Raw genomic sequence first — 975,175 nt, forward strand, 5'->3', positions numbered from 1 at the left:
CCCTGAGACCCTGTAACCAAAAATAAAACCACCCAGCCCCTTCCACACAGCCCCTGCTACCCGTGTAACCGCTTCCTGTGTGTAGTCGACTCCTGACTTACTAAGCGGAACCCGGGAACCCACTACCCGACGGTGCCTACACGGTCACAGAATCGCCTGAGTCTCTGGTTCAGACCCTCCACTCGGCTTTGCACGAAAGGACTACAGTGGGTTTTCTATCGACGATGCTGCAGATGGTGAGCTCTGCCTTAATCTCGCAAGCAAGACTTGCAGTCAGCTAAGCATTGAATCTCTTCATGTTCATGTAAGCTTACTGGTACTATCCTATCGGATGTGGATACGTTTCACGTCCTAAATTGTTTGATGGTGTTGGTTAATACTTCGAGTTGATCTGTTACTTTGCCCAAAATATTCTTTTGCTAATTTTCATACTCCCACATCCTATTTCTGATTGTTTCAATGTTTTATGCATTGGTATCAATGTTCTGTGGGTTGGTGTCAACAGTTTTCTTTAATCCGTCTGTTGTACTTTTTGTATTCTGTGTCATCTTATCCACCTTCATATACGAGCGTACAAGTCTTGTGCCCTCTCATCTATTTTCGTCTTGAGCTGTTTTTGTGTTTCCAAAACCTGATCATCAAGCTTATTTCCTAACAATTTAATCTGTTCTTCGCGTTTATTTACATGATCGTAGAGTTTCTTATGTACTCGTACAACCTAGTATTCTATCTTTTCATTTAGCTGCTTTTGAGTCGACCTTCTAGTTTTTAGATTTGTATTTCCCTCTTTTCGTTTTTTTTACTTAAATGTTTTCTCATTTATCCTGAATAAATTTTAGGTTTCTTCGAATTATTCTTCCATTTTCTTGAATTGTGCGACATTTTTCTCCTTGTTTTACTTTAATACTAACTCATTTTTATTGGGAAAATTTTCTTTTTTCTTGAATTGTTCAGTCAGAAAAATCTGCAGATCGAATGCTGCCAGTTGTTGAAGTGTAGGCTCAAGAGTGGTATCAATCTGTGTTGCACTTTCGTGTCCAGATATTCACTTCACGTGAATTGTCCCTATCATATTCTCTCCTAAATTCAGATTCTGACATTTTCCCGTTAATCTGCACCTGACCGTTCTCCATCTCCATAACATTTTGTGATGCTTCATCCCGTGGACCTCTGATGAATATTCTCCTGCTGGACGTTCATATTTGAACCTCTGTCTGCTGTTGCTGAACGAACTGAATGTTCTTTCCCCACCTCACCCAGTCTAAACCTCTTAGATAATAATTTCAGCATTCCCAGATAGACTCATTAAACTTCAACACATCTGATGTTTGAGCATTTTATTGCAGATTAACAAATTTTATTAAAATACCACAGACACACTCCCATTCAATGCCCTCCAAACACAGAGCATACAAAGTACCCAGAAAAAAAATTCCCTTCCAAAAGTTTAACAATGATCTTCAGCTGGACAACGATGAGCGTGTACTAACATCGCCTTACTGAAATAAAACACATGAAATGGTTAGGTGTCAGCGACTTAAAGTAATTTATTTTCGTTAATTTAATGTTTATTGAGATGAGAAACGCAAATCCTTCTTCAGAAACTATATTCAAATTCGAAAACATTTTTACAGATCTGAGGCTTCAGGTGTTCGCAAGTAAACGTACCCTGAGTAGAATTGCCAATTTAAGTTGCCAGGTTGTATGAGACACAGTGTTTGGGTGCTTTAATTAAATCTTTAACTGAGTATTTTAATACATCTGACACAAACAAATCATTACCCACCAAAAGAACGGTAAGGGAATACATGTGACTTAATTTAGACAAGGATCTCAATTAACTCGGTATAGAAGACGTAAATTCCAAAGAGATGGTTTAATAATCATTGAAAATCATAAGCTAATGCCGTGCAAAATCTGGACAAGGGTTATGGAATGTGATTCAGATGAATCTGGACAAAACATTCATATTCATGTAAGTTGTATTATGGTTGCCGAAGGTTACAGGGTAGAGGCAGAAAAGACTACAGAAGCATATGTATGTGCATCTATTGCCAGAGTCGAAAGCATGGTGAACCTCTACGTGCAAATGGATCTTCAGAATGAAGGTCGAAGTTACCGAATATCGTTAAAAATTATTCCACTTTCCGTACAGTTTGCCTCGGTATTGCTGCAGGTGGCAGCTGGTGTAGCTGCAGAATCACTCATTGGGTCTGCACTGACAACTTGGGTCTAAAGTTCAGCTCAGCCGGATGAGAGCCCCTCAACACAGACGAGCTCGGAGAAGTCGCCAAGAAGTTAAGTCCGTGCATGGTGACGCTAAAGAACGAACGGACTCTCTGCAGTTCTCTTCCGACAAGGAAGGCCTTGTTCCTTGCGTTCTTCTGGCGTTCAGTAATTTTGATTGGTTGAATGATAAAAACTGAGTGCTAACCAGTAAGAAATCGTCTTACAAGACGCTGGCCTCCCTCCCTGCCTCGCATTTCAGATGGTTAACCAGTTAAAAATTCGTTAGACTTGGCGCTCCAAAAAGTGTCCTCATCTCCTCTTTCTGTCTACGTTCCTGTGCCGGCCAATATGAACAGCCAAATTTCTTACTTTCACTTCTCAACTATTTATGTGAATCAATGGTAGCCGTTCTTACATTTCCTTAAACGTTCGGTTTTGGCAGGATCTGACGCGGTGTCGGTGTCTCACTATCCTCAAAGTAGTAGTTCTTTCAGGACTCTGCCAAAAACTGCACACATCAAATGGTTCAAATGGCTCTGAGCACTAAGGGACTTAACTGCTGAGGTCATCATTCCCCTAGAACTTAGAACTACTTAAACCTAACTAACCTAAGGACATCACATACATCCATGCCCGAGGCAGGATTCGAACCTTCGACTGTAGCGGTCGCACGGTTCCAGACTGCAGCGCCCAGAACCGCTCGGCCACTCCGGCCGGCTTGCACACATCTTCCGACCACTCACAGTTCAGTAAAAACAATCTGTGTTGGCCTCACACATCCTGAATATACACTCCTGGAAATTGAAATAAGAACACCGTGAATTCATTGTCCCAGGAAGGGGAAACTTTATTGACACATTCCTGGGGTCAGATACATCACATGATCACACTGACAGAACCACAGGCACATAGACACAGGCAACAGAGCATGCACAATGTCGGCACTAGTACAGTGTATATCCACCTTTCGCAGCAATGCAGGCTGCTATTCTCCCATGGAGACGATCGTAGAGATGCTGGATGTAGTCCTGTGGAACGGCTTGCCATGCCATTTCCACCTGGCGCCTCAGTTGGACCAGCGTTCGTGCTGGACGTGCAGACCGTGTGAGACGACGCTTCATCCAGTCCCAAACATGCTCAATGGGGGACAGATCCGGAGATCTTGCTGGCCAGGGTAGTTGACTTACACCTTCCAGAGCACGTTGGGTGGCACGGGATACATGCGGACGTGCATTGTCCTGTTGGAACAGCAAGTTCCCTTGCCGGTCTAGGAATGGTAGAACGATGGGTTCGATGACGGTTTGGATGTACCGTGCACTATTCAGTGTCCCCTCGACGATCACCAGTGGTGTACGGCCAGTGTAGGAGATCGCTCCCCAGACCATGATGCCGGGTGTTGGCCCTGTGTGCCTCGGTCGTATGCAGTCCTGATTGTGGCGCTCCCGCTCACCTGCACGGCGCCAAACACGCATACGACCATCATTGGCACCAAGGCAGAAGCGACTCTCATCCATTCGTCCCTCCATTCACGCCTGTCGCGACACCACTGGAGGCGGGCTGCACGATGTTGGGGCGTGAACGGAAGACGGCCTAACGGTGTGCGGGACAGTAGCCCAGCTTCATGGAGACGGTTGCAAATGGTCCTCGCCGATACCCCAGGAGCAACAGTGTCCCTAATTTGCTGGGAAGTGGCGGTGCGGTCCCCTACGGCACTGCGTAGGATCCTACGGTCTTGGCGTGCATCCGTGCGTCGCTGCGGTCCGGTCCCAGGTCGACGGGCACGTGCATCTTCCGCCGACCACTGGCGACAACATCGATGTACTGTGGAGACCTCACGCCCCAAGTGTTGAGCAATTCGGCGGTACTTCCACCCGGCCTCCCGCATGCCCACTATACGCCCTCGCTCAAAGTCCGTCAACTGCACATACGGTTCACGTCCACGCTGTCGCGGCATGCTACCAGTGTTAAAGACTGCGATGGTGCTCCGTATGCCACGGCAAACTGGCTGACAGTGACGGCGGCGGTGCACAAATGCTGCGCAGCTAGCGCCATTCGACGGCCAACACCGCGGTTCCTGGTGTGTCCGCTGTGCTGTGCGTGTGATCATTGCTTGTACAGCCCTCTCGCAGTGTCCGGAGCAAGTATGGTGGGTCTGACACACCGGTGTCAATGTGTTCTTTTTTCCATTTCCAGGAGTGTATAATCTACATTGTGACTGTGGTCGGCCAGGGGAAGGCGTCCTTCCATCATAGAACTGAGCAGTCCAACTTTCTATCATGGTCCCTTGCACGTCTGCTGGAGGCACTTCCACTAATATTGCTTGGGACTGGAATCCTGCCAGTGGTTTTGCTCTACAGTGTATCCTCTTTTCCACAGCCAAATGCAATTCACTTTCACAGTGGCTTGGTATTTAGGTGTACATACACTTCAAAATAGGAAATTATAATCTTAAGTAGTTAAATAATGAGGGGACTGACGACCTCAGATGTTGAGTCCCATAGTGCTCACAGCCAAGCTAAATATTGGTAGTCACTGACAATGATTCTTATTTCATTTGCCAGTGCAGATTAATTTATTCTGACTGCTTTTGACTCTTACGTTTGATATTTACAGAAGTTACAGGAAAGTTTGGAAAAAACAGCAGCATAACTCCAGCAGCGGCCAGTCCTACAGTAACGAAATTACAGACTCCCTTCCACACTCGACACCAGCGCGCCAAGGTGGGCTGTAGACAGTCGATTCTCATTGGGGCTATTTCCACATATGAGGCATTATTAACATTCCATCATCCTGACATATTTTTGCGTAGCAAGACCTGCATAGCAGACGTTTTTACGTCAACTGTATTACATACTAAACCTCATCATTCTGTCGGCAGACTCACTGCGGGCAGTCACCTGCCATACAGCGTACACAGTCTCACACCTTTTGCATTTCCGCACATTGTTTAAACAAAGTAGGGTTTATGCCACTTGATATTACAACTAGAGCTCCCATCTCGTTTCTTAATGTACACACGCATAAAGATTTCCTTTTCGGCTTATTAGGGTTTATATATTTCCTCAAAATGCTTTCCAGTGCTTCCCAGAATTCATTTCGCTCTCACATTGTGCTTTTCATTTAGGAGAAAATGTATTTTTACCGTGACCTCGTGTTGCGCAGAGATGAACATGGATATCTAACCCACTGGCCCTAGTCCAACAACTGCACTTGACTCTAGGAACTGACGTTCCAATTATAGCAGATGGGTTTCCTCGTTTAAGTCCCACATGCTACCACTATTGTAGTGATTAGAGATACAGACTATCCACCCTAAGAGTATTCAAATGCATACTCTCCGAAGTTTTTCTGCAGATATTTGCAATTTGTAACTTGACTCGATGCAAAGATATGCTGCTTCTCACGTCTTTCATGCAATGCCCAAGGCCGATAGAAAGCATAGGCATGTTTCCTGTTACGAACAAATTATTTTAAAGCCTAATTTTCACGTACTCTTTCGATAGAAGGATCCAAAATAAGTCTTGTGAGCTATTCGTTTAACGGCTATGTACAGGGGTGTGGTGGTAAGTAATGCCTCCGAATTTTTTATTCTGTTGTCAGTATCGGTAGAGTTATCGTATATCATGCATATTGCTCAGTCGACCTTCCCACTACGATGACGCAAGTTGTAACCCTGTGCCTCTAGAGGTCTCCGAATTGTAGCGCGTAACATGGCAGTGTGTAACGTAACTATGACGGCGCGAGACAAAAAGCGTGCTGTAATCGAGTTAGTAAACGCAGAAAACGTGCCTCCAATTGAAATCCATAGAAGAAAGGTAACTGTGTACAGTTATGATGGTTTTGACATCAGTAATGTGTGACATTTGGTTGTTCATACTCGTAATGAAGAAACCGTGGTGCTAACCTCATCGTGTGTAAAAGAACTGGGAGTGGACGATTACGTACGGCAACCAATGAGACTCATCAGAATCGGGATGATGAACTGATCATAGAAAATTGTGAGATAACACATTCTTCTGGGCTGTCCAAGGTTGTGGTGAATATGGAATTAATGCCTAAAGGTACCACTATAAATTCTGCAAGGAATTGTGAGAACGTCAAAAAATTGAAAGTGTGAATTCGAATAGTTTGTCCGCGCGTGGAGCAGCCCTCCCTTTAACATGACAACGCCAGGCCTCACACGTACGAGTATTTAGACACCTGCAACAATCCAACGCCTTGGGTTCACTGTCATCGATCATCCTCCATACCGTATCGACTTGTTCCAGTCCTAGGACGTCACTTCGACAGTGATGAAGCAGTGCAAGCAGAAGTGAGATTTTGGCTCTGTCAGTCAAACTTTCTACAGTGACGCTATCAACAAACCAGTCTCTCGTTGGGAGAAATGTATTTATTGCCGTGGTGACTATGCTGAGAAATAAATTGTAGACATGAAGAATAAAGATGTAGATTGTTAATGATGTTTGTTTATTTAAAAAGCTTTAAAGGTTTTCGCAAAAAGAATATAGAGGCATTACTTTTCAGCACGCCCTCGTATTAACGTGGGCATTAGAATATGAAGAATCGCCAGTAGTCCAGCAGAGCGAAGCGCAGTACATAAGCTTAGATATTAATACCTCACACCACTAACCCATTCTTCCAAATGACATTGGGGGTGTAATATAGACGTTATCCAATCCATTAACAGCATATACAGGGTGTTTCAAAAATGACCGGTATATTTGAAACGGCAATAAAAACTAAACGAGCAGCGATAGAAATACACCGTTTGTTGCAATATGCTTGGGACAACAGTACATTTTCAGGCAGACAAACTTTCGAAATTACAGTAGTTACAATTTTCAACAACAGATGGCGCTGCGGTCTGGGAAACTCTATAGTACGATATTTTCCACATATCCACCATGCGTAGCAATAATATGGCGTAGTCTCTGAATGAAATTACCCGAAACCTTTGACAACGTGTCTGGCGGAATGGCTTCACATGCAGATGAGATGTACTGCTTCAGCATGACACGTCCCCTTAGAACAATTTATACAAGACTGTGCTTAAACTGACACACAATATTTTTTAGCGCAACGCAATCTGACTTTCAGAAATCCCTACAAAGGAATGGCCCTGACTAACATTAACCTGTACCTTTCACAAATCACTTACCTCACCAAAAATCTTCGTTACTCGAACTACTGCAATACAGCGAGCGCCACTACTGCCAGCTAAATAAAAGATTCAAACTACGGAAGTCACTAACTACTGATAGGGATAGTTAGCAAATGAAAGATTTTAATAGAGAACAAACAATGTATTTACCTTAATAGTCATAATATATATAGCAGTTCATGACATCAATTTTTACAAATTTCAAACTCCGCCATCTCTCTCCTCACATCCACCACTGCTGGCGGCTCACCTCCAACTGCGCAACGCTACGCGCTGTTCACATCCAGCTGCCGCTGCCCAACACTACAATGGCAGACAACAATGCAAACTAGCCACAGACTGCACACAGCACAGCCAGTGATTTTCATACAGAGAGTGCTACGTGGCGGCGGCGTTACCAATATAAGAACCTAAACAGCCTACTTACATAAAGAAAACATAAACAGCCTTCTTACAAGCTGTTCAATTGTTTCTGGATTCTGGCGGTACACCTGGTCTTTCAAGTGTCCCCACAGAAAGAAGTCACAGGGGTTCATGTCTGGCGAATAGGGAGGCCAATCCAAGCCGCCTCCTGTATGTTTCGGATAGCCCAAAGCAATCACACGATCATCGAAATATTCATTCAGGAAATTAAAGACGTCGGCCGTGCGATGTGGCCGGGCACTATTTTGCGTAAACCACGAGGTCTTCGCAGTGTCGTCTAAGGCAGTTTGTACCGCCACAAATTCACGAAGAATGTCCAGATAGCGTGATGCAGTAATCGTTTCGGATCTGAAAAATGGGCCAATGATTCCTTTGGAAGAAATGGCGGCCCAGACCAGTACTTTTTGAGGATGCAGGGACGATGGGACTGCAACATGGGGCTTTTCGGTTCCCCATATGCGCCAGTTCTGTTTATTGACGAAGCCGTCCAGGTAAAAATAAGCTTTGTCAGTAAACCAAATGCTGCCCACATGCATGTCGCCGTCATCAATCCTGTGCACTATATCGTTAGCGAATGTCTCTCGTGCAGCAATGGTAGCGGCGCTGAGGGGTTGCCGCGTTTGAATTTTGTATGGATAGAGGTGTAAACTCTGGCGCATGAGACGATACGTGGACGTTGGCGTCATTTGGACCGCAGCTGCAACACGGCGAACGGAAACCCGAGGCCGCTGTTGGATCACCTGCTGCACTAGCTGCGCGTTGCCCTCTGTGGTTGCCGTACGCGGTCGCCCTACCTTTCCAGCACGTTCATCCGTCACGTTCCCAGTCCGTTGAAATTTTTCAAACAGATCCTTTATTGTATCGCTTTTCGGTCCTTTGGTTACATTAAACCTCCGTTGAAAACTTCGTCTTGTTGCAACAACACTGTGTTCTAGGCGGTGGAATTCCAACACCAGAAAAATCCTCTGTTCTAAGGAATAAACCATGTTGTCTACAGCACACTTGCACGTTGTGAACAGCACACGCTTACAGCAGAAAGACGACGTACAGAATGGCGCACCCACAGACTGTGTTGTCATCTATATCTTTCACATCACTTGCAGCGCCATCTGTTGTTGAAAATTGTAACTACTGTAATTTCGAAAGTTTGTCTGCCTGAAAATGTACTGTTGTCCCAAGCATATTGCAACAAACGGTGTATTTCTATCACTGCTCGTTTAGTTTTTATTGCCGTTTCAAATATACCGGTCATTTTTGAAACACCCTGTATCTTCCATACATTTGCGTATTTTATAGTATAACTCATCTTCGAGTGCTGCTGACGGTACTGCCTTTCCTATATTCTTGCCATTAACAAATATTCCATTCAAATTACAATCTTCACAATATACAGTATCCTCAACATATGTCTTCCTGATTTTGAAATGTAGTTCGCTTACTGACGCCAGCACTTATCGTTTTGTAATTGCTACACAACAAATAGACAGTCACCTAACACCGTACTCATACATTGTTCTTTTTTTATCATGGTACACTCATGTTACAGCTATGAAATTGATGGGTTCCTATTACTTATGGATGACAGTGAAGAACAGCTGTTGCTGTTTTTGCTGTTGTGATCTTTATTCAAAAGACTGGCTTGATGCTGCTATTAATGCTATTCTATCCTGTGTGAGCCTCTTCACCTGAATCTGCTTACTGTCTTCTTCATATCTTGATCTCCATGTACGATTTTTACCCTCCCCCCCCCCCACTCACACACTCTCTCACTCTTCCTCCAACATTAAATTGGGGACCCCCTGGTGTCTCGGAACGTGCTTTCTAAACCGATCCCCTGATCCCTCCTTTGTGTCACAAATGTCTTGTCTCCCCAATTGTGTTCAGTACCTTCCCTCTTAGTTATATCATATACCCACATAAACTTCAGCATTCATCTATAGCACCACATTGCAAAAGCTTCTAGTCTCTTCTTGTCTAAACTGTTTATCGTCGATGTTTCACTTTCATACATTTCTACACTCAAGACAAATACCTTCAGAGAAGACTTCTTAACAGTTACGTCTATATTCGCAGTTAACAAATTTCCCTTTATAAACGGTTTTCTTGCCATTGCCAGGCTATATTTTCTATCCTCTCTACTAGTACTTCGGCCATCAGTTATTTTGCTGCCCAAATAGCAAACCTATCTACTGCTTTAAGTGTCTCGTTTCCTAATCTAACTCTCCATCATCATGTGATTTAATTCGACTACATTCCATTATCCTTGACTTGATTTTGTTGATGTTCATCTTATATCCTTTCTGTACCTGTGCATTCCGTTCAGCTGCTCTTCCTAGTCTTTTACGGTCTTTTACGTCATCGGTAAACCTCAAAGTTTTTATTCCTTCTCCCTGAACTTTCTACTCCAGATTTTCTTTTGGTTTTCTTTACTGCTTGCTAAGTGTACAGATTCAATAACATAGAGGGTAGGCTACAACCTTTTCTCACTCCCTTTCAATTGTGGGGCGGCGGGTGGAAATTATTTGGTTTTTATCCTGTTATTTAAATGTAGAGTGTAATGTAGAAAAGATGCATTTCCCGGCGGATTCACCATATGTGGGGCGGCGGGTGGAATTAATTGTTGTTAAATGTTCCTATTATTTATGCAGTCTTTTGCCGTTCTCAACACTGGCTCTCTAACTACAATATTGGCAACCAGAAAGTGATTAACAAAACGTGAAGCCTGTAATTAGAATTCCTAGTGCCCACTTCATCTGAGAAATACATTTATAGCTACACCTTATAGCTCTGAGGAATTAGGAGATTGTCTGGGATTCATAATATATAAAAAAAAAAAGAAAACGATTCTCTCTAAAATGTTCACTATATTCTGAAAGTCAACAGAGCAAAAAGAATCCACATAATCCAACTACCAAAGCAGTTCAGAGTCTAATGCGCTGATGCAACTATAACTGTTCAAACCAAATGTTTAAGTGAATGCTCGCGATAATTTGATGATAATGTTCATCAAACGCCACGCTAAATAATGGTAGAACGTCTGTCCCTCGACGGCACGTGAAAATACGACATACGCAAATTGAAAATAGACCATTAAAGTCATCCCCGAATTAACACTTCACTCGAAAACGATTTCATGGTTACGCGTATCCCAAGTAACTTATTACGGCATCCGAGGCTGTTTATAGCAATAATACCGACGCGACTCCCGGCACAGGTGGTGTGCTAGTCAGCGTCTAGAGAGAACTGGGGCCTTCCTTCTCTCGCGCAGCGTTCTTATATATAAAGCCGCGGTGCGGACGGCTAAGGGAACGCCTGATCAATTCCGCTCTGCCGACTAGCCGCTGGACTAGTAATGCACCACTTTAAGTTATTGAATAAATCATCGCTTCCTTTGCTGATGGCCGATGAAACTCTCAATTTAAATGTGCATTCAGCACACAGGTAAGTAATCATAATAAAAGTCTGACGTGGCTAAGTCAAATATTTTGGGCGAGAGAATTAATTTAATTACACTACACGCAGTAGACGAGCTCTGAACTTGCTCTTTGGAGATACGCTATAGCTATAGTTTTATAGTTGTTCTGTTGAAACTTCTCACATCTTTATGATTATAGCGGATCTCCCTTCTACTTAAATTTAAACATCCTAGCCTTATTTATTAGCCTACTTAACCTATCTTGCTTCCTTAATTTCTAAGACAAAACCCAGAAAATCATGAATTTCAACAAAAATTTTAATTTATGAGATCCAGAATACTGTTTCTACTAAATTATTATGCAAAAGGAATCTAAATACAAATTTTTAAGTTTCTAGCTCTTTTCTGTTGCGCCAATGATTTTTACAGAAAAACGTCCAAATTTCGAAAATGGTTAAAGTTATTGAACTGATATTCAACACACATTGATTTAATATTACTCCTGACATGCTAGAAACGTTTCAGGTTATTTACTTGATTTTTAAGGTATTGCGCAACATTTATGACGTCAGAGCTAGTTACAGCGGACTAGGCTGGCACACAATGGAAAGACTGATGTGAATTTTATACGGCGTGAGTAGGCTGCTTCCCTACACAATCACTGCTTCCTTTTCACTCCCATCGACTCTTATAACTGCCATCTGGTTTCTGTACAAGTTGTAAACAGCCTTTCGCTCTCTGTATTGTACCCCTGCTACCTTCATAATTTCAGAGTATTCTAGTCAACACTGTCAAAAGCTTTCTTTGATTCTACAAATGCAGGTCTGTCTTTGCTTAACCTATCTTCTAAGATAAGTCGTATAGATAGTATTGCCTCGCGTGTGCCCACATTTCTCCTAAATCCAAACGGATCCTCCCCGAGGTCGGCTTCTGCCAGTTTTTTTATTCTTCTGTAAGCAATTCTTGTTAGAAGTTTGCTGTCATAAATTATTAAACTGATAGTTTGGTAATTTTCACACCTGTCAGCACCTACTTTCTTTCGAATTGGAATTACTACATTCTTATTTAAGTCTGACGGTATTTCGCCTGTCTCATACATGTTCCATATAAGATGGAAGAGCTTTGTCATGCTTAGCTTTCTCCAGGCTGACAGTAGCTCTGACGGAATGTCATCTACTCTAGGGACCTTGTTTCGGCTTAGATCTTTCAGTGCTCTGCCAAATTCTTCTCGCAGTGTCGTATCTCCGCTCTCTTATTCGTCTACGTCCTTTCCTATTTCTATAATATTGTCTTAAAGTTCATCTCCCTTGTTTAGACCCTATATATACTCCTTCCACCTTTCAGCTTTCCTTTCGTTGCTTAGTACTAGTTTTCCGTCTGAGCTCATAATATTCCTACAGCTGCTTCTCTTGTCTCCAATGGTTTCTTTAATTTCACTGTAGGCGGTATCTATTTTTCCCCTGGTGAAATATGCTTCTAAATCCTTAAATTTGTCCTCTAGCCTTCCTTCTTAACCATTTTGCGCCTCCTGTCAATCGCAGTTTTTAGGCTTTTGTATTCCTTTTCGCCTTGCATTTTTATATCCTCCTTTCACCAATTAAAATTAGTCGCTTGTGTTATCCAAGAATTTCTACTAGACCTTATCTTTCTATCTGATTCTCTGCTGCATTCACTCTTTCAACCATTCGTCTTCTACTGAATTCCTTTCCTCTGTTCTAGTCAACTGATGTCTAATGTTCCCTCCGAACTCTCAGTAATCTCCGGTTCCTTCAACTTATCCTGAGCCCATCCGCTTGGTTGCTTAGCTCTTTGAAATTTCTTCAGTTTTAATCTACAGTTCATAACCTATAAACTGTGGGAAGAGTAAACATCTGCTCCTGAAAACGTCTTACAATTTAAAATCTAGTTCGTAAAATCTCCATCTTACCATCATATAATCAATCGGAAACCTTCCAGTGTCTACAGGTCTCTTCCACGTATACAACCTTCTTTCACCGTTCATAAAAAAGTGTCAGCTATGATTAAATTGTGCTCCATGCAAAATTCTGTTAGGCGGCTTCCTTTACATTCCTTTCCCCCAGTCCATATTCACCTACTATTTTTCCTTTCCTACTATCGAAGAAGAACCACTAAGTATTATAAATGTTCATTTGCACTCGATAGTAGCCCCCAAGTTAAAGACCTTGTTTATGTTCTACATCTACATGGTTACTCCGCAAATCACTCTTAAGTGTTTGGCAGAGGGTTCATTGAACAATCTTCACAATAATTTTCCACTATTCCATTTTCCAAAAGCGCGTGGAGAAAACGAACACCTATATCTTTCCGTGCGAGCTCTGATTTCCCTTAACACTTACTCGACCGACATGTTTAACGATTATTGCTCGTTATCCCGTGAACTTGTTTGGTTTCCAAAATGTTAACAATATTGTAGTAATTAGAGATTTATGATCACACTAGTATTATGGCAAGCAAATAATAAAAATTAATAATAAATTATTAAACTATAATCAGATCCAACTAACAGGTTCCAAACGAAGTTGAGAAGCACTTTGAAAGACATTGAACATACAACAGAAAACAATGAAAAAAGAAAACTGCTACAAACAAATTCCAGTGCATCTCCCCACCAATGCCAACCAAAGCTACACAAGAAAGATCTCCCTGTCATAGGTATTGAGAATTACAGAAACCCTCCTACTTACCCACCTGCAAGATACATGTTGAAAATCTTACCAGCAAACTACAAATTACAAGAGGACAGAACTATAAGGAACACCACACAATTGATTCAGTACATATAAGACATACAAGTTCCAGTAATAGCCACCCTCCTCTCATTTGATATAGAGGATATGTATTCCAATATATCAATAACTGAAACAATGAACTTTATAGAACAAAATCTTAAGGAACACAGTACACTCCTGCATAAATACATCAAAGAAACAGTCAGCATTCTGCAGCTAATAACAAAACAGAACTATTTTCAGTCCAATACTGAATTCTACTCACAAAGTCAAGGATTGCCAATGGGATCCGTAGTGTCTGGAACCATAGCAAATATATTTATGAAACATGTAGTACAGATTATACTTAACAAACTAGTGTGAGATAGGTACAACACCCTGTACTGGATTAGATATATGTATGACATCTTGTGCCTGATAGATGAGCCGAGCCATAAAATTCACCAGTTACACACAGACATAAATTCTGTTTATGATAAGATGCATTTTACAATAGAGGAGGAGGAAAATGGACAGTTAAATTTGTTGGACATCACCATAAAGATTCAAAACAACCAACACACATTTGACATAGACCGAAAACCGGCAACAACTGACAAAATTATACACGAGACATCACACTCTAGTTCTCAAAAGCAGACATGCTCCACAGACTAAACACCCCCCCCCCCCCCCAGGGGGTCCACAACTCTTTTGTGGATACGTGCCTAGTGAGCACGTGACCCCGAGCTAATGTGGCCCTCCTTCCTTTCCGGGCTGCATACCTTCCTTTTCCGCATCCTTCCCCATCCCCCATCTCCCCCCCCCCCTCACCACCGCCTTTTTCTTCCCTTTCTCCCCCTCTGGGAGTATGTTTTGTGCCTGTGACCCGAGACGGACACTCGAAAATGTAACACATTCTTCGCTTTCTCTGCTTGCAAGTCTTTGTCCTTCCTTTGTCCTTCTCTTTTCCTTATCTCTTCTCTTTACCTTTTTCTCCACTGCGGCGTTTGAGACCCCTCTTCTTTCCTTTCCCTTTCTTTGTTTTTCCCTTTCTCGTTTTTCCTCCCTGTGTGTGTCTGAAGGCCGAACCACGCATTTTCATGCATAGCCGGTGACGGGGTAACACGTAATTCCCCGCCCCGGTTAGACAGGTAGGACACGTACGTACCCCCTGGTAATGTCCAGGCCCAGGGAGGGGTGATTACCCGAGCTGATACCTTCCGAAAGTGCCGATTGGTCCCTCCGTCCATTTCTCAGGAGGTGTGACCTGAGGTGTGAACAATCACCTAAGGTGGGAGTGCCCTTAGAAAGGGCCCCCACAAGGGAGGAGCGCGCCATTGGAGACGCCGGTAATCATGGGGGATACTTCCACAATGGTTTCCTCATCTTCTACTATGTCTGCTCACAAGCGTAAGTTCAATGAGTCTCAGCCACAGACAGTTCATCCATCGTTGCCACAGTTCCTTGTTGTTTCTCGGTCTGACGAAGGTCACGACTTCTCCACGGTCAACCCTTTCATTATTCAGAAAGGTGTCGACGCAATTGCAGGTCCTGTAAAGTCTTGTTCCAGATTACGAAATGGCACCTTGTTGTTAGAAAAGCTCATTCAGGAAATCAGAGTGAAGGAAAAAGTGTCGACCTTTGCTGCTCGAAAATTATTCGCCAGTTGAATGCCCACTGTGCCTCAGACAGGTAAATACAGCACTGTCCTTGCCTCTCCTCGGCCAACAAATGGGGCAGCCATGCAGACTTGTGATCTCATCTTTAGTGCCACGGTCGTCAGGTCGGCCAGCGCAAAGATCGCCCGTTCAGCCTTCCCACTTTCGCCTGCTCACTCTAGGGCACACCCTTCATCGGGTTCTGCTAAATCTCGAGCCCAAAAGTCAGAAACCCGGACTTCCAAAAAAGAGCCTACTCATGAAGATTACGTACCCCAACTTCACAACCATCGGTTCCTCCTTCATCTAAACATCCTGCTTCCAAGAAGGCGAGTAAGAAACCCAGTTCCTCTCCTTCTCTGCCACGGCATGTCTCATCTACAGCACCACCTGGCGGTAGCCGCCCTCGGCCGTCTTCTGTGTCGCCGAGGCGCACTGCTGGCGGCCGATCAACCGGCCAATCGCTGGTGGCAGCAGCTGCTCCTGAACAACCTATGGATCAGGATCTTCTGCCTTCGGCTGAATTCTGTTCCACGCTGTCGGTTGCAAGCTCTGAGCAGTCGTTGAGTTGACGGCAAACTTGGTCACACTCTTCCATTTTCTGTCCACCCTATGTCCATTATCCATTGGAATATCCGCGGCATTCGAGCCCATCGGGATGAATTGTCCATCCTCTTACGATCCTACTCGCCGGTCATCTTCTGTCTTCAGGAAACAAAGCTGCGTCCCCACGACCGCTTTGTTTTTCCCCATTTTCAGTCAGTCCGATTTGATCTCCCCTCTGTTGAAGGCACTCCAGCACATGGAAGACTCATGATTCTTCTCCATGATACTCTCCATTGTCACCCAATCCCCTTAAACACTTCCTTCCAAGCAGTCGCTGTCCGTCTTTCCCTTTCTGGATACACCTTCTCTCTTTGTACTGTATACATTCCATCGTCCACACCAATGGCACGAGCTGATCTCCTTCATCTTCTTGGTCAGCTTCCGCTCCCCTATTTGCTGGTTGGGAACTTCAATGCCCACCACCCGCTTTGGGGACCTCCACATCCTTGTCCGTGTGGCTCACTATTGATAGACGTCTTCCACCAAGCGGATCTTGTTTGCCTCAACACTGGGGACCCTACATTTTTGTCTGCCTCCACGACAAATTTCTCTCATTTGGACCTTTCGGTCGGTACTGTTCCGTTAGCTCGACGCTTCGAATGGTTCGCCCTTGCTGATACACACTCGAGTGACCACTTTCCATGTGTCCTTCGATTGCAGCCACAACTGTCATATATGCGCCCGCGACACTGGAAGTTTGCCCAAGCCGATTGGAGCTGCGAAACGTTCAATACCTCGCACCTCCGAATTGCCCTGGCGCCCCCCCCCCCCCCAGTTCCTTGGTGGAACGAGGCATGCCGTGACGCAATACGTGAGCGGCGACGTGCTCTTCGCGTTTTCAGACACCATCCTACTTTGGCCACCAGTATCCGCTATAAGCAGTTCCGTGCGCGATGCCGTCGCGTCTTATGTTTGACAGAAAACTGTGCTGGTCCTCCCACGTTTCCTATCTTTCGGCTCGCTGTCTGCGATCCCTCAACGCCCTCCGTGTGCTGAATGGTACCTCCTGGGGAGCGGACCGAGTGGTCCTTCTCCGCCTCTATCGCGCCTTAATGCGCTCGAAATTGGACTATGGAAGCATAGTTTACTCCTCTGCTCGGCCGTTTACTCTTCGGCGTGTCGACTCTATCCACCACCGTGGATTACGTTTAGTGTCTGGAGCTTTTTACACCAGCCCTGTGGAAAACCTTTGTGCTGAGACTGCTGAACCTCCGCTGTCCAATCGGCAAGCTGTCCTTCTGAGTCGTTATGCTAGTCATCTGTCTTCCATGCCTGCTAATGCGGCCCATGACATTTTTTTCGACGCCTCCTTGGATTTAGGGTATGCAGGCCGCCCTTCCTCCCTGCTACCACTGGGAGTCCGCTTCCGTCAACTGCTCCATTCTCTTTCCTTCCGCTTTCCTAAAACTTTCTTGACAACTTGGGTACAGCACCGCCTTGGCTCCGTCCCCGGACTTGCCTGCTCCGTGACCTTTGTCAGTTTCCCAAGGATGGTACCCATTCACTTGTTTATCGTCGGGCATTTGCTGCTCTATGTGCACAAATGAAAGAAGCCACATTTATTTACACTGATGGCTCAAAAACATCGTTTGGTGTAGGGAGTGCCTATATTGTTGACGACACCCCAGCTCGATTTCGGCTTCCCGACCAGTGTTCGGTTTATACTGCGGAGCGTTACGCTGTTCTCCAGGCTGTCCAATACATCCGTCGCCATCAGCGGATACAGTATGTTATCTGTTCAGATTCTCTCAGCTCTCTCCTCAGTCTCCAAGCTCTGTACCCTGTCCACCCTCTGGTCCACCGGATTCAGGACTGCCTACACTTGCTCCACTTGGGGGGCGTCTCTGTGGCGTTCCTCTGGATCCCAGGACACGTTGGTATCTGTGGAAATGAGGCGGCCGATTAGTGGCCAAGGCTGCGGTCTTTCTTCTTCGGCCAGCTATTCGCACGATTCCCTTCGCCGATCTACGGAGTGTTTTATGTCGTCGTGTTGTTCTTTTATGGCATGCACATTGGTCGACACTTCCCAATAATAAATTGCGGGACGTGAAAGTTCTTCCCTGTGCTTGGACCTCTTCTTCCCGAACTCGTCGTCGGGCGGAGGTAATTTTAACTAGACTCCGGATAGGGCACTGTCTTTTTAGCCATCGACACCTTTTAGGTGACGATCCTCCCCCACTCTGTCCCCATTGCTCTCAACTGTGGACGGTAAGACACCTTTTACCTGAGTGCCCCTATTTTACTCCGTTACGCGCCCGTCTACAGCTGTCGCCTGATATATCTTCCATTTTAGCAGATGACACGCGCTCAACCGATCGTGTTCTCGAGTTTATTAGTGCCAGTAAGATGACGTCAGTCATTTGAAGCTCTTTTTGGGGACAACCAACCCCCTTCTATAGTGTTTTTTTAAGCTTTCCTTCTGTTTTTAGTTTCTCCAATTTTTTGATTTTCGTTTCCATTGCTGCTGGTTTCCAGTTTCGTTTTTTTACCTTTTCCTAAGTCACAGACCGGGCGCTAATGACCGTAGCAGTTTTGCGCCCTAAAACAAAACAAAAAAACTCTTTAAACTGACTGATCACTTAATATAATATTAAATAAACACACAAAACCACAGGCTCCATTTACCACTACCATCTCCTCCCTGATTCTGTCTTATAATCACTGTCTAATCCCATCCCCGCTTCCGCCTCAACAAAAAATTGTCAACCCACCTCCACTCCTCTCACGTCTCTACCTAACATACACAATTCCACAAATTAACACGCACACGCACGCACCCACAAAGTAGTTTCTCAGGTTGGCAACACTCACAACGTGAACTAAAACAAAGGAACAGACGTAAACACTGTTACTGTGCGGAATGAGAAACAGTTTACGAAAGTGAATTGTAAATAATGCAGCGCAAGAACTACACCAGAATGGCAAAACCTGCCAAGTGCAAATGTGAATCTCAGCCTTTCGACGTCAGCAGCTGCTAGCAAGGAGGGAAGGAGCAGAATATGTAAAGAAACACAGTAAGTAACTTGCACACCAACTTTATAAACAGAACGCTGTTTTTAACCTAAAACGACCATAAATCTACAAACGTATGTATACAATTTGCAGAATAATCGTGGTAGATGCTTTATAAATAAAATCGAAATGCGTCTGGCGAAATTCTTTTTAATTAAACTGCAGTAAGCTCAAGACATAGCCAATAGTAACAGAACTGTATTTCTTCTCTTTTGTATGGACATTGTTACATTTATTTACATATAGTCTCTGTACAAATCTTTGATCCTAAGCAATTCACCAAAGTCTACCGATACTGCTATCTTCTTCTTATAGAAAAACTCATCATCTAGAACCAGTCTTTGCATATTGTGATAACCAGCATGCATGTGTTTTGTACACATCTCGTTATGCTCTGCCCCAAAAGCGGGAGAGTTGCTTCCGAGACGGCGAGGTGAGCGGAGCAGTGCTGCCCGCCGCCCCCTGACGAACACCGACACGCGATGCCGCATAACAGCGCATAAAGCTTCACTCAGAACTGCAGAAGTCTCATCTGTTACACCCTTTGCTGGGCAGCGGCAGCTGGATGTGAACAGCGCGTAGCGTTGCGCAGTTGGAGGTGAGCTGCCAGCAGTGGTGGATGTGGGGAGAGAGATGGCGGAGTTTTGTAATTTGTCATGAACTGCTATATATGTTATGACTATTAAGGTAAATACATTGTTTGTTCTCTATTAATATCTTTCATTTGCTAACTATCCCTATCAGTAGTTAGTGCCTTCTGTAGTTTGAATCTTTTATTTAGCTGGCAGTAGTGGCGCTCGCTGTATTGCAGTAGTTCGAGTAATGAAGATTTTTGTGAGGTAAGTGATTTCTGAAAGGTGTAGTTTAATGTTACTCAGGGCCATTCTTTTGCAGAGATCTTTGATAGTCAGATTGCGTTGCGCTAAAAATATTGTGTGTCACTTTAGTGAATGTTTGAGTACGTTCAGTTTTCCTCAGCTGTTTGAAAAGCAAATAGTGTAAGAGGTTTATCAGCACAGTCGTGTATAAATTGTTCTAAGGGGACGTTGCACATTTATAGAGACGTAAAATGTTAATTTAGAATTAGGAATCAATATAATTATGTTACAGATGGTTTGTGTTATATTGGAACCGAATATTCTCCCGTGCAATACACACCGATACAGCACTGAAAGGCTGCTAGCTTAGTGGAATCTAAAAGTTGGCTGTGGTGTGCTATTCTCACATCGCAATCATTACGATGTCTTTCAGAATATGTTAGCATTGCCGGTAGACTATAGCGAATTACATAGGATTGAGGATTGGTACAGAGACTGTATGTACATATATGTAACACGGCAATAGTAACTACCGTAAAAGTATGTATGATCAAGTGGATAGTACCAGAAGCTCCATGATGTCTACTAGAATTGCATTGCATTGGTATACCCAGCTCGATAAAATGCAGTGGAAAAGGTTGGAAAAAAGACGACGCAATTCACACGAAATGCTTCTGGATAATTTTACGCACAGTGCTTTCAATGAAGCAACCGCCATCGTATATCTGACGTAATGATAGTGAGATTAAGGCATGTACAGAGGGATACAGATATCTATGTTTTCCTCTGTCAGTATGTGAGCAAAAATAGATGATACTGTCACCATATCCTTTCCGCCATACACTCTACATTGCTTTGCAGAGTATATGTTTAGATGTAGATGTAAGTAGTTATCGGAGGATGTCATTGTCTATAAGAATACTGTAGCGAATTGAAAGGTTCTACGATTGGTAGAGAAACTGCATGTAAGTAAATATAGTGTACTGCACATCCATAGGTGAAGAAATCCTGTACTGAGCAACTATACTAACGGCGAAACCAGCCACATAATTCCTAGGAGCAGCCGTCCATTGCGACCTAAAGCGGAATGACTACATAAAGAAAAAGTGGATGCCAGCCTGAGGGAAAACTTATCCATGAAAGAAGCAATTTTCATAACCCCTACTCCACCGACGTTTTTTGCGATTGTTGCTCGCTAGCCCGAGAACTTCATCACGCCTAATTAATAAAAGATCCAATGAAGAGCAGCACTTGAGCGATCATTTACTTGGTACGACTCCTGCTGTAGATGTTGCAACGAAGGTGGTGTGCATCACGTACACATTTTACTGTTGCAAATCCGAGACAGCACCTTCGTACAAATTATTACTTCCCCTATGTATGGCTCGCTAAACAGTCAAAAAATTACATTGCATACTGAAAAGTTGTATTCCGGTGTTACGCATCTGATTTTGTGTGCAGGCACAACAAACAGCTCAGAAAGCTGCTGTCTTTCCTTAATGGAATCCCATTTAAGTTCGTACAAAGCACATGTAGGTTACTTCTCGCAGTACACTAGTGTGACTATAAATCTGTATTATTACAACAGTGTCAGCGTTTTGGAACTTTAACAAGAGAGAGACTAAGATCCTACTGCAGGTCTCTAACCTTAAGAACAGCTATTGAATCTTTTACGGACAATTGCTAAATTATGTAATAATTGCAGAACGCGAAAAGCTGATGACAATAACCAAATTGCATTTCAAAAGCAGGCAGACGAGAGTTGAGAATGCAGTTTATTATGAAGACTGTAGTTTGAACGGAATATTTGTTAATGGTAACAATACAGGGAAAGGCAGTAACAAGCCGCAATAAAAATGGTTCAAATGGCTCTGAGCACTATGGGACTCAACTGCTGAGGTCATTAGTCCCCTAGAACTTAGAACTAGTTAAGCCTAACTAACCTAAGGACATCACAAACATCCATGCTCGAGGCAGCATTCGAACCTGCGACCGTAGCGGTCTTGCGGTTCCAGACTGCAGCGCCTTTAACCGCACGGCCACTTCGGCCGCAAGCCGCAATACTCTATCTTAAGTTCTACAATCTGCAAATGACTAGAGAATGAACTGTTGATTGGATGACATCTGTAGTACACACACAATCTCAGTTGGCTGGATAGATTAGTGGCGTGCAGTGTTAATATCCAAGTTTGTGTACTGCGTTTTTCTTTGCTGGAGTTCTGGCTATTGTTCATATTTTAATGTCCACGTTAATAAATATCGATTAAATATGTCAATAGACCAATTTGGCATCTCTCTGTCGAATGCGTATCTAAAAATTCCACTTTAATATCATTTTGTTCACAGCATGAAACAAACTTATGCATTCCGATGACACTGAGCTTCGCATGAAAAACGTGATGAACAGTATTTCTTTGAAAAACTAAATTACAAATATCTGCAGAAACACCAGAGAATATGCACCTGATGACTCTTAGGACGGATAGTCTATTGCTAATCGCTGCAATGGTGATATCAATATGGAGCTTAAGCGAGGAAAGCCATCTGACATTAACTGGAACGTTAGTTCCTTCATTCAGGTACAGTTCTTTGACTAGAGACTGTGGGTTGGATGTGTACGTCCATCTCTGTGAAATATGATGTCATTAAAAATACAATTTCTCCTACATGAGAAGGACAGTTTGACTATGAGAGAAATACTGGGTAGCACTGGAAAGCACTGAAAAGCATTCTGAGGATATAAAAAAAACCTATTGTAGCCTAAAAAGAAATCCTTATGTATCTCTGCATTAAAAACAGAGGTGGGGGCGCTAGTTGTAATATTTAAGCTTGTGCGTCAAGTGCCATAAACTCTATTGTGTTTAAACAATGTGTAGAGATGCACATAGTATGTGCTAGAGTACACTACACGGCACGTGACTGTCCAGTCAGTATGCGGTCAGAGAATGATAGGTTTTCGTATGTAGTATCGCTGACGTAAAAATGGTTACTGTACAGGTCTTGCTACGGAAAAATATGTCAGGATGATGGAGTGTTAATAATGCCTCGTTGCTGGAAATGCAAGCAATAAAATTATTATAGTGTGTTTAAGACCTATGGGAGCTTCATAGTGCTTGCTATTGGGAAATGGGCAAGACCCTGTGGACAATGACACACAGGGACTCCTAGCATTCTTTGCTTGTAATAAAGATTTTATTGTTCCTGTCCTATCCCGGTGGTGCCGGCACGGTAGCTCAGCGTGTTCGGTCAGAGCGCTGGTTCACCTCTGTAACAAAAAAACTTGAGTGGAAGGATCAACAAACGAACTTGAACGGATGTCATATGACGTCCGCAACGACCAAACACAACGATCAAAAAAAAAAAAAAAAAAGTGGTGGTGTTGGCAGCAGCCCAAGTCTGGAAAATTGTTTTTAAACGTTGTATATTGGCGTCATTTAACGATGTTTTGCGTGACCTGCAATGTGTGCTTTTTAACATACAAACATGCCTGTGAAACCATTCCATCTTGGATGTTTTTAAATTTCCCACCCCTGTTACAAGTCAAAAAAAAAATGGCTCTGAGCACTATGGGATTTAACAGCTGAGGTCATCAGTCCACTAGAACTTAGAACTACTTAAACCTAACTTACCTAAGGACATTACACACATCCATGCTCCAGGCAGGATTCGAACCTGGGACCGTAGCGATCGCGTGGTACCTAACTAAAGCGCCTAGAATCACTCGGCCACTCAGGCCGGCGTTACAAGTCAGATATAACCTTATAACAGAAGACTCCACAAAGGCAACCATGTTTTGGCAGCAGTGTCATAATGTGTCATAAATTATGCTAATTAAGATAAGGGTGAAACAAATTGTTAAATATGTCTTAGTATAGTGCTACAGTATGCCTGTAGAAACACCCCTACATATCACATGGAGAATGTGGAAACTCTTTGGCGGCAATTATGTCATAATGGGTAATAAATTATGCTAGTGAAATATATGCAATAACTAATTTTTGGGTCATAAGTTATAGTAATTAAGAGAATTCTGCCAATAGGATTATGTCCCTTTGAATTTCCCTCCATTTTCATAGATCCATCGTAATATCAAAGTGTTTGGGTAGCCATGAAGTCATTGTTAGTCATAAATTTTAGTAACTACGATTATTCAGTTTGACTCACCATTTATGCATCACTCAGTTGGCCTAGAGGAGATGGGGAGGGGGATGCGAACGTGCCGATTTTGTGGGTCATAATTTACAGGAATTAAGATAAGGCTAAATATACAGGATGGAATAATAGTAGGTCATAGATTATAGCCATTACGATAACTGTGTCATAAACTACACTTACATAAACATGACATTAATGATCAAGATTGCATAAGTAACCCAGCCAAGTGGTCAGTTTGTTTACATAAGGAGAACAATAGGCCCATTGTGCTCATGTCTATCTTTCCCACCTACTGTACTTCCTACATCTCTCGCAAGGTTATAGAACCCCCCAAGGAAATTAAGGTGGGGAGCAAATTCAGGGCAGGGAACGGATTTAGGGTACTGCACCTTACCTACAGTGGTCAGTCCTGAACAATAACAATATAGAGCATACTCGTAGCAGTCTTTCTACATCTACCCTTGTTTTGGGGTCCGTCAAACCCAATGACTGACATTCATCAGCAGACATCAGTGATGTGCACTGGCGCAATCTACATATAACAATATACAAAGGCGAGGCGAATTATTGAAGTGTGATAAAAAAGCACTATTTGAGAAGGAATAAGTTACTTAGCGCGTCTCTTCTGTTTAGTCGTCTCGAACTTCTTTGTTGGCTTGGAGAGATCCCGGTTCTTCCAGTTCACCTATTAATTTTTAGAAATGGAATATTGCAAAGCTTTGTTGATCTTCATTAGTTACATAATTAATATCTTTCATAACAAATCACACAACTGCTGGGAGACACACTTTCTCAGATCTTAGACTTTGGCAAGCAACAGCTTCCAACGTAGAATAACGCAGAAATAATAACATAGAATAGAACTTCTAGAACACATTTCCATTAATATGCGCCAAAACGTAAGACCACAGAGACCAGTGATGTTGATCTCACAGTCCAAAGACATTACAACATACCGATCTGTGCTTCCAAAGGTAAATTCATAAGTAATTAACTGCACAAATGTTTCCAAATTATCATTCAGAAGTTATAGAAATACCTAATAATAATTTCAAATGTCTTTCCAAAAATAAAATAAAAATACTTTGTACAAATCTTTTGTTTCTCAGTTTAAAATAACTACTTATTGCATGTTCGTGTAACTGAACATAACTTAACTAATTCTTACTGTAAGTTTACTCTTAAATAAAAATCCAAAACTTTGCAATCTGTACCGAATGTCAGTGATTTAACTTGAATGTATGAGAATCATATTAAATAAATGTGTCATTGACGAGTTCCATTACCTCTTCTTCGAATTACGCTGTATCTTGACGCTGGTAGGATAGCTTCGGTACGTCCGACTGGAACACTAAAATAAACCAGATGCACAGTTATCACTAGGTCTGAAAGGAAATGGCAAAAATTAATTTTCTCAAACGCCATGTTGCAAATTGCTGTAACTGTTTTTATATTATTTTTCATTTTGAAAGCGCCTTCTTAATGATTTCCTGTACAGAAAATATCCACAAGGTTTAAGAGGTTTGACCCCATCACGAGAGACTGCCCCTCCTATGCAGTACTATTTATTTTCCTACTTTTACTGCAAGAGAATTTATTCTCGCCTTGAAATATTACATTCACTTTCAGTTCATCCTTTTTTCTTATCTGGCCGTCTAATTCGCTCTCTGAAAGTAGTTTATTCTGTCTTACACTTGTATTTGGCCCTTCTTGATGAGGCAAAAGTATAAATTGTGGAGTCTCTGACCTTTCTGAGTAAGAATTGACTCGAGTCTAGCAGGAACAGCTACTATAGGGGTAAGCTGCAGTAGATGAATGGCACAATATAACCAGTCTTCCAATGGGAATTGAATTCTCTGTTCTTCCGTGTTTGCCACGGAGGTAATTAATACACGTAAATCTGCGATAGAAACTAGTTATATTGTTAATGAGCTAAAGCTGTCATTTTTCTTCCACAGATTTAATTTCGCAGTCACAGAATGTTTCATTTATCTGATGCTTTTTATCTGTTATTCTGTTATCGCTTTACTTTGTTTGCGGGAAGTTATTTTACGAAAACTACATTGCATTTACTTTATCATTACACTGTAGTGAAGTCCTTACCTTTTTTAGTATCATAGGTGTAAACAAGCTGAATTTAAAAGAAAAGGATGATAAACAATTAAAATAAATTTGGCATACGATGGAAAAAATCAATATCCGGCCGACGTTGAAATAAACATCCACACCGCCTTTATGTACCACATTTAACTAAAAAATAATAATGCTAAGAAGACGTAAATATTGTTAATGGCTTTAGTCTAAGGTGAATTTCCTTTGAATTCTCTGCTTTAATGGGAACATTCGCTGTACCTGGCCACACACTGCGCTCTTGTGGTGAGCGCAAAAATAGTTCCTTCGAAAACATAGACATCAGTCTGTTTCCTTCCGGTATTTTTAAGTTGTCAGTCTTTCGAGTGGTTTGATACCACCCTCCACACTTTCGTCTTTTGAGCCATCTCTTCATTCTGCTTATATGGTTTATACAATATCGATAATCTATTTTACGTAGTGTGCTCTGTGTCCACCCTGAAAACGTGACTCATCATCATTCCTGTTTTCTTATATTCTCACACAGACTTGGTAATGAGTCGAAAGAGTGTGCATGTCAATGCGTGGCGTTCATGCCACATTTCAACACAGGTTTTAGCATGTTCTGGCATACATAGTATATGAAAACTCACGCTGCTGTAAGTTAGGGGGCAGGCAACATCCGTAGATCTACCCATCCCACAAAGTGGCAGATGATCTGATGTATGGGAACGGTGGTGTGACTAAAAGCAGTATCGTGCAGGGGCATATATAGAGAGCAATGATTTATCTATTTGGCTTGGCGCCTAGAACATAATTTGATTATTTATACATACATCAAAAAAAGGTCTGCATCACCCCGGATCCCAGAACTCCTGAAGACAGACGTTGACCGTGGATATTGTATCACAGACAGTCCTTTCTTCCAGGGGTGCTAGTTCTGCAAGGTTCGCAGGAGAGCTTCTGTGAAGTTTGTAAGGTAGGAGACGAGATACTGGCGGAATTAAAGCTGTGAGGTCGGGGCGTGAGTTGTGCTTGGGTAGCTCAGTTGGTATAGCACTTGCCCGCGAAAGGCAAAGGTCCCGAGCTCGAGTCTCGGCCCGGCACGCAGTTTTAATCTGACAGGAAGTTTCATATCAGCGAACACTCCGCTGTAGAGTGAAAGTTTCATTCTACAGACACAGTTCCTTTGACTGTTCAGAGATGTCACTAAACCCGCCCAAAGATGTAAACAACCATGCATGAGCAGCGCCTATTAGACAGAGGGGGTCCGTCCGTTCCAGTCATTCCATCAAGAAGGAGGTACAGGGCTCGTGTTGTCTGTAGTTCAACCATGCCTTGACGGTGAATTCCGCGGTTCGATAGCGTTCGCATTGCTACTTTGTGCCAGGAAGGGCTCTCAACAAGGGAAGTGTCCAGGCGTCTCAGAGTGAACCAAAGTGATGTTGTTCGGACATGGAGGAGATACGGAGAGACAGGAACTGTCGATGATATGCCTCGCTCAGTCCACCCAAGGGCTACTACTGCAGTGGATGACGGCTACCTACCGATTATGGCTCGGAGGAACCCTGACAGCAACGCCACCATGTTGAATAATGCTTTTCGTGCAGCCACAGGACGTTGTGTTACGACTCATACTGTGCGCAGTAGGCTGCATGATGCGCAACTTCACTTCCGACGTCCATGGCGAGATCACTCCTTGCAACCACAGCAGCATGCAGCGCGGTAGAGATGGGCCCAACAACATGCCGAATGGAACTCAGGTTTGGCATCACGTTCTCTTCACCGATGACAGTCGCATTTGCTTTCAACCTGACAATCGTCGGAGACGTGGTTGGAGACACTCCGGCCGGGCTGAACGCCTTAGACACAGTGTCCAGCGAGTGCAGCAAGGTAGAGGTTCCCTGCTGTTTTGGGGTGGCATTATGTGGGGCCGACGTACTCCGCTGGTGGTCATGGAAGGTGCCGTAGCAGCTGTACGATACATGAATGCCATCCTCCGACCGATTGTGCAACCATATCGGCAGCATATTGGCGAGGCATTCGTCTTCATGGACGACAATTCGGGCCCCCATTGTGCACATCTTGTGAATGACTTCCTTCAGGATAACGACATCGCTCGACTATAGTGGTCAGCATATTCTCCAGACATGAACCCTGTCGAAAATTCCTGAGATAGATTGAAAAGAGGTGTTTATGGACGACGGGACCCACCAACCACTCAGAGGGATCTACGCCGAATCGCCGTCGAGGAGTGGGACAATATAAATCAACATTGCCTTGATGAACTTTTAGATACTATGCCACGACGAGAACAGGCATTGATCAATGCAAGAGGACGTGCTACTGGGTATTAGAGATACCGGTGTGTACAACAATCTGGACCACCACCTCTGAAAGTCTCACTGTATGGTTGTAAAACATGCAATGTATGGTTTTCATGAGCAATAAAAAGGGTGGAACTGATGTTTATGTTTATCTCTATTCCAATTTTCTGTACAGGTTCCGGAACTCTCGGAACCGAGGCAATTCAAAACTTTTTTTGATGTGGATATTTACTACCGCAACGTCCATACATGCCACCTGCTATCCACAGAGACAACTTTCCATTTATACTTGCAATAACTCTAAATTCACACTCAAAGCTTAATTAAAGATTTCAGTTAATGTTGTAAATAACTGGTAAACTGAATTGGCCAGTCACATGCGCACCCTGGGGAGGCAATGGCGAAATAGATAGCTTACTAAGCAGTGTGTAACAAACTTACTTGTAGACACTATGTACTTCTTGCGAGTGAATATTGTGTATTATTCAAATTAAGTAAAAGTATTATTATTCAGCCTCTGGAAACGATTCTAAAGAGACAGTCTAGAACTACGTTTCGCACCGGCACCATGTAGTTACCGTCAGTGAATACTTTGTGTAGTTCAGATTAAGTGAAAGTTTTATTCAGCTTCGAAAAAGTTTGTGTATGGTCTCCTACAGATATCAATGGCATGTAGAGATATTTTTGTAATCTTTCGTTGGACTGAGATAACAGTCGTGTGGAGATGGTTTTGTGAACTTTCATGGTGTTCAATAAGTGATTATTATTCAGCCTCTGGAAACGATTCTAAAAAGACAGTCTAGAACTACGTTTCGCACCGGCACCATGTAGTTACCGTCAGTGAATACTTTGTGATGTTCAGATTAAGTGAAAGTTTTATTCAGCTTCGAAAAGTTTGTGTATGGTCTCCTACAGATATCAATGGCATGTAGAGATATTTTTGTAATCTAACGTTGGACTGAGATAACAGTCGTGTGGAGATGGTTTTGTGAACTTTCATGGTGTTCAATAAGTGATTATTATTCAGCCTCTGGAAACGATTCTAAAAAGACAGTCTAGAACTACGTTTCGCACCGGCACCATGTAGTTACCGTCAGTGAATACTTTGTGATGTTCAGATTAAGTGAAAGTTTTATTCAGCTTCGAAAAGTTTGTGTATGGTCTCCTACAGATATCAATGGCATGTAGAGATATTTTTGTAATCTTTCGTTGGACTGAGATAACAGTCGTGTGGAGATGGTTTTGTGAACTTTCATGGTGTTCAATAAGTGATAATTAGAGTTCTCGATCTTTGATGCATACATTACTGTTAGACTGGTTCTCAAGTGGCTTATTATTATAACGATCTATTTTCCTTATTTTTATATTGAGTCATCTGGCATCGCTCTGTTTTGAGATCTCCTACATCTACATCTACATCTTCATTTATACTCCGCAAGCCACCCAACGGTGTGTGGCGGAGGGCACTTTACGTGCCACTGTCGTTATCTCTCTTTCCTGTTCCAGTCGCGTATGGTTCGCGGGAAGAACGACTGTCTGAAAGCCTCCGTGCGCGCTCTAATCTCTTTAATTTTACATTCGTGATCTCCTCGGGAGGTATAAGTAGGGGGAAGCAATATATTCGATACCTCATCCAGAAACGCACCCTCTCGAAACCTGGCGAGCAAGCTACACCGCGATGCAGAGCGCCTCTCTTGCAGAGTCTGCCACTTGAGTTTGTTAAACATCTCCGTAACGCTATCACGGTTACCAAATAACCCTGTGACGAAACGCGCCGCTCTTCTTTGGATCTTCTCTATCTCCTCCGTCAACCCGATCTGGTACGGATCCCACACTGATGAGCAATAGTGGCATTGAGTGTGGAGTCATCGTAAGACACCATCTGTGCACTGGCCATCGAAAGCCCACCAGCGCGAACGTCAGTACCTGTGAACTCCAAAAGGTGGCGCCAGCGTGGCTGCGTATGCACATCGGCGCCGCACCCCTGTATCCAGAAAAACTACACGACACCAGCGCCCTCTCCGGCACTGTCATAAAGGACGTCGACGACAGTGCATGGGGGCCAGATTGTCAGCACAGATCGTCTCCTCAGTTCGACAGCTTGGCTCCACAGGACAGCGACTGCCGACGTCGTAGTTGATAGGAAATCAATTATGCAAATTAATTAATTGATCAATTCATCATCCCATTCCTTGATGATTCCCCATGTGGCACGTGGTTCCCATCTGATTCCCCTCCCCTCACGTCCCCCTCACCTCCCCTACCCCTGGCAATGATGGGAAATTGAAATTTTCCCAGGAAATACAAAAATGGTGGTAAATTCAAATCTGTTGGTGGGAATATCAAGTTTTGTGTGCTCACCTTCAGGTTCGGAGACCAACTCACCTAGTTCACAACACCATCACCAGAGGGCGCTGCTGCCCCCCCCCCCCCTCCACTCCCCACCCCAACCACCAGCCTTCCACCATTACCCCACATCCCCTCCCCTCTTCCTCTTGTGAGAGAGTGGCAATCTGTACTGAGCCGCTGGAAGGGATTGATATAAGTCATTACTCTGTACTATGTGTGGACCAGATGTTTGTGTGGTTGAAGGAGGACTTTAACGGTTATATTAGCTGTAATCATGTATTTACTATTAAAAACAGTCTTGATCACAATTTATTTATTACGGTTACCGGTTTCGACCACTGCTGTGGTCATCTTCAGCCCTACAAGTCGTATACAAAGCATTAATTAGAGGGCTACATACATTAAAGAAAATACATAAAGTTATAAAGCTATAAAACGATGAATTACCAATGAGTAAGAACCTCCTTCTGTTGGAGAATCACTGCTGGAGAAGCCAGTGCACGTCTTACTATATATAATGGAGGCTCCGCCCACTTCTGACGGTATGATGTCATTACTAACCAATGAATGATAAGTCGAATAACAATGTAAAATTTCAATCATTGCATTTCTAACGATTTGAAAATATTACATACTGTGCCAAAACGACTACTGCTAAATACTTTAAAAGAAATTGAAATATTTTCACTTCACAAAAGTAATCTGCTATGTTTTAAACGAACAACTTCAGTTCAAAGACAAACATTTCTTTGAGCTTTTCGATGATCTTCTTTAGAATATTCACTCTTCTTTCTTCGTTTTTAAAATTAAGACTTTTAGGAAATATTTTATCTTTACTTTGTAATTTTATTTCACCAAACATTATTTTATGACTGACTGTCCGTTTTTAGAATGTTTGCTTATATGCTTTTAGACTGAATATTGCTAATTCACATCCTTTTGACACTATGGCTCGTAGTATTATAATTTTAAATTCCTTCCATTTTCATTATTTTTATTTGTTTATAAGACTGGCATGCAAAATAAGTAATAGCAATGCCTTTTAAAATTCACATGTAATTTTTTTTAAAAATGGAATCTACATTCGAACTTCATAGACAATATTTTATAAATTTGCACAACTACTTCGAATAGTATCTGTGCAGCATATACTATACATGTCAGCTAAGGATTATTGCAGCCCACTCATTGAAAATCGTTTCAATAAAGACATGTTGCTGCTCAATAGTACGTCGTCTGACTTGACAGTCTTTGCCATCCCACTTTCGCAACAACTTCGTTAGAAAGAAACCTGCTGCCACATCTTTGCACTGGCATTTATCCTCACCATGGCAACCAGTGGTTCCAAATGGTTCACTAACAGGCCTTGAGAGGGCAACCCATTTACTGTCAAAATGAAGTTCACTTATCCTAAATGTTTAAATATTTTTAACGCTTCTTAATTGACAATAGCTGTTAAAAAAGCTAACTTTAGTGTGTGTTCATTTTTATATCTTGACAATGTTCTTTTAACTAAGAAATTTTACATTGTTGTTCGACTTATAACTCATTGGTTAGTAATGACATCATACCGTCAGAAGTGGGCGGAGCCTCCATTATATATAGTAAGACGTGCACTGGCTTCTCCAGCAGTGATTCTCCAGCAGAAGGAGGTTCTTACTCATTGGTAATTCATCGTTTTATAGCTTTATAACTTTATGTATTTTCTTTAATGTATGTAGCCCTCTAATTAATGCTTCGTATACGACTTGTAAGGCTGAAGATGACCACAGCAGTGGTCGAAACCGGTAACCGTAATAAATAAATTGTGATCAAGACTGTTTTTAATAGTAAATACATGATTACAGCTAATATAACCGTTAAAGTCCTCCTTCAACCACACAAACATCTGGTCCACACATAGTACAGAGTAATGACTTATATCAATCCCTTCCAGTGGCTCAGTACAGATTGCCACTCCCTCACAAGTGGAAGAGGGGAGGGGATGTGGGGTAATGGTGGAAGGCTGGTGGTTGGGGTGGGGAGTGGGGGGGGGGGGGGGCAGCAGCGCCCTCTGGTGTTGTGAACTAGGTGAGTTGGTCTCCGAACCTGAAGGTGAGCACACAAAACTTGATATTCCCACCATTAGATTTGAATTTACCACCATTTTTGAATTTCCTGGGAAAATTTCATTTTCTCATCATTGCCAGGGGTAGGGGACGTGAGGGGGACGTGAGGGGAGGGGAATCAGATGGGAACCACGTGCCACATGGGGAATCATCAAGAAATGGGATGATGAATTGATCAATTAATTAATTTGCATAATTGATTTCCTATCAACTACGACGTCGGCAGTCGCTGTCCTGTGGAGCCAAGCTGTCGAACTGAGGACACGATCTGTGCTGACAATCTGGCCCTCATGCACTGTCGTCGACGTCCTTTATGACAGTGCCGGAGAGGGCGCTGGTGTCGTGTAGTTTTCCTGTATACAGGGGTGTTTTTGGTAGTAAATATTTGTAACACATTGATCACTGTCACTCCCATAATGTATTCAAAAGTATGGAATCATGTAGTTGAGGACTGTACCCGTAGCTCCCTACATGCTGCTTCAAAAGCAATGACACTGAACGAGCGTATCAAGAACATGAATACACTTCATCAAATAATGAAGATGCAGCAGGATGGGGTTAACTTGCACTTCATAACTCATGTGGATAAATGTCTGTGGTGTAACTGTAAATCATTCGAGAAAATCCCACTCAGTCTTCTGAAGTGCAAGAGGTAAGACATTCACCCACACTGGCACAAGCATCCATGTGTGTGCAATGAATTCAATTGAAGAGATGCTGGTTATGAACAGAGGAGTTTAATAAGTGAACTACATGTAAGCAAGCAACTGAGGACTGATCCCACAGCCTCCTGCATGAATACTGAAAAGAAAAGATAATGGATGAGCTTAGGGCGAATACTTTTCGATAAATAATGGTGATACAGCGAGATGGGGTGAAGACGCATTTCAGAACTGATGCAGATAATGTTTATGTTAGAAGTGGCTACCTTTTCTGAAACTGCCAGAGGTGGGTCTCAAATGAGTTAGTTCATAACATCATGACGTGAGAGCACTGTTGCCCACCCCTAAGGATCCAGTAGGAGGACAGGAGTGCTATATCCGATCACATGATCGTGATGTAGAGGATACAAGGTGAACGTGACAGATCGCTAGTCTGTCAACCTCTGGAAGAGGAAGAACCACCATTAAGAGTCGCCAGTAACAGCACACCACAGAAGCAGAATAGGAAGAAACGTAAAAGTATATATATTCACTGCAATTCCATTTTTTCCCTTCGTTCAACTCCATTTTCTTGCTCTTTGTGGATCCTTATTGCTGCTTCTTCTCTGTTCAGCGGTGATCTCCAAAGTGTCCAGACCAGCAGCAGCAACGATCTCTGATTTGTCAGGGCCTGCAGTGACCTCCAACATGTCAGGACAAGAATCAGCATTGGCACTGTGGGATCCTGTAGCGCAGCTGGTCAGCATGCTGGAGCAGAACAGTGATGTGCTGTTCTTTATACCACTCAGTGATGAATACACCCAGCCTGTCCCTGAGTCGCAGAAGTGTGCAGGTGCTTCTATCCTGCACAGTACATGTCGGAACTGGCTGCCAACATATGAGCTGTCGCAGAAGATTCCAATGCCACTGCAAGAAGAACGAGGTGTAGATATTGTAGATGAGAAGCTGTCAGTTCTACCTAGCACTCTAATGCTTTTCGTTTCATCATACCATTTAACATCTACAGGTTCAAAACGTTTAAATATCGGTATAATGGCAGCTGTAGAAGCCAATGACCGGAGTGTATTGTTAGAAATTGAAAATGTATCTAAAAACGTAAAAGTGCAGTTTACTGAGCACGAATGAGATGAAATGAAACATGCTGAAGCCTATATTAACCAGCAGATGACCACCGAGTGTTATACAACTCGTACCCCACCAGATATTAACTGTGGTGCTCTAACTCTCTCAATTGTAACAGTGCATGGTGACTCAGCACTCCGTGTGAAATCGGGGACACATTCGTTTACCTATAACAAACATGTTTGGTGTAGGGATGGCATTATCCTGTGTGTTGGAAAGACTGAGCAGACGGCTGCACTGTGTTAAAAGTGTATATAAAGACATTGTAGACTATCTCCGAGTGAACAGTGTGCATGCTGACGATTTACACTTATGTATCAATACAGTGCCAAAAGAAACTAAAGCACAACCAATAAGTTTGAGACAAAGTCAAGCTGAATTCCATGCATACAAGAAACCATTATTTGGCAAATTCTGTATCGGAGTGAAGGTGAAGAAAGAACTTGTTGATTTTTTATATTATTACATCCAGTGTATAATTTTTGAATTATATATCGCAAATCCTGTGTGTTATTTCTTACTACTTTACCCAGTCATCACGAGATAGCAGTGGTAGCTCAGTCAGTAAAATGACAGTACTCTAGCAGCTACATTATTATTACATGCATTCATTTTTCTATAAAGGGCCATTCCACATCATGACCTAATGTGTTTGGTATCATGGCAGGGTGGGTGAAGCATCAGGACTTTGTTGTAAGTGAGTGGTCCTATGATGGTATGGAAGAAGACCAGAAGAAGACGAAGATTGGGATACACCTTCCTGATAACATAAATGCTGTAAATGTGGGTCCATCCAACTGCCATAAGTCAAACATTCTCATGTCACTACTAACACAGCCGGATGGGATCTACTTTTTGCATGTATGTGTATCTTCAAAAAAGCTGCTTCAATCCAAGTACCAGCTACTGCAAGATATACTGCAGGGTGTAGATGGTGTAATATACACAACATGCAGTCAAAGGAGTCAAATACCCCCGCCAGAAAAGGTAAAGCCAAACACAATGTTCATATTTGATGATATCACTGTGGAAATCCAAGATCAAAATCTACGATATTTCTGTTTTGTTCATCATATGGATACTGACATATTTCATTTGAGTCAGACGTATTCCAGAATCCAGAAACCAGTTGGCGAGGAATAATGCAAATCTCATTATAGCTTTCAAACAAGACAATTTGAATCTAAAACATATTTACCAGGCACAGAGTTTCTATGTACATAGCTATGAAAAAAGTGACGAGTATGTTAGTATACTCATACCATGGACAAGATCGTACGTATGTCAGGCACTCAGCCTGAGATCGTAGGTGTGCATAAATAGAGAATGTGTTTGTATATGGAAGGAAAATTTAAGTCTCTCGAATGTAAAGTTAAGGAGTTAGAGACGTATGACCAAACCCTTCTGAGACTAATCAACGAATTAGATGCCAGGGTTAAGGTACATCCATGTCATTCTGAGAAAGAAAGTAGACGGCCTAGCTGTAAGGCTTGATATAATTGAAAAGAAAGTACATGACTTAACTGTAAAGGTTGAGCGAAATGTATATAACGTGCAGCTTGTGAAGCAGCCCACTTGGTACATTGCAAGATGTCAATGAAACATAAGGTCATCACTGCATAGAAGGCTGTTCAAGAGAAGTTACTGTTGATAAGGTTAGGGCATTTGGAATGATAGCAGACACTGTGAGAAACGTTTAAACCAGCTACTGAAACTCTCGATGGACTCTCAGTGAAATTACACGACGACGATGATAATGCTATTGCTGGTTTCATTAACAATCACAGGGATGCTAAGATAGACACAATATTCAGTTTAAGTGGTGAAAAACCATACATGTTGGGCGCACAGCCTATAACTTTAAATGAAAAAACAAAACAGATAGGGGTTACAGAATTTCACTGAACACCATGTCCACCGAACCTCATTTTCCTAAAACACTTCAAAAACAGTAAAATTTTCACCAAAAGATCTGGAGATATATAGTGAAATATTACTACTGAGCGGTGTACGCAGGAAAGCAGGAAACCAATGCAGTGCAAAATACAGAGACATTATAAAACCATTATTATTAGTCAGTATAGCAGTGGTGATGGAATTAACATTCAGCATAAGAGTCAGCAGTCAGCCCCCTCAGTACATTCACTACAACAACCCCATTGAGATAGTAGATCGAGTATAACTGCTCATGGAATCAGCTGCTGCATGCAATACCGCTCATTCAAATGAAGTTGTTTCGATAATTTCAGAGCATAGAGAGAGAGAGAGAGAGGGGGGGGGGGTATAATCGAATGAGTATGGAGATGGTAGTTCGAGAACTGCGCAAACCAGAACGCAAAACATACCCTTGTAGGCATGTTACGACTAAAGGTTTGGATGACTTATGGCAGGCTGATCTTGCAGATATGAGAGAATATTCGCATTAGAATAATGGATTCAAATATTTTTAACGGTTATTGCTACAAACTCCAAATCAGCTTGACCATTATTTGTCAAAACAAAAATTGGGAAAAATGTCGGGGATGTGTTTGAGCATTTGTTGTAGAAAGGGGTGAATCGATGTCCGGACAATCTCCAAACCGATTACAGTATTTCAGGGCCGTGATGCAGCGGTATGGAATACATCACTACTCAACATTCACCTACCTGAAGGCAAGTATCGTGGAACGTCTGAACAAAACAATGAACGGAGAAATGTGGATGTGTTTTAATCTTCGTGGTTCATATAAATGGACAGATATAATCCCAGAAATAACTGCACAGTACAATCGAACCAAACATAGCACAATAAAAATTAGACCAATCGATGTTTGTGATATTGAACTTATGAGTACAGTGTACTATCGCATTAAAATGCTCGATCCACGTAAACAGAAATTTAATGTGAATGATTTGGTACATATCTCAAAACACAATGCAGCAAACTTGTCGAGTGAGATATTCAGTTTCCAAAGTGCAGAGAAATAATTCCAGAACTTACATCTTCAAGGATAGCAGTGGCACTGAAATTTCCGGATGTTTTTACACTAAGGAAAATCAGAAGAGCTCAGAACCGCACGACCTTCTCATAGAGAGTGTCATAAAAATTGTTTGGAATACAACAATCCAGAAGTAAAACATGGTCTCTCAGGAGTCACACTTCAGGTTGAATTTTAGCCGATAAAGTCAAGGCAATACGTGCGAGAAAGGATACTGGTGTATGACAACGAATTGCAGCATTTGGAGATGATAAAACAATGCGTGGTAACATTAAGTTGGGTTTGGATGTGAATTTCATGCAAGCTATGAACACAGCGCGTCGTGCACTGACGAAGAAGACAACGACGACGACGACGACGACGACGAAGAAGAAGAAGAAGAAGGTGTTCAAAAAACTGTATCCTGACAGCGATGTATGCAGCTAAAAGGGCCCTGAAGCGTAAAGGACCGGTTAAAGTACCAATGGGTCTGCCGAAACCCAAGACGTCAGGTGGAATTACCGCCTTTCTCATTCCTGCCCTCGCAGGTCACTCAGAGATCGGTTCACTGGCTGGTGGTGCTGCGCATATAGCCAGGACAATGTAGAACGCACAGAACTCCCAGGAGCAGTTAGAGAAAGCAAAAAGACATAACTGCATGATAGAAGCAGCTGCCATCGGAAACGGACTATACGTGAAGGCATACAAGAAAGGACTGTCTGTTCATCAATTTAAAAAAATCCCGTTTGTTATCCTACCAGATAAACTACTTACAAATACAGATCTGCTCAACTTTGTCTGGAAAAATTCTACATCCCAAGATTCAGTGGTGTGTTTATGTGAGATACATTGTCGAAGACTGGAGAACGTGGAACTGAGAATTTAGATGTTGGTGAGGGGCTAGGAACACACTGGGTGGCGTATGTGAAGAAAAATACAAATAACGTCAACTATTTCGACTCATCTCGAGACTTGCAGCAGCCAGAAGAGTTACAACGATACTTCACAGACAGAAGGCGTGTGATCAACAATTTTCATTGCTACCAGGACTTTAATACCTACTTACGCGGGCATCTGTGCATCATGTTCCTCCTAAAGTTTACGAAGAAGCATCTATATCAGAAAGTGCATTAAGCTTCCACTCGTCAGTTGAGGTTCAGATGCAATGTCGTACACTCTGACTTAAAAAGGTCGATCGTCAGTAATATCTCGTATTACTTCCCACCAACTGATTTCAAGAATGGTGAGTGCAGTATTGTGCTAATTGGACCAGAGACTTACAACAACATACGAAATATCAGAGCGCCTAACAATAAACCTCATCTGGAAATTTATTGTGGAAAAGAAATTGTGGAAATAGAACCCTTTGCATACGATAGTGACAACTCAAACGAAGTTTTAAAACGGTTTCGAAAAGGGATTGAGCTACTTGCAAATATCTATACACTTCATTCTGAACTAATGTGTTACACAAAGGTGCAGGTTCTGAAAAAAGATCCTAACAAATTCTACAGATCCAATCAGTAAATCGATGTAATTCCTGTCAGTAGTGGGACAAATTATGTGTCAACCCACTATCCATTGTTGCCAGATTTATTCAAGATGGTGGATCAAAGATGGCGGCGATAGATATGGCAATGTCGCAATGTTGTCATGGAGGGAAATTCTAATTTTGATGGGAAGATAGGTCAATTGGGCTACCTCCACTAACCTAACCCCCTCAACTCCACTCCCCCAGAAAATGGTGGGAAGTTCAAATTCCATCAAGACACTGCAACACACCAAGGCTACCTCTTCTAACCGAAGAAAATGGCAGAAAAAGGGCACTTTGGCTACCTCCACTAACATAAGTCATCCGACTACCTTCCTAGGAATTGGCAGGAAAAGGACTCAGCCTGTGCTGGATAGGATGGACATGTGTCTTTATTGAAACAGTCTTTATTTAAACAATTTGAGGCAGTACCACCACCAACTGTGTTCACTATTTGGTCTGGATTCCAACTGACCTAGTAAACAGTACCGCCACCAGAGGGCACTGTTGCCACGTCCGTGACTTCATCCAAGATGGCGGTCTGGGGGGGAAAACGGCGGAAAAAGGATGCAGTCTGTTCTGGGGAACAATTTATTTAGGAACGGATTTGACCTAGTATATTTACTACACTGATACAAAACACTCGCTCTGATGTGCTTGGGGTCACATTACACAGTTTACAGACCTGCAAACCATTCGTAAATAATGCAGTACACTGATGTAAGGACACAAAGAAACTTGTAAATTACTGAAATAATGCAGTACACAACATACAGACATGTAAACACCTCCCAAATTGCCAAAATAATACATGTATAATGCTCTGCAAAAACGCTTGCTAATTGCAAACTGTCGAAATAATGCATTGCACGCAAACTACACATAACTCACCGAAATAATGCAGTACACTGATGTACAGACACGAAAACAACTCCTAAACTGCCGGAATAATGCATACAATTTATTTCGGGACGGATTTCACGTAGTGTATCTATTACATTGATATAAATAAATATGTGTTCACCTAGGCATCATTTCTGATGCGATGACACATCTGCAGAGCAGATCCAGCGCCACAAGTGATATTTGCATAGCAGCTAAAAGGTTCGCAATGTTATACTGATGTCACATGTCTATCTACACTACTGGTCATTAAAATTGCTACACCAAGAAGAAATGCAGATGATAAACAGTTACTCACTGGACAGATATATTATACTAGAACTGACATCTGATTACATTTTCACGCAATTTGGGTGCATAGATCTTGAGAAATCAGTACCCAGAACAACCACCTCTGGCCGTAATAACGGCCTTGATACGCCTGGGCATTGAGTCAGAGCTTTGATGTCATGTACAGGTACAGCTGCCCATACAGCTTCAACACGATACCACAGTTCATCAAGAGTAGTGACTGGCGTATTGTGACGAGCCAGTTGCGCAGCCACCATTGACCAGACGATTTCAGTTGGTGAAAGACCTGGAGAATGTGCTGGCCAGAGCAGCAGTCGAACATTTTCTGTATCCAGAACGGCCTGTACAGGACCTGCAACATGCGGTCGGGCATTATCCTGCTGAAATGTAGGGTTTCGCAGGGATCGAATGAAGGGTAGAGCCACGGGTCGTAACACATCTGAAATGTAACGTCCACTGTTCAAAGTGCCGTCAATGCGAACAAGCGGTGACCGAGACGTGTAATCAATGGCACCCCATACCAACACGTCGGGTGATATGCCAGTGGAGCGATCACGAATACACGCTTCCAATCTGCGTTCACTGCGATGTCGCCAAACACGGATGCGACCTTCATGATGCTGTAAACAGAACCTGGATTCATCCAAAAAAATGTTTTGCCACTCGTGCACCCAGGTTCGTTGTTGAGTACACCATCGCAGGCGCTCCCATCTGTGATGCATTTCTCCTCCTCACACGAGGCATCACAACAACGTTTCACCAGGCAATCCCGGTCAACTGGTGTTTGTGTATGAGAAATCGGTTGGAAACTTTCCTCATGACAGCACGTTGTAGGTGTCGCCGCCGGCGCCAACGTTGTGTGAATGCTCTGAAAAGATAATCATTGGCATATCACAGCATCTTCTTCCTGTCGGTTAAATTTCGCGTTTGTAGACCGTCATCTTCGTGGTGTGGCAATTTTAATGGCCAGTAGTGTATGTAAGCGACGACTCACCCTCTGGGCCACTGGCACGAAACCTCTCGACCTACGGATTCGGAGATTCAGCTGCGGATCGCGGGCGCTTGTTGTCGCCGCGTGCTAAGCCATGTCGGCAAGGGAACATGGCGCGGACCATCTTGCAGTTGTCAGAGGGTGCTCAGCAGCTCCTCTTGGCAGTGCTGATGCAATGAGGACGGAGGCAGCTGTGTCAACAGCCGGCGCATCCTGGCGCCATCGGAATTCCACAGCTGGCCAAGGCTGACTCGACACAGCATTGCATTGCACGGGCCGCTGGGGTGCTTCCTCAGCATTGCAGAGCCCTGTGACACAGACGAGGTGTACGAGGGCACTGTAGCTGGAAAGAATAAATCACTTGGAAAGCTCAGACGAGTCTTAATATTGTGTCTTCTACCTCTTCCCGCTACATTTGGTCGTCCTGATACATTCGGTGGCAGTAGTACGCACTACATTTGATGTCCGAATAGTGGACGTCGTCTGTCGAGTACGACGTTCATGCCCACCTCCCGCATTACATTCACAAGATGTGGTGAGTTTTTACCAGTTTTCTTTTGAGTATTGACTGAAAACAGAAGCAACACAATGGCAGAGTCAGGGACGCGAGTTGTGTCGGAACCACAAGCGGTACGGATTTTGTTGGAAAAAGTAGCACAATTGACAGCAGACAATACTCAGTTGAGAAATGAATTAACATCTAGAAGTGAGCAGGAAACCGCATCTGATCAGTGGTTGTTGCCTAGGGTGCAGGAGACTGATCCAGCTGCTGCGAGTTTGAGTATTCCGTTTTCTGGCAAGGCATCTGAGTATGTGCATTCGTTTTTGGAGGACTTTGAGACTTCAGCAGTGATGAATGGTTGGTCTGATGAGCAGTTGTTACATATAGCCAAGATTAGATTAACGGGTGAAGGAAAAACATATGTAGGGTGTTCTGAGATCTTACGAAAGGCAGGACAGTTTAAGCAATTAAAGGAAGGGCTTTTACAAAGGTACAATAAACAGATCAGCCCTTGGTACCTTAGAGACAGGTTAAGTAGAATGCCAAAGAGACAGGGGGAGACGATGGAGAAATTTGCGGACAGGATACGGGAAATTAATGAGTATACTTACAAGTTGGGTCAGAGCGATGAAGCGAAAAGTGTTCTGTTCCAGGAGGCCGAGGAAAGGGCACTAGATGCATTTTTGAGAGGGTTACCGGCGCATATGTCACGGAAAGTGTGTGAAGGGACTCCGAAACATTTCTATTCAGCCATTCAGTTGGCAACTCAATGTGAGGAAATAGACGTGGCAACAGGGGTACACGAGAGGCAAGCAGTGTTTACAGCGGGTGTGAAATGTTTTGAGTGTGGTCGTATGGGACATGTTCAGAGGCAATGTACCCAGTCACTGAGGAATAGAGGAAGGGGTGGAAATCGGCAGCGGGGAGGATGGAGAAGTGGATATAGGAGAGGTGGACAAGCGTTAAACGGCAGAGGGGGCCCAAGACCCACCTACGGGAGCTCCCATTCAATTTCAATGCTACGAATACGTATGCAAAGGTGGAATGTTCAGCGGTAGGATCCATAGGAACTAAAAAGTTTAAGATTTTGTTGGACACAGGGGTGCAACTGTCAGTGGCTACTAGAAATATAATTGGACGAAGGAAGCTAGACCCACCACGTTATAGGTAGGGGGGGGGGGGGGGGTAAGGAGGTCACGCCTTTGGGGTCGGTGACAGTTGACTTTCGAACAAAGAAAGTCCGATTTAATGCATGTATGGAAACAGTACCATGGGTAAGTGAGGGCTACGATATGATCCTAGGAGTACATTTCTTGTATCAACATCATGCTAAAATTGACCTTTGACAACGAACTGTGGAACTTGGTGGAATGTTATTTCAGCTAGGTGAAACTGTTGTCAATGCAGAGCTGTCGTGAGGGGCGTTCAATGTAACGAACAAACCAATTGAACCTCGTACATTAGCATTAAGGCTTCAATCACATGAGTGTGTGTGTGTCTAGAGGCACCGGGAAGTCACTTTCGGTAAGTGTGGAGTCAAGTCTACATGTGGGTACAGTATGTGTTATTGAACCACTGGAGGATAATGAAATTTTGGGTCTATTGGGCTGTTTTGTGAAACGTAGTTTGTACGCGTACAGGAGGGGAACGACGGGCGAGTAGTTCCCGTGAACGTGGATAATTTTAGCTCTGTAGACGCGAATTTGAGGAAAGGAGTTTCAGTAGCAAATCTGGATGTGCCAGATGACGAAGACTGGTGTTCAAGAGGTAGGCGAACCGATAAACCAGTAACTGCCGCTAGAACTGCATTGCCTGACAAAAATAAGCATTTGAAAGGAGGAGAAAGAGAGCATATGAAAGAATTATTGTGGGAATTTAAGGATTTGTTTTTTCCAAGAGGGCCGTTACCAGAAACTCCATTAGTTCAACATAGGATACCAACAGGGAATGAAGCACCTGTTCACCGTAAACCATACAGAATACCGAGGTATCTGCAGCCGATTGTGGAGGATGTCACTGATGAGCAGCTTGTGGACGGTATTGTAGAGCATAGTAATAGTTGCTGAGGAGCGGACATTGTCATTGTGCCTAAAATGTCTATGGATGGAACTAAGAAATACATGTTCTGTTGTGATTACCGATACCTCATTAACGGACGCATACCCCATTCCAAACATGTCGGAGACTTTGGATTATTTAGGACAGTTCCAATACTTTTCTACAATGGATTTGACAAGTGGCTATCATTAGTTAGAGGTGGCTCCAGAGAAACGTCCAAAAACTGCTTTCTCTACTCCTGGAGGCCATTACCAGTACATTAGAATGCCATTCTGTTTGAAAAACGCTCCGGCAACGTTTCAGAGGTTGCTAGACAGTGTGTTGAGGGGTTTGAAATCAAGGCCGTGTCTGGTCTATTTGGATGACATATAGTGTTTTCAAGTAGTATGGAGCAACATAGGCAGCGGTTAAGGGAAGTCTTTATGAGGTTAAGAGCAGCTTGTTTGACGTTGATCCTGGAGAAGTGTAATTTTGCATTAGAAGAAGTGAAATATTTGGGTCATATTACCAGTAAGGACGGAGCGCGAACAGATCCGAGGTTGGTACAGGCTGTAAGGGATTTTCGGGAACTGAGAACAGTTAAGGAGGTGCAGTCATTCATCGCAATTTGCAATTTCTATCGAAAGTTCGTGAAGGGTTTTGTAGATTTAGCACAGCCGTTGACGCGATTGTCACGGAAGGGTGTGAAATTTGAGTGAACAGAAGAGTGTCAGAAAGCGTTTGACAAAGTGAAAGAACTGTTAACATCACGTCCGGTTTTTGTGTTTCCAGATTTTGAAATGGAGTTCATACTAGCATGCGATGCATCGAATCAAGTATTAGGGTGTGTTCTTAGTCAGGAAATTGATGGGATAGAACATCCTGTAGTATATGCGTCTAGGCAGTTGAATGCAGCAGAGAGGGATTACTCAACAACTGAGAGGGAGATGCTTTGCGTAATCTATGGAATCACGTATTTTAAATGTTATTTATATGGGAGAAGATTTAGGGTAGTGACAGATCAATGCTGCATTGAAGTTGTTGTTGGGGTTGAAGGATCCATCCACTAGATGGACTGTGAGACTTAGTGAATTCGACTACGAGGTGGTTTACAAGCCTAGGAAGAAGCACGGTAATGCGGATGCACTAAGTAGGAAGGTGGCAAAAGTAGAAGTCATAGGTTATGACCTAGCAGTATGGTAAGAATTACAGGACGCGGACAACGATTGTAGATTGTATCAGACGCAGCCACAATTTAATATGTACGACGGTCTTCTGTGCAGGGAAACGAAGTTAGGGCCAAGAGTAGTAGTGCCAGCGAAGTTGAAGGAAGAGGTTTTAAAGGAAGCACATGATCACGTGTTATCTGGTCATGGAGGGTGTAGAGCGACGAATAGGAGAGTGGCGGAGAGGCATTGGTGGAGAGGTAGGAAAGTAGATGTGGATCAGTATGTCAAGAATTGCATACCATGTGCTAAGAGAGCAGATTTGAGTCAGAGACAGATAGAGCTGCAACGATTACCGAAAGCGACCTGTCCATTTTCTTTGTTGGGGATTGACGTCTTAGGACCGTTTAGGCGAACACCATAGGGGAACAAATTCGTTCTCACAATAATAGATCATTTTTCGAGGTATGTGGATATGGTGGCTATGCCAAATCACAGGCAACAATGGTCGCACAAGCGTTAGTAAACAACTGGATTCTGAAGTTTGGTGTACCGGAGACAATAATTCCTGACCAAGGGACCAACTTCATGTCGGATTTAATGAAGGAACTGTGTAAATTGCTGTACGTAAAGAAGTTGAGGACGAGCGTGTTGCATCCACAGGCCAACGGAAGGACAGAACGAGTACACAGAACAATCGGGAAGATGCTGAGTTTTCTCATCACCATCAGTGGGACGAGTATTTGAAGCATTTTGAATGCGCATACAATGCAAAAGTCTATACAAATACCGGTTCGTCTTCATATGAGGTAGTGTACGGGCGAAAAATGCCGTCACCGTTTGATTTAGTTAAGCTACAGAAAGGAAGGACCAGTGAATCTGTACGTCAATTGGCAAGGACAAATCGGGATGTTTGGAAACGGGTACAAAAGGCGAATACAAAGGCTTTGGAAAGGCAGGAAGACGCAGTAAAGCGGAAAGGAAGTTTACCGCAGTATAGAGTGGGGCAATGGGTAATGCTGTCCAGCCCCTATACGCAAAAAGAGAGAACGAAGAAGTTCCTCACGAGGTATCAGGGGTCATACCAAGTTGTTGGAAACACATCCCCCGTTAATGTTAAGCTTCAGCTGCCAACTAGAACAACGATAGCACACATTAGGCGGTTATGGCCATTTAAGGGTTGTCAGATGCGAATCCAGGTGTGTCACAGGAAGCGAAGAGGAAGAAAGAGAGAGTGAAGAAAGCTGCTAAGCACAGAGAAGACCAGGAAGATAGAGTACAGCAGGAAGTACCATATGCTTTGCGATACAGAGAGTAGTAGAGTATTTGTAGCTTTTTGTTTTCGTCTCATGTATCATTGGGTTTGCATAGAGTAATTAGGCATTGTATTTTCATATGTCGTATGTATTTTCGAATATAGACTGCTGCGGACAGCAGTCCTTTTGAAGACGGAGGAAGGGTGATGGTGATCCCTGTCTTCAGGTCACTGAAAAAGGGAAGTGTAGCGTCTGACGTATGTGGAGTGTTGTTGGAGGAGGAACCAAATGCAGTTCTGGAGAAATAAATGCGTCGGAGCAAATTTTGCGGCAAAGCCGTAATCAATATGTGTTGAACGATGTCAGAGTCGTACGATTCCCTTTTTGAAGTTTTAGATACCGACAGCGCTGGGTCAGGAAAGTCGTGTTTATTGCACCAGTTCATATAATGTAAATTTAGGGATGAAATTAGTCATACAATCGGTGTTGAGTTTGGATCAAAAATAGTGAATGTTGGAGGAAAATCTGTGAAGCTACAAATATGGGATACGTGCACGGTGCAGTTATTTTTAGCCAGGTGGAAAGGGATAGATTGTCCAAGGGACATCGTGGAGCCAAAATTGAGCTTGCAACTGGTCGGGATGCATTGGATCTTCTCCACCAACAAGAATTTGGTAGTAGTAGCAAGCTGTTCTGAGCGGGGAGTATCTGCAGAAGCGAAACGCATAGAGCTCGAGGGCAGCGGAATTTTAATCAATGGAACTAAGTGTAACATAATAGGACCAACCTTCCAACTGCCAGCTTCAATTTCAGGAGTCACGCAATTGGATTTTATGCAGCCACAGCTGTACTGGCCAGAAGCCACTTTAGAGTTTTTTCCAAGGCAGAATCTGACACTGTTAAATCAAACTATAGAGCCAGGTCTGTTGAGATCCGTAAACCAGTTCATTTTAGACCAAGAGGGGCGCATATGAGCTGAACAGCTTGTGCAACATGTCGCTCAGTATAGGGAAAGGCAACGGCAAATAACGATCATTTTGAGCACCTCTGTGCCAAGTGTCATCGCAGCCTTAACTTTATGTGTTGTTTTCTTTCAGATCAGGCGGAGAGCTAATTCCAAGAGGGAACCAAGGGTAGTCCAAGTCCCAGTGGATTGGATACTGAGGGCGTGAGATGAGTAGGTAAGGGATTGATCAAGCAGTAGTCGTCCAGTAAGGGATTTTTACGTTTTGTTTCAAGTCATGGTTTTAAGGGGCACTAGACCACATTTAAGTTTTCTAATAGTAAGGAAATATGCCATAGGTGCCGACCCAAACAGGTTAAGAGCTAGTTAAAGGTCGACCTGGGGACCAAGTCTTTCCGAAGAGGGGAATAATGTAGCGGCACCACCGTTTAGGACAGGGAAAGTTAGTTTTGTGCAATATTCTGAGCACAAGATACAGCCAGTTGCGGGCCAGATTGCAGTGTGTTACGCATACCAACGGTTGCGAAGTAGAATAGAAGCCACAGGGCCATCAAATTGCTGAAAGAGTATACATAGTGGTTTTGCATGTTTCAAATCACAGGCAGAAGCGGCCCACTGGCCAACCTAGCGTGTTATGAGTACGTGTCGTGAAGTGGCGTGTATGGCAAAACAGAGGTGCACAGCCGTATATAAATAGGTGCGGATTTCTAACAAGATTCATTCAAATGTGACAGCTCTCCTGGATAGTGGGGCATGTCACACCACCAGATACACACAGCAGTAGATGGGGCGGCAGTGTTCCAGTCCACAGGGGGTCGCTGGTTTGACCATCTGAAGCCCACGTGGGGTCTGTAGCCCACCAGCAGTGGACCACTCCACGGCTCGCTACTGCAGGCAGTCGTCCTAGCTTCCAACACACACCAGTGATATCTGGGGCGAGGGTCGCAGACTCGGCTGCAGATCTCGGGCGCTTCTTGTCGCCGCATCCCAAGCCACACTGGCGAGGGAACACGGCGTGGACCATCTTGCAGTTGTCAGCGGGCCACTCAGCAGCTCCTCGGGGCAGCGCTGAGACGAGGACGGGGACAGCTGTGTCAGCAGCTGGCGCATCCTGAAACCATCGGAACTCCACAGCTGGCCAAGACCAACTCGACACAGCATTGCTTTGCACAGGCCGCTGGGGTGCTCCCTCAGCATTGCAGGGCCCAGTGACACAGACGAGGTGTACGAGGACACTGTAGTTGGAAAGAATAAATCACTTGGAAAGCTCGGACAAGTCTTAATATGGTGCCTTCTACTTCTTTCCGCTACATTTGGTCATCCTGATACATTCGGTGGCAGAAGTTACCACTACAACAGTGAAATATGACGACAGTGTTATGCGCCATGAATACTTCTTGTGAAAACCTTATACATCAACCACATTTAACAAGAACGATGAAAGTAGGATTTTCATTCAACACCAAGACACTTTAACCTTCCCATGCAGGAGTTTCATATATCTTGATGGATCTTTTACGGAAAGGGATGGTACTGCTACAGTGACATCGTACCTTACACGTAATTCCTTAGTGTTCCTGTTCCATGAGATATGATATGAACTTAATGGTGTCGAAATTGACCGTACACACTATATATGCATAACATCAACTCCTAAAACCTATCCCTCTGCTTCTCCCTCGGACCTGAACGATTCAAAAATGGTGGATGGTTCATAGATGAGCCATTGGATAGAGCAGTGGAAGAGTACAAGGGATTTACTGCATGTACATCTTTAAAATTGCTTATGGGATAATCTGAAGACATGGGGCGAATTTTTCTGTATGCTATATAGGAAATTATTCTGATACAGAGTACAACTCACATTCAAGGAGCACAAGAGGAGAACGAGACCACCATCAATAAAATAATATGGAAAATTCCACACATCACTTTACCGAATTAGCAGCGTTTGAAGCTTTTAAAAATTCTGAATGCCGGTGTATTTATAACGTTATCTTTCCGTTCATGGGAGGTTTTCGTGTACCCAGTGCTACTGACTGCAAGCCGACAGATGTGGTCTATTAAAACATCCCCTGAACTGGAGACGCCCAGGTTCATCATACCTGCGTTCCAGACAAATAGAAGAGGGAATGTAGCAAATAATTCCACCAAACTTTACAACTGCAAGTTAACTAATGCCAGAGTCTACCTCAACTGCGAATTCTACCCATATGATACGAGGGTTGTCCATAAAGTAAGTTCCAATCGGTCGCGAATTGGAAACGACTGGGAAAATCCAATAAAGCTTTGCACAGATATGTTGGGCTGTGTCTCTAGTATGCCCATCGATCATGCTGCGTCGCTCTTTTCAGTTTTGAGTGAACAGTGAGCATGTTAAGATGCGAAGAATGAGGGCTCGGCCGCACACTGCAGGGACAATTAAGACGCTCCTGCAGCATTTCCAATGAGAAGTGTTTGATCACCCACAATACAGTCTGTAATGGGCTCCCCCTGAGTCTTATCTCTGCTCACAACAACCGCTAGCTATGAAGACAAAATTTTTCCACAGATCACGAGCTGCAGACCAGTGGAGATAACTGGCCAAAAGCATAGGCGAATGCTTTCTATGACGAGGATATTGCAAAGTTGATAGAACACTACGGCAAAACTCGAAGTTGGAGTGGCGACTATGTAGAGAAGTAGGTGGAAGGTGTACCTAACCGTTACAAATTAAACGTTCCTGGTTTTCAATGTGGTATCCATTTTGTGACCAATCGGAACTTACTTTCTGGACAACCCTCGTAATTTACACCTGCAGTGGGATGAAAATATATACAGTCCAGCGTATGACATGTATGTGAGGTTCCGTGCTTCATACTATGAAGAGGAAGGAGATCTACTCGCTCCACGAAAAATTCAAGGAGCTGGCGCCAATCATCGTAATAGCTGCTCAAAACAGAACAAGATAGTTGAATCTGGACCTATAGATGTATGAATTGAATCTGAATCTTCAACAAAGTTCCCAGAACACACTGCAGTGTACGCTCTAGTTCTACATGACCGTGTGATAAACTAATGTCCGCTCATCGGTGTTGAGCATCGAGCTGTATAAATGAACAGGTGCTGCATTATACCCATAGCACTGCACAATGGTACCTCAAGGTATGAACATCATTGCAGACGCTCAGGGTATCTAAAAATGGTTCAAATGGCTCTAAGCACTATGGGACTTAACATCTGAGGTCATCAGTCCCCTAGACTTAGAACTACTTACACTTAACTAACTTAAGGACATCACACACATCCATGTCCGAGGCAGGATTCGAACCTGCGACCGTAGAAGCAGCGAGGCTCCGGACTGAAGCGCCTAGAACCGCTTGGCCACAACGCCCGGCGCTCAGGGTTCAAATGGTTCAAATGGCTCTGAGCACTATGAGACTCAACATCTTAGGTCATAAGTCCCCTAGAACTTAGAACTACTTAAACCTAACTAACCTAAGGACATATACACACACCCATGCCCGAGACAGGATTCGAACCTGCGACCGTAGCAGTCCCGCGGTTCCGGAGGCGCTCAGGGTTTCTACGATGATGAGCGTAGACAGTTCATATTTAAAGATGTTGCATTCATAGCATATACAGAAGAAGCAGGTGTAGCAGAGACATTTTCAGCAAACATGGCATTACTGAGGTCTTCCAAGGAAGTCTACTAAAACACGGAGAAGTGCAAAGTGGTTAATACATTTCTACAATGGAATTCATTGGGATGATACTGGAATACCCTATAATGATATGGTGATGTCGCTTCGATTATTTGATGACAGGGATATAATGATCTACATGCAGGGGAAGGAAAAGATTTGCACGGATGTGACAAATCTTCAAGTTTGTTGCTATTTGGAAATTTGTGTTACGTTCCTATGAGGTCAAACTGCTGAGGTCATCGATTCCTAGGCTTACACACTACTTACTCTAACTTAAACTAACTTATGCTGACGACAACACACACACACACACACACACACACACACACACACACACACGCACGCACGCACGCACGACTCGATCCTCCAACGAGGAGAGCCGCGCGAACCATAGCAGATACCCCGCGCGGCCTACTGCTATAAAAGACCTGGAATCCTATGGGTCTCCTGCTCTCCATCGACTCAGGACAAAGAAGAAGATGCATAGAAACAGTGTCATGTCTGCTTATGAAAATGTACAATTACAGTTGTCATAATCAGTAATAACACAATAAATGTATCACCGTTGTACGCTTTATTGACACAGTACTAATACAAATAATTCTGTTACCAAGCGCCAAGTTGTAAATTAACACTTTACTCAAAATTATATAAATTGATGGTGGCTATACCAATGTCCAGCAAGTGCAAGTCAAATGCAGACTTCTACATCTACATTTATTCTCCGCAAGCCACCCAACGGTGTGTGGCGGAGGGCACTTTACGTGCCACTGTCATTACCTCCCTTTCCTGTTCCAGTCGCGTATGGTTCGCGGGAAGAACGACTGTCTGAAAGCCTCTGTGCGCGCTCTAATCTCTCTAATTTTACATTCGTGATCTCCTCGGGAGGTATAAGTAGGGGGAAGCAATATATTCGATACCTCATCCAGAAACGCACCCTCTCGAAACTTGGCGAGCAAGCTACACCGCGATGCAGAGCGCCTCTCTTGCAGAGTCTGCCACTTAAGTTTGTTAAACATCTCCGTAACGCTTGTAAGCCACCTCCTTTGTTGATGGACTACATTTTCTAAGGACTCTCCCAATGAATCTCAACCTGGTACCCGCCTTACCAACAATTAATTTTATATGATCATTCCACTTCAAATCGTTCCGCACGCATACTCCCAGATATTTTACACAAGTAACTGCTACCAGTGTTTGTTCCGCTATCATATAATCATACAATAAAGGATCCTTTTTTCTATGTATTCGCAATACATTACATTTGTCTATGTTAAGGGTCAGTTGCCACTCCCTGCACCAAGTGCCTATCCGCTGCAGATTTTCCTGCATTTCGCTACAATTTTCTAATGCTGCAACTTCTCTGTATACTACAGCATCATCCGCGAAAAGCCGCATGGAACTTCCGACACTATCTACTAGGTCATTTATATATATTGTGAAAAGCAATGGTCCCATAACACTCCCCTGTGGCACGCCAGGAAGTTACTTTAACGTCTGTAGACGTCTCTCCATTGATAACAACATGCTGTGTTCTGTTTGCTAAAAACTCTTCAATCCAACCACACAGCTGGTCTGATATTCCGTAGGCTCTTACTTTGTTTATCAGGCGACAGTGCGGAACTGTATCGAACGCCTTCCGGAAGTCAAGAAAAATAGCATCTACCTGGGAGCCTGTATCTAATATTTTCTGGGTCTCATGAACAAATAGAGCGAGTTGGGTTTCACACGATCGCTGTTTCCGGAATCCATGTTGATTCCTACATAGTAGATTCTGAGTTTCCAAAAACGACATGATACTCGAGCAAAAAACATGTTTTAAAATTCTACAACAGATCGACGTCAGAGATATAGGTCTATAGTTTTACGCATCTGCTCGACGACCCTTCTTGAAGACTGGGACTACCTGTGCTCTTTTCCAATCATTTGGAACCTTCCGTTCCTCTAGAGACTTGCGGTACACGGCTGTTAGAAGGGGGGCAAGTTCTTTCGCGTACTCTGTGTAGAATCGAATTGGTATCCCGTCAGGTCCAGTGTTGAGTGATTCCAGTTGCTTTTCTATTCCTTGGACACTTATTTCGATGTCAGCCATTTTTTCGTTTGTGCGAGGATTTAGAGAAGGAACTCCAGTGCGGTCTTCCTCTGTGAAACAGCTTTGGAAAAAGGTGTTTAGTATTTCAGCTTTACGCTTGTCATCCTCTGTTTCAATGCCATCATCATCCCGGAGTGTCTGGACATGCTGTTTCGAGCCACTTACTGATTTAACGTAAGACCAGAACTTCCTAGGATTTTCTGTCAAGTCGGTACCTAGTATTTTACTTTCGAATTCACTAAACGCTTCACGCATAGCCCTCCTTACGCTAACTTTGACATCGTTTAGCTTCTGTTTGTCTGAGAGGTTTTGGCTGCGTTTAAATTTGGAGTGAAGCTCTCTTTGCTTTCGCAGTAATTTCCTAACTTTGTTGTTGTACCACGGTGGGTTTTTCCCGTCCCTCACACTTTTACTCGGCACGTACCTGTCTAAAACGCATTTTACGATTGCCTTGAACTTTTTCCATAAACACTCAACATTGTCAGTGTCGGAACAGAAATTTTCGTTTTGATCTGTTAGGTAGCCTGAAATCTGCCTTCTATTACTCTTGCTAAACAGATAAACCTTCCTCCCTTTTTTTATATTCCTATTAACTTCCATATTCAGGGATGCTGCAACGGCCTTATGATCACTGATTCCCTGTTCTGCGCTTACAGAGTCGAAAAGTTCGGGTCTGTTTGTTATTAGTAGGTCCAAGATGTTATCTCCACGAGTCGGTTCTCTGTTTAATTGCTCGAGGTAATTTTCAGATAGTGCACTCAGTATAATGTCACTCGACGCTCTGTCCCTACTACCCGTCCTAAACATCTGAGTGTCCCAGTCTATATCTGGTAAATTGAAATCTCCACCTAAGACTATAACATGCTGAGAAAATTTATGTGAAATGTATTCCAAATTTTCTCTCAGCTGTTCTGCCACTAAAGCTGCTGAGTCGGGGGGTCGGTAAAAGGAGCCAATTATTAACCTAGCTCGGTTGTTGAGTGTAACCTCCACCCATAATAATTCACAGGAACTATCCACTTCTACTTCACTACAGGATAAACTACTACTAACAGCGACGAACACTCCACCACCGGTTGCGTGCAATCTATCCTTTCAAAACACTGTCTGTACGTTTGTAAAAATTTCGGCAGAATTTATCTCTGGCTCCAGCCAGCTTTCTGTACCTATAACGATTTCAGTTTCGGTGCTTTCTATCAGCGCTTGAAGTTCCGGTACTTTACCAACGCAGCTTCGACAGTTTACAATTACAATACCGATTGCTGCTTGGTCCCCGCATGTCCTGACTTTGCCCCGCACCCGTTGAGGCTGTTGCCCTTTCTGTACTTGTCCGAGGCCATCTAACCTAAAAAAACCGCCCAGCCCACGCCACACAACTCCTGCTACCCGTGTAGCCGCTTGTTGCGTGTAGTGGACTCCTGACCTATCCAGCGGAACCCGAAACCCCACCACCCTATGGCGCAAGTCGAGGAATCTGCAGCCCACATGGTCGCAGAACCGTCTCAGCCTCTGATTCAGACCCTCCACACGGCTCTGTACCAAAGGTCCACAGTCAGTCCTGTCGACGATGCTGCAGATGGTGAGCTCTGCTTTCATCCCGCTAGCGAGACTGGCAGTCTTCACCAAATCAGATAGCCGCTGGAAGCCAGGGAGGATTTCCTCCGATCCATAGCGACACACATCATTGGTGCCGACATGAGCGACCACCTGCAGATGGGTGCACCCTGTACCCTTCATGGCATCCGGAAGGACCCTTTCCACATCTGGAATGACTCCCCCCGGTATTCACACGGAGTGCACTTTGGTTTTCTTCCCCTCCCTTGCTGCCATATCCCTAAGGGGCCCCATTACGCGCCTGACGTTGGAGCTCCCAACTACCAGTAAGCCCACCCTCTGCGACCGCCCGGATCTTGCAGACTGAGGGGCAACCTCTGGAACAGGACAAGCAGCCATGTCAGGCCGAAGATCAGTATCAGCCTGAGACAGAGCCTGAAACCGGTTCGTCAGACAAACTGGAGAGGCCTTCCGCTCAGCCCTCCAGAATGTCTTTCGCCCCCTGCCACACCTTGAGACGACCTCCCACTCTACCACAGGTGAGGGATCAGCCTCAATGCGGGCAGTATCCCGGGCAACCACAGTCGTAGTCCGATCGGGGGATGCGTGGGACGAGCTGGCCGTCCCCGACAAACCGCCATCCGGATCCCCACAGTGATGACCATTGGCAACAGCCTCATGCTGTGTGACCGAAGCCAACACTGCCTGAAGCTGGGAGCGAAGGGATGCCAACTCAGCCTGCATCCGAACACAGCAGTTGCAGTCCCTATCCATGCTAAAAACTGTTGTGCAAAGAACGTCTGAACTAATTTACAGAGAGCGCAAACAAATCGACGCAAAATTTAAACGGTTATTAAAATACAAGATTGCCTAGTAAATGCAGTAATGCTGCCACTTGTGCACTGCTGACACACTGCTCGGCGGCGGAAGGAGACTACGCGATTTTACACTATTCAGGTACTAAAACGCGATGCTACAACTCTCAAATACTATAATACGCACGAAATTTATGAATTACACGATGCAAGTACCAAAAACACGCAAAGAAATTAAGAATTAAACTATGTAACAAATGAGTGAGCTAGGAGTATACGACTTGCTGCTGCAGCTGCTTATCCAACGGCGGCAGGGAGCACACTGACTGACCAACCGACACTGGCCGTTCAAAACAAAAACAGAAGACAGACGACTACGCGAATTTACACTATTCAGGTACTAAAACGCGATGCTGCAACTCTCAAATACTATAATACGCCCGAAATTTATGAATTAAACAATGCAAGTACCAAAAACACGCAAAGAAATTAAGAATTAAACTATGGCGGAAATCACAAGTCTGCCGACATACTAAGCCTAGTGAACGTTGAAGTCAAAGTTCCAGTATAGCATTCGGATTCTAAGTCCAGGACTGCAGCTAAATCAACATCAAACAGCAGGTCCACTGCAGCATAACACTTCCGAGATGTGGAGCAGTACATAGCATGATGAGAACTAACTTGTAGACTATACAGACTTGTAATAAATAAAGTTCCATAGTTACTGGAGCCGGCGGCTGGGGTCGCTGTATGTTCTGGATGGCCAATCGCCGTGGTTTGAAGCGCGAGCGCGCGAAGGCGTCCTCCAGTGTTAGACAGCGGGCAGCGCACAGAAAAGTGCGGCTGACGATGCGTTGCTCGGCCGCGCGTAATGGTGCGCGCCGCTGCTCTGTACGGGGATTTAATAGTGGTGGATACCGCAGATTTTAAGTTAGATGAGACATAAATTAATTTTTACCTCATATGTATGTACTTTCTATACTGTTTGCACACTGATCCATGTAGTTTAGCCTAGATGCTGCACCTGTGATTTTCGTGAAGCACTGACGATGTTTGCTATTCTTTTTTGGAAACGGACACGGTCGAGTGCCACCTGCTCCCATAACCCAATATGGGCAGCACACTAGGCAAAATCCTATGTCACCATTTCATGTACGGTATTTGGTTTTTCTCCATCTCAAAAGTCACCTACCTCATGCTTCAAACTAACATCTTGTGTGTCTTGCACAGGCTTTATATACGTTTGGGAGGGCAAGGATTTGCGAAATAACAACGAAGACGTGTAGTAACGAATTCACTTTTAATCAGAAAGATTTATGTTATGTGAAATATTTTACAGAGTTCTTTTGGTTCATATCGCAGCTGTTTGAAATATTTTACGGGGAAAGTGCTTTTGGTACACATTACAGAATCAAAGTATCACTGATTGAAATATTTTGGATCACATCACAGATTCAATGTAGCAATGTCTGAAATATTTTAACGAGTTATTTTGGTACACATAACATATTCAAAGTAACACTGTTTGAAATATTTTTACTCGTATCTCAGATTAAAAGTGGTACTATTCGAAATATTTTCGATCGCATCTCAGATACTAAGGACTATAACTAATGTAAAGGTACTTTTTCCTCTTTCACTAATACTAATAATAAAGAAATTCCACCCAAAGAGACGAAATAATTTGCAATGAACTGGGTGGGTCTACATGTTCATCCCAAACAGACGAAAACATTTACAATGAAATGGGTGGATCTATATATATATAAGGGGCGTTCAAAAAGAAGCGAGCCGGAGACGTAGTTACAGAAACCAGTACCTATATGTTAGAAGTATTGACCCTGGTTGTTGAGTCACTTTACCCACTGTGACACAAGGCGGTGAATGGCTGTCTCATAAAATTCGCAGGGCTGCGATATTAGCTAGTTCCGCACGTACATCTGGACATCGTCGTGCGAGGTGAATAGATTGGCCCTCAGAGCCTTTTTAATGGGACTTTGACTTCCACTGTCACTGTCACTCATCAGTCCTGGGTAATGAGTGCACCCACCAGCTGGACGACGTCATCGGTAATGCACTGTGGTGCTCCAGACTGTGCATCATCGGCTAACAACACCCATCCCTCCCTGAAGCGCTTGTGCACGCCTTGACCCTCGCAAGAGCCATGCAGTGTTCGTCGAACACTTGTGACATTCGTCGATGAATGTCCGTTCCTCCTACTCCTTCCGCTGTCAGAAAACGAAAAACACCTCTTTGTTCTTGTTTTGACGCCTCCATGTCACTGTTTGCAATGCGACTGGCAGCACTGGACGATTGATGCATGCTGCTGCTAGCTCTGTATAGTCACGTGACATGCACGCGTGCCCTCTAGCGACGGGCTGTGAACTTCCACACTTTGATCGGAACCACACCTCATTACACATTCCACGATATTACCCTCTTGTCACCGGTTTGCACATTCCAGACTCCCACTCGTTTCTTTTTGAACGCCCCTTATACATCTACAATTAAAAACTATAAAAACTAATCGGACTGGATGGATAGTGGTAGGTGAAACTTAAAAACTATTTTTTTTACATGACGCACACGGTGCGCAGATATACACTGAAGAGCCAAAGCCACTGGTTCACCTGCCTAATATTGCGTAAGACCCCCACGAGCACGCAGAAGTGCCACATAGGCTCGACTAATGTCTGAAGTAGTGCTGGAGGCAATTGGCACCGTGAATCCTGCAGGGCTGGCCATAAATCCGTAAGAGTACGAGGGAGTGGAGATCTCTTCTGAACAGCACGTTGCAAGGCATCCCAGATATGCTCAATAATGTTCCTGTCAGGGGAGTTTCGTGGCCAGCGCAAGTGTTTAAACTCAGAAGAGTGTTCCTGGAGCCACTCCGTAGCAATTCTGGATATGGGGAGTTGCATTATCCTGCTAGAATTTCCCAAGTCCGTTGGAATGCACAATGGACATGAATGGATGCAGGTGAAAAGACAGGATGCTTATTACGTATCACTTGTCAGAGCCGTATCTAGATGTATCAGGGGTCCCATATCACTTCAACTGCACACGCTCCACACAATTACAGAACCTCCACCAGGATAAACTGTCCCCTGCTGGCATGCAGTGTCCATGGATTCATGAGGTTTTCTCCATACCCGTAGACGACCATCCGCTCGATACAATTTAAAAGGAGACTCGTCCGACCAGGCAACATGTTTCCAGTCATCAACAGTCCAATGTCGGTTTTGTCGAGCACAGGGAGGCATAAAACTTTGTGTTGTGCAGTCATCAAGGGTACACGACTGGGCCTTCGGCTCCGAAAGCCCATATCAATGATGGTCGGTTGAATTGTTCGCAAGCTGACAATTGTTGATGACCCAAAATTGAAACCTGCAGCAATTTGCGGAAGGGTTGCACTTCTGTCACGTTGAACGATTCTCTTCAGTCGTCGTTAGTCCCATTGTTACAGGGTCTTTTTCCGGCCGCAGCGTTATTGCAGATTTGATGTTTTACCGGATTCCTGATATTAACGGTACACTCGTGAAAGGGTCGTACAGGAAAATCCCCACTTCATCGCTACCTCGGAGATGCTGTGTCCCATCGCTAGGGCGCCGACTGTAACACCACGTTCAAAGTCACTTAAATCCTGATAACGTCTCATTGTAGCAGCAGTAACACATCTAACAACTGCAGTTGGTGAACAGTGGCCAGCTGTCTGTCTACGGCGTCTAGTGCCTCTAGAACTGTTGCTGTAACAAGACAAAACATTTTTTTTAATTACACAGCCTCTACTACTACATAGACTTTTTTTCTGTACTTACGTCACGGTTGCTGCTGTGATTTCTCTGCTGGAGCTTGTTCCAGAACAATTTGGTGGTTTATTTTTTAGCCCTCCAGCATCACCACAAAATTGGCTTCCATTTCAGCCATGTAAGCTATAACAAGAACGAGAAATAAACCATCGATACAATGCAAGAATGTATTATACTACTACCATGAAGAGCTTTGTTTTTAACATTCACATGGCAGTTCTGGTTGTGGACTTCCCACAGGAAGAGTTCGCTCCTCCTCCCACCGACTTCCCTCGCATTCCAGGAAAAAATTTGGAGCTGCGCTATAACAACGGAAAAGAAACAGAATTACTGACGAGAATTTTGTATCATATGAATTTTTTACACGATTTCTACACCATAACCACATATGTACAAAAACAAATTGTTATTTAGATAAATGGCAGTTCGTATTCTTCAATTCTACGTCTCTTGCCGCTGACGCTGATGCTACTGTTGGTTCTTCATTTTTTTCGAAAAAGAACTGACACAAACACACAGGCGAATTGACGATGGCAGAATGAGAGCGACTGCACCACGAGAAGGGTTTATATAACCTCTTCCCCGTCCACCGAACATTTCCCCAGCGAACCAAAAGGGGCGTGGCATTGCTCCCTACCTGCTGATGAATGCTGGTCTGAGCACACAGGACAAATTGGTGCTGGTCTGTCGACCATGGATTTCGCCCAATTCGTTCTGGTGCACCCCACGAAATATAGTCTATGCCATAGTGTTGTACAGGATTTTCGCAACAAGTAAAGATACTTTAGCGATGTGACGACGCGAGTATGGTCTGATTTTTTTCTGTTTTCGAAAATAACTCGTATAAAAGAGCGAAATCCAAATTTCATGTGAGAAATTCGATGTTTATTGACAAAACAACATCCCAGTTTCGGAGTTGTTAAACTGAGGAGTCCAAGTCGCACCACATTGTGCCACGGTCAGGGGCAGTAGTGGTCATGAGGAGCTGGGCGACAGGAAGTCGAGGCTTCTGGTCGTATTGAGTGACAGCTCACTGACTGGCCGGCTTTTCAGATACACAACACACTCCGTAGATGGCGCTGGACTAGACTGCAGGTGACTAGTCAAATGGCTCTGTGCACTATGGGACATTAACATCGGAGGTCATCAGTCCCCTAGAACTTAGAACTACTTAAACCTAACTAATCTAAGGACACCACACACATCCATGCCCGAGGCAGGATTCGTACCTGCGACCGTAGCGGTCGCGCGGTTCCAGACTGAAGCGCCTAGAACCGCTTGGCCACAACGGCCGGCGGTGACTAGTCACTTTTCTTTTTCGTCTTGAGACGCTGTGTTCAGGGAAGACAATGGGCACTACATTCGTAAAAAGTATTGTACAATATATTTCCCATGTTTCTTTGGGCTAGGATGCGACTTGCGTCTCATAAATAGGTATAAGTGTGTTTCATTCCCAAATGATGTTGCTACAGGAATCTTGTAAATAGTGATAGGGTGTTACAGATGTACTGCCTCCCGAAACTCATGTCTGGCCAGACATGAGGATTGTACCCTTCCATTAGCCTTCATACCTACAAATCTTTGATCCATCCCATCCTTTATTATGCCAGTGTTGCTTGGACCTCTGCCCCAGCTAAATTCTATAAAGACCTCCAAATCCTTAAACGCCATGCACTCCACCTCACTTTCCGTATCCGCCTACTGTCCCCTCTATGGCCCATCCCCTTCCCACATCTCCTTTTCCTTGAACACATCTGTATCCTCTACACCAACTGCCGCCTTGATCCCCCTCACCCCCTGCCTCCTTTCCTCGCTACTCCCCGCCTACTGCCACACCTTTACCGATGTGTCCCACCCTCTCTCCATCTCCACACCCTCCACTTCCTCTCCCAAAGGAAGCTGCTATGTCTCCCCATCCCAGATGATGTGCTTCGCCCCAGTATTTATCCATCCTTCCAACTCTGACCCTCTTCTTCCCCTCCCCTCTATCCTTGAGATCCCTCCCCTTCCCCTACCCCCCTCTGCTGTTTCCTCCCTCCTCCTCCTCCTCCTCACCACCCCTGTCCTTCTCACTTCTCCTGACCCAGTCCTTGTGCTCCCTCCCCACCTCCTGCCACTTTGCCACTTGATGTTCTGCCGACTGCACCCCCCCCCTTCCTTCCTCCTTCCTCCATCAACCCCACATCTCTCTTTCGTCTCTCCCTTTTCTCTGACCTCCTGCTGCTTGGCAGGCCCTCCAAATTTTAATTCAGTTGCTTCATCGTGGTTTGGCGCTTGCCGTGTGTGTAACGTAAGTGCTTTTGTGTGTTCAGTGTTGTTGTCCCATACTGTGAACACAATTTTTAATTGTGCTATTTGTGCCGCCAGTGTTTATGTGCTATGTCTTCATCGAGTGCCATTTTAACTTAATGTGGATTTTATGTAAACATGCCTCATCAGACTACCCCTTTTTTGTATATTTATTTTCTCTCCAGTTGTTTCCACTGTCCCCATGGGGCAGGAAAATGAAATGACAATCAAGGGAAAAAAACAGGTACACTGGGACAGAGGATCACTGTTCTAATATTATTACCCATCCTTACGTTCCTCCCAGCAGGAACTACTCACTTATAAATCGGTAGGAGGCTACTCCCCTGTACTTCAGTCATAACCTGCTGTCCTACCATTACCACTCATCCTCCCCAAATAGGATTATTGGACAGACTAGCTGAAGCAACATCCTAATCAGTGATAGCTTACTGTCCTATTACTACTACTACTACTACTACTACTACTACACTACCATCACCCATCCTTCCCATATAGGGCTAGACTAATAGTGAAAATATCCACACCACATCCTGCAGTTATTGATGAAACTGGATGGAGCTGCTGCCTAGAGCTTGATCAATGGCAGCTATCCCTAACCAACTCAGATCGTTTAAATAAACAATATTCCGTACTGCATACAGAATATTTACATCTGTCCTATCCGCCAATTTCCAGATGGGAAGGGGAATGGGATGCCGGGAGTGTAGAGTGGTCAGTGTGGAGTGTGGGAGGGCCAGCAGCACTCTCTAGTGGTGTTGTTATGAACTAGATCAGATAGTCTCTGAACCTGAAGGTGAACACACAAATTTGATATACTCACCAATAAATCTGAATTTCCTGTTATTTCCAGGAGTGTGTGGTGGGGAGGGGAGAGCAGGGGAGGGGAAGGAAAGGGGAAGGGACCCACATGCTGGCTGGGGAAAGCCTATGATGCCATCAGTGAACGGGGATAATTAATTTATGAATTACTTAACTTTCATGATTAATTTGATATCAAAAATGGTGTAGAACTGGCTTTGGCCTATTACTCATAATTAGTTAGGTCTGCGAGAACAAGCGCATCTAGAAAGATAGCTTACTGTTGAGTTAACAAAACGCTTTATTCAGAGATTGAAATTGCAAGTCATGTTCTACACAACTGCTTCTCAAAGAATAAGCAAATGTCTTTGATTATTCAATAATAGCGTTGTCTATTGATATTCTGTAGCGTGTCTAGCTACCAAGTTCCGCTCCTGCTTCCTAGTCTACTAATTACTGTTGTGACTACCCGAGATACAACACTGAGATATTCCCACTTGCCATTCCATTATTTTGTTCGTTATTCGCACATTCTGTGGCCCACAGAGAAGGTTGGTTCAAATGGCTCTAAGCACTATGGGACTTCACATCTGAGGTCATCAGTCCCCTAGACTTAGAACTACTTGAACCTAACTAACCTAAGGACATCACACAAATCCATGCCCGAGGCAGGATTCGAACCTGCCATCGCAGCAGCTGAGCGCGGAGAAGGAAGCCAATGGGAAAATCGAGACAACTTAGAAGAAACGTGGTGAGCATAACTCTCCTTTTGTGAAGCCAGGGAAGAAGTAAAATTGTTAGACATCTTCATCGTGAATTAGTCAACGTAATCGCCGGCCGCGGTGGTCTAGCGGTTCTAGGCGCTCAGTCCGGAACCGCGCGACTGCTACGGTCGCAGGTTCGAATCCTGCCTCGAGCATGGATGTGTGTGATGTCCTTAGGTTAGTTAGGTTTAAGTAGTTCTAAGTTCTAGGGGACTGATTACCACAGATGTTAAGTCCCATAGTGCTCAGAGCCATTTGAGTCAACGTAATCCGCGAGGTGCAACAATTCGCAAAGAACAACTTGCATGTTAACATGTGCGACATGGTTATGTGTCAAGTCAGGAACATTCTGTATCTTACCATAATTAGTGACTAGTTAGGAAGGGTTAAGGAACCACTACAAACGTAACTGTTGGACATTCTCTAAACAGAGATTATATATTGTCACTGATAACCAATCAGCTGAGTTCGGAGATAACTTCATAGGACCTTTTAGCTCATCTCTGACCTGTAATTCATATGCGAGGACGACACGTGGAACACTTCCTTTAACAGGCAGGAGCATACAGTCAACCGTGAGCGCTAGCCTCGAATGGCTGTAGAGGAACTTACAAAGTTATCGTGAGAGAGACTATGGTCGTACTCGACGCGCGTTGTATAAAACTTAACTTTCGTGTGTTCATTTGACAATTACTCCGTGCCTAGTTGGCGAGTTGTATGCTGCCGGCATTCAAAATCCGCATGGCGAGAGGAGCGATAAACTTTCCACATGCAAGCGAACTAAACTGTCTTTAACTAGACCGGGCAATGTTTAATAGAGGCAGAATGTGTAATTAATTGAATTGTAAATAGGATTTTGATTCTTATCTGTGCCAGGTGCAGGGAAAAGAAATCAATTACACGGAATGTTTATGCTTTGTGCGTGTGCTACAAAGGAGATTTTAATGGCTCTGAGCAGTATGGGACTTAACATCTGAGGTCATCAGTCCCCCAGAACGTAGAACTACTTAAACCTAACTAACCTAAGGACATCACACACATCCATGCCCGAGGCAGGATTCGAACCTGCGACCGTAGTAGTCCCGCGGTTCCGTACCGAAGCGCCTAGAACCGCACGGCCACCGCGGCCGGCTGGAGATTTTAATATATGCATCCTTCTTCTTGGAACGTTGCTTCAATAATTTCACCGCACAGTGTCAAGTAAGAGTTTTATTTCAGTGATGGAGTTCTAGAAATGGGAGAAAGTGGGATGCACATTACTGGTAACTCTTTTTCGACAATTTTCAGGTTACCAACCTTAGTAGTTTAGAGGCTGTTGTTGAGTAGTGGACAATATGTTATAGGACAAAATTGAAACACAGAAATAGATACAATCCCCTGCCTAGCCGCCCCCCCCCCCCCCCACTCCCCACCACCGCCATCACCACCACAGACTCACACACGCCACTATAGATATTTATCGCACAAACATTCACAACTGTAACATTCTACTGCAGTTATTTTCGCGATAAAAGACAACAATAATATATAAATTACTTTGTTTGACCTGTATATTTTTCAGGGGATGGAGAGTACTGGCATTCGTGTTTCGCGCTATGTCGTACGAATTAGCCTGCTAAAGGGTTGCTAATTGTTTTCGATGTATTCTAACTGCATGTTGCGACCGAGCCAGGTTATGATCCAGCGCAACTTCACACTGCAAGAACTGTTTATATTTTACTCCATTTCGAGTGAGGGCAATAGTACGAAGCACAACGCAGCGTTTTATATGACTTCAGCATGCACGAAGGAGACATTAAAATGTGACGGAAAATCGTTCCTTAATATTCTAAATGTACCTTCAATCTGACGTCTTGCTTCAGACAATAATTAAGATTCATCTTTCCAGAGACGCAGCTCTTTCACAAGGACACGTAATATTCGTGGGGGCGACGCGGAGGCTGCACCCACACTGCTTGCGATTTAACATAATGAAAACGTTCATCGACATCGTAGACCACAATCTTTCGACTGGAGCTCACATATTACTCAAGTATTATTAAAACTGCCTCGTGTTTAGCAGACGACAATTCTCTTTTTCTTAGATGAAGGCTGAAACGGCGGAAAAAGAGGGAGGAATGGGTGAAAGTTCTGTATAAAAGCAGAGAACGACTTGCTAAATTTCACCACTGAGAGACGATTTAAATAATTAACGTTATCGGCTTCGCGGTTAGTTTGGAATACCTTCAAGAAAAAAGAGAAGAGGCGGAATATTTTCTCACTCTACTATATCACGGCTGTTAAATAGCAGCGCTCTAAATGTGACTGCGGAGAAATTTTTACCAGGTGGTGAATTAGATTTGCCTCGTACGCTTCTTGAGGACAAAAGGAATCCTTTAAGACCTCGCTTGTTGTGTTCTTATCCACAATGGAGTTTAAGACCTAAGAAAGATGTATTCAACGAGCTTTTGACTAAGACTAGGCAAGTTACAGAGTTTGTATTTGCCATCAGGTCTACCAACTGACATGTAGTATTTGTACGTTTGTTTCTTAAAGTAATAATTGGTAGAGAACGTGTTGCAGGCAGCGACTGTAGTATATCAAAGATAGATCGAGCCCATGTACCGATTTTATCTCAAGATCACGGCCACACCTCTGGAGACTTGCGTGTGGTTCATTCACGGTCACGTTGTAACCTGACATCCGTCATGTGTCCTCCCACGTCTCTCGGGCAATTGGTGAGACACAGAATGTCACCTAGCCATTGTGGACATTCTAGCTCCCAAATAAAGATCAACTGCTCCCCCTTCTCGCCTTAGGACAATGGGGTGACTTAAATCGAGTCCTCCCTACGCATCACCCATATTTATTACTACTGCAATTGTGTGTGTGTCGTCATTCGAGGACCTAAGCTATAGTGAACGTGCCACTAGAAGCGGGAAAGCCCTACTTAAAAAAATTGTGGTAAATATTACCACAATTTATGACGTAAGAAACTTTGACATTAGAGTGTGTGAATGGTGCCGTGATACTTCCTGTAAGTACTCCAACGTATGAGCAACTCCCATTGCTATTTACAATTTTAGGGTAATTTTTTATAATGCTGTAGATTTTGTTCCAAATACCCACTTGAGTCAGGTTTAAAAATACGTCACTTACCCTCTTTTAACACACACCATTAAAAACAAGTGGTTTTCTCACGTCCCACTAATCATTTCTGGGACATATTTTCCTCAGAGTGAAGGTGACGAACCCTTCTCCACTTTGGACGAAAATCCATTTATCAGCTGCCTTTACTAATCTCATTCGAATTGACAGCGCGTCTCTTTTTCGTCTTGAGAGTTGTAATAACATATAAAAGTTGACACTGGGTAAGTCAACAAAAAAGTAAATAGTCTGCGTCATCCTTTGATCAAATGCCTGCCAAACGTATATCTCCGTCAAGGCTTGTCAAAACGGTCTATTCTACCCATAGTACAATTATAAACATGTACTAGTTTAGGACATGAAATGCTAACTGTGGATCTGTCCCTCAACTTTCTTCTAGCGAATACAACATCTTTCGGATTATGTGCAGTGGAAAGGATGCAGACTGCTTTGCTGTCCTGCCACTTAACAGAGCGACATCAGATTTGGCAGCAAATGTGAACTAGCCACTGTTTAGCATAGGTAATTTACTCGCAAAAATTCAGGTAGCCCTCTGGCAGTACTGCAGTTATAGAGCTCTTGTTTCCTCAGTTCTTTCATTAGTCTTTATGTTCTAAGAAATTGTCAGAAACGACAGTTCTCTTCGAATTAAAAAATTTTGTACTGAGTTCCAGCACTACTCTTTCGCACATTTGGAAGTATTTGAATTCCCCTTTAGTGGCAGGAGATTTACCTGTGTATACTTGAGAATTTGATATGAAACCTGTGTTTGAATGAGCAAACCACTAAATATTGTAACCTCTTAGGTTTCATGGACATGTACTGTTTAAGACTTGCTCTACCTTTGAATGCTGCCACTGACTCTTCAACAGCATGTGAAGTAGAAGGGTGATAGACTTTGAAAATGTCTTTATTTAGTGTCAAGGTAAGTGGTCTGATTTTATGCAGCTTGTCATAACCTCGATCGTTGTTGCTGACTAAAACAAATTATCACTGCAACGAAGGTTCAGTATTATATCAGTATAGCAAGTAAGTGCCATCACATTGGATATTGCACTAGATATAGGTCTGAGCTCCAGTAATTGTCCGCTTCCGGTAATTGATGATTACCATTACTATTATCATGTCCAGAGAATCTTTTAGTTTCTGAACTGTGAGTTCTCTATACTGTGCACTGTTCTCCTGTTTGACATACAAATTCATTTGATAGCAAATATGTTGCATCACAGAATAATCAAATAAGTTTTCAAAATATACAAATTTATTGTCTATCAAAGTGAAGTTTATTTTTGGTTTTGATTCAGTCACTGAAGGCAAATTTAGCGCTTCAAAATGTGTTATATCACCATACCAATCAGATTCTGCAGAACCAGTAGTTTCATCATTTTGTTCATAAATCACTTCTGTTTCCCACGCATCACTGTTGTTTTCATCTATCAAAGGATGAAGATGTACATTGCTGTTGCCAATCTGTTCTGTAAAATTGTTTGTCCACGTTTCTCATTGGGTGCTTGGAGCAGACAAATCACAGTCGAATTAACCTCTTCCTGAACATCACCATCATCAGTTTCGACGTCTGAGTCTTCTACGTTATCTGGCAGTGAAAACGAAAAATCCAGAATTTTACTGTCTCTCAAGTTCCCAAATGAAAATTACAGATATTGGCTGTAAACCACATACTGTGCCTTTATTAGCACGAAAGGTTACAGAAAAAAATCTCTGTTTCTCTGAAATAGAAGTACTATAATACTGTAACACATATGTATCACTACTTTAACTTTCACTTCATCTTCTGGGGGGCATTTTCTGTCTGCCTATAGTTTTAATTATACCCCTAAGAGCTAGGAGGACATTTTTAACAAATATGACTTAGGTATCATAAATACATGCCATATTTACGATGGAAAACATATTTTTCTTCATTCAAGATCTTTTTACACTGATGCAACACGCATAGAGATGACTAATACATAAAATGAACCAAAGTGTTGTGCAGCCTTAAACCATTCCCCATTAAACATTTCGAAAATAAGGCATATACAGGATGCTCCAAAATTCCCCTTACAAACATTTAGGACCTGTAGAGCGGCTGAGTAGATAACATCTTGAATTGTAACACACGCCTGGAAAAGTACCGTTTCTGTGCTAACACTAATTGAAAATATGTTGGTAACGTGACCACAGATAATTTATTAGGCGTGATCCAGCACATCAGTAATTTTTCAATTCACTCATTAATAACTAAAGAAAATAATAAACTTAATCAATTTTCACAGACACTATTATTTGCAGTTAAACTTAAACCATTTTTGTCCTATTCAAAGGAGCGTTAGTTAAGGTCATTGATTTGTGTCAGGAAATTTAAAGTTTGTAATGTATGGAAAAAACTAAATAATGTTTAAAATAATGAAATTTTATAATATATGTATGTTTATAAAGAAAACATTGTATACTGGAAGCTGGTTCATGCTTAGGACACTTGTATTGTATAAAATAAAAGATGTAGGGAAGTCCCTTCGCAAGGGAAGTGCCTTGGCGCGATGTAAAAGGTGGTTTTGGCGGTCGAACTTTTTGTATCCCGCCTGGAAGGTGGCGCGTGGGTCGCTCCTGTAAACTGAAGGGTAGGCCGAGTGTAGGAAGCTAGGAGGAGCAGGAGAGGTAGAACACTCGGTACTGCAGTGTGAATTTAAATCACCCTTTCTTTAGCAAGAAGATGAATACATAACTTTGCACTGAGGAGCACGTAGGTGCGAAGCCGGACGTCTCAAGCTCACAGAAGTTACACAGGCAAAATCTGTAGCGGCTCGCCCACTATGAAATAGAGACAATGTTGCTCGGTCGTCTGCTTGGCATCGAATGGGCTGAATCTGGAGCGGCGCCCGTAGAGCTGCACAGAGCCGGCTAGAGGGCGCTGTCGTCTGTGTCGGTGTCGTAGTGCCAACCTACGAACTTGCACCTACGCCGTGGCATCATAGCTATCCATACCACATCCCTCCCCCCTGAGTAGGGCTTCCGACGGTGGGTGGACGGACCCAGGGGCGGCGCAACTGAGGGGGTGGACAGCGGAACTGCCGGGGCGCGCTGTCCACCCATGTTCCCGAATTGCTCGCGAGGGGGCTAGGAAAACGCCCCGTGGAAAACCTGCCCCGGCCGCGCACTGCCACTGGGTATGCTCGGATGAGGAGGTGACGACCTCCATGGGCGACGGCGGCGGCGGCAGCGGTGGCGTGACTGCAGCCTCAGCCTCCATCAGTTCCGGCACCACGGAATAGAGATGGGGGATCCGCTCCTGAACTGATTCATAGAGTTGAATCTTTCAAAGGAGTGAACAATCAGTGATTCAGAAAAAAAGAACGGTAGCTCCAAATGTTTCCTACAGCAGGGAGAGAGAGAGAGAGAGAGAGAGAGAGAGAGAGAGAGTCGGAGCAGATGAGCGGGGCCTCTGCTGGTCAGAGCACACTGCACGCCGCACAACACAGCCAGTGCCGGCCTCTGCCCTGCTTCTGCCTTGGCTGCCTGCATTGTGCAGTGCCCCATTGGATTTTGTTTCACATAAGCCCTGCCGTCTCTGTGCTTCCTCTGCCGCGTGCAGTGTCTGGCGCACCTTAACTTAGCATCGTACTCCGTCGGCGATCGTTTCGGTCGCACATCCTGCTCTCTGGGCAGTTGATGCGAGCAACAGGACAGAGAACCTCCTAGCGGAGAACATAAGAACCACTTGCAACAACCTGCTCGCAAGAGAACGGACGATTTGTCTCGGAGCGGGTGACTGGTGGCCGTTCACCGCTCCCCCCACCCTCAGAACTCGCCCGCTCAACGCTCACCCCACCGTTCTTGACTCTAGCCAGAGCGATGAGCAAAGCAACTCAGGTGTCACTCTGGTCTCTGCGGTCTTAGCTCACGCAGTAATACAGCTCGTGACTTGACCTGCTTGACTCAGGGCCTCTGCATCAGAGTTCGTCTCTACTGGATATTGTTCTTCGTAGTAATACCGGTATATATATTACATAATTATGTTATGTATACATCATTTGTTTTTATTTTATTTTTATTTGTTTAAAGTGATCAGATTAGGTTTCTCACAACTCCTCCTACTATAGGATTTTTTATTATGGACATTCGAATGTACGCTTTGATTATGAGCGAACTGATAAACGTATCGCAAAATCACCTTTGAGCATGATAATGGCTACAAAGCCAAAACCACGATAGTGCAAAATAAATCAATAATCAAAAACTTTGTCATATCGTGGAAATTTCAATAAACAATACAAAATTCTTACTTATTATCTGTGTTACTTCAAAATAGGATCAAATAAGATCAAAATACAGGTATAGTACTGGAATAAACCAAGTTTAAAGGGCAATGTGCCTTCCATTTATTTTCTATTGTTAATGAGTGGTGAGTCATGAAAAAGAGCTAGTTCATTTCAGGGAGTGAACAGTTCTGATCCGATCTCTGAAAAGAACAGTTTTGCCCATCTCTACTGCGGAGGAACACGGTGGCGGCGGCGGCGGCGACGGCGGCGGCGGCGGCCGGAGGTGGGGCCGTTGCGGCGGCGAGAGGCGCCCGTCCGGTGCAGGTGACCGGACCGGCAGCGGCGGCGTCGGCAGGTGCGCCCGCGGCGGAGGCGCCGTCTGTGGAGTCGTGGGCTGAGGCGGCGAAAGTAGCAAAGCCAAAACAACCAGCGGCAGAAAACCGAGGACGGCACAAACGGATGTGGTTCCGGTGTTGCTTGACAGTGCCAGAGGGACCAGAAATGACAAATAAAGTCCGGCCAAAGCTGGCGAAGAATGCGCCCCTGCTCCCAGCGCTGCCTGCCAGAGAAAACGCGATAAAACACCGAATCGTGCGGCGCCAAGCCAGAACGAGGCGAAGCAGCGGGAGCAATAGCTGCAGGAGTGACCGATGGGCACGGCCGTGTAGCAATTCCGCTGGGGAACGGGTGCCGCTCGGCTGGGAGCGATATGAAGCAAGGAAAGTCCCGAGCGCGCGCTCGCGAGAGTGCATGGCGCGCAACTTTCTCATCTGCGTACAAAGCGTTCAGCCTCGCCGCTCGACTGGGGGTGGGATGGGGCTGAGGTCAGATGGCGAATGCCATTAGCAGTACCGAACGCTTCAAACTCTGAGGACACGAATTGGGGGCCATTGTCAGAGACAGTAACTTCATGAAGGCCCTCAGCATCAAAAACAGACGTCAAAGCCCGAATAGTACTGGCAGATGTAGTAGAAAGCATAGGTACAACAAAAGGAAAGTCGCTGTACGTGCCAATGACCATCAACCAGCGGGTGTCCCAGAAAGGACCCCCAAAATCAATATGAACACGCTGCCAAGGCGCAGTAGGAGTCGGCCACGCAAAAAAGCGCTGGCGGGGAGCAGATTGATGCTCCACGCAAGAGCGACAATTAGCAAGCAAATTCTCAATTTGTTTATCAATGCCGACCCAAGTGCAGTGACGACGCGCTAATTGCTTCGTCCGCACTACACCCCGATGACCAGCGTGCAGTAATCGGAGGATTTCCGGCTGCAACGAACGAGGTAAAACCAGACGAGACTGGTCATTGTCAGATCCTAACAAGATAACAGCGTGGTGTACAGACAAGTTGTGACGTTGCGTAAAGTAACGTCGAACAAGTGGATCACGAATCTACGTAGCAGATGGAGGCCATTGAGTACGAATATACTGCAAAAGAATCTGTAAAGAAGCATCGGCGGCCGTCGCGGAAACCTTGAGACGAAAATCCACCGGAAAATCATCAGCTAATTCCTTATCTTGTGAATCAATAAACATGCAAGACAATTCGGAAGAATCGAACACTTCGTCAGGACTGATAGGTAGACGAGACAAAGCATCAGCATTGCCATGCTGGGCCGTAGGCTGAAATAAGATTTCGTAATTGTAGTTAGACGAAAACAAAGGCCAACGTTGCAACTTTTGTGCAGTACGGGCCGGAACTGGCTTTGACAGGTGGAACAACGACGTCAAAGGCTTATGGTCGGTGACCAAATAGAACTTGCGACCGTACAAAAAATCATGAAAAACTTCGTTCTCGATTTGAGAATAGTTTTTCTGGGAAGAATTGAGCAACTTAGACGTAAAAGCGATCAGGCGATCGACAGAATTAATGCGGTGTGAGAGAACTGCTCCGTTGCCGTGAGAAGATGCATCGACATTCAAATCAACTGGTTTGGGGGGATCGAAAGGAATCAAACAGCGATCACTCAACAAAGCAGACTTGAGCTTGTGGGAAGCAGCGTCACATTCCAAAGACCAAACAAAAGGAACGTTCTTACGCCGAAGGCGATGCAAAGGCGCTGCAATCTGCGCTGCATTTAGTATAAACCGAAAGTAATACGTAATTTTGCCCAACACAGACTGAAGTTCTTTCAAGTTCCTGGGTGCTGGCAAGTCTCTAATGGCACTGAGATGTGATGGCGAGGGATAGATACCCTGTCCGTTAATCATATGTCCTAAATACTGAATCTCAGTTTGAAAAAATTTGCACTTGTCTCTGTTAGACTTGAGTCCTGCGTGAAAAAGTACAGTAAATAAGGAACGCAAATTCTGCAAATGTTCGTCAGGGGCTCGACCCGACACAACTATATCGTCCAGATAATTGGACCTGGGACAGTGGCACACAACTGCTGCAAGTAAGACTGAAAAATAGTAGGAGCCGAAGCACAACCGAACGGAAGGTGGCGAAACTTCAACAATCCAAGGTGGCTGTTGACCACAAAATAGCGCTGCGACTGTTCGTCGAGCGTAATCTGAAAGTATGCGTCACTCAAGTCGATTGTGGAAAAGAATTTTCCCGTACCAAACTTATGAAAAATGTCTTCAGGACGCGGTAAGGGAAACGTAGCTGCCACTGTCTGGGGATTTGCTGTAGACAAAGTCACCACAAATACGGAGATGACCGTTTGGATTCTCCACACTCACTATAGGCGAAGCCCATGGCGAATCAGAAACAGGTTCAATGACACCACTGTCTTGCAGATGCTTAAGTTCAGTAGCTACGGCGTCGCGCAGTGCGTGCGGTACCGGGTTTGCGCGCCGGTAAACAGGCATGGCATTGTCTTTAACTACAACAGGCGCTGCATAGTCCGTCGCACAACCAAGGCCATCAGAAAAGAGTTCAGCAAAATCATAACATAGTACGGCAACACTGTCTGCATGGTCACTAGCGATGATGCAAAGTACATTGTCCTGAATTGCGAGGACAAAAAGTTCAAATATGTCCATCCCAAAAACGTTCGTAGCATGGCTACAGCGGAGCACACGGAAAGACACTGTACGTGTCGTTGCACCATAACGTGGCTTGCAAACTACACACGCCGAGCACTGAGATTTCCTGTCCAGTAAATGCAGTCGTCGTGGAATGCGAACGACGAAGCGGGGGCGAACCAAGCAAGTCATAAATTGATTTGTTCAGTAAAGAAACTGACGCGCCAGTGTCCAGCTGCATGCGAACAGAACGTCTACAAATGTTCAAAGTCACAAAAAGTTTCCTCGCATCGCGCCGAATGCGAGAGGAAGTGTCTACAGTTCTACAGACTAGGGCAGTTCCATTTTCTGAAGCCGTCCATCTGATTGGCTACAGCTTATTCTACATTATTTTCCATTTTAACATATTTAAATACTCAATGCTTGACCACTTTCACATTCTAAATGAAGTAACAGTGAAACGTCCCCTTAGAACATTTATACAAGTCTGAGCTTAACCTGACACACAATATTTTTAGCGCAACGCAATCTGACTATCAAAAATCCCTACAAAGGAATGGCCCTGACTAACATTAATCTATACCTTTCACAAATAACTTACCTCACAAAAATCTTCATTACTCGAACTACTGCAATACAGCGAGCACCACTATTGCCAGCTAAATAAAAGATTCAAACTACGGAAGTCACTAACTACTGATGGGGATAGTTAGCACATGAAAGATATTAATAGAGAACAAACAATGTATTTACCTTAATATCATCACAAGTCATAATATATGTAATTTCAAAACTCCGCCATCTCTCTCCTCACATCCACCACTGCTGGCGGCTCACCTCCAACTGCCCAACGCTATGCGCTGTTAACATCCAGCTGCCCAACAATACAATGGCAGACAACAATGCAAACTAGCCACAGACTGCACACAGCACAGCCAGTGATCCTCATACAGAGCGCCACGTGGCATCACCAATACAAATATCTAAACAGCCTACTTACATAAAGAAAACATAAACAGCCTACTTACATAAAGAAAACATAAACAGCCTACTTACATAACCCCCATGCTCCCCACAAAAAATTTTACAAATTTTTTTGGCCAGTGGCCAATACAGATTTGAAAATTTTTTTCATAATTACAGTAAGAAAGATATCAAATGCACACACTGATTAATACAATGTTGGTCAAAAGCTAAAATTTTCTCACAGTCCATAAAGACAGTCCAGATTGTTCATCACAATAGTAATTACAGTTTTTTTTTCACAAAGTCTCATTAGTAAAAAAAATTGCAAACAGAAGTAGTGGATTTCCATGCAGCCTTGAAGAAGTAGTGTTGTCCTTCCAACGGAAAGACAGTGCTGACTCTTGACATGCAGACAGGTAATGGGCCACAACAGAGCAAACCCACAGCAGAGTCATTCGACGTTTTGAAGAAGATTGGTAGGTAGGTCATCACAGAGTAGACCCACTGTAGTCCTGGTAGAGATTGTGGTATTGGTTGGTCATCAGAGATGCAGACCCACTGTAGTCCTTGTAGAAATTGTGGACAGGCCCACTGTAGTCCTGGTAGAGGTGACGGTATTGGCAGGCCACCAGAGGTGTAGACCCACTGTAGTCCTTGTAGAGATGGCCAGCAGCCATCTGTTGTGACTGTGCGGGTGCACAATCACCATTGAAGAGTCTTGCAGTTAATATAGCAAGTCCATAACCACCACTTGTGCACTCACAAAGTTTTTGGAATTGTCCTTAAAACCAGGAATGCTGTTATCCAGTCCCTTGCTGAATTAGTAACACACGTGCAAACACTAACAGTCCCAACTTCTCACATAGTGTCCATATAGTATGACCAACAGAAAAGTGTGCAGTGAAATGAATGCTTACAAGTTAATAATATGATGTACTGGTGTCAATTACAATTTTATGACGTAAGAATACAATTACAAAGGTACAAAATACATCATTAAAAACATAACAATACAGATAACATTTTGTAGTACAGGCTTTACAAAAGAATTGAACTAACATATACATCAGTGTTACAGGAATTATGACGTAAGTAAATACAGTACATAAAAGTTCGGAAGAACGTTTGAAACATCACCTTCACATGTGGGCAACCAAACAGTATAAATAATGTCTAAACATCTTTACAAAGTAAATAACAGAGTATTAGAAAATGTCTACAACATAGCTCTCATCAGCTAAACACATAAAGACAGGAAAAACACAAATACACAAGGGTACACAAACATATAGAGGGATGACACAAAAGGAAAGGACAGGGTTTGTTTTACTGCAGTATTTTGCATGGAGATCTCCCTTCATTCATCATTATCCCCAAAAAGTCCTATCTATACCTCCTTCCTGTATTCTATTCATATTTCTTTCAAAATAATTATTTCTGATTGTACAATACTCATTTGGGCCCAAATCTTTTTCATATAACTTCGCAATGCATTCTTTACCTATTCTCCATAGTCAGTTTCTTATATAGTCTACCCCCTCTTAAGCTAACTTAAATCTACTGAGCTCAGATGCTAAACTAAGGGACGAGGCAATGCAGCAGTACAAAATAATTAACACAAACATCAATGACAAAAAATTCAAATTGGTGAAGTGATTGCAATATTACAACTAATATAAGGCACTGTGCAGGAAACAAGAAAAACTAGCTTAGAAGAGTAACACAAAGTCAAATTCAGTAACACTATGCCTGGCAAACAGCAGCAGCAAATATAAAAAATATAAAAAATATAAAACTTATATCTATACATGACAAAGCTCAAGCAGAAAAAATATTACACTAAAATGGCCATGTCTTATACCTATGACACATCTTAACACTAGAGTGATGCATCACGAGAACTTACACTAGCAGATAAGTTACCAAATCGTAAAGAAATTATTTATGCAATTCCTGTGAAGGGAAATGTCTATTTATGTGCCCTCGTTTTCTTGGAAGTAGATCATAAATTTCTTATTGACTGGATCTGTAGGCATAAAATAACTATATTAGTACATATATTAAATTTTATTTTAACCAATGCTGCAGTGCAGCTAGAAACTTGATATTAAACAAAATGTGTAAATAAATACATAAAGCAAGCCATATGGCATTTTTCTCAACTAGCAAGACAATAGCCGTGAAATGTTTCTCATCGTTTCATTAGGCATTTCAGTAAATATCATAAATTACGAGCTCCACAGTATGCTTTCAACAAGGAAATGTCAGTAGCGCCGACAATGGCCTCCCCTTTCTTTTTTTCTACCTGTGCTTCTGACGAGGCACTCACACTAATGGCTTGTTCTCCAGGCGTCTGACACAGCTGTGTGCCGACGACGCACGTGCAGGTGGTCACTTAACTTTCTTACGGAAATATTTACGACACCAGTCTCCGCTACAGTGACAGTCTCATATAAAAATTTCACAGGTCGAGAATTTACGTTGCAAATGTGTAGAAACAAAATCCTATGAATATAACAGTGTCCAAAAAAATTTTCGCCGGCATTGTGATACATTCACGCATTTACACACATTTCATAACTCTTAAAGTACGATTCTTGGTTTCCAACAACCTTTTTCACAAACCAGAGTCCCTAACCACTACTCCTTATTCCTTACCTTACTACACATATACATATTCGTCAACACTTCTTCAATATTTCATCTTAATAAATATGTAGCATAATCAAATTCCTCATATAACATCGGCTTATTGATCATAAACATACCTCAACAGCATAATACACATCGTCGTCATAAAAATAACATCATAACACCTCAGTCAAATCTCAAAAAGTCGTAGCTTTCTGCATTAATTTGAAACCATAAAAAATATTCTCTGCTCATTTCAATAGTGTCATCTGCCTCAAACGTACTTTAAAAATCATGATCTCATACCAAATACATCATTCAAAGCTCTCATAATATCACAATGGGTCCGAAAAAATATGAACAGTTCACAAAGTACAGACAAAATACAATTTCGTAAGTGTGAAGTTATCCAACGGTGTAATCACGTAGACATCTGTCACTGACAAAGTACAGACAAAATACAATTTCGTAAGTGTGAAGTTATCCAACGGTGTAATCACGTAGACATCTGTCACTGACGTAATAAACAAGTTTGTCTCTCTCAGTTAAATGATCAGATAGCTGTGTAATTTATGTTTTAGAGAAATATGGTACCGATGTGTAAATTTGTATAAGCAAATACCATATTAGCTAGGGCTCCTTGTGCTTGCCACACACATGGTACACAAAGTAGGCGTGTACCCCCCTGAGGTTTATTGTAATTATACCCTCAGGTGTTACAGATTACAAGAATGGAACGAAATGTATTACGGAAAACCTTTGTATCATAGTATTTCAAATATCTTTGAAAATAAATGTTTTTAGTACAAAATTAATCACTCAAATACGTGTCCTGTAGCGCTAAATATGCGTCTTGCTGTAAGATAATCTCTGTGGAAGTGTCGTAGTTATCGTCCTCCGAAAGCTAAGTTCTGCAGAAGTCAATGTACTTACCTCATGATAAACAAAAGTGAAATGCATTGCGTATAGATATCTTAGTTATTACGCTTATTGTTGTGATGAAGAAATTACTGTGCTGTAATGCATTGTTGTGCTACGGAAAAGGCTTTCTCATTGTAGCTATACCACAAAAGTTACTAATAAAACATGTTTTGCTTTCCAGAAGAATTCAGAAAAACTGTGCAGATATAAAACAGATACACCGCAAAAGCAACAATGTAAATTGTCACTCATTAGTAGCGTCGTGATAAAATCGTGTAGCTGTCACATAAACTAACCACTGTCTCATCTGGTATCTCACTGAAAGTACCTTAAATCCAGAATCCACTATCAAGCAAACCAAAATGTTTCATGAAAATTTCATTACCAGTGCCGGTATATGTTCCAAGTATGTGAGACTTATAGTCGTTACGTAATCGTGCAACTAACAAGCAAGAATACACACACACAATAACACTGTGACGTCTGTTCACAATAACAATGCATTCGTAATTTCTGTTTAAATAAGTTCTCTTGGTTCTTGACTGGATATTTAACTTCAAACATTGTTGCATGGTAACAGTTTCTAAAGCATACTAGTAACGTGAAGTGAAACGTTTTATGGCAAAGACAAAGTTAAAAAGCAGATTATCTTTCAATAAACGGTTTTACATGTGAAATGTGCTGCAATCTTTTACCCTTTATAGCGCGCAGAGTTTCAACTTCAAAGCAATTATCATGTTGTATACGTCGGTAAATAATACTGGAATTTTTCTCAAGGTTAGCGTCAATGTTATTTTTCTCTGAGCCAGCCGGCGCACGCGGGTGCCTGCGGTGCGAGTCATTGTCTGCTACCTCTTTGTTGGCGCGCGCCGTTATTGGGATTTGGAGACCTGGGCCCTGCCCTGTTTAAATCCCGCCAGTTCTGATGAAATTCACGTCTGTCGTTACGATCACATCGTCTGTCGTCATGTCGGTAGATTCCATAGTTTCTTTCTTGTCGGTCATGTGGTGGAGAATTTCTCCCTGAGTCGTAACTGCGCGCTGGACCGTTGTGTCTAAAGTTATTCTGTCTCCATTGATAATAATTATTTTGGTTCCCATATTGTCTGTTTCTCTGATTGTCTCTGTGATAGTCATTACTGCGGAGAGGTGATCTTTCCCTGTAATTATGACTACTCTGCCAACGGTTGTCATACGGGTGGTGTCTATTTTGGTCACGATTTGTGTGGTGAGAATAGCCTTGTCGCGTCCAGTTATCATTTCTGTCGTCACGGAATTGTGACGGATGTGACCTGTAGTGATTGTTTTCCTGTTTTCGCATCCCGCGACTGTCTGTGTCAATTTCTAATTCTTGTAACAGTCCCTGAAAAGCTTCAATGTCGTCTTTGCAACGTCCTGCTAAAATAATATGTCGTAAATGTTCAGGCAGTTTGATTAAGTAAATGCGGATGAGTTCTGAGGGGCTGTATGGGTTTGACAGGTATTGATTCTTGTGCAACATGTCTTCAAAATATTTCACAAGACTGGAAAATTCAGATTGTTCAAAGTGTTTCATCATTATGATGCTATGTTTTACTCGGTCTTGTGTAGCTTGAGACCAATATGCTGAGAGGAAGGCACGATAAAATTCTCCTTCACTGTGACAATCGTGAATGACTGATCGCATTCTTACACCTGGTTCATTCTCTAAGTAGCCACACATAAATTCTAACCTGTGTTCCAATGACCAGTTGGGAGGGAAATAATGAGAGAATTGATGGAGCCACGCTTGTGGATGAATGTCGTTGGCAGAATTCTTAAACGTTTTGAATTTACGTGTAGTAATGAACAGCTTATAGTCAAAATCATCGTGTCGCCGAGTAGCATGTCGGTCATTGTTACGTCGTGTCGGCGGTTCCATCTCAAAATTCGGTGCACATTGCCAATTTCTTTCATAACTTCCGAAATGCCCTGTGTTATTATTTTGTGACTGTTCCGTATTTCTATGTCCCTCTTCCCGTATTGGAGCGCGAGTGTCCTCTGAAATACGTAATTCTTGTATTACCTGTGTCAGCTGATCTTGTACTTCCCAGATTTCTCTTTGGTGTTGCGTATTAATTTGATTCAGATTTTGTTTCAGTTTCCTAATTTGTTCGCACTCTTCTGTGTCATTAAAGACTACCGGTTTTGTGTCATTCAGATTATCATCTACCTTCGTAGATAAGTTAGTGACCTGATCCGAACGTTCGGCTACTTTCTCTAATAATGAACTAATTTCCTCCATGTGTCTTTCTGAACCAATTTTCAGAGTATCTACTGTGTCCTTTAAGTTTTCCTGAGTTTTTGCAAGTTGCATAACCGAATCGGTAGATGCAACTAAGTCCATTTTAGCTTGCAAGGTCTCATGATTTTTATGAACAATAGTTTGCAGTTCTTTTATGGCTGCTTCATGATTCTGTAATGCATTTTCATGACGCGAAAAAATAGGTTGGAAATGCTCACAAATTTGTGTTTTTACGTCATTACAGACTTTTTGACATTTCGATTCAATGTTATGTAACTCAGTAGTTAAATCTTCACGTGTTTGTTCAAGGGTGGTGTCTAACTTTTGAAGCTTTTGCTGTGTTTGTCTCTGATTTTGTTCCATTGTGTGTAACTGTTGCTGTGTTTGTTTCTGGTGTTGTTCCATTGTGTCTAACTTTTGAAGATTTTGTTCCATTGTGTCTAACTGTTGCTGTGTTTGTTTCTGATTTTGTTCCTTTGTTGCATTAGTTGTAATAACAATGCATTAGTGTCTGGAATCTGTTCCTCTACTCTTTTCGGCAGTGCATTTGCACCGGCAACATTCACATTTTGACAAGCTGAAAATGTGGCTTGACTTATTTGAGAAAACGGTGAGTACGCAAAACCTGAATCTACAGTATTTGTAAAATTGTGTCCTGTCATTTCGGATTCCTGAGGCGAGCTGTTGCCGACCGATCGATCGATAATGCTTCCCTGTTCACAACCTGTTTCACTGTCTACACCATTATTTGCCGCCCGCTCCATCTCCCTATGCACAATTACCAAATTACTACTTCGAATGTCTGTTAATTCACTACCCAGTGGTGCTGATAAGCTACGCTCGTCGTCACTATTATTTCTCAGTTTACTTTGGAGCCGAGTGTTACGTTTTTCACACGCCATTATTGTGACAATATTTCACACGATAACACAGAAAAACACAATTTGAAGAGCAAAAATAAGAGAACACATTAATATAGCACTGAAAATAATATCTAGTTAATTGCAGCTGCGAAATACTTGGTGCAAATCTACATGCATGCCACAACTGTTTTACAGTACAACAATGAAAGGCTGCAACTACAAAGGAGATTCTCTCTACAATTACGCACTAGCAATAAACAAAAGCTACACTAAATACACAAACTACAAGAAAAAATCAGAAGATTCCAGTGAGGTATCCTGGCAGGGTCGCCATATGAAACATCCCCTTAGAACATTTATACAAGGCTGAGCTTAACCTGACACACAATATTTTTAGTGCAACGCAATCTGACTATCAAAAATCCCTACAAAGGAATGGCCCTGACTAACATTAATCTATACCTTTCACAAATAACTTACCTCACAAAAATCTTCATTACTCGAACTACTGCAATACAGCGAGCACCACTATTGCCAGCTAAATAAAAGATTCAAACTACGGAAGTCACTAACTACTGATGGGGATAGTTAGCAAATGAAAGATATTAATAGAGAACAAACAATGTATTTACCTTAATATCATCACAAGTCATAATATATGTAATTTCAAAACTCCGCCATCTCTCTCCTCACATCCACCACTGCTGGCGGCTCACCTCCAACTGCCCAACGCTATGCGCTGTTAACATCCAGCTGCCCAACAATACAATGGCAGACAACAATGCAAACTAGCCACAGACTGCACACAGCACAGCCAGTGATCCTCATACAGAGCGCCACGTGGCATCACCAATACAAAAATCTAAACAGCCTACTTACATAAAGAAAACATAAACAGCCTACTTACAACAGTAATATCCATTACATAATAAACGTTAAATTCTTTAGCATAAAACCAATACAATTTCCTTCTTAGCTTTGAAAGCCACGGCCAGTAGCTTTGCACACATGTGCTTTCTGATAAATAAATAAAGAACAAAAGAAACTATTATGCATTAAACTTTGCAACAAATATTCTATTACCCAATGATTCAATAACGTGTCATGCTGTCATCGTTCAATGTGTTTTGTGTGGAGGAAATGATGATCTCATGCATAACTGAAACTACTCATAATTTAAATTTACTATATCTTTTAAACAAAGATAGTTACAGAGTTGATATTCACAATGTTTGTCATTTTAATGATGCGCTTCTATACGAAATGTCGATCGCTATGATCGACCAAAGCGTTCAGATTTTAGCATTCAAGTTTTTGTTACAAAACTTGTTAATTTCACTTTAACAGTAAATCCTAAACTATTATAGATATGATCAATATTCCACTTTTATTCGGATCAATATGAAAATTATGGAGGATGGTAGATTAAAATTACTGTGGCTTCATTCCCTGTATTAGTGCAGAATTAAATAGTTTCCATAAATGCTTCCCTTTATGGCCGATCTTAGGTCCGCCATATTTATCCACAAACAGCTTCTATGTGGTTTCCCTATGACGTAGATTCTCGTCTCACTCGCACACTACAGCGCTTACGCCTCATTCAGCACAATAGACAGTTTCCTCATCTCGCGGCGAATCTGCGCCCTTTGTAGCACACGGTCCTGGACGACTGGGTTGGTTCACAACTCCTGAAGGCTGACTCTTTCGGTCATATACTTAAATCAGAGCGAAATGCTCTTTAACTCACACTACGAATGATGTTGTGGTACATGCCCTGTGTCACACGTGCTGTCTCTGCAGCGACCGCAACCCGTGTCACCAGATCTTTTGCAAACGTCTACTTAACCACATTGCTCTCACAGAAACCTGATTGGTGAGCCTCCAGACAGGTCAGAGAGGTAGGATGGACGTCAGATAACGTCATCAGATCCGAAGTAAGCTGCCTCCACCAATACTACCCTGTTTCACACCTTGAAAACATGTTTTCAAACGACTGTAGCAAGGAAATGGCAGGTTTCGGGACATGGGTTCCAATTCAAAATCTTGTCTGCTCAGCCCCTCCACAAGTGCTAGAAGTTTGCAAGGGGGCTTTCAGAGCACCCTGTATGTAGCATTACTGTCGTTCTATAAGTTATAAGAACGAACGAAAACTCTTTGGTGTCAAAGTACACCTTCATGACACTAAAGTCTATAGTTCTAATATATACCTTTAATACCAGGGAAGATTGTTAAAATGGTATAATTATTGTACAGAAGTTGTGTTATATACACTACTGGCCATTAAAATTGCTACACCACGAAGATGACGTGCCACGGACGCGAAATTTAATCGACAGGAAGAAGATGCTGTGATATGCAAATGATTAGCTTTTCAGAGCATTCACACAAGGTTGGCGCCGGTGGCGACACCTACAACATGCTGACCTGAGGAAACTTTCCAACCGATTTCTCGTACACAAACAGCAGCTGACCGGCGTTGCCTGGTGAAACGTTGTTGTGATGCCTCGTGTAAGGAGTAGAAATGCGTACCATCACGTTTCCGACTTTGATAAAGCTCGGAATGTAGCCTTTCGCGATCGCGGTTTGTCGTATCGCGACATTGCTGCTCGCGTTGGTCAAGATCCAATGACTGTTAGCAGAATATGCAATCGGTGGATTCAGGAGGGTAATACGGAACGCCGTGCTGGATCCCAACGGCCTCGTATCACTAGCAGTCGAGATGACAGGCATTTTATCCACATGGCTGTAACGGATCGTGCAGCCACGTCTCGATCCCTGAGTACACAGATGGGGACGTTTGCAAGACAACAACCATCTGCACGAACAGTTCGACGACGTTTGCAGCAGCATAGACTATCAGCTCGGAGATCATGGCTGCAGTTATCCTTGACGCTGCATCACAGACAGTAGCGCCTGCGATGGTGTACTCAACGACGAACCTGGGTGCACGAATGGCACAACGTCAATTTTTCGTATGAATCCAGGTTCTGTTTACAGCATCATGATGGTCGCATCCGTGTTTGGCGACATCGCGGTGACTGCACATTGGAAGCGTGTATACGTCATCACCATACTGGCGTGATGGGACCATTGCTTTTCACAATATATATAAATGACCTAGTAGATAGTGTCGGAAGTTCCATGCGGCTTTTCGCGGATGATGCTGTAGTATACAGAGAAGTTGCAGCATTAGAAAATTGTAGCGAAATGCAGGAAGATCTGCAGCGGATAGGCACTTGGTGCAGGGAGTGGCAACTGACCCTTAACATAGACAAATGTAATGTATTGCGAATACATAGAAAGAAGGATCCTTTATTGTATGATTATATGATAGCGGAACAAACACTGGTAGCAGTTACTTCTGTCAAATATCTGGGAGTATGCGTGCGGAACGATTTGAAGTGGAATGATCATACAAAATTAATTGTTGGTAAGGCGGGTACCAGGTTGAGATTCATTGGGAGAGTCCTCAGAAAATGTAGTCCATCAACAAAGGAGGTGGCTTACAAAACACTCGTTCGACCTATACTTGAGTATTGCTCATCAGTGTGGGATCCCTACCAGATCGGGTTGACGGAGGAGATAGAGAAGATCCAAGGAAGAGGGGCGCGTTTCGTCACAGGGTTATTTGGTAACTGTGATAGCGTTACGGAGATGTTTAACAAACTCAAGTGGCAGACTCTGCAAGAGAGGCGCTCTGCATCGCGGTGTAGCTTGCTCGTCAGGTTTCGAGAGGGTGCGTTTCTGGATGAGGTATCGAATATATTGCTTTCCCCTACTTATAACTCCCGAGGAGATCACGAATGTAAAATTAGAGAGATTAGAGCGCGCACGGAGGCTTTCAGACAGTCGTTCTTCCCGCGAACCATACGCGACTGGAACAGGAAAGGGAGGTAATGACAGTGGCACGTAAAGTGCTCTCCGCCACACACCGTTGGGTGGCTTGCGGAGTATAAATGTAGATGTAGATGTAGATGGTATGGGGTGCCATTGGTTACACGTCTCGGTCACCTCTTGTTCGCACTGACGGCACTTTGAACAGTGGACGTTGCATTTCAGATGTGTTACGACCCGTGGCTCTACCCTTCATTCGCCAGCCGGAGTGGCCGTGCGGTTCTAGGCGTTACAGTCTGGAACCACGCGACCGCTACGGTCTCAGGTTCTAATCCTGCCTCGGGCGTGGATGTGTGTGATGTCCTTAGGTTAGTTAGGTTTAAGTAGTTCTAAGTTCTAGGGGACTGATGACCACAGCAGATAAGTCCCATAGTTCTCAGAGCCATTTGAACCATTCTACCCTTCATTCGATCCCTGCGAAACCGTACATTTCAGCAGGATAATGCACGACCGCATGTTGCAGGTCCTGTACGGGCCTTTCTGGGTACAGAACACGTTCGACCGCTGCCCTGGCTAGCACATTCTCCAGATCTCTCACCAACTGAAAACGTCTGGTCAGTGGTGGCCGAGCAACTGGCTCGTCACTATACGCCAGTCACTACTCTTGATGAACTGTAGTATCGTGTTGAAGCAGCATGGGCAGTTGTACCTGTACACGCCATCCAAGCTCTGTTTGACTCAATGCCCAGGCATATCAAGGCCGTTATTACGGCCAGAGGTGGTTGTTGTGGGTACTGATTTCTCAGGATCTATGCACCCAAATTGCGTGAAAATTTAATCAAATGTCAGTTCTAATATAATATATTTGTCCAATGATTACCCGTTTATCATCTGTATTTCTTCTTGGTGTAGCAGTTTTAATGGCCAGTAGTGTATTTTTTTCATATTATCTAGCAGTATGTACAATACGTTCCAAGCTATATTTTTCTGTTGTGGTGTAGACTGACAAGCATCCACTTTGTTTTCTAAAGTTCTATTAATGTCTTTAATATGGACCGGCTTAAGTCTATTCAACACAGTGTATCGTTTTCTTAAGACTCGTTGAGTAACAGTAGTATTTTATGATGCTTTTTTCTTAAGACGTGAGGAATAATGAGATGCATATTTAAGTACAACGTACATCGCTACAGCCTATTACAGTTGCATCCTACCTATAGAGAGAACGGTCAGCATCTAAATACGTATTCCGCAAGCCACTGTACATCGTAACGGTATTATCGATTTCCCTGCTATTCCACTCTTAGGCACTGATCGATTAAGAACTACCAAACCATCAGTTTAATAAGTCACGGTTGCAAAATACTAACACGAATTCTTTACAGACGAATGGAAAAACTGGTCGAAGCCGACCTCGGGGAAGATCAGTTTGGATTTCGTAGAAATGTCGGAACACGGGGGGCAATATTGACCCTACGACTTATCTTAGAAGATAGCTTAAGGAAAGGCAAATCTACGTTTCTAGTATTTCTAGACTTAGAGAAAGATTTCTACATTGTTGACCAGAATAGTCTCTTTCATATTCTGAGGGTGCCAGGGGTAAAATACAGGGAGCGAAAGACTATTTGCAATTTGTACAGAAACCAGATGACAGTTATAAGAGTCGAGGGGCACGAAAGGTAAGCAGTGGTTGGGAATGGAGTGGGACAAGGTTGTAGCCTATCTCCGATCTTATTGAATCTGTATATTGACCAAGCAGTAAAGGAAACAAAAGAAAAATTTGGAATAGGAATTAAAATCCACGGAGAAAAAATAAAAGCTTTAAGGTTTCCTTATGACAATGTAATTCTCTCAGAGACAGCAAAGGACCTGAAAGACATCTACATCTACATCTACATCCATACTCCGGAAGCCACCTGACGGTGTTCGGCGGAGGGTACCTTCAGTACCTCTATCGGTTCTCCCTTCTATTCCAGTCTCGTATTGTTCGTGGAAAGAAGGATTGTCGGTATGCCTCTGTGTGGGCTCTAATTTCTCTGATTTTATCCTCATGGTCTCTTCGCGAGATATACGTAGGAGGGAGCAATATACTGCTTGACTCTTCGGTGAAGGTATGTTCTCGAAACTTTGACAAAAGCCCGTACCGAGCTACTGAGCGTCTCTCCTGCAGAGTCTTCCACTTGAGTTTATCTATCATCTCCGTAACGCTTTCGCGGTTACTAAATGATCCTGTAACGAAGCGCGCTGCTCTCCGTTGGATCTTCTCTATGTCTTGTATCAACCCTGTCTGGTACGGATCCCACACTGCTGAGCAGTATTCAAGCAGTGGGCGAACAAGCGTACTGTAACCTACTTCCTTTGTTTTCGGATTGCATTTCCTTAGGATTCTTCCAATGAATCTCAGTCTGGCATCTGCTTTACCGACAATCTGCATTATATGATCATTCCATTTTAAATCACTCCTAATGCGTACTCCCAGATAATTTATGGTATTAACTGCTTCCAGTTGCTGACCTGCTATTTTGTAGCTAAATGATAAAGGATCTATCTTTCTGTGCATTCGCAGCCCATTACACTTGTCTACATTGAGATTCAGTTGCCATTCCCTGCACCATGCGTCAATTCGCTGCAGATCCTCCTGCATTTCAGTACAATTTTCCATTGTTACAACCTCTCGATACACCACAGCATCATCTACAAAAAGCCTCAGTGAACTTCCGATGTCATCCACCAGGTCATTTATGTATATTGTGAAAGCAACGGTCCTATGACACTCCCCTGCGGCACACCTGAAGTTACTCTTACTTTGGAAGACTTCTCTCCATTGAGAATAACATGCTGCGTCCTGTTATCTAGGAACTCCTCAATCCAATCACACAATTGGTCTGGTAGTCCATATGCTCTTACTTTGTTCATTAAACGACTGTGGGGAACTGTATCGAACGCCTTGCGGAAGTCAAGAAACACGGCATCTACCTGTGAACCCGTGTCTATGGCCCTCTGAGTCTCGTGGACGAATAGCGCGAGCTGGGTTTCACATGACCGTTTTTTTCGAAACCCATGCTGATTCCTACAGAGTAGATTTCTAGTCTCCAAAAAAGTCATTATACTCGAACACAATACGTGTTCCAAAATTCTACAACTGATCGACGTTAGAGATATAGGTCTATAGTTCTGCACATCTGTTCGACGTCCCTTCTTGAAAACGGGGATGACCTGTGCCCTTTTCCAATCCTTTGGAACGCTACGCTCTTCTAGAGACCTACGGTACACCGCTGCAAGAAGGGGGGCAAGTTCCTTCGCGTACTCTGTGTAAAATTGAACTGGTATCCCATCAGGTCCAGAGGCCTTTCCTCTTTTGAGCGATTTTAATTGTTTCTCTATCCCTCTGTCGTCTATTTCGATATCTACCATTTTGTCATCTGTGCGACAATCTAGAGAAGGAACTACAGTGCAATCTTCCTCTGTGAAACAACCTTGGAAAAAGACATTTAGTATTTCGGCCTTTAGTCTGTCATCCTCTGTTTCAGTACCATTTTGGTCACAGAGTGTCTGGACATTTTGTTTTGATCCACCTACCACTTTGACATATGACCAAAATTTCTTAGGATTTTCTGCCAAGTCAGTACATAGAACTTTACTTTCGAATTCATTGAACGCCTCTCGCATAGCTCTCTTCACACTACATTTCGCTTCGCGTAATTTTTGTTTGTCTGCAAGGCTTTGGCTATGTTTATGTTTGCTGTGAAGTTCCCTTTGTTCCCGCAACAATTTTCTAACTCGGTTGTTGTACCACGGTGGCTCTTTTCCATCTCTTACGATCTTGCTTGGCACATACTCATCTAACGCATATTGTACGATGGTTTTGAATTTTGTCCACTGATCCTCAACACTATCTGTACTTGAGACAAAACTTTTGTGTTGAGCCAACAGGTACTCTGAAATCTGATTTTTGTCACTTTTTCTAAACAGAAAAATCTTCCTACCCTTTTTAATATTCCTATTTACGGCTGAAATCATCGATGCCGTAACCGCTTTATGATCGCTGATTCCCTGTTCTGCGTTAACTTTTTCAAATAGTTCGGGTCTGTTTGTCACCAGAAGGTCTAATATGTTATCGCCACGAGTCGGTTCTCTGTTTAACTGCTCAAGGTAGTTTCCAGATAAAGCACTTAAAAAAATTTCACTGGATTCTTTGTCCCTGCCACCCGTTATGAACGTCTGAGTCTCCCAGTCTATATCCGGCAAATTAAAATCTCCACCCAGAACTATAACATGGTGGGGAAATCTACTCGAAATATTTTCCAAATTATCCTTCAGGTGCTCAGCCACAACAGCTGCTGAGCCAGGGGGCCTATAGAGACATCCAATTACCATGTCTGAGCCTGCTTTAACCGCGACCTTCACCCAAATCATTTCACATTTCGGATCTCCGTCAATTTCCTTCGATACTATTGCACTTCTTATCGCTATAAACACGCCTCCCCCTTCACTGTTCAGCCTGTCTCTACGGTATACATTCCAATCTGAGTTTAGGATTTCGTTACTGTTTACGTCTGGTTGCAGCCAACTTTCTGTCCCTAGTACTATATGGGCGTTGTGATCGTTTATTAATGAGAGCAGTTCTGGGACCTTTCTATAGACGCTCCTGCAGTTTACTATTAGCACATTAATATTGTTATTCCCTGTTGCATTTTGCCTACTCTTATCTTGCCGCGTCTCAGGAGGCGTCTTGTCGGGCCTAGGGAGGGGATTCTCTAACCTAAAAAACCCCCATGTGCACTCCACACGTACTCCGCTACCCTTGTAGCCGCTTCCGGCGTGTAGTGCACGCCTGACCTATTCAGGGGGACCCTACATTTCTCCACCCGATAGCGGAGGTCGAGAAATTTGCACCCCAGATCTCCGCAGAATCGTCTGAGCCTCCGGTTTAAGCCTTCCACTCGGCTCCAAACCAGAGAACCGCGATCGGTTCTGGTAACGATACTACAAATAGTTAGCTCTGATTCCACCCCGCGAGCGAGGCTTTCCGCCTTCACCAATTCCGCCAACCGCCTGTACGAACTGAGGATGACCTCTGAACCCAGACGGCAGGAGTCATTGGTGCCGACATGAGCAACAATTTGCAGTCGGGTGCACCCAGTGCTCTCTATCGCCGCCGGTAGGGCCTCCTCCACATCTCGGATGAGACCCCCCGGCAAGCAGACAGAGTGAACACTGGCCTTCTTCCCCGACCTTCTCGCTATTTCCCTAAGGGGCTCCATCACCCGCCTAACGTTGGAGCTCCCAATAACTAATAAACCCCTCCCCCCGTGTGCCTGCTCGGACCTTGCTGAAGGAGCAGCCACATGTCCCCTCACAGGCAGAGCGGGCGATGCCACACGGCCAGCCTCCACATTGACCTTCCGCCTCGTGCGCCGCGAACGCCGCTGAACCCGCCACTCCCCTTGGGGAGAGGGTGGCCCAACCGCGCCCGGTACCCGCGAAGATGTCTCGACAGCAGGGACAGTGGGTGAAGCATGTAACACCTGGGGTGTACCATGCGACGCACCAGACTCCCCACTGCCGCTACACTCCGAGGCAGCAGCCTGAAGACGGCTGACCGCGGCCATCAACACGCTCAGCTGTTCGCGAACAGTGGCCAGCTCCTCCTGCGTCCGTACACAGCAGTCACACATCCTATCCATCCTAAGGAAACAATTTACTGAAGAGAGTTAATCAACCTTTAACTAGACTGCTAATTCACTAAAGGCGGCTGCTTATTCACTAAACTGTGGTTGCTAGCCACTTCTTGTAGAAAACAATGAAAATTGCACTACCTGTCTCTGGACTGTATTGAAAACAAACACTAGCACTACTGGCACTATGGTTGACTACAGGGACTCTCTCTGACTGTATTCAAAACAAACACTAAATCTATGGAACACTATCACTAGCACTCGCAAATTAAAGCTTCCTAAAAGCAAATACACACGGAAGAAGAAGTGACAAGTAAGAAAAATACAGTTAATACTTAAATTAAGGTAGCTCGCTGCACAGCAGACGTGAAGCAGACGGCAGTTACGACGACACTGACACTGACTATGGCTGACTAAAGGGACTCTCTCTGACTGTATTCAAAACAAACACGAAATCTATGGAACACTATCACTAGCACTCGAAAATTAAAGCTTCCTAAAAGCAAATACACACAGAAGAAGAAGTGACAAGTAAGAAAAATACAGTTAATACTTAAATTAAGATAGCTCGCTGCACAGCAGACGTGAAGCAGACGGCAGTTACGACGACATGGACAGTGTCTTGAAAGGCGGATATAAGATGAACATCAACAAAAGCAAACGAGGATAATGGAATGTAGTCTAACTAAATCAGGAGATGCTGAGGGAGTGAGTTTTGCTGTTTGGGAAGCAAAATAACTGTCGAAGTTGGGAGGATATAAAAGCTAGATTGGCTATGGCAACGGAAGTGTTTCTGAAGAAGAGAAATTTGTTAATATCGAGTATAGATTGTCAGGAAGTCCTTTCTGAAAGTATTTGTATGGAGTGTAGCCATGTATGGAAGTGAAACATGGACGATAACTAGTTTAGACAAAAAGAGAATAGAAGCTTTCGAAACGTGGTGCTACAGAAGAATGCTGAAGATGAAATGGGTAGATCACGTAACTAATGAGAAGGTACAAAATAGAATTGAGGAGAAGGGGTATGTGTGGCACAACTTGACTAGAAGAAGGGATCGGTTGGTAGGACACGTTCTGAGGCATCGAGGATCACCAATTTAGTATTGGAGGGAAGCGTGGTGGATAAAAATAATAGAGAGAGACCAAGAGATGAATACACTAAGCAGATTAAGAAGGATGTGTGTTGCAGCAGTCACTCGGAATTGAAGAGGCTTGCACAGTATAGAGTAGCACGGAGAGCTGCATCCAACCAGTCTCTGGACTGAAGACCACACAACAACATCCCAGAAATAGCTTTTTAATGGCGAAAGTACAGGCAGAGGTAAATTTATAGTTCTCCAGAGCCATGATCCTCAAAATCTTGATACCGCCCCGAGACATTCCGATGGTAACAGGGGTGATATGTTACTGAAGCAATAGTTTGTTTCTTCTGTAAAGTTGGCTACAATGGTTATACTTGTGTAATGTCTTTCTGTTCCTTTACCATTCTTGCGTAAATGAATTACTGGTCAGTTGTGTTGTTAATCAGTTGCCCTGAACCGCTGCTTGCAACAGAATTATTCTTGGAGTTATGAGTCACCCCTATTACCGATTACGTAGATGAAATTTGTTTGCTACCTTTCATAAGTTTTTCAGGTGTTTCGTTTGTAAATGTGAATGATTCAAGGTTTGAGGGTTTTATGAGAAGGCGACGATGACAGAAGCGAACTTGACACCTTTTCAAGCAAGGAAGATAGTTTAGAAATAAAATCTGAACATAATTCTGCGATTGAAGCTGATGACGCTAACGAGGAGGAAGATGAGGAGGTGGTGGAGGCATAATTAATAAAAACAATCAAAGGTAAGAGTGGGTATTTATAACCCAAAGTACCGCTTAAGGAAAGCAAAACCCAGAGTCGAAACATAGTCAAAATTCTGAAGCTGCTAACTCTAAATCAAAGATATATGTTCTCAAAATACACTGGAGTGTGAAAAGTCATGGGATACTTTTTAATGTCGTGTCGGATTTCCTTTTACCCGGCGTATTGCCGCAACTCGATGTGTCACGGACTCTACAAGTCGTTGGAAGAAATACTGAGGCATGCTGGCTCTGTGGCCGTCCACAATTGCGAAAGTGTTGCTGGTGCAGGATTTTGTGCACGAACTGACCTCTCGATTATGTCCCATATATGTGCTATGGGATTCGTTTCGGGCGATCTGGGTGGCCAAATTTTCGCTTGAATTGTACAGTACAATTGTGGCCCGGCGACATGGCGCACTGTCATCGATACAAATTCCATCGCTGAAGGCTGCAAGTCTTCATCTACATTTACATCTATCTGGATACTCTGCAAATCACATTTCAGTGCCTGGCAGAGGGTTCTCCAAGTCGCCGAACATAAACATTTCCGCTCAACATTTCTATGTAAACACATCCTACACCTTTATGGAGCCACCAACAGCTTGCACAGTGCCTTGTTGACAATCTGGATCCATGGCTTCGTGGGGTCTGCGCCACGCTCGAACCCCACCACCAGCTATTACCAACTGATATCGGGACTCTTCTGACCAGGCCACGGTTTTCCAGTAGTCTAGGATCCAACCGATGCCTCAGAACGTGTCCTACCAACCGATCGCTTCTTCTAGTCAAGTTGTGCCACACATACCCCTTCTCCTCAGTTCTATTTTGTACCTTCTCATTAGTTACGTGATCTACCCATTTCATCTTCAGCATTCTTCTGTAGCACCACGTACTGTCCAAACGGCTACGTTCGTCGTACGTCCCACAATGATTTCTGCGGTTATTTCACTCAGTTTTGCTTGTCTGTTAGCAGTAACAATTCTGCGCAAACGCCACTGCTCTCGCTCGTTAACTGAAGGCCGTCGGCCACTGCGTTGTCCGTGGTAAAAGGTGGAAATGGAAATGAAGTCCCATGCTTCTTGACAGAGCGTAGGGGAACAATGCGGGAGACCCGCACCGTCGTACTAGGCAAGGTCCTAATGGAGGTGGTTTGCCGTTGCCTTCCTCCGACCGTAATGGGGGTGAATGATAATGATGAAGACGACACAACAACACCCAGTCATCTCGGGTAAGGTGAAAATCCCTGACCCCGCCGAGAATCGAACCCCGAATCCCATTCTCGGGAAACGAGAACGCTACCGTGAGACCACGAGCTGCGGACGTGGTGAGAGGTAATGCCTGAAATTTGGTATTTTTAGCCAACTCTTGTCACTGTGGATCTCTGAATATTGAGTTTCCTAACGATTTTAGAAATTGAATGTCCCATGTTTCTAGCCTCAACTACACCCCCTGCGGTCCCAGGGTAAGAATAGGCCCAAGGTATACCTGCCTGTCGTAAGAGGCGACTAAAAGGAGTTTCAACCATTTCGGCCTTCAATGTGATGGTCCCCATTGGGGTTTTTGACCTCCATTTTTCAAAATTCTACAGAAGTACGAGCCTTTTGGGGAAGGACACCTTACGTGGTGTATCACTGGTCCTCAGTGCACTTGGCACTCATCATCGTAACGGTGTCGTAACTGCACCCACTGTTCATCAATTTGGGCCTAAACACCTGATGGGTTGCACAAGTTACGGCCATAGTGCGTCCCCATCTGCACCTACGATCATGATGGACTTTCCATGGCACCCGAAATCCAGCATGGTAGCCAGCCCGTTGTGGTGGGGTCGTCATGTACCCTCTAGGTTGTAGCCCCCTGACAACACAGGGATCGTACTGCCGATACCTGAGCTGCACCCTCCCCACGTAAGCCAAGGAGTAGATGCCCGTCTACTTGTGGCATCAGGACTCCTGGCAACGGTCATCCTGCCACGTGGCCCTTGCTGAGGCTGGGTGGCGCCTGTGGAGAGAGCCCCTGGATGGAGTGGGTGGTATCAGGGCGGACGTTTCGCAGATGAAACGTCAACATGCATCAGGTCGCCCTGCGGCCGCGTCTTCTAAGAGGAAAGGTTCTGTCTCTGTCTCTGGTTCTGGTACTTCTGCCTTTCCCCCCTTGGCCACTCCCTGGGAGGAAGGACAGGCCCGCCGGCTTGGGGCGAAATACTTCCTCCACTATATAGTCTGTTCTCGGACCGATGGGGCGACGTTCGCCACCTCCAAGTCCATGTTCTTTGTATAGCATATCGAGGATATCTTCGGAGAAATCGAGGCTCTTAGTAAAATGCGTTCGGAGTCCATTCTCATAAAGACCACCTTCACTACACAGTCGGCGGCGCACCAGGCATGCGACCGACTAGGGGACATCCCAGTGTCCATTGTCCCACATCTAACGCTCAATACGACGCAGGGGATTATTTTCCATCGGGACCTCCTGCTGCAATCTGATGAGGAGCTCAGGGCCAACCTGGAGCGCCGTGGTGTGCATTTCGTCCGGCGAGTCCAGCGCGGCCCCAAAGATCGTCGCATCGACACTGGGGCCTTTATCCTCGCCTTCGAGGGGGATGTTTTCCCAGGGAAGGTAAAGGTGATGTGCTACCAGTGCGACGTGCGACCTTATGTCCCGCCTCCTATGCAATGCTTTCGATGTGGCGATTGTGGACGTCCTTTTCGTGAGGGACATACATGCACCCCACCACCTCGGTGTGTCAATTTTCCTGACCTCCACTCGCCTAGATCTTTCGACTGCCCCGCGGATCAGAAGGAGAAGAAGATACAAGAATTGAAAACCTTGGACCGTCTGTCTTATTCTGAGGCCAGGAAGAAATATGACCGCCTCGATCCCGTGATGTTGACAACGTCGTTTGCTTCGGTCGTGTCCACTCCTACCGCAGTATCCTCACCCCTATCCTGTCCCCCCTCCACCTCCTCACCCCATCCGGGGTCTATGCCTCCGCCTCCCAAATCCCTCCCTTCCATGTCCGTCTCCCTCGTGGCCCCTGGCCCCTCTGCCCCAGGAGCCACCCTTCCTCCTCCTCCTCCTCCTCCTCCGCCGCCTGAGAAGCGATCCTCTTCTCAGGCGTCCATCGGGAAACGTTACGGACCCCAGCTTCCGAGGTCCGGTGTTCAAAAAGGGACCCTGAGCGTGAGAACTTTCTTCGGGTACAGCCCCCACAGCCCACCATCCCTGTGATTCATCGGTCTTCCAAGAAGGCCTCAAAGAAGAAGTCTTTATCCCCCTCTCCACCCCGGCGCGTTTTGTCTGATACTCCATCCGACAGTCGCTGCTCCCGGCCGTCCTCAGTTTCGCTGGGACGCTCTGCTGCCAGGTGCTCAGCTGGCCTGTCGTCGGCGGACGATGCTGCCCCTCCTGCACAACCCAGGAATGTGGCCGCACCTGGCGACGACTCGATGGAACAGGATCCGCCTCCCTACAGTTGTAGCGATGTTCCCTCGAAACCTGGCCCTCCGCGGCTGTCGAGGTGACCAGCTCTTCACCCGTTTCGTTCCCCCTTTCTCTGATTCGTGATGGCTCTGTTCCATTGGAATATAAGAGGTATTTGATCTAATTGGAAACATAAGAGGTATTAGATCTAATCGGGAGGAATTACAACTGCTCCTCTGCCTGCACTGTCCGCTCGTCATTGGTCTTCAGGAAACGAAGTTACGCCCAACTGACTGTATTGGTTTTACCCACTATACCTCTGAGTGATCTGACCTAACCCCTGTGAACGGTATTTCAGCTCATGGTGGGGTCATGTTGCTCGTTCGGGACGATGTCTATTACCATCCCATCCCATTGACGACCCCACTCCAAGCAATAGCTGCCCGTATTGCTCTTTCTGCCTTTACTTTTTCTGTTTGTACTGTCTACACTCCATCGTCATCCGCAGTTAGTCGGGCTGACATGATGCACCTGATTGCTCAGCTTCCTCCGCCGTTTTTATTGTTTGGCGACTTCAGTGCCCATCATCCCCTTTGGGGTTCTCTTGCATCCTGTCAGAGAGGCTCCCTCTTGGTGGATGTTTTCAACCATCTCAATCTTGTCTGCCTCAATGCTAGCGCCCCCACTTTCCTCTCGGACTCTACTCATACCTACTTCCACTTGGACCTCTCGATCTGTTCTACCACTGTTGCCCATCGGTTCGAGTGGTATGTCCTTTCTGACAGCTATTCGAGCGACCATTTCCCCTGTGTTTCCGGACCAAGATTTTCTCAGCTGTGACAGTCAGGTCGAATACCTCATGGCTGTTACCATCAATGCTGCCGAACGTTCCATTCTTTGTCCTACCTCTTCTTCACGTTGCGTTTCAGTCCCCTGGTGGAATGAGGCTTGCAGAGACGCTGTCCGTGCTCGACGACGTGCTTTACGCATCTTTCGCTGCCATCCTACGCTGGCGAATTGTGTTAATTACAGACGGCTACGAGCGCAATGTCGTCGGGTCATCAAAGACAGCAAAAAGGCTTGTTGGACCTCTTTCACAAGCTTCTTTAACAGTTTTACTCTCTCTTCTGTCGTCTGGGGTGGCCTGCGCCGGCTGTCGGGCATTAAGGTCCACTCCTCGATACCTGGCCAGACTTCAGGTAATGAGGTACTTGTGGACCCTGTGGATGTCTCCAACGCCTTCGGCCGCTTTTTCGCGGAGCTTTCAAGCCCCGCCCATTGCCACCCTGCCTTCCTCCCCAGAAAAGAGGCAGAAGAGGCTCGGCGACCTTCCTTCCACTCGCTGAATCTGGAAGATTATAATGCCCCCTTTACCATGCGGGAACTCGAACGTGCACTTGCACTGTCCTGGTCCTGTGCTCCGGAGCCAGATGCCATTCACGTTCAGATGCTGACACACCTTTCTCTGGCAGGCAAATGCTTTCTTCTTCGTACCTATAATCGCGTCTGGACCGAAGGTCAAGTCCCCATGCATTGGCGTGAGGCCGTCGTTGTTCCCATACCCAAACCCGGGAAGGATAGACACCTTCCTTCTAGTTACCGCCCCATTTCTCTTACAAGCTGTCTCTGTAAGGTGATAGAGCGCATGATTAACGCTCGGTTCGTTTGGATTCTTGAATCTCGACGGCTACTTACCAATGTTCAATGCGGCTTTCGTCGACGCCGGTCCACTGTTGACCACCTTGTAACCTTGTCAATGTTCATCATGAAAAAGTTTTTGCGAAAGCGCCAAACGGTAGCTGTGTTCTTCGATTTGGAGAAGGCTTACGATACCTGTTGGAGAGGAGGTATCCTCCGCACTATGCAGTGGTGGGGCCTACGTGGTCGCCTGCCCCTTTTTATTGATTCATTTTTAACAGATCGAATGTTTAGGGTACGTGTGGGTTCCGTATTGGCCGACATCTTCCTTCAGGAGAACGGAGTGCCTCAGGGCTCCTTTTTGAGCGTAGCCCTTTATGCCATAGCGATCAATCCAATTATGAATTGCATTCCACCTAATGTCTCCGGCTCTCTTTTCGTCGATGACATCGCGATCTACTGCAGTGCCCAGAGAACATGCCTTCTGGAGCGCTGCCTTCAGCGTTGTCTTGACAGCCTATACTCATGGAGTGTGCCTCATGGCTTCCGGTTCTCTGAAGAGAAGGTTTGCATCAACTTTTGGCGATATAAAGCATTCCTTCCACCATCCTTACGTCTCGGTCCCGTTGTTCTCCCATTCGTGGAGACAACGAAGTTTTTAGGGCTCACACTGGACAGGAAACTTTGTTGGTCTCCGCATGTCTCTTATTTGGCTGCCCGTTGTACAAGTTCCAATAATGTCCTCCGTGTTCTTAGTGGTTCATCTTGGGGAGCGGATCGCACTGTCCTGCTTCGCTTATATCGGTCCATAGTCCGATCAAAGCTGGATTATGGGAGCCTCGTCTACTCGTCTGCTCGGCCATCCCTCTTACGCTGTCTCAACTCCACTCATCATCGGGGGCTACGTCTTCCGACCGGAGCATTCTATACTAGTCCCGTCGAGAGTCTTAATGCCGAAGCTGCCGAATTACCATTGACCTACCGGCGCGACGTACTGCTTTGTCGGTATACCTGCCGGCTGTTGTCAATGCCCGACCACCCCTCTTATCAGTCCTTCTTCAACGATTCTCTCGACCGTCAATATGGGTTGTATGTGTCTGACCTGCTGCCCCCTGGAGTCCGCTTTCGTCGCCTGCTTCGACAATTGGATTTTGCTCTCCCTACCACCTTCAGAGAGAGTGAGAGTCCGACACCACCTTGGCTCCAGACTCCGGTTCACATTCATCTTGACCTCAGCTCGCTCCAGAAGGAGGGTACTCTGGATGCAGTGTATTGCTCACGGCTAGTCGAACTTCGTGCGCGACACGCCAGTAACATTGTCGTCGGGGACGTCACCTTTAAATACCGGCTCCTCGACCAGTGTTCCAGCTTTACGGCCGAGCTTTTTGCTCTCTGTCAGGCCGTTCAGTATGTCCGCCGCCACCGCCATTCTGCGTATGTACTCTGCTCTGATTCACTCAGTGCTCTTCAGAGCCTTGGAGCTCCATATCCGCCCCATCTCTTGGTGCAACGGATCCAGCAATCCCTCCATTCTTTTGCTGATGATGGCTCTCCTGTTAGCTTTATGTGGGTTCCAGGCCATGTAGGAGTGCCAGGGAATGAGGCTGCTGATGGTGCGGCCAAAGCTGCAGTCCTCCTGCCTCGTCCCGTCTCCCTTTGTGTCCCATCGACTGACATTAGTGGGGTTTTTTTGTAAGAGGTTTGTGTCATTATGGTGGGATACTTGGTCGTCACTTCAAGAAAATAAGCTCCGGGCCATAAAACCGTTCCCAACAGCTTGGACAACCTCCTCCCGACCATCTCGGAGAGAGGAGGTCTTTTTGGCCAGGTTGCGGATTGGGCATTGCCGGTTTAGCCACCGCTACCTGCTATACGGTGACCCCGCCCCGCAGTGCCCTTGTGGTAAATCTCGTGTTGTCCTGTCTCTGCCATGTACCTTACAGGAAATTTTAGCTGATGACGCTCGAGCAGCTGCTCGTTTTCTTCGTCTTATTACTTTGACGGACTTGTCTAAAGACATCTAACTGTTTTAATTATTTTATCTGCGTCTTTGTAAGAACTTTCCAGTGTTCTCCCCCCCTTGAGTTTTACCAGATTATATGTGCACTTACATTCGTGACTGGGCGCTAATGACCTTAGTAGTTGAGCGCCCCAAAAACCCCACAAAAAGAGCCTCAACTACCATCCGCGTTCAAAGTGTGTTAATTCCCGTCGTGCGGCCATAACCACGTCCGAAACCTTTTCACATGAATCACATGAGTACAAATGACAGCCCCGCCAACTGTCTGCCCTTTTATACCTTGTGTACGCGATATTACCGCCATCTGTATACGTGCATATCGATATCCTGTGTCTTTGTCACCTCAGTGTATTGTTACATACAGGTATAGTTAAGATGATTGTAGCTCACACAAATGATGAAATCCAAAGAAAAAGCTGCACATACACTAACCAAAGGTTTCTTGATGATTTTTTTTTTGTCATCAGTCTACTGACTGGTCTGATGCGGCCCGCCACGAATTCCTTTCCTGTGCTAACCTCTTCATCTCAGAGTAGCACTTGCAACCAACGTCCTCAATTATTTGCTTGGCGTTTTCCAATCTCTGTCTTCCTTTACAGTTTTTGCCCTCTACAGCTCCCTCTAGTACCATGGAAGTCATTCCCTCATGTCTTAGCAGATGTCCTATCATCCTGTCCCTTCTCCTTATCAGTGTTTTCCACATATTCCTTTCCTCTCCGATTCTGCGTAGAACCTCCTCATTCCTTACCTTATCAGTCCACCTAATTTTCAACATTCGTCTATAGCACCACATCTCAAATGCTTCGATTCTCTTCTGTTCCAGTTTTCCCACAGTCCATGTTTCACTACCATTCAATGCTGTACTCCAGATGTACATCCTCAGAAATTTCTTCCTCAAGTTAAGGCCGGTATTTGATATTAGTAGACTTCTCTTGGCCAGAAATGCCTTTTTTGCCATAGCGAGTCTGCTTTTGATGTTCTCCTTGCTCCGTCCGTCATTGGTTATTTTACTGCCTAGGTAGCAGAATTCCATAACTTCATTGACTTCGTGACTATCAATCCTGATGTTAAGTTTCTCGCTGTTCTCATTTCTACTACTTCTCATTACCTTCGTCTTTCTCCGATTTACTCTCAAACCATACTGTGTACTCATTAGACTGTTCATTCCGTTCAGCAGATCATTTAATTCTTCTTCACTTTCACTCAGGATAGCAATGTCATCAGCGAGTCGTATCATTGATATTCTTTCACCTTGTTTTTTAATTCCACTCCTGAACCTTTCTTTTATTTCCATCATTGCTTCCTCGATGTACAGATTGAAGAGTAGGGGCGAAAGGCTACAGCCTTGTCTTACACCCTTCTTAATACGAGCACTTCGTTCTTGATCGTCCACTCTTATTATTCCCTCTTGGTTGTTGTACATATTGTATATGATCCGTCTCTCCCTATAGCTTACCCCTACTTTTTTCAGAATCTCGAACAGCTTGCACCATTTTATATTGTCGAACGCTTTTTCCAGGTCGATAAATCCTATGAAAGTGTCTTGATTTTTCTTTAGCCTTGCTTCCATTATTAGCCGTAACATCAGAATTGCCTCTCTCGTCCCTTTACTTTTCCTAAAGCCAAACTGATCGTCACCTAGCGCATTCTCAATTTTCTTTTCCATTCTTCTGTATATTATTCTTGTAAGCAGCTTCGATGCATGAGCTGTTAAGCTGATTGTGCGATAATTCTCGCACTTGTCAGCTCTTGCCGTCTTCGGAATTGTGTGGATGATGCTTTTCCGAAAGTCAGATGGTATATCGCCAGACTCATATATTCTACACACCAACTTGAATAGTCGTTTTGTTGTCACTTACCCCAATGATTTTAGAAATTCTGATGAAATTTTATCTATTCCTTCTGCCTTATTTGACCGTAAGTCCTCCAAAGCTCTTTTAAATTCCGATTCTAATACTGGATCCCCTATCTCTTCTAAATCGACTCCTGTTTCTTCTTCTATCACATCAGACAAATCTTCACCCTCATAGAGGCTTTCAATGTATTCTTTCCACCTATCTGCTCTCTCCTCTGCATTTAACAGTGGAATTTCCGTTGCACTCTTAATGTTACCACCGTTGCTTTTAATATCACCAAAGGTTGTTTTGACTTTCCTGTATGCTGAGTCTGTCCTTCCGACAATCATATCTTTCTCGATGTCTTCACATTTTTCCTTCAGCCATTTCGTCTTAGCTTCCCTGCACTTCCTATTTATTTCATTCCTCAGCGACTTGTATTTCTGTATTCCTGATTTTCCCGGAACATGTTTGTACTTCCTCCTTTCATCAATCAACTGAAGTATTTCTTCTGTTACCCGTGGTTTCTTCGCAGCTACCTTCTTTGTACCTATGTTTTCCTTCCCAACTTCTGTGATGGCCCTTTTTAGAGATGTCCATTCCTCTTCAACTGTACTGCCTACTGCGCTATTCCTTATTGCTGTATCTATAGCGTTAGAGGACTTCAAACGTATCTCGTCATTCCTTAGTACTTCCGTATCCCACTTCTTTGCGTATTGATTCTTCCTGACTAATGTCTTGAACTTCAGCCTACTCTTCATCACTACTATATTGTGATCTGAGTCTATATCTGCTCCTGGGTACGCCTTACAATCCATATATGATTTCGGAATCTCTGTCTGACCATGATGTAATCTAATTGAAATCTTCCCGTATCTCCCGGCCTTTTCCAAGTATACCTCAAATGGTTCAAATGGCTCTGAGCACTATGGGACTCAACTGCTGTGGTCATAAGTCCTCTAGAACTTAGAACTACTTAAACCTAACTAACCTAAGGACATCACACACATCCATGCTCGAGGCAGGATTCGAACCTGCGACCGTAGCAGTCGTGCGGTTCCAGACTGTAGCGCGTTTAACCGCTCGGTCACCCCGGCCGGCAAGTATACCTCCTCCTGTTGTGATTCTTGAACGGGGTATTCGCTATTAATAGCTGAAACTTGTTACAGAACTCAGTTAGCCTTTCTCCTCTTTCTTTGCTTGTCCCAAGCCCATATTCTCCTGTAACCTTTTCTTCTACTCCTTCCCCTACAACTGCATTCCGGTCGCCCATGACTATTAGATTTTCGTCCCCCTTTACATACTGCATTATCCTTTCAATATCCTCATACACTTTCTCTATCTGTTTATCTTCAGCTTGCGACGTCGGCATGTATACCTGAACTATCGCTGTCGGTGTTGGTCTGCTGTCGATTCTGATTAGAACAACCCGGTCACTGAACTGTTCACAGTAACACATCCTCTGCCCTACCTTCCTATTCATAACGAATCCTACACCTGTTATACCATTTTCTGCTGCTGTTGGTATTACCCGATACTCATCTGACCAGAAATCCTTGTCTTCCTTCCACTTCACTTCACTGACCCCTACTATATCTAGATTGAGCCTTTGCATTTCCATTTTCGGATTTTCTAGTTTCCCTACCACGTTCAAGCTTCTGACATTCCACGCCCCGACTCGTAGAACGTTATCCTTTCGTAGATTATTCAATCTTTTTCTCAATGTAACCTCCCCCTTGGCAGTCCCCTCCCGGATATCCGAATGGGGGACTATTCCGGAATCTTTTGCCAATGGAGAGATCATCATGACACTTCTTCAATTACAGGCCACATGTCCTGTGGATACACGTTACGTGTCTTTAATGCAGTGATTTCCATTGCCTTCTGCATCCTCATGTCGTTGATCATTGCTGATTCTTCTGCCTTTAGGGGCAATTTCCCACCCCTAGGACAAGAGAGTGCCCTGAACCTCTATCCGCTCCTCCGCCCTCCTTGACAAGGCCGTTGGCAGAATGATGGCGACTTCTTATGCCGGAAGTCTTCGGCCACCAATGCTGATTATTTATCAAAATTTAGGCACTGGCGGGGATCGAACCCGGGACCGAAGGCGTTTTCATTATGAATCAAAGACACTACACCTAGACCACGGGTACCGTCTTGATGTTAAGGACGCGTAATGAGATATGCGCGCTATTGAGATTACTTTATATGTCAGGTAGCAGACGTTATTAAGTTGCTCTAAAGTGTTTATTAGTTATTACTAAAATTAAATCCTTCAATTGACCAATTTTCATAAATTACAAAATAAAACATTGGAGTGATGAGTCACCCCTGTTACCACTGAATGCTCTACTATTAATTTTACCAGAGGTGGGTAATTACACTGTGCTTAGTATGGTATCTGCATGTTATTAGATTTCGACTATGGCAGAATATACGCCCCCCCCCCCCCCCAAAAAAAAATGGACCCTGCGCGAATTCGTCCCGTTTAGTTCCCTAATTTTGATCATGCGCTGTGTGATCTACATAATTATGCTCTTTACGATCTTAAACAGCTTTCAAAGTCCAACAACTCTGTGAGACGATCCTAGCGTCTATACGGGGACTGCACAGAGAAATCAGATTTTTAACACCCGCACACCACCTTACGGTTTGTGGTGGAGAGGACCTTAACAACCATCTTACTCCATTCATGTGGAAAGAATGCTATCGGTAAACAGCTGTGATTTCTTGTTGTAGTCATTTCGCCAGATGTATGTGCGAGGAACTAATATATCGCTCACATCATACTTTCCTGGATTTTTTCTCAACAGTAAATACATCTCCATGGTGCTTAATGCCTCTCTCATAGCATCTACCGCAAAAGATCGTTGTTGTTGACCATCCCTATAACGTGCTCGGCGTCCTACAACAAAAAGTTCAGCTCTTTTATTACTTCAACGTGGTAACAGTCTCAGACCTATATGCAAATACAGGGCTATTACAAATGATTGAAGCGATTTCATAAATTCACTGTAGCTCCATTCATTGACATATGGTCACGACACACTACAGATACGTAGAAAAACTCATAAAATTTTGTTCAGCTGAAGCCGCACTTTAAGTTTCTGCCGCCAGAGCGCTCGAGAGCGCAGTGAGACAAAATGGCGACAGGAGCCGAGAAAGCGTATGTCGTGCTTGAAATGCACTCACATCAGTCAGTCATAACAGTGCAACGACACTTCAGGACGAAGTTCAACAAAGATCCACCAACTGCTAACTCCATTCGGCGATGATATGCGCAGTTTAAAGCTTCTGATGCCTCTGTAAGGGGAAATCAACGGGTCGGCCTGCAGTGAGCGAAGAAACGGTTGAACGCGTGCGGGCAAGTTTCACGCGTAGCCCGCGGAAGTCGATGAATAAAGCAAGCAGGGAACTAAACGTACCACAGCCGACGGTTTGGAAAATCTTACGGAAAAGGCATTTCTTAAACAGGAGATTGGAAAACCGATGGATCGGTCGTGGTGGAGATCATGATCAGCAATTCATGTCATGGCCTCCACGCTCTCCCGACTTAACCCCATGCGATTTCTTTCTGTGGGGTTATGTGAAAGATTCAGTGTTTAAACCTCCTCTACCAAGAAACGTGCCAGAACTGCGAGCTCGCGCCAACGATGCTTTCGAACTCATTGATGGGGACATGCTGCGCCGAGTGTGGGAGGAACTTGATTATCGGCTTGATGTCTGCCGAATCACTAAAGGGGGACATATCGAACATTTGTGAATGCCTAAAAAAACTTTTTGAGTTTTTGTATGTGTGTGCAAAGCATTGTGAAAATATCTCAAATAATAAAGTTATTGTAGAGCTGTGAAATCGCTTCAATCATTTGTAATAACCCTGTACTTGTAAGAAAGATCCAATGGGTGTTTTGTAGCTTACTTATTTCGTGGATGATGAAATACATTTCCTTAAGATTCCTGCAAACGAATCTGAATCCAACATACGCTTTAGTTCACTTCAGATGCTTACTCTTAGGTATTTTACGGTTTATAATGTTTCCAGCAAAAAGCGCAATTGTACAGTAGAAGATTTCTAGGCCTATTTGTGTGCAACAGTTACGTTTATTAGTGTTCAGGTCAACTACACCAGCAATCGAAGATCCTCCACCGGTATTGTTGGAATTCTCTGCTGCCTTTTTATCGAAAACATGATCACCTGTGTACATCCTATAACTAGACAAATGGATATGAGCGTATTCGGGGAAGTTCAGCCGCCAAGTGCATGTCTTATTTCATTCGACGCCACATTAGGTGACCTGCGCGCCGGTGAAGAGGATGGAATGATGATGAGGACAACACAACACCCAGTCCCCGAGCGGAGAAAATCCCCAACCCGGCCGGGAATAGAGCTCGGGCCCGCTTGCATGGGAGGCGAGCACGTTACCACCCAACTAAGCAGGTGGACTATAACTAGACAAATACCTAGCTGTACAAAGCATGGTGAAGGGTACATGGTAGGGTGTGAAGGATTCCCCTTCCATTCCACTCTCACATGCTGATCGAGTAATTATCTTTATACCTCCATACATGTCCTAATCTCCCTTATTTTCGCGAGAAATATGTCGTCTTTCCCCAAGCTTATTTTCTGTTATATTTTCAATGGAGTACACGATCCTAACATCCACATGATATGCCTGCTTCGCAGGTCAGACACAATCAATCACGTACCTTTTTTTACAACATCTTTCAGGGGTGATTTGAATTTCTCTCATCCCGACTTCTCGGTACTCCTACAAGTTTATCGTAGTTACAGTTTCCAGTGATAGTGTAAAAGATCAGCACTGTATTTCATCTTTCCCTATGTATGCAAAATATGCAAAATCCATTGTCAACTCTAGGTGAAAATAATAGCAACCCAACCAGTTTCGCAGTTGCAGAATGAGTTCAACACAACAGGAAAATAGTGAAGGAATAGTACTCTGTTGGATGAGTGATACTTGTGATGTAATTGTTTTAACGATTCTTTACTGCAAGTACCCCCGGGAATTAGAAAGACGTGCAATAAAAAAAAAGTATTACACTGGCTTCATTCTGTGTCCGCGAGCTGTTGGCTGCTTCTGATAGCATACTGGTCTAATCTCAGTAGCGCAGGCGTTCAGCCATTGCCTGTATCAGATGCGTTTGACAGTGCGACAAAAGAGGCTATTCCACATCTGTCTCTCTCTCTCTCTCTCTCATGCAAACTTTGATCTCCCAACCAGAAAAAAATAGTACACCTGGAACAACGACGTCGACTTTGATCCGGTGACGGCATGTGCCACCTGGGGGATAGTACATGTACTGATAATGGTTTCAAATTCATCCGCCAACAGATAGCACAATGGCATAGTTACCCCAGCGCCATCTGTGTCTTTAATAGGAAATGCTGAAGGCCAGAAGGCTCCAGGTGGTTCAGACGTGTGAATCAAGCAGGCAACCATGCCGTACTTGTGCTTCCTACAGCCACTTAAGCAAGTTTGAAACGGTTCGATATGTGGCCTTCCGAGTGGTGGGATAGTTGGCATACAAGTTGGACATGTGTCAGTTGTGCAACAATGGTGATATCAGTGGGCACACGAACATTCTCACACCAGCAGACTAGGTTCTGGACATCCATGCAGTACAAACGCCCGCCAGGTTGGTGGTACTGTAAGTGCAGCAGTGGCAGGTCGTGCAGCTACCACAGTCCAGATAAGAGGGCTTTTGAGCCCAGACGTGTCAATACGGACTGTTGCAGCGGGCGTACATGCTGTCGCACCTCAAGCCCGTATTCCCCCTCACGCTACAGCACTGACGTGCAAAGCTCGACTTGTGTCGTCAAAGGAAGACGGAATGGTGCGCCGTGGTCTTCAGCGATGAAAGCATTTCCTGCCTGCATGCAAGTGATGGTAGTCTGCGCTTACGATGTAAACCTGGTGAGCACGGCCTAGTAGACAGTGCCTGGACCGCGCGAAGTGGCCGCGCGGTTTAAGGCGCCATGTCACGGATTGCGTTGCCCCTCCCGCCAGAGGTTCAAGTCCTCCCTCGGGCATGGGTGTGTGTGTTGTTCTTAGCATACGTTAGGTTAAGTAGTGTGTAAGTCTAGGGACCGATGACCTCAGCAGTTTGGTCCCTTAGGAATTCACACATTACAGTGCCTAGGGTACGATAAGCTGCAACTCTCGTTCACCTTTGTTGTTTCTGGAGAGGACGCTAACGAGTGCTCTGTACTTGCAGAATGGTGTTAGACCTGTTCGTTTGACGTTCTTGCAACAGGAAGGTGATGCATTGTTCCAACAGGATAATGCTCGCCCACACAGTGCCCGTGAAACTCAACGTGCTCGCCAAGAAGTACAGCAACTTCCCTGGCCAGTACGATATCCTAACATGTCTCCAATCAAACACATGTCGGATATTATGGGACGCAATGTGACCTGTGAGAATCGCCAACCAACAACTCTTACAGAACTACGTAACTGGTCGAGCAGGCATGGCTGAGAGTATGCCAGGACTGTGTTCCCCATCTATTTGTTTAAAGTGGGGTGCCAGTGTATTTGTTAAAAATTGTACTGCGCTAGCTGTTTAACATTTACAGTCTTCTATTTACATGCGTTTTTGAGAAGTGGATATTTAAAAGAATTGACATAATTATGACAAATTAGTCTAAAATTGCAAATAGCAGTTGGGCGTGCTCATACGTTAGAGCGGTTAAGACAGTCGTGATATCATTAATTAACAGTAATTCAGCAATGCCTCAGTCACACACACGCACACACACAAACACACACAGTAATTTCAAAGTACCGGGTGATGAAAAAGTCAGTATAGATTTGAAAACTTAATAAACCACGGAATAATGTAGACACAGAGATAAAAATTGACACACATGCTTGGAATGACAAGGGGTTTTATTAGAACCAAAAAAAAGTTCACAAAATGTACGACAGATGGCGCTGGACAGCAAAACGTCAGTGACTGCGCATGACAATCGTGTATAAAAGGAGCTGTAATGAGAGAGAGAATCAGATGCGCCAGCAGTCGCAGCATGTTGACGTTACCTGAAAAGGCGCTTTTAGTGATGCTGTATTATCACAATGTGGAATGTGCTACTTCAGCGTTACGATCCTATCGCCATAGGAAGGGGATTCGAACGGGTAAAGTTCCGTTGACAAATGCAGCTGTGTCGAGAATGATTTAGAAGTTTGAAGCCACGGGTTGTTTAGACGATAGACCCCGTAGTGGCCGACCGAACACAAGGCGTAATGCTGCTGAGACAGTTCAGGAAGAAATGGAGACCGTAGCGGGTTCGTCTATGCACGGGGAAGTCAGCACTCGTGCAGTCGCACGTCGCACCGGCATTCCATACACTACTGTTTGGTTGGCACTTAGGCGTACCCTCCGATGCTATCCGTACAAAATCCATCGGCATCATGAAGTGTTACCTGGCGATTTAGTGAAGCGAAGGGCATTTGCGGTGTGGGCGTTTTAAAAGATGGCGGAAGATGACGATTGGTTGAGTAACGTGTTGTGGACCGACGAAGCTCATTTCACGCTCCGAGTGTCTGTCAACGCCCAAAACTGCAGAATTTGGGGTGCCGAAAACCCTAGAACTGTCGTGAAAACTCCATTGCACGACGAGAAAGTCACGGTATGGGTTGGATTTACCACATCTACCGTTATCGGGCCTTTTTTCTTCGAGGAAATGCGTGATTCTGGTTTTGTAACTGCTACCGTGACGGGTGAGAGGTACGCCGATATGTTAGAGAATCGCATCATCCCCAGCCTGGCTGATAAACACCTGCTGGAACGTACGATGTTTATGCAGGATGGCGCTCCACCCCATATTGCTAGACGCGTGAAAGATCTCTTGCGCGCGTCGTTTGGTGATGATCGTGTGCTCAGCCGCCACTTTCGTCATGCTTGGCCTTCCAGGTCCCCAGACCTAAGTCCCTGCGATTATTAGCTTTGGGGTTTCCTGACGTCGCAAGTGCACCGTGATCGACCGACATCTCTATGGATGCTGAAAGACAATATCCGACGCCAATGCCTCACCGTAACTCCGGACATGCTTTACAGTGCTGTTCACAACATTATTCCTCGACTGCAGCTATTGTTGAGGAATGATGGTGGACATATTGAGCATTTCCTGTAAAGAACATCATTTTTGCTTTGTCTTAATTTGTTAATTATTGCTATTCTGATCAGATGAAGCGCCATCTGTCGGAAATTTTTTGAACTTTTGTATTTTTTTGGTTCTAATAAAACCCCATGTCATTCTAAGCATGTATGCCAATTTTTACCTCTCTACCTACATTATTCCGTGATTTATTCAGTTTTCAAATTTATACTGACTTTTTGATCGCCCGGTATCTTACACCATAAATCATGTTACTATTTTCCGCCCGTTTTGCAGACTATGCCATGGTGCCATTAAATTATAGTAATTCAGCTGCCCCACAGTCACGCATTATTGAGCCAAAGGGTCTTACCGCATAAATTATGGTAACATTTACCATCGTTTTTTAAGTACGAACACTCTGCTGCTGATAGTTCTTTCACTACAGCGTACAGACCTCGATTGACGAAACTCACACAATTTTAATAGTAATAAAAATGCGGAAGGGATGAAGGGGACTCGATTTAACTCACCCTCTTGCCCAAAATGAAAAGGGAGAGGGGGTGACCTTGATTTTGGAGCCAGAATGCCCGCAGTGGATGCGTGACCTTCTGTATCCCGCCATTTTTAGTCACACAGTTGCCTGCCAGTCGTGGGAGGACACGTGAAAGATGTCGAGCTAGATTGTCACCACGAATGTGCTACATGCAAGTGCCCCAGAGGCGTGGGCGTGACGTTGCGATAAGATCGTTATGTGGGGTCGTTCCCTCTTATGTTGTCACAAGGCTACATAATTTATTGTAAAAAAAAAGGTATTAACAGAGCATATTTTGTTAGAGATAAGTTGAAGAATTACTTCTTTTCCATGATAATTGACGCAAGACTACGACAGAGCTGAAATGTAAGGACACTTTCTGTACATAAATGTCTTCATTATCACCTACATTGCCTCTAATTTAAAAATGGGAGTTTAAAAGTTTTCCAAAAGTGGCATGACAGAGTAATAAAGATATACCTTTGTGATGTGTTGCGATAAATCTTCTGTGCTGTTGATACGCTACAAAACATCCACAACTCCATTTACACATTTATAACTCCGTATTTACAATTTGATTCCAGGTATTAGATCTCACGTTTAAAGTATCCCTTCATTGTTGGTTATGTCAATAACATGTTAGGTCAGTAATACAAACTAGATCCGAAATCTCCGTTTAGTCACCAGTGATATTTTGAATCACTCTGGTCTGACTTTGTAAATCAAGCTAATGGACTATTCCCGGTTGTACTACATGCAGCTGATAGATAAACACGACTATATGTGCATATCCCAACAGAATGGATCGGATCATACGTCGCATGTATACACACGTAGTCATACGACAGATTTTTTATGTAGTGGGGTCGTTCCCATCGCTACATTCGTGCTCGAATCGGTGACACCATGTTGTGTAACTTTTTGACTAAAAATCATTCGACTCCAAACCTAGTGTGCACACAACCAGTGCATCATATACTGCAAACAAAACTAGCATATCTGGCCCAATGGCCTCGGAGAATGAGTGTCGGTTAGGTGGATCATATATTTTACCCGAAAGTCGGGTTTATGAAAAGAGAACAGAGAGAAACTTCTGTATACTCATATGACTATGACGTTGAAGCTGTAGTTATGGTCGCCAGCAGCTAATTATAACAGAGGGTGGCTCTGTATGTGCATCTGAAAGCAGGCGGAACCATGGCACTCAGGTTCATAGACAGAATTTTAGGAACACATAGTCACGCGTGCAGTTTGACCTTTAGGACAGCCATTCCCAAAGATTTGCATGCAAGTAATGAAAATCACCCACGAGGAACCGAGAATGTGTAGCGTATGAAATATTATCAATTGCAAAATTTAGCATGGAGTTTACGTTAGTTGCAGCCATGTTGCATGTGAAAACGAATCGAACACTTCATATTGTCGCCACTACAGGAGCAGGTACTAGAGCTATCAAAATGAACATAAAAGGACGCGTGGTATTTATGTGGAGTATTTCAAATACCATCACAATCGTACTCTGTTGATACAAGAACTGCAAGTTAATTACCTATATATGACTATCAGAACTGTTTCCCGTACTGGAGTATGCATAATGAATGTTCGAGTGCAGGCTGTAGACAAGTGTCTGACGACATATGCAAGTTTGGGTGTGGCCGTGGAACGTACTCGAATAGCCTGTGTAAGGAGTGTGTTAGAACTCTCCATTACATTGATTAAATATTACAGTGTGTATCGAAAACAACATAGCCAACTTAATGCTCTTCTATGCATTGTGTAAGATTCTGCGATTCTCTATGGAAATAAATAAGCACTCAGATATCGGTAGTAACAATCTGGGGGCGAAACATGGGAGCGCGATTCTAAGCATTGTTGTGAGACGAGGTCTGTCTGCGAGAGTAAAATTTCAGCAGTGTTGGTCGAGAGCTCGGAGACAGAAGACGTGTCACGCTGCCCTCACGTCGGTGATGGCAGATCTTACCACATTCAAGGCATGATTTCATTTATATGGTCAGGAGAGATTTAGATGGCTTAACTACGCTTGAAGATGGAAATCAAGGTAAAATTTGCAAGCATAGCGTAAACCACAATTGCAGGGTTAGGCTCGTCGTTGTTAGTCCGAGTTTGCAATAATCCCATGTTTTGCTTGTCTGTTAAAGAAGCCTCCTTATCCACAAAATAATAATTATTATTCTCCACATCTAATTCATAAATATGCTATGGTTATTAAATGCTAATGTAACTCTGAAACTGAAATAATTTGTTAATTTGGCACTCAGCCATTGTCGACACTTGTAAGGTCATTGTCATGCATTTCACCATTATTAATACTTGTAATGACGATTTCTGAAGTTTAAACAGACTTAATTTATGAAATCTCTTCTTACATGTTATTTAGTTGTTAACAGGACCCAAACAAACTTCTTTTTATTAAATTCATTCGTAGTAACAATAAGCTGCTGCTGCTGCGAATTGCTATAAACCACTTGGAAAAAGGCAGTCATCTAAAGAGGTGACTGCAAAACTTAGGGCCAAAGCAGAAACACTTACATGCCATGCTAATCTAATCCAGTAAATTCCGTTGCACAAGCCAGATTCTGTATCACTTGTAAATTCTTATTCAAATATGCAATCAGACAGCTTAGGTGTTCATTCTAATAGGTTCATTTGTTACCGCAGTTTTTTATATTTAATTATGCAGTCAGATAGCTCATCCAATGGTTAGTATTAAGTTTTTCATGTAACGATCTGTTGACGGCTTAAATGATAGTGAAACTGAGTGTCATACAACACATGAAGGTTAGATTCCGATTACTGATAGCTCAAGTTGCCTATCGAGTCAATTTTCACAAAAGAACATAGGCTTTATTGGTGCTGGGTATGTTACACCTAATGGTAAGGCGACCGCTCGCGATAAACGGCAAATCCGTGTTCCAGTCCCACCCGTCACAAATGTTCATTGTCGACATTCTGTTATACAGGTGATGGTTGTCCGTATTCGCAAATGTGAATACATTTCGTGTATCAGTCTATTTCTTCCAGCTGGTTTAAAATTCAAAAACCTGCTCCCGTGCTAACGCTCGCCTGTATGGTGGCGCTCGACTCGGAGGTAAACCGGTTCGAATTCTGGTGGTGGATGACATTTTCGCTGCCAGTATGTGTCCGGTAATCTTTGCGTCAATGTCCAAACCTCTCCCGCAGTGTCTCATGAAGCGATAGCACGTGACACTGTTGATATGTGTCGGCACCGAATTTCACCCTCTTCCTTCTCTCGTCAGCATCATAAAAAAAATTACACTAACTGTAAAGGCATGCGAGTCCACCACAGACTGATCTATATCCTACAAATACATGTACGACACAACTCTCACATATCCACAAGGAAAGGGCCAATGTGCGCTTAGGAACAACATGCTTTCCGAAAGGCGGCTGAACCCACACCTTGCTAACTATGCCGTACGTCATTTACATTTTAATATTCCAATTCGGTCTCTTACTTCCGGTATATTTTCGTGAAACGTTTTTCCCGTTGCCATGGGATGGACAAATCATAAGTTGCTAGTCTTCCCTTCAGTGAACAACAATATAAGGAGCTAGATCTGTCATTCTGAACAGCCGTTTTTTGTTGTCTTTACTCATTTAGGATTCTGCATAATCATTCCCTGTTCCGCGCTACTGCGGGTTTGTCTACCTGAGATATGCCTGACTGATTCACGTGTGTAACGTCTTGCATTTCCTGACCTGTCACATCGTCACCTAATGCCATTCGTTTATTAGCTCCACATTTTCCTTGCAGACATGCTGCACATTTCCTACCACTACACGTATCCGCATTACTACAGTCTAAATCCATGTCTAAGCTCACTTTTGGGTGTATTAAGCTGTTTACAGCCTCAGCAACTGTTAATAACATCAATGCGTCGTCGGTCGGAGCAAGCCGGCCGGTGTCAAGGACTGCCCCCTCCTTCGCCGTGGAGCCCACCAAACATCACTCTGTCACTATTTCAAACCGCTACTGTATATCGCTTAACTGTGTATTCTGTTAGTCAATACTCACTTTACGAGATACTGCACGCGGAAGAAATGGACTTGATTTCGCAGAGCGCTCGCGCACGATGTTTAATTGACCACAGCTTCGGTAAGACTAGAGTTAGATTATGTGAAATGACAAGGGGTTATAGCTGTAGCACAGGTGTGCCCTAAACATATGAATTAAATGTCAACTTAATACTAGCTCATTCCATTTAAAAATTAAAATCTGTAATAACGCGTCTGTTTGCTCACAGGTAACTGAAACTCACCAGCTGGAGCCCCCTATATTGTGACTTCCCATGAATTTCTACTACTACAGCACAACTACCGCAAAATTTACAAGTATCAGTGTTTCTGAACTTGTACACCTACTTAATATCAGTGGCAACTCCACTTTCAGTTTCACGTTTCCGAGTATTTGCTGTTTCCTGAATATCTATAAATTCTAACTTAGTCCACACTCCATGTGGGCATAGAAAAACAACACAAAACTACATAACTACGCTTAATAAGTAGACAAACGAGCCGCATGTATGCAGCTATAGCGCGACACATCGCATGCGATTCATCGGATTGCTTGGGAATTACGAGCGATCAGCGATCGATCGCTGCGATTGATAGTAAGTCCACACATGCGAGATCTGCGTACAGATCGTGCGACCTTCTTTCTGCATGTTCTCCGTTGTTTATTATAGTCGACACCACTGTGGGTTAGAATCAGAACGGCGATCAAAACAAAGCTTGGTTCGACTTCACGATTAACAGCTTCGCGTAAGTGTGGAAACGCAGCACAAAGTGACATATAACACGAGGATCGACACATTGATAATGAGCTTCGTTTCCGCAGGCTTTTTAATTCTAGTGCACAGTGGTGTTGATTAAGATAAATAACATGTTACTAGCGTTCTTCGCGATATTGCAAACAGCGGACAACAAAAATCCACATAACCACAGCAATGGAAGATATAACGCCACAAGAAGACAGCCGTTTCTAATGAACAAATTGATTAATTATTTACGTTTGTGTCACCAGCGGACCAGCAAAGTAAACGATTTCTCAGACATGTTTACGTTTTTTTTCCCGAGGTTATCCACAACACATATTGAGGTGGAAAACTACTACATCTGAGTGTTCCGTTTTAAATGTTTTTGCGTGAGCGAAATATGCTGCAGTATTAAATAATGTGAGCAAGTTAACGCACGATTTGTGATTGGTAGCGGTCTCTGAAAAACCTATTTATAAATTTCAATAAACTTTCACTGTTGAATACATGCGAATATAGCTTTCCGTTTGTAGAATACGCCATAAAGATGACGAGGTACTTCGCCGAAATATTGTACCAGTTAGCTACTATCATCCGTGTAGAATTCGTATTGGAGTATACTTTTGCACAGTTGTTCGTGTACTCTCCTATGAAGAGGAATAACCTGCTTTTTTCCTCCAGCTGCTTCGGACTATTCACTGAGCGAGAGATTCGTAATAAATGTTAGTTATAAATGTGGTTAAGAGCGCAGCTTACGCAATGTAACACACGGCAGTACTTCTGTCAGAGCCTGGATTGTAGTAACGTGTCTCGACGTGTTTTTGGACTACTGAAAGAGCACTTGCCGCAGTTCTTTGGTTCACACGTTGAATGCGAGAAAGGACGTTGCTGACACCTGACCATCTGCTGTTTACCAGCTGCTCTTGCTAACTGAGTCGTTGCCAATTTACAGTTTTACTTACCTTCTCACACAGCGACAGCCACAACTTTCTTTTCTCGTAACCCACCGGATATAATCTGCTAAATGAATTAGTACTGCACAGTCTCTTCCTGAAGTAAATACGTTAGTGTTGAATATGTTCATATCGGATTTGCAATTAGAGTGAGAACAACTTGTGAGGCATAATGCAGCACGCGCCCCTGAACTGACACTTATCTATAGACACAGCCAATGAATTACTTTCTGATGTCACCTAGTGAAGTGTGATAATTATGATCTTGACTTAGCAAATACTACTAGTTTGCAGCTTAAGACTTTATTTAAGGTTAAAAATTCACGAAACATATAATTGTAGTAGCTTTCGACAACTAGATTAACGAGTCACAACTGAAAACGGTCATTTCGCACAAATGTGTGGCCATAACAATGCTTGCGTATGTCTTCTAAGTGGGAATGTAAAAGAACGAAATCATTCCTATTTACGAAAAGGGTAAAATAATACACTACTGCCCATTAAAATTGCTGCACCAAGAAGAAATGCAGATGATAAACGGGTACTCATTGGAAAATTATATTATACTAGAACTGACATGTGATTACATTTGCACGCAATTTGGGTGGATAGACCCTGAGAAATCAGTACCCAGAACAACCACCTCTGGCTGTAATAACGGCCTTGATACGCCTGGCCATTGAGTCAAACAGAGCTTGGATGGCGCGTACAGGTACAGCTGCCCATGCAGCTTCAACACGATACCACAGTTCATCAAGAGTAGTGACTGGCGCACTGTGACGAGCCAGTTGCTCGGCCACCGTTGACCAGACGTTTTCAATTGGTGAGAGATCTGGAGAATGTGCTGACCAGGGCAGCAGTCGAACATTTTCTGTGTCCAGAAAGGCCCGTACAGGACCTGCAACATGCGGTCGTGCATTATCCTGCTGAAATGTAGGGTTTCGTAGGGATCGAATGAAGGGTAGAGCCACGGGTCGCAACACATCTGAAATGTAACGTCCACTGTTCAAAGTGCCGTCAACGCGAACAAGACGAGGCCGAGACGTGTAACCAATGGCATCCCATACCATCACGCCGGGTGATACGCCAGTATGGCGATGACGTATACACGCTTCCAATGTGCGTTCACCGCGATGTCGCCAAACACGGATGCGACCACCATGATGCTGTAAACAGAACTTGGATTCATCGGAAAAAATGACGTTTTGCCATTTGTGCACCCAGGTTCGTCGTTGAGTACACCATCGCAGGCGCTCCTGTCTGTGATGCAGCGTCAAGGGTAACCGCAGCCACTGTCTCCGAGCTGATAGTCCATGCTGCTGCAAACGTCGTCAAAGTGTCCGTGCAGATGATTGTTGTCTTGCAAACGTCGCCATCTGTTGACTCAGGCCGGCCGAAGTGGCCGAGCGGTTCTAGGCGCTACAGTCTGGAACCGCGCGACCGCTACGGTCGCAGGTTCGAATCCTGCCTCGGGCATGGATGTGTGTGATGTCCTTAGGTTAGTTAGGTTTAAGTAGTTCTAAGTTCTAGGGGGCTGATGACCTCAGATGTTAAGTCCCATAGTGCTCAGAGCCATTTGTTGACTCAGGGATCGAGACATGGCTGCACGATCCGTTACAGGCATGCGGCTAAGAAGCCTGTCATCTCGACTGCTAGTGATACGAGGCTGTTAGGATCCAGCACGGCGTTCCTTATTACCCTCCTGAATCCACCTATTCCATATTCTGCTAAGAGTCATTCGATCTCGACCAACGCGAGCAGCAATGTCGCCATACGATAAACCGCAATCGCGATAAGCTACAATCCGACGTTTATCAAAGTCAGAAACGTGATGATACGCATTTCTCCTCCTTACACGAGGCATCACAACAACATTTCTCCAGGCAACGCCGGTCAACTGCTGTTTGTGTATGAGAAATCGGTTGGAAACTTTCCTCATGTCAGCACGTTGTAGGTGTCGCCACCGGCGTCAACCTTGTGTGAATACTCTGAAAAGCTAATCATTTGCATATCACAGCGTCTTCTCCCTGTCGGTTAAATTTCGCGTCTGTAGCACGTCATCTTCGCGGTGTAGCAATTTTAATGACCAGTAGTGTATATTCGTGGTCTCATTTCGATAACGTCCATAAGCGATATCTTGCAAATTTGTGACTGTCTGATCCCAGTATAAGATTCTAGACGACGAATGTTCAATAAAAACGAAATCAAAATCGTGCCAGCCCCAACAAATCAAAATAGTGCCACTAATGCTCTTTATACACACGAGTCATTTGCCAGATCGGATGAGAATCACTGTCGGATTCTTCGCTGGCGATGCACTGTATACCGCAGGGCTTCGCAGCATATAGTGGTGGGCAGGAAATCGCGTATCTGTTAGAAATCACAGTGACTGAGAAGTCACAGATATCACAGTAGCAACTTTACAGAATCTAACTGCGATTTCAGTCACAGTTAGCAGTCGCAAGTAGTATTTCATATTCAAAGACGTGAGCCATCTATTGGTCGAATTTAGCACTGCTTTCTGCGATTTCAGTGACAAGTCGCAACTAAGAGTCGCAAGTAGCAACTAAAAAGCGCGGTTAACAGTGGCATCTGTTGGCCAAAGTTCGTACTACGTCCATCTCTGCGGTACGCTATGGAGTCCAACTGCGATTTCCGTGACAAGTCGCAACTAAGAGTCGCAAGTAGCAACTAGAAAGCGCGGTTAACAGTGCCATCTGTTGGCCAAAGTTCGTACTACGTCCATCTCTGCGATACGGTATCGAGTCTAACTGCGATTTCCGTGACAAGTCGCAACTAAGAGTCGCAAGTAGCAACTAAAAAGCGCAGTTAGCACTGCCATCTGTTGAGCAAAGTTCATACTACGCTATTCGCTACCGAGTCAAACTGCGATTTCTGTGACAAATCGCAACTAAGAGTCGCAAGTAGCAACTAAAAAGCGCAGTTAACATACTTTTCCTAGTGTCATCTGTTGACCGACGTACGTACTTCGTTATGAGAGCCTTGTGCCTCACGAGATCGATGTGCTGTGTGTGCATATGAAGGGCTTATTTCAATAGTGGTACAAGTCCATTTTTGTTCATTTTGAGATACAGAGTCGTAAAGTTAAATGAGCGCTGACAAATCTGCATTTGAGATACCAGAAATATTCAAGCATATGGCTTCTTGCTAGAGATGAACCTTTATTTATGTTTGTTTGGATCACTAATTTCAGAAGCATTATAGACAGAAAAGTGGAGGTAATGGACTTGTACCACTATTGAAATAAGCCCTTCATATTATATGACGACATGCACATTCAGCATCAGTTATGGTTGGTCAAATACTGCTGTGACTCTGAATGTATTATATTAATAAGAAGCAACATTGCCTTTTTCTCCTGAAAATATCAAGTAACGTAACAAATGTGTTTGATTCTGCTTCCAGTATGACAGTTTTGGTTAATACTCCACATGCCTACAGGACTTTGCAATGTTAACACAGCAGAACTCAGACATCTGTATAAGTGTAGAGAAATGAAAACAGTCATATGAATGCCTCACTTTTGTTCCGACACAGTTCAAGACTCGGGAGAAAAGTTTTACACCTGGTGTTCTACATGGCAACTTCACACACAAGAACTTTTTGCCGACACTACTACCACCTACATAAGTAAGCTTTTCCTGTGTTACTTTCAAGTAATGCACTTAAGCTATTCCTGATTTAACTGGAAGATCTATACTTCCCACTTTCATATCAACAGCCTTAAAATGCATATTGTAGACTTCAGGATAAGTTACAGGTCAGTGTCACACCAAGATTGTGGAGAAAGGGGGGGGGGGGCGGCATGTCACTCTCCAACAAGTGTTTACCAATAAGTAAGTGGCGGAAAATTATGGGTATAGGACGGCTTAAACATGTGGAAAATGAGATTTTTATTATTCACTCACTGTATTTGACATTTATTATTCCTTTTAAATCGCACAACAACTTCAATAAAACACAGTTTAATCATTCACACACTTATTTCACAATTATTTCACTTTTAAACTGCAAATCCTCTAAGAGCTGTCTTGAATCTTCACGAGTCTCTCTCAAAACAGCCTTGATGTGGATAGATACGTACAGCAACCAGTAATCAGAGTCAGTCAGAACTGTGTCTGCAAAAACACAAGGATTATTAAACAATTTTTGCTGTCATTAATTACTAGCAATATAATTGACAGAGTAGATTGCTAATATTTGCTATAATGAATATCACATTTGCAAGAACGATCTCACTGAAGTAATTAAGTCCATCGAAACGCTTAGAAACTAACCTCTCGTCTGACGAAAACGGTCTAAAGACGCAGTGGCAATTTCTTCAGATCTGTTGACACTGATATTTTGAGTTATCACTTTACTGAGTGACTGAAATGTAGTTCAGGTACCTGTGAACATAACAATATGTTAGAATTCATTTTCTAAATACGAACTATTACGGTACTGTACGGCTACTTACATATTAATTACACTATTAATATTTTCACAGTTGTTTCTTTAATACAAAATTAAAGCCAACGGAAGAAAAAACGTAAAACATACTTGCCAATGACAGGTTTGTTGAGATGCAATTTTCTGTGTTGCCAGATGTAACTTTTTCATACGGTGGTAAGTCGCAGAAATCGCAGGAATCACAGAAATCGCAGAAGTAGCAGAAGTCACAGAAATCGCAGAAGTGGCAGAAATCGCAGAAGTCACAGAAATCGCAGAAGTAGCAGAAATCGCGGAAGTAGCAGAAATCGCAGAAATAGCAGTGGCGGAGGGATACACGACCTATGTTCCTTAACTGCGACTCTTAACTGCGACAAATCACAGTTAAGAATAACAGATACTGAAAAGTAGCATTCACAGAAATCACTGATATCGGAAAATCGCAGTTTAGCCCATCACTAGTAGCATACGTGCTCGTGGAACAAGCTGTGAACAGCAGGGCGACAGCACGGAGTACCCCCACTACTGCACAAGTGGAGGAGGGTGGAGCCGAATGTATAGAGTCGAATGGGGGACGGAACAGTTGCGCAACATGTTCGTCAATCAATTTAAATCAGCTACCCGCTGCTTAGGAATCATCGTATGAGACATAATTGCTGCGAATGAAACAAATAACATACATGTACACGTGCAAAGTAATTTTATTAACGCATAGTTCCACTTTTTCTTAATTTACTTTGTGAGCTGTTACACAAAAATGAAGTTATTAATCCTGGAATGCTACACTTATTTTCATTGAAGGATCTGCTACACTGGAATACAGGTGTACCTCAAAGAAAACAGACTTTTAAAATGTTTAATTTTTTTTATTTCAAAATAATACAATAAAAACTTAAACTTAAGAAAATAGAAAACATGCTGACAAAGAAAAAAATACACTACTGAAGACATGAAGCATACACTTTTCGTTGATGGTTCAAACAAATAATTTTTTTACAAATAGCATATTTAACTCTGTATTTTCAGTCACGTGCTCTAGGGCAGAGAATACACCGCCCTGTGGTGGATTCTAGAACCCCTTGGGCTTCTTCCTTTGGTAGATCTATAATACTACTTATGGTCTGAAGCAGTTCTCTTCTTAAAGTTGGGTTTTCCAAACGCCTTAACATGTCTGGTCGCATCATATCTACAGCCAATCTCTTTAAGTAAGATCGACTGTTCTGAAATATTTCCTTATCACCTGCAGAGCTCTGTCTCAACAGTAACATAAAGCTGTGTCCAGTAATGTTTAATAAGTTATAGAATAGGAAGAGAGGCCACCCATAGGTTTTCCTAGCACAAGGATACGAAAGACATAACTGATCTAGCATGTCAACACCTCGTTTGGTAGAGTTATAAAACTGAATAATTTCCAGGAGTTCTACTGTATTTGGTTCATCCCCTGTTCGATGCGTAGTTGATAGCATAAGAACATTCTGTTTCTTCTGTTTAGGAGGCCAGTATCATAACAGGGTAAGGTTACACAGAAACAGAACATGGTAGAATTTACCTCTCTCCCCTTGATGCTGAGGAAAAATCTCTTTTATTTCTTTATTTAGCGTACCAACTATGCTCCGAGATGACTGGGTGCTGTTGTGTCGTCTTTATCATCATCGTTCATCCCCATTACGGTCGGAGGAAGGCAAAGGCAAACTACCTCCATAAGGACCTTGCCTAGTACGGCAGTGCGGGTCTCCCGCATCGTTTCCCTACGCTCTGTCAAGAAGGACGCGACTTCATTTCCATTTCCATTCTGAATCATCATTCATCATCATCATTTAAGACTGATTATGCCTTTCAGCGTTCAGTCTGGAGCATAGCCCCCCTTATACAGTTCCTCCATGATCCCCTATTCAGTGCTAACTTTGGTGCCTCTTCTGATGTTAAACCTATTACTTCAAAATCATTCTTAACCGAATCCAGGCACCTTCTCCTCGGTCTGCCCCGAGTCCTCCTACCCTCTACTGCTGAATCCATGAGTCTCTTGGGTAACCTTGCTTCTCCCATGCGTGTAACATGACCCCACCATCTAAGCCTGTTTGCCCTGACTGCTACATCTATAGAGTTCATTCCCAGTTTTCCTTTGATTTCCTCATTGTGCACACCTTCCTGCCATTGTTCCCATCTACTAGTACCTGCAATCATCCTAGCTACTTTCATATCCGTAACCTCAACCTTGTTGATAAGGTAGCCCGAATCCACCCAGCTCTCGCTCCCATACAACAAAGTTGGTCGAAAGATTGAACGGTGCACAGATAACTTAGTCTTGGTACTGACTTCCTTCTTGCAGAAGAGAGTAGATCGTAGCTGAGCGCTCACTGCATTAGCTTTGCTACACCTCGCTTCCAGTTCTTTCACTATGTTGCCATCCTGTGAGAATATGCATCCTAAGTACTTGAAACCGTCCACCTGTTCTAACTTTGTTCCTCCTATTTGGCACTCAATCCGTTTATATTTCTTTCCCACTGACATTACTTTCGTTTTGGAAATGCTAATCTTCATACCATAGTCCTTACATTTCTGATCTAGCTCTGAAATATTACTTTGCAAACTTTCAATCGAATCTGCCATCACAACTAAGTCATCCGCATATGCAAGACTGCTTATTTTGTGTTCAAATATCTTAATCTCACCCAGCCAGTCTATTGTTTTCAACATATGATCCATAAATAATATGAACAACAGTGGAGACAGGTTGCAGCCTTGTCTTACCCCTGAAACTACTCTGAACCATGAACTCAATTTACCGTCAACTCTAACTGCTGCCTGTCTATCCATGTAAAGACCTTTAATTGCTTGCAAAAGTTTGCCTCCTATTCCATAATCTTGTAGAACAGACAATAACTTCCTCCTAGGGACCCGGTCATATGCCTTTTCTAGATCTATAAAGCATAGATACAATTCCCTGTTCCACTCATAACACTTCTCCATTATTTGACGTAAGCTAAAGATCTGGTCCTGGCAACCTCTAAGAGGCCTAAACCCACACTGATTTTCATCCAATTGGTCCTCAACTAATACTCGCACTTTCCTTTCAACAATACCTGAGAAGATTTTACCCACAACGCTGATTAAAGAGATACCTCTGTAGTTGTTACAATCTTTTCTGTTTCCATGTTTAAAGATTGGTGTGATTACTGCTTTTGTCCAGTCTGATGGAACCTGTCCCGACTCCCAGGCCATTTCAATTATCCTGTGTAGCCATTTAAGACCGGACATTCCACTGTATTTGAAGAGTTCCGACTTAATTTCATCCCCCCCAGCCGCCTTATTGCACTGCAATCTGTTGACCATTTTTTCCACGTCCTCAAATGTGATCCTACTTCCATCATCATTCCTATCCCATTCTACCTCGAAATCTGAAACATTACTGATCGCATTTTCACCTACATTGAGCAACTCTTCAAAAAATCTGCCCAAGGCATCCACAGGATTCACCAGCAGTTTTCCTGACCTGTCCAAAATACTTGTCATTTCCTTCTTACCTCCCTTTCGAAGACTGCTAATTACACTCCAGAATGGTTTTCCAGCAGCTTGACCCATAGTCTCCAACCTGTCTCCAAAGTCTTCCCACGATTTCTTCTTGGATGCTGCAATTATCTGTTTGGCTTTGTTTCTTTCTTCAACATAACTTTCTCTGTCTACCTGGGTTCTGGTATGTAGCCATTTTTGATACGCCTTCTTTTTCCTTTTACAGGCCTTGACTGTATCATTCCACCAAGCTGTTTGCTTCATCCTACTTTTACACACTGCTGTTCCAAGACATTCTTTAGCCACTTCTAGTACTGTGTCCCTGTACCTTGTCCATTCCTTTTCCAATGACTGTAATTGACTACATTCAACTAACTGGTACCTTTCTGAGATCGCTGTTATGTACTTGTGCCTGATTTCCTTATCCTGAAGTTTCTCCACTCTTATCCTCCTACATATGGACCTGACCTCCTGCACTTTCGGCCTCACAATCCCAATTTCACTGCAGATTAAATAATGATCAGTGTCATCAAAGAATCCCCTGAATACACGTGTGTCCCTCACAGCCTTCCTGAATTCCTGATCTGTTATTATATAGTCAATGACAGATCTGGTTCCCCTGCCTTCGCAAGTATACCGGTGAATGTTCTTATGTTTAAAAAAGGAGTTTGTGATTACTAAGCCCATACTGGCACAGAAATCCAAGAGTTGTTTCCCGTTCCTGTTGGCCTCCATATCCTCTCCAAATTTACCCATAACCTTTTCATACCCTTCTGTTCGATTTCCAATCCTGGCGTTAAAATCACCCATGAGCAGAACACTGTCCTTGTCCTTTACTCTAACAACTACATCACTGAGTGCCTCATAAAAACTATCCATCTTATCTTGATCTGTCCCTTCACAATGCGAATATACTGACACAATCCTAATTTTCTTACTAGCCACTGTCAAATCTATCCACATCAGTCGTTCGTTTACATACCTTATTGCAACTACGCTGGGTTCCATTTCTTTCCTTATGTAAAGCCCTACACCCCATTGTGCTATTCCTGCTTTGACTCCTGACAGGTAGACCTTGTATTCTCCCACTTCCTCTTCTTTCTCACCCCTTACCCGAATGTCACTAACAGCTAAAACGTCAAGCCCCATCTTACTAGCAGGCTCTGCCAGCTCTACCTTCTTCCCAGAGTAGCCCCCATTGATATTAATAGCTCCCCATCTCATTACCATTTGTTTGCCAAGTCGTATCCATTCTGAAGTCAAATCTAAATTTTCTTTTGTAAAGCACAGCTGACAAACATCCATAGCGCTCTTTACATGTCTTGCTTCGTTTTTGTTCCCTGGTAACCGCACTACAAGATTCCTTTTAGGGGTGTGATGAACAAAATCTCAGGGTCTGAAATCACGTGGGCTCTGTGCACCAAGGTACGAAGTATCCCTCCATACCGAACCGGATGGTGACAACTATCAGTATGTAGATACAATTCAGGGTGAGTAGGCTTCCTGTAAACAGCCTGTCCCAACATACCATCAACCTTCCTCCTGACCAATCATCAAGAATGGGAAAACAGTCATTCTTTCCCATCACCCGTCGTGAAACGAATACTTTTACATTATGGCACTGTCCATCTTGTCTCACAGTGGGATAAATGTATTGACAGTTATTGCTATTACTTTGAAGTGATAAACAGTTTACTTACTTTTTTCCATCTGCCTCTTTTTCATCTGACTGCTCCTTATATTGCTAATGTAAGAAATACTCTTCTACCTTGTATGCTGGCTTAATGAGTGTATGTGAAGATGTAGAAATGAATGCAACAATTACTTGGCTCACTTGTACACAAGATGTAACTAAATTCCTTTTGCAAACTTTGAGGACGGGTTCCTTACACCAAAACAAAAAAAAGCCTAGTAAACATGGGCTCTACCTTAAGAGTTATGAGCACTTGTTCATGTTCGATACTGTGAAACACCCTCTATTCTATTGAACAAGACCTTAAGGTATTCATTTTTGAGCCCATGTTTACTGAACATTTTTCCTTCTTTTGGTCCACACTACTTCATTTTTGAGCCCATGTTTACTGAACATTTTTCCTTCGTTTGGTCCACACTACTTCCTCCCCAAATAGGGAAAGCTGTCAGTAGAGGAGATGTGTTTCACAGTATCGAAGATGAACTATTGCTCATAACTCTTAAGGTATCCATTTTAGAGCGTATTATTACTAGTCATTTTTTCTTGTTTTGGTGTAAGGAACCTGTCCTCAAATTCGGCAAAGGGAAATTAGTTACACCTTGTATAAATCAAATGGTAGGTTTCGATTCTCAGTTTGATACTGGTTAACCATATTTATATTAAGAAAAATATGGCTTACAAAACTCTTGTACTCGTCAAGCGTGTAGGGTCCGTATCATACAGACCTAGAAATGGACATTGAGCATATAGGGCAGCATTAATGTTCGTTGGCTTCATTTACTCCCAGGAGACTGAAACTGAAACGCGTTAAAATCGGAACTATATGACACTCAAAGAAAGACAACTAATAGTTCAATAAAATTTGTTTAGAGAATTCACGGTGTAATGTACGAATATTCTTAAGCCACTTCCATATATCGTGAAGATAAAATCAGGATAGTAAGCTTTAACGCAAGTCCATCCTTAAGACCCACTTGACACAACAAATAATACACTGTCCAAAAGAATTAAGAGAACACGTCTATCAGTGTCCGGTACGTTAAATCTATCTTGATACAGGCGGTAGCTGTGGTCTCATTGCATAGCTTGAGATCTTCGCTTACGGTGTATGCAACAACTAAAGTTATTCGCCATCTGTCCTCTGTGTTACGCGTTACAATATCAGGTGATCCCCTCAATAAGTAAGTGGGAACCGGTGTCCCAGTGTTCTCTGGCGAGGTACACAGACAGCAGTTATCATTTCTGGACGATGTATTCCACTGAGAGCATGCAATGCGACCTCTTACTGTAGTGCGAGTTGAAAGGACAGCCTGTTTGATCCATGAAGGATGGACTTTCTGTCGTGTTGCTGTTGATGCTAATGTCCCTCCATCTGTGAACCATAGATTGTGGACTCGTTACAGGCAGACTTGTCAATATACAAGGCGATTTGGAAACTGTCGCCGATGCATCACAACCCGACGTGAAGACCGGTATCTGGCCATCTCTGCGTTGCAGCGTCGCATGGATACCACCAAAGCACGGTAAGACATCTCAGAAGGGCCGCTGGAGCCGCTGTGTACGATAAGGCTGTAATGAACAGGTCAAGAGAAAGGATCGTGCGACCCAGACGCCCTTTTCGAGTAATCAGCTTGACACAACAATATCTCACAGCTCGCCTTCGATACTGCCATTCCCATGTCAACTGGTAACTTCATCACTAGCGAAATGTGTTATTCACAGACGAGTCCAGATTTCCTCAGACGCAAGATGATGGCGGTGTTCGTGTGTGGAGATGCAGTGGTGACCGGTACCCGTAAAACTTTGTCCAGGAAATCGACATATTCGGTCAAGGTTCTGGGATCGCGTGGGTAAGCATCAGTGTCGACAACCGTACGGATCTTGTCGTTGTCCGTGGTCGCCCGACTCTCCGAGAACTCCCAAGGGCCCTCATTGAAGAAAGGGAACTCATACTACAGGATAATCTCCGTATATTTATTCAGAGCATGCCACGTAGGTGCGAGGCGGTGATAAACGCTCACAGAGGACTTACGCGTTATTAAACATCCCACCGTCCAATGAAAAGCACCCACTTCGTTTTTCGCATCTGCCGGCCGTTTCAGTTTTTATTATGTAAATGAACGAGAATGTTCTGTCATGTACTTAATTTGTGACAAATGTAGGTATAAATTGGTAATATACCCAGTTCTCAATTGTTGCTCGGTGGAATATGGCAGACACCAAAAGTCACGTTCCCCTAATTCTTTTGAGCTGTGTACTTTTTGCCACACAGTTTAGAGGCATTTCGAAAGTATAGTAGTAAAATACAAGTAAGTTGTACTGTCCTTCATTAAGTGCCACACTAATGTTTTATCAACTAAAGTATGATCATGTGGGGCATCAAACGAAATCTGTGACTAGATTGAGGATTTCTTGGTAACGAAGTCGTGGCATATTATCCTGGATGAAGACTCAACAAGAGAAACAAGTAACTTCAGAGAGCCCCCAGCGAAAAGTATCGACACGCTGCTGTTCGTTTTGTTTATAAATGACCTAGTGAACAATATTAATAGCAACCTCAAATTGTTTGGGGATGATGCAGTTGTCTATATGGAAGTCTTTTTTTAAGGAAAAAAAAAAAACAGCACAAATATCTGGTCAGACTTTATAAGATATTAAGTTGTAAGTAATAGATTTCAGCTATCAGTCGTCCTTTTGATTTTTTTTTTTTTTGCAGTTCTAGATTTCAGCTAGAAACTAGCCATTCTCAATGCACTATCATTTTTGATCAATGCATGTAATGCCTGTTGGTCGGGCTTCATCCACAGCTCATTGAATACTCAACTGTGAATAGTCATACTGAATATTCAATGAACTGTGGATGAAGCCAGACCAACAGGCATTACAGGATTTGGTTAAAAATGATAGTGCAGTGAGAATGGCTAGTTTCTAGCTTAAATCCAGATCTGCCAATAAAAAAAAATTTAAAAAATTCATAAGGTCGACTGATAGCTGAAATCTATTATTTACAAGTCAATATTAACAGTCGCTGCGGGCAACAACCTTCTGAATGGAAGGTAATCTGATGAAGATATGAAGTGGTGCAAAGATTGGCGACTGGCTTTGAACATACGGAAGGTGTGCACTTCACAAAACGCAGAAAAATAGTGTCCTGTGACTGCAACATCAGTGAGTCAGAACTGGAATTATTCAACTGTTATAAATATCCAGGTATTGGTACCAATACGACCGCATAGGCTCCAACTATATAAAACAGCTGGCAGACTTCAGTTCATTGGTAGCACACTGCACTCGTCTGTCCCATTTGAGAATATTGTTCAATAAGGATTAGATGTACTACACAGAGTTTAAGGAATCAGTATTGAATAAAGAACCTAGCCTCAGGTGGGCCAATCGGAACCGGCCGCTGCGTCAGTCTTTGTCAGTGGCGTCATCTGAATGCGGTATGGCGGTACGTGGGGTCAGTACACCGCTCTCTCCGTCATTGTCGGCTTTGCACGCGTTGGTGCCGCTACTTCTCAATCAAGAAGCTTAACAAGTAACAACACGAGGCTGAGTCAATCCCGTTCCAGTCCTCCTACCAAGGAACGCTCCCTGACAGTACCGGGAATTTTACCCGAGTCCTTCACGTGGCAACAGCTACCCTGACCACTCACAGTAGCTACTGAAGCGTGTAATATACTATTGCCCTCCGACACATTGTCCCCGTAGGGATCGCGAGACAAGAGTACATTGTTTACAGCCCGCACAGAGACATTTAAAATGCCATTCTCCTGCTCTCCAGACGCGAATAGGAGGGGAGGAAACACTGAAATGTGCTACAATTTGAAATACTTTCTGCTGTGCATTTTACAGTGTCTTGCTGTCTGTGGCTGTAAATGTTGACGGCTGGAAAGCGTGTGTAATGCAGTCGAAGGTTCACAAATTTCTTGTACTTTACTTAATTTCTTGCTGCTTCTATCAAAAATGGTTCAAATGGCTCTGAGCACTATGGGACTTAACATCTATGGTCATCAGTCCCCTAGAACTTAGAACTACTTAAACCTAACAAACCTAAGGACAGCACACAACACCCAGCCATCACGAGGCAGAGAAAATCCCTGACCCTTCCGGGAATCGAACCCGGGAACCCGGGCGTGGGAAGCAAGAACGCTACCGCACGACCACGAGATGCGGGCCTACTTCTATCCTTTCCTTTCTGTGTCGAACCTCCCAGTCATTATTCAAGACGAAGTTTAATTAAACTCCACGCCGTGTGTCCAGCTGTATATGAGACCGATGACTTGAGTGTCTGGCGCTATACGACCGTGCGCCATCGCGTTAATTGTGTAATCGTGCGGTCAGAGAGTCCAGACGTGGTGTGTAGCGAGTGATGTCAAAGGCCGGTAGTGGGGCGCGGGCTGCGATGTTGGGGGTAGCGGCGATAAGCGGTCGCAGGTCAGCTCGAATCAGTAGCTAGGCAGCATGCGTGGGAGGCGGTTGTCACGACTGCCGCTTCTGCTGGCCCTGCTGGCGGCTGCGTCTGCAAGTAAGTCCTGGTCCCTGTACAGCTGTCTGCGCTACCTCCGTCGTGTCGGCCGTCAGCGAGTGATTCTTTTAATCTTTATTGCCTCCAACTGTGGCACTGGGTCTGTAGACCCACAGGTGACATCTGTAATGAGAGGAAAGAACACCAATTACGTCTTCAAACGTAACTTTCGAGCACTCTTCAGTTCTTGACCTTTTTTTCCCACCAACGGTCAGCGAAAATTGTTCATACATTGGAGTGTTGTGGATAATATTGCAAAGAGAGCAGTTTCCTGAAATCATTTCGTTAAAATCGTGACAGCTGGATTAGGTTATTATTGTCGTGCGAGTCGTGTGCACAACAGTGACACCTGTACCAAGACAAAGGGATACCGTCACGTCTTCAGGGCGTGTTCGCACGTAACTATCGAGTGCTCTGTAGTTCTTGATTTTTTTCTTCCCACAAAGGTCAACGAAAGTGTTCATATATTGGAGTGTTATGGATAATGTTGCTAAGAGAACGAATTTGTGGGACCATTTTGTTAAATTCGTGACAGGTGGATTAGGGTATCATCTTCGCGACGACCGAAAGCGGCGCAAAACGCCACATTGACATTTGTAACAAGACAAAGGAAATCCACCACGTCTTTCGGGCGTGTTCTTACGTAACTACCGTGTGCTCTTTAGTTCTTGACCTTTTTTCCCCAGCAACACTTGGCGAAATTTCTTCATATATTGGAGTGTTGCGAATAATGTTGCAAAGAGCGCGGTTTCGTGGGACCATTTCGTTAAAATCGGGCGCAATGGACACAGAAATTATAGCGGGGCACATACATTTTGCAAATAAATGGTGCGACCGAATGTAATGAATTATTGAAGCGACCGCCTTTCAAACGTTAAGAGGAAGAGAGGAAGTCCCAGCTCCGGGTGCTAGTGTTTGCCACGTCACGTTTCTGCTTTGTGATGAGACATGTTTGACACTTCTGCGCCTGGTTGGGCTTTCTGTGGAAAATAATTTGTTTAATTAGTGAGTGCTGTTTGCGGCAAAAGGACATCTTAAGTTTATAATCTGCTGTTCGGATGAGTAATCTGCTGCGAAGAAGACTTTGCTGGCAATTCCCCAGCGAACAACGTGCGTAAGCATTGAGATTAAATTCTGCTTACAGAAGGCAAGCAGGATTGTTTCTGTTACAGGCGCTGTTGTATCGTTGCAACGACACAAAAATCTGCACAATTATCGTCAAGTGAACTTCGTATAGACGTTGCTGAAGATGCAACTTTTCTTGTCTGAACTGATAGATTCTCAACGAATATTCAGTTAGTTTGTTCTTTGTGGATTTACTCATTCATTTACTACATATATCTGAATGCTTCACACCGCAGTTCGTCGTTCAGAACGAATTTTCTACCCTTCTTGTTCCGTTCTCAGATTATATCCGAGGCCGGTTTTTGACAACCGCCAGTGTAAGTCCGAATTTCACCAATTTAGTCATGGGAAATTATACTAGGTGTATACAGACTAATCGGTAGAGTAGCCCGAGGTTGCGAAGTTAACGAATCAAAACTCCAGATAATGACAGAGGTATCAAACTGGTGTTTTCGTTCGCCCCATTTTTAAACGTACTTTGCCATATTTAACGCACTTTTTATAACAATAAAATTACAAGGTAAATTCAGACGACGCATATCAGATAATGGACCAGTCTCCGACGAATATTTTGACGCGTGTTATGTGCAAATATCGTACAGAAATTACGAAAAATGCAAGGGGGGATGGGGAAGGAGATGCACAACGTATCTTTCACCCTCTTTCTTTGCAAAGATATGCAACTGAGTAAACTTTCTTTCTTTGATATTTGTAGTAAAACTAAAATAGTAGTCTACATTTTACTGAGTACTTATTTAGTATTTTGAACAACAGCATGATGCTGTTGATGGCACCAGTCCTAACACAAAAATTGTTAAAGGAAATATTTGAAGAGTGTGGTCTTCGGTCCTCGTGAAACACATACTAAATGATAACACCAATTATTTCTATGTTAACAAACGCCAGTTTTAAACGCTGACAGTGATTGACCACGGTATGTCTGTATATAAAGCTCGTGCAGTCTCAGTTTCTAATGCCCCATTGTCCTGCCATTAAAACTCCATCGATGCCTTAGAGAAGCATAGAAACATATAAAGTAACTTTTTTTTGTAAGAAAGATTGGGAGGGGGAGGCTGATGACGTTGTGTATTGCGTGTGGTGGTGGAAAAATAATTTTCTTTAGAATAGTAAAAACGCTTGTCACAACTCATGTGTATTCTCACCACAGTTACCAGCAAGTGATATTAAGAAAGCTTTCTTCGAGATGAGGAATGTTCAAAATGTTGGTTTAATAGTTTTGCACTCGCTATCATCCACGCTACTCCTTTTCTCTAGATGTGAATATGGTGGGAGCCAACAGGAGAGTTGACTAAAACTGTCGCTGTCCTGAATGTTCCAGTAAATCTCTAAACCATGTTTCTTCAGCAACTGACCTGCTATTTCCGCTGAGCAGACGTTCTGTTAGATGGTTGTTGCGGGTCGCCAATGAAACAAACTGGGCTTACACTGACCGCTATCGTTGGCAACCCTAATTGTAGATTAGAAGATAACTTTTATGAGAAATATTGAGGTCAGTTATTATCAGACCACAATGTTTCCTACGGAAATTCTATAAAGACTGCACTAGCGATAAACAATCAGGCTATTCTTGGGTTTAGAGCCAGATAAATCATTTATCGGGAAGTAACGGTGCAGTGATCTCAGAAAAATAATTTATTTCACGTTTTGTGAAGTTGACAGATCCATGAAAAGTTGACATTTGTTTATTATCATGTAGATAATACACAGCTATGTCGTTTTGGGGAATAATAAAAATATATTTACTCATTACAGTTTCCAATGATCCAAATTGCAATTGTAGATGTCAGAGTAACAGAAATGGACGCGCTGTTTGAGCCGTAAATGATCTGTTCACTAAGCCTGAGAAGCATTCTAGTCTCGGTTAGGAAGACGCTGCTGAATATGTTCAGCAAGACTTTCTTTGCCGATAGAAGCGCATTTGGCCTGCAGTCTGTGCTCGAGGCCCAGTTGTAGCCTGCCGCAAAGTTCTGCTTACAAGCGTATTTAATGTTTTACGATAGCAATTACATGTCCTTGCTCATCATTTGTTGCTGAAGTACATGTTTCGGCTCACAGTTCTTATAGCGGATCCATGTAATATGTGTATATTTTCGACAAAACCAGTTCTTTCAAAGTGACGTACCCCGACTCGCGTGCCTATCTCCAGGATAACGTAACCTGTAATTAAATAAGTGGATTGTAAATGGTGCTTTTATAGAACACGTGTGGTCTGTGTTATTACGCAATCGCAAATCGTACGTACTTTTGTGAGTTAGAATTTTCAATGACTGCTAATTTCACGCACTACCTGTGGCCAAAAATTAATTTTTCTTCAACGTTTGAAGATCCCTTAGCAAAGCTGTTGTATACACTTGCAGATGCATAAATAACTTTTATTCTTGTTTTACTTTCTTAAATTGTCATTGTTATCTGGACTCTAATCATGTAGGGCCTACGCCACTTTAATTCAGACTGCATTATTTTATCTTATACTAGTCCAACAAACGTCTCCCAATCCGTTATATATCGTTTTGTAAAAAAATGTCGGCAAGAATTTGTTTCTTGAGAGAAAATGTATTGTCAGTACTATGATGCTTGTTCGAACTGGTGATTTAGCTGAACCGCTGCGTTCCGTTCAGTTTTCGTCGTAAATACAGATATTTGAAAAGCGTATATGCAGACCTTACAACTAAAGTTTTCATTCTCTGGACAACAGTGAAACATGGCAGGCAGAAACTGTGCTGTTGCTTTTGTTCTGGAATTCACTTTATCACTATAAGAGGAAAAAATATTTGCTCTCGCTCTCTTACTGAGCTCGTAAATAGAGCAAAGCGGCTATTGCGTTTGGGAATAAAAGCTTTGTAAAATCACAGCAGAAACATTCCATCTCGTGTGTATCTGAAACAGAAAGTGCACTGTAAACAAACTTTTGTTCGCACTGATAATTTTGTGAAACCATTGAAAATATATCGTACTGGGTTTTCTATCTTGCCCCTCCTTCTTCATTTCAGTACATGCATGGTAGCCAATATTTTCTGCCCGTTGTACTGTGTTCCATTCCACCGCTTGGCTTGCAATTTTTAGTCACTAGTGTACATTCCAGTGCACGCTTGAAGAAAGAGATCTGCACAGTTTTTCGTATCCTGGTATTGTTTAGTGAATACTATATGTGGCCACTTGATACTGGTACATACTTCATACAACTCCTAAAGCCTGTATATCAAACTTCCACTTCCCACATTTTTTTCCACTTTATTCTATTCTCACGAGACAACCGTCGAATCTACGCACGCATTTTTATTTTATATACTTCTACAATTAATTTTTTCCCCTATTGCTACTAAAATTACCTTGTCTTCCGTAACATTCATGTGTCGTTGCGGTCTTAAGTCCGAAGACTGGTTTGATGCAGCGCTCCACGCTACTCAGTCCTGTGCAAGTCTCTTCCATCTCCGAATAACTACTGCAAGTATAGCTCTTAAAATTTCAGTAGCATGTGAGAAAATTTTGTTTACAGTTTTTCTGCTGCTTAAACGTCTGACAGCGTACGTTTCGAAATTAAATGGCATTTGTTTTTCTTCGTGGAGCATTTGCACAAGAATGAAATATTGCTCTTTTTATCTCTTTAGACTTTCCTGCTGAACATTCTGCCTAATTGAGTTTCAGTATTTCAGTGCTTCTTGGTCTCTATAATATAGAAGAAACTTTCATCATATGTGTTAGTATTAAGTAGTTAAGAAATTATAGTCGAATTCGGAAGAAATGGGATGCAAGACAGGCACGTTTATCATACATTTAACCTCTGCAAGTTTCACCTACGGATTAATCGCTTGTTGGTTGTCTTCATCGTTGCCGTTTCTTTTATAAACAAATCTGAAATCTGAAAGTTCCTTAATACGTTTCTGTCGTTTTTTCCTCATTTCACTAGGAACAATTACCTTTTAGAACTGTGTTCTTGAACTCGTTTCTACATTTTTAACTGGGCTTGGCGCAGCAGACTTCTTCTCACATCTGCAGATGAATGCTTCTTTTTGTTTCATTCTTTTGACCCAGCCTACATTTCACTGTTTTATACTGTAACTGCTTTTTTCCAGAACAAAAAAATAAATCAGTTTTCTAATTATTCTCCCGTTTACAGTCTTCGATACTTATTTTTCCCCAACATACACTGCAGAGTTATAGACTCTTGCATTAATTTCATAGCCAATCGAGACAACATCGAAATTTAACCTGAGTTGCGTAAACGTTGTTTTTGTTCGGCTCACTCTAAGCAAGTTTTTGTTCGGCTCACTCTAAGCAACATTTTTTCTGCTCATCCCTCTCTAAGCAACCTTGTTTTACTTCCTTCTTCAATTGGAGTAACTCGATACGTGAACACAGTAAATGGTAATCTAATTGTTCTGCTGTCTACGGAACACACCCTGTAGCACGACTTTCATAAGGCTTCTCAAAACCATAAGCAACTTACGACATTGGCGGTACAACAGTTATAGACATTTAATTCAGCGAAAGCGATTTGGAGAATTAGACGATTTCTTCGGCTTTCACATTCATTTCAGTTTCGTGTGGACTGATGGACACTCGTATCAAAGCGTCTTTTTATGTACATGTTAAATGAAAGCTGCTTATAATCCTGTGTTGACTAGTACATTACATGGGAGCACTAGTCACCTCATATGAAGGACCTCCACATGTGCATGAAATCTAATACTTTGACATTCATGTGATGAGGTATACAGCAAAGGAAAATTTTCTTTGCTAAAAATAATATTCTATTTTGCTGTAAGGAATCGCTTTCAGGTAGATACAAAATTTATGTTATTTTGTCTCCTTTTACTAATAAAGATGAGTTTTTGTCACAAATGTGCTGTCTTTTGTTGGTACATTATTTATTTACGAAAAAATACATAACTGATACGAGCAAGAATTTGTTGCGTTGTGCTCGTACAAGCGTGTCTATTGTTCTGTCGCCACGTACATTAAATGTATGGTCTTAACGTCGTTAAGTTTCGCGGTTACCAAGTGGCGTGGACTCTGGTCTATACTGTTTCCATGATGACGCAGAATCAGGACTGGTTTTTTAAACCAGAGCACAAGTTTTGCAAATTGTTTCGGTATAATTGTACTTGGGATTTTTTTATCATGATCTTCCCTCAGTGTATTGCAAGTGTTTTCCTGCAACAACTATTTTCTTACAGCTTTTCTCGCTTCATTGTGAAATTGTAATCGTCAGTATAAATTAATGAACGGTTTTGAATATCAGTATCGTATAAAAGAAAAATTGCTAAGCTTTTGTGTTATTCATTTCATATACCGAATCAATAAAAAAATATACGTGTGGTTTCAAACTTTATGAATATTACAATTTTGTGATTGAAGTTATTCCATCAACTCTTAAGGTCTGAAGTAAATTCTGAAATCTGCGTTTCCGAGAACTACAACATGAGTGATAAAGCATGACGTACTGCACTTCTTCATAAGATATGTCGTAATATTTGAGACAAGTACCTGTCATATCACATCCAGTTTAGTAATTTCATGTCACCCGCAGGTACACCATAATCGGAATCTACAGTGATACTGTGAAATATATTTCTTGGGAGATACATTACATTACTGTGTATCAGTCACTATGTGATTTTTTTCGGAATGATCGTTATAGTTAGGTGTGTTCAGCGGATCACGCTCAAAAGTGCACCAAAATCATCGACCTTGGGGTCTTTTCAATTTCAGTTACTCACTAAAATCCTCGTGTGGCTGTGGCTCACATAATGCCCTCCGTATTCTACCTCGCCACAATTTGAGAATGACATACTTACTGAGTCCAATACTTAGTATTTACGAGTAGATACTAAATGTCCACTGAAATTAATGCATTAAGAAATAACTGCTGTCACATCATGTGTTTGAATTCCATTTGCATCGTCTTTTGATTTACCGTAGTATTTAGAATTAGAGACTACATATCTACTGAAAGTAATGCAGTAAGAACTATCTGCTGTCCACCATATGTTTGAATTCCATTTGCATCTTATTTGATTTACATGAACCACATGCGAAAGACACGCAATCAAACTGTATTTATCTAAATACCAATTTCCTTCTTTTTCTGTGTGTCTGCCTTTCACTGTCTGTTGACTTTAATTTTCGAATGAAAGAAGTCAGTTGTTTTCGTCACAGGTGGAATACTTTAAGTCACAAATGAAACATGAGAGGATTTGAAAAAGTTAAGTTACGCAATATTACGCCAAGTAATTCTTATTGAATGCTGCACTACAGTTCAACCTGATACAGCTGCGTGAAACTATGCTTCAACACTCACCAAATCTCAGGAACCAATACTACGAAAGTTCTACCAATCGTTCAATTCTTCGACGACAGAAATCCGTTTCCTGCGGAGCCATTCGAGAACCGCTGCGTGTACGCCCCCATGGTTGGAAAATCTCCTCCCCCCCCCCCCCAGATTTCTTCCTCGATTGCCTGGACATTGTCCTCTAATTGTGCTTTATGGTCGACGTCGATGTTCTTGCTTCCAGATCACCACCACCCACCTCTGCTGAGCCTTTGTCAAATTATAGGGATCATTTCACTATAGCCGCACACGACACTGGATTTGTTCGATGCACCGCCTTTAACGGTGAACCTGTGTGCAGTTTAGACGTCAATTAGTTCCTTGTTCCATGGATAAACTTCACAATAAACGTCATGATGTAGCTCGCTGAACGTCTTCCTGTTTTGGATGTTCTTGATTACGGAAAGATGTTATCGCATTTCTTTCACTTTTCTTACATTCACTGTTCATAGCGATTTGAGTCCGCCATATGAAACTCTGTACAAGTTTCGTCAAGTATGCATACTTAACAGTTTAACGTGTGATTTAACCTGTTTCGTTTTAATATTTTTGCTTTCTTGAAGTATAGTTTTTATGATATGTTCCACAATAGTGATGAGTTTTCGCTCTAGCTGTGCAAATCTTGGCTTTATTGCGTCTATTTCACTCACATTCCAGAGCACTCTTGTTCAACTGTTAATGATTGGAGAGAGTTGGATGTTCTGTAGTTGACTCTGTTCTAGTTCGAACCGGGAGTACCATACATAAAGTAAATAAAATCTCTCTAGGATCGCTATTGAGGTGTTCTATATCCTTGGGAACTACGTTGCATACTTAGCGTTTGTTGCCTTCAACCGTCCTAAAATATAAAATCCGCTACCAATTGCAGCTGAAGATTGTTTATTTAAATCAGAAAACCGTTTCGAGCATATGCCCAGCTTCACGTGATTATACTTTCAACTTCATGTTTCCACATTTAATGTTGGAGTTCACGGTTCATCCTAAAAGACAAATTACATGACGTAAGGCTGGCACCTCTCCTGCATATGTACCGATCTTATTATTAATTGACAACCCACATAAATTAGTATGTTATGAGCCCCCAGTAGATTAGCAATAATAAGGGCGGGATAAGTTAGCCACCGGCCCCACAAGTACTGATCGTTTAAAGTCGGAGCTATTCGGAACGCTTCGTGTCGAGTGTTCCCTGTTACAGTTTGCTATTACCCTCAGCTACCCGAAAATTGTGATATCGATTAATAACTGTAATTATATTGATATTATCTGTTACGGTGTCGTAATAGGAAGAGAGGTGCACTCCTACGTGGCGAGCGTCCCAGGTGGCATATGGGGTTCCTCATCAGCTTTACTGGCCCACTTGAGCGAAATAAAATAGTTCTCGCGGGCCAAACACACATCCCATCAGTCTCATTTTTCATCATACCAATGTTTCATCCATCACCTTTCCACATCACATCTGGAAGTGTAAACCCTGACCTTTGTCAGACACTTGATCAGTGATCAGACAATCAAACAAATATGAGAAGTCTTCTATCGAAAGAATCTACCAGTTTGGACAGTCACAACAATATTATCCAGGCGAAGACACCATGCGGATACGGTGAGGTCTCACACAGAGGACAAACGCGAGTCGGAGCGACTAGCAACGCACTGAACAAGCAAACAAATATGCAACATATTCCACGCAATAATAGGCTAAAATTTAACAAACGAGAAAGTTTTTCGTATTTTTCAATAGTAGATATCAACTCTTTAAGGAAAGTCGGTAAGTTGAAACATCTAACACCTACTTATCATAGCTCTTGAGCTAGGAGGATATCGGCTTAATAAAGGACCACCAGCAGAATGGGCAATAGAAAATGTTCCCCAGTTCAGGGTGGGTTTCTTGTTACACAATAGAATATTGCATACTCCTGAGGCTTTTTCATCTAATTCCGAACGAGTGGCATTGTTAACAATTAAGGTGGAAAAACAAAATCTACAGACTGATAAATGTTCATGCTACAACCAATGTTAAAAATAGAACTTATAAGGATGGAACAGTAAAATTTTGGGATGAACTTAACCAGCTGGTAAGACCATACAGGATACTAATGAAATGGAAATGTCCCAGCGTCGAGCTAGGAGAGTTTCAGATAGATCATGTGGTAATAGATAGGAAATTTCATAAAAATCCTCCGTGGCGTCGATATTGATTCAGATAACTATATGTCAAAAATTAAAATCAAACTGACACCTAAAAAGAAAAATAAATCTCAAAAGTTAGGTAGAAAGAGAACTTACGATCCTAGTTACATTATTAATAGCCGGCCGCTACGGTCGCAGGTTCGAATCCTGCCTCGGGCATGGATGTGTGTGATGTCGTTAGGTTTAAGTAGTTCTAAGTTCTAGGGGACTGATGACCTCAGATGTTAAGTCCCATAGTGCTCAGAACCATTTGAACATTATTAATAATCAGATTTATTACGAGAAGTGTACAACACCTTTAAGTGACAGTCTAGCAACAATTATCAATGGATGAAAAGCCTTGGCTGAAGAAGTTGCTCCATTAACCGAAACGGAAGAAACATACTTGGTGGAATGAGGAATGCGATACGACAATCGTGCGCAGGCATAATGCTTTGTTAAGTGATCAACAATAGAAAACTGACAGTTCCAGGGAAGAATTAATCAATGCTAGACGATCCATGGCTAAAGAAATTAGAAGGGTCAAGAGGAAATTTCATCAGGACTCACTAAAATCTATCGAGGAGGCTTTCAGTCACCATAAGACGAGAGATTACTATCAGACATTTAAAGAGTACCAACCGAAATACACTCCATCTACTTTTATGATGAAGGCTATGAACGGAAAGGTAGCGCATAACAATTACGACAATTCAATGGTTTGGGCTGAATACTTCAAACAGTTATTAAATAGGGCAGGACTTGAAAATTATTTGGAATTTGAAACTTATCGAAGAAATAAAACAGGTCCAGAAAAAGTTACACCACCACATCCTGATGAAGTACAGAGATTAATTCACTTCGGAATTATAAGGGAGCAGGTGAGAATCAACTAGTGGCAGAACTTTATAAGTATGCAAATGTAAAAACTATTCTGAATTTACACAAGCATCTTATAGAGATTTGGGATACTGAGAAATTGCCAGAAGAATGGAATGTACGTTAAAGGAAATAGATTAGATCCAAATAATTGTAGGGTTATATGTTTACTGGAGACCACTTACAAAATTTTCTCTAAGGTTTTGTGTTTCAGAATTCATGAACAGTTTGACGGTGAATTACGTGAATATCAAGGAGGTTTTCGTGTAGGACGAAGCTGTAATGATCAAGGTATTAGTCTTAAATGCATAATGAAACACCAGAGGATCAGGAGCAGGAAGCTAGTGATCACCTTCGCCGTTGTTAAAGAAAGCCTATGACAGTATCCATCGTGAATCTCCGTTTATCCTTACAGAATTTGGTTTACATCAGAAACTTGTCAACATTGCGGTCAAGCTTCTAAATACTAAATCTAGAGTAAGATTCAGAAATGAGTTCTCTGAACCTTTTGAGATTCGAACTGACCTTCGACAAGGTGGTGGACTGTCTCCATTACTGTTTAATTGTGTGCTGGAGAAAGTCGTGTACGAATGGAACAAGATATGTTCACCATCTGTTAAGATTGGAAGAAAGATTCTACTCAACTTTCTCGCATTTGCAGACGATTCGGCGTTGTTAGCAAACAGTATCGATGAAGCAAAGTTTTAGAATGAAGAACTAGAACGATCAACGGCAAAAACGGGCTTGCAAATTTCATTTGAGGAAACAGAAATGATGCCCATCTTCCCAATTAACACGTCCCATATTATACTTCACAATGCTCAAAAGATTAAGGTGGTAAAAACGTTTAAATATCTTGGTGAGATTATTATTTGGAATGCCAATGGAAGACAATCACTAGACAGTAGAACATCAAAACTACAACGAGCACAGAGAACTACGTAGCCAACTTACAAAAAACGATTTCTTTCAGTAAATGCTAAACGTCGGCATTATTCTTCCGTTGTTAAACCGTAGGCAACGTGTGCAAGTGAAACATCATTTAAACTAAACACTCAAGCAACAACTCATAAATGCAGAAAGGTGTTGAAGAATACGCCGAACGATTATCAGTAAAATAAACACCAAGTTAATGGTGGGTGGAAACTCTTGTCCAATTCAGTGGTTTACCAAGAAAGTGAATAAACTGCAGATACAATGCGAAAAAGAAAGGTTGCATTTTTGGGCCACATTTGCCGCTTACCTAATACTAGACTTCTGAAACAACTATTTGACTACTTTTGGAACAGTAAGACAAAAAAACAACCGGTTTAAAGAAGTACGAATGGATCTAAATGAAATGAACATTCACAAACATCGTATTGAACATAGAGAAGAGAAGCTGCTGCTGAAGAACAAATACATACGACTGACACTCAAAACGCTACAACGGGTGAAGTACGTCATATCTGCAGAAACTCGAGCCACCAGATGACTTCGAATTGAAAAGTTTTGGGAAAGGAAGAAATTGTTGCCTGCTAAGATGTAAGCCGGCCGGAGTGGCCGTGCGGTTCTAGGCGCTACAGTCTGGAGCCGAGCTACCGCTCCGGTCGCAGGTTCGAATCCTGCCTCGGGCATGGATGTGGGTGATGTCCTTAGGTTAGTTAGGTTTAATTAGTTCTAAGTTCTAGGCGACTGATGACCTCAGATGTTAAGTCCCATAGTGCTCAGAGCCACTTGAACCATTTTTTGCTAAGATGTAAACTTATTCACTGTTGACTATGTTGTATAATGATTGGTTTTATGCTCCAATCTGAGGGTAAACTATGTAAACAAATAAATAAATATACTGATATTTTACTTGATTATGCAATATGAGACACGGTCATAAATGTTCAGTGAATGTTCCGAATGTCAATTTTCTTCTACCAATTGCGTTGTATTACAGGCGCCGTAATTTCATTTAATATTCCTACCATAGCAGCTGGCTGGTATGAGTCACGCATGCCTGCCAGTTATTTGTACTGGAAAACAAACAATAAAACATTCCCCCTCTCATATCCCGTAACACCACAGGTGGCTGCCACACAGGTAAGAGGCCAGCTTCACATAGCTGACGGTGAAATTTACCAACGTCAATTAAAATGAAGCACATCGTAAACTATTACTATCCCTGGAAGTATTTTTTATGTTATTTACTGAGCAGGAAAGTTGCATTTTTAAGAAGTTCCTAAGGTTTTTGAATTCGGCTGTTAGTTGCTAAATTAGTAATATTACAAAAATAACACGTATACTGAGATTTTGCACACATGAAAGCATAACAGATATTAATATGTTCCGAAATCAGTAATGTGATAGTCGAACCACAATGCAAGATTACAGTATGTGAAATAGTTACTGTCAAATAATAATGAGTTACATATTCTTTGTCAAACATAATATCTGACTTCTTATTTATTTTACGTTACATATGCTCTTATTAGCAATAGTTTTGAACAGTTAAGTTTCTTTTGTTTCAATGGGATGAATGTTTGGCACGTAACTGACTACATAAAACAAATTAAAAATGCGTACTTAAATGGGACAGCGAGCGTAAAGTAATCAATATTCGTAGGTTAGACTTTTATAAGGTTTCAACAAATCAAGTACAATAATTTAGATGATATTACTTTATGTGTTAAGGAGTGTAATAATACAAAATTTTATGATTGGTGGTAGTGTGGCATCATCTTTTGGCTAAAGATCTTCAGTTGTCTCTGCAGTCCACCTATCTAGATTTTCCTCCGCTCCTCTTGTAACAACTTTCTTCATAGAACACAGTTTCGTCTCACGCTTCTCATTGTTTTCTGTTAGCTTTCCAGCAACTTTTATTATGTGGAATAATTTAATTCTTTCTCCCTTATCTAATTTCTCATTATCACGTTCTACGCTCTCCAGAGGATTGTATAGTTTTTGACACTCAACTCCCTCTCACCCAAGACACTTGAATCTTCATCTCTTTCCTCAAATAACTGTATTTCAGATTCCTCCGTATCAGACTCACTCCTAGCATTGCTATCTTTATTGCTATCACCTTCACTAGATTCCCTACTCTTCCTTTCATTTTCATCTTACCCCTTTTCATCACGCTCTCTCATCTATTGCTCAGCTTCATATACTGTCAACCCTTTACACATCTGATACATTTCATCAACATATTGCTCTCTCATCTCTTTCCTATATTGTGCATCATTACTTACCAGCGGTTTGCACATTGAGCCTTGAACGTCACAAACATACACTCTATCTTCAACAACATTCTTATTACAATTGTGAGCTAGATAATTCGTCCTTTCGTTCTCAGACCATTCACAGGTTGCATCTTTTGTTACCATACACCTTGCCTTTTCCAGATAAAACAGTGTAGGTGTGTGGGGGCTCATTATGACACTTCCAGCAGTAGGCTCGTCTTATCCGCTAACCCGCGACAGATCAGACCTTCACTGCTGCGGAATGGTGTTTCCCATTTGGGACTGTGATCTTCTATGGTTATAGTAATCTACACATTCTCTAAAGTTCCGTCACCCTCTTCCTCCTCTCATACATCTAGGACTCATATCATTCAGAGATCTTCTCTCCTCCGGCAAACCTTCATTATGTCTGGCATTGTAATTCCCTTGCCATTTAGCGATTTCCCCTACTCTTTCCAAAAATTCTGGTATATTATGGCTATTACCTATCAGTCTTACTCTCTTACTGTAGCGTACTTCTTTTATTAACTTTATCAACACATGAAGCACTCTCAGTGCCAGACCACATACGAGAGCTGCGACGTCTGCAACCATACGACGGCTCTGGTTTCTGTCATCGATCATCCTCCATACAATCAAGACTTGACCCCATACGATTTTCATCTGTTTCCAAAACTTCGAGCACTTCACTTCGATAATGATAAAGAGGTGTAAGTAGAGATGAGGTTATGACTTCGTCAACAAAGTCAAAGAGTCTACAATGACGGTATCAAAAAACTGGTCTCACGTTGGGAGAATGTATTTGGCTCCAGGGTGACTATGCTGAGAAATAAATATGTAGACATGAAGAATAAAGAAGTAGAATCATAATACAGTTTGTTTTGAGTTTTCACATAAAATTTAGGAGGTATTACTTTTCAGTAAGCAATGATAGTTTATAGTTTAAATAACCACCATAAATAACCACCACACATAGCAATGTCAGTATGCAACTCCATTTTATAACGCAGATTCTATCACAAAGCAGCGACTTACATCGATGTCAGTGTGAACACATGCCATTCATATGTCTGCGCACACTCTACTTTCAAAATAGATAATCAGTATTATGCCGTCTGCTTAAGCGCAATGCAGGGGCAGATGGTATCTTAAATTCACTAAAACAGTTTCTAAGTGCAATGCAGTATAATTTCAGTATTTGCTTTTAGACCCATAACTACAAGAAAAACTTTTAAAATGTGTTTTAAGCTCTTATTTACTGAAATAATAATGGGTGATGCCTATGCTGCAGGTCAGAGGTATAGTTACTGATTCCACACTAACAGAAAAACAGACTTGAAGTTCATTTTTAAGTAACTGTATTGCCCTTGAAGAAGTGTAAGAATTTACTGAGTGGTGGTTTACAGTCCAAATGGCGCGTAACTGTAGCATAGTAGTTCACAGAACGTTACCGTAGTCGTTGATACTTGGTAAGATGTTTCCAGAGTCTGCAGTTTCATGAACGCTCCAGCCCAGCTTTGATTAAACACACTGCGCGTCGGTGAATAATGGCACGGCGGTGTATTTCACAGATAACCTCTTCAATATGGAATAATAGATCATTCAGCAAAACGAGTAGCAAACACAGTCATCTACATCCACCAAACACAAAGCTCGTCACCAACATTGTACCCGTGCTGCCTAGGTCTCAGATGTGCCACACAGTTACTTCCAAAGAAGTTGTTATATCCTACCGACCACTTACAAAAGTATGTGTTATTTACTAAAGATTTTTACAAAAAAAATGGTTCAAATGGATCTGAGCACTATGGGACTTAACATCTGAGGTCATCAGTCCCCTAGAACTAAGAACTACTTAAACCTAACCAACCTAGGGACATCACACACATCCATGCCCGAGGCAGGATTCGAACCTGCGACCATAGCGGTCATTTTTACAAATACTTACATTGTATTATAATGTATCAGTCACAAAAGTATGTGTTATTTACAGAAGATTTTAATAAATACTTGCATTGTGTTGTAAAATTTCAGTTAGACTACTCATGATTTGAAAAAAATAAATATAAACATTAAATGAAATAGGAAACTTGACAACATGTGCTGCAGGTATCACTGATCAATTCGCATTCATAGACAGCGACTGTAGCAGTTCAAATTAGTTATGCACCCAACAGATTGATGCTCGGATTAGTCAGTGAGCGTTTTCTCACAGCCAGACTCTATGCTTCAAGTGCTTTCTGTTAATAGTAACGCGTGTCGTGCGGTTAGCGCATCTTCTGATTATCTTTAATTATTAATGACACTCTTGCTACATAACACTTTACTCTTATTGGCTTACAAATGTTAAGGCAGTTCTATTTTTTGATGACAGTTTCTCGATTCGAAGTAGGAAAGTGCTCGTTGCTAGACTTCGAGGCAAAACATTCCCACTTTCTTATACTTTAGCTTCAATCTATGTGAAGAGTTTATATACTAGCGCACACATCGATGAAACCATTCGCATCGTTACCGCCAACATGACTAAAAGAAATTCACTGATCCAACACAAAACTGATGAGCGGGTACCAATCCTCAGAATTATTTCTTCATGTAACTTCTTTTCCTTTAACTACCAGATACACAAACAACATGATGGGCTAGCAGTGGGGAATTGTCTAGCTGTTTGTTCTTTGTTAACAGCCTAGAGAATAAATACTTTAAGCAACAATGTCATCTTAGCACGAAAATACTTTCCTAATATAGATACGCTATGTGATCAAAAGTATCCGGACACCCCCAAAAACATGAGTTTTTCATATTAGGTGCATTCTGCTGCCACCTACTGCCAGGTACTCCATATCATCGACCTCAGTAGTCATTAGACATCGTGAGAGGGCAGAATGGGGCACTCTGAGGAACTCAAGGACTTCGGTTAAAAAAAAAAAAGACTCTAAGCACTATGGGACTTAACATCTGAGGTCATCAGTCCCCTAGACTTAGAACTACTTAAACCCAACTAACCTAAGGGCATTACATACATCCATGCCCGAGGCAGAATTCGAACCTGCGACCGCAGCAGCCGCGTAGTTCCAGACTGAAGCGCCTGGAACCGCTCGGTCACCGCGGCCGGCTTCGAACGTGGTCAGGTGATTGAGCGTCACTTGTGGCATTCGTTTGTACGCGAGATTTCCACATTCCTAAACATCCCTAGGTCCACTGTTTCCGATGTGATAGTGAAGTGGAAACGTGAAGGGACACGTATAGCACAAAAGCGCACAGGCCGACCTCGTCTGTTGACTGACAGAGACAGTTGAAGAGGGCCGTAATGTGTAATAGGCAGACATCTATCCAGACCATCGCACAGGGATTCCAAACTGCATCAGGATCCACTGTAAGTACTATGACAGTTAGGCGGGAGGTGAGAAAACTTGGATTTCATGGTCGAGCGGCTACTTATAAGCCACACATCACACCGGTAAGTGGCAAACGACGCCTCCCCTGGTGTAAAGAGGGTAAACATTGGACGATTGAACAGTGGAAAAACGTTGTGTGGTGTGACGAATCACGGTACACAACGTGGCGATCCGATGGCGGGGTGTGGGTATGGCGAATGCCCGGTGAACGTTATCTGCCAGCGTGTGTAGCGCCAAGAGTAAAATTCGGAGGTGGTAGTGTTATGGTGTAGTCGTGTTTTTCATGAAGGGGGCTTGCACCCCTTGTTATTTTGCGTGGCACTATCACAACACAGGCCTACGTTGATGTTTTAAGCACCTTCTTGCTTCCCACGTTGAAGAGCAATTCGGGGATGGCGATTGCATCTTTCAACACGTTCGAGCACCTGTTCATAATGCACGGCCTGTGGCAGAGTGGTTGCATGACAATAACATCCCTGTAATGGACTGGCCTGCACAGAGTCCTGACGTGAATCCTAAATAAAGGCTTTGGGATGTTTCGGAACGCCGACATCGTGCCAGGCCTCACCGACCGACATCGATACCTCTCCTCACTGCAGCACCCCGTGAAGAATGGGCTGCCATTCCCCAAGAAACCTTCCAGCACCTGAGTGAATGAATGTCAGAGAGAGTGGAAGCTGTCACCGAGGCTAAGGGAGGCCAACACCATATTAAATTCCAGCATTACCGATGGAGGACGCCACGAACTTGTAAGTCATTTCATTTACAGCCAGGTATCCGGATACTTTTGATCACATAGTGTACGTCGATGACATTTTCGTTATTGTTGACGGCTCAGCTGAATACGTAAGCCCACTTGCGGAAGAGTTTCATAGTCTGCATCTCAAACTGACTTTTATGCACGAAGTTATGGCGTCTGATCATGCACTCATTGACCTTGATTTAAACCTTCGGATGGTAGAGGTGCACATTATGCACAACGTCTTCCGAAAACCTACAACCATCGTCGCCTTTATACACACGGCTTCCTGTCACCCATTATGCATAAACATAGTTTCTTTCTTATCTATGATTAATCGGGTACTCAATGTCCCTTTAAGCCCATCGTACAATCCAGTGGTTACAGTCCCAATTTAGTAGATAACTTATTCGTTTGAAATCACACAATATGAAGAACACGGCTGATACTCGGAGTACTGCTTTTGAGTTCACGTTTTATCACCTTTTGTTGGTGACATATAACACGCCAACATCCTCGAAGGCAATGGTGTTAAAATTCCCTGGGAGAATCCAGTACTAGCTGATTCTCAATGAACTAAAAATCAAAGATTCCTTTTCCAACTCAGGAGTCAATAGATTCGCTTGTTCGCAGCTCCCTCTTGCATATATTGGACAAACAGGTCTTGAGGTCAAAATACAGTTTCGGGAGATCCTTCTCAGTAAAAAGGGCACTGTAAAGAATAACTCGTCTTTCGCCGAACATCGTAGGGCTAGTGGCCAATGTGATCCGACACTCGAGTCTCTCCAGATCCTACATGTAGCAACTACACGGAAAAAATGAACCATTTTTGAAGCGTTCGAGATAACCAGATTTTTAGATGAGTGGGAAAACTTAAGCCTCAGTGATCAATTGGTCACTATAAACCAGATTTTCAGTGACACCACGTTGTCACCTTTGTCAAAATTTAGGAAGTTTCTACCTTCCTTTTTGTGACTGTTGGATTTGCTCCTCACTTTTTCTACCTTTGTCTCCTACCACTGTGGCTTCGGGTTCGATTTCCCTCCCTCCCCTCCCCTCCACATGATCACCGTCTCCTATCCTTTCCCCTCTCACAAGCCCTTCACCTCCCCTCATCCACCCTATTCTTTATTTTATTCTATTCCACCATTTTAATTGGTTCTGTTCATTCTTTACTGTATTTCAACCCCTGTTTACTATCAGCGCTGCCACTTGGCACTTTCACTAAGCTGCGTTCTCAAACCAATCTGCTGTGCGGCGCAGTCACTTAAGCAACATATACTTTGTCTGGAGTAGTATTTGTTTACTACTGCGATTCATGACTGTGATCGCTAACCTATCTTCACACTGCGTATGTCGATGGTTTGGGGAGTTCCTTTCGGCTCGCAATCCTGTCCTCACGCAGATTTTTTTTCTTATTAATGTTGCAATTTTACGCTTTTAACACAGAGGTTTTTATGTAAATTGAAAGTGGAGGGGAGAGAAAGGAAAGGAAAGGGAAGGAACTGATGATATCAGCTGCATCGGGATTTGAAACGGAATCGGCAGCGACGAGTGAAAATGTATGCTGTACCTGGAGTTGAACTAGGGATCTCCGGCTTACTAGGCAATCGTGTTGAACACTGCGCCATGCGGACACTGTTTTTCCACATGCACTGACTATCTCAGCACGCTCACCGGCTGACCCACATTCCCACCTAGCACCACCTGTCCGCAGTTTCCGTCCCGATATTCGATAAAAATTGTCACGCTTCGCCTCGTAACGCGCAATCAATTCCGCGCAGGTGGTCCTCCGTTGCTCCTCATGGTCTACTGTTAGGCGCCGAGGAACGCAGCGGGTACACACGTGTGAGTACCCTGATTGATGGACGGGTGTGTCAGCGCTACCAACAGAGACGCTTCTGGTAGTGCTGTGCGGTTGTGATCCGTCGATCACCTCGAGTGAGAGTGTCCGCACGTCCAGCATTGCAGGAGTCACAGCTGTGTGCGGCCGGCCGGCACGCGGGATATCGAACATGTTTTCGCGACCTTGTTGCGACGATGGCAGACACCTCGCCCAACGACTTACCGTGCTTTTGCTCACTGCCAGGTCTACGTAGAAATTCTGCAAGCGCCTATGAATATCTAGAATGCCATGGTTTTCCGCCAAAAGAAACTCAGTGACAACTCTCTGCTTGGATATTTAGAAATGTGTCATAAGACCTTATGGGACCAAACTGCTGAGGTCATCGGTCCCTATCTTACACACTACTTAACCTAACTTAAACTAACTTACACAAAGGACAACACACAGACACACCCATGCCCGAGGGAGGGCTCGAACCTCCGACGGGGGAAGCATCGCGAACTGTGACAAGACGCCTGAGACTGCTCGGCGCTCTGGTTGGAATGCACCCCAGTTACAGACACCATTTTGAAGGGTACGTATAGTGCCACTACCAATCGGAACTTTATCAAACTATAGGAGCTAAAGCGAGATTATTCCACGATGTCCTATAACAGATTCCGCATTTTTTCAACCGAAACTGACCGAAAGAAAAGTGTGTTGCGTAACTTACTGAACGCCTCTCGTATGTAACAGTTCGGAGCGATACTATGGTTCTGCACTGTTGGCTGGCCGGACGGAGTGGCCGTGCGGTTCTAGGCGCTACAGTCTGGAACCGCGTGACCGCTACGGTCGCAGGTTCGAATCCTGCCTCGGGCACGGATGTGTGTGATGTCCTTAGGTTAGTTAGGTTTACGTAGTTCTAAGTTCTAGGGGACTGATGACCACAGCAGTTAAGTCCCATAGTGCTCAGAGCCATTTGAACTGTTGGCTGCTATCAGGAAGTGATGCCAGGTCTCCGCCTTATTGGCTGCGTGGGGTGATACATCTTCAGATGACTGACTGCACGTGACAAGTAGTGTGCAACATAGTCCCTTGCCGTAAGCAACCTCTGCAGAGGCCTGCCGAAATACGATCGTCCTAGCTCCGCCTCGTGCATATGCAGTGCCGGTCGCTGACAGGCGGGTTGTACACTAGGGCTTGAGACACGGGCGTATCTGTATACCTTCCTGCAACAGTGGAAAGTTGTTCAGTACAGTGCAGTAAACTGTAAACGTTTGCCTCTTTCAAGTAACATCACCATTTTTGTCTTTCATTATTTTTGTTAACTTACGTAAACGTTTGAAATTGCTGCGACGAATCGTTCGTTGAATGCTGTACTGCTAACGAATAAAGTCATACCACGTTGTAGTAAAAGAAATTAAAAATCTTATCGCATACGGGCGTAACTTGCCCGCACCAGCGTAACCATAATCAATTTGGTATCCAGTGCCGGATAGAGGCGTGCTTGGTCATACCTTATCTTTTGCAAAACTAGCCAGTCCATCAGCCACCCATTTGCCTACCTCCACCTCATTTTCATTGCAATCGCGAATACGCCTTCCACTCCAGTTTTCCCCTGTCTCCCTTGGTAGTTGCCAACGTGCATCTACCTGATGCTCTGTGAGGAGCCTTCAGTTATGATAAGTTTTTACATTAAAAATTGTTGTCTCACTGGCTTAATCTCGATCTGGTAGCACACATTTATTACAGACTTCCCATTTAAACTCATTGACAGCTTTGTTTGAAAACTCTTTCGTTTATTAAAAGCGTTAGAAACGAGTTTTAGTCATGCTGTTTATTTCTTTTGCCATCCATTCATTCTTCGTCTTCAGATGCAGTAGATGCGCAGCGACTTAATAACATAAATTATGCATGTTATGTCACGCTAAGACCATTGGGCAACAGGAGTGGCGCATTGTCAGAAGACAGCATATGTTACGTACTCCCTTTAGACACAGCTTTGCTGCGGTACAGGTGGAATGAAATCGGTGGCTATGGCCTCCCGTCGGGTAGACCGGTTGCTTGGTGCAAGTGTTTTTAATTGACGCCACTTCGGCGACTTGCGTGTCGATGAGGATGGTTTGATGATGAGGACAACACACCACCCAGTCCACAGGCCGAGAAAATCTGACCCAGCTGGGAGTCGAACGCCGGGCCCCCTGCATGGCATTCTGCCGCGTTGAGTGCTCAGCTACCGAGGCGGACGCTCTATACGTAACAGGTGCATCACATGGTGACAGTGAAATGGCGCGGCAACTAGGAACGTATTCCGATGCTGAAGTGCGCGGGACAGTACGGTCGTTAGGTGAGAAACATGTTCACTGCGGAATTCTGGCGATATATGGACCAAATGCAGTATCGCATCCAGTACTCGTGAACTGATGCCAACAATTTCACTGATGTCGCAGACATGTGTGATGCTGAGCGGATTTCCATCGTCGAGGAACTGAACGATTGGTGCAGTGTTCCGACTGTTGTTTATAGAAAACTTGGGTGACTGTGTTTAAAAATAGTGTCATTTCTCTGTGTCCTTTGAATAGCAGTGCAGCATTCAGTAGAATGGCTTGCCATAATAATGTGTAACTTACATTTTGAAGGGCCCTCGTGCAATAACTCAAGGGTTTCTATGACTTAATATGTAATTTGTACAATGTTCCTTGTTGTGTGTAGGCTACATATTATAAGAGCCTTTGTAACTGTGTTTCAGGGCTTCTGTCAAATTTTCTGTGCTTAAAGATAAAAATGAGATTCTGACAAAGCGTGGTAAACGATTGGTGAGTGCGTCTACGTAGATTCCAGTAGACATTCTGTATACACAACCCCGCAGGCGCCGTCTAGCGGCTGTAGTGTAGCCCGTTGTTTGTTGTTTAAACAGCGATAGTGCACGATTAGTCGAGCAGCTTCACCAGTCCCCACAGTAAACACTGAACGTACAGAGCAGACTTTGAACGGTTTGGCATGCTATCAGTTGGTCATCTCACATCCACAGATCGTTGCTCATCAGAGAATGTGCATCGTAGTAACCAGCAGATTCTTACTCAACGTAACCAACACACTAAACGGGGCTGCAAATTTTCAGACGTAATATTTACAATTGGCATTTACTAATGGTCTTCAAGAAATAGTAATCTTGACCGATCATGTCGAAAACACTAAGGGTTAAGCAAGGAGGGAGTCTGAAAGAGTTTAAACTCCTGCCGAGGGGGAAGTCACTAGAGACAAAATAGTTGGTCGAGGCCGAGGAAGAGAATGGACTGTGATTTTACTTAACGACCCATCCAGGGACCCGCCTCATGTGATTTAGGGAAACCAGTAAATTAAGACTGCCTCCAGGGTCTGCAGCTTTTCTCAAGAGAGGTCACAGCGTACACTTGCAACGTTTTCGATTGTTGTCATTTGTGAGACCCCTGTTGTTGAAAAGTGTGACTTTCGCTCGTTTTCGGTCTCGGAGGACTTCTTTTTGCTCTTATCGTCCAATCGTACACACAGATGAAGTTGAATGACTGAGCTTGGTATTTGAGTCTGCGATACTCCTTAATACGTTGACACGATTATTGCTCCTACGACTTTTTATTAATTCTGCGAATCGATACATAAACGTAACACAGAAAACATATTTACGCAAGGTACATTGAAGAAATCTTAAACAATGACTTTAATCTTCACACGGAAAGGATGAAAAACAGAAACCAGATACGGTAGTAAATATGGATAGTTCTTCCGAAATTGAAGAATTTCAATAGAACTAAGGATGAATTTTCACTGTTTTCCTGTGACATATCCTGCCTGTTTCCTAAGTGTTATTTCTAAAATCTGCAGGAAAATTCATAACTTATAATTTTAATCTTTAGGTTACGTAGAAAGCCAGATGTGGGTAACCGCTTCTACTATCCAACTGACTTTAGAGAGAGAAAATAAAATAATTTCTAAATTACAGAATTGTTGAGGCTTTCGTTGTTATTGGATGTTTTGCCTATTGGCTTCTGTCCTGGGATCTTCGACCGATGTTTTTAATAGTTTTACTTGCGTTTCGCCAACACGAGTGGCTGGTATTGTTAAAGGTCCACCCTTCATTGTTCGTGGCACGCAGGAGTCGAGGTCGCGACAGAGTATTATATATACCTGTCGCGCCTTCTGCGGACTTTTCGGCTCATTACTGCTGTGGTTCTCCCCTTGCCACCTGCAACAATCGTTCGCTGCATCACGCGAATCCAGGCTCCGTGTACCTTGTAGCTTTCTTCTTTCTTTTTGAAACTGTTCTCATGTTTGTGAATTTCTATAGCTTCCCTGAACAAGCGGGCGTGGCAGCTTTTCTCCACGGCGAGAAACTCCGTGTCGCCAGATTTTAGTATGTGGTGCGTCTCACACAGTGCGTGATCCGCCACGGCCGATTTCTCCACCTTTCCCAACCATCAATACCGTTTGTGTTCGGTGATTCTGCTATTGGTGGATCCTTTAGTCATTCCAACATAGACTTTTCTACGTGGACAGTATGTGGTGCATTACCGAGGTAGCAAGCTGCTACGTTGTGCCCTGGTATACTTCGGAAAGAAAGAAATCAATCTGTTGGAGTACTTAGCACAAGTGAAAAGTAGAATCCCTAGTATAACTTTTTAAAATGCATGTTATTCTCCTCTCTGGAGAACCAAACACGAGAGAGGGAAACAAACAAAGTAAACAGGGTTTAACTCAATACTAAAAGTTGAAAATTCGTCATTGGCCTTCGAGCTCTTCGTGCTATACGTCTGCATTGAGCTTGTGGAGTGCAGATCACGCTGGTGGTGGTATTATCGTATGCGGACTGTTGATGTGGGGTGAAATAGGATCTCTGGTATGTCTATCATCGCCTCTCACAAGCAAACGTTACAATGATCTTCTGGCAGATTATTTTCCTGCTTATTCGCATAAAGTAATTGTCTAAAGGCTTGATATTTCATGAAGGTATTTCACACTGCTGTGCTTTGTAATAGGCCACGAAACGAAGTTATTGCCTGCAAGAAATCCGGGTTCGTGTTAGGGTCTGGCCCAGAGTTTCATTAGTTATCTCATAGTCATTACTTTGGAGTTCAGCATTCCTGATCGTTGCTTCATCGATTTCATTGCCACGTCACTGCATCTTCATTGATTTTATTCCCATTATTTTCATTAATTTCCTGTCAGTAAAATTAATTAAGTTGATATCCTTGGCTTTCGGGTTGTGGCAGTCTTTCGATGAACACTTGATGGGTATGAAGGTACTTCGCTGACAATACCCATGCTCCAATGAGTTCCTTATTGCCGCCGGTTGAGCTGTCATGCTTACAGAATGCTTCCGGGTGTCCCGTGCCCCGACATGTCGCTGTCATCGACTTGGTGAAGCGGCATGCTTCATGCTTTGAGGATCTACCTCTGATTCAAAATCTTACCGACACACATAGCAGCTTATAACATTATTTGTCTGTACCCTGATTCTCACACTTGGGGTATAAGGTTATCGTAAACTTACTGAATTAACTGTATTCCATAATACAGCACAAGGAAATTGAATTAATTCACTCAATTATAGACCCATATCATGAACATCGATTTACAGTAGTATTTTGTATTATATGCTGTGTTCGAACATTATGAAATACCTCGACAAAGACGAAGTATTGACACGTAGCGAGCACGGATTCAGGAAAGATCGTTCGTGTGAAACGTAAGTGCCTCTTTATTCACACAGAGAAGTGAGTGTTATGGACAGAGGATATCAAGTTCATTCCACGTTGCTATAATCTCCAGAAGTCTTTTGACTCCGTCCCACACAAGCAACTTATAATCGCATAGTTTGCCTATGAAGTATCGTCACAGTTGTGGAACTGGATTCGTGATCACCTGTCAGAAAGATCACAGTTCGTAGTAATTGGCAGGAAGTCATCGAGTGAAATGGAAGTGTTATCTGTTAAAGGTGCAGGCCCTTGCTGTTAATGTTCTCACTACCACAGCTAACCGTTGTTGCATTTAATTGGTCCTTTCTGTTGACTTCGCTTCGTCTGAACAGTATTCTCCGGCGTTCGTCACCGAAAGAAATGAAGGAAAATAATTTTTATACGTACAGAAAGAGGGCGTTTCAATTCCGGTTCAGACACTTGCTCAGAATAGATGAGCCTGGAACGATGCATTAAACGATCTCGGAATGACGAGCACAACAGCAACTTCGCCTGGGGCGATTTAAAATTGTATGACAATACAAAACTAGTAGCAGGACGGGTAAATGTCATATTCGTTTAAAAGATCGTTAAGAAATGTAACCAACCAACTAAAGAAGTAGTTAACAGAACCTTCGTTCTGCCGATTCGCGAGCATTGCTACCCTCTTTGGGATTAATAGAGGATTAATAGAAAAGACAGAGAAGACGAAAAGGAAGTCAGCGTCTTTCAACACCTGTTAACATAATCGTTAGAGCATCATGAAAATAATCATACAATTCCAGTGGCAGACGCTACAGGAGAGGCATTGTGCATCACACGTACTTATAGCCTTAAAATTCTCAGAGAATACATTTTAATTAAAATCTCGTGACATGACTGTGAAGACGAAGTCGGAGGAATTCGAGCATATATAGGGGATTACCCCTAGAACTGTTCTTCTCTGATACCATTCGACAATGCTGAAGGAAAAGGGAAGGAAAAGGAATGGTAGTTGTACATAAAGCACCCTCCACTAATAACCATAAGCTAGCTTGCGGTACCGGTTAATTCGACAGGTAAAACACTACCTGAGAAAGGCACAGACCCTCGTCCTACACGGCTCAGCATCTAGGCTTCATGTGAAGCATCGAGGGTTAATGTGAGACAAAGATCCATTTCAGAAACGCTCCAAGTAACGGTGACTATATGATGTCATCGAACAGTCCACGGGTGTATTGTCGGTTCGTAGTGTCCAAAAGACACAATATTTCGGCAATCAGACATGTCGCCATCGTCAGGTGCGCTAACGATAGCGACTTGTCTGATGACCGAAATATTGTGCCCGTTGGATATTAGAAGCCGGCAGTACACCCGTGGAGTGTTCGATCAACAAATACGCCGGGAGAAACTGTAGAATCACTATTGGAAGTGTTTGTTCAAGGCGGTGTCTATGATTCCAGGTCGGCTCAGCTCCTGTTTCAATGTGCTGCCGTAGTATTGTCAATTGTTTCGAACTTATCTCGCTATCACTCCAGAGATCGATAAGAATGATCGAAGATGGCCATCGAGTGAGGTGGCGCAGCACTAACACAATGGCCTCGCATTTGTGAGAAAGGCGGTTCATATCCCCGTTCGGCCATCTAGGTTTAGATTACCGTAAATCGCTTAAGGCATATGAGAGGATAGGTCTCTAGAAAAGGATACGGCCGCTTTCTTTCTCCATCCATCCTCAGTCCGAGCTTGTGCTCCGTCTCTTAGCAAGGGAATTGTAAAGTCCCGGGGAAAATCATGGAAAAACTATGCTTTCGTCCCATATTTCTGGAACTTTAGTGCTTAGCTTTAACAATCACGCACTTTTGTAGTGTAATAGAGATCACACGTAAAAGACGCTAAAATGTTGGCATTGCGCTATTAGTGGCGATGTTAGAAACAGAGCTCGCATTACATGGTTCGCTAAAGCAGGTTTGGCCGAGTAGCGGACGGAAATATTAGAGGAGGTTGTATACACATAAGGGAGTTACATGGGCCGGCCGGTGTGGCCAAGTGGTTCTAGGCGCTTCATTCTGGAACCGCGCGACCGCTACGGTCGCAGGTTCGAATCCTGCCTCGGGCATGGATGTTTGTGATGTCCTTAGGTTAGTTAGGTTTAAGTAGTTCTAAGTTCTAGGGGACTGATGACCTCAGATGTTAAGTCCCATAGTGCTCAGAGCCATTTGGAGTTACACGTGTGTTAATATGGCTAGTATATTGTCCCACTGAATATTCATTTGTCTAATAGTAAGACATAAGGAACTACACTTCCCATATCATCAAATGGAAGATAAAATTTATTAAACACCAGTTCACAAACACTCTTCCAAAAAGTGTGTAAATTTTGTTGGTAAAATTTGGAAATTTGTGGTAAGTTACTATGGGACCAAACTGCTGAGGTCATCGGTCCCTAGGCTTACACACTACTCAATCTAACTTACGCTAAGGACAACACATAACGCATGCCCAAGGGAGGACTCGAACCTCCGACGGGGGCGAGCCGCGCGAATCGTGGCAAGGCGCCTCAGAATTTTGTATTTGCATTAAAACTTAAGTATTTTGCTACTATTTTTTATTTACGTAGTAGGTCATTAGTTAAAATTTATATGTGATCATTACCTGCCTATTTGCACACAACGAATAAATGTGCTGTTTTCAATTTTTATCACAATTTTTGATGGTCAGATCAGTTAATTTCATCTTATTTTAATGATGTATTTAAAATGTATGCGCTTTATACCTGGGATATTTCTTGTCTGATATGTTGTGCTTGCGTAAAACTTGGTGAGGGATAACGTGTGTAACTTAATTTCTGAAGTCCCTATGTACCTATAATTTTATATTTTGCACTTGTTTTCATTCTGTAATGTGATGCAGCTTCTTTAATCCAACTAATGTAGCTCTAGAGGTCTTACGCCCGTTGAAGCCAGCGACTCATTTAATGTCGTTATCCCAAGTGTCGAGAGGTCTCGCTAGAGGACGGTTGTCTCTAGCAGGGCCCACTTGTGGACTGTCTTCGTGCAACTGCCGTCGTTTCTCCATGTCACATAGTCTGTTCATTTATATTTCAATTGCTGAATCCGTTGTAATACATCACTGACTTTTGTCACTGCACGGGTATCTTTGGTGAGCCTTCCCAGTTACACCAAGCATCGATCTTTCTACGTCTCTCTACGCAGTTTTCAATGTCACTTTCGCCGTTTCACTTTGTATCAGGGTTCTCAGGCGTAGGTTAAAATAGAAAGAAAAACTAGTCCAAAATTTTTCTTTTCAAATCTTATAGATTTTTTCTCCCGCTCTAGTTTTATACGGCGAAAGTTCTGTGTTAATGGCACCTGTATTGTTTCAATAACTGACCAAGGCATACAGACTTATTAACTGTCTGTAGCATGTTTAACCTAATCATTACTTTTGCGTTCACTGTCGTCTTATTAAACATAGTTTTCGTCTTCCAGGTGTTTGCCTCAAATCCACCTTCTCCGTATCTCCTATAAGGAGGGATACCAAAGATTTCAGTTCTCCTTAGATTTTTTCTAGTGGTATAATATCATCTGCACACCGTAAGGTATTATAGCTGCTTTCTATTAATTCTGATCCTCTTTCCTTGACCTTGATCTAGGTCACTGACATTTCCACCACAGCTATAAACAGTTTTGGCGATATTGGGTCTCCTTGCTTTATGCTTCTTTCTACGAAAATTTCCTTGGTGAACTTCCAAACTGTGATGAATGCTGTTTATGTCCTACAGATGTCCTGGATCATCTGAACATAGGCTTGTTCTATTCCCTTTTGTGTTAGGACCCTTGTGACTGTTGTGTGGCTGGTTTGTTATACTCTTTGTTCCACTGGAACCTTAATGATGAATGTTTACCTGGGTGAGTCAAATGATTTTTTGAACTCTATGAAGGCCAAACAACGTGACATTTTATAGTCATTGGTTCGTATGATAACTTTCCGTAGATAGTGGCTGTCATCTATTGTGCTGAAGCCTGGTCGAAGACTTACATTTTGGTATAGTTATCAGTAATTGGTCTATAAAAATCTGTAACAGGATGTCTGGGCTAAAATTTTCAAGTGCTACAGCCTCATTTTGAAGGAGTGTGTCAACTCCAGAAACGACCGTAGAAGTTTCCACGAGTCTTCTTCGATTCAGTATAGCTTTTCCTCCTGTTACTTGGTTTGCTGCAGACGGGCAATCGTCCATCCAGTTTTTAGCAGTTATTATTTTCTGTCGGCATACGCTTTCTGTCGCCATAATTGTCATTTGCAAGGGAACTTTTCCAAGTGTACGTAAACGATCTTGATTGAAATTGGCTGGTGTGTAAAGGGGCCAAAATAATACAATATATATATTTTTGTTTGTTTGTGCCAAATTACGCCTTTAAGTTATAAACACATTCCGAAATGCAATTTGGCATATCAGGAAAAGAACGAATATCATCGAAACGATGATATATAAAAAATTTTCTTCATTTATAATTTGAAATACATGAAAAAACGTAAATTAGTTACAAACTATGGCATGCACACACTTTATTAAACATGTAAACGTCACTACAGATATTCGGATTTAGGTTATGACATGTTCGATATGGCTTACATCATTGACGATGATGTGGCCAGACGAATAGCGAAATTTTGCATGAGCCGCTGAAGTATCGGATCATCGATGCTGTCGATGATCTCCTGAATGGCTGTTTTTAGCTCAGCAATGGTTTTGGAGTTATTGCTGTACACCTTATATAGCCCCACAAACAGGAGGCGCATGTGTTCAGATCCGGAGAATATGGCGGCCAGTCGAGGCTCATGCCAGTGGCCTCTGGGTACCCCAGAGCCAGAACGCGGTCTCCAAATTGCTCCTCCAGGACATCAAACACTCCTGCTTCGATGGGGTCAAGCTCCGTCTTGGATGAATCACATCGTGTCTAAATCAGGATCACTTTGTTAATGGGGATGAAATCATCTTCCAGAATATTCACGTACCGTTCGGTAGTCACCGTGCCATCAAGGAATATCGCACTGAGTATTTCGTGACTGGACATTGCGTACCACACAATCGCCCGTTGAGGCTGAAGAGACTTTTAGATCGCTAAATGCGAATGCTCAGTCCCCCAAATGTGCCAGTTTTGTTTATATACGTCCCATGGCTGACCCTTTGACTTCAGGTCCTTTGGGATCGCCGGATGAACAAGTTGTTTGCCCTCAGGTACTTTCTCTAAACGATTCTTTCGCATTGTCCACTCCAAGAATCTAACAATAATACAGATTTTTCTCACTCACTAAGAAAGAAAACATCTTTCAAATACCTTTTGACGTGGTCAGAAGTGAGTTTACAACATTTCTGTGGTGTCACAAGGACATTTGTGGCTTCAAGAAGATATTTTAAAATTCTCCATCCAGACTGTGAAAAGAAAAAAAGTTAAAAGCGTCGTACCCGAGCACAAGAAAGTTGTTCATCTGGTTATTCCAAAGGGCTCAACAGCACAGGTGCAGGCACGGATACGGCTTTCGATTTTGGAATAACTTTGTAAGAAGATTTTCAGATCTCGTTCTCTAGAATGATTATGATGTCAGTCTCCGCTTGAGGAACGATATAATCAAGCTGTAGTCACTAGTTCATAATCAGTTCTCTCAGCCAAGATTTACCAAAGTACTGGTATAGATATGTGTACATACAGATGAAATGGTTCAAATGGCTCTGAGGACTATGGGACTTAACATCTGAGGTCATCAGTCCCCTAGACTTAGAACTACTTAATCCTAACTAATCTAAGGACAGGACACACATCCATGCCTGAGACAGGATTCGAACCTGCGACCGTAGCAGCAGAGCGGTTCCGGACTGAAGCGCGTAAAACCGCTCGGCCACAACGGCCGGCGTCGTACAGATGACGGCAGTATCGAATACACAAGGTATAAAAGGACGGTGGATTTGCGGAGCTGCCATACGATTCATGTTAAAAGTTTCCGACGTGGTTACGGCGGCAAGACAGGAATTAACAGACTTTGACTTTGATCGCGGAGTGTGTAGTTGGAGCTAGACGCACGGGGACATTCCATTTCGACCGTAACGGAACTCAATACTCCGAGATCCACAGTGCCAAGAGTGCTCCGAGAACGCCAGATTTAAGCCATTACCTCTCAACACTGACAATTCAGTGGCCGACGACCTCATTTTACGAATAATAGTAGCGGCGTTTGTGTCAGCCAAGCAGCACTACGTGAAATAGTCGCAGAAATCAATGTGAGACGTACGACGACCGTGTGGCGAAATTTGGCGTTAATAGGCTATGGCAGCAGACGACCGACGAGATTCCCTTTGCTAATAACACGACATAGCCTCCAGAGCCTCTCTTACACAGACACCGCGAAGGTATGGACCCAAGTTGTCACCGAGGCACTGTGCAAGATGACGGTGGTTGCATCATAGTGTGGGCTGTGTTTACATGGAATGGACTGGGGCTCTGGTCCAGCTGAACCGATCATTGACTGCAAATGATTATGTCCGGCTACTTGGAGACCATTTGCAGCCGCTCACAGACTTCATATTCCCAAACACGTCACCAGGCCACAATTGTACGCGATTGGCTTGAAGAACATTCTGGACAAATCGAGCAAATGATTCGGCCACCTGATCACCTGACATGAATCTCACCGAACATTTATGGGGCATAATCTAGACCTCAGTTGGTGCACAAAATCCTGCACCGGCAACAGTTTCACAACGATGGACGGCTTCAGAGGCAGCATGGCTCAGCATTTCTTCAGGGATCTTCCCCTCGACTTGTTGAGTCCGTGCCACGTCGAGTTGTCACACTACGCCCTGAGAAAGGAGGTTGCACACGCTACTTGGAGTTATCACATGACTTTTGTCCCGTCAGTGTATCTTGATACAAATCAGAATATTTAGAGGACCACCCGCAACACTTTGAAATCCTGTTGAATTTTGTTTTATATTGAGTTCTCCGTCGTGTATATTACACGAAGAAATTTCGTTCATTTAATATGCATAGTGTAGAAAACGTTATATTTTAAGCATTTCTTTACAGATTACCATTCTTGTAATGATTCTGTATCATAGTTATGAGTTACTTACTATCATCAATTAAAAAAATGCAGGTATGTAAACGATAACCTAAAAGAAAATAATGTAAATCGTAAAGTAATAATTGAAAACGTAAAACAAATGTAAGCAAAATAAATAATGAGAATAATAATGTATGGCTAGATATTGTAATTAGGTGTGGTGAAAATATTCCGATAACACATTGTCGTTCAAATGGCTCTGAGCACTATGGCACTTAACTTCTGAGGTCATCAGTCCCCTAGAACGTAGAACTACTTAAACCTAACTAACCTAAGGACATCACAAATATCCATGCCGAGGCAGGATTCGAACCTGCGGCCGTAGCGATCGCGCGGTTCCAGACTGTAGCGCCTAGAACCGCTCGGCCACCCCGGTCGGCAACACATTGTGTGCAGCTTATTTTCCTACAATGATATTACAGAAACCAGCTTTATAACACATCGATGTATGAGGCTTGCAAGCTCTTTAATTTATATATTAATAAAAGTTTTCATTTTACAGAATTAATTATTGGAGGTGGAGTATTTAGTAAAATTTCAAATTATTATGAAGATTGATTATGCAGTTTTCAAGAACGTTAAGTACATATCTACTTTTACATGAAAAACATTTTTATATATTATCTTTTCGGCGACATTCGCTCTAAACCTGATATGCCAGATTACCTTTCGGGGTGTCCAAATGGTTTAAATGGCTCTGAGAGCTATGGGAATTTACTGCTGAGGTCATCAGTCTCTTAGAACTTAGAACTACTTAAACCTAACTAACCTAAGAACATCACACACACATCCATGCCCGAGGCAGGATTCGAACTTGCGACCGTAGCGGTCGCGCGGTTCCAGACTTAGCGCCTAGAACCGCTTGGCCACTCTGGCCGGCTTTCGGGGTGTGTTTGACCCCTTAAAAGTGGAATTAGGCACAAACAAAAAAATACAAAAAAATGGTTCAAATGGCTCTGAGCACTATGGGACTCAACTGCCGTGGTCATAAGTCCCCTAGAACTTAGAACTACTTAAACCTAACTAACCTAAGGACATCACACACATCCATGCCCGAGGCAGGATTCGAACCTGCGACCGTAGCGGTCGTGCCGTTCCAGACTGTAGCGCCTTTAACCGCTCGGCCACCCCGGCCGGCTAAAAAAAATACATATTGCGTTATTTTGCTCCCTCTACACACCCGCCAAGTTTCATCAAGATCGTTTGCTTACACTCGGTAATGTTCCCTTGTTAGTGTGAATGAAGAAGTCGCGTGCGTCATCGGTCTTCTGACAGACCTTTGTGTACATTCTCGTTTTAACTGTTAGCGTCATCTGTTTATGAGGCTTATATGCGGAACGAGCACAGCATTTATCTAGATAAGTGTGGCAAACCCGAAAATCACAGCATGACAAATGTACCGGGACGACCGTTGATCTAGTCTCGCAGGCCGGCACACTGTATGTTCAACAATATCTTCCCACGGAAATCTGTGTCAGAGATATTGTTTGCTTGTTGATGTTTTGTACGGAGGAATGAGTCATTAGTGACAGGATAGTAATTCGACTGGAGTAGGACGAGGAATGGATGCGGTCGTGGTCTGTACCAATCCTCCCGGGAAATAAGTGAATCTTAAACAGTGGTATCGAGAGGGGTATTTGGAGCCTGCTTCTACCGAATAGGAGTCCAGCATCTTATCCAATGAGCCACCCTCTTCCGTGGGTCTCGTTGTAAGGGCGAAGAGCTTTTGAAATACTTCAAATGTGCAGTGGATGTGCACAGTATCGTGACGTTCATGTACACGTCACTTTACTTTTTGAATATTCAAGGTGGTATCCTCGTATTGCTTCACACACTTGCTCTCGAACAAGCGAAGTGGTGCTATGGTAATACACTGGACAGCCTTCGGGTGGAGCGGGGTTCAAACCTTCGCCTTTGCGGTCGTGATTAGGTTTACCATATTTTTTCGAAGTAGGGTAAGGTGTGCCGAGATGGTTCCTTTGAAAGAGTGACCTACTTCCTTTCCCTATCCGACCTTGTACTCCGTCGCTAATAATCTCACCGTCGTCGCGACGTGGGCTTCGTTGCTTCTTCCCTCTCAGTTACGAATATACGCAAACACTCGACACGGAGAATTCTGTTTCACACTAGCGCGGGACTTCTGTAAAGCGTTGCAACGCTACACAATGCTCAAAGAGATGAGAGGCAGCCAACTGGCAGTGTAGGGCAGGAGAGGATGTGCGCATTATGGATGAGGTGGAGGGGAGCGGAATGACGGCACACGGGGCGCAAGCAGCTTAACGTGGCCGGCCTGACGGCGGCGCCACACGCTGCAATTTCACAACTTTTACTTTTTGCTGTGTGGCCCGCACTATCACAACACAACCACTTTTGATTCCTAGCGCAGATGTCGTTTGCAATTAGATTACGTACACAGTAAGAAACTGCGCACTGCTTAGCGGAGAATGCTTCGTAACTGGCGGAGAATGCTTTGTAACTGTGTTGCTCACCTTCTTTCCTGTTCTATTCGCTCTCGGAGCAAGCGCAAAATACCTTTCTAAATGCTTTCGTGCACACTACAAAAAGTCTTATCTTCTCCTTCCTGATCTTTCACAAAGTATTAAACAGAACTATTATCCATTACGAGTGTGATACACTGCGACTGTGACGAATAAAAATGTTCAAAAATAATTGAAACCAGTCACCATTTGTGATAGTACAATTTTTATTTTACCACGCCGGTTTTAAGTCAAGGAAATATCAACAAACGGTAATAAATAAGTTTTTTTGTTAGAATACACATCGACACATAAAGAGCCATCAAGACACAGTTTAAGCCAAGGACTTTATGTTCGAAGGTGGAACATGTTTCAAGTCTACAAAACACGCATTTTGTTGGGGTGCCCATTTTTCAAAGCAGTTATATACACTGAATGTTCATTCATTAAAGAAAGATAGTTTTGTTTATTACAAAAGCATACATCTTTCACATACCGCTGAGGAATATGGCAGCTCGACTTACTTTTGGGTTAAAAGTAAACTGCATTGCAGCACTCATAACGTTTATATGATTCGCACATATTATATATGTGCCAGTGTGATGTTGTACGAATAATGACAATACGGAGTGTAATATCGCATTTACAGAGATATGTGATTCTCTTAGTAATAGTTTTTGTTAGAACCTTACGAAGTAGATATAATTTTTTTTATCAAGTTCCTCTTAGCTTGGTAACGATGTAAGGAGTAGGTCTGTGAACAGGAATACACTCTTCGCAGCTTTCCAAACGTGCTCCATGTGACTGAAGTTGCAAAATTGAGTTAAATCCTCATCATACGCTGAGCTGTCTGCTACTGAAGATAACCGTTCAAGAGATGGGCAATGAGCGACAGATTGTAGTTGTTCTGTAGGATGAAATCAGCTCGCTTTGGAAGGGAACAGGGATGCGCATTTACAGCAAGAATGCCATGACTGAAGAAAATTTGGAAATTTCTGGTAAGGACTATGGGACAAAACTGCTGAGGTCATCAGTCCCTAGGCTTAAGCACTACTTAATCTAACTTAAACTAACTTACGCTAAGGACAACACACACACTCATGCAGAGGGAGGACTCGAACAAACATGAAATGTCAGCCCGCCTCGAGATATGCGTCTCGATACACAAAAACTGTATTTTTGCCGATGATCGTAGTGAGGGCAGACGTCGTTTTGGATGTGGCTGCTGTCGTGCGCAGACCGAGCTAGGTGACGAACTGAACTCACATCCAGGAAGACCGAGGTTCAGACATTTACAGTTAGGTTTCCCGTCTTTTACCGACATTTATTAAGCTACATTTGGCGGGCTATTGGCTATTACTTTCCTCATCCTTCACCGATTCAAGTTTGTGCTCCGTCTCTAATGATCTCGTCATTGGCGGGACTCTAAACCGTAATCTTGCTCTCCATCCTTTGTGACTCTCGCACATCACTTGTCGACCTTTTGAACCGTCTGGGTACTGAAGACGATGATTTTTATTGCATGTGGTTTATTGAAACACACCATTCAAATATAAAAATTAAAATGAAATAATATTAGTGGAAAAAAACGGCTATAGAGACCAGAACGCGTCCAGCACAATATAAATTACATGTACTCGGTTGTATACAGACATGTCACAACTGATTTAGGACAACCAAAGGAAAACTGGAATGGTCGGTAGAGGATTTTTCCCGCAACTTTCTCGAATGCAAGCCCAGGGTGCTAACAGCTGACCTGGAGAACTGAATCAAAATATATAGAATCGACCGATGAGCCTATGCTCGTAGAGTTGGTTTCGCGAATTGTGTTCTACGTTTCGGAATTGCAGAACTGCGCTAACTGAAACTTCCTGTCAGTTTAAAATAGTCATTTCTTTTCTCTTTCGCAGGTACAATCCGATACTAACTAATGATTACAATTTCAGAAAAAATGAATGTTTTATTCAAGAGAAACAGCTTCAAAAATTGAACAAGTCACTAACTCATTGGTCCACGTCTGGCCCTTCTGCAAACAATTATTCGGCTTGGCATTGATTGATGCAGCTGTTCAACGGGCTTTCTGAAGGATAACACGTCAAATTCTGTAAAACTGCCGCGTTATATCGTCAGAATCCGGAAATGGTTCCGGGGCCCTGCCCATAATAATCCAAACATTCTATTCTCAACTGATGAGACATCCGGTGACCTTGCTGGCCAAGATAAAGGTTTGCAAGCACGAAAACAAGCCAATGAAACTCTTTGCCGTGCGCTGGCAGATACTATCTTCCTGAACTATAAGCCCAGGATGGCTTACCATGAAGGCCAACAAAACAGGGCGAGAATATCGTGGAGTACCGCTATGCTGTAAGGTTGCCGCGGATGCGAGTTCAAATGGTTCAAATGGCTCTGAGCACTATGGGACTTAACAGCTGTCGTCATCAGTCCCCTAGAACTCAGAACTACTTAAACCTAACTAACCTAAGGACACCACACAACACCCAGTCATCACGAGGCAGAGAAAATCCCTGACCCCGCCGGGAATCGAACACGGGAACCCGGGCGCGGGAAGCGAGAACGCTACCCCACGACCACGAGCTGCGGACGGATGCGAGTCAAACGAGTGCTGCACGCCAGACCGTCACCCCTGGTTGTTGGGCCTTATGGCGGGTGACGGTCAGGTTAGTATCCCACCGCTGTCCAGGGCATCTCGAGACGCATATTCGCTAGTCATCGGGGCTGAATTCGAATCGAGAGTCATCAATGAAGACAGTTCTACTCCAGTCAATGAAATCCCAGAATGAAGACGAGCTAGAGACGCTCCGGGCAACGGTGGGATACCAACCACACTGTCGCCCGTCATACAACCCGACGTTTCCACTTCCGTTTCTTTTTATAACAGGACCACTTTGGTTGCCATCCGCAGCACCTTATAGCATGGCGGTACGCCGACGGAATTCTACACCACATTCTTTTGCCCTTCATGACAAGCTATCCTCGGCTTACATTTCAGCAAGATAATGCCCGCTCGTGAGAATTCCTACGGCTTGTCTTTGCGCTTGAGAAACCCTACCTTGCCCAACAAGGACGTCGTATCTCTTCCCAATAGAGAACGTTTGGAGTGCCCTCCAATCAGCTGGGGGATTTGTCGATGTAACGCACCACGTGGACAGAATTTGGCACGATACCCCTCAGGATGACATCCAACAACTCTGCCAATCAGTTTTAAGCCGAATAACTGCTTGCATAAGGGACAGAGGTGGACTAAGGCGTTATTGAGTTGCCCAATTTGTGACGCTCTTTCTCTTGAATAAATCACCAATTTTTCTGAAATGGTAATCATTTGTCTCTACATGTACATCACATCTGCCGATTTCCGTACCATTTTTCAAGGGTATTTTAGAAATAAGGGAAGAGATGCTGACAGATTGAAACTTTGAAGTTAGTTCAAATGGCTCTCAGCACTATGAGACTTAACTTCTGAGGTCATCAGTCCCCTAGAACTTAGAACTACTTAAATCTAACTAACCTAAGGACACCACACACATCCATGCCCGATGCAGGATTCGAACCCGTGACCGTAGCGGTCGCGCGGTTCCAGACTGTAGCGCCTAGAAACGCTCGGTCACGCCGGCCGGCCCTTTGAAGTTGGCCGAGATACTTGAGTGTAAAGTTCAGTGAGCATGCGTTGTGCCTGGATCAACACACACTTGTAATCAATCGGGAAGCTTCATCACAAAGACGGCTCCGCTGCAGAATGAGTGTATCTTGACGAGACCTATATTTTTTACATTGAACATAACTTAAATAATTTTTATGTTATATGAAATCACCCTCTGTGTTTCGAGTCTGAAAATGTATGTCGTTACATAGAAACTGAAAACAATTTCGTTGTTTGAGCTCGAGTTTTGTGAATCGGACAGTCAAAACACTTTTAGCCCTGTTGCTGCAGCGAAGGCAGCTTGACATTTGGCTATAAACGGCAACCAGACAAATGTCATTTTCTATTGTTTTGTTTATTATGTCGCGAACCTATGTTTGTCATCTATCAGAAAAGTTCTGTTACAATAAATACGCCTCATGGAAAACAAAGCTCGCTTGGTAATTATGATTTGCCACGGTCGCACCAAAGCCTCGTTGTTCAATTTACGTCTTCACCTGTACTGCGCCAGTCACTGTACGATATGCGGCGAAACGCGTACGGCATAATAAAATAAGTTTTCCGTCTTTCATTCTCCTGTTGTCTGTACACTCCGTATAATACCCAATCTCTGTAATTTTATTGTGATAGTCATTACTTGAAATTTATGGAGGCCAAGTAATATGTTCCTTATTCCTCGCGGAACCTCCTTTCTTCGAATTTTAGAAGTAAACTTTTCAATTATATGCAATGCCCTGCTTGTATCGACTTGCGGTTGATTTTGTTGGGCACTCGGCAACACTTTCCGGCCGTTTCTGGAAATTCGGAAATGAAGGGCGCAGGTCATCTTTGAATCTCTTCTATTCCGGTAATCCAACTCTGGAAGAGTCCCACACTGATCAATAATAGTCAAGAAATCCATCGGATGAATGTTGTAAGCTACCTCATTTTTGGGATTTCATTTCCATAATATTCCACAAACGAATCTGCCTCGTGTACAGTAAGATTTATGCGGCGATTCCAACTTTAATCGTTTGCTATGTATAACGCAGCTATGAAAGCGAAAGAGGACGAGGTGTCACAGTGGTGTAATACTAAACTCGCATTCGGGAGGGCGACGGTTCAAATCTCCGTCCGGCCTTAATGATTTCTATTCCCCGTGGTTTCCTAAGGCAATTTAGGCCATTGCCGGGATGGTTCCTCTCAAAACGACGCGGTCGACTTCCTTCCCTGTTACTCATAAAACTGAGTTTGTGCTCCATGTCTAAGGATCTCGTCGTCGATGGCATGCTGAACCCTAATTTTCCTGCCTTTGACTCAGATGATTAGTCAGTAAGTGTGTAATCGAACACTAAAGGGTCTCTTCTTCCGATTAGGAACTATTTACTTACGTTGAGGATCAAGTGTCGATCTTATTTTTGGACTTTGAATAAAGTTCATGCCTTGGATTTGAATGTGCTTTGAATATAAAATATTCAGATTCTTTTTGATTCTTCGCGCCCTCAACGACACACCATTATTAGAACGATAGTCAAACTGTCCTTATGCCAGGACCAAAATTGAGCGCGACTCGTACTACCGTAAAAAACATGCACTAATCACACGTAATACGTTCGGTGCTTGGTTAGTTAGTTAGTTACGTGTTCCATTAATCAATAGCACGGAAAACCGTTATGATGTGTCAAATGCACAAGAAATGTGCACAGGAAACAAGTTTTTTATTTACATTATAGTGTTATACCTAAATATTTCTATTATCTATCCCATTCCCTTAAATGGCACAAAATGCAGATATAATTTCTACAGATTTATTTACTCATATTCGTATTCAAGAATTCATCTATGGTATAGAACGAGTTGTCAAGGAGGTATGATTTCAATTTGTTTTTGAAACTATTACTGCTGTCTGTTAGACATTTTATTTCATCCCGTAATTTATGAAAAAGTTTTATAGCAGCATATTTTACTCCTTTCTGTACCAAAGATAGGTTAAGCAAAGGATAGTGTAGGTCTTTCTTTTTTCTGGTATTGTAATCATGAATGTCGCTGTTGATTTTAAACTGGTCCATGTTTTTGAGAAAAAATTTCATTACTGAGTAAATGTACTGTGAAGCAGTTTTAAGAATTCCTAACCTTTTAAACAGATGCCTACAAGATGTGCGACTATGAACCCCACACATTAGTCAGTGAATACCTTTTGCCTAAGTGTTGAGTTGCCCCAGAATATTATTCCGTATGACATCAGAGAGTAGAAGTATGCAAAGTATGTTAGCTTACTAATTTCTACATCCTCAAAATTGGCAATTATCCTGATTGCGAAAGTTGCTGAACCTAGTCGCTTTACTCCAAAATATGAATTTTCCAATTGAGATTCTCATATATATGTATACCCAAAAACTTAGTATGCTGTACCCTGGCTACTGACTTCTTTTGATGTGTGTTATGTTTATTGAAGGAATTATACTTTTTGCAGCAGAAAATTGGATGTACTGTGTTTTTCTAAAGTTCAGAGCAAGCCCATTCGCAGAAAACCAAATTAATAACTTTTCCAAAGACCTTATTTGTATCATTTTCTATTGGACTTTCTTTTACTGGATTAATAATTACGCTTGTATCATCAGCAAACAGTGTAAGTTCAGCATCTTATTTCACATAAGAAGGGAGGTCATTCACATATATCAAGAACAGGAGGGAACCCATGATCGAACCTTGTGGATCACCTAATGTAATTTCACCCCAGTTAGATGAAGTGGCAAACTCCTTTGAATCACTTCAAGCATATAAAGAGACTTTTTGCTTCCTGTTCTGTAGATATGACTTAAATCACTCATATGCTATTCCATTTATACCATAGAATTGTAATTTCTCTAACATAATATCATGGCTCACACAATCAGATGCTTTGGATAAGTCACAGAACATTGCTATTGGTGACATTATACTATTTAAAGATTCTATTATGTGGACAGTGAAATTTTATATTGCTGTCTCAGTGGGACAACATTTCTGAAATCCGAACTGTGATTTACTAAGTATCCCATTACTGTTGAGATAGCTAACCACTCTTGAGTGCATTAATTTCTCAAAGTTTTTTGAAAATGCTGTAAGCAAGGGTACTGGCCGGTAATTATTGACATCTGTGGTTTCCCCCTTTTTGTTGAGAGGCCTGGCAATGGCATGTTTTAATCTCTCTGGAAAAATATCCTGAGTCAGTGAGGCATTACATATGCGACTCAAAACATCAGCTGTAATTGCTCCACATTGTTTTAATAACTTGTTAGAGATATCATCTACTCCAAGAGAACATTTATTTTTCAAAGATTTAATAATTTTCCTTATTTCACAAGAGGTTGTTAGATGAAACTTAATCTGACTAAAATTTTTCAAAACTGACTCTTCCATGTACTGCCTGGCTTTTTCTTTTGAACTATTCTCACCAATTTTTTCTCCTACATTTAAGAAGTGATTGTTAAATACATTGGCAACGTGTGTACTGTTGCTTAAGATGGTCTCATTCTCTTTAACAGTAATACTACTACCCCAGTGGCTACTTTTCCCGTCTCCCGTGATTTGATTTTATTGCTGGAGTTATTAATTTCTTCTGTAACATACATATTTCTTGATTTCCTTACAACTTTTCTCAGTATGTTACAATAATCTTTATAGTGTAAAACTACTTCAGGATCTTTACTAGTTCTTGCTGACTCATATACTTTTCTTTTTCTTTCTGGAGACACTTTAATACCTGTAGTAATCCAAGGTTTCCTTTAAAAGTTTGTGGTGTTACATTTAGTAATTTTCTTTGGAAAACAATGTTCAAAAAGGGATATAAATGTATCAAGAAATATGCTGCATTTATCATTAGCATTAGGCTCATTATATACATCTTCCCAGTTTACATTTCCAAAACTTTCTCTGAAGTGATCCATAGATACCGGGTTGAGCACCCTGACACTTTTACTTAATGGTTTCTGAAGTGTACACCCTGTGAGGTTTTGTAAGTTAATCAGTTGTCCATCATGGTCGGATAATTCATTTACCACAGGAAAAGCATGTGTTTGTTCTACATCCTCTTGCTGTACAAATGCATTATCTGTTAGAGTGCTACTGTCCTGAGCTATACGTGTAGGGAAATTGATCACTGATTCTAAGTTATATACTGTTGACAACACTTCTAGTTCACTTTTCCTATCAGAATTGCTTATAAAGTTAACATTGAAATCACCACAGATTGATAACTTCTTCTTTTTACCTGACAGGAAGCATAATAGGGAGTCAAACTTTTTTTTGAATAGTTCCCAATCTCCTAGTGGAGACCTGTATACTGTTGCTAATAACGACACAACATTATCTAGCTGAAGTTCACATGCACAAACCTCAAAGTTCTGATCAACACAAAATTTGCTTACTTCAACAGTTCTGTATTTATACCCATGTTTTATGAAAATGGCAACTCCTCCTTTATCCATACTAGATCTACAAGTGTAAGATGCTAAATTATACTCATTTATACTGACATTTTCCATCCCCACAGTTACGTGGTGCTCAGACAGGCAAAGTGTATCAATCTCATTCGTATTTTTGAGATCATCTAAACACATTATCAGCTCATCTACTTTATTTTTTATTCACCTGATATTTTGGTGAAGTAAGTTGATACCATCCTTAGCTTTATCCCTATTTGCTGTGCATGAAGTTTCTTTTCTTATATTTTCCTTGGTTGTTGTCTGTCTGGAATTTAGCTTTAACCTAAAAAACCTGTCGGCCTGGTCCCAATAACCACAGGGATCACCCCTTGTGTGACTGTGACCCCCCTTACAGTATCTGCTAATAGAGAAGCTAACTTATCTTTTCTCCTTCCTATTAAGGTGGAGGCCATGTGCAGTGTAACCCCACCTACCAATAGCATCAACTGGAACAACACTCATGTGAGATTGTGTCGGTATCTGTAGCAACCCGTTCAGGGCTCGGTGTTAACATGCCTTACAGCAGTGTTTACCCAGCGCTGATCATGACGCTGAAAGACCTCCACAACCCCCACATTCGTGTGCCCAGTTTCTGCTCCTATATTATTCAGGTCACTCCTAATACTATAACGTGGATTCATAGCCAGGCTGTTTCCTGCTCCCCCAACTATAATTACCTGATCTTCCTTCTCAAAGTCCTTGCAAAGCTGGCCTAAGTTTTCTGTAACCTGGCTAAGACTAGCACTTGGTTTCACAAAACTTGTGACCTGGTACTCTGTCCCTAATTTCTCCTGAAGCTGTTGGCCCACACCCCTCCCATGACTGCTACCTATAAGCAGAATTCTTCTTTTCCTATTCTGATCTGATCCCGACCTGTCTTTTTTCTTTAAGCTAGTATTCTGCTTCAACCGACATTCAACTACATCTGAATGAGGCCCTTCCTCCACTACTTCAGACAGCAAGCCAAACTCATTTGCTAACTTAATTTCAGAAGTTTTATCAATTGTTTCCCGCTTTCACCCTTTTCTTGTTACCTTTTTCCAGCGCCCAGAGTTCTTTTCCTCCCTTAGCTTATATAATTCCAAATTCGCGATTTCTAATTCAGCCTTAAGGGCACAAAACTTTGCCTCCTGTTCCGCGATTTTTCTGTCCTTTCTACATAACCTACACTGCCATAGAAGAGCCTCATTATCTACCCTCATTTACTCTCCGCTGCACTTGTCCCAATGAAACCTCGACCTACAGTCTATACAGAACACCCCCTCTTTCAAATTTCTACGGCAACCACCACACTTGTCACACATGGTTTGATAGTAAAACGTAACAAAAAAGCAGAAAATTACTTCAACAACACAATAGTTTCGTAACCTGTACTAATATGTAACTAAACACTAATTAAACACACTTATGAACTTGCTTCAGAAACTTCTAATTAACCACACAAATTCTGGATGAGAGACACAAATTAATTTAACTTTGAAGCGCTAAGTCTAGTCATAACCAAATGTCTACGCTCGTACGAAATTTACGCCTAAGTATGTAAACAAACTCGCGACTACCGGACTTTACGAAATACTTCCTTTTAGATGTAATTACGTTTAGAAAAGCGAAACCTTCAATAGACAGATTAGATAAGAAGTAAAAGCACTAGTCCAAAATATAATATTAACTAAATTAGCTCTTATTTTAACATTAATCGCTTAACTTAGTGAGAGCGTCCGCCTGGCTGCAGAGCTGCCAACCCAGCAGCAATGATTGAGTTAGAACTGGAGCAAGGACTGTGCTTTCCGTACTCGCTGCTCATTATATCACACACTGCCGTGTTTGAAAGGAAACACTTCAAGTAGAAGGATTACATCAGCCTGTGAAATGCCAAACTTCCGTCTGCATCTGCTGTCGGTAAAACCTATGACAAGATGAAGAAGTGTCCTCCGGGAGACGGCGATAAAGAATTATTCTAACTATGTACAGGGTGAAATTCCCGTTACAAACTTGTAGAATTTGTAGCGGGGAGTGAGTACATAAGATTTTGATGAGGGAACCCAAGTCTGGAAACGTCATCCAACGAGGCTACTGATCGTCAATGTGATAGACGCCGGCGCTTGTAAACGGATGTAGATATATGGTGTTCCGTGACGATTTTTTAGGATCTGGAGAAGGGTAAGGTATAAATTTGAGAGGAGGGTTGCTGTACCGGAAACGAACTAGTCGTACGTTATAAGCGAAAACGGTTCTGATACCACTGACAGGGCAAGAAACTTTCAGAGGTGGTAATATGGACCAAAACAAGGAAAAAACGTCCAGCAAACATGGGTTCTGAAATGCATAACTGAGGAGCTATAAGCACTTGTTCATATTCGCTACTGTGAAAAACATCTCCTCTACTGAATAAGTGCTTATAGCTCTTATTATATGCATTTTAGAACCCACGCTTACTAGACAGTTTTTCTTCTTTTGGTTCATATTACCACCTCTTATAGTTGCCTACCCTAGAATCTTAGCAACAACAGTACCAGTACATGTGTTCCACTGTCAGAGGTATCAGAAAGGTTTTCACTTCGACTCGTTAGTTTCTGGTGCAGGAACCCTTACCTGAAATAGATATATTTATCCCTGTCCATATCCTATAACTTTGATGCTCCGTGGCGCCGTTGGATGACGTTTCCGGACATAGGTTCCTATTCAAAATATTATGTACTCACTTCTCTTTACAAGCCTTAGAATTTTGTACTGGGAATTTCGGAACAGCGTGTACGGGTTATAGCTGAGCAAGAGTGCTGTTCTTCATTGGCAAAGGTACTCATATATATGTTAACATGTAAAATGCCATTGAAAGAAGAGACACTCTTCCTTTACGGGGGGGGGGGGGGGGGTAGTTATCGGTAATCCATCATCAGATCAGTCCTTCTGATAGTAGCAGATCTATTCTTGCAGTTTGTCTTCATAGTATGTGTGCGCTTTCAGATGATGACATAAAATGATTTTATTGTACTAGATAGTGCATGAATACTCAAAAATAGATAAAAAAATAGAAGAAAATTACAATAAAAACTAACGGTTGGGAGTTTATTTAGTTGCTAAGCTACCTGTCAGCTACAGTTAAGGGCGAATTCTGACGGTATCGTAAGTTACGACTCAATATAAGTGCCTTGTAAAATGAGCGGAAATTGTTTTCCATCATCATGAAGATAGATATCAGAGTACTTTTGTGTGTAACTCTCTCGACGTGCTGCAGAATTTAACGAGATTTTTCAGAATAAACATTCGAATTTCGCAACGCGCTTACAAAGACATCGGCATTGTACAGCAGAGCAGCGTAAGCTACGGAGTTCTAGAAGCCTCACACACTGCAGTGTGACCGATGTATTTCAACATTATGAGAATGCCAAGGAGCTGGTCTCCCAGTACGCAACTGGCTGTCATGGCACATAAGGCGAAGAAACTAAACAGGGACAACAAAGTGGGAACAAGCTTTAATGTTGCTCATGTTTTGTCGCACCCTAATAAGACATGTGAGTTTTTTCTCAGGGATTATTTTTTTTAGCTACTTACATGCAGTGATTATTTGAGATACTGACTGTTGATATCGTAGGGGCAGATCTGACAGATTTATAGCCGGCCGTTGTGACCGAGCCATTCTAGATGCTACAGTGCGGAACCGCCCTGCTACTACGGTCGCAGGTTCGAATCCTGCCTCGGGTATGGCTGTGTGTGATGTCCTTAGGTTAGTTAGGTTTAAGTAGTTCTAAGTTCTAGGGGACTGATGACCTCAGATGTTAAGTCCCATAGTGCTCAGAGCCATTTGAACCATTTGAACAGAGTTGTAGCTCTGACGCGTATTGGTCAGCGGACTTCGGAACAAAATTATAATCAGTTGATAATATTTAGGATGGCAAGCTACATTTTTCCATTCTTCTCACATGTGTGTGTATGGTGAGCTGATGGTTTCTGAAGCATTATCTCACAAGAATTTGGCTCACAAAATCGCACAGTTGCGAACCATTGTTGACACTGACGTAGTAATAGTAATGATGGACCTCAAAACAAGAATGGAGTAAAATCAACGTGAGTGAACATTAGAGGACTCTGTCAGTTTCCCTCACACTTTACACAACTATCTTACATCTCTCTCTCTCTCTCTCTCTCTCAATATCTCTCACTATCAATAGCCTTCTCGACAGCTTGGAGTAAGTCCATACCTGCCGTAGTCCCTTTCAAAGGCACTAAGTCTAAAACGTCCTCTGTTATACACAGAGCGTCATCGACACTTCGTATGTATATCACTACCTGAGCAGTAGCTGTAAAATCTCTTGTTTTATTAAACGCAACAGACAGAGCAACAAAGTCCTTAGCCCTATTTATTAACTGCCGGCCATGACACTTATACGTCTTGAAACCTACTAACGTTCTTGGGACACAAAAGTTCTGCAGCATCAATGAGACAGTCTTTTACAAACTTCCCTTCGGAAAATGGTTTCTCGGCTCGTGCTATGGTCAATGTAGTTTTGAAACTTGCTCGCAGGGCAGATGTGCTGAGACTGTCGTTCTGGAGAATTTAGAACAGTACGTATTACAGTAAAATAGATACGAATGTAACACAACAAACGAAGATTTCAAGAGGTATCAAATACACTACTGGCCATTAAAATTGCTACACCAAGAAGAAATGCAGATGATAAACGGGTATTCATTGGACAAATATATTATACTAGAACTGACATGTGATTACATTTTCACGTAATTTAGGTGCATAGATCCTGAGAAATCAATACACAGAACAACCACCTCTGGCCGTAATAACGGCGGCCTTGATACGCCTGGGCATTGAGTCAAACAGAGCTTCGATGGCTTGTGCAGATACAGCTGCCCATGCAGCTTCAACACGATACCACAGTTCATCAAGAGTAGTGACTGGCGTATTGTGACAAGCCAGGTGATCGGCCACCATTGACCAGACGTTTTCAATTGGTGAGAGATCTGGAGAATGTGCTGGCCAGGGCAGCAGTCGAACATTTTCTCTATCCAGAAAGGCCTGTACAGGGCCTGCAACATGCGGTCGTGCATTATCCTGCTGAAATGTAGGGTTTCCCAGGGATCGAATGAAGGGTAGAGCCACGGGTCGTAACACATCTAAATTGTAACATCCACTGTTGAAAGTGCTGTTAGTGCGAGCAAGAGGTGACCGAGACGTGTAACCAATGCCATCCCATACCATCACGCCGGGTGATAAGCCAGTATAGCGATGACGAATACGCGCTTCCAAAGTGCGTTCACTGCGATGTCGCCAAACACGGATGCGACCATCTTGATGCTGTAAACAGAACCTGGATTCATCCGAAAAAATGACATTTTGCCATTCGTGCACCCAGGTTCGTCGTTGAGTACACCATCACAGGCGCTCCTGTCTGTGATGCAGCGTCAAGGGTAACCGCAGCCATGGTCTCCGAGCTGATAGTCCATGCTGCTGCAAACGTCGTCGAACAGTTCGAGCAGATGGTTGTTGTCTTGCAAACGTCCCCATATATTGACTCAGGGATCGAGACGTGACTGCACGATCCGTTACAGGCATGCGGATAAGATGCCTGTCATCTCGACTGCTAGTGATACGAGGCCGTTGGGATCCAGCACGGCGTTCCGTATTACCCTCCTAAACCCACCGATTCCATATTTTGCTAACATTCATTGGATCTGGACCAACGCGAGCAGCAATGTCGCCATACGATAAACCGCAATCGCGATAGGCTACAATCCGACCTTTATCAAAGTCGGAAACATGATGGTACGCATTTCTCCTCCTTACACGAGGCATCACAACAACGTTTCACCAGGCAACGCCGGTCAACTGCTGTTTGTGTATGAGAAATCGGTTGGAAACTTTCCTCATGTCAGTACGTTGTAGGTGTAGCCTCCGGCGCCAACGTTGTGTGATTGCTCTGAAAAGCTAATCATTTGCATATCACAGCATCTTCTTCCTGTCGGTTAAATTTCGTATCTGTAGCACGTCATCTTCGTGGTGTAGCAATTTTAATGGCGAGTAGTGTAGTATGACTACTGATTTACCTCATAAAATTTCCCAAACGCGCTTAATTTGGCTTGCCGTTCTTCACTGTTCAGTACACTATACTCGTAAGTATGAAGTGAGTTGTAGTGTCTTTTTTTCGCGGACTTGTGCTGGCCCCTTATTATTATGTGGCACGGCAATCACTGAGTTTTCACCTACTGCTGTAAAGAAGAATTGCAGTTCTCACTCTTATATGACTGAGGACACAGATCTCCCGTTCTTTGCGTTTTTGCTATATTCACCATTTACTATATTCGCCATTTCTCAGTACGTCTCACGTAATACTGCAGTCGTCAGAGGGAGGCAAGACGGTCGCCGCTCATTTGGTATACGTGTCTAGTTACAGATTCCGCTGTTCCGCTTTGCCTGCTGGCTGACAAGCGAAACTCCTATGGCACCGCCTTCAGATTTAATGGTAAGAAGGTCTTCGGGATAGCTTGTCAAAAAATTAACAGAGATCAAGCATGAACATAGGAAGATGGTACGCTGAACTATGGAAAAGAGAAGCAAAATAGAAACAGTGAATGCTGCATGTGCAACATCGACAAATTTCGAACTCGCGGGCCGTCGTGGTCATGTGGTCACATTGTAGGACTGCCTAGGGGAGATCCGTGTTCAGTCTCCCTCAGGACGCCTCTTTTTTTTTTGTTTTGCACAAAACTATGAACTGTCCGTCCGGTCATTGGCGTGCCTGTTCGCTATATTCAAATTTTTGTCTCTATCGTGTTGTAAAGTCCCTTTGCAACAGCGACGTGTAACGAAGGGACCTCCAGACGTACGTACCTCCAATTTGTTCTACACAAGTATCACATGTTATGCCTTTTGCGTTCCGTTTTGAAGTTTTGACTTTTCAATTCCGTCGTTGTAACATAGTTCACACCCGTTTATTTGTTGTTTTCATCCCTAAGAGGCCGCGCGGTTAGAACCGCCATGTCACGGATTGCGCGGCCCCTCCCGCCGGAGGTTCGAGTCCTCCCTCTGGCATGGGTGTGTGTGGTGTCCTTGGCGTGAGTTAGTTTAAGTAGTGTGTAAATCTAAGGACCGATGACCTCAGCAGTTTGGCCCCTTAGGAATTCGCACACACACGTACACACACACTCACACACATTCCTGTGAGAGGTCTATGAGGCATCTCGCCTGCTCTCACTATTCATCACATTTACTTGCGACGGTAATATATTCTTACCACATGATTTAAATTCTGTTATCAATGTATAGATGACAGTAGGGTATTTGACTACTTTCTGGAAATTGTCTTCAATGATTAATTATGTCATTTTAGGCTCCTAACATGCTTTTCTTCCACTTGACTATCTGTACTCTTCTGTAAAAATTGAACTGAAATTCATATAATCTGAACGCCAGCTAAAACGCCGCATTCGAGCCATGTGGTGCCTGTGACGTCACTGGCTAGCGCTCCGCTCCTACTGTCATAATGCTAATTGATAGTGGTCTTGTTTTGGAATTTACGTTTCGGAAAATGGGTTACAAATGCAATGTAATACCACACTATACAATTACATCTACAAAAACTCCAGAAAAGTTTTTTCCAGAGAATGAGAAGATGGGTAAAATGTGGTTGCGCTATACCGGCAAATTGCCACCACGTCGATGCACAAGTTTACTAACTTAATTAAAAATGTGTCGTACTGTGAAGTTAACATTAATTTACCTTCGAGATATGCTCTCCCACTGTTACAACGGAAGGGTGGCGTCATTCAGCGAAATTAAACTGATGAAAAATATTTTCGTTTTACCCGACTACACGGCAGTTATTCGGGAGCCCAGTTATTAGAAAAGAAGACCGTCGAAATTTACAAGACAATGTCCATAGATCGATGGTTCGAATCTACCCTCAAAGAACATTTTAACTTATTTGTGAAACGACTCGACAGTCCACTCATATGAAAACCAAATCGCAATTGCAGAATTTCCATCACACTGATCAGAAACAGAATATTATTGTTTCCCATGCTGTTTACATGCACTTACTTTTGCAATCGCTATTCACACGCGTCACGTCCAAAGTTCTAGTTAATGTGACCACACACTTTATACTTCGTTAAAAACAATGTTTTTGTATTCGTACTGTCCAGCGAGGCTCCTTTTGTTGTTATTTTTGCATTTTTATCATCTTATATAGAGAGGAAGTAAGCCTGCCTCAGACGCTAACGGTAGTTCACACTCACAAACATCGCAGGGCTTGCGTTTGGGTCGCCTGCATATTGTACATGCTTTATATCTTCCGGCATAACCTCATCGTCGTACACTTCGTTGTAATGCGGGCGTATGGTGTATATTCAGTACTAGCAATGCTTACCAAAAAAATGAATTGTTTGTTTGCAAAGTAAATGCATTTATCCTGTGTTGTCCGTTTCTCAGACTAAGAGTAATGTGAAGCTATAAATAATACAACCCACAATCGAAACAACTGCGACAATCACTTCTGGCTAACCCTACTTTTTGTATTTCGTGTAAAAGTTTTAAAAATGTATTACCCTGCCAGAATTCGAACAACGACTTTTTCCTCTGCCGTTGGATGCGCTATCCGTTACGTCACGGCACTGCTGCTTGATGATGTGTTATCTTCTACTGATGAAATCAGTACTAAGATATTGCCAAGAATAATTTTATTGTGCTTTGGGTCTTAGCTCATGATTGATAGTCGACAATCTAGTTATAATATACGGACTCATTTGCAAAAGTGCTACAATTCCTTAGTTTTGCGCGAGTTTAACGATGTTGCAGGGAGGAGGGTAAAGAATGTCCGTCGTTGCACATATCGCCGCTCTAAATGGGGTAGCATAAACGCATCAGCCTTCGCAAGTCTTCTGCTATCAGCGTTCACAAAATCCCTTTCTATTGTTACTTAAAAGTTGTAACTGCGTTTTCCATCACTAAAATGGTAAATTGCTTGCTCAAAAAGCGCGTAAAAATCTCATGACTTCGGCTAACGCTCCTATAACACACGTATAGCTTCGTCGTACTCCTAGTCTGTAACGTCACCAGAGCATTGGCCACTAGCAGAGTGTTTTCGATCACGTGACCATATTTTTACATTTAATGATTTTTAAGCTTTAATTACATAAAAATAACAGATATTTCGTGAAAATATTGACCGTAAATGCTGTTTACATGTTGTAATCAATCAGAATACGAGGAACAGCAAACGGGACCATATTTTCAAAACAGGAAAATAGCCTAATGCCAAGACTACAGAAGGGAATAGACACGTCAGTGACCGAATGGATAGTTTACAAATACACTCCTGGAAATTGAAATAAGAACACCGTGAATTCATTGTCCCAGGAAGGGGAAACTTTATTGACACATTCCTGGGGTCAGATACATCACATGATCACACTGACAGAACCACAGGCACATAGACACAGGCAACAGAGCATGCACAATGTCGGCACTAGTACAGTGTATATCCACCTTTCGCAGTAATGCAGGCTGCTATTCTCCTATGGAGACGATCGTAGAGATGCTGGATGTAGTCCTGTGGAACGGCTTGCCATGCCATTTCCACCTGGCGCCTCAGTTGGACCAGCGTTCGTCCTGGACGTGCAGACCGCGTGAGACGACGCTTCATCCAGTCCCAAACATGCTCAATGGGGGACAGATCCGGAGATCTTGCTGGCCAGGGTAGTTGACTTACACCTTCTAGAGCACGTTGGGTGGCACGGGATACATGCGGACGTGCATTGTCCTGTTGGAACAGCATGTCCCCTTGCCGGTCTAGGAATGGTAGAACGATGGGTTCGATGACGGTTTGGATGTACCGTGCCCTATTCAGTGTCCCCTCGACGATCACCAGTGGTGTACGGCCAGTGTAGGAGATCGCTCCCCACACCATGATGCCGGGTGTTGGCCCTGTGTGCCTGGGTCGTATGCAGTCCTGATTGTGGCGCTCACCTGCACGGCGCCAAACACGCATACGACCATCATTGGCACCAAGGCAGAAGCGACTCTCATCGCTGAAGACGACACGTCTCCATTCGTCCCTCCATTCACGCCTGTCGCGACACCACTGGAGGCGGGCTGCACGATGTTGGGGCGTGAGCGGAAGACGGCCTAACGGTGTGCGGGACCGTAGCCCAGCTTCATGGAGACGGTTGCGAATGGTCCTCGCCGATACCCCAGGAGCAACAGTGTCCCTAATTTGCTGGGAAGTGGCGGTGCGGTCCCCTACGGCACTGCGTAGGATCCTACGGTCTTGGCGTGCATCCGTGCGTCGCTGCGGTCCGGTCCCAGGTCGACGGGCACGTGCACCTTCCGCCGACCACTGGCGACAACATCGATGTACTGTGGAGACCTCACGCCCCACGTGTTGAGCAATTCGGCGGTACGTCCACCCGGCCTCCCGCATGCCCACTATACGCCCTCGCTCAAAGTCCGTCAACTGCACATACGGTTCACGTCCACGCTGTCGCGGCATGCTACCAGTGTTAAAGACTGCGATGGAGCTCCGTATGCCACGGCAAACTGGCTGACACTGACGGCGGCGGTGCACAAATGCTGCGCAGCTAGCGCCATTCGACGGCCAACACCGCGGTTCCTGGTGTGTCCGCTGTGCCGTGCGTGTGATCATTGCTTGTACAGCCCTCTCGCAGTGTCCGGAGCAAGTATGGTGGGTCTGACACACCGGTGTCAATGTGTTCTTTTTTCCATTTCCAGGAGTGTAGTTATAATATACGGACTCATTTGCAAAAGTGCTACAATTCCTTAGTTTTGCGCGAGTTTAACGATGTTGCAGGGAGGAGGGTAAAGAATGTCCGTCGTTGCACATATCGCCGCTCTAAATGGGGTAGCATAAATGCATCAGCCTTCGCAAGTCTTCTGCTATCAGCGTTCACAAAATCCCTTTCTATTGTTACTTAAAAGTTGTAACTGCGTTTTCCATCACTAAAATGGTAAATTGCTTGCTGAAAAAGCGCGTAAAAACCTCATGATTTCGGCTAACGCTCCTATAACACACGTATAGCTTCGTCGTACTCCTAGTCTGTAACGTCACCAGAGCATTGGCCACTAGCAGAGTGTTCTCGATCACGTGACCATATTTTTACATTTAATGATTTTTAAGCTTTAATTACATAAAAATAACAGATATTTCGTGAAAATATTGACCGTAAATGCTGTTTACATGTTGTAATCAATCAGAATACGAGGAACAGCAAACGGGACCATATTTTCAAAACAGGAAAATTGCCTAATGCCAAGACTACAGAAGGGAATAGACACGTCAGTGACCGAACGGATAGTTCACAAATATGTGGCAAAAAGAAATGGAGCACGAGGGAGGTCTGAACACGGATTTCCCGTTATGTAGTCCAACATCGCGACCACACAACCACGACGGCGTGCTTCTCGCGAGTAGCTCGATGTTGTACATCTTGGATCGTTCATCGTTTCTATTTTGCTACTTTTTTAACAGTTCAGTACACCTTCTTTTTGTTTTCATGCTTCATCTGCGTTCAGTTTTTGAAGGAGTATCTACTGAGCCATTTTACCACTAAATCTGAGAGGGGTGCGTTGGGGAGTTCCCTTGTGAGATGTGCGCATCCGTGCCGCACTTTCGCGCCTTTTCACAGTGTCCTGCATTTGGTCGGCTCAGGTTAAACATATGGCAGGGAATGGCTTAACCATAATCTAGTTCTAGGTTCCGCTCCGCAGCTGAGTATATGTGGAAGCAAACTTATCCGTCAGAATTAATCTGTCAGCTGGAGTGTGACACTAAAACAAATCTTTGCTGTTCCAATTTAATCATGGAGCGCGTCTCAGAGCTCTATTCAAAGCCACATTCTTTTCACATTTGCAACTACCATACATTCTCCTATACACCTTGATGGAGAAGAACAAGTGTAAATTAATCAACGCACGCTGCGCTATGAACCAACTTCTAGGATGAGGCTAGATCATTCTCTCCGATTCACTCTGGTGTATAAGCGCATCTAAGTATCTAAGAAAGCTTCTGTAGATTTCTGAACGCAGCCTCAGAGCTGGTACAGCCTCAGAGCTTCATTCTGCTGATGAGTAGAATCTATCAGGAAGTTTCATGAAACAGAAATGTTATTCCAGATTTCCAGTTCTCCCATACGACTGAATTATCCCAGCTCGAAAGGCTAAAACTCGATAAAAATGATTTTAAAATACGAAGATGTGTGTGTTCTACAATCGGTCAAGGTCGTGTACCTGTAAAACTTTGCATTTGTATACCTACGATAATGGTTATAAAGAAACTAAAGACCAGAGAAACACCAGTTGCGGAAGAAACAGTACTACGTAACAGACAGTTATGATCAGCAGATTCACAACAGTCACAAATGTGGTATTATTTGGAAAAAAGTTAAACATTTGCGTGGAACGATAATGGTTAACACATACATTACTTACTGAGTAATGTTTCCCAAAATAGAAACTGCTGAATCTTACGTTCTTCCACTATTCGTCATCGATCTGCAAATGTGGAGTTTCTTTGCAGTGATTAAAACACAATGAAATGGAACAGTATGTGTACGTGAAAAGGGGAACATGGTGACACACGCCACCATTTTCGATGTAGCCACACAGCTGTATTTCAGTAAAAAAGGCTCAGTACTCATATTATCAAATTATGCAACACAAGTGGTTTGTTGGTAAGGCGGGTGCCAGGTTGAGATTCATTGGGAGAGTCCTTAGAAAATGTAGTCCATCAACAAAGGAGGTGGCTTACAAAACACTCGTTCGACCTATATTTGAGTATTGCTCATCAGTGTGGGATCCGTACCAGGTCGGGTTGACAGAGGAGATAGAGAAGATCCAAAGAAGAGCGGCGCGTTTCGTCACAGGGTTATTTGGTAAGCGTGATAGCGTTACGGAGATATTTAGCAAACTCAAGTGGCAGACTCTGCAAGAGAGGCGCTCTGCATCGCGGTGTAGCTTGCTGTCCAGGTTTCGAGAGGGTGCGTTTCTGGATTAGGTATCGAATATATTGCTTCCCCCTACTTATACCTCCCGAGGAGATCACGAATGTAAAATTAGAGAAATTCGAGCACGCACGGAGGCTTTCCGGCAGTCGTTCTTCCCGCGAACCATACGCGACTGGAACAGGAAAGGGAGGTAATGACAGTGGCACGTAAAGTGCCCTCCGCCACACACCGTTGGGTGGCTTGCGGAGTATAAATGTAGATGTAGATGTGGTGTCAATTTCTTAACGTGCTCTTTGTAAGCGTTATGTTGACATAGCTCTGTATCCTGGCACAGAAAGGTAAAACAAATGGTCCGCATCTTTACAGAAAAATATCCTTAACATTCATTTTTTGCAGAATTCTTGAAAACATTCTGAGCTAGAAAATAATAAATTTCCTTGAGACAGAAAATATACTGTGCACAAATGAGCACGTGTTTAGACAGCGTCGCTCGTCCGAAACTCAGCATGCCCTTTTCTCACATGATATCCTACAAACCATGAATGTAGGACAATAGGCGTTTGACACGGAATTCCACTGGAGCATACAGATTGGGTTCCAAGAAACGTCTCTCGAAGACTTTTTAAACAACTGAATCCAGTACATTGTCCTTGACGGCGAGTATTAATCAGAAGCTAGGATATCGTCTGGAGTACCCCAGGGAAGTGTGATAGGACCGCCCTTATTCTCTATATACATAAACAATCTGGCGGACGGCGTGAATGGAATTTACGGCTGTTTCCTGATGACGCTGAGATTGTATGGGAAGGTGATTGTCCTTGAGTGACGGTAGGCAGATACAAGATGACTTAGAATTCCTAGTTGATGTGATGAATGGCAGTTTGTTCTAAATGTAGAAAAATGTTAGTGCGGATGAGTAGGAAAAACAATTCTGTAACGTTCGAGAACAGCATTTAGTAAAGCGCTACTTGACACAGCCGCATCGATTGGGAGAATTTTGGGAAAGTATAGCTCGTCTATAAAGGAGACGAGATATAGAACGCTAGTGCGACCCATTCTTGAGTACTTCTCGAGTGTTTGGGATCCCCACCAGGTCGGATTAAAGGAAAACATCGAAGATCGAAGCAGTTCAGACGCGTGATGCTAGATTTGTTACCGTTAGGTTCGATCAGCACGCAAGGATACGGAAATACTTTGTGAATTCAAAACGGGAATCCCTCGAGGGAAGACGACACTTCTTCTGCGGCACTGTCGCTGAAATTTAGAAAACCAGTATTTTAGGCAGGCTGAAGATCGATTCTACTGTAACTTAACATTTCGCGTAAGGATCACGAAGCTAAGATGAGAGAAATTATGGCTCCTTCAGAGGCATATAGACAGTCGTTTCTCCTTCGGTCTATTTGCGAGTGTAACAGGAAAGGATGATGATGATGTGTGGTCTGTGGGGCTCTCAACTGCGCGGTTATCAGCGCCCGTACAAATTCCAAACCTTTCCTCAGTCAGGTCTCGCCACTTTTACGAATGATGATGAAATGATGTGGACAACACGAACACACAGTCATCTCGAGGCAGGTGAAAATCCCTGACCCCGCCGGGAATCGAACACGGGACCCCGTGCTCGGGAAGCGAGAACGCGACCGCGAGACCACGAGCTGCGGACAAGACAGAAAAGGAAATGGCTTGTAGTAATATGTGGCACCCTCGGCCATGCATCGTAGGGTGGCTTATTGATTATGATGTAGATGTATAGGTTGTACATGACAGAGCATAAACAGATTATGGAATATCACCCATGCGACATGACCTGCAGTTCGTTAGTTTTAATGCAAGGGTAAAAATGTGACACGCTGCCTGCTGTCTGACATAGACTCTGCACTGGCCAAAAAAATTTGCGCTTCTTTAGTCCGTTGAGTCGTTCTGTTGTTCTTAGATTCGTTACAAATGGTTCAAATGACTCTGAGCACTATCGGACTTAACTTCTGAGGCCATCAGTTCCCTAGAACTTAGAAATACTTAAACCCAACTAACCTAAGGACATCACACACATCCATGCCCGCAGCAGGATTCGAACCTGCGATCGTAACGGTCGCGCGGTTCCAGACTGTAGCGCGTAGAACCGCTCGGCCACCCCGGCCGGCAGATTCGTTGCACATCACATATTTATTGTACACAAATACAGATCTTCGCAGATAAATCAGCATGATGAGTTGCGGAACGTACTTCTCCGTATTTCAAAATTATTTTTGTTTGGTTCTAGTAGTTCCAGTTCCACTACTTTCCTTGTTAGAAATATCACGAGCATAGATTGATTTAACTTAAAGTAACTTCATAAATACAGGGTGTTTCATTTACCTGATTACTACTCCACACACTGCGCAGTAGATGGCGGGAAGCGAGTACCCGTTAGCCGGCGAATCAGATGCCATGTCGCCCGTCTACAGCTGCAGAACTAAATTTCAGGAATATGCAAATAAATTTTATACTCACCCATGTCCTGCAGAGTGATGCTGGAACTGCCTGCCATTGTTGTCAACGCATTTCTGAAGTCGACCCAAGAAATTATTCATCGCAGGATGTAATTCTCCTGCGTGACCGAGCGGTTCTAGGAGCTACAGTCTGGAACCGCGAGACGGCTACGGTCGCAGGTTCGAATCCTGCCTCGGACATGGATGTGTGTGTTGTCCTTAGGTTAGTTAGGTTTAAGTAGTTCTAAGTTCTAGGGGACTAATGACCTCAGAAGTTAAGTCCCATAGTACTCAGAACCATTTGAATGTAATTCTCTGTGAGAAACTGCACTGACTCGCTGATAGCATATTATCCTTGAGTTCTTGTAACGTGTGCAGATTTGTAGTGTATACTTCATCCTTTATTGCTCCCCACAAATAGAAATCACTCGGTTGGCGGTGAATTCGAGCGCGCCAGATATTGCTGATGACTCTGTCATGGAACACATCGTGAATTACGCGAAAAGAAACATTCGCCGTATGCGCCCTTTTCGAATATTGTTACAAAAACGCGAACCTTCGTTCTCTTTCACTCAGTTCGTTAAAAAACGTTTGCAAATATGTTAGCACGTGTTTCACTGTTAACTGTGTTACGAAAAAACATTGTTCCCATTATTCTGGCACTAACTGCGCACCACACTCCAGTTTTCTGATCGTGAAGTGATTCCTAACAGCGCATCACACTCCTATTTTGTGATCGTGCAGGGATTCCTCATATAGCAGAATAGTCCTATCGGTGCTCCAACGTTGGCAGTTTTCGGAGTTGACTTACCCATGTAAACTGAACCAAGCTTCGTCTGAAAACAGAATGAGATAAGGACCCATTTCACCGTCATGCACTTGTTTCAAAAGTCATTCGCAAAACCAAACCCAGTGCGCGCTATCACCAAGTTTAAGTTCTTGCACTACTATTACGTTATAGTGCCTTAGCCCAAATAAGTTACAAACTCTTTGCACAGAGCTGCAAGAAATTTGCTTTTACTGTGAAAGAAGCTTAGGAGGCCTTTATGAGAATTTTGCAAGCGGTATGCAGTGTCATGCAGATGAGCTTTTGTGAGCACTGTACGTCGTCGTTTACGCTTCTTGTCATGAACACTTCCAGTTGACGAAATTTATTCGCTGATTTGTGAATTATATCACGATTAGGAATGTGAACACCTGGAAACCTCTGTTCAAACAATCTCCGGATAATATGGTTCAAATGGCTCTGAGCACTATGGGACTTAACATCTATGGTCATCAGTCCCCTAGAACTCAGAACTACTTAAACCTAACTAACCTAAGGACAGCACACAACACCCAGCCATCACGAGGCAGAGAAAATCCCTGACCCCGCCGGGAATCGAACCCAGGAACCCGGGCGTGGGAAGCGAGAACGCTACCGCACGACCACGAGATGCGGGCTCTCCGGATAATACGAATGTACTCTACGCACATACGAATTGTAAATAACCAGTCGTTGTGGAATGGAATAAATCTGTCTTGCCGTTGTTGCGTTCGCAGACTTTAGTGTTACACTTGTGATGTTTGTTTCAACTTTTAAATGCCACTAGCCGAAAAGGTGCACAGTGCGGCATTAACAGGCAGGCGCAGGAACCGCTCCATTCGACCGGTCTGCGCGGCTCCTGTGGCCGGAAACACAACCCCACTCGTGCGGCCATCAGATAAGTGGAACACCCTGTACTTGCAGTTATTTTCTTTCGTTTCTAACGATCGAGGCGATTAAGGCGATGAACACAGTGGACTTGCATTCGTGGGGGAGAGGGCGGGGGGTTTCAAATCCCCCTACCGTCATCCAGATTTAGGTTTCCCTAAATCGGTAAGGGTTGAAGGTGAGATGGTTCTTTTAAAAGGCCACGGATTTCCTTCCCCATCCTCCGAAAAGGGCCTGTGCCCCATTTCTAGCGACGCTGCCGAAGGGAGGTTAAACCCTAATCTTACTTCCCTCATTTCACTGCGCATCAATACGTTTCTTCCTCCAGCATCTTTCGAAATTTTTTTGCTAGTCACAAACGTCAACAACGAGTGGCTGACCCTTGCTCAGTTATTCGACTCTGTATGAATGGAGAGCCTCGGGGCTTACATGAGTCCGTAAAACGTACGGTTTGTACTTTCGACGGGTGGTGTGCCTTTCTTAGTTTTATTTGCTATCAGATGAATGCTGCCAGATGTGCTAGAGTACATACCGTAACTACGACGAACGCATCACGTGTAAGTTGTGCCCTATTTTTTTATGAATGGGGGAGTATCTCACTCGCGTCGGTCATCTGCTGCCATAGCCCATTAACGCCAAATTTCGCATCACTGTCGTAACGGATACATTCATGGTACGTCCCTTATTAATTTCTGCTGCTACTACAATGTTGCTTGTCTGTTAGCAGTGGCAACTCCACGCAAAATTCGCTGCTCTCAGTTGTTAAGTGAAGACCGTCGGCCACAGCGTTGTCAGCGGTGAGAGGTAATAGCCGAAATTTGGTATTCTCTGCACTGTGAATCTCGGAATAGGGAACTCCGTAATGATTTCCGAAATGCCTCATGCATCTAAAGGGTGTTTCAAAAATCACCAGTATATTTGAAACGGCAATAAAAACTAAACGAGCAGCGATAGAAATACACCGTTTGTTGCAATATGCTTGGGACAACAGTACATTTTCAGGCGGACAAACTTTCGAAATTACAGTAGTTACAATTTTCAACAACAGATGGCGCTGCAAGTGATGTGAAAGATATAGAAGACAACGCAGTCTGTGGGTGCGCCATTCTGTACGTCGTCTTTCTGCTGTAAGCGTGTGCTGTTCACAACGTGCAAGTGTGCTGTAGACAACATGGTTTATTCCTTAGAACAGAGGATTTTTCTGGTGTTGGAATTCCACCGCCTAGAACACAGTGTTGTTGCAACAAGACGAAGTTTTCAACAGAGGTTTAATGTAACCAAAGGACCGAAAAGCGATACAATAAAGGATCTGTTTGAAAAATTTCAACGGACTGGGAACGTAACGGATGAACGTGCTGGAAAGGTAGGGCGACCGCGTACGGCAACCACAGAGGGCAACGCGCAGCTAGTGCAGCAGGTGATCCGACAGCGGCCTCGGGTTTCCGTTCGCCGTGTTGCAGCTGCGGTCCAAATGACTCCAACGTCCACGTATCGTCTCATGCGCCAGAGTTTACACCTCTATCCATACAAAATTCAAACGTGGCAACACCTCAGCGCCGCTACCATTGCTGCACGAGACACATTCGCTAACGATATAGTGCACAGGATTGATGACGGCGATATGCACGTGGGCAGCATTTGGTTTACTGACGAAGCTTATTTTTACCTGGACGGCTTCGTCAATAAACAGAACTGGCGCATATGGGGAACCGAAAAGCCCCATGTTGCAGTCCCATCGTCCCTGCATCCTCAAAAAGTACTGGTCTGGGCCGCCATTTCTTCCAAAGGAATCATTGGCCCATTTTTCAGATCCGAAACGATTACTGCATCACGCTATCTGGACATTCTTCGTGAATTTGTGGCGGTACAAACTGCCTTAGACGACACTGCGAACACCTCGTGGTTTATGCAAGATGGTGCCCGGCCACATCGCACGGCCGACGTCTTTAATTTCCTGAATGAATATTTCGATGATCGTGTGATTGCTTTGGGCTATCCGAAACATACAGGAGGCGGCGTGGATTGGCCTCCCTATTCGCCAGACATGAACCCCAGTGACTTCTTTCTGTGGGGACACTTGAAAGACCAGGTGTACCGCCAGAATCCAGAAACAATTGAACAGCTGAAGCAGTACATCTCATCTGCATGTGAAGCCATTCCGTCAGACACGTTGTGAAAGGTTTCGGGTAATTTCATTCAGAGACTACGCCATATTATTGCTACGCATGGTGGATATGTGGAAAATATCGTACTATAGAATTTCCCAGACCGCAGCGCCATCTGTTGTTGAAAATTGTAACTACTGTAATTTCGAAAGTTTGTCTGCTTGAAAATGTACTGTTGTCCCAAGCATATTGCAACAAACGGTGTATTTCTATGGCTGCTCGTTTAGTTTTTATTGCCGTTTCAAATATACCGGTCATTTTTGAAACACCCTGTAGCTCCAAATACAATTCCGCGGTCGCGCGGGGTAGCCGTGCGGTCTTGGGCGCCTTGCCATAGTTCGCGCGGCTGCCCCCGCCGGAGGTTCGAGTCCTCTCTGGGGCACGGGTGTGTGTGTTGTCGTTAGTGTAAGTTAGTTTAAGTTAGATTAAGTAGTATGTAAGCCTAGGGACAGATGAAAAGAATGGTTCAAATGGCTCTGAGCACTGTGGGACTTAACTGCTGACGTCATCAGTCCCTTAGAACTTAGAACTACTTAAACGTAACTAACCTAAGGATATCACACACATCCATGCCCGAGGCAGGATTCGAACCTGCGACCGCAGCGGTCCCGCGGTTCCAGACTGTAGCGCCTAGAACCGCTCGGCCACTCCGGCCGGCAGGGACAGATGATCTTAGCAGTTTGGTCCCATAGGAACTTAACACAAATTTCCAAAATTCCGCGTTCAAACTCCATTAAATCGCGTAGTACAACCATAATCACGTCGGAAACCCTTTCACTTGAATGACCTGAATGCAAATGACAACTCCGCCAATGCACTGCCCTTTTATACCTTCTGTACGCGATACTACTGTCATTTGTATATGTGCATATCGCTATCTCACGACTTTTGTCAGCTCAGTAACTGAATTCGATAAACACTATTAAATGCAGTAACAGGCCATTGTTTTTTTTCTTCTGTGTTTATTGTTAACCGGATGCACAGTTGTAGCGGCACAACGATAAAAAATAATCCATAACTGTGGACGTAATAATGCTATATCCTGAAATCTTCCTCTTTTTGATGTATGATTCAGCAATATTGATAATGAGAAAGACTTTCCCATGAGTTTGTATCTTTTCTTTTCCCCACATTTTATCACGCCATGTTGATTTGTTCTTTTCGTAGTCGTAAATTGTATTTACTAACAAAAATGGGCGCTAGCGAAATTCAGTAATGGAAAATTTCTTCAGTAATCGAGTATATCTGTTCAAAATATAAACTGCTCGATAAATTTCTAAGAAACGGGAATGCTTGTGCCATGTAGATAAAGGTGTGTCCACAATGCCAGGAGTACTAAGTGGAGGCAGAGTGCGATGGAAATGCAGCTAGTCGATTCGACCAGGAAGTATACGTGTCTGAGCAAGCAACAACTTGCCTCTTAGTCACGTCTTCTGTTCAGGCTTAACGTTAGTGGCCGGAGATGTTCTGTCAGTTGGAGAACTCACCTGTGGCGCTTTTCCCTGCCATTCACACAATTCTTTCATCTCTTTCTACACGGCTATCTACTACGTATTAATTTCATAGAGCCGTCAAGTCGTGCTTTCTTTTGGGGCAGACGACCGTAGTTTGTTGTTCTAAGAATATCTGCCCTTTTCGCTTCATGAAGTACTTATCTCCTGAGGTGGTATGCTGGCGACAGCCAAGTGCTCGGCATACACGCATAGACTTTCAGTGGAAAGAGCCTGACATTTACAGTGGGTTTGGCGCGGCTGCTTCGCCCATCTTTCTCATCCAAAAATGTAATGCTATTTTTAAGACTCCCTATGGCAACGCCTCAGGGTTTTCACAGCTCTATAGACGACGACTGTTTTCGCTTGCAGCTGTTATGGCTTCGCAGTTGAAAGTTGACAGCACCACTGCCAGCCGTCTGGGATCTTTAAAAAAAAATGGTTCAAATGGCTCTGAGCACTATGGGACTCAACTGCTGTGGTCATAAGTCCCGTAGAACTTAGAACTACTTAAACCTAACTAACCTAAGGACATCACACACATCCATGCCCGAGGCAGGATTCGAACCTGCGACCGTAGCGGTCGTGCGGTTCCAGACTGTAGCGCCTTTAACCGCTCGGCCACTCCGGCCGGCCTGGGATCTTTCACCGACGCCACTATAGCATTTGAAGAATTAACTCCGGAACTCAGCTGTTGAACACCAACAAGCTAAGAAAGTTTGCATGTCGTATTTTTAATTTCTCCACTTTTCCCTTCCATTTTAATTTTTTTTCTGATTTTCCCCCTTCCTTTTTTTCCCGTTTTTCCTGTAGGGAGGGGGGGGGGGAGCATAACCAAGTTTCCCCCAGCCTAGTTACGCCCCTGACTAATGTCCTCCGTTAGGAATCGCAAAGAAAGTTTCCTCGTGAGCGAGTATGTATGCTGCAGAAATACTAGCAGTAATGTTTGATACAAACTATTGTAGTAAAATTCAAGTTTTGACTACAACTGGAACATATTAAAAGGAGCTTGTGCACGTACATGTATATTTTTGACGTGACTGAAGCACTCCTGTCAGATAGAAATGAAGATTAAACGTTCCTTTGGTGTGAATAAGACGTCGTTCTGACATAAGTCGCAATGAGAAATTGACTAATGAGCAAAAGAGAATTCTACAAGATACGAGACTATTGATACAGCTTCTACGCACAAATTTCTTGCATAAAGTAAACGAAGACATCGAAGAAAATGGTCTATACAGTGAAACGCATCACAAGGCGAAAGAATGTCATTCAACATTGGACACCTTGAAAGCTGGTACAGTCACACTAAGCGTAGAATGAGACACCCAGTTACCATTATCAGTATTTTATTAGGTCACTTATGTCGCCAACTCCGTGTATACAACCAAAGTTGTCGACTTACCCAGCTGTTAATGCCATCTGGAAGCAGACCTAAACCATATTATTCTGGGCTGTACGAATTATCCAGTCTAAAACCATCATCATCTTACTGGATACATACCATCAAGGATTTTACTGCGCAACAGCCGTATACACCGTCCGTCCAGAAATTCCGAGACTGGTTATATTCCTGGCGTATAGGCGACGTCAGCTCAGTAACTGCTGTGGCAGCTTGACTAACAATTTTAGACAATCGATGTGCATTCTGCTAGTCAGTTGACAGTACGCAGTGTTAAGTAGTCCACGTACAAACATAGTGTCAAAGTTGTTGTTACAAATCTCAGTGGAGCAACATTCGCTAGAATGTTTTGAAGAAGAGAAAAGTGTGTGCAGACTTTTCTGTTTTTTATTTATATACACGTGAAGTCCTGTAGGACCAAATTGAGGAGCAGATCTCCAAGGTCATGGAACGTGTCAGCACATGAAATTACAAGGTAAAAGCAATAACAAATAAAAATAAAATGTTTATGAACCAGAAAAAAGTCAATCCACAAGCTTAAGTAAACGCAGTCAACAATACATCAACAATAAGCTTAATTTTTCAAGGAACTCTTCGACAGGGAGTGACCCATGAGGAAACTCTTCAGTTTCGATTTGAAAGAGCGTGGATTACTGCTAAGATTTTTGAGTTCGAGTGGTAGCTTATTGAAAATGGATGCAGCAGTATACTGCACTCCTTTCTGCACAGGAGTTACGGAAGTCCGATCGAATTGTAGGTTTGATTTCTGCCGAGTATTAACTGAGTGAAAGCTGTTTATTCTTTGGAATAAGCTAATATTTTTAACAAGAAATGACAGTAAGGAACGTATGTGTTGAGAGGCCAATGTCAAAGTACCCAGACTCGTGAACATGGGTCGACAAGAGGTTTGTGAGCTAACACCACTTATTGCCCGAACCGCCCGTTTCTGAGCCAAAAATATCCTTTTACAATGGGAAGGGTTACCCCAAAATATAATACCATACGACATAAGCGAATGAAAATAAGCAAAGTAGACTAATTTTCGTGTCGAACGATCACTCACTTCAGATACCGTTCGAATAGTAAAAATGGCAGCATTAAGTCTTTGAACAAGATTCTGAACGTGGGCTTTCCACGACAGTTTTCTATCTGAACATCTAGAAATTTGAGCTGTTCAGTTTCACTAATCACATGACCATTCTGTGAAATTAAAACGTCAGGTTTTGTTGAATTGTGTGTTAGAAACTGTAAAAAGTGAGACTGTGATTTAGCGTTAATTTATTTTCTACGAGCCATGATCTTATGTCATGAACTGCATTATTTGCAACCGACCCAACGTTGCACACAACATCCTTTTCTACCATGCTAGTATCATCAGCAAACAGAAATATTTTAGAGTTACCCATAATATTAGAGGGCATATCATTTATATAAATAAGGAACAGGCGTGACCCCAACACTGAACCATGCCCCCCACCCACTTGACCGTACGTCACTCTGACCACGCCACATCACAGACATTCTCAACATTGTGAATAATGACCTTTTGCTGTCTGTTACTAAAGTAAGAGGTGAACCAGTTGTGAGCTACTCCCCGTATTCTGTAATTATCCAGCTTCCGGACCAATATTTTGTGATCAACACAATCAAACGCCTTAGTTGAATCAAAAAATATGCCTAGCGTCCGAACCCTTTTGTTTAACCCACCCAGTGCCTCACAGAGAAAATACAATATAGCACTCTCAGTTATTAAACGACTGCTAAAGCCGAACTGTACATTTGATAGCAAATCGTGTGATATAAAATGATCAATTTTTCTTACATACACAGCCTTTTCAATAACTTTAGCAAACACTGATGGCATAGAAATAGGTCTAAATTATCTACATTCTCCATTTCTCCCTTTTTATAAATCGGCTTTACTACTGAGTATTTTAATCGTTCAGGAAACTGACCATTCCTAAAGGAAAAATTACACATATGGCTAAATACAGGGGTAACATGTGCAGCACAGTAGTTTAATATTCTGCTAGACACTCCATCATAACCATGAGAGTCCTTAGTCTTCAGTGATTTAATTATTGACTCAATCTCCCTCTTGTATGTATCACACAGAAGTATTTCAGACATCAATCTCGGAAAGGCATTTGCCAAGAAAGTTACATGATTTCCTGTAGAAACTAAATTTGTATTTAATTCACCAGCAATGCTCAGAAAATGATTGTTAAATACTGTAAATATATTTGATTTATCAGTAGAAGATATATTTTTACTACGAACTGACTTTATATCGTCGACCTCGTGCTGCTAACCAGACACTTCCTTCACAACTTAAAATATGGTTTTAATTTTATCCTGTGAATTAGCTATTGTATTTTCATATCACATACTCTTTGCTTTCCTAATAACATTTTTAAGCACCTCACAATACTGTTTGTAATGGGCTACTGTAGCTTGATTGTGACTACTTCTAACATTTTGATATAATTCCCACCTTGTTCTACATTATATCCTTATCCCACTAGTCAGACACGCGGGCTGCGTATTACTGCTAGTACCCCATTTAGAACGTTCTAATGGAAAGCAACTCTCAAAGAGCATGGGAAATGTGTTAAGGAAAGCATTTTATTTATCATCTATGCTATCGGCACATTAAACATCCTGCCACTCTTGGTACTTGACAAGTTTTAAAAAACTCTCTATTGCTGTTGGATTAACTTTCCTACATAGTTTGTAATTATATGTGACATTTGTTTGGGTACAAAAGCCTTTTAGTGTTAAAATTTGTTCATCATGGTCTGAAAGGCCATTCACCCTTTTAGTAACAGAATGCCCTTCTAGTAATGAAGAATGAATAAAAATATTGTTTATGGCAGCGCTACTGTTCCCCCTGCACCCTAGTTGGAAAAAACACAGTCTGCATCAGATCATATGAATTTAAGAGATCTACCAACATCCTTTTTCTTGCACCTTCAAATACAAAATTTATATTGAAGTCACCACATATAACTAATTTCTGGTACTTTCTCCAAAATGAATCAAGAACCTTTTCTAGCTTGAGCAGAAATGCTCTGAAGTCAGAGTTAGGGGACCTACGTATAAACAACAACAATTAGAAGTTTAGTTTCACTAAATTCAACTGCCCCTGCACAACATTCAAATATCTGTTCAGTGCAGTGCTGTGATACATGTATGGACTCAAATGGAATACTGTTTTTTTTACGTACATAACCACTCCCCCACCCCGCAAGGAACTCCTTGAAAAACAGCCAGCTAATCTGTATTCTGCTAGAGGAAGCCTCTGAATTGTCAAATTATTTAGGTGGTGCTCCGACACACCAATAATTTTATAGTCAACATCTACAAGTAGTTCACTAACTTTATCTCGAATACCTCTTATATTTTGATGAAATATGCTAATTCGTTCTGTACTTGGAAACTTGGGGTCACCTCAAGGTGAGCCCTTAGTTAGAGGGACTTTCTTTAAGCAGGTATATCTATCAGCTAACTAAAAGGTGCAGCTCTAACACCAACTACTACAGGAATTTTTCCATGAGTGATCCCACCACCACCCACTACACTGTCATCTATGAGCTTTGCCACCTATTTAGGTGCAAGCCATGCCTAGTGAAACCCGATCTACTGATAACCCCTACTGGCACCACTGAAATGTGACCCATACCCCCTGCCATCAGCGCCCTCCCCAGCCCGATGTTAACGCGCCTAACAGCCGCATTAAGATGAGGCCGATCATGACGCTGAAACAGTTGCATGAAATGCACGTTAGTGCCAGCAGTGTGAGTTGCTATCTTTACCAGGTCACCACCTACGTCACATTCCCCATCCCTGTCAAGACTGTTCCCTGCTCCGCCTAATATCACTACCTGATCCTCCTTTGTAAAATTCCTACATATCTCCCCTATGTTGTCAGTCACCTGAGCCAAGCCTGCAAACATCTTGACTCCCAAACAGAAAACAAAGCTTGGTTGACTGCTGTGACTTCATTGAGATGTTAAGCATGGATAATCTTTTTCTGGAAATAAATCATCACGGATGACGAAATTTTGGAGTTTTGTGGTAGGTTAGCATTGATAACAGCAAGTGCAGAAATTTACATGAAGGGTCAACGCTTTGACGATGTAACCGACATTCAAGCCAATGTGACGTGCATGTTGAACAACATCCCAAAAAAGGACATTTCTTAAAAGTTTCACATGGTTGCATAACTGTACTGAAGCGAAAGGGGGAAGTGGGGGAAGTGGTGAGACGACCATGTAGAACACCAGAAGCGTTAAAACCAACATCTTCCTCTGTTTATTATTAATCCAGCCCCTAAACTTTTTTTTAGTTGACAGGATACGTGAGAGATGTGTGTATGTACGCTAGACTCAAAAGTGCAACTTTAAACCAAGGGTTCAAATTCACTCAGAACACACTTTTAAGTTTCACAAGGCTTAAAAGCTGTGTAATAATAATTTTTATCGCATTTATTGTAATAACATCATTTCTGTCACACACATTAAATGAAAAGGTTTAAATTGATAAAGAAATTAGTTGTGTATCATGAAATTTTTGAACAATTTTTTGTAATAAACCGTCTTCACTCTATGGTCACCATTACATTCATTATATCCCAAGTTTCCTTTTTTTTTTCTTTTGCTTACATATCTGTGCTCGTTATGATCATTCCCTAAGTTTTTGGTTTCATCATTTGGTCGACTGTTTTACCAACAGGAACGTATACGATTCATAGTCTGTATTTTCTTTAAGAATGCACATTATTCTCAGTATCTAGATACAATCAGGACAAAAACAGAATAAAAAAGTCAAAACAGCTATCGTTAAGCAATGACAGGGTTGCAAGTACAAAAAATTGTATGACGAGTGGTAAAGCAAAGATTTAACACTAAACATTTCACTTGTCATTATGAACGCGTACTGAAGCAGAAGAAACATAACATTTAATTTAAATAATTAATAACTTAGTATATACAGTAATTTTGTAAGAGCTTGTAGTTGTGTAGATCTATGGGTGCTGGGAAGAAGCGTATTTGAGATAATGTTAAACATCATTACACATATCAACATGAAAATAACAGAATTCTTGCAAATATCTATAACACAAGTAAATTCACGCAAATTTCAGCACTACTGTCATGATCACAGAGCTGCAAAACATTCTTTTAACAAGATGAAATTAAGTTCATACATAATTTATTATTTTCACCAAAATAAAAATCAGTCATCAGCTACACAGAATGTTTTAATTCCGCGTTACTGGTTTCAACAGATTAATTTGTCATCTTCAGAAGTTTAAGATGGCAGATTAATCTGTGGAACCTGGTAAATAAAATTAAAAATTATGTGCAGTTGAAGACTGACTTTTATTTTGGTGAAAAGAGGAGGAGGAGGAGGAGGAGGAGGAGGAGGAGGAGATTAGTGTTTATCGTCTAGTCGACAACGTGGTCATTAGAGACGGAGCACAAGCTCAGATTAGGAAAAGATGGAGAAAGAAAGGGGCCGTGTCCTTTCGAAGGAACCATCCCGGCATTTGCCTTAAGCGATTTAGGGAAATCAGGGAAAACCTAAATCAGGATGACCGGACACGGGTTTCAACCGACGTCCTCCTGAATGCGAGTCCAGTGTGCTAACCACTGCGCTATCCCGCCCGGCGATTTTAATCAAAAGAATACACGTAAGAATAAATGCAGGGTGATTATCTGCTGATGTCACAAACTCTCAGTTATGATGGAGAAGGGTAAATGTATCAGTCTGAGGTAAGGGGCCCTAGTCCGGAAACGACTGAGTCAAAAGTTATAAACTGAAATCTACTCAAGTTCTATATTAGTCGTGCGCAGCGCTCAAACTAAGAGCCCCAACTTCCACACCCTGATCATGGCGTGCGTAATTGCAAGTGAATACTGCTCAATGTCCTCAGATAATTTTCTCTGTTGCTGGACTATACTCCGTTCATCATAAGAATAAACCTGATGTAAACAAACAGAACCGGGATGATTGGTCAGAAGCCGTAGCACACCTACACTGGTGTTGTTAGACTCTTGGAAGCAGGTCCTCCTTATGTATTAGATATATTACAACTAAGTTACATTAAATGAAGCTTTTAGATATTCAAATGTATCAACAACCATTAACGTTTTTCTTGATCGCGCTTTAGCTACGTAGTTTTTATTTCTAAAATCGTGTACAGTCACAGCTCTGCACTGTTGTACTCTGATTGTCGCGCTGTTAATACTGCTGTATTAAAATGGCCGAGGCTGCTTACTGTTCCGTAGTGAAACACGCGTGTGGAACATCGTTAAAAAGTGTCTACAAATAGGTTGTTCGTGATTTTTGTCATAAATTTACAGAGACAATCGGCATTGGGTTTTTCCAAGAGGCTGTATCAGATATAGTTATTCAGAGCTGCACATTACATTTGTAGCGGAGTCGATAACGTTGTAGTTTGTGCATTACATGGTTCACTGTTTCAAGCTTCGCCTGTTTCAAAACGAGCAAGCACTGCATCATCGAAGTCGGGGGTCTGTGAAGTTCTTCGTCCTCTTCGGTCGTTATACTGTGAGGCAAATTGTCCAGTTTCACTGAACTGTTGGAACAATCTTGGAAACATGGTGGAGTCAGATGTCCTCTACGCGAATATTTGGTTGTGTGCAACCTTTCTGCTTCTCTACTGCTTCCATTTGTTTGATCAGCCACGAAAAATCATATCTCCAAGTTCTGTCAGCTGGTACAACTCAACTTTGATGGGGTTGATCGTCGTTAGTACTTCGACTTGTAAACGCAGCCTGCAGTCAACTACAGTACAGGCATTATACATCAAGACTACTCACGTCAACATACAGTACGGTGTCTGCATTGGATTAGTTGAGATATTATTCCAACTTCTACAGCTAAGAGCACATCGGGATTGCCTACACTACAATCTTAGCAACAGCATTATCGATACATGTATTCCCCTATAAGAGGTATCTGAACGATTTTCTCTTATAACTGTCGACTCGGTCGTTCCCAGACCAGGATCCCTTATCCCAAACTGATACATTTACCCTTCTCCATCATCGCTGAAAGTTTGTAACATCAATCGTCCTGTATAAGATTTACAACGTGAATTTTAAAACAACGATAAAAGTTTTCTGGCAGTAAAATTCGGTTAAGACAAAGTTTTGCATGACATTAATATGTTTGTGAATGTTCGTTGCTTGTACAAATGATATGTCACATTGGGTAGCATAATGGTGTGTGAAATTCAGCTAGAGACTTAATTATACCATTTTCTTCTGCACTAGTAGAGAACCAATACAGAAGGAGATTTTGATGTGCTAAGAAAGACATCATATAACAACAATAAATTTCAGCTTTCATTTGGCTTTTAAATAATGTATAATAACTATTGACAGAACAAGCATAAAATGGTACAGAGTTGGAGTACAAAGTCGTGACCTGGCTTTACTGAATATCATTATGAGATACGAATTTAGCATACCACAAGAACAACTAATATTAGCAGGTGATGCGTTATTACATACAGTATGTGTATTACATACAGCTTTATACATGACTTGAAATCAGTAGGCAAATGTATTTGAGAAGGACTGTACAATTGAGTAAGATTAGTCATAAACAGTATATTATTATTGGAATATGTAGCTAAACTAGCAAAACTCGTAACAGTAATGGTGCATATGCACTGTAACTGAACAGGTGTGACCGACAACCAGAGAATGCCATTAGTATTTATGCATTAGATGAGCTGATGAGTGCCGTCTCGTAGAGTGCATTCGTCCAAGATACACTGGACCCACCCACGCCTTATGGTCTGGTGTGCGATAAGCTATAACTCTCGTTCACCTTTGGTGTTTCTGGATGGGACGCTCTCCAGCGCTCGGTGCGTGCAGAATGTTGTTAGACCTGTTCTTTCGCCGTTATTGCAACAGGAAGGCAATGTGTTGCTCCAACAGGATAACGCTCGCCCACACACTACCCGTGAAACTCAACATGCTCTGCAAGACGTGCAGCAGTTGCCCTTGCCAGCTCGATCTCCGAACTTGTCTCCAATCGAGCACGTGTGGCGTATGATGGGACGAAAAGTGACTTACGTTACTCGTCAACCAATAACTTTACAGGACTACGTGAAAAGGTTGAGCAGGCGTGGAATAACGTATCCCAAGACAATACTCGCAATCTGTACGGTCGACTGGATGCCAGAGTCACTGCCAGCATTGCCGCCCGTGGAGGCTACGCCATTTACTAATTTGGGTGTTTCAGCATGGGCCAGAACCTGGTACCTCAGAACCGCTTGTGCTGTTGGTTTGTAAATGTAATCATTTCATGTACTCCGTATGCACTGTTGCAACAATACATCCTGAGTGAATTGGAAAAATCTCAAAGATTGTACTATTTTTCTTCCGGCACTGTATATGTGTAGCAATTAAACTACTGGCCATTAAAATTGCTACACCACGAAGATGATGTGCTATAGACGCGAAATGTAACCGACAGGAAGAAGATGCTGTCATATGCAAATGATTAGCTTTTCAGAGTATTCACACAAGGATGACGCCGTTGGCGACACCTATAACGTGCTGACATGAGGAAAGTTTCCAACCGATTTCTCATAAACAAACAGCAGTTGACCGGCGTTGCCTGGTGAAATGTTGTTGTGATGCCTCGTGTAAGGAGGAGAAATGCGTACTATCACGTTTCCGACTTTGATAAAGGTCGGATTGTAGCCTATCGCAATTGCGGTTTATCGTATCGTGACACTGCTGCTCGCGTTGGTCGAGATCCAATGAATGTTAGCAGAATATGGAATTGGTGGGTTCAGGAGGGTAATACGGAACGCCGTGCTGGATCCCAACGGCCTCGTATCACTAGCAGTCGAGATGACAGGCATCTTATCCGCATGGCTGTAACGGATCGTGCAGCCACGTCTCGGTCCCTGAGTCAACAGATTGGGACTTTTGCAAGACAATAACCATCTGCACTATCAGCTGGGAGACCCTGGCTGCGGTTACCCTTGACGCTGCATCACAGACAGGAGCGCCTGCGATGGTGTACTCAACAACGAACCTGGGTGCACGAGAGGCAAAACGTCATTTTTTTCGGATGAATCCAGGTTCTGTTTACAGCATCATGATGGTCGCATCCGTGTTTGGCGACATCGCGGTGAACGCACTTTGGAAGCGTATATTCGTCATCGCCATACTGGCGTACTACCCGGCGTGATGGTATGGGGTGCCATTGGTTACACGTCTCGTTCACCTCTTGTTCGCATTGACGGCACTTTGAACAGTGGACGTTACATTTCAGATATGTTACGATCCCTGGCTCTACCCTTCATTGGATCCCTGCGAAACCCTACATTTCAGCAGGATAATGCACGACCGCATGTTGTAGGTCCTGTACAGGCCTTTCTGGATACAGAATATGTTCGACTGCTGCCCTGGCCAGCGCATTCTCCAGATCTCTCACCAATTGAAAACGTCTGGTCAATGGTGGCCGAGCAACTGGCTCATCACAATACGCCAGTCACTACTCTTGATTAACTGTGCTATCGTGTTGAAGCTGCATGGGCAGCTGTACCTGTACACACAATCCAAGCTCTGTTTGAGTCAATGGCCAGGCGCATCAAGGCCGTTATTACGGCCAGAGGTGGTTGTTCTGTGTACTGATTTCTCAGGATCTATGCACCCAAATTGCGTGCAAATGTAATCACATGTCAGTTCTAGTGTAATATATTTGTCCAATGAATACCCGTTTATCATCTGCATTTTTTCTTGGTGTAGCAATTTTAATGGCCAGTAGTGTAGAAATAAATAATAAAACTTTACTAAAAGGTACAAGACATACAGTAATTTCTTTCAAACAGATTGAAAGAGTACGTGACAGTTTAAATAATGCATGGCTCGACTAAAGATTTAATTCTTACACAATTATGTCAGCATCTGAACATCATTTCGTAACACATCGATACTAACGGGCATGAAACAATTAAAGTTTATGTAATTAGTTCGTCTTAAGTCAAAAGAGAAAGCGAAACTGCAACAGAACAGAATTATTGACAATAGCATACAGAGATCATTAAAAGCCGTTGGATCACGGAAGTTAAGGTATAAATTACTGAAGGCGAAATAAAATAAATAAATAAATAAAAGGGATAAGCTCAAAAGGTGGGAGCAGTAAGATCGTTACGAGTCTCGGCAAGTGCCCAAATAAGTTTGTACACATCAGATGTTTTCTCAGGACATGATAATTAAACATCCCAAAGATTAAGGTCACTGATTTTGTTACTTTCTACATTTTAGATGTGTAAATAGTGACGTTTATCACACAAGAGATTAATATAAAGTCAGGTGAAGTAAGGGATGAGAGGGGTATATGTTGACATGTTCTATATGACTTTAATTCAGTTGTAGCGTAATGTCAAAACGAAAGATCGGGTACACACCTCGCATTTTAAGTGGACTTGACTGCGCACTGCACACAGTAGGACGTCGCAGGATGGGAAACTACTTATTTCTAATTTGATGTGGATGCATTTAAAAAGATAAGGCACAAATTCTGACAAACACTGTCCAGTTCCCTAAGCTCAACGGCGTTACAGAAAACGTCACCTCTGAAGAATTCGTTGTGGCCTTGAAAAAATTATAAGGCGTATTTTGTGCACGTTTTGAGGAGACTGCCAATCTTACATCTGTTTTCGAGACCATTTGCCGTTACAGTTGAAAGCGCCCCTGTGTCCTTGTGCAAATTTAATTGACTGATCTGCAGTTTAATTCTCCATTTAAAGACAAATCCTTTTATGTTAAAACTGTCCATGACGTCTACACTGGTTTTTCTCAGTTAGTTTCCATTCTCCATAATGAGGTTGCAAAAGTGCTACACTCTTTCAATCAGCGTGTGTGTGTGTGAAAGACCTTTTTTCCATTATGAAACCAAATACGTCTCAATTACGTGGCAATCTGAGTGCGAAAATCTGTGAAGCTGTACTCGTCTGTCCTTATGCCGACAGCTTGTACCAGATAAAAATTGTCTTCAGTGCGCCAAAAATAAAGAATATTGAATACTTGTTTTTTGTTATCTGTGTTGTTGAGAAGTGTGAAATATGAAACTAAGTCGTATGTAGTGCGACTGCATTGCCATTTAAATGCGGTGCTTTTGCAGTTTCCCCCTCTTCCCTCTGCTCGCGCTCAGGTAGCGTATAACATGCTGTGGCAGTGAGGGAGATAGGCAGCCAGGCTGAGCTCTATCGCAGCCTTTTTCCCCATTACTATAAAAGAATGTTTAGTAGCTCAAGCTGTGATTGAAGAGGAACCCGCTCGAGACACACCGCATTTTTGTGTTTTCATAACTTAGGACTACTGTCGACGTGAGCAGCCGCACGCTGTGTGGCTGACGGCACCTGAACCTTTTCCTAAATGATAAGCAGTAGCATTTTTAATGTAACAGTACTTTTAATATGTTACCGCAGTTTCGTTTATTTAGAAAATACAAGCAGCAGAGTGTTTGTCATATTTACAATCGTATTTTACTTTAGAAGCCAGTTGGGATTCAACTGATTTGATGGAATATATCGTTGCTAGTAGGCGTTCTTGTACTGCACTGTTACTGAGTATAGTAACAGCCACTGCTAGCAAGTGAACAGACCTCGAGTATTTCCAAGAAACTCGCGTAAACAGTGGGCTGGTGGCGGCAATATGTAGGTTAGTTGCTTCTTCTTTTGTTTACTATTCGTAGCGTAGTTCCTTTTGCATTATGAAATTTCATTTTTAGGGTCAGATTTCTTATTATTTTTATCATTCCTTAGTATTATTCTTCGTTTTTTTATTTTATAGTTGCTGGTGGCTACAAATATTTCAAATACACTGTATGTAATGAAACTCCATTTCACATAAAAGCTAACGTATTTAATAAATACCGAAATAAATAAATAAATCCAATACTATTGTAACTGATAGTGTGTGGTGAGAAAACCAATGAATTGTAGAAGTGGTTCTCGGACAAGAGCCGGATGTTGTTATGCTATTCCCACAATATTTCATCGCCGCTCGGGATCGACATCTTCAGATGTGACGAGCATACTGCTGACGAGGCGCGAATGTGGCCAGCAGCGAAGATTTTCTTATCCGTAGCGGAAAATACAGCTACGCCACCTGTCGGACGATGAACTACGACCCCAGGGGAGGCGCCGGAGGCGATGTCGTGCTTTTAGCAAAGGCCGTCTCCTGCCATAGCCTATTAACGCCAAATTTCGCTTCACTGTCGTAACGGATACGTTCGTCGTACGACCCGCATTGAGTTCTGCGGTTATTTCACGCAGTGTTGCTTGTGTGTTAGCACTGACAACTCTAGGCGAACGCCGTTGCTCTCGGTCTTTAGTGAAGGCTGTTGGCCACTGCGTTATGCGTGGTGACAGGTAATGCCTGAAATTTGGTATTCTCTGCACACTCCTGACACTGTAAATCTCGGAATGTTGCATTCTCTAACGATTTCCGAAATGGAATGTCCCATGCCCGTAGCTCCAACTACTATTCAAATTCTGCTAACTCTCATCGTGCGGCCTTAAATCACGTGGGAAACGTTTTCTCGTCGGTCACTTGAGTACCAATGACAGCTCAGCTTTTTTCTTTTTTTCTTTATTCTGGTATCAATACCCGTATAATAACCGGTAGGCTGGCAGCAGCACAATACGCCGCTCTTCAGCCAAAGATAGTACAATGATAAAACAGAGAAAACACATGAGTTGGAACAAAACGGAGGGGAAAAAATAGGAGACACATGAACATAAAAAACATGAAGCCGTTCACACTCGATGACAATCCACACTACAAACTGTTGACACGACGCACAAACACTGAAGATGTCGATGGCACTGGTGAACGATGGAGTGTGACGGTGAACACTGAACACTAAACACGACGACACACACGAGACAATAATGGCGATGATCTCCGGCGCGCGAATGTCCACGTAGCGTGTGCGAGTCCGGGGACCTGCCAAGAGGGGAAGAAGGGTGAGGGGGTGGGAGAGGGGAGAACAAAGATGCCAATGGCTGAGGAGATGGGAGGAGGAGTAGAGGGACAGGGGAGGGGAAGCCAGGGGGAGGAGTGGGGAGAAATGTAGGAGGGAGGGAAGGGGGAGAGAAGGGAGGGAGGGTGCACAAAGCAGCAAACACAGAAAGAGAGAGGGAGGATCAAAGTTGGTAGGAGGGGTAGTGGAGGGGAGGAGGACATCATCAGGGAGGGGGAGCTGGCGGAAGCAACCTTGGGAGAGGGTAAGGAGGGTGGAGAGATGGAGACTTGGTGGGACGTGGGAATACAGGCGCGGCAGCGGGCGGGGGTGGGAGAGGATGGGGGAGACAAGCGGGTGAGGAGGATCGAGTTTTCGGGAGGTGTACAGGATCCGTATCCGTTCGAGGAAAAGGAGGAGGTGGGAGAACGGAATGAGGTCGTACAGAATCTGCATGGGGGAGGGGAGACGGATGCGATAGGCGAGGTGGAGACCATGGCGTTCAAGGATCTGAAGGGATTTGTAAAAGGTAGGGGGGACGAAGATCCAGGCAGGATGGGCGTAACAGAGGATAGGGCGGATGAGGGATTTATAGGTGTGGAGGATGGTGGAGGGGTCCAGGCCCCACGTACCGCCAGAAAGGAGCTTGAGGAGACGGAGTCGGGAACGTGCCTCGGCTCGGATTGTCCGGAGATGGGGGATCCAGGAGAGGCGATGGTCGAGGGTGACGGGAAGGTACTTAAGGGTGGGGGTGAGGGTGATAGGACGACCATAGATGGTGAAATAGAAATCTAGGAGGCGGAAGGAAGGGGTGGTTTTGCCTACAATGATCGCCTGGGTTTTGGAGGGATTGACCTTGAGCAACCACTGGTTGCACCAAGTGGTGAACCGGTCAAGATGGGATTGGAGAAGGTGTTGTGAACGCTGCAGGGTGGGGGCGAGGGCAAGGAAGGCGGTGTCATCGGCAAACTGGAGAAGGTGGACGGGGGGTGACGGTGGCGGCATGTCCGCCGTATACAAAAGGTACAGAAGGGGGGATAGGATGGAGCCTTGGGGCACACCGGTGGAGGGGAAAAAGACATAGGAATCCGTGTTATGGATGGTGACGTAGGAAGGACGGTTGGAGAGAAAGGAGCCGATCAGACGGACGTAGTTAATGGGAAGGGCGAAGGTTTGGAGCTTGAAGAGGAGACTGGAATGCCATACGCGGTCATAGGCACGTTCGAGGTCCAGGGAGAGGAAGATTGCGGAGCAACGGGATTTTAGCTGTTCGGAAAGGAGATGAGTGAGGTGGAGGAGAAGGTCATCGGAAGAGCAGGACGGTCGAAAGCCACACTGGGTAACGGGACGTAGGCGGTGCTGGCGGAGATGTTGGTGGATGCGTCGGGTGAGGATGGATTCCAGGACCTTGCTGAAGACCGAGGTATGGCTGATGGGACGATAGGAGGAGACGGCGGACGGCGGTTTACATCAGGATACGGGAGGTTTTCCACAGGTCGGGGTAGTAACGGTGGACACGACTACATTGTAGAGCCTGGTCAGGGTGGAGAGGGAAGAGACAGGAGCTTCACGAAGGTGGCGGTAGGTGACACTATCGTGACCAGGAGCGGTGTTGCGCTTGGTTGCTTGGTTCGTGGGGTTGAAGGACCAGACTGCAGAGGTCATCGGTCTAGAGCGGTGCTGCGTTTTGTGCGGAGTGTAGCAATGAGATCCTGTGTAGTGATGGGGGCATTGAGTTCCGTGTGTGCAATGTTGTCCAAGTACTGGAAACCAGGTTCGAGGGGAGGGACAGAGGTGTCAGTTCGATCGCGGACATCCGGGAAGAGGGAGTAATCGAACTGGGATCGTCACAGCTCAGCCAGTGCACCGCCCTTTTATACCTCGTGTACGCAACAGTACCGCCATCTGTGTGTGTGCATATCGCTATCACATTGCTTTTTGTCACTTCAGTGAAAGAGGAAGAAATGGAATCAAACAGATATGACCAAAGTGATTCGTGCAGTCAGAGGTAAAACTATGGGGACAGTGAAGGCCGCTGAAGTATTTAATGTGCCACGATCGACATTATACGCATTTTGCAAGGCTGAAGTTCTCCTTCAAAATTAATTTCTCAGAAAACTGAAGACTCTGTATTAGGCGCAGGACTGGAAAAGGCGCTAGGGTCTTAGCTACTTCACGTAAAAAAGATGGATCATGGCTTCACACTTGGTAACCTAAGGCTTACCATTCAGCGACAGGGAATGGTCTAAAACATCCATTTAAGAATGCAGAGGCAGGAAGAGCTTGGGTGGATCTATTTTTGCTATGTAATAATAAGACTGTCTCATTACGTAAGCCCTGTAGAACTTTATTTTCTCGTGTTATAGGATTTAATAAAGTAAATGTTGAAATTTTCTGTAATGTATTTTAGGAGGCTTACCTAAAACACAATTTTCCGGCTGACCGGATCTACAGTGTAGATGAGACGGGATTAACAGTTGTACAAAGTGAAAATCCTCTTATTACTGGACGGAAGCAAAAGCGACAGATTGCTGCCCTTACTTCTGCTGAGCGAGGTGCAATTACGGTGACTGCATGTATGAGTGGTTCTGAACACTATGCCCTTCCTTGACCATATTCCCACGTAAGAACATGAACAACTAGCTAATGAGAGGGGCTCCTCCATCGACAATTGGTGTTTCACATCCGTCAGACTGGGAGCAGACCAACATCTTCCGTACATATCTGAACAATTTTGTAGAAAAAGTATATTCCCGTACAGGAGACACATTTCACTTGAAAGTCGCTTACCTGGTGTCGGCAGATAAATATGATACTGCAGAGCATGTGAAATTCCGATACAAAGTTCCTTCGGATGTGCATGCATGTACGAGTGCAGGTTGTAGACACATGGCTGACGGCATGTAGAACCGTGCTCGCATAGTCAAATGGTAACGCGACCGCTAGCGAAAGCGGAAAATCTGGCTTCGAATCCCGGTTCGGCACAAATTTGCATTGTCGTCATTCCATTATGCAGAAGATGGTTGTCCATATTCGCAACTGCGAATACATTTCATGAATTTCATAACGGCTGCAGTCGCCGCAGTACCTGTTCCTGCGGACATGGATGCACCTCTGAAGGAAGCTCGCATCGTAATTCGGAATAACACAGGCATTGTAAGATCGGAAGTGATTACGTTCGGCTACTTAGAGAGCATATGCAGCCATTCATGGACATCATATTCCCAAACAACGATGAAATTTTTATGGATGACGGTGCGCCATGTCACCGGGACGCAATTGTTCAAGATTGATTTGAAGAACATTCTGGACAATTCGAGCGAAAGATTCGGCCATCCAGGTCGCCCGACATGAATCGCATCGAACATTTATGGGACATAACCGAGAGGTCAGTTCGTGCACAAAATCTTACACCGGCAACGCTATAGCAATTACGTACGACTACTGAGGCAACATGGCGCAGTATTTCTGCAGGGCACATCCAACGACTTGCTGAGTCCGTGCCACGTCAACTTGCTGCACTGCGCCAGGAAAAAGGCGGTCCCACACGATATTAAGAGGTTTCCCACGACTTTTGTCACCTCAATGTAATTTACTGTTGACGTGAGTTCAGTTTTTAATAGATTTATTTATATCATGCGAAATAGACTTGGCCACTGTTTCTATGTTTCGATACAATGTATCGATACGTGGAACTGTTTCAGTGTTTCGGAACTGTTGTGGTTCACTGTTTCGAAACAGTGGTGTTTCATTCTGCCCCTGTCTTGGACCAGATTCGATCTCGAGCCAGACACAGAAACTGTATCGTTGTTTCAAAATAAGGCTGTTTCAGTCCACCTGTGCTTGGAACGGACTAATTGTATCGAAACAGTGATGTTTCATTCCGCTCTGTGTCGGACGAGATTCGGGCTCGGCACAGGTACTGAAACACAACATACTACTTCGTGAAACTCTTTCAAGAGTGTCGAAATCTTTTTGACAAGCAATAGCATGAAGCTTAAGATATCCGAAAATAAAGCTTCGTTTCTAGCTGACTGTCCTGTTTCGAAATGGCGTAACATCTGCTTTATAAACACTAACCAAACAATAAAACAACGCATACTATTCACATTCAAAATAATAAATATTTGAAAATCATTAAGTTAAATTACACTTTTTTTATAACATACGCTTCTCTGTTCAGGTACAGTAATCATATTAAGAAACGCAAGTAAGCCTACAACATTTTGAATAAAAAAGGCGTAGAGTGACAGTTATTAGACATATACATAAATTTGATGTAGGTATAATTGCAAACAATCAGTTTGACAAATTACTGATAGTGTAATGGTGTACGGGAAGGGCTGGGAAGCATCGTGAATTTATAGTAACGGTTCGAAACACCTTGAAAAAGAAAAAAAATTCTGTTATATTTTCTTATTTATTCGAATTATTTGGCGTTATTTGTGAGTCTATAGTCACTGTGCCTATTATCCACAATGATTCCATTTGTGTAGATGGAAATTAGCAGGATGGGTATATTACCCATACTAACGGAATGTGTGTTTCTGCAGTTTGCTCCCACCTCCAGTTCCGTTCGTGGTGGTCCTTCTGTCTTCAGCTATGGCTGTCCTCAGCCAATTGAAAAGTATGAAAGTCACGCGACACGAAAGCAGCGCATTTGCTGCAGGAAATACGAAACTGTCAAGACGCCTAAGTGATAGTTTCATACTTTCTGCGTCATGATTAGCGCTCTCGCACCTCATTTGTGTTTATATGGACATACTTATACAGTAGACATTCAAGATGATAAAATGTGTAGGTTTATTAGAATACAAAACACAAACTGTTTCACTGTTTCGAAACAACGTATCGGAACATTACATTGTAGTGTTTCATTTGTTTCGAAACAATTACGTGTTTCAGTTTGCCCATCTCTAATGCGAAAGTTCGTCTGCTGGCCATTGTGGCCGAGCGGTTCAAGGCGGTTCAGTCTGGAACCGCGCGACCGCTACGGTCGCAGGTTCGAATCGTGCCTCGGACAAGGATGTGTGTGATGTCCTTAGGCTAGTTAGGTTTAAGTAGTTCTAAGTTCTAGGGGACTGGTGACCTCAGAAGTTAAGTCCCATAGTGCTCAGAGCCATTTGATAGTTCGTCTGAAACGGATTGCGTCATTTTTTATCAACTTTGAGGGTTTGTATACTACCTTCAGATTCGCAATAGAGCATAATCGTAAAAGTTAGCTTTAATGGTTTGTAAGTCATTTATGTTTAGTTTGAGTAAAAGCAGCCTGTGCACGCTTTCTTGCGTTACGTGACTTTGCTAAGGTCATCAGTCCCTAAGCTTACACACTACTTAACCTAAACTATCCTAAGGACAAACACACACACCTCCGCCGGGACCAGCCGCACAGTCCATGACTGCAGCGCCCTTAGACCGCTCGGCTAATCCCGCGCGGCTATCTTTCAATGCTTTATAGCAATTTACACTATCATTATTCTTAATTAACTCCAGAAATAAGTTCAAGGTAAAGTTAAGTTTCAAGTAGATTCAAAATTGTGTGCCTCTTTCATTACTTGTGAAGCAAGCGATTTTAATTAACAACATTTATGCCCTTTAGCACTAATACTTTTGCACATTCAAAGTAGAAACAATGCAAAGCAAAATAAAGTTTTTTTGTAAGTTCCAAATTACGTGCCTCTCTCTTTACCTGTGAAATAAGTAATTTAACTAGCAACATTTATATGCTTTAACACTGAAACTTAAGCACATTCAAATAGAAACAAGTTAGTGGGTCGTCATAAACAGGACGCTCGGTCTTTAGCACGTTTAGGATAGGACCCTGTATGGTTTCATGAACAGGACAGTTTCAATGTTCAAACACGAATTTTTATAACTGAAAAATATTATTGAAAAACACTCACACACAAGCATACTGTTATACATATCTGATTTCCAAAGTTGATGAAGCAGTGCCGCAGTAGTGGTGGCAAGCACGTGGCGGCTAACTGGACTCGCCTCTGGCGGTTTAATGCCCTATTCAAATCATCTAGGCGACGTATTAATCATTTTAGAGCCATTCCAAAATGCGAGAGCACCATTTTACAGCCGAAACCACATCCGAGGCCATTCCATCATAAATCGGTTTCCGAATTCCTCACTTGGCACCCGCGGTGTTGACTGAACAACTGCTGGCCACTGACTGCCTAGTGTGCTCTCTCTCTTGCCGCCCAGATTGACCGCCACTCCCACCTTTTCCCGCGCCAATCCACTTTCGTAGCGGAGGGGGTTCCCTACACCTCTTTTCCTTACTTATAATACAACTTCCCTAAGTATCAACCAGATTTCTATATAGAATTTGTCTTTTATAAACAGGCATATTTTATAAAGTTTCACTATTTAAACACACTGTTAATTTAAAAAAAAAATATCCATCACAAACTTTCACTTCCCTCTGGCAATTCAAAGACATTAATCATTAAAGACCAAACATTTCATAGTTACATACACATAATTACATTGTATAACCTACACGGAGCTTTTCTTGCTCTTCGCGAAGGAAGTATTTCATCTTTCTCCTTATTTACGAAATGCACTAACTCCACGATCCCAACCTGAGGATACGCGATGTGACCAGCCGCTCAGCCATCATGTGTGAGTGGCGTCATTCGGGTGAGCATGGGCTCCGCACGTCGCTCTCGCAACTGTTGCTAGCTATTTTTCATTGGAGTAGCTCCTCATCTTGCATCGTTAACTGAGTATACCACGTTCCAGTCCTGTCACCGAACGAAAATTCTTGACACCAACGTGAACTCAACACGGACGGGTCTTCCACATGGGATTCAGACACGGTGCCCAATCTTCTACTGAGGCGGACATTTAGAAATCCACGGAAAATCTCTATTAAAATGGCCTGACGAGAATCTGAATCCCGGTCCTCCAGCAAACTACTACACGACTTCGGTCTCTGGACGTGCCGAGTAACGGAAGTTTACTCTTTCCACGATCCGTAAAAGATTTTGTTCCGAAGGAGGTATTTAACCGCAACGAAAGTCAACACATTTGAATGTTAAATGCATTAAAAATACACTGAAAAGCTTATGTAAGCGATAAGGATCTGTTATTTTTACACGTCGTCCATGAGACCTATTTTATCAGCGGAACTGTATTCCAATTTCGTGGTATGTAGGCCACAGCCGATCCCTTCCTCCACGTTTCTGTACCCTAGCCAGTGTTCCGTCCAATAAATTCCGTGTAGACGGGACGTTAAACTCCGGCCTCCTTTTCTCTTCTAGCCGCAAGGGACACGCCGCCGCTTCGGCAGTCAAGGACAAACGGCAGCTAGAACGGAACGGCGCCTTGTATTATGTATTCAGTATAGAACGTAAGGAGAGATCGATCGTGACCGCGTGTTGCTGTATGTATCAGTCTTAATGGCTTTTCGATACGGCTAACGCTTATCTCTACATCTTCCACGTTTGAATCTGCGCGACGCTCTATCAGAGGACCTGTCCCTCTACCTCTACGACGTAGTTTCTGAAAACAATGTTCAAAATCCCGCCCTTTAGTTTACCTTCTGTTTCGAAAAACATTAGATTTCTCTATCCGTAATGTGATTTATACATGCGAATGGAACCCATTGTTGTTTTATGAAAATTCGTTGTATAGAATTCGGCAAAGTTGTTGACAGAAAGCTTTAATTATAGCTCGTCAGCATTGGTACGAATCTTCCATTACGTATTTTTTTAGTTTAATACCGGGCGGTTATAAAGTGCAGCTACTCACAAAGGTGTAGTGTGGGCTATAATTATCGTACGGTTGCGAAACTTGGTAAATATGCTATTTCGTTAATGCGGGACATATTTACGTTGAAAAAAATTGTTACAACTTTGGCCACCAGTTCCAAATCTGGCACTGTACAGTATCTCTTTGGAGTCTCTGGCGTTCATATTGAACCAATTGTGTAAGCGGCGGTTAATAATAAAATCAATATTATGCCTTTCTCACTTCTTTGACCTTTTCTACGCACGTCCCGTTTCTGATTCATTACATATTGGAACATTTCTATACACCTTTCTTGCATTCACAGTGCCAGATTTGCACCTGGCGGCCAAAATTGGAACAATTTCTTTTTGAGCGCAAATCGATTCCGCATTAACGCATTGCAATATCTAACAGCCCACACTGGACCTCTGTGAGGAGCCGAACTTTCATTATTACCACCCGGTATGTGTACCCAGAGACAAGACATAGTAAACGCGGTTTGCTATTTGGACAGCAACATCTGATGGTGACAGAACTAAAGAAAATGTAAATTGGGAATTTGCAATATCAAGAGAACCTTTTCTGAGAATGAGAAACATATTAACATCTGCAATATAACTTTAAATGTTGAGAAGTCTTTCTTAAAGGTATTTACCTTTAGTGCAGCCTTGTGTGCAACCGAAACGTAGACGATAAACATTTCTGACAAGAAAAGAATAGAACCTTTTGATGTAGTGTTGCAGAAGAATACTAAAGATCTGTTTGATGGACCAGGTAACTAAGGAGGTATCAATTCGAACTGAGAAGGAAAAAAGTAGCATAACTTGACTAAAAGAAGGGAATCGATTGATAGGACACATCTTGAGTCATAAGTGATTTGCCTGTTTGGTAATGGAGGTAAGCATGATTTGCTTTAAACTACTGTCTGTTCTTTGTCCTCTTCACCTTCAATATATGGGTGCCTGGAATGAAATAACAGTTCGAATGGTGTTGAACTTTCTAAGTAATTGTACATTCTTTGATAGTAGGAGACTATCAATTTCTGAAACACATATTTATATCTCAAAACATTTGTTTTATATGTTTACATCGTAGCATAAAATGTCTTTACTTTAAACTACTCCCTGCTAATATGAATTTAAAATGTTAACATAAAAAGGCGTTTAAAAATTTACTGAAAAGTTTTTAACCCTGCTGTTCTGTTCGGGTCTATATGACCCGAAACGAATATGAACGTTATTTTACATTATGTAAATACCAATATATATTTATGAAACTTTGTGACTTTGTCTGAAAATGGATGAGCAGCATGTGTTTTAAAAGGTTTTAAAAAAGTTTAAGAAGTTTGGGCTTCAACTGTAATAGTTGCATATGTAATGTTCGGGTCATAATGACCCGACACAAATATGTTTAGTGTAACTCGTATTTATTTCTAAAATCTGGAAATGGCGAAAATTATTTTTGTTGTGTTGTGTGGGAATAGTGACTGCATCATTCCAACTTACTCTCAACAATCACCTAAAGCTCCATGCGTTCACAACAATGGGCTTGTTTGTTGCTTTCCCCAGGAAATAATAATTGGCAGTTCTCAATAATTGGAATGCTTTGTTTCTGCCCAGTTTGACTTGTGACACCATGGCGATGAGACCATTGAATGATCGTGAGTTGGAAGAAATAGTAAATGCCTCACCAGATGAAGGATCACTTTCTGAGTTTGAAGATCACATCAGCAATGCATCTGAAAGCGAGTGTTCCGATGACAGTTACGACAGTCCACAGCCCATACAAAATAGTGTAGAGACTTTTCTTTCTAAAAATGGGAATATAGAATGGCAGTTGCATCCACCAGCACAACATGGTCGCCTACCAGCTTCGAACATCATCAAGAGTACCCCAGGAGTTACCAGGTATGCAGTCAGCAGAATATCTGATGTAAAATGTTCATTTGAAGCAGTATTTCACACAGCGCTTCAAAATGAAATAATAGAGATGACAAATATTGAAGGGCAGCGAGTTTATGGTGAACAGTGGACAGATATTGATGGTTCTGTTTTCCATGCATACTTAGGACTCTTACTCCTAGCGGGTGTATATCGATCTCATGGGGAGTCTACAAAAAGTTTGTGGGATAAAGATACTGGGCGAAACATATTTCGAGCAACCATGTCTCATGAAACATTCTGTAAGATATCACGTGTCCTGCGATTTGACAAGAAATCTACTAGAGAGGAAAGACGACGTACTGACAAACTTGCCGCAATTCGTAGTATTTGGGAGAAGTGGGTAGAGGTCCTTCCTCAACTGTATAATCCAGGAGAAAATGTTACTGTTGACGAGCAGTTAGTAGCATTTAGAGGTCGCTGTCCATTCAAGCAGTATATCCCAAGTAAACCGGCAAAATATGGGATCAAAATATGGACCATGTGTGACAGCAAAACTTCATACGTACTGAAAGCCCAAATTTATACAGGAAAGGTGAGTGGAGCGGCACCAGAAAGAAATCAGGGAATGAGGGTGGTATCTGATCTCACTTCTGAGTTACGTGGTCAGAATATCACGTGTGACAACTTTTTTACGTCGTACAATTTGGGGCAGCTGCTTCTGAAAAGGAAATTGACTATGTTGGGAACTATACGGAAAAATAAGCCGGAGCTTCCACACAAAATGACCAACAAGGAGGTACACAGCTCTTCATTTTACTTCACAAATGACACTACTGTGGTTAATTATATTCCTAAGAGACACAAGAATGTTGTACTTATGAGCACTCTCCACCATGATGCGGAAATCAGTGACAGGGCTGATAAGAAGCCAAAAATGATTTTGGACTATAATTCAACCAAAGGTGCTGTAGACACGCTTGATCAGTTATTAGGTACATATACATGCAAACGAAAAAGTAATAGGTGGCCAATGATAGTTTTCTACAATATTCTTGATGTTTCTGCTTATAATGCATACGTTTTGTGGATTTCGGTTGACCCTAATTGGAATGCAAGCAAATTGACTAGAAGGAGAATATTCTTGGAGGAACTTGGAAAGTCACTGATAAAAGAACATATTGCATCAAGAACGCATTTCCCAAGAACAGAAGATTCTTTGAGAATGGTCACAAGCATCCAAAACCCGAATGATGTGGGTGGTGTGTCAGAATCGGTAACAACAAGAAAATCTACAAAACGTGCACGCTGTAAGTTCTGTCCATCAAGTAATGACAATAAAACAAACATGGTGTGTGGAAAATGTAGTAAACATATTTGCAAGAAACATGTAACCTACTTGTGTCCACAGTGCAAGCAGTAAGAAAAGAACTGTAGTATTTTATAAGATGATTGTATTGAAAATTCTGTTGTTTCAAATTTATGTGAATACTTGTGCCTAAACTACAATCAGTAAGAAGAGAGGATTCTAAAGTTGTAGTGCTTTCTATGTTGGAATGTAATAAAAAAACTGTAGTGTGTTCTGTACTGTAGTGTGCTCTAAGATGAATATCTGTAATGACAACTGTCTGTTGTTAGAAAATGTCAATACTTACGTCTAAACTGTCAACAATAAGAATAGAAGTATGGAAAAACTGTAGTGCTTTCTAAGTTGAATGCCTGTAATGGAAACTGTCTGTTGTTTCAAATTTATGTGCATATTTAAATGAAAAATATCCCTCAATAAAGTTGTATGCATTGTTATTATTATTATTATTACCATTATTATTATTATTATTATTATTATTATTATTACTAACAAGGTACTGGAATAGAACAACAATGTCGATAGCTAAAACTGTACCAAAATTTATGTTTCTAAAGCATTTTGATATGTCGGGTCATATTGACCCGAACAGTATATATGTCAAGTAAAAGTGAACAGAACAGCAGGGTTAAATACATTATTCGGCAAAATAACTTAAACTTAGGATACTTTAGGAGAAAATCTTTTATACTTTCAGTTACTTCTTTGTTATGTCATCCTTTTTTTTGGATAACGGCATTTATTCGAGCTATTATGGCCATTGTAGGAGTTTCGTGATTATTTTTTCAGAAATTTGACTGGGTATTACTCGTCCAATTTTAACATTGTTTTTAGCTATCACCCGAAACACTTCGCTGACTCAACTGTAGCCACATGGTGTTATTAGTATATTCACAACAGCTTGCTGTTGTTTCTGTCTATTTTACAATCTGATGGGATGAAAGTTCAGCTCAGTTTTGATGTCACGTGTCTTTGAACATTCAATAATCTGTTAATTAACTACCGCGACAGTTACGCGGCATGACAGATTCACTTTATAATAATTAACTTTATTTATGTGTATTTTATATCTAGATTGTTTTAGTTTTTTGTTTAGTCAGAAAGCAGTTGTCGATGAACGTACGGTACTACTTTTGTGGATGAATAAACAATTTTAAAAAAAAAATCAAGGGCTACAGCTTTTTATTTACTTTTTGTATTCATTTGTCTTTCCCGCAAAATAATTTCTAGTTACAATCAATAGCATTTTATTACCATTACTAATGTACGATTTTTTTGTTTCAGATCCCCTCAAGGACCCGAAAGTGTGTGGAAGGCCGACATGTACAGGTAACGTAAACCCGTCCTCCCGCAGATAATACATTTCTGCTTATGTACTAAAACATTATCTCGTGCTCTGAAATCGCGTTAATCTTCCACAAGGAGGCAAGAGCTTTTTCGCCATATTTACTCGAAACTCAATGATTCAACGTACGTCCTCACGTATGACGGTCTGTCTCACGAGTGAATGACAGTTTATCTACTGTAACCAAATTATACGTCTTTCTTCATTCTGCATTCTGTATCAGTTATTCTGGCCGATATTTGTAGTTTTTGCTTTTAACGGGTGTTCATTCACTTCACAATCCTGTCGTCTGTGTTTCACGTTTACTTCTACGCTAGTGTTCTGCAAGAAACTGCTTAATGAAGAAGGCCATATCACAGGGCTTAAACTGTCCTCTTCTGTCACTGTTTATGAAAAGAGGCCGTTGAGAGTGAGCATGGATATACAGGGTGGTGTATTGATCGTGACAGGGCCAAATATGTCACGAAATAAGCGTCTAACGAAAAAACTACAAAGAACGAAACTTGTCTAGCTTGAAGGGGGAAACCAGATGGCGCTATGGTTGGCCCGCTAGATGGCGCTGCCGTAGATCAAACGGAAAGCAACTGCGTTTTTTTAAAATAGGAACCCCCATTTTTTATTACATATTCGTGTAGTACGTAAAGAAATATGAATGTTTTAGTTGGACCACGTTTTTTCACTTTGTGACAGATGGCACTGTAATAGTCACAAACATATGGCTCACAATTTTAGACGAACAGTTGGTAACAGGTAGGTTTTTTAAATTAAAATACAGAACGTAAGTACGTTTGAACGTTTTATTTCGGTTGTTCCCGTGTGATACATGTACCTTTGTGAACTTATCATTTCTGAGGACGCATGCTGTTACAGCGTGATTACTTGTAAATACCACATTAATGCAATAAATGCTTAAAGTGATGACCGTCAACCTCAATGCATTTGGCAATACGTGTAACGATATTCCTCTCAACAGCGAGTAGTTCGCCTTTCGTATTGTTCGCACATGCATTGACAACGCGCTGACGCATGTTGTCAGGCGTTGTCGGTGGATCACGATGGCAAATATCCTTCAACTTTCCCCACAGAAAGAAATCCGGGGACGTCAGATCCGGTGAACGTGCGGGCCATGGTGTGGTGCTTCGACGACCAATTCACCTGTCATGAAATATGCTTCTCAATACCGCTTCAACCGCACGCGAGCTATGTGCCGGACATCCATCACTTTGGAAGTACATCGCCATTCTGTCATGCAGTGAAACACGTTGTAGTAACATCGGTAGAACATTACGTAGGAAATCAGCACACATTTGCACCATTTAGATTGCCATCGATAAAATGGGGGTCAATTATCCTTCCTCCAATAATGCCGCACTATACATTAACCCGCCAAGGTCACTGATGTTCCACTTGTCGCAGCCATCGTGGATTTTCTGTTGCCCAATAGTGCATATTATGCCGGTTTACGTTACCGCTGTTGGTGAATGACGCTTCGTCGCTAAATAGAACGTGTGGAAAAAATCTGTTGTCGTCCCGTAATTTCTCTTGTGCCCAGCGGCAGAACTGTACACGACGTTCAAAGTCGTCGCTATGTAATTCGTGGTGCATAGAAATATGGTACGGGTGCAATCGATGTTGATGTAGTATTCTCAACACCGACGTTTTTGAGATTCCCGATTCTCGCGCAATTTGTCTGCTACTGATGTGCGGATTAGCCGTGACAGCAGCTAAAACACCTACTTGGGCATCATCATTTGTTTCAGGTCGTGGTTGACGTTTCACATGTGGCTGAACACTTCCTGTTTCCTTAAATAACGTAACTATCCGGCGAACGGTCCGGACACTTGGACGAAGTCGTCCAGGATACCGAGCAGCATACATAGCACACGCCCGTTGGGTATTTTGATCACAATAGCCACACATCAACACGATATCGACCTTTTCCGCAATTGTTAAACGGTCCATTTTAACACGGGTAATGTATCACGAAGCAAATACCGTCATCCCTGGCGGAATGTTACGTGATACGACGTACTTATACGTTTGTGACTATTGCAGGTCCATCTATCACAAGGCGAAAAAAGTGGTCCAACTAAAACATTCGTATTTCTTTACGTACTACACTAATACGTAATAAAAACGGGGGTTTCTATTTTTAAAAAAACGCAGTTGATATCCGTTTGACCTATAGTAGCGCCATCTAACGGGCCAACCATAGCGCCATCTGGTTTCCCCCTTCAAGCTAGACAAGTTTCGTTCTTTGTAGTTTTTTCGTTTGATGCTTATTTCGTGAGCTATTTGGCGCGGTCACTATCAATGGACCACCCTGTAAACACCTTTGGGCGCGCCACAGTTCTGGCACAACGTCCACGTTAGGGAGCGTAGTGTTCGACCACTAGGTTTGTAGTACGTGCAGAGTCTGAGAGATGTGTAAATGTCAGTGGAGGCCGAAACGAGAGAAGATAGTAATGGACGCTGGGGTCTGGAGCAAAGTCGACGTTCTGACTCATCCCAAAGGTGTTCCAGTGTGTTCAGGTCGGAACTCTGGGCAGATTACTCCATTTCAGGAACTTTTTGTCAACAAATCATTGTCTCACAGATTCTCATTTATGATAAGATGCACTGTTGTGCTGATGCAAACAGTCATCGTCTCCGACCTGTTTCTCTACTGCATGCAGTACACAATGCTGTAAAACTGGTTCATATCCGTCCGCATTTAGCGTTTTCTCAGGCTTAATAAGATGACCACACCCACATACCGTTATACCACACATGCTGGTGGGTAACGTTCTCAAGGCAGTCGCCAAAATCATATCCTTCCATCGTGCCACAGAGTATAGCGTGGGTCATCACTCGTTTCCGCGTCGCTCTTTACACGACACCGAGCGTCGCTTAGCAGCGACTAGAGAAACACGTGGCTCGTAAGGAGCTGCCCGACCGCTGTACCTCACTTTTTTAAATTCCCGACTCACAGGTATTATAACTGGGCTGTTGGTAACTTGGGTTGGGTTGGGGTTGGGTTGTTTTGGGGAAGGAGACCAGACAGCGATGTCATCGGTCTCATCGGATTAGGGAAGGACGGGGAAGGAAGTCGGCCGTGCCCTTTGAAAGGAACTATCCCGGCATTTGCCTGGAACGATTTAGGGAAATCACGGAAAACCTAAATCAGGATGGCCGGACGCGGGATTGAACCGTCGTCCTCCAGAATGCGAGTCCAGTGTCTAACCACTGCGCCACCTCGCTCGGTATGTTGGTAACTCTTTTGAAGTCGTAAATGATTCCTTCATTTGATTTCGTGCTACCGTGTACAACCAACCTCCGCGATGCCCGACACTCCCTGTCCATCGGTAGGTGAGGCCTGCCTGGTCTCCGTCTCGCTTTATTCTTCCATCGCCAACAGTCGACTGGAGCAGCTTTAGATGGATCGAAATGTCACTGAGAGATTTCTCATTCAAGTGACCTGCAGTGACTAGTTCACGTTCGAAATCAATGGGCTCTCCTGACCGACCTATCTAGTGGACCAGTACGCATTACATAGGGGAGTCCAAATATGTTTGATCAGCTAGCGTATTCTCGGGAGACCACATGCCCGACATTTGTTTAGAAAAATTGAACGTTTGCTGCTGTAATAATACTACAATCATCGCCAATGCCGTAGGTGCGGCTGGTCCCGGCGGAGGTTCAAGTCCTCCCTCGGGCATGAGTGTGTGTGTTTGTCCTTAGGACAATTTAGGTTAAGTAGTGTGTAAGCTTAGGGACTGATAACCTTAGCAGTTAAGTCCCATAAGATTTCACACATTCCACATTACCTGTGCTCCGATAAGCGCGTTATATTACATTTCGAAACTAAAAATTACTATAGTACAAATAAAAATAACGCACACACACACACACACACACGCATAGTTTATATTCCTACATACACTGAAGACATGCAGGGTCGATGGATTCATGGGGTTGTCTCCTTAGCCGTACATGCCCATCCGCTCGACACACTTTGAAATGAGACTCGTCCGACCGGGCAACATGTTGCCAATCATCAACAGTCCAATGTCAGTGTTGACGGGCCCAGGCGAGGCGTAAAGCTTTGTGTCGTGCAGTCATCAAGGGTGCACGAGTGGACCTTCGGCTCCAAAAGCCCATATCGATGATGTTCCGTTGACTGCTTCGCACGCAGACATTTGGTGATGGCCATGTTTTACCGGATTCCTGATATTCACGATACACTCGTGAATGGTCGTACAGGAGGATCCCCCTTTCGTCGCTACCTCTGAGATGCTGTGTTCCATCGCTCGTGCCCCGACTATAACATCACGTTCAAACTCCCTTAAGTCTTGATAACCTGCCATTGTAGCAGCAGTAACCGATCTAACAGCTGCGCCAGACGCTTGTTGTCTTTTATAGGCGTTGCTGGCGGCAGCGCCGTACTCTGCCTGTTTGCATATCTCTGTATTTGAAAACGCATGGCTATACCAGTTTCTTTGGCTCTTCAGTGTACAATAATTAGCAGTTACGGAAAGACAGGTTTTAATTGTGAGAACTAGCAACAACGGGCATGGGAGAAAGGGTCTGAACAGGGAGAAAAAAAGGAACGTGGTAACTGGCAGGAAGTTAGGGAAAAGAAAGAAGTGTAACTGGAAGATACGAGCATTAGCTTTACTGTTTGACAGGGGGAAACTTGGACATACACGCTAATTTTTGGATAAACGTTTTGAGGATGACAGAAAAAAGAGCTTTAGGTTCTCATTAAAAGCAACAGGAAATAGAACTGTGCGCAGAGCGGCCTGTTTCAGAGGCGGGCAGCAGCAACATGGAATAATTTCGCGAACATTTTGTTTCATGAACAGGCACAGATAACACACTAGATAAGTGTCGATTACGATGAAATGAGGTATTAAATCTCCGATGCGAGATACTGTGACTTTTTTCGCACTAATTCCCTAGTTTTTCGCCCATGTTACCACCGAACAGTCATCTTCATTCATCTGGACTATCCCAATAGTGATATCTTAAGGTCTGTCACTTAGGTAAAGCGTGAAGTTGTCGGTATAAAAATGTTGTTTACATGAGGATAGAACCGACGAAATATCATTGACATACAATGAAAGCAAAAGTTAGCCTAGGACCGACCCATATGGCGTCCTTCAGAGAATATGCGTCTAGGATAATTTCTAATGCCCAAAGTGAACAAATTGCTGCCTATTTTGCAAGTAGCTTTCTAACCAATTCCACGCACTTTCTGACAAATTTAACTGCCGCATTTTTCTTGGTGGTTCATGGTGTGGGTTCCTGTAGTCATGTCCTAGTTCATGAACCACGGGCAACGTATGAGTGGCCAAGTAAGTGGTCCCGACAGTCGGGATACCAGTTACTTTGGAATAAGGCTGGGCATCTCGGACATATTCTGAGTCGTGGTCACCTTTGTGCTCATACGGCAAAGACTACCAAATCCACCGGTTAGTCCCTCAGCCGTTAGGGGTAAAACCCAATGGGACTCGGGGCAAGTAAGACTAGCAACCTGCTTCCCTGGTACTTTAAACATGATGCTGGCAACAATCAGAGCAAAATGCCTCGGACCTTTGGAGGTGACGGAGTCCAACCTCTAACTGACAAACCAGGGACTCCTAAGATACGACTTGGCAAACAAATGGTAATGAGATGGGGAGCTATTAATATCAATGGGGGCTACACTGGGAAGAAGGTAGAGCTGGCAGAGGCTGCAAGTAAGATGGGGCTGGACGTTTTAGATGTTAGTGACATTCGGGTAAGGGGTGAGAAAGAAGAGGAAGTGGGAGAATACAAGGCCTACCTGTCAGGAGTCAAAGCAGGAATAGCACAATGGGGTGTAGGGCTTTACATCAGGAAAGAAATGGAACCCAGCGTAGTTGCAATAAGGTATGTAAACGAACGACTGATGTGGATAGATTTGACAGTGTCTAGCAAGAAAATTAGGATTGTGTCAGTATATTCGCATTGTGAAGGGACAGATCAAGATAAGATGGATAGTTTTTATGAGGCACTCAGTGATGTAGTTGTTAGAGTAAAGGACAGGGACAGTGTTCTGCTCATGGGTGATTTTAACGCCAGGATTGGAAATCGAACAGAAGGGTATGAAAAGGTTATAGGTAAATTTGGAGAGGATATGGAGGCCAACAGGAACGGGAAACAACTCTTGGATTTCTGTGCCAGTATGGGCTTAGTAATCACAAACTCCTTTTTTAAACATAAGAACATTCACCGGTATACTTGGGAAGGCAGGGGAACCAGATCTGTCATTGACTATATAATAACAGATCAGGAATTCAGGAAGGCTGTGAGGGACACTCGTGTATTCAGGGGATTCTTTGATGACACTGATCATTATTTAATCTGCAGTGAAATTGGGATTGTGAGGCCGAAAGTGCAGGAGGTCAGGTCCATATGTAGGAGGATAAGAGTGGAGAAACTTCAGGATAAGGAAATCAGGCACAAGTACATAACAGCGATCTCAGAAAGGTACCAGTTAGTTGAATGTAGTCAATTACAGTCATTGGAAAAGGAATGGACAAGGTACAGGGACACAGTACTAGAAGTGGCTAAAGAATGTCTTGGAACAGTAGTGTGTAAAAGTAGGATGAAGCAAACAGCTTGGTGGAATGATATAGTCAAAGCAGCCTGTGAAAGGAAAAAGAAGGCGTATCAAAAATGGCTACATACCAGAACCCAGGTAGACAGAGAAAGTTATGTTGAAGAAAGAAACAAAGCCAAACAGATAATTGCAGCATCCAAGAAGAAATCGTGGGAAGACTTTGGAAACAGGTTGGAGAGTATGGGTCAAGCTGCTGGAAAACCATTCTGGAGTGTAATTAGCAGTCTTCGAAAGGGAGGTAAGAAGGAAATGACAAGTATTTTGGACAGGTCAGGAAAACTGCTGGTGAATCCTGTGGATGCCTTGGGAAGATGGAGGGAATATTTTGAAGAGTTGCTCAATGTAGGTGAAAATGCGATCAATAATGTTTCAGATTTCGAGGTAGAATGGGATAGGGGTGATGATGGAAATAGGATCACATTTGAGGAAGTGGAAAAAATGGTCAATAGATTGCAGTCCAATAAAGCGGCTGGGGTGGATGAAATTAAGTCGGAACTCATCAAATACAGTGGAATGTCAGGTCTTAAATGGCTACACAGGATAATTGAAATGGCCTGGGAGTCGGGACAGGTTCCATCAGACTGGACAAAAGCAGTAATCACACCAATCTTTAAACATGGAAACAGAAAAGATTGTAACAGCTACAGAGGTATCTCTTTAATCAGCGTTGTGGGTAAAATCTTCTCAGGTATTGTTGAGAGGAAAGTGCGAGTATTAGTTGAGGACCAATTGGATGAAAATCAGTGTGGGTTTAGGCCTCTTAGAGGTTGTCAGGACCAGATCTTTAGCTTACGGCAAATAATGGAGAAGTGTTATGAGTGGAACAGGGAACTGTATCTATGCTTTATAGATCTAGAAAAGGCATATGACCGGGTTCCTAGGAGGAAGTTATTGTCTGTTCTACAAGATTATGGAATAGGAGGCAAACTTTTGCAAGCAATTAAAGGTCTTTACATGTATAGTCAGGCAGCAGTTAGAGTTGACGGTAAATTGAATTCAAGGTTCAGAGTAGTTTCAGGGTTAAGACAAGGCTGCAACCTGTCTCCACTGTTGTTCATATTATTTATGGATCATATGTTGAAAACAATAGACTGGCTGGGTGGGATTAAGATATGTGAACACAAAATAAGCAGTCTTGCATATGCGGATGACTTAGTTGTGATGGCAGATTCGATTGAAAGTTTGCAAAGTAATATTTAAGAGCTAGATCAGAAATGTATGGACTATGGTATGAAGATTAGCATCTCCAAAACGAAAGTAATGTCAGTGGGAAAGAAATATAAACGGATTGAGTGCCAAATAGGAGGAACAAAGTTAGAACAGGTGGACGGTTTCAAGTACTTAGGATGCATATTCTCACAGGATGGCAACGTAGTGAAAGAACTGGAAGCGAGGTGTAGCAAAGCTAATGCCGTGAGCACTCAGCTACGATCTACTCTCTTCTGCAAGAAGGAAGTCAGTACCAAGACTAAGTTATCTGTGCACCGTTCAATCTTTCGACCAACTTTGTTGTATGGGAGCGAAAGCTGGGTGGATTCAGGTTACCTTATCAACAAGGTTGAGGTTACGGATATGGAAGTAACTAGGATGATTGCAGGTACTAGTAGATGGGAACAATGGCAGGAGGGTGTCCACAATGAGGAAATCAAAGAAAAACTGGGAATGAACTCTATAGATGTAGCAGTCAGGGCGAACAGGCTTAGATGGTGGGGTCATGTTACACGCATGGGAGAAGCAAGGTTACCCAAGAGACTCATGGATTCAGCAGTAGAGGGTAGGAGGAGTCGGGGCAGACCGAGGAGAAGGTACCTGGATTCGGTTAAGAATGATTTTGAAGTAATAGGTTTAACATCAGACGAGGCACCAATGTTAGCACTGAATAGGGGATCATGGAGGAACTGTATAAGGGGGGCTATGCTCCAGACTGAACGCTGAAAGGCATAATCAGTCTTAAATGATGATGATGATGATGATTTTTTTAGCAGTATGACAAAGTTGACAATTCCATAAACTTTGCTAAAGCCTTGTATTGTCGAAACTGTGGCCTCACTGTTGTCCATGGCACATTTCAGGTCATGCTTATCTTAAATAGTGCAGTGTGTGTGCTATGGTGTTTACGAATCAAGATTGATATTTGTCATATAAATTGAATTCGCGTAAATATTCAGTAATTTGGTCATGACCGATATATTCCGAACCTTTGGATGCAGTAGATAATATGCTGATTGGTCGGTAATCACAAGGCGATTGCGGATTTTCGGTGTTATGGATGAGTCGGACTAGTCTTTTTTTTTCCACAGAGTGGGATATGTTTCATTCACTAGAGAAAAATGAAGTACGTCTGTTCAGATACTAAACTGTCGGGAGCGTTATTGATCATGGTTATACTGATACCGTCGCTCCATGTTGCATCAGAAGAGATTTTCTTGTTGTATTTCTTGTTACGTGTTTCAGGTGGAAAGCGCCGTGGTTAGTTATTTCGGCTGGAGATTCTCGTGGGCGATTGTTTTTTTCCACATGGTGGTTGACTCGCGTTGAGAAAAACTCATTCACTTCATCGGCCGAGACCTGAAAGGCAATTTCTGAATGCATACAAAGGAATGGCCGTGCCTGATTCTAGCTTTCCGAACGCAGCTTTCTGTGTTCTTCGTAACGTTCAGATTTCGGTTTTGCCTTGAGACGCATATGACGAACATCTGCATTGTTCGTAGTTTGATGTACGGTAATTCAGTTGTCGGTCAACAAGCAGGCGGTTTTCTTATACGGAGTGTACGAAGAGTATCGTGTTTGTCGTAGACAGCAGTGAGTATATTAGTAAATTCATTTATTTTGCCATCAGTTGTGGGCTTTCTGATTACTTTTTGCCATGAGGTTTCTGGGCAATCAGCTGGTAGAGCGTCACAATCTACAGGGGGTGGACTGAAATATGGAAACACCGCAACCACAACAAATTGCCATGCCTCATACGGCGCAGAAAAGTTGTTGGCATTCGAAACAGCTTCCAGCGGTCTAGGAATAGATAAACACAGGTCCGGCATCGTTTACAATGGAATCTTATAGCATTACTCCTGCAAAATAGTAGCAAGCTCAGGTAACGATGATTGAGGTGGAGAGCGATCACGCACCATTTTCTCCAAAGTAGACCACAAACGCTCAATAATATTGAGATCTGGTGAATGTAGTGGCCAGGGAAGATGCGACAATTGAACCTCGTGCTCACAAAATAGCCCTGGAGAGTGAGAGCTATGTGAACAGGGTCCCAGTCGTCTTCGAACACAGCATCACCGTTGGGGAGATGTCTTCCACCGGAACCGAATTTGAGCCAGTAAGACTCGTTTCATCTGTTGTGAAACCTACTGTATCCTGTGTCAAGGTGCATCATCTGCAGTTCAAACATACATCCAATAATGGTACCTCTAGGGAAATGGCAGCAAGGGAGAGGAAACGAACTCCAGGTGCACTCAGTGAGTCTGTCTGGAGGCCTCATTCGGCGTGTTAAAGAGACTGTTCCGGTAGCTGTTGAGGAAACAAGGTGCAACCAACTACAGAGATTGTGACTAACGTTGGAAGAAACGATGCCTGTCGTCTGGGCTCCAAGGTCGTACCTGGACCATTCCAGCGACTAGCAGAGAATGTTGAGGATACCAGCCTTGCACATGGAGTTTCAGCGAAGCTCATAATCTGCAGGTTTGTTCCTAGCACAGATCGTGGCCCCCCGGTTCTGAGTCTAGTGAAAGGCTTGAACCAGAGACTCCGACGGTTCTGTGACGAGCTAGGGTGAGACTTCTTAGACTTGCACCATAGGGCTGAGACTTGTAGGTTCTGAGCACTATAGGACTTAACTTCTGAGGTCATCAGTTCTCTAGAACTTAGAACTACTTAAACCTAACTAACCTAAGTACATCACACACATCCATGCCCGAGGCAGGATTGGAACCTGCGACCGCAGCGGTCGCGCGGTTCCAGACTGTAGCGCCTAGAACCGCTCGGCCACCCGCCCGGCAGACTTGTAGTGTTCCCTTAAATAGGTCAGGTGTGCACTACACATCAGAGGCAGTTACCCAGGTACAGTAGTTGCCTGTGTGTGTGTGGAGTGCACACAAGCTTTATATAAATGAAGCGCTCCTAAAGAGCACTGAAACTCACATAACACAAGGCACAGAAAGCTGGTTAAAACCTTAAGTGGGCAGTAGTGAGATCTTTGGGGAAAATCCAAGCGTATACTGAAAGGAAAGGGAAATGGGAAATGGAGGTGGTGTATTTTTCGCAGTAGACAAGAAACTCAAATCCACCGAGATAGAAATTGAAGCTGTGTGTGATATTGTTTGGGCAAGACTCAGTATGAAGGGTGAGCATAAAATTGCAATATGATCCTTCCATAGACCACCAGACTCACCTCCTGATGTAACCGAAAACTTCCGAGAAAACCTGAGTTCGCTTGTACGTAAGTTTCACAATCATATTGTAACTGTTGAAGGAGACTTTAATCATCCAACATCAATTGGCACAATTATAGTTTTGTTCATGTTGGGCGCGACAAGAGATCCTGTGAAACACTACTCTTCCCTGTTTTAGAAAAATACCTAGAAACATATATCCTTTCTTTCAGGAGTGCTAGTTCTGCAAGGTTCGCAGGAGAGTTTCTGTAAAGTTTGGAAGGTAGGAGACGAGATACTGGCAGAAGTAAAGCTGTGAGTACCGGGCGTGAGTCGTGCTTCGGTAGCTCAGATGGTAGAGCACTTGCCCGCGAAAGGCAAAGGTCCCGAGTTCGAGTCTCGGTCGGGCACACAGTTTTAATCTGCCAGGAAGTTTCAACAACAATTTGCTCACGTTCGAATGAACGTGGTTCCGACATAATGCGCTCACAGCTACACAAATCTCTGTTCCGACCTTGACTGGCACCTGCGACATTGCACAGACGGGTGGTCGCGGCAGCGGCGTCCCGTCGTATTTTTTGTGTACCTCTTGGTTGGTGCACGACATATACCTGTTGCATATACATATGTATCCCTGTTGTGTGCACTAATTCGCAAGGCAATTTCCCGCGCTGCCGTAAAGTGATCACGGGTGGACCGTTTAAGCTCAAAATGATCTTCGAGATATGTTGACCGGCTGATCAGTTTTCTCAAGCCACATTGTCCCGTTCACAGTTAGACACTCAGCACTCTCCACTGAACTACGCTTAGAACGCAGATTTACTTTTAATCCGATTACACAGGTGGCTGTGTATAGTGATTCAAAATACACTGCCCAACAAAATTAAAGGATCACTTTTTCGGAACCCCGTAACTGCCTCCCATTGCAACACGAAGTTTGAAATATGGCTCAAAGGTGCCCACAACCTTCCTCGGTAATCGTGCAAAAGCATGGCGCTCTGCGACGCTTCAGACAGCAAGGTGTCGACACATGGGAAGAAAGGCTACACCTCAGACGTCCGTATGAGTTTTAGGGTGGGTTAATGATGTCACATTGCCAACAGAGCTTCACCATAATTATGCTTAACTCCACGATGGGAAGGTCGCCTCACTTCGTCTTACCCACATTTCACCACTTTGTTTGACGCCTCTGGGATGAGGTCAGAACCACGACACCCTGCGTTGAAATCGCGTGTTTTCCTTTTGGGTGGCCGAGGAAAACATTTCAGTCACACCGGCGCTCAGAATCGACGGAAAAGGCTTCATGGAGTGGCATAAAGGGCGTCAACGAAAGCACCCTTTCTTTGGCGTGTTGATTCCCACACACATATATTCGCTGTCGAAAACGACAGTTCGCAGTAAGATGGGAAATAGGGCGACGTTCTTGAGAAATTTGACCACTGCTGTTACTTCCTGTGCATTTAAACCCTACTATTTCGACATTGTGAGGCTGGAACTCCACTGAACGTTATCTCAGCTATTGCGAATGTAGCGGAACAGCAATTTTTGCTGTGCCATACACGGTGGAACAACTAGGGAATCTTCAAAAAATTCGACGAAATTTGAACGCAATCTGAGATTGGAAAATGTTTTTATACTTTTTCAACCCTTCTTTTTCGCACCCTTCTGTGGCTTAATCACAGGAGGGTTCGACATTGACACATGCGTGAATAAAATGGCAAAGAGTCCCTCTAAGACCACCCAGACCGACAACCCCGTCTGTGCCACCCACGGACCTTTCATGAGCACGCTAAAAATGTGCCTGGCAGAAACTTCGACACCAACTCGGCCTTACTGCTGCTCTAGCGCCTGAGGGATAGACAACCCCTTTGACACCTTTAGATTACGTTTGCCTACCATCAGGCGCTACAGGAAGAGGAAAAGAGATATCTGAAAGAGAAAAAAATGAATGGTCACTGTAAATTACCGCTATGTTTTACCCTAAATCTTGAATTGATCAGTCTCTATAAAATAAGCAGTGGGGAGGGGGGCGGCATACTTGAGGGAGCTCAGTCTAAACTGCAGAGTTTGGTTTTGCCGAACCCGGGAGTCCGGAACTGCGGCTGATAAACACCTCTAGGCCTCTGTAGCTGTAAGCTCTCGACATGCTTCAGCGACGATCCTTAGGCCTGACTGTGGAACGTGGTGGACATCGGCTTAATAGCCCGTTTCGAGCTGGACTACGTGCTACGATGCTGTGGATAGTCGTCAACTGGTAGCGTCTACATCTACATCTACATCCATACTCCGCAAGCCACCTGACGGTGTGTGGCGGAGGGTACCTTGAGTACCTCTATCGGTTCTCCCTTCTATTCCAGTCTCGTATTGTTCGTGGAAAGAAGGATTGTCGGTATGCCTCTGTGTGGGCTCTAATCTCTCTGATTTTATCCTCATGGTCTCTTCGCGAGATATACGTGGGAGGGAGCAATATACTGCTTGACTCTTCGGTGAAGGTATGTTCTCGAAACTTTGACAAAAGCCCGTACCGAGCTACTGAGCATCTCTCCTGCAGAGTGTTCCACTGGAGTTTATCTATCATCTCCGTAACGCTTTCGCGATTACTGAATGATCCTGTAACGAAGCGCGCTGCTCTCCGTTGGATCTTCTCTATATCTTCTATCAACCCTATCTGGTACGGATCCCACACTGCTGAGCAGTATTCAAGCAGTGGGCGAACAAGCGTACTGTAACCTACTTCCTTTGTTTTCGGATTGCATTTCCTTAGGATTCTTCCAATGAATCTCAGTCTGGCATCTGCTTTACCGACGCTCAACATTATATGATCATTCCATTTTAAATCACTCCTAATGCGTACTCCCAGATAATTTATGGTATTAACTGCTTCCAGTTGCTGACCTGCTATTTTGTAGCTAAATGATAAAGGATCTATCTTTCTGTGTATTCGCAGCACATTACACTTGTCTACATTGAGATTCAATTGCCATTCCCTGCACCATGCGTCAATTCGTTGCAGGTCCTCCTGCATTTCAGTACAATTTTCCATTGTTACAACCTCTCGGTACACCACAGCATCATCTGCAAAAAGCCTCAGTGAACTTCCGATGTCATCCACCAGGTCATTTATGTATATTGTGAATAGCAACGGTCCTATGACACTCCCCTGCGGCACACCTGAAATCACTCTTACTTCGGAGGACTTCTCTCCATTGAGAATGACATGCTGCGTCCTGTATCTAGGAACTCCTCAATCCAATCACACAATTGGTCTGATAGTCCATATGCTCTTACTTTGTTCATTAAACGACTGTGGGGAACTGTATCGAACGCCTTGCGGAAGTCAAGAAACACGGCATCTACCTGTGAACCCGTGTCTATGGCCCTCTGAGTCTCGTGGACGAATAGCGCGAGCTGGGTTTCACATGACCGTCTTTTTCGAAACCCATGCTGATTCCTACAGAGTAGATTTCTAGTCTCCAGAAAAGTCATTATACTCGAACACAATACGTGTTCCAAAATTCTACAACTCTGGGAACCCCTGCCCAAGTATGTGGGAGAACCGACAGCGCACGGGATGTTGAAGCGATGTTTCCGGCGTTATGCCGGAACCGGTAGCGGGGAAGTGGGCTTCGTTCACGTGCGATAGCTGGTGTATCGGTTGTGACCAAATTTGCCTCGATAAGAGCGACCTCGGAAAGAAGTTCGACGAACATTGAGTGCTATTTAGCAAAAATTTTGGAAATTTGTGGTAAGGCGTTAAGGGGCCAAACTGCTGAGGTCATCGGTCCCTAAGCTTACACACCACTTAAACTACCTTATACTAAGGACGACATACACACCCATGCCCGAGGGAGGACTCGAACCTCGGGAGGGGGGGGGGGGGCATTTAGTACTTCAGTCTGATGTGTCACAAAGCTGTGCACACACTCAAACAGAAACCTATCAAAATAACGGCAGTGCATCGAATGACTAATTCAGATGCTGTTGGTCGATTTTAGTACTGCAACTGGCTGTTGTAAATAACTTGTCGCCGGCCGAGGTGGCCGAGCGGTTCTAGGCGCTTCATTCCGAAACCGCGCGACTGCTACGGTCGCAGGTTCGCATCCTGCCTCGAGCATGAATGTGTGTGACGTTTAACTAGTTCTAAGTTCTAGGGGACTGATGACCTCAGATGTTAAGTCCCATAGTGCTCAGAGCCATTTGAACAATTTTTGAGCTAACTTGTCAACAAAAACACCTCGTAATGCTGTCGCAGACCATTTGACGCTGGTTGTTCTCGCGATTTCTGCACGAAATAACCGTATGTATTTTCGTTAGTTGTTACTTCTCCGAAAGATAGGTTACAGAATATTGTTTACATGTGTATAAGATATTTTAGTATACGTATAATATTTTATAGTTTTATGGAAAAAGATCGAACTAATAATATGTGTAGCACAAAGTGCACACCGTATTCCTCTTGGTGCTGATTGAGTGTTTAAGGAGACCAAACAGCGAAAGTCATCAATCTCCTATTCACCCCCCAGGACCGAACCAGTGTACCCGTTCTGTCTGCGCAGAGAGTAAACTCTGTGTGCAAGTGTGAGAAAGTGTTCTAAATGCTTTAGTAGCTCGTATCTGAGGCGGAACATGGAAACTAGCCTCGTTTTCACCTCGTGGGTTGTGGGAAACCACCTAAAAACCGTATCTAGGCTGACCGGCACACTGATACATCGTCGTTAATCCGCCGGGCGGATTCGATCCGGTGCTGGCGTATCTACCTGTCCCAGCAGCGGTCGCGATAACAATCGCATCTTTTCGGGTAGATCGATGTGACCGATAAAGATTTGCAGCACTCGGGCGTCAACTGTTCTGCAGGTTCTCGTAGCCCTATAAACGCAGCTATGCTTAATCGGAAAAGTGGAGCATTAGAGGATCGACTTCTCCATCGTGCACAGATTGCAACTGATAGTTGCAGTAACCACCTGCCACAGTCTGAGGAACCATCCAGAGCGTACCCGGTGATCGGAGCCTGCCATGCGAGGTTCTCGTGCAACACTGGACACGGCGGTTGCGTCGTTCCTGAAATATCCTGTATTTTTCGCCTGTTGGGACAGAAATTAAATTCGTAAGTTCAAATAATGCCATTGACTGCAAAAGACTTAGAAATGTTCGGAAAGTAACCATATGTACAAATTAACTAGCGATGTGAATGTAAAATGACTCATCCCACATCATTACGATCTATCATGCAGAATGATCCATGGAACATGTAACTAGCTAATTAACACACTATTGCAATAAATGCGTCATGAAAAGGCGTGACGAAAGCTCAGTCGATGAGGAATAAGGAAATGTTAATGTAAGTGATGTAGAACATATAATGTAGAGTGTGAACGAAGAAATAACAACAGCCACCTTAACACTCACGTTCATTTCGCTAGTGTTACTGAGAACGCATAAAGGCAGGATTTGTTCCAGTTAACCTACGTCCTTAAATTCTTGAGCAGAGTCACCGACGTAGTGGCGCGCAAAAGTCACTCTCGTACTGATGACGGCAACGATAGGTCGTGGCAATGACTACACTAGACACTGAAATCGCTGCATAGATGTCCTTGTCCATGGCTTCTCAACCCACAACTCGAGGTGAAGGGTCGCAGCTAGATCCAAGGCAAGCATATCTCGCTCGGTGATATCGCAGCCGTGCTCTGTACGATCGGCATGAGGTGAACTGGGGACCACACTAGCACCGCAGTGTCCGTGGACTAGTCCTAAAACCGTTCTGGATCGAGGCAGTTGAGCATTGTCTTGATAGAGAATGGTGTATGCCAACAAATGGACGCACACGAGCTGGAACTGAGTTTCTGCTTGACGAAGAGCAACGATGGCAGTCGTATAAGTGGCCTTATTTTACCCCCTGCTAACGCTTCCCCGAGCGATGCCTTTCGTCTTTTCCTGTGGACTCAGACGTACTTGTACGCTGCCTCCATCGTGTACCATGGCTCATCAGTCCGGGCAATCTTCATGCGTGCTTAGAATGTTCAGTGATGTGTTCCTACCGTCATGCTAATCTCTGTGCTGCCCTGTAGCATATAGTCAGATGAGATAGACGCAATTGCTGTATCCCATAGCGGATTGGTGACACAGGACGCTACGTCTGATCACAGAATGTAACTGGCGTGTGCTTACTTGGGCAGTGGCCCGTATATCCGCTCCGCCTTTACAGTGAACGATAAGCAGTAACCTCAGTCATCAACACGTCGCTGTACACGGCCATTGTCTTTGGAAGGACGGTTTCCTACGAGTAGAAACAAGTTTTACATCTGTTCTCAAGAGGCATAAGGCACTTTCGGCTCAAATATTACAAAGAAACGTGAAACAACCTGCCCACGAAACTTTTCATGTGGAGGCAAGCGAAAGTGGAAAAATGACTAAAGAACACAAGAAACGTTTTATAACTTCAGTCTTTGACGAACATGTAACAAGTGAAAAGAGCCTAATGCTGTGTGGTTCCTGGTCAGGTCATACAGATCGTTCCCTTCTATATGCAAGTTTTCCAAACAAAGTTGTTAAGCGGAAGATATTGCCAACTAAAACATCAAAATATTGACAAACCGATGATGTTTGCTTTTTTCAGCAGTATAAGCTCTCTATATCAGAAGGATTGCTGTTTTTGTAAGACTACAATATGCCAAACCGCAAGTGAAGATACATGGTTGTTATGTCATCTTCAAACTTCACTCTGCTATTTACAATCAGTTTTCTGCACCAAAGTATACACCAATGTTGCAGTATGCTTGAAAGGCAGGTAATGACATTGATATATCCATATCATCATTTGAGAATGTATTTAGTGTCGTTTTTGATATTGTACTGCGTGGATGCGAAAGTGATTTTGAATGTAAATACGTGGCTGTAGTGAAGTGTGCACAGTGTTCTCCTCCTGTCTGTTTTAACACTTCATCGAAATCCCTGCACTGCGAGGACTAACATGGGCACTATCAGGTGTGTAGGATATGTGTGTTTTACGGTATTATAATCACTTTAAGCAGAGGGTTTTTGTCACTGTTGATTGAAAATGTAATGATACATTGACGTCATTGAATTACGTATAATTTTCCTCCTATGCTATTGATATCTTGGTACTTTGTGCCTCTGTATTGAAATGTCACTTCTGGTGGATTGCAACGTTTTACACGGAAATGACACAGGTCACTGTTGTTTTTGTGATAGGTTGTTATTCTGAGCTTGGTTCTGTGCGGTTCCAAGTGTTCGAAGTCAAAGCTGTCCCTTGTGAGACACGACCACTGGACTGGAATTTGTTCACCATTAACAGCCCATACAGCGCCGCTATCTGGCCCCTAGCATGTCCTGTCCATAATCTCCCCTCAGCGAAACAACAATCCAGTTCAACTTCAATTAAAGGAAAAAGTCTCACAGAAACAGTGCACTCAAATTTACAAGGCAACAAATGACATCTATTGGCATGAAATAACCCTAGCCAGGACGTCACTTTTATTTAACACCACCTCCAGCTAGCTAAAGCTCTGATGCCTCTTTTGACCGAACTAACGTTCACTAACCACAAAACTCTCTAAGAGCAAGAGGAAAATACATAAGCAGAATTCGACACCCGCGCATGGGAACGCACTTCCAAATGCGTAGTAAAGTTTCTGTACCGGAAGTAATGTCGTCGATGGCCGGCCGGAGTAGCCGAGCGGTTCTAGGCGCTACAGTCTGGAACCGCGTGACCGCTACGGTCGCAGGTTCGAATCCTGCCTCGGCCATGGATGTGTGTGATGTCCTTAGGTTAGTTAGGTTTAAGTAGTTCTATGTTCTAGGGGACTGATGACCTCAGAAGTTAAGTCCTATAGTGCTCAGAGCCATTTGAACCATTTGAACCAATGTCGTCGATCACGGAGGGCGACTAACTCCACAACACCAGCCGCCCAGAGGGCACACGACTGGATGCTTCAACCCCACCACGGCTCCCGGTCGAGCTCCAAACCGCTACATGAAATTATTTAACATTCAGAGCTTTCAGACTCAGTGGCTGCATCCATGTAGTTTCACTGGTCATTTCTTTGTCGAGGTAATAACGCTTCCTCCTAGGGCTTTTGGAACTTTCCCTGCGAACTTGGGAGAACACAAGCCATCGCGGAAACCGTCCTTGCTAGGAGCCTAATCCTCCGTGACTCCCACTCGTTTAGGAGAATTAGGTAAAACCCCCTTTCCCCCTGCACCGACTACAAAAGCGAACAGGGCCGAGAAATGACAAGTTACAAACATTGTCATTGAAGTGCGCCCTTATCTAGGAAGAGCATTGCTAATGGACTAAACCTATACTATCGATAATACTGCTTTACAAAAATGTATTGATTCTCCTCAGAGTTGAGAAGCTTCTCTCACTCTCTGCAGTATTTTTAGGTATAGTGCACAAGGCAGAGTTTTAAGAACCTAATTTAATTCGCAAACAGGGAGAAGCGCCAACACGAGCTGCTAACCTAAGCAAGATGATTATCGTGCGAACTGTTGTCATAAGTCTCCATGTTTCGGAAAACGTTGTTTCCTATCGTTTTTAATTAAGACTTTACCAAGTGTGGTCGCATCACTCATGATTCGAAAATCTTGTCATCTGTAGATAACTCCTAGTTGTATTTAGACGTTCCTTCTCATAAAATGTGTATGTTTTTATTGTCTGTGCGATCAGTTGAACAATTAGTTGTCTTTCGAATGGTATTTCGGAACGCTGCCACTCAACATGAAAAAGGATACCGCGTAGTTGAAATTTATAATTTTTTTTCTGTACTTGATATGCTAGTGTATCGCATACTTGTTTCGCTGCGCCAGCTAACCGGTAGAGCCTGTAGTTGTTCCAGTTCCAAAACACCACCAGACATTATAATTAACACTAACACAATTTCTGAACATAGCAGTTGATAAAATATATTACAAATAACATCGCTTCTAAGACACGAACTGCATTAACACAACACCTACTTTACCAGTTGCCTCCTTAGCGAAGTGGTCAGCTCGATTGACTGCCATGTGGATGACCAGAAATGAAATGATCGTATGGCATTGTTAGCCGGGAGACCCCATGCGGGGTTGTTCGGCCGCCAATACGGCAAGTCCTTTTTAGCTGACGCCACTTCGGCGACTTGCGAGTCAATGATGATGAAAGACACACAACACCCAGTCATCTCGAGGCAGAGAAAATACCTGAACCCGCCGGGAAACGATCCCGGGACCCCGTGCGCTGGAAGCGAGAACGCTACCGCAAGACCACGAGCTGCGGACGGATTACCAGATATATGCTTAAAATAAAATAAAGTTCGATTCCCGTTACTGCCAGGGATTTTTCGTGGGTGGGAGGGCTGGTATGGGTTGCACTCAGCAAACTGAGGAGGTAGTCGACCGATTAGTGGCGGGTTCACTGGGCATCTAACAACTGCCTTTGCACTCCGTTCGTCCGCAGGCCGTTCATCCATCCCTGCATACACCACCATTTCTAGAAAACATCGGGTGTGTGCATCTGATAACATCCTAATCAATATACCATACTTCCCAGGCTTGTCTTTCATAAAGACCTGAAAAGGACATCTTCCTCGAAATAGGGAGAGCATTTCATCGATCGTTGGATCTGCACTTGGTATGTAGTATTTCACAAACATTTCGTCAATTTTGTCGAAAACTTCACGAAGGGGACAAAACTTATCCTGCTTTCGTCTTTCGGTTCTTGTTTCTTTACCGTCAAATCTAATCAGAGACAGAAGTTCTCTACATCTAATACGACTCATTGTAGCTTTGTAGACATTCTCTCCCAGTACTTTCCCTCATAAGTCCTCAAGAGGCAGTCTAGTGCCATAATTTGTATCAAAATACCAATAAAGCGTACATTTCTTCTATGGTTGTGAGTTTTAAGTTCTTATTACGAGCTTCTTGGTTTGTACAATTCGCGATAATCTTCATTATTTCGGGAGTTACAAACTTTTTGCAAGATTCTGACACACAAGAGGTCAAGCCTTCATGAGTCAAACCTTCACGAAAATTCACTATATTTTGTACTGACCTGCTTACTTGCCTAGGAGGCGCAGTAATATATTCCCTACCGCTTTTTGCTGTATCATTGATGCTGGAAGCACCTGCATGCTGTTCATCAGGGGATGAACTCCGTGAACTTGACTCATTTTCAATTGCTGTGTTACTATCGTATGTCACAACTGTATCATCTTCTTCTGGATCACTTTCATCACCTTCACTTGCTTCATTTATTATAGCTGATACGTCTTCATCTGTGAGGAACCTCTGATACTGACGAGACATTTTATTAGAACTGCGAGTAATGTACAACTGCTCGATTTATTTCAAAACAACAATGGCAACACAATACAGCGGTACAACAGTCAGAAACAGCATTTCTTTCTGCCATATTGAGAGAATTATTTTAATGAGAAAGGTTGTCTCACCGATGTCTAACGGGGCGGGGGGGGGGGGGGCAAAAATGCCCGCACTTGAATTAAATTTAAATATAATAGGCAGAGTTAGATAATTCACAAAAATTATAAAAACATGAGAGCACATACTCCAGATATTTTCTACAACTATCTAAATTCTTGCTTTTTCATTCCAACAAATAGATATATTACACAAATAAAACAAATACTGCGGGCAATTCCCCCCTTAGTGGTGCGAGGGTTAAACGTCGCACAATGGAGACGTCTTACTGAATCATAATTAATAGAAGTGGCAAAATCAAGCATGATAATACGGATACCAAACCACGAACATACTGTAGATATATTAATGAGAGAAAAAATCATCTAATCTACGAGGTGCATTCAAGTTCTAAGGCCTCCGATTTTTTCTCTAATTAACTACTCACCCGAAATCGATGAAACTGGCGTTACTTCTCGACGTAATCGTCCTGCAGACGTACACATTTTTCACAACGCTGACGCCATGATTCCATGGCAGCAGCGAAGGCTTCTTTAGGAGTCTGTTTTGACCACTGGAAAATCGCTGAGGCAATAGCAGCACGGCTGGTGAATGTGCGGCCACGGAGAGTGACTTTCATTGTTGAAAAAAGCCAAACGTCACTAGGAGCCAGGTCGGGTGAGTAGGGAGCATGAGGAATCACTTCAAAGTTGTTATCACGAAGAAACTGTTGCGTAACGTTAGCTCGATGTGCGGGTGCGTTGTCTCGGTGAAACAGCACACGCGCAGCCCTTCCCGGACATTTTTGTTGCAGTGCAGGAAGGAATTTGTTCTTCAAAACATTTTCGTAGGATGCATCTGTTACCGTAGTGCCCTTTGGAACGCAATGGGTAAGGACTACGCCCTCGCTGTCCCAGAACATGGACGCCATCATTTTTTCAGCACTGGCGGTTACCCGAAATTTTTTTGGTGGCGGTGAATCTGTGTGCTTCCATTGAGCTGACTGGCGCTTTGTTTCTGGATTGAAAAATGGCATTCACATGTCATCCATTGTCACAACCGACGAGAAGAAAGTCCCATTCATGCTGTCATTGCGTGTCAACATTGCTTGGCGACATGCCACACAGGCAGCCGTGTGGTCGTCCGTCAGCATTCGTGGTACCCACCTGGATGACACTTTTCGCATTTTCAGGTCGTCCTGCAGGATTGTGTGCACAGAACCCACAGAAATGCCAACTCTGGAGGCGATCTGTTCAACAGTCATTCGGCGATCCCCCAAAACAATTTTCTCCACTTTCTCGATCATGTCGTCAGGCTGGCTTGTGCGAGCCCGAGGTTGTTTCGGTTTGTTGTCACATGATGTTCTGCCTTCATTAAACTGTCGCACCCACGAACGCGCTTTCGACACATCCATAACTCCATCACCACATGTCTCCTTCAACTGTCGATGAATTTCAATTGGTTTCACACCACGCAAATTCAGAAAACGAATGATTGCACGCTGTTCAAGTAAGGAAAACGTCGCCCTTTTAAGTATTTAAAACAGTTCTCATTCTCGCCGCTGGCAGTAAAATTCCATCTGCCGTACGGTGCTGCCATCTCTGGGACGTATTGACAATGAACGCAGCCTCATTTTAAAACAATGCACATGTTTCTATCTCTTTACAGTCTGGAGAAAAAAAAATCGGAGGCCTTAGAACTTGAATGCACCTTGTATAACAGAAACAAGAGTTCACTATAACAACGATATTTGTTATCGAAAATCAGATCACATGAGTTACCCAATGGGACAAACAACTGAACTTTTAATACTTGGATAAAGGAATTCTAATGTACTCTAACCATGGCACAAATGGGTGGGCATGATTAAAGCAAAGTAATGCCAGTGGCACATGAATACGACCAGTGAGTGTAAGCATGGTTAGTAAATTAAAGGAAGGACATGGAGAAATAGGTTCGAACACCAGTAAGATCGCGAAAATGCCCGCACTTAAATTAAATTTAAATATAATAGGCAGATTTAGATAATTCACAAAAATTGTGAAAACATGAGAGCACATACTCTAGATATTTTCTACAACTTCCTAAATTCTTGCTTTTTCGTTGCAACAAATAGATATATTACACAAATAAAACAAATACTGTGGGCAATTTCCCCCTTGGTGGTGCTAGGGTTAAACGTCGCATAACAGAAACGTCTTACTGAATCATAATTAATTGAAGTGGCCCAATCAAGCATGATAATACGGATACCAAACCGCGAACATAGATATATTAATGAGACAAAAAATCCTCTAATCTATAACAGAAACAAGTGTTCACTATAACAAAGAGGTTGTTATCGAAAATCAAAATACATGAGTTTCCCAATGAGACAAACAACTGAACTTTTAATACTTGGATAAAGGAATTCTAATGTACTCTAACCATGGCACAAATGGGTGAGCATGATAAAAGTAAAGTAATGCCAGTGGCACATGAATACGACCAGTGAATGTAAGCATGGTTAGTTAATTAAAGGAAGAACATGGAGAAATAGGTTCGAACACCAGTAAGATCACGAAAATGCATATCGAAAGCAAATAGATGGCTGCAAAGCATTAAAACGGAATAAATAGCTAGTGAAGGGATTGAACTAATGCTGTGTCCTCATTGAATCAGTGATCGCAGTGCTGGCCCATTTTACCCAAACTTCGGTGTCATATTTCCTCCATCATTTACTAGCAGCATCTGCCTTTACTCTTCTCTCTCCTAGCAGCAAGTGTAGGCCTACTCATGCGGGGCGCCCTGAAACTTTACTGCCTGGAACTGGAAACTGACCGGCCAATCGTGGCAGACATTGCGAGTTCCTCCCAGTAAGACTCAACTAATTTTTTTTCTTTATTGTTATTTTGAAACCTGTGTACAGGCAGGCCAGCAGCAGCATACTACGCCGCTCTTGGGCCTCAGAGAAACACATAAAATACAAATGAAGACATTGAGAGAAAAAAATACGGTGGACATATAAACGGAGACAAACACTTCTTAAAATACATGGAGCCGTTCACGGGCGTAGAGTCCAAGAGAAAATTTGTTCAGACACTTCGACACATACATAGACGAAAATTGTCACACGTGAACGTAGGTGCACAAAACGAATAACACTGAACCACCTAAGCACAAAACGGCGGCACACACAGAACACGATGCGTTGATCTCCGGCGCGCGAATGTTCACTAACAGTGTACGAGTCCAGGGCCTGCCAAGGAGGGGGGTGGGAGAGGGCGAAGGGAGAGCAGATGCCACGGGCAGGGGAGATAGGGGGAACTCAACTAAAGATGCTAAACAAGATTTACGCTACGTTTAACCAATACAGTCATGGGGTACGAAGGCAGGCAGAAAATCATTCTCACTCTATGGTACAATTTCTAAACAGACCTAACCACACGGCCAACACGTGCCATCAACGAGAAATTGTATGCTCCACAGAAAATAACAGTAACAACCAACTGGAAGGCTGGATACTGAAATTTAAATCTAACATAACGTTATTTTGTGACATCGCACCTGAGGTAACGGAAATTCACACGCTAGCCTAGGGAGAGCGACACCTGGCTAGTTTATTTATCTCCCTAAAAGGCTTCTTTGAACAATTCTGTTTTTTTTGCTCTGCGAGATAGCAGTTCAGTCCACCACCTGGAGTGCGGTGGTAGCTGAAATGAATGCCGCTCTGGTCGCCTGAGATGAGACCAAGCTTTGTACTCTGCACATTTTGTAGTAGCCAGCTCCTTTTAAACCCCTTGTCTTTTGCTAACTAGTTCCCGACTCCGTCTCCTCAAGCTCCTTTCTGGCCGTACGTGGGGTCTGGACCTCTCCACAATCCTCCACACCTATAAATCCCTCATCCGCCCTATCCTTTGTTATGCCCATCCAGCCTGGATCTCCGCCCCCCCCCCCCCCTACCTTTTATAAATCCCTCCAAATCCTTGAACGTCATGCTCTCCGCCTTGCCTATCGCATCCGTCTGCCCTCCCCCACGCGGATCCTGTATGATCTCATCCCCTTCCCCCACCTCCTCCTTTTCCTTGAAAGGATACCAATCCTGTACACCTCCCGTAAACTTGATCCTCCTCACCCGCTCGTATCCCCGATCCTCTCCCACCCCCGCCCGCTGCCGCGCCTGTATTCCCACGTCCCACCCGGTCTCCATCTCTCCACTCTCCTTACTCTCTCTCAAGGTGGCTTCCGCCAGCTCCCCCTCCCTGATGATGTCCTCCTCCCCTCCATCTACCCCTCCTATCAACTTTGACCTTCCCCCCCACCTCCTGTGTCCTTTCCTTTAGGCACCCTCCCTCCCTCCCTTCCCTTCCCTTCTCTTTCCTCTCCCCCCTTCCTCCTCCCCTCTTCCCCCGGGCTTCCCCTCCCCCTTCCTCCCTCCCCCTCTCTCCTCCACCCATGGCATCTCCTCTCTCCCCTCTCCCATTCCCCTCCTCCCCCTCCTCCACTCTTGGCAGGTCCCCGGACTCGTACACGCTCAGTGGACTTTCGCGCGCCGGAGATCATCGCCATCTGTGTGTCGTGTGTGTGCCTCGATTTGTGTTTAGTGTTTTGTCCCCGTCACGCATCAACTGTTCACGTGTGCCGTCGCCGTCATCCGTGTTGTGTGCGCCGTGTCACCGAGTGTTTACTGTTTTTTCACGTCCAGCGTGAACGTTTACTGTTTTTTCACGTCCAGCGTGAACGGCTTCATGTTTATTGTTTTTTGTATCTCCATTTTTTTGCCCGCCGTTTTTACTGTATTATCTGTATCACCTATATGTCTTGTTATTGTTCTACTTAAGGCTGAAGAGCAGCGTACTATGCTGCTGACAGCCCGCCTGTATGAGGTGATGAAAATTACAATAAAGGAAAAAAAAAAATGCTAACTAGCTGATAAGCTCTCAACTGTGCAGTCGCTTCACTGTACTAAAAATAGAAGCGGGTCTAAGGCAATGAAAGTGACAGCTGAATGTTGATTGCAATTTCACGCAGCGTCAGGAGTCGACTACATTGATCGAGGGAAGGAGCACAGCATATTGTGAAATATGTTGCGTGACAGTTTCAGAGAAAAACTGACCACATAACACTTCAATAGAATGTTCATTGCAGCTAAGGCTGTGAAAAAAAAGAAACAAAAACAGGTTTTTCATAGTAGGTACTTCTAACTCTTAACGTTTAACAGTCTCAGGACCACCTTGCCTCAATGACATAAAAGAAAGTCTGCACGTACATATCAGTCCATATTCTGCAAATCTCTGTTAAGTGTATGGCGGAGAGTACATCCCATTGTACCAGTTATTACGGCTTTTTCCCGCTTCATTCTCATCTAGAGCACGGGAATAATGATTTCTTAAGTGGATGTGTGTACATTCTAATTAGTTTAATATCATCTTCGTGATCCCTATGGGTGAAATATGTAGGAAGTTGTAATATATTCATAGATTCATCAGTTAAAGTTGGTTCCAGAAATTGGCGACAAAGCTTGGTTGTTTCCTCATCCAGTTTCTCAACAATCTGACGTCGACGTACTTTTTATTCAATGACAAATATTTTGAACAGACTGACAAAGTGGCTATGGGGAGCCCATTGTCCCCAATAGTCCCCAATCTTTTTACGGAGGATTTTGAGGACATGGCGCTGAAGACGGCGTCTTTAAAACCAACCTGTTTCTGGAGGTACGTGGACGATACGTTTATGGTGTGGGCTCACGGGAGAGAAGCTCTTGGCCGCCTCCTAGATCATTTTAATTCCCCGCATCCTAGCATCAAGTTTACCATGGAGGTGGAAAGTGATGGAAAGCTTCCATTTCTGGATGTTCTGGTGTACAGAAAGGATGATGGGACGCTGGGACACAGTGTTTATCGTTACCTGAACGCTTCTAGCTGTCATCCATCGTTCCAACGTACGGGGGTCCTGCGGACTTATGCCATTTCAAATGGAGAAAGCTTGACACAAGAATTGGACCATCTTAAGGTTGTGTTCAAGCAGAGTGGCTATACAGATAAGCAGATCCGTCGTGCTTTCCAGTCTGGACCTTCGCCTGAACCACCAGAAGATACCTGCAAATCGGTGGCTTTTCTACCTTTTGCTGGGAGCATTTCCTCGAAAATAGGAAGAATTCTAAAAAGATATCATATCAAAAGTATTTTTCGTCCGCCAGCCAAGATTAGAGCGCTTCTTGGCTCCGCTAAGGATGACTTGGGTTTGAGGAAGCCCAGTGTGTATAGGATCCCTTGCCACTGTGGGAAGGCTTATATTGGTCAGACAATCTGGACCATTCAGGACCGATTTCTTGAGCACCAGCGGCACACACTGTTGCATAAGCGTAAGAAATCTGCAGTGGTGGAGCACTGTCTCACCGAGGGACATAGAATGCTGTATGACGAGAGACAAATGCTTGTCCCTGCATCCCGCTATTGGGACTGTGTTTTAAAAGAATCAATAGATATTCCATTATCTCATAATCTTATTAATAGAGACAAGGGTTACCTTTTAAGTAAGACTTGGAACCCAGTGTTATCAGACATTAAAAAACAACGGTCTCTGTTTCGATCGTCGGAAAAAATTTTAATTTTTGAAAGCGATATCTCGATTTTTCCTGTTTCTACCACTGGGGCGCTGTATGTTTACTTGCGCTAGAGGTCAGTTATGGCACCTTTTCGCGCACGCCTTGTGGGCCTTCTGCGGCCTGTTTAGGGGCCTCCGCTTGCGCTGAGAAGTCAAGTTCCAAACCTTCGACCTTCCTATTAACTACGTCCGTCTGATCTCCTTTCTTTCCCACCGTCCTTCGTATGTCACCATCCAAACACGGATTCCTACACCTTCTACCCCTCCACTGGTGTGCTCCAAGGTTCCGTCCCCCACCCCTCTTTTCTACCTTCTGTACACAGCAGACATGCCGTCGCCTTCGCCCCCCTTACACCTTCTCCAGTACGCCCATGACATCACCTTCCTTGCCCTCGTCCCCACCCTGCAACGCTCCCAGCACCTTCTCCAATTCCATCTTGACCAGTTCACCAGTTGATGTAACCAGTGGCTGCTCAAGGTCAGTCCTTCCAAGACCTAGGCGATCATTGTAGGCAACCCCCCCCCCCTTCCTTCCGCCTCCTTCATTTTTATGTCACCATCTATGGCCGTCCTATCAACCTCATCCCCACCCTCAAGTACCTTGGAGTCACCGTTGACCGTCGCCTCTCCTGGACCCCTCATCTCTGGACGATCCAAGCCAAGACATGTTCCCGACTCCGCCTCCTCAAACTCCTCTCTGGCCTCACATGGGGTCTGGACCCCTACACCATCCACCACACTTATAAATCCCTCATCCGCCCCGTCCTCTGCTTTGACCATCCAGCCTGGATCTCTGCCCCTCCCACCTACTATAAGTTCCTCCAAATCGTTGAATGCCATGTGCTCTGCCTCGCCTATCGCATCCATCTCCCATCCCCCATGCGGATCCTATACGACTTGATTTCCTTCCCGCACCTTCTCCTTTTCCTCGAATGGATACGGATCCTTTACACCTACCGCAGGCTCGATCCCCCACACCTGCTTGTCTCTCCCATCCTCGCCCATCCCAGCCCACTGCCATGCCTGTATTCTTGCATCTCACCTGCTCTCCATCTTCACACCCTCCATACCCTCTCCCAAGGTGGCTTCTGCCAACTCCCCCTACCTGATGATGTCCTTGTCCCGTCCATATACCCCTCCTACCAGCTCTGACTCTCCCTTCCCTTTCCCCCCCTTTCCCCCAGGACTCTCTCCCTCCTCACCTTCCTTTTTCCCTCCTCTCTCCCACATCTCCCACTTCCACCCCCTCCCCGAGCTTCCAAGCTCTCCCCTCTCCTCCCCCTTCCTTCTCCCACTGGCTCCACCCCCACCCCCTCCTTCCCACCCCCCTACCTCTACCTTTGACATGGAAGTAGCCCCCCACCCCCCTCCCCTTCATCAGTGTGAGTGCTTCGCCGATGATCGTCGCCAGTGTTTCCGTGCGTCAGTGTCTCTCCGTTTGTGTACAGTGTTTTCATCAGTGTTCTACTACATTTGTATCTCCACGTGGATGATGTCTTCATCTGTTCAGCTGATACCACCCTTTATGTACAGTGCCTTCCGTTGAACGAATTCTAATTTATTGTGCAGTATTCGTCATTTGTTTACTATGTTTTTTATGTTTTCTCTGTCTTTTGTGTCTATGTGTTATGTCTCTTGGCCGAAAAGCACTGAGAAGTCAGTTCTGGCGAGATCGTGTACCAGCACTCTCACCTGAAGATGGCGGCCAGGTGGACTGCTGAAATATTGTGTCAAGATGACGTTATGATCTGGCTGCACACCCAGGAAGAATATTATCAATCATTATGCTGGGAAAGCCTTCATAGTCACATCATTTTGTGTCTATCTTCAAACATCTGTCAGTTCAGTTCTTACAGCATCTTCGTGACACTTTTCCATGGGTATGGTCAAACAAACACATGACCATTCTTGCTGCCCATCTTTGTAACCATTAGGTATCCCCTGCTACTCCTCTTTGCCATGTGTCCTACACACTTGATCAATCTTATAACATGTATCACATAAATGTTCTGTATGCAGTCTCCTTTGTAGACTGATCACATTTCGCTAGTACTCTACCAGTTAGTTCCATACTGCCACCTCCTTTAACTGCGACTGAGGCTATGTGATTGTTCCATTTCATATCTCTATTAATTGTTACACTTAGGTTTTTTAATGAGTTTATTTCATTTATTTATTTAATTTTGGCCCTATGACATCTTGTACAGGTATAGATATACCAAACTTGCCCGAAGCAGTCAGTTGTGATAAATTCTATGTACCAGAACTTTCAAGTGAATGCAAATGGCTATTTTAATACAATATCACACATACAATTAGTGTGATTTATCACACACATGACTGCTACATTACATTTGATAATTTCACATTATAAGATTCCACTTCAGTTGGTGAAGAATTCATTTACATAGTGGAATCTGTGACCCATCAGAAATGACTTAAGCTTTTTTTTTTTTTTTTTTTTTTTTTTTTTAATGAGCTTTCTCCCTTTAATAATTTGATGTTGCTAGAAACGTAATTATACAATTGCATACCTATATGAAGAACACTTTTCTGATAGGTTGATGTCCTGGCATAGGGGAATGGATGTCGATAACATTTCTTGTTCCACAGCTGTGTGCAGAGCTGTTTTGCTGATATGAACTAGAGGTTCCTAAATATTCTCTTGTAATGGCTAACATTTCAAATATGTACAAGCATCGAATGTTCAGTATCTTCAATGTCAGGAAAAGAGGGTGACACAACTCTTGTTTCTTTACCTTCCGTTTGATCCTGATAGCCCGTTTTTGGGTTTTGAATATGCATTGACTACAAGGTGCATTCCCCCAGAATATTATTTCATACCTGATTGCTGACTGGAAATGTGCATGATATGCCTGTTACTGTTTCTCTGTTACAGCTTAAGTATCCGTAGCATATAACAGATTGATGACAGTTTAGCTGTAAGAACTTTAATATGGTTGTTCCACTTTAGATTGCTGTGGAGATATATTCCTAAGAATTTTACATCAGCAACCAATTTATTTTCAGTGAGTTGTTATTTTGTTGCTTAGGGTCAGATATGTGAAAGTTCATGACTAAAATTTTATCAGTGTTTATGATAAGTTTATTTTTTTCAGACCAGTGTGTTAGCTTCAGAAATGATGTGTCTGTAGATGTGAGAAGGTGTTTTTGGTTTAACCCTGTAATCAAAATGCTGATATCATCAGCAAATAAAGTTTTCTGTTTGGCGCGGACAGTTTCATTTAGTTCAGCTAAATATAAAAGAAAGATGATTGGACCTAATGTCAACCCTTGTGGCACACCATATTGCATCCTAGCTTTTTCTCATATGTATGTAGTTCTTATAATGTTTCCAGTGATTTTATCCTGTTTAAGAACAATGTTGTGTTGTTGATTAGTAATGTATGACGTAATGCACTCACTTGGAATACCTCTAATTCCCATTCTTTCCCATTTATGTAATAGAATAGTGTGATGTATAATATAAAATGCTTTGGATAGGTCCAAGAAGATTCCAGTAGCCATTTCCTGTTCATCTATAGCTTTTAGGATAGCATGCAGGAATTCATAGACTGCTGTGGTTGTGGATCTCGACTGCCTGAAACAGTACTGATGATTTGACAGCAAAGAGTTTTTGTTAATAAACTCTAGCAATCTATTGTAAAAGAGCTTCTCAAAGATCTTCGAGAAGCCACTAAGCTGAACTACAGGCCTGTAATTGTTAACATTGACTGTGGCTCCATTTTTGTGCAAGGGGGTTACCTTCGCAAGTTTATGGGGACTTGGAAATGTATCGATGGAGAAGGAGTGATTAATAATATGGTTTAGAAGTTCTACAATTTAATATCCTGTTTGGCTTTTTACATAGTCCAGAATATCATCAAAGCTACATGAAGGTTTCTTTAATTATCTAACTGCCAGCGTGAGCTCTTTGTGTGTAACCTGTTTGAGAATCATAGACCCACTGTGGGTTTTTGGTTTTCAGTGTGGTGCATATTAAGAGTTTGGAAGTTACGTTGGATGAGATCATTTGCTATTTTGCTAAAGTATTCATTGAAGGTATTAGCTACTGCAGTGGCATCAGATACTGTGGGTTTTTGGTTTTCAGTGTGGTGCATATTAAGAGTTTGGAAGTTACTTTGGATGAGATCATTTGCTATTTTGCTAAAGTATTGATTGAAGGTATTAGCTACTGCAGTGGCATCAGATACTTGTCCATTTTCCAGACTTAGGCTAACACTCGTTGCCCCTGGCTTTGTGCTTGTTTCAGAATGGATGATGTTCCATGTGCGCCATGTCTTGTGTTTTGATTTGCAGATGTATTCATCATGACCCTTTTTTTGCACCTTTAATAACTTTGTCTTACTGTTGGTATAATTTTGAATCTCTAATGATACATTATTTTGTTTTTTGTATGTCTTCAGAATCTTTTCTTTGCACTGCAGTGATCCAATTTTTTGTTTCTAGTGGGCTTTAATTTATGTCACTTACGTGGGAAGGCTGTGTCAAAGTAATGTGAAATGTTCCGTGAAAGTTATTAAACATTCAATTTACATCTGTTTCATTGAACAATTCATCTCATGTTTCATGGCTTAATAGGTGGCAAAAGTTTACTATATTAACATCACTGAGATCCCTACACTCAATCATTTTAATGAGTGATACTTTCTCTATACAAAACTCCAGTGTTAGCAACAGAATCTCATGATCACTGCAGCCCATATTTACTGCTTTATTGTTGTATGGATAGTGGGTGACTCACTGATGTCGTACTCATAGGTTGCTAAGTTACTTCGTTTTGTGAGGTGGACAATTTACATTTCTGTACATTTAAAGAAAATTGCTACTCTTTGCATCATTTTGAAATCTTATCAAAGTATGACTGAATATTTGTTCAGTTTTGTTCAGACTGATGTGTTGTAGATAACTGCATCATCTGCAAAATTCTGAGGTTACTGGTAACATTTTCAGCAAGAACGTTGATTTACAGTAGGATCAGCAAGGGACCCAACACACTTCCATGGGGCAATACATCTGACACTCCATTCAAGATGACTTGCTGCATCCTACCTACCAAAAAATACTCAACCCAGTCACAAATTTCCCTTGATAATCTATTTTTGATAATAAGTTTTGATGTGGTACTAAGTCAAATTCTTTTCAGAAATGGAGAAATACTGCATCTATCTGACTACCTCGATTCATGGCTTTCTGTATGTCATGTTAGGAAACTGGCAAGTTGATTTCACATGACTGGTGTTACCAGAATCCATGCTGTTTGGCATGAATGAGATCATGCTGTTTGAGATGCCTCATTATGTTTAGCTCAGGAGTTGTTCTAAGAGCCAGCAACAAATGGATGTCAAGAATATTGGACAGTAGCTTTGTGGATCATGTCTGCTGCCTGTCTTGGACATGGGTGTGATCTGTGCTTTCTTCCAATTACTGGCCAAGGTTTTTTGTATACAGATCTGCAGTAAATTACAGTTAAATTTTTTTTGCAAAAAAAAAAGACATAATATCTGATAGGATAGCCGCAATCAGTGATTTTACGATGTAACTTTCAATCTGTCTTGACTGCAAAATGTTTGTTCATATGACTGGTTTTGGTTCCTCTAGAACCATCTTGAGATATGATATTTCAGTTATAGGAGTTAACCCATCCAAATACAGCAACTTTCACATGCTGCGTCACAGCATGTGAAAGTTGCTGTATTTGGACGGGTTAACTCCTATAACCGAAATATCAGATCTGAAATGGTTCTAGAGGAATTGAAACCGGACATATGAATAAACATTTTGCAATCAAGACGGATTAAAAGTTACATTCTAATTACAGTTAAAAGAGGAGCTAACTCAGCTTCAAATTGAGTATAGGATCTAACAGGGATTCCTTCTGGCCCTTGAGTTTTGTTCAGTTTTAATGATTTCAGCTGTTTCTGATTGCCTCTAACACTGCTACTTATTTCACCCACTTCTTCAGCAATATGATAATTAAATTGGGGAAATATTCCTGGGTTTTCATTTGTAAAGAAACATTTGAAAATGGTGTTAGCCATTTTTGCTTTTTTTGCTTTGCTACCTTCAGTTTCAGTTCCTGTATCATCTGTGACTGTGTGGACACTAATTTTGGTGACCCTAATGGCCTTTATGTACAACGATATTTTCTTTGGGTTTTGTAAAATTCCTTTTGACAGTATTCTGCTATGGTAGTCATTGAAGGCTTCACGTATTGCACTCTTCACAGCCAAACACATTTCATTCAGTATTGCTCTATCTATCTATAGCTCTAGGCTTTGTTTTAAAATCTTTATGCAGTTGTCTTTGTTTCTTTAGAAATTTCTTTGCAGTGACTGTATACCATGAAGGGTCACTTCCATCATGATCTGTTCTACTGGGTACATACCTATCCATGCATGGTCAACTACACTTTTAAGCTTGAACCATATTTCCTCTATCTGCTCCTGTACTGAGCTAAAAATTTCAAGTTCTTCATTGACATGTGACACTGCTGCTTCTTTATCTAGTTTACTGAACATATAAATATTTCTACTTGTTTTAGTGCACTTTGTATTTTGGTAATCATTGTTGTTAAAAATGCCTCATGTCGCTGATACCATTTTCAATATGGACATGCTCTAAGAAGTCTGGTCTGTTTGCTGTCATTATATCTAATGAGCAGGGTGTAATGGGTCAATAGAGATGTCAGCAATTACGCAGGAATGGTCTGCAGAGTAGGAAAATGTTACTCTCATTGGCTAATGTTTTTATGCACCAGGCCCATGGAATACATATGGGTAGAGACAAAATAGACGATGTTCAGCTGTGGCTAGTTCAAATTTTACTTCAGGCTATTTTTGTACTCTCCTGTGTTCACTTTGCCAAATAGCATGTCTTGTGGATGTACTTCAATAATCTATTTATTGCAGGGATGCTTAGCTTACATGCAGAGTTTGAACATAGTTGACTTTATTACGTGAGAAACAGTTATTTTAAAGTTTGTTTTCACTGGTTCCAAAAGAATGTTGTGGAGACTTCCTTGTACAATAACACTGTAAAATTACTGTGCAAGTGCAATAAACATATTTATTCAAGAACATGGGCTACAGAATCAGGTAACATAAGTTTTCAATCCTCATGATAAGTTTGTAGAGAATTACCTCTATTTGAAGCTGTTAAAAGCTTAAAGAAGTTAGTTTCTATTTAAAATGATCTGATAGTATGTTCTGTATATTCTAAACAGTCATGTTACTAGTGAACATATGAAGATTGTCAACTCTGGCACTTTAAAATGTGTGTGTCAACAGAGTGCTTATACATTTCCTAGTCATCGAATTAATAAGTTAACAAAAACTATTTGCTCAATACCGTCATTCTCATACTTCAGTTTCCTTTTTGAGCATAGCAGCTTTTTTCACCGTTATAGATGGTCCTCCTCCTTTATTCCATTCCAGCAATGCCCCTGAAAATGAAGTTTGTTTGATATTTCCCATAGGCATCTGCAAAGAAAAAGGGGGGTGGGGGAGGAGGCAATAGGGGACACCTATCCCTTCATGGAATCTTGAACACACTTTTTAAACATTGCAGAGTTTTCCTAATTTCTGGATATGATTGACTGTGATTCTACTAAACCCCACATTTAGTCTAGGCTAATGTTATTGCAATGTGTGCTATAGAAAATACATTGTTCTTCACAGTTTCTAGATAATTTTTGTTTGTTTGTCATAATGTTTGAAGTAAATCATGTCATTTCCTATGGTTTGATAGTGGCTTTGCCTCTGTCCTACAAGAAGACAGAATCAAACCTTTGCAAAAGCCCCCCAAAATAGAGTTCCTAAAAGTCCTTGTATCAAGATCCACTAAAAGATAAGTCCAACACCTGAGAAACTGACAAAGTCACAGATTCCTTTGACAGTCCTCTACCACCTCAATAGAACAGCATAAATCTGACTCCAGTTTACTGGCCAACATGTTTTCCCCTACAGGAAAAATCTTAAGAACCGAGTATGGAGAAACATGGAGACCATGGAACTGGTCCTTCCTGAGATATTGATCTTCCATCACAGATCATCTCCAAAAATGTGACTGCAGTCCTCCTGCTTAGCTGGGTGGTAATGTGCTTAACTCCAGTGCAAGCGGGCCCAGGTTCGATTCCCGGCTGCGTCGAAGATTTTCTCTGCTCGGGGACTGGATGTTGTGTTGTCCTCATCATGATTTCATCCTCATTACCATCACGCAAGTTGCCCATTGTGGAGTCGACTGAAATGAGACTTGCACTTGGCGGCCGAACTTCGCTGGATGGGGCCTCCTGGCCAACAATGCCATATGCTCATTTCCATTTTTATTTGACTGCATAACGGTGGAGCACAATTATGCATGAACCACTTCTTTTCTCTCATTTTCAGCTCATAATTGTTTTCAACCACCTAAAAAAATTGCTTGTAAAGCTGTGCTTTTCTGTCTGTCATAAATGTTGCCTAATGGGCAAACAAGACTGAAAATACAGACAACAAATGGGAAACAAATGCAACAAACCATTGAAAAAAGTTCTCTTGTGACCACTTATACAGGTAGGCAAATTATGCTGCACCCATTGGAGATGATAGACATAAATGTAATGGCTTTGAAATACCCTTGATGGGGTACCCTGAGATGTATCACCTAGAACAGTGATGTGCTGTGTTTTGATATCTTCTTAGACAGCCTACAGAAAATATTCTTCAAGGTCAGGTCTACCAGCAAATTTTGGTATATCTTGATCTTCTATTTGTGGTGCAATGGATTCTATAGTAGCAAGAAGGAAACATTGTTGTGCACTCTGACCACATTCCACTTCAGTCTTGATCCACACACGTTGTTCATGTTTCCTTAAAATACTTTGAGGGTGCCTGCACTTTCAGACAGTACATACAGCAACAGACTCAAACACAGCCATTGCCGCTCACTGCACTACTTCAACCGTCTTTCTGTTACCAGCTATAGACAATGGGCATGCTATCTGATGCACATCCTTTGTGCTATGGCAGTATTGCCACTACTTTTTATCCAACCCATTATAAGTTGTGATTAAATAGTTGCCACAATTAAACTTACAACACTTATAGAAGGCAATGTAATCTCATATGCACACACATGTGGAATATAAACATCTCTGCATAGCAACACATCACAGCTGAAGACACAGTGGTTACATCATCATATTGACTTCTATCAGTGGGATTACAAAATGGGAAACACATAAATAAGTGCAGTTGCATTAGTAGGAGTAAAAATAATCATGTGTTTATTAATGTTAACAATAATCTTATAAACATATCCTATAAACTAACTCGTCCCACATCATTTCGATAGAAGAATAATTCAAATTATCTATAGAATATGTAACTAAGTAAGTAAATGAATTTTAATTCATCTTTATCTACTTGATTAGTCTGCAATTCACAGTTAGGTGTCTGTCAGCAACTTCATTGAACCACCTTCAAGTTACTTCTCTACCATTCCACTCTCGAATAGTGTGCAGAAGAAACAAACACTTAAATCTTATTGTATTGTATTTTATTATAATGATCATTTCTCCCTGTGCAGGTGACAGCCAACAAAAGATTTTTAACTTTGTCGAGTAAAATTGTGATTAAAATTCATGATGAGGTCCTGCTTTACCAAGAAACACTTTTGTTTTAATGACCACTGCCCCAATTTGTGTAGAATATCTGTGGACTCTCTCCACTGTTTCATGATAATACAAAACAAGCTGCCATTCTTTGACTTTTCTGATGTCCTTCATCAATCCTATTTGATGCAGATGCTAAACCACACAGCAATACTCCAGAAAAGGCAGACAGGCATAGTGTAAGGAGTTTCTTTAGTAGACCTGTTACATTTTGTTAGTGTTCTGCCAATAAACGGCAGTCTTTGGTTTCCTTTCCACACAACATTAACTATGTGATCATTCCAGTTTAAGTTATTTGTAACTATAGTCCCTAAGTATTTAGTAGAGTTTGCAGCCTTTATATTTGTGTGATTTATTGTGTAGCCAGAATTTAGTAGATTCCTTTAGTACTGATGGATAACTTCATACTTTTCACCATTGACAGTCTATTGCCTATTTTTGCACATTCCAGATATATTTTGTAAATGATTTTTCAGCTGGTTTTGATTATCTGATGATTTTATGAGCCAATCAATGACAGCATCAGCTGCAAACAATCTGAGAAGCTTGGTGAGATTCACTTGTAAATTACTCGTATAGTTTAGGAAAAGCAAAGGGCCTATAAGGCTTCCTTGAGGAATGCCAGTTATTACTTCTGTTTTATTCAATGACTTTCTACCAGTTATTACAAACATTGACCTTTCTTACAAGAAATCACAAATCTAGCCAAAATACAGAGATGATACTCCATCAGTACTCAATTTGATTAGAAGATACTTATGAGAAGTGGAGTCTGAAGCCTTCTGGAAGTATGAAAATATGGAATCAATCAACATCCTTTTAATTTAACAGAATGGGAATATGATTAGTGAAACTGAGCAGTTCAGATTTCTAGGTGTTCAGGTAGATAGCAAACTGTCATAGAAAGCCCATATTCAGGATCTTGTTCAGAGACTTAATGCTGCCATTTTTTAATATTCGGACAGTATCTGAAGTAAGTGATAGTTCAACATGAAAAGTAGTCTACTTTCATTATTTTCATTAGCTTATGTTGTATGGTGTTATATTTTGGTGTAACTCTTCCCATTCTCAAAGGATATTTTTGGCTCAGAAATGGGCAGTTTGGGCAATAAGTGGTGTAAGTTTGTGGTCCTCTTGATGACCCCTGTTCACTAGTCTTGGTATTCTTACATTGGGCTAGAAATATATACATTTTTACTGTTGTTTCTTGTTAACAATATCAGCTTATTCCAAAGAATTAGCAGCTTTTACTCAGTTAATACTATGCAGTAATCCATTCTGCATCTGAATCATACTTTCTTGATTCTTGTTCAGAAAGGTGAGCAGTAGTGCTGCATCCATTTTCAACAAGCTACCACAAGAATTAAAAAGTCTTAGCAGTAATCCATGTGCTTTCAAATCAACACTGAAGAGTTTCCTCATAGGTCCCTGCTTCTATTCTGTCGAGGAGTTCCTTGGAAAATTAAGCTGATTTGTATGCCATATTGTTGATTGCATTTATATGAACTTGCTGCTTCGCCACACCGAGGATATCTACCTCCAAGTTACTCATGTTGGCAGTTGTTCTTGAATTGAATTCTGAAATATTTACTTCAACTTCTTTTTTGAAGGAATTTTGGAGAACCATATTCAGTAACTCTACTTTAGTAACACTGTCACCAGTTACATTACCATTGTTATTGGCCAATGAAGGTATTGATTATGTCTTACTACTGGTGTACTTTACATACAAGCAGAATCTCTTTGAGTTTTCTGCCAGATTTTCAGAGAGTTTCATTGTGGAAACTATTAAAAGCATCTCACAATGAAGCTTATGCTAAATTTTGAGTAACTGTAAAACTTCGGCACTCTTGTATCTTTGTGTTCTTTTAAGTTTGGCATACTTTTTTCATTGCTTCTGCAACAGTTTTTCTGACCTCTTTTGTGTACCATGGGGGATCAGTACTGTCTCCTATTAATTTATTTGGTATATATCTCTCAACTGCTGTCAACTCTATTTCTTTGAATTTAAACCACATCTGGTCTATACATACATAGTCGGACTGGAAGGAACGAAGACTGTCTTTTAGGAAATTGTCAAGCTAATTTTTATCTCATTTTTAAGTAGATGTATTTTCATTTTTACATTTGATGGGTTTGGATGCTACAGTATTCAGTCTAGCTACAATGAACTTGTGGTCACTAATCCCTGTTTCTGTCATTATGCTCCATATTTGGTCAGAATTATTCATTGCTAAGAGCTCAAGTATGTTTTTGTGACAATTATTGATTAATAACTTCAGTTGTTGAGTTTTATTTTGAATGTATTGATCATAAACTTTAATTATAGCTCTAAAACAGAAGATTTTTTGGATATGTACTTATCAGGCCCTTTTTTCTTGTATCAGTGTGAAGAAGATACTCCAAAGTTTATAAAAGTATGTTATGAACACTGTCTAGAAAGCATTAAAATTTTTAAATCTGTTTCCTGCTTGTCTGCTTTTGAAAAATCATAGCTGATGCCACTTTGTCATTGATTATTTTTGTTGATGCCCATCAGCATTATCACAGTTGCTATGAAGCTCTTCTGTTTATTTATTTACACTTTTTTGCATGTAACCATCAAGTTGATGACTTTTGCAAATGTCGTATGTAGATTTAGTAATAAATTGATGTAAATAATACTTATGTATAGTAATGGTACGTATATTAATCTTAATATTCTACATATATTACGTGCTGCAACAAAGGACGTCTAGCTTAAAATTCACTGAGTGAGTACAAATACTTGTTTAGTAAGAAACCTTTTAACTCACTGTGGAACAGCTTTGCTTCACAAGTTTTCAGAGTATATGGCAGCTTTTTGAACCATATCTGCCCATAGCAATATAAGGACTATCATCAATTATTTTTAATTTTACCCTCTGCCTGACATAGTTACCCTTACTTCTAGTATCATAATTATGTATGTCATTGCACTTATGTACCTCGGTTTTTACTATTCACAAAAAAATGTAATATGTTTGTACAAATATAAGGAATATGTGATTAACTATTTATGTTGGACACAGGTTTCGCGACAGGATTCCTTGGACCTCAGTTCATGGATTAACGTAATTGCTCTCTTCTGTAGTACCAATATTGTATTCAGATACAGGTCTGCCACAAAGCCCCTTAGTTCAATATCATACTTAACAAATGGATAAACTGTTCAACTGTATACAATTTTTGGGGTTTGTCTTGGAACTATTTTTGCCAGTTGGCTAATTGGATACAAACTGCTGCTGATTTTCTCACATACAGGACTAATGTCGTTTACCCAACAAAGATTTATGTCCAGTTGGAAACCAAGAAATTAAATGTTATCAGTTTATACTGATGCACTACCACATATACCATCTATTTCAACCTCATGGGAGCCAGCTGTCTTAAATATTAGTAGCTGGGATTTACTGATATTAGTGTGTAGGCCTTGGAGTAGAAAATATATGGTTACTCCCATTACACTTTTAGTTGCAACTGACTATAATGCGTGAAAGTCTTTCTCACAAAATAAGAGGCTCAGCATAGCTTACTAGAGACGAGTTGAAGGGTTGTGTAATGTTATTGACAGAGACCAAGTATAAGGGGCCTGTGATTGACCCCTGCAGCACCCCTGGATTATTGTATCTCTATGAGATGAGAACTCTGTGACTGTGTTATCTATTTGGCATGAGAGTTTTACACTGCTTTCAGTTTGTTAAGTATGTGGACAGTAACTGCATTGATGAGTCTTTGATGTTTTATACTTCCTATTTCTTAATTGGATGACTAATTTAAAGGCTTCTTCATATAGGAGGGTGCATACTCTATGGAGGAGTTCAGTAACTATAGTTGCTGTGCAGCAATCTTTCCTAAAGCCATGCTGTGTTTCTGTTAATGATTTATTTTTTGTAAAAAAACCAGACAGATGAGAAAGGGTAACCATTTCAAAGAGCTTACTAAATGTAGGGATCAATGATACTTGGTGATAGTTTGAACCTCTTTTGTACTTCCCTGCTTATGGCTGGTTCAACAATGCTTATTTTTAAAATGCTAGCATAAGTGTTTCCCAAAATATTACAGTTTATAAGGTAAGTCAGTGGTTTAACTATTTCTTCTATGAATTTTTTAACTACCGTACCCAACATACAATCCCATTCATCCGAATATTTGTTCTTTAATGTGAAGATTATCTTGCTTATTTCATTTTCCTTAACCTCACCACATTGAAAAATCCATTGTTTGAGTACTGTGATTCAGTATCTCTTGCTGCACGTCTATAGGGTGTGGTGCATTTTGTGTTGGTGACATGATACATCTATTACATATTGCTTTTGGGTTTTTATGATGTTACCATCCTGTACACATAAGGATTTGCTAACCTTAGTTGTGTAGGTCTCTCAATACTTATTGATCAATACACTAAGGAATTACAGACCTTTTCTGTGAGCAGGCATTGGTTGAAATCATTGGAAATATCTGAAAATTTGTGCCAGACCAGGATTTGAAACCAGATCCCCTGCTTACTAGGTAAATACTCTGACTACTGAATCATCTGGACACAATGGTCATTGCAGCTACACAGACTACCTTAGCACACCTCCCACCAGACATAATTTCTCAACTTATCCACACACTACAAAAGTAGTGCTCCTTGCCCATTATCTTCATTATCCCCATTAGCCATTGATCTGTTTCAAGGATGCCTTGCTTACATTAGTGGGCTGTGATATTTCGTTATGGTGGACTTGTTATGTAAGGTTTGAGAGTTCTGGTTCCAAGTATTTTTGTCTGCATTATATTTTTGTTTGAAAATATGCAGTCTTGTTGATTTGTGCAGGACATCTAGGTCATGAATATTCTGCCTAAGTTTAACAAGCTTGGATGGAAGTCTGAGTTTGTTATTTCTTCTACTCTGAGTGTATGTTGGCTTTATCTGCATTTCTGTAAAGGGGCAGTAGGAATCAGAGTGTCTCCATAGAATAGTATAAAACTCATCCCACTAGGAGTAAGACAGATACTGCCTACAGGAAAATTAAAGAGACCTTTGGAGAAAAGAGAACTACTTGTATGAACATCAAGAGCTCAGATGGAAACACAGTTCTAAGCAAAGAAAGAAAAGCAGAAAGGTGGAAGGAGTATATAGAGGGTCTATATAAGGGCGAGATTCTTGAGGACAATATTATGGAAATGGAAGAGGATGTAGATGAAGATGAAATGGGAGATATGGTGCTGTGTGAAGAGTTTGACAGAGCACTGAAAGACATAAGTTGAAACAAGGCCCCAGGTGTAGACAGAATTCCATTAGAACTACTGATAGCATTGGGAGAGACAGCCCTGACAAAACTCTACCATCTGGTGAGCAAGATGTATGAGATAGGCAAAATACCCTCAGACTTCAAGAAGAATATAATAATTCCAATCCCAAAGAAAGCAGATGTTGACAGATGTGAAAATCACCGAACTATCAGTTTAATAAGCCACGGCTCCAAAGTACTAACATGAATTCTTTACAGACGAATGGAAAAACTGATAGAAGCCAACATCGGGGAAGATCAGTTTGATTTCTGCAGAAATTTTGGGAAACGTGAGGCGATACTGACCCTATGACTTATCTTAGAAGATAGATTAAGGAAAGGGAAACATACATTTCTAGCATTTGTAGACTTAGAGAAAGCTTTTGACCATGTTGACTGCAATACTCTCTTTCAAATTCTGAAGGTGGCAGGGGTAAAATACAGGGAGCAAAAGGCTATTTACAATTTGTACAGAAACCAGATGGCAGTTATAAGAGTCAAGGGGCATGAAAGGGAAGCAGTGGTTGAGAAGGGAGTGAGACAGGGTTGTAGCCTATCCCCATTGTTATTCAATCTGTATATTGAGCAAGCAGTAAAGAAAACAAAAGAAATATTTGGAGTACGAATTAAAATCCATGGAGAAGAAATAAAAACTTTGAGGTTCGCCGATGACATTGTAGTTCTATCACAGACAACAAAGGACCTGAAAGAGCAGCTGAACAGAATGGACAGTGTCTCGAAAGGAATATATAAGACGAACATCAACAAAAGCAAATCGAGGGTAATGGAATGTAGTCGAATTAAATCTGGTGATGATGAAGGAATTAGATTACAAAATGAGATGCTTGAAGTAGTAAATGAGTTTTGCTATTTGGGGAGCACAATAATTGATGATGGTCGAAGTAGAGGGTATATAAAATGTACACTGGCAATGGCAAGGAAAGTATTTCTGAAGAAGAGAAATTTGTTAACATCGAGCATAGATTTAAGTGTCAGGAAGTCGTTTCTGAAAGTATTTGTATAGAGTGTAGCCATGTATGGAAGTGAAACATGGACGATAAATAGTTTAGACAGGAAGAGAGTAGAAGCTTTCATATCTGAGGCATTAAGGGATCACCAATTTAGTACTGGATGGCAGCGTGGAGGGTAAAAATCATAGAGGGAGACCAAGAGATGAAAACACTAAATAGGTTCAGAAGGATGTAAGTTGCAGTAGGTACTGGGAGATGAAGAAGCTTGCACAGGATAGAATAGCATGGAGAGCTGCATCAAACCAGTCACTTGACTGAAGACCAAAACAACAATTTTAACTCTGTTTTGTGCTTCCTTGGAATAATCAATATGAAGTATGTAACATAAAAATTGGGCAGTGGTAACATACAATAAATAATTGCAATGCATTTCTTTCATCTATTGACAGTGCTGTTGATTAATATATCCCAGGTTTAAAATATGGAAAACATTTGTTGTTAGCTTTTAATGGAAATGCAAGCATATGGTTTAACTTTTAAATGTTTTCTAATAAAATTTAGCAGTTTTTCCAAATACCAAATATATATAGAAGGTGACCCAATAACAAACTGACTGAGACAGCCCACATTGCTCAGGTACCTGACTACTTATAAAATTATGACAACTGGAATTAGTATATTTATTGTTGAAGCTACAATTTTAATAATTTTACAATTACAAAAGTTGATGCTGGCTCTGTTAGATAGCTCTGTGGTGTACATAATGAAATGCAAATATAGATTGATCACTCAAAATAACGAAGTATTTGCTTATTATATCTGAGATTTATGAAATTTGCAGTTATAACATTATATAGTTGTTTAGTCTGAATTAATCCAATTATTAATTCATTTCCAGTTTTACTAACATTTATAATATATTTTCAAGTGGTGTGTACATGTATATCTTCAACACAGATTACATGTGAACAGTAAATACAGTAATGTTAACATGGCTGACTGTTTGAGTTTAGCATATATTTCAGTGGTAACAAATTTACAAGTAACTGACATAAACGTATAGACAAAGTTATGAATTTTAATATTTGTGTAATATGACAGAATATGGATCAGGTTGTTTAGTGAATACTGCATAATTCACTTCAATATAGTGTCTTTTGATTTACCGAACTACTCCTCTCTCTCTTCACACAAATGCACACACTGACACACACACGCACGCACACACACACACACACACACACACACACACACACACACACACACACACACACTGGTTTGTAGCCAAGGCTGAAAGTGCTAGATGCAAAATCAGATTGTGAAAAAACACAATATCTAAGTTTTCTCACATTTGTGTAGCCTAGAATCAAGGGAAATGCTGCATATCAACACATTTCAGCTTTACTTTTATATTTATCTTATAATTAGCAAAATGAAATATTTCTGAAACAGTGAAACACTGAAGTAATCTTATTCATTGTGTCAAACTGTGTGAATATATTAATCATGTCTGTCTTTCTCTCAACAGGTGGTGGAAAATTTAAGTATTTACCAAATGCTAGGTATGAATATGATTACTCCATTGATGTAAAAACACTGTTTGCTGGAACGAGTAGAAATGAATCCACACTACACATCAGTGCTGAGCTGTCTATAGAGTTCATATCAGAATGTGATGGAATGCTGAAGGTATGAAAAATTATATGTTGATTAAACAGAAAATTCAGTATGTGTATAACAATGTGCTAATAACATGGATTTCAACAGATCGAAGGCATTTCATTGAGGGATGATGGTAATAATGATCCTGATGCAGCTATAGCATTTTCGGTTGCTGTGACAGCACATCCATTAAGGTAAGGACAATTATTGAAATGTTAAGGGTGTGTACTAAACTCAAAAAAGACCATTTCTGTCACACTGTTAAGATACAATGTTGTTTAAAGAATTAGATGTCTATACCATTGAAAATTGTTGCCCCACAGTATGTGCCTGTAAACCAGACTTGAACAGTTTTTAGAATTCAAAGTCTAGTGCCAGCATGCATGCGCCCGAGGCCCCCCCCCCCCCCCCCTCCCACACACACACATAGTGCGGCATTTGCTTTTGCTGCTCTTGGTTTTTTGTGGTCATTCCACTTGGAAATCAGAGCTTGTACGGAAGGATATAGGTGTTCATTCTTTCCCGCACGCTCTACGAGATTGGAATAAAGGTCACTCTGGATCGTTACTCCTAGATATTTTATGGTATATACTGTTTCTAGCAACTCATCATCACTAGCATAGTTGTGCAGTAGTAGATTTATTTTCTTATTTATGCACATTCATCAATTCTCAGCAGATCACTTTGCAAATCTATACTTTCTTCAGGTGTTTATACTTTCTTGTAGACTGTTACATCATCCATGAACAGTCTTAAAGAGCTTCTAATGCTTTCTACTAGATCATTTTTATACAGTGTAAGTAGTGATGGTCCTATCTCTCTTGCTGGGGATACTCTGGAAATTACCTTTACATTTGTTGATTTTGTTCCCTCAAGAGCAATGAGTTGAGTTCTATTTGCAAGGAAGTCTAGTATTCAGTCATAAATCTGATCCAATACTTGGTAGCTCCTATTTTTTTTACTAATGGCAGTGTGGGATGGTGTCAAATGTCTTCCTGAAGTCAGGAAAATGGAATCAACCTTAGTACCATTGTTTACAGTGCTATGAATGTCATGAAGAAACAGTCCTCAAGATCTCTATTTGTGGAATCCATGTTGATTTTTATAGAGGAGATTTTCATCTCCAAAAAATCATAATTCTTGGGCATAAAACGTTCCATAATTCTACAACAGATTGACATAAACAATTTAGGCCTATAATTAGCACATCTCTCCTATGATCCATCTTGAAAATGGGAATGACCTGCACTTTTTTCCAGTCACTATGTATCCTTCATTGCTGCAGTGACCTAGATAAACTGTTGTCAGAAGGGTAGCAAGTTCTTCTGCATAATCTTTGTAGAAATGCACAGGTATATCATCTGGTACTGATGCATTTCCACAATTAGTAATTATAGTTGCTTTTCTGTTCCGTGATCAGCTATCTCAAAATCTACAATTCAGTTTCCATTCCATGATCAACTATCTCAAAATCTACCATATGGACACTCATACCGTGATTGAAAGGAGGGGCCAAATTACAATCTTCCACAGTGAAACGATTTCAAAACACTGAATTCAGTTCAGAAGACCGATTTCAGTATTTTGGCCTTCTCTCTGTTACTTTCCATTTTGGAGTCAGCAAAGTCACTGAGTGACTGAATAGATAATTTCAAACCACTTACTAATTTTACCACTTACTGATGTTACAAGTGCCCAAAAACTCTTAGGATTTTTAGTCAAATCAGTTGACAAAATTTTTCTTTCAAAATCATTGAATGGTTCTCTCATTGCTCTCCTTATGCTCATCTTTACTTCATTCAGCTTCTGTTTATCTAGGTTTTTGTCTTCTCTTGAATATATTATGAAGCTCTTTTTGTTTACTTAGCAGTTTCTTAACCCAGATATTAAACCACGGTGGGTCTTTCCCATTGTTTAAGACATAGCTTGGGACATATTTGTCCAAGGCATAATGAATGATGGTTTTGAATTTTTTCCATTTGTGCTCAGTTTCTTCATCCTCGGCAGTGAATATTTGATGCTGACTGCTTAGATACTTGGCAGTTTGTATCCTGTGACTGTTGCTAAGTAAAAATATTTTCCTGTCTATCTCAACATTTTTTGTTATACCCATAGTTGTAGTTGCTATCCGCTCTCCCAGTTGTATGTCAGATTCCGAGACTGGAGCCACTACTTCTCAATCAAGTAGCTCCTCAGTTTGCCTCACAATGGCTGAGTGCATCCCGCTTGCCAACAGCGCTCGGCAGACCAAATGATCATGCAGCCAAGTGCTAGCCTAGCCTGACAGTGCTTAACTTTGGTGATCTGATGGGAACCTGTGTTACCACTGTGGCAAGGCCATTCGCCCGTTATGATAGCATGTCTTTCTCAATCTATACCTGGCAGGATGAAGTCACCCCCTATTACAACAGCATGATCAGGGAAGTTATTATCGATATTCTAGTTCCCTTTGAACTGCTCCACTACTACAGCTTCTGACCCAGTCAGCCTATATATATATATATATATATATATATATATATATATATATATATATATATATATATATATATATACATACACTCCTGGAAATTGAAATAAGAACACCGTGAATTCATTGTCCCAGGAAGGGGAAACTTTATTGACACATTCCTGGGGTCAGATACATCACATGATCACACTGACAGAACCACAGGCACATAGACACAGGCAACAGAGCATGCACAATGTCGGCACTAGTACAGTGTATATCCACCTTTCGCAGCAATGCAGGCTGCTATTCTCCCATGGAGACGATCGTAGAGATGCTGGATGTAGTCCTGTGGAACGGCTTGCCATGCCATTTCCACCTGGCGCCTCAGTTGGACCAGCGTTCGTGCTGGACGTGCAGACCGCGTGAGACGACGCTTCATCCAGTCCCAAACATGCTCAATGGGGGACAGATCCGGAGATCTTGCTGGCCAGGGTAGTTGACTTACACCTTCTAGAGCATGTTGGGTGGCACGGGATACATGCGGACGTGCATTGTCCTGTTGGAACAGCAAGTTCCCTTGTCGGTCTAGGAATGGTAGAACGATGGGTTCGATGACGGTTTGGATGTACCGTGCATTTATAACATATTACATTTATTAGTCTTGAGCAATCCAGTGCCATGCATCTTTACCTGCTATTTTTTCAGGAGCCTTTTCTGTCACGTGTGAGGAAATTTGTACTGTGTGGGTGGTGGTGGTGGTAATGATTGAATTTATTTATTCTTTGTGTAGGTCCACCTCCACCACCACCCTTCTCTTCCTGAATTTCAATATTACCTACATAGGTGTTTCCATTTTCAGTATTAGTGTACTCTGGAGTTTTGACAATATCCATCTCTAAGAAATATCAGTGTGTTTGTTTCTTTTGCTATTTCTCTTCAACTGCAGAATTACTACACATCATTTACTTTGGTTTGGAGTCAGAGAACTGTTAACCACTTTTTAGCACTATGTTGAAAGTAAACCATACTAAACAGTATTAATTTTGCCTTCATTAGTGCACACTTGGCTGCTCATAAACCAGTTGTCAGTGGGTACACATGACACTTAAGAGATTCTGTAAGTGATTAAGCGGCTTATGTGGTCATTCTGTCTAGTATATCAAGTAAGATATGATTAATATTCATACAAAATATAGGGCAGTTTCTGAATATACATTATTTAAAATGTATATCGTGTATGAAAAAAGGGTTGTGGAAGGTTAAGCATGTTGTTATAGATGAACATAAGTGAATAGTATACTTATAAAAACTGTAACTCATTTTGGAGTAGTCGCTTTTCTTCTTGAGAGCTGATTAACAATGGCAAGAGCCACTGACAAATAAAATAAGTTCTCTGTATTTAATAGCAATTGTTTATTAGTGTGTGAATGGATAAATGTATCAATTTATCAAGTTTATTGTAATGTGATTGTCTAGACTCCTAGGGAGAACAGATAATTAATTTTCAGGCTCAGTAAACATGTGTTTGGTGTGTATCATTTGGAGCTAGCAATTATACACATACTGCACATAATAGTTTGCATGACTTACAATGGAAATTTCAAAAATAATCTGTAAAAATGTTTGGCAACTGATTCTGTTAAAGGTTTTCATTCCAAGATGGAACAATTTCTGAAGTTTGCCCACATCCAGAAGAGACGGCATGGGTACTTAATTTTAAAAATGGGATACTGTCAGCTTTGCAGAACTCTATGAAACGATTTGATGTAGATCATGAAACTGAAGAGGTGAGTCATTCTGTAATTTAATGTGTCTTAAATATGTTAATGTAAACTCCATTCTGTGTCTGTGTGGTTTATCTGCAAGTGCTAGTTGTAAGTTTCTTCTGCACATAGGCCCTACATATAATACTGAAAACATTTCCCAGAAAATGAGGACAACTTTTTACTTTTGTTGTCTTCACTTTCAGTCTATATAAGGCAAGAAAGAGATATGGAATGCATACTATAACTCTCCGTTGGTCCTTCTTAAAGTAGTTGAAAATTGTAGCAACACAAAGAGAAAGTTTTCTTATATTTCTGAAAATCAGCTTGGTTTTCAAAGAAGAAAAGGCATTGTAAATGCCATCAGAGAATCCACAGGAAAAATAAGCATCTCATTAGACCAGGGTACAAATGTTTCAGGAATATTCTGTGGTCTAACAAAAGACTTTGATTCAGTGAACCATTCAATACTCCTTTAAAAACTCGAGAGCTATGGGATGAAGAATACTGCATTACTGCAGTTATGATGAATGCTGCATTACAGCGGTTAAGCTCTTATTTGATGGAAAGGAAACAAAGAGTTATTTTATGACCAGATTCAGTTTACTACTCCAAATGGAAAACAATTTCCCAAGGGATTCTGCAGTGTCCATGTACCATTTCTTGTAGTATGTAAATGATTGACCATTAAATATTGATGCACACTCAGTTATATTCACAGAATGCACCTCAGTCTGCCAGAAAATTAGACTATAGCAAAAATTCCAGATAATTTACAGAATGTTACTGGAAAACTTGAATCCTGCTTCCATAAAAACAGACTAAAACTGAATGTCACAAAGACTCAGATACTGCAGTTTTGTCTCTAAATCAGCAATATGTCCTGTAAAAATAACTCATTGTGATTAAGTGAAGACAGAAGTAAATCATGTCATGCTCTGGCCCTATAGACTTCTTGGCAAATAAATTAAACATCCTAGCTTTTGCAATGTTTATTTTGTCTGTGTAAATTTGTTGAGTGTATTATTTGTAATTTTTAAAAAATAGTCATAGATATCATTTTCACTTGTATAAAAATTGACTTGTTTACTGTTTGATACATAATTCGCTTTTCTAGACAACAGGACCAATAAAATACAATACAGAACCATGCACTCTTCACATTAACTTCCAGAAACAACCATATATGAAATGTTTGGAAATTTAAATTTCAAATAGTTACATACTTTTCAAAGCCATTGTTTAGAAATTGTTAAAGAAAATGTATCTGTCATAAATAGTCATACAAATATTTCCAACAATAAAATATGAACTCTGCATAGTTATGTTAGGCTTCTCTTTTTCTATCTAACTTTCAAGTATTAAGTAAATGTAAATGTTCACAAGCAGAAAACACACATCTTAATCTTCATTTCAGTGTTAATCTAATTAATTGCCCTATTTTGTTTGGAGACAGTATAATTACTTGATATCCGCACATAGCTGCATGGTAATCAGTAGTAATATAACTCATATACATGCTCTTATATTATGTGACTCTATATTTAGTAAAAAAAATTCTATTCATAGAGAAGAAAATATATGAATCTTTTGCCCAATGTTACATGTGAACTATCAAATAAAAACTTCATCAGTTTGCTTTCACATTAAATTCTGTTGTGTGTCAATCATTCTACATTTTTATGAAAGTGATCAAATATTTTGGTAAAAACTTTACTCAGACCTTTTTAAACTAAAGTCAATTTTCGGGAAAGGTGAACACTGTGATGTGTTTCTGCTGTTTTTCTTAATTTATGAAATTCCACAACATTATGATTTATTGTACAAAATGCTCCATTGAACATAAAATTAACTAACTAACTAACTAAATTGATAATAATAAAATGTAAGTCAAAATATAGCAGAAACTGGACTATTATGTCAAATTTTCTTCATATTTTGAAATTTTTTTGAAAGGAAATGAATTTCTGCCAGGAAAATTTGACTTTTGGTGTTTATTTTGTGTGTTATAAAGGAAAACTGCATGAGAATGAATATTTTAAACTACTTCAAAGAATTATCATTACAACCAAATTTTTCACATAAAGTTAGACTGCAAAACATTTTGGTCTAACATTTAAAATGAAAGTGATATAAATAACATTTATTTTTCAACATATTCTCACTGGGCTGTGAAACTAATTCATCAAAGCTTTCTCATGTGTAATTTTTGATAAAAAAATGTACTGAACATATTCCTTTGGAATTTTTAGATATAGTGCAGTTTGAATTATGAGTGTTTCAGCTCTGCACATTTGTGATAATTGCTGCTGTGTTACACTTCTTCGACACTCTTTTGGGTTATTAGTAGGCTGTATGCCAACATATAAGCTCAACAGTCCATTCCTAATTAGTGAAAAATGATGGATAAGGGTCCTCTCACATTTTCATCAACTTCAAATTAATTAAATTTAGTGTTAATTCCTCCTTAATTAACTTGACAGTCACACAATGCCCAGTTTTGTCCAATGTTGTGGATGTTGAAAACTTTGATAGTTGTAACAACTGTAAAAACATAAACTACTACACTTAATGACTTAAATTTTTAGATTTCTGTTTCAGTAGAATGTTCTAAATTGTGAGAACAAAGTTGATGTCACAATGTTTGGTTGCATCCAAGATCCTTGCAGACTACTCTCATATACTGACTATGTAGCAATCCATATGCCTGCCAAAATGTGAATAATGAGGTTTTTCTGGTGCAATGAGTAGTTACTTATTCAAAGAGATTTTGGACATATAGTAGATGTAGTTTACTTACTGTACTGATATATGGGCTGCACACACACTCATGAGTTTGAAGAGTATCACTGGAGTGAGAATGGCGGCAGTTGTTAACAGCAGATAACGAGAAATGCATCTAGCCAGAAATAAGTGAATAACAAAAACAATAACAAAGATGTACTGTTTTGTCTGAATTATATCCACCTGTGATACATAGGCATAAAAGGATGATGACCTGTTGCTCTCTAGGAGAAATAGCAGAACATGGTACTTGTTATATTTAAAGTCCACATTAATCTGTTTCTTCCCTTATAACTGCCAGGGTAAATCAGTTCAAAGTCAGGAGAAATGCAAAGGCATACCACCTATAATATGACTATGCCTGGTAAAGTACTGTGATGTTCAAACAAATCTTCAGATAGAGGACGGTGTTACTGTACTAAGTACATGTCCTACAAAAAGTGAATATGGGAGTTAAACACAAAAGAAAGCTTGTAATGTATTTAACACAGTTATCTTTCATAGTTATTACTTATAATCGTGTCAAGGGCACATTTGGGTAGTGTATTGTACAATATAGTTTTTATATGTTTTTATTTTTTTAAATTATATTCTGCACTTTAATGACTCACTATGCAACTACCCTTTTTTTTCAGATGGATGTGAATGGAAATTGTCCAACACACTACAGCCTTGTTGGTGCAGAAAAAACTACACTGATTATTAAGAAGGTTAAAGAAATTGGATCTTGTAACAACAGATACCAGCATCAGTCAGTGATTCAGACAACACCATATTCATTTAGATCGGTTAGTATCACAAAATTTCAATATAAATGACAGCTTAATTAGACACTCACATACTTTTCTTAAATAATCATGTTTCATGGACAGATGAGTGAAGGTAAACATTCAACATTATAGCACTAAAAGTAGTAGATGATGAGTTTTGGTACTTGGGCAGCAAAATAACTGATTATGGCTTAAGAAAATGGGAAATAAACTGCAGAAAGAATTAATATCTACATTAATCTAAGTGTTAGGAAGTCTTTTCTGAAGGAATGTGTCTAGAGTATAGCTCTGTACAGAAGGACTATGTGAGTGATAACTAAAAAGAGAACAGAAGCTTTAGAAATGTGGTGTGGTAGGAGAATGCTGAAAATTAGATGGGCAGACTGAATAACTAATGAGAAGGTAGTGAATCAAACTGGGGGGAAAAATTTATGCTACAAACTAACTAAAAGAAAAAACTGGTTGATGGGATGCATCATGAGGAATCAAGAAATAGTCATTTTTGTAATGGGAGGAAGTATGGAGGGTAAAAATTATAGAATCAAACTGGGAGAATAAAGAAATTTATGGCACAAACTGACTAAAAGAAGGGACTAGTTGATGGGACACATCCTGAAGCATCAAGAAATTCTGTTGATTCACCATTGACCACTTACAGTGGAATAGGTTTGTAGATTAAATATACAACTAAGAATAAGTTTTACAGTAATTTTTTTACAATTTACTTCCATATCTGTTGGAAATATCCTTAAGTACCAATATAAATCTTGTTTGTTTCAAATAGTTCAGCTATCTTGAAAATGTGTGTTTCAGTTACGAATCATCTTAATTTTGAAAATATATTAGGACAATGTCCAAGCAGATATTATAAGTTTATTAAAAACTTCTGAACCTGTTATTTTGTGTGAGTTTGCAGTCTTTGAGAGTTTGTATCATGGTATATTGAGGTTCAGTTTGCCTCTGGTATTTTAAGGGTGTGTATTCTCTCGGGTGGCGAACTCATTTAAGTTACTTTTGATGTAAAGCATTGCAGTTAATACCTGGAGCTTGGTAAAGAGGGTACAGCAGCGTACTTTAGGTGTAACTTTGCTCAGTGTTCTGATCACCGTGCCCCCCCCCCCCCCAAACACACACCTTTTTTCAGAATTTCACTCTGGAGGCAGGAATGTCCCCATAGCAGATGCCGCAGTAAATGTGTGACTGAAATAGGCCAAAAATAGGCCAATATATGCAACCTTCAGAGACTTGCCAGTGACTGATGAAGGCTGAGGCCAGAAGTATTACAGGAATGTAAGATATATTGCAGGGAGAGTTCCCACCTGTGCAGTTCAGAAAAGCAGGAATCAGTGGGAATGATCCAGATGGCACAGGCTGTTAAGCAGTCATTGAAATGAAGAACATTGTGTTGTGCAGTGTACCCAGCAATTGGGTGGTCCATCTGTTTCTTGGCCACAGACATCTGCAGCCATTCATGCGGACAGACAGCTTGTTGGTTGTCATGCCTACATAGAATGTGGCACATTGGTTGCAGGTATATTTTTGTGAATTTTTTCAGATGTACTTCTACGTTATTTATGTATTTTTATGTGTTTCTATCCTCCAGCATGGATCTTTCCTCCTTCCATCTTCATCAGTACAGAAAAGTTTTCTTATCCCTAGGCAAAACCCTGTTCCTGCTACGTTTACTGGCTCATAGAATCCCCCCAAATGCCCTTACCATCAAATCATCCATCTCCAGCTGCCACACTTCCTTCCTCAATGACCTCCATCTGTTCAGATTCTGCCAGTCCTTAACCCTCATCAACATAGTCCTGCAAAACCATATCAATCAATCCTTGTAATACCTCCTTTCCGTCTGTAAAATTCTCCTGCTATGCAATCCCAAATGCCTGGATCCCACATCACACATTGAAACACTTGCCCTTCAAGAACTAGAGCAACATGCATAATGCTACCTTAAAAAAACTCTCCACCCTGTTCACTTCCTAACTCTGCCATGGACTACCACTATCCACCACCTCTACAACAACCTCCAAACCTCCCACCCATCCCCTCATAGCTAACAAACCCTGCCTTGCAGACCTACTATATTTTCCTCACCTTCAAACACTCCCTCCCATCACCATACAGAAATCAGAACCTAAACAGACCCTAAACACAGTCGTGAACCTTTCCTCCAACCGCAGATGTATCAGTCCTTTCCAAAAGCCTCACCTTTTGCCTGGCCCCAAATTCAATCACGCAGGACTTGTTAAAGACCTTCTCTCCTTATCCCAGTCCATACAATTAACAAATTTCCACTATCAATCCTACCAGACTCAACCAAAGACCAATGCTGAATCCTACCTGACTCAGTCCACTCCTCCATCCAACCACTGTCCCCTAATCACTCCTTGCTAACTTTCCAGAATTTCTTAACCTTGAACCTTGCCTCTACGTCATTCCCCAAATCCCTCAACATGCAAAGTATCCTTACATCTACAGAAAGAACTACAATCCACCACCTAAAAACTGATCCTGACCTTATAATCCTACATGCTGACAGGCTCCACCACTGTTGTTTTGAACTGTAAGGACTAACTGACAGAAAGATTCCTCCAACTGTCAGATTCATCCACCTACAAACCCTGCCACAGTGACCCCATTCCAGAAATCCAGCAGGATATCCAGTCTCTCCACAAATCCTTAGCTCCATCCCAGAACCTCTCCCCAGAGCCGATCTCTCTCCTCATCACTACCACTGCACTCCTACCTTCTACATGCTTCTTAAAGTCCATAAACCCAACCACTCAGGACACCCCAATGTGGCCAGTTACTGTGCCTCCACTGAGAGAATCTCTGCCCTCATAGACCAACACCTTCAGCCTATTACCCGCAACCTACCCTCCTACTTAAAAGATACCAACCATTTCCTCCATCAACTCTCCACAGCTCCTGTTCCTTTACCACATGGTGTTCTGATGACCACTATTTATGACACCTCCCTTTACACTAACATCGTTAATGTCCATGGCCTTACCACTGTTGAACACTACATTTCCCAATGCCCGACAGATTACAAACCTACACCCTTCTTCCTATTCACCATGACCAACTATATCCTGAGCCACAACTACTTCTCCTTTGAAGGCATTACCTACAAACAAATCCAAGGTACGGCTATGGGCATGCATATGGCACCATCTTATGCCAACCTATTTCTCGTCCATCTAGAGGAATCCTTCTGGAACACCCAGAATCCCAAACTCCTCACCTGGTTCAGATTCATTGATGGCATCTTCATGACATGGTTTGAGGGTGAGGACAACTTATCCATATTCCTCCAGAATCTCAACACCTTTTCCCCCATTCACTTTACCTGGACCTCCAACAGGCCATATTCCTCAGTGTTGACCTCCACCTCCAAGATGCTAAATCAGTACCTCTGTCCACATTGAACCTCCAATGACTAGCAGTACCTCCACTTTGACAGCTGCCACCTATCCCATACCAAGAATTCCCTTCCATACAGCTTAGCCACCCACGGTCACATTTGCAGTGACGAGTGGTCCCTCTCGAAATACACTGAAGGTCTCACTGTGGCCTTCACAGACCAAAGTTATCCTCCCATCCTTGTACAATTGTGCAAAAACAGATATCCCATTCCTTATTTCTCCAATCACCTACCACCTCCCGAAGTCCCACCATCCAGCTACAGAAGAGCATTCCCCTCATGACTCAGTATCACCCAGGATTGGAGCAACTGAATCACATTCTCCACCAGGATTTTGACTACCTCTCATTGTGCCTTGAAATAAAATGTCCTCCCCACCATCCTTCCCACATCTCCCACATTGATATTCCACTGCCCACTAAACCTACACAATATCCTCATCCATCCCCACACATCCCCTGCTCACAACCCCTTGCCTTATGACTCATATCCCTGTAATAGATCTAGATGCAAGACCTGTCCCATACATCCTCCCACCACCATCTACCCAAGCCCAGTCACAAGCATCACATACCCCATCAAAGGCTACCTATGAAACCAGTCATGTGATCTACAAGCTAAGCTGCAACCTCTGTGCTACATTCTATGTGGGCATGACAACCAAGAAGCTGTCTTTCCACTGTCAAACTGTGGCAAAGAAACAGCTGGATCACCCCGTTGCTAAGAATGCTGCCCTACATGACATTCTTCATTTCAATGACTGCTTCACACCCTGTGCCATCTAGATCCTTCCTGTCAATACCAGCTTTTCTGAATTGTGCAAGTGGGAACTCTCCCTGCAACACATTCTATGTTTCCATAGCCCTCCTGGTCTCAACCTTAGTCATTGTACTTGCCCATCTAGCCCCTTGTCTATTCTCATTCCAGCACTACAGAGTACTCTTTCCACCAATGTACCCACAGTCTTTTCACTTCATTCCTTTTCTGCTACCCCCCCCCCCCTCCCCTCTAGCCCTCTGTCTAACCACCTGACTGCACCCAGCTGCCGCCCTACCCTCACTCTGCCTTGTCCATGCCATGCTCCCACAAGCAGCATTTCAGCAACCCTCACTTGTGCTGTTATCCCTCCCCTTCCCCAGCTCCAGCCTCCTTAGTTCCACCAACCAGTTGCTTCTCCCATCATGCGCTGCTGCTCACAGTGCAGCCTCTGCAGCCATATACTGCAGTCATGTGTGTGTGAGAGTTGCATTTGCATGAGAGGGTGTGTGTATGTTGTCTATTTTTGATGAAGGCTTTGTTGGCCAAACGCTCACTTTGTGACAGTCTTTTTGTAGTGCCTATCTGCGAACATTGTCTCCACTATTTGGTGAGTAGGAACTATCCTTTTCATACTACCGTTGCATATAACATCAAACAGACTTTGGTTATTTGTCCATTTACCAGTGTAATTAAATCCACTTTTTATGCTGATTCTAAGTGCCACCTAGACTTCGAGTTACAGTATAACACCCTTTGTTACTGAGTATTGTGGTTTTTAATTATTGGCACCTTACATACTTCACTATACTGTAAATATTGCACTGTTTTCAATGGTAACCATTTTATTTCTTCTGTTTTTAATGTTTTCTTGTTTGTTACTACTTAATGAAAAGCCTGTGCTCGGTATATGGTTACCTCGGATTGTAGATGTGGAATATAGTTCCTTACAATTTAAATAACATAAATCTAGTAGAAAGTTCATTACATTGTCATTTGCTATAGTACTATAGAGGCACATCTTTGGAGAACTTCGTAGCACCATCTGTAACAATAGTGCTGCATATGTGGCTAGTTTTCTGACAGCTGTCATTGATCTACATCCTTGTTCCTGTAACATTACAAGTGGCACACCTGGTTAGTGATAGACTGTATGTAACCATGGGGGCCTACGTTAGGTGAGATCACATCTATGTACCACTTACCAAATGCACTTTGTAAATCTTTATTTTGTCACAATCCCTATGAAATGTTTCTTTATTTTGTCATGAACTACATAGATTTTTTTTCAGTTTGTACATGACAATGAGAGTGATTCAGCTGAACAGATTATGACAATGAGTAACACCAGATGACTGGTATACATGGAATAAAAGTTTCATTGATATGTGTCATAGAATGGAAATTTAAATATAAAATGTACTTCACTATTCTTCACTTCCATTATGCAATTTTCTGTATTTTAGATATGAAGATGACTCATCAGTGAGCTGAAACTAGTTGTCAAATAAAGCAATTTTAGTGATCTTGACCTTGTATTTTCTATCCACATATTTTAACATGACAGATTGCAAATCATCCCATTTGACAATGTCAAATAACTATGTAACCCATTAGGCTAGCAGTGAAAGTATTTGATCCTTTTGAAACATTCATCAAATATTTTGATTTGACAGTCTAATGTTTCAGTTAGCTGCTCCAGTTTTCTAGTCAGATTATTGATCACGTATATAATAAGTGCATCTATTCTGCATGAAAACCATCATTAAAAATTGTTACAGTTTGTGTCTTTTATTACTTGTTTGACACAAAACTAGTTAGTTTGTGTTTTGTATTTATCTGATACTGTACAACATATGTTAGAGTTTATGTTGAGTACTAGAAGCACTTCCTCATCATTTCATTCACTCTTCAAACAGAACCCATTCGTGTAAGCTTGATTTTCTCCACATGTAATCTTATGGTGATTATCATAGGTGTAAGTTAGAGGAAGTAATATTTTCCCTACATCATACTGGAATGTCGGCTTTTGCAATTTTGAAAATCTCTGCATTGCACAATTCTATTGTCTGTTCATATAAGAGTCAGTTTCCAGACATCATCATTGCTTTACTTCACATGTCCATAAATGCATACATTGATATAAATGTGTAGATAAGGAATTATCAATTATTTCCTACAAAAACAAACTATAGACATTAACAATTTTACAAAGAGACATTACTGCTTGAAATATGCTGTTGAATAACACCATTTCTCTATTAATAAAACCTTCAGTTTGTTTTTAAGGTGTTTAAATTAGATATCTTAAGATTGTATGGTAGTCTGCTGTAAAATAATTGTTTCTGTTTTCTGTGAACTGTAGTCTGTAAATTTTTTATTTGTTGTAATTCTGTGAAAATTTTGTTTTACCCATATAATATAGTTATGTACATTGCTTCCAGAAAGGATTTGTGACTATGGAGTGTGAACTGATATGAAACTGCAGATTAAAACTGTGTGCTGGACTGAGACCCACATTCCAGTACAATGTAAGGAAAATATTATTTCCTCTAATTTACACGTAAGATAATGACCATAAGATTACATGTGGAGAAAATCAAGCTTTGGATTTTGCTGGTATGTGTACTCAATGACTGAGCTACCAAAGCACATCTCACACCCCATCCTCATAGTTTTGCTTCCACCAGTAACTTATATCTTACCTTCCATAATTCACTGACATTCTCCTGCAAATTTTGGAAGGTAGGAGATGGGATACTGGCAGAAGTAAAGCTGTGAGGGTGGGGTGTGAGACATGCTTGGATAGCTCAGTCAGTAGAGCACTTTTCCAACAAAGTAAAGGTCCTGAGTACAAGTCTCGGTCCGGCACTCGGAGTTCATCTGAGAGTGCACATTCCACTGCAGAATGAAAATTTCATTCTGGAAATATACCTCTCTGCAATATGCTTTCTTCTACGAGTGCTAGTACTACAACCATCTCAGGAGAACTTATGTGAAGTTAGAAAGGTAGGAGATGAGGTACTGATAGGTAGGATATGAGGTACTATTGGAAGTAAAGCTGTGACAATGGGCTGTAAGTCATGCTTGGGTTGCTCAGCCAGCCGAGCACTTGCCCAGAGAAAGGCAGAGATCCTGAGTTCGAGTCTTGGTCGGGCACACAGTTTTAATCTGACAGGCAGTTTCATGTACATTGCTGTGTATTACATTATCTTCTGGGTTTAGCTTCACTGTCATGATTTCCTGCTGGATGTATGTAGAGTTGATGGTAAGTACTTTAACCACCCCTGATCTCAATACCATTGTGAAGTTGTTGATATATCAATCCAAAATATGTATGCCTTAAGGTATCATGGGCCAGGAAGGCTGAGGCATATTTCAATAGATATATATTAATACTGAATTTCTTACAAATATAAACTATTTGCTCTTTCCATGACTGGTTTTCATTGACAATAATACTCAAAAAATTGGTCAAACAAGGGTTTTGTAAACAATGAAACCAGTCTATGGACTGAAGACACCAGCAGCAGCAACACCAATATTCTGCTGCTAAATCTCAGTCTAACATCTGGCTTCTACTCAGCTAGATTTTCAATGTTATTTCACTCTAGATTATTTGGACAGCTACTTCTGGATGTGTCAAACTTGTGACTGTTTCCATTGACTGATAACTGATCATTTAGATAATTAATATATTTTGTGTCTCTTTGTACATATTAAATTATATTTATTTGCATTGGAAGTCAATTGACCTGTGCACCAAGTGCTGATCATCTGCATCTTATATTGGTTTTTGGAACCATTTTCTGACAGCCTCACTAAATAACTGCATCATTTGCAACAATCATCAGGGACCCAGAAATTTAATATCCCATGTCATTTATACTTATCATGAACAGTAACAGTTCTACTGCATTTCTGTAAGGTAAATAAGATGATACTATTGATTCTGATTATTTCTCTCCATTAGGAATGATATACTGATATTGGTGGAGTCTTCAATCCATTTGCATTCCTCTTCATATATTCCATAAGTATGTGTTTTTTCAATGAGTTACAGTACCAAACTCTATCAAAGGCTTTCCAGAAGTCATGAAACATGTGATAGATATAGTCTATAATATCTACAACCTTCTGGAACTAGTAAGCAAGCAGAGTTTCACATGATTATTGCTTGTAGACTACACATTGATTTTTACAAAGGACCTGTTCAATGTTCATATTAACTCTGTGCAGCTGATCCTGTCAAAATTATGTCACCTTAAATTTGTGGATTGTTTTGTTTGTAAATGCATTAAAAATGAATTATTCAAAAACTAAAATCTAAATTATGTTTTTTTCCCATAGAATTTCCAGCCTCTTCCAATTATGAAGTCAAACAGTTCATGTCAACTGCATGTGGACCACAATATATACAGCAAAATTGATTGTGAAGAAGTTCACTTATTCCAACCATTTTCATATAAGCAAAGTGGAGCGAAAACTATAATTCATCAAGTTTTGACTCTTACCTCAGAGTCAAATGTAACAATTGATGACATAGGTATGAAAATTTGAAGCTAATAATGTTCAAATTTTAATTTCAAAAGTAAAAAATTTAAAAAAGGAACATTTGGAAAAGTTGAAAAATAAAATTAAAGTTACATGTTTGTTTACAGATACAATCACTAGAAGAACATCCCTTTCATTTGACCATATACAAACTCCAAAGCCTATGTCTGCTGATCTTGGAACATCAAGAGACCTTCTTATGTTAATGTGTGAACTGAATGATGTAAGTTGTGTACTTAAGTATCATTTGCATCTCATGTTGCAGAACTCTTTGGGAGGGGAAGACAACAATTATCAATATATTTTTCACAAGTAAGGTCCATTACAGTGTTTTCTGTGTAATATAGTATAACATATAAACTGCATTCAAATAAATTTGAATGTAAAATATAATATCTTAGCAACACAAAAGATACAGTGCAATATAAATACATACTTAATATTGAACGTTTCCTGATTATCATTACAAATCAAATCACAGTACCTCTACACACACTTATGGGCCTCAGTAATCATTTCACTCAATTATCATAGCTGCAAATAGACCACAATATTAAGAGACATAACAGGATTATGACATCATGTAGTAATATGACCTATGGGTCATAATATGACCTTATGTGAAACCTTCCTTATCCCATAATATTGTGAGTTATTTGCATCTACGAAAAATGCACTCTAGGACAAACAAAGACATGCCACAAAGGAATTATCTGAGTGGGATGGAAATTGGTAGATGTGAAGTACCTTTTTATTTTTTTCCCCCAATCAGTCTTCTGACTGGTTTGAAGTGGCCTGTCATGAATTAATTATTAAATCTTTTTCTCATGGTAACCTCCCCCTTCGAGGTCCCCTCCCGGAGATCCGAATGGGGGACTATTCCAGAATTTTTTGCCAATGAAGAGATCATCATGACACTTCTTCAATTACAGGCCACATGTCCTGAAGATACACATTATGTGTCTTTAATGCAGTGGTTTCCATTGCCTTCTGCATCCTCATGCTGTTGATCACTGCTGATTCTTCTGCCTTGAGGGGCAGTTTCCCACTCCTAGGAGAAGAGAGTGCCCTGAATCTCTGTCCACTCCTCCACTCTCTTTGACAAGGGCATTGTCAGAATGAGGGTGACTTCTTATGTGGAAAGTCTTTGACCACCAATGCTGATTATTAATCAAAATTTAAGCAGCAGCGGGATTTGAACCCAGTACCGAAGACGTTTTGATTACGAATCAAAGACGTTACCCCTAGACCATAGGTCTAGGTCACATTAGGACATCAGAATCGTTTGCTGGTCAGAGGGCCCTGACGATAATGCTCCAAAATCCAAATATTATCAACTGAAGAGAGGCCCAAAGACCTTGCTGACCAAGGCAGAATTTGGCAAGCACAAAGACAAGCAGTAGAAACTCTTGCTATATGTGGGCAGACATTATCTTGCTGAAAGGAAAGCACAGAATAGCTTGCCATGAAGGGCAACAAAACTATGCTGCTGTGATATAAGGGTGCCGCAGATGACAACCAAAGGGGTCGTGCTATGAAATGAAATGGTGCCCCAGACTGTTACTCCTGGTTGTCAGACAGGATGGCAGGTGACATTCAAATTGGTATCCCACCGCTGTGCGTAGTCTCTCCAGACATGTCTTCAGGGCTCAGTTTGAAGTGGGACTCATCACTGAAGAGGGACTCATCAGTGGAGATAATTCTACTCTTGCCAGTGAAATTCCAGGCTGGATGTGCCCAATACCACTTCAAAAGTGCTTGTTGGTGTACAGAGGACAATGGTAGTCAGTAGAAGGGGTGCCATGATCTCAGCCCCTTTCTGTGAGCCACCTATTAATGGTCCTTTGGCCACTGAAGCACAAGTTGCATGTTTAATCAATGATAATGATGAATCCAGAGTTGTGAGTGCCTCTCTGATGATTGCTTGGTCATCAAATTCTGTCGTCTCCCTAGGTCGAGCACTTCCATCTTGACACTCTGTTTGGCTGTGGTTCACACATTCCTTCCAACGTTGTCAAATAGTGGCATCGCTCCTATTCAGATGTCAAACAATTTTTTGATTACTATAACCAGCTTCCTTGAGCCCCACTGCATGTCCTCTCTCAAATGATGACATCTCCGTATATTTTTTACGCACCTGTTTGCGTGGCGTAGTTACTGTCCAACTGAGTACATGGAATGAAATTTACAATAATTTAAGCCCTGGTATTGACATGTCCCCATTTACTATTTTTGCCATCTGTGTGTGAAATTGTGCTGCAGCATCGCACTTTCAGCCATCAGCCACCGAAGTTTACAGTTTTGCATTTTCCATTGATACCCGTATGAATATTGATTTGTGGCCAATTTGTGTAACTCCTTCATGGTGCATCTTTTTTTTAAGTGTGTTGTTGAATGTTATGAGCCAAATAATGTCATACAGACAAATTTCTTAAAGCAAAGGAAACTGAAACTGCACCCCAATGAAGATGGAAGAAAACTAACTTTTGGGACTGCAGGATCCTACATGTGGAGAAACAAAGGAATATGTTACCTGTAATGGAACCACTGATACATCATGTAGAAAGTTATTTAGTAGTGTGGCTGAAGGGGAACACAATAGTACAAGACCAGAATCAAGTGAACAATGAAATGACAGCAAATGGAAAACAAAAAAAGAAGCAGTTAGTGGAGATAAAGAAAAATAGAAATAAAAACATATGCCAGAAAATGTAAAGGATGAAAAATAAATGGTGATATTTGAAGGAGTGGCAAAGGTTACAATGGAGGAAAGGAGGAATTTCAAAGTTATTAGAGCAGAGTAATTTCTGATGCTATCAGAACCACAAATTTTAAACAGTCTACTTTCAGGGGAGGCATTCTGAGAATGAAAAAATCTTCAGATCATCCAAAAACTGGTTCCACTGTTTACATTTTTACTGTTTAATTTAGCTTACAGATTCCACTATTTAAACTTTAAAAAATAATTATGAGACATGGGAAGAATGATTGCTTAAATACCTCTGTGTCTGCTGTAATTAATTTGGCCTCATTTTCATGGTCACTGTGGGGATGATACATAGTGGGCTGTAGTATGTTCTTAGCTTACACACCTAAAACTAGTCATCATAACTACATAAGTAGGCTTCAACAGGATAGGTACCTTCCAGAATCTGTCATTTGAGGTTTTTCAGCGTTTTGTGATGCTCTTCTGTGAATTAAGTAGACCTGTGATCATCTGTGCTGCACTTTGTATGTGTTCAGTATCTTCTGTTAATCATATCTGTTATGGATTTCTCACATTTCAGCAATATTCTAGCATGGGTCACACAAGTGTTTTGTGAACAATCTTCTTTGTAGACTGACTGTATTTTCCCTGTATTCTATTAATCAACAAAAGTCTTATACCCACTTTATTTACTATTGAGCCTTTGTGATCATTACAGTTCATAGCACACCAAATTTTTATGCCAAGGCATATACAAGAATTAAATGAATATCAGTTCTCCAGATTTTGATGACAGTATTGCAATAGGTGACTGAATTATAGGACATCAATTAAATTTAATGGTTTAAAGATGGCTAGAACATAAACTCACAGAAGTTCCCAGAAACAGGAAGCAGAAAAATTACTGAACTAAAATGCGTAGGTTGCATGATTTAAGAACATCTACAATTAAAAAATCTAAATATACAAATTTAAAGCATTGCATTACAGCTTGTAAAGGAGATTTTGTTATTGTATTTGATTGTTTAACATTGCATTTTAAATGGGATTAAATAGATACAGTAGAAAGAAAAATTTAAATAATAATAATAACAATACTAATAATAATAGAAATGTATGCAGTACAAAGAAAGGTTGAAAATTAAAACAATCCAGCATGAGTCAAAATGAAGTATCAGAATAATGGTATGACTGAGGATGCCAGACTGTTTTGGTACATACCTTTCTAAAAGCTAAGAAGTTCAATAATTCCAACAAAATAAATCAACACTGATTTGGATCAGAGCCAAATAAGATCAGTAAGAAAGGAATTATCAGGAATTATAAATGTCAGAAAGGGGCTGTTTCAGTCTAAAATACTAAATTTAGAGATATATAAAGGCAAGGATGTAAGAAATTAGGAATTTCATAGCCACAATGAGGAAACAAGAGAAGGAGATAAAATAATTAAAAACGAAACAGAGAGAGAGAGAGAGAGATAGAAGAGAGAAACTGAAGTTGTAATATGATCTCAGTTTGTAAAGAAATTTAAAAGAAATTACAGATAGAAAGATGGATTACATAGACTGAAACCTAGTGAGGTAGGGATGGAGTTGGAGAAGAGGATGAGAAAGGAAATAGAAAGTGAAGGAAAAAAGTTACTGATCAGAAATGTTACAATTAAGACACAAAAGATATGAGAGGTTGTGTGAGAAGTCAGACTTCTTGGGGCATATTTGTGGGAAATACATTCGTCACTGTCTTGGTACACATACACTGGCACACACAAGACTTGGTCAGCAGAATGACATAATTGGACACAGAAATGTTCTCACAGTTCCTTTATTAGAACTGGACACAACTACATATAACATATAGTAGGATTACATAGGATAATGTACTAACTTAATCTGTACCAGAAAAAACACTGGTTCTCTCCTTATGGACATTACTGTTTGCACGCACTTGGATCTTGTGTATGTACCAAAGCAAAACTAAATACTAGCGTACTAACTTGAAGGTATCTGTGTCACTTAACATAATACCCTTTGGTGTACGCTTGATTAGAGGGGGGCTGTCTGTATTTGACTTAGAGGGAGCAGAAACAAACTGTAAATAAGTTGTGGTGGGTGACACACAGTGGGTTCCCACAGTTTGAAGTGTGGACACCATTTATCAAACATGACCCCATCAAAAAGGCACCAAACAATCTATAACTTGCGAACATGCTTGTGTACCATGATGACAGGTAGAGCAACAGGCATAGCTGGTGCTGCCCCACACCGAGCCCAGTGCGAGGGTGACATGATGCCGCACTGCCAGTCAGGACAAGGGGTGGTATAGCACCACAGTCAATTGAGCAGGTAATGCATGGTGGGTGGTGGAAAATGCACCCTGCATTGATGGTGCAGTGTGCACTGTCCTGTGCCAGTGCTGTGTGTACCCACTGCTGGTGCCCTTCTTTGCTAGGCCAGGTCACATGTCACTGTGGGGGTGTACACTGATGTTGTGATGACAGTGACCAGTCCCTTGGTGCCAGAAGTGCAGTGTTACTGCCTAATCATTTGGGTGTGGTGGCCAGGAACATGTTCAGCAGCAGAGGGGGAGTGGTGGACCTCTTGTATGGTTCTGACAGGGCATGAAGTGGCACAAATGGCAGGGCAGCTCCAGACACAGGGTCCCATGGGCCACCATTTGGATCAGCAATGTTTGCTGTGACACCTTCATCATTGTTCCGTTTCACCTCAATCTCGATGGGCAGCAATATGTATGTGCTCATGGTGTTGAGTGCGTACACCAGCTGCAGATGATAATTGCAAACATTAGTGATGGTGCCTTGGAGCTGCATGGAGAACTTCTTGGTGACACACGAGGGGATGTGGTGTGGACCCAAGTATTGTGGTGGAGTGGTGACTGACCGGCATTCACCTGGAGCATTACGTGTGTGGACATTCCAAGATCGCAGTGCATGGTAGGCTGGCCCTTGTCATGCCATTCAGGGGAGGGAGAGGGGAGGGGGGATGGGTGCAGGCGTGCCAGTGAGTTGTGCAGCTGCTGCACAAAGGCTGGGACACAGGTCGTGGGTGGCAGGGTGGTGGCTCAGTAAGGTCACACTGAGATGATGAGCAGCTGCCCATGCATGAGCTTGGCAGTGGACTTAGAGGACTAAAGGGAGTTGGCATACCAAGTTGGGGTGGCATGTAAGGGCAGCTTTTAAAGACCTATGAAAATGGTCCATCATGAAACTGGAGGTAGGGTTTAGCTTGTTGTAAAGCACACGAGCATACCACAAGTTTACATGAGAGCCTTAAATAAACAAGACATGAACTACCATCTGCGGTCCATGGTGACATTGTGGGGGCATCCAACACACAAGACCCCAATGTTTATAAAGGCCTAGGCCACTGTGTCTGTTATTATGTCTGACAGCAGCTTTTGGCTACCAGGTGAATCTGTCAGTTGCAGTAAGGGAATATGAGTATCTGTTGGATGATGGCAGGGACATTCATGTGTATGTATGAGAAGCGGGACAAGCCATCCAGATTTTCATAAGCCGCCTTGTGGAAGTCTGGGGGATGGGGGGTCATGGCGGCCAGTACTGGAATGAATGTTGCACCAGATCATTTTATGGATACCTGACAGTGTGTTGGGTTGCAGCTTGAGGCTTGTATTTTTGTCATTGCTCAACCACAGGAGCATGGGGTCTACAGCCTGGTTGGCGGCAAGTGCCCTGTAGTCAAGGGGAGCAGCAAGGCCCACAATCAATGAGGCAATTGATTATTTTTTATGCCAGCCACATGCCACATATCCACAGTAAACTGTGCAACATATTTCCACTGTCAGAATTGTTGGGATGAGATCTATGTGCTCTCCTTGTGACAGAAACCCATTGTTGAGGTGGTGATCAGCAAAAACTGTGAATGGCACCCCTCCTCTGAGGGGCAGAAATACCTAATCATCTTACACACAGTAAGGAGCATGTGATTATACCTGGCCAAATGCTGCTGCAGCTCTTTGCGCTTTGCTAAGACAAATGCTAGAGGCTGTCAAGTCCGGTCGATATGTTGCTGCTGGACTGTGCCTGTTGCAGACTGGCTGGTACTGGCTGCAATTGTGAAGAAGGTGGTCAGTGAGGGGTGGGATAGGAGGGCAGCTTGTGAGAGGTCATGCTTCTATTGATCAAAACTGTCTGACATGTGTACCATCCAGTGAATGGACCTCTTGACCTTTCTGTGATCACCATGGGATGTGGCTATCACCAGCGCTTGCACGCTCATGACGTCCTTCAGGATAGTTTGAGTTCCTTCTATGTAATGGGGCATGGGAACTAAGACACAGTCCACACTTTCTCGTGAAAGGGGCAGGAGCCTGTTGATGATATCCTGTGCCCCAGGAAGTTGATCTCCAGAACACTAAAAATGCATTTCACCAGGTTGATAATGACAGCCACCTCCTGGAGATGAGAGAATACCTCGCAGAAACAACAGTGGTGCTCTGTAAAGTTGCATTTGTAAATCAGAATATCATCCAAGTAAGCAAGACACCCTGAACCACCACGTAAGATGTTTTCAAGGAAGAACTGCCACGTCAGGATGGCGTTTCAGAGCCCAAATAACATGAAAACATTCTTGAAGAGGCCAAAAGATGCACCAAAGGCTCTTTACACCTTGTCATCAGGAGTAACTGGCATCTGCATAAATGCTTTTGCACAGTCCACTTTGCTAAAAACAGTTGCACCACGCAGGTCATTGCTGTGCAAAGGTGGAATAGGGTAATGATTGGATACCGTCCTGGAGTGAAGCACCCGAAAGGAGCTCTGTGTAAATAATTCCAGATAGCTTGCTATAAATGAGTCGGAGTGAAGGGCAACTGTTTTCACCCCACTGGATCATAGTTGCTCTTATTCAAAGTTCTGTTTATTAATTAGAATTGTCCTTCAGTCATTGCTTCTCCTTCAGGACTTCTATGGCTTTCAGCAATGGTGGTTCACCCCTGTCCAGGAATAATGTCATTTAATGCAATGATGACTGAGATATCACCCACGGTGCTGTGTTCCATTAAAGGGTTCTGTGGAAGGTAGGCAGTCTCTTCGTGTTTGCATCTGCTTTTGTATACCACTGTCACATTGTACTCCAGAAGTCTCAGTGCCCATCTCTGCATTTGATCCAACAGATCCTTCAGGCTAGTCAGCCAACATACAGAATGGTGTTCCGTCAAAAATGGTGGTCCACAACAACAGTGAGTGGTTTACCAAATAACACTTCCAGTGGCCACCAAACTCCCCAGACATGAACATTATTGAGCATATCTGGGACGCCTGGCAACATGCTGTTCAGAAGATAACTTCACCCTCTCATACTCTTATGAATTTATGGACAGTCCTGCAGGATTCATGGTGTCAATTATCTCCAGCACTACTTTAGACATTATCCAAGTCAATGCCACACAGTGTTGCGGCACTTCTGCATGCTCGCAGGGGCCCTACACGATATTAGGCAGGCGTACCAGTTTCTTTGGCTCTTCAGTGTATATCCCATTTGTGATGTGCAGCACAACTATTTTTGTGTCACAGAACATAGTCTCCTTTAGTTGGTGGCAAACCGCTTGTGACATTACAGGAAAAGAAGCCTCTTAGTTGACTATTGGCCAGAGAGGTTGGTCATCAGTGATGACTTTTGAGGAGATTTCCTGACACCTTGGTAGCTGTCATCTGTGGAGGGTTTTCATCTGTGGTGGCTTCACCTCCATAGGTGGCTGCCTTGCTTCATTTTCCTGGATTTGGTGACTAGGCAAGGAGCTATTAATTCTGTATGGCAGGGAGAAAATGTTATGGCATGTTGTGGAGCAACCTTGTTCAGAGTATGGTGATGGGCTTTGTCTGACAAGTTGACTATAATTATCTTACAATTGACTGGCATGGATAGAAGTGTTGTGATGGTTGATGTCTCACCATGAGATAGTTATTGAACACTCATCTTCTTTTGGTGCAGGATCGTACAGGGTGGACAAGGTGTCCACAAGTAGAAAGACACAGGCCTGTTGTCCACCACCCTCCAAATGTCTGCTCTCCTGTGTGGAATTATACTTGGCATAGAAGTGGGCTATATCTGCATTGTTCAGACTATTGGTCATAGTTTGAAGGCTGTGAAACCAGTCTTCAGTTTCCTGAGTCCATTCATTATGACATGTTCAACTGGAGAAGGAGATTGTTACTGAAGATCAACACATCTCTTCTTTAACATTCTCCATTACTTGCTAAAGTATGGGATTAACATTCAACATTCATGGCTGATATCACTTGTGTACATAGTCTGACATTTCTGGCTGCCATAAACTGCTGTATCTCTTCACTTGCTACCTGGAGTATGAGAGAGGTGGGGTCATGGTGATCTTCCACAACTACTGTAGGTACCACATTTGGGAGATGGTCATAACTCTCTTTTCTGACCCTTTTCTGTTGCATTTCCTCTATGTGATGGCACCAGTTGGTGAATTCCTCTGCTGTTATGATGCCTTTTACCAGAAGAGATTGGTCCATATCTTCCGCAACTCCTGTCATCAAATGTGAGATTCTGTTGGCTTCTGTGACATATTGCCAAGACCTTCTGTACGCAAGGCTGTGTCATTTGCCCATGATGTTCAGCCCTGTTCTTCAGTTGTTCTTGCTGCCAATTGTCACCAAAAGTTTTTGTCACTTCAGCCTGGAATTTATCTCAGGTGGCAAGCTTATCTTTGTTTTTCTTGTACCAGTTCAGGGCTGTGTCATCTAAGATAAAGTACACAGATACCACACACCTCATGTCATCTAACCTGTTGTATTTGGTGACTTGGTCAAATCCTTTCATCAGTTGCTGACCAGTGTCTTCAGAAAACACTGATGGATGCCTGATATGCAGCTGACGTCCTGCTGTTTTAGAATTCATCGTTTTTGTGAAACATAACTAGCTATTTATTCTCACACAGTAATGAGTGCTATCAACAGGGGATGTCATATTTAATCCATATTTTTAGATTTCCAGAAGGCTTTTGACACTGTTCCTGATGAGTGACTTCTAATAAAATTGATGTACAATCTGTTTTCTGTCCCTGTCCATTAAGACTATGGTATTTATGTTGCTTAATGAAGCCATGGCAGTGCAGATGTTTTTAATGCCCAGTGTATCCACCAAACAATGTCATTTCATAAACATAATCAAGCCCAAATCCAAAAGCACATTTGTGAATGAAGCACAACACATAGCACTGAAAGCATGTTTGTTATGGACACCAATATACAGACAGATTGTAGAGTACTATCAGATTTTCCAGAATGTGCAAACTTTACAAACATAAGAAATTTTGAGAACTTTCCAGAAATGATAAATATAGTAATAAATAATAAGTATTTTATGGTAACTGGACTTCAAGTGGCAACCTACAGCACATCAGCCAGTGATGCTAATCATTGCTACTCACTGCATATGGCACAGCTCGTAGCAATATTATTGCTTTATATATGTACATAGATGTAAAGTTCAAGGTACTTAGATTTTTGAAGCAGTTCTTCTCCCACTTCCATCCTCTCTTTCTCTCTCTCTCTCCCTATCTCCCCCCCCCCCCCTTCACCCTCCCACTCTCTTCTCCCCTCTCCCTCCCCCCTACAAAAGCATGCCAGCGTGTGTGTGTGTGTGTGTGTGTGTGTGTGTGTGTGTGTGTGTGTGTTATTTCACACTGCATGCAAGGCCACAGCCAGTTTCCTTTCATGTCCTTGCCTAGTCTGAGCCTACTTGTAGTGATGGAACATCCTTTTCTCATTGAAATTAATGATGAGTTCACTAGATGTTATTAAACTTCTCATATCTGAAGCTATGTACTGTATTACAAACACCTACTTGTATTTTATTTGAGTCCATTAATATTGTAACTGCATGTTTACATCTAAACTTAACCAGAAGGTCTTTGTAGTAATCTTGATAATTCTGTACAATATTCTCAGATGTTTTGTTGCTGTAATGTATCCTTTGTTTTTCATGACTACCATTAAGTTTTAAGGTTGCTTTTAGGAATAAGTAACAGCATTCTGAATCACTTCAAATTTATTCACAGGTAGTCAACATGGATTCAGAAAACATCGTTTTTGTGAAACATAACTAGCTATTTATTCTCACACAGTAATGAGTGCTATCAACAGGGGATGTCATATTTAATCCATATTTTTAGATTTCCAGAAGGCTTTTGACACTGTTCCTGATGAGTGACTTCTAATAAAATTGCACACCTACAAAGTATCATCTCTGTTGTGGGACTCGATTCATTATTTCCATTCTGAAAGGTCATAGTTCATAGTAATTGATGAAAAGTCAATCAAGTAAATCAGAAGTAAAATCTGGTGTTCTTCAAGGAAGTGTTGTAGTCCTTATTCTGTTTCGGGTCTATATGAATGATTTAGGAGACAATGTCAGCAGCCTTCTCAGATTGTTTGCAGATGATGTTGTCATTATATCTGTATCATGCAAAAAGTGGAAATTGATTCAAAATAATGAAAAGTGTGAAGTCATTCATATGAGTACTAAAAGGAAGCTGCTACATTTCAGTTACATGGTAAATCACACAAATCTAAAGGCTGTGACTTCAACTAAATACTTATGGATTACAATTATGAATACTTTAGATTGGAACAATCACATTAGATAATGTTGTTGGGAAAATGAACCAAAGACAGTGATTTATTGGCAGAACACTTAGAAAATGCAACACATCTACTAAAGAGACTACCTACACTACACGGTACAGGATTGACATCAGGTAGGATTGACAGGGGACATTGAAAAAGTTCAAAGAAGGGCAGATCATGTTGTATTATTGCAAAATAGGAGAGAGATTACTATGAATATGATACTAAAATGTAGAATTTCACGGCCGGAAATGTCATGTCCATTACAATTATCTGGGCTGCTGTGCCGTGGTTGGTTGATGAATTCTGTGTCAATTCCCAACGTTTCATCCCCGTCTGCGGAGGACATCTTCAAGGGGGTCTGTAGCTCAATGGAAGGTTCAACACATCCACTGGCTCACTACTGACTGCCGCTAAATTCTGTGTCTGTGCGCTCCCGCGCCGAGGTGTGACGTCACTTGTTTTGAAAATGTCAGTGCAATTGGCCACTGTCCACTGCCGTCGATTGCTGTTGCCATCACCCAGTAGTGGACAGGTGGTACACAACTTCTTCAACACCAGCATCCATATACCGCTTAATTTCACGCCCTCCTCCTTTCGATTGAAATTTATTAGGGTGTTTTTGGTGATTTTGATTGCCTCCCTGTAGAGCCTTTCGTGATATCCGCTTGTGGCCACTAGTACTTGCATGTTCTCAAAACAAATATGGTGGTTACCTGGCTGGAAAGCATGCTCCACAACAGCTGATCGATGGCAATGGACAGCGGCCAATCGCACTGACGTTTTCAAAACACATGATGTCACGCCTCGGCATGGGAGCGCGCGGACATGGAATTTAGCGGCAGTCAGTAGCGAGCCAGTGGGTGTATTGGACCTTCCATTGAGCTACAGACCCCCTTGAAGATGTCCTCCATAGATGGGGATGAAATGTTGGGAACTGACACAGAATTCATCAACCGACCACCGCACAACAGCCCAGATAATTATAATGGATATGAATATGATACGCAAATTGGGATGGCAATCATTAAAACAAAGGCATTTTCCACTGCAGCAGGATCTGTTCATGAAATTTTAGTCACCAACATTCTCCTGTAAATGAAAAAATGTTTTGTTTGTGTTTATCTGCTTAGAGTGGAACATCAGAGAAGTAGCTTCAAGGTGGTTCATTGAACTCTCTACCATTCACTTAATTGTGAGTTGCAGATTTATCATGTAGATGCTGATGTAGATTGTAACGTATGATTCTTTTTGTCACATTTCTTTTTGCTATCAGTGTAATGATTTTCAGGATTTATCTATAACTTTATAGTGTGATTGAAAAAATAATAAGTTGCAGACATGCATTCTAGGTGCAATGTGTTAACCTTCAATAATGTTGTCGACTGATATCAAGGCAATTTTTTTTTTGGAATCAATGTCATTACTAAAAGAGTTAAAGTAAATTGATCTACGATTCAGTCTGTCACTGAATATCTTTAATAAAGGTTGTCCAAAGTCAATACAAATTTAAAAAAAAAAGTTTGTGTTCTACCAGTTGCTTTGTAGAATATATGTAGATGATTATTGTCCCATAAAACAGATGCCTGCCAGGGCCTAGTATTGTACCATTTCATAGGCCATGAGAAAAATTTGATTCAGAAACTCGTATGTACTCCATTGCTCCCATATCTGAGTGGATTTCAGTTGTTGTACTTAAATAGCATGAACAACAATCTCATTTTACACAACTTTTTCAACTTCTCTATTTTGATGTTCATAAGAAGTAAACTTTTTTGTCAGTAAACACAAGATTCTGTACCAATCTCTGAGTATTTACAATGTATCCAATGTTTCATAGTTAATTCAAGCATCACATATATTTCTGTTTCTCTTTACCACCAATATTCATAAGTTTTTAATAAATATTTCTATATTTTAAAGTTTTCCCTTATTGACTTTCTTTCAAATTCTCTTATATGAGCTAAATACGAGATTTCTATTATTATTTTCTATGTCTTCAAATTTTCAGGATGGTGTTGAGCCAGAGTTTCCTGATGCCTTCTCCCACTTCATACACATTGCTCGGCTTTTGTCCCACGATGCACTCCAGGCACTGTATGATGAAGCTCCTACACTCTGTGAAAGTGCACTGTAAGAAATGTGTTCTTAATTATCCAAATTAAAAATAAATTTTATCACTCAGTAATTAACACTTATTATATGTAAAACAATTGCAGTAAATATTCAGATTTTTTTTGCAGACTATTTTTAATTCTGTCTCTCTCTCTCTCTCTCTCTCTCTCTCTCTCTCTCTCTCTCTCTCTGTGTGTGTGTGTGTGTGTGTGTGTGTGTGTGTGTGTGTGTGTGTGAGCTGTATTTGATTTACTTCTGTGGTACTAATAAATCAAATGAACTGTTGTGAATGCAAACACATCTCTTCAGGAATCTGAAGTCACGCAACATCCATTACAAGTTCTGTGTGACCTTACTGTGCTTGCCAACTCCAAATCTACCCCATTGTTCCTTTCACAAAAGATGGACTGCATCCACATCCACAACTACTTCTCCTGCAGGCAAAATATGTTCGCAGAAGTCTGTGGCACAACCACTGCCATTCACGTGATGCCCTTACACATTAAAAGTTTATGGACTACCTAAAGAAGTCCTTCTAAGCTGCCAAAAGTTCCTAACTCCTTATACAGTTTAAGTTTACTGATGATAGGTTCATGAACAGGATTTAGGGCCAAGAAAATGTGTCTTCATTCCTTCACAGCCTTATCACATTTTCTCCCCTGTGTTTCAACTGGATCTCATTAGCCCCATGAGCTGCTTTCATAGAGTTTGACCTCCACCTTCCTGATGGCTCTATGAAAACCCCCATCCATATAAAATCCACCAACCATCAGCAATAGCTCAACTTTGATTGTAGTTGTTGTACATTCAACACCAAAAAGTCTTTTGTACAGTCTCATTAACTGCAAGCATCACATATGCACAGGGGAGCAATCTCATGCCCACTGTACTTAAGACCTGAACTAGGCCTTTGCAAACTGTACCTCCATCACATATCTGGACTAAGGGCAGATCTCCCGTGCTATGTATTCCCAATACTCCAACCACATATTCTCTTTTCATTGACATAATGACTGACCTCACATTAAAACTTCCTTCATGCTCCAACCATGGCCACTGACCAACTGCAGTGGAGTACCCTACTTAATCAGGATGTATATGACCCGTGACAACTTGGGAATCCGGAAAAAACCCAGGAATTTTGTCATCTGGAAGAAAACTGGGAAAAACCTGGGAATTTTTCGTTGTTTTAGCTTTCAGTTAAATTTTTGTGATTTTGACTGGTAAGAATTCATTCTCTAGTGAAGAATGTTACTGTATCCTGCTACTGAAGAATTATACCGCAGAATAAAATATAAACGAGAGGGAAAAAAATAAAATGTTAGTGGCAAAGGAAATGCGCAATTCACAACAACAAAACACCGAGCACGCACAAGCGTCTGCAAATAACAAAAATATGTAAAAGGTCGTAGGGCGAAGACTGTAATTCTTTGTAACAATAAACTGCTTTCTATGAGCATGATGTCACAACTGTTCACATTAGGTTCGTTTGACCACTTGCCAGCGGGCTGATGCACATGCGCAGTTGACTCACATATGAGCAGTACCTTCTCCCACTTTACACTACTTGAAGTGCGGCCGTTAGCTGTATCGGCAGTAGCAGCAAGCAGCCAGATGCAAACGAGAAAACTTTTTCTTGAGCACCCTAGCTGCCAGATTTGTGCATGCACAGAGCTGTAGTGCAAGCCGGGAGGGGGGGGGGGTTTAGTCTCCACGTGACCCGTGTTTACGTTAAGTGATTTTGCTACTTTTCTTCATTTACAGTTCCCATGCCAAATGAAAACAAAATGGATTTCTGTGCCCGGGAGCTATCAAGTGAATTAAAATACATTCACATAATTATGGAGGGCAAAAATATATTATTAGTTTCAGTTTTCTGATTTTATTTTATTTACAAGTTATTAGCCGTCAAGCATTAATTGCCTTGCAGAACAATGAAGTTATTTTTGCAAGTTTGCTAAAGAAATTGGCTTTATTAATCTTTCCACTGGACCAATCAATTTATTTGAAACAAAGTGTTTCATTCCACAGTACTGGCTAGTTCAAACTATTTGCTGAATTTCAAGTGCAGATTTTTCACCTTCTGCCGTTTATGGCATTATGCCATAATAAAGAACCAAATATGAGATAGTATAGTACTGGTGCTCCAAGAAAATTTACATCCCAAAAACCACACTGAAAAGCTTAATATCTGATGGGACCTATTTCATTGTGAATCTGGAAAAAAACCAATGTGCACTTCAAGCCAAATTATGCATTTTAGTATGGTTTACGAAATTCTGATGCTCTTGGGAGTATCCTCTGATGCCTTGTTTCTTTTATGGTGTAATGTAAGGTCTCTTAGTGCTTCATACATATGAACATGCAGGCTTCCTACACCACTGCAGCTACGTATGCGCAATAATGCCTGTTTTCTGGCGCTGTCTGGCAACTGGTAAATCGAACCTATTTCTAACAGTCTCTGGATAGTATGGTGAAGGATGGTTCAAAAAGCATTACTTTCAAAGTAAATTTCTTTTTACACAAGATGAATTACATGTGAGAAAGTGGGATGAATTTCTAAATCACAGAGCGTTTAAAACTGAACACTTTGAGGACCAGCCACTTACAAGAATTTTGAGCCCAGACATTTATGTCATAATTTTAAATTTACTGGCACATTTGTGTAATGTATCTTAAAGTATAACACACGAAAAAAAATATCAATATTGCATGTGAAAGCTTAGCTTCTGTTGTAGCTTGTTAATCTTAGAAACCAATATTATATGTGAAATCTTAGCTTTTCTAGTAGCTATACTATGTATATTAATGTAAACTGTTAATTTTTCGCCCATATCTCGTGGTCGTGCGGTAGTGTTCTCGCTTCCCACGCCCGGGTTCCCGGGTTCGATTCCCGGTGGGGTCAGGGATTTTCTCTGCCTCGTGATGGCTGGGTGTTGTGTGCTGTCCTTAGGTTAGTTAGGTTTAAGTAGTTCTAAGTTATAGGGGACTTATGACCACAGCAGTTGAGTCCCATAGTGCTCAGAGCCATTTGAACCAATTTTGTTAATTTTTCCTCTTTGTGTGTTCACACTATGTAACCAGTGATCTTGCTGTTGACTGATGATAACATGTGTCCTATGCTCTGAATATCTGCTGTTATCAGCTGATGAGATCACGTGGCATGAGATATGATTGGCTTACAAAAGGACATCACAAGCTCGGTTTCAATGCTCCAGAAACTAACACGCTGTGTTTGGTGCAATTCAAATTTATACTTTCGTAATACAAAAATATGCAGTGTATATGTTGCTGCAAATCAAAGGCCTTTCCAAAACTTCTCTCCTTTTTTTCATTAAAAGTCTTTCCAAAACTTCTCTCCTTTTTTTTCATTAAAAGTCTTTCCAAAACTTCTCTCCCCCATCTTTACTTTTTTTTTTCTGGGAAGTTCTATGCGAGTTTATAAAACGTTAACCATTCAAAGGATTGATAAGTTTTACAGTTCAGAGGGAAAATCTGTGGAAAACCTAATGTCACTTAGCATGGAAAAAGTGTATTTTTGCCCGGGAAAAAGCAGATTTTTTAAACAGGATATCCAGGAATAATCTGGGAATTTTTTTTCCTTGTCCCCGTATACCCCCTGTTAATATACCATACCATCTTAGAATATCGGAACCACATCCTCTGTCAGAGGTTTGATAATCTTTCATCATCCCTTGAAATGATGAACATACCCAACAAAATTCTTCCCATCCCTTCCAAAATGGTAATGCACAGCCCACGCACCCTGCGAAGTATTCACATCTGTATGAAAGATTCTGATGTGCCAGCACATCCTGTTCTTCTTATATTACAGATGTATTTTACACCATTGGAGGCAAGACCATCTGTGAAAAAAGCCATGTTGTATATTAATTCTGCAGCAGTTGTGATAAAGACTTATATTCAAGCATGATCAACTACCATTATACTGTCACCAAAGATAAAGTTGACTATCCAGTGTATGCGGCTGAGCATAGTATGACAATACAAAAGTAGCTAGCTACAAATCAGATACACATCAGCTATCCAGCTGTGTTGATGAAAGTTGTTGGCCAGGCTCTGACAAAATGGTTGAAGACTTCCGACTGTATCACTAAATGCAACAGGTGGGGATGACGTGATGTGTCTTGCCAATGTCTGCTTGTGGAGTGCAGCCCACCAGTTGTTTGAGAACAATGAGGAAAGGCTAAAAAGCCAGGACAAATTTCAGGTGGAAATTAACAACTCATTTGGCAGTAACTAGCAGCAGGTCCACTAAGCAAAGGGACAAGTGAAGAACAGAGATCAAAGCAACGGGAAACGATAAAGATGTATGTAGAGAGTGTTTTGGCACTGTGTCACATGGTGAACCCTAATAGGGAGGAAGTTAGGCTTTCACACTTAATAAATGATGTAGCAGAACACATCTGCAGCAGGCCTTTACAAAAAGTTTTGTAAGGTGCACAAAAATGGTATTAGAAAGGCAAATAGTATATGGTACACAAATATGTGTTCAACAATAACAGACTTCAGCGTTTATTTTAGGTGAGATGTTCTTCAACGGTGCATGTAGTCTTGCCTAAATAAGCCTTCTCCAATAACAATTGTCCTTCATTGATCCCAGAAGGCCTGCAGTCTAAGATGCTCCATGAAAACCACTCCCCCCGATATTTATGGAAGATTCTTGCTATCTCAAATGGAACAGTGCCAAGAAAGAAAGGCTAGAGATTTTGTCAGCTTAATCTCCTTCTACTTCCTGGTTCTTCACTTTAACTATTAATGCCCTGTTAATTTGTTGGGTAGAATATCCATTTTACCTGAACAGTATCGTTAGGCGAGCGAGCTCTTTATGCAGAGTCTAGACTCCATCTAACTCTCAACTGTTACATGCTCAATGTCTTCTACTGTGACTGGCAGTTTTCTTTGCACTATGTTTATTTAAGCAAGATTTGTGTAATTTTGTAAGCGTGGTCCTATCATTGCACCTTTACATCTGCCCTCATGACTGTTTCGGAGACACAGGATCCTGTTAGCTCAATCTGGACATATTCTTACTCCACAGCTCAATAATACTACAAATGTCTCTCAATCAATGAGAATGTAATGGTACCCTGAAAAGTTGAAACATGTCATTAAACCAATATTTTCACAACCAAGACTGTTTTATTAAAAGAAGTACTTATTATTTATTACAATTTTATTTCAGTTTCATGCCCCTATCACACGTGTGCAGACAAGTACTTGGTTGGAATAGATCACAGAGTACAATTTATTACAAGGATCTCTCGCTCTCTCTCTCTCTCTCTCTCTCTCTCTCTCTCTCTCTCTCTCTCACACACACACACACACACACACACACACACACACACAAACACAAACACAAAGACACACACACACACACACACACACACTTAAAACAGAGCATACAATTTGCATAGTTTCAGATAGTATGAACAGAAAGCTTTTTTGCTCATATTTTACAGTAGTGTTCATTTCTTCTACAAAAATCATTCCTGCAATCAATTTCATACAGTGTAAAGGTGGGTACAGTGGTACAGTGTAAAGACAATGATCAAGCAAGAGGATTTTCAGATTCTTGTTTAACAGAGTCAGAGACTTACTGTTTTTTTATTTCTAATGGCAGACTGTTGTAGAGTTGAATGCCTTGGTTAAATGGTGAATTTTTAAAGGCAGAGTTATTCATTTTTTTACATGGAGTTTCATCTTCTGCCTTGTGCCATGATCATGGACATACAGATTTTTGCTTGATTTTACTGTATCACTTTTTACAAAGTTACACATTTCTAATATGTAGAAACTGCCAAGAGATAAAATTAGTGATTTTTGAGAGAGGTCTGCACTTGTTAGTTGAATTCACCCTTTTCATTAATCTATAGCTATCATCTGGGTGTGGAGAATGTCTGAGCTAGGGGTGGAGTTTCCCCTTAATGTGGCACTGTGCTGCATTACACTATGAAATTTTACATAGTAAGCAATGTAAACAGTCCCTAGGCTCATGCAGTATGTGAGGATGCATAAGTTGTGGCACACTTTGCTAAGCTTACTATTAGTTATGCTGATGTGTATTTACCATTTTAAGTTGTCCTGGTTCTACAGGCCTATAAACGTGTTTCTGATGTGGGTGATATTTTAAAGCCATGTAATTTCATAGTCGGCATAAATTTTGGGGTTCTCAGGTGGAAGGAAGGCAATTTTCTTTGTGCTGAATATCAGGTTACTTCTGTCAAACCAGTCACCCACTGAGCAAGGTGTCGCAGTGGTTAGACACTGGACTTTCATTCGGGAGGACGACGGTTCAATCCCGCGTCTGGCCATCCTGATTTAGGTTTTCCGTGATTTCCCTAAATCGCTCCAGGCAAATGCCGGGATGGTTCCTTTCAAAGAGCATGGTTGACTTCCTTCCCTGTCTTTCCCTAATCCGATGAGACCGATGACCTCGCTGTCTGGTCTCCTTCCCCAAACAACCACCAACCCAACCCAGTCACCCAACTCATCTGCGCTTTTACTTATGGCCTCCTGGAGTTCATGGTCATTTCTGCTGCTAATGAGGATACTAGTATCATATGCAAAGAGTGTACTGGAAGTGGCACTGATGTTCAACAGTAAGTCATTTTATGTAAAGAAGGAAGAGAATAGTCAAAGTATTGAACCTAGGGGCACACCTTGTGTACTATTGCCATAGACAAATTCATACATTTTAATATGTCCCTGATCATTGTGGTTTATTCTTACTTTTTGTATCCTGTTTGTGAGATAAGAGCCAATCCAGTTTAGAGGGATGCATCTGATGTCATACCTCTGCAGTGTGTCTAGTAGAATTTTGTAGTGTATGACAGCAAAACGCCTTTGACAAATCTAGGAAGATCACAACTGTGCTTTGTTTTTTCTATAGAGCATCTAGGTTGGAGTGTGTGTACTCATATAGAGCAGCTGTCATGGATTTATTTGTTCTGAAACCATGCTGAGCATCAGAGAGGATTTATTTATTTTTTTGTGCAGAAAATTAATCTCCCCAGAAGTTTATGAAACACACATAACAATGATATGGGTCTTTCTTAAAGATTGGGCTAACTTTTGCCACTTTCATACAATCAGGAAATGTACCTGTCATCAATGATGTATTGTACATGTTAGAGAGTGAGACAGCTAGTTTACTTAAAGATTTCATAATTATAAAATCTGCAATGTCATCAATTCCAGGTGAGAGTTTATTTGTAAGGCTCTTTGTCCTTAATATAACTTCATCATCATTAGTTTCCTAGGAGAATGTAATGTCTACAGGAGTTTTTTATTTTGCTCTGTCTATTGATGATGATGATGATGATGATGTTTGGTTTGTGGGGCGCTCAACTGCGTGGTTATCAGCGCCCGTACAATTTCCCAACCTTTGCTCAGTCCAATTTCGCCACTTTCCTGGATGATGATGAAATGATGAGGACAACACAAACACCCAGTCATCTCGAGGCAGGTGAAAATCCCTGCTCTGTCTATTGGCTGTCAGTTTGTTGATACTTTGTAGTAGTTTTTTTACAATACTTTGATAGCAATTGTTGAATATATTTGGGGGTATTTGTGGTTTAGTAACACCAGACTTGTTAAGGATCAGAGTATTGTTTTCATGTTCATGAGGCAGCTGATTTGTTTCAGTTCTTATGACACTCCATACTGCTGTGTTTGAGGATTTTGCCACATAGTTGTCATTTACAGTTTGTGTAACTTGTGTTATAAGTTTCATAAGGATTTTGACATATTGCTTAATATATCTCACTTGAGAGGAGATGAGATGTTATTTTTGAAATACTTCAACAGAGTGCTCTTCCTTCTGTAGGAAATCTGTATGCCAGTTGTTATCCATGGTTTCCTGTAGGGTTTTGTTGATTTAATATGTTTCAGTTAGAGTGAAAAAGCAATGTTGAAGATGTATCGGAAGGTATTTAAGAAGGGTTACATTTTTTTGGCCATATCGTCTGCTTCATATACTTCACTTAATTTCTCTGCTGCTAGGAAACCATTGAAAGTTATCATATTTTCATTGCTGTAACTTCTTACTGTAGTTGTGTATATTTTGTTGCAGCCTGAAGGGAGGACATTTGTAAGGTAGAGGTCTTGGGCACAGTGACCACTATAGCCTTCATCCAGAGGTTCTTTGGACTGGTAGAGACAGTTTATAAATATCTGCTCTGGAGTTGTTTTGGTGTGATTTTTACATCCTGTGGGCAATGTTGATGTGGCTTGTAGATGGAACAAGTTTGCAAGATTCTGTAGAGATTCTCTCACGTGCCATAGAGACTGAAAATCAACATTAAATTCACCACATAAAATTAGCACTTCTTTGCTTTGGTGAGGTTTGTTTAGGAGTATTTCAAGATGTTTAAAAAATTGCCTGTTTGGAAATGGTAAAAGCATGCAATGATTCATACTTTCCTTTTACTTTACTTTACATGTGGCATGTTGAGTGCACTGTTCACCCATTTTGTGTTGATGTTCATCCTAACTGTTGTCTCCTGGATGCTAAATCATCACCTAATTCTGGGACTGCCCCTTCCTCTTGCTCCATCTGGTGTCCTGCTGAATGCATATTTTAGGTAGTCTATTGTCTGTCATTCCTGCTGTATGACCTGCCCAATTCAACCTTTCCTCTTTTACACTTCAACAATGTTACAGTGTTTGTGCAGGTCTCTGAAGTGTTAATTTTTTTCTCAGACTCCATACCATGTTTTTTCATCATATAATGGTCCAAAAACTTTTCTTAGAAATTTTCTTTTGACTGTTAACAATTTTTCTCCATCTTGCTTTCTGAACATTAATTCTTCACGTTCCTTTAATGTTACAAGTATAATAGCAGATTTTGAAGTCAGTACTAAGTGATATTTTCTTTAAGATTTTGATAAAACCAAAAGGTGTTTTGTTTGCTGTTGCTAGATGGGCTATTTCTATATACATTCTATTGTTGTTACTGAAACAACTCTAAGTATTTGAACAATGAACTGTCTTGAAAGTGAACCCATCTACAACCAATGGTGCATCTCTTTGGACTTTCCTGCTTATGACCAGATATTCTGTCTTTTCTTCATTAACATATAATCTACATCTACATCTACATTTTTACTCTGCAAGCCACCCAACAGTGTGTGGCGGAGGGCGCTTTACGTGCCACTGTCATTACCTCCCTTTCCTGTTCCAGCCATGTACGATTTGCAGGAAGAATGACTGCCGGAAAGCCTCCGTTGCGCTTGAATCTCTCTAATTTTACATTTGTGATTTCTTCAGGAGGTATAAGTAGGGGGAAGCAATATATTCGATACATAATCCAGAAATGCACCCTATCGAAACCTGGACAGCAAGCTACACCACGATGCAGAGCACCTCTCTTGCAGAGTCTGCCACTTGAGTTTGCTAAACATCTCTGTAATGCTATCATGCTTACCAAATAACCCTGTGACGAAACATGCCACTCTTCTTTGGATCTTCTCTATCTCCTCTGTCAACCCGACCTGGTATGGATCCCATACTGATGAGCAATACTCAAGTATAGGTCGAACGAGTGTTTTGTAAGCCACCTTCTTTGTTGATGGACTACATTTTCTAAGGACTCTCCCAATGAATCTCAACCTGGCACCCGCCTTACAAACAATTAATTTTATATGATCATTCCACTTCAAATTGTTCCGTACACATACTCCCAGATATTTTACAGAAGTAACTGCTAACAGTGTTTGTTCTGCTATCATATAATCATACAAACTTCTTTCTATGTATTCGCAATACATTACATTTGTCTATGTTAAGGGTCAGTTGCCACTCCCTGCACCAAGTGCCTATCCGCTGCAGATCTTCCTGCATTTCACTGCAATTTTCTAATGCTGCAACTCCTCTGTATACTGCAGCATCATCTGCAAAAAGCTGCATGGAACTTTCAACACTATCTACTAGGTCATTTATATACACTGTGAAAAGCAATGGTCCCATAATACTCCCCTGTGGTACACCAGAGGTTACTTTAATGTCTGTAGACATCTCTCCATTGAGAACAACATGCTGTGTTCTGTTTGCTAAAAACTCTTCAATGCAGCCACACAGCTGGTCTGATATTCCGTAGGCTCTTACTTTGTTTATCAGGCGACAGTGCGGAACTGTATTGAACGCCTTCCAGAAGTCAAGGAAAATGTCATCTACCTGGGAGCCTGTATCTAATATTTTCTGGGTCTCATGAACAAATAAAGTGAGTTGGCTCTGACACGATCGCTGTTTCTGGAATCCATGTTGATTCCTACAGAGTAGATTCTGGGTTTCCAGAAATGACATGATATGAGAGCAAAAATGTTCTAAAATTGTACAACAGATGGATGTCAGAGATAGAAGCCTATAGTTTTGCGCATCTGCTCGACGACCCTTCTTGAAATCTGGAACTACCTGTGCTTTTTTCCAATCATTTGGAACCTTCCATTCCTCTAGAGACTTGCGGTACATGGCTGTTAGAAGCGGGGAAAGTTCTTTTGTGTACTCTGTGTAGAATCAAATTGGTATCCCATCAGGTCCAGTGGACTTTTCTCTGTTGAGTGATTTCAGTTGCTTTTCTATTCCTTGGACACTTATTTCGATGTCAGCCATTTTTTCATTCATGCGAGGATTTAGAGAAGGAACTGCAGTGCGGTCTTCCTCTGTGAAACAGCTTTGGAAAAGGGTGTTTAGTATTTCAGCTTTATGTGTGTCATCATCTGTTTCAATGCCATTATCATCCCAGAGTGTCTGGATATGCTGTTTTGATCCACTTACTGATTTAACGTAAGACCAGAACTTCGTAGGATTTTCTGTCAAGGCGGTACATAGAATCTTACTTTCGAATTCACAAAACGCTTAACGCATAGCCCTCCTTACGCTAACTTTGACATCGTTTACCCTCTGTTTGTCTGGGAGGTTTTGGCTGTGTTTAAATTTGCAGTGAAGCTCTCTTTGCTTTCACAGTAGTTTCCTAACTTTGTTGTTGAACCACGGTGCGTTTTTCCCATCCCTCACAGTTTTACTCAGCCCATACCCATCTAAAATGCATTTTACGATTGCCTTGAACTTTTTCCACAAACACTCAACATTGTCAGTGTCAGAACAGACATTTCTGTTTTGATCTATTAGGTAGTCTGAAATCTGCCTCCTATTACTCTTACTAAACAGATAAACCTTCCTCCCTTTTTTATATTCCTATTTACGTCCATATTCAGGGATGCGGCAATGGCCTTATGATCACTGATTCCCTGTTCTGCACTTACAGAGTCGAAAAGTTTGGGTCTGTTTGTTATCAATAGGTCCAAGATGTTATCTCCATGAGTTGGTTATGTGTTTAATTGCTCGAGGTAATTTTCGGATAGTGCACTCGGTATAATGTCACTCGATGCTCTGTCCCTACCACACATCCTAAACATCTGAGTGTCCCAATCTATATCTGGTAAATTGAAATATCTACCTAAGACTATAACATGCTGAGGAAATTTATGTGAAATGTATTCCAGATTTTCTCTCAGTTGTTCTGCCACTAATGCTGCTGAGTTGGGAGGTTGTTGAGTATAACCTCCACCCATAATAATTCATAGGAACTATTCACTTCTATTTCACTACAGGATAAACTACTACTAACAGTGACAAACACACCACCACCGGTTGCATGCAATCTATCCTTTCTAAACACCATCAGCGCTTTGTAAAAAGTTTGGCAGAATTGATTTCTGGCTTCAGCCAGCATTCCATACCTATAATGATTTCAGCTTCAGTACTTTCTATCAGTGCTTGAAGTTCCAGTACTGTACCAATGCCACTTTGACAGTTTACGATTACAATACCGATTGCTGCTTGGTCCCCGCCTGTCCTGACTTTGCCCCACACCCTTTGAGGCTGTTGCCCTTTCTGTACTTGCCCGAGGCCATCTAACCTAAAAAACTGCCTAGTCCATGCCACACAACCCCTGCTATCTGTGTAGCCGCCCGCTGTGTGTAGTGGACTCCTGACCTATCCAGCGGAACCCGAAACCCCACCAGCCTATAGTGCAAGTCAAGGAATCTGCAGCCCACACGGTCACAGAACCATCTCAGCCTCTGATTCAGACCCTCCACCCGGCTCTTTACCAAAGGTCCACAGTCAGTCATGTCAACGATGCTGCAGATGGTGAGCCCTGATTTCATCCTGCTAGCGAGACTGGCAGTCTTCACCAAATCAGATAGCCACCGGAAGCCAGAGAGGGTTTCCTCCGATCCATAGTGACACACATCATTGGTGCCAACATGAGCGACCACCTGCAGATGGATGTACCCTGTGCCCTTCATGGCATCCAGAAGGACCCTTTCCACATCTGGAATGACTCCCCCCAGTATTCCCACAGAGTGCACATTGGTTTTCTTCCCCTCCCTTGCAGCCATATCCCTAATGGGCCCCATTACTCGCCTGATGTTGGAGCTCCCAACTACCAGTAAGCCCACCCTCTGCGACCTCCCAGATCTTGTAAACTGAGGGGCAACTTCTGGAACAGGACCAGCAGCCATGTCTGGCCAAAGATCAGTATAAGCAGGAGACAGAGCCTGAAACTGGTTCGACAGACAAACTGGAGAGGCCTTCCGTTTAGCCCTCCGGAATGGCTTTCGCCCCCTGCCACACCTCGAGACGACTTTCCACTCTACCACGGGAGAGGGGTCAGCCTCAATGTGGGCAGTCTCCTGGGCAGCCACAGCCGTAGTCTGATCGGGGGATGCGTGGGACGAGCTAGCCATCCCCGACAAACCCCCGTCCGGACCCCCACAGTGATGCCCATTGGCAACAGCTTCAAGCAGTGTGACTGAAGCCAACACTGCCTGAAGCCGGGAGTGAAGGGATGCCAACTCAGCTCGCATCTGAACACAGCAGTCATAGTTTTGTCAGCAATTTTGTAATAATTTTACATGATTTTGACTAATTCTGTTTCAGAAGTATTTATTAATGCTACATCATTTGCAGAGGCAAGTCATCCTAATGTTCAACTTCTGCATTTGGCTTCCTCATGGATTCTTTAAGACAAGGTTAAATAAATAAGTGAAATGTTATCCCCCTGTCACCTTAAAATTTTCAGGTTCTCTTACAGGTACTTTATATCACATAAAGTTTCGTCTATACAGATTTTAGCTAATCTGATTAGCTCTGATGCCATTTCAAATTCCGTCATTATATTTAGTGTCTCCAGTGTAAGCTAAATTTATAAATAATATGTGGACATATACAGTGAATTCCCAAGCTTTCTCAGTTATTTTTTTAGGAGGTTCAAATGGCTCTGAGCACTATGGGACTTAACTTCTGAGGACATCAGTCCCCTAGAACTCAGAACTACTTAAACCTAACTAACCTAAGGACATCACACACATCCAAACCTGAGGCAGGATTCGAACCTGCGACCATATCTGTCGCGCGGTTCCAGACTGTAGCGCCTAGTACTGCTCGGCCACTCCGGCCGGCCTTTTTAGGAGGTATAAGTGATCTAATGTGGATATATTTCTGTGGAAACTGCATTGGTAGTCACCAATTAGTTCTTCAGTTGTTGGGATCAGTCTGTTTAATAGGCACATCAATAGAATTTTACAGGTCACATCCAATAATGCAAATTCTATGTAATTATTACAGACAACGGGATCATACTTTTTAAATATGGGTTTTCCTGTCTGCAGATATGGTTTCTGTCTCCCAAATTGTTCCTATTTAGCACCATTGTTCTAATTCTAGCTGCAGTTCACCATCCTATAATAATTCAGTGTATATCTGGTCTTCAGCATGAGCCTTGTTAATTTCTTTATTACTTGCTGTATTTCATTTACTCATGGGGTGATGACTTGTACATCAGCGGTATCAGGATCTTCAGATTTAAAGTAAGACTATGCAGTTGAGTGATTGTGAAAATTATGTCTTCCAAATTTTTTGTATATCACTCTTGTTGGTCATTTTTTTCCCGTGCTGATCATTTATAAACTCTTCTCTTTTAGAAAATTAACCAAAAGATTGTTTTTATATTTTGATAAATCTACCTTGCCCTGTGATGCTTGAAATCATCTTTTGCTTCTCTTATGATATTGTTGCAGTATTCCTTTTTCTCTTGTCTCAATGTTTCCTGGTGTATTTTATAGCATATCTTCTTCAGTGACATGTTGTTCCCGTCTTTAATCGATGCTTTTCTCACATTTCTTCTCCCCAGCACTTTTTCTGGGCACTTTATGTTAAAACAAATTTTGTTAGGTCATTTTCTTTTTTCCTATAATTTTGGAAGTTACTTCTTGATTACTGTTCTTCAGGTGTCTGCTTATGTCATCTTGTTGTTCCCTGTTGGCCAGTCTAGTTTTTGTTAGGTTACTTTCCATTTCTTTTTTAAAGTTTTATTTTGTATTTATTCCCACCAGATTTCCTATGTTGTACCACAATTTGCACTCCTAAAGGTTCTAACATCTTTAATACTGTTTTGGAATCTCTTTTGGATAGCTACATGGTCAGTCACTACCTCTCCATCTGGTATTGTATTGTATTGTATTTTTTATTGGTCCTGTTGTCTACATAGCAGCTTATGCATAAGACATTGGACAAGTCAAGTTATAAATATACAGGCTGAAAGTAATTTCAAGGCATACATATTTAAGCTTACAATAATACACTTTACACACAAGTATTTATATAACACATTTCATAAATTTAAATATTCTTCAATGGAATAAAAGCAGTGATGCTGTAAATATGACTTTAGAGATTTTCCAAATGTATTGACCTCAGTGATAGCTTTTATGTTTTCAGGAAGTTTGTTATAAAGCTTAACTCCCATGTGAAAAGTACCTTTTTGGCACAGTGCTGTGCTGATTTGAGTCATATGTAAGTTCCTGTTTTGCCTGGTAAAGTGCTCATGTATATCACAGTTTTTTTGTAGCCTCTGGTCCTTGCCTATTACATTTAATTTAAAGAACAAAAGGGTTTCCATAATGTATACACACGGTAATGGGGGAATACCAGATTTCTTAAACAGGGGTTTACAAGAGTCTCTAGGCTTGCACCCAAACAAGATTCTAATGGCCCTTTTTTGTAGTTTAAAAGTGCTATTAGCTATTTTAGAGTTTCCCCAGAAGGTGACCCCATATCTAAGACGAGAATGAAAGTACGCATGATATGCATTCAATACTGTTTTCTCACTACAGCATGATTTTAATGAACAAAGAAGATAACATGTTTTGCTCAGTTCTGCATTGAGACATTCAATATGCTTATTCCATCTGATGTTACTCTGCAGCCAAAGTCCTAAGAATTTGGTTTCAGTACTGTTACCAACTGGTTCGTCATTGATAGAGACTGATGGGATAAACATGTCCTTGTTAGGAACATTGTGGAATTTTAGAGCAACGGTTTTCTTACTGTTTATTACAAGCTGATTACTCTGTGCCCAGCTGCTAAGTTGTTTCATTACCGTGTTTACTGTCTGCTGTAACTGTTCATCGTCGTCTCCTTTTAGTAGAATCGTGGTGTCATCTGCAAATATGATTGATTTGTGTGCATCAATATTTAAGCTTAGATCATTTATGTACAGAAGAAACAGAAGGGGTCCCAATACAGATCCTTGGGGTACACCACATTTTATTTGTTTATAGTCAGATAAGTGATTAGATACAGTTTTTAGTTCAATATTTGTGTGCTTGACGCACACTGCCTGCATACGATTTGTCAGGAAGGAACTGATCCACTTGTTGGACAGACCTCGAATACCATATCTTTCTAGCTTTGATAGCAGAGTTTTATGGTCCACCATGTCAAAAGCTTTTGACAAGTCAATAAAGACTCCTATTGTTTCCTGTTTTTTGTCCATCAGGTTTAGGATGGAATTGATGCACTCATAGACAGCAGTTGTCGTTGACCTCTTATTTCTGAATCCATGTTGTTCATTACATAGGATGCTGTTTTTATTTATAAATTTCATAAGTTTCTCATACATAACTTTTTCCAGTACTTTAGAGATGCAGGAGGAAATTGTGATGGGTCTGTAGTTATTTACATTGTCTTTATCCCCTTTTTTATATACAGGAATAACTTTTGATGTTTTTAACACATCAGGGAAAGTGCCTGCCTGGGTTGAGCAGTCGCATAAATGTGTGAGTACTTCAATTAGGTTTGATGCGCTCTTCTTTAACATTGTTGCAGGTATACCATCAATACCTGCCGATTTGGAATTTTTTAGTCCTTTTATTGCTTTAGCTACTTCATCTTGTGAAACAGAACTGATGTACATTGATCCTCTACATGTACTTATTTTATATTCATTTGTCTGGATGCTCTTAAAGTTTGATTGTAACATATTTTCAGCAACACCTGTGAAAAAGTTGTTAAATGTGTTAGCTACTTCTAAGGGGTTTGTTACTTTTTTATTTTTATGTGATAGTGTTATATTTTTCCAAGGTTGTCTGTATTCTCCACATTCTTTTTTTATAACACTCCACATAGCCTTTGATTTATTAGCTGAATTATAAATGATTTCATCATTATGCATTATTTTTGCTGCTTTTATTACTTTTCTTAATATTTTGGAGTATTTTTTATAGTATGCGCGTACTACAGGTGAGGAATTTTTTGAGTTACATATTTCATGAAGTAGTCTTTTCTTCTGGCATGAAACCCTTATTCCCTTTGTGATCCAGCTGTTTGTTCTAGAGTTTCCCTGTATGGTTAATGTTTTCAGTGGGAATGCAAGTTCAAAGAAATGGGTTAATGTATCAATGAAAGTGTCGAATTTTTCATTTATATCGTTCATTTTGTACACTCCTAGCCATTTTTCTTTCTGTAATAAGTTGTTGAAGTAGTTCACATTATGCTGATTATAGCTTCGATATGCTGTTCTAAAAGACATGTTGTTAATAATACTGCCTTGTACTTTTATGCTTAATATTTGAGCAAGATGATCACTAAAACCTGCATTGAAAATTTTTAGTGAGGTGTTGTGTAAACTCTTCTTTACTAGAAACTGATCAAGAGCTGTTTGACAAGTTTCTGATACTCGGGTAGCTGCTTTTACTTCAGCCTTTAAATTGTAGGACGTTGCAAGGTTCAAAATGGTCTCCCTATTTCCACTATTCGTGAGGAAGTCAATATTGAAGTCACCACAGATTATCAATTCACAATCCATTTTATTTACTTTATTTAGCAATGACTCCATTTTGTTTAAGAAAAGTTCAAAATTCCCGGACGGTGATCGGTAAACTGTAGCAATAACCAGGTTGAACTGAGTAATTTTTATAGCTGCAATTTCATAATCCTTTTCGACATTTGCCCTAGTTAAGTCAGGTAGTGTAATAAAATCTACATTATCCTTTGTGTAAATTGCTACCCCTCCCTGTTTGCTGTTTTTCCTGCAGTAGTAAGCAGCCAAGACAAATTTGTTTATTTTCGTATTCTGGATTAATTCTGGGTTAAGCCAGTGCTCTGAAATGCATAACACTGAGATATCATTAAGTTCATGTGTTAATAGAATGTTAATTTCATCGATCTTATTACGCAGGGATTGCACATTATGGTGATAAATTTTTAGTTCGGGCGTATTCACGATTTGGTAATTGGGAATCATATTTACAGCATCACATACCTCTAGTTTAAATTAGGAACGTCAGCAGCGTTGTATTTTCGTTCTTCTTTCTTGTTTATTTTGTTTTCCTCGCTGTTGGAAGGATGTTCAGGAAGCTGATAAATTGTTCTATCCCTTACAAGTCTTTCTTTGATTATTTCACTAACACGATCACAAACAAATCTTTTCCCATCATAGTTCAAATGCATTCCATGCTTCGTGTGCAGATTTCCATGTAGCTTGCTTATATCCAGTACATCGCACTTAGTGTATTGAGAACACAGTTTCCTTATTTTAATGTTTGTTTTCCGAATTTCTTTGTTTACACACGAATTATAAATCAGATCATGCCTATGAGGAAGTGTGGCAACTACTGTGTTTCTGCATTTATTGGCTTGTAAAAAATTCTGTAGCGTTTTCACGCAAACCTCTGCTTCATTTTTTGCCACATCGTTTGAACCCATTATACAGACGATAAAGTCATTTTCTTGCATTAATTTCGTCTGAGAGTTAATGTCTACAACATTTTTACATCCCGCTCCCAGTTTCACTACACTAGTCACTGCTATGTCGCGATTTTTCTCACGGAGCATGCTGGATAGATTCCTGCCATGACTGTCTGTTAGTAATAGTACACTACTCTTTTTCCCTGATGATCTGTGTTTGTTGTTGACATTATTTGAAAAAACGCTATTCATTTTCAGTTCACTGTCTTTTTCAAGTTCACGATCATTTGGAGAGTCGTTATCACAGTCACTTGTTTGCAAAACATGATATTTGTTTTTCTCCGAAAATGTGACATTTTTAGCAGACTTTGTTGTTCTTTTTGTAGTTGGAACACTATTTTTGTACAGCACTTTTACCCACTTGGACGATATATTACTTTTGTCTTGCATCACTTCACTTAGTGTTGGCTTCGATCGCAGATCCCGATTTTCTTTCTTGAGTGAGTCAATATCGCTTCTTAAGGAACTGACTATGAATTGTAAGCTAGCAATTCGTTCTTTTAGCGTTGTTATTGCAGTGTTACAATTCTTACAAACACCCTTTTTAACAGCATAACTATAACTATTTCTCAAGTTAGATTCACACACTTCTACACTCGCGGCCATCTTGAATGTACATGGTGATATCCAAGTCTGTAAATGAATGTGCTTGTGTTCAAATTTTGTGCTGCTTAGTGTGAGATCATTCTTCATTGCAAACTTTATAAGTCAAACCCCATTTTCTTAACTTTCCTTGTGTAATCTGAAATTTCCAATGGTTGGCTTGTAAACTTCCTCATTTGGTACTCTGGCATCAAAATCTAGTAACACTGTTTTTACATTATGTATACTTATTGACTTGTATGTGTGTTCCAGCTGACTGTGGAATTCTTCCTTCCATGGGTGCATGTGCATTTAAAAATGTAATGTTGAACTATTTGGTAGGAAGGAGGAATGAAGGAGGATTGGGTTTAATGTCTTGTCAGCATTGAGATCATTGCCACTGACCCATGCCCATTGGCATACCCTGTGATCTACAATTAGTGCGAATTATGGAGATGATAGTGTTCCACACATTATCCAATTGGTAGCAACTATCGCGGTTCATCAGATTTTCCACCAGACCTTGTGAACAACTGAGACTGTAGATCCTCCAGTGAAAGCACTGCCCACTGGGTAGTGTGGCCAGTCTTCGTCACTACCTTGATACATGCACAGAATGTTCTCCATACACTAATAACTTCCAGAATAGGGGATGTCTCTGTTAGTCTTCAATGGCAAAACTGAGGATGACAAGCAGGTACGAAGTGAAAATATCATGAAGCATAGTTAATGATGATGAGCTGCAGGCACAAAATGTCTTTGAACATCCAATTTGCTGGGAAAATGTGTAAAATTCATATCTGATTTAATATATTCAAGTTTTTCTTTATGTGATTAATCTGAGTCAGTGCCTTTACTGTACTGGGTGTAGTCATTGTTTACCATTCAGTTGTTTATATTCAACAACTGGTTTCCCAGTATTATATTCCATACAGATTTCTGTTATTTGAAAATACTGATGTTAATACTCAGTAATTCATTTCTGTTTCTCCCTGGCATTCAGCCAGTGTAAATTAATGTAGTGATAAACTTTTTACACCATTTAATAAAATAGTTACTTATTTTAGGAGGCACATGACTGATGCGTTACCCCTGCTCGGAAGCAATGCTGCCGTACAAGTAATGACAGATGCAATTCTAGAGGGAGACATTCCAACAAGTACCGCAAATGAGTGGTTGTTTGCTATGGCTTTCATCCCAAGGTAAGAAATACTTTTATAATTTTGATTGCTATCATGACACTTTTACTGACAAATTTTATTTCTTATCTAACATAAAAAAATAGTAAATGATTTCATTGGTTGCAAAGATAGTGAAATATCTGATACCAACCAGCAAGGTGAAATGAATGGTCTCTAGTATGCCAGAGGCATAAAAGAAGATAAGTTGATCCAAAAATCATGCAAATGGAAAGTAGGTGCTGAAAGAAAGCCATGTAAAAAAAGCAGGAAGACAGAGTGGCTGATACGAGAGGAAGAGGAGAGATGTGATGTACAAAGGAGAGACACATGGTAGACTGAATAATTTAGTGCAGATTGACACCAAAGGAATTGTTAATACTATAATATGTCTCAAAGAGAGACGGCTGCATGTTACATATAAATGGGTATATTACATTCATGTATCAGTGATTCCAGGGACTATCAACACTCTTTTTATTGTGCTAGAGAGTTTGTCTGGGGACTGATTATTCTGTATTACATCATCATTAATTCTTCATCTAATTTAATTCTAGTCATTAAAAACTGAACTAGGAAGCAGCCTTTTTGCTATGTGAAACAGCTGTTATGGTTATGTTTAGAGTGCTTATCCATTAATATGTTATGTTCCAAGAATAGTGAGGACATGGTGCATAAGTGGTGCTCACTTTAGCTGGTATGAAAATTGCTTCAACTTTTCAACCAGGTGAGCTATAATATCCTGCTTACATTTTATATAGTACAGTCAACACCTTTTGTTGGAAATATCATAAACTTCCACATAATTTATTATTACATTGTGGGTATCCTTGGAACCCCACTTGTAGCACTGCAGTCTTATCTCAATAACAGAAAACAGAGTGTCACATTAACTGACATAATCACTGGAGTAAAACTAAGCCATGACTGCTCTCTGGATGAATAATAAATTAAAATAGAATCAACAAATTAATGAGTTAATCAAAACCCTCAGTTTAGTGCATCATACTGTACTAATTCACTTTACTTTTGCACAATAATGCTAAGATATTTACATACTTGAACCTCCTGTCATCTTATATGGTGCTATTCTAGGGCTATGATTAATAAACAATTACTTCTGCAGAAATCTGCTCTATATATTTCATAGGCAATAATAATAGCTAGTTTCAGATTAACTAACAAAAACAGGGTGTATATGACCTGGGACAACCGGGAGATCTGGGAAAAACCCGGGAATTTTTTCATCCGGGAGAAAACCAGGAAAAATTCGGGAATTGTCTAGAATTCTAGAAATATTTCATTGTTTTAGTTTTCACTTAAATTTTGGTGATTTTGACTGGTAAGAAGCAATACTCTAACAAAGGATATTACTGTATCCCGCTACTGCAGCATAATACTGCAGCAACAAAACATGAACGAAAAAAAAAAAAAAACCTTAAGTTGCTAAGGAAATACGCGACATACAACATCAAAACAGTGCTCATACAAACGTCTGCCAACAGCAAAGTATGTCAAAGACTGTACAAAGATTATGCAATGCTTCATAACAATAAATTGCCTCTGATGAGCATGATGTGACAACTGTTTAAATTAGATTCATTTGAGCTGTTGCAGGCAGGCTCTTGAGCATGCACAGTTGAGTTGCGCATGAGTAATACCTTCTCCCACTTCTGGTTGCAGAGGTGTGGCTGGGCGCCACTACTTAATATTGCCCCAGTTCGGAAATATAGTAAATCTGGGGCTGATGCACAGAGCAGTCTGAGTTAAGGTGCGGAGTCTCCACGTGACCTGTGTTTATGTTCAGTGATTTTGTCATTTCCTCTTCATTTATTGCTCTCACATTAAATGATAAAAAAACAGATTTTTGTGGCCAGGAGCTATCAAATGAATTAAAATACATTCACATAATTACGGAGGGCTAAAATATGTTATTAGTTTCAGATTGTATTTCCACCTTTCTGACAGTCAAGCATTAATCACCTTACAGAACAATGAAGTTATTTTTGCCAGTTTGCTAAAGAGATTTGGCTCAAAATTAATCTTTTCTGCTGAGGCAGTCAATTTATTTTAAATGAAGTGTTTAATTTCATACTATTGGCTAGTTTCAACTGTTCGCTGCATTTCAAGTGCACGTATGGCATTATGCCATAATAAAGAACCAAACATGAGATAATACAGTACTGGTATTACAAGAAAATTTACATACGAATGTGCATTTTAAGCTGAATTCTGCGTTTTAGTATGGTTCATGAAATTCTGATGCTCTTGAAGTATCCTCTTTTGTCTTGTTTCTTTGATGAAATAATGTAAGTGAACTGTGATTTATTTTTGAAGATTATTCTTTGAATATATGAGCATATATGAATATATGAGCAAACTTGAGCAGACTGGCGGCCTAACGTGCAGACTCAGATGCAGTAACTAAGCCCCATCTGGGTGACCACTCGCTGAGTTCTCTTACTGGCGGAGTGGAAAGACTCTGATTTTGCTGGCTTTAAAGGTTGATCCGAACGACAGACACACTAGCACTCCGAATTACAGACAGACACTAACTGCCTAACAAATGCGGACAAGAGACAGACTAGCAAGCTGGGGACGAGAGACTGACCCAGACTGCACCGCTGGCGAGCTCATAGTGCCCCTTAAATGCAGGTGAAGAGGCAACCTTTCCCTTTCCCACCAGAGGGAGACACCAAAGCTGCGATTGCCACAGCGGCGCCACCGCCAGAAATGGACGGCAACTGCTTCACACTACGTGTTGCGGCGCACTCTTCAAAACAGCAATTTTTACCATGGCTCAGCAAGATCTTTTAATGTTTTACATCTATGAACATATGGGCTTCCTGCGCCATCGTAACTGTGCAAATGCGGTGACGCCTGTTATCTGGCGCTCTCTTGGAACTGCTGAAACGAACCTATTTCTAACAGGTCGCGGGAAGATATTGCGAATGGTGGTTTGAAAACTGTTACATTCAAAGCAGATTTTCTTTTACGCAAGATGAACTATGTGTGAGAATGTACAATGAATTTCTTAAATCACAAAGCGTTTGACTCTCATTTAAAAATCAACTCTTTGAGGTCAACCATTTAGAAAACTTTCGAGCCCAGAAAATCAGACATTTACATCATTATTAAAAATTTTACTGGCACATTTGTGTGATGTTCTTAAAGTGTAACACGCGCAAAAAAGATCCACATTATACGTGCAAGCTTAGCTTCTCTTCCAGCTTATTAATCTTCGAGACCAATATTATATGTGAATGCTATGTATATTAATTTAAACCATTACCTTTTCTTCTTTGTGTGTTCGCGCTACTGAAGAGTGATCTTGCTATTAGCTTACTGCATCATGTGTCCTATGCTGCCATCAGATGGTGATATCACATGCCATGAGCTATGGCTGTCTTACAAAAGTGCATCGCAGTCTTGATTTCAAAGTTTCGGAAAGTAACATGTGGTGTTTGGTGGAACTCAGATTTATACCTTTGTAATACGAAAATATGCAGTGTACATGTTCTGCACATCAAAGATCTTTCCAAAACGCGTTTTTCCCCCCTGAGTTTTTTGTTTTCTAAAGTGCCAGGACATTCTACTTCAGTATATATAACCAAAAATACTCAAAGGATTGATGATTTTTACTGTGCTGAGGAAGAGTATACTGTCACTTAACACGGAAAAGTGTATTTTCACCTGGGAGAAAGTGTTTTTTTAACCGGGAAATCTGAGAAAAATCCGGGAATTTTTTTTCCTTGTCCACATATACACCCTGATAAAAAGCCTTTCTGCTTTATATAAAAAGGAAACTGATATGTATTCTGCACAATGGTCTATGTTACACAAAGTGAAGTTTTTCAATATTGCTTTTAAAAGAAGTGTTTAACACCTTGCCAAGAGATATATGGCAAAACTGTAGAAGCCTTCAGAAATCTGGTATTAAACTTCTGAGAAAGGAAGTATAGCATTTGAATCACTAAACTTATATTAGATAGAAGCAAGGTCCAGATCCCCAGTCAGCCACATTCAGTTTGGTTGTGTGCAGTTCACCTTGTGGTGAGTGGTAGAGTGTTTCCTCAACAAAGGCTACAGCTCCACCTATAATGATGTTTTCATTTGTGGAACATTAAAAGGAGTGTTTTCTTTCCTCTGCTCATAACTAAATTAAAAGTGTACCCTCTACATCATTAGTCCTATAAATTATCTGAGTATCTCTATTCTGTTCACAGAAAACTGTTAGTACTATAGGGTAGGTTCTGTGTAGAGTACGCACCTGCAGGCAGCTGGGTGCTCATGGGAATAGATGGGCAGGAGCAGGCAAATAGCTGGTACATGGGCAGTTGGGCAGTCAGGCTATAGCACACTTGACCTTATTGCCACAGCAGAGGTGGGCACGTAGCTCACTTACACAGAACTTCTATGATGGGGCCCCTGGTTGGTAGCTTTTACTAGCTGTACCTGCCCTTGGGTGAGCAAGGTGGTGTCTGGGGATGTATGTGTCCTACGGCGCAGCTATGGAACAGCCTGCTGTAGGGAATATTGTTCTTTGTAAATAAATAATTCAATAGTAGCCAGAGTACACACTCTAGTAACCAGAATCTGACGTGACCGGAAGACATAGGCCGACCAGCCGAGGGCATCGATGGTGAGTCACCAAAAAACCACAGGAAGACAACAGCAATGGACAACAATGAAGACAACAACAGCTACGAGTGGATATGACAGTATGCAAATCCAAAGAGTTAACAAAATTCAGAGCCTAGACATGGCAAGATCAGGAACCGACAACAATGCGTACAGTGAACAACAAAGAGTACAGTCAGAACATGACTGACTTCTGAGCCTCTGTGCTGCTGGATTTATAGGGCCACCATAAGTGCCATTAGGCTGGCACAGTGGGCATGGCACATGCACAGTTCTGTGGCGGCAACAGCAGTGCTTGCAGGTTACAGGGGCTGTTGTCGACGTCCATGCCTGCTGTCCAAATTGTTGGACCGAGATGCCAGATCGCTTCCCCCTGAAATGAGCACATATGGCCTCAAGTGCCCTGGCTGATGTTGTGGGAGGTGAAAAGGTGGTGTCCCATCAGTGGAGGTCGCCAGCTGGGAGAATGAATATGAGACGTCGGGCACTGCACTGGGGAATGACTGTGGAGCAGATGGGGGCTGTGGTGATGTCTGTTCCTCCATACCTGTGCCTACAGGAGCTGCTGATCATGCCCTGGAGCTCAAATGGTATTCATGGGGCTGAGGGATGTGTGAGGGTGGGTACTCTAACTCCAAGTGATCCACTGCTGGAGGGGTAGGCTGTAGCAGGGACAGAGTTGGTTCATGTGCCAACACTCCAAACCTCTCGGTGTATCAAATGTCATAAAGCACCACTCATCAGTGGCCAGTACCATAGCTGGCATCCATGTGGGTTTTGCCCCATAGGAACATGCCCAAGCAGCTGCACAAGGAGGGTATCGACCAGCATGTCTGGTCTGGGGTTCCTTTTTTGGGGCACCAGGAGATCGAGGAGGGTACGTGGCTGTCAGCCATGGAGAAGTTCTGCTGGGCTAGGGTCATAGACAGAGGTGGACCTGTAGGTGCTCAGGAACATCGTGAGAGCTACTATCATGGTAGATGCAATTGGGCCAATTGTCAGTTACGATGGTGTAGGGAAGCCCTTCAGTGGCAAAAACCTGCAGAAGGCCATTGAGCATGGCAGCTGTGGTGGTGGACATCATGTTGACCATATAGGGGTAGTTTGAATGAGGATCCATGACAATAAGCCACTTCAAGCTGAGCAAGAGGCCAGCAAAATCTAGATGGATGTGGTCACAAGGGCAATGGGATAGTAGACAAGCGGACAAAAAACTGAGGTGGAGAAGCCAGATGTTGGGCACAGGCTGGACAGCAGTGCACCATAGCCTCCACATCATTACTCAGTCCAGGCCAGTAGATGTGTTACCTGGCAAGGGCTTTCATCCAAGACATGCCTCAGTGCCTACGATGGAGGAGTCTCAAGAAGTGAGTGCGTAAGGTAGTCAGGATGACAATATGGTGGGTACCTGCCTCCATATCCAGCAGGAACACATTGGAGGTGATGTACAAACGATGAGCGAGATGAGCCCAGACCCAGTGCCTGGATGTTGTGTCCTGCGGTTGGTAGGAAAGAACTAATGATCAAGTTTGAACGCACTTTGTTTAACTAAAACACCTTCTTGGCGTGCACTAATTTCCAAATGCAAGAACAACAAAAAGCACAATAATTCTTGTGGCAGAAAAAGCCAGATAAGAGTACAAGACAATGAAAAGAAATAATAACGAAAATACTACTCTACACAATTACAAAGTGGCATTAACATCCAACAAATACAACTTTCTACTGAAGGCTATGGCAAGTGTCTGCTAGGCTGGAGCCAGCGTAGGTATTGGCTGGAGCTGTTCAAAAATGGCTCTGAGCACTATGTGACTTAACTTCTGAGGTCATGAGTCGCCTAGAACTTAGAACTAATTAAATCTAACTAACCGAAGGACATCACACACATCCATCCCCGAGGCAGGATTCGAGCCTGCAACCATAGCAGTCGCCCGGTTCCAGACTGTAGCGCCTAGAACCACATGGCCACTCCGGCCGGCAGGCTGGAGGTGTCTTAGCTGTAGGTACACACTGCCGGTCTGACTCTGCTGGCGTGCTTACAACATAAATTTGGCAGGGTGCTACACCAAGGCACATTAGTTTCAATTGGTGGATCTCTGTCACATGTCTTTGCACAAAGTAGTGCCATGTTTATGCGGAAAGTCTGTTGATGTTTACATCCACTGGCGATGTTTAAATCTGAGCTCTTGGAGGGAGGTCGGCAGCCAACCTTGCTTGTCTTTTGCGTGGGCCCTCTAACTGATAAAGGGCTCCTACGACATTTCTCACCCTGGAAAAAGAATGCACAGCACCACAAACATCCATAGGAGTAGGGGCATCCTGGTCAAAGTCCATGGTTCATGGCTGGCAGGGGCTGGAGGTGGTAGAGGCAGTGGCTGAGGAAGAGGCGGAAGTGGAGGTTCTGTCACAGGGTGGGTGGCAACACACACTGGCAGTTCCCCCAGGGCATCGTGGTTGACCAGAGGGGGCGGAGCTGATTGAGGTGCCAGTGGGTTTCGGAACCATGGGCCCACTGGAGAGATGTCATTGCATGGCCACAGAGCTTGGTGATGATGGCAGATGCCCAGCGCACCCATTGATGAGAGAAGATCCACACAAAGACCTCCTGCCCCAGTGTGGAAGGTGTCCACAGGAGTGGGAGGGGGGGGGGGGGGGGAGAGGAGGACAACGACAGATAAGGGAAAGCAGAATGGTCAACCGTGAAGTATCTCTGCTGGACTTTTACTTGCATGGGTGGTATGTAGCCAAAAATAGAGGCACAGCCACCTCCAGCGGGTGATGGCGGGTGATGACTCAGCAGCTTATCGAGCAGGGTCTTGAATGTTCACACAAGATGTTCAGCCTGGCCATTTGATGAATGGTAAAATGGGGTGGATGGACAAGGGAAATCCCATTGGCAGCACAGAATTGCTTAAACTTGGTCAAAGTAAAATGTGGACCATGATCTGTAATGATCATTTTCGCTAATCCCTCAACAGCAGAGAGGCACTGGAGAATTTTTCTAGTCTCAGCAGAAGTGGTGTTCATCATGCAGGATACGTAAGTGTATCCCAACCTGGAGTCGATCAGGATGAGCCACTGGGAATTATGAAATGGCGCTGTGAAATTCAAGTGGAGACATTCCCACAGAGCAGCTGCTTCTGGCCACAAAAAATATTGGTGCGGTGGTGCTGCCTGACATGTTTGGCACGTGGTGATGTTTGGCACGTGGTGCTGGTGGTCACAAGGGAAGCAATGTCTTTATCCAATCCTCGCCAATAAAGTTCGTCATGAGCCAGCTGTTTGGTGAGGACTATTCCCCAATGGCCAGTGTGGAGGAGGTTGAGAACACGGCAGCACAATGCATGTGGTATGACCACTCATGGAACATCCAAATCACTATGCAAAAGGATGATGCCACTGCAGTAAAAGAGACTGTGCCAGTGATCCAAAAAATGCTGGACTTGCACATCGTGGCTGCAATGATGGCTGGTCGGCCAACCCGCAGCGATTTGGCGGCAGAGAGCTTACAGTGTCTGATCCTGACTGGTGGCCCACTGGACCACAACAGCATTGAACGGATGCATGTCCAGAGCTGGATCCACGTTCGGTTCCACATGGAAGCAAACCAAGTGGGAGGCATCAAACTCATGGTCCACTCCAGCAGGCAGCCGGGAAAGGAAATCAGCATTTGTATGCCATTCAGAGGTGTGATAGACAATTTCAAAGTTGAATGTTGCCAGGAAGAGGGCCTGGCTGGGCACTGTGGCACCCGGGTGAAACAAAGAAACCAAAGGTTTTTGGTTGGTCTGCGGAGTGAAATGATGACCATACATGAAATCGTAGAATTTTATCAGGGCGAAAACTGGTACTAAATCTTCCTTTTCAATTTGACAATATTTGGTTTGAGTGTTGGTCAATATTTTTGGATGAGAAATCCACTGGCCTCTCAACAGCATGGACCACTTGCGAGAGGACTGCACCCAGACCATGGTCCGATGCATTGGTGGCGACGATAAGGGACAGGGAAGGGTCACAAGCGGGCAGACAAGAAGGGCGAAAGAGAGCTGACTTGAGACTAGTGAAAGCCTGCTCATATGCCATGTCCCAAAACCAATGGACACCCTGTCAGTGGCGCCAAAATCCTGGCGGTGTGGGGTATAAAATGCTGATAATAGTTGATTTGACCAAGGACAGATTGCAGTTGCTTCACGTTGGTGGGAGGAGGCAGGTTTTGAATCACCTTGACATACTCCTTAGAGGCAATCAATAGTGAACCCAAGATAGTTGACCTCACATGCAAAAAAGTCACACTTTTCTTTCTGGCAGTGCAGGTTAGCATTAGAAAAAACCTGAAACAGCCTATCCAGCTTGTCCATGAGGTCCACTGTGGATGAGCCACCGGTGATGACATTGTCCAGATAATTTGCTGCACCAGGCACCTGACTTGTGAGGTGTTCCAAATAATGTTGAAAAATGGCAGGGGTGCTGGTAATATCAAACAGGAGGCGGTTGTACTGGAAAAGACCACATGGGGTTTGATAACTAGGATCTGCTGTGATACCTCATCCAATGGGAGCTCCAAGTAAGCAATGAGCAAATCAATTTTGGCAAAAATGGTTGAACCCACATGATATGTGAGTATGTCATCCACCAATGGGACAGGATATGCATCGATGACAGACTGAGAATTTACCATGACTTTAAAATTGCCACAGATGCACAATGCACCCTTGGCTTCTCAACTAACATGATAGGCATTGCCCAGCAACTGTGCACAATGGGAGAAAGGATACCTTTTTCTTGTAAGCAGCAAAGTTCCACCTGGAACCTATCTCAGAGAGCAAAGGGGACTGGGCAGGCCTTAAAAAATGAGATATCCAGACAGGAAAAGCTGAACATGTGCAGTGAAACCCTTCACACCTGGTGTGGTGGATGAGAATAACATTTCATATTTGTTGAGCAATGGGGTGAGCAGAATATCCAAGGAGGATATCGAAACCACCTGTACCTTGTCCTGCATGGAAAAACACAGACAAGCAAACATGTGCACACCCAGAAGGTTAATAGTGCTAGGGGATCCAACCACCAAACACTGAGAGGTAAAGGAATGACAGTTGTAGGATATCTGTGTTGAAAAAATGCTATCGGCTGATATATGATTACTGAAACTGTGCAAGGCATGAGTGTATGGATGAAAATCTGGCAAGCCCATGCGTTGTTATGTCGCACCAATCACAATAGAAATGGAAGATGCCATGTCAATTTGGAAGACCACAGGAATATGTGTGACCTTCAAGGTAAGGAGGAAATGGGCTCCTGACTGCGGAATGATGGAGAATACTTGTTCATCAATGGAATGCGAGGCTTGCAGGTCCTGTGGTGATGATTTCTGATGGGTCTGTGTGTCTGCAGGAAGCATGGTATCTACACGATGTTTCTGTGAAGCCTGACACACAACGGCGATATGGCCCATTTGGCTGCAAGCCATGCACTTTGCTCACCGGTGGGGGCACTCCAACTGTTGGTGAATCCGGAAACAGTATGGAAAACAGGCAAAAGACTTTCTGTCATGGGACCTACTAATGGACTGACGACACTCCCACTCGGTGCTAGGGAACTGGCGAGCTGCAAACACAGCTGGATCAAGATGCGGTGCTTGTAGCCGGTGAGACTGTTCAAACACATGAATGATCAGCAGACAGGTGTTGAGGTACGGGCCCTGTAACTTTAAAATATTAGCCCGAAGACCCTTGTCTGCTGCGTGAAACACCACCATATCGCAAATCTACAGAGAGGCATGAGACTGCTTGCATGCAACGTTGGTGCCCCGGAATTTGCAATCGTGGGAGAGACCGTGGAGCATCATAATCCATTCTTGATATGTCTGACATGGGGACTTTTGACAAGAAAAGAAAGTCTGATGAGCGGAGGTGATTTGTATATGTGTGTCAAAGTATTCAAAAAGGCAGCCCTTAATATGGGTATAGGAGATATCTTGAGGGGACTGCTCAGGATTCAATTGTTAAATTAAATGATACACCTGTGGATCGACTGTTGCTAAAAAAAGCCCGACTTCGATTTTCATTGTGGATCCCATGTGCCAGTAAATGTGTTCCAACTGCTTGACATACTTTGACCACGCTTCGACAGACCTATCGAAAGCTGGAAACATTGGTGGAGCCATGTGCAAAGTGTCCCAATTTACCTGTAATGGAATCCACTCTGTGAGCTACCTCTTGCAAAGTTCAGGAGTGAGGGCGATCTGCTGACCTTCTGAGTGTTGGCTGAGTCTGCTGTAGATTTTCTGTCAAGGACTGAGGAAATTCTGCTAAGGAGACAATTTCATCCTAAAATGAAAATCCCATCCTCGTCGCCAGTAACTATAGTGCCCTGCCATCAGCAGTAAAGAACAAACAATCAAGTTTGAACATACTTTATTTAACAAAAACACCTTCTTGGCATGCACTAAATTTAAAATGCAAGCCCAACAAAAAGTACAACAATTCTTGTGGTGGCAAAAGGCAGATAAGAGTACAAGACAATGAAAAGAAATAATAACCAAAATACTACTCTACACAATTACAAAGTGACATTATGCCCAACAAGATACAACTTTCTACTGAAGTCTGTGGTGAGTGTCTACTAGGTTACAGACCGTGTAGGTACCTGCTGGAGCTGTCTTATCTGCAGGTACACACTGCCGATCTGACTCTGCTGGTGTGCTTATAACATTGATTCAGCGGAGTGCTATATGTAGTCACATTAGTTTCAGTTGGTTGATCTCTGTCACATGGCTTTTCATGAAGTAGTGCCATGTTTGTGCAGAAAGTCTGTTGATCTTTGCACCCACTGGTGATGTTTTGATCTGAGCTCTTGAAGGGAGGTCAGCAGCCCTGTAACTGATAAGGGACCGCTACGACACTGGGAGTAGCTGACTTTGAAAAATAAGTTGGTCACCCATGGAGGACATAGAGTACAACATCCCGCAAGATAGAGTTGTAGTGTGTGTCTGCCGCAACGTGAGTAGCGGTAATGGGAAATCCATCCAAGGTGTGTTGTCATCCATGTTGATGTGTAAACAAGAGAGATCCAGTTGGTCAAATGCTGGGTCTGGTGGTGAGGGTAAACTTGAGCGGGCATCTGCGTTTGCATGTTTAATGTAGGCCTGTACTTCATGGTGTAATTGTATGAACTAAGGAAAAGAGTCCAATGCTGGAGCCTTTGGGCTGTCCACTATGGAGCTGGGAGTGTGGCCCAAAGAGTACTACAAATGGTTTATGGTCTGTAATGAAGGTAAACTGGGACCCAAATAGGTACACATGGAATTTCTCCAGACAAAGATGATCATCAATGCCTCTTTCTCGATCTGGTAGTAATTACATTGGACAGGTGTCAGCTTTGGATACATAGGCGATAGGTTGCTCCAAACCATCATCATTACAGTGTGCCAGACTGCATCAATGTCTTAGGGAGAAGCATCTGCAGCCAGAACAGGGAACAGGGATGGGGAAAAGTTGATAAGGCAGGGTGCAGAATGTTACATGTGCTTCAGCTGTGGGAAGGCCTGCTCACTGGCTGCCAACCTCTGAAATGGAATGCCTTTCTCATGCAACTGGTTGAGGGGATGCATATTGTGTGCTGCCTGTGGAGGTACTTAGAATAATAATTCACTTTCCCCAAAAAATTAAGGATTGCCCTGGGGCATGATGGCCCGAAGTTCATGTAGTGTCCCGTGATGCAAGTTAGGAGTGGAGTTAGACTGACCTAATGGTGATGGCAAACAATTCAGAGATGATGTCCATTCTTGCAACAATGGCTGCAGTGTGCCCAACAATCAGGGCTGTCTGCCTGCTGGTGCATCACAAAACAGTCAGGACAAGAAGGTAGACCCTGATGGTTGCACCAATGTGGCTGGACTGGCTGCTCAGAGATCATTGATGTGTCCGAAAGTGATGAATCACAATGCCGACATTGGGAAGAAGGCTTGTGACAATTCCATCCCCATGGTGGTGGTTGAACTACAGTGAACTGGGGCTGGTCCGTAAGACATTCATTTGCTGTTTGTGTGATCTTGAAAGAGTGCACGATTTTCAATATGTTGTCCAAGGAAGGATTGTTGAGCTGGGGGGCTGCAGTGCGAACTTCTGGATTGAGAGCCAATTGGACCACTACATCACAGATGAGGGAATCAGCATATGTGGTTTTGCAAGATGGGTTGTCACAGGTAAAATTACAATTATGCCTCAGACTTTGCAAATCTATCACCCACAAGTGATAAGATTGACCCACTTGCTTGTGGTACTTATGGAACTCTAGGTGCAATGCGGCCACATGGAAGCAGTGTGAATAATACGTCAACAGTAATGAACAAATTTGCTAGAAAGTGAGTACAACCATGTTTGGAAGGGGAGCTAACTTCCTAAATAAGAAAAATGTCTTTGTGGAAGCCCAAGAAAGAAAGAGCGGCCATCGGAGAGTGTCATCAGAAACCCAAAAAGCAGGGAACTGCTGTTTCAGCCACTGCAAGTATGTGTCCCAATCCTCCTTGGTATCATTAAATGCCGGAAATGTGGGTGGGTGAGACTCTGTCTGGGAGGTGACCACAGTGGGGATGGATTGCGAACCTTCAGCTGTAATCGGTCTGACAGCAGCTGAATTTCCTGATGCAAAAGATCCATTTGCTGCTGGAACTGCTGATGGAACCACTGTTGCAATTACTGCTGCAGGAGCGGCTGTTGATGTTGCTGTTCCATTAGCAGTGCAGGTTTTGCATCCATAATGCACTGTTAATATTTCACCTCATTGCCAATTCTGGTAACCGGAATCTGACACAACTGGGAGATGCAGGCCAACCGGCCAATGGCATTGCTGGTGAATCACCAGAAAATCATATAAAGATGACAGCAATGGACAACAATGAAGACAACAGCTGCAGATATATATGACAGTTTGAAAGTCTGAAAAGTGAACCAAATCGATAACCTAGATGCAGCGAGATCAGGAACTGACAACGATGCATATGATGAACAACACAAGAGCACAGTCGGAACATGACTGACTTCTGAGCCCATGCGCTGCAGGCTTTATAGGTCCCCTATGAGTGCTGATAGTCTGGTGCAGTGGGCATGGCCTGCACGCAGCATGGTGGCAGCAACAGCAGTGCTTGCAGGTTATGGGGGCACTGACTAGCAGCTGTCGTCTATGTTCATGCCTTCTGGCAGACTGTCCAAATTGTCAGACTGGGGTACCAGACACATGAACATCATTGCTCCTTCATTTTCATAATACAGGACATTAATTATTATATTAAACAAATTTAGTCAACCAGATGATATGCTACTAATTTCATGTGAGAGTCAATTATCAAACTACTTCATCACAGTGAGTATGGTGTAGCTCCCTCTGATTTCGCCAAGGCACAATTTCAAAGTGATTGTTGCTGGTTGACAATGTTTTGAATAAAGTCTGATTGTAATTGGTGGGCCCAAATACTTAGTAGCAGTCGGAAGGCAGAGTTGAGTGGAGCGATAGAGCAATTAGATGAAAAGAAGCAGAAATTACAAGCATTGGCCAAACGACTTAGAAGATACAAAAAAAGTGAAAATAGAAGGGAACAAAACCAAAAATTCAACAGAAACCAAAAGAAATTTTACCAGACAATAGATAACACACACATTAAAATAGACAATCCACCAAACATAACAGGCATGGAACACTTCTGGAGCAACATATGGTCAAACCCGGTACAACATAACAGGCATGCACGGTGGATACAAGCAGAAACAGACACATACAAGATGATACTACAAAAGCCTGAAATGATAATTTTGCAACATGAAGTCACCCGAGCAATTAATTCTACTCACAATTGGAAACCCCCTGGAAAAGATAAAATAGCAAATTTCTGGCTAAAGAAGTGCACCTCAACACATTCCCATCTAACTAAATTATTTAACAGTTACATTGCAGACCCATACACATTCCCTGATACACTTACACATGGAATAACTTATCTGAAACCTTAAGATCAAGCAGACACAGCAAACCCAGCTAAATATCACCCCATAACATGCCTACCAACAATATACAAAATATTAACTTCAGTCATTACACAGAAATTAATGACACATACAACACAGAACTAAATTATAAATGAAGAACAAAAAGGCTGTTGCAAAGGAGCACGAGGATGTAAAGAGCAACTGATAATAGATGCAGAGGTGATATATCAAGCTAAAACTAAACAAAGGTCGCTACACTATGCATACAATGATTACCAAAAAGCTTTTGATAGTGTACCCCACTCATGGGTACTACAAATATTGGAAATATACAAAGTGGATCCTAAATTGATACAGTTCCTAAACATAGTAATGAAAAATTGGAAAACCACACTTAATATCCAAACAAATTCAAATAATATCACATCACAGCCAATACAGATTAAGCGTGGAATATACCAAGGAGACTCATTAAGTCCTTTCTGGTTCTGCCTTGCTCTAAACCCACTATCCAACATGCTAAATAATACAAATTATGGATACAATATTACTGGAACACCCACACAAAATCACACATTTGCTATACATGGATGATCTAAAACTACTGGCAGCAACAAATCAACAACTCAACCAATTACTAAAGATAACAGAAGTATTCAGCAATGATATAAATTTGGCTTTTGGAACAGACAAATGTAAGAAAAATAGCATAGTCAAGGGAAAACACACTAAACAGGAAGATAACATTTTAGATAACCACAGCGACTGCATAGAAGTGATGGAAAAAACAGATGCCTATAAATATCTAGGATACAGACAAAAATTAGGAATAGATAATACAAATATTAAAGAAGAACTAAAAGAAAAATATAGACAAAAACGAACAAAAATACTGAAAACAGAATTGACAGCAAGAAACAAGACAAAAGCTATAAATACTTATGCTATACCAATATTGACCTACTCGTTTGGAGTAGTGAAATGGAGTAACACAGACCTAGAAGCACTCAATACACTTACACGATCACAATGTCACAAATATAGAATACATCACATACATTCAGGAACTGAAAGATTCACATTAAGCAGAAAGGAAGGAGGAAGGGAATTTATCGACATAAAAAAACCTACATTATGGACAGGTAGACAATTTAAGAAAATTCTTTCTAGAATGAGCAGAAACTAGCAAAATACACAAAGCAATCACTCATATAAATACATTGGCTACACCACCACAATTTCATAACCACTTCTACAACCCTTTAGATTACATAACATTAACAGATACGAAGAAAGTAAATTGGAAAAAGAAAACACTACATGGCAAGCACCCGTATCATCTAACACAGCCACACATCGATCAAGACGCATCCAACACATGGCTAAGAAAAGACAATATATACAGTGAGACGGAAGGATTCATGATTGCAATACAGGATCAAACAATAAACACCAGATATTACAGTAAGCATATTATTAAAGATCCCAATACCACAACAGATAAATGCAGACTTTGCAAACAACAAATAGAAACAGTAGATTACATCACAAGCGGGTGTACAATACTAGCAAATGCAGAATACCCCAGAAGACATGACAATGTAGCAAAAATAATACATCAATAGCTTGCCTTACAACATAAACTTATAAAACAACACGTTCCCACATACAAGTATGCACCACAAAATGTACTGGAGAATGATGAATACAAATTATACTGGAACAGAACCATTATAACAGATAAAACGACACCACATAACAAACCTGACATCATACTCACCAATAAAAAGAAGAAATTAACACAACTAATCGAAATATCCATACCCAATACAACAAATATACAAAAGAAAACAGGAGAAAAAAATTGAAAAATACATCCAACTGGCTGAGGAAGTCAAGGACATGTGGCATCAGGATAAAGTTGACATTATACCAATTATACTACCAACTACAGGAGTCATACCACACAATATCCACCAGTACATCAATGAAATACAGCTACATCCAAAATTATATATACAACTACAGAATTCCGTAATTATTGATACATGTTCAATTACCCGAAAGTTCCTAAATGCAATATAACATATACCGTACAGTTAAAAGGAAGTCACGCTTGATCAAGGTCCATGTCACTTTCCATGTTTGACCAGACATAACGTCTGAGAAAAGAGAGAAAGAAATAATAATAATAATAATAATTATTATTATTATTATTTCTTTCCTTCTTCTTCTTCTTCTTCTTCTTCTTCTGATTGCACATTATTTTGTTCCAATATTTGTTGTACTTGTTGTTTGATGTTTTCTAATTCTGACTGTGCTATCCTGTTATTTTTGATTATTACACGGATCTGATCAGCTAGTCATTGTTCTGTTAAAAATTTTAATTCTGGGTATCTGGTAATAAATGTTGTGTATACTTGTGACCTGTATCCAGTTGTGTTGGTTCCTAAGTTTGTTGCTTATTATTATTATTAAATACAGGCATGAGGCAATCCCTACCCACCATCATTTACACATTATAATAATAGAAATTCTTCTATGGTATGGGAATTGTCAAGGAGAAACTTTTTTCAGTTTGTTTTCAAACTTTACTTTGCTGTCTCTCAATCATTTTATATCATTGGGTAAGTGATCAAAAATTTTTGTTGTAGTGTTTTGTATCAGTTTTCGTGCCAAAGACAACCTTAATGTGGAGTAATGAATGTCATTTTTCTTTGTGGTATTGTAGTTACATACACAAACATTCCTTTTGGACTACAGTGGACTATTTAAAACAAAATTCATGAGGAGGTAAATATATGAGGGGTACTCAAAAAAACTGGAATTATTTTTTAAAGCTATGTATTATCAAATTGTTTAGAAAACAACTTTATCCCCTTCAAAATGCTCTTCATTGCAAGTGATACATTTTTCCCACTGGTGCTTCCACCATTCAGAACATTTTTTTGTAGCCATCTTTAGAAATGGCAGACAGCTCCTCTCGTTTTTCTTCTTGACTTCTTCAGGGTTGTCAAATCAGTGACCTTCCATGCCCCTTTTCATGCATGGAAATAAGAAAGCATTGCACAGAGCAAGGTGAGGTGAGTAAGGTGCATGAGGCAGTGGAACCATGCCATTTTTAGCCAAAAACAGAGATGGCTGTGTGAACAGGTGTGTTGTCATGGCAGAAGATCCCGTCTCCTGCCTGCCACAAATCAGGTCTTTTGTGATGAACACTGTTGTGCAATCTTCTTAAAACTTCCAAATAAAAGGTTTGATTGATTGTCTGACCTGGGGGAATAATCTCTTAGCATCTTAGCATCAAAAAAGGAAATACGCATTGTTTTGATGTTTGATTTAACTTGATGACATTTTTTCAGCTGGGTGATGATGACATCTTCCATTGGCTTGACTGTTGCTTTGTTTCTGGGTCATAACCATATCATCATTACTCAACACCAGTAATGACCTTTGACAGAAAATCTGGATCAGTTTCAAGCTGTTGTTTCAAAACACAACATGTTTCAACTTGATGTACCTTTTGATTGCCAGTCAGAAACCGAGGAATAAACTTGGCAGCAACCCTCTTTATTCCCAAATCTTCCATTAAAATTCACTGAACTATGCTCCAGGATAACCCACTAATCTCTGACAGTTGATCAGTGGTTCTTTGATGGTCCGTGAGTGCAAACTCTTGAATCTTTTAAACATATTTGTCAATTTGGGCAGTTGATGGCTGTCCAAAATGAGGTTTGTCATCAGTCAATGTGTCACCATTTTTAAATCAAGCAAACGACTCCTACACTTGAATTTTTCCCATAGCATCATTTTGGTAAACTTTTCGCAACAGTAAAACAGTTTGAACAGTATTTTTATTGAGTAGAAAACAAAATTTCACAGCTGCACTTTGTTCACTTAAACTAGGTATCATAAAAAACAAAACAACAACAAAACAATGCTAGCAAAAACAATCACTGCAGATGAACAGAACAAGCCATGTTGATAACACAGGTGGCACTGAACTGGCAATGAGTTGCGCTATACACACCTAGTGGCCGAAATGTGTACTACAGAAGCCCCACCCACAGCAATGTTATTCTGTTGGTTTTGTGTGTGTGTGTGTGTGTGTGTGTGTGTGTGTGTGTACCCTCTCATAATATCAGTAGTCACAATGTCCAAGGCCTTCAAGGCCTTAATCAGATGTGTACAGGATGATGGCTGAGTACAACATATTTTTCTTGCAACACATTTTTGAGCAACGAAGACTTCCTTTTTTAAAGAATATTTATCCTAGAACATTATTCCATATGACACTATTGAATGAAAATATGGAAAATAGTCAACTTACTGTCTTCCTGCCCCCAATATTTGCAATGATTCTGAGTGTAAATGTGGTTGAGCTACTTATTATTTGCTCACTGTGTTTATACTCATATTTAGTGTATAATTCTAGATATACTTTTAGGTATACTTCTAGAAAATTGAGACTGAGACCATTTGCAGAAAACCAGTCAATGATGCTATTAACATAGTTTACCATTTCTTCTGTTGTTTTTATCACATAAAATACCCATAGGTCACAGAAAATACCCGTAGGTGCCACTTTGTTATTTAATGCTTGTAAAATTTGATGAATGAACATGTAAGTGGCATTCTCAGTAGACCAACTCTTCTGAAATTCAAACTGTGATTTACTGAGGAAATTATTGCTGCTGAGATGGAATACTATTCATGAATACATTTTGGAAAATGATGTCAGTAATGAAACAAGTCAGAAGTTATTGACATGTCCCTTATCACTTTTATTAAAGAGTGGTTTAACAATGGCATATTTCAGTCTCTCTGGCAAAATGCCTTGAGACAGTGATGTATTACATATTTTAGAAAGGACTGGGCTTATTATGTGGGAACAAATCTGTGATACTGTATTGGAAACACCATCAAAATCAGAAGAGATTTTATTTTCAAGAGAATAAGTAATTTTATTAATTTCAGAATGAGATGTTGGTGACACATTGATAGGACTGAATTTTATGAGAGTCACTTTTACAACATACTACTGTGACTTTCCTCTTGAACTGTTTATCCCTATACTTCTTACCATATTTAAGAAATGATTGTTAAATATATTTACTACATCTACATCACTAGTGTGCAAATCACTTTTAAGTGCCTGGCAGATGGTTTGTTAAACCACCTTCACAATAATTGTGTGTTATTCCACTCTGAAACAGCATGTGGAAAAAATGAACTCCTATATCATTGAATAGCTTTTTTCTCCCTGTATTTCACCTCTGCCACCTTCAGAATTTGAAAGAGAGTATTCCAGTCAACATTGTGAAAAGCTTTTCTTAGTTTACAAATGCTAGAAAGGTAGGTTTGCCTTTCCTTAATCTGCCTCCTAAGGCAAGTTGTAGGGTCAGTATTGCCTGACTTGTTCCAGCATTTCCATGGAATCCAAACTGAGGTCAGCTTCTACCAGTTTTTCCATTCGTCTGTAAAGAATTCATGTTAGTATTTGCAGCCATGACTTATTCAACTGATAGTTCAGTAATTTTCACACCTGTCAACACCTGCTTTCTTTGGGATTGGAATTATTATATTCTTCTTGAAGTCTGAAGGTATTTTGCCTGTCTCCTACATCTTGCTCACCAGATGGAAGAGTTTTCTCATGGCTGGCTCTCCCAGTGCTATCAGTAGCTCTAACAGAGTGTTGTCTACCCCCGGGGTCTTGTTTTGACATACCTCCCATTTCACCTTCACCTATGTCCTCTTCCATTTCCATAATATTGCCCTCAAGTACATCACCCTTGTATAAACACTTTATATACTCCTTCCACCTTTCTACTTTCCCTTCTTTGCTTAGAACTGGTTTTCCATCTGAGCTCTTGATATTCATACAGGTGATTCTCTTTTCTCCAAAGGTCTCTTTAATTTTCCTGTAGGCAATATTTATCTTACCCCTGGTGATATATGCCTCTACATCCTTACATTTGTCCTCTAGCCATCCCTGCTTAGCCATTTTTCACTTCCTGTCGGTCTCATTTTTGAGACGTTTGTACTCCTTTTTGCCTGTTTCATTTACTGCATTTTTCTATTTTCTCCTTTCATCAATTAAATTAAATATCTCTTCTGTTACCCAAGGATTTCTGCTAGCCTTCATCTTTTTACCTACTTGATCCTCTGCTGCCTTCACTATTTCATCTCTCAGAGCTATCCTTTCTTCTTCTACTGTATGTCTTTCTCCCCGTATTTGTCAACTGTTCCCTAACGCTCTCTCTGTAACTCTCTACAAACTGTTGTTATTTCAGTTTATCCAGGTCCCATCTCCTTAAATTCCCACCTTTTTGTAGTTTCTTCTGTGGTGTGACCGCCAGACACCACACTTGCTAGGTGGTAGCCTTTAAATCGGCCGCGGTCCATTAGTATACGTCGGACCCGCGTGTCGCCACTGTCAGTACTTGCAGACCGAGTGCAACCACACGGCAGGTCTAGAGAGACGTACTAGCATTCGTCCCAGTTGTACAGCCGACATTACTAGCCATGGTTCACTGAGAATTGCGCTCTCATTTGCCGAGACGATAGTTAGCATAGCCTTCAGCTACATTTGCTACGACCTAGCAAGGCGCCATTACCAGTAGAGATATTGAGATTCTATTAATGTATCATCAAGAGCGATGTTCTACAAATGTGGATTAAAGTTAAGTATTCCAGAAGCTACGTACTTTTCTTTATAGCATTCATTACATATCCTGTTTCAGACCTCACGCCAGCCTGCGTGAGTTTAAGCGCATGCGTTTCGGCTTCCTCGCATTGTGTCTAGGCTCTCTTGTCTAGACACAACATCTTCAGTTTTAATCTACAGCTTATAACCAACAGATTGTGGTCAGAGTCCACATCTGCCCCTGGAAATGTCTTACAATTTAAAACCTGGTACTTAAATCCCTGTCTTACCATTATGTAATCTATCTGAAACCTTCCAGTCTCTCTAGGCCTCTTTCACATATATAACCTTCTTTCATGATTCTTAAACCAAGTATTAGGCTATCATTAAGTTATGCTCTGTGCAAAATTCTACCAGGCAGCTTCCTCTTTCATTCCTTACCCCCATTCCACATGAACCCACTACTTTTCCTTCTCTTCTACTGTCAAAGTCCAGTCCCCCATGACTATTAAATTTTTGTCTCCCTTCAGTATCTGAATAATTTCTTTTATCTCTTCATACATTTCTTCAATCGCTTCATAATCTGCAGAGCTAGTTGGCATATAAACTTGTAGTACTGTGGTAGGCATGGGCTTCATGTCTAACTTGGCTACAATAATGTGTTCACTATGCTGTTCATAGTAGCTTACCTGCATTCCTAATTTTTCATTCAATATTAAACCTACTTCTGCATTACCCCTATTTGACTTTGTATTTGTAACCCTGTATTCACCTGACCAGAAGTCTTGCTCCTCCTGCCACTGAACTTTACTAATTCCCACTATATCTAACTTTAACCCATCCATTTCCCTTTTTAAATTTTCTAACCTACCTGCCCGAATAAGGGATCTGACATTCCACGCTCTGATTCGTAAGACACCAGTTTTCTTTCTCCTGATAACGATGTCCTCCTGAGTAGTTCCCGCCCAGAGATCCGAATGGGGGATTATTTTACCTCCGGAATATTTTACCCAAGAGGACACCACCATCGTTTAACCATACAGTAAAGCTGCATGCCCTTGGAAAAAATTGTGGCTGTAGTTTCCCTTTGCTTTCAGCTGTTCACAGTACCATCACAGCAAGGTTGTTTTGGTTAATGTTACAAGGACAGATCAGTTAATCATCCAGACTGTTGCCCCATCAACTACTGAAAAGGCTGCTGCCCCTCTTCAGGAACCACACATTTGTCTGGCCTATCAACAGATACCCCTACGTTGTGGTTGCACCTGCAGTACGGCTATCAGTATCGCTGATGCATGCATGCATGCATGCCTCCCCACTAACAGCAATGTTCCATGGTTAAAGAGGGGGGGGGGGGGGGGTTCATGTTAGTTATACATGAGTAAAATGTTAGTGTGTAATCTCTTATATTTAACGTCTCTAACCCTGTGTTTGTGTCTGCTATAACCCTGTTTGAAATACCTGGATTCATGCTGTGGCACCAGGTCGCCAGTGGGCAACATTTCAAATCATCTGTCAATGGCACCTGCATGGGCCAGCCACAACAGGCTGCCAGCAATGGGTCACAGGACTTGCACACATGGCAAGGCAGCTGGCGTGCCACCTACTGGAATCCTACTTGTATCAACTCCTATTTTTGTAGTTCATTTCTATTTGGATGAATAAACTGAGGTTAATTGGGGCTGCATTGTTATCTATATCTCAGATTAAGACAATGTGGTTCTCAGATAGGCAAAGGACATCTATTTCTTCAGAGTTCCCTGAATCTTTGAAGCAGACAAGAAGCTCGGATCTTGCGTTATGTGATGGTGGCCCCTCACACATTTTCTGCAAAAGCTCAGGTGACCTATTTTTTTCCCTCTCTTATTTAGGTGTAGGCCATGTCTACTACATACACATCTCTCAATTGTAGCAACAGGCACTGCACTAATGTGTTCCTTAACATTCAGTATGACATCCACCAGAATTATGAGAGTTTAAAGCAGTGGGAACCTGTCTCCAAGATGATTATTGTTTATGGGTGAAAAATATTGCATATTTCAGCTTAATACAATTATGAGCAGATTTATGAAAGTTAATGCATACATGACCAAAAGACAATAATTATTAAATGCTAACATGCTGGCTTAAGTTATGTAATTAGTAACTTAGCTGCTGTGTAAAATCTTTACAATGTTTGTGAGAAACTACAGTATAAAAGGGAAAAGCTATGAAGAAATAAAGATCTCGAAACAGAGATACATGTATAAACATTTTTATCTTATTTCCTTTGTACGTTTCCAGATTTCAGTTGTAAATGTATTTTAAAAAACTGTGACGTATCCGAATAATAATTAAAAATATTAATTTCAGACCCAGTCTTGAAACAATTACTATTATGTCTCCATTATTATCAAGTGACACCTCCAGTACTGAAGCATTACTCAGTTTATCATCTGTGGTTCATACATACTGCAAGAAGAATAGTGGTTGTGAAAATGCTACTCAAGTACAGGACACTGTCTCACACCTACAAGAACTGGTGCTAAGTGGTTGTCAAAATACAAGAAATAACAAGATTCCATACTCTCAGGTAAAGTGTGAGGAATTATCATGTATGATGTTAAATATTCATTTTCTTACATACATAATATGAGTTACTATAGAACATACATTTTGAGTTAACAAGATGCTGGAAAAACATTGATTTATTGGTGTAATAATACACAGATATAAAGAATAGAATATTAGATTTATTTTTATCTTATTGACTTGTCAAGTTAAGTAGGACCAAATTGAGGAGCAAATCTCGAAGGTCATGGAATGTTTCAGTACATGAAATTACTACATAAAAGTAATAACAGATAAAAATAAATGTTCATGAAGCCAGAAAAAGTCAGTCCATTAGTTTAAGTAAGCGCAATCAACAATACAGTAAGAATTAGCTTAATTTTTCAAGGATCTCACCAACACAATAGAAGGAGTGACCCATGAGGAAACCCTTCAGTTTTGATTTGAAAGCGTGTGGATTACTGCCAAGATTTTTTAATTTATTTTTATGTGGTAGCTTATTAAAAATGGATGCAGCAGTATACTGCACACCTTTCTGCACAAGAGTTAAGGAAGTCCAACCAAATGCAGCTTTGATTTCTGCTGAGTATTAACTGAGTGAAAGCTGCTTATTTTTGGGAATAAGCTAATATTGTTAACGAGAAATGTCAGTAAGTAATATAAATATATCGAGAGGACAATGTCAAAATACCCAGACTCGTGAACAGGGGTCGACAAGAGGTTCGTGAACTTACACCACTTATTGCCCGAACCACCCATTTCTGAGCCAAAAATATCCTTTTAGTATGGGAAGAGTTACCCTAAAATATAATACCATATGACATAAGTGAATGAAAATAAGCAAAGTAGACTAATTTTCATGACGAACGATCACTCACTTCTGATACTGTTCGAATAGTAAAAATGGTAGTATTAAGTCTTTGAACAAGATCCTGAATGTGGGCTTTCCATGACAGCTTACCATCTATCTGAACACCTAGAAATCTGAACTGTTGATTTTCACTTATCATATGCCCATTCTGTGAAATTAAAACCTCAGGTTTTGTTGAATTGTGTGTTAGAAACTGTAAATCTGAGTCTTACTGTGATTTAGCATTAGTCTATTTTCTACAAGCCATGAACTTAGGTCATCTAGTGCACTATTTCCAACCGAGCCTATGTTGCAAACAACATCCTTTACTACCAAGCTAGTGTCATCAGCAAACAGAAATTTTTTAGAGTTACCCATAATATTGGAAGGCATATCATTTGTACAAATAAGGATTAGGAGTGGCCCTAATGCTGATCCCTGGGCACCCCCCACTTGACAGTAACCCACTCAGACCCCAAATCACAGCCATTATCAACATTGTGAATAATGACATTTTACTGCCTGTTGCTAAAGTAAGAGGTGAACCAATCTTGAGCTACTCCCCATATTCTGTAATAGTCCCACTTCTGGAGCAATATTTTGTGATCAACACAATCAAATCCCTTAGTTAAATCAAAAAATATGCCAAGTGTTCAAAACCTTATGTTTAGCCTATCCAGTACCTCACAGAGAAAAGAGAATATAGCATTTTCAGTCGTTAAACGACTTCTAAAGCTGAACTGTACATTTGATAGCAAATCGTGTGATATAAAATGATCAGTTATCGTTGCATACACACCCTTTTCAACAACCTTTGCAAACATTGATGGCATAGAAATAGGTCTTCAAATGGTTTGAATGGCTCTGGGCACTACAGGACTTATCATCTGAGGTCATCAGTCTCCTAGAACTTAGAACTACTTAAATCTAACTAATCTAAGGACATCACACATATCCATGCCGGAGGCAGGATTCGAACCTGTGACTGTAGCAGTCGCGCAGGTCCAGACTGAAGTGCCTAGAACTGCTTGGCCACACCAGCCAGCAGAAATAGGTCTAAAATTATCTACATTATCCCTTTCTCCATTTTTATAAAGTGGCTTTACTACTGAGTACTTTAATCGCTCAGGAAACTGACCATTCCTAAAGGAAAAATTACAAATATGGCTAACTACAGGGCTAATATATGCAGGACAATACTTTAATATTCTGCTAGTCACTCCATCATAACCATGAGAGTCCTTAGTCTTCAGTGATTTAATTATTGACTCAATCTCCCTCTTGTCTGTATCACAGAGGAGTATTTCAGACATCAATCTCGGAAAGGCATCTGCCAAGAAAGTTACGTGATTTCCTGTAGAAATTAAATTTTTATTTAATTCACCAGAAATGCTCAGAAAATGATTGTTAAATACTGTACATATATCTGATTTATCAGTAAAAGATATTTTTGTACTATGAACTGACTTTATATTGTTGACCTTGTGCTGCTGACCAGACACTTCCTTCACAACTGACCATATGGTTTTAATTTTATCCAGTGAACCAGCTATTCTATTTGCATACCACATACTATTTGCCTTCCTAATAACATTTTTAAGCACCTTACAATACTGTTTGTAATGGGCTACTGTAGCTTGATTGTGACTACTTCTAACATTTTGATGTAATCCCCGCTTTGTTCTGCAAGATATCCTTATCCCACTAGTCAGCCACCTGGGCTGCCTATTACTGCTAGTATCCCATTTGGAATGTTCCAATGGAAAGCAAATCTGAAAGAGCATGAGAAATGTGTTAAGGAAAGCATTGTATTTATCACATATGTTATCGACACTATAAACATCCTGTCACTCTTGTTCCTTGACAAGGTTTAAATACTCTCTATTGCTGTTGGATTAACTTTCCTACATAGTTTGTAATTAAATATGACATTGTTTTGAGTACAAAAGCCTTTTAGTGTTAAAATTTGTGCATCATTGTCTCAAAGGTCACTCACACTTAAACTAACAAAATGCCCATCTAGTAATGAAGAATGAATAAAAATATTGTCTATGGCTGCAGTATTGTTCCCCTGCACCCTAGTTGGAAAAAAACACAGTCTGCATCAGATCATATGAATTTAGGAGATCGACGAACAACATTTTTCTTGCACCATCACATACAAAATTTATATTGAAGTCACCACATATAACTAGTTTATCGTACTTCTTACAAAGTGAATCAAGAACCCTCTAGCTTGAGCAGAAATGCTCTGAAGTTGAAGTTAGGGGACCTATAAACAACAACAATTAGAAGTTTAATTTCACTAAATTCAACTGCCCCTGCACATTATTCAAATATCTGTTCAGTGCAGTGTCGTGATACGTCTATTGACTCAAATGGAATACTGTTTTTTACGTACATAGCCACTGTCCCACCCCGTAAGGAGTTAGAGGGACTTCCTTTAAGCAAGTATACCTATCAGCTGACTTCAATCTAAAAAATGTGCACCAACTACTACAGGAATTTTTCCATGAGCGACCCCACCACCACCACCACAACCACCACCACCCACTACACTGTGACCTATAAGCTTAGCCAGCCTCCCCTTCCCATACCTATTGAGGTGCAGGCCATGCCTAGAGAAACCCGATCTACTGATAGACCCAACTGGCACCACTGGGATGTGACCCATGCCCTCAGCCATCAGCACTCTCCCCAGCCCCATGTCACTGTGCCTAACAGCCACATTAAGGTGAGGCCAATAATGATGCTGAAACAGTTGCACGAAATGCACATTACTGCCACCAGTTTGAGTAGCTATCTTTACCAGGTCACCACCTACATCATATTCCCCGTCCCTATCAAGACTGTTCCCTGCTTCACTCACTATCACTACCTGATCCTCCCTCATAAAATTCCTACATAACTCCCCTATGCTGTCAGTCACTTGAGCCAGCCCTGCACTAGGCTTCACAATGCTGGTGACCTGGTACTCACGCCCCAACACTTCCTGCAACTCCTGGCCCACACCTCTACCATGAGAACTACCTAGCAGCAGAACCTTCTCCTTTCTGCTAGACTTTGAAACTAACCTAGGCCCCCTTATTGCTGAGGACTGATGCATGTTCCCTACATCTACAGCTACACGAGGCTCCTCTCCCCTCAACTCTGACAGTTGGTCAAATCTATTGCATACATGCAAAGTAAAACTGTCTGAATAGCTCCTCTTCCTAACTGCCTTCTTGCCAACTGCCAGTTCCCATTCCCTACCACCCTTCACACTATCGGGTTCCTCCTTTGTGCATTTTAACTGCATCTGAAGGGCACAGATCTTACTCTCCTGCTCCTCTGTCAACTTATTTCAACTACAGATTCTGCATTCCCAGGAAGGGATCTCACTAAAATGACCATTGGCTTCCCCACTGCATTCCCTCCAGTGAAAATACTTTGAACAGATCCTGCACTGCAACCCACTACTCACAAACCTACAACAGAGCCCACACTTCTCACTCATGGTAAAATTTTACAGTTACTGAAAAAAGCTACCGTATTTACTCGAATCTAAGCCGCACTTTTTTTCCGGTTTTTGTAATCCAAAAAACCGCCTGCGGCTTAGAATCGAGTGCAAAGCAAGCGGAAGTTCTGAAAAATGTTGGTAGGTGCCACCACAAGTAACTTCTGCCGTCGAATATATGTAGCACTACACAGACATGCTTTGTAGGCACAAAGATAAATACTGGCACCAAAACCTCTGCGTCAGTAAATAAATTTAAAAAAAAGGTGGAAGACAAGCTTTTTTTTCTCCGCCCCGAGTTTCGACCACTGCATTTTCATACATTATCCAACGAAGTAAATACAAATTCCGTATTGTTCATCTTCGAATGTATTAGAATTTCAATGTACTACGAAAATCCGACTGGCAAGACTGTTTGGGATGTTTTTCAATATGGCCAACTCTACGTTCTGAATTTTTTCCTACCTGTGAGAAGAGATGGTTGCTAATAGTAACCTGATGAAATGTGAATCACAAGCAGTATTCTCTTCACCATTCACCATAAGAATAATACGAATATAAACATTTTGCCATGTGTTCTTCCGTGTTTGTTGCTATCTCATTTAAATCCTGTCTGCCTAATAAACTACGAAACTAGAGTGAGACAACAGCAAACGCGGAAGAATACACATATCATGTCATGTTTATATTCGTATTATTCTTAGCCTAATAGTGATACAGTCAGAAATGAGCCACGGCAACTGACTAGATTTTTAAATCTAAGATGACTCTAATTTCTGTGCAGAATTTGATGTACTAAAGAAGCGGCCGCAAAGATTTGCAAACGGAGAAAAATTTTCGCCTAACATTCGTTCAGAACATGTTCCATCATACGCAGCCTATTATTTGGTTCTTGTTGATCATTCTCAAAGAAAGCAGCAGTGTAAGTAACAACAAATAGCAGTCTCTTGACATTGCTTCGCTAATGAGACGATTCACCTCTTTTTAGTTGTAAGCGGCGGTAGCGCGCACAAAAGCAAGCCATGCCGCGAACGGCGACAGGCCGTAAACACGCACTATCAGAATGCGACAAACAATGCATGACACAGTACAGTGATGCATTTTCAGCTTAGAGTTATGTAAACACCTATAACAGAGAAAACGGCACTTATCAGATCAAACAAAATAAGCAATTGATTCAAACCAGACGAAGCACGTGAAAAAGGAAGGGTACCCATATAAATACGGACGGAGCGCCTGACGCATAGCAATGGCTACCTGGTAAAGCTTACGACTCGAACCAAACTACTGTAGCTGTATCGTCATTCATTCGACCTAAATTGTGTCTCATATTACAATGGACCAACTTCGTTTCGATTTGGAGGTGCGGCCTAAAACTTTTCTCTTCCCTTGAATTTCGAGTCTCAAATTTCAGGTGCGGCTTAGATTCGGGAAATCTTTTTTTCCTTTGTTTCGAGTCTCATTTTTCAGGTGCGGCTTAGATTCGAGTGCGGCTTAGATTTGGGTAAATACGGTATACGTCTGTAAAAGTTCAGTTACACCAGTAGAACTATTTATAGAACTAACAATAATGGTCTCAAAATTCTCTGCCTACTAAGAAAGTAACTACTTGTATTAATACTACTACACCACAACTAATACCAATACCAACAAAACTACACAAAATTATTATCTAAAACCAAAAAATTCAAATGGCCACTGTACCACTAAAAGAATTTAAAACACTAAATGAAAATTTTACTGAAATATTTCACTAGAAACAATAAGAAACATCACTTGAAAACTAAAGCAAGAAATTTACTAAAAGACTTCAATGCACAGAAGACTCTAAAAAACACAGGGAGCGAGCGATTCCAAAAGTTTGTTAAATCATTATTTTGCCACAAACGGCATGAAACACCTCTGAAAATTGTTAAATTTGATAACTGTATAACAGTGCACAAATAAGTACTTAGCTTTATAACCACTACAGCTGCAATGCACACCGCAAAATTCACCACACGTGAAATTTAATATTAACAAAGCTTATAATTTTGTAGTGTGTACTCATCCATTTGCTTTATATCTGCTGCTGCCACAAGCTCATGTTGTCAACTGTAACATGGTTTTTACACCATGAATGATCAATACAAACATTTCGTTTCAGAGCCTTTATTCTAAATCACATCATAATTATACTGACATGCTTATAACACTGACGCACATCTTACTTAAGCAATTAGCTGCTTCTTGCAAAATATCTTCTAAGACACTGCTCCCCACTAACATTTACACCATTCTGATTATTTACGTCAACCTCCCTGTTGTCCTCCATATTATGAAAGATAACGAAAAATTTTCAAACAAAAAAATATATAAATAAATAAAAATAAAATTTGCATTTACCGTACTTTTCTTCTTCTATACTTTTTTGATTACTACAATTTACCTCATTTTTGGCAATTATCATTACGATCTTCGTATTGTAGTGCTGCGGATTACTGTCTCATTGTTTTTGTCATGCAACCCTCAAATACAATATAGAATTACAAACGTTTTTCTGAAACAAAATGTAAGATTAATTTACAGAATCATGATATATTTCAGCTCCATTCATCACAGATTTGGAGACAAACACTGATGAGGGAGAATGGGATGGGAGAAAGTGAGAGAGAGGGGTGCAGGGAGGATGGCAAAACAGAAACAGAAAAGAAAGGTGGACAGTTGAGAAGAAATGGAGGGGCAAAGTACAGAAAGCTGGTGTAATGTAAGAAGGGATGAGTAGAAAGTGCTTAGTACTAGTCTGCAAGTCAGTCCACATACACTCCTGGAAATGGAAAAAAGAACACATTGACACCGGTGTGTCAGACCCACCATACTTGCTCCGGACACTGCGAGAGGGCTGTACAAGCAATGATCACACGCACGGCACAGCGGACACACCAGGTGTTGGCCGTCGAATGGCGCTAGCTGCGCAGCATTTGTGCACCGCCGCCGTCAGTGTCAGCCAGTTTGCCGTGGCATACGGAGCTCCATCGCAGTCTTTAACACTGGTAGCATGCCGCGACAGCGTGGACGTGAACCGTATGTGCAGTTGACGGACTTTGAGCGAGGGCATATAGTGGGCATGCAGGAGGCCGGGTGGACGTACCGCCGAATTGCTCAACACGTGGGGCGTGAGGTCTCCACAGTATATCGATGTTGTCGCCAGTGGTCGGCGGAAGGTGCACGTGCCCGTCGACCTGGGACCGGACCGCAGCGATACACGGATGCACGTCAAGACCGTAGGATCCTACGCAGTGCCGTAGGGGACCGCACCGCCACTTCCCAGCAAATTAGGGACACTGTTGCTCCTGGGGTATCGGCGAGGACCATTCGCAACCGTCTCCATGAAGCTGGGCTATGATCCTGCACACTGTTAGGCCGTCTTCCGCTCACGCCCCAACATCGTGCAGCCCGCCTCCAGTGGTGTCGCGACAGGCGTGAATGGAGGGACGAATGGAGACGTGTCGTCTTCAGCGATGAGAGTCGCTTCTGCCTTGGTGCCAATGATGGTCGTATGCATGTTTGGCGCCGTGCAGGTGAGCGCCACAATCAGGACTGCATACGACCGAGGCACACAGGGCCAACACCCAGCATCATGGTGTGGGGAGCAATCTCCTACACTGTAAGTCAACTACCCTGGCCAGCAAGATCTCCGAATCTGTCCCCCATTGAGCATGTTTGGGACTGGATGAAGCGTCGTCTCACGCGGCCTGTACATCCAGCACGAACGCTGGTCCAACTGAGGCGCCAGGTGGAAATGGCATGGCAAGCCGTTCCACAGGACTACATCCAGCATCTCTACGATCGTCTCCATGGGAGAAAAGCAGCCTGCATTGCTGCGAAAGGTGGATATACACTGTACTAGTGCCGACATTGTGCATGCTCTGTTGCCTGTGTCTATGTGCCTGTGGTTCTGTCAGTGTGATCATGTGATGTATCTGACCCCAGGAATGTGTCAATAAAGTTTCCCCTTCCTGGGACAATGAATTCACGGAGTTCTTATTTCAATTTCCAGGAGTGTATTTGAAGTTTGGAACCACTGGTGCTAATGGAGGTTCTGAATGCCACAAGTATTGAAACAAGTGCTCAGGTTCCTGTTGTATTTGGTAGCATAGTCAACAGTAATTGGACTTGGCAGCTTGGTGGGTCAAGTTGATATAATATGTTGATTGAAATTTGCATCTGTTTGGAGGTCAGTTGGTAGACTACATGTGTGCCCTCACATTATAGGAATATTAGTAGAATGGCTGAAAAATTGGTTGGGAGAAATGAGATTTTGTGAATTTTGATTCATTTTCTGCACATGAATTGGTGTAGCAAATTATATATTCTAATCATTTGCACCACTGCCTGACATTGGTAGAAGAAGTAATTTTTTTTGGATCATTAGCACAAGTGAAATGGTGACCAATGAGAACATAAGAACAGTATTACTCTAGTTTGTATGGCTGACATAACAGACAAGGTATCACATTTTATTCTTCATTACAGGTAAAACTGTATGGTTTTAGGGAGAGTTCAGGCTGTATTTTGTCTAAAACTGAAAAACGTTTCAGTGAAATAACTGACACCTTTTACCAGAGTCCTTCCCTTTTCGTGGGCTATTGAAAGTGATAAAAGATTGTAAATTACTTAAATTTACAAACAAACTTCAGTTACTTCAACATCTATGTGGATAAAGGAAAGGTATGAGCTTTAACTGTGCAAAACATATCAATCTTCTTTGTGTATAATTACTTATTAAACACAAGTTGGGCACCTTTAATGAAATAGATGTGTGTGCTACAAGTATATAAAGCTGGACTAAGTCACTCACTAATGAAACAAGATCAGTGATCACAATTTTATTCTCTTAAATGCTCAAAACTATGCAAAGCAGATGATTCAGACACTTATTTGAGTGGCAGAAAAATCATTCTTTTGTGGAAAGTGCATTAAAAGATGAATTTTTGAGTAAAATACATTGGGGAGCTCAAAAGTTAATGAAAGATAGTCAGACTTTAACTAAATACCACTTTAAAGGTAATTATAAAAGGACTAGTATCACAGTTACACAAAGATGAAACAGTGAATTAGCCTCAACTTCCAATCATTTAGGGAAACTTCAGATAACTTACATCAAAATAATCTGATGAGCATTTGAACCAAGTTTTTTGACACAGTATTATCAAAAGAACAGACTGCTACTTGTCATATAGAGGAGCTATTGCATTGCAGACAGGCACACTAAAAAGACTGATTATGCCAAAGCCCTTCTTCTTAAGTAGACAACATGTGCACATTCATGCAAGCACAACTCACACAAACATGACCACAGTCTCTGGACACAGAGTCCAGACTGCGAGTAACTATGTGTGAAGGGAGTAGCAATCTGTGTGTTGGGGGTAAGGGAGAGGCTGGGGCGAGGATGGGAAGGGATAACAGGGTAGAGGTGGGGGATGGTAAAATGCTGCTTGGGAGAACATGCGGGGAAGCGGGGAAGTCATGAGGACAGGGTAGGACAGCTATGTTCAATCAGGAGGTCAGACAGGAAGGAGGAGGAGGGGGGCAATCAGGAAAGGAGAGAAGTAGAGGAAGGTGTGTGTGTGTGTGTGGGGGGGGGGGGGGGGGAGTGAGAGTGAGAGAGAGAGAGAGAGAGAGAGAGAGAGAGAGAGAGAGAGAGACTAGAGGGTGCATTGGTGGAATAGAAGGCTGTGTGCTGCTGGAGTGGTAGCCAGGAAGGGGATAGGTGGGTGAAGGACAGGAACTAAGGAAGACTGAGGCCAGGGAGGTTATGAGAACAGGAGACTTAAGATATAGTTAAATTCCTAGATTTGTATGTATTGTTTTACTGTAGAATTTCCTTGCATATAGAGGGTTATGAAGGATTTAACAGGAATAATCATTCAAAGCAAAGGAGGGCTTTTAGACATGGCCTCTAAAATTCATATATTAAGAGCTATGAGCACATATTCATCTTTGGTACTGTGAAACAGATCTCTTCTACTGGAGGATGAAGAAGTGCTCATAGCTCTTTATGTATACATTTTAGAGCACATATTTACTAGGCTCTTTTGCTTCATTCCCATCATATCCCTCAATATTGTCCATTTCTCTGGGGACAACCTGTATATTTTATTGATGCAGAATTGTAATTCTCATTTGGTTGCATGTAATTCAGACTACGGTGCCTTTACTACAACTTTGTAAATTTCTGGAATAAAAACTGCCACTCATTTTTTGTTTACATTGTGATTTTAACCCTTGCATTGATTTTCGCGGATACTGTCATTTGAATTATTTATATTTAATTTTTTTTCAACAAATTGCCTTTCAACTACAGGAATGTAGATATTGCATGAAGTAATGTACATACTTCCTTGTATTTTACCAAAAATATTGATCTCAAATTTCATATTATGCATAAAGTAATATAGCCTGTTTCCAACACTGACTCTATTAGCATATTTTTTCACATTGTACAAGGTGATTTACTAACTGTTGGATTTGTTGAGTGGTAAATAATGCAGTCTAAGATAAGAAAAGTTGTTCCAAAATTGTAAGCCCAGTCCATACCTTCTTGCAATGCCTATTAATGTTAAATAAGAAAAAATCTTGATAGATTTAAAAGCTAAATTATAATGCAGCTACAAAGACTACACCTACTGAAGATCTTCAAAATCATTCCAGTTTGGATGTATATATTACAGCATTACAGGAAACACTGTCAAATTAAGTAAATATCCCTGCAGTTCTTATATGAAAGTCACAAGCATTCTAGGTATTTCATAAAGATGGCATTTCAGCCCAGTCAGTTTTCACAGGAAGTCTGGTTATGCATTCATGAACATTGTACACTAAATTATCTGGGAATCCATTATATCAAAACTCCTCTTCTAGATGACTGTTAAGTGGAAAACCTCCCAGTAACTGGTGGAATGCATATCTGAAAACTGGATGTTCACTGTTACAATTCATTTCAGAAAAAGATTTAGTTCCTATTTTCATGCTACCAAAAATGGATGCTTATATATTAACTGAATTTTGTTTGTTTTAAAAGGAAAATTCACTTGAGCAAACTAAAACCACTATTAGACAGGGTGTGAAACTCCCAACTACTGCTGATAAATACGTTTAAAAGCAGTAAGATCTATACATAGTTTCTGTACTGGTAGTTTCTTCATCAGAGAGGAAAACAGGTGATGGTTGTTGAAAGTTAAAAAGGAGGGGCAAATCTCTTTAATGCCTATGTGTATAATTATTAATTGTATTAGTCATTCTCCTAATTGTGTCTATTGTAAGTAATGTATCATCTAATTATTTATTGTTATTGTCATTTACTTAATTGTGCAGTGTAACTATCTTGAATTATTTTCATATACTTATTGATGCATATGTAATTACTTCATAAGAGGACACTAATTGCATGTAAAAATGTTTAAAGACGATTAACAGATTTGAATTTTTCAGGTGATAGTTGCTCTTAAAACTCTTGGGAACATTGGTGTGACTAATGCAAATTTATCATCTGTTTTGCATAACTGCTTAGAAAATGAAGAACTACCAATGGAACTGAGAGTATCTGCCATTGAAACATACAGGTAATTTGGGGGTCTGTTAAAAACCAGAAAATATTTATTTAGCAGGTAATTTTTGTTACATACAACTGAACACAATACTTATGTTTTAAATAGATAACACTGGACAGTTTCTTTCTGTCTGTGGTCCTAGAGTGATTAAGTCAGTGAGATGTTAACAGTATATGAAAATGGATACAAGAAAAATTTCGTATTGATGAATGTAGACAGATAAAAAAATAACAGAAATAGTTGTTAGATGTAGCCTTTTGCATAATGTGCCAAAAATTATAACAATGTGAAAGTTGATCAGTGGCTGAGTGGGGAGTATTTGGAACTGGAGGAAAAGAATAAATGCTTAAGAGAGTAATAAACAGATAAAGTGAATACAGAAAGTAGGATAGAATTTAGCAGGATATCACTATTAGTATTCTTAGAAGCAACTGAATAAAATCTTTGAAAATATGATAGGTAGTTAGCAGAAAGTAAATGAAATAATGACATGAAATAATGTGGCATAAAACGAAACAAATTTCCAACTATAGTGTGATTTATCTTTGTGAGTGTATGTATTTAAGCTATTTTTCAATGAGCATTAGCTTCCTTTTGTTAATTTGTTAGTTTATCCATCCATGACCATTTACACAATAATTTTTACATGTCATCCTAATAGAAAAATAAACAGTTAAAAAGTTGATGATTTTGTACAGACAACCATATAATCACAGACAATTTTTCCTGATTGGATATTTTTATTTTAAGTGAAATGCTATTTTGGCCACAGCCATCAGCTTGTGAATGGGATATTGGGCTCAGGAAAGTGGAAGAGGGTTTGTATGTTATCCACCTCAGATCTTGGGCCTCAGAATTTACAGTAACATGCATTATATTTTAGCTATGTGCAGAAGAATGTCAGTGATGTTTATTATTGATTTATGTTAACTTTTTACCTATCCCTACATTGTGCTCACTAAATAATGTTTGGCTTTGTATTTTGTACCAGGAAAATTTATTCTACAATTTTATTCCCAGATAGAAAATGATGCTTTGTGTTTATTTTTTCTTGAGACAAGTAAGTTGAGGTTGTCTCATATTCCATAATTATGAATTTTAATTTTGGTGTAACAGTTGCTAATGCTCTTGACAAAGTGCAAAACAGATCGGTAGATGGAGAGGGGGGAGAAACACTTCAGTCTATGTGTATTAATGAGATTATTACCATACATTAATTCTGAAACCCTAAGGACTGTATATTTTGGAGTAGTGTACCCTTTCTTGTCTTATAGAGTAGTACTGGGGGTGGGACTTGCCACACTAACATGAGAAGGTAATTTTTATTTTGGCTGGAGTCACAGTCATGGCACTTTTTTTAATGATGCTGCCATCATTTGAGTATAATAATTTTCCTTTTATTGTTATACAGTCCAGTTTTCAGCCTTAGGCCATTTTAAAGTACAAACATGAGAAGGTAATTTTTATTTTGGCTGGAGTCACAGTCATGGCACATTTTTTTAATGATGCTGCCATCATTTGAGTATAATAATTTTCCTTTTATTGTTATACAGTCCAGTTTTCAGCCTTAGACCATTTTAAAGTACAAACACTTATTTATATATCTATTTATATATAAAAAGACATCAGACTAATATGAAATAAAAGTCTTTTTCAAAAAAGCATATCTCATCATGTACGAGGTGCTATCCAAAAATTTTCAGGACTGGTGCTGCCATCTGTTGAAAACCTTACCTATGAACTAACTGTCACCATCACCCTTGAAGTAGTTCCCATCCATATGTACACACTGGTCCCAGCACTTCTGCCACTGGTCAAACTTTTCTGTAAGTCCTGTTCTCTGAGGGTGTGGTGATGCTTCTTGAATCCTCTCTAGAGTATCGAACTGATGGCCTTTCAACTTGAGTTTTAGTTTTGGGAATAGCACGAAGTCGCAAGGTGCCAAATCTGGTAAGTACGGTGGGTGGGGTACAACCACCATGTTGTTTTTTGCCAAAAAGCTACTGGTGAGCAAGGACATGTGACAGGGCTTGTTGTCATGATGCAACAGCCAGTTCCCTTGATACCAAAGTTTGGGCCATCGTCGCTGCACGTTTTCATGGAGCCATCACAAAACGTCACAGTAGTATGCAGAATTCACTGTTTGGTTTGGTGGGACAAATTCTTCGTGCACAATTCCCTTGGTATCAAAGAAAATGATGATCATGCTCTTCGCTTTGCTCTTCACCAGTCTCACTTTTTTGGTTCTTGGAGAGCCTGAGCTCTTCCACTGGGACAATTGTTGCTTTGTCTCTGGTTCATAACCATGAATCCAGCTCTTGTTGCCAGTGATAATCTGTGACAAGCAGGTTGGATCATTAAATGTGGTCCGATAAAGGTCTGTGCACACTTCAACATGCTGTGCCTTCTGATCTGCAGTCAAGATGCTTGGCACAAATTTTACAGTCACACGATGCATGCCCAGTTCATCAGTCAACATTCGTTGACATGTCCCATAACCAATACCAACTTCATCTGCAAGGTCTTGAATGGTTCGATATTGATCCGCACGACAGGCCTTCAGTATGAGCTTCGACATCTGCACAGCCGGCCCTGAACCAAGCATGCCACTGAAACACACACGTATGGCTCATGCTGTCGCCACCGAACACTTGTGGAGTCATTGTGAAGGTCTCCGTAGCACTTTTCCCGAGATTCGTACAGAATTTGATACACATGTGCTGTTCTGTTCATGGATCCATCATAAAATCACCACACACCAAACACAGAGTATTACGGAAATCACTGTGGACACACAACACGTCCTCCCTGCTGAATGCCACTCCACACACTGGCTCATCAGAATGCAGCTCTCGCCACCTAATGGTGCAAAGATCTACTAATCCTGCTTTCCAGATGACAGCACCAGTCCCAAAATTTTGGATTTCTTCTCATAGGACAGATCTGTCATTAGTAGAAGTGATAACATCTCCAAAATGCCTAAATATATTGCAAACATTCTTTTCTGGACCCTAGAGAAAAGCTGTTTTATGAAACTGCTAACCAGTAAACAAGTATGCACTGCTTACTACTGTTTTTCTTCATTTTTCACACTATAGAGTTACATAATGGTTCACTTAAAGATTATTTATTATTATTATTATTATTATTATACTTGGTGCACATCAGTTCAGTGACAATCTTCATAAACTTTATTGTTATGTAACTTTCAATAAATATATTTTCAGACGATTTCCTTGTGAACCAGAGAGGGACTATTTCATTGACATATATAGAAATCATGCAATTGATCCTGAAATTCGGATTGCTGCATATTTGCAGATAATGAGATGTCCAAATTATATTGCCATAAAAACAATAAAACATGCTCTAATTGAAGAAGAAGTCAACCAAGGTATGAATTTCTGATAATTTTAAAGCAACATTTGCTTAAGGAAAAACTAACCAAAGGGTTGCATTTTTTAAAACTTTACTTACTAGTTACTGTTGTGATTATCAGCATCTATGTTGTTACTTGTTCTTATACATAAGGTGAAATAACATGTTGTATAGAAGAAACAAGTATAGAAGAACAAGAACTAATACAGATTAAGGTTAATGTTCTGATGATTCCTTTGATAATAACATGACCGATTTCCTGTCTCACCATCCTCCAATGATGTGGTGACCAGAAACAGCTCTTGTTGGGGTGTTTTGGAGACATTCTTAATTTTTTAAATTTGAAGTTAGCTATTTGTATTTGTACTTTATTCATCTCATAACATACATGTACAGATCATCCGATCATGCTGTACAGGAGACATAAATTTTTAGCCTTATGATATACATAATTACATATTCCCTAACACTACACACACACACACACACACACACACACACACACACAGGGTGTTTCAAAAATGGCCGGTATATTTGAAACGGCAATAAAAACTAAACGAGCAGCGATAGAAATACACCATTTGTTGCAATATGCTTGAGACAACAGTACATTTTCAGGCGGACAAACTTTCGAAATGACAGTAGTTACAATTTTCAACAACAGATGGCGCTGCAAGTGATGTGAAAGATATAGAAGACAACGCAGTCTGTGGGTGCGCCATTCTGTACGTCGTCTTTCTGCTGTAAGCGTGTGCTGTTCACAACGTGCAAGTGTGCTGTGGACAACGTGGTTTATTCCTTAGAACAGAGGATTTTTCTGGTGTTGGAATTCCACCGCCTAGAACACAGTGTTGTTGCAACAAGACAAAGTTTTCAACGGAGGTTTAATGTAACCAAAGGACCGAAAAGCGATACAATAAAGGATCTGTTTGAAAAATTTCAACAGACTGGGAACGTGACAGATGAACGTGCTGGAAAGGTAGGGCGACCGCGTACGGCAACCACAGAGGGCAACATGCAGCTAGTGCAGGAGGTGATCCAACAGCGGCCTCGGGTTTCCGTTCGCCGTGTTGCAGCCGCGGTCCAAATGACGCCAACGTCCACGTATCGTCTCATGCACCAGAGTTTACACCTCTATCCATACAAAATTCAAACGCGGCAACCCCTCAGCACCGCTACCATTGCTGCACGAGAGACATTTGCTAACGATATAGTGCACAGGATTGATGACGGCGATATGCATGTGGGCAGCATTTGGTTTACTGACGAAGCTTATTTTTACCTGGACGGCTTCATCAATAAACAGAACTAGTGCATATGGGGAACCGAAAAGCCCCATCTTGCAGTCCCATCGTCCCTGCATCCTCAAAAAGTACTGGTCTGGGCCGCCATTTCTTCCAAAGGAATCATTGGCCCATTTTTCAGATCCGAAACGATTACTGCATCACGCTATCTGGACATTCTTCGTGAATTTGTGGCGGTACAAACTGCCTTAGATGACACTGGGGACACCTCGTGGTTTATGCAAGATGGTGCCCGGCCACATCGCACGGCCGACGTCTTTAATTTCCTGAATGAATATTTCGATGATCGTGTGATTGCTTTGGGCTATCCGAAACATACAGCAGGCGGCGTGGATTGGCCTCCCTATTCGCCAGACATGAACCCCTGTGACTTCTTTCTGTGGGGCACTTGAAAGACCAGGTGTACCACCAGAATCCAGAAACAATTGAACAGCTGAAGCAGTACATCTCATCTGCATGTGAAGCCATTCCGCCAGACACGTTGTCAAAGGTTTCGGGTAATTTCATTCAGAGACTACGGTATATTATTGCTACGCATGGTGGATATGTGGAAAATATCGTACTATAGAGTTTCCCAGACCGCAGCGCCATCTGTTGTTGAAAATTGTAACTACTGTAATTTCGAAAGTTTGTCTGCCTGAAAATGTACTGTTGTCCCAAGCATATTGCAACAAACGGTGTATTTCTATCGCTGCTCGTTTAGTTTTTATTGCCGTTTCAAATATACCGGTCATTTGTGAAACACCCTGTATATATATATATATATATATATATATATATATATATATATATATGAATATAATAGAGGGAAACATTCCACGTGGGAAAAATATATATATATTTTTTTTATATTTACTTTCTATTCACCTTCTCCTTTTTTACCGTAACCCAGTATACAATTTTATCCCGCCAATATATACTCAATAATACGTAACCCTCTCCCTTAAAACCCATATCCTTTTGTCTTTCCCTCTCCTTCCCTCTTTCCTGACGAGGCAACCGTTGGTTGCGAAAGCTAGAATTTTGTGTGTATGTTTGTGTGTCTACCGACCTGCCAGCGCTTTTGTTTGGTAAGTCTCATCATCTAAATATATATATATTTACTATGTAAAAAGATGATATATATATAGACACACACACACAATGCTATAATATTAAACAGTTACTCTATTCAAATGACAATTTTGTCATTCATAAATTCCTCAGTGAAATAGTAACATTTTTCCACCAGTAGATCATATAGTTTTTCCTTCAGTGAACCTCTATACATCCTCAGTAAATCTCTACCCTTGAGTTCATTGTAAATTTATATCCAAGTACTGGTGTGTCTGTTGGTAGAGTTTTAAGTGATATGTTTGAAATGGTTTTCTTCCATTGGCTCGGGTTTACTATGTAAAAAGATGATAATTTCAAATATTTACAATGCAGGGATAGGTAATATTTTTATAATCTTGAATAATGGAGGCAGGATCTTCTTGGAGGGTTAGCACACATTTTTCTAACAATTCTTTTTTGAAGTAACAGGATTCCTGACATGTAGCTTGAATTTTCCCCAAAAATTAAACCATATCTAATTATGGATTCAAAGTAACTGTGGTACACCACTTTCCTGCAGCTTATGTCTGTTATACCAGATAGTATATCCATTGCGAAGGCAAGGTTGTTTAATTTTGTAGTTAAATAATCTATATGTACTTGCCAGCTTAGATTTTTGCCCAAGTTTAGTCCCAAGAATTTAATGGACTGAGCTTTGCCCATAACTTGATTTTTATGTACAATAGTGATGTCACTGATTTTTTATTATTTGGTTCTAAACTGCGTAAAGAAGGTCTTTGAGAAGTCACGTTTAAGGCCATTTTGTTGAAACCATGAATCTAGGTTGTTTAGTGTGTTTATAACACCATCTGGAATTTCTCCCGCAGTTTGTTTTCATCAGCAAACATGAATGGCTGGGCATTGATATTAAGAGGTAAATCATTTATGTAAAAGAGAAACAATATTGGTCCTAAGATTGAGCCTCGAGGGACTCACTGTGATGATGTATCTCACAGAGGTGCATAATTTATGGTGTTAGATGTTATGTGCATCCTGATTGTCAGATAAGACCTGAGCCAGTGCAAAGCATTTAGTCTGATGTCATACGTGTCTAGTTTATGAAGCAGCATGGAGTGATTCACAAAATCGAATGCCTTTGTAAGGTCACAAAAGCTATCTGCCACTTTGTTGCTTTTGTCTAGTGATGAGCAGATTGTTTTCAGTGAATTCATTCATAGCACTCATGGTGCTTTTCCCATTTTGGAATCCATATTGGTTTTTAAGAATAACTCCATGTTTCAAAATAAAATTTATCTGGACTGCAGCTATTTTTTCAGATACTTTGGATAGCACTAGGAGGATAGAGATAGGGCAGTAATTTCCCATATCCTCTCCTGATCTTTTTTTGTGAAGTGATTTTAACTCTGAATACTTAAGCACACAAGGGAAGTTAGTTTGCTCAAATGACTGAGAGATTATTAAGGACACAGGGTGTACTATTTTATCATATACAAATTTAATTACGTTGGTGGGTATTAGATCCCACCCTGCACAGTTTTTGTTTTTTAAGACCAAAATAGAATTTGTTGCATCTTGGGCTGAGACTTTACTAAATGTCACAAGGACAGCAAGGCCAAAGAAATTCACACTGTTTTGATAAGTAGTCACATTTACATCAGATTTTATCTAAAAAGAAAGATGATGAGACTTACGAAACAAAAGCGCTTGGCAGGTCGATAGACACACAAACAAACACAAACATACACACAAAATTCAAGCTTTCGCAACCAACGGTTGCCTCATCAGGAAAGAGGGAAGGAGAGGGAAAGACGAAAGGATTTGGGTTTTAAGGGAGAGGGTAAGGAGTCATTCCAATCCCGGTAGCGGAAAGACTTACCTTAGGGGGAAAAAAGGACAGGTATACACTCGCACACACACACATATCCATCCGCATATATACAGACACAAGCAGACATTTGTAAAGGCAAAGAGTTTGAAACCTGTCCTTTTTTCCCCCTAAGGTAAGTCTTTCCGCTCCCGGGATTGGAATGACTCCTTACCCTCTCCCTTAAAACCCAAATCCTTTCGTCTTTCCCTCTCCTTCCCTCTTTCCTGATGAGGCAACCATTGGTTGCAAAAGCTTGAATTTTGTGTGTATGTTTGTGTTTGTTTGTGTGTCTATCGACCTGCCAGCGCTTTTGTTTGGTATGTCTCATCATCTTTTTTTTTTAGATATACTTTTCCCTCGTGGAATGTTTCCCTCTATTATATTTACATCAGGTTTTGTTACATTTATGAGAAACTTATAAAAATGTAGAGCTGTTTGAGAAGGTTTGAAATAGTATCATCATTGTTTTGTTTGATTTTTAAAATTTCCTGCTGATTAACTGTTGTAGCTAATTCTGATTAAATAACAGACCATACTGCTTTAGGCTTATTCTTATGTCCTAAAATTAACTTATCATTTGACATTCATTTGGCAACTTTAACAGCACTTTTACATACAACTTTATAACATCTCAGATATTTAACAAATTCAGGATTTTTATTGTGTTTCATTTCTTTGTGTAGCTCTCATTTTTGAGCACTAGATACTTTTAAGCCTGGAGTAATCAAGTTTAGTTTACTTTTAACTGTTTGGTGCCAAATCATAGGTGGCAATGATCTATGAATTATCATTGAAATATACAGAAAATCACTTTTTGTTAGTTTTTGCCATGCAAGTGTTGGCTAATAACCAAATAGAAATCCAATTTTCTACACTAAATTAACCAGGTCTAAATTCCCTAAAAGTTCTGGACCTATCATTTTTCATTGTTTGGTTTGCTGGTTTGGAGCAGGTGTGCATCAAAATAAGGTGTCTTTTGCAGCATTTTCTGTCTCCATGGTGCTCTTTTCTTTTTTGCATTCTCATTCACTCCCTTCATCCTTATCCACTTTCACTGCCTATTTTTGTCTCAGTCTATGTATACCACCTGCAGGTGGGGCTCATTTGTCTGATTCCTCATTCTTTCAATTGCCATAATTCCATACTAGCTTTAACTTCATTTTCACAAGGCATTACCAGTTATTTTTGTTTATTTTCACAGTGTATTCCGTGTGTTGGTGTTATGATTTCAAACAAAGTGATGAGCTTCAAGTGTTTTCTTGTGATAATGCCTTAGGGATAAAAGTGCAGTGGAGGGTGAAAGTGCAATGACAGAAATTAAATACAAGAGCTTGTAAATATTTGAAAAAGCTGGGTGTGTGGAAGTTCATTCATGTCAAGAAAGAATATTAACATTTCATGAAAAATGTCAGAAATGATGTATCCTAGAAAAACTGTTTGCTGCTCATACAAAGAAGTTTCAACAAGGAGGTTATGGTGATATTTGCTATAAATACTATGCAAATAACATGCACCATCATAAAACTATGAAGAAACTCTTTACTCAACTCTGAGAGAACGAAATCAAATCGAGAATAACAAATCCATAACAACTTTGGAAGTGTTATAAAAACAAATAGTAATGGTAATGTCACTCTACTCCCTCCAGAACACAACTCTTTGATTCACTGTACATTTATTTTCTCTGACCACAGTGACTCCCACACAGCACCACTGTGGAAGAGCAGAGCTCCTGGGATATATGGTTATCTTTATGTGATTTTTTGACCTGCTTGAGAGCATCCTTCTGGTCTCTGTGTCACCTGCATCTTCTCTCCCATGGGTATCTGATCTCTTGAAGGTGGTGTGGCATTTCTATGTCCTGGTCTGCTTTCCTGCACTCCTTGTGGGAACAAAGATTCTGTGATTTCTTCACCATTTGCTAGTATGTGAGTGAGCTTCACTCCCCTTAATGAAATGGTCTGTGTCTTGCTGTTTACATCTATCTGCAATGAATGTTCAAAGCAAGCGGAAGTTCTAAAAAATGTTGGTAGGTGCCGCCGCAACCAACTTCTGCCGTCAAATATATGTAGCGCTACACAGGCATGCTTTGTAGGCACAAAGATAAATACTGGCACCAAAACCTCTGCGTCAGTAAATAAATTTTAAAAAAGGTGGAAGATGAGCTTTTTTTTCTCCGCCCTGAGTTTCGACCACTGCATTTTCATACATTATTCAACGAAGTAAATACAAATTCCGTATTGTTCATCTTCGAATATAGCAGAATTTTAATGTACTACGAAAATCCGACAGGCAAGACTGTTTGGGATGTTTGTCAATATGGCAAACTCTACGTTCTGAATTTTTTCCTAACTGTGAGAACAGATGGTTGCTAATAGGAACCTGACAAAATGTGTATCACATGCAGTATTCTCTTCACCATAAGAAAGAATACGGATATAAACATTTTGCCATGTATTCTTTCGTGTTTGCTGGTATCTCATTTAAATCCTGTCTGCCTAATAAACTATGAAACTAGAGTGAGACAACAGCAAACGCGGAAGAATATACATATCGTGTCATGATTATATTTGTATTATTCTTATGCCTGGTAGTTATACAGTCAGAAATGAAGCACGGCAACTGACTAGATTTTTAAATCTAAAATGACTCTAATTTCTGTGCAGAATTTGATGTACTAAAGAAGCGGCCACAAAGATTTTCAAACGGAGAATAATTTTCGCCTAACCCTCGTTCAGAACATGTTCTGTCATACACAGTCTATTATTTGGTTCTTGTTAATCAAATGGCTCTGAGCACTATGGGACTTAACATCTATGGTCATCAGTCCCCTAGAGCTTAGAACTACTTAAACCTAGATTAGATTAGATTAGATTAGATTAGATTAATACAAGTTCCATGGATCATGAATACGATATTTCGTAATGATGTGGAACGAGTCAAATTTTCCAATACATGACATAATTAAGTTAATTTAACAACATACTTAGGTTAATATAACAACTTTTTAATTTTTTTGTGTTTTTTTTATTTTATTTTTATTTTTTTTTTAATTTTTTTTTAAATTTATATCTAAAAATTCCTCTATGGAGTAGAAGGAGTTGTCATTCAGAAATTCTTTTAATTTCTTCTTAAATACTTGTTGGTCGTCTGTCAGACTTTTGATACTATTTGGTAAGTGACCAAAGACTTTAGTGCCAGTATAATTCACCCCTTTCTGTGCCAAAGTTAGATTTAATCTTGAATAGTGGAGATCATCCTTTCTCCTAGTATTGTAGTTATGCACACTGCTATTACTTTTGAATTGGGTTTGGTTGTTAATAACAAATTTCATAAGAGAGTATATATACTGAGAAGCTACTGTGAATATCCCTAGATCCTTAAATAAATGTCTGCAGGATGATCTTGGATGGACTCCAGCTATTATTCTGATTACACGCTTTTGTGCAATAAATACTTTCTTCCACAGTGATGAATTACCCCAAAATATGATGCCATATGAAATCAACGAGTGAAAATAGGCGTAGTAAGCTAATTTACTAAGATGTTTATCACCAAAATTTGCAATGACCCTTATTGCATAAGTAGCTGAACTCAAACGTTTCAGCAGCTCATCAATGTGTTTCTTCCAATTTAATCTCTCATCAATGGACACACCTAAAAATTTGGAGTATTCTACCTTAGCTATATGCTTCTGATTAAGGTCTATATTTATTAATGGCGTCATACCATTCACTGTACGGAACTGTATGTACTGTGTCTTATCAAAATTCAGTGAGAGTCCGTTTACAAGGAACCACTTAGTAATTTTCTGAAAGACACTATTGACAATTTCATCAGTTAATTCTTGTTTGTCAGGTGTGATTACTATACTTGTATCATCAGCAAAGAGAACTAACTTTGCCTCTTCATGAATATAGAATGGCAAGTCATTAATATATATTAAGAACAACAAAGGACCCAAGACTGACCCTTGTGGAACCCCATTCTTGATAGTTCCCCAGTTTGAGGAATGTGCTGATCTTTGCATAGTATGAGAACTACTTATTTCAACTTTCTGCACTCTACCAGTTAGGTACGAATTAAACCATTTGTGCACTGTCCCACTCATGCCACAATACTTGAGCTTGTCTAGCAGAATTTCATGATTTACACAATCAAAAGCCTTTGAGAGATCACAAAAAATCCCAATGGGTGGTGTTCGGTTATTCAGATCATTCAAAATTTGATTGGTGAAAGCATATATGGCATTTTCTGTTGAAAAACCTTTCTGGAAACCAAACTGACATTTTGTTAGTACTTCATTGTTACAGATATGTGAAGCTACTCTTGAATACATTACTTTCTCAAAAATTTTGGATAAAGCTGTTAGAAGGGAGATTGGACGGTAATTGTTGACATCAGATCTATCCCCCTTTTTATGCAAAGGTATAACAATAGCATATTTCAGTCTATCAGGGAAAATGCCCTGTTCCAGAGAGCTATTACATAGGTGGCTGAGAATCTTACTTATCTGTTGAGAACAAGCTTTTAGTATTTTGCTGGAAATGCCATCAATTCCATGTGAGTTTTTGCTTTTAAGCAAGTTTATTATTTTCCTAATTTCATAGGGAGAAGTGGGTGAGATTTCAATTGTATCAAATTGCATAGGTATGGCCTCTTCCATTAACAGCCTAGCATCTTCTAATGAAGACCTTGATCCAACTATATCCACAACATTTAGAAAATGATTATTAAAAATATTTTCAACGTCTGACTTTTTGTTCGTAAAGTTTTCATTCAATTTGATGGTAATACTGTCTTCCTGTGCTCTTGGTTGACCTGTTTCTCTTTTAATAATATTCCAAATTGTTTTAATTTTATTATCAGAGTTGCTGATTTCAGACATGATACACATACTTCTGGATTTTTTAATAACTTTTCTTAATATAACACAGTAGTTTTTATAATGTTTGATAGTTTCTGGGTCACTACTCTTTCTTGCTGTCAGATACATTTCCCTTTTCCGGTTACAAGATATTTTTATACCCTTAGTAAGCCATGGTTTGTTACAAGGTTTCTTACGAGTATATTTAACTATTTTCTTGGGGAAGCAGTTTTCAAATGCATTTACAAAAATGTCATGAAATAAATTATATTTTAAATTGGCATCAGGTTCACGGTACACCTCATCCCAGTCTAACTGCTGTAGGCTTTCCCTGAAATTTGCAATTGTTAAATCGTTGACTGAACGTACTACTTTGGAGGACTGTTTAGTATTGCTGAATGGAGCTATGTCATATATTGTAACTAGCTGTGCACCATGATCAGAAAGACCATTCTCAACAGGCTGAGCATTTATCTGGTTAAACTTATCTTGGTCTATAAAGAAGTTATCTATCAGTGAGCTGCTATTCTTTACCACCCGAGTAGGAAAATCAATAACGGGTGTCAAATTGAAAGAACCAAGTAATACTTCAAGGTCATTTTTCCTATTACCCTCTTTCAGAGAATCTACATTGAAGTCCCCACAAATAATAATTTGCTTCCCCCTGTCTGACAGATAGCACAACAAGGAGTCCAAATTTTTCAGAAATAGATGAAAATTTCCTGATGGGGACCTATATAAAGTTACAATTATAAATGTGCCTTTATTTAATTTAAGCTCACAGGCACATGCTTCTATATGTTTCTCTACACAAAACTTTTTTGTTTCTATACTTTTTGCACAGTGATAACTTTTGACATATATGGCAACTCCTCCTTTCTCCATATTTTCTCTCATTACATGTGCAGAGAGTTTATATCCACTTACATTTACCTTATCCATATCAGTAACAATGTGATGCTCAGACAGGCATAGTATATCTATTTCATCCTCAGCTTCTAAATCTTCTAAACAAACCAGAAGCTCATCTATTTTATTCTTTGAACTCCCAATATTTTGATGAAATATACTTACATTATTTTTAGTTATACTTTTATGTGAACCTTTCCTTATTCTAACATTTGCAGTACTCTCCTGTCTGAGTTTCTCATTGTGCTTAGGCCTAGTTGTGTGTGGTGTAGTACTCTTTTCTGACTCTAGGCATGTATAGCGCATCTCATTGGCAGTTCAGTGCTGCCTGTGTTGTTGACCTGGTTCGTTCTGTTTGATTGTTTTTGCTAGCACTGTTTTGTACTTGCTTCTTTTTTTGTGATGGCAAGTTTAATTCAACAATGTGCACCTGTGAAATTTTGTATTCTACGTGGCAAAAATGCCACTGGAAATGTTTTAATGCTGAAAACAGCTTACCTAGATGATGCTATTGTAAAAATTGAAGTGTACAAGTGGTCTTCTCAGTTTAAAAATGGTGACATGTCGATTGATGTCAAACCTCATTCTAGACATCCATCAACTGCCAAAATTGACGAATATATTGAAAAAATTCTAGAGTTTGTGCTCACAGACTGTCGATGGACAATCAATGAACTGTCAGAGATTAGTGGGTTATCTTGGACCTTGGTTCAGTGAATTTTAGTGGAAGATTTGGGAATGAAAATGGTTGCTGTCACGTTTGTTCATTGGGTTTTGACAGACAATCAAAAGCAGCGTCAGGTTGAAACATTTCATGCTTTGAAACATTAGTTTGAAATTGATCCAGATTTTCTGTTAAAGGCAATGGTTATGACCCAGAAATAAAGAAACAGGCAAGCCAATGGAAGACATAATCATGACACAGTCCAAAAAAACGTCATCAAGTCAATCAAACATCAAAACAATGCTGATTTGCTTTTTTGATGTCAAGGGAATAGTTCATTCAGAGTTTGTTCCCCCAGGTCAGACAATCAATCAAATCTTTTATTTGGAAGTTTTAAGAGGATTGCAAAACAGTGTTCATTAAAAAGGCCTGATTTGAGGCAGACAGGAGACTGATTCTTCCACCATGACAATGCACCTGCACATACAGCCATCTCCGTTAAACAGTTTTTGGCTAAAGATGGCATGGTTCCACTGCCCCATGTACCTTACTCACCTCACCCAGCTCCGTGCAACTTTTTCTTATTGCCACCCCTGACAAAGAGCATGAAATGACACCGATTTAACAACACGGAAGAAGTCGAGAAAAAAATAGTGGAGAAGCTGTCAGCCATTTCTAAAGATGTTTCAAACAGTGGAAGCACAGGTGGGACAAATTTTAGTTGTAATGGAGAGTATTTTGAAGAGGATAAGATTGTTTTGTAAACACTTTGAAAATATGTAGCTTTAAAAAAAATTTTTTTTTGCTTCTTTTTGGTTCCCCCTTGTATAACACAGAAACAAATTAGCGTAAGTGTGCATACAACACAGAACAAATTTGCATAAGTATAGCATAATACTTAATGGCTATATAGAGTCAGAAATTTTTTACAAGTAGATGTTCACTTCATTTGATATAGCAGTGCATTGTTTAGGGAGTCCAATTTGCTGTTCCACGGTCAAAGAACTCATTTAAACTGTACAGTGGTTTTTGGCATAGATTTTGTGATATCATTCTTCCAAATTTCACCAAGTCCAAAAACTGCATTTTAGTGTTTAGGTGCTTGAATATTTTAATGGCTACTGCTGGAAAACTGACCCATGTCATAGTCAACAGCTTGGGATGTCTGTGTCTTCATACCACATGTGTTAGAATTGTGGATATCACTCCTGTTGGTGAATGTTTCACGATTTTATTTCAGGTACAGAGTGAAAATTATTGAACTATATGGAAAAAATGAAAATTAGTTACAAACTACAGCATGCACACACTTTATTCGACATATAAATGTCACTTCAGATATTTGGATTTATGTTATGATATGTTCAGTATGCCTGTCATCATTGGAAATGAAGTGGCACAGACAAATAACAAAATTCTGCATGGCCTTCTGAAGTGTTGGAACATCAGTGCTGCGTATGACTGCCTGAATGGCCGTTTTCAGCTCAGCAATGGTTTTGGGATTATTGCTGTACACTTTGTCTTTAATATAGAACCACAAAAATGAGTTGCATGTGTTCAGATCTGGAGAATATTTTGGCCAATCAAGGCCTATGCCAGATGCCTTTGGATACCTCAGAGCCAGAATGTGGCCCCAAAAGTGCACCTACATGACATAAAACACTCTCCTGCTTTGATGGGGTCACACTCCATCTTCCATGAACCACATATTGTTGAAATCAGTGTCACTTTGGATAATGGGGTTGAAATCATCATCCAAAACCTTCACGTACCATTCAGTACTCACCGTGTCATTGAGGAATATTGCAGCAATTATTCTGTGAGTAGACATTGCACACCACACAGTCACCTGTTGAGGATGAAGAGAGTTCTCAGTCATGAAACGCAGATTCTCAGTCCCCCAAATGTGCCAATTTTGCGTATTGGCAAACCCATCCAAATGAAAGTGGGCTTTGTCACTAAACCAAACCATACAGTGCATACTAATTCCTATCATGATCCTTGGCCAATGTTGTAGTTTGAACATCCTAACACAAACTGTTCAGAAGTTATGATAATTTTATTTCATATAGTTCAATAATTGTCACCCTGTACATGAGACAGGTGAAGACATACTGACTGAAAATTGTTATCACTCCTAGACATGTGAAGAGGGGCTTGTGGTGGTCCAGTTTCCTGCTTGATGTTATGATCCTTATTGCTTTTTTTGTAGTAGCAGAATTCTCTTGCAGACTGTAGTGTGACACCATAGTATTAGACCATAGCTGAAATGGCTGTGGAACAGTGAATAATATACCATCAGCAGATACTGATCAGTTATCACATGCTTCAGTTTCCTCAGCAGGTATATGACCCATAACACTTTGTCACATACATGTACATGAACCCCAGAAACTTCACAGTTCCTGCACTTTTAGGAATCCTTTTTTTTTTTTTTTTTTAATTTCTTATTCATTTTTTTTAAATTTTGTTTGTAACAATCCATTGTGTTGTAGCATCAAACAAAGCATCTACTTCTTCTTGAGTCTTGCTGGCACCAATTCCTTTCGAGTACAGGGTTGCATCATCTGCAAATTGCTTGTACTATCCATTAGAGTTTAAATCATTTACAAGCACTAGGAACGGGAGGGAGCCCATTACTGATCCCTGTGGCACACCATATTCCAACTTGTATTCACATGATAGTGCTCTTTGGACTGATACAATCTGCCTTCTGTTTTTGAAATAAGATTAGAGGGTTGCCAGAACAGTGCTCCAACACCATATTTACTGACCTTGTTTAGGAGCATCTTATGGGGAGTGCAGTCAAATGCCTTGCTAAAGTCAAAAAGTGTCTGTGATATAGATTCCTTCTTCTCAAAGTGTGGAAACTCCAGCCACGTCCAACTTTCCAGATAGGGTTGCCTTCCGCCAGTGCATCCTTACACAATGTGGGAATGATCCACAGTTCCATGTGCATGTATTTATAGATGATGCTTACTTTACCCAAGACAACACATTTGGGCTTTTGAGAACCTACACACTACCATTGAGAAGGAACATCAGCAGAGATTTTCTGTTAATGCTTGCAGGTGACTTTGGTGAGCAGTTAATAGGGCCAAATTTCCTACTAGAGTGACTTATTGGTAATGGGCACCTTCATTTCCTGCAACACAAGCTAAATGGTGATAAGGAAATAACTGACTAAGTCAGAGGTGAAGAGAATATAAAATACAGACTTTCATAGCAAGAAACACTCTTCTAAAAAGAGAAATTTGTTAAAATTTAATGGGAATTTAAGTCCTAAGTAGTCTTTTCTGAAAGTATTTATGTGGCATGTAGCCTTGTATGGAGACAAAATGTGTATCATAAACAGTAAAAAGAAGAAGGTAATTGTCTCTGTAAGTCCATCCTTATATTGGATGGTTACAGAACTTTAGCTGTTCAGTAGACTATAAAATGTCAAATCAAAATACCTTCAGCCATCTAAATTTCCAGTTTTGTTTTATTGTTGCTACCAGATCCAGCATTATACTACACCATCTTCAGTCCCCTGTGTAAAGACAACAATGATAACAGTGTGAAATACATAACAAATGGGGAAGTGTAAAATTTACGAAATCAGATTATATACAGTGGTAATATGTGGTAAAAACATAACAAAAAGCAACTGTACAGGGAGTGGCATCAAAGTTACAAATAAATTAAGGAGTAAAAAGAGAGAAAAGTTGCACAGTATATTAATGTAAACTAGGGGACCAATATATATACATGTCATATAATAGTAAAAGAGAACCACCTAATTGGAGGTCAAAATTACATGTTATTCATTAATAACCACGGTGTCACATATTGACAAATAACCAATATGTAATGCTAATGGCAATACATGTGAATAATCTGAAGCAAAACAATCACAGTTGTATACTGATGAGTGCAATCTAAAGGTAAAATATTCATTTATATGTTGTCATATACTAATAAAACATAAAGCCATTTCTAGAGGTCAACCCCACATTAACTACCTAACTAATAACTAATAAAACAAGAATATAAAGTTATGTAAAAAAACATTTTAATGAACTAAAATGTAAAGCTAATGTAATATACCACAATGAATTCCCACTAAGCAGGAAGTATCAAAATATTATTTGGAAAAAGTCATAACGAACATTATCATGAAAGTGAGAAGTCTGTTGGCAGGCAGGAATGTGGCTATGTGATAACCAAACTATAAACTATGAAGTAAGTCTAAGGATATGTACTGCAATACATACACAGTATATCAGAAACACATTCATTTGAATCAGAACAATGAAAGACACATACCTCTATATGACATATAGCCACTATGTGTGGTATGACAGAGGTATGTGTGACCTACAACCAGAAAAACAACTGGTTAAATGAACCTGCAATATTGATCAGATCCACTTGTCACATATTAAAAACATGATTATGAGGGGTGGGATATCAAGATACTCATGACAAGATTCTTATGAGGGCAAACGTTATGATATGAGAACCCATAAATATGTTACAGAACAAGATATATGTAATTATGTCATAGTTTACTCAAAATATCACTATATATAATTTGATTTCTTAAATTTTACACTGTCTCTTTTGTTATTTATTTATCTTAAATTGTTATCATTATTGCCTTCACATACAGGCCTGGAGATGGCTTAGTGCAGTACTGAAACTGGTTCCAAAAATAAAGTAAAACTGGAAATTTAGATGGCTGAAAGTGTTTTGATTGACATTCTTATTGTGAAGGGAATTGTAGCCTCTGAAATGTCATGTTATACCTGAATATGAAGATTAGATGGTTGGATTGGATAAAGGAAATTGGGGAGAAATAAAATCTATGGCACAACATGAGTAAAAGAAGTTGATGGGCCACATACTGAAGCATAAAGTAATAGTTGATTTGATAATGCTGGGATGTATGAATACAATTTGTAAAGGAAGACAAAGGCTTCACTACAGTAATCCGGTTTGAGTGGATGTAGTTTGCAGTAGTTCTAATAGCTATTCAGAGACTTTCACTGCATGGAGAACTGCATGGTACCAGTCTTCAGACTGAAGACAACAACATCAACATCATCATCATCAACAACAACACCATGTGGGTCTATGCATCATATGCCACTCAGATACAAATGTTTACATAACATTAATGTTTGTATTTTATTTTTTGTATTGCTTGACTGTTTACTATGCTTCCTGGTTCATGTTTGACAGCTGACCAAACTGTTTTGTCTTAATTCTACCATCTTGAGTGAAGGCACAGCTGACATTAAGTTTACTTAAATTTTCTTATGTTCTCTAAATGTGTATGTGGTTATGTACAGTTCCAAATGTATATCTGTTCATGATAACAAGTAAAAAAATATGCACATTGACTTGTCTGGCAACATACTATATGTATTTTATGTCAAAACTTTAAAATAATCAATAAAGACCCAACATAAAACAAGCTGCAGGATGTAAATAGAAACATAATAGTGCAATTGAAAAGTACTGGAGTAGTGTAACCGGAGAAGCAGGTTTCTTTCCAAAGTAGTTGCTTTTCTGCTAATTGTTACCATGTTTTATTTATTGCCTATGTAAACACAAAAGTGTAAATTTTGACAAGTGGTAGTTGATAATAAATTCAGTACATGGAACAAGGCTTTGATATCAGTGTTAATATGCATCTTGCCTCATTCTATGTACCTACAGGTTGTCATTTATAATATAGTATATAGAACATGATGCATGTGTGAATGAATCAATATATCAAATTAATGAGTGTTCTCCATAAATTAAAATAGAATTAGTAGCAATAGCAGCTGTCAGTTGCAAAAAAGAAGTCTACTGACCTAGCTTTCGGCACTGCTATGAGTGTGAAATAAAACACTCAAATTGGCATGTCACATATCAAACTAAAAATCAAGAAAGAAAGCTTTTTGTGAAGAAAATTTTATTGCTTGATTTTAGTTTAATATATGACATGCCAATTTGGGACTTTTATTTCTGATGAAGGCACTCATAACAGTGCCAAAACCTAGGTCAAAAGACTCTATTTTAGTGACCGAGTGCTGCTATTGCTGTTATTTTTACTTTGTAAATGGTTGCTGACCATGCAGCCAAGTTCAGAACTTTAAGTTCTCCATAAAGTGTAAACAAGGAAAGCATTTTTATTACATAAAGAAATTTCACCAAATATTTTACAACATTCTTGTTTGTTTAGACAGTATCAAAATAAGGTTACTTTTTTTACAGTGGGGTCATTTGTATGGAGTCACCTAAAAAATTTATTGAAGTCATCTAATCCAAACAGGGTGGAAATTCAAGGTTTACTACAAGATACTGACATAGGGAAGAAGTTCAGCAGTGATATAAGGAAATTTTCTCATAACTATGAAGGCTCAGTATTTGTTGATGAATATAATGTTGGTAAGTAATGTCAGAGATGTAGCATATTAGATCTCAATTTATTGTAAATCGTGCTATTTGTTATGAAATCTGTTCTTTTGAAAACTATAACATAATTGTAAAAATCTCATTTTAGGTGGAAATTATGAAGGAAATATTATTTTTTCCCCACGGTCTTACCTTCCACGCTCAGGATCATTAAACTTGACAGTTGATTTATTTGGACATTCTATTAACATCTTAGAGGTATGTGTAACTCACTAATTATTTTGTTCATGATCTATGTTCACAATACTGTATCTTGTTAGCTATCTGTTGTGTGATAAAATGTTGATACTTTTACAAATAAATCACAACTTCATTTGGATCTTGCTTCTATGACCTACAGTAGGACTGTACAGTGCATACATCTATCAATTTTTACTCAATGTGAAAAAGTTGAAGTATAGCTTAGTATCAGCACAAATGTAATTTTAAGACATAACTGAATACATTGTTTTATTTATTTTTTTTTCAATTATTTTTCCCCTTCTTGGAAAAGGAAGTCACTAAAGTTTTAAGTGACAAAATTTTGTATCCAGCATAACAGCAAAATACATGTCAGGATGTGCTCTTTTGAAATAGTAATTAAACTGCTTAATTTGTTATCTGATTCTAAGTCCACCATGAGTTTTGGGGTGGTATATATTCATACTAACGAATCAGGAGCACAAAATCTGTGTCACAACAGTTTAAAAAAAATCTCCAAGAACTTAGAAATGTTAGCTTCTGATAGTAAACATATGCCATCAGGAGGAAGGCACTTTTGAAAGGATTGGGATACATGACCAACTTTATACCAGGCATATAAATTCACATTTGTAGTCACTTCAGTATAAGAGTCAGTTTCATGACTTTCTGCATCTACTGTACATTTACATCTATACCCTGCAAACCTCTGTGAAGAAGTAAATGGCAGAATGTACTACCTGCTTCATTAAATGCTTCTTCAGGCACATGTAATAAGTCTACCTTACCTGCGGCATCCGTATTATATGTTTTACCCATTGGTCCATTTGACACTGTGTTATCCAGACATCAGTTACTGTAGTAGTGTTGGAAAGTGTAAAAATAATAGCTGCGTAATTTGAATCAAGGTCTACTCCAAATTCTAAATCTTCTGCATGCTCTTCTGTAACCTTTTCCCAGTAGTTCATTGCATCGTCAGCCAGAACTTCAATTGTCCTGGAACTATGCCACCTCTGTGAAGTCAGTCTTATAGAGCTAAAAGAAGTATTCATGAATGGCAGTATGATCACTCTAACTGTAGAAACCAGCAAAAAATAAGTAAACAACATGCCTGTTACATTCAAATGTGTGCTTAAATTGTTTTTGTCATGTTGCATATTTTTTGTAATCATCCTACATGTGTGCTGTTAGCAGAAATAATTTATACTATCTCACCAGCTAATATTTTTGAGAATTTATTAACTGCAATGTTCATCCTTTATTATAAGAAGCATTTTGTTGAATATAATCAGTGCAATTCCATGTAACTACAAACATAATTCACGACAACCTATTTGATTACATATATGATTTGGAAGAAAACTAACTGTAGCTATGTTTTTAAATGATTCAAGTATTGATTTCATATTTTATAACATAGGATATGTTACCACGAATTGAATTTACCATTATTTACATCAGAAGAATGAGAACGGTATATCCACAGGTGGAAAATGTTACCTGAACACAAAATCAGCTCTGAAGATAAGTGCCTCAAAGGCCATCAGTAGATATTCATACCATTACTCTCTTGTTCACTGATATCTCAACCCAACTGTCTTAAAAAACATAAAAACAGTATTTATACTTATCAGAGAAACTATTTTGAATATATTAATACAATTACATCCACTTTTTGCACTAAATAGTCACAAATAGCATTTGAAGCCAGTGATAATACAGGGTGAATAACCTAAAACTTACGCCACATATATAGCAGAAATGAAAAGTGCTATTGATGTGTGGTTTTTACAGAAGTGCAATCATACACTTTTCTTAATGGAACAATGCCTATTGACATGAACAAACTAAAAGTGGGGTGAATGAGAATGTTATTTGATGTCCACCAGCAGCGGCAATACATGCTTTCAGTCAGGTACTGAATGACTGCTGCACATGTGTTACCATTTCAGCAGAGATGTCTAAGCATCCGGGGTGGCCGAGCAGTTCTATGTGCTACAGTCTGGAACAGCGCGACTGCTACGGTCGCAGGTTCAAATCCTGCCTCGGGCCTGGATGTGTGTGATGTCCTTAGGTTGTTAGTTAGGTTTAAGTAGTTCTAAGTTCTAGGGGACTGATGACCACAGAAGATAAGTCCCATAGTGCTCAGAGCCATTTGAACCATTTATCTGAGCAGGTTGTAGTAATACACCACCGCATATCATCAGGTGTAGTTTGTACATCCTTGTCAACAGCTTCTTTCAGCTTTCCCCACAGAAAAAGTCTACAGGCATCAAATCCGGGGAATGGAGAGGCCACGTTACAGTTCTTCTGTGTCCAGGCCAATGATTTGGAAATAATTCGTAAAGAAATGCTCTTGTACATCGTGCAATATGAGCTGGACAGCCATCATGTTGGTACCACAGGTTCCTCTTAGTGTCCAGAGGAACATCTTATAGCATAAATGGAAGATGGTCTATTAGAAGGCTGCAATACTTGTGTGTTCTGTCTATGAAAAATGGGCCAATGAACTCATGGTACACTATCCCACCCCACATGTTTACCTTCATGGACACTAATATTCCACCTGAAAAAGCCAACAGGGATTGTTGACAGACCAACAGTGCATGTTTTAATAGTTTAACTGGCCATAATTGGCAAATGTGTCTTTGTCACTAAATAAGATACATGATAGACTTGGAGTATCCTGTTGTAATACCCGTGTACAAAAAATTAATGTGCTTCTCACTACACTTGCCTGCCTCATGCCACTTCCATGTGAGATTGCACGGGAGCTAACATGTGGAACATTAATTTCCCCTCTTCTGACATCACTTGTTTCCTTTTGTTACATTGTCTAGGTGTTACACTAACACTTTCCAGTAATTAGTTGAAGAGGTTGACAAATAGTTGCTGAGATGGTTGATGCTTGTTGGTATATCTTGCCGCATACACCATGCAAAAACGAACTGCATTCTTCCTACACTCCCCCTATGCCATGAACATATTGGCTCCTTCTGGATTGGTAAAGTCCATCATCCACTCATGACCTACTGCTTGGCCGGCCACTGAGGCCAAGCAGTTCTAGGTACTATGGTCTGGAAACATGCGACTGCTACGGTCGCAGGTTCCAATCCTGCCTCGGGCATGGATGTGTGTGATGTCCATATGTTAGTTAGGTTTAAGTAATCCTAAGTTCTAGGGGAATTATGGCCTCAGAAGTTAAGTCCCATAATGCTCAGAGCCATTTGAGCCATTTGAACCTACTGCTTGGACTGTTACCATCATCCACTCATGACCTACTGATTGGACTGTTATGTACTAACTGAGTAGCAAGAATTTAAACAAACATAAAAACATTGTAGCTAGCAACTGTGCAGGCTGAATGGCACAAACAAGTGTCAGTGTGGAAACATTGCACAATATGATATCTTGTAAATGACTCACACTAGACTCCTGCATCAGACAGCTCTGACTTTCTAATTTACTTTCCTTTTAGTTTGTTAATGTCAGTAGGCATTTTTCTGTTTGAAACAAGTGTATGTTTACACAGAAAATACACTGTCAGTATTGTTACAGTTTGTGTATTGGTTAAGTTTATGAGTCTCTGACTACTAGTCTATTTTGTGAAAACAGCACATCAATAGTACTTTCCATTTCCACAATATTTGTAGTGCAAGTTTTAGGTGATTCACCCTGTGTATATTTACCAGTATCTCTTAAAGTCTTAAAGGAGTAAATGAATAAATGTGACACCAGGTACTAAACAAGGAAATATTGCTCCATTAGTTATCCAGACAGAATGAAACAATTCTAAAATCCCATGTGCTTGCTTGGCAGTATTTCATAGTTCCAAGAAAATCCAGGGAAATGTGCAAAGATCACTCCAAATGGAGAAAAAAATGTTGGCAAAACTAATGCATGCACAACAAAGACAGAAGGGAACTTATTAAAAAGTAGATAAATAATGCTAACAGAGAGTAGACAAAAAGCATTTTCAATAAAAAAGTGCTGTTTAAACATGTGACAGATGAAAAGGAAATTATTGGTGAATGAATTGCAGCATTTTATCTTTCTACAGGTAACATTACATATTGTGTGTTGAAAAATATACAACACTGCTGGTCTAGCCTCTTAATGAATATTATAAGTACATGTTGTCTAGTTATATTTTACAGTAACTCCACAATATATTTGGTTTTAACAATGCATTTTGTTTAAATAAATCACTGACTGTTGCTTCTATAATTATAATATATAGGTGTGTAGGTGTCAGGGTAAAAAAGGTGAGGTGACATGTGACAAGATATAGTCACACTTGCACTCCTACAACACAGAATGGTTTTCCAGGAACAAATGCCTGTAGGTTTTTGTTCAATTACAGCTGTTTGTAAATGGCACTTACACTAATATTTTTGTTATTACTCTATGCTGTGAGAAATAAATTTGGGCCATACTCCTGCATTTTTATTTGTAAAGGCACATTTGAACATGATATTCAGTATTTCTGCTTTTGTTTTGATACCCTTAAATGACAGTTCCTCTCCCAGCCATAATATTCTAATCACTGGCTTTGGTACACTAATACAACAATTGCTCAGCCAGGTCATGAAGTAAATGTGTGACTTCAAACAGATTCGCTGGTACTAATGTTATTCAATTGAGGAATGGAAGAATACTGACATCCTGGATAACAGGGCAGAATTTGAAAGACCATCTATTCACAAAATAATCAGGAAGACATAGAGTTTTAGAAAACCTCAAAGTATACTAACTGAAAGGTGCTGACTGCCAGAAATCTTGATGGGCCATGAGAATTCACCAATAGTTATGCTAACATGTTTTTTTCTTAGCTATTGCAAATTTTGTCCCCTAATGGGTATGAAGCTCCTCAGGAAGAGATTTCAGTCCACTGAACTGACAATTATTTTTATACTTCAGGTACCACTCATATTACATTGATGAGACACTGCTACCTGAGTGTAGAACACTGCAAACATATTCATGATTAAAAGCAAAACACACTGGAGACAAGGAAGGTTTAGTAATTCCACTAAGTCTACTCCATCTTTTGGGTGGCAGATTCCTTTGGCCACAGCACATACAAAATTATCAGCTGTTTCCATGTTTCTGCCATTTTGTTTTACAGGCCCATGCAAAATGGCCAGGCTGATTACATCTAAAGCAGTTTCCTATTTCTGAATTTACTGGCTGATTCCCCTGATTTCTAGAAATTGCTATGTCCAGAGGGTTTACTTTAGGCTCTGGTGGTCTTTGTTTATTCGAAAAAGCTAATGCTTTGAGTGTCCTCACTAAACGCACTGATTTCAAGAAAACTCTCAGGTTTACTATTGAATATTACCCTAGAGTGATCCTCAGGTCACAGATCACAAATTATGTTTTCAATGATTGCCATTTCACTAGTTTCAAAACTGATATTGCTTTGTAAATGACATGTGGGCAAGGGAAACACCATTTGAGTGATCAAAACATCAGGAACCTGAAGCAGGGTTAAAAACTGTAGCGTCTTAACTGAAAAATAAAGAAACCATACAATATTGGCACTAATATGTAGACAGATCGTGAATATCTTGCAAAATGGCCGTAACTGGATTTGGTAAATGATTAAACAGTGGCCACTTGCCCACATCACCACCATCCAGACTGCACTCCTATCTTGCTGTCATGATTGAAGATCAGAGCATTCCCCCGTCTGAAGCAAATTGGTGTGGTATTGCAGTTCTCTGACATTTTCCTGTATTTATGTCAAATGAATTTTCCCAGCATCGAAATTAATCTGCCACACATTGTGTAAATCATTTACTCATATGATCAAGATGAGCGATTGTTCCAAGCAGCTGAGAACATGATGCTGAATTATTTTGATAAAGATCCAAGTTATTCTAAGTGCTGATGAGAGACTCATGACAAATAAGGAGTGTGTGACTTATCTTTTGTGTTGATGTACTCAAGGCCCAGAACAGAGTTAGCCTTCATGGTCATGGGATTTTACCTGTCAACCAAAAGAAAAGAAAAGAAAAGAAAAGTATACAAATTTCATACATTTGTTAAACAGTTGAAATTAATCTTGTGCCTCTGTTAGTCTGCTGCCTTACTTACCACTCTGCTATGATTTGTAAGTAGGAGGCAGGTAACTGGCAAAGCACCAGGAATAATTTTGACCAGGAAATAAGCATGGAGTTTTAGTAGCTTAGTCTAAACATTCAACTGATTAAAAAGCATATAGCCACAGTTAAATCATAAAAGAACATTTATTTCTTTTGAGTTAAACAATATCTCTAAGATTAATAAATAATAAATACTGACTGGTTTAATTAAAATCTTTAATATCAAACATTTATCTAGGTAATTCTGGTTTACTGACATTTAGGAAACAAGCCCACTATAGTCTTGGAATTGTAATAACAATTAGTTGATAACCAACAATGCAGAGCTGTAATGGTGAGAAAAAAAAAACCACCATTAAAAACGAGCATTTAAAATGTTAATTTAAACAAGTGATAAAATGTCGTTACCAAACTCAGGAGATGCCAACTATATACTTCGAAACATTTAAAGACTTACCTTAGATGTACACAAAAAGGGTTATTTATGGCTAAGCACAGCAGAAACTATGTTGCCAATCAGTACTCCTGAAACTGTCGTATAACATGAGACAAACAAAATGGTTATAAAAGATCCTTAGTTGAGGTAATGATTTAGAAGATTTAATACGGTTATTCAACTGTTATCATTTAACCCAAAGAGAGATAAGGAAGATATCATCACTCACAATGAATGACAAGCAGCAATAAGTGAATGTTCAGTGTCAACTTTTTGACGAGATGTACAGAGACAATTTTAGCATGAAGTTCTCACCAGGTAAGTTTTTCCTCTTTGGTCAACCTGGAGTAACAGTTCCACAGCCATTGATGTTGTGCACCCAAAATTTATCCACTTAGGCAAACTTCCTTAAAGTTAACAGCCAGGTCAGAACAGGAGGGACCACACCAGAAGCAGGCTCCAAGTAAAACCTTCTCAATCAGCCACAACATCCGATAATATGGCAGGTTCATGCCTCTGATTCATCACTGGTACAAGTGTCCCAACTAACATCAGCACATAATCGTATTACTGACCCACTTAAGTCGGTGAAGAGCTGGCTGCCCCATGCAGTCATGGAAGGTAAACATATTCCTCTGAGTTATGCAAAGACAGAATAATAGAAACTATCAATCCTCCACCTTCCACAGCTCAGTTGTATCCCAAACCCTCAGTTTGACACATACACACACTGAGAGCATATCTTTAAATGTCTTATTAAAGTGTTCTGTGATGAGACCACTGGTCTGTGGGTGCTAGACAGTTGTCATCCTGTGGGTGAAGTTGCACCATGTTATTACCTCTCATACTAGCCCTGATTTTAAAAATTTTGTATGATCAAAGATAATCACAGTTGCAGCCAAGTGCTTCAAAATGATGTCTTCTACAGAGAACCAAGCAATTTCTGGAACTTCATTTGCTGGCACATCTTGTGACTGCTTAGTGGTTGAAGTAATCAGTGCAGGCTGCTATCCATTGATTTGTGTTGGCTGACTTTGGGAATCTCTCAAACAGTTGATTCCAATTAGGTGGAATGATGCTTCTGCAGGCATAATTGGTTCCAGATGCCTCAGAGGTAACTGGGGCACATGGTTCTCTCACTGGCATTCCTTACAGAGGCTTTCATAGTGTCTAACAGATCAGTAGAGACCTGGAAAGTGAATTTCTGGTTGTATTAGCACATTCTGAGGAAACATCTCACATCATGAATGTGCTGATGAGTCAGAAAACCTGTGATGCTGTTATTTTATTGGAATCAAATGGACTCAATTGCTATTTAGTAAGTGCTCCAGCATTTTTATTTCTTGGGCAGTTAAGAGGCACTTCTTCAGATTCAGTCAGAAGTTTACAGTCAGAATATGGTTGTTAGGCTGCTTAGATGTTCTTCAAATGTCACTGACAAGACGAACATCCACTTATATAAAGACACATAATCCAGTGTCGAAGTTGGTTATCCATCATAAGTTTGAATGTGGATGGAGCACTATATAATCCATATGGCATAACTTTAAACTTATAAAGGCCTTCAGGAGTTATGAAGGCAGTACTCTCCTGGTTAGCCTCATCAAACTTGATTTGCCAGGATCCAGTCTCTATGTCCGTAGTTGATAAATACTTTCCTTCTTTCAAGTATTCTGCAGTTTCATCATTGAGCAGCAGTGGATAGACATGTTTTTCTCTGATATTGTTCAGTCATTGGTAGTCAATGCAGAGGTGCCATGTGCCATCCTCTTTCTTTACAAAGACCACAGGAGAGGACTGAGAACACTTTGATGGTTCAATAGTGTCATCTTGCAGCATCTTCTGCCCTTCCTCCCAGATTATCTGCTTCTTATTGGATGATCCCCAGTGTTGATAAGCATTCAAAAATTGCTGCAGAATGACTGCACTCACCAATGTTTTTTCTTAGTCAGGCAAGATCCAATTGGCAGTTTGATAATAGCTTCCTTGCCTGCATTGTTGGTAGTGGTAGTAGAGCATCAATCTTCTCTGATGACATTAAGCAGCTCTCCCTGGACTGGTTAAGGTGTCCCTGTGCTACACCTTTACTGATGACTGCGTGTGACATTTAGTGATCCAAAGTTGTCCTTAGCCACTAGCAGTGCTTATGATGATCACTTGTATGGAGATTTATTATGTGAGCCAGAGTAGTTTTGTACAATTGATAAAAGCTTCACAGTCTAACTAAGAATATAGACTGACAATAGCATGTGTCTCTTTTATGACAGTGGGATAGCAACATCTTCAGCAGCAAACAATCACCGAGAACACTGTTTGTGTGTGTGCTTGTTGAAATAGCTTTGCCATTCTGGAGCTCTGATCTTCCACAGTCTGTAACTGCTTATGATGCTTGCAAGGACTCCCATCCAAAAATAACATTATGACTGCATTCTGATAAAATGAAAGATTCAATTGGCTTTGTTCTGTCATTGATATTTATCCTTGTGATACATGTTTCAGTCAGCTGTATTTCCCATTTGTGACTTTCACCACTGTTACAAAGTCCCTGAGTTGACTTAGCATCTGGACAGGCTGGCCATCAAGGATGACATCAGTGAGATTTCCGTATCTTGGTGACTGTTGTCCTTGGATAATTTGCATCTGTGGCAGCCTCACCTCCATACATGTTCGCTTCACTTAGTTTTACTGAATGTGGTGGCTATGTAGGTGGCTGGCACCTCTGTACAGTGAGAAGGAATGACTATGTTATATTGGGTAGCGACTGTGTCCAGGGTATAGCCATGGGCTTCATCCACAGGTCAACTGAAACAGTCTGACTGTTGTGATGGTTGAAGCCTGGTGGCATGGTAGCCATAAAAAGCTTGCATCCTTTCCCTGCAACAGCACACAACATGTCATTCGTGTCCATTGTGGAAACACTCTAGCATGTTGTCATCTGTCCCACAAGTGTTTGTTCTTCGGCAAGGCATTATACTTGCTAAAGAAGGTGGTTGTAACTGTGTCCATCAATTTCTGGGCATAAGTCCAAGTTGAGTGAGTCAGTTCTCCCTGGTGTGTTCAACTGGTCATAGAGATTAGTGCTAAAGACACCTTGACTTCAACATTCTCTTTTACCTCCTGCCATATGAGGTCTACATTAATGATTGTCATCTATTCCTTACTCAGTCCGACAGTCCTGTCTGCTATAATATTCTGTATCTCTTTTTGTACAGCCTGGTGTTTGAGAGAGGTGAGGTCGTGGTGGTCTTCCACAACTGCCATAGGGACCACATTTGTGAATTGGTCATATCTCTTTCATCCAACTCTTTTGTGTTGCATTTCGTCAGTATACTGGCATTACTTGAAAAATTCCTCTGTTGTCATGGATCCCTTACCAGAAGAATTTGGTACATATCTCCTGTGACTCTCTTCATCAAGTGTGAGATTTTGTTAGCTCCTGTCACATTTGGTTTCACAATGCGACATAAGGGTAAAACGTTTTGTATGTAGGACTATGTCATGTGCACATGATGTTGAATCCATTTCTTCAGTTGTTCTTCCATTATGTGTACTTGCTACTGATTGTCACTGATATTTTCTTCAGTTCAGCCTGGTATTTATTCCAGCAATTAAGTGTCTCTTTGTTGTCTCAGACCACTGCTGTGGTGTGCCACCCACATAAAAGCACATGTCTACCAAACACATCATATCATCTCACCTGTTATATTTGGCAGCTTGGTCAAATACTTTTAGCAGTTTGCCAGGACCTTCCCAGCACATCCACAAACCACTGATGATTTCCTGATGTACATCTGACATACTGCTGTTTTGGTATCAGCTAGTCTTCTGACTACACAGACTGCAGGAATGGTGTACTGCTAGTATTCTGGTTCCTGTACATCTAGGTGACAGCTTCCTCATTGCCTAATTAGAGCCATACTGATTTAGATATGTTGAAGTATTGTTATCTCTACCAAACCATGTCATGTCATATCCAAAATCATATCCAATTCCAAAATCAGGGTCATCAAGAAGTACAGCACTTAGGACCAAAAGCGTGTTTCTGCATCTAAATCTACATCTACATACATACATACACTGCAAGCCATTATACGGTGCATACCAGAGGGTTCCCTGTACCACTATTAGTTATTTCCTTTCCGGTTCTACTTGCAAATATAGAAATGGAGAAATGACTGTCTACATGCCTCCATATGAGTTCTAATTTCTATTATCTTATCTTCATTGCCCTTATGTGAAATGTACTTTGGCAGCAGTAGAATTGTTCTGCAGTCAGCTTCAAATGCCGGTTCTCTAAATTTTAACAATAGTGCTCCTTGGAAAGAACAACACCTTCCCTCCATGAATTCCCATCTAAGTTACTGAAGCATTTTCATAATGCTTGCATATTGTTCTAACCTACTGGTAACAAACCTAACAGCCCATCTCTGAATTGCTTGTCTCTTCCTTTAATTCTACCTGGTAGGAACCCCAGGAATCATACTCTCCTAAAATTCTTCCTCAAAACCAAAGTCAACCATTTACCTTCTCAACTACAGTCCTAACATACTCTTTTCCTTTCATATCACTTTTCAGCATTACATCTAGGTATTAAATTCATATGACTGTGTTGAACAGCACACTACTAATGCTATATTAAAATATTACAGGTTTGTTTTCTTCTACTCATCTGCATCAACTTAAATTTTTCTACAAATGGAGCTAGCTGCCATTCATCACACAAACTAGAAATTTTGTCCAAATCATCTTGTACCTACAGTCACTCAGTGACAACACCTTCACATACACCACCACATCATCAGCGAACAGCCACAGATTGCCACTCACCCTGCCTGTTAGATCATTTATGTGCATAGAAGGTAATAGCTGTTCTATCACATTTACCTGGGTCACATGTGATGATAACCCTGCCTCTCATGAATACTCCCTGCTGAGGACAATGTACCAGAAGTCTTTGAACCACTCACATTATCTTGGAACCTACTCTGTTTGCTTGTATCTTAATCAACAGTCTGCAATGGGGCTACAGTTCAAATGCTTTTCAAAAATCTAAGAATATGGAAGCTGTGCATTGCCCTTCAGTTATAGTTTTTCATCTACATGTACATAGATACTCCACAAGCCACCACTGGTGTGTGTCGGAGGGAACCCTGTACCACTACTTGTCATTTTCCCTGCTGTTCCACTCACAAATAGAGAAAGGGAAAAATGAGTGTCAGTTGTACAAACCTCATATCATATCTTCATGGTCCTTACACATGGTGTATGTTGGCGGCAGTAGAATTGTTCAGCAGTCAGCTTCAAATGCAAGTTCTCTAAATTTTCCCAATAGTGTTTCTCAAAAAGAACATTGCCTTCCCTCCAGGGATTCCCATTAAAGTTCCTGAAGCATCTCCATAACACTTACATATTGTTTGAACCTACCGGTAACAAATCTAGCTGCCCACCTCTGAATTGCTTCAATGTCTTCCTTCAATTCGACCTGTTATGGATACCAAACACTTAAGTAGTACTCAAAAATAGGTCATACCAGCATCCTATATGCGGTCTCCTTTACAGGGGAACCACTCTTTCCTAAAATTCTCCCACTAAACTGAAGTTGACCATTTGTCTTCCCTATGATAGTTATCACATACTCATTCCACCTCACATTGCTTTGGAATGTTATGCCGACATATATGAACTACTTGACTGTGTCAAGCAGGATACCAGTAATACTGTGTCTGAACATTACAGATTTGTTTGTTTTTCCTACTTATCTTAATTAACTTACATTTTTCCACATTTAGGGCTAGATGCCATTCATCACACCAACTGGAATTTTGTCTAAGTCATCTTGTGTCTTCCCACAGTCACTCAAAATTGACACTTTTCCATACACCACAGCATCATCAGCAAACAACTGCAGAGTGCTGCCTACCCTGTCTGCCAAATCATTTATGTATATAGAGAACAACAGCAGCGCTATCACAGTTCCCTGGGGCTCCCCTGATGATACCCTTGTCTCTGATGAACACTCACTATTGAGGACAACATACTGCATTCTCTTATTTAAGAAGTCTTCGAGCCACTCACACTGTGAACTTATTCCATATGCTCATATCTTTGTTAACAGCCTGCAATGAGCACCATGTCAAATGCTTTCCAGATATCTAGAAATATGGAATCTGCCTGTTGTCCTTGATCCATAGTTCTCAGTATATCATGTGAGAAAAGGGCAAGCTGAATTTTGCATGAGTGATGCTTTCTAAAATCAGCTGATTTGTGGACATAAGCTTCTTAGTCTCAAGAAAGTTTATTATATTGGAACTGAGAATATGTTCTAGTATTCTGCAGCAAACCAATGTTAAAGATATTGGTACGTAATTTTGCAGGTCCATTCTTAACCCTTATATACAGGAGTCATCTATGCTTTTTTCCAGTTGCTTGGAACTTTCTGCTGGGTGAGAGATTTGCGATAAATGCAAGCTAAGTAAGGGGCCAATGCCATAGAGTACTCTTCCTAAAACCGAATTGGGACTTCATCCGGACCAGATGACTTAGTTGTTTTCAACTCTTTCAGTTGTTCCAGTATGATAGGGGCTGCCAATTGCAATGTCAGGAGTCAGTGCAATGGTCAAATGATGATATGTTCGTACAGTTCTCCAGTGTGAATGATTTCTTAAATACAAAATTTTGAACTTATGCTTTCCTTTTGTTGTCTGCTACAGCCGCACAAAACTGGTCAGTGAGTGACTAGATACAAGCCTGAGACTCATGTAGCAATTTTATGTAGGGCCAGAATTTTCTCGAGTTCTCAACAAGATCTTTTGCTAAGATATGAGGGTGGTAGTTGTTGTATGCTTGAACCAAGTGCGGAACAGCCTTTACTTCATGTCATTATCTGAATTTTGTTGGTTTACCACAGTGAGTCTTTTCTGTCCTTAATCCACTTACTTGACACGTCCTTCTCCAGAACATGATGTACAGTCCATTTAAACTTTGTCCATAATTCCTCTACACCCATTAGACTGGAACTAAAGGCTGTCAGTTCATTGTCTATGTGGGATGCTAAGTGTCTCCAACATGTATAGACAATATTAATTAACCAATTAAATTGATAATGATGCAAATAAGTTTTGTTTAGATTTAAGACTTTTTTATGGAGTTACCAAGAACAACAGAACCTTGCTCAAATGAAACCTACACCAAACACTAGTTCAGCACAGAAAATATAAACTTATTCTATCATAGATTAAATAAGGTGGAGTGGTCTATAGATCAAATTATTTCATGCTCTGAAAATTTTGCTACTTTCTTGGAAAAATTCCTGCACGTTTTTAATGAAACTTTCCACCTTACATATCATAAAAAACTAGGAAATAAAGTAAAGTGGATTACTGAAGGAACAAAAATCTCGAGTGCAAGAAAAAGATGGCTACATAGGGAACTAAAACATAACAAAAGTCCTGATTTTGTTACCTATGTAAAAGATTTCAAAATTTTTTTTAAAAAGTTGTAAAGACAGCCAAAGAAATGGAAAATAATAGATTTATATTGGATAGTGAAAACAAATCAAAGGTGTTATCGTCAGTGATCAAAGCTGAAACAGGTGCCACAGGTAGAGGCCAAGATATTTCTGAAATCAAGATACAGCATACAACTATTGTAAATCCTGCTCAAATTTCTGAATTGTTTAGTGAATTCTTTACAAATGTAAACAAATCTAATGTCTATGTAGCATAGTATCCAATGTGGTAAATTTCTTCAATGGTGATCAACTTGATGGTGAATTTTTCAGTACATTTACAAAAACTAGTGTAAAAAAACGTGATACTGTCACTAAAAAGTAAAACATCAGCGGAAAGGGATGGGATACCAACAAAAGTGTTAAAAACAGCCTCTAAAATAATTGCACAGCCACTAACTACAATAGTTAACCAGTCCCTTCAAGAAGATTTTTTTTCCAGGCACACTGAAGTACACAATAGTTAAGCCACTATTCAAAAAGGCACAAAACAACACATGGGAAACTATCGTCCAATCTCTCCTCTTCCATCACTGTCAAAAATATTTGAGAAGGTAGTCTCCATACAAATTCAAAATTTCATAGAAAAATTTAAAATAATCTCAAAAAATCAGTATGGATTTCAAAAAGGCAAAACCACAATATCTGCTATAAATAATTTTGTTGATAAAATTAGCTCGTCTCTAGACAAGTCACTGCATATCACAGGAATTTTTTGTGACCTATCAAAGGCCTTTGATAGTGTGAATCACTCCTTGTTACTGTGGAAACTGGAAAGTATGGAATTAGGGGCATGGTATTAGAATGGTTTAAATCCTATCCAACCAACTGAAGACAAAGAGTGGTTATAACATCAGAGAGAGGAACTTATATTTCGAAATGGAAAACCATTTCACATGCAGTACCCCAAGGTTCTGTCTTAGGTCCCATTCTGTTTTTGTTTTACATAAATGATCTGCCACTTGATATTGAGTGTCACTCAGTTTTATTTGCAGATGACACATCTTTTATCGTTGAAAGTAACATTACAGATCAAATTCCACAAACTACAGGATGATCAAAAAGTCAGTATAAATTTGAAAACTTAATAAACCATGGAATAATGTAGATAGAGGTGTAAAAATTGACACACATGCTTAGACTGACATTAGGTTTTATTAGAACAAAAAAAAAAAAGACAATGTTCACAAAATGTCCGACAGATGGCGCGTGAAAGATCTCTTGCGCTCGTTGTTTGGTGATGATCGTGCGCTCAGCAGCCACTTTCGTCTTGCTTGGCCTCCCAGGTCCCCAAACCTCAGTCCGTGCAATTATTGGCTTTGGGGTTACCTGAAGTCACAAGTGTATTGTGATCGACTGACATCTCTAGGAATGCTGAAAGACAACATCCAACGTCAATGCCTCAGCATAACTCCGGACATGCCTTACAGTGCTGTTCACAACATTATTCCTTGTCTACAGCTATTGTTGAGGAATGATGGTGGACAATTGAGTATTTCCTGTAAAGAACAGTGTCTTTGCTTTGTCTTACTTTGTTATGCTGATTATTGCTATTCTGATCAGAGGAAGCGCCATCTCTACCTCTCTATCTACATTATTCCATGATTTATTCAGTTTTAAAATTTATACTGACTTTTTGATCACCCGATATATTAAATACTTTAGAAACTTAGATAAGTGGTTTGATTTAAGTAGGTTAAAATTAAAAATGGAAAAGACTCAGTTAATGGAATTTAAAACAAAACAAGCAAAATTAAATGATGTTCAGGTCAGTTACAGAAACCAGCTAGCTGTGTGAAATTCCTAGGATTGCAACTAGATAAAAATCTATCATGTGGGTAACACATACAGTACCTTGCAAATAAATTAAATAGCCTAGTATATGCAATGAGAATATTGTACACTGGTACCAGTATGGACATAAGGGAAGTAGTATATCACAGCTACTTTGAGTCAGTAATAAGGTATGGAATTGTATTTGGATTAACTCAAACCATATGTGTTGAATACTAAAGCTTCAGAAAACCATCATTACCAATATGCACAATGTAGGGTGAAGAAAATCATGTCGCCCACTACTAAAAAATCTGAGTATACTAAGTGTTCCCTCACTATACATACACTCCTGGAAATTGAAATAAGAACAGCGTGAATTCATTGTCCCAGGAAGGGGAAACTTTATTGACACATTCCTGGGGTCAGATACATCACATGATCACACTGACAGAACCACAGGCACATAGACACAGGCAACAGAGCATGCACAATGTCGGCACTAGTACAGTGTATATCCACCTTTCGCAGCAATGCAGGCTGCTATTCTCCCATGGAGACGATCGTAGAGATGCTGGATGTAGTCCTGTGGAACGGCTTGCCATGCCATTTCCACCTGGTGCCTCAGTTGGACCAGAGTTCGTGCTGGACGTGCAGACCACGTGAGACGACGCTTCATCCAGTCCCAAACATGCTCAATGGTGGACAGATCCGGAGATCCTGCTGGCCAGGGTAGTTGACTTACACCTTCTAGAGCACGTTGGGTGGCACGGGATACATGCGGACGTGCATTGTCCTGTTGGAACAGCAAGTTCCCTTGCCGGTCTAGGAATGGTAGAACGATTGGTTCGATGACGGTTTGGATGTACCGTGCACTATTCAGTGTCCCCTCGACGATCACCAGTGGTGTACGGCCAGTGTAGGAGATCGCTCCCCACACCATGATGCCGGGTGTTGGCCCTGTGTGCCTCAGTTGTATGCAGTCCTGATTGTGGCGCTCACCTGCATGGTGCCAAACACGCTTACGACCATCATTGGCACCAAGGCAGAAGCGACTCTCATCGCTGAAGACGACACGTCTCCATTCATCCCTCCATTCACGCCTGTCGCGACACCACTGGAGGCGGGCTGCACGATGTTGGGGCGTGAGCGGAAGACGGCCTAATGGTGTGCGGGACCGTAGCCTAGCTTCATGGAGACGGTTGCGAATGGTCCTCGCCGATACCCCAGGAGCAACAGTGTCCGTAATTTGCTGGGAAGTGGCGGTGCGGTCCCTTACGGCACTGTGTAGGTTCCTACGGTCTTGGCGTGCATCCGTGCGTCGCTGCGGTCCGGTCCCAGGTCGACGGGCACGTGCACCTTCCGCCGACCACTGGCGACAACATCAATGTACTGTGGAGACCTCACGCCCCATGTGTTGAGTAATTCGGCGGTACGTCCACCCGGCCTCCCGCATGCCCACTATACGCCCTCGATCAAAGTCCGTCAACAGCACATACGGTTCACGTCCACGCTGTCGCGGCATGCTACCAGTGTTAAAGACTGCGATGGAGCTCTGTATGCCACGGCAAACTGGCTGACACTGACGGCGGCGGTGCACAAATGCTGCGCAGCTAGCGCCATTCGACGGGCAACATCGCGGTTCCTGGTGTGTCCGCTGTGCCGTGCATGTGATCATTGCATGTACAGCCCTCTCGCAGTGTCCGGAGCAAGTATGGTGGGTCTGACACACCGGTGTCAATGTGTTCTTTTTTCCATTTCCAGGAGTGTATATGAGCTGATTATCTTTGTACACAGTAACCATGATTTATTTCTAGCAAATCATTTTCAACATGATTACAACACCAGAAATCAAAATAATTTTATGCTGTCCACCCACCGTTTAAAACTTTATGCTCAAACTCCACATTATATAGGTATGAAATTTTATAACAAAGTGAAAGGAAAAGAATTGCTTAGCATAAATTTAGAAATGCTGAAAAAATCCTTATATGAAAAACTAGTGCATAAATGTTACTATTCAGTAGAAGAATTCATAAATGACAACCTGAAAAATTGAGTAGGAGAGAGCAAGTACTTAGGCCTGTTAATCTTAAAAGTTTGTTACTTTTGAAGAAAAGTAATTAATTGCATAAATCAGTAATTATTCAGTACTGTGTATTATATTACATGTATTATAAGGAAAATTGTAAACCAATTTTAGTGTTTTGATGAGTCTTCCATACTTTTAAGTCAATGCCTTGAAATTGTATGTTATGAGACAATAAACTTCTACTTCTACTTCTACTACTTCTTATCTGCAGTTATCATGAACACCAACATACAGCCAGAACAGAACTGAACTCGTTGATGGAGAATGCAGTTATCTGTACAAACATTGAATGTTCCAAAATATACTAAGATTGCAAACATAAGAAATTTTGAGAACCCTCCATAACTGATAAATACTAAATGACAAGTAACTGCAGGTGGTCAAGTTAACTGGTGACTGGCAGCACATTAGTTAGATATGCTAACTGTTATTCCACACTGCCTGCTGTGCCACTTGTGGCAATATTGTGAAGTAGTCTCTGTTTCTTATTAAGTTTCTTTATAGTGACTGCATACCACAGTTGTTCTCTTCCATCTTGAACTGTTCTTCTAGGTATGTATCTGTCTACTAGATACATACCTGTGCTTTTAAACTTGAGCTACAGTGCACTTATTTTCTCATGTAAAGTTCCCCTCTAAGTCACAACACTGCTGCATGTTTATTTAGTTTGCTGAATATGCAAATATTTCTATTTGTTTCAGTTTCTCTTTGTACATTGGTAATTATTTCTTCTACAACTGTTCCATGTTTCTGATACCAGTTTAAATGTGGACATCTTCAAAGAACTTAGGTCTGTTTATTATAATCAGATCCAATATATTCCCATTATAATTGGATTTCCAAAATATCTGTTTTAGGTAGTATTGTTTCGCTGGCTGTTTTGTCATGCCTATCAATTACAATATTGTAATGATCTTAAGTGATTGTTGTACGATTAAAGCTTCCTCCAGTGATAATAGTGTTATTGGGAAAGGTACAAACTAGCAAACAGTGTTTTCCCTAAAGTTTTCTGTTATGAATCTTCTGATTGGCAGAAAAATCAAATTGTAAGTTTCTTACTATCCATGGATCTGAGTCTTGTACCAACAAGTAAAATGTAGCATCAGTTTCTATCTTGGTAGACTATAGCTTCTGGTCTACTACATCAAATAAATCATCTACATTTCCCATTAACTTATCTTCTTAGTATACAGTCAGATTACTCAAAAAAACAAAAACCACTGCTATCAATCTTGAATATTAGTCAGCTTCCTGTACTTAGTATTATGGGCACTCAGTTGCGTTTTAGGAGTGCTTCAGACTCCTGACATTTTGTTGCAAATGCAAGGATTTTAATACACTCACCTGTGATGAGAAAGGGGGTATTTCTTTGTATTTTATAATGATTCTTTGGGGGTCTCCTAATACTATTGTTATTTGGTCTGGATGAGGGGTCATCTAATTTAAATACCTCTTCTGTGCACTCCAAACATAGTGAACAACTTGTGTTGCAGCCTCTGATGTATGTTTCATACCTGAACCCCAACAGTTCACAGTTCTCAGAAAATTAAAGAATTTCATAATTTCAAGGTAGATCTTAAACAATTTTTACTTACACATAGTTTTTATAACATTGAAGAATATCTGAGTGTGGAAAAGTAATATTATTTATATGTACTGATATAAAATATTTGCATTTATTATCCAAGTTTTTGAAACAAACTAAATTTGATAAACTATATTGTAATTGACTACATCTGTACAATGTATATTGTTAACAGATGAATAAAGATATTGATTGATTGATTGATTGACTATGTTTTACAATAAAACACAGCAGTTGTTAATTAAGTGCACAAATTCGTAATTACTCAGTCCCGTAAGTTTCACAGGAGAATATCTGTGAAGTTTGAATGGTAAGAGGTGAGGTACTGGTGGAAGTTAAGCTGTAAGGATGGGTTGTGAGCTGTGCTTGGGTAGCTCAGTTGCCCACAAAAGCAAAGGTCCTGGGTTCAGGTCCCAATCTGCCACACACTTATAACCTGCCAGTAAATTTCCATTTTTGTAATTTCAGAAAAAAAACTACAGCACATAAAAAGTGAGTGGCATCATTTAAAAATGGAATAAGAAAATATATTAAACTTTTATTACAGGGCTGGCTAGAGGTAGAAGTCTGGAAAGTGTACCAAAGTCCAGCACTCTCTTCTACTACAAGTATATCTTGACCAGACTAACAACCTGATTGACAGTCAGTCAACCATGGGAGGAATTGATGTTGTCAGTTCATGTTTGTCTGTGCACACAATGTGGCTGTAGCAGCAACAGCTGTGCATTACCAATCTGGATGCATTCACATGTACAGTATTGGGTTTGCTTTGCTGAATACTAATAGTCTTACCACTTTTATGCACTAAGCCATTCTGTAACATGAAAACAAGGCACAAAGAGAGACATTGTAAACAGTGAAGACAAATCACGACTGTTACGTTATTAGTCACAAGCATCATCTGCAACTGACTATGGCAACTGGTACCTGAAGGTAGCAGAGCAATTTGATGATGTTGAACACAATAGAAGGTGTGACTAAGCTCATTCTCTTATTGGTAGTTGCTATAGTTGCTGTCCCATAAACAAGTAGCTGTGAATCACTTTTTTATGCTGATCCAGGTATAGTACTAGTTACCTTTAGGAATTGAAGCAATTAATACCCAGCCAAGAGATTTTAGAAGAACCTGGGATAAAAGTTATTAAACCTCCTGGCAGATTAAAACTATGTGCCGGACTGAGAATCAAACTCGGGACCTTTGCCTTTCATGGGTAGGTGCTCTGCCATCTGAGCTACACAAGCATGACTCACGACTCATCCTCACAGCTTCAATTCTGCCAGTACCTCATTATTGTTTGCATGAAACTACTTGAAACTTTATTTTTATGTTGTGATCAGTAACATATTTAATCAGTAAACTAGGAAAAAGCAGAAATTTTTGATAAATCCAAGAAGTATACAATCCTTTTGAAAGATAAAATTAACGCTAAGTTATAGTATACAGTACACCAACTGCAACTCATAAATTATGAATTACTACGAAATATGTTATGTACAATGCTCATAGTTTCTGTGACTCTTAAATTCAAAAAATTCTCAAATAAATAAATTTATCCACCTAGATATATCGTTAAATTAGGGGTAAAATGATTTTTTTGAACAGGGATTTTACTGCCTAACTTGTATAAAGCACAAATGTATATTACAACTGATGCTATAGTGAGAAATACATTATTTGCAGCACACATCATTTGAAAATACACAATATATCATGATTCAGTCATGACTTTTGTTACAATTAATACAAAAAGCACATTGAAAATTTATATAAAGTGTTAGGACCAAGGGTTTCAAATTGAGTTTGTCTGAGATACATGATTTTATGTGGACACAAGGTAAACACTGAAAGTCACCTAATATACTTAAATATATGAAAATAAACATGCAAAATACACATGCCAAAGGTAAACATTGTATCTCACTAAAACAACAAAAGCCACCTGAATGAGATTTTCACTCTGCAGTGGAGTGTGTGCTGCTATGAAACTTCCTGACAAATTAAAACTGTGTGCTGGACTGAGTTCAACACAGTTTTAATCTATCAGGAAGTTTCAACAAAAACCACATCATAGACATTCAGTGGCATCTGTAGAATATGATGTAATATGAGGGATTTTTAATGTGCTGTAAATATTATATCTGTCTTTCAAACAGCAAGGCAAGCCTTTCATACAGGGATCAGATTTCTGGTTGTAACTGATGCTTGTAATGACCTTAATATACTATAGTTTGTGTTTTCAATACATATTGCTGACTAGAAAATGCAACTATTTTTCAAATGACTACTCCCTCACTACTTCCAGCTTACCATAGTATATCCATGTTTTGGTTCCTTAAATTCAGTTTTCACATTTACATTTGCACAGCATCCAGTGATATTCTCATTTTACTATGTTTTACCACATAACAATAATAGATGTGAAGGAGATATGAAGTTGGTAAGGTAATGACAATGGTTCTCTCTTCTAATCATCAATACTTTTATTACATGACAAACATACAGGTTGAAGACTAGGCGGGAACTGAGGTCCCGGAAGTATACAAAACAAAGATCAACTCGAAGACATAATACACTAATACACATATGATGTTCTGGCCTCTTGATCCATGGATCGGCTGGAGGGGTGGGGAAACCGTAGCACGGTGAGGGCGGTGTGCTGCGAGTAGAGGGGTAAGTGTCAGATGAAGAGATTTGAGTGGGCATGGCAGAAAACTGCGGGCTGCACCGGTTAGAAGAGTGGCGCGGTGTGTTGTCGCATGAAGGTGGAATTGTTATATTAGAGCCCTGGGAGCTGGGGCCTCTGCTATGGAAGCCAGGAGGTGGAAAACCCTGGAATGAGTGTGGACTCGTTGACGGGGCTGGTGTAGGAGTGAGTTTACTCTAATCATGAACAGAGGAAGAAGGCCGAGGGTGGCCAGAGAGCATGGTCTCTTCAACGGTGGGTGAGGTAGGGGAAAAATCGACTCGAGCAGGTTTAACCCTGTTGAGAGAGACAGTAGTTACTGAGCCCTTAATTATGATGTCCATTGTGTTACTGGTTCATTTGACAACTCTGTACAGGACTGTGTAAGGGGGCTGTAACGGGGCTTTTACAGTCTCGTTGTGAAGGAACACAAATTCACAAGTGTCGTGTGCCTTGGGAACATATGTGTGTGGTGGAGTGTGGCTGAAAGGGGACGGGGGTTGAAGCTTGTTACAGTGTAACCTCACCCTTTCTACCAAGGACGGCAGTTCGGACAGTTTGGCGACTGGAGTAGGAGCAACAAGTTCACTTGGAAGTGTAAGGGACTGGCCATAGACGAATTCAGCCACTGAGCCTTTAAGGTGTTCCTTGAAAGTGGTCCGCAAACCGAGTAAGACAAATGGCAGGGCTTCATCCAAAGGAGGCCATGGCAACGTAGGGCCATCTTAAGCATCCTATGCCAACGTTCCATGAGGCCGTTGCTTTCGGGGTGGTATGCTGTTGAATGAATTTTCTTGATGCTGCACATAGTTCAGAAAACAAGGCAGACTCAAATTGACAGCCTTGGTCGGTCGTCAAGTAAACAGGGCAGCCAAAGCGTGAAATCCAAGCGTCTATGAAAGATCATGCCACTGATTTGGATGTAATATTGGGTAGGGGGGCAGCTTCCACCCAACAAGAGGTTCTGTCTATAATAGATAGCATGTATCTGTAACCCTCGGAGGGGGTGAGGGGGCCCACCAAGTCGATGTGAATGTGGCAGAAGTGACTAGGAGGAGTGGTGAAGCTGCCTAGTGGAGGCGATGTGTGCTGTGAAACTTTATTTTGTTGGCACAGAATGCAGGCACGGGCCCATGCTTGGCAGTTGCGATGCATGTCACACCAGACGAAGCGCTCTGAAATAAGTCTGGTAGAGGCTCTCACACCTGGATGAGCTAGGTTGTGTAATTTATCAAACACTTGTCTCTGTAGAGTTTTGGGTATGAAGGGACGCAGCGTACCAGTTGATTTGTCACACCAAACCTCGCCTATGACACCGGGAAAGGTGGATCGCACAGGTTTGAGCGATGAGCTGTGATCAGAAATAAGGTTCATAGTGTCCGTGTCAGCAGACTGCAGCTGAGGCAAGTTAGAGAGGTCTATCAGAGTTGTGAGAGCAACGACATGAGACCACATTATCTGCACCCTTGATGTATCGTATGTCAGAGGTAAATTGCAATAAAAAGTCCAAATGACGGAAGCGTCTAGGTGGAGGTTCAGTCAGGGGGTTCTTTACAGCAGCAACCAAAGGTTTATGGTCGGTTAAAATGTAGAAGTCCCTACCCTCAACCTCGGCATGAAAGTGTTGCACAGCCTCATAACCTGCCAAGAGCTCCCTATCAAAGGCTGAGTACTTTTTTTGAGCGCCGTTGAGCTTCTTAGAAAAGAACTGCAAAGGAGGAGTATCTCCGACAGTTTGGCTGAGGACAGCACCTACTGCGGTATCACTGGCATCCGCGGTAATAAAAAATGTATTGTCTGGATGCAGGTGGGCAACAGTCACTGCGTTTGCTAGTAGGTGCTTCAGTTTGTCACAAACTTGTTCCATGGCAGGGGTCGAGGGGACCGGGTGGATACCAGTTGTATTTTTGCCAGCAAGGGCGTCTGTTAGGGGAGCCTGAACGTCGGCTGCAGCAGGCAAGTGCTTCCTATAATAGTTAACTGTTCCGATGAATCTGCGCAGCCCTTTAAATGAGTGAAGGTGTGGCAAATCCAAAGCAGGTTTGATTTTATCCTTGGGAGGAGTCAGGCCCTTAGCTGACATGATGTAGCCTAAGAATCTTACTGAAGTCTGGTGCAACTGGAGCTTCTTATTATTCAGTTCAACACCGGCAGTGGTAAGAGTGTCTTTAACAATCTGCAAATGTTCCTTGTTCTTTTGCAAAGTAAGACTGAAAATAAGAATGTCGTCCAAGTAAACGAAACAAAAATCCAGATGAAACAACACCTTGTTTATGAATCTCTGCCAAGTTTGTGCAGCGTTGCGGAGGCTAAAGGGCATGAACCGGTACTGGAAAAGGCCGAAAGGTGTTGTAACAGCTGTCTTTTCAATATCATCCGGTGCCATCGGAATTTGATGATAGGCCCTCCTACAGTCCACTACCGAAAAATATTTGGCGCCTGCAAGAGCATGGTTAAAATCCATGACGTTAGGACCCGGGTGCTTGTCTATGATGGTACGAGAGTTCAATTTAGCATAGTCACCAACCATATGCCAGGTGCTGTCGCTTTTTGTGACCAGCGTCTGGCAGATGGTTCGATTACACCGGCTGTTAAGAGATCGTATATTTGTTCGCAAGCCACTTTCATGAGTTATGGCTTGAGATGGCATGGTTGGCAAGAGATAGGCAGTCCATCTTGCAAGCAAAGTTTGTGGGCGGTGCCGTCCGTAACCACGGAAATGCGAGACACGGTACACGAGGTGACTGTCTGTGGTATAATGGCTCTGAGCACTATGGGACTTAACTTCTGAGGTCATCAGTCCCCTAGAACTTAGAACTACTTAAACCTAACTAACCTAAGGACATCACACACATCCATGCCCCAGGCAAGATTTGAACCTGCAACCGTAGCGGTTGTGCGGTTCCAGATTGTAGTGCCTAGAACCACTCAGCCATTCCGGCCGGCTGTCTGTGGTATAGTGTGCGCGGCGGCCGCTAGGTTGGGTTGTGGCGCGGATGGTGAAAGTGTGCATAAGTGCCAACTGTTGGGTGGCTGGGAGTGACAAACAAGTGAGCTATGTGAAACAAGGTTGGTACACTGTTTATTAGTAACCGAAGTCGCTGCTGTTGAGATTGGTGGCAGTAGCAGGCGTGAATGAGCAGCTGATGGCAGTAAATCAAAAACATTAACCTGTGCCTGGGAAGTTAGCTGCCCAAGCAAGGAGGGGGATGAATGTCTGCTCGAATTAACACAGTTAGAGCTGTACAGTTTCTGTGGCACACGCTCACAAATGCACCCGGGCGCAAGAACACTGTAGTGGCACTTGTGTGTTGCCGAGGTGTCATCTGCTGCAAGCTGCTGCCGTGCTGAAGATAACTCATTACTTAAGTGATTGAGGGGACAGCGTAGCTCAAGTTGTTCCAAGTGCAGGCGTGTAGACTTGATACGCTCCGTGAGCCACTTATTGGTCCACTTCCTAGCCAGGTAGACCTGCTTAGCAGTACTACTGACACTCGACAAAGCACACAGGATGTGTTCCTGCATAGGGTGATAGAACACTGTATTCTTGACAAGGTCAGGCCACAGTTTGTGGTGTTGTAGAAAGTCGATGCCCAAAATGGGATCGTCGATGTCAGCCACCAGGAAGGACCACTTCAGGTTGCACTCAGGCGAGAGGGACACTGCATATGAAGTAGAGCCTAAGCATGACAAACTAGATGAGTTTACAGCACATAGGACAGTTTTATGTAGTCGGACCTTTTCGGTAGCAAGACGAGATGGAAGTAGGGATACATCTGCACCCGTGTCGATGAGGAAGTTTGTGCCAGAGTTCAAGTCGCAGACGTAGACTCGTCCATTTGAAGCATTAGTGTTGGACACAGAATGGAGTGTGGGATGGCGCCTGTTGTTTACGTCGCAGGAGGTGGTGCCACTGCCTACCTGTGGTTGGAGTTTGGGTAGGAGCATGGCGGTTTACAATTGCGTGCTTGTTCCCCGAATTTTGCATGGAAGAAACAGTATTTATGGGCGGACGTCTGCTCCTGCGAGTGGTCAGACAGCAGTGGCCCAGAATCTTCCGCAGAGTCAGGTGTGCTGTTGTTGTGTGGATGTGAAGGTGCCAGTAGTGCGGCGAGCTTGACAGACTTAGGTTTAGTGGGTTGTCCACGTTGGGGCCCTGGTTGTGGTTAGAAACTGGCATAGCTGCTGGACTGCTGGGCACGGCGTTTGTGTAGTAGAGTGGAGTAAGCTCGGTCGGTGGCGTGCAAGCGTTCGCTATTTGGTCTATCTTCGTAGGCGGAGATGGCCGTTTGTACAGACAGAGGCAGCTTTTCCGTCCAAATCTCAGTGAGTGTGGCGTCCGGCATGTCGCATTCACCGATGAGAAGTTGAAGGAATCACCACAGCTGGGACAGAGATCTGTCGCCGAGGCATTCTTCATAGACAAGCTGTCAAACATTTTCTCTTCTTGTCTTGGAGATACGTTACAGTATTGTTTGTTTAGCTGTAGCATACTTCTCGTCCAGAGGAGCTGACTTAACCAGGTCATAAATTAAGTCGACATGTTCGTGGAGGTGGTTCGTGAGGCATGTAAAATGGGCGTTGTCATCAAATCCACAGACACTGAAAGTTTGTTCGATCAGTCTGAACCAGAATTTCAGGTGGGCAGGTTTGGATGCCAGAAGTTTTGGTAGATTCGACGAACTGGTGGTCATAGAATGCGGGCAGCCACTTGCGGACACAGGAGTAGCCAAGTCAAAGTTAACTTTGTGTCGTGAGGGTGGTAGAGAGGAAGCAGACGTGCCGGCTGTGTTCATAGTAGGTGGAGGGGAAGCAAAATCCGTTAGCAGGAAGTCCGGTGTGGAGCGAAGCAGGACCAATTGTTGCGGCTGAAGGTCAAAGTGGTCACGGTGGTTGCTCGACAGGTTATTATGCAATTGGTCCACCACATGCAGTGAAATTGTCCATCACAGAGTCACTGATGGGCTTGGTGGAACCTGATGCACTCAAATTACTGGACTGATGAACACTCGGAGTAACAGGCTGGCGAATGTCATTCACATAGTGTGCAACCGGCACTGAGTGATACACATGTGGAGCTTGCACATTCAAAAAGGCGTCCTGTTGTGGCACATTATGAAAACTATGCTCCCCAATATTTACAATACTTGCATTAAAGTTCAGTACCAATGTGTAGTGGTTTCTTGTACTGCTGTGCGGCAAAAACTGAAGCACTTCGGGGCTAACAAACCTGGAGTAGGAGATTGCTGGCATCATGTTTGAAACCACTGCACCTGACGAGGTCCCTGGGTTCTCGGCTATAGGATGGTGGAAATTCACGTCGGGCACCGACTACAGCTGGCATGCTTCTATTTAGTTGCTGTTGCTGGTGAAAACCAGGTGGCGGTGTCATGTTGTAGAAGGCCATTGTGTAACGGACAAAGGTCCATGCAGAACGTGTAAGCCGGCGCGGTAGTCACTTTGTACTCGGTTCGACGGATTATTCGAACTTCGGTGTCACCACTGGAGGGGATATCAAGGTGGTAAGATAATGACCATGGTTCTCTCTTCTAAGCATCAATACTTTTATTACATGACAAACGTACAGGTTGATGACTAGGTGGGAACTGAGGTACCAGAAGTATATAAAACAAAGATCAACTCGAAGACATAATACACATATGATGTTCTAGCCTATTGATCCATGGATCAATGCCACAGATGTTTATTATTTGAGCAACTTCATAACAAATCATGCCAGTTCGAGCACTCTGGTATTATGTTTAATAAAGTCCATGATGGACATTTAAATTCCCTCAAATTGTAGTCAAATTATGATCCAGTGGGCCTGCAGCATTTAAGGTATCCCTTAAAGACATTATGTAACAAAATCCAGATTGCTGCAATAGTAGTTTAATAATGTATTTATTGTTATGGATCCATTTTGGCTAGAGCACCATCTTCAGACCATCTGGAAAAAGCTATATAACATTTTCTGTTTTATTATAATTTTGGTTAATCACATATTTGGAAAAACAAATTTGATACTTGGTCCATACATCATCAGTGGTGGCGGTCACACTCTATTGTATTACTATGTGGTGTAAGTTTAGGACTCATGCTGTAAGCTGTTTTGTGGTTTTCTCCTGTTGTTAATAGTTCTTTCTTGTAATTTTATAATTTTGTATTTTATTTTCAGAGTTGACAGACTGACACTTGTGAAAGTTAGCCAAAGATACTGTATGGGTACAGTTGGTATGGTGTGTTGATGTTATTATTTGTATGTGGGATTACATAGACAATTTTATTGAATTCTTAACCAAACGTAACATGTAGACACAAACAACTATTCACAGACAACATTGATTAGAAAGCTCATACATACAGCCCAAAATGATAACATCAACAAACCATAGCGACTCTAACTACATACCGTCTATGGACAACTGTCAGTCTGTCACATCTGATGATGAAATGTCAAATTAGAAAATTGCAAGAAAGAATGATTAAAAACAGGAACAAACCACAAAACAACTTATAGCATAATAATCTTAAACCTACATCATGCTGTAATACAATACAGAGTGACAGTGACCACTGATGATGGATGGATATAAGTACCAATGATGATAGATGGATCCATCACAATAAATAGATCATTAAATTACTATAGCAACAATCTCAGTTTTTATTACATAATGTCCCCAAAAAAGTACTCAAACTGGTAACTGGATATATGAATTTTTTGAGTGAAATAAGCTCAGCTACAGCAACAGAATGCCATAGACCTGTGCCATTGTAGGAACTGCCATTTTAATTTTAACTATACTCAGATGAAAAACTAAACAACACATAGAAGAACAAATAATTACATTAGTACAATAGTTACAGTTAATATTATGTGTTTTAGAGCCAATCCAAAGCTGTTTTATTTTCCATTATTGTAACTTTAACTGCCACAGACTAAATAATTATGGAAAAGATCCACCTTTAATTATATGTTAATGAGTGTTACCTTGATATTTCAGACTAACCATTGCATTTTACTGAACCATACTGAATATTTTTGAATTTTTACCTTCACTATATTTGAGTATCTGTAACTCTCATTTTAACCCATAATTTCAGCATGCTTCCAAACTAATTATTTTCATCCCTTTCCCATTTCACCAAAGATTTATATTAATCTTTCAAATAAACATACATTCTAACCTTTCAACCTGGATTCCATTCATGTGCAACACATACTGGTGGTAATTTATGTGACCATTTTGTACAGGGATGCAGCATTTTATTTGAACTGCTCTAACACAGGAATTATTTGTAGAAAAGTAATGAAATGTTCAGGAATTGTGAATAACATGCCTTTATTGTGTTTAAAACATACATTATCACATTAATTCTTTCTGTATTATACATTGAAGCTATCTTTAAACAAAGTCCTATGCCGTATTCTCTGCATCGGATTTATATTCCATTTCCCTATCTTTTTATAGCATACTGAACATCTCTTTGTAGGCTTACTCTTCTTCTCTATTTGTGGGACCTTTTAAATGAAATGCCTTTCTGTGGACTGTTTAGGCCTAGCAGCTTTTGAAGATTGTCCACATCAAGATGAAGCTAAAATCTTCCCATTAATTTCTAGAAATCCTAATATGAGAGAAAGCCTGAAATGTACCTATTACTTCCTTTGTCTTGTTGCTGGATTGATAAACAATAAAATCATTGTGAACAGAAATATTCATCAACCTACTAAACATTTTTGATACCACTTTACACCATTTTTGTCTTTCCATGAGGAAAGTTTGTGCCTCCTGATCTTTTGATTTTACATTTCCCATTGAAGAATCGTATTATTTCATAATTTGAGGCTTACTTACCTCATTGAACCATTTGCTTACTGTAGCGACTATAACATTATAGAATGTTGAAATAAAGGCTACATATTTCTAGTCCCCTCGTTTCAGCATCATAATGCCCTGTGAGTGATTGGTATGAATTCACTTTTTTGGAATTGTGCAAATTTTGAGGCATCAGATACATTCCTCCTATTTGATTTTATTGTGTCAGCCATACTCATATCTGTGTTCCTCTAAACATATGTAAATATAAGTTATAATAATTCTCCATCCATTAAAAATAGGCTCAGAAATCTTTACAACAATCTGACTGGTTTTTGAGGTCTGCATGGAAAGAAATTTCATTTGTATGTCTGTGGAACTAACTATATAAGCCACAAGTTGCCACAAATATCCTGTAGATAATTTGCAAGTCCCATAGGACTTTATTTCTAAATTTGGTGATTTTTATAGGTTGTTAGGTTTTCATTGCCATGTTGAATGAATTTTTAAACTATTGTTCAAGTGCTGTATAACTGAGCTCAGCTTGAATGCAGTGTCTCATCATTTACAAAATGAAGAATCTGCAAAGTAGTTTGAATCTGGCTTGGTGCTCAGAAAATTGGTGTGTTTAATACCTGTTTTGTAGGTGTACATTTATCAACAAACATTATTTTTAAAGCATGTTAGAGCTTTCAACTTCTTCACCATTCCAGTCTGCTTCTTTTCACATTTCTCACTGATGTAATACATTCGATCTTGTCTTCACCATCTGCCATTTTCTTCACTGTTTTTGTGCATTTGTTCCAAATAGTCAGTATCACTGTTACCATCAGTCTCTAAGTGATTACTGCTGTCATACATATTAACACTTCCATTCATTGGTACACTGAGAATCACAGGAATTTACTCTGATTTAAGGTTGTGAGAAGTGCTTGGGCACATTCTATCACATTTGAGAGCATTTATGTCTGTTGAATGCAATGGGTGATTTCTCTCAACTAGACCACTTCCTAACAAACTTAGAGGTAGGTCACTCAGAATATTTATACATTTATCTGATGAAATGGTAGAGCAGTATGGTTTTACCTGCAAGACTGCATCTGTCAAATATCTGGTCAATTTAACACCAGTGCGGGTGTTAACACCTTGCAAGTACTTTCTTGGATTCCTGAATTATTTTTGCTTGTGTGCCTAGGAAAGAAAACTGCCACCAGAATAAACTCTGTCCCATATCAAAACTCAAAAACAGTTCTTTGCCTTCCGAGGAAACCATTCTACTGAGCAATCATTGCATGTCTTGTGACCTAACCTGAACCTTAGATTTTCTAGTATCTTAGCTCAATTTTCTAAACCTTACTGAGATTCTTCTTAACATCCTGGTGGAATGGCAAGTTTGGGAGAAGGACTATGATAAAGAATAGATTTAGCCACATCATAACATTGGTTATAGAATTAAGTGTAAATAATTTCCTGTGAAACACAACGAGTCAAAGTTGAGTTCCAGCATATCATTCAGTTATAATATTTTAGATAATTTCATTTAGATATCAACAATGTGCAATTTTTATAACAACTATGTAGTAGCTGTAGTTTACTTTGGTGACTGAGATTTTGGAAAATCACAGAGGAGGTGTTGAATGGCAGACAGACACACTGAGAAAAGAAATTGGGGCTTTACCCTGAGGTGACAGTGGCCATGTGTGTGTGTGTGTGTGTGTGTTATGTATATGTGAATGTGGGTGTGTGTTTTGTTTTGTCTCTGTCTGATGAAGGACATAGTATGATAGTCAATAATATCTAGCAGTCTTTTACTCAATGTTCCTATTTGCCACTCAGTGTCTCCTCTAAGTGGTGAGAGCATTCTATCCATCTCATATTATTGATATTACACCCAAGATTTTCCATTGTTTATTTATATATGTACTGTACACATGTTACACCTGTTAGCTTCAAAACTGATGTATATGTGTCTGAAATTAATTTGAATATCATGGTTTTGTAATTTTGTAGCTGTCAGGAAGGATGGAGGGATTTGAGCATTATGTGGAAACAATGTTTGGACCAAAAGGACCCTTTAATGGACAGAAAGTGAAACAAGAAATACACAAACGGTTTTACAGAAGTGTAAATGGTGATCTGAAGGAGAGTGTTAACAGCTTGCCGAATGTAATTGACACTAACTTCTATGACCCCAAAGTAAGTGTGATCCACTCTTATGTACTTACTTCTATTAAATTAATCAAATGTATTTAATAATAATATTTATTCAACATCGAATTGCCAAATACAGTTCCTGGAAATAATGCAGTTTCAAGACATTGTACAGATTATTCTTCAGAATATGACAGTTTAGAACTCACAAACTAAATATTTGTGTGATACAATAAATTTTACATTTTATAGCATTTAACTTTTGTTAATATACAAATACAAGTATTATGAGTAGTTTGTATTATCACTAGATCAATTGTGTATCACCTAAAACTGTGAGCTTAACATACATACAAAGCACTGTTGATAAAGATAAAGAACTCATCTTGGGAACAAAACGGATTTTTAGTTAAAATTATTTTTAGCTGATCTTTTAAATCACTAGTAGGAAGGGTTGTGAGACTTTTTGCTAGGGCACTGGCTAGCTTCAGCTCATGATGGAGAGCAGTGGCTATTTGCATTGTATTTTAATTTTTGTCTTGTATTATGCTGCTATAGGTCACAGTTTAAGCATGCTGCTGTAGGTCGCAGTTTAAGCGTGGATTTATTGTTTTCACAAGAAATATTACTTTTAATATATATAGCATATAGCCCATAATGGTAAGCACACCTAATTGTGGAAACAGGTTCCAACATGATTCTGTATGTTTGACATCACAGTAATTCTGATAGCTTTTCTGTAGTGTTAATAATGTGCTTAGGTTGGTTTGTATTGTTGCACCCCGTATTTCTACTACATAGCTTAAATTTGATGAGGTAATGAATGATCAACAGTTTTTAGTACAGACACATCCTTACAAAATTTGCTAATTATGTTTATTGCAAATACATTTTTGGACACGTTTCACATCATTACGAAGTATCGTATTCATGATCTATGGAACAAGTATTAATCTAATCTAATCTAATCTACAGCTTATGGGCTAAGGAGTCTATATGCATGTACAATTTGAGGATGTCCTAGTTTGCGATTCCCAAGAATTTTGTCCATTTTTCCTTTCTTACAATGTCATTTCAGATGGATAATTTCATATGAAATTCTATTTGTTCCCTGGTGTTAAATTCCATTATTGCAGTGTTCAAAACACTTAACATTTAAATGGCTATCATTGACATACTTGGCTATTTTATCATTTAAACTGATGCACAGCACCTCCAGACAGTTGTAGGCTTTGTGTTTGCACAAAATTGATGTATTGCCTGCATATAATATTTTTACAGGTAGGAGAACAGTACTGTATATCATTAACATAAATCAAGAAAAGAAGGGGTCCTGTTGCTCATATACAATTTGTTTAACTCACTGCCAGTTCCTCTGACACCCAGGTTCCCTCTAATACACAGGTTCCACAGCTTGCCAAGTAATATAGTGGTGTTGACACAATGAAAAGTTTTTCTAGATCAAGGAACACTCCAGTAACATACTCCTTGTTTCTATGACAGTTATTAATTGTCTGTTAGTTGTGCTGTAGCTACTAAAGTAGACTTGTTCTTCATAAAACCATTCTGGTTTTGAAATATTAGATTGTCTTGACTCAGGAATGACATTCTCAGTCACCATAGAAAATGCAGGTATGATTAAGATGGGTTGGTATTTTTCAGGTTTAGATTTTATCTTGTAAATCATGGTTACTTATGGTGTCTTTAAATAGTCTGGGAAACTACCAGATGCAGTTGTATCATTTATTGCTGTTTTCATGGCATCAGATTTGTTGCCTATGCAAATTTTTAATGTGTTGATAGACAATCCATCATAGCCTGCTAATTTTGTAATTTTTGTGACCTTACTAAGCATTTTATTTCCTTGCTGTTAGTTGGGCCCAAGTATATGCTTTGTTTGACTGGAATGCCCTTATGTCTGTACTGAAGATCGTTGAGATGGTCTTGATGGATTTTCCAACAGAAAAATACTCATTAAAATATCTGTGATCTGATATTGGCATTTGATGATACTCTCATAATAGTTGATCGTAAGATCACTGGTTTATTTGTCATTACAATGTCGAAAGCTATTTATAGCTTCCCAAATAGGCAACCCAGTGTTAACAAAGTTACTTAATATTGTCGCTATGTATTTTCTTTGAGTTTCTATCAACAGATCTATGTCATAATCATGATTCTACATTTAGTCTGCTATTATTGCTATTCTTTAGCATTGCAGATTGGAAAAGCCTCAAGATTCTCTCTTGCTGTTTTCACTTCATGGTTTATCCAGTTATCTTTCTTTACAGTCATGTACTAGCAAGGCCATTCCTTGGCATAAATGAGACATTAACAAAATACCTACATCAGTAATCTGGCAGGATAAATGTCATTTCAGAATCATGGGCAAAATAATGTATAATGTGATGGGGACTGATTGTGTGCCCAAAAATCAGCACTGAGAAATGTATGAATTTCCAATTCATCAAAAATGAACACTTAAAGGTTTATCCATAAGATCACATGGTACTTTGTTCTGACTTGTACTGGTGCCAATGGTAATACTGGCCATTAGTACATGGGAGTGCTTGTCTCCAAAGAAAAACAGATGAGGGTCTGATTCAAGTGGAATGGCAGATGTGGTCTGTGAATGTAAATGGTATAGAGGATGTCTAAGATTTGTTTAGAAGACTTCTTGGAGTTTGACTACCTCCTCTGTCAAAAATTCAAAGATTTATCACATTATGTAGTAGCAGACTGTCCCATTGCATCTAAAGTGTATTCATAGAGCTCTGCTATACATTCGCAAAGCACTGTTGGGTGGGTGTTCTCAATGACCTCATACTTCGCAGGGCACTCAAATGTTTAATAGCAAGTAGCAATTTTAATCCCTAGATCTTTTTATCCAGTATGTATTGGACACTATGTCATGTTCTCTCCCCCCCCCCCCCCCCCCCCCCCCCCCACCACTAGTAATTCATTATTCTTATATTATTCTCCAAGTTTTACATTATTTGTCTACATCTACATCTATATATCTATATGATTACTCTGCAATTCACATTTAAGTGCTTGGCAGAGGGTTCATCGAACTACAATCATACTATCTCTCTACCATTCAACTCCCGAACAGCGCGCGGGAAAAACGAACACCTAAACTTTTCTGTTCAAGCTATGATTCCTCTTATTTTATTTTGATGATTATTCCTACCTATGTAGGTTGGGCTCAACAAAATATTTTCGCATTTGGAAGAGAAATTTTGTGATTGAAATTTCGTAAATAGATCTCGCCGCGACGAAAAATGTCTCTGCTTTAATGACTTCCATCCCAACTCGTGTATCATATCTGCCACACTCTCTCCCCTATTACGTGATAATACAAAATGAGCTGCCCTTTTTTGCACCCTTTCAATGTCCTCCGTCAATCCCACCTGGTAAGGATCCCACACCGCGCAGCAATATTCTAACAGAGGACGAACGAGTGTAGTGTAAGCTGTCTCTTTAGTGGACTTGTTGCATCTTCTAAGTGTCCTGCCAATGAAACGCAACCTTTGGCTCGCCTTCCCCACAATATTATCTATGTGGTCTTTCCAACTGAAGTTGTTCGTAATTTTAACACCCAGGTACTTAGTTGAATTGACAGCCTTGGGAATTGTACTATTTATCGAGTAATCGAATTCCAACGGATTTCTTTTGGAACTCATGTGGATCACCTCACACTTTTTGTTATTTAGCGTCAACTGCCACCTGCCACACCATACAGCAATCTTTTCTAAATCGCTTTGCAACTGATACTGGTCTTCGGATGACCTTACTAGACGGTAAATTACAGCATCATCTGAGAACAACCTTAGAGAACTGCTCAGATTGCCACCCAGGTCATTTATATAGGTCAGGAACAGCAGAGGTCCCAGGATGCTTCCTTGGGGAACACCTGATATCACTTCAGTTTTACTCAATGATTTGCCGTCTATTACTACGAACTGCGACCTTTCTGACAGGAAATCACAGATCTGGTCGCACAACTGAGACGATACCCCATAGGCCTGCAGCTTCATTAGAAGTCGCTTGTGAGGAACGGTGTCAAAAGCTTTCCGGAAAATCTAGAAATATGGAATCAACTTGAGATCCCCTGTCAATAGCGGCCATTACTTCTTGCGAATGAAGAGCTAGCTGCATTGCACAAGAACGATGTTTTCTGAAACCATGATGATTACGTATCAATAGATCGTTCCCTTCGAGGTGATTCATAATGTTTGAATACAGTATATGCTCCAAAACCCTACTGCAAACCGACGTCAATGATATAGGTCTGTAGTTCGATGGATTACTCCTACTACCCTTCTTAAACACTGGTGCGACCTACGCAATTTTCTATTCTGTAGGTACAGATCTATCGGTGAACCAGCAGTTGTATATGATTCCTAAGTAGGGAGCTATTGTGATTCTTCAACTGCATATGTAAGCAAATACACAAATTACCAGTGAAGTACATTATACAAATACATCTATATCACCTTCCACTAGCAGTCTCTTCATTTAACATGAAGTACCTGAACTGCCATTTCTGTTTTGACATAGACTTTAGTGTTCACTTCTCTGTATGCATTCTCTGGAATGACTGAAATGGTATGACTTATTTGAACATTGAACTTTCACCTGATAATTTCTGAATTTATTTAGTTAGCAACTTGATATGATGTGCTAATCACACTGGTAGATAAATACATTAAAAGAAGTTTCAGATAAAGCAATAATTTGATATTGGTTGCTACAGGTAGCTATATTTTATTTTTTAATTTTTAATTATATTTTATTTTTAATTTTAATTTTTAAAATGATGAGCAAGGAGTAAGTGATATTACACTAGTGGTTAAGAATATTTTTCTTATATAATTACAGTGAAATAGATGTTCATACAGTTGAAACAGAATAAAAACCATAATTCTGAAGCAATCAGTTGCCTAATTCCAAGATATAATGTTCAAAAACAGGTACTTGCTCTCTGAAATTAGTATGTTAAAAATTACAGAAGATAGACTGATTTCAGCAGTATAGGCTGTACAGCAGTTGAAAATATCTTCTTTGTGATTTATAAATATGCTGACTACCTCAGAATGTGATGTTATTTTTGTCATAGGCCTCTCTAGGGCTCAAGATTTTTGGAAATGAACTCAAATATGGGAGCATTGAAGGTCAGGATGAAGTCAGTGAGCTCCTGCGGTCACTGAACCCATTCAGAAAGCTGCAGCAGATCCTTTCAGGAAAGGTAATGACCATTGGCCTACTTTAAAAAGCTGAACAACAAAATATGTGCATGATCATACATTGGAAGAATTTTAGCAAATGTTTTAAATCTGGAATAAATGCCTGTTGAAGTAACTTCAAAGAAGAATTAAAGTAGTTAGCTATTTACTTTGCTAATTGCACGCTCCATAGAACACACTGTTGATTAGCAACTGTTGCACAGAGTTTTCCAATTAATTTAATAAGACTACTCTATTTTCTCAATGAATACATGGGTATTCATTTCTTTTTGCGATATTTATTTACAGATGTATCTTGTAAATTGTCCACCCTATGATGAGCACGCACACGCGCACACACACACACACACACACACACACACACACACACACACACACACACACTCTCTCTCTCTCTCTCTCTCTCTCTCTCTCTCTGTCTCTCTCTGTCTCCCCCCCCCTCCCCCCCTCTCTCTCTCACTCTCTCTTTCACTCTCTCTCTCTCTCTCTCTCTCTCTCTCTCTCTGTCTCTCTCTCTATCTCTCTCTCATTCAAAAATTCTTCTATAAGGTTTCAATAAAAAATGTTTTCTGTTATGTCTAAATTCTTTTATTTGCTTACCAACAAATTGTTCTGTAGGTACATAATTTTTTGTACCACGGCCAGTTTAAGTCATGACTAATGAAGATAATTTTTTTTTATAGTGGCATATTTATGAATGCCAGTGTTGTCAAATTGTGACGGATTCACAGTGACAGACTCGGAACTCTTACTAGAATGTGCTGTTGCGTATGTAGGAGGTTTAAGGAAGTATACCACATATATCCTTATTTTACATCTTTGCCTACAGCGTACTTTGTGTCTAAGTGTACAAGAGTTCCAGTATGTTGTTATTTCATCAGATGAATTGAAAATTAGAAATATGGAAATCAAGCCAATATTTTGATCCTTCCACCGCACTAATCAGCAATCACACCCAGAGCAGAAGTTGTTGATCCGGAGCATTTCAGAAAACACAGATAATTTACAATTATGGCTGTGACCAAGAAACATACTCAGAAATATTTCTTTCCTCTGTGTTCTGGTATTTTGAATGAGTTGTATCCTGTCTTATATAGAAAAATGACATGAACTCTGTATTTAATGAAAGATGTTAAAAATAGTAAGATTCAAATCATACAAAAAAATACGAGGGTAATCCCAATATATATATATATATATATATATATATATATATATATATATATATATATATATATATATATATATATAAAACTCTGTTAGTGTGGCAGTTGATCACACTGTTATGAAGAGTGCTTCACACCCTGTGTGTAAACATGCACAAACTGTGCTGAGGCTCTCAGTCTTAGCTTGGCAGCCATTGAGAACGGAGCTCTCGTTGGATGTTACTGCCAAGTGCGAATTGCGCACAGTTATTCAGTTTTTGAATGCAAAGGGCACTGCGCTGATTGAAATCCATCACCAATTGACAGAAGTGTTTGGTGAGTTGTGCATGGATGTCAAAAATGTTCGTAACTGGTGTAGAGAGTTTGCAGCTGGTTGGACTGAAATTCACGACCAACAAAGATGCGGGAGACCATCAATTTCTGAGGAGACTGTTGAAAGTTGAACGAAGCATGTGTGAAGATTGGCATATCACCCTGGATGATCTCTGCACGTTTGTTCCTGAGGTTTCCAGAAGCACCGATAACAGAATTTTAATGGAAACATTGAACTACTGGAAGATGTGTGCAAGATGGGTGCCACGCATGCTGACTGAGACCTCATGCAGCAATGATTTGATGCTTTCTGCGCATTTCTTCACAGTCTTGCAGCCGAACAGGACAACTTTCTGGACTCAGTTGTCACGGGTTGACGAAACCTGGGCATACCACTTTACACCTGAGACCAAGTAACAATCGCGCCAGTTCATAACTTTCTGAAAAGCATGGTGGTGAGCTGCTATGACATGGGCATGCAAAAACTGCCACAGCATCTACAAAAAATGCATCAACAGAAATGGTGATTTTGTCGAAAAATAGCTAAATGTTCAAGCTGTAAACTGATGTAAACCATTGTAGAAATAAACAGGTCTATGTACTTATATAAAAAAAAGGAGACCTTACTTTTGGGATTACCCTTGTATTTACTGGCTTGTCTTTGAAATAATAATAGTACAACTTGACAAATTTTTAATATCAGACATTAGTAACATGATGAAAAGATTAATTATTTTATTTTATATTTAATTTTTATTCATCCATAGACAGTAAATATTGTATGAATGTTGTCCAAATGTGTATATAAATGTTATGTGAAATCATTACAAGGAAGTGGTAAACACGGACACATACAGAAAATAATACACAAAAGATGATACAAAGTGATATAACTTACAAAGTAATACAAATTTGTATACCCACATACTTTTCTTATTGTAAGTTCATAGCATGTTCCTCATAGGCTTTTACTTATGACTGTCCTTACCAACAAAGCCTTTTATATACAACAGTGATTCAGTACAGTAAAGGTTTTACATCAGACAACAGCTGTCTTTTAGATATGAACATCTAATGAAAATGTTAAGGGACATTTTTGTTTAAGATTAATATAAACACTATCAGAAAAATATTGCTTTCCAGTTAATAGAAAAATTAAAAAAGGTCAAATGTTCTGTGAAATGAGTAGTCTAAAAGTAAGAACTGAAAGAAATTAGAGAAACATTTGATGCATCTTCAAATGATGCTGTAAACCACAGCAAATAAGACTGCACAGTCTACATAATTCACCAAATATCCTCAAGAACTGTTTAAAATTCTAAGATTTTACTTTAAACTTTCAACTTTAAATTTACAATCACCATCTAATTTGCTTTACACGAATTCAAGCATCATTCAGAGGTCCTACAAAGGTTTCTCTAATCTGTTTCATTTATTACTTTTAGACAAGGTATTGGACAAAAATTTAACTTTTTTTCAATTTTTTATTTAAAATTTTTATTAACAGTAAAATATCACACCAATCTTACTATTTATGTGCAAAACCTACTTGAAGAGATTATCTTTTTGACAATTTGTTTACATAGCTAGTGGAAACTTCTCATGAAAAATTTCAGTTTTCCCTGATATCACTAATTAAGTTTTCCTTGATTACCCTGATTATCTTCAAGCAAGTAAACCAGTCTGTTGCAAAAGTGGACCTCACAGTGCTCAATATGATACCACATTTGTCCATTTCTCAATTTTTCTTTGGCTGTAAAAATTTGAACAATAATTTCTTGTTCTTGCTTTGTTCAAATATTTGAGCAAAAATGTTGTTTGAGTAGAAACTTTTTAAAGTCTGCTTTAAATTTATTTTCATTCACGACTTTCTAATGAGGACTGTTGCTCTGTTCTACAGTTTAACACTGACGTGGTTCAATGCCTATGTGCATCAGCTTTCTTTGTACTGTTGTACTGTTTGTGGAATGCTGTGATGTTTTGGGTATTATTTTCAGAAGAGAGGTTTGCAGTTGTCTGTGGAGGATGGTGTGGTATTATTTGGATTGAAGTAATTCTCTTCTGTAACGACAAAATTTAGTTTATTAGTCTGGTAGCAAAACACATAAATATTATTCCATATGTTGCAAGGGACTCAAATAGGCAAAGTATGCCTCCTGGCACCCTCTGAGATACAAAAGTTTGGGATAATTCTTCAAGTAAAGCAGGCTGAATTAAGTTTCTCTGTACGTTTTATTGCATGACCATTAAAATTTAAGTTTCTATCAACGTGAATCACCCATCAAGGTAGTAAAGATTACTCTGTGTATGGCTTTGTCACCCAATATTATATCTAGATTTACATTTTTGCTTATTTTCCCAAATCTAAATTTAATGTCAAGCTCTTTGCATTGAACCAAGAGTAGACATACTTGAGGATTTGATCAGCAGTTTTATGCAGCAATTGGTTTGGTGCACTTATAATCAAAGTAGCATAATGTGTGAATGACATGATATTGGCTATACTATCTGAGGAGTGTATGTCATTTATATGAATAATAAATAATAGGGGATATACAATGCTGCCTTGTGGTACCCGTATTTCCCCTTCCTGCTGCATCTGATATTAAACTGATTTTGTCATTAAAGGAAGCTAACATCAGTCCCACAATCTGTGTTCAGTTTTGTAGGTGTGGTATGAACCACTTATAGCCTGTCCCTTAAATACCTAGCACTTCCAATTCTTCTAATGGAATGTCATGACTGACAGTATCAAATGTTTTGGAGAGATCTATATTGCTATGGTTTCTATTTGATTATTTGTTAAGTTTGTGTGTGTTTGTACCTGGCTGAAAGGCACACTGATTTTTTTTCAGCAACTTATGACTAGATATATTTTGGTTTTAAGTGTCATACATTTTTCTTATTTTTGAGAATGCCAGAAGGACTGATACTGGCTGACAGCTTTTTAACATGTAATTGTTGCCATCTTAAAATAATGGCTCCACTTATGAGATTTTCAATCTTTCAAAACATTCTCCTTCATGAAATGACAAGGTGACAATGTATGCCATGGGCATTGCAATCTTAGGAGCTGTCTTGATAGAGATAGACACCAGCACCTCATCAACTCCTGCTGGTATTTTAGGTTTCCAGCTCTCTTCACTTTTAACACTTCATGTTAATTTGTTGGCTCTGTACTCATTCTGCATGCTGCAAACAAATTTTGAACATTCAGGTTTTCCTTTATTTGTGAAATTTGAGCTTAATTGTACTGGCCAATTGTCTTTTCTAATATCAACATTTTCTTCATTTTTGAGAACGATGTCCTGGTCTTCATTTCTCTTCTCTGTTTCAGTCTTCAAAATTCCCCATATAGCTTTCTACCTGTTATCAGACTGTCGTATTAAGCTGTCGTTGGTCAGAAATTTTTCAGGAGCAATTAAATTTTGATCTACCTTCTTGTAATTCTTTATATATTCTATAAGCTGTGGATTTGTTAATGTTTTCATTTTCAAAATAAGTTCGTTTTAGAGTCCTGCAAGAATGTATAATGCCAAATGTGATCCAAGAACTTGGCTTTGTGCTGCCATGGTATCTAATTCTTGACAGCTTCTTTGGTAAGCAAATCTCAAACTATTTCATGAAGATTGAAGAAAAGGAATTATGTGCATCATCGATATTTGTTTGGGACAACACTTATGCTGAGGACTCATTATTTTAGATATTTACAAAGATTACACAGTCTACTGCAAAAAAATTTCGTTTATATTTATTAAGTGAGCTTTTTTTCTTTCAATGGCATTGAAGTAATTTTGATGACCATAGTACTGTGATATAACAACCCTCTGGGAATTCCAGCTGGGAATGCTCACACAAAGAAGCAGAATGCCATTACATTCAATTAAAACACTCATTATTACCAAACACGGATATACAAAAAACACTTCTGCATGACACAATTGATCATGATGAACTGAATGAGTCAAAGATATGTACCCTATGAGAGGCTAAATTTGCTGCAGAAACAGTCTTGTTTCCTAATATTTTACATAATCAATGGTGAAGTCCCCACAGAACTTCTCCCACCTCCCTACTCCCCCCTCTTCCCTTCCCCCTCGACCCTCTGCCAGAAGAGCAGAGCACTGGCAGAAAAAAGTCACTGAAGGCTGCAGTTGCTGACATTATCTTCATGCAGTTCTGTATGACCAGCCATGCCACAGATGGCTGCAGTGCAGGACATGGTTGGACAACTTCTTTGTGAGAAGGGAAGACTTCGTGCTGGTGTCCCTCTCCCCTTATTAGTACAGGTGATAATAATGAAGGTGGGAGGGATTGGGTGGGGGGGGGGGGGGGGGTGACCATAGCAGGATTGCAGGTTGGTGTTGAAATTATCAAGTTGCATTGATGGAGCACATAGCTGTGGGGTGACAGTAGAGAAGATGCAGTGCTACCCATCATTCTCACATGCTTGCTGGTGGTAGTCGTTTCCTAGTGGCCATGGTTGTTAGAAAACTGTTAGCTGATAGCTGTGATCTTATCACTGCAGATTTAATGCCACCAAGTAGTTTGAAATGGCATGTGAACTGCTTAGAAATAAAAACATTCTCAACCAGTCATTCCTCATGCTGTCCTTTAACCACAATGAATTCATCTACCGGTTTCATATTTACGTCATTTGGTTCAAATGGTTGCTCATCAAGGTTCACCTTGAATGCATTTTTAGTATTCTTACTGTTTGATGTTCTGTCATGCTCTAGAGTAAGGTGAGTACTGTCATCAGTTGAAGCAGTCCCTGCATCAGCTATCTGCTTGTATCATGTAAAACCCAGGTGAGTTTGATACAATGCACTGAAATGGTGACTGGCTTTGTATGTAGTAAATTATGAAAAGAATTGTCTTCCCTATTCAGTATCTGAAGTGGGTCAGAATATGGTGGCTGCAGTGCTTGTCTGCGAAAGCCTCGTGCACAAAAATTCTTGTTAAGCCATGGGTCGGCGGTATTCTTAGTTAGGAGTGTGTTGTTTCACTGTCTGTATTAGAGCTGGTAGCTCCTTAGTCATTGGTGGTTGTGCTAGGAAGATGAAATCTGCTGGTAGACTGAGCAGTTCCATGAATAAATCTGTGCTAGTAGAGAGGCATGGAGGTCTTCTTTGAACATGAAATGCAAACCTAAATGAACCAATGGTAAGGACTGTCTGCTGACCTCCATGACACATAAGGGCTTCTTTGTGTGTTCAATACAAGCATTCCACCAAATCACTGCTCTGTGGATGGTAGCCTGTAGTGTGGTACCACTGTGCACTGTAAAGGCTAAATACACTATGTGATCAAAAGTATCCAGACTCCGGGCTGAAAATGACTTACAAGTTCGTAGTGTCCTCCATCAGTAATTCTAAAATTCAATATGGTGTAGACCCACCCTTAGCCTTGATAACAGTTTCCACTCTTGCAGACATGCATTCAATCAGGTGCTGGGAGATTTCTTGGGGAATGGCAGCCCATTCTTCATGGACTGCTGCACTGAGGTGAGGTATCAATGTCAGTCAGTGAGGCCTGACGGTAAGACAGTGATCCAAAACATCCCAAAGGTGTTCTATAAGATTCAGGTCAGGACTCTGTGCAGGCCAGTCCATTATAGGGATGTTATTGTCGTGGAAGCATTCCACCACAGGCCTTGCATTATGAACAGGTGCTCGATCGCATTGCAAGATTCAACCACCATCCCCAAATTGCTCTTCAACAGTAGGAAGCAAGAAGGTGCATAAAACATCATTGTAGGCCTATGCTGCGATAGTGCCATGCAAAACAACAAGGGGTGCAATCCCCCTCCATGAAAAACCCGACCACACCATAACACCACCGCCTCCGAATTTTACTGTTGGCACTACACACGCTGGCAGATGACGTTCACTCGGCATTTCCCATATGCACATCCTGCCATTGGATTGTCACATTGTGTACCATGATTCATCACTCCACATAATGTTTTTCCACTGCTCAGTCGTCTAATGCTTACACTCCTTTCACCAAGCGAAGTGTCATTTGCCATTTACCAGCGTGATGTGTGGCTTATGAGCAAGCGCTCGACCATGAAATCCTAGTTTTCTCACCTCTTGGCTACCTGTCATAGTACTTGTAGTGGATCCTGGTGCAGTTTTGAATTTCTGTGTGATGGGCTGGATAGATGTCTGCCTATTACACATTACGACCCTCTTCAACTGTCGGCGGTCAACAGACAAATTCGGCCTGTATGCTTTTGAGCTGTATGTGTCCCTTCATATTTCCACTTCACTGTCACATCAGAAACTGTGGACCTGGGGATGTCTAGGAGTGTGTAAATCTTCCATATAGACATATGACACAAGTGACGCCCAATCACCTGACCACGTTCGAGGTCTGTGTGTTCCGCGGAGCACACCTATCTGCCCTCTCATGATGCCTAATGATATTGAGGTCGATGATATGGAGTACCTGGCAGTAGGTGACAACACAATGCACCTAATATGAAAAATGTAAGTTTTTGGGGGTGTTGGGATACTTTTGATCACATAGTGTAGTTTGGAGAACACTAGGGGCCCAAGTAGATGGCCTTGGTTTGTAGTGATGGATGTTAGGCAGCCAAAACGCAATATCTGCAGTTGTGAAAATGTCCTTTCCATGTTTCCACCATTATGTTTGGTGTGAATTTTGCCTCACCCAACAGATGATGCGATCACTCATGGAAAGCATATACTGGAAACCTTCTGACTCCACTAGGGGGCCGACCAGGTTGAAGTGGACATGCTGCAACCAGATGTTGTGTATTTCATGCCATCTGCATTTCAAATATGTTTGTCAATCAGTCTTGCAATGCTGACAAATCAAGCACAGTTTGCAGTCTCACTTCACATCTGGGCAGAAAAAAATGGTCCTAACAAGTTTAGTAGTGGGATGTACCCTCAGGTGTGACAGTCTGTACAAGCTATTGAAAATGGCTTCCTCCAAGGGAGTGGGACCAGTGGAAGATGATAATGTTGTGACACATCACACCAGATCTACATGGAGGAACCAGGGATAGTGTGCTGCTCAAGCTTCAATTCAGTTATAGTATCTTGCAGAAGATTGCAGATTTGCATATACTGTTGTTGGACCTTGGTCAGTTCATCATAGTTGATGTCAGCTGAGAATGCATTTGCTTGAGATAGGCAATCAGCAGTAACATTGTCCACACCCTTGAGATGCTGAATGTTAGTTGTGCAACATAATCAAGGTGCCAAAACAAGTCTCAATGTAAGTGGTTAGCAACTACATTTTTTATTTCATAAGATACTGTGAGATTGAATAGTAGCAATTTTTCAGAAGGTAGGCTGTCACAGACTTTTTAAAGCTTTGTAGTTCAGGAAGAGATTTTATATGTCTTGGTAATCTGTTGTAAAGTTTTGTTCCTGCATGATATACACCTTTTTGGCCTAATGTGGTGTTACAATGATTAACATGTATGTCACTGTCTGACCTGGTACTGTAATCATGGACACTTTTTTTTTGAGAAAAAAGGTTCTCTTTTCTCAGTATCCTTTTTTTGACATGCATGACTACTTCCAGTATACAATTGTAGTGAAGGGGTAGGATCTTTAGATCTTTAAATAAAGGTTTGCATTGTTTTATACTACTCACTTGTTTCATTATTCTTATAATTGCCTTTTGTTTCCTGAAAACTGTTATGGCCTGGTCTACATTTCCCCAAAAAATGATACAGTACTTCAGTATTGAATGTGCATGAGCAAAGTATACAGCCCCAACTGTTTCTGCACTAGTATTGTTGCAAAAAATTCTTACTACATAGCTCATTTTTGCTAGTTTTGAATTTAGGGATGTGATATGAGTGCTCCATTTAAGATTTTCCTGGATATGAATCCCAAGAAATTTAGTTTCATTGACAGCACTAATGTTTTGGTTATCTATAAATATTACAGGTTGTGCCAGATTTTTATTTTGATCAGTGTGGAAATTCATGAGTACCATTTTTTGGGGCTAAACTACTAGCCTGTTTCTGGTAAACCATTCAGACACTTGTTTTGTAATATCTCTTGCAGATGCAGTAAGATTTCCTTCTTTATTCCCTTCAATCAACAGTCTGGTGTCATCTGCAAACAGTACTGGTTCAGAATCCCTAATGTGTGATGGGAAATCATTAATTTAGACCAAAAAAGAGAAATTTAAATACTGAAAAGTATTCAACTTACATTTTTTTAACACAAAACTTAAAGGGCTTCTGTTTTGATGCCAATGATATATAGGCTCAGTAGAATAACATTTTTTTTATTATTATGGAAATGAAATTTTTGCTAGCTTAACTATTCTTATAATTCTTGACCAATAAATAGTTTTTGTTTCTAACAGTTAAAGCAGGAATTCACTGTATTGTTAATATCATGAATAACAGTGTGGTTCCTAACCATATTGTGCTGATTTCATTGATAGATGTACTGAAACAGCAAACTGTATTTAAGTTATTTATTAACTGCGTAATTCTAAAGCATTTAATTTTAGCCTGAAACATTTATGATGGGGAAAGTTTTTATTGTAACCTATGTCAATTAGATGTGTATATCTTCTAGGAAGTATTTCTCAAGAAGTCTTTGATGTTTTTGGATACAAACTATGTTGTTCCTACTGGAAGTGGGTTTCCAATCAACTTGAATGCTGTCGGCACTGCTGCTGTTCATCTAAAAATGTCTGGTCAGCTCAATATTACTGATTTCAATTCTTCAGGTCACCTGGATTTAAAAGGAGAAATAAAACCAAGGTACGACAAATCTCTTGTGTGGTGAAGAGAACAGTTTTGATCACACTTTTTATTTAACTATGCTAACTGGTTTTGTCCATATTAGATCCTTTTCAGCTCTAGATTTAGAATAAAGAGGAAAGAAAACTAGAACCATTAATTATTCCCAGTCATGTAAGTTATTTGTAGTAACAGCTGACAGAGATACATATAATAAATGTGTCAGGCTGCCTAAATCACAAGAAGACACTTTCTACCATGAGCATCAGCAAGAAACTGTCAACAGCTCCGCTGTTATATACGAAAGTACATCTCTGTTGGGTGTTATCATCTTGATAAATGTTAGCTCCAAATCTCACACATTATGATGTATGCATATGTGTTGTTAGTACATTTATTACGAAGGTTAAATACGAATAAAAGTATTTAAACATATGAATTATAATGGAGAGTGCTACTCACCACATAGTGAAGGCGTTGAGCAACAGACAGACACATTTAAAAGAAGATGATTGGCTATTATTCAGCTATGCTACAAAGTGACCAACTCACATGGCCACTTTCATCTTTGGACTCTGTAGCCATATGGGTGCAAGTTGTGCATGTATGAAAGTGTGTGTGTGCTTTTTTGCATCTGATGAACAACTTTGTTTGGTAGCAGAATAATATCCAACAGCCTACTTCTAAATGCGCCTGTCTGGCAATCAGCAGCTCCTATAAATTGTTAGTAGCATTCTATCCTAATTTGATTTGTTATTATGCATCCCAGATTTTATTATGTATGAACACAGCAATTTGAAAATGAGGCTATCATTTTATCTTACAGTAATTTGGTTTCAGGACCACCTAAGATGTTTATTTTCACTAAAATGTTTATAAACAGCTTAATTTGCTTACAATAAAAGGATTTTAAAATTATAAAATCATATGTAGAAAGTGAAGCTATACAAAATGTAAAAGCTTATGAGAAAATTAATGTTGGATCACAAGCATGATATCTTCATACAGGGGCAGAGTTCAAGTTTAACAGTTGTGTAATTATGGAGAGACTTAAAGGTAGTATCTCAGTTGTCAACAGTGCCAGGGATAATTTTGACTAGAATATGCCCATACAACATTTTAGCACCTCCCAGGGAATTTTTTTTAACTCACTGGAACAAGTTGGCACTGGAAATTTAATATATAGTACACAACACTGTACTGCACTGTCCACTTATTCCTATATGCACTAGCTAACTTGAAAATGTAAGTGTAAAATGTAAGTTCTGAACTGAACAAATGCCTCTTGAAAGCCAGTGTCCAATGGATCACTGAAACAGCTCTATGCTCCCATCACTATTGTGCATATTATCTATTTATTAAAGTTTTAGTTATTAGCACACATTAATGGGTCACAGTGAAAGGATGGATTTTTCTACAGTCTGCCTGCATTAACTTCTAGGGACCAACCATTCACTCATTGCATTTGCCCAAATTATTCAATAGAAAATTACAATTACCAGTCAGAAATGCAAGAAGGGATTTGTGTAATGAAGTTTAAAACTCACAGGGGTCTGAGTTGCAGGAATTTGTTAGAATTGTTTTCCTTACGAGCTGCAGCAACAAGTTTAATCAACTTCCAAGGGTGAATGTTTATCCTATGTGAGAATGTAAATAACTAGGCAGTATCTCAACTAGCTCCTCACTCACTCCAAATCCTCAAAAAATTTTAAGTCCAAAATGCTTCAGATTAAAGTTAAAGACTTCAGATACTAACTAACAAAAACCACAAGTCCAAATATATACCCTAGATCAGTAGCAAAATTTCAGAGTTCAGAATTGTCCCTGATGAAAAATACTCTTAAGTCTACAGCTTGAAAATGTTACTAAATGTTCACTGGCGACATGCATGAAAGTTATGTAAGTCCATTATGAAACAATATTTCACGGTGAGACACTCAAAAATTTTCTAAGTGCCCAGTGTGACAATATTCCTACATGTTCACTGGCAACAAGTGCAGAAGGTTCCCAAAGTGGCACTTACAAAAATCTCAGTACTTTCGCAAAGTGACTGACTCACCACCCATCCAACTCACACAGAGACATACATACATACATTATTCCTTGTTCCATAGATCATGAATACTACTTCATATCTAAGACAGCTCACAAATACTGCCCAAACTTGCCAGGCTGAGCCAGGGTGGCAGCTGGGTATTTATATTCTAGAAAATGAGTCAAATTAAGTATATTTGCTTGCTGATCATGTCAAAATATAAATCTATTGTTATATACAAGTATTATTTATGAAATCACTTCCAAATTTTAACAGCTTTTCAGTGCTGAAATTAGATTTTTAGTACATAACCTGGTTTTCACATAAATCACACTTTCAACATGAAAAACATTTGTTTTAGTGATATTATTGTTAATAAATATAAACAATTAATTGTGAATCTATCTCTAATTTCCTGACTATAGTTATTCTTGAATGCTGCTGCTACTTTTATGATATAAATTAATCTTATGGCTAAATTTGCCAGTTTTTCAGATGGAATGTACATTCAAGCCTACAGCTGAAAAATATTAACGTTTATCACAATTTTGGTTTAATTCTCTGATAGATTTCCATGGGCTCTACCCATTGACACTTTGTTTATGAAATTTGTCATTGAGTTACAATTTTTTTAAAATTCTTACAGTTTACAAGTTGTTTAACATAGAATAGCTTAAAAACTATTCATTGCACTGAGGGAACACTTATACTCTTCTACTTGCTATGATTTTCCCTTTATTTTTGTTGTAGTGGCTTTCCAGTATCTTACTGGGTCCACAATTTATTAGAACATATCTGATTGTCAGTCTTTAACAAGTTCCTTTAGTCTGTTCTGGCAGCCCTTTCCACCATTTTTGTCCCCAGTGGCTTTCCAGCATTGGGAAAACCAACCACATGCTTTCAGAGTGAGTTATGTCATATGCTAATCATCAGCTTTTTTCTCATACATGGTGACTGCTCCAATAGTAGAGCTCAAAGGATGCCAACATCTACTGGACATACTACAATGCTATTGCCAGTGTGGGCAGCCATGGTCAGCTTCCACATGACTCACGAACACCCCCACTTAGTGTCAAATGCCAGTGTGCATAATGACAACTGTCTTAAAGAGTATACCCAACTCACCATCCTAGCCCCCATCAACTCTTGAAGTTTATAAGGTGCCATTATGGAGGCTATACTGTCACATTGTGTATATAGTACATCCATGATAAATTCTTCTACATTCCAATGTTGTGATTGGTACATTTTGGTGACAATCGTGTTGACTGGTTTTTTTTTTTTTTTTTTTTTTTTTTACAATTGCCAGCAATGTCAGAGATCTACAGTGTAATCAAGATAAGTTGAGCTTCATTCCGAAGTTGTGATTGGTACATATCACATTTGTTTACAACTGGCAACAACTTCAGTGATCTAGTAGCAAGGCAACATCTCATGTTACATGGTTCAATGAGAAATAAATAACTTAAGGAGAGTTTGAACATTAATGCCTTCTATGGGGACAGACATTAGCACCTACTTTTTGTATTACATCTTGTGGTTTGATTGTTTTGATTATAAGAAATTGTTTTAAAAACCTGAATTTCAGAACAGTAAGTTGTAATAAATGGTTTCTCATTGTAAGTTTATTTTAAAAAAATTGAAACTTGTCACTTTTAAGGCAGAGGGGGAAGGGTGGTTTCTCAGGAGGATTATTGTTGAAGAGACATATTCTGGCACCTATAATTTAAGAAATTAAGCACTGGGCAGGCCAGATATGTCTCAGAGAGGACAGAAAAAGTGTGAGCAAAGATTATAGATTATACTAAGAGTGTGGTGGGAGGTGTGCATGTGCTGAAACTGTTATGGGGAGATGGTTTATTTCATGGGGACAGCCAACATAGAAGCTGTGCAGCAGAGTTGATATATGACATGATGACTTACAACTGTGGCCCTGTCTCCAATTGGGTAGAATTGGTATGTGATGTGACTGGAACAATATGCTTTCTATCCTTGTAGATGATCACAGCTGTTTTCTGTACACATTCATTATATTTCAGCTTTCACTACATATCCTCACTTTAACGATAATAAAATACTTTATTCAGTGTTTTTTTTTGTCACATTTTCACCTTTATGTGTACAAACTGATTCTCTTTGCCTATTCTGAGGATGATTGTGGGTCTGTACCTTACAGCTTGTGAGACATGAAACTGTTGTTATCCATCTATAGCAGCTATCTAAATGATTTTACATTTCTGAGACATAGCTTAACAGCTAGTGCTTCTGTCACTAACAGGTGGCAGCCATTTGTCATTGCAGCTGTTTATATTTACCTATGACAATGTTTCAGTTAATTACTTGCCTTCAAGAACCTGTAATTTCAAAAAATGTTTTTCGTTTTAAAAAGATATTCTCTTTTGTGCATCAGCCTCTTCTGTGTTGTGTGCAGTTCTTTTATTCCCCTTAAGTAACATCCAGTGTTTTCTCTGCCTTTGCCCACCAGTCGTAAGCCAAGTATTGACAACATGCAAATGTAGAATTTCCCTAGTGTAGATATTGCACCTGTTTACCTGTCTGTCACTGACACTTAGGGTCAAGCTGGAATATGTCAATCACTGATGCCAGAACCATGACTTCTCTCATGTGTTATAACCTGTCATCTCACAACATTTATTAATTTAGTGCAATAAAATTGATGCATGCAACACATGTCAAAAAAAGTTTTGCATTACCCCTGTTCCCAGAACTCCTGAAGGCAGATGTTGACTGTCAATATTGTATCACAGACACAGTCTCTTTGACTGTTCATTGATATACTTAAACCCGCACAAAGATGTAAACAACCATGCATGAGCAGTGCCTGTTAGATGGACGGGGTCCGACAGCCGATGAGTTCCAGTCATTCCACCAGGAAGGAGTTACATGGCTCGTGTTGCCTGTAGTTCAACCATGCCTAGATGGTCAATACCACATTTGATCACATCTGCAGTGTTACTTTGTGCCAGGAAGGGCTCTCAACAAGGGAAGTGTCCAGCATCTCAGAGTTAAACAAAACAATGTTGTTCGGACATGGAGGAGACACACAGAGACAGGAACTGTCAGTGACATGCCTCATTCAGGCTGCCCAAGGGCTATTACTGCTGTGGATGACCGCTATCTACAGATTATAGGAGACTCTGACAGAAATGCCACCATGTTGAATAATGCTTTTTCTGCAGCCACAGGACGTTGTGTTACAACTCAAACTGTGCACAATAGGCTGCATGATGCGTAACATAACTCCCAACGTCCATGGCGAGGTCCATCTTTGCATCTACGATACCATGCGGCGTGGTACAGATGAGCCCAACAATATGCCAAACAGATTGCTCAGGATTGGCATCACATTCTCTTCACCGATGAGTGTCATATATGCCTTCAACCAGACAATCGTCAGAGACATGCTTGGAGGAAACCTGGTCAGGCTAAACACCTTAGACACACTGTCCAGCAAGTGCAGCAATGTGGAGGTTCCCTGATGTTTCAGGGTGGCATTACATGGGGCTGATGTATGCTGCTGGTGATCATGGAAGGCACCGTAATGGCTGTACGATATGTGAATGCCATCCTCCAACCAATTATGTAATCATATCGGCAGCATATTGGTGAGGCATTCGTCTTCACGGATGACAATTAATGCCCCCATCATGCACATCTTGTGAATGTCTTTGTTCAGGATAACAACATCACTTGACTAGAGTGACCAGCATCTTCTGCAGCTGAGAACCCTATTGAACATACCTGGGATAAATTGAAAAGGGCTGTGTATGGACGACGTGACCCGCCAACAACTCTGAGAGATCTACGCTGAATCGCCATTGAGGAGTGGGACAATCTGGACCATCAGTGCCATGATGAACTCGTGAATAGTATGCCATGACAAATACAGGCATGCATCAGTGCAAGAGGACATGCTACTGCATATTAGAGGTATTGGTGTGTATGGCAATCAGGACCACCACCTCTGAAGGTCTCGCTGTATAATGGTACAACATGCAATGTGTGGTTTTCATGAGTAATAAAAATGGGCAGAAAAGATGTTTGTGTTGATCTCTATTCCAATTTTCTGTGCAGGCTCCGGAACTCTCAGAACCAAGGTGATGAACAACTTTTTTGATGTGTGCATTACTACATAATATTTTACTATAAAGTCAATAATTTCTTACTGACTTACATTACATCCTAGAAAATGTAATACTCTCCTTTATGTGGGTATTATTTCACAATATAAGAACTAATGGTTTATGTCATCTAACAGAATGTAAGAAATTGTGAGACTGTCATAGTTACCTCTTATATGTCATGTTTCAGTGTTGCTATTGATGTTGTTGGTACCATGGGTCTGGATGCTTACTATGGAAAGACTGGTATAAAGCTGAAAACAAATTTGTACTCATCTTCTGCTGTGGAGGGTCAGTTGAAAGTCAGAGGAACTAAATTAGTAAGCCTCTCATTTAGCTTGCCAAAGCAGAAATTTGAAATCATCAAGGCCCAGTAAGTATATTTGTTTGACCCTACCTGTTCTTTGTTCTGTCCTCTTGTATTAAATGTGTGTGTGTGTGTGTGTGTGTGTGTGTGTGTGTGTGTGTGTGTGTGTGTGGTGTGTAATTTGTACCTATGAATAATTATGTAATTTAATGAGTTCTGTGAGATAACTTAAGATATAATTTCAGTCATCAGTCTTCTGACTGGCTTGATGTGGCCCACCACAGATTCCCTCCTGTCCTAAACTCTTTTATCTCAGAGTGGCATTAGTAGTCTGTATCCTCAACTATTTATATATGTATTCCAATCTCTGTCTTTCTCTACTCTTTTTACCCTCCGCAGCTCTCTCTTGTACAATGGGAATTATTCCCTGATGTCTTATCACATGTCCTATTATCCTGTCCACTCATTTTGTAAGTGTTTTGCATGCATTCCTTTCTTCCCTGATTCTGTGGGTAATGTCCTCAGTTCTTATCTTTTCAGTGGGCCTCACTGATATTAGTTCGTGAATGGAAGGTAGCACATGTGATACATCTTAGTTAACAATAATGTTTTACTAAAACTACTATGCTTCTTAACTATATATTTCAAATTATGATTACTAGCCCAAGAAAAGATTAATAGCCTTTTATAATACAGAAACATGATGGCAAATTGATCTGTCTAGTCAGTCACCACAGTTCATGCTTTGAGACTCATTTGTTAATTTTTAAATGCTGTGATAGCACATGGAGCAACAAGATAAGTATTTTTGTAGCAACTGATGACATGCATAGTCATGATATAAATGGTGTACACTATACTGAGGAAGCCTGTATGTTCCTCAGCAAAGTGAAAAATATGGTTACGCACTTTACAATGAAAGTTACTAACAACCAGCTTCTCAACATACCTATATCTATAAGTATATTCCACAAGCCATCATATGATATGTGGCAGAGAGTCCTTCTGGTACTACTATAATTTCCCCATGTTCCTGCTCCATGGTCAGCTAGATGAATGACAGTTGGGAACTTGCAGTTACCTAAATTTTTCTGTTACTATTGTTTTGTGAGATATATGCTGGAAGAAGAAATATGTTACCTGACTCTTCATGAAATGTGCACTCTAAGAGTTTTAACTGTAAATGTAAAAAGAGGCTATTATTAATGTCCAGTAGCTCAGACAGAAAGAGGACTGGTTGTGGACATTTGGTATAGAACTGAGTGGAGGGCCTGAATCAGAGGCGCAAATGGTTCTCTGACCATGAAGGTGACAGAATCCTCGATTTGTGCCATATAGTGATGGGGTTTTGGGTTCCACTTAATACAGTTCATGCGTCCACTATATGTACGAGGTGGCTACATGGCTAGCAGGGACTGTTCGGGATGGCCCAGGTGGCATTTTAGGTCAGAGGGTCTCGGGGAAAGTGCACAAAGGGCTTCAGTTTCAAAGGGTGCAGGAAGAATACAGACAGAGGGTAGACATAGCAACAATCAATATTGTAGTTGCAAACTGTAGTAACAGTGTTGGGAAAGATCCAGAGCTCCGAATGCTAATAGGCAGCACTGAAGCTCAAATCGTTATAGATACTGAAAGCTGGCCAAAGCTGGAGATAAGTTCAGGCAAAATTTTTACAAAGGACCTAATGGTGTTAAAAAAGGGTAGATTAAATACAATTGTTGTTGGTGTCTTTGCTGCTGTTAGAAGTAATTTACCTTATAGTGAAACGGAAGTAGATATTTCTTGTGAGGTAGTATAGTTAAAGGTTACACGTGACAACCGGAATAAGTTAATAATTGGCTCCTTTAATCAACCCCCCCCCCCCCCCCCACTCACATGATTCATATATCCAGACTGATGCAAAAAATGAAAATTTGTACCAAGGCCAGAATTCAATACCGTAATACTCGAATCTAGGCCGCACTCAAATCTAAGCCGCACCTGAAAAATGAGACTCGAAAACAAGGAAAAAAAAATTCCCAAATCTAAGCCGCACCTGAAATTTGAGGCTCAAACTTCAAGGGGAGAGAAAAGTTTTAGACTGCACCGCCAAATCGAAACAAAGTTGGTCCATTGTAATATGAGACACAATTTTGGTCAAATGAATGATGATACAGCTACAGTAGTTTGGTTTGAGTCATAAGCTTAGCAGTTAAGCTTTACCAGGTAGGCATTTCTATGCGTCAGATGCTCCATCCATATTTATACGGCTACCCTTTCTTTTTCACATGCTTCGTCTGGTTTGAAATTATTGCTTATTTTTCTTTGATCTGATAAGTGCTGTTCTCTTTGGTATAGGTTTTTACATCACTCTAAGCTGAAAATGCATTATTGTACTGTGTCATGCATTGTTTGTCGCATTCTGATAATGAGTGTTTACGGCCTGTCCTCGCAGCGTGACTTGCTTTTGTGCGCGCTACCGCCGCTTACAATTAAAAGAAAAGAGAGGAATCATCTCATTCGTGAAACAATGGCAAGAGACTGCTACCTGTTGTTACTTACACTGCTGCTTTCTTTGATAATGATAAACAAGAACCAAATAATAGACTGCGTATTGTAGAAGATGTTCTAAACGAGAGTTTATCAAAAAAATTTCTCCGTTTGAAAATCTTTGCAGACGCCTCTTTAGTACATTACATACTGCACAGAAATTAGAGTCATCTTAGATTTAAAAATCTAGTCAGTTACCGTGCTTCATTTCTGGCTGTATCACTATTCGGCATAAGAATAATATGAATCCAAACATGACATGATCTGTATATTCTTCCGCGTTTGCTGTTGTCTCCCTCTTAGTTTCGTAGTTGATTAGGCAGACAGTATTTAAATGAGATAGCAGCAAACACGAAAGAATACATGGCAAAATGTTTACATTCATATTATTCTTGTGGTGAAGAGAATACTGCATGTGATTCACAATTCATAAAAGTTCCTGTTAGCAACCATCTCTTGTCACAGGTAGGAAAAAATTCAGAATGCAGAGTTAGCCATATTGACAGACAAACATCCCAAACAGTCTTGCCAGTCAGATTTTCATAGTACATTGAAAGGCTGCTACATTCAAAGATGAACGGAATTTGTATTTACTTCGTTGGATAATGTATGAAAATGCAGTGGTCGAAACTCGGGGCAGAGAAAAAAGCTCGTCTTTCACATTGTTTTAAATTTATTTACTGACACAGAGGTTATGGCGCCAGTATTTATCTCTGTACCTGCAAAGCATGCCTGTGTAGTGCTACATATATTTGACGGCAGATGTTAGTTGTGGCGGCACCTACCAACATTTTTCAGAACGTCTGCTTACTTTGTACTTGATTCTAAGCCACAGGCGGTTTTTTTGCATTACAAAAACCAGAAAAAAAGTGCGGCTTAGATTTGAGTAAATACGGTACCCATTCTCCTACTCACTAGACAGATGTGCTAACCACTATGCCACCCTGGCATGGTGGCTTTGCACAACTGCATGTACTACCCTAGCATGTTTCCCTCCACAATCCAAATACCCCTTCATGCCTTAGCCCTCTTTGCATTCCCCCTAAACATGAACAGTGTTGCAGAGGCTTTCCAACTGTATTGGAATAGCAGCTGAGCATCTAATGAAACACCTATGGTGTATATATGCAGACTGAAGTGACAAATCAAAATTTCTATCAAGGCCATGATTTGAACATGGGTCTCCTGTTCACAAAGCAGATATGCTAGCCACTATGCCATCCTGGCGCAGTGGCTTTGCACAACTGCACAGCCTATCCTAGCATGCCTCAATTCAAGTGAGGCGGGAGAGGAGAAGTAATCCATGCAGTTGTATGAAGCCACCGTGCTTTGGTGGCATAGTGGTTAGTGCATCTTCCTATTGAGCAGGAAACCCAGTTTTGAATCTCAGCCTTGGTATAAATTTTCATTTCTCACTTCAGTCTGCATATTTACGTAATATATGTTTGGGGCTTGAAATGGTCTGTGGAACCATGTAGTTTAATTTGATTAAAGCACCTATGCCAGGGTTTTAGGGAGGAACCCCATTTTGTATGATGCTGTAGTGCTATTCCAATGCAGTTGGAGAGCCCCTGCAATGCTGTTCGAGTTTAAGGGGAACTCCAAGTGGGCAGGGGCATGAATGATAATTTGGGTTGAGGCGGGAAACATGCTAGGGTAGTTCTGCATTTGTGCAAGGACACTGTGTCATGGTGGCATAGTGGTTAGCACATCTGCCTATTGAGCAGGAGACCCAGGTGTGAATCCCAGCCTTGGTACAAATTTTCATTTGTCCCTTCAGTCTGCATGTATAAATCATAGATGCTTGAGACTTGAAAGAGTCTCTGGAATCATATAGTTTAATATGATTCAGTTGCTGAACATTTCAAAGAAAACCTGAGTCACAAACAGGTACCCCACTCCTACATTTATAGTTGGTGATGACTTCAATCTACTCTCACTGTATTGGCAAAAATACATATTCAAAGCCAGTGGTAGACATAAAACATTGTCAGAAAATGTAAAACTGTACTAAATGCTTTCTACAAAAATTGTTTTGAGCAATTTTTCAGGAGCCCACTCAAACTGTACCTGGTTGTGAAGACATGTTTGATCTCTTACCAACAAAGAGTCTTGAGCAAATAGGGAGCATCAAGGTGGATACAAGGATTAGTGACCTCAAGGTCATTGTAGTGAGATTCACTACTGCAACATCCAAACCTATCAAAATTAAATGCAAAATATATCTATTTAAAGAAGCACACAAAAATTTGTTTGGCACCTTTCGTTCCCAACTAACTAAATAAGTGTAGACTAGATTCGGATTAAATTCACTGTAGAAACAGTACCTGAGGCAACTGAGAGATTTATACTGAATAAATTAATAAATGATGGTAGTGACCTCTGTCGCACACAAAAGAGATCGTAACAGTGTAGCAGAAGCAATGAAAAAAGCATGCCGAGTTTGAAAGAACACAAAATCTCTGAAATTGGCAATGTTTTACTGAAGCTCAATACTCAGTGCAGACTTCAATGTGAGGTGCTTTTAATAGCTTCCACAGTGAAACTCTGCCTTAAAATCTGACAAGAAATCCAAAGAAATTCTGGGCATCCATAAAGTACACCAGTGGCAAGACACAATCAGTGCATTCACTTTGATAGTGATGGTAGTATTACTGATGATAATGTCACTAAAGCAAAGTTATTGAACTTGGGTTTATGAAATTCCTTCACCAAAAAATAAATATTGCAGAATTCGAATCAAGAACACCTGCCAGCATGAGTAACTTAGAAGTAGATATCCTCAGTGTAACGAAGCACTTTAAATCAATTAACAAGACAAATCTTTAAGTGCAGATAGCATACTACTTAGGTCCATTTCAGAGTATGCTGATATAGTAGTCCCATACATGGTAATTATATACAACCACTTGCTCAACACAAGATCCATACCAAAAGACTGGAAAGTTGCACAGGTCATACCAATACTAGGAAAAAAAAGGAAGTAAAAGAAATCTGATGAATTACTGACCTGTATCACTGATGTCAATTTGCAGTATGATTATAGAACGTATACTGTGGATGACTATTATGAGTTACCTTGAAGAAAACTGTCTATTGAAACTTAGTCAGAACATATTCAGAAAATATTGTACTTGTGAAACACAGCTAGCTGTTTATTCACACAAAGCAGTGAGTGCTATCAACAGGAGATCTCCAATTGATTCCACATTTTTAGATTTCCAGAAGGCTTTTGACCCTGTACTTCACAAGAGACTTCTAATCAAACTGCGTGCCTACGGAGTGTCACTTCAGTTGTGCAACTGAATTCATGATTACCTGTCAGAAAGGTCAGAGTACGTTATAATCAACAGAAAATTATTGATTAAAGCAGAAGTGATAATCAGCATTCCCCAAGGAAGTGTTATAGGCCCTCTGCTGTTCCCAATACACATAATAGGAGATAATCTGTGTAGCCCTCTTGTTTGCAGATGATACTGTCATTTGCCATGTAAGAAAGTCATTAGAAAGTCAAAACCAATTGCAAAATGACTTATACATGATATCTGTATGGTGCGAAAAGTGGCAATTGTCTCTCAGTAAGAAAAAATGTGAGGTCATCCATACGAGTACAAAAAGAAATCCATTACGTTTCGGTTACATGATAAATCACACAATTTAAATGCTGTCAGTTTGACTATATATCCCTGAACCACAGTTACACACAACTTAAATTGCAATGATAACATAGATGATGTTGTGGGGAAGGCAAACCAAAGACTACATTTTATTGGGAGAATGCTTAGAAGGTGCATCAGGTCTACTAAAGAGACTGCCTACACTACATTTGCTCATCCTCTTTGAGAGTATTGCTGTGATGTATGGCATCCTTATGAGATTGGTTGGATGAAGGACACTGAAAAAGTTCAAAGGAGGGAGATCATTTTGTACTACTGCAAAATAGGGGAGAGGGTGTAACATACAATAAGCAAGTTGGGTTGGTAATCATTAAAACAAAGGCATTTTTCATTGCAGTGAGATCTTTTCATGAAATTTCACTCACCAACTTTCTCCTCTGATTGTTAAAATATTCTGTTGTTGCCAACCTACATAGAGAGAAATGATCATCATAATAAAATAAGAGAAATAGGAGATCATACAAAAAGAAATGAGTGTTAATTTTTCCCATGCACTGTTAGAGAGTGGAATGGCAGGGAAGTATTCTGAAGGTGGTCCAGAGAACCCTCTGCCAGACACTTAAGTGTGAATTGCAGAGTAGTTACGTAGATGTAAATGTAGATGAAGAAACAAGACATTTCTTTTATAATGTTACTGGATTAGTTATAAAGTAGTCCTGCTAATAAAAGAAAAAATCTCACCTTATTGCAGTAAGCTAATCACAGATAACATTCACAAAACTTCTGATAATATAGCTAAGTAAGAGTACTGTGATCTGTGAACAATGGCTGTCAGTAATGAATGTTTTATAAAGTTTTTACAAAAAAGAGAAAGAAATTATTTTTATTTGTTGTTGTTGTTTGTTGTGGTCTTCAGTCCTGAGACTGGTTTGATGCAGCTCTCCATGCTACTCTATCCTGTGCAAGCTTCTTCATCTCCCAGTACCTACTGCAACCTACATCCTTCTGAATCTGCGTAGTGTATTCATCTCTTGGTCTCCCCCTACGATTTTTACCCTCCACGCTGCCCTCCAATACTAAATTGGTGATCCCTTGATGCCTCAGAACATGTCCTACTAACCGATCCCTTCTTCTGGTCAAGTTGTGCCACAAACTTCTCTTCTCCCCAATCCTATTCAATACTTCCTCATTAGTTATGTGATCTACCCATCTAATCTTCAGCATTCTTCTGTAGCACCACATTTCGAAAGCTTCTATTCTCTTCTTGTCCAAACTATTTACCGTCCATGTTTCACTTCCATACATGGCTACACTCCATACAAATACTTTCAGAAATGACTTCCTGACACTTAAATCTATACTCGATGTTAACAAATTTCTCTTCTTCAGAAACGCTTTCCTTGCCATTGCCAGTCTGCATTTTATATCCTCTCTACTTCGACCATCATCAGTTATTTTGCTCCCCAAATAGCAAAACTCCTTTACTACTTTAAGTGTCTCATTTCCTAATCTAATTCCCTCAGCATCACCCGACTTAATTCGACTACATTCCGTTATCCTCGTTTTGCTTTTGTTGATGTTCATCTTATATCCTCCTTTCAAGACACTGTCCATTCCGTTCAACTGCACTTCCAGGTCCTTTGCTGTCTCTGACAGAATTACAATGTCATCGGCAAACCTCAAGGTTTTTATTTCTTCTCCATGGATTTTAATACCTACTCCGAATTTATCTTTTGTTTCCTTTACTGCTTGCTCGATATACAGATTGAATAACATCGGGGAGAGGCTGCAACCCTGTCTTACTCCCTTCCCAACCAATGCTTCCCTTTCATGTCCCTCGACTCTTATAACTGCCATCTGGTTTCTGTACAAATTGTAAATAGCCTTTCGCTCCCTGTATTTTACCCGTGCCACCTTTAGAATTTGAAAGAGAGTATTCCAGTCAACATTGTCAAAAGCTTTCTCTAAGTCTACAAATGCTAGAAATGTAGGTTTGCCTTTCCTTAATCTTTCTTCTAAGATAAGTCGTAAGGTCAGTATTGCCTCACGTGTTCCAGTATTTCTACGGAATCCAAACTGATCTTCCCCGAGGTCAGCTTCTACTAGTTTTTCCATTCGTCTGTAAAGAATTCGTGTTAGTATTTTGCAGCTGTGACTGATTAAACTGATTGTTCGGTAATTTTCACATCTGTCAACACCTGCTTTCTTTGGGATTGGAATTATTATATTCTTCTTGAAGTCTGAGGGTATTTCGCCTGTTTCATACATCTTGCTCACCAGATGGTAGAGTTTTGTCAGGACTGGCTCTCCCAAGGCCGTCAGTAATTCCAATGGAATGTTGTCTACTCCGGGGGCCTTGTTTCGACTCAGGTCTTTCAGTGCTCTGTCAAACTCTTCACGCAGTATCGTATCTCCCATTTCATCTTCATCTACATCCTCTTCCATTTCCATAATATTTACTTGTAGGAAGTCTATATTTTAGCATGGGTATATTTGTCCTTATATCTTTACTTCTAAAGATAAAAATCAGACAACCTGAATTTCGAACAGAGTAGTGTCAGCCTTTTGTTGATGTCAGATATGCATAACACAACTATATGTTTTTTTTTTTTTTTTTTTTTTTTTGTACTGTTACATGGAACTTTAAGGCAAATTCGGTTTGTGTTAGTATTATTTATTATCCCTAAATGTTCTTGTGAAACAAATATACAGAACAGTACAATCCTGTCCCATAATTTTATGCTGAGTTATGTTTCATTTGTTGGCTCCTTGTAAGTGCTGCATAATACCATAACAAGGGCATTTTTCGTGTATGTTATTTATCTATCCATCAAAAATATTTTTTCTTTGACTGTGATTTGAACCACCAATATTATATTTATCAAATAACTGTGCATCCATGTTTAACAATAACTCACAAAAATTCAGTGCCATTAAAATCCCAGATTCATTCATTTTGTGATTTTGTCTGCATGTAGGTCTGAATTGCTGGTGATGAAACATGGTGCAGAAGAGCAGCAGGGTGGAATTGAGGAAGATAGAATACAAGAAAAAGTCTGCACTTGGCCTTCTGTAGATGAGACACTAGGTTTAATGGTTTGTGCTGATTATCAGTTTCCCAATACAAGCTTCAGAACTGATGTGGCTGCATTTATCTTGAACGGCCCAACAAAGTTTCAAATTTTTCTGAAAAAAGCAGATCCAACTGCAAAGAAATATCTAATGGAATATAAATGGGATTCTAGTGAAGTAAGTGCCTTTTTATATTTTTTAAATTACCAGGGTGTGCTGAAAAGTAATGCCTGTGGATTTTTATGTAAAAACTCTTAAGGATTTTTAAATAAGAACATGTTATTAACATTCTGCATCTCTATTATTCATGTCTACATATTTATTTCTCAACATAATTACGCTGGTGGCAAAGATATTTCTCCCAGTGGGAGACCATTATGTTGATACCATCACTGTAGGATGTTCGACATCATTGACAGAGCCACAATGTTACATCTGCTTGCATCGCTTCATCATTATCAAAGTGAAGTCCTCAAAGGAGTTGTTTCAGTTTTGAAAACAAATGGAAATCAGATTTGGCCAAGTTGGAATTGTGTGGAGGATAATCGAGACAGTGATTACAAAGCATCAGATTGTTACAGATGTTGCAGCATTCATGTGTTGTTTGGTATTGTCATACTGAAGGAGAGGGTGCTCCATGTGTGGACGAACTCCTCAAATTCAAAACTCGATTGGAGCATGTTGTTTGTCACACAGTGGCAGAGTTAGATTCCACACTGACGTGTTACACACTAAAATTTGGAGCTCTCTAGCAGCTGAGGGCTGCAAATATGTAGAAATGAAGAATAAAGATGTAGACTGTTAATAAAATTTGTTTCATTTGAGAAGCCTTAAGAGCTTTCACATTAGAAATACAGAAGTATTACTTTTCAGCACACCCACATACTTTTAACTCAGGATTTACAATTTTTCTTTAATGTCAAAATACTACTCTGATATACAGAGCAAGACATGGAAACAAATCAGTGCACCAGTCTAATATTTATTTTCAAAAATAATTAACAATGATGTTTATAAGTCTTAGTTGTTGAACAAGAAAGTTAATTACAATTAGACTCTATGACTGTGCAATACACACATTTTTCATCATGATAATTTACATACTGATGCAGAAAAATGGGAAACAGAAATGAGAAGGCTGCAGGTTGTGCAGACTGCATCAAGATAACATGTGCTAATAAAAACTACTGGAGTCTCTGAATAGCAGTTAAAGGAGAGCGATAGAAGACTAACAATATTTTCCTCACCATGAAAGTAAGAGCTGTGCACATACACCCACTGTCTCCAGAAGTGACCTGCATGGCTTCCTACAACAAGGCTGATGCTGTGTGACAAGTATGACCAATAGTGTTACAAGAAGCACGTCGGTGGTGGCACTGTACTGTTTCATACTACTTGAACCATTTGGAGTATGATGGGAAATCGTGGAAATGCTGGAATGTCAAATATGGACATTGTGATTGTCCCCATTGATAGACAGATGATATGATTGTGTCCCATGATTTGATATTTGGAGCAACATACATCATCTCTACTGATACAACAATTTTGAGAATGTCTCTAAGTGATGGAATGTCTAGATTGAGGGCTTGAGCATGTAAATTCACTTGTACCACACCAATTTGCATAACGCAAAAAATGTTAACATTGACTTAAACCTTGACCCTGATGGTCTGTTGTACGTAAGCCTGACATTATTGTCCCTTATTGTGAAGAATCAAAAACAATTGGACATCCTTCTGTCAAAATACTGTGGTGACATCTTCACAATTTCCTTTCCTTAGGGTAGAATGACAAAGACTCCCATCAAAGAGAAAAATCAAATGGTTCAAATGGCTCTGAGCACTATGGGACTTAACATCTATGGTCATCAGTCCCCTATAACTTAGAACTACTTAAACCTAACTAACCTAAGGACATCACACAACACCCAGTCATCACAAGGCAGAGAAAATCCCTGACCCCGCTGGGAATCGAACCTGGGAACCCGGGCGCGGGAAGTGAGAATGCTACCGCACAACCACGAGCTGCGGACTCCCATCGAAGAGAAACCCTCTAGCTGTAGTCAGAAGAATTCCAGCCCCAGTAGACCAGGAAATAACCAGTAACACCACCTGTGTCTCCCCCCACTCCTCAATGACAATGTCAAATGCCAAGAATGGAACACGGGTTCAAGGTGTTAGTGATGGAAATATAGCCAACAGTGCATTTTATTATAGAAGTATTTGGATGAGGGGTAGCTGCCACTGAATTTATTGAAGATATTGCATCTATTGTGGCAGAAGTGGTGGTGGTGGTGAAAATGATGATGGTGAAAAGGCTTTGTGATTGTACAACAGTAAGGTCTTGGGACTGGCACAAAAATGTAATGAGACACTGCAGAGGTAGATAGTAAAATTAATAAAATGAGAACTGCAAATAAAAATTTAATAGAAGCCCTGAAAACTTGCACACATGCATTCACACACAAACACAACAAAACTCAAATTGTCTGATCTAACACACAGTAAAAAGGGAAAAAATTGCGAAAATAAAAGAAGCCATAAAAAAGGAATAAGAAAGAATAAAAAATGATGAACCAGCCACTGTGCAGCACACTAAAATCTCCAGCCCAAATGCTTAGGTCAGAGTCCAGACACACCACCAAATTTTAAAAGTTTGACCACACCTGTCTCACCACCAGATAAAATAGAGGGTTGATCCCTCCTAAATTCTGCCTGCTCTTCACAAGTTAAAATGCACTGAGTTATTGTCCATACACTGACGTGCACACCACAGGTATAAAAAAGGTGGGGGTTTTCTTGCTGGAGCAAAAGTCCATGTGTTAGCGGCCAGTGCCCGTTTTGAAGGCAGTTCAGGGCTACCTCATCTCACCAGAACAAACATCATGAGAATAGCCACACCTGAACAGCTGATTTCACCAACTGTGGCTTATTGTCCATCACTGCCAGCCACTCTTGCTCCTGTAATGTATGGATATGTGACCCACCAGTGAAATGACTGCCTTTAGGGGAACCATCCATTCTAAAATGTTACATTCCCTGCAATCCACCTTGGCAGCATTGTCAGCCTGTTCATTCCCCAAAATTCCAACATGTCGTCGTACCCAGCAGAAGACACCTTCTTCCCCCATTACTGTAGGAAACACAGTTGACCATTTATAGCCTGGACTGTTTTTTGTGCTTGGTACCTATGCTGCCAGGGCTGTAGAACACTAAGCGAGTCAGAGCAGATGAGAAATTCTTTGCCCTGAAGATGCCTCATCAACTCCGTTGCCACCAGCAGGAGTGCATGGAGCACTGCAGAAAAGATAGTCTAGGTATGGGGAAAGCGAATCCTGAAGACATTGTTGGGGAATATGACTGAACAGTGAAGGGAACCATCTGTGCTCACAACTGTAAAACTGTGATGTCTATCTAAAATGTTAGAAAACAGAAACTGAAATGTAGAATTGACAGGACAGTCATTCTTAAAATTCATCAAGTCTAAGGTAATTCTGGGCCTCTGTAGGAGCCAAGGGGGAAATCTTCTCCAGCTTTGGTGTAAAATGTTAAGACCAGCCACACCCATCTCTAAAAGGCAATCCTTCACACAAATCCCAAAGGGCCTAGTTGGTTGGTGTTGATTATGAAAGAAACTTTCCATTGGAGTCAGAGCAACTGAATGATACAAGGGTGTCTATGGTGTGGACAGTGTTTTAGTAGCCTGTCATTCCATGAGATGCTGCAGAAGTAGTTGGTGTTGTTGCAGATGCCTTTGCTTTATTGGTGCTGATGCTCTACGATTTTTAGAATGGTTTGTTGTGTAATGGAGGTGAATCACTCATATCTTCATTATGAAACAAATAACATTTTTGTGGTGTTCCAAATTCTTCATCACCAATTTCTTTTATTGTCCCAAATCAGAGAAACACAGTTTTGGAATAAGCTACAGTTTTATCCAGTTTAAACTTAAACCGAAAGGTAAAAAAGATGTTTCATAGGATGTGATTAACACAATGTAAATATAATTAATACAAGGTGCCCATAAATAATGTTGCACTTTCAAAACACTATAGAAAGAGAACCAGTAGTCAGAATGATGTCAAATTTGGTCAGCATATTACTGACACGGGGGGAAATATCATGGGGAAAGAAAAAAAAAATTACCAAACTTTGACCAATAGATGGCAATGTAAGCACCATATTATGCACACCACCAGACACACAGCACACTGCTCTTCCTCAGTTTCCATCTCAAATGCCCAAATTATTGTCTCCATGAAGAATCATGTGCTGCTGGGAAAGCTCTTTTACGAGAATGATGGCTGTGCACCAGTAGCCCTGCATAAGTTTCGGATACTCAACGGTATGAAAAAAGGTGTTGTTCTGATGTCTGCTGAGGGTATGGGGAAATTGATTACAAAATTCAAAAACACAGGTACTTATGAAGTGCAGTGTGGCAGAGGGATGAAAGCAGTTGATCTGATGTCTGTCAAAGATATGTCCTCAGCATTGCAGGAGGGGTCAAGTGGTTGTGTGCAAACATGCATTGCATGGGGAATTGCCAAATGTTGGCCATGCCCATGAGCACTCTGAATAAAATCCCATGAAACATCCTGCATTGCTGTCTCTACAAAATTACCCATTTGCAGGAGTTGCTTCCTGCTGACATGCCAGCAAGACAAATGTTTACCAGGTTGGTTGATTTGGGGGAAGGGACCAAACAGCAAGCCCATCGGTCCCAGCAGATTAGGGAAGGGTGAGGAAGTAAGTCGGCCATGCCCTTTCAAAGGAACAATCCCAGCATTAGCCTGAAGCAATTTAGGGAAATCATGGAAAACTTAAATCAGGATGGGACACGGGTTTCAATCATTGTCCCCCCGAATGCAAGTCCAGTTTGCTAACTGCTGGAGTTCCTTGATCACCTGGAAGTGGACACTGAGGAGTTATGGAAGAAGATTCTGTTGACAGATGAAGCCTATTTCCATCTCCAAAGACATGTCAATATACAGAATTGCTGAATGTGGGCAACAGAAAATCTGCAACACATCAACTGATACCATTTCATTCTGCAAAGGTGACTTTGTTGTGAGGGTTGGTGGCATTGTTTATCATAATGCCATATTTTTTTGAGTAGATTAGTTCTCCAGGTTCTGTTACCTGTATGGTCACTGGTAAACACTATGAGAATCTTTTGTGTACCAGTGTCATTCCAACCATTCATCAACATGGGTGTGTGGCCGAGATCATTTTTATGCAAGAAAGTGCTTCTCTGCACATTGCGGAGCCAGTGAAGCAGCTGCTGCAGAGGCATTTCAGAAATGCTAGAATTACTAGCCCTCATTTCCATACAGCCTAGCTGACCAGATCACATGATCTTAATCCATGTAACTTCTGGGTGTGGGATTATCTGAAAGATGTGTTCAGTGCTCCAATTACAAACAAGGCTGAACTAAAGGAATGCACTGCACAACACATTATAAATGTGGCACCTGACACATCCTGATCCTTTGTGGAATATGCTGTTTCTTGACTTCAATTTACGGCAGAAAACAGTGGACAGCATATTGAACCTGTCTTGCACCAATTTCACAACAATTACAGACAACTATAATTTTGCTCTTTATGTGGCTTTGGCCCCAAGACAATTAAAAACCAATATCATTTTGATTTTTATGTTGTTTTTGGTCTTAGGATGATTAAAAACCAATTTTTCCCATCAAATGTGGTATGACCTTGCCCTAGCGGTGGGCTTACCTAACCAACATTGCCACTATTGTTGACTGCTGAACTTGTGCAGTCATGCACATTAAACAGTATGGATGGCATAATGTGCAACTTAAACCATAGGAGTCCTATTGTGAAGCATCTGTCATTTGTAGCTGAGCCGCATCTATGTTAAAATGCTTACAGTGCCATCTGTAGGTAATTTTTTTCCCCCCATGACGTTGTCCCCGGTGTCAATAATATTCTGTTTAACTTTTCATTCTGGGCAGTGGTTCTCTTTCTACAGCATGTTGCAACTGGAATTTTAATTATGGATGTTCTGTACAATAATAGAGAATGATACATTTATTCCATGAGGTATACACTGAGTGGTTGATTTAAAAGACAAGACCAAAAAATTACAAAGTATGAGAACTGACACCCCAAGCATGTGGGACAAACCAGCATGCAGAATTGTCGTTGGCTCAGATGGTGAGTGTAGATTGTGTTCATGAAGTATACTACAATTATGTTTACATGGATTATGTATTATCTTTCTCCTGTGAGAAAAAGTTTCTTCACTTTGTTTCCTCTTCTACAAAACTTAGACAAATTCATTTCACTGACTATTGTAATTATGTGCATTATTTCATGTAGTTTTTTATTTATTGGTTTTAACATACATTACATTTTTTATGGTGTAACATGTCTTGTGTACTTTTTAGTATACAAGATAAAGCATCCAAAATTGTTGTAAAAGTTATATCTGTCCTCTTTGTTAACAGAATTCCACATTTGTGAGCTTCATTTTTGACACACCAGGATCTAAACTGAAGCGTGAACTTAGTTTCAAGATAAATCTAGATAAAAATAGTCAAAATGTCACTTTATTAATACATTCTGGGAACAATACATATGAGGCCTTAGGTGAGTGCCGAAATACTGCCCTTTATCATTTAATTGAAAAGATATTAAATATAATTTGAAAGAAACTAATTTGAGTAGATATAGTATGCTTTGAAATTTAATATAAATAACATGCTAATAGTAGAAGGTGTGCATAACAGTAATACTTGCCAATTGTGAGAGAATGGCTGTCCATGGGAATATCATTGAGTATAAATGAGAAAACTTTTTGAGTGCTTGACAATATTCCTAAGATGACATACAAGGGATAGGTAAAATAATGTGGACAATGGTAGTAATGGGATGGATATGTTTGGTGATCAACAACGCAGGTAAGGCACGTGTCACGCTGGACTGTGCATGTTCAGTATGTACTTGGCATGAGTGCAGGTCATTTACGATTAGTGCACACTCCGTATTTGCATTCAGAGGCTGAGGTTGACCTGCAATGAAAGACCTAACAGAGTTCCAAAAAGGGCAAATTGTTAGGACCCAATTAGCTGGAGCATCAGTAACCAAGACAGCCAACCTATTGAACGTTTCAAGAGCAACTGTTTCAACAGTCATGACAGCCTACACAAAACATGGATAGACATCATTGTGTAAATGTAATAGTTGGTAGAAATCAAAACTAAATGACTGAGATCATCATACACTGACATGAATTGTGTCAAAACAACTCAAAACTAGGGACCGAGCGGGGTGGTGCAGTGGTTAGCACACTGGACTCGCTTTCGGAAGGACGACGGTTCAATCCCATCTCCGGCCATCCTGATTTAGGTTTTCCGTGATTTCCCTAAATCACTTCAGGCAAATGCTGGGATGGTTCCTTTGAAAGGGCACGGCCGATTTCCTTCCCCATCCTTCCCTTACCCGAGCTTGCGCTCCGTCTCTAATGACCTCGTTGTCGACGGGACGTTAAACACTAATCTCCTCCTCCTCCTCCTCAAAACTAGGGGAGCTAAAGTGACTGCAGAGCTCAATAGCCATCTTCGAGACCCAGTACCTATTGACACCGTCCACCGAGAACTCTGTAAAGGGAATATTCAAAGATGGGCTGTATACTGAAACCATTACTGACAACAACCAAAGCAAGGAAGCATAAAACATGGTATCAGGAGCATAAATCCTGGATGAATGATCAATAGAAACATGTCATATGGTCCGACGAGTCAACTTTTTCTTTATTTCCAACATCAGGCCAGGTTTACGTCTGGAGAACACCACAAGAAGCCAACAATCCTGATTACTTGTTTCCAGTGGTTAAGCATGGAGGTGGAAGTGTGATGGTCTGGACAGCCATATGATGTTATTCTGCTGGTCCCATCATTACTCTCAAATGCCATGATACAGCCAATGATTATGTGAACATTTTAGGTGATCAAGTGCACCCCAGAATTCAAATGTTGTTCCACAACAATGATGACATATTTCATCTACATCTACATCTACATTTATACTCCGCAAGCCACCCAACGGTGTGTGGCGGAGGGCACTTTACGTGCCACTGTCATTATCTCCCTTTCCTGTTCCAGTCGCGTATGGTTCGCGGGAAGAACGACTGTCTGAAAGCCTCTGTGCGCGCTCTAATCTCTCTAATTTTACATTCGTGATCTCCTCGGGAGGTATAAGTAGGGGGAAGCAATATATTCGATACCTCATCCAGAAACGCACCCTCTCGAAACCTGGCGAGCAAGCTACACCGCGATGCAGAGCGCCTCTCTTGCAGAGTCTGCCACTTGAGTTTGTTAAACATCTCCGTAACGCTATCACGGTTACCAAATAACCCTGTGACGAAACGCGCCGCTCTTCTTTGGATCTTCTCTATCTCCTCCGTCAACCCGATCTGGTACGGATCCCACACTGATGAGCAATACTCAAGTATAGGTCGAACGAGTGTTTTGTAAGCCACCTCCTTTGTTGATGGACTACATTTTCTAAGGACTCTCCCAATGAATCTCAACCTGGTACCCGCCTTACCAACAATTAATTTTATATGATCATTCCACTTCAAATCGTTCCGCACGCATACTCCCAGATATTTTACAGAAGTAACTGCTACCAGTGTTTGTTCCGCTATCATATAATCATACAATAAAGGATCCTTCTTTCTATGTATTCGCAATACATTACATTTGTCTATGTTAAGGGTCAGTTACCACTCCCTGCACCAAGTGCCTATCCGCTGCAGATCTTCCTGCATTTCGCTACAATTTTCTAATGCTGCAACTTCTCTGTATACTACAGCATCATCCGCGAAAAGCCGCATGGAACTTCCGACACTATCTACTAGGTCATTTATATATATTGTGAAAAGCAATGGTCCCATAACACTCCCCTGTGGCACGCCAGAGGTTACTTTAACGTCTGTAGATGTCTCTCCATTGAGAACAACATGCTGTGTTCTGTTTGCTAAAAACTCTTCAATCCAGCCACACAGCTGGTCTGATATTCCGTAGGCTCTTACTTTGTTTATCAGGCGACAGTGCGGAACTGTATCGAACGCCTTCCGGAAGTCAAGGAAAATGGCATCTACCTGGGAGCCTGTATCTAATATTTTCTGGGTCTCATGAACAAATAAAGCGAGTTGGGTTTCACACGATCGCTGTTTCCGGAATCCATGTTGATTCCTACATAGTAGATTCTGAGTTTCCAAAAATGACATGATACTCGAGCAAAAGACATGTTCTAAAATTCTACAACAGATCGACGTCAGAGAGATAGGTCTATAGTTTTGCGCATCTGCTCGACGACCCTTCTTGAAGACTGGGACTACCTGTGCTCTTTTCCAATCATTTGGAACCTTCCGTTCCTCTAGAGACTTGTGGTACACGGCTGTTAGAAGGGGGGCAAGTTCTTTCGCGTACTCTGTGTAGAATCGAATTGGTATCCCGTCAGGTCCAGTGGACTTTCCTCTGTTGAGTGATTCCAGTTGCTTTTCTATTCCTTGGACACTTATTTCAATGTCAGCCATTTTTTCGTTGGTGCGAGGATTTAGAGAAGGAACTGCAGTGCGGTCTTCCTCTGTAAAACAGCTTTGGAAAAAGGTGTTTAGTATTTCAGCTTTACGCTTGTCATCCTCTGTTTCAATGCCATCATCATCCCGGAGTGTCTGGACATGATGTTTCGAGCCACTTACTGATTTAACGTAAGACCAGAACTTCCTAGGATTTTCTGTCAAGTCGGTACCTAGTATTTTACTTTCGAATTTACTGAACGCTTCACGCATAGCCCTCCTTACGCTAACTTTGACATCGTTTAGCTTCTGTTTGTCTGAGAGGTTTTGGCTGCGTTTAAACTTGGAGTGAAGCTCTCTTTGCTTTCGCAGTAGTTTCCTAACTTTGTTGTTGTACCACGGAGGGTTTTTCCCGTCCCTCACAGTTTTGCTCGGCACGTACCTGTCTAAAACGCATTTTACGATTGCCTTGAACTTTTTCCATAAACACTCAACACTCAGTACAATAATACACCCATTGACATAGACAGGACAGTACAATCATGGTATGAGGAGCATGCAACTGCACTGCAGTGTCTTCCCTGGCCAGCACAGTCCCTAGACTTGAACATCATTGAACCCTTGTGGGCGGTATTGGAACACAGTCTCCAGAGAAGATTTCTGCCTCCCTTGTCACTACAGGAGTTAGAAGAGGTTCTAATCGGAGATTAGCATAACATTCCCCTGGAGACTATACAGTCATTCTATGTCAATATTCTGTGAAGAATCACAGCTGTATTATGGGAAAATGGGGGTCCAGCCACTCATTAATAAACCATTCCCATGTAAGTATCGGTGTTCGCATTATTTTGCCTATCGCCTATACATATGTTCATGTCATAAAAATGTACTTAACATTTATTTTGTTTGAATGTTTATGAACTTGGAAACTCCTATTTTTATAACACTTAATTATGGGAGTTTGCATTATGGTAGTCAGTATTCATATATTGCAGTGAAATTAAATTAGTCTTAACTAAAGTAGGCAATTGCTTCTGTATAAGTCCCTACAATTGGCCCAGTATCGTCAGAGTTGACATTAATATACATTATTCCTGTTAACATCAATAAAGAGTAAGAGTGAACAAAAATTGTCTCTCCATAATCTGGACTATCAAACATTTATGAGAATGGTAATGTGAGTGTGATCCAAGTGATCTCAGAAATAAATCAGAAGCTCCACAACAACAGTCTGGGTTGAAGTAAGCTTGCATGTGCAGGTGGCACTCTGCTAATGTCTGATACCATTAAAGAATGTGCCAAAGTGACTCAAATGCAGGCAGGGAAAACATGAAGAAATGATGAATGGAAAGGAGTAATCTGGCCCACGGAGTTCTCCTTCACAATGTTTCTGGCTATATGTTTGATTTTTGTGCTCACTGTCATTAAATGTGCAGATATCTCTGTGATACTGTAGTTTGCAGGTACACATATGATGGTGTTGGCAGAAGAAATTGCTGACCTTAATGAATTGTGTCTTTGAATACACCACATACTGCTAACATTTACTTCCTATACCTCACTAGAAATCACTGTCTTCTATATAAATTAATTTGTCTTGTTTTTTATGTTCTTGACTTTGAATTTAATCAAACTTACAATGTGCAATAACTCAAAGTATGCTGCTGTGGATTAGAACTTTCTTCCACTGAGCCCTTCATATGATATACCATAATTCCTGTAGTTACTGACAAAGGGAATTATGACCAATGATTATGCCAGTAATTTAGGGGACTAAATGCATCTTGTGTAGACAATGCCCCAGTCTGTGTTTGTAGTTTCATTGAGGTGTTAACATGCTGGTGAATGTTGGCACCTTACCAGTGCTTCCAAATTCCTGTCTTAAATCTTAAGCATGTGAAGTCAATTTTAGATAATAAAATTCATTCTAGTTTATGTACCTCATTCTTGTTGGTTGCACAAAGTGCTGAAAGCTATAGTAGATATCTTGAAATATTGCATGCATTGTATGAATCCATTCCATAATGAATTGCAGCTATATGGCAGGTTAATGATGTACAAATTCCACACAATTAGATTTATTTAGATTCCAGTAATTGTCTAGTGCAATTTTGTGTAGTGATCTAGTGAAGTTACAGGTAGCTAGTGGAAAGGGGAATCTGTGGGAACTGTAATTGTGAAAACATGAGTTAAATGATCATATTTCAAGTTTTCAGTTTAGTTTGTATGTTCTAAGCTGTGATATTTTGCTTCTAAGAAATGAAAATTTCAGTTACAGGAATGTTATAATTTTCCAAACAATAAGACAAAAAAGTTGCAAAATGGAAAGCATAAGAATTATAAAAAGAGCAAGGGAAATGTTAAACAGTTATTAAACTTAGCAAATGAAATAATGTTTGAGGATCAAAGCAGATGCAGTCTACTGTCAACAAGTAATAATGAGTGGAAAAGAATGACAAACTTCAAAAATAAATCAGTCCATTACAGTACAAGAGCAATCAATTTTCAGTGATGGAATGTAGTGAACCTGTAGGATTGAACAGAAAAAGGTGGTGGAAGTGGAGGGGGGGGGGGGGGGGGGTATTTGATAGGACAAAAAGCAGTTCTGTATAATAGATGATTCAGCGTGTAGTTAGAAATTAAAACTTGAGACACTTTTCTTCCTAAGGTTCAAGCACATTATTTACAACTTGTTTTACATTCCAGGGAAGTACAAAAATACACCCAATGATAAATATCTAAATTTTGGCCTTGATGTAAATGGAAGGAAAAACTTTGATGCTGAAATAAGCTTAAAAACAAGACCAGGAAAATATGGAAATACATACGAACCTCGTTTCTTCCTGGCAATCAATGACACGAGAATTGTTGAACTGTCAGGTAACAAAATCTTTAATTACTATACTGATCACATTTCTAAAAATAGTAACAATGAAGTAAATAGGTATTGACTCAGTAGTGTTGTTTTCTTTCCAGGTCGTGTACGCTGGGTTGAAAAAAGGAATATTTCACAGTGTGATGTGAGTCTGGAATTCAATACAAGAAAATTTTTCACAAAACTCTTTGGCTATGTAAAGAAGACAGATACAGTTCTTGCTACTAGTTTGAGACTGGACTACAGATTTAAAGATGAAAAACCACAAAGCATCAAAATGGAGGCCAAATTTATTTCAAAAACCATGACCAAGGCACAGGGATCAATACAGCTACAATCAACTGCATACCCTCAGTTTGATTTCACTTCCTCACTTATGTTTCTTGTAAGTGTTCTCAATTATCTGGTAAAGATTTATTTTACTTTATCTATTTTTGTGTGCTCAATGACTCCATGCACTGATCAGCATCATAAGATGGATGTGGAGCATGTCAAGATAATGATTACATGTATATTCAATTACAACTGAATACTCAACAGGTTTACAAACATAAACTACAATATTATGGATAAATGAACAAATAATTATCTTCATTCTTCAGTGTCGACATGTTCAGAACAGTTTGACAGCCACAGGTGTTATCATGCTACTGGGCAAGCAGTTCAGCAACATGTATGTAATAAAAAACATATTTACACTGTACAGTGACTGAGTTAAAATAATCTGATCTACATAAAATACTTTCTTTAACATTAGACACTTCTCATACCCAAATTCCTCAGCAGATTAGAACACGGTATTCAAGAGCAGTTGGAAATGTTTTGTTTAAAAAAAAAAAAAAAAAAAAAAAAAAATGTGATACCTGAAGTTTTAAGCTCTGTGGAGAGAAAATTGAAAATTTTTCACTGGCCTGCTAAGCATCTTTCTGCATCTAGAACAGATTTTTGACTGGTACTGTATGTAACTACTACTTATAGTGTCATGCATGTGTCTTTATAATAAAACATGTAAGAACCAGGCTTAAGTATTACCAGGTGGCTAAACAATTTGACAATAGATCCTTGGACTTACTCTACAAATGATTCTAACCACTCTTTTTTGAGCAATGAAGAGTTTTTGAGTAAATAAAAGAATTCCCTTAGAAGATTATGCTGTGTGATGTAATGGACGACACATAGTAAAATAAACTATCTTTGTGACCATTTAATCTCCAGTATGAGATAGCACTTGTAATGCAATGGCATCTGAGTGCAAACTCGCCACAGTTTGAAGTATGTGATATTCCCAGTTTAGTTTGGATTCTAAATGAACACCCAGGAAATTCATGCTATCAATTCTCTGTAACTGCTGGCTGCTGTATGTCACTGTATATTCCTCTGGGTTTTGTGACTTGATTTGAATAAAATTTGTATTCTGTAGGTTGGCAGAAAGAGAGTTAAACAATAAGTGTAAAGAATTATAGATGACTGTGGTTGACAGATTTTCTATTACAATGTCAGTGATGCTGCAAATGCAATAAATTTGCACTCATCACCATTCTCAGGTGGAGGCAGGTGTGTATCATAAAACAAAAACAATAAAGGATCCAGGACAGAAATCTGTGGGACTCTGTGATAATTAACAGCCCAGTGTCATGTGACAAGAACTCCTAATTTCTAATCCATAGCTCCCAAAATTACTTTCTGCTTCTTCAGATGAGATACAATTTCAGCAGGTAGCTTAATGGACCTGAATACAATAGTGCTGGGCTTTCTCTAATAATCTTTAGTGAAATCACAGAATATACCCACTGGTGACTGCTCTTGTTTAGGGACTCTAAGAGTAGTCTACAAATGTGAAGATTGCCTGTTGAATTGATGTATTATTTTAAAAAGCAAATTGCATTTTATTTAAAACCCCATATTGGAGTGTTCAAGGAGTTTAAGTATCAAAGATAAAATGGAGTGGTATCACTAAAAATATATGATATGTGTGCATATATCACACGTATCAAATATTTTTAGCAATTGGTATTTAATTGACTCTGTAACAAAAGACACTACTGTCTGATTCTTATGTGGGCGAATTTCACTTCTGAAGATGACAGTTTAAACTGTCAAACCCAGTAAAGTGACCAAATAAAGTTTTCTTGTGCAGCTGATGACTAACTTTTTATCAGTGTTGAAACATTCTGCAGCTCCTGAACTACATCTGTGCACAAAATAATGTTTAACAATTTTAGCATGCAACAACTTTTCAAAGATTTTTAAAACTGTAAGAAGTGCAATTTATCTCTAACTGTTCACTGTTCACATTTGAGGTAGTGGCATACTTCATCTTCTCTGAGAATATTCCTTGATACCTTGCTGAGTTAAGGACCTGACTCAGTATTCTACATTCTTGAGCAGCATTTCAATAGCTTACTTGATATATTTTTAAAGCCATATGAATGTTTCTTTTTTAATGATGCAATGGTGTTTTTGAGCTTTTTTGTGGTTATAGGAGTTTGTTTCTTGAGAATATCTATTGCCTCATGTAGGTCTGATCTACAGCCTTTCTGCTCAGGTACACTTAGAAAGTGTTCATTGGCAATCTCTTTATTATAATTAATTTATATTGTAATGTGGTAACCACACTCAAGTCCAAATCTGAAAGCAGGAGCATCAGTCGTATAGAGTACTTAACACTTCATATTTATTAGAAACACCAACTTACCATCAGAACAAAACTGAACTCCTGGATGGAGAGTGCAGCTATTTATACATACATCGAATATTTCAGAATGCATGTATTTATTTATATATGCATTAAATATTCCAGAATATACCAACATTACAAACATAACATAGTTCAAGAATCTTCCAGAAATGATAATACTCAGCAACAAACAATTACTGGCTGTTGGGTTTGAACTGATGACCTGCAAAACACCAGTCAATGATGCTAACCATTACACTATGCTCCATGCACTACAGCTGGCAGTATTGCTCACTCTCCTGGAGAAACAGTGAAGCACTAGGCAGAAGTTCTCATTCAAACTGACAGCTGCTCCATGGATCTAGATATTGTCAGTGGTCTCCTGTATGGTGGTGCTGGTGCCTCCTTGAAGTCTAGTCAAGTTGGTGCATCCTCTTCATTGTAATGCGCACTTAAGTTAGCCCATCCCATTTAAGCTTCTGAGCCAGTGAGTTGTCTTCAGTGTCCCTGAAATTTCCATCTTCACCTCAGGACTGTAGTAGGTCTTCATACAGAAGACATGGACAGTGTCTCTGCACTTCTGTCTTCTTGATAAAGGGTCACAGTCCTTGACTTCATATGTGACATCCAACAAGAGATGAAGGATATGATGTGGCTGAAAATAATATTTTAGTAACTTTACTAGTCCTACTTTCTGCCCAGGCATAAAAATAAATACCAAGACTCCTGGGCTGTATCTCACTGCCAGTGCTTGGTGTTACAGAAATCTCTGTCTTTCTGTTGGGTATCCAGATTCTGTATGTAAGCCAATTGTCTTGCTTGTTTGGTCCTGGTGATGAGGTGTTTCACATAGTCATCCTGAATAATGTCCAATTGAAATGGGAACAATGTATCCATTGTAATTTCCACCTTGCAACTGTGGAACAGAAAATTGTCCTGCTGTGGGTGATACTGTAATCTGAAATTACATCTGATACAAGTCTTAACTGGAGAACTTCGTCACAATGACAGATGATCACACAGTATTCTCAGTGTTTTAAAACAATGTCTTCTGCAAGGAACTTCACAATTTCCAAAACTTCAGTCGGTGAACCAGCTATGGTGATATTATAATGGTTTAGGTATTAATAGTTCTTGTTTGTTGACATTCTGTTTTTAGAGTGAACTGTGGCATGTGCTTCCAGTGCTGGCATTCCTTACAGTGGCTCACACAGTGTCTTAACGGGTTGGTGGAGGCCCAACCAGTGATTTCTACATGTGTTTGTGTCTAGAGCCTCCATGAATCCCAGGTGACCACATCTTGGAACATTATGGAGGAACTTCCATGACAGTTGACAATTTTTCAGTAATTTCCTTAATGCGTAGCAGACTGAATTGTCAGGTTGCAGTAGGAAAATTGCTTTTATAAGTCATTTTTCACAGCTGTCATCTCCAAGCTTGTACTGCAAATGAAGCCTAAGCAGTAGATATACCTTGACACTTTTCCAAACACGTACTAGTCATAAAATGAGTCTTAAAACATTCTTATTTAGGATTCTCTTATGAGACAGTTTATGATACCAATTGTTTATATTTATTGTCTTCTAGAAATTGCAGAGAATACATGAAGGTCCAGAATACTTGCTCCTTTCTGTGATCCTGAATTCGTGATGGTTTATGCTGGATCAAACCCTGTTGTAGGGAATAATGGTCTTTGCCATTTTCATGGAAATTTATGATATGTAATATTAACAAGTAGACCTCACCTCTTTGAGGGCGTTTGTGTTGAAACTGATCTCAGTGACCATGAGTCAGTTTTAGGGACAATGATTAACAAACTTCAAATGACAACTGAAAGAAGTAGGAAGATTTACAGTGATCTAGATAACAGACAATTGTAACAATGATGTTTACCAAAGTACAAAGGGCAAATAAAACTAGCAGAAAGATCTACAGGTAAATAAAAAGACATTAGTGTCATATCTCTATGAGTAACTTAAAACATTTATCTCTGGGCCGGAGTATTTTGAAGAGCTGTGTCTCAAGTTTAGATGAATAATTGACCAGTCAATGAATAGATAGTACCTAGCAAATAGGTAATTTTGGGAGAGCTTGTCCATGGTATACAATTTCTGTAAATAAATGTCTAAAGATACAGCAATTATTTTATGATAAATCTAAAACAGAGCACTAGGCTATAGATAGCAAGATGCTAGAGTGAATGTGTTTGCCTGTCAGTAGAGTGATGTATGAAGCCTTCAGTGACTGTTATAGGAGTATGTTTTTGACAGAACTGTAAAAAAACCGATGAAATTCTGGTTTTGTATAAAGGTTGCCAGTGACACAAAAATTTGTGTACAAACATTCACTGATGACACAGGAACAATTGGAGGGCAGGAAAGCAAAAACAGAAATGCTAAACTCTGTTTTAAAGTGTTCTTTTACCAAGGAAAATCCAGGTTCATTGCCCCAATTTAATTCTCACACCATTGGAAAGATGAATGATATAGATCTTACTGTCAGCAAAATTCAGAAATAGCTGATCTCTAAAACTCAACAAATCCTAAGATTCCAAAACAACTTGCACCTGGGCTAGCCTCTCTTTCATCAATATTACACTGTAGATCCCTCAGATAAAATACTTTGCCCATTAATTGGAAGACAGCACAGGTCACACCTGTCTACAGGAAGAATTGCAGAAATGATCTACAACAATGCCTTCCAGTACCAGTGACAGCCATTTGTAATAGAATCTTAGAAAATAATTTACATAATGAGGAATTATGAAGAGAGTGATCTTTGCCATGCCAATCAGCATGGATTCAGCAAAGATAAGGCATGATAAACCCAATTCATGCTACTTTTCTCAAGGCATCCTGAAGACTATGGATCAAGACAGTTGGGTAGAGGCAGTATTTCATGGCTTACAAGACTCAGTACCACACAAATTCTTGATAATGAAAGTACAATTGTATAAGGTATCAAATGAAATTTGGTATTGTATGAGAATTTCTTGGCAGGGAGGACACAGCATAGAATCTTGGATAGAGTGTCATCGACAGATTTGGGAGTAACTTCCAGTATACTGCAGACGAGCATGTTTGGACCCATGCTGCTCATTTTGTGTAATAATGGCCTGGCTGGCAATATTAATTACAACCTCAAACTTTTTGCATAGGATTCAGTTACCTATAATGAAGTATTGTCTGAAAAATGCTGTACAAATTTTCAGTTAGAATTTTATTAGTTTTCAAACTGGTGCAAAAACTGGTGACTTATTTCAGTTGTTCATAAATCTAAAGTTATTCATTGTATAAAATGCAGAAACGTAGTATCCCATGACTAATTAATTAATAAGTCACAATTGGAATCAATCAAATCCTACAAATACGTGGGTACAGTTATCTGTAGGTGCATGAAAGTGGAAAGATTACATAGACATAGTCATAGGTCAAGCAGGTGGTAGACTTCAGTTCATTGGTAGGATATTGGGAAAATGCAATGAAATTACAAGAGAGCTTGCTCACTGATGTGACCTATCTCAGAATGATAAAATGTGTTGGTTCATACCGTATAGGATTAATGGGATATTGAATGTATACAAAAAAGGACAGCATGAATTGTTACATGGTTGTTTGACCCATGACAGAATGTCAAGTGAGATGCTGAAGAACATGACCTATCAGATGCTTCAAGATAGATGCCAACTATCCCCAAAAGCCTACTTACAAAATTTCAAGAAACAGTTTTATGTGAGAAATCTAGGAATGTACCACTACAGACTACATATTGATCCCCTAGGGCAGAGGTTCCCAAACTTTTTTTCTCATACACCACTTTCAAAGTTCTACTGTTTTCAGTAGACCCCCTGCTGCTACATTCCTACTATATTCCCAAAACTCCTAAAAAATGTCATGGTATCCCAACCCTAAATCAATAGTGGTAAAAATAAAAATAACACATTTTCAAGTGTTCCTTTTATTAAAATAATACTTATGATTATATGTTTAATATGATTAAAATAAATACTGATAACTTACTGATCAACAATTGACAAAACATCAACAATCAACTTTAAAATGCAAATAAACAATTTAAAAAAATAGTCATAATTTCAATGAGATGGATGTGCTTGATGAATTGACAGCAAATTATCAATATTTGGCTTCAGTTTTGTGAGGGATAATCTCAAATCTCCCTGTTCTGTGATGTTCAATCTGCTCCTTTCTTTTGTTACTAGTTTGATAATGACACTAAAACTTTTTTCAACAAGATATGATGAGGGGAGCACTGTCAAAAATTTTACACAGCCCAGGAAATTTTTTGGGTATTTCTGCCTGCAACCAAAATGTTTGATAGCCTTTTTTAAATTTCACCTTCAACTCCACATTGGTGCTAAGCTCAAGTAACTCCTCTTGTAATACCACATTTGCCACTTCCATTTCATCAAATGGATATATGATCCATGGTGGTATTTCCATTTCCAGAATATCTTCAAATCTATTTTTGAAGTCATCATGCAGGGTAATTAAATGTCAAGAATATGTCTGAATACCCTCATCAAGACATTCTGCCTGTGACAAGTTTGGAAACTGGGAGAATTTGCACTGACTAATATTTTGCTTCATAAATTTCAGTTTACCAAGAAAAGCCAAAATTACACCTTTTGTTTTTATTAAATTTAGCCTGTCCCCTTGTAACTGCAAGTTAACATCATTAAATTTGTTGAAGAAATCTGTCAAGTACACAATGTCTGCTTTAAATTTGATCAGATTTTGTTTTAAATCTGGATCTTTAGTTTCCAGAAATTCTATAACTGTTTCAAAAACTGAGTAAAATCTTGATAAACATGCACCTCTTGACAACCAGTATGTAAGAGCAATTGTTGGAAACCTTCATCACTTTCATTGCGCAATAGTGCAAATAAAAGGGTATTCAATCCATTGCTTGTTATTTTGGTAAATGTGTTAATCACAAATTGAAGCAATTAGTGCAATTTATCATTCAAATGTTTTGCTACAAGGTGTTGTCTGTGGATGACACGGTGAATTGCAGTTAGTCCTGGAATTATTCTTTTAAGATGACTTATAAACCCACAATATTTCCTGAACATAGCTCCATCTGCTGCCACTGAAATAATGTTTGTAAATGGAATTGATTTTTCATTAAAAAAATCACTCAGGACATTAAATCCTGATTCGCCTTCAGTGTCCGTTTTCAGTGAGTTCATGAATAGCAGCTCTTCATGGATTTCTTTGTCCATAATAAATGGAACATATGCCAATAATAATGCTTCATTATCAGGTAAAGTTGATTCATCCAACTGAATAGAAAAATGAGCGGTTTGCAGATAATTACACAAGAAGCTTTCAATATCAGAGCTCATTTCATGAATACATCTTTGTACAGTGTTGTTACTTAAAGGAATTCATTTGAGTACATCAAATGGAGGTTTGTGCAGAACAGTTTTTAAAACCTCTTCAATAGTAGGTAAAATTAACTGTTCTCTGATGGTGTATGGTTTTCCAGACTTTGCTATAAGCAATGAGATATTGTAATATACTCACAAGCCATCATAATTACTTTGAGATGTTGAAGCAAACATACTGTCAACAGTAGGTCTCTTTTCTTATATTTCCTTCAGTGTTTGAAAGTATTTCAAATCTTTACCTATTTCATCAGAATGACAGCTTCCTAGATGATCTTCGAGCTTAGATGGTTTCAGAGAGTCATTACTCAAAACTTTGTTGCATAAAAGACATATAGGGAATTGTTTATCTGCCTTTGATGGAAGAAAACAAAATTTCAAATAATGAGCACTGTATTGTCGACAATTCTTCTTAGATTCAGTGATTTTTCGTATCAGTTGTAACCAGTAAAGAAAAAAAATGTTTGTTTTAGTAATCATTAGGCGATTTTAACAGGATATGGTTATTTTAACAGAATAGAATAGAATTAATTATTGCAACAAAGAAACCAAAATGACAGCAGAAAAACTGTTTTTAATTATTAAAAGCAATAAACTGCTAAGACTCATTGTTTAATTGTTGAAATTTAGCAGTCACGAGTTTAAATATCCGGTTTTTAATTAATGATTAAAGAAAATATATACCTAATTCACGAGACCAGTGCCTCATTTCATAAGCATAGATTCTCTTTAATAGTGGACTGTATTATTATTTAGTTTTCTGTATTCAATAAGAGCAATGCCTTATTGATTAGTACTGATTTTTATAGTTAATATAAACAATAAGACTGAGAACCTTGAAAAGCTATTTATTATAAATTTAGTATATTGCTAAATTTATAAACAACCCAGTATACAATAAACTGGTATTGTGCAAAGCACATGTAAACAGATATGACTGTCAAAAATGTTGAGTCTCTGCATCTGCTAATAGTGGAAACATGCGTTACATTGCACTTGTGCTTTAATACCCATATAGAGGTTTTCACAAAAAGGCTGAACCTATTTTATTGTAATATAAAATATTTTTTGATTAATTACATTTTAATTCATTTCCAAATATTTTTTGTTGTTTAACATTAGCAGCTACGAGGACTTTGAAATATGTACAAACATGCAGGTCAGTCATACATCTCTCTTTTAATGAATTGACACTGTCACGTGAATAAATATTTCTACAATAAAAAGTACTAAAAGTTCAATCTTCCTTGGCTTTTTCGTTCTTTTATAGAAGTATCGAATAATCGCTCCTCTCAGTATTTAATTTTTGTTATGTAACTACTACATGCAAATATAACAAATATAATATGATTACAATATAAAATAAAAATATGAGTAACAAATTGGCAGGTACTTTTTTTGGCACTGGCAAACACGGACATCAATTCACTCACACTTTTATTCTCAAAATTCTGAAAACAAATGAGTAACGTTTTGTCCTTGGCATTCATATTTATATTAGTGAAGCTCGGAAACACAGCACAAGTCATATTTCATCCCTTTGCATGTCTTAACGAACATTCCGGGCGAGTGGGTGTGCGGGCAGCAGTTTGCAAGTCTCTACATGCATTGTACTGAATATCGAAATGCTTGTTTTTACAATTAGCAGTTGCTGACCTTCTTAAAATACACTATATACTCAAAAAAATGAAGGTGGTTAAAAATTTTCATGGACCCCCACTTACAACTTGTGAAGCCCCAATTTTTTTTCACGCCTATGTGTACCCCCATCTGGTCTCCCTTGGACCTCTGGTGGTCCACCTGGATAACTCTGGGAACCACGGACCTAGGGTCTGTAAAGACATGATTAGACTAATTGCAGTACCCATAGACATTCAAGTAATCATGCTTTCATGCACCATATGCGAATGAAATGGGTAGAAACTGAAGTACATGGTACAATTGGAAGTACCCTCCACTGTGCAGTTCATGGTGGTGTGCAGAGTGCAGCTGCAGAAGATAAAATAACTGCAAGAACAGAACCATCCATTAGACACATTTAATACAACTGTGTCACCCATATGCTGGGTGGTCCTCATTCCATGACATCTTGATCTATTCATTTGGCTAATTCCTGTTTGACTGTTGCTTGGAATGTGAAATACATAATGTACGCCTGGCAGAACCATGGGATTTTGATGTTTATATTTAATTTTTTGTGCACAGTAACGAGCATAATATAGTTGTACGTAATGACTGTAAGTCTTCATGCTTTAAAAATGAGTCTCTGCCAAAACCAACATGGATCTCGTCTGGGATAAATAAAGAAAAGAGAGAATGCAGCCACTCCAAATATGTCCTCAGCCTCTGGGCTGAATAATGAATAATTCTGTTCGTTTATTGGATACTTCTATTTTGAACTTACCTTTTATGAGAAGTTTTGCAGTGCCATAAGTGACAAGTCAGCAGTGTAAAGATCACAGCAATCAGTAACTCAATGGGGTGATGACATAACAATTGTTAACAAATCGGTATGGACTGTTTGTGTTCTTGATTTGAATTTGTAGATGTACACTCTCTACTGAGCCATTGTAAACTAGTGATTTGCATATAGTATGACTATTATTGTGACTTAAGTTCTTGGTGAAATTTTAGTCCCTTACCTGCAACATAACATAAGAACAATACGCTAACAGTTCATTTTCATACCTGAAAAAAATTATATCAGGGCAAGCCCAAAAAAGAAACAGTGGGTACTGCAGGTTGTTTTTCAGTACCTGGAACACTTTTAAGTGTTGTAGTTGATGTAGATATCTGTCCAAATCAGCCAATGCTGATAAAAATCAGTACTAATAGTTTTATTTAACACTGGGGAGGGTGAAGGCACTCTTGGATTTGCTACCATGCATTGTTCCTGTAACAACTAAAATTGTTGCTGGTGGTGACAAATTTGTACCTAAAGGAATGCTTTTTCCTAAAGGGATGATATAAACATCACCAGTGTCAATTTTCTATCTAAACTAAACCTTTTTTTCTTTTTATGTACAAATAAAAAGTAAACATATATTCATAATACATATTCCCATGTTGTTTATAAATTTGACTCTTTTAAATTAGTGCCACCATTATTAAAATTATTTTTAAAATTTTTTTTGTGTGCTGTGGTCAATATCCAATAGTCCTCTCCTTCACCTTCTTACTTCCCAAGCTTACACTTGGATGTACTGTTTTACCTTCACCACTTCATCCAATAGTCACTAGAGGAATTCAGTAACATGAACATGTAACCATATGTTGTGAACAGGCACTACATAAAACAATTTCATCAACTAAACTCCCTGTATAATTAAATGCTGTAATGATACTAATATCTGTGTATATATGAATACTGTATAGTAGATCTGTAGTGTTATTAGGGTGATATTTTTGAGGGCATGCTGAGAAGTAATGTGTCTGATTTTGTATGTGAAAACTATTAAAGATTTTTAAATGAAACAAATGTTATTAACATTCTACATCTTTATTCTTTGTGTCTATATATTTGCAGTCCTCAGTTACTAGAGGTCTCTGAACTGTATCATGTAACATGGCAGCGTGTAACATGACTATGTTGGTTTGCTGTAATCAAGTTTCAAGTTTGAAGAGTTTGTCCACACATGGAGTACGCTCTCCTTCAGTATGACAATACCAGACCATACATGCATGCTGCAGCATGTGCAGCAATCAGACATGTTTTGTTCACTATCATTGGTCATCTTCCATACAGTCCCAACTTGGCCCCATCCAATTTTCATCTCTTTTCAGAACTTAAAGAACACCTTTGAGGACTCCACTTTCATAGTAATGAAGCAGTGCAAGCAGAGGTGATGTGGCTCCATTAATCACACAAAACATTCTGCAGTGATGGTATCAACATACTGGTCTCTCATTAGGAAAAATGTGTTTGTCTCCAGTGTACTTTTGTTGAGAAATAAATATGTAGACATAAACAACGGAGATGTAGAATGTTAGCAACATTTGTTTTATTTAAATAGTTTTAAGAGTTTTTACATAAAAATATTCAGATAGATTACTTTTCAGCACACTCCCATTTCATAGAAATTATATGAAGTTTAATTTTTACATAAAAATCTTCAATCTATAAGATCATGAAACCAGTTATCTAAATTTCACCATTACACTCAGCAACACATTGCTTTTTAAATAAATTATATGTATCCAACATTTTCTTACTGCTAAAAACATCTTAATTTTTAGGTGATATTTCAGCCAAAATCAGATTCAAACTTTAAGTTTTTGCTTCTTTTTTAAACCCACATAAGCAGCTGTTTAAAAACATACAGCAACATAAACTGAGAGAAAAATTTAGTTCTAAATTAACAGCTATGATTAGGGTTCCTTATGTTTCCAAATCGCATTTTGTGCATTCCAGATGGAAAGGTAACAATTATTAATTGATAAACTTGACCAGCGCTTTCATTATGTTGTGCTAGTGTGATGATCATTGTGTCTCAAAGAACACAGTGTGCAGTTAGTGTATCAGTAATACCCTGCCTGTGGTGTATTTTTTAAGCTTTATTTAGAGCATTCGTTAATTTTTATAATAAAGAAACCTTCCATCAGTATCGTTATTGTAACATATATGCTTCTACTGTCTCAGAGAAATAGTGACCGAATGGATTTTTGGATGGAAATTGCTGTTGGACCACATCAGAAAGATATAAAATCAAAATTTGTTCTAACAACATTGATTCGTTTCCTAAGAGGCCATGACAATGTGAGATTTGATGCATCTGTACATATCAGTAAACCAATCTCATCCATTGACATGAGATTTAGTTTGGGATATCTCAATACAGGACCAGAAACAAGCATACTTGTGACAGTAAGATATGCTCCAGGTGAGATGTTATATGAATAGTATTTGTAAATTTTATTACAGAAATAAGCATTTTTACAGATATCTTTGACTTGTGTGTACTGCTGTGTAACTGATATGCATTGTCCAATGGAAAAAGTATAACATTCACTACATTCAGCTGAATGTATGTTCTGCACCTGTGCTTGAGTATTCATTAATAACAAGATAATAAAGGACAGAGCAGTATCCAGAAACCTAGGTAATTTCTTCAGGAAACAAGCATCCATATATAATTTTACTTCACAGAAACTGTCAACTAGCGGTGTACACTCTGATACCTTGGCATTTACAGTGCCTGTATCTTAGAATATTGTGCTTGATTCCCCTATCACTATACTGATAAGGTGCTTGATTTTGTTCTAACTAAGGACACAAGGAAGTACATAGTCTTAAATAACTAAGTTTCATTGGGCCACGGGATGACAACAAGAATATGAGTACACAGAGAGTAAACACACAGCTGGAATACATTTGACAACTGAGAGTTCAGATTCTGAGTATGCACATATAAAGATACAGTTCCTGGCAGGTGCCACTGTTGTTGCACTGCACACACTTATTGAACAAGGTGACTGCTGTCAGTGATTTGTCTGCTCCTCGTGGCTGCCTCAGTACTTGTGCAGCACGTCGATTGAATGCTTACCAGGATGGTCTGACTTATGGCTGTGGTAGGTGTAGTATCTGGCAGGTTTCTACATATTTCATTATTTCCTCTGTTTTGTTAAAACCTTTCTTTGATCACCCATCCAACACCATTAGAAATGCTAAACTAACATATAATACAGTCTTCAGATTGTGCTGATCTATGAACTGTTTAATAACTTATGAAGTGAGGTTTCATAAGTTGTTTTATTATTAAAGAGAATTTCATTTTGTCCATGGTTGAGAAAGATTTCTAAGTGGAAAACAAGCAGAACTGAGATCCCTGATTAACTTAGCCACATACTGGTCCCACCCAACTTTGTTATATCTGTAAATACTGAATAATTTCAAATGCGGAGTTTCATCTGATCTGCTTCTAGTTCCTGCAAGTAATTTGTATCTTTCTGTAATTGCACAGTATGAGTTTTTGTATGATTAACAAGATAAGATTTTTTTCTGTAGACCAGTTGTATGCCTGTTTCGTATAATAACGAAACATGAAATGACTGCAACCTACATCAATTTGAATCTGCTTACTGCGTTTGAGTGTTGGTCTATCTCCACAATTTTTGCACCTCCTGGTTGCCACACTTCTCTGTTCCCAAAGATGGAAAGTTTTATAAGAAAATATTGGATAGTCCCTTCACAGGCTATCGGAAATGAGATGGTCTCCTTGAATAGATGCTGTGCATCCATTTGCTAAGGAACTGCCAGGATTTCAAAGGGCAGTTGAACTTACCTTTAACTTTAATTTGACTGTGGAGGCACATACGGAACTAAAGTACATGCAGAAGCATTTGAAATAGTTTAAATATGCCTTGATGTCTCCAGTGTGGCACAAAGTATCAGCAGCATTAAACATACATAACATTGTCTTCAAGCAAAAGAAGCCAGAATAGATGTTGAACAGCTTATGTTAAGAGTCTAGTGGAAGAATTAAATAAATTAAGAAACAGATGGGACACTATTTACTCAGAAAGTTGCAAGGTAGCAGAAAATATTGGAATATCACCTGACTTGACTTTTATGATTCACTACACAAAGAAATTAAATATTTTCAGTTTTATTCTAGAAACAGTTGTAGGGAACTTAACCACAGGGTAGTCTGCCATAGACAACTTGATAGACATATTTGGGTTCTTATGGAACTATATAAGCCTGAACGATTCTAAACTATCAAAGTGTGTAGAAAACATGAAATTTTTATACAGCATGGAAGTTAATAAACAAGATTTGAATGAAGAAATTTTGCAGTTAAAAAAGATTCAGGCAGTTAATTTTGGGCTGTAGACACTTTCAACTCTGCACGTTCTCAGTGCTCTTCGTAAGAGCCATTTTAATAACATAGGCTATTTCCAAATAAATTGGTAGCCTTACAGATTTTCTGCCCTTTTGCTGCAGAGCAGTCATTCAGTTTTGGTGCAGACGTTAAGACTAAATCCTTTGAAAGCTACAATCAAGCAAGAGTGGCTTGTTGGATTCACTCTGATCACAATAGAGTCAGAGTTAGCCCACTCATTTTATTATACCAGGACTGTAAAAGAGTTCACATCTAGAAAAGCTAGGAAGAAAGTTTAATTTGTTTGCACTTCCATGCTACTGTATATTTCAGTCTTACAGGATATACACCGTGACTCATCAACTGACTGCAAATGTACCACAGATGGTAGGCTTTTTAATCAGAATGAGAATTTCAGTGAACTGTTAGGAATAATTCATTCAGTTACATATTTTATATGATCTGTCTCACTCCCAATGTCACCAGGGAGTCAAATATTATTTGCTTTAGGAGTTTATTCATTTTGTGTAATACTAGCATCCAGTGCTTACTCTAAAAGTTCTGGCAACTCAGTCAGATGAATGACTGATTTTAATGTTCACTTGCTACATTGTCACCTAAGGTTTAGTCACACACACACACACACACACACACACACACACACACACACACACCTGTCACTGTACATTGTTCTGCTAACTCCTTTATAATGAATAACTGCAAGGAGGATTGTAACCAGTAGTGAAAATTAATAGAGTCAAAGATACCAGCTGATTTATGTTTGGAAATAAAAAAAAAATGTTTATTGTATGTCAAGTTTGTGAAGTAACAGAATAACAGACTGAGTCCCTTGCAATTATGAAAATACTAAGTGCATTGCAGTATATTACTGTTCAGTAGTAAAGTTCATGTGATTCACTGTTGAAAATGAATAAAAGTCCAATGATTCTCCCCAGAAGTTCTCCAGGTAAGTGACATAAAATATTACAGTTCCCACACTTCCCAAAAGTCAAGAGTCCAAGAAGTAACTACAAATTCCCCCCCCCCCCCCCCCCCCACAACACCTGCATGAAATGTTGAAATGTACAAAGCAGTTGCTTGAAAATTTGCTACCTTCTCAGAATTGCTTTGCAAAATTTTTTCAAGTTAACGCATCTGTTATCTGAAAAATTTTAGTCCCATAAAACTTTGACCTGCTGTTTTCACCTGTCAAAACTACTCAGACTGCCGTTTTTTGCTGTCTCTGAGTTTAGCTGAACCTGTATGAACTCCAATTTTCAGATATCTGTTTAGGCATATGGTTAGGTAGCAGTTTACCATTACTCAGAGGATGTTTAATAACTTCTGATAATATGCTATCCTTGTGGAGGCATGTGGAACTCATACATTATTAATAATGGCCATGGAATGCATACTTGCATAAAGCTATAAACAACAAATCTGCTCGTTTATATCATGCACAAATATATGTTTTGTTTTTCATTTCAGGTAAAGAAGTGCTTATACAATTCAAATTAAAAATGCCTCATACATCATTTACATTTTTTGAGGCAATGTTCAACTTGACATTACCAGGTTTCAATCCAATGGTTGTGGAACTAAAGTTACATGAGAAATCTCCAAAAGAATATGATGTAAGCTGCTGTTAAGTTAATAGTAAATATTACCTAATTTTATTGTGTGTGTGTGTGTGTGTGTGTGTGTGTGTTTTCTTATGTAATTCAGTGAAATAGTCTAGAAGTTTTCACCATTGCATTTTGGCAGTTATTCCAGCCTTTCTTAGTAAACACTTATAATCCATTTTTCTTTTCTCTTGGCAGATCGAATTCTCTGGATCATGGTTTAGTGGACATTCTATAAGTGGTAAAGGACTGTATCAAGACAAAAGTACTTCAAAAACAATGAACCATCATTTGAAACTTGCTGTCAAGTCTCCAAGTTTTAATGAACTTACAGTGTCATTCCGGTTAATCCAAGATGATACAGAATTCAAAACAAATATTCTGGTAATATATTTCCTCAGTTCATACAATAATGTAGTTTGAAAATTAAGTCAGAACAGAAATAAGTTCAGCTATCTTTGTCTGTAATATATTATTTTATTGTGGACATCATCTGTTACTGTTTAATTCTGCTGGTGAAATTAATCATTGGCATGATTATATGTTAATCAGCATATTTTGGGAACACTGCAGACTTTTTTGCTTTGTAAGAAATGCTGTTACTTTATGCCACTTTTCATATATTTGTTTTTCACAAGGAACTTAATTGCACTATACTCTACATTGTACGCATGAAGAAACTTCTGCTGTATAGTCTTAACAATTTGTTTGCAACACTTTTGCACAGCCATCTCATAATTACTGGCACAGTGCAGACAAATATTTAGCACTACAGCTAACATAAATAAGTAGTTATATTTCCAGCAAATTATGTAGCAATAGCAAAGATGAAAACATTATAAAATTTAATCTGAAGCCTTCAGAACTCTGCATTTCTTCTACCAAAGTTAAAGGTAGACAGATAAAATGGCATGGAGATTAAAGTTAATGATGAGTTTATTAATTAATCTAATCACAAAAGAAGCAATACTTGCTTCAGAACAAAAATCAATTAACATAGTACAAGAGAACAAATAAAATTCTTGGAACATTGTATGGGAAAGGTGTCAGCTGTCATGATCTTCGAAATGAGTAGTGTATGTGTCAAAATATGAAACATAGTAGCAACTTGGGTTTACTTTGGTTTGGATCAGTTCACTCAGTAAGAAAGCAATTGTTAGAATTCGAAGTTTTCTGCTCAACAGCTCTTCCTTACGAAGATGTCATCTTCCGTACATTGACTTGTCCAGTGTCTCCTGCATAGACTGCTTTTGTAGACAACAGGGCCAATAAAAATGCAATACAATACAGCAGTATTGGGTCAAAAATGAAGGGCTCTCAGGCTCTAATTTTCTAAATTATACTATTGGTAGTAGATCCAGTCACTCATGTAAAGGGGATGGTGGCTGTCTAATTTTTATGAATAACAGGATTAATTTCTGTAAATGCAACATAATGAATCAGCTTTATGTTGAGAAATATTTTGAGTACTGTGTACTAAAATATAAACATCTAAAATTAATCATTATTTGAAGATGTAGTTTGCATGTGGTATTTGCCACAAGTTTTTAGAAAATCCGGACTGTGTCATGTGAACGTATACTTCAAAGGGAAATAAAATTATTTTATGTGGGGACATACATTTTATTTTTGCCAGTATTTCACACAATTCCTTTGATATAAGTAAGCAAATAGCTGTCTTTAATATGGAAAATATTCTTGGAGCCTCCAAGAGAATAACTTCCATCTCTCTCTGTCAATGCAATTTTGATTGATAATTTCTGCATTATGTTACTGAATGTTCAAAATATATCAGATGTGTTATCAGATCCTGTCAGAATCTCATTAAAACTGAAGTTGCCACACACTTATACATCCGAAAATCCAAAAGTTACATACGGACATCAAATTAAAGTTCCTAGTAATTTAAATAATTTTAGATACACATTGAAATATGAGTCTTGGGAGGAGGTGTGGAATGAGGATGATACTCATCAGACAACAAAATTATTTGTTGACACTGTTCACCATTATTTTAATATTGCCATTCCCCTCAAAAGATCATACATTCGAAATACAAGAAGAAGAGTTTGCAAAAAAATGGATTACAAAGGGAATAATCACTTCTTGTGCAATGAAAAGAAAACTCTGCATGTAGAAAGCAAAGAAAATGATGATCCCAGTTTTCATGTGTATTTAAAAATATACAGAATTATCTAAGGTCTGGCCATGAGCAAGGCAAAATGTCTCTCCCCACAAAGGGTACATGCACAGAGGAGGTGCTAAAACTGACCAGTTTACCTGGGAAAGGCACATGAATTCTCCTGCCACATGTCTTCCTATCTTCTTTCTGCAAGATGAAGCGTTTGCCTTGCCAAAAGACTAAAAATGCATGCTGTTGTCACAGTGTCATTTCATCCAAGTAGCACATAAAGAAATGACTACTATGACCATGTATCAGTTGGATTATGTGTCAATATTGCACTTGGTTCCTACTGCTCCTGCTTACACAGCTAGCTCTTGTTCAACAATAGAGTTTTTGTTCCAACTTTGGTACAGTATTGTAGGATCTCAAAAGGTTGGCCACTGAGTCTTGAAGCAAATAATATGCTATTTAACCAAAGGATTCCTATTTTTGCTGATTTCTTCCAACTGAGGACTGGAGTGAAACTGTCTAAGCTAGACTGTTCAAAATATGTGATAGAATATTGAGTGAAATGGGAAACAGCTCTCACATATAACATACGATTTCATGTCACTTTAATTTGCTGTCAGGAAAGCATTAAATGAGAACTCTGTATCTTATTCTGAAAATCACAAGCAGATTTTGGTGACAAATATAATAGAAATATTGATGCAGCAGAGCTAGCTAATGAAATAGCTGCTTTCAAAGAAAGATGAAGAGCACAGACGCACATTTCCATTGGGACACTGATTTTTTCCCCTCCAGAGTATGGGTCACAGGGTGATTATCCAAACATCAAAATAGTTTTGAGAATATTTATGACAATTAGAATGCAGCTTCAGGAAATTAAGCTGGATTAAAAAACTATTTAATGTTGAGTATAGATGAAGCAGACCATCAAATTCAGCTGTCTTGTCAACAGAATATTTATTTATTTATATGACACAGCTGCTAAATTTGACTTCATTGGCATTATCTGTGAGTTTTCTGCAGTCATAACAAGAAAATGGAAAGTAAAATTATAATAAGAACACAATTCTTGAAAAGGAATACACTTAATTATAGCCCTTTCTTATTTTATTTCCTATTAATGATTCATATGCTGTTAATAATTTAATGGAGGCAAAGAAAATCTGTTCTTTATTATGATTCATGATAAAATCTGTGTACATTAGCTGCCACAAACATTAAGACATACATTTTGTTTCACTTTCAATTGTTTAGAAAGTTTGTATAGTTTGTAATTTATTTACTGCAATTGCACATCAAATTTGTTGTGTGCATTATTTTTTTCCATTTATGTAATATATTTCAATGAAGGTTAACTTTTATTGAACCCATTTTAAAAATTACAAAATTTCCTATATCAGTGCAGAAAAAAATTGCAGAAAGGTAGTTTTTCTGTGGGAAAGGCAGCAGGGTTGCAGTTTTGGTAGTTCTGCCGAGGCTGCAGGATTGTCTCGGTATGGGCCCGCTTGGGAAAATTGGTTTCAGTCTTCCCTTACAAACAAGTAGCAAGTGGTTGAAATTTCTAGTAAAGATGATATTTAAGTTCTGTCCAATGAACCTGTGCTTAAGTAAGGTGTACCTCAAAGCTGAGTTCTGCGGCCCCTCCTTTTTCTTTTATCTATCAGTGATCTGCCTCTGAATCTACTTGAACCCTTACTTGTACTGTTTGCAGATGACAGAAATTCCCTTTTTCAGAATCCATTGACTCAAATGATGGTGAGTGAATTACCTGACACCATAAACAAACTAGTTACCTGGCTGTATGATAATAGACTACTGTGGGTGTTTGTATGTGTATTTTCTCATTTAGGGATACTCAACAGCAAGGTTATCAGCAAATAGGCTTTTATTAAATAATAGTAAGCATAGATATGCTTCAAAATAGCCCTCCCCCCCCCCCCCCCCCCCCTCACCACCTCCACCACCACCACCACCCACGTGGCCACGTGGCTTCTGACTGGTTTGATGCAGCCCACTACAAATTCCTCCACTGTGCCAAACTTTCAATTTCAGAGTAACAATTGTAAGCTACATCCTCAGTTATTTGCTGGATATATTCCTCTACAGCTTTTAACCTCCACAATTCTCTGTAGTACCACAGAAGTTAATCTATGATGTCTTAATGGAAGCCGTATAATCCTGTCCCTTCTTCCTGTGAGTGTTTCCCATATATTACTTTTCTTGCTGATTCTGGGGAGAACCTCCTGATTCCTTACCTTATGAGTCCACCTGATTTTCAACATTGTTCTACAGTGTAGCACCCCATCTCAGATGCTCTGATTCACTTATATTCCAGTTTTCCCACAGTCGATATCTTACCACCACACAATTCTGTGCTCCAAACGTTCATTCTCAGAAATTTTGTCCTCAAATTAAGGCCTAATTTTGATATTTGTAGACTTCTCTGGGTCAGGAATACTCTTTTTGCCAGTGCGAGTCTTTTTTCTATGTCTTCCGTGCTCTGTCCATCATGTTTTGCAGCCGAGGTAGCAGAACTCCTTAACTTCATCTACTTTGTGATCCCCAGTCCTGATATTAAGTTTCTGCTTCTTCTCATTACTTTCTTCTTTCTTCAATTTACTCTCAATCCATATTCTGTACTTATTAGACTGTTCATTCCATTCAACAATTCCTGTAATCCTTCTTCACTTTCACCAAGGATAGTAATGTATTCAGCAAATCTTATCATTGATATCATTTCATCATGAATTTTATTCCCACTCTTGAACCTCTCTTATTTCTATCACTGCTTCTTTGACATATAGATTGAACTGTAGGGGCAAAAGGCTACATCCCTGTCTTAACCCTTTTAAATCTGAACACTTCAGTCTTATTGTTACATCCTGGTTCTTGTACGTACTATGTATTACCTGCCCTTCCCTGGAGCTTAGCCCTATTTTTCTCAGAATTTCAAACATCTTGCACCATTTTATATTGTCAAATGCTTTTTCAAGGTCAACAAATCCTATGAACATGTCTTGATTTTTCTTCAGTTGTGCTTCTATTATCAACCATGGCATCAGAAATGCCTCTCTGGTGCCTTTATCTTTCCAAAAGCCAAACTGACTGTCATCTAACTGATCCTCTATTTCCTTTTCCATTTTTCTGTATATTATTCTTGTCAGTAATTTGAATGTGTAAGTGGTTAAGCTGATTGTGTGATAATTCTTGCACTTTTTGGCTAGAATTGTGTGGATGAAGTTTTTCCAAAAGTGTGATGATATATTGCCAGTCTCATAGATTCTACACACCAATGTGAATAGTCATTTTGTTGCCACATCCCACAATAATTATAGAAATTCCAATATAATGTTATCTATCCATTCTGCCTCATTTGATCTTAAGTTACACAAAACTCTTTTAAATTCTGATACTGGATTCTCTATCCCTTCCCTGTTGACGGCTGTTTCTTCTTCCATCACATCATCACACCTATCCACTCTCTCCTCTGCATTTAACAGTGGAATTCCTATTGTACTCTTAATGTTGCTGCCCTTGATTTTAATTTCACCAAGGTCCTTCTGACAATCATTTCTGTTTTTATTTCCCTACATTTTTCATGTAGCCATTTCATGGTTACTTCCCTGCACTTCCTATGTATTTCATTCCTAAGGGAATTGTGTGTCTGTTTTCCTGAATTCCAATGAACATTTCTATACCTCCTTCTTTTGTCGATCAACTGAAATATTTCTTCTGTCATTCATGGTTTCTTCACTGTTATTTTCTATGTACTTAAGTTTTTCTTTACAACTTCTGTGCTTGCCCTTTTTAGTGATGTGCATTCCTCTTCAACTGAACTCACTACTTAGTTATTCGTTATAGCAGTATCTATAGTGTCAGAGAATTTCTAATATATCTATTCATTTCTCAATACTTCTGTGTCCAACATCTTTGTGCATTGGCTCTTCCTGACTAGTCTGTTAAAAGTTAGCCAACTCTTCATCACTACTAAATTGTGATCTGAGTCTATATCTGCTCCTGGGTACACCTTACATTTCAATACCTGATTTCAGAATCTCTGCCTGACCATGATGTAATCTAACTGGAATCTTCCCGTATGCACCCCGTGTGTACCCCATACTAATAAGTAATGAAGCAATAGAACAAGCCAGGTAGATAAAACTTCTTTGAGTGTGAATAGATAATCACTTACAATGAAATATTCACAGAGAAAAGCTGCTCAAAAGATTGTGCACAGTGTGTCAGACATTTTAAACCCTTAGTCAGTCCTGCAATATCAGTCCTGTGATATCACAACACTAAAGGTAGTTTATTTTACATTAGTACATTCAACTATCTCTTCCAGTGGCAAATCAACAGGAAAAATTTTGAGATACAAAAGAGACTTATAAATATAATGAATAAGATATCTCCTCAAATATCCACTAAACTAATATTCAGATAATTACAAATATTGCCTGCTCTCTGTATCTGTGTATTTGAGATTGTGATATTTGTTAATAAGAACTTCATTTTTTTGAGGTCAAGAAGTCTCTTCATAATTATAGTACACATTCCAGTGCAAACATTCGTTGTGTAGGCCAAAGACTGACCACGAATCTAGTTGAGATAGCAAATATGGGCAGTGTGCTGTACAATAAATCAAACCTCAAGTCATTAAAACAGTGATAACAATAGATGTAGGATACTACATTTTTGCATTTTGGAAATGCAATACAAGACTGGAATATGAGGGAGAACTGATAGAGGTACTCAAAGTACCCTCCTCCACACACCATCAGGTGGCTTGCGGAGTATGGATGTAGATGTAGATGTAGAAATTTAAGAATATTTTACTTATACATTGAATTTATCCAGAGTTAAAGGAAAATTTGTAGTAACTCTACTTGAATCTTTAATGCACTTATTGTTAGTATAATAATTCATATTACTTTGGATGTTACACTGTTATTAAATTGTAGTTCATAAATCTGACACATAAGTTACATACTTTCTGCTGAGATATGCTATATAATTTTATTATTATAGCTTATTGTTGTACCTTACCATATCTCTCAGCCACATTTTTGTATCATTATGTGCATGACTTGTCCTATATCTTTTGTACACTGTATAACACAAGATTCTTGGAAACAAAATAAATAAATAAATCTCACAGATGGTGTTAACGGAACGTATGCTGGTGAACAAAATCTCATCTATGGCATTTTGAAGCAATATAAGTATATGAGTTCCTCTAAACTACTAGTACTGTTACAGTTGTGATGCAGGTGCTCATTAGTGTTGCTGAATAAAAAGCATCTGACTGCTAACTGCAAGGACATAGGCGTAAATTTCAAAATAAAGAATGAACTTATATAATTCTGGTGAAAGCTATACTAAATAAACATACTTCCAAAATACCTGATTATTATTGTGTAAAATACTTTTGGAAGTCCTGAAATACATTTAAAGTCCAAAATAAATCCTTTCAAATATTTGTGCTGAAGAAGCATGTTTTCATTGATCTTTGTTATTTAACATTAGACAATGCATCACATAATTCTTATTTTTTTTAACAACATTCATGTTAAAATGAGTAAAAGTCTTAGAAATTATGTTTTCTTTTCTGATGGCTTTAATTGAAAGTATTTTTCTTCACATATTTTAAGCAAATTACTAGTGTATTAACATAAAATTAACAAAGACCACTTGTACTATATTTTGTATCTTTGCAGGTTACTCATGAAGATGACAAATATTCTGTGTTGGTGAAACAAGTGTCTCCATCTACAGAACACTATGAAATGTATGTTGAAGTGCGTTGGATAGAAAAAGTATATTCACTTGCTCTAGCAGCTGTGTTCGAAGATTACAAAGAAATATCACTAGATTTACATATAGATCAGTAAGTAACACCAGCAATTTAAGTTTCCAAGTAAATCAAACATTCCTGGATTATATATCATAATCGATAGTACACATTTAAATACCTTTTTTTATTTCTTTGCTGCAATATTCTGTAGGTTACTTGTGTGGCACTTTTATCTTCAAATATCTATAAATCAGATACAAAACTGTTACACCATGTACATTAGAATATGTTTTTATTGGATAGTCAAGCCATATTCCTATTTTATTGGCATGTGGTGCATGGCAATAATGTTTGCTTAAATGCTTCTGAGGTCACTTCAGTTAGTCTAATCTTGATCCTGTGGTCAGTACAGGAGCAATGCATAGGGGTTTTTAGAATATTGATAAATTACTCAATTAATCCTGTTTCCTGAAAACTTTCACATTTCTCAAGCATCTGCCAGTTCAGGTTTTCACAATCTCAGTGGTACTATGTCAAATAACTTTTATAATCATTTGTACTGAACTCCTTTGTATGCATTTTGTATTCCCTGTTAGTTCTGTTTGGTATAGGTCCCACACAGTTTAGCAATATTATAGGATGGATTGCTTGAGTGATTTGTAAGCAGTGTTGTTTGTAAACACATTGCACTGGAGTATCCTACAAATGATCTGATGTCTGCCAATAGCTGTACTTACAATAGAGCATGTGTGAGCATTCCAGTTTGTATCTATACAGATTGTTACACCTGGGTATATGTATGAATCCATTAATTCCAGTTGTGAATAATTAATTCAGTAAGCATGGGATACTACACTTTTGCATTTTGAAAATGCAAAGTTCCACATTTATGAGCATTTAAAGATAGTTTCCAGTTTTTGAGCCACATTGAAATCATACCAAGACCTGACTGAATGTTTGCATAACTTTTTTTGGGCAGTATTTTGTTATAGATAATTGCATCCTCAGCAAAAGGTTGTTAATAATGCTGTCTGCCTCTTCATTAACATACAGAATTAACACCAAGAGTCCCAACACATTTTCCCAGGGACATGCCAGAAGTTAATTCTGCATCTGTCAATGACTCCCCCTCCAAGGGTAAAGTGTCCTCCCTACCAAGAAATTCTCATGTAGTAACAAATTTCATTTGATACCCCCATATGATCACACTTTTCAATAACCTGGGTATGATACAGAGTCAAATGCTTTTTGAACATCAATAATTACATCTACCTTACTGCCTTTTTAATAACGTCACCAGGCATGCAAATGGAAAGTATTGATATAATATCACCTATGTCTGGTGAGGGTGCCTCAGGCAGGGAAACTGATGGTATTGCAGGCTAGCCATGTTAAATATTGCAGCAGATCAATGTAAGACTGCTCAGCAGCTGACCTACCCTCCGTTTGTTTCCCTGTGCTATCTGCTACTATCTGATTCTGTCTCTATGGTGTGAATAACAACTGATGCTCCTGTTTACCTGGACTGGCATGAATCTGGTTAGTGGCTGCCATGCATTCTGATTTACTGAGTTACTGACTAGTGTGATAGGCATGATTACTGCACGATCTGGTATAACATTTCTGTAGACTGACACTACTTCATGAGCTAATGGTTTCCACCACCATAAGACTTATTTTAACTGTGCTGAATTTTATAACTGCAATATGCATGCCCAACAAAGTAGTCCATCTCATGTATAAAATATATGAGGCAGGTGAAATACCCTAAGACATCTAGAAGAATGTAATAATTCCAATTTGAAAGAAGGCTGTGTGCTAATAGTTATTCACAGGAAAATGGAAAAACTGGTAGGAGCCATATTCACTGAAGATCAATTTGGGTTCTGAATGGAGAAATGTAAGAAGATGCAAGGCCATACTGACCCTATGACATATCTGAGGTGATACGTTAGTGAAAGACAGCTCTACTTTTAGATAAAGCTTTTGACAGTGCTGACTGGAATACACTCTATGAAATTATGAAGGTATCAGGAATAAAATACAGGGAGTGAAAGGTTATTCACAACTTGAAGGGGAAACAGACTGCACTTATAAAGAGTCAAAAAAATGAAAAAGAAACAGTTGCTGAGAAGGGAGTGAGACAGAGCTGTAGACTATCCCTGATGTTATTCGATTTTTACATTGAAACCAAGGAAGGTAGTGCAGTGGTTAGCACACTGGCATTGTATTCAGTATGGTGACAGTTAAAATCGGTGTCTGACCATCCACATTTAGATTTCCCATGATTTCCCTAAATTACTCTTCATCCTTGAAACAATCTGAGCTCGTGCTCCATCTCTAGCAACCTCAATGTTGACACGACAATAAACCCTAATCTTCCTTCCTTCCTTTTTAGGAATTAAAGTTCAGGGAGAAGAAAAAATCTTTGAGATATGTTAATGAGATCATAATTCTGTCAGAGACACCCAAGACTTGGAAGAGCACCTGAACAGAATGTATAGTGTCTTGAAAAGAAGTTATAAGATGAACATCAACAAAAGTAAAACAAGGCTAATGGAATATGTTGTTGTTGTTGTGGTCTTCAGTCCTGAGACTGGTTTGATGCAGCTCTCCATGCTACTCTATCCTGTGCAAGCTTCTTCATCTCCCAGTACCTACTGCAACCTACATCCTTCTGAATCAGCTTAGTGTATTCATCTCTTGGTCTCTCTCTACGATTTCTACCCTCCACACTGCCCTCTAATGCTAAATTTGTGATCCCCTGATGCCTCAGAACATGTCCTACCAAGCGGTCTCTTCTTCTTTCAAGCTGTGCCACAAACTCCTCTTCTCCCCAGTTCTACTCAATACCTCCTCATTAGTTATGTGATCTACCCATCTAATCTTCAGCATTCTTCTGTAGCACCACATTTTGAAAGCTTCTATTCTCTTCTTGTCCAAACTATTTATCGTCCACGATTCACTTCCATACATGGCTACACTCCATACAAATACTTTCATAAACGACTTCCTGACACTTAAATCTATACTCAATGTTAACAAATGGAATATAGTCAAATTAAATTAGGTGATTCTGAGTAAATTAGATTAGGAAATGTGACAATAAAGGTAGAAGATGAGTTTTATTATTTGGGGAACAAAGTAACTGATGATAGCTGAAGAAGAGGGGACATAAAATGCAGACTTGCTATAGCAAGAAAGCATTTCTGAAAAAGAAGAAATTGTTAACATCTGACATAAATTTTAGTGGTACAAACTCTTTCTGTAGGTATTCGTCTGGAATATAGCCTTTTACAGATGTGAAACATGCACAATAAGCAGTTCATCCAAGAAGAGAATAGATTATGAAATGTGGTGTTACAGAAAAATGCTGAAGATTAGACACATTGGTTGAGTAACTACCAAGTATATATTGAATGAAATTGAAGAAAAGCAGTATTTATGGCACAACATCTCTGACTAAAGGAATCAGTTAATGGGATACAACCTGAGTCATCAAGGAATTGTTTATTTCATAATGGATTGAATTGGGGAGGCGTGGGGGGGGGGGGGGGGGTTAAAATTGTGAATTGGGACCAAGTGATGAATGCAGTAGCCAGGTTCAAATGGATGTAGGCTGCAGTAGTTATTCAGAGATGAAGAGCCTTACACAGGACAGACTATTTTGTGGTGCTGGAATGGTCAATTGTGGTCAATTGGCTATTTACACTGTGAAATGAAAGGATATCGACTAAGGATAGTGAGCAGTGTAGTGGGTGTGGGGGACCAGTTCCTTAGCACTAGTGGAACCAGAAATGCAGCCAAATCAACATCATATTTTATTTAGCAATAACTTATAGAGTAGCCACTGACAGCATTTTGACAGTGGGTATTGACCCCGTGTGGCTGAGCCCACCTCAGTGTAACGCAAGATGGCATGTTAGTCATGCACAGACAGGAGCAGGCAGAGTTGCAGCATCAGTGGCCTTGTGGGGCATGGCTAAATCAGGTGTTCCAGTGACAGTCAGGTGCATATGCACTGGACACCAACAGCCAGCAGCAGTGGGTCAGGTGCAAGGCAGGTCTAGGTGTGAACTGCAAATTGAGGACTCCGTGGAGGCACAGAGGAGCTGACTGATGACAGCTTGGAGGAGGCCATATTCATATGGCACCCACTCAAACACTGACAACATGATACTTAGGAGTGGGACACAGACTGGCAGCTAGCTGAGGTGACAATGAGTTGTAGACAAGGCTGGGTGACCCACATCAGATGGACAGTTGGTGTGGAGTAGCTCTCAGTGTATGCAGCCATCGAAGACAGACTTAGATCCATCTGGTGTGGTGAGTATTTATGGCAAATTTTGCCCAGATTGTTATAACCAGGTCACACCTCTATTCACATAGAAGCCAAGGCAGTGCAGCATTAGTGGATGGCCTGAGATAGCACTGGTCATCACTGCTCAGGGCTGGTGTCTTGCATAGTGCTGCCTCAGCATAATTTTGCCCATGATAGTGGACTTTCACAGGAAATCAACTGGCCTTGGATGGTGATGTCTGCTTTTAAAAGTGATGGCACCAAACTCCTCCACTATAAAATCTGTGAATTTCTTAGTTATTTGATAGTACATTTTTACATTTGTCTTTCTATATTTAAATTTTTACACTGTCTTTCCACTAGTCCAGTCCAGCTCACAATGCACAGTGACTGGTGAACTTGTTGTTGTTTGTGGTCTTCAGTCCTGAGACTGGTTTGATGCAGCTCTCCATGCTACTCTATCCTGTGCAAGCTTCTTCATTCCCAGTACCTACTGCAACCTACATCCTTCTGAATCTGCTTGGTGTATTCATCTCTTGGTCTCCCTCTACGATTTTTACCCTCCATGCTGCCCTCCAATACTAAATTGGTGAACCCTTGATGCCTCAGAACATGTCCTACCAACCGATCCCTTCTTCTAGTCAAGTTGTGCCACAAACTTCTCTTCTCCCCAGTACTATTCAACACCTCCTCATTAGTTATGTGATCTACCCATCTAATCTTCAGCATTCTTCTGTAGCACCACATTTCGAAAGCTTTTATTCTCTTCTCGTCTTAACTATTTATCGTCCATGTTTCACTTCCATACATGGCTACACTCCATACAAATACTTTCAGAAACGACTTCCTGACACTTAAATCAATACTCGATGTTAACAAATTCTCTTCTTCAGAAACGCTTTCCTTCCCATTGCCAGTCTACATTTTATATCCTCTCTACTTCGACCATCATCAGTTATTGTGCTCCCCAAATAGTAAAACTCCTTTACTACTTTAAGTGTCTCATTTCCTAATCTAATACCCTCAACATCAGCTGACTTAATTCGACTACATTCCATTATCCACGTTTGGCTTTTGTTAATGTTCATCTTATATCCTCCCTTCAAGACACTATCCATTCCTTTCAACTGCTCTTCCAAGTCTTTTGCTGTCTCAGACAGAATTACAATGTCATCGGTGAACCTCAAAGTTTTTATTTCTTCTCCATGGATTTTAATACCTACTCCGAACTTTTCTTTTGTTTCCTTCACTGATTGCTCAATATACAGATTGAATAACATCGGGGAGAGGCTACAACCCTGTCTCACTCCCTTCCCAACCACTGCTTCCCTTTCATGCCCCTCAACTCTTATAACTGCCGTTTGGTTTCTATACAAATTGTAAATAGCCTTTCGCTCCCTATATTTTACCCCTGTCATATCCAGAATTTGAAAGAGAGTATTCCAGTCAACATTGTCAAAAGCATTCTTTAAGTCTACAAATGCTAGAAACGTAGGTTTGCCTTTCCTTAATCTGGCTTCTAAGATAAGCCGTAGGGTCAGTATTGCCTCACGTGTTCCAATATTTCTATGGAATCTGGTGAACTTAATGACTGCATAAACTCAGTGGGTGAACAACTTGGTTGGTATATGGTGAATGGAGACTTTGACAGGATGTGTGGTTCTCTGCCATAGACAGTCAGACACAGGTTGCAGAAGTGAGAAATAGCATAGAGATAATACTCGATGATGAGATCCCTATCACCATGATTTTGTGATGGTATCTACTGTGATGTATGTTGAATATCTTGGAAGATTTCTACTGCACTAAAACACCCTTTCTGTGCCTCCGTAAACTCATCCAAAGAATTGAGTGGGTGGGATTCAAGTTGTTGTTTAGGTAGATCAGGTTCTTAGCTGGTAATATTGCTAAAGGTTTATCAAGCAAGTACAGTAGCAGATGGTTCAGAGCTGTAGCCCCTGTTATAAATGCTGGAAGCAGAAAATATTCCCCCAAAAGTCACACTTTGTACCATTTAGTAGTACTGTTCTGCCCCACAGCTCTGAGCGTTCAGTTCACGTAGATCATCATTGCTCATAGCAATTTGCGATAACTGCTACTGGATCATGTACTGAGTATACACAGTGTAGACTTGCAGTGCAAGGATGTCCCTTAGGCACCCTTCCACTCCTGTCGCTCCTAGAAACAGCTCCATTTCTTATGTTTCTGTGACATGGTGCACTCTGGAATGATAAATCACATTTTAACTGTGAGTCACATCCTCTGCCACGTGCCATCTAAATATACAATCTGAAAATACTCATAACTACATGCTGCTTACAGTACATGAAAAATAAACACACATCATTGCCTATCCTCTACAACTCATAGGAAATCACAACAAACTCCACATGGTATACCCCAAAGAACTGTTTACCTGTCACAAGAATAAAATTTACTCACACATTATAACCCCTGAATTACATTGTACCTGTCATCTGCCAACACTTGAATGTCCACCTGCAGCCATATGATCTACCTCTACATCTACATCTACATCTGCATCTACTTCCACAAGATTACTCTGGAATTCACACTTAAGTGCCTGGCAGAGGGACCATTGAACCATTTTCATACTACTCTACCATTCCACTCTCAAATGGCGGGTGGGAAAAAGGAACACCTAAATCTTTCCATTTGAGCTCTGATTTCTCTTATTTTATTATGATGATCATTTCTCCCTATGTTGGTGGTTGTCAACAAAATATTTTCACTGCCCGCTTATATAGGGAGCGAACGACCTTGGTTACATAACGGAGATGATAAGGGACTTAGACTCTGCAGGCACAAGCAAGAGGGCATTATTCCATATGCGTACACTGGGTGTTCTACGTGTGCTCATCTGCTGGTGCACCGGCCTGGCCCCGAGCCAATGCGTTGCGTAACGGAGATGATAAGGGACTTAGACTCTGCAGGCACCAGCAAGCGGGCATTATCCCGTACGCGCACACTGGGTGTTCTAGGTGTGCGCGTCTGCTGGTGTAGATTGAAATCTGGTAAATAGATCTCACCGCAAAGAAAACTGCCTTTGTTTCAGTGACTGCCAGCCCAACTCGGGTATCATATCAGTGACACTCTTACCCCTATTGTGCGATAAAATGAAATGGGCTGCCCTTCTTTGCGCTTTTTCGATGTCCTCCATCAATCCCACCTGGTAAGAATCCCACACCTCACAGCACTATTCCAATAGAGGATGAACAAGTGTAATGTAGGCTGTCTATTTAGTGGGTTTGTCGCATCTTCTAAGTGTTCTGCCAACAAAGTGCAGTCTTTGTTTCACCTTCTCCACAGTATTATCTATGTGGTCTTCCAAATTTAAGTTGCTCATAATTGTATTTCCTAGGTATTTAGCCAGACTTACGGCCCTTAGATTTGTGAGATTTATTGTATACCAAAAATTTATCGGATTTCTTTTAGTACCCATGTGGATGACCTTGCACTTTTCTTTGTTTAGTGCCAATTGGCATGTTTCGCACCATACAGAAATTCTCTCTAGATCATTTTGTAATTGGAATTGATCATCTGATGATTTTTACTAGACAGTAAATTACAGCATCATCTGGAAACAATCTAAGGGGGCTGCTCAGATTATCACCTAGATCATTTATGTAAATCAGGAACAGCAGAGGGCCTATGACACTACCTTATGGAATGCCAGATATCGCTTGTGTTCTACTCAATGATTTACCATCTATAACTATGAACTGTGACCTCTCTGAGAAGAAATCACGAATCCAGTCACACAACTAAGATGATATTCCATATGCATGCAATTTGATTAATAGTCGCTTGTGAGGAAAGTTATCAAAAGTCTTCTGGTACAACTAGTCCGCACTCACAAACTTATATAAACTCTCAAGAAAATATATACCTACATATAAATAAAACAAATCATTCTTCATAATTTGTATTACAACCACTTTGCATACTCTCATTCCCAAGGTACATACAATAAACAAAATAATGCACCTAATAAACCCCAAAAACCCCAAGAAATTCTAGATACACATCACTTCTATGGCCTTAATGTGTACATCAATGTCCAAGTAGCTAGCATAGCTGTAGCCTATCCTTCCTTCCTCCTATTACCTCCTTCCCACTTTCTCATGACTGATGTTATTAATGGAAGTAATGACAGTAGTGCATGCTGAAAAGAACAAACACATCCAACATGTACTGCCATTGTGTGTATCAGAAGCTGTAGCTTTACATTCGCCAGTGTGGTGATTTCAGTTACTTGATACAGACCCTGATACTGATTGGTGTGTGACGGAGTTCTTTGTTGATGGTGTTAGGACAGCAACCAGCCACAAATTTACTTTCAGTTCCTTTATTCAAAGGATTCTGTTACCGGTTTCGAATCATTGTGATTCATCCTCAGACGGTTTACATGCTTTCTTTATGACATGTGGTGTGTTTTTACAGATTAATTGTCATAAAACGTCGGTTTTGAGTGTTTGTTTTCATAACATTCATCCAACAGATGTAAATGCATTCCCACTGCATCCTCATTGCTGTACATGTAAATAGTTCTCACTGAACACTTTAGATTTGTTGCTGAGATCATTTCTACCATGCACCACATGTATCAAAACACATGCAACACAAAACACATGTAAATAGTTCTCACTGAACACTTTAGATTTGTCGCTGAGATCATTTCTACCATGCACCACATGTATCAAAACATGTGGTGCATGATAGAATTGATCTCAACGACAAAGCTAAAGTGTTCAGTGAGAACTATTTATGTGTGCAGCAATGAGGATGAGTGGGAATGCATTTACATCTGTTGGACGAATGTCATGAAAACAAACACTCGAAACTGACACTTCACGACAATTAATCTGTAAAATCACACCACATGTCATAAAGAAAGCATGTAAACTGTCTGAGGATGAATCACAATGATTCAAAACCGGTAACAGTATCCTTTGAATAGAGGAACTGAAAGTAAATTTGTAGCTGGTTGCTGTCCTAACACCATCAACATTTGTCTTCAAACAACAGCCACGGTCTCCATCATGTCATCATATGACAAAATTGCATAGAGTTCTTTGTTTTTCTCCCTTCTGGGTGTATTGTCATGTCAACATCACCCCCTGTTCTACTTGGTACTCAAGTAGCTTGCAGAATAACACTATTTGTGTCATCACTCTCAATTAATTCATAGGTTTAACATTGAGTTTCCTTATTCTATCTACCACACTTTCAGTGGACTCACCATACTTTTGTGACACACTGTTAATTGCTCCCAACAATACCTACAACTATTTTGCCTTCTCTATTACTGCATTAACTCTTTCCTCAGCAGTTCAAATGATTTAGCATTTATTAGGTCCTCGTGGTACATCACATATATTTTAGCTTCTCCTTTGGAACTTAGTTTGATTATACATAACAAGTGCCCCTCTGACCTGTAACTCGGCAATTTGACCACAAACTCCAACAATCGTCACCTGCCTTACCCAGTAAAGGACTGACTAGGGTAGCAGTATTAGCATCTAGGGTTGGTGCTGAAAAAGTGAATGAGGCTTTGTCTTCTTTCAAAGTGTCTAGATGCCTATGCAGGCCAATATTATCTGCCCTCATTTGAGTCGCTTGACCCAGCAAAGATTTAACTGTCCTCCCAGTTCACTCATTGTAAAGATGGTCTCTAGGACAAAATATATTACGAAAAACATGGGGAAACATGTAATAAGAATTTTACTGTAACACTTTGGCAACACAACTTTATGCAGGCTTGTTGCAGTCCCTTGTCTAATTCACAGACTTTCTACATAAAAGAAAAATTCAAGTGATGATTGCACCACACCCGCTGCATTCAGTAAGTTACATTTCTCACACCTAACTGGGTGCAAACTGGCATATGTTTGTCTCTGAAATTACTCAACTCAATTCCTGAGTCTGTTTTGATGAACTGCACTTGAAAACCAGCTCTCCAGTCTATGTTTTCTGCCATTGCAACTTACTCAGATAGGAAGCAGAAAAAACAATTTGTCCTCACTCTCCCTTTGTGATTAAAATGCTTTATGCTGATGCATGAGATTGCTTGGTGTCACTGACTATTCTGACACCAGTTGTTATCATACCAGAATGGTCAACTGGCCATTGAAACTGTTAAAATGTTAGGTTACCAACTCAGGATGGTGAGCAGAGCACTGGGTGTGAGGGGCCAGTGCTTCAGCTGTCATGGAATTGAAAAAGCAGCCAAATTAGCAGCACACTTGATTTAGCAAGAGCTTATCAGTAGCCACTGTCCTGGTCTCAATGGTGTTCATTAAGACTAGGTGGGAGAGCCCACCCCAGAATAACACAACACAGCATGTTGCCAACTTGTGGATGCCACCAAACAGAATCATAGCATCAGCAGTAACACATGGTCATTTCAGATGCTCCATCAACAGTGAGGTGTTTAAGCAGTATATCAGGTGTAAGGCATGCCCTAGCACAGAATACAGGCCCTGAACTCCTTGGAGACACCTAGGAGCTAGTTGATGACAGCCTGGAGGAAAACACAGTTGGATGGCAGCCATTCAGACACTGACTGTATCAGGGCTAGGAGCATTGCACAGACCAGCAGCTAGCAGAGGTGGCAGCTAGTTGTAGATGAGGTGAGGTGATCCACATTGCATCAACATCTGGTGTGGAGTAGTTCTCAGCATAGGCAGCAGTCAAAGACAGATACTGCAAGATCTGGGGTGATGAGTATTAATGGAAAATTTTGACCAGTTTGTTATTATTGGTCCACAACTCTGGTCACATAGAGAATGAAACAATGCAGCATCGGGTGTGGTGGGGGCTTGACTTAACCCTGCTAGCCACTGTGCTGGGCTGGTGTCTTGCACCATACTGCCTCAACATTATTCTGGCCTCAACACATCTAGTATGGAGAGCTACAGCAAAGTAGACTTCTGACTGGAGACCACAACAACAATAACGACAGAAACATCTTCTAAAAAAGGTGTGAATTATCTTCTTTTAAGTTTTCCATAAAACCATTTGAAAGATTCTTATAGAATTTCCATGCTGTTTTCTTTTTTTCTGTAGCACAGATGCAAAAAGTGTCTTTAAAGGTACTCTGAGCTGTAGACTGGTTAACACACCTATTAACACATTCCAAAAACTGAGAATAGAATTTTCAGCATAAGTAAATGAATGTAAAGCCATTAACATGTAGAGATTTTTTGAAATTCTTCATGAGTACTAATTTTATTTGTAGTGCTGGTAGCAAAACTTTGCTTGGCTCTATCAGTGGATTAAGCACAATGATTCTGATTTCAGGAGTTAATGATAGTCTGTTGGCTCAACTTTTATTTGAACATCAGAAGGCAACAGTATTTCCTGCAGTTATATTGCAGGCCTAATAATATGGGAGTAACTGTAAAATCCTCTAAAACTTTGCAGTTGCATCTCACATAATCTACACTTACCAGAATGTTTCTCATATTTGGACATGTATCTTTTTTACTGGTAGCATAATACATAGAAATAAAAGGAAACTTGTTGCCACTTCCAAAATTATTGCTTTATGACCATTCTATAAACCACCAGTAAATGGTTGACAATAAACAGGACTGCAGATAATATTCAGTACATCAAACTGGCCATCTATTTGTTCACAAAAGATGAGGTTTGAAACAGTACAACATAAGAGCATAGGCTTTCAATGAAATCCTTCTGGGTGTATTAGCACAAAAGGAGGTAAAACTAATGTTTTGGCTGTTATTGCAGGCAGTTTTCATCAGTGACCCTGATGGAGTTTGTCACATATGAAGTGGTTGCACACCCATAAGGAGTTCATTGAAATACAGCAAATTCTGTTTATGCATTTACATGGCATTGTTTTATGTGTCCCTCAGTAGTTGTTTGCTGACTGAAAGTGAAACACTGTGACATAAATCAGGACAAAGACCAACTTTGCATGATAATTCTCAAGAACTAAAAGTTTTTATCTGGCCACAATGCTACTGCTCCCACTATGAACAGATAAGCAGAAATTACACTTCTTCAGACAAGAGTTCATTGCTGTACAAGTTACATATAAAATGCTCAGGCAGTGCTGCCATGTGCTTATGTGCTTATAGTGTAAATGGAAACCTGATATTTGCTGGGGGGAAGGAAAAAAAAAAAAAAGATGGCTACAGATCAGAAAATGGAGCTAACATTCATATTTTGAATATTAGTTTTGAATTCAGTTTGTTCGATGGTTTGAAAAAAACCTTGCAAGGGTCTGTTATACCAATCAAAACAGCAATAAATCCAATTAAAATTAATAAATTTAAGAAAACTATTGTGAACTCATTTTTGCACACCTACTGTTAATTTTGCCGTAAACACCAGATTTGCAGCATTGGTATTGCACCACTACATGCAGAGTTATCTGTTCATCATCTTGCCACAGATACAAGTTAGCTTTGGTCAATAGTGTGGAATATTTGTGTGTCAAAACATAGCAAGAACGATCATTTATGTATTTCTAAATTATTTATTTTCCATCTCTGACTGAAATAATTACACTCTGTCTCTGTTGTCATGTGTCACATTCCAATCCTGTGAACATGCTTCCTGACCCTCCTGAATTTCTGTCTTGTACATCTTCTGCCTCCCTCTAAGCCATCAGCCACCATTCCCCAACTCCCCCTTTTGTTCCTGCCTCTGTTCCCCTCTCACCCACTCCATGCTACACGACCCCTCACCCAAGTGTACCTGGAGTTCCAGCATTGTGCATTCATATGGCACAACATTGTGTTACAGGTGTGTGTGTGCATGTTGGGTTGCGAGAGGAAGCATATGTATGTTGACTCTAGGGCAAAAAAGTATTTGTCTAATGTATATATCATTTCATACAATGCATTGTATTTTGAACGTAGAAGAGTTACCTGTAAATTACAGCAAAATAGTTCTTCAATCAGGAAACCATTAACCTTTCTGTTCTTACTTGCCTTGACATATTGAAGGTGTCCATATTTGTGATATAGTTGATACATCGTTCTTGTTTACTGCAGAAGTCCAACGCTTGTATCTTTTTGGTTTTTAACTGGATTCTTATACAAAATTTAGGTTTCCATTCTTTGAATAAAAAGCGTCCAATACACATATCCTGTTGATCTTCTTCATTTATTCATAAAACTATGCCAAATTTCTTACATCAACCACTGACCCTAACAATTCACCTGACTGGTCTTACACTGGCACTTATACAGCGTTATGACAAGACATTGTATTTTTGGTATTATTACAGTCAGTAATTTATGTGATTTACAGTGAATATTAACATTTAAAAATGAAATCACATATGATGATGGGGTCAACAGGAAACACAGACATGTGATTACTTTCATAAAATGCAGAGTTTTTGTATGATAAACCTAGTAAGATGAATATTATAAGCAATTAATATTACCATATGCAAATTTTCAGTAAAAATAAATTAATATTTTACTTGCTTATAACAGTGGCAACTCTAATACTAAATCATATACATTTTGTACTGAAAACTCATAAACCAAAAGTTGTTTACTTTATGTGCAGCAAGTTCATCAGTAAATAGAATTCCATTTACTTACTTCCTTTTGTCAACTAATTATCATATCACTATACAGAATTATAAGTTGAAAAATTGGGACATCATCCTACATGTATGTTTACATAATGAAATTGTTCTATATCCTGATGTGTACTGGCTGTGTGTACTGTATTATTCACTCTTTGAATATTGGCCTATTACATTACACTGTTGACAAATCAATGCCTCATTTATTCAGTGAGTTGTTATCTTTACTCCTGGATTATTTATATTCCATATCATATTCTAAGTTTAACTTTTAACATTTTTTGTGTCCTTTCTCATATGTATGCTTTATGTTATGTTCTGTATATTTAGATAAATGATAATTGGTAACTTTGTGCAACTACGTAAATGTTAGGAAGCAGTTTTATACATGAACCATGGCATCTTACCCCAGAAGTTTTAACTGAAGGAAATGCCAGCAGTGGAAGCCTACATTGTATGAGCTATTCTAAATTACTTTTGTTATCTCTGACTTGTTGTACATCATATGTGCAAACAATGTGCTAAATCATGGTTTATTGGACAAAATGTGAACAAATAAGTAAATAAATGTGATACAACTGAATGTTATTTCACATTCGACCACTGATTTTTGTTTTGCAGGAGCAGAGATATACACCTGCTGCTAAGAGGTCTCAACAAACCAACAATGAAGGAAGCTGGTGTGGAAATAGAATGGGATGCTAATAGAGACCCATTAAAAAAATTCATTATATTTGCACGTTATGATAATTCTGCATTCTTAAATTACAGTGCCAAATTTAAACTTTCATATCCCGGTCGCTCAATTAATGCAGGAGTCCTCTTTGCTGCAAAAGGTAACATATTGTGCCTCTAGCAATTTAATAGTTGTTGTGAACAATTTAATATATATATGGGAGTTTGTAGTGAGTTCACACATTAGTTTAGGAAAACTCATCAGGTAGCAAACACAAGAATCTTTTATGTTTAGTTTTATGACACATATAAATGATTTTGAAATACTATTGCAGATCCAGTTTTTGAATCACTGGCTTACTTGGAATGGAGTCCTACAGAAGCAATCAGTGTAAAACTTGGAGCATCGTACAGATATGACACTGTTGTAATGGTGTCTGGAATGTCAGAGTTGTTGACTCCTTTTGAGAACTGGAAGACAACTGCTGCCTCAGGAAGGTAGATAATGATATCAACTCATATTTAATGTTGCGTTCACAGTGTTAGTAAAAACCTGATTTTGGCAGTAAATTATGTAATAAACTCTTTTTACTATCTGTTAATTCCATTTCAGTGCTTTTAATTCAGTACAAATTCTTTTATGTTAATAATTCCAGATTGTACTTGGAAGAAAATTTATTTCATGCTAATGGAAGTGTTCACTGGAAAGATGATCAGAATGTTGCTCTGAATTTGTTTGGTGATTATTCTTTGTCTGATGAACAATTTATTTGTGAATTTAACACCTCAGTATGGAGCACAGTTGAACATATACCTTCACTGTCAGGAAGCTTTTTCCACAAGCAAGGCAACAAAAAATATGAAACAAAGATATACTTAAAGGTATGTAAATTTGTCTTGTTATACTTTTAGTGATGTTGTCTATATTTTTAGTTCAAATGTATACCAATTGTTAGTCGTAGCATATGTTTTTGATTTATTCTATATCTAGTTCATTTATATTCTCCAATACACTTTCAAGTGCATGCCAAGGGATACTTTTTGTAGTACCATGTATTTTAGTTTTGTTCTGAAAACAGGTACAAGGAATTTAGCAAGTAGATCTGCAAAAGCTAATCATTCTTCCAGTACCTGCCAGCTGAGGTATTTCAAAATTTCAGTAAAACCCTCCTGTGAAATAAATAAGTTTATCAGTATTCATAGTGCCCTTCTTTTTACATGCATGATGTTCTGTTGTGGTTCAAGCTGTTTTGGATCACAGACACATGAAAAGTATTGTAGAAACACGGCATGAACAGTGTTTTATGAAAAATCTCTTTTGTCAAAAATTTGCAGTTTGCCAGTATCCAACTTATAAATCATAGCTTTACCACAACACAACCTGTTTGATAGTTGTGCCTTTTACATCCACTTGTTGTTCCTTGCTAGTATTGGTATAGAATAACTTTAGTTGCTATTTATTAATTGCATGGTCAGAGGTTATTAGATCTCTGTGTTTCACTAAGTAAGTGACTTAAAATTTCTCACATTTAAATTAACAACTACTTGACAGCTTTTGCACCAGTATAGTATTTTTATAAGATTAGACCGGATATTACTACCAATGTTAATGGAAAATATTTCCATTTGCTTAGCACATGTAATTAGTACTGTGTGTATTAAGCAGCGTAGCAGATATGTAGTATTAGTTTAGCTGAATGGTCTTGTCTTCATGCATCCATTTTGATATTACCCACGGCATCAACTTCTGAGATCATAACAAGACAAACCTAAAAACCATCTTCACTGTGTAAAAACAAGCTATTATAATAATTACCAATAGTTCTAGCTAACAGCTTCCAAACAGTTATTTCAACAGCTAAATCTTCTACCTTTTCTCTGACTCTATATACAAAAAGTGTAGTTAGTATAAAAAGTTAAATTGACAGTTTCAAAACTTGCTCCATTATTATTATTATTATTATTATTTCTTTTATAGCCTTCATTGGACCACTCTAGTCAAAAATACAAAGTTGTAAGCAAGTTGTTACACAGGGATACAATTTGGCTCAACAATAACTTAATATTGGGCCTAATACACTTCCCTGTGGGACGCCTATATTCACATTTTCTGTCTGACCCAGAAAATGTGACTATAGGCATCCCACAGGGCAGTGTATTAGGCCAAATATTGTTTATTATATACATTAACGACTTCCCACAAAGTATCAGACGTGGAGAAAAAATACTTTTTGCTGATGACAGCAACATAGTAATAACAGGTGAAAATCCAACACAACTGTCAGAAAGAGCAAACGAGGCTCTCAGTGATGTCCACAACTGGTCATTAAAAAATAAAGTAACCCTAAATGTAAAGAAAACTAACTATATTAACTTCCAATTGAACAAAAAACACAATGCCACTAGAATAAAAGTTAATAATAATGAATTAGAATGTGTAACAAGTACCACATTCTTAGGGATGAATGTAGACAGCCAGCTGAAATGGACAAACCATATCAACATTTTGGCAAAGAAATTATCCACAGCATGCTATGCTCTTAGAATCCTTGCACCGGTATGCAATAATACCTGTCTTAAAATAACATATTACGGATATCTACACTCAGTCCTCAGCTATGGGATCATGTTTTGGGGAACAAGTGCCAGTAACATACAAACTGTGTTCAAAGTACAAAAAAGAGCCATAAGGATAATAACAAACAGCAACAACAGGGCCCACTGTCTAGAATTATTTAGAAAGCTAGGCATTCTAACTGTTTCTTGTGAGTATACATTTCAGAACATAATGTTCATTAAGAAAAATCTCAACATGCACAACACAAACAGCCTAATACATGACCATGAAAGAAGAGCTTGTCACCACCTCCATCTACATAGAAAGAACAAGGCAAAGACACAAAAAAGTATATTTTATAATGGGATAAAACTGTATAACAAATTACCACAAGAAATTAAAGAAATAAATGAGCCCCTCACTTTCAGACAAAAGCTTAAAACCTTTTTAGTAAGTAAAAGTTGTTATACTGTAAGAGAATATTTAACATAGATGTAGATTATTAGCAGCATATGACATTATCACCAAAATATTATGTAATTATAAATTTCTGTATGACTAGTTAAAAACTACACAAAATATGAGAAACCTGTTTCATTGTAAATGTAAATGTGTGCTCATGTGTTGTAAACTGACGACATCCATACAATATTTATTTTTCCATGGATGAATAAATAAATAAATAAAATAAATATGATATTGAGGTAATATAATTATCAGAGTCTATTCTTATATGAAAAGTGTTTTGCTCTTCTGTCTGCCCAATATTTCTTCATTCTTTCAGATATTTTCTTTCTTTCTTCATCTGAGCTCACTCTTCCTGTACTCCTTTTATTGATTTTCATTTGTAGTCTGGTTTGCGGCTCTTGCAGTATTTTGGTTTTCTCTGTCTTGTTTTTTAGGTCATCTGCTGTAATTTGGAGTTCTTCTATATCTTCCTTAATTTCTGTGATCCATTTAATGTCACTCTTGACATTCCACAATTTTTGTATTTTTTTTTACTAATTCTGTTTTCTGGAGTTCTCATCAGATGTCCAAAGAATGAGATGCATTTCTTCCTGATCGTGCTCATGACAGGTTCTATTTTCTTATATACTGTTTCATTTGAAGCTATTCACCAATGTCCAGTTATTTTATACTGTTTATTTATACATGTCCTAATTATCCTTCTTTCTATTTTTAGTATTCTGTCAATTTCTGCTGTATTAGTTGTTTTGAAGATAGTTTCAGCTGCATACGTTATTTCTGGTTGTGTAACTGTCTTATAGTGTTTTAATTTTGCTTCTATAGATATGCTTTTTTTGTTGTATGTAGTTTTAGTAATGTAATTTGCATAGTTCAGTTTTTTTATTCTATTCTGCCATGATGGCTTCTCATTTAGATTGTATGTTATTATTTCGCCTAAATATTTAAATTTATCAACAGTTTTGATTTCCTGTTCTCCTATTGTAATTTTGTTTGCAAGTGGTGGGTCAGTTAGCATAATCTCCTTTTTTTCAAATGATATTCTAAGACCTACTTTCTCTGCTATTTCTTGTAGTGATTTCACTTGTTGCCTGGCTTCTTGAATGGTGTTGGCTAGGAGAGCAAGATCATCAGTGAATCCCAAGCAGTTTAAGCTAATATCATCTTTTGCACTTCCAATTCTTATCATCTTTGGATTGCCCTTGTACCATTCTCTCATTATGTATTCCAGTGCACAGTTGAACAGTAATGGCGATAGGCAGTCACCTTGTCTTAAACCTGTTTTTATGAGGAATGGTTCCGAAATTTCTCCTCTAAACTTAACTTTTGATTTGGTGTTGGTTAGAGTGAGTTGTATTATTTTAATTAGTTTTGGATGGAGTCCTAGATTTCTTAAAATTTTTAATACTGAAGGTCTGTGGAGACAGTCATATGCCTTCTTAAAATCTACAAATGTTATTGCCAGAGATTTGTTCCGTTTCTTGTAGTATGCCATAATCAATTTTAAACTAATTATCTACTCTGCACAGCTTCTCCATGGTCTGAAACCTCCCTGATATTCCCCTAACTCCTGTTCTAATTGCTCCTTGATTCTTTCATATAGGATCTTGGATAGAATTTTGTATGTGCAATCTGCGAGAGAGATTCCTCTGTAGTTGTCTGGGTTGCTCTTATCTCCCTTTTTGTGTAGTGGGTGGATGATAGCTGTGATCCAATGTTTGGGGAATTGTTCTGTTACTCAAATTTTTGTTAGAGCCATGTGTAAGAAGGTCTGGACTGTATCACTTGCATATTTCCACATTTCAACAAAAACCTGATCTTCTCCACATGCCTTATAATTTTTTTCTTCTTTAAGAATTTTTCTACTTCTTGGAACGTTGGAGGGTCTAGTTTGTTAGGTTTGGTTTTTATTGGGGTATTTATGTTGATTTGTAAGGGTTCTTTGGGTTCCTCACAATTCAGAAGTTTGTTAAATGCTTTTGCCATGATTTCTTCATTTTCCTTGTTACTGTGTGTCATTCTTCCATCTTCATCTTTCAGTATTAGTGTAGGGGCCTCATATTGTTGTAGTTGTTTCCCAAAGATTTTACAGTAGTTCCTGGAGTTGGTTTTATGATAATTACCTTCTATAGAGTTTATAATATCTTTATGGAATCCTCTCTTGATTCTTCTAATATTTTGTGTGAATTTTTTTCTTTCATTTTTTAGGCTTATGGCATTTTCTTCAGTTTTATGTGTTTGAGACTTCAACCATGCTTGGTGTCTATCTTCATGGAATTTGTCACATTCTGATGTCCACCATGCATGTTTCCTTCGTGGGTTCTTTTTTTAAGTTTAGGCATTAGTTGTTCTAGATCATCTGTTAATTTGATAGTTTGTGTTATTTGTTGGTATTTATTATTTTTAACTAACTGATGTGGGTCAAACTTCCTTTTTATCTGCAATGGCATTCATTTAAAAAGAATAAACACACTTGAGCACAAAAATGAACAAATATTCAATGTACTAGATTGTACAACAGATTTCCGGCACAGATAAGAGAAATAAAAAAAAAAAAAAAATTGTCTTCATTTAAGGAAGCAGTATCCAAACTTTTAGTGACTTGCTGCCATTACAGTGTAAATTAATACCAGTAACAAACTTGTAACAAATAAGTATATTCATTTACTATCTGTCAAGAAGACTGGCCATGTATGGAAGTGAAACATGGACGCTAACTAGTTTGGACAAGAAGAGAATAGAAGCTTTCGAAATGTGGTGCTACAGAAGAATGCTGAAGATAAGGTGGGTAGATCACGTAACTAATGAGGAGGTATTGAATAGGATTGGGGAGAAGAGAAGTTTGTGGCACAACTTGACTAGAAGAAGGGATCGGTTGGTAGGACATGTTTTGAGGCATCAAGGGATCACAAATTTAGCATTGGAGGGCAGTGTGGAGGGTAAAAATCGTAGAGGGAGACCAAGAGATGAATACACTAAGCAGATTCAGAAGGATGTAGGTTGCAGTAGATACTGGGAGATGAAGAAGCTTGCACAGGATAGAGTAGCATGGAGAGCTGCATCAAACCAGTCTCAGGACTGAAGACCACAACAACAACAACAACAACAACAAAGAAGACTTTTAACCACGTGCTTGCTATGATGTGAATGTATGCTTTGAACATAAGTGTTGCACCTGAGATTTCGTTTGTATGTAAATGTAAACTATGGATTCCATATGAAATACATTTTTCTTACACTTTTTCCAATTAGAATTGTATATGCAATTTTGAATGTGATGTTGGGTCAGGTACGAGGATAATCCCAAAAGTAAGATCTCCTATTTTTTTTTATGAGTACATAGACCTGTTTATTTCTACAATGGTTTACATCAGTTTACAGCTTGAACATTTAACTATTTTTCAACATAATCACCATTTCTGGTGATGCATTTTTGTAGACGCTGTGACAGTTTTTGTATGCGTATGTGATACCAGCTCACCGCCATGCTGTTCAGAAAGTTATGAACCTCTTCTGTCACCTCATCATCGGAGCTGAATTGCTGGGACCACAATTAATGCTGACAGGTATTGTGAGACTCTGAAAAATTCAAACGGGCAATTCAGACCTGGAGAAGAGGAATGTTGTGCAAGGGTGTACACATTCTCCATGACAACGCTTGCCCACACATCACTCGACAAACCGTTGCTCTCCTGCAACAGTTTCAGTGGAACATAAACACTCACCCACCCTATAGTGCTGACTTGGCGCCCAGTGACTATCACCAGTTCCCTAGGTTAAAAGAACATTTGGCCGGAAAGTGATTCAGCTCCGACGACGAGATGAAAGTAGAGTTTCATAACTTTCTGAACAGCATGGCGGCGAGCTGGTATGACATGGGCATACAAAAACTGCCTCAGCATCACAAAAATCCATTGACAGAAATGGTGATTATTTCAAAAAATAGCTAAATGTTCAAGCTGTAAACTGATGTAAACCATTGTAGAAATAAACAGGTCTATGTTCTTATCAAGAAAGTAGGAGATCTTACTTTTGGGATTACCCTCGTACTATGCACTCTTGTATCATGTAGGGTACTGTACATCCTTGTACCTTTTATTATACATATTTTCTGACAAAATCCATGCAATATGTTTTGTCTCTGGGTGAATAAACTAGTGCTACTACTACTACTACTACTACTACTACAACTACCACTATGCTCTAAATCATTAATGTACAGAGTGTTGCTCCGAAGAGTTGTTTGGTGCATTTTCTCTGGTGTTACAGCAGGTATTTGCAGTTTCACTTTTGCAATGTGTAGATGAAGTCACATCATACAAGTACTGCTCATCACATGTTTCATGCAATGCCCACTGTCTATGAAAAGTGTCTGTTTGTTTCCTGTTACAAACAAAATTATTTTGAAAAATTAATCTAGCCTGCTATTTATTTTGTGAATATATATTAAAAGAGACAGTAAAACATCAAGAATCACCAGTACTCCAGCAATGACTCAGTAGCAGTGCTGCATGGCAGTAGCAGTCTGGGTGGGCAAGGGCAGCCTGTGAGTGACTCTTAGGAGAGACACCTGGTATAAAATCAACAGTAATGACCCTATATCTCACTTCTGTGTTACATAACTGATGTTGCTTGTGTATTAGTGTGTGACCTTCCATTGAATATAAGATTCTACATTAGATAATACTTCCTTCTATGCAATTGTGTCACCTGCAAAAAATCTTATGACATTAAAACTGTATAATTCCCACTAAATCATTAATATAAAATGTGAACAGTCATGATCTGCTCAAACGTCTCTGTGACACATCTGATAGTGACTGTGTGACACTATGTGACCTTCCATCTAGTGTAAGAATTTTCATTCTGTCTGTTTCATTATTCTGGCAAACATATCTAGGTACTGTAATTCATATAAAAATATTTTCTTGTGAAGGTGTCATAGTGGGTGTTGAATTGAAATCTGTTTGAGAATGTAGAAATACTAAATAATCTGGATATCTTTGTTCACATCTCTTAGGAGATCATGTGTCAAGAATAGGAGGTGCATTTCAAGTGATAGATGCTTTATGAATCAATGTCGGTTCTCACGGATAATGTCATTACATTCTAAGTAAGTTATTCTATTTGAACTGAGTATATACTCTGCAGTTCTGTAAAAAAAGGTTTGACACAGCCAGTAGTTCTACTGATAAGTTCTGCAACATTTTTGTAGATTTTATCTATTGAAATCACTGAGGATCTGTGGTAAATTATGGAGATAATTAACTTAAAATCATATAGAACTTGACATGGACCTTGTTAGGGATCTGTGGTAAATTATGGAGATAATTAACTTAAAATCATATAGAACTTGACATGGACCTTGTTAGGGATCTGTGGTAAATTACGGAGATAATTAACTTAAAATCATATAGAACTTGACATGGACCTTGTTAGGTCCAGAGCCTTTATGAGTTTTTGTGATTTAAACTTTATTTCTGGCTTATTGGTATTGCAATCTACATGCATGAGCTCCTGTACCAGTATGTCTCAATCAGCCCTCACCACTGACAGAAATTGCTCAGAGCTCTGTGCAAGATGCAAAATGATCATTTAATGATAGGGATTTACCTCAGATGACTAGGGAATCCACATGAGCATCCTCATATCCATAGGTGTTTCCTCTGACTGTACTAACACAATTTGGGACTGATAGGGTATTACATTGTCTTGATGAAGGTACAGATCACCTAGCCGGCCGGTGTGGCCATGCGGTTCTAGGCTCTTCAGTCTGGAACCGCGTGACCGCTACGGTTGCAGGTTTGAATCCTGCCTTGGGCATGGATGTGTGTGATGTCCTTAGGTTAGTTAGGTTTAAGTAGTTCTAAGTTCTAGGGCACTGATGACTACAGATGTTAAGTCCCATAGTGCTCAGAGCCATTTGAACCATTTTTTTGAACAGATCACCTGTAGGGTGCTACATAAATGAACAGATGGACATGATCAGACAGGAAATTTCTGTATCATTTGTCTGTGAAATTCAATGGCAGACACTTAAGGGGCTTTCAAGCAGCCATGTGAGCATTCCCTAGATGAGATACACTGACCATCTTTATGAATAGTGCCCTATTAAAAAGTGAGCTGCATAAACCCCTGTGGATTTTGATGCATTCATATCCTCCCATCATCATGCGGAACCATATAGCATGGTGAACCAGACAAAGTGACATTTTCTGTCCTTTGAACATCCAATGCCAGTGTGTATGTGCCCTTGCTAATCTCTGTGATTGTGACATATGGTAAGCAGACGCAGATGTGAAGGGTAGTGGCTTCTCCACCAGACAGTGAGTACGTGGTTTTGCTTGATACAGCTGCTCACTAGATGTTTCATCCAGCATTCAGTTGGTGAGTGAGTTACTGTGCTAAGGCTTTTGAAATCCATCAGTCAGCTGTGACTGCCATCATCAACATGTCCTTCACCATAGCAGTTGACTCTGAAACTTACAGGTTTCTGCTAATTGAGGTGTTTATGGTATACCCTTAACATACTGCTGAGTGAAAATGCAGTGCCTGTATGCATTGAACATCCTGTGCTGGACTTCCATGCCTACTGCAAGCGCAAAATCTGACAACAGCCCATTCGTGTGATTTACCATACAGTTCAGTTTGTCATAATGATAGGAGTGGTCTCTATCACTACAACAGCCATCTATAATTCATTTGCTAACTTTTATTGCAATGTGTCTATTGAATGATGACAACACCCCTTTGTGAAGGAATATTTGAATATATAATTCCACATTTAACTCATTGCCATATAAAATGGCCTTCATTCACTAACTGTGCCAAAATGTGGTGTAAATGCTATTATTTTTTTTCACATGATTCAAGAGTCCCCTGGGATAAAATTCATCATGAAAAATATGATTCCATAGAAGGAGTACTTTCTATGATCCTATTCAGGAAGAAGACATCAGAACAATGTTTAGAAATTGCTTGTGGAAGATGAAATGGAGTAACACTACACACAATGTCAGTGAGTTTTTCTTTGTGATAATGCCTGCAAAGTCAAGAAATACAATACATGTATGTACCTCATCTACCGAAGACTGACATCAAATCAAGACAGTAGGTATTTGAGCAAGATGAAACCAGTACAGATTCTGGCAGAAAAGCAGCCTTCCTGAAAGCTGAATTAATGTAAGCTGAAATTATTTGTCTCAGTCTAAAAATGGAATCTCAGTGTAAACAAACATATTAATTTTGAGCACCAGCATCAAAAGTAATTTCATCAGCAAAGGCATGTATTCAGAGAAGAAAGATGGGAAGATTAAGTTTTAATGCTCCATCAACAATGAGGTGAAAATGTTCAAAGCCTGCAGTTATTTGGACTGGGTTGTGGGATCAACATCCCAGCTTATTTGAATGGGTTCCATTGATAGTTACAAAAGACAAAGCTTAAAATGAAGACAACAAGTTACTGTTGTAGACTGGAATGTTCACCACAAGAACTGTAAAATATTTCAAAGGCTAGAAATTAAAATCATAGCCTTATTCTTATCAGCTTTCACTTTCACACAATTGCATTCATGTAGTTTACTTCACATATTCATTCACACAATTGCATTCATGTAGTTTACTTCACATATTCAAAATGTTGTTTTCTGAAAACTTTATAGATCTAGCAGTGGTGTGTAACATTTACCAAAAACTTTGTGTTGACAAAGATGCACAGCTATCTGATGACTTCATAACGAAAAATTAGACCAAGAGACTGTTACAACCTCTCATCTACTGCATAAATATTTGGTACATTGTGTGCTGAGTTGTTATTGTCTGATCCAGCAACCTTCACCATGTGCCCTGAGTTGCCCAAGAGGTTTGCCTCACCCTGTGCTCAATGTTTCTGGATCCCACTTAGTGATAACGACTGTCATACAAATTTTCCCTCTGAAAACAGTACTGTGTATTGTAAAATTATTCAGACTGATGACTAGAGGACTCCTTTCCTGCCATTTAGCATGAATTACCTTACTGTACTACTTCCAGAAAAGCATTAATCCATTAATGGTCTAACAGGTATTTCTGAATCACTCATCACGAATATTGTCTGATTTTAAGGTTTCCTAGTGATATAGCTGTACATATTGCTTTCAGGCATCCAGCTATGTGGAGTCATTGATGAAATATATTTAAACATTGCTGTCATCTTCAGATGATGAGGTGGAAGGGAGAAATGTTAGTTTTAGTTCGGCCTTGCTGTTGGTTATGGTTATTCTTGTGGTATTTACATGTTTTGCATTCACATTGAATTTCTTGGCATACATTGTATTTCAAATTAATTTCCTTAAAACAATATTTGGAGCAAGATGCCTCTCAGTAAATAATAAGTAATTCTCAGCATAAGAGGATCTTCCTCTATTAAATGTTACATTTCCTGTTCCTCAAGTTTCTACAAATTGTCTTCTAATATTGACACTTTTTACCTCATAACTGCCATGTAGAAACAATGACAAATTAAAATGCACAGACCTATGACACAAAAAATTAATTTTATGGTACCATTTCATGTCTTACACATTGTTCCACTGATCTCAGTAGCATATCAGGGCATTCAACTGCACCCTTATTGAAATTTTAACCCACAACAAATTGCAGTTATTTTAGAATTTTGTTACATCTCAAGCATTTCTGTGAGTTTTAGGATATTATCATACATGCCTGTGTTGATTGTCTAGCAGATTATAGGGCAATATAAACTGGGTTTCTTCTTGTTTCAGTTTCTCCTATAGTTTTGACATGTGATGCCCATTCATACAAACGTTACCACATGTTTAGTCCCATAGTTTTAAAGCCACACAAAGAAGTGTATAGCAACATCTACATATATACTCTGCAAAACCACTGTGAAGTGCAAGGCAAAGGGTATGTCCCATTTTACTAATAATTAAGGTTTCTTCCCATTCCATTCATATATGGAACACAGGAAGAATGTTTGTTTGAATGTTTCTGTGTGTGTTGTAATTAATCTAATCTCATCCTCACAATCCCAACAGGAAGTGATACATAGAGGGTTGTAGTAAATTCCTTGCATCAGCATTCAAAACCAGTAAATCATTCAAAACCAGTTAGTCATTCAAAACCAGTTCTTTTAACATTGTAAGTAGACATTCCTGGAATACTTTATGTCTGTCATCAAGAGCCTGCTAGTTCAGTTTCTTTAGCATCTCTGTAACACTCTCCCACAAGTCAAACAAATCTGTGACCATTTGTGCAGTCCTTCTCTCTATTTGTTCAGTATACACTATCAGTTTGGATTCCACACATTTGAGTAATATTCTAGAGTGGGTCACACAATTGGTTTGTAAGCAATTTCCTTTGCAGTCTGATTGTGTTTCCCTAGTTTTCTACCAATAAACTGAAGTCTGCCACCTGCTCTACCCATGACTGAGCTTTTGAGATGATTTCATTTCATATCCCTCCAAACCCTTACACCCACGCATTTGCATGAATTAACCAATTCCAACTGTGACTCATTGTTAGTTAAGTCATAGTAAACTTTGCTTGTTTTTCATTTTTTGAAGTGCACAGTTTTATATTTCTGAACATGTGAATCAATCTGCCCATCCTTGCTCCACTTTGGAATCATATCAAGGTCTTACTGAATATTTATGCAGCTTGTTTCAGGCAGTACTTCATTATAGATAACTGCATCATCTGCGAAAAGTCTGAAGTTACTATTAACATTGTCCACAAGGTCATTAATATACAACATGAATAGCAAAGGTCCCAACACATTCCCTGGGGCACACCTGAAGATACTTCTACATCTGTCAGTAACTCTCCATCCCAGATAACTTACTGCATGCTGTCTACCAAAAAATCCTCAGTCCAGTCACAAATTTTTCTTGATAAACCACGTGATCATATTTGTGACAATAAGCATGGACGTGGAACTGAGTCAAATGCTCTTTTGTAAATTGAAAAGCACTACTTCTACCTGAGTACCCTGATCCAAGGCTTTCAGTATGTCTTGTGAAAGAAGTGTGAGTTGGGTTTCACATAATGTATGTTTTTGGAATCCATGATGGTTGATATTGAGGAGATCAGACTGTTCAATATACTTCATTCTGTTTGAGCTCAGAATGTGTTCTAAGATTCTATAACAAACTGATGTCAATGATATCAGACAGTAGTTTTAGGGTGTCACTCTTGCTGTTACCCTTCTTGTAGATGGGTGTGGCCTTTTCTTTCTTACAGCTACTGGACATACTCTTCTTGTAGAAGAGTGTGACCTGTGCTTTCTTCCAACTACTGGACATTGCTATTTGTTCAAGTGTCTACAATATAGTAACAGAGGGACTGACTCAGCTGCAAATTCAGTATAGCATCTGCTAGGGATTCCGTTGCGCAATTGAGGTTTGTTCAGTTTTTAACAATTTCAGTTTCTTCTCATCACCACTGACACTAATATCCATGTCACTCATATTTTCAGTGGTATGAAAATTAAATTGTGGCAATATGTTTCATTCAGCATCTCTCTATCTGTAGGCCTATGCTTTGTTTTATATGTATTATGCGGTTTTCTTTGTTTCAGTAGAAGTTTCTTTACCATGACTGTATACCAAGGAGAGTCTTTCCATTATCTACTATTCTACTAGGTACATATCTATCCAATGCATTTTGGAAATAAAGAAATACTGCATCTACATGACTACCTCGATCCTAAGCTTTCATTATTTCATTTGAGAAAAGTGTGAATTGTGTTCTGCACGTTAGATGTTTTCAGAATCACTGCTGGTTGGTTTATTGGTCAGTCTATTCCAGATACCACAATATGTCTGAAACAGAAAAATATGTCTGAAGTATGTCTGAAATATGTGCCTTGATTCTACAACAAATCAGTGTTACTGGGCAAAAGTTTTGTGGATCACTTGTACTACCCTTCTTGTAAATGGGTGTGACCTGTGCTTTCTTCAAACTACCAGACTGGATTTTTTACACAAGAGATCTATTACAGATTACAGTTAAAAGAGGGGCTAGCTCAGCCACAAATTCAGTATAGAATCGGATAGGGATTCCATTGGGCATTTTCATGATTTCAGTTGTTTCTGCCAAATGCTATTATTGAGTGTGCAAGCCCATGATAAACTGTTTTTAGTTTGTTTATATCACATGATTGTCTAAGAATTCTGAAAGCATACCACAGACAACCATGCTTGCTTAACATTTTTACCCTGTGGTGGTCCCACGGTATTGAACTGTTGAATCAGAGTCACAAAAACTTTGTTTCTGTGACTAGTTTAATTTGTTTGGCACCAATATATAAGGGTTCCATACAGGCAGGATGGTTTTGGGATTGGTAGAAGAGCATATGAGCTGTCTTGCTTCTGATTCACAGTAATTTCTTGGAGTGGAGCAATGAGAGCAGTCTTTCTGTTGTATCATTAATTATGAGCTTCAATTGCAGAGCTCAGTCCAACTGGAAGAGCAAGTTTGTATCATCTGCTAACAACACAAGAGAAGTATTAGATTTAATGGGAGGTCATTGATAAAGAACAGAAAGAGGAGAGGGCCCAGTACTGAGCCTTCTAGGACTCCACAGTTTACCTGACCTTTCTTCGTTTATTGATCAAACTTATCATTTTATTTGTCAGCTTCTTCAGTTGTTTTTGAGAGTTTCCCAAGCACCCACTTCTTCAGCTGTTGTTATTAATACCTATGTTTTATAGTTAGTCTTTTAATTTTCTCTTGATTCATTCTTGAAATTCCTCTTTCTTTTCTTTGAGGTTTTTAAAATTTAAAACTCTTTTTCCTTTAGTTAATTTCAGTCTTTCATCTTATGTATTCATTTCAAATCCTGCCCTTATTAATTGATGGTCACTGTTTGTATTGTTCAGCACAGAGACATCTTTAACACTTTGAGGCCTGTTGCTAAAACCAAAGTCCATCTCATTTTTCACTTTAGAGTTAGGATCCATCCAAGTCAATTTGCAACTAAGATGCTTCTTAGAAAATATATTCATAATAGGTGTTTTCTTGCATTTTGCAAATTGAACCAATTTCGCACCTCTGCCATTTCTTTGTGCGTTCCATATTTGCCAATAAGCGAATCACCTTCCTTGCATGTTCCAACTTTGGTACTGAAGTCATCAATTATAAATTTATAAAAAGCAATATCTCCCTTTTTCACAAAAAGTAAAATATTCTATCTCTTCAACTGATTGACTAGAAGCAGGTGCATATCCTCCATTGTCACACAGAAATATTCCCAGCATATTTATTAACTGCCAGGATTAGAATAATTTTTTGTTGATTACCAGTTGTGGTTCTTCTGCAAACCATCTTCAGATCAGGTCTTATGATACCTTGCATTATGACAATAATGGGTCAATTCCACACCAAGTCTTATGCCAAGCTCTGGGTTTGCCATAGCATGCCATAAGACATTTTCATTGAACAAACCTACTACTGTCATAGGGAAAGGAATGAGCTTTTCTAATTTGGTTAGTACTATGTTCCATTGATCATATTTACTATAAATATTACAATATGGAATGTGTCAAAGGGACAAAATATTGCATAAACAATTGAATATATGGCTATTTACAGGTTTATGATGAATACTTATTCATGTTGAAGACCTCCTCTGTGGTACAGAAAGAGATATCATGGTGAAACAATTTAAATTTATATTGCAAGTACTTCTGCTGTCTGATCAGACATTTTATTTCCATAAACAAATTGTTAAAGAGTTTTACAGCAGTGTAGTCTACTCCTATCTGTACCGAAGTTAGATTCACTAGGAGGAATTACAAATCATTTTTCTTTCTAGTATTTCATTTATGAACATCTTTATTATTCTCAAACAGCTGTGGATTGCTATAACCAAATTTCACCAGTAAATAAATGTAGTGATATGCTGTGGATACAAGTGAATAGTTTCTTCAACATACAGTTAGATGTTCATATTATGAACACTTTAAATAATTCTAATAACTTTCTTTTGTGCAATGAATACATTTTCCTTACATGAGGAGTTACCTCCAAATACTTTCCACAAGATATCAATGAGTAAAATATCTGAAATGAGTTGAATTTCTGATTTCTATGTCCTCATAGTTGGCAATTATTCTTATGGGAAAAGCAACTGAGCCTACAAATTTTAGCAGTTAGAGATGGGACTTTTTGACAGTTCAGATTTAATGAGCTGTTTACAGCTACCCTATTTACCTAAAACAATTCAATAGTTGTAACAAAAACATCATTTACTATTTTTGCTGTTGACACTTATTTGCTTGGTTGGACAATAGAGAATTGTCATTTGTAAGAATGACTAGCTCTGCCTTATGATTTAATTAAAGATGATCTGCTAAAAACTGCAATCTGCAAATCTTCAAAAATGTTTAAGGATACTGGTAATTAATAAGTAATGTGTTTGTGGTCACAGGTTCCTGACACTATGACTTCTCAATTAGTTTTTTTTAAATTTTATTTTTTATTTATTTATTACTCCATCTGTAGACAATGTAAATTTTATGGATGATGTCAACACACAAATGCATAAAATACAGACAGAGAGGTACATAAATATACATAATTACACACATAAATAAATGCATACATTCTTCTCCCCAATTCTGTTCAATACCTCCTCATTAGTTATGTGATCTACCCACCTGATCTTCAGCATTCTTCTGTAGCACCACATTTCGAAAGCTTTTATTCTCTTCTTGTCTTAACTATTTATCGTCCATGTTTCACTTCCATACATGGCTACACTCCATACAAATTCTTTCAGAAACGACTTCCTGAGACTTAAATCTATACGCAATGTTAACAAATTTCTCTTCTTCAGAAACTCGTTCCTTACCATTGCCGGTCTACATTTTATATCTTATACACACATAAATAAATGCATACATTACTTGCCTTACTGAGTTACCCATTTATACATTGTATTCCACTGTTCTATACAACATATTGTAAAATGTCTCTTCATTGCAGTTATTAATCATTAGCATAATTGTCAACAAAATTTCCACATCATTTTAGGTAATCCCTTATGGTAAAAAACGGCACTTTTCTAACAGATAATTTTTTAGGATATTCCTGAAAGGCATGTGTTTCACTTTTGTCTTTGATCTCTTGTGGTTGTTGTTGTTGTTGTTGTTGTGGTCATCAGTCCAGAGACTGGTTTGATGCAGCTCTCCATGCTACTCTATCCTGTGCTAGCTTCTTCATCTCCCAGTACCTACTGCAATCTACATCCTTCTGTATGTGTTTAGTGTATTCATCTCTTGGTCTCCCTCTACAATTTTACCCTGTACGCTGCCCTCCAATGCTAAATTTGTGATCCCTTGATGCCTCGGAACATGTCCTACCAACCTGTCCCTTCTTCTTGTCAAGTTGTGCCACAAACTCCTCTTCTCCCCAATTCTGTTCAATACCTCCTCATTAGTTATGTGATCTACCCACCTGATCTTCAGCATTCTTCTGTAGCACCACATTTCGAAAGCTTTTATTCTCTTCTTGTCTTAACTATTTATCGTCCATGTTTCACTTCCATACATGGCTACACTCCATACAAATTCTTTCAGAAACGACTTCCTGAGACTTAAATCTATACGCAATGTTAACAAATTTCTCTTCTTCAGAAACACGTTCCTTGCCATTGCCAGTCTACATTTTATATCTTCTCTACTTTGACCATCATCAGTTATTTTGCTCCCCAAATAGCAAAACTCCTTTACTACTTTAAGTGTCTCATTTCCTAATTTAATTCCCTCAGCATAACCTGACTTCATTTGACTACATTCCATTATCCTCAGTTTGCTTTTGTTGATGTTCATCTTATATCCTTGTTTCAAGACACTGTCCATTCCATTCAACTGCTCTTCCAAGTCCTTTGCTGTCTCTGACAGAATTGCAATGTCATCGGCGAACCTCAGAGTATTTATTTCTTCTCCATGGATTTTAATACCTACTCTGAATTTTTCTTTTGTTTCCTTTACTGCTTGCTCAATATACAGATTTAATAACATTGGGGAGAGGCTACAACCCTGTCTCACTCCCTTCCCAACCACTGCTTCCCTTTCATGCCCCTCAACTCTTAAAACTGCCATCTGATTTCTGTACAAATTGTAAATAGCCTTTCGCTCCCTGTATTTTATCCCTGCCACCTTTAGAATTTGGAAGAGAGTATTCCAGTCAACAGTGTCAAAAGCTTTCTCTAAGTCTACAAATGCTAGAAATATAGGTCTGCCTTTCCTTAATCATTCTTCTAAGATAAGTTGTAAGGTCAGTATTGCCTCACGTGTTCCAATATTTCTATGGAATCCAAACTGATCTTCCCCGAGGTCAGCCCCTCACCAGTTTTTCCATTTGTCTGTAAAGAATTTGTGTTAGTATTTTGCAGCTGTGACTTATTAAACTGATAGTTTGGTAATTGTCACATGTGTCAACACCTGCTTTCTTTGGGTTTGGAATTATTATATTCTTCTTGAAGTCTGAGGATATTTCGCCTGTCTCATACATCTTGCTCACCAGATGGTAGAGTTTTGTCAGGACTGGCTCTCCCAAGGCTATCAGTAGTTCTAATGGAATGTTGTCTATTACCAGGGCATTGTTTCGACTCAGGTCTTTCAGTGCTCTGTCAAACTCTTCACGCAGTATCGTATCTCCTATTTCATCTTCATCTATATACTCTTCCATTTCCATAATATTGTCCTGAAGTACATCGCCCTTGTACAGACCCTCTATATACTCCTTCCACCTTTCTGCTTTCCCTTCTTTGCTTAGGACTGGGTTTCCATCTGAGCTCTTGATATTCATACAAGTGGTTCTCTTCTCTACAAAGGTCTCTTTAATTTTCCTGTAGGCAGTATCTATCTTACCACTAGTGAGATAATCCTCTACAACCTTACATTTTCCTCTAGCCATGCCTGCTTAGCCATTTCGCACTTCCCGTCGATCCTATGCTGCCTTCACTACTTCATCCCTCAAAGCTACCCATTCTTCTTCTACTGTACTTTGTACTTCTTTCCCCCATTTCTGTCAATTGTTCCCTTATGCTCTCCCTGAAACTCTGTACAACCTCTGGTTTAGTCAGTTTATCCAGGTCCCATCTCCTTAAATTCCCACCTTTTTGCAGTTTCTTCAGTTTTAATCTACAGTTCATAACCAATAGATTGTGGTCAGAGTCCACTTCTGCCCTTGGAAATGTCTTACAATTTAAAACCTGGTTCCTAAATCTCTGTTTTACCATTATATAATCTATCTGATACCTTCTAATATCTCCAGGATTCTTCAATGTATACAACCTTCTTTTATGATTCTTGAACCAAGTGTTAGCTATGACTAAGTTATGCTCTGTGCAAAATTCTAAAAGATGGCTTCCTCTTTCATTTCTTACCCCCAATCGATATTCACCTACTATGTTTCCAGCTCTCCCTTTTCTTACTCTCGAATTCCAGTGACCCATGACTATTAAATTTTTGTCTCCCTTCACTGCCTGAATAATTTCTTTTATCTCATCATACATTTCTTCAATTTCTTCATCATCTGCAGAGCTAGTTGGCATATAAACTTGTACTACTGTAGTAGGCATGGGCTTCGTGTCTATCTTGGCCACAATAATCCGTTGACTATGCTGTTTGTAGTAGCTTACCCACACTCCTATTTTTTTATTCATTATGAAACCTACACCTGCATTACCCCTATTTGATTTTGTAGTTGTAACCCTGTATTCACTTGACCAAAAGTCTTGTTCTTCCTGCCACCGAATTTCACTAATTCCCACTATATCTAACTTTTATTGTATAGTTTAATTCCATTACATAGCACACTATTTTAGATTTCTGTTGTGTATTTTCTATTGAGATGTAATTTGTGGGAAGATATGGTTCCATGTTCATGTAGAGTCCTTTTCCTGATAAAAGGCTTTTTTAATGTGGATCACTGTTTGCAATATGTACTCACATGGAACAATCAAAATTCCCATAGATTTAAACAGCTCAGTGCAGTGAGTATTCTTGTTACTTTTTATCATAATACGTATTTCACCATGTTTGATACCCTGGAGAAAATCATTGATATATATCAAGAAGAGTATTGGACCAGACACGCTTCCCTGGGGGCTCCAATGTTAATGTATTGGGTAAAAAAATGTGTTTTATGGTATGACAGCAGTTTGTTTGAAAGATCTCTACACATTGCACTCTGCTTTTTAGGTATGAACAAAACCACTAATTTGCTATTTCTCTTATAGCTAGAGCTTCCAGTTTATTTAACAGAACTGCATTGTATACCCTACTGAATGGTTTTCTGAAGTCAAGGAAGATGCCTGTTATATGATCTCCTTTATCTAGTGCTTCCAGAACATCATTTGTAAAATGTGGTATAGCTGATTGTGTGCTTCTACCAGGCCTGAATCTGAACTGTTCTTTACACAGAAGATTTTGCTTTGTAGGTACCACATGAGTCTAATTTTCATTATGGTTTCTGCTACTTTTCAAAATGGCAACAGGACAGAGCTGGGCCTATAATTTTTTTATATTTACATGGTCTCCTATCTTACATAGGGACAAGACCTTCACATGCTTTAGTGCCTCTGGGAAGAAACCTGTGGTGAATGATTCATTTAAGATGTGCACTGTAGGGTCTTTGATACTGTATATATGGTCCTTCAGCAAGCACACAAGCACTTCATCCGTACCTGCTGAGTTTTTATTTTTTACATTCCAAACAAAATTGCTTATTTCTGCTGAAGTGATTGGTTGCAGCGTCATTGTGTTTGGAACGTAGTTCAGTGTTTGTACTGGTTGTATTTTTTTTTAATTTGTGGTGTAACTTGTTTCTATGATGCTGAAATATTGATTTGCATAGTTTGCAATTTTTTTGGGATCATGTACTGTATTACAATTATGCTCTAATTGTATGTTTACCTGTTTTGTATTTTTTCCATTTGTCATCTGTGTGGTGACATTCTAGGCCACTTTTATTTTATTTTCTGCCTTTTCTGTAATTTTATCATTTTGAGACACTTGTGCTGTTTTTGAACAGTTCTCGGGTATCCGATCGGGTAGTGTCGTAATTTCTCCCAAATATTTCAGCAGATGTACACGCTGCCATCTTCAGGTGGTTCCTGATGAATGCTGTGCTGCTCCTCTCGGTGCCCTATATATACTGGCTGTTACCCCCTCCACCGTTCCTCTCCTGGTGTCTTCGGTGCGGCCAGTGCGGCAACTACTGGAGGTGGTGGGGGAAGTGGTGCCTGGGTCTGAACTGGAGTCTGCAGTCTCCCTGCTGCCACAGTCGGGGGCAGTCCTCAATCTCTGGGACCTCATCTTTCTCTCCGGGCTGAGGGCAGGGTTCCAAGCCTGACTAAGTTGAGGGCCGCTGTCTTTATTAATTAGATTATCCTGTAGTCGTGTTTTGATGGCCTCTTTAGTAACGCAGTCCCAGAAGTAGGAGGATTGACAGAGTATTTTTGTTTTTCCATGGTCCATAGTATGGCCAGTCTTTATATAATGGTCAGCCAGCCACGGCTGATTTAGTGGCCTGGCGTAATTAGGTACGGCATTTGTGTTTGCGGCACCTCTCTTCTACAGTGCAGACTGTCTCCCCAATGTATGATTTTACACACTGACAGGGAATTTGATAAACACCTGGCTTTTGAAGGCCTAGGTCATCTTCCACTGAATCCAGTACAGTCAAGGTTTTTGCAGGGGGTCAGAATACACATTTCACATTTTGTTTCCCCAGGATTTTACCAATTTTTCTTGTGGTGTTTCCGACAAACGGAATGCACGCCAATGACTTGTGTTCTTCTGTTTCTTCTTCTTGTTCTCCTGGCGCAGTTTGTCTGAATGCATGTCTTATTTGCTTCTGGTTGTACCCATTTTTCTGAAATGTTGTCACAAGGTGCTGCAGTACTGCCGGAAGGCTTTCCTGATCGCAGATCGATCGTGCACTGTGAATAAGTGTGTGGAAAGCGCCTTCATGTTGGGAGTTGTGGTGGCAACTGAAAGTGTTTAGGTACAAATAGGTGTGTGTAGGTTTTCTGTATACACTGTGTCCCAGCTTGCTGTCAGGTTTCCGTTTCACCAGGATGTCAAGAAATGTCAGGGCACCATCGTACTCCAACTCCATCGTGAACTGTATGTTCGGGTGCAGCGAGTTGAGGTGTTCGAGAAATTCATTTAAGTTGCCCCATCCATGTGGCCAAACAACAAATGTGTCATCCACGTAGCAGAAGAAACAAGTTGGTTTTTGTTTGGCTTGTCTAGTGCCTTCTCCTCTAAATTCTCCACAAAAAGTTTGCTATAATCGTTGAAAGCAGGCATCCCATGCGCGACGCCATCTCTCTGTCCTGTCAAATGGACGGGACAGCTTAAATAAATTTCTTGAACACCTCAACTTGCTGCAACCCAACATACAGTTCACGATGGAGATGGAGCAGGATGGTGCCCTACCATTTCTTGGCGTCCTGGTGAAATGGAAACCTGATGGCAAGCTGGGTCACACAAAATATACCAGGAGAGGTACGGTGGAGGGGGTAATGGCTAACATATATAGGGTGCTGAGAGGAACAGTACAACATTCATCAGGAACCACCTGAAGATGGCAGCATGTACATCTGCCAAAATATTGTGGAGAAATTATGATGCTACCTGGTCTGATACCCAAGAACTGTTCAAATTTGAAATATGCCAGAAAAACTTCAGATCGCATACTTGTGCTGTTGCTAAAACTTTTCTATATATGTTTTTGTATGTTTGGCAGTATTTTTGAAATGCAGGATGATTTTGGTTGTTTTTTATGCTGCTGAGGTGTTTGAGGATTACAGAGGATTTTCGTATTCTGTTGGGTACCCAGTTACTTTTGTTTCGTGTTTTAGTGACTCATAGTACTCACGGAAACACTTCTTCAAACCTGCATTTAAATTTTGATAGGAACTTTGAAAACATCCTAGCCAAGCTAGTCTCCATGTACACTTCTTCCAATGTTTCATTGTTAATTTAAATGGTAAATTTAACCCTTTCTTGCTTAGAGAAGGACATTCTATGTGTGAGTATTTTAGTTTTGTTTTCTACAGCAATGTTTAATTTTAAGAGCTGACTGGAATGATCTGAAAGGCCCAGGTTACCTACAATAACATCACAATTTTCTTTTTTTCGGATCAGTTAGTATATGCTCAATGATCGATGCCGAATGCTTAGTTATCCTTGTGTCTGTGTTAATAAATGAGAATTTTACCCTTAGGGTTAGTAACCATGTCCAATACTTGGATTAGTTTTGCTATGAATGTATCTATGCCTCCACTGAGAGAACAGTAATACATAATATAGTTAGTCTTTATAACGTGTGGCTTTCTTATTTCTATAGCTGATGTTTCTACATGTTTTTCTCCACTTAATGAAATAAACGTCATTTCTAACTTTATACATAACCCCTTCCTTTACATATATACATGATCACCTCTCATGGTGTTTCTACTAAAGTGGCATGTGAGATTATATTAGCTTAGAGCTACATGTGTAATTTCAGCTTCCCTACACCAATGTTCTTTCATGCAAACAAATGAGCTATCAGTAGTCTGCAGTTCCACTTCTACCTGTTGCGCATTATTTCTTATGGATTGGGTATTGTGGTGGAGAACTGAGGAACACTGAGCACTTCTTACCTTGAAGACTTCTCATTTTTCTTGTGTCTTTGTCTAAAAAACAATTTGGATGATGAGGAGCTATACTTTTCTTGTTGTGCCCTTCACTACCCACTGTTGTTTCTGCTGACTCCTTGTCTTTTTTGCGTATTTTGCTGCTGCTGATGATGGTTCTTGCATTTGTACATTTCTTTGAGTTGTTTTTGTTGTTCCTGTTGGGTCTGGTGATGGTATTGTGACTGTTGGTTTGGTTTTGAAGTTGTTTTGGTGTTTTTTTTATTTCCTTGTTTATCAGGTTAACTAGATATTCTTTACCTAAGCCATTCAGATGTAGTCCATGTTTTGTGTGGAATATATATTCTATATTACTCAGATCAATGTATTTCACATTTTTAAAATGTCTGCTGATTTTAGCAAACTGATTATTGGCACATTGTATTGACACATGACTGTTCACAAGATCATGGTGATATGGAATGTTCACAATTACAACATTTGTATGTGTGATATTTTTCAGATGCTTTTTAAGATCATGTATAGCACTCACCTTTTCACATTTATGTACATCATTAGAACCTCCTAGAAGTATGACAAAGTCTTTTATCCTGCAGATTTTTTACCTCTGTAGATGCAATCATCTTTTTAATTTCACCAAGTGGAGCTCCCAGTTTCACTCTACCACATGAATATATATTAGTTTTTTCTCTTAGTTTATTGATAAGACCATGGCCGTGGCTGCCTGGAAGCTCAAACAGTTTGCTATTGGAATTTACAGTCTGGAAGCCATTTTGTGTTGTTTCACTTAACACTTCAGCACACCTCTAGGTTGGCAGATTTGCATTGTTCACATTTATGCTTGGTTTCTTATTTGTCAGCATTGATAAATTTTCTTTTGTTGATTTATTCACATTGTCCTTTTCCTCTTCACCTCATTTATGAGAACTACACAGGCCTGCATTTCCACCATCATGTGGGAATTTCAGCTTGTCAGTTCACTTTTTTGAGCTGTAATTTTGCAATATCAGTTTTTAAAGCACTGATGATAAACTGTAAACTAGTTATTGTTATAACGTCAAGTTGAACACTTATATTTCTAAAGACGACACAATACATGGAAGTCACAGAGCGAGTAGACCACGTAAAGCATGTGTACATGATAACGGTCAAATCTGCACTAAGTCCAAGTGTTGCGGATGCTGGCCGGCTGGCCGCTTAGGTGGCGCGGCTGCTGCAAGGCTGGCAGACAGCACCGCATGTAGAGGATGCGCGTAATTGTGCGGTGGCACTTTGATCGGCGCGTCACAACACTTTTCCTCCCCTTTGAAATTTTTGCACTGGTCTTGATGGAGGTGGCCTGTAGAAGGCTAACGTCCATAGGCGTTGTTTGACCGACAGTGAAGTCTCGAGGAGGAGGCTTCCCATACGGACTGAAGTGTCCCTGATCATAATGGGTCGAGATGACAGGAGATGTAGGGGTCGAATCTGCTGGGGCCCCGTGCACCAATCTACCTGTTGCGGCAAGTCCGATTGATATAAGAGGAGACATGGGCAATGTGTTGGCGTCCGTAGGAGAAGGAGGCGAGTAGAGTTGCTCCAACAGATGATGGTCATCTGGTTCCTGCATGGGCACGTCTCCTGGTGGCGTCCGTTCTTGTGGTGGCACCGAGATGATGGTGAGAGGGCTGCGTTGTGAGTAATGAGAGATGCCACGATCCCAAGCGTCAGGTAGAGCCGAAGGTGGTGTAGCGGCATCCGGAACAGGCGTTGCCTGCACCCGAGGCCGAAGCTGGTCCGAATGACACACTGCAACACCCGTGTCCGTCTGGATTTCATACAGGCATTGGCCATGGTGTCGTAAGATGCAGCCAGGACTCCATTTTGGCTGCCTGCTATATCCCCGTACCCATACAAGGTCGCCGGTGGTGAACCGGCCAAGCGAAGGCACCCGCGGCCGTGAGGTGAAAGGCCACAGAAGTTGAAGTAGCGTGCAGAGCCATGTCCATGTAAGAGCTCAGCCAGGCTGTGGTCCCCCATGAGGGTGAAATGGTAAGAAGCCAGAAATTGGAGAAGTGCATCATCAGCAGCAGAAGAAGTCAGGAGTTTCCTCATCTCAGCCTTAAATGTGCGGACCAGTCGTTCAGCCTCACCATTAGATTGCGGATGGAATGGAGGGGCCGTGACATGCATGACACCATGACGAGCACAAAAATCCGCAAATTTGGAAGAGGCAAATTGCGGACCATTATCAGTAGCAAGAGTAGAGGGAAGGCCTTCCAAAGAGAAAATGCGAACTAGAGCATTTGTGGTTGCCACGGTGGTAGGCGACGTGCAACCGACAATGAAAGTAAAGTTAGAGTAGGCGTCAATTACGAGTAGCCAATAAGTACCTAAAAAAGATCCCATGATGTCAGCATGAATGCGCTCCCAGGGCTTCTCAGGCGAAGGCCACGGTGACAAAGATGACTTCAGTGCGGCGGCCTGTGACGCACAAGGGCCACAGCCAGCGACCATGTGTGCGATATCAAAGTTGATGCCAGGCCAGTACACATAATGGCGCGCCAGAGATTTTGTGTGAGAAACACCCCAGTACCCTTGGTGAAGGAGGTGCAAGACCAAAGCACGCAAAGACGCAGGTACCACAACACATGGTGACGCATTGTAGGTGGAAAGGAGGATAACATCATCCCTAGCCGTGAGGCGGTAGCGCAAAGTGTAGTAGTTCCACAACGGATCAGAAGTCTTAGCGGATGGATGATCTGGCCAACCCTTCTGAATACAGTGTAAAACGTGGGAGAGCGTACGATCAGAACCCGTAGCAGCCGCCAGCTGCTCCCCGGTGATGGGGAATCCGTCCACAACCCGCTGCTCGGCAACATCCAGGTGGAAACACAAAAGTTCGTCCCTATCGAATGCCAGATCAGGACCCATGGGAAGGCAAGACAGTGCATCAGCATTTGCATGTTGAGCCGTCAGCCAGAAATGAATCTCATAATTGAAACGAGACAAGTAAAGAGCCCAATGCTGGAGGTGGTGTGCAGCCTTATCGGGAAGTGACGTTGATGGATGAAACAAGGGAACAAGTGGTTTGTGGTCTGTAACAAGATGAAATTTGGTTCCATAAAGAAAAACATCAAACTTATGAAGAGCATAAATAATGGCCAAAGCTTCTTTTTCAATTTGAGAATATTTTCGTTGGGCATCTGTGAGCGTTTTGGAGGCGCAAGCAATGGGTTCTTCAGAACCGTCAGAAAAACGGTGCGCAAGGACTGCACCAACCCCGTATTGAGAGGCGTCTGTGGCAAGAACGAGATGTTGCCCAGGTCAATAAGTAGCCAGGCACGGGGCCTGTTTCAGCATAGTCTTCAATTTCTGGAAAGCCGCGTCGCATGACGCGGACCAGTGAAAAGGCACGTTTTTATGGAACAGGCGATGCAACCGCTGAGCCACAGAAGCTGAAGATGGTAAAAACCTGTGATAGTATGCTATTTTCCCGAAGAAGGCCTGTAGTTCGTTAACAGATATAGTGCGAGGAAGGGTATCGATCGCAGCGACAGTTTGCTGAATCGGACGAATACCATCCCGAGAGAGTTTGAACCCCCAAGTACATGATGGATTCCTGAAAAAATTGTGATTTCTGAAGATTACACTTAAGACCGGCAGTCTGTAAGACATGTAAAGTGTTCAGAGATTCTGAAGATGTTCTTCAGTGGTGGAGCCAGTGACAACAATGTCATCCATGTAATTGATACACCCAGGGACAGGGAGCAATAATTGTTCCAAGAATCGCTGAAAGAGAGCAGGGACACTGGCAACCTTGAATGGCAATCGTTGGTATTGATAGAGGCTGAAAGGCATGTTAAGGACCAGAAACTGCCAGGAAGCAGCATTGAGAGGAAATTGATGATAAGCTTATAACAGGTCAATTTTAGAAAAATACTGGCCTCCAGCAAGTTTAGTGAACAGTTCTTGAGGTTGGGGCATAGGGTAAGTGTCGATGAGGCATCGAGAATTTACAGTGGCTTTGAAATCGCCACAGAGATGAATATCACCATTTGGCTTAGCAACGACAACGACAGGAGAGGACCACTCACTTGAAGTGAAAGGAAGCAAGACCCCGGAAGCAGTGAGACGATCCAGCTCCCGTTTTACCCAATCATGAAGGGCCACAGGAATGGGCCAAGCCTGAAAAAACTTGATATGAGCTTCAAAATCGTTTGCATGACCTAACCCTGGAGAAACAAGGGACAAAAATGTCGTCGACAAGGAATCTAATTGAGCATAAGGCATGGCATCAGAGACGATATTGACAGAGTCATCTATGGAGAACCCAAAAATGCGAAAGGCTTCGAAACCAAAAAGATTTTCCATGTTACTATGGTTGACCACAAATATGGAAACAGTGTGAATGACAGATTTGTAAGATACCTCAGCATCAAATTGTCCCAAGAGAGAAATCTTCTGTTTATTGTATGTCAGTAATTGCCTAGTGACAGGTGATAGGGTTGGAGAACCCAACTGAAGATACATCTGAGACTTGATGATAGTGGCAGCAGAACCAGTATCCTCCTGCATGCGAACGCCTCGACCAAGTATTTGGACTGTGAGGGATAACTTCCCAGAAAGGGAAGAAGTACAATTGACAGGCAACACAGAATCAGAATCAGTGTCATGTTCATGAACATCATGTATGCGGTCGGATTTGCAAACAAATGACACATGACCCTTCTTTTTGCAGCTGTGACACATGGCCCAATGTTGGGGATAATCCTCCCATGAATGTTTCGTAAAACACTGTGGACATGAAGGAAGTTGCTGTGGGTTTCGTAGAGGTTTGTTTACAGTTAGGCCAAGGCTGCGCTTGGGAGCGTACTGCGGCCACGTCGGCTGGCGGGGACACGCCACATGCTTCGTCAACAGTGCACAGAAGTTGTATTTCCCCAATGTCACCCCACACATCTATTTGCACTGCATCGGCACGAGAAATTTCAAAAGACTGCACAATGGATAAGGCTTCATCGAGAGTTGGATTTGCCAACTGAAGGGTACGTTGCCTCACTTCTTTGTCAGGCGCCGACCGGATAATAGCATCCTATACCATGGAATCAGCATAGGGTTCTTTGTGAATGTCAGTAACAAATTGACACTTTCTACTGAGGCCGTGAAGTTCAGCAGCCCAAGCGCGATAGGATTGATTCAGTTGTTTTTGACAATGATAAAAGGCAACACAAGAGGCTACCACATGCGTTTGCTTATGAAAATATATGGACATAAGTGAGCACATTTCAGCAAAGGACAAAGACGCAGATCTTTCAAAGGAGCCAATTGCGACAACAATCAATACATTTGAGGTGAAATCCATGAAAGGAACAGAGACTTACATGTTTGTTCATCCATGTCATGGAATGCCAAGAAGTGCTCTCGAAGACGTTTTTCATAATCAGACCAGTCTTCTGCCGTCTTGTCATAAGGAGGAAAAGACAACGACGAGAAATGCCCCGCATTGGATGCCACGACGAAATTGCAAATTGCCGATATGAGAAGCATTTGCTGTTCAATGAGACCTTGCAATAGTTGCTCTAAAGTAGCCATGGAAACTTGTGGGTCAATGATGAAAAGAAACAATCCCATCCTCGTCGCCAATTGTTATAATGTCAAGTTGAACACTTATATTTCAAAAGACGACACAACACATGTAAGTCACAGAACGAGTAGACCACATAAAGCATGTGTACACAGTAATGGTCACACCTGCACTAAGTCCAAGTGTAGCGGATGCTGGCTGTCTGCCCGCTTAGGTGGCACAGCTGCTGCATGGCTGGCAGACAGTGCCGCATGTAGAGGACGCGCGTAATTGCACGGCGGCACTTTGAATGATCGGTGCATCACAACAGTTATGCATTCATTCCAAGTTCATTCAGATTGCTAATTTTGTCCATACATTTTTCACATGGTTTATTTTAACTGAATAATTGACTTTATTTGGAAATACACATGCTTAACTTTTACCCTTGATGCCATCATAAATTCTTTGCATAATTCACCGATATTTGTCCACTAGATTTCATATTCAACATTCTCTTAAGTGATCCATGGAAAAGTTCAGCATGAGTTGCCTGCAAGACTTAAGTTACCCCTACGTAATTTTCAGAATCTTTGAATTGAGTGATTTAGTCCATATTTTGCTAGCACTGAACACATTTCCTGAAAGCACTGACCCTCTCTTTGCATATAGAAGTTGGTCTCTCTCATCAGGAGCCTGAGTGACATCTCTTAATTTTTAAGCCTTGCAAACTTATTTCTCTCTCTTCCACTTGCACTTTTATATGTATCTAGTGGCAATACTAAATATTTCACCTCCTGAGGACAAGTTATGGCCAGCAGTGCTCAGTGGTTGCTTCAGCATATTAATGTGTTATTTGGCACATCCCTGCTGGCTCTCCTACTTGAGGGGGTTTTGTAGAATATTAGGTGTGAATGAATTAATGAGTAAATATGTCTGTGTACAGCATATTTAGGACTTGAAACCTCCATTACATATAGTGTAAAAATAGGTAGTAGTTATATTTCTTCTTACTGTAATGGGTTCAGATTGCAGCTCCTCTATCTTTGAGTTAAAAGTGTAGTCCTGCCTAGTCTCAGGAATGAATCTAATGTGTAATAATTTTGTGGCATTGAAAGTATATATTTAATCACCAGATTAAAAAATATATAGACTAAATATAACATGTTACATTTTTCAAAAATTTCTACTTATTTTGCATATAACCATCAATAACTCATTTATATTTCTTCTAAAATATGTAATCAATAAGTCAGTAATGTCAGAAAAGTTTGCTACTTTGCACATTCGGAAATTAATATTCAAATATTACATTTTGTTGAAGAAATTAAGTTTTCATTTAAGCATTACAGTAAAAACATGTAATGAAAATATTGAGAAGCTGATTTTATATCTAATACAGCAAGATCATACAGGGAAAATATATCCTAGACTGACAAAAAACTTCTCAGTGACTCTTCTGGATAAAATTGTGCAATTCCCACAACATCTAATCAAAATAACTGTTTAACATTGTCTGTGGTAGTATTTTCTGTCATCAATGGTGCAAGATGCAATTGGGTAGACTCACACGGCAGTGTCTAAATTTGTTGGGTCCACGAGTAGGAACTATGTGTTGCAAAAGCACTCGCAGCTTGCCAGGAACTGAAGAGAGGCTTTCCACGAGTGTGCATAGGGAAACGACAGAGCTGCCGGATACTGATGTGGTTAAAAACTGCTCGTGGCCCCAATAACTTTCAATGCCACCATGTGAGTCTCATCAGTCATGTCTTGCAGCAGTGGCAACAGCAAGTACTAGCATCACCTGATGATGCTGAACAGTTGTTTTGATGAAGTTCTGGGGAAAATGCACAATATTATCTGGCACCAAAGCTGAGAAGGCGCCTTAGCAAACTCCTTGGCCAGCAGGGCAGAGCTCTACTACAGCACTGCCTTTCACTGGAAGTTTGCTCTGAACAGCTGCTGTGGTCACATGCACTGTCTTGTCTACTGCAGTATCAGCAGATGAAGTGTACATTATCTGCACTTGCTGCCTACATCCCTATCCAACTCCTCTCCACAAGGGTATTTGCAACAGATCAACAAAATATAAAGCCTGAAAAGTCACATGCCATAGACAATTCAAGAGACAAATAAAACAGCTAAATCTCATTTCACTTTACTAATTGATCTTTTTGCTGAAGTACAAGGATTGTGCAAATCCAGTCATTTTATCTTGTTTACTGTGATTCATAACTTCCACTTATTACTTAATTTTTAAAAGAAACTATTATAAAATAATGCCTAACTGTTCTTCTTTCCTTGCAGTATATGCCAGAGAACATCATTTCAGTAAGGAGTTTATGGGAACTAGAGCAAAGCTCAGAGTCAACAAATCTTACTGGAACAGTGTCACTGATTTCCCCATTTTCATCATATCGGAAAGGAGTATTAATCACTCGTATACATGTAGACTCTGATAATGATGTTACAGGAGTTGCTGAATTAACTATGAACAGGAGAAAATATACAACAACACTGAAAGGTAAGATAAGTCTTGTACAGATAAAAGAAATATGTGAAGATGTACTGTAAACCAGAGCTGACAAGAGGTGACAAGTAGTAAAGCTGTATGAATAAAAAGAAAGAAAGTAGAATGTATCTCCACTGAGTTATGTGGAAGCATTCATTGAATTCTTCTGCATTAATTTTAAATGTTGACAATACAGGGTGTCCCAGAAGGAATAATCAATATTAAGGGATATGACAGGAACGATCATTTGAAGCAAAAAACTTTATATGGCCATATGCCTTGTTGAGAATGGTTTTTGAGAGAGAACACATTTAATGTGGATTGTTACTTATATTCTGTATTATTCAGTACATTGTCAGGTTTACACATTGACAAATGTACAACAGTTAATAAACTTTACAATATGTGTTTCACAAAGTGTCAATTGAAAAGTATGTATTTTTAACACATTCACCTGTAAGCATTCTTGTACACACAACAGTACAGCTGTTGTACAGTTCACAGTATATCTTCAAATATCCCACCATCAACTTCAGTGCATTTGTGCACTCTTGGGAGAACATGTTGTTTTGCTTGTCTGAGTGCATCTTCCCGTTCAATAATGAGGGATACATGTCCATGATGTGACAAAGCAGTTCCTCCTGCATATTCACATTTTGTTTGAACACCTCAGACTTCATCCAGCCCCATAAACAACAACTGAATGGCCCAAGGTCTGGTGATCTTGGTGGCTAGTTAATTGTACTACCGTGATCAATCCAGTGAGTTTGTTAAATACGATTGAGGTAAAATGTGGAGGGCCTCCATCATGCTTGAAGTACATTGCAATCCATGTTGCCAAAGAAATGTCCTCAAGGTTTTCAACAAACAAATTTTCTAAAAAATCCAAGTAATTCTGCCCCGTCATTTGCTCTTCTAAAGACACATATGTGCACACCACTAGCCCAAAAATAGCTGTACATTAAATGTGTTCTACCTCAAAATCCATTCAGAGTAGGGCATAAGTCAATATGAAGTTTTTTGCTTCATAAGAGCATTCCTATTGTATCCCTGAACATTGATGATTCCTCCTGGGACTCCTAGTACTTTGAAACAATTTCACATCTTTCTTCAGTACTCTGGATATCATCTTTTTCATGTCACTTAGCAAAGGCTGCATGATATATGTTACTGAATACGTTATTCAGGAATGCTTTGTAGACATTAGCTGATTCCAATGGCATGAAAAAAGTACGTAGATGGCTGTTTGACAATTGAGGAAATACAAAATTACATAAAAAACAGTTTTGGGCTGTAACGTGAGGTGGATGTGAAAATTTTGCATTTGTGACTATTTTTAGAAATGCATATTTTTTTACCACCTTTTGAGCTGTCATTTGCCTTTTTATCCTCGATTCTTTATGAAAGCAAACATTATTTTTCACCATATTTTTCTGCCTTCAAATGATGGTTGTGGTGAGGCATTCACTTACATCAAAGGGAGTGCATAAGATTATTTTGACTAAACTCTTTGTGTCCTTGAGCCTCACTGGGGCAGCATCTGAGGTGAGAGTCATTTCCTGATACTTTGACTAGGGTAAAATCAGTGTAGCCACATTTAATCACAAGTAATGATGCTGGATATTAATTTTAACCTGCCAAAATTTAACCTATGAAGAATCTGTTGACAGAGTTTCTAATACTGAACCTCCTGCACATGTGTTGGACAATGAGGTATTGGGCAACTGTAGACGTCCTTTACATAATGACTCAAGGTGAAATTTTCTCAGACTTGCAGGCAATTATTATGTTTTTAGGTACAAAATCAACTTATTTTTCAATATTGCAACCTATTACACAAATTATCATTGCAGTTTACATATTTTTTCTAGTGAGGAGCTCCCATCTTTGAAGTCTGATCTCAGAAAGTCAGAAAAATGGGCATCCATGACTATCATAATTTTTTCACTGTAATAAAAACATATATCCACCCCCTTCATTCTGATGGAATGTCTTATCCCCCACCGCCCTCCTTCCACAATTTTTCAATTTTTTTATAGAGTTTTTCTATACATTTGGTCCATAAGCCATGTATAGTATTTTCCAGTTATTATTTTAGTTTTTTGATGCAGCCAATAAGACGAACCTCTTTTGCACCCAAGAAAACACTTCCATTACCCTTCTTGCAGATAAAATTAACTTCACCCTTTGTGATGCAGATTGCTAGCTGCTAGCTTCTATCCTCTGCTTCAATTGCTGTTTATTTTATTTATTTATTTATTTATTTCACCTTTGTATAAGATGTGGATGTATGGTATGAAATTAGTTCACAGAATCAGTGGGACCTTTTTTGAAGTAGTCAAAACATTGCTAAGAAATATACATGTGACATCCATCTTGCATAAAGCTTTCTCATAGTTAATTCTTCATGTGAAGTGCACCAAACTCATCCGTCTGGTGTCCCTATGGTGTCAGGTAGTTCATATACTTTTAATTGTTGATAATCCAACACAATAGCAATACACAATTGTGCAGTTTCTTGATATTTCATATTTGAATTGCCAGTATGGGATATTCTTCACACAGATCATCTTCAATACAAGTATGTGTTATAATTCAGCCATGCATTTCTCGGCTGTTGAGAATGAAGAAGATTTCTTCTAATCCATCACCAAAGTTTGTATAGATTTCTACTGCTGGTAGACTGCAAAATAAGTTTATGATGGGCATTCAAGTTAACTCATTCAAGAAAAACATGCATAACATGATTACTTTAAGAATTAATATAAAGAAATACATCTAAATTTACATCTGTACTCTGCAAACCACTTTGAAGTGCACGGCAGAAGGTACATGCCATTGTACCAGTTATTAGAGTGTCCTCCCATTTCATTTACATATGGCGTGCAGGAAGAATGGTTGTTTAATTGCCTCTTGTCCTCATGATCCCTATGTGGGCAACACATAGGAGATTGTAGTACATTCCTAGAGTCACCAATTAGAGCTGGTTCTTGAAACATTGTAAGTAGGCTTTCATGGGATAATTTGTGTATATTGTCAAGAGTCTGCCAGTTTAGTTTCTTCAGCATCTCTGTGACTCACTTGAGTGGGTCAAACAAAATTGTGACTATTTGTGCTGCCCTTCTCTGTATAATATCCTCTGTCAGTCCTATCTGGTATGGATCCCACATGCTTGAGCAAATTCTAGAATGAGTTGCATGAGTGATTTGTAAGCAATCTCCTTTGCAGACTGATTGCATTTCCACAGTATTATATCAATAGACCAAAGTCTATCACTGCCTTTATGCATGCTTGAGCGTGTGTGATCATTCCATTTCATATCTCTACAAAGTGTTACATCCAGGTATTTCTATGAGTTGGCTGGTTCCATCTGTGACTTACTGATATGATAGTGATAGGATACTACATTTCTTACTTTTTTTTTGTTTCATTCTGTGAAGTGCTCAGTTTTACATTTCTGAATGGTTAAAGCAGTTTGCCAACCTTTGCACCACTTTGAAATAGAATTAACATCTGACTGAATATTTATGCAGGTTCTTTCAGATGGTACTTCACTGTAGATAACAGCATCATATGCAAAAAGTCTGAGGTTACATGTGCAAGGTTATTAATATACAAAATGAACAGCAAACATTCCATCACACTTCCCTGGGACACACCTGAAGTTACTTCTACATCTGATGATGACTCTCCATCCAAGATAACTTGCCGCATGCTCCCTACCAAAAACTCCTCAGTCCAGTCACAAATTTCTCTTGATACACCATCTGATTGTACTTCTGACAATAATTGTAGATGTGGCACTGAATCAACTGGTTTTGGAAATTAAGAAATACTGTATCTACCTGACAGTGTTCATCAATGTGAGTTTGATTTCACATGTATGATGTTTTTGAACTTCATGGTGGTTGAAATGGAGGAGGTCATGATGTTCATGATGCCACAGAATGTGTGAGCTCAGAATATGTTCAAAGATTCTACAACAAATCAGTGTCAAAGATACTGGGCAATAGTTTTGTGAATCACTTCTATTGCCCTACTTGTAAATGGGTGTTAATTGTGCTTTCTTCCAACTGCTGTGCACAGTTTTTTGTTCAAAGGACCCGTGATCAGTTATAGTTATAACAGGGCTAACTCAGCCACAAATTTTGTATAGAACTTGATAGGGATTCCATTGGGTGCTTGAGCTTTGTTCAATTTTAACAATTTCAGCTACATGGTCATTATAATTAAAGTTAAACTTTCAAACCACTGTAGAAATAACACCACTGGCCAGAAAGACATCAAATTGCAATGGAATATTATCATAGAAGGGGAAAACATATGGCAGAAGAAAACTAAATAGTTACAAAATGTAGCAATAGATGGTGCTGTAAGCATCATAATTTAATTGTGGTTGACTACAAATGACAAGTGAATCATACAACAATGCCTAAGGTGTAAATTTGATGTTAAACAAACTGTGCTACTCAGTGTGGATGGGTGTACAGGTGTGATACTGTTAGTTACAAAAGTCCATCCATCAAGGCAAGGTCGTATCACATCAGATGGCAAAAATCAGTTTTTAATTGTCCTGAGGCCAAAAACTGCATAAAATGCATCACTCACATTGGTTTTTAATTGTCTTGAGGCCAAAAAACCGCATAAAAAGCGTTAATCAAAATCAAATCGGATTATTAATTTCCGTGTGACTGACACAAAACATGTTAAATACGCTGTCCACCATTTCTGCAACAAGTTGAAATTGAGAAACAGCATGTTCCACAACAGACTGAAGTGTTTCCATGGTCACTTTCAGGATGTGTTGCACATTGCATGCGTTCAGTGCAGCTAAGTTTGCAGTCAGAACACTGAACACAACATCTTTCAGATAGGCCCACAGCTAGAAGTCACACAGATTAAGATCAGGTGATTGGGATGGCTGGGCTGTAGGGAAATGGCTGCTGATAATTCCAGGGTTTATGAAGTGGCACTTCAGCAGCTGCTTAACTGGATTTTCAATGTGCGGAGGTGCGCCATCTTGCATAAAAATGGTCCCATCCATGCTGTTGGAGAGCTGGTATGACGTGATTGCGCCACTCATAGTACTTATCAGTGATGGTACAGATAGCAGGACTGGAAGCACCTGTCTGTTTAAAAAAAAATGGCCCTATCGTAAATGATGCTGTAAACCCGCACCACAAAGTAACCTTTTCAGGATTAAGTGGTACTGGTTGATTTGGGTGTAGATTTTCTGTTACCCATATCCAGCAATTCTGTGTACTGACATATCCTGCCAGATGGAAATGGGCTTTGTCTGTCCACAAAATCTTCCACAGCCAATCATTGTCCATTTCCATGTGAGCAAGAAATTCTAAAGCAAAGATCTCTTTTGCTGGCAGGTCAACAGGTAGCAACTCGTGCACATGGGTAATATTGAATGGATAGCAAAGAAGAATGTTTCCTAAGATTTTACGCACTGTGCTCATGGATACATCCAATGTTCGGGCAGTTCTCCGTGCACTATACATTTGCACACCACCACGTGTCTCCTTCTGCTTTGCTGTCGCCACTGCTTCCACTGATGTCGAATCAATTTGTTTCCTCCCTCTACCAGGTTACACACCGAAAGAACCCATCTCTTAGAATTTTCTAATCATTTTCTCCACACCCATGGCAGTCATCAGACCAATGCCTTTTTGCAAACCCTTCACTGTCCGAAACTTCTACAGAGCGACATGTGCACATTCATCATTCTTGTAATACAGCTTTACAAACAGAGCATGATCCTGCATTGAGACAGTCATGGTGAATATCACAGATGCAAAACGAGGAAAGATTGTGTACCCAGTGTGTTTATACCAACTTCAATGTGTCATGCACATGACAGGAGTTTTCGTTTACTTATTCTGACACATAGAGTGCCATTTATTGATCGATTTTCACACAATTTTTTTCTTCTGCCATATGTTTTCCACCTTCTCCGATAATATTCCATTGCAATTTGACATCATTCTGACCAGTGGGGTTATTTCTACAGCAGTTTTAAAATTTAACTCTAATTATAGTCACCCTGTATTTCTTAACAGCACTGAGGCTAGCAGTTATTTCACTTATCTTTTCAGTGGTACAAGGATTAAATTTGGGCCATTCTTCTCGGTTTTCCTATGTAAAGGAATATTTGAAAACAGACTTAAGCATTTCTGCATTTGCTTTGCTACCCTCAGTTTCAGTCCCTGTCTCATTCACAAGTGACTGGACACTAACTTTGACACCACTAACAGCCTTTACTTATGATCAGAATTTCTTTGGGTTTTGTGAAAGATCACTTGGCAGTGTTCTCTATGGTAGACATTGAAGGCTTCATGTGTTGCTCTCTTGACAGACAAATGAATTTCATTCAGCACCTCTCTGTCTTTAGTCCTATGTTTTGTTTGACATCTATTGTATAGTAGTCTCTTGTTTCTCTAGAAGCATCTTTACCATTGAGGGTTCTTCCTGTATCACCTGCTCTGATGGTTACATAACTATCCAGTGCATGGGCATCTCTTCTTTTAAACTTGAGCAGAAGTTCATCTACATGCTTGTGTCCTGTGCTGAAAGTTTCAAGTTCCTGAGTGTGATCTGACAATACTGCTTTTTATCTAGTTTACTGAACATATATGTCTTTCTACTTGTTTTATTTAGCCTTTGGACTTTAGTAATGATTGTTGCTATGACGGCATCGTGGTAACTGATACCATTTTTGATGTGGACATACTCAAGGGATCAGGCCAATTTGTTGCCATTAGATCCAATATATTTGCATCATGGGTGGTGTTCTGAACTATCTGTTCTGGGTGGTTTTCAGAGAAGGCACTGATTAATGTTTCACAATATGTCTTGTGATGCTCACCACTAACAAAACTGTAATTTTCCCAATTGATTGTCCTATTATTAAAGTATCCACCAATGATTACAGCATGATTGGGTAACTTATGTACAAATGAACTAAGGTTTCCTCGAAAGTTTTTGGTTACATCATTAGATGAATCTGGTGGGCAATAGAAGGAACCAATTACCATTTGATGCTAACCCTTATTCTGAGATTTGTCCAAACAATCTCACATGCTTCAATTTTTATCTCAGAGGATTTGAGTTTTTTGTCTATTGTAGCAAAAACACCACCACCATTTTCCATTAGCCTATTCTTTCAATATACACTTACAATTTCCCCAAAAGTGTCACTGTTATCCATTTCAGATATCAACCAGCTTTTGATACCTAGTATTATGTGGGCTTCACTGCTATTTGGGAGCACTTCAGACTGTGCCATTTTGTTGCAAATGCAGTCAACTACTAGGATTATAATACTCTCACCTGTGGGGGTCATTCTTTTGGATGTTATACTTTTGGGTTTCCTATAGCTGTCATTATCTGGAGTGGATGGAGATTCACCTAAACTAAAATACCTTTGTGTGCACCCCACAAACATTCAGCTACCTGGGTAGCAGCCTCTGATGTATAGCACACGCGTGATCCATTTAGAGGGACCCTATATTTCTCAACTGTATGGTGCAAGTCCATGAAGTCACAGCCTGACATACCACAAACCTTAAAAGTCTCTGTTTCAGTCCTTCCACTTGGCTCCGAACCATGGAGCCATGATCATATCAGGGTACAATGCTGCAAATTGTGAACTTCATTGAAACTCTGTGTGCAAGGTATGTCTTCTCAACCTTCTCTACCAGTTGCTGGAATAACCCAAGTATGATCTCAAGGCCCAGGTGACAGGCATTGTTTGTTACACCGTTGCCAGTATCTGCACTTGGTTGCTGCCAGAATAGCTTCTTCAACATGTTGACTGAGGCCCCTAGGCATACACACTGAGTGCACCTGGTGTTCTTCCCTGTCTCTTGCTGCCAGTTTCTGAAGAAATTCCATTATACTGTATGATAGAATTGTGGATTATTAATAGACCTCCTACCCTTTTGTGTTTGCCTGCTTTCAACACAGGACAAAAGAAGGTTCCCAAAACTGGTGAAGTGAGTTCCACTGTTTCGCTGAAAGAAGTCACCTTGAACTTGGTTAGGGAGATTGGTATAACACCCTGAGTCCTCCCTGGTCCCCATGTACCCTGTACAGGATGCCTATATCTACTATTGACCTACAACTTGTGATCAAGTGGACAGATAATGACAGATCCTGTACATCCTGCAGAGGAGACTCGATTCACAGGAGAGGATAGTACTGGGGGTACCTGTGGTACCTATACCACAGGTACAATACTCTCAGGAGATCTTCCAACACAATGATACATAGCAGTTGCCAGTCGACTGATTACAAATGGCAACCAACTCATCCTGTATTTTAGAACAGCATTCACAGTGAGGCTGGTGCAGAGTATTATAGGATAGTGAACAAATAACTTTAAACTAAACCTGCTAACTATCTTTTAACCTGTTGAGGTAAAAAATTACCAATTTCCTATCAGAATTGAAACAAATACACAAAATGGGTTTTCCATTAAGGCAACAGAAAAACCTGTGGTAAAAATTAATAGTTTCCTAAAATTTTTTGAGTTTAGTTATAGTCATTAACAAAGTCAAAAACAGAGTCAATTTATGATGAATATAGATAATAAATACTTCTCTTGAAGGATACGCTAGATGTGATACAATATGTTAGCTACAATATCTGCTATAGTAACTAAATTACAAATGCTAAGTTACTATGAATTGGGTTATGCATAGGACAACAGTAACTTCCAAAAATTCCCAAAAATGTACATTTATTTACACTGTTATACACTGAAATTCAAAGTGATCTATTCTTCGCAGTGACTGTGAATCAAAATCGATGATTTCCTATTAAATAAGTTGTCCACAACACTCATACTGATAACTTATAAAAATTTTCAAAAATATAATTTTGTAAACACCTAACAATTCTCAAAAATAATCTCTTTCTAATGTATTTATACAAGGATCATAGAGAACAATCTATGTAGGACATTTTTACTTGAGGTGTCTCCCTCAAAGTGAACTAGCACAGTGATTAAAGCACTGCCCCTATATATCCACCTAAATTCTGGTTTTCAGCAGTTTCTTTAAATTTATTCCGGCAAATTTCAGGATGATTCCTTTTAAAAGTAAGTGGCTGATGTTCTCATTCTTTCTCCAGTCCTGTCTTGTCCATCATGTCCAATGCCCTCATCAGAACATTATACCCTCACTGTCCTTCTTTCCTTCTTCCCTTTATTGGTAGTGTTCCAGCATTAGTCTCACTTATCAAAGGCAGTGATAGAAATGTTTTACTATCTGATGGAAACCATTAATAATTACTGCTGAAAGCTTTATTCACAAGCAAGTCTTGTATCAGGTATCAGATAGTCAAGTTGGATCCCAAAAGAAATTGTATAGCCACTGCTAGAAGTAATGCAGTTTACACTAGTGAGACTACTGTACATAAAAGATGTGAAGTATAGGACAGATAATTTTTTCTGCCAGTTGGAAATTGAAAATTCTTACTTGCTGTGTAATAAGTAAACTACAGTGAGAATGCTGAGGATATTAAATACAAGTTTCCTGATCATACATTAACAGTAGGGAGCCATTATATTTTGTTGACTATTAACAGCAGGAATCATAAACCCAAAAAAAAAAAAAAAAAAAAAAAAAAAAAAAAAAAAAAAAAAAAAAAAAAAAAGCACTATTAAGGAATTATCTGAATCATACAGAAATCAGTAGATGTAATGTATGTGTACAGACAAACAAATGATTACAATTTCAAACAAGAAAAAATGGATGATTTATTCAAGAGTAGGAGCTTCACAAATTGAGCAAGTCAATAATGCATTGGTCCACCTCTGGCCCTCATGCTAGCAGTTATTCACCATGGCATTGATTCATAGAGTTGTTGGATATCCTTTCCAAATTCTGCCCAGTTGGTGTGTTAAATCATGAAAATCCTTAGATGGTTGGAGGCCCCACAGTGACCTTGCTGGCCAAGGTAGGGTTTGGAAAGCACAAAGACGAGCTGTAGAAACTCTCACTGTGTGCGGGAAGGCATTATCTTGCCGAAATGCAAGGCCAAGAAGGCTTTCCTTGAAGGGCAACAAAAAGGGGCCTAGAATATAGTCAATGCACCACTATACTGTAATGGTGCGAGAGATAACAACCAAAGGGGTCCTGCTATGAAAAGAAATGGCACTCATGACCATAACTGCTGGTTGTCAGGCCATGTGGTGGGTGACATTCAGGTTGGTATCCCACCACATCTTTGTCCTAGAATCTCATTGACTGGAGTGGAATTGTCATAAGTGATGAGTTATGCTTTGAACTGAGCAACGACGACCAACAAAAACATGTCTGGAGATGCTCCAGACAGTGGTGGGATATGACCTCGACCGTCACCCGACATACAGCCTGACAACCAGGAGTGATGGTCTGGGGTGCCATTTCTTTTCATAGCATGACCCTCTTGGTTGTCATGCACAGCATTCTTACAGCACAGTGATAAGTCAGTGATGTTCTATGCCTCATTTTGTTGTCCTTCGTGGCAAACCATCCTAGGCTTACATTTCAGCAAGGTAAAAGTCTCACATGGTAAAAGTTTCTGCTGCTTGTCTTTGTGCTTACCAAACCCTACCATGGGCAGCAAGATTGCCATATCATGCCCCAATAGAAAACATTTGGAGCATTAGGGGCAGGGCCCTCCAACCAGCTTGGGATTTTGATGATCTAATGTGTCAACGGGACAGAATCTGGCACAACTCTATCAATAAATGCCAAGCTGAATAACTGCTTGCCTGAGGGCCAGAGGTGGACCAATGCATTATTGAAGTCCTCAATTTGTGAAGCTATTTCTCTTGAATAAATCATCAAATTTTTCAGAAAGTGCCATCATTTGATATATACACACAACAAATTAAAAAAGGAAAATATTGTTGACTTATAATGAGAACCTTGTATCTCAGAACAGTTATGAGTGGTTTTTCTCACTTAACATGGTTGCCTAACAATATACATGGTTTGCTTTTCCCTTCACTAGGCATAAGAGGTTTTCTACCTAATAATTCAATAAAAATAATTCTGTTTAGGTTTGTGATATGAGGTTTTCATTCTAAACCAATGATATAAAGTCTTCTGGGATTTGCTTTGCCTGGTTTCAGGCTTCAATTCATTGGTAGGACACTGTAACATGCAATTCATCCAGATAGAAGATTGCTTACAAAACATTCCTTGTAGCCCATTCTAGAATATTGCTCAAGTGTGTGGTACCCATAAAAAATTGGACAAGCAGGGGATAGTGTATGCATGTAAGGGAGGGCAACGTGAATGGTCACTCAGAGTATCATGGAAACACTGAAAAACCAATGTTAACTGAAGAAACTAGGAAAATACTACAATCCCCTGGTTATAACTCCCATAGGGATGACAAAGACAAGGTTAGGCTAATTACAGTTCACACAGACTCATTTTAGCTATCATTCTGCCTACTCTCCATTAGAAAATGTAATGGGTAGAAACCACAATATGTGGTACATAGGAAAGTAACCACAGCATTTAACAGTGATTTGCAGAGTACTGATATAGATGTAAGAAGGTCGTGTTGAAAGAATCATTCAAGCATTGACCAGGAGAAGTTTAGAGAAAGCACGAAAGTTTGACATCAGAATGGCTAAATAAGGATTTGATCCCATATCCTCCCAGGTGCAAATTCCATGACTTAACCACTGTACTACTTAACCTGTTATTGTATGACAGACATTAAAGTAGCAGTGATATCCAATCATGTTTATTCTAGTGTTATCAAATTTCAGTTAAAACTATTGTGTGACAGTTACATCACATTGATAAGAGGAGAAAATTAAATAATTAATCATGTAGTCCAGGCTGTTCTAATGCTCGCCTATGAAGAATGTCAGGAATAAAATATGTAGAGTAATGTTATCTGCAACTTGTACAACTACCTCACAGGCAATGCAGATATTATAGACTATGCATCAGGCAGTGCTATTGCGTGCATTCTGTCCATGTGCAAGCTACTTGGGCATCCCTACTTGCAGCTACTCAGCTGGAATTTTATGAGTGCACTGACTTCCTGATTGCCCACATTTCAACTGTTTGTCCACACTTTCGTACCTTTGCCCATGGGTGCTCACTCAAGTGGGAACAGTCTAATGTGGTCGAACCTTCAGGAACGTGAAACAGGTCAACACATACATTAACAAAGAGAAGCAGTAGTTTGGAACATCTTTAATAATTAACTATTACTAAACTTCTGTAAGCAACTCATGCTTATTCAACATTAGTTTAGCAGGGCAGACACTGCTTTGAAAAACCTGCGACCTCTTCAGTTATTCTAAGTAACAGCAGTTTACATATTAATTCTTGTTTATTATTTATATGCTTACTATTGAAATACACTCTTTGAAATCTTGAAGTCATCAGGGATAAAATATGGGGAGGAAATGTTATTTGGTACTTGTAAAGGAACCCAACTACAGTTGTATTGCAACTTGGACACCCAACACAACTACGAATGGTAGTACAACTTTATTAGACTGTGGCATGTACACCAATCACCATAACATATACTGAACACAATAATGTAAGGAACCACCAAGCGAGGTGGCGCAGTGATTAGCACACTGGACTCGCATTCGGGAGGGCAACGGTTCAATCCCGCATCCGGCCATCCTGATTTAGGTGTTCTGTGATTTCCCTAAATTACTCCAGGAAAATGCTGGGATGGTTCCTTTGAAGGGGCATGGCCGACTTCCTTCCCTGTCCTTCCCTAATCCTATGAGACCGATGACCTTGCTGTTTGGTCTCTTCCCCCTAACAATCCAATCCAAATAATGTAAGGCAAATGTATGCAAACTGTAATAATATTATGATTGAGTGCGAGTGTAGCGTGACAGGGTTTAAATAGGCACTCGCCTGTGGTGAGCTCTGTTGGATGTTCACAGTATTGCTCTTTGATGGTGCTCCCTCTGAGATGACAACACACTGCTAATACATGTGGTTTTCAAATGTGTACACATTACTTCATTCATCTTCCCTAGGGGAACATCTTGAATTCACGAGATGTCCATGGCATCTTCCTCCACGAGGCTGTGACTGAGGTGACATACAGATACTGGGGCATATGGTTGGAAGTACTTGGGGTGCAGGCAGCATCACATTCCCCCTTCTCGTGTCAACCCATACGGTAGGATGGGTCACATCAGCAGGGGCTCCATGTCCACATCAGGTCCAGGGCCTGCTGGTGGTAGTGCCCCCACAGTTGGCAGCTGAAATGGAGGAGACAACTCCGGTGTGGATGGCGGTTGCATCAGTACTGGCAGCAGTATTGAAGAAGTTGTGACAGGTTCCTCCACCAATCATGGCAGAGACCCAGCCGCATGAGGTGATTTGTTGAAAGATGCAGACTGGCATAGCAATGTCAGTGTAGGGCTGTCCAGAGTTCCACATGCAAGAGCAAGTTGTCGTAATGATGGGCACAGAGACCCTCCTCTGTATGGATGTTGCAGAGACAGCAGCCGTAGCATCAGGAGATGATGGTGGGAATTCATTCTGGGTGATGACTAAACCCGCATGTCCAGATGGCTGGGGCCAAAATGTGGTGAATCCTGCAAGTGTTGCAGAAAGAAACAAACTCCAACAACACAAACTGATGGCTGTTATCAGAGATCAATGTTGTCAGAAGTCTTTCAATAGAATTTTTTTTTTTTTTTTTTTTTTTTTGACAGGACTGCCACGGTCGAAGTTGATGGGCAAAAAACAACATATGGGAACTGAGAGAACTATTATCCAGTATGCATTAAGGAAATGCTTGTGGAATCTAAGTGGAGATGATCCCAGGCCTGTAAAGGCTGCAGCCGTGGAGCAGCTTGCTGCTATGTGCATTGAGAACGTGCCATAACCAAATGAGTGATGTCACCATCCAAACCAGGCCAAGAAACATAACAGCAGGTTAACACCTTGGTGTGTGAGACCCTTCAATGATCTGCGTGCAGCAATTGCATGATCTCTGAATGAAGAGCTGAGGGAATGACTACATGATGACCTGAATGGCCCATATCAAGGAATAGGACACCATCAATGACAGAGAAATAATGCTAACACACATAGTAGTTATGGAGGGGGTCAGATGACCACAATGGAGGGGTCTCAAGCCAGCCAAGTTGTATGCAATGTACCATAGTCTGTAAAATAAGATCGGTAGCACTAGCCTACACCAACTGATAAACAATGGTGAGGGCTTGTTTCTCTCTCTGTGAATACCTAGTCTGAGCTGCATTTAGCATCTTCAACGCATATGCAGTAGGCCACTTGGAGCCATCAGAATATTTATGAGCTAACACCACCCACAGCCCCTGCTAGGATGCATCTGTTGCTAACACTAAATGTTCTTCCAGTTGGTAGGTTATGAGGCAAGGTGTAGATTGTAACATAGACTTCAGTTTGGAAAATGCCATTTCACATGCATTGCAACCAATAGAAACATGTCCCCTTACACAGTAAGGGCTGTCTGTGACTCTGAAAAGAGTGTATGTAAGTTGTTGAGATGTTCAGCAGTGGAAGAACTGGAAACCACAATATCATCAAGGTTGTTGACAGCCAGGCACAGACCCTGTGAGGTTTTCAAGAAACCATTGAAAAGTTGCAGTGGAGCTGGCCACACCAAATAGTAACCACAAGTATGAATGCAAGCCAAATGGTGTGTTAACAACCGAGAGCCATAGAGAGTCAGTATCAATGGGGAAGTTGCAAATATGCATTGGAGAGGTCGATCTTCAAAAAATACTGATCACCAGCAAGCTTAGCAAAAAGTTCGTTTGGGCATACCAAGGGATACATGTCAATGACAGACTGTGCATTGACAGAAACTTTGAAATTGCTCCAAAGGCATAACCATCCTGATGGCTCTTGACAATGACTAATGGGGTAGCCCAATCATTGCACAGTATTGGTTGGATGACCCTTGAGGCCATGAGGTGGTTGAGCTCCATCTTGACTTGGTCATGGAGTGGCATTGACACCATATGAGCATGAAAGAAACGGGATCTGGCTGAAGGTTTCATGGTGATGTGGGCTTTGAAATTATTGGCACAACCCAACCCTGGAGAAAACAGGGCAGCAAATTCAGAGTATAAAGAGTGAAGTTGTGTATAAGGCACTTGATCAGAGATGTGATTAACTTAATGAGAAATGGTAAACCCAAAAAGGTCAGTAGCATCCAAACCAACAAATTTTTTGTGGGTGCATTGTTCACCACCAAAAAATTCAGCTGACGAACCAGAGATGTATATGTGACTGGGGCCAAGAAACTACCCAATATCAGGATGCTTTGTTTATTGTAGGTGACTAATGTACATGAAACTGGCACTAAATGGGAGAATCCAAGTTCATGTATGTTTGCAAGGTGAGTAATGAAATGGCAGCACCAGTGTTGACCTGCATGTGGAAAACCTTCTGATAAAACTTGACATCAATAAAAAGTATATTGGGTGCAATAGAGATTGCTGGTACCCAATTGACATCCGTGTCATTGTCTGCAATAGGCGGTTAGAATTTGTTGTTGCAAACAGGAGCAGCATGACATGTTGTGGCACTGGTGGCAAATAGCCCAGTGCTTAGGACAATCCAGCCTATCGTGCGTGACAAAATGTGATGAACTAGAGGGAAGCCTGGAGCTCTTGCATTGTTGTTCCTTACCAGGTTTACTGAGCTTCTACTGCAGCCATGGCTGGCCCAGTGAGATGGGCTTGCATTTTGCATGATGTTTTACTTTCACACGGACCACTGCCACCATATCATTTCCGTGTGAACTGTCGGAAAAATGACAGGGGGGAAGTGGGTTGAACTTCTGCAACCTCACCTCACACCATAATTCAGTTTGAGTTCCCAGAGCCCTCAAAACCTCAAATGATATTGCAATAGTCAGAATGTTGGTGCTGACTGAGATGCCACAGTGTCACAGTAGGAACTCCATGCTGATCAACCAGCTGGTGTAGAAGCTCATCAGTAGCACCGTCAGACATTGTAGACACTATGGAGTACCAACCAGAGGCTTAAACCATGTGAAGAACAGTCCCACATACATCATCACTTGTGTTGTATCTTGGACACAGAACACAACTAAGAATGTTACTACAACTTTATTAGAATGTGGCACGTATGCCGAACACCATAACACACACTGAACACAATAAGATAAGGCAAATGAATGTGAAACATAATAAAACAAAACTGAGCACGAGCATATCACAGCAAGATTGAAATAGGCACTCACCTGTGGCAGGCTCTATCAGAAGTTCACAGTATCGCTCTTTCATGGCTCACTCTCACAGATGATAACACACTGCTAATGTGTGTGGCTTTGAAGTCTGCACATATTACTTCAAGTTGTAAGAATCAATGGACATGAAAGAGAAGCGGAATAAAGATGGGAGTGAAAAAAGTTTGTAGCCTATGACCAATGTTATCTACCTCGTACATAGTACAAGAAATTAAGGAACCAATGAGGACATTTGGAATACGAATTAAAACTCAAGAAAAGGAAATAATAACTATAAGGTTTAACAATTACATTGTAACTATGTCATGGATGATGAAGGACTTGGAAGATCAGTTGAATGAAACATATAGCAGCCTGAAAGGAGGCTACATTGTGAAAATCAACAAAAATTTAAACAAAGGTAATAGATTGTTGCCCAAGTAAATTAAGCAATGCTGAGAGAATGAGACCCTTCAAGTGGTAATAGATGAGTTTTGTTAGTTGGGTAGCAAAATAACTGATAATGACAAAGAGGATCTAAAACACAGACTGGTGATAGGAAGAAAATATTTTGTGAAAAAGAGAAATTTGTTAACATCAAGTATAAATTTGACTCTTTTTGGAAAGTGTTAGTTGGGAGTGTAGCTTTATATGGAAGTGAAGCATGAATGATAAACAGAGCAGGCATAGGCCATGGCTGGAAGGTTTGGGACAGTGCTTATTGCTGCTACTGGAATGCCTGACATTTTTGAGCTACTCTCTCAATATCCTCATCTACACATGGCCAGAACACATACCACCAGGCAAAGCTCTTCACTCTGGAAATGCCCCAGTGGAACTGATGCATGAGTTGCAATATGTGGGAGCACAGAATCTCTGTAATGACTACTAGACACTGGCTGTCTTGCAGATGCAATAATATGGCATCTTAGAAAAGATTAAGTGCGTGACAGCATTTTCAAAAATGAAGTTCTGTGGAGTCTGCATAAGGAAGTACTTGCTGCAATCCAGTTTGTATGAACTGCAAGCTTGTCACTATAGTGGATCCTTAGGTGTGGCTGCTATGACATCTCTTGAAGATACGGGAAATTCTAGCACTAATCACAAGATCCTATAGAACATAAGCAATATAGTGATTTTTATTTGTTATTATGGTGTTCTATCATGAGGCGATAGAATAATCAGTTAACTTAAATTAATATTTAATCTGTAATCCATCAGATATTCTACCATCAATATTTCATATAATCATATAATTTTTTTGTTGCATAAGCTCTGATGTATTTCAAATTACCACTTAATTTCTTTGTAAGTTGTAGATTTTTTTATTTGTAGTACACCAGACCACACAAATAATATATTTGACACAGTAACACTGGAAATGGGCTTCTAGCCTGAAACCTAGGTCTTCTAAAATATAAACCTGTGAAACATATGGAAAACCATGTTTTTGTGTGATGTAGGGTAGTTAAATAAAAAAAATATAGTTAGTCAGAAGGCATCTTGTGCTCTTCCTTCCTTTCTTTCTGTCTTTCATTACCATAGAGATCAAAGTGATGAGATACATAAACACATTCATTTATCACACTGAAAGTTTCAGTAAAAAACAATATCCATGAATATCCTCCACATTGTTTAATATAGATACAAAAATATTGAAATAATTTTGTTTCTTTTACTGTTTTTTCTCCATTGTCTATATTTGTGTACTTATCAATATAGTACTACAATATGTAATATATGAACTTTTCTTTCACACACAGGTCACTTTGAGAAGCTCACAAACAGTTTCCTCTATTTCAATATCACTACTCCAATACCAAATTATAGCACGATAGTTGGTCGTTTTGGGTATTCTGAAGAAGAACGACACTTGGTTGCTCTTGTGAAGAGTCCAGTTGGTGGTTTGGGAGTAGAAGTGCAATTCTATATTCTCAACTCCAAAAATTTTGATATTGTGTTCCAAGTTTTGTCTCCAATGGAATTTCTAAGAGAAGCAGTAATAATGGCAAAATTAAAGCCTAACATGGTAATTTACAAATAATTTGGTGTTCATTATTGAAAATTCATAATAGGGAAATACTTATACTGATCACAATACAATTTTCACTAGATTACTAATGTATGCAAAACAGAATTGTTAATAATGCAAGAGGTGTAAATTAAAATTTTAATTTTTGGATGGTGCAATTATTTAACAGAAACAATGCTCTCAGATGTGTTCTTTGCTTTTCAGGTGTAAATCACTCAGTTTCTGGAAATTAAAGGAGTGACACTGTCATAAATGTACTGTAATAAATGACTTTTTTGCTGATACAAAGAGACATGTAAATGGCTTAGATATGTAGAAAGAATTCTCAAGATTTATCATCAAATATTTTGAAACCCCATGAGAGTTTAGAGACAAGCTTTCAGGACCAGTGTTGCATAACGTCAGGCGCGTAATGGGGCCCCTTAGGGATATGGCAGCAAGGGAGGGGAAGAAAACCAAAGTGCACTCCGTGTGCATACCGGGGGGAGTCATTCCAGATGTGGAAAGGGTCCTTCCGGATGCCATGAAGGGTACAGGGTGCACCCATCTGCAGGTGGTCGCTCATGTCGGCACCAATGATGTGTGTCGCTATGGATCGGAGGAAATCCTCTCTGGCTTCCGGCGGCTATCTGATTTGGTGAAGACTGCCAGTCTCGCTAGCGGGATGAAAGCAGAGCTCACCATCTGCAGCATCGTCGACAGGACTGACTGCGGACCTTTGGTACAGAGCCGAGTGGAGGGTCTGAATCAGAGGTTGAGACGGTTCTGCGACCATGTGGGCTGCAGATTCCTCGACTTGCGCCATAGGGTGGTGGGGTTTCGGGTTCCGCTGGATAGGTCAGGAGTCCACTACACGCAACAAGCGGCTACACGGGTAGCAGGGGTTGTGTGGCGTGGGCTGGGCGGTTTTTTAGGTTAGATGGCCTCGGGCAAGTGCAGAAAGGGCAACAGCCTCAACGGGTGCGGGGCAAAGTCAGGACATGCGGGGACCAAGCAGCAATCGGTATTGTAATTGTAAACTGTCGAAGCTGCGTTGGTAAAGTACCGGAACTTCAAGCGCTGATAGAAAGCACCGAAGCTGAAATCGTTATAGGTACAGAAAGCTGGCTGAAGCCAGAGATAAATTCTGCCGAAATTTTTACAAAGGCACAGACGGTGTTTAGAAAGGATAGATTGCATGCAACCGGTGGCGGAGTGTTCGTCGCTGTTAGTAGTAGTTTATCCTGTAGTGAAGTAGAAGTGGATAGTTCCTGTGAATTATTATGGGTGGAGGTTACACTCAACAACCGAGCAAGGTTAATAATTGGCTCCTTTTACCGACCCCCCGACTCAGCAGCATTAGTGGCAGAACAACTGAGAGAAAATTTGGAATACATTTCACATAAATTTTCTCAGCATGTTATGGTCTTAGGTGGAGATTTCAATTTACCAGATATAGACTGGGACACTCAGATGTTTAGGACGGGTGGTAGGGACAGAGCATCGAGTGACATTATACTGAGTGCACTATCCGAAAATTACCTCGAGCAATTAAACAGAGAACCGACTCGTGGAGATAACATCTTGGACCTACTGATAACAAACAGACCCGAACTTTTCGACTCTGTAAGTGCAGAACAGGGAATCAGTGATCATAAGGCCGTTGCAGCATCCCTGAATATGGAAGTTAATAGGAATATAAAAAAAGGGAGGAAGGTTTATCTGTTTAGCAAGAGTAATAGAAGGCAGATTTCAGACTACCTAACAGATCAAAACGAAAATTTCTGTTCCGACACTGACAATGTTGAGTGTTTATGGAAAAAGTTCAAGGCAATCGTTAAATGCGTTTTAGACAGGTACGTGCCGAGCAAAACTGTGAGGGATGGGAAAAACCCACCGTGGTACAACAACAAAGTTAGGAAACTACTGCGAAAGCAAAGAGAGCTTCACTCCAAGTTTAAACGCAGCCAAAACCTCTCAGACAAACAGAAGCTAAACGATGTCAAAGTTAGCGTAAGGAGGGCTATGCGTGAAGCGTTCAGTGAATTCGAAAGTAAAATACTAGGTACCGACTTGACAGAAAATCCTAGGAAGTTCTGGTCTTACGTTAAATCAGTAAGTGGCTCGAAACATCATGTCCAGACACTCTGGGATGATGATGGCATTGAAACAGAGGATGACAAGCGTAAAGCTGAAATACTAAACACCTTTTTCCAAAGCTGTTTCACAGAGGAAGACCGCACTGCAGTTCCTTCTCTAAATCCTCGCACCAACGAAAAAATGGCTGACATTGAAATAAGTGTCCAAGGAATAGAAAAGCAACTGGAATCACTCAACAGAGGAAAGTCCACTGGACCTGACGGGATACCAATTCGATTCTACACAGAGTACGCGAAAGAACTTGCCCCCCTTCTAACAGCCGTGTACCGCAAGTCTCTAGAGGAACAGAAGGTTCCAAATGATTGGAAAAGAGCACAGGTAGTCCCAGTCTTCAAGAAGGGTCGTCGAGCAGATGCGCAAAACTATAGACCTATCTCTCTGACGTCGATCTGTTGTAGAATTTTAGAACATGTCTTTTGCTCGAGTATCATGTCGTTTTTGGAAACTCAGAATCTACTATGTAGGAATCAACATGGATTCCGGAAACAGCGATCGTGTGAAACCCAACTCGCATTATTTGTTCATGAAACCCAGAAAATATTAGATACAGGCTCCCAGGTAGATGCCATTTTCCTTGACTTCCGGAAGGCGTTCGATACAGTTCCGCACTGTCATCTGATAAACAAAGTAAGAGCCTACGGAATATCAGACCAGCTGTGTGGCTGGATTGAAGAGTTTTTAGCAAACAGAACACAGCATGTTGTTCTCAATGGAGAGACATCTACAGACGTTAAAGTAACCTCTGGCGTGCCACAGGGGAGTGTTATGGGACCATTGCTTTTCACAATATATATAAATGACCTAGTAGATAGTGTCGGAAGTTCCATGCGGCTTTTCGCGGATGATGCTGTAGTATACAGAGAAGTTGCAGCATTAGAAAATTGTAGCGAAATGCAGGAAGATCTGCAGCGGATAGGCACTTGGTGCAGGGAATGGCAACTGACCCTTAACATAGACAAATGTAATGTATTGCGAATACATAGAAAGAAGGATCCTTTATTGTATGATTATATGATAGCGGAACAAACACTGGTAGCAGTTACTTCTGTAAAATATCTGGGAGTATGCGTGCGGAACGATTTGAAGTGGAATGATCATATAAAATTAATTGTTGGTAAGGCGGGTACCAGGTTGAGATTCATTGGGAGAGTCCTTAGAAAATGTAGTCCATCAACAAAGGAGGTGGCTTACAAAACACTCGTTCGACCTATACTTGAGTATTGCTCATCAGTGTGGGATCCGTACCAGATCGGGTTGACGGAGGAGATAGAGAAGATCCAAAGAAGAGCGGCGCGTTTCGTCACAGGGTTATTTGGTAACCGTGATAGCGTTACGGAGATGTTTAACAAACTCAAGTGGCAGACTCTGTAAGAGAGGCGCTCTGCATCGCGGTGTAGCTTGCTCGCCAGGTTTCGAGAGGGTGCGTTTCTGGATGAGGTATCGAATATATTGCTTCCCCCTACTTATACCTCCCGAGGAGATCACGAATGTAAAATTAGAGAGATTAGAGCGCGCACAGAGGCTTTCAGACAGTCGTTCTTCCCGCGAACCATACGCGACTGGAACAGGAAAGGGAGATAATGACAGTGGCACGTAAAGTGCCCTCCGCCACACACCGTTGGGTGGCTTGCGGAGTATAAATGTAGATGTAGATGTAGAAGATATTAAATTATGTAGTATTTTATTTCCACTTGCATCACTTGTACCTTTGGAAATAAAACTAGACATAACTTTCTTATAAATTCTGCTCTGCTGAAGGGGATCTAATACACCACAATGAACTTGTTATGGTGATAGTGTAACACAGATTTATAGTGTTTCCCAAGATGCATATCAGTGAGGCCAAATCACATTTATATTTGCATACATGTTTTTGTGAACAACTATTTTTTTTGCCATGAAACTAATGAAACTCCAAGGAGATATCATCTACATTGTCCACTATTGATGAAGACTCTGCACATTCAGCAGCTCAGTGTGTGAAAGCATTTCATTTGACACTTGTCAATAAAAAGAAATATGGTGCTTCAGCAAACATATAAAATGTATATAGTCTGAAAGGTTCTTGGGCTCAGCATCTAATTGTATTATCTAAACAGCACAATATTTCCACAAGGTTGCTGCTCACCTTCATCAGGTGTGACTGTGGCTAGTTGTTGTGGCTCGGTGATTTGTACACTTACTTACTGATAGGTACTACAGTCCTTGTAGAACCTTGGCCACCTTTTTCACCTGTATCCATTCATCTCTATCTGTTGCTTTCCTTCTCCAGTTCCTGATTCTCATTGCTTTTAGGTCCTCTTCCATATCTCCAAGCCACCTTTTCCTGAGGTTACCTCTTCTCCTTTTCCACTTGAGATTTCTTGTAAAAAATTTCTTAACACTCCAAGTTTCTGGCATTCCCTGTACTTGAACAGTCTATTTTATTCTTCCATGCTTGATTTTTACTGAATTTTCTATACTTGAACAGCCCATCTTATTCTTCCATGCTTGATTTTTGCTACAATTTTCATCTGTTCAGGAAGTGTCTATAGTTCTCCATTTGTCCTTATTCTGCAGCTTTGCTACAATTTTCATATGTTCAAGAAGTGTCTATAGTTCTGCATTTGTCCTTATTTTGCAGCTTTCTTCCTCTCTCACTTCCACAAATATATTTTTTGAAACCTTCCTTTCACATCTCAGTATCCAGCCTTCTTCTTTTGTAGTCATCACCCAGCCGAAAGATCTTAATATAGACAAACATATTTTGATTTTTGCATTCCCACTAACATTTCATGATAGAAGGTTGTATACATAGAAGAACCCTCGAGATACTAAAAGGTATCAGATTAAAACTGAAGAAACTGCAAACAGGTGGGAATTTAAGGAGATGGGACCTGGATAAACTGAAAGAATCAGAGGTTGTACAGAGTTTCAGGGAGAGCATAAGGGAACAATTGACAGGAATGGGGGAAAGAAATACAGTAGAAGAAGAATGGGTAGCTTTGAGGGATGAAGTAGTGAAGGCAGCAGAGGATCAAGTAGGTAAAAAGACGAGGGCTAGTAGAAATCCTTGGGTAACAGAAGAAATATTGAATTTAATTGATGAAAGGAGAAAATATAAAAATGCAGTAAATGAAGCAGGCAAAAAGGAATACAAACATCTCAAAAATGAGATTGACAGGAAGTGCAAAATGGCTAAGCAGAGATGGCTAGAGGACAAATGTAAAGATGTAGAGGCTTATCTCACTAGGGATAAGATAGATACTGCCTACAGGAAAATTAAAGAGACCTTTGGAGATAAGAGAACCACTTGTATGAACATCAAGAGCTCAGATGGAAACCCAGTTCTAAGCAAAGAAGGGAAAGCAGAAAGGTGGAAGGAGTATATAGAGGGTCTATACAAGGGCGATGCACTTGAGGACAATATTATGGAAATGGAAGAGGATGTAGATGAAGATGAAATGGGAGATACGATACTGCGTGAAGAGTTTGACAGAGCACTGTAAGACCTGAGTCGAAACAAGGCCCCCGGAGTAGACAACATTCCATTGGAACTACTGACGGCCTTTGGAGAGCCAGTCCTGACAAAACTCTACCATCTGGTGAGCAAGATGTATGAAACAGGCGAAATACCCTCAGACTTCAAGAAGAATATAATAATTCCAATCCCAAAGAAAGCAGGTGTTGACAGATGTGAAAATTACCGAACAATCAGTTTAATAAGCCACAGCTGCAAAGTACTGACACGAATTCTTTGCAGACGAATGGAAAAACTAGTAGAAGCCGACCGCGGGGAAGATCAGTTTGGATTCCGTAGAAATACTGGAACACGTGAGGCAATACTGACCTTACGACTTATCTTAGAAGAAAGATTAAGGGAAGGCAAACCTACGTTTCTAGCATTTGTAGACTTAGAGAAAGCTTTTGACAATGTTGACTGGAATACTCTCTTTCAAATTCTAAAGGTGGCAGGGGTAAAGTACAGGGAGCGAAAGGCTATTTACAATTTGTATAGAAACCAGATGGCAGTTATAAGAGTCGAGGGGCATGAAAAGGAAGCAGTGGTTGGGAAGGGAGTGAGACAGGGTTGTAGCCTATCCCCGATCTTATTCAATCTGTATATTGAGCAAGCAGTGAAGGAAACAAAAGAAAAATTTGGAGTAGGAATTAAAATCCATTCAGAAGAAATAAAAACTTTGAGGTTCGCCGATGACATTGTAATTCTGTCAGAGACAGCAAAGGACTTGGAAGAGCAGTTGAATGGAATGGATGGTGTCTTGAAGGGAGGATATAAGATGAACATCAACAAAAGCAAAACGACGATAATGGAATGTAGTCGAATTAAGTCGGGTGATGTTGAGGGTATTAGATTAGGAAATGAGACACTTAAAGTACTAAAGGAGTTTTGCTATTTGGGGAGCAAAATAACTGATGATGGTCGAAGTAGAGAGGATATAAAATGTAGACTGGCAATGGCAAGGAAAGCGTTTCTGAGGAAGATAAATTTGTTAACATCGAATATAGATCCAAGTGTCAGGAAGTCATTTCTGAAAGTATTTGTATGGAGTGTAGCCATGTATGGAAGTGAAACATGGACGGTAAATAGTTTGGAAAGAGGAGAATAGAAGCTTTTGAAATGTGGTGCTACAGAAGAATGCTGAAGATTAGATGGGTAGATCACGTAACTAATGAGGAGGTATTGAATAGGATTGGGGAGAAGAGAAGTTTGTGGCACAACTTGACCAGAAGAAGGGTTCGGTTGGTAGGACATGTTCTGAGGCATCAAGGGATCACAAATTTAGTATTGGAGGGCAGCGTGGAGGGTAAAAATCGTAGGGGGAGACCAAGAGATGAATACACTAAGCAGATTCAGAAGGATGTAGGTTGCAGTAGGTACTGGGAGATGAAGAAGCTTGCACAGGATAGAGTAGCATGGAGAGCTGCATCAAACCAGTCTCAGGACTGAAGACCACAACAACAACAACAACTAACATTTCTAGATTTGAATAGATTCTACAAGGAATTTTCCACCTACTGTCCTTTCTTAAATTTCTACACCTGTCTTATCATCTTGTGTTAAATATTTATACACTTCCACTCTTTCATACTCTTTCCCATTTAATTTTATCAAATTCTCTATTCTATTCCTACCAGGATCTCCTATCATCATATACTTTGTTTTGATTGTATTCACTTACAGTGCTAACCTCTGAACCACTACTTCTTATGCACTGTAATTATCCTGCAAAGTTCTGACATTTCTTGCAGTTAATGCTACATCATCTGCATATGCCACCAGCTGGACGTGTTGGTTAAATATTGTCACCCCTGGTTTTGTACCTTTTCTACTGCTAAGTTAAAGAGTAGTGCAGCCCTCTCCCTAAATGGAATCCTTCTGACAACTCTTGCCTGTTCTGACATTGATAACTGTTACTTTCATTGTCATTTTCATAAGGCTCACAAATTTTAGTGAAATTCTAAAATCATTCATAATCAGGGGAATCTTATTCCTCTCTGGACTGTCACACGATTGTTTAAAACCAATGTATAACATACAAAGTTGCTTTCTTGAGCAGTTGCCCCAGTAAACAATATTTGGTCCATTGTAGATCTATTTCTCCTAAATCCAGCCTGATATTCTGTCAGTATCATTTCCACACAGTATTCTAGTTGAGAGGTTAAAATCTTACTAATTAATACATTGTATCCAAGACAATAGTCCTGTGGTAATTGCTGCACTCTTGACTTATTGCCTTTCTTAGGTAATGGGCAGATTACTCCCACACTCCAATCCTTAGGCTTTTCTTCATTTATCCATAACTGCTTCATTAATTCATTAACAACTATTTCCATCTTTTTTCTCCTACATTTTAATGATTTGGCATCTGTGCCTTGTTATCCTGCTGCTTTATTATACTTTAACTTTTTAATTGTATTCTTCACTTCCTCTATGTCTGGAGGTTCTTCTTCCTGCTCCTGTGTTTCTAATTCTTACTCCAGTTCCAAATCCAGTTATTCCTCTTCCTCATTCAAGACATTCTGTCTGTTAAATCTGCTTTTTCGGTTCAGTAATTTTGTAAAATGCTCTTGCAATCTTACAAAAGCTTTGCTTTTATCTGCAAATACATTTCCATCTTCATCCTTATAGAAGACTGTGTTCAGTTGGAATCCTCTCATCAGTTCTATACACCTTTCATAAAATTTCTATATCTCATTATTGTCTCTCATTTCATCCAATCGCTCTTTCATCCTCTTTTCATACTGCCTTTTCTTCACCCTACATAACTTATTCCCTCTTTTCCCCTCTATATTCTTCCACCATTGGTCTCGTTTTCCTTTGCAGCATTTTTTGCCTCACTTCATATCTACTTGTCAAAACATTTAACTATTCTTTTGTGTTCTACCCTCCCCAGTACTTCCTCCAGCACTATGCTGATGGCTGTTTTCAGTATCTCCCATTTAGTTACTGCATCCCCTTTCTCTCCTGTGGTTTTTCTTGTCTCAAAAATCTCTTCTAATTTCTTCTTGTATTCTTCTTGCTTTTCTTTAATTTGAAGACTTTCTGTAAAGTGATTTGAGAAGGAAAATGGATATTGTTGTAGGCACCTGGAATGTGAAGACACTTAAGAGACCTGGCAAATTGCAAGAAATTAGGGAAGAAATGGATAAGTATTGAATGAGAATAGTGGCACTACAAAAAAGAACAGGGAACAATAGGATCAAGGAAACATATAATGATGTCTATAGGTGCAGACATAGACCACCATGGTTATGGCTTTCTTATACATAAGCTAATGAACGTAAATGTAATTAGTTTCATAGCAGTTAGTGATCAGTTGTGTCCTTTGGGATTTGGGACAAAAATTTTTTATATTACAATGACATGTCCCAGTTCTACAGAGGATGCAAAGTAGAGGAAGAATTAGCAAAGTTGGAAGGCATGTTGCGAAAATGATGCATTCCAATCTGAATGCAAAGTATGGGGCAAGGAGAATTCTGTAGGGAAATAATATTAAAAGAAAGCCTACTGACATCAGTAATGATAGTGGGCTATGACTGATAGACCTCTCATCAGTGGGAAACAGATATTAATTTAAAGGAACTCATGGTTTCCAAGGGATGATATTAAGATAAACACTTGGGTGTAGTGTGGATAAGATATAGACAGAAGCCAGATCTTGCAAGAAACAAAATGAGTAAAGGAAAAGCAAAACACAGTTTATACACTGGTTTGTTAGAAAAGTGCAGGTGTCAAGAAGTGGGGCTGTAACATTATTATAAGAAGTGTTGACATCCAGCTCTCCCTGCCAAAGATGCAAGCCACGGACACAGCTTGTGCATTGTGGGAAAGTTCACCTACAAGCTGCAAACCTGAGAGACTGGACACAGCCAAAGTGTTGGTGCTGGCTTAGCTGTCCCAGCTTTGACTACCCATCAGTATAATTGCACTGAATTTATTTGTCTGTGACTGATGATTCCTTAGTGCTACCAGTGATAGTTCCCATGCTTTGCTGAGTTGAAAAGCTTTGCCTCTGTTAATTAAGTTGTTAGCTGTATGATTTTGATTACTTCTTTAATTACAGAGTCTCAGTTTGTGGAGGCAGATGTCTGTGTTCATCACATCTGTCTTTAATAAAGTGACACATCTAGCCAATATGTCACTCAGTTGAAGGCAGATACAATGAACCAGATGAAACATGAGATTAAGTCAGCCAAAAATCTATTGGTGAAAACAGTCTTGATACAGGACACAGCATGAATTATCGAGAGACCAAGATCTTGTCAGCCTCCACATATTTCACTTCCGTCATTAAAGAAGAATTTTAAATATTTATAGCTACCAACTTAATGACCAGAGACATATATTTTCAGTTCAGAAAAGCATGGGAACCAGTATTGGTGGCACAAAGAAATCATCAGCTGCCGGCAAACTAATGCAACTAAGCCATCTTCAACATCTTTCCCACACCCAGTCACAGGGGTCCAAAATTTGTGCCTGAACTTTGCCATGCCATGCATGCAGCATCTGCCACTAGCCTCCCCCACAGGGGTATTGATGTCAATATTCCCTGTGATGATGATATAGCCCTCTTGGTACCTGAACTTTTCTAGTGAACCAGTGTATATACTGACAAGACACAACAGCTAGCCACAGTCACATGTAGAGATGACAAGTAGGTGCTTCATGTAAATATTATGCATTCTAGACTCTAGGATCTGACACTATGCCTGAGAATCTTCAAGCAGTTATTACATCAAGAAAGTCCCAAACAGCACAATATCTTTATAGTTTGAACTATCTTTATTCAACATATACCATTACATTCACATTTACTTACTAGCAGTCCCCTTAGTAACCAGTATCAGTACACTCTTTGCTGACTGTGGGAGCTCTGCTTCCCTGTGTCACCCAAGGGCATTGGCCAGCCCACATGAGGTCAACCCACCTGGAACAGTTTATATTGCAGTAGTGTACTATCCTGCCCAGAATTACACATTTAACAACTTTGCTAAACACTATGAAGGACTGTGGTTATCCCTGTACTTGCTAACATTCCTTTTATCATGCTCATTCAGGTGGACTTTCATTGTTCAAGCATTTATCATTTTACCATTACTCTACATGGTGTTTGTTTTTTTTTAAATATTTTAGTTTTGAAATACAGTGCTACATATTGCTTTGCAAGAAATTTTCTTAAGTAATTTTAAAGAATATTAAGTTTGTCAATACTTCTAATTTATTGCAGGCAAACTTCAAAGTTGGCTGGAACAAACTAATCCTAGGATTTTCTGGAATTTGGTATTATATGAATATTACAAATTTCGAGTATTCATATAAAATTTACACACCAGTGGAGAGGTTTGAAGAGACTGGCTTTACAGCCAAGATTTTATATGGAAATGGACTTGATTTTGACATGAGCCTCCTACTAGCAGGAAAGAAGGTATGTAAAATAATATACAATTTTACAATATAATGAAGTTTTTAATCACTTTGAGAACCAATACAAATACATTGTTACCTCAGACAACTTGAAACATAGCTGTTGCATGTTACAGATTGGAGTGAAAGTGAAAGGACTTAATAAGCCACGTCCACCAGTTGATCTGCAAATAGCAAACAAGAAACTGAATTTGCTGGAAGCAGAAGAAGATGACTATTATGATGATTCTCTATATGAAGAGGCACTCAGCTGGGAAGGTCTTGTTGAACTGGATGCCGTTATCTACCCAACAATTAAAGGATTTTTGGAAATTGATGAGAAAGACACTCTGTATGCAGTGCATGGCTACTTGGTTTTGCCTAATGGTACAGCAGAATTTTATGATGACTTTGACTTCATTGTGAGTATGGAGCAATCACAGAATTGCACTTAAATTTACGTATTTCGTTTTAAAGCTGAATTTAGAAAAATGACTTATCATTGCATATTATACAGATCATGTATAAATGATAAAGGATATTGCGTACACTGGGTGGGAAGCGAAATACTGCTTATGGAGTGGTGGGAAGGATTATGGCTATGATGTTCTTCATATCTGGGCACAATGATGAACAGTTGAAACCTAACAATAGATATGGTTTAGTTGTTTCAGTCCAGAGTAGAGATTAGTAGTGGATAATGAGTGGTTGCTCCTGTTCCGATGTTTCTTGGTGGATGATGGAAGATATGGTGTGTATAAGACTGACCCAGACATGTAGGTTATACTTTAATGAATCTAGCAATACTTACTTGCCATCCTAGAAGAAAGGTATACAGCTCAATAAATTTTTCATTTCTAAACAAAGGAAACACTTGACTTTTAATCTTCCCAAAATACGTATTTGAACCCTTTGATAAATTTTATGTTAGTAACTTATTTCATTCTTCACATAGATAGTGAATCAGCATTGTTTGTAAATTTTCTCTACTCTATTTTCAGTATGGGATTCATTGAGAAACAAGTGGTGTAGCTCTACTGTTGGCATTACAGCACATTTCAGATTTCATTTTTTTTTTTTTAAATATTTCAGCATGCGCCACAGTACTTGCACATTTATCAGTTCATAAGTGCCTTACAGTGGTGACCATTAAAATTAGTCATATCCATTACCATACACCACAAAACTATGTATTTGCTGTTATTATTAACTATATTTTCTTGCATCTGTTACAATTATTTTAAATCTCTTTCTCAAATAGTGCTTAAGTCTAAAAGAAACATAAGTTTCTTGTGAGGCTCATTGTGGAAATTGATTGTCTTCCTTAATTTTCTGATTTCATCACTATTATTTTGTGCTTGAAAATAACTCAAACAGCTCATTTGATTGTGAACCTAAATCCATATTTCCTGTGGATTTTAAAACTTGGATTGCATATTATATTGTCATGACCTTTCCATGCTTATCCTGGAATGTGTTCTGATACACCTGTCTACAGCCTTACATTTACTACAATTGATCTTCAGAGAGTTATATATAAGCAAGAAAGAGCATTTCCTTAGTATATCATTAGAATTAGGAATTGAAAAAAAAGTTATAGGGAAATACTACCATGCACTATACAGAAGAAGCATTGAGTACTTATTTTGCACACAAATAAAACATTGTTACACTGAAGTTTAATTTGCACTTTCAGTCAGAGGGCATGCATCTAGACACACATACGTGCCCACCAATGCGAGCGCGTGTTCCCAACCATCCCCCCCCCCCCCCCCCAAACACACACACACACACACACACACACACACACACACACACACACACAAACACACACACACACACACACACACACACACACACACAGGTAGCTTCAGTTATGGCACCGAAGCATTACTGGTTCTAGTAGTTGTCTTATATGGGTCAGGACAGTATAACACAGTTGTGAGGGTTCAGGGAAGACAAAGGATAGTAAGAAGCAAAAATTACAGAAATGGAAGGACAGTAGGATAATGGGATAGTAATACATGGCAATTCTGAGTTGAAATAGTTTTGCTTGTCACATCATTTTTATAGTTTAGTATGTTTATACCATGTATAATATGGAGTATTATGCTGTGATTTACTTCCTTGTAAACCATTTTACCATATGCTTTAAAATATCAGACATGGAATGATGAATCACATTTGAGTCATTGAACCTTCTTCTTCATCTTCGTGTCTACCCTTGTTTGTCCCTCTCATCCTGTGGTCCGAGTGATTTACCCTTCCATTTTAACCTTGTGTGACCTCTCTCCTCCTTGAAGTAGGGTCTAATATTTCCAACAGATAGGGTAGTTTCTTGTACTTTTATATGTGTCTATTTCAACTATTAAGAATTTGCCATCTGAATATAGATACTGGCTGTTTAATTTTATGCTGCATTTTCATAGACTGACATCCAGGGTTGTCCTTCTGCTTCAGCTGCTGTAACTAGTGTAATTTCACATAGGATAAAGTTTATAAACAATAGCTACAGAGAAAGACTCTCAGTAAAAGAACAGGAAAAGAAACTGGGGTTTAACAACCAACAGTGATGAGTAGTTGATTAGGGATTGAAGACAAGTTCGGGTTGTGAAAGAATGAGGAAGAAAACTAGCAATGTCCCTTATGTAGAAAAACACTTAGTGTTCACCTTAAGCAGATTAGAGGTGATGGAAAATTTAAATCTGGATAGGTGGAAGAGAATTTTTAGTTGCTGTCCTCATGAGTGTGCTACCAGTCAAATAGGCTATATTAATCTATGTTCATTTTGAAAGATCAGAATTTGTTATTGTTGTGACTAGCCGATCATTCAAAGTGCCACCGCACAATTTCGTGCATCCTCTACATGCGGCACTGTCTGCCAGCCATGCAGCAGCCACACCACCTAAGCGGCCAGCCAGGCAGTGGCCGCTAGACTTGGACTCAGTGTTCATTCGAATGTTACCTTGTTCACATGTCTTGCTTTGTCAACTTGCTCAGTGACATATATGTGTTGTGTTGTTTTGAAATATATGTGTTCAACTTGACGTTATAACAGTTATCATGTGAAATATTTTGTGATTTAGGCAGTACCTTAAATTCTGTGAACAGTGATACTCTCATGAAAGAGTTAAAATATCATGAATTACCAGTATGTGTTGCATCAAATCTGTGATGCTTTACTTAATGTCTGCTGCCCTACATTGTTTTGTAAAGACAGCTCTTCTCTTTTGTAGCTATGTATTTATTTACAGTTTTATTTTCTGCAGTTTATTCCCAAGTGTGTCAGAAGTTCTCTCCATTGCCATTCCATTTAAACTGACTTCCATCAGTACTGCCTTGGCCTTCATTATTTTCTTTCCTTTGGAGATTTTATAGATGCTGCAAGTATAATATACTGTCTTTTTCATTCACATTAACAAACATTAGTTTATTAATGTTTATGAACCAGTTTTTCTCAGGATGCAATATATGTTGCAATGCAGCGTCTCCAAGTCTCTCTAATTTTTTATCGTAAATTGTGAACTAAGCCTAATGCAAATTTATTTTTACTATAATATTTAAAAAGTAATACTGTTGTTTTACTTTGTTTTGTGTTTATCACAATAGATCAGTCTGTAATAGTTCATAATAGTATCTCAAACTTAAATTAAGCTTGTGTTAATCTCAACTTTCACAGGACTATTTCACCATCACTAACAAGTTGGTTATAACATCTCCATTTACATCTTTTAAAGAGATACAGTCTGATCTGGACTACAAAATAACTGAGACAATTTTTGGTTTGCTATTTGACCTTAAATCCAAAGATACAGATGGAAATTGGGCAGTGGTATGTATGAAATAAATTTCTCTTATGATTGACTGAGCAAAGTAAAAGTTATTTGATTTCATGACAATACACACTTATTTTTATTAAAATGTATTTGTTAATTACACACCTGTATTTATTCACAGTCAGGTATGTTACTGAATTACACAGCTTTGGAAAGCACTATATATAGGCCCGAAACTCATTATATGCACATGAACATTTATACACCATTCAAGAGATTCAAGAATGTTGATGTCAAAGCTGGACTGCAAACAGGAAATGGCTTATATCACACAAACTTTAATTTATCTACTGATTACACTTCAGTTGCTGCCACTGGGAATCTTAAGGTAAGAGTACTGAGTCATTTTTGTGTCTACCTTAAAATCAAAAATGTAAAACTAGTCAACTAGAAATTCAAAAGAAATTTTAGAGGTATTCAAAGGTGATCTGAAACATTATGACCTCTGCCCACTGTGAGGTTGAATCCCATCTGGTATCATGGTGGGAATGTGACACAGTAAGGAGAGTAATTAAGCAGAGCAAAGATGCATGAGAAATCATTCTAGTGACAAAATGTGTTGGAGACAGAAAATCAGCCTACATATATGACTTTGGCAAAGGGCAGACTGTCATGAACAAGCATCTGAGATCCAGTGCAGCTAGATGGCTTTTTCATGCTACAGGCATGGGCATCTGTGGAAAGAGGTTGACGAACAGTGAAATCACGCGTTCACTGAGGTCAGTGACTTGCCCACTCTGTAAAAAAGACATAGTTAAATATGATTGCAATTGGAATGGGATCATAGAGATCAATCAATGAAAGGTGTCACATCGTCAGATGAGTCATGTTTCTTGGGTTTGCTTGGGTCCTATAATTGTAATTGAAGTCATAATGACAGCTGTGATCTATGTGGACATTATTACAGACCATCTGCATTCCTTCATGAGTGATGTCATTCCTGATAGTGATGGCACCTTCCAGCAGCATAACTGTCCATGTCAGATGCCCAGAATCATGCTACAGTGGTTTGAGAAGCATGATAAGGTGCTGAAATTGGTGTCTTGGCCACCAAATTCCTTTGTCTGAACCTGGTAGAACATGTCTGGTACAGTATCCAGCATCCGCACCATCCACACAAAAAAACTGTGTGACCTGTGCATAGAAGTCAGTGTTGCATGCCAAGGACTTGTCAAACCCATACTGTGCAGAATTGCTGTTGTATTGCCTTCTGAATGTGCACCAATATGCTATTAAGCATGTGCTAATAATGTTTTAGACCATCAGTGTATTTGTGTACCTATGCTGCAGTCAGAATGGTGTGAAATTTAAATATTTGAGTAAAGTTGTAGAAAGTATTCACAATCAGCCTAAGATTTTATTCATATAGGTCAATAATTGTATGAGATTCTCTCAGAGCTCTGCTGTATCATGTATCTTTTTCATGTCTTCAATTTTTTTTTATTTTGGAGCATCTTCCAGTACTAAATTAAATGTTTCTCAGATCCTCATAAATTGTTTTAGATTCTCATAGCATTATGTTTCAGAATATTTATTTGTTCCCACATTGTTCAGAGAGTATCTTTTTCCCTCTCATAATGGCATCAAATAGAAAGACTTGCACTAGACAGCTAAACTACCCTACATGGGATGCCATGACCAATATGACCAATAATGCCATAAGCTCAGTTCATGGAATAAGACTTAGAATCATTTACTATGGTCCAGAAAGGCGTTTATTATTCAGGTTAGTTAATTTTATGTGCCCTGGATCATTTGTATGGTTAAACGTAGTGGTCTCAAATGAGTCATTTTACATTCATATTACATATTGTTATGTACATATGGATGTGTGGTGACCAGTTGCAAGGTTATTGCATTTATTCCAAATATAGACGTGATTGGGTAATTCCTACCCACCATCTTTTATATTTCATAAGTAGAATCCTTTCTACAAAATAGGAGGAGTTGCCAAGGAAACTTCTTCAGTTTTAACTTCACTCTCTTTCTGAGACTGTAATTGGGTAATTGTGGTAGCATTGTGCACCCAGTTTTGTGTTAAAGTCAAACTTAACATCTTAGAGTGGGTTAATGACTGTCATTTTTTTCATCAGGTGTTTTAATTATGTACAGCATTGTTCCTTTTAAACTATAGTGGTTATTTACAACAAACTTCATGAGGGAGTAAATATACTGTGGAGCAATACCAGTACTCAAAATGTCCAACTGCTTATACATGTCTACAGGATGACTGAATGAGCACTACTGCATATTTCTGAGGAATATACATTTTAATGACTTACGAATAGACATAAAATGTTTAGCTACTGCCAATAAATTTCAGTTCAAAAGAAGCCTACAGGATTAGCAGCTACCTATGCATCTTCTGTGCAGATATGTGATTCATGCGAATAAGTGTTATAAACTTTTTTTCTGTTCATTGATGCATCACACAACAGCCTAAGAAAAATCATATGCATCTTAGCGTGTGTCTACATATATAATCTCATTAAAGTCTTCTTCAAAGGCTCTATCTTATTCCATAGAAAAAAGCACACAAACTTTTAAAAAAACACGTGTTCCTGAAGCTGGACCAGAGCAAGTGATGTTAAATCTTTATATAGGTTATTCTTATTTGACATACTGATTCCATGATCTGAGCTATTGGAATGTAGAAGAGATACTTACAACAAATTTCATTGAAGATTAAAAGTATTAGGAAGCATAGTAAATACCCACAGTTTCTTGAACATACCGGGTGATCAAAAAGTCAGTATAAATTTGAAAACTGAATAAATCACGGAATAATGTAGATAGAGAGGTAAAAATTGACACACATGCTTGGAATGACATGAGGTTTTATTAGAATCAAAAAATACAAAAGTTCAAAAAATGTCCGACAGATGGCGCTTCATCTGATCAGAATAGCAATAATTAGCATAACAAAGTAAGACAAAGCAAAGATGATGTTCTTTACAGGAAATGCTCAATATGAACAACATCATTCCTCAACAATAGCTGTAGTCGAGGAATAATGTTGTGAACAGCACTGTAAAGCATGTCCGGAGTTATGGTGAGGCATTTGCATTGGATGTTGTCTTTCAGCATCCCTAGGGATGTCGGTCGATCATGATACACTTGTGACTTCACGTAACCCCAAAGCCAATAATCGAACGGACTTAGGTCTGGGGACCTGGGAGGCCAAGCATGACGAAAGTGGCGGCTGAGCACACTATCATCACCAAACGATGTGCACAAGAGATCTTTCATGCATCTAGCAATATGGTGTGGAGCGCCATCCTGCATAAACATCATACGTTCCAGCATGTGCTTATCAGCCAGGCTGTGGATGATGCGATTCTGTAACATATCAGCGTACCTCTCACCCATCACAGTAGCAGATACAAAACACGAATCATGCATTTCCTTGAAGAAAAAAGGCCCAATAATGGTAGGTGTGGTAAATCCAACACATACTGTGACTTTCTCGTCGTGCAATGGAGGTCTAGGATTTTCGGTAGCCCAAATTCTGCAGTTGTGGGCATTGACAGACCCTCGGAGCATGAAATGTGGTTCGACAGTCCATAGCACATTACTCAACCAATCGTCATCTTCCACCATCTTTTGAAACACTCACACCACAAATGCCCTCTGCTTCACTAAATCGCTAGGTAACAGTTCATGATGCCGATGGATTTTGTACGGGTAGCATCGGAGGGTACGCCTAAGTGTCAACCAAACAATAGTGTATGGAATGCATGAGCGCTGACTTCCCTGTGCATAGACATACCTGCTACAGTCTCCATTTCTTCCTGAACTGCCTCAGCAGCATTACGCCTTGTGCTCATTCGGCCACTATAGGGTCTATCGTCTAAACAACCCATGGCTTTGAACTTTGAAATCATTCTTGCCACAGCTGCATTTGTCAACGTACCTTTACCCATTCGAATCCCCTTTCTATCGTGATAGGATCATAATGCTGAACTAGCACATTCCCCATTCTGATAATATAGCTTCACTAAAAGTGCCTTTTCAGGTAATGTGAACATGCTGCGACTGCTGGTGCATCTGATTCTCTCTCTCATTACAGCTCCTTTTATACACGATTATCATGCGCAGTCACTGCTGTTTTGCTGTCCAGTGCCATTTGTTGGACATTTTGTGAACTTTTTTGCCCCCCCCCCCCCCAATAAAACTCCATGTCATTCCAAGCATGTGTTTCAATTTTTACCTCTCTATCTACATTATTCCATGGTTTATTAAGTTTTCAAATTTATACTGACTTTTTGATCACCCAGTATATCTGCAGGACCTTCTTGAGTTCAGTTGAACTTACTATCAAGCTTTGGTACCAAGAACTTTAACAGCATTGACCTCTTCTATGTTCTTTGTCATCATATTTCATTTACGTACTGGAAGGATAAGTCTTACAAGTTCTGAATTCCTTATAATGTGTCTTTTTGAAGGTTAGTGACAAAGAATTGGCTAGGAACCATTTATTAATGTCCCCAAGAATTTCATTAACTGCTGTTTCTAAAATAATACTTAGACATGTGTGGAACTTGAACAAGTAATAACAAGGGAAACACCACAAACCTCTGCCATATTATCAGGAGAAGAGATCCCACAAACATCTTCCATACTGTACAAAATGTATGCGAACACATAAATCAAGTCATTGATACGTGCTATAAGGATTTCCAGACAATCAATATTGTAAACCGAATTTCATCATCCATCATGCTGACAATATGAAGAGAACATACGTTGCTGATCACTGTAAAGATAACATACAGAGCTGCAAACAGGCACAATGAAAAGACAGTGCCACATTTAGGTTTTGGCCAAATCCTTCTTCATAAAAGGAAACACACACAAATTCATTCACATAAGCAAGCACACCTCAAGCCCACATGACTGCCATCTCTGGCAGTTCAGACTGGAATGCCAGAGATGGTGGTCATGTGTGCATGAGGTGTTCATTGTCTGTGTGAATGAATGTGTGTCTGTTTCCTTTTCTGAAGAAGGTTTTGGCCAAAAGCTAAATGCATAAATGTCTCTTTATCGTGCCTGTCTGCAACTCAATGTGTCATCTTTATAGCAACCTGGAGTTTGCATTGTTTGATTTTGCCCACCATGTTGATACCACTTGGATTACCATATGTCCAATGGAACATCTTCCCAAATGTGGCAGCATATCTTGTACAATCTGTATATAAGCATATCTCTTACTCTGATTAAAATTACTTTGTGATTGGCAGATTGCAGTAAGTGGAGGGGGGAAAGGGTTAGTGTTGTCAGCATGCATCCATCTATGCTTCACTAGACACTGCAAATACCTACAGAAAAGGAACACAGAGATCATGGCACTGGAGAAAGAACTGCAATTGGATGGTGGCTGGTCCATATCACCCAACTTGCTGAAATGTCAATCACAAAGTAATTTAAATTGATGTACAGTCTCATCAACTAAACAGTGACCAGTGATGCTTCCAGAGTGGATATTTAATTAATAACCAGCATCTAATATTAATATTGGACTGTCCATAGTTTATAAAAAATGCTTCATCTGTGAATAACATACTGCAATCACTGCTGACCATTAATTTTCCAACACAATGAAAGCCTTATACAACAACAGTCAAATTGTCATGAAGCATACTTCAGACTTGGATACACAAATGATAAACATTTCAGAGCAATGCACATTCCATATGTAAGGAAACATTATGCAGCAGGTTTCTCAATCATAAATTGTATTTGGGTGTTGGTTGTTTGTGAGACTGTCACATGCAGAGAGAGAAACATCTAGCAGCACATGTTGGAATTTGACAGCGGGATTATGGTATTGTGGGTTATTATTACACAATATCACAATACTGCTGCTCATTTCTGCTGTATCCCATGACTGTCATAGTTAATGCCAGGCAGTATCTCAACAACCCCTCATTATTACCACTCAAGAGCATAGTCACATTGTTCATTCAGATGTGCAGGACCATACAGCTGTGTCCTGTAACATGATTCAGAAAATGTGCTGACTTGCAGCAAGACAAGTATCCACACAGACAGTGTGACAGTGTCCAGAGCACTATGGACTGTCAGTGCAAAGACCACTGTTGGAGCTTCTATTGAGACTGAATGGGTCAACAGTCATGTGACCAGTGATAGCACTGACACAGCATTTGCATGTTGATGTCGAAGAAGAATTCCAGTTCTGTGTACATTACAGAAACATGAGTCCTGGTTCTGCCTACACTATTATATTTGATATATCCAGATGTAGATGCTTCAAAGAGAACAAAAGTTGCCAAATTGCATTTTTTATCATCATACTGGGCCAGCATCTTGTGTGATGGTATGGAGTACCACTAAGTTCATAGCATGATCACTTTTGGTTCACAATTTGACAGAAACTGTTGTATTTCTCATATGTTAAGGCTAAGGCTAAGGCTGATGACTGTGCGCCAACTTTGATCTCCCTATGACATTAGCTTTCAGTCTGTTAGACCACATGTTTCTCATCCTCACCTGACCTACCTAAATACAGAGGTTGTTCAACTCCTGTCCATGACTACACATTCTTTGCATGTCTCACCAACTGGAAACTTCTGGTCATAGGTTGTTGAAAGACTGGCACTCCACCACTTTTCAACTATGACATAGAGTTGAAGCATCATGGAATGATTTAACTATATCTGTCAACCGAGCTCATCTGACTCAATACTCACCTCAGATAGAGCCATTGTTGCTGCCTTGGATGGCTGCTCTTTGTACTAAATTTCATTTTACACATTTACAGATTGTTTATTTATTTACTTATTTTATAATGTTAACAAGAACAGATTGTAAGGGCTGCTTTAACATTTTGATGACATTCACCGTAAGTTTAAACTGTATCCATATTTTTGATTGTCGTATACACTGTAAAAGTCTTAATAGTTTCACAGGCCAGTTATCTGAGAGCTATAATAGCAGAGCACAGACTGATTGGTTCCAAATGCACAGATAAATACATAACTCATACCTGAGTTATGTGTTTTTCTACATGTGATTCAGTAGGGCAGACATTCTTCAGACTTTTTTTTCCTGACAACAAGACAGTGGTTTGTGGCACTGTTATCATGTTACTGCTTGATCACATTGCACACATGTTATGTCATAGAAGTTTGCTTTGAAGGCTCTTTTCGAAGGTCTCTTTGAAGGCCATCTCAAATGTCACAGAGAAATGTATATTTCAGCAATAAAAAAAGTGCAGTTAATGCTTAATTAGACAGCTAAAAACACTAAAAATTTCTTGTATACTTCAGGAAATTTGCGTCATTGGTGCCTATAACTTAGTGGGGTCCACACCCTGATATGTTTTCCTGTTCTGTATACATTTGATGTGCCCTGTCTTAGCTGCATCACCATGTATACGGGTAAAAATTCACTTATCTATTATAATTAAGCAAAGATATTTGTATGTACAGAGGCTTTTGTATCAGTCAGTACTGTTATGGAGATGTTGTTTGAATTGGATATGTACTGAATCACATGCACCAAACTACTGAAAGTCCAAGAAAACAGAGAAAATGTCCTTTTAGATAACTAGAACATTTTACTGACTACAGTTGTAGTGTGCCTATTGTTTATTTTAATAGGGGTTAACTGAAACCCTCATGAATAGTGAGGAGTCCCAGATCCACAACTCCTGTGGATATATTTAACTTGTGGTTGTTTGTTCCAGAGTGCTGGTTCTCAGCTTTATCTGAGTGTCTGACGTGATCTTTGAACTTTATAAGTAATAAATGGACACTTTGATTAATTTTGGTTTATTATTTTTCTGTTCATAAACAACATCACATCAGTGCACTGAATGACTAGTGAGTCAGTACTGCCACTTTCATCCTAGACAAAAATAGAACATTGCTTCTTGTAAATATACACACATCTGTTAAGGCTCCTATCACAACAACCCCTCACCCAAGTGCTGTAGCCAAAAATATGTCCATTCAGTTGAGGCTGCCACTTTTATTTTGTGGGCTAATGACGTAATTCCCATATCATCAGACAAGCCCTACATTTGAATTATGATATGTCTAATGATTCAGATTAAATATTGTGTAAATTTAAACTATGTTGGTGGCTAATAATACAAACAGTTCAGTGTATTCAAATGACGTTGGGAATCCTTCATAAGTTGCCGGTACGATTGCATGCAGAGTGTGTTTTCAGTGTTTTTATTGAACCAGGTTGAAAGGATTGGAAAAGGTTAAAAATATACAGAAACAAAAATTACCAGAAAAATCTTAAAATAAAAATGCTATCAAAACATATCTCAGATTACTCTGTTTGACCAGAGGATCCCAAAAACATAATTGGTTTTTATGTAGGCAAAGTATTATGAAAATTATTGATATATCTTTATCGATCTTTTAATCAATTAATAGTAAAACATTATCTTTTAAGTAAAAGTAGCTGTCACACACGAGGATTGGAATGCATCAATTGTTATGTCACTGTGTATAAGAGGGGGTTCTGACTCTCAATACATTGTAGTAAAGAAAGCTGATAAAGTAAATATGGGTAAAAATATTGATATGTAAAGAGTTGGATAATTTCAAGCAATTTTGTGTGTTGGCCATAAGTGTCTGTTATGTTATATCAGAACCAACTTTTGTTGCTGGTACATAGAATCTAGGTTATGATGAACAAAGCAGTTTCCCTCTGAAGCAGACAATTTGGAATAGACTGAATGATTACATTCAATCTCAGATCTATAAAGGTGTGGTGAGTTGATTAGAATCATATCACACAGTTAGAACACTCGCCCAAGTAGCTTACATAAACAAGAGTGGGTACAGATTTGAAATATTTGTTCTGATTTTGTGGTTGTTTTCCATTCCAAAGAGACCATTTCATGGATTTATCTGAAGAATTACGTAAAATGATATTAAAAGTGAACCTTCAATAATTACTGGATTCTATCTCATTCAACTTGTAACCCCTTGTCACATTTTCCAATTCTCTTATTTCCTCTTTGCATATAAGAGAAGAAATTACTGCTTTTGAGAGACTCAAATTTAACTAATTTCTAATCAGATTTTGCTGCTTGTAACTTTTTTATTATATATTTACATTTTTAACATCTGCTCTCTGTGTCTGAAAATAATATTTTATGTGTTCTGATTTTCCTCTTGATTAATTTTGCATGATTTATGGAGCATTAACTTTCAATTTTTTTGTAGCCATCAATTACAAGAAATGCCTCAATGAAAAAGCTTTTCTACCAAAACTGAATTTATGATGCTGATCTGTAGTTATGAACAGTGAGGTCTATAGTCAGTGTTCTTCATCTCTTGGTTGTGATATTTGTGTATTTAATCCCATTTGTGTCACAAAATTAAAAGTAAAAGTAAAAGTAATGTGTATAAATGTATTAAGAAGTGTATTCTTTTGCAGAAATTATGTCATTATCACTCAATCCAAGACATTAATATCAATTTTGATGCCTTGATAAAACTTTCTTTCTTTTAGATAAATGGTGAATACACTGAAATCTCTGGTGGTATGAACCTGAATTCCTCAATTTTGAGTATACCTACATTTAATGTTATAATTACAAGAAACTTCAGCAAAGCAGGGAATATGATAGGAATGTCATTATACCGCCTGGGAAAACCTCTTCAGACAGTAAGTAAACAACTTTTAATAGGAGAAAATATTATTGACTCTATAACATATAGATGTTGTTCCTTATAGAAGCTATGTTTAGGGTTGGTTGCCAACATAATAATGAAATGAGTTGGCATGGTAGTGGTATGCTGTGTTCTAGAGTCTAACCTTGTATCAGTTTCAGGGCACACTTTAAGGCAAGTGGTAATGCTTATCACTCTGTGCTCTAATGAAAGATTTTCTCTTTTTCTGTTAACAACAGGTGACATGACAGAAGTAGAAATTACATACATCAAAAGCTCTATGTACAGTATGCTTCGGCAAGATTCGTAGTTTTGTACTATGTTTGAAAGTGTTTGAAGGTGTTTAGTAATTTTTTGAAAATTATGAGTACCATGTAAAAGTTCAATGTAACTGCATCACAGTACTTCCCATGAAAACAATTATGGACTCTTATAATATAAAGAGAAACATTGTCAGCGGATAGCAATTGTAAAATGACATGCTCTCTACTCGCATATGTTTGGAAGTCATGGACAGCTAGTGAGCAGCTTGGCTGTGTTTCTCCATTGTGCATACCATTATATGCTGACTGAACCTAATATTGATTTGCTACAGTTATTGAGCTAGCGCAGTTTCTAAAAAATTAAACTGAACTCCCGCGCACAATGCGTGAAGGCCCAATGGTGCCACCCAGCTGATGTGTCATCCTCAGCCCATAAACATCACTGGATGCAGATATGGAGGAGCATGTGGTCCACACACCTGTCTCCCAGCCATATGTCAATTTACAAGACCAGAGCCACTACTTCTCAATCAAGTAACTCCTCAATTTCCTCTCAAGGGCTGAGTGCACGTTGCTTGCCAACAGTGCTCGGCAGACAGGATGGTCACCCATCCAAGTGCTAGCCCTGCCCGACCACTCTTAAGTTTTGTTATCTCACAGAAACTGGTGTTACCACTGTGGCAAGGTTACTAGCAAGGGCAGTTTCTGTTAAGTGCTAAATAACTATGCTATCACTTCTGTCATTGCTGTAGGGAGAAGTGTTTTAAAACCTAATATATATGTTTAATTTACATGTGTCATTCTTGTTGGTATGATGGCAAAAACAAATATTGAAGAGTTATTCAAGCATTTTCATTGACATCTAAATAAAGATGTACACAACAGAAAATTAATTCTGAGTCTCTTACTACCACAAGTGTACCATTTATCAGTAAAACTGTAATTGTGTGATAATTCCATTTCTGCATGTCCTCTCAGCCACTTAAGTACTGATTATAAACTTTGTTGGAATGTACACAACAGCAAATGAAGTGTCAGCATTCTGCTGTCACGAGAGTATGATATATCACTACTCAGGCACATTAGTGCTAATCAGATAGGTAGTTGGTTGGTTTGTTTGGGGGAGGAGACCAAACAGCAAAGTCATTGGTCCCTCAGATAGGTGGCAGGCATTTTAATTATGTTTGTTAGATTTTTGGATTTCAGTGCTTGCAGAAGCCATTGAGACCATTGTTACTCTCAGTTTTTTGACAGCATTTCTGTGCTCTGTGCAAAGTGTTCCACAAACCACTCACTTGCTACCTTTTGCAGAAAGTAGTTATGCATCACTTTATCTTCAATCCATATGACATTTCCCAATGTGTTATAATATTAAGTGAACTAGTGAGAGTTGTGTGATAATATCAAGTGAACTACTGAGAGTGTCTCTGCACAAAACAGTAATTTATAGTTTTAATATATTTAAACCTTAGATGACAAAATTTATTAAAATGTTTCAGACATCAAACAACGGGCTAGAGTCAATTTGTAAAGTAATTCAGCTACTGCTATGACATTACAGTCATGATGGAAACTTGTTAACTTGTTTTCCCACAGTGTACATTACCAAGTCTTCCTCTGGTGACACTGATGTCCTTGTTTGCTTGTATTCACTCTGAAAATCATAATTGGTCCTCAGCACTTAGGCCATCTAATAGCAAAAGAAATTCATTTTTATTGTTCAGAGAATGTCAGTGGCACCAGTGCATTGTACAAAATACAGTTTTAGTATTGTAAGAAGCAAACTGAAAATGATGTTTACTAAAAATATAATTTTTTTCAGTACAAAACAGAATGTCAGTGGCTTGTTTTAAATGATACAAGTATTAAAGCATCCCTGAAATTGCTTACTCCCATGGAAAAATTACAATCATTAGAATCACAGTGGCTGGTGGCCTCTAATTTTGATGAAAACTTTTGTAGTCTAAACTTTTTGATCAAACATAACGTGGAAAATGAAATTAAATTTTATGCTATGATGACAGAAGATCACTTGTCAGCAGAACTGAATACACCATCAAAGAATTTAAGGTTTGTGTAATTACAATAGTATGAATTACTAAATAACCATATCATTAGTTTAATTGGTTTGTATTGTTATTATAAAATGTTGGTACTTGTATTGCAGTGCCATCTGAAATAAACTGTGAAATTCCTTGCAGTATTATCTGATATAGTGATTCTTATGAGGCATAGTTAACATTACATTTCTAGTTCTTTATAATTCTCAGGCCAGAAAAATGTATTATACTCGAGGTGACAAGAAATTCATTTCACTGTAGATTTGGCTACATTTTCTCTTCTACATAACATGCAGTAACTGATTAGCTACTTTCATTTAAGGAACTGGGTAATCTGACATCTCATCTACCCATGATGGTTGTCAGATGTATATGCAAATAAACAATAAGTTGTGTATGAGGTCACCAATGTGTATGAAATCCTTCTCACTCCTACAGAGAAGTTAATATGTTGAAAAATTGTGTCTACATTTGAGTTGTAATTTGTTCCATAAATACATAGGAGATAAAATTGTATATATTGTGGTTATTATGATTGACTATGTTAATTTACCTGTAAGCAGTAATGAATTCTGTTAGTTTGACTGCCTCTTATAGTTCAATAGGTGTGAAATAAATTATTGCTGCTATTACAGTTAAATGGACATATGGAGGCTTTGCTACATCTGAAAAAATCATCACATCGCAATAGTTTGCAGAGTCTAGCCTTAGGTTTTAATCACATTTAGTTCCACAGAAACTTTTATCTATATGGCCAATGTGTAATCTAATCACTGAGCAAAGTCAGCTTAGTGATACATTCATTTTGAACTATTAATACTGTAAGTATGATAGGAAAATGATCTCTAAATTTTGTCTATGTCATGCTTACATCAACCTCCTGAAACTGAAGGAACATCATTTTTTTTTCCAAATCTAATCTATGCCAGAAAAAGTATATAAACTACAAATGAATGGTGAGCTCACATTCTGCATATGGATTTAAATCTATAGATACACAAATTACTGACTAAGAAAATTTCAGTGTAAGTGTCCCTGAAGTGAAGTATTTTGCCCATTACTGCTTTTAATCTACATCAATTATTTACTGTAACTTTTTATGTAAGGAGAAATTGTTTTGTTTGTTAATGGCAATAAAAATCCCTGCTGAATCTACCATTTTTCATTCAGCCAATACCCAATATTGATATTTTTGAAATTTAATTTCTTTACATCTCTTCCATTAATTTTTAACAAGCTTTATAGTACTATGAGTCCCATGCTTCAACACCTCATTCTCTTTATTAATCTGCTTTTCGGCACAGATTTTATTGTGAATACAAATGAATGCTCATTCAGAAAAAATCCTTGAAGTTCCATGCTCATTCAGAAAAATCTTCAAACTTCCTATTTTTTCCCTTCTACAAAGGATATCTTCACCGTCATATCATTCTGAGGAAAAGTGCCGAATAATTCACCAATTTTGAAAGGTGCTTCAGTGATGTGGTATATTACCAAAATAAGACAGTATTCGTACATTTACATTAGGCTGCTATTTAAATTTGCTAATATTTATACTTTAAGGCTTGTGACATTTCTATGTACAGCCTATACTGTCTTTGATTATGAAGGTCCATGGGCAGAAGTGTAACAGCTAACTGCAGCATTCAACACTATTGGCAATACAAAATATGTGGAGAGTTCCAATTAAGATATTTAAAACAATACAAATAAAACAGTGAAACTGAGTCACCAAAAAAGATTGCTTTTCTACTACTGTGTAGGTAATATTTATTTAGAGAAGGGAGACTACAGAGGGAAGAGAAAGAAAAAGTACTGGCTGACAAAGCCCCACAAAACTTATATGCAGTTGTAGTGTCAGTGAAGAATGATTAACATCTAGAGGAACTATGGTGCAAGTTCAAATGTGTAGTCTTTCAAGTTCTGGAATGATGTATACCTAACAGAATAATCTAAAATATCCCACATTCTGTTGAAGCAACATCAGGAAATTTTTGACAAATGCCACCTATTGCACAATATGTAAAAGCAAAGCTTAGTTTGTCTACAATACTGTTTCCCAACAAAACAGCCTCTGTTTGTGGTCCACCAGGAGAGTATCAACTTATGTGTTTCGCTTTTTCTGCATACTTTTATAGTTCAGTTCATAAATTATTTGTGTGTTTGTGTGTTTAACTGGTGTAGTGTCATGTTTTAGTAACTGTTTAGTGCAGATTTACACTGGTTGTTGTGCAGTTGTCATTTGTTTTGAACAACTAATGATCACTGCAGATACCTCAGCCAGGCACCAGCCTCCGTTCCTGAATCATTAGGAGTGTATGTCGTTTGTTTGTGTTTGCAAGCATGCAGTGAACTAGGGTCACAGAGAGGCTCAGTGCTTTCAAGTAGCTTTTGTTTCCATTTTCAACAAATTTTATAATGCAAATTCATGTTGAAGACAACAGCTCTTGGTATTGTGTGTGGTTTTTTTCCCATTAAAATTTCAGTTGTAGAATGCGTAGGGTGTGGGCATGCTGTGTGCAGATGCAGAAGGAGCTCGTTATAGTTTGTGAACAGCTGCAGACACTGCTGTCTGTGGTCAGCTGTTTGCCAGACTCATGTGTCAAAATTTTAGCAGTAAATTGCTGAAGCATTTATAAAAAAAATTCCTGAATTAACTGCCCTTCAGTAAAATTGTTAGGGTCAAATTATACTCACAATAGAGAGCTGGATAGAACCAAAATAGGAAACTTCAGAATATTTAATGTGGCAGAGAACATTTATTGGAAAGACAGGTTGGACACCATAGGAGAGGTGTTCATTGCGGTCAACAAAAGTATTGTATTTATCAAGGTCAAAATTGAGTCTGAGTGCCAAGTTATCTGGAAGCAAGTAACTACCCTAAGTGACCCTAAATTAATCATCAGCTGCTTTATTGTTCACCTGATTCTGGTGTAAAATAATTCAGAGAAAAATCTGTACTCAGTACTGTGGATGTACCCCAGTCACATTACATTAGTTGAATCTGACTTTAATCTACTGAGTGTAGACTAATACATTCATGGATTCAGAATGAGATTTTCACTCTGCAGCAGAGTGTGTGCTGATACGAAACTTCCTGGCAGATTAAAACTGGGTGCTGGAGTGAGACTCAAACTCGGGACAGCTTGAGTAGCTCAGTTGGAGAGCACTTGCCAGCGAAAGGCAAAGGTCCCAAGTTCGAGTCTCGGTCCAGCACACAGTTTTAATCTGCCAGGAAGTTTCATCTATGGATTAATTGCAGGTGGTACAGACAGACAGTTTTCTGGGCACATTTTCCAAAAACTCTCTTGAGCACCTAGTTCCACAACCCACATGCACTGGAAATATTTTAGACCTTTTAGCTACAAACGTGCTTGAACTTGTTGATGATGTCATTATAGTGACAATTATTACGAAATTTAATAAATCCATCAAGAACAGTAAGGGAGTACTTATACTGGAAAGAGCAGATAAGCAGTTGTCGGCCTCCTACTTTGGGAATGGACACCACCTAGTTACCATACAATGGATGTAGAGGAACTATGGGCATAGTTTAAACTGACTGTTAATTGCACTCTTCAGAAGTATGGGCTAATTTAGGATGGAAAAGACCAACAATGGATTAAAACAAAATTCAGAAAATGCTGAGGAAACTGAGATTGTTGCACTGTCAGTGAAAAAAGAAAACAGAAATGTTGACAGACATAGTTTGTAGAAATTCTTGCATCTGTAAAACAGATCAATGAGTTAAGCATACAATAACTTCCAACATCATAATGTAGCCAAAGATATTGCTGATAACCCAAGAAAATTCTGGTCTTACATAAAATCAGTGAGCAGGTTGAAATCTTCTGTCCACTCACTTTTTCACCATTCTGGTGTGACAATAGAAGACACAAGATGAATCTGTAGTTTCAAATTTCATGTTTAAGAAATCATTCATGTAGGAGGATCATTCAGACATACTGTCACTCAGTCCACTATATGGAGGACATAGTAATACGTATTCTTGGCATAGAGTACCATCTGAAAGAATGGAAAATAAGTAAGTTGCCAGGCCCAGATGGAATTTCCAATTTAGTTTAACAGTGCATACCCTTTGGCATTGACTCTTTACTTAACTTGCAGTTATTGTGACTCTCTTGCCTAGTGCAAGGTCCCAAGTGACTGGAAAAACGTGCAGGTGACCCTTATAAATCCATAAATCTAAAAAGGATAAAAGAACAGATCCACAGCCGTACACACCAATATTCTTAACATCGATTTGTTGCAGAATTCTTGGACATTGGACATATTCTAGGTTCTAATCTAATAAATTTCCTTGAGATTGAAAAGCTTTTGTCCACAAATCAGCATGGATGTAGAAAGCATTGCTTGTATATAACGTTGCTTGCCGTTTTCTCACAAGATATCCTGTGAACCATGGATGAATAGGTGATATGTGAGTGGCTCAAAGACTTCTTAAGTTATAGAACCAGTATGTTGCCCTTATTAATAAGTGTACATCAAAGATAAGTGTATTATCAGGAGAGCCCCAGGGAAGTATGATAGGACTGTTCTCGTTCTCCATAATCATAAATGATCTGATAGATAGATGTACAGGAATGTCGCTGTAATGGTAACTGTTCATTGATGACGCTGTAGTATACAGGAAAGTATTGTCATTGAGTGACTGTAGGAGGATGCAGGATGACTTAGACAGAGTTTCTATTGGGTATGATGAATGATAGCGTGCATTAAATGTAGAAAAATACTTTTTAATGCAGATGAGTACAAAAAACAATCCTGTAATGTTCAAATACCTTATTAACGCCGTGCTGCTTGACATAGTCATGTCAATTCAATATCTGGGTGTAACATTGCAAAGTGATATGAAATGGAATGAGCACATAAGGTATGTGGTAGTCTAGGTGAATGATCAGGTTCAGTGTCTTAGGAGAATTTAAGGAACATGTGGCTCATCTTTAAAGGAGACCGCATATAAAACACTCGTGACCCGTATTGAGTACTGCTCAAGTGTTTGGAGTAACCACCAGGTCAGATTAAAGGAAGACATCAAATGCATTCAGTACACACTGGTAGATTTGTTACCAGTATGTTCGATCAATACTTGAGTATTACAAAGTTGCTGTGTGAACTCAAATGGGAGTCCCTGGTGGGAAGACAATGTTCTTTTCATGTAATGTTGTTGAGGAAATTTAGAGGACTGGCATTTTTGGATGACTGTAGAATGTTTCTACTGCCACCAGCATAGATGAGATTAGATTAGATGTAATTTTTGTTCCAGTAGATCCATTGTGAGGAGATCCTGCAGGATGCAGAACATGTCACAAAACAAGAATACACAATAAATATTTACAAAGAAAAAAAAGTGATAATTTATCTTCCACAGATCCAAAGTGAAATTGTCATCATGGATGTAGAATAATGTACATTGCATGTAAGGACTGCGAAGGCAAGATAAGAGCAGTTAGGGCTTATATGGAAGGATATAGACAGTCATTTGCCCTTGCTCCATTTGCAAGGGGAACAGGAAAGGGAATGCCTGGGAGTGGTACGAGGTGCCCTCCATCATACATATACAATGAAGGGCAGTGAATAGCCACAGCAGAAATCTTAAGTGGCAGACAGTTGTTGAAGGACACAATACATTTCATGAGAACCTGCTCAGAAATCCGGAGGAACTGACATTCAGGCCAGAAACTGTGAATACTCTTTATTACCCTACAAATTGATTCCATAGACATAAAAAAGGTAGATTTTAGTCAATAACATCACACACAAAGTATACAGTCATTCTTCCCCCCACTCCATCTATGAATTGAACAGGGAAAAACTTAAATATGGTACAATAAAACAATAAAAATTATTCTTTGCCACACACTTCATACTTATTTGCAAGATATTGATGTGGCTGTAGAAAGCATGAATTTGCAGAGGCCAGATTTCTTTAAGTGTGGCTAGATGTCTACCTGGAAAATGATGTATATCATTAGGGAATGTCCCAAACTACATAAGGAAATATTTTTTTGAGAGACATTCCTGTACACTTACTTGAAACTGATCTTTCAAAAGGGAATACCACCAACATTATTCCAGCTCAGAATTAAATGTGGAGATTGTAGTTCCACTGGCCCATGTGCATGTAGTGTAATGAAAATGTGATTTTTTCAATGTTGAGAGAGGTCAGTGTCATGTAGCTGCCCTCTGTATTCAGTTTGTGCACCAATGGTTAAACATCCCACATTTTGCACACACATTAAATCACTTTTATCATGCCAGAACTGAGCAGAGAGATGATGATATGAACACTGACAGACCAGAGTACTATAATCGCAATAACTCTCAATGATGTCGAACATGTCAGTATGTTTACAAATAAGATTCATTTTGGAAAAAAAAAAAAAAAAAAAAAAAAACTGTATGATAAACTGGGATGCACACCTCAAAACTTTCCCTTTCCCAATAAGATGTTCTACTGGTTGAGCTCTCCAGACTGTGCAGGCACAACTCACAGTACACCCTTGCAACTATAATTTGCGTGTACAGAGGCACTAATTTTCTGGAATTAGACATACTTCAGTAGGCAATGGCATTCAGAAACTTTTTAGGAGTATTGTATATTTTAGTTAAAAAGTGTGCTGTGGTTGCCAGTTCAAACGTAACCAACAGCAAATATTTGTTATTTAATATTTACCATTACTGATAGGTTCTTGAAATTTATTTTGTTTATAATGCTTGTATATTCTGGAATGTTCAATGTATGTGAATACCAGCATTCTGGAATGTTTGATGTTTTCATAAATAGCTGTTTTCTCTGTCCAGGAATTCATTTTTGTTCTGTCTGTCTGTTGGTGTTTATAATAAATGTACTTTCAGTGATAAGTGTTTTATTTCAGTGATGACTGCTTTCAGCTTTGAACTTGACCAATGTTCCAAATAGGAAACATAAGATGTTTGCATTTAAACATAAAGGCAGTTGCCTACACAGACTAGAACCAGAATACGAGCTGTACATCATTCTCGCAGTCCATATATTCAGGAGCCCAATGGATTGCTAGCCAACAGTAAGTAAGCTGCACATCTTGCTTCCATTGGTGTTGTCCAGAGACACTTCTCAGGACCTGACAAAATGGTAAAAATGATTCAGCCGAGTTAGCAAATACAACAGGTCGGATGAAATGACATGTTTGGCAAATGTGTGTTTCTACTTGGATGGCACAACACAGCAGTGGTTCAAGAACAATGAGGAGAAGTCAATAGGTGGGATAAATTCAGGGCAACAAGCAGCAGCAAGTCTGCTTAGCTGAAGAACAACTGAAGAACAGAGTCCAATAGCATGTTGAAACAATAGTTCTGCATACGGGATGTGTTAGCCCTATGCCAAGTTCTGGATCCACATATGACTGATGCTGACAAAATCTCAGACTTGATCAAAAAAGTTGTAGAAAACATGTATCAAGCTCTTCTAGCAAAGGACGTCACAACATCTGAGGAAATCATCAAGGGGTGACAGAACATTTAGGAAATGCAACAGAAAAGAATAAGTGAAAAGAAGTAACACTGAATGCCAAATCTGACCCCTGCGGCAGTTATGAAAGGCCACCATGACCTCATCTCTCACACATGCCACGTAGTGAGAGAAGAGAAACAGCATTTTATGGCAACCATTACTGTGGCACCAAGTAAACGAGAGATAGCAGCCATGAATATAGATTCCATAGCACAGTAGGTAATAGAGAACATGGAAGAAGGTTCATACTGAACCTCTGTTCCAATATTTGCCACTAGTCGAATGAGCCAGGAAGAACGGACTGAGCCTACTCTGACCTATGCTGCCGCAATCAAACAACAGACCAGTGCCTAACCAAAGCAAGTACAACTGACTTCTCTGCTAAGTACAACACCCTACTGAAGAACATATGTATGGAGGACAGAGGACAATATGGTGGTGCCCTGGACAAGTTGTACACTACTGCAAAGAAAGAAAGCAAGTATTTTATGACTACTATGCCATCAGATGTCAACCATCACAACTCTTCTAATCACATTAGTCATCTGTAGGTGAATATAATCAAGCTTTTGGACAAAGCTTATTGCATTACCCTTGTCGAGCTCACTTCACAATACATCATAACCAAAGCCAATTGCTGTATGGAGGTACCAGCAACTGGCCTAGCCACAAAATTCAGAAAAACTAAATGAGCTGAACATAGATACTTCCAGTTACTTTATGGCAGATAAACTATTGAAGTCTGATCCTTGTACTGACAGATATGTATTACCTTTTTGGATTTGAGCAACACCAGAGAGATCATGAAAAGTTATACATACAAATCATAGTAAGAGAAAAGTAAGTCCTTTTAGAAACCCAGTGCACTGTAAGTGATTCTTCTTTTTATGTATCAAACATACTACTGTATCTCCAAAATTGTAAATGATCTTTAAGTAATTATACTGTGGTGTATAGATATATTAATGGCTCTGCTTGGTCGGATCCTTCTTTTATAAAATTTTATCCCTTTATTTTTAACTAAGCCAAGGACTTCAAATTCCCATTCAACCACTTTCTTCATACTAATGGTAACTGGTAAATCAGTTTTACATGCCATTTTTGTGAGTGTTGTCCATACGTTTTGGATCACACACAAGCTACAGAATCTCAATGTTCTTTCATAGGTATTTATGTTACCAGCATTCAGTAACAGAATTGTGTACCAGATGCTTTCCCCCATCTGTTATATAAATTGATTTGAACAATATCTCTCTCAGACCAAAAATAGTTCACAAAACAGAATCACAGAATTAACATTTGTACAACCAGATACACAATTTACTTTCACAAACATGAAACAATTTTTTTGCATATAGTTACATAAAAGTAATCTCTTGAAGTGAATATATTAATGTATTAATAACGACTACTGCTGATTCTGCCTGTCAGATGCTAACATCACACAGCTACACAGTTGTTCCAGAAAGACCACAGATCACCCTGCAATGCCATTATGGCTAGCACAGTTTATATTTTGTCATCTTGTTGCACTACAGTATTCATTATTTGTATAAACTGTAATGCTTTAGGTTTTTTTTAATTGTTTCACATTTGAGCATGCCTAGTACCTTTGTCCCAAAACTGAAACAGTCTGAGAAATGGAGTGACACAAGAAAAGATAGCACTGAGCAACCAAACTGTATGCGCAAGTAGTTGTTTCTTTATACTTATGTGCTCCATGGCATGAAACACTTCTTAACATGAAGTTAAATGATACCTCAGTCTAGGAAATTCTACTTTTCTTAATATGCATATTATGATAGAAGAAACATCTTTTGGCAGCATCTACGGTCACACAAATATTTTTATAATTTTAAAAAACCTTGATTTGTTTAAAAAGCTTTTTATTTTTTTATTTTTTAGGAAAACTACATCTTCAATCAAAAATTGTTTTATTGGAATGAACCTTTATGATCTATGTGTTTCCTACTTTATTTTTTACAGGCATGCAGTTTTGAAAGCCACCATTTCACAAGCTCAAAAAAATAATAACTTAATTAATGCGAATGTAAATGCTGATGAAACATCATACACATTGATTGGAAGTATAGAGCGTGATACTCAGCATCCAGTAAAGGTAAATGATAAATCTGCATTTACTGTGTGTGTGTGTGTGTGTGTGTGTGTGTGTGTGTGTGTGTATGTATTATATTGCTTACAAATACATTAACTTAATCACGTGTGATGAATGTTTTATGTTGTGGAAGCAGTAACTGAATGCTTAATATGTTGTTGTGAATTGATTCAATTTAACTTTCATATTGCTCATAAGGTTTCACTTGGGATCTGATCATGAGCTCTACCATTTTTAGTTCTCACAAAAAGTGACAGAATATTGAAAAGATCACTCCAGTAGATGGCAGAATGTTTGAGTAGAGGAAATAAATAATGCAAAAATGCTAATGTGTAAACTTGGGAGCTAATTTACTCCTGTACAATGTAAAATAGAAATGATATAAAGTATTATGATGATTTGTGGTGTTTATTCATAGTAATTAGTAGGTCTGGACAGAATTCAGATTACTAAATTCAGAATGTGCATGACCTGGGACAACCAGGAGATCCGGGAAAAACCGAGGAATTTTTTCATCCAGGAGAAAACCAGGAAAACCCGGGAATTTTTGAGGATTCCGGGAATTTTTCATTGTTTTAGTTTTTAGTTAAATTTTTGTAATTTTGACTGGTAAGAACCAAGGATATTACTGTATCCCGCTACTGCAGAATAATACTTCAACAGTAAAACATAAAAAAGAGAAAAAAAAAATGAAAATCCACAGTACTGGCTAGTTTCAACTGTTCGCTGCATTTCAAGTGCACGTTTTCATCTTCTAGCATGTGTGGCATTATGCCATAATAAAGAACCAAACATGATATATTACAGTACTGGTGCTCCAAGGAAACTTACATCCTGAAAACCACACTGAAAAGCTTAATTACAGGTTGAGGTCTACTTGATTGGGAATCTGGACATACGAATGTGCGTTTTAAGTATGCACTTCAAATGTGCACATTTTGGTTATGGTTCACAAAATTCCGATGCTCTTGGAGTATCCTCTGATGATGACTTTGTGAATGGTGGTTTGAAAAGGGTTACTTTCAAAGTAAATATCCTTTTGCGTAAGTTGAATTATGTGCGAGAATGTACCAAGACTTTCTTAAATCACAGAGCATTTCACTCTCATTTAAAAATCAGCTCTTTGATGATGAGCCATTTAGAAGAATTTCTAACCGGGAAGATCAGACATTTGTCTTTATTAAAAATTTTACTGGCACATTTGTGTGATTTTTAAAGTGTAACACGCACAAAAAAGATCAACATTATACATGAAATCATAGCTTCTCTTGCAGCTTATTAACCTTAGAGACACAATATTGTATGTGAAAGCTTTGCTTTTCTTGTAGCAACACTACGTAACAGTGATGTTGCTGTCGGCTGACTACATCATCTGTCTAAGCTCTCAGTATCCACTGTCATCGACTGCCGAGATCACATGACATGAGCTATGACTAGCTTACAGAAACACATCACAATCTCGATTTCAATTATTCAAAAAGTAACATGTGGTGTTTGGTGGAATTCCAATGTATACTTTTGTAATACGAAAATACACAACGTACATGTTGCTGCACATAAAAGGTATTTCTAAAACGCGTCTTTTTCTCTGAGTTTCGTTTTCTAAAGTGCCAGGAAATTCTCTGGCTGTGTATAAAACCTTAACCATTCAGAGGATTGATAGGGGGAAATATACTGTCACTTAACATGGAAAAAGCATGTTTTCACCTGAGAGAACGTGTATTTTTAACTGGGAAATCTGGGAAAAATCCGGGAATTTTTGTTCCTTGTCCATGTATACACCCTGTAAATTGTATATATATATACAAAAGAAAACTAGAAATGCGCCTACATATCATATTGCCAGAATGTTCCAAACATTATTCATCCCATAAAATGTCAGGAAGTTTTCTCAAGATGGTTGGCTGGCCAGTAGGATGGAGAAACCTGTTCTGTGGCTGTCATGGAATCATAAGAGCAGTGGTATCAACAACATAATTTATTCAGCAGAATTTATATGGCCACTTTTATTCAGAAGAATTGATACGGCCACTGTGGAAGGTGTCTTGGTGGTGTCATTGATCCTAGGCAGCAGTGCCCTCCCCCAAAAACATGTTGCAGAACGTGGTGGCAGCAGTAGTTGCTCCACTTGGCAAAGTACAGTAGTGAGGTCTCCTTGTGCTGTAACTATGTCCAAGTTATGCTGAACTGCTGCAACAAGGCTGGGTGTGCACTGGATGCACCAACTGGCTGTGCTAGTGCCGCTGCTCGCAGTGTCACATGGCAGTGAGGAGAGTGGTGCCCTGAACCCAGGACCTTGGTGATGAGTAGACCATCAGTAGCCAGGCAGTAGGTGAGGTGCAGGAGGCACCCAGATGCAGACTCCAAATCAAAGACCTTTTGGAGACACCCAGGAGTCAGATGATGTCAGCCAGCAGGTGGCCCCAAGCAGATGGCACCAGTTTGTACCCCATGACAATGATTGAAGGGACCACCCATAGACCAATTGCGGATGGAGACAGGGTCCAATTGTAGATGGGAAGATGGAACTGGATGCCCCACATAGGATCAATGTCTGGTGTGGAGGTATTCTCTGAGCAGACAGCAGTCAATGATAGATACTGTTAGACTGCAATAGCTATTATTTAATCTGACTTCCCCCAGTCACACTTTGTGTCATGTAGAGGTGCCCAGGCAGTGCAGCATGAGGTAATACTCCACTGCATTGGGTTGGTGGCAAACATCATGCCCCTCAGCACTTTTCTGGCCCACACATCAGAAATTCACAGGCAGCAGGCTGGTCCATCTGCCCACAGATTGTGAAGTCCACAAGGAAGGTGCTTGTGCACACTTCTCTTCCCTTTAGAAGACCTGATCTACCAAATCACAGGTTGCTGCTAAATCTGTTAACACTGTGTCGGACATTTTACACTTGTCTTTCCATAGCTATTTACATTTTCCTCTGTGTTTTTCCAATAGTACTGTTGAAATCAAACTTCCCTTTGACTGGTATCCTTGTGACTACTTACACTGTAAGTGTGACCCACTCAATTGGTATATGGTGGGTGCGGAGTTCAGGAGGGTGGGATAGATAGATATAGAGTGCCCAAACTAAAACCAGATTTAGATTGGTATTTGATGATTCAATATGTATCACTGTGATTTTATGTTGATGTTGACCACAATACTATTGTATCTGTTAAAACATTTGCTATGCTCAAATATGCCCCTTCTGCACTGCCATAAACTTGACTAGAGAACTGAGTAGTTTCGAATCCAAGGCATTGTTCAGGAAATTCTGGTTCTTGGAGGTTGTGATACCAAAGCTTCATTGGGCAGGTGCAGTATGGAATAAGTCAGGTTAAAAATTGTAACTGCTGTTGTAGTAGGAAGTGAGCCAAGAAGTTGGTCCCAAACCACCACACATCATACTGTACATATACTACTATCTTGCAGTTCCAAATGTCCTGCACCCTTAGATCATTGCTCATAGCAATTTGCAATAACTACCACTGGATCATATGCCGAGTACACCCATGTGCTTTTTGCAAATGAGGTTGCAGTGCAAGGATGTCCTGCAGGCACACTTCTGCTCTGGTCCCTCCTAATACCAGTTCTATTTTGCTCTTCCCAGCGGCAGTCTGGATTATCCTGTATGAGCATACTGTAGCTTGTTCTCATTGTATACACCACAGTTCATTTTATGATGTTAGTGTGTGGCTTTTCCCTCATGGCATAATTGTTAGTATTTCATTCGTGCTGACTTGCACAAGCTTCTCCAAGCCACCCACCTCACCGGATATGTGTGAATTGTGTCATACTCATATTGGATGTTGATACCTGCTACTGGGATAGTAATCAGCACATATAGAAGAGTGTGGTCAGTTCTGACCCCACTGACACAAGATGGTAAAACAGCAAGTTTTCCCCTCCATCAGTATAATGCCTGACACAAGCCAACTAGGAATTGCCTTGGCGGTAACAGGGTAAGGGTTAACTAGCCATTTTCCACATGGTGTATGCATTTCTGTAACTCTGTTGTCTCAATGTGGGCTTCACCTACACTGTTGGCATGCATGGCCCTTGCCACAGCCAGCCAGGCATCCAGTTGGTCTAGCTGGGCCTTTATTATATGCGAATCAAGTTTCATCCTCACATAGCATTATGGTATTGTTCAACACTCCATGATTCAGACATCTTAGCTGCATAGTGTGCCATTTGGCCAGGGTTCTGGGACTCCAATTGCTATTAAACAGCTGGTTATTTCCAATTTGTATCTTCTTATTATGCCATCTACTTTGACTATATTCCTGTTCCGCATTTTTAACTTTCCCACATTTCCTACATTGTGGCTGATGATAATCTTGCCATTATGTGACCCGTACATCCACACAGTAACATTTGACATCAGTAGAAAAAATACTTCTCTTATCATGGTCTCAATTTACCACATTTAATTCCTCTTAAGCCATAAGCCATTGCTGTGCCCATGGCTCTAGCTAACCTTTTTGAAATTCTGTGAGTACTTTCCTTGACACATCGGGTGGTAGTCCCCACAAAAATGCATCTAACATGCTCTGCTCTGCTTCTTGCAGAAGGACATTCATATCATCACTGTTCATTAACTCATATGTCTTAACATTGAGTTTTTTTTTTTCTATTCATGAAAGTTTCAATAGATTTGCTGTGCTTCTGTGACATGCTGTTTAACTGATTGTCATAGGACCTACAACTATTCTGTCTTCTGTGCCACTGTACTAAGCCTTTTTCAGTACTTCAAAAGTTTGTGTGTTTCTTAGGTCCTCATGTTACATTATATATGTCTTAGCATTCCCTGTTAAATATAATTTGGCCATCTGTAACAACTGTTTATCTGTCCAACAACACAGCTTTATAGCTGTAAACAAGTTATCCATAAATGCGACTCCATCCTCTCCTGCCTTGCCTGAAAAAGGATCTACTAGGCTTGCAGTGCCAGCATCTAGGATGAATACCAACAAACTGGATGAGTATTTGCCCTCCTTGAAAGCACCTGCCTATGGAAGTCTATATTATCTACCCTCATTTGAGCCACTTGATCCAAAAAAATTTGAACCACTTCCTGAGTGGTAACTGATTGTGTGCCTGATTCACTCACTGTGAAGCCTGTACTGAACATACCAGGGCAAAACACAATAGAACAAATGCAAGGAAGATATTATCAATTATATAACACATTCTACAGTATTTATCCTTGACACCTGAGAGCCAACCAGGAACACTCATGACATTCCCTGGCTTAATGAATATACCTGCTATACTTAAAACAAACTAGAGGTGACAGCTGAGCACAGAGAACACTGTTACCTAATAAATTACATTGCACACACCTGACCAGACTCATACTGGCATATGTCTGTCTTGTATTACCCTCAAACTCACTCATGTCTACATTGCATTGACCTTTAATAATTTCACTTTAAAACGAGCTGGCCAATCTGGTTGCTCAGTACTCGATGGAAATACAGGGAGAAGAAAACAGTTTATTTTCACTCAATGTGCTGCACTGATGTCACCAAATGCAGACCAAATACAACAGTTATTATGGAGGCAGGATTGTATGAGTATTAATGACACCATAACATCAGGCATTTGTCTCATGATGGTTGGCTGAGCAGCAGGTGTGAAAAACCAGTTCCCCTTTACCAAGAAATCATAAGTGTATTGGCATTACCAACGTATTTTATTCAGCAGAATTCATAAACCACTGTGGATGGTGTCATGGTGGTGCTGTTGTTCTTAGGCAGCAGTGCCTACCACAAACAATATGCTGCAGCACATAGTGGCCGGAGTAGTTCCTCCATACACCAATGCACAGCAGTGCAGTTGCCTTTTACTGTGAACATTTCCCCATGGTGCTGCATCACATGGGGATGCTACATGGCCAGCCCCACACTGGATGCACCGTACAGCACTGATAGATGTTGGCAAGTGTGTCCCAATACACCATACAGCAGTGTCGGTAGGCTGGCAGTAGTGAGCCCAACAGCTGCGAGAGGCACCCAGGTGCAGCCTATGGTCCAAAGACCCATTGGAGATACCCAAGGGTTGGTTGATGTCACGTGGTTCCAGTTCAGAACCCAGTGGCTTTGGATATAGGTGCCATCCACAGACCAGCTGCTAGCGGCAGCAGCAGCCAATTGTAGATGAGTCTGGGTGATGCCCATTGGGTTTACAGTCATCGTGCAGGCAGTCTAAGAGTAGGCAGCAGTAGATAACAGATATTGTTAATGCCTGGAGCAGTTTTTATTTATACTGGCTCACCCAAATCAAGGCACTGCTTTAAGTCATATAGAGAAGCCAGGCAGTGTGGCATGCAAGCGAACCCAGTGCTCTGTGACAGTGGGCTGATGGCCCACATCATGGCCCTCAGCTCTTTCCTGGACCACAGAGTGTGAAGTCTGCTAGGAAGGTGTTGGTGTAGTATGTCCAATGACTGAGTCCAACATCATGGAAAAACTGAAATACTGCTTATTGCTAAGATGTTTGTGGTGGAAAGTGCATGAAGAGTAGGAAGATAAATAAATATGTATGTTGTAATGTGAAACAGGTTACATTAACCAACATTCAGAACTTGACCCCACAGCACAATAATGACTGGTATTATCTAGTTAAGTTATTTTCGATACATTAATTGGGAAGACTTCTGCGTAAGCTTAGGACAATGACCCACTATCAACTGTAGTAACAGCTCAGGAATTCTAATTTTTTAAAGTGTGCTATAAAAAGTTTTCCCTTGGATTCCACAATTATTACATAGCAAGTACTTTGCAACTATAAGAATAATATCGTACTTTTAGGTAGCTTTAATTTCTGATTGTGTTACACATACATTTCTGCATTCTGAGTAGAATGTTTATTACTAACATTGTTGTAAAAGATTTGGCTTTATAAGAAATGTTGTTACCTGTTGAGTCAGTATTTGGCATTTGGATATAAGCTAATGAATTACTACCAGGTATAACAAGGCTAGAACCTACATCCATTCAAAGATAGACACTGTATTTTCTTCAAGTAATCAGTATTACAACTGGTTTGATGCTTAAAACACTATTTCCATAACAATTTTCTGAGCAATAGGTAACCATTTTGTGGCAAGACCAATAAAAGTCATTTACTTTGATCATCCTCTATTATGTAAACAAATCATGTAGCTTTCATGGAATGACCTGCATGTTTTTAAGAAACCCAAGCTGTGGTGTCATTCAGAATTATTCAGATATTGGAAAGTTAGATATTATGTAATTGAAATTAATTATGTTTAAGAGTTTTGGGACTGAAAAAAATTTATCCTGGGATTTCTGATAGCCAGGAAAACATTTCATAATAAATAATTAATACATTGTATCAGTCACTCATTTTAACCTTGCATATTAAATGAAGGTCATGAAATTGAAATGTGCTCTGGCCTATGGGACTTCCATATTCTGCATTAGTATGAGTTTCAGAGATGTTTGATTTTATGATTAATTGAATTAATAATAATAGTAAAAATTTCATGTGGCTTAATTGCTTCATGCAAGTGTTTCTATTGGTCATTACTTCGGTGACTTGTGTGTCCCTCAACTACCCCAGTTATCCAAGCAGGAAAAGAGTATTTTTAGTTTAACATGGACTCCAAACCACATGTTGTTTTTGGTGACTTCTCACATCATTGAGAGATGAAGACTGTGTTAAAACTAAGACTGAAAAATCCATGGTCCAAACAAGATTTGACCCCCACAACCTCTCAGTTTCCAGGCATGTGCTTTACCACAAGACCACCAGGCCTGACATTAATTGAACTGAAAAAAGAAGTGATAAATGAATAAAAGAATGATAAATATTAAGAATTAAATTTTTAATTAATCAATAAAAAGTTAGTGAGGGGTTAGAAAGAATTCCAATGTATGTGAAAAGAGACAGAGACAGAGTGAGAAAACAGCAATAAGTCACCCAGCGTGCAGGTTTATCCAGTGCTTCTCCCACTGAAAACTCTACCTCAACTCTGGTTTTCAACATGATTTACACATTTGGTTGTGATTATTTATTAACATAGATCTTCAAATAGCTTTAAATCTCACTCTAAGGAAGTGGTAGTAATATTCCAATAAGCAGTAAATTTCTGAACTGAAGTGAGAATACTTCTGCACCCTGGCAAAATATCAAAGAACAAACAGTAAACAGTGCTTCATACATATTTCATGTCAATTTTTATTTATCAACTAGAAACATATACTTTAAAAAAGATACCACAGCTGAATCCTAGTAGCAGAAATATAAGTTCATGAGAATGACTGATTCTAATTCCAAGATGGGTCAAATTATTTATTTGTTTATTTATTTATTGTCCTCCAATCAATACTGTACATGACATGCACATGGTGATGCACAAACGTACATTTGATGTTGGACATTATGATAATTTGCTGGCATGAAGTAATATGCCGAAAGTTTACACGAACGTGAGTTTACATACATATTTTCTGAGAAGTTATGAAAACATAAATTTATGAACACACAAATTACATACTCAGTTACACATTTGTATTTTAGTGCTGTATTCCTCTCACACATATACACAACATTACCTGGTTGTATATTCTTTCTGCACGTAATTTGCTTAGTAGCAGATGAGATAGATGCAAGATTTTTGCACATACTTGCATTAATGTTTTACTTACCAAATTCTTTGCTGCAATTTGTTTCATGTTTCTTTCCACCCATGTGGAGCAGAAATTCACTTGCACTGTAGAAACAATGATCAAGAAGGAATGATTTTAATTTTTTATTAAATACAGTTCGGGACTCACTGTTTTTAAATTTCTGATGGCAGGTTGTTGTATATTTTAATGCCTTTGTTGAAGGGAGAGTTTTTAAAAGCAGAGTCTACTATGGAGTCAACTAGGGAAAGAAATAATATTACAGTACCTCTTGTTCATGTTATATGTAGTGGGAGAATTCAGCAGTCTGAGCATATAACAAGTCCAGACAATACCAAGACTGAAAAATAAATGTATAAATATTTGTGTAGGGAAGTAAAATGAGAAAAGTAATGTGACAATCAAAATGTAGGCAAGAGTATAAATTTAATTCAAAATAAGTTTATGAATGCAACTTGAGCATCACATCTGAGAGAGTGTAGCTGGATAATTTTGTTGTTGTTGTTGTAGTTGTTGTTGATGCTGCTGTTGGTGGAGGTGATATGATGCTGCTAGTTTCTTCGTTCTAGTTACTTCAAATTCTCATGTAATTTCTACACTTGTATATGTAAGACATGTTATTCATTACTATCACTCTAAATTTCAGATTGTCTCCAGACTGAGTTCTCCTACCAAAGGGGAAACGGTTTCATTTACAGTGGATGTAGCAAAGAAGTCTTATGGTTATGAGCTGACAACTGTTGTAACAAAAGCAAATGAAAAAGCAGAGATTCACTGTGACTTTGTTTCAAAACCTGGTTTAGAATATAGTGTGAACTTCAAGGTGGGTATATATATTTTTTAATGTGACTTTTCCCACAACCATCCCATTAATTTACACTGTATTTTATGTGAGGTGGAAGCCTCTCAAAAAGAGCAGTAGTACATCACATCAGATAGACTATGTTCTATAACACAAAAATCATGTATTATTAAAGAATCTTTGTGTAAGTGCCATCTTCAGTCATAAAGTTACAGTCTTTCACAGTAACACAGTAACATTTCAGTCTAGGCGTGTGTGTCTTCCTGTTCTTACACTAAATAGCATAAACATTTTCACATGATTTCATCTAAGTGATATTTTCAAAATATTGTTATAGATGTTTTATTTAATATTATTTTGTTAATATTGCTACAAGCTCTGGTGCCATCAGTATGATGTAGTGGTTAGTATCACTTCCTGATGTGATGTGTGTCACCAGTTTGAACCTGACCACCAGCTATTTCATATTTATCATTTCTGGAAGGTGCTCTACGTATTTTATGTGTGTAATGTTTGTATATCTGCAATATTTGATAGTTGTATAAGTACTAGCTTTCTGGAACATTCAGTGTTTGTACAAATAACTGTTTTCTCCACCCAGGAGTTTGTGTCCATTTTTGTGGGTTGTTGGGGTTCTAAATGCTTTCAGTTCTAAGTGTTGTATTTAACTGATGACACAGCTTTTGGATTTTGGATTTGAGTGTGGTTACAACATGACAATATCATCAACAAATTGACACACTGGACCGGAAAAGAACACACTAAAAGAAGGTTGACAGAATTCTCAATGTCATACTGATGGCAGTCATGGAAGACCATCATGACATTGCTTCTCTAATGTGGCAACCAGAGAAGAGATGTGAAGGTTTATGACAGTTATTAATGTTGATCCCAAATAGACAGGAGTAGCAGTGTAGAAGATCTGTCCAGCCAGGAGAAGTTAGTATTATTAATTTAAGAGTAGGTTCATCGATACTTGGCACTAACATTTTCAATGCAAACCAACCTTGAGAATATAGCTAGAAACTTTTAAGACTTGTGTTGCAACTGTCAGACAACATCCAAGGTTCACAACAACAATGTTACAACCAGCTCATCTGCCAATATTATGTCTGTGAAGAAAATAGGACAGTTTTTTTCATTAATATTTGAATAATTAGGAAGTTTTCAAACCAGCAGTGCTATTTTGTCAGGGAGCAGTATTAACAAAACGTGGATTTCTGAAGCTCACTAGAAAGTTCTTGAGAAAGAGAAACTTTCTGTTTAAATAATTAACAAATTAACCAGTTATTTTGATGAAAGCAGGCATTTCTGGAATCAGGGCTGTGAAACTATGGTTTTGAATTTTGGAGATAATCACAATTTAAGATTGTATCATCCTAGAACATGAAAATTTTGACTATGAATAAGTTCTGAAATGTGAAGTTTTTGAAAAAAATAAAACATTTGTTGAAAAGAGGAGAATGAGGGACTTCTAATGAACTATAGTAATTTAGAAACAAACAGCTATTTGCTCGTAGTAAAAATTTCACCTTCACCTGATTTGCATGTATAATTAACTACTAATATTTCTTTAAAGAAAATGTTTCCATAAGAAGCATATTTTCTTATTATCATCAGCATTTGGAAATCTATCCTATTGATAAGGTCATTCCTCAGTGCATTGCAGTCAATACCCAATACAGTATGAAGGGTTCAGCAATTTAGCCCAGCCACTGAAACCAGTAAAATCACAAAAAGTGTGACCATATACAGAGGTGAGGCCACAGCAGATGGAAATCTCCCATGGATGACAGTTGACAGGATGTCAGGAAATCATGTCTACATTGTTTCTGATGTATACACCTATATGTATCTACATCTAGATAGATACTCTGCAAACCACCATACAGTGTGTGGCAGAGGGTATCATGTACAACTACTCATCATTTGCCCTCCTGTTCTGCTTGCAAATAGAGCAAGGAAAAAATTACTGTCTGTATGCCTCAGTATGAGACCTAATTTCTTGTATCTTATCTTTGTCGTCCTTACGCATGATATGTGTTGGCAACAGTAGCATCGTTCAGCAGCCAGCTTCAAATCCCAATTCTTTATGTTTTGTCAATAGTGTTCTTGAAATGAACATCTCCTACCCCCCCCCCCCCCCCCCAGGATTTCTCATTTGAGTTCCTGAAGCATCTTTGTAACATGTACATGTTGTTTGAACCTGTCGGTAACAAATCTACAACCTGCCTCTTAATTTCTTCAGTATCTTCCTTCAATCTCACCTGGTATGGATCACAAACACTCAAGCAGTTCTAAAGAATAGGTTGCACCAGTGTCTTATATGTGGTCTCCTCTCCAGATGAACCACTCTCCTAAAATTCTCCCAATAAACTGAAGTCAACCATTTGCCTTCCCTACTACAGTTTTTACATGCTCATTCCATCTCATATAGCTTTGCAGTGTTACACCCAGATACTTAAATGACTTCACTGTGTCCACCAGGGCACTAGTAATACTGTATCCAAACATTACACAAGGTGTATACAACCTGGGATAACCAGGATATCTGGGAAAAAACTGGGAATTTTTTCATCCAGGAGAAAATTGGGAATAACCTGGGAATTTTTTAGAATTCAGGGAATTTTTCATTGTGTTAGTTTTCAGTTAAATTTTTGTAATGTTGACTGGTAAGAACCGATACTCTACCAAAGGATATTACTGTATCCCCATACTGCAGAATAATACTTCAACAATAAAACATAAACGGGAGAAAAAAACGAAAATAACTTAAATTGCAAAGGAAATGTGCCATCTACAATGACAGACAGTGCCGATGCAAGTGTCTACCAACAGCAAAATGTATCAAAGGTTTTAGGAAGACTATGCAATGCTTTATAACAACAAATTGCCTCCAATGAGCGTGAAGTCACAACTGTTTACATTAGATTTGTTTTAGCAGTTACGAGTGGGCTCATGTGTATGCGCAGTTGAGTCACATTTGTGTAGTAGATTTTCCTGCTTCTGGCTACAGGAATGTAGCTGGTGGCTGTTGGCTGTGCAAGCAGTCACAGCAAGCAGCTAGATGCTACTGGGAAAAGGAGGTGCCATATTCATATTCTTGTGGGAAAAAATCCTGTTTCACAAAGTGCCTAGCATCCAGCGCATATTGGTCAATCAATTAATCATACGATTTTGAAACGCATCCCTGTAGGTTTTTGAACATTTTTTAACACATTTTAAGTTGATTTCTGAATGATTCATAAGTTGATTTTTGAATGCGTGCATAGTGTATGTGATGTCTCTGTCACGAGAATCCTCATCGCATCTAGAAATAAAGTTTCTGCAGACAAAGGGGGATGGGGCTATACGAGCTGAGCGGAGCAAAGCCGAGTGGATGAACACCAATCGCTGTCTGATTATGTGGTTGATTGGGTTTGCAAATGTTCAGCATTGTTATAATTACTAGCAAAATCCATAGATTCAGACTATCAGCGTGGAAATAAATGACTAACAGGTGAAGAAGATTACATATTATCTTCTCGGTGTATCCAAGAAAATGAAATGTTGACAGAAAATTTTTGACCTGATTGCTACACTAGTAAGGACCAGTTGTACAGTCCCCGGCTAGCAGCTGCTTAAGTTCTATTCTGGAAGTAACGTGGAAAACATATACGAATATGTAGCAATGCCTAACCGGAGAATAATCGTGGAATAACTAAACCTGTGATTCTGGCAGGGTTTGTGAAGTTAATCGGAGAAGAAATTTTGACAATGGCAGGAATAGCTACAAAATTCTTGATGACAAGAGTGATTGTTAGAATGAGGCAGGAGAAGAAACAGGGACATCACACAAATTATGGAAGAATAAGACGATTCCAAATTTCTATAAAAATTTCGTGATACTACTTTTCAATCTCGTGCTTGAGAAACTGGTGCATATGAATGAAATGTGAAACTATTTCCTAACATAAAGCTGTTTGCTTGTAGTAGGCCTTACAGGCATTTGATATTGGAACTTCATGAATTATATTCTGTCTTGTTATAAAAATGACTATTTGTGCCAAAATAGTCTTGTTTATTTGTGTGTGCTACAAAATTTCTGCAATATTAGAAAGGCCTATTTTGTTTTATCTAGCAGACAAGAAACCACACCAGTCTTGGGTATTATTTGTATTAACAGTTTTTTCAGTATTGGATAACGACATTTCAATTTTTCATGTAGCAAAACGTTTGACAAACTTTGATGAGGTAATAGATCTTTTGCAGGAAGGAAAGCATGCCATGTAAAGCTGTAGTAAGATTAGAGAGAAAAAAAGCTAGGAGCCAAGGATTGAAGAAATGTGTACTTTCTTGCTTGTCTCTTGTCTTTATTGGTTTTATGTATCCTATATTTAATTTTATGTCGCACAAAGCTGCAAGTTATTAGCTAATAGCCAATAAAAAGTGCAGATTTTCTGAAGAGTTCTTGTTCTCCCAATTGCAAATAATCCCATCTGCTATTAATTGTGAGATGTTTTTTAAGAGGGGCAGGCTGTCAAATGGGCCGACTGGGAGCAGGAGAGGCACCACAGGACATTTCAATTTCCACTGTCCTGCATAGGTTTGATGACATCCATTACTACATATACACATTTCAATTTCACAGAGTGAAATACAGTGATGTGTTATAGAAGAATGCTGTATGAAGAGGCGTTGCACTGCACTTTGGCACACTTAACACCAAATAACATGTCTTACATTTCCTCAAACACACGTTTTATGTTTCAGACTTTTCAGAAAGATGTGCGCTACAAGCTGAACATATTTTTGAAAATTTGATTATTTTAGTATTGATCCAGTTAGCAAATATCATAGATCCAGGGCTGATGCACAGAGCAGTCTGAGTTATAGTGGGTAGTCTCCATGTGACACGTGTTTACATTTAGTGATTTTGCTGTTTCCCCTTCGTTTACTCTCACGTCAAATGAAAACAAAACAGATATCTGTTTACAGAAGGCTAAAATATGTTATTAGTTTCAGATTTTATTTTATTTCCACCTTTCTGACAGTCAAGCATTAATCGCCTTGCTGAACAGGAAGTTATTTTTGTCTGTTTGCTAAAGAAATTTGACTTTTATTAATCTTTTCTGCAGAGGCAGTCAATGTATTTGAAATGAAATGTTTAATTCCACAGTACTGGCTAGTTTCAACTGTTTGCTGCATTTATGGCATTATGCCACAATAAAGAACCAAACATGATATAATACAGTACTGGTGCTTCAAGAAAATTTACATCCCGTAAACCACACTGAAAAGCTTAATATCAGCTCGAGGTCTACTTCATTGGGAATCTGGACATATGAATGTGCACTTTAAGTATGCACTTTAAATTTGCACATTTTAGTATGTTTCACAAAATTCCGTTGCTCTTGCAGTATCCTCTGATGTCTTGTTTCTTTTATGACATAATGTATGATCTTTCAATGTTTTACACATACTTACATACAGGCTTCCTACAGCATGGTAGCTGCACAATCATGGTGTCGCCTGTTATCTGGTGCTCTCTGGCAACTGCTGAAATGAATCTATTTCTAACAGGTCATGGGAAAATATTGCGAATGGTGGTTTGAAAAGCATTACTTTCAAAGTAAATATACTTTTACATAAGTTGAACTGTGTGCGAGAATGTGCCAAGAATTTCTTAAATCAAACAGCGTTTGACCCTTACTTAAAAATCAACTCTTTGATGATGAGCCATCTAGAAGAATTTCAAACCCTGAAGATCAGACATTTATGTCATCATTAAAAATTTTACTGGCGCATTTGTGTGATATATCTTAAAGTGTAACATGCAGAAAAAAAAGATCAACATTATGTGCAACAGCTTAGCTTCTCTTACAGGTTATTAACCTTAGAGACCAATTTTATATGTGAAAGCTTTGCTTTTCTTGTAACAACACTATGTATATTAATTTAAACTATTAACTTTCCCTGTTTGTGTTACTTAACAGTGATGGTGCTGTTAGCTGACTACATCACGTGTCCTATGCTCTGAATATCCGCTGTCATTGGCTCTTGAGATCACGTAACATGAGCTATGACTGGCATACAAAAGTGCATCACAATCTCGATTTCAATGATTCAGAAAGTAACATACGGTGTTTGCTGGAATTCCAGTGTATACTTTTGTAATACGAAAATACGCAATTTACATGTTGCTGCACATCATAGATATTTCCAAAACAGTTCTTTTTCCCTATGTTTTGTTTTATAAAGCCCCAGGAAATTCTACCCCCGTGTATGAAACCATAACCATTCAAAGGATTTTGCAGTTCCCAGGGAAAATATGCTGTCACTTAACACGGAAAAAGTGTGTTTTCACCCAGGAGAATGTGTATTTTTAAGTGGGAAATCCGGGAAACTTCTGGGAATTTTTTTTCTTTGCCCGCATATACAGCCTGTTACAGGTTTGTTGTTCCTAATCATTTGCATTAACTTACATTTTACCACATTTTGTGGTAGCTGCCATTCATCACACCAACTGGAAATTTTGTCTATCATCTTGTATCTTCCTACAGTCACTCAACTTTGGTACCTTACCATACACCATGGCATCATCAGCAAGCAACCACAGATTGCTGCCCACCCTGTCCACCAGATCGTTTATGTATATAAAGAACAACAGCAGTCCTATCACACTCCCCTGGGTTGCTCCTGATGATACCCTTGTCTCTGATGAACATTTGCTGTTGCCCAACAGCGGTCCTATCACACTCCCCTGGGTTACTCGTGACGATACCCTTGTCTCTGATGAACACTTGCTGTTGAGGACAAGATGCTGGGTTCAATTATTTAAGAAGTCTTCTAGCTAGGGTAAGCTGAGTTTCACACAAATTATGCTTTCTAAAACAATGCTGATTCATGGACATAAGTTTCTCAGTCTCAAGAAAGTTCACTATATTCGAACTGAGAATATGTTTAAAGATTATGCAGCAAACAGAAGTTAGGGATATTGGTATGTAATTTTGTGGGTTTGTTCTTTTACCTTTCTTATATATTGGAGTCACCTGCTCTTTTTTCAAGTGACTTGAGACCTTGTGCAGGGTGAGAGACTCATGGTAAATACAAGCTGGGTAAGAGGCCAATGCCATAGAGTAGTCATTGTAAAATCAAACTGGGATTCTATCTAGACTTTGTGATTTATTTGTTTTCAAATCTTTCAGTTCTTTCTCTATGCCAGGTATGCCTATTTCAATGTTATCCATACAGGAGTGTTTTCAATGGTCAAATGATGGTATGTTTGTACCATTTTCCTGTGTGAATGATTTCTTGAACATAAAATTTAAAACTTTGCCTTTCATTTTGCTATCTGCCACACTACACTGGTCAACAAGGAACTGAATGGAAGCCTTAGATCTGCTTAGCGATTTTATGTACAACCAGAATTTTCTCGGGTTCTTTGCCAGATCTTTTGCTAAGGTGTGATGGTGGTAGTTGTTGCATGCATCACACATACATCTTTTCACAGACACACGAGTCTCTACTAACCTTTGCTTATCATCATTTGTGCATCCCCTTTTGAATCTAGAGTTCAACAGCCGCTGCTTCCTCAGCATCTGCAGAATTTCGTTATTAAACAATTGTGGACCTTTTCCACCCTTTATCCACTACTAGGCATGTAACTCTTGACACCACCATTTACAATCTGCTAGAACTTTGCCCATAATTCCTATTCATCCATCATACTAGAACTAAGTGATGCTAATTCACTGTCTAAATGAGTTGTTAATAACTGCTTATCTGCTCTGTCTAGCAGAAACACTCTCTTAGCCTTCTTGACTGATTCATTAACTTTCATAATCATAGTTTCTATAATGACATCATGATGACTAATCCCTGTTTCTATACTGACATTCTAAGAGACAGTGGACAGGGGCAGCAAAACTAGTCCAGTAGTGCCATCAATGAAGAATCATGGTAATTACTTTTTTCAAATACTCACTGGTGGAACCTCTTGTTCAGCTACCAGTAGGTTCTGTTGTTACTGATTAACAATGTTACTGAGTGTTGGCTGTTGTGTATCAATTTTTGGTTGTATTCAACTCTGGAGTGGAAACAAGGCAGACAAAATGACCCAATACATAAAACCATATCAACACTATGGATCATCTCTTCATTAGTCACTGTTCATCTACGGTATCTCAAGTTCAGCAATGGATAATTCAGATGAAACTGGAGGATAAGCTGTGAGATTATATTGTTTAGCCATTAGAAGGACCATGGTCTTTCATTGTGCCCTAGTGAAGAAGAAAGATGGCACAAGTTGTGTCTGCACCTATTACTAGTGGCTGAACAAAATAACCATAAAGAAGGTTCATTCATTCCCAGAAATTGATGATACCATGAACAATCTGAAGACAGCAAAGTAATTCAACATTATGGATGTGCAGACAGGTTACTCATAAATCAATGCTGATGAGGCTGACCATAAAAATATTGTTTTCAGAACATGTGATAGCCACTATGAGGTCAACATTATACCACTTTGCCTTTGTAGTTCTCCTGCCACCTTTGGAAACTTCAGCGTCTTAAATGGACAATGTTTCTGTTGTGCCTGGATAACACTTAAGTTTTCTCCAAAGCATCTGAAGTGCATCTAAGCTGTGTGACTACTGTACTGGATGTTTCACATGATGCAGGTCTTTGTCTCAAACAGAGAACAAACAGAGAAAGTGGCTCTTCATTGCCCAAGAATTAAAAATCTTTGGGATTTTAGTTAATGGAAATATAGTCTGTCCTGATTCACAGAAAGGAAAAGCCATAACAGATATTTTAACTCCTCAGCACATTCATGATGTGAGAGATTTCCTGCTGCCACTACAGTTGCTTCATAAAAAATTTAAGTTCCCAATCACAACTACCGCAAGGAATGCTGTAGAGAATCACCATATATCCTTGCAGTGAGGAATGAGGATGATTTTTCTGTATGATTGTGGGGATGCTGAACTATTTCTCAGCCCTGGCACATTTTGACAATGATGCCAAGATGGAACTGCACAGTCATACTAGTGGTTATAGAGTAGGTGCAGTTGTAGTACAAATCCAGGAAGGCACCAAAAGAGTGATTGTATATGCTTCCAGAGTACTCTCTGAGTAGAAGAATTATTGTGTGATAGAGAAAGAATGTGTTGCAATTGTTTGGGCAATCAGTAAGTTTGATCCTATTTGCATGGTAGACACTTCAGTGACCAATCACCAATCTTTCACTGGGAGACAAATGTGAAGAATCCTTCAGGATGTTGGCAAGATGGGCATTTAAGCTTCAGGTATACATTGCAGTAATACACTTAAAACTGATGCAAACACAAGGATGCTAATTTCCTTTTGAGACTTTCATTGGAGAAACTTCACTGTGCTGGTAATATCCCAGTCATCACTGCAGTACCAAACAGTGCAAATGAACAAAGAGAAGAACCTGAATTACTGAAGATTATAAAGACCCAAAGGATCTCTCACACACTCAATGCCTGTTGCACAATAATGAGTTTGTGCAATAATATTGACCATATGAATTGGAATTGATGGTTTTCACAATATGCTTAGAAAGACTGCAAAGTTTTAAAAATGTTGACACTTGCTCAGTGTATTGTGCAGCATATTATACCACGTAAGGGTGATATTTCATGGTATGTCTTAGTTGCTGCTGAAACCAAAGCATTGAATACATTTTAATATTATCCATTTTAAGCATGTGAGGCAACAGTTGTTATATATTAACAGTAGTAATTATGTGAGGTAGCAGTTGCTGTATATTAACAGTAATAATTGATGGCAGTCTACCATTTTCTGTATTACACATACTCAACAATGTGTTTCTAGAGACAATGCTTTCAACATCAGAATGTCGAAACTTAGCTCAAGATGTTAAAAGACCAAAATGTCTACTGACACATTTGTGGCAGTCAAACAATAAAACTGTTGTGACTCGCTGATTATTCAAAGTGCCGCCGCGCAATTATGCACGTCCTCTACGTGCGGTGCTGTCTGCCAGCCAGGCAACAGCTGCGCCACCTAAGCGGCCAGCCGAGCAGCGGCCGCTAGACTGAGACTCAGTGTTAAATCGAATGCCGACTTGTACACAGGTCAACTTACTCAGTGACTTATATGTGTTGTTGTGTTGTCCGAAAAATGTGTTAAATTTGAAGATATAAAAAAAAAAAAAAACAGAATAAAAACACAGTGGACTATGGTCCTAATCTTACATTAAAGTCACTGAGTCATCCCGTCTCACACAGCATATTGCACCAGGTCGTATTCTCCAGATCTGTTGTGGGCTTTAAGAGTGTCAAGTTGATACTTCTCCAAATGCCCAAGGGGTTTTGTGAACTGACATGCCCATGATATTATTGTGTAAGTGCAGCAATTGGACCAATCATAATGTTATTCTATTGGTCTCCTACTTTCCCTCATTTTCAAAAATGACTTTTGCATGTTGTCTACAGTCGTCAGGGGCAGCCAAGAATTTGGCCCACAAGTTATGCCCTAGCTCACGTGCCATAGTTCTGTACTTGGCTACACACTTCCTCCCCCAACACATCACACTGTGTGAGCAGGAATGGAGGGAAGAGGGAGGAAATTGTGTGAGAGCCACATTTAGTTGGCAGTGCAGGTGCACTGCATATGATTTGGTTTCATATTTTTCAGAAACGTAGATCACAAATGAAACAAATTTTCAGTATTATTTAATTATCTTTGTTGTGTTGAAGTCATACTATAATTTTTATCTGGTTCAAATTTTTGGCATACAGACAGAATCAGACAATTTCACAGATTTTCCAACTCAGGTTGCCACATAATCATTACTTCTTTAGCTTCATAATTGAAATAAGGTATTTCACATGCATATATCCATTGCAATATTGCATCACTTTTGCAACCTCATTATGGAGACATGGAAACTTTACCTGTGGAAAACAATGTATGTATCTTGTACGACTTAAAACTACCTTTAAAATGGAAATTATATAGTAGATTATCACTTATCTATGCACTTAGACAGGGGCACTTTCAACTAAAATTCCAAGCAGCCTCAGAAACAGCTCTAAGATTGGCAGTATCTGCAAAACATTTAGAAAAGTGTGTATCTGCAAAACATTTGGAAAACTGTCCTTGTGATTCTTTCAAGACCAATGGATTCTCTATATCTGGTGTTTTCTTTAATGTCAGTGAGCATAGGGAAGTGGATTGAGTTGGTCAGAATTTGTTCCTTGCACAGTGTAATTTTCATTTTAAATGTATCCCATCAAATCGGAAATAAGTTGATTCTCACCTTGCAGTGTCTTACTGTGGGCATTTCCACCTTGTAGTATCTTACTGTGGGCAGTGTGCAGTCAAGTGCACTTAAAATATGAGGATTTGCAATCAATTCCAGATGTTCTAATTATTATTCCTGCTTTTCATTTTTATTCCTAAATTAAACAATAGTGGGTTTTAAATTAAAAAAATCATTCCAGGCATGCCCCTTGACTTAACCAACATACTCTGCATTAATATACAAAATTTCCATACTTGTTATTCAGTTCTATCAAAAACTGTTGCAACTGACAGTGGAATAATCCTAGAAACTTCAGAAAGTTTACCATTCATACCACCAGTTTCTTTATGTGCTCTGTGATCACAAATTTTGTGCAAAGTGCATTATAATTAACAGAAAACAGAATCCTGTCTGTTGATCAATGTAATATTTTGCTCTTTAATTATCAGCTAAATCCTTAAATTCTTTCTGCGTGGTACTGTAATGTTGTTTCATAGCAAACTTGCAGTAACCATTGATTATATGACTGCGTAACAGATATGGAAAATCTCATCCCTGTCTTCTGTCACTCCCATTCATTTTTAAATGCTTGTGATGATAGTTTGCACAAAAAGAGGCAGTCTAGCAAACAGCCAATGATCTGTGAACATCCTTCATACAGCAAACAAATAACAGAGGTTAAACAGCACTGACATCACAATTCTGCTGAAATGAAGAGAGTTGTACTGATCGAAAAATGCCACACTGCAATACAAAATAAAATGTTGCACTGTACAGGGTACTTCCAAGAATCACTGAGCAAAGCTGAAGCAAGTGGGCCTCGGCCGACACATGGACCACAAACCCCACTTGTGTGCAGTTTTGCATGCTGTGGCTGCCCCTGCTGCATCTACACTCCTGGAAATGGAAAAAAGTTCACATTGACACCGGTGTGTCAGACCCACCATACTTGCTCCGGACACTGCGAGAGGGCTGTACAAGCAATGATCACACGCACGGCACAGCGGACACACCAGGAACCGCGGTGTTGGCCGTCGAATGGCGCTAGCTGCGCAGCATTTGTGCACCGCCGCCGTCAGTGTCAGCCAGTTTGCCGTGGCATACGGAGCTCCATCGCAGTCTTTAACACTGGTAGCATGCCGCGACAGCGTGGGCGTGAACCGTATGTGCAGTTGATGGACTTTGAGCGAGGGCGTATAGTGGGCATGCGGGAGGCCGGGTGGACGTACCGCCGAATTGCTCAACACGTGGGGCGTGAGGTCTCCACAGTACATCGATGTTGTCGCCAGTGGTCGGCGGAAGGTGCACGTGCCCGTCAACCTGGGACCGGACTGCAGCGACGCACGGATGCACGCCAAGACCGTCAGATACTACGCAGTGCCGTAGGGGACCGCACCGCCACTTCCCAGCAAATTAGGGACACTGTTGCTCCTGGGGTATCGGCGAGGACCATTCGCAACCGTCTCCATGAAGCTGGGCTACGGTCCCACACACCGTTAGGCCGTCTTCCGCTCACGCCCCAACGTCGTGCAGCCCGCCTCCAGTGGTGTCGCGACAGGCGTGAATGGAGGGACGAATGGAGACGTGTCGTCTTCAGCGATGAGAGTCGCTTCTGCCTTGGTGCCAATGATGGTCGTATGCGTGTTTGGCGCCGTGCAGGTGAGCGCCACAATCAGGACTGCATACGACCGAGGCACACAGGGCGAACACCCGGCATCATGGTGTGGGGAGCGATCTCCTACACTGGCCGTACACCACTGGTGATCGTCGAGGGGACACTGAATAGTGCACGATACATCCAAACCGTCATCGAACCCATCGTTCTACCATTCCTAGACCGGCAAGGGAACTTGCTGTTCCAACAGGACAATGCAAGTCCGCATGTATCCCGTGCCACCCAACGTGCTCTAGAAGCTGTAAGTCAACTACCCTGGCCAGCAAGATCTCCGGATCTGTCCCCCATTGAGCATGTTTGGGACTGGATGAAGCGTAGTCTCACGCGGTCTGCACGTCCAGCACGAACGCTGGTCCAACTGAGGCCCCAGGTGGAAATGGCATGGCAAGCCGTTCCACAGGACTACATCCATCATCTCTATGATCATCTCCATGGGAGAATAGCAGCCTGCGTTGCTGCGAAAGGTGGATATACACTGTACTAGTGCCTACATCGTGCATGCTCTGTTGCCTGTGTCTATGTGCCTGTGGTTCTGTCAGTGTGATCATGTGATGTATCTGACCCCAGGAATGTGTCAATAAAGTTTCCCCTTCCTGGGACAATGAATTCACGGTGTTCTTATTTCAATTTCCAGGAGTGTATTTTGTCAAAGAAGTAATGCACATTTATTATTATGCATCTGCTTCAAAATAATTTTAAAGAGCCATTAAGATACTTTGTTCTGTTGTCTTTTGCTTGCATACTAAGAATATTATTATGTTTCTTTTCTTGAATGGCAATCATCATTCCTTCCATCAAGTTGGTTTTTCATCCTTACTTCTCTATGTGCAGGAGTTCTAAGCCATTTTCCACATCTTTAAGGGGATGATCTGCTTCTATGTCAAATCAAAAATGTGCTTCCCATCTCTCCAGTTCACTTTGCATCATAGGACGTGCAGCGTATTTTATAACCTTATTGTCTTTCATACTTGTTTCTCTTTTATGACATCATGCTTTGGGCTATAGTTACCTAGATTATTTGTCTGGAAACCAATTTTGACACCATCAGGTTTAAAAATATTTATGATCTTTTGCAAGACTGTTCCATAGTATTGTATAGTGATCATTTTTATGTCTTCTTTTTTAAGTTTATTCTTTCTGTTATTTCACTCTTGCTCAGAAAAAAAACAGAACACCCTGAACAACTAGAGATAGGATGTTCATATTCACAGGACTTGTACATTGGTATGTTTTGCAGAAATGATTAGCATTTGAACCATATCGACCTGTGGGTTCAAGGTTAACATTGATATTGTGGCACCACACCACCTGTTGGTAAAATTTGACTGTGGCTCTTGCTGTCACTGTAAATCAAAAGTAATGGATCAGTGTGACTTGAGCAGACATGCAGGATGCCTCAAAGATGTATGAGTGAACCGTACTGTCAGATCAGTGAGTCTGAAAGAGAGCACATTATTGGCATGAGATAATGTGATGCATCCACCTAGGAAATTGCTGCTCATGTGAGATGAAGTGTTCTGGCAGTGTGACGGGTGTGTGCAGAAGAGTGTAGAACATGATGAGATGGGTCAAGTCGCACCACCCAGACCAACCCCTGAGAAGATTGCCATCTCTTCCAAATGTAACTGCAGGACAGGTTTGCATCCCCATCTCTGGGACAACAGAGGGACAGTGTAAGACATTGCGCACTATGAGGGGTGAAAGTCTGTTGCCATTTTCTAAGGCATGGATTACATGCACATTGTCCACTTTTCCAACTACCTTTGACGAATGTGCAAAAACTTGCTAGCTTACAATGGTGTGTTGAATCATTATGAATGACAGTGTCAGTTGTCATTGGTTTCTTGTAGACAGTAAATGTGTGCTTATTGCCCTCTCTTTTAATGTTCAAATCAAGTAATTGTAAATTTCTGTTGATTTCATGCTCCATGATAAACTCAGATTTATCTGTGAGCATCATTATTTTTTATCTATATCTTTCTCAGAACCATCAACAATTGACAATTTATATCTACATAATGTTATAAGAATCATTCTACCCGTAATGGATTGGTCAAATTTGAATGTTTATTGGAACAATAAACAGCAGGGCAATAAGTAAGCATTCATTGTCCACAGGAAACCAGTAATGACTGATGCTATAATTCCCAGTGACTCATACCATTCACAAGCTTATAAAGGATCTGCTTTTCATACCTTAGTACTCGTGGTAGTTCATGTGCCAATGAGAAGGAAGAATAAAGAGACAGAACTAAACATGATTAATAAGATAGCAGTTTATAATGTATACCAACTAGATATTCTTTAAGAAAGACCAGTGTAAGAGTAATAAGAATAGAAATAATAAACTTAACAAAGAAGGAATGAATGTAGTCACTATGCCATACTATGGAACAGTCTTGTAAAAGATTTTGAATATTTTTAACCAGCATGGTATCAAAATTGTGTACCAGACCAACAATGTGGCTAGATGTAGCTTGTAGCATGATGTTGGTATAAAGGGAAACAAGTTTGAGAGATCAGGTGTTTATAAAATATGTTGCACATCCATTGATTCAAAGTATACTGGATAAATGTGAAGAATATTTCCTATCACGTACAAGGAACTTAAACATACATTCAGACTAAATAACTACAACAAATCAGTGGTTGAAAACAATGCATATGAAGCAGGCAATCCTCTTAAGGGAAGTGGAGAGGGCTTAGAAATCCTGCACACAAGAAAAGAAAGGATGAAAGTTTGACTTGCTGGAAGGATTGTAGATTGCAGTTCATGAAAAGGAAAATAACAACATTCTTAATGTAAAAGTGAAAGTCAACAGAATGAGATTTCTCAAAAGATTTTTAGAATTATTTTAAAGCAGATGCATAGTTATAAATCTGTAGTATTTCTTAGATGAAATAGCTACAGTCTGACAATCATAGACGCTGTGCAAGTAGCATTTTTGAAACTGAGGAAAAGTAGGAAACCAATAGAATAGCATTATGGATGAGAAAATAGCTGCACTTACACATGAATACTGGGGGTGTATCAGTTCAAAACAACCCCCCAGTCATTTAGTGAAGTGTCAACTTGACTGTCTTGCAGCCCATACCAGATCGGGACATGACCAGGTGTGGTATGTGGTTTGAGACAGGATGACTACCGACAGATGTTAATGATTTTAATGTAAGATGCGGACACTCAGTGTAATGTGTTTTTGTACTATTTTTTTGTCTAAATTCCACAAATGTCTTGGTAGGCTTTTTACTATTTTAACCTCTTGAGATAAGTTTGACAACCTGATGATGACAGCAGTGTCCCTAGAAACCCATTGTTGAGCCATGTGTAGAACAGAAAATGGTTGAATGCTACCAATTATTACTGTTAAAATTCGTTTTCCTTTGAACAAAATTTCTGCAAAGAACTGAAAAAAGTAAATGACAAAATTTGGGAAGTGGAATGGAAGATGCATATGTAAGTACCATGTAGTCCTTTGAAAAAAAAAAAATGGAGTTCCTGAATGATCACTTATTGCCTGGTATATAGTTGTCCACAATATCAGAAGAAGTTGTAGATATTGGGGTCATGAAAATAAGCAGAAATGTTTATTTTACTTGTAGCTGTTAACAGAATTGACAAATATTATCAAGTTGGTTGCCCAGTGAGCACAGATATTTAATTTTCTTGCTACAGTTGTCACTGTATACACATCAGATCATATAATGAAATAATAAGCAACCAGTGGCATAAGTGAAATTTAATTTCTTTGCCAGTTTTGGGCACTTAGTGGCCTTCTCCAGAAGGTTATGCCTATTGCATTATTTGCAAGTGTTAGTAATACAGACACTTGCAAATAATGGAAGTGGCATAACCTTCTGAAGATGGGCACTAAGTACCAAGAACCAGTAAAGAAATTAAATTTCTTTTATGCAACTGGTTACTTATTATTTCATTGCATGTGACTACTGTTGCTGTAGATGGATAAAATACTAAACATAAGATTGTATAAGCTTTCAATCAAGATAAATGTTTTATTTTTGTTTGCAACAGTAGTTACATTAGAAAAATACATAAAGACTGCAAGTCTACATAATAAATTATAAAGTTCACTTGTTTCATTTATAATAAGTTGTTGTTTTTGGATTATGAATCTATGCTGCCCTGAAAGGGCCCTCAGTCCATTGAAATAGACACAGAAGCCTTCTGGGACTTTTTGTACCCATTCTGCATTATTTCTGCTTGTGTTTTCCAGTGAAAAGGTGGAAGAAAGTATGAGAGTGTTTATGAATCAATGATACGACAAAAGGTTGCTTACCATTTTAGCTTGTTTATGGCCAGAAATTCTGCAATATTTTCACAACATTCTGACATCAGGTCATCTAGAATTTGTGAAGACACTTAATAAAACATAAAACATGTATCATTGGCCAGGTCTCTACCGATCTGTCAGATATTACATGAGGCATCATATGGAATTCTAAAAATGGATGCATGTACCTCAGTTATCACAGGCCATCTGATACTAATTCCTCCTCTGGTTTCTTCATTTCACTGGATGGAAAATGACCTTTTGGTGAGGTTTCATAAGTCAACAAATGGAATTAAAAGGATAAAAAATGCACTGACTATCACATCAACTATTTCTGTTCTGTGCAGTGTGCCTTTCAGGTGTGGTTAGTTTCCTGACAGATTTAAATATGGAGAAAGAGATAATTATGTCATTTTCTTTGTTACTGAGGTTTCCAAAGCTTTCAAGAAATCAATAAATAAGAGTGTAGTGACACTTCCCAGTACATAAATTGTTGTTAGGCTCACAGTATGGCATCAGTAAAATGCATATTCTTTTGTGCCTTAGGTATCAGGGCTAAATAATAGGTTGAGGGCAGTAGGTATTTTATTTGCTTTAATGGTAGCACTAAATTGTAATATGCTTGCAGAAGTTGTTACTTTATAGAATTAGGGAAAATGATTAACAATGATTCACTTCATATCCAGAAAAGAGGAAGCAAAAGGTTGTTGTACTGTCTCAACAAACGTGGAAGATATCTGAATCTGACTGGGGTCATGCCACAGAATTCTGCTCTGGATCTCTTGCTTTTCTTCATATATATCAATGATCTGCCACCAAACATGGCAGATGATTCACAAAATTTCTTTTTTGCATGTAATGCTTTTTTATCCAGGACACTGCAGTGATATTCAATGACTGGTAAGATAGGGGTCATACTAGAACATTCTATATGTGTTTATATAGGAGCATTCCACACTGAGGCAGGTCATTTAAACTCTGTGTGTACTTCCATTTATGATTTATAAAGTTACTTTCAGTGTAAAGTGTTTGTTCTTGTTGAAGGTCATTCTCTTGTAAGTGGTATTTCATTTTGGATTCTGTGTGACAATATGACATTAATAAAATCATGTGAGAAAATTTCTAGACATCATGTAGAAATCAACATACCTGACTTTGGTCACAAAAAACCAGAAATGATGTTTTATAAGAGTGAAAATAAAATTATTTCTAACTAAAGACGTTATTTGAGTCACTATTGTTTATAGAAGTTCTGAATAAACTTCATGTATTGATATCGGTAACTGTCGGCTGTATAGTTTCAGTAACACCTACAAGTGTATTTTCACATAGTAAAAATGTTTTCTAGAATGTTTCATCAGATGGTATTGTGGAAAATATACAGTATTTCAATGAGACACCTTCAGGTTTAGCTGTTGGGAGGCTGTAGTGGTCTCTTGGTTTATGTTTCGGTTGGCTACAGAAGCCCAAGCCCCAGGATGTGGGGCTATAACATTATCCTGTGGGACTTGATATCAAGAGCCCTTTGTTGGAGAAATGAGCCATTGACCCTACGTACATTGTGCAGGAAAGCCTGGTCACATTCCACGAGCCTGAGATTATGTGTATGGAGAAGGTAGCAGACTCCCTGTGTCAATTAATTACAAGCTCAAGCCCTCATCTCGTGGCAACTGGAAGGTGGATCTCAACCCGTGGACCCCATAGCACTGAAATATTGTAGTAGGGTACAACCCACTGCTATGCTCAGCATATTTTGCATGGTTGGACCTTGCAATGCAAACACTCTCACCCATCAGCTGTGCTGCATTAGGGCTGATACAGCAGGCTGTGACTTCTCAGTGAGTGAAGGATGCTGAGTCCTACATGGCCATGACCAGTAATGGGCACAAATATTCATTGAGTGAAAGTTGGACTGGAGGCTGGCTGAAAACACCTGGCTCTGGTGAGCACTTCAGTAGCCCAGTTACTAGAAGAGCCACAGTTCAACACTTGGCTGGACTCCTTTGGCCGGTGGTTCAGTCAGTATTATGACAAGCAATGGTGACTTCATGGTGGATACCAAGCATATGATGGTCGATGACTCGATGACTGGCTACTTCAGTACATGCCAAAATGGGCAATACCATCTGTCTTAGCTTGTGTTGCTATGCTCTCCCCCCCTTTGAACAATTTGACCCACCAAATTCTCTCTGTTAATGCACCTGGAACTAGCTAATTCCATACAGTTTATTGCAGACACATCTGGTTAGTTTTTTGCTCATGACACCTATAAGAATCCATCTGTGATTCTTCAGTAGCTGAGACGGGTACTGAAACATATTTGAAATCTCTCCACAGTTTTTATGGTTGCAGTCCTTGAAAACTGATCCTAGTCCTGAGGAAACATAGCAAAGATATGTTATCTCACTCACTGCTCGCCGTGGCACCCTCCAAGCTGTCTCACTGAGGAGTCGATAACTCTCTTTCAATCTGTGATGACTGCTGTGTCAAACCATCTCATGGGAATAGGTCAGTGGAAATCTGGGAACCTTACAGACTTCCACTCCCACCATTTCCCATGTATTACCTCCTTGACTTCGTGCTTAACCTTAACAATGTACCATACACATTCCTCAACCTAATTATCTCATCCTTTGCATGACACACTATCCAGTGGCCTGTTGCACCTTATCACTACATTATTTTAAATAAGCTGTCAGGTTTGGAAGGAAGAGCTTAGAGTGATCTATTTACAAAAAGTAATCTGTGATAAAATCATACAGTCACAGTGCAGATCATAATGATGAGAGACCTTTTACCTGAACACTAAAATTCACATCTCATCTCTTAGGGACCTATCCAATGTATCATTCTTCATGAGCTCTGTAATACCACTGATGTATTGACTCAACAATAAGTGTTTTACTAGCTGTAGTCTGTGCCCCTTGATACAACTTTATAATACTCCATAATTCTCTTTTCATCATAATTCCCTGATACCTGATACAGTGACTCATTATATCATAGAGTGGTTTAGACAATATTATAAGAAGGAAAGTTGCTATTCACTGTACAGCAGAGATGCTGAGTTGCAGATAGGCATAACAGAAACACTTTCACAGTTAAAGCTTTCGGCCATAAGCCTTTGTTGGCAATAGACACACATATGCACACACACATTCTCACACAAATGCAACTCACATACATGACTGCAGTCTCAGGCAACTGAAACCACTCTGCGAGCACCAGAACCAGCACATGATAGTAGTGGTGATTGGGTGGTGGTAAGGAGGTGGCAGGGGGGGGGGGGGGGGGGGGGAGGGATAGTATGGTGGGGATGGCAGACAGTGAAGTGCTGCAAGTTAGATGGAAGGCAGGGGTGAGGTGGGGAAGAGAAATAAAAAAACAGGGTGTGGTGGTGGAATGTAACAACTAAAAGGTCAGAATCCTAAACCTCTCATCTGGTTCAGCTGCAACCACTATCTGTATCAAAGGTGAGGACACCCTATCCACATTCCTCCAGAACCTCAACAACTTCTCCCCCATTTACTTCTCCTGGTCCTACTCAACCCAACAAGCCGCCTTCCTAGATATTGACCTCTATCTCGAAGAAGGCTACATCAGTACCTCAGTCCACATCAAACCTACTAACCACCAGAAATACCTCCACTTCGACAGCTGCCACCCATTCCATACCACCAAGAAGTCCCTTCTGTGCAGCCAAGCCACCCATGGTTGCAGGATGTGCAGTGTCAAGCAGTCCCTCTCGAAATATACTGAGTCTCTCACTGAAGCCTGCACTTTCTTATGGCAAGGGCTCTGGATGTCAAGGTCCTCAGCTGTGACAGAGCCCCACCTTCTGGCACCTGTACTTATATGGTAAACCAGTATATAATCAGTACCTCTACAGCTCCTCACAGCTGCACTTGACGGTGACAGGCAGCTGTCTCATTGAAATAGTTTGCAGCTTCCACAGCACTAATTAATGCAGTGCCTTAGAAGCTTTCAAGCAGTTGTTGTGTTGATAAAGCTTCTAACAGCACACTATCAATGCTACGCAGCTTTTACTACATTCACTGCATATACTCTTTTCTTATAAATATTGTTCTGCTATTTGCATCCATGTGTCAGAAATTTTATTGTGAGGTAAAAGCTACAAGTTTTGTTCTTATCCTGTGTAATGCATATTTCCATCAATTTTTTCCACAGGCAAGTAGTACACATAAATTTTACAAACGTGGTGCCCTGACTGGAAAAATATTAATATATGATAACATGAATTACACAGTTGAAGTTACAGGAGAAACTCCATTCAAAGATTTTGAAAAAATTGAAGCCATAGGGCATTATTAGTGAGTACAAGCAACTTCAGTCAACTCATTGTTATCTTTGATTATATGTTTAGGACCTTCATTCCTATCACTGTATATCTTACTTAAATTTAATGTGTTTTATATTAATCCTAGTGAATTCAGTATTTGCTAAAGAAATTCTGATTCATTATTTTAACAATACTTTTAGTTTTCAGAAAAGTTCTGGGGCTTTGAAAGCAGCTCTTAACTTACCAGTTTTTAAAGGACATCTTCTAGGAGAATGGAAGTGGATATTGAAGGAAGATATGAAAGTTTTGGTTGAAGGTTCTGTGGAAAGCAAATCTTTTACAAAACATGGAACTGTGGAGATGTTCTACCAGAATATACCTAGCAGAACTCGATATGTTGCTATTGGAGTGGATGTTAATCTCAACAAAGGCATTTGGCAGTAAGTTTTACGGTTAAGGAAATTCGTTCTCAACAAACTAAAGAACAAATGCATACAAAAAATGTTTCAAGTAACTGTTTGAAAAACTGTGGTAATGAAAAAGCTTATAGACCATGTGTAAGAATTACAACTTCTTAGTACTTTAACAACCCCCTTTGTTATGCACAATTGGAAGACCGTTAATTGTAATAAATGTTCATGGAGTTAAAATATTATTCGCCAGGTCTAGTGGTAGTTTTGAAGAAAAAAATACTCTTCTTATTTTCTAAGGATCTCTTCCAATCCATTGCTTGAAGTTCTTATGTCTGGAAGCCAGGATGTCTTGTAGATCTGCAAACCATATAGGTTGATATGTTTCTTGAAATAACATAGACGACAAACTGATTCATACATAATTATCATTTTTAATATTCCTAGATGTCTTTCTGTCATCAATTACAATGTTCCCTCATCAAAATACATTAAATTCAGTAACACAATAGAACAATTATGGTAACATATATTCATATAAACAAAAATATATCTTTTTGTAGTACAGTAATTTTATGAAATTTGTTTTGAATCACAGGGGTTAATTGTGTTAGCATGTCATATACTATTTTACAGCTGGAGTGTAAAGCATTTCAGATAAGATTGAAGAAAGGATAAGATCATAAATTTGAAAATATACATGGTCCAAATGGCTTATTGCATGTTACACACCCCCTGAGAGTATCGCTTGCATTCCACTGCGAAGGAAAGTCTCACAGGAATGCACAATGTTTACAAATTTGAAAAGTAGAACATGCAGTAAAACAAGTTTTTTTGAAATATCATCATAGGTTACTGTTGTCTGAATAGTTGAAGACAGGTAAAAGGAGGCATATGGTGTGCGCTGAATTGGAGGGTGGTGTCCGACGGTTCTTCATTCAGCTGATGGTCTTGATGATTTTTTTTTAGGATTGGACACAACTCCCAGGTTATTTCCTACAACATTTCACAGTGTATCAGCTTCAGAATCCAATGTTCCCTAATCACATACATGAAATATTTCATAAGAAAATTGCAAGGTAAACAAGGCTCTCAGAATCTGAAGGAAAAAAAAAACTAAATAAAAAACAGAAAGAAATAAACAGAGAAATGTCAAAATGACTTCTTAACTGATTTGAATTTAAGTGAAAAGAATACTTGGCTAACCCTTAGACAAAAGCAAATGCTAACTCATCTTATGGGGGCGTGGGGAAATTAAAAAGTTTGCTTCTTGCAAAAAGAATTTTAGATTTTGTCAGATGTAATTATGCTGTTGAATTTTGTACAAATACTAATTATCAATATTATAAAAAAAAAACAATTATACTACCACAAAATTGTAAAGCAAATATTAATGTATTAGTGGTAACAAGACTAATACTAACACTCAACAATCAGTAAATTTTAACTTGGATACAGAAAATAATAAGATAAATGATTTGTTCTCTTATACACTTGACCTCCCAAAGTTATGTAATTTTTTGAAAAGTTAATACTGTTTTGAAAACAGTCTTTTCTGTTAGTTTCATCATAACTGTAAAATACAATACCACTTGCAATATCGCAGATTATGATACCAAATTCACTACTGAAAAATGTGATACCATATCTTAGAAGCAAGTCCTCTGTGCCTTTTTGGCACTACCATGGCTTACAATAACATTTTATATTGTGAGTAGTCCATGAAATACTGTGTGCAGCATAGACACCACTAAAATGTCAAAGCATTTGATAAAGTTCTGTGTGCTACATAAACACTTCTTAGTTCCAGGATACTAGATTATGTGTATAGTAGTTGAAATATAAGTCCGGTGTGCTAACATGGCACAACTTCAATTGAGGATATCATTCTGTAAAATCTATCACATAACCAAAAGTTCTTTCTGACAATTTAAGTTCAAGTCTAGTTGAGGATACCATGTAGTGTGTTTAGACACAAAGCCAAGTTCATTATCAGTTCGGTTCAACTCATGGTTGAGGATACTATACATCATCAATGAAATAACATATTTATAAGCACCTATGGTGAATGTCCATAAAAACATGTCATGTAACCAACACTTAAAGCACAAAAATGAACATGTCCTCCCTAGATCATGGGATTGGCTGAAATTTACATACCATTTCCGGTTGAAAATTCACTTAAAGTTACATAGAACTGAAAAATGTCCACTTAGGTAATACACAAAATTATATACTATACACATATAATATTATGTATCAAAGTTTGTGAAACAAGTGCCCACAGGTTTCAATAACTCTCCTGATACCTCTTACGCACTTCGGTGAAGATAGGGTTTGTTTGTTTCAGAGTTTTGTATCATAGACATCTATGTAAAATTGCATGATGCCTTGTACACTGTTTACAAGTAGTTCAAATTCAAAGAATAGTATACGTATATTACTAGTTACCAGACAGTATCTTCAAAGTATTTACAAAAATGATGGAAAGTTATGCACTATTTGTGGGGTATAGCTATAGTATTTAATGGCAAAGTAGCTTTGTATGTGTTAGTATCATTCAAGAACCATCCCCATACTCATAGTTACTTACATAAATAACAAAACATCAAAGAAAAATGCAGTGGCACTAAGATATTTACAAGTCATTGTGTGGGATATGGTCACGTTGAAACACTTTAAAACTAGAATTCCTGTACAGATAAATGTTGATCATTACATGTTTCGAGAAGTCACTATATGGTTGTAACACTTGGTGCACATAAAGCACAAGACAAATTCAGCATAAGTCTCCCATCTGGGGTAAAATGTTTCAAAAACCTAGTATATACCTCATCATGTTTTCAGAGAAGTAACAATGTAACTTCCACCTCTCAACAAATTTTCAGAAACAGTAATGAAACAGTTGTATGTTTCAAGTATATAGTCTGATACAATAAGTAGTTCAGTTTATAAAGCCTTTTGAGTACTGAATACATCAACCATCAAGTGTTCAGATGTGTCATCCTGACTTACCTCATATGATTCAGTGTAAATATAAAAAATTTCATGAGTTCAGAAATAAACAGTTTTCGCTTCTCATACCTTTCAACGGTGTGCAAGTATGTAGTGTGTGGGTGTATTTGTTAATTCAATAAAAACATTCTCCAGTTTACTTCCTATTTTCAAGTGTCATGTTCTTCACATTAATTAACAACAAGATGCTTAATCATGTTTCAGTGTACAGATTTCTGACATGTTGCCTAATTACAAAAGATGTCACACTGCACATAGACTCAACCTTTCTGCATAAATATTATTGAGTATTTACTTGCATCTGTTCCAAAAACAACTTGCATTACAAACTTTGCTGACTGTGTGTGTCTTTCATAAACTTTTCCACAGTAAGAAGAGACAGGCTCCCTAACCAGTCCGTACCAAATATCATTCTCATCATTGGATCACTAATAGATCAGTACTTCATTACATACATCAAATATCTCCTCATTGCATCAACATAATAACTCCACCTCATATCCTCATAATATCAACTCATTACTCCACTAAGTACTCCATAATAATAATCACCTAAGAAAAATCACCTGCTTCACATTACACAATAGATCAACCACACAAAACACCACATAGCAGCAGACCTCACAACTGGTATAGCTTTTCCTCTAACAATAGAAACAGACATTACACTATTTACATGTTTTATTATTTTGCTGTATGTAATCATTAAATTGCTTGCACAACTCATTGTTATATATATAATCATATTACTTCAACTTATGGGTCAGAAAGTTAATACTCCTTCCTGTCACTTCTTTACTTTCAAATAAACTTCATATATATACCTCTTGGTTCATCCCTATGAAATTCCCAAACCACCTTCCCTACCCTCTGGCTCCTACCCTTGTAACCGCTCCCAGTGTAAGACCTGTCCCATGCACCCTCCCACCACCACCTACTCCACTCCTGTAACCCGGAAAGTGTACACGATCAAAGGCAGAGCACGTGTGAAAGCACCCATGTGATTTACCAACTGACATGCCTACACTGTGAAGCCTTCTATGTGGGAATGACCAGCAACAAACTGTCCATTCGCATGAACGGACACAGGCAGACAGTTTTTGTTGGTAATGAGGATCACCCTGTGGCTAAACATGCCTTGGTGCACGGCCAGCACATCTGGGCACAGTGTTACACCTTCCGGGTTATCTGAATACTTCCCACTGACACCAACCTATCAGAACTCCGGAGATGGGAACTTGCCCTTCAGTATATCCTCTCTTCTCGTTATCCGCCAGGCCTCAACCTCCGCTAATTTCAAGTTGCCACTGCTCGTACCTCACCTGTCATTCAACAACATCTTTGCCTCTGTACTTCTGCCTCGACTGACATCTCTGCCCAACCTCTTTGCATTTACATATGTCTGCCTGTGTCTGTATGTGTGCGGATGGATATGTGTTTGTGTGCGAGTGTATACCTGTCCTTTTTTCCCCCTAAGGTAAATCTTTCCGCTCCCGGGATTGGAATGACTCCTTACCCTCTCCCTTAAAACCCACATCCTTTTGTCTTTCCCTCTTTCATGAAGAAGCAACCTTGTGTTGCGAAAGCTTGAAATTTGTGTGTGTGTGTGTTTGTGTGTTTTTTATTGTCTCTATCAACATACTAACGCTTTTTGTTTGGTAAGTTACAGCGTCTTTGTTTTTTTAATATATATATATATATATATATATATATATATATAGTTATAATAGAAGGAAACATTCCACGAAGGGAAAATATACCTAAAAACAAAGATGATGTGACTTACCAAATGAAAGTGGTGGCAGGTCGACAGACACACAAACGAACACAAACATACACACAAAATTCAAGCTTTCGCAACAAACTGTTGCCTCATCAGGAAAGAGGGAAGGAGAGGGAAAGACGAAAGGATGTGGGTTTTAAGGGAGAGGGTAAGGAGTCATTCCAGTCCCGGGAGCGGAAAGACTTACCTTAGGGGGAAAAAGGACGGGTATACACTCGCACACACACACATATCCATCCACACATATACAGACACAAGCAGACATATTTAAAGACAAAGAGTTTCAAGCATATATAGGCAGGATAAAATTGTAGAGTAGATTACGGTAAAAGGGGAAGGTGAATACAAAGTGAAACTACTGGTAAAAACAGAAAGAGAAAATAAAGAGAAAAAAGAGAAATAAGACGACAGGAAAGATTTCGAAATGCAAAGGCGACAATAACAAACGTAATTGTTGGGTTCAAATTAATGATATGGTTATAATAGAAGGAAACATTCCACGAAGGAAAAATATACCTAAAAACAAAGATGATGTGACTTACCAAATGAAAGTGGTGGCAGGTCGACAGACACACAAACGAACACAAACATACACACAAAATTCAAGCTTTCGCAACAAACTGTTGCCTCATCAGGAAAGAGGGAAGGAGAGGGAAAGACGAAAGGATGTGGGTTTTAAGGGAGAGGGTAAGGAGTCATTCCAGTCCCGGGAGCGGAAAGACTTACCTTAGGGGGAAAAAGGACGGGTATACACTCGCACACACACACATATCCATCCACACATATACAGACACAAGCAGACATATTTAAAGACAAAGAGTCTTAATATATATATATATATATATATATATATATATATATATATATATATATATATATATATATATATATATATATATATAGTTATAATAGAAGGAAACATTCCACGAAGGAAAAATGGTCTTTAAATATGTCTGCTTGTGTCTGTATATGTGTGGATGGATATGTGTGTGTGTGCGAGTGTATACCCTTTTTTCCCCCTAAGGTAAGTCTTTCCGCTCCCGGGACTGGAATGACTCCTTACCCTCTCCCTTAAAACCCACATCCTTTCGTCTTTCCCTCTCCTTCCCTCTTTCCTGATGAGGCAACAGTTTGTTGCGAAAGCTTGAATTTTGTGTGTATGTTTGTGTTCGTTTGTGTGTCTGTCGACCTGCCAGCACTTTCATTTGGTAAGTCACATCATCTTTGTTTTAGGTATATATATATATCCTCAAAATTTACCAAGCATTGTGTATAATACACTGTGTACTAATCTCATTACTCCTGCAATTATACAACCTTTTACATTTACTTGTTTACTGTTTACTGGTTACTCAGGGTGTTCAACATAGTTTCATATACTTGTACATTTTGTAAAATTCCATTACCTTACCTTTTTGGTATAATCGAACAAGTTTTTCTTTTATACAAACAGAAAAACATCCTCCTGCATTACTTTTGTACTCAGAAAATGATCAAATAGATGTGAACTCTGTGAATTTTACATAATCAGTGTAGTATAGGTTTTATGTTTCTGTTTACTGTCAAAAGTGACTGTTCACCAATGTTTCCGCCAACCTAGAGGGTTTCAGTTTAACCTGTCACCTCTACTATCATTATCTCTAACATGAGGGGGGGGACTGGTTATTATTTGTCCACTGTCCATGTCTATTTTCAAAATTCCTACCACCATTTCTGTTCCCAGGATTTCTATTCTCATAAAACTGTTAGTCATCACAGTTTGGTTCTACATCCTGATAATTTCTAAAATTATTTGGATTCCCATCATTCCTCCCCAAAGTGTTGTTGTTATGTCCTTGGTTAAAATTGTCATTATTATTAGCATTTCTATTATGATCGTGGTTACTCCAGTTTGGCCTCCTGAAATCAGTACTATGTTGGCCAAACCAGTTATACACCCTGTCCAACTGCTTTACATATTTTAGGAACTGGTCTACCGAATCATGTGACCCATAAACTAACCCCATTTGAATTCTTTCTGTTGGACTTCTCTTAAGTGCATCTATGTGAGTTAATTCATCAAAAGGTTGGTCTAAGTGTGCAAGTTTCATGATCTGGTCTTTGCAAAACTCTTTCATATCCCCCTCTCTGCTCCCTGTACATCGAACCATTTAAAAACTCACTCTTTATTCTTGCCTGTTCAGTGTCAGACCAAAACTTTTTCAAGAAACACTTTTCAAATTCATCTGTGGTTAAATTGCTATACTCAAGTTGGTGGCACATGACAAGGCTTCCCTTCTAATGATCTTTTAATAAATTTAATTTTTAATTCATCACTCATATTAGGAAGAAAACTATCATGGCAATGTTGTATAAAACCAACTGGATGAAAATGTTTGTCACCAAGGAAACACTTTAGTGGATAGTAGGATAGCTTGGGTGTCCTACATTGCAGAATGTTTTTAGATAAGCCTCATCTTGTAACTGTTGTACTTGTTTTTTGATAATAGTGACATCACTATGTAAGTCTGCCATATTTGAGTCTGTTAGCTCGGTTATCTTCTGAACATTTTCATCTACATATGAGGTGTTACTGTATATTTTTTCATTTAGCTTATTTATAAAGTTTACAGCTTGTTTACTAGTGTCTCCAAGAGCATCTTTACATCTAACTTCAACAGCACCTATCTCAGATTTGAGATACTTGTCTACTTCCACAATTTTTGTTTCGAAAGATTTTATTTTGGACTTTAAGGCCTCTACTTTGCCCTCTACTTGTTTCACATCTTCATCTATAACTCTCGCTTGAGAAAACGTACTAATTAAGTCTGTTTTAACATTAGAAATTTGTGCATTAAGCTCTGCTCTAATGACATTACATTCTCAGACTATTGACTTTTCAAGTTATTTACAAATTTTTTCCACTGATGACTGTTTTTTTCAAGTTTTTCACTATTTTTTCAAGTTTTTCACTACTTTTTCCATTGATGACAATAATGCAATAAACATGTCTTGTAAATTTAACCATTTGGGTTTTTCACTCAGCATGGTTTTGCTTATGTGTGACTGTACTTGTTTCCCACAGTCTCGACTCGAATCTAACAAACTACTGCCTAAAAATCCTGAGTCTGTACTGATTTCATTTAAGAGGAGCCGGCACGATCCATCTCCTCCATGTTAATTTTAGCAAATAGAATGAACATTTTTTCTAAAACCATTAATCATATTGCTCTGAAATTTGGACTACATTTTCAGTGCATATTTCTCTACAAAGTTATAATGCCATGTTAAGAAATTTTATTGGTTTTTGTTTTACAATATTTTTAAACAGATGCTTATTTTTTTCTCTAATATTTTGCCATTTTTCTTCTATAACTCTTGAATTGTACAATATTTTTTACAATTTGTTATAAAAATGAAGGAAACAAAGTAAACAATATTGCGTATAAATTTCATTGATGTACTGTTAGCAGTTTTAGAGAAAATGTTCCTCAAAAATGAAAATTTTAAAGTTACGGGAAATGGCTTCCAACGTTTTTTAATATATTCCTGGCCCATGTGATGGATTATCAGCATCCTCTTCTTTTTCGAATGTTAGTTTCCTTTTCACTGGTCTTTTCTTCCCGTTTGCTGCATGTTGTAGGCTTTTGTCTCATCTTGCTGCACCTCTTAGTCTTTCTTCATCAATTAGGCGCATTGTGGAAATGGTGTTGGGTCCTGTTTGAAAACCTTAACCTTTCAGCACATCACATTTGATAATGTTTCCTTGATTGTATGTTGCCACTGCATCATACACTCCAAACTGCAATGTTTTTATTTGTACAAACACTCTTTTGGGAATCCTAATCCAACTTCAATTATTTACACTTTCATTTGGATTTTGTGTTTTCCCATGAAAACACTTTTTCAGTAAACTTGACTGTGGTAAATCTCTGAATATGGGCTTAATTATATCAACTGCATCATTTGGCAAACTCTTTTTATGGGCATATTCCTTTTGTGATTGGTACTTACACCATGAGTTATCACCTATGGGGCACATTGCGTGTTGTGGATGCTCATTTATTGATGGAGTACGAAAAAAACAATGCCCATACAGCTCTCCTCATATGCTCAATGCTTTTTGTATTTTGCCTAATTGCACACACATGATACCTCTGCAATCTATCAACTGCTTCACCTGTCAGTCTTCCTCTTCCTCCAAGAGTCTTACCATCACAAAGCTTCTGGGATCTTAATGTCTACTTTAGTTTGTGCAAGCGAGCCCCCATGCACTTCTGCACATGTCCAATGCACTCCTGTTTTTTAATGTGAATTTCATTGCCATAAGGTTTGAGTTCCTCTACAGCTTTATACCTCTTAGAATCACCATCTCCTAAATAGTTAGTGTATCGTACATTATACCACTCCTGTGATCTGGAAAAAATTGCTTTCACTCCCTCTACTTCCATCGCTCCACTCATTCTGTGAAAAACTGCTTCACAACCTTCACTATGTTCATCCTTGGTATTGCCCTTACATCTACAATGTTCTGAGAGAATAGCAACATCAATTACTTTGCTACTGTCTCCACTGCTAGCTGTCACAACTCCATTTACAGATTTATGACCTCTAAATTGCCATGATCCATCTAAAGCAACAGTTAAATCTCTACAATTCCCATTATCTGTCACAGCTTCTTCAATAGCTTTCTTCATTGTTGCTTGAGCAATATCTTCAGCAGAAGAGCCCACCAATTCATTATAAAATCCAAACTTAGTTGGTGGTTTTGGCAAGTTCATAATTCCACATTGTCCTTGCAGCACTGCCCTTGCCAATGCAACGCAAGCCAAACACTAGGCCTAACATTTATATCATACGCCTTCTTTCTACTATTATCACAATGGGGAATACTGTTAGAATTAGAAAACAAAACTTCTGCAGCACATTTGTTACACTTCAATAACATTTTACATGCCAAACCGATGTGTGAAGTTATTTTCAATTCCAGTCCTCTTTCTTGGCAAACTTGGCATAATACGTTATGTTTCAAAATATTAGAGAGCAAGGAAATGTTAATTGTTTCATTCACATCATTACTGTCACTTTCATAGTTCTCAAATTTTTCTTTGCTGTAACAAAGTTTCTTGCTGGAGGAAGTTCTATCACATTCATTTGGAGTAGTCGGTGAAGCAGTCTGAGCAGCATGTCCCTTCAAAACAACAAAAGATTTCTTCTTCCAACCAGTGTGCCTTTTCTTAAACACTCGATTACTGAAACGGAGCACATTGATATCCACGAACCAAATATGTAAAACAGGTACGAGCAAAATTTGTCAAATATGCAAAATTGAACAGCTAAACAAACCCCAGAAGTCACAGTATAGCATTTATGTTTACTGATATGAACAGTCACTTGTCACAGAGATAAAACCATACAACATTGGAAAACAAAACATTGTCTAATTCCGCAGAGATACCCTGCTTGCAGCCAGCGAGCAGTGCCGTCAGAGGTGACACACAAAGTTGCTACAACCGTTTATGCAGTGCGTCAACTTTGCAGCAATAAAAAAACACACTTAGAATTCACTTAGAAGGGTGAAACTTGATTTGTTTTACTCAGAAAACTCCAAATAATTTTATAATGAAAAAAAAAAAAAAAAAACGTTACTTTTGTCATTTTCATCATTCCAGCTCCCCTTAACTGTTTAGGTTGAGTATTGTCTAATACATCCTGAAACATGTCTTTATTGGCTATGTCCTGTTTAAAGTCACTAGTTGAAGCTGGTAGGTCCGGCATATTTATTTCATTGTTCTGATCCTGACCCATTTTTTCATAACTTTGTTCATAAATTGTCAATGCAAGAAAAAACCAGTCAGAATGTTCACACAACACTGGACTGAGAAAATACAAAAATTAATGTTTTAATTGGTACTTAGCTTATTATTGTCCTGGATTGGGTAGGTGGCATCAAGTTTACTTATAATGCTTCAGCCTTTTACAACCATGTATGTCCATAGTGTCGCATCATTCCAAAACTTCTCCACATGTACTATGTCAAACTGTATTTAGTTTAAAATCATTCCACTTTGCAACACAATTATATCCTTTTTGGTCACCTGAAACATAAACACAGTCAAAAATCCAAACATAAAAGTATTGTGGTCACAATGGCACTACTTTAACAATCTCATTTGTTATTCACAATTGGAAGCTCTTTAATTGTAATACATGTTCATTGAGTTAAAATATAGTCTGAGGATGTTAACAAGTATGAACAGTCTGGTATGTTACTCTTATATCGATGGCTGCGTTGTTCAAAATGATGCAATACTTATACACAATGTTAAATGGTTGTCTCTTAGGGAAAATTCATGTATAAATGATGAATGTAATCACATGGTGAATCCAGTGCAAATTCAATTATGCATGATCAGCACTGTATTTTCAGAGTCAGACTGGTTTACATATTTATGATTTAATGTTTGCTTTATAATAAGGTAGGTGAGACATTCCTTATATGATTGTGTCTCTATCATTGAAATATCCTCACGTTGTACATCTGTGTCAGCTTTATAGGTCAAATTATGACAAACTCTAAACTTAGATTGTGTAAGATTGTTAGTATTTATACCTTAACTTTCCATCATTATTAAACGGTGTTTCATTTTGATTTACTCTCCTGTGCTCAGATAGCATACTGTCATGAATAGAAATTATTTCAAATTGTGTAACAGAGCATGGTATAAATTCCTAACAGCTCTTCATTCACTTTAACATTAAATTACCTAAACTATAACAAAATATTCTCCCACAATATAAACCTCAATATTAGTATCACATAACCTTCAATCCATCACAAGAGTTTCAAATGTAACACATCAACAACTGTCTCCATAATGCTCTAAACATCAATAAATTCTTAATTCACATAATTAAATTTCGTGACTACCCACCATATTTTTAACACACTACAACATACCTGGTCTCTCAAAGCACACTCTCATAATCTGACAAGTATCTCCAGTTTGCTTTATCCATTAAATAATGTTCCATCTGACATAGCTTACAAATGACAAGGTTTTGTCTTCTTACAAACAATCGTTATTCATATCTTACTTTAAAAGTGTGCACATCATTAACTTTGGCTGCTGTTAAGAGACATTACTATGAAACAGTAGAATGGTTCGTAGTCTGACACACTGATCTCATACCAAATTTAATGAATGGGTATATTACAGAACAAAGAGAAATTAGTACAAACATAATTCACATTAACACAAAATCTACTTCATACTTTTAGCTGACATAGTACCACACTTTGACAGGAAGTTTTCCTTGATTGATAGAACAATAAAGTTATATAGTTGGGCCAGTCAACTAGTTCTTTATGAGCTGCATTTTACTTATTAATGACTATTTTATGGGTCATGTTTGTAGAGTTTTAACTCTGTAACATTGCGCATTCCAAATAACTTCTTGGATTTTGGGTAGCTTAGCCTATAGGCATTAGGGTGCGAGTTTTCCTTGATTTCAAAGAGGTCTATATAGATGTCAAAAAATTTCTTTATTTCTGAAGTCATCGATTTAGATTTTTCCTGTGTTTTTACTAAAACCACATCTCCTGTCCTGAACTGTACTCCTTTACTTCTTGCATCATGTCTCCATTTCCTTACCTCTCCTTGTCTTTTCATAGTGTTCCTAACAGCTGTCTCCCTTTCCTGGGGTGTCATAGTTTGACACGGTGGGAAATCAACATTCTCAGAAACCAAATTTGCAGGTCGTCTATTGAACATTACTTCATAAGGTGAAAAACCAGTGGATGAATGCTGTAGGCTGTTCATTATATCCTCAAAGTCAGTAACATTTTCAATCCAATTAACATGATTTTTACTACAATATGTTCTGCAAAGCCTTCCAATTTCCCTCATGTACCTTTCTGCTGTGTTACTTGATGGGTGACAGACCGAAATCAAAATATGTTTTATTCCTGTATCTTCAATAAAATTTTTCCATAATTTAGATGTAAACTGTGATCCATTATCAGACATAATGGACTGGGGTGTACCAACATTTGTGAAATAATGATTTGTCAGCTTGATGATAATTTGTTTACTGGTTGCTTTCTTTAATGGATACAATTTTATAAATTTAGAGAAAACATCAACTATAACGAAGATGTAACTGTACCCTCCCCATGATTTTGGTAGTGGTCCATATAAATCGATAGCTGTCAATTCAAGATTTTTATTTGGTGAAATTTTTTGCATCAGTCCTTTAGATATTTGGTTACTCACTTTTACTCTCTGACAACGATCACAGGTTTCAAGTTTTTTCTTCACTCTCCTACTGATATTGTAGAAGTATACATTTTCCTGTATCTTCTGTATACATTTTGTTGCTCCACAGTCTTCAAAGCTTTCATGTATCAGGTAAGATTCCCTTTTCTGAAATATTATGCCCCAAAAATTTCAGTTTATTAACTCCAAAATAACACTTTTTTACAGTCATTCTCCCTTCCCTCAATTTTAAACAGACTTGTTTAAAAAGTTTAGATGATCTTCCCAGACTTTTCCAGTTCCAAGAATATCATCTACATATACTATTAATTTTGAAGACAATTCATCACCTAATACAAAATCCAATGCTCTGATAAATTCAGCCACAGGTACATTCAATCCAAAAGGGACAACACAATATTGGTAACTTTTGCCACCATACAAAAAGGCAGTATACTTCCTAGAATCAAGTTCAAGTGGTATTTGGTGGAAACCAGATGACAAGTCTAGGCTACTCATAAACTTTGCATTATCAAATCTCTGCAGAAGTTCATCCATATTGTCAGGATGGTCATTTTCTCTAATGAAAAACATATTAAGGCATCTAGAATCAAGTACAAGTCTAACCCCACCATTTCTCTTAGACGCAAATACTAATGGGATGTTGTATGCACTTCTACTTCTTTCTGTGATCCCCCAAGTTTTCATTTTTTGGATTTCCCTTTCTACAGCTTTTTTCCTGGAGAATGGAATGCCATATGGTTTTAGGAAGAAAGGATGATGATCTCTGAGTTGAAGTCTGCACTGATAGTCTTTTACCTTCCCTAGTCTCTCAATAAAGGTATACTGAAATTCCCATAACACTTCTCTTAACTGATTTTTCTGACTTTCGCTTAGATTTACAGCTTTCTTCAATTTGACTTTGACTAATTCTTCGAAATTTCGTTCATTTATATGATCAAATGATGTGTTACCACTTATGGCTTGGTTATCTACCTTGCTTACAACAGTTTTGGTATGGTTACAAGAATTACTACAACTAAGAATGAACATTTCTGTTTTCAGAATACTATTTTTCTCAGGTTCAGTAATTATAACACTCTTATCTTCCCAAGGGAAACTTACACCCACTTTTAAGACCCAATCCATGCCTAAAATGATATTTTCTTCCAACCTTGGGACCACAAGGATACCCTGCCCAATTGCCACATTTTCAATCTCAAATGTTAACAATACTTGACTCTTAACTACCTCACTTAGCTTACCAGTGGCACCTCTGATTTTTACCCCTACAACTGGCATTTCTACAAAGTTCTTACCATCCCTAATTTTATCTCTAAATTTTTCTGATATTGCACATATGGGGCTTCCTGTATCAATAAGACAATTTCCTTCCAACTGATTTACTCTTACTTTAATGTATTGTTGTGACTCGCCGATTATTCAAAGTGCCGCCGCACAGTTACGCGCGTCCTCTACATGCGGCGCTGTCTGCCAGACATGCAGCAGCCGCGCCACCTAAGCGGCCAGCCAGCCAGCCAGCGGCCGCTAGGCTTGGACTCAGTGCTAAATTGAATGTTACCGTGTTCACATGTTTTGCTTGGTCAACTTGCTCAGTGACTTACATATGTTGTGCCGGGTTGTTATGAAATATATGTGTTTAACTTGACGTTATAACATGTATGGACAGCCTAACTCCTTTTCATCTGCCTTCCCCTCGGGAACTTCATATAATAAATCTTTTTAAAATTCTTTATAATTTCCATCTACTTCCTCCCTTTCAGTCTTCATCAAGTTTACCTGAGTGTCGGATTCTAAGTTACTAGTATCAGGTTTACACTTTGGCTGCACACAAAATAACTCACTACTGTTTATGAACCTTTCACTCAAACTCTTTCTTTTACTCTCCTACCAGCTTGGGCATAAAATTCTACTAATTATACCTAGATGATACCAAACACTTAGCTACTACAACTGCCATTATACTGGTTCCACAGAATTTATAAAAATTTGATTCCTTTTCTTTCAATAATCTCACACAAATCTAATTCTTTCACAATATTTTCATTTCTGTTATCACCACTTTGATTAACCATGAACTGATCAGGACAGACACGTAACAATTGATTTTCAGCTGTCACTTCGCTATTCTTATCATATTCCTTTGCTTCATCACCACAACTATCATCAAGTTTCAACACTTCATTATTTATTTCAATAAAAACATTGTACTCACCTTCTGGTTTCCTTACCATACTTTTCACATCAATAATACTAACATCATCACTACTATGGTATACTTTACTACCAGTTTCATCTATTTCTCTCTGTTTCTCACTTTCTATCGTTGTTTCTTTTTCCTGTTGCCTAAATCATTTAACATCTACTCAGCCAGAACTGAATCACAACTTTGATCTCTCCTATGTTTATTTTGTTGTGGTCTACTGCGTCACATAGCATCCCAAAATTTTTTATCAAAACTTATATAATTCAGTTGATATTCCTGGTTTTTAACCTGTTTGTTAATGGTACAGTTATTTACATTATTTGGTTTTGTGTGAAAGTTAGTGGTCCTGTTATGTTTAAATCTGTTCACCTCAAAGCTGTGGACCCTCATTGAGGGGGTCTGGAGTTTTCCGGATAGCTACCTCTATTGTCACTCCTCCAATTTGTTTTCATTCTGTTGTTACCTTCCCATCTGTTGTTCCTAGTTAAACCATTGTTTTCCCAGTTTCCCCTCTCCCATTACCACTGTACTCTCTTGTGCTATCATAATGGTGTTCATTCTGAAAATCTCTATCGACCCTCCTAGGGTTCTTCCCATGGTAATCAGAATTCCACCTCCCACTGCAATGGTTTCCATTACTAAACTGTTGCACATTTCTCTCCATTGCCCTGTCTAATTTGTCCATATATTTTAGAAACTGGTCTAAACAGTCGTCAGGTCCACGCACTACTTCCCACTGTATTCTTTCAGGTAACCTTCTTTTAAGGGCATCAATTTGTGTCATTTCATCAAAGTGTTTATCTAGATGCACCAATTTCCTAGGATGATCCCTGCAAAAGTCTTTCATTGAGTGGTTTCTGCCCCTGAAACTAGGCCCATTTAAAAATTCACTTTTTATCCTACCCTGTTCAGTCTCAGACCAAAACTTTATTAAGAAACTATTCTTAAAACCATCAAACGTTTTCCACTCATCAAAATGTTGGTTTGCCCAAGACAAAGCTTCCCCCTCAAGAAATTTTTTGACAAATTTAATCTTTATATTATCAGACATACTAGGAACAAGATTGTCAGAGCAGTGTTGTAAGAAGTCTACAGGGTGTAAATTTCACAAGGAAAACTTTTTACAGGTGAATTACTCCACACACTTCCACCATTCTTGTATCTTATTTAATTCAGCATCTAAGGAATTAACTTTTGATTCTGTATCTAGACTTAATATGTCTACCCTCTCCTCCACAGTTCTTTGAGCTGAGGTTAACCTTTCAATCTCTTTCCCTTGACTTGAGCTAACTGTGGCCATTTTATTTTCTAATATCACAAACTTATTTTCTGTAGCCTCAATCTTGGAGTTCATGCCCTTCAAACTTTCTCCTAATTGAAGTTTTAAATTTGAGATCTCTTCTTTCAGTACATCACTGTTGCTTTTCATTTTGGCCTCCAGCAATTCAGTAGTCAAGTTTAATTTCGCTTCTAGCGATTCACTGGATGCATTTATTTTCGATTCTAGGAATTCACTATTTGAATTCATTGCCATTGTTAATTTGGACTGCATTTGTCCCATTCTGGCAAAGAGTAACCTTAGCCAGTGCTGTTGATCCGGTTTTCTTTTGGTTTGTGAGTCATCTGGATCACTACTTACACCACACACGTTTCAGTCTAACATTTCTCCCACTTCCTTTTTAATTTCTTCTGATAGAGTCATTATGACACCACATGTTTAGACACAGTCTTGACGAAAAGTTTAAAACAAAGAAGAATTGTACTTATCTTTTCATGCCATGATGTCGATCACAGTCCCACCTCTGTGATAAGCCAGTACTTTATTGACTCTCACACTACTTTTTCTGGTCCAGGAAACATGTACAATGTTATTAATGTTTTATGAATTATAAAGTTTATACTATCCTGAAAACAAAGCACAATTAGTCTTGTCATACTTAACTGTAATATCGCGGACGAGCCTCCAAGTTTAACAGACTTCTTCCTAAAATTTCCACAGTCTATAAGTTGTCCTACTCCTTTGTCCACATGGTGACTTCAGGAACTACAGGAGATTCAAATTTGTAGTCCGAGGTCATTAACAAGTACGAACAGTCTGGTACTGAACTCTTATATCGATGGCTGCGTTGTTGTCTTCGTGAAGTCTGGAAGTGATTCCACTGCGAGGTTCCCATGGTTTTCTTTGTGTTTGGATGAGAGTAACTGGTTTGTAGGGGGATGTGGTATTTTGATTTTTAGAGAGCAAGCATTACATTAGTTTTGCACATCACTATTTAATTCATTTATTCACATTTAACACCTCTACTCTAATATAAAATAAGACATAGTTTTCCACCACATCTGTATCACCACCTCCTACAACCCACGCTCCAGATCAAAAGACCACCAACCACCTCTTCCAAAGATGCACCTCCTTCCCGCATGACCAAAGATAACAGCCTCTTAGTTGTTAAACTCACAGTCAAAGGCTATATTTACATAAAACATTACACGTAAAGAAATTACAGGCATACATGATTTTACATTCTGTTATTAAATACATTCCATTTATACGCAACTCCAGAAAAACTTCACATTTCTCCTTCCTTCCTTCCTTCCTGCCAGACAACATACAACCAACTCACATCCAGTTAACATCATTCCAAAGTATGTCAGTAAAGATATAGTCATACTAAGAATGAAACATAGAACAGTAAATGAAAAATAATTGACAGAAAATGAAATTTACTCAATAGCACAGTAGAACAATTATGGTAACATATATTCACATAAACAAAAATATATCTTTCTGTAGTACAGTAATTTTATGAAATTTGTTTTTTAATCACAGGGGTTAATTGTGGTAACATGTCATACACTATTTTACAGCTGGAGTTTAAAACATTTCAGATAAGATCGAAGAAAGGATAAGATCATAAATTTGAGAATATACATGGTCCAAATGACTTATTGCACATTACAGTACTCATTCTGAATAAATATTGAAATGTATAGTGATGAAAGTGCAACAAACTTGGACACAACATGTTGAAGATTCATAATCATGTGTCAAATTTATATGACCAGTGAGACAAGAAGGAGCTGTCATGATGAATGACAGAAGCAGCTTTAGCTCAGTCCATTAGCACAGTTCAGTTATTTTTTAAATGTAGCTCATTATGTTCTGAATAGAATTTTATCATTTTTAAGTTGTTTTGCAGTGATATTTAGGAACATTTTGAAATAATTGAAAGATACATATAGAACAATATTATTGTGTTTCATAAGTAATCCATAGAAAGAAACTCCATGCTCATAATAGAAAAATCTAGCTACTACTGACTGTAATGCTGCTATTAAGAAAATGCATAATATACAAAAGACTTAATCAGCCCAAGGAGACATATACTGAGATGACAAAAGTCATGGGACAGTAATGTGCACATATACAGATGGTGTAAGTATCATTTACACAAAGTATAAAAGTGCACTGCATTGGCAGAGCACTGAGATGATTCATGTGGAAAGGTTTCTGACATGATTATGGCCACACAGTGGGAATTAACAGACTTTGAACACAGAATGGTAGTTGAAGCTGGATGCATGCAACATTTCATTTTGGAAATTGTTAGGGAATTAGTCCTAGATGACTGGAAAATTGTGCTCGGGGCAGATAAGTCACAATTTCAGTTGGTAAGAGCTGATCATGATGTTAAAGTGTGGTGCAGATACCATGAATCCATGGACACAAGTTGTCAACAAGGCACTGTGCAAGCTGGTGGTGGCTCCATAAAGGTGTGGGCTCTGTTTACATGGAATAGACTGGATAATCAGGTCCAACTAAACTGATTATTGAGTAGAAATGGTAATGTTTGGCTATTTGGAGACCATTTGCAGCCATTCATGGACTTCATGTCTCCAAACAATGATATGCTGTATCATTGGGCCACAATTGTTCATGATTGGTTTGAAGAACATTCTAGACAATTCCAACAAATGATTCGGCCACCCAGATCCCATGAATCCCATTGAAGATTTATGGGACGTAATTGAGAGGCCAGTTCCTGCACAAAATCCTTTGCTGCCAACTCTTTTGCAATTGTGGGTGGCTATAGGGTGAGAATTGGCTCAATATTTCTGCAGGGAACTTACAATGACTTGCTGAGTCCATGCCACATTGATTCGCTGCACTCCAATGGGAAAAGGTGGTCTGACTTGATATTAGGGGTATCTCATGCTTTTTGTCACCTCATTGTAATGCTAATGCCATTAACACCATCTCTAGCCATGATAATGGTCTCAGTTTGGTTAGGGAGAAAGTCCACATGTTCTTTCACATATTCCATAATGAGCTAATTCCATTCATTGGTGAGTAGATCCCGTAGAGCTACCAAATTGTGGGGGTGTTGGCTGCTATGTTTGACCTGTCGTCCAAATGGTTTCAGATAATGCTATGTGATCAAGATGGGGTGATTTAGCAGGCCTATTGATGCCTAAGTGTTCACCAAACAAGGAAAAAATCCTTGCAACCCTGTGAACACAGCTGTTGTCATCTTGGAAGACAGGACTGTCCACAGCACATTCATCATAAAGCTCTAGAAGAAAGGGCAACACAAGTTTTCCAATCATGTTGAAGTAAACATACTGGCTTATGTTCATAGTGAGTGAGCCCAAATCATGACACAAAAAAACATCCCCATAAACTATCAAAACCCCCTCAGTCTGAACTAAACTCTTAACACACAGAAAGTTATACACCTTATTGGTCTGTTGGTGCACTTGATACCTCACCATAGTTTCAAAAGAAGCAAAAATGTGACTATTTGTACAACACATGCATCTAATCATCCACTGTAGTTTTTCTGTGTTGTTCAGCCCATTGACGTGTGCTGCTGTGAGAAATGTCAATTAGCGAGGTACTGAACTCCAAATGTCTGTTGCACACAGTTCCCTCTACAGTGTTTGGTTAGGCAACTGGTTTAATGGACCTGCATTCATTTATAGTAGTAATTCCTGTCAGATTTAAAACCACTGTTCTTATGCTGTGTTATGTGTCTGCAAGTGGTGCACCATTCCCTGTAGAGGCATGGGACAGCCATGTTGATATACCAGCAAATTGAGCAACTTCCTTGCCACAGCATAATGCTCTGATTCCTTACAACCAAATTAAACATACACACCATTTCACTGATCTGACTTCAAACTTTGATTATAACACCTATAGTGCCCATTCAACTACATTTTAAGCGGTACCTCCCTCAAACTAGTCACCTCCACTGGTAATATACCACTCACAAAATTCTTTCCATTTTTAGAAAATCTCCGGAATGCACTTTCTTGGAAGGCATGCAGGTTTGGGTTTTGATCTGGGAAGGAAAAATAAAATTTTCTTTGTTTCTTCTGTTGTAGACAGCTTGAAATCATTTCCTACAAATAATTATGTATTGTCATATTCAGAGATGCAGAATTGATAAATAATACAGGCTGAGGACAGTTAAAGTATTTAGATAATTAAATACCCTGATTTTCCTGCAAAAAAACAATTCATATGTATTTAGTCATGATGTAGTTAAAATACTTAATTTTCTGTATAGTGGCTGACAAAAATACCTGTTGTAGTCTTCTGTTTGAAGACTGGTTTAAGGCAGCTCTCCTTGCTAGTATATGCTGTGCATGTCTCTTCAGCTATGCATAACTACTGCAACCTACATCCATTTGAACCTGATTTCTGTATTCAATCCCACTACAATCTTCTCACCACCTCCCCCCACCAACTTCACTTCATTACCACATTGACAATTCTTTGATGCCTCAGGATGTGTACTGTCAACAGGTCCCTTCTTTTAGTCATTCTGTGCCATAAATTTCAATTCTCCCCGATTCAGTTCAGCACATTCTCATTAATTACACTGTGCATCATGATTTTTTATATTGTGTAATTTTCAGTTCCAGAGGTACTTTTTGCACTGATTTCAGATCTGTTATTAGTTTTTTTCCTATCAGTATCAAGTAAATTCATTTTTCATTTAAACTTAAGTTCCATGCAGAGAAATTTTAGTACAAGTAAGGGAAATTGTAGTTTACTAAGATAAAGTAGTTGACCGTGTTTATCATACCCATCTGGCTGGTAGGTGAGAAACTTTACCCTATTGTTTACATGTTACCAATTTGTGATGTTGTATTTATGATGTTGAATGTAATCTTGCAGGTTCTCATATTCTCATAAGTGTTTGAATAACACAAATACACAAAGACGGGGGCTTTAATAGTTTCATGACAAAGTCTCCTATGCATACTTTTGTGTAAGGCTTAGTGATCAAGAAAAAAGCTGGATACCACCCAAGTTATGCCATACAAGTGTTGAGGGTCTGAGACTGTAAAAAAATGGGAAGAGGAAATCAGTGCCTTTTGGAATTCCATTGGTTTGGAGAGAGTCACAAAATCATGTGTAGAATTATTATTTTTGTGCGGTTAATGGTGAAGGTCATAATGCAAAAGTAACATGGATATAAAACATGCTAATGTTTCTGTGGCATAATGACCAATTAAGCATAGTAAATCTCTCCCTATTTCCAGTTCCACCTGAAGATTTGCAACAAGAGAGCAGCTCAGAAAATGAATGCAATGATGATCATGATTATAAACCAGAAGAAGATTCTGCATCTGAATTATGTTGTCAAAACAAAATAAATGATTTAACTCATGACTTGAATCTGACAAAAGATGCCGCTGAATTATGTGGGCCAAGACTGAAAGCAAAAGAGAAAAGGAATTAATAAAATTCTTTAAAGATGAAGACCATATAGTTTTTGTTTGTGATATTGAAGGTTTTTTGAATTTATGAAATGTCATCTATGATCCATGTCAGTGGGGGTTATTTATAGACTTGTTAGAACATAGCCTGAAAGATGTACTTTGAGTAAATGAAAATTTTTTGGGTCAGTACCTGTTGCCTATTCAGTACCCACAAGGAGATGTATGAAAACCTCTCAAATCAGAGGTTAAATGTGTGAAATATGAAAACCATTCATGGTCAATATTCGGTATTTGAATGTAGATTGTACGCTACTTGATCAACAATCCAGCTACACAAACAATCTCTGTTTTATTTGTGAACAGAACAGCCAAACCAAAGACAAGTTTTGGAAGGTAACTAACTGTCTCAAAATAAAACCCCTCAAGATAAGTTCAGAGAATTTATTGTATTTTATGGACAATAAGTTGCACTTTTTTCTTTGAAAAATTGCCTCCAAAATTCAGACACATCTTATACTTGAAATTAATATAAAAATGTCCAGCCATAAAAATGGCCATATATTCAATGCTGCAGGAAACCTATCTCAGTATGCCAACACTCGATACAGCTAGCAACAGTAGTGCACCAATGCGACGAACATAAGTAGCAGGGATTCACAAGCTTGCTAACAGTCTCCCTCCCACCCCACCATCGCAAACCCAGAACAGTATCTACCCAATGCTGCATCATTGCAGTCTGCAGTGCCTGTTTACTTGAATTCAAAGTGATTTGTGTCATCGGTAACAGTACAATATTTTTGTTAATAGCTAGTTTTGTAATGGAAAAAAATAAAGGGTATTCATATGATGGAGGCTATAAATGAAAGTAATAGCATATGCAGAAGAACATGGAGACATACCAGCTGAGCAGCATTTCAGCCCTCCACCAACAGAAAGAAGCAATTCATGACTGGCGTGCCAGGAAAAAAGAACTGAAAAAAAAGAGGAAGACAAAATGTGAAAATAGAGGACTGAATGTAAAATGGCCAAAATTAGAAGGTAACAATTGAAATGAACTCAAGGACACCTTCAAAATGGTATTGGAATTAATACAAAAATGATTCAAATACATGCTCGTAAGCTGGTGCTACAGTGGAACTTAAAAGTCTTTAAGTGTGGAGTTGGTTTGTGCAACAGGTTTATAAAGTGTCATGGACTTAGCATGCAAAGCAAAACCAAAATAAATCAGAAAATGTCACAAAGGTATGAAGAGAAGATTATATCTTTCCATTGCTTTATTATTCAATATTTAAAGAAAACCAGTGTGGAACTAAGCCAAATAGTGAATATGGATGGAAATTCTCTGACATTTGATGTGCTGAGCAATAGAACTCTTGCCATGAAAGGTACTAAAACTGTAACTATAAAAACAAGTGGACATGAAGAAATTCACTACCCTGTTGGCGTTTCATGTTGTGATGGTGGTACTAAACTTTGTCCATTGATCATTTTCAAGCACAAAACAATGCCAAAACCTTCTGAAATGCTGCCAGGTGGTGTTGTTCATGTATATGACAAGGATCAGATGGATGAGGCTTGTATGCTGTTATGGATCAACAGAGAGTGACAGTTTATATATGGGTAGTTTAGTAGTCATTTGAAAAATTCTGTGAAAGAGAAATTGAGACAGGGAAATACAGAGCTTGCTATTATTCCAGGAGGACTTACTACACATTTGCAACCTCTTGATGTCTCTATAAATAAAACATTTAAAGTGTATTTGAGAGAGGAATGGAACAAATGTATGATGGATGAAACCCAACATGAATTCACACTGAAGGGAGCTTTAAAACAACTTACTATCAAACACATTTGTCTGTGGATAAAACAGTCATGACCAGGGTGAGAGAAGACATAAGTGTCAAATCTTTCAAGAAGTGTGGCAGATGTAACACTCTCAATGGCAGTGAGGACCATCTTATGTATGAAGAGGACAATGGTGATGACAGAGGAAGAAGAAGAAGAAGAAGAAGAAAGTTCAGATTATGATTTTCAAGGATTTTAGAGGTCACCTTTGCTTTAAAAACTAAGATTTTTTTCATGTGGCTTTGCAGTCTAGTAATAAAAATGGTAAAAATGTTATTTTAAAAAAAAACTGCATAAAAATTAAGGTACTTCTTATAGTTCATAGCATCTTATAGTCCATAAAACAAGGTAACAACAGAACAAGTTGTTCAACTGAGTAAGATACTATTACCTCCTCTTCACATCAAGCTTTGGTTAGTGAAACGATTTGCTGCAGCACTTCCTAAAGATGATGACTGGTTCCTGAGCTTGACAACAAAACTTCTGAAAGTATGTCTAGGAAACTTAAAGAAGAGATTTTTGTGGGGCCGTAGATCAGAAATTTAATGAAAGATAATTTGTTTAATAGTACCAAGAATCCAGTGAAACAAAGGGCTTGGGTCTCATTTAAAGAACTTTCTGAGCAACCAGAAACATCCAAATTATAAAACCATGGTTAAAACAATGTTGCAGAGTTTCATGAAATTAGGATGTAACATGAGTGTCAGGCTTCATTTCCTACATCAGAAATTGATTTTTTTCCATTCAAACCTTTTTGATATCGGCAAAAAATGCTTGTGACAGGACATCAAGGTGATGGAAAGAGGTACCAGGAAGGTAGATTTCAAAATGATGAGTAACTACTCTTTTACGATAAATAGAGGTGACGCTGGTGAAGGGAGACAATGAAGGAAGAGAAGTTGTGCCCCATATCAGTGATGCAGTGAAACCAGTGAAGGAAAATTAAATTGTCATTCACGTGTGGGTATTTTGTAATAATTATTAGCAGTTTTAAGGGAATTTATACCATTATTTACTGAAATGCAGTGTGTAATGATTCTATACAAGGTTACAAAAAATATTTTTAATGCAATTAAAAACATTCCCCATGAAAAAAAGTGTGATTTAATCTAAAATTTCAAATATGATATGTAGAAAAATATGTGTTACAGAAAACCAAAAACCAGATTTGAAATCAGAATACGAAATACTGTAAATCTCCTCATACAGTAATAAAACATAATTTCAAAAGTTGTAAAATGCAGCATAGTGTTTCCAGAATGAGGTTTTCACTCTGCAGCGGAGTGTGTGCTGATATGAAACTTCCTGGCAGATTAAAACAGTGTGCTGGACCGAGACTCGAACTCGGGACCTTTGTCTTTCGTGGGCAAGTGCTCTACCAACTGGCAGAAGTAAAGCTGTGAGGACAGGAAGTAAGTTGTGTTTGGGTAGCTCAAATGGTAGAGCACTTGCCCGCGAAAGTCAAAGGTCCCGAGTTTGAGTCTTGGTCCAGCACACGGTTTTAATCTGCCAGGAAGTTTCAGCATAGTGTTAATTGATCTGCCCTCATAACCTTCATCATTCTTGTGTAACATCACATTTCAAAACCTTCTGCATTCTTCTTGTCTGAATTGTTTATCATCCACATTTTAATTCTGTTCTCCATGCATTTGATATGAAAATCATATTATTTTAAACTACACTAGTTGTGTCTTTTTCACGTTTAATTTTAACCCGTGTTAATGAAAACAATCCAGAAATAAAAGTAAATGGGGTTGTTTATGGATAAATAATTTGCAAGGCATGTGTAAGGCTTTAACATATTTGATCATATAAATGGTAGAAAGATTTCAGTGCCCCATTCTGCTGTGTGCACTTAAAGTGACACTGAGATTGCTTTGCAGTAGTTTGGTATACTCAAATGGCAGAAAATTAATATAAAAAAGTTCTGTCTCTGAACATACAAAACCATTCTTGAAGTGTCACCATAATTGAATTCATCAAAAATTGAATGAAAATCATGCTTCTCTCAACCTTCACACTATGAAACATACATTGCTTGCATATGAAATAGTACAAGTTGCTCTTCCATATTACACATATAATGTAATAAGAAGACAGTCTACTATTAGTGATACAGATACTGTAGACTGCACACATCATCTACCAGCATGCTATAAAACATAAATTTGTAAGTTATGTGACTAGCTTCACTCATAACACACGATAACAAATTTACAATGGAAGTTTTAAACTTACTTAATATCACTAGATTCCTTTGGTAAATTCAGTGATAACCTAGTCAGGATTTTTGCAGTATTTCTTTGAGTTCTTTTACTGTTAGTATCAGTTGCTTGAAAACCCATGTATGATAAACTTATATATCCTATCAGTTATGAAATAAGAGAACTGCACCAAAGTTAAAGAACTCTGAATTTATATCAGTCTGACTCCCAAACAAAATTTTCACATTTTTTTTACCAGTACTGTTGTTAAATGAAAGAATAATGTTGTACCAGGCAGAGAATCACTTTCATTCCATGATAAATCAAAAGGATGTTTAGAGTATCTTCTGAAATTAGTGGCTAAATGCTAGTTTGCTCGTGAAATAATAGTATCATTGTTCTCACTGCTTTTTCAAAGTAACTGTATATGATATTTCATTCAAAATTATTGTTCATTTGAAAGAAGTTGGCAATATGAGCAGTATGACAGAAATTGCCCATTCTACAGAAGCAAAGAATTTGTCAGTTAAGTGGATGAATTGCTTACTAGAAATTATCTGTCCTTAGACAAACTACATTTTGAACCCATTTCAGGAATAAGTTCTAATACTTTTGATCACATGATGAATGATCACTAATATTGAATGCACTGTAGAGCAGTTTTGTGGTGGATGATAGTGCCATGTAAATCAGCTCATTCTAAATGCCCAGCTTGCCCTTAAAAATAGATAAGACTGTTATTATTGGCAGATATTTGCAGGAAGAGATCACCATTGCATGCATTTGATTTCACTTGAAATTAAAAATTTGTAACTTTGTTGTTATTCAGGTTTGGCACAAATGCTTCAATGAAGGCAAGTTCTGAGAAAGATGTTGAAATGGAATGCAACCTAAAACTGCCTCCACCATACTTTGAAGTTTACACTGTGTTTACAAAGCTGAACTCTACTGAAACATATTCATATGTTGATAGCACTGCAAGATATTCTACTTACAAGAAAAGATCATTGTATGGATATTCTGTATTGGTAAGAATATATTAATCACCATATTTGCAATTAAAAAAATCACAAAAAAATAAATTTTATAGCGTTACTGCTACAGAATTTACCACAGAAAGAAGGTTTACAAAATAGGTGTTTTCTTTTGCTTTAACAGCTTGACTCACAGGAAGAAGGGACAAATGGTCGTTTGCAGATACAGTGGGGAAATGGACAGATATCAGAAATTCTGAATATTTTGCAGCTGAAATACATCAATGACCTAACAGACTTGTTTTATTCACTGAAAACACCTATTTATACGGAAAAGACATTCATTGCTACAGCTCTTTTCAAACCACTGGGAAAACAGCAGAATATGAAGTATGTAAATTAGATTCAAATTAAGAGATAATTTTCTATGATCCTGTTAAGTGGGTGTAAAAATAATGGATTTATGTGTCCTCAAGAAGTGACATTATTTGTTTGATAACATTGATGAAGATATTAATTTTTCTACAGGGCAAATGTGTATTGGCCAGAAAGTAATAGAGTAGCTACTGCTGATATTGATTATGTAACAGCTTCAGATATGAAAGGAACTGTAAATTCTACTACACCATTCAAAATGCTCCCATGGGCAGCCCTCAACTTTTTGATCAAGAATGAAAGGTAAGACATGGTGATATTAACTAAGTTTCACAGGACATTGTCTTCCGTATTAGTACCCTACAAGGGTACTAATAAAGTTTTAGCTATCACTGCAAAAAATAAAGGTTTGTTATTAATTTTTTGTTTGTTTGCAGGTAAATGTCAGCACTCCTAGCAGACATTGAAATCCTCACATCACAGTACTGTATCACACTACTAGAGGGGCCAAAATCAAATGGCACAGCCCATTGATAAAATGTGGTATCATGAGGCAATTAATTTTTTGCAGCATTGGTAATATTTCAGCTGCATCAGGAAAATCTGGGTGGCTAAAGAAGTCATCTGGGTTATGTTGACACTGGGCTATGTTGACACAGATGCAACATTTCTACTGCTGCTTGATACCGAACTTTACCAACAGATTATGCCATTTTGTTTTGGTTCCTCTAGAGGCATGTTGTGGTCCTGTGGAATTGGGATTTCAGTGTGTACCAGGAATGAAGACAGGGATCTGCATCAAATAAAAAATTAATCTTATAAACATAATTTTTGAAAGTGATTATTACAACTTTATGAATACCCTTCATAAGCTTCATCAATACATAATCACTTTTGCACTTGAAAACAAATTTTGTGTCACCAAACAAGTTTCTAGATATTCTGTAGTCACTAACTTTACCAATACTATAAATGATGCTCAAATATTCACATTTTTGCTAGTTATGCAAAGAACACAGCAACTTATAGTGTGACTGGCACACATTACTGAATTTCCAAGGAGCAAATTGAATTCATTGTGCTGGCACCCATTTCTACTTTCTTCAGTGAGTAGCCAAACATATGGCATTGTGTTTTGGAAATATTTGAAACTGGACCAAAGTTATTTGTATTTATGTACTCTGTAGCATTTAAGCATCCAGTAAAAGTGAACATAATCTCTTTTAGCTTAATTATAGTTTTGTTGTTCCATCTGTTCGTCTTCTCCGAACTTAAGTCGTATATCTGTATAGTATGTTCATTATTCTCTAGTTACTGTATTGCTACAAGAGAGTTTCTCTTGTCTCATATTGGGATATGTTTGAACACTTGTTAGGAATAAATAAGTGATGTGTATTTATTGCATTCTGCTCCTGATCTAAATGTTTGCCGCATCTTCATCTATATCTACATCCATACTCTGCAAACCACTGTCAGATGTATAGCAGAGGGTGTGTCCCTCTGCATCAGTTATTAGGGCCTTTTCCCATTCCATTCACATATGAGAAGAATGAGTGTTTAAATGCCTCTGTGTGTGTGTGTGTGTGCTGTAATTAATTTAATTTTGTCCTCACAATCCCTGTGGGAGTAATATATAGGAGGCTGTAGTATAATCCTTGAATCATCATTTAAAGTTTGTTCTTAAGACTTTGTTAGTAGACTTTCTCAGGATAGTTTATATCTGTCTTCAAGAGTCTGCCATTCAGTTCTTTCAACATATATGTGACACTCTCCCATGGATCAAACAAATCTTTGGCCATTCATTCTGCTGTGCTCTGTTGGCATTCAATATCTCCTCCTACTCCTATTTGGTATGGGTCCACACACTTCAGCAATATTCTAGGATGGGTCACATGAGTGATTTGTAAGCAATTGCTTTTGTAAACTGATTGTATTTCCCTAATTTTCTACCAATAAACTGAAGTCTGCTATATGCTTTACCCACGACTGAGCCTATGTGATAATTCCTTTTCATGTCCCTGCTAAGCATTAAACCAATATTACATTCATATGATACTATGCTATTTTTGTTTTTGTTTTGAGAAGTGTATAATTTTACATTTTTTAACATTTAAAGCAAGCTGCTAATCATTGCACCACTTTGAAATCTTATCAAAGTCTGCCTGAATATTTGTACAGTTTTGTTCAGTCTGTACTTCAATGTAGATAACTGCATCATCTGCAAAAATCTGTGGTTACTATCAGTATTGTATGCAAGATTTTTAATATACAACATGAACAGCTATGGACCCAACACACTTCCTGGGGTATACCCTAAGTTTCTTCTGTATCTGTCAATGGCTCTCTATCAAAGATAATATGCTGCATCCTCCCTTCCAAGAAATTATCAGTTCAGTCACAAATTTCACCTGATGCCCCATATGGTTGTATGTATGACAATAAGCATTTGTGTGGTGCTGACTCAGCTGCTTTTTGGAAATCAAGAAATACTGCATCTACCTGACTGCCTTGATCCATGGCTTTCAGGATGTGATGTGAAAAAAGTGTGAGTTGGGTTTCTCATGATCTGTGTTTTCGAAATACATGCTGGGTGACATGGGGGAGCTCATTGTGTTTGAGATACCTCACTATGTTTGTGCTCAGAATGTGTTCTAAAATTCTACAACAAATGGATGTCAAGGGTATTGGGCAGTAGTTTTGTGGATCACTTCTGCTGCCCTAGTTTTAGACAAGTGTGACTTGTGCTTTCTTCCAGCTACTGGACATAACAACTCCATTAACACTAGTTTCTATTTCACTCATCTGCTCAGTGCTAAGAGAATTAAACATTTGAAAACAAAGTTAAGCATTTCTGCTTTTGCTTTGCTAGTCTAAATTTTATTTTATGTCTTGTCCATGAGTAACTGTGTACTAACCTTTGTACCACTAACAGCCTTCACATACAGCCACAATTTCTTTGGATTGGGGGTATTCTGCTATGGGAGTCATTGAAGACCTCAGGTATTGCTTTCTATCAATAGGCCTATGCCTTGTTTTATACCTGTTATACAGTAGTCTCTGTTTCTCTAGAAGTTCCTTTATGGTGACTGTTTACCATGGATGAAACATAAGAACTTTTAAGCATAGGTGGAAAACATTAAATGTGGCTGCAAAAGCATAGCTAAGAAACATTCCTCTGGGCATCCAGTAGCAGCATCACACTTCATGTTGCAAGCTTGTATTGATTCATTTATCTGAGAAGACCAGCAACTTACAGTTGAATGAACTGCAGGTATCACCACTCAAAACAAATGGAATTATCATGATACTTGTACAAGGTGGGTTCCTAGAGAGCTTATTGTTCACCAATCTCTAAAACCTATTCAGTAATAAAGGTGGTTTTTGGACAGGGTTTGAATCTGTGATGAAACCTGATTACATTATTATGAGCTAGAGTGCAAGCATCAGAGCCCGTAGGGGAAACACGTAGAATTGCCTGTTCATAAGAAATTCAGAATGCAACCATCAACTGGTGGGATCATGTTAATCATCTTTTCACATTTTGGAGTTCTGATGGTATGATTTTCTGTAATTTTTTGGAGGCACAACATATTATCACCACACTTTACCACCCAGGCATGATTTACGAGGTGCATTCAAGTTCTAAGACCTCCGATTTTTTTCTCCGGACTGGAAAGAGATAGAAACATGTGCATTGTTTTAAAATCAGGCCGCGTTCATTGTCAATATGTCCCAGAGATGGCAGCACCGTATGGCAGATGGAATTTTACCACCAGCGGCGAAAATGAGAACTGTTTTAAATACTTAAAATGGCGACATTTTCCTTACTTGAACAGCATGCAATCATTCGTTTTCTGAATTTGCGTGGTGTGAAACCAATTGAAATTCATCGACAGTTGAAGGAGACGTGTGGTGATGGAGTTATGGATGTGTCAAAAATGCGTTCATGAGTGCGACAGTTTAATGAAGGCAGAACATCGTGTGACAACATACCGAAACAACCTCGGGCTCGCACAAGCCGGTCTGACGACATGATCGAGAAAGTGGAGAGAATTGTTTTGGGAGATCGCCGAATGACTGTTGAACAGATCACCTCCAGAGTTGGCATTTCTGTGGGTTCTGTGCACACAATCCTGCATGACGACCTGAAAATGCGAAAAGTGTCATCCAGGTGGGTGCCACGAATGCTGACAGACGACCACATGGCTGCCCGTGTGGCATGTTGCCAAGCAATGTTGATGCCCAACAACAGCATGAATGGGACTTTCTTTTCATCGGTTGTGACAGTGGATGAGACGTGGATCCCATTTTTCAATCCAAAAACAAAGCGCCAGTCAGCTAAATGGAAGCACACAGATTCACCGCCACCAAAAAAATTTCGGGTAACCACCAGTACTGAAAAAATTATGGTGTCCATGTTCTGAGACAGCGAGGACATAATCCTAACCCATTGCGTTCCAAAGGGCACTATGGTAACAGGTGCATCCTATGAAAATGTTTTGAAGAACAAATTCCTTCCTGCACTGCAACAAAAACGTCCGGGAAGGGCCGCGCGTGTGCTGTTTCACCAAGACAACGCACCCACACATCGAGCTAACGTTACACAACAGTTTCTTCGTGATAACAGCTTTGAAGTGATTCCTCATGCTCCCTACTCACCTGACCTGGCTCCTAGTGACTTTTGGCTTTTTCCAACAATGAAAGACACTCTCCATGGCCGCACATTCACCAGCCGTGCTGCTATTGCCTCAGCGATTTTCCAGAGGTCAAAACAGACTCCTAAAGAAGCCTTCGCCGCTGCCGTGGAATCATGGTGTCAGTGTTGTGAAAAATGTGTATGTCTGCTGGGCGATTACATCAAGAAGTAACGCCAGTTTCATCGATTTTGGGTGAGTAGTTAATTAGAAAAAAAAGTTGGAGGCCTTAGAACTTGAATGCACCTCGTAGAACAAAGTCAAGCACCAATCCTGATTTACTCTGTTGTTCATACACATTTCTTTATTCCAATATGGTACATTCTATGGAAACAAAAGGCACTATCTCCAAATAATAGATACTCCTTCTTTAATAGAAAATTCAAGCTCCTGATTATCCATTAACATTATCTCCTGCAGGGATTGGAGAAAAATATTTAAACACCATGAACACAACACATTACCATGCCTAACACACTATAGGAAAACCATTGACACTCAAAATGGCTTCCAGTTGCCTTGGGATGGATATATACAGATCCTGTATGATTTTTAAGGGAAATTTGTTCCATTATTCCTGCAAAATAGTGTCATGTTCAGATAATGATGATGGAGGTGGATAGTAATCTCACAGCCTTCTCTCCAAAATAGACTATAAATTACCAATAATATTGAGATCTGGTGATTTTTGTGGCTTGATTAGATGCAACAGTTCATCATGGCCCTCAGATAACCAGTCCTGGCCATTGTGAGATGTGTGAACAGGAGCCCTGTCATCTTACATTACAGCATCACCTTCACATTATCCTTGGCATTTCTGTGACCTTTCATAGCACCCATGGGGTCCTCAGAATGCTATGATATAGCTGCCCAAATCATCACAGAAAGTGCAACAAGCTTGCTTTTGTGATGCAAACTTGCCCAGAAGGTGGAAACAGTGAAACAAGGAAATGTAGGCTGTTTCAGAAAATTTCAAGTATGAAGTTTTATCAGATTATTAAGTTTCCTACTCATCATCTTCAGGCTGACAATGAAAAGTAGGAAACTTGTCAAAATACTGACACAGAACAATGCCTTGACTGAGCTGACAACCTGAGAAAACTTCATCAGTGTGAAACAAGACTCATTTGACCAAATTACAGGCTTCCATTGCTTCTTAGTCCATGTTTCACGGCCTCGACACCACATTTTTGTGTTACCAGCATTTTCATCACTAATTAGTAGTTTTGGATTTCCAGCTCGCCCTGCAGTTCTCAACTTATGTAGCTTCCTTCATGTTGTTTTTTTGATGGCAACATACAGAAGTGGAACACTCAATTCTTCAGTGACTCTTGCAGCATCCTCTTATTATTCATCACAAAACTTTTCAATGACTGTTTGTCATGATCACACAACACACACTTTTGTCCTTGTTGTCACTTAGTGGATGATTTTTTTTCTGATATCCCTGTACCTGGCTAGCATCTGCATTTATGTTCAAGCATTGATTTCTCATGGTGTTTCTATATTTGTCCAACCCCTGAATGTATGCTTGTAAGAATACTCACTCACCTATAGATTAATCGAACAGATTTATTTTTCAGATTGAGTAAGGTTACAGTGCTGTTTTCATTTTAGTAGAGATGTAGAGGTATTTCAGTTGCAAAACTTCACGTGACTTGAGGAATTCAATATTGGCCTGCACAGTATTTCTTTCTTGTCATAATACACATATTTGGGTATTTGTTTGTCTACTTTTAGACCAAAGGTACAGGACTCTAATCCCAAAACAATTTAAAAGCTAATAAGTATGCTATTTTTAGTGTCTTAAATATTCTGTTTGCATGCTTCTGAATGAAAAATAAAAAAAATACACAACTGATAGCATCATAGTAGTAACATCTCTCATATGTTTGTTTACATTCTTATTTTTTATTTTATTTTTTGTTTTTTGCTACAAATCTGCTAAGATTTATATGTGTTTTACAGTGTTAATAACATCTACAACTTTGAATTCATTTGGCCAAACAATACAGCATTGTTTAATTCAATCAACAAATGGGAAGTTAAAAATCATGCAACATTTGTAGAGGGCACAATCAATCTTGAGATTCCTTTAGCAACAAGACACATTGGCTTGGTTGAATACAACTACCAGGTACATTAGAATCATCCTAATTCTCCTAACATATTTTTCAATAAAGAATAAATAACTTAATTATATGTTCTTTTTTATCATTTAAGGAAACACCATTGCATCAAAATGGAGTAGCTACAGTGAAGTACAATGGTGAAAAAGAAATTGATGGAAAGTATAATTGTGTATCAGAATCATCTGCTGGGTTTGAGAAGGACATAATAGACATTGAATTACAAAACAAATACTTTCCTCTAGGCACACACTATGTGCATTCCTTTGAATACAGTAATGGTGTGGATGGCTTAAATTTACCAACTGTTGTAAGTAATCCAGATTTTCTGAGTATGATTTCTGGTTTGATATCTGATTAAAAATGATAATTGACTTTATTGTGACCAATGGAATATGTGCAAACCCTGCCCCCCTCTCTGCTCCTGTTTCTGACCATCTCACTTATGTTGGAAAACATGGCATATTCCAGGAGTATAAAGGGATTCCCTATATTGTCTCAGCGGCAACTTGTATTGTGTTTTTTTTTTTTTTTTTGTTTGTTTTTTTTTTATTCAGTTTGTGACTGTGTAATAATAATAATACTAATAATAATTACATGTGGGTGAGTGGTCTTTACACCACTTCATGACTTGCATGTCCCTAACCTAGCCTAGGTATCCTGCTGACTATTTGGGTCCTACAGTTTAATGTGGAATCTGAAACACATACTCCACTCCTGGTGAAGCTTCACATCACTCAGAGGTGAAGTCTAGGTTTAAGGGCCAACTCAAATATTCTGTGGTGCGACTGAGATTTGATCCCATGATGTATGAGATTCCACTGGTATTTAGCAACCCTTCAAGGAAGTATTTGACTATTTCTTTGAAACTGTTAGCTACATGAAATTCGCAATAGAAGCTTTCCTGCAGAGTTGAAGGAGGCTGTCATGTGTGTAAGTTACCTTGAGTGAGATGAAAGCTGAAATAATGTCAATATATATTACCTTGTGTGAGATGAAAGCTGGATAATGTCAATATATACCATTAAAAGGAAAGGACTGATAAATGAATAATGAGGAACCTCCTGTATAAAGAGTTCATGTGTGGATTGGAAATTTATGCTCTTGTAAACTTACAGAACTGTTTGTAAATAATTGAAAATGCTGTTAGAAGCTGAATAAACATATTCTTAATTTTATATGCTCTTATTTAGTTATGGTCAACAGACGGTAATAATTTTGTGAGATACAAATCCTGTCTTCTCTCTACTTAAATAAATGCAAGAAGCCCTATGTGTGATATGTATCTGTTATAGCATCATGGAATGATTAGGTGGCTGCTATGGTGTAGAGGTGGTAGGGTGGTGGGTTGTGTATGTGGTGGTGCTTGCGACAGGTGGCTAGGAATACTCCAATGCAAGATACATTTTTTTTTATTTCACCTTGTGTTACAACACTGGAGTACTGTGATGTCCCTGAGTATTGTGTCTGCAGGTGCATGGTCCACTGATGTTGCTGATGAAGTCAGAAGGCCATATGTTGTCCCATCCGGGTCTGCTTTTACTGTTTACTCCACTCGACAGCACATGCCTGAGTTAGCATCGTGTGGTCCTGAGTGATCAGTGCCACCAATGCAGACATCATATGTGTCCACTGCTACTGGGTTAGAAGCTCACCCTGGTGTGGAAGGATGGCAGAAGTGGTGCCCAAGCTGTGAATCACTGCATTCCAAGACAAAGATTTGGTGCCACTGTATAGCATGAGAGATGGCTCATCCAGGGCATTGTTCTAAGTCCATGGGCATGGAGGTAGACTGATGTGGTGGAGCTGGCTGTCCAGACCAGTGTTGCATGCTGACCAGCCCATAGAGTGATGGAGACTTGTGGGGACCCAATGTCATGGAGGGTGCTGACAAACAGTGCATAACTGCTACAATCAGAGGGTATTTATTGTGATTAATAGCACACTTGTGCTCATATCTTCTACCCAGACATGTTCAAATCAACACCCCTGTTTGTCTATGGATTGGAAATTCTCCACAGGCTGAACTGCAGTTGTGCATCCTTTCTGCAATGTCACCATGATTGTACAGCTTGGCCTGGCCACACTGCAGTGTACAAACAGGCTCACTAGTGAAATTACATATCAGCACCTCTGTGCCTGCCTGCTTGCTCAACAGACACCTGCAATGGCGCTGCATTTAATTCAGTAATGCAGGAATTTTAGCACTGGCATTATATCCCTACCCTCTTTGGGAAGTCCTGCATCTTGGGTCCAAACTCATGACCAGTCTGTAAAAGGAGACTTCACATGCAAAATTACAACATAGACTATTTACATTTTTTGCCTTACATTAAGCAACAAAGCTCAGAAAGTGGGGCACATTCTATGTTGTTATGTGACTACACAACACCTCCAATCTCCTTTGACCTACTTCTTAAACATTAACCCCTCCAAAATATTAAACAACTATATACATGAATATTACCTCATTGTACCCTTATGGCATCTCATGCTGTAAGCAACAATGCTCATTTCAACACCACTCAAGTTTCCTTCTCTTCTGTGTCACATTTAATAATATACTACAATACAACTCCCGTATTACTATATCTAGCTACTTTCATCCTTTGTACCTTCTCATGTATGAGCAGTTAACCAGTCCAACCAAATCTGTTGTACTGGAGGATCACAGATAGCAAAATCAGAACACATGCAAAGTAAAGACACTTTGAATGTGAAAATTGTATCAGTACATTGTCAAAGTATGTGTAACAATGTTCTGGAATGTACTTCCCTCCAGGAAATTTCTTGCATTCAAATTATTCTTGGGTCCAAGAGCTGCCTGGAACCAAAACTGAAAAGTTCTGAGATATTGAGCAATTCATGGAAAGTATATTTAAAAGACATTATATGCCATAGGATTGGAATGTTCATCCCAGTTGTGCCACAGGATGGGAATGTTCATTGTAGTTGACAAAAATGTTGCCTCCATAGAGGTCAAATTTGAATGTGAGAGTGAATTTATCTGGTCACATGTAACAGGTCTAGATGAAATCAAATTATTGTTGGATGTTTTTTTCAACCACCTGACTCCACTGTGACAGTTTTAGAGTCTTTCAAAGAATGTCTACATCAGTAGCATAGAAATACCAAGATCATGCAGTATTCATTGGAAGTGTCCTGTACCTGCTGAGTATAGATTCGGATGTCTATGAATTTATTGTGGAAGGGGGGCGGGGGGTGCACAGAAAGACAGTCTTGCCAAATGCTACTGGCCAAATTTTCTGAAAACTGTCTTGAGCAGCTAGTTTGGCAGGCCAGAGGCAGTGGAAATATTTTAGTCCTTGTAGCTACAAACAGGCCTGACTTTATTGATTGTGTCAGTATAGAGAGAGGGATTAGTGACCGTGATGTCATCATAGTGAATAAGTTTACTGAAGTTAATAAATGAATCAAGAAGGCTAGGAGAGTATTTCTGCTAGAAAGAGCAGATAAGTATTTGTCAGCATCCCACTTAAGACAATGAACTGATTTCATTTAGTTCCAGTATGATGGATACAGAAGGAACTATTGGCAAAGTTTAAACAGATTGTAAATCTTACTCTGGAGAAGTAAGTGCCAAGTAAGTGGCTTAAGGGTGGAAAAGACCCACCATGATTCAACAACAAATTTTAGGAAATGCTGAGGTAGCAAAGGCTGTTGCATTCTCAATTCAAAGAGAATGTGCAAATGACAGAAGTCAAAAGTTAATAGAAATTCACACACCTGTAAAAACATCAATGCATAAAACATACAACTACCAAAGCCATAGCTTAGCAAAATATCTTGGTGAGAACACAAGAAAATTATGGTCCTATGTAAATTCACTTATCAGGTCAAAGGCTTCTATCCAGTCACTCTCTGACCAGTTTGGTGTGCCAGCAGAAGACAGCAAAATGAAAACTGAAGTTTTAAATTTTGGATTCAAGAATTTATTGACACAGGATAATCATACAAGATCACAAAGGATAATTATACTAACATACCATTGTTTGACTATCAAACTGACTCCCATATGAATGACACAGTAATAAGCATCCCTGGTGTAGAGATGCAAATGAAAGAGTTGAAAGCAAATAAATCTCCATGTCCTGACAGAATTCCAATTCAGTTTCACAAAGAGTACTCTGTGGCAGTGACCTCTTACTTAGCTTGTATTTATCACAAATCTCTCAGCCAGCACAAAGTCCCAATTAATGGAAAAAAGTGCAGGTGACTCCTGTATATAAGAAGAGTAAACCCAGAATGAGATTTTCACTCTGCAGCGGAGTGTGCGCTGATATGAAACTTCCTGGCACATTAAAACTGTTTTAATCTGCCAGGAAGTTTCATATCAGCACACACTCCTCTGCAGAGTGAAAATCTCATTCTGGAAACACCCCCCAGGCTGTGGCTAAGCCATGCCTCCGCAATATCCTTTCTTTCAGGAGTGCTAGTTTGGCAAGGTTCGCAGGAGAGCTTCTGTTAAGTTTCGAAGGTAGGAGATGAGGCACTGGCCGAAGTAAAGCTGTGAGGACGGGGCATGAGTTGTGGTCCCGAGTTCGAGTCTCGGTTCGGCACACAGTTTTAATCTGCCAGGAAGTTTCAGAAGAGTAAACCAATGGACCTGCAAAATTAGATAGATATATGTTTAACATCAGTTTGCTACAGAATTCTTGAACATATTCTCATTTCAAGTATAATAAATTTCCTTGAGGCAGAAAACTTTCTGTCCAACAAATCAGATGGTTTAAGAAATGATTGCTTGAGTGGAATTCAGCTTGTACTTTTCTCATATGATACCCTGTGAACTATGGATGAGGGGCAACAGGTGGATTCCATATTCCCAGATTTCCATAAGGTGTTGGGCACTGTGCTCTACTGCAGACTATTAATGATGGTATGAACATGCATAATACAGTCCCAGATATGTGAGTAGCTTGAATACTTCTTAAGTAACAGAACCCCGTACCTTTTCCTTGACTTCAAGTGTTCATCAGAGAGAAGGGCATCGTCAGGGGTTCCTGATGGAAGTGTTATAGCACACCTGTTATTTACCATATAGATGAATGATCTGGCAGACAGGATGAGCAACAATCTGTAGCTGTTTGCTGATGGTGTTGTGGTGTATGGGAAGGTGTTGTCATTGAGAGACTGCAAAATGGTTCAAGATGAGTTAGACAAAGTTTCTAGTTGGTTTGATGAATGGCAGCTAGCTCTAAATGTAGAAAAATGTAGGTTAATGCAGATGAGTAGCAAAAACAAACCCATAATGTTTGAATACACATTAGTAGTGTGCAGTTTGACACAGTCCCAGTAACTAAATAACTAGGAGTAAAGTTGCATAGCACTATGAACTGGAACAAAAATATAAGGATTGTAGTAGGGAAGGTAAGTGGTTGATTTCAGTTTATTGGGAGAATTTTAGGAAAGAGTGGTTCATCCCTAAAGGAGACCACATATAGGACACTAGTGTGACCCATTCTTGAGTACTGCTTGTGTGTTTGGGATCCGCACCAAGTCAGGTTAAAGAGAGACATCAAAGCATTCATAGGTGGGCTGCTAGATGTATTACTAGTGAGTTCAAATGATCGGCAAATACCACAAAGATGCTTTGGGAATTCAGTTGGGAATCCCTGGAGGGAAGGTGGTGTTCTTTTCAGGGAACACTGTAGAGAGTTTGAAGAACCAGCATTTGAAGTTGACTGCAAAATGATTCTACTGCTGTCATTGTACATTTCACATAAGGGCAACAAGATAAGAAATGAGTAATTAAGGCTTGTACAGAGGCATACAGACAATTGTTTTTCCCTCACTCTATTTGTGAGTGGAACAGGAAAGGAAATTACTAGTAGCTCTGTACAGTGGCTTGTGGTGTATGTATATAGATACAGATGTAGATGTAGGCTGCATTGATGAGTTGCCCACCACTTAAGGTAGATGAAGGGTGCACAAAACAAGGTCAAAAGTGGCATGATGCCTGGGGTTGTGGCACTTATGGTCTTGATCATGTGCTGCTGATCCTCATAGTATTACTGTACATGTGAGAGCATTTTCTCTATTGAAACATGTCTTTCTTGTTTATCTGTTAGCCAGTTTAAGACTAGGATTAGGTTGGGGTTGATGTTTCATTCGGGTAGGTCTGATTTATCACTGGAAGAATTGCTAGTGTCTTCTCTGACCAGTACAACTACAACTGTGTAATGTTCAACTTGTTTTCCTCTGTAACAGAGGCTGAGTGGTGAAAGGTCTGCCCAGTTATGTCAAAGTCTATCAGTAGCATACCCACAAGCTATCATCCATAGATTGCAACAATCTTGCTACTGCCATTCTACCATTCAAAGTATGCATCTGTGTGTCTATGACTTCCAGGTCCTGGTTCACGGTCTTTACTGTCATTTTTACCAGATGCATTACCTCCAGTACTACCCTCTGGAATACCCGTGTGTTGTTCAATATTTCTTATTTCAAACTGGTTAACTGTGTAGTGTGCCATTCCATGGTGGCCTTATACATCCTTGCTTCATGGCTCACTCTTTCTATCATGCCATTCAGTTCCCAGATGTTACTGACATCCGCAGTCCCAAAAACCGTTTTCAGTAGACTGCCCTCTACATCTAATGAATCTCACTTCATTGTAACATGTATAGCACTACTTCCACTATGTGCTGCATTTGTCATCCCAGTTGTTCATATTGCTGGTGCAACGTAACATATTCACTTCTCATCTCCTTCAGTACACCTTTTCCTTCCATTTCCATCTGTAATTCCATAAACACACCATCCAAATGTCTCATCTCATTATCGATTTCCCAAGTGTATGACATCAGCATCAGTGTCCAATGACAGCTTGTAAGTACTACATCCTATTGTCTCATGAAAAATACTCTAATTTCCAATGGTAGTACTCAAAACAATCGCCCCTCTACTCCTGGTCAAGAGGTGCAACAGTGCCAAGATAAGAATTCCCCTCATCTTTTCTTTGAACTCTAGCAACCTGGGAAGAAGGTACTGCCACCTCCATAATACATGCACTGTGTTCTTCCCAAAACATCATGCTGTGTTTGTGTTATTACCAATTACTAAAGAAAGCATAGAGTTATGAAAAGCTGTTTCAAAAACCATACAAAATGTGATTATTAATTATATTGTTCAGTAATGTTTACACAGACAGAACATAGCAAGTTACCCTAGATGCAAGAATATAGCAAGTTACCCTAGATGCACAATTTATCACATGTGTAGTGGTTTCCATAAATGAAGGAAAAACTCTGAAAAATTACAGTGAATCTCAGAAAAATGTGAAATTAAACTATAGAGCAGTATACAAGGCATGACACAAATAACAGTCTCCTGTAAAAATTTTGATTGGAACTTAGAGGAAGGTTATTCGTACAAAATGGATTTGTCAGTTTGGTATTCCACACTTGGAGGTCAGTATGATGTGTGATTAGATCGATGAAGTGTGATTAGATCAAACAGTATTACAGGCATGTGGTGGTGTGTGATGATTGTGCCATTAGGAAGAAAAGGAAGATGATGATGAAGAAAAAGAAGAAAAAGGGGGAGAGGCAGAGACAGAGAGAGAGAGAAAGGAAAAGAGTAAAAGGGTAATCAACCAATAGCTTAGTTTGAAGACTACAGTGCTCTCCTGGACATTTCATAGCAAAACATTTTCTACAACTTGTACAACTTTCACTCGACTGCAGATGAAAGAGCCTAAGGGCAATAAAACAGAGGGAGGCATTGATTGAGAAGGAAGAGGGATGGCCTTCTAGCATATCCTGTATGTCACTCAATCAGCAGATTGAGGAAGTCGTACAGAAAACCAAGAAGAAATATCAAAAGAGAATTAAAGTTCAGGATGGAGTGATAAAATCTTTATGTTTTACTAATGATGTCAGAAATGGCAAAGAATTTGGAAGAAAAAATGAATGAAATGTGTTAATGTTTTAGAAACCTGCTACATGATGAACATCAACAAAAGTTAAACAAGAGTAATGGAAATTGGTCAAGTGATGCTGAGGGAATTAGATTAGGCAATGTGACACTGGAAGTAGTAGATAAGTTTCACTATTTGGGAAGCAGAATAAATGATAATGACTGAAGTAATGCAGATTTGCCATAGCAAAAAAGTCTTATCTGAAAAAGAGAAATTTACCAATGTTGAATATAAATTAAAATTTTTGAGAACTTTCCAAAATATATTTTTTTGGGGTGTAGTCTTATACAGAAGTGTAATGTGTATGCTAAATAGTACAGATAATGAGAGACTTTGGCATTGCAGAAGCATAGTGAAGATTAGAGTGCTCAGTCAGATAACTAATGAAGACATTATTAAATTATTAACAAAAGTTCAATTATATGGTATGTAAAACAAAATTTGTGACTAGATTGAGTATTTCATGTAAGGGGGATGCAGCATGTTATCATGGATGAAGAGTAATTACCAGAAGTAGAAGTAACTTCAGGCATGCCCAGGGAAGTGTGCTGAGACACTTATTGTTCAAGTGTATAATTAACGACTTGCCATGCAATGTTAATAGTTAACCTCAGACTTTTTGCAGATGATGCAGTTATCTATAATATCTGAAAAAGCTGCACAAATATGTTAATAAGATATGAAAGTGGTACAAAGATTGGCAACTTGTTTTAAATGTTCAGAAATGTAAAACTGTGCACTTCACAAAATGTAGGAAGGTAGATGGCTACAACATTGGTGAATTAAAATTGGAATAAGTCAACACATACAAATACATGAGTGTAACAATTTGTAGGGGGTATGAATTGGAATGATCACATAGGCTCAGTTGTATGCAAGGCAGCTGGTAGACTTTGATTCATTGGCAGGATACTGGAGAAATGCAGTCCCTCTGCAGAGGACACTGTTTACAGTCACTTTTGTGTACCATCTTTGAATGTTGTTGAAGTGTGTGGAACAACTACCAAATAGGTGTAACAAGGGATATGGAGTGTATACAAAGAAGGGTGACACAAATGATCACAGGTTCATTTTATGGGAGAGTTTTGTGGAAATTCTGGAAAATCTGAATTGGTAGATGCTGGAAGACAGATGCCGATTAGACCATAAAATTCAATTACTAATACAGGTGAAGAATATAAACAAACTCTTCATTCTCCTAAATATACCTTCTGTATGAAACTTGATGACAATATTAGACCATGTATAGCATAGATAGCAACATTTAAGCCACCATTCTCCTCATACTCCATTCATGATTCTAGTGGGAAGAAACCTAAACATGTGGTACCATGCTAAGTATCCTTGGCCGTGCACTTCACAGGAGTTGTCAGAATATATATGTAGGTGTGTATATACTGTATTTCATCAGGAGAAAAGAAATTTATGGCACAACTTGACTAAAAGAATGAATCAGCTGACAGGACACATCCTGAAGCACTAAGGAATAGTCAGTTGGGTAATGGAAGGAAGTGTTGTAGGGCGAAAATTTAGAGAGTGCTACAGTAAGCAGGTTCAAATGGAGATTGATTTTACTAGTTATGCAGAGATGAAGAGCTTTGAGAAAAGCATGGCTTAGAAATAAGTAACCTAATAACCTATCTTTGGATATCACTTTTAAATGATAATAGCAATCCATGTTTCAACTACAGGAAAATGCATATTTCTGTCAGAAAACATATTTTGTTTTACTGAAATGAAACATCATTAGTGGTCTGTAATGGAAGATATTTACAATTTGTATTGTTTCTATGTCAAAAACAGTATATTATGAAAAATGTTGATTTTTACTTACGGTATTTTATGTGTGATTTTCATTCACATCAGGAAGCACTGTCTACTTGCACTTCTTTGAGGTTTGCCTTCGTTTTTATTCTGGCCTTATCTCACATTAATTTGTAGAACTTTGTATTTTTAATGAAAAACACAACGCAATGTAGCTACTGTTAGTTTGTATCCTTTTGGCTAAACATGTCTCATGTGTTTTGTGTAATGTAATCAACTTAATTGCTAGTTATTCTTTTGTTCTCTCTCTTCAGTTCATCATATTGTGTGTTATGTCATTTCATTGTGTTTCTGTGAATTTGTTTAATGGATAAGAGAAACTTAAGTAAAATGGTAGAGTTAAAGATTTAAACTGTGAGTAGTGTGGTGTTGTGGGGGTGCGGGGGAATGGAAAGATGGAACACTAAATGCAAGTTAGTGGATGGAGAGTGAGTTGGTAATGAGATGGAGGAAAAGGATAGAGGAGCAAGTGGTGAAATGGTGAAATGAAAAGGGGGGGGGGGGAGGTCCATCTCTTCTCCTCCCTCTACCCCTTTAAATATCGATCTGATTGTGTGAGCACAGCTTGGTGTTGGAAGAGAACTAGCGTGATCTTAACAGTTAAACTGCAGTCACAGGAGTTATTCTGTCTGCTGGACCAACAGACGCTGACTGCAGGTATAATTTTAAGTCTGACAAAAGAATTCAACTCAGTAAAGTGTAAGTTACTTCCATTAAAGCTGAAGTCATATAGCAGGAATTTATCTATGCATTTTCTATTCACATATCCATTGTACAAAACTGATATATAAAATGGATAATAAATTAAATTTTCATTTCACCAGTGACATAGTAATGCAGGAGCACCAATGGTCTCCATTCAAGGTTTACCTCTGGTCTCCATTCTTGGTTTAGCTTGGTTTAGTTTTGGTCCTTTTCTCCTTCCCAAACGTAGTAATGACATGACACAAGCACTTACCTCCCATTTAATAATACATACAGATGACACCTCACCATTATTCTAGGGCAGGGAATGTAAGGAGCTGGAATCTTTTGAGACTGCTAGCATAGCTTAAATAAAATATGGCAGTGAATAGGATCTCAATTTAAATGTAAGTAAATCTTAGTTGTTGTTGTTGTTGTTGTTGTTGTGGTCTTCAGTCCTGAGACTGGTTTGATGCAGCTCTCCATGCTACTCTATCCTGTGCAAGCTTCTTCATCTCCCAATATGTACTGCAGCCTACATCCTTCTGAATCTGTTTAGTGTATTCATCTCTTGGTCTCCCTCTATGATTTTTACCCTCCACGCTGCCCTCCAATACTAAATTGGTGATCCCTTGATGCCTCAGAACATGTCCTACCAACCGGTCCATTCTTCTTGTCAAGTTGTGCCACAAACTCCTCTTCTCCCCAATCCTATTCAATACCTCCTCATTAGTTATGTGATCTACCCATCTAATTCTTCTGTAGCACCACATTTCAAAAGCTTTTATTCTCTTCTTGTCCAAACTATTTATCATCCATGTTTCACTTCCATACATGGCTACACTCCATACAAATACTTTCAGAAACAATTTCCTGACACTTAAATCTATACTCGATGTAAACAAATTTCTCTTCTTCAGAAACGCTTTCCTTGCCATTGCCAATCTACATTTTATATCCTCTCTGCTTCAATCATCATCAGTTATTTTGCTCCCCAAATATCAAAATTCCTTTACTACTTTAAGTGTCTCATTTCCTAATCTAATTCCCTCAGCATCACCCAATTTATGGACTATTTTTATTATTTCAGTGGGGACCTCATCCCACCCCACAGATTTGGAATTTTTTAGGGACATTTTGATTTTGACGACATCTGAGATGGAAACATGAGAAAACTTAAAACTTGGGCAATTACTGTCTCTCATATTGGGCTTTGTTTTTGGTGGTGAACAGTCACCAAATTTGTTACAGTTTATGAAAAAGCCATTGAATGATTCACAAATGGCACTGGGTACTGTAACAGCTCTACCATTTATCACTATTTTAGAGGGGCATTTTCTCTCTGCCTCACTGCCAACTTCGCTTCTTATAACACACCAAAACGCTTTTTATTTGTTTTTTGCATTTGAAGTGAAATTATTATTCACAGTACATTTTGCTAGTTTAACTAGTTTGTCAAATGTTTCTTTGTATGTGCTTACATACTTAAGAAATTCAGGGCTTCGATTTACTTTTGCCTCCATATGCAGTTTCCTCTTAGTAGCACTAGACACTCTAATTCCTTTTGTTATCCATTATCTACCTCTATGGGACCTGGTCCTCACTGTTGAAAAAGGGAAGCATTCATTGAATATAGCCAAGAATGTGTAATTGTGTTTGCTGACTGTCCACTAGGTTTGGCTTAGTTTTTTACAAATTACTTCCATATTTTCTTGACTGAAATTCCTACATCTTTTTGTTGTGCAGCCTGAATTTTTCTTTGGTAGTGATACAAATAGCGCTTTATGGTCTGATACTCCTAAATGTAGAAGAAACTTCTCTTTTACATAATAATTATAACTACTTAGAATATACGTGGAAGGAGAGACAGCATTGGTCGTATTTTTTGTTTTGTTTTATTGATTTTTGGTCACTTAGTGACCATCCTCAGTGCTGTAATATACAATTTAAATTGGTAGGCACTGGTGACTGAAAATCGATTTTGCAGTTAATAAAACAAAACAATACGACCAATGCTGTCTCTCCTTCCAAGTATTCTTGTATACCGATTAAAATTGAGATTTAGCCCATTTGTGGTTATTTAAATGTGAAGAAAATTTGTCATCAGTCCTTACATCTATGTTGAAGTCAGCACATATAACCACTTTCTTGTACAGTTTCTCACTTCTTAATTTATGTAGCAATGTATCAAACTTATCTAAAAATACAGAGCTTATATGGTACCAAGGAGTGCGATATATGCTGATAATTAATATGTTATACTCTTTTTTAAGTTCTATACAACAACTTTCAAATGTACCTTCTTCATTCAGATTGCTAAAATTCTGTCTGATATCATAGTCTACCGAGGAATGAACTAGTATGCAAGAGCCTCCATACCCATTTGTCCTGCAAAAGCTGGTAGCCAGTTTATAGCCTGTAAGTTTATTCAGGAGACTGATATTTTCAGATGTTAGCCAAAGTTCATTAAGACATATTACTTTCACATATTGTTTCACACTTTCTAGCAAAATTTCTATATCATAAAACTTCCTGATCCAGACCTCTGATGTTTAAGTGCATAATGAAATTACTACTGCATATATTATTAGGTAGAGGGCCTTCAAAACTAATTTGACTATAAAGTAATGAAGCATCCACCTGAGTGTTGACTGCTTGTTATGGATTCATTGTATTGGGCCAAATTCAGAAAGAATTGGCCCCTTTCATCAGTTTTCCTGTGTGTGAGTGTCTGGATGATGAGTAGGTACAGTTTTCTTGACGATAATTTCAATCTCTGCTGTATTTTCTGAGGCTGGTACTGGCACCATCTCATCTTCTGGACATGATCGTGTCTGGGCTGGTGCTGTGGCTGTGACTATGTGTGTGATTTTGAAATTGTTTTCCCGTTTTTCCAGTTCCTTGGTCAAAACTGGTTGCATGGCAATTGGTTTTCTTGCAATGTCATCATCTTTTTGCATTAATTTCACTAGCATTTTGCCAACATATGACTTGCCAGCATTATTATAATGTAGTCCATGTTTTGTAAAGAAATCTCTTGCATCAGTAAGATAAATAAATGTTACATTTTGATGTGACTTGCATATTTTGTTGAACTGTCTGTTTACTTTTGCAAGCTCCAGACTTATGATGGAATTGTCTTGCAGGTCATATCTGTGAGGCAAGCTAGTAACTATGATGTTTGGAACTTTCAGATCAAGTAATGTAGTTTTTAGACACTGGGTCACATGTTTACCCTCATTTCTGTATACATTATTACTTCCACCCATAATTATGATGGCATCATTGTGAGATAGCTCATTAAGTGAGTTGCTGTTCTTCATTATCTCAGTCAAAGGTGCGTCATACCTGTTGCCATGAATAATATACTGTATTCACTTATTTTTTCAGCAATTTTCTTGGTGTGGCTATCACCATGTACAACAACTCGTCGTTTGATGTTCACTGGTTTATTTTTCGTATTAGACATTTCCTTGGCTGTGCACTCTATTGGAAATTTTGTCACTGATTTTAGTTCACCATTGTTTATTGTCTTATCACAATCTTCGTCTAGTGCTGTGAATTTATTTTAGAGTGGAATCACAGGAACTGTACTCACTATTTGTTTTTTTGGCATGCACCATGTTTATTGTACAGAACTACATTTAACAACACTGTCGTGTGCTAGACGATGATCTTGCTCTATCTCTTTCTATTTCATTTCCAGTTCTTGATATTTCTGCCAAAGTTCTTCATATTTTGCATTTATAGTCATTAAATCATCTGTAAGCACATAATCCTGTGCAAGTCTCTTCATCTCAGAATAACTACTGCAACCTACATCCTTCTGAATCTGCTTAGTGTATTCATCTCTTGGTCTCCCGCTATGATTTTTACCCTCCACGCTGCCCTCCAATACTAAATTGGTGAGCCTTTGCTGCATCAGAGCATGTGCTACCAACTGATCCCTTCTTCTAGTCAAGTTGTGCCACAAATTCCTCTTCTCCTCAATTCTATTCAGTACCACCTCATTAGTTATGTGATCTACAAATCTAATCTTCAGCATTCTTCTGTAGCACTACATTTCAAAAGCTTCTATTCTCTTCTTGTCTACACTGTTTATCATCCATGTTTCACTTCCATACATGGCTACAATCCATACAAATACTTTCAGAAAAGAATTCCTAACACTTAAATCTATACTCGATGTTAACAAATTTCTCTTCTTCAGAAATGCTTTCCTTGCCATAGCCAGTCTACATTTCAATACAGCTCCCCACAGTCGTTTAATGAACAAAGTAAGAGCATATGGACTATCAGACCAATTGTGTGATTGGATTGAAGAGTTCCTAGATAACAGAACACAGCATGTCATTCTCAATGGAGAGAAGTCTTCCGAAGTAAGAGTGATTTCAGGTGTACCGCAGGGAAGTGTCGTAGGACTGTTGCTATTCACAATATACATAAATGACCTTGTGGATGACATCGGAAGTTCACTGAGGCTTTTTGCGGATGATGCTGTGGTATATTGAGAGGTTGTAACAATGGAAAATTGTACTGAAATGCAGGAGGATCTGCAGCGAATTGACGCATGGTGCAGGGAATGGCAATTGAATCTCAATGTAGACAAGTGTAGTGTGCTGCGAATACATAGAAAGAAAGATCCCTTATCATTTAGCTGCAATATAGCAGGTCAGCAACTGGAAGCAGTTAATTCCATAAATTATCTGGGAGTACGCATTAGGAGTGATTTATAATGGAATGATCATATAAAGTCGATCGTCGGTAAAGCAGATGCCAGACTGAGATTCGTTGGAAGAATCCTAAGGAAATCCAATCCAAAAACAAAGGAAGTAGGTTACAGTATGCTTGTTTGCCCACTGTTTGAATACTGCTCAGCAGTGTGGGATCCGTACCAGATTGGGTTGATGGAAGATATAGAGAAGGTCCAACAGAGAGCAGCACGCTTCGTTACAGGATCATTTAGTAATCGCAAAAGCGTTACGGAGATGATAGATAAACTCCAGTGGAAGACTCTGCAGGAGAGACGCTCAGTAGCTCGGTATGGGCTTTTGTTGAAGTTTCTAGAACATACCTTCCCTCCTACATATATCTCGCGAAGAGACCATGAGGATAAAATCAGAGAAATTAGAGCCCACACAGGGGCATACCAACAATCCTTCTTTCCACGAACAATACGAAACTGGAATAGAAAGGAGGACCGATGGAGGTACTCAAGGTACTCTCCACCACACACCGTCAGGTGGCTTGCGGAGTATGGATGTAGATGTAGATGTAGATGTAGATGTATGTCCTCTCTACTTCAGTCATCATCAGTTGTTTTGCTCCTCAAATAGCAAAACTCATTTACCACTTTAAGTGTCTCATTTCCTAATCTAATGCCCTCAGTATCACCTGATTTATTAAACCACATTCCATTATCTTAGTTTTGCTTTTATAAAGTTCATCTTATATCCTCCTTTCAAGACATTGCCCATTCCATACAGCTGCTCTTCCAGGTCCCTTGCTGTCTCTGACAGAATTGCAATGTCATTGGCAAACCTCAAAGTTTTTGTTTCTTCTCCATAGATTCTAATTCCTATTCAAAATTTTTCTGTTGTTTTGTTTGCTGCTTGCTGAATATACAGATTGAATAACAACCCTGTCTCACTCCCTTTTCAATCAGTGCTCTCTGGTGATACAAATTGCCTAATAAAAAGATGAAGTACACTAAAGACTTTGCTGGATATCAGTCAAACTTGGCACACGTTCCCACCATAGGTGGGTATGTAGATGATAGTTGCAATTCTCTGTGATGTGTAGAACACCTACCAGAGTGGAATAGTTTTGTTTGTGTTTAGTGTTGTTGCCAGGCTGTTTACTTTATCTAAGGGATCTGAACAGTGGCAGATATTGAATGGTTACTGTGAAGGACATGAACTTAGAACATACTTGTTATAGACATTATCAGCACCTAACTGTTTGAAAGGTATCTTGTTGTGGGTCTCTGTTTGGCTAGCTGGTCAAATTGTGCAATATCGAGTTTCTGCGGTATTTGGATATCGCAGTGGCCTGATTGTGGGTTGTATGTGAACATGAATGAAGGCATACTTATCATCAAGGTTCCAGTTTACCACACCCGACCACCACAAGGGAGAATTACTGTAGTGTTGGCCAAGCACCTCATAACACCTTCACATCTACACCTTTCACTCTAGAATGAGTAATGGACTCCTGAAACATTCTATGTCATCCCATACCATTGTTTGAAGACCAGCAGCAGGACTAGGAATTATTCTCCCACACATAGACTGTTGTTAACATGACAACACAAATGACAATGCAAATGGCTGTGTCTGGAATAGTGTTGTGACCAGGAAGCATGGACTGCTGATGAATAGCATTACATTGTCTCCCATTTTGAAACACGGATGACCATCATTGACAAGAATGGAGGCAACCTGGTGACAGGTCTCATTCTTCTGGTGTTTTGGAGAGGCACAGAAGTGTTACTCCTGGCAACATAGTGTGGGTAACTATTGGATATGACTTCAGTTCATGTCTGGTAATAATCAACAGATCTCAGGTGGCAGAACAGTACATCATGGATATCCTGCATACTCATGTACTAATTCTCATGTGACAGTAGCATCATGTTGTTATTCAACATGACAATGCTCTTCATGCATGGCATGTGCCTTTATGAACTGTGTGATGTGAGATTCTCCACTAGCCAGCAAGATCCACAAATCCATGCATGATAGATAATGTGTGGAACCAGCTTGGTTATCAACACTGACCCAGTGCCGGTATGGAGGATATCAAGGATTTGTTGCAACATTTGCTGGCCAGCATGCCTCAGTGGAGGATACAATAGCTTGAAGACATCTTCCCCAATGAAATCTGTGCGTGCATCCATGCTGGAGCAGATGCAATGACTTACGAATAAGTTTTCCCATACTGCCAAGTTCTTTGTAAATTTGACTCAATTTTATAATCGTGGAAATAACATCACACACCCTCTCAACTGTGAGGTTTCATTTCATTTCCTCAATCCCATCTGGGACCTTCACTTTCTTTGACAGTCATTGTATCATATGAAGTACAGTGTAATACACAAGTAAAATTCACATAAATTGCATTATTTGTTTTAGGGAATATATTTTTAAGTTTCCAAAAGCCATCACTTTAATGAGTCTGATGAAAAATAAAGTAAATCAATAAAAATAACTGAATTACCAAAATTAGAAAAATTATAGCCAGTGAAATGAGAAATGTGTGGTCCACTTCAAAAATAACGAAATGAAGATGTGGAATTGGAAACCTTCATAGACAAAAGTCAATACTTTTTCAGTTATACTGTTAGATGAAACTTGAATTTATAGTTAGGAATTCAAAAGACTATATTACTTAAACAGTTCTCTTTTTGTGTATATATATGTAGTTCTTGAATTTTCTTAACATGGATGAAACAAACCATTATATGCTACATAATTTGAGAGATACTATGTGTTGCTCCTTTCTGTTCATTAATCATTTCTGTTCCAGGATTTCAAGCAGATTGATTTATTTAGGCTAGACAATCGCTCAGCATTTAGCCTCAGTGGAGATCTTAATATCCGAACAACACAAACTGGACAAGAAATAAAATTAACAGGTAATAATATATCTCTTATTTCTATATTTGTAATGTTAGAAGTTTATCAATTTTTATTTCTCTCTTTTAAAAATGAGGAACCTCGCATTCCCTGATCATAGAATGATGGTCCAATACACTGCCACTTGAGGTATTATTGTATCTCTAGTAAATTGTGCTAGGGCACTGTTAATTTGGTTGTGAACATTGTCCATTCTCCATTTTATGTAAATAGAAATGTTACACACAATTTTTTTTTTTTTTTTTTTTTTTTTTTTTGCAAATGAGAAATTAATTTATATTATATTAATCCAGTGCATTCTTGCACTGTCAATAGAATACCACAGGATTTGTAGTCTTTTTTGTAAAAGGGGAGTTACACTTGTCTTAGTAGGGACTTCCACCAGTTTATTTACAAGTACTACCTGTGTAGTGGTGTGCTGCTGATTGACAGTAATGTTGTGCCAGTTTATTTACAAGTACTATCTGTGTAGTGGTGCCATGCTGGTTGACAGTAATGTTGTGCCAGCTATTCAGTTTCCATAATAACATTGAGTGTTATCACCACAATCTTCCAAGAATTATTGTTTTTACTGTGTTACATTATTGTCGCATTAGAAGCTGAGTAGCACCATGGCGTAGTGGTTATGATACTAAACTGTTGCATGGCGGGTCATGAGTTCCAGACTCACCTGGACTGTACAATTTCAATTTCTATATTCAGTTTGAGTACATTCTAGAAGTAACCACAAATGTAAAGAATCATTGTACTGGAATGTTCTGTAGCTGTATATACACTGCATGTGTTCTGGAAGGACACAGTTTGCTCCATGCTCTTGTATGTGCAAGTGCTGGATAAACCTTTGTTAAGTGAAGTTAGTGTTCATCATTCCTCTAATTACACCTTCATCTATGTGACATCATTCTGGTGGAGATGCTGGGTATTGGAACTTGTGATAGTGCACATTATGGATGACACAGTGGCTCCCATCAGACCATGACAGAGCTGCTGTTTACGTGGCAAGAAACCCGAGTTCGAGCCATATTCAACAGACCGGAAGAGGTAGAAGAAGAATAGGATGTTATGAAAACAGTTACTGTGTGCCACCAGATGAGACATCTTTCCGGGTTCTCTGGTGACGATGGCCAAGATCCAAACAACTGGCTGTATATAGCCAAATTTAACAAATGGGATGACACCGTGTGTTTGGCCTTGTATTTTTCTACTTGGAGGGCCCTGCCAAGCAATGGTATGAGAACAACAAGGAGAAGTTCACAAGCTGGGAAGTATTCCTGGTAGAACTGCGCAGGTATTTCGGCGACACACAATGACAGAAGGGCAAGGCTGAAGATAAATTAAAGTGTAGGACACAGTGTCCAGGGGAAACTACAGCATCCTATATTCAAGATGACATGGAGCTGTGTAAAATAGTGGATCCTAGAACGAAGGAGGAAGATAAGGTTGCAAATCTCATGAAGGGTGTTGCTGAGGACATTTATCAAGCCCTACTCCTGAAGGAGGCTTTGACAGCAGATGACTTCATAAAATGGTTCCAGTATATCAAGTTCATGCATCAAAAAAGAATTACATGAAGAGGTTTGACTGGCTTCCAAATGTTGTATCAATGTCTGTGATGGAGGAAGAAACTGATTTCACAAGTGTTCTTTGTTAGATAGTGAGAGAGGAAGTTCAGGAGGCACTTGGATTGCCTGGCAAGCAAAAAACTGGGACACTTCAAGAGGTCATAAGGGAGGAAGTGGAACAGGTGTTGAACCCAATCTCTCGTCCTTTGTTTCCCTTTAAAATGGTGAAAAAGTCGACACCCAGGCAAGTCTCACACCTACAATGCCGCATCAGGAACCTGTTTGGGCACCAAGGAAGACTACTGTCTGGAGGACCCAGGATAACCATCCAGTATGTTTCCACTGTGGACGAATGGGACATGTGGTGCACTATTGTTGAGAAAAGTGATGATGCCTGTGCCAGAAGACAGCAGACCGATCTTAGCTGGAATGACAAAGATGAACAAGAAGATGTGGGTGGAGAATGATGTATGTCACAATCACCGCAAGCTAGCCGCTCGAGTGGATGCTCCCCAACATGCCAATCAAGGTCTCCATCACCGTTTAGAAGCTCCAGCCGATCACCTAGCCACCACAACCTGGGAAACTAAAGGGTGCGACCTTCCTTGGAGGCGAGGCCACCAAGGAGAAAAATCCTCCACCATCAATCACTACAAAAGTGATAGGAAACTACATTGATATCCTCATGGATGGCTGACCAGCCCAAGCTCTTGAGGACACTGGAGCATCATATTCAGTCATTTTAGAGAAGTACCATCACCAGTTGCAGAAAACTGTATTCGTCAGCAACAAAACATCTCTGCTGAAGGTGGCTAATGGGAAATAGGCAAAACCTGTAGGAAGATGTACCATTGATATGGGTATAAGTGGCCATACACAGTCCTTAGAATTCATTGTCTTACAAGAGTGTAGTCATGATGTCATTCTCAGATGGGATTTTTTGAAAGCTTCTCAGGCAATAATAGATTCTGGTCGCCCATGTGGACAGGAAGATGCGCATTTGAGTGTGTGGAGACTATGTGTGCTGGATGAAGTGACCATTCCCACAGTCAGCACTAGAAAGGTAACTGTCACATGTCATGCCATGTATCAAACCATGGATCGGAGTCATTAACTGAAGAACAGCTGAGTGTCATAGCAACCTACCATGCCGAGTCTGTGGGTGAAATTAGTGCTACCACTATGAGACAAGATCTTCTAGCTTGACTATTACCAGATCTCACTAAGGAATGACAGAAAAAGCTACTTGCCATTCTTCAAGAGTTCTCTGAATGCTTCAGTCCACAGGTGAAGAGCAAATTAGACAAATTGACGGTGAAGCAACAGATTAGCACTGGAGACCATCAGCCAATAAGCCAGGGAGCATACTGTGTGTCAGCAATGGAACATCAAATAATTCATGAAAAGAGAAAATAATGAAGAATGACCATGGGCTCTGCGAACGCTGAATGATGTCATCACCAGTGGTCCTCGTCAGGAAGAAAGATGGCAGTTGGCACTTTTGTGTTGATTACAGGAAGCTTAATAAGATAACTAAAAAGGACGTTTACTCTCTTCCATGAATTGACAATACACTAGATTGTCGGAAGGGTACTAAGTTTTTCTCAATCATGGACATGTACTAAGGATACTGGTAAATCGAAGTAGATGAGGCTGATCCTGAGAAAACTGCATTCATCACCCTTGAGGGCCTGTGTGAGTTTAAGGTAATGCCGTTTGGTTTGTGTAATGCACCAGCAACTTTTGAACGGATGATGGATAATCTTCTAAGCACCTGAAGTGGACGATGTGTCTTGGTTATTTAGATGTGTTCTCAGAGACATTTGATGAACGTATAAAAAGACTGAGGAATGTCCATAAGCGTCTCCAACAAGGCAGACTGAAAGTTAATCCAAGAAAGTGTCTCTATGGAGCAAAATACTAGGGCACCTTGTGTCAAATGAAGGTGTGTGGCCAGACACAGAAAAGGTGAGATTTATAATGGAATTTCCTATTCCTAAAAGTATTAGACTTCCCCCATGAACCATAGACCTTGCCATTGGTGGGGAGGCTTGCGTGCTTCAGCGATACTGATAGCCGTACCGTAGGTGCAACCACAATGGAGGGGTATCTGTTGAGAGGCCAGACAAACGTATGGTTCCTGAAGAGGGGCAGCAGCCTTTTCAGTAGTTGCAGGGGCAACAGTCTGGATGTTTGACTGATCTGGCCTTGTAAAACTAACCAAAACGGCCTTTCTGTGCTGGTACTGCGAATGGCTGAAAGCAAGGGGAAACTACGGCCGTAATCTTTCCCGAGGGCATGCAGCTCTACTGTATAGATAAATGATGATGGCGTCCTCTTGGGAAAAATATTCCAGAGGTAAAATAGTCCCCCAATTGGATCTCCAGGCGGGGACTACTCAGGAGGATGTCGTTGTCAGGAGAAATAAAACTAGCGTTCTACTGATCGGAGCGTGGAATGTCAGATCCCTTAATCGGGCAGGTAGGTTAGAAAATTTAAAAAGGGATAGGTTAAAGTTGGATATAGCAGGAATTAGTGAAGTTCGGTGGCAGGAGGAACAAGACTTTTGGTCAGGTGAATACAGGGTTATAAATACAAAATCAAATAGGAGTAATGCAGGAGTAGGTTTTATAATGAACAAAAAAATAGGAATGTGGGTAAGCTACTACAAACAGCACAGCAAACACATTGTTGTGGCCAAGATAGACATGAAGCCCATGCCTAGGACAGTAGTACAAGTCTATATGCCAAGTAGCTCTGCAGATGACTAAGAAATTGAAGAAATGTATGATGAAATAAAAGAAAGTATTCAGATAGTGAAGGGAGATGAAAATTTAATAGTCATGGGTGACTGGGATTCGGTAGTAGGAAAAGGGAGAGAAGGAAGCGTAGTATGTGAATATGGACTGGGGGTAAGAAATGAAAGAGAAAGCCGCCTGGTGGAATTTTGCACAGAGCACAACTTAATCATAGCTAACTCTTGGTTCAAGAATCATAAAAGAAGGTTGTATACATGGAAGAAGCCTGGAGATATTAAAAGGTATAAGATAGATTACATAATGGTAAGACAGAGATTTAGGAACCAGGTTTTAAATTGTAAGACATTGCAGGGGAAGATGTGGACTCTGACCACAATCTATTGGTTATGAACTGTAGATTAAAACTGAAGAAACTGCAAAAAGGTGCGAATTTAAGGAGACGGGACCTGGATAAACTGACTAAACCAGAGGTTGTACAGAGTTTCAGGGAGAGCATAAGGGAACAATTGACAAGAATGGGAGAAATAAATACAGTAGAAGAAGAATGGGTAGCTTTGAGGGATGAAGTGTGAAGGCAGCAGAGGATCAAGTAGGTAAAAAGACGAGGGCTAGTAGAAATCCTTGAGTGACAGAAGAAATTCTGAATTTAATTGATGAAAGGAGAAAATATAAAAATTCACTAAATGAAGCAGGCAAAAAGGAATACAAACGTCTCAAAAATGATATTGACAGGAAGAGCATAATGGCTAAGCAGGCATGGCTAGAGGTCAAATGTAAGGATGTAGAGGCTTATCTCACTAGGGGTAAGACAGATACTGCCTACAGGAAAATTAAAGAGACCTTTGGAGAATAGAGAACGACTTGTATGAATATCAAGGGCTCAGATGGGAACCCAGTTCTAAGCAAAGAAGGGAAAGCAGAAAGGTGGAAGGTGTATATAGAGGGTCTATACAAGGGCGATGTACTTGAGGGCAATGTTATAGAAATGGAAGAGGATGTAGATAAAGATGAAAAGGGAGAATTGATACTGCATGAAGAGTTTGATAGAGCACTGAAAGACCTAAGTCGAAACAAGGCCCCGGGAGTAGACAACATTCCATCAGAACTACTGACAGCCTTGGGAGAGCCAGTCTTGACAAAACTCTACCATCTGGTGAGCAAAATGTATGAGACAGGCGAAATACCCTCAGACTTCTAGAAGAATATAATAATTCCAATCCCAAAGAAAGCAGGCATTGACAGATGTGAAAATTACCGAACTATCAGTTTAATAAGTCACAGCTGCAAAATACTAATGCAAATTCTTTACAGACAAATGGAAAAACTGGTAGAAGCTGACCTTGGGGAAGATCAGTTTGGATTCCGTTGAAATATGGGAACACGTGAGGCAATACTGACCCTCCGACTCATTTTAGAAGCTAGATTAAGAAAAGGCAAACCTATGTTTCTAGCATTTGTGGACTTAGAGAAAGCTTTTGACAATGTTGACTGGAATACACTCTTTCAAATTCTGAAGGTGGCAGGGGTAAAATACAGGGAGCGAAAGGCTATTTACAATTCGTACAGAAACCAGATGGCAGTTATAAGAGTCGAGGGACATGAAAGGGAAGCAGTGGTTGGGAAGGGAGTGAGACAGGGTTGTAGCCTCTCCCCGATGTTGTTCAATCTGTACTTTGAGCAAGCAGTAAAGGAAAGAAAAGAAAAATTCAGAGTAGGTATTAAAATCCATGGAGAAGAAATAAAAAGTTTGAGGCTCACCGATGACATTGTAATTCTGTCAGAGACAGCAAAGGACTTGGAAGAGGAGTTGAACGGAATGTACAGTGTCTTGAAAGGAGGATATAAGATGAACATCAACAAATTAGACTGGCAATGACAAGGAAAGCGTTTCTGAAGAAGAGAAATTTGTTAACATCGAGTATAGATATAAGTGTCAGGAAGTCATTTCCGAAAGTATATGTATGGAGTGTAGCCATGTATGGAAGTGAAACATGGATGATAACTAGTTTGGACAAGAAGAGATTAGAAGCTTTCAAAATGTGGCACTACAGAAGAATGCTGAAGATTAGATGGGTAGATCACATAACTAATGAGGAGGTACTGAATAGGATCGGGGAGAAGAGGAGTTTGTGGCACAACTTGACTAGAAGAAGGGATCGGTTGGTAGGACATGTTTTGAGGCATCAAGGGATCACCAATTTAGTATTGTAGGGCAGTGTGGAGGGTAAAAATCGTAGAGGGAGACCAAGAGATGAATACACTAAGCAGATTCAGAAGGGTGTAGGTTGCAGTAGGTAGTGGGAGATGAAGAAGCTTGCACCGGATAGATTAGCATGGAGAGCTGCATCAAACCAGTCTCAGGACTGAAGACCACAACAACAACAACAACAACAACAAAGTATTAGAGATGTGAGAAGCTTCCTCAGATGATGTTTTTATTACCGTCGTTTTATCAAAGCCTTTTGTATCAAAGCCTGGCCACTCCAAGAGTTGTTAAAAGCTGATGCTAAATTTATCTGGGGTGGTGCTCAACAAGATTCTTTCGATGTGCTGTGAAAAGCTCTGACAATTGACCCTGTACTTAGTCTGTATGATAAGAGAACACCTACAGGACTACACATAGATGCCAGTGGGTATGGCATCAGTGCTGTTCTGGTGCAAATTTTGGATGGAAAAGAGAAGGTTATGGCCTATGCTTCTAAGACACTTACAAAAGCCAGGAGAAACTAGTCAACTACAGAAAGAGAATGTCTTGCTGTGATCTGGGCCATGTGCAAATGTTGACAGGGTCTCTATGGAAGGCCATTCACAGTTGTTACAGACCATCATTCACTTTGTTGGTTGACAGTTCTTCAGGATCCAACAGGACAACTCACCAGGTGGGCACTACGTCTTCAAGAGTATGATATTACCATAGTGTACAAAAGTGGAAGAAAACACCAAGGTGGTGACTGTCTCTCAAGAAACCCTGTGCAACACGATCAAGACTTTGATGAAGATAGTGACTGTCTCACTGCACTCCAGGGTCTCCCTGCTGAGCGGAAGAAGGATGCCAAGTTATCTCAAATTATGCTTGCCTTAAATTGGTCAGAGGATGTGAAAGGACAATTTAAGGTAGTTAATGGATTACTTTGCAAGAAAAACTTTGATCTGTTTGGAAAGAGGTGGGGCTAACAGTAACACATGCGCTTAGATATTCTACAGAAATTCCATGACACACCTGAGGCCAGATATTTGGGATTTATTAAGACATACAACAGAATCCACAAGAGATTTTTCTGGCCAGGTTTATTTATGAGTGTCCATCACTATGTGTCACACTGTCGAGAGTGCCAGAGAAGAAAGGCAGTTCCTCAGAGACAACCTGGCCATCTCATACACATCCACCAGCTGAAACGCCTTTCCAGCGTGTTGAGATTGACCTACTTGGACTATTCCAGTGTCTGCTAGTGGCAGTAGATGGATTATTATTTGGACTGATTATGTGAAATACTATGCCATTACAAAAGCCATGAAAATAGCCGAAGCATCCGAGGTCATTAATTATGTGTGAAGGGAAAGTTTTTCAATCGAATCTTGTGACAGAGATAAACTGCCGGTGCAGCATTACTTATCATATGATGACTGAGTACCATCCACATTCTAATGGGCTTACTGAATGCCTTAATAAGACCTTGGCCGACATGCTATCAATGTTCAACAATATTGAGGAGAGCAACTGGGATGAGGTGCTACCTTTTTTGACGTTGGCCTACAACACCGCCAAACAGAACACCACAGGATTTAACCATTTTTCCTGATGCAGTCACTATGATGATGAACACTATGTTTTCCTTACATCCTGATGTGTGTGTTCCAGCCGGAAGCAGTTCACTCCACGCTCTTGTATGTGCAAGTGCTGAATGAACCTTCATTAAGTAAAGTTCATCATTCATCTCATTACACCTTCTTCTATGTGACAATATAGTTATTTGTCCTTAAAGTTTTCTGCTTCAGTTTTTGAATGTTTTCTGCTTCTCTTGATATTCTTTAATCTATTTCTGTGATGGTTTTACAAAGTATACATATACCAGTTGTACCGGTATGAAATGAGCATTTTTTTTTGTGAAAATGAAACACTAATTTTGAATTGAAAAGTGAAAAAGGTTTTATTCAAAATACTGACCATTGCTTTCTATACATTTTGACCACCTTTCTGGAAATTTGTGGACACCACGCCAATAGAAATGTTCGTTTTTTGAAGCATACCGATCAGACACCCAATTTTCGACTTCTTCATAGGAATCGAAGTGTCCCATTGATGAAAACAAATGGGAGTCAGAAAGAGCCAAGTCTGGTGAATATGGCGGGTAGGGTAGCAGCTCCCAGCCAAGTGTTTTGTTTGTATCCTGAACTAGTTTTGCTTTGTGTGCAGGTGCATTGTCATGTAAAAAAATTACTTTGCCATGTCTTCTGGCCCATTGTGGTCTTTTTTCTATCAATGCATAGTTCAAATTGATCATTTGTTGTCTGTAGTGATTAGTATTCATAGTTTCACTGGTTTTTAGAAGCTCATGATACACCACACCTTTCTGATCCCACCAAACACAGAGCATTGTTTTCTTGCCGAATTGTTCTGGTTTTGCAGTCAATGTTGATGTTTGTCCCGGATTAACCCATGATTTTTCCCATTTAGGATTCTTAAAATAAATCCATTTTTCATCACCAGTAACAATTCGAAGCAAAATTTAGTTTCTTTCATGTCTTTGAAGCAAAATTTGGCAAATGGTTTTTCGGTTTTCCATGTGTCTTTCATTCAATTCATGTGGCACCCATTTTCCACACTTTTGGATCTTTCCCATAGCGTTCAAATGGTCAGAAATTGTTTGTTGTGCAACATTTAGCATTGCTGCCATTTGCTTCTGACTCAAAGTATCATCTTCTTCCAATATTGCTTGCAATTCAGCATTTTCTAACTTTTTTGGTGGTCCTCCACGTTCTTCATTTCTTACATCAAAATCATTATTTCTGAACCATTGAAACCATCTTTTGCATGTTCCTTCTGATAGAGCATGATCACCACATGCCTCAACAAGCATTCGATGCAATTCTGCAGCACTTTTTTTCAAATGAAAACAAAAAATTAATGTTTTCCACAAATCATCACTCTCTGATACAAAATTCGACATTGTTAACACGATGAAAACATATGATGTTGTTTGTTCCATGACTTGATGAATACTAAATTTCTGTGACAGATGTCATACCAACCAAACAAAAAAAATTTAAGCTCGTTCACAACAAATGTTCCCTATCGACACATTTGTTTCTAAACGTTCATTTCATACCAGTACACGTGGTAAGTTGTTTGATTTTGGAGATAGAAATGAGTCACTTTTGATTGTGGTTATTTTGAGAGACATCTATTTAAAATAGTTTTAGGAAAATTATTTTGAACCAATTAGGGAAAAGTAATTTATAATATGTTTGACATAAATCTCATTTGTAAACAAACAAGTTACAATAAATATTTATTTCCTTGTATCTTCTAGAATGAAATGGTGCAATGTGTTTTACTGCCGGCCGATGTGGCTGAGCGGTTCTAGGCGCTACAATCTGGAACCGTGCAACCACTATGGTCACAGGTTCGAATCCTGCCTCGGGCATGGATGTGTGTGATGTCCTTAGGTTAGTTAGGTTAAAGTAGTTCTAAGTTGTAGGGGACTGATGACCTCAGATGTTAAGTCCCAAAGTGCTCAGAGCCATTTGAACCATTTTGATGCAATGTAGTGAGTGAGCAATGTGATCTGAATGAAAGTTCATAATTAGTTAAAATTATGAATTAAACTGGAACTCATATGCAGATCTTTACCAGAAGAGTATTGTCTGTGAAACACCTACAATTAAATATTCTCAGGAATTGAGCCATTTCAAGTAGCTGAAGAGCCATGAGCTTACCATAACATATGTGTCGGCCATTGTCAAGTGGAACAGTGGCTAATAGGTTCCTGGCATGCCTTTAAACATTCTAGCTGCCAGCTGTGATATCACTAGCACGCGTGGTATCACCGTGTAGGGGTATATGTGGCATTTGCAATTGATGGGTCCATTTCGACCTTGCAGTTACTGAATTATACACTATGCTAAATTTCAGTCTCCTGTTGGTATTATGACTGTTGTCTGTGATTTTTATTGTAATGGCCTCATTAATTATAATGTCCCAAAATGCTGTCAACAACAAGTGAAGTGTTGCCAACCTTGATCCAATAGTGTTTTGTATGTACAGGTTCACAACTGCGGTGAATTTATTGAAGGAAAATGACTTCCTTCAAGAAATGTGATCCAGTGACTGTTTTCCAGAGAATGTTCAGCTAGAGCATATTTTTTATGATGGCATATGTGATAGAACCTCTAACCCTCCTTCTTGCATTGCTCTACAGTGCACTTTGCCTGATTCACAGGGAGTTAAACTCCAGATAGCCTGAGACCTACTTCATCTTGTACTGATCTTAGTAATTGGTGGATTGCTGATGAGGTGTGAAGATGGATTTAATTTTGTCTCTTCAGAATGCTGCTTATATTACCCAAGACTGGGCCACAGGTCAGAAAGTCTCTTCATCAGTTTTTCTTATTGCATTTCATACTTGAGATCACGTGGTGTTCAGTGTTGTTGTTTCTGAAGATGTGGTGTAAGTGTCTCATCTCATGGGGCACGTTAATAGCATTGATATTTTTCTTGAACTATGTACTGAATTTTGTATGACACTGTTCTTCTCTATCAGATGATGATGGCTCAAGGTGAACAAGTACAGATTGGTGTGAATTGGTTTTCTGTGCTCATTGATGTGAAGATAACCAATGCATTTACTTATAGAGAAGTTTGAAGACATCACTTAATACATGGCCTCATTGAAGCTGAGTTGTTTCTTTTGATATGTTGATGACACTTTCACTATCTATCCCCATGGCTGAGAAAAACTTGATAAGTTCATGGGAAATCTCAACAACATTAAAAGTAACATCCAGCTCTCTATGGAAATAGGAAGAGAAGATGCTTTACTATTCCTCAATGTCCTTGTCTGACGATATCCTGATCTGTGAGATAATATACTTAGACTATGTCTTCAGGAACTATTATTATAATTATCACCAAATAAATGTAGTGATCTCAAGTATGAATTACAGTAAGAACCCCTATGAGAAAAATAAAAAGAAGTTTAAATTTCTGCTCTTCTGTGGCTCCATGTCTTATACAAGGCAAACTCCTCCACCTGCACAGAACTCGGAAGGCCCAAAAGCACTGACTGTCATGTCAGCCTCGGCCAACTGGCATCTTTGGGTGTGGATATTTAGGTGTGTAGGGTCAGCACACCACTCTCCCACCATTGTCAATTTTCATGAACTAGAGCTGCTACTAGAATAAAGTAACTCCTCAATTAGCTTCACAAGGCTCAGTGCATCCCAATAGGTCAACAGTGGATGGCAGCCCAGATGGTCACCCATCCATGTGCTAACCATGCCCAATGGTGCTTAACACTGGTGATCTGATGGGAACCAGTGTATCCACCACATCACAGCTGTTGACCTTGTAAGACCTTTTAAACAGACACAAAACCAAATTGATCTTAGGGCCACCATCAACAATCTTCCAATTACTAAGACCAGTAAAAGATGCAGCAGGTCTCAAAACAACTCACGCTGCTAAATACCCTGTGAGTGCAAGAAATCCTTACATTACCCAACTAGTGCCACTGCATAGGGATGCAAAAAAGAGTGTGAGTTGTTATCACCCAGTGTACTTAAAGAAATCTGCTACAGCTGAGCATGCTCTGGAAAATGGTCACCAAATGACCATTGCTGACATGTCTATCATAGCTCAAACTAATATAGCTCAATCTAATGGCTTTAAGGATAGTGTAATTAGCAACAATACCATTAATAGAGGCAATGGGAAATTCAGAATTGAATAATGATAATATTATGAAAAGGAGTGACACACTTTCAGAGACATTACTGGTCTCATACAGCTATGATTTTATGTATATAGACTGAAGTGGAGAGAGAAAATTCGTACCAAGGCCAGGAATTGAACCGGGTCAGCTGCTTGCTCTAGGCAGGTGTGCTAATCACTAAGGCACCTTGGCACCGTGGTTTGCACAACAACACAGATTACCCTGGCATGGCTTCCCCCTCAGTCCAAATTCTCACTGCCACGTCAAGCTACTTTAAGTTCCCCCTTGCACACAAACGGAATTGCCAAGGCTCTCCAGGTTCTGGAAAAATCACCTCAACATCAAAAGAAAGTGGGGATCCCGCATGAAATCCAGCTGCAGGTACTTATGGAAATGAAGTGACACAATTTAAGAGACTTTACTGGTTTCTGTTCATGTGTATGGGGAATTTAAAGTAAACTGGGGAGGCAGTGAGAATTTGGATTGAGAAGGAAGACATGCCAGGGTAATCTGTGCAGTTATGCGAACCACTGTGCCGATGTGGCTTATTCGCTAGCACACCTGCCTAGTGGGCAGGAGACCTGGATTCAATTCCCAGCCTTAGTACAAATGTTCACATGCCACTTCAGCCAATATACAGGGTTATTACAAATGATTGAAGCAATTTCACAGCTCTACAATAACTTTATTATTTGAGATATTTTCACAATGCTTTGCACACACATACAAAAACTCAAAAAGTTTTTTTAGGCATTCACAAATGTTCGATATGTGCCCCTTTAGCGATTCGGCAGACATCAAGCCGATAATCAAGTTCCTCCCACACTCGGCGCAGCATGTCCCCATCAATGAGTTCGAAAGCATCGTTGATGCGAGCTCGCAGTTCTGGCACGTTTCTTGGTAGAGGAGGTTTAAACACTGAATCTTTCACATAACCCCACAGAAAGAAATCGCATGGGGTTAAGATGGGAGAGCGTGGAGCCCATGACATGAATTGCTGATCATGATCTCCACCATGACCGATCCATCGGTTTTCCAATCTCCTGTTTAAGAAATGCTGAACATCATGATGGAAGTGCGGTGGAGCACCATCCTGCTGAAAGATGAAGTCGGCGCTGTCGGTCTCCAGTTGTGGCATGAGCCAATTTTACAGCATGTCCAGATACACGTGTCCTGTAACGTTTTTTTCGCAGAAGAAAAAGGGGCCGTAAACTTTAAACTGTGATATTGCACTAAACACGTTAACTTTTGGCGAATTGCGAATTTGCTGCACGAGTGCGTGAGGTTTCTCTACCGCCCAGATTCACACATTGTGTCTGTTCACTTCACCATTTAAAAAAAATGTTGCTTCATCACTGAAAACAAGTTTCACCCTGAACGCATCCTCTTCCATGAGCTGTTGCAACCGCGTCGAAAATTCAAAGCGTTTGACTTTGTCATCGGGTGTCAGGGCTTGTAGTAATTGTAATCGGTAAGGCTTCTGCTTTAGCCTTTTCTGTAAGATTTTCCAAACCGTCAGCTGTGGTACATTTAGCTCCCTGCTTTATTCGTCGACTTCCACGGGCTACACGTGAAACTTGCCCGCATGCGTTCAACAGTTTCTTCGCTCACTGCAGGCCGACCCGTTGATTTCCCCTTACAGTGGCATCCAGAAGCTTTAAACTGTGCATACCATTGCCAAATGGAGTTAGCAGTAGGTGGATCTTTGTTGAACTTTGTCCTGAAGTGTTGTTGCACTGTTATGACTGACTGATGTGAGTGCATTTCAAGCATGACGTACGCTTTCTCGGCTCCTGTCGCCATTTTGTCTCACTGCGCTCTCGAACGCTCTGGTGGCAGAAACCTGAAGTGCGGCTTCAGCCGAACAAAACTTTATGAGTTTTTCTACATATCTGTAGTGTGTCGTGACCATATGTCAGTGAATGGAGCTACAGTGAATTTATGAAATCGCTTCAATCATTTGTAATAGCCCTGTACATAAAATCATATCTGTATGAGACCAGTAAAGTCTCTGAAATTGTGTCATTTCATTTGTATAAGTACCTGCACCTGGGTTTCAGGCTGAATCCGCATTTACATTTGATGCTGAAATGCTATTCCAGCTCATGGAGAGCCTCGGCAATACTCTTCGTGTGTAAGGGGGAATTTAAAGTAGACTGGTGCGGGAGTGAGGAAAGTGTGGCAGGGTAATCCGTGGAGTTGGTGTCTTAGGTGGTTTAGTGGCTAGCACACATGCCTAGTAAGCAAGAGACCCATGTTTGATTCTCAGTTTCGGTACAAATTTTCACTCACCACTTCAGTCTATATACATAAAATATTATGGGAAGGATAGTTTGCTACTAATCATATAGCGGAGATGCTGAGTCACAGATGTGCACAACAAAAAGACTGTCAGACAAATAAATTTCCAGCCAAAAAGGCCTTCATTGGACTTAGACAAAATACACGGATGCACACACTCACACATATGTATCTCTCTCTCTCTCTCTCTCTCTCTCTCTCTCTCACACACACACACACACACACACACACACACACACAACCACAGTCTCTGGCTAGCTTTGGTAGCCAGAAACTGTTGTCATGCTTGCCTGTATGAGTTGCATTTGCATGATTGTGTGTGTGTGTGTGTGTGTGTGTGTGTGTGTTGTTGTTGTTGTTGTTGTGTGTGTGTGTGTGTGTGTGTGTGTGTGTGTGTGTGTGTGTGTGTGTGTCTGTCTGTGTGTATCTTATTTAATTCTGACAAAGGCCTTTTCAGCAAAAGTTTACATGTCTGACAGTCTTCTTGTTCTGCCTACCTATGACTCAACATCTCCACTATATAGTGAGTAGCAAACTAACTGTTGATAGAGACAGCAGTCTATAGCTTTATGTGGTGTGCAATCCACTGATCATGTGATTGAATGGGCTGCATTTAATGCTAAGGTAATGTATGTCCATATATATGGAGATACCATGAGCATCAGTGACATCACAACGTTGGTGTATAAGGATATACCAACAGCCCACCAGCAGCATGGCCAAGGAGTAGTTGGCTGAAAGCTTGGGCCATTTTAACCACTTTATGTAGCTGGAAGCCTGAAAATATTTTAGTAAATGTTACCACCTAAAAATTATGCATTCTTACATTATGAAATTCTTACATTGTGAAAAGCAAAGTTCCAAATAGTGCAGCAGACACTTTTCACCCATATGGAAGTTTCATTGCAGCACATACTTTACTGCAAAGTGGAAATTAATTTCTATTAATAACAAGTGGGCAGTATGAAAGCAAGAATTCAATTGTTTTTCCTTGTTAAATGAAATATTAACAGCAGTGATTAATAAAGAACATGTACTTAGTGTATTTGTTGACTTTGTAAAGCATTTAATGTTGTTGATTGTCACATCATACTTCAGTGATCATCAACAGACTACAGAAATAAAATATAAGGACAGAGTAAAACAAAGATTACCATTATCAACTAGTTGTTGAAGTAATGTGGAATAATGGTGTATGGAGTCCCTCAAGCATTATTTTGGGAACATGCCCTATTTCTGCTCTATGGAAATGATTTTGTAGAAAGTAAAAACTGATGGAAACACAATACTCTTTGCGGGTGACAAAGATATTTTAGTTATAACACACAGTGAGGAAAATCAATGGGAAACTGGGCCATTGGTAATACAAAGGTAATTGCAATGCTTCAGAACTAACTGTCTCATCAGAAATTCTGGTGAGAAAACTCTGCTGCTGAACTACCACACCACACAATATTTCTGCTCTGCAAAGTCTGTCTTTATCTTAATGAGCAAGTCTAGCTCAAATGTGATTGATACAAAATTTTTAGGCATATGTATTTAGGAATACTTGAAATGGGAGATGCAACTCTGAAACCTACATAAAAAACTGAATACATTTAGAAATGCTGTAGGGACCCTCACTCAAAATACAAGGTGACATTCAGTATGACACCGTACCATGTATATAACAGCTGTTTTTAAGGGAACCCAATCATGTGCTAAAAAACTTTTAGATTATACAAAAAGATTTTCATAGTGATAAAGTAAGAAGTTTGAGAAGTCCTTAAGATTGTTATTTGAAATCTGAAAATATTGTATCTACCTTGTTTTATCATCAAACAAACTTGAACGTAAGATTATAAAATGGGAAGAGGAAGTAAATGAAAATGAAGTGAGATATGATACTGTGAGAAAAATTTAACAGAACACTGAAAGAAAAAAGTCAAAGCAAGGCATCTGGAGTAGTCATTAATTCTGTATTACTGAGATCCATAGGAAAATATGTAATGGCAAAACTATTTCACTTTGTACACAATTTATATGAGACAGGCAAAATACGTTCTGAATTCAAGAGGAATGTAATAATTCCAACTCCAAAGAGGGCAGCTACTGACAGGTGTGAATACTAATAAGTCATTGCAGTTTTGACACAAATTATATACAGCAGACTGGAAAGATGGCAGGAGCCAACCTTGGAGAAGATAGATTTGAGTTCCAGATAAATGTAGGCTCATGTGATGCAATACTAACTATCACATAGCCTAGAAGGTAGGTTGAAGAAAGGCAAACCTACATTTATTGCATTTTCAAAATTAGAGAGCTTTTAAGAGTGTTGACTGAAAGACACACTTTAAAATTCTGAAGGTAGCAGTGATAAAACACATGTATAAAACATTCTCTACAACTCGTACATGAACCAGACTGCAGTTATAAGAGTTGAAGGACATGAAAAGGACACAGAAGTTGAAAAGGGAATGGGACAGGGCTGTAGCTTATCCCTGATATTACTCAGTCTTTACATTGATCATGTGGTAAAGGTAACCAAGGAGAAATCTGGAAAGGTAATTAAAGTTTACAAAGAGTTCATATGATGGAAGCAACAAAAGTAAATTACATTAAATCAAGGAATCCTCAGGTAATTGGAGTAGGAAATGAGACAGTGAAAGTAATTAATGAATTTTGTTATTTGAGCAGCAAAATCACTGATGGTGGAAGAATCACAAAAAATGTAAAAGGCTGACTAGTAATATCAAGAAAATAGTTTCTGAAAAAGAGAAATTTGTTAAAATCAGATGTAGAGTTAAGTATTAGGAAGTATTTTCTGAAGGTGTTTGACTGAATAGTAGGCTCTTACAGAAGCAGCACATGGATGCTACACAGTTCAGACAAGAAGAGAATAGAAGTTTGAGAAATGTGGTGAAGATTAGATGGTAAAATCAGATACCTGATGAGGAGGTATTGAACTGGATTGAGGGTAAAAGAAAAGAAAGAAAAAAGAAGGGCTCAGTTCATATGACACATCCATTGAAAGTTGATAATAGAGTGAAGATCGAAGGAAAAAGAGAGTTATAGAGACTACAATGAGCTTTTTCAAATGATTTGTAGGTTGTAGTAGTTATGTGGAGATTAAGAGGCTTGCACAGTATAGATTAGCATGAAACCAGTCTTCAGACTGAAGACTACAGAACAACAACACGAAAAACTGGACTTCACAAAAAGGATGATCTTGAAAAAAGAAAAATCTGCAAAGATAGCTATGATTTTCAGTCATAAGGAATTAGGTAGATATTTAACCAGCAGCTAAGTGTAATAAGTACTCAAAAATGTACAAGATGGTATATAATATTGGAGTTGTTACACTGTCACATGCTTTCTTATCTAAAATGAATATCAATGTTAAACACATTTTAAGTAAAGTTGAAACTATTCTTTCCTGATCACTGTTTCTGTCTGACCACTTAATTTTTATACCATTGTACTAAGTAAACCTGAGTTACCAAATATTATCAATGTTATTGTCACCTTATATTATGTTTATATTATTATTTACACTGATGTTGTTGAACTTGTAATCTGGTATTAATTACTATAAATATAAAATAACTGTATTACTTTTTACTTTTTCTTGAATCATATGCACAAATAGTGCACTAAAATTATTTATTGAACAAAAGATAAATGCAAGGTCAGGAAAATGACACAAAAAAATTCAGCAGGAGTGTACTGGGGAAAGCAGTACAAAAAAGTTCAATAGGAGCGCACTGAAAGATTTCATAGACAGTATATTGTCTCTTCAGTAACATGATGAATGAATTTTCAAGCTCTGATAGCCTCCAATGGTATTTAAAATGCTCAAGAGTCAGATCACTATCAAGTCTCTCTGAAAAATTAATAATAATAATAATAATAATAACAGAGTCATTTACAAAAAACAGCCTAGATATTTAATTGATGTGACAGTTTGAAGAGCCAAAATGCTAATGCAGTATTTGAACATAGTGGTAGTGTTTTCCATACTCTATGAGTGAAAGATACACAACACCGGTGTAATATTCTACAGTACTTATTATTTGTTACACAAACCAGTTTTTGGCTGCTATGCTATCATAAGGTACAAAGATCAGTATGTGGAACAGTGAAATTATATTGTATCAAAGATTTTAAACTAGTGCATGTACAGAGTATCACCATTTCCAGAGATGAAAATGATAATTTTAGTATAGGAATAAAACAAGCAAGGTTATTTTAGTGTAAGATTATTTAATAAAGATAAAATATGTGACATATTAACTAATGTACTATAGACAAATTACAACAGTTGTACACAGAAGAACATAATTGAGCAATAAGCTTTGCTGAAGCACTCCAAAGATGTGGCCGAACAAAATAACCTTGTCTTTAATAGATCCTAAATTACAAACAGATAAGACATACACTGAAGCACCAAAGAAACTGGTATATGCATGAGTATTCAAATACAGAGATATGTAAACAGGCAGAATACGGCACTGTGGCTGACAGTGTCTATATAAGACAAGTGATGTCTGGCACAGGTTATAGAACGGTTATGTCTGCATCAATGGCAGGTTATCAAGATTTAAGTGACTTTGAATATGGTGTTAGAGTCGATGCATGAGCATCTCCAAGGTAATGATGAAATGGGGATTTTCCCACATGACCATTTCACAATTGTACCGTGAATATCAGGAATCTGGCAAAACATAAAATCTCCAATGTCACTGCAGCTTCAAAAAGATCCTGCAAGAATGGGACCAGCGATGACAGAAGAGAATCATTCAATGTGACAGAAGTGCAACCCTTTCACAAATTACTGTAGATTTCAATGCTGCGCCATCAACAAGTTTCAGCATGTGAACTATTCAATGAAACATCATCAGTATGGGCTTTCAGAGCTGAAGGTCCACTTGTGTACCCTTGATGACTGCACTACACAAAGCTTTATGCTTCACCGGCCTGTCAACAGTGACATTCAACTGTTGATGACTGGAAACACGTTGCCTGATCAGATGAGTCTCATTTAAAATTGTATTGAGTGGCTGGACGCGTATGGGCATAGAGACAACCTCATGAATCCATGGACCCTGTATGTCAGCAGGGTGGAGGCTCTTTAATAGTGTAGAGTGTGTGCAGTTGGAGTGATATGGGGCCCCTGAAACATCTAGATATTACTCTGACAGGTGATTCATACGTAAGCATCCTGTCTGATCATCTGCATCCATTCATGTCCATTGTGCATTTCTGATGGATGTGGACAACTACAGCAGGACAATGCAATGCCCCATACATTCTGAATTGCTACAGAGTGGCTCCAGAAACACTCTTCTGAGTTTAAACACTTCTGCTGGCAACCAAGGTTCCTGGCCGTGGACATTATTGAGCATATCTGAGATGCCTCCCCCCCATGAACCATGGACCTTGCCGTTGGTGGGGAGGCTTGCGTGCCTCAGCGATACAGATGGCCGTACCGTAGGTGCAACCACAACGGAGGGGTATCTGTTGAGAGGCCAGACAAACATGTGGTTCCTGAAGAGGGGCAGCAGCCTTTTCAGTAGTTGCAGGGGCAACAGTCTGGATGATTGACTGATGTGGCCTTGTAACATTAACCAAAACGGCCTTGCTGTGCTGGTACTGCGAACGGCTGAAAGCAAGGGGAAACTACAGCCCTAATTTTTCCCGAGGACATGCAGCTCTACTGTATGATTAAATGATGATTGCGTCCTCTTGGGTAAAATATTCCGGAGGTAAAATAGTCCCCCATTCGGATCTCCGGGCGGGGACTACTCAGGAGGACGTCGTTATCAGGAGAAAGAAAACTGGCATTCTACGGATCGGAGTGTGGAATGTCAGATCCCTTAATCGGGCAGGTGGGTTAGAAAATTTAAAAAGGGAAATGGATAGGTTAAAGTTAGATATAGTGGGAATTAGTGAAGTTCGGTGGCAGGAGGAACAAGACTTTTGGTTAGGTGATTACAGGGTTATAAATACAAAATCAAATAGGGGTAATGCAGGAGTAGGTTTAATAATGAATAAAAAAATAGCAGTGGGGGTTAGCTACTACAAACAGCATAGTGAACGCATTATTGTGGCCAAGATAGACACAAAGCCCATGCCTACTACAGTAGTACAAGTTTATATGCCAACTACCTCTGCAGATGATGAAGAAATAGATGAAATGTATGACGAGATAAAAGAAATTATTCAGGTAGTGAAGGGAGATGAAAATTTAATAGTTATGGGTGACTGGAATTCAAGAGTAGGAAAAGGGAGAGAAGGAAACATAGTAGGTGAATATGGATTGGGGGGAAGGAATGAAAGAGGAAGCCGCCTTGTAGAATTTTGCACAGAGCATAACTTAATCATAGTCAACACTTGGTTCAAGAATCATAAAAGAAGGTTGTATACCTGGAAGAATCCTGGAGATACTAAAAGGTATCAGATAGATTATATAATGGTAAGACAGAGATTTAGGAACCAGGTTTTAAATTGTAAGACATTTCCTGGGGCAGATGTGGATTCTGACCACAATCTATTGGTTATGAACTGCAGATTGAAACTAAAGAAACTGCAAAAAGGTGGGAATTTAAGGAGATGGGACCTGGATAAACTGAAAGAACCAGAGGTTGTACACAGTTTCAGGGAGAGCATAAGGGAACAATTGACAGAAATGGGGGAAAGAAGTACAAAGTACAGTAGAAGAAGAATGGGTAGCTATGAGGGATGAAGCAGTGAAGGCAGCAGAGGATCAAGTAGGTAAAAAGACGAGGGCTAATAGAAATCCTTGGGTAACAGAAGAAATATTGAATTTAATTGATGAAAGGAGAAAATACAAAAATGCAGTAAATGAAGCAGGCAAAAAGGAATACAAACGTCTCAAAAATGATATCGACAGGAAGTGCAAAATGGCTAAGCAGGGATGGCTAGAGGACAAATGTAAGGATGTAGAGGCTTGTCTCACTAGGGGTAAGATAGATACTGCCTACAGGAAAATTAAAGAGACCTTTGGAGAAAAGAGAACCACTTGTATGAATATCAAGAGCTCAGATGGCAACCCAGTTCTAAGCAAAGAAGGGAAGGCAGAAAGGTGGAAGGAGTATATAGAGGGTTTATACAAGGGCGATGTACTTGAGGACAATATTATGGAAATGGAAGAGGATGTAGATGAAGATGAAATGGGAGATAAGATACTGCGTGAAGAGTTTGACAGAGCACTGAAAGACCTGAGTCGAAACAAGACCCCGGGAGTAGACAACATTCCATTTGAACTACTGATGGCCTCGGGAGAGCCAGTCATGACAAAACTCTACCATCTGGTGAGCACGATGTATGAGACAGGCGAAATACCCTCAGACTTCAAGAAGAATATAATAATTCCAATCCCAAAGAAAGCAGGTGTTGACAGATGTGAAAATTACCGAACTATCAGTTTAATAAGTCACAGCTGCAAAATACTAACGCGAATTCTTTACAGACAAATGGAAAAACTAGTAGAAGCCGACCTTGGGGAAGATCAGTTTGGATTCCGTAGAAATGTTGGAACACGTGAGGCAATACTGACCTTACGACTTATCTTAGAAGAAAGATTAAGGAAAGGCAAACCTACGTTTCTAGCATTTGTAGACTTAGAGAAAGCTTTTGACAATGTTAACTGGAATACTCTCTTTCAAATTCTGAAGGTGGCAGGGGTAAAATACAGGGAGCAAAAGGCTATTTACAGTTTGTACAGAAACCAGATGGCAGTTATAAGAGTCGAGGGGCATGAAAGGGAAGCAGTGGTTGGGAAAGGAGTAAGAGAGGGTTGTAGCCTCTCCCTGATGTTATTCAATCTGTATACTGAGCAAGCAGTAAAGGAAACAAAAGAAAAATTCGGAGTAGGTATTAAAATTCATGGAGAAGAAGTAAAAACTTTGAGGTTCGCCGATGACATTGTAATTCTGTCAGAGACAGCAAAGGACTTGGAAGAGCAGTTGAACGGAATGGACAGTGTCTTGAAAGGAGGATATAAGATGAACATCAACAAAAGTAAAACGAGGATAATGGAATGTAGTCAAATTAAGTCAGGTGATGCTGAGGGAATTAGATTAGGAAATGAGAAACTTAAAGTAGTAAAGGAGTTTTGCTATTTAGGGAGTAAAATAACCGATGATGGTCGAAGTAGAGAGGATATAAAATGTAGACTGGCAATGGCAAGGAAAGCGTTTCTCAAGAAGAGGAATTTGTTAACATCGAGTATAGATTTAAGTGTCAGGAAGTCGTTTCTGAAAGTATTTGTATGGAGTGTAGCCATGTATGGAAGTGAAACATGGACGATAACTAGTTTGGACAAGAAGAGAATAGAAGCTTTCGAAATGTGGTGCTACAGAAGAATGCTGAAGATAAGGTGGGTAGATCACGTAACTAATGAGGAGGTATTGAATAGGATTGGGGAGAAGAGAAGTTTGTGGCACAACTTGACTAGAAGAAGGGATCGGTTGGTAGGACATGTTTTGAGGCATCAAGGGATCACAAATTTAGCATTGGAGGGCAGTGTGCAGGGTAAAAATCGTAGAGGGAGACCAAGAGATGAATACACAAAGCAGATTCAGAAGGATGTAGGTTGCAGTAGATACTGGGAGATGAAGAAGCTTGCACAGGATAGAGTTGCATGGAGAGCTGCATCAAACCAGTCTCAGGACTGAAGACCACAACAACAACAACTGAGATGCCTTGCAACATGCTGTTCAGAAGAGATCTCCGCCTCCTCATACTCTTACAGATTTGAGGACAGCCCTGCAGGATTCATGGTGTCATTTCCCTCCAGCACTACTTCGTATATTAGTGAAGCCCATGCCATGTCATGTGACCGTTCTGCATGCTTGCAGGGGCCCTACACAATATTAGGCAGGTGTACAAGTTTCTGTGGCTCTTCAGTGTAACAGTGATATTAAGCAGTGAGTGATGCAGCTGTAATTATACAAATCAATTTTTTTTAACATAACAATAGAAATTATAGTAACTGAAATAAAGGAAATGGAGCATGTGAGTATGAGGAGTAAGAGGAGTAATTTACAACATGGCCTGGATGGAATGATAAGTAGTTTTTGCAGTTAGCAGTGGTGAATAAAGGAACTGTATCTGGTCATTCAGTACAAGGCTGAGGTTGATGGGTATGTGTTTACTAATCTCCATTGTTTCAAGACAGTTCATCTTCCTTTCTTTGTGGGGGTGATGTAATACTTCATGTTTCATCTTGTAAGCATGGCCTTCATCAAGCAGGTAGTCTGCAAAAGTAGAGTCTCCTTTTCAAAGTTCCAACTTCTGTGGTGTTCCTTCAAGTGGGTATATATGCCCTGGCAGACTGACCTATATAGAATTTGCCACAGTTACAAGTAATTTTATATATTACACTCTTATCCAAAGCTGGAGTACTGTCTTTCCCATTGGGCAAAAAGTGTCCATTAGTGTTGAGCACATAAAATATTTTTACATTTCTGGATTTATGCTTTCTGGCTACATGCAATGATACTTTTCGTAAGTATGAAATTGTGCCCCATTTATTGCATTCTTGAGTTGGTGGGTTAAGAATAAAGTACAGACGAGAGTATACTTGTTGTTTCTGATTTTTTTGCATTATGGAGTCCACTAAGGTAGGAGGATAGCCATTATTTGATACTATTTTTTTGATTGCATTTAATTTCATTTGGAAGTTAGCTTCACTCATGGGGATGGATATTAGCAATGTATCATGGATTGAAAAGCAGCATATTTATGGGTTACTGGGTGTTGGGAATTGCTATCTGCATTTTGACTAGTGAGCATTCATCAGACAATCCCTCTTGAGCAATGCAAACATGTTACAACCTCACTGTGAGGTGAAGGCAGATCCACCATCTCGGTTACACTGCAAGATGCCTCAGCAGCAGGTCCTGTGGGCAAAATAAGTGGCACCTGAGATGTACCATGTGATGTACCAGATTCTTTTCAGTTTACACCCTCAGACAGCAGCTTGAAGATGACTGACCATGGCCAAATGCATCTTCAGCTGTTCATGAACTGCGGCCAGCTCCTCCTGCACCCACACACAACATGGAGATATCCTGTCCATCCTAGTACTACTAACTTAAGAATTAACTCTAATAGTACACAGAGAAAGCTATAGATGTAACTTGCTACTCTCCTGGTGTGTCACCAATGGAGACTGGCACCTAGCTGAGCTGTAAAGCTGGCCATTCAAAAGAAATGCACAGATCTACATTTGATAGTTGCTAAAATTCAAGGCAAAATCTCTCAAATACAAAATTTGGCAAGAAAATAGAGAATCAAATTATGGAAGCTCACAGAAAAAGCTAAACATGTAACTTGCTACCCTTTTGGTGTGTCAGCAACAGGAGCTGGAGCCTGACTGAGTTGTGACCAATGGCCGCTGGCCATTTGAAACAAACAAGTGATGACTGTACCACAGAATACACAGATCTACACTTTACAGTTACTAAAATGGGAGTCTACACTTCTTAAATACAAAAACACACAAGGAATTCAAGAATTAAAATATGAAAACACACAAAAAAGGTAAAGAAGTAATTTGCTACTCTCCTGATGTGTCACCAATGGATACTGGATCATGATTCACTGGGTAATGCAAGCTACTCTTATGCCTAGAATCTGTGATGGATCATGCTAACTTCATTTTGCCTTCCTGTGCTCAGAATGGAGTAGTAGAAACTCAGATTTTTCAGACAGACAAATAAGAAAACAGGGAGACTCTGGTGGAAGGCAGAGGTATCAACTTGTCTCTGATGGGTAACTGAAAGAGTTTGGACCAAAATGCAGTGATGTGCAGTATGTGATGAAATGTGAATTTATAGTGAGGTACTCATTTTGGAATTATCAGCTACATTTTTTCATATTCTTATCCAGAAAAATTCATATTATACAATTTATAAATGCTAGTGTCACTAGATATGTAAGAAACTGTGTATCTTCATTTATGTTTTTTTTTTTTTTTATATTTGTGGTTTATTCTTAAATTTTATCGGTGTTTAATTGTTGTGTTGATATGGCATGTGCGATATCATTGTAAAATTGTTCACAAATGTGGGACAAACTAATGAACCATTAACTTATTAACTTAATATTGTTGTTCATTTGAGTGACCTTATAAACTCATACTTGTGTTGATTCATACAAGTTTTTCCTATGTTTCATTATACACTATTTTTGCAACAGTCAAGGAGTTATATTATGTTTCAGCGATACATACAAACAGGACAGTCGAACTTAAAACAGACTATCAATATCTTGACTCTAAGTTCTGGCAGAAAACCACTTTGCACCTGACACCAGATGCATGGATCACTTGTGATACTACATTCACCAACAAAACATCTGTAAGTATTGAGTATATTTCATCTTTTCTCAATTGCCTGTCACATGTTACCACATTAAAATCTGTTTTAACTGTGTTTTAGCTCAACAAGGAAGAAGAACACTTTGAAATTAATTTTGCTTATCCTCGAAGGAATTACACAGTCACTGGGCACTATGGTTCAGATAACAATTCCTTGTCCTCGGAGGTAACACTAACGTGGGACAAACAGGCAGATGTGAAAACTGTGACTGGTATTGTTGACTGGAAAAGAATAAGTGAAATTCCAAATGCTCAACATGCCCTTATTGTCATCAAACATCCTTCATTTGAAAAGGTAAGGATAAGTTGTTGATTTTTGAAGCATAAATAGTATGTTTGAAAATAAATCCAAAAACTTTCCACCTCTTAAAAATATCCCTATGTAAAATATAATTAAAATATTATTGACAGTGAGTAATTATATTAAAGCTATAAACTGATGTTTCTCTTGACTTTAATTGCAATTTTTCTGCAGTCATTAATATTGTTCAGAGTAATACACCAGCTCCTTTTTGTGTGTGTGTGTGTGTGTGTGTGTGTGTGTGTGTGTGTGTGTGTGTGTGTGTGTGAAGGGAACAGTAAATGGAGAAAACTTGGATGATGAAGTACGAAGTGTTTCTGAGTAATGATTAGTTAAGTGTTTCTGAGTAATAATCAGTTAAATAGCAGCTTTTTTCATGCTGCTACAAATTCTAGAGGATCTCTGAAGCTACTTGTGCTATTACAGCATTGCAAGCATAATGCTGAGATCCTGCTTAAAACAGAGCAGGCTGGATAAACCTGCAGGGACAGACAACAGTTTGAAAAAGGGGTAGATATTAACTTCAAAATCAAAAATAATTCTTGTCAAAAGTATCTGAATAGTGCATATGCTCACCTATTTGGTGAAAAAATTTAAAATTATATTAGGAAATATAGAAAATTAATGAAACTGAATGGAAATGGTACAAGTTACATTAAGTTATGAGTACACATGCTCACACACAAAAATCACCACAGATTTCCACAATGTTCTTTTCAATTATTGCATAAAATTACACTAAAAATACATATCACACATAAACTGCTTAATTTGGTCTGAAAATAGCTGTGATATCTGCGCAAGTTCACAAGCCTTGATGGTGAACCAGCCAAGTCTCCATGCCTTCTACATCAAAGGAACTAATTATACTGCTCTTTCTCTGGAACAGCCTTATGAAGTGGAATCCAAAATTTTCAGGACTGGTTCTGCCACCTGGAAAGTAGGAGTAGTAGATCTTTGCACCTCGGGGTGGCGAGAGTTGCATATCTGATGAGTCAGTGTGCAGGGTGGCATTCAGCTGGGAGGAAGTGTTGCATGTCCACAGTGATTTCTGTAATACTCTGTGTTTGCTGTGTGGCAATTTTATGATGGATCTGCGAACAGAAACAGACCTTCGTCAGACCGCATCTGATGATCCAACCTTCTTGTCACATGTTATCACCAGTGATAAGAGCTGGCTTTACGGTTATGACCCAGAGACAAAGCAACAATTGTCCCAGTGGAAAAGCCCATACTCTCCAAGACCCAAAAATGCGAGACAGATGAAGAGTAAAGTGAAGAGCAAGATCATCTTTTTCTTTGATACCAAGGGACTTGTGCACAAAGAAGTCATCCCACCCAACCAAACAGTGAATTCCGCATACTACTGTGATGTTTTGTGACAGCTCTATGAAAATGTGTGGTGGCGATGGCCAGAACTTTGGTGCCCAGGGAACTGGCTGCTACATCACGACAATGTGCCCTGTCAAACAACCTTGCTCATCAGGACCTTTTTGGCAAAAAACAACATGGTGGTTTTACCCCACCCACCATACTCACCAGATTTGGCACCTTGCAAGTTCGCGCTACTCCCAAAACTGAAACTCAAGTTGAAAGGCCATCGGTTCGACACTCTAGAGAGGATTCAAGAAGCATCGCTTGCGGTGATAAGCCCCCTCAAAGAACAGGACTTCACAAAATGTTTGACCAGTGGCAGAAGTGCTGGGACTGGTGTATATGTGTGGATGGGAATTTCTTCGAGGGTGATGGTGACGATTAGTCCAAAGGTAAGGTTTTCAACAAATGGCAGCACCAGTCCCGAAAATTTTGGATAGCACCTTGTATACTGTAAGTACCACTACAACTTTATTATAGGGTTCATGCAGCTCTCAAGCATTTATGAATACGTAGGATCTGGCCAATTATTTTTCAAGATGAATCATTCTTTGCTTCCCTACACAAAGCCAGTATGTTTATAGCATGCTTGCACCAAAGATCACATATACAATTCAATGGGCTAGACATGTCAGTTGTACACCCTCAGATCTCTTGTTCATTGTTATTACAGTTTATAAAATTTTCCTTTCTCATTATTAATTATTCCATTTCTCATCAAAGTTTTCAAGAACAGAATTTCAGGACATTGTCAAATGAAATAGGCCCAGTTAATCTCTATCAGGATATCTAAATTTCCATTGTGACACATTTGATTTAGCCATGTGCCCTACACAAATACACTATTTATCCCCACAATTATTCTCATTTCCTGTTGCTTCTTAACACATTGGAGCCGACGGACATAATAGATATTTTCACTATGTTTTAACCATAAAATCCGATGGACGTATGTCATATGTTCTTCACTTCTGACTTATTTGTTTGTGATTTAAATATGTGATTTACATTTGTAAATGGTGAGACTAATTGTTTGGCTTGTCGTAAGTGCATTGTTGATGGCTAGCAGACGCCAGTCTCTCATGAATGGTACCAGTGTTACGTGAACTGCGTGCACGCTCGGAATATTGTTGAAGGTTGTTTTGTTCTATGTCTTCTGTGGGGTTGTGGTATTGTATGCATCCTTCCCATGTGTAACAACATATAAATAGTGAATATAGATAACAAACATCACTTGTCAAACTTAGAGATTGAAGAACTCTTGAACAATGGCTCAGAACTTGACAATATTTCGGGCAACATTGGCAATTTTTCAGAAGACAAGGATGACCCATGTGAGCTGGAGAGTGAAATCTGTGCTGCTGATAGAAACGATGGTAGTGAGTATGAAGAAGCTAATGCACAAGTTTCTATTAGTCAGGTTTGTCATTCATTTCAATAGCCTGTCCTTCATAATCAATGGTGTCATTTTGATGCACTCCTTGAATTACCTCTGTTTGAAGAAAAGAGTGGAATTCAGGTTCCTGTTCATACATTATCAACGGAACTAGACTGTTGCAATTTCTTGATCACAGCATGTTTCTAAAAGTAAAGTCAGAGACAAATATATATGTTACTGATAATATATCTGAACTTCACCATCAGAACAGAATCAAACCTAAATGTTTATAGTAGAAGTGGAGAGCAGTGAGGATGTATGAAGTGGAGAGCAGTGAGGATACATGAAGTATATCAATTTTTTGCAATTGTTTTGCATATGTGTATTGTAAAGAAACCTAAACATAGGGGTTATTGGTCTGAAGACCCTGTGCTTGGTTCATCATTTGTTTCTCAGCTAATGTCATGCAAGAGATTTTTTGCCATGTTAAGGAAACTGCATGTTAACAATAATGCGCTATGAATACCTTAACAACAACCAGGCCATGATCATCTGCATAAAATAAGACCTGTTTGGTACCTTTTCACAGAAAGATGCAGAAAAGTCTTTTATCCATCACAAAATCTGACTGTGGATGAAGCACTATGTCCTTTTTGAGGAAGAACTGGATTCCGTGTATATATGAAACACAAACCAGAGAAATATGAGATAAAACTGTATGTTGTAAGTGATGCTCAAACAAGCTATATGTGCAATGCTGAAGTTTATACTGGAGGGAAAGGAAATGTTGACAATTCTGTCAAATCCCTGCTCCTGAGGCTATGTTCCTCTTACTTGGGAAAATGACATGTGGTATACATGATCAGGTTTTATACAAGTCCTGCAGTGCTTGAAGAGCCATGGGAAATAAATGCATTGGAAGTTGGAATTGTGATGAAGAACAGGATAGGTTTGCTTAGAAACCTAATAAATCAAAAACTAAAGAAAGGAGAAAGGATGTTTTGTCACAAAGGACACCTTTTCTGCTTGAAATAGAAAGACAAACATGATGTACACATGTTGTCAACACAGCATAAGATGACTGCTTCACATGTCAGTGTAAAAACCAGTAGTGGATATGTTGAGGTAGTGAAGCCAGACTTTACACTATACTACAACTTGTCTAAAACAGGTGTTGACAGAGGAGACCAGCTGATGAGTTACTGTCCTTTCCAGTGAGAGACTGTAAAATTGAGGAAAAAGATTTTCTTCCATATTTTTATGATGGCAGTTGTGAATGTCACCATTATTCACAATATCAAAATGTCAAAAAAGTGTGCATTATCAGATTTTATCTGTAAATCAGCAAAGCAATTGGTTCAACAAGGACGAGCAGAACTAAATAAAGACTCACATTCAGCATCTGGAACTGCAAGTGCAAACAGACTCACAGTATGTCATTTTCCTGAGAAACTGCCACCAACAGAAAAGGAAACAAACCCCTTGAAGATACAAGGCCTGTTGGGAACAAGGGAAAGCTGCAGAAAAGGTAGTGAGGAAAGAGACCAAATACTTCTGTAGGCTGTGTAACACAGGTCTTTGTGTTCCTGAGCATTTTGAATGATTCATTCTCTAATTTGTAAACATGAGAAAAAAACATTTCACAATAAAACACTGTACCTATAAATGAAGCATTTAGTATTTCCTGCTGACAAGTGATGTTAAATCAATAGCCTACCATTCCCTATGACTTATGATAAATATTTCCACTTTGGGGCAAAATAAAAATGCTGAAAAACAGTATCTTTAGAGTAATACCTAATAATCCCTGTATAATTTATTTGTGCTAAAAGTATACATATTCATAAAGAGGAAGTATGGAAGGTTAAGCTGATATACTGCCTAAACAGGATAAGTAGATTAGTAAATTTATTAAAAAATTGTAAATTGTAGCAGATTTCCTCAAGATCTGAGTATTAACTGGAATGCCAACCCATTAGGCTCCAATGTGGTAATATGGAACACCTTCTTAAGATTACCAACCACATAATGAAGCTGCACTTAACACAGACCATCTATGATGCAGCCTAGAGGCCATTATTATCAAAATTGAACATAAAAATTTCTTTGTTTTAATACTGTGGAACAGGCCCTCTTGTAAGTGTAAAATACATAGACATAATTATGTCATATGAGCTGACTGTTTCATTGGACAGCTGATATGAATTAAGTCAAGATTCACCTCTCAAACCCAATTCTTCCTCATGACAAATTCCCAGTGGCACCCACTCAAACATGTGGCACTTCAGTTGACAAAATCATTAAGAATTAAGAATGGCTGACAGAACGTTGACAGTTTGAAGCGAGTTCAGTTTCGGAGAGAGCCGATTTCTTCCGTATTTCATTAACTCCAAACTGGGGCACATAAACATTTATGCTACTTGTCACTACCTGAGAATTCTTGAAATACTGAAGCAGAAGAAAGCCATGTACAGATATCTTTACTTGTTAAAGAACTGCTGTGATGTAAAAGATGTTTTATGATCCATAGCATCTGAGAGATAGTTACTGATTCATGATTTCATAACAGGGTCATGCAATGACCATGAGAATTTTAACAGAAAATTCTGACCTCACCTGGTACTGAAAGTGATATTTTAATATAAATAAGCTGAGAGGACAGCAGATACGCTGGACTTTGCAGCAGGTCTTGATTTTATGAACTTTCAGTATGCTGTATGTAGGTTGTGTCTAGCATAGAATCAATGTTTTTAACCTCAAGAACACTGTGCTAACTTTGGGGGTCATGAAAAAATGGTAAAATTATGCTGATTTTTTCTCCATAATTTTTTTCCTGTGCTTCTTGTGACAAGAAGCCTTCAGCCCTTTGTTATAGAGCATGGATACTGCATAAATACCAAGATACAAAGCTCCAAAGGAATGAAAAAATTCTTAAAAAAGTGTATGTGTGTGTGTGTGTGTGTGTGTGTGTGTGTGTGTGTGTGTGTTTGTGTGTGTGTGTGTTTGTGTGTGTGTGTGTGTGTGTGAGAGAGAGAGAGAGAGAGAGAGGGAGAGAGAAAGAGAGAGAGAGAGAGAGACATATTTCAGCCTTGTAATTTGGATTGTACATTTTTAAAAGTATAATGACATGACGGCAGGTGCCCCTAATGACCAATACCAACCATACTTATCACTGAGAACCTACATCCCCTTCCCTCTCTCTAACCCTGTTCTCAATAGGATGTTCATTTTGCTAAGGCTGTATAAAAATAGCAAGAAACTCATGTTTCTCATGGTAGGTGCTTCTAAATGTCAAAATTTAGTAACCCCGAAAGCACCCCTCTGCCTCTCCTTATATAATGTCATTTCTTACCAGCTAAATGTACTATATTTAAAAAATGAAAGCTACTGTTAATGGAAAAAATAACATATAACACAATACAGATTCACACAAAGAAGTTAATGCCTTGAGCCCTATGTGGATAATCAAATTGAGCCATATAGTGTCACAATAAACCTTTCCCTTGCTTCAAAAATTGATGTGCTGTTACATCCAGCTGCTTGAAAATGAAGATGTGGTAAAAGTCAGCCAGGGAAGTGTTTTTCATGTAAAGGGTGCTAACATTCCTCTTCTGTTTCCCAAAGGGGACTGAGGTAGTGCCACACTTGCTTGCTGTGTGAAATGAAAGAACAACCAGAGGATTAAATTTTTATGATGTCGACGCTACAGAATACTGACAGAATTATCCCACCCACTCTTCAGGAAACAGATGTTATTTTGAGAAGAGGTTAGTGTTGGCAGCAATATAAGGATACCAATGTCATCTTATGGATCATCTATTTTCTGCTTAACCACAATGCTCTTTGCAGCCATTTCAGCCATCAAAATTGAAATGAGTTTGCTTTTGGTAGTTTCATCTGATACATATAATTCTTGTGACACTGTAATGGATGAGTGCAGTAAAGCATGCTACTTTGGTTCTTTGGTAACAGATGTCACTAGGATATCCATCAGAAACTACTATGATATTACATCCACAGTGTTTTTGTAAATAATCTACATAGGTTTTGCACACTGATTTGAACATAGCTGATGAGTCATATACAACAGTATGTAGAAGGTGTCCACCATCAATTATGGCACATTTTGTCCTTGGACAAGCTGTTCTCAGTCAACAGATACATGGGAGAAGGTGCTGTTTCAAATATCAACAATTCTCTCAGGTTGTCTGAGACTGATTAGCAATGCAGACTCATTGGAAGAGAGTAAGGGGAAGGACTTCTTTATCTGGGATTTTTAGACACATGAAACTGAAGTTAGAGCAGGGCCATTTTAAGAAAATTTTTCCATGCTCTTGGTAAAACCTTTAAAAATAAATTTCACAGACCTAGTACCTCCAGCTGATATTGTTAAGTTGGTTTAGATATGGTTCCCACTTCTCTTTTGCAAGCAATCCCTTTCATATTATACTCACTCATAATATCACTTTACAGTGATACTCATAGGGTCTTGCTCCTCCTCCTCATGTCTACATCTACATCTACATTTATACTCCGCAAGCCACCCAACGGTGTGTGGCGGAGGGCACTTTACGTGCCACTGTCATTATCTCCCTTTCCTGTTCCAGTCGCGTATGGTTCGCGGGAAGAACGACTGTCTGAAAGCCTCTGTGCGCACTCTAATCTCTCTAAACCGTGATGCAGAGTGCCTCTCTTGCAGAGTCTGCCACTTGAGTTTGTTAAACATCTCCGTAACGCTATCACGGTTACCAAATAACCCTGTGACGAAACGCGCTGCTCTTCTTTGGATCTTCTCTATCTCCTCCGTCAACCCGATCTGGTACGGATCCCACACTGATGAGCAATACTCAAGTATAGGTCGAACGAGTGTTTTGTAAGCCACCTCCTTTGTTGATGGACTACATTTCCTAAGGACTCTCCCAATGATTCTCAACCTGGTACCCGCCTTACCAACAATTAATTTTGTATGATCATTCCACTTCAAATCGTTCCGCACGCATACTCCCAGATATTTTACAGAAGTAACTGCTACCAGTGTTTGTTCCGCTATCATATAATCATACAATAAAGGATCCTTCTTTCTATGTCGTGTATCCCTTTCAGTACAAATGATTATGAGATGGTAGTAATTTCTGTCAGAATGCAGGCAATATATGTCTATTAACTTCGAACCTGGCTGACTATCATCAATAGGAGGTGGCTGTACGCCATTGCTCTATAGCCCAACAACTCAACATAATGATGACCTTTATCTAAACATTATACTAGCAGTCATATACATCAGTGAGTAAATTAATAAAAAATGAACTGAGGTTGAATTTGTCAGTTGAAATCCTGAAGAAGAAGAATATTGCTCAAAACATATTCACTTTTGTCATTGACATAAATAATTTTTATTTTTCAGAAATGCACAATGTATATGAATTGTTGGCACATACAAATAACTCACTGAATAACTGGTCAGTATCTATCAGCAGTGCAAAATTTGTAATTATTTGTGCAGACATAGCATTTACACCCAACAACATGTGCTAAATTGTGCACAGTAGTGCAATAAACTCTTGAATACCTAGCTATCTTTGAATTTTCATTAGCATGAGTTATTCTCAATAGCTCTAGATTTCACAGCCAACAATGCTATTCCAACGAAATCAGTTCAAGTCCATCACAATATAAATCTATTATAACCAAAAGTCTTTACAACTGCAATGACATACAATTAGAAACTAAAGTCACTCATATGAGATCTCATTGAACAAAACTGCCTTTAAAGACTGAAATCAGAGTCCTGAGATTTACAGTTTATCACACATGCCCAAGATAGGAAAGCATTGCTACAAAAAAGTTGCATTTGCGGCATACACACCTCCTGTAACCTTACCACCTACCACCTGGGCTGACCACCTCCAGATAAAAACAAAATAAAAATAACTCATCAAGATTCCAGGCACAACATGACAGACAAAGGTTGTGATGTCAGCCCTGCACATTTATTGAAATATATGGTCTTTCAGTGCAGATACTTTCATCTTGGCCACCATTCATAATGTTCACAACAATTTCATATAACTATTGATGTTAAAACATATAGAAAAACTTTGCAGTCAGTGGGGTGATCTCTTAATAAAATCATTGCTGCATTATTTCAGTAATTTTGAACAAATCTAAAAGTATAAATCACTAAATCTAGCTCTCGAGTTGAAACAGTAACATGACCTATTATATGATTTACAACTATAATTAAATATACATTGAAAGTTATTAGATGTATTTGGTTTTGGTTTTTATCTAATTAGGAGTTTTTTTTATTAAATTCGGTGCTATTTTTCCAAATGCAGTGATAGTTCTTAGCCAAATACCTTGTTTTTTTTCATAATTGTATTGTTAGTTTTTGCCAAATTTGTTGCTTTTTGCCATTTGCAATGTTGTCATTTGCCATATTTGGTGCTGTTGTTTGCCAAATTTCATATTTTTTTCAAAATTTGGTGTGTGCTTTCTTAAAACTCCATATTTGCTGCCAAATTCAGATTTTTTTTTAAAATTTGATGGTTTTTTTTTGTTGCCAAACTCAGTGTTATTTTTTAAAACATTCTGTGCTTTTTCCAGATTCAGTGTTTTCCCAAAATTCATTGTTTTTCACCAAGTTCAGTTTTTTTACCAAATTCCATGTTGTTATCATGCCAAATTTGGTGTCTTTTCAAAATAAGTGTTTTTTGTTTCCTTTACAAACTTTATTTTTTTTAAATCCGGTTTCTGTTATTACATTTGAGGATGTTTCTGCCAAATTTGGTGCTGTTTTTTGAAAACCTACACATGACATGAATTAGGTGAACTATCATTCTAAAATTGCACCCTAACCTCAGCCTTGAGAAGATAAGAAGTCAAAAAGCAATACTAACATTCGGTAACTGACAGTTATAAATATTAAGAAACTGCCATCCTCAGATTTATAACATGTTTATTGGTAAAAATTACAAATTTCAAAATATCTTGTAAAAATTGGTGATTTCACATTATTTCACTAAAAAATTGTTTTTGCATTATTTTTCATGTTCTAATTTTTCCAAAATTTTCTTGTCCCTAGTAATGAACCCTACATCATCAGCTAAACCTGAAATCACCTCCATACCCCATACTGTATCCTCAAGGAATTTCTCGATATCCTGATTATCTTCCATGATATTCTACTGTACAACGTAAACCACATACTTTACTTTGAATTTCCTGCAACTCATTTCATTCCTTGTGCAATTTATTTCACTATTTATCCATTCATTAGAATTCAGCATTAATTTATTGTCCTTCTCCACCACTGCAATTCTCTCATTATTCTCATCTAGTCTTACCAGCACATCTTATCACTTTCTTTCAAATGCCTGGCTCTCTTCTATCACCTTCCACACCAGTCCTGCTATCTGCATCCCCAACAATGATTTATTTGAGGTAATCTTTGTGTCCTCCACTTCTCACATAGGCATTTTCCTATTTTACAAGCTTCAATGTCCATGCAAGATTTAATGTAGTCTACTCTACAATTTACATAACTTTTTAAGGTCTATTTTAGCTCACATGCTCTTCTAACCCTTATTACACTCACCATCAAGTTTCCTCGACTTATTAACTATTCTGTAACACTTTTTAATGTTATCGTACACTTCCTGATTTTGGTACCCAATTTCCTCCTGTAACTACCATACATAATCAGTTAATGCTTCTATGTATCAATTAGGAACTTGTTGAGCACATTGCTTCTCATCCATAAATTGTCTCCACTTTCCTACATGTTCTCTTGTGTCTCCTACTTACTTCCACAGGGCACTCTATGCAGCTCTGATAAAATGTCTGTGTGCCCTATCTGAGGATTTACTCATTACTAGCAATTTCTTCCAAATTATGCAAACAAAGGACTGCACCCAAAAGTTCAAGAACAAATCACAATGACAAAGCATGTACACCACTAACCAATAGTGTGGCATGGATAAAAGTTCACAGATGCCACAACCAAAAGATAACTAATGTTTTTTTATCCTTACCTGATTTTGTTGTGCATAAATCATGTGCTCATGGATCATATATGTGATCTGGTTATAGCCTCTACTGTGTCTTACATCACTCCTGCTAATTTCCAACATAAGAAAAATAACCTCACACTGCCAAGTAAATGTAATCACAGTAAAGACAATAATAACTATAAAAGACACATGGTGGTGTGATAAATTTAACCCTCAAGCAGGCATACCGTTTTTCATAAAACTGGTGGGCACATGGTGCACTTTGTACACATGTGAACAATAGCGGACTTAATGTTACCAAGGTAAACATGTCTATGCATAATCAATGTTTAATCTTAGTTTCATTAAACAATGATAAAATAAACTTATATAATATGACCTAAAGCCCTATTTAAATAAATAATAATGAAACAAACTTTCAATATATCACTTCACAGTAATGAATCACTCAAAACATTAAGCAGTGCAGCTGCATCAGATTCCAGTCAGCCACTTATTGAATTACTAATTATCTTGTAGACTACTGCCTTGTTGTGGAAATGTGCTGCTAGCTCATAATCTGCATCATTTCCTTCCACAGAACTTAAATTTTTTTCTCACCTGGTTCATCATTTATTTTATATTACTGTTTCGTTAGTTGGACATATTGTCGCATAAGAAGCCAAGTAGCGCAGTTGCCATAGTCTAGTGGATGGCTGGCCTGTGTAATAAAAAAAACTGAGTGGAAAGATCAACAACAAACTTCAACAGATATCATGTGAAGTCCGCTATGACAAAATACAATGAACCATAATGAACAAAATAAAAAAAAAAAATGTGTTTATGACACTAAATTGTTGCTTCGAGGGTTGTGAGTTAAAAACTCACCTCAACTGAAAAATTTTAATTTCTATATTCGGTTCGAGTACATTCTAGAAGTATCTACAAATGGCAAGAAGCATTGTACTTGAATGTTCTGTAGCTGTATGTTTACCATATGTGTTGTTGCTGGAGGCAGTTCACTACTTTCTCTTGTATGTGCAAGTGCTTAATAAACCTTCGTTAAGTGAAGTTGGTGTTCGTCATTCATCTACTTACACCTTCCTCTACATGACATTATTCTGGTGGAGGGGCTGGGTATTGGAACTTGTGATACCGCATATTATTGATGTCACAGTGGCTTCCATCAGGCCATGATATTTATGTGGCAAGTTCAAGCCATATTTCACAGATTGCTGTCTATCAGAGACAGGAGAAGAAGAGGACGTCATGATGACAGCAACTGTGTGCCACCACATGAGACATCCTTCCGGGTTCTCTGGTGACAATGGTCAATATCCAAACAAGTGGCTGAAGTTATATGAGTGTATAGTCAAATTTAACAAATGGGATGACACCATGTGTTTGGCTGATGTATTTTTCTGCTTGGAAGGCACTGCCAAGCAATTGTATGAGAACAACAAGGAGAAATCCACAAGCTGGGAAGTATTCCAGGCAGAACTGCATAAATATTTCAGTGGCACACCTTGACAGGCTGAAGATTAATTAAAGTGCAGGGCACAGCTTCCAGGAGAAAATATAGCATCCTACATTCAAGACGTCTTGGAGCTGCGTGAAATAGTGGATCCTCGAATGAAGGAGGAAGATAAAGTTGCACATCTCATGAAAGGTGTTGCTGAGGACATGTATCAAGCCCTACTCCTGAAGAAGGTTTCGACAGCAGACAAGTTCATAAAATGCTGCTAGTATAGTCACACAATGCATCAAAACAGAATTACACACAAGAAGTTTAGACGGCTTCCAAATGTCGTATTGGTGTCTGTGATGATAGAAGAAACTGATTTTACAAGTGTTCTTCATTAGATAGCCAGAGAGGAAGTTCAGAAGGCACCTGGATTACATGGTGAGCTGAGAACCAAGATGCTTCAAGAGGTCATAAGGGAGAAAGTGGAACAGACAGTGAACCCAGTCTCTCGTCATACATTTCCCTTTAAAATGGTGAAAAAAAGTTGAGACCCAGGCGAAGTTATGTTCCTGCAATGTCGCATGAGGAACCTGTTTGGGCACCAAGGAAGATTGATGTCTGGAGGACCCAAGATAACTAACCAGTATGTTTCCACTGCAGACAACCGGGAAATGTGGTTCGCTATGGTTGAGAAATGCGGAGGGTATTTGATGATGCCCACACCAGAAGATAGCAGACCGATCTTAGCCGACGCCAACTCCAAGATGACAAAGATGAACAAGAAGATGTGGTTGCAGGACGACATAGGTCACCATCGCCGCAAGCTAGCCGCTGGAGAGGATGCTCCCCAACACATCAATCAAGGTCTCAATCACCGTTTAGAAGCTCCAGCCAATCACCTAGCTGCCACAACCTAGAGAACTAGAGGGTGCGACCTTCCGTGGAGGTGAGGCCACCAAAGAGAAAATCCTCCACCATTGACAAATACAAAAATGATGGGAAACTATGTCGATATCTTCAGGGATAGCCTACCAGCCCAAACCCTTGTGGACTCTGGAGCATCATATTCAGACATTTCGGAGAAGTACCGTGACCAGTTGCAGAAAACCATATTTGTCGACAGCAAAACATCTCTGCTGAAGGTGGTTAATGGGAAATATGCAAACCCTACAGGAAGATGTACCATTGATGTGGGTATAAGTGACCATACACAGCCCTTAGAATTCACTGTCTTACAAGAGTGTAGTCATGACGTCATTCTCAGATGGGACTTTTTGAAAGCTTCTCAGGCAATAATAGATTGTGGTCGCTTGGAGATTATGCTAGACGAGATGAGATACTGTGGACAGGAAGACACACATCTGAGTGTGTGGAGACTATGTGTGCTGGATGAAGTGATCATTCCTGCAGTCAGTGCTAGAAAGGTAACTGTCATGTGTCACGCCATACATCAACCCATGGATCTTGTAGTGGAATGTTAGAGAAGCATACCACTGAAGAAAAACTTGGTCATCCCAGCCTGTGTTGTCTTGTTTAAGAACAGATTCGGTAAATTGTGGATGGTTAGCTGTTGCCGAAACCCACAGATCCTTCCAAGACGCACGTGCATAGCACACGCTGAGCCATTAATTGCAGAACAGCTGAGCGTCATAGAAACCTCCTATGAAGAGTCTGTGGGTGAAACTACCACTACCACTACAAGACAAGATCTAGCTTGACTATCACCAGATATCACTAAGGAACAACAAAAGAAGCTACTTGCCATTCCTCAAGGGTTCTCTGAATACTTCAATCTACAGGTGAAGAGCAAATTAGACAAATCGGTGGTGAAGCACCAGATTAGCACTGCAGACCATCAGCCAATAAGCCAGAAAGCATACCGTGTGTCAGCAACAGAATGTGGAATAATTCGCAGTTAGGTAGAGAAAATGATGAAGAATGACATCATTCAGCCTTTGCAGAGCCCATGATCGTCACCAGTGATTCTCGTCAGGGAGAAGGATGGTAGTTGGCGTTTTTGTGTTGATTACAAGAAGCTTAATAAGATAACTAAAAATGACGTTTACCCCCTTCCACAAATTGATGATACACTAGATTTTCTGAAGGGGGCAAAATTTTTCTAAACCATGGGCATGTACTCGGGATACTGGCAAATCAAAGTAGATGAAGCTGATCATTAGAAAACTGCATTAATCGCACCTGAGGGCTTGTATGAGTGTAAGGTAATGCTGTTTGGTTTGTGTAATGCACCACCAACTTTCGAACAAATGATGGATAATCTTCTAAGGCACCTGAAGTGGACAATGTGTCTTTGTTATTTAGCTGACATAATAGTGTTCTCAGAGACATTTGATGAACACATAAAAAGACTGAGGGCCATTCTTAAGTGTATCCAACAAGACGGACTGAAAGTTAATCCAAGAATGCATCTCTTTGAAGCAAAAGAAATCAAAATACTTTAGCACCTTGTGTCAAATGAAGGTGTGCGGACAGACCCAGAAAAGGTGAGAGATATAACGGGATTTCCTATTCCTAAAAGTATTAGAGATGTGAGAAGCTTCCTTGGATTGTGTTCTTATTACCGTTGTTTTATCAAAGACTTGTATCAAAGCCAGGCCACTCCAAGAGTTGTTAAAATCTGACGCTAAATTTATCTGTGGTGGTGATCAACAAGATTCTTTTGATGTGCTGCAAAAATCTCTGACGACTGACCCTGTACTTGGTCTGTATGATGAGAGAGCACCTACAGAACTACGCACAGATGCCAGTGGGTATGAGGTTGGTGCTGTTCTGGTGCAGATTTCAGATGGAAAAGAGAAGGTTATAGCCTATGCTTCTAGGACACTTACAAAAACCAAGAGAAACTACTCAACTACAGAAAGAGAACGTCTTGCTGTGATCTGGGCCATGTGACAATGTTGATAGTATCTCTATGGTAGGCTATTCACAGTTATTACAGACCATCATTCACTTTGTTGGTTGATAGGCCTTAAGGTTCCAACAGGACGACTCACCAGGTCGGCACTAAGTTTTCAAGGGTATGACATTACCACAGTGTACAAAACTGGAAAAAACACCAAGATGCCGACTGTCTCTCAAGAAACCCTGTGCAAGACCATCAAGACTTTGACAAAGATAGTGACTGTCTCGCTGCACTCCAGGATCTCTCTGCTGAGCAGAAGAAGGACACCAAGATATCTCAAATTATGCTTGCCTTAAATCGGTCAGAGATTGTGAAAGGACAATTTAAGATAGTTAATGGATTACTTTGCAAGAAAAACTTTGATCCATTTGTAAAGAGGTGGCTACCAGTGATTCCTAAACACATGCGCTTAGATGTTCCACAGAAATTCCATGACACACCGGAGGCCAGACATTTAGGATTTATTAAGACATATAATAGAATCCACAAGAGATTTTTCTGGCCAGGTTTATTTAGGAGTGACCATCACTATGTGTCGCACTGTCGAGAGTGCCAGAGGAGAAGGGCAGTTCCTCAGATATCACCTGGCTGACTCATACCAATTCTACAAGCCGAAACGCATTTCCAATGTGTTAGGATTGACCTCCTCAGATGATTTCCAAAGTGTGCTAGTGGCAATAGAGGGATTATTGTTTGCACTGATTATCTGACACACTATACCATTACGAAAGCCGTGAAAATAGCCAAAGCATTCGAGGTAGCCAAATTCATTGTAGAAGACAATGTATTAAAACATGGTGCCCCAAGGTCTTTAATTATGGATCAGGGGAAAGCTTTTCAGTCAAATCTTGTAACAGAGATAAACCATCAGCACAACATTACACATCACAAGATGACTACCTATCATCCACAAACCAACGGGCTTACTGAACGCCTTAATAAGACCTTGGCCGACATGCTATCCAAGTTCATCAATGTTGAGCAGAGCAACTGGGATGAGGTGCTACCTTTTGTGACATTTGCCTACAACACCGCCAAACAAAACACCACAGGATTTAAGCCATTTTTCCTGGTGTGGTGATTATGATGATGGACCCTGTGTTTTTGTTACATCCTGATGATGTGGACGATGACTACATCAATCAGATGTTAACCAGAGCTGAGGAAGCTCGGCAGTTAGCTCGACTCCCCATGCTGCAGGCTCAAGAAAATGATCGCCGAAGGTATGACACGAGCAACTGCCCAGTTGTCTACCAGCCTGGTGACCTCATCTGGATCTTCACTCATATTTGGAAGGTTGGTCTCTCTGAGAAGCCCCTCACATGCTACTTTGGACCTTATAAAGTTTTAAGAGAGTTGTCTGATGTTACTTATGAATTTGAAGATTTCGACCCGGACACAAGATGACGAAAGATCAGAGATACGGTCCACATGATTCGAATGAAGCCCTATAAGGGTCCTATAACCCAGGGTACAATCAAAGCTCCAGCAACAGGCAACAAGCAGAAAGGCAATGAAGAATGTGGTGGCAAGGGATTTTCTAAGATCACCACCAGGATGAACGTCAGTCATCGGGAGTTGGAGTATGCAGGACCGGTGACTTGTTCCCAGATTAGGAGGACATAACATCGAGACACTGTTCTCTTAATGAGGGAGCAATGTCACAGAAGAAGCCAAGTAAAGCAGTCGCTGTAGCTCAGCGTGTTCGGACAGAGGGTTATCTGCCCTCTGTAATAAAAAAAACTGAGTTAATCGATCAATAATGAACTTGAATGGATGTCTTACTATGTCCACCCCAAGCAAATGCAATGGACAAAAGTGAACAAAATGAGATTAAAAAGAAAAAAAAGAAGAAAAAAAAAGTGTCATCGAGGGTTGTGAGTTCAAAGCTCACTTGAACTGAAAAATTTTAATTTTTATAATTGATTCAAGTACATTCTAGAAGTATCCACAAATGGCAAAAGCATTGTACTGGAATGTTCTGTAGCTTTATATATACCATATGTGTTCTGGCCAGAAGCAGTTCATTCTGTGCTCTTGTATGTGCAAGTGCTGAATAAACCTTTGTTATTCATCTACTTACACCTTCCTCTATGTGACAATACTGCAACACAGTTTATGACTGTGTTAGCTGAAGCAGTAATGAAGGAATATTTATGGGATCATAACTGTGTAACAACTATGGAACAGTTCAAAATAATTTTATTTATGGTTGGCACACTTTGCAGATAGGCACACGCACTTGAGGGTTAACTAAAAATCCTCATCATTCAGCCATCTTATGGACTTTTTTGGATCATAAGCTGATTAATATTCATGATTTTGGGGAATGATGTTTAGCATCCCATAAAAACTTTCCTTACATTGTGCTTTCTTTACCCTCTTTGTCTCTTTTTGAGTGGCTATAACCCCAGGGACAAAGTCTTTCTCTTCAGGTAACATGACACTGTACCATACATCATTGCTGAGTCAGTAATGGAGGCAAAAATTTGCGGTTACAGGTATTAAGGTCAGGTTATGCATTATTAGGAATTATTAATTAATACAAGACAAATTAGTTTCCTCGTGTGTATTATGCATATCATATACAGCATGACAGTTACTGAACTATATGAAAGAAACTTAAATTAGTTACAAACTACAGTGTGCACAAATTTTATTCAACATGTAAACATCACTACAGATATTCAGATTTAGGGTATGATGTGTTCAATATGCCTGTCATCATTGGCGATGATGTGGTGCAAACAAATAGTGAAATTCTGCCTGACCCACTGAACTGTCGGAACATCGATGCTGACGATTACCTCCTGAATGGCTGTTTTCAGCTCAGCAATGGTTTTGGGGTTATTGCTGTACACCTTGTGTTTAATATAACCCCATGAAAAAGAGTTGCAAGTGTTCAGATCTGGAGAATATTGTGGCCAATGGAGGCCCATGCCAGTGGCCTCTGGGTATCCCAGAGCCAGAATGCGGTCCCCAAAGTGCAGCTCCAGGACATCAAACACTATACTGTTTTGATGGGGTCGAGCTCCATCTTGCATGAACCACATCTTGTAGAAAACAGAGATGCTTTTGATAATGAGGATGAAATCATCTTCCAAAACATTCATGTAAGATTTGGTAGTCCCTGTGCGATTGAGGAACATCGCACTGATTATTCCATGGCTGGACATTGCACACAACACAGTCACCTGTTGAGGGTGAAAAGACCTCTCGTTCATGAAATGTAGATTCTCAGTCCACTAAATATGTGAATTTTGCGTATTGATGAAACCATCCAAATGAAGATGGGCTTTGTTGCTAGAGCATGGTATGCATGTGCATACTAATTCCCATCATGCTCCATGGCAAACCATGCTGTTTGAACATCCTAACACAAACTGTTTGGAAGCTATGATGATTTTATTTAATAACATTCAATAATTGCCACTCTGTACATTAACACACATTCTAGAACAGAAGTACATTGCAGCTGAGATAGCAGTAACAGAGTAGTAGTAGTAGTAGTAGTAGTTTTATTCTTCCTTAGACCACTTTTCCAAGGATATTGGACATGTTTTGATATTAAAATTCAAGAATAATAAAATTGAAGTAATTCTCATAGGTATTTACATACTTACAGATGTAGTATGACAAAGATGGGTAGTCGGTTAGGGAAGTCATGGAAAACATAAATCAGGATGGGTGGATGAAGACTGAAGCCTTCATCCTCCTAAATACAAGGCCACTCTATTTGAAACTGTGATTCCTCATATGGTTTATCCATAGTGTACTATGCTATTTTTCACATAAGTTATTTAATAATGTAAAAGTCTAATACTACATTATTCATTCATTTCTCACTCCTTGTCGCTTTACGCTCTACACGTACCATACACACATTGTTTCATAACCCTACACATACCATCAGCAGATGCCAGGACCGTTTTGTGGATTGCAACTTATCATTTGCTAGCCTGATGAACTGAGTCAGCATCCCTATATAATGAGTGAGATGTTGAGCTCAGAAGAAGAGTAAGATGTTAGTATTATACATAGCAATGGTAGTAAATTTTTCCAGAAAAGAAAAAAAGGAGGGAGAAATAGTGAAAAAGTGTTATGAAGAATGTTGGGTATTATTATTAGTATTAATATCTGTTTATTAATATCTGTTTATGAAACTACTATACTGTGTTATCTACGTAATCCTTCAATGTATGGCATGTACTGCTTAACAGGTACTTTTTAATTGCCTTTTTAAATACCGTTATTTTAAATATCTCTTTTATCTTCATCGTCAGTTTAATGTACAGTTTTATTCCTTAGTAGAAAATATTGTTTTGAATTTTATGTTTACTCTTTCTTGCTGAATGTAAGTTCAGTCTAGCTCATGTTCCATGGTCATTAATAGAACTGTTTTAGCAGTAATTAACAGTGTTATTTTTTGTGTGCTTTTTTACAATAAGCTCAGCTACTATTTTTGGTTATTATTCTTATAGTTCTTTTCTGCCATTTGAAAATTGTCTTCAATTTTGTATATTTGTTCCCCAGAAAAGAATGCCATAGCTAAGAATTGAGTGCACGTATAAATAGTGTGTAACTAAATGGCACTGGCTATTACACACTGATGATAGGAGTCTAAGGATCTAACATGTTGTTGACATTCTGTTTGCAAGTATATTTGTGTGTTCACAATATTTCAACTGAAGGTCAATATTCATTGCTAGAAATTTTGCATTTGTTTATGTAGAGGCACCATCTACGTTTAATTTAACAGTGTCATTTTTTCTCCTCAGACTGAAATTCCTGGTATTAGTTTTGTTTATGTCCAATGTCTCCTTATTGGTTATTGACCAACTGTAAACATCTACATCTACATCTACATGATTACTCTGCAATTCACATTTAAGTACTTGGCAGAGGGTTCATCGAACCACAATCATACTATCTCCCTACCATTCCACCCCCGAACAGCGCATGGGAAAAACGAACACCTAAACCTTTCTGTTCGAGCTCTGATTTCTCTTATTTTATTTTGGTGATCATTCTACCTATGCAGGTTGGGCTCAACAAAATATTTTCGCATTCGGAGGAGAAAGTTGGTGACTGAAATTTCGTAAATAGATCTCGCCGCGATGAAAAACTTCTTTGCTTTAATGACTTCCATCCCAACTCACGTATCATATCTGCCACACTCTCTCCCCTATTATGCAATAATACAAAACGAGCTGCCCTTTTTTGCACCCTTTCGATGTCCTCGGTCAATCCCACCTGGTAAGGATCCCACACCGCACAGCAATATTCTAACAGAGGATGAATGAGTGTAGTGTAAGCCGTCTCTTTAGTGGACTTGCTACATCTTCTAAGTGTCCTGCCAATGAAACACAACCTTTGGCTCACCTTCCCCACAATATTATCTATGTGGTCTTTCCAACTGAAGTTGTTCGTAATTTTTACACCCAGGTACTTAGTTGAATTGACAGCCTTGAGAATTGTACTATTTATCGAGTAATCGAATTCCAACGGATTTCTTTTGGAACTCATGTGGATCACCTCACACTTATCGTTATTTAACGTCAACTGCCGCCTGCCACACCATACAGCAATCTTTTCTAAATCGCTTTGCAACTGATACTGGTCTTCGGATGACCTTACTAGACGGTAAATTACAGCATCATCTGCGAACAACCTAAGAGAACTGCTCAGATTGTCACCCAGGTCATTTATATAGATCAGGAACAGCAGAGGTCCCAGGACGCTTCCCTGGGGAACACCTGATATCACTTCAGTTTTACTCGATGATTTGCCGTCTGTTACTATGAACTGCGACCTTCCTGACAGGAAATCACAGTTCCAGTCGCACAACTGAGACGATACCCCATAGGCCTGCAACTTGATTAGAAGTTGCTTGTGAGGAATGCTGTCAAAAGCTTTCCGGAAATCTAGAAATACGGAATCAAATTGAGATCCCCTGTCGATAGTGGCCATCACTTCGTGCGAATAAAGAGCTAGCTGCGTTGCACAAGAACGATGTTTCCTGAAACCATGCTGATTACGTATCAATAGATCATTCCCCTCAAGGTGATTCATTATGTTTGAATACAGTATATGCTCCAAAACCCTACTGCAAACCGACGTCAATGATATAGGTGTGTAGTTTGATGGATTACTCCTACTACCCTTCTTAAACACTGATGCGACCTGCACAATTTTCCAATTGTAGGTACAGATCAATCAGTCAGTGAGCAGTTGTATATGATTGCTAAGTAGGGAGCTATTGTATCAGCGTAATCTGAAAAGAACCTAATCGGTATACAATCTGGACCTGAAGACTTGCCCGTATCAAGCGATTTGAGTTGCTTCGCAACCCCTAAGGTATCTACTTGTAAGAAACTCATGCTAGCAGCTGTTCGTGTTTCAAATTCTGGAATATTCCATTCGTCTTCCCTGGTGAAGGAATTTCAGAAAACTGCGTTCGATAACTCTGCTTTAGCGGCACAGTCGTCGGTAACAGTACCATCGGCACTGCACAGCGAAGATATTGACTGCGTCTTGCCGCTTGTGTACTTTACATAGGACCAGAATTTCTTCAGATTTTCTACCAAATTTTGAGACAATGTTTTGTTGTGGAACCTATTAAAGGCATCTCGCATTGAAGTCCGTGCCAAATTTCGCGCGTCTGTAAATTTTAGCCAATCTTCGGGATTTTGCGTTCTTCTGAATTTTGCATGCTTTTTCCATTGCCTCTGCAACAGCGTTCGGACCTGTTTTGTGTACCACGGGGGATCAGTTCCATCTCTTACCAATTTATGAGGTATAAATCTCTCAATTGCTGTTGCTACTATATCTTTGAATTTGAGCCACATCTCGCTACATTTGCATAGTCAGTTCGGAAGGAATGGAGATTCTCTCTTAGGAAAGCTTCTAGTGACACTTTATCTGCTTTTTTAAATAAAATTATTTTGCGTTTGTTTCTGGTGGATTTGGAAGAAACGGTATTGAGCCTAGCTACAACGACCTTGTGATCACTAATCCCTGTATCAGTCATGATGCTCTCTATTAGCTCTGGATTGTTTGTGGCTAAGAAGTCAAGTGTGTTTTCACAACCATTTACAATGGACTAACTGCTTGAAATAATTTTCGGAAAAAGCATTTAGGACAATCTCGGAAGATGTTTTCTGCCTACCACCTGTTTTGAACAAGTATTTTTGCCAACGTATCGAGGGAAGGTTGAAGTCCCCACCAACTATAACCATATGAGTGGGGTATTTATTTGTTACGAGACTCAAATTTTCTCTGAACTGTTCAGCAACTATATCATCAGAGTCTGGGGGTCTGTAGAAGGAGCCAATTACTAACTTAGTTTGGCTATTAAGTATAACCTCCACCCATACCAATTCGCACGGAGTATCTACTTCGACTTCACTACAAGATAAACCACTACTGACAGACACAAACACTCCACCACCAATTTGTTGTGAGTTTCATTTGCTTTCTCTGCAAGGAGTTCTCTTGTTTCCTCAGTGTCTATAACATTGCTGTTGTTAGACTTTTTCCCCATGACTAATAGTACTGGTACTGCGAAAGTCATTGATATATCAGGAGCAGCATTAGTCCTTACATGCTACCATGAGGAACTCCTATATTAATGTATTTTGGTTCTGATAAGTGTTTTGCTAAAATTATACGTATTTGAGGTATGTGTTCTCTACTCTTTGTACCATATCTGCAAAATATGATCAGAACCACTCATAAGCTACCCTCTTATTCCTAATGCCTCTAACTTATTTAAGTAGAATGTTATGGTCAACAGTATCAAAAGCCTTAGCGAGATCTAAACATATACCTGTGACACACTCATCTGTGTCAATGTTGTCAAGAATCGCTTTTGTGAATTCTACTATGGATGATTTTGTAATTGTACTGCAGTGGAAACGAAACTGTGATGCACTTAAAAGTCTTATTTACTCAAGTAAATCATTACTCTCTGTTTCATAATTGATTATTTTTGAGGATGGTGCATCCCAACCTCTTTAAAATTGAAGTTCATGCAGGAACTTCTTCCTTTCAGAGTTCAGAAATATCACAGCTGTTGCCATCATTGACTACAGCATACCATCACAGATATTTTCACTCAGATGAGTCAATAAAATTACCATCAAGTAAATGATACACTTGGAACACAATGCTATTGGGGTTGTGAAAATTAAATGTATTATTATGATCTACCTGAACAAAAATGAATTTAGTGACTGTTAGTCAGATGGGTTTTGGGCAATTCGACTGCCACTGGGGTACTTCTACTGCTTCTCCAAATACTTCTTGTAGCATATTTCACCTTATTATTCATTTATTTATTTTCAAATGAACTTCTTGTAAACAGTGAATATCCCATTAAACTTACTTTTTCTGCTTAATATTCTGTAAAACATATCTGTAATGTGATCCATGTTCCAGATAGTCTGATTGCAGTATTATGCCAGAAAAATATGTTATAAAATTGATATATTATTTTGTAGTCAATAATTTAGGTCACACAAATCATTTATTAATGCTATGTAAATCACATTGAAATACAACACAAATGACACAAAGTTTGTAATAGTCACTAATCTTGTGAATTTCCCAGGACTACACCTGAAAACAATTAGTAGTAGCACAACATCAATTATGGTGATGAAAACCACTCATAGGCAAGGCTGAAATTAGTCACTCAGTTGAAACATCTCACAGTTTGCTGGAGTAGAAATTAATAGCCATAGGTATACAGCAGTATATTCTGATCCCAAGCAGCCCCAGTTATGAGACAGTAAGTTCAAAGAATAACTGGTGATCCACAGAGTTGCCATTAATACATTAATCGCTAACAAAACAGAAGTGAGCTGGGCCTGCTACCATTTGCTCTTAAATTGGTTGGTTGATGGGCCCATTTGACCTTCTGGCCAGAGGTGCTGTGTTGTTCACCAATTATAATTACCACACCAGACATGGGTGTAGTGAGGTATTCCATTCTGTGGCATCATTCATTGATAAATCCACTGGAGCTATAAGATACTTTCTATTAGAACTGTTGATATTTTTCAAAGAGTCGGATATCTAGTATATCGATATTTAAAAAAATATCATTGTCACTCGTGATATATCAAAATAAACTATCAATATATCAATTGACAAAATATCAATGTTCCAGCTAATAAAAATGTTGATTGCACATTAAAAAATTACTGCCACTTTCAGAGCTGTACATTTAAGTATTGGTTTGTTATTAGATATTCTGTAAATCATCATGCTAGCAGCCTGCTTGTCCCCCCTCAGAGCAAGAATTGAAAGAAACACAATACACATTCACACCTGGCAAGGCCCACTTTGCTAGCAATGGTAACTGCATGTAAGTGGCACAATAAAAGGTGTCCAATGGCTCTGTCATTCACTTTCGCCACTTATCTGATTTGTTCGGAACACTTCATGTTGACTTCTCTGTTTTTTACTTCTGCAAATGCCAGTGAACTAGCAGTTATACTGTCAAAATTGCATGGTAAAGTTAAATGTTGCAGTTTCTGTTGGTAGCGCTGAGCGCCAATTATGTCAGCATTTCCCCTGACACATCTCCATCCACAGCAAAGACCAATCTTGTCTTTTAGATTTGTATTCACCATTTTCAGCAACTGTTTTTGAAGGATGCCAATGTGAAGAATAGCACACTAGTTGCATTAAAAATAGTTTTTTTTAAATCAAATGGTGTTCTATTTTTTCATGTATTTTTTCTGGAAAAAATATCAATATATCGATATTTTATCAGCAGCCCTACTTTCTATGTGACTGTATCCCAGTTTTCAACACATGAAAATTTTCTGAAGTTTTGTTGGGGACTAAATTAACACCAATACTGTATCATAATTAATGATATTTATCTCCTACAATTTTCATGTGGCTAGCAACATTTACTATACATGTTAAAGAAACTTCCTGGCAGATTAAAACTGTGTGCCAGACCGAGACTCGAACTCGGGACCTTTGCCTTTCGTGGGCAAGTGCTCTACCAACTGAGCTACCCAAGCATGACTCACGCCCTGTCCTCACAGCTTTACTTCTGCCAGTACCTCGTCTCCTACCTTCCAAACTTAACAGAAGCTCTCCCGCGAAGGTTGGAAGGTAGGAGACGAGGTACTGGCAGAAGTAAAGCTCTGAGGACAGGGCATGAGTTGTGCTTGGGTAGCTCAGTTGGTAGAGCACTTGCCCGTGAAAGGCAAAGGTCCCGAGTTCGAGTCTCGGTCCGGCACACAGTTTTAATCTGCCAGGAAGTTTCATATCAGCGCACACTCCGCTGCAGAGTGAAAATCTCATTCTGGACTATACATGTTATTTGTACTGGTCTTTAAAATAAAAGCATTCATAATTTTAAACTTCAACTGTCTGATTATTTGTGTGACACTATATAATCAATTTTTGTTTCTTTTTGTAGGATGTCACTCTGAATGGTCACTACCTCAGTAATGAAATAGACATTATGAATGTTAACATGGACCTTGAATATTCTACAGATCCAGAGAAAAAGTTTTCATTATCTGGCAGGTTATTAAATAATTCAGACAAGAAAAGAAGGAATTATGGGTTTGAGCTGATGACTAGCCATCCTGATACAAGGTATCCCTGTATTTTGTTTGTCTTCTAGATGAAAGTAAACATGGTGGTGATTTATAGTTTATATATGTTTAATGAAAGCTTTCTTTACATTAGTGCATTTGCATTGGGACATTTTCTGTAAACTAGCTGTAATACTTGCCTTTAATAGGTAGAGTATAACTTCTCCATCTAATATTACTAAATTGGTTGTAGATGGCTTATCCCTTGTAGCACATTAAGTAACTCTTAGTCTTTTGCTAAATATTAATTGGGTTTTTAACTAAGTTAATCAATAACAAACAAAACACAATTGATTTAAAGTTGACTTATTGGCACATTTATTTTGATTAAATCACATGTGGGTAGTGACTAGTTTGCTTTACACTTCTTTTTATATTTCACAAATATCAGGCCAGCTAATACACTTTGTGAACTTTATTAGTGACAAGATATGCTGTATGAGACATTCTTGCTTCTTACTCATTAATCTTCCATACATCACAGTTTGTAAGACAATTCATATAGAGAGTCACAAACACATGTAGCATAGTACTGACTTTTGCATTCACTTTGGGAAAGAGATGTTAACCGAGTGGATTCTTACTGTGACCGTTTTACACAAACATGTTATAGTGATGATTGCCAAACACAAACCTTCAGACACATTATTACATGATGTAATTGTATTTAATGCTACTACTGAGTGAGGTGATACAGTGGTTAGCTCATTGCACTCACATTTTGGAAGATAAAAGTTCAAATCCCTGCCCAGATGTGTAGATTGAGGTTTTCTGTCACCCCCTTAGTTGCTCTAGACAAATGTTGGGATGGTTAAGTTGAAAAAAGTGAGGCCAATTTGTTTCTCAATCTTTCCATAATCTGAGCCTGTGCTCCATCTCTAATGACCGCAATGATGACAGGGCATTAAATAATACTTTCCCTCCATGAACACTTCAACCAGACTTCAACATTGAGATGTTAATTGACTGGTGGCTAGGTGCAGACATTTTACACATAATAGCAGGTACTGACAGAGATACAGTTGCTTGTTGAAAATTAGGATTTGACTGCTTGTGGCAAACCTCTAGGCCATCAAAATCTGTCCTCAGCCAAATACAGATGGATTGTGTGCATTCCTCATTCTACATACGGACAGCACACTCACTGTTACTAGATGCACCGTGTGTATGCCCGAGTAGCAGTCATTCCTCAGCAGGTGGCACTGCTATTGCCTAGATGAGTTTATATCAATAGTAGGTTGGTGGTCATAGTATCCTGGCTGATCAATGTAGATAATAGTGTGATAAATGGAATACTTTTTACTGTAGAGGAAATGCTGAGTGGATGAAATACAGCAGAGTGAATGTACTCCATTCTTCAGCATTACTTCCATATAAGAGGTCCTTGACAGCATCCTAGCAGTCTGTGTGGTCATGAAGGCAGTGACCTACTACCTCAGCATAACTACCCTGTGTGCTAGGCTGTGGGTTTCCACTGCAGCAGAATAACAGCAGCTTGTGGGTGGCCTTACTGATGCAAGGATGGCATCAGCTTATCTGTTGGTATGCTTATGCTGGGTTCCTGGCATCCTCCAACTGTTGGTTAGGAGCACATGCACTTGTTCTAAATCCAGGACCGTCAGGGTCAATCTGAGTGTCAGATGATAAGACCGTGGAGGTGACTAACACATGATGGTACCAGCTCAAGACACGGGACCATCATATGTAACTAGCAACGAGTACAACTCATAGTTAGTGGCTAGCTGATGGTACTGTTAGGCAAATTTGAAGCTGCTCAGCCTCAAATTGCACCATCAGCTGGTGTGGAGACTGTCAAAGTGTCAGCTAAGACAGAAGCCCAGCAACCAATTCAAGTACAGGTGCCGGTAATCACTGAGCAGTGAGCATTTATAGTTGCTCCAGACAAATATTTCATTACATGAGACCCCCACTTGTCTCATAGTTGGCTACAGATGTGCAATATTGTGCCATGGCAGATGTGTACCAGCCCACTGCTGTGGCAGGCTGCTGTATTGCAGTGTACTACACCAGTAATATTTTAGCAGTATTATTTCTCAATTGGCCCATCAGCATGCCCTACATGAGAAGTCTGGTCTGTGGTTGATGCCACAATGCTTCCTTCCCTTGTAGAAGAATTCAGTGCACTGACTTTCAGACTGCTGCTGTGTCTACACTTTTCCCTTGCTACTATGATGATTCTTCTCTAATATCCTTATTTACACTTTCTACATTGACTGTTCTTCTTCCCTGTACACTCTGTTACACAACATATGGCAACTGGCACATCCACATTTATTCAAAACTTAAGAATGACCAACTGGGTTAGTATGTAATTGACTGATGGATGTAGGTTGTACAAGCAAGGACAAGGATCAAGATGGTTCCTGAGGATAAAATTCCTATTACCATGACCCATTGCTGGTACCTACTCCATTTTTATTTAAAATGGTGGAACATCTTTCCTGCACTTGTTTTTTTCCATTCTGCACCGCTATAAGCTGAGTTCCATTCCATAGTATCCCATTGTCCTGTAGTTCCAAGTGATCTGTTCCCCTTGAGTACCATGTCTTACAGGAGGACAGGGTCATCACTGAGTATACCCTGTAAGGTCCTACCTTTTCATAATGTAGATGTGTTGTTAGGCTGTCCCATAGCCATACCCCCACATTTGTCACTCAAAGAAATGTCCTCATGACATTTTCTACCATCATGGAGGGACGTATCATAAACAGTTCCTGGTGGCATTGGTGCAGTTCTTCCACTGTCACCAGTGTGTGGTTCTTCCTATCTGCTGCAACCAGCAGAATCTGCTTTGCTCTAATATGTACAAATTTCCCTAAAGTCCCCCATTTTATAGGATATGGATGAAATGCATTGTACTTGTATTTGGCATTAGTACTCACTGCTAGTAAGCATATTACCACGTGGAGGTGGACACAGTCAACGTTGACAGGCATGGACAGCGTCAATCTCCACTGCTGTGAGATGGCAGTGCATGCAAGGTATTTTCCTGTGGGAACATAATAAATTCTAGCATGACTGATATCTCATCCCAGGTCTATCATAGACCTGACAGAAATTAGTCTTCATCACATAAAAACACATTCATTCATAAGGGGTGACCACTTTTGACTTTATATGGATAATCTTCAGACTATACTCTGTAATTTAGAGTGTAACAGAATAGAGGGAAACATATAATGTAATAAATATTAAGTTAAACATAAGTTACATGATGTTATACCCAGTGATGTGGTGACAATGGCATGGCACACGAACTGTAGATACCACACACTGTTGTCGACTGCTGACTATGTGATTGTGATTGTGTCATGGAGTTAAATAGCAGAGAACCTGCTCCTGTCACCCTAAGTTGTCTTTAGTATATAATATGGCGAGTATTATTGTAAGTGGTATAGGATACAACATATACAATGCATATACTATGGTGAGTATTATTGTAAGTTATATATAAGTAACAATTCATATGTCATACAGTTAAAATTTTATGTAATATAATGTTAAAAAATATAACTGACCAGCCAATGGTGTCAGTTAACATGTTACTATACTGCTCCCTGGGGGAATTAGTGTACAACAAAGTTGGGCTGTAGGATGCTGCTGGCTGTTGTCCTTCAACACTGACACCATATCAATATCAATCAAAGATTTATTTATTTATTTTATTTGACCTCTGTGGACATTTTAAAATGTATGAATGTTGCCAGCTTGTGTACATTCATATATTTATGCAGTTTGTTGTTACATGTAGTTAAATATTGTGAAACAAAAGTTATTTACAATCATTTTGTACTAAGGAATTCACTTACAGTGTAAAAGCAGTGTTCCTGCAAAAACAATTTAAGATTTTTCCTAAAGCAGTATATGTAATCTTTTTCTTTTATTCTCTGCAGCAGTTTATTATACAGTTTTACACATTCATACAAGAAGCTATTTTGAGTCTTATGTTTATTCTTACTGTCTAGGTGAAGACAGTGACTTGTTCTTGTACTATAGTTATGAAAACTCTATTTGTGCTATAATTTTCTATATTTTTTTATGTGCACTATGGTTTGGAATATAAATTCACAAGAAACAGTTAGAATTTCTAACAATTTGAAAAGTTCACCACAGTGGGCCTGCTTACTGCTTTTCATTATAATTCTTACTGCTCTCTTTTGCATTTCAAATGCTGCACTGCTACCACACTGCATTCAATTTGGCCACTTACAATCTTCACACTGGAATTGGTTGTAAGTTGTCCTTCAACAGTGACTGCCAACATTTTATGTAATGCCATGTACTTCAGAAAATCTGTGAAACCATTGTCCTGAATTTTACTATGGATAACTGTTTGTAAAAGTTTTTGCATTGGAGTTGAAATATATAGAAAGCAGCTTAATGTATAATATAATATTTTATTTTATACAGTTAAAATTTTACATAGTATAACATTAAAATATGTAATTACCCAGCCAAGGGTATTCATTAAGGTATTGGTGACTGCATCCTGCAGGATTTTGTGGACACCAAAGTTGGGCTGTTGGCCGCTGCTGGTTGCTCAGTGATGGGGATGTGATAAAAGACGCTGTGCTGCTACCATACTGCTTTCAGTTTGGCTATGTATGATCTTCATATTTGCAATGGTCACAAGTCATCCTTTAGTGCCAACTGCCAATATTGTGTGCAGTACCTTCCACTGTAGAAAACCCATGTGATCTTTTTCCAGCCTCCCCAATGATTAAGCCACATTGTCTGATGTATTGTCTGTCACATATTAATATTTTGAATGTGGTTGCTCTTCAGCAGTGGTTAGAAATGAATCCAAAACAGCCAACCAGTTACAACAAATCCCAGTTTCATTCAACCTTTGACCACTGTATCAACAGATGTAAAATGTCTTCTTCAGAAATACATCTAACTAAAATTTCACATTGGAGAAACATCAAATAATGAAGGGATCTGGTATTTGTCTGATGAAAACATATTGTCAGTGGACATCACTGCATACCTTATTAAGTATGCTGGCACCTGTGATCAGGACTTGTCAAGTAAGAATAGTTAAAATCTATAAATAAACCCAAACACATAAAATGACTGGTCATAACATGACCTGACATTTTATTTGATTATTTGTTTGGTTTTACATCTGGATTTAACCATTCTTACTTGATAATCCCTGATTATAGGGGCCAACAAATTTAATAATCTATACATTGGTATGTGCTGACAGTATATTTTTATTGGAAAAATGTCAGTTGCTTTATTATTTGTTGTTTTTCTTGTGTGATATTTTATATACATGTATTTGTGAAGGAGGTTGAAATAGTGGTCAAGGTTGAATAAAACCGCCTTTGGTTGCAACTGGTTGGTTGCTTTGGATTCTTACTTATTGTGTATTACTTTATACTTGTTGGAGAGACAAAAAGTAATGGGCAAACAGGACATTACTTCTACATCAGATTTTGTGAAGACACAGTAAGTACAGCTAGCAGCAAATCACTATTTGGACTGCATGTAATACAGAATGAACACTCTTCCAGATCTACTGAAATAACTTGAAAATTTTATGCAGTGCCACAAAGTATCTATTGGTAAATAAATTGGAAGAAATTGAAATTTTCTTACAGCACAAATAAAGATCAGTCATTATTACCCATTGAGCATACAGATTTCAAAGAAAGATATTTTTTGATCTGTTTGATGACTGGCTACAAAAAAATTACTTGCTTCTCTTAAATTTAACTACATATTGACAATCATGTATTTCATGACTTGTATATTAAGCTACTTCCTAAATGTCTTAGCACCACTGAAAAAATAAATTTTAACAGTTATTTGTACCTAAATTCAAAATGAGTTTTCTGCAGTGCATGGCACTGGATTAAAACTGGCAGATGGCAGTGAAAGACTTCTTGCAACCAATGCAGTTATTAAGATGATACACAGTTAAACCGAATGCTGTAGGGCAGCTGCATGACATTTTTTATTGCTGTCAATAAGACGTCACAGTTGCTAGGCAACCTGTAGCAGCCTACAGCTCATCATTGTTGTCCACAACATCCTGCAGCATGCAGTCCACTGATGTGTTAATGAAGGCTGTTGTCCAGTTAATTACATTTTTTCATGTTATATTATGCAAACTCTTAACTGCATAACATGTAAATTTTTATGATATATTAAGCTACTTCCTATACATTTTAGCTCCAATGCAGAAAGCGTTTGCAAACAAGTATTCATAATAAAATTCAGGACAACGATTACAAAGCATTCTGTATGTATTATTAGGGCGACTGTGTTACTGACATGGCTGGACAATGGTTACAAGGATTTTCTGAAGTACATGGCACTACATAAAATATTGGCAGTCACCATTGAAGGACAACTTACAACCAGTGCCAAAGTGAAGATAGTAAATGGCCAAATTGAATGCAGTATGGTAGCAGTGTAGCATCTTTGATAGATATCAATATGGCTTCCATGACGTTAGGTAATCAGCAGCGTCCTACAGCCCACCTTTGGTGTACTCAAAGACCCCAGAAAGCAGTCTAGTAATATGTTAATTGACACCATTGGCTGGTCAGTTATAGTTTTTGACATCATAGTACATAAAATTTTAGCTGTATGACATATAAAGTGTTACTTACATATAACGTTCAATAATATCCACCATAGTATTAAGGTATACCATATCACATATATCATGTATGTTGTATCCTATTGACAGAAATGACTTAGAGTGACAGGTAAGGGGCAGGTCTTCTGTTATTTAACCCCATGACATTGCCACAGCAGTTGACATCAGTGGGTGGTATTGACAGCTCCTGCTCCATGCCATCACCTCCACACATCATTACTGGGTTGTTGTTGTTGTGGTCTTCAGTCCTGAGACTGGTTTGATGCAGCTCTCCATGCTACTCTATCCTGTGCAAGCTTCTTCATCTCCCAGTACCTACTGCAGCCTACATCCTTCTGAATCTGCTTATTGTATTCATCTCTTGGTCACCCTCTACAATTTTTACCCTCCACGCTGCCCTCCAGTACTAAATTGATGATCCCTTGATGCCTCAGAACATGTCCTAGCAACCAATCCCTTCTTCTAGTCAAGTTGTGCCACAAACGCCTCTTCTCCCCAATTCTATTCAATACCTCCTCATTAGTTATGTGATATACCCATCTAATCTTCAGCTTTCTTCTGTAGCACCACATTTCAAAAGCTTCTATTCTCTTCTTGTCTAAACTATTTATCGTCCATGTTTCACTTCCATACATGGCTACACTCCATACAAATACTTTCAGAAACAACTTCCTGACACTTAAATCAACACTCGATGTTAACAAATTTCTCTTCTTCAGAAACACTTTCCTTGCCATTGCCAGTCTACATTTTATATCCTCTCTGCTTTGACCATCATCAGTTATTTTGCCTCCCAAACAGCAAAACTACTTTAAGTGTCTCATTTCCTAATCTAATTCCCTCAGCATCACCCGACTTAATTCGACTACATTCCATTATCCTCGTTTTGCTTTTGTTGATGTTCGTCTTATACCCTCCTTTCAAGACACTATCCATTCCGTTCAACTGCTCTTCCAAGTCCTTTGCTGTCTCTGACGGAATTACGTTGTCATTGGTGAACCTCAAAGTTTTTATTTCTTCTCCATGGATTGTAATACCTACTCCGAATTTTTCTTTTTTTTCCCTTTACTGCTTGCTCAATATACAGATTGAATAGCATTTGGGAGAGGCTGCAACCCTGTCTCACTCCCTTTCCAACCACTGCTTCCTTTTCATGTCCCTCAACTCTTATAACTGCAATCTGTTTTCTGTAGAAATTGTAAATAGCATTCTGCTCCCTGTATTTTAACCCTGTCACCTTCAGAATTTGAAAGAGAGTATTCCAGTCAACATTGTCAAAAGCTTTCTCTAAGTCTACAAATGCTAGAAATGTAGGTTTCCCTTTCCTTAATCTTTCTTCTAAGATAAGTCGTAGGGTCAGTATTGCCTCACGTGTTCCAACATTTCTACGGAATCCAAACTGATCTTCCCCGAGTTCAGCTTCTACCAGGTTTCCCATTCATCTGTAAAGAATTCGCGTTAGTATTTTGCAGCTGTGACTTATTAAACTGATAGTTCGGTAATTTTCACATCTGTCAACACCTGCTTGGGATTGGAATTATTATATTCTTCTTGAAGTCTGAGGGAATTTTGCCTGTCTCATACATCTTGCTCACCAGATGGTAGAGTTTTGTCAGGACTGGCTCTCCCAAGGCTATCAGTAGTTCTAATGGAATGTTGTCTACTCCCAGGGCCTTGTTTCGACTTAGGTCTTCCAGTGCTCTGTCGAACTCTTCACGCAGTATCATATCTCCCATTTCATCTTCATCTACATCCTCTTCCATTTCCATAATATTGTCCTCAAGAACATCGACCCTGTATAGACCCTCTATATACTCCTTCCACCTTTCTACTTTCCCTTCTTTGCTTAGAACTGGGTTTCCATCTGAGCTCTTGATATTCATACAAGTGGTTCTCTTTTCTCCAAAGGGCTCTTTAATTTTCCTGTAGGCAGTATCTATCCTTTGCATTACTGGGTATAATGTCATATAATTTATGTTTAACTTAATGGTAATAATAGTAAATGTCTCTCTCTATTCTGTTGTATTCTAATTTACAGAGTAACATCTGAAGGTGATCCACAGTGGTTCAAAACTGGTCACCACTTATGAATAAAAGTAACTTTTATATGATAAAGACCATTCCATATAATATTTTATTGCTAGATTATTGCCATTGTTGCTGTCCTAATATGTTTACAAAGATTGCCAGAAATTGTCCTGGTGGTAGTGGGGTAGGAGTTAGCTGTCCTTGTACCCCATGGTGAATAGCTTCCTGTAATTTTACCAGTTCTACATGAGCATCTCTCATACTATTGGCAAGAGTGTGCAGAAGCCTCGCCAAGGCTAACTGTGTATGTAGGAGGTCTAGTTGAGCTGTCAGTATACCCAAATCTCAATTCACCATATTGGCCACAGTCTTTACGTAGCTAATCATCTCCACCATCAGTCCCAAAAAAGCCCATTGTTATTCGGTATCCTGTGTTCCAGGTTTGCCAGTGTGGTAGGATGCATTTCACCGGAATTCTGTTGCCCTCTGTTTCTACTTGCGTGTGAATCAATGTGTCATTCATCTGCCTTAAATCTTCAGCATCAGCTGTTCCAAAAACAGCCTTTAACAATCTTCCTCCTCCATCTATCCATCCCTGATGATGCCTTTTCAGAGTGTGCATCTAAATTTATGTCCTGCTGTAATCGTGGGAGTCCAAAAGCACCTCGTATTTCCCATGAACTCTGTTCAGCACTCCTTTCTCTATAGCTTTCCCGTGAATCCCCATGAATGCTTCACGAAAATGCCAAACTTCAATCCTCAGGAGAGGTTTGCTCAACTTGCTGTGTCATCTTCCCTTTCTGAACCCCTCTCCCCTTTTTTGGGAACAACGGTCATAAAGGTGGTGAAGATGCCACCATGCCCAGAAAGGGTTGAACATTCCTAATGTGGTTTACTGTTGTTGAAATAGGAACCTGCAGTTTCATGTTTACCAGTGGCATCATCTTGACTACTTGGTATGGACTTTGATAATAAGTATTATTATTATTATTATTATTATTATTTTCCCTTTGGAGTGAAAGGGCTAGTTAATGTGACCCACTGCCTTACACATTACTTAAGTAACTTAGCATTCCATTGCCCCATTTGCTCTCGTCATTTCAAGGCCTCCAGATACAATTTTTGCACTTGACCCCATACCCTTCATGAAGTTGTCATGGAATTCCGTACAAATTCCCCATTTTCCCTACACTCTGATTCATTATTTCAGATTATGATGGCATTTTCTGGCCATACACTACCTCATACAGTGATATACCCATACTCTTATGAACCTTAGAATTATGTGATGCCACAACTTAATGTAACAGTGTACTCAATCATTGTGATGACTGTTGATATAATGACATAATGTATTCCCTATTGCCTGGTTAACTTGTTCCATTTGCCCATTTGATCATGGGTGTTACACACTTGTTCTTAATTTTTGATTTGGTAATAAATTACAAAACTGCTTCATTAAATCCAACATGAGGTTAGTGTCTTCATCTCTATTCAATGTCTATTGACTACTGAACTTCAATAACCAATTATTTTTCATGGCCTAAGCCACTATGATGGTTTGGTGCTATGGAATACCCACCATTTCTAGGTAGTGCAAAAATTGGTCAATTACTGTTAATACATAACAATTCCCTGATGGTGTTTGTTAAAAAGGCCATGGGATGTTCAATTCAATCATTTGAAATGGTTTACTGGCTTCTGATGATCTCTGCAGTGAAATATGCTGATGACTCAATTTAGCTTATTGTGTGCATGTTACACAGCTCTTGACATACTGTTCTACATCTGCTGACTTGTTTCTACCAAGATTATTTGGCTGTACATCATTTCATTGTTTTTCAACCCCATTGGTATGCCAACACATGTTCATGTGCCTGTTTTAATACTTCATCCTTCAGCATAGCTAGTACCACAACACTCTGATTGAAAATAACTGGAAGAAAAGAATGTGCAGACATATATTAATTATTGACACGTAGAAAACATATAATAATTGCATCTGATGACTGATGTAGTACTTTCTCATACCATACCTGTGAATGTTCTCCTTGTTATTGGGATTTAGTAATATGGTGTGCAAGTGAATGATATACACTCCTGGAAATGGAAAAAACAACACATTGACACCGGTGTGTCAGACCCACCATACTTGCTCCAGACACTGCGAGAGGGCTGTACAAGCAATGATCACACGCACGGCACAGCGGACACACCAGGAACCGCGGTGTTGGCCATTGAATGGCGCTAGCTGCGCAGCATTTGTGCACCGCCGCCGTCAGTGTCAGCCAGTTTGCCATGGCATACGGAGCTCCATCGCAGTCTTTAACACTGGTAGCATGCCGCGACAGCGTGGACGTGAACCGTATGTGCAGTTGACGGACTTTGAGCGAGGGCGTATAGTGAGCATGCGGGAGGCCGGGTGGACGTACCGCCGAATTGCTCAACACGTGGGGCTTGAGGTCTCCACAGTACATCGATGTTGTCGCCAGTGGTCGGCGGAAGGTGCACGTGCCCGTCGACCTGGGACCAGACCGTAGCGACGCACGGATGCACGCCAAGACCGTAGGATCCTACGCAGTGCCGTAGGGGACCGCACCGCCACTTCCCAGCAAATTAGGGACACTGTTGCTCCTGGGGTATCGGCGAGGACCATTCGCAACCGTCTCCATGAAGCTGGGCTACGGTCCCGCACACCATTAGGCCGTCTTCCGCTCACGCCCCAACATCGTGCAGCCCGCCTCCAGTGGTGTCGCGACAGGCGTGAATGGAGGGACGAATGGAGACGTGTCATCTTCAGCGATGAGAGTCGCTTCTGCCTTGGTGCCAATGATGGTCGTATGCATGTTTGGCGCCGTGCAGGTGAGCGCCACAATCAGGACTGCATACGACCGAGGCACACAGGGCCAACACCCGGCATCATGGTGTGGGGAGCGATCTCCTACACTGGCCATACACCACTGGTGATCGTCGAGGGGACACTGAATAGTGCACGGTACATCCAAACCGTCATCGAACCCATCGTTCTACCATTCCTAGACCGGCAAGGGAAGTTGCTGTTCCAACAGGACAATGCACGTCCGCATGTATGGCTCTGAGCACTATGGGACTCAACATCTATGGTCATCAGTCCCCTAGAACTTAGAACTACTTAAACCTAACTAACCTAAGGACAGCACACAACACCCAGCCATCACGAGGCAGAGAAAATCCCTGACCCCGCCGGGAATCGAACCCGGGAACCTGGGCGTGGGAAGCGAGAACGCTACCGCACGACCACGAGATGCGGGCTCCGCATGTATCCCGTGCCACCCAACGTGCTCTAGAATGTGTAAGTCAACTACCCTGGCCAGCAAGATCTCCGGATCTGTCCCCCATTGAGCATGTTTGGGACTGGATAAAGCGTAGTCTCACGTGGTCTGCACGTCCAGCACGAATGCTGGTCCAAATGAGGCGCCAGGTGGAAATGGCATGGCAAGCCATTCCACAGGACTACATCCAGCATCTCTACAATCGTCTCCATGGGAGAATAGCAGCCTGCATTGCTGCGAAAGGTGGATATACACTGTACTAGTGCCGACATTGTGCATGCTCTGTTGCCTGTGTCTATGTGCCTGTGGTTCTGTCAGTGTGATCATGTGATGTATCTGACCCCAGGAATGTGTCAATAAAGTTTCCCCTTCCTGGGACAATGAATTCACGGTGTTCTTATTTCAATTTCCAGGAGTGTATTTACAATCATGTCCAATGAAATAAATATGAGACTTCTCAGAAGATGACAAGATACACATTACTGCTTATGAATGGAGACATAGAAATGAGATCTGAATGGGGTGAAAATATAATGTAGGAACAAATGAAAGGAATGTGCGGCATGACTAGATAGAGCCACAACATTAAATATACTACTGTAAAACAACCAAAGCTCACAATTAGGAATCCTGGACAACTGAAGAAACAATTGTTTACAAAAGATTTTTGAGAATTGAACAAACCAGAAACTGTTTAAACCCTGGTATCACTGAAGATGATTACCTTTTCAGAAGTATGATATCAGTACTAATAATAATAATAATAATAATAATAGTGATAATAATGGATACATCATGAGAAAAAGGTTTTCTTATATTTTCTTTAGCACTGTGCAAATAATTTGGATGTGCCTCATTTGTCACAAATTACATCTGCGTGATTGTTTTGTTTGGATTGTACATCTTTGCATGCTACCCTATAATGATTATCACAATAGCAGCAATGCATATCCTGAATTCTGCTAGCATTCTTCACAGTGTTGATACAGTTAACTTAGGAAAAGTCTGCTTTATTTAGTACATCACGGTATTACTCAGAATATCAGTTAATTAATGAGATATAGCATAAAACATTTTGGATGCTTATATTCTCCCCCTGTGGTCTTCCACTGTCATTTTGACCCTGAGTGGGGGTCTTCTTCCTAGAGTTACTTAGCTGTACGCTGACAAGGTAGGACTCACAAATTGGCTGGGAACGACATATTTTCTTTCAAAACTCATTTCATTAGAAACTTGACAACTACTTAGGTAATTTAATGTAAATGTATGTGTGATTAACAGGTGACAGGTAGTGCTATTTCTGATGGAAAAGGACACATAAAAAACTTTATTTTGTTAGTTCTCACATTTATACACTGAAGTGCCAAAGGAACAGGTATAGGCATGGATATCATGTCCATTATAATTATCCGGGCTGTTATGCCGTGGTCGGTTGATGAATTCTGTGTCAATTCCCAACGTTTCATCTCCGACTACGGGAGACATCTTCAAGGGGGTCCGTAGCTCCATGGAAGGTCCAACACACCCACTGGCTCACTACTGACTGCCGCTAAATTCCGTGTGCGTGCGCTCCCGCTCATGTGTTTTGAAAATGTCAGTGCAATTGGCCACTGTCCATCACCATCGATCGCTGTTGCCATCACCCAGTAGAGGACAGGTGGTACACATCTTCTTTAACACCGGCATCCACATACCGTTTAATGTCATGCCCTCCTCCTTTCGATTGAAATTATTAGGGTGTTTAGCGATTTCGATTGCCTCCCTGCAGAGCCTTTCATAATATCTGCTTGTGGCTGCTAGTACTTGCGTCTCTTCCAAACGAATATGGTGGTTCCCTTGCTGGAAAGCATGCTCCGCAACTGCTGATCATTCCATTTCTCCTCTTCTACAATTGCCCTTGTGCTCTTCCAATCGACAGGAAAACCTTAGATTTTGCAGTAGCCTTTACGTCACTATGATTTCTGCGTGGCTGCCTCGACGCACATTTTATTTCAGCGGATGAATATCCATTCTTCATTAGTGCATTGTGGAGCTGTTTCATCTCAGCATCGAGCAACTCAGACTCACAAATATTTCTAGCTCTGTCCACTAACGTCTTGATAACACCCCACTTCTGTTGTGGGTGGTGGTTTGAATCCCGGTGCAAATAATGGCCCGTGTGCATGGGTTTGCGGTATACTGAGTGGCCCAAACTACCATTTTCGTTTCTAAAAACGAGCACATCAAGGGAATGTAATTTTCCATCTACCTCCTCCTCCATTGTAAACTGAATTCTCGAGTTTATACTATTCAGATATTCGTGAAACCGGCTTAGTTCCTCCCTGCCATGTCTCCACAGCACAAACGTGTCATCCACGTATCGGACCCATACATTTGGTTTGTTGCTGGCAGTACCTAAGGCCTGTTCTTCGAATTTCTCCATAAAGAAGTTTGCAATTACAGGACTTAGGGGGCTTCCCATAGCCACGCCATCCATTTGCTCATAAAACTGTTCATTCCACTTGAAGTATGTGGTCGTCAAACAACACTTAAACAGTTCTGAAATATGGCAGGAAAAATTTGATCCAGCTGTTCCAATACATCATTAAGTGGAACCATGGTAAACAGCGATACCACATTGAAGCTGACCAATATGTCCTCCGGCTGGACCACTATGCCATTCAATCTGCTGATGAAATGTGTCGAATTCTTTATGTAAGAGCCCAAATGGCTCACATGTGGTTTTAACAACATAGTCAAAAACTTGGCTAATGAGTAGGTGGGTGAACCAGTGGCACTTAGTATCGGTCTTAATGGCACATTTTCTTTATGAATTTTGGGCAATCCATTAAGCCTCGGTGACGAAACGTTGGGAATTGACACAGAATTCATCAACTGACCATGGCATAACAGCCCGGGTAATTATAATGGACATGATATTTCCGGACGTGAAAGTCTACATTTTAGTATAGGCATGGATAATCAAATACAAAGATATATAAATAGATAGAATACCGCACTGTGGTCAGCAATGCTTGCACTGTGGTCAGCAACACTTATATGAGACAGCAAGTGTCTGGTACAGTTGTTAGCTTGGTTACTGCTGCTACAACAGCAGGTTATCAAGATTTAAGTGAGTTTGAACATGGAGTTATAGGCAGTGCATGAGCAATGGGACACAGCATCTCTGAGGTAACAATGACATGCGGATTTTCCCACACGAAAATTTCACAAGTGTACCGTGAATATCAGGAATCTGGTAAAACATCAAATCTTCAAAATTGCTGTGGTCAGAAAAAGATCCTGCAAGAATGGGACCAATAACAACCAAAGAGAATCGTTCAATGTGGCAGAAGTGCAACCTTTCCGCAAATTGCTGCTGATTTCAATGCTGGGCCATAAGCAAGTGTCAGCATGTGAATCGTTCAATGAAATGGCCTGGGGTGTGTGCAGTTGGGGTGATATGGGACCCTTGATACATCTAGATGTGACTCTGACAGGTGTCATGTTCATAAGCATCCTGTCTGATCACTTGCATCGATTCATGCCCATTGTGCATTCCGACGGACTTGAGCAATTCCAGCAGGACAGTGTGACACCCCACACATCCCCACTCTTCTCAGTTTAAACACTTTCACTGGCCCCCAGACTTCCCAGACATGAAAATTATTGAGCATATCTAGGACGCCTTGCAACATGCTGTCCAGAAGAGATCCTTACCCGCCTGTACTCTTACAGATTTATGGATCCCTGCAGGATTCCTGGTGTCATTTCCCTCCAGCACTAAATCAGACATTAGTTGAATCGATGCCGTGTCATGTTGCAGCACTTCTGCATGCTTGTGGGGCCCTACATTATATTAGGCAGGCGTACCAGTTTCTTTGGTTCTTCAGTGAAATTCTTAAGCTACCACTGGCAGTACACATTAACAGGCATCATAATTCTTTGTGGGTTGTAATCACATTGCTTACAAATTGTAGCATCACCTCAGTTAAAATTACTGATGTTAGAATATTGGAAGAAGACCACATATGAAATAAAATATATTGTATCACTATTTAAAAAGTTTAATGGAAAACTTAAAATCTCCTCATAAACCTTCAAATTTATAAAATGAATAGTGGATCAGTTTTATAATTATGGTACTCCTGTATATAAATTAGCAAGCTGTAGTTATTATTTTGTTTAATGTATGAACTATTTTTCTGTAAATTTATTTCACCTATTTTTTTTTTTAAAGAAAAGTATATTACATGGTAAACCATGACAATTATTTGACTTGCTAATTGTACATTTTAAGTCAATTAACTGCCATTCCCACTTCAACAGGATGTTGTTTTATATTGTTCAAATTTTGCACAGCCTTTGTCAGTTCTAATTCATGAAATAACACCATTCATGCTGCTGGTTAAAATTTCTGTTTAATGTGGATTATTTTTACCTACCAATTGTGTTCATTATATTCTCAGTGCCATATTTTTATTACTATTGTAATTGAGTATTTAGTATCCAACATTGATTTGGATGCCTCTGCATGGAGAATTGTAGGAAAAATTGGCTGTGGCTATTATTTTTCAAATATGTCTACTTTGAATTGCCAGTAGGTGATCAGAGAAACTAGTTTTAGTAACCAATATGCCATTTGTGATGCACTGTAGTAACAGTCTCCCATTTGGAGTCACCAGTGCTCCTGTGTGATTTTAAAGATACGTGAGCAACTCATGCAAGGTATCCTCAACTGTTGTAATCATTTAGATGGCTTGCTTATTACCAGGGTCATGCACAGGCAGCACCTGCACAATCTGCAGATGTTGTTTAAGTAGCTCCAAGCCCATGGTCTGCAATGTCATCTAGACTAATGTACTGTAGTTTATATGGACCAAGTGTAAAGTACCTAGGACATACATTAAGTAAAGAAGGACTCATGTCCACACACGGTCATGTGGACAGTCACTAACTTATCAGCTCCTAAGAACATCAAAGGACTACAGTCATCCCTGAGCAAAATCAATTATTATGTGAAACACAACCCAGATTTCCCATCTGCTTAATCAGGTGCACAAAAAAGTGCTAAATTTGTGTGGTCAGAACCATGCCAGAAAGCATTCTTGCAACTTAAAAAGTGCCTTAGAGCAACCCCTAGGTTAGCAATGTTCCATCAGGCAACACTTAACGCTTGCCACTGGTGTGTCAGAATGTGGGTTTGGTGAAGTGCTGCACCACAAATATGTTGATGCCACATAATAGCCCTCTACATTTGCATCTACAACATTAAATGCAGCACAGAGAAGTATTTGCAAACTAACAAAGAGGCATTGAGAAGTTTCATGTATGTCTTTATGGTACTAATTTTCACCAGATCACCAGTCACAAGACCCATATTTTGCTATCCTTTCCCCATTCAATACTTCCCAATAAGATGATGTAGTGGCTGCAGTAGCATACCTATGAGATCCATTACTGGCCCACCATGTGGGACTCAAATGCAGTTGCATTTTCCCACTGGTCTTGCGGCGCAGATGCAGAATTTGACAGGCACACAGCACTATGTTCTGTCTAAGACACAAATTAGTGACACCCCCCCAATGAATTACTGATTACAGCACACAAAGTAGAAACAGAAACAGGCCCTGATTGACTTATCTAAAGGGCATTGACTACAGTATGGCTGGGATGGCTGGAGCACTAGCCTCGCTTGACACACATATTTTTCATTACGGGGCCAGCTTAACGTCACTGATGGTGATCATGTTGTTAGCCACAGATGATTTTGAATGGTGGATGGTACTTCCTCCCACACTCCACCCCTACATACTGAAGCTTCACCACACTGCACTTTGGGGAACGTGTAGAATGGAGACAATAGCCTTGAGTTGACATTGCATAAAACATACCACCTGGAACTGCCTGGCTTTCGTCCAAAATGTGCTTCAACACTTGGCCACTCACTGATCACCTGTGGCAAAGAGTGCATGTTGATTTCACAATATCAGTTTTGGGAGCAATGTTGTAGCTAGATATACATGCTCTCCCTAATGTTCCATGTGTGTTTCAGAAGGGTACCACCACAGCAGCCACTGTCGGTGCCCTGTCCATCATACTTGCAATAGAGGGGGTTCCTGCCACCCTGGTTTCTGGTAATGGCACTCAATTTAGGCATCTTCATTTTGGGAGGTTTTTAAATGCAACAACACTGATCACCTGGCCATCAGCTCTTTCCTTCCTGCATCCCTTTCACAAACTAAATGAATGGTCATGATATTTAAAATGCAGATGCTGAACACAATGATGATAGCCAACTCTGGGAAAGCACTCATCAGCTCCTTGCCACCTACCAGTCCACCCCTGTAAATGGATGTAGTCCAGCCAAACTTTTACATGGGAACAGACCCTGCACCCTCATCAACCTACTGTGCACAACTCAGCGGGTCCACATCTCACGTCGACGGTTATGTTACCACATGGGTTCCCAAATCTGGGCTTGCACATTTGGCTGGCACTCCAGTTGTACATAAGGCATCAGTATTAGCAATAGGAGGTGGCAAATGTTTGAGGTTTCAGTCAGCCAGGAGCATCTGGTCAGATTTTGCAATCAACTCTAAATGCAACGAGCCATAATGCCCCCCCACCCCCCACCCCCCATCACCCTTTTCCATCAGCCACCAACTGTGCATGACCTACCATACCAAAGACAAATCACCTTCTAGAACTTTAACTGTCATGTTAGGCATTGACAGGGGGTTGACAAGGTTGACAACGGCCAGTTACGGGAGCCTGTGATGGCAGAACTGCTTCCACCCTCTGGACCACTTCTGGCTCCCACCAACATTGGGAAACACCTAACGGCACAATTGATAGAAGATGGGGGTTTTCAGACTATGGTGCGCATAGAGGCCAAACCATTGTCCCAATCTCTGCCACAGGAGCACTCTGTCTCCTGCAGACAGGACCAAACTGTGCCCTAGAACCCATTGATTGGCTGTGACTGCTACAGAGAAGTCCAGCACCCACTCCACTTCATCATTTGGGGTAGCTACCACAAAAGCCTTCGGTGGGGTTTCCAATACCTCTCCCACCATTCCTTGATGACGTATGGCACAGGTGAAGCAATTTTCTGCCCAATGTGCCACTGGAAGTGGAGAAGGATTTAGTATCCAACTACACTCCTGGAAATTGAAATAAGAACACCGTGAATTCATTGTCCCAGGAAGGGGAAACTTTATTGACACATTCCTGGGGTCAGATACATCACATGACCACACTGACAGAACCACAGGCACATAGACACTGGCAACAGAGCATGCACAATGTCGGCACTAGTACAGTGTATATCCACCTTTCGCAGCAATGCAGGCTGCTATTCTCCCATGGAGACGATCGTAGAGATGCAGGATGTAGTCCTGTGGAACGGCTTGCCATGCCATTTCCACCTGGCGCCTCAGTTGGACCAGCGTTCGTGCTGGATGTGCAGACCGCGTGAGACTACGCTTCATCCAGTCCCAAACATGCTCAATGGGGGACAGATCCGGAGATCTTGCTGGCCAGGGTAGTTGACTTACACCTTCTAGAGCACGTTGGGTGGCACGGGATACATGCAGACGTGCATTGTCCTGTTGGAACAGCAACTTCCCTTGCCGGTCTAGGAATGGTAGAATGATGGGTTCAATGACGGTTTGGATGTACCGTGCACTATTCAGTGTCCCCTCGACGATCACCAGTGAAGTACGGCCAGTGTAGGAGATCGCCCCCCACACCATGATGCCGGGTGTTGGCCCTGTGTGCCTCGGTCGTATGCAGTCCTGATTGTGGCGCTCACCTGCACGGTGCCAAACATGCATACGACCATCATTCGCACCAAGGCAGAAGCGACTCTCATCGCTGAAGACGACACGTCTCCATTTGTCCCTCCATTCACGCCTGTCTCGACACCACTGGAGGCGGGCTGCACGATGTTGGGGCGTGAGCGGAAGATGGCCTAACGGTGTGCGGGACCGTAGCCCAGCTTCACGGAGACGGTTGCGAATGGTCCTCGCCGATACCCCAGCAGCAACAGTGTCCCTAATTTGCTGGGAAGTGGTGGTGCGGTCCCCTACGGCACTGCGTAGGATCCTACGGTCTTGGCGTGCATCCGTGCGTCGCTGCAGTCCGGTCCCAGGTCGACGGGCACGTGCACCTTCCGCCGACCACTGGCGACTACATCAATGTACTGTGGAGACCTCACGCCCCACGTGTTGAGCAATTCGGCGGTACGTCCACCAGGCCTCCCGCATGCCCACTGTACGCCCTTGCTCAAAGTCCGTCAACTGCACATACGGTTCACGTCCACGCTGTCGCGGCATGCTACCAGTGTTAAAGACTGCGATGGAGCTCCGTATGCCACGGCAAACTGGCTGACACTGACGGCGGCGGGGCACAAATGCTGCGCAGCTAGCGCCATTCGACGGCCAACACCGCGGTTCCTGGTGTGTCCGCTGTGCCGTGCGTGTGATCATTGCTTGTACAGCCCTCTCGCAGTGTCCGGAGCAAGTATGGTGGGTCTGACACACCGGTGTCAATGTGTTCTTTTTTCCATTTCCAGGAGTGTATGATATGCATTCACTGCCCAGCCTCGGTATTGACATGGAAGACAGCTCAGATATACTCAGGCTCCATAATCTGGTAATAGCTTGCTCCTGCATGGTGTACCAATGCAGGTGCAACATACTGCATCCACTGACATGAGTGTGGAGTAAATATCACATGGCTGCAGCTTGCTCCTGCATGGGATGCCACCATAGCCACATCAATACCATGGTCTAACACTTGCCAGTTAGCCTTAAGTTCTGTGATTTATGCCATCGATTAGATGAGTGATTGACATTATTATGTTTTGATCTGAATTGCTCCCTGGGCTGTTTGTGCAGACTTACAATGACTTCACTGAACTGTGGACTTTGTTTTTGAATAACTGTTCACTTCATAAACCATGCTGTCATTGACCTCAGGAACCCCCTGTTCGTTCCACTGGTCTCTGAGTTGCCACCAGCGTGAGTGATCATAAATTTTGTTCTACTTATGCAAAATAGGATAGAAAGAGAACACATCTGGATTATACTTCGTAATGAAACCAAAAGTTTTGACCAATATTTCTTCAATTTTTAAATATTTATTATTGAAAACATCCAGATAAACTGACCTCATCATCGTACATGTTGTGATTACACTACAAAGAAATCCAATTGCTGGTATTTATTGTCCTATAAATGGGAAAATAACTGCCTAAACAAGGCTTCCAAGAGACAGGGTATAAAAGGTATGACATTTAGTGTATTATTAATTTGATATTTATTACTATCATAAATATTAGTACTGTGACCACAGAGTATTTCATGATGGCATGCATGAATCATTTCTTCTCAGTTTATGAGTCATGTTTCTTCAAATTGATGAAGTGGTGTGGCTTGAAAACTAAGGATATTTTATTGAACTATTACTACATATTTTCTATTATTTTCACTGTCTATTGTATCATGATTTATGTGTGATGCAGCCTCGATCTGAAGATGAAAGGTGGGATGTGGACTGGTGACTCCATATACAGCACTAACAATATTGTAAGTTATAGAAGATCTTACCTCCCGCTCCAGACTGGAGAACTGAAAGCAATGTACAACTCAGCCAAGAAAGAAATTCACTTAGAGGTAATTTAATACATCTTTTATTGCAAATTGAGCTCTTATTGACACTGGTTGCACTAATTTAAAGCTCAGAAGTTGTCATATGTCAAATGTAGCCTACCACATTATTCGATATTACATAACTCGCTTACTGTAAATGATGGGACTTCCAAAATTTGTGCTATACGTGGCAGTTTATTTAACCAATTACCTCAGAAATTTTCTTGATTAATAATTTTTTTTCTGAGACATTTTGTTGTTTGATTACAAGTAACCTACATTTTCAGAAACATAAACAATATCAAAAGTAAGAGGACAATCAAATACAGTAATTTTATAGCAGTCAGTGGCAAATGACTTGTCAGTGAGGAAAGTGATGAGTGTAGCCTATTACATTAAGTGAGGAAACAAACTTTTTGCTTAAATTGTGTTAATATAATAGATAATTTTAAAATAAAAAAAATTGAAGTAATAAATGTTAAAAGAAGATATGGTTGATGATATATGGCAAGTAAAATAAAATAAGACACATATATGGAAACACATGTTACAGCAGGGAGCATGTCTATACCGTGTAATGAAGCTTCTAATGCAAGTAGATAGTAAAACATCACAGGTGTATGTTGACATTTTTATCATTCATTTAGAATATATTGCATGCACCAGAGCAGGATATCACACAATCTAGTCTACAAAAAGCTTTATATGGATGATATTCTTTTGCTGCTTCAGGGCTTCGAGAAAGATATTAAGCATTCTGTGCAGAGATTCAGTAAACACACACTGCCCATTCACATTAATGGGACCATCACCTATGTTTGGCATCTAAATACAGTACCCACTCATAGACAGCTGGTGGCAGCACTACCAGTAGAGGGTATATAAAGCATCTTGAAGGACACTGAAAACAGTGCAGTTGTCATTATAATGCGGAATCAGAATGATTTATGTGACATCCAAAAGTGCATGATCATTGGCTTTCAGGTCAAGGGTGGAAGCATTTCTGAAACACATAAATTTGTAAACTGTTTGCATGCCACTGTATTTAAAAATACTGTTCATGGCAAAATGGTGCTATCCAAAACTAGGCCATAGATGACCAGTGAATGGTGGCTGCAGAGATGTGCATAGATGAACATATGTGCAACTGTTGAATAACTGACTATCCAAATGAATCAAGGGGCTACCAACAGCATCTCCTCAATGACCATTCAATGAATCGTGCTTTGTGTGGGTGTCTGCAGCAGGTGCCTGGTTCATGCACCCATGCTGATTGCTGTTCAGTGGCAATGAATGCTGAAATTTGTGTACCAATACCACGACTGTACATCCTCTGAGTTGAAACAGGTGGCCTTTTCATGTTTCGTGCTCCATCAGACAGATGACCATTAGCAGGTAATCGTTGAATGTGGCCAGGCCAGAGAATGGATTGTTATTATGTAGGTGATGTTTTATGTTGCATTACCTGGGTAATCTATCATGCTGGGTAGCACAGTAGATCAAAATAAGTATGCATGTACCCTTGGGGATCAAGTCCACTCTGGACTCACATTCGGGAGGACGACGGTTCAATCCCGCGTCTGGACATCCTGATTTAGGTTTTCCGCGAGTTCCCTAAATTGCTCCAGGCAAGTGCCAGGATGGTTCCTTTGAAAGGGCATGGCCGACTTCCTTCCTCTTCCTTCCCTACTCCGATGAGATTGATGAGCTCGCTGTCTGGTCTCCTCCCCCCCAAAAAAACACAACAACAACCCAACCTAGTTCACCCCTACACGTATTTGTCTTTTTCTTGTCACAATGGCATCTACCAGCAGGATAATGCAACATTCACACAGCTATCAGTGTACTTGTGTGGTTGCAAGAGCACCAGAAAGAGTTTACCATACTCCCTGGCCACCAAACTCCCCAAATTTAAATCCAATTGAAAATCTCTGGGACCACTTTGATCAGACAGTTCATGCTGTGGATCCTCAACCAACAATAATCCTAGCACAGCTGGCCATGGCACTGGAGTGACATGACTCCACACCCCTGTCAGTACCTTCCAGAACCTGACTGATACTCGTCTTTCACGTCTGTGCTGCAAAAGTTGGTTATTTAAGCTTAACGTAACTGGATTGTGGACTAACACTTTTAGTCCCAAGCCAGAGTGCTGTGAACATCCCATGCCCGAGCTCCGCTTGTCTTCCTCCGTTCACTTTGTTTTTGTTGCACTCACATCTAGTATTCAGGCTTGGCATGCTGTGATCTGCCCACTGTATGGTGTTGCCATCATTTGGATATTTCTGAAACTATTTCGGCATTGTCAAGGACAATCCTCAGTTGTTCGAAACCACTGTACTGACACATGGTGCCATAGTTTTCATGTATTTCTTGTTGCACTTGCAGTGCATTTTGAAATAAATATGTCGAAGTTTTTGACTAATACTGAGATTGAGAAGCTTTTGAATGAGGCATTGAAGATTATGTTTCCGAAGGGGACATTTCTGAAAGTGAATACAGTGATTTTATTTCTGAAGCAGACTCAGGTACAAAAGCAACATTATTTTTCCTTTCCATCATTATACACTGATTTGTGTAATAAGTCTGCTATTTAGGTTACATGTCCATTGCATTTTCAGACGAAATTTCACCTCCGTCGGTGTATAATGTACTGCCTAATACTGAAGGCACTACTTCAAATGTAGTGCCATCTACAGAGTCACCACACAAGAGAAGGCGTTCTAGTGTTCCAAAATCTTCAGATGCGGGATTAGGGTGGACTACATTGGATGTGCAACCTTCATTGCCTGAATTTAAAGAGGAAAGTGGATGTGTGGCAGAAGTCAATGACAGTAGCAGTCCTTTCGATATTTTTTCAATTTTTATCCCTAAATCAATGGTAAAACACATCAAGGCAGAAACTAACAGGTATTCAAAATCTACTGCAAAGAAAATGAGAAGATCGGGCAAAATGAAACCCAATAGCATGTGGAGCTCATGGACTGGGTTACAGCTTCATGAAATGTATTTGTTCTTCGCTGTCATAATCCACATGTGCCTGGTGAAGAAAAATAGGCTGCGTGATTACTATGTCTATATAAAAAAACAAACCTGACAAGTATGGTATCAAACTGTTTACCTTGTGTGATGCAAAGACAGGATATGTTTTACACACTGAAGTTTACACAGTTAAGAGGCAGGAAGACAATTCAGTCACAGCCCTTTTTCAGAGACTTCTGTCTGGCTACCTCAAAAAGGGACACACTATTTATATGGACAGATATTACACTTCACCTGATGTTTTTGATTTCCTGTGGTAGAATAAGATGAAAGCAGGGGGAGTTTGCATGCCTAATCATAGAGGACTGCCTAAGCAAGGCGTCATCAGCAAAAAACTGAAAAAAGGTGACTATTTTTATGAGGAAGGAACATTTGTTGTCCCTGAAGTGGAGGGACACAAGAGATGTTCTGTGTTTGTCAAGTCTTCACAAGATGACCAAAACAGAAGTAGAAGTACACAGCAAAAAGGGACTGACAAAGAAAATGAAACCTGATGCCATTCTAGACTACAACCTCAACAAGACAGGTGTAGACAGAAATGACCAACCTATATCTTACTACCCTTCCAAGAGAAGGAAAATGAAATGGTAGAAGAAACTGTTTTTCCATCTTTTTATAATGGCAGCAGTGAATGCTTTCATCTTGTACCATAAACCAAGAAACAATTAGAACAAAGGCTGCCATTTGGCAAATTTTCTTCTGGAATAGTTAAGGAATTTTCAAGGAAAGGTGCTGTACATCAACATACTGCTACTCCTCAAAATGTCTGTAGCAGCAGACTTCTAGGAAGGTATTTTGCAAACAGATTTCCTTCCACTGAAAAGAAGGTGCATCCCACAAAAGTGGGCAAAGTTTGTGTGTGTGTGTGTGTGTGGGGGGGGGGGGGGGGGAGGGGGGGGGGGGGGAAGAACTGTCCAATGGAAAGTCTTCAAGGAAAGAAACAGTATGGTGGTGCCCTGACTGTAAAATTCCACTGTGCATGCCAGAGTGTTTCAAATTGTACCACACAAGGGCAAATTATTGGTAAATGTACAGATAAGAATCTGCACAGATTTTTTTTTCACTAAATATATACTGAAATGTAAATAAAATTTGTGTCCTAAATTTGTATTTAAATGTGCTTTATTTTACAAGTGGATCAAATAGGAACCTTTCCCTCCAAAAAACTGTTTCCATGTCATAAGGTTATAAGAATGAAATGGTAGTTAGTTAAAGAGATGCCATAAATGCCCGAGATTCTGTTACATGCATACTCCAAAGGGTTTGGGACTCAAAAGTGCTAAATTTTTGTAGAGGGTCAGAATAACAATAGTACTATTTGTTTGGTTTGTTACTTACAAATATGCAGCAAAAGAAAGTGTTGGGCATTTTTCATTAGCCAGCAACAACAGATGCTGTTATACTAGGAAGCCACAAAAACAGATTTTTTTTTTAGATTATCCATAAGCAGGCTCCTTAGATGGACAGAGAATTCTTCTGGTTGTATAGTACTGTAATAAATAATGGATGTCATGGGTCAGTAGTTGGCCAGGTTTCCAAAGCCTTAAAATCTACAACTATGCTATCCAAATCACTGTCAACTGCATGACAAAAAGTATTTCCCATTGTACCACTTATTATGATTTCTTCTCAGTCCATTTTCATCTGAAGCATGGGAAGAATGATTGCTTAAATGTCTCTTTGTGTACCATAATTATTGCAAACCTGTCTTCAAAATCCCTTTGAGTGTGATACATAAAGTGTTGTAGAATATTCCTAGATTTTGCACTATCCCTTGAAACATGGTTAACAGACTCTCATGGGTGAATTGGTGTCTATCTTCAAGCATCTGCCAATTCAGGCTTTTAAGCATCTCCATGATGCTCTGTCAGTGGTGAAACAAACCTATGACCATTTGTGCTCCCCTTCTTTGTATAATTAAATGTCTCCTGTTAGTCACATTTGGTAAGGTTCCACATGTTTGAGCAATATTCAATGATGAGTCACATGAATCTTTTGTAAGCAATTTCCTTTCAAGGTGGTATTCTTCAAGTATCCTACTAATGAACCGAAGTTTGCCATGAACTTTAATTTGGCTTAGCCTATGTGGCCATTCCATTTCATATCTCCACAAACTGTCACACCTAGGTATTTTTATGAGCTGACATTCCAATTCTGACTCATTTTGTGCTGTATCCTGGTACTAGTGTGTGTGTGAGTGCAAGTGCACCAAGTGTAGTGTTGCCTCATGTGTGTACTTAAATCAACAGCCACCTATATCAGCACAGGCCAACCCCTCGAGGCTACCTGTTGGAAGTGTGCACATGACATAGTCTCCACTGCACCATCTACCAGTGACTCTCGCCTATATACACACTATGTTCTTTTATTGTGTACTGCTCACATCACTTCCTCTGCGTATCACTTATTTTGCACCTTCTCTATGATTCTTATGGCTTGTTACATGTGGAGTCATGAGAGACTTATTTTCGTTATTGTTCAGAGATTTATAAATAAAGCCATTTTTATGTTACTTGGATTGGTCTCATGTGTTACTAGGTTACTACATTTTGCTATTGTAGTCATAGGTTACTTTCTTTATTCATTTTGTGGAGTACAAAATTGTATGTTACTGAACTTCTGAAGCAATTTACCAATGTTTGCACAAGTAGCGTGTGTCTGTATATTTGTACAGTTTTTTCAGACAAGGCTTCATTATATGCAACTGCGTCATCTGCATAATATCTGAGGTTACCATTAACATTGTCTGACAGGTCATTTATATACAACATAAACAGCAAGGATCCCAAAATACTTTCCTGGTGTGCTCATGATATAACTTCAACATCTATTGATGACTCTGCAGCCAAATTCACATGCTGCATCCTCCTTATCAAGAAATCCTCAAACCTGTCATTTTTTTTAAAAAGATGCTATATGATTGTAATTTCATTAATAGACAATGGTGTGATACTGAGTCAAATGCTTTTTGGTAGTTGAGATATACTGCAACTACCTAATTGCCTTCATCCATGTCACATGAAGAAATCATGAGTTGTCTGCCCACCGATTCTTTTGCTGGTCACACTTTTTTTGTTTTTGGTAAGTGTGTTGTGGTATCTGGTCATAAGAGAGGAAAAGAAAGTAACTCAGATGCAATTCCTTATAGAATTTGATAATCATTCCATCAAAGCCTGAAGCTTTGTTCAGTTTTATCACTTTCAGTAGTTTCTCAATGCTACCAGTATTAAACTAGGACAGTACTTACAGAAATTACTTTGCAAAAGAACATTTGAAAGCAGAGATGTGCATTTCTGATTATAGTTTGATACATTCCGTTTTACTACATGTGTCATCCATGAGTGTCTGGACTCTACCTTTGGTGTTACTGACAGACTTTAGCTAAGACAAGAATTTCTTTTTTTGTTTTCTGAGAGCTCTTTCAATAAGTTTCTGCCATGGTAGTCATAGAAGACTTCACCTATTGACCTTTTGATAGTCAAGTGGATTTTACATTAGCATCTCTCTATCTATACTCACATGGTTTGTTTTACACTTGTAATACAATAGTCTTTATTATTTAAAAAGTTACCTCAGAGAGGCTATATACCAAGATGTGTCCCTACCATGACATGCTTTATTAGGTACATGTACATCTATATCAAACAACTCTACAGCATCATACCAATGTTATTACTTTCCTGTATTACTTCATTTGTGTACTGAGGGAGGGAATAATTAACATCCACATGCCTCAGTATATACTCTAATCTGTCTTATCTTATTCTCATGATTTCTGCACAAGATATTTGATGACAGTATAATGGTTGCCCAGTCTTCTTCAGGTACACAATAGGGCTTTTGAAAATGGCATTTTTTTCTTCCAGTGATTCTTGTTTAAGTTCCCTGAGCACATCTGCTATACTTTTGTATGGGTTATAGTGACATGTTGTGATCCTAGCTGCATATCTCTGAATTAATTAATAATGCTCACCAGACAAAAAATAGTCACCCCTAGAGAAACCATTACAAGCATACTTAATACTTTTTTGACAGTTCTTGTTGTAGTACCCACATGCACATCTCCACAACCATGTGGAATCCTATAAATTCCAGCTTTTTCCAGCAGTTGGCGAGTATCCTTGGCCCATCTTAGGTGATCTTGTATCTTAAATTTTCTTGATGTGCTAGAAAGCAGAACATCACGGTAATTTACACACCCACACGGAAGATACAAGATCATCTGAAATTGGCCAAGGGTGCTCACCAACTACTGGAAAAAACTGGAATTTATACGATTCCATGTATTTGTGGGGAGGTGTATGTGTGTACTACAAAAAGAACTGTGAAAAAAGACTCACAGAGCACAAGAGCAAGTGCAGAAGAGGGGAGATTGACAGATCAGCTGTTGCGAAACATGCTTTACAGCCAGGAGACCACCACATTCATTTTCATGGGACTCAAGCACTGGCAGCCACAAGTGGATACCATGAAAGGCTATACAGAGAGGCCGTAGAGATTGTGAAACAACCCAGGAATTTCAATAGGATGGAGGAGGGTGTGAAATTGAATGAAATTTGGATTCCAGTGCTGAAGAAGATGTGTAGCAGTCTTCCACCATGGGATGGTAGTAACAGCAGATGATGGCAGTCAACAATGGCTAATTGCACTCACATATGCAAAACATGTGATGTCATGCCACTGCATGGAAGCTCGCAGCAGCAGAATTTTGCTGCAGTCAGTAGTGAGCCAGGGTGTGAACTGGACATTCAGCAAAGCTATAATCCTTCTTGAAAATGTTCTCCACAGATGGGGACAAATTGTCAGGTTTTAATGTAAAATCCCTTTGACCATGAGATAATAGCCCAGAATATTTTATTAATTGTGAAGGTGGTGTTGAGGAAACCAGTGAAATATTCTTTCAGCCCAATGAACTTTGATGTTGTTGTCTTTATGTGGCTGTAGTAAGGAAATATGTGGTGTTCACCCATGATTGTAATGTAGGTACCTCTTCACAGAATTAGGCATTTTAGCTGCATTGCCGGCCGGAGTGGCCATGCGGTTCTAGGTGCTACAGTCTGTAACCAGGCAACCACTACGGTCTCAGGTTCGAATCCTGCCTTGGGCATGGATGTGTGTGATGTCCTTAGGTTAGTTAGGTTTAATTAGTTCTAAGTTCTAGGCGACTGATAACGTCAGAAGTTAAGTCGCATAGTGCTCAGAGCCATTTGAACCATTTTTAGCTGCATTATCACAACACATATATTTGCTAATACATCATAATCAATTCACTAATCATAATCAATCACAAAAACAATTATGTCCATATCTACAACAATATGGGACAGAATGATCTTTATTACCTCTTATTAAAACTGTCAGTAGCTTAGGAAGGCGTTCAGTATGCAACAACAAAAACTTTTTATCATTTGCCCAATAACATAAAATATCTTGACAGGTAACAAAGTAAGTTATAAATATAACCTAAAATAATTTTGCCTGGAAAAATCCTCCCATGGTCAAATTTTAATTTAAAAATTATTAGCTTGCAAAGAATAATAATAATAAACTACTATATGAAATATTAGTTTGTAAGTTTAGCTGCATAAGTAAGACCAAAAAATATTATGTTCATTAATGTTAATCATATATTTATGTCCTTTAAACTGACTTGTTCAAATAATCTATGGAACATTTAACTAACATAATATCAGATTATTCAATATTGTTACCAATGTATAACCATAAGTTCATCTAGGCTCCTCTTAAATTGAACTTAAAATTAGCAGGTAAATTTGTTATGCCTACTACCAAGTTATTGAAACTGTGAGTTCCTGAATTATGGACATCTTTCTGGATGAAAGTAAGTGTCTTTTAAACCTTTGTAAAAACAATTTTTATTTCCGATACTGATTCCATGAACTGAGTTGTTGGTTTGAAAATGACATATATTTTTATGACAAATTTCTTTAAGGAATAAATCTATTTGGAAGCAGTAGTTAGTATCAATAGTTCCTTATACTGACCTATAGTGAACATTCCTGAATTCATGCCACAAATAATTTATGATATATGTTTCTGGGCTATGAAAACTTTAGTTTGGCTTGATGAATTGCCCCAAAAAATAATTATGTGTGACATTATGGAATGAAAGCAAGTGAAGCTGTTATTTTTTTCTTATTATAGCACATATTTCTGACAACATTTAAATCGAAAATAATAATTTGTTTAGCACTTCAGCAGTTTTGCAGTGTCCTCCACCCAATTCAGTTTATTAGCAAACTATAATCCCAAGAATTTAACACTGTTAACTTCCTCAATCTGATAGTTGTCATATTTTAGACAACACTGGTGGGAAACCTCTGACAAGTTCTTAACTGCATATTTAGTAACAAAGAATGGGCTAGAAACCATTTATTAAAGTCATGAAAATTTCATTCTTTCTAAAACTATGCTTTATTTGCTATTTATTTCAATGTTTTTAACATATTTGAAGAAATCAAACTTAACAACCGGTAATTTTACTGATGAAAGGTCATTAATATACACAAGAAGTAGTAAGGGCACCAACAATGGGACTGCACCTACTCATCATCACTGATTTTGTCCAAATTTGTAGGGTATGCAGGACTTGGTGAGAAGTGAAAGTGACAGAAGTGCAAGCTCCAGATGGCTAAGCATATAGAAAAAAAATAATATTTTTGGTGTGGACTCGCTGAGGCATGAGCCATTTACTTTAGCCTGGTCTCAAGATAGTGGTTAGCATAGCAGAAATGGTACAGAATGGTATCCCAAGGGTTTGAGTTCGAGTCCCTATGCAGAAACCTTTTTCTTCATTTCTTTTCAGATTTTACATTACTTGCTATGCAAAGAAATCAAAGTAATACTCTGTATAATGTATTTGTTAAGATTTTCATAAAAGATATGAAAACAAAAGCAAATGAAAATTTGGAATTGCAAGTAAATCTCCAAGATAGGATTCCACTCAAATGCCCTCCATTAGTGCAATCCTGCAATGCCTGTTTTTATCATCAGGTAAAGAATTTAATCAAAAAGATTCAAGACTGCTCTTATCTTATAAAGAGGAAAAAAATAAATCATATCCTGAGATGATTGCATCAAAATACATTTAACTGTACATCACCAGCTATCCTCACAAATATTTGGCAAAATTTTGCACTGTGTGTGGTTCACTGCCAAACTGTTTGATAAGAGACAACTTTTTATGTATGTGAATTTTTTTTTTCCACAGTAACTTTCAAACAACCATATAACTGTAAAAGTCCTGCATTTATAACATTTGAAAGATGCCAAGAAAATTACTGCTTCCCCTGTTTTTTAAATGAATATCACCACAGCACATGCATATCCTCAACTGTAAAATAATAAAAGTATCTAAATTTATATAAAAAATTCTCATGTATGCCATACAATCCCTCCCTGGAAATTTATTTGCACTCCTAAATTTTACCTTGCCATTCCTTTCAAAGCCTTTCATTAAAAATCATGCTAAATGCAATATATTTACCATTATTTTGTTTTATTCACAATGCAGATTACATAAAAATTGAAAATAATAAAATAAATATTTTTCTGCATAGGGGCTCATGCCCCAATTCTTGGATTACTGTTCTGTACTCTTTCTTCTGTGCTAACCACTGCTGGGTTCTAGGCTACAATACATGGCAAGTGTCTTGCTCAACCCACACCAAAAATGCTATTTTCTTGTTTTAACCACTGTTCATTTGGAGCTCTCACTTCTGCCATGTTCATTTCTGACCAAACCTTGCATGTACCATAAATTGAGATGAAATCAGTTATTACGAGTAAGTGCTGTCCCCTCGTAAGATGGAACCATATGCAACACCACATATAATTACGTTCCTGTTGGATGATGCCTCATAGTTTTATAGACATCTCTTTCCTATTGACACCTTTTGTTTCCTGTCAGAGCTGTAGAATTTGAACCGTTTTCCTGCATTTCATGTTACACCATAACATTTTAATTTCCTTCAAACACTCGCATACACATACATATCCATCCGCATATACACAGACACAAGCAGACATGAAAATGTCATTTTCATGTCTGCTTGTGTCTGTGTATATGCGGATCAATATGTGTGTGTGTGCGAGTGTTTACCTGTCCTTTTTTGCCCCTAAGGTAAGTCTTTCCGCTCCCGGGATTGGAATGACTCCTTACCCTCTCCCTTAAAACTCAAATCCTTTCGTCTTTCCCTCTCCTTCCCTCTTTCCTGATGAGGCAACCGTTGGTTGCGAAAGCTTGAATTTTGTGTGTATGTTTGTGTTTGTTTGTGTGTCTATCGACCTGCCAGCGCTTTTGTTTGGTAAGTCTCATCATCTTTCTTTTTAGATATATTTTTCCCACGTGGAATGTTTCCCTCTATTATATATTTCACAAAGACATGAACAGTGGTATGACTTTTTTAAATGGCACCCTGTAAAAATTTTCAGCAATCAGCAGAAATTTTATGTCCATCCAATTTCATCTCAGTGAAGTGCCAGCGGTTTATATTACATCAAAATATTTGAGGACTAAAAAGTAAAATTATTGAACTGCTTATCACAGTTGATGAGTTAGAGTCATCAAACCAAGTTGATATTATCTGCCTGTCCGAACATCATGTGGCCACCAGTATAAATGGGTGAACTGTCACAGGATTTAGGTTAGCATCTCAGTTTTGTAGAGCAGAAACAGAGAAAGTAGGAGTTGGCATATTCATCAAGAACTGTCATAAATTTAAGAATGAAAATCCATACATTTTGCCTAGAGCTGCATATGGTAGAATGTTAGACAAAAGTAAAATTTCTTAATAAATCCTTCATATTAGTAAGTTTATGCTGAGCACCTGCAGGTAATTTTAATCTGTTCATAAATCACCTTGAAGCTCTATTGGTCTATTTAACTGCAAAGAAATGAAGACGTAATGCTGATTGCAATGTAGATTTTCGTAATCACTCTTTCAATAAAAATTTATTATAGTCAAAAACTATCACTCGACTTTATTTCTACTGTAAACTTCCCAACTATAGTAGTTCACTTCTTCAAAACAATCATTGATAATATCTTTATAGAAGACTTCATGAAAGAAGTCAACCTCCATAGCTGACTGCCATGTGGGGAACCTGGTTTCGATTTCTGGTACTGCCAATGATTTTTCCATGGTGGAAAGATTGGTCCAGTGTGAATTTAGCATTGTGATGCCAAGTGAGCAGTTACTTGATCAATCAGTAGCAGCTCCAGGTCACAAAATCTGAAAATCACCCAGAGAGCAGTGTGATGACCTCAGGCACACCCACACAGAATTCAATGATGCAATTGGTAGAAGATGACGCAGCAGCCTATTGGTACCAATGGGCCCACCATGGCATGTGGATGGAGTTTATGTCTACTAATGAACAGAATTATATCACAAAACCAATACTCAATGGCTTCTCAGAGTGTTATATGCAGTACCGTTTGTTAAATGTTAATACTGTACAGGATATGAAAGCTACTAAATCTGAGTTCAAGAGGGTAGTCAATAAGCCAAAAATTGATCATTTAATGGAAATCATCAAAGACATGAACAGGTATGAAATATACACTGCTCATAGCATGAATGAAAGACACCAATTTTATTAATCATTATTTCATTTGAACACTGTTTTTCCTCAAAACTAACACTGATTAGACCAAAGCCTACAAGAATCCATGGATTATTCATGGAATAAAGGTACCTTGTAAGACAAAACGAAAAGGAGAAAAAGTTTTGATGTTTCTTACACCAGCATACATACTCTGCAAGCCATCGCACGGTTTATGGTGGAGGGTACCCTGTACAGATCAGCTGTTGCGAAACATGCTTTACAGCCAGGAGACCACCACATTCATTTTCATGGGACTCAAGCACTGGCAGCCACAAGTGGATACCATGAAAGGCTATACAGAGAGGCCGTAGAGATTGTGAAACAACCCAGGAATTTCAATAGGATGGAGGAGGGTGTGAAATTGAATGAAATTTGGATTCCAGTGCTGAAGAAGATGTGTAGCAGTCTTCCACCATGGGATGGTAGTAACAGCAGATGATGGCAGTCAACAATGGCTAATTGCACTCACATATGCAAAATATTATTAATCATTATTTCATTTGAACACTGTTTTTCCTCAAAACTAACACTGATTAGACCAAAGCCTACAAGAATCCATGGATTATTCATGGAATAAAGGTACCTTGTAAGACAAAACGAAAAGGAGAAAAAGTTTTGATGTTTCTTACACCAGCATGCATACTCTGCAAGCCATCGCACGGTTTATGGTGGAGGGTACCCTGTACAAGTACTATTCATTCCCTTCCTATTCCACTCACTAACAGAGTGAGGGAGAATATCTTATAAGCCCTAATTTCTCTTATCTTTATGGTCCTCATGCAAAATTTATGTTGGTGGTAGTAGAATCATTCTTCAGTCAACTTCAGATTCCATTTCTCTAAGTTTTTTCAATATAAGACACACTGCAAAATATTACAGATATTAATACAGACATCAAAGCAAATGTTTCAAGAGAAAAAGATGGTCACATCAGATAGAAAACTACAGACAATATGGTTTATAATGAAGCAAGAGACTGGTACTGAAGAGGAACAGGCAGCATTAAGAGTAAATAATACATTCATAACAGATGTGTGTATTGTTGCACAACTTTTTAAAAAGAATTTCATAAATGTTACATAAAAGGGGTTTGTCAGGTTCCGTACATGCTGCCATGGAATATCTCAGACTAGTCATTACAAATAACTTCAGTACTATGTACATGAGTTGCACTACACCAGCAGGAGTAATGTCCACCATAAAACATTTACAATAAAAAAATTCTAGTGTTATTATAATATATCAACACAATTAATTAAAGAGAGTGCTTCTGAGTTTACTCAGTTACTTGTGTAACCAGTCATTTATTAGTGGAACATTTCTGGAATGGCTGACATATGCTGAAATCAAGCCTTTATTTATGAAAGGAGATAACAAAATACCACCATAGTTCACTCTTGCCAGCATTCTTACAAATTTTAGAAAAGATGATATATAGTCATTCTGCTTCTTAGCCAGCTGACAACAAGTAATATACAGTCAACATCACAGTACAGATTTCTAAAGGGTTCTGATATTGAGAAGGCTATCTACTCACACACCGTAAGGATTTTCTTAATCTGATAGAAAAAAATCAATGGCTACTGGTACATTTTGCGATCAGTCAAGGGCCTTGGACTTTATAAATTACAGTATCCTATATATATATATATATATTGTAGTAGTTCTATTATATATTTATTACCGTATAAATAAAAAAAAACTTTTTTTTTTCAATTTTAAATTCATTGCGTTAATGTAATATTAGTAAATGAGTGTTGTAAAATGATCTTGTCATATAGTGATATAGTATCCTTTTAAAAAAAAAATACCACACATGATCATTCAGAAGGTACATTAGCTTATTTGTTATTTGTTTTAGTTGTAAACATTTGTCATGTATTATTGTTTTTTTTAACATGTTATACATCCTGGAGTACCTCCTCACTATGGATCAATTGGAATGAAAGTAAATATAATCTAACGTAAAGAATTATTCTATGTGACCATTAATTCAGAAATCTGCCTCCATAAAATACTGGAGGTTTAGCAACAGTCCTGGATAGACATGCCCAAATGTTTTCTACCTGTGTGAATAGCACAAGTTCCTTTTTTTTTATATCTGTGGAGAGTAAATTTAATACATATGTGGAGAGTTAATGCTTTTAAGGAAATTAATCCTATTGTAAAGAACTGCTATGAATTTCATTTTGGGTGTAAGGTTGGTGACCAGTATAAGAAAGTTACCAGATGTATACTTTTTTACATACATCACCACTGACAGTCTGGGTGACAGGATCACACCTCTTGTCCTTTGCTGTTTCCATGATTTTGAGAGAACAAAATGATCACATGGCAGGTCACTATTTTTGTCTCACAAAAAATTGTAGGAATCACCTCAAAATCAAAACAAGAATTGTGAAATATATTAATTCTCCATCCATTATATGGCCTATTCCTAACTGAACAGTTGTTTGTACAATAGTGGTGACTCTTAAGAAGGTGTTTAATGAAGATGAATACAGAAAGGAACACAGAAGAGAGAAAACGATATCTACTTGCTGGCCCAGTATTTCAAAACTATAGCTTTCTGCAGAAACAGGCATGATTGTAGGGGAAAATGGCCTATTGGGAATGAGCCACTGCCTGTATATGAAAAATTAATATTGTTAACTATGCTAGAAAATGAACAAAACAAGGAGAGCTGACTCATATGTACATGAGATGTTCAGCCTCATATCAAAAACTATAGTGGCCAAATTAAAAGGTTTTTCAGTTAATCCCAAAGACATTATAAAAATACATGTTAGTGGGATAAAAAACATGAAAGCTGCTGTGTGAAATAAATTTAGAAAGATACCAATACTGTCACAGGTTTATCAAGATAATAAATGGTTTATATTTATGTCAGAATAACTTGCATTTATTTTACGTCAACTTAGTATCTCATTGTAAACTGGCTATGAGTAATTGTGAATCAGTAGCCCCCCAAAAAAAACCACTGGCTATTTCAATTACCTTAAATTCTTTTTCATCACTTAGTTGAAAGCTGATATGATCTGTTGTAAATTGCATCAGTAAAAGAAACAAACAATCGTACATGATTCTATCTTTTTAATGTCCCTTCCAGATTAGAATGTGTATGTACTGAACATAAAATCATCTATATATACTCAATTTTTTGAACTGCTGTTGACATTATGCTAGCAATAATTGTAACTGGATGGTGTTTTGTGAATAAGGCTTTCACACTGCAGATAACAAGGTGGAATATCTATTGTATAGGGAAATATACCACATCAAATTGATAGTCTTTTTCCACTGTTTTGAGGGCAATGTGACATGACATACCTTCACTATTTAAAATCTATTTATGGTAGGCTGAACATAGATATAACTATGCTTTCAGCTTAAATAGTGACTTCAGTGTGTTAGCTACATTTCTTGTTCTGTAATATATTATCTAAAGTGAACCAGATAGAAAGTGGCCAGTGACTGCATTTTTCAATGCAATTTCAATGAATGGTTTAGTTACATCAAAGCATAAGAACTATGACCAATAATGAAACAGTTGCTAGTCAGTTGTAAAGTGGAGATGTCAGTATAGGACATGAAATTATTATTTTTTTTAACCATACACTTTCATGAAAATAGTTTGAGAACAGTTTAATTCTCGTACGCATTTCAAGTAATCACACAGAGTGCAGCAACATGGATGTGAGGCAGTGTAACAGAAAACATAGTCTGTTGAAACTGGGTAGCAGTGCAACAGAAATACTGCATAGCTCCAAATATACTGCGGCACCACCTGGGAGGCAAATGTGTCAGTATGGGCAGCTCCATCACACGCCACATGTCACAAAATTCAGAAATGCTGCAGCAGTTGCAGTGTGTTTTGTACCAGTGTGAGGAATGCCTCAATTGGGTCCTCACCATCTTATGTGAAAGTAAGGCATTCTCAGTAATGTATTTGCAGATTCTCAATGAGATCCACTTTCCCCAGAGAACTTACTTTTCTATATGGATATTTTTTTGCAGCTCATTTCCTCATATATGCCTGATTACAATTCTACCTTATACCAACAATTTTGATAATTTTTGTATTCATTATGCTCTGATCAACTGTGAGCTTATTGTGTTATTTATTACATGTTCTTAAATACATGTTGCCACAGACTTCTGGAGTATGCTACTTCCATCATCTTGAGTATTCAGTTAATGTATCATACATGCTTATTCCATCTCATGAACTGATGTTGCATAAGCAGTGTTGACTACTAATACTAGTTTATGAAAAGTGATGCATGCAATTTACACACAGGTGTGGAAAAGTCACCTGTGTCCAAACAACAATGCCACAAATTACCAACAAAATATACACATACACTGAAGCCTCCTGGTGGCAGAATCATTTCACTCCAAAACATAATGTCAATAAAAAATTATTTTTTTCTTTTCTTCTTTTACCGAGTACCTTATGTATAACATGTCATACAGAACATATAATGGGACTTTTATCCTGTTTTACAAAGGTTATGTGTTCAGTGTGGTGACTTTATCATCACAATCAAATTTTGTCACAGTTATGTTGTACTGACCATGACAGAAACAATAGTAGTAGTAGAAGTAGTAGCAGCAGCAGTAGGATAGTAGTAATAGCAATAGTAATATTAAAAACTATAACAAAACCTACTCCTAACAACACCAGGAGGAAACATCTCAGGGCACAGAAAGTTAAGACTGAACAACCAAATATTAACCAGAAAACAGTAAATAAATAAGGCTATGCCAGGATGTTTACAAGTCCAAATTCTTATTTATTGTGAGTTCTTATTTTGTAGTACTAAATTAAGACACTGGATTCAGGATGACAGCAGTTCAAATACCCATCCAGCCACCCACATTTACATTTTCCTCACAATCCTTCTGGATTCTGAGTATCTACATCTACATCCACATGTGCTCTTTCTCTAATGAGCTTGTTGTCCATGGAACATTACACATAGATATGTCTTCCACCCTTTAGACACTGCAATACGATAGTCATATCTGGATATTTAAATATGTCAGAGAGAAATAACAAAAAAGGAACTTTCTGAAATACTGTAGAGAAAAAATATAGGAAGCATCTAAGAAAATGAAAAAAAGTAACAGCATATGATTTTACTTATTGCTTGAGGTTCAGTAAGGAACTGTATGTAAAGAAAAAAACTAACTTTCTGTGGACACAAAACAAATGAAGCCTAAATGGGTTACAGGTCAGATACTGGCTTACCAACAGAAAAGAAAGATGTGAACTGTTCAGAGTACTGAAAAAATGTTTTGACAAGTGACGGCTGTCTGAGGGGTACATAATTTTGTTGCACTATACACATATCAAAAAAAGGTTTGCATCACCTCAGTTCCAAGAGTTCCGGAAGCTGTACAGAAAGTTGGAATAGACATAAACAAAAACATCATTTTTGCCCTTTTTATTGCTCATGAAAATAACACTTTGCATGTTGTACCACCATACAGTGAGACCTTCAGAGCTGGTGGACCAGATTGCTGTACACACTGGTACGCTGTACACACTGGTACCTCTAATACCCAATAGCACCTCCTCTTGCATTGATGCATGCCTCTATTTGTCATGGCATACTATCCAAAAATTCATCAAGGCACTGTTGGTCCAGATTGTCCCACTCCTCAACAACGATTTGGTGTAGATCCCTCTGAGTCAATGGTGGGTCACGTTGTCCATAAACAGCCCTTTTCAATCTATCCCAGGCATGTTCGATAGGGGTCATGTCTGGAGAACATGCTGGCCCCTCTAGTTGAGAAATGTCGTTGTCCTGAAGCAAGTCATTCACAAGATGTGCACGATGGGGGCACAAATTGTCATTAATGAAGATGAATACCTCACCAATATGCTGCCGATATGGTTGCACTATCAGTCAGAGGATGGTATCCACATATCAAACAGCTGTTATGGTGCCATCCATGACCACCACTGCCGTACATTGGCCCGACATCACGCCACTCCAAAACAGCAGGAACCTCTACCTTGCTGCACTCACTGGACAATGTGTCTTAGTTGATCAGCCTGACTGGGTTGCCTCCAACCACGTCTCTGACGATTGTCTGGTTGAAGGCATAGTCGATACTCATCGGTGAAGAAAACATGATGCCAGTCCTGAGCAGTCCATTCGGTGTGTTGTTGGGTCCATCTGTACCACACTGCATGGTGTTGTGGTTGCAAAGATGGACCTCACCATGAATGTCGGGAGTGAAGATGAGCATCGTGCAGCCTATTGCGCACAGTTTGAGTCATAACATGACATCCTGTGGCTGCATTAAAAGCATTATTCAACATGGTGTCGTTGCTGTCAGTGTTCCTCTGAGCCATAATCCGTAGGCAGCGGTCATCCAGTGCAGCAGTAGCCCATCGGTGCCCTAAGCGAGGCATGTCATCGGCAGTTCCTGTCTCTCTGTATCTCCTCCATGTCCAAACAACATCGCTTTGATTCACTCCATGACACCTGGACACTTCCCCTGTTGAGAGCCCTTCCTGGCACAAAGTAACAATGCAGACATGATCGAACCAGGTACTGACCACCTAGGCATTGCTGGACTACAGACAACATGAGCCGCATACCTTCTTCCTGGTGGAATGACTGGAACTGATTGGCTATTGGATCCTCTCTGCCTAATAGGTGCTGCTTATGCATGATTGCTTACATCTTTGGTCAGGTTTAGTGGCATCTCTGAACAGTCAAAGGGACTGTGTCTGTGATACAATATCCACAGTAAACGTCTATCTTCAGGAGTTCTGGGATCCGAGTGATGCAAAACTTTTTTTTGATGCGTGTTCATTCTCCTTTGTATCTGTAAGTCTCATAAGATTTATGTGCTTCATTCATTATATGGGAATTTTGATAAACAGCAATTTACACAACCCTGTTTATACTTTCTGTTTTTGTTTACATACTCCTTACAATAAACTTTAACATAGATGTAACAAAAAGTTAAGTGATTAGCAAAGAAACAGAAAATATGATTATTTGCAGTGCTTAGCTTGTTTCCATTTACTGTTTAGCATATACAGATCCTCCTTGTGTCAGCACACAAAGAATCTCATATGTTCATGTTTCCTTTTCATAACAGGGAAATGGAATGGTTCATAAAATAAGCAACCCTACTTCCTGTAATTTTTGCAATGTCAAAGGGTTCAATGTAAATGTAACTCACCATCAATTGTGTGATGTTTCTGAGGTGTGAGAAATAAGTGAAGGGAAAGAAATTCAGTGGTTTTCTTAATTTGTGGACTTTGTTTGATTTCATGGGCTGGTAACATCAATAACACATTTGCACTCTGAAAACTGCAGCATGCTCTTTTTCTCAAAGTCTTTTTACTGACAGCTGGGTAATTTTCACCTTGTGTTTTGCAAATCAAATAAACCTGTAAATAGTAGTCTTGCTTAGATAGCTCAATTTAGAATAATATTAATAAAAAATTTTGAATTGAATTGGATTGTAAAGACTCATAGATCTTTCACCCCTGGTTCAAATTTTATTTTCCTGTGAATTTTCTGTTTTTCACTATAAATTTAACTAGTGAATCTAATTGTTGTGCTCACCTTATTTCAGAAAAGAGCACAGGATGAGCTGTCTTTCCTGAAGGGTAAATATTTTGGGAAGTATCCAGAGTACAAAGTAAATGGGTCAGTATTAAAAGATAAAGAAATGAATGCTACTGGACACTTCTACCTGAACTTTGATGAGAAACTTGTGGCTGTTACTGTTCTAAACCAGAGGCCAGGTAAGCAGAAATATTCATCGTATTGATTATGACAACTTACAGCTTGATATTATTTTATACATTATTTACAGTATTCATTATGTTGTCCAACGGAGTTTGTTGTTCAACCACTACTGGATTTCAAGTGAACATACTGAAATTATTTTCTTCACAATAAATTATGCAGTTGTTAAAAGCATAAGAGGTTGTGTTTATTATGGCAATTGAAATAATTCAGTAATATTTGAAAACACTTATAAAAAACAGAGATAGAAGAGGAATTCAAAAGTCCAATCTTCAGGGTTTTGTGAGTCAGTGCACTACTGTGGATTTAATGAATTTAATAAGTATACTAAATATGTCTGAGAGCTCCCAAATACACTGCCTGACAAAAAAAAGTGAAGCACCCAAAAGACCTTGTTGGATGTTGATGTAACTTTGTATGAGAGTAATCCCAAAATTAAGGTCTTCTATTTTTTTGCAAGTGCATAGACCTGTTTATTTCTACAATGGGTTAAATCAGTTTACAGCTTGAACATTTATCTATTTTTCGACATAATCACAATTTCTGTCGATGCATTTTTGTAGACGCTGTGGCAGTTTTTATATGCCCGTGTCATACCAGCATTCCGCCATGCTGTTCAGAGCTGAATTGCTGGGACCATAATTAACACTGACAGGTACTGTGAGACTCTGAAAAAGCTCAAACATGAAATTCAGAACTGGAGAAGAAAAATGTTGAGCAAGGGCATACACATTCTCCATGACAACGATTACCCACACATTGCTCGGCAAACCGTTGCTCTCCTGCAACAGTTTCAGTGGAACTTAGTCACCCACCCACCCTATAGTCCTGACTTGGTGCCCAGTGACTATCACCTGTTCCCGAGGTTAAAAGAACATTTGGCTGGAAAGCAATTCAGCTCCAATGATCAGGTGAAAGAAGAGGTTCATAACTTTCTGAACATAATGGCAGTGAGCTAGTATGACAAAGGCATACAAAAACTGCGACATCGTCTACAAAAATGCATCAACAGAAATGTTGATTATGTCAAAAAATAGATAAATGTTCAAGCTGTAAACTGATGCAAACTATTGAAGAAATAGACAGATCTATGTACTTATAAAAAATAGGAGACCTTACCTTTGGGATTACCCTCATACATCTACACAACATTGGTAAGTATGTAAATGATTAGTTGTCCACATCTGTCCCAGATAGAACATGTGTGGGACCAGCTTTAATGTCAACACTGTACCAGAGCCAGTATCAAGGATATCAAGGACCAGTTACAATAGCTATGGGCCCACTAGCCTCAGGAGAGGACACAATGGCTTTATGACTCCCTTCCCACCTGAATCAGTGCTTGCATCCATGCCAAGGGGATGTATACTGATAAGTGGGCTCATACTGCCAAGTTCTTCATAAATTTGGCTTGATTTTGCAATCAGGAAAATAACATCACATATTCTCTCAGCCCATGAAGTTACATTTTATTTCCTCCTCCCCTTCTAGATGTTCAGTATTTTTGTTAGACAGTGTATATTGTAGGAGATATTTTCCATGTTGTCAACTTTTTTGCCTCCATAATATATAAAAATGCACTTTCCAGTGTGGTTCCTAGTTAGAAATGATTCTTTTGGCCAAAAATAAAAGACGTAGTTTTTCTGTATCTTGTTTCTTAAACAGAGCTGTGGTTAATGTACTTTTGAAGTACAGTATGCCAGGTCATGGTACTTCTTGCACATTCACCATATATTTCTTAGTTGTTGATCTGTTCCAAGTGCTGCCTTAGAAACTGGTGAGATAAATTACTGTGAAGAAGGGGACAGTACATATAGTAGCATCTTTGGCCAAAAACAAGCATTCCTTGTCTGACTCCCCAGCTGCTGAACACTGGTCATGCCAAGAATAGGTGGAATTCATGATACTTATGCATACCGCACTGTTGAGATCACTTGAACAAACTTTGTCATTGTAGATTGTAACTACCCACACAATGATGAATGGAATCAGTCCAGTATGACACTGCCTGATACACTCCACTCCTGCAAGGTTCCAGGAGAACTTCCCATGAAGTTTGGAAGGGAGGAGGTAAGGTACTAGTGAAGGAAAGCAGTGAGGGCAGGTTGAGAGTCATGTGTGGATAGCTCAGTTGGTAGAGCATTCCCCATTAAAGGCAATGGTCCAAGGTTCAAGTGCTGGTCTGACACACACTTTTAAACTTCCAGGAAGTTTCAAATCAGCATTCACTCCACTGCAGACTGAAAATTCAATGTGGAAACAATCGTTCTCAAGTGTCCTTTCTTCCAAGAATGCAAGTCCCACAATGTTGTAGGTGAATTTCTGTGAAGATTGGAAGGTGGGAAATGAGATACTGATGGAAATAAAGCTGTGGTTGTGGAATGTGAGTCATGTTTGGCAGCCCCAGATCTACTGTATTTCCAAACCAGGGCAAAAACTTTATAGTTCCCCCACCCCCCCCCCTTTTTTTGAGTGTCAAACATTCTTCAACAAATATGTTTATTTTGTTGTGCACATATTTCTGAAGAGTTTGATATACAAAACATATATGTTCAAGGAAATATAAGACATGTTGCTTGGTATTAAGTGTGCCAAAGTGCAGAGCCATGCCTCTTCACACAGCATTTTTGCATCACATGTTACTACTGTATTTTGCTCTGCAGAATTCAAACATGTAAATTTTGTAATGGAAGCCATCAAACCTATATTCAGAACAGTGGAAATGAAGTTTCCCATGGTGCCTCTCCTGCTCCCAGTCAGATGGTTTAACATCCTACCGCCTTTTAAAAAAAAAAAAAAAAAAAAAAAAAAAAAAAAAAAAAAAAAAAAACCCTCACAATTAATATGGGGTGGGATATTTGTAGCTGGGTGAATAAGATCCCTCCAGAAAATTTTCACTCTTTATTGCCTATTAACTGATAACTTTCTCTTATGTGTGACACAAAATTAAATACAGAAATCATAATACCAGAAAAGGCAAGATACAAGCAAGACAGTACACATTTCTTCAATCCTTAGTTTGCAGTGTAGCTTTACTTTCTGTGAAAGTATCTATTACCTCAACAAAGTTCGCCAGAAAATTCGCTACATGAAAAATCAAAATGTCATCATCTAATACTGAAAAAGCTGTTAATATGAATAGTACCCAAATCTGGCGTTGTTTCTTGATCTGATTACATCTGCTTCATCACTGTTTGCCAGATAAAATGAGATAAGCCTTTCTAATATTGCAGCACTTGTTATACATGCAAAATAAATGAGACTGTTTTGGCACAAATGATAATTTTATCTACTTCATGTACATAAATAACACGACAGAACATAATTCACGAAGTACCAATGTACACTCCTGGAAATGGAAAAAAGAACACATTGACACCGGTGTGTCAGACCCACCATACTTGCTCCGGACACTGCGAGAGGGCTGTACAAGCAATGATCACACGCACGGCACAGCGGTGTTGGCCGTCGAATGGCGCTAGCTGCGCAGCATTTGTGCAGTGCCGCCGTCAGTGTCAGCCAGTTTACCGTGGCATACAGAGCTCCATCACAGTCTTTAACACTGGTAGCATGCCGCGACAGCGTGGACGTGAACCGTATGTGCAGTTGACGGACTTTGAGCGAGGGCGTATAGTGGGCATGCGGGAGGCTGGGTGGACGTACCGCCGAATTGCTCAACACGTGGGGCATGAGGTCTCCACAGTACATCGATGTTGTCGCCAGTGGTCGGCGGAAGGTGCACGTGCCCGTCGACCTGGGACCGGACCGCAGTGACGCACGGATGCACGCCAAGACCGTAGGATCCTACGCAGTGCCGTAGGGGACCGCACCGCCACTTCCCAGCAAATTAGGGACACTGTTGCTCCTGGGGTATCGGCGAGGACCATTCGCAACCGTCTCCATGAAGCTGGGCTATGGTCCCGCACACTGTTAGGCCGTCTTCCGCTCACGCCCCAACATCGTGCAGCCCGCCTCCAGTGGTGTCACGACAGGCGTGAATGGAGGGACGAATGGAGACGTGTCGTCTTCAGCGATGAGAGTCGCTTCTGCCTTGGTGCCAATGATGGTCGTATGCATGTTTGGCGCCGTGCAGGTGAGCGCCACAATCAGGACTGCATACGACCGAGGCACACAGGGCCAACACCCGGCATCATGGTGTGGGGAGCGATCTCCTACACTGGCCGTACACCACTGGTGATCGTCGAGGGAACATTGAATAGTGCACGGTACATCCAAACCGTCATCGAACCCATCGTTCTACCATTCCTAGACCGGCAAGGGAACTTGCTGTTCCAACAGGACAATGCACGTCCGCATGTATCCCGTGCCACCCAACATGCTCTAGAAGGTGTAAGTCAACTACCCTGGCCAGCAAGATCTCCGGATCCCCCATTGAGCATGTTTGGGACTGGATGAAGCGTCGTCTCACGCGGTCTGCACGTCCAGCACAAACGCTGGTCCAACTGAGGCGCCAGGTGGAAATGGCATGGCAAGCCGTTCCACAGGACTACATCCAGCATCTCTACAATTGTCTCCATGGGAGAATAGCAGCCTGCATTGCTGCGAAAGGTGGATATACACTGTACTAGTGCCGACATTGTGCATGCTCTGTTGCCTGTGTCTATGTGCCTGTGGTTCTGTCAGTGTGATCATGTGATGTATCTGACCCCAGGAATGTGTCAATAAAGTTTCCCCTTCCTGGGACAATGAATTCACGGTGTTCTTATTTCAATTTCCAGGAGTGTATATTAGGCCTACTGCAGGCAACAACTTTTATCTTGGGATGTAGTTTCACATTTCATTCATACACTCCAGTTTCCCAAGCTTGAGATCAAAAAGTAATAGTATGAAATTTTTATATAATCATCATAATCTTCTACATAAGTTGTGTAATATCTCAATTTTTTCTCAACAAACAATCTTGTCAACACTACTTCTGTAACAATTCCTGCCATTCACAAAACTTATTCCCGGGATAACTTCACTGACCCTGCCAGAAATACCAGTCTAGTTGCCCTGCATTTATTTTCTGGTTAGGTGTTGTTATGTGTTCATAAAACACATTTGCCATGCTATTCCAAAAATAAAACTTAAGCAGTTGCTAACCAGGGACTGTAGATGTGGCCCTTAGTAGTGTAGCAATCTGGCAAAAAATTTTCTGTCAAAGTACTTGGAATTTCATTTTCTTGGATACACTGAGAAGATTAATATGTACCTGTTATACTGGTTAGTCATTTGTTTCCATTCTGGTAGTCTGAATCTATGGATTTTACTAATAATTATAACAACATTGATCATTTGCACACTCAGTCAACCACATAAGCAAACAGTGATTGGCATTCACCCACTCAGGTTTATTTGTCTCAGCTCATATGACCTGTCCCATTGTGTGTGGGAAAGTTTTTTATTTCTAGATGCAAGAGCGATTCCCCTGGCAGAGACATTACACACACTATGCACACATTCAAAAATCAGCTTCTGATTCATTCAGAAATCAACTTAGAATGTGTTCAGAGTGTTCAAAAACTAATTGGGATGTGTTTCAAAATCATGTGAATAATCAATAGACCAACAATGCGTTGGATTCAAGGCACTTTGTAAAACAAAGTTTTTTTCTTCATCAATATTAATTTGGCATCCCCTGAAATTGCCGCCCAGGGCAGATACCCCCCATTGTGTCACATGTGTCATGTTATTGACAGGCTGTGTTCTTTGCTGTTTACATGGTATGGAGAGAACCAGTGGATGCACAACAGTTTCCTATTTCTGTTACACCAAAAATAGCTGGAATCACAAAAAAGTGCAATATACTAGTTCCCCATACTCTTTAAGGCATATTCATGACAGTGCACAATTACCTGTATCAGTATCTTCTGAGAATGTGACAGTGAATGATGGTGAGTACAGTGATGAACATAAAAAAGACAGTAGGATGTATCCAGCTGACCCAACATTTCAAAGCCCCAAAACCATGACTGTAGGTAAGAAATGGCCTTCTGGCAATTAACTGATGCCTATACAGAAGAATTAGCATTAACTGTGCCAGCAAATGAAAAAATTAAGTTGGATTGACACATATCTGTCTGTGATGATTCAGCTTGGCATGGCACACCTCCACTATTTAAAATCTAGTTAGTCATGACTGGAAATAAATATGACATTGCTTTCAGCTATAAAAGCAATTTTGATATGCTAGTGACATTTCTTAAGCAGTGGTGTATTAAATAAAGCACACCAGATGTAAAGTAGCCAGTGATTACATTTTTCCATGCAAACTCAGTGAATGAGTTATATAATTCAAATAATAAAAAATATAACCAATAATAAAAAGATTACTAGTTAGTTGTCAGTTAGCAATATGAGCATAAAAGACATGAAACTATCAAAGTATTTAGCCAAAAAGTCTTCTCATGTGTGCATCAAGAACACATGCATAGTGCAGCGGCATAGTTCTACAGCACCACAGCAGAAAACATGGTCTGCAGCAGTCAGGAGACAGTATGCAGAAAAAGGTGCTCAATGGAAAAGCTGTCACAGCACTATCTGGCAGAGAAAAGTGTAGGTGTTTGCAGCTCCATTACATGCATGTGTTACAAGAATCAGATGTGCCATGGCAGTTGCAGCTCAATTTCTGCTTTGTCAGTGTGGGGAATGCCTTACACTATGGAATAAAAATCAGAATGCTGACTCAGTCTCTTCATATGTGGAGACTGAGGCTGGAGGCCACAGTACTGCTACAGTGAATGATATGTGTCAGTCTGACATCTGTATAGTGTCTTTGTTAGGTTTTTGAGCAGAGACTTGGTCCTTAGCTGGTTGATGTTCTTTTCTCTCTCTGCTGCTCAACATCACGTCTATTCATCGAATAACAACTCATCTCCATATTGCTACTTATAAAAAATCATAGTTCTGATGGAAGATGAGTAATCAATGTTAGTAAGTGCTCAGGAGGAAGTTGGATGCATAAACCTGAAGACCATAATATATGTAGAACTCTAGAATTGACATTTACAATACACTGGATGGAAAAGGTTTCACAGTTGTGGCTCTGAAATACCTTCTGTCATATTGGATTCAGGATGGGTTTGTAGATGGGTCTTTACACTGTATTCCTCAGACCTTGTAAAATGTTCCTTCCCATGCATCATCATGGACCTTACGTAGCATCTGTAGTTGCAACCATGAGCAGAGTCCACAAATCCTTCATACTATGCTGTGTACAAGACAAATCACATGATGTACTGCTTTGTAGACTTCCTTCAAAATATGTGTTGAAGGACCTGGATAATGCAGGGACCTGGATTGTGCCTATACACCTCTACACATATGCTACCAAGTTAAATAAAGGTAATCAATTATCACATTGTCACTGACCACTTTCTACTGTTTTCTTTACGAACAACACAAGTCCACAGTCTAAACTCACAAAAGGAAGGGCATACACAAGAACTCCACACTTCAAATTTCCACTGGAGCAAAAGCACAATTAGCATCTTCCAATAACCCTCATCATTCATTAGACAACAGCTTCAGCTAGCTTGTTGCTCCACATTCCAATAGGTGGCCTCTTCCTAAACAGTCAGTGTACACTTGGTAAATGGCAATGCCACTTAGAAAGCAGGCAATTGACTAAGATGGTTCCCATGCAAACACAAGGGAATGCACTTCCAAAAATTTTCAAACTTTTATCTAAAGTAACTTTACCAACACCTGAATACATTGTTTAATTGCCATTTAACCAGCTATTTTTACTTTTTATTGATCTTCTTGGGTTCCACTGAACCATCTTACCCAAAGCTACTTTGCCATAATATGAAAACTTTCGGGCATAGTTAATGAGTTAGTTTATTTCACGTTCCATGGATCATTTTGCACAGTAAATAGTAATGATGTGAAACAAGTCGTTTTATATTCACATCCCAAATTAATTTTTAAACATGGCTACAAGCTGCCACTTATAATTTTTTAAACCACATACAAATCTTAGTTAGTTATTTCTACCCATCACATTTTACACACAAAAAGGGAGGGAGAGAGAGAGAGAGAAGAAAAAGGAAAAAAATAAGAAAAAGAAAAAAACAGAAATCCATCTACACAACAGAAGGAGATGTAAAGGAAAAACTTTTTCAGTTTGTTGTCTGTCAGACAGTTTATATCACAGGGTAAGTTATCAAAACTTTTAGTTGCAGCATTGTGCACCCCTTTTCATGCTAAAGAAAAGATTCATGTGAAGTAATAAATGCCATTTTCCCTCTGGTATTGTAATTACGTACATCATTGTTCCTTTTGAACTGTAGTTGAAGATTTACAACAAACTTCATATGGGAATAAATATAGGCCTACTGTGAAGCAATAGCCAGAATGGGCAGTTCCTTAAACAGATGTGTACAAGCACATTTTTGAGCAATGAAGACTTTCTTTCTTAATGGTGAGTTACCCCAGAATGTTATTCCATATCACATTATTGAATGAAAATATCCAAAATACGTCAAGTTACTGATTTGTCCCTTCCAAGATTTTCGATGATTCTAAGTGAAAATGTGACTGAACTAAGTTGTTTTAGGAATTCAAAATTGTGATTTTTCCAGTTTAAATTCTATTCAATATGACAACTAAGAATTTTGAAGTTTCCACCCTATTTATTATTTCCTCACCTTGTATTACCCTTATCATTGGTATTGATATCTCTATATCTAAACAACTGGATGTTTGATGTCTTTTTAAAATTGAGGGTGAGACCATTTGCGAAAAACCAGTCAGTGATACTATTAAGAACATTGACTACCATTTCTTCTGTTTTTGCATGTGTGCTTGGATTGATTACAATACTAGTGTCAACTGCAAAAAGTACTAATTCTGCTTGTTGTGCATTAGATGAAAGATCATTTACATATATGAGGAACAACAGTGGACGTAAGAGATAGCTTTGGGGATCCCCACATGTGACTTCTCCCCAGTCATAATTACATCCCGAGACTATATTGATTGAACTACTAAGTACAACTTTCTGCATTCTTTTGGTTAGATGTGACATTATCCATTGGTTGGCTTTACCATCAATCCCATAAAACTTCAGTTTATCTAGAAGAATATTGTGATTCACACTGCCAAAGGCCTTAGATTGGTCACAGAAAATACCAGCTGGAGCTATTTTGTTATTTAACACTTGCAAAATTTGGTGAGTTACTATTTAAATGGCATTTTCAGTAGAGCAACTCTTCTAAAATCAAAACTGTGACTTGCTGAGGTGTGATACTAAGATGAGATACTATTTTGCTATACCAGTATATCACCTGTCAAAAATTTTGGAATGTGATGTCAGCAGTGAAACATGTCAGTAGTTACTGACATCTCTCCTATTACCTTTCTTAAGTTGGTGTTTGACAATAGCATATTTCAGTCTCTCTGGAAAAATAGCTTAAATTAATAAGGCATTACGTACTTTGTATAAGACTGGGTTTATAATGGGGGGAAAAATCTTTAGTACTCTATTGGAAACCTCATCAAAACCAGATGAGCTTCTGTTTATGAGTGTGACATACTGCTGTGGTTTTTCTTTTGATTTTTTTGCCCCTATGCTTTCTGCAACATTCAAGAAATTATTATTACATATATTTGCTACCTGTGACTCATCATTTATAGTCTTTCCATTCAGTTCAACATTGAAGTTATTCTATTCTGTGGCCATTTGTCCTGTCTCCCATTTAACTAAATTCCATATAGCCTCAAATCTGTTGTCGGAATTATTGATTTCTGTGCATGACAATGATGATTATGATGATGATGATGATGATAATTATAATTATAGAAAGTAAGATATTTGTGAAAGTATGTATACATGTGAGTATTATCATAGAGGAGAACGTTTTGAGCTGCTCTAGGGAATTTCTGCACAGTAGAGAGCTCACTAATGAAAGGATTAGTTTAATTTTAAACAATAATTTTGTTACTAATCCTTTTGAAGTCCCGTAACTTTAGAACTGGTTGCCTCCAATGCCTTTGACAGCATAAACTGTCTGAATTTCACCTAGTAATTTTTTGTATCTTAAAACAGTATTGATAAATAATATGTATAGCTTAGAGTAAAAACTCACATGCTCCAAAATAATGAAAACTTAGATGCCGACATATTCTCATATAGCTTTATGCATAGAACATAATTCACGAAACAGTTATTCACATTTGGCACAAGATCCTTGAGAAAACCAGTGTTAAACTTCATGGTTAGTTTCAAAAGTCTCATGATCCATGGGATCTTGTGAGTTTTGTCCCATACCTCATTTTGACCAATCATCGATTAGCTCACTCAGTGCCATTTTCTTGTGTAATAGTAAATATTGATGCCAGTGGAGTGTGTTTTCTGTTCTATTCAGTTATTTTGGGGAATATAATTCAATATAGTGGTTGGAATAAAACTGATTTTAGACACAAGTCATGGAAGAAAAAGTGGTGCATATCGAGTCGCAACACGATAGTTCCTGTGAAACCAACATTGTCCAAACAGCTCAGTACCAAAACTCACAAGATCCAAAATGGGGACTGTCAGAACTTACATGTTCCACAGCTCAATAACAAAACTCACATGATCCATAATATAACCTTAAATTATTGTAATTTCTCAATAAGCAAACATAATCTGAAATATACATAATGATTTATAGCCATTGTTCTTGCACATACTGATGTCAATATATGGAACATGCGCATGACACATGTAATACACGTTTTAAGTCATTTGTGAAAATTTATGTTTTTGGAGCATGTGAGTTATGCTTCTAACTTACTCATATATTGTCTTTGTAGTACTTCTTCTATCATAAATCATACACTGCATAATTGAGAATAATTAAATATTATAACAAAGAACATATTTTTTTGTTATTTCTATATTTTACGTTAGAGTAGCAATTTATAACGGTACTCTATTGAAATATTTTTCATAAATAATTATTTCAGATGTCTTAGAAAGTTTTTATGTGGATGGGAAGATACCAGATTCTCGCAACACACTTCTAAATGTATGGAGAGAGTACGATGATGTCCATGTGTCTGACATATCATTTTATCTCCGATTAAACCACTCGAGATTAATTACATCAAAACTGCTTTGGAGACCTGATCTTCAAACTGATGTTCAGGTAAGTGAACATCTGTTATAAAGTTTTCTTTTGTTGAATGCTCTGATGATCACAAGCACAAGATTTTCCATATCATGATCATATCACAACTGATGCCAATGACTGTAGCCCTGTTGTTGAAAGTCAATCATATGGTGCTGCCAATTCAACTCTAAACTGGGTTCCATGTAAATCTGAACTGTCTAGAGAACTAACAAGGGAAAAACACACAATGTAAAACACAGGTACAGCATTATGTGAGTATAGCACTCATGAGAGATTTTGGATCAGGGCAGAGAGTTTATCATGTTGTTCATAAACTATTGCATTAAAAGCATAAATCACAGTGGTCTACTTCAAAAATGGGTTATAATCATAAAAAGAAATAAAATCTTGGAGGAAGTCTAGAAAGCAGATTTTTTGAGAAAAATCTACAGTACTCTTATTTACTTGTATTTGTATTTCTTTATTGGTCCTGTAAATCATGTTTAGGTACATACTTTGCACAAACAATGTAGGATAAGTCAGGTTGGTACATTATATACAACATCATACACATTGTTATTTTGAAAGGATAAATAATTAAAAATTATTCAATACATGTTGAATATGGATGACAAATTTAATAAAATGATAGACTTATTAAGAATATTTGAGCAGTTACACTACACTTTTCTGGTACTCTAAAAACTCAGAAACAGAATAGAAGCAGTGGTCAAGCAAGTACTCTTTCAGTTTCACTTTAAACTTTTGTAAATTTTGCATCTGTTTCAAATAGGATGGCATGTGATTGTACAGCATTATGCCAGTATGATACACTCCTCTCTTATAAATGTTTGTACTTACTGTATTGACATGCAAGTAATGCTTCTGCCTAGTATCATGAGGGTGGTAATCACAGTTATACTTGAAGATATTTCCATCTTTTAAAATACTTCCTTTTGGGAAATTTAATATTTCATACATATATAAGTAAAGAAGAGGCAGTATACTGAGATTTTTAAATATTGGTCTACAGGAGTCTCTGTACTTAGCATGGTTTATTATTCTAACAATCTTTTTCTGTAGCCTAAATGTTTTGTTTGTACCTATGGAGTTCCCCCAAAAGATAATGCCGTAAATCAGCAGTGACTGAATACTGCCATGGTACATTGTGATCACAGATGCATGGCTTGTGTTTTGTGTGAGGATTCTTACTGTGTACGTAAGTGTGTTTAGCTTTTTATTTACATGGTTAAGATGTGTCTCCCATTTTAGGTTTTGCTGAGTATGTATACCCAAAAATTTTGTGTCACTCACAGATGAGACAATTTTTCCATCAATTTTAAAAATTGGTCTTGCAGGATGTAGTTTCTGTGATTGTAGAAATTGACTGTCACTGTTTTTTCATTATTTATTATTAGCTTGTTTGTTCTGAACCATTGTGTCAAATTTCGCTTCGGCGGTACATATACTAAAATTGGAACGATACAGAGAAGATTAGCATGGCCCCTGCGCAAGGATGACACGCAAAATCGTGAAGCGTTCCACATTTTTCTCCCCCCATGAACCATGGACCTTGCCGCTGGTGGGGAGGCTTGCGTGCCTCAGTGATACAGATGGCCGTACCATAGGTGCAACCACAACGGAGGGGTATCTGTTGAGAGGCCAGACAAACATGTGGTTCCTGAAGAGGGGCAGCAGCCTTTTCAGTAGTTGCAGGGGCAACAGTCTGGATGATTGACTGATCTGGCCTTGTAACATTAACCAAAACGGCCTTGCTGTGCTGGTACTGCGAACGGCTGAAAGCAAGGGGAAACTACAGCCGTAATTTTTCCCGAGGACATGCAGCTCTACTGTATGATTAAATGATGATGGCGTCCTCTTGGGTAAAATATTCCGGAGGTAAAATAGTCCCCCATTCGGATCTCCGGGCGGGGACTACTCAGGAGGGTGTCGTTATCAGGAGAAAGAAAACTGGCGTTCTACGGATCGGAGCGTGGAATGTCAGATCCCTTAATCGGGCAGGTAGGTTAGAAAATTTAAAAAGGGAAATGGATAGGTTAAAGTTAGATATAGTGGGAATTAGTGAAGTTCGGTGGCAGGAGGAACAAGACTTTTGGTCGGGTGATTACAGGGTTATAAATACAAAATCAAATAGGGGTAATGCAGGAGTAGGTTTAATAATGAATAAAAAAATAGGAGTGCGGGTTAGCTACTACAAACAGCATAGTGAACGCATTATTGTGGCCAAGATAGACACAAAGCCCATGCCTACTACAGTAGTACAAGTTTATATGCCAACTACCTCTGCAGATGATGAAGAAATAGATGAAGTGTATGACGAGATAAAAGAAATTATTCAGGTAGTGAAAGGAGACGAAAATTTAATAGTCATGGGTGACTGGAATTCGTCAGTAGGAAAAGGGAGAGAAGGAAACATAGTAGGTGAATATGGATTGGGGGGAAGGAATGAAAGAGGAAGCCGCCTTGTAGAATTTTGCACAGAGCATAACTTAATCATAGCCAACACTTGGTTCAAGAATCATAAAAGAAGGTTGTATACCTGGAAGAATCCTGGAGATACTAGTAGGTATCAGATAGATTATATAATGGTAAGACAGAGATTTAGGAACCAGGTTTTAAATTGTAAGACATTTCCTGGGGCAGATGTGGATTCTGACCACAATCTATTGGTTATGAACTGCAGATTGAAACTGAAGAAACTGCAAAAAGGTGGGAATTTAAGGAGATGGGACCTGGATAAACTGAAAGAACCAGAGGTTGTAGAGAGTTTCAGGGAGAGCATAAGGGAACAATTGACAGGAATGGGGGAAAGAAATACAGTAGAAGAAGAATGGGTAGCTCTGAGGGATGAAGTAGTGAAGGCAGCAGAGGATCAAGTAGGTAAATAGACGAGGGCTAATAGAAATCCTTGGGTAACAGAAGAAATATTGAATTTAATCGATGAAAGGAGAAAATACAAAAATGCAGTAAATGAAGCAGGCAAAAAGGAATACAGACGTCTCAAAAATGATATCGACAGGAAGTGCAAAATGGCTAAGCAGGGATGGCTAGAGGACAAATGTAAGGATGTAGAGGCTTGTCTCACTAGGGGTAAGATAGATACTGCCTACAGGAAAATTAAAGAGACCTTTGGAGAGAAGAGAACCACTTGTATGAATATCAAGAGCTCAGATGGCAACCCAGTTCTAAGCAAAGAAGGGAAGGCAGAAAGGTGGAAGGAGTATATAGAGGGTTTATACAAGGGCGATGTACTTGAGGACAATATTATGGAAATGGAAGAGGATGTAGATGAAGACGAAATGGGAGATAAGATACTGCGTGAAGAGTTTGACAGAGCACTGAAAGACCTGAGTCGAAACAAGGCCCCGGGAGTAGACAACATTCCATTTGAACTACTGATGGCCTCGGGAGAGCCAGTCATGAAAAAACTCTACCATCTGGTGAGCACGATGTATGAGACAGGCGAAATACCCTCAGACTTCAAGCAGAATATAATAATTCCAATCCCAAAGAAAGCAGGTGTTGACAGATGTGAAAATTACCGAACTATCAGTTTAATAAGTCACAGCTGCAAAATACTAACACGAATTCTTTACAGACGAATGGAAAAACTGGTAGAAGCCGACCTCGGGGAAGATCAGTTTGGATTCCGTAGAAATGTTGGAACACGTGAGGCAATACTGACCTTACGACTTATCTTAGAAGAAAGACTAAGAAAAGGCAAACCTACGTTTCTAGCATTTGTAGACTTAGAGAAAGCTTTTGACAATGTTAACTGGAATACTCTCTTTTAAATTCTGAAGGTGGCAGGGGTAAAATACAGGGAACGAAAGGCTATTTACAGTTTGTACAGAAACCAGATGGCAGTTATAAGAGTCGAGGGGCATGAAAGGGAAGCAGTGGTTGGGAAAGGAGTAAGACAGGGTTGTAGCCTCTCCCCGATGTTATTCAATCTGTATATTGAGCAAGCAGTAAAGGAAACAAAAGAAAAATTCGGAGTAGGTATTAAAATTCATGGAGAAGAAGTAAAAACTTTGAGGTTCGCCGATGACATTGTAATTCTGTCAGAGACAGCAAAGGACTTGGAAGAGCAGTTGAACGGAATGGACAGTGTCTTGAAAGGAGGATTTAAGATGAACATCAACAAAAGCAAAACGAGGATAATGGAATGTAGTAAAATTAAGTCGGGTGATGCTGAGGGAATTAGATTAGGAAATGAGACACTTAAAGTAGTAAAGGAGTTTTGCTATTTAGGGAGTAAAATAACCGATGATGGTCGAAGTAGAGAGGATATAAAATGTAGACTGGCAATGGCAAGGAAAGCGTTTATCAAGAAGAGGAATTTGTTAACATCGAGTATAGATTTAAGTGTCAGGAAGTCGTTTCTGAAAGTATTTGTATGGAGTGTAGCCATGTATGGAAGTGAAACATGGACGATAACTAGTTTGGACAAGAAGAGAATAGAAGCTTTCGAAATGTGGTGCTACAGAAGAATGCTGAAGATAAGGTGGGTAGATCACGTAACTAATGAGGAGGTATTGAATAGGATTGGGGAGAAGAGAAGTTTGTGGCACAACTTGACTAGAAGAAGGGATCGGTTGGTAGGACATGTTTTGAGGCATCAAGGGATCACAAATTTAGCATTGGAGGGCAGTGTGGAGGGTAAAAATCGTAGAGGGAGACCAAGAGATGAATACACTAAGCAGATTCAGAAGGATGTAGGTTGCAGTAGATACTGGGAGATGAAGAAGCTTGCACAGGATAGAGTAGCATGGAGAGCTGCATCAAACCAGTCTCAGGACTGAAGACCACAACAACAACAACAACCTGTAGCTGTTTTTTGTAGGCTTTCATCATCACGTGATTTGATTAGGATATTTGTGTCATCTACAAAAAGTACTGTTGTCCCTTTAGTTATTTTTTCTGAAAAATCATTAACATAAAGAATGAAAAGAATTGGCCAAAGGACTGACCCTTGAGGAACTCCATATGTAATGTTTTGTGCATTACTGTAAAAATTACAATTTTTTTGTGTTTTTAGGTCTTTGTATTTTATTTGAGTGATCTGTTGATGGTCATGAAGGTAGGAATGTATCCACTTGTTTGGCAGGCTTCGTATTCCATAATTACCTAGCTTCTGCAACAGAGTATTATGATCAGTTACATCGATGGCTTCACTAAGGTCAAGAAATATGCCAGACACATGTTGCTTATTATCTACTGCAGTTTGAATTTCATTCAAGAAGGTATAAATAGCTGACTGTGTTGATCTGCGAGTTCTGAATCTGTGTTGTGCATCACTTATTATACTTCCTTTATTTAGAAAGACTGTCAGCCTTCTAAGAAATAGTTTTTCAAGAATTTTACCAAAGCCTGACAATACTGATACAGGTCTATAGTTTGCAGCTTTATGTTTGTCCCCTTTCTTGTAGTGTGGTGTCACTTTTGCCATTTTCAGATTTTTCGGGAATATATCACTCACGAATGATGAATTGAAAATATCCGTTAATGGTTCTACGATAGATCTTACACTTGCTTTGATGATAATATCTGGTATTTCATCAGTACCTGCTGAATGCTTATTGGGTAACCTTTTTATAATGACAGATAATTCCTCAGGTGTTGTTGGAGACATGAACAGGGTTCTTGTAAGAATTTTAGTATCTGACTGGAGTATATTGCTGTCTGGTTGTGAGTTTAATGTTTGGTAATCAGGTGGTGTGCTACATGAGAAAAGTAGTTGTTAAATTTATTAGCCACTACTGTAGGGTTGATTATTTTATTGTTGTTTTCTGCAGTTCTATATTTTTGTGGGCTAATGATGTAGTACCTGTTTCTCTTGTTATGATACTCCAGGTTGCTTTAGTCTTATTCTTGTAATTTTTTATTTGTTGGTCATTTTCCATTTTATTTGCTTTTCTTATAACTTGTCTAAGTATTGTTTATATTGTTTAAAGTAGTTGATAAATACAGGATTTGTGGTTTGCTTTGAGTATTCATATAAGTTCCTTTTATTCTGGCATAATATTTTTATTCCTGTTGTGATCCATTTATTTGGTTTGTGCACAGAATGTATAAGTGACATTTGTTTAGGAAAGGCTATTTCAAAAAAATGTTTGTATGCGGCCATAAACTGTGGCAATGAACTGTAAACATCAGTCCAGATTTCTCTTCTCAAGAGAGAGCAAAAGTAATCTATGTTTTCATTATTAAACTTTCTCACAATAGCTCTAGTTTTCTGGGCTTTTGTGTTTCGTGGAATAGCGATTGTTAGTATTTGGGCATCGTGATCACTAAAACCAGTGTTTTCAGTCTGTGTGTGGCAGATATATTTATCTGTATTTACAAACACCTGATCTATGGTTGATGCAGAAGTAGTGGTTACACGAGTTGGGTTGGTTATAGTTGGTTTTAGGTTAAAGGGCTTCAGGAAGTCTTTGATTTCATCTTTAAATTTACTGGGTTTGGAGAAATCAACATTGAAATCTACACATATGATAATTTTTTTTAAGGGTGTTGAAGTCCTCTAACAGCTCTTCCATATTATTATAAAAAACTTTTTTATCACCATCTGGTGACCTATATACACAGATGATTACAGAATTGCTAGTTGGCAGTCCTACTATTGAGAGTTCTATGTCTCTTTAGATAAGCTGTCAAATTTGGTTATGTTAGCGAAGTCTATATCTTCTCGAACATATATGCAGCTACCACCATGCCTGATTACTTCTCTATAAAATGTGGCAGCTAATTTAAACTGAGGTAGGTGTGCTAGTTCTATCATGTCTTTATTTATCCAGAGCTCAGTAAAGCATAAAACAGAAATATCACTCATATCATTTAACAAGATTTGTATTTCATTCAGTTTATTGGAAAGAGACTGAACATTCTGATGGAACAATTTAAAGTATGATGCAGGGACTATATTGTGTCTTGCTTGACAACTTACCTCTTTTTTACATCTAGTAGTGCTAGCTGTAAAAAATCCTCCTTGATTTGAGGTGTGGGTGGTGTCTTCTTGCTAACTGGTTCCCTGGATTCTGGGCCCTGCCTTTCGTGTGCTGTGGTGCTTCTAATGGTAATCCACTTATCAAGTAGCATTTGTTTCATATTAGGCACTTGTATTGAACTGGTTTTCACATTGTATTTATTTTGGTGAAACACTGATTTCTTCAGGTAGACTGATCGATTCAGACATACATGCATCTGGTTTGTATGTTTGTTAATTTTAATTAACGAAGACAGTCTATTGCATACATGCTCCTTCCCCTGTCTGTTCAAGTGGAATCCGTGACGTGTGAATCTATCACGAAACAGTCTTTCCATTTCAAAGTTTATGGATATTCTACTTTTGTTGCAAGATTTGGAACAGTTCATTGTTTGCACTAAATAATGATTAACCATGTCAATTTTTTCGTTTTTATATTCTTTGTCGAATCTTTGGCGAATTGGATGTAAAATGATATTTGTCTTGTTACTGAGTTGGAGAACACTTGGTAACACATTATCAATGCTTTCCACAATGTTGTTGTAGGAGTCTTCAGTATCGTTCGACCCAGCCATTAAGATAAGAGTATCACTCGCTTTCAAGTCGTCTGCTAATTTGTCAGTTCGATTAAAAACTTCACGGAGAGGAGCATTTGGTTTAATAAAACTTTGAATGTCATATTTTGTGTCTAGTTTTGTCTCAAGAATGTTTTTCTGCAGTACCTGCCTTGGCTGTCACTCACTATTAAAACTTTCGAATTCTGTACTGCATTCCTTAACTTGTAACTTTGTTTCATATGTTCAGGTGCTTTATCTTCTGGAACACTATTGGTATCGTTCATTACAGTTTTGTTTTCGCTTTAAACCAGCAGCATTGTCTGAGAGGCAAGTCTGTGCATGTAAGAATACTGAAAACTTCAGAAGTTTCTTTCATGACTACACAAATGAATGAATAGAAGAGTGCTTAAGACACTGTACTTAGACCCAGCAGGAATGGAATTTGAATCCTTGTCCAGCTATTCAGATTTATATTTTCCTTTGTTTCTTACTATTAATTAAAGTAAATGCTATGATGATTACTTTGGGAAGAACACTATGTTTCTTGCAGTCTAATTGTTGACACAATATTACAACACAATGTGTGTGTGTGTGTGTGTGTGTGTGTGTGTGTGTGTGTTAGCTCTGCAGAAAAACTTTGTTCAGTAGCTTAGCAAGTTATTATCTTTTTCTGTAAGCTTGTATTCAGCTTAGAGCTTAAATTTGTGTAGTGGCAACATGTTGCTGTATCAGTATATACACAGTTACAAGATGTTCCCTGCCCCACCATCACCATTTACACAACATTGTCATTTCACTACTACTTTACTGGACACATGGGCATGTGGACATAAGGACACAGAATACACACTTTTTTTAACAACTGGATATTCCTTGAAAAGACCCATGCAACCAATCACTGTGTTGCTAATATGGTGTGCTGCTGAGCTTTGTAGAAATGAGATGTCTTTAGGTACCATGCCATTTGTAAGTGAAATAAAATATTAATTATTGAGAATAATAATAGGTAAACAAGACAACAGCAGCACTTAATGTTGGTTAACACTTTCCTTATGCTATCAAAATTGTTCCATGTAAACGTTTTTAAACCTTAATTATGGGTACAAAACAAATTCAGAAGGAGGTACTATGAGACCTAGTGGGAAAAGCATAAGGAATTACCATACCAGAGTATGATATTGTGTGATTGAGATGCTCACTAACACAGAGTCCTGAGAATTGTAATCACATAATAACACAGAAAGTTTGAATGAGACAAGGTTTAGTTAGGTTTTTCTCTTTGTTTGTCTTCTGAGAGATCAAAAATTTGTTCCCATACCAACTGAGAAAATGAGGTGGTATCTGATATTAATTAAGGAAAAATAATGTTTGATTATAAAATTATAAATGTATTCATTACAAATGAAAAGTTTAGGTGTGGAAGACTTTTGAGTACCTGATAAATGTTGGACATCCTATTATGCAGGCAAAAATAGATGGAGAGTTCTGATGCACACTGTCTCATTTGAACAATTTGACCATTTTGTTAGGCTCTGTTAGAGCAACAGGCTGGGGCAGCACAGTGTTCCTCTGAGAGTGACAGAGTCTATTCAAATTAACTGTCACAGGACAATATGGCAATGATATTTATGCATTGACAGAGGAAGTGAAATGTATAATTTGATAAGGATCTCCAAAAAGTGGAGTGAACTTCTTAGTTTTGCCTTTCTTAACTGCAGGGCTGTGTAACCTTAGCCAATCACATGGCTGATAGGATGTGGTACTGCTCTTTTACTTTTTCTCCTTGATCAGTTAAAATAGTGTCAGCACTGCAAAATGGAGTGCCAGATGATTTACAAATGCTCTAGCCACAGTCTCAGTCCCCTGACAGGTAACTGTTAGGTGCTGCCTTCGTATTATTGTGTTGGACTAGATGTCAGATTGCTGTAAGTCTGTGTGCTAAGCTTCTTACTCTTTTCAAACCCACTCCTGGCAGTAGCTTATCTGTACCAAAGGGTAAACTCATGGGGTGGCCATAGACTACCTCAAAGGGGGTATGTCCTGAGGATTTGTGCACTCAGCTGTTGTATGCAGATTGCAAAAAATGAACATAGTGACCCTGTTCTGCATGTGCCCTGTTTATATAGTAGGATAGCATCCATTTAATAATCTTATGAACACATTCAACATGGTCATTCACTTTAGGATGAAAAAGTGTGATTGGCCATTTTTTTTATTCTGAGTAGTATAGACACTTGTGCAAATAATGAGGACATAAAGTTTGTGCCTTGATCAGTTAAAATAGTGACAGCACTGCCAAATGGAGTGCCAGGTGATTTACAAATGCTCTAGCCACAGTCTCAGTCCCCTGACTGGTAACTGGTTGTGATATTTGGTATCTGGAGAATGATAAATTATTGTCAGTATGTACATGTTTCCTTGCTGGGTTTGACAGAAAGGTCTCATTATGTCAAGAGCCACAGTTTTGAATGCTTCAGAAGCTTCTGTTAAGGTTTGCAAAGGAATTTATGACCAATTCAGCTGCGACTGCTCACCTTTTGGTGAACGTTTGGATATACTTACAATGTCATGGAACTGACCAAGCCACCAATATCCTGTAGCAATAATAGTATTTTTAGACTGTCTATCACCATGACAGGCTTGTATGCTATCGTGGCATTGAGAAATAGTTTGGGATCGGAGTGACTTTGTTATCACCAACTGATTTTCAACAACTGGAATCCTTTCTGTGGGGCTCTTTTAATTCTGGTATTAATTCCTCATAAGCTTGTACTTCTCAGACTTTTCTACCAAGGCTATAAGAATTTTGGTGCAACCCTCCAGGCTTGTGGCATACCTCATAGTCAAATTTGACTAGTTTTAAAGCCCAAAGTGTCAGGTGGCTATAGGGGTCTTTTAAATTTGTCATCCATAACAAAGCAGCATGGTCAGTTACTGTGGAAAATTTTTTGCCATACAGGTTGCATTTAAAGTAGTTTACACAAAGCATCAAGGCCAACAAGTATTTTTCTGTGGTACTTTAATTTATTTCAGCTTTATTGAACTGCTAGGAGCATAAACAACAGGTTTTTGTTCACTGTCATCCTCTTGACGTAAAACAGCACCAGCAGCATACTTCAAGGCATTTTATGACAGTATAAATGGTTTTTTGAAGTCAGGCTATATCAATAGAGCTGAACTCATCAGAACTCCTTTAACAATTTGCATGGTGGTTTTGTAGTCTATGGTCCACTCAAAGGTTACTCTTTTCTTTAATAGCTTGGTTAAGGATTTAATCACAGACCTCCTAACAATGACTCAGATAATCTCTGAAATGTTTTGAGTGTGTTCCTTAAATCAAAATGGATTTGTAAAAACTCACACAACCCCGAGGGTACAACAGAAGCTGTTTTAGGTTGGTCATGAGGAGCTGTCAGAATCTGATGATAAAGTAGTGAAAAACTTGCAGTTTCCTGATCTATCCAATGCTCACATATCCATGCACAAACAGTAGGATTTCTCCCCATTAATAGACTTCTTCAGGCCTATGACAATCATACTCATCCAAGGGCTATCAGAGGGGTGAATGATTCTGGGACCAAGTTGTTGTTGGACTGTTTCTTTCACAATGGACTGTAATTGATACAGAATTCTATATGGTTTCTGGGCAGATGGCCTTGCATTTCCAATCGGAATCTCATGATATACTAGATCAGCAGATGGAAAGTATTGTCCGTCTTTGAATAGACACGATAATTCCTGCAAAACTGGGTATAAAATGGCCTCCTCAGAGTCTTATTCTGCAGTTGTTGCAACAAGAGTGGTGTGATTGCATACACTTCTTTGGCTGGTAACAGTTCTCTTCACTTTCTTTTCAGGAACAGATTTTTCACTCTTGGCTGCCTCTTGCGTACTGGCCAATATGGTTCCTCTGGGTATTTCTAGATCTCAGATTCCAAAATTATCCACACACAGAGGAATTCAGACTTGACTCTCCGATGGATTCTACTTGGCATAGGATTCATTCAAAATGCACTTGCAGTTTGTTTATGATGTCATTTCAAGTTAGTAGGTCAATCAAAAGGAAGTTCCCCATAGGATTGTGCATTAGAAGCCTTCCAGTACCACCATATATTTTTACAGGGGTGGTTGCTTTCAACACCAGGCTACCAATGTGATGGAATTTCAGGGAATGGGTCCCTTCCCCAGATTTCCTTGCATCTTTATGGTGCTGCCACTGCCAAATTGGTGAATTGCTTCATTTAATTTGACAGTATGTGACTTGAAATCAGTCATGCCCTTATATTGGTATAAGAAATAATTTCCCAGTATGACATGCAAATCAGACCTTCTCTACCTTATCATCTCCATCTCAATTTTATAGGTAGTGTCATCAATATTCAGCTTAAGTAAATGTGCACCTGCAGGGTTTATTACTTCACTACACAAACCACTGATACATCATCAGGGTGGTTTCAAGGGCAATTTGTCAGTAGGAGAAAGAAACAATTGTGCCCTTATCCTCTAGAACTTGGGCTGGTTTTCCTGGTATCTCTCCCCTAACAGTTGTTCTCATCACCTTTAAAGCTCCATAATTCATTTGATTTACTACCTATACCAGGGGTTGGTTTGGGTGGCTCTGCCATCCCTCTGCAGTTTCCTGGATTAGAGTAAACATTTCCCCTGCTATTGGGTCAGCAACCACAGCCCCAGAATGATCCATTTTGGTTAGGTGGACAGTGCATTCCTAAGTATCCAAACTCTTGGCAATGAGGGCAGTATGGTGCTAAACAGGTATTGGATGTGTGACCAGTGCATTTACATCAGCCACATTCTGTTTTAGTAGCAAAACTGTGGTGCTGCTTGCTGTTCTGCACTTGAGCAGAAAGAAAGTGGCTGGCATCCTCATGAAGCATTTCATCTGTTTGTGGATTATTACCACAGATAAATTATGCATGTGCTTCAGTTTCTTCTAGGGGAACATCATTGTAGGTTGAATCCTGACCTAGTGTATAGGTTTTACGTGAAATGGTTTGGATATGATCAGCAGGTTGTTTGAAATAGTCCCCATAGTAGGGTGGGCAGTTTGTCATGGTAGTAACTAATGCCATGCTTGTTGGACTACCACTCTGTCAATATTTTGGCAAGAGTTTCAAATCTGGTAGCATATTTTAAAGTGTCTACCAAGTCTACATAGACAGATGTGTCCCCGGCTAACTTAAGTCATGACACATTCAACAAGAAAGTAACTGTCAAGGCACAAATGCAACATACATCATGGACATTCACAAACAGGTTTCCACATTTTCTTTTGCCTTTCCTGAGAAGGATGGAATGAGATTGGCTGTGGAAAAATACTTACAATAGTAGATAGGGCAGATGAGGTTGTTGCAGATCTACTTTCAATCCTCTGGCTTCACCAAGAATAGTTTGCCCCTTGAAATCTACCTTTGATGGGACTAGCCTTGGGATGTTTGGTTGTACGACCTATATTTTTGACCATCACATCATTAAAATTTTGCTGTAAGTCCTCTGAATAATCTTCTTCATTCTCTGAATCATTTTCATCTCGAGCTCGAGTTTTTGGAGGCATGGTACAACAAATAGGGTCTACTGTGAGCACAATGAATTACATAATACTGACTTCACAGCAGACTCTGCAGACTCAACTTCTGATCTCTCCACACTGCTAAATGGTATGCACATTTGCTGGCAGATCAGTCATGGGATACAAAAGCAGAGGCTAATGACATTAAAATTAATGACATCGCAGGAAGACTGTGGCAGTGGAAGCAAGTCACGATGGCTTGGAGACAACAATGGTGAGGGAAGGACACCATGAGTATCAAATCCATGGACATCTCAGTGATGGCAAGAAAAGGCAGCAGGCATAGCTTGACATCAGGTAGACAGCAACTGGCAGTGAGCTGCGAAGGTTCTGGGTGGTGATGGTGTGATGGCTGGCCAGGATTCAACATGGCCACAGGCAATGGCAGAAATAGCACCTGCAGAATGGCCTACACACAGCAAGATAGTGCACCCATGCTCATGTGTGCACCAAGCATTCCATGGTGTAGGACATCTGCGGCATAGTGGTGACAAAGTCCATCTGCTTTACTGCACTGTCTTAACTGTGCCTCCTACTCATTCATCGTTAACACACAAAGTTAACAGCAGCAACCCACAGCCAATCCACTGCAAAAGAACCACTACTCTGGATCAGATGGTGGGACTTATCCTATGGCACTGACATCATAATGTACATGATTCATTTGATGCCTTACTAAGAGAGAGTCTCCATTCCTTCAAAGCTAATTATGTAAGTGTAGACCAGATATGGCTCAAATTCAGAGATACAGTATCAACAGCAATAGATAGATTCATACCACATAAGTTAATGAGAGATGGAACTGATCCACCATGGTACACAAAACACGTCAGAACACTGTGAAAAAAACATGCCAAATTCAGATGAACACAAAATCCCCAAGACTGGATATGTTTCACAAAAGCTCGAAATTTAGTGTGGACATCAATGCAAGATGTTTTTAATAGTTTCCACAATGAAACATTGTCTCAAAATATGGTAGAAAACCCAAAGAGATTCTGATCATATGTAAAGTACACCAGTGGCAAAAAACAGTCAATACCATCACTGCGTAATAGTGATGGAAATGGTACCAATGATGGTGCCACTAAAGCAGAGTTACTAAATACTGGTTTCCATAATTCTTTCATGAAAGAAGATGAAGTAAATATTCCAGAATTCAAAACCAGAATAGCTGTTTGCATGAGGTACATAAAAGTAGATATCTTAGTTGTTGGGAAACAACTCAAATCACTTAAGAAAGGCAAGTCTTCTGGTCCAGATGGTATACCAATCAGATTCCTTTCAGAGTATTCAGACACAATAGCACCTTTCTTAGCAATCATATACAACCACTGACTTGACAAAATGTCTCTTCCTAAAGACTGGAAAGTAGCAGTAGCACAGGTCACACCAATATTCAAGAAAGAAAATAAGAGTAACCCATTGAATTACAGACCCATATCACTGACCTCAATATGCAGTAGGATTTTGGAGCATATACTGTACTCGAACATTATGAATCACCTTGAAGAAAATGACTTATTGATACACAACCAACACAGATTCAGAAAATATCGTTCTTGTGCAATGCAGCTAACTCTTTATTCCCATGAAGTAGAGTGCTGTCGACAAGGGATCTCAGATCGATTCCATATTCCTTTTGATACCATTCCTCACAAGTGACTATTAAGCAAATTGTGTGCATATGGAGTATCGTCTCAGTTGTGTGACTGGATTCATGATTTCCTCTCAGAGTTGTCACAGTTCATAGTGATAGACAGTAAATCATCGAGTAGAACAGAAGTGATATCTGGTGTTCTACAAGGTAGTGTAATAGGCCCTCTGCTGTTCCTGATTTACATAAATGATCTAGCTGATAATCTGAGCAGCCCCCTTAGATTGTTTGCAGATGACGCTGTAATTTACCGTCTAGTAAAATCATCAGACGATCAATTACAATTACAAAATGATCTAGAGAGAATTTCTGTATGGTGCAAAAAGTGGCAATTGGCACTAAGCAAAGAAAAGTGTGAGGTCACCCTTATGGGTTCTAAAAGAAATCTGATAAATTTTGGGAATATGATAAATTGCACAAATCTAAGGGCTGTCAATTTGACTAAATACCTAGGAATTGCAATTACAAGCAACTTAAATTGGAAAGACCACATAGATAATATTGTGGGGAAAGCGAAACAAAAACTGTGCTTTGTTGGCAGAAAACTTAGAAGATGCAACAAACCCACCAAAGAGACAGGCTACATTACACTTGCCCGTCCTCTACTGGAATATTGATGTGCGGTGTGGGATCCTTACCTGGTAGGATTGACGGAGGACATCGAAAAAGTGCAAAGAAGGGCAGCTCGTTTCGTGTCATCATGCAATAGGGGTGAGAGTGTCACTGAAATGATACACGAGTTGGGGTGGCAATCATTGAAACAAAGGTGGTTTTCTTTGCGGCAAGATCTATTTACAAAATTTCAATCACCAACTTTCTCTCCCGAATGCGAAAATATTTTGTTGACACCCACCTACTTAGGGACAAATGATCATCATAATAAAATAAGAGAAATCAGAGCTCAAATGGAAAAATTTTGTTGTTTCTTTTTCCCATGCACCATTCAAGAGTGGAATGATAGAGAAGGAGTATGAAAATGGTTCAATGAGCCCTTTGCCAGGCACTTAAGTGTGAATTGCAGGGTAACCATGTAGATGTAGATGAGCAATAGAGAGAGATAGAGTGAGTGGCGGGGGGGGGGGGGGGGGGGAGAGAAAAGGGGTGAGGGTGGAAGGTGGAGAGAGGGAGGATAAATAATACAATTTTATGGTAGGAGAGGACAGGGTAGAAAATGTGAGAACAAAGGAGAGGGAAGGGGTCATCAAGGATGTGGAGTGGTTGTGAGTTAGGACAGAAAAAGTATGGAAATTGAGAATATTTCGTAGAAATGGTTGTCTAATGCCTAGTTCAAAAGGGCTGGTGTGGGAAGAGGAAGGATCCCAATACCATTGGCATAGAAACAGTTGTTGAAGTAATCAGCATTGTGATGTGGTGCATTATTAATTACCAAATTAGTAAACAATTGTCTCCATACACTTATGTGAGTAAAAGTGGTAGTCAGTATAAGAATGGGAACAGTACTTAATTTCTAAAATTTTAGGAGCAAGACGTGGCAGGGAAAGACAGAAAGATCTTAAGTGTCACAGGCAAATTGACATGAGGGGAAGGATGTTTATATATCAACCTAAAAGGCTGCCAACTTTTAACTATACATGCACTGTGCACACAGTTGATCAATAACTATGCTAAAAATTAGGACATAAATGAAACAAGATTTCGTGAATGCACATTATAAAGATGCTCATATTCAAACACTCATTACATTATTTATTTCTCATTGACACACATAATAATGAGCTGTCACCATGCTATTAGACTGCTGTGGTTGCTGGCAGTCATAAACAAGAGGTGACCTTTACTGATCACAACTTCAGAATGAAGTTCAACTTACCTTGATTATTTTGTAGATCTCTGAGTTACACACACACACACACACTCTTTCATAACTATTTAATACACTTGTACCATTGTACCATCTTAAGTCCTGCATTGTATGATCTTAATGCCTTCATAGGAGCAAGTACTGTTAGTGGTATTAGTGGTACAGTGTACCCTCTGCCATGCACTGTACAGTAGCTTGTGGAGTGTATATATAGATGTAGAAGTAGAACATTGTAGAAACATATCACTTGGATGGTGATGTGAAGAGAGAGCATTACACACAGCTGTTTAGCACATACACTACTTAGAGTAACAGAGATCTTCATTAATTGAACAAATTTTCAAGTTATATTACGTTTTTGTTTCAAATATGTGTCTGCAGCTTCAAAACTCTTACAATTATATATTTTGGCCATGATGTGTGCCAAAAAACTAAAGATTAAACTTACTGTTGTTCTATAACGCTTGCAACATATATGTCCTGAAAATATGCTATCGTTAGTCTAACTTATTGTCACTAAAGTAAATCTGTTTACATATGATTGAGACTAGACCTAATCATTTGTAAACATGTTTTCTTGTTTTTCAGTAATTTAATTTGACTTATTATCGCTAAAGTAAGATTTTTACCATGAGTGAAAAGTGCCTGACATGCCATAAAATTGTTACCTGTGGGGTTTAATGTTATGGCTGCAGTAGTTTTTTCCATTGGAGTGACTGTAGCAGTGTGGGAAATGGGGAAATGGATCAGACTCATCAGTGGTTCTGTAGGATATGCAGTAGAGATAGGAAAATAGTGGAACAGGAGGGGAAAATTGCTGCCCTTCAGGCACAGTTAGAGCAGGTTAGGGAAGATGTGAACAGGTTAAGGAGGTAGAAGGGTAAAGAGAGGTGGGAAGTGGCAACAGGTAACAGGAAGAACAGACCTAGAACTTTGTCAGACAGCTTTGTGGTGAATGTGAAGTATAAGTTTGACCTGTTGCTTCAGTTAGAACTCATGAGCTTCAGGCTGAGGTAGGTGTAGAGAAGGCACAGCAAACTTTCAGTAGAAAATTGAATAAGAATGTAGGGAAGTCAGCAAAGAGAAAGAAAGTTTTGGTATTAGGTAGTTCACATGCCAGAGGTGTAGGCCAACTTTTGCAGGACCAGTTAGGATCAGAATACCAGGTCACAATTTTTTTTAAACCTAGTGCTGGTCTGGGTCAGATGACAGAGGATTTAGGTTCACTCTGTAAGGATTTTACCAAGGAAGACACCATGGCCTTTGTGGGTGGGCTGGGTAATAGTATTTACAGAGATCCTGGGTACGATATAGGGTGTGACCTGGCAAAGATTGCATCAGCAATGAGACATACCAGTGTTGAGTATGTTTCTGTTCTGAGATGCCATGACCGACCTCATTTAAACTCTTCTGCTGGGAGAGTTAATTTGGAGTTGGAATGGCTACTTGGGTCGGGTGCAGGGTCACATTTTGGTTTGGTTCCTGTTGATTCGCTCAGTAGATGGGATTATACAAGGCATGTCCTACACCTCAACAGGAATGGGAAGGGTAAACTGGCTGGGCTAATAGAAGGAAATGTAAGGGGGGAGGCACTGCCATGAGTGGTAATATACCAGTGGTCATAGGTGTTGGAGCAGCACCTTTTTTAGGATAGGTAGGACAGAACAAAGTCAAGTTCTGAGAGAAGTAAAGATTGAAACAAACCTTTAGTTTGAGAAAGAAATCAAACAGCATAATCCTGGCCAATTGGCTCAGCGAACACAGTTGTTGGTTAAAAATTTACAGCAGTCAGCTGAAATTTTATTTCCACCCGATTTCATCTCGGTAAATGTGAAATGCCAACTATCTTTAGTGCATCAAAATATTCGAGGGCTTAGAAGTAAATTTAATGAACCACTTACATGCATTGATGAATTAGAGTCATCGAACCCAGTTGATATAATCTGCGTCTCTGAACATCATGTGACCACTGGTATAGATATGTTAAACTGTACAGAATTTAAGCTAGCCTCTTACGTCTGTAGACAAAATATGGAGAAAGGAGGCGTTGCCACATTTGTTAAAAACAGTTTTAAATTTAAGAATACTGACATTAATAAATTTTGCTTAGAGCAGCACTTAGAAGCATGTGCAGCAGAGATAGAACTTCATAATAGGGCCTTTATAATAGCAGCCATTTACAGAGCACCTCGAGGAAATTTCAACGTGTTTATAAATGGTCTTGAAGATTTATCATCTCATCTAAAATTAAAAAAAAAAAACAAAGAACTAGTGGTTGCTGGTGATTTTAATATAGATGTCCTGAAGAACACTGTCAGTGAACAGTTATTGAAATCAGTTACATTGTCATTCAATTTAATTTCTACTGTAAATTTCCCAACTAGGGTATACAAATGTTCTAAGACTGCCATTGATAATATGTTTACAGACAATTCTAGGCAGCTAAGCCGCATTACAAAACCAGTAGTAAATTGGCTCTCTGACCATGACATGCAGCACCTAACATTAAATTTTGAAAATTGTCAGGGAAAACATCTATCAGAAGTGAGAACAGAAGGCCAATAAAACAGTCAAAAGTTAAGAAATTTTGGAGAATGCTCAAAGAAATTAATTGGATGGATGTTTACAGCATCCAAGACACAAATGGAAAATGCAAAACATTTATTTATAAAGTTAGCATCTTATTTGAAAATTGTTTTCCCCTGAAGGTAACTCAAATTAACCAGAAGTCTAATAAGAAACCATGGATCACACAAGGGATAAAGATATCATGTGAGTCAAAAAGGAAACTCTATCTGATATGTAGTGACACCTTTGATATTACCATTATAGCTCATTACAAAAATTACTGCAAAATATTGAAGAAGGTTATATAGAAATCGAAACACCTGCATTATGAGAAGAAGATAAATACATCTGGCAATAAAATAAAAACAATATGGGAGACAGGTAGGACCAGAAATGAGAAGGAACTAATAGCTCTAAAAATAAATGAAACCTTGGTAACACACACATGTTGTGTTGCAAACCATTTAAACAAATATTTCGTGTCTTACTGATAGCATGGGGTCTTCAGGATCAGCAAATAATGCAGCAGTCATCAGGTTCAGTAAATAATGCAATGGAATATCTGAGACCAATGCACACAAGCAATCTCAGTAAAATGGAGTTGACACTTACTTCACCCAAAGAAATAGAATCCATGATAAAGTCTTTGAAATCAAAGCATTCTAGTGCTTATGATAACATAGCACTGAAGTTAATAAAAGAGTGTTCATGTGAGCTTAGTCATATCTTAAGTTATTTGTGTAATCAATGACTTATCACAGGAACATTCCCAGACTGGCTTAAATATGCTGAAGTTATACCTCTGCACAAGAAAGGGGACAAGAAATGCTGTCAAATTACGGACCGATCTCACTTTTGCAGATTTTTCAAAAATCTTTGAAAAGGTTATGTTCAAGTGTCTACTTAAGTACCTTAGTGAAAATAACATACTGTCAAAGTCACATTTTGGGTTTCTGAAGGGTTCTGATATTGAGAAGGCTATTTACACTTACAGTGAAAATGTCCTTAGTTTGTTACACAACAAATTAGAGGCAACTGGCATATTCTGTGACCTGTCAAAGGCTTTTGACTGTGTGAATCAGAGCATTCTTTTAAGTAAATTAAAATATTATGGCAATCACTGGTAGTGCTGCAGAGTGGTTTCAGTCCTATCTTACTAATAGAAAACAAAGGGTGTCATTACGTAACACTTCAGCAGTAGGCAATCAGACATCATCTGACTGGGAAGAAATTACATGTGGTGTTCCCCAAAGTTCCATACAAGGTCCACTACTTTTTCTTGTGTATATTAATGACCTGTCATCTGTTACCTTACCAGATGCCAAGTTTGTCTTATTTGCAGGTGATACAAATATTGCAATAAATAGTAAATCAAATATAAATTTAGAAAGAGCAGCTAATCAAATTTTTACTGACATTAATAAGTGGTTCATAGCCGATTCACTGTCACTAAACTTTGAAAAGATCCACTATATGGAGTTCAGAACTTCCAAGAGATTTCCTTCCAGTGTGTTTATAAAATATGATTACATGGAAATAGGAGAAGCTGAGAGTGTAAAATTCTTGGGATTACAACTTGATAATAAATTCAGTTGTGAGTGACATACTAATGAACTGCTAAAGTGCCTAAACAAGTCTGTGTTTGCAATGTAAATGATGTCAGACATAGGAGATATAAATATTAAAAAACTGGCATATTTTGAATATTTTCACTCCATTATGTCATATCGTATCACATTTTGGGTAACTCCACAAACCGAGAAAAAATTTTTAGAGTACAGAAGCATATAATAAGAGTAATGTAATTTAATTATTTATAGGCACTGAAATAAAAATGTGTGCTTCTGTTCATTCTGCTATGTTAAGCATTCCTTTGAACTTATATCAGTAAAATGGAGGTTGTAATATTGTCTGCAATCAATCGGTCATAGAAAATAAGTATTTATATGATATATAAAATGCTCATATAATTTTTTATTATTTTATTGACTTGTCCCGTGCTACTAGTACACTGTTTGTACTATATGTAATCAACAGGACCAAACAAAAAACAAATCAAATAAATCTGAGGACAAATAGTTAAGCATAATTTATGCAGAGAACCTATTGAACAAGAAACAAAACTAAAAGGAAGAAACCATCTTCAAATTATTTCATATACTTCTACTACCAACATATAGACAAAATTGAATAGTATGTTAGGAATTCTTATCAAGTATATATTCTGTTTCCCTAAAAAACACTTTTGAGTCAAACAATAATTGCTAACTTCCCTTGAAAGTCTTGTATGGCACACATCAAACATTGGCCAGACATACATATTTTGTAGCAGTGGTGACAAAAACTATATGATTATGATGATGTTTGGTTTGTGGGGCGCTCAACTGCGTGGTTATCAGCGCCCGTACAATTTCCCAACCTTTGCTCAGTCCAATTTCACCACTTTCCTGGATGATGATGAAATGATGAGGACAACACAAACAAACAAAAACTATAGTGTCTCACTTTGTTCCTACAATATGGCAAGTCTCCACTTCCAATGTGTTGCTTGTAATAAATTTTATTCCCTGTAGAACTGTGGTAAACACAGAGGATTATAAATTAGGAGCCCATTTCTGGTGGAAAAAGCAGGACAAATGAGACATTGTGATGTATGTAAAAAAAATCAAGTTAAGACCTATTGAAACATGTTGTTTCTGCTTAGATCAATAGCTGGAAGGTTCTGCTTGTGAACTGCTGCTACTAGAAAAGACATTTATAGTTTTTACAGTGTATACATCCCCATTGGGAACTTCCAAATATTTGTAGAATAATTTGAGTCATTATTATCTCACCAACGGACAAACGAAAGCAAATGATAGTCTGTGAAGATCTTAATATTAATTTTATGAAAAACTAAAATAATGGAAACTATTTGGAAATTTTATGTAACACTTATATATGAGGCCTGTTGTTAATTTTCCACCAGTATTTTGCAGAAAAGCAGCACATTAATAGTCAACATTTTTGTAGATGAACACTTAATCAATGATATAAATATCTACCTATTAGTAAATGGCCTCTCTGACCACAATGAACATGTATCCATACTAAATAACTCACCTAATTGTGATGAAGTGGTATATTTACAAATAGAGTAGTTAATGAAGAGGCAATAGAAAGTTTCAGGGCAACCCTACAGGTAGCTGACTGGAGGCCAGTGTATAATGAGACAGTTATCAATTCCAAATTTAATTTTTTTGTTAGATGAGTTTCTTTCATTCTTTAAATACTACTTTCCCAAGAAAACAATAAAGTATGTTACTCAGGTGACATGAAGAAAGTGTTGGTTACAAAAGGTATCAAAATATCAAGTACAAGGAAAAGGAAACTGTACAAAATTGTTAGAGCATACAGAGAAATAGAAACAATTTCATATTATAATACATATCATGCTGTCGTAAGGAATAGTGACTGAAAAATCAGTTGAGGAATGTGGAAGGAAACAGCTATACAAATAATTATAGCTGTCAGTTAGTCAACATATTTAATAGCAACTTCCTTTAAGTAACTCCAACAATTAGCAAGGACAGCTGAAGGGATAAAGTAATATGATACATGCAAGAAGAAATGCAACAATTACTCCATGCTCTGCCAAAGAATTTAAAGATGTAACTAACTCCATGAATACCAAAAACTTTCACAAAATGATATACTTCTATATGCTACTGTCAGACCCTTTTAAAGGGAATGTGGTAAGAGAGATATTAATAATTACTGATCAGTCTTACTACTTACGTCCTGCTCGAAGGTATGGGAAAAGATTATGTGTGCAAAAACCATAACATACCTCTCTCCAAATAAGATAATTGGTTAATCTCAATTTGCATTTAAGAGTGGTCTCTCCACAGAACATGCTCTTTATCATTTCAATAATCAGATTGTACAAAATTTAAATATTTTACATGATGAAATATTGCCAACTGGTCTTTACTGTGATTTGTCAAAAACATGTAGCTACCCTACTCACAGCTTTCTTGGGAAACTCATCAGTGAGACAAAAGATTTTATTGCAGAGAAGCTTTTCATAAGGATAACATACAGTGCCTCTTCTGTAGTCTCTTGTAGATAGCTCTTTAAACAGACTCTCAGTATATTTATTCCCTTATGAAAAATGTTGTCAACAGAATGAGATTTTCACTCTGCAGCGGAGTGTGCGCTGATATGAAACTTCCTGGCAGATTAAAACTGTGTGCCCGGCCGAGACTCGAACTCGGGACCTTTGCCTTTCGCGGGCAAGTGCTCTACCATCTGAGCTACCGAAGCACAACTCACGCCCGGTACTCACAGCTTTACTTCTGCCAGTACCTCGTCTCCTACCTTCCAAACTTTACAGAATCTCTCCTGCGAACCTTGCAGAACTAGCACTCCTGAAAGAAAGGATATTGCGGAGACATGGCTTAGCCACAGCCTGGGGGATGTTTCCAGAATGAGATTTTCACTCTGCAGCGGAGTGTGCGCTGATATGAAACTTCCTGGCAGATTAAAACTGTGTGCCCGACCGAGACTCGAACTCGGGACCTTTGCCTTTCGCGGGCAAGCGCTCTACCATCTGAGCTACCGAAGCACGACTCACGCCCGGTACTCACAGCTTTACTTCTGCCAGTACCTCATCTCCTACCTTCCAAACTTTACAGAAGCTCTCCTGCGAACCTTGCAGAACTAGCACTCCTGAAAGAAAGGATATTGCGGAGACATGGCTTAGCCACAGCCTGGGGGATGTTTCCAGAATGAGATTTTCACTCTGCAGTGGAGTGTGCGCTGATATGAAACTTCCTGGCAGATTAAAACTGTGTGCCCGACCGAGACTCGAACTCGGGACCTTTGCCTTTCGCGGGCAAGCGCTCTACCATCTGAGCTACCGAAGCACGACTCACGCCCGGTACTCACAGCTTTACTTCTGCCAGTACCTCGTCTCCTACCTTCCAAACTTTACAGAAGCTCTCCTTCATGTTGTCAACAGTCAGTCACAGCTCTGAAACAATAATAACATTGATAAATATAATTCTGGAAGGGGAAATGACTTACATCATCCATAATTTATCCTCTGGATGGCACAAAAAGGAATGAAGCATTGTGCTATAAAAACCTTTGAAATCTATCCAGTTATATAAAAAACTGAAAACATATCTCTTTGAAAACTCCTTCTATTTTGTAGAATTATGTATTAAGAAATAAAAGGTATATTAAGACAATCTCTGAAGAATCAGGAGATTGCGACTTTTTTTCTCTGAGAAAGTGTATTGTAATTGTAAAGCTGACTCACTTTATATCATAGGAAGAGGTTGTAATCATGATCTGTGGATCTGGTAAATAACTGAATTAAACTATTTAGGTTTTTTTATAACATACTGCATGGAAATTCACATAGAACAAAGTAAACAATTCAGGTGAGCAGAATAAAATTTGTGCAAATGTGGAATTATGACTCAGTGTTTTTCTCTGGGAAAGTGTATTGTAATTGTAAAGCTGACTCACTTCATATCATATGGAGAGGTTGTAATCATGATCTGTGGATCTGGTAAATAACTGAATTAAACTATTTAGGTTTTTTTATAACTTACTGCTTGGAAATTCACATAGAATAAAGTGTAACAATTCAGGTGACCAGAATACAATTTGTGCAAAAGAGGTATTGTGTCTCAGTGTTACTTAAGGCCTGGCATCAATACCCACCAGGGAACAAAGAGCTGGCAGTGCCAGCAGCTAATGCTATGACCAAACTTGAATACCTGTATATGGCAGTGAGGTGATTGTCTTTTGTATCATTTTAATTGACTGCTTCCTAGTGAAACACAAGCACATAAGGACATATAATTCTTCACATAAGTGAAAACAGACTTAGTAACATCAGTAACTGAATGCTGGATGCACAGTGCATTTCCAAAATATTTTACATGTTCTGCTGCATGCAACCTCATCAGCAGGAGTTTTTGTCAGCATTGTTTAAGTATGTTTACTACAACCAAATAAAATTGGATGAAATTGCTTTACTTGCTTGTTTGGTTTGCAGATGTAGAGTATACAGCAACACAGGAAAGTATTAAAACATATTGTTATATAATCATAAAGTCATACACACTACAGTTTCCAACTATTTTTCCATTTCAGAAAGGTGTTGAGTACTGCTTCCGAACCTTTCATGAAGGTATAAATGAAACAATTGATTACTGGAGAAAATATATAAGATCTGAGACTCATGAAGCACTAAAAGGTGTTTGGGATAGTGCCGAACCATATTTAGAAAACTTCATATATGATTTAAGGTATGTATTCAACACATTTTGATTTATACTTTGAATTCACATAGTTGCATTGTGTTTATTGGGAACATTATTTTCTTGTAATTTATAGGAAAGAATATCAGAATTACACAATAATTACTTTTGTGCCTTCATTCACTTTATCTATAGAAAAATGAATAACTAAGATGTCTTATAACAAATAGGTTGTAATTTAGTTAGTGCCTTAAAATGCCTTCATAATCTTTTCTCACTTCTCCAGTAAACTTCTGTACAAAAGTAAATACAAATTACTCTACACTCACACTAACAACCAGTTGAATTTGGGATAGATGCTGCATTGGAGTGAGAGTGTTTCTATCATCATGGCAAAAGGAATATTTCAGCACATAACATAGAAACACTCCATTCCCTTGCAGACACTGGCCTTTCAACGTGATGTTATGTCGAAGGTGTGGCACAAGTATTTCAAGTCTGGGAAAATCATTTCCACCAGTGTCAACAAAAAAGTGTTGATTGCAAATCAACTATTATGTTTCCTGACAGGTAATAAATGAACCATAGTGCCCATCATTATTCACCATTTTGATTCCAGATAACTACAATCAGTGAACTGCCATGGCATCCAGAATCACCTACTTCTACATCTACATTTATACTTCGCAAGCCACCCAATGGTGTGTGGCGGACGGCACTTTACGTGCCACTGTCATTACCTCCCTTTCCTGTTCCAGTCGCGTATGGTTCGTGGGAAGAACGACTGCCAGAAAGCCTCCATGCACTCTCGAATCTCTCTAATTTTACATTCATGATCTCCACGGGAGGTATAAGTAGGGGGAAGCAATATATTTGATACCTCACCCAGAAACGCAACCTCTCGAAACCTGGACAGCAAGCTACACTGCGATGCAGAGTGCCTTTCTTGCAGAGTCTGCCACTTGAGTTTGCTAAACATCTCCATAACGCTTACCAAATAACCCTGTGATGAAACGCGCTGCTCTTCTTTGGATCTTCTCTGTCTCCTCCGTCAACCCGACCTGGTACGGATCCCAGACTGATGAGCGATACTCAAGTATAGGTCTAACAAGTGTTTTGTAATCTACCTCCTTTGTTGATGGACTACATTTTCTAAGGACTCTCCCAATGAATCTCAACCTAGTACCCACCTTACCAACAATTAATTTTATATGATCATTCTACTTCAAGTCGTTCTGCACGCATACTTCCAGATATTTTACAGAAGTAACTGTTACCAGTGTTTGTTCCACTATCATATAATCATACCATAAAGGATCCTTCTTTCTATGTATTCGCAATACATTACATTTGTCTATGTTAAGAGTCAGTTGCCACTCCCTGCACCAAGTGCCTATCTGCTGCAGATCTTCCTGCATTTCACTGCAATTTTCTAATGCTGCAACTTCTCTGTAAACTACAGCATCATCCCCGAAAAGCCACATGGAAATTCTGACACTATCTACTAGGACATTTATCTATATTATGAAATGCAATGGTCCCATAACACTCCCCTGTGGCATGCCAGAGGTTACCTTAATGTCTGTAGACGTCTCTCCATTGAGAACAACATGCTGTGTTCTGCTTGCTAAAAACTCTCCAATCCAGCCACAAAGCTGGTCTGATATTTCGTAGGCTCTTACTTTGTATATCAGGCGACAGTGAGGAACTGTATCGAATGCCTTCTGGAAGTCAAGGAAAGTAGCATCTACCTGGGAGCCTGTATCTAATATTTTCTGGGTCTCAAGAACGAATAAAGCGAGTTGGGTCTCACACGATCGCTGTTTCTGGAATCCATGTTGATTCCTGCAGAGTAGATTCTGGGTTTCCAGAAACTACATGATACGTGAGCAAAAAACATGTTTTAAAATTCTACAACAGATCGACGTCAGAGATATAGGTCTATAGTTTTGCGCATCTGCTCGACGACCCTTCTTGAAGACTGGGACTACCTGTATTCTTTTCCAATCATTTGGAACCTTCCGTTCCTCTAGAGACTTGCGGTACATGGCTGTTAGAAGGGGGGCAAGCTCTTTCCTGTATTCTGTGTAGAATCGAATGGGTATCCCATCAGGTCCAGTGGACTTTCCTCTATTGAGTGATTCCAGTTGCTTTTCTATTCTTTGGACACTTATTTCAATGTCAACCATTTTTTCGTTTGTGCGAGGATTTAGAGAAGGAACTGCAGTGCGGTCTTCCTCTGTGAAACAGCTTTGGAAAAAGGTGTTTAATATTTCAGCTATACGCATGTCATCCTCTGTTTCAATGCCATCTTCATCCCGGAGTGTCTGGATATGCTGTTTTGAGCCACTTACTGATTTAACGTAAGACCAGAACTTCCTAGGATTTTCTGTCAAGTCGGAATATAGAATTTTACTTTCGAATTCACTGAATGCTTCATGCATAGCCTTCCTTATGCTAACTTTGATATCGTTTAGCTTCTGTTTGTCTGAGAGGTTTTGGCTGCATTTAAACTTGCAGTGAAGCTCTCTTTGCTTTGACTGTTGACTTGTTGTCAGATACAGAAGCCACCCCCCCCCCTCCCCACCCCCTCCCCACCCCCTCCCCACTTGTACCGCTGCTCACTGAGCATCCCATGTAACTAAGGTCACACATACATACAGGAAAAATACTACTGGGTGCTCAAAGTAGGGAAAAGGTTATCTCAAGGATAAGTTACAAAGATGAGGTACAGGTATAGTAAAAACTGTATGGGGCAGTGCATACTGCTTATCAACAGGACACTGTTTGTGGAGTTGGTAGAGGTATTTTAATGTTTAAGGATGTTTGTAGGGTTGTAATGTGGCCTTTGATATATCTGCCACAATATTTCACCAGTGAACAGTGGAGGGACCTACTGATCTGTACAGTCATGTGCAGTCATTTAACTATAGCATCCCACACCTACAACTGGAGCAAGATAAAGCACCAGTCCATCACTCTCATAATCTGTCAAAATGATTTGAGAAATATTTACAGAGATGAGGATGCTGTGTGTCATTGACTACAGTTTTAACCATTATATGTGAGACCATCAAGTGATGTGTGTGGGCCTTGTGACCATCTCCAACCAATGCCCATGAACTGTGGAGGCTGTTGAGCAGTCATGGATCAGGATCACTTTCAAATGCTGTTGCTGTCTTGTGGAGTGACATATCATTGTCATCATTAGTGTAAACAGGGATGCTATATGCTATTAGAACTGTGTCTCAAATTCTGTTGCCTATGCGTATACAGGACGTATAAAAATTAACAGCAAAATATGACATGGATGAAAGTATGGGATAATAAAAGCAAAAAATTTCAGTTAAGCAAAAAATGTCAGTAAAGATAGGTCCATAAATGAGGCATTTGCTTGATAATTTCATATGTGTGGTTATGAGGCACCACTGACTTAGTACAAAATATTACCCATGTTAGTAGAAATGTATACTTTTTTATATCTCCATATAATTGGGATAAAATTTCATCCATGGCCCATAATTGGGGACTGTGGGTTGTGTATGATTGGGCACTGTCACATTTTGCTATTGATGTAAGAAGATATCTTATAGATCACATGACCTCAATCACCTGGATTTGTTTTCTGGGCCCATCTCATAAAGTGAAGTGAGCAGCACTCTTTTGATATAGTTGGACATCCAGGGCAGTGAGCTGTACAATCTTGTCAGGATTTATAATAAGATCTGGATGAGTTCTGAAAAAAAAACTGTATTAAATTTCTTGTTAAGATAAATTATGGTCCATATCTCAGCCAAGTTAGATGGGGACATGGGCAGAAACTTTAAATTTCAAATGAATTTGCATTAAACATGGCAATACTTCATACTGAAGTCAGTGGTGGCTCATAGCCACACGTACACAATTATCACAAACATGGCTTGTTTGTGGACCCATATTTACTGGAGATTTTGTGGTTCTGTTATCATATAATTTCATGTGTGTCACTTTACACTGTTAGCTGAGTTTGATGGGGTTAAAGGTACTTCTCTCATACACTCTAACAAAAATACTTCTGTAATAATGCACCAGGTAATGACCTTGTTGATTCACGATAAGTTAAGGTGTCCTATATTTTTGAGTGGTTGCTGGTGGAGACATTTGTAACATGCTTTATGCAGTCCCTTTGATGTGTAAGAATGATGACCTGCATGTTTCTATCAGCATCTGAGATTGAGATAAACAGTTATTTATTCATATAAAATGAAAAATTAGATTTTGGAACAAGACTAAGAATGAAATTCAAATGATTTAACTGATTTCTTTATTTCAGAGTAATCAGCCTGTGGTTGATAGCAATTAAAAACAAAGTTCATTAAAGTCATTCACTCTCCATTGTTTTGTGGGGTGATATGTATGTGAAGTGTCCATGATGATGAGTATAAGAGGTTGTGAATTAATGACAGAAAGTGATATGATCGATATGTTATCACCTAAGTTGACTCATGACTGTTGATGAATGGCTACAGACAAAATCAATAAAGAATGTATTCAAAACTGTAGCTACAAGCAATTTAAATAATTGAAATTCTCAAAACAATTATTTTGGGTGACAGGATTTTAATTTCCACTTATGATGCTGAAAGAAATAAACAAATGATCTGTGCATATATACACACTATTTGTATACCATAATAATACCCACTATGGCCTTGTAGGTGCACAGTAATTCAAAGACAGTAATGATTATAAAACAAATAAAATGTATTTAGATTTTAATGGAAATGGCATTGCACAAATATAAAGTTCCTTCAAAATGAGTGAAGAGTCAGTGATGAATTATGTACTGATTTCCTAAATCACCTGGGGGAAAACATTAATAAATAGAGACCAGAAAAATTGAAAAGTAAGACGTGTTTTACCTCGAGAATACACCAATCTATGCTTTTACAAATTTATTGTTTTTTATCGTAAGGTTATGCTGTTCTAAATGTTAAAGAATGTTAAAGAACGCTCTCTTAATTTGTCCATTGTGATCAGTTTTTCTTGTTGAAAACTGAAACTAATGTTTGACTAAGGTCAGTTATAAATATTACTGTAACAGTTTTGCATTTTACTACTTCATTTCTGAAGAGTAAAATCTCTTAATCTGTTGACCACACAGAAATGTTTCTTCTTTGTCTTTTCCTGCTCCTGTGTAACAGCTGCATTCAAGTCACATCTCTAGACTAAACTGCATACCTCTTCATTGAACTCCCTTTCAGGAGCAGTGGTCATAGTAGTAGTTGTTGCTGTGGTGTTCAGTCTGTAGACTGGTTTGATGCAGCTCTTCATGCTAGTCTATCCTGAACAAGCCTCTTCATCTCTTAAGTAACTGCTGAAAGTGACACCCATTTGGACTTGCCTACTCTATTCATGCCTATGTCCCATTCAAGAATTTTTACATCCCACACATCCATTCATTACCAAATTGACTATTACTTGATGCCTTAAGATGTGTCCTATCAACTGTTTCTTTCTTTCAGTCAAGTTGTGCCATGAATGTCTTTTCTCTTTAGTTTGATTCAGTACTTCCTCATTAGTTATTTGACTTACCCATCTAATTTTCAACATTCTTCTATGTCACTACATTTCAAAAGCTCCTATTCTCTTCTTGTCTGCAATGCTTGACATCTACCTTTCATTTCTGTTCAGACCTACACTCCAGACAAATACCTTCAGAAAAAAGGTCCAACATTCAAATTTATATTAGATGCTAAAAAATTCCTCTTTTACATAAATGACATTCTTGCTATTCCCTGTCTGCATTTTATATTCTGTCTTCTTCATCCATCAGTTATTTTACTGCCCAAATATCTAACAATTTACTCTAATAGAGGGAAACATTCCATGTGGGAAAAATATATTTAAAAAGAAAGATGATGAGACTTACCAAACAAAAGCGCTGGCAGGTCGATAGACACACAAACAAACGCTAACATACACACAAAATCCTAGCTTTCGCAACCAACGGTTGCCTCGTCAGGAAAGAGGGAAGGAGAAGGAAAGACAAAAGGATATGGGTTTTAAGGGAGAGGGTAAGGAGTCATTCCAATCCCGGGAGCGGAAAGACTTACCTTAGGGGGAAAAAAGGACAGGTATACACTCGCACACACACACATATCCATCCACACATACACAGACACAAGCAGACATTTGTAAAGTAACAATTTACTCTTTTTAGTTTCTCATTTCCTAATCTAATTACCTTATCATCAGCTGATATAATGTGATTACAGTTCATCTTATAATCTCTTTTCAAGGCATTATCCATTCTGTTCAACTGTTTTTCCAAAGTATTTGCTGGCTCTTACAGAATTGCAATGTTGTCAGCAACACTACTAATCCTTGTCTTTCTACTTATTTTATCTCCTGCTGCCTTCAGATTAGATTCAAATGTCAATAAATAGTATATGTTCCAATAAGATACTGTAATACTGTAGATTATTTTGTAGGCAAATTGATTTTGAATGGCCCTGTTAAACAGCATGCACTCATTGAGGACACACCACACTGATTTTATTTGCACTTATTCATTACATTGTTATAGGCCGCATAAAGGGTGCAAAGTAATCCACTATTTTCACACACAAATTGACAGAAATAAACAGTGATGCTAAATATTTTTCAATAAGCTTATCTGTTTCAGGTCACTGAGAGCTGTAAATGATGATTTTGAAGAGTTTAAAGTGTTCCTTAACAACTCCTACAATGCAAATGAATTCTACATTAAAGATATTTTTAATTATTTTCAGTACATAATTGATAAATTATCCATTAGGTAAGTTGTTATAAATCTCACAATAAGCTAAGAAAATGCATGTAACTGCTGTAAGTTGAATTTGAAATGTAAAAAACTCAGTTATTTGCAGCTGTTGAATAATCCACTCATTTTGATTATTTTTTTTCCAAATGAGGCTTCTCATTAGTTACTGTTCACAAAAGAGTAATTAGAAAAAAGTTTTATGATTATGATTTTGAGAAAGTAATTCTAGAAAGTTTAATAGGTTCCCTGGATTCCAGTGTGTATAAACATAAAAATGGAATAGATATTTCATTTGGCAAATCCCCTGCTATTTGCAAGTCATGAACTGCGTAGGATACAGTTGGTGTTTCATGAATTTAATCAAGGGTGAGCAGGGCCACACTAGTGCAGACAATCAAAGAAAATGTAAAATACCTGTAATTAGAATAAATGACAGTTGTCAACAACTAAAACCAGACATAACTTTAGGGAAAGATATTTTTATGGCATCACTGTGGTGCCCACTTAATCCCGATGGTGTTTCCTCAAAGAGCCAGGTTACACACACATCTAGCTAACACCCCTTCTTTGCTGTTTGTGAAGTTATGCTCCAATTTAATCCAAACTGATTCCCTCAAGACATTGTCTGAGTAACATGAGGACAAGGAATGAGGCAGTGTTCTGCTATTACAGACCTGCTTGACTATTGTAAACAAGGGCATAATTTATGTTCACTACAGTCATATTTTGCAGTCTTGGTGGTCAAAACTATATATTACAAGCTACAGTTTCATGGAACACAGTAAACATAGCCTTGTGGAGGCCTCTGTCATCAATAATACAAATATGGAACTGTTCTTCAAGAAAAACACCTTTTTAATAGTATTCTCATTAAACAGAACCAATTTCTACTGAACAGTTCCCTTTATAGGCCAAAAAGGTTATCTTATAGGGAGCATCTCCCCTTGTCCTTTCAGTTTCTGGAATTTTTATGTATTCACATCACAGAGTGCATCTAATCATCTGCTGATTGTAAACATTCTGGTGAAAGATGTTCTTTAGTAGTGCACTTCAAATGAGAAGCTTACAAGTATATGTCCCATAAAACAAAATTTGGAACACCCTCTATCATTGTGTTGAACTGGCAGTTGCTAATATAAATGTGTGGGGTTCCTATAAAGACCATGAGCCAACTTATCAGCAGCTTTTCTCCTGAACAGCATGTGAAAGAGGGGAAGCAACCATCCTTTTGGATCTCCATAGCAAATGCAATATTGGGGACAGAGAGTTTAGGTGGAGCAAAATGTACACAAAGTCTCTCTACATCTCAGTATTGTGAGATCATATGGCAAAGATGTTTTCACAAGTATGAATCAGTTCCACAGACCCCAGGTCTCCTCCCTCCAAATCTTCTATAACAATGTTGGTGACAAGGGGGGACAATAGACTGTCCATAGCTACACCATAAGTGTGTTTAAATACCTGATCATTGAATTATAATTTTGTGGAGGCTGACAAATGCCAGTTGTTTATAAAAAATGAGATTGAAAAATTAAAAAGAGAAGCTACATATAAAGTTAATAAAATATTGGTGTTACCAGAACAGAGCTCTTGTAAGTTTCATAAGATACCTGTTTAACTTTCAGTATAGCTACTTCCTTAGCCCCCTAGACCAGAGTGCTCCACAGTGTTGTGAATTGCTGAGATATGTGACATATTGTAGCCCACATGTCACTCATAATAGACCAATTTATGAATTTTTGATAGAGTAAATCTTGTTGGGAAATTGAGGATGGGCAGACTTCATAACAAAAATGAAATTTTTTGTGTGATTTCCCATGTAAATGAGCTGCTGTTGAGTACAGTAGTGATTTTCATTTTCATTGTCTTCTTTGGATAAGCAGCAGATCTTTTGTGACATCATCTTACTGATGAAGTCCTGTAGATCTAGCAAGACCACAGCACAGCCTTAATCCTGGGCATAAACAAATACAGTTGTTTTTCTTCGAATAAAGTGGCTTAGTTAATAATTGCTGTGAATTGCTTCTGACCTTAGAATTACCCAAACAACATTATTTTATCCTTGTTGGATATTGTGAAGTCCACACCTGTTAATGATAGTTGGTGAATGACACAGACAGCCACAAATACTCTTAAATGTTGTATTTTAGTGATACAATCAGTTTTGGGTTACCATGCCCATCTTCTGATGGCCAATAATTTTCATTACACAGATGTTTTGATTAACAGCATGTCATCTGCTCCACACTGCACAAGAATATTTGAGTACTTAGTGCCACTGTATTAATTGTTTCATTAATAAAAATATGCTGAAGTGCTTGCATTTTTTTATATACATGCTGCAAAATAGTTGTTTTCACTTACATACATTCCAGTAGAAGACAAAACAAATCGCCATCTACTGGAACATATACTTGTGCACATATTCTTGTGCAGTGTGAAACAGATGACTGCTGTTGATCAAAACATCTGTGTAGCAAAAATGGTTAGCCATCTGAAGATGGGAATGGTGGTCCAAAAATGATTATGACACTAAAAGAAAACTTTCCAAAATGTTTGTGGCTTGTTGCGTCATTCAGCAACCAACACCCAAATAATGTTTAAAGAGTTACTTGCTCAACTTTACTGATGAAGTGAATGACAGAAACATGCTTGGCAATCAGGAAAGAATCCAGACATTTTTTCCTGATGTAGTTAATCCTCAAACATTGAGGAATGCTTCTTAGTGTATCATATCAAGGAACAAGTCAAAAGACATAGTTGTGGAAGACACATTTTCTGTATATCAGGATATAATACAATTTTAGTTGACATAATCATCAATCAAAAGAACTTTCTTTCATCCATTCATTCTGATCGCAGGTATTTGTAGTGACTCGTAAAACCAAATGTAACATAGAACATCCATTTCTTGGTACATATTTTATCCTTCCTACATTTCTTTGCAATTAAAAGCTAAGTTAGTCAAAATACACTCCTGGAAATTGAAATAAGAACACTGTGAATTCATTGTCCCAGGAAGGGGAAACTTTATTGACACATTCCTGGGGTCAGATACATCACATGATCACACTGACAGAACCACAGGCACATAGACACAGGCAACAGAGCATGCACAATGTCGGCACTAGTACAGTGTATATCCACCTTTCGCAGCAATGCAGGCTGCTATTCTCCCATGGAGACGATCATAGAGATGCTGGATGTAGTCCTGTGGAATGGCTTGCCATGCCATTTCCACCTGGCACCTCAGTTGGACCAGCGTTCGTGCTGGACGTGCAGACCGCGTGAGACGACGCTTCATCCAGTCCCAAACATGATCAATGGGGGACAGATCCGGAGATCATGCAGGCCAGGGTAGTTGACTTACACCTTCTAGAGCACGTTGGGTGGCACAGGATATATGCGGACGTGCATTGTCCTGTTGGAACAGCAATGGTAGAACGATGGGTTCGATGACGGTTTGGATGTACCGTGCACTATTCAGTGTCCCCTCGACGATCACCAGTGGTGTACGGCCAGTGTAGGAGATCGCTCCCCACACCATGATGCCAGGTGTTGGCCCTGTGTGCCTCGGTCGTATGCAGTCCTGATTGTGGCACTCACCTGCACGGCGCCAAACACGCATACGACCATCATTGGCACCAAGGCAGAAGCGACTCTCATCGCTGAAGATGACACATCTCCATTCGTCCCTCCATTCATGCCTGTCGCGACACCACTGGAGGCGGGCTGCACGATGTTGGGGCGTGAGCGGAAGATGGCCTAACGGTGTGCGGGACCGTAGCCCAGCTTCATGGAGACGGTTGCGAATGGTCCTCGCCGATACCCCAGGAGCAACAGTGTCCCTAATTTGCTGGGAAGTGGCGGTGCGGTCCCCTACGGCACTGCGTAGGATCCTACGGTCTTGGCATGCATCCGTGCGTCGCTGCGGTCCGGTCCCAGGTCGACGGGCATGTGCACATTCCGCCGACCACTGGCGACAACATCAATGTACTGTGGAGACCTCATGCCCCACGTGTTGAGCAATTCGGCGGTACGTCCACCAGGCCTCCCGCATGCCCACTATATGCCCTCGCTCAAAGTCCGTCAACTGCACATACGGTTCACGTCCACGCTGTCGCGGCATGCTACCAGTGTTAAAGACTGCGATGGAGCTCCGTATGCCATGGCAAACTGGCTGACACTGACGGCGGCGGTGCACAAATGCTGCGCAGCTAGCGCCATTCGACGGCCAACACCGCGGTTCCTGGTGTGTCCGCTGTGCCGTGCGTGTGATCATTGCTTGTACAGCCCTCTCGGAGTGTCCGGAGCAAGTATGGTGGGTCTGACACACCGGTGTCAATGTGTTCTTTTTTCCATTTCCAGGAGTGTATGTAACTTATTAATTTTATTTTTGAATGTTACTATGTAATTAAAGTTTCTTGATGTATAATTACATGTATAAGCCCAATAATTATGGCAGTAATTAATTAGCAGTCTATTTATTAAAAGATAATTTTCTTTTTTAAAGTAAAATTTGACTTATTCAACATCAATCATGATGGAATCAACAGAATGCAATGAATGAGTGAATGTGTCAGAGATAATATCATACCACTCATGACAAAATAAATGTCATTAATGAAAGAGATAAGTAACCAAAATGATGTTTGTTGTCTTGTGCCAGTGATACTGAAATGAATTTGGAAACCTAAAAATTAAACAGTATTAGAGCAAAGAATTTGCTCTGAGGGAGATGATGTTTCCCTTTTATCATATATGTATTTCTCATTTGACACCCTATTCAAATATATGCTTTAGAAGAGCATTTTCATTCATATTATTAGGTAATTACTCAGCTAATTAGTTATTTACATGTTACAGGGATCATAATTTGTGACTGCAGTTAACTTTATTATCCATTTCATTCTTTATATCAGTGAGTTGGTGGTGAAATGTTTTGATGGCTGGATCCCTCACTCCTTTCTGTGCCACACTAAGGCTGAGTGGTGGAGAGTATTAATTATTTATCCTCCTTGTGTTATATTTATGAATGTTACTGATGATTTCAAACTGTGATTGAGTGTTGGAAACCAACTTCATGAGTGAGTAAATGTACTTTGTGGCTGTTGTCAGTATGTTGAACTCTTCAGAGAGCTGGTTATAAGAGGTTTTAGAGTAGACACCACACATTATCCTTATTAAAAGCCCTGTGCAAGAAACACTTCTTTCTTCAGTGGTGAGTTGGAAAATAGAAAAGAAAGTAAAGTTTTTTTTCTCATTTTCATCTCCAAAATGTGGTGTTACACGTCATACAAAATTTGCAGAACTAAGATGTCTAAGAAGATCTGTAACATGTCACTTCTAGTTCAGGTTCTTATCAATATAAAAACCTGTCAAATGAGGTGGCACAGTGGTTAACATGCTAGACTTGCATTCAGGAGGATGATGGTTCAAACCTGCATTCGATTCACGAGAAGCAAGCATTTGCTAATTTCTTGTAAGATCATCCATCAGGCCCAAGGTTCAAAGCAGAATCATGTAATATTACAAAAAAGATTTTCAGTTTCATGTTGTTAAAGATGTATCTTTTTTTTAAACAATATAGTTGGAAGCTGGAAGTGATATTAACTGAATATTGACATTGCTGAAGGACTAAGCAGAGTCCTGAAATTTCATTTCATTTCATTTCATTTATTATCATCTTTTTCGGCATTTACATGATATAGGAATTGTCACAATACTGTCCAGAATATGCACAGCAGAATATTACAAATTTCTATTAAACATTTCATAACTGAGGTATAAGTCAATTCATGCTGCAGTTCAGTGTAGATGCAGAGTGCATCTGCACAAGATAGTCAATGTGCAGCTGTCTTTAGGGGATGTTTAACATAAGACATAGATTTTTATGAATAAAAAGTGAGTTTATTCTATATACAGAGTACAATTGTGTGCACCTGGATTGGTTTGCAAGTTCCCAGCTACTCACGGTAGGGCAGAGAGATGTTGCCTTAAAAATGTAAGTTAGTCATTATGGAATTAGAGTCCAGAAAGAAATTAGGAGGGAAACATGTCCTAGCTAGCTTTGAGCCAGTGCAGAGAGAGCTTGTGGCTTTGAGCTAATGCTTTTGGGCAATGGCCAACAGTCAATACGAACCCTACTGTCAGCATAAAGGGAGTGCATTGTGGGCAGATTTTTCAACATTTATGTTCCATGGGAACAAGCAATCTTTGCTGAAGCAACAGATTTACTTGGCACATAGACCACAATGGATGATACTTGAACATTACAAGAAAATATTTGAATGAAAAATTTGAAATAAATATTGGACTGGTTGGGCGATATGTAAACTCAGTATGAGGTTGAGATCAATTCAGGAAGCACCTTGAGCTACACACTGTTTACTGGTTCTACAGTACAGACCACTGACAGAGTATTATTTAAATTTTGAATCATATCTTTTCGGTAATATAAAAGCCTAAAACATGAAGTAGTTTCTGTCAACACTCTGACTGCAGTAACTTATAAATTATACAATAAATGAAGTGATTTATCAGTGGCATTGCCTTTATGATTTTGACAAAGTGTTTTCCATGGTTTTTTGTTTATAACTTAGTGTTTCATTTTATTTTGAAGGTGATTCCCCCACCCACCCCCTCTCCTCCAACCCACCCTAACGATAGATATATCTTACTTAACTAGAGCACCACTCATTTTTACATTTAATAAGAAGTATTATCCCACTTTTATTACAGTTATGAAGTTTTTAGTTAGTTTTATAAAATGTTTAGCTATTATAAGGAGTGATGTCCACTCCAGTTTATAAAATGAAATATGGATGTGGTACACATGCCATTAAGTGAATATAAGTTGAATTTATATTTAATTATCAGTGGAAAAAACCTCTACTCTTTTTTCCATTTCTTTTCACAGGGAACATATTGAATCACTTCCAAAAATTGTAAATGAAGTATGGGAAATGATGGGTGAATCAGGAGAAGCTGTTAGGGAATCAATTTTGTGGATAGTTGATACTGTAAGTACATACTCTAAACTGAAGACATTTAGAAATATCTACTAGTTATGCCATACATATCTGCCAACAAACAACAATAATACATGAAAAATTTCACTGCATTTTCTATAGAAAGCACCAAACATTTGTGAACATAGAATTTTTGAACAAGAAGATTCTGTACTTGACTTATTAATTTATGTGAAGCTACTGTGCTTGTTACTACCCTGTGTTGTCTGGCTGATAGTCCCAATGATAAATATGACAGAAATTACTGAAACAAAATTTTGTTAGATGTGATAAATGAGAAATGCTGTGAATATTGAATGAATCTACTGCAGTTACATCTAAATTTTACATTTACATTAGTTGTATTCCACTTATCCCATGGATAGTGGCATGTGGGATGTGGAAAGAAATTTAAAAAAAAACATATATTTAATTAAAATGCAATTCTAAAAGACTACTCTATTAATGTCCTAACTCTAAGTAGCCTAAAATTTTAAATTTCTTAGTTTCTGTAAAGATGCTCTTCATTGGAGTAGGAGCAATCATCCAACAGAAAGGTCTTTAATTTCGTCTTTAACTTCACCACACTCTCTATGTGACATTTAATGTGTTCTGACAAGCTGTTGATTACATGTGTACTCTTGTATCTGAGTCTGTACTCGTATTCATGCTTTTCACTATTTTTTGAGAAAAAATAAATATTTGTATTGACAGGGGATGTCAACAAATACTGTGAACTAGTTGTCAAAATATGATCCTTTTTAATAGGGCTTTGCAGGATGTTTTAGTATTAACACCAGATATACTTATTATAACAGACTTCCTTATAAAGAAGATACTATCACTATAAGTTGAGTGTCTCCAAAAAAGATTTCTTAACTCATTAATGATGGAAATACACAGAATAAACTAGTTTAATCATTTTTAAATAACATACAACAGTCATTATACACACAGCAAACTTAACTGTTCAAAGATGTTTGATAAATTTCATGCAGCGGGTTTTCCACTTTATACTGTGAACTTTCTGTAGTCCCAAAAACTTAGCACTTTCTAATTCTTATAACCCATTATTGGAGAAACCAGTACTGAGTGTGGTACTATGTTCTATTCCTATGCTTGTAGCACCTTTGAAAAGGGCAAAATTTGCATCTTCTGAAATGGTAAGTGGAAGGTCGTTTATGTATATCAGAAACAATAGAGGCCACAAGACAGAACCTTGTGCAGCACCATGTATGATTGCTTTAAATTCTGAGTGCCTATTGTTATGAGAATGTATGAAACTGATACACTTCAAATTCAATAAGAATCGAAAGACAGAACTGAGGCAGACTTCTCTGGTACAGAGAAGTCACAAGCACATGCAGTGAAGCAGACAAACTTAACTGCAGAAACTTGTGAAGTGACAAAACCCAGGTTTCAGGTTTCAACAAACATTTATGTAGCAGATGCATATGTAAAATTAACTGTAAAACCTAAATCAGGAAACAATATAAAAGATAAGTGTGATGTGCAATAAAAACAGGAATAGGTGAAACAGTAGTGAAACTTGAATCTCCTTACTAAAGAATATTGATGTGTCTAACTCAAATACTGATGATTGTTCAGAAAATGGATTTCATGAATTTAGTAAACATTTAAACATATTAACTTCAAATAAGGATCGTCAGATGAATCTTGCAGGGAATGTACAGGTGTTTCCATACATGTGGGGGCCAATTATTTGAGGAAGATTTTGTCAGTAAAACAATGAACATATTTCAAATGGTCTGACACTTTTACATGACTGTTAGAACTTTAATTAGTGACATAATATACTGTAGATGAGGAATGATGGCTTGGTGGTGGCTCAATAGGTGAAGTGCCAGCATGTGGATCAAAAGTTCTTTGGTTCAATCCTAGGTCGTCTTAGGATTTTTGTCTGTCACTTACCATTTCTTTCACCTCTGGCAATGTTGGTGATGTGAAAAATGCTGTCCTGCACCATGGTCCAGAGTCTGACATAAACTGCAGGTCCTCCAATAACTAACTGGTGACTGATGACCTAAGTAGTTAAGTCCCATAGTCCTCAGAGCATTTTGAACCATTTGAACTAACTGGGAAAGTCTGTTTGATGGTTGGAGAAAGACAACAGCATACCATCTACAACAGCACCATTCCTAGTAAAGCACCATGGTGCACAAACCAGTCTCTGGATGGATGACAACTTCAGTTTAGGCAAAAAATATATAGCGATAATAAATTGTAATATTAGAGAGCAATATGACTAACTAGGAACTGTATTCAAGAGATCCTAATAAGTTTTTTGGTGGCAAATGTTCATGGAAAAATGGTTTCCACCTGAATAGATTAGGTTGCAAGATGTTAAGCAAAATGTTAATTGTGACTAGTTACAGTCACTGCCTTTGCTTTTAAAATTTAGAGTTATCTCATTTTAATGTCATTTTCATTGCCAATCATATTTAGTGAATAATTGTACATGAAATCTTCTACACCATTTTCTGCCAACTTAACTGTGAAACAAACTATAGCCTGGCATCCTCTGGTAGCAACTGGAATGGGTGTGATAATTCTGAGGTGACCCAGCTAGCTGAGGGTGAGGCTGAGTGGTAGGCTGGTGTGTCCAGTCATATATTGATGGTCAAGAAAAACACTTTATTACTTTTCAGTTACACATTCCTCCAACATCAGTCTGAGACAGACATACTCCACTCTGGCACGGGAAGCCACCAATGGTCAGTGGATGGCTGGCTCCCTTGACTGTGACTGCCTGATGGTTCAGTATTGGCACCATTTTTATATAATGAGAGAAATGGTCTGTAATAGTGAACACAAAATGATTCCGTGCTGGTGTTCAGTTAAATTGTCCTAACACATCCACCCCAATAAACCTAAATGGTTTCATTACTTGCAGCAATCTTTGACACAGTACTCATTTTCCATTCATGTCTGCATGTTGAGCTCAGTTCACACAATGCTTGATATACTGATTGACATCACCTTTTCTTCTTTCCCACCAGAACTTCTCTGTCACCAGCCAATTTGTTGCTCTGCACCCTCCATGGCCAAACAAAATGTGATCATTCATCTGTCTTAGCACATTATCCCTCAGCTTCACTGATGCTGCCACTGGTGGTCCCAGTGTTGTCTCCACACATAACAACCCATCACACATGCTGAAATGCTGCTGCTTACTGAACTGCTTACATTCTCTTTCAGCACTCTGCCCTGCTTGCCACTCAGCGAGGTCTGGACCTAGTGCTGGTGCACCCTACCTTCCTTCATAGCATGTCCACATTCCACTGTTTCTTCCCCAGTTTGTGGATTTATTCATATCCAAATTCACTGAGTTTTAGTGCTCATGTCACCAGTCTACTGGAAGTATCCTTCAAACTAAGTAACCACTTCAAAGCAGCATGATCCATCACTACTTTAAACATTCTCCTGTAAAGATAAAACTGGAAGTACAGCTAAGCATCTCTCTCTCTGTAGTAGAATTATTTCTTTCAGCTCTATTCAGTCATCCCAATGCAAAAGCAATGGAATGCTCTTCTCCATTGAACTCCTGACTCAAAATTTTCCTGAGAGCATGGGTCAACCTATCGCGCAATAATATAAATTTCTTCTCAAAATTCATGAGTGCCAACATTGGACTCAATGTCAATACTTCCATTAATCCATCAAATGCTTTCTGATACTCTTCAGACTACACAATTCTGATACCCTTTAATAACTGTTGCATAAGCAGTCACACTATACCTGTAGACCCTCTCACGAATTTCCTATAATAATTTACAACACCCAGAATAGACCCTGGTACTGGAAAATCTTGTACTACCTGTATCAATCTTGGATCAGTACTCACACCACCTGTACCAACTACATATCCAAAGTAAATGTGCAGACTGTAACCTCCTGTACTTCTCTCAGTCACTGCCTATGTTCTTGCAGCTCTCTGAGAAAGAAGTTATCAAAATTTAACCCCTTCAGGACACCATCTAACCAATGCTGAAATGTTGCTGATGAATTTTCAAACCAAATAGCATTCTTCTATACTGATAATTTCCGCAAGGTAATGAAAATGCAGTCTTTGGTCTGTCTTCTGGAATCACCTCCAACTGATGGTACCCTCTCAGCAAATCCATCATTAAGAAATACCGACACTGCCCAAGTTTATCAATTTTTTCCATGATGTTTGCGAATGGGTAAGCATCTGCAGTCATATTATTGTTCAAATGGTGGTAATCACAGCAGAATCTATAATTCCTTGAACTATCCATACACTTTTCAGGTACAGTTATAATTCCTGCCCTCACTGGGGTACTACTCTCTTCCATTATACTGTCGGCTAACTGTTGAGTGATAAATTCTCCTAAAATTGGCTGCAGGGATCATGATATTGTGTACATCTTCCAGTACACCAGCACTTCATTCCCCTATGAATCATGTGTTGCATCACATGTTGCTGGCAAGGGCCCTCAAGGAAAGAACAAATCTTGGAACTCTAACAACAGTTCTTCATTTGTTTAGATTAGATGTGATCTCTCTGTTCCCCTCAAATGCTTAACCTTCCATGTAGTGTGTTCTTAGTGACACCCCATGCTTGTTCTTACTGTACACCTTTTGTACAGCAATCTTCTTCTTCCAGAATTTCTAACATTGCCACTAATGTTCCTTTCAACAACTTAACCTCCTCATTGCCAAAATTATCCACATTGACGGGTACTACCTTGCCTTTGTCGCTTTCCTGTAAGTGTACACTACTTTGTCTTGGTGTTTCCAATAAATCACTATCCACCAGTAGTTCCACTATACATAAAGTACCAACTGTAAGTCAGGCTCTGTATCCATTTACAGTAACTTCCTAGTGTCACTCAACTTACAGTCATGCAAATTAAGCATTAATGGCAATGTCCATGGTTTAACTGGATTACCTACTACAACAGACACTCCTCATGATTGATCAACATTGACAACAGCTTCCTCTACTGAGAATGTTTTCACAGTAAGTTACATCACATGTTGTTGAAGGCCAGTTATGGCATGATGTTGATGCAGAAAGTCTAGCCTTTGGACCATGCTGTAGCCCTAACTTACACAATACACTACTTCAACACATTGCCTAAACCTGGTTGCCTCTAATTCAAAACTCACCATTACTGACCCCAATGACTATTTATCACTATCCCCATCCACACATGGGCCCCAGTAAGTATCCCATTGTCTCCTGCCTACTAAATCTCTCAAGGCCACTGCCATATGCACCCCTGTGTCTAGTGGAAACTTATACCTTTGTACACCAAGTATACCATCTATGGCACATTCTACCTCAGCATTCATTTTTACTGGGAACACATTTTGATGATTCTGAGGTTGCCTTTTGAGTTTAATATATGCTTAGTACCAACCAGATCACACCTATCGTTAATCCCATAATACTGTACACATAACACCTTGGTTGCCTCCTCATACTGCCATAATTCTTACATCCTAATCCCCTCTGAAAAATCCCCTATGCCTTCTTTAGATGTTTTAGCAATTGCTTGTGGGAAAACCTTGCACTAATCCACTTCTTATATCTTGGCAACAATTCTTGTTTTAGCTGCCAGAATTCTCTGCCTTTTTTAGTGACCCCATGCATCATTCAAAGGACTACACTTCTCCTCAAAGGCGCAGTCTTGCTATTTACAACAACTGTGTATTCAACCAACCCTCTATTTCAGCAAATGACAAGAGATCCTCCACAAATGATAATACATCCTCAGATGATCTACCAGAAAAATGAGTAACAAGCCTTGCAACAACTATATCTATTCTTAGACTCTATGATTTTAATAATTCCAATGCCTCCTTCCTTACTGTTAACTCATTATTTGCAAATGTGTTTTCTGCTCTTAATCACGCCTCTTCATTAACTAACGATTGTACTGATTTTGGGGCAGTGACATCTTGTGTCTCTGATTCTGCCACTGCACTACCGTTACTCGTATTTTACAAACACAACAGTAACAACAACAGAACAATCCTTAGTCAACAACACCATCATACTTGTTCCATACACCTAAATGTGAGCCACCTGGGCTTCCTCCATTATCTCGGGTTCCACCATTATTTGACTGTACAGCAAGACACGCAAAATAGACAACTGCCACATATTCAGCTCAGGGATTAGAATGCCCTAGTGAATTATGCTGTGCATATCATGTGGGTTCCAACCAATGATTCTTACATTTACCCCTAAATTTGGAGACCCCCATCAGTACTTTTGGTCTCACAAAAGTAACTTTGCAATTATGATGAACTTTAATTTGTGACCCTACATCTATTACAAACCAAGAGCAACTGTTTCACTCACCCCACAATGAAGATACCATAGGATGCAGCTCAAATGTTGCACTGTGTGGGATGGCACACCCTCCACTGTCAACAGGTGGCATCGTCAGCGCTTCTGACACATAGTGTAGCAGCCTCTGGTACCACCCATGAGGTGTGGGACCACTCTTGAGGTGACCTGTCTGGCCAAGGGTGGGACTGAGAGGCAGGCTAGTGGGGCCCAGTGATAGACTGGTGGTCAAGGAAAACACTTTATTACTTTTCAGTTGCACATTTCTCCATCATCAATATGAGGCAGACACATGCCACTCCAGTGCAGCAAGCTGGCAATATTCAGCAGACAACTTTTCCCATTGGGATGGTACTTGCTTTTGCACCCTATGATGCTGATATCAAGTCCAAAAGCAAGCTGGCCAGTGGTAGTTAACCCAATGCTCCACAGCAGTTTCTTACAAATTTTTACAAGTTTCACCCAATGTTAGGTAGTGATGCTACAAAACTTACAAGTTCATTGTGCATTTAAACTAGATGCTTATACATTGTCTCCTTCCAAAGGCTAATACATGAAATTCCATATCAACCAATATAAGGTGACCTGACAGCTGGCTTGCCCTCAGTTTTTCCTTTGATAGCTGCTATAATCCAACTCTGCCTCTACAAAGTGAATTACTACTCAACACTAGAGGTGTCTTCATCAGTTATGGGCAACCTTACACCCCTTGATTTGTCTATGTCTCTCATTTCTATATCCATTACAAAAGAAATAATAAAAGAAAGCTAATGGGAGATTCTGCATCTTTGGATATATTAAAAAAGTTCATATTAACTACTGTGCCCCAAGGAGCTATTTGCAAAGTTAGCCAGATGGAAGTATGTTTGCAGAAATTGACCTCACAGATGTGTACCTGCAACTTTTACTTAGCAAGTAATCACAGGAGATTACAGTCATCTGTAATCTCTTTGGAATGCATAACTGCAATTGTTTCGATGTGGCATTTATAGCATATGTGTATATTTAAACATAAAAAAACAATAAAACCTGAATATGCTTAAATGTAACAATTATTTGGATGATATTGTCATGTGTGACACAGACCAGCATGTAAAGAACTTGTGCATGGTTTTTGCAAGGCTACAGAATACTGGTTTTAAAGGCAGATCCAACAGATAAAAATGTTTCAAAAGAACAGGTAGAGTATGTGGGCCATATTCTAAGCACTGCTAGAATGTCACCTTTAATGCAGCACTGATATGTTATGAAGTCCAACCTATTCCTAAAAAAAGTTACCAAGCAGCAGACCTTCTTAGGAAAGACTAATAAGATGATAAGTTTATACCAAATGCCATTCAAATTGTGATTTGATCAAAGTGTCTCCAATGGTAAGGCATTCTCTTTCCATGGTCATCTGTATTTGATACAGCATACAGATTCTAAACTGAGCAACGTGCCTCATGACTTATATCCTTGACAAACAGTTATAAGTCACTGCAGACACTCAATCAGGACTATGATTTTCAATGAAGATGTCTGTAGAATACGCTAAACCATGCCCAACACATGACTGAAGCTCCTGTGACAGTCTGTAGTATGAAGAACTTCAGTATATTGGGGAAAATTTTATAATATGACAAAACACAAATCAGTACTTGTCATATTTGACACTTACGACAAAATGTCTCAGAGAAAAGTACAAATGTTAGAATCCTGGTGATAAATACTCTGAAGAGCTTTACCACTATCAGATTCATTATAAACCAGTAGACAAATATATGACTGTAGATGCCCTAAATAGGCTCCCAGTGGAACCCAATAACATCTTGGATTGCCAAGAAATTGTTTGATCTCAAATGCTTACTGATTTAAGTATTTGTGGCCACTGCTCTAGCACAAGCTACTGTTAGTGACCCAGTGGTAGACAATGTTTAGCATGGCTTACTAAGATTTTGCACTTCTCTATTATTTGTGCATTTTATGAATAATTACACGTTTTATTGTTAAATTGTTCAGTTCTTCTTCTTCTTGCCATCCAAATATGTCTGGCTGACATTGTATGGCTTATTTGTGAGTGTAAACTGTGTCTTAAAAATTAATTCTATCATGCAGTATTTTCAAGATGTGGCCTACACACTCCCCTATGTAAGATTGGCGCATGGGCTATGTGGACACTTTGTTCAACAGAATTTCTCTTATCATGATTAACATTCTATAAAAATTCTGTACTTAGTCATTATGAATAGCATCACCACAGCTGAGATTGCAGTCACAGTTCTGTCCTGAATCGTTGCCATAAAATAACTTCCTTGTATGGTGATTACTAGAAATTGTCCTCAATTCGAAGCAAACAAAAATTTAATCTTTTTATTAGTGAGATGCACTGAGCATCAGCAGTCACCAGTCACCTCCATTTCACCCACCAAATAACAGCAACGTATTACAAACTCTTCATGCATTCATACAAGAAATTACTATTCAGAATCCAGATCAGCAGATTTTGATGTTACACTCATTTTCAACCCTTGCCATGCTGCCTCAAATCTGTATGGTGTTAATCTGGCACAGGCTCTTTGTGGTGGACAACCTATGAACACATTATCTTTGCTGTTTCCTGAGGCTTAACTCTGCCAGTGGAGTAAATAATGTTAGACCTTCCTATTTTTTTAATGAATGTGAATTTTGATTTCATGCCTATGTCTGTTGGCAACCTATTAAAAATGTTTGTATCAGAGTACCCTCCCCCATGAACCATGGACCTTGCCATTGGTGGGGAGGTTTGCGTGCCTCAGCAATACAGATGGCTGTACCATAGGTGCAACCACAACGGAGGGATATCTGTTGAGAGGCCAAACGTGTGGTTCATGAAGAGGGGCAGCAGCCTTTTCAGTAGTTGCAGGGGCAACAGTCTGGATGATTGACTGATCTGGCCTTGTAACACTAACCAAAACAGCCTTGCTATGCTGGTACTGCAAATGGCTGAAAGCAAGGGGAAACTACAGTCGTCATTTTTCCCGAGGGCATGCAGCTTTACTGTATGATTAAATGATGATGGCATCCTCTTGGGTAAAATATTCCAGAGGTAAAATAGTCCCCCATTCAGATCTCTGGGCAGGGACTACTCAAGAGGACGCAGTTATCAGGAGAAAGAAAACTGGCGTTCTACGGATCGGAGCATGGAATCTCAGATCCCTTAATCGGGCAGGTAGGTTAGAAAATTTAAAAAGGTAAATGGATAGGTTAAAGTTAGATATAGTGGGAATTAGTGAAGTTCGGTGGCAGGAGGAACAAGACTTTTGGTCAGGTGACTACAGGGTTATAAATAAAAAATCAAATAGGGGTAATGCAGGAGTAGCTTTAATAATGAATAGGAAAATAGGAATGCGGGTAAGCTACTACAAACAGCATAGTGAATGCATTATTGTGGCCAAGATAGACACGAAGCCCACGCCTACTACAGTAGTACAAGTTTATATGCCAACTAGCTCTGCAGATGACAATTGAATTGAAGAAATGTATTATGAGATAAAAGAAATTATTCAGATAGTGAAGGGAGACAAAAATTTAATAGTCATGGGTGACTGGAATTCGATAGTAGGAAAAGGGAGAGAAGGAAATGTAGTAGGTAAATATGGATTGGGGGTAAGAAATGAAAGAGGAAGCTGCCTGGTAGAATTTTGCACAGAGCTCAACTTGATCATAGCTAACATTTGTTTCAAGAATCATAAAAGAAAGTTGTATACATGGAAGAAGCCTGGAGATACTGACAGGTTTCAGATGAATTATATAATGGTAAGACAGAGATTTAGGAACCAGGTTTTAAATTGTAGGACATTTCCAGGGGCAGATGTGGACTATGACCACAATCTATTGGTTATGAACTGTAGATTAAAACTGAAGAAACTGCAAAAGGGCGGGAATTTAAGGAGATGGGACGTAGATAAACTGACTAAACCAGAGGTTGTACAGAGTTCCAGGGAGAGTATAAGGGAACAATTGACAGGAATGGGGGAAAGAAATACAGTAGAAGAAGATTGGGTAGCTTTGAGGGATGAAGTAGTGAAGGAAGCAGCGGATCAAGTAGGTAAAAAGATGAGGGCCAGTAGAAATCCTTGGGTAACAGAAGAAATTTTGAATTTAATTGATGAAAGGATAAAATATAAAAATGCAATAAACAAAGCAGGCAAAAAGGAATACAAACGTCTCAAAAATGAGATTGACAGGAAGTGCAAAATGGTTAAGCAGGGATGGCTAGAGGACAGATGTAAGGATGTAGAGGCTTATCTCACTAGGGGTAAGATAGATACTGCCTACAGGAAAATTAAAGAGACCTTTGGAGAAAAGAGAACCACTTGTATGAATATCAGGAGCTCAGATGGAAACCTAGTTCTAAGTAAAGAAAGGAAAGCGGAAAGTTGGAAGGAGTATATAGAGCATCTGCACAAGGGCAATTTACTTGTGGACAATATTATGGAAATGGAAGAGAATGTAGATGAAGATGAAATGGGAGATACGATACCGCTTGAAGAGAATGACAGAGCATTGGAAGACCTGAGTCAAAACAAGGCCCCAGGAGTTGACAACATTCCATTAGAACTACTGACAGCCTTGGGAGAGCCAGTCATGACAAAATTCTACCATCTGGTGAGCAAGATGTATGAGACAGGTGAAATACCCTCAGACTTCAAGAAGAATATAATAATTCCAATCCCAAAGAAAGCAGGTGTTGATAGATGTGAAAATTACCGAACCATCAGTTTAACAAGTCACAGCTAAAAAATACTAACATGAATTCTTTACAGACGAATGGAAAAACTGGTAGAAGTGGACCTCGGGGAAGATCATTTTGGATTCCGTAGGAATACTGGAACACATGAGGCAATACTGACCTTACACCTCACCTTAGAAGAAAGATTAAGGAAAGGCAAACCTACATTCCTAGCATTTGTAGGCTTAGAGAAAGCTTTTGACAATGTTGAGTGGAATACTCTCTTTCAAATTCTAAAGGTGTCAGGGGTAAAATACAGGGAGCGAAAGACTATTTACAATTTGTACAGAAACCAGATGGCAGGTATAAGAGTCGAGGGGCATGAAAGGGAAGCAGTGGTTGGCAAGGGAGTGAGACAGGGGTGTAGCCTCTCCCCGATGTTATTCAATCTGTATATTGAGCAAGCAGTAAAGGAAACAAAAGAAATATTCAGACTAGGTATTAAAATCCATGGAGAACAAATAAAAACTTTGAGGTTTGCCGATGACATTGTAATTCTGTTGACAGCAAAGGACTTGGAAGTGCAGTTGAACGGAATGGACAGTGTCTTGAAAGGAGGATATAAGATGAACATCAACAAAAGCAAAACGAGTATAATGGAATGTAGTCGAATCAAGTCTGGTGATGCTGAGGGAATTAGTTTAGGAAATGAGACACTTAAAGTAGTAAAGGAGTTTTGCTATTTGGGGAGCAAAATAACTGATGATGGTTGAAGTAGAGAAGATATAAAATGTAGATTGGCAATGGCAAGGAAAGCGTTTCTGAAGAAGAGGAATTTGTTAACATATAGATTTAAGTGTCAGGAAGTCGTTTCTGAAAGTATTTGTATGGAGTATAGCCATGTATGGGAGTGAAATGTGGACAATAAATAGTTTGGACAAGAAGAGAATAGAAGCTTTCTAAATGTGGTGCTACAGAATTATGCTGAAGATTTGTTGGGTAGATCACATAACTAATGAGGAGGTATTGAATATAATTGGGGAGAAGAGGAGTTTGTGGCACAACTTGACTAGAAGAAGGGATTGGTTGGTAGGGCATGTTCTGAGGCATCATGGGATCACCAATTTAGTATTGGAGGGCAGCGTGGAGAGTGAAAATCGTAGAGGGAGACCAAGAGATGAATACACTAAGCAGATTCAGAAGGATGTAGGTTGCAGTAGGTACTGGGAGATGAAGAAGCTTGCACAGGATAGAGTTGCGTGGAGAGCTGCATCAAACCAGTCTCATGACTGAAGACCACAACAACAACAAACAGAGTATAAAACTTCTGTCTGAATCCTAGACAGGAACACATAGTCTGCATGGAAAATACTTTACTCTTAGTAGTATGGTTTTAAATTTCGCAGTTCATGCTAAATGCAGTGTTATTAATAACCCAAATGCACAATCTATTATTCTATAACAGTACTGAGTGAAAATATGCAAACAAAACTATGTATACCATCTGCAGATCATCATAGCAAGAGAGAAATGATTTTGTTGTTATCCAAGTACTGGTGCTACTCAGTTTGTTATTTACATAGTTATTAAAGTTAGAGTCAACAGTATTTTGTCCATGAGGGGGCAAGACTTCAGAAGTGCCATTTTTTTAAATAATTGATTAGTTGAGTCAGCCTAGGACTGGACCAAAATGGGCCTTGTTTCCCCCTGGTTTGCACATAGGTGTGTAGCCATTATAACTGCAATCCAGAACTCATAAGTCTGTTACTGGATGTCGCACTGGGTTGCATCCTGTGTAATTTAAGAAGAGCCAAACATCTTTTAGACCTTGATATTTCACCATTTTTTCCTCCCGTCCAGTGCACAAACTGATATTTCTTCTGCATTTTGGTCCATATGTGAAGTATAACAGAATACACCTACAGTGTAGCATGCTTGTTTTCTTCATAGTCTGCTACAATCACTGTACCATGTGAAATGGAATGAAGTCTTGCAAGCCTTGATGGGTCAAGTGTAATTCAATTGTTGAAATTAAGATGTGCAACAAGCAGGGCTCATCATGTGGTAACTGGGGACAGGTGTCAGGCAGGCACACTGCAGTCATGTTTCTGCTGAACTAGACATTGAGTTGGGTCGATTTGCGGGAGAAGACCGAACAGCAAGGTCATCAGTCTCATAGGATTAGGGAAGGATGGGGAAGGAATCTGGCTGTGCTCCTTCAAAGGAGTCATCCTGGCATTTGCCTGAAGTGATTTAAGGAAATCACAGAAAACCTAAATCATGATGGCTGGCCACGGGATCGAATCGTTGTCCTTCCGAATGCGAGTCCAGTGTGCTCTAGATGTTGAACTGTTCCTTTCTGTTGCTTGTGAAGTGCTATACACAGAGGTGAGACACAGAAGATTGGGTACTCTATTTCAGTAATGTCACGTGAAGATTCACACCCCTAAAATTGCAAAACAATGCGTAAACTATGACAATAACAAGAAAGTGTTGTAGTTTTCCTATGAACAACCTTATAACCTAGCAATGTAGTGTTTACTTGAGACATAACATTCCTCCTTGCAGTTGGCAATGCTTAACCTGCAGCTGAGTAGAATCAGATATAATCATTTCTAGAAATATGTGAAATTCTGAAATTAACAAAAAATGTAGGGACCACCCTCCAGCCCTCACATACACTTTTTAAAGCTTTATGAATGGAAAATACCATCTGGATCATTATTTTATCATTAATGATGATCATTTTTAATCTGACTGAAACATAACCTTCAGACCTAAGTTGGTAAAGAAAGAATGAGGTGTAGTTATATTAAAATTACATGAGTGTAGCACTATAAAAAATACCAACAATGATACTCCAGATAACCTAAGAGCACCATGAACTTATTCACATCTAGTGCAGCAATGTGCAGTTTGTGAGTTGTAGTGAGAATGTAACATAAAACTACATAAAAAAAGTACAGGTAGTGAAATAGGGAAGACACGTATTCAATCATATGACAAGTGCACAAGTCATCCATACATCTGTAAGCAATTCCTTGAATAGTGTAAATGAGATTCCTCCATCAGAAAATAAAGAGAATAATTAGAACAAAAAGTATGTTAACTTAGTGCATTTAATTTTATACAAGGTGTACAAATTTGCTTCCACTGTTGCTGATAGGTGGCGACAACGGTAAGTAAAGGTCGAAAGAAAGAAGATCGTAGACATCAGACAGTTAGCTTGGACCTTGGTCAACATAACCTCATTCAGACATTAGTTGGTTTGTGTCTGTGTCATAAAGCTGTACTTGATTGAAAATGTCAGTTTACGAGCCTAACTCTCGTCATTTGTAGGACGTGTTACTGTTTTATCTCAATATGAAGAAAACAGTGGTTGAGTCTCATCAAATGCTCTCAAGTACATTTGGTAAGGATGCTACTAGTGAAAGAACATGTCATGAGTGGTTTCAATGCTTCAAGAATGGTAATTTTAACGTCATAGACCACCATAGTGGTAGAAGACAGAATGTTTTCAGAAATGCAGAATTGGAGACTTTGCTGAGTGAAGACTCTTGCCAAACTCAAGTAGAATTGGCATGGTTAGTGGGAGTGACACAGCAAGCCATTTCAAAATGTTTCAAGGCTATGGGCATGATTCAGAAAGAAGGAACTTGGGTCCTGTGTGAGCTGAAACCAAGAGACGTTGAACGGTGTTTGTATGTTTGTGAACAGTTGCTTCAGAGGCAAAAATGGAAGGGATTGCTGCATTGCATTGTGACTGGGGATTAAAAATGATAACCCTAAATGCAAAAAAACATCGGCATATCCCGGCCATGCTTCAACATCAATTGCAAAACTGAATATTCACGGCTCCAAGATCATGCTTTGCATTTGGTGGGACCAGTTCAGCGTCATGTACTATGAGGTGTTAAAAACAAGTGAAACAAACACAGGTGCTTGTTATCGAATGCAATTAATGCATTTGAGCAGAGCATTAAAAGACAAATGGCCACAATACAGTGAAGGGCACAATAAAAGGTTTTTGCTGCATGACAACGCTCAACTCCACATTGCAAAAGAGATCAAAATGTACTTGGAATTGTAAAAATGGGATCTCATGAAGAAGTCACAAATTGGATTGATTTTTGGATTGCTTCAAAAGATGAACAATTTTTCTGACGTGGGATTTGTACACTGCCCGAAAGATGGGAGAAAGTAGTGGCCAGCGATGGAAAATACTTTGAATGCTACATGTGTAACCAATTTGTTTCATTAAAGCCTCTAATGTTGGTGAAAAAATGGCGGAAGCAAAGTTGTACACCTTGTATGTTGTGTTACAAGATAAAAGTAAAAAAATACCACCACAGGGAAAAAAAGTTACAGTAAATTGTACAGTGTACATTTTTGTGTGTGTTTATGCATCAGTTAGCACAAGGTTCGATGCGGGTTTTAATCTTGCTTGAAGCCTACATAAATGGCCCTTTAATTGTCTTTAACACATTGTTCAGAATTTATAATGCTTGTGATGAAAGTGTAAGGGATCTTAATTAAACATTAATGATAACTCAAAATACAATAAACAATTTAAGTATTTATTTCACAAAAAGTCATCTAATGCCTGTGTGAAAAACACACATTGATGGTCTTACATTAAATGAAAGATTATATCAGAAGGTCGTTGATGTCCAACTGAATAATGAGCTAGAATAATGGCAACATGTGAATAACATAATATACATGCTCATTCTAGCATGTTTCGTTCTTAGTAGTAGTTCTTATTCTGCTCATGTTAGACAATAGTGTTGGCTTTTAAACATACTTTTATTCCCTGTGGCATTATGGAATTTTCTTCTGAGGCATTCTTGTCAAACCAAATGAGGTATTTATTCGGCAAAAGTGAGCAGTACAAAAACTTTGTAAGGTAGATAACTGCAAATCTTCCAAGACTCCTTTAAAAATTTTCCCATTGCATCTCCATAATGACTCTTGTTGCTGATAATTAAAAAAAAATGAATTACCTACAAATTCTGACTTAAATTAAAGTCATAACATATTAGCTACCATTTCTACAAATTATATAATTACGTAGTTTCAGTGAATGTAAATTGTTCTTAGCTTCATGACAAGCAGCAATGTTCATTGTAAGTGGGCCTCTAAACTTCATATTCTGTGAGAAATATTCATGTGGTCATTGTTCATGTGGTAATTATATGATTACATTGCCTCAGTGATTGTAAATTGCTCTTAGCTTCACGACAAGCAGCAATTTTCATTGTAAATAGGCCTCCAAAATTGTTATTCTGTGCTAAATATTTTTGTGGTCATGTTAATGTATGCATTAACTATTTTCACATCCCTGAATGTTCTCCTTCATGATGGGATCTATGGAACACAATGAGTGAATGAAAGGATTTGAGGGTGATAAGAGGGGAGGGGGGTGAAGTAGCTTATTTAAAAACTTTTATAGTAGAGTGTATAATGCATAATTACTTTTCCTCTTTTATATAGTTTGCAAAGTACATTACAGTTAACTTCAAAGATGTGGAATGAGGCATTTGAGAATCATGTTACATTTTTATAAGGATGCACATGTGAATTAGTAATTTCTGCCCACCATCTTTTATGTATTGTATGAATAGAAATTCAGCATAAACTTTTTCGCTTCATTTGTGAATTTGACTTCTTTGTTGGCCAGAATTTTCATATTGTTGGGTCAGTGATCAAAAAATTTTGTGGCAGCAATGTTCACACCTTCTTGCACTAAAGACAACCTTAATGTGGAATAATGATGTCCTTTTTCTTTTAGTATTCTTTTAGTAGTGTTGATCGACATTACACATCAAGTAATGACCTGCCAGCCAAAATAATATTTGATATTTTTTTAATGCTTTCTTGACCTTATTTAACCATAGTATTCCCATAAAGAAAGTCAAAATAATGGACAGCAGCCACAAATCCAGATCTCAAAACAGACAAAATATATGGTACACTAAAAAGCTGGCAGATCTAAAGAAACAAGTTTTGTTACTGTACAACATATACAATAGTATGAAGTCTAACTATGCCAAATCAGCCTATGTGGAATGCAGGAATGAATACAAAAAAGCCATCCTGCAAGCCAAAAACACCTACAATGCCAATAGCATACTTAATTCCACCAATAAATGCAAAACCACTTGGAAAGTAATTAACAGTGCTACCACAGATCCTAAAAAAGACAAAATTAATATCCCACCTCAAACACTCAATGAGTTTTTTTATTAATTCAGTGAAAGAAATAGGAGACGCAATTATCAAACCAGACATTAGTCCATCAGAGTTACTCTCCCAAAATTGGGGTAGACAGTCACTAAATACAAGCATGCTAACCTTTTCTGAAGTATCGCCTAGATTTGTAGAGGGGGGTCATAAAACAACTGAAATCATCTGATAGCTTAGATATGTATGGCATATCATGCAACCAGCTAAAAAAAAGTGTGTGATTGCATACTGTACCCTTTAACCCATTGCATAAACAAGTGCTTACTTGAGGGATATTTTCCTGATGAGTTAAAACTGTCTAGGATTGTCCCAGTATACGAAAGGGAGATAAAGGCTGTCCATCTAGCTACAGGCCTATTTCAATAGTACCCACATTCTCCAAGGTAATAGAATGCACCATGTACCAACAATTATCATCTCACTTTGAGAATCTAGGAATAATTAATGCTACACAATACGGGTTCAGGAAGAATCTGTTGACCATTGATGCAATCAACATGGTAGTCAGTTACATCCTCAAAGTTTTTGAGAACAAAGGCTTTGCTCAGGTCTCATTCTGTGACCTAAGTAAGGCCTTCAACTCTTTTGCGCACACACCACTACTAGAGAAATTAGAATTCTATGGTATCAAAGGAAACAGTCTCAGACTATTAAAAGCTTATCTCAACAACAGGTAGTTTGTGTTGGTAAGGAAATGTCAAACATAGAAAATGTTAAAGTAGGTGTACCTCAGGGATCTGTACTGGGCCCCAGGGATCTGTACTGGGCCCCTTCCTGTTTCTGATAATGATCAATGACCTCCCCTCGTTTATTAGATCCACATCTGTATTGTATGCAGATGATACAAATTTTCTTCATAGCAGTAACAATCTTAATGATCTTAAAACCTGTGCTGAAAATACACTCACTCACGCAGCATATTGGTTCAGAGCAAATGGTTTCCTGCTAAATGAAAATAAAACTCAGCAGATAATCTTCACTCTAAGAGACAAGCCACTATCTGATGACCCTAGTTCTGTTAAATTCCTGGGAGTTTATTTAGACAAAAAGTTATCCTGGGGCCAACATGTAAACTATATTAGTAGTAAGCTGAGTAATTTATTTATTAAGACAACTCAGAAATTGTGTACCTGAAACACACATCAGATCATCTTATTTTGCGTTTTTCCAAAGTATAATATCCTATGGCATTATCTTGTGGGGTAACTGTAGTCATATACATGACATACTATTATTGATTATTGCTGAAGAAAGCCATTAGTGTAATTACAATTTTTTCACGTAAGGCTCACTGCAAATCCTTATTTACTAAACAAAAAATTATGACAGTAATAAACCTCTATATATACAATGTCTTAATCTTTATGAAGAAGAACCTACAAGATGTGAAACGTAGAGAAAATATACATTGTTACAACACAAGAAGCATCAAACACATATATACGGCTTACCACAGATTATCAAAATCAATAAATAGCTATGAAGTCACAGGGCACAAACTATTTAATAAGCTGCCATATGCTATACAGGATCTTCCTGAACATACACTCAAAGAAAAACTGCATGAACGGTTTATTGCCCACCTGTTCTATGATATCAATGAATTCTTCATCTGTAAAATGCAGTACATTCATTGTAATATAAGCTAAAATATTTCAGTAGTCAATACCTTACCACACTGTATTATAAATTGTATCTTCATTTGACATTGTCAATTGCTGTAATGGCCTAAAGACAATAAAATCTTTATTATTATTATTCCCTTTGATCTGTACTGTGTTATTTACAACAAATTGTCTGTCTGCTTAGCTGGGTGGTAAAGTACTCACATCCCATGCAAGCAGGCCTGGGTTTGATTCCCGGCTAGGTTGGAGATTTTCTCCACATGGGGCCTGGGTGTTGTATTGTCTTCATCATCATTTCATCCTCATCACTGGGACGCAAGCCGCCCAATGTGGTGTTGAATGAAATAAGAGTTGCACTTGGCGGCCGAACTTCCCCAAATAGGGTCCTCCTAGCCAACAATGCCATACAAATGTCATGAGGGAAGACACATACTGTGAAGCAGTAGTCAAAACACATAACCCCTTAAACAGATCTCTACAAGATGATACTATGTGAGTGCCATTCATTTTACCTACAGCAATGAAAGCTTCCTTTCTTAAAGATGAATTATCCTAGAGTATTATTGCATATGACATTATTGAATGAAAATACACAAAATATATTAACATGGTTACTCATCTCTCCCCAACATTTATAGTGATTCTAAGTGAAAATGTGAATAAAACGAGTTGTTTTAGAAATTAAAAATTTGTTTTTTCTAGTTTACAACTTTGAAACTTCCAACCTAGTTATTATTTCCTCACTGTGTGTTGTATTTATCATTGGTTAAGAACAGATAGAAGTGCAGAAGTGAATGTGTTATGTATTTTTAAAACTGAGAGTGAGACTAATGTCAGGAAACTACTCAATAATACTTTTATGAATATTGTTTGCCACTTCTTCTGTTGTTGTATGTGTTTTTGAATTGATTAAAATACTACTGTATCTACAAAAAGAACTTATTCTGTTTGTTTTATATTAGAGATATGGTCATTAACATATATAAGAAACAATACTAGATGTTGCTGTTGTGTATTGTCATTGTTCTATAACTTGGCATATCATTAAAATACAAAAGAAATTAATATGATATGATTCTTGAGAATGGTTGGAATTCTCGCAGGTCTGGTCTGTGAATTTGTATAACAGTCACATTCTTAGCTGTAACTATTCTGAAATCAATATAAGTTCTAAAACTAAAACATTGCTGTGGAATCTGTGAACAGTGCAGTGTTTCATTTTGCAGATTAAAAATTCATATATGAAGATAATGGATTTTATAAACTCTTTCCTGAAAGGAGAATCAACAGCCCAAATTGCAGAAATGCTTGAAAACTTTGCTGAGAAATATGACAAGGTAATCAATATTTTATTAATATGTAAGACAGTTTATTCCTGGTGTGCAATGGAAATATTGTGGAGTTATTAAAACATTAATAATTTTCTTTCTTCGCAGTTTATGAAAGATTTAAATGTGGCAATCAGGAAGCATATTGTGGACTTGTGGGATAAGACCACTGTATTTCTTTTTGAGTGTTGGAATAAGTTCCTCCGAACATTTGAACCTAGTTTCGTAACATTTGCTCATTATGTGGAGACAGCTGCGTTGGAAGTAAGCAATGAAATTTTAGGTAATGTTGATTATCCCTATGTTATAAATTTTCTCTAACAACCTACTTTCTTTAATTGATAAATGTTACTGCATTTAATTTTTAGTGCATACTTTACCTATAACTGATGTGTAAATGTGGTGCATGAACATACAAATCTTAAATTTCATTCAGATAATAATTTTTCACTTGCAAACAGAAAACAGTAATGAATGGTGTGTCTTATGGCTCCAAATTATTGCACTCCTTCCCGTAATGTCTAGTGAATTTATCGTGGCTTGTGAGGTTGTGTGTGTGTGTGTGTGGGTGGGGGGGGTGGGGGGGGGGGGTTGGTTGGTAAGTGTGGGTGTGGGTGTGTCTAATGAAACTAAAAAAAGGACAAAATGTTTGCACTGATTTTCCCAAAAGCTTCACACAAAATTAATTAGTGTATTCTGACTTCTTTTTTTTAATTGTGAGCTGTTCCTGCTGGAACACATCATGCTACAAATTTCATTTCAGTAGATGTCTTTCATAATGTTTTGTACATTAGTGTCTATAATCAAGTCATTTGCTGTTGGATTGTAATGCCCGTGAGAGTTTAACTGAATTTTTAACTTCATTCTGTTTCTCATATCACACAGCTTTCATTGCTGAAACACTCTCTGTTTAAAGAAAATTTGTTACTGTGCAGTAATCTATTTCGTAGAGGCTGGTGATGTGTCAGAAGCCAACCCCTGTTGAGACTTTCATAATGATAATAACTACACCTACATATATATACTCTGCGCACCACTGTAGACAGTTCATTCATGAAACAAGGAAAAGTGTATGTACTAGAGTCCTGCAGAGGACTTTTTCCTTGAAAGTCTTTATACAGTTCCATGCTGTCATTCAGCAAACAAAATGTATGTCTACCAAGTAATGGGATAAATCTAGAAATGTACTCAAGTCTTCCAGTCAAACAGATATCAAAATGGTTCAAATGGCTCTGAGCACTATGGGACTCAACTTCTGAGGTCATTAGTCCCCTAGAACTTAGAACTAGTGAAACCTAACTAACCTAAGGACATCACAAACATCCATGCCCGAGGCAGGATTCGAACCTGTGACCGTAGCGGTCTTGCGGTTCCAGACTGCAGTGCCTTTAACTGCATGGCCACTTCGGCTGGCAAACAGATATCAGTAGGCCAGATTTACTGTGAAGACATCAGAAGTGAAAATAAAATAGGGCACAGATCAGGGAAGTGTGATGGGACTATTACTTTTCTTTATGAATGAGTTGGCAGATATTTGCAGCTATCTGAGGCTATTCACAGATGGCACAGTTTTGCATGGTAAGGTAACACCATTTCCAGTTTGTTACTGGATGTAGGAAGGGCATTTATTTCTTCTTAATAGATGAAAAGAACTGGTATCATTGGATTAAACATTTGGGACCACTCACAGGACTTAGCGACAATCATATAATGTCTAGGGATAACTGACCAGAATGAATCAGAATGAAAATAATGCATAAATATAGCTGTTGGAATGGCAAATTCTCTTCTGATATTAATAGAAAGTATCCAAACAAAGTGTAATTCACACTCAAAGGACAGCACTGAAAAACTTTTGTTAAATCAGTTGTTGAATACTTTTTTGCCGTCTGGGTCATTTACCAAGTTGAACGAAAAACCTTATAGAAAAACTCAGTTCACTTGTCAGTAATGAATGTCAAATCAAACACCTTGATGCTCTCTAATTTCCAAACTGTTATTCTATTTGGCTACCAGTTTCAGTAATATATTACGCCATCTTCAGGTCCCCTGACCGATGTGTAGGAAGATTCCAACCTTGGTTTCAGCCAAAATAGGGGCCAACATTCAAAGACTGGTATCTGTAGATTTCTGATTGATACAGCAATCACTTCAAACATCATCTGCTGACTGTTAAACTGTTAGTTGGTTGCATAAGCTTTAAATGTAAGTCAGTCATAGAATACATACCACTTGTTTATGCACATAATCCCATCTGGACTACTCCTGTCAGAGGCTGAGTTCACACTTAGTCCACTGTTTATAGCTACAACACAGCTGACTTCAGTGTACATAATACCAATCTACAGCACCCTCCTTACATCTATGATGGATTGACAAAATGCATTAACATCATTTTGTTTTCTATTTTATACCTTCTAAAATCTTATGAACATAATACCAAAAAACTTATGTTCATAAAACAAATAAGGTGGTTGTAATTAAAACCAGTGACTAATGTTTTACCATTATACATAGTGGTTATTGAGTGAACTAGCCAGTGGGATCAGTTAGTGCTGAACATTTTACAACTGAAAATAGTTTTAAAAATACAAAACATGATGTTCAAATACCCCACTTAATAACATTTTTATTAAAACTATGGTAAATACTAAGTAAAGTTAAAGGAAAAGGAGCAGACAAGAATGGTGCTATAAGTTATTGTTCCAGCAGTAGTGTGTCGAAAGGCCAGGAATGTTACTGCTTTTAAATGTCCTCTCTTACGAGTTTCAGTAACAAATCCATTATAATGTATACAGTTTGATGTTAAAACTAATAGACTGTCAACAAAATCATGTATTAATGTGGAAAATACATTACATTTGTCTCCAGAAACTTTATACTCATATGTCATCTTGGAGGAGTGTAATAATATTTAGGTCATTATTGTCAGCTCAATGCAGCTGTTGGAATTGATGCTTAGTAGCCAAATCCCACATTATTACATGACAGAGTTGACAGTTTATTTATTGTAATACCAAACTGTGTAAATCTGATGGATTTATATATGAAACTAATAAAAGAGGGCATTCTAAACCAGATAAATTCCTGCCGTTTTGACATACAGCTGATGGTATGGTGACTTATAACCCCACTCTTATCTGTTCAAATTCCTTTAACTGCACTTACTATGTAACACAGTTTTAATAAAACATTTATTACAGTATGTATTTGATCAAGATGTTTGTATTTTTTAAATTATGTTTAGTTGTAAAATGTGCAGGAGTAACTGACACCATTGGCTAGTTCACTAAGTTACCATCACTGATAACTATAAAACATTAGTCACTGGTTTTAGTTATAGGTATGTTATTTGATTTATGTACATTTATTTATTTATTTATTCCATGTGATCTTATGATACACAGTGTGTTACAGATGTCAGAAAATGTCAGTTAACATTGTTAACATATATTAACATATAGTATTCTGATATATTGTATTGCAAAGATTGGTTAATTTTACTTCACTCCATTGCTCAATGTTTTCAATTTAACATAAATAGCAAGATTACTGGTTCAAATGGTTCAAATGGCTCTGAGCACTATGGGACTTAACTACTGAGGTCATCAGTCCCCTAGAACTTAGAACTACTTAAACCTAACTAACCTAAGGACATCACACACATCCATGCCCGAGGCAGGATTCGAACCTGCGACCGTAGCGGTCACGCGGTTCCAAACTGACGCGCTTAGAACCGCACGGCCACACCGGCCGGCAAGATTACTGTTCTAGGTATTCATTTATACAGTAAAAACAATGACACAACAAATATGACTTCACAGCTCAGCTAAATTTTATGTTGTCTTCAGTGGACTTTATACTTGTGGGAAGAGTGTTAAACAGTTGGAGGCCCGTGTTGAAACCTCCCTTTTTACACAGTTGAGTGTTTGTACATAAAACATGCAGATTTGAGTTTTTCCTGGTGTTGTGATTATGTATTTCATTATTTTTTATGACTCTGGAGTCAGTTGGCACTATGTGGTTTCTAAAAAATTTTAGAGTCTCGAGAATGTATTGGCAAGGCAGTGTAAGGATTTTAAACTTTCTGAAGATGGGTTTGGAGGAGTCTCTGGGTTTGCTCCCAGTAATGATCCTCATTGCTCTCTTCTGGATTTTGAATGTGCTCAGGGCAGTTGGAGAATTTCTCCAGAATATCACACCATATTTTAGGTTGGCTTGTATGTAAGCATAGTATGTGCTGGGTAACGTTTTCAAGCTAGCACATCATTCCAGTACACTCAATGCATAACAGCCAGTACTAATTTTGGCATTTACCTTTCCTGTATGTGTATTACATTTCAGGTTATCTTGAACCCACTGACCCAGAAATTTGAAAATGGTGTCAGTATCTATTGGCTGGTTATTTACAGTGACAAGTGGCTCAGAGGAATTTGCATTTTGTGTTGTGTGGAAGTTCACAGAAGCTGTCTTTTTGGTGTTGATAGTTAATCTGTTGATTTTAGCCCAGTTGCTGAGTTGTTCAGTGGCCAAGTTCACTGCATTTTGCACAGCCTCAGTATTCTCCCTTGTAAGGATTACAGTTGTGTCATCAGCAAATATTATTGTTTTGTGTGCATCTACATTCAGGCTCAAGTTATTAACATACAGGTGGAAAGGTAGAGGTCCCAATACTGAGCCCTGTGCTACACCTTGCTTTAGTTACATAAGTTTTTAAGAAGTGTAAAATAATAAATCAAATGATAAATCATACAAATTGTGATATACATGTTGTCAAGGCATCATTCATGTAAGGAGGGTGCTGTAGACTGGTGTAATGAACACTGAAGCCAGTTGTGTTGCAATTGTAAACAGCAGACTCATTGTGAACTAAACTCTCACATGAATAGTCCAGTTGGGACTAGGTGTATGTGCATGTGGTTTTGATGGTTTTACTTACATTTATTGGTATGTATTTTATGCCTGGCTTACACTTAAAGCTTATGCAACTGTATCTTAATAAGGCATGCATGTTACCTTATTGTAACTGGGTTTTTACATTTTTTTACCACTGAAGATGGCCACACAGTGACCAAAATCTAGATAAGCAGTGAACATTATTTGTGACTGATTGCTGCAGCCTTTACTACTTGTTTGCATAACCGCTAAATGATGTGTATAATCCCATGAGAGAATACTCTGCTAACCCCCTTACAGTGTGTGGCAGGCAGTACTACATTTGTCAACAAGGCTTCATTTGCATTAAAATATATGATGAAGCTATCTGTGCCTTTGTAGCAACTTTCTAATATGGCTGTTGATTCACAGCAGTTCTTTCCCACTCCTCAAAGAAATGCTCAGCATACCCCACAGTCTGGAAAGATTTGTAGGATAAATCAACAAAACAAAACTATATTTCTAAAGCATACTAAATATTATGGTATAAGTGGATTAGCTGGCTCATGGATTAAATCCTACCAAACCAGGAGAAAGTAGAAGGTCATGTCAAATGACTCTGAGGGACACTCTGTGTCATATAGCTGGGGCTCTATTGGCTGCAGTCTTCCTCAGGGCTCTGTATTTGACCCCATTCTCTTCCTCATTTTTATCAATGACCTTTCATTGTGTACTAGCTTTAAAACTCATTTTATTCTCTTACCTGATGACACTTCCATCCTCATCAACAAAAAACCCCAAAAACAATCTTGAGGATTCCACCAGTATTGTCTTTAATTAAGTACATCATTGGTGTGAAAATAATGGGTTATCACTAAATGTTAATTATACCCAGTTGTTTCATTTCTAAGTAAGTAAGAAAGTGGAGGATCAGTTAAGTATTAAATGTAATGGTAGGGAGTTTACTACAAGTTGAGACATCCAATTCCATATGTGTACACAATGACAGCAATCTAAAATGGTGTGAACATATTTTATAACTTCTCAAAAAACTAAGCTCAGCAACATTTGTAATTCACTATCTGTGACTCAGACACCATAAAAACTGCTTATTTCCATGCACTATTGTTGTATGGCAGAGTTTTCTGGGATAATCATCCACTTTCCAAAAAAGTATTCATTTCCCAAAAAAGAGTTATTGGGATATTGAGCAGAGTCTGACTAGACATTCTTGTAGAAACCTTTTTAGAAAATTAGGGGTACTGACAACTTCATTTTAATATATCTACTCCCTGTTATGTTTCATTGGTAAAAATGAGCAACTGTACAAAACCAATGATTCATGCCATACCCACAATACCAGGAGGAAGATGGACCTCCATTATGAATTAAAAAACCTTAGTATTGTGTAAAAAGGAGTCCATTACATGAGCTGCAAGGTGTTCAATGCTCTCTTTCCATCACTGAAATCACTTGTCCACGATCTTCCCAAATTTAAACAACAGCTCAAACAGTATCTAATAGATAATTCCTTTTATTCAGTTGAAGAATATTTTGATTGTGTTAACACTATTTGATTTTTTCGTTTCAATAAACCTGAGGTGCTCTTATGCATTATGATAGATGGAATCATTGTTAACATTACTATGTCTTTTATGTAGCTATTAAGATCTACCTATATTTTAACTTTTTTAAATGTAATTTTGTCTATACCTATTAATGTGTGTATTTTGTCTTATACTTACATCTCTTCTTGCTAGAGAGATTTTAATTTGTTCCTTTTGCATAGTTTGTAATAATCTGAAATATCCTTCATCTATGCGAATGTATTGCTGTATTAGTTTTATGGGATCTAAATAAATAAATGAAACAATACTCTCGAATTTTATCCACAGGTATTCCATATCTTCCTACTCAGATAAGATAGTTTGATGCTGATTACTCATATAATCTGCAGTCTGTTTCCTGTCACAATTCTAAGCAGAAATATTATTCTAAATATCTTAACATTCCTTTTAACACCTATTATCATTGATGCTACATTAGTAACAAACCTTTAAAATAAATTGTTTAAATACTTAGGTCTGAGACTGTGAATGAGCACATGAAACCTCTAGTAGGAAATGTGAATAGAAAGCTTGAATTTGTCATAGGTAATCAGGAAAAGTGCCATGTATGTGTTAAGCAAGCCATTTGAAAGACTAATATGGCTTCCTTTTACTGATACTTCAGTGTCCAACCTCATTATCAAGTAAATCCTATGGAAGACATTGCAGGAACTCAGTGACGCACTGGTATGAGGAACTCAGTGATGCATTGCTTTGATTGTAACCTGTTGCAAATCTCAGATTTCATTTATTAGGAAATTAAGTGAGAATTGTTGGAAGGAAGAAAACCTTGTTCTTGAGTAACCCTGTTCGCTAAATGTCAAGAATTCTTATTTGATGTAGACTGTGCAACAGATCTGCCTCCATTGTACATCTTGTGTAGAGACAATGAAGAAAAAAGGGAGTAAGGCACATGTGGAGGCATATGAGGTTAGTTTTCTGTAACCATATTCACAAAATGAGCAGCACCAAGCATGTCTAATACTGGTATGAAGTACTGTCTGACCTGCACTGTATTTTCACATGAGCAGTACATTTGTAAACGTTGATAAAAAATCATACTGTACAACAGTGTAGGCAAAAAAGTATTTTAGATAAAACTGTAAAAAGTATTGAAAATTCATGATATTGGTTCATAATATGACACTGCTGTTCTTTCATCCCGGTTATTGTTATTGTCTTCAGTCCAGCAACTGGCCTGATGCAGCTCTCCATCTTACTCTATCCTGTGCAAGCCTCTTCATCTCCAAATAACTGCTGGGACCTACATACTTCTGAACATGCTTGCTTCATTTGTCTCGTGGTGTTCTTTTACAATTTACAAAGTCCTTTGCTGTCTCTTACAGAATTACAGTGCCTACATCTACACCTATATCTATATATGTACATTACAAGCCACCATACAGTGCATGGTGGAGGGTACCTGTACCACTACTAGTCATTTTCTTTCCTGTTACAGCAAATAGCGCCATGGAGGAACGGCTGTTTGTCTGCCTCTGTACGATCTGTAATTGCTCTTATGGTTCCTTCATGGTGCTTACAAAAAATTTATGTTGGCAGCAGCAGAATCATTCAGCAGTCAGCTTAAAATGCCAGTTCTCTACATTTTCTCAATAAAGTTCCTCCAAAAGAATCTCGCTTTCCCTGCAAGCATTCCCATTTGAGTTCCCAAAGCATCTCTGTAACACTTGTGTGTTGTTTGTACCTGCTGGAAACAAATCTAGCAGCCCACCTCTGAATTGCTTTGATATATTTCTTTAATTTGGCCTCGTGAGGCTCCTAAACAGTTGAAAATGGGTCACACTAGTGTCCCATATGTGGTCTCCTTTATGGATGAACCACAATTTTCCAAAATTCTTCCAATAAACTGAAACTGACCTTTCGCCTTTCCTACTACAATCCTTACATACTCATTCCATTTCCTATCACTCTGCAGTGTTATGTCTAGATATTTCATTGACATGGCTGTGTCAACCAGCACACTACTAATGCTGTATCTGCTCATTGTAGGTTTGTTTTTCCTATTTATTTGCATCAACTTACATTTTTTCTACATTTGGAGCTAGTTGCCATGCAATACACCAATTAGAAATTTTGTTTAAGTCATGTTGTATACTCCTGCAGTCACTCAACAACAATACTTTCCTGTATACCACTGCATCATCAGCAAACTGCTGCAAACTGCTGCTCACACCATCTGCCTGATCATTCTTTTACATGGAAAATAATAGCCGTCCTATCACACTTCCCTGGGGCACTCCAGACAATACCCTTGTATCTGTTGAACACTCACTATTGAGTATAACATAATGGATTCTTTGAGTCACTCCCATATCTGGGAACCCTTTCCATGTATTCATACCTTTGTTAACAATCTACTTTGGAACACTGTATCAAATGCTTTTTGGAAAGCTAGGAATATGGAGTCTGACTGTTGTCCTTCATCAATAGTTCACAGGCTATCATGTGAGAAAAATGCAAGCAAAGTTTTACATTATTGATGACTTCTGAAACCCTGCTAATTTGTGGATAAAAGCCTTTCTGTCCCAAGGAAATTTATTATACTTGTATTCAGAATTTGTTTCAGAATTCTACAGCAAACCAATGTTAAGGATATTGGTCTGTAAGGTACATTCTTTGCCCCTCTTATATATGTAGGAGTCACCTGTGCTTTTGTCCTGTTGTTTGGGATCTGGCACTGAGTGAGAGATTTGTGATAAATGCAAGTTATGTAAGTGACCAATGCCATAGTGTACTCTTTGTAAAACCAACAAGTGATTCTGTCTGGACCTGGTGACTTATTTGCATTCAACTCTTTCAGTTGTTTCTCTACACAAGGGATGCTCATTTCTATGCCCTGTATATGGTAATCAGTGCAATGCTCAAACAATAATATGTCATCAACAGACTTCAAAGTTTTATTTCTTCTCCCTGAGCTTTAATTTCTTCACCAAATTTGTCTTTGGTTTCATTTATTCCTTGCTCAGTTTACAGATTGAATATCATCAGGGATAGACTACAACCTTGTCTCAGTTGCTTCTCAACCATTGCTTCCTTTTCATGCCCTTTAACTCCTATAACTGCCATCTGGTTTCTGTACAAGTTGTAAATAGCCTTTAGTTCCCTTTATTTTACCCCTGCTACCTTCAGAATTTCAAAGAGTGTATTCCAGTTAACATCACTAAAAGTTTTCTATAAGTCTTTGTTGTAAATGTACACAAGCACCAAAGAAACTGGTAAAGGGATACTTATTCAAATACAGAGATATGTAAACAGGTAGAATATGGGGCTGTGGTCAGCAACATCTATATAAGACAACAAGTGTCTGGTGCAGTTGTTAGGATGATTGCTGCTGCTACAATGGCAAGTTGTTAAGGTTTAAGAGAGTTTGAGCATGGTGTTATAGTCAGTGCATGAGTGATGGGACACAGCATCTCCAGGGTAGTAAAGAAGTGGGGATTTTCCCATATGACAATTTCTCAAGTGTACCGAGAATATAGGGAATCCAGTAAAACATAAAATTTCTGATATTGCTGCAGCCGGAAAAAAGACCCTGCAAGAACAGGACCAACAACGACTGAAGAGAATCATTAAGTGTGACAGAAGTGCAACCCTTTTGCAAATTGCTGCAGATTTCAACACTGGACCATCAACAAGTGACAGTGTGTGAACCATTCAACAAAACATCATCGATATAAGCTTTCGGAACCAAAGGGCCACTCATGTACCCTTGATGACTGCATGACACAAAGCTTTATGCCTTACCAGGGCCCGTCAACACTGACATTGAGCAGTTGATGACTGGGAACATGTTGCCTGGTCAGACGAGTCTCATTTCAAATTGTATCGAGCAGATGGACATGTACCGGTATGGAGACAACCTCATGAATCCATGGACCGTGCATATCATCAGGGGACTGTTCAAGACCCTGTAGTGGTGTGGGGCGTGTGCTGTTGGAGTGATATGGGACTCCTAATATGTCTAGACGGGAGGCAGCTCCTTGTCAGATGCTGAAGGCCCAAGAGATGTCTTCCAGCTGCTGTGTTATACTCTGCCTTGCGGCATCATGCAGATGTGATATGGAGGGGCATTTGGCCAGCACACCACTCTCCCAGCTATTTTACAGCTTTTCCAGTCTGTAGAGCCACTACTACTCAGTTGAGTATGATGATGATGATGATGTTTGGTTTGTGGGGCGCTCAACTGCGTGGTTATCAGCGCCCGTACAATTACCCAATCTTTGCTCAGTCCAATTTCGCCACTTTCCTGGATGATGATGAAAGGATGAGGACGACACAAACACCCAGTCATCTCGAGGCAGGTGAAAATCCCTGACCCCGCCGGGAATCGAACCCGGGACCCCGTGCTCGGGAAGCGAGAACGCTACCGCGAGACCACGAGCGGCGGACACTCAGTTGAGTATATCGTCAATTGGCATGAGGAGGATGAGGGTACCCTGAACCAGTCCTCCCACCAAAGAAAAATCCTTGGCAGTACCAGGAATCGAGCCCATGCCCTCTGCACATCAGTCGTTACTATGACCACTCAGCTATGTGGGTGAGCGGAAACAGCACAGTAGATTCACATAAACTGATGTGCTTGAACTGGTGAGACTTAGCTGTGGCCTCGAGAGGAAGATCATGAATGCACTCCATGTCTAAAAATTCACGATATGAATTTCTTTTAGTTTTACCAATTGCCTAATCCTTTCCCAACATCTTGCTCACTTCATGCATGTTCTGGTACTTTCACTAGGAATTCAAATTTTTGTTACCACTCTGTGTTTTCATTTTGCTTTTCTTCTACTCACTCACAACTTCTTGCATTTTATCTTTCTTTCTGTTCTAGATTTTACTTTCTGTTCATTCAAGTTTCTACCACTCCCAAATACCACTGCTTTATTGTCTCTGGTGTTCAACCTCATTTTCTACTTTCTCTCTCTTTTACTCCTATATCACCTGTGTCTCTCTGGATATGAAAACAATGTAGCTTTGATCACTTAATGTTTTATGACTTAGTTTCTGCCCATCTGCTTTGCTCTCATATCCAATTTCAAGTCAATATAATTATGATAACCCATCTACTGTTTGACATATGCTTAGTCTGTTGAGCCATTATAGAGAGTTTATTCATTTACATATTTGTGTGTGCGCGCGCGTGTGTGTGTGTGTGTGTGTGTGTGTGTGTGTGTGTGTGTGTGTGTGTGAGAGAGAGAGAGAGAGAGAGAGAGAGAGAGAGAGAGTCAGAGTCAGAGAGTGACAGAGGGGGGGGGGGGGGGGGGGGGAGGGAGTGGGAGTGGGTATGGGAGTGGGAGTAGGAATGAGAATATGGCTGCAAATGCACTTGCATATAATTTGTCTTGGTACAACATCTTACCTCTTGATTATGTTTTTTTTTCACTTTCAGATTTCTTGTATCAGAGACGAAGTGAGATTGTAGAATCTCCCTATTTCTCCAAATTTGCCAACTTCACACAAGATCTGGACAAAATTTATAAAGACTTGCTGAAAAATGATGCACTTACAAACATAAAAAAGTATTCTTACATAATTTATCAATTCCTGGAAGATAAATATTTTGCTCTGGTTCCATTTGGTAAGTTATTACCAGATTTTCTAAATTGTTCCAAGAAATTTGATATGTGCTGTGTCTTTCATATTTCTTAATTTTTATGTATTAGTTTTTGGTGGCAATGACTTTTCAGTGAGGGCTTAATGAAAGTTCCTGGCAGATTAATACTGTATGCCAGAGCACAACTCTAACCTGAGAACTTTGCCTTTTGTGAATGACTGTAGGCAAGTGAAATATAATTTATTTTTAATGAAAATTTTCATATTGCTATGTTAACTGTTAAAAATTTTCATCATATAAAATTCCGAGAGACTGGTCTATGTTTTCTGCTGAATATACTGCGACACATAACTATCTTTGTGCAAGTTTTTCATCATTGTAAATGACATAAAATATAATTATAATAATACTGCAAATACCACAAATTATTTCTTTACCAGGTTGTTGTTAATGTAAGTTGGTAAGCAGGTAGTTCAGGCTGTAATACAGTTGGAGCCAGTTGTCAGGATTGAATAAATGAAGAAAATTATAGGAATATCGATGTTGGAGTGTTTAGTTCAATAAGTAAAAATAGGAGAATTACTAAAAAATGCACCATAATCCAAAACTACAATGGACCTAGGACCTCTGTAGTGAATAAGCATGAACAGTAATGGGCATCACCTTCAAAACCTTCAAGTTAAGTATTCATTATGAAAGTACAATTTCCTGCTCTAAGACTTTTCTGATTTGCAAAACTCCTCATTTCGTTGTTGAGGAAAATGCAATGTAAAATTAAATCCTTGAACTAATTTACTTCGTGACAGAGAGCAAGAATCTTACAACATCCTGAACTCACTCATTATTCGGAGATAATTGCTTGCAAATTGTGTTAATCTGTGTCATTCCCCATAGATCTAATCCAAAACTTTCCTTACTACAAGGAGTTATTATACGTGTATTGTGACAGCTGTGTAAAAGGAGAAAAGTACTTCAGCATCAAGTGCTTGAATTTGAAGGCATTACATATAGAAAATTAAATTATAAGGCATTGGAGCTTGCCATATACTGCTGGCCATCAACACAAGTTGTGAAATTATGTCTATGTGTTTGTTGATTGCTGACAATATAATGCTACTATGATTTTAGTATTTTTCTAGAATTAGGTATGGGAGGAAAACTGATTTTACTCCTTTTAAATGTAACTGCATTAATCCTGAATATTGCTATTTTTCTGATCTTAGACTGAATTTTTTTCCTCAGTACAATAACAATGCAAATGATAAGACTTCATGCAGAGATTAATATGTCTCTAGCCTTAACTGTTCAATACATTCGGAGATATTTATTTTGAAAACATATGATAATCATGGATTACCATAGCTTGATTACTTGGTATGTACTTACAGATGGAAAGTTGTGCCTTCTTTTCAGGTAAAGAACTTAAACAAGTATTCACTGAAATTGTAAATGAATTCAAGGAACTAAGGAAGCTTCAGTCTGTTAACTTTGTGATAGAGAAGACAAATGAACTAACTGAAAAAGTAAGTACATCTGCATAAACTTTATGCACTGTTTGTGGTGCACAGTTCACTATCATATATTATCACAAGATTTATTTTTAGTATCAGTCTAATTTACAAGTTTATTCTAGTTTTATACATGCAGTTTCTATTTACTCCATAACCATCAGTTCACTCTCTTGTACTGTCATGTTTTGGGAGTACAGACTGTTTCTGAGTTAAAATAAAAGTATTTGAAGTGTCCTCTCAAATTCTTTTACTCTTTTATGATAAAGCTGCTGTAGAAATTCGTCAGGCTACTGATAGGTTATTACTGATTTCACTACACTGCAGTTGGCTAATAACCTCCTTGGAACCAGTACCTAACTGAAAGGGACAATGTGAGATCTCCACGTTCTAAATTTTAGTGATAAATTTGGTACCCATTGAGTAATAAATTCTGTTTTTGTGCTTTTGTTGTAGTAATTGTATTACTCATCATAGCAGCCACTCTGTTTTCTGGAATATACAGAAATTTGGTTACACTGGTATCTCTGTGAATCAATCTGTGCAAACATTTCGTTTGTTGAAACATGTATATTGAATAATATAGGCCCTCTGCTGTTCCTGATCCACATAACTGGTATAGGAGATGATATGAACAGCCCTCTTTAATTTTTTTCAGTCGATGGTGTCATTTACCACCTTGTAAAGTCATCCAATGATCAAAACCAATTGCAAAACGATTTAGACAAGATATATTTATGGTGCAAAAAGTGACAATTTATTCTAAATAATGAAAACGGTGAAGTCATTGACATGAGTGCTAAAAGAAATCTGCTAAATTTCAGTTACACCATAGATCACACAAGTCTAAAGACTGTATGTAAATTCAACTAAATACTTAGGGATTACAGTTGCAAATAACTTAAACTGGAATGACCATTTAGATAATATTGTAGAGAAGCAAATAAAAGACTACAGTTTATTGGCAGAACTCTTTGAATGTGGAACAGGTCTACTAAAGAGACTTCTTACACCATGCTTGTCTGCCATCTTCTAGAGTGTTGCTGTGCAGTGTGGGATCTGCTCCAGATGGAACTGATGGAGGACACTGAAAAAGTTCAACGAAGAGCACCTCATTTTGTGTTATTTCAAAATAAGGGAGACAATGCTATGGACATAATATGTGAATTGGGGTGGTAGTCATTAAGACAAAGGCATTTTTCAATTAGCAGGATCTTCTTGTAAAATTTCAATTACCAGCTTTCTTCTCTGATTGCAAAAATATTCTGCTGGTGCCCACCTACACAGGGAGACATAATCATCATGTTAAAATAAGAGAAATTAGAGCTCAGACAGAAAAATTAAAATACTCATTTTTCTTGTGAGCTATCTGAGAGTAGAATGGTATAGAAATAGCTTAAAGGTGTTTCGATGAAGTCTCTGCCAGGCACTTAAATGTGAGTTGCAGAGTAACAGCATATGTAGAAGCGTGAACAGTCATAGCAATAAGCATTTGATCCTGTCATCCATTCAACACTCTGTATGCCAGGATGACTAATTATTTTTATAAAATGCGTAAAACATTTCTTTTTAGGTAACTAAAATTATAGTTTACAGTGATTTGTGTATCAAAACAAATAATTTAAAAATGTGTCTTATTTGCAATGTGCTCAAGAATATGTCCTCAGAATGAAATAAAGTTATTGGAGTCTGTACATGAAATACCGCTTTATGTAATGGCTACAGGCTGGGAGACTCTTGCGATTAGGGTAGGTTTTGTTGACAGAGAATCATGTGAAATTGTTCTAAGTGTGTTATCCAAAAAGTACCTTGACCAGTTAATCCAAAAACAAACTCATTAAAATAACATCTTAGACCTGATGGTGACAAACAGACCCAAACATTAGAACTCATTTAGCATAGAACAGGGAATAAGTCCATGAGTCAGTTAAAGTCCATATAGTAATGTAGTAGCAGAGGCTGCATGTTGAGGCACCAGGATCACTGGATACTGCTTAAATAGGATTACAAAGGCAGGAAGATCTTTATGTTTAGCAAGAGCAACAAGAGACAGATATCAGACTACCTGACAACTCATCATGAAAATTTCATCTCCAGCACTGACAGTGTTGAGCATCAATGGACAAAGTTCAAGACCATTGTACAACAGGCTTTAGATAAGTATGTACTGAGCAGGATCATTAAGGATGGAAAACAATTAGTCATCCCATGATAGATGATAAGGAGTCATAGGATACTATGACACAGAGCACAAGTATTGTTTAATCCTCTAACTGTTGTGGACAAGTTAACTTGTCTCGTCATGCTCTTCTGTTCCTCAGGTGCTAAGTACATGTTTATATGTGGCCTCTGGGTTTTTCTGAACCATTATTGGCTTCTTTGCAAGTCCCATTCCACTAGCCTCTCACTGTTTGGATGACTTATTGCCATATCTCACCAAATGAAAGAGTTTCAAGTATTTATCATACTACATATATGCCTCTTTGCATGCTGTCATTTGTGAAAAATCTTGTTTTGATGTCTTGAACCATTTATGAAATAGGATTGTAATGGCCACATAATTCCCGATGTGCAAGGATGAGAACTGTCAATTGGGTACAAAAATCAATAATTCAAGAACAAAGTGAGATATCATTCTGAGTTCAATTTTAAATAAAATTTTGATATCTTATCTGCATTTCATACACTGCAATGAATGAGCTAAAACGAACCATCCTCTATGTTTATGCAATACATTTTTATCTCTGCAAACTGTTAGATATGGTGTACAGTGTTTTATTTAATTTGATGCAGCGAAATAACTATGATGAATAACAAAAAGGAATTCAGTCCTTTATCAAGTGAAGACATCAGATAGTAAGATGTTCAAAAATCCCATTTTTTAAAGGAGTAGTTCTGTTAAAATCAGGTGATAAGTATTTCATTGTGGCCAGAACACCATCTTTCAGCACAGGCAGCAACATTCAGCAAACAGATGCAACAAAGCTGTGCTTGGCACAGAATGCAGATAGCATGTCTGTAGCAGCAAAAGGGTTAAAACATTTTTTTGCATAAAGTGGTTTCTACTGATAAGTCCAAATTACTAACCTGTACAAGTCCATGAGTCAGTTAAAGGTTAGTAGCAAAGCTGTATGTCAAGGCTCCGTGATCAGACGTCAAGCTAGACCAGGGAGGTGTGATGTGCAGCATCCTTAATTTGGTTCCGGAAGTGGCATGGTGCTGGCTGTATGGTTTGATGAGGACACATCTCAGATATGGCCACAGACTGGCAGTGCAATCACATCGTTTCTGGTGACTTCAGATTGTGGACTGACTTGGCATTGGATTGGTGGTGAATGACACCACATTACTCCCTCCCAAACCTGCTCGCCATAGATGTGTACTTATTCTTCCAGAAATGAAGATGGGGGTGGGGGAGTTATGGACACAGGTGTCACTGTGGAGACAGGAGCTGTGACTTCAGCATATGACAAGTTCCTGCCTGCACCCTAACATTCATCTTGCAAATGGCTGAGAACACCAGCTGAAAAACCAGCCATAGGGTGCCCACCCATGCCCAGGAACAGGCATCTTGTACTATTGATGGAAGCACAATGGTGACAAGAGGGTCCACAGTAGTCCACCAGAAGGTGGCAATGTGCAGGAGGCCAACCTCCTGCAGCTGGGATTGCAGTGAAAGTGATGGCACTGTGTCAACATCCTTGACCTCCATGTCCAGTCCTGGCAGTGCAGAATCCAATGGAGGTAAAAGCAGTGTGATCCTCATGGCAGTGTGGTCCTCATGGGTAATGTCTGTGCAAATGAAAAACCTATGGCAGAATCTGCAGCCAAGAAAACAAAGTTGGCTATGATGGCATGTTTCCTGCCTAGTGGGACCCTGTACAACAAATATTGAGCAGCCTAATACTGTGGTGATAACACTCTATTCCTTGCATCTGTGTCTGCTCCAATCTCTGAGAAAGAGCAGATCTTGCATTGGGTGAATGATTTTTTAAATGTTAAATTTATGAGTTCAGATCTCCTTTTACTGTTTACTATTGCCACACCAGATTGATCAACAAGTGACTGGATAGAAGCAATCAATCTACTCAGTGATTTTATGTAGGACTAGAATTTTCTTTGGTTCTTTGCAAGATCTTTTGCAAAGGTGTGATGGTGAAAGTTGTTGTATGATTCATGCAATAATCATTTATAGATGCACAAATTTGTGTTAATTTTGCCTGTTGATATTTCTACACTCTTTTTTGGACCAATAATGGAACAGTCTCTACTTCTTCAGCGTTTTTCAAATTGTATTATTAAATCACAGTGAATCTTTTCCCTCCTTCATCCACATACTTGACACTTATTTTGTATTTATTATTTATTTATTTTATCATGTTCATGACATGGGATACAAGTCACAGCAATGAATCGTTGAAGCATAATACTTTTTCTTACATTGATTATTTGATAGAATACATAAAATACATATTACAGTCATTCAAGACTGACATATTAGACTAAATTAAAGCTACACATGACATAAATTGGTCTCCATAAATTCAGCAACAGAATAAAAACAATGCTGGAGCAATATACTGTTAACTTTCTTCCTGAAAGAGTTTTTATTATTCTTGACTGAGCAAGGTAATTTATTATAAAGTATGCTGCCTATGTGCCTCATTCCATCATGGCATTTACTGAGTCTCTGATTATCTAGATGAATGTTGCTTACACCATGGGTGTCATGATCATGAATGTCATTATTTGTTTTGAAGAGATGAAGATTCTTACTGACATATGAAACAGCCTCTAGGATGTATATACATGATACAGGTAATATTCCGAGTTCTTTAAAGATTGGTTCGGTAGGTGTGTGCAGTGGCAATCTTAACATGACCTTGACAGTTTGCTTTTGCATAACAAATATTTTCCTATTTATTGCCCCCCAGAATGGAATGCCATATGAGAGGACTGAGTTCACTAGCACAAAGTATACAGTTTTAATGGTGGTCACATCACAGCTTTGGCTAAGAATTCTGAAGGCATAGGACAGGCTACTCAATTTACACAGTAGTTTCTCTCTGTGGATATTCCACTGCAGTGTGTTATCTATCCAGAGACCTAAGAATTTAGTCTCACTGACTTGTTCAATAACTTTCTTGTCCATAATTAGTGCTTCCATATGTGTTGTATGGTTGTTTGATGGGCAGAAAACCATATGAGTCATTTTTTTCCATATTAAGTAGGAGTTTGTTCTCATAGAGCCAGTATAGGAGCCTTTCGCTGCTGTCAACTAGGTCAGCTCTCACCTGGTGTGGAGAAATGTTGCACGAGAGGAGGTTTGTATCATTGGCGAATAACACAGGTACTGTTGAGTGTAGGTGTTCTGGGAGGTCATTAATGAAGATAAGAAAGAGGAGGGGGCCTAAGGTTGAACCCTGTGGGTTTCCTGATGTGACTGGTATTATATCTGAATAGGCTGTTCTTCCATCATTTGTTGCTATTTCTACCAGCTGCCCTCTGTTTGATACATATGACTGGAACCAGTCATTACAGACTCCTCTTATACCATATGCATCCAGTTTGCGGAGTAGTAGTGTGTGGTTGACTAGATCAAATGTTTTTGTCAGATCAGTAAAAAGTCCAGAAGCATAATGTTTTTCATTAAATGCTTCTATTATCTCATCAGTAAACGAAAAGAGAGCCTCATTGATTAATTTATTTTTACGAAAACCAAACTGTTGTGCTGTTAGTAGGGAGTTGTTTACAAGAAAGGACATTATACGGGTATATACAATTTTTTCCATTATTTTGGACACAGTTGGGAGCAGGGATATGGGTCAGTAGTTGTTGACTTCATGTTTGTCCCCTTTCTTGTGTAACGGAACTATCTTGGGGGTTTTGAGAATTTGAGGGAAACTGCCAGTACTCATTGAGCAGTTGATAATATTGCAGAGTGGTTGTATTATTTCATTGGCAACCTGTTTTATTACATAGGCAGGTAGACCATCACGCCAGATGAGAGGGAACTTTTCATATTCCTGATAGTTAGCAGAACTTCTTTTGAAGTTGCAGCTATTAGAAAAATTGATTTGTCAGATCTTATAGTGTGTGTGTGTTTGAGGTTTACGGGCACTAAACAGCGTGGTCATCAGTGCCCAAATGCATAAAAAACAGGAACACATGCAGTGAAGGGACTAAGACAAACAGCGAACAAGGAGAACAGCTAAAAGACACAGACCTGACGCAGTTCCTCAGATCTCTTTCTGACAATATCCCACATTGCTTTACATTTGTTATTAGACTCATTTATGTATGCTTTATTTGCTAGTCATTTTGCTTCAGATATTACTTTACGAAGTATCTTCTTGTAATATTTGAAATAATTGTGGAAATTTGTATCATCTGCTTTAATTCTCTGCTCATAGAGTGATCTCGTAGTCTTACATGATATTCTTATACCCTTCGTGATCCACTTGTTATCAGTTTTTCTGGCTGAATGTTGTACTTTGATTTGTTTTAATGGAGAACGCCATATTGAAATGATGACCCAGTATGTCAAGGAATAGTGAAGTTTTCTTATTTACATTATCTTCCTTGTAAACAATGTCCCATGACTGAGACTGAAGTAGATAATTAAACATTCTAATATTGCTAGGGCCTTTGATGTACCTTCTTAAGATGAAAGTAGATGATGACTTGTCTTTAGTTTGCCCTAAATTAAGCCATAACAAGATACCTTGATGGTCAGACAGTCCATTGTCCAATTCAAGACATTAGTAAATGGAAGAGATTCACACTTCAGGAAATTGCATCTATACGGCTGCTTGAATTATGTGTTATTCTGGTTGGATTATTTACAATGTTTTGGACTTTGAAAGTTGCTAAGAGGTTTATGACATCACTCACTGCACACGAAATGTTAGCAAAATTTATGTTAATATCACCACACAATATAATTTCCTTACCTTTGGATTTGTAATAGTACATGATACTTTCAAGCCTGTTCAGAAACTGGCTTATGTTGCCATCAGGAGAACGGTAAATACAGATTATTATTACAATAGGCTGCTTAATTTCTATTGCACAGTTTTCAAAATGTTTTTCAATATTTAAGTGATTAGTATTGTTGCACATGGAGAATACTGTACCCTTCCTGACAAGTAGTACACAGTCCCCCCCCCCCCCCCCGCCCCCCCTCCTCCTGGCTGTTTGAACTGCAGAAACTGTTCCCAACTGTATAATTTGGAAAGTTAAAAAATTGCAAGTTTTCATTTTTCAGACAATGCGCTGTAAAACAGATAACGTCAATTTTTATATTGCAATCTGAAAGGCAGACTTCAACTTCTAACTGTTTGTTACTTATTGACTGTATATTTTGATAATATATAAAGAAAGCTGACTCTGAGTTTTGGGGAGACTGTCTTCCTATGTTGCATTTTGGCGATATTTTGTTATTTTTGGACCAAATTCAAATTGCATGGGAATTGGTCCAATCTATTAGTTTCCCTGAGGAGGAGCACCTAGGACGATGACAGATTTATTTTTCCTTTCATTAACGATAGCTATCTCGTCGAGGCCCCTACTTATATCAGATGCGAGCACCCTTTTGCCACATTTTTTAAGATGCATACCGTACCATGTAAAACAGTTCCTTTCGTAATTGCTAATGTCTAACAACTTAACATTTGCAAATTTTGAACATAGGCTTTTTAGTTTCAAATTAGTATGTCTAATTTTGTTGTTTACACATGACCAGTCTGGTAAGTCATGTTGTAGTGGCAGCATCATTACAATAACATTGGTGAAATGCAGGATCCACAGTACTGTGATCAATTTTTTAATGAAAGCACTAGCTTCGTTTCTGTAGATGTTATTAGCACCTCCTATAAGAACAACACAATCATGTGTTCTGAGATCAGAACTTGCAGTTACGTAGTCAAAATCTACTCCAGGTTTTACAATACTAGAAACACGCACACTGTCATTTACATTGTTTATCAATAATTCCCTTATGTTGTGTGCATGGCTGTCGCCGAAGAGTTTCACCTTTTTCACTAATCATCTTTCCGTTGGTGAGAAGTTGTTCATTGTACAAATAGCATTTACTTTTAAAAACCGGATATTGCACAGAACTGAAATGTCTTTTGTAGATTCCTTGTGATTGCGAATGTCTTCTTTCGTTGAGATGCACTTCGTAGATGTAATCACCATCTCCGTTTTGTTTACATCGTATGTATTATTAACCTCTGGCGATGGAGAGACGCGCGTTTTCTGTTCCGAGAGTGTATATTTGTCCTTCAGAGCAGTATATTTTTTATTTAGATCAAACATATTACTTTGAAGTACTCTGATTATTTCGTCCTTTTCTTTAATAACATCTCTAAATTTGCTTTCACACGCATTACTAGCACATGTAGGACAAGACCGTGAATATTCATCTGTTACGAATTTTATGCTTGTTTTTGAGCATTTCTCATGGAACCAATGCAGACAGTTACTTCATCGAATACCTTTCATCACTTTTTGTCACAAATCTTGCAGTTATTCACACTTTTACACTCGTTTTTATTGGAGCACTTTTCATTTAAGTCTTTCTTGTGCAGTGCCATCTTGGCACAATCCAAACCATGATTTACAATCAGTTTAAACTTTGCCCATAATTGCTCTATGTCCTTCATATTGGAATTAAACGATTTCCATGCATTGTCTGAGTAGGATGCTAACAATGCCTCTGCTCTCTCCAGTGTAAATATTCTCCTAATCTTGTTCAGTTTATTAACTTGTAACTCTCATCACTATGATGACATCGGATCACTAATCCCTGTCTCTAGACTGATGCTGTTGATAAGATCTTCTTCTTTGACTACAGGGACTTTCTTCTTATCGAGTTCCTCAAGAGTGGAACCACAATCAAAGTGCAATACTATGAAGACACTTTGCAGAAACTGCTATGCACAATAAAGCTGAAACGTCCAGGAATGCTGTCGGATGAAAACATTCTGTTTCATGATAACACTCACCCTCACACTGCCAATTGGGCAAAGGCTAGACTTAAGTGATTTGATTAGAAGAAGATCTGGCCTGTTTGTAACTAAAAGGTCTAGAATATTTCTGCTGCATGTGGATTGTAAAACTACCTGCTCAAGGCAATTATCAGAAAATGTTCTGAACTACTTCACAAGACTGTCTGTCCATACTACCGTCAAGAAATCCATAAAAAACCCAGTCTATACTAAGTACATTTAAGTCACTTCCAATGAATATTGCATGATAGGGGTACTTCTATTCTATTAAGTGTAGACTTTCTGTAAGTGATTTTGTAAGGAGCTGACAAATGAGAGCCAAACAATGGGACCATGGAATGATTCCATTCAAAAGTAATTACCATATCTGTTGAGACATTTATTCCACTGTTTCATAGAGCGCAGTCAGCCACTGATGGATCCACAACCACACCAACTCTTTCACTTCCTCATCCAACTGAAACTGACAGCCACACATGTCTTTCTTCAGGTTGCCAAAGATGTGAAAATCACATGGTAAAAGATCTGGACTGTATGGTGAATGTTGCAGTGTTTCCCAACCAAATCACTGAAGCATAGCCTTCATTGATTGGCAGTGTGGGGGTGCAACAAGATGATACTGCCTGACAGCACTGTGACAGCCCGAGGGCAAACAGCAAAGCCAACTGTGGAAACATCACACATCTCCCTAGCCGTAGTTCTGATAAGCACATGATGACCTTCTTCTTTGACTACAGGGACTTTCTTCTTATCGAGTTCCTCAAGAGTGGAACCACAATCAAAGTGCAATACTATGAAGACACTTTGCAGAAACTGCTATGCACAATAAAGCTGAAACGTCCAGGAATGCTGTCGGATGAAAACATTCTGTTTCATGATAACACTCACCCTCACACTGCCAATTGGGCAAAGGCTAGACTTAAGTGATTTGATTAGAAGAAGATCTGGCCTGTTTGTAACTAAAAGGTCTAGAATATTTCTGCTGCATGTGGATTGTAAAACTACCTGCTCAAGGCAATTATCAGAAAATGTTCTGAACTACTTCACAAGACTGTCTGTCCATACTACCGTCAAGAAATCCATAAAAAACCCAGTCTATACTAAGTACATTTAAGTCACTTCCAATGAATATTGCATGATAGGGGTACTTCTATTCTATTAAGTGTAGACTTTCTGTAAGTGATTTTGTAAGGAGCTGACAAATGAGAGCCAAACAATGGGACCATGGAATGATTCCATTCAAAAGTAATTACCATATCTGTTGAGACATTTATTCCACTGTTTCATAGAGCGCAGTCAGCCACTGATGGATCCACAACCACACCAACTCTTTCACTTCCTCATCCAACTGAAACTGACAGCCACACATGTCTTTCTTCAGGTTGCCAAAGATGTGAAAATCACATGGTAAAAGATCTGGACTGTATGGTGAATGTTGCAGTGTTTCCCAACCAAATCACTGAAGCATAGCCTTCATTGATTGGCAGTGTGGGGGTGCAACAAGATGATACTGCCTGACAGCACTGTGACAGCCCGAGGGCAAACAGCAAAGCCAACTGTGGAAACATCACACATCTCCCTAGCCGTAGTTCTGATAAGCACATGATGACCTTCTTCTTTGACTACAGGGACTTTCTTCTTATCGAGTTCCTCAAGAGTGGAACCACAATCAAAGTGCAATACTATGAAGACACTTTGCAGAAACTGCTATGCACAATAAAGCTGAAACGTCCAGGAATGCTGTCGGATGAAAACATTCTGTTTCATGATAACACTCACCCTCACACTGCCAATTGGGCAAAGGCTAGACTTAAGTGATTTGATTAGAAGAAGATCTGGCCTGTTTGTAACTAAAAGGTCTAGAATATTTCTGCTGCATGTGGATTGTAAAACTACCTGCTCAAGGCAATTATCAGAAAATGTTCTGAACTACTTCACAAGACTGTCTGTCCATACTACCGTCAAGAAATCCATAAAAAACCCAGTCTATACTAAGTACATTTAAGTCACTTCCAATGAATATTGCATGATAGGGGTACTTCTATTCTATTAAGTGTAGACTTTCTGTAAGTGATTTTGTAAGGAGCTGACAAATGAGAGCCAAACAATGGGACCATGGAATGATTCCATTCAAAAGTAATTACCATATCTGTTGAGACATTTATTCCACTGTTTCATAGAGCGCAGTCAGCCACTGATGGATCCACAACCACACCAACTCTTTCACTTCCTCATCCAACTGAAACTGACAGCCACACATGTCTTTCTTCAGGTTGCCAAAGATGTGAAAATCACATGGTAAAAGATCTGGACTGTATGGTGAATGTTGCAGTGTTTCCCAACCAAATCACTGAAGCATAGCCTTCATTGATTGGCAGTGTGGGGGTGCAACAAGATGATACTGCCTGACAGCACTGTGACAGCCCGAGGGCAAACAGCAAAGCCAACTGTGGAAACATCACACATCTCCCTAGCCGTAGTTCTGATAAGCACATGATGACCTTCTTCTTTGACTACAGGGACTTTCTTCTTATCGAGTTCCTCAAGAGTGGAACCACAATCAAAGTGCAATACTATGAAGACACTTTGCAGAAACTGCTATGCACAATAAAGCTGAAACGTCCAGGAATGCTGTCGGATGAAAACATTCTGTTTCATGATAACACTCACCCTCACACTGCCAATTGGGCAAAGGCTAGACTTAAGTGATTTGATTAGAAGAAGATCTGGCCTGTTTGTAACTAAAAGGTCTAGAATATTTCTGCTGCATGTGGATTGTAAAACTACCTGCTCAAGGCAATTATCAGAAAATGTTCTGAACTACTTCACAAGACTGTCTGTCCATACTACCGTCAAGAAATCCATAAAAAACCCAGTCTATACTAAGTACATTTAAGTCACTTCCAATGAATATTGCATGATAGGGGTACTTCTATTCTATTAAGTGTAGACTTTCTGTAAGTGATTTTGTAAGGAGCTGACAAATGAGAGCCAAACAATGGGACCATGGAATGATTCCATTCAAAAGTAATTACCATATCTGTTGAGACATTTATTCCACTGTTTCATAGAGCGCAGTCAGCCACTGATGGATCCACAACCACACCAACTCTTTCACTTCCTCATCCAACTGAAACTGACAGCCACACATGTCTTTCTTCAGGTTGCCAAAGATGTGAAAATCACATGGTAAAAGATCTGGACTGTATGGTGAATGTTGCAGTGTTTCCCAACCAAATCACTGAAGCATAGCCTTCATTGATTGGCAGTGTGGGGGTGCAACAAGATGATACTGCCTGACAGCACTGTGACAGCCCGAGGGCAAACAGCAAAGCCAACTGTGGAAACATCACACATCTCCCTAGCCGTAGTTCTGATAAGCACATGATGACCTTCTTCTTTGACTACAGGGACTTTCTTCTTATCGAGTTCCTCAAGAGTGGAACCACAATCAAAGTGCAATACTATGAAGACACTTTGCAGAAACTGCTATGCACAATAAAGCTGAAACGTCCAGGAATGCTGTCGGATGAAAACATTCTGTTTCATGATAACACTCACCCTCACACTGCCAATTGGGCAAAGGCTAGACTTAAGTGATTTGATTAGGAAACACTGCAATATCCTCTGCACAGCCCAGATCTTTCACCATGTGATTTCCACATCTTTGGTGACCTGAAGAAAGGCTCGCTTAGGAGTCACTTTAGTTGGACGAGGAAGTGCATGAGTGCATGCAGTTGTGGATCAGTCAGTGGCTCACCATGTTCTGTGAAACAGGAATTTATCATCTCATCCTCTTGTGGGATAAATTTCTTAACATGTCTGGTGATTACTTTTGAATGGAACCATTCCAAGGTCCACTTGTGGCATATGGACACTTTTCATTTGACTACACCTCATACAACTGCTATCACAGAATGAGGTAGTGAATGAAATCACCTGTTGATTAATTTGTATTCACCAAGGCTGGTTACTAATGTCTTGATATTTTCACTGTCAGACTCAATTTCAGCCTTGATAGATACAACATCATATGTTTTAATGTACATACTAAGACTCATTAAATATTTTTGAGCTTTCAACTTCAGGTTCCATCTGGTCTTGTTTCTAAGTATAAATTTAGTGCAATGGCTTTCCTGGAGAGCAGAAAATTCAGGAACTTTGTTACAAATGCTTTTACAATTTACTGTTAAAATTTTGATATTTGAAATGTCTTTATTTTGTACCCTGGCTGCTTTCACTCTCTGTATTTTGGCTGGCAGTGTTCATAAGTCGATTTCAAACTACTAAATAGATTAAAGAAAAACAGCTATGTGCACTCCACAAGTACTCTGCTACCTAAGCAGTGATTTCCCCTTTGTAGTTCATCACTGACCTTTCAAGGGGAATCCAACATTTGACCATCCCTAATGTACATCCAGAGATCTGCAGCCAAGATTGTCTGAGTATTGACAGAGCCTTTGTTGAGATGTTCCACTTGGCTCCAAACCAGAGGACACTGATCAGTTCTGGGTGGGATACTCTAAATTGTAAGCACTACATATATCCCAGGAGCAAGGTCAGCAGCCTTCATCATTTCCACCAGCTGCCCATAGGATGACCACAGAACATAAGCTACAGGTGTAATTTGTACTGACATGAACCACAACTTGAAGATGACTGCATCCTGCACAATTGATAGTTACAGGCAGGGCCTTCACCACATCTTGGATGAGCTCCCACACTCAGCAGACATACTGAGTTCACATTAGACTTCTTTACAGCTATGCACACTATTTCCCTAAGGAGCTCCATAATGAGGCTATCATTCAAGCACCTGGTAACTAGCAAACCCCTTCTTCCATGTGCATGATCATATTCTGTTGAAGGAGCAGCCACTTGTTCACTCACAGATTGAATGAGCAATGCCAGACTGCCAGTTCCCACAATAACTTGTCACCTCATGTGTCACAAATGCATTGTAATGTGCCACTCACTGTCCAGTTAGCACAGTTCCCAACATCAGGTACGCTGGGTGGTTTGTTGTTAGCAGAGTCCATGGCCAAAACAAGTGACACATGGAGTGTCTCATTCAGCATGCCTCCTTCTCTGTTGCATCTAAACCTCAAGGGTGCATCCTCAAGATGGATGACTGTGGCCAACAGCATCTCCAGCTATTCAGAAACTGTGGCCAGCTCCTTCTGAGCTATCCTTCCTAGTACTAAAACTCAAATGAAAAAATAGGTAATACATATACACTCCTGGAAATGGAAAAAAGAACACATTGACACCGGCGTGTCAGACCCACCATACTTGCTCCGGACACTGCGAGAGGGCTGTACAAGCAATGATCACACGCACGGCACAGCGGACACACCAGGACCCGCGGTGTTGGCCGTCGAATGGCGCTAGCTGCGCAGCATTTGTGCACCGCCGCCGTCAGTGTCAGCCAGTTTGCCATGGCATACAGAGCTCCATCGCAGTCTTTAACACTGGTATCATGCCGCGACAGCGTGGACGTGAACCGTATGTGCAGTTGACGGACTTTGAGCGAGGGCGTATAGTGGGCATGCGGGAGGCCGGGTGGACGTACCGCCGAATTGCTCAACACGTGGGGCGTGAGGTCTCCACAGTACATCGATGTTGTCGCCAGTGGTCGGCGGAAGGTGCACGTGCCCGTCGACCTGGGACCGGACCGCAGCGACGCACGGATGCACGCCAAGACCGTAGGATCCTACGCAGTGCCGTAGGGGACCGCACCGCCACTTCCCAGCAAATTAGGGACACTGTTGCTCCTGGGGTATCGGCGAGGACCATTCGCAACCGTCTCCATGAAGCTGGGCTACGGTCCCGCACACCGTTAGGCCGTCTTCCGCTCACGCCCCAACATCGTGCAGCCCGCCTCCAGTGGTGTCGCGACAGGCGTGAATGGAGGGGCGAATGGAGACGTGTCGTCTTCAGCGATGAGAGTCGCTTCTGCCTTGGTGCCAATGATGGTCGTATGCGTGTTTGGCGCCGTGCAGGTGAGCGCCACAATCAGGACTGCATACGACCGAGGCACACAGGGCCAACACCCGGCATCATGGTGTGGGGAGCGATCTCCTACACTGGCCGTACACCACTGGTGATCGTCGAGGGGACACTGAATAGTGCACGGTACATCCAGACCGTCATCGAACCCATCGTTCTACCATTCCTAGACCGGCAAGGGAACTTGCTGTTCCAACAGGACAATGCACGTCCGCATGTATCCCGTGCCACCCAACGTGCTCTAGAAGGTGTAAGTCAACTACCCTGGCCAGCAAGATCTCCGGATCTGTCCCCCATTGAGCATGTTTGGGACTGGATGAAGCGTCGTCTCATGCGGTCTGCACGTCCAGCACGAACGCTGGTCCAACTGAGGCGCCAGGTGGAAATGGCATGGCAAGCCGTTCCACAGGACTACATCCAGCATCTCTACGATCGTCTCCATGGGAGAATAGCAGCCTGCATTGCTGCGAAAGGTGGATATACACTGTACTAGTGCCGACATTGTGCATGCTCTGTTGCCTGTGTCTATGTGCCTGTGGTTCTGTCAGTGTGATCATGTGATGTATCTGACCCCAGGAATGTGTCAATAAAGTTTCCCCTTCCTGGGACAATGAATTCACGGTGTTCTTATTTCAATTTCCAGGAGTGTAGATGAGTTCCACTGTCTTTTAGAAAAGGATTTGCTTTACCAAAATTTTTAAAAACATAAAACCAACCTATTATAAATCACTAAGCCTGTCACTGTCACTAGTTCACTACACACTACACAGTGGCAGACACTACACACTGCGGAGACATGGCTTAGCCACAGCCTGGGGGATGTTTCCAGAATGAGATTTTCACTCTACAGCAGAGTGTGTGCTGATATGAAACTTCCTGGCAGATTAAAACTGTGTGCCCGACTGAGACTCGAACTCGGGACCTTTGCCTTTCGCAGGCAAGTGCTCTACCATGTCTCCGCAATATCCTTTCTTTCAGGAGTGCTAGTTCTGCAAGGTTCGCAGGAGAGCTTCTGTAAAGTTTGGAAGGTAGGAGACAAGATACTGGCAGAAGTAAAGCTGTGAGACCGGGCGTGAGTCGTGCTTTGGTAGCTCTGATGGTAGAGCACTTGCCCGCGAAAGGCAAAGGTCCTGAGTTCGAGTCTCGGTCGGGCACACAGTTTTAATCTGCCAGGAAGTTTCATATCAGCGCACACTCCGCTGCAGAGTGAAAATGTCATTCTGGAAAGATGGACATACCTGCATGCATTTTGAAGCTACTAAGTAATGACAGAAAATGGAAAAAAAATGATGATAACTTTTATTGTTTGATAAAGGGATGCTAAACGTTATTCCACTTAAATTCAAACAGTAAATAACTGTCGTTCAACTCTTGCCACTAACTACACACCTTATTGGCCCAAAAACCAAGGTATAAACTAAATTCATATTTCATATTAATGTTGCAGTTGATTCATGGTCAATAAGCTGTGATTGTTCTTGGCATCTGAGTAAAAGTAAACTGTGGTTGTATGCAGCAACATTTGAATACTGGGTCATACAATGTGATCATAGCATGGGATGACGTGCCATATATTTCACATGTTCATAAAGGCCTGTACAGTTTCATTTACAGTGGACCTGTCTTTGCATTCACATTATTGTATCAGCTCCCACTGTCCATAAACCACAAATTACTAGACTGCAGTTGGCTTCTGAATGCTGCTGCTGGTGTGCTCAATTCTTCCTCACACTAATGTGACAACAACAATTTTCCCAACTGAATTGCTGTATTGCTTCTTGGACAAACAGTAACTATATTTATTTGGATCTCTGTTTGGTACAGTATGTGGGATCAGCTCTTTTATATTAAAGGAACTGCTGTTGAGGAAGTTTTAGCACCTGAGATTCTGCCCATCTTTAAGCCAACTGCATGCCCCATGTTTCAGTTTAACAATGTCTGGCTACATGTGATGAGAAACATTCAAGCCCTCTTTGAAGGGTTGTGAGTATTTCTCCTTCCCAGACTTGCGTGTTCACCTTATACACACATCAAAAAAAGTTTTGTATCACCCCAGTTCTCAGAACTCCTGAAGATAGACGTTGACTGTGGATATTGTATCACAGACACCGTCCCTTTAACTGTTCAGAGATGACACTAAACCCACCCAAAGACATAAACAACCATGCATGAGCTGTGCCTATTAGATGGAGGGGGTCCGACAGCCGATCTGCTCCAGTCATTCCACAAGAAAGGAGGTGCACAACTCATGTTGCCTGTAGTTCAACCATGCCTAGATTGTCAATATCGTGGTTCGATCACATCTGCATTGTTATTTTGTGCCAGGAAGGGTCTCTCAACCTCAAGTGTCCAGGCATCTTGGAGTGAACCAAAGCAATGTTGTTCAGACATGGAGGAGATACAGAGAGACAGGAACTGCCAATGACATGCCTTGCTCAGGCCGCCCAAGGGCTACTACTGCAGTGAATGACCACTATCTACGGATTATGGCTTGGAGGAACCCTAACAGCCACCATGTAGAATAATGCTTTTTGTGCAGCACATGACATCATGCTATGACTCAAACTGTGCACAATAGCCTGCATGATACACAACTTCTCTCCCGATGTCCATGGCGAGGTCCATCTTTGCAACCATGACACTATGTAGCGTGAGGGACGTGTTTGGAGGCAACCCGGTCAGGCTGAATGCCTTAGACACATTGTCCAGCGAGTGGAGCTTAACTGCTGCTTTGGGGTGGCTTTATGTGGGGCCAACATATGCCGTTGGTGGTCATGAAGGCACCATAATGGCTGTATGATACGTGAATGCCATCCTCTGACCGATAGTCCAACCATATCAGCATATTGGTGAGGTATTTGTCATCATGGATGACAATTCTCACTCCCATCAACACTTCTTGTGAAATATTTCCTTCAGGATAATGAAATAACTCGACTAGAGTGTCCAGTGTGTTCACCAGACATGAACCCTATCGCACATGCCTGGGCTGGATTGAAAAGGGCTGTTTATGGATGACATGACCCACCAACCACTCTGAGGGATCTACGCCAAATTGCCATTGAGGAGTGGGACAATATGGACCAACAGTGCCTTGATGAACTTGTGGATAGTATGCCACAATGAATACAGGCATGCATCAATGCAAGAGGAGATGCTACTAGTTATTAGAGGTACCGGTGTGTACAAAAATCTGGACCACCAGCTCTGAAGGTCTCATTGTATGGTGGTACGACATGCAATGTGTGGATTTCATGAGCAATAAAAATGGTGTAAATGATGTTTATGTTGATCTCTGATCTAATTTTCTGTACAGGTTCCGGAACTCTCGGAGCTGAGGTGATGCAAAACTTTTTTTGATGTGTGTATATTGCCTACCAAACACATCTCAGATATGATTTATAAGTGTCTTGTTCATCATGGTTCTTCTCCAAGCACTGATTGTGCTTTGTGGACTCCCATAGCAACCACATGGAGGGAGATTCCCCATGAATATATCCAGCCCCCTCTTATTACAGGTGATGATATTTGGAGGTGATTGCAGCTTGTGGGAACTTCACACCATTCCGAGATAATAATGTCAGGAGATCTATATCTACCTACATGCTATGCAAACCACTGTGAAGTGCATGGCAGAGGGAACTTCCTATTGTATGACATGTTATGGCTTCTCGCCATTCCCGTCACATTCAATGTGTGGGAGAATGTCTGCCTAAATGCTTCTGTGCATGCTGTAATTACTCTGATTTTGTTTTCATGATTTCTACAAGAATGATATGTAGAGGACTGAAGAAAGTGTATCATTTCTTCACTTAATACAGGTTCTTGTAAGTTTCTAAGTAGTCTTTCTTGGGATAATTGGCATCTATCTTTGAGGGTCTGCCAACTGAAGGCTTTCAATCTTTCTATGACACTTTTGTGTGAGTCCAACAAACCTGTGACCAGTCACAATGCACTTCATTGTACTGGGTTGATAAAATAAAACTGGCCCAAATAATATTTACAATAAGACTGTTCGTTTCATTTGATATATGTTCAACATGCTTGAGCAATATTCTAAGATGAGATGCACAAGGGATTTGTAAACAACCTTGTTTATACACAAGTTACATTTTCCCAGTATCCTGCTACTGAACGAATTTTTGCCACTTGGTTACCTACAACTGAGTGTATGTAATCACTCTATTTCATACCTCCGTCCAGTTTTTTGTATGAGTTGACTGAGTGTAATAGTTACTCACTGCTAATGTAGCCACAGTGCACCATACTTTTCCATTATGTGAAGAGCACAATTTTACATTCTTGAACATTTAAAGCAGTTTTCCAGTTCTTGCGTCACTTTGAAATTTTATCCATATTTGAATGGGAATTTATGCACCTTTTTCCAGATGGAGCTCCATTATAGATAGCTACATCCTCTGCATTAAGTCTGAGATGAAAACCCATTGTCATGTAATCATAATAATTTGTGCATTGACATTTATGTAATCTTTTGTACAAAGTTCAGTTCAGTCAGAAGGTTGCATTAGAGTGATACTTAGAAACAGACACTACTGATGAACAAAATCTTTTGTCTTGCACTTTTAAATGTTATGTACTGTGCAGAGTTGTCCATGTGCTTATAAAAATTCAGTTTGCTTTTGTATATGCATTTTTTTAAACATACTTTTTATGTTGATAGTATCTCTCTGGTGACAACATTCTGTTACCTTATTCACTTTGTAGCTTTTTTCATTTCTCTTTGTATCTTTATGCCACAAATAAAATTCTTCTCATTATGTGCTTACTTTTTAAACATTCTTTGATAATTTAGTACCTTGCATGCCATTTCAAATGTTAATTTATTGGTTTCCTTAGAAACATGAGAAAAGTAACTCAGTCATAGGGAAGACCCATTTAATCTGATATACTCACAATTTTTCCAGGTTATTTGGTTTTACAATTATTTTGATTTAGGCACAAAAATACAGAAGACTGTGATTTTGATACATTCAAAACTTACTGACATGACACAAACAGCACTACAGGCAGAAAATCGGTAAGTTTATTTCCTTCAATTATACCAGCATAATGAAATGAACCTTTCATAGCATGAAAATAGTTCAGATATTTTTGTGAGGTTTTATATTTAAGATGGAACAGAAAGTAGCATAATTATGATTCTGCCCCTTTACATACTCACACAAATAACAATGTTATCAGGATTAAACTGTAAGTTAGAAAATATGGAGTATTTAAATTAGACACTGTTGTGGCCTAAAAATTGTAGTTTTTTCTTGGAATATTGCTGAACATTTACAACATTCATGATGATAATATGGTGCTGTAATTCCATATGTGCTTATAGTTGTTAGCATAAGGCACAATGTTTTCACCCCACAGTGCTACAGCATGCAAAGCTTTAAAGTTGGAAGTTTTCCTTTGGGATCCTGTGGTCACTAGTTGTAAGTCTCTTGGGCATGCAGCTGAATTGATTGGTAGGTGTAGAATGAATTTTTGATGACATAATGTCCCATCATCAACAGGTTACTTCAGCTGACTGACATCCTGGACCAATAGGTGTGATATTTATATCACACCTATATCCTCCTTCACCATTCTTTGTATTCCATTTCCAATGTGGAGAATGTGCAGAATTTTTTTTATCCTCATATATCATTTTGTTGTTGGTTTCAAGGCAATGTTCAGGAATGGCTGTCAGATGTGGGTGTGCCATTAGTGTTCCATGCACCTTTCTCTAACTGTGTGAATGGTTTGTGTGGCATATGCATTCCCACACTTGCACGGTATATCATACGCTCCAGATTTCCAGAGTACCAGGTCATCTCTTACTGCCCCTGAAAGGGATTTGGCCTTTGCCAGTGGGCAGTATGGTATACACATTTGATACTTTGTCATTGTAAAATTCTACCAATTTTTCCAGATAATGGTTCCTGCATGTGGAATGTAGGTTATCTTTTTTTGGGTGTTCTTCATTGGGTGTTGGGTGTGATGTGGTCTTTTGCTTGAAGATGTGATTGAACTTGGTGGAAAAAGCCATGTGCATTCTCTAATTAATGATCCTGACATTGTCTTCCTCCCACTGCATAAGGAGAACATAACCGTCTTACTAGGTGCGGAATACAAAGAGTAAATGTACAAATTCCTACAATATGGTGATGATGACAGATCCAATTAGCTGGCTGCATTACAGACACCTGAACTTCTCTTCCTTTATGGAAGAGACAGCAAAGAAACTTTAGCCATGTGTTTTTCTTGAACAGGTCTCTGTGAGATGGTCCAGTTCCAGTTTCAGGCTTTCTTCATCAGAGTCCACACAAACTCTGTGGACAAGGATGTTAACACTCCTTTCATTTATGATGGGTGAACACAGCTGCATGTGTTAAGTTACTGGTCTCTGTGTGTTCTCTTCTGGTAGATGATGTGTCCCAGTGTTCCATCTGATTTTCTTCATACCAAAATATCCAAGAATGGCAGCTGATCATGGGGAATTAAATTTGGTTGTGGATAGCATTCAGGTGTTGCAAGCCTATGAGGCCAAAAGATGAATGTATCATCAATATATCTGTGAAAGACTTTTGGTTTTAGTGGTGCTGACTCTAGAGCCTTGTCCTCAAAGTCTTCTACGCACATATTGGCCACCACAGGTAACAGTAGGCTACCCACAGGCACACCACCAGTCTTTTTGTTGTAATATCTGTCAAAAAGAAAATATGTGAATGTGAGTACAAAATTGAAAAGGTTGGTGAATGACGGCTCAAATTTCTTTTCAATAAGTTCCAGCAGCTCATTGAGTGAAACTGGTGAAAAGTGAATCAATATCAAAACTGACCATGAGATCTGAGCTGGCCAATCTGGGTGTTTGTAGGTGTTCTATGAACATGCTGAGTTCTTGATGTAGTGTTCACATTTGCCAACCAACTGTCTCAAAATTAGCATAAAGAGTTTCACTAGTTTTTACATTGGCGTTCCCATTGTACTCACTATTGGTCTCAGAGGTGTGCCCTCTTTTTGTACCTTCAGAAGTCCATAGAAACTAGATGGTGCAGCAGCACATGGCTGAAGTTTCTTTGCTGTCTCTTCTATAAAGGAAGAGAAGTTCAGGTGTCTGTACTACAGCTGGCTAGTTGGATCTGTCATCATCACCATCTTGTAGGAATTGGTATATTTACTCACTGTATTCTGCACCTAGTAAGACAGTTATGTTCCCCTTATGCAGTGGGAGGAATACAATGTCAGGATCATCACTTGGAGAATGCACATGCCTTTTTCCCATCTGGAGATGTTATGCACTGCTGGTGAGAACATGGCACATTTCCCTCTGTATCTCCCACCATATCATGTGTTGGAGTGAGGCAACTTGTTTCATTCTGCTAGTGATTTCTGCAACAGGTAGTGCTGCTGTTGTTGGGGAAGAGTTTAAGACTTTCTGAAGGATAGACAAAGCACTGCCATTGATGGTTGTCACTGTAGAATTCATGATGGTTTGTCTAGCCTTTCACTTGGCTCTTTTGATGCTATTTGATTGAATTTTCAAGACTGTTTCATAGATGCAGTTCTTTGTACCTGCTCTGCTTGCACCCAGGATGAACAGCCCACACACTCCTAGGTAATGGGGGAGAGGAAGGACACAAATTCTGGATGTAGGGCAAAGAGTTTGCATCCTAAAGAGTCACGTTGATGGCATGTGTCTCTGATCTGTTTGCACACTGGAGTCAGGTTGGTTCTTCTGGTCATTTGGTTTGCTGTTGTCTTAATATAATGTATCATCTTGACAAAGGTTTGCACAATGCGGATGTAACAAATCCTTTTCCAAAAGGCAAGTGCATTCAGCAGACATTGTTTCTTATTTCAGAGCTCATCAAGCTTCTTGACTTGCTGTAGTGTTCTCTCCCTAGAGCAGCAACTAATCTGTGTTTGTAGGGTTTTCCCAGCAACTATGCTGCTTGAAAGGATCAAATACACATGATACCAGGATTCAAACTCTTTGCCCTACATCTAAAATTGGCATCTTACCTGCAGATAAGGGGAACATAACCATCTTACCAACACAAAGAGAAAATGTACTAACTCCTAGACAACAAGGCTTAAAAGATGATGACAACTGATCAAACCAAACTGATGCAGTGCAAGGCAATTGAACTTCTCTGAAGTACCTTTATAGACGAGACAGTGAAGAAACTTCAGCCACATACTGCCCCACCACCTAGGTTCTATGGGCTTCCAAAGGTACACAAAGAAAGCACACCTCTGATACCCAAGGTAAGTACAATAGGAGTGCCAATGTACCTGCTTGCAAAACACATTACACTAGTTTTGAGTCCATTGGCTGGTGAATGTGATCACCACATCAAAAACTCAGCTCAGTTCATGGAACATCTATAGAAATTCAAACTGCCCAACTCAGAATATCATGGTCAGTTACGATGTTGTGATTTTTCACCAGAGTTTCACTCAGTGAGCCGCTGGAACTTACTGAAAATAAGCTCATGTTCACATATTTTCTTTTTGATGGACATTACAATGAACAGAGTGATGGCATGCCTATTGGTAGTCCTCTTTAACCTGTGGTGACCAATTTCTCCATCAAAGACTTTGCGGACAAGGCACTAGACTCAGCACCACTAAAACCAACAGTCTTTTACAGATATGTTGATGATACGTTCATCATCTGGTCTCAGGAGCTAGATGAGCTTCATGTTTTCTTGCAACACCTAAATGATATCCACAAGCAAATGTAATTCCCCATGGAGGAGGAGTAAAATGGTCAGCTGCCATTCTTGGATGTTCTTGTATTGAGAAACCAGACAGAGCACAGAAATATAGCATCTGTGAGAACACCACACAGACCAGTACCTTCACACCTCTAGCTGTCATCACCAATCACAAAGGGAAGAAGTGCTAAATATGCTGGCCCTCAGAGCTCATGTCATCTTGGATGGAGAAAGCCATAGCTATAGCAACGACAAAATTTGACATGTCTTCAAGCAAAAGACCATACCACAGTCAACACCTAGTGAAGAACAACTGAAAAAGATAGCATACATTCCATATGCAGGCAATGTATTGGGAAAAATCAGTAGAGTTTTATGACTACATAATATCAAATGTGTATACTGCCCACTGGCAAAGACCAAATTCCTTTCAGGGCCAGTAAAAAATGTCTGGGACTCTGCAAATCTGGAGTGTGTTACATACCATCCCACTGCAGGAGTGTGTATGTTGGACAAATCACACATGTAATTGGAGAAATGTGCATGGAACACAAATGACACACCAGACTTCGGCAGCCCACAAAATCAGAAATTGCTGAACATTGCATAAAATCAACCACAAAATGAAATATGAAGATACAAAAGTCCTGCACAATACATCCCACTATTTGGACTGTGCATACAAGGAGGCTATCGAAATCTGGCTACACGAGAATGTCATCAACAAGGACATTGGTTTTCATCTTAGTCTAACATGGGCTCCAGCACTGAAAATTCTCCAAACACAGCAGAAATGGAAAACTGAGCATGGTGAAGGCAGATTGCAAACTGAGAACTGCCACTCAGCTCCCGATTGTGAGCTACCACCACAACCATGCCCGGCACATCTCGTGGGCCATACATGGAGTCAGAGCAGGGGAGAGACTACTGGTATGGTCCAGGATATCAGTCAGCAAGAGTAAATGGATGATGATGGCATATTAAACCATCAAAATTAAGTTCTACAATGATCTATCATTCTGGCTGCATGCCGAAGAGACTTTCAAGCAGCATATTTGCCAGGAAATCTTATGAACACATCCTGGGACCACTTACATTATTTTCACAATGGGAATGAAATGCAGAATCATGTCTTTGAAAATGTAAATGTTGTACAGGGACCCAAATAATTTACCGTCTTTCAGGATGTTTTTGTATGCAGAGAGGTAGATTTTACAGTGTAAAGGCATGTGATTACATCTACAAAGATAAAGGTAGAATAAATTAAGACTATGTTTCTGGGAAACTGAGTAGTGGCAAGCATGGCGATTCAGTTTTAAATAAGGAAGAAGGTAATGTAGTGTAGAATATAACATTATAAGAAACAGTGGTGAGTAATGGTGATAATAGAATTGTAGGTCTCTATTCACTTGTACCTGTTTATATTAATAAAGTACAAAAATGTCTCCTTCGTGTTCTGTGTGTGTGGCGGTGAGGGAGGGGGGGGGGGGGGGGGGGGCACATGATCATCCAAGCAAGATCATTGTGATTATTGGTATCAAAGCAGTACCTCTTTTAGGTACAATGTTTTGAAAGAAGTCAAAATAATAGAAGAGCCCCAAAAATGCTTAAGAATGCACAGCAAAGTAAGATTAGTTTATTTCATCAAAATGTTTGAGGATTGAGCAATATGGTAGAAGAGATTCTGGTCTGTTTGGAAAATTTAGAGTGCTCTGGAAAGATAGACATCCTGTGCCTATCTGTGTGCAACATAACCACAAGGTTAGAGGAGTTACATATAAAAGATTACACTCTGGTATTTTACTCATTTAGAACTAACAGGGGAAAAAGAGCAGTTTTTACATATATTAAGACACAATAGAAGTCCAAAAACATTGTGACAAACAGATTTTGTAGTGATCAGCACATAGAAGTGTGTGCTTGTGAATTAATACTAAAAATAGTCCACTTTTAACTGTATATACATCTCAATTGCATAATTATAAACAGTTTATTAGGAATTTGTATCTCTTACTATGATATCTGTCAGAAGGCAACAAGCAGTATAGTCTGTGGTGACTTAAGTGTAGATTTTCTAAAGGATTGTAATAGGAAAAATCCTCTGAAAACCTTATTTGGATCCTACAATTTCATTTCAGTTATTAACTTTCCAACACTATTCAGTAAAGACTGTAGGACCAAGTTGATAATGTTTCTTTGGTGAATCTGAAACCAATAAAACAACTGTTTACCCAGTAACAAATGCTCTCTCTGACCATGATGCACAGTTAGTTAGGATAAATAAGATAGTGACTTAAAGTATTGACTCTCCTACATGGAAATCAGTTAGAACAATTAATTACTCATAAATAAATATTTTTAAGAGTAGTTTACAAAAAATCACATGGGATAAAATTTATAAGGGCTGTTGTAAATGATGAACCACAGGTACCAAATATATTTAATAATCATTTCTTAAATATAGTAGAAAACAGGGACAAACAGTTCAAGAGCAAAATCACAGAAATATGCTGAAACAGCAACTCTCATAAAATTCAATTATATGAATATATGACCAACTTCTCATTCTGAAATTAAGAAAATTACTCATTCTCTAAAAAATACTCTTCTGCTTTTGATATTGTTTCCAGTAGAGTACTAAAGATTTGTTCCCATATAATAAGCCCTGTCTTATCTGAAATACATAATACATCACTAACTTGAGGCATTTTTCCAGAGAAACTGAAATATGCCATTGTTAAACTTCTATTTAAGAAAAGTAATAGGATAGATATCAGTGACTACTAACCTGTTTAACTGCTGACATCATTTTACAAAAATTTTGAGAAGGTACTGTATTCTAAAACAGTATCTCAACTGAGCAACAGTAATATTCTCAGTAAATCACAGTTTGAATTTCAGAAGAGTTGCTCTACTGAGTATGATATTTACTTGTTCACTCACTAGATTTTACTAGCATTAAATAACAATCTGGCACTGGTACTTACTATTGGTACAAATGAAAGTATTCTGTAACTTTGAAATGGATTCTTAACTATATAAAAATAATTATTGGCAAGAAACTCCTTCAAAGGCTTGTTTCAAAGGAATTTCCATTAAAGGATTTCAAACTCTTTGGAAATTACATTTAAAATTTTATCTCACTCTAAGGTGGGATGCTGTCTGTACCTTTTATGTTATCCCTCACTGCATGATAATCAGAGTAATATTGTAAATATATACAGCTCTATTTAGACTGTTGTACTTTTTTGAATTTTGAGAGTTGTTAAAAAGCTTATGTATGAGTGCTCCTTGCACTTGTGTGGCAGCAGCCCACCCACATACTTCATTTCCATATGTGAGGTATCCGTACAGTGGAACATAGCAGATCATACTCATGTGCTCATGATTCAGAACTTGTTACATTGTTCTTATTGCAGAAATTGATTATCTTAATTTGTGACAAGAGAGATCAATGTTTTGTTCCCAAGAGAGGTAGCTGTCTAACATTACACCAAGGAATGCAGTTGTATCATCCAGTTTTATTTCCATGCCATAATGAGAGCAACATTCTACTGCAATCCATCTGGTTGGTGGTGTATTTTAGTCTTTAAGACTTTTTATTGAAATTTAAACTTGTGCAGTTATTATGGAAGTAACATTCCAAGCCAAGTAAGGCACCAGAACAATTAAAAGTCAGATAATTATTCTTGGGTTTGTCATTATAATTTAGTACATTGCTATTGTGCACTGTGTGTGCCATATCAACAATAGGATGCAGAATTGACCCTTGGGGCACACCACACTTTATTATAGTTGAACTGGTGCTGTACTTTGTAATAACATTACCAATAGAGACTTCATTCTCAGTATTAATTGTATGTGTTTCATAAATATACACAGACTTTTTTTTATTTTTTTATTTTTTTTTTTTTTTACATTAATAGGAGCTCAATAATCACCTGAACCAGCATTCTCATGTAAGTTACCTGCATTAATAAAAAAGGGAATTAAAAGCATTATTGAACATGCAAAGTTCTAAAATGTTCACACTGTCACTCCTTAGTTGGATACTGCTGATGCTACACTTTGGTTTTCTGTTAAGTCTCTCATTTACAAAGTTGCATACTGATTTGCTAATGTTATTTGAGTTAGTAACATATTGGTTTAAAATTTTCTTATGTGTATATTCAAGGCTTGTTTATAGACTCTCTGAAAAGGTTGACATTTAACTCTTCCAGATGTCCATGGGAACACTGAAGGTTTTTTTATAATAATGAACTTTTTCTCCTTCAGTTGTTTCACTTTTTCTGTACAATGTACATAATCCCATGTGAAAGACTGAAATAAGGACTTTAAGTTCTCTGAAGATTTTTCATTTGCATGTCTGTTTTTCCTTTTCTCATGCATACTTTATTAATTGTGTTTATTCAGTATTTCAGTGGTCTGCTGAAGGTGATTATATAGGTGGAGGTTTATTACATCAACTCTACAGTCAATTAAATTGGTGTAAACATGATTTTTCATAAGTGTCTTCAGTTGCTATGGTTGGCACATCAATTCTGTCTGACAAATTATAACTAAATAGAATATCATTTTACTTGTCGTGATGTCTAATGTACTTTAACAAATCTACACTTATGGGGAAAAAATTTCAACATTCGGAAGCAGTTGTGTCACATAATTAAAAGTTGGTAGGTACGTTTCTACATCTGAGAAATGATGTCTACTTAAATTTCTCATCATTCGCATAAGAGTGGGACTAGCAATACCACTACAAGGATGCAAATCAGGTTGGTTTTAAATACATGCTGTACCAACTGTGAGCATTAGTTACCTTTGAGATTGGACATGGTGGGTTGGTGTTAGTCAAGAATGCCCGTAAGTGAACAAAGACACTCACTGGGTTTCAATGAGGTTGTGTAATATACTGGATGTTTCTTCTGCAATATTGCAGAAAGGCTTGGCAGGGATGTAGCCACTCTACATGATTGCTGGCAGTGGTGGTCACAAGAGTGTACAGTCACAAGAAGGCCAGGCTCCAGATGGCCCCATGGCACTATTGAGAGGGATGGCCATCATGTTCAATGTTTGGCTCTGACACATCATATTGCATCTGCAGCAGCAATTTGAGCAGCATCTGGCACCACAATGACACAATAAACTGTTAAAAATTGGTTTCTTCAAGGACAGCTCCAAGCCAGATGCCCTGCAGTGAGCATTCCACTGACCCCAAACCACTGCCATTTTTTACTCCAGTGGTGTCAAGTGAGAGCTCATTGCAGGACAGGATGGAGGTCTGTTATGTTTTCTGATAAAAGGTGGTTCTGCCTCAGTGTCAGTGATGGTTGTGTGTTGGTTAGAAGAAGGCCAGCTGGGGGCCTGCAACCATCCTGTCTGCATGCTAGACTCACTGGACCTACACCTGGAGTTGTGGTCATTGGTGCAATTTCGTATCATAGCAGAAACACTCTGGTGGTTATCTACATCTACATCTACATCTACATCCATACTCCGCAAGCCACCTGACGGTGTGTGGCGGAGGGTACCTTGAGCACCTCTATTGGTTCTCCCTTCTATTCCAGTCTCGTATTGTTCGTGGAAAGAAGGATTGTCAGTATGCCTCTGTGTGGGCTCTAATCTCTCTGATTTTATCCTCATGGTCTCTTCGCGAGATATATGTACGAGGGAGCAATATACTGCTTGACTCTTCGGTGAAGGTATGTTCTCGAAACTTTGACAAAAGCCCGTACCGAGCTACTGAGCGTCTCTCCTGCAGAGTCTTCCACTGGAGTTTATCTATCATCTCCGTAATGCTTTCGCGATTACTAAATGATCCTGTAACAAAGTGTACTGCTCTCCGTTGGATCTTCTCTATATCTTCTATCAACCCTATCTGGTACGGATCCCACACTGCTGAGCAGTATTCAAGCAGTGGGTGAACAAGCGTACTGTAACCTACTTCCTTTGTTTTCGGATTGCATTTCCTTAGGATTCTTCCAATGAATCTCAGTCTGGCATCTGCTTTACCGACGATCAACATTATATGATAATTCCATTTTAAATCACTCCTAATGCGTACTCCCAGATAACTGCTTCCAGTTGCTGACCTGCTATTTTGTAGCTAAATGATAAGGGATCTATCTTTCTGTGTATTCTCAGCACATTACACTTGTCTACATTGAGATTCAATTGCGCATTCCCTGCACCATGCGTCAATTCGCTGCAGATCCTCCTGCATTTCATGCATGCTGGCTGCAAATTTGTTTGTTAGTCTGGTGATCCAACCTGTTGTGGTTTCATTCATAAACAGGTGGTGATTTCCAAAAAAATAATGCTCACCCACATACTGATTTTGTAACCCAACATGCTCTACAGAGTGTCGACAAGTTGCCTAGGACTGCTCGATCACCAGATTTATCTCCAATCAAACACATACAGGACATCATTGGACAACAACTCCAGCATCATTCACAAACAGCATTATCCATCCCTGAATTGACCAACCAAGTGCAACAGGCATGGAATTCCATCCCACAAACTGACATCTGGCACCTGTAAAACACAATGCATGCACCAGAATGAGATTTTCACTCTGCAGCAGAGTGTGTGCTGATATGAAACTTCTTGGCAGATTAAAACTGTGTGCCAGTTTTACAATGCATGCACATTTGTATGCTTGCATTCAACATTCTGATGGTTACACTTGTTACTAATATACCAACATTTCACATTTGAAATTGTGTATCTCATGCTTACAGGAACCTGTGATCTCGCAGTGTTAATCACTTAAATATGTTACCTAGATGAATATATTCCCAAAATTTCATTACTCTATATTAATTATTTTTTGGTGTTGCTTTTTTTTCCATCAGTGTATCCCTAGTTAAAAGAATACCTGTGTTCTTATATTTGCCCCATATAATGTCAATTTTTTTTAAAATTTTGTCTATGCTTTTAGGAGGATTATAGAGCCCTATATCAATTAAGGGCATTTTCTGTACCACTAGCTTTATAGATGGAATTTCAGATGTCATTTTGACACTTCATTTGCTGATGGAATCCAGTTTTTTGAACAGTATATGACATACATAACTTTTGTGCTCTGATTGACTGAAATTATTTGACAAAGTGACAGTTAAAATAATTAAATTATTGGACAAACAAATGTTCTGTAAGAAGGATCTGACATGGTTTTCGTCAATCAGTGTTTGCTATAATTGTATTCACTTTTTGCTTAGATACTGAATATTTTGATGTAGCACTTTGAAACCTGTTTTGGTTTATTGTTTCTTCAGATATTCCTCCCATCACAATTTTACTGTGATGTGTAAGTCTCAGATGCTGTAGAATTGTGTACTTTTTGTTTACTAGATTAGTTTCCCTCAAATACCGTCTTTTAGATATCCACCTACGTCTTACTTAAAAGCTGCAAATACCATACTGAAAATTGCACAAAAACGTGACTCCCAACAAGCACAGTCATCACAGAAATTAGAAAATACATACCTTTGTGAACCTCACAAAAAGGAAATGAAAAATGGGCAAATGCATTTCTCCCTTAGTTCTGTAAAGTAAATTGCAATCATGTTCGTGGTACATGGAGGATCAGCTAAATATCATGTTCAAGTTAATCTATTGACCTTCACGAGATTATTGTGCATATAGTGTCTAGTTTAATAATTTCTGTTTTCCTATGTAGTTACTGCTACAGTCCCATTAGTGGGTGATGGGTAGTAGAAATATGAGATAGTTCCATTTGGAGAACTTAAGCTTTCTGTGATGGCCATTGAGTAGAACCATAATTTCTTCCATAAGAAAATTGCATTAGTGTTTCAAGCATCAGACTATTCTACCAGACAGTTGTCCACTGTCAATGCCATGAAGTGTAAAGTGTCTTTTGAGTGTTTTCATTTTGTAAAATGGTTTCCACTATTGTTTACCTGTTCTGAAAGACACCTTATACATGTCTATTTTACTTTGTAACATATATATTTCAGTAATAATGCATCAGTTCATGAATTAATGTCTGAACTCCTTCTGACCATATCTGTTATAATATCTGGTTACTTTTCAACTTGAAAAACTGTGGCTCAGTGGTACAGTGCTAGACTATAGATAGAAATGCCTCAGGTTATATCAGTCCAAGAATTTTTACCTGCCACTTTTCAGTTTTTCCACCTCTGGCAAGGTTTGTTAATGTGAAAAATTCTGAGTTACACTGTGGTTTGGAATCCATGTTAAACTGTAGGCCCCCTTATAATTGGCTGTGTAAATCAGTTCAGAGGTTGGCAAAAGGTACTAGCACACCAACTCTAACAGCACCATGCCTGGTTAAGCACTGTGGTGTTTAAACAAGCCTTCAGGTTGGTTACTTGGAGGAAAGTTTGAAAAATGTAATTAAATGCATCACAATTTACAAATGCAGTTTTGCAGTGATATTAACTAATCTTCTATAATCTGCTCCTACAGATATCGAGAGGCAAAAACAAAATTTATCTTTGAGCCTGAAAATGGTGATGTGGAATTAGAACAAAAGCTTCCAATGTCTTGGCATGCCTTTAATGAAACCCCAAGGTTTGAGGTAAGTATCAGTTTACACATTCTAGGGCCTATTACAAGCCATTATTCACACTAATTCTTACTTGGATTTTGTGTATACTAGTATCACTAATATGACTGTATTTAACCAGGAATTTCATTAACATGAAATACTTTCTTTGGTTTCAAAAGGATATTATTACTATTAAAAACTGTTATTACAAATATGTATAACATTAGACCTTGGGATTCATCACTATTTAGGTATCCAAATATTTTAACTATTCCCTGTATAAATATGGTAAGGAAAGTTCTGTAGAACTTAAATAATTTAGTGGTAAAGGAAACAACTTACTAAATAGTGGTAATGTTGAGTTGTGTACAGGCACACATAAAAGAATGAATCTTCACCAGCCATCGGATGAATCATTTTTTGAGCTGGGACACACATACTTAAATGCGCATCTTGATGCACACACACACACACAGAGAGAGAGAGAGAGAGAGAGAGAGAGAGATATGCAAATGTGTACAGCTACTTTATGTCAGGTGAATACACTACCACAAAAAGGATTCATGCAAAAACTAGTGAAGTTTCATTCTGTGCCTATCAAAGACTCAACTATTCCATGTACTTGTATTTATGAACTGTTTATCTCGATACATAACAGTCCAGAATTATTTGTAGGAAACTATTTTCATAACACATATGATAGAAACAAAGTTAATTTAATGTTACCATATTATAGATTAAAACTGTACTCTTAGACTCTACAATACATGGATATGAAAGTTTATAATAAATTAAAATTAAAAGACTTTCACAATTAGGTTTGCTGAAAGGAAAATTAGATGCCATCCTTGTGCAAAGCATCATTATTAAAACAAAGAACTTTTAAATAATAATAATAAAGCTTTACTTGTGCAATGCATCATTATTAAAACACAGAACTTTTAAATAATAATAATAAAGCTTTACTTGTGCAATGCATCATTATTAAAACACAGAACTTTTAAATAATAATAATAAAGCTTTACTTGTAGAGTAAAGTAATAAACATATCAGATGATCTTCTGGGGAAAAAAATTAGATGACATCCTTGTACAAAAATGTTTAGTGTTAAAACACGTGATTTTTAAATGGCAGTAAAACTTTCTTTTGAGAATGATGTAATATACTTGTACTGATTGTTGCAAATTAATTTATGGTTTTGTGGTGCTTTCTTTGTATCACAGTTACATTATTTATAAGTAAAGGAGACTACTCACTGAATATTAGAAGTGCTGAGTCAGTGACAGGCACACACGATAGAGAAAAATTGCTTTTGTAAGGTGTCTATTCTTTTGTACATGTCCAAAAGAATGAACTCCACACAAATACAAATATAAGCACCTTGATGACAATCAATAATCATTCCTAATTCACTGCAGATTTACTCTTCACCTGAACTCCTGCAGGAGTCAGAGTGAGGCTGTGAAGAATGAGGGTAATGGACAGGGGACACTATGCCTGTAATTTGCGAAAAGATGGGAATATGGGTTGGACAGAAAGTGTGCTTTGGTAGCCAAAGTTGTTAAGGTGACTGCTTGCATACAGTGGGAAATCCGGATTTTAGTCCTGGTGCACCACTAATTTTCACCGGTGACCACTGAATTTTTTTCAATGCCTGATTACAGCTAAGATAGGAATTTCAATTTCATCAGAAAGAAAACTTGCTAGCTTTCAGGATAAATCCTTTCTGTAGCTGGAGTACACACACACACACACAAACACACACACACACACACACAAACTGTTCCTCTACATACTGAAATCTAGCAAATTTTGTTTCTCTTTTGTGTGTACCTGTATATGATTGTAATGCTTCCACTATTCAGTGTGTGGTCTCCTTTCTCCTCGATACAAACAGGCCTTGTAAGGCCCAATGGTACCAACCAAACACTGTGTCATCCTCAACTGATAGGCATCATTGGATGCGAATCTGGAGGGGCATGTGGTCAGCACACCGTTGTCCCAGCCATTGTCACTTTTTAAGGCCAGAGCTGCTACTTCTCAATCAAGTAACTCATCAGTTGGTCCATCAGGGTTGAATGCACTCCACTTTCCAACAGAGCTTGGCAGACCCGGATGGACACCCATTCTAGTGTAAGCCAAAGCCTGACAGTGATCTGACGGGACCTGGTGTTATCACTGCAGCAAGTCTCCTTTACTCCTAAACAATTTACATTCTTTCAGAACTTTGCCACTATATTTACCTCATTTATATTACATACATTGACTAGTCTCCTGTACATCAAATCCAGGACTTATATATTTATGTAATGAGAGAATAAAGTTCTGATTTTGATATTGTGTTTCTGTATTAGTTTATGATGCATCCTTTGTTGAGAATAATTAATTTATAACAATGTTTTGGCATTTAAGATTTTAATGCTTGTGCTGAAGTTATGTTTCCTACAATTAACAGTAGTGTTTGTCAGTAGGATATCACATTATTTAATGATAGCTCTCTCTGGTAACAAAAATTTGATTTGTATGGCTAGTGAAATTTTCCTCTGTGACACAGGATACAAAAACATTGCTCATAAAGCAGTTTATCTACATCCAGAATTCAAATGGCAATCCTGTGTTCTGACAACAAAATCCTTTTGACATTCTCTCAGTGGATATAGGCATTGAAACTGGAAGCTATACACACTGAGTAACCACTAACACTACCTTCTATCAAGTTACAGGAATCGTATTATCTGTTACTGTACCTTTTTTAAGTGCAAAAATTCATTTATCCTGTTAAAAATTGTCATTCCATTATTCATAAGCTTCATTGATGCAACCAAGAAGCATAAAATGTACCTCTGTGAGAAAAGTTTCTGTCGTCATTAATGCATACAAGAGTAAACTACTAACATAATGAATACTATCTAATATAGAAATATGGCAAAACTTATTTGAAATCTTGGTGTTACTGAGCAGAAAACCAGTTTTGTAAAGAACTTTATGACACTCCTCACATTTTTGAAGGCCTTCATCCATACTTGTCTCTGCATATTTTCCCAAGTATGTACATTCATAAATTGGTCTTATTTCTTCTTTTTTATTCCTTTGTTTTCTGAATTTATGAGTAGCAAAAGATTAAAATTATGAATATACAGTTTATTCAGGAAAGGTTCTTACTGATTCTGTAGTCTCACATTATCAAGTTCTTTCTGATCCATCACAAATAATCTTCATTCCTGATCTATTGGTTTAGTACACACACAAACCTAGGAATGAAATTTAGACAGACCCCTACAGGCATGTAAGTGCATGTCAACTGATTTCCAATCTATACCATGCAAACACAACACACAAACAGTTAAAACATGCAAATACACACCAGGTTAATGTAATTCATAGCTGAATGGCCTACATGATTTCTGCAGATATCTTATGATAATGCATGTCATGGTGACAGTTAAGGTATTGCACCACAGAAATAAAGTAACTGGAAAAATCAAGGATGGTGATTACAGTAAAATTAAAACAACAGAAAGTCTAAAATGGTACTTAAAATATAATATTTTAAGAGAGTTTTATCTATATTACTAAATGGCTGTCCTAGAACCTGAAACTTGGTACTAGTTGCAGGTTTCCATGGACAAAAAATTTGATTTTGAATATTTTGTATAATTATTGACCAAATTGAAAAATTTAAAATGCTTTCATAATCTACTCATTAAGAGGTATAATCTTATGTTAAACATTTTACACACACACATGTTTTACAAGAGAAGTATCACAGTTAGGAACTGTGTGTTTGTCTCAAAGCAACATAATTGAAAGCACACAGATATCTTATAACTCTATTTGCAACACAATTTGCAGGCAGTAACCACATATACCAATAAATGTACTTACAAAAATATAACAGGTGTATGACAAATAGTTCAAGAGAAATGATGTCATAAATACTTAGATGTGTGAAAAACTGCAATTTGCTTAAAATGGTGTTCAGTAAGACTTCAGCATCAAACATAATGTTTTAATTTATTATATCTTCACTACTAATTATATTTGCAACACTCTTTGCACACAGAATCTATGTGTGTTACTGAACACACATGTAAAATTATATCATTGTATGAGACATAGTTCAGGAGATATGACACCATAAATATTAAGGTGCTTGACAAACTAGCTCCTGCTTAAAATGAAATAAAAGTTCCTCGGCTGTATTCATCCAGTGTTTCATAATAAGAGCACTTAGTGACTTACAGTCCACTTTAAAAATAATTTCAAACATTTCCTAAACTTCTTCTCGCTTACACGTTTAAAGTCAAATATTTAACACATCAACTCATTTAGAAAGTAGTCAATTATTGAAAGCTGTTTTATACATGAGAGTTTGATTCTGTACACAATTGGGGGTTTACTCATTTCTTGCTGGGAAGAGTTTACTGATAAAGGAAAAAATCAGTTTGGGATTTATATAGATAGTAATATAACTGTGGTGTGTAAAACTATTCCATTGGATTGGTAGTAACAGATTGTTATCTCATTTTGGAATTTTCATTGTATTTGTGTATCATATTGATAAATTAATGTCAATAAAATTATACTTTAAATGTTTCTATAATAAACTACTTTAACATATTTCATTTATGAACCCTATGTTTCAGGAGATTCCAGAGTATAAGAAGTTAAGCGATATGCAAAACTATTTCTCAACATCAAACACTACTTTCTGGACACTCTATTATGAATACAAGTCACTTATTGACCCATCAAACTGGCTGCCTCCATTCAAAGGCAAGTGCTAATATGTAATAAATTTTCCATCAGGTTTGAAAAATAATGAGTACAGAAAGAAGATTGTTTGACACACGTAAAAGAGCCAAATTTCCATAATTTAAAATTAATTAGTTTTCAAGAGTATTATAAATGAGAGGTAAACCTAATATCTTTCAAATACTACTAATAAACAGTACTCAATGGGGAACTCCACTAATATTCTTAAAGTCCCCTTCACATCGTGTCCTTAAAATCTGGTGGGCAAGGGTTGGGGGATTAACAAATAACAGCTTATGCAGAGGCATATGTGCAATCATTCTCCTTATATGTCATCAATGAGTAAAATGGGAATACGTTTTAAATATGGTGTAAAAAAAGTATCATCTGGCGTGAATATTATAGTGTTTAGGTGTAGATGTACCAATCAAAGCTAAGTGTTTCTCAAGACAATTCTTTTCAGTTTATAAGGAAGTTGCCAGTTATGCAGTGGGTGATTAGGTTTTTATTTACTGGGAGCATTCCAATTACTATTGCAGTCAGTTGGCTCAAGAGAGGTAAGGACATAAGTTAGTGGCATGATAATTTAAGAGATTTAGTTTTTTATGTAAATTGATTATAGTGTAATCAAAACAATGGGAGCCTGTTCAGTACAATGTATATAACTTTATTGGTGTACAGCAATGAACAAGACTGTTAACCATCAGCAGTAGCATCATTTTACGTCACACGGTTCTTATTCAAGCAATATTGATTCTTGTCTCTGTAACATTATGTCCCACAGAAGTACATAAAGACTGGCACTATATAACTGGCAACCATGATGCCTTCATTAAGGTCTTAAAAAAAAAAAAAAACTAAGCTCCTTCCGAACAGGCCATGAAGGCCCAAAAGTATTGACTGGTCGCTATGTCATCCTCAGCCCATAGGCGTCGCTAGATGTAGATATGGAGGGGCATGTGGTCAGCACACCACTCTCCCAGCCATATGTCAGTTTTTGAAGTTTTTGACACTGGAGATGCTACTTCTCAATCAAGTAGCGTCTCAGTTTTGCCTCACAGGGGCGGAGGACACCCAGCTTGACAGCGCTTAACTTCGGTGATCTGATGGGAACCATTGTTACCACTGGGGCAAGGCTGTTGGCAAGGTCTTGACAACTTCCTTTAAACAAGTGCAATCTGCCTACAAGCAAATTTATACACAATGCATTTATTTAGATGCTTGATGTCTCATCACCATGGTAAACACAAAAATTATATGAATGTGTGCAGTCCACCCATAGTCGATGCATGATCTATAAAATATTTAGGTCATTGTATGTGTTTACTACATTGTATATACAGTTTGTTTTACAACTCTCAGTAAGTATGCTGATTCTGTAAATTGAAATTCCCTAGTTGTGCTAATCATAATACAGGATCAGCCAGGAGGAAAGGTACTTGAAGGTAATGTTATTGGCAGTTGTGAAAAAAAAACTTCATATAGACATATGGTCTATTTTGAATGGTTTCTGTGATAGAACACTCCTAACAGTGAAGATGTGATCTTTCAGAGGGTGAACCCCATTCCACAAGACCTCAAACACCAAACAAACAACAGAAAGTTAACAAAATTGCAGAGGTAGCACCATAAGAGTGCAGACTGTGAGACAGAAAATAAAGTGCACAAATTTTTCAACAATATCATCCAGATAATTAATGCTACCGAGGACAGGCATAGTCAATTCCTTTTAAAGTCATTGGAAAATAGCAGGGGCACTAGTCACACTAAAAGGAAGGTGAAAATATTGATAGAGACCAAAAGGATTATTCAAAACCAAAACTCATCGATACTTTTCATCCATGGGATCTGCAGATACACTTCAGACAAATCGGTTGAAAAAAATATATTTAACACCCTTTATGTACAGTTCTGTCAAGGGGGGACTGTCAAGAGGAGCAGACATTCTATGGCGCTTGCTGACTATCATATTGACATGTAAGGGTCCTCTCTCCTTTGGAGAGAGTGGGTAAATGCAAAACTGTTATGTTTCTTGCTGCTCTGGAGGAAAGTTGTCATGTTGCATCTTGACAGATTTACATTTTGCATATGTATCACTATCGTTCTCCGGTATACTGCCGGGTGCAGAGGCTTCAGGCATGAATTGTAAAACTGAGGTGTTCATTTTGCATTTTCTTTGCCACATCCTTTTCATTCCTTGCCACCACAAGTAGTATGGGTATGTCAAATACTTTAATGGAATTCTCATCATCATGTCTGTCATGGTACTAGCGTGAGTACGTGAAACCAAAGTAGGGCTGCGCAGACAACATCTGTACTCAAAGACAGGGCTAGCATTGTGTCAGTATGAGAGGACAGCATTTCAGGCACCATATCTGATGATGACAAGTTGCACGTAGACAAAACTGGAAAGGAATTTGGAGGAGAGGCAGAGACAGAAGAGCAACAGGTGATAGCTAATGTGTCAATTGCAAATGCTTTTTCTGCCCTGGGAGATACAGATGCAGAAGGCAAAAATCAAGTGCAGACTGTCAGATGAAAAAAGAAGTGTGTTCCACCTATCATAGCTTATATTGTGCAGAGCATTTCAGCCCTGTTGAAGGAACTGCACAGAGGGATAAAGGGAAAATTGATGTTGTTCTATTGTGCAAGAACAACAAAAATATAGGTAGAATCTGTTGACGATTATATGTTCATAAAATATGAACTGCAAAGAAGGAAACAGAGTTTCATACATATTCGATACAACTGAAACAGGCCTTGAGGCTGGTTTTAAAACATCTACTAAGTGACATGAACCGGAAGATGTCAAGCTGGAACTGATAGATGAAGGCTTCATGATGTCAGCAGTGCACCAGTTCTCAAAGCCAGGGGAAGGGACAGGCTGCTGCAAGAAGGATACAAAACCAGAGGCAGCAGAAACAGCTAACACTGCCCCTGAAAACCAAGCTCGGAAACAGGAAAAGTTTAATATGTAGCCATTTAAGTTGCAGCCATGAGAATTTCCAGCAAAATTTCCGGGACCGTCCGTATGGCCTACCCCCTCTATTTCCACTGTGGAGGTACCCCCTCTAGTGGTCCCAGAGGTGAATGCACCACCACCACCAGATTCCCCAGCAGCTCACTCAAATGCTGTTGGAGATGAAGCTGCACCCCCTCCACTGGATCCTCCAGTAACTCAGTCAACTGCTACTAGTGATGAAGCTATTAGAACAGCTCCAGAACCCCCACCAGAGTCACCTCAGGTGGGGCAAGTACTAGTGGTGATCTCATCAGCTTACTGAAGGAATTCAAACACTATTTGTGGGGCTAAACCTGAGTACCCTGGTGCAAAAAGCTGCAGAGACACTGACAAAAGTTCATGCAGAGACCGATAGATTTTCGAAGATCATGGTAATAGTAGAAGCCATGATGTTGCTATTCGACAATGGATCTTAATAGAAAAAGATTTTTCTTAATCTTAAATTGGAATGCTCATGGCATCACTGACAAAACCTTTCAGCTACAGTCCTTTCTTGACTGGCGCACCATAGATGTTACCTGCATCATGGAGATGCATCTATTGCTGACTGATTGATTTAAGATGCACAGTTACTTGGTCCACAGGGTCAACTGACAAGACTGCCCAGGGGGAGGAGTTTCGGTAATTGTGAGGTGGACGATTTGCCACTGAGCAATTGATATACCAAATTTGGTCACGATTTAGGTAGCTGAGATAGAACTAAAAATAGGTAACCAGATGATAAAGATAATTTCGATCTGCAAACCTCTGTGACCAAATGTCAACACTAGGGACCATTTGGAAAACTGATCAGGTTGTAACCTTACCAAAACCTAATAAAAATGTCATCCTCCCTGAGAGCTATGGATCCATCTCACTCCTGCACTTTCTAGGGAATGTACTGGACTGCCTTATCCACAGAGACCTTATCCAGTTCCGGCAATACAACAATGTAATCACCCCTGAGCAGTCTGGCTTCTGTACCAAACACATATGCAAGGTGAGAGATTTAATACACAGCACAGGAGTGGTATTTATCGACATTGATAAAGTGTTCAATGATGTCTGACATGATGGCTTAATATACAAATTACTCTAGTTATAAATTCCAGGACACATAATACACATGATTGACACATTCTTGATGGGGAGGCAATACTCTGTTAAGTGTGGTAAACATGTTAGTACTATCAGGGATGCTGTAGCTGAGGTCCAGCAGGGGTCAGTTTTGAGTGCCGCACTAAAACTGTTAGGCAATGAACCGGTGCTATATGCTGATGACATAGTGGTGAACAAATGTAATAGCAACCTCAACTTCATCATCAGGAAGCTACAAGAACACCTGGATGAAATAGTCAACTGGTGCAAAATATGGAAAATTAAAATAAATCAAGGCAAAACAGTTGCAATCATGTTCGCCAGAAAACTAACACCCCCGAACAGACAGATTTCAGTAGCAGACAGAAATATTGAGTCAAGCAAATCAGCAATCTACCTAGGTCTACAATTAGACAAAAGCTAACAGTCACCAAACAGGTAAAAAGGGCACATAAGAGAGGCTGTGCTGTATTTAATCAACTATATCCACTCCTCAAGCGTGTGGGGCTGACAATAGAAACAAAGTTATGACTGTACAGAGCTATCGTCCTCCCTACTGTACTTTATGGATCTGAAGTTTGGTCAAGGGCAGCAGATATCCATTTGCACAAACTTCAAACACTACGTAATAGAATCCTCCGTACCATGGCAAATGCAGATAGATGTATGCCCAATGCACACATCAAAAAACTGTTAAGTGAACTGTCTGTCCTTACATACATAACAAGAAAGTCAGTAACTATAACTTAAACTTTGCCCCACCAACTAATCCACCAGCTAGACACACAATACCCTGTTGCTTCACGTAATAGACCAATAGCCACAATTACCAGACAATTTAGGGACTAACAGATAGAGACATACAGTTATGCATGCAAACAGTCACTTAGATGAATAAACAAAAGCTATCTTCAGACATTATATATTCATGTTAGAAGTCAGATGGGTGAAGCCCTGTTGTATTTCAATGGAACAAACATATAGATGAAGCAGCAGCAGGAACCAATTTTGTGTCATAATAGGAACAGAAATAGTTCCTGTCCAGTTTACTGACATTTTTCTTTGTAAAATATAGTTTATCTAGTATGAATTGGCATGGGCAGCATAATATATTCAGTTTCTTAAACAATGGTTTCCACACGCACGCACACACACACACACACACACACACACACACACACACACACACACACATACTTTTTGGCTAGTATTGTTCTGACTGCTTTCTTTTGTAATTCCATAAATGAGTACTGAATGAATGAGAGCATAGTACATTAATTTCAAGGTACAAATATTTAGCACATTTCTTATTTATCCGACCATAAAACATACTGTACTCAGTTTGGTACTGGTTATGTCAGTGCGGCATTTCCACATGAGTTTTTCAGTGATAGATATCATAGGAAATTGGTTTCATTGACAAATACAAAATGGATATCATTCTTTAATACAGTGGGGACTAGTAGAGTTTTATTTTCGACCAGTTGAGTTTTATTCTGAGGCCAGCTGTTTTATCTGCATTAAGATGCAGACAGTTTGATTTAAGCCATGAGTTTAGTTAGAATGTGCTATTCATTGCATCAGATATGAGAATTATAGTGTCATCAGTAAATAGAAAGATTTTGTTGGTGGGTAACTTTAAGGGAAGGTCATTTATGTGAAGCAAGAACAATAAGGTGTCTAATACTGATCTTGTGAAACCCCGTGTTTTATGATTTGTGTAGATTAAATTGCATTACTGGAAATTCATGAAGGCTTGATCTGATTTATGTGAAGATATTGTTCTCAGTCTTTGAGGTAACTTTTAAACTACGCATGGCCAGTTAATCTTATTCCATAATAACAATTCTTTAGCAGAAAAATAGTGTAATGAATTGTATTAATGGCCTTTGTGCAATAAAGAAGAATACCTATGGCTGGTAGTTTTTTCCCAGCCAGACATAGGGTAAAATGTGGGAATTCCTGTAGTGCATCAGCTGTTGTTTTCTTTCCCTGGAAACCAAACTGAGCAGGGGATAAAATTTTCCAGTTCCTCAGGAATGTACACTCCTGGAAATGGAAAAAAGAACACATTGACACCGGTGTGTCAGAACCACCATACTTGCTCCGGACACTGCGAGAGGGCTGTACAAGCAATGATCACACGCACGGCACAGCGGACACACCAGGAACCGCGGTGTTGGCCGTCGAATGGCGCTAGCTGCGCAGCATTTGTGCACCTCCGCCGTCAGTGTCAGCCAGTTTGCCGTGGCATACGGAGCTCCATCGCAGTCTTTAACACTGGTAGCATGCCGCGACAGCGTGGACGTGAACCGTATGTGCAGTTGACGGACTTTGAGCGAGGGCGTATAGTGGGCATGCGGGAGGCCGGGTGGACGTACCGCCGAATTGCTCAACACGTGGGGCGTGAGGTCTCCACAGTACATCGATGTTGTCACCAGTGGTCGGCGGAAGGTGCACGTGCCCGTCGACCTGGGACCGGACCGCAGCGATGCACGGATGCACGCCAAGACCGTAGGATCCTACGCAGTGCCGTAGGGGACCGCACCGCCACTTCCCAGCAAATTAGGGACACTGTTGCTCCTGGGGTATCGGCGAGGACCATTCGCAACCGTCTCCATGAAGCTGGGCTACGGTCCCGCACACCGTTAGGCCGTCTTCCGCTCACGCCCCAACATCGTGCAGCCCGCCTCCAGTGGTGTCGCGACAGGCGTGAATGGAGGGACGAATGGAGACGTGTCGTCTTCAGCGATGAGAGTCGCTTCTGCCTTGGTGCCAATGATGGTCGTATGCGTGTTTGGCGCCGTGCAGGTGAGTGCCACAATCAGGACTGCATACGACCGAGGCACACAGGGCCAACACCCGGCATCATGGTGTGGGGAGCGATCTCCTACACTGGCCGTACACCACTGGTGATCGTCGAGGGGACACTGAATAGTGCACGGTACATCCAAACCGTCATCGAACCCATCGTTCTACCATTCCTAGACCGGCAAGGGAACATGCTCTTCCAACAGGACAATGCACGTCCGCATGTATCCCGTGCCACCCAACGTGCTCTAGAAGGTGTAAGTCAACTACCCTGGCCAGCAAGATCTCCGGATCTGTCCCCCATTGAGCATGTTTGGGACTGGATGAAGCGTCGTCTCACGCGGTCTGCACGTCCAGCACGAACGCTGGTCCAACTGAGGCACCAGGTGGAAATGGCATGGCAAGCCGTTCCACAGGACTACAGCCAGCATCTCTACGATCGTCTCCATGGGAGAATAGCAGCCTGCATTGCTGCGAAAGGTGGATATACACTGTACTAGTGCCGACATTGTGCATGCTCTGTTGCCTGTGTCTATGTGCCTGTGGTTCTGTCAGTGTGATAATGTGATGTATCTGACCCCAGGAATGTGTCAATAAAGTTTCCCCTTCCTGGGACAATGAATTCACGGTGTTCTTATTTCAATTTCCAGGAGTGTATTTAGTCTGATGTACTCAGATGCACCACTTGAAAAGTGAAGCAACTTGAAGACTTGGTCACATGTCAGTGTAACTTCTTAAATGTTCATAACATTGGTTGATATGTAAATGATGAGATTCACAATTCTCTGTGACAGGTAGAACAGCCCCCAGAGTGCTTTAGTATTGTTCATGTTCAGTGCTGTTACCAGCCCAGGTAGGATATATAAAGTGTGCAAACAGCATCAGATGTTGAGTGATCACTTTGAAGGACACAGAAATGCTGCATACAAACATCAAACAATGGTAGCAGTGAACTACAGAGTTTGAAAGGGGCCTTATTGTTGGTCTCCATTTGGCTAGCTGATTGAATCATGCAGTATCCAGATTTGTGGCACATTTGGATGTAACAGTGATAAAATATTGGACTGTGTGGGAACAGTAGGGCAACTTTCATCAAGTTTCTAGTTGATCGTGTCTGTCCACCAAAGGGCAGGATTGTCATACTGTGCACCAAGCACACATAACCCTTCACACCTGGGCCTGCCATCCAAGAACAAATAATTGATTCCCAGCAACATTGTGTGTCATCCCACACCTTTGTTTGGAGAATAGTAGCAACTGAATAGGAAATTACCATTCCATATGTAGGCTGCTAATAACACCACAACACAAATGGGTGCATTTGGCAAGGTTCCATGACTGGGAATCATGGACTGTGATGAACACCATTGCATTATGTTCAGTGATGAATTGCAATGCTGCACTATCCTGAATGACCATCGTTGGTAAATATGATGGTGACCTGGAGAGAGATCCCATTCTTCTAATGGGAGAAGCACCCAAGCACAGAGGTGATATTACTAGTGTAATGGTGCAGGGAGCCATCAGGTATGACTTCATGTCATGGCTGGTAGTGATTGAGGGAACTCTCACAGCACAAAGGTACATCGGGGACATCCTGCATCCTTACGTGTTACCTCTGATATGACGATATCGTAGCATCATTTTCTAACAGGACAATGGTTGTCCACATGTGGCATGCTTCTCTATGAACTGTGTGCACCGAAGCTGAGGCTGTCCTGTGGCCAGCTAGAAACCCAGATTTGTACTGATAGAATGTGTGGGATCAGCTCAGATGTCAATTCTGTCCCACTGCCAATATCCAGTGTATCAAGGACAATTTACAAGAATTGTGGACCTGTTTGCCTCAGAAGAGGACACAACAGCTTCATGATACTGTTCCCAACCAAATCAGTGCATGCACCCATGCCAGAGCGGGTGTAACATCATACTGGTACCTGGGCTCATACTGCCAAATTCTTTGTAACTTTGCCTAGGATTATATCTGGCCCTGCAAATGACTTTCTGTGTTTTGATTTTTCTTGAGAAATTGTGTGATAAGGCAGCTTTTTGGCACCCTTTGCTCTTTATCTGTACATATCTTGATATTAACTGATCAACTGTGAGGCAAAAATGAGTTCTATCTCTTGGTTGAAATGCTTGTGTAGAAGGTTTTACACATGCAGAGAGGCATGTTGTGGCTTATTAACATCAAGCTTTTGCCTGAAACTTTTTCTGGTCTGATATTATTTGTATAAATGGCTTTTCATTTTTCCTGTTTTGTTTTAGCAAACAGTTATTAATGCAAACCAAACTTACTTGTTCTATAGTAACTGTTCTGTTGAGACCAACAATCACATTACCATATAATATTGTAGCTTATGGGCTTTTGTATTACTCTGGAATCTATTGTAGTTAATATAAGTAAATATCTAATAAGAACAAGATGTGAATAAATTTTTGCACTATTAATTGTTTATATACTATTTTTCACAGGTCATGCATTGATAGTGGCACCACAACACTTCATGACATTTGATCAGAAATTTTTTGAATTCCGGGGAGCTTGCTCCTACCTTCTGTCAACAGATTTTTCTGATAGGAACTTTTCAATACTGCTGGTCAGTGATCCAGTGATGGAAGGACATTTGTATGACATTGTGCTACTAATTGATGAACACGTGGTGCAAGTGGATCTGTTTAATGATGTAAGTGTGTGAGATCATCCATGATATGGTTATTGCAATAATATTTAATACATAAAGATGGCAAGTTAATATTTCACAGTTTTTATACTGTGTTGTACAAAGTCCAGTGACGTTAATGTGGCCACCTGTCAGAAGCCAACATAACCATCTTTTGCAGTGCAGATGTACAGAAAGGGAGTCAATGAGAATATGGAAGGTATCAACAGGAATGTGGAGCAATGCCAATTCCAGTGCCATGGCCAGCTGCAATAGGTTTCATGGCTGAGGGTCCATGCACATGAACAGCCCAATTGAGGTGGTCCCACAGATTCTTGATTTGGTTTAAATCTGGAAGGAGGGCAGGGGGGTACGGTGATCAAGAGAGTATGGTAAACTCATCCTGTTACTTTTTGAATTGCACACATATACTGCAAGCTGTGTGACACATTTTCCTGTTGATAGATGCCATAATGCAGAGGAAAAACAAACTGCATGTAAGGGTGGACATGGTTCCCAAGGATAAATGCATTCCTGTGTTGGTCTGTTGTGCCTTCCAGAATGACAATATCACCCAGGAAATGCCACAAAAACAATACCCAGACCTGCTCCTCTGCCTCCTCTGACCTGGACCCTTTGAACAATAGTTGCAGGGCTGTACACACTAAAGGGCATCTGTCCAATGCAGCAAAAAATATGATTCGTCTGAAAAGTAAACCTGTTGCCACTCAGTGGATGTCCAGTTGTTTTGGCGTGCAAGTTCCACGCCTTCACCACCAATGAACAGCAGTCAGCATGGGTGCATGTACCAGGCACCTGCTGCAGAGTCCTATATGCAGCAACATTCACTGAACATCCCTTAAGGAGATGCTGCCGATAGCCCCTCAATCCATCTGGGTTGTCAGTTTCTCAACAGTTGCACATCTACTCAACCGTACACATCTCTGCAGTCATCGTTCACTGCTGTCACCTCTGGCCCGTGATAAACCACAGTTACCTTGGCATATTATTATTGTTACTACTATTATTTTAATATTTTTAGTGTCATTTTGCCATGCATGGTATACTTTAACACAGTTTATGAATTTAGGTGCATTGGAAATGATTCCACCCTTGGCCCAAAAGCCAATGATCATAAACTTTTGGATGTTAGGTAAATTGCTCCCATTTCCACACTATGATAATGTGTTCTGCATCTTCCATACACAGTTTATATACTCTCCATTTCAAGTGTTGCCAGCTGCCATCCATGTGAGTGGTTATTGCACATTGACATCAAACATAGGTGGTGGTCACATTAATGTGACTGGACTGCATACAAAACACAAGCATAGCGATAAAAGATTAAAATCCAATGAATAAACTATAAAGATTTAAAATTTAAGAATTTTCTGTTTCTAATGAGATTGGACATGCTTTCATTATTTTTTCATTTATTTATCTTCTTCTTGTCCCTTTTCCTTGTTCTATTTCTTTTATGCAGCCAGCATTGTTATAAGGATTGGGGCAATGTTAGTGGTAGTTGGAGGCCAGATTCTCTTCCTGAGGCCATCACTATCCCAGTATGGAATCTATGTATGCAATCTGTCTGTGTCTGTGTCTAGAGTAAATCTGTGCTCAAGTGTGGGAAAAGTTTTCTACATGTTTGCTAGCTTGTATCTGAGACACAATGTGAGTACCAGGGCAATATTTACCTGGTTGGATGTCAAAATCCTCCTAAAAGCCTCACCGATGCCTGCAGCCCTCATCATTAGTCTGTGAGGTGGATATGATCCAGAGCAGACTCACTTCCCCATTTCCCAGAAGCATCATTTTAAAGTGCTCAACTATCCTCACAGGTTATTCTTGTATGTGACATTATTATTGTTGTTGTTGTTCTTGTAGTTGTTGTAGTGTGCTGGTTCTTCACAATACTCAGTAACCATCAGACAGAGTATATACCCTGTCAGATCTCATAACATGATCACATAATGACGACACTAATGCACTCTGTTTGTCATCATAGATAGTGGCAACTCTTAATGATTTACATACCTGCTGATGGTATATTTGTGTATGTGATTGCATGTATGTCATACCATTCCTCCTAGGTGTTTTACTTTATTTGCTAGTGAGTGTGTTACACAGATTTGCAACATACATTGGTTATCCAAAACTTTATTACCACCTAATTAGTAGTGTGTTGGTTGACCTTTGAAATATAATAGTGTAACCAAGACACTAAAGACCTTGCTGTTACATGCCCATAACACATTATCGTCGTAATCAGTGAAGCAGTGATTGTGGGTGGATTGGATTTGAAAAATTGTTGGCAGATTTCTGGAGGTATGGGGCACCAGATGTCTTAGTATAGCTCATATAATTCTCAGAATTATGAGTTGATGGTATATCAGGCAAATTTGGTGGCCAAGACATCGGCATGGATTCATTATCACACTCCTCAAACAACTGTAGCATGATTATGACCTTGTGACATGGACAGTTATCTTTCTGTAAGATAACATCACTCTCATGGATGTCATCAGGCATGAAGGGATGCAGGTGGCCTTCAGTAATATTCATGCAGTCCTGAGCTGCCATGGTGCCTTTAATTACTGCTGCAGACCCCATAGAAGTCAAGCTTAATTTCCCCGAAAATAATGTTTATGTAGCCCTCAGCTGCCATGGTACCTTCAATTACTACTGCAGCTTACATAGAAGCCCAGGTGAATTTCCCCTATGGCATAATAATGCCCTCACCAACCAGCATTGGAGGTGCAGTGTATGTTTCGAGTAGCTGTTCACCTGGATGATATTTTATGCCGGCCGTGGTGGCTAAGCGGTTAAAGGAGCTACAGTCTGGAACCGCGCGGCCGCTACGGTCGCAGGTTCGAATCCTGCCTCGGGCATGGATGTGTGTGATGTCCTTAGGTTAGTTAGGTTTAAGTAGTTCTAAGTTCTAGGGGACTGATGACCTTAGCAGTTAAGTCCCATAGTGCTCAGAGCCATTTGCACCATTTTTGATATTTTATCTAGGCACAACCATCAACCTGGGCACCAGAATTGTATTCTGTCATCAGAGTTGCTTTACATATCATGCAAGCCTCCAACTTCCACATTCTGTGGTGAAGCATGGACAGTCAATGGCTTGTCATCTAATCATGGTTTTGTCATCCTTCAGTGACTTTCTGTAGATGACTATGACAGTAGCAAATGCACAGTCAGTGAGCTTCTCAGTTTCCAAGATGGAATTTCCCAGGCACCAGGCCTGATTTTTTGGCACAATACAAAACAGTTAAGTTGTCTGAACCATGGCATTCACTAGACATAGCCCCCTGCAACATCTTTCAGTTCTTGAGCCTAGCAAGAACCATGAAAGGCTGTCATTTTGCCACCATTGATGAAATACAATCAGCAGTGTTGTGACGGCAGCCTCAGCGTCCATCAGTTCTGGCACCGTGGAGGAATGTGGCGATGGCAGCGGGAGGTGTCTGTCTGGTGCAGGTGACCGGACTGGCAGCGCCGACGACTGGAGGCGTGCCCGCGGCAGAGGTGCTGTCGGTGGAGTCGTGGGCCGTGGCGGCGGAAGTTGCGAAGCCTCCAATTCTGCCGGAAAACAACCAGTGGCAGAAAACCAAGGACAACACAAACGAATCTGGTTCCAGTGTTGCTTGACAGAGCCAGAGGGACCAGAAATGACAAATAAGGCGCAGCCAAGCTGGTGAAGAATGTGCCCCTGTTTCCAGCGCTGCCCACCATAGAAGATGCGATACTACACCAAATCATGTGGTGCCAAGCCAGAACAAGGCGAAGCAGCAGGAGCACGTGGCGGCAGGTGCAAGAGCTGCAGGAGTGACCAATGGACGTGATCATGTAGCAATTCCACTGGGGAATGGGTGCCTTGCGGCTGAGAGCGATAGGACGCAAGGAAAGTGCAGAGCGCACAATTGCAAAAGTGCGTGGAATGCAACTTGCTCATCTGTGACTTAAATGTACGCACAAAGCATTCAGCCTCGTTGTTCGACTGGGGGTGGAACGGGGTGGGGGTCAGATGGCGAATGCCATTCGCAACACAGGACGCTTCAAACTCTGAGGACACGAATTGGGGACCATTGTCAGAGATAATAACTTCAGGAAGGCCCTCAATGCAAAAAATAGATGTCAAAGCCCGAATAGTACTCACAGATGTAGTAGAAGACATATTTACAACAAAAGGAAAGTTGCTGTATGCATGAATAATGATCAACCAGTGGGTGTCCCAGAAAGGACCCGCAAAATTAGTATGAATGCGCTGCCAAGGCGCAGTAGGAGTTGGCTACGCAAAGAAGCACTGGCAGGGAGCAGATTGATGCTCCACGCAAGAGTGACAGTTAGCAAGCAAATTCGCAACTTGTCTCTCAATGCCGACAGTTCGGAAGAATCAAACACGTCGTCAGGACTGATAGGCAGATGAGACAATGCATCAGCATTGCCATGCTGGGCCATAGGCTGAAACAAAATTTCGTAATTGTAGTTAAACAAAAACAAAGACCAATGCTGCAACTTTTGTGCAGTACGGGCTGGAACTGGCTTTGATGGATGGAACGACGATGTCAAAGGCTTATGGTCGGTTACCAAATAGAACTTGTGAGCATGCAAAAAAATCATGAAACTTAGTTGTGCCATATACAATAGCTAAAGCTTCTTTCTTGATTTGAGAATAGTTTTGCTGGGCAGAATTGAGCAACTTAAACACAAAAGCGATTGGGCGATCGACAGAATTAATGCAGGGTGAGAGAACCGCGCCGATGCATGTGAGAAGATGCATCGACAGCCAAAGCAACTGGTTTGGAGGGATCGAAAGGAATCAAACAGTGATCACTCAACAAAACAGATTTGAGCTTGTGGAAAGCAGCGGCACATTCCGAAGACCAAACAAAAGGAACGTTCTTAAGTCGAAGGCGATGCAAAGGCACCGCAATCTGCACTGCATTTGGTATAAACCAAATATAGTAAGTGATTTTTCCCAACACAGACTGAAGTTCTTTCAAGTTCCTGTGTGCTGGTACGTCTCTAATTGCACTGAGATGTGATGGTGAGGGGTGGATACCCTGTCCGTTAATCACATGTCCTAAATACTGAATCTCAGTTTGAAAAAATTTTCACTTGTCCCTGTTACACTTTAGTCCTGACTGCAAAAGTACAGTAAACAAGGCACCCAAATTCTGCAAATGTTTGTCAGGAGTGTGACCTGATACAACTATATCATCCAGATAATTGGCACAACCAGGGACAGTGGCACACAACTGTTGCAAATAAGACTGAAAAATAGCAGGAGCCGAAGCACAACCAAACAGAAGGCGGCAAAACTTGAACAATACAAGGCGGGTGTTGATCACAAAATAGCACTGTGACTGTTCATCGAGCAGAATCTGAAAGTAGGGGTCCCGCAAGTCAATCGTGGAAAAGAATTCTCCCGCACCAAGCTTATCAAAAAGTCTTCAGAACACAGTAAGGGAAATGTAGCTACCACTGTCTGGGGATTTACTGTTGACTTAAAGTCAGCACAAATATGGAGATGACCATTTGGTTTCTTCACACACATGATAGGTGAAGCCCATGGCAAAGCAGAAACAGGTTCAATGACACCACTGTCTTGCAAATGCTTAAGTTCAGCAGCTACGGCATCACACAGTGCATGCGGTACTGGGCGCACACGCCGGAAAATAAGCATGACATTGTCTTGAACTACAACATGCACTGCAAAGTCTGTGGCACAACCAAAGCCATCAGAAAAGAGTTCAGCAAAATCATCGCACAGAGCGGCAACACAGTCGGCATGGTCACTAGCGTTGATGCAAAGTATGTTGTCCTGAATTGCAAGGCCAAAAAGTTCAAATGCGTCCATGCCAAAAATGTTTGTAGCGTCACTAGAATGCAGCACATGGAAAGACACTGTATGGGTAGTTGCACCATACATGGCTTGCAAACTACACACGCTGAGCACTGAGATTTCCTGTCCAGTAAATGCACTCAGCATGGAATGCGAACGATGAAGTGGGGGTGAACCAAGCAAGTCATACATAGATTTGTTCAGTGAAGAAACTGACGTACCAGTGTCCAGGTGCAAGCAAAGAGAATGTCCACAAATGTGCAAAGTCACAAAAAGTTTCCTCGAATTGCTCTGAATGTGAGAGGAAGTGTCCGGCAAAACTTGATTCACACGACGAACCATTGTCGCACGTGAAGCAGAAAGCTTTGAATAAATGGCATTAACGTCCATCGGCTGATGTGAATCATGATCATGGCAGTTGCCATTGCAGTGACGCCCACGCGAGTTACGCAAACAGGAGACAAGTTCGGAATTATTGTTTCTCTTACTGCACACAGCTTGCACATATCCTTTCTTATTACAAAAGTAACACTGTGCTTGACGGGATGGGTAACTGTCCCATGGGTGAGCACGAAAGCAGTTTGTACATGATTTCAGTTTCTTAGTGGGTGCCTGGTTTGAGACGTGTTTACAAGTGCATGAGTGGTGCGTCGTGGCTGGCTGGGCTGGGACCGGGTGGAAGGGCATGTGTTGTGCCACGCTAACAGTACACACACGTGAGGTCACATCGAATGTGGAAGTAGCCATGTCTAAAGTATCTTGTCTGTCTAGCAAGTCCACTACTTCCTGCAAAGACAGGTTTTTAAATCTGAGGATTTGTTGCGGATGTGGTGATCCACCACATTCTGCGCAATAGTGTCTCTAATCATTATATCCACATATGAGCATCCACATGAGCAATTAAAATCACAATCAGAAGTTAGTCCCTGAAGGTCCACTAACCAAGACTTATTCGACTGAGAAGGGCCACGCTGAAGATGAAAGAATTTGTAACATGCAGCTACCATATTTACACTGTCACAGAAGTGGAAGTTCGAAGCATCAATCACTTCGTCGTACATTTTAGTTTCTGGATGGGTGGTGGGAAACAATTTCACAAGCACACGGTACAACACAACACCCACGTTGGCAATGAAAAAAGCAAGCCGCTCTGTACTTGGTACGTTGTAAGCTGCAAAGTGTGGCTCCAGCTGGGCGATGTATTCTGGTCAGTGTTCAACATCTGGATTGAAGGCACGAAATGGCGGAGCCGATGGTGGCAGTGTCAGTACAGGCGGTGGCATCAGAGGTGCCAAAGTAGCTGCAGTTTGTAGTGTGACCAGTCCATTTATGGCAGTATGTAGCTGCATCATTTGCTGAGCCTGAAAACGTACAAGATCGGACAGCGAAGCCTGTTACTGTGGCGAAGCCATGGTGTACACAAATGAAAGTTATATAGCAAGTGGGGGAAACAGTCATACACCCACACGGTCACACTGTGAAATCACAAAAAAAAGCTGAAGCAGTACCGAGCAAAAATAGAAAATGATATGAGATGAAATGCGGCATCCTCGTCGCCAAAATTTTGTATCCCGGTGGAGGTTCGAGTCCTCCCTCGGGCATGGGTGGTGTGTTCGTCCTTAGGATAATTTAGATTAAATAGTGTGTAAGCTTAGGGACTGATGAGCTTAGCAGTTAAGTCCTGTAAGATTTCACACACATTTGAACATTTTTTGTATCCCACCTGGGAGGCGGCATGTAGTGATAACAAGGTGATAAATGATTACATAACTTTGTACGTAGGTACGATACTGAAGCAAAGTGTCCTGGCTGGCCGCACCTGATTAAATGGGCGAATCTGTAGTGGAGCTCATAGAGCTGCACAGCACCAGCTAGAGGGCGCTGTCATCGGTGTCTCGTGGTAGTGCCAACCTTTGAAACTATACCGTGGCATCATTACTATTGATACCACAAGATCCAATTCAAAATTCTACATTCTAACATTCTACTGCTCATGTTGTTTTCAGATAATCTTTCAGTGCGTGTGTTAATGCTCATGTTCATTGTGATATATATTTCAAAAATATGTGAATGGTGTGAAAAACTTGTTGTATATTATCAATTGTTAAGTAATTTGTGCATTTTAGAACCTTTTGGTTACAGTATCCTCATTCAAAACAAGTCTATCAGTTGTTAACCAGAAACTTTTGGCTACAGTCTCCTGATTCAAAAACCAGTCTTTATATATTCATGTGAGAATAATTTATTTTCAGACACTTGGAAATGTACATTTTCGTGAAGTTTCATAATTTATGAGTCTTGTGCATAAGCTACAATGTAGTGAATCAGCATTAGTGATTTACAGTTACCATAAATAACCACCATTTCATGTAAGATTAGTTTTCTATTTTAAAAGAAGTGTGTTATCTGTATTTTTCATACAGTAACACCATTGTCAACTTTGTTAGTGGCCATAAAATGTTTGAGAGTAACAGCAAAATTTTGTACCAAGTTTTTATGTTGTCATAATAGATATCTTATTTGGCTGTTAATTGCTTAAACTCTCAAAGGGTAGTGGTGATACTTGTAGTATACCAGACCCATAAATTAAAAGAGGATCAGCAGCTATTTGTTTACTGTTCTGTAAAATATTGCACCAGGCATAATAGAGTCCCACTGTGTATGCTCTTTTCAGGATCAGGTTGAGTTAGTTGCTGTTCATTATCAGCTAGAAACCATCATGAATACTGTCAAGCAGTATGAAACTACAGTGAATCGTTGTGTTGTGAGAGCTACTGAGAATCATCTACCAGAGGTACCAAATATACCTCACATACTGTGGGTCCTGCCTCTCCTGCAGGAAATAGATAATCTATCAGTACTTCTCCATTTGACTGTGAGTGACATGTCAGCACTCTGTCTGTGTGCCTGGGGGCCTCATTCAACATGATGAAGAGGCTATTCTAGCGATCACTGCAGATTGTGGCACACATTTGGACAAACGATGCCTGATATCTGGGATCTTAGGTCACACCTGGATCATTCCAGTGACTAGCAGGAACAGCTGCTCAAGTTCCAATGAAGCTCACAATTTGCAGTATTTTCCTCAGAACAGATCATGTCCCATTATTTCTGAGTCAAGTGGAGGGCTTGAACCAGAGACTTCAAAGATTCTGTGACAAGCTAGGCTGTGATTTGCTAGACTTGCACAATATGGGTGAGACTGTAAGTTTCCCATATATTGAGTCAAGTGAGCACTTCTTATTAGGGGCTGTGTCCTAGTTAGCTGACTGTTCACAGTGTGCACACAAAGGTTTTTTAGGTTAGGTGACTCTACCCAGTCCAGATAATGATATCTGTAGGAGACTGGGAATAATCAGTGCCCCCTGCAGGTGACAGTATTAAAATCATAGTGGTTAACTGCTGAACCATTCACAACAAAGTGCTAGAATTTGAAGCACTCCTAAAATGCAGTGAGGCTCTTATAATATTAGGTACAGAAAGTTGGTTATAATTAAAACTTGACAGCAGTGAAGTTCTGGGGAAAATTTAAGCATATATCAAAGGATATGCTAATGCTAATGGGAAGTGATGTATTTGTTGCAGTAGACAAGAAACTCAAATCCACTGAGCTGCATATGAGATTGTTTGGGGAAAACTAAGTGTGAGGGATAGTCATAAAACTATAATTGGATCCTTGTGTTGACCATCAGAGTCGTCTCCTAATGTATCTGAAAACTTAAGAGAAGATCTCAGCTCACTAGTACATAAGTGCCCCAATCATACTGCTATTATAACAGAAGACGAATCACTCAACACTGAATTTAGATAACCACAGTTTTGGTAGTATTAGGCATGAGAAGATATCCTGCAAGATATTATTAAATAATGTCTCTGAAAACTAGCTATCACAGGCAGTATGGAACTCTACTCATGATGGAAACATATTATATATAATGGAAACAAACAGATCTGACCTTTTTGGGGATGTCCACATCAAAACTTGTATCAGCAAACCTCAAGTCAGACCTAGGAATAGTGATCACTGAAGTGCAAAGGGCAACTAAAAGAAGAAGACAGATTTAGGTGATTGCTAAACTATATAGAGAAGCAGTAGTGTCATATCTCAAAGAGGAACTTGAAACTTTTAGCTCAAGACAGGAGCACATTGATGAATTGTGGCTCAAGTTTAAAAGAATAGGAGACCATGCTGTGGATGGACAGGCATACAGTAAGACAGTTCATGATGGTCAGGAACATCTGTGGTATACAGTCATAGTAAAGAAACTTCTAAAGAAATGGAGAACACTGTGTAATAGGTGTAAAACAAAGCATAAGACTATAGATACAGAGATGCTGAATGAAACATGTTTGGTTGTCAAGAAAACAATGCATGAAGCTTTCTGTGATGACTGCAGCTGAATGTTGGTGTAAGATCTTTTACAAAACCTAAACAAAATCTGGTTACATGTCAAGATTGTTATTAGCACCAAAGATACTGACCAGTCACTCATGGATGGAACAGGAACTGAAATTGAGGGTAGCAAAGAAAAAGCAGAAAAGTTTAACTCCATTTTAAAATGTTCATTTTACACAGGAAAATCCAGGAGCATTGCTCCAATTTAATGTTCATACAATTGAAAACATGAATGGAATTGGTCAATTCACACAAATACCTGAGCATAGCAATTTGCAGGGTATGAAGTGAAACAATCACATAGGCTCAATCATAGTAAAACATGTATCAGACTGTGGCTCATTGGTAGCATACTAGGGAAATACAGTGAGTCAACAAAGGAGATTCCATAAAACTCTCATGTGACTCAGCCTAGAGTATTGCTCAAATGTGTGGATGTGTGGGACCCATGCCAAATACAACTAAGAGGGCATATTGACTGGATATCAAGAAGGACAGCGTGAATGGTCATACGTTTGCTTCAACCATGTGAGAATGTCCTAAAGATGCTGAGAGAATGAATGTATAGTGTCTAATGGATTGTTAGAGTCATAGCCAGTGGTATTTGCATCTGATTCTGTCTACACGAATCCCAGGTGGAAATACTTCAGGATCATAGTTCCTCTTATACAGTGCTCTTTTTATTAATTAGAATTCTCGTTTAGTCATTTCCTCCTTCTTCAAGACTTCTGTGGCTTTTAGCAGTGCGGGATCTTCCCTCCAATCAGCAACAATGTCATTTAATGTGGCGATAACTGAGATGTTATCCATGGTGCTGGGTTCCAAGAAATGATTCCTTGAAAGATATCATCAGACTTGTATTTGTGCCCACTTTTGTGTACTGCTGTGACAATATACTCCTAAAGCCTCAGTGCCTGCCTTGCTAGCTGAGCCAATAGATCTTTGAGGCTGAACACTCAGCACAGAGAATGGTGTGTCCAGCACAGTTGTGAATACATTAGCAAATAAATACAACCACAACTTATTGGTGTCACAAACCACTGCAAGTCATTCTGTCACTGTTATAGCTTAGTATCTCACACTTGGAGAGAAATCTGGAGGTATAAGATATCACCTTTTCATCACCTTCCTGAATTTGCACTATAACTGCACCTATCTGGTAACCCCTGCATCAGTGTCAAGTTCTGGCTCAGCATTTTCATTATCCATTTCTCAAACTAGAGAAGATGCTAGCACCTTGTTAGATGCCAAAGAGGCTCTTTCTTGGATTCAGGTGGAAGCTTGCACTCCGAAAACACTTTAACATGGTTGTCAGGCAGTTTAAATTTTCTTCATATGTCTTCAAAAACATCCAGATAGCAAATGTGCAGAGTCCATTAAGGTTTTGAAACAGGTAATCAGTCATGCATTTGAAGGCAGCTGGAGTGTTACACAATCCAAACAACGTAACTTAAAACTCATAGAAATCTTTCTTCATGATTGTGTTCAGTCATTGATAGTTGGTGTGGAGACTCCATGAGTTGTCTTTATTCTTCCCAAATTATCTGTCATTCAGATGTTGACATTTTATATGAGCACTTTCTAATTTGTGGATGCATAGATCGCATCTATGGCAGTCTCACCTCCATAGGTGGTCACCTTGCTTAGTTCTCCTGAAGTTGGTTGGTAGGAAAGCAGCTGCTACCTTTGTATGATAACGGGAAGCAGATATTACATGTTGGGGAGCAATGTCATCCAAGGTTTGGCCATAGTCTTCATCCCACAGGTTGACTGTTAAAATGTGCAGTTAACTGGTATGAATATAACTGTTGTGATATAGACACCTGGTGGCACAGTTGTCATCAAAAACTCACCTTTTGAATAAAAATGCCTTTAGTAACAATTTTTTCTTGTTTTATTTATTAAATTAGATGATGTGTTTTAGAAGTTGTGGGTCCATCTTCAAGTGCAAATCATCTAATACATAATTTACATTTGTTCGTGAGTGAGGTGAAATGTATTTTCCTGTTATGAGAAAGTTAGTTGTAAGTTTTAGTATTTTGTAAATTGAGTGCAGAAAATATTTGAGAAACAGTGAAAAAATGGTGAAAAACATACTGAACAAACAAAGGAAGAACATTTTTAACCTTTTGGGGTCACCATACATTGGTTTATTTATTAGTGACATGGTGTGTGATGAGAGACTGAATAAGTCAATGTTTGCTGACCTCAAAAGGTTAAAAATGTTCTCCCTTCTTTGCTCCATAAGTGTTTCACTATTTTTTCCACTGTTTCTCACACATTTTCTGCACTTGATTCACAAAATACTAAACCTAACCTCTAACTTTTTCAGAACAGAAAAACGCATTTCATCTCAATTAAGCGCAAATGTAAATTATGTATGAGATGATTTGCACCTGAAGATGGATACACAGGGTCTGAAATGCACCATATAATTTAATAAAACACAAAAAAACTGACTGAAGGCGTTTATATTCAACTTCCTAAGTACTGAATACAGTCACATTCACAGCTGAAAAATATGGATAAAACGTTTAAAAAAACTCACTTTGTTTCTCTGGAGTAGCGTGCAATGTGTACACAGTGAAAACATGCTGGCATGTTGTCCTCTGTCTTCCAAATGTCTGTTCTTCTATGGGGTATTATATTTGGAGCAGGAGTTGGTTTGACCTGTGTCGGTTGCTGCTGTGTTGTCGTTTAGTGACTGCGGGATAAGTCCGAGTTAGTCTGTTCTCCCTGGCATATTCAAATGATGGCAGAGATTGGTGCTTAAGATCAATACACCTCTTCTTCAATATTTTCTGTTACCTCCTGATTTATAGGGTCAACATTTGTTGCCACTATCTCTTTTGTACTTGGTCCAACAGTTATGGTTGCCATAAAACAACTGTATTGCTTCTCTCACTACCTGATGTATGAGGGAGGTGAGATCATGCTAAAAAGAAGAGAGATTAGAGTTTAACATCCTGTCAACAGCAAGGTCATTAGGGACAGAGCACAAGTTTGATTTAGAAAAGGATTGGGGATGAAATCAGCTGAGGCCTTTACAAAGGAACCATCCCAGCATTTCCCTTTAGTGATTTAGGGAAATCATAGGAAGCATAAATCTGGATTGACAGGTTGTGATTCAAACTGTTGTTCCCCAGAATGTGAGTCCAGTGTGCTAAACACTGTACTATCTCACTTGGTAAAGTTTTGGTAATATCCCATAACTGCAGTAGTGACCACGTTTGGGAGTCAGCCATACTTTTATCCAGCTCCCTTCTGTTGCATTTCCTTGATGTGCTGGCACCACTCAATGAATTCCTAGGTTGTTACCAAAAGAGCTTGGTACATATCTTTGCACCTTCTTTCATCAAGTGCGATATTTTGTTAGCTTTTGTCATATTTGGACTCACAGCATGACATAGGCCAAAGCAATCTGTACATATGATTGTGTCATTTTCCCATGATGTTGAACCCTGTTATTCAATTGTTCCTACACTAAGCAGACAGCTATTGAGAGCATCTGTTTGTTCCAGTCAAACTACTGCTGGCCTGTCTCATCCAAGTAAAAGCACACATTTGCCAAACACATTATGTCATTCTACCTTTTGTATTTGATGAATCAGTCATGATCTTGTAGTCATTTCATCAGGTCCTGACCAGAATTTTCAGAGAGCACCGATATGGATGCTTGATGTGCTGGTGACTTACAGCTAGCTTGAAATCCATTGGTCTCCTGAATCTATGACTCATGATGTACTATTTGTATTCTGGTTCCTGTCCATTTATGAAACAGATTTTTTATTACCTAATTGGAGCCACACTGATATAGATGTTTTGATGTACCCAGTGTCTCCACCAAACAATGTCATGTTGTAGCCACATTAAAGTTCAAATCCAAAAGCAAGGTCATCAGTGAAATACAATACTTAGCACTGAAAGTACATTCATTGGGATCGCAAATGTACAGCCAGAACAGTACTGATTTGGACAGAGAGTATAGCTATTTATACAAACATAGAATATTATAGAATATTGGTATTTGTACAAAACATTGAATACTCCAGAATACACAAACATAAGATGCTTCAAGAAACTTCCAGAAATGATAAATCATAAATATACAATTGCTGGTGCTTGGGTTTGAACTGGCAACCTGCAGCATGCCAGGCAGTGACACTAGCCACTATGCCACACTCTTTGCACCATAATTTGCAGCAGTGTAATATTGGGAGGTTCAGTATATCAGTTTGTTATTTGGACTGCACAGGAAAATCAATATTAAAGTCACCATGAATAATCCGACACCCATTATTTTTTGATAGCTTTTAAAGTAGATGTTCTAAATTTTGTAACAAAGTGTTCATGTCACTATTGGTTGTCCTGTACAAACAAATTATGGCCATATTTCCATGTAGTAGTTCACAACCCAATATTTCCAGACCGCTTTCTCTGGGAATATCTCCTGAGAACTGAATGGGCACAAATGTGATATGACTTTTAACATGGATACAGCTACCCCCATAACTTTTTCCTTTCCTGTGGAAGTGACAGCCTAGTGCGAAGTCTGGAAGATATACAAATTTCAGTGTGTCTCCCTGCAGCTAGTCTTCAGTTAGACTCAGGACTGCAACAACTTTAAGTTAAGTTTCTAGCAGTACAGTATTTGAAATTTATCAGTTTTATTTATTAGTGACTGCACATTTGGTGAAACCTTATAAGATCAGCACTTAGTTCTGAAATTTCTGGTTTACTTCCATTTGCTGCTCATTTCTGCTGAGACCTGGTTGGGTGTGGTTCTGAGCTGGTTTTCTCCTTCTTCTGGGGTGCAAAAAAGTCTTCACAATTCTTATATTTACTGTCTCATGTACTTAGCAAGAAGTTGTTTTCTATTTTTTCTTGACTCATTCCAATGCCCCATAGCTACCTGCCATCCTGAACTTCACAGACTCTGTAAATTTTGTTGCATTTCAGAACAAAATTATATTATGGTGAAATATTTCCACCTGCCAGAATGGTATGATTTTCTTATAGTCAGTAATTGTTCCACACTACATTTGTTAAATAATCTCTTCTTTATTTTTCAGGCAGTAACAGTTGAAAGAGGAGCTATTACACATCTTCCTGCCCAAGTTGGAGATATGTACATTTACCAGGAAACTGAAATTATCACTATAGAGAGTGCTCGTGGCGTTCAAATACAATGTAATCTTAAATTTGATCTTTGCTCTATAACACTTTCAGGTAAATATTCTGATATTTGTATCTAAAACTGATAATAGCTTTTTTAAAATGCATAGATATATATTTCCATCTGCTCTGTGTGTCCTCAGTTAGCTGTAGCTTTTACAACTGACTTTATGATAATACAGGTCTTTGTGTGTAGTTCCTTCCTTTCTCAATTATTATGGTATAATAAAAACATTTTGCTGTAAAACCATTTGATTCTTTCCCCCCCTTAAGTTTCAATGATCTGAATTGTGGCTGCTCAGATTTACTTGTTGAGAACATTAAGTTTCAAAAGTTTTCTTGTATTAATGATGAGAACTGTAGTATGGATTTTGCTTATCTTTTAAACACTTTTCACAGGCTCTCCATTTTTCACTTGTCTGTAATAATTTTTGCTTCTGAAGCCAAGATACAATCAGAACTTATATTTTAAGTTTTTGTCTATTCTGTTTTCTAAGCCAATAATAGTAGAGTGACAGAAATGTACTTCACTATTGTACTTTCTTTCCGTAACATTCTGCTCTAATGTTAAGTATGGTTTTACTTGTTTGTAGCCATGAAACTACATTTAATGTGATAGTTAATTCCCTTCTTCCAGTGCAAGAAAGTCTCATACTTGTGTTATCCATGACTTCAGCTCTTTCACCTCAAAATATACCAAACAACAAGAAAACATTTTATCAATACAAAAACCATTATTGTATATTTTCAGCAACATGTTTCAAATTTACATAAAGAAAGAGAGAGGCTGCTCTGTAGTGTCTCAGGACAAAATAGAATATTTATTCATCTTTAAACATATTTATGTGCAGTTATTGTCATCATATAAAGTTTATGTACAAGAATATGAAAAGATAGAGTGCTGCTCTCTGCTTCATCAGACATTCACACATTCACAGAAGGACAGCACAAACATGATCACTGTCTTCTCCAGGTGCTATGTTGTGATGGCATCTGAGTTGAGCAGTAATCTTTACTTGGTTGGGTAGTGGAGGTACAGAAGAGGCATGGGATTTTTGCGGTAGGGCTAGCAGGGTAGGGCAGGGTAGGAGTGGTGAAATATGCTAGTGCTGCCTCCTGTGGAAGCATGCAGGGACAGAATGAGAAAGAGCTATGTGGGTACACTGGCAAAATAGAAAGTGTGTGTAGGGCTGAATGGGAACAGAGAAGGGGATAGAAGGTAGAAAACAGAGAAAACCAAAGTTTGGGCTGAGGTGGTTATGGGCACAAAGGATATATTGCAGGTTCAGAAAAGTTGGTGTGGTGGAAAGAATCCAAATGGCACAGGCTGTGAAGCAGTCCTTGAAGTAAGCACACTGTGTTGAATAGCATGCTAGCAAGTGGGTGGTCCAGCTGTCTCTTGGCCTCAGTTTGTCAGTGGCTGTCCATGCTGACAGGCAACTTGTTAGTCATCATGGCCATGTAGAATTCTATGTAGTTACAACTAAGATAGGAGATAACATAGCTGCTTCCATAACTGTCTCTGCCTCTGATGGGATAGGAGCTTCCTTAACAGGGCAGGAGTAGGCAGTGGTGCGAGGATGTATATGACAGGTCTTGCATCAAGGTCTATTGCAGGAATATGAGCCATGAGGCAAGGAATTGGGAGCAGGAGTGGCATAGGGACAGATCAGGGTACTGCATGAGGTGAACGGACAGCAAAATACCACTGTGGGATAGGTGAAGAGGAGAGTGGAATAGTAGAGAGGGGGGGGGGGGGGGGTTGGATATTCGTCACTTCAGGGTACTGCAAGTGGTAGTCAGAGCCCTGACAGAGGATGTGATTCAGTTGCTCCCATCCTAAGTGGTACTGAGTCACAAGAGGGCCACTCATTTGCAGCCATATTGTGGGTATGTGGGGCTGGTAGGTAACTGGGGAGACAAGGTGCATCCATGCTGACATCTGGCGTATCTTTATACTAAGGTGTCAATGATTATACAGAGGTGACATTACATGGCCAAGAAATTAATTTGTGGCTACATTTTCCAGTCCAAGAAGTGGTTATGCAGTGTAACTGTGAGGCCAAACCTCACACATATGTATATAGGAGATTTAAGAGTAGTATGACATTGTTACCAAATTAATAAATTGATACACAAGGAAGATAAAGATATAAGTGAGGAATGACTGGGGTGAATCCCAAAGAACATAAACATCTCCAATTACAGAAATACCTTTAAATATAATATATTTTTGTCTAACATACTGTAGTGACAATGATGGTGTACAAATACTTTACAGAACAGAACAATATTTGCATTGTGCATGCAGAGTGTCAGCAGAGGTTAGCACATAGTTTTCACCAGTGCAGCCATTGTGTATTCAGTAACTGTTTGCAAAGTACGTTAAAGTTTCCCACAGAATTTCTAAAAGTCAGAATCCAAGCCTCAGCTTCATCAGTGTCAACCTACATAAAGCAAAATAAAATAAATTCTGAAACAGATTTAACCAAAGGAGAGATGCAGCATAATAACACAGTTCACTGTTGCACAAACTGCTTTGAAAGTAATTAAGTTCATGTAATCACAAATGAATATAATGCCCGAACAGTACTCAGAAATAACAAATCCCATCACTTTTTAGAATCACACAGATCTAAAGGTTGTGAAGTCAACTAAATACCTTGGGCTTACAATTTTGAATAACTTAAATTTTGAATGATCACATAGATAATGTAGTGCAGAAAGCTAACCAAAGACTGTAATTTATTGGCAGAACACTTAGATGATGCAACAAATCTACTAAAGAGACTACCTACATGATGTTTGTCCATCCTCTTCTGGAGTATTGCTGCATGGTATGGGGTTTACATCAGATAGCATTAGAAGGGGAGAGAGTGTCATGGATATGATACATGAGTTGGGATGACAGTCATTTAAGCAAAGGCATTTTTCATTGCGACAGTATCTTGAATTTTTTCAATCGCCAACTTTTTACTTGGAATTTGAAAATAGTTTGTTAGCATCCACCTACATAGGGAGAAATGGTCATTGTAATAAAATAAGGAAAAGCAGAGCTCACACAGAAAGATTTAAGTGTTCATTGTTCGCGCACACTGTTTGAGAGTGGAACAGTAGAGAAATAACTTTAAGGTGGTTTGATGAACTCTCTGCCAGGCAACTAATTTTGAATTGTAGAGTAGTCATGTTGATGTAAAATCTACATTCACTGTTATGAAAATCCACCAGTATCATAAAAGTTAAAGTCTCAAACATGCCACCAATGAAAATATTTCTAAGTTCTTCAAACGTGACTCTTAGGCCCTACAATGTTGTTCACAAATCTTACTAACTCTGCAACAGTGTGACTACCAACAGCCAGCCTTGCTCAAATGGCCCAGTGACCAAACAGCCCTGCTTCCTTCTGAACTCACCCTTGTATAGATTCAGTCATGTGACAACTACTCTACCCAGTACAAACATTTAAAGAAAGAACACTGTCTTGATTAGTGATAATAATTCACCATATAAATGCAAAACAACATATAAACAAATATTCTTGGTCATTTTTTGATCTGTTACTAGGGATGATTCAGCTCATTTCATGTACATATTAAAGTTTAACAGCAATTTGTCACAATTAGCATTACTACTCAAACTATACACTATCCAGAAAATTTATATGTACAATTCAAGCAATAAAATAAATACATATAGGACTAGGTTGGGTAACACATTAGGATGTTTGCTTGTTTTGTGTGGTTTATTTCTGTGGAGGTCTTTACTGATGGCATGTTTATTGCAAAAAATATGAACAACCGCATATTTGTTGAGTTGTGCTTATCTTGTATCTGGTGTAGTAAGCTTTTATTAAAGCTATCATAAGCATTTTTTCTGAACTCTCTATACACATTATGAGTTTTATAAACATTAAACTAATCATTGCTAGTAACTTTTAAGCCAGACATCACATTATCCTGACCTGTCCTACATTGTTTGTGCAAAATATGTACCTAAACATGATTTACAGGACCAATAAAGAAATACAAATACAAATAAACATGTCATCTCATTGCTGTGCTTAATTAGGTATGCTAATCTTTGTGCTAGCATATCTGGAAGCCATATTCCTAATTTCCTGTCAACTTAAGCATTTTGTCATACACATGTAGCCATTTTCTTCTATCATGGTACATGTCCAGTAGGTGAGCGTAAGTTACAGAACATACACCCCTCGCGTGTGGATTTTTCCAGCTACTGACACATCCTTACCTGCTGCTTGCATAGCCCAAGTGCTAGCCGTCTCACTGCCTCATCCCTGCTCTCTCATGTTTCATAATTTAAAGCTCATAACAGATGACACAGCATCCAAACTGTCGAAGCATGTGACACTTTTGCGAATTATTTTGCAAAGACATAGGACATTTCTCTTTGCACAAGGCTGGGGAGGTAATTTCATTCTGTGAAGGTCTGAGTCAGATGCTTGACATATTTGAAGATGACGTCCACATGGCAACATCTTATGTTAAGTCATTCATGAACCATCTAGAAGAATCCTTACTACCCTCACAGAATCCCAAAACCCTAGTCTGTGGGTGGGTATACCCTGTCCACATTCTTCCAGAACCTCAACACAATTGTTTCACCTGCCTTCCTTGGCCCAACAAGCCACCTTCCTCAACATTGACCTCCATCTTAAAGATGTTTAAATCATTACCTCCATCCACTTCAAACCTATCAGCCACCAACAATACCTCCACTTTGACAGCAGCCACCTATTCCCCACCAACAGTTCCCTTCCATACAGCCTAGCCATTCATGGTCGTCACTCATATAGTGATGAACCGTCCATCTGCAAATATGCCAAGGGCCTTTTTGAGACCTTCACAGACAGAAATTACCCTCCCATATTACCCAGAAAGACATTCCCCATATCTTGTCCCACTAGTCATCTACAGTCCCCCACATACCCACTGCCCAACCAAATAGGAGTGGCCCTCCCATGTGTCAGTACTGCCCACAACAGGAGCAACTGAATCACACTCTCCACCAAGGTTTGATTACCTCTTGTCATGCCCTGAAATGATAAACATCCTCCCATCTAACCCAGTACCCAGTATCCTCCCCATCCTTCCCAAAGTTGTATTTCATTGCCCACCGAACCTATACATCCTTGTGCGTCTCTGTTATACCTCTGCTCCCAACCTCTTGCACCATGGCTCATATTCCTGCAGTAGACCTAGGTGCAAGACCTGTCCCATACATCCTCCCACTATCACCTACTCCTGTCCTGTCATGACATCTTCTACCACTTCAGAGGCAGGGCCATCTGTGAAAACAGCCATGTGATCTACCAACTTAATTGTAACTACATGGGCAGTCTACAAGGCCATGATGATAAACAGGCTTCCTATGTGCATGGACGGCCACTGACAAACAAAGGCCAAGAGACAGCTGGACCACTCAGTTGCTAGCGTCCTACCTAACATGATATGCTTTACTTCAGTGACTGCTTCATAGAGTGGGCGTATGTATTCTTCCCATCAACACCAGATTTTCTGAACTTGCAGTATAACCTTCATTCTCATAACTCCATAGGCCTCAACTTTTGGTTTTCTCTGTCATCCACCTGTCTGCCCCTTCCTTGCTCGCAATCAGTTCTACACACTTCTTCTATCCTGTCAGGGCACCTACATAGTCCTTTCCCTTTCTCTACTTCTCTGTTATTGGTCTGTCCCCTCCTCCCCCCCAATCCCTCCCCTCACTCTCCTCCACCAATATAGTTTCCTGATGCTGCACCTTGTAGCCCACAATTCTGTCCCCATGTACTCCGACAAGGGGCAGCACTAGCACATCCCTCCCACACCTGACCTGTTATCCAACCTGCATCTCACACCACACCTCTTCTGTACCGCTAGTACCCCACAAAGCAAAAATTGCTGGTCACCTCAGTCACAGTTACAGTCAGGTTTTGTCTACCTTGTAGCCCACAATTCTGTCCCCACGTACTCCCACAAGGGGCAGCACTAGCACATCCCTCCCACATCTGACCTGTTATCCAATCTGCACCTCACACCACACCTCTTCTGTACCGCCAGTACTCCACAAAGCAAAAATTGCTGGTCACCTCAGTCACAGTTACAGTCAGGTTTTGTCTACCTACGATGGAGGACTTAGTCCAACACGTGGATAATATCTAGCGATCATTTTCACTGTGTCTGCCACTCAGTGTCTTCTCTGTATGGTGAATGGCAACTACACTTTTCATATTTTTGTTATTCCATCCTGGATTTTATGAAGTTTATATACATCTATAGATGCAACATTACAATATTCTTACATTTCCCCTTGTCTAATTAGGCTATAACTATGTTATGAGAAAGCATTCACCTAAGTTACTACTTACTTAAAATTGTGATGGTACATTAAAGGAATCATTCCTTCAAAAACAATTATTATACAGGAATAAAAGACAAAAATTTTGTATCTCTATATTTGAAATTTGTTGCTTTCAGTGGTATGAACATTAAAACTTTGTGTTAATTCTAAAGAAACATGAACACTTTACTATAAAATGTCCAGGTGAAAACAAAGTTGCTTTTGCTACATCATGTTTAACTGTAAAATTTTTGTTCTCAGGATGGCATTATGGCAAGACATTTGGATTGCTGGGAACAATGGATAATGAGCCAATAAATGATTTCTTAACTTCATATGGAAAGGTGGAAACTGATGTAGAAAGGTTTACCCAAAGTTGGATTCTAGAACCTCACAAATGCAGTTCAGATAAGAACTTCGCAATAGATATAGTACAGCCAAATGAAAAATTAAGAAACTTGTGCCAGGCATTTTTTAAAAGTAAATCTTCTCAGTTCAGCACTTGTTTCACCATGGTAAGAGGAAAATTGTAGTTTATTGATATATGGATACATGTTTTAAGTTTTCAAGGAATATTGAGTCCTAGATGGTAGATATAACATATTACAAAGTAGTGGGCTACTTACTAGAAAAAAATAAGTCTATTTAGAAGAAATAAAAGAACAGTTGCTGATTATGTTAGGTACAAAGCGAAAACTTGGTTGAGTTTTAGATGTATTTTTAGCTTCATAGTTGATGTGCCTTTCAAATGACAAATATTTCCAAGTGTATTAGAAAAAATGCATGAATTTTTAACCCAAAACTTCCAGGCATATTAAAACTGTATGCTGACCTGTACTATAACCTAGGACTTTTGCTTTTTGTGAGCAAGTGCCCTACCAACTGAACTTTCCAAGCACCACTCACTACCTACACTATTCTTCTGCCAGTACCTCTTCTTATACTGTCTAAACTTCACAGAAGTTCTTCTGCATTCCTTGCAGAGCTAGCACTTCTGGAAGAAAGGATATTGTGAAGAAATGTCTTAGTCACAACCTAGGAAATTGTTTCCATTATGAATGTTCACTCTGCATTGGTATGTTTCCTATAAGTGGCATTCAAAAGAAATGATACAGAGACATAATTACAGAGACCAGTATCTGTGTGTTAGAAGTATTGACTGTGGCTGTTGAGAGACTTGTCCCACTGTGACACAAGGTGGTGAATAACTGCAATGTTAACCAGCTCCACAGGTACAGCTGGATGTCATGGTCCAAGGTGAATCAAAAGGTTATGCTGATGTTCTTATTTGACCAAGATGGCCCCCTTCTGATTCACTTCCTGCAACACGGGACAAAGTGAATGCCCAGCATTACTTGCAAACCTTGACCACCCTTCACTAAGCGATCAAATCAAAACATGCAGGCAATCTCACCCGTGTGGTCATTCTGCTCCATGACAATGCAGAGCCTCTTACAGCCAACACAATCGCAGCACTCCTGCAGATATTCAAATAGGAGGTTCTCAGCCACCCTCCATACAGTCTGGATCTCTCTCCCTGCGATTATCCCATTTTTGTTCCCCTTTAAAAGGCCCTGAGGGGCAAATGATTCACCTTGGATGACGACATCCAGCGGTATGTACGGAACTGGTTAACATCACAGCCCCGGGAATTTTATGAGACAGCCATTCACTGCCATGTGTCACAGTGTGACAAATTTCTCAACAGCCAGGGCCAATACTCCTAATATACTGCTACTGGTTTATATAATTATGCTTTTGGCTCATTTCTTTTTGAATGCCCCATATAATTTAAAATAAATTAAAACTGTGTGTTTGACCTGGATTCATACCTGGAGCCTTTACCTTTTGCAGGCACATACTGCACCAAATGACCTATGCAGTGAACATACATTCTTCCATGAGTGCTAGGCCCATAATGTACGAGGAGAATTTTTATGAATTTTTGGGATGTAGCAGAGAGATATTGGCAGAAATGAAGCTGTGAGTGCAGGTCATGTGTCATGGTGGGATAGCTCAGTTGGCAGAGCACTTGCCCATGAAAGGCAAAGATCACAGTTTTAATTCCTGGTTGAGCAGACAATTAAAATCATCACACACTCTGCTGCAGAGTTAAAATTCATTCTGCAATATCTAATCTGTCTTTCATATGTTAAAGGTGACAGGTTCTGTGAATCAGAGCAACAACACAGGGCTGCTAGGATTCAAGAAACTGATATCCACTAGTTGCCACTTGTGAAGTCTCAGGATTTTGCTGGCTTAGTGTTAGCGACAGAGTATATGCTAAGCATTTGACATTCACAAGTTGACATTGGTAACTCCTATATTCTGAATGTTATCAAGGCCATTTTAGAGTCAGTGAATTGCAGTTGTTTCCAAGGCTGATAAAGGTGTTACATGTTGTAATAATGACAGCAACTGTTTGTCCAGGTATCTTAGCATTTAAAACAATGGGAAGGCACTAGAAGGAATCAAAAGGAAAGAGGAATGTGAACAAAATGAAAAGAAAGTAGTAAGTGTTTTCCTACCAACCATTATAGTCAGCATATAATGAGAGAAAGCTGCTGGTCACAGCCTCATTCCTTTCATTACGTACACGAATAATCAGGGAAATAAAAACCTATTCCCTGTGTGATATGATGCTGTTATACTAGGTCAAATGGTTTCCATAGTATCTTGTCAGTGTCATGTGAGATCCACCCAAAACAAGTTATTATTGTGAATACTGTGACTGTTTGTCATCTCTGTGATAAAAATATGACTGGCTATGAAGTCATGTTATTCAGTTTTTGAATTCTCTGCATTTGAAACCTGCAGAAATTTACTGTCAAGTAAGGATGTCATATGGTATACAGTACTGAATGAAGAGAAATAGAGGAAGCCGTATGAAATTTTCAATAATGGACAGACAAATGCGCACCATGGAATTCAGTCCAGATCTCTGCCACTCGCCACCAATGACTGGAAGAATAAATTGAATAATGGAATTGTGCAAGACAGACGTGTAACTCTAGATGCATCGCACATTTATTTCTCAAATATATTTTGTTCTTTGCTTGTTTAAATTGGGGCTATTCATCTCAGGTGCAATAAAATTTATGAACGGTGGGTTCCCTGCAGCTGAGTGACAAACACAAGAGAGACACTGAATAGCTGCATCACTGACATTTTTGCCATGGTATAATGCAGATGGAAATGCCTTTCTTGATAAAATTTTTGCTGGTGATGAGATACTGTATGAGCATCTCACTTCACATCAAAGATCTAGTATCAGTCACTCAAATGGAATCAACTCTCATTACCCAAGAAATAAACTTCTCTGAAAACAAAAACAAGGAAACTTTTGCTTCATCATGCTTCTGCAACCATGCACTTGTTGAATCAATCTGTGTGGAAAAACTTTGATCCGGGTCTTGGTTCTAGTGATTTTTATCTTTCACAAAACTCAAGGGCAAGAAACATTTTGAAACTGATGACAAAAATGCACTGAACAACTGATATAAAGACTTGTGGCAACTGCCTATGACAAAAAATGATAAAACTAATAGACAGATATGAAAAATCATTAAATAACAGAGGTGATTAAGAAAGGAAATAAGGAAAGCTTCAATTTTCCAAGTGATACATTTTTTGTTAGTAAAATTTTTTTTATTATTTCTTTTGGCATCAAGGGTACATTACTTGAATTGAACAGCAATGATGTTACTGGTAACACAATATGCATATACTACAAATAAAATAGATTACATTCATTTATGGTAATAAAAGTCTTAGATTAGATCGATAAATCAATAATATACATATGGATAAAAACACTAGGATGAGTTACATGTAAAAGAGAAAATGTGGTTTTTATAAACAGTAATATTGACAAACAGAGCTTCAAGTTGTAATAAAAACTATAGGTTAATATCGAAAGTATCCAGCCAGGAGATTGCTTCCTCAGAGACCTCATGTATGCTGGTCAGAGTTCCCGCATATTTCCATAGGGGACACTCTGTGACTATGTGGTGTATTGTTTGTCGTTGGTGTCCACAGTCACACTTGGCACTTTCAGCAATTCCCCGCTTATGCATCAAGTCCTGGCATCTTCCGTGCTTGCTGCGTATGCGATTTAGGATAGTCCACGACCTCCTAGGTAAGTGGAATCCAGGAGGGACTCATGTAGGATCAACAATGAGACCTGCAGAATCGGGATTGGTTACGAACCATTCTTCCCGCCATGCTGTTTCTGGTTGGAATCCTTCAGAAGTAAGCCTTTTTCCAAGTCTCCAGGAGGGTTTCCTGGACTTAAGACATTGCCTTTGAGTGGCATCACAGTCCTGGTGTAGCGGTAACTCGGGATTCTTGGAGCATTTCTCACATTCCCTCTTCAATGCTGCTTGACGTCGTAACTTCGGTGGTGCAATATTAGACAGAACAGGTAGCCATTCTGTGGGTGTGGATTTTATTGTCCCGGATACGCTTCTCATGGCTACATTCAGCTGCGTGTCTACCATGGCTGTATGAGCGCTGTTCAGCCATACTGGGCTGCAATATTCCCCAACAGAGTATACAAGTGAGAGGGCAGTTGTTTTGCATACTGATGCTTTAGCTCCCCAGCTTGTTCCGGAGAGTTTGTGTAATATATTGTTTCTGGTTCTCATTTTTAAAGCTGTTTCAGTTAGGTGTTTTCTATATGTTAGTGAACAATCCCAGGTCACGCCGAGATATTTTGGGAATGGGTTATATAACAGCTACTGATTTCTAAAGGAAATTTGCGGTTTATAGCGAGCATGCCTATTACTCAGATGGAAGGTGGAGGATTCAGTTTTATTTCTGTTTACTTTGAGTCACTATCCATTAAAAAATTCATCTAGAACTCGCAGATCCTGAGTGAGAGTCATTTCTGAAGTTGTAAAATCGTTAGCCTGCGTCACTAAGGCTATGTCATCAGCATAGATAAATGTTCTTGCTTTCGTTTCTGGCAAGTCAGCGACATATAAATTGAAAAGTAGGGGGGCCAATACTGATCCTTGTGGTAGTCTGTCATTTAAATTGTATACCTTGCTTACTTGACCTTTTAGGTGAACTTGGGATTTCCTGTTGGACAGCATGTTATTGAGTAGTTGTGCAATTCTTTTACATGGAATTATTCTTAAGAACTTAAGAAGCATGCCTTTCCGCCACACTGTATCATATGCTGATGTTAGGTCAATAAACATGGCCATTGCTTTCTTCAGGTCTTCGAAGCTCTTCTCTATGTATGTTGCCAACGCTAGCACTTGATCGCTACAACTGCAGTCTCGTCTGAAGCCAGCCTGTTCTACAGGAATGTGTTTCAGGATAGTTGGTGCAATTCTATTATAGAGTACTCTCTCCAGCAGTTTATAGCAGACACTTAGAAGTGCAATGGGTCTATAGTCTTCAGGATTGTTACCAGATTTTGACGGTTTCAGGATGGCAATTATTTTAGTTTTCTTAAAAAGATTTGGCAGTCTTCCTGTTGCGAGAATTTCATTAAACAGTGCAGTTAGCCACTGCACTGCACCTTGGCCAGCATGCTTAAGGAACTCCAGGTATATACCATCACAATCAGCTGGTTTACCAGATTTTAGAGTATCTAGGGCTGAAACAACTTCGGCTGCAGAGATTTTCTGTGCAAATTCGGAAGGCTGTGCTTGAGACATTTTAGACTTTAGCTCATGTTTTATTTCTTTGGCTTTCTGTTTGTTGTTGTTGCTTGGTGTTCTTGTTATATTAACAATCCTGGCTCCTATTTTGTTAGGATTTATTTTGTCTGATAATATATTAACTTTTGTGGCACTGCCAAGCTTTCTTAATAAATTTCTTTTGCCTAGCTGAATCTAGGGCCGAAATCAATTCATCTGCTACCTTGGTGTCTCAAGTCGTTTTAAATTCGTCATACAATTCTTGACATCTAGGGCTCCATCCAGGAATGTAGTTCTCTCTGTAGCCTCTTGGAATATGTTATCTGGCAATGGAATGAATTAGTCTAACAAAGTGGTCGTAGTGCCTAACTTTAGGTGGAATAAACTGAATAATATGATCAACCTCTTCAGATAAGTTTTCCCATTTGGCTTTTTGGAAGTTCCATCGTGGCTTTGGTATAGACTTCACAACTGGGATTTCGAGTCCAATTTTCACCAGTACAGGTCGGTGTTGGCTTCTAGGGAAATCACTGAGCACTTTCCTGCTGGTCTGCAAGGGTAATCCTTTGTTGTTAGTGGTGACGAAACAGAGATCGGGAGTGTAGTCCTGAGCCCATCTAGCTGAGCGGAATGTCCCTTTGTCCTTCCTGTCAAATAGTAAGAAAAGGCTTTCCATTTCAGCCAATTCTGATACTTTCTCACCATCTTCATTCGTGGTTCTGCAGCCCAATTGTGTGTTATGGCTGTTGAAGTCTCCAATTACTATTCCTGGATGTGGAATATTTTGATGCTGTGGTGGGTTGTGCTGGGGGCTTATAGATGTTCACAATCTCTGTGTTGGCGACTTTCAGCCTGATGGTATGGATGTTATTTTCCATTTTTGTTTGGACATCTGTTACCTCTTCAACATCATTCATGATATATGTTGCAGATCCGTAACTTGCATGGTATGTCGCAGCAGCTAACGTGTAGCCAGGGAGCTTGCACCTGGAATGAAGTTGGGTTTCATCTGAGCAGTGGGTTTCCTGTAGTAGAACAACGTCCACCTTGTTTTCAATCAATATTTGAGTGAGATACTCACTTTTTGCTCTGCTTGTTCCCTCTATGTTTAGCTGTAAGAGCCGGAGGGTATTCCCTAAGTCCTTTGTCAGGTAGTTCTTGGCAGAACTGTTTTGCTTCATTGTTATGTATCCTCTAACAGCTGGGATATCCTAAGGTAATTTGCAACCACCAGAGGTCCAGCAGCCTATATCTGTAGACTATTTAGCCATAACTTAGTTATGTTGCCCGGGGTACACCACTTGGAGGCTAGTCTATTTTGTACCCCTAAGTAAAAATGTGAATATTTGTTGAATGTATTAATGCCAAATTGTTGTTCTCCTCATATAGAAACAAAACCTACTTTAAGTACAGTTTACTAGATTATTTACAATTCTTCTGTCATGAGACACCCAAGCAACTTGTTATCCCTGACAAATATTGAGCACACACAGATATTTAAGCAGTCATTATTCCCACTTTCCACACATGAATTGAATGGAAAGAAACTGTAATGACAGATACAGTGGGTAGTGCTCTCTGCCATGCACTCCACCGTGGTTTCCTGAGTGCAGATGTAAATATAGAAACTTGCAACTCATTCTGAGTGACACATGTCTTAAATTGCAATTTAATCCACAATCATTGCCAAAAAAGTGCATTATAAGGAGTGTTTAAAAGTACCCAAAGATAATGTGTTGCATCCAGGTGGTTTTTTATTTTAATAAAAAAATTCAGAATGTGACCAAGGGTGACACGGAGGTGTGCAAGTTCTTCATGGTAGCTTGCAGTGTGTGGATGTTTGTGTTTGTGTTGTCTGCTATTGTACATATACACCTTTAATGCCATCAGATTTTGGTAACTGTATGCCAGATCTTCTGATTTATGCTGTATTGACAAGATGTTAGGCAGTGTAATAGGATATAGAAATGTTATAGACGTGTTGAGACAGTCCTGTAAGCCATATAGGCAAAACAGCATATATAGTACAACGTGACACTGAACATGTCAATTTATGGAATTACCCAAAGAATTTATAAGCATACTAGAAATTTACAAATGCAGTTACACCACAATAGCATTACACAATTAATATCACTGTGCTCATCAGATATACATATGCATTTGTACTCACCAACCCACTCACTCCATATCTTTACTTTTCTTTTGCGTGGCTTCATTATGCAGTGTACTTGAAGGTTAATTTTTTTGTCTACACCACTTCCACCAATTGTTGCTTTTCAATTTGCATTTGAGCAGATTTTTGTGTTCTCGTATGTGCTGAAATAAACAGACAGAAGCATTCTAAGTATAACTCAATATAAAAGGTCTAGTGGCAGTGTGTATAATTGGTATGACCACAAGATGATTTGCACATTGTTTGTACTACCACTATTCTTCATGTCACTACTAGAGACTACTGAAAATCATACAAAGTAGGGGTACATAACAGGAAACCAATAGTGAGACATGCTGTAATGCGTCTTCTCACACAGGTGATATAAAACTTACTGGAAGCAAGTTATTTTCTGCCAGATATTCATATTCAGTTTTGACATTAATAACATATAGAGGAACTGTATTTATCCACATTATGTACTTATTGTAGAGGTGGCTAAATGAAGTACTAGAGCCTCATTTCACTTGTACAAATTTTCTTTTTTAAATAATTTGTTTTCCTTGGTCAGAGTACTATGCCCTGTACAAAGTTCTCAGTTCATCAGATCGTCCTGCATGTGATTCTCTTTTATGGAATTCATGTATATGCTTCAAGAAGCTTATATTATCATTTTAGCATGGAAATATTTTTTTATACATTTTAGAGGTGCTCATTTTGACTAATATCTGAACAAAATTACAGGTTGATCCAACACCATTCTGGAATATGTGCACAAACAGTGACCCAGTGAATGAAAATGAGGCCTGTGCAACTGCAATTGCATATATGCAGGCTTGTCTGCTGGAACACACCCCGTTAAGAATTCCAGATACATGTGTAAAGTGAGTTATTGTCATTAAGGATACAATACTATCTCAAAGTTATGTTACAGTATAGTTACATTCCCACTGTTCAAAAGTTTTTGAATTTTACTTTTGTCTTTCATGCATAAATGCTCCTCATGAGACTTCATGTCATGTTCTAGTTTAAAAGGAACTGTTTTTAATGAATATACACAATACAGGAAACCGTTCTGTACATGGGCTCCAGTTCTGTAGTTTAAGGGCGGAAAGGGGTCAAAATTGTGCATTGTTATTTTCAACAGTCCATCAACAAAAGTAATTTCAAATTTTTATATGGAAACTGGGGACATTCTGTATGCTACACTTATGTTGTTTTAAGAAGATTCTTGCAATAACTCAGTTCATGTGATTGTAATCATACAAATCATGCAAATGATGCAAACTCCTGAGCAGTGTCATAGAACTAACATTCTATATCAGTGTAAATCTGAACAGAGTGACCTGTTTAGTACATAATAATAACTAGCACAGATTCTACAAACATTAATCACACAAAACACAATTCATGCTTGTAATGTGATGTTCTAAAGGCACAGACAAAGTGAAAGTTTCTTCATTTCCCAAAATCCTGTAACTCGTGACCAATTAAATATCTGTTGGTGAGAATATATCGATATCTCAGTTCTTCATTGCCAGAGTGTCCCATATTATCTTGGATGGACAGCAAACAGTAGACACAGAAATAACTTTCAGTGTGACTTTCTGGCAGATTACCACTGTGTACTAGACCAGCATTCAGACCCAGAAACTTGCATTTCACTAGCAATGCTCTTACTGTCTGGGTTATCACAACCTGCTCTCACAGCTTTACATCTGCCAGTACCTCACTCCTACCTTCCACAGAAGCTCTCCTGCTTTCAAAACTTCACAAAAGCTCTCCTGCATGTCTAGTGAGACTAAGGCTGCATTTATGCTGCAACTTCACTGCCAGCATGTCACTGCTTGCTGCCAGCACATTGCAATTTGCCAGGAGTATTTACCTGGCAACTGTTCACATTGAGCTACTTGCAGTGATGTGAAGCACAAACAATATTCTCCGCACCATCTGCTGATGGAAATGGTGATTTTGTCACAACAAAAATGTGGTTGTTGGCAAGGATAAAGGAGATATGGGCTGCATCCTTTGCATGCAGAATATCCACAATGTAGATACTTTCGCCTGTTCTAAATGTAGCTCAAAAATTAGCCAGAGCACTTTTTCAGACAGTTAAAATTGTTAAAAAAATTCTTGTTTATTTTAAATAATATTGTTATAGAAATAGCTAAACATATGAATGTTCTGCCCAAAGCATTATTAACGTAACCTCTGTGGAAGACTGTTTGGTAAAACTATTCACTCTGAGGCAGTATTTCCTTTTTTATACACATTTACTTTACATACTACTTTGCCTCATGTAGAGTTTTGATCCAAAATTTTTCCAAATAATAACAATAACCTAAGTGAAGTGGAGGAAGTAATTTTGAAAAATTCTTATGCCTAATATTATCCAGTAAAAAGTATTTGTGATTATCTGTATGTGATGATCTGTATGCCTCTGATACCAGGTAGCTGTGTGTTCAAAAATGGTTGAAATGAGTGCCTGTTTAAAAACATTACTTGTATATCTCATTCATGAAATTATCTCATAGGCTCACAACGAACAGTACTGTCTGCATACAGTGGACTCATCAGTATGACACTGCAAAAGTGCAATTAGTATACAAAGGAGATTGCTTACTAAACACATGTGTGTCCCATTTTAGAATATTGCTCAAGTGTGTAGAGTCAGCACCTCCTATAGAAAGACAGCCTGTGTGGCCATCTGTGATGTCACGTACATGGTCTGAGGTAGTTCACGCTCCAAAGCTGGCTAGCCTTGTAACTTATTGCTCAGTAGTATGTTTTTCTTATCTTAAGTTTATTGTAATTTAAGAGAAGGTTTCCACCACACTCGTTTTTCTGTTATTTGCAAATTTTCACCTGCCAAGTTTACTACTGTTTAAAAGAAATTTGTCACCATGAGCATTTCACATATACTTATTCTTGTGGTCAAAGTTACCTCTTCCTCTTGTTTACATGTTTTAAAATGCACTGTTGTTTCCTTCATTCTTAGCAGAGATTGGGACCTGAAAAAAAAGTAGTTGCACAAGTACTGAATGTGGAACAAGTGAAACTACAGTTCTATTTCTATGAAAACAGCTTTTGTGGAATTTATGAAACGTAAGTGCAGAAAATTGCTAATGTCACAAAAGAGAAAGCAAATTTGTGACAGCCAAGAAACCGTGAAAGGCAAAGGTGAAGCCATGTTTCCCTCCCTAACCACTATCTTCCTCCACAAACCAAGCTAACTGATATTTACTACTAAAATACCATCAATAGTTCATAAAAGTAAGCTGGTCAAGTGTTTAAACACAAATTCTATGCCATCTCGTGGCAAAGCTGAGAAATACATCGACAAGGGTGTGTGAAACCCCAGCACACTAACAAACGGTTAATGAAATGATTGTGAAAAAGAACACTTTCATAAATTTAGTGTCTCATTTCAACTGCACTGACAAAAAGTCAACATATGCAGTACCTGAAGAGAAGCTCGCAGGCCTTGAAATGCAATCCATTTTAAAAATCAAATGCAAATTTTGATTGTTGGCAGGGTTATTTAATACCTGAAAGAGTGCAGTCTTGGTTGAAATGCTTCTCTTAGAAATGGTAGGAATTTTTCCTACAGATTTGTTGAGGCAAATGTACCATAAAAATAACAGTGCATCCTGTGGAAAAATTGTATTGGTTTCAAGGCAGTTCATAAATGGCACTACTCGTTGTAAGCTGCAATGGACATTATGAAGTCGGTTTTCAGAGCTCTGTTTGACAAACTTTTACAGAGGTGTGTCTGTTGTTGATCACAGAATCAAATACATAATATGCCAGTAAAATAAACCTAAAAAAGTGTAACAATGTTAGGTGGGAATTTTATTTTGTTTTACTCATCATCTTGTACTGTATAAACCAATGCAAAGTGAAAGACAGGAAACATGACAATTGGAAATTGTATATTTATCAGTCAGCACCAATGACATAACAATAAATGTCTGAAATAGAGTGTTTCATTCCTACATGTATATAGCTAAGTTAAATACAGAGAACAGTTTCACATATGAAGTTCATGTTAAGCAGAAAAATTAATTATAAAGAGGTCACAATTTTTGCTGAGTATTCTTTGAGATTTTTTTGCCATTAATTTTTTTACAATAGTTATTCAAAAATATGTTAACACCAACCCAAACAACATTTTCCATTATTTAGTGAGATGAATGTCCATTGGGGCAAAATCCATCAACTAATACGATGTCAGTTTCTTTGATAGTAACAAGTGATGTTGCACATGCAGTAGCATGTTGCCTGCTGCAGGAAAGAAAATATTGTTCCTGTCCATTAAGTAATTTACTTGTGACAACATAAGTATAAACAATAATGTTCAAAACAGTGTCTGATGGATATTTTAATTCTGCATGGTCAAGTTGCTGTATTAACCTAAAATGTTTATTCAAAGGCAACACTTTATCAATAAAAATTTCACTAAGGCAAATCCCACATTTCAACTTTTTATTACTGTGTGACCACATTAGCCTGCAATGATAGTTAAAGAAGGTGTAATGTCTGTCAATGAAGAAATGTCTTCCTCATATACACTGACTTCTATTTCTACAAAGTCTGTCTCAACTTCTGAAAGCATAAAATTTTTAATGGCACTTACTATGATATTGCCATAAGAAGTAGAGATTAAAAGCAGAGGCATTACAGTTTGGATGTAAAGTTTCTGTTCTGCTTCCTAAACCTGTGTCACTGAAATGTTATATTGTGATCCTGCTACCTGTCTCTATTTGCCAAAATGCCACTCAAGCACATCTGTTTGAAGCTCGGCTGTCAATAAATTCTTCGTACCTAGCTCTTCAGTGAAGTAATGATGAATTTCTGTAATGGCATATGCTGTGTGCCAGATAGCAAGAAATGTGTCTCTTGTAAGAAATCCACTTGACAGACCTTTAGCTTTCCAGACATCAAGCCAGTCTTTAAAACCTTGCAAAAATTTCATAAAGGCACTTTCAGCTGTCAAAGACTCAAAATATGGATTTTGCTTGTGTTCCCTTTAAAGACTGATTTGATATATATTACCTGAGACCATCTTGTTATTATTTTAATGTACTCAGCTGTTGATGATCCATGTTGCAAACTGAATTTACTGCTAGCTATCTCAAGGCTCTCTGAAATACCTTATTTTTATTTGCATAAGATAGGAAGTTACTTCCCCCAAACTTTTGATGTTGATGGTTTGTGTTAAATCTGCTGCAGATTCTATGTAGAGTACTTGTATGTGACATTTTCAGTAATGAAGTGGTATCTACAAACTTATAGGAATGAGAAGAAATAGAAAACAATAAACAACAAACTATCATGAATGTGGATCTAAACCTATGATTAAATTTGCTGACATTTATAAGAGTAATTTGTTCAGATCTAAATTCCAACATCTTTTCGCACTCCTCTACTTTATTTTCCAACACTCCTAAACTCTTTGTCACTACCTCTACTATATTCTCTATACAACATTCTGAACACCCAGAATCTATGTCTGAAAATTCTTGTAACAGATTCACAGTTTCTTGTACATTATTTACAGCTCAAGGAAAAGAACTATTTCCTAATGCCTTAAATTGCAATTTTTTCTTGAATAATGAAATAATTAAATACATATCTATAACAACAGAATGAGTAATTAATGGTGCTGGGTTTCTTTTGATCTGCACAAAATACACCAACTCACTCTTCCTTTCAGTTATTCTCCACTCACAGGGCAGTTCCACTTCCTTGTCATGAAACAGTTACTCTTCTAAGGAACTGAAAGCTTAATCATAGTCTTTTTTATTAGATAGACTATACTGTAGTGTTACTGCATGTCGTTAATTTTCTAAACCTAAGCTTTTTCTCCTCTGTCCCTTCATGTCTGCTGCCTTCTTTTGATTAGTAATAGGGATAGTCTGGGAATATCAATGTAGTTGCACCTGGCTGCAAAGGTGGGTTTTGCAGGGAGGCACGTAATAATTGTCCTGTGCTTTCATTCCAAACTTGCTTTTCCCACAGAGTTTCGTCTTTCTGAAAGTGCACATTGCATACCTGCAAATATAAATGAATAAAAAATAGGAATTGCACAACCAGGTATTTATAATTCATAACAGATTTATCAAAACTGCTATATGAATTTAAAGTTGTATCCTGCATAAAAACACAACAAGCCTCTCACCTCAAAGAAAGAGATATACTCATGAATGTGGAACATACACCAATGCATCATGACAATAAATTCAACAGAATAACTAAAAACAGGTGGAAGAGGAAAGAAGTTAACTTGTTCCATGTATATTAAAGGTATTTGGTATTGTAAAGTGCTCAAATGGTGATAGTACAAATGGTAATAGTACAAATGTGTATGGTTTAGTAACATGAAACTAATCTGGGGAGGGGGGGGCTACATATTCATGAATTCACTAGAAAGAGATCACATGCATGCGCGCGCTCACACACACACACACACACACACACACACACACACACACACACACACACACACACACACAGGCAGTGCGCTGCCTATGAGCACAGAACAGGGAGAACTCCCTGTTCCGCACTCATAGGCAGCACACCATGCCTGGAACACGCGGCGCTCGACGTCCACAGCACAGCTAAAATACCTGAAGATGGGCTTATAATAGTCCGAAACCGGTCGTGTGAAAATAAAGAAATTTACAACAGTTGCGGAAGTTCTTCCAACAGGATTGTTTGTTTTATTGAATAATTATAGAAATTTTCCCATTTAACATTTACATTTGTTGCATTGTAAAGTAGTTCCCATTTTTCATTGCCTAATGCCCTCTCAAGTTTATTATAGTTAAATTTGCTTTTATACATAAACTTACATCTTTTTTATATGAAGTTGTCCAAAATTTGGAGCCCTGGGCTGAGCCTGAGAAGCTTTCCTTTGACAAACTTTGTCAGTTGTTTACACAGTATTTCAGCCATCAAAACCACATGGTAGTGGCACGGTTGCAGTTTAACCAGCACCACATATGCCCTAGGTAATCATATGCAGACTGGATCACTGATCTGCAAGGCCTCTCAAGCAAGTGCCATTTTGAGTGTACCAAATGTGATACCCTTCATGCAGTCTATATAATTTGGGACACAATTGTCCACTTAGCTCTTGATACTGAGGTTCAGACTAAGGCTTTGGCCTTGTCCATCCCCTCTTTACCTGAAGTTGCCCAAGCTGTGGAATTGTGTGAAATTACATTGGTGGCTTGGGATGTCTTTTCTGATAATTGGCAGGTGGCACAATTAGGTGTGCATGGTCAACAGCCCCCAGTGTCCAACAGGTTACCCCAGATGGATTTGCCTCCTGCTCAACCATTGTGAGATGCTATCGTTGATGATTATAATGCAACAGCATCTCAGCCCTGCCTGTCTTCCCCTATATCAAGCTCGGCAGGTTTGCATCACTTGCTGCATTGTGATTTCTGCTCATGGTGATTTTCAGGTCCTCAGCGTTGTTCTCCTTCCCTTCCTTTCGTGAGCCACCAGTCCTGCCCTGATTGCCATTTGTTAGGTACTGGCTGAGAGTGCCCACATGTGGAGGCCATGCCATCAGATAGGACATTTGGCAGCTGTTTGTGACAGTTGGCAAGCCGTGAGTCAGTCATTGGCTAGTCTGCTCTTTTCCATGAACTTGGGAGCTGCCTCTAATGCCACAGGCATGTTGCCCCATTGTAGTTTGGTTAAGTTGATTGTGAACAGATTGCCAGTCAAATTTTAGGTAGATGGGGGAGCCTCAGGCAGACTCATTAATTTGGATACATACAAGATCTTGGGGTGTCCAGTGTTGAAACAGCCATTCTGTCAGTTTGTGTCTTATAGTAAACAGTGCATTCCCTTGTGAGGGCAGTTGTCCATCTCCAGGCATTATAAGAATGTGGAACAGCTACTTACAATGTTAGTGGTCAATTCACCATTGGTGCAAAATAAGTTACGGCTCAATACATTTTGTATGTCTTGTATTTTTGGCTTCCATATCATTGACAAAGTGCATTTAGTGTCTCAATCCATTCTTTTCATGATTTTGACTCCTTACTATGATCCTACAGCCTGCTATTTGAGAATACATGGAGCCAGAAAATTATGAGGCACATGTTTCCCTTAATCTGTCAGTGATCCTGAAATTTTGTTGTCCCTGTCCCATTCCCTTCACCATGAAGGTCAAGGCTGAGTGCCAGCATTGGCAGGATCAGAGTGTTGGTTCTCCTATGTCACTGAGTCTGTGGGCCACCCCTTTGGTGGTGATTTACAAGCCAAATGGTGCAGTGCACCTTTGCAGCAATATAAATCAGACAGTCAACATGAAATGTATTGCAGATTCATATCCCATACCACAGCAACTGGGGCTGTTGACAAAGTTGATAGGGGGATAGTATTTTTCCTACATTGACTTGTGCAAGACTTAACTGCAGTTGTCATTGGACACAGTGGGAGGAGCATTTATAGAACCTTCAATTGGTTTTCCGACACCTTCTGGAGAATGACTTTCATTGCAGCATGGAAAAGTGCAGTTTTTTCTCCACAGAGGTGAATATTTTGGATCATGTGCTTAGTAAAGATGGTCTCATCCCCACAAATGACCACACTAAGGCCATTGTCAACCTACCAACCACCAAGAACCTGAAGAACCTCCAGTTTTTTTATGGGTGAGATTTCGTATTATGCTCAGTTTGTCCCCAGGTTGTACACATATGCCAGCCTCTTAACAGACTTCATCAGATGGACCTTAAGTCTCTCTGGTCTGCAGAATGTTAATGGACTTTTCAGTTTGTCAAGCAGTGTTTGTATTCTGCTCCCTGTCTATCTTCCTTTTCACCAGATAAAAACTTGATCCTGGTCTGTGATGCATCCCAGTATGGCATTGGTGGCATACCATCCCAGTGTATCCCAGACAGCACCAGACAGCCCATCACTTGTGCATTGAAGATGCTTTCTGCTGAGCAACAGAGCAACTCACAAGTGGAAAAGGGGGCACTAGTTATAATTTTTTTGATTTAAAAAGTTTCATTTCTTTGTGTATGTGGTGAGGTTCCTCCTCATCAATAACCACAAGCCATTGGTTTCCTTATTTGGCCCTTGTTCCAGTCTGCTGGGTAGGACTGCCTACCAGTTGCAGTGATGGACCATCTTTCTCACTAACTATTCTTATGAAGTGAAACTTCCTGGCAGATTAAAACTGTGTGCCCGACCGAGACTCGAACTCGGGACCTTTGCCTTTTGCGGGCAAGTGCTCTACCATCTGCGCTACCGAAGCACGACTCACGCCCGGTACTCACAGCTTTACTTCTGCCAGTATCTCGTCTCCTACATTCCAAACTTTACAGAAGCTCTCCTGCGAACCTTGCAGAACTCTAGATTAGATGTAGTACAGCATGAAAAATTGAATACGCTTTTCATGCTGCATTCTCATTTGTAACAAATGAGAATGTCCATAACAGACAACCATGCCTTTGTAACAGGCAGTCTGTTAGTCAGCTTCACTGAACTTTAGAAATCCCTCGAGACTTGTGGAAGATTTTCAAGTTGTATTTGGCAATGACACTGTACTTATTATCTCACTGTCTTAAATTAAATATATAGCTGTATTACACATGAAAGTAATATATTTATTTTTCAAATGTGTGTGTATTCATTAAATATAAAAAACAACTGCATTATGTGCCTGTTGAACGTGTAAAGCAAGCTGTATGGAATCATGTGTGAAGATTTTAAATTATTTTTTTCCAATTTTTGTAAAACTTACTGATCTCATGACAGTATTTATTGTCTCAGTTTCAACATTTAATATGTTTTGGAACTTATTTCCATTCATGTACCTCAGATTTAAAACCCACTCTTATGAAACTGTCAGAAAGTGTTCTTGGTACTTTTATTTTACATCCAAGCTTCTGAAGATGTCAGAACTTTTTGAAATCTTTGGAGACTATTATTATTAATGAATTAATTGAATCATTCTTTGTCCAGGTGTGTCTTACCAAATGGGACAAATCTTGTGGAAGGAGATTTTCTACAGCTGAATGGAACCTCTATTCCCCATTCAACAGATATAGTCTTTATTGTTGAAGCTTCAGAGTGTAATAAAAATATCAGGGAAAATCGAAATATAGATTTGTTGATATCTGCATTGTCAAAAGAATTAACCGATAATGGATTTGTATCAAACAGGTAAAAAGAAGTAAATAGTCTCTATTTTAACACTGTAGCCACATACTTATTTTTAAAGTTGTGTTTATTGATTCTTGTTATCAGGAATGTAAATTACCATATACATACCTGTGTAGTATGTTTCTTTGTTATTGAAAAAAAATGGTTAAATTGAAAACCAAAGAAAATGTGGAAACGTTGATCCTCAGTAGAAGATATGCATATAATGAATGAGCTAGATTTGACAAACATAAGTTACAAACTCAAAGATATTTATGGTCTGTCAGAGGCTACATTTTACAATCAAAATAATCTCGCTGCCACAAAAATATGGCAATGTTACACAAGCTTCACCCAGTACTTATAATTACTTCAGTTGTAATTGTAATTTTATTTATCCTGTAGATCATACATTGTGTGCAGATAATCACGTGATGATATAGGACAAGTTAAAAATGGAGATGAGATGATACATGGATAAAATGATTATGTCAGTGATCTAATGATGATACAAATGTTCACATAATACATGTATTATCCCAAGGACCAGAAAAGTTTATAGGTGGATATCTTGTGAAAAATTCAGAATTGCACACTATTTCTGAATAAGTTCACATTATTAAGGGAAAGGAACTATGAGCAAGTAACATGGGAATTCAGAAGTACCATATGCATTTAAAAATCCATTACTATAGTAAAACAGTAAAGATGACACACTTCCGCATTAAGGTGTTTGGGTTTACATACAAAGTACAGAACATGGACAAAACATATTTTTATGTTTCAAAATATTCATCCATACTATAACAATACTTTTGCAATAAATATTTATGGACAGCAGTTTTAAATTTTGAGGTGTCTTTCATTGTTGTAATGTTATAAGGTAGCTTATCATAGAGTCTGTTTCCTATTTGCAGTAGTCCATTCTGTTTTAGTGTTGTGTATGCATGTTGAACATACTGCTTTCTCCATATGTTGCACAGATGGATACTCCGGTTAGTCAATAAAAAACTATTGCTATTTCCTAAGCTTTTCCTAAACGATATTATTATTGTAAAATATTTACACATGGTTGTGGAAGGATGTGAAGTTCCTTAAATAAGGTCTCGTGTGAGCTTCTTGTGGTAACAATTTCTATTCCTCTTAAAATTCTCTTTTGGCATATAAAACAACTTTTGCTGACAGATGCATTTCCCCAAAAGATTATTTCACATCACAGTAGAGATTCTGCCTGAGAAAGGTATACATTTTTTAGTGTTTCTTTCAAGGTACAACCAGAAATAATTTTGACAGTATAACATATGGTATTCAATTTATTTGTAATGTATTTTGCATGTAAGATGCATCTTAGATCTTCTTGGATTCATATTCCAACAAATTTGGTAGAGCTTACATTTTCAAGGGTTCTGGTAAACAACTCTATATCTGATGTTAGTGGACATATATTTTGCACAGTGTGTAAGTGCATTGAACTGTTTTTTCTATGTTTATTACTAAATTGTTTCCAGACAACCAGTCTGTAATATGGGTGGTACACTTTTTAATCTCATGCAGTAATTTTTATTTGGTCCTTCCTTTTATTATCACATTTGTGTCATCTGCAAATTTTATGTAATTATGGTGTGAATTAATTGGTTCCAAGTCATTTGCAAATAGTAGAAACAGAATTGGTGCTATAATGGAGCCTTGTGGCACACTTTACTTAATGTTCTGCTTTTTTGAGCAGTAGGACTTTATCTTGTTCCCTTCTTGGACAGCAAGCTCAACTACTTGCTTTCTATTTTGGAGATACAATTTGATCCATTCATAGGCTGGGCCCCTAATACCTTCAGCTTCAAGTTTCTTAAGCAAGATGTTGTGATTGATGACAATGAATGCTCAGTGTCTGGAACTTCTGAAGAGCGACATGTGCACAGTCATCATCCTTGTAATACAGCTTTACAAGCAGATCATGATCCTGCATTGAGACAGTCATGGTGAACGTTGCAGATGCGAAAGGAGGAAAAGCCATGAACCCAGCATGTTTACACCAACTTCAATGGGTCGTGCACATAACAGGTGTTTTCATTTACGTATTCTGACACACACGGCATCCTCTATTCATAAATTTTCACACCATTTTTTTCTTCTGCCATACGTTTTCCCCCTTCTGCGATAATATTTCTTTGCAATTTGACATCATTCTGGTCTTATTTCTACAGGATTTTGAAAGTTTAACTCTAATTATAATTGCCCTGTATATTGCCATCACCATATACTGTGGACTCCATGCATATGTCAACTGATGTGTGAGTAGTTTAAAATTATTTTTATTTCTTGTGTTCTATGTGTGGTTGATATGATTCTCCTCAAATAATATTTGACTGCTGTGTAAGAAGATTATATTTTCATAAATGTATATGGAGGGAACAGTTAGGATTTGTAATCTCCAAAATAATGGGCAACAAGACCCTGTTTGCTGTGCAGCACAGATACGAGGGTCACTCCAAAAGAAATGCACACTATTTTTGGAAAAATACAGTTTTCATTCTGCATGTGTGAAAGTTTTACAGTGTCTAGATACATTCTTCATGCTTGTTTTCAAACTTAGTTCAAACTTTTCCCATGAGTGACACCATCATAGCATGTCTTCAAGATTGTAGCAGCCATCTTGACGTTCGTCAGAAGCAACATGCTGTCATAGAATTCCTATTCTGTGAAAACTAGACAGTGGGAAACATCCACAAGAGGTTGAAAAAGGTGTATGGAGATGCTGCTGTCGATCGCAGTACAGTTAGTCGGTGGGCAAGCAGGTTACATGATGAAAGCGGGTACGGCAATATTGAGGATTGTCCTCGCAGTGGCAGGCCTCGTACTGCACACACTCCACACAATGTGCAGAGAGTTATCGAATTGGTGACTGCTGACAGACGCATCACAGTGAACGAATTGTCATGCTACATTAGGATAGGGGAAGGAAGTGTTTGCGGAATACTGAAAGTGTTGGCTCCCTAGTGCACGCTGCCAAACAGTGGCTCCATCAGGTTGGTCCAGAATTTAACCGTGTGGGTATACAGGTGCTGGTTGCAAGATGACGTAAGGCAGTTGAGAGGGATGGAAATTATGTGGAGAAATGAAAAGATTGTTCCTAAAGGATGTATTTACACACTGTAAAACTTTCAAACATGTAGAATAAAAGATGGATTTAAAAAAAAAATAGTGTGCATTTCTTTTGGAGTGACACTCATATATCAAAAAATTTTCTTTTGTGGTTCCAGTATTTAAGATACACTGTTTCAACTTCCCCAGAAAATTATCCCATATCTAATGACAGATTCAAAATTTTGTATGTACTCAGTGGAATTTACTAGTATTTGCATTGCAAATGTGAAACTTGTTACTTTATTTGATAGGAAGTCAATATGTGTATTCTAGCTTAAGTTCTTGTCCACATTTAGTCCCAGGAATTTAACAATATCAACTTCTTTCATAAGTTGATTGTTATGTTGAATTTTGAGTTCCACAAATTTTGAATGTTTGGTTTTGAAATAGACCAAGTTTCAACCCATTTAACTGGAACCAGTGTGATTACAAAGGAGCTTGGAATTTTTTGTGCATTGTCATCTTTAATAATCTGGAAACAGAACTGAAGGAGAATTTATATATATATATATATATGGGTAAGTCATTTATGTAGAATAGGAACAGGATTGGCCCCAAAATGGAGCTTTGAGGCACACCTTGTGATACTGTACTCCATTGAGAATAATAATTCACTGCATCTGAGATGATAGTTATCCTTTGTTTTTTGTTGTGTAAGTATAATGTTAGCCAGTTTAGAGCATTGTTCTTAATCCTGTATATATCTGATTTGTAGATAAGCAAGTCATGGTTGATGGAATCAATTGCTTTTGTGAGATCACAGAAGGTACCTGTAACTTACTCCCCTGACCCAGTGATTTACATATATTTTGAATTAAATTATTCACTGTATCCAGAGTATTTTTTCCTGGTTTAAATCCAGACTGGTTACTTATAATAATATATTTTTTACAAGAAAATTTTTCATCTGATTTGTAGCTACTTTCTCTAACACTTTGGTCAGGACTGGAAGAATAGAAATGGGGTGATAGTTTGTCTTCCCTCAACCCTTTCTTGAACAGAGGTCTAACTTTGGCATACTCCAAAACATTGGGAAAGCATCCCTGTTCAAAAGACTGGTTGAATATTTTAGTTTCAAGAGGTGCTATTATGCTACACACTGTTTTAATCACTTTAGTGGTATCCCATCCCACCCAGCAGAGTTTTAATTTTATAATGGTACTATAACATTTTCCACATCTTTCATTGTGACTTTTTTAACAGCTGTAAGATACTCAGATTCTTGGTGGAGTCCAAAGGGATTTTCTTTAATCTGCATCAACATCTGGCTTTGTCACATTTATGAAGAATTCATTTAAACACTCAGATATTTGAGCCAGGTTTACAGTAAAGCTATCATCTACTTTAATCCTAGATAGTTTATTATTACTAACTCTAACACCTACCTATGATTTGAAAACAGACCATACTGCTTTTGTTGTACTTTTATGTTATACAATGAACTCCTTGTTCGCCATTTGTTTGGCTGCCTTCACAACTTTTTAAAAATATTGCTTTACAATGACAAACATACTCAGTAAAATTTCTGTTTTTATTATATTTCAGTTAATTGTGGAGTTTCCGCTTCCTAGCACTAGAAATTTTTGTACCCTGAGTTCTCCATTTAAGTTTATTAGTCATTTTGTTGCATGTGTTTCTAAGTTGAAAAGTTTCTTTAAATATTTCAAGAAAGCTACTTAAAAAATTGTCAGAAGTTACTATTACTTGAAGTACAGCTGTCATAAGGCCATTCAACCTCTCTTAACTTATTTCTAAATATAATTTTTTTTTTTTTTAAGTTTCTTCTCATATCGCTTTTGTTACATGAAATTTCTTTCCTAATTTTTGGTAGTTCAATGAATAATGCAGAGTGGTCAGTGATTCCTAAATCTATGTAAAATTTATAAACATCTTCAAATATATAATTTGCTAGAATATTATCAATATAGGTAGTTGACTGTGCATTTACTCTAATGGGTTGCATGAAGTTTATTTTGAAGCCAAAGTTTTTTATTAAGTCAGTGAGTCAGTGAATTTGGACACATCATTGCTTTCGACTATGACATTAATATTTAAATCAGCAGTTATTACTATGTATTTCCTCTTTTCTTTATTGAGTTCTTCAAGCAGGCAATGAAATTTCACCAGAAAAGCTTTAACTGTAGCTTCCTCTGGTACTCTATAAGTAGAAACTACTATGACATTTAGGTCCCTCAACTCAATTCAGCAGCTTTCAAATATACACTCTTCAATCAGACGATTAAATCATTTATTATTTCATATTTTATATCAGAATGAGTATGTATGCAAGAGTTTCCATGAGATTTCTCTCATCTACAAAAGCTGTTAGCTAATTCAAAATTTTCAATTTTATTAAGAAGTTTAATATTTTCAGATGTAAGCCAATGTTCATTGAGGCAAATAACTTTGATATTTCAACATTCAGATGGAATAATTTGTTATTCATCCACTTTATGACTTTGGTTGAAAAGTCAGCACTTACATGTTAGTCCATTTATAGTGCATTATGAAGGGACATTCTTTTCTAGTTATGGTCTCAAGCATACTCTCTTTGGGACTGTTCAGTCTTGCCATTTTCATTACCAAACACTGTTTCTCATACCCATAATTTCTTGTAAGTTTCCTCTATTTTGCAGAATTTTACATGTATCAGCGAACATTTTACTAAAAATTTTGAATTCTAACCTATTTAAATGAAGACTGTCTTTACCAAAACATTTATTGTTTAAGAATTTATTGGGATTTATGAACATAGCTCTTAGATTGTTACAGTTTTCATTTAAATCATGGTTTATTCTCCAAAATATTGATGAGTGATTGATCTTCTGTAGATAATACCACTCACCAAGATTCTGTAGAGGTTACAGTCAGATCAAATTAAATTTCTTGTTTCACTTACAGTTTACTCTTCAGTGCTGCTTCTAAGAAAATTTGTTACATACGTGGATGAAGAAACCTTTGTAATTCTTCCAAGATGCCTCTGCTAAACCATCCTGCGAGCTTCATATGTTGCTAAAGTGTTTCTTCAAAGGGTGGGTCCTTATACCTGGATGAACATCTACTGTGGAATTCTGCACTACCATGTTTTTCAGCAGAGAATCACCTGTAACAATGAATTCATTTTTTTTCCTTCTGTTGTTCATTATTGAGACATTTTGAATTCTTTTTACTGTAAGTTACACTTGTCCACTTGTATTTATTTTTGGTTCTTGAGACTCCCGTATGAGTTTCTTCCCTACGGACAGCAGCCTCATTGTTTGAGCTAATAACTGTATAAGTCCACCCATTTTTATGCTAATTTCGTCTATTGACTCAGCTGTTTTGCAAAAACATTTTTTCCCACATTTCAAGTCAAAATTTTCTTGCTTCTGCACTGATAATTCTGTGTTTAAAGCATCAGTGCCTCTGCAAAGCACTTTAAGAATTTCTTCCTGCAAACTCACTGTGGAAGCTAGTTTTGTGTTTTCATCCTACAAACAGTCAAGGCATGACCAGTGAATATCTCCAAAAATAAATTTTAGGCATATGTTTTGCATGTCTTTCATGCAGCCACATGTTGCCCTTCACACATAGAACTCCTCATACAACCCATTTCTGACACTTTTTACATGATGCACTATTTAACTTTCACTTATTTATGAGCATTTTGTCACTGCACTTTTCAGTGTGCACCATCTTGACTATGTCTGGTGATGTGCTATTACATATAAGTGATAGTCAGTTTCTTGTCCAATAATGGAAATTCCTTGGTGGAGTAAAAAATTGATATGATGAACATTCAGTACATGCTGCAGGCATTGAGTAGAGTAGGGACACACAAAAAGCGTTTGGAACACAGTTTGCTATGATTTCTGTAAATATATGTGGGTGATGGTTAAGAGAGAGAGAGAGAGAGAGAGAGAGAGAGAGATAATTATGGCAGCTACTTCTAACCCTCATTCAACCAAAATAAGCTTGATGTGGCTAGCAAAATAGTGGTAACTGATGGGTAAATGGAGGAATCACTATTTTCAGAATTGTATCCCCTTTGTATATACATATATAACCATTTTCAGCTGAATGTAAGCAGATGATCTCTACATACCTGATATCCCAAGCATGTTGAGTATGGTTGGAAGTAACCTCAACATCCTCATAATCTGGGTTGCCACAACCTCTGGTGAAGACAACTGACCTTCAAAAGGTGACAGTTGATATTTATCAAATGATTGTGGTAATAACCTAAGAAAATAGTGTTATGGACTTCTGATGGAAGGCCATCTACTGCAAGATGACAAAATAATTCCTGCATTGACGTTTTTGCTATGATTTGCTATGCTGTTGTCCTCAGGATCTACCTGGGCTGGAGGTAGCTTGTACTGTGCGTTGTCTGAGAAAAAACGTAAACTAAGGCAACATGTAAGATGAACTGGCACTACGAGGCAAACTGGACATATTTATAGTTGTTTTAGGGGCTCTTAGGTTGTAGAAAAGTTTACTCAGTTTCTGAGTCTCGTCAGTTGACCCTGAACTGTAGTTATCAGAGCCAGTGCCTACACAGGCTGCAGAAATTATTTTTGAGACATGAGTTTCTAGGGTAGGTGATGGTCTTGAGACAAGAAGTTATAATAATTGAGACACTACAAGTAAAGTTGTGCCACTGTCTGCCAATAGTCATTGTGGCTATATACAGGTAGAATGGCATGATGCAATCCCTGATGGCATGTACAAAACCACTGCGGTACTCTCTGGAGCAAAATTATTTTGCTGGATACACCTCAGGACTGAAAAAAAAAAAAAAAAAAAAAAAAAAGAAGAAGAACACTGTATATTATTATTTATTAGGGTCAGAGGCAAACACAATACATGGTAATTGCCATTACAAGCCAATAAAAGAAAGAAGTATCAAGCTACACTACTGCTGACCTCAGAGTTGCAAGCAGGAGATCTTCTTCTGTGCAAGATGCAGAGCACAGTAGACACTCCAGTAGGTGTTACACGGTCTGTGCTTACCTGCAGTCACAGTAAGTGGTATACAGTAAATTGGGGTGAATTGGAACAGAAAAATTAAGTTTTTACTGAAACTTAATATCTAAATATTGTACTATAATTTTCAAATTTTAAATACAGCATCTCTAATCCTTCCTACAGCAATGTGCTAAAAGAATGAAAATGCTCTACCATAACCCTTCTTCAAATTTTAATCTGAATTGTGTTTCAAATCTCCCCAGGACTTTTACTAAGAAAAATGCATTTATACTATCTCAACTTTATATTAATTAGTGCCAATTAATGTGTTTAGTATTACCATCCAGCTTTATTAACCATTAAATCTCTGAGTTTACATATGCTTTTATAAGACTGATGTTTCAAAAAACAAACCATACCATTCATTACATAATACAACAGTTTAAATTACCTTATGTTAATGCCTTCTAGAGTTTTAAATATCATTCTTCCTCATCAGAAATCAGTTCCTTTCACCTTCATCACAACTTGTGCTTTTGACACTACACACGTCTACAACATCAGGAAAAAAGAAGTATTCTTGTTTCTCACTGATTTTCTTCCTCATGAAATTAACTTAAATGTCATCATGCAGCTCCATAGCTTCAATCCTTCCTACATATAATTTTGAATGGGTTGTCTCTGTAACAGGAAGATTAACAAAGACAAAATCTTTTTTGTGCATTATCATTGGAGGTGTCTCATAAGGTCCAGGTTCATATTCCTCTTCAGTTGTTGTCTCAGATATTACAGTTTCTTGCTCCAAAACTTTGGAATCATCAGCTTCCTTTTCCTTGCTGTCCACTCTAATATCGCCTGAAATTTCTGTCTGTGACATGACACTTTTCCCAGGGAGAACTTCCAGTTTCCTACCATGGGCTTTCTTTGGGTTGGGCATTAACAGACCCGTAACGAACATCTCTCAGGTGTTCCACAAAGGTGTCAGACCATACCTGCGTTGGGTTGCCTGTTTCATTTTCCAAACTACTGACAGGTAAGAGGGATAAAACTTTTTCTGGATTGAAAGGTACGATACCAAAAGCACGAAATCCTGCAATAGCATTGCCTTCAGTTTTCTCACCCATGTAGTGAAATGTCACATGCAATGTCTTAGGAAAGTCGCTTTTAGAAAGAACACATTGCCTTTCTTCCAATCAGTCAAAGCTTTTCACTAAGCCATCAACATTGGTCGAAAGAATGCCATGTCTCAAGGCTGGCAGATGTGTGTTGCATTTGCGGGAGCAACAAAAATGTAATATTGTTTTCCTCGCATTGGGAGACTACAACCAAGGAAATGTGGCTTGAGAGATTCTCTCCTGTCAGAACTTTGACCCCCTCAAGCCATCTTAAGATACAGCAAAGCTACTTTCTGAAACCAATCTTCAAATGTACTGAGGTCCAACTGTCCACTCTGATTTCTGTTGTAAGCTGTATGATTCATTTCACCTTCCATCCAGGATGGATACAGATGAGTAGCCTTATAAACTACATAACGTGGCAGAAGATCTCCTGCAGAAGCCATCATTACAGATGTACTTGTTTTGGATGAGTCTATGATTCTATGGGGATGTTTACATCCCCTCCTGACTAACACTGTGACAGCACCAGGATCATCAGAGAAGCTGGTCCCATCATAGCTGACTATGTGGCTAGGCAGAACCCCTCTCACAGTCTCCTCCAAATTCTTGAAATAGCCTGCTATGACATCTCTGTTCACTTTAACTCCAGTTCTCTTTACATTTTCACTCAAATGTACAGTCAAATTATTGCGATGAAAGCAGATTTTTCACCCACTCATATCCAGGCCTCTTGTCTTCAAACCTTTTTCCACTCTTCCCCTTTGGTCCAGAAAGCTCTTTACAATATCCCTTATCTAACTTGTCATTAATGGTTGGCCCCATTCTGCGCATTTAAATAATCCACTGATTAATGTCTTCTCTTCTTCTAAGCTAAAAACAGTTTGTCCACCTATTTTCAAAGGATTTTTGTTATTTAGTTTCCTTGAAAGTGTACTAGGTGGTATTCCATATTTTTTGGATGCATTCCTGAGTGATAATTTACGTGCCTTGACATCACTGACAGCTTTCTGCAGGCTTGTCTTGCTGTATTTTTTTATAGCCAGCTGGCCCAATCTCTTTTTTTTATATCCATGGCATGTTCAAATTCACTCTGGAAAAATATGATTTTCTACATTTATGCCTGCAACTAACAAATAACATAACGAAATTAACCTAACTTTTCATACATCATCACTCAGTTGTCCTCCACGTTCCAATATCAGAGAACTGTATTTCAATTACCAGAGTAGTTGTGCAACAGTTTGTTTCCAGATTTTTATAAAAAAGGTAAAGTTTACATTTAAATACATTTTTTTAAAATCACATAACTCTTTGACGCACACCCTGCACCCAGGCTACTAGCTTGAGTTTGGGGGTTCTCGTAAAGATAAGTCATTTTTAGATTACAAAAATATATAGTTTAGTATTTATTACATGGAAAGTAGGTGTATTAGTGTGCTTTTTAAGCGTACCATTAATGGTTTCAGTTTTCTTTACGTAATATAGCAGAAAACGCAAAAAGATCGTACAGTCGTCTTTTCTGTTTACATTTTGCTGCAGCTAATCTATATAATTTTGTTTAATTGATCTTTGCTCTCTCCAGAAATTTAACTGTAGTGTAGCTCTTCATTATTTAACTCACATTTCCAGAAAGTAGTGTAAATTTTAAGTTGTTGTTTCAGAAACTTTACACTGTTGTTTTTTGTTTCCACACAGTTGCATATAGGCCAAATTTGTAGAACCATATTTTCGTGTTTATCTGTAATTTAACTGACTTATTCTTAATAAACAATTACATTTATCATGAGTGAAAAATGGTTGACTTGCCATAGAATTGTTAGGTCAGGGCTTTGGTGTGATGGGTGCTGTAGTTTTTTCCATGTGGGTGACTGTAGTGGCGTGGGAATAGGGGAAGTAAATGAGACTCATCAGTGGTTTTGTAGGATATGTAGTAGAGATAGGAAGATACTAGAACAAGAGGGGAAAATTTCCACCCTTCAGGCTGAGTTAGACAAGGCCAGGGGAGATCTTGACAGGTTAAGGAGGGAGAAGGGTAAAGAGAGGTGGGAAGTGGCAACAGGCAACAGGAGGAACAGGCCTAGAACTTTGTCTGACAGCTCCATAGTGAATGTGGAAAATAGATTTGACCTGTTGCTTCAGTTAGAAGCTGGTGAGCCTCAAACAGTTCCAGGTGTAGACAGGGCACAACGAATTTTCAGCAGCAAATTGAAAGGTAAGAATGTAGGGAAATCAGTGAAGAGAAAGAAAGTGTTGTTGTTAGGTAGTTCCCATAGAAGAGGTGTTGGCCAACTTTTGCAGGATGAACTCGGATCAGAATACCAGGTCACCATTTTTTTAAAACTTAGTGCTGGTCTGGAGCAGGTGACAGAGGATTTAGGACCACTTTGCAAAGATTTCACTAAGGAAGACACCGTGGTTATAGTGGGTGGGCAGGTAATAGTATTGACAGAGATTCTGGGTACAGTATAGAGTGTGACCTAGCAAAGATTGCATCAGCATCGAAGCATACTAGTGTTGAGTTTGTATCTGTTCTTGGGCACCATGACCAACTTCATTTAAACTCTTCTGTCAAGAGAGTTAATTTGGAGTTGGAATGGCTGCTTATGTTGGGTGCAGGGTCACACATTGGTGTGGTTCCTGTTGATTCTCTCAATAGGTGGGATTATACTAGGCATGGCCTTCACCTCAACAGGAAAGGGAAGGGTAAACTGGCTGGGAAAAGAGCAGGAAAGTTAAAGGGGGGAGGCACTGTCATGAGTGATAAAATGCCAGTAGTTATAGGGTTCAGAAAACACCACTTTTATTAGAGTAGGGAGGACAGAAAGAAATTACATTTTAAGAGAGGTTAGGACTGAGACAAACATTCAGTTTGAGAAAGAAACCAAAAAAACACAATTATAGCTTATTATATCAGCATAAACAGCTATTGGTAAAGAAATTTCGACAGTCAGCAGATATTTCAACTCTACCCAATTTTAACTCAGTCAATGTGAAATGTCAGCTATCTCTATTGCATCAAAATATTCGAGGAATGAGAAATAAAATTAATGAATTAATTATCTGCATAGATGAATTAGAGTCCTCAAACACAGCTGACATAATCTGCCTCTCTGAACATCATGTGGAAAATGGTATACAAATTTTACGTGTTACAGGGTTTAGGTTAGCATCTCACTTTTGTAGAGCAGAAATGGAGAAAGGAGGAGTTGCCACATTCACCAGGAACTGTTATAAATTTAAGAACATAGACATTCATAAATTTTGCCTAGAACAGCATATTGAAGTGTGTGCAACAGGAGTAGAATTTCACAAAAAATCCTTCAAAATATTAAGTGTATATTGAGCACCTGCAGGTAACTTAAATCTGTTCATAACCAACCTTAAAGCTGTACTGGCCCATTTAACAACCAAAAACAAAGAAATAGTGGTTGCTGGTGATTTCAATGTAGGTTTCTTTAAAGACTCTCCCAATAAGAACTCATTTGAGTTAGTAACACTATCATTCAACTTAATCCCCACTGTAAAGTTCCCCACTAGGGTAGCCAATTGCTCACAAACAGCCATTGATAATATATTTATAGAAAAGTCGAATGACAAAATTATGTTAGAAAACCAATAGTCAATGGCCTCTCAGACCATGACATGCAGTTACTTCTGTTAAATATTAATACAGAAGAGGATATAAAATCAGTTACATCTGAGCTCAAGAGGGTAATCAATAAGCCAAAAATTGATTATTTTAGGACACTCCTCAAAGACATTCACTGGACTGATGTATACAGTGCTCATGGCGTGAATGAAAAATATAACACTTTTGCTAATAAACTGCTTACCTTATTTGAACACTGTTTTTCCCCAAAACTAACCAAGGTTAGAGCAAAGTCTACAAAGGAGCCATGGATTACTCAAGGAATAGGGGTATCTTGTAAAATAAAAGAAAACTGTATCTGTCAATCCGAAACAGTTCTGATGTTGATTGTTATAGCGCATTACAAGAAATACTGAAAAATATTAAAGACTGTAATATGGACATCAAAGCAAATATATTGCCAGGAAAAGATATATCAGATAACAAAATAAAGACAACGTGGGATATAGTGAAGGAGGAGACCAGTAGAACCAGTCATGAAGAGGGACAAATAGCATTAAGAGTAAATGATATGTTGGTGACAGATGTGTGTAGTGTTGCAGAACTTTTTAACAAACATTTTCTAACTGTTACTGAAAAGATGGAGTTGTCAGGTTCTGTAGATGCTGCTATGGAACACCTCAGACCAGACATTTCAAGTAACTTCCCTAATATGAATTTGACCCTAACTACCCCAGCAGAAATAATGTCACCATTAAATCTTTAAAATCAAAAACATCTAGTGGGTATGATGAAATATCAACAAAGTTAATTAAAGAATGTGATTCTTAGTTAAGTAACATATTGAGCTATCTGTATAACCAAAAAACAAAGATTTTGAGACTTACCAAACAAAAGCTCTGGCAGGTCGATAGACACACAAACAAACACAAACATACACACAAAATTCAAGCTTTCGCAACAAACAGTTGCTTCAGCAGGAAAGAGGGAAGGAGAGGGAAAGACAAAAGGATGTGGGTTTTAAGGAGTCATTCCAATCCCGGGAGCGGAAAGACTTACCTGAGGGGGAAAAAAGGACAGGTATACACTCGCACACACACACATATCCATCCACACATACACAGACACAAGCAGACACAGCTGAAGTGTCTTAACAGGCATCAAAGGGTCTGCTTGTGTCTGTGTATGTGCGGATGGATGTGTGTGTGTGTGTGTGTGTGTGTGTGTTCCCCCTGAGGTAAGTCTTTCCGCTCCCGGGATTGGAATGACTCCTTACCCTCTCCCTTAAAACCTACATCCTTTCGTCTTTCCCTCTCCTTCCCTCTTTCCTGATGAAGCAACTGTTTGTTGTGAAAGCTTGAATTTTGTGTGTATGTTTGTGTTTGTTTGTGTGTCTATCGACCTGCCAGCGCTTTTGTTTGGTAAGTCTCAAAATCTTTGTTTTTAGATATATTTTTCTCACGTGGAATGTTTCCCTCTATTATATTCGTATCTGTATAACCAGTCATTTATCAGTGAAATATTTCCTGAATGGTTGAAATATGCTGAGTTAAGCCACTGTTTAAGATGGTATATAAAGAAATAGCATCAAATTTCCATCCAATTTCCCTTTTGCCAGCATTCTCAAAAATTTTGGTAAAAGTAATGTATAATTGGCTTTATAACCATCTTATCTCAAAAAAACATACTGTCAAAGTCGCAGTTAGGATTTCTAAAGTGTTCTGATATTGAAAAAGCTATCTACACTTACAATGAAAATGTGCTTAATCCATTAGACAAAAAATTGCAGGCAACTGGTATATTTTGTGATCCGTCAAAGGCATTTGACTGTATAACTCACAATATTCTTTTAAGTAAATTACAATATTATGGTGTAACAGGAAATGCTGCAAAATGTTTCAAATCTTATATCTCTGGCAGGAAACAAAGGGTGTTATTAGGAAAGAGATATGTATTAAGCTATCAGGCATCATCCAACTTGGAACTAATTACATGTGGGTTCCCACAAGGTTTCATTTTAGGGCCCCTACTTTTTCTTGTGTATATCAATGAAATTTCATCAGTAACATTACCAGATGCCAAGTTCATTTTGTTTGCCAATGATACAAACATTGCAATAAATAGCAAATCAAGTGTTGTCTTAGAAAGATCAGCTAATAAAACATTTGTGGACATTAATCACTGGTTCCTAGCCAATTCTTTGTCACTAAACTTTGAAAAAAACATACTACATGCAGTTCAGAATTTGTAAGGGGTGTCCCACGAGTATATGCCTAACATAATACGACAAGCAGATAGAAGAAGTGGACAGTGTTAAATTCTTGGAATTACAGCTTGAAAATAAATTCAACTGGGAGGAGCACACCACAGAACTGCTGAAGTGTCTTAACAAATCTCAATTTGCAATGGGAATTGTGTCAGACATATGAGATATAAAAATGAAAAAGGTGGCATACTATGCTTACTTTCATTCCATAATGTCATATGGGATTATTTTTTGGGGTAATTCATCAAGCCAAGCTAAAGTTTTCTGGGCACAAAAATGTGCAGTAAGAGTTATATGTGGTGTGAACTCAAGAACATCCTGCAGAAGCCTGTTTAGGGAACTAGGGATACTGACTACTGCTTCCCAATATATTTATTCCCTAATAAAATTTGTCATTAAAAATATACCATTTTTGCAAACCAACAGCTCAGTTCATGGAATCAATGCTAGAAATAAGAATAGTCTTCCCAAGGATTTAAAGTCACTTACTCTTGTACAAAAAGGTGTGCATTATTCAGGAACACACATTTTCAATAACTTGCCAGCAGCGCTAAAAAGCTTAACAACCAATGAAATTCAGTTTAAGAGAAACCTAAAGGATTTATTGGTGGCCAACTGCTTCTACTACATTGATGGATTTCTCAGTAGACCCAAGTGATTTGTGTGTGATAAGTATAATATAACTTCTGCACATTTTCAGTGCGGTAATGTGTTCATTGTAAATAAGTGTGTGTGTGTGTGTGTTTTGTGTGTGTGTGTGTGAGAGTGTGTGTAAGTACAATCTAATGTCTGCACTGTTTCAGTGTAGTAATGTGTTCATTGTAAATAAGTATTATAGTAGTTCTATTAGATGTTTATTACCTTATAAATAAAAAAACTTTTTTTATTTTAAATTTAGTGCATTAGTGTTTGTAAAATGAGTCTTTCACATCGTGTTCATTAAAAAAAATGATAATCATTCCACTTGGGACCTGTGGAAGGTACATTAGCTTATTTGTTTTTGTGTGTGTGTGTGTGAGTGTGTGTGTGTAAGTACAATCTAATGTCTGCACCGTTTCAGTGTAGTAATGTGTTCATTGTAAATAAGTATTATAGTAGTTCTATTAGATGTTTATTACCTTATAAATAAAAAAAACTTTTTTTATTTTAAATTTAGTGCATTAGTGTTTGTAAAATGAGTCTTTCACATCGTGTTCATTAAAAAAAATGATAATCATTCCACTTGGGACCTGTGGAAGGTACATTAGCTTATTTGTTTCAATTGCCAATATTTGTCATGTATTATTGTTTTTCTGACATGTTCTACATCCTGGAGGACCTCCTCACTACAGATCAGTTGGAATGAAAGTAAATATAATCTAATCTAATATCACTGGAACAACTAATATCTATGGTGACTCTAGAGGGCAGTTTCCATTAGTTACACCAAAGTATCACTCCACAGCAAAAATGATTTGTTGAAATGGACACTGTGTTCTATTTCAGCCCAGTAGTTCCAAATCATCCCAAGTTATAGTACACAGGATGTGCTGTTTCTAGAGATTACTCCTAAATCTTCCAACTCCAGAATATAGGCAGTTTAGAGTCCACACAATCTAGTTCTGTTCATCCCCATGTGGGAAGGTTTCTGAAGGGAGAGGCCAAGCAGAGTTGCTCATAACTTAAGAAATCCACAATTGTTTCCTTGCTGTAACTGCTGTTGTTTGCTAGACTGAAGTAGTCTTGAGAAAACTTCTTCTAGACCTCAGCCTTGAGGTTGCTGGAATGTGTCCATGCAATGGATCGTTTTCCTGATGAACCTGATTTATTTTCTTTGCATTGGCAACTTCTTCATGATGAATGGCTGGTGGTGTTATGCCTGAGAGCTGGCAACCAAAACCAATAATCAATCAACAGACTGTTGGTCCAACAGTCTGTTGATTGACTATTGGTTTTGTGCCTGGATTTTGTTACTTTTATTTGTCTATAAAGATATTATCAGTGACTGTCTTAGAGCATTTAGCCATCCTAGATGGGAAGTTTAATGTGGTTATTATATTGAATGACAACGTTACTGGCTGCAATAAATGTTTACTGCTGGGGAGACTTAAAATCACCAGCAACCATTTTTTTGTTCTGTTTTTTATTGTTAATTAGGCTAATAGAGCTCCTAAATGATTTTCAGACAGGTTATACACTGAGGTGGCAATAGTCATTGGATACCTCCTCTTGCCTGGAATAGTGCAACAACTTGATGTGGTATGGACTCTACAAGTCATTGGACGTCTCCTGTAGAAATATTGAGCCATTCTGCCTCTATAGCTGTCCATAATAGTGAAAGTGTTACCAGTGCAGGATTTTGTGCACGGACTGACTACTCAATTATGTACCTTGTTGGGTGAACTGGCTGGCCAAATCAGTTGCTCCAATTGTCCAGAATGTTGTTCAAACCAATCCTGAACAATTGTGGCCCAGTGATTTGGTGCATTGTCACCCATAACAAATCCATCATTGTTTGGGAACATGAAGTCCACGAATAGCTGCAAATGATCTTCAGGTAGCCAAATATAACCATATCCAGTCAATGATCAGTTCAGCTGGACCAGAGGACCCAGTCCATTCCATGTAAACACAGCCCATACCATTATGGAGCCACCAGCTTGCACAATGCCTCATTGACAACTTGGGTCTATGGCTTCATGGAGTCTGCACCACACTTGAACCCTACCATCAGCTCTAATCAACTGGAATTGGGACTCATCTGACTGGGCCCACTTTTCCAGTCATCTATGATCCAACTGATAAAGTCACTCGAGTTGGTCATCTGCTGCCCTAGCCCATTAATGCCAAATTTTACTGTGCTATACTAATGGATACTTTTGTTGTATGTCCCACATTGATTTCTTCAGTTATTTTTTTGCTGTATTGCTTGTCTGTTAGTACTGATGACTCTACACAAACGCTGCTGCTCTTGGTCATTGAGTGAAGGCTGCTGGCCACTGCGTTGTATGTGGTGAGATGTAGTGGCTGAAATTTGGTATTCTCAACACACTCTTGAGACTGTGGATCTTGGAATATTGAATTCTGTAATGATTTGCGAAATTGGATGATTCACAATATTATCTGTTGGTAACTGGATATGGTGCCTTGCTAGGTCGTAGCAAATGACGTAGCTAAAGGCTATGCTACACTGTCGTCTCTGCACATGAGAGCGTATGTAGACAGTGAACCATCACTAGCAAAGTCGGCTGTACAACTGGGCTGAGTGCTAGAGAGTCTCTTGACTAGACCTGCCGTGTGGCCGCGCTCGGTCTGCAATCACTGATAGTGGCGACACGCGGGTCCGACATATACTAATGGACCGCAACCGATTTAAAGGCTACCACCTTGCAAGTGTGGTGTCTGGCGGTGACACCACATTCCTCTCCCGCAAATTGGCAGACGGTTGTGGTGTAAGGCCTCCACCCGCCATCGAGAGGACCCCATGTTGACGTATGCGACGAGGTGGGGAGCCTAACAACAGGCGAGGCTGTGCCACTCACACCCTGCCATTCAGATCGCGGGGAACTAGGGAATGCCTGAAAACCTACTCTCAGATTTAGTTCCCAATGATTAGTAATGCTTCTTTGTATGATAAGTCTCAAAGCAGGGTGCAACACATATTGGAATATTGCAAGTTTTGCATTGGTATCTAGTTTCCCAGTGCACTTTCTGTTTCATGCAAACCACACATCTACTCATTAGCATACTTTTCTGTGAATGTTCACTCGTGATAACAGCTGGAAAATGTCTCCCTGTGAATTGCAGAGGATTCTTATCATTGTAGCACCTTCCCCTACCAGCTTTTCTCCATTCTGTAGACTGTTTTTCTACAATCTTCCTTGCGAGGGAAAGGTGAAACTCTACGAGTGCCATTTTTCACCCTGTTATCGACCAGTGGAGAGAATGAGCATTTAGACTGCACAAATCCAGAATATGTAAAAAAATGTCTTATCCCATTTTACAGTCTTATGCACTGATCTCACTGAGCTCACAACGGTCAACTGCACCCATACTCGAATTGTAAACTACGATACATTGCAGTTTCTTTATTTTTTCGCCAGTATTTCTGACAGTCTTTTCAGTTTCAGCCATTTGTGTTGTATGACTTGTGGCCAACATGTACACCTCTCTCTTATTGCACCACTTGATAGCAAGGACCTTGTCAGTGGATGTAAACTCAGTTTCTCCTCACTTTAATTTCTTCTGCAGTTTTGGCATGTTGCGCCTGATCTTACGAACAGTGCCACATGCTGCTGTTCCATGGTTGTGAAGCCAGAGGAACAGGTCCAGGCTGGAGTACCAGTTATAGACATATAGAATATGACCCTGTTCCAAATATGGTCCCATTAGAGTTGCCACTACATCGCCACTTTTTCCCAAATTGTAGAACCAAATTTCTGTTGTTGCGCCTGTATATACAATAAAATCTAAAATATACCCACTCTGACAGTCACACAGTACAAATGTCTTTATTCCGAATCTACTTCACTTGGTTGGAATAAATTGCTTAAAAGATAATCGTCCTTTGAACAGCAAGAGACTTTCATCTATGCAAAGCTTGTGATGTGGGCAATGTGAATTACAAATCATCTTATGAACTTTGTCAACAATCATCCTAATTTTAAATACACTGTTGCCTCCAGTACTCGCAGAGTTATCACTGAAGTGTAACATTCTCAGAAGTAGACAAAAACGGTCTCGGGACATAATTTCGCTGAAAACTGGTGTGTTCAAAAGTGTATCTGTGGACCAATAATCACTAAATTTTAACTTCTTAACTTGTGCCATTAGAAGGCAAACAGTATAAAAACAATATATTTCCTCAAATCTAGTGTCTTTCCAATTTGACAGTTGAGAATTCAGAGATTATGTAGTATTTTCTTTTGTGTAAACGTAAAAATGATTTGATTCATCTGCAATAAATTGCAGCAGTTCTTGAGACATAAATATCACAAAAAATGAAAGAATGCTTGCGTTAGTATCTAATTGACATTTTTGTCCAGGACTCGAGTCATCGAAGTAATGATTTAATGGATGGAAATCAGTTTCTTTCCAGTCAAATGTGTCACTGAAGTGCACTCTTTTCTGAACCGTTTCACTGTCACTTTCTAATTCCTCAGATTCAGAGGAACTGCTGACTGTCATTATTGCTCTCCCCTCTGATGTAAAAGGCTGAGGACTACAGCTTTGAGATTCTGTTGAAGACTCATCACTGTTAGCATCTTCAGATAATTCACACTCACTGTCACTCTTAGTGAGCATATCCAGGATTTCTTTACCTGTGCAACCATGGAGACATGACATTTCTCACATAGAAAACAAGAAAACTGACAAAATTACAGAAATCTAAGTCGAATTCTACAAAGAGCAAATACAGCAACAAAGATATATGCACTCTCGAACTACACAGTCAGAGCACTGAACAGCTACTAGAAGCGCAGGGCGGTAAGACAGCTCTGCATGTATACACGTCCATAGTGCTGAGGTAGCTGTGACTCATTGTGCCTAAACTCATCCCTAGTGCTGGGAAGGCCAGTGCCACTGGATGCTTGAACACGTCCTTAGCACTGTAGGGCAGACCCAAGGTGACGTGTATACTTGTCAGGCATGTCAGGGGAACAGCGAGGCATGGCAAGTTAACATGTCAGCAGCAGTCAAAGGGTTAACTTAAAATGGGCATTTTATTATTTATTAATATACATTGGATGTATATTAATGTATGAGTGCCACTTAATAATAATCAAGAAAGCTAAATAAGCCAGGTATGCCTACCAACACTTAAATTGCTGATCCCAGACAAAAACTTTGAGATCGCTGAAGTGACTACATTGATGTATTAAAAAGTGTCAATTTAACAGTGTAAAAAATCCAACAAAGGGTTTATGGATTCGATATCAAATGCAGTACAAAGATGGTCAACCATGTAAAATTCTGGCAAAGTTCCAACACCTTCCAGGAACTGATCAACTATTACCATAATTTTATGGATGACTGATAGCCATTTTGCAGTCTCTTTCACCTGGGACTTGCCTCAGTGAGCTTTATATACAAAAGAAAATAACTATAGTTGGAATGTGTTTTATTATCCAATTTCCATATGCAGATGATAGATTAACAAGAGATGTTAGAGGGAAATACCCATGTAAGTAGTGGGTTCATTGGTCAAAGGCCTTCCTGAATGTGGCTGTAGATGCACAGCAGGACATGGTCCATTGCCACAACATTTATAATGTGTAATGCAATGAACAGAAATATTTTCAGGGCTGTGGGAAAAGGCTCTTCTGCATAGCACCAAACATCAGCAGAGGCATAAAAATTGTTGGACTTCACTAGAAAATGCCACCAAAATATGACTAAAAATGATACTGAACTTTTAATTGGTTTAAAAATACGACCAGCAGTATACTCATTGTACCATTCACTCTATTTTCATTCAGGCTCAACAGTGACATAGATCCATTGGTGATCCATGATCCATTCAGAGTGGACACTGAAGAATCATGAAACTTGTGGTTCCCACATTAATGGCTAAGATTTTTTTTTTCCTTCTCAGCCAAAGATGTGACATTTGAAATTTAGGTGATATGTTATTTGGAGCTGTCAACCACATTGTGTGAAAGGACTTTACCGAGTCCACATGTGGAGGCACCTGTCTTGAAAATGATTGGATGGTGATGAAGGCATGAGCAGGCACGGCCTCAGATGAATGTAACCTCCTCACACTTTGCTGTTGATACAAAAAGAGTTTGCTTTTCTTGAGTCACTTAAAAGATACCATGATCCAGTCCCCTACATATTTACAAGGTGACTCAAGTCTGTAAGTCATTTATCAGTTTTGTGCAGTGTTTGCTAGATACACTTCTCAACAGTCACATTATAAGCATTCTGTCACACCTTCCCAAACAGTACCAGTGTGACCACCACAAAAATGAGACACTCCTTTTCATATCCAGGTGCTGCAATTGCTGTCATTACGTAACTTAAGATATTGTCACTGCTCACCTACCTGGTTGCAAAATGTACATATAGCCACCTCACTGTAATGTCAGAAAACAAACAGCTGTCACTAGTTGGAGCTATACCATGTCTGAATACCAAAGGGACCTGGCTTGTGGAAGGCTAACTGTTTCCACAAATCAAGAAATCAGTGCCCCTATTATGAGAGAGAGAGGGAGCAACAAGTGTGTGTGTATGTGTGTGTGTGTGTGTGTGTGTGTGTGTGTGTGTGTGTGTGTGTGTCCACAATGTATCTCTCCCCTTCTTTCTACACGTCATGATATGTGGTTGTCTTTTTCTGTATGGTGAGAAAACATGACAGCACTACACCAAGTCACAGATGAACTCTAAATGGCTCATAAAATACTTACATTCTGTTGATATGTTGTGGAGATACATCAGATATGCTGTTTAAAGAATGTGTTGTTATTTAAATGGACATGACTTCCAAGTTGTTCTTCACAATGGCTGTTACACTAGTTGCTTGATGAGTTCTTGTGTTGTTTATGTCCCAATGGCTATTAAAAATGTTAATTTTTTAATACTAGCTAGATTTTCTTATCATGATGTTCAGTTGTCAGTTAAGAGCTAGTAACATATGTTAACGTACTGAATTATACACCAAGTGTACTGCTATAATCTTGCTTTGCAGATTTTCTCTTATTGCATTTGGAGGAGATGGTGTCTATGATGCACCACGCAGCATTGTCATGAACAACAAGATCTTCACATCATCAGAGCACATAGCTGACTACTTTAACAATGTTGTAACAGGTAAGAAGGCACTGTAAACTGGCCAAATAGATAGAATGATAAAATTATTTCAGATAAGGAGTTAGCATTAGTTCTAAATTATAACCTTTTCTTTTGTCACGAGATTTCACAATGTCATATTGTACCAATGACTATTATATCTTCTATACAGTATGTTCTATACAGTGGTCATTTTAGAATGTACCACTAAAACTATGCTGAGAACTAAACATCATCTAAAATGTTTAAGAAATTCAGGCAATGAAATATTCAAAGTTTTCTGAGTAAAATAAGTGAAAAGAACATATGCACCAATAATATTACATATGTACCAGTAATTTTTAGTATTTTAATCAGACTATGTGTAAAGGTCTCAGTGAAATTAGCCTGACTCTCAATATTGCAAGAACGTTCCAAGTGTTCTTGTTCTGGGCATTTTTTCTAATACTGTACATGTGTACTTGGAATTTTTTAAAGTTATAAACAGTAAACAGGCATTTTCAGAGCGAGTAGACTAGCTGATATGAAAATAGTTTCTGTAAATTTTGTAGTATTGTGATTATGGTCTGTTAAAAGTTATTACTTTCTGTTAAATTTTCATGATATCTTGAAGAGTATTTTGTCAATGCACACTCTCATGCAGAGTGAATTATTCATTCTAGTATTTGCCTTATGTATCTGAATTGACACCTTCAATTGAAATTTTGTATTTTTTCCCTAGGACATGGCAACAGAGATATTTTTGGTGCAATTAATTATGCTACTAAACTTATATACAGACCTGGAATTTCAAAAACATTTATCCTTCTGCCCTGCAGTGAATGTGCGCCTGAAAATATGACGGTATTGTATCAAGTTTACAAAGAACATTGCTAACCAGTTCCTTCCAATTTACAACATAATAGCAGTTGACATTACTCACAAATGTATTTTCATTATTAAATCATCAAATAATGAAGAACAGTGCTCTGAATTTATGTTAAGGTATATAACATGAGAAAGTAACACTTATAGCTACCTTCTTATAGAATCAGTTATTGATATTATAATGTAAATGGATAGATAAGAAATCTACTCAACAAGTGAGAGTAGGGGACCACACATACAAAAGGATTTAACTTTCACAAGCTTTCAGAGCCAGTGGCTCCTTCTTTTGGCTCCAAAAGCTTGTGCAAGTTAAATCATTTTGTATGCGTGTTCCCCTACAGCTGCTTGGTGAGTAGATTTCTTATCTATCTATTTACATTATTTTTCATTTTAGAAATTTCCTTGAAAAAAGTTCCATTTGTGCAGCCACTTTTTATATTTTGTCATTCAATTGTGGTTATTATGTTAATGGAGATGAGTTAATGCCTCTTCACAATGTTTTTGTGAATGTTCATCAACAGCTGTGTAACTTAAGATATTATTTTATGTTATTCTGAAGGCTAACAGTTTCAGCATTTCATTATACCACCTCAAGCCTTAAGATAGCATAATTAAATGCTGAAACTGGTAGCCTTCAACATAAAATAAAATAAAATAACATCTTAAGCTACACAGCTGATAGTGAATTTCATTGACACTGACAATTATTTAACCAGCCAATGTCCCATGTCCATAATGGACCAACAGAGATTTGTCATAGGATGTTGCTACCTTTGTTATCAACCATGTGGTAAGATGTTCTTTGAGCTCATCATCTTTGAGTTCATCATCAATTTTTGACCAATAAGTAACATTTTTTGGTGCAAAAAGAGATGGAAGTCTCTAGGGCCAAGGGGAGGGCTGTATCAAGTGTGGTCTAACCAGTTACAGTTGAAGCCCTGTAAGAGTTGTCATGTCTTGTTCAAAGTGTGAGGTCTTGCACTGTCATCAATCAAAACAACACTGTTTGTGAGCTATGTGAAGCACTTATTCTGTATTGCACAGTGCAGTTTCACAAGCATTTTCCAGTAAACATTTGCATTGATTGTTTCACCATGTGGTATAAAATGTGCAGGTAGAACACAGTGTCTATCCTAAGTGACTGTGCTCATGACTTTTCAAGGTGTCAAGATTTGCTTGGCTTTAGTCTTTACTGATGACACAGTGTGCTTATATTCTACTGATTGTTGTTTTGATTGAGCTGTTTCGTAAATGTAACAGAGAAACTACTACAACAGACCTGCAGTAGAAAACAACATATAGAAACAGGCAAAAAAAGTCTCAAGCAAATCAATGTTTCTGTACCCAACAAATGTAGAAGAACTACAGGTTACAATAAAAATTCTCAAAATGAAACACTCTGCAGGATTAGATGATCCTGCCTCGGGCATGGATGTGTGTTATGTCCTTAGGTTAGTTAGGTTTAAGTAGTTCTAAGTTCTAGGTGACTGATGACCTCAGAAGTTAAGTCCCATAGTGCTCACAGCCATTTGAACCATTTGTAGCTATGGATATACACACAGGAAAAAAAAATCTAATATCACCCAATCTAGAGCCAAATGGACAGACATTTACCAAAACATCCTGTACCAAATTTCTTGGACTTTATCTACAAGACAACTTGAAATGGAAAGCACATATTGAGCAAATGAACCAAAAATTTAGTACTTCTTGTTTTGTGTTACATACATTAAAAAACTGTACCAGCTACAACACTGTCCAGTGTGTATATTAAGCAGTTGTCACTCTCACCTCCAGTATGGGATTATGTTCTGGGAAAATTCTGGAGATGTCATCAAAACATACAAAATTAAAAAAATATATATAAGAATAATGGAAGGGGTAGATAATCGCAAATCGTGTAGACCATTGTTTAAAAGAAAGGATGATCCTGCCACTTCCTTGCACCTTGCATATATATACTTGAAAATATAATGTATTTAAAGCAAAACGTACATGCAAAAAGACCACTCATCACTCAAAATCACACAATACACAGCTATGATACAAGACAAAAATTGGATGTACATGTTCAAAGCGCCAACACAAAGTTATTTCAAAACCGTCTTTTCCATCCTAGTATCAAACTATACAATGCCTTACCAGGTACCATTAAACACATACAAAACATTGGTCACTTCAAATCTAAATTGAAGTCGTACTTGGTTGATCACTGCTTTTACACAGTAAATGAATACCTACAAAAGCAAATTTTACTATGTTAATGCAATGTAGTCTCGTACAGAAGAACATTTGTATATTATCTCTCTGTATATAGTGATACAACATTTATTTAAGTATTCATCATTAATTGATATGTTAATGTGTGTTATTATGTACAAAGGTATATTATATGTAAAACTGCTAATATTAACATAAAAATCAAAATATCTCTTGCACATTGTGCAGCTTTAGATGAAAATGGATCAATAAATCAAATGTCTCACCACCATCCACTAGAAAATCACCATCCTCTTTGTTGTAACATGTCAGAAAGTCAAGTGCATCGACCAGTCATTATTCTGTGTGTAGGTCTGTGCGAGATTTTGGCACACAGTGAACACACAGTTTTCAAAAATTCACTTTTCCATAAACAATTTCATGAAGAAATGATCTTGAAATGAAATTTTGCAGAGAGTTCTTAGAAAGATAAGATATTGTAAAATTGCAGCAGTTTTCCTTTTTGAGTTCTTCAACTTCATGAACCAGTTCTTTGTTGACCAAACTTGGACACCCACATTGTTTGTCTTCATACATTTGATGACATTCTTTATTGACCTATCAGAACTATCTTACCATTGAATCACTCATCACATTTTCTCCATAATCCTCACAAATCTGTCGATGAATGTCAAATGTCATTTATTGTTTCTTGCATTCTGAAAACAAGTTACTGATCCAACATCAATCAACTTTGTCATTCCAAACAAGCGCTATCAACATAAACAATCCACAAAGAAATCAAAGTGGTGTCATCTACTTCATCTTGACTCAAAGTAACTAACACATATGTCCCAAACTGACTGTAATGCTGTTGTGGAACAAAATACAAATGAAACTTACTTTCTGTGCAGGCCTCATAATAAATTATACTCTAAAATTAGCTAGAGAAAAGCATTGTATCAAACTACTTCTACATGTACTAACAGGGAGGGCATGTGATTCTTGAAAACACACCACATGTAATTTGGAGAAGGAGTATTAGAGTTGAATAACCGATCAAAGATGAGATCATTAGAGATGATGTAGTTTGAGGTGGTATAAAGGGTGTCAGAGGAGGAATGGTCTGTATTTAGGCATATGGCATGTTGATGCAAAAAAGTCTCAAAAACATGTGCTCTAAAATGTATTCCTTAAGGACTATGAGCCTTCCTTAATGTTTAAAATTTGTGGTAAGTTCCTATGGGACCTGCTGAGGTCATCAGTCCCTAGGCTTACACACTACTTAATCTGACTTAAACTACCTTATGCTAAGGACAACACACATACCCATGCCTGAGGGAGGATTTGAACTTCCAACGAAGGCAGCCGCATGAACTGTGGCAAGGCACCCTAGACCGCACAGCTACCCCACGCAGCCTTCATCTTTGATACTGTGAAACAGATCTCTTCTACTGTAAGTTCCTTGCTTTCCATATTTTTGGAGGACCTAGTATGAAACAAAACAATAAAATATGGTCTAGGATTTAAAATGCATACCTGAAGAGCTATGTGCAGCTGTTCTGCAGAAGAGGCATTTTGCACACCAGCAAAGATGAACAAATGCTCATGCTCTTAAGTTATGCACTTCAGAGACCATATTTACTGGACCTTTTTCTTGTTTGTGGTTGACACTATCACCTCTCAAAAATATGGAAATTACAGAGCTCGCAGTAAAAGAGATTTGTTTCACACTATCGAAGACGAAGTAATCACAGCTCTTAAGGTGTCCATTTTAGAGCCTATGTTTACTAGACTTCCTTGCTTTGAATGATCATTCCTGTCATATCCCTGAATATTGACCAATCCTCCCTGGACACCCTGTGTATTTAACAGTAAAACAGTAATAGTGTTAAGTCCAACATTTCAACACAAAATTCTGTCAAGCTATTATTGCATCTGAATAAAAATAATTCCATTATGAAAACAAAATTTTTATGCCATTATGTTAATATTTTTCAGTTCATAAAATATTGTATTTTACTAAAATCAAATGGAAAGTACTACAGATTTCATGGTTGTTTTCAGCTGGATTATTCCGCACTCCACCAGGGCCTTCTAGACCATGGTATTACTCTCCACATTCTCATGAATGAGGAATTTAGATTTGAAAAACCACGCCTGCAAAAAATATTGTATGGTAAGTGAGCAACTTCTGAAACCCCAAATGTGCTTTTTATTTCTGTCACTGTATTAAAACATAGACATACAGATACCATTCATGCATTCATTTTCTCTTCATACATCATGTTCTAAAGATCCCATCATGAAGGACAGCCTTCATGAATGTGGAAAGAGTCAAGTTAAACATTAATAGGCAGAACCAGGAACTGCTTATGTGAAGCATACTAATAACAAATTATCACTAGTGTGAATCTACTCATATTAATAACAACAGATATTATGAAATTACTTTAAAATTACTTTATACACTAGAGAGCCAAAGAAACTGGTACACCTGTCTGATATCATGTAGGGCTGTCCATAAATCCATAAGAGTATGAGGAGGTGGAGATCCCTTCTGAACAGCACATTGCAAGGTATCCCAGATATGCTCAATAATGTTCATGTCCGGGAAGTTTGGTGACCAGCAGAAGTGTTTCTGGAGCCACTCTGTAGCAATTCTGGATGTGTGGGTTGTTGAATTGTCCAAATCTGCTGGAATGCACAATCCACATGAATAGATACAAGTGATCAGACAGGATGCTTACGTACGTATCAACTGTCAGAGTCACATCTAGATGTATCAGGGGTCCCATATCACTCCAACTGCACATGCCCCACACCATTACAGTTCCTCCACCAGCCTGAACAGTCCACTGCTGACATGCAGGGTCCATGGAGTCATGAGGTTGTCTCTATACTCGTACACATCCATCCGCTTGATACAATTTTAAATGAGACTCATCTGACCAGGCAACATGTTTCCAGTCATCAACAGTCCAATGTCAGTGTTGACTGGCCCAGTTGAGACATAAAGCTTTGTGCTGTGCAGTCATCAAGTGCACACGAGTGGGTCTTCGGCTCCAAAAGCTCATACTGATGATGTTTAATTGAATGGTTCATGGGCTGACAGTTGTTGATGGCTCAGCATTGAAATCTGCAGCAATTTTCCAATGGATTGCACATCTATCATGTTGAACAATTCTCTTCAGTTTTCATTGGTGCCATTCTTGCAGGAACTTTTTCCGGCCACAGCGATGTCGGAGATTTGATGTTTTACTGGATTCCTGATATACATGGTACATTCATGAAATGGTCATACGGGCAATTCCCCACTTCATCGCTACCTTGGAGATGCTGTGTCCCATTGCTCATGTACAATAACACTATGTTCCAACTCACTTAAATCTTGATAAACTGTTATTGTAGCAGCAGTAATTGATCTAACAACTGCACCAGACACATGTTGTCTTATATAGGTGTTGCCAACTGTAATGTTGTATTCTGCGTATTTACATATCTCTGTATTTGAATATACATGCCTATACAAGTTTCTTTGGCACTTCAGTGTATATGTTTATATACTTTAGCAGAGAAACGGTTTCTTTGAAAAAAAGCCATTGCACCTCCTCTTATACTACTCATGTGCTTCTTTTACTATACTTCAAACAAATCATCTATGTACCTTTCCATATATCACTTATCAGCTGTCTATAGACTGACAAAGTCAAGATCTGCTAACATAAATTTTATAATTATGTGGAAACTGCATCCCTGAGGAGTCCAAATAGTGTGATGAGGTATTCTTTTTATCTGTTTTTGACTATCTGGAGATTTTCAATTTATTACCTGATGTGTGTTATTAACCTATCATAGACTATATGGAAATTCTTCTTAAGAGTGTGTAGCGTAGCTTGTATAAAATACACAATAATCGCAACAAGCTGTTCACAGTTTTTTTTTTTATAATTTTGCAACTAATTTCAACCTAATGGTCACTATTCTGCAGAACTTTCATTTTTTCTGATGAATACAACATGACCATAATTTTAAAATGTAACCCATGATTACTTACCACCATGGGAATCTGTGGCCTTGACTTATAGCATGGCATTGTCAGGTTTGGAGTTCCAGAGTAATAAAACAAAACTTTTAACAACTTGGCGTGATTATTTTAGAAAAGGTTGTCTTATATGGAAATTATTTTTACTTATGGTATTCTCACTGTGAATTGCTCAGGTCATTCTCAACTCACTCTTCTAATTAACTACAGATGCCATTACCTGTAGGAATTATATGTGTTGCCATGTTAAATGTATATGTCCCTTGGTCCATGCAGAGGCTTCTGCAAGATGTTTGGTTATCAGATTTACACATTATTCTTATTGCATCCTTTTGTAGAATAAATACTTGGCTTAGTTTCATTGTCCCAAAAGATTATGCAATACCACAATACTGAATGAAAGTGTCCACCCTGATACCTGAATGGTCAGCGTGACGGACTGCCATCCTAAGCGGCCCGGGTTCGATTCCTGGGTGGGTCAGGAATTTTCTCTGCTCAGGGACTGGGTCTTGTGTTGTCTTTATCATCATTTCATCCCCATCTGGTGTGCTGGTTACCCAATGTGGCATCGAATGTAATAAGACCTGCACAAAGGCAGCCGGACCTGCCCCGTAAGGGGCCTCCCGGCCAGTGATGCCAAAGCTCATTTTCATTTCCAATGAAAGTCTGCTAACAATCCCATCTATAAGTAAACACAATTAGAGGCATTTCTGAGTGCAAACCAAGCAGACCTGAGCTTTTTGGTAAACTTATATATGCACTGGTGCCTCATCTGGTGTATGGCCATTAATCTTTACTTCTGAGACTTGTAAGTCATTTTGATATATGGCAATGCATAATACAAGTCTCTGCAAGATTAAGTATTTGCTATTGACTAGTTGTAAGCCTCTTTCATTGTTCTGCTGCCTGTTTCTGTTATGGGTGTGTTTACACTCTTTATCAGTATACTAGACTTTCTGGAGAGACTGCATGACTGCATTCAGATTGTGTGATCTTCAAGAGATTACTCTCCCATTTTAGATGCTGTTGTTAAGATGCTTTCATGCAGTAGTATCTAATGATAACAACAAATGTAGGATAAAAAAGTTTCGTGAACTAATATGCTATATTATTTGTTCGAACAGATAAGTATGAATGCTTTAAGCTTGTATAATGATTAACATCTTCTGAATCCACTTGGAGAACAATTAGGAACTGCCTGCTCTCTAACATCCAGACCAGATGATGATTAATCATTTGCTCCAAGTTCTTTCCTCAGTCATGCTGTGGTAACTATTGGGACATGTTCAGTCCTTTCCTGGTTTGAGGAGAGGTATCAAAATTGCCTCTGTCCAGGAGTTGAGAAAGTGACCTGTCTGCCTTATTGAATTAAAACATTGTAAGGTGACTTCCTTTGATGCTGTTTTCAAGTTCTGCAATGTGCTGCATTAGAGTTTGTCATGACCAGATGCAGCATCACGAGCCACAGTGAGTGCCAAATCCAGGTCCCACATGGAGAGTTTGCAATTGTAGGACTCCAAACTCTGTGAGTAATGACACCACACTAGATCCTAGCTGCCAGTGGCAGTTATAGTAGTCATTGCAAAATGCTCTGCCATTGTCTGCACAATGTCTCCAGGTGGTGTTTGGTGGCACCCCTGTCTCAACGTTGCTGTAGGTGACCAACTGTATTTACTGGAAATCCTCCTGATGGGTTCCCATACTGTAGTTAAACAAGTGTAATGGTTGATGGAGACCAGGAATGCTTGCTACATCCTTTCCTTGCTTCCCTTAATAATGCATCAATCCTTGGCCCTTGACACTCAAAAGCCTGTGAGGTTTTCCACTGTTGAGTGGCACTTAAACCATCGTAGAGCCATATTTCTTACCTGGCTTACTGAATGGCACTCATCAGTCCACCAAGGGACAGGTTGCCTCCATAAATGACCTGAGGACTTTGAGACAAAGACATCATTGGCTTTGTGGGACCCTTGTGTGATGTGGTTAAGCACAGCCAGCTGGCTGAAAATTGTCCAGGTGACTCTGCCAAACATCTGTCTTGGCTGCATCCTTTCAGGGAAAGCTCCATCCAGAGATCAATCCGGAGTGGGAAGTGGTCACTGGAATGAAGGTCATCAGTAACTTCCCACTGAACAGAGTCCATGAGGACTGGAGAGCAGAAAGAGAGGTGTATGGCTGAGGAGGATGCAGTAGCAGCACACAAATGAGTGGGAGTGCTAGAGTTGAGGATGCACAGCTGATGAGATGTCATGATGCTCTCTAAATCCCAACCTCAGTGGAAAGTAGAGATTGAGCCCCACAATACATGATAGGCATTGAAGTCTTCCAGTGGAAGAAATGGTCAGGGTAGTTGTTATGTAAGATCTGTTAGGGCCTCAGAGTCTGTCTCATTTTGTGGAAGTAAATACAGTGAACAGTGATCTTCAGACACACATGAATTTCAACTGCAATTGCTTACACATCAGTAGCAACAAGGAGAACAAAGGAGTGGTTTGCATTACTGACAAGCACAACAACTCCTCCATTGGCTCTTTCACCAGTCAGGTCATCTTTGTGATGAAGGGTATAGCCCTGTAGTACATGGGCTTCAGTCATTTTAAAATGCATTACCTGCAAACACAAGCACAGGGGTCCTTCCTGTGCTAGGAGTTTCAGTTCCTCCACATTTGTCCTGAAACTATTAATGTTCCAATGTAGTGTGGGAGCCATTTCTCATGGGGATAGTGCTTTCACTCTGTCTTTCTGCTGGAGAGGGGAACCTGTAGTGGGTGGAGGCTCAGTTTTTGGTTGAGATGAGTACCCCAGGCCAACATCAAAGTCCATTGGCGCTGAAGATGAATCGTGAGAGATGTCAAAGAGAGTGACATTAACATCTACAGACTGCTTACTTCCTGTCTTAATTAGAGGTTTATGCTCTGCCTTTGGCTTTTTTGCCTGGGGAGGCTCCAGAGTCAAAACCATAGAAGTGGTAGTGGCAGCACTGGATGGTGGACCAGACTGAACCTTTAGAGGGGCAACACAGCCTTTTCTGATGTTCTGGGGAGAGGTATGGCCTTCAAAAGCACTGCAGTAGTTCAAGTAAATTGATAAATGCAGGTACTAGTGCTGACACTAACAACCTCCATTTGTGTAGCCACACTTATCTTCTGAACTGGCTGTTTAAGAACAGAAGCAAAGGAGGTAGCGAAGGCAGGGGACAACATAGCTTTTTACAGATTTTTTGCCTCATCATATGGGATTCACTTCATAGTTTTAAGCTCTTGTATCTTCCATGCTTCAAGATATACACTGCAATCCCTGCTCTAGACAGGGTGATTCCCAGAGGTCAGCAGCTTTGCCAAATTTCTGACAAGTGGCTTCTCCCTTACTCCAAGGAGTAGTATGTCCAAAGTGTAGGTATACAGTTAAAAGTAAATATGAATGAGTCTGACTTAACCAGATTGCAATCCACCATTTTAATTGTATTTTGGATGTCAACTGTGCCTTCTTTGGCTCATTAAGCTTTAAGTTAATCTTTGAAAATTTCCACCAAATGCCTGCATGTCACAAAGCCTTTGCTGTACTTCCAGGAGTTGTGGACCTTAATTTCAATGGCATAGTCCCCAAGGCTTTTCACTTTCTGCAAATTTGTTACCTGTTGGTGACTAGAGGTTACAATCAACAGTGCCCCATTATGCAACTGCTTGACAGATTTTGAGGTGCCAACAGTGCCCTCTTAACCTTTTTGGATGTAGAAAGACAAAACTTTGTGAAAGTTGCCTTCTTTTCTTTTAAAAACACATTTCAACCAGCAGCACGCATTCTATTATTAGAAACAATAGTCTTTGAATTAGTCCCTGAGTCAAGAGGACTAGCTGCATGAGCTCTCTTGTTAGACTAGGTGGTGGTACCTACCAGCAGCCCACCCATTCCAGAATCAGGAGAAAATTTCAAGGATTCCATCTCTGCCCCCAAGCAGCTAGGGAAATAAAGGTCCACCTATACAGAGCCCCACATACCTAGGTAAGCATTATACAACTGAGTTGCAGCAGTTTTCCCAGCTCAGGAAGCCTGGTGTCGCCATGCCCATACCCAGTAAACTAATGTTGATCCCCTGAGGGCTCCTGAGAGCAGCAAAGCTCCATCAGAATCTATATATATTTTCTCTTGTACATTTGGTGCTTTTTTGCTTGATATATAATAAAAAATAATCTTTGTGGGTACAGCTATTGCCAATGACAACTGCGTGTATTTTCATAAAAACATAAAAAATATCTTATGCTGACTGCATTTATGTACATATAAAACATTTAATTCTATTATTACAAGATATTTATCAAATATCATCACTGACATATGCTAGAAAGCTTTACATATAAGGCAAGTCACATTATAAGGATATGAAAAATCACATATGCATAAAACATTGCTATATTTACTCCTAAGTAACGTATTGAAAGAACTATGACTTTTTTGTAATCCAGATATCACTGATGATAGGCAGTGCCCAAAACTAGTCTTGTAAAATAAACAACAATCAACAAGCAGCTTATGTCAAACAATTAATTTTTAATATGTCATATTTACTATACATATTTATATCTATATCTGTCTGTCTATACATATTACACACTAAAGCCCCCACTGCATTTTTATGTCTGTATGTGAAGGGACGACAGTATTTGTGTTTACTTTGTGCAAACTGGCTAACTCTGATATTATTTGTTGAATAACTCATTCCTTCTGAGAACTGACATGGCATGAGCTGCTTAAATTGTTTAAGTTATATTTAAGTGATTAGAAGTTGGAGATTATATTCAGTTACCTAATTTTAATCATAACTCTAGACAGTGGTCTGTAAAAAAAAAATTACCACTACAGACAACAAGTCATCTGGCTGTATGTGTTTAGTATTACATGTGTGAAGTCAGGATGGCTCACTAGCTAGATCTAATTATCCTTCTATCAGGAGTGGGCCACTGAACTATTTGTTATATGTAGTTTTCAGAGAAAACATTTAGCATAGCATCAAACTGGGACATTTCTGATGAAAGTGGGGCACCTGGACTCTTAATCATGTAGCTAACAATGGGTTTCTCTCTGTTACTATTTCCACAGTAATAAAAGATTTTTAGTAAATATAAAAATAACAGGTTCATGAACCAGTAACTGATTTTCAAGCAATATCACCTGGTAGGTCCCGAGTTCGAGTCTCGGTCGGGCACACAGTTTTAATCTGCCAGGAAGTTTAATATCACCAAAAATTGCAGCTCTAACTTTTAAAACAATGAATACAACTTACATAATAATAATTCCTCATGCTTATAAAAATGAAAAAACTCTAACAAAAACGAGGGAAGAGATAAGTAAGTTTTGGAAACTTTTGAAACAAGCTGTGAACAGAATAGATAAAGAAGATCTTATCGGGAGATTTAAATCTCCTGTTGGATAAAGGAAGGAAATATAAAGATATAATTCATGAATGGGGTCAATGTAACTGTACAAATGAGAATAGACAAAGGCTTGTAGAAAGCTGCCGAGACTTGTAGAATGCTACAGAGATCGCAACTTTGTAACTAAATCAACATAATTCAGGAGGAAATCAAACAAGTGTCAAACAATGAAACATGCACATTGGAGAAAGGGGATGGCAACTATACCATGTCTGTATGGATAAAAGTAATGAAATTTACAAAGTTAAAGTACCACTACTCTGTTAAAATTAAAATCAAATTCATTCTGTTAAAGAAAAAATGAAAGAACAATAAAATAAACAAGCACTACAACCCATATCAACTAATTAAAATGACATATATCAACAAATAACACAGATCATTGAATTAACAAAGAATCTAGAAGAACTGGTACCAGGCTCTAGAACACATGAAGAAAATGTGAATGTTGGACACCAGAATGTGACAAATTCCAAGCATGGTTAAAACTTCAAATGCCATCAACCTCATAAATGAAAGGAAAACATTCACACACACATTGGGAAAATCAAGAGCAGATTTCATAAAGAATAATAAACTCATTACCACAAAACGAAATCCAGGATCTACTACAAAAATCTTAGGGAAACAACTACAACAATATGATCCCTGTATGGCAATACTGAAGATGGAAGAAAGACACACAGCGGCAAAGAAAATGCTGAAAACATGGAAAAACATTTAATAAACTTTTGAACTGTGAAGAACTCAAATAACTCTTACAAATCAATGTAAATACACCAATAAAACCAAAACCCAACAAGTTAGACTTCCCCATCTCACCAAGAAGTAGCATTCTGAGGACGAAATAAATACATATATGACGTGTAGAGATGATTAGGATCTTTTTGAAGTGTGGAAATATTCAAGTGATGCAGTCAAAATCTCCTTACACAAGGCTATAACAAAAATTTGGATAGCTGAACAATTCCCCGAACATTGGACCATTTCCGTCGCCAACCTTCTACACAAGAAGGGTGGTAAGAGCAATTCGGATAACTACAGAGGAACCTCTCCTAGACTGCACATACAATATGTTATCCAAGATGCTATGTGTAAGAATGAAGAAACAACTAGAAAAGTAAGTAGGAAACACCATATAGGTTTCAGACCATCGAAAAACTGTGCAGAGCAGATCATTAGTTTAAAGTTAAAAATGGCATATTACAGGACACAGAAAAAGTCTCTTGCAGTAACACTTGTATACTGTAAGAAAGCATATGATTCTCTCCATAGACAATCAGTATTAAAAATGATTGGGGATCATCCAACACTGAATAAATTAGTAGAACTTATCCAGACCAACACCAAACCAAAAGTCACATTTAGAGGAGACATTTCTGAACAATTCCCCATAAAAACAGAACTTAGGCTGGGTTACTGTGTAATATCATTACTATTCAACTGTGCACTGGGCTAATAAGAGACTGGTACAAGGAAAACCCATGGAACATGAGAATTAGAAGCTCCAAAAGTGTCTGAGTTTGGCTAGTGATTTTGCTCTCCCAGCTGACAACATTCAAGAAACCAGACAACAGGTTAAACTGCTACAAGAAATAACACAGAAAATTACTGTTTGGAGAGAAGGGGGATGCTAACTCAGCCACCACTTGCAAACAAAATTATGATAGAAAAACACGAAATCAAAGTTGTTGATAAATTTAGATGTTTATGTAAAACCATAACTTACGACCTAAATGAGAAACTAAGATAGAAAAATAGATTAAAAGAAATTAAACAGAGCAGATTACATCACCAAAAACACATACAACAATAAATCCTCTTAACAACTGCAAAATTAAAAATTATAAGACAGCTACATACCCAGAAATGACATATGCAGTTGGAGCCATCTTCAAAACAATTAATACATCAGAAACTGGCAGAATACCTAAAGACAGAAAGAAGAATAATTAGGACATTTGTAAAAAAATAAAAAACAATATCGAGTAAATGGAGATTGGAGAATAGCTTCAAATCAAACAGTATACAGGGAAGAGGAAACAGGAAGAAACACATCTCATTCTTAAACATCTGATCAGAATAGGAGAAAACAAAATGAGTAAGAGAATAAAAGGAAAACTGTGAAATAGTGAGAGCAACATTGAATGGATTACAGAAATTAAGGAAAATATAAGTTAATTACAAATTACAATAGATGACCTAAAAAACAAAATATACAAAACAAAATATTGCTAGACAAGCAAACCAAACTACAAATAAAGGTCTTTCAAACAGATGTGCCTGCGTGCCTGTGTGTGTGTGTGTGTGTGTGTGTGTGTGTGTGTGTGTGTAAGAATAAAGAAATATGGGCATATAAAAGAACAAAAACACTTTGTTTAATCGTAAATTATAACAATACTTTACACTGAAGTGAAAAAAAGTCATGAGGTAACGATATGCACATATATTGGATGGCGGTACTATCACGTACACAAGATATAAAAGGCCAGTGCATTGGTAAAGCAATCATGTGTACTCAGGTGAGCCATGTGAAAAGGTTTTTTGATGTGATTATGGCCACATGACAGGAATTAAAAGACTCTGAATGCAGAATGGTAGTTGGAGCTAGACACAGGGAATGTTCCACTGTGGAAATATTTAGGAAATTCAGTATTCTTAGATCCACAGTGTCAGGAGTGCACTGAGGATACCAAATTTCAGGCATTACCTCTCACCACAGACAGTGCAGTGGCCAACGGCCTTCTGTTATGCTTATTGAAAGATATTATTGACTGCATAATTGGTCCCTTAATCTGCTGTGTAAATAAATGTCTAGCTGAAAACAAGTTTCCTGATGTACTAAAAATATCTAGAGTGGTCCCAGTATATAAGAAAGGTGATAAGAACTGTCCTGCTAGTTACAGACCAATATTGTTAACTCCTGTTTTCTCAAAAATTCTTGAAACAATTATGTATAATCAAGTTAGCACGTATTTAGATAACTTAAACTTAATAAGTGACAAACAATATGGATTCATGAAAGGTAAATCCACAACAGATGCTATGGATTCTCTTCTAAAATTTGTTCTTGATGTGTTTGAGGCTATGGGATTTGCTCAGGCTACATTTTGTGATCAGAGCAGAGCGTTTGACTGTGTGGACCATGATACTTTACTGAATAAGCTATGCTATTTCGGTTTTGCTAATAGCAGCATAAATATCTTTAAATCCTTCCTTGAAAACACCAACAAGTTGTATACACTAACAGGGAGAAGTCAGATCTGATTAATTTTAGGTCTGGCATGCCACAGGGCTCAGTACTTGGACCTCTATTGTTTTTACTTATGATTAATGACCTGCCATCTTTTGTAAACTCTCACACAATAATGTTTGCCGATGACACAACTTTTTTAAATAAAAGTTCAGATTTAAACACACTAAAAAAATATAGTTAAAGATACCCCTGCTCAGAGTTCATTATGGTTTAGAGCGAACGGTTTTCTACTAAATGAAAGTAAGACCCAGGCACTTTCCTTTAGATTAAGAGAGATTCGTGACTTAGAAAGTATAAAATTTTTAGGTGTTATAGTAGACAACAAGTTGACATGGGAACCACACGTCAAACATTTATGTACCAGATTTTCAAGAGTTATCTATTTAATTAGAAACTTAGAAAGACATGTCCCTAATAGTTATATAAGATCAGCATATTTTTCTTTCTTCCAAAGTGTCATATCATATGGAATCTTATTGTGGGGCAATAGCAGTCACGTAAAGGGCATTCTGTGTTTACAAAAAAAATTAGTAAGAATAATAACCGACTCAGATAAGTTGGAACACTGTAAACCCTTGTTTGTTAAATTGCAATGCCTGACAGTAATAAACTTGTACATCTATAATGTTCTATTGTATGTTAGGAACAATATTTCCAATATATCATCAAGAAGAGATGTACATAGCCATAACACCAGGAACAAATCATGTTTAGATGTATCATATAAAAGACTATCCAAGTTGTACAATAAGTTAAGTATAGATTTAAAAGAGTTACCTGTCAATATCTTCAAAGCTAAGTTGTACAGAATACTAGTAAATAATCCTTTCTATACAGTAGACAAATTTTTTGAAACTGAAAATACTGTCTTTCAACACTGTATCTAGCAGATGGCCTAATGTAATCCAAACTAAATTGTATTGCTTTATGAGCTGAACGACAATAAAATTTGACTGATTGATTGTTAATGACCAAGAGCAGTGACATTTGTGTAGAGTTGCCATTGCTAACAGATGAGAGAGACTGCATTAAATAACCACAGAAATCAATGTGGGACATAAAATGCACATATCTGTTAGGACAGTGGGGTGAAATTTGGCATTAATGGGCTATGACAGCTGATGACCAACACAAGTGCCTTTGGTAACAGCACGACATCACATGTGCACCTATCCTGGGCTTGTGATCATATCAGTTGGACCCTAGATGACTGGAAAACTGTGGCCTGGCCAAATAAGTCCCAATTTCAGTTGGTAAGAGCTTATGGTAGGATTTGAATATGGTGCAGATTCCATGAAACCATGGGCCCAAGTTGTCAACAAGGACTGTGCAAGCTGGTGGCGGCTCCATAATGGCGTGGGCTGTGTTTATGTAGCATGGACTGGACACTGTGATCCAACTCAATCAATCATACACTACAAATGGTTATGTTCAACTACTTGGAGACCATTTGCATCCATTCAGGGACTTAACATATCTAAACAACAATGGAGTTTTTATGGATTAAAATGCACTGTGTGATGAGGCAACAGTTCTTTGTGATAGGTTTGAAGAATATTCTAAACAATTCAAGTGAATGATATGGTCACCCAGATAGTCCAACATGAATCTCAATGAATCCCATCCAACATGGAAGGGACATAATCAAGAGGTCAGTTTCCAGAATGAGATTTTCACTCTGCAGCGGAGTGTGCACTGATATGAAACTTCCTGGCAGATTAAAACTGGGTACCGGACCAAGACTTGAACTCGGGACCTTTGCCTTTCGCGGGCAAGTGCTCTACCTACTGAGCTACCCAAGCATGACTCACGCCCCGTCCTCACAGCTTTCGCAGGAGAGCTTCTGTAATATTTGGAAGGTAGGAGACGAGGTACTGGCAGAAGTAAAGCTGTGAGGACAGAGCGTGACTCGTGCTTGGGTAGCTCAGTTGGTAGAGCACTTGCCCGCGAAAGGCAAAGGTCCCGAGTTCGAGTCTCGGTCCGGCACTCAGTTTTAATCTTCCAGGAAGTTTCATATCAGCGCACACTCCACTGCAGAGTGAAAATCTCATTATGGAAACATCCCCCAGGCTGTGGCTAAGCCATGTCTCCGCAATATCCTTTCTTTCAGGAGTGCTAGTTCTGCAAGTTTCGCAGGAGAGCTTCTGTAAAGTTTGGAAGGTAGGAGACGAGGTACTGGCAGGAGTAAACTTATGAGGACAGGGCGTGAGTCGTGCTTGGGTAGCTCAGTTGGTAGAGCACTTGCCCGCGAAAGGCAAAGGTCCCGAGTTCGAGCCTCGGTCCGGCACTCAGTTTTAATGTGCCAGGAAGTTTCATATCAGCGCACACTCCACTGCAGAGCGAAAATCTCATTCTGGAAACATCCCCCAGGCTGTGGCTAAGCCATGTCTCCGCAATATCCTTTCTTTCAGGAGTGCTAGTTCTGCAAGTTTCGCAGGAGAGCTTCTGTAAAGTTTGGAAGGTAGGAGACGAGGTACTGGCAGGAGTAAACTTATGAGGACAGGGCGTGAGTCGTGCTTGGGTAGCTCAGTTGGTAGAGCACTTGCCCGCGAAAGGCAAAGGTCCCGAGTTCGAGTCTTGGTCCGGCACTCAGTTTTAATCTGCCAGGAAGTTTCAAGAGGTCAGTTCATGCACAAACTTCTGCACTGGCAACACATCTGCAATTATGGATTGCTATCGAGACAACATTGTTCAGTATTTATGCAGGTGATTTCCGATGACTTGTAGAGTCCATGCCATGTTAAGTTATGCCTACCAAAAGTACGTCTGACACAATATTAGAAGGTATCCCATGACATTTGTCACATCAGTGTGTAGAACCATTGTGTAGAATTATTGAATTTTTATTGAATTGAACTATATTATTGAATAATACCTTATAATATAAACTTTTGTATAATTGCATAGTGGTACAGTGAAGGCCATAAAATAAATTTACTTTTCTTAGAATGAAATACTGTTTCACCATTGGGCTGTCATTTCTTAACCACAGTGTACATCCTGTGAAATGGGTATTTTGTTGTTAAACAAGCAGCAGAAATCAGAATGTGCAAGAACAGTTTCAACTGGGACAGCAGCTATAATCTTAGTGGTATGTGGAAGCAGGCTCTTGATCCCATGAAGACATAGAGAAATATGCTGGACTGTTTACTTTCCTATGAGAGAGTGGTGGTGCTACTGCTATGGACATGGATACAATCTCTGCCAGCATGACATAATGGTGTTGCACATAGATTAATTGCAAGCCATCAAAGAGCTTTGAATTATAAATTGTTACCATAATAGCAGCCATATTAGTCAGTTGTTTCTGAGAAAGTGAATGTAAGATTTTGTTAAAAGCTCAATATTTTACTCAGATCCACCTGACAAGAAAACTGAAAATGTATTGTACAACAAATTTCATTATTAGTAAGTGCACTAGAAACATACTTTTGATGGGATTATGTTGTCTTCAGTTGATCTAATACTGATTCTTCAGTGTGGTAATTTATCACTGATTTGTTTTGCCATCCTGTGCCCCACAAATTAAGTGTCATTTTTTTTGTACATACTGGAATTACTACTGTAATAATAACAATTAATTAGTGTGTGACTCTTTCATTTACTGCATCAACTGAAGTAAAACCATACAAAAATGATCTGATTCTCCCTCATTATTTTGTCTCATATACACATTATTGTTTGCAAAAAAGATCTTACAAGTCACTTTTACACTTTGAATCACAGGAATTGATGGAAAAACTGCATATACCAAGAATGATGTGAAAAATCTGAAGGGAGACAAAGGTCTGAGACGGCAAGTGAAACTACCAAAGACTCTGCTTGGAGTATGTACTGCACTGGCTCTTGAAACAAATGGTAGGTAACACATTTATTTCAGCTTTTTTTAAGAATTTCATATTTACCAATGAAATGAGGAAGTTCCCTACTTTGCGTTTTCATGTGCAAACTAAAATTTGCCTCTGCTTGTAATCCTATGGCGCATTTTATATTATGAGGTGCTACTTCTTCAGTTAACAGATCACAGGATTAAAGAAACTAAATTTTATCTTTACCTTTCTTTGCCTTACATTCCAGCATTTCCACTTTAGAGTTGATCAACATTGTATGTTAACTATTTCAGCAGTTTTGACATTCACACTTACTTACTTTCTGAAAAACTGTGATTGGATTAACATGTGCTGTTTGGTAGCATTCTCACAACAGCTACACTATAGACCTCCAGAATACAATTTTCATTCATTTCTTTATGTAAATGTCTACACCTCACTTTTTTCCTAATTTTTCAGCACCGTAAAGTTTTTATTATCATGTTTGTCAGTGTTTAACGTTCAATGAACTATTATTTATCAAAGAAAAAATAATTTCTGAACAATCATGCATTTTCATAATACCCTTCCTCCAGTTCACCTCCACCCCCACCACATACCACTAAAACAAGTAATGCAGTAACATTACCAAAAACATTATTTTTGTAACTACACTCATGCTCATAAATTAGGGATAATGCTGATACATGATAAAACAACACTCTGGTGGGCAGTTTGTGGGTTTAAATCACCACGGGGCATGTAGCACCAGTTTTGTGTAGTTCCACATTGTGTGGCACCACATTCTGCAATTATCCTTAATTTATGAGCATGAGTGTATATTAAACCCTGTACATAAATGTTCCCTTCAGATAAGCATAAAAGGTTAAGGACAATCAATACCAAAGTTGTGATTTATTAATGACATGTTATTTCAGAGTGAAAGTAAGGAACACATAGAAAAACTGTTAAATGGAATGGAAAACTACTTAGAGTAGAATCTAGGTTAAGGACAAACATAGCAGCGATGAGCAGTAGAGCAAAGGAGACTGGGACTTATATCTTATCCTTACTAGCTTCTTAACACTATGATTGTTTGAATAGTGGGTGTGCTGGAAAGAAACTCTAAATCATATTATTAACATGTGGAAACATTTATTTTTCCCATTATCCACATTTAAAACTACCACAGACTCATCATCAGAACTTTATTTTGTAGATTACATGAAGCTATGTGTTGAAGTTACAGTGCTGGTGAAAGTTGTTTTCACTTGTAATCTATAAAATATTTGCAAAATATATGTGCAAATATATATATTTGGGCTTATCTGCTATCATATCCAGGATGTTGTAAAAGCCCATCTTGAGAGCATCTATCTTCACCGGTGTAAAGTCTCAGTTTTTATATATACATGTGTCACTGTGTACAAGCATCCAACTTAAGTGATCAAAAAGACTGTGATGTGAGAGAAAGCACTATACCATACTGGAATCTTTGACATGTAAATTTTCATTTGTGGGAAGGTAGTACACAAATCTTGTGCAACAAAGTTTAGTAATTTTAGGCCTCTCTCTCATTTTAAGCAAAGGGTGGACACAGTAAACTTCACAACATGTGTCACTAGTGTAAAATATGTATATGTGGCATATGACTATATCTACTGAATTCTAAACTTAAGCTTTATGTTAAAAGCTTTATGAGAGGAGTGACCATTTTAATTTGTGAAGCATTCAGCAATCGAGCAATTCATAACAGCATGCTCATAGATATGGAGATTATAACTGCATTAAGTAAACTGAAAATATATGCCCTCGCAGTAAGGACTGAGGTCAGACATCGAACTTAGTTACAATGACCAGGTACAAGAGTAACCATACCTCGAACTCATCTCACATTCACAGCATTTGTAGTCAAAACAATTGCTTAGAAACTTCCTTAAAACTCTGTACTCACATGGCCTCAAACCCAAATCTCCCCCCTGCCCCCCCCCTCCCCCGTCCCACCTTACTATTTGGTTAACGTGATGATATTACCGTGATTGCGTATGTCTAATGAATATGATTTTCGACAACACTATGGTCTCCAAAGAAAATATGACTGGATGGTGGAAAGAAGTCTACAACAAATTGTTCTAATGAGCAATTTATTCTACTCCAGCATTTTCTACTTATTTGTATTTGGTTTAATACATAAACAGTGGTATCACGCATGTAAAATATGAAACTAAAAGGAGTAATACGTGACTTACGGTGTTCACAACAAATCTAATTGAAATAACAGAGAAATTAATTAGTATGATTATCAGCCCAATTGGGCACTGTCTGTCCAATCTCTGGTCCATAATGTGGACAGTATTGAATATGTAACCATTTGGCTGAACATGTGGCAACAGAAAGTTGACACACATTTCTGACAACACAATAAATTATGAAATAATAATGAACAAAGAAAGCAATCATCTTATATCATTAATATTCAACTATTTTAATTTAAATAATAAACTCATTGTGGAAAAGTAAATGATTAACTGGAGGTAGCACTTTTGTTACGACAATAATCTACATAACCTAAGATTAATGTTTGCTTACATTCACTGTTTTCCTCGATATGGCAAGCTATTAACTTTCAGTAGAATGTAATTTCTATGAACATATACTGGATCAAATAAGCAACTGTTGGCTTTGAGCGAAATACGAACTATGGAAGTACATAATAGCATTATTACAATAGACACGGAAATGAAACATATAAATTTAATTTATTCTTTTCTTTAATTTGAGATTGCCAGAGTTACTTTAACTTTAGTTACTTTACTTTACTTTGTTGCCACTCAATTAGCAAGAATGGCATTGTCTCTGAATATAATTGAACAATACTGTTAGCTTATTGAGGCTTCATTATTAATTATGTGCAATTATCTTTTTAGGAAACAAACAGAATTTATAATGATAGTCTTTTAATACTTTTCTTTTAACTATTTAAATAACAACACTCAGGTATTCAATAACTGGAAAGGAATGGAAACCTAAGTAGATGACAATGACTGAGGTTAATGACAAGCTCAATTACCTATACTTTTTATGCACAACATTTATTACTGGAATAAAATTAACTGTGAATGTCACTGGGTAATGCTTCACAAAGTTAATAACATGAACAAAAAATAAAACATTCTTATAGTTTGTTGTAGATGTTAAGCCATCACATTCATTGTTGTCTACAGTGCTCCCATTACGCCATGTAATATTGTGGGCTCACCTGGATTCACAGTGACTAGTTATGGGGCAGGATCTAGCCTCTAACATCTGCCCACACTTGTCCTGATCTTGTTGCCTCACTAGCAACAATTGTGCCTCACATTGGCCGGACAGTGCACACCATTTAACATAACTAGGTAATACCTCACAAAGTTTATGACATGAACAAAATTACAACATTCTCACACTCATTGCAGATGTGAAGTCATCGTCTTGATTTTCATCTACAATGCTCTCATTGCTCCATGTAATATTGCGGCCACACCTGGATTTTCAGTGACCAATTATGGGGCAGGATCTTAATGTTATTATAGTCTCTTACATCTGTCCACACTTGTCTTGCTCTTGGTGCCTTTCTAGCAACAACTGCGACTCATACAGGCATGACAGTCCAAGCCACTTGCATATGTTCACTCTTACGTCTCTCTCCTGTGTGCTCTGCTCTGATGTCACATTCAGGTCCAGACACAGCACTCCTACAAATGTCTTTACTCACTACCAATGATATTGCTTTTCCTAACTTTCCACAATGGCATTAACTCAGAATAAATACATTGTAATACAAAATAATGTACACAGGTTACAGCACATACTGCATTTCTAAGTAACATACAATATCTAAATATTTACAAAATAAAACAAGTTTACAATAAACATAATGGGCAAAACTTTTAGGCAGCACATCTCTATTATAGTGTCACAGGTGTTCTTACCAACTTAGCTATCCCGATAGGGCTGGCTATCTGTCCTCCCTGCTTTTGTTCTGCTGGTGCCTCTGTCCTGCTTTTGAAATGAACAGAAGCTCTCCTGCATACCTAGTGGATCTAACAATCTTGTTCTGATGCTGTCCTGTCGGGTGAGACCACTCCTCGTCATGCTCACGAATGGGTGTGGGAGTGTAGGCTACCAGTTGGATGGCTCTACCACACACATTCTGAGTGCACACGAGCCACTCACCCAGCTGCCTGCGGGAGGGCACTCGAGCTGGAATGACCTGCCCCAGGCTGAAGGTATAAGCTGTTTCTTTGCAATACAGTTTCTACTGTAGGAGACCAGTACTGTCAGAATTAAGCTGTGAGGATGGGTCATGATTTGTGACAGGGGTACTCAGTTGCTAAGGGCTCTGTCCATGAAAGGTTAACCAGGTTCAAGTCCCAGTCTGGCACACAGTTTTAATCTATCGCAAAGTTTCAAAACAGTGCACACTCTGCTGGAGAGTGAAAGATAATTTCTGAAAACATTTGCTTTGTCAGCAACATACTTCTTTGTGTTCCCATATGTCCAGATAACTCCATGTTTGGGGCTACTTGAACATCTTGCTTTATTTCATACAAAACTTTGAGTTCCAAGTTTGAAGGATTCTCATATCACCACATAAGTAAGTAAAAAAATGCATCTGGGCTTATTTGAATTACTATTAGGAATTGTTTAATGAACATCTAAAGCCTTACATGTACTGAATAAACAAAAATAACAAAGAATGATTAAACAGACTGGAAATAAACTTTACAAAATACATAAATAACACATGAACTGAAAAACAATGCGTTAACATGAAATGATTAAATTAAATCAAAATACTAATAACATAGGAAACCATCCAAATCACTAACATCTAAGAAAAATTAACCCAACAATATGAAAAACAAATAAAATTTTTAAATTTGACACAGAATTAACGTTTGTAATCATAGCAAGCAACGAATAGAAGAAGAAATTATCAAAAAGGAAATGCCAAATTGTTTTATTTTTTAATACAGTTTTAAAATTTTTCACAAAATTAATGATCATTATCTAAGTAATCAGTGAATAAAATGACACTCATGCCCAGGAGCAGCACGGGGGGGGGGGGGGGGGGGGGGGGGGGGGGAGATGCCCATCTCCATACCCTGCCCCAGCTCTCAGGGAAAGGAAGAAATGTAATCTAATCAGGAGTTTTTCTTTCAAGAAAAGATTTCAATGTCAGTATTACACAGTTTTTTTAACACAGCTGGAACTGGAACCTTTTATGCCTACTTTAAAGTAACCATTCATCTTTCAAATATTAAAAATACTTCAAACCCCCAGGTCTAAGAAACTGACAAAAACTAAATGATCAATATTGTCTTAAGGATGTGGTTTCACTTTGTAACCACTAGGGCATATAGTTTTCAACCACCTATTATTCATGTGATATATTTGAAAGAAAATCCCAATTTTCCCTAAATACAATCACACATCTCTAAACTTGCATGAACTAATAATGCCAAAAACTAATTATTGTTCTAAATAACAAGAAAAATTGGCCTAAAATGTAATAAATTTTGTATCAAAACTATGTATTACCCCAGTGATTTTATTTCAAAACCACTCATAAAAGAGGTAGCACAAACTCAAATATACACTAGAATAACATTAGATATAATCGCTTTCACTGTCAATGACCTCCTAAGTACATCCACACATAGCACAGTCTCTGTGCCAACTTGTTTTGAACACTATATGTGACTGCAACAATGCACTACATTTGTAGTACCTCAGTGTACCATAAGATGTCTCTGTCTTGCAACAGGATTGATAGTTTCATGCTAAGTGCACTGGTACATTAAAATAAAAGTAAATAAAATGGGGTCTCAAACAGAAAACACGTATTCAAAGGGTTAAATGTAATTGCAAGGCACATTGAAGCTCTGTGATTTTCGATCTGGTATGTAGTCTTTGTCCTTGTCACTGTCCTCTACAGATTCATCATCTGAATCCTCACAGTGGGGGTAGTTGTAGTACATGTCAGTATTTCCACCAGTGCATGGGCTACAGATCCATCTACAGCATTTCACACAATCAATCCAATGAGATTGGCCTCTATAAACTTCCCAGTTTATGTGGCAAATACTAAACATAAATGTGTCTACAGTTGTTCTGCACCTAACACAAACTGGTCTGTTTTTGCAAAGATTTTGGATACTTGAGGATGAAAGTCCTTTTTGGCAGGATTATGTCAATGCTGAGACACTAAAACTCACAGGAGGTTCTATTTCAATCTCCTGCACATGTGCAGCATATGGATGTACCAAACTCCTACCTAAATTTCTGTCTTTTTCCTCACCATCTAATCGATCAGGAATTCTTTTCTACATCTCAGTAGGGTTTGGTGGATGTAGACCAGTAGCAATAAATGCTGATACTAAAATTTTGCTCAGGTTTCACTAATTCCAATCTATAGTCTGTTTAATGAGATAGGAAACTGTTCTTTTGGAATACAACCATGATACCAACTCTCCTTTCTCCATTGGTCCAAAATTCCTCTCCATTTTCTTTTCCACGGGCAAATACTGCAACATCAAGGGTTCGCGTGAGGTGTTGCATATGGTGGGAATAGAGTGATTTAAATTTTACTATGTCTGCATGTCTCAATCTCTTTAGTAGAAAAGTAACTAGCAAGATTGTCTCCTAATAACATCACTGAGTCTTCAGGACCACGAGTAGCTTCAAATATATCAATAGAATTTTAAAGAACGATGCTTTGAGCAGTTACTATCAAACCAACCACTTGGATTGCTGGCATATTTTGTACCAGCTGGTCCACCTTCTACATCTACATTTACATCTGCATAGATACTCCACAAGCCATTATGCAGTGTGTGGTGGAAGATACCCTCTATCACAACTAGTCATGTCCTTTCCTGTTCCACTTGCAGATAGAGTGAAGGAAATATGACTGTCTATATACCTCTGCATCAGCTCTAATTTCTTTCATCTTATCTTTGTGGTCCCTACACGAAATGTATGTTAGCAGCAGTAGGTTCATTCTGCAATCTGCTTCGAATGCCAGTTCTCTAAGCTTTCTCAGTGGTTTTCTTCAAAATGAACGAATTATTCCTTCCAGCGACTCCCACTTGCATGCCGATCAAATCTGCTGGTAGCAAATCTAGCAGCTCACCTATGAATTGCTTTGATGTATTGCATGAATGGTTTGTTAAATGTGGAATTTAAAACTTTCTTTTGCTATCTGCTACTGCCAAGCCAGACTGGTCAATGAGTGGTTGAATGGAAGCCTTAGACCTGCAGTCCAGTTGTTGTACAGATTCTGTGCCTTGTACAAAACCATAGGAGGAAGCAGATGTGCATACCATCAGGCTAATTGAAGCACAGGAGTGCTCTTTTACCCTTTCTAACCTTTTTTTGTTTCTGGATCCAGGTTGTCTGTATGTTGGTCTCATCATAATTGTAGGTAGTTGTGCCTTTCACTTTCTGGAGAGCAAGTTCAGCATTACTGAAGAAGTTCAAAATGCCCTTACAATTGACAGATGAGTTGGGCTGCTTTGTATTTGAAGCAATTGTAATGGGCAGGTTGTTTCCAACTCAGTCATAGGATTTTTATCTATCACTCATCATTTCTTTCACCTCTACCAATTATTATTGATGTGAAAAATTCTGAGTTGCATAGTGCTTCAGAATCCACATAAAACTGTAGGTCCTCCTATAACTGGTTGGGTAGCTCAGTTCAAAGGTCAGAGAAAGGCAACAGCATACCACCTCCAACATGAAAATGTCTAAGAAAGCACTGTGGTGTTCAAAACAGTCTTCGAATTGATATCTTCTTTACTTATCTACATTTGTAGCCTATGAGCCACATTATGGTGTGTGACAGGAGTTACCTCTGGTATCAATATCGTTTCCCTTCCTTTCCGGTTCCATACACATACTGCCTGTAACAGAATCAATTATTGTTAAAAGTGTGTATTACATCTAATTTCTCTTATTTTGCTTCCATGATCATTTTGTGAAATGTATTTGTGAGAAAGTAGTTTGCCAAGTTTTGTGGTTTCCACTGAAACTGACTCAAGCTAAAATCTTTTTATGTTAAGGACTCGTAACTCACAGCTTTCTGTAGTCTTATATGAATATAAAGGCCATTACATATGTTATAACCTAATGAAAATCTAGGGATATCTGCATCAAATTTCCTCTTTTTCTTTTTAACTTCCTTTATTGATTTACCTACATTATAATTGAATTCTTCAATCTTTGCATGTCAATAGTTGCACATTCTCACTTACGGTGATTATAGACATTAAATCAGGGTTGCCCAAACTATGGCCCACTGGCTTCATGTGAATATTTTCAATTTAAAACTCCTGCTATTCTCTCATTGATCCTTTTTTGTCAGCCATTATTGTTAGTGTTAAGTATATTATGTGCAGCCCAAATATACTTGTCTTTTTCCAATGTGTCCCAGGTAAGCAGAAAGGTTGGACATCCCAGCATTAAACAGTATATTGTTAGTCAGTATTTACTGAAATTATTAGTGTTACAGGATAACTGAAGTGAGTATATTTAAGTGTTAAAATATTGTTTCAAAATCATGTTTATAACTATACACATTCCTTTTCAATCCATGTTGGCACTGAAACATTGATCCTGAGACCACATCCTCTTCTCTTATATTTGCCTCTAATGCCAGGAGATAAAACTGTCAGTGGGTTTTTGTCAGTAATTCATGGTTTACAGCAACATAAAACAACAAATATTTGTAGTCTTGAAAGGTTCATACATCATACTTTACTCCCATGTGACTTTTGCAGGATCAGTTTTTATGGCTAAGAAACTTGAAATGGAGAAGAAGAGCTTTGTTAAAAAATATCTTAATGTCTTCTCTAAGAGAGTTGTCAACAGTGCTGCCCCTTTCACCTGTCAAGCTTGTGAATGCACTGCACACAATAATGGTGTAAGCTACACAGAATGTTTTCCATGTGAATATCCAGTACCATCACACATAGATCCAGTAAGTATGTTCATACCATTTAGATATCTTTTAATACATTATTATTAATGTCTAAATTACATTCTGAGTTGTAGTTCTTCCTTAAATTAACGTAAGCTAGTTTTCATATAAAAGTGAAAATAAGATCTCTATCTGCTCTGAACTGTGCTATAAAGTGATTAATGTCTCTTTACTTTGCAGGAGTTTACAAGAGACATGGATATTCCAATAGAATATCAGTCAAGTATTGACTACACAGATGATGATGATTATTATTGAAAATTATACTATTTATAAATGAGGTCTTATTTATATGTAAAAAGTTGATAGATATTTTCACTGTAAATACATCATTTTGAATCACAATTGTTGGAAAGATATGACAGACTCTGTGTGTGTGTGTGTGTGTGTGTGTTGTGTGTGAGTGATGTGTAAATACTATGTAAATTCTGCATGTTATGAAAGCATCTGAATTGTAATTTATGTGACAGCTTGTAATTAAAGAACTTTTGTCATAGCACACCATTGCCTATTTCAGTATATATTGATGAAAAATCTTACATAAGTGTATATAACTACTCACTAAATAGAAGAGTCCTTTGCAGTGGCAACTACAGCATAGAAAAAGGATGATAAACTGTGTGAAAGCTGAACATTTTATCATTTCTGTGTTCTCACTTTGTCCATTCCCTGGTGCCTTACCCTTTCAATGAGTAGTTACCTATTCTCTTTCATACCAGTTTTATAGCATCATTACTGCACTGTAGGCTACATTCTGCCCCATCAGTTTTACATTAAATTATGGAGAACCAGAAATGACTTTCATCTTGTAAATATCTTTTTCAGGAAACATTAAGAGCAGACAGTAATTTGTATGTGAGTTATGGTGTTAGACATCCATCTCCAAGATACTATCCTTAAGTATTTATTTGGAAAATGATCTAAAAATTGACATTAGAATCAGATAATCAGATACAGATAGAAAAGTTTTTGATGTAGTAGATGATGATTTTTTTTTCCAGCCGGATGGAGGGGGGGAAGGAGGGGAATCGGTGGGGGGTAGAGAGAGAGAGAGAGAGAGAGAGAGAGAGAGAGAAGAGGTGGTTTCCATCATCATGGTGGGGGTTACGGCTTCAGTGTCATACATAGCAAAAAGAGAGAGAAGAAGGTGGTGATAAGTTAATTACTATTACTGAAACACCATTTAAAAATTAAGGGTCTGGCATCACAAGAGACATCAGACTTTTCCCATGATTAGCATACTATAAAACTGTGAGTGCGCTGTTAAATCAAAATTCACTATCCAGTTTTAAGAATACATTAAAACATAGGTAACAAGAATATGAAAATAAATACAGGGCCATTTGATATTTGTACTTTAATATATAGAGAAATATATTAGTAAGAATGATTATGGCGATGTGGGTAACAGTTCACACTTTAAACTCAGCTTCTGTTTACTTCAGGATGACATTACGAACATTAATTTCAATGAGTTAGCAGTGTTTCCATATGTTAGGTCTTGTATTAGGAAATTTAGTAAGCTCTCA

General features: G+C 39.5%; 1 protein-coding gene and 2 non-coding genes across 3 annotated transcripts; all 3 read left to right on the plus strand.

The window, feature by feature from the left end:
* The first annotated feature begins 266,239 nt into the window (after nt 1–266,239).
* On the plus strand, nt 266,240–974,148 carry LOC126185051 (uncharacterized). The gene is made up of 73 exons (XM_049927806.1): nt 266,240–266,366; nt 266,445–266,533; nt 270,437–270,578; nt 273,974–274,126; nt 282,648–282,843; nt 282,959–283,074; nt 296,202–296,323; nt 316,069–316,203; nt 339,802–340,021; nt 351,819–351,949; nt 355,165–355,331; nt 372,232–372,405; nt 372,521–372,630; nt 404,627–404,812; nt 409,890–410,018; nt 420,074–420,261; nt 426,608–426,790; nt 435,849–436,119; nt 442,415–442,556; nt 448,198–448,371; nt 448,468–448,751; nt 461,090–461,330; nt 464,760–464,905; nt 465,092–465,277; nt 472,745–472,815; nt 487,338–487,552; nt 487,727–487,889; nt 488,048–488,273; nt 518,928–519,144; nt 537,144–537,409; nt 548,281–548,478; nt 548,594–548,878; nt 552,136–552,288; nt 552,414–552,620; nt 561,791–561,946; nt 564,037–564,284; nt 573,774–573,906; nt 583,210–583,386; nt 604,799–604,941; nt 605,111–605,350; nt 632,196–632,394; nt 632,525–632,730; nt 632,869–633,018; nt 639,378–639,546; nt 639,633–639,848; nt 657,516–657,624; nt 683,408–683,544; nt 683,626–683,859; nt 709,441–709,622; nt 731,106–731,256; nt 751,513–751,684; nt 762,645–762,826; nt 788,141–788,295; nt 794,915–795,046; nt 801,951–802,053; nt 822,172–822,282; nt 822,382–822,556; nt 834,163–834,351; nt 835,741–835,850; nt 855,781–855,893; nt 868,021–868,132; nt 872,749–872,878; nt 882,243–882,454; nt 897,750–897,906; nt 904,471–904,724; nt 912,760–912,899; nt 922,006–922,206; nt 944,916–945,037; nt 945,738–945,859; nt 950,150–950,261; nt 964,542–964,673; nt 973,447–973,646; nt 973,827–974,148. Exons 1-73 carry the CDS (start codon nt 266,358–266,360, stop codon nt 973,902–973,904), a joined length of 12,159 nt encoding a protein of 4,052 aa, XP_049783763.1. The 5' UTR covers nt 266,240–266,357; the 3' UTR covers nt 973,905–974,148.
* Nucleotides 709,184–709,258, plus strand: Trnas-uga (transfer RNA serine (anticodon UGA)). Its single transcript has one exon. It is a non-coding gene; the product is annotated as a tRNA-Ser (tRNA).
* Nucleotides 764,237–764,341, plus strand: LOC126186554 (U6 spliceosomal RNA). The gene has a single exon (XR_007537626.1). It is a non-coding gene; the product is annotated as a U6 spliceosomal RNA (small nuclear RNA).
* Nucleotides 974,149–975,175: the final 1,027 nt, after the last annotated feature.

This window comes from Schistocerca cancellata, chromosome 4, assembly GCF_023864275.1.
Source record: "Schistocerca cancellata isolate TAMUIC-IGC-003103 chromosome 4, iqSchCanc2.1, whole genome shotgun sequence".
Lineage (NCBI taxonomy): Eukaryota > Metazoa > Arthropoda > Insecta > Orthoptera > Acrididae > Schistocerca > Schistocerca cancellata.

What these genes read in the sequence shown, in the direction of transcription:
- LOC126185051 (XM_049927806.1), top strand. An exon ending in ACAAGATTCCATACTCTCAG is followed by an intron (nt 340,022 to 351,818) that starts GTAAAGTGTGAG and finishes TGAATTTTTCAG; the next exon opens with GTGATAGTTGCTCTTAAAAC. An exon ending in GCACTACAGGCAGAAAATCG is followed by an intron (nt 855,894 to 868,020) that starts GTAAGTTTATTT and finishes CTGCTCCTACAG; the next exon opens with ATATCGAGAGGCAAAAACAA.